Source organism: Trichoderma atroviride, chromosome 4, assembly GCF_020647795.1.
Source record: "Trichoderma atroviride chromosome 4, complete sequence".
Classification (NCBI taxonomy): Eukaryota; Fungi; Ascomycota; class Sordariomycetes; order Hypocreales; family Hypocreaceae; genus Trichoderma; species Trichoderma atroviride.
In genome coordinates, this window is record NC_089403.1 from 1,391,316 (window position 1) to 2,207,004 (window position 815,689).

Sequence of the window (815,689 nt, forward strand, 5' to 3'; positions counted from 1 at the left end):
TTTACAAGACTGCAAAGAAACGGAGCCAGCTGCTAGGGGAAAAAAAAATAGTTATTTGATTGTTTAAATCGTCATCTTACCACCAATGTGGAGACGTTGCTTCCCACTTGAACATCGTTTGGCGACCACTGAGAGCATCTGCCAGGATTTGTCATGTCAATCAGCATCGGGTATTGGCGAATAGGAAAAAAAGAATGGAGATTAGAGGCGATTCCGCAGCAGCAGTTGCATTTTGCCAGGCAGCAATTTTTTCTTCATGCGTAACATTTTTGTGTGGTATCATATCAAAAGCAAAAGGGAAGCAGCCGAGCGGCCATCCCGGAGGGTGGTACATTTTTGTTTGGGCGTGTATATAAGAGTGCCGGCGGCCTCGGCTTGGAGAATGCGAGAGGGGCCTCTTATTAACCAAGACTCCATCAGAAAAAAGTACAAGTATGTATGTGTATGTATACTTGCTGATACTGGCTGCTTACACCTACCTCTGGCAACTTGTTTGCGGTGCTCACGAATTTAGGTCACATAGGGTTTGCCGCTAAAAGCGACGTCTGTCATTTTTTACAAAGTCTAGGGAAGCTTGAATTGTGGTGTGCGTCGTTTTGGTGAGGGTCAGTAAGTAGCACTGTCTCAGAACAGCGGGAAGAAAACAGGAGGAACAAAGAAGGCTTCGAGAACGGTAGGGTGAAACAGCTTCGAATGATGGCTCACCTATCACATGCACCTCTGTGGTAGCATCATAGGGCACAGTACGGAGTAGGATAATACAGGCGACGTACTAAGTTGGCAGTAGTACATTTGGCAAGGGTGAGGCTGGCGAACCAATTATTAGCTGCACTAATACCAGGAAAAGCAGCTAGAGGGGCCGAGACGGGGGAATGGAAGAGAAAGGGAAAAAGAAAAGAGAGAGAAACAAGTACGAACCTTGTCTGGCGCCAAGGAGATGGAAAAAGGAAAAGGAAAGGAAAGGCAGAGAGTAGAGTAGGACTCCTAGTCCATCCATCTGCCGGTCTCCAATTGTTTCAGCTCAATCTTGCTCTTGGATGGATACGATACTGGCTGCAGATACGTCTTCTGCAGGGCTGGGAGAAGAGGTGCAATACGGGCTGCTCCGTGTCCCTGATGTGCGCCAGCATATATGCGAGCGATTCATGATGCCACCGGCAGTACTACCTACCTGTTGCACAAAGTAAGCGGGGCGAGGATGAGAAGCTAGCAGAAGTGCACTCAAAGTAGTAATAATGCTGTAAAGTAGTAGGTATGACGGAGCAAGTTGAGACGAATCTTGCAGATTGAAATTGTCCGACAAGGTGTTGTTTAGTTCAAAGACTCAGTTCCACGGTGCTACTAGTAGCTACCCGTCCCCAACTGCACCGTTGCTCGTAACAATCCCCACGTTTCCTGCGTTAGGGAGATGACCAGAAGCAAAAGAGGCCAAAGGCAATCAATTAGCTCCGTGAGATCAATCTGCGGCCGTCAACCGATCCCGAGAAAGCAAGACTAAGCGACTCAGACGCCTCCCAAAACGAGTAAGCAGGCGACTGGGCCAAGTAGTACTTGTAGCATGTACGGCGGTGGTGGTAGATGCATCAGTGGACACCCTGAGACATACCCTATTAGGTAGCAGGTAGGCCTAGTACAGTAGTACTACACACTTGATAGAGAAGTCTTATGCAAGAGGCAACGCGTCGTAATAGGCAATACGTGCGTATTTCCATATGTAGTAGTCGTAGCCCATGACGAAATGTGTGTTTCTCGCCAACGCGGATTCCTGAGGTCAATAGCCCACAGAATCGTCAGGAAATCACAACAGAACCACCGGCCAGGCTTGGAACTTTGACGGGGAATCTCTATCGGCGAAGTTCATCTAAGCCCTCAAAAAACGGGGTATTCCAAGACCAGCGGTGCCTAGGTAGTAGCTCTCCGTATCCGCGGGAATGGGCGGCGTGGTTGTAGTCCCCTCACAAGTCATCGCTTCTGTACCTGATCCACGTTTGTGGAGGAGACAGCGATCCAGCTCATTCAGACCGACAACGTTTCATCCAGCCGACAGCTTTGGCTCCTCCACTCCTCTCCACTCCCCCGAAAAAAAAATTCATTTTGCTCTGCAGTCTAACAAGTTAGTAAGTGGGCAGAAATACATGCCTCCCAACTCACAACCAGCGAAGCTCTGCTATATGATGCCAATATCTGCGTCGTAAACCATCCCGGCTCAGTAAGATACTCTCAGGAGGATAGCAGGCGGTAGCATTAGCGCTGGAAGAAACTTGTCTCGGCGAGATTTGAATCGAAGCCGTTAGCACTATTAGCGCTGTGTCAAGCAAGGGTGAAGCAAGGGCCAAGCACGGAGTAATTGCGAGGGCTACTGTGCTGGTGCCAGTGACGCCTATGGGGTAGTTCCATACGACATACGAGGTACAGTAGGTACGGAGTAGACCCGAAGGATTTGAGTGCGGTGCCAAGTGGGAAGACACCCGCACAAGCTCATCTTTTCAATTCGCGTGATGGAAGGCTTTATATCTCCGGTGAGTCTGTAGAAAATTAGATTAGAAACATAGTTGATGAACAAATGGTATTAGTTTGTGAAACCATACCAGTATGCCAACCTCGATGGGTTATTCTCTATTAGGCTGTATTGCGTGTCGTTTAATGAGCGAAAAAGTCTGGTGAGAAGATGCACGCCAAATTTCCAATGACGATGCTTGTCTGGCTGAATAGGGATCTCACGCCCCCATCTTCTCTTCCTTGTAATCGAAGCTGGCCTCATGACAGATCGCACTATGAAGGTTATATGCGAGCAATAGTACATATATGCCGGCTCCCCGTACTGGACAATTGCTGCGTACGACATGGTTATGCTGCGTCCAAGGCAGCATGTGCTCCGTCCTCGTCCTCGCCATAGGTGTGTGCATTGTGTATATGATGGTGTGTAACACAAGTGGATCTTTAAGGCGGGAGTTCTAGCATGGTACTCCGTACTCCGTAATGGCCCCTCGGCAGCTCCCTTACAGGGCCAGCCCCTGGTCGAAGCGTTGCGCTTGTTCTAACGCCGCTCAACTAGTCTAGTCGAATATGTAGGTCGTCCTGCTAGAAGTGGCTGAAGTTGCGATTCCATTAAAAAAAAAAGTACGGCCGGCCACGGCCGGCTCAAGAGTCCCAGCAGTTGATAACCGCTACTAGTTGCAACGGCAGCGAGATTTTCGAAGCGAGCTAATTTCTGTGCTAGTGGCATCCGAGATCTTGCTGCAAGCTCGTGCTGCGGTGGCGAAGATGGATGATACGAGAAAGCGAGCTGAGACACAGCAAAGTCGGCGCACCGTGATTCCGAACTCGAAGCATATCGGGACACAACCGAAGGTGGTGAGACGAAGAGATTTTCCACCGCAAGGGCAGATGAGCCATCGTATTTCAAGCAAATCAAAATGAAACAATAGATGGAGAGCAGATGATTGATAGCCGCTTCATCCTGGCCGCAATCTCGAGTGCATCGGCCAATGGAACCCAAAGCAAGTCGCCGGCTATTCTTCTGTATGCAATAGCATGGCTGCCCATGAAAGTCGATCACGATCGCCTTTGACTAGCAATTTACCCGGCCGTGTAGTTTGCAGTGAGGAGATGCTGCTAGTGTCTGCTTCCCTTCCTTCCCCTTCCCTGCCGCGTGTTGCGGCTGCGACGAAGCGACCTTGGGTTGACAAGGCTGATCTGATGCTGGCCAACAAAAATTCCCTTTGCTAGCGCGTCGGCCGAAGTCCAGGCTGTGAAGGCGTCCTATGCCCAACGGCGTTAATCTCGTCCAGGTGGGCCAGTTGAAGGTTTTTAGCCTTGGCGAGGACGGATCAGAAGCCGGGTCCCCGCCAGGCATGCTGAGCAACGCGCATGCAAGAGCAGCAGGACTGCACTGAGGGCATGTGGCCGTGATTCGTCGTGGTACGGAAGATACGACGCAAGATGCACCACGCGTCGGCGGATCTCAGCTGCTCCAGGTTCTCGCGCCTCGTGCGAAATCGGTGAAGCTGCTAGTCCTGGTCATGGTTTGGCCGCTTGGCTGCAAGGAACGGGTTCCTGGCACGCGGGGGGTCTGGCCTGGCCTGGCCTGGCCTGCGGGAGAAATTGCTCCAGGTGTCCTCCTGTGTTTGGCCAAGATGCTCGGACAGCAAGCCGACGACTTCACGCCGGCGCGGCCTTTTGCAGGCTAGCCGCGTCGCCTTTGATTAGGCTGAGCTGCCGCGCTGCTGGGCACTTGGCCGTCCAATGGGTGCCATGAGCCGTTGCCAGACAGCGAGTTGACCGGTGCTCGACTGTGCTGCAGAAGCTGAAAACCAGGTACCAGTGGGTACTCGGACGGTACCGCTTTGACCAGGGGCAAGGCGCAGGGGATATCAGGCGATTTAGCACATGAAAGCGCGAGAGATGGCATCAATCGCCCTCTGGCCCATCGCTCCAGTGAATTAGTGCCGCCGATTCTCCATACCTATCCAGGTACTCGAGAGGAGATGCTGCAAAAATCGCTCGGCGAACGGCATGTGGCAGTCACATCCGACAGGCTCCGCAGCTTCAGGTGGCCGTTGGCAGGAACAGATCATGTGCGGTGCCTCCTTGTTTGAAAAGCCTCCGGTCTCAATCCGTGGACAAGTGATTGGCCGCAATAGACGTAATTCCCTAATTCCAGCCCTGAGCTACTCTGCTCGCTACTGCTGCTCGCTTGCAGTTGCCATTGTTACGGCCGACCTATCACCTACCTACAGTGCTCCGTACAAGTAGGTACTTGTACTTCCAGGCAGGGAGGGATGGAGGCGGCTACTGCGTGTACCTGCAAAATTTAATTCGCTTGCACCTGGTGCAGCTCGCAGTAGCACCTGCAGTGGCGTCAATTTATTTTGACATGTCAGGGCGTGTGTGTCTCTGAGATTCCACGTTGCGACTAAGTCAAGGCTATTCTCGAATCAGGAGTAATGCTAGCAGCACCTACATGCTTTAGCGGTTTGCACGGTGATCAGATTAAGACGCCAAGTTGAGCATCGCTGGTGGCGGCGTGGCCAGGCAGCTCCAGTACCACGTAATTGGGGGCCTCGAAAGAATTAGGAATCAAATCCTCACAGCAACAGCTCTGGCTTGTGAGTTGCTAACCCAACTTACCTACAAGCACATGTAAACATTTGGTTGCTTGCTTTTCTAGTCGTAGCAGCCAAAGCACCTACCAGGTAGGTATACTACTGCCTCCTAGTAGTAATGTTAGTGCAGAGAATCCTGCGACTTAGGGCCATATGTATGCACCTACACCAGATGCAGCTAAGATGGGAGGTCCTGCTCCGTAACACGAAGTGATATCCGACACAATCTGCTGCATTCGGGGCAGGATACCTTCTGATACCCCGCGGGTACATTAGCATTGGGTGTTGAAACCGCATTGCACAGCTCGATTGATCGATATCTAACAGCACTTATGTATAGACGGCGTTTTCGCCGGCGGCTCGGCCCTTCCGTGTAAGCACCTAGAAACCGTACTATGCCAAAGTCCACATTGGGATGTAGTGGTATCAATGGCATTAATGGCATAGACGGCGCGCAGCAATGATTTTGTAGTATATTTTCGCTTGTTGCAAACATCACTTGTATCAGTTCTAGGAATGAATCCAAGCCACGGATTATCATGTTCGCCTGTGCATAAATTGATACCGAGTCAGGTACTTAGTTGAGTTAGCCGATGGCAGTGCTCGGGGTATACGAAGCAACAGGTACTATAATTACGGGTACTATCGCGGCTACTATAATTGGCAGTTGTGATTTTCCTAACGAGAGTGAATGAAAGAGTCGCTGCGGCGGCATGTTTTCAGGGGACGTCTTCTATGTATCATTTCTAAATCAAATATGGCACAACAGGGGAGAAGCCCTGCAGTACGTCGCCTAAATATTCATCGCCAATCAAGCTGATGGCTCACGAGGAACATGACTACTACTACTATTCAAGGTCTCTGCTACAGTATTGGGACTCGCACTATGGACAGGCTGTTCAATACTAGTATGGTAAAGGCAATAAGACACGCCGTCTTGGAATTGCCACTCGTACGGAGCCAGCCACATGCATGTAGGGCAGCAGTAGTTGCGAGAACTATTGAAAGAAGCTCGGCATCTGGTCCCCGTCATTGCATGAGACCATGGCTCGGCATGTGTGAGCGTATCATATAACAATATGCGGTGTATGCCTCTCGGCTTCTTAGTCGAGCATGCAAGTAAGCTTGAAACATCAATTTCATGTCTCTGCCAAGAACCAATCCCCTTGACATCACAGCTCCGATTCCCCTGAGATCCCTCGCATCAGCTCATATGAACATGAGTCACGGCCAAGATGAACAATGGCCAAGCAGTAGTACGTTGATGAAACGATCTGGCAAATGATTATCAATAGCCGCCGGTCCATTGACAAATCGATTGGGTGAAACCGCGGCATCCATCGCATGCACTGCCATCTCGGTGCCCAAAGCAGCTGGAGGATGGACGCTTTCCTGCACGCTGATATCAAGTACCTGTCATTGCAGCTGACATCGAAACTGCAAGCCCCTTGATAGCCATTGGACTTTACGAATTACCGAAAAATCATACGGCCATCTGAATGGGTCGCTTAAGCCAAGCCACGCAAACAAGCGTTATTCTCATGCACAGCAAACCAACAGATGGCAATGAAACTGACTCAGTTACAGTTCCAACCAGCTGAAGCCAGGCCAGAAGTGTCAACTGGCCACTTGTGGTTGTCAGAAAGGACCAAAAGCTTTGCCAATGAGCAACCAAGATGGAGTGGACGGGTGTGTGTGGCGTGTGAGACAGCGTAAGCACTTGTTTCGGAATCTTCTAGACAAGAGCAGGCGAAAATGCAGTGAGCTTAGAAAATGCGATTACGGTAATTTCTAAGCTTTAATGATGTACCTCTGGTACTTTCATCCTGCCCGGCATTAATTTCACCTGCTGCAGAGGTAGTTCCGAAACTGCCATTCGGAAAGTGAGGGTGAGAAAATAGGCAGGGCTTGGGGGAAATGGACAGAAAAGCGCGCCAAGACAACACAAATGATAACCAGGCTCAGTTAGAATCGGTAAAATGAGGTGAATTCGTCGGATATGACAGACTGGCTAATTTGAAACTTTTGCGCTCTAATTGAAACAGCGTTTCTTTTACCCGGTTACATATTTCGACATTTGCTGCTTGCAATGAGATGATGATTGGGGAGATGACGCAGTAAGCACAGTCGACTTACCCAAAGTATGTCAAATCTCCAGAGATACCATTAAGTCGCCGCTATCAAATTCCAAATTCACAATTTAACCCAACTCTGTCTTATTTGCTTTTGCATCATATGAGAACAACGTGTAACAACAAAAGCCATTGGCAGTTGCTTTTGAAAGATATCAAGACTCAAATACAGTCATATTTCACGGCTCTGCACTGTCTCACTACGTCATTGTCCCACACATTCCACAGTGTGCAACATGAGACAAGTCCCCACTTGCATGGTCGCTAATCGACCTCATCCGTTTTCGCAGCATCTGAGCGACGATTTTTCCAAGTCAGTGGGCAAACCGCGGCGGGCTGCGATACTTGCGCTCCCTACCCAGAGAGGCGACGACTGAATATCGATACCGGTGTCAATCGGCCCACAGTCCTTTTGCCCAAGGTCTCAGCCGTTGACGTCGTCCTCGCTTCTCCACGGATCGTCATCCAGTCCCCCGCTTCAGCGAATGGCTGGACCACCTTGATCAGCTGATATCAACTGCTGTCGTCGGCGGCTCTGCGCTCCAGCACCACGACCCATCATGAGCGATCTACAGCGAGCCTGGGCACGATCAAAGCTTGGGATTCCCGCGGAGCCTTTTGAGGAGCTGGACGAGGCGGAGGAGGACCAGGTGCCGGAGCTGCCAGAAGGGGTCGACGACGATTCCTCTTCGGCCTCGTCGGCCTCGTCGGTATCGTCGACGGGGACAATTATCCCGACGCCGAGCCAGAGGCTCTTTGCTCGCCCCCAAGGGTAACTACAACTACACCCAAGCTGGATATGGCAGAGGGCTTTTTCATGATTGAGCTGTCGGGCTGACAGTGCATGCAGCGTCGCAAGGGGCAGAACGCTGGAGCAGATCCCATGGACCACCTACTTTGAGCGGGAGCTGTTTCTGAAGTCTGATGCCCACCCAGAGGTCACTTACCATGTCTACCTCAACTCGCCGGTAGAAAAGGGGCCCTTGTACGTGATGCATCACGGCGCCGGATCCTCTGGGCTCTCGTTTGCGGTGGTGGGCTCTGAGATAAGGAAACGACTCCCAAATGCTGGCATACTGGCAGTCGACTGCAGAGGTCATGGTTCCACAACTGCCCCTGACGGCGCGGCCTTGGATCTACGGCTGGATACGTTGTCGTCCGACCTTTTCGCCATGATTGAGGCCACGAAATCGCAGATGGGCTGGCCAGAGCTGCCCCCTATAGTTCTCGTTGGCCATTCGCTAGGGGGGTGCTGTGGTAACAGACCTCGCCATGAGTAAAAAGCTGGGCACGTCTCTCCTAGCATATGCAGTGCTGGATGTTGTTGAAGGCTCTGCCATGGATGCGCTCCAGAGCATGCAAACATACCTGTCTACGCGGCCGGGAGGGTTTGCAACTGTCGAGTCAGGCATTGACTGGCACATCAGAACTCGAACCGTGAGAAACTCTCTCTCCGCCAGAGCTTCAGTGCCGGCCTTGTTGGTATGGGACGAGAGCCGAGATGCGTCTCGCCCATGGAGATGGAGAACAAATCTAGCAGCTACACAGCCTTTCTGGGAAGATTGGTTTGTAGGGCTGAGTAAGAAGTTCCTGGGGGCGCGTGGGGGAAAGCTCTTGCTGCTTGCTGGTACAGATCGACTGGATACGGAGTTGACAATTGGGCAGATGCAAGGTGAGTGCAGCCACGACGAGGAGTGATGGGTTGATCCTCGAAAGGGGTTGGCAAGCTTGAGGATTAATTTTTGTTGCATCATTTAGGTAAATACGCTTTACAAGTGTTCCCAGAAGCCGGACATTTTATCCACGAGGATAAACCAGAGCAAACTGCCATGACTCTGGTGGACTTTTACCGCAGAAACGATAGGAGTGCGTTGGTTCTGCCTCCAAAAGTCTCTGAGCTCTTGAAGCAGGGGAAGAAGGTATAATGACCATCAACCAGCGATGGGGGACGGGAAACAATTACATACTTGAACGGTAGGAAAGCTGCCTCGAGGCGTTTTGACAGGCCTTATATTACTGCTCACTCCCTTGAAAGCATATGGATGTATGTATATCATGATGAGTATAATACCAAGATAGCAACCGAAGAAGAAATAATATCGATATAAACACCCGGGTGTGAGATGTTGTCCAGATGATCAGCAGTGCTGGAAGCAGTCAACTTTTGCAAAATGTATGAGAAAAGAGCAATACAGCCTCATCTTTTCAAGGAAATGGTTTACGAGAATAATCCCTGGTAGCTAAGACGTCTTAACACAGATGAGCTGTCAGCTTCGGTAGTCACCCGGGAGATGCCTTGTCAAGTCATGCTGCAGGAACCTCGAGTGAGTTGTGATATGATGTTTGAAATGAGATACGAGTAGATGCAAGCCTAGGATCCTTGTATTTTGCTGTGGGTTCTTCTTTAGTTATAATACCTATCTACTATATCTAGTACTAGCAGGTATTCCATCGCCATGCAGTTGCTTTCCTGCTGCCCAATGATCCGCCTCCGCACCATTCAAATGTCCGCCTGCGGATAATTCTTTCACCCAAGTATATTTGCGGAGGGCGGATTACTGCTATCCTCACAATGGTCGAAGCCGGCTCTTCTCTCTACAAGAAGGTGATTTCGAGCCACAGATTCTTAATTCCTACAGCCTCGGGGGAGCACATCGCAAACCACAACTGCTGCTCCCTAATACCTACTGCTTGCTCGATTATTCGCCCTGCTCCTCATGTTTCTTTGCGGAGCAGTATGTGTGTGATTCGGCCCCCATGAGGCAAGCCAGATTGTTCTGAGACATGTAACTAAACAGGCCTCACTAGCAGTATCTAGGTCTAACATGAAGGTTACATGTCATTTCACAAAATGCAAACTACAGCGGCCATCACCATCGGTGCGAGTACGAGTAAGAACGCGCCAAGCCAAGTGACAAGCAGCCTTTCGGGGACGATCAAAGTCCGTCGACGATAGATCCAAGGGCTGATTGGCTGCAGCCCCTGGCATCGAGCATCTCCACACCGCAGCATCCGCCTCTTTTTTTCTGCCCTTCTCCAACCTCAGTGTCAGTAGCGTAGTACGCAGTGCTGTACACAAGACAAGCCATCAATCAATCACCTCAATAGCTCGTATACCGAGCCCAATCAAAGGTGGCGCTTTCAGCTGGATTCCAAGGGAGAGCCCCTTTACTGCTGTTGGCTGTGCTCTGCTCACATCTGCCCTGAATCAATGCCAGCCCAGGCACTACTTTCCACTAGAGGCCAGTAAGCGTCCGCCTATTCAGTGACTAACGGATGGTCAGACGCCTCTCAAAGCCTCCCAGATGCGCTACGCTAAAGCTTGTTGGGCAGTAAATGCTGCCTTCTCCAGGGCCAAATCGGGCCCATCCGCCTCTAGCAGGTCGCTAGCGTCAACAGTGGCGCCCAAGATGGGCTGCTAATGGCGCGCTGCCACTCTGTGTTACCCCCAACACGCAGCAGCCGGCATTCCACGTCTTGCTTCTTTTGGCTCGCCAGCACGTCTCTTCCTTCTCTTCTTCTTCCTCTCCTTCTTTCTATTGCTATTCCTCGGCTGTATTGCTCATCCCGAACAAGATTTTTTCACCAAAGACTCTCTGCACGCTTCCGTCAGCTACAATGAAGGCCTCCATCGTGTCACTCGTCTTCACCGCGGCTCTTGCTGCTGCCCAGGATCTCAGCGGCCTCCCAACCTGTGCTGTAAGTAATAACAACTTGGACAACAACACGTCGGACTATCGGTGACGCTCAGGTGGAAAATCTCGGCCTCTGGCTTCATCGGAGCCCATTGATGGGTTCACTTCCATCTGTTACACCAACCAATCCATTCGTGAATAGCTATGGGTATCTGAATAAGACTGACCGAGTATCCGTGCTGAAATAGACCGGCTGCGTCACAAAGTTCACCACCGGTTCCGCGATTGGCGGCTGCCAGCAGCTTGACATTGGATGCATCTGCAAGAATGCCGACTTCCTCAACGGCATCGCATGCTGCCTGGCCGATGCCTGCAGCAAATCTGACCAGGACAAGGCCGTCTCGTTTGCTCAGCAGATCTGCTCTTCCGCGGGCGTGAGCACCCCCGACACCGTTGTGTGCAAGGACAGCTCTTCACAGACCGGATCTGCCACTGCATCGGATAGCTCTGCTTCGAGCAAGACGACTGATTCTTCCGACTCATCCACCACTGGATCTTCCGATTCATCCACTACTGGATCTTCCGACTCATCTACCACCGCCACCGACTCTTCCTCTACCTCGACTGGCTCTGGCTCCACAACTGCTGCTCCCACCGGCTCTTCCGCACAGACAACCACAGGATCCTCCACAAGGTCCGCGGCTACATCTACGAGCTCAGGTGCTGCTGCCCCCTTGGCTTCTGCTGGTAGCCTCGTTGGTGCAGCCATTGCCATGCTGGCTGCTGCCCTATAAGGGATTCACAAAACGCCTCCATACCGCAACAGCAGAGAGAGCTGGGACAAGGAATATCTGGTGTGACAGTAATCTTATATGCTTTTAACGGGGAGGCACTAAATGTAACTGCACGAACTGAATGAATGTTGTAAATAGTCTAGTTAGGCGAGGAATGATTTGACTAGAGTTCTAATGAGGGAGACACCAAACTATAATACCGATTGCTACGTTGCCTATCAATGGCTCATATATCCCCTACTATCGCCCCTCCGTATGCTGAATCCTACTCAAGCAGAATTCTTCACATACTGTGCTACATCCCTATTGTCCACCGTGTATACATCTCACTCAGCGCAGAAAATCGCCCAGCTTAACTATGCGAGATACATCAACTTGGGGAAGAAGCCCTTATTCGAGAACGCACGATGACGTCGTATGGTAACGGTGAATCCCCCAGCAGCAGTATGGAGATGCATTGCGCACAGACAGAACAGCAAGGTCTCAAGAAGATTTAAATATTTCGAAAAGTCTTTTTTTTTTCTCCTAGAATTTCTAAGCGGCGAACGCAGTATCCGGTTTCCGCGATTTATGGTTAAAAAGCCAGGGCGCAAATCGTAACCTTAAAAGCAGATCCAAGCTCCAGCGCCAAGCGCTTTTAAGTTCTCCAAAAATGTACGATGCGGAGTCTTTTTTCCCCACACACGGCATGAGTTTCCTCACTCGCTGGTATCTCTGCTCTCAAAAATCGGGTTTTGAATGGTTAAATCATATTTTTGTCTTGAATTTTCGTATCATTCGTGTAGGTTACCCTTCTTAACAGGGTGAGAAAAATGCAACTATTTTGCTGCTCTTCAAGATTCGCTCGTAACTTCAAATCCTCTCCTGCTCCCACACCTATTCGTAATTATAATGCTTCTATTTACTTCAAAGTTTGGACGCCTTAGCACTAGGGGAATTTTTAATAACCTCATCCAATGCCTTGATAAGCCCTTGAATTTCATCCACTTTGATGATATCGTGTTAGTCAATCCTCCTAAATCTGTGGGCGGGGTTGAAAACTCACATGTATTATAGTGCACCATGCTTACCCTCACAGCGCCATCTTTAGACAAGCCCAAAGTCTCTCGAGCCAGCCGTTCTGAGTAGTAAGTTCCGTAGCGGAAGCCATATGGGGTTTTGCTCTCGACTTGTTCGACAACTGCTTGGGAGGCCAGTCCCTTGACAGAGAAGCTAATCGTTGCGACTCGGGCACGGACACTGCTGTCCAGGGTGCCGTAAATAACCACATTGGGCTGCAGCTTGAGATAGTCGAGAAGAGTAGTCTGCAGCAGGGATTCATGAGCAATGATGCTGTCCCACTTTGAGTCCAGATACTCGACCACGTGCGGAACGGCCTGAAGCAACTCGTACGATCCGCCTGCAAGGCCAATCTTGTCTTCCAGAGAGACTGAAGGGTTGAAGAAGTGTCCCAGGGGTCGAACATGGGTCTGCGCACTCCAGCTGCCGTAGAGCATGGATATGTGAGGCCCATAAACCTTGTACCAAGAAAAGCAGTAAAAGTCAACCCCAAGATCCTTTACATCGACGGGCCGGTGAGGCGCATACGCCACAGCATCAACGCAGAGCAAAGCGCCAACTCCATGAGCAGCAGCCGCCACGGCCTTAACATCAGTGATTGTCCCCAGGAGATTGCTCGCATGGGTACAAGTCACCAGCCTCGTCCTGGGCGACAGGAGCGCAGTCAAGTCGCTAACAAGGAGCTCGGGATTCAGACTAGGCTTTGGCTTCCACCACTTGAGGACGAGATTCTGCCGCTCGGCCAGGTCCAGCCACGAGGCAATGTTGGACTCGTGATCGATCCAAGAAACGACAATCTCGTCTCCCGGGTTGAATTTCAGGGCATAGGACAGATTGCGGAACAGCTGAGTGGTTGACGAGCCAAAGACAATCTCATCCGGGTTGGCGTTGATGTACTTGGCGGCGGCCTTGTATGCGGCGCCATACAGGGCGGTGGACTTCTTGCTCACGGTGTAAGAGGCGCCGAGCTGGACATTGGTCCCGGTGAGGTAGTCTGTGATGGAGTCGATGACGGTGCCGAGCGTCTGGCTGCCTCCGGCATTGTCGAGGTAGACCTGGTTCTGCTGCAGGGCGGGGAAGTGGTCCCGGACCTCCTTCTGGTGGTTCTCAAAGACCATGGCCGCGATGTGTGAGTCAATGGCGATGTTGGTGAATTGTGTAAGAGGGTAAGAAGCAAACTCCAGAATTGGTGCTAGAATATTAAACGCTATGCATACTACAGTCTTATAAAGCTGATATGGGCTTTTGAACCATCTTGCGTCAGCGGGGTATGGATAATATGGAGTTCGGTGTTCACATTGGTGACTAAAACCGAGCGCCGTTTTTGTCTAAAAGCGTGTTTGTTCAATGGTGCTAGGTGCCAATCAACGACAAATGTCAAATATTACTGAACACTAAATCAGTGAAATTGCGCGTCTTGATCATTATACCGTGGTGGTTTTGATACGTCTACTCCATTTTGTGTCGCAAAGCGGACAAATCGTCGGCTGCAGGGTATGGCGCTTGTCATGTTCAAAATGCTGATCTAGGATGTTGAGAATATGGCTGTATAGCAACATGAACTGTAACTTGTTAAATTGAGTAAGTTTTCAAATACACGTTGATGAAAACGCACCATGATAGGCTGTGAATTGGCAGCTGAAATAACTGAGCTGCCTGGCTACAAAATGATGTGATAGATGAATAGCTTATAAGCTCCATATCGGTTGCACTATGCAGACAAGCTGTCATATATCTATCATATGAAGGAAAATAAAAGAGGCAGAAGAAACAATATATCCAGGGATTTTGAATCATCCCAAGTAAACTTGCAGTTGACATCAACACTTTGACAAATACTGAGAAGAAAAGACAAATGCAGCTCAATGGCAAGTTTTCCACTTTGGGAAATCTGCAGGGCTAGCTTGGTGGGGAAGTGGTGCCAGTCTGAAGGCGGCAGAAAAAAAAGTTCAAGATGCGCGCCATCGGCTGATCTCGCAACTGGCCTCATACCATTTCCCACCTTTTTGCAAAAATCTTTTCCACTCGAAATCTTTTCGCCATTGTCACTGCCATAGCCAATTGCGCAAAAACTGCCAGAGCCGTCCGCCACCGCCATGAAGAGAAAGGCAGAAAGCCATGCTTCTGGCAAAAAAGCCGGCAGCAAGAAGGCCAAGACTTGTATGCCCTTTCTCCAAGCTTCCTCTCCTCTTTCCAGCTCAATTGGATGCTAACTGTCATGTTCAGCCATTAGCCCAGAGGACGCAAAGAAGCGCTTCCGCAATGGCCTCTTCGACGACTCCGTTCTCAAGTCATATACCACCGAATACGCTGAATCCTCGCCATATAAACATGCCGTCATCCACAAGCTCGTCGACGACAAGCTCCTCCGGTCGGTTCGAGACGAAGTCCGCGAAAACGTACAATTCACCCCGAAAGAGACCGATATTTACAAGATCCACCAATCTGGTGACCTGGCCAACTTGGATGGCCTCGACGACGAGTCTCTTGCCAAGCTGCCCTCTCTCCTTTCCCTCCGCGATGCCATCTATTCTGAGACTTTCCGAAACTATGTCTCCAGCATCACCAACTGCGGCCCGCTGAGTGGCAAGAAGACAGACATGGCCATCAACATCTACACTCCCGGCTGCTACCTGCTCTGCCATGACGACGTCATTGGCAGCAGACGAGTCAGTTACATTCTCTACTTGACAGATCCCGACATCCCGTGGAAGCCCGAATGGGGTGGCGCATTGCGTCTGTTCCCCATCCAGGAAATCAAAAACAAGGATGGCGACGTTGCCAAGACGCCGCTGCCAGACGTGGTCAAGGTCATCCCGCCTGCGTGGAACCAGCTTAGCTTCTTCGCCGTCCAGCCTGGCGAGAGTTTCCACGATGTCGAGGAGGTGTACCACGCAGAGACAAAGAAGCAGCTAGAGAAGGAAGGTGGCCGTGTCCGCATGGCCATCAGTGGCTGGTTTCACATCCCCCCAAGTTGGAGAGGAAGGCTACATTGAGGGAGAGGAGGAGAGGAACGCAAAGAACAGCGGCCTCATGCAGCTTCAGGGCAATCCTGCTCAGTACGATGCGCCGCAGGCCAACCCTGTCGCGATCAAGAACCCAGAGAGCAGCGAGGCTGAATTTGAGGAGGCTGATCTGGAATTCCTGCTGCAGTACATTGCGCCAACGTACCTGACACCCGATACGCTGGAGCAAGTGTCTGAGCATTTCGAAGAGAACTCGAGCATTACTCTTGCAGACGTCTTGTCCAAGAAGTTTTCCAAACGCGTCCAGGATTACATCCAGGCGCAGGAAAAGGCCTCTCTCCCCGAAGACAGTGCAGCTATCGAGAAGTCTTCTGCCTGGAAGGTGTCCAAGCCGCCTCACAAGCACAGATATCTCTACCAGCAGCCTTCTACCAAATCTAGCAAATCCTCAGATGAATCACCAATCACAGAGCTACTGGACAAGCTCTTCCCGAGTGATCAATTCCGCCGCTGGCTGCAAGTAGCCACCGGCTGCACCATTGAGAACCACGACGTCCTTGCCCGCAGATTCCGCCGCGGAATGGACTACACTCTTGCCACGGGCCATGAGGGCAAGGCTCGTCTGGAGCTCAACCTGGGTCTCACACCAACAACTGGCTGGGGAGACGTCGCCGACGAAGAAGAAGAGGAAGAGGAAGAGGTAGAAGCCAAGCCCAACGGAAAGAACAAGAAGAAGAACAAGGGCAAGGGCAAAGGAAAAGCAAAGGCTGTTGAGAAAGAGCCAGAGGAAGCTGCCGAAGTCGGCGGTCACGAAGTTTACATGGCTGGTGATGACGACAATAACGAAGACGCCGCGGTGTACAAGTCGAGCGGAGATGACGACAACATTTTGTTTTTCCAGGCTGCTGCGTGGAACAAGATGACGCTTGTTCTGCGTGATAGCGGTGCTCTCAAGTTTGTCAAGTATGTGAGCAAAAAGGCCAATGGCGATAGGTGGGACATCTCTGGTACATTTGATGTAGAGGAGCCAGACGAGGACGAGGAAGGCGATGAGGACGAGGAGGATGGGGATGAGGAAGAAGATGAAGACGACGAGGCAGCAGGCTCAGGAGAAGACGAGTTTGAGGGTTTCTCGGACTAGCAGAAAAAAAATTATAATTTTACGGCGAACGAACACATTCACGAAGCACCTTTTAGACATGTATGGATAGAACAATGTAGATTTCTCTTAAAAATGATTTCTTTAAGCCTTTTTATTGAGCTTGGGTATCTAAATGCTTTGATATTCTTCGTAAACCGTCTCGTGAATGCGCCTTTCCCATAAAATCATGAATATAGTACAAAATTTATATGCAAAAAAAAAAAAGAAAGAAACACTCTCACGACAAGACTGCTCTGCTTTCACGCCGGTGTTAAAGTTTCAGAAAAGATATCGGACAGCTCTGATCGTAACAACTGCGTGATGCCGCGTGCTTCTTCGCTCCTCCCAGATTGCTTTAAATGGTTGACAGTGTCGTGGCCCAGAAAGGCAATCCACGGAATGGTGCCCATGCCCGTGAATTTGGTAAGATTCAGCTTATCTGGGCCCAAGGCCCGCACCAGCTTGCGCAGCCTCTTCTTGTCGTTGAAGAACTCCAGGGCAGGGAGGTGGTCGGGATGCGTTGGGTGGTATAAATGCAAATGTGCCATCTCTACGGGAAATGGCCGTGACAAGCGATCAGCCGTGGCCAAGTGAGCTTCAAAAAGCTTTTCTGACGGCATTTCCCTGCTGTATGATTCTACCGTAGATAGCCACGACACCGATCTCCATGGCTGGACCAGCAGTTTTGGTAGAGAAGGGTTGTGCTGGAAGAGCTGCTCTGCTTCGAGGATCGCCTGTATGGCAGCGTTCAGGTTGCCGTATTGGGCCTGGCTCTTGATGCGAACGATTTGCGACAACAAGGAAGACGCACGAGCGATGCGCTGCTCCTCGCCGATATCTCTAGATTCATTCATAGCCCGCGTAATCCATTCCCACGCCACAGACTCCATATTTTCAGCAATAAGGAAGGGCACAAGCGCCCGAACAAAGGCCGTATTGTCTAGGAAGAGAAAGTTACTCTCCGCTCCAGATGATCGAAGCCATCGAACAACTCGGAGGGCGGTATCTGAAGACGTCGCTAGAAGATTCGCGTCCGAAGCGTTTGACAGCTGTTGCCCCTTGGCCACCAGACAGCCCGTGGCAGCCTTGAGCGTCATCATACCCCTAGACACGGCATGATCAAAAACATCCATCGGATCACGATCTGGCACCCATAGCGCCTTTGGCAAGGGGGGGCGTGTTCTCCTTGTTGTTGTAGCTGAATAGAGGATTTGATAGAACGGATTTCAAATGTAAAGACGCAGCGGAGCGACGGGCCTGAGGGCTGGTCTCTCCAGTAGATTTGGTTGGCGCAGGGGTGTGATCAGAGGAAGAGCGTCCATATTCGCGGTCCAACTGGCTACGAAAGGACGCCTTGATGCCATCAAGGAGCTTTTGCGACTGCTGCTTGGATATGGGTAGGGGTTCGTGGTATCCGGCGAAAAGCTTCCTCAGCGATTGGACGGACTTTGTGGAGAACATGGCGAGCAGGAAGAGGGCACTGGCTGGCCAATGTTACAATTCGACAAGTGAAAAACAATAGTTTTGGTTGCCACTGCCAGCAAGGCAGGCTGAGCAAGGGTAAACTCGGCGGCTATAGCTGTCCTGTGCTACTGATCCTGAGTTCGAGGCTCTATCTGGAACGAGCCAAAAGGCTCCAGCCTCGTCATGATTCAATAATGCGCGGCACAGGCCATGTCATGTGATACGTGGGCTGAGTTTGGACCCCAATCGAACTGCTGCGGGGGGAACGTTGCCCGGTACCGTAACCTGCCCCGTCTCCACGCAGAGGCCAGGCTCGCTGCCTTTGGGTGCGCTGGCAATGTACAGATACGACGGGCTACTTGGCTAGCGGGACAGGCAAGGTATCGGGGACATGTGCCTTTTTCGCTGCTGCCGAGCTTGACAGGGTGCAACTTGGCGAGGCTGGACGCTGAGAGGGCAAGACAAAGCGCTGCAAACAAGGCATGTCTCGTGCAAATCAGCCAATTGCGTGGCACCAGAGTCATTATCGGCCATCCGTGCACATTGTCTAGGTCTCACCTGTGCCCTGTGTCGCTGATTCAAGACACAATGGGCTCTGGCAGCAGCCCAATTGAGGGCGTTCACAGTGTGCACACACCCGTTGCAGCGGCTAGCCCGAAAGTCAAACCGTGCGAAGTGTCAGCTGGGAGTTGATCTCATCCCACGATGCAGCAAACTTGCTTTGACTTTCACTGTGCTGTAATCGCGGAAAATTATAGCACAAAGGGACCTGGTGCCCGGTGCCCTGACGCACCGATCTGGCGATTTGCTCCACTGCCGGCCGGCATCAATGTATACAGTGCGAAGAGTGTGCAAGGCTCAGCCGGCTCTGGGAATTGCTCGCCCATGTCATTAGTACTGCTACCCAAGCGGTAGCTTGGAGACCAGAGTTGGAGGAAACTGCCGCAAGACAATACTTTACCGATATCACCAATACCGACTGCATCTTCTGTACAATCCCAAAGACACGACACAACATGGCCCCCAAGACTCTCATTGCCCCGTCAATTCTTTCGGCGGATTTCGCACAGCTCGGCGCAGAATGTGCCCGAACCATTGAGCAGGGTGCGGATTGGTTGCACGTTGATATCATGTTAGTAGAGCTGCATTTAGCTTCCCGCAATCGCAACGCCTTTGTATTCCGATAGAATTGGCTGACAAGCTGTATTCAGGGATGGCCATTTCGTACCCAACATTACCTTTGGCGCCCCGGTTGTTGCAAAGGTCCGCCCGCACGTCGAGAAGCCGAGCCAGCCCGCCGGACGAGGCACATTCGATTGCCATATGATGATTGCGGAGGTGTGTTGGATTCAGCAAGCCTCGTATTGAGAACTTTGGGCTACCTGTTCTTTGATACGAAGAGTACCCTTTTCAGTTCCAGAGCTAATATTGGGTGCCCAAACAACAACAGCCCAAGAAATGGGTCAAGGAGTTCAAGGCCGCCGGCTGTGACCTATACTGCTTCCACTACGAAGCCGCTTTCTCATCGGCTGCAGAATCCCCCGAGGAGACGACCGACAAGAAGACAAGCCCCAAGGAACTGATTAGATATATCCACGACCAAGGGCTGCTGGCTGGCATTGCGATCAAGCCTGATACATCCGTTGATGTGCTTTGGGACATCCTTGAGAGCTCGGACCCCAAGGAGAAGCCTGATGTACGTTACTTTGATCCACAGATTTGTTTGGCCATTCTGCTGTTTGTTGAACTGGAGGAAATTGAAGCTAATACTGGCAATTACTACAGATGGTTCTTGTTATGACAGTTCATCCCGGATTTGGAGGCCAAAAGTTCATGGCCTCGGAGCTGCCAAAGGTCCAGGAACTGCGGAAGCGATACCCCGAGCTGAACATCGAGGTTGATGGAGGTCTCGGCCCCGGCACAATCGACCAGGCCGCCAATGCAGGAGCAAATGTCATTGTCGCGGGCAGTGCCGTCTTTGGAGCCAAGGATCCGGCCGAGGTCATTTCTCTGCTTCGAAAGTCTGTCGACACGAGGGGTGGCAAATTGTAGATTGGAGGGAGCGGGGCAAATATTGGATAGAGCTGAAATGACTTGAACGAAACGCATAGAATAGACCACGTCTCAATTTTCTTTTACTGGCACAGAAGGCACGATATAAACTTCACCTCTGGATCTCGTAGCTTTACCACATGCATTCTACTTTCCTCCTTGGACCAAGTCAACCCAAATACCCAGCCTTAAGCCGTGGCTGCTGGAGCCTGTGCAGCCTCGTCCCCTCCCCTCGCAGTTATAGTGGGCAGCAGTGGCGCATCAGGCAGAGCCCAGGCCCGTGGAGCCCTATTCCAGCGCTCAAAAGGCCGCTGAAACTGCCCCTCCTCGTGCGCTCTAGCTGGTGGATCTGGCACTGTGCCACAGTGAAGGTACTTGCTGGCCAGCTCTCAACGCGGTCAAGGGGGGCGTCACCGGGCGCTCAGCCAAAAAACCTTCGTGACCAGCGCCAGAGCCTTTCGTCTGCTTCCGGGGAAAACCTCGTGCCTCCCTTTGCCCTCCACCTTTGGACCTCCCTTTGCCACAACACCACACACCCTCGACGCTCTGGTGCCATCTCGCATCTACATCTTCGTCTCCCCTCGAGAACGCACGACTCTGTCCTCTTCGTTGTTGTTTTTTCTCTCTTCATATTTTTTTTCCCTTTTCCATCGCTCTCTGCTCGTTGCACCCTCAGCAGAGGCCATCTGACGGGCCACTGCACAATTGCCACATCCCTCCTCATCTCCACATACCTTATCAGCTCCCCATGTCTGAGGTCATCTCACGGCCATCTGCCTCACGCGGCAGAGGCTCCGGCCGAGGTGGCAGAGGGGGTTTCGCCGGCCGAGGCGGTCGCAGATCCAATGGCGAGAACTTCAAGGCTGACGACAACTTGGGCACGTTTGAGGACGAGGGCGAGTTTGCCGAGCTTCGAAAGCAATATGGCGACAAGACTTTGGTGATCCGCGAAATGTTCCCCGACTGGTCTGAACCCGATGTCCTCTATGCTCTCAAGGAAACAAACGGCGATGAGACCGAGGCTGTGACACGAATGGCTGAAGGTATGTTGGGAGACGAAATTTGCAATTTGAGTTTTGCCTCTTTTTTCACCTCTTTTCTTTTTCGCTTTGCAAACGCACCGGCATCCTGCGTGCGGCAATTCAATATTCAATTGCAACACACCTGTCGACTTCCCTTCTACGAATGATTTCTACGTGCAGGTGAATCGGCATATTCAATTGCTAATCCCAATTTTTTCTTCTCTGTCCTTAGGCACCATCTCTCAGTGGGGTGAAGTCTCCAAGAAGACAAAGACCGCTCGTACCAAGGCCAAGGACACATCCTCTGCACCCGCCAACACCGAACTGTCTTCCAGCGCTCGAAACACCCGTGGAGGTCGTGCTTCTGACGGAGCTCCTCGTGGCGGCCGAGGCAGGGCTACAGATCGAGGTGGACGTGGTGGACGTGCCAGGTCGACTCATCCTACCAACGGATCTCGACCCAAGGATGGCCAGCAGCTTTCTGTGCCCACCGAAGAGTCCCCCGCATACAAAGATGACGCTGCCAACGGACTTGAAGAGAAGATCCCCGTGGTCGCTGAGACGGCTGCCGTGGCCGAACCCGCCAAGGCTGCTGTTCCTCCGGTCAAGACTTGGGCTAGCATGCTCCGACAGTCGATTCCTCCCCCCAAGATCGTGCCCGCAGTTCCCAAAGAAGTTGCTGCTCCCAAGCCCGTCGAACACGTCGAACCCGAACACGCTCCCGAACCCGCCCCAATTGAAGCTGAACCCGTCAAGCCCGAGGCCGAAGAGAACGCAGAGAACACTCCAGTTGCTGAGCAAGCAACTCCTGTTGCCGCTCCCGCAGCCACAGAACCCGCTGCCATTATCGCTCCTTCTCAAGATGAGCTGACGGAAACCAATCTCGAACAAGTTGTTGATGTCTCCCAGCCACCTGCAACAGATACTGCTGCAAGCACAGCTGCTGACTCTTGGGACCCTCGACAGAGCCCCCCGAGCGCTACTGCCACGCCTCTCTCAGCCGCCCAGCAACAGCACCAGGCTCAGAAGACCACTTCTAGCGGCTATGCTGCCACGGCTTTGAAGGCGACTACCGAGCGAGTCGCGCCTCGCACTCCTAGCTTCCAACGACGAGTTCTTCAGCAAGAAGAGGCTGTCCGCATGCCCGGCAACCGAGAGGTTGATCGTGCTGCTGTTCAGTTTGGTGCCTTTAACCTCGATGACGACGAGGATATTGATGGCGAGCGCGAAGAACCAGAGACTCGAGCTCAACCCCCCGCCGATTCACCTGTTGCCATTCCCCGTACTTCACTTCCTCCGGCCTCTCAGCCTGTCGCTGTGCCGGAAACCTATGCTCCTAAAGCCACGACTGCACCCCCCTCCCGGAATGACACCTATTGGTATGTGCCATGTTCCCTATTGTGATTTTCCCCGCGTGTGTTTTTGAGACTAATTCCCAATTCAGCTGCTGCAGCCACTTCAGCCCAGGCTCCTATCTCCTCTCAGAGTGCGTTTCATTTGCGAATCCAAGACGTGAAGAAGAACTATCGCTAACTATATGATTCTGCAGCTCAACCTCCCATCCCTAACATTCAGCAATACGGTCGATTTGGCCAGGCTGGCCCTCAAGACGTCTCCGCGGCTCAGCAGAAGCCCCTGGACCCGTTCAACCAGCAAGCTCCCTCGCAACCACCCTTTGACAACTTCACGGCTCAGACCTCTCAACCTCCCGCACAGCAGCCTGGTGCAGCTTTCAGCTCAGCTCCCAGCGACTACTCCGCCTACTACACTGCTAACCAGCAGGATCGAAACCCATATGCCTTTTACGGCCAGCACTATGGCCAGCAGGGAGCACATGCCCAACCCGAGGGCGTTCCCTCGCAGCAGCGCCCCTTTGGAGGCTACAATGCCTCCCAACCCGATAACCTTAGCCAGTACCCGCAGAGCGGCTCTGGTCACAACCAGCCAAGATTCGGTGGCAGCAACGAGAACCAGAACAGCGGCCACTCCACCCCCAACCCCGTCACTCAGGCGCAACAGCAACAGCCTCAGCAGCAGGGAGGTCCTGGCTCGCAGCCTCAGGCTCACGGACAATACGCCGGATATAACCACCCGTACTACAGCAACCCTTACTACCATCAGTACTACTCTGGATACGGCCAAGGGGGGATTTGGACCCTATGGCAAGGGTGGCATGTACGGACAACCCTATGGTGTTTCGCCTAATGCGCCCTACGACCATACCTCGTCCCCCGGCACTTTTGGCCCTTCATCTCTCCACAGAGACAGCCCTCTTGGCTCCGGCCTTGGTGAATACGGCCGTGCCGGCTCTGCTCAAGCAGGCAGCCAGCCCGGTCTAGGAGGCAGCAGCTTTGGCAGCACGCACGACAGCTTCTCTCGAGGTGCCTCGTCTTTCCAATCTCAGGGACAGTCATTCAGCAGCCAGGCCCAGCCAAGCACTGGAGCCTCGGCTGACGAGCTGAAGCCGTTTGGTGAGAGCAAGGCTTCTTCTGGCCCCTCGCCCTCTCTCGGAGCCCCTCGGCCAGGCTCTGCCACAAACACTGCTCCCGGTGCGCAAAGTGGCGGCCTTCCGCCTCCTCAGACATCCCAGATGAGCGGTGGCTACGGTGGCTACCAAGGCCACCTTCAAGGCCACGGCCTTCACGGCAGCGGCGCATACGGCATGGGCGGCGGCGCCGGTGGCAACCAGCACAGCACCCCTTATGGGTCTTACGGCCAGGCCGGATTCGGCAGCGGAGGCTACTACAGCACCGGCCAGCAACAGCAGCAAGGTCAGCAACAGCAGCAGCAACGCGGCGGCTGGGGCGGAAACTACCATTAGTGGGGTAGAAGCCGTGATGGGAAACGACGAGGGCGATATCGCCGCGAGCGAGATAGGATGGCGCTCGTCATGAGCTCCAGGCTCAGAAAGGGGTTGGTGTGAATTTTCTAAGTTCTTTTTTTTTTCCCCACTTGATACAGTTGGTCTTTTATGTGTCACTACACTTAAACGTTAAACCCTTAGGAAGAGGTTGATTTCGCGGTATGCGAGAGGGAACACCTGAGCACCATATATGTGTGCCCCCCCCCTCTGATTACAAAGAGGGGTTTCAGCATGGAGACGGAGAGAAAGAAGGAGAAATCTTTGCTTGAGTCTCTTACTCGTTGATGCAAACGTGTACGATTGTTTCTTTAGTTTCATTTTTTTCGAGAATCACCTAGAAGATGGCAGTGTGGGCGGCTTGGGCAAAATGGAAAGTAAGGGCTACGAGGAAGGATGGGAGCATGGATTCTTGTTTTGGTTGTCGTTCCCACTCATTTGTCCACCTTTTGTTTTTAGGGGACTCTCGAGGGCAGCCGCCAAAGAAAAAAAAGACTTTGACTGGTTTTGTTGTGATTTTGACGCATGGGTGCCTCATTCACTTTTTTTTCCTTATTTTTGGGAGGGCCTTTTTTCTTTTTAATAATCCCGCCTGGGGTATATTAAGTTTGGCGGTGGGTTTAAGGGAAACAAGGCAAGGTCATTGATGAAGCAAAAAGAAATTAACCTCACCATGATTAGGTTGAGGAGATTGAGATGCTTAACCAGGTGGACACGGCGAATAGGCAGTCAACAAAAAAATGTAACTGTTTGATGAGTGCACGAAGAAGACTATGAGCTATTGGCTGACTGTGTTTTTTTCCTTGTGTGATGAGTGTGATGTGTTTTTGTGTAAAGTTGTGTGATGGTAGGTTGTATGGTAGACTGAGAGCTGTGACGTCGACGATGTTGCTGGGTTGGGTGAGAATTACGATTTTGTAATAGAAGAAGACAAAAACGAAGGTTTAATAACTCTTGGGAATTGATGGGTGAGATGTCGTCAATTTGCATAGTTGGTAGCCTAACATTTTCTTTTAGTTGATCCATAAATGCAAATGCCATATACATACGTGTATTCGCTGGAGATATTGTAAGCTGTGTAAGTCGGACATGTTTCGGGAATGTCTTTATCCGGAAACACAACAGAAGTTGTAAAGGCAGACGCCAACGGCGGCTGAGACAAATGGAAAAAATTGATCGATTGATATTAATTTGAGTCCAAGAGTCGATAAGCTCCTAAGAAGCATCATCCTTACTCAATCGCTCCAAGAACAGGTACTACTGGAAAGGCGGAGAGAAGCCGGCTTAGTTTAGATTCGGCACAAGAGATCGGGACTCGAAAATAAGATCAACATGTAGGTGGATGGCCGGCACCGGGGAGAGGGGGGGAAGGATTGAACATGCACGTAAGCCGTAGGAACAGTAATACGGGATTGAGCTCGGCGCTCCGACTTTTTTTTTTTGTGGAAATACTCTTTGGTTTGACCTTGGCATTTTGTTCTGCTTGCTTATTTACTAAGACCCTTGTCCGGTTGCGGTGACATGGGACTATGGTATGGTGGTATTGGTATATGAAAGAGGACTGGCATTTTTATTTTTCCTTCTTATTCATTCTTTCTTTACCGTATTTATTACCTCTGCGGTTTTTGGATTGCTTGCTCTTTTCTTTTCTCTCGCCTTGTCTACCTCGTTTCTGGAGCACGCAATACGTTTCGGTGATGGTGTTTGCGGCTGATCTATTCCGTACCTATCTACTACGTACATGTTGAGGGGAGAAACAAGAGATAACGGCATTTGTTGTATTTACTGGATTGAGAAGCAATTCTGCCTGCGTTGTTGTTTTTTCCCATCATCCATTGCTACATTTTACTCAACCCAATTGCGATTCCTAGACCGAGCCAACAGTTGATACGAAATACGGACCTATTAAAGTTAGAAAAGAGGCGGCCGGGAAGCCCTCCCGTCCCGCTTCCGGTGGAGAGTTTTTTTTTTACTCCGGCATGGCGGTTCTCGACGAGGAATCGGGGAAACAGAAGCAGAGCGAGGGAATAAAGACATTGTCGTTGGCGACAATAAGGAGGAGGGAAGACGATGCTGAGATGGGCAAAGAGACGGGGATTGTTGCTACGAGTCGGGCTCGAGGGGGGGGATTCGGCAACGGAAGATGGCGGTGGGAGTGAGCTCAAGGAGGATGCCAGTGATGACGGGCTTCCATTGTCGAGGGCGAGATGCATTGCGCTGGTGGCCACTGTGACGGGCGCGGCGTTTCTCAATGTAAGTTCAAGCCTCAAACCCATCTTATATATACATATATATATATATAAATACTCATCAACCAAACAGACCCTCTCCGTCCAAAGCGTCGTCATCATCCTCCCCACCATCGGCCACCACCTCTCCGTGCCCGAAAGCCGGCAGCAGTGGATCGTCTCGTCCTACTCGCTCGCGTTCGGCTGCTTCCTGCTCTTCTGGGGCCGCATCGCCGACCTGTACGGCAAGCGGCTCGTCTTCATCCTGGGGTCGGTCTGGGTGACGGCGATTACGGCGGCGAATCCGTTTGTGCCGAATGAGATTGCGTTTAACCTGTTTCGGGGGCTTCACGGGCTGGTGAGTTTTTTTTGAAATTAACACCTGCTGTTTGAATTGAACAAGCGTTGATAAGAGTTGTGTTTAGGGGGCTGCTGCGAATGTTCCCACGGCGATTGGCATCTTGGGCGTGACGTTTCCTCCGGGAAAAGCAAAAAACTACGCCTTTAGTACATATGGTATGTCATCATCACTTTTGAGGTTTAAAAACTCCAGCTAAAAGTTGTCAATCAAGGCGCCGGCGCCCCCCTCGGCAGCGTCTTTGGCAACATCCTGTCCGGCTTCGTCGCACAGTACTCCAACTGGAAATGGGTCTTTGGCGTGCTGGCCATCATGGGCGGCATCATCTCCGTCTGCGGCATGCTCTTTATCCCGCCGACGCCTCCGCCCGCAGCAAATAACAAATCAGCAAAGCTCGGCCCGAAGTCCGTCGACTGGGTGGGCGCCACGCTCATCACCGTCGGGCTGCTGGCGCTCATGTTTGCGCTGACCGAGGGCAACGTCGTGGGCTGGAGCACGCCGTGGATCCCGGTCCTGATTGTCGTGTCGGTGCTCGTGATTGCGGCGTTTGCGGTGTGGCAGTGGCACTTGGAGCGCAGACTCGACGCCGCAAAGGCGCGGCTGCTCGAATCATCATCAGATTCAGGTCATGGTGATGGCGTCTTGCCCACGCCGCCGCTCATCAAGGTCAGCATCTTCCGCAACCGCCAGTTCAGCGCCGTCATGGTCATCATGGGCGTCTTCTTCGCCTCCTTCAACAACTACCTCATCTACGCCACCTACTACTTCCAGGAGTTCCAGGGCCAGTCGCCGCTGCAGACGATGCTGCGCTTCCTGCCCACTGGCATTGGCGGCGCCGCCGTCGCCATCGTCGTCTCGCAGCTGGTCGGCCGCGTGCCGACCGTGTTTCTGCTGGTCTGCGGCAACCTGGCCATCACGATTGCCTGCCTGCTGTATGCCGTGCCGATTGCGCCGACGACGTCGTATTTTGCCTGGGGATTGCCTGCAATGGTGCTTTCCGTCGTTGGGGCGGATACGACGTGGCCGTGTCTGACGCTGTTTACGTCAAGGGCGTTGCCGAGAGAAGATCAGGCCATTGGCGGCGCGTTGATCAACTCTGTTGGCCAAATTGGGCGGTCCATTGGCCTCGCCATTGCTACGGCTGTTCAGACTGCCGTCATGGCCCACGGCCGGGGCGTGGCAGTCAAGAACGTCGGCAGCATAAAGGCGTGGGATGCCGACTCTCTCAGGGGCCTGCGCGCGGCTTCGTGGTTTGATTTTGCGCTGGGGCTGGTGTCTCTGGTGCTTGTCCTCGTGGCGTTCCGGACGCTGGAGATTGTGGGCAAGGTAGAACCTGCGGCGAAGAAGCCGAGTCGGGGAGGAGTTCGAGATGATGAGAAGACGGGTAGTGAAAAGAGGGAAGAAACGGCGGATTCTAAAGCGTAATGAAGTTGTGAAACTTTTTGATTCCTTCATTTGTTGTTAGTTGCTCTTCCATTTTTGCATAGATCTCTTAGAGTCCTTAGAATACATTAATCGATGCCCGTTGGCTAGATTGCCTCTCGTCTAGAAACCGAATTGAAGGATTTGATATAAACACACGAAACACTTTTCCTTTATCAAATATAACTACTAGCAATGAGAGAAAAGAAAAGAAAACGATTCATCCATGTACGCGCACTACATCATCTTATATCTTCTGGTATCATGTCATCCCAAATTCCAACTCTCATACTCTTCTGGGTATCTATCATGCCATCCAGGCCATGTCGTAAATGAAAGTAAATCCGCCAGCAAACCAATGAGCAAAGTCAGGCAAGGACTAATCTCCAACTCCAAGCCCTCATAAAAAATTAGACAGAAAAAGAAAATCCGCTCTTGGTCACCTGCGCATGCAAATCCCCATCCTCCCATCTTGCTTTTCCCCCGTCTATCTTCTCCCCGCAGAGATATCAATCTCAATTTGCTCCATAATGTCTTCTTCCTCTTCATCCTCATCCAGATCAAGCTCCTCGTCATTGTCTCTCGCCATCTTTGCCAGTTTCCGCCTCACTGCGGGATCCTGCTCCATCTCTTGCCAGAGCTCCAAATCCCACTCCTCGACATTGTCGCCGAGTTTCTTCCTCTGCCACGGTGGCCAGTGCCATAGGCCGGCAACAAGCATGCCTCGTTTGGCCGCCTTGAAAAGAAGTTCAATCATCCCCATAAAGGCGAGCACAATAAAGACAGTGGACCACCACACAACATCAGCGCCCCAAAGTTTGGTAAAGGTATGGCGGATGTCGTAGTCACCGGATGGCGTGCCGGCATAGACACCGTCTAAAAAGGCCAACCATGCAAACCAACCAGCTGTGGTGACAAAGAAACAGCCCATGACTAAAGCCGACTTGTAGTGGGTTTCAAAGATGCTGCCCAAAAATTAGCACTCAAGCTTTCAGGAGGGGAATGAGCAAAAAGTCAAGACTTACAATAGTTTCCAGTTGATCCACAGGACACCAACCGTAAACACCAAGGATCCAATGGCATACAAGTTTTCATCTTTCGCTGCCGGAGACACCCACCCGTAGCCAGCCCAGATGCCGCTCCAAGTAATCACACCTTCAATGGCAGCAAGGAGCATCCATCGCATGTACTTCCAAAAGTTGAGACCCTTGTTGCGCTGGCCAAAGATGTAGAGCTCGGGAATGGCCAGCAGAGTCTCTGCGCAGAGGTCCTGCTCCCAGATGCCCATGCAGATCGTGCACAAACTTGTAAACAGCGTGTTGAAGACTGTCAAACTCGCCGATTGGTAGAGAGAAGTGCCAGTATAGCCGTTGAATCGCTGGTACTGCGCCGCGGGCAGGTAGAAGAACATTTCCTTCCAGAACGTGCAGACGATAAACTTGGCAGTGCGGACGTAGTTCCATCTTCCGTGGACGAGCAGTAGCCTCTGTAGGAAGCGGAACTGCGCAATGGCATAGTCTGCCACTCGAGCGGCCTGAAGTCCTTCCTTTCCTGAGATTCCAATTCCAACGTGACTGGCCTGGATCATGGCAAGGTCATTCGCACCATCTCCAATGGCCAATGTCAAGCCCCGGCGTTCCTTGCCTCGGAAGCCCTTTAACTTACCGCGGACGGTCTTAACTAGGAGAGCCTTCTGGGCTGGCGATGCACGACAGCAAATAACAGAGTCGACAAGAAGCATAATGGCAAAGAATTGGGTTGACAGGGCCTCTGATTTTTCGACAGCCGCCAATGTTTGTCCATCAATGACAACTACGCTGTGGATCGAGCCGGCATTCAAATCTTCGGCCATGGCCGAGAGCTGCGTCTCAAGAGACCCCTTTGCCACGTCCAGGATATACAAGTCGGAACCAGGGCGGCAAATTCGCGCAGAGTGAGCAATGTTGATTGCCGTCTCCCGCTTGTCTCCCGTCAGCATCCAAATCTTGATGTTGGCCCGTCGAAGCCTCTCAATGGTCTCTGGCACGCCCTTTTGGAGTTTATCCTCAATGGCAGTGCCACCAACCAGCTCGAATGCTTCCTCAATCTTCTCAGCCGCATCCTCAATCTTTTCTTGCCGATCGGTCAGACTGGTCGTGGCATCGTCATAAAGCTTCTTCCACGACCTATACTCTTGCTCCGAGACAAACTTTTGCGCAAAGAGGAGGGTCCGAAGACCTTCAGATGCAAAATCATCAAGGTGCTTGAAGCATTTCGTAAAGACTTCAGATTCGTCGAAAATCCCGGAATCTTCCAAAAATGCCAGACGGGGATCCAGCGGTTGCGGTACGTGAGGTGTCATGGGGCTAAGGAACTGGCGATTGGAGACGTCAAACGATGCACCGCGTGCGTTGATGGTCAAGCGCGGCCGTTCTGGCCGATCCTCAGACCGACGAGTCAGCTTGTTGATCTCAAAAGACTTGCTTCGATTTCCCATTGATTGCCGGTGCACGCTTCGTTCTCTCGTAATGGTAGGACGGCGAACATTGAAGCTAGGCCTTCCACCGAAACTGTTGCGAGGCTCGAGCTGCTCGCTGCGGCGGAACATTTCGTGCTCAAGGTCGGCACTCTGTCGAACTTCGGTTGCCTTTTGCATAGCCAATGAAGATAGTCGCAGTCGAGGCAAGATGGCGGAATCAGCGCCTTTGCAAATAACCGAGATGCGGCCATCAGGATAGCGAACAACAATAGACATTCTCTTTCGGGCGCTGCTGAATTCAATAACGTCCAGGATATCATATTTCAAGCGTTCCGTCGAACCATCGCCGTGAGTCACCTCAACAGTTATCTGCTTCGAGTTTCGTTGGACAACCGAATATCCCATCTCTTGGGCAGCTCTGACCAAGGCAAGCTCATCCGGGGACGAAGCTTGAAAGTCCATTTTCCCATCCTTATTCTCTGGCAAACAAGAGTGACACAGCGCCATGGCAAGTAGATACTCCTTCGTTTTCCTGGTAAAGGCTGAATGTGGCCGCAGCTTCATATACTCGAGCAAGTCTGAGGTGTTGACATCGGGTTGAACATGGTCTGGCCGTCCCGTCGATCGCCACACGGAGGAAGATCGCCGTCCTGCCATTGATTGTCTTGGGGAATGTATCGGCGAATCTGTCATCTCAACTTGATCCTCGTGAATGACAACCGACATGCGGTCTCTCCTATATACCGATGGGGATCGACTGGGAAAGTCAAAGTTTTTCACAATCGATGAAGTGCTATCAGATGTATCCGACAGCGGCTGGGGCTCTAAATCCTTTTCGTGAAGCCAGACAGTACCAGCCACGCTAAGTTTGCGAAACTTCATGACATTGTCTGTGAGAGTACCCGTCTTGTCTGAGAAGATGTATTCAACCTGGCCAAGGTTCTCGAGAATGGTGTTTGTGTTGCACCGCGCTGGCGTATCCGATTCTTCGTCGTACATGCCGAGATCCGAATTGAGAAGAAGCAGCTGTCCAACCTTTACAATTTCCAAGCTCACATAGAGTGACAGGGGAATGACATTGTTGAACATGATGATGAAGGCAATGATGATGTCGTGGAACGGGACACTAGCATTCTGCAAGTACCAAGAATGTCTTTCGGTGCTCTTTTTCCAGATCAAGTAGCCCATGGAAACGCCCACGGACAGAATAACGACGTAAAAAGCCAGAGTAATGACAATCTTATTCACCACTCTCTCCAAAGCGGGCTTCTTTGCCTTTGGATGCCTGTTTGAGTTCATACGCAGCTTACACTCTTCTCCAGTGTTGAGCACAATTCCAATAGCGCAGGTGGTGTTTCGAAGCACACTTCCACGATACACGATTTCGTTGAGCGTCAAAGGCACTGCCTTTCCATTGACAGTGACTTTTCCGTTAAAGCTGAACAGATCAGGATTGGGGTCTTCGGCAACGAATTCTGCTGCGCATTTCGCAATACCCTCAATCGTGTCGCATCCTTCAATCGCATTGCACACCTGCTTGCTCTTGAGATTCGTCTCGCCATCGAGCGCCATGGTATCGACATATGCCAGGTTATTCTCGCCGTCACTGTAAACAAGGGCAATATCCGCAGGCACAGGTTCGTCACGCGCAAGTCGTATGACGTCTCCAACTTTTATATCAGACCATCTCGTCGGCACCCATCGCACACCCTGATATTCTTCGGCGGGGACAGATCGAGGTTCGGTAGTTGTCTTTGTGTGAAAAGGATTAAACCGATCCAGAAAGTGTGTCCGCCTAGTTTCGCCAGTATACTTGTCCTCCTTGCCAAGGATCGTCGCGAAATAGGCATTCTCAACCTTGTCAAGTCGGTGTCGTCGATAGTCGTCGTAGCCTTCTTTGAACATTGTTATGCAAACGAAGAACAGGAGGGGCAGAAGCGTTGTATAAGAGCCGGTAGTCGAGAGGCCGGGAATCTGCGCGCAACAATTTAGTAACCGAGTAAGCGAACAAGACCATGATTATAACAAGCACACACCATCTGAGGAATTCCAACACAGAGAAAGTAAAAGTTGCCGACTCGAGAGAACTGGAAGAAGAGCTGCTTGGGCAGGAAATCCCACACCGTGTAGCGAGAAGTGCGAATGCTGTTGGAGATGTACGCTTGCCCGCGCCGAACATCAGTCAAGGGCTCGTCGTTGTCGAGTCGCAGCGGTATCTTCCTGCCATCCTTGGAGGCGGCGAGCTGGCCCCGCTGCAGGATATGCTCGACAATGGTCTTCTGGTACACCGAATTGGCGGCATCGTGAATGCGCTTGGCGACCGAGACTTTGGACACGGGGGCCACAGTTTCGGCGCAGCCCTTCTGAGGGTATTCGGGAAGCGTGCTGGCCTCCGCCTCGGACTTGGAGCGTATCAGACCATCGGCGCCGCGCACGCTGAGCACCATGATGGCGCAATGTGCATAAAATTAAAAGATCGTGGTAAACCCCAGGAAACCTCCTTTTTTTCCCACACGATAACGATAAGCGAGAGGCAGGCCAGGCCGCTATAATTCGAGGCTGACGATACGAGCGGTAGCTCAGATTCTCATGGCCGAGGAATTATCCGACAGTGGCACGGAGCACTTGCGCCGCCAGCTCCAAGACGTCAATAGTGCGTGACCTTTTTCCGGGTTCGCGACGCAAAAAAAGATGGTGGTCGCTAAAAAGAATGAGGATCGCTACCGGCCGCGAAGCCAAGTAAGGTAGGTAGCACAGCAACACAATGAATTTCCGTACAAGGAAAAAACGATGGTCCCTTTCCGCAGAAACAATAAAGACAGACAAATGTTTGGAATGAGTAGCGATCGGATGCGTCGATGCGACAATCGTCCCTGGGTTACGGCCAGCGCCCTTGACAGTCGAAAAAAGAAATACGAAAACTCAATGACAGCAAGACGACGAAAGTCAATCCCCAATACGACACCATCTCTACCTGGTAGCTGATCGGCTCGGCCCAAGAGGCGTCTTGTTGGTGGCAATGGCCGGAGTCAGTCGACTTCCAGGCTAGTGAAAAGAAGCACTTGCAAGGGTAAAGACGCAGCGAGCCAGTCCTGTTTCGGGCCAGCCGCCGCACACTGGATGCAACCATACAATAGTCGGGTCTCACAGGCACCCCCAAACATTGGCGCTACAGCGCATCTAGTGAGGACGCAGTGCTTGCGACGCCGGTAGCGCAACACGCCAGAAGGTCACTGAGCAGATCGGCGGCCCCAACTACGCCCCTGGCACAGCGGCCCTTCCATGTCCACCACGTGGGGCTATTGGACGGTCCTTTTTTGACGTCGCAAAGGATCTGGAGAGCAGAGGATTCCGAAAAGGCCATGTGAGTGCCTGACTCGGCGCTATTGAGTTTCCCCGTCGGCCTACAGTAGTGCATGCAAAGGCGTACGTGTGAATGCTGTCACTGCCAACTGCTCATTGTGTTGCCAGCAGGCGGCTTGAACTAAACTATGGGGAAAAGCAGACAAACACGAGATGGATCAAAAGATGGGGAAGGCAGAAAACATGTTGCCATTCAACACAGTACAGTACTGCGTCTAAATTTTCAAGTCGTTATCACCTCCCCAATTCATACTCCAGGGCTTACTATACCCGGTTCTGTACAGTATGCATTGCCATCCCATCTCCAACGGCTGACGCGTAACCTTCTCCATCGGCGAGGAACTTTCTCCCCCCGTATATGCCACCGTATAATAGCAGCCGCAGCCCCCCATAAAAGCTAAAAGTCATGCCTCTTCTCCACAGAGTTTCGTGTCAGAATCAACTGCCACGCAATATACAACTCCTCCTTGTCAACTTGGCCTTGTCAAATGTGATTTCAGCATCGACGTACGATTTCCCCATGACGTCACCTAGACTTCTACAAAACTGCCTAGAGGTATCACCATAACCCCGGGCCGTTTTCAGCATTTACTCGATGCTACCCATTCGCTATGCACGCAAACAGCCGTCCAGTAGAATCGCTGAGGCTATCGAGTACAGCTGTAAATGAATACAGGCCGCCATAAATGCCAAGATTTCACTCTACGTGCCTGGCTATAAAGGTAACCACGAATACGCAAATGCTCTCTGTATTTTTTGCTATTCGAATCTATACAGTCTGAGATACATTGTTCTCTTATAGCAAAACGGCAAAAGAAGTGGACGAAAAAAAAAAAAAGAGAGGCTGCCAAATATGTCCAGGCACAAGAGTCGCAGTCTCGCGCTCTCCAGCCATCCCTTCTGCAAGGCCAATTTATTTTCTTTCCCCAGTCTCTATTATTAAACTTAAAAAACAGTGCAAACGAGCATCCCTTGTCTTTAGCTTGTTCCGTCTCAAAATCACCCTGTTTCGCCAATAAACGCCCTTCGACCTATAGCGCGGCAGCTTGAAAGACAAGAAAAGAAAAAAGACAAACAAAGACTGCAACGCAACAAAGCAGATCGATCCGAGGTGTTTATCAAAACGTGTCTCACACGCTGCACCTATATAATAGATGAGTGTCCTAGACTTGGACTTGCGGAATGTTCTCCATCTTGCCACCCTCTTGGAGCCATTCTTTCTTGATCAGCTGATCACGGGCAGCAAAGAGGAACTTGTAAGCGGTTTTGACAGTTCCATCACTAACACCGGTCTGCTTGGCAATAGGAGCCGATGACCGCGGCTCCCCCATAAGATGGCACGCCATGTAGATGCAAGCGGCCGCAACAGACAGGGGCGATCGGCCTGCCAGAGCGGAGATGTCGGTGGCCTGCTCTGCGAGATCTCGGGAGATTTTGGATATCTTTTGCTGGTTCTTAAAGCCCAGCTGAGACACGTAACGACCACAGAGATCTTCGGCACCAACAGAGGTGTTTTCGTAGTTGGTGACGGTATTCAATCCGGAACCGCTCTCGCCCTCGTTGTCCTGAATCTTTTGCAGGAAATTCTGTAGCTGCTTAAAGACCCTGCCGACTTCCTTCTTGCTGACACTAGTGAGGTTGAAGATTTCCCGGAATGTTCGAGGCACGTTGTTTTGTCGGCATGCAATAAAGATGCACCCAGCAATGACGGCCTCCTGAGGCTTGCCCTTCATAAACTTGTGCTTGTCAACGAGCTTGAAGATGTGTTTGGCAGCGTTGGAGACGTTGGCTCCCATATGAATCGTCTCGCAGAGTGCAACAATCTCCTTGTATGCCTGCATTAAGCCCTTTTGAGCCTTGTCCTGATTGGCATTGTTTTGGGTGCGGGATAAGGCCTTGTGAGCCTTGGACTCTGAAAAGGCAACAGTCGTGGCTAGATGCTGGCCTTCGACGAACTCATCCTGCGGTCCGCCGACACGACTCGGATCATCGCCACCTTGGTCGTCATTGGCAAACGTACGCCATTCAGACCTCGTATCAATGATGCGTGTTCCGACGACGACACCGCAGCTCTGGCAGACCATGTCTCCGCTCGAGAACTCTTCAATCAAGTTCGGAGGGTACTCCTTGCAGTCGGGGCAGGCAAGGACATTGTTCAGGTCTTCATGGAATGACCCTCCATTTGCATCTCCGCCCATCGGCGGAAGCATTTTGGGCTGGTAGGCTCTCGGCTTATAGATGTTGGTGATCTCGTCAAAGACTTTTCGTGCCTTTTTGGCCTCCTTTCTTCGTCGTCGCAGCTGCTGATTCTTCTTCTCTACTGATTTTCTTACGAGGGAGTTTGTCTTGTAAGATGCTCCTCTGATCCAGAGTTGATCGTTGACGACCTGGACAAAGAGCGGTGAATGCAGTTTGACGGTCGAAAGAGCCTGCTGGCTTGAGAAGGGGGGAAGCGTGGCGGTAGCCTCCGAAGTCAGATCGAGCACCTCTTCCGGACACGGACAGAATGTTGCTTTGTCCTCGCCCGCTTCTCCTTGTTTAATTCTTTTGTATCTTTGTATTCTTTATTTTTTTTTGTTTCTTTTCTTTGTTTAAAAAAAAGTTCGGAGCGCTAGACGCGGCGAACGGTGTCGGCTTGCTGCACACCAACCAAAGGCGAGAGTAAACAGCAAAGGCGCGACGTGGCAAGTAACTATGTAGAGGAAACACTCTCTTTCGGTCCGAAAAATCCCTATAGCGTTTCTGCTGCCGAGACTTCAGGCGTCAAAGAGGTGTCGGAAGCGTAAAAACGCGCAAAAGTGGTCTCTGCCGGCCGACCTTTCTGAACCAGTGAAGGCGTCTGAGATCGTATCGCGAAGGGGAAAAAAAATCAGATCAGCGATTAGTCGGCGAAAGCAAGATGTCGGAATCGCTCCTGACAGCGGGCTTGAAGAGCAGTGAGCGTCGTGAGCGAGCGTGATCCAACTTTTGGCGGCAAGAGAGTGGTAGAAAGAGTATGTCGGGGGGAAGAGTAGAATGAGCGGCTTGGGCGAGGAGGGCGTTACTATGTAGGCCCGGCAGCGAAAGTTCTGGCGGCGGGTGACTCAGCAGGCTGGAATCAAATGGGCGCCGCCACCGTACGAAAGCGAAGGATTGATCACGCAGCCACAACCAGTTTCATGTTGCAGTGATGGGCTGAATGCGGCACCGGGAAAACTTTGTTCCCACAGATCGGCTGAGAACCACCAACTGCCGTGGCTTACGCCTTTGTGTCTTGCGTTGGATCTGTGAGCCATCTCTGCGGGCCCGAAATCGGCCAATGGCTAATCGCAGAAAACCCCATGCGCTCAATTCAACAGGCTAATATGGAGCCTATTGTGCTGACTCATAGGCAAAAAAATGAACAATATCTTCCCCAATGAGCCTGTCGTGCCACAGATGCGGCATAGTGTGTACCGTTGGCTGTACGGCATATTCATAGCGGCCGGCATAAAAGTAGACTCTGCGTCACTCTCCTGCTCATTCGTTTCGATTGGGTGAAGTCCATTTTCTCTCTCCTCTCTTCTCTTCCATACCCGTCTGTGCATCAAATCGTCATGGCGTCAAACACAGGCAGCGGGCAAGAGGCCCTTCCTCCCGTCAACCTCAAGCCGTTGTTGACCAAGCTCTGGCCAACGGACAATCTAGTGACTCCCGATGAGATTGCAGAGGCAATCTCCCATTTCTTCACAAACCAGGTGACCGAGGCCCAGACAGCCTCGCTCCTCATGGCTCTGCATTTCACCAAGCTCGACTTCAAAGCGGATGTTTTGGAGCGTTGCGCCTATGTAATGAGAAAAGCCGCAGCGCCCATTCCGGTCAAGGAGCTCCAGAGTGTCATTGAGGCGCGGGGAAGAAAAGAGGGCACGTACAAGGGCGGACTGGTAAGATGACAATTCAGTTCAGTTCGATTGATTAAATATTACTATGGTTATATACAGAAAGCTAAAACGTACAAATGCAGTGCGACATAGTTGGTACTGGAGGCGACTCTCACGACACCTTCAATGTCAGTACAACTTCATCGATTCTCGCCTCTTCACTGCTTCTGGTCTCCAAGCACGGCAACAAGGCAAGCACATCAAAATCAGGCAGTGCCGACATGGTCAGCTGCATGAAGCCTCGGGCGCCTATTATCAGCGCCGTGAAGCCGGATACCCTGGTCAAGGTCTACTCCCATACAAACTACAGCTTCCTCTTTGCGCCAGTCTTCCACACCGGCATGCGCTACGTCGCTCCTATCCGGAAGCAGCTCCCCCTGGAGGACTATTTTCAACAACTTGGGCCCATTGGCAAACCCGGTGGAAGACGTGTTGGAAGCTCGAGTCATCGGCGTCGGAAGACGAGATCTCGGCCCCGCTTTTGCCGAAGCCTTGAGAGTTGCCGGCTGCCACAAGGCATTGATTGTCTGTGGAGAAGAGGAATTGGATGAAATCAGCTGCGCAGGCAATACGCTCTGCTGGATGCTGAAAGAAAAGTCTCCCGGAGGAGAGATTGTGGTCGAGCATTTCAAAGTCCACCCCAGCGACTTTGGTGTCCGCACCCACGCCTTGAACGAGGTCTCCTCCGGAAAGGAGCCTCAGGAAAATGCGGATATTCTGGTTCGCATCTTGAAAGGCGAACTTCCCCTGGATGATCCGGTCGTCGAATTTGTTCTAATCAATACTGCTGCCCTTCTTGTCGCATCTGGTATCTGCGAAGCGGATAGCAGTGACATGGGCCATGGCGATGACGGAAACGTCATCAAAGAACGTGGCCCTGGCGGCCAACGTTGGAAGGAAGGTGTTCGAAGAGCTAAGTGGGCTATCACCAGTGGTGAAGCCTGGAGACAGTGGCAAGCGTTTGTCGATATTACCAATGAGATTGGAAACTAGGCGCTCTGCCGGGCAGAGCCAAAGTAGTATTTCTTAATCATAGAAATCCACCAAGAGTGGAATTGCGCTTAAGACAAGATATTTCGATATCTTTCCATGACTTGAAGGCGATGTTATGAACGAGTTTGCGATGCCTGCGATGGAAGGAGAGTGCGCGGATCACGTTCAACCTCGTAGTTTGCCGGCAGTGATCGGTTGGATCTAACGGAAGAGTTGGAGTGCGGCCTAGTCATCGGAGGTAATGAGCGTCGGTCGAGCTCATTTGTGGAAAGGCCAAGATGGCATCGAGATGGCGGGCTTGCGGCTAATAGATAGGCGCCAGCAGATCTGGTCGAGCTATTGGAGCTATTGGAGCTGTTGCGCGAATGAGAGAAAGCTGGGTGAGGACCGAGTGCTGGATGAGGACCAGGAGCTGGATGAGAGTCAAGTGCTGGGCGAGGACTAAGCGCTGGATGAAGGCCGAGCGAAGGGGAATAGTTGGCGTTGAGCCTCGCTTCCCATTCTTTCCAGTCATCCCTGAGGCCCATCAACTCCTCTTCGTCTCGCGATGGAGGAGGCAGTGGTTGCTGAGGTTGCGGGGACTGGATATTGATTTCTTCGGCATGTGCTTCCAGGGGATGCGTCGTAGTAGTGCGTATTGACGCGGCGTCGACGTTCAAATCCATGGTGGAGCTTCGAGTCGCAAGCGATTTCCTAATCATGGCCTGCCTCTGAGCGTCGTCCACCTCTGAAAACGTCGACATCATGCTTTTCCTATAAGACTCCCGATCAAGGGCGCTGGAGCGTCTCTTCCGTAGCTGGCTGTTCTTCCTCAAAGCGCTATACTTTTGTCCCCTCCGACGCGTGAATACGAGAATGGCGATGACTGCGACGGTGCATGTCACACCAACCACGACGCCAATGACGATGTACGTCGTGGTTGTTTGCGACAACTCGCGGCGTGAGAGCATCGCAATCCTTTCCATGGTGGTCACCGGTAGTGTTACCTAATTGTTTAAATATGGACAATAGATTTGACAATGTGATGATGGAGACAAAAGGAGAGAGAGAAGACTATCGGAACGCCGTATATGTATAAGAGATTATCGAAAACCGGGTCAACTGTCGTATCGTGATGTATAGCGCAAACGGAATGAGCCACATTTATCAAGAGTCGATCAAGCCCGCAGCCTCATGGCGCGCATGCGCCCAAGCATGGCGATTTTCAGATCTGCAGCTCACCCTGAGGGCCTTGCCAACAGCTGCACAGCCCCGAACGAGTCGTGATTGTCCCTTCTGCTGTTGGGAGAGCCTTGTTTCTTGTGTTTCCGCTTTTGTTTTTCCAGAGTTCATCTTGGGACGACGGCCGCGGACGCTCTCCAGTTTTGAGGTGACCAGAATTGGGCCTTTGCGTCACTCCAACGGGGTGCTAAGCCCGCTTTGCGCCCATGGTGGGATTGGCAGAGCAACAGCGCGCACCAGTATTAATAGAAACATGGCAAACGGCTACCAAAAGGTAAAAAACGCCAGGCGTTGCAGGGGACACCCTCGCCGTCTGGAGGGGGGGCGGATACGACCTTGTCTGGGCTCTGCGCATCAACATCTTCACCACCCACAGGCTGGGGTGGGGCCCGCGAGTTGCTGAGCAGCAGTCCCTACAGCAGCTTATAGGCCTTCTTCACTGAGTATGGCGCCGCCTCCAGCACGGTAGCATTGGCAGTAAGCGCTGCGGTCGGGATCCTCGCCGTGGGACCTGTGAGGATTAGCCGGACGACATGAGACGAGCAGCGTGTGCAAAGGTTTGTGCTTGTCCCGTTTGGCCCTAGGGCAGGACAGGCGTCGGGTCACATCAGCAGCGCCGGATGCAACGCGGATTGCCGTGCCGCTGGCTAAGCCATGCAGAGGCCAGAGGTTCGCCTCTTTTTGCTTCTGTTGCCTGCGACGGCCCAAATTTAGGAGTCGGTGAAATCGGAATGTGATGGTGGAAGTAGAGGAGCCAACAGCTGTGAATTTAGAATCTGTTCAGCCTTGCATGTGCAGGGAACTGGAATGAAAATAGGCCATCGAAAAGTCCAAGAATACTACAGTTGAAGTAAACAATACATTGTACGAAGTACCGACCTCGTATCAGAAGAAAGCTTCCTAACTGGGCAGTGACGTTATCCAGTTATTGGTTAGGCTGCCAGTAGTAGCACGGGGGGAAATGTAATTGAGTCTATGCAGTCCTACGCGATGAGATTGCGGCTCGCTGATAGACTCTGTTCTCTTGCAAAAAGAGACGGAAACCCTCTGACGGAAAATCGGGATCTACCTATCGCTGAAAGGTGAGAAATACAGAGTCGATCGTGTGGTCTTAGGTCAGCCAACAATCTGCTTAGGCAGATCGCTACCACACTCTGCGAGGGTCATCAGACGCTAGCAGCGCCTATCAGATCAGACCGGACAGAGTTCTCGCAATAGTATCACATACCTGGAAAAGCGCATCCTATTGTCCAGCGTCCATTCATGCTGCAGCTGAATGTTTGTCATCCTCACGAGAAACACCAAATATGTGTTTATAGAGCATTAGCAGTTGGCTCGGCCGAGAACGCACTGCTGTTTGCTTCTAGCACCGCACTAACCACATCTGCCCACTATTGTGAGCCGAACCCAACCGACCCCATGGGGCTTCGCTCAATACAGCAGTATCGGGACAATTCCTCGCTGGCGACAACTCCGCCATCAACCACTCAGAGCCGGCGATGCACGATCCATCGCAAAGTGGCACCAGATGGTAGACGCATAGGCAATCTTGGCTGCTCGGTAGTTGATCTGTTTCTTCTTTCTACACCTTACTTCCTCTCTGCTGCTACGTTTATGATAGACGTCACCAAGACGCACCCTCCGTAACAATGTCCCAGGTTCGGGGCATGGCTATTTTACGCCTCGGCAGATTGGCTCACTCCAAATCTTCCATCCAATGGGCCAATGCTGCAGCACGTGGCATGCGCCGCTACTCTGCGGCCGCAGCCAGCAATGGGCCTCTGCCCCTTGAGGGTTATCGCGTGCTAGACATGTCCAGAGTGCTGGCTGGTGTAAGTTGATGTCTCCCGCATTTTTGATTAGCCGTATATAAATAGATGCATGTCCCTAATCTTATGCTCATCACTCCGCTAACTTGCTGCAGCCGTACTGCACACAGATTCTGGGTGATCTTGGGTAAGCATTATTCTCAAACATCTCAACTTCTACATCTAGCCAAGATTGGCATACTGATTTGTCAAAAATTACTATTCTCCAGCGCTGAAGTCATAAAAATCGAGCACCCAACGCGGGGAGATGACACTCGGGCATGGGGTCCCCCGTACGCAAAGTACAAACCGGATTCTGGAAGACAAGGCCCGGGCGAATCCGCGTATTTTTTGGGGGTATGAACCAACCAACATGGACACCTAAACTTGGAGAAGCTGTTTGTTGCGATGAACGAGGGGACTAACGTGTTGCTTATTTGCGTCATTCTTCTTAGGCCAATCGCAACAAGAAGTCTCTAGGACTATCGTTCCAACACCCAGATGGAGTGGATATCCTGCATAAGCTGGCGGCGAAATGCGACATCCTGGTCGAAAACTATCTCCCAGGCACATTGAAGAAGTATTCGATGGACTATGAGAGCCTGCGAAAGATCAACCCCGGACTCATCTATGCTTCTATTACGGGCTACGGCCAGACCGGCCCTTACTCTAACCGCGCTGGCTACGATGTCATGGTCGAGGCCGAGTTTGGCCTCATGCACATCACAGGCTCGCGAGATGGCCCGCCCGTCAAGGTCGGTGTAGCCGTTACCGACCTGACGACTGGCCTGTACACTAGCAATAGTATCATGGCGGCACTTTTGTCGAGAGCTAGGACTGGAAAGGGCCAACACATTGACGTGGCGCTGAGTGATTGCCAAACAGCTACATTGGCCAACATTGCAAGCAGCAGCCTGATAAGCGGGAAGAAGGACAGCGGTCGCTGGGGAACCGCTCATCGTAAGTCAGATGCATGTGTGTTGGTGGATTGATGAAAGTTGTACTAAAGTGCTGCAGCATCCATCGTCCCGTACAGAGCGTTCAAGACAAAGGACGGCGATATTCTTATTGGCGGTGGCAATGACCGCTTGTTTGGCATTCTCTGCGACGGTCTTGACAAGCCGCAGTGGAAGGACGACGCCAAGTTCAAGACAAACGCTGACCGAGTGGCGCACCGTAATGAACTAGAGGCCGAAATCGAGGCCATTACACAGCAAAGAACAACGCAGGAGTGGCTGGAGACGTTCGAGGGATCGGGAATGCCGTATGCCGCCATCAACGATATCCAAGGCACTCTCAATCACAGCCACACAAAAGCCCGAGACATGGTCATCGAGATTGACCACGAGTACTGTGGCCCAATCAAGATGGTGAACACGCCTGTCAAGTGGTCAGAAACTCAGCCCTTTATGAGGATACCGCCTCCGATGTTGGGCCAGCACACGAATGAGATCCTGGGCGAGCATCTCGGTTTGAGTGAATCAGATATTGCTGCGCTCAAGGACCAGGGGGTTGTCAGTTAGAATATGGCTGTGACAATTGGTTCTATATACCATATTAGACATTTAGATGATGAGAAATGATAACATGATGAAGATAAATATGTATAGGAACAAATATCAAAGGAGCTGGTAACTGAGAGGACCAAGACAGTGCATAGTTGGATGAGACACTGTACAAATCTGGACCGCATCACATCATGTGACTCTTCACATGATTCGCTGTCCCGTTCTTTCCTGTCTCGCGCTTTCCGAAAATGGTTCCTTCTCAGTCTCTATTGCAAGATCAAAATGAAAATTCGCGACATCATGTTTTAAATTGATTGGGGGAGTTTGTCTTTTCACTTTTACAATTTATTTGTTCCAATTACGGGCACCGAGTTCCTCAATTCCTCTTCTTTGTAGGTGTAATATTATGAAAAAGCAATCTTGGGTCATACGCAATAAGCCGTTTCTATCACGCGAATAATACCCGGATTGTGACGCAAAATGGAGGCGACATTCTCGGCCATTACTCCAACCGAGTCGAATGATGGAGATACAATTATGAGATACTCACCAGTGCCAACAATTATACAACCATACCCTAATAACAGCTCCAGAATGGAGGAGCCGAGTTCACCGGCGTCGATATCTCGACCTTCATACACACCGCAGTTCTCATCAGCTTTGTGGATCTTGGATCGTTTGAAGAATACACAGGGACCTACAAGCTCAAATTTTCCAATTCTTGTAAAGGATGCACCACAGACTTCAAGTGGGGAGAAGAGTGAGACGGGTGAGAAGCGGGATTCGAGCATGAGTGACACGCTACCAATGCCCCTATCACCAACCCACCCCTCATTTGGCAGCGTTGAGAATATCATGGCGGCAAACTCTCGTCTGGTGGGATTAAAGAGAAAGCGAGAGCAACAAGTTGAGGGGGATGATTTCACTCAGAATACAATGTCACTTCCTATACCTGCTCCACAACCCGCGGCAGTACTAGCAACAACAGCAACGCTGAGTATCACGCCGCAAAGCAGCTACATGATGTGCTCCAAGTGTCATCAAGGCTCATCCACATCACTCAGTCCACTCCTTTCTTGCGGCAACTGCTCTCAGTTATGGCACCAAGGCTGTGTATCACCGTCAATAATAAAAGAGGAAGAGTCACAACAATCCTTGAAGTTTACGTGTCCATCATGTTTGAGTGCGACTGAAATTGAGGCAATGGATCACAGCAAACAAGAATCTCAGCACCAAAATGAATTAGAAAGGCGGCGCGCTAGGAATTTGGCAACTCTCAATGGAGATGCCGTTCCGGCCAAAGCAGAGCACGTTGGTTTCTGGGCAGGACAGGCATCGGATGCGGCGGTAAGCAGAGATGAATAAGGGAGTCAAAAGGAAGCGAAGCTAACTCGGCATCTACAGTTGACGGAGTACTTTTACGGGAAAAAGAAGACAGACTTGTTGAACATTTTATCATTTTGCGATCAGCTCAGGCCGCAGTTGCTGGTCGACATCATGGTCTCTGTTGCCAAGAAGCATTCGGACCTACCAATTTTCGACTCTCCAAACTGGAACGCGGATACACTCAGCAGTGTTAGAATTAACAGGATAAAACACTCGCATCAGACTGTCCGGTCTGTTACGCGGCCGCGCCACGGACACACCATACTAGAATCAAGAACGAAGAACAAGCACAAGATTTCTAAAAAGACGGTCAAGATAGCGCCGGTCATCCAAGTCGAAGAATCGCCATTGATGGACGATGGGGATGCCCTCCCGCCAATGTGGCCAAAAGCCGGCGAAGGCCTGTATGCAAAACTTTCTCCAGAAGATGAAGATCGAGCATTTCTGCTGGACGATAATGACGAGGAGGCATTTAGCCATTTCGGCGTGGACAAGTTTGGCAAGCAAATAGCGATTCCTGTAAGTGCCTGATTGGGACGGAGTTTCTTATGGGAGATTTTTAGGTGTTTCTATGAATAACGGTTGGCAGTCTGTACCATCACAGCTATGAGTTATCAAGGAAGAGCGAACATATTTCTGAACCACAACAACAGTTCTATTAATCTATCTATGTGTATTATATTACCAATTATCTCTAACCGCTGAACTGAGAACGCTTCACTCATTACCGACGTATTGACGTGAATCAAACTCCTCTCCATTTTACTCAACCAACACCTCGCTCTTCTATGCACAAAAAAAAAGAATCTGCCCTGCTCTCCAAACACAACCCCGTCTACTACTGCACTTCAACACGAAAGTCATCAACACTCCTCGACCCCGTCAAACGGTTACACCACCAATTTAGCAAGTGTACTTGTACTGGGAGATGAGAGGAGTGTCAAGCTTGAGGCTAGCGCACAGAAGGTCCTTGACAACGAGGTTGGTGTAGACCTTGGTAGAGCTGAGGCTGAGGATAACGTCAGGAAGGATGGTAACGCCGACGAAGCCGGCAAGACGGCCACCGAGAGCACCGACAACGTCAATGTAGTTGTGGCAGCCCATGGTGTTGTAAGAAACGCAGTCGAACTGGCACTTTCCGAGGCCGAGCAGGCAGGCGGTGGCGGACAGCTGGGCGAAGATGCTGGTGGTCAGCGAAGCCTCGACGTCAGCAGCGACGACGGCAAAGCCGAAAGCGTTTGTGTTGAAGATGACGACGGCCTGGGCGAGCTCCTCGATGTACAGAGCGGCGAGACCGGCGGAGGTGCTGCGGAGGGCGGCGCTGATGGTGGCGGTCAGGGAGATGTCGAGCTCGACGTCCAGGTTGATGCCCAGTCCGAGGGCGGTGATCTCAGCCTCGATGTCGGCCTCGGCGCAGAAGGTGAAGGTGTCGAGAGCGACCTGGCACCACGCGTGGGTAGCGTCGTACTTTGTGAACTTTGTGGGCGAGATGGCGCAGAAGGCAGAGAGGGCGACCTTGGCACCGGAGCTGTCGCACTTGGGGGCCGGCCAGGCGCCGGTCAGGGCGCTGCCGCCGCAGGTCTTGCTGGTGGTATCGAAGCTCTGGCCGGGGAGACACTCGCAGGCCTTGACCCAGGGGCTGTAGGCCATGCCCTTGGGGCACTTGAAGCCGCCGGCGAGGTTGACGGCGGCGCTGACGTCGGTCGACACCTCGGCGATGATTTGGTTGCCGAGCTGGAGGTTGGCCGTGGCGGAAGCGCAGGCGCCGACGGCGACGCTGGCGGCGGAGGCCACGGAGGCCAGAGAGGCGACGGTAGCGATGAAACGCATTTTCGAAATATTAAGGTATTTGAGTTAATTAATGAATGACTGGTGGGTGAGTGTAAAAGGAATGACTGAAACCGAAGGCTTCTGGAGGAGGTGAGGGAATGAGTGTGAGAGGGGTGAGGAGGAAGGGAAAAAGAATGAGAAGAGGGCAAGATCAACACTGACTTATATACACATTTGTGACGATGCTCCTTTTTTTCTTCTTTCGATCGATTCTCTTGACTCCTTTCAATCCCTGCTGAAATTTGATGGGAATCGTTTTCGTCTGCCATCGCTTCCTCACACGGCTCAAAGTAGAGTTGCCATCACAACTGCTTTGCCGGGACAGGACTCCGCAGTATGCAGTGCAGTATAATTTTTGCCTGGAGAAGTATACCTGCTCTCAGGGCTTCAGCCAACGGCTAACAGGGGGGGGGGGGGGGGGGATGCTTGGACCGTTGTTGACACGGCATGTACCCTGGCTCTGCTATGGCTTCTGTTGTCCGGAGCCCCGGAGTCGATGGCCGGGAGAGGTGGAGGGGGAGCAGCAAGGAGTTGGGTTGATGTGTGCCGTGCTGGAATAGGTATACGGACGGAGTTACCGAATGGATGGATATAAGAAAGAGTTGTCAAAGTCCATATGTATATTGTCTGAGATGGAGTACTAACACACTAACAACTGTCTATTGATCATTGTAGTCGATCTATTAACATCATTCTATATTGATATCGTAGGCTGAGAATATGACCATGGTCGCAGTGGATGCGGAATCTACCTGTCTACTATAAACAGCCAATGCTAGCTTAATTCCGCAAAATATAAGATTGCCTGAAAGAGGCTCGGCATTCGAGGCCCCTTCTCGGCTGCGTGACGTATCCACCGTGGCTTTTTTTTTTTTTTTATCTCCTTCAAAGAGCAATCTCGCACAATACTGAGATGTGATAGACACTGCCTCCGTATCCTTGGCGTCCATGGCAGCACGGAGAAGAGCTGCCTGGTTGCTGCTAAAGCGTCATTGAAATACAGCTTATGTACTACCATCTAGTGCGGGCAGTTAATATGTTGGCCATGTCTTAAACAAACAATGAATAGTCATGTCTCAGTTGTAGAGATGTGTAGACGATCAAGCTAATATCAGACAGGTGGATCCACGCGTGGGCAGCGAGTTGACATCTACAACGGTTGACGCAAGCTAGAACGCTATATAAGAACGAAGCTAGAAAGAAGAGAAGAAGAAAGGGACAGGGTTGAAAGATACAGGGCTGTCCTCTCCCCTGGTTTTTGCTGGGCCAGGGTATTTAATCCCCTTCACTGTGCCGCTCCCGGAGAAATATCCAACCCCGAGATATTATTAGCAGCACAGCAAACATAAAAATACAGGCAGCTTACCTATCAATACGCAAACTCCGCAATATACATACATGCCAAGAACCATCGTGTTATACGAAGCGACAGAAGTACATGCGGCCTTTTTTTTTTATCAAACGTCTGGTGATATACGAGTTGAATAGCATACGTATACCCATAGCTGTCGCGAGACCATCAGCCCACCTAGGATTTGTTCCCCTCTTCGCACAGACTTCTTTTTATATCACGACCGGCAAAACATGAAACTTGGCCCCTCCGATGAACCGAAATGCTCATCGCTGCTACGGCACCCACCCGAGCCGTAATGAATGACGTGTAGAAGATCTTTACATCCACGAATGTACAATGCAAATCTCAATGCAGCTCCACACGAGCATTGTCTCTGCTTACTCCGAGCTATGAACTTGCATAGGCCTATCGGCATCAATGGCTGGTAAAAGGGTGCTGCAGAAAGAAGAGTAAGACAGGAACAAACTGTCCGAGACGCCAACCACTTCTATCGCTACGGAATATTTCGATCGACTCTTTCTCCTTCGCTTCGTATTCCGCTTCTGCGCTACAACCCTGGACTCTCTTCAAGGCCCCCCCTGTCCAACGTATTGCCGGTCCCGCATATCCGATTAGGGGGTTCCCGATGTCAACGCCCGGCATCTGATCTTCTTCCACGCGGGGTTCGCAGATACAGTCCAAATCCGTATTACTACCTGAGTGCCCAAGATTCTGTTGTGCTCTTTGAGCTCGTGTCAAGTAATGCAAGTGCTTGGTCAGATCACGATGGAAAGCGTTCCAGGCCCAGATACGACCAATGGCCAGCAAGAGAATACGCAGCTTGAATACGCACTTGAGAGTCAGTCAGTCTTCACCGATTTTTAATTCATTTTATTTTTCGAGAAGCCAGACCTGGGGTGCCTTCAAACCCCCGCCAGGCTGCCAAGTAGAAAAGGGGTCAGACATCTCGACTCAGACTTGCCTTTTACGACGTCACTGCTACCGACACTTGTGTAAAAGGAACAGACAGGCATCTGAACGAAAGGGTTAGCTGCGAAGCAGCAAACGCACAGCCGTTCCGTTGGTGCTGTCTGCGGTCGTGTAGCTCGGAAGTATCTGTTGTGTCATCACCGCCGAGATTGCCTTTTTCCTCCTCCTCAGAAATGTGACATGCCTCGCTTTAGATCGGCATAGCTATATGTATGTACATGCAGAATCCCGCGTGCCTCATGGGTGAAGCAGCGTGGTGCCCTTGACTTTGCCACTCTCCATTTTGGCGGTTCGCGCTCCAAATTGGATCTAGAAAACAGCAGACAGTTAGTCAGAATCATGCAATTTAATGTACCTCATCAGGTCATCACCTACCGCTCGTTTCTTTTCCGCAGCCACAGAGCGCATGCCCAATTTGCCTGCCAAGAGACGCAGCACCCTTTTCTCAGGGTCATAATCACAATCCGGGCCTTGGTTATCAAAGTCGCATTTCTCCCATGCAGGTAGCTCAATCGCCCATTTCACAAGGCTTTCATCCAGATATGGGAATCGAACCTCTCTACTCCAATGGGACATGACCCTGTCGTCTCGTCCTAGATTCCTCTTGCCCAGTCGACTCACATCCAGTTTTAATTCGTCTATAAGGCCCGTATATCCGCTTCGTGTATAAGCGGTTGCATGTCGGACATATCCGCCAAATAATTCATCCGCACCAAGCCCCGACAACAACACTCGAGCCGTTGTATCATATGGCCCAGCTTCCAAATCCGAGGCCAATTGCCCCATTCCTTTGCCTCGCGCGGCAAAGTACAAAGCACAGGCAATAGACAGATCCATTTCGGTATTGTGGGGGTATATCAGGTCTATCAACTCTGCTCGATGAGCAGACGTCTCCTCATAAGGAACATTCACCTAAACAATCTCGATTAATGCTTTGCACAACTCAATTTATGTGTCGGAATCCTTACAGTCACAAATCGCCACGGCCTGTCTGGGCAGACCGCCAACAACTCCGCAAAAGACTTTCTTCCTGTCATTCTGTCAGGGCACAGCTCGTATAGCTCGGTGGCGGATAAAGTTTTGTTTTGTGCAGCAATTCTTGGATTCTCAAACGCAACGTTAATCAAGTCAATGGCTTGCCCGGCGGGTATTATGTCGCTAGCAAGTCGAGCGAGAACCGTGCAATCTAGACCTCCTGAAAATAGTACCGCAACCCGCGCGTCCGAAGATGCTGCCTTTGGAGGCATTGGGACGTGCAGAACTCGTAGTTGAAGCGACTCCGTCAAATGGTCTCGCAATTGCTCTACAGAGAGAGACTGGCTACTTAATGGAGTAGTCGCAGCCGTAGGAATAGAAGTGTTGAACACACCAATACTTGACACCTACAAACGTAAGTAGCACAGATTTTGGTTAATATCTTACACTCTGCAGTAATCAAGTATTCTGCGAGAGCACTTCTAAATCACTTACCAATGCTTCAATCTGATCCCAGTCATGTCTCACAGGCATCAAGTCTTTCGGCGAGCTGGTTTCATTCAGCTGAATAGTATAGCAACCATCTGCCTCGACCTCGGCCCATCCCACGGCGGGTGCTTCTGCGATGCTGGAGAGAAGAAACTCTTCTCCTCTCTTCAGCAGCAGGGACCGGCGACCAAGGCGATCGCGGCCATAGTACAGCCGTTTGGCTTTCTTATCCAGGAAAATGAAGGCAAATGGACCCTCAATGGATCGTAGCGCGTCAAGGACACTGTCTCTGTCGCCTGAGCTGTTGCTGCTCGCGGCGATCAACATGGACAAGATGGCCTCGCCGTCGTTGCCCTCGACAGGCTTGCCACCAAGCTTCCAGGCTTCGCCATTCCAGCAAAGAACGGATCCAGAGTCCTCGTCGACCAGCGGCTGCCTCGCAACGTGGTCTCCGCGCAGGGATAGAACCGTGGAGGTCAGAGTCAAATAGAGGGAGCTCGCATCTTGGAGCTGCGTCTTGACAGCCCCGAGATGGTCGGGGCCACGGTTCCGAAGCCTTTGCTCGAGTCCTGGGGATAGCGTGTGGTAGCCTGCGTCTGCTGATATGGCAGCATGGATGCCGCACATTGTAGGCCGTGGAAGAAAATGAGCGGCCACGCGATATCTTGCATTGACCAGGATCACGTTGACGGCTCTGATAAAATTCAGGGCAGAGCGCTAAAGCCGTGCGCCACACGTGCTATGCTACAGGAGCAGCGCCACGCAGACACTAGAAGTTCACCAGGTTATCTTAGGTAGGTACCGATATTCTACCGAATAATTGATACTGAAGCAATTCATTCCCAGGTCAAGCAACGTTGATGTACTAATATTTACAGCTGATGTACAGAAGTGCTTTTAATGAACCAAAATTTTTCTCGTACAAGAAAGTAATTTGTCTGCATTTTTTGTATGTGCAATTGTATTTGGCGTTATGGCCTTCATTCATTTCAAATAGATATAGTTGTCCATACGGTTGCTAACCTACACCTATACTCAAAGCTATAAAATTAAAAGCAATTATGCGTCATATCTCAAGTTTATAGTTTTGAGAGGCTCTTGTTCTTTTCAAGATATTTCTTCGCCTAAAATGAATAGTTTCGTGTCAGTAAGGATTCAGCGGCAGGATAAAATCGAATGGGCAAGTATATAGGACAGACGTACCTCAGCAAGGGCATCATACTCGACATTCCACTTCCAGAATTCCAAGCTGCTAAACTCTGCACTTCCATCCGGTACAACCCCGTCAAGCACGCTGTCTGCATGGGAAACACCAATGGCATGCTCGGTTCTTCCAGACAGATGCTTAGTATTCCACCGCGAGAACTCCTTGACTCTTTCTGCTCGGGGCTTGCAAATCGCCTGCCAGACATTCACCACCTCGGGCACCGAGGCTTCCGCGGATTTAGAAGACAAGAGGAGTTGCAGAACGCCAATATCCTCGATAATGGTCGAGTACCCCTGAGCGGCGTTGGGATGCATTGCGTGAGCGGCATCGCCCAGCAGCACGACTCGGCCAGCCTTGCTCGACCAGCGAGGAAGATTCGGCACCTCGGCGACTCTCCAGCGATCACAGGCGTCGGCCAGTTTCAGGGCCTTGATCATGTCGCTGCATGACGAGGAAAAGAAGCGACGCACATGCTCGATGTCGCCGTTCTCGTCCCAGAGGCCCTTTTGGTCTGTCTCTCCCTGGATGGCAAATAAGAGTCCCACGCGATTGAATTTTTCGCTGTACCTAGTCACGACGAAGCCGCCTTCGCCCTTCCAGGTGTTGATGTTTGTGTTTTCCGTCAGCTTCGTTGAGCCGGGGTCGCTGGCCAAATCGGTTGCCGCCACGCTGAAGCCATAGAAGGTCGTGTGGTCGACGATGGGCTCCCATTGCTCAGGGGAACCAAGATCTGATAATACGCTTCGACGCGTATGTGACTTGATGCCGTCCGCAGCCACGATCAGATCGGCGGACAACTCCTCTCCGCCTTCCAGCGTCACAGAAGCACGCGTCGCGTCGTCGGAGACTCGAGTCACGGCTGCGCCGAAGCGAATGCGGGCTCCAGCATTGGCGGCATACTTGGAAAGGAACTTGACCATGGCCCGTCTGGTGGTGCCCCAGTCGGCATGTTGGGGGTCATCGACGACGGTGGTCCGAACCTCTCCGGTGTTGAGCTCGCGATAGCTCACGTACGGCGATCTATCACTGATTTGCTCCAAGGTCTGCTGAAGACCCCAGCTTTGGATGACCTTGCTTGCGCTCGGCCGGATGCTGATGCCGCCTCCTGTAGGGTTGAGCTTGGAGCTGCGCTCAAGGACTTGCACGTCGTGTCCGCTTTTAGCCAAGGCGTAAGCGGCGGTAAGACCACCAAGGCCAGCGCCGATAATGATGACCTTCATTACGATAAGTCTTTTGGAGCATATACTACTCTTCTGGGGTGTTGGGGTGTCCAAAGAACCGGGATAGAAGCTATGAAACAGTGTCGACAATATCCGCAGTAAGTTAGCTAGGTACTATCCAATACAGACAGATTGGATGAAATGTTGGTTATGAGAGGAACAAGTTTGAAAGACGTGACTGCAGTGTCTTGAGCTGCTTCAATTCATACTTATAATGCTAAGATCTTATTGCTGGGGTAAAAGTTGGAGTAAAAGTGTGGCGACATCCTCGGCTCTGTTGCTGTTACGTGGTATTTTCTCGGCCCAGCGCGCTCAAAGCACATTTCATGATACTTGACACTCATTGCCAAAGAATTTTTATATGGTTGTAAGTTTCTTTATCAAGGTTATATCTTCAAGATAGCGCTAACATCGGCTATCTAGATTGTGGCTTCCAAGATCCATAGTTGCATGCGGAATGCCAGACTTATAGCTACTCTCAAACAAGATTGTTTCCTGTACCTGAGCCATTCATGTGATGGACATAAGACTAGGCCGAGGCAATCAGCTAGTGTATGCCACAATAGAAAGATTACTCTATTACCCCGTAGAGCCCAAAGATTAATAATCGCCAATATCCGTCTATACACTTGTATAGAGGGAGAGGCCAGCATGGGCACCAAGCTGAAGTAAACAACTCGAAGCCAGGAACCGCCAAGGTACGTGTTCTCTTTAGTGCCACAGCAGAAACATTAGCCGCAAGGTTTGGCATCTCACGTCAGAGCCCAACTCAACAAGACGGACGCTATTTGGCTTATACACTGCTTGTTTCTGCGTTGGCCCTGTTCTAGATGCTGTCCCTAGAAATAGCTCTGCTTTACTAATTGGGCAGCAGCGCAGCCTAGAGCGTTGCCGGTTAGCCTGGCCCGAAATAAGGCGGCAGCGTCGCCCTCCGTGCTATTTTTGGAGTCGGACGGATCTAGCTCGAGGCTTTGTTGACCACTGAGTAAAGCTCGTCCAAGAATAGCCTGGCACGAACCAGAGCTATGGGCTCTGGTGCATAGTAGCCGTAGAGCTAGATTATCGCTATAATCTCACGAGCATGGATAGTGGTGAATGGTGGCTGTGGCTGTTGTGTGTTGTGTAGTTATAAAGGTATTCGAGCCCAGCAGGTTGTAGATCTCTTCCAATAACCATTGCCCACAGCGTCTTTACAACCCGAGCTTCAAATCGCAACCATCAAAGCTGCTTCTCGCCGTTTAAACGAATCAAATATCACATAAGCCGAAATGCGCTCTTCAGTCTACGTCCAGGGAGCTGCTGCTTTCTTCTCCCTCTTCACTCTGGGCTCTGCGGCCGCCGATTGCTACGCGCACGATGATGCCTCCATTCCTAGCTTTTCCGTCTCCGATGGGAGAAAACTACAAAACGAGATTGCCGGCAACAAGTTCGACCCTCAGCTAGACTTCCCCTTCCTCATCGAGGCTTCACATACCGCCAGCTTCAGCATGGGCAGCGCCAGGGCTTGTCTCGCCAACACCTACTCATGGCAAAACACGCACATTGACCAGAATGACCTGCGTTTTGCCGTACAGAGCATTCTGGATGAGTGTGATCGCAACGATGGCACTTCCAAGGGGTGAGTTGCACGATTATCCATGGGGTTTTCCAAGTGTGGTACTAATGTTTATTGTTTTCGCAGTGGCAAGATCCAGGTTACTGGCGACACCGGCCTTGTGCTCGACGTTGTCGTCAAAGACGTTGCTCTCGAATGCTAAATCATCAACATGAGTCTTGGCATGGAGATTTCAGCTTGTCACTTTTAATATACCCGATTTTTCTTGGTGGAGTTATTCGGCTGTTCTTGTAGCATAGGCGCAGGTGTTTTATAGATCTTGGAACTACGAATCTCTAGAACTTGTTTTTCATTCAGCTTTCGGATGAAGCAATCCTCCTTGTCCATTCTTGGCATGATATAACCCCATGTTTTCATTAATGGTTGCTATACTTGCAAGTCCATGCCCAAGTGTTTAGCACATCTTGCTTCTTGCGTATTGTTAGCCAAGCTGCCCAACATAAGGCCGCTTCAAGAGCACCTCCCGATTCACTACATCGGTTGGTCAACATGCACCAATAGCACTGCATTCATGCAAGACTTATGCAGTACTCCGCACGCTACAATGAAAATAGAAGCAGCTACAAGTGATGAAAGTGGAGCCAATGCTTGTATAAAGTAGCATCTTGAATCAATATAAATTCAACAGCCTTGGCTGGTCTACCTGTACTATTCCATCTCTCGTTATCCATCCCTTCAGCTCTCTTCACTACCATCACAACAATATATATTTACATCATGGCTATGCTAGGCACCTCATCCCGCTCGTCAATCTCCTCGAACCTTGTTACCGAGTCTACCATGACAGACATGGTTCCCAGACGCGCGCCTTCTTTTCGACCTGAGACTTCCCTCGCTGATAACACTTGGACAGTGACAGATTTTTCAATGCTTGAAGAGGAGGAGACCAATCCTTTGCACTCTCACTGGGAAACGGCAGTGGTTCAGAAGCCCCGAGATAGTCTTCGCGGAGCCGACAGACTGGTACAAGATTTGCTGGCTGCTCGAGCGCGCCTAGAGGAAGAAAAGGAAAAGGTTGCGATAAAGGATGCTGAGATTGCAAAACTACGTGAAAAGTTGGCACAACTCGTGGACGAACATCACGACCATCGCCAAAGGAGCATCACGGCGGTAACAAAGGAACAGCAAGTTGGACGAATCAGGGTGTTGCAGCCAGCTCTCGATGAGGAAGTCAATGAGCTGCGGAGGCTTTTGGAATTTCACAAAAGTAACGGAGAACGAGTATCGAGGCAATGTCAAGATTTGCAGGCCACCAACAAGGACCTTCAGGTCTCGCTGCAGGCCACCGAAAAGATACTTGAGGAACAGACGGCACTGATTTCGGGGTTGGGGTTACAGCCGAATCGCAGGAAGCTTTGAAGGCCGCCGGCATGAAGATGCGAGAAATGGTGCCATGCGTACTTGCACATGTGAATAGGTAGTCAGTGATAGGGCGGATGCAGTTGTGACCTGTAATTATGATTGCAGATGAGACTTTGACCAATACCAAACATTTGTTAGCTGCAGAGTCGCTGCAAATTAAACTGCGTTGGCCGGGCGCATTGAATGATTCAACGTCACATTGCATGTGCCTACGCATCTGATATGTGATTGGCTTCAGATAAACGGCTGCGTTGAAGGCCTCCCACAGCCTCGTCGCAAAGCTGCAGAAAGCGGGGGGAAATACGTGTACATGTCTGTAGCGACGCAGACCTACATGCACTTGAATCATGTATGGAGGAAGCAGTGAACAGAAAATTAGGCATCCATACATATGCTTTCTGCGGGGACTGTTAAGATACTGTTGCTGGGCGGCCTACAACTTTTCTGTGATGCGTACATGTAGATAATGACAACGTCTTTTATAATCCTAATCGCAAAGGACTAGGAGCATTTCCCACCTTCCATCGATAGCATCGCGCCAAAAGCACTACGTTTCTATCGTCATGTCAGATACCCAATCGATCTATTGGATGGAAATGGATTCAGCTGTGGAAGACAATCACCTCATTAGGACCTTGATGAAAGAGTGCGGCTGCACTAGACAGAGAGCCATCGATTTACTCAGCGTGAGCCATACCCCCAAAAACGCGAGTGCCTACGTATAATAACCATCTGTTACAGATTTGCAATAATGATGTCGATGCGGCGAAGAAGCATCACGATCTTTACCAAGTATACGCTCAAGACCCGCCCGAAGACTTGGCTCCCTCCTTCAATGATGGGCCTAGCGATCTCTCTGTGAGATCCTTATCAAGCTCTCAAGCAAACACTCCCTCTTCTGACCAAAAAATCTCCTTGCCAGAGCTTCTTAATGCAATTAAGATGCCTACTAAAGTTGCACCAGACAACAGCCCTAACAAAGAGTGGGACTTCATTTTACCAAGTCTGGTTGATGTCTCTCTAGAAGACGAGCAATTTTTCGACTCGTATAGTCTCGCCTCGGCTGTTCAACATGGCGCTATGGCTTCTCATATCCGAAGCTACTTGAATATCTTTTCTTCATTATTCACCAAGGAGAATATGAACGCCACAGTTGAAGGGTTTCCCCTCATATTTTATGCTGTAGCGTCCAACAGCGAGGATATCGTGCGACTCTTCATCGAATACGGGGCGAACCCAAATGCTATATACGAGCCATCGATTGTCCCTTTATTAGCGTTTACAATCATGTGCGGTGAAACGCTGCAAATTGATACGACAAACATGGTTTGCGTCCTCCTCAGCAAAGGAGCTTCACCTTGCGCCATTCCCAAGGATTTATATACACCTTATCTACAGGATAACTCAACGAGCTCTGGACACAAAACCTCCGGGGCGATTGAGGAGTTCGTTTGGTGTTCACCAGAGATAAAAGCCAGGCTTTCTAAGAATCTCAATCTCACTCATCGATACTTTTTGGAAAAATCCACCAAGTTGGAGCCACCCTCCACCAAGAGGCGACAGATTGCCCGGCTTAGAGAATGCCAGGGGCTCTTAGGCATTCCATATTTCCTCATTGGGCAGACTATCGCCACGGAGCTACTTATCCAAAGGTTACTCATCCATATGATGCTGCCGGCTAAAAGCCCACTCGTTCTGTGCTTTGCTGGGCCAAGTGGCCACGGAAAGACTGAGCTGGCACGGCAGCTCGGCCACCTACTCTCCTTGGACCTGGAGGTGGTTGATTGTACCACGTTTACTCATGAAATGGAACTGTTTGGTCCGAGAAGGCCTTACCACGGGTACGAAAAGGGCTCAGCAGTGAACAATTTTCTCGTTGGGCATTCTGGAAAGAGATGCATTGTCTTCCTGGACGAGTTTGAAAAGACGACCAAGGAAATACATTCATCTCTGCTGCTCCCATTCGACAATGGTATGATACCATTATCCTAACTCAGATGCATCGAATCAAGAAGCTAACAGTTAGGGGAAAACAAAAAGGCGAATACCGAGACAGGCGCAATGGCGAGAAGATTGACTGCTCAAAAACGATATGGATACTAGCAACAAATGCACTGGACAACACCATTTTGGACTTCTGCAAGCACAATGAAGCCATAACCGGCGATGACGGAAACGAGAAAACACGACAAATGAGAAAACTCTCGCAACAATTACGAGAGAGCTTCCTACAGCAATTCGACGTAAGTTCAACTTACTCACTTTCTCTAAATATGCGCTACATGTTTCTAATCTGGTAGGCATACAGGCACCTGTTACTGGCCGCATATCAGACTTCATTCCCCTGCTACCCTTTTCAGCTGGTGAACAAGCTGTCATTACCCACAAATGCTTGTTGGGATTGGCTCAAGATCTGCGCCTTCCAATCTGCCTGAACAAGGGCCCAATGGAGAGGCTCATCGGTAACATTAGACTGCTGATTAGAAGAGATGGCATTGTATGCTCAACGCTTGCAAAGTCCCACTACCACGTCAAGTTGGGGGCGCGCAGTTTAATGGCTGGCGCAGAGAAGGTGAAGCGTATTGTTCTGGACGTGTATCTCGATGACGATGAGGAGATTACGGAACAAGACGGTCTACGTGACTTTATTATTGATGTGGACGATGGGGATATCGTAGGCAGGATATTGACGGATACTCGAGCGAATACTCGGTCATGACTCTCGTAGATAATCTTTACGATGGAAATAAATACTGAAACTATTGTACCATTGTTTTCTTGGACAATTCCCTCAGCTCTAACTTTGTTATTCATAGCCAAAAATTCTTTTTAAGTGCTACAAAGGTTCAGCACGGCTTATACAGACCCGATGACTTGTCATATCCGACAAGATTGAAGTATAAAGAAATAGACTCTAGCTATCATCATGACAAAATTTACATATCTTAGAAGCCTGTTGCCGACCCATTCCGTCCTGCGGGGGTAAAGCTGTCGTGTTAGACGTTCACTGGTGTACGGGACAAGCGATTCGGGAGAACAAGGAGATATGGACCCTTCCCTCCTTGACCGGGCGTGCTTCTGGCCATGTAGAAGCCCGTATTCGTTGCAATTCGCTTTGATAAGGCGGCAGCATACATTGTATTCACCGTGTTGGTTGCATTTGGCTTTATGCTGGCCAATTAAAGGCTTACACATGATGGGCGTAGGCCTCCCACTGTATATAGGCATCCATGCGCATGCATGCCTTATGCATGCAACATCATGCAGAGACCCGCGTTTGTTGGCCTCGAACCGCATTGTGTGCATATTAGGCTCAAATATATGGGCTTGTGACTGCTCTCAAACGATATACATGTCACAAGCCATAAAAAATGATACTTGACCAGTTGCCGGCCTCCCACATATATGCCTGAAGATGAGTTGGAAGGCATTGAGAGCTGTGTAGTCATGCAACTCAATTAGTAGAATGGGTCTATATAAAAAATGTTTCATGTCCATCATTCACAAGCTGTAGATCAACCCTTGATACCAGAAGCTGGACTTCTTATCCTCACTCTTGTCAACCCGTAGCCAAGAGTTACGACTTGCAATTAATCATGGAAGATCAAGTTTGCCCAGCCCTCAGGCGTGTTGCGCAAATCGGCACGCTCTATGATGCAAAAGCAGATAAATTTCTACAAGCCTCAATTCTACCCTCCAGCCTCCTGGCCAGTTATATATCGACACGGCCAACTTCTGTCACAGACATCACTGTCTCTAAATGCGCATCATACATGAATGTGTTTGAAGATCTCCATATAGACGAAGACACTGCGGTCAATATTCTTGCCGGGTTACATGATCTGCAAGGTGCCGCGGTGTTTATTCGTGACTACACATCCGGCAGTGGTGATCATCGCGCCGCAATTATTCATCATGTCTCGACAGTGCAGCAGACACTGAACAATGTGATTGAGGCATTCAAATCATGCAGCGATTTGACGCCTTTGGGGAAAAGTGACTGCACACACGTGGTGACTGGCATCAATTGGGGTTTAAGGACTATCATTGCAGCCAATAGCCCCATGTCGAGCAAGTTTGGTCGACCCGAAGAAGAGGATATCATCTTCCAAGGAGATCTGAATACTCTGACATACGCCATCGAATCCGCGTTCCTCACACCTAAAACACCTCCTAAACTGGAACTTTGCGACGAGCTCATGCTCTATAGCGATATTTTTGCAAAAGAAGGCCTCGTTATGCAAGACATTTCGGAAATATGCAACTTCATTCGAATCGTACCAGATCATATTCGCCGAGAGAATGGCGGAAAGGGATGGCCCATAGAGTATATCTTGACTCCAATCACGGCGCTTTCGTACATTTTATCATCCCCACTGGGGTTTCGGTATTCTCTTCATTTAATCAATCACGACTATCTCGCTGCCTTCATTCAGCTATTCGATAAATTCGAGGTCTCCGCAGTTGGACTTCAGAAGTATGAAGCCTACCTGGTAGGCCATACGATGCACACTAGCAAAAATCATCTCAATCAAGTCGTTGCTTCTATGAAAGCCCTAGAGGATCTCAGAAGCTGGACTGCAAAACGACTTTCTTATGCTCTACAGGAAGCTCGCAAGGGAAAAGGAGGGCCGCCGATGTTGTTTGACCTATATCAACAGGCTACTACTTCAGGCAATTTTACCGTGGAGCATGCATCCGCCATTATCAGACAGGAATCTAGCAAGCTCGACTTCATCAGCAGCGTTACTGCGCAGGGCGCAAGATATTTGGGCTTCAACGGGATTTCTCTAGAGACGGTCAATAAATTACACAAACACACCCGCTTTTATGTGTTTCATTTCAATTCTGCATCAATGGACGTCAAGAAACAATGGGACAACAACTCTACCTTGCTGTTGGAGTTACTCGGTCAGCCAGATCAGCCAGATCAGCATATACCAGTCTATCTACTGGATCATGACTCGGTGAACTCTTATTTCTGCTCTGATGCGGGTCCATGCATATCCCAGTATGAGGGCGAGAAGGAGATTATCCCTGATGTTCTCGACCACCGTCAGTTTATGTCTTCAAAATGCTTCGCCCAATGTCCCGATGCTGCTCTGGACACTAGTAGGCGGCAACGGCCAGTCAAGAGATGCATTGTTAGGGTGCCTTGCCCCAAGCCCGACTGCGATTCTAAGTGTGTGGAATGGGTTTGTTCAGTATGCTTGGTCGAGATTGAGTTTGGATACAGCGACGAACACTTCTACTGCGATTGTGGCCGGGCCGCTTATAGCACATTCGAGTTCAAGTGTAATGATTCCAAGCACGGAGCTAAATCCGCAAGATATGACGCAAAAGAGCTTCACAAACTCTTGACCGGGTTAGATGAGGCTGACTACATCAACATACTCATTCTTGGAGAGACTGGGGTGGGAAAGTCGACATTTATCAATGCTTTTGTCAACTACTTGACCTACTCAACACTGGATGAAGCCATGGCTGTGGATGAGCTCACATCTGTGATCCCGTGCTCTTTTTCTCTCCAAAGCATGGACAGAGCAAATTTGTCTGCGGGAATTCAAGAATACAATATCAAGGTTGGCGCTCGTGATGATGAAGTGGATGGTTCAACGGGGAAATCGGCAACACAGAAGTCATCTGTCTACCCTGTGAAAATCGGGACAAAGACATATCGCTTGATTGACACGCCAGGAATTGGGGATACCAGAGGCCTGTCTTACGATAAAGAGAACATGGCCGATATCCTGAAAGCCATCAGCAGCTATGAGCACCTGCACGGTATCTTAGTCCTTGTCAAATCTAACAACGCTCGCCTTACCATTACTTTCAGATTCTGCGTCAAGGAACTCCTCACTCATCTACACCGTAGTGCCGCTAAAAGCATGGCCTTTGGTTTCACTAATACGCGCATCTCCAATTACGCCCCTGGAGATACATTCAAGCCACTCAGGTCTCTCCTTGATGAGCACTCAGATATTCCCATCACACTCTCAGCAACAACTACGTACTGTTTTGACTCTGAAAGCTTTCGTTTTCTTGCGGCATATAAGCAGGGAGTGCCGCTAACCAACGAAGAAGACTTCCGCACAAGCTGGGATCACTCGAGTAAAGAGGCGCATAGGCTTCTCAACTACTTTGCATCAACACCACCCCATCCTGTTGCCAGCACGATTAGCCTAAATGGAGCACGGAAGCTGATATTGGAACTGACGAAACCAATGGCCAGCATTGCAGAATCTATCAGAAAAAACATTGCGCTGTGCGTTAACAAGAGGTCGGAGTTATTCGACACAAAATCGACAGCGAGAGACCTTCGCAAGAGGCTCCGCATAGAGAAGATTCAGTTCGCAGCTAAGAAGCTAGATAAACCTCGTACGGTCTGCCAAAACCATGATTGCTGTGATTTTAAGGATAGCGGTCTTGGAGACGGGGCAGTTGTCACCATTTACAAGACGCACTGCCACCCGGAATGCTACCTGGACAATGTCAAAGAAGATGTCGTCGCTGATCCAGGTCTCATACGCTGCACAGCTTTTGGTGGCAGCAATATTTGCAGGCTATGTAGCCATCGATGGCAAGAGCATTTACACGTTCTCTATGAGCTGTCGGAGACTAAAGTTCTAGTCACAGATACTGAAATTGAGAGACAACTCAAGTCCAACGCCGACGATGTAACGCTACGACAAACAAGCATCACTAGGCTGGACAAGATTGTTGAAGAGTACAAACAAGAGCTCGACGAGATTCGACGTGCTGCAGCTCGATTTTGTCTTTTTTTGAGGGAAAATTCAATCACTGTCATCAATGACGCTACGCTGGACTACCTCGACATGCTCATTCAGGATGAAAAGAGTATTATCGAGACTGCAAATCAACGAGGCATACCTACGAACAAGAAACGCCTCAAAGCATTGCAGGAGGACAGGCAGATCCACCTCCAGCTGGTTGAGACGTTCAAGCAAAATATGCTGGAGCCTACTGGTCCAGAGGACGTGCTCCTTGACGAGCAAGGAGTTGATGCTCTGGTGAAAAAGTTGTATGCGCTGCAACATTTTGGCGAAAACTTGAAGCATATCAAATATGTCATAGAGATTTCGCTGGAGGAGACCTCTCGTGAACGGCCATACCGCGTCCAAACATCTGGTCGGAACAGGTACAGTGCAATGGCTACTGGGAAACGAAGCAGTGGCCACAGACGGGAAGTATCTCACGGCAACGACTCGTTACCCTCGGCGAACAAAAACCGCCAATTGGGGAACGGCGGTCATAGATGGAGCATGGAGTTGATGTCGCCATCTGCTTTCCCCCAAATTTCCTACGCTGAAGTGACCAGCCAGGTATATTCATATAAGCACGCACCTGGCAGAATCCTAAGTAGGGTGAAGTCGTTGTGGAAATAGGGAGATGTCTGTATGTAAAAGTGCGTTGTTGACGGATTTCTGAACTAGAGCAGTCGAAATAGGACTTGTAAATTACTGGGGCTCTCAGCAATTGAGAAGAGAGGTATAACGCGAAATGGAATTGACTATCAAACGTTGCTCTATTCAATTTTCCTCCTTGAGGGTATTAGCTGATACTTCTCTGGTCTATAATAGCCGAGTATCGCTAGAAAGCGTAATACTAAATATGAGAAACAAATGCCCAGGAGTCGTTGGCGTGGCATGCCCCCAGGCAACAAATGATGTTTACTTCTCCGCCTGACATGTCGTATTATACTTGCATGCAAAACATCTTATTAGCCGGGGAAGAGAAAAATTCGGAATATATAAATGCACCAACCGGCAGGACACGATTCTACGTTTTTATCCAAATTGCAAAAGCACTCACAGCCCCATGTACTTTAGTACCACATAAATCGTTACTTATACTTAATCCAAGGCTTAGCTTTAGATCCTCATCAAATGGATCCGATCAAACGGTCCGATCCCTGCTGAGATATCATAGATAGCAGGCACCGGCACTGACACCGACACTTATACGTTGTAGAAAGACCGAAAATGGCTGAAACAGGCATTATGAAGAAATTCCCAGTACCTGGTAATTGCCTTATGGAGGTATATCTGCATTTAGGCAATTCTCGTTGTCAGGACTGCTACTTGTATTATCCACGAAGCAAATCCTCATTTTTATCATTTCCACGTCACCCGCTTCCGACACGCATGCTCACATATCATTTCCCTCACATGTGATTACCATCCAGCATACGTTGTATGTATGCTACCGCGCCTGTTTGGATGTTTACAAGATTAGCGAGAACCCACCAAAAATTCACCGTCATGGAAGGTTCCGGGGTATCTATTAATAACCTGGATTAGTATTCGTGGAGTAGTCATCCATTTTATCCATGAAAGGAAAGTCGAGAGCTTTTTGCATATCAGCCCGGATTTATAAGATTATTCTATACGTCAACTTCATCCGGTCGTGTATTTCGTGTTCTAGATCGTAGACGAATGACCAGTTGATGTCGTGATTTATATTTGCAAAGCAGTTGAGTAGACTATAAGAGGCGCGGGTAAAATGTGTTCTTTAGGCTTAATTTATCATCGACTTGATGACTTGATTCCATCACCAAATTCGCGGGGTCTGCAGCAAATAGGAACTCGGTAAAGCTCATTCATTAAAGAAATAATTAGTATCGGAGGGTTTTCTTCACTGGTTCCTCTCGGCGTGTAGTCTTCTATGGGAGAAGTCTGCCTTCTACTCCGCGAAAGTTTATTATTTCGCATAGCTTAAACAACATAAGCTTACTGCAACCTTCCTATTCCGGGCGATATACTAAACACAACGAAGCTTGCTCTCCTGTCAATCGGTGTAACTGACCATCCGCAGGCAAGGAAACTTACTGAATGTATTTAGTTTACAACAGTTGCCAGAGACTTGTGAATATTTATATATATATATATATATATATATCTTTGCTCCCGCCTCAACACTTCTCTTCGGAACTTCCAACACAACCAAGTTTCATCAACAAGTCTTTCCACAATGCAGTTCACAACAGCAATCTTCACCTCCCTCGCCCTCGCGCTCTCCGCCAGAGCCGACCAGGCGATTTGCTTCCCTCTTCCCGGCCAGCCCCAAACCATTCCGCAAAACATCCTAGACCTCGACGTGTCAATCAAGCTCAACTGGGCCGCCACCCTTTGCTCCCAGCTGGTCTTCCCATCTCCAACCGATCAAGGAAACGGTATTCAATCCGCTACAACTGCGCTCACCGACGGTATCTTGGGAGATGACGGCAAGCTCTACGGCCTCGAGGTGGTGAGTAGCTCTTCTTCCTCCCAATTAGGCTCTTGGACAAGTTCAACATGTGCTAATGCAAAACAACGATTAGGCTCTCCACGCCATCCGAACCGAGGACAACTGCAACGTATGTTTTGATTCCACCCTTTCAGCCTTGTGAATCCAACTAACACGATGTACAGGTCAACGCCAACGCCATGCTCGGAAGTGCCAGCTGCCCAGGTGGTGGTCTCTTGACTCTGAGCACTCCTTTTGAGCAGTGGTCGTACATCACCGCTCTCAACTAAGGATACTACTAGCTATTTGTGATCTAAACACAATTGCAATATCTCATTACTTGGTTGCTGCTTTTAGCAAAAGGATGAACCGAGATGGGCTGCTGTATATAAATTTGGCTCGGTCAATAGAATGTATATACAGTGAAACAACACCCTTTCCGATACAAATACGTGACAAAACAGTTAATGCCATCACTGCCAAGAAATTCATGGCTTACACCACCACAAAATATAATAAAAAGTCCATTGTTTATCTCTACGTGATCTTCGCATCTCTCAGCAACTACAACAAACAGTTTCTATACTCAAAGTGCACCCCCCTTGTCAATAACAAATCCGATATGGTGTAGTGGCTAACATCGCTCGCTCTCATTCATGTTCCGAGCAGCCCTGGGTTCGATTCCCAGTATCGGAGACACTTAAACTTTTGCTTTTTTGCCCTTCTCACACAGCCCATCCGGGTTTCGTCTTCTTTTTCTCTTTTTCTCCGCTTTTTCTGTCTCCTTTTCTTCTGTCCAAGCTAGCACCACTTCATATTATGCACGCGATTCATGTCTTTTTTTTCCTACTCCACCACACTAGATACTCAACTCAGATTCCGCTCAACTCTAACCGAGATTTTTCAAGCAAAGAGGTTATCAACTGCTTCACGTTCCCACGTCTCAACGAGTCAAGCGACAACCATCGCTCAACTCAACACATCCGATATGGTGTAGTGGCTAACATCGCTCGCTCTCAACTTCTGTTGAAGCACCGAGCAGCCCTGGGTTCGATTCCCAGTATCGGAGACTTTATTTTTTGTAGTCTTTTTTGACTGCCGAGATTTTTTCTTCATTTACATAGGCAGGTAGGTACCTTTGTTTCACATCGAGCTCTACTACTTCAACATTTACAGACTATTACTACATGTAGTCAACATCTCATGCCAGAGGCTAAATAAATCGTATTGAATTGAAAATAACTCCCGGTAGCAACATATCAGCGTCTTGGAAGATCGCAGTGCTTATCCCTATTCATACCCAAAGCTAGCTATAATCCTTCCTCAGAGGCCCGAATGGCCAAACCCTTAGCTGTTTTTGTATGCTTCTGTGCCACATAAAACGTCTCAAGTGTAAATGAGAATGAAGGAGTAGAATGGAAAAAAAAAAAGTAAAAAAAAATCTTAATACACAAGGCAACCCTTTTAATCATTAAAACTGCCGAAATCTTTTCGTAAAATCGTTAAAACAAGGTGTAGTGGTGAATGGGTAAATGTTGATAACAATGCAAGACGTCTTTATCGTCTTTCTTGGGGAGGTTCTGTCATTCTTTTTATTTCTTTGTTTATTCTTGGAATCCCTGGTAGTCAAGGTTCCAGCAATCCATTTGTTGGAAAATGTCTGGCTGTGTAGCCTGGGAGAAGCCCAGGTTGGCACTTGGCATCTCTGTAAAGAGAGACTGGAAAACGGCAGTCTTGTCTAGTGACGCCGGGAACAGTTGGAAGTCGGCGCCGTCAGAAGCAAAGGACTCATCAAAACCCTCATCGACTTCACGTAGTGAGGTTGGTGTGTAGAGAACTGCATTCTGCTGTGCATTGGGAGAGAACTCCTGCTGCTGCGCCATGGCGGGGATGGTATCACAGGGCTGTGGCTGGGTGTGGTAGATTGGCATCTGGTGAGGCATCATTTTGCTGTAGACTTGCTCGGGGGTGGGGAGCTGAGCAGGGATCTGGACGTGGGCAGCGTAAATGTCCTCATCGTTGATGATGAAGGTGGAGCCGTTCTGGTAGGGTGGGTACTGCTCGTATGAGGATGCTGCAGAAGAAGGAGAAGGATTCTCGAGAGCAAGGTCCATGGCATCAATGGTCTCAGGCTGCATGCCGTAGGTGGCAAGCCAGTCCGACTCGGCGGGGTAAAGAGGGAAATCATTGGTCATGATCTGAGTGCCCTCCTGTGGAGGCGTGGAGACGCTGTAGGTCGGGGTGGTAGAAGGAGTAGAGACGCTGGCCAGAGGAGGAGTGTGCTGGGCGACAGAGCCGTTCTGGCTGGGGGCCTTCTTGCCGTTGGTCTTGGTGCGGACATAGGTCCAGCCGTGGGCCTTTTCCATGTGCTGCTTGCAGTTTGACTCACGCTTCGACTTGTAGGGGCAGGGCTTGAACAGGCACTCGAACATGGCAGGGGCATCGGAGTGCTTGTCGTTGATGTGGCGGTCCATCTCCTTCTCGGTGGGCCAGCCATAATCGTGGTACTTGCAAGTGGAGAAGGGGCACTTCCAGGGACGAGAGTGAGTCTTCTCGTGCTTGGTGAGGTCGCAGGGGCGTTTGAACTCCTTGGTGCAGCCAGGCTCGCGGCACTTCTTGGGAGCCAGCTCTTCCGGGCTGGCGTTCTTCTTCCGGCGGGCCATGGACCGCATGATCTCTTCCTCGTCCTCGCGCTGTTGGCTCAGGGAGCGCTTCATGGGTGCGGGGGATTCGGCCATGTCGATTACCTTTCCAGTGGCCATTGAAATGGCGGTGCCGTCTTTTCTGATGCGGACAAGCTCAGCAGGACGGCCATTCTCAGCGATGCCGCCGTAGAGTCGGACCTCGTCAGATCTTGGCGGGTCATTAGTAGGGCTCTCTAGATTGATGAGAGGAATAAAGCATGGTACGTACTGGTCAATATCCATGTCGTCGGCAAGGCTGCCCTTTTCCTTGATGGCAGCGAGCTGCTTGCCATACTGGTAAATTTGCTCCTTCAAGTCGATGAAGTATCCGTTAGTGTAAGGTCGGTCGCCGGGCCGGATTTGTTCGCGGTCGGTCAAGTATTCGACAGTCGCCTGGATGCATCGGACGGACGTGAGGCAGAAATCAAGGTACAAGGCGGCGGACTTGGCCTTCTCCTTTTGACGTAACAACCGATAAGCATCACCCCAAACACCATCATCAGTCAGAAGTCGACTTACCGGTGCCATGAAGATCAAGGTCTTCTCGAGATCCCGCAGGCAAATGATTTCCTTGGATCGAATGCGTCGAGGCACATCCAGAATAATGGGCTCAAAATCCTTGAGTGTAGGTTTCTCCAAAAGAGGACGGAGAGTGTGTTCGCGGATGCGATTGATGGCCCGAGGGCTGAGGGTGGGAAGCATCTTGGTAGTGCTAGAGGCAGCCGACCTGGTCAGGGCGGACACCTGGGGCTTCTTGGTAGAGTCTGTGGCAGCGGCCTTTTCGTTGATGGAGGCGGCCGAGCTGCCAATGCCGCTGTCAGAGGCATGGTTTCGTGAGAGTCGAACAGAGCGAGGGCGCAGAACGCGTCGCTCCATGGCGGGGTCGACAACAGGCATCTCGAGGAAGCCTCGAGGAACAGGCAAACTTGTGTCCCGAAGGGTCTGGCTTCGAGTGCTCTTGTCGGACAGGGAGAGGTCCTTTGCCTGGGAGAGGGCCTCGTCGATGTCGTTCAGAGTCAGGGCAATGCGACGCCGGCTGGCATCGACGACATCATCAAAGTCTGATTGGGATCTCTCAAGCCGAGGAGGAACAAAGTCGTCGTTGGAAGAAGTGGGAGAGGTAGGAGAGTGGAAGGTGGCACCCTTGCGAAGGATGACAGAGGTCTTAAGAGAAAGATCATGTTCGCAGTCGGTTCCCGGGCGAGTCACCGGAGCCCTTCTGCGGGGGTTTGGGAGGGACATGGCGGCTTAGATCTGATTTTTCTTTCCCTGGTGGGGAAGAAGATGAATGAGATATGGCCACAAGAAGTCCTATCCACGTAGCAACAAATGGTTAGCTCCCTTGTCGACAGAAGAACAGGTCAATGTAGCAATGAGGCTCTAATGGAGGGTCGACAGGCGTGTGAGTCACAAGCCCCAAAGATGTACGAGGGCTATGCAGTACCGAAAAGGAAACGGCAGGAAACCTGAGGCGTTGAGGCCGGCAGGGAAGAGGAGGCCAGATATATGAGTAGAGAGGAAAAGTAAAACCTTACCAATGGATAGGCGCGATCTGAATGGGCAATCCTAGCCCACAGTGTGCTGGACGGGCAAGCGAGCCAATGCAAACGTCGACGTCAATGCGAGACGAGTGAAGCCGGGGCAGTCAATCAATTGTATCCGGGATTAACGGCTCCTTCGCTAGAACAGGCTGGACAGGCGAGAGAAGCGCTGATGCTGGAGTGCTGGCGACTCGAAAGGGATGTCTTGATGAGAGCAGCGAAGAGGCGCAAAGTATGCAACAGAGAGAAGAGGTCTCGATGAGGACGGGGCGTAAATTGGATATATGGACGTGAGGAGCCGGGACACACGGGGATGGGAAAAGAGGGTGGGCGCGAGAGGGACCGAGAGACAAGTCCAGGGAGTGGAGAGGACTGGGGGGGGCGTGGATTGCGGCAGTAACTAGACCTGATGCAACGAAAGCACGAGCCCAGAGCATGTAACAAGGCACAAACGACGCCGCGATGGTTGAGAAACGAGGTCGAGGTCGAGCGGAGAGGGAAGACGAGAGAGAGGCTTGGAGCCGGATTAGAAACCAGGCCGACTCAGCCCACCGCAGGCTGCTGCCTAACAGGCGTGCCCGAAGCGGCCTAGCGCAGGTGTGGGCTGAGGCGTAAGCGCTGTGGAGGACGAGCATCCCTGCGCTGGGAGGCCGGTGGCGGTAGCTGGCGGTAGGGAGAGCCGCAACGGTACTCGCAGCACTAACAGAAGCCCCCAGGTCGCTTCTCGTAGGCCAGTAGTGCGGCGCCGGTGCTGCGCTAAGCAGCCCAGCCGTCAATGCGAGGGAGCGGCCAAGATGCCAGTTTGCGCTGCGGCGGGCTTGTGCCACTGGTAGCGACTCGGGTTGCGGCGCTATCGCTGGCGACACGCACCGCGCTGGTCCCGTGTATTCCGGCGCGGAAATCAGCAGCACAGTAACTTGCACCCAAAAGCCCCCCCGGTACCTGTATTTTGCGATCCGGGCCAGCTTCCCCGGAGGTCAGAAAGCCAAATCCTGCTGCAAATACCAAGCGAGTCCGACTCGCTCCTCGTGCTAGCAAAACTCCCTAATCTTGCGCTGTCTGCCGTTGTTGGCAAATTTCCACGTAATGCGGTCAAGTCCCGACTTGTGCCGTATGCAGGCTCCTCCTGCTTGCCCAACAATAATAACATACATACATACATACATACTTTACATGCAGTCCAAAAACGCAGCTTCGAGGTGGTGACCGCTAAACGCAAATGCACGGAACCCTCCAAAAAGCCCACCCACTCTCGTGTGACCGTTGGTGACGTGCCGACAGTGCGAGCTCCAGCACCAGCTCCAGCACCACCGCAGCGGCCATGAGCCTATCGTGAAGCCTCGCGCCTGTGCAGGGATCTGTGGCCAGTTGCTGTTGGACTACAGAGGCCGCGACCCGCAAAAGAAAAATAAAGGACACACCAACAATGCCCGCTGATTGCTTCATGTTCCTTGCTCGTCTGCTCCCTTGCATGTGTGCTTTTTGCGCTGCCACTCTGTAGAGAGCGCTATCGATCAGTCGTACCAGTAGGATCAGTTCCAAAGCTCCACAGGCTCTTTTGCTGCGACTGAGCCACCGCTTAAGCTGGTTGAAAGTCCAAGAAGTGATGGAGCCCATATCCATCCGGGTACTTTGATGGGCGAATTATAGCGGCAGTAGAGATTTGACAACGCAGCAATGCCCTGCACTACATGATATTTCTTGCGTTGAGGAGGGACATATTACATGGCTCGTAGTCGAATTGTGACCGACTGGCTAATATTACTGTTTGCAACTATGCTGCATCATCGTTGCCATTGCCGTATTCCCGGCCTTTGATTGACATTTACGAGCGAGGCTCCTGAAGGAACTCGGCAGTCGGAAAGGATGGTGGTGAAATGATGTGTAGCGACATCTACATCTACGATCTGTCCACAAATCCAGCTAACCCCTTTAGCGGCTAGGAGGAACAGTCAAAGATTGAAGACAAAAGCAGAAGTCTTCAGCTCGTGTAAAATCGACTGGCACCAGGATCATAGATCACGCACAACTCAAGGGTAGGCTGGGGTTTAGCCAGATCGTCAGCGGCACGGACGCGCATTACGAACGCTTCACCTGTTACGAAAAAAAGCAAAATCTATTTTGGTTTCACGGTCCATGAATGGTATGAATCTTTCTTGGAATCGTAAGGGTTCGATCAAAGAATGAAGCTGCCTGGAGAGTAAGAAAGACAATAATTTCGGTGCCTTGAGTTAAAAAGGGGCGTGTATATCGCCAAAATCTCAGAAATACGACTGCCTGAAGTAATACGGAGTTGTAGGGAGACGAAAGAGGACACGCAAGCACCTTGCGTGCCGAATTCATCACCCTTGTCGTTTACAATCGTTCAGCTGAGAGACAAACAAACAGCAATAGACAAGATCAAAAACAAAAGGGTCTGAGATTGCATCACCAACCCACGCAAGCAGGGTGCAGTAGTAACGTCGATACGGCCACATCGCGTTAGCACAAGCTTGTTGAGACAAACCCAAAAACCGTTTACAAGAGCCGCATCACCCAAAAAAGCTTCAACTCCCCCCCCCGGCACCTTTACCGGGTCCCTCTTTGACGAGCTTGTGAAGGCAGCCGCATTTTGACATCCCCGCTTCTTGACTTTGCCCAATAATCGAGGGTTTACTCATCATTGCATATCCTGGGCTTCACCTGTGCCGCAATCATGTATGTCATATGTACGAGGGGACGAGTAATACGCCGTATTGAGGGGAAGACTTCAATAGGTGCTGCTGGGGTCCGGCGAGCTAAGCTCGGAATTTGGGTGCCTTAGCAGGCTGCTCGATATGAAGATGTCTGATTGGCTGGGCCAGACATCTAAAGTTACTGCCTACAACAGCTCTGTTAAAAAAGTACCTCTTCGTGGAGCTCTGATAAAAAGTACCTTCTCGTGGACAAAAGGGAACAAAGTCGAGAGAAGAGGTCGAAGAGGGGAAAGCAGAGTTGATGACCTGTTTCTCGCATCCTTTGGGCCTGTATGCATATCGTAGTGATGGCTACATGTACTCTGGGCTTATACGCCAACCGCCGGCCTGTGACAATGAGACGACAGCAGAGCGCTGGCCAATGGCCAAGCCCGTAAAAGGACCTGGACTCCGCATGCATGCTGGCGCTGGTCACATTCGCTTTTGGCGGAGCCCGTCATGCAGGACAACGAAGCCGAGAGCGCGCATCGATCTGCGGCGAAACCTCAATGGTGGCGGCAGGGAATGAGTCAAGCCCGGAAAGCTACCTGTACGCCTCCCAACCAGCCCCCTTCGTGTCTAGCAACTGGCTGCTCCAGCCCTACGTGTGGATCGAAAGCGACGTGCCTCAGGTTCAGGTAGTGCTGGCCGCATTTTGACATGCATGCATCATACTGGCGGATGGGTGTGGGAGTGAGAGTGAGAGCGAGAGTGAGAGAAAGAGAGCACATTGTGGCGCTGCCAAGGGATGCACAGAATTCCCAAGATGTTGCGATTACTGCAGCAGCTGCTGCATAGAAGTACTCCGCAGCACTGCAACAGCGGCAGTCTAACAGTAAGAAGAAGTAAATATAGAAATTAGTAATGTGTTATATATATAATAGCTAAATACAATATAATATAAATACTATAATAATAATTAATAAAATAGGAATTAGAAGTTTTACTCATTAATACTAATATTACAATATATTAATGAAACCACTTTCATGATACTCTCTTTAGCTTTATATATTATTTTTATGATGTTTTTATTTTATTTACTTAGCCTAAAATAAACAAGATCACGTCACTAATGTAAACACGTCCTTATACTTTTGCCAGCATTTGTGCTGTCTACATTTAGATAGGGGCAAGAGGCTCGCCGTCCCGGATCTTGCTGGCACCATACTTCTCCAGACGGATAGCCTGAATAGCAATAAACACACGTGTACGGTCTTGTCCGTGTGATATACGAGGTTGTATAGCACTTAAAGAAAGCACTTGCTGCGTGCTTCTGCCATTTCTGCCACTTCTGGAGGAGTTCCTGACATTCCATCTCCTTATAGGTATCCCGTCGAGACCGAAGCGCTCTTGGTATTTATAGGCCATTGCGAGTTGCCGTGTCCTTATGAACTGACAGTAGTGGCCAGTCAAAATGGCTGAAGTTAGGGTACCTCATTTTGTACGGTGGTCGCTTGCAACGACGTATAGACACCGAGTACGCTTGAAGGTCTCGATGGGATGAAGTAGAGGGCTTTTGCTCACTGGATAAGGTTGGCATCCATCGAAAACGGCTTCTGCTTAGTCGACGTCACAGGAACGCCCTTTGATTCAGCAAAGTCCAAGAGTGCTTGACGTCCGCTGTCTGCTAGAACACATCGGAAAAGAGTTTGATGGAGAGACACTGGATCCGAGTTCACATAAGTTAACACCTCTACTGTGTTTCTCTTTTCAGTGAAGTTGCCCGTTTCTTCGCCAAGCGATACTTTCATATATCAAGTCCTTGCTATTTGCTTAAGCAGCTCTCTTTTTGGTATAACGTTGATATCTGATTATGTCCCACCCACTCCCTTATAGTTCCTGAGCCTCAGCGCGCCAACATTGAGCGCCACGGTATATAGTATGTGCGTACACTCGAGGATATCTTCGCGCCGTCGCTGAGAAAACGGATAATCGCGGCCATTAAACGCGACAATTTTGGGGTGGCTGAGAGTGAATGCATCTCCCCGAATCCGCAATGCGCTCTCGAGCTTCTTACTTCATCCGCTTATTTGATCCTACCAAGTCCGATCTATCTTGGGTCGCACCTCCTACAAACGGATATTCAACGATCTGGAACCAGTCGTCCTAAATCCAGATGGCGACCGCTCCCCGATGTGCTAGGAAATCACGCCTTATATGGGCCACGACCTCAAGCTCCCGAACGAGCCTTTGTCCAATCTCGCCTAAAGGAGACAATAATGCTGTCCCACTGATACTTGAAGCAATAATATTCGAGATCTGGCACTGTGTTTACTCTCAGCTCCTTGCGGATGGTGTACCATCAGATCACTTTGGAAATTTGGGCCATTGCAACTCGCAACAGTTTGGAGCCCGAAGGGAACAAAGAAATGCTTTTGGGACAAATGCCACTTTGGCAGTATGACCCCTGCAGAGATCGCATGGTGACTACCACGGACAAGCGCCAAGGGTGCACCAGGGCCCCCATGCGTATTTCACACAGTACATACTAGACCTATCCCTACTGTACTTCTATTTGACAGGTCCCTGTTTTGCAAGACAAAATCTCGGATCATACCCGGACAGACCTGATGCAGCAAGACGGGTCATTCTCTGCCGATCTCAGTCCTCGGTCAGAAAACAGCGTCAACGAGTGGGCACCAATCACCCCGACCAGAGAAGAGAAACGCCGAAAAAAAGAGCCCAACTTGCAGACAACAAGCAGCAGCACAACTTGGCTGGCCTTTCTAATGCGGAGCCTGTGACACAAAGTGACTCTGCTGGCCATTTTCGGCCATTGCCCTATCGGGACTAGCCCTCCAATGAGAGCAAAGCATGGGCACATCGGTGGGTCCAAGAAGTGGGGGCTTTGAGAGCTGCAATTTTGTGTCAACGAGTGGTGTGAGGTCAAAGTCCTTGATTTCCTTTGTTTCCGAGGCTTGGCAAACCTGCAATTCCGTTTTGGGGCTCATTCGATTATTTCAGATTGTAATTAAAGCGGGCCCATTGCTGTCGCTGTTTGCTGTGGCCCGGCCAGACGCGGGTTTTCGAGTGTCGTTATGACTGGCATTTGAACCTTGATCTTTCTTGCTGTTTGAAGTTCTTGACATTCAAATAGATGAGTCGTAATAGTTCTTAGCTACTTGTCCTTTTGATACTGCCGTGCAAGTTCCGGCTTGGTCAAGTGAAAGCCAACCACAGCTCTAACACTGGCAGCAATCAATGGCATTTGACATTCCACGCCGGTGACTCAGCTAGAAAGGTGACACGGTAGCTGTAACAAGAGGAAAGAAAAAGAAGAAAAGAAATTAACCAGGAAAAAGGCCTAGGAAGCAGTTGTGTGAAGACTAAACTATTCAAACCCACCCTGATGCTTGGACTCTAAGCTGGATAAAGGCGCCGATACACGAGTGGCTTCGCCTTTTCCCTGACTCAGAGCCCTTTTTTTTCTAGAAAATCTGTTAAACGAGCAGTAGTAATTGCTGTCTCATTACATCAGTGACATTAGCAGAAGCTACCCAACCCATGTCCTCCAGTGATTCTGTCAAGATTCATCGAGTACTAAAAGATGATGGTGTATTTTTATATATTATGTTTTGGCAATCTCAATTTATGAGACCTTTGCTGAATCCGGACAACTTATGGGATATGGATATGTAGGTGCTTGAGAATGGCGAGATTCTTTGACTACATGGATCTGTATTAGCTATATCCCCTCAATTTCGGCGGAATTGCTGGTCGATAGATCCAAGCAGCCCAATGATATGCCGCATAGATGTAGTTTCTTTCGCATAGAAGACCGAATTATATGGGAAAACGGCATCAATCTTTACACACATTATAAAAAAGAGTGATTTAACAATGAGATCTCATCACCTTGATACTTGTTCCATCTCGCCGCTCAATTGCTGATCTAGAGGATGAGAAAACAGTGGCATATCTCAAAGGTTGTTTCAGCGATGAATAACGTGAAAGCGTATTACGAGCTGGAACTCACAAAGGATTTTTCATAGCATTTGCAAATGACGGCCATAAAAATCGATGAACAAGGCGAGGAGATTCTCTTTATATCTAGGTAGATGTTGAAAGAAAGACCGTTTGTTACAACTCCCGCCTTTTGCACCATTACCATGCCCTTTTCTTTCTTTCTTTCTTTCTTTCTAAAAGCGATCATTCAAGTTGGATAGACTGCAAAAAATGTCTTCCGAAACTCTTAGATGCCTTCCCTGTTCAACTGTAGTATCTGAACAGTGACAGGATCGGTTACAGGTTTAGATGACACTCACACATATATTTTTCATTGTAAACCTCTGACCTCTAGATAAGGAGATGTCCATTCATCACCACTAAAATTAGCCTACTACCAAACTGTAGCACTTTTGAACAGGTTTCTTCCTAAACTCTCCGTTAAGAGTGTAAGGATGTAAGTGTATACATGTATATAAGGGCACCAGTGTTTACAGCAGCTTGACATCTCGATACGCGGCTCCCCTCAATACAAAGTCATCCCCTGAAATAGCGATTTTCCCAAAAACTCACAACACTGGTTGTTGTTATACTAATCTCGTCAACCTAATTCCTCATTCTCAGCGTATCAAAGCTCCCGCCACAGGCCATCCATCAAGATGCCGAGGCAAGTGTTCATACTCGAGTCGATCCCTGAAGAGGAGGAAGTCGAGCTAGGAGGGTTTCCTTGCATCAACCCAACTGAGATTGATCTTTTGATGACTACATCCTTAGAAAGCCCTTATTATCCCGGATATTATACCACTGCTACGCCGAATACCATCCAAGTAGCCTCTCAAGCAAGCATTCTAGCGCCTCAGCCCCAGTACGGCAACCCAGTCGAAGATGTTCACATTGCATATCCGCATCACTATTCCTCTCAATACGAATACACGCCTCCGTATTTACAGAAGGTGTATTTACAAGTAACCCCCCCGTCCCCTTCGTCCGCTTCGTCCACTTCGTCCACTTCGTCCACTTCGTCCACTTCATCCTTCCATACCGCTCCCTCTCCCACCGTCCTCGACGACCACAACCCCCATCGGACCACAAACCTCTTGGACTTTGTCAAAAAAAGAACCAAAACACGCCTCGAGAAAACAGACCTCTCCGACAACTTCTTCACCAAATGGGCCATTGTCACAGAAAACATGTATGGCGGCGTCATCCCCCCCTGAATCTAAATACTCCGTCCCGCCCTTTGCCCTTCCCAGCTACGACGGCCAAACCCGCCTCCACTTCATCGGCCACTCCCTTGGTCTTTCTCTCGCCGTTCCCATCGGTGACATTGAAAAGTTCCTCAGCCGCAATCTCTTCATCATCATGTGCCTCGCGTTCAACATTGTCCCCAACCCAGATCTCATCTTTGACGATGACGACGACAATTCCCGCTGCGGCATCTTCGTCAATAGACGCGGCAGTAAGCAGCATAATAAAACGTTGTTGCGTGCTATTCAACAGCTAGAATGGACGGATCCCAATGTTATAAAGGCGGTGCAATTGTCCATATCGGATGAAGTCGGGGCCTTGGCTACTCTGGTCAAGAAACGGGCATCGCATAATCTGCCGGATGTTTGTCAGACGATGAAAGAGATGGTGTGTGAGGAGCCGGCGCTCGAAGATTTGGGTTCTCGTAAGCTGTACGAGATGGCGGTTCAACAGATGCGGGAGAACCGTCCATATAGCCTGCTTAGGAATGTAGTCAGGCCCGAAGATGTTATAGTGTGAAATAGGATAAGAACCTTGAAGCTAGATGTTTATACTCTACAATAATTGGAATATCATCTCGTTGTCTATTGACCTCTATTTTAATGATCACACATGAGCCCACCCATTGTGGACCAACACCTGCATCTCATTGATCAAGCAAAACTCGCCCGGCTCGCGATTTCCCTTCTTCTCCCTCTCCCAGCGCCCTACCCTCCATCTCACCACCCACGAATCAAAAGTCCACGCCGTCCATCTCCGAAATCGATTCACCCACCGGCCAGCAAAGATATCCCACGGAGACACCCACGCCTTTGTCGCGGGATGCGTCGCCGCGTAAGCCGCGTAATTGTAGCCCACCCTGACTCGCGGGTTGAGATACACGCCCTTTGTCTTGGAGAGCGGGTTATCAGCGTGGATGAGGCAGCATTCAGAGCCCTCGAGGTGGTGAGCGGCGAGGGAGTCAGAGACGGCGCGGAAGCGGAGCTGTGTGGACGATACAAAGGGCTCAGCGGGCATGACGACTTGCAAGAACAGCACGTTAGTCTATATCACAGCCCAGCTTAGTTTGGGATGTCACTCACCTATACCATTCCAGCAGCTCGTCACCGGAACCGCATCCAAGTGGTTCACCAACGCATTCCGCGAGGTCCTGGACCTGAAATACGGCCATGTCTGCATAACATGCGCATATCCTTCGATATCGCGCAGCGCAAAGGTATCGTAGTACAGCGGCGGCTTCGAAAAGTCCATGGAGCAGGCTGCAGCGTAGTTGCCACCGTTGGTGTCCATCAGCGTCAACACATCTTCAACCTATTTCACCAAATCCTCAATGTTAGCTTTCAGTTTTGGTATATAGAGCAAATGTATTTGTCCACTCGTACCGTGAATACCACGTCGTTTAGGAACAGCACTTTGTCAAATGTGATTCCCTTGTCGCTCAACTCAATCAAATCCCGAATCGTCTTGTTTCGTAGCTTCGCCAAGTAGGGAATTCGCCTCAATTCCCTCTCTCCCCTCGACGTATCTATCCAACCTTCGCCCCTTTCGTTCTTCGGCTTCGTTATCTCGTCGTAGTGCGTAGTCTCCGACACCTCGACCCGTCTCGGCACGTTCCTCTTCTCAAGCTCCGCATCCAGCGTCTGTAGAGCTTCCTTGCTGTCGTCCCAGCTGCCGCTCTCGTATATGCTCACAAACACATTGTCGGCACCAAATGTTTCGGTAAGCTTAACCACCGCATCGTTCCAGTAGTCCTTGAGCACCTCTGCATTGTTCCAATGCATGCTCGCAATGTATATCCTCTCGCGCTGTCGCATCGCCCCGCTGCCGCTGCGCAGCCTGTGTTCTCGGTCTCCATGGACGATGTCGCGCTGTATGCGCAGAATATCAAAGACGTTGATCAGAAATAGAAGAAGAAGTGCGATCCTCGTCGCTCGCCAGCGAAGTATTCGACGGAGGTACAGCCTGTTTGCGCCTGAAAACAGCATCGTTGTCTATAGACGCGCTATGCGGGGATTGGAAAATGGGAAGCATGTGCAACAAGTTCAGGTACTTGCTAATTTCATGAAATGCAAATCGCTATGCCAGCCCATCGCGCCAATTCGTAGGCGCGACGCGGCAATCAGAACATTGGTGTTTGGGAGCTTGACATGCCTCCATCTGCATCCCTGGAGAATGACGATAGAGTTCCAGCCAGCGGGCGTTCATTACAGCTTACGTAACAATGATAGGGGACAGATATAAGCCGTCATTTGCATCGTTTGATAGGTACCCAATTTGTTATACGAGATGTAGCTTCATTCCTAAAAATAGTCCAAGATGAGATTTCGAATTAGAAAAAAGTCATTTATTATTCTGCATTGACAAGATATGCTTCTTTTTCAACTTTACGCATTCTTACTCCTCTGCTAGCCCACCCCTTTTATTGTACACATACAGACACAGTCTCCTACATCGCGTCAAAAAACGAGCTACATCCACTTACACCTTTTAGTTGTTGACAGTACTTTGCAGAGGCTCTTGCCGGCCTAGAAACAAAACTTGTCTCCATCCAAAATCAGCCCCTCTCCATCAGACAGTATCATTCAAGACTCCTACCCGCTTATTTGGCGAAGTGGAGGTCGTATCCGAGCCACTTTCTCCTAACAACTTCTTCTACAGACAGTCCGGGATAACCATAGGTCAAAGGCAAGAAGAAGTACCAGCAAGCGGCAGCGGCAGAGAGGATCACACCACAAGCAATCCAAGCACCAAGCATGCTCTTACCAGCGAATCGCTCACGGGCCGTGACGTGTCTCTTGGGACTTGAACGGTTGCCAGACTTGGAAGACTCCTCCTCTACTGCATCAGAGTTGAAGATGAACTCGACGAGAGCGCCTGTGACCAAACAAGAGGCTAGATGGGCCGGGAGATAGTGGTGAAGGAAGAGTTGACGACCCATAAGGTAGAATGGGAAGTAGTGAGTAGCCCAGGCAAGCCAGAAGAAGCCCGTAGAGTTGTATAGTCGCGAACGAGTGCCTTTTAAAATCAGTCAGAGAGTGCACTACAAGGAGAGGTTGTGGTTTCTTCAATGAAAAAGAAAGCTGAGAAAGGTACTTACGATGGTCTAGAGCATCAATGTTACGACGGAGAGAGATTTGGTCTGCTGCGATAATGCCAGCAAACACAGCCAGAAGACTGCTGGTGATCCACCAGCCAATGGGGTTGCCAACAAAGTAGATTTGTTGACGTGTGTCATTCTGTGTCCAGAAGCTCACTCCGCGAAGCAAGAATGGCCAGTGGTAAGGCTGGCTGGAGTACGGGTGGCTGCTGGTCAGCTTGTTGTTGTGGTAGAACATGGACCTCTGCAGCTCAAACCACTTGCGGAGGAACGGCAGTGACTTGACTTGTCGCTGCTCCTTTTGGCGGCGGGCGTCATCTTGAGGAAGCGAGGGAATGTCCTCGGCAATCCACATGTTGGAGCTGACTGTAACCTGCTTGTTGCCATTGATTTCCTGCTGCTTATAGCCCCACTCAGGCAGAGGAGTGGTGTGTGTCCACATGGCAACTTTGCTGGGGAAGTGAACAAGCTTGAAGTGGCTGGCAACGGTTTTGAACTCTGCGCCAACCTTTGCTGTTTCAACTCGAATCTCGAAAAGGGTGTCGTTTTGGCGCTCGCCAAACGCTTCCTCAGAAGTCACGGCGGTAAACTCTTGGTTGGTGGGGAAATACGGCGAAGCGACATCGTGAGAGAGCAGAATCTTGTCCGTGACAATGTGCCTAAGTCGAACCAGGTCGAAGTTTCTGACAATGCGCTCCGTGTTGTGCACATTGTCGGAAGGAAGGACTTGCCAGTAGTTGTTTGTGTCGTTGTGGGGATAACCAGTAATCTGCTGGCCTTGGCTGGAGATGCGGCCATCATCATATCGCAGGGGATAGGTGTCGGGGTGGCTGTGGAGGTATGCCTTGGTCTCCTTGTGCCTGATGGTGATGTAATCATAGTAGTGAATGTCGACAGCATTTGCCAGCATGACGTTGTCGCTCAGGGTTTCCTGGAATTCTGGCGTCATGAAGTCGTCGCCAGGGCCGGATCGAGTCAAGACGGCAAAGTGCACCTGGAACCAGAAAAGATAGAAGAGGAATGGTAGAACGATGAGGCCAATGGCACGGGCTGCAAAGTGCTTTCCAAACAGTTGCAGGCTGATGGCACCGTTGCGTCGCTTGATATCCAAAAGATCCCAGAGATCAATAATAACTGCAGAGCCAATGGTGACGAAAGCGAAGAGACCAACGTATTTGGTCGAGATGTCGCAGGACAGCGCAAAGCCGGTCAGGATAAGCCACTTCCACCATTTCCTGCTAAAGGCCTCATGTCGCAGCTTGTAGAACTTGATGTAGAACAAGAGACTGCAGGCCATGGCGAGAACCAGGGTGGCATCGAGGAGAATCAAGCGTGTCTGGCCAATGTGTGCATTGTCGAGGAGAATCAAGCCAGTAGCGACAAGGCAAGCCGGCAAGCTGTAGCCCGACTCCCACATGATCAAGTAGGTGACGGACACGGTCAAGGCACCGAGGACGGCGGGAAGGGCTCGGAAAGCGACGTAGGGAACTTTGTTGGCGACGTAGGAGTCGCCAATGTTTTCGAAGTGGAAGTGGCCGTCATATCCAACCAGCCAGCCAACAAAGGCGAAGAGCAGCTTGGCGAAAGGAGGGTGCACATCGAAAAAGTAGGTTCGTTGGAGGTAGTACGAAGCAAACTAAGCAATTGAACAGTCAGTCTTCTTGTTATGTCCAGCCATGGCTATGTCAATCCTTGATGCAAGATGGTCCCTTACCTTTCCGAAGTGCACTTCGTCAAAGACAACCTCGTCAGGGTGGCTGATGCCCCAGAATCGAGTGACGAAGCCGAGAATGGTGACCAGAGTCAATGCAATCTTGTGCTCAATCTCGCCTCGCTGGACATTTTGACGCGATGATGCGGCCGCCTTGGACAGTTTGTCGAGCTCGACCTCGGGGGCAAACGTAGATTCGCTGAGCGTCTGCTTGGACGCTACGCCCCGCTGTCGCAGGCTTCCCTGCGGCGTTGAAGCTCGAGCCATGGCTCTTAGAAGCTTCACCGGTGGAGAGTTAGCGAGGTCTGTGAAGAGCAGCGCAGTCTGAACTTTTGCAGCCTGGAACCTGAGGTGATGCCAGATCTCGAGAAGCTCTGAGGCCAAAGACAAAAGAGCTAGGGTATGTGGAACTGGGGCTGCATCTCTTGGTGGCACGACGACTTACAAGAAGAGAAAATTTGCCTCCGCGCTGGCTTGGAGAGAATTGAAGAGCTGCTCATCAAATGAAGGAGGGAATAGAAAAGAAAAGGAGAAAAAGAGCCCGCAGATGCGTTGCGCAGCAGAGGCCCGAATTGGGGGTGAATTGAGCCTCCCGTAAGTGGAATTGGATGAAGACGACCGACTCGAGCTGAGGCGAACGTGTCTTCGTCTCGACCCTGGAGCCACTAAAGCTGCAGGGGTCAGCGCCGAGCCACAGCAGGTATGGAGTACTTTGTACCAGACCTCTGTGTTCCTTTTGAGCCGCCTGGCTGAAGGAAATATTGATAGGATAAATGGGAAACCAATTGCACGTCGTTGATGGCTCTTTTAGTTGCACATGAAAGGAACAATCATTCGCTAATCTATTTAGCCTGTATCTCTGCTTTACAGGGACCGCATCTACACTCTCAGACACAACCATACCTATGCCTTCCATCTTTCTCCGTCACATGCCGGGACTGACTCAAAGTAGCGTGTACTCTGCACCCAGGGTGTTTCAAACTGCCGGTTCACAACCCTGTTAAAATGATCGAGAAGCTGCGTAAGCCCAATATAGTCTCGACGTTTCCGCTATTGGCAGGTTGGCGGGTAGGCGCTGGGAGCGTTTACACATATAAGATGACTTTGAATTGATTAGCTATTACAAGCGAGATTCAATGGAAGAGTCTGGCCTCGAATAAGCCTTTTCTCTGCGGCTTGGCCGTGAACCCCATTTATTGCCCATTGACACTGCCAGGCTGAAATCGGCTGCCTCTAAAGAAGAGAAAGAATCGTGAGGCTGAAAATATATCAATGCATTGAAGAAATGAGAAAAGATGTAGTTTTCATCGAGTAACTACTAACGTTGAAGAAGTGTCCCTTTCGATATATCCCAATTGGATCTGCATGAGAATATGGATCTACAAGTAGATTAAACCACATCATAGCACTAAACAAACACGCAAGCATGCAAAGGATAACATGCAACAACAAACTCTCAACCAGAGCTTCAAGTTGATCATTGCTCTCCAATGCGATCCACCGCGGTTCTTCTTTGGCCCGGTACAAAGCGCCACTACGACGCACAATTGGAAGGGCGGGGGAGCTTCCGGCTGTCGGAGGGGTCCAAGGGCGCGCCAAAAGCCTGTGTCCTTTACAAATAAACGCATTGAGCCTTTCTTCGATTTCCAATTCCATTCCATAAATACCTATCCCACTCTTCCCCATTGCCCCTTATCAAGAAACCACAAGACATCACAAACACACCTGTCAAAGTAGGTATGTTGCCTATTGCTCGCAGCTCAGCTCGGCCCCTCGCAGGCCTTGCCGCCGCGTCTGCTCCGGCGCTATTCGCTGCAAGACCCAAGTTTACACTCGTCACAGCTTTCGCGAGACCAAAATCCACAATGGCCGACCAAACTATCGTGTACACTAAGGAAGCCCCCTTTCGTGAGTATAATCTCAATAATTTGAGAGTCTATTAATGATTTATGGATCAACTGAGGCTAACAACGAGGTTCTAGCCCTCGGCCCTTACGTGAGTACCTCTTGAATTCAATAGCGAAGACGTTATTCTCATATTGTACAACCTCTAGTCTCAAGCCATCAAGACTCCCACTGCCATCTACTGCTCCGGCCAGATCCCTCTTACTGCCGATGGCACCCTGATTGAGGGCACCATCGCCGAGAAGACCAGAAAGTGCTGCGAGAACCTGGATGTCGTTCTCAAGCAGGCTGGCTCTTCCCTGCCCAGAGTCGTCAAGACCACTATTTTCATCTCTGACATGGCTCACTTTGCTGTAAGTCATCTTGTCCCATAATTAACTGTCCAAGTAACCACATCTCATGACTCTCGCTGTAGGAGATGAACGGAGAGTACGAGAAATTCTTCTCTCACAAGCCTGCGCGAAGCTGCGTTGCAGTCAAGACGCTCCCCAAGGGCGTCGATGTGGAGATTGAGGCTATTGCCCTGCCATAGATGGCTGCACCGGGAATGCAGGAAAAGTTTTATATATAGAAATATTACATGCTATTCCAATCAAATGAGTTAAATACACTTGTGCCGCCTCCTTGGGTGCTTAATATGTAGTAGACAAGTTACAGAGCGCCAGAAGCTCGCGCTTCCGCCATGGTTAGCTACGTAGAAGACGCATCATGTGGCCCTCATTATAATCTATGGTAATCGACTCTAAGCATTCCAAATCACGACTCTTCCGTCAACGCCGCTCGCTAAGGTAGCTGTTAGTCATCTCATTGGTCTGGTTTTGAAAAAGGTATGGCCAGTATACTCACAGCTAAACTTGGTGACCTTTCCGCCGGAGATCTCATAAGGTCTAATGTTGGAGATTGTGTTTTGATGAACCGTCTTCAATTGTGTGTTATCCTTGACTTTGCCCTTGAGGTCCATCTGTCTGAACATGTTCAGCGCAGACTCCTCGCGTTGCTCGCCAGCGCCGGCGTGGCCCTTGGACTCCATGGTTCCGACAAGCTGCCAGCCTCCCTCGCCGCCCTGGAAACGGAAAGCCTCACAGTCGTAGCCGGCAGCAATGATCTCGTCTTCAGCCTTCCAGAGCAAGCTCTTGAATGGCAGAAGCTGGGTGGGGATGCTCAAAACGGCCTTGGGGGGCTGGTCAGGGCCGCTGGGGTACACAACGGTGACACTGCTGTCATGCGCAGCAAAGGCGAGAGCGTTTCCGCTGGGAGAAAAGGCCACGGAGTGCACCCAGCCGGCAGAGTTGTTCAGGTATTCTCCGCAGATGGTGTTGAAGGGCAATCGCTCACCCCAGACACCAGGCTCGGGACGCTCATCGACACCCTTAACAAAGGCTGACAGCACTCGGGCATGGGCATCGGTAGAGCCGGCGGCGAGGAGCACGGAGTTGGGGTGCCAAGCAACGCTGGTGATGGTACTGCGGATGGGCTTCTTCAGGTGCTTCGAAACCCACCAGTCGTTTTCCTCCTCAAAGTAGCAAACGGCAATGACGCGGTCACCGGAGCCCACGGCAAACTTGGTCTCGGAAGGTGACCATCGAACAAAGGTGGCAGCACGGCTGATTCGAAGAAGAACGAGAGTGGGCTTGTATCCGGTGGGAGACGGCTCCCAGACCAGAGCGTTTCGATCTGTCAAGTATCAGCATCCATGGCGGAAAGGAGCTCGGAGCAGGGGTTCGGCGAGATCGAACCTTGGGAGCAAGACACAATGCGGCCGCTGTTCGGGGCAATGTCGACGCTGGTGACCGTCTTGTCGTGGCCCTTCAGCACGTCTGCCAGCTTGAAAGCATTTCCAGCCTTGCTGTATAGCTCAACGGACGAGTCTCGAGCAACGGCCAGAGTTGCGTGGTCGGCCGAGAACGAGTGGTCGGCAATGGGGTTGTGGAATAAGTGGTGGACTTCGGGAGCAGCCATGTTTGCGGTAGTGGATGCGATAGGAGTAGCTCTCTACTATCGCCTAGGAAGAAAAGAGGTTATGTGGGATTTTTGAAGCTGAAGCTGGAGATGACGATGGAAAATGCTTGGGGGAGGTCGGAGCTGTAGCCAACGGGATGGCGGGGTGACGTTGCTGGCTGGGAGTACATGGAGCCCCTGGCCATAAGCGGGTAGCAGCCAAAGCGAGGTACCTGGTACATGGACCTGGCCATTGGCGCGATTGAAGCTGGGGCCACACCTCAAGGCCAGTCGAGGAACCAAAAAAACTCCACGCTTCAACCATCCAAACCGCCAATAACCAGCGACTGCACGGCACATTCTCGACACGACAGCAGATCACGAGGGCGCTGCTGCATATATAGAGAGCGAGAGACATATTTGATATTATTTCATCCTTTTCGAAGCACACAATGGCATCGGCTGCTGCCCCTCCTCCTCGCGGCCTCGCGCCGAACGCCTCTCTGCCCGCGAAAGTGCAGCCAATTCCTCCCAACCAGACGTGAGTTGCTCTCTATTAATCGAAGACGATGCACTGGCTTGCTGAAAATCTATCTAGTCTATACGTTACAAACCTCCCGTCAGGCAAGATACAGAAAGCAGACCTGCGAACAGCACTGTACATGCTCTTTTCGACCTTTGGACCGGTGCTCGATATCGTCGCCCTCAAGACAATGGAGATGCGCGGCCAAGCTCACATTGTATTTCGCGACATCCAGGCAGCAACCCAGGCCATGAGATCATTAGATGGACAGTCCTTTTTGGGTCGCACAATGGTGCGTTTTCCTCTGGAACCTAGACCTGCTCTCATCTGACCATTAACTAACCCGTCTTAGAAAATCCAATACGCCAAATCCAAATCGCATTTCGTAGCGAAACTCGATGGCACGTTCAAAATCCCCACAACGGCCGGCGCCACCGTCGTGGAACAGACAGAGCTCCAGCAGAGTATCTTTAACGCACCGCCACCTGGATCAGCTTTCGAAAAGCCTACCGTACCGGCTGCCACACCAACTTCGAAGAATGACGAGGCCGACGAGAACCGCGGCCAGAAGCGAACCCGTGATGAGGAGGATGAAGATAGCGAGGGCGATGTGGCAATGGAGGAAGATAGCGACGATGAATGAAGACGCTCAACCACAACGAGGCTGTCCCAATGAATGAAGACGTTTCTTCCAGTTCAAACGAGCCATCATTGGGTGGCCATTTCCTTGGGTACCCATAGGCCGACGCATCCCCCCTACCAGGCCGAACCAGATCATGAGATAATTTTCCATTGAGCATTCAAAGCTGGATATAGCGTCTCCCAACAGGCACGGATGAAGAAAGAAAGAGGGTACCCCAGTGATTGGGTGATGCTAGGGGCAAAGCTGTTAGTGCGGCCGGACTGACACTGGATTTTTCGGGATACCATAATTAACTTTTGCAATAGAAATGGAAACTCACATCTGCTGAGATGCCACCGATGCCCCCCACTCCTCGGCGGAGACCATCTTTGTAGGCATCAGGAATTAAGCGACGGAAGACGGTGTCGATATTGAAGGCGGGCTCATCTGGCGGGAGATCATGCAGGCTGAACCAGAGACATGGCACTCTATATGTAGGGTGCAGGTGGACCTCGTACGATACATAGCCAAACCCTGGCGCCGCTTTCGGATGTACGAGATTCTGAAGAAGTGTGAGAATATGCTCAAGGTATGCTCAAGGCGTAATAGCAGTATCAAGGTGGCATACCGCGTCAGATTCTTCATCATCAATCATGTCATTGTCTCCTTGAAGGAACCCATTTTGCTCATCGTGATCTGATATGGAAAAATTGCCCAAGTCGAGTGATATGTCGTTGGGGTCTACTGTCTCTTCCAGCGGCCGGATCACCTGAATATATGTGATGTATCCACCTCTGGTTGAATAAGTGAGGTCCAGAGCGGTGCAAAGCCTGAACTTCCATTTCTTCCTTATGGACCCCAGCCTTGCTCTGCAGTACTGGCTATCGAAATGATGGCACACTTCGGTGAACTCTTCTGAGGTCAGAAAGGGAAAGTCTTTGATATCCATCTTTGAGGAATTTTCTGGTTTGAGGACTTAGAGTTTCGTATTCGAAGTCCTCGCTTGCCTGCGAGAATTAAAAAAAAGAAACAAAAAAAAACTAAATTATGTTTCTTTGTTGAAGTTTTTAACCGAGGCTGCCGTTACTATTTGTAATGAGCGAGAACAAGGAAAGAGGAAAAGAAGAAACGCTAGAGAGCAGTACTTGTTAATATTTCCGCTCAACAAAAAGGACATTTGAGCAGTAAAACATCACGATATCTTGTTGGAGGGTTCAAGAGTTAAAGGCTGCACATTGGATACCAATGCGGAATTGCCCCCCTACTGTATAGCGCAAGCCTGCACTGGTGGCGGGCGATTAGCTGCGGGCTAAATGCTAGGGGTCTACAGCCGCGAACCTTATCGATTGGAGGTGACATGTCCTTTTTCCTTGGCCTCTCCGGGTGCATGTGTCCATTCTTAGCCAAGGACCCCTAGACGGGCTCGTGCAGCCAGTCTCTCTTTTGTTTTATTCTCATTTATTTTTGCTGGGTTGAGAATCCGCAGGTGCTGGAATATCCGAGTGTCTCTTTTTCGACGTCTGGATCTGGTGAATTTTTTTTACTTGCTTTGGGTATTGCGTTGTCTGTCCATCTAATCGCCTCTAATCTCTCGCTCCTCTCGACATGACCTCGTCGATCCAATGATCCGCGACCCGTTCGGCATACACAACAAAAACGTATTCAAGGCTACAGCTTTCCGAGCGGCGCAGAACATCAAGGACGCAGCGGCCCAGGCGGGCGCAAATGCACTAGAAATGTCCTTTTCCATCCCGAAAAACGTGCCCAACTTTGCCGACTCCGGCCGAGCGCTCGAGGACCGCGCCTGGGCGGCTCTGTCGCGGAGAGGCGGAGGAGTGCTGAATGGCGGCATGTTTGAGAAGTCGGACTCGTTGCCCATGTATAAGGATAAGCCCTACGCCTATGCGCCGTCCATGCGACTGCGGCCGTGGTGGCAGCGCAAGAAGGTGCTGGGGATCATCACGGCAGCTGTAGTTTTCTTCTTATACCTCACGGGCTTCTTCTCTGGTCATCCTAGAGCAAGGACCTCAGAATCAGCATTATCGTGGCTAGGCTTGGCACAAGAGAAGGATCAAGTTGATTGGGACGAACGGCGGAAGCATGTGGTCGACGCGTTCGAGGTGAGCTGGGATGCTTACGAACGCTATGGATGGGGTATGTGATGTGATATGCCGTGATATCATTGTTATGTAATGGAAGCCAATTGCTAATGAGTCTTGGGCGGTATTAGGCAAGGATGAATTCCACCCCGTTTCAAAGACGAGCAAGAACATGGCTCCCAAAGGACTTGGATGGATCATCATCGATGCTTTGGACACCATGATGCTAATGAATCAGACCTCGCGCCTGCGACATGCGCGAGAGTGGCTTTCTACGTCGCTGACCTGGGATCAAGACCAAGATGTCAACACTTTTGAAACTACCATTCGAATGCTGGGTGGACTTCTCTCTGCCCACTATCTTTCCAACGAGTTTCCTGACCTCGCACCACTGACCGAAGACGACGAGGGAGCAGATGGGGAGGATCTTTATCTGGAAAAGGCTAGAGATTTAGCTGACAGGTTACTTTCTGCATTTGAATCCGAGTCGGGCATTCCATATGCTAGTGTCAATCTGGGAGAATACAAGGGCCTCCCATCACATTCTGATGGCGGAGCATCTTCTACGGCTGAGGCCACCACTCTCCAGCTTGAGTTTAAGTATTTGGCAAAGCTTACGGGTGAGAAGAACTTCTGGGACAAAGTCGAAAAAGTCATGGAGGTTATCGATGATAACCAGCCGGAAGATGGCCTTGTCCCCATTTACGTCTATGCTACGACGGGCGAGTTTCGAGGCGGCAATATTCGATTGGGAAGCAGGGGTGACTCCTATTATGAGTACCTCATCAAACAATATCTGCAAACAAACAAGAAGGAGCCCGTTTACCAAGAGATGTGGAATGAGGCCCTCGAAGGCGTACGAAAGCATTTGGTCACTTACACCGAGCCTTCTGGATTCACCATTATCGCTGAGCGCCCCGATGGCTTGGAATATCCGTTGTCTCCGAAAATGGATCATCTGGTCTGTTTCATGCCAGGCACAATCGCCTTGGCGGTCACCGATGGCCTCACCGAAGCCGAAGCTCGCAAATTGCCTACCTGGTCCAAGAAGAAGGACGACGACATGCAGCTCGCCAGAGAGCTCATGCAAACCTGTTGGGGCATGTACAAATACATGAAGACGGGCCTAGCAGCCGAAATCACATACTTCAATACTTACAACCCACCGCCGGCTGCATCAGCACCTCATCAAGCCCCGGCCGAGTTTGACCCTGACCCGAATGCCGAGTGGCGAAAGGACTTTATTGTTCACTCCAACGACGTGCACAACCTGCAGCGTCCGGAGACGGTGGAGAGTTTGTTTTACATGTGGAGGATAACGGGCGATGTCAAGTACCGTGAATGGGGCTGGGAGATGTTCAAGTCCTTTGCCAATTATACTGCGGTGGAAGACAGAGGGGGCTTTACGAGTCTGCTTGATGCCAACACTATTCCGCCAACGGTCAAGGATAATATGGAAAGCTTTTGGTTGGTAAGTTTGCAATGGCTTCAACTTTTTCTCGTACCCGTTTATTTCAAGTTACTAATGAGATGCTGCTCATCTAGGCCGAGACACTAAAGTACATGTATCTCCTCTTCTCACCAAATGACCTGCTCCCGCTGGACAAGATCGTACTGAATACAGAGGCCCATCCCTTCCCCCCGGTTTGATATGGGACCATTATTCTCTACTGGGTGGCAGCGAAAGCCTCGGACCCCAAAAGCCAGCAAAAAGGCTGAATAAAGAGCTGGATGACATTTCTTTGATAGAGAACGTGAAAAGGGGGTGAGATTGGCGAGTGGACATTTGTTTTATCATGTCTGGTGTTTTACAGCAAATGCGGGGTGTTTGGCGAATACGACCTTCAATGTTATATGCACATAATTTCTATAAAAGTCCTAGGTTATGTACTAGAATAGGACGTATATATATGGCATGATTGCAATGATTATCTCCTTGGTTCTCCCTCTTTTTAAAGTGCAGGTAAGCCGATTGAATTGTCATTGAAAACTGTGCTGGCCATATCATATATAGATGATAGTGTGATGATGAAGTAACTCAAAACGAAGCGGATCGCTTTACACACGGGAGTTGTTCAAGCTTGAGCACAATTAGATAAATGTGATCATGCCTCCTTTCTTTTTAACACAATAAATGACATTTCCGCAGTTTATAGCTGTGGGAGTCGCGAAGCGGTGCGTATAGATAGATAGTTGTAAGTATGTTGAGTTTTAATGCCCATTCGCTTGCCTAGCTTTCTATTGTACTGGGTAGTTTGCTGGACGGATCTCTTTTATTATAGCCTTCATGTCATATTGTTCACCAATAACCAATCTTCCACCATCTTCAGGCATGTTGATAAAGGAGCTGCCATCGTTATCAACACACCAACTAATCTCTTCTCCGAAGCTCCGCCGGAGTAACACCTGATAGAGGGAGGGAGCATAAGGGCCCTTAAAAAGCGTGGGGTAGAAATCTTTGCGCTTTCGTAGTGTTTCCTCAGCAAGCTCTACTACCCAAGATGAATCGTTGTCAAGCTGAGCCGCTATATCATTAAGGTATTTTTTAGGTAACATTGGCTGACTGCCTAAGACCTTAATAGCAGCGCTTTGGATATATGGGTCATTGTCTTTGAGTCGTGCTGCTAAAGCATGAATAATCTCTCTTGGCAAGTCCAATTGATCGTATAATGCAATAATAGCGACTTCCTTGAGGGAAAAGTTGACTTTATTATTATTAAGAAGCGCTGTTATAACCTTGAGAATCTTGTCAGTTATGCTTGATTGCATGCTTAAAGCCTGAATAGCGGCTTCATGAATAGAATAATCTTCATTATCCTCAAGCTTCGCTGTCATAACCTGCAGAATCTCAGTAGGTAAGTTTGATTGACTGGCTAGGGCCTCAATAGCAGCTATTTGGACAGAAATGTTTTCATTTTCCTTAAGTTGCGTTGCTATAGCCTGGAGAATCTCGTAGGGTAAGCTGGATTGATTGCCCAAGGTCTCAATTGCGGATACTCGAATATAGCTGTTGTCATTATGCTGAAGTTGCGCCGCTATAGTTTTTAGAGCTTCATCAGATAGGCTGAAATGCTGGTTCAAGGCTCCAAAAGCGGCTTGTCGGATGGACCAATCCTTGGTTTTAAGCCGCGTTGCTATGTCCTCAAGTCTCTTACTCTGCAAGCCCAGTCTTTTAAACAGGCCCAAACCTTTTATAGTAGTTTGCCGGACTCGCCAATCTTCGTCTTCCAACCGCGCTGCCATAGTTTCAAGAATCTCTTCAGGTAAGATCAATTGCCGAACCAAAGCCTCAACAGCGGTTTCTTGGACGAATTGACTCTCGTCTTCAAGCCGCGCTGCTATAGCTTTGAGAATTTCATTAGGTAGGGTCGATCGTTCGCCTAAGGCCTGAACAGCCCAGTATCGGACGTCTGGATGCTCGTCTTCAAGCCTTGCTGCTAGAGCCTCAAGTATCTCATTAGGCAAAGCAAATCGTTGACCTAAAGTTTTCACAGTAGCTTGGCGGATAGATAGATTCTTGTCTTCAAGTCGCGCTGCCATAGCCTTGAGAATCTCATCAGGCAAAGCTAAGCGTTTACCCAAGGTTTCCACAGTAACTTGGCGGATAGATGGATTCTTGTCTTCAAGCCGCGCTGCTATAGCCTTGAGAATCTCATCAGGCAAAGCTAAGCGTTTACCCAAGGTTTCCACAGTAACTTGGCGGATAGATGGATTCTTGTCTTCAAGTATCGCTGCTATAGCCTCAAGGATTTCTTTAGGCAAGTTCGGCTGTTTGCACAAAATTCTTAAAGTGGCTTTTCGAACCAAGTCCTTGTCTTCAAGCCTCGCTGCTATGATCCTAAGAAACCTATCAGGTAAGGCCAACTGCTGTAAGGCCTTGACGGCAGCCATTTGGGCACTAGAGTTTTTGCGACTTAGCCAGGAAATTGCTAGTTCAATGATGCTCATTGGAGCTGTGGCCCCTTTTGTGAACGATCTCAAAATCATTTTCTTGACTTTATCCGATGCTTCACGAAAGGCAGTGTCCAATGCCAGCTCGGGAAATTCTACCTCACTTGCTAGGTGGGAGGAGCGACCATGTGCGATTTCACATTCAAAAAGCAACCACTTGGAAAGCCGTTGTTCTAGGTCGGCTCGAATTGAAAAGTTACTTGATACTTCGCTCAAGCAATGCATAACCAGCCGTTGATGCGCAGGGCCTAAGAAGTCAAGTGGCTCCTCCTCGATTTTCTGAAAAAAGAGGGATGCTCCTTCCGGCTCAGCGTCAAGTAATCCAGCAACAAACCGCCACAGGATATCGTAACGTGCTGTGTATTTGTGCTTCTGAAAGAATTCGGCAGGCTCGATCTTGTTGACGTTTCTACTGCCGAGTTCCACACAGTCCAAAGGTTCTCTAGCAGTCCATTGCCGTACAAAACACCGCGCGGCGAAGTATTCCTGAAAGGTCAGGTGTATAAAGTGATAGCTTCGGTTGCAGTTTTCTGATGACGGATTTGAAGCTCGTAGAAAAGAAAGGGATGAAGCGGCCTTGTCTAACAAGAAGCCCGGAAAGTGGTCGGATATGAAGTTTAAATGCTTCGACTCAAATTCTATCATATCACTACACAGCCCAGCAAAGGCAAGACTCTCAAGAAAAGAGATCTCGTCTTTAACAAGTTCTTCGATCTTTTGCTGACTTGCATATTGGATGTGATATGGTGTCACTAGCCTATCGTTATGTTTTTTCTCTAGTCTCACGACATCCTTTTTCCACAAACTAAGTTCTATAGTTTGGTAAAGGGCGGTCATTGTCTCCGGCATGTCGCTGCGAATATCCCTCCAAGTGTAGCAAAGCGCATCCAGCTGAATTGGAATGCGTACAAGACCCTGGATAAGCCAGTGATTTTGAAGAAAAGACTGTATGTTGCCAACTGTTTTCTCGTCAATCTCAGTTGTTTTTGGATTGGTAAAGGTTTTCCTAATGTAGTTCTTGACTTGATCTGGGTAAAAGCCGATGGCTTCCAATTCAAGATCAAGGTTTAGTGGTAGCCTGCCGGACGGTCGAGAAGTTACAATGATGTTTGGCTGTTCCAAAAGCTCGTTAAGGAAGCGAGACATGCTGTTGCCGCCAGCTAGTTCTTGGGATACTTCATCTAGGCCGTCAAGGAGAAATAAGGTCCTGCTGGAGGAGGACTCCAGTGCTTGGGCTAAATGTTTAGCAAAGTCCGGTTTATTGTTCGGCAGAGAGAAATATTGATGAGTGAGAAGAGCTTCGAAGTCATATGCGGGGTGCTGGCGTCTTTCTTCGAGCTTTAGGTTCCTTAGAGGTACCCAAAGGATGCGGTCAAACAAGTCATTCCACCCACTCCATGTGCCTTGAGTAAATTCATGGACAATCTTTTTGCATAGAGTGGTCTTGCCAACTCCAGCGCGTCCTCGAATCAAGATTCTTCTTGGCTGTATCATTTCTCCATTGCGTTCTTGGCGTTGACTGAAAATTGTGGCCAATTCAACCTGAACTGTCGTATCTGGTGTCTCGATCTTCTGTCGGTTAAAGAGGGAAAACGGGGAGGCCTTTGTATCTTCTGTCATTGGCCGATCTGAGTCTTGAACATGCTGTTCCACAACGGCAAAATTGATATAGCATTGATCCATCGGCAAAAGGTCGCCAGAGAGTCGTTCAATCTTGAGCTTGTCCACGGCATAATGCTTATTGCGTATCCAAGCGTCTGCGTCGTCGAGTGGTGAATTTGTACGTAAACCCTGAAGAATTTCTTCAATTTTTCCAACAACACATTGATAGTCTGGATCTTCAGGACCGTTGAACTTATTCATCATTACATGGCGTCGATGGAGTGGCAGTGGGTCTGTAACAATATCCAGAGTTGCTGAAGAGCTATCAACAAGCTATCAAGAGTCAGCCTTGCCATGAAATTGCTTATTTAAAAGAAATGATACCGCCAAGAATTTTATCGTACTCACCGGCTTTGACGGAACAACCAAATCAAGCACCCCAGATGGAATCAGCCAGCTTAGAGGAAATTTACGATGAAGACTCGTCAAGCCCAATTCATAGAAGGTAACCACTTGACAGGGATAATCTTTATCGTGACACAGCTGAGTGAACCTGCGTACAAGTTCCTCAAGGTGGAAAGCCGATCCCTTGACGTCGTCGAGAAGATTGCTCACTTTGTGGCCCCGAATCGAAGCCCAGGCTCTTAGACCAGGCTCCGCCCAGTCTGCTACATCTTGGAAGGAGGTTCCGCGGAAAGGCGTAGCAAGGAAGACAATCCCGCGTGTCGATTGTCTGACAATGGCGTATTCGATAGATTGGCTAGCGATCACGAGAGCCTTGATCAAAATGATGCCCCCCGAGACATGATGCAATAAAGACAATCGGCCTATCTTTCGCCTTTGCATAGCCAGTCTTTGTTGGTAAAAGACGGCGTTTGATTCCGGCAAGCAAGAGCCGAGCAAACTCTTCCGCAGTTTTCTGGATCAAATCTGGCTCTTCAAGGAGATCTGCCGGCCAGTCACACGTGAAGATCCGGGCTGGTCCTATTCTTTCTGGAAGCATGCGCGGACATGCCAGCCAGTTGACATCCTCGCCAGGATGGCTGGATTTCGAAATCCACGTGTCTGGAGACTTTGTGTCCAGGCCATGGATGGCAATGATATCGATGTCTGTATCGGCGTCGGCGCCGGGGGAAGGGTGGATTTGGGTGAGACTAACACCGCGATTGTACGCCATTTCTGGTGGGAAGCCAGCCCGGCGTCTGGCACTTCTAGGAGTTTCTATCCAGTAACACACTTTCAGTCCAGAGTGGAAATCTAGAGCAATACAGAGCAGTGCAAGGAGCAACTGTTGATACTACGCAGGCAAACAAGAGGCATGCGGGAGAATTTAGGCAGGAATTTGCCCAGCAAGAGACGCAAGGCTCAATCAGCGAAAATGGCAAGCCGAGGTGGACGGCGGCACGACCTCCAATCAACGTCGTAGATGCTCCTGCAGGCTCTTATTGGACTGTAACATGCTGCAAATGGTACGTCAGCCTTATGAGAAGCACTGGGGCGAGTCTTGTTCAACTTCAATATTAATCCATCCCATATAGTTTGTCATCGCACTTGGTTATATCGGCTCTGACATCTGCTGCTCGAACTATCTTGTTCTAGAGATGGTGGAGATGGTTGCGACGTCAATGTTGTGAGAAATTCGCCTTATTCGGCTTGTTCGCCCGTCGAATAATTCCATCCGTAACCGACGCATCGTGATCTGACCACGACTGGCCCCTGTCTCTATTGTCTGCGTCGTGCTGTCAAGACCTCTGCGACTTCCATTGGCTATTCCATGCTGTCTGTCCTTGCTTGGCCATACAGCTGTCTTTCGCGGCACCATCCACATACATACGTGTAGGTAGGTAGGTTGTATTCCAGCTACACGTAGTTTACAACCAGGACAAGCAGGGCAGCCTCACTTATTCCAAAGAGACCCCAAACGGATCATGGCGGAGAACGCGCCACGCGGAGGATCCCATGCGGGCTATCGCTAGGATCAATCACGGATTCGTTAGATGCCTGGCAGTTGGTGGCTTGCATCAGGCTAGGTGTTCCATGCGTTATCTGCCCCGTTGCCTTGCAAGTTTTTAGCGGCGAGAGGCGTCAGGATTCTAGGGCGAGACGTTGGTTCGAGTCAGGGTCTCTCTGGAGAAGGTGTGGAAGCTGAGAAGGTGGGTGACTTGTTGACACGGTGATTCTAGACTCAAATTCCCAGCCCTGCGAATGATAGAGCTGTTTGCGCTCATACATCTTCACCCGTTCGCCTCGTTTCAATGGTCATACGAGCACATGCTAAAGTAGCAGCGGTATGCAGCACTACAGTACCTACCTACCTGAATCCTAGCATACCTTATCAAAAAGTGCCTGTATCGACTGCTATGTATTGCCAGTTCTTATCAGCGTCTCCACCCCACCTGATTCCAGCGCAACGCATCTCCAACTCCAGGGCCGGCAGGAATGTAACGCTGTGTTTTGTGCCTTTTGCTCTCATGTTCGCGCAGCCAGCATCAGCGGTGCATCGTCCCAACTCTGTAGAGCCTCAATCTCATTGATGCATGACGGATAATGGATAATGGATAATGAGCGACACTCTCACTGGACTGGGCGCTATCCGACCCGTGGCACAGCACGCACAGGCTCCTCCCCCGCCAAAGGGACGAACCATGTGCTGCTCCAGGGCTGTTTTAGCACGCACGCTAGCAGCCACTACAGCGGCCGAGACAGCGTCGCATCCCGCAGGCTGACGGGCATCCGTTGCATCAAATCAAATTGACCAAATCAAAGCCGATCCGGGGGCTGATGCTGATGCTGATGCTGGAGCTGATAGGCCTACAAGCAGGTGTCGAGTCAAGCTGCAGCCTTTGCCGCTCTGAAGCACGGATCATTAGCTCGCCACTGATGGTCTATGGCTGCATGTGGCCTGCCGCTATTCCTCCATCTCTGTACTGTACTTGATACTCGACCTATCTCTCTCAATCAATCCGTGTTTTTGCGTCTGCGCCACCCCTTGTCTGACGTTACCGCCAGCCCGAGATAAAAAGGCACCATCGAGTTTTACTAGCCAGTTTATCCACCGATCTGTCACTGCCAACTAGCAGCAATAGTTATTAATTCAACCGGCTCGCGCCCCCCAGAAAAGGAGCCGACTTTCTTCTTCTCGTCAGCCGTCTTTTTCCTCACCAGCTCTACAACTCACACATTTCGCCGTCGTCGCTGCACCTTTACTGCTTTTCTTTTTTCTTTTTTTTCGCACAAGACCCCCGCCCACTTCCACATGGCCTTGGGGCTGGGATAAGCCTTGTAGCAGTTCACGGTGACGACATCCACGTGCGTGTGACGCTGGTACCTTTTTTTTCTTTTCTTTTTCGAGTTTCCGCACCTGCATGGCAGCGCAGCCAACTGGACCCTGGCTCCACGAGTCGGACTATCGTGCCGAGGCGACCAAGATACGACGGGACTGATTCACCATCTCCCGCCCCAATTCCACACAGAGACGACAACTCTAAATACATTGACGAATAAAACGAGCAAAAGAGACTTTGGTGGCAAAAGAGGCACCGGTATAAGCTTTGATCGCAGCAGCATCCTCGCCGCAATTCTTATCGATTGCTGGCGACCCGCCCCATCCGCAGACAAAGGGCTTCTGGCAGGACAATGGCTCCGCCGCCGGACATCGAACTGAACCCTTTTGGAAACTACAAGATCAAGGAAGAGTCCCTGACCCACGGGAGCTCCTACAGCATGCGGGAACCAAACTACGAGGAGACCAAGGAGCCGCGGATAGACCGCATCATCAACAGCTTCAGACGCGACCCAAACTCCAAGTTCTTCCCGAGCCGGGACCTCGATGACATTGGTCCGCTGGAGAGTGTGAGGCGACACAACAATGGCTCGCCCTTTTACGACTTGCGACGGGCTGCGCTGGCGACGGCGAATTCGAACGGGTTGTCGAGGAAGCTCAAGGGGCGACATTTGCAGATGATTGCTATAGGGGGTTCAATAGGTGCGCATGCCTTTCTGTTAAACACTCAGTCAACTGGGTATTCACCACTACTTTTACTAACTTTGATGCTTCTTCTCTCTTATAGGTACTGGCCTGTTCGTGGCATCTGGTAAGGCGCTTGCCGCGGGAGGCCCTGCGTCTCTACTCCTCGCCTTTTCCATCGTCGGCATTATGCTATATTGCACATGTCAGGCATTGGGAGAACTCGCAGTCATCTACCCCCTTGCTGGCTCGTTCTCATCGTGGGCGACACGTTTCCTCGATCCTTCTTGGGGGTTTGCCATGGGCTGGAAGTAAGTGTTGTCCCTATTATTGGGATGTTGATATTTCGTGAACCACTCGCTAATCACCTCCGTCTTACAGCTACGCTATGCAATGGCTGACCATTCTGCCTCTGGAAATTATTGCAGCGTCCCTTACTATTGGTTATTGGGATGAGCATCTCCAGAGAGCCATTTTCGTCACCGTATTCCTTGCCACCATCGTCACTATCAATATGTTTGGTGTCAAGGGTTATGGTGAAGCCGAATTTACATTCTCTCTGGTCAAGATTGTTGCTGTTATTGGCTTTATGTGAGTTTGAACAAAATGTCTATATTTCAATCTTTTTGCTAACTCCCAATGTCCTTCAGCCTCCTTGGTATCGTTCTCAATCTCGGCGGAACCCCCCACACAAGGATACATTGGCGGCAAATACTGGCATGATCCCGGCGCCTTCCACAACGGCTTCAAAGGCCTCTGCAGCGTCTTTGTCACAGCCGCCTTTGCCTTTACGGGCACTGAACTCATCGGCTTAGCGGCGGCCGAAACCGCAAACCCGAGAAAATCCCTCCCGTCTGCTATCAAGCAGGTATTCTGGCGTATCAGCCTCTTCTACATCGTCGCCCTGACTCTGGTTGGGCTGCTTGTGCCATACGACAACCCAATGTTGGTTGGCGAAAACAACGCAGATGCGCGCGCGTCGCCCTTTGTCATTGCCATCAAGTCTGCCGGCATCGAAGTTCTCCCCTCGGTCATGAACGCCGTCATCCTCATCGCCGTCTTGTCTGTCGGAAACTCCGCCGTCTTCGGATCCTCGCGAACGCTCGCCGCCCTCGCCAACCTCGGCCAGGCCCCCGAGATCCTCGGCTACGTTGACCAAAGAGGACGCCCGCTCGTCGCCATCCTCGTAGCCGCAGCATTCGGCCTCCTCGCCTACCTAGCCGATCTCAAACAGGAAAACTCCGTCCTGGACTGGCTCCTCGCCATCTCCGGCCTCTCCTCCATCCTCACCTGGGCCTCCATCTGCGTCTGCCACATCCGCTTCCGCCGCACCTGGGCTGCTCGCGGCCTCCACCCCAGCGACCTCCCCTTCCAATCCCAAGTCGGTGTCGCGGGCTCCTACGTCGGCCTCGGCCTCAACATCAGCGTCCTGGCCGCCCAGTTCTGGGTCGGCGCCTTTCCCATCCCCACGCCGGGCCACGAAACCATCACGCCCTCGTTCCAGGCGGAAAACTTCTTCCTCAAGTGGATGGGCGCGCCAATTGCCTTGATTTTCTTCCTGGGTCACAAGCTTTACTACCGCACGAGCTACGTGCGCATCAAAGACATGGACATTGATACCGGAAGGAGAGACTTCAACGTTCCTATTCTTGTGCAGCAAGAACGGGAAGAATGGGAGACTTGGCCAAAATGGAAGAGATTCTACAAGTGGATGTGTTGAAAAACAAAAACACACCCTGCTTATTCTTTTCTGGAATTTTTCTTCATGGCTAATTAATCTCCTTCCCCTGTTGTTCCCTGCTTTCTTATATCCCATGTATATCCATTTTTTCGCCAATGTCCCAACATCTACATAACCTACCTAAGGGAAGGCTACAACTACTAAAGCTTCAAGGCGATTTATCTAGCAAGGCGTTTGGAATATCTTCTGACCAGCAAAGGCGGAAATCTGTTTTATCTCTCTCTCTCTTTTGTTTTTAATAGCAATCAAATCGTAAATAGTGTGACAGAGTTTCTTAATTCACAAATAGTTCGAATCTTACATACAGAAATATTAACAAGTAATCAAAATCTCGCAAAAACATACATCGTGTACACTATATTCCAATGCCTCATAAGAAAATCGGCAGAACCATTCTTCCAGAGGGCAAGACAGCTCTTTGTGGGAATCAAACGCAGAAAAGTATGGGAACCAGACATAGAAAAGTATGGATAGTAACAGGCCGTGGTGATGTAGAGGGCAACAAGCACAGCAAGAAAAATCAGAAATTAAGACAAAGCGATAACATCATAAAAGTAGAAGAAGAAAAGAATTATAAAAAAGAAATTGACTCATGATTCATAAGCTGCGTACTGCAGGGCATTAAATCATACATACTAGCGCCCATGGGTATCGCAAACTTTTTCCATTCTCTTCCTCCATCACGCACATATACAACTACTCACCCGAGTTCTTTATTTTCATAAAGCAACATATGGGTCGCTTTACAGGTCCCAATGGGCGCTCTTTTGCGTGCCGTTATTTCCTCTTCGACCGATCATCTGCTTGGGTGCCTCGGCTGCGGAGTCACCGCCAAAGATAAAGTCTCGCTGAGCACCCTTCTTGCCGCCCATACCATCGCCAGCAATGTGAATCTTGGTATCTGGTGGCGGCGCCTGGCCAGGCTGGGCTCTGTTTTCCTTCTGTGGGGCTGGCGATTCGTCGGCAAGACTCCAGCTCGTGTTCATCGTCTTGATAACCTTTTGGAGACTCTCGGTGACGGGCTGGCGCGGGGCGGCGGGCACGGGAGATTCATCCGACATGGCAAAGTGAGGATCAAAGTGCTTGCCGCGATCTTTGACGTTGGTGATGTTGCCTAGAGCACGGCCGGCAGGGGCTTCCTCTGCCTCGCGGTCAAAGAGGTTGTTGTTGTACAGACCATCATTACGAATAGCGCCCCGAGATTTGGTGGCGATGCGTCGCTCTTCGGGAGGGAGTTCGCCATCATCTTGCATCTCGAAATGGGCCTCTGCATCGCGTCGAGCTTTGCCAACCATTGGCTTGACGGGCTCCGCGGCGCGTTCCTCCCCTGTATCAAAGCGGCGCGCATCAGGGTTGCTTCCTTGCGCTCGACCGGGCTTTGCTTTGACAGGGGTGGTGAAGTCATCGAAAGACCACGTGCTGCCGTGCTTAGATTTGGCCTTTGGAGCCACTGGGCGGGCGGAGCTTGCTGCATTGGAGCCTTCACTCTCTTCCGCAGAACCATCATTCATGGCAAAGTGTTGGTATTTAGCAGGGTGAGCGCGGATATACCTGGGGCCCTTTTGCTCGTCGTCATCGTCGTCAGAATTGTGCTGCTGTCCGTCAAAAATGCGAATAGGCTGAGCCCTTCCCGCGCCAATCTTGGCGGGTGGTAGCGAGCGACGTTTCGCGTCATCATCCCAGTGCTGGGGTTCGTCGTTCAGAATGTCGGTGAAGGCGCGCTGCTTGGGCCTCTGGCCGGAATAGGGAGAGACAACGTTGGCGGATTCGGCATTTTCAACCTCTTCCCTGGAGCCAAAAAGATGCAGAGAAGCATGAGGATCTCGCATGGCATTGGTCGAAGCGTTGCCCCGTGCCTTTGGAGTGCTGTTGCCATTCTGAGCTTGCGCAGGGGTAAAGGTGGACTTGATGCAAGACTGAATGAGGTTGAGCTGTTCTTTGCCATCCTTGATGGGCCAGTTGCGACCGCTTTTCCCGATGATCTCGAGCTGCTTTAGGAGCGAGGCCTGGTCCCATTGCTGGCGGATTTGCACAATCTTGCCCTCGTCATCGAAAGTCACGATATGCATCTGTCGGTTACGCAAGCAAGGATCAAGTTAGCCGCGTCTCAGAGACTTTGATACTGCCGTCAAGGATAACGACCCGGCAAAACGCGACAATTGGGGTTTGGATTGGCAACTCACAATAGGCAGGAAAGCTTCTCGATCAGAGAGGAAGTTGTCGTCGAGACCAGGCAGATAAACCCCGCCGCTGGTGATGAACTCGATGTGTGTGTCGGCCTCGACGGCGATGATGCTCTGGCCGTCAATTACGTTGAGCACGTCTTCCTTCTTCTTCTTGACCTGCCTTTGCAGGTTGCTGAGATGCTTGATGATCTGGTCGGCGCCGACAATAGACGTGAGCGTGGTCACGTAGTGCAGCGAAGCATTGTCAGCCAACAGCGCCGAGCTGGGCGAGGCCAGAAACTGCTTGTAAGTGGCAGCCATGGCGTGAGGGAGGTTGATGCGGCGGGAAACGTTGAGATGTTCGCGATAGAGTCGCTAGACGCTGGACGCTGCCGACTAAGGATGGATGCGCTGGAAGCGTCTACAGATTGCGATTGAGCGGCTGTGGCTTGAGATGATGTTCAGATCGCTTGTGACGCCAAAGTGACGATGACGCTGGGAGCGCGCAGAAAGGAAAGGATAACGAGTGGAGCGATGGGTATGAGCCGTCAAGGAAAGAAACGAAGCTCCAGCTGTCGATGCAAACACGACAGGTAGGGAAGAGGACAAGTTAATATGTCCAGAGGGAGGGCAACGAGAAAAGATGGAGGCAGATCAAAACAAGCTACTGGTGGTTGTCGTGGCGGGGGTTTTTCTCACCAGTGCCTGGCAGGTTTCTGACCAGGTACCCCAGACTCCCCTGCCAGGTACAAGCAGCTGCAGGCGCCGCACGCAGGCGTTGCCGGTACTCGCAGTCCACGGCGCAGGTAGAGCTCTAGTCGTCCTAGTCCGAACAGCCTGCCTTAATTGGAGGGCACAATGCGGTTTGAGATTCAATCCAGTGAAGCGCGCCCCAGTGTGGCCTGTGCTGCTGCTTCTAGGGTGAGCTTGAGACCCGACAGCGGCCCCTGTAGAAACGGCTGCAGCAAGTAAATGAAATGAAAGGACGGCTGGCCACACCGCGAGCTTGCGGCAGCAAGGGGCCTCGAGGAGGATTCCCCAGGACCGGCTTAGGCTGCTGCTGTTACTGCAGTCGTGGCGGGCAGTTGGCAGAACTGGAGCCAGCGTGGTTGGTGGGTTGATTGGCGGAACTGGCGGAGCATGTTTGCCTCCAGTGTTGTCTGTATACATCTAGATAGTGTATCTTAATCTCGTAGCTGCCTGGGCCCCAGATGCTCAAGGTTCTTGTCTATTGTTTACGATACTGCCGAGCAAGTTGCCATGATATGAGTCTAGGTTCTTCCATCTCTACCCATGTACTTCAGTTGTAACAGCGGTGTCCTCTCTGCGCTTCGTATATGGCCACTGACTTATACCGACTTTTTGCAGTTTTTACCCCGTACTCGTACATGTGCATACACAGACGCTCTCCCGCGCATATAAAAAACAGCCTCACGCAGGTACTGGTACGCACGTCTGACAGGCTCCCGGTCCGGCGCCCCCTCATTGGTGAATGCGCTCGCGAACCGTTGTCGTGGCGCGACTGACGCGCAGCAGAGCGGAGGGCCAGAAATGGAGGGGCTCGACTATGCAGGTACCTCGCGATACTTGCGCTCTACAAGAGGCACGTGTCGCGAGACTGTTGCTCTCCGTCTGGTACTGCGACCAGTTGTACCACCGCTTGATCCAAGCAACGCGACCAAATGAAAGTGCTCCCAGGCGATATCACAGGGCTGGCTAGTCGTGTTTCTGCCATCTCGTAGCCCCCAGCATCTACTCCTGCAAGTATTCGTATTACGCAGAGGATTGCCACGGTTCTAGCCGTCCACCCATGGCTAAGATCTGGGCCCCATCATTGAACTGGGGGAATGGTACCTGTTGTAATACTAGATGAGATTGACACTGATCCATGAGCAATGACCTGGAATCCATAACGGAGCACAGTCTTGCTCTCGTGCGGCCGCCTTGGGCTTTTCGCTTTGCCATGTGCAGAGCCACGTTGTTACAAGCTGAAAGACTCGGTGGCTCACCTGCGTGGCTATATCTCAGCTATTTACTACATTGCTAGGATTTTGCCGGCCAAGAGCAGCAGGAATTAAAAAAAAAAAAAAAAAAAGTGAAGAATTCGCCCGCTATACATGCTCCCCCTCATGTATCCTTATCGTATTCACTTTGGAGAGTAAAAGCGAGACCGCAGTGACCAAAGGTCGAATCTCAAGTTCACGATACCTGAGTAGTGAGCAATAATACAGAATAACATGCGGATCCATGGAGATGGATCTTCGCTCCACCCGTGTTTCATCAGGTCCGAGCGCATCCTGCTAGCCATGGCTCAAGTACCCGTCCCGTCAAGTATGTCACGCAGTGGTATGAACCGATCTGGAAAGCAGTTTCGGCTGCATCAACCTCTATACAGCCAGCGTCCTCTTATCAGACTTGACGGCCATGCCCGGATTTCCAAGGTGCCTAAAGCGGCTGCTACATTTGAGTGCCGGAGGCTTTGGCACCTACTCCAAGTGTGCTTCGTACCTACAAGTCATCTCTCTAATACTGCTCCGTGCTGCAAACAGCCATCAAAACACGAAATTGCTCCAAGTGGGCCGCAGAGTGTTTGGAGCATGTGCAGTGCTTCATGCGCCATGAAGACTGATGCGTGTTACATCATACCTGCAAGATGGACCATGTGTGACTTGGCACTTGGCACTTGAAGCTTTTGCTGCTGATGCTGCTGCTAGTCGCGGCACAGTATGCTAAAGCTCCATGCTCAATCGACAGGTCGCAATGCAGCGTTTCCAGATCTATCCTTCTATTTACCTGGACTAGCGCCAGTAGGCTCAATCGCCATGGATAGGTACCAAGTAAGGCTATAGCTCTCTGGGGACATATTTTGGTACTTTGATATTGGTATGGCTGCTGTTGTTGCTTGTTGGTGGCGCAAAATCTTATGCCAGGGCTATAATCTGATGCGCGTGCTACTAAACAGAAACAAGCTCCATCACATCACATCAGACTGGAGCTATGAGCACTCCCATCTCTACAAAGACTCGTGTGGCTGAAGCTTGTGAAAAGAGCAAAGCCACAGCTCGAGCTTGGATTGATTGACGTGGCCGCCGGATACGGCACCGCAGAGACAAAGATGTGGCGACTTGGCCCCAGCTAAACATGCGCCTGCGCCACAGCTGGAGCCTATGAGCCCGCCGTGCGTTCATCCACAAAGCTGACGAATGGCCCAAACAAGGACTCGCAAGCAGCCCGAAACACCTTCTGCAACACATCTCGATCATACCAGGGCCTTAGAGAGTGGGCGAGTTCGTTGTATAGCTATTTCCTCTTCTTCCGCCTGCTTTTCTCCCATCTACAACTCTCCATTCCAGGCTTCAAAAGCGTCACAGCTGGCCTTTACATCACACGCCGAAATCTCTCGATACATCCGATTCTTCATGACAGCTCCGAGCGACGCACCCGAAATATGATGAGGCTCACAGCCAGGGCCGCGGCGCCGTCATGGCACTTCCTGCTGCTATCACTGCTGTGGGTGCTGGCGCTCGCAAAGGACGCCCCCAAGCTCTCCGTCACCAAATTCGAGCACCCGCCACTGGGCCTTAGCTACTTTGAAGACAGCGACATTGTTGTTTTCCACGATGTAGATGCGGGCATTATATACCGGTCCAACGATGCCGGGGCCAATTGGGCCAAGATCGGAGCAATCCCCGAAGGCGAAGCTCTTTTACTCACCACGCATCCTTTCGAATCGAAATCGGCATTCGTCCTGACCATGGGCAAGCACCACTATAAGACTGATGACCAAGGCGAGACCTGGTCCAAGTTCGAGACCCCGGTCGTTCCCAGCCGATTTCAGCACGAGATCTTGGTGTTCCATGCAGACGACCCGAAGCGAGTCATTTTCAATGGCATGGAGTGCGACGGCATCTTTTGCGACGAGCAAGCGATTTATACTACAGATGGCTTCAAATCAGTCGAGCTGCTCCGCGCCTTCACGGCCGGCTGTTGGTGGGCCAAGCAGGCGCCAGAGTTTACGACTGGCGATGCGGATCTGGACAAGAAGCGAGTGCTCTGCATCATCAAAGATCCCTTCTCCCTCTTTGTGGAGGACCAGCGACTGGTCATCTCTGACGATTTCTTCGCTGTGGTCGACAAAGAGGTGCAGGAATTCGAGCCCAACATCGACATGAGCAAGGGTGTGGGCGGAGTGGCTAATATTGCCGCCGTCAAGAGCTACATTCTGGTTGCCACCTCGTCGTTCCAGAGTGACGAGATGGCTTTGTACGTTACTGACGACACTCTCAAGTGGCACCGCGCCATGTTTCCGAGCAGCGACAACCATGACCACTCTCACCAGATCAACCAAGAGGCATACACTGTTCTGGAAAGTACCAACTACAGCATTCAGATTGACGTCATGACTTCTTCACCGTCAAATCCCATGGGCGTTTTGTTTACAAGTAATTCTAACGGCACCTACTTCACCGAAAACGTTCCTTACACCAACCGCAACAACAAGGGCCATGTCGACTTTGAGAAAGTCCAAGGAATTCAGGGAATATTCATCGTCAACGTGGTAGACAACGGCGCCGACGTAGACAAGAAAGGCGCCGAGAAAAAGGTCGTTACCCAAATCACCTTTGACGACGGTAGAACTTTTGAGTCGATCAAGGCCGGCGATGACAAAATCCATCTCCACTCAGTCACTGAACTCGATAACATGGGGAGAGTATTCACTAGCCCTGCGCCGGGTCTTGTTATGGGTAATGGAAATACGGGCAAGTCTCTTGGCAAATTTGCAGACGCCAACCTCTATGTCTCGGATAATGCCGGTATGACCTGGAAGGAGGCTTTGAAAGGGCCTCACAAGTACGAATTCGGTGATCAGGGATCGATTCTTGTTGCCGTCAAAGATTCCAAGAAGGACGATGTTTCTGAATTCTCCTACTCTTTAGACCACGGAGAGCACTGGGAATCAGTCTCATTGCCCGACAAGCTCACTATCAAACCTGACCTCCTTACGACAACGCAGGACTCAACCAGCTTGAAGTTTCTCCTCATCGGTGAAAAGGAAAAGGCCTTTCACATGATTGCTATTGACTTTGGAGCGCTGGACAAGCGGACTTGCGAGGATAAAGACTTGGAAGATTGGTTTGCCCGCGTGGATGACGATGGAAAGCCAACCTGCATCATGGGTCACAAGCAAACCTACCGTCGCCGGAAGAAGTCAGCGGACTGCTTCATCAAGAGTGATTTCAAAGATCCAGTTGCCAGCACCGAAGATTGCGAGTGTACTGATGCAGACTTTGAGTGTGACTACAACTTCAGAAGAGATCCAGATGACAACAAAGTTTGCAACAAAGTTGGCCCCATTCCTGCCCCCGAAGGTACCTGCAAAGACAAATCCGATACATTCAAGGGCTCTTCCGGCTGGAGGCTCATCCCCGGCAACACTTGCAAGCGAACCAAGGGTGATCAGAAAGATGATCCGGTCGAACGCAAGTGTGACGATATTACCGTACCAGGCACACCGGGCTCACCCACTTCTCCGGCAAACGGAAAGGTTTCGCACAAGCAATTCATTTTTGACGAGACCAATCTCCAAGATTTTCAGAAAATCTATCTTGACAGGAGCGATGCCAGTGCCTCCAATGATGAGACTATCATTGTTAGACCTGCTGAAGATGAAGGCAATGGTAGTATAAGGATTGAGCATAAGCTCTGGATAACTAGAGACCACGGCAAGACTTTCAAACGCATCTTGGAAGGCGAGAAAATTCAGGGAATTTACCCTCATGCCTATCTCAAAGATGTGGTTTACTTCACTACCAAGGACAGCGACAAGGTGATTTATTCTATCGATCGTGGCCAGAGCTTCCACAGCTTCAAAGCACCAACGGAACTTGGAAAGGGGCTTCCTTTGGCTTTCCACCCTGACAAGAAAGACTGGCTCATCTGGGTTGGTGAGACTTGCGACAAAGTTGGAGGAGAGAAAACCTGTTTCAAAGAAGCGTCAATCTCGATTGATCGCGGTGACAATTGGAAGACGATGCTTCGCTTTGCAGAGAAATGCGAGTTCACCGGCCACTCGGCATACAACTTCCGGTCCTCAAAACAGGTCATGTGCCTTGCTAGAGCAGAGGAGAACAATGATGCGAAGCTGACCATCGTAACCAGCGACGACTTCTTTCAAGAGGACAAGTCCGTCTACGATGGCCCAGTTACCAACTTTGCAACCATGAACGAATTTATCGTCGTGGCTGGCAGGGATCCAGAGACTGAAGATATGCACGCTCTTGCTAGTCTTGACGGAAAGCACTTTGAAAAGGCGCACTTTCCGTACAACTTCCACGAAGGCCATGAAAATGAGTACACGGTACTTGACAGCTCTACTCATGCTATCAACCTGTTCGTCCGTACCGAGGGCGGCGCCGACAGAGAGTATGGCTCAGTCATTAAGAGCAATTCCAACGGCACCTCGTATGTCCTCAGCGCAGCCAATGTCAACTGCAACGAGGAGTCGTATGTCGACTTTGAAAAGGTTACGGGCCTCGAGGGCGTCACCTTGATCAACATTGTTGCCAACGCCGGCAAGGATGAGAAGACGAAAGATCTTCAGACCAAGATTTCCCACAATGATGGCTCCGAATGGAGCTACCTTGCACCCCCTGCCAAGGATGTGGATGGAAAGTCCTATCAGTGCAGCAGCTCCAAGGGAGACGAGTCGTGTGCCCTGCACATGCACCACTACACCGAGCGAGATGACAAGAGAAAGACGTTTGCAGCAGCTACGGCTGTGGGTCTCATCTTTGGTGTTGGCAACGTTGGGCCTAAGCTTGGCAATATCAAAGACTCCGATACGTTCATGTCAACGGACGGCGGCATCTCTTGGAAGAACGTCAAGAAGGGTAGCTGGTCATGGCAGTACGGAGACCAGGGTTCAATTATTGTTCTCGTCCAAAGGTATACAAGCAATAACCCGGTCAAGACCCGCTTTGTCTCTTATTCGACAGATGAGGGCAATACATGGAAGGACTTGGAGTTTGCCGATTCGGACGTATCGGTCCTAGACATTACCACCCTGAGATCTGGCACTTCCCGCAACTTTTTGCTTTGGTGCAAGTCCGGTCGAAACAGGCTTTTTTCTGTGAACCTTGATTTCTCCGGCTTAGCCGACAAGGCTTGCGAATTCACCAAGAACAGCGACTCGGATTACTATCTGTGGTCTCCCAAGCATCCCCTGCAAGATGACGATTGTTTATTTGGACACGTTGCCAAGTATCTGCGCAAAAAGACGGACCGCGAGTGCTACAATAAGCAGAGTCTTCAGCGTCTTTACGAGCACGAAGACTGTGCTTGTAGCCGACGAGATTATGAATGGTAAGCAAATAAAAGAAAATTCTTGAATCCATGTGTAGGTGGCGATTTGGAACTGACACCATACTTGTTAGTGATTTCAATTTCGAATTGGATAACCACGGACAGTGCCAGCTTGTCAATGGCTTCACGCCCATTACCGGAACTGAATGGTGCGACAAGTACCCAAACGAGACGTCGTACTATGAACCGACGGGCTACCGTAGAGTTCCTCTGTCGACCTGCAGTGGTGGCAATGAGCTGGATAAGACGTCAACAGAGCATCCATGCAAGGGCCATGAGGACGAATTCAAGAAGAAGCATCGCACATCTGGTGTCGTAATCTTCTTCGCCGTCATCATTCCTTTTGCTCTCGCCGGCATAATGGGCTGGTACGTATACCGCAACTGGAACGGCAAGTTTGGCCAGATCCGTCTCGGAGAAAACTCGTCGACTTTTGATAGCGATCAACCTTGGGTCAAGTATCCCATCATTGCCGTGTCAGCTGTCGCAGCGGTAGTCGTCTCCTTGCCGGTGATGCTGTCCAGCTTAGGCCGCTTGGCAACCAGCTCCTTTGGGCGATATAGCCAGTCAAGTGACCGCAGCTGGTTCTCAAGAGGAACTCGGAGGTTCACCACCCGGGATAGTTTTGCTCGTGGACGAGGCGACTACTCGGCTTTGGATGATGAGGGTGAGCTGCTGGGTGAGGAGAGCGATGAGGAGGTATAAAGGGAAAGAAATTGAATAAGTAAAAGAGGGGAAAAAAAATTAGACAGGCAGAAGCAGTGTGGGTGGGCTGGAGAGGGGGGTTTTTACAGATGTATGTGGGTGTACATGAATGGGTGGCTATCCGAGTTGCATGTATCAAAAATTATCTACAGGAGGAGTATTTGTTAGGTTATTCAGCGGCATCAAAGCTGCCGTGAATGTGTTTGTCCTATTATTTTTTAGCGAAGGTTCATTGCCAATTTTAGGATATTGTACATGCTAGATGTGAGAGCAGTTTGGCACCAGTGCTTGACTACACACTTGCCATAAGATGAGAGAACGTCTATGAGATAGAGACTCTCGCATTGATACCTGGGCGGGCATATTAACTGACCCCCCATTCACGATTATGAAACGAAAACACACGTCCCCCAATACCAAAACCATCAGAGTCAAGGGTAAAAAACCACCCACGCAACTAAGACACGCACATTTCATCTCACCTACTTTGTCACTTGACCACTAAAACAAAAGTAGAAAATAGGAAAAAAAAAAAAAAAGCGGTCGCACTCCAATCGTATCTCAATCATCCCTTCAAAACGCACACCCCCCCCTTGCTTTCCCGTCCTTTCTCTCCCTGCTTGAAAAATCCACACACATGCTCCTACTTCATTGGACACCAATAACCTCCCGCTCCCGGAAGATGGATCAACCAAAAAAAAAAAAAAAAAAAAAGCAAAATAACAACATGGGCATTAGCTCGCAACGTGTGCGTCCATGTCTCGGGTGAGCCACACCGCTTCGTACATAGCTACTGAGCCGTGTGTACAAGTATGCACATGTGCTATTTCGTGCATGAGTTCGCGTGTGTTGCTCGTGCCGATCCTTGTTCCTTGCATATAGATGATGTATATCCCACCTATGCAACTAGTAAAAACAAAGTTGGGTCTAGAGAGGCAAAAAGACGGTATGGGTGATTAGTAGAATGGTTTGGTAAGGGAGTTAGTAATTCGGAGTAAGAAGAAAAGAGGAAGAAGAAAGCAGTCACAGCGCGAAATCAAGGAGAATCAATAAAGAATTGGGTAGATCGCCAACGCGGCATATCAGATAACAATATATTATACCAGCTCCTTCTTAAAGGGCCATTTGCAGCTTTTAACCAATCAATCCCATCACTCATAACAAAACAATAAACAATATGAAGAAGCCTCCAAAAACTCCAGTTAGAAAAAACAATGCGCTTCTTTTTATGCCAGATAGATAAACAAATGAGCGTGGTCGTGATTTCCCCGTAGAGAAACAGGGAAATGTTGAGACTGAACAATGACAGAAATGAAAATAAAATGCTAAATGAGAGACAAAAGGACCAGTTGGGGTATAGTTATGCATGCTATATGCTGTAATGAGAGGTATGAGCGCAGAAATAATCTTGCAGCAATTAATGAGTGTGAGTGGCACTCGTTGTCGAATGCCTTTATAACTCCCGAGTGAAGTATGTTTTTGTTTTTGTTTTGTTTTTGTATGTTGTAGCAAATAAAAGCTGCTGGAGAGTGTGGTTCGTGCTAGTATTATGATCGGCGGACTCGGTTCCAGAAGCGTTTGACCATGCTGTTATCGGCGCTGGCATTGTCTTGGTCAAAGGCAGCGAATTGCCTCTCGATGTTGTCTTTGGTAGTGCTGGCTCGGACATATGATCTTGGCTGAGCGGATCCATCATGAGCTTGTGTCTTGGCTGATGAGGGCTTTTGCCAGCCATACATTTGCTCTTCATCAGCTCGAAGATCGGGTCGTGTAAGTGTCATCCGCAGTGTCATTTCACGAGACGACGCTGGAGCCTGGGCGTAGTTGGCAGGCCAGGTTCCCTCATGTGGTATATGTGGTGAATGCTCAACAGATGGGTGATCCATGCTCATCGGCGTCCTCGGTGAGGCCATATCGGTAGGGGACGCAGGGTCGCTGATTAGTGACTCAACATCGTCGCTGTTCAAATTGTGCATTCTGTCCGATGAGCCTTGGCGTGAGAATGACCGAATGTGAGAGGTCTCTCCTCCTTGCATGTCATAGGAAGGGAATCCAAACTCAACAGCTTCATCAAACTTATGCGGGGAAGCGAGGTATACGCGGAGCTTCATGCGAGCCTCAGGATCTTGGTAGTGGGATGGAGCTTGGTCAACAAGAGTAGAGTCGTCAGATATCTGACCCTTGTTTGGCGAGATTAGAGACATGGCCCGAGATCGCCTGCGGAAATGGCCAGTAGGGCTTGGCATGGAGGATAGTACGAATTGCTCGCTCAATGCCGGAGAAGCCATAGCTCCTCCTCTGGTTCCCGGGCGGCTCAACTGAACTGAAGGCCGTCCAAAAGAAAGTTTTGAAATCGATAGGTGGCGAGGAAATGGAACTCGCTTCTTCTTCCCTTGCTTTGGGATCGGCTGGTCCTCGTCATCTAGACAAAGACGAAGATCCAAATCCTCGCTCTCTTCAAGCCATCGGAAGCTTTCTGTGATTGAGTCTGCCCCTGACTCCACTGCAGAAGATTTTGTGAATCCATCACCAAGAGAGCCGCTCATTGTAGAATAGGGTGCTGGAGGATAAATCTCGTCCAGATAGTTGCTTGACCTGGGAAACTGCGATTGGCGTTTCTTGACAAAGGCCTCGTCGGTAGCATCCAGTATAATGCTCTTGTGGTTTGAATGAGACGTGCGCGATTGTCTGTCTCCGCTGTCGACTTGCCGTCCGTATATGTGATCGGCTTGGTTCGGGTATAGGCGGGCAGAGTTTGGTCGAAGGCGATGATGGTGATCGGAGGCAAGTGTGATATCCTCTTCGCTTGCCAAAGATGATGCAGAATGGTAATCTCCCAGAGAGTGATCTGAGTGTCCAGCACAGCAAGTGGTATGGGCAAAGCGCAGCCTTTCCAAAGTCGAGAAATACTATGACGGGAACGAGAGATGTCAGTCAAGAAGCTTCGAAAAAAAGCAACTTCTCCGGAAAAGAAAAAGGACTCCCAAAGTCGACAATAAGAAGGGGGATATCCTGGCAAGTATATAGTAGCCGCATATAAAGGAAGGCTATGAGTGTTATTGGCAAGCTAGCGAGGTGAACTACCTAAAAGGCGTATCGTAGTCGGGTGAAATGACTATTCTAGCTCGAACGAGGATGGCATGTCTTAAACTTAGGAACGAAAGACCATGGCGTGGCGTACGGGTGGGGAAGCGTTCAGAAGCAATGCTATTGCTAGTTGGCTCAGGTGCACTCGCACATCGATCGGCCACGAGAGAAAAAAGGGGTAGGGTATGCGCAAATTTGCACAGATGCGTTCGCTCTGCAGGGAGAGTTTCATTTGATTTCAGCGTACGCTACGCCAGGTACGGAGGGGCTACACACAATGTTTGTTCAAAACATTCTGCGGCATCCGTCCTTTTGCCATGGCAAGCCTGCCTCTTCCGGGCCATACGTGCTGTGGAATGGTGTTGGCCGGAAGGCGTTGGCAGAAGGATCCATGGATCTCAGTTCCCACGGCCAGCACTAACAAGGAGCTCGCTCGAGCTGGCCCTGCATGCAATCTCCATTCTCGGCCGTAGCCTGGAGACGGCATCCAAGCGCCATGGAGCCGGTCACAGGCGACACGAGACTAGTGTCAGTTGGCTGCCAGGGGCGGATTCAGCCAGGGACGGATTCAGCCGCTGCGGCGCCACTGGCTTGTCATTGGAACTGGTGAAGCTGCATTGCACTGCATTGCGTCGCATCGCATTGTATTGCCTGGCACAGCAGCGAGGGACGGACAAGCAAGTGGCGGCAAGCAAGGCATCGGACAAGAGGCGAGAAGAGTGATGAAGGCTGCCGGCTCGAAGAGCTCATCTCCGCGACCCCAGACTCCATTTCGACGGCTCCGGCTAAGCGTAGCAACCCTTGACACTTGTCTCGCTTCTCGTCATCAAGGAAAAGCGTCTAGATATCGTAGCTCGCCAGCTACATAGCATCGCAAAGCCCGGTCCCGTCGTACGGGTCAGACAGAGCATAGAGCTAGTCTGCTTTGAGAAAGAGCACGTTGTGCTGTTGATACTTCCTCTATCCCGACAATTATATGTTCCCTTGAGTCCTTGTGCTCCTGCTTGCAACGCGAACTGGCGAGCCTTATCCCTTGCTGATATCACGAGTGCCTCTCGAAACCAGATGTGCAAACACATCCCATTGCTGAATGCAGGGCGAAACCAATAGCGGGCCAAATGAAAGCAGTAGTGGGAAAAAACAGAAACTTGAACAATTGGGGGCAGGTGAGGCAAAGATAACAGGAGAAGAAGATACGGCATGAATGTGGACGACGGGGAAGGCGACTTACTTTTCTTTGAATGGTAGGCGGCAACGCTTCGAATTCCTCGCTCGTCATGCCCATAGAGGCAGTGCCTATGCTGAAGTGGCTTTCAATATGCGGCTGCTGCGACAAGCTGTCGGATGGCGGCAGCTTCTTGGAGAATGAAGGACTTGGGCTCTGGTCTCTGTGGTCATTCCAGTCTCGCTTATAGCTCCGGGAGGTTGCAGGTCGCGCCGAGTCGGGCAGATGCAGCATATGCTGTCGCGGGTTGATATAGCTTTGGCGTTCTCGACGTCGGTATGGCTGCAAACTGGGACGATCCGAGATGGTGGCAGCTTCGTCTTCGTCTTCGTCTTCATCCTCATCTTCGCTCTGCTGCCTTTGCATCGCCTGTGCGAAATGAGGTGAAAGCTGCTGTGGTCGGCGTTGCGTGGAGCTTCTCTTTATACTCCTGCCACGCTTCATAGACTTGTCACCGTACGGAGTCGCAGTAGGTTTGACGCCGGTGGGCGCTTTTACCGCTATGGGAGCCATGGCTGTGAGTCTTGTTCAAGCGGATGTCTTGTTCGACAAACAAGAGACGAAGAGCGAGAGGCAGTGATGAAGATGTAGAGTCCTTTTGCACAAAACGGCGAGGGCAGAGGTCCAACAATATGCTGCAGACTCGACGGCTGACAAGCTGAAATGCAGTATGCAGTAATATCGGATGCCGTGTCCTGTGAGAAGGAAGAAGAGAAGAAAGACGGCGATTCTGTTCCCTGGTTGGAGTGGCATCGCAGACCTATTACCATGGCATCACCGCAGCCCATCCAGTCGAGGCGCCCTCAACCTCGCCAACTCGCTCCTCCATGCAGCCATAATCCATGGCCGACCCGTCCACGTTGTGTTCCTGGCGATCCCCTGTCCGCCAGGTCGAGGAGCACTGGCCAATCTGCGATCCGCGCCCAGGCACCTCGTTGCAAAGCCCCGTGGCCCTGGTCATTCTGCTCGCGGCGCTTGAGCACCTCTGGAGCTTAGCACGCATCTGGGGAGCCTGGCACGAGGGCCTGATAGGCCTAATGCGTAGCCTGGCCATCCTGAAGCAGCACCTCGCGACGGCGGGACGACAGGGGCGGGTTGATGTGCGGTGGAGAGGCTGCAATATTGTCGTGATTGTGTGCGCACGACGGGCGAGGTGCGAGCTGAGTGGGCGGCAGACGGCGGGGGCGCTGAGTCGGGGCCAGTGCTAGCAGCCGCCTATGTCGGGTGGCCGCGGTGTCACGCACCAAGGATTTCCACTTCCCACTGCCACTCACAGCGCCGCAGCCATATGTGATAGCACCATGATCACGCCGGTGGCAGCACGAATAATGCAGCAAATCACCTGTCACATTCGGTCCTGGGGGGGGGACATTAGGTTTCAATGCGGGCTGCGAATGCGCGTGAAACCCGCCATAGGAGCCAGGAGCAGCATTGCCAGTCACATATCAACCACCGCGGCCACCACCAGCGTCGCCATCGCGGCCACACTTGCACAGCACCAGCCATGCCATGCCGTATAGGGTCGCTGTCTCTTCCTGGCAGTGGCAGTAGCACAAGGTCACGAAACGGGCAATCATCAGGATGCTTGTAAGCGCCATGGCGCATGCAGCTCTTCTCGAGGCGGCACCGTTGCCGCTTCAGACCTAGTTCTCCGCGCCATCCATCTCTCGAGGCTAATGCAGGCTACCGGTGGACGAAGCGTGCTTATTCTGGGAGTTCTGGGAATTCAGGGACGCGGCGGGGGTGGCATGGAAATTGGCGAGCAAGCGAAGGCACAGGCCGTCGTCAGTCCCTGGTCTGCGTCTGCCTCCTTCGTCTTTTCGTCGCCAATCCTTGCACTACTTTATTCTGCTTGAGCTAACCTACCTACTGTAGATGCTTACTCGCATTCGACAGGAGAAAAAAAGTTAGACGGCTGTAGAAGAGGCTATAACCGCCGCTAAACAAGCAGCGGCCGAGCGAGCGAGCGAGCGCGCAAGCGACGACTAGCCGTATCAATACGAAAGTTGATGGCAAGTCTGAATACTGGCTAAATGGGCCCTTGACCCCTTGGCATGACCAAAATCAAGTGCTACTCTAGAAGAGGGTATGCTGTGCGACGTGATCATACTCGTACGGTAATTCATCTGCAGAGAATGCTAGGGACTGACCCCCTTTGCATGATGATGGTGTTTTTACAGTGGCAACTCTCTTATTCGCTGCGGGATTGCAATATCATGGTTTTGGGGTTCATTGACTTTTTTATAGATTGCGGGTATTCAATAATCTCGCCTCATGGATCGCATATTGCTGCTATTTTCTCTACGAGTCCAAATGCAGGCGGCCGCCCGTATGCCTCGCAGCAACTGCTCCAGACAGGGTCGTCTACAGGGTCGTCTACAGTCGCGTCTGTATCCCGCACTTTCTTCGACTGCCTTTCCACATACGAGTTCAGATCCCGCTGATCCATGCCTCTTATCAGCATGCACCGTGCACTGCGAAATCCGGCCCCTTTCCCTGACCTGAAAGCTCAGTCCATCAGGAGAGCCCCTGTCGATAGGGATGCTAGATCCGTCAATCTCTGGCTTCATGCTCCGTATTATTGCGGGGGATGAGGTAATATCCAGTAAAGAGCGTGCATGCCGCTCGTTGACAGTGACGTTTTCGCTTGACGCTATGAATGACACGCGAGCACGACTAGTTGTTGAATTCTAGAAAAGAATCATCTCTTACAACTCGAAAATTCACTTGATTGGTTACAGACACAGAAAATGTGTCTACTGTTGCCGACTTTCATGGCATCGCACAACTGATTCGCGTTTCAGTTTTTGCAGTACCTATAACAAGAACGGTAACGAGATAGGATAGCAATGCCAAAGGGCTAAGTCAGAGAAGCAGTGGGTCCAAATACTGGGGAGCTTCTCATTTGCTCTTCTTGGTTTCAATCGACTGTTTGATTGCCCAAATCGTGCTATGACGAAATAGGCGCATTGGCTCCCTGTTCTCGGCTCGCGTGTACGAGAGGCGATCGCAATTACGGAGTGCGGAGCACGTCAACAACGCTTCAAGTCAGCAACGTCGGTCTGACAGTGGGTAAAGACCCTATGGAACTCTGCCGGATGGCAGTTTCTGGCCTTCCAGAAGCCTGCAAGTCCATGGTTGTTTGGTCCTTTACCAAGCTGTCAAAATCAGTAGTGCCGCTGATCGTCGGCAATGCTCATCCTCTGCCGTGTTCAAGTACATGGTACGGGACTGAACTCTTGACGCTTAATCGCTCTCATGCGCTAAGGCGAAAATCACCCGCCTACAACGGCGTCTCGGCAAGTCTATGGAGACGTCGCCGAGGAAGACTAATTTGAGGCACTGCAACTTAGCTCGCCTTTCACTAACAGTATCAAATGTAAACCTCATTTGCTCTGTTGGTAGCGTCTTTACACGTGCTCTTTATTCATGAACACGTGCGTTGTGAATGCTCTCCATATCATTCTCCACGAGGACCCCTTAAATATATTTCTTCATAGTCGAAACATACTTGGGACGCTTTGAGTCCAAGCTGGAGCTAGCTTTAGTCTACCACGCGGCGAGTTTCGCGCTTGATGAGGTTGGAGACAAATCTAGATAGTACATGTAATTATATGTCTTGGTTCGGGGCATCATGTAGGAAGCCATGTATTAGGACGAAGGAGAAGACTGATAAAGAACATATGTATTAGATCATGGCGATAACGTTGCTACTAGCGCAAATAGTAAAGAGGACTTGAGTTAGATATAGATGAAGTGATGCTTGTATGGTAAAGGAACCAACCTTTTCAAAGAAGATTCTGTATCACCTCGAGTCATGGTTTCCCATTCTATTATACGTAGCCACAAATTCGAGTAGACGTTACATATTTACTTCCAAGCTTCTATCATTCATCAAACACTTTTCCCGGATTCAGTAGCCAACTAATTGATAGTCGTCAGTCACATAGAGCCGAAATTAGGTGTATGTACTTTGACTCACTGCGGATCAAGTGCATCCTTCAAGGCCTTCATAACGCCAATCGTCGGCAAGCCCACCTCTTTGATAAGACCATGCTAGCCACATGTCAGCTTGTCACTGAAACAAAACCGATGAAGCCATTGCGTTACCTTCTTCCCAATGCCAATCCCGTGCTCGCCCTGTGGTGCCCTGTCAACAATATCATCCCTAAGTGAATAGGATGGCGAGGTGAACTCACTGTCACAGTTCCCTCCATCTCAACTGCCCTATCTACCATTGTATACACGCAGTCCAACACTTTCTCCCTATCGCTAGCCAAGTCGGGACGATAGAACATTCCTTGATGAAAGTTGCCGTCTCCCACATGTCCGATGGTAGAATTCGTGAGACCATGGCTAGTTGCTCTTGCTTTGGACTCCTCTGTTGATAATAATTAGTGATGGCTCATGGCTAGCTATTGCTAAAGCTCACCGATGAGATCAGCCATGCGTGATAGGGGCACAGCAACGTCTGTGGCCCACAAGGCAGCGCCTTCTGGCTTCGATGCGATTGCTTTCAACATGGCTTCTTTTCTAGCCAACCATAAAGAATTCATCTCTTTTTTGGTAGTTACGCCTTCGAATGTGCTGGCGTTATGACGGCGACATATGGCTCGGGCCTCTTGAATGCTCTCTTCGACTGCATTCTGAGTACCTGAGAACCTAGCATTTCATGTTAGCGAAACATACACACACACATGTTCGCTCCATCTTCTCTATACTCTTTGAGTCACCGTCAACGGGAGAACTTTAAACATACTTTATGAATAGTGTTGGATTTTCCTCCCACATCCTGCCCTCGGTTCCTCCACCCCTATTTATTGTCTCCATTTGCACTTCATCCATCAATTCCAAGGCGGCCATAGGGAGTCCTGCACGAACCAATGAAGATGCTGCGGCTGCTGCGGCATGGATTGATTTGAAGGCCACTGCTGCTACGCTAAAGTTCGTCGGCAGTATCGCCAACTTGAGCGTGGCCTCTGTGATAATACCGAGAGTGCCTTCTGATCCGGTGAACAAAGAGTTAAGGTTGTATCCAGCCGATGTCTTTCTCGGCCTTTGCCGCGTTTTGATGACTGTGCCATCCGCCAGAACAACAGTCAGATTGACAATGTAGTCTTTCATTGCGCCGTATCTCATGGCATTGGTTCCACTGCAGTTGGTGGCAATCATGCCGCCGATGTTAGCCATTGGGTCCGGATCAGGAGGCAAGAAGAGGCCGCTGTCTTTTATTTCTGCGTTGAGCTTCATCCAGTTGACTCCAGCTTGTACTACAACGTCCATATCATCGGGGTGAAAGTCAACAACCTTGTTCATTCCGGATAGGTCGATGCATACACCTGAAAAGGGAGAGCTAAAGTTTCCTTCGAGGCTGGATCCGGCTCCGTATGGCGTCATTGGCACTTTGTATTTGGTGCATATCTTTGCAATTGCTGATACTTGCTCTGTGGTCTTGGGTCGCACAATGGCAACTGGCTTTGTCTCTATGTTGGTCGATGACCATTCGGAATAGCTATGGGCTGTTATGTCATCTGTATCGGTGCTCACGGCTTCTGTTCCCAGCGCACGTCGGATCTCACCAACAGCCTGCCGGCATCAGCGATAAATTGCTTCTATTGATACATGTACTGGACTACATAGGACTTACGTTTAACATTGTATTTTTATCAGCATACTTGGAGTGCAGCAAGGGCTCTCGAGCAATTCCACTCCATCGCGGTGGTGTATCGATAGTTGTGTTTGATGTCAGTGTGAGCACTGGTGTTGACGTTGTTGCAGCAACCCCAAGGAACAAGCCAGTTAACAGAAAAACTGCAGACCCTTTGCGCTGTCTTTGGAATTGCGAAAAGGATGATGTCGCCCGAATGCCTGGAATCTTATTCTGCAGTCGCCTCAGAAACCTTGCATTGCTGAATAGAGACTTCATGGCTGCGTTGGTGTCTGTAAGTCTGGTTGTACGAGATATGAAAGGTGAGAGCTAGAAGATGTATGTATGAAGAATATATCTACACTGCTGTTGATAAGGGAAACTATAAGCTATAAGACTGGATAGAGTGTTATATTATGCGGGCACAAGCCTCTTTCGGCTTCTGAATTGTTTAACCGTGCTCATAGATATTACGTCAATTGCATTACTCGAAACAGAAGTATATCAGCACAGTCAGCTTCAAATCTTACTAGTGGTAGTACATAACCCGGTAATAGGCTTTTGTATGCTTGATCTGGGTTTCAAAGTTTCAAGGCACTTGATCAATAAGCTGAAGCACATGTAGGAAATGATTTTTATTTCTTTCTATTGTATATTTTCCAATTTTTGCTCAAGGGGTATAATTCCAGGGTAGGTGGAAATACCAGGTAGATACAAGTGTACCGATATTCATCCGGCGCCCACGAGAATTTGTTAGGGACCCAGCGGCTGGTTACAGTAAGCAGTCCACTACGCCTCTCAAGCGTCGTTGAACTTAAACCCTTCATATGAGCGTCATGCTTCAGAGCACGCTCATCAATTGTTTATTGTGTTTGTCTGCTAAAGCATTGTCTATGCCATACTCATTAAATATACTTCCCCCGCGTCCGTGATTCACTGCTTGGGCCTTTTTGACGCGATCCTGCAAGATTTTATATGCTTTTGACCGCCGCGAGCTGGATTGTATTGGGCGTCTGGCGTTCATTTTGCGCCTGCAGATACTGCACCAATGACTGCGGAAAAAATGCCCCTCATGTTGGATAATACCGTGCCCGTCGATCTAAATGACGTGGATGACTTGTTTGGAGATGGCGTCGGCGTCGGGCTGTCACTCCCCGACAGGTCTCATAATAAGCCGCTCTCACTCAAGGTTGATGACCTGAGGAGCCGTGGCTGCTGCCAGTGCGTACCCGAGCATCCCTTCCCCGATGATTGTGTCTATGGCTGACGAGAGCTTTAGGACGCTGGCGTGGTCAAAGTCTGGGACAATTGCAACGATTTCAGCGGACGGCCAGTACCTGCAGCACCGTTTCCTGCGATGTAACCCGCTCGACGGGACCTGGGATCTCAGCCAGCCGACGACATGCGAGCTTCTCAGAGGGACTCCAGGCATCCCTCTGGTTCACCTGGAGTGGGGGTCGGCCACTGTCCCGGAGCTTGCAGTCATTGACGCGGTAGGGAGGGTGATTATTGTTAGCTTTTCCATATCACTCAACCACCCGTTTGTCACGCGGAAATACGACACTGATCCCATCGACGATGCCAACGCCGTGGTGGGAGCGCACTGGCTTGCTGTCGCCCCATCAAACCAGCAGGTGAGTACATCGGATATTGAAACCCAGCGAGTAAGCACTGATTTCTCGAGAAGAAACCATACAATATCATGTACGGGCCTGCAGTCAAAAAGGGGCATGCGTATCAGTATGAGAGTTCCTTTGTCCATGCTAGCGGACCAAGCCACCCGCATTCATCAAAGAGCGCTTTGTTCTGTGTCACAGTAAGCGGCATGTTGAAAATGTTCTGGTCTCAGAATAACAATCGAATGGAAGAGACCACGATGGAGCTTGAGAGCGTGAATTCGTTGGATGAGTTGGTTACGCATGCGGCCCTTGCTTCCGACAGGAGTAAGTCTTCAAATTCGTTAAACTGATAGCTCGTCGTTGCTGACCAGATAGGACATCTGCTTGTCGCCGTTGCCACTTCATCAAAGCAGCTGAGATTGCTCAAGATTGAAATCCAATGGGGCGGCCCTGGATCGCAGCCGGATAAGAATCCTCTGCCACAGAATGCTCGATTGAGCCCTTCTTTAGTCGAAAAGCATCTCGCTGCTACAACGTGGCTGCAGACGGGCTCTAGAGATGCCAACAATGACATCTCCATGGCCGAGCTATCCCACTTGCACGTTCTCCCTTCCATCATGGACAACACAGGCAAGAGCATAGTCCCTCCGACGATTGTAGCCATTAGGACGCGTTCACCTACACCTGGATCTTACCAGGTAGCCCAGACAGTCATTGACCGCTGGGAGGCAGTCTCTTCGCCGCAGCAGAACCTTCACCAGGCTTTTGAGCAGCTGGGAAGTCGAAGAAATAGTGACGCGACAGAACAGACGGCTCCCACTAGGCTGCGAAAGCTAGAGCCGATTATTCTCAACAAGATGGTCATTAGTTTCCAGTCGACCCAGTTCGGAAAAGTCCTGATACTAACCATGACCGACGGCACCGTCGAATACCGAGATCGATACACTTTTGAAGAAATATATACGACCGAGGATTCTGATAAAGTGATGAATCTGCGCCAAGTTGGCTGGGCGTTTAGTGGAGAGGGCCCATGCCAACAGGTCGCGTTTTCTCCAACCCAGTGTTCCATGATCCAGATGTCAGAAGATGGAAAGATCAAGTGGTGCAAGCTACAATACCCTCTCGGAGATATTGGCAACTCTCATCAAGATGCCCATTATGCGTCTTCAGTAGCGGGTCTGGCGGTGGCAACCTCATCTGCCATATGGTATCAGGCCAATTACGATGATATGCTTGCCATTGTCGCACCCTATACGTCGAAGAGGCGATTTATTCAAGACTGGATCAACGAGATGATTAAAGTCTTGAAGATTCAAGTCGACTACTCCGAGGAGATGCACCATGACTCGCTTATGAGGAATCTTCCGCTTCAAGGCGTCTTGAGTATTATGAATAGCTTGGGCTTCAAGGGGGAAATGCATGCCAGGTCGTTCCAGGGCAAGTTTGCCATGGTTTATCTCAATGCACGTAATGTGGTTGTCCTCATCACTCTCGCAAGCAACACGCCAGCGACGGCGCGAGAGAGGATAAGTCCTCTCGATGAACCCGGTAAGTCGGCTTTTTCAAAGTATTCTGCGTGGAATGACGTAAAAATTAGTCCTGCTGACGAAATATAATAGAGGTTGTGGAGGCATTAGCTGGTTGCGCCAAGTGGTCTTTGGATTTACTCTCGTGGCTAGTTGACTGCTTATTCGCGTTGATGAATGACAGCGAGTTCATGGCGAGGTTGGAGCCTAAGCGGATAGCAGAGCTGACGCCATATCTCTACAAACGAAACGACATATCATTGCATCTCTTACTCTCGTCATCTAGCAGAAGCTTTCTCTTGGCAATATGCCGCAGAATTGCTCATCTGGAAACGCTGAGTACAAAAGCCAACGAATTCTACCGCAGACAGCCACAGATGGGTGTGGACCAAACAGGTGCCCCCAAGCCGTTAAACCCCCAGCTTCAGCAAGCGTACCAGAGAATGCAGCAGATTACATCGACTTGTCTTATCAAAGCCAGCGAGTTTGAAAAGCTGCTCAATATACTCGGCGCAGACATTCGCCAAGCGTACCAGACGTTTCTTCCGACTCTGGTGAAGAACCAAGCGGGAATGGGTCAGGGGAAACAGATTGACATGGCTGTAAAGGCTGCACAAATTCAGCTCGAGCTGGGTATGCTCTTGGCGGTATCACCACCGGCGGCGCCCTTTATACCAGTCATCAAGAAGCTCTTTACAAAGGATTTGCCGGCCTTTAAAGCCCTCACCGACCCCGCGAAGCTCTTCTTTGCAAACTATGACCTTCTCGGTGTGCAGGACGACAAATCCCAGCTGCCGAAAGACGTTTACGTCGATTTGTTCAGAAAGGCGGAGATTAAGCTTGGCGCTCAGCAGTGGAGGAGGTGTACTCGGTGCGCCTCCGTGATGGAAGACGTGTTTGTATCACGCCCTGGGTATACTTTTGTTCTGGGACAGCAGCGTAGATGCGCTTGTGGCGGCATCTGGGCACTGTTACCCAAGGGGAAGCTATTTCTATAAGACATTTTGGAACCAGATGAAGGATATTCGGCGCAGTCTTTTTGATGGGAGCTTTGCTTGCACTTGTTGAATCAGCAAACCTTTTTTTTTTACTGATGGGAAAATTTGGGAGTTTGTTTCGATACCTATTACTTCAGATCGAAGCTGGGGTTTTTATAACTGATATGGGAGAGGCATTGAGATGGGAGGACTATGCGCACTACTATGGTTAGATTTAGAAGAATATCAATGGGGTAATGAGGTTTTTTCTTGCTAGTACTTTGTCGACGTGTGAGCTTGTTTCCTTGTCAGCAGTGTTTACGAAACAACGCCGGCTCTTGAGAGGAATGAGGCTTTTCATATCTATATTCAGGCAGCCTTCCAGAATGGAAACCATTAACAAATATTTGGACCAGGCAAAGAAGGAAGGAGATTTGGCTCTTGCAAGTTGATGGAACTCGTTAGTCAACGACTAGTCTTTGCTTCAGGTTGTGTCAGCCCATGTCGTTTGACACTTTGAAGCACCAGTTCATTGCCGTTTCTCATCAGACGATCCCACCCAGACAGCACTGGTGTTCTATAAAGGCTAAAGTATGTCCACGGCTAATGCATGGAGCATTGTTTGAAAGGAGTGAGGTTATTGAGGCTTAGAGAGTTTGATTATGCTAGTATTTACATGTGTAGGTATATAAGCTGATTCAATATTAAGAGTCACTCCATCTGGTTCTCACGTTGTTTTTATGCTCTGTAGGGCTGTCTCACCTAACAAGCCATTTGCACATGTAATCTAAAACTTCATGTTCGGAGCATATAGCGCTCAACGATTTATAAGAGTTGCGCATTCCGCGGTATACACAAAATAGTGCGATAAGGCACATATATGGCCCACGTGGGTTGATATTCCTTCATCTTCATTTCTATAGTAAAAAAGATAAAAAGAAGTGAGCTAGTCATGATCTCCAGGCGGCGCTGAAAGAGGAAGGGAGCAGCAGATGCTCCACGCCGCCTGTTGCCTATTCGAGCTGGTGATGTGACGAATGGAATGCCCCTTTTGGCCCGGATGAGATTAATATCTCGTGCCTGGGGGCTAGAATCTGGGGATTTGAGCTCTTATTAATCTCAATGGACCTTTTCACTGACTCGATTTGGTCGCTATACAGTGGTTACTATGGAGAAGATGCTAAGATATACATGCGATTCGCTGTTTGGCCTTCTGGATGCAATCTTGTTTGCTCTATTGAGGGACATTGAGCTACTGGCTTGCCTCTGACCGCAACAACCACATACCTACATGTGCCAACTGCATATGGCAACCAACCTTGGCAATAGCTCACACAAGTTGGGAGGTTGCTTCACGCTGCTGCAAGTGTGCTAATTTGGATGGACGGATCGGTGAAATCCCGTTGAGGCAATGATAGGCGCCCAGGCACGCAGAGAGCAGAGCTGAAGAAGAGCGCGAACCGGTCCTTTTTCTGCAGGACCCAATGGGCTTGGAGAACTGCCCTCACTCAGGCTGCGTGCATACTTTGCTTTGCCTAGGAAGAACGGATTGCATGCAGATGAGAGACAGCAGAACTTATGAATACTTGACCAGACGCGGGTGCATGTAATGAGCTCGATGCAACGCTTGGCTGCATCCAGCCGGAGAGATCGCGCTGAGGCCACCAAGTGCGCTGTGAGGCCTGGATGATGCCCTGAGTGTGATTGCCTGCAGCAGGTCTCATGCAGGCTGCAGGCAGAGCATGGGGAGGCATTTCAGTGGAGACTGGCAGAGAACAAAGCCGGCGGCGGACATGTCGCAGCCAGTCGATTGTTTGCGGCCCGCCACCGAGGTGAGGCACGAGGTGCGATTGTGCATTCCTGGGCCAATTGGAGAGGCCGGACCTCTTTGCGCGCGCCAAGTGAAGGCTGACGGTAGTCGATAGATGCGTCTTACAGAGGCGCTATCGATCAGATGTTTTCTCTCTGATGATGCCTGGTACGGATAGGCAGAGTTGGTCGCAGGGGGCACTTACAGGCGAGATAAGGCCTCTCTATACTTGACACCATCCTCAGGCTTGTCTAATTGCTGCCGTCTGCGAGAGTTGACATGTCGCGCTGCTAACGTTTGCACTAGGCGTGATATTACCTCCATGCTTATAGTACCTACCTACCTGAGAAGGATGGATATCATCAATGCGTTCGTGCTAGTTCTGTCTAGTCTGGAGTTTGCCCAGATCAGCGCCATCCCAGCATCGCGATTGATGCTAAACTGCCTGCATGCGCATTGTTGCTGTCCTAGTGGCTTATGCCGAGCCTGGCGCTAAAACAGGGGCAGCTTGCGCGAAGCAACTCTGCTTGTACAAGCAAGTCCTCTCCAATGCAGTACTACTACCTCTAGTCGGTGGCATTCAAACAAGCCAAATGCCGCTCCTTATTATGCGCAATAGCAATAAAGTGTACATAGGCATAAGGGGCAGCTGAAGTCGAGCCGCCTCTCCTGCAAGTGGCTGTGAGGCTTCAAGCCCAAACTGCATGTTTCGCGTCACGGGCTCCAGAGGCCCAACTAGCGGCCGTCCTTTTTTTCTCCTTTGGCTGGAGGGCGCTAGCGCAGGTACCAGGGCAATAAAAGACATTGCCTGATCAAATCAGTCCAATCAATTTTCTGGCCAACCCAAAACCCCTGACTAGGAGGCGCTTGCCATTGAATTGTGCGCCACTCGCAGCCGCCGGTGGCGTATTGTCTTGTTTCTTGCTGCCAATTCGACCTCCTTTATTTGCTCACGCTGCTAGACGCTCGGCCAATTGGAGTTTATTTTTGGCTCTGAATCTTGCCTTCTTTCTTCATCTCTGTTTAGCCGAAATGACGTGCGTCTCTGGTAGTAGTAAAATAGTAGCAGTAGCAGTAGCAGTAGCATCAGGGCGCATACCTGCATGCAGACCTCGGTCAGCTGGCGACCCTGATTATGGCTGTAGAAACCGCCGGCCAATCACTTCTCCGGCTGCTGCCATCACCGCCGTTGCCCGCGCTACCGCCAGAGCTAGCTGCCCCCCCCATAGTTGGCGCCATCATTTAACGATCAGAGCCAAGTTATATTGCAGATAATCGGATCAAAACGGTTCCCGGCGTCATCATACGCTACCTCTTCATCTTGGCTAAAGACTGCAGCCTCCACACTCGACCCCCGGCCTCGCCTGCTTGCTGCCCCACAGCCTCGTCGCTGCGCAGGCCTTGCTTCTCCCTTTTTCTCCCCTCGACGCTTCTCTCTTCCCAGACTCCAAGACCGGCCTAAGACCAAAAGTCCCCTTCTGCTCCGGGGGCCCTACCACGACTCGAGTTAGCCCTCCGTCTGCCTCCTTCCGGCTCGCTCGCCAAATGTCCCTTTTCGACCGTCCGATTCATGGGCAATTTTAAACCTGCCACCGGCGTTAAGCACCTCTCTCGAGCATTGCTTCGACCACCGTACCTGTACAGTAATACCTACCTCTGGATCCAAGTACTGCTGCTGCCGTGCCGACTGCGGTACCAGCTGTAGTACCTCTTAGCTACAGTGCCTCGCTTGCGGCGCATTCCTCTGTCTTCGTATCTTCGTCTTCGGCTAGTAGTGCTGCTGCTGCAAACAGCCTCGTACCCCCACGACGCTCAATATCATGGACGTCGCATCGCAACCTCCCAGCGGGCCCCATGCCATGGCGTCGATCCTGCCAGACTCTGATACGCCGTCTGCTTCATCTGAAGTCTCTCCACCTGCATCGCCGTTGAGGCATAGCACCACCCACCACGAGGAACAAGAGCCAGCATCAGACGAAGACGGCTACCGGCAGTACCAGCAGTACTACGGCCAGGAACAAGAAGACGACCAGGACCACTACCGGGACCACTACCAAGAGTACCAAGACTACCAACAGGAGCACCAACAAGAGCAGTACCAAGAACACCAAGAGCATTCCCCAGACGACGTCCAGCTCCAGCTCCAGCACCAACACCATCCGGGGTCAGCAACCATTGCCGCTCCTGCTCCCAATCCCATACGCACTAGCATCGCTGCCAGCCACAGCCGGTCCCAGACGCTCGACTACGTCGACTCTTCTGCTCCCACCCTCATCTCTCCCGTGGCCGTCTCGTCTCTCCCCTTTCGCTTCTCCGGTCCCATCAAGCGGAAGCCCGTGTCCAGCGCCGCACCGTCCTCTCTGGTCACGCAGTATCTCGCCCACGGCCCTCCCGTCCAAACCACCATCGACCTACCCAAACCGGATCACAGATTCGCACGGTCGCCCTCTGTCGACAGTCCCACCTTCTACCCGTACCTTCCTTCTGCCAAGTCTTCGGTGCGAGCATCACAGTGAGTGACATTCCCTTTGTTCGGTTTCTTGTTCTTTGCTACAAAGGCAACTGTTCACGACAAGGCGTAAAAGCGGCCAAAAGACAGGAGAACAAAGAAAACTAACTCGGAACCCTTCCAGCCTGTCCGAATCCAGAACAGCGCCAGCGCCAACCGACGACGAAACACCGACTGCCTCGGGAAACAATTCCACGCACGGTGGTGGGCCTTCTCCCGCTGAAACAGCTGACACCGAGTTCTCTGATGCCCTGTCAGAATACGACGATTTGCTCTCAGATCTAGCACCCGGCGCCACTCCCGACAACGTGTCCGTCAAAGCTCACGAGCCAGTCACTGACAGCCAAGTCATTGACAGCGCGTCTGACGCCGAGTCCATCTACGACGACGACAATAATAACTCTACTCCTCCCCCCTCATCGCCCATGTTGGCTCCAACAAAGCACACTCCTCCACATCTACGGCTAGAGAGAGTCGATCCCTCAATAATAGAGGAAGGCCTAGATTCATACATAGACGACTCGCCGCAGTCGGCAACAATAGACGGATCGCCAAACAGGAACAAACCTTTGCCAAGGTCACCGGGCGCAACCTCTCCACTGGCTTCTATTTTTGGCTGGGGCAATCCCTCGCCCTCAGCCACAGATCTGACGTCCCTCCCCTCACCGTCTCCATTCTCACCAAATCCCCAGAATAGACGATCGACAAACAGCTTAGCGTCCAATTACAACAAAACCAATGCGGCATCAACTCTCGCCCAACAACGCGAATCATTTTTTTTCGACGCACTCACCACATCTCTCCCAAAATACAACGCTGATTGACGAGATGGAGGAGGAGTTGAAAGCCATCAGCTCAGAGCTGGCCGCATCTATCCGCCGCGAGATTGACCTGGAAGATCTGGCCGACAGGCTCCAAGAGCAAATTGCAAACAACCCCCAGGCAGCTGGTAGTAAAAGGACAAGCGATTACTTTTCCGACTCTGGTCAAAGCACAGTAAAACTCAACGAGTCTGCTGACCAGGGCAGAGATGAAATCGAAAAGGTGCAGAGGAAGGCAGAGCAGGAAAAGGCGTCTCTTCGCCTGGAGTTGACGGCCAAATTACAAGATGAAAGAGAGAGGCGAAAAGAGCTTGACCAGAAGATTAGGCAGTTGCAAGAGAGGGCTTCTGAAGTGGACGTTGTTGAGATCAATAATATTGACGCCAGTGAGCGGATCCAGGAACTAGAAAACACTTGTGAAGATCTAAGGCGAAAGCTATCAGAGGAGCGCCAGTCCAAGACTAACTTTGAGGACCTGCTATCTGCTCTCAAGGGGCAACTTCGAGACGCCTGCGACGAGCGAGATAACCTTCGTGACGAGGTCATCCCGGAGCTCAAGGCGCGAGTGGAAGGTCTCGAGTCGGAGGCTGCCGAGTATGCCAACCTGACTTATGAGTCTTCCAGGATGCAGCAGGAGCTCTCCACCTTGAAGCGTGAAAACAGCTCACTTCGCAATTCCATGGCCAGTGGCATTGAAGATCTGCCCACCAAGCGAATGTCGGTTGTAGGCTTGTCTGGCTTGTCCAGCTTGTCCAGGTCGAATTCAATGGGTCTCTCACGGTCCAACTCAGTAGCTACCGGTTCTATGCGCCGTGGGCCTTCCGGTCTTGGTGGTGGTCTGAAAAGGTCTGATAGCGTCAAGAACACAGCCACGACAGAGCCTCGAGAGGTTCTGATTGAGCGACTGAAAGATGTGGAAGCTCAACGCGACGCTCTTCATAGCGCCCTCAAGAGCCTCTTGGAGCGCCAAGAGTTCCAGAACCGAGAATACCAGAAGAAGATTCGCGCTCTCGAGACCGAACGCCAGCGGCTCACCACCGTCTCGCCAAGAAAGGCCGGGTTTGAGAAGGACATGGGAAAGCTGCGGACGGAGATCAATCTCCTACGACGACGCGCCGAAGACGCCCTCGAGCAGAAGTGGCAGGTTGAAAAGGGCCTTGGTGGTCTCAAAATCGATCTTGATCGGGCCGTTGAGGAGATTGCGTCCCTGCGCAGCGTGCTGGAGGCAAATGACATTCTGATCCCACCTGCTCCCGCCCGCCTGAGCGGCTCAAGCGATACCCTGCGAGAGCCGGTCACGTCCGAGTCTCTTCGAACTGCCTACGAAGAGCTACAAGCTGCGTACGCCGAATCCCTGGAGCGTATCCGTCAGCTGGAAGCCGACACTGCGGATGAGGAGACCCAAGAGGCTATGCAGCGCCTGGAACGATCCCTGTCTGCGGCAGTTCTGGAGCGCGATGCCGCCAGAAGGGAAATTGGCCAGCAAAAGGCCCAGATCGACCTGCTCGCCGCCAGCGAGTCTCAGTCGATGGCGGCCGACGCCACCTTGGCGCAACAGCTCAAAGAGTCTGCGGATCTCATTGAGCAGCTCACAGCCCAAGTTCGCCAGCAGCTGGACACTAACGCTGAACTCCGAGAGCGTCTCGAAGCTGCCGTTGCAAGAGGGGAGTCGGACCGTAAGACCAACTCGCAGCGTATCTCGGAGCTCCAAGAGCGCCTTCGAGTCATGGAGGATCAGGTCGTTGCCGCCCAGTCCGCTTCAGAGGACCGCATCGTGCGCCACGAGGAGGAGATTACCACGCTACGTGAGGCGCATAACGAGCAGCTGCGTCGCCTTCAGACTGATCCCGTCGATGGCTCCTCCAACAGATCTGGCCCCAAGCCACTGCTAAGCACCCGCCCCCCCGCCAAGAGTCTTGAAGAAGAGGCCGATATGAAGACTCTCCGAGTACGAGTCTTGGAGCTGGAAAAGGCACTTGTAGATGCAGAGGATGAAATGCAAGAAGTCGTGTCTAGGATGAACATGGCTCAAGTAGAGGTCCTCAACCTCCAAGAGGACCGCGAGGCTGCAGTCCGAGAGACTAGGCGACTCGAGGAACTCTTGAAAAAGGGCCAGGCCAAGGCAGGTTTTGGTGGATTCTTTTCCTCCCGAAGCTAGAAGCGTCGCAAATCTAGCAGATGACTTGCGACTTGGTCGGCTTGCACCATGATTGTAATAAAAGAGATGGAATATATGGGAAATGCGTCATTCAGCATTCAGCGATGGAGTTTGCTTCTCATTTTCGGAGGGGAAATCGCTTTGCATCTATATGATGATATAACATATTATGCTGACGCCCAATAGAGCTGGCCGGGAGACTCTTTTGATCTGAGAAGAAGAAAATAATTAGACAAACAGCTGGCGTTTTGAGGGGCAGTATAGGAGTTTGGAGCTGTCTACTATTTGATTTTGTTTACCTTTTTTTTTTCCGGCGGGCAGCCCAGGACAACCAAAAACAACAACGTTTGTACATGTTATATATATATATACAACAACAAACCACCGCCTTGGATTTTCGGGCACTATAGCTTGGACGTTTGAACATTTTTTTGCATTACAATATTCTGCTCTCGGGAGGAGCTTCTTGGGAGAGTTGTATTTCTGGCATAGTATCTAGATTTCTTCTTAATGTCTATTCTACTGCTTGGGAGCGGATCTTTTTGGTGCATACCTAGGTAGCCTTGCAATACATAATAGCCATTGGCAGTGCTATTAGTTTAAGAATTTGGTTTGTGTAGTTGAGTCCCCGTGAAAGACTGATGTTTAGAGAACATGGCGAGAGAAAAGGAGAAAGGAGAAAGAAGATGGAAGTATTATATCTCATGTAGGTTTGTACGCATGCTGATAAAAAGGGATGAGGTGAACAGCGGCAGTTTCGGTGTGGTGGTGGGCGGCGATGTATTTTGGAGTCATGCGCGTTGGATGGGTGAGAGAGAGGGCTGGAGAGTTTATTTGACAGCATGCTTAGGACTATTCGCAGTTGTTTTGTTCATGAGATGAAGATGTTCCGTATAGGTACGTATGCGAGTGAGCGAGAGTTGGTATCCGTATTCGGTAGGTACTTAGGTATTGTTAGTGGCTGTCTTTAGCGCGTTGTTGCCTGGGACGTCTCACTAATACTGCTCTCGTTCACGAATCTCACTTTTATACGCACTAAACATCTCGCTGAAACACACTCGAGAACCTGAGCTGACAATGGATGCGATAAACAACCACTTATTCACCCATCCATTCATTCGCAGCTCATGAAGATGGCTTAAAACATTGAAATCGGCTAATGCTTCTCTATTCACAACACCAAATGCCCTTGCCGCATTGTATAATAACATTAACAGCGCGTAAAGAACGGAGACGTTCATTTCTCGTCCTTTCACCATCTTGTGGTATAAAACTTGATGCTCACAGAACACGCCCATCTTGATACTCACGCTTCATAAGTTGACTCTCACCAAAATGGATGAGAACGCACCAACCTCGGCGGAATCCAAGGCCGCGTACTTTGACCAGCTAAAAAGATTTTCTCATTCCACCAGCGGTGGGCATATATCCGGGAAACCAGACGACGACGCTTTCGATGCGCGCGAAGAAAAGCAGAGGGCGCTTCACAGGAACTTCTTTCGGCCTACGAAGAATTTGGACGTACACGGCCAAAAAGGGCCACGGAAACAACAAGAACATGCAGGACAACAGCTTTTGCCTGCGAAGCGGCTGAACAAGCTGCAAAATCTCACTCCCCGGAGACTCATTGCGGCGCCTCTGCCTCCGTCTGGAACGGTCATTATGGGGACTGGACCGGGGAAGCCGAGGCCAAAGGGGCGGCTTGATGCGCTGTTGCGCAGCAGGGAGGAGGACGTGGTACGAGAAACGCCATCACTGGGCGCAGATAAGTTGCGCGGGCACAAGGACAGGGACTCAATCGTTGTTGCTACTGACGATGCTCCTATGCCACCACCGGTGTCGTTATCAAGGTCGCTGGAAACTTGCTCTGAAGAGGCGTCATCATCGCCGTCTGTTAATGTCAGAGCCGGGGCGACGACACGGACGCAAAAGACAAAGACATCCAGCGGCAATAAAAAGAGAGGGCGTGTTGCAACGTTAAAGACGCGGCCTGAGGTTGAGCAGATATTCGAGGGGTTGTCTTTCTTTTACATTCCGGACAATGACATTGCACCTGTCAGGCGGCTGCGGATCAATAGGGCCAAGGAATTTGGAGCAGAGTGGACGAGAGACATGATGACGGCCACGCATGTCATTGTGGAGAAGAAGCTCGTGTATAAGGATGTTGAAAAGCTGTGGCCGAAGGACGGATTTGGGGATCGAGCGCCGCCAAAGGTTGTCAACGAGGATTACCCCCTTGATTGCATTCAGTTCCGTGCTATTGTGGATCCGGGTCAAAAGAAGTATCTTCTAGACGGTCAGGTTACGACGGAAACAAAAGACAAAGAGGTTCTTCTTCCTACTTCTGGTGTTGTAGATTCCGGCCCTGGGACAAAGTCAAAGGCGAGTTCATTGCCATTGAAGCCGCAGCATCATAACAAGAGGAAGTGGGATTATGTGCCACCCAGGGGGACGCCTTCTCAAGGAGAGGAATCTTCAGTGGGTAGTACTTTGACGAGGCGTGCGACTAGATCAGCGGCGGCGACGACGAACTCTCAGCCTCTTGTACTGGACTTGGATAATGCAGACGAGCTCATGAAGAGTTTGCCAAAAGCCAATGCTAGATCCAAAACGCCACCGAAGAAGGATGACGAGTTATCGGAATTCATCTCAATGATGCAAGAGTTTAAAGACTTGCCCCTGGATGTTGACGAAGACGATGATGCTCAGTCCACGAGCGTTGGATCGCAACACCAGGTGGATCTCGACCAAGGGTCTGGCTCAGAGAATGAGCGGCCTTCAAAGAGAAGATCATCTAGGAGGGTACGGCCAACCAACAAGGCAATTACTTTTAAAGATCGCTTTGCTTGCAACAGAGCCGGGAGAAAGGATGCTGGACAAGACAACCCAAATGCACGCACCATTGAGATGCTGCAAAAGATGAACAGCTACTACGAGAGAGTCAACGATCACTGGCGAACACTGGCTTATCGGAAGGCCATTGGCACCCTGAAGCAGCAGACCGTCAAGATCACCACTGAAGAAGAGGCATACCGACTACCCAGTATCGGCCGTCGGCTAGCGCAAAAGATTGAAGAAATTGTGACGACGGATAAGCTGAAGAGGCTCGAATACGCAGAGGAAGAACCGACAAACTCTGCGCTGCAAACATTCCTCAAGATTTACGGCGTGGGGAACAAGGTAGCACAGCAATGGATTGCGCAAGGCTGGCGGACGCTCGACGACATAAAGCAGCATGTCAAGCTGACGCCCAGCCAGATGGTTGGCGTCGAGCACTACGATGACCTAAACACGAGGATACCCCGAAAGGAAGTCACTGCCCTTGGAGAGGTTGTGAAGAGGGCTGCGGCGAAGATGGATCCGATGGTGCAGCTCATTATCGGGGGCAGTTACCGAAGGGGTGCTGAGAGTTCTCACGACATTGATTTCATCGTGACGAAGCCCGGCACGGAATCTGTGGCACATCTCAAGTCCTTTTTGAATACCTTGGTGGCTCAGTTGGAGAGAGACGAGTTTCTCGTGGCACGACTGGCATCATCCCGAGCCGGAAGCGATGGCAGCAAATGGCACGGATGCTGCGTGCTGCCCAAGATCAAGGGCCTCAACGACGACGACGAAGAGTACCGCCCGATATGGAGAAGAATCGACTTTTTACTGGTGCCAGAGGTGGAACTGGGCGCTGCGCTCATCTACTTCACCGGCAACGACATCTTCAATCGCAGCATGCGGCTGCTGGCGTCCAAGAAGGGCATGAGGCTGAACCAGCACGGGCTGTATCGCGATGTGCTGAGGGGGCCGGATAGAGTCAAAGTTACGGAAGGGGAGCTGGTGGAGCGGAGGGATGAGAGGAGGATATTTGAGATTTTGGGGGTTACGTGGCGGGAGCCGTGGGAGAGGTGGTGCTGAAGGTTGGATATTGGACGCATTGATATTGGGTAGATTTGGTATGGCGTTGGCTACAGGTATTAGAAGAGGGGGGTAAGCAATTGGATAATAGATTTTGTATTCTGATTTACTGTCTGAGGGCATACAGGTGGTTAAGCTGACATTTCGTTAGAGCAAATGCGTAGACAGATTTCCAGCACGTGGCAGGGACATTTACATGCAGCATCACAATCACATGCCAAAAGACAAGCACCAACGTCGAGATGGTGACCGTCAGCTTCCCATCTTCTCCGCACATGTGCCAGATCTCCCACCAGATCTACAGAGTCTAAAGCGCTGTGCCAATAAACCACAGGCGGGATTGCGCTGCTTTCCAGGTTACACGCAGTCGACTCTAGGGGTCTCTCAGCTCCACTGCGGCAGCGGGGACTGCTAACGAAGAGGGAGTGACGTATCCATTGAATCTACTCTCCGGCCCTCAATTCTTCATAGGGTAAAAACCAGGTCCCCATATTTTCCCCCATCCCAGCGCGCAACAGCCGGCCGAGGCTCAAAGTCATTCAGCAGCCGGAGCTTGGGTCTCCAGCTAACCGCAACTTTGTAAGGCACCCTTTCTCTTCTCTTCTTTTTTCTTTGCTCCATTTGACTCTCCTTCAAACCAATATTCTAGTCGATATTCTCTTCGTCTTTCTCTCCTGCGCAAGTCGCAAAGACCCTCGCCTGTCCGGAAACAGTACCTGCGCAAGACACGCTACCGCGATAAAAGCGTCAATAGCCGAGGCACCATGGCGGCCTCGGTGTTCTTGGAGGAGTTGAAGGTATGCGAAACCCTTTGGCGATGAGGCTTCTCCCCATTCTGTCGCAGAGATGGAAGCGAAATAGATCGGGAACAGCCTCCAAGACGAACAGCCAAATTCTTACTCGTCCATCCCGCGACAGGCCTTTGCAGAGAGCATCGCGCTCGACCCGACATATCATGACGTCCTATCGCTGCTCAAGACGGCGCGCAATGGCGCAGTATACGGATCCAAAGTGCGGTTTCCGCACGCGCTGGTGTGAGTCTCGAGAACGAGGTTGGATAATTGGGCCGGACGAGGTCCTTGTTTTTTGGTGCTGTGCTGACGTGTGCGCGATAGGATGATCTTTCTCTTCCGATCCGGAACGTACGTATCTTTCCCCTTTGCCGCCGACGACATCGATCGATAGCCATCTGTACACACGTATGCGCATATTGAGGAAGAGGCTCGTGCTAACATGGATCTTTGGGCGGTAGGTTCAAAGAAAAGGCTTCATTGGTGTTTAGAGCGACGAAGAAGCATGCCACGAACTTGGCCAAGTTTGCGTCCATATACAAGATTGCAATGCTGGCGCTGAAGCGATACGGATCTACGCCGGGCAAGGAGGGTATGTGTCTCTCCGTCTGTTATTCGGGTGGTTTCATCGGTATGATACGCAATGCTCACTTCGTCTCCCACAGGCCCCCCTCGACTCCTTCTTCGCCGGCCTTCTCGGCGGCTACTTCGTCTTCGGCCAGCGCTCCAAGCGCTACGGCAAAATCTCCTCCGTCAGCCAGCAGATCGTCATCTACATCTTTGCGCGCGTTGCCCTCGGCCTGGCGCGCCTCGCCGTCAAGCCGGGCCACGGCCTGCCCATTATCTCGTCCGAGCCGCTGCACTCGCAAATCAGCCACTACGCATGGCCCGTGTTCGCCTCGGTGTCGTGGGGTCTGGTGATGCTGCTGTTCAAGCACCATCCCGAGGATCTGCAGTCGAGCCTGAGGAGTAGCATGACGTACATTTACAAGGACTGCGACGAGTGGGACTCGCTGAGGACTTTACTCTGGCATAACAAATAGAAGCCACGGGAGGAAGCAAAAGGCCTTGCGACATACATGCTTTGGTCTGGAAAGATCTTGGCCGGTACGATCTAAGGTGTCCAATAGATGGACGCTTTTTTTCTTCTTTCTTTTTTTTTTTTAGATTGTGCTTTTTTGGATGGATATGTGCACATAGTCGGCGTTATGCGTGGCTGCATTTGACTTTGGCCACATTATTGGTTACAGGTGTAGTTTACTGGAGGGTGTTTTTTGGCTGCATGGGCTTTTACTGGAAGATGTATAGCGGTGAACAAGTGTACTGCACGAAAGTGAAGAAGAAAAATAGCAAGCTTTGCCCTGGTATTGCTAAGGCTGCATATGAAAGAGTACATGTATATTGAATATCCATTAGTATTTTCATGTATCTGACGTCGGGCATTGAAATGGTCAAAGAACGACAGCCAGGTGCTGACTCCATGTACCCCAGCAGCCTAATTTTAGCAGTCTTCCGGGAGCTGCCCCGCTGTAGCTTGGCGCTGCCCCGCCAAAGTAACTTTCAATTCCGCTATCAACATCAAACCATCTCATCACATTCTCACTCTCTCGACTCCCTTTCTTCCAACAAACAGCTCGCCTTATTCACATCTAGTTACTCTCTCCACAATGGATCCCAATCCAAAAGTAACTGCGGCTCTCGCCGCCGCAGAATCAGCTCCCGGCGACAAGGGCCCCCTCTACGAAGCTCTCCTCAACGATATCCCGACCTATTCCTCACCCACTCCCACCGCAGCCGATCTCAACGCCGTCTTCGATTCCTTCTTCAACCAGAGCCTCGGCCTGGTAGCCACGCGGTCCTTTCTAAACGCCTTCATCACAACACTCAAGACGATTAATAAAGAGAGCCTCTGGATCGAGGTCGGAAACCGAACGCTGGGCATCCTGGCAGCCCAGCCGTCGTCCTTCTTCGACGCCGCTGCGACAATATACGAGCTCGTGGCCACGGCCCACGAGAACAATGAAGACTTCCTCGATGCCGCAAAGGCCCTGGCCGAGATCCCCCTCGATAGTTCGCAACGCAAAGTGTCGGATGCCGACAAGGCCCGCGTGTGGGTTCGCATCGTGCGCAACTACCTAGAAGTCGGCGATGACACCGCCGCCGAGACGTACATCAACAAGCTCAAGAACATCATGCACACTGTCTCAGACCCGGACCTCAACCTCCACTTTCGCCTCTCACAGGCGCGTATCCAGGATGCGAAGCGAGACTTTTTGTTTGCTGCCCAGCGATATCACGAAATCAGCTTCTTCCCCGCCGTGGCCGAAGAGGAGCGTCTTCACACGCTGAGCATGGCTGTCAAGTGTGCCATCCTGGCGCCTGCCGGTCCTATGAGAAGCCGGATCCTGGGAAGGTTATACAAAGACGAGAGATCAGCGCAGTTGGACGAGTTTGGCATCCTGGAAAAGATATTCCTGGACCGGCTGCTCTCGCCGGCCGAAGTGGATAAATTCGCCGAGGGACTACAGCCACATCAGCTGGCCACCACAGCTGACGGATCGACCGTCCTCGCCAAGGCGGTCATGGAGCACAACTTGCTTGGCGTGTCAAGACTGTACAACAACATCCAATTCGAAGCCCTGGGCTCGCTGCTGGGTCTGGATGCCGACAAGGCAGAAGAGACAACCGCACGGATGATCGAACAGGGACGACTTGTGGGACGAATGGATCAGCTGGACGGAATCGTCTGGTTTGAAGGCGGAGAAGCATCAGGTCAGAAAGGCAGCGGCCGTGCTGAGGCTCTAGCAGGCAAAGAGATGCGCAGATGGGATGCCAACGTGGAGAGTCTGGCCGAGGAGGTTGAAAACGTCATTAATTCATTACAGAAGGAATTCCCTGTAAGAAAGCATCCCCTTAATCTGTCTACAATCTCATACAACTCCTTTTCTGAATCCGTTCACGAAACCAGTAGCTAACGTCTCTTCTTTTTTCTAGTCCTTTGTTGCTGAAAATCTTGCCGCATAGGTAGGCCAAGATGATAGTCTAGAGACAGGGGGAGATAACGTCAGAGAGTCGGAGGATGATTTTGCGGCTGCGGCTACGGCTGCGGCAAGGGCTGCGATTAGACAAAGAATGCCTTTGCGTGTATTCATTGCGCGTCTTGCGCGAAACACAATCATAGACCCGGATGAGGATTTTGTGGCTGCGGCCACGGCTGCGGCCACGGCTGCGATGAGACAGAAGATGCCTTTGCGTATATTCATTGCGCGCCTTGCACGTGTTGCGTGGCTAGAATAGGCTGCGAGATTTCAAACACTTTTTTACTAGTTTTATGTTTTCATTTCTTTCATTCGTTCTTTCGTTCTTGTTCTTTTTTTTTCTTCTTCTTTTCAAAAAACCCTTCTCCGGTTTCTCGCAGGCAGGCGTTTAGACTATTCTACTGGGTCAAACAAAAAGACACGAACCGTTTCTAAAAACATGTGCCGCCCCGTCTTGTTATATATATTCTTTTGAGAATTTTCTTGTTTGGAGATGCTGTTTATCAAAAAGGAGGCGCAAGACACCAAGTTGCCCTGATGATGCGCGACCCCCCATTCTACTCGAAAAAACAGGCATCAAATCCCACATCTTTCTAGATGCTCATCGCTTTATAGTATAAGTACACATAGTAACTCCGGGCTGTCAAAGATAAGAAAAAAAAGAAAAAAGAGGAGATCAAAAGTCTCAAAATCCGTTCCACGTTCATCCCATAATACATTCGAATCCCAGTCAAACGCCCCTCTTATAACTTCTTTTTTCCACTTCCCAGTCTCTTCATTCAGTCTTCAATATCGTCATCGCTTAGAACCAGCTTCTGCTTCAGCATTCCCGCAACGCCTGTTCCGGCCTTGATGCCCATCCTCTTCTTCCTCGGGGTGCCGTCCTCAGATGGCTTGTCAGTTGCCCACATCTCTCCTGTTGCGACTCCTTCTTCATCCGCGTCCGACTCGTCGTCTGGCGAGACGCTCACGCCGGAAAAGGAAACAATCTTTTCGAGGTCTCGCTGCCGAATGCCAGTCTTGCGGCAGCGAGCAATGTGTGCCATGTAGGGGAGCCGTTCGAGGAGTAGTTCGCGGCGAGATGTGCTGCCGAGGGTCATGATCGGGAGAGTATCGCTTGCTTCTTCTTCTTCGTCTTCTCTTTGTGTCCTATCCTTGGATGCAGGGGCTTTGTTTGCTTGCTTCTGCTCCTGGTTAGAGTTGGCAGATAGCTGATTCCGTCGAAAGATGCTAGCACCGTCCACGATGTTCCTGGTTGGTAGCTCAATTTCGCTTCGAAGGATTTTCCCAGACCAAACATCAATGAGCCCACCAATCTCTTCCTTTGTTCGCCAAAGCTTAAGACTTGTTGGGTAGAACATTTTGAATGCGTCGCTGCCCTTTTGCATGGTCCATGTCTTTCTCTTCACAGGATTAGGTAGGGAGAAGAGCATGCCACGCACCGCGACTTGAAATGTTATCTCATCTTGGCGAAGAACATGGCTCGCAGAATCCCCAAAGTTTCCGCCAAACCCGCCTCGTCCGCCAAAGAAGACGTCCCCAGAAGGGCTGAGCAAGTCACCCAGAGAAAGGTACTCAATACACTCGTTGACGTAGTCTATTGGGGTCGAGAGATCCATTGGATCCGTGCCTTCACAAGATAGCACATAGTTCTCGTGCAGGGCCGAAATGAACGTATGCGTATCGGTGCCGGTCTCGTCGATCAGTGAATCAACAGATACTAGTGATGCCTTTGGGCGCGAATACTGCGATAGATAACTCGGTAGCTTTTCTGCCGGATCATTTGATGGCATATCGTCTCGCTTGTTATAGACCACTTTGCCGACCGCGTGGAAAATTCCCAGGCTGGCTTCGCGCTGAGATATTTGTTCGAGGCTCTCCTCTTCGCCGCGTGTGAGGGCGATGCCGTCTTTTGCTCCCTTCTTTTGCTTTGTAAACGTAACCTTGGATCCCCAGTCGGCATCTTGGTCTCCCTTTAAGCATAGAAACTCGAGCGATGATATGGCACTGCGAATGTCACCAATCTCGCCGAGTCGTTTTAGTACCAGTGGCCCTGGTGTTCGTCTCCGCCCTGACTTTCGCGATTCTTTTTGTACAACCACCTCCAGAGCTTTGGACAGTAGCGAAGGGGCTATCGCGTTAAATTCGATCAAGCCGACTCCTGGATGTCGGAGGATATCTGGTCCAAGCAGTCGATGAGCAGTCAAGCTATCTGCTGAAGCCGACGTCGTAGTCAACAATGTCTCTGATATGACAATGACAACGGGTGTGATGGGTTCCGCTCGCTTCTGCTGTCCAAAAGCATGTAGAGACGGCGTTTGCGACGCCAGATACTGAAGGATGGTGCGCCGAAAAGAAGACAGCGCAGTAGAGTTTCGAGAAAAAGTGTTTGGAAATTCCTCGATGAGAATAATCTTTTTGCTACCGCCGCTGTTTTGCGCGGCGCCGTTTGAGCTCACCGGCGTGGATGACGGCTCCGGTTCTTCCAACTCCAGAGCGCCAAACTTGCCTCCTCGCCCAAGGAAATCCTCAAACTGCGCCGATGACGAGACGTAACCAGTCACTGCATTTCCACCAGGGTTCTTCCACTCTAGAATCTCAGATCCCATGTCGCCTGCCAAGAGACGGACCGTTGTGGTCTTCCCAGTGCCAGCGGCGCCTTTCAATATCAGCACCCGCTGCCGCATCCGAGCTCCCATAACATCTTCAAGCCATCTCCTAACGTCTGCAACCTTTTTCTTGTGTACTGCTAGCTCGTCCAAGTTTCGCGGGCCAAATCGTTCCGACCACGGGCGTAAGTCATCGTTTAATGTGTCAATGGTCGTTGGTCGACTTGGCTTGAGGAACCGTTGGCTCATAGTTAACGAGCCAACGGGAGTAGATTGAGTGCCGGCACTTGAACCTTTTAGCCGTTTCCTCACATGCTGCCCAACCAAACTGGAAGAGCTAGCTTTGAACTCTGATATATCGTCGTCGTCGGATATAGGATCGTGGATCAGATCGTCAATCGGCTCCGTCTTTCTGTCGGTTCCCACCCCTGGCCTTGTCACCTTTTGCGCCTGCTTGGAGAAGAGGGTTTTCAAATCGGCAGTCTTCCCTTTGTCGTCAACTTTGCCCGCATCTCGGGTTTTCTTAGGGCTCAAGTTGGTGCCATTTTTTTGTGATCGCGATGGACGAAGAGGGCTGCCATTGCTGGACTGGCCATTCGCGGTCCGTCTCTTCACGGGGCTCGGCGATGCGGTCGGCGCTCGTGCCTTTGACGGAGTGCTTGGCGAAGAGAGAAGGAAATTGGACAAGGTGTTGGCCTTGGGCTGCTCGTCTTCATCGTCGGACGCCTCAACGGTATTCCGCCGGCGACGCTTCGCGGGCGGTGCCATTAACGCGACTGAAGCATCTGTGCTGTGAGAATCCCATGCAATTCTAGCGCATACGATGCAAAGCCAGCCGGGGGCTCGCTCGGCAGCGTCGATAGAAGGGCTGATACGGTATCGAGGGAAAAGAGTATGGAGTGATATGAAGAGATGATGGGAATCTTGGGACGTCTAGCTAGCGAGTAGGTAGTCTGTGTACAGTGTATATGCTTTTAACCAGCACTGTATGTTCAGCTGCCAAGGCAGCCGTCGTTAGGCAGGAGATGCCTTTTGATAGGCTTGTGCTATTAAACTTTAGGAAAACATTTGGTCGTAATAAGTACTGTCTATATCCAAAAATAAAAATATAAATATAAATAAAATATGTGAAAAAATACCAGTAGATATTCATGCATGTCCAGATATCTGGACTAGATGCAGTTAAAGAAAATACGAAATCCAAATCCAAATAATACCTAAAATTTAGATCAACTCATGTTTCCATGCTATGCCTTATTACCAAGCTTTCATTTCCGATTCCACTTCTTATCCAGCCAAGTTGCCAGTCAATACCCTCTTCAACAACTAAAAAACCCATCCATGAAAGTTGTCGACAAAAGTTACTGCGGCTTGAAGATAGCGGTCGTGAACATCGCCCCATGTTCGAGCAGCGTCTCTTATCGCTCGTACCGCTGTACGCACCAATGTTAGCGTCTAGTTATTCACCTCTCTCGCATCGCGAAATAGAACTGTACCTTTAACGTAGTGGGCGTCTTTGGACCACGGTGAGTTCAGCCCTTTATCTTCCACATATTTCCAATTCTTTCCTTTCAAGTCGGTCTCAATATTGTCGTAATCGGGTAACGGTCGGCCCTTGATACTGAATACAGCCAAGACAAACAGCCACCATGCCCTAACTAGAGTAACATGATGCTGGGGTGGGATAAAAGTAAGAAGAACCCGGACGGCATGGCTGGTAGTTAGGAGATGGACGATGAAGAAGTTGTAGGCGTGGGTTCCTGGCTGAACGGTGGCCACAAGCAATGCGACAGCTGCTTCTTGTGACAGCTCAAATTGTTTCTTCGGATCATCATCAATATCCCATCCATTCCAATATTCCAGGAAAGCCGACTCATGATCTTTCAAGTACTTTTGCATATCACCGACTTGAACTTCCTTCTTGCTGAATCTATCGTCCTTGGAGAGCTGGATTAACAGGTCCAAGGGCGCTCTTGATTTCAGCGGAGACGGCCTGGTATAGGAACTGTCATCAAGATAATCGTGAAGAAAATCATACTTGACGGCGGCCATTGCAAGCGCCTCCATCGCAATTTCTTTGCTATCCATCTCATATGCATAACCAAGATGGATAATTGGGTGGCCAACTAGCATTAATCAGTATATGTGGCTTGGAAGAAAATTGTTATGGGGGGAGGTTTCATACGCCCGTCTAGCAAAGCATGAAACAGCGGCTTTTTGCCACTGAACAGGAAATGCTGCACTTCCGTCTTCCAATCATACGCATATTCCATGACGAGTTTATCCTCGAAGTAATCAACAAAGGCCCTTTGGTAGCGCTTGTCTCCGAGAAAGTCCCTCCAATCCTCGTCAATCACTTCGGAAGGCGACGGCTCCCACGGAACCAGGTCTTTAATCTCGTTATTGTAGGCCTCATTGAGATGGTTTTCATTCCCGCCAAGTAGATACGTCGAGCTGAGTAAATGGGGGTTGTGGTTATCGAATTGGAGATTGTTCCACAGTATGGCGTAGTTTACGTGGTTTGCCTTCAATAGGTGCTTGAGGCATCGAGCCCGCTTATCAGCGTCTGTCTCAATATGATGGACTTCAACCGGCGGCACATCAATGGCTCCCGTCTTCGACCTACTGCCCATGACCAAGCTGGCGCCCGGGATATATGAAAGCAGTCCCGACATCTTTGGTGCGTTTATGCGAAGAAGACGGCAATTGGCTTTGATTTACCATAAAAATGTCAACCTCATCAAAGTACCAATTGTTGGGGCGACAAAGTACTTTGGTGCAATGGCCCGAGTTATGTGGAGATGGAGGATTATAGTGGGGGAGAACTTCTGCACTCCCGCGCCGCCCGTTCTATGACGCTCCAAGTCACGCGTTTTCCAGCCACAGCCCAGTACCGTATCTCGAGCCTCGCCGGCCTCAGCCTCGGCGCCCACGATCCAAAAGCCAACGTCGAGATTGTAAGAGCATGCCAGGAGAGGAGAGTCATGGCGCAATCTTATACCGCGGTCCTCTCCATCTATGCCGAGCTGCTCTCAAACATCCGACAAGTGTCTGTCAGAGCCACGCTCTCCTCGTCGTCAGACTTGACGACCAAAGCTGAGATCCTTGACGATGGCCGTCGCATCCAAGTCCATCACCGCGGCGAGGTAAGAGCGCTTGATCTTCCGGCCCGAGTCTCAGTGCGCTCTGCGATACCGATTCCAGAAAATTCTTCACTAGACTTGGCATGGAGGTTGCCCGTGCCCGCCACTGAAACAGGACTGCCGCGATTCTCTGCCGAGAACCAGTCAGTACCTTGGAGTTCAACAGATATCAAGGCTGGATCCCGCGTCTGCTGTCGGCACTGCGATCATGTAATTGTACAGCCAGAGCGCATAAAGTCATGGAAAGACCTGCCCAGCGAGAACTGGGCGGAGATGATGGAGTTCTGGCATTGTCACAAGCCTCATGAACATGAGCATCACGATGGCGAAGCCTTGTCTAAGCGTGGCTACGGAGCTGATAGCTCGATCACCGCCCAGCCAGAAAGCGGGTTTGTGGACCTCACTTCCTTCATGTTCTCCGAATCGGATTGTGATGGCCTATTAGTAAGTCTTGACTTCAGTCCCCCCATATTTATACGCAGTATTAGTTAGAGCCGACGGGGAAATAGAAGGTGGCCTAGCCGAGCGTATATATACCTCTCAGTGGCCCGGTCACCGATACAATTCCCCAAAAAGGATGCAGTGCTTCTTCCTACTTGACTGTGGGCAGCTCTAATGCCCATACCCTTCTTTCCGAGAACGGGTTAGGCGTTGGTGCTGATAAAAGCAGTCTCTTGCTTTTCATCCAGTTTCCAGAGATGTGGGATTCGGGAGATTCAAGGAGATATATATAGTCTACGTAGACGTGATTGTGCCGCTTTGATCTCTGGGTGCGTAGGATATTTTAGCTTACCAGTAGCAGTTTTCCCACCCAGCTTCCGATGCCTCTTTCGATTCCGTCAAAGAAGCCATAGACGAAGCCGATCCAGTGAAGCCTCTACGTGTATCCTGTAAAGCTTGCAAAGCAGAGATCGGGATGTTTAATGCGCTGGCATCATCCATAACCCTGTTCAAGTGGCAGGTTACGTGTGAAACGATTCATCCCAGCCAGGCTCCAAGCAGCTCAGAGTGCCTGGCAGCCACTCTAATAGCGACTATATCTCGGTCGGGCTCGTCTAAATCCGTGGTGGCATCGCATACACTTAGTGTTGATCCAGAAACACCCCAATCAGAGACATCCCAATCTCTACATCTCTGGGTGCTCAACGCGAATGTGGTATATTCGTCAACCATGCGCAAAGGAAGGCGGGTGGCGATTAAAGTGTTGTATCAAGATATTGATGCGGAGGAAGGAAACAAGCTAGTTGATTCCATGACCTCGGGCGTTCAGGAAATCAGCTTTCCAGCAACCGCTATAAAGGCGGCTCGCCAGGTTCTCGAGGAAAGCAACGATTTAATGCCCGCCTCAGAGCGGCTATTTCAACAATGGCACGTTGGCCTACTAGAGCGCTGGGAGTAGGCGAACTGTTCACACTGGCAAGGGACGGAGCTTATATCAAGCATTTTGATTAACTTGACATATGGATTAGCATTAATATACCAGAGCCAGAATGGGGACTGATAGCAATGATATCGCGCACTGTGTTACTAACCCAATCACAGCGCCACACATACGGTAAGCGCCATATATGGCACTGTACACAGGCAGCACTTCTAGCATCCTCACCCCAGCACTCACCTGCATTCGTCTTCATCCTTCCATTCTCTCCACGCCCCTCAAATTTTCTCGCCGCACATACACCTTAAAATGATAGGAAAACTATAGCTTCTGCTGCCCTGTCCCATTACGCAATAGTGAGACCCGATAGAACAGCCGACGCTACCTCACGTCATGCATTCTGAAGTGCCATATATTCCCGCCGGATGCATTGGAATCTCACAAGAAGAAAGCCAAATCAGTAGACACGACTGGTCAACATTGGATCATCGGGGATGGCAAAGACTCGACCGCAGCCACTCCGAGGCTAGGCCCGGCGAGCTATGCCTCGATCCCCGAATACAGGCGTCCCTCCTTGCAGCTCCAAAGCTTCTTTCGCTCGCTCAGCTGTTTCACGCTCAATGGTGTCAACTTGAATTCTGCGTCAGTGCCTTGGATGAAGAACTAGGAATTATTAGAGTACATCTGCTACCAGACGACGTTCAACGAGGCTCCATAGACCGTACCAGTTCGGCATTACAAAGGGAGAGATCCAAGATACTTCGCTACCTTGATTATTCACCGTGTGCTTGGAAAGCCGTTAAAATACCAGAAGAGACTGGCAGCCCTATTCTTGACAATCCCAATACCGATGAAAATGATAAGGACATATCTCTGCTGGAGCTCTTCAACGCCATTCCTTCACCATGCCCAGACTTGGATTTGGTCAAAGAGCCATATACACAGGATGCCATGTATAATCTCATGGAGAGCAAAGTACCAGGACTCAAAACAGAGCTACATCCCTACCAAAGACGATCTGCAGCTTTGATGCTGCAAAAGGAAGTGCAGCCCGGCCAGACTCTCGACCCGAGGTTATTGCATCTGAAAGACACACGCGGCTCATCTTGGTATATGGACCATGTTACTGGCGAGGTTTTATTGGGGCCGCGATATTACGATGCGGTTTCGGGAGGGATACTGGCAGAGGAAATGGGCTCGGGCAAGACAATAATCTGTCTTGCGTTGATACTTGCGACGATGCATTTGCCAACAAATCCGCCTGATTTTTATAAACAAGGTCAACCACCAGTCAGACAGAGAATTGCATCTCTTGCCGATATGGCAGCCTCATGCGCCACACGTCATGCCGTTCCCTGGAGATCCTATTTCGAAGCGTGGAAGGCGCAGCATGGTTATGAGTTTACCCATTGTAACGACGTTCTTTCGAGAAACCCCGGGCATTATTTTCTCCCCGCACCGAAGCCCCCTCGTTCTAGACGACGGAATGCAACCGGCACAACGCCGCCGCCCCAAAAAGTCTACTTGAGTTCGGCCTCAATTGTGATTGTTCCCAATAACCTTCTTGCGCAATGGAAAAAGGAGATACGAAAGCATACTGAGGGCCTAAATGTACTAGTTCTTGGGAAAAGCGACAGGCTTCCGTCGTCGCACGATGAATTATTGACATACGACATCATCTTGTTTTCCCAGTCAAGGTTTGAGATTGTTGTGAAACAATATGGCGGTGTCAGCGGTTCTATCTTGTCATCCATCCATTTCAAGCGATGTATCGTGGATGAGGGGCATAAACTTGGTAACTCAAGAATTAACAAGAAAAGCAATCTCTTAATTGGCCTAGACTCGATGCATTTCTCCTCTCGTTGGGTCGTTACGGGAACCCCTTCGCATGGTTTATACGGAGTTGAATCACCTCATACTTCTACGGCGATTTCTCATACCGACCAAAGCAACTCTTCAACGGAAATGGAAAGAAAAGATCTTGATCGAATCGGGGCCATTACTGCCCTATATTTAAAAGCCCGTCCTTGGGCGAACATTGATATTGAGAATGGCGATACAGTGGCTGATTGGACGAAATACTTAATGCTCCCTAAGCATCACCCCAAGAGTCAAGGCCGATTCGAGAGTCTGGAATCTACGCTCAATTCTCTTATTATTCGCCATCGTACATCGGAAATTAAGACTCTTTTACCATCTGTAAATGAGAAGGTCGTTGTTCTCGAAGGTTCATATCAGGATCAACTGTCATTAAATTTGTTCTCTATGATGATAGTGTTCAACTCGGTCCAATCGCAGCGAACGGACATGGATTATTTCTTTCATCAGAGGCAAAAAAAATCCCTGCTACAGATCGTACACAATCTAAAGCAGGCAAGCTTTTTTGGAGGGTCTTTCTTTACTGCTGACGAAATTGCTAAATCAGTAGAAACCGCAGAAAAGTTTTTGGCAGAGCGGAAAATACCCATCAGTCCTGAAGATGAGTCACTACTTCAACAAGCTATTCAATTTGGCCATCTAGCCATGCACAATAGACTTAGAAATCTTACCAACCAATTTCACGAAACGGCAGTGTCAATCACAGGCTTCCCCGGCAACGCTGGCGCATCCTGGTCTCTTGATGGTGCTGCCACAGACGGCAGCATCTGTACATCTACCAGCATGATCCTATCACTTCAGAGTCTAGTATATAAGGCGGCAAGGAGTGAAGAAAAATTCAACTCTCTTTTAAACGGCGAACTGATCTCAGAAGGCGCACTGGAACGCTCGAAACTCCTAGATGCGGCAGCTCCTGAAAAGAGTTCCAAATCAAAGGAAAAGTCATCTAGTACACTTGCTGGTAATACAAAATTAGGCGATGATAGCCCGAAGAAGGTACGCTCGCATGGCATAAATGGAACTGAGCCGAAGACTCTCGCTGTCGAACCATCTGCCGGCCACCTCGAACAGACAAAGATCACCGCGACTGTATCCGCAAAACTCTCTTACTTGGTCGACTGCCTGGGGAAATACCAAGAAGAAGAGAAGATAATTGTTTTCTACGAGAATGAAAACGTAGCATGGTACTTGGCTAGCATGCTTGACGTGGTTCGTGTTTCTCCGAAAGAAAAGAAAAAGATTCCGTGGCTATACTGACAGAATATCAGCTTCAAATCCAACATTTGATTTATGCCAAAACTTTGAGCACAGAGAGGAGAGCGCATTATGTCGATACGTTCAACCATAATGAGAAATTCAGGTGGGTTGATCCTGGCATCAAAGGAATATGAGGCAAAGCATTCTAACCATCAGATGTAGAGTACTCCTCATGGATTTATCTCAGGCAGCGTTTGGTCTAGATATGCAAGAGGCATCTCGAATATACTTTATCAACCCAGTCCTCAATCCGCAGGTAGAGGCGCAGGCCATAGGTCGTGCGCGGCGAATTAGCCAAAAGAAGCCAGTCTCTGTCGAAACGCTTGTGCTGAAGAACAGTCTGGACGAAGTCATTCTCGAGCGCAAGAAACATATGTCTCAAGAAGAGCATCGCCAAGCCAAGTCCATTCTGGATGTCCGACCAATATATAACTGGATCAAAAATACCAAAGTTACTCCAATGAAGCCAAGCGAAGACGATTATACTTTGCAGATGGCCGCGCTTCAAACCACACAAGCTGTATTTGGCAAAGGGTTTGGAGTTGTGGCACATCCCGACGACGGCATTATCCTGGATGAGAAACAAGCGCCGAACAATAAACCATCAGCGCATCAAAGGCCTCTCATAGTATCGAGTGTGTTGAAGAGATCGTATGACAACGGACCAGGAAGTGGAGGATTGACAAGGGATGACGAAAATCATGCAGCATCCCAGGAAGAGCCGACATCTAAGCCAATTCGGCGGATTCGCTTTGCTTGAAATAGAAATCGAGCAACGCAACGATAAACTCGGATCGGTTCCATGTTACGATTGCAATGCTGCTAACTGGCGATTATTGTAAGCCAGCATGCGCTAGATTTAGGATCGTGTGAATAAGGACAGCGCAGCTTTGTGTTAAAGGGCCAAACTTATAATGACATTGATGTTATTCAGTCATTGGCTGAACTCGCATTCGCTGTGGTGCATTATTTGTCTGTCGCCCGACCTCGCGCAGCTTGGTATACAGCTGGCTGAGATTGGAATTTTCAGCTTCTCCGTCTTCTTTGGGAGACAGATGTTAAGAGAAGTGTTGAGAATATCTCATATTATCACGTTCATCCAAAATTAGCATCACATTCCGACACCACCGTGCAATGGGATGAGTGAAACCCAGTAAGCCGGGCAATCGATCATTTTATTGGCCAGCAAGGGCAGAAAACAACTGAGACATTACCAGTAGCATAGACGCCCTTGGGAAAGCTGAAAGCCACTCCGCCACCCAGCTGAACTATCTTCACGCTTTGTTGGTCACATCAACCATGCAGCCCCTCTCACAGCCAAGACAGCCACGCGAAAGGAACGGCGCACCAAATAGTGCCTTGCGCCGACCAAGAGGCTTGCAGAAAGCGCCGTGCCAGCCTGGATAACGCCTCTCTGCGCGACAGCCGCACGGAAGCGCCCCTGCGGCTGAATCTACAGTACATCGAAGGAGTGTGCTCGCGGAACTGCTCCAGAGCACGGGCCTTGGATGACAAGCACGTCCAAAAGCCCAAAGACGGTGGAGGCTGAGATCGCGAGTTCTAGGCCCTTTCAGCTCCGAGCCTAGCAACAAACGCGCCGAGAAGGTTGGAAGCTTTTCGTGCCGCCGGGCTCCACTGCCCTGGCAAAATGAAGACAATGGACAGCCGCCGCTCTTTGCTAGGAATTCGAACCACAATGATCTGCTCATACACGCATGTGGTTCATGCAATTTATTGACTGCTGGAATTGGCATCAAGTGAATCCGCTTTCTTCTTGTCTTGGAAGTGAGGGCCGGTCGAATCATCCAAAAGCCGCCCCCCCTGGCAGTCAAGGATTTGCCCACTAGGGCCAGCATAGATTGGACATTTCCCGATCCAGGCAAACACGAATTATCGGTCTCCCCACCCCATGTCTCGCGTGAGAAGGGCAAATTATAAATACGAATTAGCGGGATAAAGTACATCGAGAGGCAGCTCTCGGTTCCACGGCGCATTTCGATGGGGTGGGCGCTTTTTCTTATTTGATTAATTCCCACAATTTTTACCCCTGGATCGCTGCGCTTGTACCTGACCGGCAGTCGACGCTTGGTCTGCATTACTAGCACTAGCACTCTGTACCTGCGTCAGAGTCTCTGGACTAGGGAAAAGCCATGGGCACTCGAGGGCATTGATTCGTGGGGCTTGAACTTGTTGGCTTTCCCGGCCGTCAGGGTAGTCAAATGCGAAAAAAGGAGCCTTGCCTGTTCGTGGTATGGTATGGTAGTCCAAAGGGAAGACGAGAAAAAAAAAGACAAAACAGAAAGTAGCCCAAGAAAATGGCACGGCGAGCAGCCTGGGCTTGGGCTGGGCATCCGTCATGCGGGCCACCACCCCGGGAGGAATCAATCAAAAAGATGCGTTTCTCCGCCCCTTTTGCCCCAGGCTTCGCTACCACTAGCCTGCTTGCTCCTCCAAAACCCTTGAAGGGTACACGCGGATCGTTCCAACTGATCGTCAACAGCCTCTGGAGTTCGACAAGCGAGCAGACGTGAAAGAGATAGAGAGAGGCAGAGGGACCCCAGGAAACCAGCATTCAGGCTGAATATCACGGGGTTCTTTCATTGCTACCTTACTCCACGCCGATTTGCCGTTTGTCACTATTGCTTTGCTGCCTTCTGTCCACCACCAGTTTCCCGCACGCAATTCTTCTACAGGATGCAAATTGTGCCAGATCTTTGCGTGTGCTAAACTACAGCAAGAATCCGGCATCATGGCTTCGACGGCCACCATTAAGTCTTTCCCTCTACCGCCAGCCTTTACCGCGGCGGATTTGTACTCCATCGATGAAGATGGCAACGCGGCTGCAGTCAATGCTGAGCGCGCATCACGCATGAATCGAACGACAAGGGCAGCGAGTCAATCAGGAGCGCATCCAGTATATCAAGGCATGCAGAACGCATCAAGATCTCAGGAATCATTCCACACGGCATTGAAGCGGCCCCCGAAGTTGACGGGCACGTCCATGAGCAAAAACGGCAGCAACTATACCCCTCCAGCATCTCCCACATCTCCCAGGTCGCCTACCACTCCTAGATCGCCCACGTCTCCTACTTCTCCTACATCTCCCACTAGTTTTGCCCACGAAGGCATTGATGGCCCGAGGAGGAGGGCGGCTTCCACAGGAAACAGGATGAACTTGAATACCCTCGAGACCAGCAGCTGGGTGCGCGAAAGCGTCTATCAGTCGTCACCGATCCGGGCGGCGTTTAGACCCGACAGACCCGACAGAGGCCCCAATGAGCTCTTCAATCTTCTGCCTGGCGAAGTGCTCGATCTGGTCCTGCAGTCTCTGAAAGGATCACACCTGGATAAAAACAGTGAGAGCTGTGCGACGTGTATGATGCGCGATCTCTGCAGCGCCGCCCTCTGCAGCCGTAGATTGTACAAACACGCCCGCGTAGCTTTGTAAGTTTTCTTCTTTTCTTCTCTCTTTCTCTCTGTCCATTTTCTACTTGTATAAGGGAAATATCCCAATGTCTAATCAATGAATCATGCAGATATGAAGATATCCAGCTCGTTGGCTCAGATTCAGCCACGCACAAAAAGAAGTTTAAGCAAAATCAAGGCAATCGTATGACCATGCTGCGACGCACTTTGCGCACCAACCCGAACATCGCCTCCTTGGTACGCTCGTTAAAGGTGCCTCACCCAGAGCCGCCGTTGAACTGGTCCGTCTCAAAGGGCATGCTATGGCTGGAGCAGTATGAAGATCAGGTAGCCACGCTGATTATGGCTTGTCCCAAGCTGGAGAGACTTTCGGGCCCAACACCAAACTACGACCACTCGTTCAGAAAAATGTTCCACGCGTTGTCGACGAGGAGGTGCTTAAAGGACATGACTTGGATTATCGATCCTGCATCCACACCGGCGCAACAGCAAGGAGGGCAGCGGACCGACTCACCGTCCAAACAACGTGGACAAAGCGGCCCATCTATGCTGGAGCCATCCCAAAGAGACGCCTTTCTCGATAGCCATCGTAACTGGTCCTCTCTAACTAATCTGTCGATACTCTGTCAGCCCGGTGCCACATTAGCTCCCCATAGACTCCTATCAAAAACACTAACACATCTCCCTTCGCTTCAACATCTCCATCTCTGCAACCTCCCACCAAACGCCTTCAACGACAACAACCTTTTATCTTTACCTCCGCTCAAGTCCCTGATCCTCTCCCGCATCGTGGGCATCACCTCCAACGGCCTTACATCCTTTGCCACTCGCAGCAACACCTCACATCTCCAGCGCCTCGAGCTCCGCAACACGCCCTTGACATCTCTTCCGGCTCTCGCCCGCATCTTCTCCCATCTCCCCGCCCTAAAGTATTTCTACCTCGCGCAATCCTTCCCTCCCGTGATGCCGGAAACCGACTCCTTTGCGCTCTGGATGATGCCCTACCTCGCCTCATCCACCATCGTGAAGCTTCACTGGGACATCACCAGCCACCCCAACACCACCAACGAAGCAGACGATATCCTCGCTCGAAGCATCGACGCCGGCGGCTTCCCAGCCCTCACCACCCTCCGAACGCCCAACGACCCCGAGGGCCGCTTCCAAGCCCTCTGCCGCCCCGTGGACCACATCATCCTCCCCAACGACCGCTTCCAGCGCCTCAACGCCATGGGCGGCATCCCCGCCTCCGGATCCTTCAGCGCGCCCTCATCGCCAATCTCGCCCCTCCACAAATCCGCCACGACAATGTCCCTCCCATTAACCATCTACGCCACGCCTCTTCCAGGGACAGACCTCCAAACAGCCCGTCTCGCCGCCCAATCACGCCTCGAAGCCGCCCACAACGCCCCTCGCTTCCGATTCACCATTGCCGCCGACGACGGCCTGGCCCAGACGCTTGGCACCGTCGGCTTCATCGGCACGCTGGGCAGCAAGATTTCGTACCACCTCTTGCCGGATGACGGGGCAACAGACGAGCAGGGCGGGCTCGTGGACGTGGCTGACATGGTGGGCGATGGCGGGGAGGCACTCAGCGGCAGTAGAGAAGGCTGTACAGGGCGATGGAACCAGAAGGAGGGCGAGGTGGCTGATAAGAAGGAGAAGGAGAAGTGGTGGCATACTGAGAGGGGAAGATGGCAGAGAATTGAAGCAATTTAGCATTTATGTTTTTTCCCCTCCATCTTTCTCTCTCCCTTTTTTTTCTTTTTTTCTCCTTACGTTTTTTTCCCCTATCGTATCTTATTATATCTAGGAGGTAACATCAAGCCGTTTTGCATTTCATTTGTATATGGATTAGTTTTTTTTTTTTTTTTTTTTTTTTTTTATCTTTTCATTGGAATAATGGCAGTGGGAAACAAAGCTCCTCCACGAGAGGACAGGTAACGGAAAGGGAATAGGAAATTTTCAGTCAACGATATCATGACAACATAGCAGTAGTATTAAATACACTCCTAAGTTGAGTATTTCTGTCTAAAATCATTTTTGATTCCTGCCCAGCCGGTCCTATGGTTCAAGAGAAGAGGCACCAAAAGTACAGACAACAAAAAAATGTGATTCAATATGTATTAAGCAGTAAATACTAAACCAATATGCAATTATATCTAGAATTATTGTCATTACTCATAGTTTGCTTTGTGTCGCTTGTTTTGCATGGCGCTCGCTACGCTCTGCTTTGCTCTGTCTCTGCTCTACTCTGCTCTGCATTGCTCGCCCGCTTGCTCGCTCATTTTGTTTCCTCCCCCCTTTCTAACCCATCATCTAGTGCCCTGAAAGTTTTTTTGTATCTTCATGGCCCCATGCCCAACAGGTTGTTTTATACACCCTATTAATAGAAATCCGACTCTAACGTGTGAAATGCGAAAAAAAAAGAATAGGCTCTTTCAATAAAACAAAGAAAGAAACGATTCCAGTGCACCAAAAGATTCCCAGCCTCCAACAAATGAACAGGTTTTTTTCATATGCGATGTGTGTGATGAAGAAATAAAGAAATAAAAAATGGACGAGATTACCACCGAGAGGCCTCAGTCATTAAGGAGAGGTAGAAAAAAAAAGGTAAAAGGAAGAAAGTAGAAGAAAGACAGGAACAGAGGAAAGAAGAAGAAGGAAAAAATCATCAAAAGTGTTGGAGATTAGAAGAATCTACCCTTCTTTTTGGGAGCCTTTTTCTTATTTGCTTCTCCCAAAATATCATCAAAAGTGGTTCCGGACGTCGCTGCAGCGGGTCTGGCCGGAGAGCTCGGTCTTGACATCCGTGAATTCATACCGACGAGATTGCCGACAGAGGAAGACCGGTTGGAGATATGGCTGCTGGGCGGTCGTGGGCCTAGCGAGCTGCTTCGCTGGTGGACGCCAAAAAGATTTGGCGGCGGCTCGAGGGGAACAGGCTCCAAGCCCATCATAATACTCGAGCGGTTCCCAGCAGTGCTGATACGACGGCTAGCCGGGGACTGGTTACGCGGTCGAGGCCGGAGCTGGGGTGATCCTGGGATTGACGTTGGGGTGCTTTGGCCGGAGAGACCACTTGAGCCGTTGTTGAAGCCGGGGTCAGCATCCTGGAACATGGGCCGAGGAGGCTCAAGAGGTGCCAAAGCTGTATCTTCAAGAGGCGGAGTTGCCGAATTACCCATTTCCTCCCAAATCTTGGCGGCCAGCCAACAGTGGCTTCGATGGTAAATGGCCTCCACGCTGAACATGACGGCATCTGCGGAAAGCTCGACATAGCCACCGCCCGCAACTTCGTACCACATTCTTCGGACTCCCTTGTCATCAACCCACGGCGGGTTACCCATAGGAGGCTGGCACAAGAAATACTCAACGCCTTCAGCATATTTGAGGTCGGGAGCATCCACAACCAACATGGGCAGTGACTGAAGAATGACGTATAGGAAGAGGAAATAACCAATTCTTTGATCAATGAGATCTTGAGCCGTCTTTCCCTTGGCTTCTCGAGCCTCAAACTCTTTGAAGTAGTCCAAGAACGGAAGTTGAATGCCAGCAGTGTCATAGTTGTAAGCGCCATTCAACACTAGCAACATTTCGGGCTCCTTGACTTTCTTGTCAAACCTAGCCTGTTCTCTAGGAGAAAGATTGTTGTATGTCTCAAGAATGGCCGTCATTGACGGAATCAGAGGGAGATCAAAGGGAACAGGGGGCAGAACGGGAGGTCTGGAACGATCAAACTCAGACTCGAGAACACGGATGGCCGATGTAATCATCTCATCAGCCTCTTTGGAAACTGTGGGCACCTCATCGATAACTCTTGTGGTAAGGCTGTTTCGATCTACGAGCAAGTCGTAGAGGGCACAGTGGTCTGAGTACAACGTCTTCAGCACAATGCGATTCAAGCCGCTCTCCACGAAAGGATTCTTCTTGCTGCTAGCTTTGGGGGGCCAGCTACCAAATGCAGATTTGTAGTAGCTCAAGACAAAATGCCTCATCTTGTTGAATGAGTTTCGCCAAATCTTGAATCGAACTTGCCTCAGCTCAGGGATAGAAGACGAATTTGCGAGACCGGCAAACAGTGAGGGGAATTCGAACTGCTCAAGCTGTTCTTTCACGTTCTGATAGCGATTTTCAAGGTCGAAATGAGCCTTTTCCAATCGCTGCCGTGTGGTAGGTGAGATTTCTTGAAACAAGGGTAGGCGCAGATCCATAATGGAAGAGTATTTCCCTGCAGCATGTACAAAAGCCTCGTTGTAGAGCTCCAGGCACCGCATGCGCTCGCCCAGAATCAGAGCTTCCAGTGTTTGTTCGCGGCTCGCGCGGCAATCTCCAAAGCCAAGAGACTCTGAGTAAAAGCCGAAGCTCAAATCAACCGCGCTTCCAAAGGTATATCCATCAGGGCTTGAGAAACAAAATTCTTGCAGGAGATCTGAGATTTGGAGGAAGGCGTGGAAGTTTGTAGGTCGTCTCGGAGTTCCCACAAGAGGCTGGCCTGTAAGGAAAGCAAACACATTCCGAATCGCAATCAGACGATCCAGCTCCGATCCTGAATTGTCGGTGGCAGGCACCGCGAGCTGGCTCGATGAAGCATTTGATGGTGCAGGAGGAAGGTATAGGTGAAGGAAGTCCCCAGATGGGTCGACTGGGAACGATGTCGGAGATGATACCCGTGAAGCGTCATCGTTACTGAGGCTGTTTCTGCCTGTAAAGCTACTGGCCCTGGTTCTTGTGCCCGAGGACTCCAGGTCTGATCGGATGAGTTCGTTGAAGATGAAGGAGGAGCTGACGCAAAACTCCGGTACTTTGAAGGACGGCCCGCGTCCACTAGACTTGGGGTACAAGTAGACAAGTACTGCGCCATTCTCATTCCAAAGTTCAGGGACCTTTTGGATATTCATTTGTCAGCTATTTTCAACAGTGTTTAAATCGGATGTTGACAAGCAACTTACCTTTTCTCCATTTGTGAGGAAAGCCGTGTTGTATTCCGCTTTGTTACCATCCGACATGACCCAAGCAGCCATTTTGTTGGCATGGTTAGCATCCATCGAGCTGGAGCGAGATCGACCTGGCATCCAACTTCGGCGCAACTTTCGCCTGGTTGGACTCTGATTAATGGTGGAAATAGGTCGTAGATTGGTGGTCGACATGGACATGGACATCCTTGAGCCCTCCATAACCGTCGAGTTGACACGTGCAGAGACACTTCGTCCCCTAGGCTCCGGCAAAGGAGCCGTTGATCGAGTTTTCAGCACCTGCAAAGGTGGAAGAGAGTCCTTTCGCTCTGAATAAGACATGCTTCGCTGCCTAGCTATACTGCTCTCGGCGCTTTCACCTGATGTAACGCCGAGTCCAACAGAGGCCTGGCTGTCATCGACTAGGCCAGGGTTGGCAGCAACGTTTTCCTCCAGTGCTTCTGCAATGGTAAAGGTTGTCCTCGCCGGCTCGGGTGAGGGTGGGATAGGATCCATAATCACTGGGTTAGCTTGAAGCTGAGTCTCAAAGTCGAAACCGCCCAGCGCAGGGAGTAATGGTACTGGCACATCATTGTCGACTTGTGGGGTGTCTGGTGCAGAATACACAGAAGGAGAAGGCGGGATCGGATCATTAATATGCGGAGGCGGGATCCTGTAGTCTACAGGGCTGATGATATCGGACTGTTGCATAACCAGCAGCGATATCTGGGATGACATTGCCGGTGTCTCTGGATCCGGAGCGGGATACACTTTTGACTGTGGAGGTTGCGGAGGGCTGTGTTGCGGGTATGGCAAGGATGATGTATCGGATTGTGCCGATTCAAAAACAGTCGAACTATCGCCGGCCGCGCTGGAGGGGCTTGTTGATTCTGCTACCGAGTATAATGGTTGCTGAGGAGGAGGCGGTGGTGGCCCAGGTGGTGGCCCGGATGGTGGAGGGGGAGGAGCACCGATGGGAGCAGCCATATACGGAGATTTGAGAGGTTCGGGAAGACGAGGATCTTCGAAAAGAGGAGCATCGAAAGAGGTAGAAGGCGGCGGCGGCGGCGGAGGTGGAGGTGGCTCATTTGGAGGCAGGAAGGCACCAACAGGCTTCCGCTGGATAGACATCGGACGGTGGTCTGTCTGCAGTGTAAGCGACGGGATCAAGGATGAGATCCGAGTGCTCCATGGCTTCGATTTCTGGTTCCGTCTAGATGGAGGTCGTTCGGCGTCGTCTCTCCTCTCGACCACGGGCTCCAAGCTCTTGTGTGGCCCGTCAGCGGGCTTCACAGCTGGAGCTAGAGGCTCGGGTGGCGTCTTGCGGCGAGAGCTGTCGGAGTCGGACGTCGCTTTCGAATCGGAGGAGCCATTGTGCGAATGGGATCGGATCGAGGAACGAGAAAAAGAAGAAGGCAGAAGGGTGGCTCGAAAGGACTTACTCGAAGTCATATTGGGCTGATATGACCTGTCCGTCCGCAGCAAGCAGTTGCTACGAGCGCACAGCAGGCGGGAACCGGCGGGTTCTTGTATATATGGAGTGATCAGAGGTCGGGTGGAGCAGCGAGTCGACGTGCTCGGACAGTGGCAGTCGAGCGGGCAAAGCTGTGTCAGACTGATGAGCTGCGGTGGTACCTACGCCTCCGTACAGTACAGCGTACAGCACAGTGGCATTCGAAAACGAAAGGGCAGGATTTTCGCAGCGCCCACGCCCCCTGTGAGGATAGACCGGCACGACAGAGCTGAGGCGAGGCTAATGGGGGAGACGTCGCTGGCGCAAGCTTTTCGGTACGGACGGCGGAATGGCTGAGGGCAACCGGGGGCGCAGAGGAGAGCAGAGCCCGGAGAGGCGTGCGAACAAGAATCAGTCGTCGAGGGTTACTAGGACAAAAAACTCCTTGTGGTCGCTGGATCGAGGTGAGCGACGGGTCTTGAGGCTGCTCGGTGGGGACTCGATGACGTTTTTTTTTTCTCTCGGCAAAGGGGAATCCTTTTTTTTTTGGGGTTGCCTCAAGCAGGGCCAGGGAGTCTTGGCGGCTGTCTGGAATCGCGTCTCATCGTTTGTTGGTCCCCTGGTCTTCGTATCGGCAGGACGACAGAGCCAGAGATGCGGCGAGGACCCTCTGCCGGTATTTATTTCTGCGTGCTGCAACGCCTTTGCTGCGAAATATGTCTTATAGCGGCAATGTCAGAAAAATAGAAGAATCCGCACGCTGACCCAGACCAGTCAGTCATCGGACATGCGGCTGATGCCCAAACTGCAGACAGACGCAGCCATTGTCAGGAACCCCGGCACGCACATCTCGGCGGCGGTCCACAGCTAGCGCCAGCCGGTCGCTATTTTTGATGTCAAAAAGCTCCGCTTCGGTGGACCACACGGTCCTGGCCCAGGGGGGTGTTAATGGGCCAGACGTCGTGCAGAGCTGCTTGGGACCGCCGGCTCTGTGGTTTTGTGCGAGGTGACGATTCGGAGAGAAAAAAAACCGTGCACTAGGCGGAAGGGCTAAGCAGCTCAGCTCCCCCTCTCTGGGTGGCTTATACCTGTACTGTGCGGTGCGTGCGCTTCCTTCGAGCGCCAAGGCAAAGTGCACCGGTTCACAACGTCTGCGAGAATGGAGGTACCTGCGACTAATGGCCCGGCGGTGCACAACGAAAATGCAGGCAAGGCTAGGTAGGGTTCCGGTCTCATCTTTTGTCTCTGCCAGGCGCAGGACGAGGCTAATTACCACCTGCTTGACTAGCAGCTGTCGACACGTAAATCTTGCATTGTTGGTGCTGTTTCCAGGCCATCCTCCCAAGGGTCTCAATGCTACTGCAAGGGGTCCCTCATGTACTGGTACCAATGCCGTGCGCTGCTGCTACCTCAGCATGTAACCTCAGGACCCCGTGCAGGGCTCGTTCCAGCCAGTGCCTGCTTCCAGAACCGTGCCACGTTCCTTCCGACAAAGCGCAGGACCACGCCTATTTGCGATTCATCGAGGTACCGCGACGGGGCAGCTGAAGGTACCGGTACCCACCGCGGCGGGCGAGGGCAGAGCAGAAAAGTCGTGATTTCATTACCAAGCAGGTAACGAGTACGAGGGCAAATACACCTGCCACCCGGTCAGGAGGCTCCCGAATCCCTTCTCGAGCTGCCTCCTGGCATGTAGGTGCATGTAGGGCTTTTAAAATCAGGATCTCCCCGTCTCCGCCGCTGCAGTCAGCCCCCGGCGCGCTGCAACATGTACGTACATGGTGCGCAGATTTGCATCTTGAACATACGAGGTCCCAATAAGCCCTCTTCACATGCAGCTGCACGGCCCAGGCCCGATCAAAGGGGGCTGAGATGCTGTAATTACGGGAGCAGCAAAGGGAGATTAATACCCACGGCCCGCGCCAATCTGGCCGTCGATTGCTGGGCTGATTATCCTACTCGCTGCCTTCTTCTGCTTCCATCTACTATTCCTCTGCTTCTCTTCTGATTAAGTTGAGATCCAAGCGTACCCTTGCCCGAATAGCCGAAGACGGCAGGTCCATGGTCCATGGGTAGATGGGCCGTACTGCGAACTGCCTAGCACTAGACTAATACGATTCGCAGCTGGGCTTCGAGAACGAGACACGCCGGGAATTGCTGCGAATTGCAACCTGGACTCTTGTCTCGCTTGGAGATGCAACAAGCAATGCAATGCTTCGTATATCATCGTCCCATCTCCGCGCCGCACGTGGCAGGCTTCGTGTTGGCTTTTAGAGGGCAGGTATGAAAACACAGCACAGCACGGCACGGCACGGCACAGCACAGCACAGCGCCAGCTTGGCACGGCAGATCGGATCACGGCGCCGCATCACCAGCCGACTATGCGGCCCTGCTCGTATATGTATGCTGCTGTCTGCTGTCCGCGTCTGCTTTGCCTCTTGGCGATAGTTGACAAGACGGAACAACCGCCATCGTACTCGTATATATTGTGACGATCACATTCGTATTACGATGCCCTTTGACGTCGTCGCGTGGCTCAGTCACTTGATTTGCGTACAGGAGGTCTTCACTTCTCGCCACTGCGATGTGCATCCAGTTACGCATTTGGCACCGTCTCAACGCATCAGTGTGCTAAGACGGTGCGGGCTGCTCATCATATGCGGGACGGTGCAATCACCGGGCAAGGACACATTACAATCTCCGCCTGCGCAATTCATCTCCCGCTGACGAAAATGAAATAAAAGGTCCTGCCGGGGCGCAGCTGTGAGATGTTTTCAACAAGGTGAGATTTTTTTTTTATTCATGCTCATTCTTCATTTTGATAAAAGGGGGCGTGTGTCTCTTGTTCCTCTTACATTTTGCAATGACTAGCTCTTGGGCAACGTCAAAGGTCTGCGCCACACAGACGCTACGAAAAAGCCATGGGGTACCGCGTCTGAGCCATGCAAACCTTGCCCTGATTACTAAGGGCACTGACGGTTCCGATTGGTGGAGCTGCGTGCTTTGCTGAAGCTGCATTTGCTGACAGCCAGGCGTCATCCTTATTCCAAGTTAGCCCCGTCCTGCTAGCGCTGTGATGCTATTTACAGCATATACTGTTTCCATTCTTCAACAATGCCAGATGATGTGAGATGGAGATGAAACTGGAGATGGGGAGGGATAGCCACGATGGGGAGAGACGATCAAAGCAACAAGACCAAATTCGCCCAAGAGCCACCAAAAATACTCGTCTAGTATATTCGCTCTGAGCCGCAGCTCTGAGTCGCGCCCAGGGAACCAGTGTTTTACCTTTTCCTCGTGCCTCTCGCGCGCTCGCCATGTGGGAACAAAACAACTGCCTAGCGCATGTCGAGACTCTGCTGTCCGCGGACAAAAACAACGATGCCTACGAGTATTAAAACAGTAGATACAAAAATAAGAGAGGGAAGAGAAGGAAAAGAAACAAGAAACAATAACGGAGCCATTCCCGTGCGCGCGCGCTCCATGTAATCCGATTTGTTGGGTCGAGCAACAATTGCCTCAAACTCAGCCCATTCTCTGTTTCATCATTGCTGAGCCATAGCCAAGGCATCCGCGCGATCTAGCATTTTAGTTGCTATGGGACTATGGACTAGCAGTAGCCGATTTTGCTCAGACTCGTCGCTATGCTACTAATCCTACTAGGCTCACATCAGCAAAGACGCAATCCAAATCTATATGTGCGAAGCGTGTAGGTACATACACAGGTTTTGCCATCTGGATTATACTGTACCTGCTTATCCACCAAATAAGCTACACTGAAGAGCTCAAGGAGCAGAATCAAGGAAATCGTAAAGCTCTGTTCTCCACTCCACAGCCCCCCCGCAAGATTGATTTGTTTGTTTAGATCTTCTGTTTCCTAGGCATTATTTGTCTTGACTCCTTTTTCCTCCTGTAAGAATCTCTCAAGCTGTTGATCCATGTATCACAGAAGAGCCATCTTCTGCTCCAACAGCACGGTTAAGCAACATCACTTTTTTTTTTTCCCCGCTGCTTTGGGAAGGGCCCAGGAAACTGGGAATCACAAGCCCGCCCCACATCTCGAAAATTGCCTAATTCGGTGGAACCGCCTTGCACCATCCAATGGATCTTATCTATTATCTTGCAGCTCTGCAGCTCGCAGCGCAGTGCATAGGCGAGAGGGGGACGGAAATAAAAATCTCCATGATTGCTGCTAAACAAATGAAGGATACAAAAATCCGTACCTTGTTGAAACAACAAAAAAAAAATAGAAGAAGAGGGCTCTTCAAATCCAGCGGCAGTACTTTACTTGTACAACCCCATTATCGCAAAAGGCAACTCCCTCTTTTGAGCCTTGTTCCCTCTTCTGTGCATCGGCTTTAATTCCAGCTCTCTGTGTCCCTCTTGTTTCGCTCTACTAGCTCACTCTCTTTTTTTCTCTCCGTTATTATGCCGGCAATGCCGTCGCCGCCCATGCCTTTAGTGGAGAAAATCGTTCAAACCACTGGGTAGGAAAAAAAAAACAGAGTTCGGCTAAAGCAAGTTCTCTTCCTCCCCCAATCTCCCTGAAATCCCTAAAGTAGATTCAGCTTTCTCCCACTGTACCAGCCGTACCATCGTAGCAAAATATTATCAGATGCAGATTTAGAAAAAGAAAACAAGCGGGTGCCCCGCAAACCGCCATCTTCGCAAAAAAACAACGATACATCAAAAGAAGCGCCTCCCCCCCTCCTCCACACAAAGGCTACTGTTGCATCTCTCCATCCCCATCCCATCCCATCACGCCCCCCCTCCCCTCCCCCTCCGCCGGGAAAATCGTAGATCGACAAAACCCTGCCCACGAATAGAGATATCCGGATTTAGATTAAAACCAAACAAATAAAAAAAATAACAACAAATGAAATTCGAGTAAAAAAAAAAGTCTCCTTTCTAGCTCCGAACACCGTTTCCAAAACAAGTATTAGCGGCGCCAAGCTAGAGGAAAAGTAGCACCACCTTTGTCGTAATTCGCTGTTTTTTTTTTCTTATTCCCCCAATGATGATTGATTACCTCTAGTCTCTTTTTTTTTTTCGCAGCGGCACTGGTAAGGAAGTTAGGTAGTTCAGTAGTTTGTAGTTTAGATAAAGTAGAGTAGTAATCTGCCTTCTCTCTATTATAACCTAGTAGTCCGTATTGACAATTGGCCAAATTTAATTTTTCCTCTAGTTTGAGTTTTAGTTTAGAGGCCTCTCTGGCCTGTCTGCCCAACACCCTCCCTTTAAAGTAGATCGTCGCCCCCAAGTTTCATGTTTTCTCATAGTCGTATTTCCTCATTCTGCTGCTCTTCTTTTGTCTTTTTTTTTTTTTTGTTTTCTTGTTGTTGTTTGTTGGCTTCTTCGGTCCATTGCTTCTCGACGTGCTGGACATGTCACACATCACCGCACGGAATCGGTTCACGTCCACTCTATTCAGCGTAGGCATCGATTAACCTTGGCCCTTGTTCCTCTTTTGACCTGAAACAACCTCTCTAGACTCAACTCTCACCGTTGAGCGAGCAAGAGAGTTCACAAGGGTCTCCCAAACAACAAAAGGCTCTTGGAAACCCGCCAATTGGCTCCCGCAGGTGGAAAGTCACAGTTTCGAGAAAGGCCGAGAGAAAATTCCGGGAAAACGCATCTCAACTGATTTCGGAACATCACCAAACTCGTGTTCAAGCCATCCGCCCCCCCCGATTCAAGCTCGACGAGGAGAACCGGCTTTCGCCACGCCAATCCGCCCATTCCCCAAATCTCCTGCGCTCCCACCAGATTTCCAAGTGAACATCCGCACAAAAAGGACCCCATCCAGCCCAAAAATGAAGCTGTCCGGCATCGCCTTCTCAATGGATTCGCACACTCATACCATCGGAGACGTCTGGAGAGTCTCGCGGGGAGTCACCTGACTATCGCGCTAATGGTGCAAAACCTGGTCGGTGGTCAAAATCGGTGAAAGTCAGGGCTTCTATTGGCCAGAAGAGCAGGATCCACAGGCGGGATTGACCAATCAGGCCCCCAGCTCTTACCGAGAATGCACATCCGATGATGGTGTAAGTGAAGACAGACGCAGACGAACCCAGAGTCCCCCCTTTGGATGCCAAATCTATAATTCTCTTTGTGTCAGGCAGAGTTCCCTGAAGCAGACAAATCTTACACAAAAAGACCTGGGACATTGGGCATCTTCACCTTATCGTCCATCTGACAGGAAGCCACCTGCTGCTTCAATTCGTCCTGGTAGCTAGCCAAGGTCCCACTGCATCCCGTGACTTACACGGATATCAACATGACTTTCCCTCGGGACATGGACCGGATGGAACTTGAAAACTCCCGTCTCTCCCCTTCCCCGGAGCTAGAGGATCTCTTCAACCAGTTCTTCGACTGGCAAGCCTATTCCGGGGACGCTAATCCCTCGTCCCCCCATCCCCATCACCATCACCATCACCGCAAGCAATCCCTTAGCAGGATCATCACCGATATCCCTTCCTTTATAGAAAACTTCCCTCTTGATCCCAACAGGCCCTACTTCGACATGCCGCCTTCGTACTCTTCGGATGATGGCCTCACGTCCGAGTACTCCCCCGGCCAGACTCCCCCGGAGCTGGTCCAGGGTGGAAGCTCGTCGCCTTCAGACCACTCGGGATCGCCACCCTTCCTGGAGCCACTAGACGATGGCCACTACCACCAAGAGGCTTCCCTTAGAGAGATCCAGGCCCAAGACGATGAGTGGACCTACCCGCAGACCGACCCTTCCAAGGGCATGGTCCAGGGTTACCCCCATCACATCCAAGTCCTAGACGATAGGCATAGAAGGCCAGTCGACCCGTCCGCAAAGCTGAAGCGGCGACGATCCGGCAACGATCTAGACAAGAGGCAACGGCAGCTGGCAGACCCCGGCCAGACGGCAGACGTCCGCAAGAGTGGAGCCTGCCTCCCATGCCGCATGTCTAAGACCCGAGTAAGAAGTCACTGTACCTCCTCCCCAGACCAATTGGAATAGCAATGCTGAGAATTCCCTTTTTCCTTTTCCAGTGCCACGATAGTGGAGTCTGCCCAATGTGCAGGAAAGCGTTCCCAGACCATTCTCACATGGCCTGCACGCGCGCCACACCATCCACGTTTTGGCCCGTAATGGGCAAGATCCCCGGTATGTGGCGCACGGCACAACTCAGATTTGTGCACAGCTGAACAAATCCCCCCCCTGGTATAATCCAAAACGTATACATATATTGACAATGTATTTTTTTTTTCCCACCAGATGTTTGGTCCACCAATCCCGAAGAAGAGGAGCAACTTTGCTCCGGCCCACGGTTTTACACCGGAAAGCCCAGAGAGATCTCAGTCTTTTTCACCCCAGACCCCAGCTTCCCAGCCCTGCGCGCCACGGTTCAGGCTTACCGGTCGCAGGGGGGCTCTGAGGAGAATGGCAGCCTGTCAAAGGCTGACTTCCCTCGAGACTGTGTCCCAAGCCACGAGCTGCTGCAAAGATGGGTCGAAGACCAGATCCAAACGGAGCAGAGGTCAGACTTCCAATATGCAGCCCAGAGCTTCGTGCTTGCATACTCGGAACAAGGTTGGGGACTTCCCAAGGTACGACCAGAGTGAACTCTTTCTGTCTCTCTCTCTCTCTTTTTGAGCTAACCAGAAGTCTGCAGCATGATCTTGTCAGAAAAGTCCACAGAATGAACTGCTTCTTCCGCATTTTGAAAGCTAGATCATTCTGGTGCCTGGACCCAACCAACAAGCTCACCACGCTACCCTTGTCTGTCCAGGCTCAGCTGAGAAACATTGCCCGACGGGCCATATACTCACTTGAGCATGACATTCTCAAAGAGATGGACGAGACCATCGCGCAGCAAGGCGTCCCACAGCCCCAGGAGAGGATTGCCATCTGGGCAAGCATGTGGCAGCTCATTCTCATGTACCGAGATCTTTTGCAGGGCTTCAAGGCCCATATCGGCCGCCTTGCGACTAGCAAGAGCGAGTCGCCTCAGAGTAGTGAGTTCCCTTTATATGGAGATGGAAGGAAAAGAGGCGAGACATGAGTACTGACAAGATTGAAAGTTGCCATGCATGGACAAGTCTATAAGCGCCTCGCGGAAAGCTTTTACCCGCTCTTGGTGGTGTATTACCACTACCAATTCCGCACAAAGAAGAGCCTGGAGCTGTCGCTGGACTGGCTCAAGACTCCCAAATACCCCGCAGCAGCATGCCACAGCAGAGCAATCCACGAGGCTGCTCAGTACCTTCTCGACTCTCGCAAAGAGCACTGTAAGTTGTCATCAAGCAACTGAAACCGCTTTCTTGTTCGTTCGTAGCGCTAATACTCTGTCACAGATCAGAAACTGCAGTCTTCCAAGAGCGAGATTGATCAGCTTCTATGCGTCTTGGTGGTGAACCACGAGCTGAAGAAGATGAACGCTAGAAAGCGTGCGCCAAAGGCCAAATCATCAAAACACGCAGATGATGATTGTGAAGATGATAATTAGCTTGCTTCCATTGCTAGAGGCATGCCTTTTATGAGTTACGACTTAATGATGAAAAAAAAATCAGAATGCAAATGATGGAACGTATGAATGGGAAATGAAGCGAAAAGGAAAAAGCGGTGCTCACTCTTTTGAAAGATTTTTTTTTCTCGTCTTTTTTTTTTTGTATTTTTTCTTTCACATTGGTTTACGTTGTCATGTTTTTCTCTTTTGTGTGCTCGCTCACCTGGAAAGAAAATTATTTTGAAAATTTTTAGATAGTATGAATGAATCATCGCTGAATGACTATGTGCGTCGAAATCTTCTTGGTGGCCTTTGCATCACTTTTTGCGGCGGAGTTGACGAGGTCGATGAGATCTTTCTCGTTGATGCGCTTGGAATATTCGCCAGACAAGATGATTTTCAACACAACTTTGTCCTTCTTTCCCTCTCTCTTCTCAACGCGCGATTCGAAGCTACGTGGAATAGTTAGAACTCTGTTATCCTGTAAAGAAAAAAGAAAAAAAGTCAATGTAACGTTTGGGTTGGGGTTGAAACTCTACCTGATAGTGCTGACTAGTTGGTCTGCTTGCTTGGGCATGACGGGGAAGATGGTGGCCAGGACGCCTGCGACGGCGCCGAGGTATTGTGCCCAGAAAGACGTATCAGCGCCCCTGTCCTCCAGGATACCCTGCAATCCTCTGCGAAGCTGAGTATCGAGTGGCCCAAGGTTGCCCCCCCATCTGGCGGCGACGCCAAGGCCAAGAAGTGCGCGCGCAAGGTGAGTCAACCCGGGACAGTCGGTGTCGCGAGAGATGGCATCGTGGATGGCAAAGGCAGTGTTTGAGTCTGCGTCGTGGCCGTGGCGGCTCCAGATTTCTCTCACAAAGAGTAGACCCAGACCAGTGCTGAAGATGGTCGGGAAGTGGGTGTGAGTGAGATTTGCCGGAAGAGATTCCGATAGCTTGTCCAAGATGGCACCAAAAATTGCCTTTTCGCCATCTTGGACGTTGGCTAGGACGTCGAGGGGATTGCTCTCGCGGATGTCTCGAGGCAGCTTCATCATCAGAGCTCCTTGTCTGTTGGAGCCTCCACAGAATGTGACCCGGCCGATATATGGGACGGCTTTGATGAATGCATCGACGACCTTGATAATGGCAGGGAACTGCTGGCGACGTCGCTTGGACAAGCCAAAGATTTTGCCCTCGTAGGTTTGGTTCATCGTGAGCATTCGGGTCGTATCTTTGAAGCGTGAACCGCGGACTGAATAGGTGTTGGACGACGAGATGGGATAGGGACTGATGGGGTCGTCGTGCATCAACATGCTGCCGTAGCCGCGGAATCCGCCGCCACACATGTACACGTCGACGTGAGCTTCATCTCCCCTCTCGTTGGCAGCCCTGATGGCTTGGAGAGCAGGGAACCTGGAGCATAAATCGGCGTACAGCTGGCTCAAGCAGTCCTTGAGCTTTCCCGTCTCCATGGCTTGTACGTCCTCGGGGTGTTCTTGTAGCACACGCATTAGCTTTGCGGCACCGTAAGGTAAGCTCCCGCCAGCGAGTGCTGCCTCAACTTCGTAGTTTTCTGTGCTTGTGTCCACCCAAGTCATCTGTACGCTCCCACCGCCAAGGTCAAGGAACAGGGCGCCACCAGGAACGCCTCCGAGACCGCTCCTTGAGCCCATGACGGCACCGAGGAGCGTCTCAACAGGAGGGTCGAGGATGGAAACCGTCAGCCCGCCAGTGGCCTTTGCAATGGCCTCCAGCATCTCAGCGGCGTTGACGGCCCGGCGCATGGCCTCGGTGGCAAGCACCATGATGTGCTGGGGAGGAACGTCATGAGAGACGGCAAGGTGGTGAAAGCGTGAGATGGCAGACGACACCGACTCGACGACTGTAGAAGGGAACACAGGACCAGAATCCGACGGGGTCAGAGCATCAAACAGCGAGATGGCTTCTCTGGCGGAGTACAGGGGGGTCAGAAGACGTGCCCGGGGTGGTGCCAGGGAGGTGATGCTAAAGCGAATGCCGTTGCTGACAGCTCAGAACTCCATAGTCAGCATCGCTGCGAATGGCGAGTAGGATGTGAGTTTGACCAACCTGCCCATATCGACGACGGCGTACAAGTGGCTCTGGTCGTCGGGACGCCATTGGGGAAGCTTCTGGGCCAGATTCTCCAGCGTCACCGTGTTGGCGGCCGGCATGATGTAATTGGCGTCCGCCTCACTTTACTGTACTCGATACTTTTTTTTTCTCTCTCTCTGCAGTCGTTGCTCCAAGCTTTGGGTGCCTTGCTGGCCAGTCAGCTACTCAACCCAAGGTATTAAAAAAAAAAATCAACAGCCACTAGCTTCGAAAATACCTGTCACAAAAACAATACAAAAGTGTTTTCAATGCACGATCTGGGTCGATCGGTCGTCTGAGGCCGAATGCGACGGGAGCTTGGGGCTGGGAGGAAGTTGGTTGGCAAAAAATCCAAATTGATCCATGCTGGGCGCGTGGGGTCTCCATCTCGGCGGTGGATTAGCGGACGGATCCGAATCTCCGAAAAAAACAAGGCGCCTGGCTCCGGGTACCTTGGCGGCTAGCAACAGGGAGATGGCAGATCTCGGACCTCGAAGAACCGCTAACTCGACGGCTGGAAGTCTTTGGGGATTACGATTTCTGTGGCGAGGGAGGGACGGAGGGAAATTGGTCTGGCAGAAGGTTCTCTTGTTCAAAAATCGGGGGAGAGGCATGAATGCCCAACGAGGCCCCCCCACCGTATATGTATTCACAGGCAAAGCTCATGCACTTGATCTGACATCTGTCGAATAACCCACAGCCCTTGCGGCCTCAGCCAATGGCCGCCGCCACCGTCCTTGTACAGAGAGGCATACGTGGAACAGCGTCGTCCTGTCCATGCCGTCGCCCTACATAACCTCGTACGCCGCCCTCCACCCTTTTATGCCTGCGATGTCGTCTGTCTGCCGCATCATGACGGAGCAGAGTGGATCGGGCGTCTGCGAGGTTGTCACCAGGCGGACGCGGCTGACCTGGATCCGACGAGAGTGATTGGGCGGCGGCCACCACCGGGAGGAGGCCGCAGGACGAGCATGAGAGAGGAGAGAGGAGAGCAAGCAGCCATGCTGGTGTTTGGCAGACGAGCAAAGGGCAGCGCGCCAAGTGCGAGTTGGCTGCACCTCTCGGTCGATGGCCTCATCGGGGGTTAGTGTGCCTCGGTCTCTCAAGCAAAGTTGCATAACTGCACTGCATCGTGTCCGGGAGCGTCATGATTCTCGTTCGACTTTGGCGGCAAGCTATATATAGAGTATAGAGAGGTGTCAGCAGCTGGCTGCAATACTACTGCGAGGACAATGGACTGGATGGAATCAGGGAATCAGAAGGCTGAGACACTTGCGCGCCACGTACCATGCAATCTCACACATGTCTGCCATGCATGGCCCTTCATAAGGGGAAGTCGTCGAGCAGCATCTCGCGGCCGTCATTCGTTCGGCTTCACGGTCCCTAGATGCCGCCTGCACTGAGGTTACATGAGACAAATGCATGCTCTGAACTCGCCTTGAGATGCATCTCCAGTTATAAACTCTTGTGCAATTCAACCGCGTCTCCAGCCACAGGCGCAGAATGCGGATGGCGCACAAGTTGTGTTATTCTCCTCTCCTCCCCCCAGAGCCTACCAATTATCCCGGGCTCATGTTTCCCCCCCCCCACACTGCCGGGACGCAAAAGCCGTCGCTCAAAGGTGGTGTCCCTTGGGGAGAGTGCATGTGAGCTGTTCTCGCCTACATATGCGTGCTGATGCCCCTCAGCGGCAGCAACAGCACGCTGCAACCAAGCCGGTGAGGAGAAGCGAGAGATGCGGCAAACGAGCAGAGTTGAGTCGAACAGCGTAGGGTAGGTCAAGGTGGTGGGATTGAACGAGTAAAGACTGCCTATAATTGACGAGGAGGAAGAGGGATAAAAGAAGCAACCGGTGGTATGCAATATAAGAGAGCCCAGTTGATGGTTGTTCACTTTCCCTTTTGAGAAGGATGGAGCACATCACTATCCATATGCAGTGTGCCGGTGATATCTTTTTAGCCCAACGGTATTAGGTATGTTGGTACCCAGCCAGAAGTCGTGGATTGATGCCCAAGACCTTCATAGATGAGAACTTGAGTCTGTACATACTCGGGAGCATTGGCTGCTATTCTGTATGAGTATTTACATACTACTAGGGGAATATTATTGTGCATCCAACTCCCTGGCCATACTCGTATCAGTGATAACGTGCAATATGCCACCGCTGCAGCTGAGCCAATGAGACTGGCCCGTCTCTTGATGAGCACTCTGCGCTTCGTACATGTACTCTGTACTCTGTGCTGTTGCTGCCAAGCCCCCAAGTCTCGATCCCATGCCTTTGCTGGCATTGTTCTTACAGTCGTGCTGGCCTATCCGAAGCTGCTGCCAGGGTCTCTTCGCTTTACGACGTATCAGGGACTGTCTGCCCAATAGCTCGCCACATGTCTGGCACGGCCTCATTGGTGACTCGGAGGGGTCCAACGTGCGTGATTGCTACTGGCAGCAATAATGCTCCAATCATGTTCTTCATATCCGCCAGCCATACTTGTACATGCTACCGCCTCCTCTTTTCTCTCGCTCTCATCAGTCTCTTATATACACGCTCGACCCATCGTATCTGTATCGTACATATTGACCGAAAGCTCTTGCATAGCAGATGTGACTCTAATGTGACGACTTTGGGTTGGAAAATCATCATTTCAAATTGATAATCAAAGCAATCATTACATCAATTGACTCCAATTGCCGCATGGGAACCATCCAATCAGGCTTGCTAGTGACCTGCTTGTTTCTTAATGGCTATCGCTCGAAGCTTGCTCGCTTAAAGAGAGCTACCCCGCTTTTATGATGCGCACCGTTTCCCCTCAAACGCGTTAAGACGCGTCTCTTTCGCGAAATTTCCATTTTAGCGCGCTGAGCTCAGCTTTTTCCTACCTCTTCCCAGCTCTTACGCTCGTGCTCTGTACTCTTTACGAGAGCACAGCCCCGTGAGAAGTTCTGGGAGAGAAGTGATCAATCGCAAAACCGTCGAGGCGAATGTCAAGTATTCGTCACTTTTTGTTTTTCGCTTTTCCCAGCCCCTTTCATGGTCTGCTGCCTCTTTCTCTCTCTCTCTGTGTGTCTCTCGCTGTACGGACAGTATAAAGACTTGGACTGCTGTGTTTGGTCTCACAGACGCTCTTGTCTCAGCAGCCGCGTAGCGTGGAAGCTTGTTGAATGAAACTTCTGCTGGGCGACGAGACACAACGAGCTTCTGCAAGAGGGGCACGTGTGGCATTAGCACCTTGACGATGTGCTTTGCAGCGCCTGGATGGGGTCGCCAGTAAGCCAGATATAGAGTTCACAGTGTGTTCGCTCGCTGTGTAGACGGCCCTGCCTCGCCTTTATCCACAGTTCATCCAGCATCGCGGCAGCACGACGGATTCTAGCCCCCGTCCGGAGTCTTCCGTGCTCCCTTTGCGCATCATCTCCTCTTTGCCGGGAACGGCCTTCCGAGCCGTGCCATTGCTAGACTTTTGCGGCATTAGATTGTTCCCGTCTGTGCTAGAACAGCTCCCAACGAGGCAAAAGCAGAGGGAGGGGCTGCAGCAAAACGACGAAAGAGGCTTTGCATCGGTGGGAGCTAATAGGAGCCAGCCGCGCTTTTCCATACGCTTTTTTCCCTTCTGGTGCTCCATTGAGCTGTTCAGTCAAGCTCCACCGCCCTCGCCGCACTGTCTGGATGGGTGACCAACCAAGATCAGCTCCATGCGGGCGTGTGTGCGGTGACAGTGTTGACAGCGGACTGCGAGGCCTTGGGAGCAACGAGCAAAGAAGCCGTCACTGTCGACCCCTGGCAGAAAACACATCACGCACCATTGCTGCTCTCCTTTTCCTGCGCTAGGCCTCTTCCTGGCGCCGCTCACGCCACAGAGAAGCGGCCACATGGGCATGCGGTACGCTGGCACGGTTGAAGAGCGTGCTCAAGTGTGATTGACGATGCATTGGCAAGTCGTTTCGTCAGGAGTAGTGCGCGTATTAGAGAGGATAGCTCCGCGTAGCGGCAGTCCTTTGAGTGCCTACATGAAGAAAGTAGCAGTACCACCTACCACCACCTCGTCTCATACCATCAGCTGCGTCCTTTGTGACAAGACAGGCCATCGTGCTGTCTTCAAAGGGCAAGGGTGCGCTCTTGGAGGCCGATGTTCTCTGGTCTGGTCAGCCAGCTTGCCATGCCCTTGTAGATCTGGACTCTCATTGTCTCCTATTCTTTCGCGTGCAAGTGCAGGCATGCACCTCATTCTCCGCTTGGGACTGGAACAAGCAAGTAGGCGGTGCTCCTCCGGCAATTGACTTGGAAGAAGACATCAAGTTCTATAGAGGTAGCAGCCCAATGCATTTGCAGGTGAATGCTTGTCTGTAGGAGGGAGGTAGTTGTACTGATACTAATACTAGTCGAGCATCGTCACTTCTAGAGCAGCATCTAGCGCACCGGAGCCATCAACCCATCTCAGGGTCCTGATCAGCTGCTCCATTCTAGCAGCAGCTCCAGCACCTTATCCAGCGTTATCGGGATGGCTGGCTCTTTTCCGCTCTCTTCTCTCTTCTCTCTTCTCCCCTCTTGCTCCTGATCCTGCAAAGACCCTGCCAGCTCCTGAAGACTTGCAATCTGCAAAGTCCTACAAGTAGGTATTGCACTGTACAGGCATCTAGAGACGGTGGCATCGCTCCCGCTGGACCCAAAAATCGCCGGCAACGTCCTCGGGGGGGGGGGGCGTGCGTCCCGTCTCAAGTCGATTTTTTACTGGAATCCCTGGGATGGAGTCCTTGTTAGCTCAGTTGGGAGATCCAGGTAGCGACGGTACCCGGTACATGCAGCGCTACTGCGGCGGCGTCACTCAGCGCCGATTAGCTGATTAGCTGCAGCAGTTCCAGCGAGCATGACCGGCGCCGCACCCACGCAGGTACCTGCTCGCAGCAGCCCGCGCAGGTAGCAGTACCTCTGCCGCAGACGTCCGCCGAAAGAGAGGGTCCGCGCCACCCGCCGCTCTGGCTCCAGCCAAGGGCCCGCCTCCGCTGGACGGAGCGCTCGCAGTGGCTGTTTTTGGCTCTGGCAGTGGCTCTGGGAGGCTTTTGCGCTGGCCCTGCGCTGGCCGATGCGCTGCACGGCGCTCTGCAGCCCACTGCCGCCCATACAAGCCATACAAACCCAGCACCACCCTGCCGCCCGCTTCTCTCCCCCATTCTTCTCCATCCCAGCCAAGTCGCTCTGCTTTGCGCCGTTCTGTGCGAGCGATCCCGCCCGTGGGGAGAGGCCGAGTCTCTGTCGCCGTGAATTGCGATCATATGTATCGAATCGTCGAGTCACTGCCGCCCTAGCATCGCGCGCAAGCTTCCACGGCGCTTCGCTTCGCTTCGTCTCGTAGACGCCCCCCTTGCTTTCGCTTCACCGCACAACCCAACGGCACTGAAAAGGAACCCGACGCCCACTATCGCGCGCAGCAGCTGAGTCGCGACGGCACGCCCTTTCTGCTGAGTGTCTTATACTCAAGACCGGCACGACTACGATATACTTGCTGGACGACGAGCTTCACCTCTCGCTGGATCCCGCGCCGCCTCGCTCGGGCGCATTTCGCAAACCAAGTCGCATGCCGCAGACAGACTGACCATTGGCTTCTCTGTTTTCGCCCAACCGGCCCCGACCCTACCTGATCGCGCTTCTCGACTACATCATTTGCGCTGGAGAATTGGACAAAGAAGGAGAAGAAGGAAAAGGGAAAAAAACACAATATAAAACTACCAAAACAAAGTAAAAGAGAAACTTGGAACGGCGCCATTCCACCTTTCCAAGACATCACAATCACGCTCCAGCGCTTTTGACTCAACTGGAGGGCGCGCGACATCGTACATTTAGCGCTGGACCCGCCTCCCTTTTTCAAGCGACCTCCTGTTGTTCTTGTACTTGCGCGATTGGCAAAGAAATCACCACCACTCGTTCGCATACCTCCTGGCCGGCTCCCACGATGCCTCCCTTGCAATCGCTCATGGCGCCTCGGGCACGGGGGTCTCGCAAAGCTGCTCGCGGACCCAAAACCCCAGAGCCCTTTGCAACCACCGACATTCGGCCCCCTTCTCCTCCGCGACCGCGATTTCGACTTAGACGGCGGGCTCCCTCGTCCAATCTCAAGGCTCCCACTCAGCAATTCCTCGCGTCCGTCGCGACAGCAGACGTCCCCATTCCAAGCATTGAAGAGCCTCGTTTGGTCGACGAAGACATGGTGGATACGCTCAGCACCAATTTCCCTCGATACAGCCCTCACCACTTTGAATTTTCCGACGAAGGCGACCTGCCTCGCGGAAGGCCCTCTTCGCTTCCCAAGACTCCCGCGCCTCACGCGGTTCCGTCGCTGTCACCAAAGCGATTCCCTGACTGGTCTCTCGACCAGGCCTACAGCAGCCTTGAGTCGAGCCCGGAATGCGACAGCCGGCCGTCGACGGCGCAGTCGACGCAGACGAGCAGCTCGCTCTTCAGCCGGTACTCGCTCAATTCGGACAGCTTCAGCCAGTATAGCATTGATCCCGACGACATTGACCAATTCGATGGCGACGTGTCAATTGAAGACGCGAACAAGACCATCAAGCCCATCCGCGCCGCTCCCGCAGCAGCCCCAAAGCGGCGCTCGCGCAAGGCACCCTGGACCAGATCAATGACCCAGCATCTGTGGTCCGTATACATGACCTACTTGCAAGATCCCCACGTCACCCCGTTTCACATCAGCAAGAGCGGGATTCCTCCTGATGGCGTGTGTATGCGCGTCGCCCGAGAAGCCAAGCGCAGCTGGAAAGGCCCCAAGTCGCAGCAGATGAAGAAGGCCGCCGCCGAGCACAGCGGAAGCGCGACACCCACCAAGGCCACGGCGCCGGCAACGTCTTACCTGCAGTGGCCACACAGCTGCGCGGCTACTCGCGCCCATCTGCGAGAGCTCTGCAAAGCTAGTGCGACCAGCGCTGCACGCAATCATCATTACATGGGGGCCCGTAACCCGACGCCGTTTGGCAGGACCGCCAATCGCGCCTGGAGCCGCCGCCTGGCGCCGCCGTCCCGCTCGCAGTCGGCCTTCTCTGGCAACGACATGGCCCTGTCCCTGGCAGTCAGCACGTGTGAATCGATGCAGCCTCAGGGGCCGCTGGCGCAGCTGACGGCATCGCGAGATCAGCAGCCGCCGCCTCTCGGCTTCTGCGCGCCGCCGGCCTTGATCGAGGCGGCGGCCGTCCCTGCGTTGGCCTCGGGAGCTGCCGGTGCGGACATTACCCGGCTGGGCTCGCCCTTCGTGGCTCGGAGCTACGGTCCCAGCTCTTCCAGCTCGCTTGCAGACAGCTTCGGCATGAACCTGGAGCCACAGCGGCTTAGCAATTCTGTGGGGACTCGCCGGCGTAGCTTGGGATCGCCGGCCATTATCAGCAGCAGCAGCAGCAGCGGCGGCAGCAATGGCAGCAACAACTATAACGCCAGCTTCAACACCAGCTTCAACAACAACAACAACAACAACAACAACAACAACAACAACAACAACAACAACAACAACAACAACAACAACAACAACAACAACAACAACAACAGTAGCAGCAGCGAATACAGCAGCAACAGCCGCGGTAGCGGCAACAACCAAAAGCGCAGGTCCAAGCAGCTCTCCGCCGCCATCGAGCCCAGGAGGAAGCGTCCCAGTCTGGGCTCCGACTTTTGGGTTGATCCATCCAACAACGGGGCTGTCTCAACGCAAGCCACGCCATCCGCCGAGTTCAGCTCCACCACGGCGACCCAGCGAGATGCCCTCTTCATCCCCCGGGCCAATCTACAGGAGCTCTTTGAGGCTTCTCATCCCGCGGCCTCGGCCTCGTCTCCACCTTCCTCTTCGTCTCCTCCCACTCTCGGCCCCGGCACCGACAAACGCATCATCGCCGCCTCATCCTCTCTGCTAGCCCCTCCGCCTCTCGCTGACCAGCCCGCCAGACTTGGCTCTCCTTTCTCCGCCGCGAAGACGAGCTTCTCCTTCCCGGGCCGGCGGTCCAACAGTATTTCCGCCATCGACTTTAGCATCATCCGTAGGCCGTTTGCCACTGTCCAGCCTGTCCAACAACAGCAGCAGCAGCAACAGCCCCAGCCCGCAGAATCCGAGACGACACCAACCAGGTCGTCTCTGCGGAGTCGTCTTGCTTATATCGACGAGCGGATCAAAGACTTTCGCCGCCGCGACCAGACTCGTCGGCGATCTCAGTCACCACCTTTTTAAATCTCTTGCACCTGCTTTTTCTGCAATCTCGGCCTAATTGTTATTCCACTCCTGGCGCGCATGGTTTTGAACTCTCCACATCGTTATCAATTTTATCGAACAAAGGATATCCCTTTTTTGCTTTTTTACAATGCCTTTTTCTTCCCATATCGACATTTACTCTCAACGGTCTATCTCACACACACGCACCCTGCATACGACTTTTTGCATTCTGCTTATAGCTACAACTCTGCACAGCATGCCTCTTTTAGACGACAGCAACGGACTTGCTTTTCTTGATTTCTGTCTACGATCATGAACATCTGTCTTTCTCTTGGAATACTTTAGTTTCAGCTTTGTTCTTTTTCCTGCTTTTTCCTTTAGATACCCGATATATCCAACGCCATATATCAGAGTACCCGATTTGTTATTATTCCATCTGCTCGAAACGGAAATTTTATCCACTCGCTTTAGTTTGACGAACTCTCACTCTTTGACGAAAAAGATTTTTTTTATTTTCTGTTCACGTATATCGATGGAAGAAGAAGAAAAACGAGAAGCACTTGAAAAAAAATTATCTTGGCTTTTTTTTTTCTTCTCTCTCTACACGATCATGAATGACGTTATGTCCGACCGACATGATGGGATACTGAACCCCGATATTGAAACAGTACGAGAGGGTAATTCATACTCTGTCCCTCAACGAAAAAGGAAAAAAGACCAAAAAAAAACCACCTTCATTCATTCTTCCATCAACAAAAAGCGTTGGATTTTCATGTCATCTACCAGACTTGTTTAGCCGTTTCTTTTTTTTTTTCTCTTTCAAAAAGCGATTATAGGAGCGCGCGCGTGTCTTTACACACAAACCCATACCTGTCTTTTCTTCTTTTTTACTCTTAACACCCTCTTACTTTTTTTATTTCATTTTACAAACTCATCCCCTTGGTGTTGAAATGTCAAAATTTTGCTCATTTACTTGATTTTTTTTATGGACCGCAACAAAAACATACGGAACATGGTTTGATGAGGATATATGATGTACATGGCAGCTTTCTCATTTTTCAATCTCCTCGTAACGGGAGCGCTAGCTGGTGTTTTAGTCTCTTTTCTTACATGTTTCTTTCCTTACTTTTTTTTTCCCTGCAAGGAGCAATACCTTTTAACTACAGTCTTGGGCATAGTCTTGTTTTCTGTTTCAGCTTATCAGCTTTTTACGATATTTGACACTAGCAGTATGCTCTTTAAAAAAAAAAAGAAGAAAACATTTTGATTCAACAGTTTCGTCAGTAAGACAGTGAACACTCATTATAACACCTCACACCTCTAGTACAAGTAATGAGACGGGAAAGACGAAATTAAGCGAGTGTACAACACACTTTTACTTGGTCATTAGACTAATCTAGAAAAAAACACGGTCTATGGGGATATTATTCAACATGAAAAAAGACATAATTCCAAAAAAAAAAAAAAAATTCGTCACTTTTGTGGGCCTTCATTTACTATTATTAGTATTCCTCCACAAGGACGCTGCCAGGGGTATTCGTATTTTGCAGGATCGTAGCTAATGCTCCGGATATCCTTTTATCCTCCCTTCCCTCCGCCGCCTCAGATCCTCACCAGCATCTTTTTTAAACTTCTCGATCTGCTAAGGCGCATGAAACAAATTAAAATCCTTTAGCTGAGCCCTTGACCCGATATGGCCTGTTGAATGGCACCACGAACTGCCATATGACCCAATCATCTGAAACGTGATGTGCCGAACTGTTTCAGATCCAAACTCCCCGCTCAGGCCAAAACTTGTGACCAAAGAGGGCCAGTGGGCAACAAGGCGCAAGATGACGCCTATGACGCCCATGAGTGATAAAATGATACGTTACACATCGTTGCGTAAGCGGAGAAGGGGAAAAGGGCGAATCATGTAGAAGCCAGTGTACACACTATTGTGCCGCATCGAGAGAGAGAGAGAGAGAGCGCTCATTTGGTCATATCATGAAAACTTAGACGCGATCGAGCTAAGCGATTGTGAGAAGCCTCCACCCGTTCTTTCTTCGTCTTCCCTGTTGCTGTTCCTTGAGAATAGAGATCTTGGCGGATTGTTGCTCTCTTGACGTTTGTGCTTTCCCCATCTCGGCCTTGGTAGATCTGGAGCACTCATAGCTCTGCTGGGTGCCCTTACAACCGCGAGAGGGCATGGACCCTCACCAACCTCGGAGCTATGTGAATGAAACGAACATTGTCGAAATCCAAAACTATCGCTGCTCTCTTCATTTTCCGGCATACGGAGTTGTGGGTTCTTGAGTTGAACATCATGGCCAGATTCCTTCATGTATTTGATATGTTGGGCGTAATCAGCCGAAAACTCGGAAAGTGATTGGAAAAGTGCGTAAAACTGAGTCGGGTCCAGATTTGTTGAGTCTTGTTCTGGAAACTTGAGCTGGCTACCAACAGCCAGGCGAAATGCCACCATGGCGACTGCCCAGCGGCGAAGACGGATCGAAGGCTCTGCCTCGCATTCGGTGTAAAGGTAAATGATGAGTTTCGGCGGTACATCCCAGTCGTACTTGAGGTACAGATCCTGGATGGCATCCATAGAAGCATCTTGCAGATAGCTTAGAGCGAGTTGCGAGGCAAAGAGATGGAGATGAATGATTGCCCAGTGAATATCGAGTGACGCCTGTTCTCTGTTTTTGAAGGCCGAGCTGATTGCGTTGTCGAGATAGTCGCTGAATGTTTCTGGAGAGTGTACCCACTCAACGAATAGGCCAAACATGGCAGGCGACTCACTGGGAAGCCATAATGAGACTGTTTTTGAATGGAAAGGGTCTTCAAGGCGTTCCTGGAAAAATGGAGAGACTTCGCAAAGTAGCGTGTGGTTGACTTTGAACCGGCGCTTTTTAGGGCCAATAAGTAAAGTGGTTAGGTCGGAAGCATCTGGCCCAGGCGTTGGCGGTAGTGCTTTGTTCAGAGATATTTGGCTTATATTTGAGACTGGCCGACTGGGCATACTCGGCCTCAAAGAAGAGCCGCTCATGATATATTTTGTCGGATCGCCGCTGTATCTCGATATGGCAGTTGTGAAGAGGCGTTATTAGAAAGTAGGGAAAACAAATCAATCGTAGGTGGATGTAGAAGGCGGGGAAGAAAGAATAAAGAAAACAAAAAGGAAGAGGTGAAGGATCAAAGTCAACTGGAAGGGGTATCAATAAGCAACAGTAAGCCTGTTCCGGGTTGCTCACTGTGTGGGTGGCAACCTGTTGGGTAAAGCTTGTGAGTTGTAACGAGAATGAATGAGAGAATATAGCGATCTAATGTATGTGCGATCAGGAATTACAAAGTGTGGGCAAAATCACCAAAATGAATGACGAAACATTTCTCATGAAACCTTCAAACAGATGACGGGAAGGCTGTATGAAACACTATATATGCCCAGATCCGAAAAAAGAACACCATACATTCGGCGATGGCCGTCAATGCTCTGCGCTGCTCTCGACTATTCCAAACAGCAGGGCCATCGTGTAACGACAACAATGCTGAGAAGAGGATGGCCCCTTCCTCCAGGGGTGGTACTTGTAGCGGAGTGCGAGTGTACAAGTACTTGTCTGTGTGTGAGTCGACGCAGCCTGGCCTTGTCCCATTCGGGGAATCTCCATCTGGGGTGGCATCAGGCTGGCCGCTCCGTCGCAACTGTTTGTTGGCAGCGTCCTCCCACACCGATGAAATTACCACTTGGTCACCGTCCTCGCAATATTGGTCACACAGACCGAGCTTGAAGCCGGTTCGGGCTGGGCGTGGCAACCCATGCTCTTGACAAGACAAAGGCGAGCATGATGAGGAGCGCGTGATCACCCGCTTGTTCCAGGTGTTAAAATAGGTGGCGGGCGCAGGACAGAGAGCAACGTACGAGAAGCGCACACACCCCGACGCGTTTCACAGGGCGACCACCAACCTCAAACGCGAAGGCCCGTTGCCGCTAAAGAAAAGCCAGAGGCAGCTGTTGGCATGTGCGCAATCGCATCCATCACCCCTGCTACTCTGTGTTTGAACAGCTTCGCCAGCGCCGCAGCTCGCCTGGCAGGCTGGACGCGACAACCTTGAGGCGCATCTTTTCTAGAAGCCTCGCGGCAAATCTGTTTATTCAGCCGTTCCCCGTCAGCCGCATTGCCCCTGATGCTCTGTTGCGCCTGGGCAGCGCGCGTTTCGGGTGCCATCTGAAGGTTCGCTATTAATATAATAGACTTTTTCGAGGTACCATCGCGGCGTGTGCAACATCGTAATCTTACCGTGCGCATCAATTGGCTTAGCATCGTCGGGATGCCCTTTTGATGGGACCCGGGCCAGCCTTACCGTAGCTCCATCCCTCCCCTCGAATTATCTTCTTCTGCCGCCACCATCTCATTTCATTTTCGCTTGCGATCGGAGATATCACGAGGTCGGCTAGTCGAAAGCGGCCGACCGTTTCTCTGTCTCTCTTCCTTCTTGGAGATTCCTTTGTGCTCTAGTAATTTTGTTTGAAGTGGTACAGCATGATTTGAAATGAAGAGTGGTACACCATAAAGTCACAAAGTCTCACACAAGAAAAAGAAGATGGTGTAATAAAAGCGAACGCAAATGAAGGACGATGAATGAAGAAAATGCCAAAAATAATGGGGAGAAGGGAGAGAAGAATGAAAATGAAATAAATCGTAAAGTAAAAGAGCAAGTGAGGAAGAGAGCAAGTGAGGGAGGAAGGAGAGCCTCGCCGCTGCAGAGCAGGTGATCACGGGATTATCTAGTTGTCGATGCAGGCAATTCCTTTTAAGGAAGGCACGATTCTAGCACTTCCCTGTGCAGCTCAAAGTAGCTCGTAGGTACCTTCAACTAAAGACAGCTCCCGCAAGCCACATTTGGCAGTGCGCCAGGTGCTCTAAGGCCTGAAAGCGGCATTCGTTGCTTTGCGAAAACACACGTACCCACCGGAGGTATCACTAATAATGCGCCGACGTGCAAAAGAATCACAAGCCTGGTACCTTGCATGTCGAACTGGAGCTTCTTTTCGGCGCTCGCCTACTCTTTCGAGAAGACATGCTACTATACTAGGTATGCGGATATTTAAGCTGACAGGATTCCTCCCTTCAGCTGAAGCCCCCTACGAAGGCATGTACCTACATTTACGTACATGTAGCTCCACCGGCACTGCGACCTTATCAACGCTGTGACATGGTGGCTGGAAGAAAAAGTTCAAGGTCACGCCATAAGTATCTGAGGTTTTTATACTACTAGGTACTAATATTGATCGCGAGTTTACTATCTACTACTACTTTCCTCTGAGGGTTTACACGAAAGACAAGGGGGTGGGGGTTAGAGAACAAAGGGAGAGAGACAAAAGAGAGAAAAACAAGCTCTGTCATCATTCATCATAAGCACACTATTGGCACAACTTGTGCTTTTATAACCTGCTTCACAGAGCTTGGGAGATATTGTCAAAGACACTTGCATACATAGTAGGTACCTGGGGTCGGCCGCATTCTCTCTCTTCACCGCCGTAACGCAGGATTGCATCGTAGCATTTCCCAATATCACTATATCGGATTAGAAAATAAAACACTGTTCAGTGTTGTCGAAAGCCGAGTTGCCTTGACGCCATAGTCTCTGCATAACGGCTGCGCGTATCTGCTTCGCTAGCGTCGTATTGCTCCCGGCGTCCCGCCATCTTGCACTAGCACTACTGACTACATTAGGGCCGCTTCCTGTTATGGAAACAGCATTCGCAAAAGGACACATGGAATCGCATCATCGCACCAAGTTGTTAATACGGTGTAGCATTAGTCGGTACAAGCAGGCACATGTAGTGGGAAGCAAGCCTCGTTTCATTTACCACTACAGACCGTAATAGTAGTAGTAGTAGTACTAGTATGCTTATTACACCTACCAATCTTGCACGTGCCACGCGTACTATTGTCGGATGGCCTGATATATCTGCATTTCGCGACGCAACTTTTATTCCACTTGGTGGATTGTAATCCGATGCACGGGTATCATTTGTATATAAGCATATCAGCTAAAACCGCAAGAATGTTCCAATCCAGGGGACATCACCCAAGATTGTTCTGCTTCAAGTAGATGAATCCTGTCCCCAGCCGGGTATCCCTAATGAATATTCTACTGTCATAAATTCCAAACCGCTGTTGTGGCTATTGTAACGGCTTTCCCAAAGCCATGCGCTTCAGCAGAGTGACAGAACGAAAAAGCAAAGACAAGTTAAAATAGAAAAAAAAAATGTAGCCACCCATGCGCCATTGTATATGCCTTATAGAATCCAGATTTCATGTCAAATCGGAATGAGAAGGAGAAAAGGAAAAATGAGAAGAAATAATAAGAAGAAATAAGAGACTGAAAGGATTGGTAAAAATGCATCGATAATGGTTCCAGAGACAGATCAGTATACCAACGTCGCTGTTTCGGTTTGGTTTCCTCCCTCCCTTGAAAAATTGCCTTGGGGCAACGGTGTATAATGCGTATTCGCGGCCGCAACAGTGACCCGCAGTTTTTTGAGGATACACAAAATCGTCTGATGACTGAGCTTGACGATTCTTCGCTCAACTTGGGGCTGCTCATTGGACGCCCTTTGTTAAATTCTAGCCGGAATATCCACGTCTTCTGAGTCCGTACTATTGCTAGAGTCGTTGCTATCGATTTGCATAGGGTCGCCAGATGTTCCTCGTAGTTTGTCGTGCGGAGCTTTGTTGATTCCGAGTGAAGCTGTAGCTGGTGCTGAAGACTGGCCGTTAACTGGAGTGGAAGATGATGTGGGATCAACGAGTTCTGCAGTAGCCGAGGAAGCCGACAGCCCTCCCATCGTAGACAGGGGAACTCTCATCCGTGGAGATTCCTTGACGCTGGGGAAATGTGATTGATTATTTGCTGCCTGTTCGTTATGGATAGGCTGAGGAGGGCCTACCGGTCCATCATCAACGCGGGCCCTCTTTGCGGCGCTGGTGTTCCAGGAGCGATCGACATCGGTATTGGCACGCCTCTCGCGAAGCCGGATTCCGTATTTCTTTCGAGTGTTACTCTGCTTGGTATTGTACCGGTTTTTCAGCTTAGCGAGTTCCTCTTCACGCTGTCCAGCTGGCAACTTCGCAGAAGCTTCCCTCATCAGATTACCATAGTATTCATCGACCCCTCTCATTTCCGCGTCAAACTTGACTCGATCCGCCGCCGAAAGCTTTGCGTACGGGTCGTTCCCGGAAGGACTTGGGGTCGATGAGGGCCCAGCCGCCCTTTGCTTCCAGACGGGAGTGTATACCGTATTAGCTACGTGACTGGGTATCATGGCCGGAGGCGTGGCTCCGTGTGAACTAGCTGGCTGGCCCCAGGCAGTATATTGCAGTATTGCAGTTATTTGCGCTTTCTTTTCCTCGCTGTGCTTTCCGCAGACATCGCTCTTAGAGTGATAGGAGAGACCTCCAGGGCTTTCAAAATGGCAGCCGCAATGAACGCATGTATCCCCATCCACCGGAATTGGGTGAGGGTTTGAAGTTTGGCACTTGGCCTTTTTCAAATGCTAATTTCATAGTGAGCAAATATTGGGTTTCCCAATGCTATTGCAAGGAGCAGGACACTTACATAACTGAGAGCCTCCTCGCTGCTACAGGGGCGCTTGCACATCCGGCATTGTTTTGCCCATGTCGGCAAGGCTGGAGCAGACCGTTTTGGCGTCTGAGAAGAATGCTGGGCTGCTGGATGACTCATGCTGTTCATCTGGCTTCCATATGGCTGAGGCTGCTGCGGGGGTCCTTGGACTTGGTAGGGTGCCATTGCAGGTGGGGGTGCGCCGCCACGGCTGTTGTGTGGTGGCACCGGAGGGACTGCCGACATGGATGGAATAACGGTCTCGCCCCCTGGACCAGGCTGCTTCTGGACTATGTCGTTGATATGATAGCCAAGACGCTCAGCTCTGGACAGAGCGTTGATGAGGTCTTGCGCTCCGATGGTCTCCAAACGAGCAGCCATAACCCGATCTTGAAAGTGTACGCTAAGCTTAGGCCCAAAGAGGTCTGACACCTGATCAAGATCCTCAGTGCCAAAATGCTTGGCGATCTCACGGCCTGATGTTTTGACGATTTTGTTGCCGGTGTCAAAGAGAGTGCGGCTCAGGACCGCAGGGGGGGAGCAGGTGATGGTAGCGTTTAACTAATACCATCTATTAGGACACGGCTCACCAGAGATTTTAAAATAGAAAGGCCTAGCCAAAGATTCTATAACCACAAACTGCTTTTGTCTCAATGGCCAAAGGACAGTGCCCGCGAGATAACTTACAACAAAGGTAGAGTGGTAATCTGATCCGGTCAAACATTTTTGCCAGTTCTCCCGGACAACTTGTCGAACCACAGACGGATCCGTCTTCCGCACCAGCTCCCAAAGCGCCGTATACGAGCTGGATTTTCCCTGATCTTGGATCGCTTTTGGCGGAGCAGAGGATCCATGGGGCCCAATCTGATGCTCCTGCCCTCGCTGGTAGGGCATCGCAACGCCGTGATTGTGGCCGGCCATCGGGACCGTCGAGGGCTTTGGTGACACGCCATACTGCGGCTGGCTGTAATGTGAACCGCTTCGCTCCATCGTGTGATCCACCACTCCGTTGCTAGCATTGGTAGAAGCGCTCACGCTGCGCACGAGGCGCTGTGCCGAACTATCTTCCGCTGATACTTTGGCGGCAGCTCCAATCGAAGAAGCCCCCGGCGTAGTGGCTGGTAGGGAGCTGCCTATTGTATTTGATCCAGCCATCGATAGCTGCCGGCTCGCAGGGCTCGTAGCCGGAGGTGAAAGGCTCGCTATCATAGCCGCGGTGGTCGAAGTTGCCGACGCGATGTCCCCACGCGCCTTGGTTATTTGAGGCGCAACCGGGCTTTGAGACGTGCTCTGCGGCAAGTCAGAAGTAATGAGAAGAGGACTCGCTGCCATGTTGCACAATCATCGAGTATGATGTGAGGTGAAACAAGGAAAGGGAAGAAGCGGGTGGAAGGAAAGTGAATGGGGGAAGAGAGAGAGAGAGGAGAGAGAGGAGAGAAGAGTTAGCTTGACAGCTGCCAAAGTCACCGCCGCGCAAAAACTTTAGCTAAGTTGCCCCGACCTAAAATTTCCTCGTTGTTCACGGCGTAGCAACCCAAACCAACGGCTAGCTTGCCCGTTGTGGCTCGACACTGCGAGCCAAGGCTACCTATAATTAAGAGACTTGAGCAGTACTTGCCGCCAGTAGCAGGGATGGCTGCAATTGGCTCCGCCGAGAAGCAGTAACCATTGGCGATTCGCGCATAATCTCCCTTGACTTTATGAAACCTGTAATAGGCATAGCCGTGTGGATCTTATACTGCTAGGGTCTAATTTACTAGGCCATGCAATGAATTGACAATCATTATGAGTTACCCATGTAGATTAGGTACCTAATAAAGCGGTTCCACTTAAAGCGCCCTTTAAAACAGCCTAATTTAATTAAATGTTCCTTAAGCAGTAAGGTTTATTTAGTTGTATTATTGATTATTAAGTATTTGTGTATAGTATTAAGGTATATTACCTAATAGGATAACATAAACTCTGTAGCCTATAGTATATAAGTCTTAACAAATTAAAATTACTTGCCTTTTACATAAGTAAGGGTTTATATTACTAGTTTATAAACAGTTATATTATATTCTTGACTTAATATTTTATAATAATACACTGTTTTAATTTGGTTTAATTTAAATTTGTACTAATAATAGATTAGCATTATAAATCGAGTCTATAATATATATAATCACAATAGCTATGTATAGTAAATCCCGGTTTAATTGACTTTTTAGTGATTTACTATATCAAGCACTTGGTAGGCAGCGCCCTACCTTGTGTACATAGCAGGCATTCATATCCTGATTGTTTATGAGATCCCCTGTCTGCTTTATTGACTTGCTTAACTATAAACAGGATATATATGACAATAACTGTACACCGTCCTGTGCTAATAGACACTTTGCTCAAACAGAGACGCCCAATCCGCTTGGCACATTAGCATAGTGCATGAATGGCCTTGCTTGTTTTTCCCTTTGCTAAGCCATGTATTACAAGGCAGTCGGTTGAAGTCCGCCTAGGAAGCCCATCGAAAGCAAACTGACCATCTTGCCCATCGTATGGTCAAAACGCCGCAATACCTGAAGCGTTATGATAATTTTCATGTTATGTGCAATAATTAGAGGCATGCTGACAAGTAGGAGAACATGTCTGTTACTACTACTATTACTGCTGTTGTTACTGTTGTTGCAAGTGATGTGCGCAGTTACTCTTTCTAGTAATAAATTCAGTGTCCGTGTACCATGCGGATAGACGGCTATCGCGGGGTGCTTTGTCCATAATCGCATATTGCAGGCCTCTTGTCTTTTCCACTCTCTTCTCAGCGTTTCTTTAGTTCCTGTCTTCACAAAGACGCAGCACAGCAAGGCTCGGGAATTTAGTGACACTCGGCCCCGCAACGACCCAGACACATCAACACATCCTGGTATCGACCAAAGTATATGATTACAAAACAAAGCAACTGACAACTCTCCGAACCAGCGTACTCTAAGTATCCGATGACCAATATAAAGCACACACACAAATAGCTATTAGTACTTAGTGGATACAACTACGTAGTAACTACTAGTAGTTTACTATACATGACTGCCGAAAAAATTACTCAATCTAGACACTGCTTGCGTATTCACTATAGTGTGTATGTGTTGTTAAGGATGATATCCCCAATCGGGCGCTAGTAGCACATACTGCAGACCTAAATATTGTGAAAATTACTATATTCAGACATTGACCGCAAAAGCCTTCTTTCAAACAGTTTATTAATAGCAACCTTTGGCGCCCTAGCAGCTTTGTTGCGCAACCGTAGCTGTAATTATTATATACAGTCTAATGTTTAGGCCAAAGCAAGAAGTCGAGCCCCTGACTCTAGGTAGCAGTAGAGGAATAAAGTAGCCTGTCCTCTAATAACAGCCACTACTGATTAGCGCAGTGTATCTTTGCAGAAAGATTTTGCACCCTACTCGACTAGGAAGCTCACCGACTGACTGTAAAGCTGATATCAGACCTAACCGCAGACTGTTAGTTTGCGTATACTCGTACGATCCTATTTCATGCTCCCCAGCTAGCAGGACTAGTTGGCGTTTTTACTGCCACTAGCGTTTGTTTCTTCAACGTTTATGATCCATCTAAAATACCACTAGTGTAGTTATCGGGGAACTATTTACGAATACTACATTCGACTTATAGTACTTGAAGTCTCGTGCTCCAACTCTATATAGCGTTCATACAGACATGCCTTGTATTACAACTAATACTATACAACTTAGCGAGGTTGATCATGGCTGTACCTATATAAGCGAGCTAACAGAACCAAGGGCCTTGTCAAGTAGACTAGGTTGTCACAATCGAGACGGCATCATCCTGCACAACTCTCGCTGATTTCACTAGCCAAGAAACAACTCATACTTACGTATCTACAGTAGATACTAGCCAACTCCTTCTGCCAAGGGCTTAATCTCCAGTACACAACTGAATCCTTCTAATTCGCACGTGTGCAACTCTTGGCAACACTGGTACTGATAAACTCAAAAGTGCTAATCCTACGCTAATCTAGGTATAAGTAAGCATGAGGCACGAGTATATTTGTGAACGTCTAGCCTGCCCCCAAGCTTGAAGGGGGAAAAGAGGAATATAGAAGGAGCTAAGAAAAAAAAGGAAGAGCTCCATGAATAGCACTGCAGTCAGAATCCTTCGCTTCCCCGAATACTAGCTTTTTAGAAAATACTGGTCAGCTGGAAATATAGGGCGTATCCGGATATATTGCTAAATGGGCTTGCTGCCTAATTTGTTTACAAATAAATGCAAAACTTCAACTTGATCTTTAGTCAAGATAGGACGGGGACACTATCCAAATGGAGTCGTCGCCCAATTCCCCTACATCAACACTCGTTCTTCGCCTCGCGCGCGCTATCTAACAAGGTCCGAAGACCGTCTAAGCTTACAGGGGGCGGCCGTTATGCCCCTGCCTAATATCCGTGGCATACTTGTAGCAACAGGTTGTACATATCCCACAAGTACACCGATAGCCCCGTATCTAGGGGTAGATACTTTGTATTGTATTTATAGATTATATTACAAAAGCAATGTAACGGGTGGGATCAGCAAGAGAAGACTCTTTACCTATGCAGTAACAAGGCATGTGACTCTTGTTGCTTGCATTAAGCAAACAAGAAGCAACTACAATATACCTTGGAGACGAATTATTATAAACGGGCCTTCGTGTCAGTGAGATGAATCAATCTACAAAACTACGCTGCAAAAGGACTCAGACAAGCGGGTTACACTACATGTGGCGCCAGGCTACATCTATTACACCGGCAACTTCGGAACAGACTGGCACTCAAGAGTGAATTATGGGACAGAAGAGCGAAAGCGCGCTTCCTGTCCAGCTGTTCATATCTCAAATTCATGTGTATATTTCGGCCATGCAGGTACCAAGCAGATACGCTGGCAGATACGCTCGGCGGACATCTCGGCAGACGCCCAAGAATTGTACAAGGATCTCGGATCTGATCTATCATCGGACCTCATGACACCTTCCATTACAGTGTTAAAAGAGTCTCCGACACCTAAAGTAGGCAACATTGCAATAATTCAAACATTTCTGGAAAATGATCCATTACCTCAACCTACTACTTGGAGCACTTGTGCTTCTATTTCATCCAAGTTGGCACATTCCATGTAATCTTTGATACTCGTCACTGGTTGCACATTACTTGTAGAGAACCATTATATTGCATAGGTATTGAGTTGAATATCGATATTCGTGCGTATGATCTCTCACTGCTCGCCCCTTGCATAGCCAAAAAAAATATTTGGCATCTACCATAATCCATCTTCATAGTGTTGTTCGTCGACCATGGAGATACCACCATGCCTCCGAAGCCCAGTTTGCCGCAAAGTCGAGCGGGTTGAATACGTCTTCCCCAGCGCATAAATCAGCGCTGTCCTCTTCTTTGATCACACCGTCCCATTCTTTCGCTTGTGTCTCGACGCTGGATGCATCGTCGTCTGCCCAGAACCGAGTCTTCAACTCTGCTTCGTCCATTTTCCACCTCTCGGCCGCTGCTTTCAAGAGATCATCCACAGACTGCCACCAGTCGCATCGCAACAAAAGATGTCGAGTGTAACGGCCCTTACCGCCTTGCAGCACCATTCGAGGAAACGCTGGTCGCTGTCCAAAAAAGTCTTCTTGCGCGTATCGAGGCAGTGCCAGGAGTCTGGATAAGCGTCCCATGATGATCTCGCGTCGCTGATAAACAAGATAGAAATATCGCTGCTCCCATGCATCGTCGTGCCAGATCCGCTTTCCCTTACGAACGGTTTGAAGACATGGAAATCCTGGAACTGGAACCAAGCCAGCTTCCATAGCCTGAATGTGTCGAGTCTGCCAAGCACGGAAGCCGACATCACTGTGGTTGATCTGCTGCTCGAAGAGGACGATGGCGTTATCGAGGTCTCGCAGGAGCCGCACCTCGTTGATATGATCGTAGCAAGGTAGATTATCCCATGGGCCAAACAACTTGGCGCAGATGTCATCCTTCGGGCTCCATTTGGGGTTGATGGGAGAGGAAGTTGGTGTCGTGTTGCCATCGGCGTGGGGGATGGCCTCCAGAGGCATCGCGGTGTCTTTAGTCTCTTCTACTTTCATCGTGATGGAGTGCGACGAAAGTAGGGTAAAGTAGATGTGAGAAATATAACGCTGTAAGGATCCTGGGGAGAGAAGGATGTTGGAAGATGAAATAAATTTACCAACACATGCCGCCGTGAAATAATAGTGGTGTTGTGTGAGGAGCAACAAAAGCAGATGGAAATGGATGGATATAAACTTTCTGATGGATCAGAGACAAAATGAGAATGGAAAGAACATCTGTTGGACTATTGACTGCGAGAATAACAGATTCGATCGCTACTATTGAGATGGCGATAATAAGGAAGGGGCAGCTGCGAGATCAGCCCTCCTCAGCATCAGCTCTGATTCACTGCCAAGGGCCTGGCCGGGCAGTGCATGTTTGGCAGCTTCATTCACTGCATCTGTAAAACAAATGACTTTAAATTGCTCAATTGTTTCACAGAGGGCACGTCTGAGCCATCGCTGATGCTCAACAAAAGCACAACAAACGTGCAGTTGAAAGAGGTAAAATTGAGGTATCAGATTCTTCTCCTTCTCGCAATACTAGTCATACACTGCTTGGCCACCTCTCACTATCTAGTACATGTAGGTGGTCATGCTTTTGCTGCTACAATCCAAAAACCAAATATCCAAACGCCACCCGTGCCCTCCGGCTGCCCGTTATTAGGAATCTAGGTGGAACTTCATTAGGGTGTCATCATTCCATCAGTACGCCTGTGAGGCTCATTTTCGTTTACTCTCCGACGCAAGCGACCATCAGTGTTCTATAATCGCCAGACGTTTCTCCTCTGATGCGGCTGGTCAAGCTCTTCTTATATCGCTGCTGATAGGCTCCCTTGACGTTTGCAAGCTCCTGTCTGTCCCAGTGGAAGCGGACAACCCGAGAAATGAGGAGATGGTCCTTGGTGCCCAGCCCTGCCATGGAATCCTCCAGGAGCATCGCGGCGTGCATATACTTGTCAACAGCATGGAGCAGCTGGAACAACAGAGCTTCTTTCATATGACCAGAGAACTCCTGCTTGATAATATTAGTCCATGCTTACAGTGATGTTGCGGAACGATAGAACTTACACCGTCGATGACAGATTCCAAGCTGCGGTTGAACTTTTGCTTATAAGTATGGGCGATGGCTCGGATCTGGTTGTCATTTCTGTTTGCGAAAATACTGCAAACAAGAATCTCATCTGTTCCAACTTTGCCTTCGGTCGCCTTGTAGATACTCATGACATCTTGCTCGACCTGCTGTGGAATGACTGGGGCTGAGTCTTCGGCCCTGTTGGCTGCCAAAACTATCAAGAACATCCTTTCCGTTTTGAAGCTCAGTTCACCCTTGACATCGGACTCCAAGCTCCGTCGGAAAGTTCGCTGGTAAGCGCTTTTAATGGCATGCAGATCGGCGTTGGACCTCGAGAGGAGGATATCGTTCAAGACGATCTCCTTGGTCCCTGGGCCCGACATGGCATCGTACAGGTTGTGGACATCAGCCATCAACGGACCGCGCGCAAGTTGAACGAGGCCATATTCGAACCAGCTTCTCGTCTCCTTTTTGATGTCTTCTACTAGGCTGCGCTTGAATTGGCGCTCAAAAGCTGTCCGCAGCACCTCAATCTGGAGCGGGTCTTTTCTTGACAGGATGTTAATCAGCACCTTTTCGTCTGTTCCGAAGCCCTTCATGGCACCGCGCAAAGCCTGGGCATCTTGGGTGCCATCCCACTGGATGATTTGCGGTGCGCCGTAGCCCAATGAAGGCGGCGTAGGCGGCGCGGCCTGCGCTGGAGGCGCTCCATACGGCGCGGGAGGGGGAGCACCATAATATCCCCCCTTGCTGGGGAGGAGGAGCGCCGTACTGGCCGGGGGGAGCTCCGTAGGGCTGTGGTGAATGTGGAGGAGGCGCTCCGTACTGCTGAGGCGGCGGCTGTCCGTATGGCGCTTGTTGCGGGGGGATATTGGCCTGGCGGAGGCTGCTGATAATAGCCTCCCTGCTGAGGGGGAGGATACTGGCCCTGTTGCGGAGGATACTGGCCCTGAGGAGGCGGGTAGTGGCCTTGCTGAGGAGGATATTGGCCCTGCTGAGGAGGGGGGTATTGGCCGTAGCCTTGAGGCGGCTCTGCGATGCGTCAGATTATCGACCGAGGTGGCGCGGGGGCAGCAAGGCTGCAGCAGTGCAAGCCAACAACAAGCGCTTGCTCATTTGGCTGAAAAATCTCACGAGAGGGTCAACTTACGGCCGTATGGCTGCTGGCCATATCCTTGGTAAGACATAATATAGCGACTGGTTCTGCGCGGCGGGCTCTGTGAAGGATGCGCAAGAGTGAATTTGCAGGGTGACGTCGTGCTATGCAGAAGCGAAAAGCAAGAAGAAGCGGATGGGGTGAAAGGCTTGTTATGTAGCTGCCTTCCCTCCACTAACTAAGACGGCGTACTTGTACTGGTCTCAGCTAGCAGAGATGGCAGTATTCCATGCCACTAACAAGTAGGCTGTACAAAGACTTGTCGTAGCATTTGACGCTGAACTAGCCGAGACCTGGATCCACGAGCTTGTTCGCAAGATCTGCCTTGCGTGAGCATAACGTAGCGCCCCTGGAGAGGCAGAGGCGCTGATTGGCGGGCTGGAGTGGCTGTGCCGAGTCCGTGGGACGTCATGGCTTTAATGAGCCATGTTGCTGGCGCCACAGGGCGAATGGCGCAGCGACGCCGATGCCAAATCAAGTCAGTTCATGGCAATCGATGGTGTTATTTCATGAATAGTAAGCTGTAGGATTAACCACAGTATTCCAAACTTTAAAAACAAGTCAAGTTTCCCCATGTTACCGATATCTAGGCGTTGCCAAGAATCCATGTGATTGGGATTGATACTGATGCATCTACACGGGCGACTATGGTGACATCAAACAATAGCTCAAACTCTCTGCACATTAATCCATCACCAGCGCTGCCGCTGTCAATCACATCAGCTTACTACCTACGTACTCGGCCTTTGACTGATTTTGCCTTGTCATATTGACGTAGGGGCATTCTTGGCCACCAGCGTCTCCCAGCATAGCTGTGCGCAAGTGCTCAATGATACCAGCTTTGGAACATGTACCCGCGAGGCGCTGTGGCGGCACAGCGCCACAAGTATTGCGCAACGTGGTGGCAGCTTACGCCACAGCCGGGACCTGTTATTGTTCCTCCAAATCAAGGAAGCTTTTTATCGCAACTATCATCAAGGAAGAATATCACAGACAAGACGCGCTGTAGTTCAAATCGTACCTACACGGCACTAAACATGCGCAGGACCCTGGCTGTGGGGATCTGCCTGATACGCCGACTACGGAGCGTTTCTTATTTCTTTTGCATGCAGGGTTGCATCGGATGGTTTATACTGCCGTGAAAAAACAAGGTTCACTCCACAGGGACCAAAGAACAAAGAACAGCACAAGAAGAAACAAAGAACGCGTAAAGTAAAGATGCAGAGGGACGGTTGGTGGCTGGTGGCGGCTCAGCCTCAACGCCCTTGCAGCTGCCGCCAACAGCTAGACCCGGGCATCTTAGTGCTCTGAGCTCCCCAAAACATCAACGGGCCAGCGCTCCATGCCCCGCCGGCTTACTTTCCCACCCCCCTGGCGCTGTCGATTTGGCGGCCCGATCCCGAGTCGCCAACCTCCGGATTTACCAGCCACCAGCCATTCGAAAGAAACCCGGCAAAATGTCACTCTTTTTCCCTTCTCCTCCTATCAAATTCCTTCGGGTCAAGCCAAACTGCTAAGCGATCAAGCGCATCATCCTGCTCTGCACTCTTCCTCATCTTAACCACTTCTGGCTTCCCTGCATGCCTGCGTTATAACCATCTAGAGACCTGAGAAGAGAAGAGGCTTTTCGTCAAGATGCTTGGCGGCGTCTCGTTGATCCTTGCTCTCTCTACATGCCTATCTTTTGTAGCTGCGCTGCCTCCACCAGCTCTGGTCGTCCGCGTCCCAGCAGCTGTAGACGCTCGTGCGAAGCCTAAATATTCCGTCGTGCCTCTGGAACCTGGTGAAGGACAGCCAGGCGGTGGAAATGGAGGAGGAGGAGGCGGCGGCGGCGGCGGTGGTGGAAGCGGAGATGAAACTGTGACGGTGATCGAGACGGTTACCGAGACCGCTAAAGCTTCGACTGTTACTCGTACGATTCCGACGACAGTGGAGATTATCGATATCACGGCAGACGTGACCAAGACGGTTCTTGTCACTCCTACCAAGCACAGCAGCACCACTACTCTGTCGACGACGACGACGACATCACCACCACCTCTGCCGCCAGTCGTCAGCGAGGTCTCAAAGTCGGCTACAACTTCAAAGGTTTCTACAGAATCGAAGAAACCCACCACGTCTAAATCCACTGCCTCGAAATCCTCGACATCCTCGACATCTGCTGCTACAACCTCAAAGGCCAACACAACTTCGAAACTCACCACCACTTCAAAGGTGACAACTACCTCGAAGCCAACAACTACCACAAGTCTGGCTAGTGCTGTGACGACGGCAGCCTCAACCACTTCATCAGTACACAGCAGCTCAAATACGACGGCATCAACTTCGACTACGCTGAGCAGCTCTCAACAAACCACTTCATCGACGCCTCAAACAACGGGCACATCTAGTACACTAGTCGCCTCCACAGGCGCCTCCACATCCTACACGACCACAAGCATTGCTTGGCAGTCTAGCTCTACGGTGGTGTCTTCGTCTTGGGCAGCCACAACGTCTCTGCCGACCACTGCTTCTACCTGGTCATCCATCTACTCGTCTTCCACAAGCACCCATGACAATGGCCAATGGCACACTACATACCCTGCCTGGAACGGGACTGTGATACATCGCTATCACCCGCCTTCTTGAGATGAAAGCTCTCAGTCACGACCAAACGGCAAGATGACACCCGTCTCTTTCAATCGTACATATTTAAACTTCAAGGGACATACACCACGCCTCCAATGCAGAGGCACAAGAAGTTACAGCAAGAATATCCAAAGCGGAAAAGTGCATCGCATTCAAGTCTTTGGATATTTTTGTCTTTTTTTCCCCCTTTTTCTTTTACTGTTTATTTGCTTTTTCCTGATCTGTTTGGTTGGATAATGATAATGCTGCCAAGAGGAATCCGAATCTGAGTGTTTGCTGGGAGAGCTTCTGCTGCCGCCAGCGCGCAAACTTTCTTCTGTGAATAGGACAGGGGTCCTTTCCCGGCTGGCTGCAACGCAAACCAAGGGCTGGGATACGTTGCGGCTTTATATGTAGCGCATGAGATATTAGATGAATACAGAATGCATATGAGATGAGATGAATCTGGCCGTGCGCAACGGGCAAGTGCATGATACCGTAGCGATGTCGCAGTTCCTCTAATTGATGAAGCTTTACACAGTACATGTGGCCACGGATACAAATATCCATGAATCCGCACCTCGCTAATCATTCGTACTTGTAATTCTAACGAGTGTTTGTTCAGGTGGAACAAAGATCTCACATCGTGGGTATCTAGTAGCTGCATGCAAGCACCCGCCGGGGACAATATTAAGGATCCGATGCAACAATCCGCAGCCGTGAGGTAACAATAGCTTTACCCTCTGCTATTTAGCTTGATGGTTTTGGGGGATTCCTCAGAATGACTTAAATAATGCAATATTTTCTCTGCCATTCCCGCTCTTCCTTTCTTTCAAAGATTGGGCAGATTATTTCTGTACTTCTGTGATTTTGGGAATAGTACCGCAGGATTCCTCTCTCAGGATTGAACAACATACGCGAATAAGTATATGCGACCAGTGAATGATCCATCTCGGGCCCTGTATCTAACCGAATTCCTATAGAATATTCTTTTTATACTCAGCGACATTACGCGTCAGACAAAGCTCAAAAGGCCGCAGCAGCCATCCACACAATGGATCCTCCAATCACCCAAAATCTCGAGTCTTCCCTTCAAACGAACGCAGCTTACCTCCATCCTTCTACCAGCGATGCGCACAAAGAGACCATCTGGGTGGCAGCCTGTATCGGCGGAGGCATGCTTATAATGATTGCGGTCGCCGCTGGGATACTGCTTGTGAGGAGGAGGGCGCGGTGGAGGAACATCAACGAGAGGGACGCGGCTACAGGGGCTTGGGGGAGAGAAGCGTGAGGGTTTTGGGTCTTCTTTGAGAATTAGATTTTCTCTTAGGGTGAGAAGAGGTCCAAGGAGGAGATTTGCATTTCAAGTTTGGCTGCGGTGGATATTAATAGGAAGGGCTTGGAATAAGCTTGAAGGCAAGGAACTAAGGTTTACGAGGCTGAAGTCAACGAGCCATCTACGTAGATGGAACAAAATGCAGGGCACTCATTAAGTAAGAACGTTGACTCTGTTTGTTACTTGTCATGTATCTTTCGGTTGCATATACGTGTCTGTGATGATGACATGTGAATAGGGTAGCGAGCAAATGCTACTAAATGACAGCAACACGTCCGCGTTTGATCGTGGTGGCTCATGTTGCTTTGTGAATACAGTGATTCATCATTCAGTATTCAGTGTATGTACATCACCAAGCTATGAATCATGGTACACGATGCGCATTGGAGAATATCTCTCTCACTCTCACCTTTACGATCCAATAGCACACATCCACGTCTGAGTGGACCCCGCCTAGCACCGATTCGCTTGACGTCTTCCATCTTTGACTTTTCGGCGCAAAAGAGTTTCATCAAACTACCACTCTCTAAGAATATCTGAGAAGTATTGGAAAGTTTACTTTAGCTTTTTGGCATAATATTCTACTAGGAGAAGAACTTGGTCAGAGACGCTATTTACAGTTGTTGGGAACCCTTTTGCAAGATATCAAACCACGGCTCTGGTTGCTCATCAAACAACATCGACAGTTTTCCCACGATGAAGGACAACGGATATGCGATGCCTCCCTGGGAACTTTTATCTCCCGCAGCTGCTCCTCCAATCTTGACTTTTGATGAGCCCACTCTAGAGAGAATATCTCTCGCGTCCGCCAACGAACCTCAAAACGACACATACCCTTCTCCAGCAATGGCACAGCCTATTGGCCAGATGTGCTCTCCAGAGGGCCAGTGGAACTGCATGACAACTTCATTCCAACGGTGCGCCAGCGGTAGTTGGAGTATTGCTTTTCCGTGTGCGGCGGGGACAATTTGCCAACCTTTTGGCTTGACGGACTACATCACAATCGAGTATGAGCCGACTGCGAATAACGGCCAAGCGGATGATGGGAGGACTGGGTGTGACCACGATAGGGGTGGGAGAAGGAGTTTTGGGCTTCGAAATACGCCTAATCTGGTCTTGTTGTTTACGGCGTTGGTAGCGGGAGTTTTTTGGGGTATCCTTGGGTGAATACGTGGGGATATGGCGATATGAAATGAAAGTCGAAAGAAGATTTTTTTCTTAATTTATTTTCACGATTTTTCTGGGAAAAAGGGATATTATTTGGCAATATCGAAGTACACATGTTCAATCTCCTATAATGGGGCTATCTAGGATGTGCTATGCTACTACATGTACTGCCAGCAGACAAGCGGATTGGAATTGTCTAAGAATGAGCTTTAGAAGGCGTGAAACAGATTTTTTAAGATGATCTGTACAATAGTAGGGCATCTCGAAATAAGTTTGAGATCAACAAGTTGACAAGTTACAGATTGCACTATACCTTGCGTATTAATTGTTCATTTCACGCTAACTCTGTATCACCGTGTACTGAATTTCCATTTTTCCAGCCACAAGACTATATACTCTGGCCATCCAGCTTCTCATTTGGGGATAGATAGAGAATATGAAATTATCCGATATTAGCCGGGCGGATTTTGTTCTGTTCGGGCAAGGACTTGCATATAAGATTGATCCATCTCTGGCTGTGGCTCTTTCAACAGAATTGTTAACTGTGTTTCACTGCGCTTTGTGAGCTCCTTGATTTTCCAGTTTATACATGAGAACGGGAGAATCATTTGGATGAGGCTTGATGGTTTCTCTTAATTAGACGAAACGGAAATATAGAAGAAAGGAAAGAATCAACATGTCAAAAGGAACCATTTTGGTCACGGGAGCCAACGGCGGACTTGGGTCTGCCATTGTGCAAAACATCATCAGCACGCCCGATCTAGCCTCAAACTATGCTGGCATCTACGCGGTGCGAAAAGCAGCCACTGCGATGACGCTCCAAGGGGTCCTTCGTCGCGCCCCGTTGGATCATAGACACGAGACGGTAGAAATTGACCTCGGCTCACTGGCCAGTGTTAGGAAGACGGCTGCAGATATCAATGCAAGAGTTGCGAAAGGCGACTTGCCCAAGATCCGCGCCCTCATCTTGAATGCTGGATATTCGGATTATGCCAATCTTGTAAGTGGTGCTGACGAAAACACGTCGGTAATCAACTTTTTGGTACGGTCATTGACAACGGAGTGTACGAGCCAGGTTATGAGTGAAGATGGCCTCGAAATGACCTGACACATCAACTTTCTGTCCAACATGCTCCTGTCGCTGCTTCTCTTGCAAAGCATGGATGCGCAGGACGGGCGCGTCCTCTTTGTCAGTAGCTGGTCCCACGAGTAAGTCGACAAAAGACAAGAGCCGAACGGCGCAATGAAATCTGACATGGAAGTTCCTTCGCCTAAAGTATCGATGATCCCCGCAATGATGTGATGATGGGCGCGTATAAAGATACTGGATACCCAACATTGTTTCCTGGCGCGGAAGTTCTCGCCAAAGGTCAATGGAGTCGTCCTGAAGACGATCCCGGCATCAACTCGGGATTCCGTCGATACGGGGCCAGCAAGCTGTGTGCTATGATGCTGTGGTATGATGATTGCCTCTGCTTTTCCCACCCATCCTTATCCTTGAGCCTTCTCGTAAAAGTCAGCACTGAACAATCTCTTACAGCGAAGAATTGGCAGATCGCATAGCCAAAGACCCGAAACTGAACAATATCTCCGTCGTGAGCTTGAGTCCGGGCACCATGCCCACCAGCTTCGGCCGTAGAGCAGGTTTCCTGATTGGTGTTGTTGCCACGAGGGTTATAATGCCAGTGCTGTCTGAAATGAGCGTGCGGTTCAGTCCCAACGGCATGCTCCGACCTTCGTGGAAGAGCGCCGCGGACGTCATCAGGGCTTGCTTTGACATTGAAGCATATAAAGGGGAGGCGTTGCATTTGGATGGCACGGCCAGCCTTCAGATTGCCAAAGACGCGAAAGATGAGGCCAAGAGAAAAGAGCTGTGGGAATATGGACTTGGAGCAGCCAAGATGGATGAGGGAGATACAGCGTTGGTGGAGTGGACATAGTAACTGAGCAGTAAACAGCCAACTCACCTGCGAGTTTGGACAATACTGACTCCTTATCCGGAAACCGTGTACTGAACTGATGCATGCGTTTTCTTCTTCTTCGGAATTAGATATTAGTAGGTAAAAACGGATGGAAAAGATTGGACCTCATGTACCCAATATCCAAGTACCCGACTCCTTTCAATGGTGCCTTGAGTTTATAATTTTTACTTGGTATTGTCTATGCGATTCAAATGCTGACCACGTTTTATCCTTTCAAAAGTTTTACTCACTAGAAAATGCAAACCCCGTCTTTCATGCAAGGCACTTGGTGGGTTAGCTAGTCAACGCATAAAACAAAACGGCCTGTTCAGTGAAATGTCGTTGTTGTGTGCGGTTCTACTGAGAGGGGCCAAGTATTATCAGTTGGGAACCTCCATCAGGCCAATGCATCTTTATATCGGAAAACGCAGGAAGCTGATTGAAAGATTCCTATTGGGTGCCTTATTATTCAACTTTCACAGCATTTTTAATCCTCCCCAAGGCCCTCATAAGTGGCACGTCATATAAGGCAAGGCGATTTTTCAGCTGATTCTTTCTTGAGCCTCTTTCCTTTTTCTGTGAGTCGCTTCACAGCATTTTTAATCTCTCCTCAGGTCATATAAACACAGCCTCTCCTTGGTGTCGGCATCTTCACAACATCTCAGCCCTTTACGATACTTTCCACAAGGCAAGTACCGGTTCGTTAAGATAAGTGGGAACATTTACTGAACGAATGCACTCTGTTGTCCCCTTCTGGCCCTTATTAGATAGACCCCTACGCTCAATTGAGTATCACCGTCTTCACAGCATTTTTAATCTCCCCTCAGGTCATATAAACACAGCCTCTCCTTGGTGTAGGCCTCTTCACAGCAACACAATCCTTTATGATACTTTCCACAAGACATGGACTGGTTGGTTAAGATAAGTGGGAACACTTACTAACTGAATGCGCTCTGTTGCCCCCTTCTGGAAGGCGTGGCCAAATCTACGAAAATCGAAGCCGAGTTGGCAGACCCTGGCAATCTGAGGTAAGGCACTAGGACATGAAACAGGCGCCGTCACTTTGTGGGAAATGATTGGGAATGGCGCCAAGAATAGACGGAGACCGGCTCTGTGAATAAGATTGACGGGGAGCCACCGATCTGTGCCCCGGGCTTGCTCCGAATCGGTGTTTCGATTAGATGGTGGAGCGGCTCGAGAGAATATTGTTGCTGGCATAGTCGATCGCATCACAATGCGTCACAGCGGATAGGAACCACTCGGCGAGTCCACTCAGTGATCAACACACATGTCATCGATACTTGATGCTAGAAACGAATGGATGAATCAATCCTGAGCAAAATTAAGCGCAGTAGAATCTAGAATCATGAGGCTGGAGCGGGCGTGGCCTGTTTGTCCAGTCCCTTGTCCATGGCCGGCGGCTCGAAATCGCGTGACAGACATTCGAGTCTCTCGACCAGCCAGTCCGCCTGCGATAGCCGTCCGGAGACTGCAAAAGCATCTGCAATATGCAGGGGTTCAAAAGAAGAAGAAGAGAAAATCCCGCCGTGGAGCTTCTCGGCGGTTCAATCTCATTCAGAATACTACTAGTAGTAACAGCCGCGGACCCAAACAGGTGGCGCATCCCGCAATCACGGCAGAGTGCATGCAACGCGGATTAATGTTGAATCTGGTGAAATGGCCGCGCCACAGCAGCAACTTGCACGGCATTGAAATGTCCAACAGCCACTCAATTGGCGCCGAAACGTGTCTGTAACGGTGCCTGGCTGCAGCTGGAGAGCGCCAATTGGTTGGTGGACGAGGACCGCCCGCTAATGTCACTAGGAAACAGAAGAAGCCTCCTGCGCCAAAAAAGAAAAATAGAAAAAAGGCGTGGGGCTTATTCCGGGTCGAGGAATCTCAGCACTAGGAATGAGCAGCAGATGAAGATCGCTCTTGCTGATTTCTTCTTATTCTTCGCTCGTTGCTAAGAAAGGAAGAAGCAGAGCTGTTTATTTTTGTTTGCGCGCGCACTTTTTGGCATTGCGAAGATCTCGGTGCCGTGGAGAGAACAGGAAGTGTTTGCGAGAGGGCTGCATCAAGTACAAAAGAGTTGAGCAGCTTCGTTTGACCTGCTGCGCATATTCACCACCACCCACCTCTTACCTGCCAACCTACCTGCAAACTCAATTTCCTTAATTTCCTTTTTTGTTCCATCTTGATGACTCGCTCTCCTCGCCCAATTGCTTTCGACCTTTTCTTTTCTTGTTTTTCTTCTTCTTTTGGTTTCTTTTCCGGCTGCCGATCCTTGGACCTACCGACCAAAACACGCAGTCCTACACATTCCTCGCTTTCCTCTCGCTCTGGAAACGGCTTCGACACGCTGAGACCTGTTTGACGCAGCGCCCGTGAACGACCAGCTACTCCCGCAGAAGCAGAGCAACACCGCAAAGCAGCAGCAGCAGTAGCAGCAGTAGCAGCCAACCTTGCAGCACCACCCGCACTGATACTGGTTGAACATAAAGCACGGCCGTCCCGCTAAAGTTTGCTGGGGCGCAACCCCTACAGCTGCCAAAAATATCCCCCTAGAGCAGCCTACCGAGCCATGTGGGACCGCGCCCGAGCCTCTGCCACGGCGGGTCTGGACAGGATGCATCGCCGTCATCTTACAGGCACTGCAGGCCTTAGCAGCACGAGCACAGCGAGCTGCAACAACCGCCCCGGCGCTGACAAGCACGCGAGCGTCGCTGCTACGCCCATGTCGTGGACCACGATTTCGACGACGACTTCATCCTCGACCTTTTACCAAATCAACGCCGACGGGCCTGCGAATGCGCTGGGCATCGACGTCGCAAACACCGCTGCAGCGCCGCAAAGACCGCAGCGCCCACAGGCTGATGCTCCGAGCGCCAGCGTCACATCGGCTCTCCACACTGGAATGTACGTACATTGCGATTTGGCTGATGTTCTTCCTGTTTTCTCGTCTACTTGTACTTGGCTGTACACACAATTGGTGGCGATGGCTGCGTCATGCACGGTACTTGTACTTGCACGCTGTAAGGCATCCTGCGCTGGAACCATACCTCCAGTTCACGTCGCCGCCTCATTCGCCAGCGTCTATTTATCTGCCCTCCCTCCCAGAGGCACATACCGGTCGCTTGTTGAGGGCACAGCCTCCAGCAGATGCGCGTCAAACAAGGAACGACAGAGGAAAAACAAGGCGCCGTGCCCTTCTGCATCGGGCTTTTTGTTTTCCCTCGAAAGAATCCGTCTTGGTCGCATGATGCTATTCCCGCGCTATCTGCACTGCCTGCCGCCATTGTTCGTTGCGCTATGATATCAGTAGTGCTGGTATTAGCCGTTTGCTTGAAATAGCCCTCGAGCGAACCCGGGCTGACGTCGTTCTTCTCCAATCTTAGAATCTCAACAGACGATCTCGCTGACCGCGCAGCGTCATTATCGCACCCTGGCTTTGAGCCGCCGCCGCGGAACCCCAGACGGCTTTTGCAACAATACTCCAAGGATTCGACCTGGTCCCTCGCTGCATCGGCGAATCCAGAGCCTCAGATCGTCACCGATTCAGAATCCAACTATACCAGTGACGGCGACGGATACTCTTCGTCCCCGGCCCCCAACTTCCAGCTGGCTGCCATGTATTCGAGGCGGCGCCCCCCCGGCGCTTGACCAAATCTCACCTCCGAGCTCACCAGAAATCGGCGCCTTCAAGTACGAGTAAGTGATGCGTACCTGTATTCAATCATGTCCCTCTTGCTACCTTGCTCGATCACAGAGGGGTTGGTGATTTCCAAGCAGCCTTGGCCATCTCAATAGGCGTACATACTAATAAAGCATTGCTCACATAGTGCGCCCGTGTCCCCCATTGACGACGAGGACACCGATTTTCGAGAAAATCCTTTTCAAGGAAATCAAAGACAACAGCCTTTCACGACGCCACGGCAAATGACTGATAGACCCGTTCAAACGCATCAATACAGAGCCTATCAACCACCTGTGGAGCCCATGCCTTTGACTTTTGAAAATCCAAGAGGTCTGGCAGACGTGCCGGCGCCACATGCCGCTTTGCCACGGAGCAACAAGATGCGCTTACCTACCGTCAACGAGAGTTCAGTTGCGCAACGATTTAAATTTCTCACAAAGGGAGCTTCAGCGCCGACAGAGAATCTGTCTGACCGGCCAACGCGGGGCGGTCCAGGTGAAGCGCCGGTTCATATTTCACGAAGAAGCAGCAAGCGCATCAGCCGCACTTACAATGGGCCTCGAAACATATCAGCTCCGCTGCCGTCTATTCAGTCGTCCTCTGAGCTAGAAACGCCTCCGCGTGAGCAGGCAATAGCAGACCGCGACCTTCTCCCCTCGGCGCGGGCGCAAAGGCCAGAGAACACAAGTATGAACCCGTCTAGTTTCACGCCGCAGAATGTCAACAACATCAATGCTCTTCCAACGCCGCCTCCCAACCAGAGGTACCCGACGCCGCAATCTATGGAATCAGCTCGTGCGCAGTCGCCTTCAATTGCGGAACTGACTCCCACAGCGCTGAGAATCATTAAGAGGAAACCAGCGCAAAACCATCACGCCGAGCCAGCACCACCCGCTAACCCATCAGATTCAAGTCCGGCTTACATAAATCCTCCTCCCCGGAGAGCCTCGGCTGCTGCCGCTACTACTACTACTACCAGTACTGGACCTTATGAAACAGCGCCTCAGCGCACCAATGTCGGCGAAACGTGGACGCAACCCCCTTCGCGTTTCAGTGTCACGACCTATGCTACTTCAAATGCAGGCACTCCCCAGCAGCCTTCTGAAGGACAAATGCCTACAATGACAAACTCTACCGTCCCTGTCGTGACCCGTCCAGGCCCGTTTTCGAAGCGGGAAATTCATAATGTTCCTTCTGCCAGCCACACAATAACGATGCCTAAGCAAAGGGCGCAAATGTCCAGCCCATACGGCGCTGGCAACCAAATTGCGGTCTCGAGCGAGACATCTCTCAGCGGGCCTGCCCCTCACGGCCGGACCGTCAGCAACATGGAATCATCGCGTCGCAGTTCCATAATGTCAATGTCCAAGCCACTCCCTCCGGCGCCGCCAGAACTAGCATCCTCGCCTAATGATAGAATCGCGCAACTAAGTGCTGTTCTGTCGGGATTGGCTCGCCGCAAGATCAACATTAGCAAGAGCATCCAGCAGATGACGGAGCTGATGCCTCGAGATAACCTGATGGCCAGCGAGGAGGTGCTTCGAAAGAGGGAGGTTGAGAAACAGAAGATACAAGGGCTGAAGCAAGAGCTGGCTGAGATCCAGCATGAAGAGTACGACTTGGGCTTGAAGTTACACAGAGCGTACAAGCGCCAAGAAAAGGATGCAGAATACGAACCAACCACGTTGTGGGTTCGCAGAATTACTACCAATTAAACGGTGTCGTTGTTATGTACTGGCTGGTCTGGCGATGAACATTTTCCCTTTTTGTTCTTTTCTATTCTTTCTATTCTTTTTTTTCTTTCTGGTCAAAGATATCAAATCATGTATGAGTAGGTATAAATGGTAAAAGGGACAGCATCTAGCGCAACTTGGAGGTGGTCAATTTATGAGATTGCTTATATCTTTATGAAAACAAATTCGATTTACTTTCCTAACCTTATTTTTCTCTTCTCTCCTTCCCTTTGAATTGCTTGTTGTTAAATCATAACCGCTCCAGCCGTGACAGTAGCCATAGTTCCATCAGTATACACAGCCCCAGAGCGTTCGTCTCTCCCAAGGACAGTACAATTATCGTGACAGTAAGATGCATGGCGAAGAGGGTAAAAGTTGGAAACTGTCGAATGCTGAGTTTTGCGAGATACCATGATGTGGGCAAGTACTTTTTCATAAACTTGAAGCAGGCTCCTGTGAAGCGAACAGACGCAATGGTCGTATTATGGAAGAACTTTACAGTGAAGAATATCGACAGAAGCGTGGAATAAATGCATAGCACAATGGCTCGTGTGAAGTAAAACAAGTGGCGGAAGAACCAGACGATTGGATATGGCTGATAGGGCAGATAGCCGCGCGTTTCGAACGATGGAGGGACGAAGCTGCTGCTCGACAGTTCTCTATAGCGCCATTGAGAGGCGTGGACTGTATTGTTTTTTGAAGAATAGGCCGAAGTTGTCTCCGAAAAGGTACTTTGATCGTCGCGGAGGATATCCAGCCCAAGAGTCAAGCAAGTCGGCGCCGGCACACGATTGAGTCTCATGCCTGTTAAATTCGCCAACTGGTGAATCTGCCGGTGCACTCTCTCGAAATACGCAAAGAGGGCGCTTCTCGCGCGCATGACTGCCTGGACTGTATAATAGAGCGTGTAGATTGCCGCCACGGCCAAGTGCGCCGCGCTGAGGAGGATGATGCTGAGGCTGTGCAGGACGGAGATTGTCGATGCGCGGTGGATGATGAGCTGGGCGGCGATGGCGTAGAGGATGAAGAAGCTGGTTGTTGCTGCCGAGGGGGGGAAGTGTTGCGGGCAGAGGCCGTAGAGGAGGATGAGGAGCAGGAAGGGGGAGAGTTGGAAGAGAGAAGTCATGATGGATTTTGGTGCGAGTTTGAGGAAAGATGGTGTTGTTGAGATGTTTTTTTTTTGTATATATTGGTTGAAGCTGATTGTATGAAGGGGAGATGAAAGAGATGGAAAGGGGGGGAAGACAAAGAAAAATGAGGAGGATGAAGATGGGGGTTTTTGAATGGGAGTGGTGAGGTGGTGAAAGTGAACGGGAGTTGAAGTATGGGTGGTGTTGACTTGAAAGGGACATGTTCAGATGAGGTCACAAAGAGAGGTTGGGATGAAGTGAAGGCTTCAATTGGTGCTGTAAAACAATGCGTCTACTTTTATCTATCAAGAGAGCCAATCAGACTGATTATAGTATATAAAGAAGAGATGATTGATCTTGTACAAGTGTTTGCTACTGAATTTAGCATATACACCTTGATATGCGCATACACGCTCATATATACAAATACACTGAAACGAGAAGTAAATAGCTTATTGAAAGAAGATGGAGCTTCTTTTCTCATAACCAATTATATCAAGAGCAATAAATCAAGTCTACAAATCGTCATTAGGCTCATTGATATATATACCATATATACATGTGCATTAAAAAAAGGCATCAACGCCTCCATTTCTACCAAATCCTCACTCATTCAACACCTCCTCTTCACTCCTTCAGCCAGTCAAGCACAACCTTTGTAAAGTTGGACGGGGCCGAAATCTGCGGCGCATGGCCCAGCGTCGGGAACTGGTACAGCGTGCAGTCGGGGATCTCGCCGCAGACCTGCGGGCCCAGCACGTTGAAGTGGCCCAGCGTGGCGGCGACCTCGGGCGAGGCCCAGTTGGAGCCAATGGCGACGTGGTCCTCGTCGCCGACGATGAGCAGCGTCTTGGACACAATGTCGCCAAAGTAGTGGGCCACGGGCGAGGTGAGCACCATGTCGACGATCTGGCCCTGGTTCTTGATGAACTGCGCGCGCCGCGAGCCGTAGTAGATGTTGGTCAGCATCGTGACCCAGACCGTGTACGAGTCCTGCCACTGGCCGACGTAGTAGATGGCCTGCTCGTAGGCCTTGATGGCGTCGAACGTCTGCGCGGCCTCGGCGGCGATGTCGTAGTCGATGGACACGTACGGCACGCCCTTTTCCACATAGTCCTCCAGGCCGACGGGGTCGACCAGCACCAGGCGGTCAATCGTCTGCGGGTACTGCAGCGCAAAGCGCGTGCTGAGCATGCCGCCGACCGAGTGGCCGATGAGCGTGATGTTGCCGATGCCCAGCGTGTTGAGCAGGCCGCGCGTGTTGAAGGCCAGCTGGTTGAGGCTGAACTGGTAGTTGTCCGGCTTGGAGCTCTTGCACCAGCCCACCTGGTCGGGCGCAATGACGCGGTATCCCGCGCCGGCGAGGGCCACGATGGTGTCGTTCCACGTCGGGCCGCAGAAGTTCTTGCCGTGCAGCACGACGGCGGTCTGGCCGTTGGGCGCGCAGGTGGGCTTGACGTCCATAAAGGCCATCTGCAGCTGCTGCTGCTGGCTCTGGAAGGAAAAGACGTTGACGGGCCACGGGTACGTGAAGTTGGAGCCGTTGAGGTCCGCCGGGAAGGGCCCCTTGGAGATTGTGCCGTTGGCGGCGAGCTGCAGCTGCGCGGCGGCGAGGCTGGCGGCCGAGACGAGGCCCGAGGCGAGCGTCGAGAACTTCATGATGCTGTGGCTGCGAGGGTATAAGACGTAGAGGAGGGAGAGGAGGGAGGTGAGCTCAAGCAGAGGGAGGAGGACACGCAGTGAAGGAGGGTGGGAGAGACGCATTTAAGAAGAGCCAGAAATGAAACGAAAACGTCGCCATGTTAGTCCGTTTCTGCTACTACCACTGCTACTACACCAGCTCTAGGCCAGGGGAGGCACAAGAATTGGCGATGGACTGCGCATGGCGAGCGGAGAAGGCTTCGGTTCGTTGCCATCGGGACAAGGGCTCGTAGACGATGAGGCTTCGGTCCCCATGCAAGTGCAGGGTCGGCATCATGTCCACCGAGGAGGTACTCTGCAGGTTGCCACGAGGTACCAGCGCACAACGACCAAAATCCCCAATTCCAAGGATCATTACTAAGAAGAGTCAGTATTTCTGCCAGTGTCTTATTACTCAATCTATTCAACTCAGCGGGCGCTCATCAAATCCAGCCATGGTGGACTGCACCCATAATCTCCAGTTAATCCTAGGGCCAACAGCTGAAAGTCAAGCCCGGTAAGGATCCAATGCTTCTTCCCCCCGTTTTAGCGCACTCCAGCCACTGCACTCTTGTCTGCATTTGATTGCAGCTCCTCCGCGGCAGCCCCAGCCGAGCTCTGCAGCCAATACAGGTTCTTTTCTCTCTTTTGTTTAGCGCAAGGTACCGCCGGGGTACCAGTGACGGTACCTGCAGTTGGCCGCACTGGCTTTCTGGACGGCCGGTTAATTTTCCTATTTGCGCTGTGTCTCCCGTTCGGCACCGGGTCCGGCACGAGGCGGTGCCGCAGCGTGTTATAGCCAACGGCATTCGCTTCAGTGGAGAGAGCGAGCAAGAGATTATCAAGAGAGAATCTATGCCACATCAATGCAAAGTCTGTGCCTAGAGAGACACAATGCAATACAACGCCAATGCTTTACGCGGAGCATGGCCAGCAATACCATGACATGGGCGTAGCAGCAATCCGCTAAACGTCCAGCATGGTGCTATCCACCCGGGAATATCAAGCCATGGAGACGATATTACCACAACCACGTTTTCCATCTTCAGCCTCTCCGTCATACTTCTGCTACAACTTTTCCCTTTGCGGTTCGCTCAGCGAGGGGGCTATTTAAATAGACCCCCATTGAGCCCAATCAACTTACTCAAGGCCATCGCCAATGGGCATAGACTCGAATCCTCACCCCGGTTCATTCATCTCATTATTCTCCGTATGACGTCCAAATATTGTCTGCTGGATTGCTGCTCCTACGTCTACCTCTACTAGGGATAGCATCGTCTCCTTTCAGACATCATGCAGGCCTCGTCCCAGTATTACTCCCTACCTTGCTCCGTTTCCCGGCCGAGTTTGCCGTCTTCACCGCACGAGCTGAAGGGACTAGCACCTCGTGTCCCATCCAAAGAACTGGCATTTTGCGTCTTCTAGCGTCTTGGCTTCAGTTGAGTGACCTTCTCCCGTCTTCCGGTAGGTCATGCCACCGAATCGATGGAGAGCGAAAAGGTGACTCCTGCATATTTTCTGGGCCTCCCTTGCACGCTCCCAGCTCGCCGGGTCCATCGTATCTTCTTAAAGGCTTCAATTTGCGGCCATGGGAAGGAAAACCATGCTACTGAAATGTGATATTTTAGATAATCAGACAATGGAAGCAAACTATTGCTTCTAGTCTCTGATCAGCACTCCTCGCCAGCAATCGTCTAGTACAGGGCCATAGTTTCGGTGAAGAGACACTGTCCTATGCTTGTTTTTTCAATGGCCAACAATAAGACAATTTTGATGCTCTCATGTCACAGTCGCTCAAAAATCTGTTCTTTTCGATGACAACATAATGGACCAGCCAGTTCTGCTCTCCAAGCACGCTGCTGTTTGGGGGTCTTGTTCCATACTTGTCTTGCTGCAAAGGCGCATGTTTTGCCCGTTTATGCGAGTTAGCTTGACTGCCGCGCTTGCCCAGTTGAGGCTTTTTGCAGAAGACCCGAATATGCGACGGAAGTGGACTTGACGGGCTCGGAGTTGGAGTAGTGTCCACAGCCATTCCGCGCGGCAGGGCCGGCAAACTCGTCGCGGCTAGGGGTTTTGGCACGAAGCGGCATTCACGGCACACCGCAGACATGGCGCCACGGGCCACTTTCAATCAACTTGATGTTTTGGTAAACCACTTTGATCTCTACTGGCTATGCTTCACATTTTTTCTCTTCTCTCAATAATGAGCTTTGAGTAGTCGGAAGAGTGACAGAGTTGATAGGGATACCGGCTCTAAGAAAGGGGAAGCTCCCCGCCGAGCTGGTGGAAAAGTGGCTGCAACTCTTGATGGAGCACGGCGACTGTCGTGGGCTGCAGCAGCTATAGCAGCAGATAAGGGGTGAGAGAAAAGGTGGTCAAACACCAAGCTTATATCTTCTTCCATTGCTCGTGAATCGAGTCCGATCGGTTGCTTGCGCCCGCTTCCCCAGAAGGATCAGCGCTGGATCCATGCATGACACGCATCCGCACGAACAGGTCGTATCGTCCATCGCCTTTGAGAAGAGCAACTTTTCTCTTCTCTCTCTCTCTCTCGGCGCCCTTCCGCTCGCTCTCGCTCTCAGAAGCACCGAAATCGGGACCAGCGACATGCGCTTGGTTCTGGTGCTGACGGGCCTGACCCAATCCAGTGACCGGAGTCCTCGTCCTGCGAGCAAGAGACGACGTTGGAGCAGGGTTTAAGATTGGCGACATGTCGTCGGCCCTCTTTAGCGTCAAGAGCAGGCCCTGGACTTTTATCTTAGCAACGTGCTAGTACGGCTTGGGAACTTCGTGTAGTGGAGAGGCACTGAGGCCCAGTGTGCGACCAAAGTACCTTGAGGTACCGCGGTTCGCCTGTGCTTACGACTCGGAGTACACGTATTTCCGCGTGCTGCTCTGTACTCGGTGGGAGAAAATCTTGTATGGAATGCATATACATAGGTATATCTTCCACTTTGTCGGTAATAAACGAGCCGGAAAGCTGCGACAACTCGTGCTCTGCTGCCGCAACTCGATTTGTTTTGTCTTCCCAAGCGTCGTCACAAAAGTTTAAACTGACTCAAGAGAGATCTGGGTGATCCACGGGAGATCGCTGACGGCTCTCCCGCCCAGCCAGCTTTTGAACTGAAGCCGCCGTTGTGGACCAAGAGGCCGTTAGCCTGGAGCCAAAAACAGTGAGAATCGATAATTCGAAAAGCGACAAAAATTGTTCAAGAGTAGCCTCAGCTTGCTCAAGTCTGACAATTTGTGCTACAGCTATTTCTGTTTGATTCTCATTCATTCTTCTCTTCTTTTTCGGTCCTTTGGATAAATGGTGGATGCTCAGCGTGCCTATCGCGCAGATCTTGCCCGTTTCCGACGATAGATCGGCGCATGTCAGGGACCGATTGTATGGACACAGATTTGACAGGCGCAACACAAATATTTACAATGCGGGAAATGAAAAAGACGGATGCCTCATTGCCTTTTGACATTGTGAGCCAACGAGATAGGCTACAAGTATCCACTGCGACCCTTTGATATATCGTAGATGGAGAGGGCTGAAACGAGCAAAGATGCATGTGAATATATCCCAAGAGCAAGGAGGGTTCAACCCGACGATTCACGCTTCTACTTACATCTCAAAGAACCTGGATAGGTACCATTGTTCAAATTAGAGTAGCATTGCAGTAGGTAAGCATCCAACTCATGGCGATCGCAGATGTTGGTTTCCCGTCTTTTCTGCAGGATAATCAGCATGCACAGCCTCCCCCATGCCATGCCATGTGTCTACTTATAGTCTGCTTCGTATTTAATATTCCGCTCCGGGGTTCGGCTGTTTACGATTAATATTTGATTGCGCATGTAATACCGTGACTTTTTTGTAGACACAAACGGAAACAATACCAGTAATTTCACAACTCCATCTTCCTGTACCTATGTGAACAAAGATAGACCGGCTCTCGGGAACAAAAAAAAAAAAAAAAAAAAAGTGAAATAGCGTCCTCAGCTGAAAACCTCTCTGAATCCTTCCTATCCACTTTTCTACAAACAATCTAAAGAGACTTTCCGTAGCGTCATGTCATGTAACGCAGGCTGTAAAAAGAAACGAAAAAAAAGAACAAGTGCTGTGCTAGCCCGTCTCAAGTCCGCGCTGAATGAAGCAGAACGACAAGGTACCTTTTTTTCCCTTCTTTTTCACGGCAGGTCCCCACCAAACACTGGAAGCGCTTTCCTGATTCTCTCCATCCCGTCCCGTCGGCAGCTCTGGGCTAATCCATTCTAGGCTTAGCCCTGGCCATGCCCTTTTTCGGCCCTCTCGGGTGGTGGCGCATCCTGTATCGTCTCCACCAAACGGACATTGGCTTTTGGCAGCTAAATCTTCTTAGCTGCAAGACAAACAACGATGCCGCCGGGGAGAAGCGCTGGCTTTCCGTGCTGGGTCCTGGTCTGAACTGCGGAAAAGGCCTCTCGTATTTTTGGTGTTTTGGCGTTGCTTTTCTTTTTGTTTTGAAGGATTTGCTTCCTTGACTGGAATCGATATGAAGCACAACTAACTTGCCATGTACCGCCTCTCGCAAAGGCCCGGCAGCCGATATAGAAAAGAAGCTGGCAACAGGCTAAAGTCCACGGCCAGGGTGGAATCAGCGCCAAGCACGAGACAAGCCGTGCAACTTGTGAATGGCATGTCTATGCGGAGACGATTGCTAGTCCAGTACATGCAAGTACAGTGCTGTATGTTGCCAATATTCTCCTCCTGCTTGGGGTCCTCGTTCTCATTCCACTTTCGTCCAGACCAACGTCAAGACCCATGTCCACTCACGCATTGCCCTTGCAGCCCGTGGAAAACAAACACTCAACTCAGCTCTCCTCTCCTCGCTCTCTTTACCTGAACCATGCACCAGAGAGGAGTGGCAGGGCCATTATCGCGGCCCTTTGACAAGGTCCTTGTTTGGTGTCATCCAAGCCCACTCTTTTCCTCGGCGCTGCTGATGAAACCGCCTAACTGGCTTTGCCATCCCAAGCTGCACTTCATTTCGGCCATGCAGCTTCTGTTAGACGCGAGAGCCAAACTCTGTTAGCCGTAGTTTCTTTGCGAGGCTAAAAACTTGTGTGTCCTGGCCCGTACCGTAATGCCCTCGGTCGTTTCCGTTAGCTGGCTTTTTTCTCGATGAAGCATATGCACAGAATCGTGCTACGTTTCTGTTCCTCCCACTTCTTCTCCATCCTTTGCTTCCCGTCTCTGCCTATTTAGTAAATCGTGAGCCCACTCAGCCACCCGGGGAAGAAGAAGATATAGGGAAGGCTGTCCCCCATGTTCACACCGTCCCCTCCGATAATCTGGTATTTCCTTTCATCCTTCCGGCTTTTGCGCCGTTCTTGCTCTGCCAACTGCCGGGGGACACTTTGATCGTACACGACCAACAGACCCGAGAAATGCCTGGTCTTTTGTCTCCAGATGAAGCGGCTGCCAGCCATGCCGACCTCGTTCGAATCCCGAGCATCGTCTTCTTCGCCGTGACACCCATCTTTGTCGCCATCAGATTCTGGAATCGTATCTACAGGAGAACAGGGCTGGGATGGGACGATTACACAGTTTTAGTGTCATTTGTATGGCATCTCCCGTCATTCCTCTGTCCCTTGGAAGGATATTTGTGATTGGGTTGGGGTACTAACATCTAGAAACTACTAGTTTTGTACGCTGCTGGTGCAAATATTCATGATGATTTCATGTAACTATGGGTTTGGCAAACATATCAAGACCTTATCGGTCCCAGACAAGCTGGCTGCTCTCAAGGTATGACTCTGAGTTGATTTCTCGCCTTCATTTCAGTGGAAAACAACTCACATAACCTTTTGTTGAACAGTGGTTCTACGTTGCGCAAATCTTCTACAAGCTCACCATCGGCCTGACCAAAATGTCCATTGTCCTCTTGTATCTGCGAATCTTTGTCCAGAGGTGGTTCCGCATCTGCTGCTACGTCCTGCTGGGCATCGTTACGGCATACGCCATTGCCAGCACGCTCGTGTCCATCTTCCAATGCAGCCCGATCACTGGAGCCTGGGACAAGTCGTCCAATCCTACATGTGTCAGTCTGACGCAAAACTGGTACGCCAATGCCGGCTACTCCATCGCCACCGACGTTTTGATCTTGCTGCTGCCGATGCAGCCCATTTGGGCAAGCAAACTGCCCCTTAGCCAGAAGAGGGCCTTGATGTTTGTCTTTGCTCTTGGTAGTTTGTGAGTTTTTTGCCTTTGCTGAGAGAAATGACTTGATTTGCTTCCAGGATATATGTAACTAACCAACTGTAGTGTGACTGTGACATCCATCATGCGTGCCACTACTCTCAACTTCTCGACCACTAGCCCTGATACGACTTGTGAGATGCTTCCCCCCCCCCCCCCCCCCTTTTCTTGAGAATTCATATTTTCTAACGGGCTTTTCAGTTGACATTGCCTCGACTCTGTGGACCATTATCGAAGAAAATGTGGCCATTATCTGTGCCTGCCTGCCCATGTGCCGTATCGTCCTGGCCTTCCTCTTCCCCCAGACTTTCGGCACCAATATTCCTTCCAAGGGCTCTACGGGAGCATCTGGCGCTCTGGGATCGGAGAGCCGCAACAAATACGGATATGAACGCTCCACTTCGCCCTCACGCCGCCAAAGCTGGAAACCCTACACTGGACCAGGCGGAGATAACATCACCCGCAGTGTGGCCGCCCACCAGAGCGACGATACGAGTGAGGAGTTTATTCTCACGTCAGTGCAGAGGCACGGCTCGTCAGACGACCAGGATGGAGCGATTCGCAAGACTACAAAGTACGAAGTGTCGTATGAAACGGGGCCATACAAAAATTAAAAGGCTGTTATGATGTTTTTTTTTTTTTTTTTTTTGTTTTTTTGCGATGATGGAGTATTTGACAAAAAGCGGAGGAAAAAGACGCCGGTTTTCTCATGTTATCTTTGGCTATTTTAGGGGACTGTTTCTCATGATCATTATGTAGGGACCGGCTCTCTAAGGCTTTTCTTTTCTTCTTTCCATCCACTTTCCAATTTCTGTTTTCTTTTGTATATATTGCATCGGTATCAATTCTTCCGTTTTGGAGTTTTGGAGACCGTTTATGACGACATGGGGGACAAGGCCCTTACTGTACATACACCTGTTCTTTTTCCTTTGTCTAATTAGAGATACCAATCAAGACATGATTCAACCCTTTCTATCATATATCAGTGTATTTGCTTTTTACACAGTACAACTACATCACTAATCCCTGGCAGTCCAGAACATTCCCATTCTTCATGCCCAGATCTAGCGTTATGCAGACATTGCGCCCTTGATGCCAGGGGTTCGTTGTTCTCGGCCCATGCGGACTCTGTGCACTCGGTATTTACGGATCCTTGTAGAAGAGGATAAAAGATGAAGAAAAAAGAAAGAAAACGCCATGGATAATACGTTGTTGAACTTGGCCATTCAGCAAGCGCATCCTGCTAGTATTGATGTTTCCTTTTTCTTCTTCGCCACGACATTTCTACTTTTTAGTCTGTCTCCGGTAAACCGTCTAATGATGGCTCACACAGAAACTGACAGGCATAATCCACACGGAACTGTATCCGCGACAACTACCAAATGGCACCACAAAGTCCCGCCCTCTCGCTTCGCCGCATATCCTCTCTCTCTCCCTCTCCACTCTGGCGCAGAAAACGATATCAAGGGGAAACAAAAAGAAACGAGAAAAAGAGAGGAGACGAACAAAAAAAAAATTGCTGATCCGGCATGGGCCGACCCATGCTCGTCTCGTGGTTCCCCTCCACCCCCCTTTTTATTACCTGTAATATTTTTCTTTTGTGTGTTTCCCACGAGTTTGGCCAGGGGTTGTTCTTTTTTTTTTTTTTCTCTCTCTCTTCGGTGTAATTGGCCCCGTCAAGGACGAGTTTGACTAAAGTAGAACGATGGAATGGTGTGCAGAAGAGGATCGGGAAAGGCCGTTTTTGTTGCACCCCTTTTTTTGGGGGGTTACGGCCAGGTAAGGGTTCTTCGGCGGGGAGTTGAGAAGGCGTCGCTTACAAAGTATTGAGCGAAAAAGGTGCCGTTTGCTTGAATGAATTTGATTGTGATGACTACCTAGATGACTGCTGATGGATTCTGTACAACGCACTGCTATAACTACAATAGAGATACTGCTGCGAAGAGTTACAAATAAACACCTAGGTGCCTGTATCAAGTTTGCTGGTTGAATGTGCACATGTCCAGGTTAGGTAAGTAAGACTAGAGGTTAAGCCCTGCATCCCTTCGGACATGCAAAAAGAGAAGAGAAGGATGGGGTCATAACAGGAGAGAGTAAAGGCTACCGGCTAAAGGGAAAAAGGAAGAAGACACAAGATGAGAAATAAGCAGACAAAGCTGTGCTTATGCCCCGTGATTCCTGGTGCAAGCACCCTCAACCAACAAGTCGATCCAGCGTAGCATTGACCCCAATCACCCCGTATTTGCAACCAAGATGCCGGATCTTGGGTTGCGCCCAGAATAAGCAGTCTCTAGTGCCCGTTACTACGAAAACGGCCCCCAAATCTGTGCATCTCATGCAAGCATCGGTCCCAAGTAGGTGAAATTGTAGCCAATGTTTCTTCACGGCATTTTTAACTCTCCCAAGGCCTTGACATAGTGAACCAAAAATTATGATGTCGGAGTGGAGTTTTGCTTCACAGCATCTTGTTACGCGCTATCCAAAGCCATCTTCACACTGGCTCAGGAATCAGATCCCCTTGATGCTCCCGGGATCATAAATTAGCCATGCACGCACCCATAGGTTCTATCAGATTTAGCTTGCCGAGGATCCGTAAGCCGGAGCAGCTCCAAGTGTATGGGCTGATGTAAATGTACGAGGCGAGCGATTTTAGATGCTACAAAAAGAGAAGAGAAGGTCGGAGCAAAACGGCCGGTGTTTGTCATGCGACGCTTTTTCGTCTTTGCTTTTTCTTTCGTGGGCGTTTACTAGTATGCTTTGTACCGTTTGTACTGCTACCTTTGAAATGCCTAGGGCGCAAGACTTGTTGGGATGAGCCGGTAGAATTGCCGTGGTCATCATTATTAGGGCAACCTTGAGTAAAACAAGGGGACTGCCGTCATGTAAACAACACGGGGCATGATTCATGCACTAGTATTGACAGGTTTGGCCAAGGCCTCGTTCTGCTGACAGTGTGGACTTTTTTTTTATACGCAGCAGGTTAAGTGTGAGATTTTCAGATCTGGGGTTTGAAATTGGTGCATATAATAAAAGTATGAAACTCAATGAATTTGATGAATAAAGCTCCATCACCTGCTGAGAAAGCAAATCATCATGAGTGTGTTGGCGGTTATTGTGCAAGGTATTCTTTCGAAAGCCAAAGTCACACAAGATGCTGGAGCTAATACGTTAATCATTTGTATTCTTTGTATTCTCAAGTAGATTTATTTTACACATTCATATACACGGCGTCTCATAAAGCCATCAGCTCATGCCCTCCATAAACTCAACTCTGTCAAGCAGCATCTGTCTGTATCCCATGTACTCCTTGAGGCCCTCCCACTCCGGGCCCATCTCCTCACCGTGTCTCCAAGGCTCCTTGAAACCCCATGCACATGCCACCTTGTCCAGAGCGGCTCTCTCCTCCTCTCTCAGCCATCGATATCGCAGTGGCGTTCCCGGCGTCCAGGTCACTCGCTTCATCTGGTCTTTGTTGCTCAGCTTGGCAATCATACCGAGAGAGCCAACCACAAGGAAGTAGCCCGAGATGCCGGCAACGGCAATTCCCGTAGCAGTGCTCATGTCCATGGTGTTTTGCCAGTAGGCGGCATAGCCCGTCGAGAGACCAAAGATGCCAAACGGCAGGGTGGCAAGGCCAAGAGCGGGCGCCGTGCCGTGCTTGATCAGCTTCTGGCGCTTAAACGCAGGGAGGGAGTACGAAGACTCGATGATTCCAAGAGCCGAGTCCAGGCTCTTGGCGTCAATCGCCGTCTGCAGAGCCATGTCTGCGATGGCGGGCTCAATGGCTCGAGCAGCCGCATTGGGATTCTGCTTCACGTACGCAATCTGGCCATCCTTGACGACGGGCTTTGGCTTGTTTGCAAACATCTCAAAGACAGCGGGCAGTGACTCTGGCTGGCCAAGCTGCGCTTGGATGGCGACGTAGAGCTCCAGGAACTCGGGCGTCATCTCGACATTCGGGTTCGCAACAATGGCGTATGCCGCGTGGGAGATTCGAAGAGTCGCCTCCGTCAGCTTGGCGTCAACGGGTATCCTGGCGCCCGTCCGTTCGGCTCCCAAGGAAACCAATTTTGAGGCCGAGGCCCTGTATTGCGCCTCTGCTCGCTTCAATTGGGGATGAAGCGCGGCGGCTGCTCGCAGACACGACTGCAGGGCAGCAGTGGTCAGCTGCTTGGCCGGGATGCCGTCGACGGAGAGGAACTTGTTGACGCTGTCCTCGGCCATATTCGCCAATTGCGAGGCGTCTGTCACCGGCCGCTGTGTCACTGGCACCGCATTCCCGTCTGCGTCTGATCCGGCGTCTGAAGCTGCCTTGGAGGCGGACACTGATGCGGTCCATCTCGCAGGCGTTGATCTCCATACCGAGCTTTGAACAACCTGGCGGGGGACCGCGGATAGAATTCGGCCAGAGAAAGGCTGCCTTGATACTCGTGCTGGTAATGAAGCACAGGATTGGCATATAAAGCCAACCTGCCGGGGATTCGCTCGTCGCATGGCGAGAAACGGGATGCGAGATGGGACGGAGCTGGGCTGAAGCGTAGCCAGTGGCGATTGCAAAACAGCGCAGAGTTCTTTATTGAATCGCCGTGCTGCAAATCCAGCGTCGCAACTTGACTAGGCCCAGGACGCTGCGCGGAAAAGCGAGGTCAAAGCAGCGAGGCGGAAAAGTTGCGAGCTTGGAGTTTGGCATAAAATGATTGCCGCAAGGCTGTGATTGGCTCCACCTTGGAAAAGTGACATATTCTGGTACATGCGAGCCAGTGCCAAAGTGCTGATCGCAGTGGTACATGTACCCAACAGCGCCTTGTGCGACTGTACTCATGTGTTCAAGCAAATGTCAAAACAAACAAAGGACATTTGATTCTTCGCTACAACACCCCATCTTTCACGAAACAAATCTCTCTCTTTTTCACTTCTATTACACGTTCTATACATAGAACAGGCTCCAGCTTTGAGGGCCTTGTCAAAAGAGTGGGCCCTTTGGCTGGCCCTCTCCTCGACTGCGCCGGGCTCGTAAGCCTTGATGACGAAACGCCAGCGACGAGCTTTTGCCTCTGCCATGCCCGCGTCGACATCCTCACCATCGCCCAGACGCTGCAATTCGCTCGCGACGCTCCTCCAACGCCCGTGTTTAGGGACGCAGACGCCGCTGCAGCACCGTCGACAGCCCGCGCAGCCTGCCATCTCCCACTAGAACAACCGCTCCATCTGCACCTCCACCCACGCCTCAGCTCAGCGCTGCGAAGACGCCGAGACTTCAACCACCTCGCGCGACTCTCCATATCCTGCCATGCCGCCTCCTCCGCCGCCGCCGCCGCCTCCATTGCCCGGTGCTGGAGGTCCTCCTCCTCCCCCCTCCGCCTCCAGGAGGAGCTCCCGGTGGTTTGCCCGGCCGTCCACCGCCAAGTTCAGGAGGTCGGGTGCGTGCTCTCGCCAACCGAGACCTTTGGATGGATCTATCCCGCTGACCCTGCTCTTAGAATGCTCTCCTTGCCGATATCAACAAGGGGAGAGCCCTTAAAAAGGCCGTCACCAACGATCGTTCTGCTCCAGTTGTTGGCAAGGCATCAGGGTCATCAGGAGGCCCTGCCATAGGCGGCGCTCCTCCGGTTCCCGCCCTTGCGCTCGCGCCGCCTGTTCCTTCAGCAAACCGAGCCCGAAGCAACAGTGATCACACCGCGGCACACCAAGATGTACGCCCAGTCGACTCAGCACCGCAGCTGGGAGGCCTGTTCGTCGGCGGCATGCCGAAGCTAAAGAAGCGAGGAGGAAACATCGATACGGGAGCCGGCTCAGCGCCCTCCTACTCCTCGGACTCTGAGAAAGCGCCGTCTCATTCTGCCCCCCATGTGCCGACCTTTGCCGCGCCGAGGCCGCCAGCTGATGCTGCACCATCTGCACCAGCTATTCCCATTCTTCCAGGGCGAGGACCTCCTATTCCTCCCCCAGGCGCAGCAGCGGGCCTGAAGAAGCCAAAGGGACCGCCGCCTCCAATTGGCAAAAAACCGCCGCCGCTACCGACTTCTCGAAAGCCCTCCCGAGCCACGCCGTCGCCAGTTCCTCCTCCGCCAGCTCCAGCTTCGGCTGCCCCAGTTCCTTCAGCTCCTTCAGCTCCTCCGCCACCACCAGCGTTCTCAGCACCGGCTCCCTTTGCGGCACCTCCTCCGCCGCCGCCGCCTCCAGCAACATCCGCTCCGGTACTGCCCGGAGCACCACCACCTCCTCCGCCTTCAGTAGCGCCTCCGTTACCCTCGCCATCGTCAGCTCCACGGGCTCAACCGCCGCCGCCGCCCCCAGCCCCTCCCGGAGCAGCACCTTCTCTCCCCCCAGCGCCGCCGGCACCGCCGATTTCAGCTCCCCCCGGCTTCCAATGGGCCTCCTCCTCCCGCAACACGACCTAGAGGGTCTTCCCTCCGCCATACGATGCTCGACCCGAGCTCCTTTACCCTAACCGCGAATGGAGGCAGCTCGCCAGCCCTTTCACCCAAAACCACTAACCACTCACGAACGATGAGTCAGGGCGGTGGGCGAATCTATATTGACGATAAGAGGTGGCACTTCAAGGACGAGAGCGTATTGCCAAAGCCTAGGGACTTTGTTGGGGGCGTAAGGAGATATAGAGCAGGTAGAGGGAGCAGTGTTCCGCTTGATTTGAGCGTGTTGAATTAGGGCCAATAGATGATATCTTTTTTTGAATTCATTTCCCCGGGGGGGGCGGTATACCCTGTGATTAAAGAAGAAACATTGACGACGTATGATATGTGACTAATATTGGAAGGAAAAGAGAGTCTCTACCTTTACACTCTCTCCATTTTGCCACGGCGATACTTGAGTATACAGATATGAAGTAGCGAATGTTGTACTTGTAATGCAAAACCCAGACATGAATCTGCTATTTTCCCATGGAAAATAATATACATCACATTATGGGCGTGGGATCCTTTTTGTCTTGAAAATACTTTGTTATATATTGTACAGATATGTTGTCTATTCCCAACACTCGCTTTTCCCACTCTTTCAATCCCCCAAACTTGATAATATTTTTTACATTGACTTCAGGTAGTTGGACTCCTTGATCTTGGCCCTTCTCTCCTTGCGCATCGCCTTCCTCAGCTCCTCTCGCTTCTCCAGCGCGGCGAGATTGTCCAGCACGGAGCCGTTTTGCTCGCCGGGCAGGTTGACGGACTGCTGCTGCAGCGGGACCTTTGGCGCCAGGGCCTCGAGGTTGCCTTCGGCGAGGAGCTTGGCCTCGAGGGCCTTTTGGCGCTTGGCTGCGAGTTTTCGTTGCTTCTTGGATTTTGCTATAGGAAGAAACCAGTCAGCCTTTTTTTCTCTCTCTCTTGCTTGGGGGATTTCTCATTGAAAGAATAAAAGAGTAAAGAGAAACGTACAGAATTCGTCACCCAGATTGTCATCAGCCGCATCGGCCTTTTTCATAACATCCAGGCAAGACCACAGCCACTCCGGGTAGTCTTCATCCTTCTTGGCGACCGGGTCCTGCCCGCCCTTGATGTAGTTTAAGCCATTGAGCACGGTTCCCTCCGGACAGCTGGATCGCGCCGTGCCAGCAGCAGCAGCTGGCTTTGCAGCCTCGCCGGCGTCGGTGGTGGGGGTTGAGAGCTGAGGTTCGGCCGAGTAGAAGCGCAGGGAGGATGAGAATTGCCGTGAAAAGGAGAATTGGCGGCGCGCGACCGTTGCGCGCAGGCACCGGGTGCAGAACATGGCGGGTTTTATATGTGTGTGAGAGGTTGGTGAAGGGTTGTTCGCTCTGAGTGAGATGGCGAGGCTCTGCTATTGGTGGTTGGAGAATTTTTGGGTTATGGCCGTTCGGCCTGGTAGTGGGGTGACCAATGGGGGATCAATTAGAGAGTTCTGCTTGCTCTCAGCCTCGTCATAGTTCTAACTGCACCTGAACAGTACATTCACATGTGTATACCAGCTACTGGGAGTTTTTTTCTTGATTTCTTTTACATTTTAACGTGATTCCGTTGCTTCCCGATATGTACACTGGCAGAGCATTCCACCCGTTGCGCTCAATACCATGCATGGCTCTAGTCCTCTAAACCATCCATACTCTCTGCTCCATCCCAGACAAGGCCTCAGCCGGTCAATTCGGCCATCTGACAGCTCAAACAAAAAATTGTGTAAATATGACATATGTTTTTTTTAAGAGATATAGCTTCGTTTAAACTCATGAGAATCGTCCCTGGTTCAGCTTGGCAATCTTGTCGCTCGTGTGCACCTTGCGCTCCAAATCAAACTCCTGGTCCTTCTTCTCCAGATAGTTTTGCTGAATAAACTTGGTGCCCTTGACCTTGTTCGTGGAGAGCAGTTGCAGATATTTTTCTAATCAACAATTCAATGAGTCTGTGGCCCTCCCTCCCAAAATACCCTTCAGTGCAATGCAGATGGGAGCTTCCTCGGCTTACCTCTCAAGTGGCCGCACTTCTCCAGGTGGTTGACGCCCTCGCGGACGTAGCACTTGCCCAATTCCTCTTGGACGAGACGGGTCATCATGGCGCCAACCCATTGTTCCCGAATAATGGCATCCTCGGCCGCCTTGAACGCCTTGGTGTCGTCAAAGTCCACGCCGTTGAATGTGGGGGGAACCGTGGGCTTCTGGCTCTTGAAGAGCTCGGACTCGGGCGTCGGCATGATGGTGAGCTGGCTGATGTTCGACGGCTAAAAAGGTAGGGGGTCTGCTAAGGCCAAATGGTCGAGGGATGCGGCGGCGGAAGCTCGAATATCTCCTGATGCTTTTGAGCGCCTTCGAATGCCGGCCTGCCAGGGCAGTCCACTATGGATGGTCGACTAGCCTGCCTTTCCAGTCTTTCGCAGCTGCAGCCTCAGGCAGCAAGATTCGAGCCACACAGCCTGCATACGGTATGTGGAGAAGTGATGGCGAGCTACACCAAACTCTCCCACCGCCTTGGACCACCCCACTAGTCCACTATTCTGCCGGACAGAAGAAAAAAAAATCAGAAAAAGTTGTGCAGTAGGCGGACAGTCCCCAACCACCCAGGCTTTAAAAACTTGCGAGGCTGCCAATTCCTGCGTCTTCTTTTTTTCTCTACATCTACACCTAAAGACGAAAAACATTTCCGTCTTTGGACCTTCATCTCTTACCTTTACCTTCTTTTTCATCCCTATTCACCCAATTCTTCACAATGGGCAAGTCCACCAAGGTCACCAAGAAGGCTGTGGCCGCTGAGCCTGTTGCCGCCAAGGTCGCCGCTCCCAAGAAGGCCCTCAAGGAGGAGCCCTCCAAGAAGAGCAAGAAGAAGGCTGAGCCTGAGTCCTCTTCTGAGGAGGTGTCTGAGTCCGAGGAGGAATCTGATTCTTCCGCCAGCGAGAGCGAGTCTGAGTCTGAAGAGGAGGCCCCCAAGAAGACCCCCAAGAAGGATGCCAAGAAGGCCGCCGCCAAGGAGGAGTCTTCTGAGTCCGAGTCTGAGTCTGACTCTGAGTCCGATGAGGAGGAGGAGAAGCCTGCTGTGAACGGCAAGGCCAAGGCTGCTGAGTCTTCCGACTCTGAGTCCGAGTCCGACTCTGATGAGGAGAAGCCTGCTGCCAAGGTTAGTCCGCCACAAGATTTTTCATGTTTGGAAAAAAAATTTCAACTAACACCTGCTTTCTTTAGGAGTCCAAGTCTGACTCTAGCGACTCTGAGGAGGACAGCGATGACTCTTCTTCCGATGAGGAGAAGGATGCCTCCGCTTCCAAGAAGCGCAAGGCTGACGACGAGATTGATACCTCTGCCAAGAAGACCAAGGTCGACAGCAACGTTGCTTCCACTCTCTTCGCTGGCAGCTTGGCCTGGAGCATTGATGACGATGCCCTGTACCAGGCTTTCGAGTCTTTCGACGGCCTTGTTAGTGCTCGTGTCGTTACTGAGAAGGCTACTGGCCGCAGCCGTGGTTTCGGCTATGTCGACTTCAAGGATGGCGAGTCCGCTTCCAAGGCTTACGAGGCCATGCAGGGTCAGGATGTTGGTGGCCGTGCCATCAACCTTGACTATGCCAACGCCCGCTCCGATGATGCCACTCCTCAGGCCCGTGCTGCCGACCGCGCCAAGAAGCACGGCGATACCGTCAGCCCTGAGAGCGACACTCTCTTCGTCGGCAACCTGCCTTTCGATGTTGACCAGGACACTGTCACTGAGTTCTTCAACGAGGTTCGCCCCGTTGTTAGCGTTCGATTGCCTACCGACCCGTAAGTTATCTTACATTTGCTTGAACTCGTCGCTTTGCAATGTACTAACATTCCTTTCAGTGAGAGCGGTAACCTCAAGGGCTTCGGTTATGTCACCTTTGGCTCCATTGATGACGCTAGAGAGGCCTACAACGCCAAGACTGGCTCTTCCATCGGCAACGGTAGATTCGCTCGCACTCTGCGACTTGACTACTCCCAGCCCCGTCCCCAGGGTGGTGCTGGTGGTGGCTTCGGCGGCCGTGGAGGTGGTGGCCGTGGTGGTGGCCGTGGAGGCGGTCGCGGTGGCTTTGGCGGCCGAGGTGGTGGTCGCGGCGGTGGCCGTGGCGGCAACTTCAGCGCTGTCAACCGCACCAAGCCTGGCTACTCTGGCACCAAGATCTCCTTTGACTAAGATGGTTTGATCTAATATCTACCATCTACATATAATTGTGGGCTATGGGCATTTTCGGGATATGATGCAATTTACGTTTGGCTTTTCTTTTTGGGATCTAGTGGGCTTTGGGAAAGCTCTTTGAAAACAAAGAGCGCAGATCAATGCTGGGGGTTTTCTCTACTTTGTAATCTGAGGGCTCGTTGCCTTGCTTCTTATAGAGGCGTGGTAAAGATGGCTTTTTTGTCGGCGTCGGCGGCGTTGGCGATTCTTATTGTCAGCGCCTTGTACACACCAGTGGGCTTCTGAGGGGTTTGAGGGCTGATCTCGGTTCATTTTGCTTAACAAGAGCGAAGACCAACTTTGATGGCTGCGAATTACTTCTGAGGGACCTGGGGGCTTGGGCTTGCATACCAAATGCAAATACTTGATACGTGGGCTACACTCGAGGGCTTTGTACCTTTTGCTTATCTCATTTCGAAAGTAACCTCCCGGACGTACAACCGATCGTAAATCTTGCCTCAAGAGACTTGGTAAGTCTCCGCCCATGACCTTTGCATAGGATTGTAAAAACAGGCGTTGCTAGGGAAAAGTTGTCCTTTTTTTTTTGTTCTTACATATGTTTGCCAGACATGATTCTGTCTTCCAACTCCATAGAATGCGAGTAAAAATAATACATTTGTCTATCTGACTGGAATCTAGCGCTCTCACTTTTGAAATGTCGTTTCTCTTGATTAGCCGACAGGAGGCAAAGTGACAGAACTGTTAAACGGATGATCCAGTCTCTGCTCAGGCAACGATTGGTGCCTCTGGAGCTCTCAGATGACCTATCGCGTCGATGCGACAAGGCTGAGCTAAACCCGGTGGCGCGCCGTCCAAGCGTGTGACTGGCAATACGCCATTTACATCCCTTGCTTCGATTAGCATTGCCACACTTGGACACACGTGTGCTGCTGCCGTTTGCTATCTGCTGTGTTCTTTGGCGTGATTGGGCAGATTCTTTTTGCGCATACGGGCTACTGCTGGATGGCGGGTTGTTTGCAGACGGGATGGACCTTGGCACCTCTGCTGTTCTGTCCTGTTCTGCAGTCTGACTGTACTGGATAGGATGCAAGGAGGGCCTGAATATTACTGTTAAACATATTGACTTACTACAGCAATCCGAGCGTCTACTGGTACGAAATCTGTTAGGCTACAGGTAAGTATGTTTTTCTAAGCCAAGTTGCGCTATTCTGTAGGCAGAGGCCGCATCCGTCATCCCTCAGCGATACGACTAGGTCGCGGAGATATATATAAAAAAAAAAAAAAAAAAAAAAAGCCACTTGACAAACCGGCAAAGGGTAAGATACGCAGCAAACTGGAAAATGCCAGCTCCAAAGAGCCAAGCCATGGCAAGAAAAGAGCAAATCACAGCGCTTTGATTAATGCAAGGGAAAAGATGCATCCATTACGTCTTCCCGGCTGCTCATGCGGCCTGGGCTGGCGAGAAGGGCTGCTTTAGGCAAAGCCCCGCCTTTGTGCTCATGACCACCAAAGCAGGCTTACCCGTGGCTTGCCATTTCTGCCCTGTAAGTTTTTTTTACTGAATCAGATTATGAGGTTTGTAGTGTGTGTTCGTGTCTCCAGGCTGGGACGATGTACTTGTACTTTTTGGGGGGAAGATGATGCACACCGCTCGCCGAATGATGCTCGTTTGATGGTGAGAAAAGGTTGATGCACTGTGCTGAAATGTCTCTGCTGGAGAGTATTCTGCTGCGACGAGTAAGCATCACACGCAGCATGTAGTTTCAAAGCGTTGGGGATTTGCCGAGTCATTGATCATCGAATGTTTGTGGCCTCATGGGCGGATGCTCGCTGCAAGGGATTGTTGCGCTGTTGTTTGCCTTTGATGATTGGGCCGACTTACATAAAATGTATGTAGCTACTCTGATGTTTTGCCCCTTCGATAGTCACCCAAGCAGAGAGACTATGTTGGGTAATTCCGCTTCATCGCTTGTCCATCACCTCGTGGGATTTGCCTGTTCAAGGCCCCTGGTCGTGCAACTTGGACCCTGTGGCGCCTCCCATGCTGCGATACATACAAAGAGGCAATTCCGCTGTTGAACAAAAGGAAGAAAAAAATAAGCATCAGAGAAAGAAAGCAAGCGTTCAAACTGTACAGCTACTGCACTGCCCGCCTGCATCTGCCAGCGCTGTCTCACCCGGCTTTGGCTGCCCTTGCGAATGACTCCATACCGTGCATGTCGCCGCTCCCAGCACGTCTCGTTCCCCAGATTCTGCGGCAGTTGACGCAATTGGCCCAGCGCGCGTGACGGGGGCCACGCACTGTCCCTGCCGGCCTGGTACCGGTACAAGCCCAAAGCGAGCAACAAGCAACTGACTGAACGGCGCTGCTGACTTTGCCCTTTCCATGCCCGTTTTATCGTCATGCAGCAGGCTGGCCTGGTCCTGACTCTAGCGTCTCTCAACAGAACGGCTGCTGTGCTCCATCTCCGACTCTCTGCCTCGCTTTCTCTCCTTTCTTCTTCTTTTCAGTTGTCCATCCTGACGAGGACTTGCCTCATCTCTCATCTCGCATCTACCCGATTTCCGTCTTACCGATATATTCTGCTGCGGCGTCGCGATCGAGAGAGCTTGAGCGCGCGACCTGCTTGGGAGACCGATTTGCGATCGGGTGGGGCGTTGCCGTCACGGTCACCGATAGGGAGTTGCGGACTTACAGGGAATAGCATCTATCGCCAATCGTCGCCAGCGTTCTGGGGGACTTGCGGCTCGTAACTCCGTGCTTAACTTACAAACCAACATAAAAAAAAAATTATATAAACAAAACCATGGCCCAGCAGCTTCGCGCTGATGAGCAGGCGGGCCCCGGCTCGCAGCGATCCGTCAGCATGCCAAACGTGCTCGCGACCTCGAATGCTCACCAGCGCCGCTACAACGGTTCGTCTTCGCCAGTGACATGCTTCGACCGCCGTCGCCCTCCGCTAATCGCAGTAGAAAACACCGAGTCCTGGGTCGAGGTCGCGTCTCAGCCGTCGTCGTCGTCGCTCTCCAGCATCGGCGATGAGATCGTGACAACGGGGCTGCGCGTCAGGGGCTCTGACAGCCGTGATAACCGTCGCCGACGAGCGCCGGCACCCGCGAGATCGGTGCCGCGTGTGCAGACAACGATCCCCGTTACGGGGACAGGCAGCCAGGATGAATACGACGAGAGCGACAGCGAGGAAGATCACGTCCTCTCCAGCTCGACAGAGAATATGCAGCCGTCGCCGGAGGAGGACATGGAGGACTCTGACGGCGAGTCTGACGGAGACGCAGACACGGCGTTGGGACAAGCACACCAACCCATCTTCCGGCCACAGCCAAATGCCTTTTCGCATCCTCCGTCACACCAGCGAAGCTATTCGTCCAATGCGACCATGTCTCCGCATCCTCATAGGGAGTTTACCCGTCCGTCCTTTTCTCAGCGCTCGAATACAAGAGTGCAGCGTGGCCCCAGCTTCATGTCGCCATCGGTCCGGGAAGACAACGACGCAGCTCTCCGTGCGTCTTTGACCACTCTCCTGTCGTGCGCTGCGGCGGCTAGAGGTTTGCCCAAAAGCAAGGAGGAAACGGAGGCGCAGATGGCTGCACAAACCGGAGTTGGGCCCAGCAGTCAGCCTATGGAGCTCCGGTTCGTTCCAGAAAAGGAGCTGGAGGAGGAGTCTGAGAAGCCCCGGGCAGCGGCGGCGACCCCAGTCAACAAGCTTGGACAGTCCTCTCCTGCTAGGTCAAGCTCGCAGACTCGTTCGTCTTCCGAAAAGGCCAAACGGGGTGTATCAACTGGCCGAAACCCTCGGGCGACTAAGAAGAAGAGGACGGCAGCTGTTACCGCCGTTACCGAGGAGACGTTTATTTCCCCAACCCTCCTCACTTGGGTCGTCAGTGCTGGTGTCGTCGTGCTCGTATCCGTAGTTGGCTTTGGAGCCGGGTACGTTATTGGGCGCGAGGTAGGGCGCCAGGAAGGCCTGGCTGCAAGTGTCCACAGCGTCAACGAGACTGCATCCTCTGGCCGCGATGTCCTTCGCTCATCGGGGGGTGGTTTAAGACGATTCAGATGGGGCGATGTCGGAAGAAGCATTGTCGCCCAAGCGTAAATTAATGGTGACGATCGAGACCGGCTACTCTTCGTATTTGTTTTTTCTTTTTTTTTTTTTGCTATTTTGATAACGACCCCGAGAGATGCAAAGATACCTCGGACATTTGGGACCACCATGTCAGTCAAGCATACAGATACCACATACACGATAGTTTATTGTTCAGCAGTTGGCTTTTCACACACAGGACGGCAGATAGGGTACGGGCGTTTGACAAAGGGGGCCTGGGCATGAGTTTGAGTTCTTAGTTTCACAGATTGCGGACGGAATGCTATAGGCTGGGAGCGTTTGGTTTGCCATGTTTTGGTTTGATGGATTTCCTTTTTCCTTGTCAGCTGTCTTCTCCCCTTTCATTTTCTCATTTTTCCATCTTCATTTTCGTTACTCGTTGTCATGTGCGCAGATATGCATCTAGGTAGTCAGTGTATCTATCTGGATCTACCTCTATGTAGCAGGTGATGACTTAGATTTAGCTGGAGCTGGGTCTATACTTTGGCGCTCGCTACTGATTGCGATGAATTCGGGCCTTGGCAGATAGTCGCTTTTCTTCTTAACCTGGACGATGCTCCATTCAATATTATCAATCTCAGGATTCTTACTTTGCTATCTCCAATGACCTGCCTTGACAATCGACACATGCAGCGTAGGGTATGTGCTAATGCATCTCGCAACTGGGTCTGTGATGCTGGCCAATTGATAGAGTCGCGTATTGTTCGATGCAGTGGAGGTTTCTGAGGTGGCATCAGACCACGTCGTCTCCATCATTCCTCTTCTCTCTCTCTCATGGGTACCTACTCTTCAAGTATAGTATCCGTAAAAGTGACAGCGATCCAATCGGAGACATCTCATGCACGTATTTCAAAGCATATCAAAGCTACCATCAACACGGTAGTATTACAGAGGCAGTCTTGTCAACTTTGAGAGACGTATTCGCATTCGCCCCCGCTAGATTACAGATTGCAGCACAAGAGCTGGAGGCGCTGGCAGTAGCCCTTTGTGGCCACAAACGCAGCTAGTCTTTCCCAGATCCGAATACGCGGCTCCTCCACAGGGCGGTCTGGCTGCCATAACCTGCGCGGCCATTGGCTCGTCCGCCACAACTTCTGCCGTGGAGCCACGGGTGGATCTGCATGCCCCTGATCTGGGCAGCAGTCAAAGAAACAAGAGCTAGGGAAAAAAAGTAAAAAATAATGCGAGTCTGGCTGCAATTGTCAAATTAGCCCGCCGCGATTGGAGCCAAAAGGCACTGATTAGAGCTCATCTTGGGCTGACTTATCGAACCACTGGTGGCGCCGTTGTTGTCTCTTCCTCCTTTCCCTTCTTTCTCTTCTGTTGCGTTGCATCCTGTCGATAAAAAGGACGCGGGGACCAGCCAGCCATTTTCTCTCCTTCAACCCCCCCTCTAAGCCCGTCTTTACTGCCTCTGGGCTCCCCTCTCGACTTTTTAACTCCTAACCAACCTATTGCGGGCGAGAGGGCCACCAATTCGCAACGATGGGCATCATCCAAGATGCCGCTGGCCATCCCTTGGCCCAGCTGTACTTTCAGCAAAGCATTGGCGCCCAGATCGCCATTGGCGTCGCGGGCGTTGTCGCGCTCTCCGTCTTCGTCAACGTCATGCAGCAGCTCCTCTTTAGGAATCCCACCGATCCGCCTCTTGTCTTCCACTGGTTGCCCTTCATTGGCAGCACCGTCATCTACGGCATGGACCCTCCCAAGTTCTTCCGCGACAATCGCGAAAAGGTGGGCAAAAATCTGATATCCGATCCGGCATCTGCCATGCTGTGTTTATAGAGCGGTGGCTAACATTTTTGATTGGCAGTATGGCGATGTGTTCACCTTTGTTCTCCTCGGCAAGAAGACCACCGTGGCTGTTGGCCCTACTGGAAACGACTTTATCCTCAACGGAAAGCTCAAGGATGTCAACGCTGAGGACATCTACACCGTCCTGACCACCCCCGTCTTCGGACGCGATGTCGTCTACGACTGCCCCAACGCCAAGCTGATGGAGCAGAAGAAGGTGAGATTATGCGATCCCCCAACGCTGTCTGTATGGTCTATTCGGCGAATCGATCACTAACAAGCATCTTAGTTTATGAAAATTGCCCTTACCACCGAAGCGTTCCGATCCTACGTTCCCATCATCTCTCACGAGGTTACCTCCTACTTCAAGCGAACCGCTGCCTTCAAGGGCAAGTCTGGAACCGTCGACATTCCCAAGAAGATGGCTGAGATTACAATCTTCACTGCTTCCCACGCTCTTCAGGGCAGACTCATCCGCAACAAGTTCGACGAGTCTCTGGCCGACCTGTACCACGACCTCGACATGGGCTTCACCTCCATCAACTTTGTGCTGCACTGGGCCCCTCTTCCCTGGAACCGCAAGCGTGACCACGCTCAGCGCACCATTGCCAAGATCTACATGGATACCATCAAGGAGCGAAAGGCCCTCGGCGATGAGGACACTGAACTCGACATTATGAAGCATCTCATGACGTCTGTGTACAAGAACGGTACCGCCGTCCCCGACCACGAGATTGCCCACATGATGATTGCTCTGCTCATGGCTGGCCAGCACTCGTCGTCATCCACCAGCTCTTGGATCATGCTCCGTCTTGCCCAGAACCCCAAGGTCGTCGAGGATCTGTACCAGGAACAAATCAACGTCTTGGGTGCCGACTTGCCTCCCCTGCAGTACGACGATCTGGCCAAGCTCCCTCTGAACCAGGCCATTGTCAAGGAAACTCTGCGTCTCCATGCCCCCATCCACTCCATCATGCGTGCCGTCAAGCAGCCCATGCCCGTTCCCGGTACCAAATACGTTATCCCCACTTCGCACACTCTTCTCGCGGCTCCCGGTGTCAGTGGCTCCGACCCCAGCTATTTCCCCAACCCCTTTGAGTGGGATCCCTACCGCTGGCTGCCTGGTTCTGCCAATGCTCCCCTCATTGCTGCCCGAAACGAAGAGGAAGAGGAGAAGATCGACTACGGCTACGGTATTGTCAGCAAGGGTGCCGCTTCACCTTATCTTCCCTTTGGTGCCGGTCGTCACCGATGCATTGGTGAGCAGTTTGCCAACCTGCAGCTGCAGACCATCATTGTCGAGACTGTCCGCATGTTCAAGCTGAGCAACGTGGACGGCAGCGACAAGATTGTCGGCACTGACTACGCCTCTCTGTTCTCTCGACCGCTGGAACCTGCCGAGATCCAGTGGGAGCGAAGAGACTAAGATGTTCAAAATATCATTTTGATGAGGAAAAAGTGGACATGCTTTCAAGGGAAAAGCGAGGGAAATGATACCCCTGATCAGAGCCTGATTTGAAAGGGAAATACACTTTACTGTACATGAAAACCACACGTCGGAGTTTTTTCTATTATCGTTGTTATTATTACTATTATTATTTGGAATGGAATGGGAGGAAAACAATACGACACATGATGGTAATGGCTACATCATGACTGTAATACACTATTATCTACCTAATTACGCCAATAGAGCTTTTGAATAGAGCTAGAAGGAACAAAACCAGAAGAAAGAAGATTACAATTGATTTAAAAATGCATCTATAAACAAGCTTTGCTACAAACGTTGATTACTTTTGTGACATCATACACGTCAACTCTCAAGTTCCAAACACACCACTAACACGCGTAAATAAACGCCCACATCAAATCATTCCTTTTAATCCAACAGTTGGCCCGGATCGGTAAGATTCTTTCAAAGCGCCTCCGATGTCCAAAGAAGAAAAGAAAGAAAGAAAAAATTCCCCAATAACCCGCTTGCGAGACCCAAAACGTGAGACGTTTAACCCGCAACGGGGGGTAAAGCCGTCCTATCCGGTCTAGACCACATCCCAGATCTCGGTACTGGCGTATCAAATGCGTATGCACCTTATGGCAAGCCAAAATAGGCCACTTTCGCTTATAAGTGGCATGGGTAATTTGGGGGGGACGGTTCACTCACATGCTTTTTTTCTTCTTCTCTTTTTTTTTTTTTTTTTTTTTTCTAAGTTCTCTCCTCTCACGCCATTACTACTGATTATCATCTGTCATTATGGAGTAGTAGCAGAGGAACAGGTACAGCCACACTCAAAATACAACCGTGAGCCCCTGGTGGCAGCTTTTAGCTTGCTGGGACGCCTCAGTGTCATCTTTTAAGCCGGCCTTCCTATCACGTACAGCGCTCCTTTGCGCCCATCAGCCTCAGCCTCTTGTTTTCTTTTCTTTTCATTCATCTACTTACTTCTTTTGGTGTACCGTGTCGTGTCGTTCTTCTCTTCTGTTATTCATCGAAAACGCCGAGCCCGGTTTGCTTCTTTGAGCTGTTGCCTTGTTCGCGATACCTGCTGGCAAAATGGCTGATCAGCACGGCCCCTATGTTCGGCTCTGGGGCATCCGGCCGTCACAGCTTCCCTCAGAGACCGCCTCAGCTCAAGATCTCACACCGTTGCTCCAATCAATATTGACAGAGGCACTTTCGTTTGTCAGCTCAGTGCCGCCGCACTCATCCGAGTCATCGTCATTATCATCATCAGAGAGATCCAGCCCCAACAATGGGAATAGCACCAATGGGTCCTGGAAGGCAAAGGGATGCAGGGCGTTTCACCACTCAGCAGCGCCGGTACACATGTTTGAGCGTGTCGTCTCAGCCGAAGAACTAAGGACGATAGCCAAGGACCAGAACCAGAACCTGCCCCAGGCAAGCGGTGGCGGCTCAAAGATCAAGCCGGAAACATGGAGTCTCAGGCGCAGCGTTCACGAGGAGGCGAAAAAGGCCGGCACCGCAGACTGGGAGGAATGGGTGCGGTGCTTCAAGGCGGGCCACGCGGACGCCGAGATGAAGTTTACGCCGACGGTCATGAGCCACACGCTGAAGCGGCAGTGGGACTGCGCCGGCGTCGAGGTCACGGTGGGAGGCGACACGTACGAAGACCTGACGCTGAAGCTGGAGGAGTCGGTGCACAAGATGCCTGCGCCGCTCAACAACCGCGTGTTCCCCGTGCTGCAGGTCACGGCGGCCGTGCGAGGGCGGCGAGAGTTTGTCGTGGTGCAGATCGCAGCGGTGCCGGAAACTGCCGGCGCGGAGGAGGCCAGGCCGGACGGCGCCCTGAGAGGCACGTACACGGCCATTGAGCGCTTCAGGGAGATTGACGGCCAGGGCAACGTGGAATGGGTCATGGGGACGGTGTCTGATGCGCGGGGCGTGCTGCCGGCGTGGATCCAGAAGATGGCGGTGCCGGGGCAGATTGCAAAGGACGTGGACATGTTTCTGGAGTGGATTGCGGGCGAGCGAGAGGCCAAGTGATGGATTTGTTGGTGTTTGAACATGAGGATGAGTAAGTATATTGGGTTGGTGTTGATGTTTTATGAGACGGGATGATGTAGTGGCAGTTGTGGCATTTATGCAGATGCAGAGTTGACCATGTACTTATTACGAACACCGTATTTTGATATACACTACATAATAACATATTATTTCTGTTGTTTAAATGCACTCTAATGAAACGATTTCATGACTAACAGCATGGGTCCTTGGTGGCATCGCAGGAGGAAGGAAGCTTACCAGTGCCTTCCCAACTTACGCTTCAAGCACAGGAAGGAGCCTGTATCGATATCGTCGCCTGAGGCCCTCTACAGTTGCGTATTCTCTCTGGTTCCTCTCTTTTCAATCCATCACGCTCATTTCTTGCAGGCAACCTTAATTCTTCTTAAAAAAAAGAGAAGAAGATACTCTCCAACAGTATTCGACATGGCCAGAGGTCGATCCGTCCCAGCAAGAGCATCTCCAAAAGAATCGCCCCCCAGATCCGATAATGGCTACGACAATAGCAAATCCATCACCGCAGCCATCATCCCATCCCCATCCATCTCGCCCATACCTTCAAACGGCTCCATCATCACCGCAAGACCCAATTCCAAACTCCTCCGCAACGCAGATGCTCTGGCGCGGATGACAATTGAGCTCAACGTCCGTGCCATGGCCACCCAGACAGCGCGGCTGGAAAAGAATCTGAGCGTCCTCATGCTGCGCACAAAGGAGGACAAGGAGTTTCGGAATACTCATGATGCGAGGGTGCAGAGCTTGGTGCAGGAGATTCAGGCGGTGAAGCAGCGCATGGAGGAAATTCAGGGGCCGGAATGGAACAGCAAAAGCAACAATGACCTAGAGCAGTGTAAAAAGGATATGCATGAAATCATCGGGGAGCTGAAGAAGGAAATGAAAGAGGAAATGAGTGATTTGAAGGGCCGCGTTGGCAATATCTCTAGTACGCTGGGCAAGCTTCCCACAGTGGCAGAAGCAGAGGCCTTGATAAGTCACACTCGGGTGACACGCTCTGCATTGAAGCGCAAGATGCAAGCAAAACCAGATGCCGAGAAATCACGCTCAGTGCCAAGTAAGCTTTCTCATTTTTTTTTTTTTTTTTTTTTTTTCATTTATACTGCACCGCCGCACCAGAGGAAGCTTACAGATGTGTTACAAAAGCAGCAAAAACCATCAAGCAACGTATCGAAGACGCCATCAGCTCAACCCGCCGTTGGAACCGCGATCACAAGAGCACAAAGCTCATAGACGCCGCCTTCATTGCCAACTATCTCAAGCAACAGTCGAAACGCGATCCCCAGATGGCAGTGTATATCCAAAAGGCCATCCAGCGGCACGTCTATCATAGCGGCCGGCCCAGATCCAAGACCCGGCCGAGGAATCTTGAGCAGTTTTGCCAGACATTGGTGTGGGAGGACGTTCTTGATACGGTAAAAGATGTTTTGGTTGATAATAGAGTTCAGACTGCCAAGGCTCTTGGTAAGTGAAGGCTAAAAGGCTGTTGTTGATAACTTGATGAAATATGTGTGTGACCACGGGTTCAAAGCCTACGAGATGGTATAGATCTTGGAGGGAAGAGGATATATTGCGCAGTGAGGTTTGTTCATGATGATGTTATATGGAGAGGCGTTTATTATTTTGAACGATCAAGTATTAGAGTAGTACTTAGACTCATCTAGAGGGAGGCGAATAATAAGAAATCTCTCATTAGTCCAAAGCAGAACAAAACAGTTCAACAATTGACTGTTATGGTCTTCATGGCTCAACTCCAACGATTCCCTTAGAAAAGTACAGTAATGCTCATACATTGTTTGTCTGGAGAAATAGATTATCATGCTGGTTGTTGTTTGCATAACGCAATATAGCGGGCTCGTCGTCTTCACATTTTACTCTTTCCACTTCCATTGTATACAGCACGAGAACTTATTGCCCTGTTCTAGATCCATAGGAATATTCGCTTTGGTTTGTTTATTAAAAATCGCTGATGGGCACCCAAGCCTCCTAAAAAACCGCACATTCTAGATAGAAGCTACAGAAAATCATAATTCCCCCCCCTTTCTTTGTGTTCATAGTATCTCGCGCCAAGAGAAAAAGAAGTCATTAGGCAATGAAAAAGAATGACACACCAACGCCGTCCGCCGTTCGCCCACCATAGATTGCTGCCATCCCTTTTCCTGCAAGTCCCCCAAAAAAACTCCATGCCAGGGGTATGGCAAAAGGAAAAAAAGCCAAGAATCAAAGAGGTAATGAAAAATAATAAATATCAAGAAACTTTCCTTTTCGTTCTCTTGCGATGTGAAAAGAAATGCGAAAGACGATGAATCGTCCATCGGTCTGAGCTGGATGTCAAATTGCGTATAGCAATAAAGAATAACGTATTTATTCTCCTTAATCATCCGCCTCAATGCCAATAGAAGACTGTTTAAGCTCAATTTCAGACTTGAGCTGCTTGATCTGGTTCTCCAGACGGGTTCTGAGAATCTTGTTCTGCGTTCTTTCAAAGTCGGCCACACGAGCAGCGAGCTGCTTCTTAAGATCGTTGATGATGTCTTTGACGCCTTGTTCTTCGTCACGTTGGGCGCGAGCATCTTCATCAAGATCGTCATCGTCGTCATCATCGTCATCGTCATCATCGTCGTCCTCGTCAGATTCGCTTGCCTCGATGCTCTGCTGGAGGGCTGCCGTCGTGGCAGGAGTACCAACCAGCGCAGCAGGTGTTTGAGTATCCATGGCAGTGGCAGGAGTCTCAGCAAAGAGTTCATCAGCAAACGCTGCCTCCAGGTCGGCTTCAAGATCAAAGTCGTTGTCCTCTTCAACACCCATTGACAGGTGTGACTGGTCAAAGTAGCCCAAGGTGTCGTCCATCTCGCCTTCAGCATCTTCCTCTCCGTCTTCCTCGGCGCCGTCCCGCTCATCGACCCACTCCCATTTCGTCGAGGCACATTTGGCATCCTCAGCAAGTAGCCGTTCGACTTCTGCTTCCTTGTCTTCAATCTCTTTCCGGCTAATGGTCTTGGCAAATCGTCGATTCACGCAGTCGTGCATTGGCGGCGTCAGGCCGTGCGGCCATTTAAAGCTTGAGTCGATGACACTTGGCAGAGGCGCATGTCTTGCTTCCTCCTCGTTCTTAACGGCTTGGTAGACTAGCAGCATCTGGCAGATGTCCGCCGACTTCATCAATGACTTGCGATCCCACGTCTTCATTGATTCGGTAATGGTAGGCAGGTCAACCAAGACAGTCGCATAGCATTGGCCTTTGACCACGATGAAGCCACGTCGAGTGTCTTCTTCAAAGAATTTGATGTGAATATCGGCCCCTCCCGCCGACTTGGGCAGCCCAATCTTGCCGTTTTCCAAGCACCAGCGAACATAATCGGCATGCTCCCCGGGCATCATGCGCAGGACAAACTGCTCTTCAATGGCCGGATCCACCTCGTTGTCGCTGGCTTCGGAATCATAGCCATCTCCAGGAGGGTGTACAGGCGGACGGCCACGAGGCTTGAGCACCAATTGAGTAAGCCCAGCCTTGGATCCCGCCCTGACCTTTGTTGCGCCACCTCCACCAGCCCCGACCTTGACGATGGGCCTGATCTTGATCTTTGTTGCAGCGGGCGGACCATGACCCGTCCCAGTCGTCGATCCACGCAGCGGCGCCTCGTCTTCGTCGTCGCTAAGCGAGCGCTTCTTGCTTTCGATGAGCTTCTGACTCGGTTTCGCCTGTCGGCCCGCTTTTGTCGTTATCACGGGCGGCAATCCACTATCCTTTTCCTTGTCCTTCTTGGCTTCCTTTTCCTTGGTCGCGCCCTTTAGTATTCCGTCCTTGATTGCTGGTCCGGCTGGTCCCCCGGCTGGTGTCGGCGGCTGTGAGGAGCTGATTTTGAGCTTCAGCTTGCGCGGGCCTTCGCCAGGAGTGACCAGCGGCGCGTTTGCAGATGTGGGCGTTGCTCCATTTGCCACTCCGACCTCGTTGATGAAGGAGGAAGAACGGCTCACGTTGAGCTTGAGCCGCGGCTTTGGAGGCGGTGCAGGCGTGGAGAAGCCATCGCGCCCGGGGCTAGGCGCCGACATGATTGTGGACTGAAATGTATCGCTTTCGATAAGAAAATAGATGGATGTCGGTATCGGTGTCTGCTATGCTATGGCGATGATGGTGGCAAAGTGTAGGCGAAAAGAAGAATCGAGGGCGCTGGGTTCGATGACAAAATGAGAAGAGAGTTAAAACTAAAAGGTTCAATTGCCAAACCATCGCGGAAGCAGCCGCGCACAGGCAGTAGCCTCGCAGAGAAATGTGGGGCATTCAACGCGCTATTCAATAGCGGCAACTTGCACTATAGAAGACGTTTTGACGTAATAAGCTCATGTTCATGAAGAAATAAGATGAAATAAAATAGGATAAATCTCAACTTGCTAATTATTTTATATTCAAGACCTGATTGATGGCTCATACATCTCTGTCATCATGTAAAGTGATGATACAAGTACTCAGTTTCAGATCAACTAACATGAGGGAAACAGTCAAGCATGAGATTCAATTCACATCGAAAAAGATACACACGGTGTATTACTTGTACAGCCAATGCCATTTGTATTGTTACAATGAAAGTATACTCCGCAGAGCATCAATTGAATGGTATAATATGAAAGAGAGTAGCTAATGTCCGCTTCATCAAATCGTAACCGTCAAACGCCATATAATGCCCAACCGCCCCTATCCAAGTCCCAAGGCAAACACATCAGCGTCACCTTTTAGTTTTTATCTTTGGTTCGTTTTATTTTCTTTTTCTTGTGCAGAAACGAGATGGCCAGTTCAATTCATCCAAGCCCATGGATAACTGCCATCGACATTGGTCCAACCGCCAGCCTCAATGCCATGCTCCCATCCCATCATCACGCCCAGCATCTTGCAGCCCATCGAGCTGACGGTGCATACTATCCTATCACTTGCCCCCGCCAAAACTGCCAGGTCCAGCATATACGCTCTGCCCATGTAGCTGCGCAGTTGAATCGTCTGTTCAGAAGGCGGTTCTATCCGCCCCATGGACGCTCCGTTGGCATAGCCGTTATGCTTCCGGTCAAGGCCGAGATTCCAAAACATGGGGGCAAAAAACCCGCCTTCCCATCCCAAGGTTTCATCCTTGAAACGGTGAAGTACGTGTGGGTTAACATCTTCTCGCTTGGTGGCCTCCTTGGACGACAAGCGGATGCGCGCCTGAGCATATAAAGCGTCAGCGTATTCGGGCTGCTTATAGACATCAGGGTCGTCAGAGGCAATAAGGGTGATGGATTGATTCGTGGACGTTGGCCAGCCCTTGGCAGAGCTGTAGTACGCGTCTACCAGCTCCTGAGCCTTGCCGAGGAAAACTTCAGACGGAACATAGGTATTGTGATATTGATATTCGATAGGGTGCGAATCGCCACGTCGAACGTGTAACCCAACGATGGGCATGTGTGGAGTGGCCATATCCTTTGCCATGGCCTGTTTCCTCAGGTCCTCTATGCGACTGCGAGCGTACTCCTGATCGTCGCTGTTGAGCCTGAAGAGTGCCTGGTAGCCGGTTCTTGCAAGCCCCATGAGATCTCGCAGATTATTATCAGTCCCGGCTGCTCGATGGTATTTAGCCATCAGAGCCGGGAAAACGTCGTTGAGCGTTGTGCCAGTGACAACAAGATGTCTCGCTTGTGCCGGACAAGGGAGCATCCGGTGTCGGGGAGGTGGCCGACAATCAGGCACTGGCGGTGCTTGGAAGATGTCGGTGTATTTGCCATAGGCCCAACGAGAGTCATCGACGAAAAAGGCCCGGCCGTCTTGCTTGGCCAGGCCGTAAAGCATCCACATGCCCATGACTGCAGTACCCAGCCCAGCATCCGAGCTTTCCAGCACATAGGTGACTGAGGACTGGCAAACAGGCAGGCCAGCCATGGATTCCCAGTCCACGCCCACAAAGTTGCCAGTCTTTTGGGCCTTGTTCCCGTGGGCAACTGGGGGGAGAAGCCCATTCAGCTCCGCCTCATACACGTCAACAAAGTACTCATCCACAGCGTCATAATTCAGCTTGTCTTCGTCAGACAGGGGAGCTTTGCCTCGGAGCTCTCTTGTGTGGGCCGAGACCTCTCGGCATTTGCTTCCCATTCCGGCATATTCCTCAATGCTTAGAGGGAAGTCATGATGGTGCGGAATAGAAACGGTCCATTTGGACTGAGAGTGGCTGTGGCTGACAACGACGGGAGTTGGGAAATCAGGTATGGCATCCTGGCTAATCATTTCGAAGTCGTCGGTTGTAAAATGGGGCCATTTCGCTATGATGGACTCTTTGTTTCGGAAAGCAAGACGAGCAAGGAAAAACGTCGTCGAGAGAGTAGCAAAATAAAGCATATACCGCAAGATTCGGCTTGGTCGAGCGATCAGGGCCTTTGCGTGCGAATTCTTCCTTGGCCGTGGCACTAACACAGGCAGACTGGGCGAAGGAGGAGGAGAGAAAAGAAGGTGATTGAAGTTGAATCGAGCCGATGTCGAGGAAAGAGGTGCCTTGTCAGAATTGTTATACGAAGCATTGCGTCGCAGGTTGAGCCTTGGAGGCGCAATCATGACCTTGGGCTGGGTCGATGAGAGATCCAGCGGAGGAACCATGGTGACGGTTCAGCGAAATATCCCATATAAAAAAAGGAGAGCGGCGGATTCATCAAGATGAAATGAATGAATAGAAAGGGTAAAAAGAGATGATGCAAGTAGCCAACAGAGGGAGCGAAAGAGGGGAGAGATGATGAAAGTAGTAGTGATCGATGTTTTCACCCAGCAAAGGAATGTATCCAGCATCCACGACGGTTCAAGATGCCTGGCATAAGAAGAAGGCCAAAAAGAACAAAGGGGGATAAGAAGCAGACGCGAAGTAGCTGAATGTTATATGCAAAGAACGAGGCAACGGCTAAAAACAATTCCCCCAGCTGCTGATCCTTTTCCTACTATAATCACAAGCCGGCGATCTCTTGGTCTTTTTGTAATAAGCTTTACACCCCACACGCGGGCATTAAAGCACGAGGGAAGAAGAAGAAGTAGAAGATGAAAAAGGATGAGCCAGCTCCCCCCTAGCAAACACCGCCGATCATCATGGGGGTTAAAGAGTAAAGAAGAAAAGGCAAAGGACAAAGTTTCGAGGTTGGGTGTGTGACTTTTTTTTTCTTTTTGTTCTCGATGCTCCCTATCACGGCTTCTCCAGGGCCACGACGATCCCGCCCAGTGCCACCCGAAGCGGAATGAGAAGCGAGAAGGCAGAAACACAAGGGCTCAGAATGTGACGGAAGGGAGGAAAGGATGCGGAAATGATTGGCGTCAACGCCAATGAAGAGAAAGAAAAGCGACGTCTATGAGGGAGATGGAAGGGGAGAAGATGCCAGCGCCGCAAGAGAGTTCTTGTCTAAGCAGGTGCTTGACATTTAGTGAGTGGCTGTCAGCGGGACGGCGGCACGTAGGGGGCAGCTGATAAAGTACATGTACATGCAGACCAGCATCGGGATTGTTCTCTTGTCCATTGAATATTGAAAGACCACAAAGAAAAAAATAGACTAAAAAAGCCTCTGTCCTTGCAGGCGGCTGGTCAAACACACACAGGGCCGATACTCTGCAGCTGGGCTTGTCGTTTCTGCCTCTTCGGACGTCCGGTCTCTCTGAGTGGCTGATTGACAGGGTCCCTGGATGCCTTTGCGTCTAGCCGGCGGGGACTTGATGTCATTGTCTCTGATGATCCCTGGCCAATGAGAGCAGCAGAAGGGATGAAATAGAGAGCAAAAGGGAGTATTGCATAGAGAGAGAGCTTCCCAACGCGGCAGGCAGCAGAATGCGAGCACAGCAAGCCACCAGGCCGTTTCTCAAACAAGAGTCGTCCGACCGGCGTGGTGGAATGAAACAGGCTGACGGGACGGCGCAGTAGGGAAATACATGCGTGTCAGATAGAAGAAGCATTCATAGACAAGGTGAGGGGACGTGATGCATGAATGCCTATCCACACTATTGAGAGCTGCACCCGCTGTATCACAATGCCCAGACAATAAGCCCTCAACTCCAACCGGTGTTCCAAATTCCCGATTCACGGGCCATCGAAATGGATACAGGTACGTCACACAGACACATGGCTCAGAGTGTGGGAAAAGATCAAGGTACACTCCAAAAGTTCCTACTTGTAGCAGCATTGTCCATAAAGCGGCCTCCGCTTTTGAAATTCTGACAGCAAGCGCTTATAACAAGGCCAGGCTTGGCAGGATGCACGATGGCAAAGAAACGAAATGGTGATGGACGCTGCAAGTGGCCAGGGTCTGCGAACCGGCGTCATAACGTACTTGTACCACACGCTGTAAGAAGACGGGCTTGAAACAGATGAGCTGATGAGATGAACAAGCAAATTCAATCACCCGACGCAGGAAACAAACAATCATACAAAATTCCAACTAAACTCTCACACACTTTTCTTCTTACCCGTACAAGTACATACGCGCCAGACCACATTCCGCATGTACCTTTTCTACAATCCGCTCGTTGGCTCATGGCAAAATCAATCTTCGTCCACCTCCATCCTTATTCGCCCCAGTATCAAAAAACCGCCTGCCCCTAGCGCGTTTCAGATTCCTAGCCCCGTCAAACCCTCCGCCGGCGTCAATTGGATCGCGCCCATTTTCGGAATCCTTGCCCGATCCACCCTAGTTCGGAAAGGTTGTTTCTGTCCTGTCCCTGTCAGGGAAAGAGAAAAGATGAGAGAGGAGGAGAAGAAGAAGAAGAAAAATATCTCTCGGCTGATCTGAGAAAGAAGAGGAGCGACATGTGACCATCTATTGTTTGTTGCTTACACAAGACAAGGAAAATGAATCTTGGCCATTCACATTCCCGCTCAAGCTAATTGTAGATGAACTGCATACCTAGGTTGATATCCCCTTCAAGCTTCTCTTTCTCTCCCAACACTACAACTTTGGCAATAGCGTATCACTATCCTTACCAACATCACAGACCAGCAAAAAAGAAGAAGAAGAAATCTCAGTACATCACCTCTCCATTTCCGCTTTTTCGATATTAACCACTATAACCTCTAACCCTCAGCCACAGCCATTCCTTCTCTTTACCCACCCATCAACCTTGATCAAATTAAGCAGCCCAGCCTCGGCTCGTCCCTTTCACTCCACCACAAGCTACACAGAAAAGTTCCAGAAAAGAAGGGTTCTACTATATACTTTTAGTTAATATATCTGAAGCCCGCCATCGGCCCATCTAATCTCCATGATATGGGCTCAGAGATTGCCAACACGAAACTGCAATTGGCAGGTCCCCTTTTTGTAATCTGCGTCTAGACATCACTAGTGATTGTAATCCACTTCTTTCTGCGGAGTAATCTGACCTCATTCCTTTCATATGCTATCCAATAGGATCAACTATAGTACTACACTCTCCCACTTAGATGAATACATTGACTCAAGTTAGAAGCATCATATCATAAAAGTCCTTCTTTTAAATCATAGCTTGCGCTTGGCATATAATTACTATCTCCGCTAAAGCAGGCAAGCAAAAACAATAAATAGACAGAGAGTGACAGAGAGTGACAGAGAAGAGATAAAACATAAACAGAGAAGAAGAAGAAAGTATGAAGAAGAAAAGTGCAATGCTAGCCCACACCCTAGGTTTTCCCTTTTACCCATTTTGAAGTCATATACTAGCCCAAATGCAAAAAGAAAAAAACAAGAAGAGAAAGAATACAGTCTTCTCGAGCAGAGCAATCAAACTGAATCTCAGATCCAGTATTTGCACTCCGCGGCCTCTCCTGCCGCTACAAAACATCGTCGAGACGCAAATTGCGTGTAAAAAGAAGGGGTATTTGTACTCTGCCATCAGCAATGAACCTCTAGTCCAATCCACAAAAAGAAACCTCTAAGCGACTCGGAATCCTGCATATGAATCAAACAAGAAACCCCTCCACTCGTGTTGCCTCCCTTCTTGTAGCGCCGCAAACAAGAAACAATCTCAAAAAGTTCGGGTATAACATAAAATAAAATAAACAAGCAGCAAAGATATGCTCCTGTGCCTCAACTCCTTGTCCCACAAAAATTTGTAATAAAAAGATTCTCATCACATCACACTGCTTTGATAGAAACCGGTCCCTTGACCCTCGGCCATGTCCCCCTAGCATCATCTCCCCCCCTCGCTTACGAGTCATCATGATGCTGCTTCGATACCCTCGCTGTGCTCTCCAATAGGCGTCGGTACGCGTCGCAGTGGTGGTAGCACGCTTGGTGGCTCACCTAGTGATTCCAGCCGGTGGCTAGGTGCTAGTCGAACACTCCCGCGAGTACCTCTAATGATGTGGCCAGTTTCGACTCGGTCTTGAATCATCTCCTCAAGCATATTGTTCATCTCATCAATGCTCTTCGTCCTTCTCCTTGTTTCTTTTATGGATATTGCAGGACTCCATGGAAGACCAGTTCGCATGCCGTCTTGTGATTGAGGGGATCGTGGTTCCGTTATCGAATCAGCATTGTCTCGTGAGCGAGCTGCGCTTCTCAAAGCGGCCAGCATGCGATCCTTGTCATCCAGTCTGGCCCGCAAATCGGCAATTTCCGTGTCTTTGTCTTTCAGCAAGGCAGCCACGCTGTGGTCTTCGCCCACCATGATGCCTTTGGTGGGTACTGAGAAACCGGATGATGTTCGAGAGGAACTTGCCCGGCGGGCTTGGAGTAGTCGCTTCTCAAGCGTCGAAATATATCGGTTCTTGTCTGCTAGATCGGCCTGTAATGCTCGATTCTGTGCTGTCAGAGAAGCCATTCCGTCGCCGTTCTCACCGACGCTGTCTTCCTCTGTGTCAATCATATCGGCGTCTCCCGATATTCGCTTTGTGCCATAGCTTGACCGTCGTCCGATGGTAGAGGTAGACGCAACAGATGCTGTCCGCTCCAAAGGTGATCTGATGGAGATTGCTACTGAGGATCGAGCAGATACCGGCGCCAGGGAGATTTGCGAATACCGAGCTAGGGCGCTCATGGTGCCATTCGAGTTGACGCCTGCCGACTTGGAGCTAAGAATCAGACGGTTCAGGTGCTCGATTCGCTCCTTCAATGCTGTCCTAGCAAGCTGCATTTCCAACATTTGCTCTTCATGTCGCTCGGCCATCTCTTGCTCCTGAACGCGGTCCTTCTCAACCAGCTCCTTGATCTCCTCGTCATTCTTCTGGGTAGCCTGAGACTCCAATTGCTGTTTCAGCTCCTGGATCTCCATCCGGTATCGCTCCAAGAGCACCCGGGCGCCACCATCACCACCCTGCCCAAGCGCTTCTTCAGCCTTCTTGGCATGGCTGACAATGCTGTTCTTTGCTCGCGACGCGAATTTGAGAGTATTCAGGGTTTCGATGGTATGGTTTGCCGTCGTTGCCGCGCTTCCGGTAGCGCCAAGCGCAGCCGTACAAAGGATACTGACCAGAGAATTACCAGAGAGGGCTCCTTGGAGCAGACGCGTCAGCTTGCTGTCTCGGTAAGGCAGATGTTTTCCTTCCTTGTCACCGCCCTTATCCTTCCACTCGCTAAGCTTTGCAATGACTGTTCCGAGAGTGAGCAAACTCTTGTTGATGTGCGCACCCTCTTGCCTTCGCTCCTTTGACTCTGCAGCCTTTTCCGAACCGGCAAGATCGATCAAACTCAGAGTAGAGACTCGAACACCTCCAGGCAAGACACCTGATCGCTTAGTATCGCCATCATTTCCGCCGCTGGGCATGCGCTCTCGGCTTTCGACGATGATCTGGACCACGGCGTGACTTCGAGAACTTCGGGCGTTGAACTGTGTGCTGGCCGTTCGACGGGCCTGATCACCTCGAGCAATGACTCGAAGTAGCTGCGTCGGGCTCTGAACAATCTCCTCCTTTAAAGGAGTAGCGTACACGCCCCGTTTGCTGTCTTCTCGCAACTTAATCTCCTCTTGTGGAGCAGCGCCATTGGATGAAGCCATGCTCAACAAGTCCTGAATTTTTTCGTTATAAATCTCAAGATAGCTCACTCTCAATAAAAACTCGCGAGAGGGCGTTTCGCGAATGTAAGAAAAGATATCCGTAATCGCCAGTGGGATAACACCGGGCGATGATGCTGTTCCTTGCATTGAAAATGTTTTGCCAGTACCAGTCTGGCCATAAGCAAACACCGTGCCATGGTAACCTTCCATCACTCTTCGAACCAGTCGCTTGGCGAGATGATCGTAGACGCGAGCATTGTTATCGTGAGTAGTGAAAACATTGTCTACAGAATTGAGTCAATATACGTCTTGTCATGTAAGGTTCAGAGGTTTAGATGCATCACATACCGTAGTAATAATCACCTCCTTCTTTTCCTCGATACGCAATGAGAGCCCTCCGGCCATCAACCATCCATTCTCCATCAGTGTGGTTGTCATTCGTTTGATCAGGTCGCACACGAACGCTGACAATGACGTTGCCCTTTACCTCGGCACCAGATGATCGTTTCTCAGAGTTGCTGCCGGACGCGTCGGCTGAGTCCTCGTACGTCGTCGCTGATGTGGAATAAGAGCCTTGAGCAGAAGAGCTCCGGCTGTGAGGAGGGGATGATGCGCTCAGCACACCATCAGACATACGGACACTGCTAATGAATTTTCCTTCGGCACTCCCGTTCAACAAACTCGGTGTGGGCGTGGGATTATTACTGCTTGCTGTAGAGTCCCTAGCCGACTTTGGTTTTCGCGTAGGGCGACCGCCAGCCAGCGGGCTAGACGGCATGCTGTTACCGAGTCGGTTGTCGCCTTTGGGAGGCTTCGGAAAGGAGTTGATGCTAACTGTTTTCCGCAAGTTTTTAGTGGCCGCCGCGGCAGGTGTGCTGTTGTTGGTGGGAGCGGGAGATGCTGAAGAGGGTGCTCGCAAGCCACTGCGAGGCGCGTTGGGGGACTTTGGCGGACTGGGGATGGCTGCTGTGCCTTTGCGACTCTTGGGCACGGAAAGGGTGGGAAGAGAGGTGTCGGGGCCCATCGAGGGGCGAAGGCGCGGAAGAGCGGTCGCCATGGTTTTTTGCCGATGCGCAACGGTGAGAAGTATCGGCTATGAGTAGTGCTCGGCAGCGTCAACGGCCTGTGCGTAATGCTTTGTGCTCGCTCTCAACGCCCACGGCCGTCCATGAACGGCAAGATGTGTTGGATCAAGTGTCGTCGAGCAGAAGGAATGTTGCGCTATCGGAAGCCTGGGCAAGCAGGCCGCAAGAATGGGGTCGAGATGACCCGGCCGACGGGGGCAGAGTAAATTACTCAATATCAGAGGCGAAAACAGCGGTACCTGGTAATGCCACCACGTTAGCAACGCTGCCCGTGACGAGTAGCATGTACATCTTTGGCGACTGCAACAGCCCACAAGGCGAGCTGGTGCGTCGTTGGGGATAGGGGTCGCGAGGCACTCAGATGGAGAGGGGGGCCATACCGCTAGTATCTCGCACGAGAATGTCTGGAGAAGTCGTTGTGAAGCGAACAGGACGGTGCGGAGCAACTGGGTCTCAAATCCCAGCCAGAGATGCCGGCAACGCTGAACAAGATCCGCCAGGCGAGAAATGAGAGAGGAGAGAAAAAGAAAAGGTAGGGCGACTCGGGACGATGGATTCTCGTCGCTGGATGGTGGCCAACAGAAAAGCGGTAAATTTCCTTTTTTTTTCCTTTTGGGTAATGCTAATAATACGACAGATGGACCTGCCGACAAAGTACCGCCGGGGGGGTGGCAACGGCCAAGTCACGATTGTTGCAGAATTCGAACCACGGCGCGGGGACGAGTTCCGGGGCGAGATCTAGCTCGGAAGAGAGTGAAGAAGAGAAAAACGAGGATTTGTGAATGACAGGCGGCTAGAGGGCTTATTGAATTGCAATCGTGGGCGGCGTCCAAGGCTAGTCGAAGGGCGGTTTGGGCGCAACAAGATGCAAATCACGGGAATGGGGGCGCCGACAAGGGCGATTGCAGGGAAGGCTTCGTGGCAGCACGCAGCAAAGATCGATTCAAGACAAGGCCCGCGGCTCTAGCGATGCTGACGTCGCAATGCCGCGAAGAAGGAAGCGAAAAAGACACAAAGGACGGCGTAAAAGAAGGCAATAGAGGCACAATGAACGAAATGGGATTCCAGCGGGCGGGAAAAAAGAAGAGTGGAGGTTTGTGAAAGACAGGACTCTTGAGAAACCTGTCTGAGCTATTGATAGGCCACCAAGCAAAGTACATACATACATGTACATATGCATGTACGGCCGCATGAAAGCACTGCACAGTAGAGCGCCTTAGCTGCGCATATATGGAGCACACAAAGTGTACTGAGCAGACGCGGTCGAGAGCGTGAAATGACTGCGCAGGGGACCCACGGGATGGATGTGACGAGATGTGATGGCAGCGAGCAGCATCTGCTAGCACTATCAAAGAGTGAGGCGCATTCGCAGCGATTTGCAGCGATTTGCCGCAATTTCGTATCAGTGCACATGCTAGCAGCGAGCTCAGCGATCCTTGGGGGTCTCCCAGCAACAAGCTCCAGGTCGGTGGCGCACGGTTGGCCCAGCGCAGTGGGTAAGTGCTAGTAGGTAGCTTTGGCTCGGTACGTACTTGGTGCGCTTTGCTCGTAATCGAGCTGCCTCTTCAGCCGGCAGACGCTGGCCTTCAGAGACTCCAGAGAGCTTGCAGCCGTGCTAGCGCGACGATTGGCCCCTGGGCGCCGCCCTGGCTCGTGGCGCCACCACACGCTAGCCTCTAGCGCTCCAGCCGGCTCAGGGGCCCCTGTCAGCCACTGGAACATGGAGCTCAGCCGGTGTTCATGTCGCCGTCCAGCGGTCCCGAGCGAAGAGCTCTGCTGCAGGGAGAGCTGCCGCCGCGGGAGCACAGCATACTGATGCTACCCCGCTGTAGCCACCCAGAAGGCTCAGATGCTCAGATGCTCAGATGCAGCGTGGCCTGTTCACGTTTGCAGGTGCATGTATTGACGCCTATTCACCGACTCAAGTGTGCAGCAGCTTCATTATCAGAATGATGGAATGCTGGAAGAAACGCGATGCCATCACCCGCCGGGCTCTCCACACAAAGCTCTTGCGCTGCACCCTATCCGTACTTCGTTAACACGGACACGGGCCACCCGGCATTCACAGCACTATCCTTCTTTCTCGAGTTAGTTCCCTCCTCGTGCTCTCTTTGTTCCCTGATACAGGCGACAAAGACATTGAATATTTTGGAGTATTACTGTACATGCGTGTATGAGATCAGCATTCCATCGTTTCCCTATCCTTTCTTATCGATACAACACAGCAGCAATATATGATGTCAATCTTTCCTCCCTCAACCAATATCTTCTCTCTCCCATCATAAAGCCTGGCTTCGCGATTTCCCGACTCCCCGACAGAAACACTCACAAAGTCAGGGGACAAAGCTTGGAGAATCCCGGGACTATGCTTAAGCAGCGTAAGTTCCCTTTTTAGCCTCTGGGGATTTTCTTTAGCGTCAACGAGCAAGAGATTGGCCAGCCATCTGGCGAAAAAGATTGGCGGCGAGCACATGGACGGCGACCTGCGAGGGATCCGAAAGGGAAATTGAACGAAATGCCGTATCGACCAACAGCGCCGTATACCCTGCTCCAATCTCGCAAAGGCCACGTTCCCTCTGGAACATGCTGTACTTTGTGCCTGCATATCAAAGTCTCGCAGCTCAGTGGCTAGAGTGCAATTCAAAGGCCTAGAGCCTCGTGTCGACGACGTGATGATATGATGCGAATGGGTTCGAGTCATGCAGGCGCCAATCTGCAACGCCTCCGGCAATTGGCCGCATTAGCACATGCGTCCGCAGTACGACATCTGGATGCAGCCAAAGGGCTCCATTGACGACTTCAAGGATTCGGTTTTTAATATGGGCCTTGGTAGCTATTAGCTCGCGGCCTTTACTGTTTTGGAAGCTTTTCGAGCCATTCGTTAATTACAGTAGCAGCGCGAAGAAAGGGAAAGGCCATCACGCGTGTGGTCTCCATCCAGTGCGACTCCGACCACACACACATATACGATCCGCACTTGTACTCGTCAACAAAGATGACGAGTGCCGTCACGGGCCAACATCGCGGCTCCAGCATGTAAATCAGCCCCGGCCGCCTGCCATTCGCGAGCAACTTTGCCAAGGACCGGCGAGCCGGGCTATTCTCTGCCTTCTCCTCGGCCCTGTTGATCGCGCTCCAGGGCCAGAACCCAACGACGCGTCCCTCTGGCGTTGCCTGCAGGCTTGTGATCAGTCACACAGGCTAACACTTCAGACTCGGTTGGTGTGGTTGCCTCAGCCTCAGTTACACGTGCGGATACGACGTGTGAAGCACGTTTTCAGGGACCATCTTTCTTCGCCATGCTTTTAAAACCAATCCTGTGTTATTACAAGAATGTACTAGCATTGTACGACATGTACTTTAATCTGAAACCGTCATTCCCGCTTAGGGTGGCATTTCGCCATGGCCGGGGAATTAAATCATTCATGCCCGCCCAAAGATAGAGTGCGTATTAAGACGGGCTCTCAGCGATACGATCGCGCTTCATTCATAGATATGGCACAAATTAAAGTGAACCCTTGGTCAATGCTCGTCGCTCAGGCAATTATCACCACATGTACCAGTCATATATGCATATTTCTCCCTATCTGCTTTGTTGTCGCGGTATCAGCAAATGGGTATTAGCACACAACGCATGAATGTTGCCACACCACAATGGCCGAAAAGCACACACCATCACCTCGAAAAGCGCCATCTCCGCACTAACAATGACTCCGCTGTTTTTGTCAGGTCAGGCACGGGACAGGGGCAGGATGGCAGATGTCACCCAAAGGCTGATCATGGAGCCATTGTTTGATCATCCCTTTTAGCATAAAGCACGGCTTACAAGAGTAGGCCTGACAGGAACAAGCGGCAATATGGTAGGAACGAATAGTCTATTTGGCTAATGTTCGAGACTTCTGTTCTGTTCCTATTGGTGCCAGTACCATCATTGTCTGATACTTAATACAAAATAGACTGTCTGATATCATAAATGATACCAGTACATTGTATGCTCCCGCCAGGCTAAATGCTTCTCATCCAGCTCAACGCCATAAGCGAATTTCCTCACGCAAGGGAGTAGGGAATAAAATCAATCATAATTAAAAGATGCAAGGCGACGGCACGATATCCCTTCGCCTATCTAATTTAAAAACCCATTCATTCTATAAGATAGACACTCAATGATCCACTTCCGAGCATACGGATTCATGCATGTCTCAGGCCTCGTCGTCCACCAAGACATATCGCGGCAAATCCTCCTCTTCCGACATACGACCAATCAACTTGATATCTCATCAACTCAATCCCAATCTCGGTTATCGTTGCTTTTCCTTGTATACATCGAAAAGCACTGTGCGTTGTACACCATGATTTGAATATAAACGCCACATGCTTCAGAAAACCTTCATCCTCCCAGCGCCCTCACGCCTCTTCCCACGCTGCCCGTCTCAAAAACCTCCACGATGCCCAGCCCAGCCGCCTGGCCCAGCACCCACTCCCACTCCACGCCCCAAAAGTCCTTCCACCGCAGCCCGTACAGCCCTCCCCCCTCAAACCGCTCCCTGAACCAATTCTCCGGCGCCTCGCCCCATTTCGTCTTGTCGAGCATCTCGCGGAGCCAGTCGACCGCTCCCTCGGCCAGCTTCAGATACCGCCCGTGGCCCGGCACGGCGATGCGGAAATCAGACGCCCCGGAGGACGACACCGACGAGCCCGTCAGAGTCGGCGCGCCGCCGCCGCCGCCGGCGAGATGGATCGCGTTCTGGCCTCCTACCGCTGATACCGTGCCGGAAGCAAAGCGGGATACGTGATGGATCGACGTCAGCGTCGTGCGGTCCTCTGGGCGGACGTGGAGTGTTGTTCCTGGCGCCGCCTGCAGCGAACTCGTCAGGAATCCAGCCCTCACAAGCTCATCGACGTGACTGTGTTTGATGGCGCCCCTCGGAAGCGTCTGGGCCGTGGGATTCTCCTTGAGAAACTTTAGAAACTCATCCTTGGAGGCGTCAGACATTCCCGTGTTTCGGATCATGGCCTCCAGGTCGGTCGACTCGACGAGGGCCTCGCCCATGCCGCCGCGTCTCTCGACTCTCACTTTGCGCAGCACGCCGCTTCTAGAGAGCTCGACGACTTCCCGCTCCACTTTTGACGGCGAGGTGAGGATGGCGTTTAGGTGCCCAATCGTGACAATAGGCGGCACGCTCAGCCTGTAGTTGAGAAGCTCCGTCGTCCGCGTAGACTTGAATCCCGTAGGCGGCACAGGCGTGAACATCTTCCCCCGGATGTATCTCATCGCCTGGACCACATCTCTCAGCGTCAGCTCCTCCTCAAGTATCTTGGCGATGCCGACATCCGAGAGTTTCTCCTGGAATTCTTCGGCGTCCGGGTCTCTTCTCTTCGGCGCCGGCTTCTTGCCTTTCCGAGGAGATGGAGACGGTGAAGCTCTAGGAGTAGCAGTGGCGTTTTGTCTTGCAGGGCTGGGCCTGCTTGGTTTTCTCACTCGGTTGGAATCGCCCAGGATGGATCGTAAGCTCTTTGGCATTTTCCTGTTGTTGTTGTTTTATTCTTTCTCAAATAAAAAGAATAATAAAAGGAGTTTAATCACTTGTTCCTTATTTTCTTCAGACGTTTATTTAAAAAGACGCAGCCGATTTGAGCACCTCCTCGGTAGAGTGCACTGCAGCCTAATAGAGAGGATGCGCATCATTTCATACCAGGCGTACCCTTGAGAAATCAGGTGGCGAAACCTGCGTCCGGATGAGGAATCATCTGAAAGCACGACCTTGAGGCGTTGCGACAGAAGTAGTAAAAAGTCGTTTTAGCCGTACCCAGTTGCCAGATGGAGAAATAGAATTTAGTTAGATTTTTAGCAAGCCATGTAAAACCAGAAACTTTGGTGGCAAGTAATATGAGCCGCTACGCTGAATCATTCAAACCGGCTTACTAAAACTCAGGATCCAAGAGCCTCATTCCACGGATTGGTCACAAAGCAGCGCGGTATAAGGCCAAAAATTGAGATAAAATTACGAATGAAATAAACACATTAGATCTCGCTATAAATGTCATTTACGCTAAATCAGAAAAATCCAACAATGCAATTTTCATGTCTCTCCTTGTCTCCTTATTCTACTTCAGATGCAATGTCGACAGGTATTCAGTGGAGGCAGTTCTCCTATCATCATCCAGCTGTAGTCAGAATATATGACGTGATGGCACTCATACGCTCGCTCGTCAACTTTAGCGAGATCTTGAGAAATTCTCTTGCAATTTCAGGTTCCTTCTGCTGAAGCTTCTTCCAAGACTCCAGATCCATCAGCCACACAGTGCAGTCTCTCTCGACTTGTGCTGTTGCCGTACGGCTCGTTTCGGAAAAGAAGGGCAGCTCGCCCAAGGTAGTGCCAGCTACGATGCTTTCGCAAAGCCAACCTTGAGGAAGGTCGTATTCTGCTCGGATGATGCCACGCTCCAAGAGGTAAAAGCCATCTGCCGGCTCGCCGCGTTTGAATAGGGTCGTGCCAGCAGGGTATTCCTTGCGCGTAAAGTAGGGCGTTGATTGGAACCAAAAGTCTTCATTCTTGTCGCTTAGCCCCTGGAAAATCTGCAGCATAAGTCGCAGCGGTTCATTAAAACTCTGCCATCTAGAGCGACGCTGGATTTCAACGCTGTTGAGGGCGTCATGTGCCGCCTCCGCAAGATAATTGCGGCGCGGAGAGTTGAGCGGCGCGTCCAAAGAGGCCAACGTTGTCGATGCTGTTGGGACATCTAGATTTTCCGTGCTGCTCTTTGCCGAGTTCAGCTCTTCTTGTCTAGCGTAGAGAGTCTTTAGCAACTCGTTTTCACAGCTTTCCAATGCTGAGTTCAGGTCAGGCAACATCATGACTTCAATGTTGCCGCTCCCCAACCCCACAGCTCGCAGACTCCGACCGAGTTCGCTCTCAGAGTCTATACCACTGAGCATAAAGTGCACGCCCTTTTTATTCAATATCCGGCTGATCGTGTTAAAGGCCTCGCCCGCAGAATAGTCAAGCCCACTAACATGCCACATGTCGAGGACGAGGAACTTGATCGGCTTTTGAGCAAACGCATGGTCGTCCAGGAGTGCTCGAATCTTGGCCTCCACGCTGACGACTGTGCCGAAGAACAGATACCCTGTGAGTTTCATGATGTAGATTTGCCGCCCAACCTTTTGCAGGTAGTTGTCTTGTGAAGGGTTGCGTCTGACGGTTGAAGTAGCGACGTCGCCATCGTAGGACGCTCGAATGGCCGACACTCTCGATGTCTGAATAATGAGTGAGACAAATGCTAGCAATATTCCGACACCAATGCCTACGACAAAATCGTAGATGCCCATGACAAGAACAATGACAATGACGGTGAGGTACTCTGCAGGCCTAAGCTTCTTTCGTGGCAACCACACCGCCTCAAGCAGTAGTTCGAATCCAAGGTCAAAAATCAGCGTTCCAACCATCATGACGGGAATCCATCCAATGATGCTAGGCCCAATAACCATGACACCAAAGGTGAGAAGCGCAAGCATATAGCCAGCAAGCCGTCTGTTGCCTCCAGATCGCAGGAAAAAGACGGTGTTGGCATAAACCAAGTAGTTTTGAATGCTGCCTATACAACCCGAGACAAAATTGGAATAACCATGGAGCCTTAGTTCTTTATCCAAATCGGCATGGTCTTCTCCGGAGTTGAGCGCCAACGCAGGGACATTGATAGGGACGTGAAGAATGCCAAAGAAAGTCAAAGCAAACATGGCCGGGATCACCTCAACGATGGCTCTCCAGTGAACCAGCTGAAACTCTGCCCAAGAAATTAGCCATGGCAAATAATGTGAGATAAATGGGGGAAATAGTATACTCACGGTACAAGGTATAAAAGTACCACCAAGGTTCGTCCGGCGGAGGTCCCACAAAGATCCATCCATGATCTCGGAGTGTGCTTGGGTCTAATACGTCAAGCGAGAAGACAAAGAGATAGAAGACGAGGGGAATAGCCAATATAAATAGGGGAAGAAAGTATTTGGATGCGCCTTTCATCTGACCATAGAATAGGATAATGGCCAAAATTAGAGGGCATATCCAGAGCGGGATGGTTTTGGTTTCAAAGAGCTTCCCCAACGTATCGAGGTCATATTCGAGACTCCCTTCTAGCCGAGCTGAAACCTCGAAGCCCGTAGCTATTAAGAACCACCCGACACCGCCTATACATCCTATCAGGATGTGCCTAGGGATAAATCCCACCATGTAGCCAAATTTAAATTTCCCCATGAGGTAGAACACCAAGCCAGTCAGCATGGAGCTTAGAGCATAAGCGACAATCGTCGTGGCGATGACTGCATCGGGGTTGTCTTCACCAACCATGTCTAAAATCTTGGCTGCCATGTTGTGAAAGAAGGGAACAACTTCAATCTATATTCGGGTTAAATCAGGGTACTTCAGAGGTAGTTATCAACAGAAATCGCACATACCAGTTCAGATCCCACCGCCCCTCGAAATATACTGCCCGTAGAAAAGACGAGTTGCGCCACAATTGTGCTGACATAGTATATAGAAATACCAGCAGATCCTAGATGAGAGAAAATAGGCGTTCCAAGTGGAAATAGAATCATGCCTAGTCTGGTCAGTTGCGTCCTTCTTGTGGGTGTACATGATAGACTCACCATATGACAAGGCATCCAAGATGTTCAGTAGCAGACCGACAGCGACCGCCGGAAGACAAGAAACTGGGTCGACAACAGCAGTCTCCCAAATAGCCTTTCCATTCCAGCTTCGTGGGCTGGAAGCTATCTTTGCAATCCGAATGACATGATGCTTCGCTTTCTGGCGCCGCGCAGCCAGTCCGCGCAGCCACCTCGTCCGTGCCAGCGTCTTTTGCCCTTCAAGATCAACGCTAGTGCTACTAGTATCTCCTGATCCAGATGTTCGGCTACCAAGGAGAGGGGTATATTCTGAGTCTTCCGTTGCGGCTGCTTCTGGACGGTGCGGTGTCTCGTCAATTGGCGAGGATTGGGCTTGGTCGGCGTCGACATTCTCAACTCGAGTTTGCGGGATGTTGTTGTTTTGCTCCAGTAAAGACGACGGAGGAGACGATCTCTTTAATAAATTCGCAAGCGCAGACGGCCCCCCCTTCCTCCCCAGTTCGTGTTCCTTCTTCTTGTTCTTCTGGCGACGGCGGTTCGGAGACTTCGAGGATAGTCCCTGAGGAACGCCGCACGCTTCCATCCATAGAGTCCGCATCTCCAAATTCTAGGCCAGAGCCTTCCTGAGATGGCGGTCTGTTCCTCTGGAGGAAGCTCGGGCGCCGCTGTGTTGAGCCATCGGACAGCAAATAACTCGCTAGCTCAGCTGTATCTTCGCGGACGCTCCTCGCAATCTGTGCGCTATCGACCGGAGCTGTTCTTCCTGTTAGCGGCGCATGACATGGCAAGGAAACGTCGCAGTAGAATTACCCAATTGATCTCGTACTGAGGCATGGATGAATGATCGGATAGGCTCCTTATAGCCTTGCGTAGATCCCACGGATGAAGATAGTAGTTGATGCTGCGAAGTTCCAGCCTCTAACATCGAGCCCTCAGCATGGCTAGCTGTATCGGTACGGTCGTGCTGCGATTGCTCCGTTTGCGAGGCCAGGCTAGAGGCTCTCTTGCGCCATGGCGAAAATCCTGACCTTGAGTACGACATGCTTGGAGCATCCAATGGTGGAGCTCAGCCGATGTGCAGATCGGCGATGCTTCAATACCGATACTGCATGAGCAGACGAAGTTGGCAATGGTTTCGGAATGAGCACACGCGAGGCAGCTAATAAACAATCACGGCGACGAGTCAGCCTATGCGCACAGCAGGCGCAGGAACTCGAGGGGAAATAAAGGGCGACACCATGGAGAGGAGAGGAGAGAAAAGCCCATGCAGAGAGTAAGGGACGGCAGCATCGAGAGAGATAACGGCTATCGAGGAACTTTGCTAAATCCAGAAATTTTCGGGGCGGTGGCGCCGAGGCCGGGCCCGCGCAAGCGAAATAGTAGACCTTCCTTGTCCAGATAGCAGTCTTCGGATCACAAGTCCCGAAGCTGAAGCTGCCAATTGCTCTTACGGAATTGTAATACAGTGGAAAATGATGCCATTGAGAGCCGTTTCTCCAACTGCCATCGCATGTCAAAGCAGCTCATGTTTTGCTAGCGATGCTACCGCTAGGTGACACCAAATGCAACGCCCCGGCTGTTGGATGCACATGCAGTGCTTCGATCCGGCTTAGCCCATCCAATGAAGTGTGGGAGATTGCCCACTTCTTGCAGGTCCTCTGCAGGTCTAGTTTGCATTAGTGGTTGGAGTCAATGGTTCATTTTGTAGATAAGTGATACCGGCTGTGCTGTGCTGATCTAACGCAATTCCTCCGGTGCTAAGTCGTCACGAGTGCGCGATATCCTCTACCGGCAGCTTGGAGCCATTCTCGCCAACGGCCGTTTTTATAAGTCCCTCACTTTGTATTCTGAGCATAACATGTATCCTCATCCCGGCAGAGGCCTCCAATATCATCATCCTGCATTGGCTATTTCAGTCACCTGTGTCGTGCTCTTTAGGCTCAATAGCAGAAGCCCTGATGGTAAAATCCAGATGCATCCAGACTTCTATCCCTCGAGACATCTCTTCCAACTCACACGATATTCTTTGGAGCAAGTAAACGTTAAATCATTCATTATTCTCGTAAAAGAGCAATTAATATCGTCATGCTGCAGTTGTAGTCTTCAATTTTCCCTCAACTCAAATGAAACCCTTATTACGCCTATCGGTTATTAACCCCCAAACCCCATGATCCAAACCGATTACCCTTGAAGCTGTATATCATATCAATCGTTTACCCTCTTTTGCGGGGGTGTACCCCATAGCATGCCTGCAGATGAATACACTCAGCTGAGCTTCTGCAGATATCCTTGGGCAATAAGCCGCTCCACATCTCCCTGCCGGACGTAGAACTGGCTGTTCTTTGTCAAAGTAATTGCCCTGTAACCTCTTCATGAACATAATTTCCAATCACAAGTTCAAATCATTACTCACCCATATTCTGTCTGAATTTCTCCCGCATCTTTGAGAACACGAACGTCGATGAACAGATCCCGCGGCGGCTCCAGGCTGCCAGTGAGATCAATGTCTGTCCATTGGCCCTTGTATGCTGCCAGCAAATCGCCGTACTGCCGCACATAGTCTTCTTCCTGTGGGCTAAGGCTGCTCGTAGATCCATCGCCGCTCGTCAATCCTGTGCTATTCCTAGACGAACCATCTCGTACTTGTTGGCCAGACAGATCAACCACATCCGCGCCATTCCAGACGAGCTCTTCCAATTTATCAGTGCGAGTTCTGTGATATGCCAGCAAACATCGTTTATTTCTGCGCATTGAGATGTGATTCACGAGCAACGTATATGCGACTGCCTGGTCTTCTGACGGGTCGAATGAGCCTTGGAAGGGCTCGAGAAGATCATCGACATCCTTGTTGAGGTCTCTGACTTCTCTGGTCACTGCTCGAACAAGCTCAGTCTGGTATGGAGGCAGATGGGCCAGATTCTGCGTTCTCTTGGCGTGTTGAACCTATGAAAGTGGTGAGACGCGTTGCGGAAAAGTCAAAGGACGAATCGTACCAGCTTGATGCCCGAATCTCCATACATTTTACAGCGGACCAGGCTTTACTAGAAATTTTCTTATCGAATTCAAATAGCTTCTTGGGGCTTTGAGACAATGTCAGCTTGAATCGAATTTCTAAAGTGCCATGAATGCGTCGAGGGAAAGGTTATTCACTGCCTTATCATGGTGAGGTGGGAATTCGACTAGATCTACGGAATAGCACAAGTCGAGTTCACGCTTCACGCTTGGACCCCACCATGCCGCAGCTGCTTACTGGCGGTACCTGAACGCGAGTTGGCACATCCGAGACTTCAACGCCTGGCTGACACAAATAAAGACGGATTTCGAATTGCTTTAAGCTGACTTCGATTGGCTATTTATGATTGATAATCACATGCATTGAGTAGACGCAAATTTATTTTATGAATAGGGTTAATATGTGATATTTGAGCTATCCTAATTTGTACTTTTGACATCTACAATACGGAGTACGTGGATTCGCATCAAGTCTTCCGCCTTACCTTTCATCGAGCTTTGGCAGCAATGTTGCGATATTATTCAACAGCTTCCTCCGAGACCAATCGCCAGCAGGCGTTTCGAATCATTGGATTATAGTTTAAACCATTCGTTTGGAAGCTACACAGCATATTGGTTAGCAATGTTGCCAAGATGCGTGTGAAAATAAAATTTCAGCGAGTATGGGATAGAGTTCAGTGTTGCACAAGTGCTTGTTGTGTCGTCTTGCGGCGGGTCTTGAGTCCGCCTCCGAAACACGGACCAATGTTTTTCATCAGGATATCCAGAGGGAAGTATTTTGTGAAGTGAAGAGAAATTTTTCAAGTCTTACCTTGTCTTGCAATGCTGAAAGCTTGGGTTAGCAGCCAAGTCAGAGCATATAGTCGCAAATAGCAAAAGAAATCCATCATGAGATAGAATATCACATCGCTGACCGTCTTACAAGCTTCATTCAGCTTCCAAAGGCAGTCATGCTGGATAAATTCTCAGTAGACATGGAAAATGGAAAAGGAAAAAAAATCTAGGCTAGGAAGCTCATTTATTTTGGCGGCAGAAAAGCTACTTTATCGATATGGGATAAATATCGGCCCGGTGCCCCACTCTTGCTCTAAGCTCGACGTAAGAGCTCCTGTAGCCTACAGTGCCGCCCGCCACCAGGTCGGCACTGCAGATGGAGCATCTGAAGCAAGCCTGCCTCAATTACGCCCCAATCACCTCTTCATAACCCCAAAGAACCTTTCCTAGTCACAGCTCTACGGGGTATTCCAAAATGCCGATTGCACCGATAATTACGTTCAAGGCCGGCCAGTGTGACGTCGACGTAAGGCACAACTGCAAACGATCTACAGCTATCCCACTTGGCCGCTGACATTGCTGTTATAGACATCGTCGAAGCCATACAAGGTCACGCCACAGCCCGAACCCGGCTACATCTATCTATACTCCGAAGATGGTCAGTACCACAGGAAGTGGGCTACTATATTGACGATATCCGTTAACAAGAAATAGACCTGGTACATTTCTGCTGGCGTCGTCGGGACCAGCCCTTAGACGAGCCCGAGCTCGACCTCGTCATGGTTCCCACAGATGGTAGCTTTCTCCCATACGAATACAAGACAACACCCCAACCAACAGCAAAGACCAACGGCCGCATTTTCGCCCTTAAATTTGCCTCTTCTTCTCAGCGCCACCTGTTCTGGCTGCAGTCCAAGCCTCAGGGACGAAACGGCGACGCAAGCTACTTTAGCCCTCGAGATCGCAAGATTGGCGATATTGTTCACAGACTTCTACAAGGTGAAGAGGTCGACGTGACACGAGAACTGTCGGCCATTCGAAACAACAACGACCAAGACGATGAAGATGAGACGATGGAAGACATCGAGGGCCACGGTCAAGAGCACCATGGAGGAGGCAGCGGCGGGGCAGGTGCCGATGCGACGGGAGGCGACGTGCGAGAGGAGGGCGAGGAGTCCAGAGAAGGCGGAGCTGATGGCGCAAGAGCGTAGGTTGACCCCCTTCTTTTTCACGGCTGATTACGAAATGGTTCGCGCATGGTTGGCTGGTTCAAATCACTGGTCTCTGGGAGTCAATAGCATGCTTTGGCACAAAAATGAAAGCCAATTAGTGTACTAAGAAACGTCCTTGTACCGTTGAAAAGAGCTACGCCCAATTATATCAAGATATCATTACGTGACTTGCAACTACTTGGAGAGGACGAGGCTAATTTTCTTTCCAGAGCCTCGTCTTCATCCCCTGATGCCGCAGCTGCAGTAAGAAACTTTCTCGATTCACTCAGAGGCCAGAGCGGCCTTGCCGGCGCGCAGCAGCAACAGCAGCAGCAGCACGACATCTCTTATCCCTACCTGAGTCATCTGCTACCAACGTCCATCACAGTCCCCATCGTTGACACCCTGTCAGCCGAGCAAGTGGACTCCCTTCTCAGCTTCCTCCCGCCCGCTGTTATTGTGCTCGCCAGCGACACGGTTGGATACGATGGCACATCAGATCCAACTGCCGACCAAATCAAGGCCGCCAACGAATCACTATCGCTAGGGAAGAAGCAAGCTCTGCTAAAGAAGGTGCTTCGAAGCCCTCAGTTCCATCAGGCCTTGGGCACCTTGACAATGGCCCTCCGAGATGGTGGACTCCCCAGCATTGCCGACGCGCTCAGCATCAAGGTGGAAAAGGATGGATATCTACAGCCTGGAATGCCCATGGGCGGCAATTCTGCTGTCAAGGTATTCATTGATGGCGTGAAGAAGACGGTGAAAGATAATAAGCAGTAGGTAGACTGCGAGTAGTGTATGTTAACAGGTAGACATGTCTCATGAATGCCACGCCGGACGCCTTGTTGGTGTAATATAGATGGAGGAAATGAACAATGCCTCAATATTACGGCCTTCTCCTTTTAAAATCTCTCCTCTCCCATTTACTCCGTCTCAAAGTATCAAAGCGTTGCTATGCGTACCTAGGTAGGTATCGTGTATAAAAAGCACAAGTCAAGCAAGTGTCCTCGCCAACGAGCTGTAATGCAGGTACTGGCTGGCGGTGGGGCCGATGATGGGCTGCAGGACGCTAAGCCTTTGACAGCCGCCGGTGCGCATCCGTTATATCTTGAATCTATTACCTTATACCTACTCCCTCGCAATTGTCTGTCCGTCATGACTTGTTAGCCATCCTACGCCTCTCGCCATTCTCCACTCTCCAGCATAGAATAGACGCGATGGACGTGCCGTTTCCGACCGACGTGCAGGAGTTCGACAGCGATGACCGAATATCCTTCTCCAAGCTCGACAACAAGTTTATTGCTGTCCACGACGACGGAACGGAGTTTGAGTTTGATCCCGAGCTGAAGCGATGGAGCGCCATAGAAGAGGAGCAAATAGACGACGATCTAAACGAGCTTAGAGAGTTCAGCAGAACCCCCGCAGACGATGCTACTTCTGCCAAGAAGAGGAAGGCCGACTCGCAGAATGGCGACGCAGTAAGTTTAGGCAGTCAAGCAACGAAATCACTAGGGCTAGCTCTCGCGGTTTCCGAGACACAGCATTGGTGGGAAACCTTTACTGCTATGAAATCAACTGACTTGAGCATCTCCTAGGACAACGGAGCTCCTAAACCAGCGCGTCCGAATAAAAAAATGAAGCCTCCTCCGAAACCGAGGCAAAACACCGCCGTATACGTGACCGGCCTCCCTACAAACGCCACAGTCGATGAGATCCACGACCTCTTCTCCCGCAGAGCCGGCGTCATCGCCGAGGAAATCGACAGCGGCGCGCCCCGAATCAAAATGTACACCGACTCCGAGGGCAACTTCAAGGGCGATGCGCTCGTCGTCTTCTTCAAGCCCCAGAGCGTGGACATGGCCGTCATGCTGCTGGACGACACCGTCTTCAGATACCTGCCCGATGGGACGGCGGAGGGCCGGATACGAGTCCAGGTCGCCGACTCGAGCTACAAGAAGACGCAGTACGAACCCGCGGGCGGCAGCGGCGACGCGAGCAATGGCAGTGGGAGCGGGCAGGCGAAGCCAAGGAATGAACGGGACCGGCAGAAAATCATCAAGAAGACGCAGAAGCTGGCTGCTAAGCTTGCGGACTGGGACGATGACGAGCCATACCCGGCACTGGCTGCTCCGTCCAATTCCAAGAGAGATAAGACGGTCATCCTGAAGCACATGTTTACTCTTCAGGAGCTGGAAGAGGACCCGGCGGCCCTGTTGGAAATCAAGGAAGACATCCGAGACGAATGCTCCAAGCTAGGTCCGGTAACCAGCGTAGTGCTGTACGATTTGGAGCCCGATGGAGTGGTATCTGTCAAGTTTAAGAATGTCGAGTCCGCAGCCGCCTGTATCAAGCTCATGAACGGGAGGAGCTTTGGTGGCAGCACGGTGCAGGCATCATTGACAACGGGTGAGAAGTTTAAGAAATCCAAGGAGGAAGCAGGCGATGATTCAGATTAAAGGGGAGAAGAGGGAGAGAAGCATGGAAGAGAGGGTGTAGCATTGGCGCCTTTTTTTTTTTTTTGTCTTATCATCACATAGATCATTGGCTTTTTGCAAATTGTAAGTTTTTTTTGCTTTATTTTTTGGCTACTTATGAGGTAGTATTGATAAGATACCCATAAATCTGCTTTTATACCACGAATAATGCTGGTGGTTCTGTCTCCATAAGCTATCCGACTCATTGTGAACAAGAACCTCATGCTATACATGCCAAGGAGAAATGTAAAAGAAACCCCATTCGCTGCAAAAGAACACATAAATTGGCCGTTAAAAGGCTCGATCCAAAGGAAAAGTTGATGACAAAAGGAAGAGACGTACTAGCCAGTGGCTCATTTCAGGCTCATTTTGACATCTTCGGCCAAGGTATACCATATCGCAGCACTGATAATCTTGCAGACGATATCAAGCTCCATATCATCTATAAATAAATGTACTTGTAAGCAATAGTACTCCACACACAAGGCAAAAAATAAGAAAAGAAATGATCAGAAGCGTCATTCTGACAGGAAAACCTTAAAAGGACCAAATTCGAGTTTAAAATCTTACCTCTGGGAGCGTAAACCATCACAAACTCTTGAGCAACGGGCATCTGGATGTACTTGCCCTTCCACGCCAGAGGATGCCTCTGTCCCCAGCCCTTTTGCAATATCTCTTTGATGTCATCCGGGTGGAGACTCATGTGCATCGAGTGATCCGAGTCGTGGACGTGGCAAATCTCGCCCTGGCAGTTGGTCTGCAGAGGATGCCTCGCGAAGAGGGCCAGGCCATGCTTTTCCAGACACGAACGCTCGGTGCCGAATTTGGTGGGGTTCTGCGCGCTCAGCCTTTCCATGGCTCGGCGGAGGGCAACGTAGCATCGCCGGGAGCCATGCTGGTCGAGTTGGCGTTGAGGAGCGATGCCAGCAACGACGGGGCGAGGGCCGGCGCGATAGGGAAGCACCTGGGCACTCAGAACGCCTGCTTTAGGAAGACGATTCGGATCTGGTTCGGGGGCTGTGAAGGGATCGCGGAGAGAGAGCATGCGTAGGCAGGTGATGCGGATATAGCCTTGGATAGTGGCCGGCGTGCCTCCCGGCCCAAGGCTCAGGAAGTTGTTGTAATCGTTGTGGATGAGAAGTGCGACAGGGACGATGCTGACGACTGCCTCGGCCAGGAATGAATCCAAGAAGTGAATTGCGAGTACAATTCCCAAGGTAAGGACACATATAGAAGGGCCGCCCAGCGTAACTGAGACGGGCGTCTGGCGGACGATGCAGGAAGCCTTCAACAGCTCCAGCTCTGAGGGTTGTTCTGAGGGCTCCTCATCGAGCTCCGGGACCAGAGACAAGGAGGTGATTGTCTCGGTTGGAGCAATTGATACTGACATGACGACAGGGCAGCGATGGAGAGAAGAGGAGGCAGATATCTGGTGCAAGGAGGAGTTTAACCACGGGAGCCCATGAGTGAGGTCAGGCACTGATACAAGGGAAGCCCGCAGTTGTAGTATACGGAACCGGTGCGAGGCGGAGGGGTCTGGGGTTTAAGCCATGTGAGGAGTCGCAGACAACATATATGGCCCACGAGGAGCTGGAAAGCAGGGTCTGAGGCCAGGGGGGATGTCCGGCGGTCGGCGTTAGAAGCTAGATACGCAGTGGCTGATGATGGTCGGTTTGCATTCAATGGGTCTCAGGGCATTGGAGAGGAGATCTCGGCCGGAAAAGCAGACGTCAGGACGATGGGGAGTGCTAGCCCCATGAGTAGCAGATGCATGCAATTACAATAGCCAAGGGTAGAAGGGGTACTGTTGTGGCCGTGGCTGGGATGCAGCGAGGGCTTCTGTGTCACATCACGTTGCGCAAGGATCGGAATTGAAGTTTAAGTCAAGCTTGGGGCTGGCGCCGTCTTCGCTGATCCAGCGGATCACGAGGCAGATGACTGTATTTAGCCACTGGGATCAAAAAGTCAGGCCTTATGACGCAGGGCTGATGTCGCATACAGCCTTTCAACCGTCGGTGCTCTAACAGCTGGCTGTAGCTGTATGTAGCTGGGCGGCTAGCCAACTCTGGCGTTTGCAGCTTGCACCGACGAGCCGATTAGTGAGGACCAAGTGCTTATTCGCGGGACGGCCAAGGAAAAGGAACTGAATCGCACATCCGTCGAGGCGCGCGGAAATCCCATCTCGGATGTGACGAGTGAGGAGTAGGTGGCTGTCGGTTCGTGTTGCGTAGGTAGGTATCTGCAATGTGACACAAGCATCTAATCCCAGCACGGGTGTGGATAATACGGCAGCCATACGCCTAGCCATTAACAAGATGTTGCAGTTACCCTTTCCAGATCTCATTTGTTCGGGGCTTGCAGAGAGCAGGTGGTCCGATACTCCGCATCGACTGCCACATGCCGGAAGACCGATCCGGATGGCCTGAGCGTTGCTTCAAGAGTCGAGTAGGCGAGGTCATGCGTACATGCTCTTGGTGCTGCAACTGGCGAAGACAACCCTAGCCCAGCCCAGCCAGGTTGCGAACGCTACGCGGCTCATTGGCCAAGCAGCCAGGGAACGTGTAAGGGGGCTACTGTTCACCGATACTGCATGTGTAAGTGGCATGGAAGGAAAGACAGTCGTAGTGAGATTTGTCCGCGAGTAGCCCCAGAAGGTATTAGGCATGAAGAGCTACACAAGCCCCTCGTCTTGAGGCTGCGTGACCTCGACGATGAGATGGGAGTGGCTGATATCTGATGAATACTGTCGAGACTGGAGCCTCAATCTTACACCGCAGCTCCGGATTATAGAAGCATGCTGAGCCGTGGTGGGCCGCTTCGAACGATCCCTTGCATAATCCAGGGTAGCACTGCATGTCGGATTCAACGTTTGTGTGTCCGTGGCTGATCTAGTGCGCAGAAGAGAGGAGTGTGAGGACTGCAAATGGCTAGAGATCAGTACCGCGTGGAGGTTTGGAGAACTGCAAGGACGTAGCTACAGGCTGCTGCATGAGTATGTGTTCATGCAAATAGAGGTTGGCAGTCTCTATTACAGTACTGTAGTATTGGAAATAATTTCTGAAAGACCATCGTCAATATCGAAACCCAGGATCCATTCGCCTAAAGTGGGCGCGGAATGTGCCGGCCTGGTGCCCGCTTTCCACAGCTAGTTAGGCGCCTGTGATCTGTGATGGGGCGTTGCCCAGCAACCGAGTCCATCCCACCACCATTGGCTGTTGCTGCCAAACCCAACGCAGCGGAAGGCTGACAGGGGCTTGGCTGCGTAAACGCCCGTGCCCGACGTTTTTCTGTATACACTGCTTTTCCCACGCCATCCACACCCCTCCTAATTACGCGAGCCATTCAATGCATTACGAACAGTTGCTCTGATATTGAATTCGGCTCGTGGATCGCCGTCACGATAACTCCTTCTGCTGTGTTGATACAGCCCGCGACATTGCGCGTCCTTGCACGGCACGAGTCGGTTTGCGGCTGGTCTGCTCTGCATCAAGAGGTTGCTTGAGAAGGAAACAACAGCGTCAGAGAGAAACACCAGTCAGCAGTATGCGCCAAGATTATGCATTCATCCTTCTCTCTTCATGCCGCTGATATTGTCTCATCTTCAGCACACAGACTTGAGCTCCCATGGGGCTCTCAAACCCGTTGCGACGGTCCCGCGGGACACGGCTGCCGATGTATCAGAATCACAATTCACTTGCCAAGGAGCGATATTCGAATGATGGGTATAATTCCTCATCGGACGGCGATTCCGAATCTTCATTTTCGGGCCCCTCGTCATTAGGATCCAGGAACATATCCGACTCGTATCCGGAGCGACCTTTCCTAGTCCAAAAGAAGCCCCAGAAACCTAGCTTCCAGCGGCCGAGTGGTTTCTATCCTTACAGGCTACCACCCCGAATCGTTCGATATGTTGTTTTTACGATAGTAGGATTAATACTTCTCATGGTTGGTATGCTGGCACGGGCAAGCCAAGTTGAGAACTGGAAAGTTGCCAATGGCAAAGTAGGTAGCCGGCCGCAACCTCCTGCCCTGTGGGAAAAGTTTCCACTCCTGCAGAGATACTACGGCGGTATACGTACCTTGGTTCCTCTGGAGAAGAATAAATCCGAATATCCCAAGTCTGGCGACTACACACCATCAAATCCAGCTTCAGACGGTAAAGTCGAGAATCGTGAACAGGAATTTCCGTCTAGTTACTCTTGGGACAATTATACCGGAAGACTTGAGGAGTCTGATATTAAAGAGTGTTTTCTGGACGCTGCTGGCAAAATTCGCCCACCACCGATTCGCTACTACAATGGCCGCCCAAGTGGTTTTCCCCAGCATATCACTGGTTCTTATGAAGTGTTGAACCTGCCGGAGGATGTTTGCTTTGAGCGATACGGCAAGTTTGGGCCTTATGGGTTTGGATACTCTATTCGTACCGGTGGCCTAGGCACGGGGGAGCATGGCGAGAATCAGGGCGCTGAGTCAGTCTGGGGATCTGGTTCTCGTGTAGACTACCGCAAGCTCGACTGGGCGGACATTCAACGGCGCTGTTTCCAGGCCAATGCTGGCCGATACAAAGCGTTGCCAGCGAAAACACCATCTCCAAATGGCTTCTTTGTCGGTAGCCCTGAAACAGCAAAGGTCCAGTCGCGTGATTCTCAGCCAAAGGAGAGTGACAAAGCAAAGGCTAAAGGAGATGCTTCTGCAGAAAAAACCAGCACTGGAGTGGTAAAGCAATCACGAACTGCCATCGTAGTTAGATGCTGGGACGAATTCCTATTCCGAGAGGATGACTTTGCGAATCTTCGGTCAATGATTTCGGAGCTTTCACTAGCCTCTGGAGGTCGTTATGACGTCCACCTGCTTGTCCAAGTGAAGAATGATGCTCGATACCCCGTGTGGGCCGATCACGAAATCTACGAGCAAAGGATTCGCGATGCAATCCCCAAAGAATTTCAGGGACTGGTCACCCTTTGGACTGAAACGCAGATGCTGTCCCTGTATCAAGGCATCTACGACCTTTACAGCCGCGGCCCAGAGCTTCCAGTTCACGGAGTCTATCGTGGACTCACCATGGCTATGCAACACTTTGCGTATATGCATCCCGAGTACGACTACTTTTGGCAGTGGGAAATGGACATTCGCTATACGGGACACTACTATGACTTGCTCTCAAAGATCGAAAATTGGGCCAAAGCCCAGCCTAGAAAGGGCCTTTGGGAACGAAACTCGCGATACTACTTCCCCAGTGTTCATGGCACCTGGGAAGACTTTTCACACATGGCTCGAGTGCAAAGCGAGATGGGAGCTGTAGGATCCGACAACGTATGGAAGAATATGCCGGGCGTTGATGGCCAACCCCCAGAAGCCGCCACGCAAAAGAAGATTAAGACTGTTTGGGGCCCAATCCGCCCTGCCGATGAAAAGGACTGGTTCGAGGGTGAAAAGGACCCCAGGCCGCCAACTACGTACGACGCCGATCACAACCAATGGGGCGTGGATGAAGAGGCGGATTTGATTACTCTGAATCCCATCTTTGATCCGGAAGGTACTACTTGGGGTCTGAAGGATGATATTACGGGTTACAACCGCTCACTTCCTTTACCTCCTCGACGAGCCAGCATCATCACCACATCTCGAATGTCAAGACGCCTCCTCGTGACCATGCACAAAATGACTGCGCACAAGAAGCAGTTTGCATTTCCCGAGATGTGGCCCTCCACAGTTGCCCTCCAGCATGGATACAAAGCGGTCTATGCTCCCCACCCTATGTATGTGGACCGTGAATGGCCAGTTGATTATATGGCCCAGACATATAATGGTGGTCGCGATGGAGCCACAGGCGGTTCCCGGACAAGTCTCTATGGCGAGCGCGAGCACAACTTGAAGGGCCTAACTTGGTTTTACAACTCTGGTTTTGGACCCAACCTGTACAGGCGCTGGCTGGGCTTGAAGGTCAATAACGATGGCGGAGAAGAATATGAGAAGACGGCAGACCAGAGTGGAACTGGTTCTGAAGCAGGCAGAGGAGAGGGCCGCATGTGCCTTCCGCCTATGCTCCTCCACCCCGTCAAGGGGGTAGAAATTCCCGTCGAGGCACCGCCGCCAGAAGAGCTGCCTCTAGAGGTTGAAATGCCCGAGTCCGATCCTACTGCATAAGTATTCTGAGCGAGCCGACCTTTTTAATTTTGGATCATTTGTCTAAGCGAGGCACGGCTGGCTATGCGGGCTTATTTCCTTTTTCCCCTCTTTTTTTATATAGACTTTTTGCTTGGACATATGACGTTAAGGCCATGATGATAGAGATATCCCTGTAATGTGCTGATCTATACGATGGTATTATAATACTCTTCCATAAGAGCTGGGAGATGATGAATTGAACGCTGTATATATTGATTTTTGTGTCTAGCGACTTGTGAATTTTTGGATAAACATGTGTTGCCACAGATCGGCAATTGGGTGGTATATTGCTTGTAAAATATAGAAAAACTTGCAGCGGGCGAGATGATATCCTCTTTGCATTGTAATTCATCATGTGAACATGGGCACTATTATTATTCATGTCCTTAATCACTATCCCTTCTAGTGCCATGTCGTCCTTGCTGCCCAGTACTTGGACCCTCCCAAGACTTGGATCGACCCCCTATTTACGCCACTTTAATGCGTTCATGCTCGACGTTGTTTCGATGCAGTTAACAGCTCGTGAAAATTCACTCATCCTCTACCCATACTCTGTATTTTCCTTTCCCCTTGTAGAGATTGGATTTAGACGACTCGCTTGACCTCGAAGAAGCGGCGCAGCCACCAGACCTGGAAAAGGGACTCGCCAATGACGATGCCAATGACGAACAAGTTCCACCACTTGACTCGGGAGTTTGTGCTCTCGGCAGTGTTGCGGTGGGTGCGCTCACGGAAGAGAATGTACTGCTGCTCGTCCTTGACCTGGGCGAGGAGATCGGATAGACGTCGGACTGGGAGTTGTGAAACATCATGTTAGTTGTATAAATCAAGATGGGTGGTGGACTCTTGATGAGGAAAATTGTTCATGTACCTTCAGTCTCCAGGGGATCGGCGCTAGATTCGGATTCGGTGACATAGACGATGCCGTGGACGTTGAAGGAGACTTCCTTGGTGTTGGCAACCCAGTGCTGGTTTCCGAAGCAGTAGGCGTATTTGCCGTCGTAGAGAGCCGTGAAGGAGTGATCGCCGTTAGAAACTGTCCTCTCGTTGATCTGGTATTCGCCCGAGGGGTTCATGATCTGTCCAGAGGAAGCATATCTGTTAGCAACCAAGTCCTACGTAAGAGCCACCCATGTCATATATCTTGAATTCCATGTCTGCCTACAAGGCACCCCCATCAAATCTCATATATATGGAGCAATTGCCAAGGCGAAAGAATTGAGTCATACCCAGAAGTCGATGTCGAGGTTGCCTGCACTGCCAAACTCGCGGTCGCCCACCTGGAAGGTGACGGTCATCTTGTCGTCCTTGCGCAGGCTCTCGTGGAAGCACTCGACGCCTCGGGCTGGCAGCACGATGTTGTGCGCCACCACGGCCTGGAAAGCCATGGCGGCGGCGAGGAGACTCCTCGCAGCTGAGAGGAAAAGCATCTTTTAGAAGAAGAAAAGAAATTGGCTGGCCGTGGAGGGGGACGCGAAGTCGGCAACAACGAAGCTGCAAAAAGACGTGGAAGCTCTAGCTCGTGATTATGTCCTTTTGCGCTTCAGGATCGCGAATTGGCCAACATGCCACCTACTGGCTAAGGCTGGGCTAGCCTGCCTTGCCCACAAAGCTCCCTGCCAGAGTCCCGGCTACAGGGCTAGCGGAGCCGCGGTTTTACCGGCAAGGCCTCAGGGGCACGAGAGGATCGAGATACAGCCACGATACTTGGGCGAGAGATGACGAATAGTGGGCCGAGGCGGTGGAGCCGCGTGTTTGCGCACTCTGGGGCAGGTACCGTGCGAGTACCGTCTGGCAGCGATAAGGCCCCGAGGCGGCGCAGCGTGGTAGCGGCGAATCTGGCCAGCAGCGACGGCGGTACCCTGTACCTGCAGAATACAGAGGCTGTGGGCTGGGCTGGGAGGTACTCGTCGGTACTCGCCCGCCACCGCGAGGCAGAGCCAGCGGCCAGCCCAGCGCCCCTTTGCCCCTCTCCCTGCTGCTAACGCGCTGCTAGAGGCCCGGAGTCCCTTGGCCCCGTTTCCCCCCCCCAAAACTCGCTCCAGCCTGGCCAAGTTCCCTTCCCTCTCAAACCCCTCCGACTCTCTAGCAGTCTCACCGACAAGACAACGGCCGTTCTTCTTTCGCTTCGTCGTCCTCTTTCGTGAGCCCCCAGCGCGATCTCGTCTAGGTGAGTTTTTTCTGTCTGTTGTTTTCTGGAGCACTGCCTTTCCCCTGTCCGGCTCTGCGCGCCCGCGTGCCTGGATTATCAACATGCCTTTTTTTTTTTTTTTTTTTCTACTCTTACCTGGTCTCTTGTCCTCCGCAAGGGGGGAAAGTAAGGCGCTAGTCGGAGAAGACAGCTCAGCGAAAAGCAAAAATGCGGCAGCCTGCGTTTGCCTCATCCAGCAGCCCATCACGAGCATCATCCGTCATCACAGGATAACGTGTCCTCAAGCCGCTGGATAAGCACGCGAATCGGCTTCTCGAGATAAAAAGGGCTTCTCCGAGATCCATTTCTTTGGCCGCAATTGCTGTCGCTGCACCCGCTTCTCTGCCTGCTGCCCCAAATCGTCTGATCCAACGCCACCGTTGCTCGCATCTGCACATTGCACCACCAGCCAGAGGGGAAAAAGAAAAGAAAATTCATTACTGCTCTCATCATCTGCTCGGCCTTGCCTGCTTACGCGTAGCATCAAATAGGACACTTTTCTTCTCCTTTACATATTCGACGTTTGTTTAGGCCGCGTCGCCGCCAGTCGCAGTCATGGGTCTCGCCTTTTCTAAGATTTTCGACAAGCTGTGGGGGAAGAAGGAGATGAGAATTCTCATGGTCGGTCTCGATGCCGCCGGTAAAACCACCATTCTGTACAAGCTGAAGCTTGGTGAAATCGTCACCACCATCCCTACTATTGGTACATGACTCCCCTCCCCCGTTCCATCGCGCTTACGGCGATGTCGCTCCCTTAGTGCCTCTTCTAACGCTTCCACTGCTTAGGCTTCAACGTCGAGACTGTTGAGTACAAGAACATCCAGTTCACCGTGTGGGATGTCGGTGGCCAGGACAAGATCCGTCCCCTGTGGAGACACTACTTCCAGAACACCCAGGGTATCATCTTCGTCGTCGACAGCAACGATCGAGATCGTATCGTCGAGGCCCGAGAGGAACTTCAGCGCATGCTGAACGAGGATGAGCTGCGAGATGCCATCCTGCTGGTCTTTGCCAACAAGCAGGATCTGCCCGTACGTTGATACTCTACCGTCGACCAATACTGCTGCAGGAATTGGAAAAAAATGCTGACACTGAATCTGCTATAGAACGCCATGAACGCTGCCGAGATTACTGACAAGCTCGGTCTTCACAGCTTGAGGCAACGAGCCTGGGTAAGTTTATTACTTAGTTTAACAGGGCAACAAAAACCGCAGAGTGATCGCTAACGTCTTTTCCCACAACAGTACATCCAGTCCACTTGTGCCACATCCGGAGATGGTCTGTACGAGGGTCTCGAATGGCTCGCCACCACTCTCCGAAAGGCTGGTCACCAGTAAAAAACCCACTCAGGAACCTCTTCTGGTAGAGCCTCCCGCTCTCCATCCCGCCTCCCTACCGCACACTCTCGCAAAGTTCTTGCCAAGCTCGAGACTTCGGTTGTAATTTGCAAAGTTATATCGATCATACCAATCAAAATTAATCCATAAATTGTGTCAACTCTTTGTTTCAAAGTGCCTCGCACTCTCACATGCCACCAATTGTGAGCCTGTTGATATACATACCCTAACCATGTCTTTGAATTGGAGAGGGGAGGGGATTTAGCTCTTTGGAAAAAGGAAGTTGTATGGGCGTATCCTCAAGGCTTCGTTATGAATTCGTTTTCAAAGGAAAAAATAGAAGAAGAAAAAAGATGACCCCCCAAAAAGGAACAATTGAGGGCTGGGTTGATCGTTGCTACTTGACAAATTGCAGCCATTTCTCGAGCGCTCAGGTGATTTCGGAACGGAAACAGGAAAAAAACAATGGGAGTTTTCTAACAAAAGAGAAAGAAGGAAAGCGGCAAAGATTGACAAATATTTGACGGGAGAGGAAAGTTTTACTGGGGAGATGCGAGAGCGAGGAGGGCTCCTTGTTTTTCTTTTTACGACTGGGTGCCTTTGGCTGAAATGCTTTCATGACGGTTGTGTTCTGTGTTTTTTCATTGTCTCTCCATGTCATCTTGTCATTTGCGCTAGATTGGCGGAGTTGGGTTGTTCGTTGAAGGCCTCCCGGCTGGGAATGATCGTAGCGGAATTGAACGGATGGGTGCGAGGGAAGCAGGATTATCCGTGTTTTCTACGCTTTTTCTATTATATCTTTACCACTTTTATTTTACCCTTTTCTCCTTTTTATTCTTATTCTTGTTGTCTCCACCAAGTGTTGTTGTCTCTGCCAGAGTGTTGTGAATGAACTGACGTGTGTGGCATGACTATTATCTGTTTTCTTCGATGAGTGTCTTTTTCGCTCTCTCTCTAGCAATGGAAGAAGTTGAGAAGTTTCGAGAGAATAAATGTATGCAGTGCAGATAGAACAGATTGAACCCGATAGCTGGAATATAATGGATCATGAACGATCTTGTAGATTTCCTTTTGCCATCACTAGCCGGTACGCATCTTCTCTGCGTGCGCCATCACCAGCGACGGAGGAAGGAGCCGAGCACGTGCGTTGCCGCACCTGCCAAACAATAACCAAGGAAGGAACTGGGCACGCGCATACCCGTTCCTGCCCAAAAATACAGAAAAATAACCTCCACCACCAAATCCGTCATCTACACACATAAACCGCAACCACACATCACAAAAGGCATCACAAGCAAAAATATCAAAAGATAGGTCTCGGAGGGAGTCGAACCCTCGCTGGCGGAATCAGAATCCGCAGTCATAACCGTTAGACCACGAAACCAGCCCCACTTTTAATTATTTGGTATATATTGTAGATCTATTCATAAGGAGAGTCCCCAAATCTCGAAATACTGCGGTTGGAAGAGCTTGCACAGTAAGTGAACTGTATTGCAATGCCACATTATTTTACGAAGATGGCAACTATGTTTACTGTTTTCAGCAAAAGATTGGTCGAAGCCCAGGACATCAGTCGATCGAATGGATATTCAGATTTGGAAACTTGATGAAATCCGGCGCACTGGTGGTTGGTAAAAGCTTGGGGACAGTGCAAGGCATTAGGGTAGTAGAAGCAGTGTAGTAGATGTAGTCGATGTAGTAGATACCTATAGTATTTGATATACCTTCCTCTATACCACTCATCCAACATCCTTGAGGATAGAGAAAAACTTCCTCGTACTAACCAGATGAAAGACAAGATCACCAACGCTCTCAATATGGATCCCAAGAACATGACTAAACAGGAGAAACGAGCCCCGTGCGCGGCCATTTTACCAACACCCTCTACGGCAAGTAGATATAGTAGATATACCGAGTTTGTATAACAAGTACTTCACGGCAAATGATGCGATACATCGGGGGCTTACTCGTTCATGCATCGCTGGGTTAAAAGATGCCAATAATGGCCCAACTTCCACCCTACTAGCTGGAGTGTTACTTGGAATGGAAAGCTTGGACGAGGAGCACCTCCTGGCGGAATGGAGAGCATATGCATATAAAATCCAGAGATTGCGCTTTGCCCACGACGTTCTGTGGCACAAATCACCAAAATGCTGCTGCGGCTCTAATCCTCCGACAGAACCATTGGCTTGCTGTTTTCATTTTTATTCAAGGCTGCTATGCAACGACGAATCCACAATGCCATAAACTCTTCTCCACCATCCTACGCCAATACGCAGCTCTTTACAAATCCCTTAACCCGCGGCCAGAAGAATACGAAGCGAAGATCTTGCGCAAAACTAGTGCATGCATGTTGTGTTAACATGCCTGGATCCTCAATCATCATTGTAAAGAGAAAGTTTCGCAAGGCCTTGATATTCGGAATGCGCTGCATCAAAAGGTCGGCTCCTAATCATGTCGACAGACGATGATGAAGCCTCTGGGTGGTTTTTATTCAGCCAGAGTCAGATATTTAAGAATACCCAATGGAAGCTTACCAAGTGCCGTCATACTAGAGTGCTGAATAACCTTTCCATTTGTACGGCATGTTGGGAGACACTTACCCAACGTCCTCAGAAGGGAGGAAGTCTCTTGGATCTATATATGAGCACATGTAGCCAGCTCCCACCTCTTAGTTCCAGGAGAGTCAAGCCTTTGGGCCCTGACTAGACATGCCTGTGATTTGACGAGGCCTCACCAAGCACCGTTTCTCTCACATTTTTACAATCGCACGCTCGCCCACAAAGCATTAGCCAACGCTCAAAAGCAAAGATTTGATGTGCCCCTGAAGAGTAAAGAAGCTGAATTTTCTGTTATGTTCAAGACTCGTCTTTTTCAACGTTGAAGTAAGGAAGACTGATCTTGAACCATTTTGCCAGAATCTACAAGTGGCCCATCACGTAGAAGACTCTAGCACACGAGGAGCAAGAGGAGCACGTCTTTCGTTGTCGAAATGCATACGGAGCCTTTACATTGTATCGCCAGTGGTCGGCGCTGTTTGAGCTCACGGAGGCGCGCGATTAGTCAATATTTCTTTGGCTGAACGCCATCTGGTTTGACGACGCAAAAAAAAAAAAAAAAAAAAAAACCCCGTATGGAATGTTATTTGATAAATGAATGGTTGCCAGCTAGGTAGTCATGGAACTGGGATAGGGCGGATGGCTTTACTCACGCCATAGCTATTTCCTAGAAAACGGAAATTGCTTAACCATCTCAGCGCGCAGAGTTCGAAGAGTGGCTGATGCATATCAGTCGGCAACCGGCTCATTTGGCCACTGGGGAGGCTTGAGGGAATCGCAATAAAGTTAGCAGCCTCGAGCTACTGCCAGCTGCGATGAGAGTTAGGTTATACCAAAGGAACTCCAAAGAAAGATTCCTGGAAGAATCGGTATGATATGAGACTCCTGGGAGATTAGGAGCACCGAGACTCGTGGGGTCGTTGAGTTTATACTCTTTGCTTGTTGGAAGAACGCCGATAGGTAGAAAGAGAATGTAAATTATACCTGCTAGCCAGCAATGAACAGTCTTGGTAATACTTGTAATATCAGCTGCCACCTGACTGGAATACTCGCATACTGCCATTTCATTTTTACACCGCTTACATCCTCTCATTTCTCCGGCGCTGGCTGGCCAATTTTAATTTCTTTTCTTTTTTTTTTTCCTCTTGCTATAATCTTCTCACATTCTTGCCAAGCTTCTAAACTCCAATGCGCAAACATAATGAAGGTAACCTCCCAATATGCAATCCGTTATTCGAGACATCAAGATCAACCATATTAACACTTGTGGCCTAAAGGACGGCCTAAAGGACGGCCTAAAGGAGGGTCCAGACAACTACAACGATGCCGTTGCTTGCATTAAAGCCTACCAGAGGGAAACCAACTGTATTGCCTGAAAACTCACGATCCAAACTTCCAGGCTGTTGAAAAAAGTGGGAAAGTTATCCAGCGCTTCAACTTTATTTCCCACACCTTAGCTGTAGCTCAATAGGGTAGTTAGTCCACTTATAGAAAAGATCAACTACCACACACTTGAAAGGAGCAGTAGCAATAGTTGCAATATAGATTACGACATCCCATATATGGAGTTTCCTTTCACTGCTTTTATGAAATATATTCCAAGTGGGTATCAACTATTAATTTACATTTTCTGAGAGGAGTCTGTGCATCCTTTGGTATAGTACAATCTTTTTCGTCATGCAAAGTCGTAAAGCCAACGCCGATGCCTCCCAATATGCGTCCTAACATTACATTAACCAAAACTTACAACAGCCGTAAATTGCCTTCTCTCCTTCTCCCTCACCGTAGACAGACTTAACTAGCCTCCGGAGTATGCACAACTTCAAGACCTTCCTTGTCATCTCGTATCTTCACCTCGGCTGATTGGCCCATCTTGAGTTCGCCTCTGATAATCTTATCGGCAAGCCCATTGCTAATCTCGTTGGTGATCAGCCTATTCAATGGCCGAGCTCCAAACTTTGGTTCGTAGCCGCGCTCGGCTAGCCAGTCTTTGACCTCGTTTGGCACAGAAAGAGTAATTCGTCGGTCGTCTAGACGCTGCTGGAGCTCCTTGAGACGGATATCAACAATCTCGCGAATGGCGCTCTGCGCTAGCCGCTTAAAGATGATGAAGGAGTCGATACGGTTCAGAAACTCTGGTGGATAGGCAGACGAGACGACATCCATGACGGCCTGGCGAACTGACGGATCAATGTCGCCATTGGCATCCTCCTTGTACGGGTGTAAGTGATCTTGGCCGACAAGAATATCTGCTCCCAAGTTGGATGTAAGCACGATAATGGTGTTTTTAAAGTCGACCTTGTGGCCTTGGGCGTCTGTGAGATAACCCTCATCGAGAACTTGAAGAAGCAATGCGGAAATGTCGCGATGCGCCTTTTCAAACTCGTCAAAGAGGAGAACAGCATACGGCTTGCGACGGACCGCCTCCGTGAGCTGTCCCGCATCGTCATATCCAACATAGCCGGACGGAGCGCCGATAAGTCGAGAGATGGTGTGCTTCTCCTGGAACTCCGACATGTCGAACCGAACAACTGCAGATTCAGTCGAAAAGAGGAAATTGGCGAGCTTCTTGCACAACTCCGTCTTGCCAACGCCGGTCGGTCCCAGGAAGAAAAACGAGGCCAGGGGGCGATTGTCGCCGCTCAGACCCGCGCGCTGGAGCCGCACAGCATTGGAGACGGCCTTGATGGCATCTTCTTGTCCCTTGACAGATTCCCGCAGAGTATCTTCCATGTGAACCAATTTTTCAATGTGGCCCGAGGTGAGTTTTGACACGGGAATGCCGGTGATGCGAGAGACGACATTGCCAATGTCATCGGCAGTCACCGAGTCATGGATGAGCGTTCCATTGGCATCCTCTTGTTGCTCCTCTTTGTCAGACGGCAACTTCTGCTCAAGACCGGGAATGACGCTGAATCGAAGCTCCGAGGCTCGAGCAAAGTCGCCATCCCGCTGCGCTTGTTCAAGTTCAAACCTGGCCTTGTCAAGCTCCTCCTGCACCTTCTTGACCGAGTCGATTTCGGATCTCTCCTTGTCCCATCGTGCATTGAGCGCCGAAATTTCGTCATAAAGCTTCTTCAAATCGTTTTCCAGCTTTTCCCTGCGCTCCTTGCTCGCAATATCCTTTTCCTTGCGTAAACTCTCCAGCTCGATCTGAATCGTCATGATTTTATGGTCCAGCCTCATGATGTCTTCAGGTTTGCTTTCGTGCTGCAGTTTCAAGTGGCTGGCAGCCTCGTCCATGAGATCAATGGCCTTGTCTGGAAGGAATCGATCGGTGATGTAACGATTGGACAAGGTAGCAGCGGCCACCAAGGCACCATCGGTGATTCGTACACCATGATGTACTTCATACTTGTCCTTGATACCGCGCAAGATGCTGATGGTGTCTTCTACGGTCGGCTCACTAACAATGATGGGCTGGAAGCGTCTTGCGAGCGCTACATCCTTCTCAATAACACGGTACTCTGCAAGGGTAGTCGCACCGCAGCATTGGAGTTCGCCACGAGCCAGTGCTGGCTTGAGCAAGTTGGAGGCATCAATGGAGCCTTCTGCTTTGCCCAGTCCTAGAAGAGTGTGCAGTTCGTCGATGAAGAGTATCACCTGGCCTTCTGCTTTTTGAACTTCGTCCAATACCTTCTTGAGTCGCTCCTCGAAATCGCCCCGGAACTTGGCACCGGCAATCAACGAGCCAAGGTCCAGAGAGATCACTCTTTTGTTCTTCACACTTTCCGGTACATCTCCGCGAACAATGCGCAGTGCCAGTCCCTCCAAGATCGCCGTCTTGCCGGTTCCAGCATTTCCGATAAGCACCGGGTTGTTTTTAGTCCGCCGTGAGAGGATTTGAATTGTACGCTGAATCTCGGCATCTCGTCCAATGACCGGATCAAGCTTACCATCACGAGCCTTGGCAGTCAAGTCGATGCCGAATTGTTCCAGCGCAGGCTTCTCCGGCTCACCTCCCATATTCATTCTATGAGTTCCTCCCGGGGGCTGAGGACGCCCACCGGCAATTGTTCTTACTGTTAATGTTGGGAGAAGACGTAGTGATGAAGCTCCAGAGAGCAGAGGCCGAATAGCTGGCCGTATAAGCGCTGACCTTGAAGCTCTGCCAGAGGCTCCAGCAATGCGCTGGGCCGAGGACAGTAGCTGTCGCCTAGCTTGCATTGTGATGAATAAAATGAGTGTAAAAATGCGAAAGCAATATGAATTAGCAAATATTAAGAAAGAAATTAAAAAAGAGCGCAAACGAGAATCCCCTCGTATTTTAAAGTATAAGAGAATAAAGCCAGTGGCGTTTTGAGTTTCACTTTCTACGGCCCATCAGCCCATCTTATAGCAGCTTCGCGATAGCTACAGCGCTTTCGAGCATCTTCGGCCGCCATCGGTCCAGCGCGCTAGCGCCTATCTTATCAGCACGTGCGCTGAGCCCCATGCCCACCGATAGGCGGGAATGGCTGGTACGTACCGCCGCCGTAAGCGGTTTAGCTTCTGAGGGTTCACATTTTGCTTCCCACAAACTCGCTAGCGGCGCTCACAAAGAAATCCAACATTTTCCGTTCGGGTGAGCATCACGAACGCAGTCTTCCTCATCCTCTCCACACCCCATACCAGACACCACCCGAGAGAGTCAACATGTCGGCCAAGCCCACGACCAAGCAGTTCGGGAAGTCGACCCGGGAGGTTCCCGCCTCCGCCGACCAGGCCAAGAAGTGGTATCCCGCCGACGACGACAGCGCGCCCAAGAAGGTGAGTTTGTTTGCCGATGCATCGTCATAAAGAAGGAAGAAGAAAGGGAAAAGGGAAGAAAACAAAGCCTCTGGTACCGATGTCTGCTTTGCAAGGACGTGGCGATTCGAATTGGGAGGAACAACCTGGATTTGCCGGATATGCGGTTGGCAGCGCTTGGGAAACTTGACGCTTGGTCATTTTTCGAACATCATCATCTATCTGGCGACAACTACATACAAAATCCTGCAACGACTACACCACTTCTCCCAATTGCGATCAGACTCGGCACCAGATGGCTTTCCCCTTTCTTCTATTCCTTTGCGACGATCCGACCCATCTGGGGAAATCACACACACAAAGGTCGCGCTAATACGGTTGGAAATCACAGGTTCGCAAGTCTGTCCGATCTTGGGCTCCCCGAAAGTCTCTCCAGCCCGGTACCGTCCTGATCCTCCTCGCCGGCCGCTTCCGTGGCAAGCGCGTCGTCCTCCTCAAGAACCTCGACCAGGGTGTTCTCCTCGTCACCGGCCCCTTCAAGATCAACGGTGTTCCTCTGCGAAGAGTCAACTCCCGATACGTCATCGCCACCTCATACAAGGTCGACATCTCCGCCCTCGACGCTGCCAAGATCGAGGAGATCTCTCAGCCCAAGTACTTCACCGCTGAGAAGGCCAAGGAGAAGGCCTCCGCCGAGGCTTTCTTCAAGCAGGGAGAGAAGCCCCAGGTACGTGCAAACCCAAGAAAAAAAGATACACACGAAACCAGAAAATTCGAAATTTCATAATGTGTGTGTACGTGTGTGAATGGAATTTGCTAACGGGAAATTCGCAATTACAGAAGAAGGAGATCAACAGCAGCCGTGCTGCCGACCAGAAGGCCGTCGACAAGGCTCTGCTTGCCAGCATCAAGAAGGTGGATCTGTTGGCCAGCTACCTCGCCAGCACCTTCAGCCTGCGGAAGGGTGACAAGCCCCACGAGATGGCGTGGTAGATTTCTTTTTTCTTTTTTCAAACGAAACATGAATAATTAAAAGGAAATCAACTGGCAGCTGTTGGGGGGATGGGGGGAGTTTACACTGGGGTGTGTTGGTCAAGATGCGGGTTGTAGAACGGAAAAAGGGTCTCCGAAATTGGGCTGATTTGGCCAATTGCATTTGGAAGTCGACGGCATCGGTCACATCTTGGCGTCTGTAATCAGGTTTTTACAGTCAAAAAAACAACAACGAGCATAAATGATTTTTTTTTCCCTTCTACCCAGGGCTTTGCTGGTAAAAAGAGTCTGTGAATGGCAAAATGACAGTGTATTGGCTTACTCAATTTTAATTCCACACATCCCAAGAACAAAGAAATACGCCTGCAAAGGCCATATTGTGCACAAGTGCTGTAAATTGACGTGTATTTGCCGATGTGTGTTATCATATGCTCCACATGCTTTAAATAGCTCGGCAGATCCTCAGTAAAATCTGAAATCAATGTGGCTACAACACCATATAAACCCGGCTGGAAATTGCTTTAAATGCCATCTTGGTCATTCTTGAGTAAAATGTTTATTTACAGCTATAATACTAGACCGTCACAGCCATACAATACATCTCTTTGCTTTCTTCAAGGGTATCTGTATTTCCCAGACAGGCATGCATATCGCTCTATCCCCAGTACTCTAAGCAGCAAATTTTAATTCTTCTTGTCTCCTTTTTACAAGTTCCTGTCGGACCAACTCTCAATCATTCCCAAAAGCGTAGCATCATAGTGCTTAATCGATACATTACCTGTGGTCGTATCCAGGGTAGTGTTGGCTTGGATAAAGACCTTGCGGGGCTGCTTGTTGTCGAGAACGACGTTGCGAACCTTTGTGCCCCAAAAGTCAAGGCCAACATTGCTCATATCGAGGTAAAATTCGGATCCAGTCTTGACGTCGGCGGTTGACTTGTAAACGTGAAGCTTTTGAAGGTAATCGGCAACGGCTATAAGAAAGGCGAGTTCAGTCACTTGTTCAAAATGGAGAGCCATATGTAAAACTTACCCTTGCGGCCAGCCGTCAGAATCTTGGACCTGTCCAGCTTGATGGTCAAATCAGAAAGGTCGTCCTTGGTGTAGTCCAGTTTGCAGAAATCGTCACCGGCCTCGAGGAAAGACTTGAGAATGGAGAAGCGGGCCTGGCTGTGTGCCTGTCCCCATTTCTGGCTCTTGGGATCCCACATCTCCAGAGAGGCAAGGCCGGCACGAGCCATAGAGAGGTAGGATGCGTAGAGGACATCTCCAGCAGGGCCGCTGATATCTTCAGATCCGTCTCCAAACCCGAAGATCTTGAGAACGGGGAATTCGCAGCTGAGGTACATGGCAACCAACTCCGCACGACATTCCTCATACGAGGCAGCGATGGGTCCAAAGACTGAGCCCCAGGTCTGGCCAGGCTTGTACCAAGTGGTGACGGGCTTTTTATCGACGGGGCTAACAGGGGGGTTCTCCTTGTCGAAGTTGTAGACTCCAGAAGAAGTCTCCTGCAAAAGCTTACCACAGCCGTGACCTGAACAGATTGTCAATAGGCATATCTAAGTTGAAACTGAAGTAACACTCACCCGTAAGTTCGTGAAGTCCAACTTGGACCTCGAAAGCGGCATCGCGGTTTGCCTGGTACACTTCCAGATCTTCAGGGCGGATGAAGGGAATCTTTTCATTAGGGGCCTTGGCACTGAGCACATTTCCAAGAGAGACGTTCTTGAAACCTTCAGTTTGTCGGATATCATCGTAGTTGGGACTAAACCTTGTTAATAGACAGAAACGGTCACTTGAAAAAGATACTGTGCTTACATGTTGATACCGGCAGGGATGCCGGAGTCTGGAGAAATTGTCAGCTCTTATATACACATGGCCCATGCTTGATATCACTGACTTGCAAAAGTCATCACTTCCAGTGATGTAAAGTCGGGAGAGAGAAACTTGTCCTTTTCGAACTCTTTATCCCAAGGAAGTAAGGGGATGAGGGAAGGCGAGGCCTCAACGAGTTCGCCAAAAGCACGGGTTCGCTCCTCTGTTAGCGATTGTTAGCCGGCCATATCGAATATTAGCTGGTACATGTGATCAGATACGCACGGTTAACCACTAAAAGTTATGTTAGCAAATGGCATAAATGATACATGGTAAAATACGGGTATACCCACTGGAAGCGAAACCCTCCCATTCTCCACGAACACCGGCAGGGTCACGATACGTCTCGATGAAGCCAATGTTGCACTCAACGCTGGGGCCCTTGTCCTTGATCCAGAAGCGCTGGCTGTCCTTGAATGCCTCCAAAGAACCAGTCTCGAAAGATTTGGCGTAGGCCAAGTGCATGTTCTTCTGGTTGTCATTCTCCGCGTTGGCCGCAGCCTGCTTGATGTTGGCAGTGATGTTCTTCATCTCATCAGCGTAATCACCGTAGACCAAGCTAATGGTCTTGCCCTTGAGAGGACCACTCTCAACGGCGAATTTCGTCTCTTTTCCAACATCGCCTCCTTCGGCGGGGACACTAGTAACAGCGGAAGCTATGAGAATGTCGAAACCATCAGCGGTCTTTCGCAGTCTGGTGTTCTCAGGCAGCAGTCTCTTCTCCTCCATCCAGGCTGAGACAGCCTCAATCTCGGGCTTGGTGATGCCCTTTGAGTCAGGATAGTAGGTTGTCATGTGGCCAGCATCTAGGAATCCGAGGTGCATAGAAGCGGGATCTTCGTGGCTGAAGATGGCACCCTTGGTAGCCTCATAGAATTTCTGAGCCTCGGGAGATGTAGCGGCCAAAGCAGCAACGGTCTTCTCAGTGCATCTGGGGATGAACTTGGCGTCTCCGAAGCTCTTATAGTTGCCCATGTTGCCGAGGAACATGCCGGTATACTCCAGGAAGAGGTTCAATTCCGACTCCTCAACGCCGGCCTTCTTGGCCAACGCATTCCAGTCGCCATTGGTCGACTTGTGAAGGGTGATGATCAAGTCATAGATGGGCTCTGACTCGGGCGAAAGCTGACGCAAGACGATTCTGGAACCAGCAAAGGCAGCCCTAGAGAGGTGTGAATATCAAGCACACGCTTTATACAATTGCAGCACCGTCACTGCCAAGGGAAGCCGGAAGAAACGATGGAGATGCAACGTACTTGCTGATAAAGTGAGCATAACGCTTCTGCTGCTCAGAAAGGAGGGAAAAATGCTTCTCAATCTCCAGGCGGACGACGGTGGGTGGCTGATCGGCCAGATAGTGCTTGAGCTCCTCGGGCTTCATGTTGGCTGTTGATGAGGCAAACCAGGATCGTGAAAGGCGAGGCGAGAGATTGCGCTTGAGAACGGGATGCGGGCGTTTCAAAGCAGCGATATGGACTCTTAATGAAGGCGACCTGCGCGAGATGAGGGGCAGCAGAAGTGAAGACATCAGGCCAGCGCACATGCGTGGCTGGAGCTTAAGACGGCCAAGGTTTCTCGTCTACGGTACGGCGGTTGCTGGCGGCACGCAGCGTGTGCCAAAAGTTCTTTCAGTGAAGCCACACAAAAACTGCCTAAAGCAGCTAGGGCCAGTGTCCAGCGAGACCGCCTGTAAGCACTGTGGCTTGGCGGGTGGTTACGCAAGGCTGTCCCACTAAGAACTGCTTAGGAGACGGAAACTAGCACATGAGATGTGAGATGTGCGTTCTCTTGCTGAGCTAACATTTCTAGCGTACCTACGATGGGCAGATGCATGCAGAAGCTATAGCTTAAAAGATACCCGAGTGTATTTGCATCTGCCAATGTCCGAGCACTCAGTCTTCTGATTCCAATGCCCTGTAAACCAAGCTGCTAAGCTCCAGGGTACAGGGCATTGTGCCTGCGCCACAGGCGGGGTACCTGATCGGCTCAGTGGCCCGTCTCTTGGAGGGTGGCATGGCGGGGTAATCGCGGCTTTGACACAAAGAGAGGGGGACTTTTGACGGATTCTGGTCAAGTGGTTTCAATATTGCTATTGGTGCCTACCTGCCTATATGATGCATATATATGCTTCTACTACAAAGACTATTCAGTCGGTTGATGGTCAAGTTTTCAGGGTTTCAAGACTGGGCGTGACGGCTGCATCTATACCAATGCAAGGAGCACACTAGGTTCAAGGGATTCGAATCGACTGATTTACGCACTGGAACTCGGAGCAAGGGAAGGAAATTCTGCCAGCGTCATTATTGCCATTGAACACCCAATCGTCTGATTCTCTTGCTCTTGCAAGTAAGACTGCAGAACCCTGGTTGCCAAGCCCCTTCCACATTGAAGAAACAGGCATCGACATTAAGTGAGAGCTGGGTGGGCATATCTGCAACGTTGCGAGATAATTCTCGCAAGCAAACCCAGGGGGATGGCACCAAGCATGCAGAGAAAAGGAGAGAAGAAAAGAGAAAATAAGAGGGTTCGCCGGTGGCAAATTCCGTACGCAAGCTTGCATGATATATACAGAGTAGGCATGGCATGAGCCAATGGACATTGGACACTGGCCCGAAGCCGTAGGTGTGGTCGTGTGGGTAAGGCGACCTTTCAATTTGCTGCAGCTCTCCAATCAGCCACGGCAATCGGTTTACACGTCGGAAACTTGTCGACAACTCTATCTGAAACCTGCTGATGGCTGATAATTCCGACGGCACGGTTTCCCTCGCACGACTGTTCCCCTCTCAAACTCACTTTTATTTTGTTTCCTTGTATGTGAAACTGCTAGCGGCATATCGCAATGTTGTTAATTGCCCTGGATGTCATTCCAACTGTTGGATTGGGGTTGACGGCAGTTTCGAAGAGTTCCCCGTGTCTAGCTCATAGCTGCCATGCTAGCGGGTAGTTGTTAGGAAAGCGCCTAAAAGCCATGTAGCTGTAATCGAAGCTATTCGCCAACAAAGACCGTAAGCGCGGGAGAAAGGTGCCGGTGTCACACAAGGCTGCTTGGCATTGAAGCTATACTTACAGAGCAAGACTGGGCAAACGGAGTTGAGCTCTATTGCATATTGCTCTCAGCCCCTGATCATGCTTCTACAGTAACAGCCTAGCGTAACCCGACTGGTGGAGCTCAATTTTCCGGAGAGGCATTGACAACGCCCTACAGGGGGCACATAATGCTCAAAGGATGGATTAAAGAAGATATAGCAATAGTACTGCTACTTTAGTTATGAATCACCAGCTCGCCCACCCAAAAAGATGATGTCTTTCAAACTTTTTTTTTTCTCTAGCTCCTCCCCGCGGAATAAGCAGACACACTCCCGTTTCGGTCTGGTCGTGAAAGCAGAGCTGCCCAACGGCTGATGTACGGCTGCTTTGCATCGTGCACATGTGCCTAATAAAGCTCCGTTCTGCACCTCTTTAGTGTGAGGGCGCGCGCTTCTTTCGTATCGACGCCCCTCCCAAAGGTCAAACAGCCGTGAAGCAACTCGGTCCGGGAATTGAACATTGACGTCCTTTTCGGCCTAGCCATTTCTCGTAACAAAAAGAAAAGTCGACATTCGTATCACCCACCTTGATCTCGTACAGCTCACCTTGCCCCGTTTTTTTGTACACATTTTGCACGTCAGCTGGAGAGGTTCGTGACCCCCACGTTCTATCCCCCTCCAAAAAGTGGCTTTTTTTTTTTCTTAGGAAGACGGACAGAGACACAGCGCGACAAAGAGAGAGAGTAAAAGCTAGGCGGGCCAAATTCGGCGGATTCCCCTTCTCGCATCCAATGCAATGGGGCTGAGATGCATCGAAACGTTTTGAGACCGGGTCTAGGCTAAGGGCCACTTGACTCGCTTTTTAAATGGGGTGCCGGATGCAGCTGGGCGTCTTCCCCGAGTTGCTTCATCACAGCAGAAACAGCGGACTCGGCGGGAGTGCCTGCTGGCTTCCGCGGGTTCAGTAGGCCGGACCCCAACACTTTTTCCTTTCTTCTTGTCTGGTGCTTTTTTTTTCTTCATTCCTTGGTGTTTACTGTCCACTGGGGAGCGGTCCGGAGATTTTGTGGCTCTACCCGGTTGCTGCAAGCACACTATCGGGAGTCACATGGCCAATAATGTTTTTCTTCTTACCAGCATCTGCTTGCTACTTTTCTTACGGAGCACGTTTATAGTAGACGTTATTGCATTCCCCCCCCCCTGCTGCCTGACAAACCTGTATATCGGAAACGTTGTTACTGTGACTGTCATCTTTACTCGCACCCGCTAGGTGGTATTCATGTGTTCCTCTAGGATTGCTGCTGTCCGGTACTGACTCAAAGCTTGCATCGTTCCACCAACCTCAGCAGTCGCATGTATCCCACGTAATGTACATGTACTATTTGCGTGCTTATCCCAAGTACTGCTGCCTCGACCCGGCATTCTGGAACTCTGCCGATACCGACCACGGTGCAAGTGCAGCCTAGGACAAGTCGGCAGTGTAGGTGCATGCATCCGACGTGCTCTATCGCGTTACTGGCCGTAGGTACCGCCAGTGCTAGCCCGTAGCGGTAGCACTACTTGTACATGCACCTACACCTTGTGCCAGCCTGCTACAGTATCTGCCCTACCTCAACCTCATCTGTCTCATATGCAGAGTATTCCTACTCTGGCCAAGCAGGCAGATCCTACGACGCTCATCCGGTGGGTGGCATCATCGGCTCAGAGCAAGCGAGAGTGCAGAGTTGCACAGAGCCACTGCCGTGTCTTGTTTGAGTCGGTGTGACCAGGAAACGCTGTCGAGGGCGGTGCCGCAGACAAGGGCGCCAGAGCCTGCCGTTCAGCCCAGGCCAGGATCACTTCATGCCGCACATCACGCAGCAGGGTTTGTCCAGAGCCGCGATTGGCACGAGATGCTATCATCCCGCGTAATGTACTGCTACCGCACATCATCTCAGCCCGCATGCCGCCACGCAGCAAGGCGCAAATGGATCGGCAACCTATCTGGCGGCATGATGTACCTACCGGTAAAGTCACCATGCAATACAGTGAAACTCTATCCTATTGTCCAGCGGCAGCTAGGAGCTGCAACCAGAGGCAAAGATGTATGGCATAGGCTATTGATTCAGTGAGAATGCGAAAGGACGGTTGAGGAGATGCCTTGCGGCTGGAGCTACTTGAAAGTTGAGGCGGCTTCTGATGCTTCCCCGGACGGCCATAACCAGCGCTCTCTTTCATTCACCGACCGGGGGAGACGGCTATTGAACTGGAGCTGCTAGCGCCCCTCGAAGCCACTGATGCACATGGCAAAGGCACAGGCACCGGGTAGCTTTTCTAGCGCTTGGCAGTACTCGCTACTACTTGATGCGTGACAGAGGAGCAGCACAGCCCGTACTCTGTACCCTCCAAGCCGCCGCATGGACAAGTCTCAGTCTCCGCAACGTGGCCCATATCAGAGGGCAATAGCCGACGGTCTAATTTGTTTTGGCGTGCTTTGCTCGTTTTCCCAATGCCTTTGGCGCCGAAGCCCAGTGGAGCCTGTTTGCTTTTTTTTTTTCAGTTTGCCTTTCTCCCTACCTCATTTTCAAGCCCTCCTTGCAGCGAGTTTTCAGCCGGCTTGGTCCCCAGCTGTGACCAAAGGGGGCATGTCTCGCCGTTGCAGCACCGTATTGAGTTTTAATTGGCTACATTGGCACGTGCCCCCCCTTATCATTGCATTGGATTGAATTTGGATTCACCGGTGCTGTAATCTTTTGTCTCTCCTTCTGTCTTGTCCGAGTCTTTTGCTGCCCAAGGTATCACACAAGCAGCAGCTCTTGCTCGCGATAGGTACCTACACCTTCCTACAGCGTATCGACGTCATCCCGACCTTCGGCACAGCCCACTCTCGTCCAGGCCCCTGATCTCTGACCTGCTCGCATGACTGGCTTGACAGGGGGCAGCCCCATGGCCGCCTTTAGAAAAAAGGAAGAAGAAATGGAAGAAAAAGCAAAGGGGCGCCAGGGAGGGGCGTGGACATGCAACGGGGAGCCCCCGGCGCTGTGGGCTCGAGGCCAAGTACCACTACCAGGACCGGCAACCAGCTAGACTCGATGGAGTGACCCCAGCCTGGTGTCACCGTTGGGAATCTCGTCTTTTTCGGTTTTTTTCTTACAGGCAATAGTTTTTTCCCTCCCACACGGCAGCGGCACAGCCCAATTTAAAAGGAAAAACCGGCGCTTTGGTTTAGGCTCCTGTGCTCCGCTCCCACCCCAGCCCGCAATCTATCTTCCCTTCCATGGTGAGGGTGTCTGGCCCGTCGTAGCTGATGTGCATGTACCTGTACCTGTACCGTAGCCGTCGAGAATGCCGGTCCCCGTTCCCCATATAATCGGACTCACCACTGACTCTCTCAGCACCAAGGGGCTACCTTGTTGTATGAGATTGCCTGGGCACACCCGGATCCATCCATACGGAGCGGCGGGAGTAGGTGGCGGCTTGCTATTAAAAGGTTGCCTCTCTCCTCCTCATCGCCAACCTTATTTGAAGCTCTCCTTGTCAAGCTTTTGTTCTTTCCCTCTCCTCCTCGCGCCTTCCTCGTCGTGCTCCGCAAAACGGTGTTGCTCTACTCGTTCCTCTTTGACGTCATCTGCATTGATCGATCTGCTTCAAGCAACCTTCATCTCCTTCTAGACTCAAAAGAGGCTGCGCTACTCCAGCTTTTCACAAGCATCCACAACATCCACAACCGGCCAGGCTTCTTGTTTGTGCGTGGTGACCCAAACTCTATCTATAAACTACAACATCGGCCCAAGCCTCTCTCGAACATTGCATTCCTCTTTTGCAATTAGACAACCATATCCACCACCTTTCTTCAGCAACCTCGAATTCTCTTCTCTCCTCCCACAAGATGATGTCCTTCGATACCGCATGTGCTGTCCCTGGCCAAAAGCCACCCTCTGCAGCTGCCCTCGACATCCAGACCGTCACCAACGGCACATCTCACAACACGGAGTCGCACTCGGCAACCGCCGCCGGACAGGCCGGCACTCACACGCACATCTGGCTGGTGACCGGCCCAGCTGGATGTGGCAAGTCCAGTGTTGCAGAATATCTGGCAAACGCTCTTGACATGCCCTACATTGAAGGCGACTCGGTATGCTGGCCGTATCTTCCCCTTGTGCGACGCTGACAATCATGCTGACGATGCTCGCAGTTCCACTCCGCAGCAAACATCGAAAAGATGAGCAATGGAGTTCCTCTGACCGACTCTGACCGCTGGGACTGGCTGACGTCTCTCCGCGATGAGTCAATGCGTCAGATCAACGAGGGCCAGACCGGCGTTGTCCTGACCTGCTCGGCCCTGAAGCGCAAGTACCGGGATGTCATCCGCGTGGCCGCCTATTACGATCACCACCTGCTTATCCACTTCATCTACCTCGATGCCTCCGAGGAGCTGCTTCTTCAGCGCGTCGCCCAGCGCCAGGGCCACTACATGGGAGCAAACATGGTGCACAGCCAGTTCGAGGTTCTCGAACGACCTACCAAAAACGAGACGGACGTCATCTCCATCGATGTCAGCCGGACCCTGGGCGAGGTCAAGGAAGACGCTCTTGCCAGGGTCATTGAGACGATGGGCAGAGCCGACAACGATAACCAATAGAGCGTTTGCTTGGACCACTTTCTCTTTTCGTCTTTTTTTCGTTTACTTCGGGTATAGAGGCTGCCGCATGGTCTCAGCGTCCGGGCATCTACAAAAAAATTGTCGTCACTTTTCTTTTTCTGCGGATATGCGACAATGGGGTATTCATGACACTTGTTTTTTCTTTTTCGATCTAGATCTTTTTTTTCAGCTACGGAATTCTGGAGGAACGGGCCAGCAATGGCGCCAACTTTGCATCATTTCTTTTTTTTGCTTTTTTTTTTCCTTTTCCTTTTTTTCAAATTGATTGGCGCAGGGATCTATCTATTGGTGCACTTGGATGTGGAGTTGGGACTCGACACGAGCCCGGGAACTAACAACAGCTCGGTCAGCAGGCAACAGGGATGCAAGGGCAGTGGTTGGAACAAACGGTTGGGCATGAAATTCACTCTGCTAGCATCTGACAGGCATCGAGCGGCTGGGTCGCACAAGCAGGTCATTTCGCAGTCCCCCGTTGCAAGTGGACTCTGGTGTGTTGTTTCTCTTTTGCGGGCAAAGGAGTGGAGAAAGGGAATGCCTACATGCTTGGCAGTTGGATATCATGATCGCGAACGGGAAGTTATATAATAGGCATACGCAATAAATGAATGAAAAATCTGTATTATATCAACAATCTTGCCAACAACGCGCGCTCTGACTGCATGATTCCCTGTTTCCGAACCCCAGCTCTTTGAAAAATGTAACTCTTTACTAAACAGAGTAAGCAAGAAGGGATCCAGAAAGGAAGAGAGGGATTCCTGACACATCCACAGCCTTTTGCTTTTTTTTCCTTTTGGAGACGCACTGCATAAGAAAGAATTCCCAAACCGGGGAGGGAATCCTTTTCGTCATTTCTCACTTATACGGCCCGCCACTAATGCAGATTACAGATTACAGATTACAGATTATACAGTGGTTCATGGTGTGCGTGCCTCTCGTTCTCCTTTTTTTGTCATCTTGGGCGTTGGGCATTGCCACTAGCATCACCGTCACGGTCATTGTCATGAGACATGGTCGCGCCAACGCATACGGAGGAATTAGGTGTTCAGCCGCTATTCATTTTAAATTACCTTCCTATTCTTCGGTGAACAACGCAGAGGTGCAGAATGGTCATGGGATGTTGGCGTCAGGTGAGAACCTTTTTTTTTTTTTTTTTTTTTTTCTTTTTTCCTTCCGCCAATTAATCAATATTATTTTTATGCAATTGTACTTTTGTAAGTTTGAAACTTACGCTAATGTATATTGTCTTGTCTTATATGCGTTATGTGTGGGTTAGGCTGAGACTTTTTTTGCTAGAGGTTGCATATTTTTTTCGGATAGCGGGATGCGGATGTGGGTTTTTGGCTCTTCTTTATTGAGGGGAAGGGAAGAAGGAAGAAGGGTTATGGCGTCATGTTGCGTCTTTGGGGACATGTATGCTGTTTTGCTTGCTGCGAACATGTGAGGGTTTTTGGAGGGGATGGGCGTGTGCATAAGATTGTACATGTATATATGTACTGGTTGTGAAGAGTACATTTGGGTGTAAGAGATGAGATGCTGCATCATTCTCACTTTTGTTGATGGGTGTATAACATAGGAATAAAGCATAAGTCTGAATTTCATATTTTTTTTTTACATTCAAGTTTAGTAAATACCTAGATACCAGAAACGAAAAAGAGCACATCTAAGAAAAGATACTCTAACAGGAATAATAGAAAGCCCATAACCAGGTCTCAGCATGTATCGTAACATAATCTAAAATCTTTACACGTCCCTCTCTCTCTCTATGTATATCATTCATTTCTTATTTCAGATTCACATGTATGGTTTACCTAAGATGCATAACCATGACGTCTGGCTCTTCGACAATGCGGCGAATCACCTCTGCGGCGCGAGCCATGGTGGCCCCGTCCACCACGCGGTGATCGGCGCTCCACGAAAAGTTGGTGATGTGCTTCTTGACCACGTTGTCGTTTTCGTCAAAAGCCGGCATGGCGCGCATGCGGCCGATGCCCAGGATGGCCACCTCGCGCTCGACAATGACGGGGCTGAGGTACGTGCCGCCAATGTTGCCAATGTTGGACACGGTGATGGTGCCGCCTGAGAAGTCGTTTGGCGTGAGCTTGCCCTGGACGGCGAGGTTCTGCAGGCGTACGAGCTCCGTGGCGATGGAGAGGATGTTTTGCGAGCCAACGTCCTTGATGACGGGGACGAGCAGGCCCTGGGGGGTGTCCATGGCCACGCCGATGTTGTGCTGGGAGCGCATGATGACGGAGGGCTTGTTGGTGGCGGGATCGATCTCGACGCGCGAGTTGAGGATGGGGAACTGGTAGAGGGCCATGGACACGGCCTTGATGATGAAGGGGAGGTAGGAGAGCTTGTTGGCCTGGCCGGGGGCCGTGGGGGTCTGGGCGAGGACCTTGTTGAGGCGAGAGCGGAGGTTGACGAGGTCTGTGAAGTCGACCTCGTCGGAGTAGAGGAAGTGGGGGATGTTTAGTGACCGCGTCATGGTCTTGAACATTTGCTGCTGGGTGTTTGTGAGCTGGACTCTTGTTTCCGTCTGCACGGTAGGCTGGCCGTGTGGTAGCGGCTCCAGGCCAAATGGCTGTTGCGGCAGTGTGGATGCAGATTGTGAAGAAGCCGGCGCGCTGGCGCTGGCATCCCTCTGCTGTACAAACTTGTAGATGTCCTCCTTCAAGACCCTGCCGTCCTTGCCCGTGCCGTCAATATCCAAAATGTCAATCTTCAGCTCCTTGGACAGATGCCGGACCGCAGGGGTCGCCAGTCCTGCCGCCTTGCCCTTCGGCTTGGGCTCTTGGCTGCCACCCGGTGCCGGCATATCAGCTACAGTTAGCTCTGGCCTTGACGACTCGGGAGCTGATGCTGAAACGTCCTTGCTCGACTCAGCCGCCTGCGGAGCTCCGGCGTCCTCAGCGCCTCCCTCAATGTCGATGTCGACAAACGGCTTCCCCACCTTGGCCATCTCGCCCGTCTCGTAGTATAGCTTCTTGACGACGCCGGAGAAGCGGCTTGTGATTTCCACAGACGCCTTGTCGCTCTGGACCTCGCAAAGGGGAGAGAATTCCTCGACGTGCGCGCCGGGCTCGACGAACCACTGGATAACCTCACACTCGACAATGCCTTTTAATTCAAAGTATTCGTTAGCACCATTGGCCCATTGACATGTTTTTCGCACCATCTTTGCCAAAGAAGCTCTCACCTTCGCCGATATCAGCCAACAGCACCGGCTTCACGGCATACAGCCTCCTCGATTCTGAGAACCACCGCGGGGAAGCAGCCGCAGGCGCTGTGTTCCCTCTTCCCATGGCCATCTTGCCCATGGCCTTGGAAGCCCCCCACTGCCGCCGCAGCACTCTCGATCCTCGCTGGAGAAACATGATTTTGTCTAGAGAGAAGAATTGAGGGGGTCCTGGTCTCGATTCAATTGAACGGCACAACCGGAGCTGCAGATCAAGAAAAGGAGTGAGAGGAGGATTGGGGAGAAGTCGTCAATTTTGATTTAAAATAAAAAGCACTTCGCCGACTCTAGACCCGGGGATTTCTCCAAGGCCAAGCGTGGCTTCAGTCGGCATTGCGGTTGAAGCTGGATTTGTAGCTGCCCCGCGGATAGCCGAAATCCTGGGGTGCTTATGCGGTTTGGAATTCGCTTCCCAGGCTCTTTGGCAGCAGCAAGGCGCTAAGCTGCTTTCACAGCTAGCAGCGCTTCGGCCATTTGAGCGCAGCTTTTTAGCGCTGCCGATGCGAACCCCGGAGCCGTGCGTCCTTCCGGGGCCGTAAAAAGAATGGAGCCCATCCAAATGGCCCTGCGAAAGCCCAAATTTTTTTTCCGGGGCACCCAGCCAAGAGAGCCGCCCGTGAACATTAAAACTCCCCCGGCGCGCCGCAAGCCATGCCATCATCGTCATCACGGACGCTGGAGTTGGCACTCAGTGGCCTTCTCCTCTCGAGCAGGAGATATGCTGCTGCTGCTGCTGCTTCGTCGTCGCCGTGCGCCCGCTGCCAATGGCGTCGCACATTTACCGCAAGTGCAGTGAGGGCCGCAAAGGCAGAGAAGCCCGCGTCGGGCGCCTCCATGGACCCCAAGGCCACCGTCGCCGGAGCACCGATCGATGCGCCTCGAAGCTACGGAAAGCGAGTAGAAGGAGGGTTTACGCCGAAGCCACTGCCTCGACCAATTGGCATGGCGCTGCCTCCCTTACCGGGCGAGAATACCGGCCTTGATAGTCGCTCGCTGCAACAGCGCAAAGAGGACTTTGTCAACTATGACAAGCATCTGGCGAGACGCAAGGAGCTGTAAGAAGCATTTCCATAGCCGAACTACACCTCGAAATACTTTAGTAAGACCGATTTGCTAATAAAGGAGATGTTGCTCAAATACAGGACTGCCAAAATATCAAGACCGTATTTCCGCGATTGGGGCAACCTGCAATACCACGAGGGCAAGTCCTTCATCTCCCCGCCCCGTCTCTTCAAAGCCGAACTCTCTCTCTTCTTCCCCAACCTCTATGGCCAAACAATCCTCAAGAAAGATGTAAACCCCCGCGACACCACCCCGCTTCTCTCCGGCAGAGCATCTGTCGTATCCATCTTCAGCAGCCAGTGGGCAGAGCGACAGGTCGAAAGCTTTATATCAAAGGAGGCCAATCCGCAGCTCCACGAAGCGATCGAACGCAGTGGTGGTGAGGCACAGATCGTGAGGATCAACTACGAAGATAACTCTGGCAAGGCTTTCCTTGTCAAGTTGTTTATGGGGTCGCTGCGCAGAAGATTTCCGGAGAGAGACTGGGACAAGTATTTTCTCGTGCGAAGAGGCATCACAGACGAGATCCGCGAATCAATAGGCCTCCTTAACAGCAAGGTTGGCTACACATATCTTGTCGATCACCACTGCAGAATACGCTGGGCGGGCAGCGGAACTAGCCACCCAGACGAATTGGAGGGTCTGAATAAAGGCCTGCTAAAGCTGGTGGATGATATCAAGAAGGAAGCATTGCTACCCGCTGCAGCGAGAGAGAAACTGCCCGGTAAGCCGCATCTGGAAACAGCCAAGAGTGTGTTGTAGAAATTCGGCATCTCTTCTTCAAGTTTCTGTGCCTGTATAGTTGGATGAAGAGCAAGAAGTAGTGCTATGGATCCTGCCATGTTGTACAAATAGACAAAAATAGACAAAAACCGCTGATACCCCCCTTTAACGCCAATGATATATGCGGAACCGGTGAATATTATTATGGTTCCCCTTTTCATCTCAACCAGAAAAAGACGATGAAGCACAGCGCGATAAATGTCCCCATGATGATCCCATCTCTCCTCTTCCTCGATGTTATGCGCCCAATTATTGAGTTGATGCCCGGTACCTTGCTCGCCGCCATGGTGATCCTTCGATTGATGTTCGCCAGAGTCTCCCTCTGCACACCGAAGCTGTCATTAATGGCATATGCTTGGCTAAGGACGCTGTCTGTCACATCGTGGCTTCGGTCGATGCGATTGCGTTCGTCCAGCATATAATCAGCCTCGGCAGCTTCTGGGTTGTTCGCCCGATACTCGTCAATGTCAGATTGGACGTTGGTCAAAAGATTGGCACGGTTGCGAGCTTGCTGAACTGTGGATCTGAGCCGGGTGAGGTCGCGTCGGTGAGATGAGAGCTTCTCTCGGAGCAGGGATAAGTTGTTCTGTTTGAGCGCCGATGTGTTGAGTGACGCTTCCGAATCGAGGAGTCGAGCGAGCTGGCCAATGACGTTGTCGCGCTGCAGCCAATGTTAGCTCGCATAGAACTGACATTTAGCGATTCGCGAAAACAAACCTTATCTAGCACCTCCTCTAGCTTTGCTTCTACATCACGCTCTTCCGGTGTTGGTTTGGCCGGAATATTCGCAGCAGCAGAGAATTGGGAGTAGGTATGAAACAAGCTCTCCGTCTAAAAGGGCCAGTCTCAGTCAGTAAAGGAGCTTATCCAACAATCGTTCCATGCTGGCTAAACTCTTACCTGATTCTCTAATGATCGTGCCTGTTGGCGTAGCTGGGCCCAGCCAGCATTTCCTGATGATGTGGCCATATTTGTCGGTGCAGGCGGCAAGTTGTATTAAGGGAGTGTCTGATGACGATTATGGGAACATGCGCTGAGATACGGGGATAGGCCGACGCCCGAATCCGCTTCCAGAGCCGGCGGCAGAATTACTCACCGCCTACCGTTGGCGATTACGTGAAAAGCACGGGACCTCGCACGTGAGCGCCTCTCGCTACCCACTTTCGACCCATAAATAGCTGGCCAATGAAAAATTACAAAGTCTTTCAATCTGGTGCACGCTCAGCCAAACCCTAGGGCAATTTTTCACCGACTCGGCAAACCCTCGACTAAATTCTTTTTGGAGAGTTACGAACCATCGCGACATACGGACGGGTCACGGTCGAGGCAAACTTTTACTACCCAACTCTCGCAAATCACATCACAGACTCTCAAGATGGTGAGTACATACGGTCGTTGCTCTGAACGATGAAGATACCCTCTTTAGATCACAAAAAAGAATACACGTCTCCCCTCTTGCTGGACGACGGCTTGTCCCTTCGATCTCGAATTTTATGCGCTGTCGTTCCGAGATGTCACATACGAAGTCGTCGAAACACCCCTCCTCATTCGTCAATCCGTCATAATCGCTCGCAATTTTTTATTTCCATACAATGCGTCGGAAAGCAGGGTGCTGATTATCATGTGTTAGTCGACGGGAAAAGTCAAGGCTTCCCAGCTTTGGGGCAAGAACAAGGAGGAGTTGGCCAAGCAGCTCGGCGAGCTCAAGGCTGAACTCGGCCAGCTCCGCATCCAGAAGGTTGCCTCTTCCGGCTCCAAGCTGAACAAGATGTAAGGAGGAATCTACCCCCCTTTTTTTTCGCTGTTTCAATAGTCGACAGTCGAACCAAGGAAGAAATTGTTGAGGCTAACGTTTTTTTTTTTTCTCTCAATTACAGCCACGACCTGCGCAAGTCTATCGCTCGTGTCTTGACCGTCACCAACGCCACCCAGCGCAACCAGCTCCGTCTTTTCTACAAGAAGAGCAAGTACCTGCCTCTCGACCTCCGCCCCAAGCAGACCCGTGCCATCCGCCGCCGGTTATCACCTGAGGACAAGGCCCGTGTTCTGGAGAAGACCAAGAAGCGCAACACTCACTTCCCCCAGCGCAAGTTCGCCATCAAGGTACGACAATCTTGAAGAGAGTTTTGTTTCAATATGGGTGGATATCCATTTGGAACGAAAGGAGGGGAAATTTCTTCTGGCAAATCGATTGCTAACTTACGATGAACTATAGGCTTAAATGTTTTAATTATGCTTTGGATTACGAATGGTCGTCGGGGTAGAATGGGGCATTGGGCGCAGCATGCTTTTTTCCACTTGAACACAAAAAGGGTTTGAATTGCATCGCATTGGCTCAGGGGGAATCCGGTCTGACTTGTACTTTATTTCCCGGGCTGGGCCTCGGTCTGGGACGGAAAGGCGTCCTGGATGGGCTTGCTAGGACAGCAGTCTATACCAACGAAAAAAAAAATGAGGTCACGATCAACAAAAAAGAAAAGAAAAACTTGAGGCACAAGCGGTGTTCAGGCTCTAATTGGACTGATTTCGATGAACATGTGTCTTGGTGCCGGTGATGATACCAAAATATGATTCTCTGTTTGCCTAAGGCTATATGAAACCACGGCAATACTTTGTCTTGTGTGAAGTTCCTGATACTGCTGCTGAGTGATCTTCTAACGACTTGAAATATTCTTACTCCCAACAATTTTGGACTCAAGATGGTAGTCAGACAGGAACTAACAGAAGTCACAGCCAACTTGGCTATTCCTACCAATACGACTGCAATATTCTATTATCGATATACAGAATGGATCACATTCATTCTATTTTTATGCCAGAAACAGTTATTAGCACCAGAGAAAAAAAAAAACCACGCACCCATCGAAGGGCGGCGGTAACATGAAAAAGAAACTCCAGTAAGCTCTATATACGGCCAAACGACTATTTTCTCACTATTACTTCCATACAGCAGAGTGAAGAGCTATTAGCCAGCAATAAAATGCCATATCATTGTTATCATTTGACACGGAAATTATCAATTCGCATGAGTCAAACACCCAGACAGCACACCCGCCCATAGATGAGCTGTCAGTTGGGCTGGCTCTCATTTCAATTTTTTTTTTCTCTCTAGAAACCCACTATCGGCCTGCAGTTCCCTTTAGTTACTCGTAAGTGCCTCACAGCTCCCGGCTGCATCCAATCAAGCAGCTAAAGTCGTCACCATTACAACGCCAAAGCGCAAATCATTCCCCTCAACACCCCACCATAGGACCTGCGTTGCTACCCCGCTAATTTTTTTTCCTTTTTTTCCCTTCTCTAATTGACGACATCGGCTCTTTTGAGATTTATATAAAAGGGACAAGGAAAAAAAGGAGCTTCCTTTTCTTTTCCCTTTCTGTCTCTGATTCATTCCTCCACAAATTTCTTCTTCCAATTGTTCAGAAGCAAGAATTGCCTCGCCTCACAATGTCGAACCAGAAGATCGCCATCGTCTCCGTCTACGACAAGACCGGACTGCTGGATCTGGCTAAGGGTCTGGCCCAGCAGAATGTCCGGATTCTGGCGTCTGGAGGCACAGCTCGCATGATCCGCGAGTCTGGATTCCCCGTTGAGTATGAAAACATCCCATTGCCTCATCCTTGAATTTGAAAAGGAACCGATTTCGGTTGAGACATGGACACGCGACCAAAAAAAAAAAAAAAAAAAAAAAAAAAAAAAAGAAGAGAAGCTAGAGAAAGAGTCAAAAAGTGGAGGATGAAGCAAAGCTACCGATAGCTCATGACAAGAGACAAATATGAAAACTAATGCGCCTCGGCGTATAGGGATGTCAGCGCCATCACAAAGGCCCCTGAGATGCTCGCCGGCCGTGTCAAGACTCTGCACCCTGCCGTCCATGCCGGCATTCTTGCGCGCAACCTCGAGTCTGACGAGAAGGACCTTGCCGACCAGAACATCAACAAGGTGGACTATGTCATCTGCAACCTGTACCCGTTCAAGGACACCGTTGCCAAGATCAACGTCAGCATCCCCGAGGCCGTCGAGGAGATTGACATTGGCGGCGTGACGCTCATCCGCGCTGCCGCCAAGAACCACAAGCGAGTCACCATCCTGAGCGATCCCACCGACTACGCCGGCTTCCTGGGCGAGCTCGAGAAGGGCGAGATCAGCGACGCCAGCCGCAACCGCTATGCCCTCAAGGCCTTTGAGCACACGGCCGACTATGACACCGCCATCTCCGACTTCTTCCGCAAGGAGTACGCCGGCTCAGGAGACCAGTTCATGGCCCTCCGCTATGGCGCCAACCCTCACCAGAAGCCCGCCTCTGCCTTCACCTCCAACCAGCCCCTGCCCTTCAAGGTCCTGTGCGGCTCTCCCGGATACATCAACCTCCTCGACTCTCTCAACGCCTGGCCCCTTGTCAAGGAGCTCAAGGAGGCGCTGGGCAAGCCCGCCGCCGCCAGCTTCAAGCACGTCTCTCCTGCCGGCGCTGCCATCGGCCTGCCCCTCACCGACGACGAGAAGAAGGTCTACTTTGTCAACGATATCGAGGGCATCGACAGCTCCCCTCTTGCCCAGGCCTACGCCCGTGCCCGCGGCGCCGACCGCATGAGCAGCTTCGGCGACGTCATTGCCCTCAGCGACATTGTCGACGTCCCCACCGCCAGCATCATCTCCAAGGAGGTCTCCGACGGTGTCATTGCCCCCCGGCTACGAGGACGCCGCTCTGGAGATCCTCAAGAAGAAGAAGGGCGGCAAGTACCTCGTCCTCCAGATCGACCCCGAGTACACTCCCGGCCCCATCGAGACCCGCACCGTCTACGGCGTCACGCTCCAGCAGCACCGCAACGACGCCGAGATCTCCCCCAAGACCTTCACCACCATCATCACCCCCAAGGACGCCGGTGCCCTCCCCGACAACGCCGCCCGCGATCTCACCGTCGCCACAATCACCCTCAAGTACACCCAGAGCAACTCGGTCTGCTACGCCGTCAACGGCCAGGTCATCGGCCTCGGCGCCGGCCAGCAGTCCCGCATCCACTGCACCCGTCTGGCCGGCGACAAGGCCGACAACTGGTGGATGCGCTTCCACGAGCGCGTCCTCGGCATCAAGTGGAAGAAGGGCACCAAGCGCCCCGACAAGAGCAACGCCATCGACCTGCACGTCAGCGGCGAGCTTCCCAAGGACGGCGCCGAGAGGGAAGCCTTTGAGGGTGTTTTCGAGCAGGTGCCTCCTGCTTTCACCGACGAGGAGCGTGAGGCTTGGATGAAGCAGCTGAAGAACGTCTGCGTCTCAAGCGACGCCTTTGTAAGTTTTACTAACTTGGACCACCTCATTGTTCACCACAAGTTGCTAATATGTAATCAATCGCGCAGTTCCCCTTCATCGACAACGTCTTCCGAGCCGCTCGCTCAGGCGTCAACTACATCGCCGCCCCCAGCGGTAGCCAAAACGACGGCGCTGTCTTCGAGACGGCCGAGAAGCTGGGCATTACCTTTGTCCAGCAGAACACTCGTCTGTTCCACCACTAAGAGAAAGAAAAAGGAGGGGAAGAGAAGGCAAAGCAAGGACAAGAAACAGTAAAAGAGAAAAATCCCACCTTTGAAGGGGAGAAAAGGGAAAGAAAGATATTTAAGAGAGCGATCAAAAATTATGTACAAATTTATCTAGACGTCATTCAAATGTTAATAATGGCATTTTTTTCATTTATGTATACTCGCTTCTTCACATTGATTCTTTGACTGATTTACCATCATGATCGGCTATTGTCTATACTAATTATTCTAAATTTTCCATTGGCAGAGTTAAGAAACAAAACAACAATCTAGAGTAAATATATACTCAAAAGCAGCCAGCAGTAGTAGCAGTTAGCCTATACTATACTATTGCCAGAGTGTTAAATAGCTACCTAACTAAGGTACTGGATAACCCTTCTTATGGTTAAGCTATAGAACTTTAGATGACTCTAGGCAAATAGTTAGGTTACAAGTGTTAGATTTGCAATTCAACATATATATATTCAGTGCTGAGGCGCTTTTTTCCGAAAACTGTCACTCATTCCTTAAATCAAGATCTAGAGCCCTGGCGTCTAAATCAAAAAAATAACGCCTTACACTCTCCTTGCGCCCTTGAAACCCCATTTTTAACTCTTCTTCTTTTTTCAATTCGCCTTTCAGGTGGTATTTAATAGGTCGGCTGCCTGGGTCCAGTCCTGATTCCCCCCGCATTGCTTTTTATCATCTCCAAGACCGGCATTTATATCAGCAAGGGATATAAAAAAGCAGCCAAAGAAAAGTATGTAGTTGAAATTGTTGCAAAGCGTCGCTGATACGTGAAATATGTACATAGAGTATTGACGGATAAAAGATAAAGAAGGCGAATAGAAGGTCGAGATGGATGTGAAGAATCCATCCAAAGGTGAAAATCCTTCAAAGGGAAAACAACGCTGTATTCCTTGGAAGTAAATCATATCAATCCTTTTGCTGAATAATGAATAGACCTTGTAGCCTACTGGGTTTCAAATAGTATAGGGAACTATACGGGCTGCTTCATCGATGCGTTTTGTTCTAGGCGTAACTGATTTCCCTTGGCTATTATTTCAGCCTCTTCTGGCTTGCACTTATGGTTACTGTGCATATGGCGCCTAAGCTGGTCTAACCGATGGAAATCTTTGTTGCAAATGATACAGACGTGTGAGCCCCGGTTGTTGTGGGTCCGGCGATGCTTTGAAAGATTGGATGATTCTCCAAACGACTTGCCACATATATCACACACCAAAGGTTTGTAACCAGTATGAGTTCGCTCGTGCATGGCTGAATCAATGGTCAGAATAGCCTGGTAGCGGATGGAATAGGATTATTCAACCACTTACTAAGTGCGCTTTGTTGTTTGAAAGCATGTGTACATCCTGGAAATTTGCACTTCCAAGGCTTTTCGCCAGTGTGTGTCCTCATGTGTTGATCGAGAGACTGCTTTGCGGAGAGCTGCAGGCCACAGACAGAGCATTTGACAGGTTTATCTAGCAAATGATCAGTAATCAAAGTGTATCACAGCGCCGCAGTTGCCAAAGCAAATCAATTCACTTACATCCTGTGTGAGTTTGAATATGGCGTTCCAGTTTGCTCTTTTGACCAAAGACATTTGTCCTGGTGCAACCATGCCATTGACAGCAAAACCCCGGACGTTGTCGCGTCATATCTTTCAGATGGTCATTCTTTGTGTGAGTATGCAAGTCGTTTGCATCTTTAAAACGCATTCCACAGATTTTGTCACCAACCATCTTCCACTGGCAGATGCAATCGGTAGCAGTCTCTGTGTCTGCAACTGTAGCCGAAATTAGCGCTGTTTCGGTTGATTTTGCTGCAATAGTTGGTTCCTCCGGATGGGCGAGGGGAGTGGTTGCCCGTGACGTCGGAGAAGGGGCAATTGACGAGAGCGCAGATATATTTTGTAGGGAAATGTCTGATGGAGAAAGCCGCAGTCCACTTGTTGAAGCTGTGTCAAAGGAATAAGACGAGATGCTCGAGCGGCTTGGAACCAGAGAAAACCGGTCTTCTACTTGCGTTGTCTGGGGTAGGTCAAAAAGGTCCGAATTCAACATATGCATTTGCCAGTGGTCTTCAAATAAATGGTTGGCGAATTGATCGACCGTGTTGACTTCGAAGCCACACGTAGGGTCTTCTGAATTGTGTGAAAAGCCATGGCTTAGGAAATCGCCATTGACAACTCTAGGAAGAGTACATTTCGGGATAGCTAGGTCAGGATGATCAGCCATGCATGGACGAACATGATCCACAGTATTCCGAGGATCGTGGTATTGGAGGATATGCGTTGCGAGAGGGTTTTCTTGGTGCAGATATTCCCAAAACTGCTCAAGGCTATCATCGCCGGTGGCTGTTCCCAGGTTCCCCTGCGGAAGCGAATTGGATCCAAAGTTAAAATTTGAGTGAAAGGGCTGGAATCCGCCTTGTATCAATGCCGGGTGAGAGTCTCCTATTGAAGCAAGAGCTACTGCCGCCTCCTTGTCACCATCTGACATGGCTTCGTTGGGGAAATGATCCAGCTTAGCATGCCCTGAGCATTTCACATCTGTACAAGGCGTAGCAGCATCCTCGCACGTCTCATCGAGGCAGAGATCTTGACTGCCTTCACGCGCTTCACTGCATGCGTCATTATCGCAGCACACTCCATGGCCTGTGTCTCCGCATTGGCTTTGGCAACTTCTATCACAGCGGGATGTGCACGACACCGCTGATGCACAGTCGTCGTCACAGTCCACCTTTGAGTTGGTCGGTCGATCCTGTGGCTTGTTGCCGGGCCAAAAGGAAGTAGTGTCGGGAATCGCATTGTTAAAATAGCTGCTGTCCCAAGGTAAGGCGACTTCAGCATCTGCAAAAGAAAGGTCCTGGCTAGTCTGGCCATAGCGCTCTTGCGAGTGTGCTTTAGCGTCGTGGTCCGAAAAAGCTGTCATGGTGGAATGCGTTGGCAGTGGGAATTTCAACGAGAAGCCTTTCGGAGACTTGGGTGCCTTGGGAGAGTCGGCAGAGATGGCCGATCCGTGGAGGTCTAGGTAATAGTTGTTGCGATAATAGGGATGTACTGGAGCTGCTGCGCCCGCTGCTGCAGAATCGAGTGTGCGATACTGATGATTTTCATATGAGAATTCGGCAAATGAGTCGTTGCCATAGTAGTAGGGGAGACGATTAAGATCCATTTGAGGGTCAGAAGGCAGGTGGCCACTGTCCATGCTCTGCTGAGTCGAGGCTTTTGTGAGTCTACAAAGGTGCATCGTCATTAGCTAATTCAAGCTGCGGGCGTGCCGGGGGAAACAAAAAGGCACACTGAGCCTTACCCGAGAGAAATCTCGCTTTGTGAGGAATTTGAAAGAAGGGGTCAAAGGGGGGGTGAAGAGTCCAAAACTAGCCGGGCTATATCGGAGGGGGTCCTGGGAGATGCTAAATCAAAGACAGCCGAGATAGAGATAGAACTCTGTGCAAGATCCGGGGCGTGGAACCGAGGCGTCAAACGCGGCAACGTGGGAATGCGCAGAGAGGCTGAGAGGCTGAGAGAGAGAAAAGACAAAAAAAGCAAGCGATGGGGTGCACAAGCTCTGCAGTTTTGCCAGCCTCGAGGCTAGAGCTGCTCCAAATGTCGTGCGCAGGCACAGCACAGGCAGGGAAGCAACGCCCGCCAGCGGTTGTGGCCCTGTAGCTGACCAACAGGGCGAGAACCTTGATGGTCTGCAGGTCGGGGCTGCTGCAACTTTTATGTGTTTTTTAGCCGGCGAGCTGGGCCCCGCTGTAAATCCGGGTAGCGCTAGTGTGCTTGCGGGTAGCGGCACAATCTCAGCCTCGAGTACCTGGGATTGCGTGCCGTTTCAGCTCGTACCATGATTTGATATGAGAATATGAGTGTAGAATACTAGTAACCGGCCTGGGTAATACTTGACGTGTGTAGCGTTTCGCCCAACAGTGTCGCACTAGGTAGCACTGCTTGAATATGTATATATGATGAAGAATACGGCTGAATTGTAAAGAGGCGATGGTACTTGCATTGCTTTTACTGTTCAATGTTAAGTTTGGATTATGAGGCGTCATGTTCAAACCGAAACCGTCGTATTCGGGCAATCGACAACGTGCTGGCATCACCAGCTTAAAAAAGTAAAAACATAGCCGAGCTTCTCCTATCAAGGGCAGAACCCTCATTCCCTATCTATTTGGACATCATTGCGTCAAATTATTATCGCGTTCCAGGGTAGCAGCCTCCCGTCCCTGAAGCCACACAGTCAGGAATAGCCAAGTACCCCGCTTAAAGTCCCTGCAACTTCCAAGCCCCCAGTCTAGCCTCGCAGTGACGTCTCCCCTTTCAAACAGGGCGCCAGTCCAGTAATCTTCTTTTTATTTCCAAACCACATGCAAGCCGGCGCGCCGCATCGCATATCGGCATCGGACACTTGTTCGTGGCGCAAAGCGACTTCGTGAATCGCCCATCTTTACAAGCAAAAGAAACAATCATCATTATGAGCATTAGACGCACCTAGAACCTTCCACTGCCTTTGCGACAACTGTCGGCCCCGTTTCCCAGCGTCGCGTTATCACATTTGCGCCTCCCACAATCCCGGCACCACTGTCCAACGCAACGACCAACCGCACGAGGCCCTCCCTTGCTTATACCATCTCTCTCTCTCCCCCTCCCAGAACCCCCTTACCTCACAGCCATGGGAAATATCTGCGGCAAAACCGAATCCGAACCGTCTCAGCCCGGCCGTCCCCTCGGCTCCGCTCCGCCCCCGGGTCCGAAAACATCACGCGTTCCCCCGAAAGTCGGCGGTCCTCCACGAACACTCGGCGGTGCTGGCAGCGACGCTGGTTCTGGTGCTGGTGGTGCCAACAACTCGGGCGATCCGAGCGATGCGCGGAGAAAAGCTGCCGAGGCGGCTGAGGTGAGAAGAAGAGATGCAGACTAGACCACCCTTTGTTTGCCCCAAAAGTTTCTTTGACTGACTTTTTTTTTTGTGTTTCTTGGCAGGCCCGTGCAAAAGCCTCATCCAAAGGCGGCAAACTCCAGTCGCAGCTCAACGCGCAAAAGAAGAAGAACCTGTCGAGCACCCTAGCCGAAGCGAGCAACCAGGAACTTCGTGCCCGAGACGCAGACGAGGCCGCCAATGCGCGAAACTGGGAGTAGTAGTAGCGAGCTCTGAGCTCTGACCTCTGAGCTTGTACCTATCTACACCCCTTATGCATTACACACACGGGCGGTTTTTTTAAGTTTGGCTTTTTATTCTTTTGAAAAATATACCTTGCGCGATTTCATGTGAGCGGGAGCAGTGGATGCATGCGGAATTATTAAGAGAAGGATAACTGCTCTGATGATGACGCATCAAGACTTGGTATCTCGCCCAATTTTTTTCTCTCGCTTCCTTCTTCTTGACTTGGAGCTTCGTCATCTTGCAGTTGCTGCTCTTTCAAATTCCTTGTTTTTATACTGTACCGTTAGTGTAACACTACATCTTGGATTAGATTCGTCCAAACACTTTCTAGAAGAGCATGCGAAATGGAAAGCCTCAAATATGCTTGTATATAAAACTTCATCACCGGCATAATTATACTAATTCACTCATACCCATACCAGCCTAGACGTCCTTTCGTCTCTTATATAAATACTACTATAATATAATTAATGCGGAAATAACAGCCTTCCCTTTTTGCGCCCTATTTCTTTTCATAGCCCAATTTACAAAAAAACTTTCCACGCGCAGTAAAAAGCTCCAGGTCCTCAAGTGACGGTATATCTTCCGCTCGCAGGCGCTCTGCTATCTGCATCAGCAGCAGCAATGGTGCCCTCTCTCAGAAGCCTCGTCATCTCATTCAAAGCACCCGCCACCACAAGCTCGGTATCACCCTCAATAAGAATATACAGCTTGGGCTCTCCTCCAGATGGCACTTCTTTCCCGGGAGGGTAAAAGCTGCCCTTTGTCGTAATAGACGTTCCAGTCGCTTCCAGAATCTTTGCCACGTTGGTACGATTGGTGACGGCCCATCTGGCCTTTTGCGGGAAGTCGTTGATTTCCAGCGTGGCATGGAAAGCACCCGCGTCTGGACCCTTGTTATCGATGGGTTGGCCCGACCGAAGCTGGCCGGCTTTGCCCAGACGGCTGTTGATGGCGCTGACAGCAGAGCTAACCTTATCCAGGGGATCCTTGGCCTTGTCGCCACCTGTGGCAGCAGCAGGTTGTGTCGCTTTGTTTGCGCCGCTATCTCCTGAGTCGGCTTTGGCAGTTTCGCGAGATTGAACGGTGGAGGTAGCAGCTTTGATGGCGTTGAGTGTCTTTTCAATCTTCTTGTCATCCTCCTCTTTCTTGCCCTCTTCTTTAACCTCTTCTTCCTCACCCTCGGCTCTATGTGTCTTGCGCTCTCGAAGACGAGCAGCCTCGCGTTCCTGGTCCAGACGGTCCAGACCCTTTCCACCAAAGCCGGAAGAGTCCTTCGCCTTGCCCGACTTGACCTTTTCACGATGAGACTTTCGCATCTCGTTGAGTCGTTCCGGAACAGGCTGGTCACTCTGTTCCAAGGCTTTGGCGATACCAGGTGCGCAATTCTCTTGTTCAGGGGTCACAAAAGTGACTGCTGTGCCCGTGTTTCCTGCACGGCCCGTTCGTCCGGCTCGGTGGACATAATCTTCCAAGTGATTGGGTGCGTCGTAGTTGATAACAAGCTTGAGCTGCTTGACGTCCAAACCGCGAGCGGCGACCGATGTGGCAATTAGGATGGGCACCACGCCCTTTTTGAAATCTGATATGGTAGAGTCCCGATCAACTTGGTCTTTGCCTCCGTGAATGGACATGCAAGGATAGCCCTTTTGCATTAGCTCCTTGAGCAAGTCATCCGCCTTCTCCTGTCGCTCCACGAAGAGTAATGATCGGGCATCTTCATCCTTGTCGTAGAGCTCGCCTAGCAGCTCCAGAACACGCACAAACTTGGTGCTCTCTTCTCTGATCTCGACAATTTGCTCGATTTCCTTGGCAACGACGCTACGGCCACCCACGGTAATTTCAATGGGACTCTTTAGTACTTTTTTGGTGAGTGAGTCGATGAGGCGTGGCATGGTGGCTGAAAATAGAATGGTTTGTCTATCAGGCCGCATGTTGGCAAAGATTTTCATCACTTGTGGCTCGAAACCCATGTCAAACATTCGATCGGCTTCATCCAGAACCACATACGTCACTCGTCTGAGGTTGGTGACTCTTCCTTGATTCGCAGCCAGCAGATCAATCATGCGACCGGGAGTACAGACAATGATTTCAGCGCCACGCTTGAGCTCAGCAATCTGATCTCGGATGGGAGCTCCACCGTACGCACAAACGGCACGCAGGTTCATCATCTTCAAAAAGGGCTTGCAGTCTCTGTGGATTTGCGTGGCAAGCTCTCGCGTTGGCGTCATGATGAGCCCGATGGGACCATCGCCATCCTTGAGCGGCTCTTGATCCTTGATATGTCGGAACATGGGAAGCAAGAAAGCCATAGTCTTTCCCGATCCCGTCTTGGCCACACCGACGACGTCTCGACCAGACATCAATGAGGGAAGGGCTTGCATCTGAATTGGTGTTGGCTTTTCAAACCCAAGGGAGCTGATAACATCCAGGGTTTGGCGGGTAAGACCACACTGGGCCCATTTCTGAACGGGCTTGGGGACGTCTTTGCCATTGACCTTGATTCCATCCAACTCCAATCGTAAATCGGTAACATCTGCTTCAGAAAGGGTATTCAGCTCGGCAGGTTCAACCCAGAAATTCTTGCGAATAGGCTGCAAGTCGATCTTGGAGTAATCGACGCTTGGAATATCCTTCTTCTTGCGTTTACTCGCAATTGTAAGCAGGGCATCTGCATTGGGGTCGGCTTGATCTTCGAAAGCATAGTCGTCCTCCGAGAAATACGCTTCAGGCTCCTGCTTCTTCTTGGTCACAGAGGCCTTCTTTAGGGGGGATCTTGGTGGTCTCTGTCTGTTTGAGATCATCCATGAATGCTTCTAGGGGATCGATTTCCTCGCCTTCCTCATCGACATCCATGGACTCTGCCGGAAGTTTATTGGCGGTTTCTCCGTCAGCGGCATGCTCGCCATTGGTGTTTTGTTCTGCAGCTTGGGGTTCGGCATCCTTCATCTCTTCATCAGTCTGGTTCTCTGTTTGGTTCTCTGTCTGGTTTTCAACTTGGGTTTCGGCTTGAAGACGCCTTTCGTGAGCAGCACGGGCGGCGGCGGCAGCCTCTTCTTCATTTTCAGCGAAGATATCGCCATCTGACTCATCATCCTCATCTTGGTCAGCATAGGGCGTGTCATCCGCTTCTATGGGAAGGGTGGGAAGTTTCGTGAGCTGTCGTTTAGTCGTGACCTCCTCATCCATGTCCAGCTTCCGCTTGCTGGCCAGCTTGTCTCCTTCAGCATGAGACTTTCCAAATCCAAAACTGCTAGTCTTGGCGCGATTTGTGGGAAGGGCGGATGCTTGATAATGTTTGTTAGCGAGAGTAAGATCTTGAATAGCAGATGTGGGGGTCTCACCAGTAGGTGCTCGCTTGACGGGGGCAAGAATGCTGCTTGGCTGAATATCTATAGATCCCAAAGCCCCCCCCTTTAGTAGAATCATTTGTTTTTTGATGACTGGCAGACTTCTTTGCAATCGTTTTTGGATCAAACTTGCCGAGATAAGGCTTTGCTGGAGATGCGCTGCCCGAGTCAACAGGAGTCGGTGAAGCGGCAGATGATACAACAGGCGATGGCGCAGCCGTCGATCCCTCTTTGGCTTTTTTGTCCATCTCAGCAAGAAGATTTCTAGTCTGGCTGGCATTCACCTCTTTTTGCTTCTGACCCTCGAGCTCCTTCTTCTTCTTCCATGCTTCAAGCTTGGCGAGCCGCTCTGCCTTCTTATCGACCTCGGGCTGTGCCGCATTCGATTTGACCTTTTGAGCCTGTGATGTGTCATGAGCTCTAGTTTCCTTATCTAGGGCCCGAAGAAAGCGTACCTCATCAGTTCCGTTCCTGTCACTGTCAGCCAGTGGAGTTTTCCGAGACCGGCTATCGGCACGACTGCTGCGATTGTGAGAGTCAGCCGTACCCTCACGACGGCTTCTGTTTCTAGAGTCGTCTCGCCTCCTGTGGTCGTCTTTGCTGCGGTCCCGTCTTCGGTCAGGCGAGCGGGCCCTGGGTGGGAGTCTCTCTCTCGATCTGGCGCCACGGCGATCGCGTGGCCCTCCGCGGTAGAAGTCATCGTCTCGGCGATCTAAGGAGCGGTCTCGTCGGCGAAAGTTGTCGCGGTCGCGATCGCGGTCACGGCCACCGCGATCTCTGTTGTCTCTGCCTCGGTCGCGGTCGCGGTATCGATACTGTTGGTTGTTCAAGCTTCTGTCAGACTCATATCCATGGGTATAGGAATTGCGCAATTCGGAACGGGAGCGGAGTGAACTAACATCCGGGCTGCGCGACCTTGAGCGCCGGCGAGAGTCCCTTCCATCGTCGCGGCGGTCTCTGGCATCCCGCCGGTCGTCATCTTTCCGGTGGCGGCGCGAGTTGTAGTGGCTGCCTGCAGGACTTGGTGAGCGCGAGTCTCTTGGCCGAGCCATTGTTGTGGTCTCGCAGGCTCGGTAAGACACTACGTTGTGTGAGTACTATTTTTGTTTTGTCTCCAGGCGACCCCAAGACTCCTTTTTTCCTCTTCTCTTTCCAGTGGCGGGTTTTGAGAAACGCGAATCGAATCCGAGATTTGGTCCAAACGACGTATTGAGTTGATCGAGGTCGGTCGCAGAATTCAGCGGATCAGACCAATTCTAACGCACAGCTCGTGTGCAGGAATTTAAAAATGCCGACGTAATCTGAAGGGCGATACTAGATGAAACGACGATTGAATGTCGAGACGGAGGGGAGTTGACGTGCCGTCACAAGTGTTGGGGTCAGAAGAGGCCCGCTGAAAAGTTGCTTGAAGTTGCAAGACAGCCGAGCTTCAGCCGACGGAGCTGGGCGCCGCGACGATTTAACTGCGCTAATCCCCATGTGGTCTCAGCAGCTTGTCGCGCGCTCTCACTCAATCTTGCATCTGTTTTCTCGTCTAAGCAGACTTGATCAATTCAAACGCAATGGCCGGGCTTGTTGGGTATGCAAGCTCTGATGATGAAGGGGAAGATGAACAGCCTCGATTGCAGCAGGAGGCTGCTCAGGTATTTATACATGTCGCTTGTGTCTGCGCAATACCATTTTTCGACTAACACGCTGATAGGTCACCGCACAGGCAGCAGCTCCAGATGCCGATGAGGCTGAAAAGGATGCGCCTCGAATAAGTGAGCTCAATGCGGGACCGCATTCTAAAGCTGAGATGGAGACGCGGGAAGAATCTTCATCTTCACCGAAACAAGACTCTGATCACCAACCGCCACAACCTTCCATCGGCCCTGTCCTCCAGAGTGCTGTTCCTCTGGGTCCATCTCTTCCACCAGCCGACGCCTCCATCACAAATGCCCTCCCAGACCCGGATGAATCTCAAGAACCGCCTGCATCTCCATACTCCGCAAACCGCGCTTTAATACACGACCTCACCCTCCCCTCCGTGCCTAATCTTGATATCCCGCCTTCGCCACCAGGATCTCCTCCGCTAGGGGCCAACAAGAAAGTCGATCAGTTTCTGCAACTCAAGAAAAAAGGCGTACACTTTAATTCCAAGCTTGAGCAATCTACTGCATTAAGAAACCCGTCATTAATGGATAAGCTCCTGGATTTTGTCGGTATTGATGAAGTGGGCCAGTACGAGACGACGCTCCCAAAAGAGTTGTGGGATCCAAGAGGATTTCCGGAATGGGCATTCAGGGACAAGCTGAGCAAGAGCAGGGAAAAGATTGCCAAAGAGAAGGAGGCAGACAGGGCCGGTGGTGGTCGAACAGCCATTGATTTTGTTTCGTCAAATTCTTCATCCACCGGAGCTGCTGCTGGCGTGTCGGGAGGGCTAAACAGCAGGGGCGAAAAACGCAAAGGAGGCTGGAAATGACGACTTATGAATAGGTATACATATAGCGACGGCATGGATACAAACGAGCAAAGATGGATGCAAGGAATTTATTGAACAACTAAAGCAAAAGCATATAACCTGCTTGGCAGATTATACAGACATACTAGGGCTGGATAAACCCCTTATTAATAAATTGCGTGGCCATGGGCGGCCCTACACTACCGTAATACAAACATCTACATCGAGGTATCATGAATCAAATGCGTTGCGGCTGAGGACTTCATAACACGTCTTCTTGTTCGTTCCCATTCCTTAAAATAATCACTCAGAGAGTGAAGTGGTATATGCAACCCAGCACCGAGGACACGCAATAGCAAACATCATCCACAGTAAAAGAAGAAATATTTTTGTACCGACAAAAATTGAAACCAAAATCCCCTCCGTTCCTTCCACCAGACACCATCTCTAGGCACAATTATAATATAGAATAAAAGGATGTCGTGAATAAGTTGTGTGTTTGAGCAATCCGCTCAACTCAACCACTGGCACTGAAATTTTTTTTGGAATTCTCAGTTTTAGCTAGACTTGGGGCAGCTGACAGTAGTGCCTAGCGAGTTCTTGATAATGCTGCCAATGTCCATGGGGACAGTCTCGTTGTTGGCAGACAAGCCGTCAAGGAAGTACTGGAGTGTCTGGCCATCGCGGACAACAGCGGAGCCTCGGAGCTTGACGGGGATGATTCCAGTCTTGCAGTACTTGGCACTTTGAACTTCCTGAAGAACAGAAAGCTGGTCGAGGTCGGCGGTGATGGGGACCTTGTTGCTGCCAGGGACAAGGAGAAGGTTGGGGATGGTGAGATTACCAATGTTGGTGTTGTCAATAAAGTTGGTAAAGGTGGCGTTGCCCTGGAGTAGTGTGTCAGCACGGCAAAGAAAAAAAAGCTTTAAATTTATCAAGCACGCATATTGCTCCACTTACAATGTCAAGAGTGAAATAAGAAGCATTGGGGATATCGGCGGTAGCCTTGAAATTCGGCTGACCCTTCTTGGCGGTGATGTCGATCTTTCCGCCATTAACCGTGGTGCCGTTGAACAGATTCAGACCCTTCATGTTGATGGTCTTCTTGAAGGTAACGTCGAACTTGGTGGACAGGCCAGACGGCTTGACCTTTGTCTTTCCGTACACGGTGACGTTGAGAGTCTCGTTAGCGGCGAACCAAATGTTGAAGGTGTTGAAGGCGTCATGATCTCCAATGGTGATATCCTGGCTGATGTTGACGAGCTGGTGCTTGTCGCCGTTTGTCTTGGGGAAGGAGATGTTGAGGAAAGGAGTCTGGCCAGGGAGATCCTCGAGGTACATGACACCGTCAAAGCCGTCGATGTTGGCCTTGATGGAGCCATCGGTGGTGATGGTGGAGTTGATTTGCAGGGTGATGCTATCAGGCTTGGTGTTGATGACGTTGACGCCCTGGATTTCCAGCTTGGCGTCGTTGACCTTTTGCTGGGCGATCTTGGGAACTCCAACGAAGATGCTGGGGCCGACGGTTAGCGAGACGGATACACGGTTTCTCGTTTTGAGGCGAGTCGCGTCAACGAATCTCCCAGAGCATGACACTTACACGAGGCAGACCACCAGAACAACTATGCATATCAGGAGGAGCAGATATGCCCACCAGAAGCGCTTCAAATGGCCCAAAAACCCTCTCTTCTTGGGCGCAGCCGCAGGCGCGACGGGCTGCTCAACTCGGCTCTCGGTCTGGTAGACCTCGGCGCTCTCATTCTCTTCCTTGTTGGACATTTTTTTCTGATTTCCTCTTCTTTCCTAAAAATGACTGGGGGGTTGTCGGATTAAGCGAGAGCGAATCGTTTCGACTCTACTCAAGAAGAATGAAAAGCTGGGAGGAGATCCCCGAGCGCGTTTCCGTCCCAAGTTGTATATAAAATATGTGCCTTTCCACAAAAAAAAAAGAGGCCTTCGTTCCAGTGGTTGACGAATTAGGCGACGGTGGTTTAGGGAATCAGCAACTGCCTACAGCCCTCATTGGCCCTTGAAAGAATTTGGTGATGGCGGTGGCGGCAGCCGGCAGATGGAAGGATGGCGCACGCAGAACCTCCACAAAGCAGCAATGAGGGAGGAAAGGCAGGGCCGGGGGTGCAACTACGAGAACGATTTGGAGATCGCAATGTTTAAGTATCGAGCCAGCGTGGGCGAGACACTGACATGGGACCGGCGGAAGGCCAAAAGCGAGCGAGCAGGGGCAAAAGATTGGCGACCAGGGAGGGTCATGTCATGGCCATGGCCCTAGGAGCTCTGCGCAAGCTGGAGGAGCAGAGGTATTTCTGGCGATGGAGCGTGTGCCTCGCAGCCGGCCCAGGTCCCTCGTCGCGCAGTTGCGGCTGCAAAGATACCTGACCCCCCCTCCCATCTTTCCCCTCGTGCAACTACAGGTACCGGCAGCAGCTAAACTTCTTCACCCTCCACCATTACGCATCGCGAAGCTTTTCAGCAGAGCCGGGAAACTGCTGCTGCATCTGGCCTCGTCTGCGCAGGCCGCCCCGGTGGCCTCTCCAAACCTGCTCCCCACCCACCTTTGCGACGTTCCCTGTTCATCTGCAACGCCTTGCCCCGTCTGGGCGTAGATGCTGCGTCCTGCCAGCCAGTCACGGCCGCCAATCTCCACCACCCCCAGCGAATGCAGCGATTTGCGGCCAGCTAGACCCGGTACATGCGCTCCAAGCCCAGCGTGGAGGCAGCGCGTTAAGCCCTAACGAGACGAGCCCCGAGACGCCGCAAGCCTCCCCGCAAACGCAGCGGCGACCTGTGCGTTACCACCGCTGCAGTGCGAGTGCCGCCATGCCCCCTGGTAGCGACCGGGTACCTTTGTCTGGGGCGCGAGTCGGATATACAGGTAATTGCTGCAGCGCTCGTACTTGTTTGTCTGAATGTGCGCTACCACACCAGCGCCGCGCCACCAACTCCCAACACGGCTCCCTCGACTGCCAGTGCAACAGCCTTCACATTGACATGACGAGAATTGCATGGATGTCTGCAGCTGCCGGCCACTAGGAGGGAGATCCCTCGGCTGTTTGGAAACGGCTGGGCTGCTGCGTCACACGTGAAAGCCGATGCTGATGTAGAGCTGCGAGGGGAAGAGATGGCAGAGACAGACAAGTGTCGATCGTATATTTCCAGCGAGAACTAGAGGCGAACTGACCTGTGTACCTCTAGGCATACCATCAGTCTACTAGCTATCAGAAGAAAAGAAAAGAAGAACAAAAAAGATTCGATTCTAACGCCCCCCCCGACCCGATGGTGGCCCAATGATTGCATGTCAATTACATGGACGGCTCGTCGAGATAAATTTCTTTCGCACGCGACCCTGCTCGCCCCGTCGAAGCCTAGTGGGCTCTCTCTGCTTGGGCTCCGCTACGTTGGCCTGGCATCGAAACTGCCTCCTACGAGCAGTATTTCGTACGTACGAGGTATTGCAAGCAAGCACTAGCAACAGGATCATGCCATGTGCCTATGCTACTGAGTGATATTGTTGCACACACATATACGAAGTGCATGTCGATGCCAAGATGGGCCACTGCAGCCTGCACGGACTGCAAAAGCTTGTCAAACAACGGCCATGTTAGACAAGATCCTTGACAACGAGGCTACGGTTTCAAACGACTTTTTTACTCTTCAACCAATTCCAGTCACGCCCAGTGGCAACTGCGCAGAAAAAAGGGGCCTCTGAGCAGCCCGAGCTAGGTCAAAGGGCCGAGTAGGAGAAACATGGCCAATCTGCGCCATAAAAAAGAGGACCGGCGGTACAGCTAAAAGTAAGCCGCTTCTCAATGCGACGACGAGGCTCCACAGCTTCTACACGACCTTACCAAAAGCCTGCAGGAGATGATTCCTGACTGGGAACCGTTCCGGCGAGCCACCGGGCCGCGAGGTCCAGAATTAACAACGCCACCGCATCTCATCATCTCTTAAAATGCACTACGGAGTAAAGCTTGTTGGAAGATCTCTATATCAAGCGTGCAATTAGGAAAATTAGGACAAAAGCTCCATGTTGAATACGGCGACGACAGCGAGACGGAGAAAAAAGAGAATGGAGAAAAAAAGACAAAAATATTGCTTGACTAGGACCTCCATGCCAAGAGATCTAGAGCTAAAGCTCTCGGTTCACACTTTTGGCTGGAAGAAGAAAGAAAAATTTGCATCTCCAAGGGGCAGAGGTGCAATGCATGCATGCTACTCTGCATTGGCAACGTCTGATCAGTGCGTCTCGATGAGATCGTTACACCAAGCAAAAGATGCAATGACAGTGGCTTTTTGTTTGCTGACCAGTAGAACCTGATCCTGCCCTGGTCTCAGCCGATGCGACTCATGCACTGACAGGCTGTCGCCATTAGAAAACGGCAGCTAATTGACACGATTGGCAGAGCGGAAATAAAAGGCCTCCACTCTTTCTTATATGAGACTCTTATCAGGAAAAGGAATTAGCCCCAATCACAGCTATGAGATGCTGTAAACAAACCGTGGTTGGCGAATCCTTTGCGTCTCAGCATGATGCGAACAATCTCAGCCTGAAAGCGTGTTGCGTCGCCTCATTGCCAGCTTGAGCAGAAACAGAGGCGTTGGTGTCACATTGCATACCCGCCCTGCTTTAAACCACCACTGACATTATATCGACAATGCTCCGACAGCCTTCCTTTGCTAGCGGTGCGGCTCCACACACCGTCAAATTTTTGTCGGTAGACCCAGCGCCGTCAACTTGGGGGGCTGCAGCTCAGCCAATCCTAGACTCCCGATGTTTTTGTTCGATATTAGTCTGGCCACGACAGGATGGTTCATGTGCCATGCGTATTTTTGCCACAGCAAACCTAATAGTTTACTACGACGATTGCTTGCGATTTGGTCGTTGTAGCGTATTAGGCCCTTTCAAGCTACCGCGCTGTGATTGAACCATGCTGCATCGTCGGAAGCCCGGATACCCAAGATATTGTACTCACCTTGTTACTTGAGATCAACGAATGGCACTTTCTGTGTGAAGTCTAGATGAGTCTACGGGCTTGCTATTGGAGAACCTCTTTCCCGACATTTGCGAGCAAATCGAGGGTATGGCCGCTGCAGTACTACGATAGTATGCAAGAGCCTGTACTTGGCGTTGGATGCTCTAAGAATGCGCCTCGGCGACCATATACGAGAAATAGGCCACGAGGAAGCAGAGCCCTTCGGCCCACCCGACGGAGCAGACGAAGAGTTACGTTATGAGTCTCTTTCTGAGCCACACCAAGTCTTGGGATCCTTGACTATTGCTCACGCATCCCTTACATGACAGACTGCAACTACGAGAGACCATGGTGTCACACTTACCGGATTCAGCTGCACCACATGCCCATTTTGGCGGTGATACAGGCACCTCTCGGCCACGCCAAGTCTGTCCACGGGCCACCGTTACTGCACCTGCGTTTGGAGTGTTGTCTGCAACAGCTCTCTTGTTTCAATATGGCGCTCACTGCTCGTGCTCGGACCAAAAATAACTTATACGAGCCGGTGTGAAAGGGGGCTAGGCTGTAGTCTAGGATTTCGCCTGCAGCTATAGACTACTATTTACCCCAAGGACAAGGCGCCAGAACCAAGTGGATGCTCAACTTACAAGTCATTGTACTACAAAGACTCGTTTGCAGTAGTTGTCTACTAACGAGGTAATTTCAAATAGGGCATCAAGTGAAAGTTAGCACAAAGATTGACCGCCTCGAAAAGAGCGGTGCCACCCTATCGTCATCGCTGATCCTGATCATCGCGACAATTCCGGAGATGGTACTACCGCCGGGGAAATATTGGGCATCGAAGGTCTCTCTGAGAGTACATGTCGGTATATCTTATTGCCTACATTAGCTGCATCACAAGCTCGACGCATGTAAGGTCTCTCTCGGAATCATGCCGCACGAATGTACCAATCCCAAGGCTGTTTCAACTACATATCTCGCTTGCTTATTCGCTCACTCGCTCGCTGCCATTTCTAGTCAAGAATCCTGGAGCCAACCCCAAACCACAGCCACGCCAAAAGAGAACTAGCACTCGCATCTCAATCTTCCCCAGCTTTGATCTTTCGCCATAGATGCTGCAGAGATGAGCTGCTGCCAGCGCTAGTGATTGTGCACCCACCCGCCCACTCACCCCGCCGTCAGCCATCACGAGCTGCCGAGGATGCATATGAAGATTCATCTCCTCACAGCTTCGGCTTCGTCCACAGCCCTTGCCTGTCCAGCTCCGCATCTCCATCGAAAATATCTCTCTCCACACGGCGAGTGTTGATCTGGGGCCCCGACAATTAGCTGCTGTAACCAAGGATCGCCAAGATTTCAAAGATCCTGGGGGGCGTCATTTTCTCGTTTTCTAGCCTCCCCCAGACTACTCCTTTACCAGGGGCATGCGGTGAAGCTAAAGGATTGGACGATACTTACAAATCTGGGGCCGAGCTCTTGTATGTTCTTTGCTCCGAGGAGCCTCATGCATGTGGCAGTCTCCGCCTCGAGAACTATTCAGGGCCGACATCGCCCGAGTCGTTAGAAATCATGTCTTGTTTACTTATTTTGATGCATGACGAGAAGGGGAAGAGGGGAATGCACAACGATTGGCATGGAGCATCATGACGTGGTTCGATGGGGCACATTCGCCATGGGAATTCCATAGCACCACCGTCATGATAAGCACAACTCGCTCATCACAAGAACGATTATACCAACACCATCACTTGCCATGTGGGGGATTGGAAGATCAACTCACTCTCCAAGGTTCGCTCCACGCCGGCTTCGCCTCCGGCTCCAAGGCCAAACAAAGCGGCACGGCCAATGCCCACAGCTTTGGCACCGAGGCAGAGGGCCTTGACAACATCGGTACCTCTCTTGATTCCACCGTCGACCCAGACTTCGATCTTGTCAAACACTTCAGGGCAATACTTTCTGATCTCGAGCAAGACATGAACCGGAGGTGAAGCTGTGTCAAGAGCTCGCCCACCGTGGTTGGACAGGATGATGGCCTTGACCTGTGGCGCATATTTGGCAGCAAGGTAAGCATCCTCATACGTGTGAACCCCCCTTGAGCACGATGGGCAGGTCTGTATTCTTTGCCAGCCACGGCAGCGTCGTCTGCCATGTCAGATCGCTGGCTGTGCCGAAGAAGAGCTGCTGACCGACACCGCCGCCGCCGGGTCGCTTCTCTGTGCCGCCTTTGACACCTGGCTCAACCACCAGCCCCTTGTCAAAGTTGGATTTTTCATCAATCTCACGCTTGCCAGGAACAGCCGCATCGAGCGTCAGAACAATGGTCTTGTATCGGTCTCTCATCTTGTGGATGCGCCGGAGCATCTCCTCGCTCCTTTCGCGGCGGTTCTGGACATACAGCTGCCACCCAAACATCTGGCCCGGCTTTGCCTCGGCAGCAATTTCCTCTGGAGTCATTGAGGAGTTATTGGAGACGAGCTGGAGAGCACCAAACTTGGCCGCCGCTCTGGCTATGCCTAGCTCGCCGTCTGGGTGAGCCAACCTAGCCATGGCGGCTGGGCTGATGTATATGGGAAGGCCGACTTTGTGGCCGAGAAGGGTCGTTGACAGATCGCATTGTGTGCAGTCGACGAAGACACGAGGCCGTAATAGGATGTCTCGGTATACTGTAGTATTAAAGGATTTTGTGATCATGTCATCGCTAGCAGAGTAGTAGTAGGCCCATCCCTTCTTAGGCATTCGTTTCGTGGCCTCGGCCTCTATTTCGTCGAGGTTCAGAAGCGTCTCTAAGGGTGCCGGAGCATCGTCGTCTTTCTGAACCGGCACTTCTGGCTTCTTTGCAGCCAGCGTCTTGGGATCGACCGTGCCCAGCTTCGCCTCGGGCTTGAGCTCGTCCAGCGTGCCCGACGGGTGAATGGGATCAAACTCCTCGGTGGCATCTTGGCCGGCCAATTGGAGAATCACCTTTGAGCCGCCGGGGTGCGAGGAGAGGAAGTCGGTCACATCGTACACATTTCCATATAGGATCACCCAGCAGCTATCGGCGGAGTTGTGCTTCGCGACTACAAGAGACAAAGAGCTGTCGGTAAGCACCCGATTTGATCAAAGTTGAGGGGAAATCCAATTCACAGGTTGCAGTAGCGGCGCCATACCTTCGGCAGCATCGAATACTTTGGCCATCTTGGCAGTTTCTATATCTCGCTACTACAGAGGCAGCGAGTCTACGACGAGTGTTGGAAGTGACATTGACACTATCTCGTCAGCTCCCAAGTGCCGTCACCTCTTGTATTAATGAAAACGACGCAGCGGGCCCCATGCATGTTTCCATTCGCCGAGTTCGCCCTTGCGGGTAATGGGTCCGGCAAACTTGTGGCCTAGCGTGTGGGGGAAATATGGGAGAGCCATTCGTGCGTGCAAACTTCCCACCAATGAAGGCTGTGCTTTCGGTAATACGTGCTGCGTTGTTCGGGTTGGTTATTCGCGAGAAGGACCTGTCTTACGTGCAGTACCGCGTACGATATAGAGTAGATTGGGTTTAATCTGTGTGAACAACGTACCTGTAAGAGCGATGATGACCAACCAAGATTTAATGTCTTTCAACTCTGATTCCAAGTACACGAATTGAGTCTCTAGCCAATGAAGAAATTCCTCTACAATGTATTAAGCTTTTAGCAGCATATCCCAAGTCGCCTGTCGCGTAATCGGTCAATGGGGTAATTTTGGCCTTCTAGATTTGTCCGGTAATTATCCAGGATGCATCCCAATTCGAAGCTCCATGTATGAAAAGGATCCGAAACCGGGGCTTTTCCCATTAGATAAGGTCCAAGGCAGCGATAATGACAAAAAGGACGTTCTTTCTTTATGAAATACTGCTTGCGGCCACTGCGGCATTCGGTTGGGAATTCGTCTCTTCCTACGCCCCGGCAATGATAGCCCGCGTTTAGCCGTCTATTTCCTTTTGGGGATGTGACCTCATTTTCAATTGCCGGGATCTCCACTTAAAAGGAAATATCCATTTTAGGAAAGCGTGGTAATACTACCATGAAGCCTTTGCTTGTCATGATAAAAAAAAAAAAAAAAGGAAAGTATTGGGACTTGGCTGAAGAATTGGCTATTGTGTGCTTTTGCTGCCTTTGTCTTGATATGCTCAGCAGTTTGAACATTTGTAGATACTCGGCATACTATCAACTTAGGAGCGTTTTATCTGTGCTGTTAGTGTCTTTTCTTTCGAAACAGCACAAAGGGAGGAGTAGAACGATACTCGTGCTTGATTCCGCTGTCCATTCTTGAAACGTTGTTATGAAAAGAGGTTTGAGTTAATGGGGCTCATGGTTTCTTCCCAAGGCAATCTCGCATGATTTCCTTTTTTGCCTTATCATACATTGCATCTTATAATATGTATTCTACGCCGGCGTCATCCGTATATGCTCTTTGTCTTGCCAGAGGTTTCATTCTTCTTGAATGCAATTTCTGAATCCTCTCCAAAAACAAGATTGACGTAGTTTTCAAGTTTGAATTAAACTACGGTTGATGATACTGTTAAAGTTAACCTTATTCGAGCGAACATACCGTGCATGCGATACGGCAAATGATATGGCATCCAAGCGGGAAGCAGAAAAACAGAGGGCGCTATGTGGAAAAGGTTTTGTCCTATCCTTATATATACAAAGAGAGAGAGAGAGATTAGAAGCAGTAGAAGCAGTAGTAATATAAATCTATCTGACCTGTTCAGACGAGTCCTCAACGCTTTCCCGCCACCGCTCCAAAATCTCCGCGAATAATTTCGTGTCTGGATCGTCTCGCCCCAATGTCTTTTCCAAACCAGCAACGCATTCCGCCCTCAACGCTATAGCCTCGCCCATTCTGCCCAAGCCTGCTAGGGCAAGGGAAGAGTTGCCCAGAAGGGTGAAAGTCATGTAATGGTCGTGTCCCACCAACTTCTTGGAGAGCTCGAGGCATCTCCTCCCCAAAACCTCTGCCTCTTCCCAACGACCCACGCGCTGGTATATCATGACAGGATTATTGATGCCCGACCAATACATCGGAGTGCCCTTCGCCTGATTTCTTCTTACTTGCCTCCATCATTTGTATCCCTAGATCCTCTGCCTCTTTCCATCGTTCTTGGCCTTGGTAAACCAGCATAAGCTTCTTTGAACTTTCCAGTGTAAGTTCATGGTCTTCTCCCAGTACCCGTCTCTCTACTCCTATAAGACATGCTATTAAAGATTCTGCTTTTTCTAATAGGCCCTGCCTATGATATATGTCTCCTAAAATGTCCATATCATAGAGGGTATATGGATGTTCCTTCCCTAGGACTTTCTCTGCAATCTCTATTATCTGCATCTGTAAGTCTTCTGCCTCTTTCCATCGGCACTGTTCTCGATATATTATTGATAGGTGAGACATGCAAGCATATCGTCTTGGGTGTTCCTCTTCTAACACTCTCTTGCATATCTCCAACACATCAACCCCTAGTGCTTCTGCCTCTCTCCATCGACCTTGCTGTACATATATTTTTATCAGGTTATTCAAGAAAAAAAGCGTCGTTGAATGTTCTTTACCTACCAATCTCTCCCACCTCTTTATTGCCCCTCTCTGCAAGTCTTCCGCCTCTTTCCATCGGCGCTGCTCTTGGTATATTGTTGATAGTTGAAACATGCAATCAGCTGTTATTCGATGTTCATCTTTTAACGCTTTCTTGCACGTCTCCCGTACCTCGACAGCTAGATTTTCTGCTTCTACCCATCGGCCTTGCGCTTGATATGTTTGTGAAAGGCATAATAAGCCATCAAGTGTTACCAGGTGTGCTTCTCCAAAAACTTTTTTGCACGTCTTCAATACTCTAACCGCTAGGCCTTCTGATTCTCTCCATCGACTTTGCCGTCGATATGTATTTGAAAGGCCGAGTAAAAGTTGGAGTGTAGTTGGGTGTTCATCACCCAATTCTCTTATGCATATATCTCTTAAATGCATCTGTAAATCTTCTGCCTCGTTCCATCGACCTTGGCGACTGTATGTTGATGATAGATTAGTCATACAAATAAGAGTTCGTGGATGCTCTTCTCCTATAGTTCTCTTGTATATCTTTGTTGCATGTGCTGTTAGATTTTCTGCCTCTTTCCATTGGCCTAGGCATAAGTATAATGTTGCCAGGTTGTTCATAAGTCCAAGTGTGAGTATATGGTCTTCCCCGAATATCCTTGATGGATTTCTAATAAATGGATGAATAGCTTTTCTGCCTCTTTCCATCGACCTTGGACTTGGTATATTGCTGCAATATTTGCCATGCATGCCAAAGTGACTGGGCATTCTTCCCCTAGTGAGGCCTTGGATATTCCCAGCACATGAATCTCCAAGTCTTCGGCTTCTTTTAATCGATCCTGTAATCGATAACGTTTTGCAAGTCCGCTCATCATCTGGAGCGTGTCTGGGTGCTCTTCTCCTGCAACTCTCTTTTGTATCTGTACTGCCTGTGTTGCTAAGTCGTTTGATTTCTTCCAGTCACCTTTAAAGTGGAAGTATTTCGACATTTTGTTTAAAAGTGCTGCCGTAGCTATGTCCGTATCGTTATTTAATCCTAGTGTAGTTTTTTCTAAGACCGAATTTGCATGGGGAAGATAACTCATGCATATTTCGCGATTTGAAAAATCCACAGGCGGATAATAAGCCGACATTGTCTTCATAGCAAATTCAGCAAACTTGGCCACCTGACTCTCGTTGATGACCCATTTTTGGGTTACGAGCTGCACAAGCCGGTGCATGGTTAAGCCTTTATTCTCTCCTTCTGAAATGAAGGAAAAGGCTTTAAGTGTACCTAATGCTTTTATAAGTACCGCTGGTGTCGGTGAATTGCTCTCGATGTGTTCTGTGTATCTTTCTCCTTCTGAAGTCGTGGAATAGGTTTTAACTAGAGTAGCACTTGGTTCTGTTACAAGTACTGCTGTCGCCGGTGAATCGCCCTTGCTTTGTTCCTGGCATCTCTGCTGGTAATAATAATGTTCCACAAAAACTCTTGGAATTGCCTGAAAATGGAAAAAGCTTAGAAAAGAGAGAATGTCGCTTACAAATGCCTCTTTTCTCCTTATTTGTTCAAACGAAATAATCCAAGTTGCGGTAACTGCATGGGGAGTTTCTGAGTCTCTCCCAACTGTTTCAAATGACTCGCTCAGCTGGTCAACAAACGCAGAATCGCTCTGGTCTAGGAGTTGAACATAGTCATCAATCGAGATATCGTTTTCCTGGATAAACGAAGCAGCTTGTGCAAGGGCAAGCGGTAGATGCTCAAGCTTAGAGAGCAGACGGACTGTCTGATCCATAGAGATTTGTTGAGTACTTATTATGAGTTGCAAAAGTTGATACGCTTCATCATCAGTCATCTTCTTAACTTCAATAGGACGTAACCCTTGACATAGCCTGACGCCTGCTTTCTTGTCTCTAGTCGTAATGAGAACAGATCCGTGGTTGCAGTCTGGTATATAACGGGCTAGGTTACCGCTTGTCAGAGCTGCTGTTGTTTGACTACTCTCGCCTGGACCGTCCTGTTGTAGCTGATTTGGACAGAATATGTCCATGTCATCAGCGTTATCGATTACCATCAGCCATCGCATCATGGTCTGCTGTTCCAGCCAGTTACTGACGAGCAGCAGCATGTTGGCCTTCGGGTCGTCGTGTCCAGGTATGTTGCATTTTTCAGCGATTGAAGCATACGATTGACGGAAGCGATCGATATTGCTGGCATGGACCCAGAACACGGAGATGTCCGGAGATGTCTTTTGGAGCCAATATGCATAGGCGATTGCAATCTGTGTTTTACTGAATTGAGTTAGAAATTATCTATTGCTGATAAAGATGGACAGAGAAAGGGAGTAGAAATAAGCCGTACCCAACGCCACCAAGACCGCAAAGCGATACTCGTCTACGTAGCTGAGTAGAGTCTCCCCGTTGATCTGGGCCAAACTGCCTCTTGATTTCGCTCAAGGTTTCTGCCCGTGCGACGAAATTTGTATTTTGGCTGTATGGAATAAGGACTAAATAAATTCCCTTTAGTAAGAGCTTGTTTCATGGTATTTTACTACGTACATATTGATCGAGAGGCTTGCAAACGATCCCGTGATGCAAAAGCGCGCCTGCATAAACCACTGAGTCTATCTCGTACATTCTTATAATTGGCGTCGTCAGGACTAAATTTGACCATTTCAGAATGCGTACGATTGATAGCGCAGATATGCTCTGGCCCGTTTTCCCAGGGACGGCAATGTGTAGCTGAAGGCTTTGTTACAAGAACCGTAGTAGGACCAGTCATTTTCCAGTTGCCGGATTTATCCTAGTTTGAGTTAGTTTCACCAAGTGTAATTGTAGTGTTATTGAAAGGCATACTCGTTGGGCCGTTGGTGACTCAAGCGTTTCATAAAAGCAAAAGATCTCTGCACTGCCCTTCTCACCCAACGCCTTGTGGAAATCCCGCTGCTGTATGGTAAGTACTTGCGAGTTATCTCGGTTCAGAGACTCGATTAGGAAACGATTTGGACTGGAACCTCCAGCCATGTGTATGAGGGAGGTGATGTTCATGCCATCATGTGGGGTTCCGAAGAAGACAACCCCATAGATGGCGCGGATAAGGCTTTGATCATGTCCATTTTCAGATCTTGATAGCGATATCAAAGCCTGCCATATGTATTAATACTGCTAGAAAGAAAACCATGTGTGGTAAAGAGTAGAGTGGCTAACCTGCTTGAGGATTAATCCTCCAAGGCTATGGCCAATTAGGATTATGGGTCGAATGATGGAAGCATTCGCTAGCCTTTGTAGGCTACCAATGAAGCCCGTAGCGAGATCTTCAATATTCTGTGTACTTTTGCTCTCGGCAACGACTGAGTCATAGCCGTAAATCATGACCCGAGCGATAGGTTGAACGCTGGACTCTAACGTAAGATCAAAGGGGAGAGAGTCGCGTAGCCACATGTGGCTCCCCCCTTTCTTTAAAAGATCCAAAAGCATGTCCCCCTAGGCCGGATAGTGCAATTATGCTTCTTATATTAGCTGGACAGAGCTCCTCTTTATAAGTGGACATGGGGTTTCTTACTCTATCTTATGATCTTGCAGAGGTGGCGTATAAAGCGCCGTCATGCCATGAAATTCTTCGTCAATAGTCAGATATTGTTTCCGGTTATTAGAAACCGCGGGCATCAAAATGGACCAGCTGCGGTCATATTGATGAAGTATGTCCTCGAAAGTAGCCGTGGCCACCTGTGGGCCACCATGGTCCTCAGAGGCAAGAGACTCGATAGAAGCACCTGTGACGCTTCCTTGATTCTCAAGAAAAGACTGCAATTCTTGGCGGTCCCAGTCGATGGGAACACCGGTTACTCGAAATGTGCTCATCTTGATAGCTGTGCTTTTCTCCCCTTTGGATTTTCCCTTCGATTGTCCTACAATCCAACGGTAGATGGAAACACGCTGATTTGATTGCATGGTTTAGATGACGTTTAGCTCTGCGCTTTTAGCTCTCAGTAGGTACTGCGTTGTTAGATAATGGTTTGACACTTTGCTTTAATCGTTATTATGGAAATAAATCAATCCTTGTCAATGAAGAGCGTCCCGATTTCAACGAAAACGATACAAAGGCTGGGTAGAATTAAATAGAGGATTGCTCAGCTTAGGCAGAAATTACTTCCAAAGGTCATTGGGCAGAAATCATTTGCGGCCATGCAGGCATCCACGGCAGGCTGCAGAGAGAAAATAGGAAAGCTCAGCGAAGATTGATATTACATGCAGGGAAAAGTTACTGGTTCTATTATTCAGTACTTCAGTTACAGCATACCTACCTAGGCGAGAGAGGGGGGTTTCTGGTCATCGCTCCTACCTCTGGTAACGCCCATGAAAGGCACTAAAAGATTTCCTATGCCTTTTATGGTTATACCAGAGATGAAATCTTGTAGAACCTATGACCAGAACCCCCCCCTCTCCCGCCTTCTAGGTAACATGCTACTGTTACCACATCTACTGCCGCTTTGCGTGTTTCTAATAATAACTTGATATTTTTTCTTATGTACGTAGATCAACTCCCTTATTGAGCTACAGCTGTGGTATCGGATCATAAAATTGGGTTCCTGGATTGCTCTTCCGTTTGTGGACTTGCGAGTGCTGTCCACTTGGCTGTAAGCTGTAATTGATCAAATCGCGGGCAGCATCTTGATCTAGATTGACATTGGCAATGTCTGCTTTCATGAATTATCAAACAGCTTTTTTTTTTTTCCCAAAGAAAAGCCTTCCGATGTTTGCGTCACAAAAGACGAATCATCTCGCAAAAAAGTAGTGCTGGATAGAAAAGAAACCGAACGATTGCGCTGTAGGAAGGTATTACTATTTAGGTACTGTAGTATTAACTAGCAGAATGAGAGGTGGCGAACAGACAAAGCGGCTGGCGAATAAAAATACTATGTTATATTATGTACCTATTGATAAGACTTATAGTGCTAGTTCGTATTCACTACAGTAGTACAGAGTAGTCTCTGTTGTGTATCGTGGAATTACAGCCTGATCTTCTAATCTTTGTAGCTCACAGGGACTTACACCAGCTCGTAGTAACTTTAGACCGCTATGACGATGGTAGTACGGGATAGTCCATATCTCGGCCGAATTTATTTCCGAAACAACTCCGTTTCTATGACATCCTTGCACTAAAAACTCCGAAGAATCTCAAAATCAACGAGAAGCTAGTCATGCACATAATAACTATACAGCAGTGCTATTTATCTTGTCTAATTCATCTTGAACTTTTGTTTTAATTTGCCTCTTCTCTCTCTTCCTTTTGTCTCATCCAGCGCTGTTTCTATATCAGGAACACCACTATGCGCTCACCAGCCGCTACAGCAATGGCTCTCCGTGACGTAACTCGGCTCTGCGCGCGATGTCGCATCCAAGCCTCACAAGCCCTACCTTTGAGCAGAACATCAATCCGTCCAGCGCACAGCATCGCATCCTCTCCTATCAGCAGCTTCAACAAGACATTACCGCAATCATACCGAAGCGCAGCATTCTTCTCCAGCAGCTCCACAGCATCCGCCTCGACACCCGAGTCCGAATCCGAAACCTCCAACACCTCCAACCCATCACCACCCACCCACTACGAAATCTTCCCCGAAACCCTCCCCCTCGGGCCCCCTCCCACCGGCCACTTCCCCATAAACACCCGCGCCCTCCGCCGCGAATTCCTCGCCCTCCAGGCCCGCCACCACCCGGACCGCCACCCCCAGCAAGGCCCCCTCAAGCTCCGCGCCGAAGCAACCTCGGCCCTCATCAACGAGGCCTACAAAACCCTCGCCAACCCGCTCCTCCGCGCGCAGTACCTCCTCTCCCTGCGCGGCGTCGACGTCGCCACCGACGAGACCATGCAGGTCGACGACCCGAGCCTGCTCATGGTCGTGCTCGAGGCCCACGAGGAAATCTCCGACGCCACCGCCGCCGAGGACTTGGAGGAGCTGCAGGCCGTCAACGACAAGCGCATTCGGGAGAGCGAGGATGTGCTGGAGAGAGCATTTCACGAGGATGATGTGATGGCGGCGAAGAAGGAGGCTGTGCGGTTACGGTATTGGGTTAATATCAAGCAGAGCTTGGATGATTGGGAGGAGGGCAAGCCGGTGGTGTTGCAGCATTGATGCTGATAAATGGGAGACTGTCATCACTCTTCTGAAGGGTTATCTAGGGGGCCATTAGAGTGTGTATTATACGGAATGGTGTAATAATCTCGGCTGGACATGAAAAGAAATCTATGAGAAAAAGGGCATTTAGACGGTAGTGATAGATATTTGTAACAACATTGACGGTAGTGTTAGACGTATTGTAATAAAGACACTAATATGTGTGCTTGGCTATATAACATGGGTAGAGAGGCAATAAATCCACAAAACTGATTAAATTTCTTAAATATTCATTGGTTTATACACGTTTATATGTACACAAAACAGTCATGCCCCCTCATCCCTGCCATCAAAGTAGCCAGCCATCTGCCTCATAGCATCAATGCCCGCTCGAACCAAAAATATATACATTAATAAAAAGAGCAAAGCAGTCATGAACAATAGCTTGACTCGTAATATAGCATAGCCTACCCTGTGTATCCTCCAATCCCATCTGTTACCCAACGCCAGCCATGCAATGTGATGCAAACATGCAAATTGAAATAGAAGAAGAAATAAAAAAAAAGATGGTAAAAGAGAGATGAGCTTTTGCATCCCTTGCATTCATGCTCTCTCTGTCTGCATGCATCACCGCTGGTACGCCGGCAATTGCTCCTCATTATCATTATCCCGCCTTCTCTGCATACCTGTACTCCCCGTGGATGTTCCTGCGGCAGCTCTATAGTCTGAGTAATCATGCCCATCTTCGTCCTCATTCAGCATGGGGGCTGTTGGTTCAGCATCTGCCGTGAGTTCATCTTCTCTAGGGGCTCGGCCAGGACTACCGCTCTGGTCCATATCCTCAGGAAACTCAGGGGGGTGCGCTGGCTTCTTGCATAAGGCGCCTCCTCTCACGTTCTTGCTTATCTTCTCCAGGTTGTACTGAGATACTGGTGGTGGCCGCAAGCTCTGCTTCACTTGGGGCAGATGGAGCTGTGCCATCTTCTGCCCCCGAGTTGCCAGCAAAGGGTTGTCTTGGTGTGGCCTGGGCATCGTAAATGTCGTCTTCATCAGGTGCAGATGGACTAGTAGCGGTGAGGTTAGACGGACCGGCAGGTGGCTGGCTAGGCAGTAATCGCTGCTCTGCTTGTCTTATACGATCCTTCTCTGACAAGTTCCTCTGGTCAGGCAATTGAGGAGGTGGTGGGATGTAGGATGGTGCGACGTCGGGATAGGTCGTTTGCGGATAGCTTGGACGAGAAGGGTCATGAGGAGTATACGACGGACGCTGATTATCTGTCTGCGGAGGAAAGTATTCTTGTGGCGGCGGCGGGGGTCCATGGGTATGATGAGTATTACCGCGGTCGATATCTTCATAGCGAGTTGGAGTTGGAAGAACAACGTCAATCTCATCATCGCTCTCCGGATTTTCAAGCGTTTTAGATGATGACGACACCTTGATGAGCTTCCGAGGCCCTGAAGAGTCCACCGTGCCGACGACGGACTCGAGCGCCACACAGACAATTCCCTTGTGCCTCCTGAGGGGCGTCGTATCGATGATTTCGATCTGAGCCCCTCTCCTCTGCGAGAACATGTTTATACTTTGATCTGCGGCGCTATTGCTCACGGTGGCATATCGTGAAGTCTTGCGAGATGGGAAATTGCCAGACAGCTTCCCGCCTAGGTCGACGAGGACTTCTACCTGGTATTTGAAGGAGATCATATCTCCCGGAACGCCCTTGATAGTCGGGAAAGAATCGTCGGGGATCTTGACCGGCACCGTGACAGATGCCGACAGAGTCGCTGGATCGATGATTAGTGGCGCCGTAGTCTGATCGAGGTCTTTGCGAAACACGCTGACGGAGCCTGTTGACGAGAGTGAAATCCCACCTAGCCCCGTACGGGATTTGGGATATATATCTTCCTTTTGCAGTCGACGAGCGTCTTCTTTGGACATCATGTTCTTGAACAGTTGTGCCGGCGGAGAAGAATCAATCTTGCCTTGGCGGAAAAGGGTGACGATGACACCAGTCATGCTCTTAATCTGCTTGATGTGCTGCACCGTGACCCGCACTGACACAGCGTCACCTGGGAGGCAGCCGCCCTTGAGCAGTTCGATGCTGGCAGTGATGGTATTGTCGTTGACCGTTTGCTGCTGAGCCGACATGGCACCGACAGTGCCCACATGTGACAGTTGCGTGAAGTCGCTCCGACTCATGGTAGTGCCAATGCTGCGCCCACTCTCGCCGCTGATTTCGCTTTGCACATCGCTCGACGTGGCTGCTCCTCGGCGCTCGCTTTGTTGGTCGGTAGAATCCTCTACCGGTTCCTGGGCATCAGGCTCAGATACTACGTCAGCCGCCTCTGGCGCAGCAAAAGTGGTCTTGTCTAGTGCCATTGACGACTTTTTCTTCTTCATTTTCCGATTTATAGGCTCAAGAAAGATGATTCTGGGTGCTGGCGGCGGGACGAGGCCAACGTCTATCCTCTCTGCCAATATGACCTTTCGCTCGCATGTCATTGTCGGCGACATGGAGACGGGACGTGTCAGAGTCGCCGTGATCATGTAGGATATGGTTCCGCGTTCAAACTAGATTTCGACAAGGAGGAATGGTATTAGCATTTCCGCCGCAGTAGTCAAAGGTTCTTTTATGCTTGGCAAGGTGCCACGCGTGTGCGCACACGCGATCGGGAACTCACGTCAATGCTACTCGGGAGTCCCTTGTCAGGGAACACCAAGTCGAAGCGGAAATCGAACCTGCCGGGATCAAGCCTCCCCTCGCCGCTCAAAACCTGTTCGTCCTGGAAGAGGCTTGCGAAGCCATTGCCGTGATACTGTGGCCGCGAGGAGCTTCCTCCTTGCGGCAGCGCCGTAATGTCTCGTCCCTTTTTACTTCCGGCGGGATCCTTGAGCACGCGCACAAAGCCATGGAGGGTCACGACTAGGTGAGTGTAGCGCACTGATTTGACGACGGAGATGCTGACGGCGCCGTGGACGTGGTCGCCGGCATTGTATTTGCGGTGTGGCTCGTCGCAGCGGACATGGAAATCGGCGACGCTGCGGTTGCGGCTTCGTAAGGGGAAGGGCAGATTGATGGAGGACCCCAGTCGCGCCAGAAAGCCGGGGCGCGACAGGGACGTAGAGGAGGCAGTCGGCGCAGAAGTAGAGATGGGTGCGGGCGCAGGCGTAGGAGTTGGCGGCGTAGAGGTTGAGGCTGACGGGGAGGCGGATGTCGCTGTTCTCGTCCTTGCGATTGGTGTGGCGGGGATCGACGGCGTTGGCGATGATGAGGTGCTGCTGGCAGTGCCTGTGGCAGTTGCAGGAGCGCCTGGAAGCGACGGCAGCGAAACGGACGCCGAGGCCGACGATGTTGACACGCCGCCTATGCGCCGAGACGGTGCTGGTGGCATGAGCGTGACAAAGGCGGACCCGGGCGCTGCTACGGCCGCAGAGACGGTTGTGGTGGTCGCGGTCGCTCTCCCTCTCTGCGTCTGTCTTTTGTGTCGTGGGCGGCCGTGGTTCTGCGATCGTGGCTCGTGTGGCTTGTGGTCGTTCTCGTAGATTAATTGTACCCAGTCAGCGGTACCCCAGCTCCAAAAATGATGGATCCCCTAGCAGCAGTAGCAGCAGTAGCAGCAGCAGTCGTGGTGCGAATCAATCAATAAGTCAATGATTGGCGGTTTTCTCTTTTCAATAAACCAGCAAACGCACATGCCCCAAAAAAGACGAAGCAGGAGAAGGTGAGAAGGAATTATGGAAATAAGATTAGGTCCGTGGGATTTAACACTTCTGCCTCTCGCCGTCGTTGGGAACCAAAAAAACCAATAGTTGTGAACCAGCAGCCTTGCTCCAGCTCCAAAACGGCAGACCGGCACGGCGGAGGTGGGGTTTTCAGTCGTCCTGGTTATTAGACCAGACGCATTCCAGCGATGACGACGCCGGCCAGATTGCCCAGTACGCGGTGGGATGATGCCGATTCGCGCGGGATAGATTGAGAGGAGAAGAGAAGAGAAGAGAAGAGAAGAGACAAGAGAACGAGGAAAAGGAGAGAGGCCGGCGACGAAGAGCAAGAGTAAAAATAGCAAGATCCAAATCTGGGTCATCTCCAAATGCAAATGCAAATCCATATACAGACTCGGGCAAGACAGATCGAGCCAGCACCTGCCTCCTGCTAGTACCAATGTAGGGTGCAGGAGCAAAGCCGCACCCATCCTGCCTTTTTGAGCAGCAAATCTCCCGCCTGCATGTACTACTAACTTGTACAGCTCTGCATGCACGCAACGAAATACAAGTCCAGGTCTCACTCTCAGCACTAACACCAACACGCACAGCCGCTACGGTGCATCAAAGCGAGTCCGACTGGAATCAATCACTAGACGCATTGAATGCCATCAGCTGTAAACGCACCTCCCTCGGCCCTATTGCCGCGAGACCCGTCCTGGAAACAAAAGCTGGAGCATAGACGCCTCGAGAAAAATAGAATCCCCGAATCCCCCCCCTACAAGTGCGATTCCCCCCCCTAACCCCTGCTCTGTCTATCGTAAGCTTGGCGACGTAAGCCAGTCAAATCCCCCCCAAGATTCACCAACCCTTGCCATTGCCAGCCCACCTTCAGGCACACCCGCCACAAACCCATAGCGCCCATCCTCTTTTTTTTTCTGGAGGTTCTACAAGTATGTACCTACCAGTATTCTTCCTCTTCCCAAGGGGGGGTTTTTCACTCGTGTGTTCTTCCCTTGAGAAGCCTGGGCCCTGGTCCATACGACCCATAACAAGGACGTCCCCCCTTCCCACTCGGGTGTCGGCACTTCGGGAAGAATCCAAAGCCAAGAAAAAAGCTTGGTCATGCTGGTGGTTGCTGCACAGAACGAGCTTCCGCAATCATTTTGCCTGGTGTTTCCCGAATGATACCCACGGGGTAGTAGTGATACTATCAAATGATTGCCCGGCCCGGTCAATCCGATCCATTTGTGGCATGAAATTCGCGGATTGGCGCAGCACATGCTTGTACTGGTGCTGTTGGTTTAATTTCATTTCATGGTGGTCTGGTACCACAAGTCAGAGCTGCTGCTGTACACATCATAAGCCGTCAAATACATACTTTATTGGTGTCCCTTAGGCTCGTTCTTTTACTTGACATGAGAGCGGCCAGCCGACATACTTGTACTGTAGCACTCTTGACAACCCCTGCACTCCTTACTCCATAATAAGTAGACAACACGAGTACGTGCGAGTGCTTGATAGACCCTAAAGACCTGTGTACCGTTGATCCGCCAATCAAGCGGCGGTGATAGCACGGCATTACGAGAGGCTATTCGTATTATGATACTTCGTATCTATAAGTAGACAACTATGGATGCTGAATATGCATGTCTTACTTTGTTATGAATTCTGATCCAAGCCAGTATTAATCATGCATTCATTGCGCCTGAGTATACAAAGTATACTAATAATAACTTGAAGTCTCATCGTAATAATAGTAACGCATTAGAGACACCACACAATACAAAGTACACACGTCTTTGAGGTATTGGGATAGTCAGGCATTGATGAGTGTTTCATTCGGTCTCATTATCGCCGTCTCTATGTATGTACTGGGTACTAGTAGCTGATGTGTGCTCAAACGTCCTTGTCTGACATGCCATGCTCGACTTTTTATGCAATTATACAAACACCTCTTCGTTGCGCTCGTTGCTCAACCAAATATTCATAGCCAGTTCTCAACGCCAATGAATGCTGCCAATCGTGACAGTCTGAAGAAAGGAAAAGACAAAAACCACCCAGATGCGCCAAACCAATGCTAATCAAACACAATACACTTCATACATATGCTTTCCTTTCATTTTTAATCCAACGCCTCGCCTGACAAAATTGTTCGCAAAATATCAGCGCCAACGCCATCGGCGATCGACTCCATCTCCTTATCGCCAACGCAGCTAGCAATTCGTTTTTCATCACCACTGGCCGCTGCCACTTTTCGACCTCGCTTGCTAGGTGTCTGTGGCATGATGAAGCTGCCCGTCTTTCCTTCCACTGCGTTAACAAGGCCTAGTGTCTCAAGACTGCCCACCACCTCTCGGAACTCGGAGCTCGACAACGGGTGAAGCACAGAGTCGCGCAGACACAGCTTGCAGTACTTATCAAAAAGCAACTTGATAGTAGGTGCCATTGTCTGTGATTTGCTTGGGGTGAGAGGCGCGCTAGCCCCTTTGGCCATTGTTCGAATGTGATTCTCGTAGGCTACCAAGGAACACAAGGCAGCCTTTTGCTGGAGATTGAGGGCCTTGAGACGCTGAGTTGTTCCGTTGCTAAAGGCAGCAGCCGTCACTTTGTTCAAATGTCCAATCGATGCTCGTGGAGCCGTCTCCGCTGTCAAAGCCTTTAATGATGCTGTGGTGATCTGAAAGACGCTGCGAGTAGATCCACCGGCCGAGTTGCCGTTGATGTTCTCTCCAAGGGGCTTCTTGGTAGGTGTCAACTGCAAGAACTTCTGTCGTGCTTCTTCCTCGTGCTTTGACCGGGTCTCTGCCTCTACCAGATCCAGGGCTCGGCGGCAGATCTCAAATGCTCGGCGCAGGTCTCCAGTCTGGCTTGAAACTTTGCGGGAACAGAGTTCGATAGCGGCAGGGTGAATGAAGGGAACAAAGCTCTCTTTTCCTTCGGGCATCAAGGATTTCAGCCGGGTAATGATGATATTTTTGACCTGAGCGGCAGTATATGGCAGGAAAGGGAGTAGCTCAGGCTTAAGATTCTTCGACTTGAGGCGCGGTAAGAAGCGGTCGGTAAGATCCAAAGCGTTTGCAATTCCAAGCAACAACAGCTTTGAAGACTTTGCCAGCGACCACTCGAATAAACGATAAAGGCTCTCCAGATCCAGCGTGAGAATGTGATCAATTTCATCCAAGGTGACGAGATATGTGGCAGATGATTTGGCCTTGGAAAAGAACATTTTCTGTAGCGATGCGATGGCTTCAGCCTCTGATAGATCGCTGCCGTCTTCACCGAGGGCGGCTAGAAGTGTGTGATATAAATCTTTTGATGACTTGATGCTCATGCAGTTGACATATGCGCTGCGAACTCCTTCCTGCTCAGAATAGGTCTTGGCTATGTTGGTGATCATGGCACTCTTTCCAGTGCCTGGCGGACCACTGATGTACATGCATCCTCCAGGAGATGAAGTCGATACGCGATCCAGGAAAGTCGTCAGTTGCTCTCGCTCTGCTTCCCTCCCAACCAACTGACCGGGTTCTGCTCCTCTGGCAAACAGCTGTCGAGCTTGGTGATAGACGGTCTGGATTGTGGTGGGTGTAAGAGGTGACTGGGGAGTCAGTCGTTTGAAGAGCTTGCCAGCGGACATGACCGCGTGCCGCGGTGTACTAGGATAAGAGCCGAGTACATCTCGATGTCGAGGAGCGGAGGGCGTGACAGGATTGGATTTTAATGAGGTTTGTGACACGCTCCGCTTGAACTTGCGTGGTGATGGCTCCTTTAACACCTCCTCGCCTTCGCTGTCGTTGTCGTCATCATTCTCGTCGACAATATAGTCGGGATCCTGGTTCTCATCGTTGAAGGAGACGGACGCCAGGCGGCATCGACGAAGTCTTTTGCTGGGAGAACTTGGTATGACTGAAAAGAGGCGTCGTTTAATATCAATAAAGACACGTGGGCGTGAAGGAGCCACAGCAGGACTTACCATCTTCGATGATGCTGCGCGTCCGCTTTCTCAACTCGGAAGGACGAGCCATGGCAACTGGTGATGAAAACCCTGTAGTCAAGAAGCTCCTTCCAGGCAAGTCGTGAAAAGATGAACGGCAGCAGCGATTATCAGGTTAGAAACGTCACCGGTGCCTTCCAATTTATGCAAATGCAGGAGGAGAAAACGAGATGCCGTTGCCGTTGCAGTTGCAGGTTAGGAACAAAATTGCAGGTGCAGAGGGTATTATGAGGAAAGCTGGATGTGGCCGTGGAGCTACAAGAGAAAGGGCGTTTTTGGCGTTGAACCAGGGGTGTTTCTGTGTACCCGCTAAATACGCGCTAAAGTGCCTGCCGAAGGCCAGCGGGTCGCGTTTTTGGCGATGGATCGCGTTGAGCGCGAAATCAATTAGGCGGGGATGTACCGCGCACGCGAACGCCCTAGTGGGATGTCGGTCTTTTAAAGAGATGTCTTGCATGGCACACAGCGAAGTGTAAAAGCAGTTGGCTTGCCAGGCCTTGGACTGCTTTTTTACTAATTACTATGCAATATTGAAGAGGATACTACACTGCAAAAGCATTGTATCCTTGTGTTTCTTGACTCATGTTGGCTCTCTACTTTACTGCTTCAGCTGCCCACGGTTCTCTCAGAATCGCCACAAGTACGCATCGACGCAATTCCTATGGCATTTCGTGACCAAATCGGTCCAAAGTTTCTCAACTTGCCGATATTTAGGGAAGAAAAAAAGACGGAGCTGACAAAAGCACCTAACACTAAAGGCAAAGTTTTATAGCGCGGCGCGGCGCGTTCAAATCATGTAGACGCAGAATTCTTTACTAGTAAAAGTAAAAGTTGAACTTTATTCAAGAGCTCATTGCACGAGATGCATGAATCAGTAATAGCATGCTGAATATAAAGGCAATCTCGACTTACGCTCTGAAATCTAGCTCCATACCTGAGCTACTGGGGCAGCTTTTTAGCCCAGTGCACCCTTATTGGGGTTGCATTCCCCTAGTCTAGATCTCCAGCTCCCACCAAACCAATCAGCTCATTGCGTCATAGAATCTCGAGCAACACCAAAGCGCAACTTTCGTCGCCTCCCTTCAAGTCTCAACCACCCATCTCCCTCTCCCTAATTTGGCCAATCTTTCTCCTCTCTCTGTAATTCTTCTCACCAAAGTAATTCGCACAGGCATACTACCGCCAAAATGACGACTTACATCCCAGCCCTCACAATCCCTTCAAACGTGTTTCTCAATCCCGCCTCGTCCATCCTCCTTCCCATTGCATTGGGCACTTCCGTTGGCTTTGGGACTCGACGTAAGAAGATAAAACTGTGGCCATGCAGCAATTGAAAGAACTAACCACAATTATCTGATTTGATATAGCCTCCAAAGCGCAAAAGACATACCTCGCGTTGAAGCAACCTCCTTTACATCCTCCGCCATGGGTTTTCGGCCCAGTATGGACCGTTCTTTACGGGTACATATCTCCCCCTGCCAGACTCATGATATCTCCCATGTCTTGAATCCTCCTCATCATTGTTTCATTATTGATATAATCCAATAACTGACCAATCCTCCCCCCAAGTCTTATGGGATACGCCGCCTACCGTGCTACATTTACCGGCCTCTCACCCTTCTCTTCCCCACAGACCATCCAGACGACTAAGCATAGCATGACGGTTTACACCATTCAACTGGGCCTTAACCTCGTCTGGATGCCGCTCTTCTTCGTCGCCAAGCGCCCAATCGAAGCCACCGCCGACATTGTCGTCTTGCTGGGCCTCAATGGCTATCTAGCTTCTCTGTGGGGATCAATCGATTCGGTTGCGGCTTGGTGCCATGCCCCTTATATCGCATGGCTGGGATTTGCGACCTATTTGAGCGCTGGCGCTGGATATCTCAATGGCTGGAACTTGGCGGACAAGGAGGAGACTAGAGATGATGTGAAGCAATAGGAAAGTTATCATACTTATCAACACATAAGCTAATCAGAATGTCACGCTACAGCATTGGATAAACACGTGCTGAGCGACTCGAGTCATATCAATCAGGATAATTGAATTATCTATTGCGAGATCAACATCATCCCGTATATATCTATCACTACTCCATGTCCATTTTATAGCCCATACCCCCCCCTCATTTTTGGTACACCAACACCCAGTCTTCAAAAATAAAAATTGCAAAAAAAGCGCCCTTGGAATGCCTCTTAAACATGCAAATCGATTATGCGTAATGTTTTTGGCCATGAGAATAAATGCTTCGAAGAATAAAAAAATATTAGGAGAAAAGAAAAAACAAATGTTTGTCGCTGAATATGTGTATCATCCATGACAAACTTATTGCATGGGAACATGTCGTTTCAGCCCGTCATAAACCATAAAGATGAAGGCAGAGCTGGGGGCTGCTCTGGCGCAGGTAATGCCACACCCACGATACAGCCCTCGCAATCCGTGGTGCCTCCAAATGGCCATGCCCTCACTAAAGAAGCTTCGACGTTGGCCAGTGCCGACAGGTGACGTCTGCATGCGAGACTTGATGGTGTCGGCGGGAAAGAATAAGAAATTGTATGTGACACCTCCTGATGCGCCGGCAATAGCCTGCTGCCACAAAGGGAGAGGCTTCGAAAGAACTGCTTCCTTCTCCTTTTCAGAGGTGGCAGAACGAAGCCTCAGCTTATAGAATGCTTTTGTGGCCGTCTCTTTGGCTCCGAACCAAGCAGAACAGCCGCCAGCCTCTCTGATGAGCGTGCCAAGCTGGCCGTGCCAAAAGCCCCTGATCCCCTCATGCCGATACACCTCCCGAATAACAGCTACAGGCCGTAGAGGTGCTGCAGGTGCTCCCTCTGATAGCGCTGGGGCTTGGATCCTGCATTTGACGAGCTCGATCGGCGTCAGGACGAAGGAGGTAAAGGCTCCAGATATAGCACCAGTCAACCATAGCTCGGGAAGTGACAGCCCCTTGTCTCGAGAAGCTATATGAGCTCGGTAAAGCATCTCTCGTCCCACGTTCTCGAATAGAAAGAGACTGCTAGTCTCTGCAGCAGCTCCAAACAGAGGGGCGCTGATTCCCCTGTACAGCCCGCGAAGGCCGTCGGATTTTATAGATTGTCGGAAACAGTCCAAGGGGCCCGTGTATCTCAACGGTAGATGGTCGGGCTGGCTCTGCAGTCGAACCTTGACGGTGTCAAAGGGGTATTCAATGTATTTTCCGGCAATGCCTGCGATCTGACCCCCAATCCCATTAGATTTTTCTCTTTGTGCCTTTTGAATCTATTGAGCCGTCGCTGTACTTACAGATCCATAGATGATGTCTTCAGCAGCCTCCATGGTGGCAGACCGAACTTTTTCTTGAAGCGCCATTTCAGGTTCGACTGCTACCGAAGTAGTCACATCAAAGGCGGCCTGGGCCATTCTGGGGATATCTCGGCGTCAAGAGAAGAAGGTGCAAAACAGAAAGTTGTCTTTCTTCTCCCCTCAGCGCACGTCTTTCAGTCCTAGCTTTGCCCCCTCTCCTGTGGGAGCGGGGGTTGAAAGCAGGTTTGAAAGAATACGGCGAGCAGGCAGAGGCTGGCGGCGCAGCAGAGAATTGCGACAGCGCGGGAGCTTTGACGGCGAGGAGCGTGAGATCCAGAGACAGCGGCGCGGGAACAAGGATGTTTAAAAAGCTTTAGTCTTGGGCTCCTCCGTGTGGGGTGGAAAGGATAGGATGTTGAGCTCGCAAGAAACGGGACCTGCAAGGCGAATCCACACCGACTTTGCCCTGTGCTATGCGACTGATGCAATGTTGCGCAACGGAAGTGACACCAGGAGGAGCGGCGGAGTTTGTCGCAGTCCAGAGCGGTCGCGGTATCTATTCGAAGCAATGAGACCAGGTTGAGGAGAAGAAAAAAAGGAGAGAGACAAGGACCCAGCCCTACATTGTGAGGATGTGGCTCGGCTGCATGGAGAAACAGCGTCTTTGGGTTTAACTCGTCGATCGAGTTTGCTGCCTCGACCCGGCCTTGTTCTGACTCCCAAGGTGTGACTGTAAAATTTCAATCTTATCGCGGCTTATCGATAGGATGCGAGCGGCGATTGGGTCCAATGCGCTGCTCTGATTCGTGTGCCTGCCGAGATCGGTTACGAGGATTCCAGGACCCCGGCACTTGCATGCGTCTTGTCCAGTTGAGTTAGGCTGGAGTACCGCCATACTGTACGTACAGCGACAGGAACAGGACGAGATTCTAGCAGCTGGCGATCTAATGAGGATATCTTACTCATGACAGGCGGTATATAGCAATGGCGAAGAACATATGACGTTGAGCACAGATAGTCGCAGAAACTGCAAGTTTGTTCATCATTCGAGTCATAATATTACCCATCAGTATTTCGTACCATGATTCGAGAAGCACCATTACATTCTATGGTTGGATTGTGGAAACAACCGCCTTGTACCTTTATAGCACCTCAAGGCGCCTTATTGGCACGGCTCCTTGCTTGCTTAAGGCGTGATGCTTGCACACCTCTGGATCCATGTCCCTTCACATATAGGCGCCTCGGCAATTTACAACGAGCAACAAAAACCGCTCAGCTGCATGATGCAGGGAGGCCGCCCAGGCACGACTTGGCTTATTACTCATGCATTACAGTAATATGTGATGTTGTATAAGCTTCCTGCGATGGAAAAGTCATTGAGCGAGCCTTTGGAAGCTCTTTTCTGATGGTATGTGCCATTAGACTAGTTGTATGAGACACGGGCGCTGTCTCCAAGAAAGGCGCTGTCAACAGTCACTTGGAAGGGCGTGGCATCCTGAAAGGCCGCTTTCGTCTATGAGAGCCCAACTGCGATACAATCTGCGCCTTTGCTGGAACTCTCCTGGGTCTGAAGCTTTAGCCTACCCACTTGCTCCATGGTTGAGTTTTTATCCTAGCCATAATCCTCTCTTAGCCTCTTCTAAGAGAATTGCTAAGAGAATTTTCTCAAGAGTGCCGTTTGCGGATACACTTGAATATGAATCACGTCACTTATACAAGATGATGGCAATTGCTACAAAATCACTCGTTCTGGATGACTTGTAAATACTACAGCCAAGTAGAAAACAATTCCTATATGCACAGTGCCAATCAAGCTGAATTTCAATCCCAGTCTGACAAAATCTGATCCTGCAGCCATTTTGCACTGCATGCAAGCTCATATCCCGGCCTTGTCAAGCGGGTCGCTCTGCCCCGCCAGATTACGACACTCAATTTGCATCTAATTTCTTATCAGATGATCTGATAATTTTTTCTTGATCCAAACGTGAAGCCATATCCACCCAGCACGTCGTATCATTATCCACATTGGTACCAGTATTACGCTTACACGTAACATGCACTGCGAAGTCTTGGAGCTACTTCTTTCCACTGAGACTAGAAACTCACTTGGCAATCCATTTGTTTCGTAATAGTTGAAGTTGTTGACGGCGATCCCTCTCTAGCTGGAACTTGATCAAGGCTCATGTCTGCATTAGTGAGTGCTCTAGTTGATAGAGGTGGGTAGTATCTACATACGAATTACTAGGTAATAATAAAAAGATGCCCTTCCCAAAGTATTCAACACCGCCGGAGTTATATCCAGTCCCATTATTACATCGGCCTGCCATCAAGGCATCAGTCGGCCATACGAGCGATTTGTACTGGCCAATCTGGCGCAAGTCCGGTATACCCGAGGCTACAAAATACCACTTCATCATAATACTCATACTGGGACAATCTCACCGCCAGTATGTGTCGTACACTTGTCTCCGAACAATTGTAAAGCCCCCTCCTTACTGTTTCTTCTTATTGTCCTTCTTCGCCACCTCCTTCTCGTCATCCCAATCCCTCTTCTCGGCATACCACTGCCCCGCCTGCAGCACCAGAATGCCCACCAATACGAGCGCAAGAATAGTGTTGCTTGCCGCAAGCACCTTTAAGCTGTCCTCTCTGCCCAAGACAATCTCCCCGTCGAACCGGCCCTCGGCAGTCTTGAACTCTTCAGAGTGCCAGAAGCCGGAGCTGACGGTGCGCAGGCCCTTGACAATGTTGGAGATGTAAACGGCCACGCCGATGATGTAGAGGATCAGCGAGGCGCCGTCGAAGAGGAAGTTTGCCTCGCTGGGGCGGAAGAGCTTGATGAAGAGGCCGAGGAAGCCCACGCTCATGATGATGTTGAGGAGGCGGCCGATGAGCGGGGGCGACTGGTGAATGAACTTGAGGTGCGTCTCGAGCTGATCATAGTAGTCGAGGGCGACGGGCTCTTTGGTCCAGAGGAGGGGAAAATCGTACGGGAACGACGCGAAGAGGATGCCCAGGAAGAAGCATGTCGCTGGAGAACCAATTAGCACAAGACATTCATGTGGTCGTCTGCATTGTCATCGCAGCTCAGTAAATCTGAGGCGAGGCAGATGTGCAAGGGAAATAGGGCGGCATACGGCCAATGATGAGAAAAGTCGCAAAGGACGATGCTCCGCGGTAGTCCTTGGACTTTGTGGTCTTGGACCAATCAATGTAGGAGCTCATGGCGCTGAAGGTGCAAATAGCACTAATGCGCACTGATATATATAGACGGAGAAGGACAGAGGTGAGGCGAAACGTCGCTGTCAGGGCCGAAGCAGCTACACTCAAGTTCCGCGCAACTAGAGCAATATGCGTGGAGGCGTAGAGGCGAAAAGGAAGAAGAAAAGAAGCTGTCGTGTCCCGCTATCTGGCTTACTCGCTGTGTGTGGGGGAGCTGAGTGTGGAGAGTAGGTCCCTTGGGAGATGCGCTGTTAGGTAATTTGGAGATGCGCCTAGAAGTAAACGTGTGCGAGCCCAGCTGCACTAACAGAGCAGCCGTAGCGGTACATGCCACCGCACCGAAGCGACCCCGAAAATCCAACATCTTGGCGCTGAGCTGATGGTTGCATCCGTCCAGATAGCGGCGTGTTATCGCTGTACATAAGCCTGCATTTCAGCTGCGTCCTGTCTGCCGTCTCTCCCTAATTGTACTTTTAATCTCCCCTTTCTTTTTTCTTTTCTTCTTTCGTATTTTTTTCCAGTTGTTGATTTTCAGCCTGCTTAATCTTTTGCTTTGCGTGCTTGTCTGCTTTTTCTTGAATTGTCGTACAGCGCTTGTCGATTTATCTTACTGCGCATTTCCTCCCAGAGTCTACTTGCGATTGCAGCCTCAATTCCACCAGCACGTCATATCTTGCATTCGAATACGAATATACCTTATCAGTGATCGACCCATCAACCATTCGTGAAAACACAGCCTCCCAAGCCGCCTACCATGGGCCCTTCCATATCACTATTACTGCAGCTCTTGCTCTTCATCCCCTTTGTCCACGCCGCCAATGCTACCGTCTCAGTCTACGACGATTCCAAGAAATACAAATATGACGGCTGCTACAATGAGACAACCCAAGTCCCTGGCTCGGCCGATACGCGTGCTCTGGGTGGCGGAATTGATGAAAGCCTGCCGGGCCAGATGACGGTACCGATATGTCTCGCCTTTTGCGGTAATGGCAATACAGAGTACCGATATGCTGGGCTGGAGTGGTCGAGGTAACAGTTCAGCCATTGCGTACATTGGGTCTCATTTCTAATACGGGAACTGACTGTTTCGGAATACATAGAGAATGCTGGTGCGCCCAGACGCTTGCCGGAATCGCAGAGAAGCTCGACGACACGGCTTGCAATTACCCTTGTGAGGGTGACAATACAACTGCCTGCGGTGGCTCTTTGAAGCTCACAGTTTATCGTGTGTCTTTAGCAAGCGGGCTATCTCCTCCAGGTCTGCTTACTCTTGTCTCGACAGGACTGGCGATGATGACGATGTTATGATGATGTAGATATGGATTATGATTATGATTACATGTATGCTTGCTCTTGAAATCTGTTTCATTGGTTTAAATAGACTTTCTTCTTTCTTCCTCGAAAATAGAATGCTTCTGCAAGTTGGACAACTAGATACAGCCTTGTAAGCCTTAAAAAGGAGCCAGCGTTGCTCATGAGTTATAGAAGAACCGCTCAAGTAAATAAAGGAGAGCTCATCCAGCACCTCACTTCTATTATCCAACCCCCCAGCATAGCCCAACAAGGCAATTATGAATAACAAGGGTTCTAGCTCTAGTCGTAACACTTTGCTTGCTGTAAAATACACAGGCACTCAAGGCTGGTGCCAAGTTCTATTACAGGCGTTACTCCTCAGTTGCCTTTCGCAACGCTGCATCGCAATGTATCAATGTAGTATCAAAAACTGGCACAGGCACATTGGTCTGATTGAGGAGCATGCCAACCTCAGTACAACCGAGGATTATGCAATCAGCTCCTCTTTCTACCAGCCGTCTCGCAATAGAAATGTAAGTAGCCTCACTTTCCTTGGAGACAATCCCACAACAAAGCTCCTCGTAAATGATGCGATGCGTCTCGACGCGGTCGGCTTCGTTTGGGATGATTGGAGAAAGACCTGATGCAATAAGCCGATCCTTGTAAAAGGGCTGTTCCATCGTGAAAGCCGTGGCCATTAAGCCCGGCGACTGGAATTTCTGGTCCTTGATACTAGCCGCAGTGGCGTCTGCAATGTGCAGCAGTGGAATTGATACGCCCTTCATCATTTGGTCAGAAAGTTTGTGCATAGTATTTGTGGCCAGAATAATAAAATCAGCTCCTCCTCGTTCGAGGGCTTTTGCCTCTTTGTTCAAGATATCCCCAGCGTCTTCCCATTTGCCGCTCACTTGCAGTTCTTCTATCCGAGCAAAGTCAAGGGAGCGAATGAGGAGTTCGGGGGAATGAAGCCCGCCGAGGCGTTGTCTCGTAAGATTGCAAAGTTCTTGATAGTAGATCTGTGTCGACGATGCCGACATGCCACCCAATATGCCTATGGTCTTCATGGTGTCGTCGGTTACGATAAAGTGGCTTGTAGTCAAATCTTCAGTCCTGGTGCCTTGAGAAATTCAAGCTTAAATCCAAGCTTTCCCCCCTGCTGTTCTATCGCACGAAATTCAGCACGGGCATGCGACACTTTATGTCATGTATTATAAAGGGCTCCAGTGATCGAAACCAGTTATGAGTCACCTCCACAGGGTCTTGATCCCTCGAGACCGGCCTAGCCAGACAGCAAGCTTATCAGCCGATAGCCGAAGATGTTGATCCCTGTTCGCTACGTTTCTCGTGATAAAGGCAAAGTAAAAGATTTTAGGATTAAGGGAAACCCCCTCTCAAGAAGGGCAAAAACATCAGGTGGTTCTTAGCTGTAATAACTACTGCTGAAAGGCTAAGAGGGCCAGAGGAGCGTGCGGGGCGGCGAGGAGCCGAAGCCAATCCAGGTGTTGATAGCGCTGCACTGCGGACCATCGGCGCTCCGAAAGAGCTTGAGCGGCTGTCGGACAGTATAACTGCCCATCAATTAATATTCTGGATATCCCCTTAACCAATGTACAAATATCTACAAAAGATGCGGTATACATCCAACCAGGTTAAATCTGAAGTGGTGCTAGCCCTCTCTCTTCAACTGCGGCTTGCATGGCCACCTTAATGCCGCTGACAGCCAATTTCCAAGCCCGGCGTCCTCTACTATCAACCCCGTCCTGATCAACCACCACGCTTAGCCATTTAATCAAGGCTACAGCTTTACTCAAATCGCGTTCTTCTTTAATGACTTTGACCAAGTATCTTTCCAAAACGTCAACATCTCTCTTATGCGGCCCCGCCTTTCTAGTTTGGGAATGCCATGCATCCACCATGTCTTTGATCTCTGGTAACGAAGTGACAGAGCCAGAGAAGGATATAACTGGCGGTAGCATAGGAAACTGAATTGTTTGCTGACCTCCAGGCAACAGACTCGTTTCTTGGTGGCTTTTCGAAAGGGGTATCTCCAGCCCTGACTGCAGGGCTAGCAGCCGCCTTCTGTGATCTGCAATTACTTCTCTCCTGACGTCCTCGGGTAGCTCTGCAAGGAATGCCGGATCCAGTTCTTCAATTTCTTCAAGTTGAGCCTCTTCTGCAAGCCCTGGAGGCCGAAAATTTGTTTGAACAATTCCTTCTTGAGCATCTCGTTGCCGTTGGGCTTTACTAAACATGCCCCGAACCCCGCTAGCCTTCGTTGGAGTTGTAGGCCTCCTGGCTTGGGTTACTTCAGATTTCCTTGGTGAAGGCCGAGGCTGCAGAGGCTCAGTCGGCTTTCGTCCATATAACGCCAAGACTTCAGCTTTCATATCTTCTGGTAGTGCGTCAAACACTTCCAAGTCAACTTGAGAGGAGAGCAGATCTGCTAGTATTGGGCTATTGGATCTTGACTTGCGATCCTCTACGTTGGATTCGGTAGCCACTGCTCTGGGACGTTGGGCCATGAGCTTGGTGCGGATGTTGTTTGGTAACTCAGCTAATACCGCAGGGTCGGGGCTGCTTGGCAAAAGGAATTGCGTGCTAGAGGCGTTTAGATGAGCAATGGCGTTTATATCATGAGATGTGTGTTTTCGAGGTGTCGTAAGATCATTTGTCAGTGTATTAGGTTCCAACTCAGAAATAGGCCTCTTCCTCAAACTTTCTGGCCCTTGCATCCCATCAATTGGGCTTGCTCTCGATTGTTTCAGTAGAGGAGCTGGCTCAACAAACGGAGCAAAGGTAATCTTTCTTTGGCTTCCTTCCGCAGCCAAGGAATTTACTTTGATCGGCTCCAGTTTTGTCATTTGAACACCAATTCCTCGAAGATCTCCAGGGCTGAACCGAAATGAGCGTAATATTGAAACCGCTTCTTTGCCAATCGTTTGGTAGTCATGTGTTGCGACACCAAATGTTGCACTCTTGTTGAATGAGTCGCATTTTCCGTGCCCCAAATGTTTTGTTGGATCCAACGGCGCATCAAGGGCGCGTCTCATAATCTTCATCGTGAGATTCCTCCCCTTGACTTGCTCATTCACTAGCCGCTTCTCCAATTCTTTACAGAGATTATAGACGAACTCCTCTGCTTCTGCTTGGCTAATGAAGCGAATCCCCCAGTTGACCTCTGCCGACACAGACTTCCGAGGAGGCTGTTCTCCAACCTCCGATCGATCAATGCCACGAGCATAGTCATTAAGCTTATCGCTCGTCTTAGGCCCCAGAATTGAAACGAGGCGGTCTTTTGGGACGTCTCTAAGATCTTTGACAAATTTGACTCCCAAGTCTTCGAGTTTCCCGCCGATACTGTACGCGACGCCTGGCAACTGTTCAACCTTTAGATCCCCAATGACTTCCAAAACTTGCTCTGGCTTTAGATGAAACTGGCCAGCAGGCTTGGCTTTCCTCAAGGCGACTTTTGCTTGTAGAATATTTGCGCCAATGCCAACTGAAACGGCACAGCCAGTTTCTTCTTTGATCTTATTGCGCAAACTCAACGCAATCTCGTCGACTTTTTGCTGCTCCTTCCAAAGGCTGCCCTCTTCAACACCGATGCCATGAGATTCAACCGCTTTAAGGATGATATCGGTGACATCAACCAAGGCCTCATCGATGCTTACACTCTGAACAATACCACCAACACTGATTATCGCCCCATAAAATTGGCGACTCACTTCTTCGTAGGCAGGAAAATCATATGGTAAGACTTTCAGGTCAGGGCACAACTCGAGAGCTCTTTTCATCCACATGCCATTCTTGACGCCAAATTCTCGAGCGACATAATTGCAGCTTGCAATTTCTGAGCCAGCTCCTGGGCTGTGAGCGACAACGCAGGGTTTGTCCAGATATTCGGGATGTCGCTTTAAGGAAACTGCACAGAAGAAGCTATCAAAGTCTACATGCATAATGTATCTTCTCGAACCAGACCGTGTTGTCTTTTTCTGATTTGACAACCCCTTTTCGGACGCTAATCGTTGCATCGATGATTTTAAACTGGCTTTCCAAGTTGAGAGATGGTGGAGCCTGCTTTCGGAGTAGAACTGTTTCAAGAAGTCGGGATTGGCTGTAGAAGATTGTCTTATCCTTGGATCCGAGAGTAACCAAGCATTGTGCTCCTCTGAGGTCATATGCTTGGGAGGTATCTTTGATGGATCTAGCAAGCTAGCAGGGTTGGGTGCCAGTTGCGCCTCAGATTCGACCTTGAATTCCCCATTATCTACAGCGTTTGCAGAATAGTCCATTTCATCCGACTTGGAGGTTACCAATCCACTTGCGTTTGGAAGTATGTCGACGGATCTCTCGACCTGTTGTCGACTAGGTACAGGAGATTTATCCAGGATCGGGCTCATCAGTTGGATTTGCGACTCAGCTTTTATTTGATCCGTATAAAAGCTATTTTCTGTCTGCTCTTTGTAACTGCGCCTTACGGGAGATGGGCTGGTTTGAGTAAGCCCACCGCTGTTACCAAACATCAAGACTTTTTGGCTTGGGCTTTCAGTTATGACTCGATAATCGGTCCACGGTAGAAGCTTGCCAGCTTTTATTGAGTCAACAATCCATGCGGGCTTCACGATTCTGTAACGGCTAAACTCAGCAGCTTTCTTTAGCGTTAAATTGGCGGTGATGATGTGAGTAGCCATGGTTTTTGAGTCAAGATATTGCAGAAAACCACCACCATGCTGCACAATATCGTGGTGAAGTCTGCCGTTAAACATGATATTAGCGTTGTCATGAGCAATGACTACGGAATGCAAAGAGACTACTCACACATGAAGGGGCGGCTGAGTGTAACCATTAACATGGGCAACGATGCCCTTGAATATTGGCGGCTTGTCGGACGAGGCGCGTATATCGGCATCCAGATTTTGAAGTTTAATCTTCTTTCGACGAAAGTAGTCGCCGAACCCACCGAATTCACTACCGCCATACTCGTCGCCCTCTTCGTCATCAAAGACATGATTTTCAATGCGCTTCCTCACCGAGGAGGAGTTCTTTTCCAACGGGCCATTCATCTTGTGCAATTTCACAGGAACTACACTAGAGAGAGTTTGAAGCTGACGCTCATCGATTCGATTCCTGTTGGTGCACGACTTCACGTATCAAGAGCAACGGCCGTCTGTGAAGCCCCACAGTTCACTCAACAAAGCAGCAGAAAGGAGATGTTCGGCGCACTTGAGGCGGCATTTTCAGGGGTGCGGCAATCTGTGTTTCGCTTTATAAGCGGCTTATGCAAGGCTGCTCATGGCTTTTAAGCGGCAGCGTCTCGTTGGAGATGTTGGAATACTTTGCGAGACTTGTGACGTGATGAGCGAAGATGCCGCGTTAAGTGGAGAAAAATGCTGCGCGCCTCTTACACGTCGTCCCGTGACCTTCCATTAAGTTTCCAGCGCCACAGCGAGCCTCGTCCAAGGCTACGAGCGGCTGCCTTTTTACTTTTTTCCTTGTTTATTTGCTCTCGGAACTGCCAGCTTTCTTTACTGTTGGCATCCAAGCATTTTGCAATCATGAATAACGACCAATTTCGGAAATTGATGCTGGCCAATTCGGCCAAGCCGTCAAAAGATCGAGCTTCTCCCAAAGGCGCGAGCCCTAGCATGGATAAGGGATCATTAGGTTCTCGCCAACGAAGCAGCATCCCTATGACACCGTAAGCTACCTCAGTCAGAACCCGTTGGTTGAAAATGCTAATGCGCAGTTTTTAAGACGGTCATTAGGAAGCACACAAGCCGATTTCGCGCGACAACTAGCTGAGAGGAACCACGCGCTACATCCGCAAAAGAAGTTTAAATCATCCACGCCAAGGGGAGTGAAGCTGGGAACAGGGTATACCGACAGGTCACAAACTCGCGAGGACAACGAAGATGACCGGGAGGAGAGATTGAAGGCGCTTGAAAAAGCTCTTAAAGACGAAGAAATCGACCAACCAACATACGAAAAGCTAAGATTCCAAATTGCAGGTGGAGATCTTGGGAGCACACATCTGGTAAAGGGACTCGATTTCAAGCTCCTTGAAAGGATACGCAAAGGCGAGGACGTCTACGGAAATAAGGAACCGGAAAAGGAAGAAGCTGAAGCTGCCGCTGAAGACGTAGACGATGAATTCGACGAGCTCGAAGACCGAGACGTACAAGCAATCGCAAAGGAAAAGGGAGAAAAGAAAAAGGGCAATCTCTCAACCGTGGCTCTGGCTCCGGGAAAGAAGAGAACACGCGACCAGATTCTAGCGGAGCTAAAAGCAGCCCGGCTAGCAGCAAAGGAAGCGCAAGAATCAACTCTTGGAGACCGATTCAAGAAGATTGGAGCAAAACAAAAACCAGGAACACGAATCGAAAAAGACAGTAAAGGAAGGGAAGTTTTGATTATAGTAGATGAAGATGGGCATGAGAAAAGGAAGGTTCGGAAGGTACAGCCCGAACAGGAAGATTCACGGGGCGGCCTTTTAATGCCAGACAAGGATGCCAAGCCGTTGGGTATGGAAGTTCCTGAACAATACCGGAAGAAAGAGGAGGCAGAGGAAGACGATGGCGATGTGGATATCTTTGAAGATGCCGGTGACGACTACAATCCATTGGCCGGAGTGGAGGGATCTGACTCTGATTCGGACGAAGAAGAGAGTGACAACAGCAAGCAGGAAGCAAGTAAGGAGGCCGGCACAAAAGAATCTATGCCACCCCCGCCAAAGCCGTCTCTTTCACAGCCAGAACGCCGCAACTACTTCAAAGATGCAAAGACGGGACTTATATCCAAGGAAGCCAACAAAGGGCCATCTATGTCTGACCCGGCAATATTGGCAGCCATCAAGAAGGCAGCATCTCTCAGGCCCATCGAGCAAGAAGGTGAGGACGACAAAGCCAAGGAAGAGGCCAAAGCGCTGGAAGAACGAAGGAAGAAGCTCCTTCAAATGCAGAGCCGTGACGACGATGACATCGACATGGGCTTTGGCACTAGTAGATTTGAGGATGAGGAAGACTTTGACGATTCGAAAGTCAAGCTGTCGAAGTGGGGCGATGACACCGGAGAAGAGGGTTCAAGTAGAGGCGACAAGTCAAAGCGGAAGAGGGGGCCGAAGAAGCGAAAAGGCGATGCCAACAGCGCGGCGGACGTGATGCGGGTCGTCGAGCAGCGCAAGAAGTCTGGATGATGACAACTTGCCGCGGGAGGCCGATAAGTCCAATTTGGTCAGCCGATTCGACAAGTCCTGCTTTACACGCGCAGTTGGCGGACAAAGTTTCTCATTTCGAACGGCCCCAGATTCTATAGCAGATGGATGAGCAAGCATTACCGCACTAGATACCCCAGTTATTGTTCAGCTTGAGAGAAATCGACCATCTATCGCGGAGCTCCGCGAGGGAGAATATAAAGGGTCCGGATCACGTGTAGCTACAGATACGGCTCCAGACGCCGACGTTTGCCAGCCGTCCTTGAAGTTCCCTCGAGGATGGAGTCTAGCGTCTCGGCTTGCCACTTTTATTATTAAAATCCAGACGCCAATGACACAAACTTTCGGTTCCTGGCGATGCTAGTCCTGCTAGCATCACAATGCGAATGAGGGGTTGGATGGATTTGATGGCTCTCCCCCACTCTAGAGCCTTGCAGCTGCGGAGAAAAAAAAGAAGCGGTCCTCTGACGCAGTGAGTTGCCAGCAGAAACCCTACAGTCAGATAGCCTACGCTACCACGTTTGGTCTGCGAGGCTCGCCGTCAACCGAGAGCGTGGCTGACTTCTCGATTTCGCCGTCTGGGGCTGTGGATTTCCGCGATTACGGAGCATTGAAAAGCGTATCGATCCCAACCCGAATTCATTCTCCCGCGCCCTTCCGTAACCTGAACAAAGCATAGCTATAAAGAGGCTTCTAAGATACCGTAGATTTCAACCGAATTCATAGAGAGCGTATCGTGTCTCCCGTCGTGCCATTTGTTATTTCGAACCTTTTACAAGTCTCACATCTATTGAATATGGCGTCTGCTCAAGTGCCCGTTTGGCTGGACTGCGACCCAGGCCACGATGTAAGTTCCCCATTCCACTCGCCAGGTGCTGAGCTTGGATGCAAGCTTTATGCAGAGTCGCATTGCATGAGGCGTCCGGCTGGCCAAACCTAATCAGAAACGTGAGAGCTAACTGGATATTCTCCGCACAGGACGCCTTTGCCATTCTGCTGGCTGCCCATCACCCCAGAATCAACCTGCTGGGCATTTCCACAGTCTTTGGAAACGCTTCACTAGAGTATGTGCGATGGGAGGCTTGGTTGCTTTGCGCCTACATCGTCAATGACCACAGCTAACGTTGAAACCTGCCAGACACACTACGCACAATGCCGCCTCCATCCTGACGGCCTTTGGCAAACATAAGGACATCCCCCTCTATGTTGGCTACAGCAACCCGCTCGAGCGACCTCCCATCCACGCGCCGACCGACATTCACGGCGACAGCGGCCTCGACGGCACCGACCTTCTCCCCAAACCTCAATGCACTCCGTCCACCGAGCCCGCCATTGACGCCATGGCTGCTGCTCTCAAGGCCCAGCCGGCCGGCACAGCCTGGATCGTGGCCACCGGCACCGTCACCAACGTCGCCGCCCTGTTCCGAAAGTATCCGGAGCTCATCCCGCACATCAAGGGACTGAGCATCATGGGAGGATCCATCGGAGGAGGTTTCTCAGACGCCCCTTTGGGCACGGTCGATGGCAAGGAGCGCATTGGCAACACAACACCATATGCCGAGTTCAACATTTTCATTGACCCGGAGGCAGCGGCCGAGATATTCCACAACAAGGAGATTGCCAAGAAGATGTTCATGGTCCCGCTGGACCTGAGCCACCAGGTCCTGGCTACGGAGAAGGTCAGAGACCTTTTGCTGTACGGCAAGGACGGCGAGAAGACTGGCACCGGCAAGACGACGCTGCGGACAATGCTAGTTGAGCTGCTTTACTTCTTTGCAAAGACCTATTCGTAAGATTTTCCCTTTTGGACCTGGATTATCTTGTGTTAGCTTGCACCAACTGATAAATCAAATAGCGACGTCTTTGGCATCACCGCCGGCCCTCCCCTCCACGATCCCCTCGCCCTCGCGGCCGTTCTCACCGGCACTCCCGACGAAATCGTCTTTTACGACTGGGATGGTGTTAAAAGCCAGGGCGCCAAGCACAATGAACGCTTTGACGTGACCGTCATCACCGAGGGCACGGCCGAGGAGGCACAGCGCGGCGAGAAGCAGACCGGCCGAACAATTGCCAACGTGTTGCCTGCAGGTGAAGCAGGTGTAAGGATACCCAGAGGAGTGGACGTGGATCAGTTCTGGAAGGTGATTGAGGAGTGCATTGAGAGAGCTGATGAGACGAACCGAAAGCTGAGCAACTAAGCATGTTATGAATACCCAGCTGCGCTTCTTTTTCTTTTCTGGGATTTTTATATCATTTTGTCTGCAATGGGAACCAAAACGGATAGATATGTTTCATAGCAGTGGTCATTAGATTATTAGAGTCTCTAGATAAAAATACATGGCTTTTTTTGCGAACAAATCGTTTACAAGCTTTCATTACAACGCCCCTTTGTCATCTTTATCCTCATCAAAGCTCATCAAGAGCCTCAAGCTCCGCTCATACGTCCACAAGGTAATTGCACTCGCAGGAGCAGCCTTGATCAAGCTGATAGGCAGGCCCTTGTACAGGCCTCGCAGCCCCTCCGTCTGGAATATCACGCGTATAGCCCGGCCTGCGGAAGTATACACGGGGATGTCGTTGTACACGTACTTGCTCCGCGTGGGGCCTTGCACCTGGATGCGCTTGCGCACGAGGTCGAGCGGGAAGACGGCCGTCTTGGCCATGACGCTGGCCATGATGCCGGCGGTGGCGTCGTCGCTGCCCCAGGGGAGGTGCAGGTCGCTGAGCTGCAGCCGCAGGCCTTCGTACGAGGCGAAGAAGATGCCCATGAAGGGGATGATCTGGGCCAGCGCGGGGCCCAAGCCGCGGAAGAAGCCCCGGAAGCCTTCGTCGCGCTTGATGTCCCACAGAGCCCCTCTAAGGGAAGAATACACCCTGTGCCTGCCCTGGGCGGCGAACCGCGTCCTCAGCAGGTCGAGAGGGTACGTCACGCTCGTAGCAGCCGCTCCGGAGACGGCGCCGGCAAGAAACGTCTCGGCCGAGTCGGGCAGGCGGCGGTGCTGGGGTACCGCGGTCTGCAAAAAGACAGTCGTGGAGCGGTAGGCAGTGAACTGGGCGGCCGAGTAGCAGACGTACATGAGCTCGGCGGGGACGTTGCCCTTCCAGAGCCCCGTGAGGCCTTCATGCTTGAGGATGTGCTTGATGGTGTGGACGGTGCCGCGGTAGGCGGGCGCTTCGCGGAGGGGGGCGAGGGGGTCGGAGAGGGAGTATGGCTGGAGCTGGAGGCGGATCTTGACGACGTCGAGGGGGGCGACGATGAATCTGGGAGCAAGGGCGCATAAGCTTTTGACTTTGTATAGATGTTTTGTTGCAAGGCTTACCGAGAGACGAGCCCGGCTATGGCGCCGGCTGAGACGACTTGGAGTTTTGAGCCCTGTAGGAGTGACGACTTGTTAGTATGGAGAGGATGTGGAAATTGGATGGATGGACAAACCTCATCTTTGAGGTGGCCGCCTCGTGGCGACATGCAGGAGTTGCCGCTTCAGGTTGACTGGGAGTTTGCGCAGTATGTGCTTGCAGCGTCCTTGATTGGTAGCCAGTGGAAGATGGAAGGGATTGAAGTCTGGGAATCGAACTATTATGGCCGTGGCGGTGGTGGTTGTTTGATTCAAAAAGCTTAAACTCTTTGTTTTGGTGTTTTGGCTCGTTGGTGCATTGAACTACCAGGATAAGATTTCGATATCGGACTGGAATGACGAGGGAACCAAGGGGAAAGAAAAAAAATACGGGAGCCGACGGAATGCGCGTTTGAGCGCGATTTGACAGAGTGCCAATGCAGAATTGCGATTTGTTTTTGTTTTTTTTACAAAAGTGTAATTTGAGTAAGTTTGCGTTTCTACGGTTCTGCCGTCATCTAGTGTTGATTGATCGTATTTTCTTCCTGATTTTCTATGCTACAGAGAGCTGACGTCCTTTTTTTGGGTTTGTTTGCCTGTCGTGACGCCATTGCCCGGGAACGAGCCGAGACCCCGTTGCGGCTTGAGGCGGAGAATCTGGAGAGTTTGGGGCTCTTTGAGCTTGGCGCAATGACATCAAATAGGTATGCTAAGCTACAGTATTGTGATACTTTGAGGCGAGTGGTGAGGAAACTGCTTTGAATCATGTATATGAATTCTCACATGTAAAAAGAAAAAAGAAAAAGATGAGCCATGAGATTGATGGAATAAATAGATAGGGCTAAGTTGCGATTGGAAAACGTTTTACATGGATCTTGTCGAGGATGATGATCCTAGGCGCAGGATCAAACTTGTCATCTTGCACGCTATCGAACCCATGTACGCATGTTCGGAGCACCCCAGCAAGACAGATTACAGTATGTACAGTAAATGCAGATGCAGTCTAGATGCTTACACAAACATCAAATGCCAGGCCGGCATCACAGATCCAGACCGTGCCGGAGCCCCATCGGCGCATTTCCCCATAGAGAGACGGCCCGGGAAGGTGGTGCAAGAAAAACACGAGGCTCGGAAGCCGTCTGCTTATTTATTGTTCCACCACGATAGCAGCTCAGAGCACGAGATACATCAGATATCAACTTTCATTCTGCTTTTTTTGAGAAGTTGAATCATTCGTCATGGCGGAGCGCCTCTCGCACTTCTATTCCACCCAAGGCGGACAGAAGGAAGTGCGCGCATCATCTTGAGCTTGTATACAAGTAGACCCAGGTCCCGCCGATATGTAACCCCTCCGCGTGCTGGTAGGGATCTCGGCCTTTGGGGATCCCTGTGCTGGGTTCGTGTACTTGGATGTACCTGCATCAGTTTCCGTATAAGTGCTAAGCAGCGCGAATAAGTAAGCAGCAATTTGAAATCCAGGCACAGGCGCGCTGCAGAATAGGTATTGCGACAATTACTGGTACTACAAGTATATGCACTTGCACCCCGGCAGAGGTTATCAGCAGCTTCTTCGGTGCCTTATGAGATGCAGTGAGACGGGCATCTCCGTTGTCGCTATCCAGCAGCAGCCCATCTGCGGTAACAGTGCATATCTGGGTATGCAGCTATCTGTATCGGTCTCCGTATAAGCTTTGAGCACAGACAGGCCGCAGATTATTGAGACAACTGCATGAACCCTGGCAGTGGCCATCGGCGGCTCTCCAGGGCTCTGCGGGATGCAGTAAGACAGGCATCTCCGTTGTCGCTGCTCAAGCGGTAATCTGTAGCAGTAGTAATGGTAATTCTGACTGATCCCTTCATCTTACAGATCCCGCACGACATAATCTACCTCCTACTGCTGCTTGGGCCATCTGTATCCATCTCATTACCATGCTCTCCATCGCCTGATGAATATCACCAACAAAGCATCTGCTAGTAGATACCCATTAGATGCCAGCAAATGCCTTGACAGAGTCGGTAGATGGATAATACGTTACTTTCCAAACCGCTTCACCCCCACTGACCACTAAAAAGGGAAATTGTTCAAACAAATTGCCTTGTGACAATTGGTTCCATCTCTCTCCTCATTCTCTTCCTTTTCCCCGGAGCGCCACACTGTCGCCGTCCATTGGCCCAACTGCTACCTAACCTTCTTGTCTGCGGTGGGTACCTCGTCCGGGGGGGCGCTAGGTACCGGCTACCAGCTGGCAGGGGTGCTTCACAGCCGAGTCTCACGCGCCGCTCCTTTGTACCGAGAACCCTGCCCCAGCCCTCGCCGCTACCCATGCGGTACTCGCTGGGGCCCGACTAATGCTGTAGCAGCCAGCACCAGCCCCAGCACCAGCACATGTGCCACTATTTTCGGGGCCATCGACAATGTCCAGCAAGTTGCATCTGACTGACGTCTTGGAGGTATATTAACGCCATTCCGCTCACATGCACCCTCGCCCTCTCTCTTCTCTTCTCCCTTTTCTTCCAGTCCTCTCTTCATAGTCCTCGCCGTTGCTCACCGTATACCCATTTCACTTTCACCCATCCTGAAACAACAGGTCCACGCCCGTGGCTTTTTTATTCCATCCACGTAGTTCCCGCGACTAAGCGTGCATGTGACGCTCGCCCCAAAATTCCAGTCCTCAGGAACCTACCGTCTTCAATAGGACCCCTACCAAGGCCAAACTCTATACTTCTTCATTCCTCATTGTGCCGCGGCCTTTTCTCCGCTATAGGCGTCGAATCACCTCTCGCGAAAACAAGGTTCTGACGCAAAAGTCTGTCCGCGAAAGGGCGATAGCAAAAAATCAGAGCCATGGGTGCAAGCATCACGCCTCCAGATCTCAGCGGGCTGCTGGCCCCAATCCTGCCCGCTCTCCCAACAGCCACTGCCTCGACCGAGCCGGCTGCGGGCATCCTGCCTCTCCTCTCGCCCATTCTCAGACAGCGAGTGAAGCTGTTTTCCGCCGGCAGCACCGAGCCCTGGCTGAGGCTGCTCTCCTACGACACGGCCAAGGCTGCGCAGCTGACCGAGCTGGTGCAGAATGGAAGCCTGGAACCGCATCCTGTTTCAGGCGAGGTTGAGGTAGACTGGGACTACGACGTCGAGACAAGATACAAGAGATTGGATCAAGAGACTCTGCATGCATTGACAGTCCTGGTCGGTGTCGGGCTTGCCTTCCAGCTGGTGTACTGCGTCAACGACGCCGAGGGCGGCAGCGATGGCTGGAGAATCGGAGAAGTGACTGCAGCAGACAAGGCCGCTCCCTTTGCGCAATTCGGCGGCGTTGCCACCCTCGCAGAGGCAGAGGCCAAGTTCCAGCAGCCCAGAATCTCCGAACCCTCCGTGGTCAGCTCCAATGGGTCGACCACCAGCGGCTCAGATCACATGGAGGAGGACGATGACGATGGATACTGGGACCGCTACGATGCCACTCCCGCGCGCACTCCGGCCGTCAACCGCTCCCCGGCTCCCCAGGCCGCCGCTGGCGCTTCTGCTCCCACATCCGCACCCTCCCACTGGAGCGCTTATGATGCCTCTGCCGCAATGGATGACGATGACGATGACGACTACTATGCGCAGTACGACTCCGTCCAGCCGGCAATGGACAACCATGATCCAGATGAGGAGGCCATGGTGCGAGCTCACATCCAACCACCCCTCGGCCTCAGCCGCTCCAACGACTCCGTCGTCATCACAGACGCCTCCGAACCTCAAAACCCCTGGTCTTACACAGAGACAAACAACAACCAAAGTCAAGACGACGAACTGCTTTCCGCCAGAGAGCTCGCCCTCCTCCACCCACGCCCCAGATCCAGCGCCAGCTCCAGCTCCAACGGCTCCATGACCGTCGCCAAGCTCGAGGCCTCTGCAGTGAAGCAAGAGCAAAACGATTTCGGCGTCAAGCAGCACGTGTCGCGCAGCATTCGCAGTTTGTTCCTGCTTGCGCGGTCATCGGGCATCGAGAGGGAGGAGTTTGAGCAGCTGGTGAAGAGGGAGATGGACGTTTTGTCCCTGATGGAGGACCAAGAGTGATTCAAAACCTGCAACCAGACATATAAACACCAGAAACAAAACAAAGTCAGTCGAAAATGAAGACGTATATACATATGATCTTTGAGAGAGAGAGATGAGAGGTTATTTTTTTTTTTTTTGCATCAGGATGGAAAAGAGATGGGATATATACATGCATACTGGATGGGGAAAAAGCTCTATTTCACAAACACAGAATGCTTTCGCCATTTTTTCTTTTCATGATTTTATTTTTAAAGCATCAAGGAGAGCGAAGGAGAAGAAACTGGATAGGAAAGCCGAGAGAACTGGCTGGGCTATACCAAGCATGGCGTTTAAACGGGATTTGAGGAATTTTTTATTGTTGTTCATTTGACAAAGTGGCAATTGGATGATATCTTTTTGACCTGCCGCATTTTGAATGTGGGCAGTTTCTCTTTTTTTTTTTTTTTTTTTTTTTTCTTCTTGGATGTTGATATTGGAGGCTTCTCTGTCAAATATTTTGTGTCACAGCATAATATAGGAAATCAATTATATATAAACAAAAGGTTGAACATCAAGTGATAATGAAGAAAGTACAAAAGAGGAAAAAGCCGGTGATCAAGTCACGTCTTTTGTTGAATAAAGCGGGAGATACTCTCCTTCCAGTAAAATGCTATCGCATAAAAGGCCCATGATGCTTCCAGCCAGACCCATCCCGTAATGCAACCCATGTCAATGGTATATATGATGATTGATTTTTGTTGTCTCGTATACCATGGCTTATTTCAAACTTCCCATATCAAACCTTTGAAAGGAAAAAAGAAGTAAACACCCTAAACGCCCATGCGCCTGTGCATTGCCCATTCCATCCGAATAAAACCGAAATAAATAAAAAATGGCAGTTTTTCCTGGGATATCGTGCTTGCAATTGAACCGCGTACATATCCGAAATGAAGAGGGAAAAAAGTAAAATCCCATTGTGTTATCTCTTCTTCTCACGACTGTAAATCAAACACACCATACATCCCTTCTTCTCTTTGCTCACGATATAGCCAAATTACTCAGCGCCATCCTCGCCATATCCAGCATGCGCACACACTGCCTATCCTCGCGGGGGCACGGCTTCGGTGGGCCTGGGAACAAAAGGTAATGATTGTCAGGCAAAGCGTAGTTCGCCTCCATGAGAGCATCTGCAATGTCGTGCCTCTTTTGGTTCTTCTCGTCGATTAGCGTAATGACATCCTTCAGTCCGCAGTGCAAGAAGGCGGTTGGCGACACGCTGCAGTCTACCGTGCTCGAGACAGACGCCGTCTTCTGATTGAACCCATACACCTCAACTTTGAGAATAGCTCGGATAGTGGCCTTCCAGATTTCTGGTTCCAGGTATCGGTCGTGGAAGCTTCTGAGAAGTGCGCACTCAGGAGTGGTGGGGCCCTTTTCGTCGATGAGATTCCCCCATATCCCACCAACGTCTTTAAAGTTGAAATACAGCAACTGGTTTTCCCCTTTGGCTCGCTCCACATCTCTATCGACCATTTCCAGAATCGTAGCATAAGCGTTGCAGGCAGAGGGAACAAGTGCGGCGAGGCACATCATATTTTGGAAGCGAGAGACGGGTGACGGCTTGGACAGGTCGTACATGTCTCCATAGCAATCAGCGCAGCTGAGGGTGTCATAAGCAACCTTTGTGGTTTCGCGAGCAACTTGCATGGCAGATATCACATCCGTCGGTAGGCGATTCAGGGAGCCAAGTGCTTGTGTGAGAGAGGAAAGGCAGTCGCAAGAGGCGGTCGGGTGCGACTTTGCCGATCCAAAACAGCCAGAGTGCGTGCTGGTATTGGTACTGGGACTGTCGCTAGGTGCTGGGGGGGTCCAAATACTGAGAAACCATGTATTTTTGAAGGGAGTCGTTGAAATCTTTAGTCATGGAAGAGGCAGACGAGTCTGTCTCTATTTCGTCAAAGCTAATATCCTCAAAAAGACCAGCTTGATTCAGGCTCATGACAGGCATGGCTGTACCGTCAAAAAGCCCTTGGCTGTGGCGTGGAATGTGAGCAAGTGCCCCGCTGTCGTCCATCAGAAGTGAAGTCGAGTCGTCGGTGCTATATTCGGGCGATAGGTTCAGGTAAGAGGACATGTCTGATGGCAGCGGCTGGCTCAACAAGTGCACAGCCAGATCTGATGCCACCGCAGGTTGAGGTTGATGGCAGTGGTTGTGCTGGTGGGCAGTGGTGTTGTGCTGATGGCAGTGATGCTGACAGTGACAGCCCTGGTGATGGTGGCTACTATTTTGGCCATGCTGGTCAGCGCCGACATATGCAGCTGGAGGGCCAACAGAAAACATGGCAGCAGCCTGAGCAGGAGGGAGAACCCGAGCCAGAGCCTCAGCGATGGTTGACGTCGGAGCGGCATCTAGCGAAGACGCGGGCTGGGCTGCGGCCGTGGATACAGGTGCAGGCATGGGCAGAGACACGGGCATGACAGGCGGTGCATGGCGCCGTTTCCGGGGACGGCCCATGGGCTTCTGCGGCGAGTAAACACATGCGATGCCCTCCTTTTGGCAGCGCGAGCAGCCGCCGGGCTCTTTGGTGCAGGCGACTTTGCGGAATCCTAGAGAAGAGGAGGGGGGGTTCGAATCAGAATCAAGCGTCTTTGCAAAGGCAACTGCATCTCCATCTCCATCCAACCACATGTCGTCGTCTCCGTCTCTCTATACTGCTGCACACTCGCTGTATGCATGTACCGTCTGGTATGGATGCCTCCATCTTCCTTCAGCTGGGGATTAGCGGGGACTCACGGCACTCGTCGCAGGCCCGATGCTTCTGCGAGCCGGTAGCCGAAGCGGCCTGAGCAGTGGCTGTGGCTGTGATATCGGACGCCATGGCCGCGAAGCGACTGATCTTCACGGGCGCAGGACGTGAGTAGCAGAGGCCAGCGCGGTGCGACTGGGTATCGCGGCCCGCCAGACCTGATAGGCAGCGCCTCGTTAGAGAGGGGTGAGAGAGTCGTGCTCCAGCTCTCAAAAGTCTCCGAGATGCGGTCACAGCTCTGGCGGCACGGGAAGAAAATGCGGGTTGGGGGGCACGAAAACAATAAGAGGCGCCGGATTATCAAAGCGCAGGCTCAGAGATGGAAACAAAAAAGATTGCAAAGCGTGGATGAGCGGGCGATACGCGTCGAGTGAGTGATTCTCTGATGCAGGTGAGAGAGGAAAAGAGAGATCGAGGCCGCGAGGGTGCAGGAATGGCCAAATTCGAGGCTCGGCCAACGGGCCAAACAGCGCTGCGAGTCGCTGGCTGGCGGTAACTTGCTCGTTCGAGGTACCTGGCTCGGGCGGTGGAGATACTTGGGCTTTTCGGCGGGTGTCCGTTGCCAGCATCTGCTGTAGGCCAGCGGGAACCTTGATGGCGCGGAGACGGTTGGACGCCACCAAGTATCGCGTCGGAGTATCCATGTACCTCCATGCTTTGCAATACCCTCACTCAGGCATCTACTGCTAAGGTACCTGGTATATCTACTAAAATACAGCCAGGTGACATAGTTTGTCAGCAAACCATGTTGATCTCGCTGTCAAGAGCGTCGAAGTTGTCTCTGGATACGCGAAATTACGGAGCCATGGCTTCTGGCAAACGAAGCTTCGAGGACGGCTTACAGGCAAATAACATTAGTAACCAGGGGGGAGAAACAAGAGGTGAGAAGCTTTATAAGCCACCAGTTCAAAAGAGCTGCCGGTGGCGCTAGTTCTGGTCTGGTAGAAAAGTCCAACCATTTTGCCCAGGAAGAAAAGAGAGAGATGGAGAGAGATGACATAATAAATGGGGGTTATCGCGCGTGTTGGTTGCGGCAGTGATGGTGTCTAATCAACCAAGAATGCATCTAAGCAACGACAATATAAAGCCTGAGTCGCCTGATGAGTTAAATATGGACGAAGCAACATATATATAATGCTCGCTATGTAAGAGACAGCTATTGCGGCTGGAGCTAGCGCCCTACGTCCCGAGTAGGATGGGGATACACCTGACGTTGAACGATGGCTTGATTCTTCAGGCAATGACTTGGATCCTGCATGTTTTACATGTCCATGTATTGTTCCATCCATGTGGATCTGCGATGAAGTGCGGGATAAGAGTAGTCGAATTACACTCCTTACCTGGATCTTAGTTTCACACCCCTCTGGATTACTACTAGGAACTAACTCATCGACATACACTCAAGCTTCCCTACCACAGCCTACTTTACTCGACAAGCAACACAAATAACGTTGGCTCATCGTGTTTAGCAAAGCAAACGTAATGCCCATCGGCATTCTGCATATCGTCCCCCCACAAGAGCAGCCGCCATCTGCAGCCACCCGAGCCCTCCCTCGTGCCTCGACCTATCAACAGCCTCACGTCCACAGCACAAACAGCTTGGCCATGCCAGCTGTCACTTCAACCCTGCCACTCTCTGTCTTGTTTCTCTTATATACCTGAATAGAAACAATCCCTTCCAACTCGGACGTGGGGTAGTAGTTAACCTGCTCCCCTCCCAAGGGAGAGAGTAAGTGCCACAGCTGGCAAACCCTTCAGACTGACTGATCAATGCTAACCCTGCCAACAGCCTGGGTGCAAATCCCGGCGTTCGAAATGTCAATCGGCCCATCTTTTTTTTTTTTTGGCGTTTTTGCTTCTTCTTCCCCAGGAAGATGGACTGATGATGACAACGCCGTTGGTGTTTTAATATGCTGGTACTTATTAAATATGCCATCCTTACAGCGTGCTATATATTGACGCCTTATTTACAATAAGGATGGCCTATTAGACATCCCCAGGCTGCTTGCTTATGGGTTAATTTGTACTCAACAAGGTTGCCGTCGAACTGGATCTTGTCGTCGTCCTTTGTCAGGAATCTCAGTCCCTTTCCTCGCAGTTCTGGGCAATTCATCGACGGGAACTTTGCAGCCCTCTTCTGGCTATCCAGCCGCTTCTTGATGCCGCTGCGCAGCATTTCATCAGGGCTCATCCAGACTCCGCATTGTCGAACTCTACCTTGTCACCCTCTCCTCTCGGAACGCTATTTCTGTCGTCACCCTTGGGGGCGTTTCCTTCCCCTCGTCGCTCTTGGATAACGAGTTTTCTCTCGGACTTCGTAATCTCTTTTGCATGCAAGGTAGAATACGTTGTGACAACAACGGTGCGCGCACTCTGCTGAAGGGTCAGCATTAGATCGCGCGCGCGCCTAAAAGCAAACTTACCTCTGGGTCAGTAGGAGAAAGCGCAGCAAGCTTCTGGACGAACTTTGACTTCGCAATAATAGTTGCACTATTATACTTCTTTGACTGTGTGGTCCCAGCATAATATAACAACATATTAAGCGTGGGAAAGTTGATCTTGAGCTCCTTGTGGATTTGATGGATGGTGTTTACGGGGTTAATTATTAATAACAGGAAGAAAGTGGACTTTGGGTTTCGGTGGTCGTTATCCTTCTCAAGCTCTCGTGCTCTGTATTTAATGTACGCAGCGAAAACCATTGTCTTTCCGAGACCCATCTTATTGCAACGCAGGCAGTGTCCAGCTTCCTTCATTTTGTCGTGAATGCAAACCAGGTCTATGTAGTCAAGTTAGCATTTCTCTCCCGATAGTAGTCCAAGCACAAGGGTAGGGTTATACCGTAGCTACTACTAATAGCATTTTTTAATTACTATATAGTACTGCTACAGCTGCTGCTGCTGCTGCTACTTTGCTGGATAATATTTGCTAAAAAGTATAAAGACGTGTGACTCTGGAACATATGAAATGAGATATGTGTACTGAAAATGTATAATATATATATATGTGTGTGTGTATATAAGCTTAGTAATCTAAATAAATGTTTATGATGGGATTCTCCGCCTCATTGGGTACTGTTTGCAGAGTTGTTCCTCGTTTAGACCGTCTACTCTTAAACTGTCATGATAATTATCATCACAGCTAGGGCGCCAATACATGTATACCCGGGCAACAAATTCATCTCTTCAGAGCTACAAAAATCCCGGGATCGCTGTATCAACGTAAAAATAAAAACAAATTGTAGAATATCGGCGATATCAGGCATCAAGCCGCCAAAATAAAGCAACACGAGCATATCACAGGGTATGCAGGTACAACGTGCAGTAGAGTAGCAATGGATCTCAAAGTCAAGATTCGGGGCAGGGATCGTCCATCATATACAGTGCTTGAGTGCTAATCTACTGCTAGCCAAGTTCCGCCCACAACTGATGCCACCAAGCAATCACTTGTCACTAAGATCACCATTAGCGTTGCCACCGCCCCTTGTAAAGGATCCGTCGCATCACCTCCCGATAGGCTGAATATCCTCCGTAGCACATGCTGTCATATTTCTGTGCGATGGCCCTAACAGAAACGCCACGAGCATTTTGGAGCTTCTAAGCGTCACCAGACCGCCTTTGGCTCTCTTTCTTGTCTCACACTAATAGCGGCACATGGCTTAGGCAGACCTGTTCGTACTTGCACAAGCAAACAGGCCTAAAGTCTCACTCACATGCGGCATTGGACTGAGGCTCGTGCTTCTTGTGCGTCATGATTCAAAGTCCAGGCGCGGGCATATCGGCTGACTGGGAGACAGTCCTCAACGCGGACTGCGGTTGATCACACAATCGACAACGGTGGGAAAGGAGACGAGAAGAGAACACAAAATAGAAAAGACTGGCGCCGATAAAACCAGCCAGCCAGCCGCCACAATGGACGTGCTCTTACAGGCATCGTCGCTGTCCTCACGCAGAGCGCCAGACGTCGACCTCGGCAGCATCGCCAAAATGCCCACTCCCGGCCTCGCCTACGCCTTACGGACTGCCTACGCCGATGCCTTCAAGCTCGCTGTTGCCAATGGCCGCGCAGAGCCTCTGCTGATTCCCTTTTGCTTGGTGGCACCGTTTGTTGTGCCCGCGCTGTGGCTGGCCGTCCCGCATAGGCGTCGAGCCTGGTTCTATCACACGAGGTGGCTGGCCATGGCCTTGATTATCTCGTCCAATGTCTATCATTTGGCGTACACGTCGAGCACGAACACGGCGTGTGCGTATGCGGCTGGACTGGCGTCGACGTGGGGCACTATGCTGAGCGTGAATCTGCTCATCTGGACGAGGCCGCAGTTTGATGCTGCCAGGGTGGTGCGGAGAGTCAAGAAGGATGAGGATGGTGGTTTGATCAAAAAAGCGGGTGGTGAGATGCACACCGAAATGAGATCAACCGGCCACAATGGAGCAATTGAGAACGTGAATGGAAGTGGGAATGAGATTAGAGCTCGGAAGACGATATCAACAAACGGAACTCCAAATGCTGAGACGCGGCAGAGTGAATTTGAATATGTCTGGGAACCTTACCCTTCGGATCGAGGCTTCTTGGAGCGACTGGCATGGGCGACAGATCTGATACTTTGCTTCCGATTTTCTGGTGAGTAATCACATGGAGTATCTTGGCATTCAACTTTAAAGAGACAGCCCGACTAACCGTTTGTTTCATCCAAGGCTGGAACTGGTCTGTCCCAACAATCCCCCGGCCTCAGATTCCTCTCGAAATCTCTCATGGAGACAAGGTCGAAGTAGACGCCATTCCCAAAACCAGCAGAAGCGGGTATACGCGTCCCCTAACCACTGGCGTATTCGTTCGCGGACGCCTCACCAAGATTGTCATCTTCTACTTTGTCCTAGATTTCCTCTCCGTGTACATGAAGAAAGATCCTTACTTTATCCTCGGGCCCGACTACCAAGGCGATATCGCTCTCCCGCCACATCTCCACGACTTCTCACCATGGCTGCTCCTCGCATACAGAGAAGCGTTTTCTCTCCTCGGCGTGTACGGCGCTATCGAGGCCGTCTTCTGCGTGTCCGACCTGGTCCAGTACTGGCTCGCCAACCGCTTCTACCCCTCCCGCGGGGCGCTGTGGCAATTTGCCTCAACCTTTGGCTCCTTTGAGCAGATCCTCGCGCGAGGCCTCGCTGGCTGGTGGGGAGGGTGGTGGCACCAGACTTTTCGTATGCAGTTTGCCGCGCCGGCGACGTACCTCCTTCGAAGAGGGTACTTGAAAAGGGGCACGCGCCTTGCCTCTGTCGCTACAATGTTTGTCTCCTTTCTGCAGTCGGGATTGCTGCATGCTTCGGGGAGCTTCACCTCCACGCCCAAGACGAAGCCCTGGAGGGCGCCAGCCTTTTTCTTCCTGCAGATGGTGGGTATTCTGCTGCAGCAGTCGACGGCGCATCTTTTCAGACTGTGTGTGCCGCTGCGGCTGCCGCGGCTTGTGTCTCGGGCGGTGAATCTCTTGTTTACGCTGACGTGGCTGTTTTTCACGGCGCCCCTGTTCATGGACGACTGTTCGTCGACGGGGCTGTGGCTCGTTGAGCCTGTACCGGCATCTCCGCTTTTGTTTTTGGGATTTGGCAGCGAGGGCGATCATTGGTGGCGTTGGGATTGGGATCATTTGCCCAGTTTGTATTTTGGAGAAACGTGGTGGCAAAGCGGGATAGCGTTATAGATGCAATGTATATTATCAGTCTCAACATCTCTGAGAAAGGTTACATGGAAAGCATAGACTGCATGTTTGATTCACGTTACGCTCAAAGCTCACAGCGGCATGATGAGCGTTGTATACTAGCCATCACTAGATAGATAATGTATTGGTCATAAAGACTTATTTCTATCTCGTCGTGGCAAGTCGAGTTGTCTCTTCTCTCAACCAGGCAATCACCTCGCCATACCCCGTCTGTCGCCGATGTAGCACGTCCAAAAAGGCCGAATATCCAGTCCTAGGAATGAACACTTTAGCAGTGTTTCACGTGTAATTTTCTTTCTTTGAAACTTACGCTATAACTTGCGCCTTGCGAATCTCGCATGCATACTTTTCGAATCGCTTCTTCCTCCATTTGCTCGTGAGGATCAGAAAAGCTATATCCACCACTTTTTTAATAGTATCTAAATTGGTCGAAATTCAGTACACCTAAACAAAAAGTCTTGTTACTCATGACACTGCTTTCCAAACTTACTGATTATTAGAGTTGCCGAAAGTCGGGTAGACGCAGACAAGCATCGTATATAAGCCCACATCTTTAGCGCAGTCTCGGAGAATGCGCCGTGCAAAGAGCTGATGACAGTGTCGAGTGAATTGTGCTCCGTATCGAAAAACATGAGGTGAGATTGATATTTGAACGAGTCTATAGATAACGCAACATCACATCAGTCAACCGGCAGAGATGTAGTGGGATAAGGAACTATAGCCACTAACTGAGCACTTTACGTTGAAAGTTCTGACCAGGGCAGCGGCCAAAGTCGACGGTAAAAGAGGCTGATATATCTGTGATAGAATGTACGGTTAGCAAAACTTCAAAATGTTTCATCACAAAGAAACTATCTGCTGAGGTAGCTGTACCAATATCCTTGCCTGAGCTTCGATCTTTCGTGATTTCCAACGTTTTGCAATCAATAAATGTGCCACAATATGGAAATTTAGCCCCCTTGGTAAGCTTTTTCACAACTTCGCCGTCAACGTCCATATCAAAGTTCACAAGTGTCTTATCGCGGCCTACTTCCACACCATATTCAGGAACCCCTTGGTGCATAGTCTCGACAAACTGAACGGCTTTCTCCTTGTCTAGCGTGATGAGTAAAAAGTCATCAACAAGCCTCAGCAAAAGACTGTCTGGTCCTTCAAGAAAATCCAGATGCTGGGCTTCTAGGTCAGCATAAAAATAGCTGCATAGAAATGTCGACAACACGGAGCCCTGGGGGATGCCCTTCTTTTGTCGATAGTATTTCTTTCCGATCTTGACGATATTGCGTCCTACATGCTCGGACAAGAGCGCTAAAAGACCGCGAGTATCGTGCCTTTGAAAGGCAGTACTATCGACGAACACGGTGTTCTTCTTCTTACTCCCCATGCCACTCTCCAAGCGATCGAGAAACGAAATTGGTTGTTCCTGAGCTATGGCTGTGGAATGCCACCGGCGTACGGGCTTGGTTGCGCTCTTCCCATCTGTGAGCCCCAATCGCTCCCCCGGCTTCACTTCTGCATGCTTTGTTATAATGTAACGACTCTGACTGGGAACCGACCTCATCAACTGCAGAACCGATGACTGAGGAATTGTATCGAAGGCAGCCTTGACATCTAGCTTTGCAAAGTAAAATGTATGATGCTTCTCTGGCGCCAAGGAGTCTTTGAATGCCTTGAGACGCTCGTAAATGTCGCCAACCGCAAAAAGGGCTGATCCCAGCTTGGATGGGTTCATGAGCTGCGCTTGGTTAGCTTGAAATTACCGATACCTTGCTTCCCAGACAAAAATAGAGAGTAGAGGGTTAGGTTCATGGCACATACAGTTTCAAATTTGAGCGCTGCGTGAATGGGCTTGAGGAGCGAATTGATGCTGGGTCCAAGCAACCTGGCGCGTTTACTGTCCATCATTTGCCTGCGTCTGAGATTCATAATGGGGCGCAGCTTGGTACCTTTGGGCAAAAGTCTCAATTGACTGAACCCAAGCCGTCTGGAATCGAGAATTCGTGCCGCCTCTTTCGTTTTGATCTCCTCAAACATTCCTTCTTTGAGGCTCGACAGCGAGGGCTCTGCCACCAGCCGCCAGACATCGTGGCGGAAATAAAAAACTTGAGAGCGATGGGTATTGGACTCTGTGACATAAAAATCGCTGCGAATTAGGGGTATCAAAAGGGAATCAAAAACATAATAAAGAAATTCGTGAAATATTTCGTAACGTTTGTTCATGTCTGTCCGGCTGGTTTTCTGGCCTTGGCAGCTAGGGGACTCTAGCCAAGCAACTTCTGTGACCTAAATCCTGTAATGAGTACACAATGACGGTCATCTCGTTTTATGAGTTTAGAAGTACCTTGAACTCTTGTGCTATCTCATGCAGTGAGATCATCTCGAACCGTCGCAGCTTGATGAAATGATCTACTTTGCGAAGGAACACGACTTTGTTATGACAGTCTTTCTCACGGCCCCAGAAGTTGTCTGGGATTATCTTTGAAAGGACCGCCTGACAAAATGCAGAAACGCATGTCGTTGGGCATGATAATTCCACAACAGACTTATATTCAGGAAGGGCCGACGTATTTGCGTGATGCTTCCGAGCTTGTCGTTTGGTGGGAGATTCTGCTTGGGTTGCCCGGCCCGGAGCTGGGATTGAAGCTGTTGGCATTTCCCCATCTCCATTTTTGTCCTTACTTGCATGAGATTCGTCGAGAAATGTTGGGCAATAGTATCTTAGAAGTTCAAAATAAGAACATCGCGCATGCAAAATCTGCAATCGTCGTACGAGGTCTCTTGTTGTGCCCCTTAACCGCTTGGGCAACTTCAGCAGCGCCCTCTCAGTCGACCGTTTGGCGCCTCTCATACTTTTCTTGATTTCATCTTCGCGAAATGTATAATCGTGAAATTTTTGAGCTGTTTGGTTCGTATCAGTTGGAGAAGTAAAGACATTATGTAGGTTGAATTGGCGCGGAAACATATGCATCATAAGTTTAGTTGTGTGAGCATCATTTTGCTCTCGAGTTTTTATAGAATCTGGGCAATTCTCTCTAACATCTGCGCTCCCCCCTGATATAGGGGTAACGATTAAGGGCATCTGTAGATTGCTTAGTAGTTGGATCCAGAGAGATGGCAAAGCGCGTATAAGGTGAATCGACATACGGATATGCTTGAAGCCCGCATGGACTAGGCCTGTCGCCGTGGTTGCCGGCTTTGCGTAGAATATCCTACTACGAACAAGCGTAATCTCCGTGGGTTTGCGTGGCTGAGGCTTCAATTTGAGATTTGGCGCCCCGGCATTCAGCTCAGACAAGGGAATACCTAGCAGAGATTGATCAGAATAAGAGCAGTCAAGATCTCACGAGCATTGCCACCAACCGGTTAGCTGTAAGTAGTTGTCTAAGCCTGAATCAACCTTGAGGAATACAGAGCATTCAGACAACAGGTTGATCATTACTCTTTCGCCGGCTTGGCCAAGCAGAGCCAGGAGGTGCGGCCACGGCGTCTCTCTCAGTGCCTTGACGTGGAAATTGGGATATAGGATGCCTACTCCGGCAACAGTTGACCGGATAGGTTGATCATCTCTGGCACTTCTACGGAAGCCATCACAGAGCAGGTGTTTGGGCCATGACCCAACCCTCTCTCTCCCAAATAGCTGCCAGATGACAAAGTCAAGAATCTACAATTGGGCCATTTAGCCTCGCCTGTTCTACCGATTGCACTTGGGGAGATGGTAACCGACCTCAGACTGCAGATCAATCGACGAAGCTATTCCATTAGAAATAGTCACATAAGATTCATCTCCCCTCTGAGAGAAGGACCGCCACTGCCGCCATGTACTTTCCTCTGATTCAGACCGTGGTACTGGCTGATTGCAGCCAACCAGAGCAGTGTCAAGCAAATGTGCAAGCTGCGCTTCTATTTCGCTTGCCCCTGTGCCTGATCCCAAAGCCGCAATCTTTTTGCGTCTGACCTTTGAAGAATCTGGGAGGCTTGCGAGCACATGCTGTCTCAGAGTGCGAACGAGAGGGTAGTGCGGCAGCAGCAAGTCCCTTTGTACAGGCGTATAATTTTTGGAAGAGGCAGAGACCTGATTGTCCGACGCGCTGTCTGTGCCACGCTTCCTTTTCTTGCCACCAGACATTTCTCTGGATGGATGATGACGGCCGCAAGTTCGCGTCGTTTCGTTTACTATTCGCGTCAAGTTGGTGTAAATGCGAACAATGAACCACTTCAAGTGTCAAGCGCCACCAATCACTGAGCTGCTGTGGCTGAGACGGGTGGCGCTCAGGGCCAGTGGCTTTGGCTAGATAAGATTGCCCGGAGTGCTGCTAAGCTTCGATAAGCTCGAGGGGTGAAGAAAAATAGGGAAGGCAAAATAAAATACACACAAATTCAAAATATAAGCACCATTTCGTGAAGAGAAAACATCCAGCACTCGAGTTCTATTGTTCAACACCAAACCCCAGATATAGCTAGTAGTAGTAGCAGTAGTGGTAGCAGTAGTAGCAGTAGTAGCAGTAACCTATAGATGCTACAACTGGAGTGCTGGATAGCTTTACATGTAGCGTCACTGTGGTGTGTAAAGTTCAATGAGAAATGTGTGCTGATTATTTGAGAATCCCCCGTCTGGTGCTCTTTTTCTTCGCGGACCTTGGAGCTCTAAATCCTGCTGCCCTTAGTCAGAGCTGAGCAATTTCTCAGCACGGCACGGCGCCGCTAGCCCCTACATTAGTGCGCAGCCTTGGGCTTTAGCAGCTCCAGGCACTGGGGCTCTTACAGCGCACCAAGCACGCTGATCGAGGCGCGAGATGCTTTTCCGTGCTAAGAAGCTGTCATCAGGATTTGCGCCGGCAAGGGTCGACAAGGCTCCGCAGAGTCCGCGGCCGAGGATCGCGATCGCGATCGGAGAGAGCAGAACGTGGAAACCCAGTCGCCTTGTGGTTACCGATATTGAGATCAATGCAAAATACCGGGTGCGATGCGATGCGCTACTTGGCGGGGGCATCTGGAGTCTCTTTCGACGTCTCCTGTCGACGGCGATTTGCCCTGCCAGATGGCAAACGGACTGCGCTGCAACCCGCGGCTTGACTTGGCACAATCAGCTCCGCATGAGGCCCCCATTCGAGCTTCTCATCATGATGGTGGTGGTGGTGGTGGCACACAACTGCCGAACCATTGATGATTAATAACACAAAGGCTTGATTAGGTGCCTGGATCCAACGCTGGCAGAACTAGGCCCTCGATAGAGCTTAATTCCAGAGCCGCAGATGCTCGTATCGGCATGCAGGTGAAATTTCGCTGGAAATGAAGGGGTCTCGGGATATGGAGCTGCCAAACGTGATGCATCGTTTGGGGTTGCAATTCACACCAAAAGTGGCTTGATTTCCTCGCCGAGATGGCAACACCTGTGCAATGCTGCTCTTTTCACGGGGCACAATGATCACGACCGCCATTGATGTGCCTCTTTTCATTGGAGAAGCCGACACAGCTGCTACAAGTTCTGTCCATTGCTTTAGTATATTGGACCTCCGTCATCAAGCCGAAGCCCCTGATTCTCACATACAGTAGTAGATAAGGGATGGAGGCCATCATCTGCAGGGAGTTTAATTTTAATTAATTACCACGCGCAGCGGGTGACACATTTTTTTCATTCTCTCGTCCATCGGCTCCCCTTTCTTCCTTTTCCAGACTATCATGCACTGTCAATGTAATCCCTTCGCTGGATACATCTTTATCAAATATACATAGGGGTCTAACGTTGTATTTCACTAAACCTCTCGCCAATTGTGCGTCAAATGGAATTCGCCAGTGACACATTTTTTTCAATCTCACCTCCATCGGCTCCTTTTTCTTTCCTTCTCCGGATTATCCAGTATGCATGGCATCGTGGAAGCGGAACAAGGGAGCGAATTGCGATTGAAACGATCGAGCCATAAAAAAGGTGAAACACATCTAGACTGGCGCTGCACTAGCACAACCTGAATCACTAGAGGCCTTCAAAGAAAGCTGGAGGAAGAAAAAGAAAAAAACTTCCGGGCTCTAACAGCGGAGACTATGTACCTAGGCGCCCCGTCCACCTCAAACAGCTCCAAAGCCCCCATGCGTTAAGCATTAGTGCGTTGGTCCAACCTAGTCGACAGCAGTGACATGCCCTGGGGGCCCTTCTCGGGGCTTGTTGCAGGGCTGCGCGCAGGCCTTTAGGTGCTAGCACACACTAAATGCGCAGACCTGGTTGGACGTCGTACTGTATCCGGCCTGCAGGCTGCAGCACCCGTCGTTCCAATCACCGTCTCGCTATCCCCTCTCGCCCACGTCTCAGGGACAAGCTGCCTCGAGGCCGCCGGCCATTCGCTCGCCGCCAGCAAGAAAAACAAACACGGCCGCTAGGCTCGCAGAGAAACACGACGCACCTCCAGCTCCGGCAGAAGCGTGTATGTCGATGCCTGCAGGTGCTGTGCGGGCCTCTCTCGACGTGCCTGACCAGTCGTTTCCCATCCCTCAGCTCAGTCCACCGATCGTCCCTCGCAGCGTCGACCGCGGGTGATGCTCTGGCTCGCGCCCAGGCCATTGCCAACATGGACCCGGACCTGGACAGCGGCCTGCGCGAGGGCCTGGATGGTGTTGAAACCAATGCCAATGCCAGTGCCAGTGCCAGTGCCAGTGCCCATGCCCATGCCTATTACGACAGCCAGACGTCAATCCCTAACCCGCCTGGCTTCTTCCCCGGCCCTGCCCACGACTCCAATGCACAAGTCCTCGCCGACCATGCAGCAGCCACTCTAGATCCCGACGACTTTTACAAGAGCTTCCAGCCAGCGCGCGACCCCGAGGGCGAACCGCAGTCTCTCCCAATGGCCTCGCCAGTCCCGCATGCGCTGCCCTCCAGCGCTGATGGGGCTGCTGCAAGACACCTGCAGCCGCCTGCAAATCGCAGCGCTGGCCGTCAGGGTCTGCGCTCCGCCTCGAGCCCCCTCGACCGCAGGGCAGCCGCGACGACGAGATCCTCCTCAACCGTCAGAGCCCCCAGCGTCAAAGATCTGAAGAAACGCTTCGATCAGAGCGGCGGAGCCAACTCCATTCCAAGAGCTCCTCCACGCCAGGAGGTTCCGGTTGCTCGGATCAGGCAGGACTCCATCAAGCCCAAGCCAAAGCCCAAGCCGCAAGGCCCGTCTCCCTCTGCGTACTCGTCAGCAGGCCCTCGTCCTGGCGTCCCCGCCCCGGGCTCGTCCAAGCAGCCCTCGTCGTCGGCGGCCTCGACCGCGTCGTCAAACCGCCCTCTGCAGAAATCGAGGACCGCTGAGCGCGACCAAATGCCGGGTAGTTCGCGGTCGTTTGCCAACCGCATTGGAAACCATCCACCTCCACCAGACACGTCCGCTAACGGGAACTCTATTGCCTCCAGCTCTCTAACACATCGCCCGCACAATTCCCCACCATCAGCCTCCCAACCAGCGGCGCCATCGCCAAAGTCTAATAATTCCCAGTTCCCAGGCCTGCTGTTCGGTGAAGTTGCCCCCGGTCAGCACAGCGCTGCCGCGGCCGGCTTTGGCATCGACAACCTCCGCCCTCGAAGAACGTCCGAGTCCAATGTAGATGGCCTCGCGGGGCGTCAACGCAGCTTCTCCGACCTTGAAGCCGAGCCTGCATCCCCCTCCAGCTGGTACAGGGACCTCCAAATGCCCCGGGGGAGTGCACCCAAAGCTCATCACGCGCGGTCTCGCAGCGATATATCCATACTGCCATTTATGCACCACAAGTCACCCGCATCTCCCACAACGACGATAGCAGCACTCGCTGCGGCCACGGCAACCGCGACAGCAGTTGCAGCAGCAGAAGCCGCTGCTCCACCTCCACCAGCCTCGCACACGCCAGCAGGTGCCAGCTCCAAATTGCCCGTCTCTATCAGCAGGAGATTGGCCACTCCCAGCGACTCCAGTCCCACTTCCTCACGATCGAATTCGCCCTCTACACTTAGGAGACCGCCAACCAATGTTCGTAGCAGCAGCAGGCAAGCCAAGGCGAACCCCCCCTACGACTCGAGCGAAAACACCTACCCAAACACCTCGAAAACAACCCCCCTTCGGGCTTAGTTACGCCCAATAGCAGCAATAACCGGCTCCAAGCGTACGTGTCCGCTGCACCGCCCAAGCTTTCACCGCCTCTAAGGAGCTCTCGGCCACGGCAACCAGTCTCTGTAGCGACAACAGCAAGCTCCCGAATGAAGGAAACGGCCAAGACGAAGCCCCCCGCCCGGCCAACTGCCAGGGACAATGTGAAAGATCCCTCTTCATCAAAGACATATGACCCGGCGAAGCGTAAGATAATAGCGGTGGGACCTATAGACTTTGAACAGCGTCGAGAACATATTCGATTAGCATACACAAAGACCATCCGCGAAAGCCAGGCCTTTGAAGCTCGTCAAAGAGTGGTGGAGAGGAGGAAGCAAATGGAGGAGGCCAAGGCCAAAGCTGCAGCCACGTCTACAGCTACGGCTACGAATTCACCTACCACTGTGACTGCTGGAGAGAAGGAAGATGATGATGATGCAAACAAAGAAACCGCGGAAGGGGATGCAGCTCCAAAAGCAGAGACAGGGACGCAGTCGACGGGGCAGACCGACAGCCACCCCCCCCCAGTCAGGGCTGGCAAATGAGCTGCCTGGGGAGCTCGCAGCTGATCACGGCACTCATGCTGTGGAGAAGGGCGAGTCCCTTCCAGAAACCCCGACAGATGCAGCCTCGCGCCCAGCACTCGGCAAGGATAATGATTCGCCAACACTGGGCATCCCTGGAACCTTCCCTGGAACCTCACCGTCCGCTAACGTAACAAAAGCCCAACGACCTCTGTCAACCATCTCAATTACTTCTGCTGTTACAGAGTTTGATATAGAGCCCCAGGCAGAGCTTTCTGACCTGGCTATGTCCGATCAGCCGCTCAGCCCACAAATAATAGTGCCGACGCGACAACGCTCTCACTACCGAAGCCCCTTTGACGATGATGACGACTTTCCATCGTCGCCGCCGCAACCATCTGCTGCGGCTCATCCTCATCTTCACCACCCCGTCCACGTCCACGTCCACGACCGCGACCACGACCACGACCACAGCCTCAACCATCAAAATTACACCAACCAAGAAGATACCCCGGTGCCCTACAACCAGATTGACGGCCAAGAGCAGTTCAGTCCCGAGGCTTATTATAACAATGAGCACCAAGAGGCCTCATTGGAGCCCCCCGTGCAACAAAGCTACCAGCCCATTGTGAAGATACTACCACAGCCTTCCGCCGACGAGCTTCCAGCTGCCAAAGAGGCTGTGCAGGCAGCATCTCATCCCAAGCTGGATATTCAAGATGAATCTGACTGCCACTCTGATCTAGAAAGCGTTCAGGCAATGGCTCGTCGCATGCGCCTCGATGTCGATGATGCCGCCACTGATGCTTGTACCGAGGAGACGGATGATCGGGACGGGATGGAGGACGAGCGGTCCCCATACCGCTATGGCGGTCATCTATCATCCAATAGGGCCTCAACATGCGCCTCATCTGATATAGAAACCTTTGATGATCTCCTCTATCCTTCCCACGACGAGCATCTCGACGCAGGCCCACCAAACCAGTTGTTAGCACCGCCTTCAATATCTCGAGCTGATAGGTCAAGTCACCATACGGCATGGACAAATGTCTCTGTTGACGGCACACATTCAGAGGCTTCAGAGTCGCCGGATATGCGAGCGGCCTCGTGGAAGCTATCTGAATCCTCGGGGAGAGATGACTCTTCTCTGAGAAGCTTCTCCTATAGTGGAGCAGGTGGTGTCCGCCCCTCAGTCGATTCGACACGATCATCCATTCAGCTTGGCCAGCAGCTCCCGGAATTAGACACGGGCGGAGGCTTCTCTATTCCGTATCTATCAACAGAGGCGACTGCCGATTTTTCGTACCTATCGTCTCCCAAGCACGAGCCACCACCTCTTCCACATTCTGGACGAAACTCAGCCCTCGAATCGCAAACATCGAGCGTATTTTATGAGCAGTCTCAATATGGAAGCACTCTGGTCAACTCGGACCGCGGGAGCGGAGAGTACATATCCCATCACTCAGAAACTCCTCTGTCGATGATGGACATGACGACCGTGGAGACGACAGATCAGTATTTTGATGGCAGGGGTGCCGTGGATAGCGACGCCAGATCTTTTATCCAGGAAGCCGAGGGCCTAAGCAGCGAAGAGCGACACCGTTTGATCCAGAGGCGAAATGTAGTCAAAGAGCTCATCGATACTGAAGCTGTCTTTGTAAGAGACATGAATATTATTGAGGAGATCTACAAAGGCACCGCAGAGGCTTGCCCCAAGCTAGATGCGAAGATAGTCAAGCTCATCTTTCGAAATAGCGACGAGATTATCGAATTTCACACTTTATTCCTCGCCATACTCAAGGAAGCGGTTGCCAGCATATATGTGCCAAAGAGCGGCCGATCACTTGCCGTCAAGGATGATTCATTCTACTCAGAGCAAAGCCAGTCATCTATTGTTGACCTCAGCGATCCCAAAGACCGTGAGACTTCACTTGGCCCAGCTTTCCAAAGCAATATGGAAAAGATGAAGCTTGCACACGAAGGCTTCTTGAGAAACAGCGACCAAGCAGCGAAGAAGCTCATCCAGATTCAACAGGATCCTACGGTGCAGATATGGCTGAATGAATGTAACGAGGTTGCTAAAGATCTTACAACTGCTTGGGATCTGGATTCCCTCCTCATCAAACCGATGCAGCGAATCACCAAGTACCCCAATCTGATCATGACTCTCCTCCAACACACGCCGCAGGATCACCCTGACCGAGAGCCGCTTATAGCAGCCAAAGAAGCCCTCGAGGACGCCATTATCGAAATCAACAAGACAAAGAAGAACTTTGAGCTGGTCGGACAAATCGTCGGTAGAAAACGTAAGGAGTCCGACGTCAAAGCTGGCCTTGCTCGAGCCTTTGGTAAAAAGGTGGACAAACTGCAGGGTGGTGCCCGGGAACCGGAAGACCCTGAATACCTCAAGCTAGAGGAAAGATTTAGCGACGACTACCTGCGACTACAAGTCGTCTTACGCGACGTCGAGTTCTACACCAGACAGGTTTCGTCATACGTGCACGAGTTTTTGCAGTTTCTGTCGGCGATTGAGCTGGTGATGCGGCTCCAACCAGGCAGCTTCCCGGAGCTGGAGAGCAAATGGGTTCAGTTTAACATATCAATTCGTGACATCGAGAAGATCACTCTCGAGCTGCACGTAAGAGCCCCTCTTTTATTCCCGACTATCTACTTGACAGGATTATGATTACTGATATACTTTTCTATTCAGTTGACGCAAATACGAAAACATGTCATTGAACCCTTTGAACATGTCATCAAATCTTACGGGAATCCCTCGCTGGCCATGAAAAAGAGGCAGAAGCGACGAATTGTTTGGGAGCGTGCGGAGCAACTGAAGAAGGCAGGCAAAAGCATAGATCCCAAGCTTAAGGAGCTTGTGGAGCAGTATGAGGCTCTCAACGACACGCTCATCAAGGAGCTTCCAAAGCTATCGGCATTGACCGAAAAGATGGGCAACATTTGCCTAGGCAACCTTATAAACATACAGGCTGATTGGTACTTTGTATGGAGGGAAAAGATGCGAGCTGTACTGGCGGATGGACCCGAGGCGCCAGCACTTGAAGACATTGTGGCAGCTTTTCAGCGAGACTTTCCCTATGCAAACGAGATGATGTCCAACATTGGCATCATCAACCCGGCCTACCGTGGAAGGATCTCACAATCGACGGCGAGTGGAGAAGACGCACTTCCCAGAACTAGGGGCCGGACTTCGGAAGCAGAGAACAGAGCATTGAGCCAGTCTAGCCAGTCCATGAATGGCGAGGCAGCACCCGTCCTGCCGGCCCCCGACTTTGGTAAACGGCATAGTGGCTCGTTTACTCTTTCTCCCATTAGTTCGAGTGCTACTGGCATTGGTGCAACGGCGCCAAGTCCTCACCAGTACTACTACAGAGATTTCTATGCAGGCCTCTCCAACAACAACAACAACAACAATCAAGCAGGCATGGGATCTCCGCGGTCAGCTGATGTGCCAACAAGCTCCCGATCGCTTGGCAACACTCGACCGAGCACGGGTAAGAGCTTCGATTCCTCGGCAATGACAATGGCGATGGCGACGTCAAGGCAAAGTTCAGAGTCGGCGCCCCATATTCGGCGAGACTCTGGCAACACCTTTTACTCCAGCTATCACCAGAATGAGAGCCGCCGGTTCTCAAACCTGTTCCACTCGGCTCTGCCCCTCCCTGACGGCCCCGAGGAGAGTCAGCGGTCCTCCAGAGCATCATCACGGGAGCGTGCGCATGCTTCAGACGGATATAATGTCCTCTGGCTAGCTGCATCGCTATTCGAGTTTAATATTTCCACGACAAAACACGAGGCTGGATATCCCTATTTGACATACCAAGCCGGCGAGGTACGATATACATGGACATGTGCTTGCTCGCATGCCGTAAAAACGATGGGCTATACTGACTTTACTCATAGATATTTGACGTCATTGCCGAAAAGGGCGAGCTCTGGCTCGCAAAGAACCAAGATGACCCGTCAGACCAGGTGGGCTGGATTTGGTCCAAGCATTTTGCGAAATTAGCCGACTCATAGACAGCGCGTATATGAACTTTGAACATGGCGTTGGCGCGAGGTGGATAAAGGCGAATGAATAAAAAACGGAAGCGACGGATTCACTTTTTACTTGTTATCATGGAAATTTCAGGACCAGCATCGTCGAGAAGATGCAAACGTGTATACAACAACCAATGGCATATTTGAGGAGGGATAGGCAAGCAACCAGGCGTTTTCTTTTTTTCCTCTTTTTCTTCTTCTTCTTAAAAACTATTGTTGCACGTTTTCTTTTGTTAGGATTTTTGAGGGAGCTTCTCGCCTCTCTTCATCGCATCTCATTTATTAGCATCTGAAGAAGCACGGCACTATATGATTTATTTTGAGCCTGTCACTACTTGTTTTCTTTTCCCCCGCTTGTTTCAAGCTCTTGATTTGGTTCTTCATACTGGAGCTGCAGCCAAGAGATGCAGCCAAGAGATGCAGCCAAGAGATGCAGAGGCTGAAAGGAGATGTTTCGGATTGTGGGAGTATGAGAAAGATGGAGCTTTTTGTGTTGCTTTTTTTCTTCTTCTCTTTGGCATTTTATATGCCTTGTCCAATTCAGGGGCGTTGGGGCAGTGTATGAGGTGTGAGAAGGCTACTGGCTTGGCGGATAAGAAGATGATGGATGTAGGGTGCTGCAAGTCCTACCATATCAAGACGCAGAGAGTAGACAGATCTGAGCCGAAAGATGCCATTAAGTGATATTTTTTATTATTCTACGCGACAATGGCTCGAGCATTGCGGAGCGCACTTTAGCAGTCGACTGTATAACATGTATTATTATCTATTCGTTGTATGTATTCGCTAGTCAAGACGAGATTTATTGAAGAGAAGCAAATGCCAAAAATGCTCATTTCACGAGGTATTAATCAAGAGGTATCACGGAGTAACCGCTGGCGATACGAGACCTTTTGCGTGACCCATGCCTGTTTCGAGCCTAGGACGGGGAGATGAGAGAGGCTCTGAGACTGAGGGTCTCACAGGGGGGCTAATAATAGACAATAGCGGTAAGCAGAGAGACGAGAGATTGAGCGCGGCCCCCTTTCTTCTAGCGGTAGCAGCAATTCTAAAACGTGGGGGGAGAAATGAGAACAACAAACAACAACCAACAAAGGGAAAAAAAAAATGATGACGATGGATGCGTAGTGGGAATTAATTGATAGCAGTGCAGCTTTGCTTTAATATTAACTCGGCGTACGGCGATTTCTCTTCTTTTTTATTCTGAGCGCTGCGCCCACAATGGCGGCGGGATATATTTTGACGGGGAAGGCATCGATCCGGGGGAATTCCGAGGTGATGAAAATGGTGTTGTTGACGTTTTGCACCATTGGAATTACGTGAGTATTTTTTGGATAATACGAAAGTTGTTGAATTTATTGACTGACTTTTGGGGGTTTACTGTTAGATTTACTTGGGGATTTGAAATGAGCTGTAATGTCTCCCACTGCCCTCTTCCGATTGAAGGATCATCTTTTACTTCGTAGTCATTCAATCGTATTATCAACAGTAGCTAACCTGGATTTACAGACTGTACGCCGTATCTCCTCAAACTCGGCTTGAGCAAGAGCAATGTCTCCCTGGTCTGGGTCGCTGGGCCTCTTTCTGGTCTCATCGTCCAGCCGATTGTGGGCGTCGTAGCCGACGAGAGCACGTCGCGTTGGGGCCGTCGTCGGCCGCTGATGATGATTGGGGCAGTGATTGTGTCTGCGTGTCTGCTGGTGCTGGGCTTTACGCGCGAGATTGTGGGCGCGTTTGTGGGCGGCGATGGTGGTGATACGACGAGGAGATTCACCGTGGTTCTTGCAGTGGTTGCGATATACGCGGTGGATTTTGCGATTAATGCGAGTGAGTCTTGTTCGCTAGCTATATCGTCTAGGCGATGTGAGTGTTGGTTGATCTTTTTTGCTGACGGTTGGACGGTGTCGATGTACAGTCATGTCGTGTGCGAGGAGCCTCATTGTTGACACCCTTCCCCTTGAGAAGCAGCAAACGGGCGCCGCTTGGGGTGAGTTGACAATTCTCTTCTGCTGTATCGATTCAGTCCTTCATCTGCTAACTACCCATCCTCTCCCAGGCAGCCGTATGAACTCCATCGGCCACATGATAGGATACGGCGCGGGCTCCATCGACCTCGTTCGCCTGTTCGGGCCTCGCCTCGGCGACACGCAGTTCAAACAACTGGCTGTGATTGCCTCCATGGCGATCCTCGGCACCACCTCCGTTACCTGCTACGCCGTCACCGAGCGCGTCTTGCGGCCGTCCCATCACGAGTCTCACTCTCTCTCCGCCAAGAAGCTCCCCAGCGAAGGGCCCCTCAAGGTCTTGCACCAGATCCGCTCCACGCTCCTGACTCTCCCGCCTCGCGTGCAAGCCATCTGCTGGGCGCAGCTATGGTCCTGGATCGGCTGGTTCCCCTTTATCTGCTACAGCTCGACCTGGGTCGGAGAGACCTGGATCCGCTACGACATGCCTGCGAACGCGAAAAGCTCAAACGCCGACGTGCTGGGCGAGATTGGCCGCATTGGCAGCTCTGCTTTGGTTATTTATTCGACCGTCAGTTTCTTTGGCGCCTTCTTCCTGCCCATGATGGTGCGGTCCCCAACGGACGAGTCCTACACCCATCGGCCATTGCCCGCGGTGGCCGGCCTGCTCAAAAAGCTGGACAGGATGAAGCCAGATCTGCTCCAAGCGTGGATCATCGGGGATTTAATGTTCGCCTCGGCCATGTTCATGGCTCCATTGGCCAAGAGTTTTGTGTCTGCCACGACTCTCATGTGTATCTGTGGCATGTAAGTATCTGCCCCCCCTGATATCCACGCCATGTGTACATATACAGACACATATAATCCCCGAAGTTTTGCTAAATGACTTCAGACCATGGGCCATTGCCATGTGGGCTCCCACGGCCTTCCTCGGCATCGAAGTCAACAAACTCAGCGGCGCTCAAGACCCATCCGCCGCCCTCCCCTTGACATCCACCCGCCGCAACAGCAACAGTCGCTCACAATCATCCTCGGGCGAGCTGTCCGGCATCTACTTTGGCATCCTCAACATCTACACCACCCTCCCGCAATTCATCGGCACCCTCATCTCCACCATTGTCTTCGCCGTCATGGAGCCCGGAAAGAGCCCGGACCTGCATGACGAGACAAAGGACGCGGCTGCGGCTGCGGCTGAAGGAAAGGAGGCTGGCGGGACGAATGCCATTGCGGTTTGTCTCTTTATAGGGGCCATGAGCATGTTGGTTGCGGCTCATATGACACGGAAACTACGAAAGCTGTGAATCAAGATTACAACAAGGAAAATGCTTCTTCTTTCTTTTGCTCTTCTTCTTTGAAAAGATTCTTTGATACATCTATTTTTGTTTTTATACCTGGTTGTAAGGCGTGGGAGCGTGATGGCGTGAGGGGATGGTTTGAATACATGTCATTTGCTGTTGTGTATTTTGATGGCTTTTTTGTCTTTTTCTTGTTTCAGCGTGATATCCTGTATAGAGAGTAAAAGGGTATAGAATTTCTAGAGAGGCGAGAAGACTCATCTCGTGGATTGGATGCAAATTCATTGAAACTTTCACCATTATAGACTCGGAAAGCCTGCAGTGTCCTACAAATACGTCAAGTGGATAGACACTCGAGAGAACGATATTTATCTTGTCTCCACCATCTCACGCCACATATCAAACACACATGTATATACACTTCTTTGATAACTAGCTAAACCTCGTATTTCACAGAGCCTCTTTCACAGTCCAGCTCACCATAACCCTTCTCCATCACCACATCTCTCCCTACCTCTCACTCTCCGAAACCCTCTCCCACTCATCCTCCGTACTCGCACTCGACTGCGGCTCCAGCACCGCCCTCTGCTTCACCTCACCCCTACTCTCCAAAGGCTCAGCATCCGCCTTCACCGCAGCAGCAGCAGCAGCAGCAGCAGGCCCAGGCCCGCCGCTCTTCTTACTGCTCCTCGTCGTCCGCCTCGCAACTTTGCCCTCCACCTCGGTATCGCTCGACCCGGACCCATCGCCCTGCAACTTCTTCTTCTCCTCTTCCCTCTTCTTCCGCTCCGCCTCGGCAGCCTGCGCAATCTTGAGCTCCCGCGCGAACCAGTTGATCGACCACCACAGCCCGCCGCACAGCGCCGACAGCACCACAAAGTGCACGCTGTACGTGGCGTACAGGAGCGACAGCAGGACGACCTGTAAAGCGGCAAAGCTGACGTTTGTGGCCTTGAGGATGGTGGGAGTCGGGCCGGGCGTGAAGATGCCCTCCCAGAGCTCGACGAAGAAGGATGACATGGCTGCGATGGATTCTTTTGTGTGATGGCCTCGGAAAAGGTATAGTTTGTTTGCGGGCGTCAAGAGCAGATGAAGCCCCCAGAAGTTTCTCTTATTTCGTCACTCCTTTCCCCCTCTGTATATTGAGTCGGTCGGTATCGAGTTGCGTAATTCTTCAGGTAATCTCGTCCTTCCGGTCTCTTGTCTTTGTTTTGCCGTCCGATTTGCCGCTCCAAGTCAAACGCGCAACGGCGATGCGGGGAAAAGCTTCGTCGGCTTTATTCGTCCAAAGTCAGCAAGTAGGAAAACAAGCTTTCTTTTTCAACAGCGAAAAGAAGGAAAGAATGTAACAAAAAGGCGCGCAGAAGAAAGGCTTCAAACGTCAGGTCACGTCGTTTTGTCGCTCGTAAGGTTTCGGATCTTTGGTTTCAGCCTTTTCGCTCAAGTTTCGCAGCTGATTATTAACCCTTCAAACGACGAATGCAGCCGGTGGGAAAAAAAAAGGGAGAATTAGAAAATGCGGAGGAGGGGTCAGCTTTTCTTGGTGTCACGTTTTGCACAGGCAAGGCGAGGAACAGAATATATCAGAGAAAATAAAGAAGATGCCAGCTATAGCTTCAAGAAAATGCCCAATACCATCATGCCACGTCTTTTGTTTTTTTCCGCTTTACGTGTCATCCATTTCCTTTCCCTTGGCTAAACAGGCAAACAACGAAAAAGAGCGTCTCGCTGTCGCCTATCCAAAGCTCCAGCTCTAGCTCCAGCTCCAATATGTCGGCACCGCCAAACATGAGGGGCAGCTTCTTTTTTTACGGGACCCGCGTTTAGCCTGCGACAGAAATCCGTATTTTGCATGTCCTCTTTCTTTCTTTTCTAGCCTTTTATTTTTTAATGTTAATAATCACCTGCTCATCTGTTTACATAAATTGTGCTGTTTCTGAGCTGGCTAAATGCCAAAGAACAGGCATCAATGGGAATAAAGACAGAGAGAAGAGATGGAAAACTGGCATGGGCATGATGACGTAGCCAAGCAGCGTGGAAATTGAGGCTGAAGCGGAAAACATTTTGAGTCATAAGGACAGATGTCATGACATGACGAGAAAAGGGCGCGTGTAATTACGTCTTCTGCAATTTCGGTTCACGCAGCCGTGCACTTAGAGCTGGTTACATGATCTTCCTAGACTGCCTACTCACTGTGTTGCATAAATCGCAATAGACAAGCAGGCTAGGCAGCGAAATGACAAGACTGCTGCTAGTTCCGAGCATCGTGCATGCAGCCTATCTCATCCCCTATCGAGCATTTAGTGCCCTATCCTTTTGTATTATAGATTCGTCGGTTGGTTGGTGTACAAGCAGTATAGGTATTGGGTGCAACGTTTCAGGAATGCATGAATACCCTGTAGCAAAACAAGAACTACAAGAGCAAAAGAAAAGGAACACAAAGAGCAAAAAGTCGTCTCACGGAAAGATGCCGCAAAAAGAGATGCCCATTATTAGAGTTGAACTAGTCCTCGTTATATTAAAGATGTACTAGCGACACGGAAACAGTAAAAAGAGATGCCTACTATTACAGTTGAACTGATCACCTTGTCATGTCAGAAGTACCAGTAACGCGGCAAATAACTAAAAAAATGTAAAAAACAATGCCCACTATCAGAGTCGAACTGATCACCTTGTCATGTCAAAGAAGTACTAGTGACACGCTATACCGCTTAGCCAAGCGGGCTTTGATGTCCCAGAGCCAAATATAATATTATATAAAGCCAATCGGCTTTGCTGAAAGGAACATTTCCGACATTAGAGATCACGAGAGCGGGCAAGAAACATGTCATGGCCGACTTTTATCGAGCTCCATAAACTCTGTTCTTTTTCTCATCGTTTCTATACCGCTTAGCTAAGCGGGCAGGTTCCATGGCGGCATCTCCCGCCAATATGGTACTTGAACACTCTGCCATGCCTGTTCAACTGGAGGTATTATCATGCTGTCATCATCCATACCTTGCCAACAACACCCAGATAATATCTCTCCGAAACCATGCAGCAGTAGCAGCAGTAGCACCAGCACCAGCTGCACCAGCATCAGGGTAATGCAGCACCACCGCTCTTTAAGGCAGCTACTCCAAGGCAGACAAGCCAAACAAATCCCTTTCCAATGTTGGATGCCTAAACTAAAGAACCCCGGCCTCAACTTCGCCTCGCTTTCTTGCAGCCACGAACTGAATATGGCCTAAGGCAAAAGGAAAAAAAAAGCAAACAAACAAAAAGGCCTCCTTTTCTCGTCATAAATCAACCACTAGTGCTGCTGCTGCTAGTGGCTATTGCGACCTTACTACTTTTCGTAGTGTATGCATGCCTACCTACAGTATACAGTTAGTGGTTGTAGTACTCGGTATGCATCATATAAATCAAATGTCTGCTTACTATGTCGCATTCGCTCTCCGCTTTTCGAAACCCGAGAACAGAGGGAAAAAAAAAAAGGTGAATGCAAGAAGCCGGTGGCGATGAATGACAGAACCCTGTAACGCCAAAGTATTGTAGACTTGCCTATCCCTTTTCAATTACTCAATCACTCGTATTTTTTTTCATTTTCTTGATTTTTTTCAGTCTTTTTGCTTCTTCAACTCGCTGACAAAACACAATTGAAACTGCAACGTAAACTATCCTCAGCTTCGGCTATCAGCGATTGTGTCACCCAAAGCAATAGCCGAGCTTCGGCAACATGGAACAAACGACTGTGCAAAAAGAAACAAGAGACTTACAGACAGAGTAAGATAGAGACAAGAGTAATACAGCCTGACCAATGAGAACCCCCAAAACAACTTCTCAACGTGTAATAGGTCGTGGTAGCATTACCATTACCACTGCTACTACCACTTCGCTAGACCCTGTGAGAGCTTCCCCGCTAATTCCTTTCCGCTCTAAAGAGGGTCCCAGTCTTATCTAATACCGCTACTGTGCCTCGTCTCGATTGCCTCCTTCATACAAAAGTGTCGGGTTTCCATCTCCAAGGCTATCAGTCTATGACAAATGGGACCGTCCGACGGGTCGAATCAATGCGCCTCACCTTTTCCCAAGAGCGGCCTGGCTGGGGCCCTGCATGAGCTGCTGTGCCGTACCTGTAGTAACAGTACCTATACTATGGCGTAAAAAGCAAACAAAACGAGAAATCTCATTGCTTGCTTGTGCATTCGGCCCTTTCCTCAGCAAATTCGGCCGTCCGAGTCACAGGCTGTTATCTTGTTCCAGCTGCACTTGTTGTCCTCCTCGCCCTCTGTTGTTTCCCTTCCGTCTCCAGAAAGCTCGGACGCGACGCAGCCTCATACCCGCCTGTGTCCAAGTACGTCGTCGTTTCGTAATCGCTGCCCTCATTTCCCAGGCTCCAAGACCGAGAGTGTGAGTCTTTGGATTCGGCCATTTCCTCTTTGGGACGCACACGAAAACGAAGCAAAGAAGCTTTGTGCCACCCCGAGAGGCATACCGCGTAGCTGCATATAAGCTTAACAGCTTTGGGGCGGCTCATTCTGGGGCCTTTGCTCATGCATCAATCTAGATGGTATTCATGTAGCCGTGCTTGCCGCCTAGTCCTCGCGCCAAGGGTTATGGCGATATTTGCACGCCCCCTGCTTCCTGGATCCCCGAAGGCCCTGTCTCCCCTGTCTCAGACCTTTCCTCTGCTCGTATATACTGTACTTGTACCTACCACTTGCAGTACAGAGGACGGTACCAGTAAGCTGCAGCCGTCTCTTCTTCCACAAATTCGTACTCATTCTGCGCGGTAAGCACTTCTGAAAACTCGCAGATGGTCAGTGTGCCTCTGTACGAACAAACAGATAGCAATGGCCACCGCCGCTTGCGTAAAATGTAACTTCGCCGTCACACGCGTCTCTCACTTCAGCCCGATTCACTCTTAATTGTGTGCTGCAGGGGGGGCGCCAGCTCCATCATTGACTCCATCATTGAGTCTCCAGCTTTGAGAGGAGACTGCTTGCACCTCACAGTTGTCAACAAAACTATTGCGGGTAGTATAGTAGTCCGCATAGATACGTACTATTACCATTAGTGGTAGTAATGCGTACTTTGTCCTTTTGTCCGCTTTCCCCACATGTCGAAGAGAAAAAAGGAAAATGAAGAGACAAGAAGTTAAAGACGAGAAAGTATACGAGAAAGCTTGAGCCAACGCCAGCCGTGAGAAAAGAGGAATCCGATATTCTTCGGCATTGGTTGCAAAACGACAACACTTTGGTCCCTATGGCATCATAACGGCACGGTTTAAAACCAAAATCTTAGGTTTTCTTTCTTGACACTATTCTCATATCCCAAGTACTCTCGTTTCTTCTTTCTTCTTCCCTTTTTTGGTGCTCCGTACCTGGATGATGAATCCCTAGGACGTTGCAGGCTTGAGTTTGTACAATAAGTGGTGTACTTGATCTAGTAAAGGCATGACGTGAGTGTTCCAAATGGTTGAGCGGTTGTCAGCTATCCTGCAAATGCCATTGGTATACTATTTTGAAATATGATCTGCGGTTTTAGATTTGACCAAAATCCTTTCCCGTTATCAGCCTATAGTCATTGAGGCGAAGAGGCAAGCGCAGGAGACGCTTAGAGTGTTAGCATGCAAGGCGAAGCGGTGCTCCATGCGGCGGTGCGTTTATGTATGCTCCTACTCCATACATGCATAAGTAATAGCGAGCTGGGGCCAAGATTGGAAAGGCTGTGAACTCCTGGAGACTTTGGTGTATGGCATCTTTGGAACCAAGGTATAGCTGTACCTATTACTAGTACTAGCAGTAGGATTGCTTGTCAGCCCCGGGTTAGCTTTTCACCTCCAGTGCATCGGTCCCAGGCAGACGCCGGGAATGATACCCGCCCCAAGGAGAAGGTGGGAGGGGGGGGGGGGGCTGTTGGCGGTTACCCATCCAGTCATCTGGATAGAGGCGGCTGCTTTGTTATGCGCTGGCACTCGAACCAGCTAAAAAGAAAAACAAGGTATATCAGCAGCAGCACCCCAGGCCATCCAGTCTTTAGCTCAAAGGAAAGCTCCTGACTAGTCATTCTGTCCAACATCAAACTCTTATTGGCCGTCGTCCTATCAGTGTCCAATCGCATCAAGACTCTTGCGCCAGGCTATGGTCGACGTTTTGTCCGTGTGTATAGGTTCCAAGTCTGACAGCCATGCACAATCTCCAGAGACCCGGTTGCCGTGTCCCCCCGCCCTGCTTCGGCCCCGAGTATCTCATGTCATGTTATCTTGCACTTTAGGAGGGGGGCACATTGTTTTTTTTGGCCCACAGATGCTACTTCTTCCTTCCATTTCCCTTCTTCCTCCATGATTTCCAAATCAAAGGAGTGGGCAGACGCGGGGGCAGATACCCAATCTAGCGGCAGTAAGATCTGTGTTTCGAGCTCCAACAAGTGGTACGAGCTGAAGCTTGAGTTGCTCTGACCCAATATGTAGTACTGCTACCACTTGCTAGCGGTTGGCTAGTAGCGGTAGTTCTGGATGCTGCATATACAAGTATATACAGCAGACTGGTTACTTTGCTTGGTGTCAATGCTTGCATTGCTATCAACGCCCCCCCTTTCGGAGAAATGGTTGAAAGGAAAAACGGATAGACGAGTCCCAGGGCCATACAAACGACAAGGCTGAGAGAAACTTTGCACGATTGTGGTATAGTAAAGGGTGGCTCACCGTCCCACTGAAATTCTGAGTTCGCTAATTCCGTTAGTTTATGCCAACTTTTTACCTTGAGGGCCACTCAGTAGGAGGATAGCATCATAGAACCTATAAAACATTATTGATTCAGCGTTGAAAATGGAAGATGAATTAGATTCGATGAACGAGTCCCTTGGCTGGGCGTGTCTCAATCCTCTGTAAAGGGCTGTGCATGTATGTCAGCCGAAGACCAAGACTTCGGGAACCAGGCTAGAATCCCCAAAATCTCCGCCAGCAAAAAGCAGCCTGCCGCCACTTTGAGCGGAGAATTGCATATGCTGGTATTCGCCGTCGAGATGCTCTGTCTAGAGTGGGTGTGCCTTGCAACTATGCATTACCCTGCTAGGATTACCAATCGTTTCTCTTCTCTATTCTTCCTGCCGTGTCTCGTCACTCGCTAGCCCATGGGTCGAATGAAATGAAGCGAGAAATAATGATGACGCCTGTATGGTCAGAGTTACGACGAATTCCGTAAACCCGCCAACAGCCAGGAGCGCTCTCGCCAACCCTTACCTTGCTTTGCCTTGCCACAGTCTTGTCTTCTTTCAAAGTGCTAACTTATTCGGTATCCAAATGTACCCTTTTCGTCGACCTGCAGAAAGCAGTCATGCTGTGGCAAGCGACAGCCGACTTGTCTTTCCTCCCCTCCATGACAAGGATGGAAGCCGGGCCAGGGTATGGCGAGTCCACGAGATGATGTTGCATGTGGCACGTTTCTCAAAAAAAGTAAACGAGGGTGAGGGAGTGGTAGTGCTACAAGCAAATATGCGTATACCACCACTATACTTGTGCGTACTTGCGCAGAGGAGACAGGGCGTGTGCTGAGACATTTGCCCGAACCAGGGTCCCCCTAGTCGTCGATCAGAGTTGATAACCACACTGGGGCTGCCCCATCTCGAGGTGGATTTCGCATGTCCCCCTTGACCCAGCTCCTCACACGAGTAACCGATACAGGTAAAGTTGGAGAAGTACCGCCTGACCTAATAGACATGTACGTTTCTCTGCGGGTCAAATTAGCTGTGGATCTTGTCGTCAAAAGCATTTCTGCTGTAACGGGTTGTTGGTCGTCTCAGCGCATATGGTAACCTGTCAAAATGGGGGTCTTTTTTTTTATTGGCTTTGGATCTAGCTCTGATGCTGCGGTCATTGGCCGAGGAAAATGTCGCAAGAGCGTCTAGCCTTCTGCCTGTCGACACTAAACCTGCAGCCAGCATGTGAATTGTGTCCCTTTCACTCCCAATGACAGGATGGAATTGAATGATTTTCATCATGCAGCAGTTGTTGCCATGAATAGATGAAAGCCTCATGCTTACCAGTAAACCTGTTTCAGATAAAAAAAAAAAAAAAAAAAAAGCTCCGGCTTTGAGTCTTCATAACTGTGACCGTATCGGAGAGCCGCGGACACGTATAACCTAACTCTCGGGACCGAAAAACGTGGTTTTCGATGAACCCCACACCATACTTGTCAGAATGAAACACAGTGCCAGCGATTTCCCTGTGAGCGTGCATGGGATAAGCCGTCGCGCAGAGGCCAAGTGGAAGCCGAGATGACAGGGAAGAAGCAAAGAAAGAGATGTTCGAGACGAATGTAACCCCAAAATATGTGCATGGTTCGACGCTGGATCAGCGCCTTGGGTCAACAGAGCTATGTAATACAGCGTATCTACGGAGTGCCACCAACAGCATACCCCGTAGCAAAGCGGGCCTGCTAGCAGCGACACAAGAGACTGGAATCGTACTAGACAGGAGCCAAGTGACGCCAGCCGGACCTCTCCGCGATGAGTGATGGAGGCTGAGCCTGGTATAATGGGTTGTTGTTTATGCTTGTGGATCTAAGTTGCAAGCCCCTCAAGCGCAGCCAAAAGCATTCTGCGTTTGTTAAATTGTCTCAAGCGTGGAAAGCAAGGAGGAAAGCCCCAGTCAACTATAACGGGCTTGGCTGTGCTGGCAAAGAGTGGGCATTGGAAGCTGCTGATTGGCTCTGTTGTTGTTTGTTTTGAAAGTGTTTGTGGTTTGGACAAGAGTGCTCGTAAGATGCATGAATCCTTCACCCTGTAAGTAATATTCGAAGTCAGAGTTGACGCTGTCATGAGCCAGGATGGGCGCAACCATGGGCCAGCAAAGCAAATATTATCGCCCTGCGAGGTGATCTTCAAGCCAATATTGACTCTGTCGTGAGCCAGGATGAACCAATTCATCGCCCAACAGCAAATGTGACAACTGAATTGATGGCTTGATGCCGGCAAGAGGAGCAGGCCGGCCGCTTCGCGTTAAGTCGATGTAGTAGGTAGTATTTGATGTTGGCCTGGGAGTTTCAACAGTGATGGCAGAAAGGGTTCCGCCAAGTCTGGATATGACGTTGCGTCATGTAAAAGAATAGACCACGGTGGTCTCTTTGCCACATTGAGTTTCGTCAGGGTGCGTTAGCTGAACCAGAAGATTATCTGTACAACGCCTTGAGTGCACGGCGTCAAGTATGCGTATTGGTATGACGACGTGCTGTCTTGCGCTCTAAACAAGCTGTTCTTTACGAGGCGTTTTTCTTGTGCCGATGCACATCACATCTGGCTCTAATGCATACCTTGGACTAAGCCCTGTGAATGGACCAAGCCCTTTAATCGTCAAGCAGTGGCCTTTGGAAATTGACGAATCCATCTTGATCTTGCTTACTCTTGTCGTCATTTAGCGCCGGCACCTGGTGTGGCGCTGGGTCGTGAACTGCTCGAGACAGACATGATTGTGCGGGTAGGCGAGATGAAAGCCCCAGGACAACCGGGATGGGTTGATAATATCACAAGTAACAGTAGTTGTAGTACCACTAGCAGTACACTGTAGCAGATGCTAGCATGCGACAAGCATCAATCAGTTGGGAGGGGCGGCGAGAAGAAACGGGACTGGTGCTGAAGTCCCCAGCTCCGGCTCCCAGGAGGGCCAGAAGGGGGAAACCTGTCTCTGGATAGCGAAAAAAGGGGGGGCCATCCGATGTGACGATGTCATCTTCCGATTGGGGGCCACGCGCAAAAGCCAGTCATCCGCTTGGAACCGTTGATCAGAGGGCTATGTATGTATGTATGGCTCTGGCGCGGCCGGCCAACGATCTTTTGTCGTCTGCTCGGGTCCAATCTAGGGCGGGGAGCACGTTGGCGAGCTGCGTATCGCCTCGATTGGGTTGAATAGACGCCGACTCTAGGCTTGCCCCGACGCAGGGCTGACGGTGGCCGTGGCAGTGTGGTGCGACTGCCAGCAATCCTTCTCGATCGCGGCGTGTGATTGGCACTGGACCTGCACCAGGAGGCAGAGCTGAACACACTTGAAGTGGCCTTGTGCCTCGAATCGGCGGCTGCGTTCGCCGATGGGCCTACAGATGGGGTTAGCAAACTCGGACGGATACTGTACTGTAGTAGCACGAGATGGGGAATTTTTAGAAGGGCAGAGTTCGCAGAGGAGGGAGGGGTCCCGGCAAAGTGGCGCTGGTCCGTTTCGAGTAGATGGATCGTAAAATGGACCAATGGCAGTAGCCGCTGCGAGCGAAAGGCGAGTAGCGAGAATCGTCATGGGGGGGGCAATCAGATAAAAAGGGCAGCAAAAAAGGTAAAAATAAAAATAAAACAGCGGGAGGTTGGCCTGTGGTGTTTTGCTTTTTTTTGGGTGACAGCGACGGTGACATTGCATCTCGCCTGGCCAAGACGCAGGCAAGGACGGATCGACCATTGAGGCAAGTACAGATGGAACTGGCACAGCGCTCCAGACTGCCCAAAGCGGAAGGAATACGTATCTCGGGCCCTTAGAGCTGGCGACCTCTTTGGGCATCCTCCGAGCCCACATGTTCCGGGAGTCGTCCCGTTTCTTTGGCTCATCAAGATAAGTGTCCGATACCAAGGGGTGGCGACCAGGCTGCATCGCGTCTGTTGGCGGGTTGTGCGCTTGCGAGCCGGGACGTGCTATTGGCTTGGGTACGACGATGTTCCAAAGGGCGAATTGCCAGGTATCGTCTGCTGGAGCTGAAGCGCGTGTTGACTAAGCCTCTTCATTGGCTGGTATACGAGGTGCGAACTGTCCTCAATAGGCAGTGTTTGCTATCAGAGCATAGGAAGGTATAGGCATTCCGGAGCGCGTAGATATTACCGCTATAGGGCGATTTTGCAATCGCCATGCCTGAAGAATAGGTAGGTAATACTTGGCGAGATCGAAAAGGCAATTCGTCAAGCCAAAGCAGGGTTGTATTCCCACGGCGCAAAGCCGACTTGCGCAGGCATCTTGACAACGCCACGCTTGTCTCACTCTGTCGCGCAGCCAAGGGCTCCATGGAGCAGTGTGCAGCGCTATACTGTACAGTAGCCTGCTTCTTCTCTGTTCTGCGTCCTGTCTCTCTTGACTCGACGCTCGGGCCGTCAAAAGTGCCCAGGTGTCTTGCCTATTTTCTGTCTCTTCGATTTCGGCAGGATCAGGCCTATGGATAGTGGCTGTTTCTAGAAGCGGTGCGTCCCGAAGCCCATCGCTTCCGTAACACCAAAGCGTGCAAGTGGGCGCAGCGACAAGTGAGACATGCCTTGCGATCCTCACGCATTACTGCACATGTACATACAAAAGCGCAGATGGCACAGGACAGGTCCCAGAGCCCACCTCGACTACGCCGCATCAGCGGGCTGTCGAGCTACCTCAGGAACCTGCTATGCCTTGACGCAGTTAGTTGAGTCGACCGCATGCTGTGATCAAGACTATCGCGAGCTCGGCTAGCGCCCTAGCTCTCTTTTCCCCACCCTTAGCCTCGCAGTGGATGGATATATACGAAGTACGAGCAGCCAAGTCGCCATCAGCACATGTACTAACTCTACTGTACAGCACGGTACTGTACTCAACCAACGCTCTGTGAGTGGTGAATCCCTGCCCCTGCGTCTCGTCTGACCCTTACAATCTGTATAGGCCTGCCGGGCACCTCCCGCGGCGAGTAGCGCTGGAAGCCCACTCTCACCTATCGTCAAGTATAGATGAACCAACATGGAGTTGCATCACCGGATTCCAGACTTTGGCATGTCCCCAATCTTGCCAATCTCCCCGTCAGCGCGGCTGAGTCTGCAGTGTGCCAACAACTCGCATCGCTCTTTTCAACGACTATCGCCGACCCGATACACAGCATGAATGGACAGACTCACCAGCAACAGCTCAAGAGTTGCCAATCGGTGCCGAAAGGCGGGACCGTAGGTATGCAATGTTCATCCGGCTTACAGTACTTGTACGCAATACGGAGCACAGATATGGTCCAATTCCACTTGCAACACCCCCCCAATTGATCCAAGTGATCTGCCGATCCTGACTCAGGGTGAGATATACTCCGTATGTGCTCCATATCCCTGAGCCTTGGTATCCATGGGTTCGCCAGTGACTGTGCACAGTCAGGTTATTATAGAAGTGGCGCATCATAGATGGCCGCGATTAATAGGATAGATCCGCAGGTCAACCAGAGGCGTGGGTGCTATTGCCTGGAACCTGCATTCTGCGCCCCCGCTGGATAATGTCTCCGGCATCTTGTTTTCTTCGTAGCGGGAATCGCCGTGTGAACAACCAACTGTGTATACTTGTACGTGTGCCAAGTATTGGTTCTGAGCTGCAGCTGAACATCTCTGTATGCGGTGCACTTCCCCTCGCGTGCTGTGCCTCCATACAGCCTTGCGCGAACTGCTTGCATGTACGCAGCGCTGCATGAAGATGCAGAGGCAGAGTGAAACAGTACCTACATCTGCACAGCAATATAGAGCGCACATGCCAACAGGCAATTACAGTGCATGTAGTGTACGAAAGTAGTGCAGCGGCTATTGCCATGGCCCCCATCAGCGAGCATCGCCGTACAGTGCAGTGTGGACGGCATCACGGCTGTGCCAGAGTCGATGCGCTGCTGCTTGCTCGGGCTCCATACATGCATTCGGGTCCGCCTGGCCTATCGCTCATGCAGCAAACAGGCGGCGACCGGGATTTGCGCGTACATTCGGATTGCGCAGAGCGGACTTGCGACCCCGTGAATGAGTGGTAGCCAGGCTGCAGGCCCTCTGAACAAGCACCGGTAGGGCTCGAGGTCCATGCCCTCCCCCAACTCCAGCCTCCCCAACTTGCAGCTCCAACTGACTCCAGCTCAAACTCCGCGCCTTTGAGTCACAGCCCGCCGACTTGACTGTTTGTGTGCCCCGGTCGATGCGAGCAATACGCTGCTGGGATGTCGGAACAGCGGACAGGCCACATGCCGACGTCTCGAGCTAGAGGCTCTGGTACTTAATAATGCTGCCAGACTCGATCCGGCCCCAATTCTCACAGCGCCCAAGTCCGAAAGCAAAGCCTATGTAGCGCTGTGCGACGCGCCTATCCCAGGCCTCGCACAGGCACCAAGAAGCCGTTCCAATCAGGCACCGCGCAGGCAGCCGGTAGGGCAGGCCTTGAAAGCCTAGCACTAAAGATGCCACAACGGCGCCGCCAAGCCAAGCCGTCAGCGCCCACCACCCATTTTCTTCATCACCAAAACCAACATCCACAATGCAGATGAGCTGGACCCCACGCCAGCTAGCCGTCTACAGACGGGCCAAGGCCAAGGCTCGGCGCCTACAGCCACTCCCTGCCCACGCCTCTCATCTGCAATCTAGCCGGGCTAGGCAATGCGATATCTGCATAGCTGCATATCGCGCCGCGCTTGCTGCATACAGGCGTGTATCGACTGCGGTATGGAGGTCCCCAAGTACCGCCCCGCTACTTTGCATACATACACAAGTACTGTATGGCCTCAGGCGAAGAACTGCACGCCCACGCCCATCCCATGTCCCATGTCCATCCCACCCATGCCATTTCTTTCTGGCCTCACTCCCTCCTGCACTCCCCCCATCGTCCCTACACGCAAAGTCGTACCTTGCGTTCTGTTGACATCCCGGCAGCAGCACGCCTTGGACTAGTTCGCTCAGCCATCAAGACGTACCTTGAATCTTGTCCGTCTGGATGGGTGGCAGGACCCCCTTCGTCATGCAAAGGGCCAACTGGGGACCGGCCATATCTCCACCTTCTCGTGCTGTGCTGCCGCTATGGCGCTTCGTTCATATAAGCCGTCCTCGGGACCTTGCTAGAACAACCACTGCGAGCCTCAGATCGTTTCTTCCAAAGATAGACTTCTTATTCGAGCCATCCTTAAAACCAGAGACGCAGAGCTATAAGGAAGGCATCTGCTCCCTATTTTCGTCTTGTTCTCGAGCATTTCAACCCCCAAGACCGTCTTCTGCTTCGGCTATTCGCTTCTCATTACTTGCTGTCTATGCCACCTCTTTTGTTACTGTATGAGAAGCCCCCTCTCAAGACAAGTCTCTGTCGCTTATAAGGCGCCTCCCCCGTCTCTTCTTCTCTCCCACTTGACCGATTTGCTCACAATCGGCAAGGTCAGCAACTGAGTAAAACGTCTGTCTTCGGAGCCTTCTCCAATTCTGAGTGGGAGTCATCATATTCTCTCGTGCTTCCCACCCTCATTCCGCGTGTCACTCACAGCCTACGCCACCGCAGCCTGCTGCTTATGTGAACACACCCAAAGCGTCTTCAGCCTTACTCTGTCTCACTTGAGTCCTGGCTTTATAAAACTGGGCCAATTCTCAGCTCGTCCTCCTTTTTCTCTCCTACCCACTTTCCAACCTTCTTCTTGTTTATTTGAGCAAGAAGATCCCCTCCATAGCTCTCTTGGCCTCAGACTTGGACCATTATTATCTTATCTGCAAGCATGAGGTAGAATATTCATTACATTTCTTCTTTATTGGGACTGAAACTGATCGAGTTTCTCAGTGCCGTTGCCATTCAGTTTGACCCGAGCTTCAGCATGGGATCTAGGTCTCAATTTCCTTGGCAAGGTAAGATAGCTACAAGTGTTGGGCAATGCAGTCGAGAACACGCTCACTAACTTCCTCTCCCTCTTGCAGGAATGTTTGAATCTAGCAACTCTGTACCCGCTATGATGACACAAGATTACTCGCCGATTCTCCCTCCTGTATCTGAGTCCAGCGTCTCTCCTCAGAGTCTACCAAAGATGCTTCCCCCCTAGCCCATCCAGGAGCATCCTCACCCCAGAGCAACGAGAATTGAAAAAGCAGCGAGACAGAGCTCGAAGGGGTGAGAGAATCACCACGCGAATCAGAGCCGGCAGCAGCAGCAGCAGCTCATATATGGGCTCACCACCAATGACAATGTCGGATGCTACCAGTCCCATGTCTCTTCCTGTTTACACAACGGCTCCCCAGCCCATCTCCCTTTTGAGCGAGTCTGCTCCCTCAATTCACGAGCCATCGTATCTCCCTCCTTTCAGCCCGCATCTGCAAGAGCCGGCATACGCTCCTTCATACCAGCAGCCACTGTAAGTAGTAATCTGCAAAGAAGATCGCACTAGTTCTCTCTCTCTCTCTCTCTCTCTCTCTCTCTCTCTCTCTCTCTCTCTCTCTCTCTCTCTCTCTCTCTCTCTCATTACAGTTGCTGACATTTGACGCTAAACAGGCAATCAAACTACCCCATGTCAATGGATTACCCAGCCAACTACCCTTCATCAAGCCCTTACAGGTATGTCCCAGCACTGATAGCAATTCACCTCGCGTGGAAGTTGATCTTCTAACATGGGCATGATAGCCTCTCTCACTCATCCATTCAATCTGCGGGTCACGACAGCGGTATGATGTACCGTATGCCCGCCTTACAAGGAGGTGGCAGCAACGGCAGCAACGGCAGCTCTACCAGCCAAGACAGCTCAGGCCACGTCCGCGTGGTGCAGAACCGCCCAAAGCCCCGTTGCTGGGAGCACGGCTGCAACGGCAGGCAGTTTTCGACCTTTAGCAACCTCCTCCGACACCAGCGAGAAAAGTCTGGCCAAGCAGCCAAGGCCACTTGCCCCAACTGCGGCGCCGAATTCACAAGAACTACGGCGCGAAACGGCCATCTTCTACACGACAAGTGCAAGCAGCGACGAAACACTTAGAGATCTTTTATTACAATAAAGCTTTGCATCGAATCCGGGATTTCATTCGCTATAACCTACGATGAGGGTTAAGCGACGCAAAGTCGCTTCCCGTATTGAGAAGCTGCCATTTCATCCTAGACGAGTGGACGTTTCTGGTGTCGCGGCGATGATTTCGCGGGACATATCGTTGGTGATGGGGCCTCTCGACTGCGAATCCCCCCAATTTATGCTTTATATTTTCCTAATTCTTCTTTCAACTTTCGGATTGCGGCTTTGTATAATATTACTTATTCCCCCCCCAATCAATTGTCGGGTATATCTTCAGGTGTTTACATGGATGGATTATGAATTACGGGTCAAAGTGTCTGGCAAACGGCGAGAGACCTTGGGGAAATGATACCCAGGGTGTCTAAGAAATGGGAACCATTTTTTTTAGAGCACGCAAACTAGAGGGATATAGACGGGAAGGATCTGTCCGCACCGTTGCGAAGGAATTTGACTTTTTTTGCGGATGCTATTTTCGTTTTGTTTATTTCTTATTGTATTTGACAACTACTTCTATTCAATCACTCATGACCCTTATGGGACAGCGAATACGATGACATGATGGCATTGCTGAGCTAAGCGAAAGTTTTCCCTGTATTTGTATTGAATGTGTGTTTGCTTGTCCATCTATGTAATAGTAGTCGCCTCTTCCTGGATGCCAATAGTACATAACGAACTTGGACTCCAGAACAACGTTGCAATTTGATTTGGAAACAAGAGTCTGCATGAACTACCTACCTACCTGTATACAGCCTGTAATACGCAACACAAGGTACCTACCTACCTAATGGACCCTAGTTTCCTCTTCATGTAAGAAACTGAGAAAAAAAAAGGAAAGAAAAAAGATGAAAGAAAAGCACCGGACATTATCCCTTATCTCCCAATGCAATCTGGAACCCCATATGCCGCATAACCCATGCGCTTGCAGTCGCGATTTCCTCACTATTATTAAGTCCGAAGCTCGCCCTCGCGCTATATTTGCGCTAGGGTCTAGGACAGCAGAGGCTTTTGTACCTTGTACCTTGGTAGTCCTAGCATTCGTAGGGCTTTCTCGGGTACGGTAAGCGCATGCCGCTCTTACGCCCCAACTAACAAGCAGAACTAACGCGTGAAACAGGTTCGAGAATGTCTTGGCTTAAATTGGGAACCCATTCGGAGGCGAAAATCGCTACCAAGACGGTGCTTTAATTAGGGACTATACCTAGGCCAGGTAGTGAGTTACCAGCGGAGTTGATGTGGATGGGATGGCGGGTATAGGATAGAAGGAATACTACGTTCCGAAACATAACAAAGAGGAAAAGGAGAGAGATGCAGCCAAGAGGGAAAAGAGATAGCCACGTGCTGTAATTTGATATTTTTATTATTTGCTACCGCGAACTTTATGCTCTCGGCATGGATGCGTCGTTTAGTTACAGTAGGCTGCTTGGAAAAGGGCGGAACGGGACCCATGCCCAAGGTACCTGAAAGGGCCTTAGTCCAGGCTAGGGGCGCCTCAGTGGTACCCCAATGATGCCATTATACCTGTGGCTGGCGCCGGCGCGCAGCTTAAAAGCACGTACCCGCCTACCACGGGCATGGGGATGGGGACGGACGGGAGCGAGAGCCCTGGGTGGTGTGGGTACCTCTTGGCTGGGTCAAGAATGATCGGGTGTCGTCCAGTGGCACAGTTATACGATAGGGCCAGTGATCGACAGCCATCCGACAGGCTAGAGCGCCCACAGGGCAGACTCTCGGGTTTAGCTCTGCAGACGCGACATAGCCTCGTTGTGAATAGGCGGTCTTGGGTCTTGTAAGTGAAATTGCAGCCCTGCCCCTTTGCTAAATAAAGAAAACAGAGCTCATCCATCGCGAAGATGCACAGTCAGGAGAGATGTCAGAGACATCACTAGTCCGTATGTTGGTAAGAGATGGTTGATCAAGTGCTGGCGTTTCGCGGACAATGCTTCAAGGTTGCCAACCTGGCTCAACCCAAGATTTCCACCATGTATAGTGGTGGCGCACGGCACTTGCTTGAGCGCTCAGGCACTTGAACGCTATTTCAAGATGATGGGATCCGAGTTAGCAGGGAGCGGTACCTAGTTGTCGTAGTTGTCTGTTAGCAATAGTCTGCTTCCTAACTTGGTAAGATAGACAAGACACAACCTGGCAAAAGGGGAAGACTTCCTCAACCCCCATCACAAGACGGTCAACACTGATAGTGCATTGCATGCGACGGCGGGACATGAAACGTCCTAGCAGTTGAACGAGGCAACTCAAGCAATCAAGGTAGTTTCGGTGCGCACCATGCACTTGATACAGGGCATCAAAGAGGACATTTGTAATGCTCCTCGTATACTATCTGTCTAGTACGGAGAATGTCTGTGCGTTCTGTGATTTGCTTTTTGGACAGGGGGCCATGACCATGTCCAAGCCGATGATTTCCCTCACAAGGAAAAAAAAAAAGAAGCATAGGGACCAGGCCTTGAGATGAAAAGTATAGATGATACCTCGAATTCGACCCACCAACAGCGATGAAAGCTGGTACTGTAGGGGTGTGGCAGTGGAAATCGTACAGTAAGAATGTCAAAAACTGAAAAGCACAAGGGAAAAATGGGAGACAAGTAAGGGGGCGTGTCAACGGCAGGTGCCCGAGAAGACCGGAAGAACGACTAGCGAACATTGCTAGGGGTGGGGCGCAGAGCATGTGCTCTTAATGAAGAGCCACGCCCCTGCAGCTGCATACCTTTGGCTTGGCTAGAGGCTCTCTGGATATCGCTATATCCGCTGGAAGATTGCATAAGCGGGTGTACAAGTAGCTACTCCGCACCCGCCAGCCCTGTAGGGCTCCATTCGACACCCCTTCTTGGTGTTTTTTCTCCTCCATGGCACTGCGACAAGGGGGAATTGCCACGAGAGCAGTGGCCAGGGCAGATCGCCCATGAATTGCCAATTCCGCCGGCATACCGTACTTGTGCGGCATTCAAGATGATGCTCCGAGCATTACGAGCCGCACTACTGGGTGCTGGGGGACCATGATTGCTTCTTCACGATAGCTCATACCTACTGTACCAGGCCCAGCGAGCGGTCCAGAAAGTGGGCCAACTGACGGACTTATGCCCAGCATTCCAAATCGCTGGTTTCTTCTCCGTACGGAGTAGCAACTCAAGTTGCGCGGCTTGGTTGCTTACTTGACTAGCCCTGCACCAGATATGCCGAGACATATAGAACGAAAAGAGCGAGAGGTGATGAGAAATGGTGCCGAATGGGACCAAAAGATCGCGGCTCAGGTAGCGTCCTGCTCATCAGTCTTTGCCACACCCATGGCTCGTTGTATAGCTCCAACCTGCTTGTTTCCTTTCTTCTTGCTTTCAAACCCTCCTCCTGTCATTCTTGTTCCTCCACCACCCCTGAAAACCCCCCTCCCCTCCTTTTTTCTCTCCAAGCAAGAAAAAACATCAACAGGCATCTTTGCCAAGCTAACCACATATTACCTGGGTCTAGTGTACGAATTGCGCTCTAACCGCTCAGCAATAGCCATTCCACACAGCGATTACTCGCCCCTCTCATTGCTCTTGCAGAAGGTAGGGCTAGATGAGTCTTTTCCAAGCATATTGGGGGCCGTGTCCTCGCCAGTGGAGCACGACGTTCTGAGTGGGGTGAGACGTCGTGAGCAGAACGTGTGGCTTCACGCTAAACAAGAGGTCAGAAGCAAGCTTGGGAGGCAGCCGAAGTGCCCTTTCCGAGAAAGCATTTGATTAACCTTGACCAGGGTGAGCTCGACCAGGGGCAAAAGAAACAAGCGGCACATGTACAAGTTTTGAAAATATGAGAGCAACATGCATGTACTATGGCCGGAACACCAAACGTACCGCAGCTACCTATACAAGCAAAGTACCTAGGACCTACGATTCCGAAGCGTATAGCACACCATGCTACTCGGAGACAAAAAGTGGCGAGCAGCGAACGCCAGATGAGAGTGCTTACGGAAGCGCCACTGGGGGGTCCCGCAATCAAGGCCGATAGCAAGCATCTGAACGCAACATTAAATTTCACTTTGCGTCCCGGGGGCTCGAGCTCTGTCCTAGGATACTGGACCTTTGGGTCACTCTGTTTGATGGGGGCCAGACCCCCGACAACACAACTAGATCAGGGATGCACATTCAGGCACTACGGCTGTCGCTGGCCTGTCGCGCGACTGGGGGCACTCACTCACTCGTCGGTGGCTTCAAACTGGAGCGCGAACCACGAGCCACGAGCCGCGAACCGTGAGTGAGCTACGACTACCTAGTATTAGCAATACGGCTAGTAGTAGGTACAAAGCACTCTCCGGCGTGTCCTACAAGTAGATGCTACCAATACGCACTTGCGCGAGCTCTTGCACGGAGCAGCACACTCCGTCTCATCCCTGCATTCACTGCTACACAACAGACACCAAGGGCATCGGGGCACTTTTGGGTGAAAGTACGGGACGTCCCTCCTTTCTGCCTGCCAACGATAGCTGCCTATTGCCATTACTAACCTATGCTCGTACAAGTATGCACAGCTAGCCACTGAGGCTTGGGACGGCGGTACCCACCAGCAGCCAGAAAGCTTACGACGTGCCACTCCCGGACCCGAAATCGCTGACATCTCCGGCCGAAAGTGGCCCGAGACTTGCCCCGAAAAGCGGAAGAGTAGGCATAGCTAGGTCCGGCGCTCCGAACGAGAGCGAATCTGTATTACGAATAGCCCGTGTTTCTTACACCACTAGCGTGAGGAGAAGCAGCAAGCTTACCTCGCATTTCTCGCATTGACACATACTGTACATGCTGTCACAACTCGGAGGCGCTGCGAGTATGGCAGCGATCGCAGTAAGGAAGCTCACCGGCGCCTCTTGTCTTTATCCTTTTCCCTTTTCCCGCAGTGCCGGGGTAAGCAATACGCTTCTTACTTTCATTTATTTATTTTTCTTGCCTTTCTTTCGATTTTATACCCTTTCTGGACAATGGATAGCTAGCTACTATGCAATAGGCTGGATACCTAGCCATGGTCTTGGCATTCAGCCAGCCATGGTTCAATTCTTGTCCGCCGGCTCTCGAATGCCGGGTTTCGCTGGTCGCTGTCGCTTTCTCTTGCCATCTCAACATCCATTAATCAGCTTGCAAGCATCATTCTTGCGAATGCCGTGTCTGATGTGTCATTGCGCATCTCATCTGATCTCCTTGAATGGATAGTACGCACTAGCAGGCGAGCTACAAGCGTACGCCTCCATGGGTGCAGACAAGCATCATTCACAACCAGAGGCTGAGCGGGTGGTTAAATGGTAAATTGTTGAGGGAGCAAGACAAGGGCCCTTGGCAAAACACCAGTTAACGTACCATATCAAGTTGCCAGATTCTTGATTGATTCGCCTAACTATTGAGCTATACAGCCAGCGCGGAGATGTCTTTACCTTAACCTGTACATTCCCCTTTGCACATCTCCATCCAGTTGTCAGCCCCCTTTCCTGCTGTATTGCGTACCTGTCTGTCCATTCTCATCCATGCCTCAGCATTGTGTCTCGTATACCATCGCCACTTGACCTCGTACAAAAAAGTAGGCCGACAACGACAAGTGTGCGTCTGCCTACCTGGGTAATAAAGTGCGCATCCACGGCTTACTTAACTCGTGGTGGCTGACCTAAGTTCCCGGTTGGCAGTTGGGGGGTGGCAGACAAGACGCACCGCTAATCTGCTGCGTCTACTCTCCTCCGGAGGGATGCGTCGCTTAGCGCACTTAAGCGCTGCATGTCGCTTACTGCAGCGGGACTGAGCCGCTGTCCGGGACCTGGAGGAGCCCCATAGCTTGAAGAAATATGGCCTGATTTTAGCCGAGGCTTCGCTGTCTCTTGTCGCCTTTCGGGCAAGCCAAGGTACAAGCTTCTGGTACTCGTGTCTGGGGCTCTTTGCTCCGTAAGTACCTCCGTCACCCGGACTCCGTAGCCCGTACCTTGAGGTGGACACAGGTACACAGGGACGGACAGGGCCTTGCGCCGATCAGCCAACCACAGGCCGCGCATCCAACCCCCGCAGCATCACCACGGCTGGTCTTTGTTTATTGTGATACAAGTATTTTTCTGCCTCTTCCACCCCACTGGTCTATTTACGACGGCCAAGACAACCCCGAGCAGCAGCCTCGCCCTCGGGCAAAGACGGTCCATTTCGCAGCACGCTTGTTTCTTCCTTTTCTCCTCGTTCGGTCTGCCGCGCAGGAAGTCTCCCGAGTGATGGCTGGCACGGTTTTGGCGGCACATCTGAGCCTTGTCTGCTGACTCCGCCCGCAAGTTCCAGGCCGCGAAGCAACGCACCGCATTGGTTGACAAGCGATCCAGCAAGTCGTGTGCCTGCCTGTGTCTGTGCCTGCAGACTGTGGCCTGTTCTTGAGCCTGGGGTTGGTTATTTCATGGTGTCGATCAATCATGGCCACGACCACAGCCGCTAGAGTCCGCACCCGCAAACACAACATCTTTCGCTCCGTCTTCCCACCCGATTCCTCGCAGCCGGCTTCTCTAGCTTCAGCCGTCGGTGTAGCCGGTGAGCCAATCCCGAGCTCGTACGGGCCGGCGGCAGCATCAACGTCGTCATCAGCATCATCATCGTCGCGTCCAAAAAGGCACGCCGCCAGCCACAGCAGCTCTGGCAGTGCTCACGGCTCTGCTGCCGTCACTGGTCGACGGACGCGTGGCAACCATTCCACGCAGCAGTCTTCCGCTACTTCTGCTGCTACTGATGCTCCGGGCGTGAGCGACCAGTTACGGTGGGACCATGCCTGGCATGTAGTCACCTCGCGCATTCAACTGCCTACCTCTGTGGCCGTCGAGGATTCCTTCGGTGCCCCTGCCCCTGAATCGCAGGATCTCGATGTCACTTTCTACGATTGTCTGTCCCTCGTCTTGGATCCTACTGCTACGCTGCCACAAGCTACTCATGTGGAAGACATCTTGTCATGGCATTCTCGACAAGCCCGTCAGCACTTCCTCCACCAAGTGCTCCCTTTGCTCGCTGCATGTACCTCGAGCCATCAGGGGAGTCACTCTCAGGTTCTCCGCAGCATCATAGGCACCCTGGAGGCCGCGCATAGGCAGTATCTATACGGCCTGACGCTCATCACCAGGGGTTTCCGCAATGACACGTCTGCTTCAGAGGCGGCCATGGCCAAGTTTAGGAGAGACATGCACGCGATTGTTGGCAACTCGTGGACTCCTGAGCTGATAACTGTCCTCCGTAGTGTTCTGCATCATAATTTGCGCATAATACTTGGCTCTGGAAATCGCGGCAGCGGCCTTGGCCCGGGATGGAGCCGTGGAGCCAATGTTCCCAAGGCACGTGGTGAACTTTTCACCCTCCTTGAATCCTTGCAAAACGTTGGGTTGGGCGGTGACAGGTTCCAAGTTCTCTTTGCTGAAATAATGGATGCCTGCATGCAAGACTTCATCAGGGATTCTTATAGCAAGGTTTGGAAGGTGTCTGATGGGAGACGTAATGCCCGGGCAATAACTGGCCCCCCTTTGCCTAAATCATCTGCGCGACTGGGTTGAGAATCACTATAGTCGGCTGGCGGTGGAAGTCCTCGGCCGTCTTGGTGGCCAAGTGGCCTGGAATGATGTAGAGCGGTGGAGAGACGTAGCCATTGGACGGCTCGCCACGCTGCGGATGCATGAGCTCTTTGACATTGTCCTACACTGGCCGGATAGTAAAGGGGGGCCTCGATGACCTGGCAGCCTCCGTGACAACGCCCCAGCGGCGCCTTCATCTTACGGATGCCTTTTCGGCCTCTCTCCAGGCAAGACTGCTACACCCTGGCCGCTCAACACTCGATATTTTGCAAACCTACATTTCCATGATCCGGACATTCCATGCCCTCGACCACTCCAAAGTTTTGCTTGATAGGGTTGTGCCCGCGCTGAAACTGTGCTTGTGGAATAGAGACGATGCCATTCGCATCGTCGTCACCGGGTTGCTGGCTAATCCAAATGGCGCAAATACTGATGAGAACAAGGGGAAGCTGGTGGAGCTTGCCACCATTCTCAATGAAACGTCGCAACAGCACCAAAGCCGCGCTGACGATGAAGATCTTGACTGGAATGACATGACCTGGGTCCCTGACCCCGTGGATGCCGGCGTCAACTACAAACGGCCCAAGAACGAGGACATAATAGGCACCTTGATAAGCGCTCTCGGCTTACAGGATGTCTTCATCAAAGAGTTCCAGGCCATTGTTGCGGAGCGGCTGCTCTCCAAACAGGCCAGCTTTCAACAGGAGATCAAGGTCCTCGGCCTGCTGAAGAAGCGGTTTGGAGAGGCAGCTCTGCAGAACTGCGATGTGATGATACGTGACATTGTGGATTCCAAGCGCGTGGATACAGTCCTTCGACGGAACTTGAAGGACGATGGTGAGCTAGAAGCAAGCTCGCTTGCATATCATTCAAAGATCTTGTCTCGTCTATTTTGGCCTAGTTTGCCAAAGGACCCATTTACCGTTCCCGCGCCGGTCGTGGAAGTCCAAAAGAAATACGAAAAGGGCTTTGAGCAACTCAAGTCTTCGCGGAAGCTCAACTGGCTGGACCACTTGGGGTCTGCAACGGTTAGGTTGGACTTTGATGATAGATTCATCGAGTTGGACTGCAAGACATACGAAGCGGCCGTCATTTACGAGTTTCACAATGACGACGAAAACGACGACGGCTCAGGCGCGGCTGGCCCGGTCCAGCGGACCTTTAATGAACTGTGGGAGAAGCTCATGATTGACGAAGATCTTTTAGAGAGTGCCCTCAGGTTCTGGGTGGCGCAGCGAGTTGTGCGCGATGTCGGAAACAAGACGTACGTTGTGCTGGAGACGCTTGTTGAAAGCAAGCAGGGAGACGACGACGACTTGATGGAGGATGAAGATGCCCTGGACGACGGGCTGGACAGCTACGAACAACCATCACCGAAGAAACCAAAGGGCATAAATACAAAGGAGAGAGAGCAGAGGATCGTCTACTGGCAATTCATTGTCGGTATGTTGACCAACTCGAGTCCGGCAATGCCCCTCGGACAGATTGCAATGATGATGAAGATGCTCATTGCCGACGGGTGTCCTTGGAGTAACGAGGAACTACAAGAATTTCTGGCCGAGAAGATTGCAGAAGGCGAGCTGGAGATTGTAGGAGGAAAATATCGATTACCAAAGAAAGCTTGACGCATCATCTATTGCGCTGCCTTTGAGAATGAGTCACCAGCAAGGTGCATCAAAATGCATATCTCGGCGATGACTGCAAAAAGAATTGCATCTATTTGACATAAATGGCTTTGCATTCAAAATGGGGGGGTTTTTTTTCTTCCCTTTTAGCTGAGCTGCCATCTGCAGTCGCTTCGAACAATCTAATCACAAAAACAATCAGATTCACTCGAAAACGGAAGCTACGAGCATCGCCCCAGACACGAAATACATATTTACTTTTTCTTCCTCATCGTTTTTTTGCCGAAGATGGGGGGATAACACAAACAAGCCGAGCCAACACAGAGTCTTAGCCCACTAGGTATACAGAGAGAGACTGGGGCTAGCTGCTGCAGTCATGCTGCAACATTTGCTGTGTGAGAGGTGGCGAAATGCGGTTGGGTTTCGCTACGTACCGGAGGCATAGAGAAAAAAGCCAAGCAATGCAACAAGGCCACGGCATCCAGAGGGACGACAGCCATTTCTCCGCAGCGACAAATCTGCTCGGCGCAAAGACTTTTGCCGACGGAATGAGTGCGACTGCAGTCTTGGTCGATTCATTGGCCTAGATGATGCAACGATATGATAGGAAGGGAAGACAGTCTTGGCTTAGCATACAACATACGTGCTAGCGAGAGAAACGACTCGCCAGATTCCCATAGATAATAAAGAATGACTCACGTCAAGCATGGCGCCGTTGTCAAATCGTTGAAATTAACAATCAACCTCGCGTGTTCCTGCCATCTGCCTACTAAGGTATGCTAGGCATTTTCAGTCAATGTTTGGCGTGTATTAGCCAGTCGCTAGTGTTGTGGCGACAATACATTGGATACGGGGTACGACTTGGGTTGGAGCTCAAGAATAGCATACGGCGCGAGCCTTTTCACTAGCGAAAACAAGGCAAAAGAGCACTTTTGGGCGGCCTGCAGTGAAGTCTACTCTGTATCATGCCTGGCCCTGGCAGAGAGTGAAACGGGTGAGAGGGGTGAGAGGGGTATTGGCTGTATCAAGCTCTGGCCCGAGTTTTCCATCAGATACGAGGGTGACTCAATTGCCTCGACGGTATTTGGCTCTTTTGAATACGCAATTTAGTTAGTGGTAAGCAATAGATGAGAACCGAGTACACTCGCCGGAATAGGTCCGAGTGAATATGTGTCTAGGAAAAGGGCCGTGTATGTATTCACCAAATCATAAGAAGAGCCACTTGGGGAGGGATAATGGGCGGCGACTGTGATTTGGGCAAATATTGGTGCAAGGGTGGGAAGAACTCATAAATGAAATATTAGCGCAGAAGCCGCCTGGTCAACGACAACAGCGGGGATCTTGTGATTCAGGGTTCCAGTTTCGGGGTTGGACAAAGACAGGGCTCGTATACAAACGCAGCCGAGAGAGAAACAGGAAGTCGATCAACCAAAGACTCGAGTCTTTTGTTTTTCTAGTCTCATCCCCTACCCCGAAACCTTCTCATCACGCCCGTGAAAATATTAGCCGTAGTAGAAAAGTATCTGCTCCGTAAACTTCCAACAGCTGAGACACGATGGTACGGCGTCAAGGGAGTAGAGCCTAGTGATGTAGGGGCGCCAGACAAGGTAGGTGACAGGTCAGACGGCCAGCTGCATTCAAGGAGAATGGCCAAAGTTGATGACCCAGCCATACATGGAGACAGCACAGTGGATGGCTGCCGTGATGGAGCGACACTGCTTTGCTTTGCTAGGTCCAACAAGTTGGGTTGGTCGCCATAATTCCATGCGGCTGATGTTCCCGCGTTCACTGTGACGAATGTTCGGTTTGCCGGTGCAAAAAGGCCGCAAGGAATGCTGCTCGGCTTTTATGTACCATGGGCCAAGCAGGAGAGGGGCTGTTTTCGGTGCTGCGTGAGCCAGGCATTCACATGGTCGCGTAATGGCTAGATGGTAGATTCCGATGCATTAGGCGAAAGAGCTACTCACTCCTTGGCCATTGCTAGCCAGCGAGGGGCTGGGTTTTTAAAGAGCTGATGCGCCTCCGCAAACATGGCGTGGCCCCTCACTCGTCCATCCCTACAACAAGATACCCCTCACGGCCGTGACGGAGACCCCGTCCCAGCGGCTGCATACCTAGACATAGCGCGTATGCTTGGGCGAAGGGGGCAAACAAAAGGTCCCCGAACCCCCAAGCGAAGAGGAAAAGAGGTGAGAAAGAAAAAGGGTATCAAGTAGACAGTAGCCACGACGATGTTTGAAGTATAGAAGCCCAATGAAAAGAACAAGATATATATATATATATATATATCCGCCGTGTCGTGGCCGAATCTGGAAGGTCTCCGGAGACTCGGACAGGACCACCGGGCTGGCCCGGTTGACTCCGGTGGGGCGTATACCTTTGTGTCCGCGTTTGTATAAGATGCGGTAAACATATCAGCAGTCCCAAGTGCTAGGCATAGACTCAAGGCTAGAACATATTTCCCCCAAAGAACTTGGCAAAAGTTTGAATAATTGCTTCGTCATGGCGACAACGTCTTTGCTGAGTTCGAACCCAGCAGCCCAGGTCCGCCGCCACATCAGAGCAAGAGGCGAGAGCAGTGCGACACACGCAAGATTTGGGCGCCCCAATCACGGAGCCCAAAGCTGACCGGGTCAAAGCCAAGGGCCAATTTTATCGTTTCGAGCTGATTGATCGACCGTCCCTGTCTGGCGGCCACCATTTCCCGCAGTCCCTTCGGGCAAAGATGCTACTCATGTGATGTTACCACTTGGGCTGACGACCCCGATGCATTCCCTGACTCCCCTTGTGCTTGCTTCGTGAGCACACATGGACTGCAGAGAAGTCGACTGGCCGATTCGTGCCGCTATTGCTTTGGGTGGCCTGAAGCCTGGGCCCACGACGTGCACGTCAGGCAATGAGATGCAGCTCATCAGGCGAGAGGCCCAATCTGCCCTTTTGTTCATCCATCGGGCTAGGCGTTGGTTTCAAAGCCTCCCTCAGGCCTTTTGCCTTTGGCTTCCCCCGTTTCTGTGCCCCGCGCCGCCATGTACGTACATGATGCAAATCGCCGCATTTTGTCGCCCAGGCGTCTTGCACACGCACGGGCTCGGCATGTATTGATTGCCCACTTGCAACCCAACTAGTCTCGCGCGGTGAATGAGGTGTCTTATGGCTGCTAGCACGGAGAACGTGCGACGACACAGTACATGGAGGCTAAGCAAGGCCGTGTGCCAATCGCAGCAATGTCCGCCGTGGAGATTGTTGGCGGTCCAAGGACGAGAATGAATTCCTGCCGGCATGCGACTGGTAGCGTGTACAGTATGGTGTATGCGGGTGCGTGCCTCAAGCTTTGCGGTCGCCCAGCAGAGGGCGGCTCATCCGACGCCGGTGCCGATGCGTCTGCTTGCTCGACAGACGGCCGATGGAGACTTTGAGACTTGGAGCGCCCTGAGGACGACGCAGACGGGCCCGACTTGGCTGGAGCTCCAGCTGGGGACGATGTGATTTGATTTGATGATCAGTGTAGCCGTGGCATGCTTTGACTGAATGGATGACCCGAGGTGGGCTACCTCTTAATATTCTCCTTGCTATCACGCGTGCTTGCCGAGTTCTCTTTCCTCCATCTCTCTTCCTTCCTTCTTCCTTCTGTTCTTGCCATTTGTCGCAGCTCCCGCAAGGCCTGTTGCACCTGCCTGCGCTCTCCGACTCTCAGCTTTGCTCCAGCTCCAGCTCCAGCTCCAGCTCCAGCTCCTGCCTTTTCTCTACTTTGCCCTTGCCGCTTGCCCTTGCCGCTTGTACTTTTGCTCCTTCTCCCGCTGCGGCCTTCTTATCCAGCCAGTCCTCCCACCTCGCCCTTCCTCCGCACGTCCACCTCGCCCAGCTTCCGTGCATCTTTTCCTCTTCTGAAGCCATCGTCGGCCTCTTCTTGTTCTTCGTCGTCGACTTTATCCGCCACGCTTCCTGCCACCGAATCAGCGCCCCGCTGCCAGGCCAGCCATAGCCCAAACAGAGGCCTTGACGGTGGCCCTTGGCGTATCTTGGCCGATCCGTGGGGAGCTGGAAGCCACTGCGCAGGCAGGAACCTACAAGGTTCTCGTCACGGTGCGCCTCCTAAAAACAACATTTGCCTACTAGGCAGGCCAGAACCCTGCGGAGCTGTTATCTCTAGCAACAAAAATCTTGCTGTAAATATCGCCGAGCTCTGCCCCGCGCACGTCAGCCCCGCGTAACGTTGGCCTTTTACGTTGTCCTTCGACGTTGACCTTCTGCGCTGAGGATCTACATTGGAGATCTACATTGGAAGCCTCATGTACTGATATATAAAATACATTGAAAGACAACGACTCGTTACAGACAGCTCGAGACGCCCAGGCTTTGGTGTCTGTTATAATCCAGGGGCGGGGAAGAGAGCTACTGTAGCTACCAGGTAGGTAGCTCCCAAGCAGTAGCGCAAGTGCAAGCCATAATTGGCACAAACGCAATCCCCAAGAAAAAAAGAGTTTCCGAGTTCGCCGGCGGTGGAAAGTAGAGGCAGCGCCCAACCGAGCAGGCCACATTCGACGCCTGAGTCTATTAACGGCTGTTGCGCCGCGCGATATATATAAACGTCTCCGTTTTCGTATCCCATGAAAACGGAGGCCTGTTCGATCTTCAACCTGCAGTTTTATTTTCTCAATCTCAGAAACATTGGCTTACATCGCCTCACGCGCCCAAGCTGTCTCTTGGATCCTTCTCCGTCACGGTTCTCACGCCTCGGCCACTGCATGTTTCTTATTAGGCAGCTGGTCAGATCTTGCCCAACCTGGCCTCTATTCCAACATCCGCTTGATCAAGGACTTCCCCAAGGGCTTTCCTCAAGGCTCTGCTGGAGGAACTACGCCCGAGCGTGGATGAGCCCGTCGCTACTGCCATTCTGAAGACATCAATTGATCTATTATTCATGAGCCTTAGACTGCTTGCCCGGAGCTCTGGCTACCATCGACCTTGGATCTGCTTCCCGGGGGGGATCGACGACTGCAACAAGGATCCTGCTCTTGTTTTCCCTACATCCGGCTTTGCTACTGGATCACGCCTCGTAATCTTTCTAAGACGACACTGTTATTGTTTTATTGCTATTCATTGCTACCTCTCACGGTGATTGGACTGCCTTCACTAACCGCTCCTATTTCTCATCTCTTGTTACTCAGGCCGAGAACAACTTCCTCACCGTCTTCCCAGCGAAAAGCCTTGGAGCGAGTGTGCCACCTCGGTGCATGGCAATTTTGAGAGCTGCGCATCGACACCAGGCTACGGATAGCCTGTAATGGACAACCCCAACAACAGAACGCCTCACCCAGGCAGGCCGTACCATCCAGAACCCCTTAATGGACCGCCGGTGCCCTCCTGGATGCCCCCCGAGCACAATCATCCATCGGGGCCACAACCACAAGCATATTTGGGACAAAATCATGCTCCCCGGCCTCGGGCTCACCACTCGCTAGGTCGACCTAGTACGAGCCTCGAACCTTACCAAACGAGTTTCAGTGGTGTACCTTTGTTGCCAAACCCCATATCTCAGAGCTACACTCTGCCACACCCTAATGGGGGTTTATATATGCCTCACCAGGGCCATTGGGCTTCTCACCCAATGCAATCTCCTATTCCGCCCAACTATGGCGGCATGGTGAATATGTCAGGCGGGCTCACGTATGAGCCAATGCCAGCACTACCAGCCGTAGGGTCGGGGTATCCGTCGCAACCTCCCGCAAGTAATATGGGGATGGGAATGCATGCCAATACGGGTTTGGACGGAACCATGCCAGCATTGCCCTACTATGTCGGTCCTCCACAGATGCATCAAGTAGGGCCAGTAGGGCTAGATCCTCAGCCGGCGGGTTCTGCCACATATAATCGCCGGCTTGCATCTCGCATGGCACGAGCACAAAGTTACTACTCGCCTTCATGTAAGTGATGCGGAATATGCTTACGCCTTTTCTGTAGCCATGACTGCCAAAGTCGTAGCCGTGGCACTTTGTTTCCTCAATACTTACATTCTACTTGATACAGCACCGCCCATATACCACGATTTTCGGCGCCGCCGCCACATCGAAGATCGACGTACTCCAGCAGAGCACGGCGGGCGTCACTGAATACGCGCCCAACGGCATCAGGTCCGAGCAGAGATACCGAAGAAGACGACGGTCACAACAACAATGAACACCGGCCGGGTGTGTTGGATCATCAAACGGCTCAAGAGCCTGCGGCCGCTGCGGAAAACAGTCCTACTCGTCCGTTGTCGAAGGTTTCGTCCATGGAAATGCTTTTACATTATTCATTAAGCATTAAAATTGAAGACCTGCCTGAGAAAGATAGAGGTACGCGTCGCGAAGACGACCATTTCACTCCCCAAATCCCAGGCCCACTCACGCGGTATATGCGTCATGAAATTGGCAATGAGACAAATGGCTAACATGAACATGTAGAATGCTCCATATGCTACAACAAATATGGCACAGAATTCCCCGAGGGTATAAGGGAGGCACCTCGACGACTGCCAAAATGCCGACACGTATTTGGAGACTACTGTCTCAAGATATGGCTGAAGCAGTCTATCAGCTGCCCCTATTGTCGCGACAAACTGCCACTACGATTTGACCACGAGTTCGAATCCCGAAGAGCCCAAGCCTACATGACTTATATGAGAGCCCGAGCCCGAGTTCCTGTTCCTCCAGAGCCCCCAGGTCCTCCATTGCCAGGTCCTCCAGGTCCTCCAGGGTTGCGTTAGCCCAGTCCCCAAATACTGCGAGCCGGATGTTGGACTAACGCTTTTTTCCATAGGACGTCGCAAGAGAGGCACTCGGGGCTCATGATTCCTGCTATGCATGACGAAGAAGAAGTTGGTGAAGGTCACGTTGTTGCTATACTCGAACAGCAGCTACACCGCAGCGCAGAAACAGATTTGTCCGCTTTTGACAGTGAGAATACGCCATCGGACTCATCGAGCGCGCCAGCTTCACCAGTTCGAGCCTCTCTGCGAGATGTATCGAGATTCACTCAGTGGTCATCATCTCGTGCAGCTCAACAATTGGTCAACCGAAGACAGAGGCGTTCCCGAAGTAATTTGCCACCTGTCCAGCCTCTGCAGTCTGATGGCTCGACTCAACCGAGCACAACGATGCCGGGTGCGGATGCTAGAGAGCACGAAAGCAGCCAGAGCCTGGGAGATGCTGGGCATGGATCAGCCGAGATATCAATGGCTCCAGCAACAACAGCGCAGAATAGAAATCGACCCTGGTGAGAAGATGCGGCTTAGAAACGAAATGAATGCGTTTGTCCTTTTATTTGTGGCTCGACGCTGATATATACGCGGCTTTATAGGGACTCATGTCCCTTTGTCCTCCTCGTTGTGCTTGCTTTTCATTGCGTCCGGAGTTTTGGGCACTTTATCTTTCTTGATACGAAATTGGAGGGTTTGGCTAATTTCCATGAGAATGGGTCGCGATAACTGGCTGTTTGTGTATATGCGTTTTATTTTTGGGGGCTTCCAAAACTGCAGCTCTTGTTAGACGAGGGCATGTCTTTTCTCCTTTCTTTTGAGTTTGCTTTCCTGGGTTATTATTACATAGCGAGGGCGCATTAAGCGGGTGATTTGAAGTGTAGCAAATCAATTTTTGATTATTTATTTGTTCAAGCTTGGTGTACATCAATCAGCCACTTGATGTCTCTCGCAGCCCAGTAATTAATGATTACGAGAGTTATAGTCAGGTAGAAAGAGCAGTATCAATAATATCGATTGCGGTTGGCACAGAGCAACATGCGCTAAACTGGAGCTTAAGTAATACTACTAGCATGGATTTCTTGTTGCCTATTCGGGCAGAGTCGATGTTGATGGCGCTATTAGCAGCACCTCGCCAAACCTGCTTCCTACTAGTCGTACGCAGTAGCACCAGCGGACGAGTCGGGAATTTTTATTCGAGCTGAGCTGGAGCTGATGCTTTGCCGGCAGGGCCAGTTGCCTCGTGGGTGTCCGCATTTATGCGATTTTCGCCAGAGAGAGGGACGGGGCCGGAGGGCAGCGCATTCTGGCTGAATGCCGGTCGGTATCACGATTGAGACCGACCGAAGCTGTTTCGGAATTGGAGGGCAACGCCACCTCGCATTTGCAGCGCATCATACTTTTGAGCAAAGGCTCCGAGCACCTCCCGTAGAGCTACACGTTGCTTTCTAGGAGTGGAAATTCCGTGTCCGTCGTATTACGTATGTGTGGCAGCATCGCGCCCATGGGCCTCATACGTCAGCTTCATCTTTTCTTTGGATAGAATACGATGCTAATACGGCCCTTTTTTTCTTTTTTTGCTGAACCCCGTCTTACTTTGTACACGCCGGCCTACTCGTTTTATTTTACCTTGTCCGGTTTGGCTTGCTCTGAATACAATGTAGTCTGGTGGTCTGGACAGAACAATTTACGGGTAGTTTGACTACGAAAAGTTGACAAGGAACAGGGAACAAGGAATCTTAGAACGTGGTGCCGGAATCCCGGTCAGTAAAGAGCTGGATAGACCAGCGAGTTCCGCTAAGCTGGTAGCTCGGTAGGTAGTAGCCAAGTAGCTAATTAAGCTGGAGTTTGCGGATTCCGATGCCCCGGGTTGGGCGAATTACGGGCACGGCATTCGTGGATTTATAAAGAAACAAAGGGGGTGTTTTGGAGCGAGAAGAGTTATGGGAGGGCGATACTAGAAAAGGCGAGCGAGGTGGAGAGGGTTTTTATCTAGCTCAACCGCTGCTGCAACTTTCAATCATTGAATTTCATTTTTCTTTCTTACCTTTTGATCATCGCCGTGCTACTAAAATTTGGGGTTTAAAAAGGGAGCACGGGACTCTTTTATCGAGAAATAGCCCGGCACGTAAGCCCGAGCAAGGTTCGCGGCGCGTTTCAACGCCCTTTTTTTTTGTTTACTTTTTTTGGAGGTTTTCAAGGTCATCTATTGAACAAAGGACCGGATTACTTGACTTGCACCTTTTTTTTTTTTTTTTTTTTTTTTTTTTTTTTTTTTTTTTTTTTTTTTTTTGCTTTTGCTTTTAAACCGTGAGACTCCTCGCGAAACCAAGAAACTCAAAAGCGGATTAAGCCTCTTGCTATTCCCCGAAACCTTGTTTAGCTTACTCTCCGTATTCCCATCCCCCTACCTGGGATTCTTGAAAAGGAAAAGGGGAGGGCCTGGTTTCTTTTTTCTTCTTTTTTCTAGCACTTTTTGTTTTGTTTTACAACCATCACAGCTGGCCCTCTTTTTGTGGCTACTAGTTCTCTCTTACCAGAGGGCACTTGGCAGGCGAACGGGGGGACATAGATACGCGGGACGGAGACTCGCTTCGCACACTGACTACAAGTTTGTCAGAGCAGACGGCAGGTTGAGGCCATGGCGCTCAAGCTGTTGACGGCTGTGGCCCTTGTTGGTGGCGCCGGATGGACTTACACAACGCAAGAAGCGTGGTCCCGAGGGCTGTTCATCAAGGCTGCCGCAGGAATATGGTTTGCGGAGCTGTTTCTATACGCCATCTACGAGCTGTTTGTGTATCCAAACTTTTTCTCGCCAATAAGAAACGTGCCCACGGCCCCGGGAGGGCATTGGTTGTTGGGACATGGAAAGCAAATCATGGCCTCCAAGCCCGGTGCGCCAATCAGAGAATGGTAGGTTCTGATCTTCTGATCTTGTATAAAGTGTACCCCTGTTGCTGAATGCTTGGCATGGATGGCTAACTGAGCTTGGCTTGTTTGGGGGCGTTGCAGGGTGACGACTGTTCCCAACGAGGGACTTATACGGTACTACTGGTTCTTCAATACGGAGCGTCTGATTGTCACCTCCCCCAAAGCCCTGGGCGAGGTGCTCGTCACAAACAACTACGCCTTCAGGAAGCCCGAGAATGTGAGGTCGTTGCTCGGCCGCCTCCTGGGCTATGGATTGCTTCTCGCAGAGGGAGACGAGCACAGGCACCAGCGGCGCAACCTGATGCCCGCCTTTGCGTTCCGCCACATCAAGGAGCTGTACCCTCTCTTTTGGGACAAGGCGCGAGAGTCTGTCCAGGCCATGATGAAGGAATGCGGCCAAGAGGGACAGACGGACATGGAGGTCAGCGAGTGGGCGTCGAGGGTGACGCTCGACATCATCGGCGTTGCTGGCCTGGGCAAGGACTTTAACGCGATCCAGGACGAGAACAGCGACCTTGTGCAGACGTATGGCTATCTGTTCAAGCCAAGGCCGCCGGCCAAGTTTCTGATCATGCTGGCCACTCTCGTGCCGTCTTGGCTGATCTACCGGCTTCCGTTGAAGCGCAACCGAGACGTCAACGACGCTGCCAGGAAGATTAGAGCCATGTGTCGGGACGTCATTCGGGAGAAGAAGGAGAAGATGATTGCAAACAAGGAGCGTACAGACGTGGACATTCTCTCTGTCGCGCTGGAGAGCGGCCAGTTCTCGGACGAAAACCTGGTCGACCAGCTCATGACGTTTCTGGCCGCCGGCCACGAGACGACGGCGACGGCGCTGACCTGGGCCATCTACTTCCTCTGCTGCCACCCCGAGATGCAGACGCGGCTGCGCGCCGAGGTCCGCGAGAGGCTGCCCTCGACCGACGACGCCGGCGCCAAGCTCGCGAGCCAGGACATTGACCGCATGCCGTACCTCCACGCCGTGTGCAGCGAGGTGCTGCGCTTCTTCAGCCCCGTGCCCGTCACCATCCGCGAGGCCTCGTACAACACCACGATCCAAGGCGTGCCCGTGCGCGAGGGCACCCGCATCGTGCTGGCCCCAACCGCCGTCAACGTGGACCCCAAGCTCTGGGGCGCCGACGCCCTCGAGTTCAACCCGGAGCGCTGGATCTCCAAGAACAAGGACTCGGAGGAGAGCAACAGGCGCGCGGCGAGCGGCGGCGCGGACAGCAACTACTCCTTCATGACGTTTCTGCACGGGCCGCGGAGCTGCATCGGCCTGACGTTTGCGACGGGCGAGTTTGCGTGTCTGCTGGCGGCGTGGATTGGGCGCTTCGAGTTTGAGCTGGTGAATAAGGAGGAGATGGACATGGAGAAGATGGACATCAAGGGCAATGTGACGGCGAGGCCGGTCAAGGGGCTGCATGTGAAGGCGAGGGCGGTGCCGGGATACTGAGTGGGTGATGCGAGAAGCTGGAGCAGGTGGGCTTGAGATTTATATACAAAAGGCTTCTTTATTGAGAGTTTGATTTATTTAATAGGCGGAGCTTTTGCTTTTATCTTTTTCCAAAAAAGCTTTTGTAATAGTAGTGCAGTGTGTATCAGGGAAGAGTTGACGCCTTCGTATCTCAGCATGGTTATGTTCAAGGTTGCGTAAGGTGGCATTTATGGCTGGTGATGTTATCAAGGCCAGCGTTGTTGTAAATGCCAACAGCCTCTGCTGCTGTGTCGCCGTCAGTTGCCGCTTCCACGTTCGAGCACAAGATGCGGCTGTTACGCTAGTCGTAAGCGTAGAGAATCCCCTTCCTGTACGCTCTGAAATTAATGCTCCCGCAACACCGTTTTGCGTAGCTGTGTATGTAGAGAGAGAGCCTTGCTTGGGGGCATGAAGGAAGGAGTTGCGGCTTGCTGCCCGTGAACTTTGACACGATGGCGGCACCCCTTGCTGAATGTTTGTTCTTTTGTGCTGATAATTATGGGCAATAGATTGGCGGTCCGGCAGAATAAGTTGCGTGCGTAGAGTGCGTTTTAGAGCCAGGAGCTCGAGGATCTTCGACACCACGTTCTATCCAAAGGCGCTAGATTACAAGACCTTGTAGTCCAGCGTCTACCAACGTAGGACACAACCACTATATCTTTATCCCACTTCCCTTGCACATCCCAGGACACTGGCCCTCTGCCATGAACACTTTAGAGAAATTCCACGGGTCTTCACATCGCCAGGGAGCTTATTTTCGTCCCTTTTAGGTCGTAGTCCCCGTACCACAAACCCTTCAAACAGCTGACCATAATTATCAGCGGTGTCTTCCAGGTCAATTGAGCACTTCCTTTGGATCAACCCAAAGGGTGACATTATAACTTTAAAGCTGCTCATCAGGGGTGTGCCCGTGGCCTAGAGAAGGCGGTCCTGTTTCTTCAACAACCCAAGCGTGTTGTTGAAGATTCCGTCCTCGCGGCGGGCCATTTGTGCTTCATCAACCATCGGATGGAACCCAGCCTCTTGCGGGTTTTGTATTGGACGAGATTCCCGTCGAGCTGAATCTGGTCGTCCTTTGTCAGGAAATGCGGTCGCTTCCCTTGCGAAAGCTTTGTAACCCTCTTCGAGTCATCCAGCCGCTTCCTCATGCCACAGCGCGGCATCTCAGCTGGGGTCATCCAGTCGTCATCGGACTCTACATCGTCGGACTCTTCGGAGCTCCATCATCACCCTTCTGACGCTTGGCGGCGTTTCCCTCGTCTCTTCGTTCAAGGATTACAAAATTTTGCTCCGTCTTAGTGACCTCTCGGGCATGAAGGGTTGAGTAGGTTGTAACAACAACTGTCCGAGCACTCTGTAGTGTGTTCAGTATTACTCCTCAGAAATCAGATCGTAAAAGATGTCGGCTAAGCCATACGCGTCAGATTCATGCCGGACTTGCAGCCGTCGATAGGCCTCGACGCAGGCCCAACGCAACTGATGGCAGGCAAGCCACATGTCGGCGTCCTCGCTGAAGCCGGAATTTTTATCTTAGACGCCGACTAGAGATATTCCAGTGTCGGGTGAAGACCCAATGGTGAGAAAACGGGCGCATCTTCCATCGGTCCGAACATCGAACCCCTAGATCGCGAGTCGGACTTTGGTGGGTAGTCGAGGGAAAGGCGTAAACTCCGTTGTAATCCAAAACCACCCTGAATACTTTATTAGCGATGAAAGAGCTGAGAGCCGTCGTTTTATCATGTGGACGACTTACTCAAAAGGAGTGAGGAAGAAGTCTAAAAGAGCAAAAGCGAAATGAATGAGGGCATCTGATAACCTCGATTTGACGTGACGTATTATTCACAGCAATAAACTGATTGTGTTATTGGCAAGAGCTTGAGTGAAATAAACCACTGATTTAAGACGGCAGAATGCATAGCGTTATAAACTTCTACTGCTTCTGCTGCTTTTATTAATACCACCGCTTTAATCCTGCTGCTGCTGCTGCTGCTGCTGGTTTTAAATGTATATATTTAGCAGCTGTGTAAATGTTTGTTAACATGTGTATCAGCTGCCTTGTTGCACTACAGCTGGGGTGTTGGATACATGTAACTTCTCCCGTTCTTCAGCACGGCGGCGAGTCTTGGCCTAGATGGATGCAGCGTCCGATCAAGGTTCTCTTGGTAAAGGAGTAAATCATTGCATCCCTTAGGGCTAGGTAGGAGGGCGATGCATACATGTTCATTGCTATAGTCTTATTAACTACATGTATGCTGTTATGCCTATGTCCAAATTCACATACTACACCCAAATTCACATACACCCGCCTAGGTCCACATTTCGCTAGACCTCGCCAAATAGTAACACCCGAGTCAGTGTGGGAGCACTGCAGGGAGCACTTCTTTTCTGTCTTTGCTCTTCCTTGCTTTGTATGTAGGTGAGGGGCTTTGTATAGCTCGTCTATGGGAGACATTGTCTCACTATGGGCATAATGGATGTGAGGGGAAGAAGAGAGAGCTGGCTAAAACGAGGCATATGACAAGAAATACCCCCGTGTAAGTCACTCTACAAAGCGGAGAGCGCTACGTCAAATGGTTAAATATGATGGCGCACGTTTACCGGCAATGCATACGTCTGTTGCGAGTTATAGAAAGCTTACCCATCCGTCTCTATTGACTGGCAGATCATATTGAATCTGGGCCAACAATGCAGGGTAGGTTCCGAGGTTCTGGTGATGCCTCATCCGGGTAGCTGTTTTAGCGCTGCATCGCTTTTTTTGTCCGCCGTCAAGGAGGTCCCGATATGGCGAGACACAGCACCGCAGTGCCAACTGGCAGAAAAGCGGGGCTGCAGAATCAACCCAAAAACACACGTAGTGGCGGTCAGGTCTCGGATTTGCGAAGCATTATTGGCGGCTTTGCTCTTCTTTGGTCAGACACGGTGAGACATTTGCACCTGTAACGCCCGAGGCTGTGGGCTATGGGCTACGGGGGGCCAGCACAGAGCTTACCTGATACGAGCAGCACTCCACCACGCAAATCAAGGGACTTTGCCGAATTGATACAGAGCCTCAGCAGCATTAACACGCTTAATATGAGCGACCCCACTGCGCTATGCACGTACCACAGCAGGAAGCACAAGCATGTGCAAGCTTGTCCCGTTTTCTGCAGCAGAAGAGAGAAGAAGCTGTCGATTACTATTTGCCTTCATCTTCTTTTTTTCTCTTGGGGACTGCAGAGAACGCAAGTGCGAGAACGGCAAGACTGCAACGCCTAGAGCTTAAGGCGCCTAAACACCAAACGCCCAAGCTTAGGCGGCTACCCCAGCTCGCCCGCTCGCTCGCGTCCTGCCGAGCTACAGCCTCTTTTCCAGATCTCGATACCATCGCCAAACCTGCCCCCTTTTTTCTGTCTGGCCGAGCTCTTGTGATCGCTCCCTGGTCCGACTTTGCCAGCTGAACCACCGCTAAGGTCCAACGCCGCGACGCTTGATTGGCCCGACCGCCAGCCACAGCAACCCGGCCGGCCACTGCTCCAGGCCCTCCCTAGCGCTTTGGTTGCATCTTGTCGCTGTTCTGCCTCTTCTTGAAGCTGTCGCCCCAGCCACCGGTTGTCCACGGAGCGGGTCGGGTCGACTGGGGTGAGGTTTGGCGTCAAGCCTAGTTCCATCAGCTCGTCTTCCCTTTGGAACCAAAACAAAAAAACAAGCCGGGCGGTGGTTTGATTGACCTTTTGCTTTCCTTCACAGCTAGGGAACGGTAAAGAACAACAGCATCCCCGTTACTGGCAGAGCGACCAGACGCCCAATCAGCTGGTCTCACGATGCCTCATCCCCGCCGCCGGAGCCTGGAAAGCTCCAGGAGGCGGAGGCGCGAGAAGCGACAATCGCGCGAGGATCCTGCCGCCAGCATGTACTCCCCTACGAACATCACGGCCCAGCAGATGCCGGGCAGCTACAGCGCCGACAGCCCACAGCAGCAGCAGCAGCCGTATCAACCACCACCGCAACAACAGCACCAGCCGCCATATCAGCCATCACCACCGTCGCAGCAACAGCCATATTCGCCGCAGCAATACCCGCCGCAGCAATACGAGCAACACCAGCAGTACCAGCAGAAATACCAGGAGTCGTTTCCGCAGCCGACGTCGCTGCCAATGCCGCAGCAGGCAATAACACCGCACGATGCTCTCCAGCCCCGATCCAGGGCCTCGTCCGGCTCTTTATCCTCGTCCAACTCTTCCTCATCCTCATACCTGGAGATCTCGCGACAGTATCCGAGCGGCCGGTATGGAGGCTTCTTCAGCGCTTTTATGAAGGCGCCGTCAGAGCGTCGGCGTCGGCGGCGCAGGGGAAGCGGCACTAAGAAGCGCCGCGGCGTTTTCTTTGGTGGCGGAAGCAACTCGTCTCATTCATCCATCAACTCAGACTTGGCCTATGGAACGGGCTTTGTGAAGAAGGACAAGGATAAGTCTACGCGCTACAGCAGCTCTGTTGCCGGCTCTACTGTATCCGGCGCGCAGCCGCAGCAACATCCGGGCGCAATATCCGGCAGGCGTTCCCCTAAGCGCCTCAATGAGAAGAAGCGTGATAAGACGGACGAGGAGATTCTCGCCATTGGCCGCCAACTCTCGGATCTGGCACGGCAGTCCAACGAGGAGGACTTGCGTGCTGCTGGCAAAATCCGGCCTTCTGGACTGGCATCTGCCGCCGCTGCCATCACTGCACTACGAAAGAGCAGAAGAGACGGTAAAAAGCGAGGACTTGGCAACTCTAAGAAGCATCGTGACTCGTCTTCTGATGAAACAGACTGGGAATCGGCATCTGACGACGATGGCGATTCCTCCGAGAGCTCATCCAGTGACGAGAGCGCTTTGCATCTGGCCTACGGCGGCAACGAGTCGTCGCGTTCCAATGTTGCCTTGGCTGGAGCCGCGGCAGTGGTTGCCGGGGCGGTTGCTGCTTCTGCCGCCGAGTCATATCCGACAGCTCACCGTCCGACAGCCCACCGCAGGAAGAGTTCCGTTGTGGATCCAAGGCTCTTTGGACCGGTCAACTCATTACGTGGATTAGTGCACACTCCCTGTGGGTTTGGAGACGAACAGCATCCAGCGCCATCCTCTACGGGCTCAGGGCGACATGGTCTCCATCGTTATGATAATGACCGTCCACCTACCGGCGAATCGCAGGCCGATTCCGCTCATCGCCCGGGATTTGTGCCCCTCGAGCAGCCAATTCCCATGGTGCCTGTCTCAAACAAGGTCTTTGAAGCCGGCAGCCGAGATTCTCGAAACAGCTATCGCCGCCAGCGCTCTAATGAAGAGAGCCTTGATCCCACACTCGGCGGCGGCGTCGCAGCAGCCGCAGCCGCCGCAGCAGCTCGCATGGCAGATCGAAGGGGTCCCTGGACGGAAGACCGCATTTATCGCGATGATGTGAAACGTACCCGCCCAGACGCCGATGAAGACTATTTCCAGCGAGACCAGGCGCCGTTTGAAGAGCTAGAGCGTCGGAGAGAGAATCCAGAGGTGTATTACAACCGTCGAAACGATAATGTAGATTCTCCTCGATCCGAGGCCACTCGCCAAGTGCCTGATTACTTTAATAAAGATGCGCCTGGCGTGTCCAAGGAAAGTAGATCCTGGATGGAGCTTCATCCACAAGAGCGTAAGGAGACTCTAAAGTATCAAACGACACACGACGTCCACATGGAGAGGCGTGAAGCGGAAATACGAGACGCACAGAGACAACAAGAGCGGGAGCAGCAGCAGTCTACTCGTACGACAAAGGCAGGTGATGGAAACATTGAGAGGCCAACCCAGCCTGCTTCAAACTCCGATATTGACCCTTTCAAATACCAGGTTGCCGATGATGCTTTCAACACCCCCCAGTTCAACACTCCCCGCCGGCCTCTAACACCCCAGGTTGTGACCGTTGAGCGTGTACCCAATTTCACCGAATCTTCTCAACCTCCGTCTTCAGGGCGACAGCAAACGCGTCCAGATATCAGACTTAGCCGAAAGGATACATATGATATCCAAATGGCAGAAGAAGAGAGAAGGCGAGGAAACGATTCGGGATCTCGGCATAGAGACCCTCGAGATGACCACGGATACGAAGAAGAGGAAAGAGAAGCTCGGTCCATCCTAGACGAAGCCAAACGTTCGACGATTCCAGTCGCTGCCGTCGCAGTCGCATCCGCCATTGCTGTTGAAGAAGAGCGGTCGCGAGAGCGCAGACGCCGCGATTACTCTGATGATGGCTCTCGTGACCGAAGCCGACCCCATAAGGATGTCGTCCAGGAGGAAGCTGACAAATACTATCGCGAATCTGTAATTGCTCGAAAGATTGCTTCTGATGAGATCCGGTCTCAAAGCAAATCTCCAGATGGGTCCGTGGTGGACAAATGGGATACACCGCCTGTTGAAGAGCACATCACCATTGTCACGCCACCCAATATGGAAGGCAAAGAGCATGAGGATGATGACCCTTACGGCGCCCCTAATGCCGATGTCAAAATCGACAACGAAATTTTCCCCTACGAGACCGACAAATTTAGAGCTACCAGGGGCGTCGATGCTCCGAGATTCAGGTCCAAGGATCCCTCATGCGAGCGTGAACGGCCCCTGTTGAACATTGTTCGTCCTACTCCGGTTCCTAGCCCCGATTCTACGGCAGCGGCTCGTCGAGGACCAGAGCAGCCGACGGAAGTTCCTGCATCTCGAGATATACATGAAGAAGAATCACTGGCTGACTCGTCAGAAGATGAAGAGGCCGAGCCAAAAGGCGAGGCGACTCAATCGTCACCGACTGGCAAGTCTGTCTCTTGGGGTCAAAACGAAATCAATCGCTTCGTGGTCGAATCTCCTGAGGCTCGCAGCCGTGCCGAATCCCCAAACGAGCTGGCTGAGGCGGAGGAAAAACCCAGGCCCCGTCTCAGCAAGTCTAGCAGATGGGGCAAGATCGCCGCCGTGATCGCCGCCGGCACTGCCGAACCGATCTCCGAGCTTGATCGAAACACTGAGCCGAGCAGTCGCGATCTTCCTACCGATGGCGATGCATCGTCTGCTCCGGGCTCTAAAATACCTGATCCTGAGCCGGAGCAGATGCCTGGGAGTTTCGATGACGAGGAGTTTGCTGCTACTGTAGCGGCTGGCCTAGAGAAGACTGGGTTTAATCCTAATATCGTAATTGACGACCCGGCCTTTCGCCGCCGAAACCCTCGCCCTGAAACAAATGAGACACCCGCACCTCCCAATGATACCCAAAGAGATGAGCAGAGAGCAAGAGAGGAGATAGAGGTCGAGGGGGATCTCTCATTGACTGATACGGAAGATGAGCATGATGAGAAGACCCAGAAGCAGAAGAAGGTGAATGCGCTGGAAAAATATCTTGAAATGAGGCAGTCTGGCGAAATCAAGCCCCCTTCTCAGCTGCAGGAATCGGCCCAGCTACCAACCGTGGAAGAGCGACCAGTCACACCTCCTCAAAAGAGCAACAGCGAGCAGCGAAAGGCACTTGAGGCGTTTCTCCAAAAGAGACAATCAGGAGAGATTAAGCCACCGCGGGAAGTCCTAGAAGCCAGGGAGTCGCGCGATTTGGAGCCAACCTCCGAGACAAAGACTGGACCAGTACATGGACCCGAACTCGAACCCGAACGACCACCGATCAGGAAACTTGAACCTGAGGCTTTGCGCGAACTAGAAGAGAATGCCTCCGACTTTGAACCCCCCACCCAGTCAAAGAAGAAAAAAAAGAAGAAGAGACGAGATCCTGATGACGAAAATTCCAAGTTGTCCATTCCTGGAGACGAGGCTACAGAGATCTCCAGGATTTCAGTACCTGGTGACGAAGCTACCGTCTTTAGCGTTGAGGATTGGGAAGATTGGGATAGTTCTCCTGGGGCGTCCACACGAAGGTCGTTATTGGCTGGATCAGAGATGTCGACTTCCAGCAGAAGGAGCACTCGACTAAGGCGCCCGCGTAGCTCTACTTTTGACCTCCCCGAAACCAACGGCAGTGAGCATCCAGGGGATGATCGTGTAGATGACCGTGGCGTGAGCTCCGTTGTCTCGGAGCCTCACGACGAAGAAAGGAAGCCGAGAAGCCGGGAGAGCAAATCTCTACGACATAATGATAATAGCGAGAAACATGTTTCATCGCGTAAATCCCGCAAAGTCTCTGGGAACAAGAAACCCGGCCTTTTCTCAGGCATCTTCAACAAACCTGGCGACAAAAACGGCCGAACCAAGGTCGTTGATGAGAAGCGAGACTCTTTTTTTGAGCAAGCCGACACTCTAGGCGCGGGTGTCGGCTCAGCGAGCCTTGCTGCAGCTGCAGCAATGGCCTTGAACCGCTCAAATGCCGCCGATGTCTCCTCGGAACCGGAGAACATCTCGCGAGAACTCTCTGGCTCGAACCAAGAGTTTAACGACCATTACCCCGTGATTGCTCCCAGGGCAATCGCAATTGACCCTCAGTACAGAGATTTGCTTCCTCTGCCCCCAAGCGAACCGGGAAGCCCCGTGGAGAGTGACTTTGGTGGGCTACCCGGCCTGCCTGACAGTCGCCCTGCATCGCCGATAGAAGACCGAGACCGAAGATTCGACACGATTCATCGCCGGCAGCGAAGCAACCAAGATCTAGCAGCAAGTGCCCGCAACCGATCGTACAGCAACACCGCGGTGCCCCTCGCAGCACTTCTCAGGGGCATCGGATCCGGGCCCCCCAGCCCTGTTGCCAACAAGCCTCCCCGTACCCCTCCCCGTCCAACTTCTTGGGACAGCACCAAGGAGTTTATGCCTCTGATGCTTCTTGAGCATTCGCGACGAGGATCCCTTGACAGAAGCGTGAAAAGCGAGGAGCTGCCGCCACTGCCCCCCTAGCGAAGTGACAAGTGAAGCCGAGGGTGGAGATATCGAAGATTTCCGAACCCCAATGCCATACCCGGACGACGATTTCCGGCTTCGGCTCCAGACTGAAGGTCTTCCTGCCGAGAGAGCTGTTGCATCTGGAGAATCCGAAGGATCCACACCAAAAGCCGATCTGACGTATGAGCTGCCCGCTCGACCTACTGACAACGATAGGGGATTCACCGACGACTACGAAACTGCTCCCATCAAATCGACGTCTTCGTCGGGCCAATCGGCTAGGACAGTGGACGCCCAGGCCATACCGAGCCCTACAACTCCTACACGTCGACGCTCACCCCAAAAGGATGCCTATCTACGCCCCGACGAATTGACATCAGCAGACGCCTCCGATGACTTTGAGACCGCACGCACCTCTCCTGCTGACATGCACGACGAGGATCTATATGAACCGGAGCTGCCACCCATTGAGCCATCGATGCTCGGCGCTATCCCTGAATTTTCAAGACCCGCAAAATTTTTTGAGGACAAGGTACCGGACCATTCAGCACTGGCAACTATGGATAGGGTGATTGAGACTTTGCCTAGCAATGAGAGCGTCCCAGAGGACCAGACCCGCCAGGGGAGCCGCAACTATCCGGACCTGCAATCAGAAGCGGCCGAGGAGTCATCAGACAAGGGTAAGAAGTCTTTTTCATCAGATGAGCGCAGCCTATCTATGCAGCCTTCAGCCGAGGAAATGGCGGCTGCATTCGTCGAAATTCCAGATATAAGTTTCAACAAAGGCTTTGGTCCGGATGTCAAATATATTCCATCAACCGAGTCTCTTTCAAAAGATTCTACCGAAGAGAAGGCACTGGCACCAGAGATTATCCCAAAGCCCGTTACCGTTGAAGATGAATCAGAGCCCGAAAATTATACTCTTGAGCCAGAATTCGAATCAATTGCTCAAGAGATTCCTGTTTTTAAGCCGGCCGACGAGGATGTTGAAGTACCATACACTGAGTCTGTCGATATTATACCCGTGTCTGATGAGCTCCTGTCTAATACAATTGCCGAATCAACTCAACGATCGCAGCCGGAGGAAGTTGAGGAAATCATTGTCGGTACTATCCCCAAGGCGGCGCCTCATTCGGTCCCTGAGGCCCCTGTGCAAGAATATCCAAAGAATCCCGATGTATCTACGGTTATTGAAGATTCAGATGAATCAGAGGAAGAGGAGGAGTCAGATGAAGAAGAAGATTCTGACGATTCTGAAGACTCTGAAGACTCCGACGAAGAGGAGGACGAAGAAAATGGACATGTGGTGGTCGCGAAACGCTTTGATGAAGATGGTAATGCAATTCGCGATATGACGGCATCTATCGATTCTCTCGGAGCTGCATCTGTGGTTTCATCGGGCTCTAAGAAAAAAAATAAGAAGAAGAACAAGAAAAAGAAGAAGAAGAAGAGAAAGAGGAAGAAGAAGAGCAAGACAGCAGCCGCAGCCGCAGCCGCCGCCACCGCAGCAGCCCTGGCAGCAGCAGAGGCTTCCACCGAGACAAACGCTCAGCCTGTTACTGAATCTACTGAGCCTTCAATCGCACCAGCCGTGGACCCTATCGCCGAGACCGCTCCCAGTGACCTTCGCAACCCCCCTACCGAACTTGAGAGGAGCGAGGTTGAGCCTGCCATCGGGCCTTCAATCGAGCCTACACCTGCTGATGCAATGGAAGTGACTGAAGAGACACCTCTTGACGTTACCAAGGACTTTGTTGCCTCTGAGCCAGTGACTGAGGCTCCGGAACAGACCTCACGGGAGATTGCAGAAGAATCCATAATTGAGAAGGTGGAAGAAGCCGCTGCAACCGCTGAGCCCGAAACTACCACTTTGGCGGAAACCGAGGAGCGACGAGATATCCCATCGGGTGCCATCGAGAATGCCAGCGAGGAAGCGGATGAGCTTGTCAAGTGGGCCGCTACTGATAGCGAGCCAATTCCGCATTCTGACGATCAAGGCGAAAGGGAGAGCTCTCTAGTTGAAGACAAGGCTACTGTTGTTGAAGAACTAGTTGAAACTCTCCTTCCCTCGCAAGAAGAAGCCTCAGTCCTCGATATAGAGTCTCAGCTAACTACTGAAGAGCCTGCCGGTGAATCTGCCGGACAAGAGCATCATGATGTTTCTGTTGAAGATCGAGATGCTCTTGTAGCCGATGTGGTGCTTCCAACCGAAGAAGAGACGCCAGTTGAACCCCCCTGCTGTAGTCGAAGAGCTCGTCGCCCCAGAGACTGAAGACTCACATACTTCCCACGCTGATGAGCTAGCATCAATTCCACAAGACGCATCTCCTGCCGGTGATCGTGAATGGGCTGGAGATGAAGCCAAGGGGCAAGATTCTGATGAGGCAACCGCCGATCAGGAGCTTGAACAAACATCGCCAATGCCGTTTGAATTACCTACAATTATGGAAGAGCCTCTCGAGGACGCAAATGCTACGGAAAGCGATGACTTTGAGCAAACAGAGCAAGATGCTTCGACTTACAGTGATCAATTGTCCCCTATACTAGAGGAGACCATGGAAGATCTATTGGAAGAGTCAGCTCCTGTAGAGATATCTGAACCAGTGAGCCTGGGAGAAGATGTCGAGTCAAAGCCAGAGCCTGAGGAAGCGATCTATGAGACTGATCAAACTGAGCATCGACTAGACACTCAGAATGCTGGAGAGACTGAAGCATTAGAGCCCCCCCTCTGAACAGTCTGAGGCTACAACCGCAATTGAAGATGTCGTCTCCGCAGAGCCAAAGATGGATGAGACTTCGTCACGATCCATTGATGAGTTAGCGGAGACAGTGGGCGAAAAAGATACTGATCGACCTCCCCAGCTACCTTCCTTTGCCTCTGACATTTCTGAGCCATTGTTCACTCAAGGTGATGCTCCAACCGAGTATCCCACGCAGCAGTCTCCTGCTAGCTATGAGCCGACGCAGATGGATGAGAGTTTTGTAATTCCCGAGGAGTCTGCTCGACTGCCGACGGATGAGCAAACTGAATCAACTGAAGTTATAGAGGCGCCCCCTGTACTCGATACTGTCGACAAAGTCGGAACCGAGGCTGAGGAAAACCAGGGGCTCTCCGCTGATGTCACTGATGTCATTCCTCCTGTTGAAGAGGCCAAGGAGATTCACGAGCAAGAATTCACAGAGACCCCAGATCTTGGTCTTCCGGAGCCTGAGCTCAAGGATGCCGAATCACCAGCAGAGGAAGAGAAGAACGACGAGCAAACGCTTGAGCCAACAGAGCAAACACCTGTGCCTGAAGTTACGCCGGACGAATCTGTGGAATTACCATCTCTCGAAACTGATCATCAAACTACGGCTGATACTGTACCGGAGACGAGAGAAACCGCTTCAGCAGATGAGAGCCGGGAAGGAGAACAGCAGCCAGATACAGAAAAAGCCGTGCTTACCGACCCAGCTCCTGTCGCAGACTTGACTGAAGTAGCACCTGAGGAGAGCTCACAAGATAATGCGGCAGTTGAACAACCCGCTGGTCCTGGCTTGGAACTGGATGTAGTGCCTCAAGAAGACACAAACGAGCCAGGTTCTACGCTCCCTGAGGAGCTTGAAACCAAAGATGAAGATTCTATCCCCTCAAAAGAATCTGAGACTATACCACCTCAGGAACTCGACGAGAACGCAAATCCGGAACCAAAGCCAGACCAAGACGTCAATGACGATGGGTTGAAACTACCGGTGGACAACACTGACTTGGAGACTGAGAATACTGGAGATCAATCAAGAGAGGGTGATGTCGATGTTGCTAAATCTGATATTCCTTTAGAGACTGGACCTGTTGAGGACTCTCGATCAATGCACGAAGAGGAGCCTCAGCCAGAGGTGGAGGGCAACGATCATGGAAATGACGATGGACAAACGGAAGAGGAGAAAGCGAACAATTCCGAGCAATCTGTAGAAGTTCTTGACTCGACTAATACTTTAGACGCCGCAGAGGAGACCAGCCTTCCACAAGAATCTAATATGACATCTGACCTGGAACAACCTACACTGGAAGCTGAAATAGAAGCATCACCAATCACGTTACCAAACGTGGACGAGGAAATGGAACCGGAGCGCCTCACTCAAGATGCAGAATCTGAGCATCCCGATCTCGCTCAGGATGGTACTATTGCCCCTGTAAGCACAGTGCCAGAAACTGCTAGCGAAGATGTTGAGCGTGCTCCTGAAGCCAAGGATGCTTCTACGGAAGCCGGCGAGCTTCAGCCAGAAGAGTCGTTGGAGCCGCAAGAGGGCAAGCCACAGGTGGACGAACCGATGACTGAGCCTACAAGTGACGGTCAGGAAAGGAGTGTGGCTGAAAACCTAAGCCAAATCGAGACCCCGGCAGAGGTTGTCAGGGATGACACGGTCGACACCACATTGACAGACTCAGGTCTCACCGCGAATACCAGCTACATTCCACTCTTGGATAAAGAGGAAGAGCCTCCCGGCAAGATACTTTCTCACCCTCTGGACATCTTTGAATCTGATATTCCCGACGCTCCTAACCCAATCAACGTAGCTGTGGAAGATGCGGAAGCGGAAGCGGCTGACAAGAATTTGATTGAGGAAAAGGAAAAGCCCTCGGAGGAGCAAATCCTCTCTCACCCTCTGGACATCTTCGAGTCTGATATTCACAACACTCCTAATCCGATTGACATAGCCGTGGATGATGCGGAAGCGGCTGAGAAGGGCTTGACTGAAGACAAACTCTTGGAGGAGCGAGCTGTGACTGAGGATGAACCCAAGTCTGAAGACCTCCAGCCGGAATCAGTACAAACCGAAGAATGTCAGCCTGAGTCTACATCCGAGGTTCAACCTGAGCCTGTGGAAGAGCCCCAGCTGGAGGAACCCCATACCGAGATTTCTGATGAGAACAAGCACGAATCTGAGTCCAGAGAACTTCAAGAGGCTATTACCCAAGTGGATGAAGCTACGCAGGAAAACACCACTACAGAGGAGACTATCGTTTCGCAGAAAGATGAAGTTGAACCTGCTGCGGAGCTGGAGCAATTGCCGCCTGTTGAAACCATCAGTCAGCCAACTGAAGAACAGCCGCCTACCGAGCGGGCCAAACTGCCTGAATTTACTTTCCCAGCCAAGCCTGCAGAAGGAGTTTCTAGGAAACTTACAGAAGATTCCATTGACCCTCTCGACCCTGTACCTCAACGGCCTTCTTCCTCATACAGACACGAAGTACCGCCTCGTAAAAGCACGTTCCTCCTGGCCCCACCTGAGCCTGATTACGGAGAGACATCAGCAAGTGAATATGGGGACAGCGATGATGACTCCGACTCCGACAACGATACTTCAACGATAATCTCTGATACTGCATCACTACGAGGGTCGATAAGACGGTCTAGACATCCGAGGTTTAGTGAGTCTACGTCAAGCCTTACTGGCTTCGAGGTAACGGCGGTTCCTCACGCAGAACAACATGCCCACCGGGCTATTCGGTCGAAAAAGAAAAAGGGAAAGAAGAAGAAGCAGAAGCACAAGCACAAGCGTAAGAAGTCGACAGCAGGGAGCGAGCCATCATCTTCGCACAACAGTCTGGGCGAGCCAGCGGGACAGGGTGATGGTGCCAACAACAATAATCCTCCCCCACCACACCCTGAGAGAGAAGCACCTCCACCCCCTCCTCAAAGAGAAGCGCCCCTTCCTCCCGGCGAGATTAGTGTTTCAGAACCAACCACTGCTCTACCTGAAGCCTTAGAGAAGGTGGAGTCTGAGCCCCGGGAGTTTGTGGGATCTGATTCAGCCGAGAACAAGTCTTCTGAATCTGCCAAGAACGGCGATGCATCTCTAACCCCCATTCCTGAGGAGGTTGTGGCGGAAGAACCTGCGAAGGCCGATTCCGGGCCAGCGAACGAGCCAGAGCCAAGAAATCGAGATGTACCCTTAACAGCTGCTCCTGCTGCCCCTTTAGAGGATGATTCGGAAAATCCTTGGGATTTGTTTACAAATAAATGGGAGAAGCACGGATCTGCTACGCAATCGCAAGAAGAGCTTCCAGAGGGCCAGATAATCAAAGATGCGGCTTTCGTTGACGAGCCTTCAGCTATCTCTACGCCTCAGCGAAGGAACAGCCAAACAGAGCAGCAGATCAGCCCAGGTAATCTTGACAATGGCCCCGAGCCTTCTTCAGAAGAGCATGGCGACAAGCAAGATCCCTCCGTTTCTAGCCCCAGATCATCAACGGAGAGGGGTATCCGGCCAAGTTCAGCATCTAGTCAGGGAAGCGAGAGGTCCAATCGGCCTTGGTTCACAGGCATCAGTGGAAGCGTCTCTCTCATGGCTGAACGATTTGGTGGTGCCAAGAAACCAACAAGGGAGAGAGATAAAGACCCTATACCTCCAGACAGAGATCCTATACCCTCAGACAAAGAAGACCCTAAAGACCAGTCTTTTTTAGGGAATCCAGCTCCTCGGAAAAGCGGTGACGAGAGGAGCTGGCAAATAAATCAAGTACAGACGATTGACGATTTCTTGGAAAGTGGCAACGGCCCCACGACTCCTAACAAGCGTAAGAAGCGCCAGTCTCAACCTATCAGGCCTAGCACACCAAAGCGAAGCGAAAGTATTGCAGAAGTCACAAGTCCAGAGTTTAAAGTTGGAAAGAAGTTGCGCAGAAGAGATGGATTTAGAGGAGAGCGTGTCGGGAGTGCAGAAATAGAGGAAGCAACAGAGCTCCTGGAATCACTTGGGCCCTTTGAGCTGCTTCGACGGAGTTCCCAAGTGGGGGATCCTATTGGTGGACTTCTCCGGGAGGCGAACGCGTCGGAAATATCAGTGCTTCCCCCCAATGGAACTATCTGAATTCTCTGACTACGAAACATCTGATTATAGGCTGTCGCCCCCGCGAACTTTGCCTTCAGTTGAAGAGTTGCCAGAGCCAGAGGCGGAAGCGGAAGCGACAGCGTCGGAAGTTGGCTTCTACAGAGACAGTGGCTTCTCAGAAAGCCTCCCAAGCCGATCAAGGAGACACAGCACAAGCACAGTACCCATTGGAGACGATGAAGAGAAGATGCGCGACAGCGGAGTTGACAGTGACTGGATAGAAGCAGCCATAGCAAAGCTCAAGACTCCCGAGCCCGTAAACAGGGCACCAGATCGACCACTCAAGAGGCGCCTACGACGGTCTACGCTGGGAGGTCAGAGACTGGGAGAGACGTCGCTACGGGATGCGGCTCACGACCCGGAGAAGAAGACTATACCGGGAACAAGGGAAAGAGTGTTGACAGGAACAGGAACACGACCGGAGACTCCGACAGGGAGATCCAGTCCTACGAGGAAAGGCTACGGAGCCATCGCCGGAATGGGCATCGCACCACGACGACTGTCGACAATCTCACCAATACCGTCGCTGTCGGATCGATCCGACACGCCCCCGATGCTGAGACGAGCCGCGACCTCTTTCAGCTTCTCACCGACGGCAGGCCCATTGACAGGCCCATTGACAGGCCCCTCACCACCGGTGGCGGGCCCGCTGCGAAGCCTACGACGAGCCGTCAGCGCCCAGATTGCGCCGGGCCTGCAGCGCCCAGAGTCGCCGGCGCTCAAGGCCCTCTCGACGGAGCCGCAGCCACGCAGCGTCTCGGACAGCCAGATCCCGTCCGCCACGCGACACCAGCCAGACCCAGCGCGGGCCGACCCCAGCAATGGCCCAGCGCCACAGTCGCCACAGTCCCCGCCCAACAGCGCCGCGGTGCGCCAGCGGACCCCTGAACGGCGCAAACTCTCGCTCCAGGCCGACGCCGTCCGCGGCAGCACAGTGCGATCGTCGTCCATCCCGACGCCGGGGCTGCGGCGGGCAGACAAGCGCGGCGGCGACCTGCGAGCGCTGCGCCAGCAAAACTCCAGCAATTCGCTTGCGCCGTCCGAGGCGCCCGTGGCCAACGAGGGCCGCGTGCGAGCCAAGGACAAGACCGATGTATTTGTGAGTGCAACCAGCTCTTCCTGACGCCCGTCACATGATTTGTGCCCGCAGATGACCCGACCCACCGCCGCCTGCATGGCCCCGTCTGGGCCGCGTTTCTGCTGTTTTTTTTCTCAGCTCCCAGCCACTCGGCTTCACCGCCCAACCTCGTGATTTTTCCACCCCCCCCAGCCAATGCTCCGCCCGGCCCTGCGAAGCTCTGCATTCCTCAGCATCTGGGCTTTTCTCTGATTGCCTGCCTGTCTGCCGTTGCCGAAGTGCTTGCATGTCGAGTCGTGGTCATTTGCGGGCTGCCTGACTTGATTCCTTGTACTGCTTATTTTGCCGGGCCTTTGTTTCTTTGTTGTCATTGCCATTGTCATTGTCCCTTGTCCGCGTCGCTTCAGCTCGTCGGCGTCGCTTTACCGTTTCTAATATTGGGCTTTCTTTCTAGGATGGGTTGGGCGAGGGCCAATTTGGCTCGCCACGATCTCCCACAAGGCCGCACAGCATGCGTCGACGCCAGAGTATGCAAGTCCTCGAGCTCGAGGCCAGGGTCGAGCAGCTCATAGCAGAGAACCGTCTGCTCTCCGACGCCCGCCACAGCTCCGAACAGCACCTAAGCCACCGTGTTGTCACCGCTCTTTCCGACCGGGACACGCAGATTGAGGCTCTCAACCAGAGACTCAAGTTCCTCAAGGGCGAGGTATCTCGCCTGACCGAGGTCAATGAAGGCCTCACCAGCGCCAACGCCGAGCTGGCCAACAAGGACAACAGCCGCTATGCAGATCTACAGGTCTACGCCGACCGTGATGGCAACGAAGCCGCCCTCATGCAGGCTCTGCACGAGAAGGATGCACAGATTGCCGACCTGACGACCAAGCTGGATGCTGCCAAAGAGAGGATCCGCGAGCTGCAGCGCCAGATTCTCGAATCCAAGGCTGCCGACGTGCAGTTCCTCAACATCAAAGACGAAGACTACTTTGATCATCGCTGCCAACAACTATGTTCCCACGTTCAGCAATGGGTTCTTCGCTTCTCCAAATTCTCAGATATGCGAGCCTGTCGCCTGACCAATGAGATCAACGATGAGAAGATCATCGACCGGCTTGACAATGCCGTACTAGATGGCTCTGATGTCGACAGATATCTCAATGACAGAGTCAGGCGGCGTGACATCTTCATGTCCATGACCATGAACATGATCTGGGAGTTTGTCTTTACTCGGTACCTGTTCGGAATGGACCGAGAGCAGCGACAGAAACTCAAATCGCTGGAAAAGCTGCTGACCGAAGTTGGCCCAGCACAAGCCGTACGCCAATGGCGTGCTGTTACCCTTTCGTTGCTCTCCAAGCGTGACTCATTCAAGAGGCAACGAGACCTGGACACGGAGGCTGTCGTCCAGGCCATCTACCAGACCCTATGCAAGGTCCTCCCGCCGCCGTCCAATCTGGAGGGCCAGATCCAAGCCCAGCTGCGCAGGGTCATGCACGAGGCTGTCCACCTCTCAATCGAGATGCGGACACAAAAGGCCGAGTACATGATGCTGCCGCCCCTCCAGCCCGAATACGATGCAGACGGCGAGCTTGTACAAACCGTCCAATTTAACGCGTCCATGATGAGTGAGCGGAGTGGAACGTTGAAGCTCACCAACGAAGAGCTCGAGGCGCGCGGCGCCATTGTGCGTGTTGTCCTCTTCCCTCTCGTTGTCAAGAAGGGAGACGACGATGGCTCCAACGATGAGGAGATTGTAATTTGCCCTGCTCAGGTTCTGATTGCCCGCAGCAAGCTCACGCGCCAACCCACGCCATCAGACGGGGGGAGAACTTCTACGGGCACAGGCCGTCTGAGCGGCGGCACCAACTCGCCCGATACCAGACAGGCGAATGCAGCCGTGAATGCAGCCTAAGGAGGGATTTATGACTACACTATTTATGATGACCTTTTTCTTTTACTCTTTTTCTTTTTCTTTACATACAACTCATAAAGATTTTGAGAAAAAAGTTGAGCGATGGTGTTTTTATCCTTTTTCTTGTTCTTGTTTTGCATTGCGTACATATCTCTCTGTTATGACGGCTTTTTGGATTACGTCTCTTGGATTTTCTGTTTAGTGCAGTGATGAATTTTTTTGGTTTTATTTTCTTCTTTTCAATTTTCTACACCGGGCAAAATGCGGGAAAGCAAAGCAACCTGTTTAATACATGGTTTGATGATACGATACCTATTCATTGGAAATTTTCGTGCTGCGGCGTATCTTTTTTATTTACCTTTACCTTTTTTTTTCTATATCTTTTGGGTTCACAGATTATGAAACTTCTGTTGCTACAACTCAGAGCTTGTACTTAATCATTGGCTTTTTTTGCTCTTGCGAGAACGCGAGTGTGTGTTCATTTTTTATGCAATGTTGACATGAATTTTAATGCGTCTCTTGATAACTCTTTTTACGTCTTCTTTCGTTATATTCGTGTTTTTATTTACCTGCTTTGAATATGGCTAGGCCCTAGATTTATGACTGAATGAACTAGAAATCTCCACTGAGATGCATCATGAATCATGTCCAATCGTGAAGATGGTCTTAGTACGAAGAGGCCAATGCCATGTCAGCGTTTAATTGTCCTTGCTTGCTGCTACTGCTAGCATCCTGCAGGTCTGAAAGAATCGGCCTAGAGTGTAGTAGTACCAACCACTAGTATGCGCCAAGTCAAAGACTGTGTTGCATTTAGGCATTGATACACTCTCCCTCATCCACTATTGGGCATTTACCCATCTCATCTGTGCCCTGTCTCACTGTCCAGTCACTTTTCACTTTCAGAGGGTCATTTAACTCAATTTATTTATTGGTATAAACTATCTTCGCACACATCTCCCCGCGCAGGAGTCCAGTGGTATCAAGTACATCGTCACGCGTCCCTGGGCTCGTGCTCAGGAGCGGTAGTAGTATTAGCAGTAGCAGCAGGGCCCTGGTGACGGTCAATCATCCACCTCCATCCCTTGATCGTCTTCAAGACGTCACTGGCGTGCTCGTCGCCGTGTTTCTGCGCAACCATGCCCAGCAGCCACTGCAGCCACGTCGTCCTGCCCCATTGGCCCCTTTGCAGGTCTCGTGTGACCACCTCCGTCACCTGCGCGAGCACTTGAGACGAGACGTTCCTTGTTAGCGCTCGCTGGACGCTTGCACACCGCTGCAGGCGCCGGAGTACCTGGCGGTCGTTGAGGTGCGAGGCCTCCATGTACCATTGGCCCATCTTGTCGAGGAGGGCCATCTTGGCCTGGATCTCGCGGGCGATTTCCTCCGGATCTGGAGTCGTCCTTTGCGCGGTTGCCGCCAATCGGGATAGTTTGAGCATCTCCCAGTGCACCGGTCGTGTGATTTCGGGATCTTTGATGATTCGTTCTAGGTATGGAACCCATGCTTCCCACCCCCACGCTGTAAGTTGTTCGCCCTGGCCTAGCCGTGACCGAAGGGCTTCGTAGAGTTGTAAGGCGAGTCTATGGTCGTCGCATGCTGTGGCGATTGTTCGAACGCAGTCGACAGATGTGCGAGAGATGGGAAGGGATGGTAATGCGCTGGGGAGGGCGTCGGTTTGGTTGATGCCCTTGAAAAAGTTGAAGAGCTCAGTCAAGATGCTGCTTGCGTTGGGAAGGCTATGGATTGCAGAGAACAAAGCTGCCCATCGCTGTGATAGGGAGCTGTATTCGATTCGTGTAATCTCGGTGTGTAGATTGCCATCAATGGCTCCTGTTGCTTTTAATCTGGCGACAACAAGCTGCCATAGCTGGAGATGACGCAGATCAATCTCATGGGATGCGGTGAGACGCTGATAAGATTGAACAAACTCTTGGTTTGTTGTGGCTGGGTTGTAAGCTTCGGCTAATAACCATGAGAATAGCAATCTTCGCTCTCTCTCTTGGCCCATCTCCTGCTGTGACAAAAATGTGTGTATATCATCATCCAGACTTTGTAACTGTGTAGGATGCAGCATCGAGAGGGCCTGTCCAAATTGAACCGCTGTGGCTTTCCAGCTTGCGGAAAGGTTGCTACTGGTAGCCTGAGTTACAATAAAAGATCGTGCCAAGTTGAATATCTGATCTGTGGGTATGTGGATCTTGATCGAGTCCGGCATCAAGCTCAGCATTCGGTTGAAAAGCCTAACATTCTGGTAGCTGCCTCCCGAAGAACAAATGATGGTGGCAAACGCCAACCAAAGTTCTCGCACAGCGGCCTGGTCAGAATTCTTCTTTTGAGCAGCATTAAGGCCAGCCAGAAGGCTGCGGCGAATTCTACCAAAAAGCCAATCTGCCAGCTTCGGATCGGACAATTTGTCTCTTGTGGCCCGGTCAAGGGGCTCCATTGCCAAACGCAGTCCCTCAACGGAAATCGGTACTTTCTCCATTCTGCGCAAATAATTACGCCGAAACCCTTTTCGTAAACGATCCAACGCTTCGCTGTTTATCGTCTCCAGAGTAGCAATAGAAGCCCGTAACACTACCAATTCTTGTGGCAGCTCTGTTGGTATAGGACCATCGTGATATGGAGGTTCAACTGCTGCTGCTGCTTCTCCCGCCGACATGCTCGACATGTTGGAGACGGCAACATCTGCCGGCGGCTGAATGAATGGCCTGTCGCCATCAGATTTCTCTAGCCAGGAGATAAGACCGTCAAAGAGGGCCGAGGGGTTAATGGCTTGCTTCTTTTTCTTCCTCTCCTCCACTGTAGTTGGCGGCTCCCATTTCCACTCGCTGGGGATCCAGGCCACGTCAAAGTGCCATAGCGGGGTATAGGTCGAAGACGAGGGCATGATTCCCGTCATATTGCGCTTGCCGAGCTGGCGGCGACGGCTTTCGAGAGGCCCAGAGTGCGAGCTCAGCAGTCGGCAGGATGCGGGAGCGGCGAATTGGCGATGATAGTGCTCAATGGCTTGGCGAAGCATCGAGTCTGTGATCCAAATGGCCGAAGCCCTCTGCGGGATTGCAGGCCGGCATTGCGCCGATGACCGCACGGGCATTGGTGCACCGCCGACGAAGAATTTTGATGATGGAGTCGTCACGATTATCGAGCCATCGCACTGGTGCTCGCAAGAGGGAAGGAAGCCGTGCCGTACCGGGCCGCGTCGAGGATTGTGTCCGCTTCGTTGCTCGGATTTGTCCCTCTCTCCACAAAATTGGAAGCTCTGCACAGATTCTGGAGATGCTGGAGCTAACGCGGTGTATCGGGAAAAACTGTAGTTCCGATGAAGATTACGTAGCGCAACGGCACCGCAGAGGCACGAGGTACCTGCACGAGGTACCTGCAGCGCACGAGGCACAAAGCACGAGGGGTCAGAGCTCAACGTATCCGGTACAGTGCAAAGCGCCCCGTAGTTCAACTGGAAGTGCGCTGCTGTAATTTTGTATGGGGCCCGGATGTACTCTGGACCCTGTGGCTCCTCATGCGCTCCTCATTCGAGGCATATCCATCGCAAAGTGACATTGCGCCGTAACTTGTCGACTCCGCCTCACTCGGAATCGCTGCACCGCGCAAACCCCCGTCATCCAATCTCGGGGTCCCAAATGAGCTGACGGGGCAGATCCATGCACGACCGATCCATCCTGGTCCCGGGCCACCGCAGGCGATTGTGACGCCGAGGAGCTGCTTGTTGGAGCTCTGGCAGCATCTGCGTTTGTTCGCTAGTCCCGAAAGCTCGCGAACACCCAGCCCGCTTTCGCTTGGCTCTCCCCTGAGCACATGCGAAGAAGGGCTCTCGAACGCCGTCTGCTGTTTCACTTGAGGTCCTCCCTGAAACCAAACTGCAGGCGAGCGCGCAGAGGCAAGACATAACCAGCACGGGGAAACAAGAGACAAAACAGCTCGAAACGAACGCAAGGAATCAGACCAAACCAAACAAAACAACACCCAGTTGCTACAGCATACCGACCACGAGCAGGGCGGCGCAGCATACTGTGGCTCTCGTCCATATCTCCCCCCGTCGCATTCCTGCCCAGCTTGCTGCGGGCTCCATGGCTCTGCGTGTCCCTTCGTTGTTGCTGTCCAACCTCGAAAGTCGCTTATGAAAATTGCTGATGGAGCCCGTGGTGTATGAAGAAACGCCTCTAGCCGACTACCTCAGAGGTATGTTGAGGTTTCTCCAGATTGTCGCTTCCTTCCCCTGAATCGTGCGCATACTGACCGGTCTCGTCCTCGCCCAAAGATGGAGGTAATATGTCGGAGGCAGAATGGGCTCCCATGGACGGCACTCCCGATTTCCAGTCGTCGATAGCATCGTCACCTCCTGCGAGCCCGACCCCCTTTGCGCCCACCGGCCGGCCCTTGGTGAGGGCACGATTCCGCAATACCAACAGGCTGGAGCTTGCCGAGGAGCCTCAGGCGCAGGCGCAGGCGCAGCCTCTGACGCTGCAGTCGCTTAAGAAAAGCTGCTCTGTATGTTCAAAACCCGCCATTGTTGAAGCTCTGTTGACTGCATAAATCTAATCTGGAGTTGAATCAATCGATAATAGGCCCTCCTCGCCGCTAGCCTCGATAGCGCAGACAACGCCCGGTTCCTCGAACAGTTTAGATATACAATCATTGCTTCTCAGCTCCTGAATGGCCATTTGTTACTTGGGAACCGACCTCCGGCCCTGAAAACGCCGGGTTCGACCGCAAACACCAGTGACCAATCTCTCCTCTCGACCGAAGGTATTATAGTGTCCGTCGTCGGAGCGCTAGCTCTCGCAGTCTTCCTAAGCTGGGCACTGAGTAGTGCGCCATCGCATGTGACGAAACGACGCCTAATTCTGGTGCTTATTATTGCTGCAGCGGCCGCGCTGGTAGGACAAGTCTTTGTGCGACGACAGTGGCTTCGCTACCGCAGAGAGCAATCCCTGGCTGAAATCTCCACATTCATCTCGAATTCGCAGAACTTTGATAGTGCAACTGAGGCCGCGCTCTCTCTCGTACAGGAAGTCGAGCTTGTCTCTCGAGGATACCGAATGTCAGTTTTGCTCCCTGCATCTTCTCTAGCTGTAGCAGCGTCTGGCTCCGATTACAGCTTGCATAGATGTTGACATGCTAACAATTTCCACAGTAGCCTACCTCTTGCGCCAGTTAGCCGAATTGAGGAGCGTACCCAAAGCCGAAAATGCGGTCGGCTACGAAAGGCGCTCAAAAACTCGTTTGCCGGCGTTTTGCAGACATACAACCAGGTGGCCGACGTTGTCAGGGGCTTTGCCGAGCAAATGGAGCTGGAAAAGTACTATGACATGTATGACGTTAGCGATTTCGACATCTCGGATTCGCGCCTGGGATTCAACGAATCTGAATTTGAGGATGCGGAGTCGCTGAGGACGCTGAAGATTCTTGCTGCGCGATTCCATACCACGCGAAAGATGCTTCTCTGTGCTCTGCTGGCGCTGGATGCGAATGGAGAGGCCAAGGATTTGCTGCGCTGGACAGCTGCTGTTGAGGCGCTACAAAGCGCCAATGTCTCGACCAAGTCTGTGTTTGAAAAGCTGCAGGGGATATTGAGCGAGGAAGAATGTAAGCCTTTTTTTTTTTTTTTTTATTTACCTCTACCGAACCCGTTTCTAACAATTGTTCAGCATTTCCCTTGCCACCCACTCCGTCGCTGCCTCTAACACCAGGCAAAGAGCGATGGCGCTCCCAGGTCCGCAAGCTCAATTCCATGTCGACTGGAATTCGAGGCCTGCAAGCCAAGCTTCATCTACTGCGAGAAGAATCCGATAGAGCGCTGGATGATTCCAATGACATCTCTGAAATTGGACCCAATCTCATGTCGCAGTACGACTCCATTGGAGTTGATCTCAAAATGCTCATGGCAGCATGGGAGGAGGGCAGAGCCGCTCTAGCCCAAGGTATCGATAGGACCGAGAAGAGGCTTTCATCAATAAGCACGCTCCTTTCACCTGCAAGCTCCCTAAGCGGACTTACAACCATAGGCGAGGGAGGTGCGGCAGAAGCCTTCAAGGCTCTCACTGGTGAATCCCCGCCAGCATCAGATATCAATGATGCTGAGGAGGACCAGGAGATTTTCGAGGCGGTAGCCAAGCCGCGACCTCGAAGCATGCTGACGCGAGAAGAGAGAATCGCAAAGGTCAAAGAAGAGAGGGAGCATAGAGCGGCAGCCCGACAGCAGCTGGAGGCTACAAAGGGCATGCTGAGAGAGCTGGAAACAGTCATCAGCCTGCGACCTCAAAAGCGAGCCAGCGCTCCTCCTGGGGCACGCATCTCCATGTGAGGTCTGATTCACGAGTCTCGACGATAATCATCATTCCCTCAACTTTTTTTTTCTCCGGCCTGTCTTTTATGCAACATTCATAGGCGCACGGCAGCATCATATCTCTCTTTTAAGCATCTCTTTCTTTTTTTCTTCTTTTTGTTGATCTGTCTCTGGTCTTTTGGTTCGTTGTCTCTCTCTCTCTTTTTTTTTTTTCCTTTTATGCTTTGGGGTAAGATACGGTACAATGGCTCTGGGGTTTGTGGCGATAGGCTGTCTGCTTTTTTTTTTTTTTTTTTTTCATTGATTGTTTTCTCTTCTTGTTCTCTTAGAATCGGTCAGAATTGTGGCTAGTGGGAGGTGTTTGTTTTGTTTTGTTCCATGTTTATCATTCTTTTCTGTTCGCTGTTTAGACAAGGCGTATGAGACGGGGAACTGCGCAACGCAAATTTTGTACATTACACTGAACATTCGGCATGCTTATTATCTCCGGCAACATGCGTTGGAGTGTTGAAATCTTGTTTGTTGAAATGCGGCATAGATGTGAGGATGGGGCCACCAAATTGAGTGCAGCGGATGCAATGCGATTTAGATGATGCAATTGATTTTCCTATTTCATGGCTTGTGTTTTTCATTCGCCCTTTATTTTGTTTGATGCCATGTGAACCAATAAAAATCAACGTCTGCTTATGCCTGAATTGTATGCTGAATGAATCACTCATTTCGTCGGTACTCCCTTGCCGCCGTCCCAGGCCGCCCAGGTGCTCGTACCCTTCAGCTCCAGGCACCAGACGCTAAGAAAAAGACCTGCCCCGCGTGCAATTGGCGTCAGTCCCCAGCTAGACGCGTCTCAATTGCCCACAGCTTCGTGCCGTCGTGTTAAGTGCTTTTTTCTGCCTGGCGACCCAGAGCTTCCTCCACCAAAAGGACGTGCTTCTTTCTTCCTCGCCAACAAAACTCTGTGATACACACCGTGCAGCGCCGAATCTCTTGCCTCTGCACTGCATCCGGATTTCCACAGCAATTCCACTCCTTCTACCTCTCGTTGTCTCTTTAATACCACACACACACACACCCCTCTATCCAGTACGTATTGGAGCACTGCTACTGCTGCGTGCACTTTGCCCTCTTGTCTACGCCCCAATGCTCTTGTGATCGCGCCCAGACAGAGAAGAAAAGGAGTCTAACATGTGACAGAAATGTTGGAAGCACGGTTGGAACAGGCCAGCATCCTGAAAAAGGTAAATTGACACGACCCCGCGTCCTGCAAAGCCTGGCTGACGCCAAAACCGAACCACTAGGTTGTCGACGCCATCAAGGACCTCGTCCAGGACTGCAACTTTGACTGCAATGACTCTGGTATCGCCCTGCAGGCCATGGACAACTCGCACGTAGCCCTCGTGTCGATGATGCTCAAGGCCGAAGGCTTCTCTCCCTACCGATGCGACCGCAACATTGCCCTCGGCGTCAACCTGACGTCTCTGACCAAGGTGCTGCGAGCTGCCCAGGGCGAGGACATTCTGACGCTCAAGGCCGAGGACGCACCGGATGTTCTGAACCTGATGTTTGAGAGCAGCGAGAACGACCGCATCAGCGAGTACGACCTCAAGCTCATGGACATTGACCAGGAGCACCTGGGTATCCCTGAGACCGAGTATGCTGCCACCATTACGATGCCTGCGGCTGAGTTTCGGAGAATCTGCACAGATCTGGCTGCCATGTCAGAGTCAGGTATGTAACTTGCACGCAAATCCCAATTGTGTGGATAAATGTGTATGATGAGAGGAATGAGATGGAAGCTAATATCAAACCCTGGCAGTCGGCATCGAGGCCTCCAAGGATGGCGTCAAGTTCTCTTGCAACGGTGACATTGGTAACGGCTCGGTCACTCTGCGAAGCCACACCAACATTGACAAGCCCGATTTGAACGTCGACATTGAGTTGACGGAGCCCGTTTCTCTGACCTTCTCCCTCAAGTACCTGGTCAACTTCTGCAAGGCCGCTGCCTTGTCTAGCCAGGTCAAGATCTGCCTCTCCAGCGAGGTGCCGCTCTTGGTTGAGTACAACCTCTCCGGTAGCAGCTACCTGCGTTTCTACCTTGCACCAAAGGTCCGTTTTACGTTTACTATACATATATTTATGATGATCTGTATCATGCTAACGTTTGCGATTTGAAATAGATTGGTGATGAGGAGTAAATTTATTCCCCCTAAACCCTACGATTCAGACGCCCAACACATACAATCTTCGCATATATCAGGCCGAGCTTTGGAGTAAAAAAACGACTCAAGTCTTCCATCACGGCTGATCGACTACCCACCGATGATAGGCAGAGAGAGAGAGAGAGAGAAGAAATGGATATCGAGAATGTTGTTATAGTTGCACAGGCCTCTTTCTTTGTTTTTCTAATCATGATCTGTGGTAAAGAAGGAAAAGAACAAAAACAAAAATGAATGAGCATATGCCTAGCTTTAGTCTTACAAGCCGATAATTACCTCCCTGAACTACCCATCTTGACCTTGTCCCGCGCTGGAGAGGTTTACTACCAGCTCGCTTTTCTTTCCGCTACTATCCCCTTTTAACGCCTAAAGCGCCCTTGTGCTATCAACTCTCTTACGTACGGTTTAGGCCGGATCGTAGTCTCGGCCGTCGGCGGGGCGTTTTTTCTACCCCATGATAACGTCTCACGCGCCCTGTGCTAGCCCTTGGAGATTTGCGCCTTTGAGTGTTTTTTGTCCTCCCTTTGCTGTGTTGGATTATCGCCTTGGTAGTAGACCAAAAGTTATCTTTCTCTCCTAGACAAACCCTAGCGGTGAGTAGCCTGTTGTCTTACCCGCCATTTATTGTGGCTTTAAACTCCCTCCGCTGACGGCGGGACCGGGCCCCGGCCATGGAGCTTATTCATTATTCATCAACCGGTCAGGTTTGAGTTGGCCTGGGCTAGACCATTGACCTTCTCTAAACTTCCAAAACTCTCATTCCTTTCTAAACTTCATATACAACATATCGTTATTTTATTCTTATTTCCTTCAATCTGACGTTTCATTTTCAAGATACCCCTCCGGAGTTCGGCGCGCAGTATTCTTCACTTCCTAGCAGGAAAAAAAACTATGTCTGACTCAGTGGTGCTTGCGCCACGAGTATTGGCGGTGGCCAGCCATGTAAGCTGTGTTGATGAGTTTACAATGAAGATTTTTATGATGATTCATTTCATGGGCCTGAGCTAACTGTGCTGTTCTCGCAGGTTGTCTCAGGGTATGATTTGGACTTGAAAAGCAAGCGTGAAAATGCTACTCTATGAAGTTGTTGGGCGATTTGAGTTAACGTGGGCCATTCCAGCAACGTGGGAAACAAAGTCGCCGTCTTCGTGCTCCAGTCGCTGGGAAGTGAAGTCGCTGCTCTAAACACGGTGCAGTTCAGTGAGTCTTCATTTGTTTATTGAGTTTCGAGGAGGAAAAGAGCCCCCCCTTGATGAGTAGACATGGCTGACTCAAGACGCTGCGCCTCTCTTTCTCTCGACTCTAGGCAATCACACAGGTTACAAGCAGTGGACAGGGACGAGAGCCACGGCTCTAGAGATCACCGACCTCTACAACGGCCTGAAGCAGTCGTATCTGGATGACTTTGACATGATGCTCTCCGGGTACATCCCCGGCGCGGAGGGGGTCACTGCGGTGGGAAACATTGCCAAGGGGCTGAAGGATAAGTTTCAACATTCTCCGGGCAAGTTTTTCTGGGTGCTGGATCCCGTGATGGGGGATAATGGGAAGCTGTATGTGGCGCCGGAAGTTGTGCCCGCGTACAAGGCTCTTTTGCCCTATGCGGACCTGATACTGCCGAACCAATTTGAGGCCGAGTAAGTTTGTTACAAGCCTCGATATTTGATGGAGAAGAGACGTTCATGAGCCACTAACCTATGCAGACAACTCTCAGATGTCAAAATCGTCGACCTGGACAGCCTCACCCAGGCCATCCAGGTGCTGCACGAGAAATTCAACATCCCTCACATCATCATCACCTCCGTCAGCTTCACAACCCCGGACCATCCGCCCTCGCACCTCTCCGTCATCGGCTCCACCATGACCTCTGGCCGCAAGGCCCGGACCTTCAAAATCACCTTTCCGTCCATTGACTGCTACTTCTGCGGCACGGGCGACATGTTTGGCGCCCTCATCACGAGCCGCATCCGAGAGGCCACGGGCGCTGTTCCCGGTCTGCGCGGCCGCGCGAGCTGGCTGAGCGACGACGACGTGCCCGCGACGGAGCTGCCGCTGGCGAGGGCGGCAGAGAAGGTGCTGGCCAGCATGCACGAGGTGTTGGCGAAGACGCGGGATGCGATGCCTGCGGTGATGGAGAGGACGTGGGCAGAGCTGAAGGCGGAGGATAGGGATCATAAGGACAAGGCGCATTATGTCAAGTCGAAGGCAGCGGAGCTGCAGCTGGTTACCAACTTGGATAGCTTGAGGAGTCCTAGTATAAAATTCTCGGCAACGAAGGCTTAGATTGGGGGATGGGAGAATGGAATGGGTGAATTGGATATAGACGCGGGGGTTCCAAGCAATGGCGTGGAATCACATCTTTTGGCTCAGTATTTTTTTTTATCTGTATAGACTTGAATCAAATAGCTGTTTATATTCTCATTTAAGAGTAATCTCATTCCGTACCGATCCGACTCGGTAGTGTCTTGATATTGTATCCCTCTGCGTGTGCCCCGTCTATACCCTCACCGCCATTTATAATATCATGCCATGTCATTAAAATAGTAATTCAAAATCCTTTTTAGTTCTTGCCCGTGCTGCCAAAACCACCGACTCCTCGAACACTCTCCTCCAGCTCCTCGACCTCGACGACATCGGGCGTCACGATCCGCTCAAGCACCAGCTGAGCAACCCGGTCGCCCTCCTTGATCTCGTAGTCGGCGTCTGCGTGGTTGAAGAGGAGCACCTTGACGGGTCCGCGGTAATCTGCGTCGATGACGCCGGCGCCGGTGTCGATGAAGTGCTTGGAGGCGAGGCCAGAGCGAGGAGCAATTCGGCCGTCTACAAATGGTGTAATAAGTCCTGGTCAGTCAATTGATCTTCTCAAGATGCTTTGTTTCAACATACAAGTTCCAGCCGGCACGGCAATGCTAATGTCTGTATCGACGAGGACCTTGCCTCTCGCAGGCACAATCGTGTCTCTGGCGGCGTACACGTCGTAGCCGGCGGCGAATGCGCTGCCTCGCGTGGGCAGTCTGCCCTGGGGAGAGAGCTTCTTGACTTGCAGGGGGGATTGAGGCCTCCATTACTGTAGCTGTGGTTGTGGTTGTGGCTGTGGTTGTGGTTGTTGGGTTGGCTGGAGCTTCTTCTTGAGGTACGGCAGACGAGTCTTGGTCCTGCTCAGCGTCGCCGTCGAGGGGGAGGGTCTTGATGCGCTTGGCGGGAGGGGAGGCGGTGCCGTTGACTTCAGGAGCTGATGACATTGTTGATTAGACGAATACGAAGATTGGACAGTTGGAGCAAAGATTGAAGTAATGGCGGCAATGATTGGGCTCAAACGATTGTGCAATTCTGGTGGGGGGAGGGAGGAAGGGAGAGAGGATGAGTTAGACAGAGGAGCTGAATAAATGGAACGAGGGTCTGGGCTTTTCTTTTTTTTTTTTCGGTTGGTGGAGTACGAGGTATCCCTTACCGTTGGTGTAACTTGTTAGGCAGGGCGAATTGCATCAAATCCAATGGAGAGCTGAGAAAAAGGAAGTCGGTGTGAGAACGGTCTGGCCTGGTAGCAAACAAGCTGTTAGTGGTGGGATTTTTTGGAGGGGCGGCACGCGACGCGTTTTTTTGATAAGTGGTTTTTGACGCGGGGAGTAAATTGGTCCAATTGAGCTGGTGGGGTGCTGTTGGATGTCATGCTTGTAGGCAATTTCGTTGGTCTGCCTTCTGTAGGGCATTGGTACAGCTCGATAGGATGCCATTGGGTACCAATTGTATCATGGGTCACTAATATCAGGCGGTCAAAGTGTATACTGATATCAATTGCATTGACATTGCTACAACGATCAAGGACAATAGCGGCAGAACCAGTACAAGTCATATAAGCAGTGATGCGCACTGTATGCCAGTGTAAGCGTATCAAAGGCTGTCTCGTGTATGGCACAGGTCACGGCTGTTCAAAACAGGCAAAGGCGACTGTTTACATTGAAAGACTCCATTTGATCAACGGATAGTATTAGTCTAGTCGTCCAGCTCTCGTCCATAGTCCACCAGCCGTATCCTCATGGCGTCTTTTGGGTGAAACTGCGCAACGTTGGACCTGATGAGGAATCTCGCCGACGCCGTCTCGTACGGCAGCCTCACATAGGCATCCGAGCTGTTGCCCTTTGCCTCCACAAGCTTGTTGAGCAGCTCCTCTGTAAGCTGCCGCATCTCTTCGCCAGCAGCCGTAGCCACATCCCTCTTCTTGCCGCCGCTGCTGCCGTCGCTGGGGCCCCAGATGTCGTCTATGCGGCGCTGGCTCTTGTCCTTGTTTACTTCGCCCTTTGGCTTCTTGAGCTTCCCCTGCGCGTTGAAGCCCGCGGCGATTTCCTCGGCGTCGGCGTCCATCAGGTCCCCGACAACGGGGCCGCCCATGGCTTCTGCCGCAAGCATCACCGCCAGATGGTCGTCGATGAAGCGGTTGAGGGACTTCATCAGCTTGCTCGTTTCTTTGTTGTACGTTTGTTTCTTCCGCCGTAATTCCTCGATGCGTTTGCGCGCTTCGTCTTCGGGCTGCGCGTTGGCTCCAGAATCCGCCTCTGTGCGTAGAGTCTCGATTCTTTGCTTGAGAGCTTCGTTGAGGAGCTGCTGGTCCCTCAGCGCAGCTTCGTCATCTTTTAATCGCTTCTTTGTCTTCTCGGTCGTCTCAGTCTGCGAGGCGAGAAACGCTTTGGATTCTTGGATTGTCTGATGTGTCTTGCGCAGGGCCAGCAACGCAGGTAGAACCGAGCCCGGGAAGGGGAGAAAGGGTTCCGAGTTGGTGACGTCGTCAAACGCTGTTTTGAGGATCCGCGCTTGGCCAGCGGCGGTGCTGGGGGCATCGTACCCGGCGGATCGCAACTATGACTGCTTTGTTAGATGCTGTCTGGATTGCGCTCAAGAAATGGTGGCTACCTCGCTTAACTGAGCATCATATTCGCGAACTTTTCGCTGAAGCTCCTTTAGGGTATGGTCAATGTTTGTCGCATGAGATTGAGCCTCCGAGTTGTTGCGGGATCTGTCATCCATGGTTCTGTGAGCTTCGTTCGTCGTCAGTAACTCGGTCGATTCTCTGCAAGCTCTCCCAGAGAATGCGACAGTGCAGTGTCGCAAGACAAATAAGGTGCGAGGCATACATACCGTATTCTATACTGTATTTACACAGTCACACAGTATATATTCCGGCCCTGTAGCTGCGAGATTATAGCGTCTGTGAGGCTTAAAACGCGCTGCGGGGAAGTGACCGCCCATTGGAAAGCTTCTTTCCAGCCTGCATAGACTGCACTGTGCACTTGCCGCCGCATGTCGCGCATTTCGTAGTGCTGGCAGTCCAATTGGCCCATCACGTGACGCTTTCGCGGCAGTTCTCCCTTGCTGGAGGCCAAAGGCCTTTCTGCCAGCTCCGACGTCTCACCAAAGTTTCTTCTTTCCATCCGCCGCCTCGTTTCTCCATCAGCCTCCTCGCCACGCGCCGACTCGTAGCCATCGATCCGATCGCATCGCATCGGCATCTTCGCGTCATCGTTTCCAGCGTCCTGCGAGATTCCGTCTTGCCGCTGATCAAACCGTCCCCGCGTGCGGCTGTTCGCGTTATCTAGACCCTGCTTGATATCCTGGTTGGAAATCAGCCCTGGGCTCTTTTTATCACGTCCTTTGCCTTCAGTCCTTCTGTCGGAGATCACCACGTCAGCGTGCACGAGCGACAGGCCGCATCGTCGAGGCGATTCATCCGCATCCGCAGGACACGGGCCGTCGATTATCAGAGTTTAAACGCGCCAGGTGTTGGTATTGCGTGAGCGTCAGCTGCGACTCACAAGGTCTTGACTAGGAGGGCAAAAAGGTTTGAGTTGAGCGCTTCGTCTCTTCATTCTCTGCTTTCGAGACATATCCGTCCTAGTAACGATACGCTTCACCACCATCCTCTGCACCACCATCACCACTGCCATCAGCCACTCAATTTTCATCATCGCCCTCTCTTTCCACTCACCACCTGGGACATTGATCGAGATTCCCTACCACTTCGACACCTTTTTTTTGCGAAAGCTCTGGATCATCTAGACGCGGAAGAAGAGAGTTCCACCCTTTGAGAACACAGCTCCTCCCACACTTATTCCGCTGCACACAGTCTGGGCAGCGCCCTTTTGCGACACCAAAAAGTCACATCACGAAATCCTGCACACTCGAGACAGCCGATCCTTCATTACCGATTCCAGCCACTACACCAGCACGTTTTCCTTCGAAAACCCCCTGAGTGTAGATTAAGAAGAACAAACGAATCCAGAAAAAAAATTATAAAAAAAGAAAAGAATTCAGAGGATCTTTGATCGCCACCAATAGGACGAAGCTTTTAATTCGTCTTCATCTTTCTGTGAACTATACCATTCCTTTTTATTCAAGGAATCAAAATGTCTGCCTCGCCCCCACAACCGACTCAGTCGGCTAAGCGCCCTCTCGAGGAGCCTTCCTCGCCCTCGCGAGCGACTGACCAGCCGGAGGCCAAGCGACCCGCCTTGGACAAAGATGCCAAGCATGACGAAGAGACGGAGAGGCTCGAGCTTCCCACCGAAGTGCCTGCTGAGGCTGCAGAGCAGAATGGCGAAGAGGAAAATGCCAATGGCGTCGCGGCCACAGAGTCGTCTGATAACACCCTAGCCGAAGCTGGCACCAGCGTCAAGGCCACTCCTACTGTCCCAATCTCAACAGCGTCCTCGTCTGCCGTGGCCGCTTCGGCCGCTGCTCACGATGAGAGCTCATGGATCCACATCAGGGCTGTCATCTCCAGCCCGGAGGCTGCCACCATCATCGGCAAAGGCGGTGAAAACGTATCAAACATTCGAAAAATGTCCAATGCCAAGTGCACAGTCAGCGACTATCAGAAGGGAGCTGTCGAGCGAATCCTGACCGTCAGTGGCATCGTTGATGCAGTTGCCAAGGTACGTACGAACAAACAGTGGTCTCTTTTCCCTCCTCCCCTGTCCCCATCTCTTAACATGTGAGTTTCTTGTCTTGAGGCGCATAGCACTAACACTCTCTTCCTTGTTTTCTTTCCCCATTACACAGGCCTTTGGTTTGATTATCCGAACACTGAACAACGAACCGCTCTCCGAGGCATCCACCGCCTCTTCCAAGACATACCCCCTTCGTCTCCTGATTCCTCACATCCTCATTGGTTCCATCATTGGCAAAGGCGGTTCTCGGATCCGAGAGATCCAAGAGGCGTCCGGCGCTCGACTGAATGCCTCAGATTCGTGTCTCCCCATGTCAAGCGAGCGCTCCCTTGTTGTGATGGGCGTCGCCGATGCCGTTCACATTGCCACTTACTATGTCGGTAGCACTCTGCTTGAGCAGCTCAACGAACGATTTGGCGGACCCGGGGCCTCAGCATATGCCACCAGGAGTGGTGCACCCGTTGGCTCCATCCCCGGAGGCATGCAGGTGGTTCCCTACAGCCCACAGCCGGCATCCGGACACTATGGACGTGCAGAGAATTACGGCCGACACCAGGAGCGTCGACCCCATCACATGCCACCTGCCCCATACCCCCAGCCATACGCCCACGGCGCCCCTCACGGTGCTCCGGCGATTCCCATGCAGTACGGAGCTGGTCAGCCTGCCGCATATGGAGCAGCTGCTCCTCACGTTCAGCCGCACATGGCTCCCCATACCGGCCCGCAAGCACACGGCGCTCCCCAAGGCCAGCCCATGCATGCCGGCATGCCAGGAGGCCCCATCACGCAGCAAATCTACATTCCCAACGACATGGTCGGCGCCATCATTGGCAAGGGAGGACAGAAGATCAATGAGATACGGCAAATGAGCGGCAGCGTCATTAAGATTAACGAGCCCCAGGACAACAGCAACGAGCGGCTCGTGACGATTACAGGAACGGAAGAGTGCAACCGCATGGCTCTTTACATGCTGTACTCTCGACTTGGTGAGACGCAAAACCGATCCACGGGAGCCTAAGCTTCTAACCAGTATCGAGCGACAGAATCTGAGAAGCACCGAATTTAACCACATCGCCTTGTCGATTTCTTCTCAAAGAGCGGCGATGCGAATTGGTTATAGTCCCTCTGCTTTTTACACAATGAGGGGCGAGTATCAGTGAATGACGGCGCAAAGGGCAGGGCGAAAGGTCGGCTGGCTGCACTATGTAATATGTTTGCCGAGGGATCAATGAGATGACCCTGTGATGCTGGCAACTACTACAGATATTTGGACTTGTTCTCTCTTCTCTTATTCTTCTACTTGCCTTTTTTTGTAACTGCTCGGTTTTTATTGTTCTTGCCGTTTATCTCTTTTTTTTTTTATTGGCAGTCTTCTAGAGACGGGATATTTGCTGTGACTGGGACCGAATTTTAGGATGAATGAAGGAGGGTGCAGAGCAATGATGATTAGAAACGGAGCTCTACGGGACATTTGGCGGCACGATGGTTGATTTGACTTTGATTCACTGATTATCAGAATGGGGGGAGTCTACGAAGCTGGCTTTTACAATGAGGTGGGTTATCGTTTGATATGATGCCAAGGGACTGCAAAACAAAAAAAATGGACATATGCTCTATAATATGCGACGGTTTCTCTTTTTGTTCATTTATGAAATTTCTTTTTTTTTCTTGCTCTTGAATTTATCTCTGGGGCGCTCTAAAATGTCTATTTGGTGCAACATGAAGCCAGCATGTAGTGCGTACCTGGCACTGCTTCTCTTGGTGCCGAGCTATTATCATGTACAGGCAAGCACCTTTATGATGCGTTCATTTGGGGTATGTTTGTTAGCTTTCACAGCTTCTTCAAGTTGACATGATACTGTGGATATAAAGAGTTAGCTTGCAATTGCCCTTTCTCTCGCTGCTTTGACCATGTTGGAGTGAATCGTCCTTACCAGGTGAAACCCCTTGCTGTAGGGAAGAATCATAGGAAGATTGCTGACAATAGCTGCAGTAGACAGTCAGTGTTGGTTCGGCTCGCCTTGTTTAAACATGTATCTAGGGGCAAAACGTACTGCCGCCTTCTCCCTGCAGGGCGGTATGAGCCTCCTTGTTGACCCAGCCCAGCAGCAGAATCACCTCCTTCTGCTCCGGCACCTCTTCGTTGACGTTGATCACCGTCTTGTACTCGCCCGTCGAACCGCCAATCAAGCCCGGCAGCTTCGCATCCACGAGCTTCTGGATAAAGGGATCCAGGCGCGCCTTGTGGAAATCGTCACTGGCGCCATGGTTGATGAAGAACTCCGTACAGGGCGAGTCTAGAGGAATGGCCGGTTCGCCCGTCGTCTCCTGCGTGGTCTTGATGACGCTGGTGGCGAGCGGCGCGGCGTAGGCGTCTGCCCAGGCCTGGAAGTTGGGGCTGTTGTGGAAGTCGTCGATGGCGGACTGGCCGGTCCAGCGGGCGACCCAGGTGTACTTGTCGGGATGCTCGATTTGTTGGCCAAAGTAGAGGGCGATGAGGCCCGGGGTTGAGGCGAAAGTTTTGAGGTTGTCGAGCCAGGACTGGGGAGGGGATGAGGGGGGAGTCTGAGAAGCTGACGATGGCGATTTCGACAGTTTCGGGCATGTTGGGCTGATGTGATTTTGGGGGGGAAAGCAAGAATTTGTAGGTTTACAAGTTCGAAGAGGATAGGATGCAGAGGAGGAGAATGGCTTGTGGGAATGAAGGCAGGTTCTGGGCGGATACACTGTTCTCTGTTATGGAAGAGGTGTTGTCCTTGTTATATATAAGCGGGATGCTTCCTTCACCTCGTTCTCCACAGCAGCAGGAGCCTCTCTTCTTTCATTGTGCTCAAGCGCGCGGCATCTCATCTAAACAGCTAGACCCTGTCATATCTTGCATCTTCCATCCGTTCATGACTTACACGCCATCCCCACCACCGACATCAATCTATGCCAAAGCCCTATAAGGGGAAAAAAAAACATCTCTAGGATTGATAAGCAATTTCTGCATATATACGTGTATCCTTTTTTCAATTTCCACTCTTGAGCCATGGATCTAGCGCATTTGTAATGGCATGTTTCGCAGGTTCCGATTTATAAAGCATGGAAAGTCGGGTTTGCTAGCATTCACCCTTTTCAGGAATAAAGTTGCCAATGTTTGGTTAGTTTTTGGGCTGGGCGGGCAACTTTTCCCGAGACTTAATTGGAGCCGCCCCCCCCGGGAGCGGGATCTGCGGTACGTACTACTTGAATCATTCTGCCAGGATGATCTGTGTTACCGTTCTTGTCAATAATTGCCTAGATGGTCAATATGATGGTGCTACCTGATTTTTATAACAAGAACTCGTCCTTTGGTATTTTGGCGAGAATGCGCATTTATTTACAACATGGTTTTTTTTATCGCGATAGCTTGATAGAGTATTTGCAGTGTAGTCGCAGGGTATTCACAAAAGCCACCGTCAGCTCCTTATAGAGGGACCTAACTCTAAAATGTACCCTGCCAACAGTCGTCACTGTGGGCACTGCAGCCTGACAAACCTCATGCTGCCATCATCACCATCATCGCCGTCACCACCACAGCCATGCATCGTTTCAGCTGATGACAAATACGCACACGACTGGCATTTCTCAAGTCTCCAGATACATACAGGGCTCTCAATTGACTGCATTGGCATCACACTAGGCCCATTGGTCAGGCTCTCAGCCTCGTCAGAAGCAGCATCATCAGCATCCAACTCACTCGCCTCAGCCTCGCCATGACCTCCCCCAACGCCTCAGCCTCGCAAGGCCACGCCAACACCAACGACAGCCCCGTCACGCAGATCCGCCTCCTCTCGCTCAACTGCTGGGGCCTCCTCTTCATCTCCGACCTGCGCACGCCGCGCCTCGCCGAGATTGGCCGCCAACTGGCCCTCCTGGACCCCCCGCCGGACATTGTCTGTCTCCAAGAGTGCTGGACGCGCGACGACTACAGCGCCATCTGCAGGGCTACGGCGGACATCCTGCCCTATGGCAAGTTCTACAACAGCGGTGCGTTTGGCGGCGGCCTGGCGCTGCTGAGCCGGTGGCCCGTGGAGTCGAGCTCCATGTTCCGGTATCCGCTCAACGGGAGGCCGACGGCGTTTTGGAGAGGCGATTGGTATGTTGGTAAAGGGGTGGCCATTGCGGGAGTGAGATACGGCCCCGGGGAGAATGATGTGGTTGAAGTGTTCAACACTCATGTGAGTTGTTTAATATTCAGTTGTTCTCATGCTATCTCATGCTATCTACCCGTCTCATCATGAATGATATATATACACACACATATGAGAGAAGAATCGTGAGATGGCCATCTCATCCCGTCTTCAACTCACTCACTCATCCCTCACTTCTCAACATTCAACCGCTAACATCCCTCCCAGACACACGCCCCCTACGAGAGCGGCCCCAGCGACACCTACCTCTGCCACCGCACCGCCCAAGCCTGGGAAATCTCAAAGCTCCTCCGCGCCGCCTCCCTCTCCGGCCGCCTCGTCGTCGCCCTCGGCGACTTCAACATGACGCCGCGCTCGCTCCCGCACCGCATCATCACCGCCCGCACGCCCCTTCGAGATACCTGGCGCGTCCTCCACCCGGACAGCTCCCTCGGCACCGCAGACGATCCCGCGGAGAAGGCCAGAGGCCTCCCCGTGCCGACTGCCGGCTACAACATCAGGTTCAACGGCTCAACTAGCGACGGCCTCTACAACACCTGGCGCTGGTCAAAGAGCGCTCAGAAGAAGCTCAAGACGGAGCCTTCGCCCGTCGATCCGGACAGCCCTGATCCTCGCGGAAAGCGCCTCGACTACGTCTTCGCCACCACCGGACGCTTCCAGCCTGATGCTGCTTCTTCTTCTTCTTCTTCTTCTTCTTCTTCCAACCCAAGCTCTCAATCCCGCGGCTGGGTCGTCCACTCAGCATCCGTCGAAATGACCCAGCGCCATCCCGAGCTCAACGTCTCCCTATCCGACCACTTCGCCGCCTCCGCCATCCTCAAACTCCACCAAATCTCACCCTCCTCCCCCATCCCCGACCTCGACGCCCAGCTACCACAGCAAACCCCCTCAAAAGGTCCAATCCTCGACGACACCCAGCCCCTAACCCTCTCCGACTACGACGAAATCCTCGCCATGACGGACTGGTACATGGCCCGCGAGGTCAGCCAGCGCTTCTGGCGAGGCATCCACTTCTACGCCTCCGTGCTCGTCTGGATCGGCTGCCTCGTCGCCGTGTGGTGGAGCCCGCGCAACTTTGTGGCCTTTATCCTCATGCTCGTCGCCAGCCTGGGTCTCGCCACGGGTGTTGTCGACGGCTTGCTCGCGCTCCTCTTCTTCTGGTCTGAGATTCGTGCTCTTAGGGAGTTTGAATGGGAGATTCGTACTGCCAAGTCGTTTCTTTTGCCGGGGGATGCGGAGAAACCATCATCTGCCAATGTATAGATGGGGCATTACCTAAAAAGCAATCATGTCCGTGAAATGCCATCATTTATATCCATCATTCCCATCTTCTCTGGATATGACGAAACGCAAGATGTAGTTTCTCATTTATTATATACTCTATAATTTCTGGATCCAAGAAAGAAGAAACCTCGAAACTTGTAGGATTAGCCATAAAATACGAGTAGATAATGTCAAATGGTGAAACTTATAAGCATGCGGCAGCTAATGCCAACAAGAAAGAGTGCAATAGCTCTGGGTTATAGGTACTATTATTCTATTGGATAATCACTTCCTGAATCAATACACTTAATTCTATTCTATTCATTAAACCTGCTATATGATTTCTTGTTTCGTTTGTCTCATTTCTTTTTCTTACGCTGATCAAGGCTCGCCCTCTTATCCGAAGCACCTATCAAATAATTCACGGCTTTAGTTTATTAATCTGGGCATCAGTAGGTCATCCGCCTCACGCTATGCCATGCATAACCCATAAAGGCGCTCTGTTTCCTCACCATCATGGCCGTCTCCTTCATATTTTCATCTCGTAGAATAATGTCCCTTGGTCGCTTGGGCACTCTCCGCCCGTATTCCCTCGTAAATCTCTTTAGCAACTCCTTCTCCTCGTCGTCAAATGCGCTCATTGAGTCGATTTCCAAATCTCTGCTGCGAAGGGCTCCCGAGTCAAATGGCACGTTGATCAAGCGAATTGCCACATTTTGTACGGCCATACCATACCCTCGTAGAACCCATCGAACTTCTTCGTCTGTGAGCCCGGGTCTTTCCGTTGCCGATTCTATCCAATCGTCAAGAGGCTCAGATTCATCAAAGTAGTGACTGTCCTCAAGGCTATTGATGTGTGGGATGAAGGGCGGCGTAATGTTCTGTATCGTATCCCATGGAATAGGCTTGAAGAATCTATGCGCTTTGATATCCTCAGCATCATTAGGGAAAACATATCGGCCATATCTGTCCGCCTGTATCCCTATCCCCGGCTGCCTTTGATCGAGCATTTGGTATCGCTTGGAGCAGAGGCGAACCTCTTTGTCCTGGATCAAGCGGTAGATCAAGTCTTTACATTTATCGGTGACGAATGGTCTCATGGGAAACCGAAACCTTTCTTTGTGGGCCTTGAACAAGTCATGAGTATCAATGTTCAATGAATGATGTGCGTAATTTTCAAATCAAATCTGCTTACCAGGATGTTTTGTTTTGTGGGCTTCCTCCCTTCGTCCGACAGAAAAGGCGTGTGTCCATAGAGGCACTCGAAGAGAATGATGCCGATACTCTACTAGTCGCACCTCCCGTCGTAGTACGTTTGATAGTTTTGTGCTTGGATCACCTCGGGGGCCATATACTGACTTGTGCCAACGACGGAATTTGCTCTCGTACGGTTGCCGCATTTATGTCTCCATTCCAAAAGAGTACCAAGGTCCTGGTCGCTTCCTAGGCCCTGCTCGTCATGCCGCTCAAAGTCACCTGCCAGAGCGCGTGCTTTCTCGGCCCGCCCTTGGATGCCTTTATTTTCTTCTTGATCCTTTTCATCTCCTTTAGCATCAATACTCAATTTCCGTAGAAGTGAGTACCTATGGTAGTTGTAATACGATGCATCATGAGGCCATTGCCCGTCAAATGCAAGCCCAAAATCAGAGATTTTGAGATGTCCAGAACTGGATATTAGAAAATTATCAGGCTTAATGTCGCGGTGAATGAATCCAAGACGATGCGCTTCTTCAACGGCCAATATCATCTCGGCAATGTAGAAACATGCCACAGCCTCGTGTAGTATGTTTTCGCGAATCAACAAGCCCAAGAAGTCCCCGCCGGGCATATATTCCATGACCAGATACAGATTTGACAGGTCATCGAAGCTCGCAATCAGTGGCACCACCCTGTCAAGAAATTATAATAAGTTTAAAAGAAGCGGGTTCGAAACACACATGCCAAAAGGAAGAGATCATGAAAGAGAAGGGACTCACCAGTTTGATCCTTCGTAAGAAACAAGAAAGTCCCTCTCAGCGCGAAGATGTCCCTCCTGGCTGCTCCGAAGCATGTCCGATTTTCGTATGACCTTCATTGCAAAGACTCGACTTGGGTAAGAGTACGATGAGTCTGACCTCTCACGTACCAGCTTGACAACTCCAAAGCTACCCTTGCCCAGTATTTTGAGAAACTCGTATTTTGAAGCACAGGTGCTTGCAGTTTGCTGCTTGGCTTGAATTGTGCACTTGGACTTCAAAATTCGTATATCTCTTAGGCGACAGCTCTCCCGGTAATAGAAAGTATCGTAGGTAAGGCTATTGCTGCTAGGCATCATATATGCACTGCGAAAGAGCTCTTGATGAAACTGCTGGCGCCGGAGAGAGCGACGATACGCTTCGCTGCAGAGCTCATTGAAATAAGTCTCCAGGTATATTTTGGCCGCTGCCGCTTTTTCTACCGTCAATATAGTTGGCTTTGGTTTATCTGTCGTCGACTCTTCGATAGTCCCCAAGCCTGCTGCCTCGGGGCTTGATCTAGTCCAACGGCTCCGACGGCTGAGCTTCCTTCTTGGACTTCCACCTTTCGCTGAAGGCGAGCTGGAGACGCGGGAATCGAATGATGTCTTCCTTGTTGAAGCATCTTCCAGGCCTGTCAGTCTGCTGCTGTGGGTGGAAGACCACATCTCATCTCTATCGCTGGAATCGTCAGATTCCGTAACACTGGGCAGACTTGATACCAACTCTATTTGTTGTGGCGAAGAGTCGCAGGTCGTAACAGCATCGCGCAGAGGCAGTTTTTGATTGTTGTGCCGTAGTTTTTGCATGAGACCATTCGCCACCGGAAAGACCTTTGCCCCCTTTACCTTTCGTGGTGTCGAGGCATCGTTGCTGGAAGTGGCGCCGGCCGGATTTATTTTCCCGATATTCAAGGACCGAAAAGCCTCGGTTGGATACCAGTCAGGGGCAGCAGAGTTTTGTGAGCCTGTAAAGATATCAGCATCGACCAAATTATGTTATTCGAAGCATTTGGTGCAGTGCAAAGGGTCGAATTACCATGACTATTCTTCCCCACCCTTGCCATCAGCTTGCCCCGAAGTTCAGACCATACTTTTGAGCCCTTGCGATGAAGGTTCAGGATGTCGGAGCTTAAATGGCCTTCTATGCCACCTGATGGAGGCTGATTCGAGGCGGCAGAGGATTCATTCGGACTATTTGGCACAGGGTCCAAAATTGGATAAGTTCGTTGGCCATTGTGATGTCGAGGTAGCATTCTGTTAGATGGTTATGATTGAAGCGGGCACAATTTCCCGAATAAAAAGAAAGAGAAGAGTATGAAGATAGACTCCGTGGGTTGTATTTTTTCTTTTTCTTGTTGATATAAAATCTAGCATTTAATGAATGAACGAGAACCGGCGTCGCAAATATTGACGGGAGACGCGGTGGGAAGAAAAGGAGAGAATAGAAGATGAAGAGAGTTGAAAGTGTGAGAAGAGAGCGGCAGGGGACTAAATAAGGAGCTGTCCATCCATCACACGCTCTTTCCGTGTTTACGGGAATTTGTCGATCGCTCTTTTCGCAGCTTACCTATATCAAAAAGCCAGATCGATAAGAGAGCTCGCATCTAGAGATTTCAGCAGTTCTCTCTCTTTCTAGGTCATAGATACATGAACGATTTAACTATGAGAAAGGCAAGAGACAATGGCAACAAGAAGCTTGTTGATGATGTTATAGTGATATATTGTACTGTATAGACGTCTAAATCGCCTTCATCGAACCATAGCAGAGCCGTCCCAATTCTTTTAGTGACGGCTGCAATATATAATGCAAGGACTAGCATTTGCCCATTTCGCATAATGCTCCCATCTTTCAAACAATCCCAGATCATCACCCATGTTAATCACACCTGGACTCGCATGCCATATCGGGTGTGACATCGCACAATCCCTCACGCCTCTTGCACCAGCCTACGGCTCCAGGCGCTTTTGTCCTCGAGCGGCAGTTGAAAGGAAACGCCAAATTATATTGAACCATGTCCAGTTTCGGGTAGAGATGAAGAATTAATATACGCAGCCGCAGAAATCATCCAACGCCGGTCCCAAGTTTAAAATCGACTTTTGGTTCTTGACTTATTTGATCTCCAGGAGCTTGACATCGAAAGTCAGCTGGCTGTTGGCAGGAATGCCAGGCAAGCTCTTAGAGCCGTAAGCCAGGTGAGCAGGGATGGTCAGTCGTCGTTCACCGCCGATAGCCATGCCGACAATACCGACGTCCCAGCCCTTAATGACCTGGCCCCTGCCGATCTTGAAAGAGAAGGGCTTGCCCTTCTTGTTGGCTGTAAGAAACATCAAGTTAGCTGCCATGCATACTGTCATACGTATTCATGGACGAAACATACCATCAAACTGCTGTCCGTTCTGGAGCTTTCCAATGTAGCGGACACCAACGGTGTCGCCGTTCTTGACGGTGCGGCCCTTGCCGATTGTGCGGTCATCAACGGTAACACCCTGGACATTCTTGACGCCGAGAGAAGACTTGCCGGCCGGCTTGGTTGATCCAGTGGGGCCCTGCTCGAGGTTCTTGGCGAATTGGACCTTCTTGGCGTCCTTCTTGGCCTCATCCTTCTCCTCAGCGGCAACAGCCTCACCCTTGTTGTTCTTGAGCTTCTTCTGCTGCTTCTTGGAGAGCTTGGACTCGGAAGCCTTGGAGATCAGCTCGTCAAGGCCCTCGGCTTCTTCGGCAGAACGCTTGTTCTTGCCCTTCTTGCTGTCGGTAGGAACCAGCTTGGGGACTTCCTCGTCGGACTCGATCTCGGCGACACGAGGATCCTCAAGATCGTCGAGGTCGTCGCTCTCCTCTTCGCTATCATCCTCACCCAGGCCGTATTCCAGCTCGTCAGGAGACAGGTCGTAGTCATCTTCATCCTCATCTTCGTCTCCCTCCATATCGTCCATGATGTAGTTGCCAGTGAGGTAAACAGTGTGTGTGCCTGAGACAACAAAGAAGACCTTCTCGCCTTGGTTAACAGTGATATCCAGAGGCTGCTGGTAGTTCTATATCGGGCGTTAGTATATCGTACGAATGATAATTAGACAAATATCACCCCAGAATAGAGTAGTCATGGGGCTCTCATAATCCGTCGAACTTACCCGCTCAGTATCGAGAGTGCAGACAACAAAGTTCTCAAGATCGCCTGCCTCGCTGTCGTCGTCCTCGTCCTCCTCATCCTCCTCCTCCTCAGAGTCTTCTTCCTCTTCCACAACAGCCTTGCCCTTGCCCTTGGCGCTGGGGGCAGCCTTCTTGCCCTTCTTGGGCTTGGCCTCAGCATCCTCCATCTCCTCGTCATCAGAGCCAACGCCATTGGCAGCCTCCAGAAGCTTCTTGATGGCAGCGGCCTGCTTCTGCTTCTTAGCCTTGGAGAGGTCGCTAGGGCCACCATTGGCCTCTTCATCCTCGTCATCAGAGCCTCCGAGAAGAGCACTCATGTATTCCTCGCTGAGCTCATCGTCCTCGTCCTCGTTGTACTCGTCCTCGTAGCTGGAGAAAGCGCGCTTGACCAGACGCAGAGTTGACCGAGGGATGGAGGGGGCATTCTTGGAATCATCAACATCGGGCTCCGCATTAGGGTCCAAAGCGGCCATGGTGATACGGAACTGTGATATGAAAACCCAATGATTAGCATTAACCGGACAAAACTAGTCAGTCTTCCATGGCTGCCTTTTCTTTTGGTGGAATCGTTTCGATCAAGCACTGGCATGAGCGCTTCATGTCGCATAAAGCCCAATCTCAATGAGAACACTCTAAAGAACCGGCAGCCATAGGGAAAGAGGGAAGAATCATACAGAAGCAGGGAATTCCAAGTTGGCCGGGATCAAGATCTCCCCAGCCGGGACCTCAAGGCCGTAAACGGGACCAGGAACTGCAGCCATTGTGATGGAAATATTAGATTTCGCTGATTGCTATTACAGTTCTAGTTCAAAAGAGAGGCTGCAAATAAAAGCCAGAAAAGAAACTCTCGAGAGAATGTGGCTCTGCGTGTTCCGGAGTCTGGAGGATCGCGTCGAAGAAAGGAAAAAAAGAGAGGCGAGAAGCTCAAAAAATTTCTTAGTCGTTCTTTTTTTTTTCTTCTCCGTTCAGCCATCTAACGCAGGCGTCTCCACTTGGCGATGCTGGCCAATAGAATGACACGATAAGGCGCTTATCGATATCCGTGTCGCTGGCTCAGCAACCAACCCCGCCCAGGTGGAGCCTCTTATGCATGGCAGCGGATCCCTACGCCATTCTACGTCTTTGTGGAAATCTCGCGTGTTAGATGGATTGCGCATCTTCTATACACGTCTTTTTGGTAAGTTCATTATCCAATTCATCATATCAAATGTAAACATGACAATACGTGCTCAATACGTGTTCAATATTCTCACTACACAAAGATCTAATACTGACTCAACTTGGGCATAAGTCTTCTATTCCGCGCCAGTTAGCGATGAGATCACTTTCCGCATTCTATGTGAGTCTCGTGTGCACCGTGCAACTCCTTTAAGCAGCTTTGGAAGCTACCAATTCGCTACTCTACTGGTTTGCTATTACATTTGTCTTGGAGAAGTACTATATCAAGTTATACGAAATAGCAGAGCAGTTCTACGCGGCCCTTTCCACAACTCCACTCTTGAGCCCTTGAGCAGAAAGAGTATCCAAACATATAGAGCTCCCAAGATACAATGTTTGTAAGTTACAATCAATTAGTTGAAAGACTTCAGAGCCGCATTAGAGCATATCTCGCGTATCCAGGCACCGTCGTTGATTGATTGGCTGAGATGTTAGATTCGCATTTGTTTCGTCGTCAGACTCACAGGCCCCACTAATCTCCAATTCTGCAGGTATTGGCGGATGCAGCAACTCGGAAACGATGTACAAGTGGCATGATCCAAGTCAAAAGAGACGTTTTTGCACTCCAAAGGTTGACCAACTAAAAATTTGAACAGAACAGGGGAAATCTCATGATTCAAGAAGCACATGTAAATGAAAGATGATAACATTCGCTTATTGGGTCTCATTCTTAGTGTCTGGCTTTTATTCTAGGGTATTAACCGTATTAACCATCTGTTCAAGTACGATATATGCCATGTTGGATCTTTTTTCAAGCAGATATAAGGCTCAGTTGTTAAATTATGTAGATTATCACTATTTTCTTTCCCTCATGTAAAAATACGAGGCCGTGTTGGCGCATATACTCCCATTGAACTCCACGCTTCTTCTTTCGCGGTCATTCCATAACCTGTAAACAAGTCAATCTATCAGTGAATTTGACGAAACATTGCTTGCATATTTATAAAGAATTCCCCCAAGACTGACGCATAACGCAAATGCCAGGAAATCAATCCATCAAAATGTCATTATAAAATGCTCAAACGACATCTTCAACGGTCACAGACTTGGCTCGCTGTCGTACAGCTTTCTTGCTAACAGCGTATTCCAGGTCGGCCGTCCAAAAGTGCGATATTTCCGCCTGGGCGCACGGCAAGGTGCCATATAAAAGAGCAGCCACGGGTACCAGAAATTAATCGATGCAATTCTGCTTCAGAGAGCGATGCGAAAAGCACATGCCATCGGCCAACCCAGCTTGGATCATGTCCCTCTCGCGAGCCTGCACACAAACTCGGTGGTAGCTCTCGTAGATGAGCATATAGACGGCAATCTCCATGAATCCAAGGGGCCGAAGAACGTTGCAAGCCGAAAAGACCCAGGATAGATTGTTGGGATCTTCGCCACCTTTCGTAACAAATGTGTACAGAGCAGATGCGACTACTAGGATCATCATGTGAAGAGGGAGAAAGTGTGCTTCGAACAGACGGTGAGCCATGTAGAAAATGTGTTCCCAGTGAGGCTCCTTCAGCGTGTCTCTCGTGATATCGGAGAAGACGTCATTCTCGGCTGCAAGTTCGGAGCCTGCCTCAAGCTGAGCCTCGGGGAAATACCCATCAAGGCTGTCGCCACGGCAAGTCTTGTGCAAGGGACGGAAAGCTCTGGAGGTGTACTTCCTGTCTTTCCACATCTCAGAAGCCTTACGTATCGCGAATCCGCTGTCCAAGGCTCCCCACATGTGTCGAATTGCCTGCTTATAACGGGCCTTGACGTCCAAGAGAGCGCCTCGAATGCCGCCTTTCCCACCTCCAGACACGTTGGTCTGGCTAACGGGGCTGAGCACTGTGCGGCAGGTAAGATGGCCGTTCAGAGCGAAGAAGCATTTGATAAACATGTGTAAATCTTCTCCAATGGCATCCGAGTCACAGTCCCAACCGCCGACGCGATCAACAAGCTGAAGAGGCAGGGAGTATACAGATGTGGGAGGGGCAATGACAGAGCTGCTGTACAGGCCAGACATTCCGGCGGCGCACCAGAGAATATCGGCAACGCGAACAAAGGCATTGACGTTGTGGGCATTTCGGTCGAAGATTATAGGGGCGGCATACAGAGTGGTGGAAGCAGTTTCTGGATGGACAGTATGCATGTTGGAGATTTGGGCAAAGTATCGCGGTGAAAGGTGGCTATCAGCTATAAATATGATTAGTACAAGCATGCCGATGTATAAAACAAGTGTTGATATTGTATAGTTATAACCTACCATCAATTCCGGTAACAATGACATTTTTGCGAGCAGACATTGTATAGTTGGAACTGAGCTTGCGCGCCGCCCACGCTATGTTGCTGCCCTTTCCAGCAGCTTCGCCAGGAATATCTGCCGGATGTAGCGTATAATCGATGGATCGAAACTTTCTGATATAACGCTGGACGAGGCTCAAAGCCTTTGATTCGCCGCCAGCCTCTCGTAGTTCCATACCAAGGTAGACCTTGAAGCAGTGCATGGCCAATTAGCATTTCGTTTACGCCGCCAGTCATGCCTCACAACGACTCTACGCGCAGCGACAAGTGAGTGACTAAAAAGTCTGTTTCAACTTACATCGTAGCAAATGTGAGCTTGAGGGTGAGAAGCTAAGACGTCCAGAGTCTCTCTGAGAGTTTCCACTTCTTCTTTGTAGTTGGGGATGACGATGGCGTGGATGATAGGGCCGCTCTGGATGCCATCTTTGCCTTCGGTGGAAAGTTCGGATTCAGAATCAGTGAGCTCGCTTGCCGTCGAAAACACATTGTCGCTGTCGCTAGAAGATAAAGTCTCGGAGCTGGTAATGGAAGACGCAGAACTTTGGCGGCGAAGGCCCGCGGCTTTGTAGCTTTGAACGGCTCTGCTTTGCGCAGATTGTCTAAGTGACTTTGTAATGCTCCAAATGGACCAGCAAGCTCGAATAGGGAACAGCGCAACCATGAAATGAATCAGGAGGCAATAGTAGGCGAAGACAAAAGTCCATATACCAGCACCAGCGGCGGTGATTTTGGAAGAATGGCTTCCATCTTTGGCACTTGCACCTCTGTATAGGATGAATCCGTAGTTTTCAACGACTGACTCTCGAGATATAACATAGTACGAAAGGCCGACCAATGCCAACATGCTCAAGCCGCCTGCGCAGCGGGAGCACCAGGTCAAGAAGCCCATAGTTTCTGCAGCTGGTTATTAAGCAAGAGAAGAAGAAGAGAAGAGAGCCGGATATATACAAAAGGAGACCGAAAGAATAGCCCCAGAGAGTTGAAGCTTCAAAGAGGCAGCATACAACCAAGAAGCTTTCACAAACGCCAGATCCAAGGATGGGAAAAACGAATAGGGAGAAAAATTGAAGAAAGAGACGGAATAAAAAGAAAAAAGAGTTATGGAGAGATCAGCCAAAAGGGACCCCGGCTCGAGTCATTATCAGCTGGAAAGTGATGGGCATGGAGACTTGAATCCAGGGTGCGAGTTGGAGGATCCACACCAGGAGCCAGAGCGTTTTATTATGAGATACATGCAAACATGATCCATCGCATGGCCATGACAAGTATTGATCAGGGATAGGGGTTGCCGTTATTCCATCATCACCAGCTACGAGCGCATACCTTTATGGCGATGGCTTCTTTTCTTGCTAGTATCCATGACCAGTCACTAGCAGGCATACAGTATACAAGGTAGGATATGATAGGAGCTAGTTGCGGTCTACGAACACGCGTATGCAAAGAAGCAATCAGATTCGCTGAGATACTGGGCCCCCATACGGACCCCGGACCCTCTTTGTTGTGCTCATGATCCCAAGTTACCTATTTAGTATCAGGCTAGCCATGCACTTGGCTATCTACCGAGTGGTTTGCATTTGCTAAGCTTCTTTCGGAGAGGCATGGCGCAGGGTAGATGATGAAGAATACCTCTACTCCATCTAGGCATCTCATGCTCAGCATCTGCTGCGTTAGTCATATCTGAGAGCCCTGGTATCTTGATCCTTTGCTTCTGGAGAGAGGCTGAGGGCAACGTAACGATGGAGTTGTACAGCCTCCAACAACACGGGATTTGCAACAGTACCCTTGGAAGTGCTCTCAGGAGACGGGAATACTTGTTTGTTCAAATCCCGCACCACTACTCCAGAGCTCAAAACAGTAGTATGTCATTACCCACAGGCTAGAAGCCGCGCCATTGTTATCGTGACTACCCACAATGAGACAAGGTGGGAACTGTGCTGAATGCCGGGAATACGCTCATGCCTGTACAAAATACATGCTCCGTTTCCGTGGTATGAGCAGTGTTGTTCCGGAAATCGGATTTCAATTTTCTGTAAAGCGTAAAGCAGCCATCTTTTTCATGATGGAGAGATGCTAAGCCGCAGCCATGACGTGAGACGATATGTCATTTTGGAAGGATTATGCCGAGATTTGAAGAAGACTCCCCAATACCCAGACAAGAGAAGCTTTTTCGGGATGGTTATACGATTTCCAGGAAACTGCGATGGGAAAGACAGGGAATTCTGAAAGCTTCTATGATCCTAGATATTATGCTTAATACGAAACTACATGAACTCTTCTTATAGTACTTGGGGCAGAATCCCAAGCCAAGAAAGTAGAGTTCTCCTTTTAGCGGTCAAATATGATGTTACTCCAGGGAAACAACCCCCTACCGTCTCCATTTCTTCAACGTTTATCAAGTCCACAGCCATCTCATTCTACAAGCACCAACATGGCCGTTCCTTGAATTCAATGCCCAGACACGGGCTCCTATCTTAATCTCGGCTTTAGCGCCTCTCGCTTGCCAATACTTGTACATACAAACTAGTAACGACGAAGCCTTCTGGACCAACCCAAAGGCCACACGGCCCGGCATGTGAAGCCCAATGGACGACGGCCAGCTTCGAGAGCGGGTCAGCAGCGAGTCGAGCGTTATTCTCTCTTTTCTCTCTCCTGTTTACTAGGGAGCCTAGGCGCGTGAACATCAAATGCGGTTCCCCCCCTGTAGGCCCGCTACGAGATCGGCGCTTTGCAGATTGTCCTATTACAGCGCGCCTTTGACGCATGCCGTGCGAACCCCAGAACAAAGGGCGCTGAAGAATGGCTGATTGCTGAAAAGCCACGAGAATTTCAGGCGCATGACGAGAATGATTATCTTTTTGCATGTATTATTCAATACTAAGTACTGATAGCAGCGATAACTATTTGCCTCAGTATGTGACTTAAAGTAGGTAGCATGCGCTGCTATGAGAAATACAGCTCTCTGGACCCTCACTTTATGCGGGATCGGTCTAAAGCGACTCCATCGTAAAACACTGCCGAGATACGCGTACGGGGCACGTAATACGCAGCGGCGGTTTAGTACCGGCGGCACGACTTTATGAGGAATCCTCTTTCAGCCATCGGAGGATTACCTCAGCGGTTTTGTATCCATTTTGTAGGCATCCATTCAAGCCATTGTAGCTCGTTGGTTAAGCTTCGCAACTCAAAACGAAATGTTAAAGGCTACGCCATCACGGGCATCGGACATTCAAACTCCTTCGGCCAGGTAAACGTCGGTGTCCATCATTGCGTGGCTACCGCGACTTGCGTGGAACCATTTGCCTGCGCATCAGTTTCAGCCTCCCTGAACGGGCCCAGTAAAGCTGTTAATCCTACCCACTCTGGTGACATTTCTCCTTTAGAGTTGCGAGTCAATATCCGTCAAAGATTCAAGCAATTTGACGAGCATATCGAAAACCTAGAACAGTTGTTGGTCAGCTTTGTGTTACGGGCATTTTTGCCATTGTCAAAGGGTAGATTATCTTATACGCGAGAATTCGCGACGTCTCACCGACATAAGGTAGTAGAGCTTCAAAGGCTTTTGAGTAGCATGGCCTTGGGGGAGATTAAAAATGCTGTGCAATGGTCAATGCCGCAGCCTGCGATTGTACCTAGGTAATATGGATCCTTTTTAAGTGGCAAGGTCTCAGGGAAGGTTAAAAATGCTGTGAAGGTGGAGAGACTCAATTGCAGCCAGCTGCTTACCCATACAAGCGCAAAGGTAGCTGAGAATTTACCACTACTCCTACTATTCACCCCCAAAAACTTGCACAAGTTCTTCGATCATCAAGTGATTGTTTCTGTAGTAAGTCTGAAAGATTTCCCCTCTCCCTGGTTTTTCCATTTTGGAATTTTGAAAAGCGCACCTTTCAACCAAGTACATCATTTAAACCATGCGCCAGAGCACTTGAATGATCACAAACTAAGAGACAAGTTGCATATTGTTACGAGGAAAGAAAAAAATCGTAAGGGACATGCTATGATGAGAATTGAAATACCATGACAGTTGCAGTGCGTTACACGACTTCATCATGAGATGTAAGTTTTAGAAATGCGTGCGACCTCAGGAATCAATGTATCTCAGTGATATAATAGAATTACAAATAACATATGTCTAAAGAGGCCATGTATTATGAGCAAATAGTAAACAGAAGTTGTTTGCACAAGTTCATCTTGCATTCGGAAGGATTCAAGGTTAACTTTTCCCAGCACATAGCCACGATGTTAGCGAGGATTTACAGGGGCACTCCCGCCGCCTTCGACATTCTTAGGCTCTGCCAAGTCCATTTTGGCCAAGCCAGACAGCACTTGCTTCTCCATCCAATTGCAGCGCGCGATAAGGGCAGTTACCCCGCTTTAATATTTTTTTGCCAGCCCAATCTTCGCAATCAGTTTCGAGGCTCGAGTGCGCAGAATCATACACTTCTAACATACAGGAAGCGAAGGGAGCCGTCTGCTCTCCCACAAAGTCAACACAATGGGGCTGCTTGCTGAGTCAAGGACGTAAGCTATTTGCGGACGGAGTGATTGTTGGAAACAGTCTCTAATATCAATTCAGGCGCCGGAAAATCCAGCACGATCCCAACAACACAAGATGGACTCGCGACACCACCACGTTCGGCCAGAAGATGCTGAGGTCGCAAGGCTGGGAACCCGGCCAATTCTTGGGAGCCAAAGACTCAGCACACTCTGAGTTCCACACCGCTGCGAATGCGTCGTACATCCGAGTCTCGCTCAAAGATGACATGAAGGGTCTCGGCTATAGCAAGTCCAAGGAGGACGAAGTCACCGGTCTCGACGTCTTCTCCGACCTACTGAGCCGTCTGAATGGAAAATCCGAAGCTGAAGTGGAAGAGAAGCAGCAAGCCCGACTTCAGGTCAAGATGCACGCCTATGTCGAACAGAAATGGGGTCCAATGAGATTCGTGCGAGGAGGCCTGCTGGTTGGCGATGTCATGGAAGAAGAGAGTGACAAGTCAAAAGACAATTCGGATGAATCAGAGAGTTCTTCTGAAACAGACAACAAGAAGTCCAAATCTAAGAAGAGAAAGGCTGAATCTCTGAAAGACGATGATGAGCAGTCAGAAGATGAGGAAGACGAGAAGAAGAAGAAGAAGAAGCAGCGAAAGGAAGAGCGAAAGGCTAAGAAGCTGGCAAAATCTGAGTCTGCCGAATCCAGTGACTCAGAAAAGGCCAAGAAGAAGGAGAAAAAGAGGGAGAAGAGGGAAAAGAAGGAGAAGAAGGAAAAGAAGAAGTCGAAGAAAGACAAGGCTCTAGCTGAAAAGGAGACCAGTGAAGACGCTGCAGAATCAGACGACACAGTGGAGAACCCATCATCGTCAAATAGCAGCTCAGAGAAAGTAAAGAGCTCCAAAAAGGACAAAAAGGAGAAGAAGGAGAAGAAAGAAAAGAAGGACAAGGACAAGAAGAAAAAGAAGAAGAAGGATGCAGACACATCCGACACAGAGATGCCCGATGCAGCTCCCTCAGTATCGCGTTCTGGGACGGCTACTCCGATAAGCACAGGCACATCAACACCATTGAGCCGCAACTTTTCCAGAGCACGATTCATTGCCCAGAAGCGAGCTGCTTTCGCGGATACCCAAGCATTAAAACAGGTACTTACACTTGTTGTCTATTCTTCTCCGAACGACCAATTTGCTAACAAAAAAATAGATCTTCATGGTCAAGGCATAGAAAAATGATATTTCTAAGCGCGGCGTTGATTTAATAAAAGTCCTTTTGCAAATTCATTCTCGACTGCTCAGAGGGCTTAGATCGGAATTCTTTTACAAAGGCTTAGACTAGAAGATTCTGGTATAATTGCGCATGGAGCATTGTTGGCGTTGTATATACGGATGGGAGGTTGTCAATTCGAGACTTTTGCATGTAGCTTTTGTACTTTATGTTGAAAATGAACTTGACTTTGAACAATAGCATTTGAAAAAGCACATGGAAGATCAGTGAGACGATATCAAGATCCATTTGGTGATGTAAACAATATACCCAAGACTATTGTATACTTTTGCTTTGATTGACAATTCACTTGAACTAACATGCTTTTATATAATTATGCAATTCTCCTTTTCTTTTCTTTTTCTTTTTTGCAAATTTATATCTGAATACTCCCTTGTATTGATTGGCCTCTGACAGATTGCTCTTGATACACCAGCGACTAGTGGCTGCTGTTTTGCGCTATCCCAAATTTGTCCACCGCCTACCCTTCCTAGCCACAGAAAATCAATCCGCCGGCAGAAAACAATAATTTTCCTCCAACTCCAAGCAAACACCAAAAAACTTGCGATCAAAAAGTTCACAATATTACTTATACCCCTAGATCCTTTTTGTTGCCACCCTTCTACCAAAATCAAAATAGGAAACTATTTCAATTATCAAAAACAAACGAAGAAGAGAGAGCCAAGCAGATAAAAAAAAAGGAAAAATGTCGGGCTCCTCGCCTGAATTCCTTCGCTTCACCGGCCACCGGTCCTTCGCCCGGCGCCTCACCATCTCGACCCTCACCGGCCGTCCCATCCACATCACCAAAATCCGAAGCTCCTCGCCCACGAACCCCGGCCTCGCGCCCCATGAGGTCTCCTTCCTGCGCCTCCTCGAGGCCGTCACCAACGGCAGCTCCATGCAAATCTCGTACAGTGGCACCACAATCACATACCACCCGGGCCTCATCACGGGCACAATCGCCGGCCTGGGCGCCGCCGAGGGCGACGTCATCGAGCACAGCATCCCCGTCACCTGCACGAGGGGCATCACCTACTTCCTGCTGCCGCTGTGTCTGCTGGCGCCCTTTTCAAAGGCGCACATGAATGTGCGGTTTTCCGGCCCCGGCGTCATCACATCCTCCACTGAGACTGGCGACGTCTCGGTCGACACGTTTCGTACTGCTATCCTCCCCCTCTTTGGACTGTTCGGCATCCCTCCCGCACGAATTGAGCTCCGAGTCCTGCAGCGCTCCTGCGCCGGTCCTGGCGGCAAAGGCGGCGGCGGCATCGTCGAGCTCCGCTTCGCCAGCCAAGTCCGCTTGCCCAAGACGCTGCATCTCAACCGAAGTCCCGGCCGAGTAAGGAAGATACGAGGAGTTGCTTACTGCACTGGTGTGTCTGCCTCAAATAACGCTCGCATGATACATTCCGCCCGCGAGATCCTAAACCCGTTCGTCACGGACATCCACATCGCGGCACAGTACGATCAGGCTCCATTGGTGCCTACAGGAGATAAAGCAGGTAGCAAGCGAAGACTGGGCATTGGATATGGCCTGAGTCTGGTGGCAGAATCCAGCTCTGTGGGTGTCATATACTCTGCAGATGTCGTCGTGTTGCCTTCTGGTGGAGAGGTCCCGGAAGATATTGGAAAGAGATGCGCCTACCAGCTGCTGGAGACCATCGCAAAGGGCGGCTGCGTGACTCCTGTGTCAGCAGGCTCTGTGCTTACGCTGATGGCTATGGGTTCCGAAGATGTTGGCAGATTAAGAATTGGCAGAGATATCCTTGGTACTGAGGAATTGGTTGAGCTTGCAAGAGATCTAAAGACGTTTGGCGCAAGTAGCTGGGGGCTGCGAGACGTTGAGGAAGACGATAGCGGGGATATTATCGTTTCCGTCAAGGGCACCGGTGTCGGTAATGTGGGAAGGAAAGTCGCCTAAGCTAAATAAATTAATCAATAGGAAAAGATGCCATGTCTCCTTATCTTGCTTTGGCATTTGGCGAAAATTACAGCGAAATATAGCAAGTCGGTGGAGGCTTTGGTTTGATAAAAGTTGAATTACCCGTTCCGTAGGTATATATTAATATGTACATACATGCCCTAGTTGCTAGGGCGAGTTATTTGATTCCGAAGAGTAGCGCCTCGACGCCGAGTCCGTATCCTCGCCATAGTTGCCCGATAACCAATAGCCTGGAGAGACAAGGCAGTTGAGCCTCCAGTCTTCATCAAGGCGGTTTTCATTGTATGAATGACATGATATTCGTTAAGCACGGCGTTGCCAGAGCTCATGATATCGGATAAATGTGTTCTCAGTGATTCGTCGTTCGAGTTGTCCCCGGTAACGGCCTGTAGCTGCTCGGAGCGGTCGTAGCGTTCATCTGCGCCTTCGCCATTCCCTTCGCCATTGCCCTGTCTATCAAGCTGCTGCAGCTCAATCTCGTCCGTCTCGTTAACCGTCACACCCGAGTCATGCCGTGAAACTCCTCGCTCTTCTGCGTCTAGATCTTCAGGGGAGCGTCCGGGGATGGGCTCAAGAACTCGATTGGAAAGTGGGCGGAATGTCTTGAGTGCAACTCGTAAGCCCTCTCGTTGATTGTGTATCGAAAGCATCAGCGACTGGATGGCAAGGATGATCAAATCAAACAATAGATAGTATAATCTATAGCTGGAAGGCATTTGCCCGACGAAATCGATAATCAACCCCCCCGTGTTGATATCCTCGATGATACTCAGGCCCCAGAGGAAGTGAATCAAAGAGATGCGACAGCATGCATAGTATATTAGGCACTAGTATCACAAGGACGTGTATATGAGTGGCCGGCATGAGCAGAGCGAAGGATTCGTCTTTAGGGGAGAGATACATGTATTGCGGTATGGCGCGCAGGATGAACTTGAGCATCGAGCATCTATATCACAGGAGCCGGATTAGTGTGCGGGTTCCTCCTAAACGAAGCCAATGAGGGCCATTTGGGGACAGCGAGAGGGAGGAAAGTTATGTCAACGCACTCCATATAATACATAGAGCTCAGTTCGGCAAATATGACAAGATCAAGTGTCTTGAGCAAATGTGTGAGAAACCCAAGCTTCTTGGCTAGTCCTGGATTCTGCTTCTTCTTGCTCCTCCTCTTATGCTGCCGGCCATTGCTAGACCTCGAGCGCTGCCGTGACCGAGAACGGCCGTGGGTGCCTGCTTCCGCATCGTTGGTGTTGTTGTTGGGTCCGATGGCAGGTGGTGAGAGCCGGTCGGGAATCCGCGCGGAAGACCTAGGCACGGCATCATTGTTCATAGTCGCCTATCATCATCCGGCTCAACTGAGGGGCTTGCTCTGCATCGAAGCAGGCCCAGAGATGGCTCGAGCTTGGGAGAAGCAGCAGCCAAGCAGTCTCTATCGTCGTCAGGGTCACAGGATTTGTGGAGCGCGGGCGTGACAAGGTTGAAGGTTGGCAGATAGCTAACAAGTCTGGCCAGCGGCAAGCAGTGTGTGATGGTCGCGCCTATTGAGCACTTCGGCGGATGGTGGAGTCATGGACAGGCAGCTTATTCGTCACACAAGGGGTTCCTGGTGGCTTATCTCAACCAACTGCTCAGGATCAACACTAAATCCGGCGGCCAGCCTGCGGGACTTTCGGTACGTACTCCGTTGCGGACGGCAGGCCCTCCCCCGCAAAACAGGGTCTCGCATGCCCCACGCAGCTCCATGCCGACCGGTACATGTACATTGGCAGCGGCGGATGACAACACCAGGAATGATGGACTTTGTACTCGCCCGAGCTGGCAGCCCTCGACGTCACAGAACGATGACGCTATGGCCGAACGCGCCACAGAAGAGGAGTTGGGCAGGGGAACGATGCCGATTGCAAACACATGGCGAGATGCCCGCCGGGTCGTTGTCTAAGCCAGTATGTGGTTCCACGTTCGCCCGTCGTTCCCCCTCTATAGATGAGACATTGGCTTCCAATCTTGGAGGATTCGGGGCCAATGCAGGCTGCATACTGGGGATTTGTACTAGTACTCACTATTGCAGTATCAAGATGGGGGTATATTGGCCAATTAGCACTGCCTTAGTAGGTGAATACTGTATGCAACTGCCGGCAAAGATGGTCTCGTGCACACACTTGTGCCTTGTATAGACAATATCGAACCATTTGTCGTCCATTTGTCGTGGCTGACTCAACCGCTGCTCGATCTCCGGGATCAGAAACAGGTCTCATTTTGCTTGGGCATCGATCGGCCTCTCCCTCGCTGTAAAATGGGCTGAGTTTGACATGGAACACCGTCCTAGCGCCGATCGAGACTCCCGCCACAAGTCGACATATGGTAGTGTCAATCGAGCTCGACGTGCGTGTGTCATTCTGGTGTGGTGAGCCGGGACTTCCATTGGCCGGTGTCATTGGTTCTCCGGCAAATGGTCAGAAAGCTTGTCCTGGCTGGCGGCTTTCGTTGTCTTTTCTCATGGAGCTACAACTACTTAAGGAGCTTCCCCTCCCGATTGTTCCCCCTCTCATCTCTATCACTGCCTGAATCATACCACCTCATCAAAACTTGCCTTACTGAACGAGTGAATTATCATTCAATTATAGCCACTGGCGCCCACACCACTAGCCATCATGAACAATCCCGAGCAGACCCAGAACCCTACACCAAACCAGAGCACCCGCCGTCGAGTGAGTCTCTCACCCCGCTCACCGCAACCCCACCGAACACACCGCTGACAGTGCCAATTATCTAGAGCTCTGGCTTCATGCCTGCCTTTGAGGGCCTCTCCCAACATCATCAAAATGCAAACAACAGCGCTCGGCGCCAGAGCATGACCGACCAACAATCCAAGCCGGGCATCTTTGGCCAGCTCTTCCACAAGTTAGTTCATCCGAGCCTCCGGCTGCCTATATGTCTAAATCTCGCCTAACTGTACATCGCAATTAGTACGCTTGGGAGGAATGCCAAGTAATAAACTGCAAACCCATTTGTCATATTCCATCCATTTTGTACCTTTCGCATCGACGGATTACTTTCACGTCCTCAAATTCTTGATTGCATTTGCGTATCTTCCCCTCAGGATGCCTCGCGCATCGGAGTTTCATCAATTGTGACAGCCGCGGAGTTAGGCCGGCAGACAGAATGAGCTCAGTGTAAAGATAAATGATAATAAATATTGTTAAGCAAAGACTGCACGCTGTGAGACCGACGCCCGTCTCTACCCCAGAGTCAATGCGGAGATGCATAAGACTCGCGACTAATGCAACGCTACCAAGGGCCAAGGGCCAATATAGCCGTTGAAAAGAGCCTGTACTCAGCGAGACATGCCATTCTATGTATACCGTCTATGAACTCTAAACCGCATAACTGAGACTCTATCGTGTAATGTATTTATCATGTTAGCCATCTAGCCCTACTTAACTCACACAACAAGGTACGAGAATGATCCAGGAAACAGTTGAAGTGGCATCTTGTCTTTGGCTGGCCACTCACCAACAGAAAACTACAGCGTGTGAAAGAGAAGGCCAACGAGGTGTGTAAGTGGAAAACGAGTCGGGTTAACAGCCGAAAGTACTTTGCGATACACTGCGTTGTGCTGGGATGCAAAGTACCTTTCCTGCGACTAGCAATCCTTATCGATAACGACGTGGTGGGCAGCAAATCCACCAGTAGCATAGCAGTCGCAAGAATCTTGACCATCAATCTGGAAAAAAAGTTTCGAAGCGCTCCAACGAGCGAGTGCCGGATGCACCACGCTCTACCGGACTCTCCAAAGTATGTCATGTCGACCGATACTTCGCGACCTTAGATGTCGAAATGACATCGTCTGCCGCTCATGTTTGACTGGCCGCGCAAAGCAGCCGGTGCAGGCTTGGTGGGCTGCTTCATACAGCTCTCAGGCCTCTAGAACAGTGAGCAAGGCAAGACTACGACCCCAATCACGACTCAATGCGGACATCACCCGCCAACCGACTCAGGCCGAACTGGCTGGCTACCTGGAGGGCCTAAAGAGACTGCAGGCCTCGGAAAAGAAGCAAAGCGATGGAGACGACTTTTCTGTCCGATTCTTCGAGCAGGGCGATCGAAGCCGGAAAGAATTGTCCAGTGAGCACGCCTTTGGGGAATCCCTAAGTGGAACTGAAACTGCCGAATTGCGGGACAATCTCTTCAATTTAGGGAGAGGGCTTCGCAACCCAGAAGAGAGAGATGCCTTTGGAGAGGTTCTGAACGAGATGGGGGGCGACTGGGGCAAGGCCAGCTCTGCGGACGACGTTGAGAAACTCATAGCGAAATTGGAAGACTATGCACGGTCGATTGACGATAGGATAAAGGAAGAAAGTACCAATCTTCCGAGGGGAGTGTTGGAGCAGCTTGTTGGGGATGTGCCGGAGCTCTCATTGGAGGAGGGTACATCCTCTGACGGAACTCGAGATTCTATACCGCAAGTCCTGATAAACCCAGACGAGATAACAACCAATCGACGCCGAAAACTTAACAAATTCAATTCTATCCTCACCCGATTCGCTCTCGCGGAGAAAGAATCAGGCTTGAAGCCAAAAGCAGTACAGTCGTTATACAAAGCATATCACTCGACCAGATTAGCCTTGGCTCAAAATTGGAGGGACGTCCCCCCCGCTTTGTGGCAGGTCCTCTGGAGAGCATTTTCGAGTACAAAAGACAGCGCCAATAGCTTATCACGTATTGCCGTTCTGGCCAGAGATATGAGCGATGCCGGGGCCACGCTTGACCCTGCACAACAGGTCCTCGCCATTGAAGCCATTTTTGTCGACGGATGGGAGTCCAAGGCCATGGAGAACTGGAGGCGGTCTATCAGCACGTTGGGAGCCGAAGATTCAGAGACATTTCAGAACTTTTGGGAGCTTGGGGCAAGGATATACTGCCGTGTGGGTGATTTGGGCCAAGCGGAGAGAGCAATAAATAAGCTCCTCAGTCGCAATATGAGCCCACGTATCTTGCTTCCGCTTATCCGGACTTGCTGCAACCAGGGAACCGAAGAAGGCAAACAAAAGGCATGGACTGCCTACCGCCAAATGAGACAGCTTTTGGGCAAGGATATGGGGCTCTCAGACTACGACCAAGTAGTCGCATGTTTCTTGACTGCTCACCAAGTTGAGAATGCCTTGTATGCCTTTGTGGACATGATGAGTGAGGGCCAGATCGATCTGATGAGTCAAAAGTATATGCCTTCGTCCATTGCGAACAAATTCTTCCTGGGCAAATGGCTGAAGCGACTAATCGGCGCTGGCGACTTGGATGGTGCTTTCAGTGTGGTCGAGTTTATGAGAGGAAAGGGCGTGGAGGCGTCACCGATACAACTGAATGGACTTATTGGCGCTTGGCAGCGGTCAGGCAGTGCTGAGAATTTTGAAAAGGCCGATGTCCTGGGATGGCAGATGGTCGGATCTAGACTCAAATTTGTCGCTCTCAGAAAATCTCACGGTGAGGACTCCAGCAGCAATGACGCATCATCACCGGAATCAACCCTGATGAATATGCCACGTGCTACCATCGAGACCTTCTCTCTTCTTGCCGAAAACTATCGCATGCGAAATCTCCATGAACGGTTGGAGACCTTGTGGAATGCCTTCCGTGAAGCGCAGATTAGCCCAGACGCTTTCATGATGAACCAGCTTCTCGAGTCGCTTATTCAGGAGGGCCAGCCCCAAGAAGCACTGGCTCTCTACCACTCTCTCATAGAGAACAGCAAAGTTGTGCCCGATCCATATACGTTCAGCGCGCTTTGGAAGACAGTTGGGGCGAATCGTTATCACATGATAATGGAGCCCGAGACGCAAAGAAAGGAGGCCGAGGCCACACGAGCCATGTTTAAAGAAACCGTCAAGCACAAGGACGTGTTCCAGCCCGATGGCATTGATGGGCAACTGGCTCGCAAAATCCTCCACACTTTCCGCCGCCTTCAAGATAACGCAGGCTTTCTCGTTGCCCTAGTCGTGTTTAAAGAGACGTTCCGATTCCTTCCTCCCGAGACGCTCGTCATGGAAATGGTCCTCGGTACCACCAAGCTCTCCTTGGATACGCCATCTCAACGCAGCAAGCTGATGAGGGCTAAGCGAGGGATTGACGGCGAGCTGCGAGCCTGGGCGGATTCCAACGGGGCGAGCCTAGAAGGCGACGAGGATCGCGGCGCTGCGTTATACGCCTTGTTGCAGAAGAAGTTTTGGCCTGCAAAGGGCAACGAAGAGGACAAACGGGAGATATTTGTGGAGGTGGCGACGCAAATGGGGGCACTTGAGTTGCTAGGATTGAAGAAGAGTGCTAGCAGAGGGTGAGAGTATGTTGTGTATGAATGATAATCTATAGATTGTACATTAGATATATGATGAATGACTGGATAGGCCATCTCCAAAGACAGGCGGGTTACTAGGATATAGACACTCACGAACACAATTTACTGTACCATAACATTTCTATGAATACCTCTTTACGCATAAGAAAGGAGCTTTCTACAACTTGTGAAGTTGATCACATTATTTCAAGCGATGTAATTGGTGCATCACATTAATCTAAATAGTTTCTGCTGGCAATCAATCTATTGTATATTAAAGCTATTCGTCTAAGATACCCATGGAACCCACCACCGAAATCCTCCTTCTCCTGCCTTGACTTTCCGGAACTCCAACGCTATGCAAAAATAATAGTGAAAGAGGAAAATAAGTGAAGCAGTATTTGCTTAATCTTTTTTTTTCTTCTCTCGTCTCACGTCTCCTGTTCATCTTAATGCCCCCCCCTTCATGTCGAAAATCCGAACCCAGCTTTCATTAAGTAGGTCAAATCACCCGTGGAGCACGATAGTTACTCTCCTTCCTCGATTTTCCGTGCTTGCACTTTGCCAGCGGCGCTGCTGCTACATGGACAGTATGATGTCTCGACTCCTACGTCAAGTCCATATCTTCGATGCCGTCGTCGCCCAGCCTATCACCAACTGAACTGAGACCTGAACTGGAAGCCCTTCTCATTTCTACAGTCCCAGGCTCGTCCCCGTTTTGTTGCGGCTGCTGCTTCTCGTCCCCATCTTCTTGATTTTCTATCGACTCTCGTGGTGTTGGTAATTCGGGAGCTTGCTGAGATATCCATTCGCCTATGCTGGTTATAGAGCCGCCTTCTACGAGGATCTCGTTGCCGTCTGTGTTTTTCCCAAAGATTGTGCCCTGCCATTTGGCATCGTCGCCGGTTTTGCTGTGCTTCTTTTTAAGAGCTGAAAAGCATGATATGTTAGCCAAATGTTTAAAAAGGGAAGACACGCTCATGTTCATTTATTTTGTTATTCCCCTCATCGTGTGCTTGTTTTTTTCTCTTACCTGCCAGATAGTCGGTAGCATCCGATTCAGTATCTCCGCTACCCAGCTCCATCATCTCCTTCATGCGCGTCCCAGAGAACCACTCTATAAACTCTTCCACCCCTCTTAGATCTTCTTCCCCCTTCCACAGTTGTTCGGTTTCAGTCCTCTCTGGCAGCAGGGCTCCGGCCTCTTGCAGTGCCATCCGGACGTCCACAATATCGTAGTCCCCCGCATCGCCGTGGTTGTTCATGGCATTTCTCGCCGTTTTTTCGCACAAAAGTGCCAAATATCGTGCCGCGATATCGGTCAGCGTATCGAGTACCGCTGGGCGCGTGCTGTGGTAGCCCGTCGCGCGAAGAACTTGCAGGATCGAGGGCCGCAAGAAAGCGTGGAACATCGAGGGCGGACGGGCCATCGCGAGGCGTTAAAGAGGCCTGAGGCTTGTGGATGTGTTGATAAAAAAGAATAAATAGCAGCAAGAGGTGCAGAACAAAGTTGGGTAGCAGTAATTGCTGTGAGAAAGCTGCTACAAAAGTGTTTTCTGAGGCTGTCGCATATGCTCTCTTGGACCTCATGGACTCTGCCGTACTGAGTAGCTCGCACAGCGCATATTCGCCTCTAATTTCGTTGATGCGCGATCTTATCCAGGGTATCGAGAGGAGACGGAGCTTGGTTGTGGCGGCTGGGCTGCAGATTTTATAGCGTGTTGGGCAGCTGCGTAAAGTGAAGCTTGTGTCGTGTGTAAAGAGAGAGATTCAGATTAAGCTCAGAGTTCTGTCTAGCAGAGAATCAACACAGTGCTATTACACAATGCGTATCTCGCACTGTGAATTCTTTCAATATACGGGTCTAGCATCAATTTAACATCTGCGCATGTCAAAATTTGAAGAGTGGAGTTCATGCAAGAATATATGAAGTCGATTAAATCGAAAGATGCATATCAGAAGAGCATTTTGGTTACAGCTTTGTGTGTATGCTATCAAATCAGAAGAAGAAGGAAAAAAGCGTCCCATCCAGTTATGCAATTTGTCAAACGCAAGATATAGATAGCCAACAAGCAAAATAGAGCCTCTTCCAAAGGGTCATATGTTTTACAAACATTTCCTACTCGTCCAAATCCAGTGCGAGAGCGAATATACCAAAGAAAAGTGCAAAATGATTATTCTTGCTCAGAGATCCCGCTGTACTTGTTGATCCAGTCCAGCACCTCTCTATGCCAAACCAGCGAGTTCTCTGGCTTGAGTACCCACTTGCCACCTGTTAGCATCTGAATTTACTTCTTGATGTTGAATACGTAGCTTGTTTAGACTCACATGATGCTCATCAGGGAACATGACAAACTTGCTAGGCACGCCGCGAGCTTGAAGGACGTTGAACATTGCCAAACCCTCAGAGATTGGCAGACGATAATCAAGCTCGTTGTGGATGACCTATGAACAAATGATGTTAGTTGCTGGTCATGAAAGCGTGATGTAGCTTGAATTCAGCCTACCAGCTGTGGTGTGGCCCAGTTGCCAGTGTACTTAGCCGGATCCCACTTCTCATAACCTTCACGGTTATCCCAGAGAGTACCGCCAAAGTCATGTTCGGGGAAGAATAGCTCTTCTGTAGACCACTGGCTGAGAGTTGAAAAGACACCGTCATGGCATACAAGCGCCTTGAATTTCCGCCCCAGATCGTGGCCCTGGATCCAGTCTGAAACAAATTAGCTGGTCTCTCTCGCTTTCACAAATGTCAGTACAACTTACTCATCATGTAGCCACCATACGATGCGCCGAGAGCAACTGCCCTATCTGTATCTATGTAGCTCATTTCTTTCTCGATATACTCGAAACATTTGACCAGGTCCACGTAGGGATCACCACCCCAGTTATTTTGAATGGCATCGGTGTGATCTTGGCCATAGCCTGTGCTTCCAGTCGGATTGGGGCTCACAACAACGTAGCCTTGCTCAGCAAAGATGGCAGGGTTCCACCGAGTACTCCAATCATCTCCCCAGGCCCCCTGTGGTCCACCGTGTACCAAGAAAGCCAAGGGGTACTTTTTAGAAGGGTCAAACGTTGAGGGGAGAGTGACCAAAGCATGAACCTTATAACCCTTGGAGCCCTCGTACCAGATCTCTTGACACTGTGATCTAGTCAAAGAGAAAGCTCGACCTTGTTTGGTTGTAGAGGAGACAACGGTGACCGATCTAGTAGCAGGGTCGAGTATCGAATAGTTGGAACTTTCGACTCGTGATCTCGTTGTTATCAGAAGCGATGAGCTGTCGCCGAGAACCTTTGCCTCAGCCACAGATCCGTCTTCGTGAATAGGGGCGGGCAGAGATTTGGCTTCCAACGGCGATGATGGCAGTTTCCACAGGACAACACGAGCATGCTTTTCGGCCGCAACGTACAGTTCCTTGTTGTCATGGCTCCACACGATCCAGTCGGGCTTGAGATCCCAGCCACCCTTGTCATCGTCGGTCTCGTAAAACTCTTGGACATTGCTCAGATCCGTCACGTCTGGAATCAACAACAGTCTCGTCTTATCGGCCTCGTACTGCTGAGACTTCATGCGAAGAAAGGCAACTTGTTTACCGTCATTAGAGAATGCGGGCGAGCTGGAGTATCCGAGCAGTCTTCCCGTCTTGACAATCTGGGGAACAGTCGGTTTATCCAAGAACGAACTCAGAGGAACGAAATAAAGGTCAGTCTTGGTGTGTCTCGCGTGATTCAGGTCTGGGTCCTTGGCAACAAATACAATGCCAGTCGAAGAGATGTCAAAATCACCGGCACCGCCAAAGGGGGGCACGGGAGAGTTCAATCGGGTGCCCGCAAGCAAATTGGTGAGCGCAGAGTTTCCAAGAGTCCATTTCCCGTCTACCTTCTGCAACTGACCATACCAAAGCGAATTCTTGTTCTCAGTGTTCCAGGAATCCCAATGGCGCACAAAAAGGGAATCGTAGATCTTGGCCGAAGTATGCGACTTTGGTTCCGCAGATGGATTGTAAAGCTGCCCGTCAGGAGTCGTCAGAGCTGCACAGCAGAAAGCCACTTTGTCTGCTGATAGAGGCTTGGCTTTGACGCTAGAAATGCTTCCAGCGAAGCGGTGGATGGTGTTTGTTCTACATATAAAGTGTCAGCTTCTTCATAAAGAAACTTCATTCTCAATGCTGAACCGCTGGGGAATCCGCTTACTCATTTGCGTCGAGGACATGTTGCGCCACCAGCGCCGAGGCACCGTTATCGAGGCCCTTGACATAGGCAACTTCCTTTTCGCTGATCCAGATAGGCTCGCTGGCCGCGGAGTCTTCGGAAACCAGGTGCGATGTTCCTTCTTTGATGTTGAGCACTCGGATCTGCGCAGTTTTGGAGTGGGTGTCGAACGAGTACGTCGAGACCTAAGAAGTGACGCCGTCTTAGTTGGGTTCCCTGCAGTCCATCCAATGCGAGCCAGCTCTAGTTCTTGGGTGCTTAAGAGCGCAATCTGAATTGGCCCTTGCTGTAGAAGAAAATCGTCTCCTCCCCAAGACTGCAGAGCTTTTTCAACATCGCATCCTCACTTACCGTGTATAAGACAAGCTCGCCCGTCGAATTGGGCACGCCGGGCGACCGCCGCGGCGCCGAGAGGAGAACCTCTGGGGTAAACTTTGCGGCCTGAATTGTCATCATCAAGGGCTGCTCAATTAACGTGCGAATACTATGAGTTGAGGACAGAAGGAGGAGGAGAAAAGGAAGAAGCAGCAGCCCAATATATTATTGGAGGAGAAGACCCCAACCAGCCCTGGATAAGAGGCCTGTCCAATAGTACGTGTTATCTCTGTGAGGACCCCGATGGCCTGGGAAGCCGCTATAAAGCTACTAGGACCCCGCATCTGCAACCCCGCACTACCAGCGTGTGCTGTTAGACCCAGCTGCTCCAACGCACTATTACTTGCACTGCTTTATTACTTCAAGTTTACCTAGATTGATACCTATCCGTATATGTACTGTTGTTATTCCTTCGACCTGACCGTCTAGTTATGTTGCCTCTCGTGTGTTTGCTTGTACTGCATATACAACACAACACCCTGAGGCTCCTATCCCTGTTTATGTGTTCTCAGTTGAGGTTCCTTTATCCTCGTATCTCTCCCCTCGTCTGCCTACCTAGGTATGTAAGCTGGCCCAGTATATAAAGCTCTTGCTATTATTAATTGGATATTAGCCTAGGAACTTTTGCCGTTGCTATAACCACTTTTATGTAATTTATTCACTGGATATTGATAACCTCGCGTCGAGCTCCGAAACTTTTGTCTTTTCATTAATAATTCGTCCAGAGCAAAGATAAGTAAAGAAGCAGCACTAGGAAAGGTCGTCGAGCAGCGCTGGCGCCGCAGCAACGCTACTAGCATCTTTTTGGATATTTGTACGCAGACAGTAGTGTGATGCCGCATTGAATTCCCCCTATACTGCTAATCTAGGTCTATTAGATCTATTAAATATATCTACTCTATTAAATCTACCTATTTACTCTATTAGCTTTAAACACGTTATGAGACCCATCTACTTCACTAAATCTATCTACTCTATTCAATCTACCTATTCACTCCATCGGCTATTCACTATCTGCGTTATCTGCACTATCAAGTATACCTACTCTATCGGCTCTATTCACTCCATCTTCACTTTACATTCGTTTTAGTCTATTCTATTGCCCCACATTTCTCTAAGATCATCTTCTATTAACTCGCTTCTCTTCTATTTTGCCAGTCCACCCACCTTTGCTCATTTTCAACTTCAGCCAGCCATCTCAATGCAAACATCTGGCGTATCACCTCAAGGCTCAAACCCATATGGTATCGTATGGCCAGATACCATTATATGAGGCTTCGCTACTAGCATATCGTGCTCAATATCATAGCTTCCGCGGCAGCCTCAGAAGAAGGCCGTCATGAAACCTCAGTAATCAAAATTATGCAAGAAAGAGTTCTCTTTGACCCCAGGGTCAACCAATTCGGCATCCGGCAACTTTCTCAAAAGGTCATGAGGCGGGAGTAGCACAGGTCGCTTCACTTACCCTCAGCAAAGTATGACCCGAGCTAATAGAGAAAGTGGTGGGATCAACTTCATTGTCTATCAAGAAGGCCTTCTTATTACATATGACTGGCGTAACGCCCACATCCTATACACTAACCTTGGGGGAATTTGACTACAATGTTGATCAAGTTCCATGTTAAAAACCTTGCGGTAATCCGTGACAGACAGGCGCCAACCGCGACTGAACAAGCGAGGCTAAACCACCGCATAAATACCGAGCCTACTGTGGGCGTTGAGCATGTGCTGAAGCTATCTATTACTCTTTGACAATAATTGCGGGTTGGCCCACATCTTCTTGCGGACCTGCAGAGATGGCTTTGTTAACTTGCCTTCTGAGAGGTTTGACTAGCTTCTTTGGTTAACCGCTACAACGATTTTTGCTAGGATTCTGGATTTATGCCACCAATATGTCCATCAGCTTGCCTTGGTACCCAATTTCCGAGGCAGAAACTTTTATTGTGAGAACTAACATGATGAGCACTGGAGTGAACCTGCATTCGCCTACATGTTACTTGCTCTCATCACAGTCTAAGAGCAAAGCGTTGACGGTCCAGTGACCTACTGTATCAACTTAACGGGGATCAGGGCACAGATCGCAAGCCTGTGCAACTAATCAACAGATTTACGGCAGATTGAATAGACTCGGAAAGACATGCAAGGTTCACTAGCAAAACCCAAGGTTAAGAATTCATTTCATGATCATCAACAGCGAGAAGTGGCCACAACAGCTGTCCACGGAGTGCAGTTTGCCAATATGGCTTACTGGCTCTTTACCAGAGATTGCCATCTTCGAGATGATACGATCATATTTTCATCACCCATTTAACAGATACGACGGGCTGGGATGAATGGGGTAATAAGACGAATTATTACTCAGGCGTGATAACGAAAGAATTGGGCTTACTTCTATCCATTGTGGCCAAGGCTATCATGAGTGGAAGCCCCCGCAGTTTCCATACCAGAAACAGCGACATCTTGACGAAGACGATCCTCGACATGTCAAAAACTATGATTATCGAGATGGCAGAGAAATGGATCGGTATGAGTGAGGGTCAGTTGCGGGATAAGTTCAAAGGCAATTGAAAGATATATCCACGAAGTGGAAGTCAAATGTGAAAAGATGGAGGAAGATAGGCTACTCCAGGCCCAGGTGGAAGCGCGTCGGAAGCCACTTCATGGATCTGGAGAGTTCATTAGATTTAGAGATGATGTCTTACTGCTACTTTTACTATATCTACTATATCTACTATATCTACTATATCTACTATATCTACTATATCTACTATATCTACTATATCTACTATATTAAAATCTAGATTTAGTAAACAGCCATGGCATTTATTCTTAATTAATCAGGGATATTACTCCTAGATATCCATATTGATCTGATAACGTCTACATTACTCCCATGGCAGCCTTGCGGCGTTAATGTTTATTGGATTTCAGATGCTTGTCGAGGTGACCTTTCGTGTTAAACGCCTTGTTGCAAATTGAACAATGATGTGTCTTGTTCGCCTTGTTCTTTGCACAGAATGCCCTCAATCTCATCGTCTCCATAGAAACTGCCTTTAGCCTGCCGCCCTGTGACAGCCTGACCTGCTCTTTGTGAGCTTTGGTATTAAGATGTTTTTTTGAGAGCTGTGATTGAGGCGAGGTTGATATCGCAGGTGTTGCAACGGTGCTTGGCTGATGCTTTAGCGCCTTCTCGAACACCAGCAGCAATTTCATGGACTCTGTCTCTGTTGCTATTCGCCATGGAATCCGAGACGGTAGAGCCGCGAATCCCAGACGTACAAGCTGCTGCTACTGCGTTTCGTACTATTGCCGAGCAACTAGTCCATGCCATTTTATCTCTGGGCCTGCGTGCTAGAAATCCTTGCAAGTCTTTGGCTTTCTGCTTTGCAACATATATCCTGCTGAGCTCCGCGTGGCGTGCGAGGTATCCTTCCAAGTCTTTGGCCTTTAGCTTAGCAATATATCACTTTCTGTACTCTGCTCGATGCACGCGTTGCTTCTCTGCATATTCAATAAGTTCATCCTCCGTCATGTCGAGTCCCTCTGGTAATTCCATAAAAGAGACATGACTACAAAGAGCAAGCCAGTCGACAGCCTCTCTTTTCCAGGACAAGATATTGGTCCAAGCGGTGTCGAGGGATTTTGGACCAGCAAAAAAAGATAATACAGAGCACGGCTTCGAGTGCAAGGAACCGGAGTCGAGCTGAAGGAACCAAAGCGACAGGAGGAATTGGTGCCGCGATGGGTTATGGTATAGGTTAAAAAAGCGAGGTAGAAGGACGGTGAAAAGTTCATGAAAGCCAGGATATTATTCAACGTTGGGGGGGCTCTTAGGATATATACGTAGTACTAAGTTTAGGCGAGGAGGGAAGGTACGAATAGATGGAGGAGTCCACTACACCTAAGGCAAAATGGAAAGAGGCAAGAAGCAGCAGTAGTAGCAGTAGTAGCAGTAGTAGCAGTTGAATCATGTTAACCTGCCAGAGTCAACCTACTTCTGCCATGGGGGAAAGTACCTGTTGGGCCACCTGCTAAGTTGCGACCGACAAAAGTGCAGAAACCGCTCAGAAAGAAGCCAGTGGGAGTAACTACCGGGAGAGAAGCCGAAACAGCTGAAGCCCTGGCAACCCGTCGCGAGAAAGCAGCCTTGGAAAGTGTCCGGGACAATAACCTTCCTGATGGAGTACTGACGATTCTTAGTATATTAATTTAACCAACTGCCATAGACGAAATCTTGGTTCTTTGAAGACATTGATATTGATAACAAAGATGATATCTAGCTACTATCATCTTGCTTTCATCACATCTTTCAACGCCGAGCAATCGCTAATACCTCATAAATCAACTACCATTGCCCCCAAACGCCGTGCATGTCGTATCCCTATCCGACCACATGCCATCCTTCTAAAAACGCCCATGTTATACCCATTTGTCTCTTTCCAGGGAGGCACAAATGCGTGTGCCCCAAAGAAGCCCCTGAGCCTCCCGTCGAAAATGCCAACATTTTGTTATAGCCACAAGTAGCTTTTCAGCCCTATCACTTCCTTGAAGCCCCAAAGTTCGTTCGCTTCTTATTGGTCTGCGCGTCATTCTCGCTATCCTCCGTGTCTCTCTTCTTAGGCTTGTTCGCTTTATTCCCGCCCGCGGAAGTTGGCGTAGGATTGCCCGATGCGCTGTCTCGATACGTGGTGGATAACGGTGTCGGAGCAGGAGTCGAGCCTACCGATCCAGGAGCCGAAGAGTCCTGAAAACACAGAGATATCCAGTTAGTTTCGATGAACATGATAATGGCTGATGATACCTCAGCGTATAAATCTTCCAGACTGGGCGGTCTTACCCCGTTATTCGGTCGATATGAAATTGACGAGCGCGAAAACACGCGGTTCTGTTCCGCCGGGCCCGTCTTACGCCGCTGGGCTGCCGCGCCACTTGTTCCCTTCATGTAGTTGTCAAAGCCTGTGATGATGTTGCCGCTGGGGGTGCTGTCGAGATAGGCGGTTTCCTTTTGGGCGATGCTCTCTTCCATCGACGCCTATGACGAATTTTTTTTATTGATTAGCATGTTGAACGATGCGCCATAACAAGGATAAACATAAAAGTATAAAAAGCTAATGGCAAAACTCACCAGGCGCCGTTCCAGTTGCCTGCGGCGGTCGACCAAGTCTCGCACGCGCGCCTGCGCCTTCTTGTACTCTGCCATGGTTGGTTGCGCTTCGCCGGGTCGAGATGTAGATGCTTGCGTGTTATCAGCCATGCGCCGCCGCTCGTATGTTCGATGGCTGTCGGCGTCACGGCGATGCGGTCGTCAAGTTGTGGATGAAATGAGGTTGGCGACCCGTATTTTTGATGCTGTCATGAAAAAGTAGCACCGAAGTTCTGGCAGCGGGATTGAGAGGCGCCGCAGCGAATGTCACTCCACTTCAGCTGATCGCTGCTTGCCGCTAGGCCTTGCAGACCAGCTAAAAGGTCATCAACACTCGCAATACTAAAAGTATGAATCATCAACTTGGCGCAGGTGATTACTTATGTATATCAATCATAAGTTACCGTCTAGATGATGCGCTCATTCTTGTTTAGCTTCTACGGGCTCCTATTTAAAGATGTATGCTGCGAGGAATGACTGTAGAGGGCTACTACTTATTAATACTGGTCCAGGTGCAGTTACAAACAGGCATCGCTTTTTCTTTCCAACGTGTACTTTGGTAGAGCTAACCAGGTTCTTTTCGGCTCATTCATGCTTGCTAAGCAAGTATGAGTGCCATTTTCTTCTTCTTTTTCTGGAGACGGGTGCTTTAGCAGCAGTTAGCCTCAGCTGTTGTTCTATGCCAGTATCAAAGGTTCTCATCTGCTTAATCTCTCTTTACAAGAGCTCACTTGGGAAAACTCTCTGGCACGGCTGTCTTTGGAGTAGTGAGCTTTATATCGTTTGATGCTTCACCACGCATCAATCATTCAGCGTCAGCCCAGAAACTAGAGACCAGCCACTCGCTTCTTCCATCAATAAAAGACTTGACTCACATCTCGAGCTGTCAATAGCTGTTTAGGGGTAGCTAAGGGTTCGGAGCACGTGATTCATCTTCCAAAGTATCAGCTAGCTTGCCATGATTTGACGGAGACGAGGGCGCAGAAGAGCTATTGCGTCTCAGCCTTTCAGATTCCTTGCCCTTTGCTGAGGCTTCATTATCGTTACGGCGACGATTATTACGGCGGCGGCGTCCGTTGTCATTATCCGACCCAGACTCATGAGCGCCGCCACCTCTTCGGCGTTCTCGTCGGCGCTTTGGAGGCGAGTTTGACCGGGGGCTATCCATGGATCGATTGCGTCGACGGACCGGACTGCGGCTACGCGCTTCCGAAGGACTCCGCGAACGAGAGGATGGAGTCGCCGAGTAACGTCTTCGTCGCTCGACTGACCGACTCCTGGAGGCAGACTGCCGTCTTCGCTTTGGTGGAGGTGAGGCGCGCTCTGAGGAAGCTGAGCGTCGATTTCGAGCGTCACGACGATCTCTACCGTTGCGCGATTGCCGTCTTGGTCGATAAGCATCTCCGCGAGGGGACCTAGATCTTTTTCTTGAATCTCTGTAACGACCGGGGCCGCCTTTGCGCCGTGGAGGACTTCTTGAGCCCCGGTCGCTGCGAGACATGCTGCTGCTTCGAGAACGCGATCGCTCAGACGCTGACTCAGATGGCGAGCGGCTTCGCCGTCGCGCCCAGCCACGATCGCGCCCCCGGCCGCTGCGATTTGGAGGCACATAGCTATCCCGACGATACGAGTCCCCGGAAGCACGGTGTCGAGTTTCGGGAGAACGTGATCTGTTTGCATTCCAACCATGACCTCCTCTCCCACGGCCCTCGGAAGCTCGATCTCCACGGCGGCCCGGTCGACCGCCCCTGTCGTTTGCTCGGTCTCGGCGATCTCGATCTTTCAACTCTGTAACTTCTCGGTCACGACGGTCGGAGTCTTCGCGGCGCTTTCTGGCAGTTTCAGCAGCTTTATCTGCCTCAATCTAGATTGCCGTTAGATCTAGCTCCAGTGGGAAATAAACAAAGTACCAACCTTTTCCTGCATCAGCTCAAGTTTCTTGGCCTCTAGCAGCTCTTTGGGTACGCCCTGCGGGTTGCCTTGAGCGCTTAACAGCAATTTCCATAGCTCCTTGCAGAATGGCGCAGTCTCTTTATCCAAAAATCCCGTAAGCTGTATCTGAAGCGATTTGATGTCGGGCTAGCAACCACAATGGTCAGCATGGCAGATTTTATAGTTCAAAATGTCGTAAACAAAGAGCAATGGGTAAGCAAACGCACGTGTCTAGGTCCCTCGATCAAATTGAAACACAGCTCGATCACAACATCGTCTTCATTGCCCAGAATTTCAGAGATCCTGTTAGCAATCCATCTGTGAGATTTGCGGTCAGCACTGGAAAAGTCGGAACTCCATGATAAGGCAGAGAGACATGGGGACCCAGTGACAAACTTTTTTATAACCTGGAGATTGACCTTTTGCATGTCAACCTTCTGGCTAAACTCGGCAGGGAATTTGGTCGACTTCATGAGCCGAGCATCTCCTGCTGAAGCCATTGCAGCACGAGTCGCAGTGGCGATATTGTGTGATGAGCGCGTCTGCGAAGCTTGTAAGATAGAAGAAAAAGGTTAGCAAGGTGACGTCTGTGCTGCTCTTAGCCAAAAGTGCCAAGCAGACTTCGTATCGAGAATTATGCACGGGCCAAGCTTGGGCCGGCATCCATCAACCCACCGGGCGCACTAGGCAAAAAGCTACCCAGCAGTACTCTCCACGTCTGCTCGTCCAAAGCGGCGCAAAAGTATAGTTGGGTAGTGGCAGCTTTAGAATGCTTCCAGGACCTTGGGCAAGCTTTCAGCGGCTAGGCTGCAAAAGCTTCAGCGAGTGCGTAGGCCTTTTACTGTCCCTGGACCCCGCAATGAGCGCCCTGGGATGTTCGCTGCTGGCGATGACAGCAGGCAGCCTGCCTGACAAAGCTCTAAAAGATTGAAGCTTCTTAGTACATGATTCTGCCATCCATACATTTACTTCTCTTCACACTCCCTCTTCCTTTGAGCCTCTGCCGGTTTCAACGCTCCAGCTAGAGCATGAGATTTGCCGCTCAGAATGGACACCCTTCATGCGCCAACCGTGCCCTCAGGGCCGACATCCAATTTGAGTCAGAGAAACGGTGATGTAGGGAACCTGAGCTTTGGAGAACTCCAGCGGAAGAAGGATGATTTGGAGGCAGAACTAAAAGCCCTGGGAAGCGTCCTTGATTCGGTACGCAAGCAAACCCTGTGATCCATCCATCCAGATAATCATCGAACCTATCATTAATAAGATGGCTAGCATGGCGTTGATATGGAAACGCCGCTGTTGACCAGAGATGGCTTTCCTAGAGCAGATCTTGATATCGCCCAGAGTATATATAACTCGGAAATTCGCCCGTTGAGAGAATGTGCCATCTAACATGCCATGCTACAGTTCGCACAACAAGAGCGCGCATCATACGCCTACGTAACGACTACAAAAGTCTCATGGGGGTGATTGAAAAGTATCTCCACGAGCATTTTGCCAACCTCCAAGAGGGAGACGCAGCCCCAAGCACGGCTGGGGAGGAGCTCCGGATTTTGCCTGATTCCCAATCCGAACAGCTGGATGAGCCGTTTGCAAAAGTTAATTCCGTTGCGGCAAACAGTCCGGCCCAGCAGGCTGGCTTACAACCTGGCGATGAGATTCGCAACTTTGGCTACGTGAACCGATCCAATCACGATGGTCTCAAAAAGGTGGCAGAATGTGTTCAGGGTAATGAAGGAGTATGTTTCACGCAGTCCCATAGCCCGCTTTGGCTTTATTTCCTAACTATGTGTCAACAGGGAAACGTATTCATCAAAGTATCTCGGCCCGATGGAGTTGCTCGTCGCCAAGAGCTGAGATTAACGTTGACTCCGAGGAAAGATTGGGGTGGACGAGGGATGCTAGGCTGCCACATCTTGCCTCTGTAGTTTATTATTAGGATGTTGGTATCTTCGTGGATGGTAATCGGCAGTTATAACAATATCAAGGCGAGGTGTAGGTGGACTGAAAACAAAGGTAAACATGCTAGGGGATGACAATATGTATTTTTGTGTGTTCTATTTCCCCTTTCTACAGTATTAAATACCACGTCACAGACGTAGATATCAGCAGTTTAATGATACTCAAGTTTGTAGTACAATAGAGAATTATTGCGCTTTCGTCTTCATCACATCGTCATAATTATATTTTTATGAGCCTCTAAAGCTAATTATACATTTTATCTAGGATACACGGCACATATGCCAAGATGCTTTTATACCTTCTTAGGTCCAACCATGAGCTCAGGCTTCACCAGGGTGTCAAACTCATCCTCAGTCAGCGCCTGGAGCTCCATGGCACTCTGCTTCAGCGTCAACCCCTTCTTGTGGGCATTCTTGGCCACTTTGCTGGCCATGTCGTAGCCAATCTTGGGGTTGAGGCATGTCACCAGCATCAGGCTATTGAGGAGAACTGTTAGCTTTGCAATGTTTCCTTTCACCATAAACAGTGGACACATATGAAGGGGGGAGAATAAGAAGGAGGCTGCTTACGATTCCTTCATGATGCTGGCAATCTTCTCCTCATTTGCCTGCAGGCCTTGAACGAGGTTCTCCTCGAATGAGCGCATGCCATCGGCAAGGATGCGCGAGCTGTGCAGCAAGTTGCGGATCATCAGCGGCTTGTACACATTGAGTTCAAACTGGCCGTTCATGCCACCGATGGAGGTAGCGACGTTGTTGCCCATGACCTGAGCGCAAACCATGGTGAGAGCCTCGCACTGCGTGGGGTTGACCTTTCCGGGCATAATGCTGCTACCGGGCTCGTTCTCCGGCAGGATCAGCTCGCCAAGACCGCATCGGGGGCCGCTTCCCAAGTATCGGATATCCTGGGCAATCTTGGTGAGGGATCCGGCCAGGGTGTTCAAGCTACCATGAGCCTGGACGATGGCGTCGTGGGCGGCCAGCGCCTCGAACTTGTTTGGCGCAGTCTGGAAAGTGATGCCAGTCATCTTGCTGACCTCCTCGGCAATGCCCTCAGCAAATCCCTCAAAGGTGTTGATGCCAGTGCCGACAGCGGTACCACCTTGGGCCAACAGCTTCAAGTCGGGCAGGGAGCTCTCGACACGCTTGATACCAAAGTCAAGCTGGGCAACATAGCCAGAGAACTCCTGAGCCAAAGTGAGAGGAGTAGCATCTTGCAAGTGCGTGCGTCCAATCTTGATAATCTTCTTGGCTTCAAAGTCGTCCACCTTTGCCTGAAGAGCCGCTCGAAGGCTGTGGAGAGCGGGCAACAGATCATTCTGGAGCTCGAGAACGGCGGCGATGTGCATAACGGTGGGGAAAGTGTCGTTGGAGGAGGCGCTTCGGTTGACGTGGTCGTTGGGGTGGACGGGAGACTTGGAGCCCATCTTGCCGCCGAGGATCTCAATAGCACGGTTGGAGATGACCTCGTTGGCGTTCATGTTGGACTGGGTACCAGAGCCGGTCTGCCAGACGACGAGGGGGAAATGTTCAAGGAGCTTGCCATCGGCAACTTCCTGGGCGGCCTGCTGGATGGCCTGTCCGATCTTGGGATCTGCCGGTTATAAGATTGAGTTGTTAGCATTTATTTTTCTTGCATCTTGCTGTTTCTGTTTCCCCTTTCTCCATCTTCTAATCATCGCAACACTCGTGTGAGGTGTGTGCTGTGTGCTGCGCAAAGGCTGTAATCGCAAAAGCCAGCGTCCGCCCCTCTTCCAATCGTACCCATTGCGACACATATACTCGCTCGCATATTACGTACCAAGGCCATATTTCATGTTCACTGTGGCCGCAGCACCCTTGAGAATACCAAAGGCCGTGATAACCGGCGGGGGCATGCGGTCCTGGGGCTGGTTGATCTTGAAGTTGCCCAGCGATCGCTGCGTCTGGGCTCCCCAGTACTTGTCCGAGGGCACCTCGATCTCGCCAAAGGCGTCGCTCTCGATTCGCTTGTCGGCCATGTTGGATCGTGTGGCGTGGATGGCTCTGTAGCTGGTGGGAATCGTAGAGGCGGTTTGCAGAAGTGAAGTCTGCGGGGTGCACTGAGGGGAGGCACGAGCAGCCGATGCTGTTCTCAGCCATAGGCGCGATCCGGCGATCGCAACCGAGGCGGTTCTTGCCGATGCACTCCGAAGCATTTTGTGTGTCTTTTCACGTGCCCTTTTCCTTGTCTTTGTGTGTCCTCAAGGAAGCGAAACGGGCGCGGTGAGGCCAATTGGACTACTAGTAGTATACAGGGAGGGAATTAATGAAAGTCGTATATTCTAGAATAGGGGGAAAAAAGAAGCAAAAACCGTAGATTCCGGTTAAGTAAATATTCGGCTACGCCTTTTTCATATTCCCAACAAACGACCCGGCTTTTCCCTTAGCAGCTATGAAACGAGGGAAAAAATTAACCTAGTGGAGGTGAAGCTTTGCAGACTGAATTGCCGTGGCTTTCCTCCGCCATCGCCGGTTGCCATTGGGTTAGCTTCAGAAATGAAGAGCTACCTCCTGGCAAGATCAAATATACGTCCATACTACTGATGTATAATTTTTCTACAGATAACCAAAAGCTAAGATTAATTAATCAATTTTTTACTCTTCATAGACACCCACCTCTTCCTTACGGTAGCTGTTAGATGACGTATTTACATGTACCAGGATATCCCTGCAATCCGGGTACCTACTCGCTTGTACATACATAGCTCCAAGCTTCAATTCGATGATGACTAACGCTACAACTGGGGTTGAGCTTAAGTGAAGGCGGAGATGAAGGGCAAAGCAGACTTCACATACTTGCCTTCATGATGAGCTTGCAGTAAGCTAGAGTTAATCTATTCTTCCCCATTATATAGCTAATGTATTGCGTAAATGTACCGTGTTGGCACTCCCCCGATACTGCTCATTTCAGTAAAGCCAGACCTTGAATTGTAGCTCTTAAGTGCAGACTCTAAATGTCAGGGGAACCTGCCCAATGTCCCCAGGAGGAAGGAAATCTTGTGTTTATGCGGAGAATGAGAGGGGACCAAGCCTTTTTACCTCTGAATCAGCTCCTTGTACTGTGATAAATGGCTTACACAAGGGATCATGGCACATCTCACAACCCACGTTTGTTACGATATATGGTAGCAATTGCTCAGACGATCACGATGGGAAAAAAATAATGTCCAACAAGCACGCTTTGTCAAACCAGCCTCCGGCATCCGATGACCTTATTCTCGTGGTCTCGCCCAATCGTACCGAGACCTTTGAGCCCCTCTCTCGTCGCCCTTCTGGTTCTTCTCTCCTCTTGTTTCTTTGCCTTTCCCCTCACCTTCCCCTGGGAGCATGCCTAAAAAGGGAAAAGGACTCGACCAGCTAGGGCAGCTGAACGCAAAATACTTTCCGAGAACTACAATACATTCACTATTCTTCAAGGAATCTCTGTCCTCTCAGCCACCGAAAACCCCACGACCTTTTGACGTTGACGTGCTGATTATTCCAGGTGATTATTGACTCAAAAAGAGAGGGCTTGGAACCATACGGCCAGCAATCTGAACTTGCCAGAGAAGTTATTCAAATAGATCAGCCCACTTATACAGCTTCACTGAGAAACTTCTACGGGGTACATTTCAGAGGATTCCAAGGACGCAGAAACGGACTTTGATGACCATAATCAAGTCATAGCGACTTTCTATTTTCACGTCAACGAGGATAAGGCTCTTACTCAAATTTTGAAGGCACATAGGTAAAAATCCGTCTTCAAGAGTGTTTTGTGGACTTTTTGATCAAGCTATCGCCTAACCACCACCAACCTGAATCACTTAAAAACAGAGTTTTTATGAAGTCAGTTTCTCGATTTCAACTCTTGTTGAGGCAAATAGGCGTGGACGGACAGGACTCCCAAGGCCACATATGAATTTCGCCGACTTATACCATATTAAGCTGCTGAGGGACATCGCTACAGAGGAAGAGATTCGCAATCCTCCTCATAGCACTGTTCATATTGATGAGCCATCATTGCTTATAGCCAAGTATGGAGCTCAAGGAGGGCTAAGGCTTGGCTTTGGCAATACTTTCATGGAAGCTATCCGTCGTTCTGATATTGCTTCTGGAGATGGAGTTACACAAGTGAGGAATGGCCTATAATCGGTTATGGCGGAGCTACTGACAGCATGGCAGCCTTTTCAGTTAAGGACGACTCAGGACCTTGTGTATGGGATATATAACGGTAGGGAATGGTTTTAATGATGACCTTGATATCACCTTTTGCTCAGCCTTTGGAGATGTTAACTGATATTCGAGCCAAAGGATTTAATGTTTCTCTTCTTTAAATAGCCAATTGGTGTTTATCCATTTGTCTATTTACTTATTTCTTTTCGCTGTTACTTTGGGTAAACAGTCAATTTATCATATTCGTACTGGAGGGTTGTCTGCTTGCTCACCTTTTATCCGGACGAACAATTTATAGAATCCAAATTTGAGTCTAGTAAAATGAGCAGATTTTGAAAGTATTTTTTTTTGCTTTCAGCTTCGCTTGATGGAGGATTTCATTTGATCACTGTCATGGTGACGGCAGATGGAGTGCTGGTGGCTGCACTAAGCCGAGCCAGACAACTTACACCAGCGAGCAGGCACTTGTAACCACAGTGACCGAAACACCGTAGCGGGCAACTGTTGGCGCTGTGCTCTGTAATATCGTACACCGCACATTCGTTGGGACCTGAGGCAGCGCTGAAAAGGAGCCTCTAGGCAAGACTTGCAGCAGCAATGCAGGGCAGCATCAGAGATTTGCGCTACGAAGTACGGAGAACAAACCAGAATCAACAGATGGGTCCCGGGTCCTGAAACAGGCAGGCGGTGGCCGTGCAGGGCACCTTGGACAGCCTAGCAGCAGCGTTTACCGCCAGCGACTCTCGCCTCCCTGCCGGCAGAAAAAAAAAATTAGTAAAAAGTAGGCAGGGAGGAGGGGCGCCCAGCAAGGTCTCGCTCCAAGCAGGTAGCGGTGATGTCACGTGCGGTTAACCCACCCCTGGCGACTGAATTTTTCGCTTGACGCTGGGCGGCAGGCCTTGCTCCCCTTGTCCCAGTTCCCCGCCGCCTTCAAAAGAACTCAGGTCCAAGACTGTCTGGTGCAAGTTTTCGACGTCCACACCATCCTCGCGTCATCCACAAACCCACCAGGTATGCGCCCAACACATCACTTTTTCTTCCTCACCACCTCTGCTCTGCTCGTCTGCGTCTGCGAGCTGCTGGCCGTTTGAGACGTGTACTTGCTGGAACGAACCGTTACTTGTGATTAAAACTGGACATCTAGCGGACTAACGCCATCTCGCAGGACCCCGCCTGTTTACATCACCACACGCTCGTCGCTAATATCTCGAGCCTCTCAGTATGGCTGAGCAACAGACTCCCACCTTCAAGCTTGTGCTTGTCGGCGATGGTGGTACCGGCAAGGTGTGTTAACTCTTGGGTCCTGGCCTTCAATCGACGTCGCGTGCAACCGGGATCGAAAGCGACGCTTTCCACCTGACGTGTGGCGAACGAACGATTATTTTTTTCACCTCTTCCTTTGGCGATATCAGCCTTGACGTCCAACCCCCCGCTAACGATGGCTTTGAACGCGATAGACTACCTTTGTCAAGCGACACTTGACTGGTGAATTTGAGAAGAAGTACATGGCCACCCTCGGTGTCGAGGTTCACCCCCTTGGTTTCACCACGGTGAGTCCCAATACTCCCCGCCGCGAATCGGTAGCCGCCGCCCATATACTAATATTGTGATCAGAACTACGGTCAGATTCAGTTCGATGTCTGGGACACTGCTGGTCAGGAGAAGTTCGGTGGTCTTCGTGATGGTTACTACATCAACGGCCAGTGCGGCATCATCATGTTCGATGTGACATCTCGCATCACCTACAAGAACGTCCCCAACTGGCACCGTATGTTTTCCATTCTATCCGTCAGGAAAAACGCGTCCAAAGCTTCTAACTCGTTGGTTACTAGGTGATCTCGTCCGCGTCTGCGAAAACATCCCCATTGTCCTGTGCGGTAACAAGGTCGACGTCAAGGAGCGAAAGGTCAAGGCCAAGACTATTACCTTCCACCGCAAGAAGAACCTTCAGTACTACGACATCTCCGCCAAGTCCAACTACAACTTCGAGAAGCCCTTCCTGTGGCTTGCTCGCAAGCTGGTTGGCAACCCCCAGCTGGTTCGTACCACCATATATGCAAGGGGGAAAAAATCGCCCCATGACCATGCGCTGACTTTATCTCAATATAGGAGTTCGTTGCCGCCCCTGCTCTTGCTCCCCCCACTGCCCAGGTCGACGAGGCCCTCCTGGCTCAGTACAAGAAGGAGATGGACGACGCCGCAAACATGCCCCTTCCTGGTGAGCTGTCCGACGATGATCTGTAAACGACTCGCGCGACGGCGACAAAAGTGTTTTGTTTGACAATGCTGGGACATCCCGGATTACGTGGGAATTTGGCCATCGGCAGCTGGAATGACCGTTTATGATAAAGGAAGGAAATTTCCGGGTTCACAGGAGCTTGATTGGAGAGGGCAAGGCTATAATACCCTTGGTACCTCGTTTGGGGTAGATTATTGAGGCGTCGCCGCGGGGAGTTGCGGCAAAACCTAACCTAGCTAGACTTTTTTCATATTAAAGACACCTATTTCATACCACATTACCATTCTAACTATTCTTCCCGTTTCCCTTGGCACGAGGGTGAGCTTTGCACTGCCTAGGTACCAATTGTACCAATAGAGAGTCAGGTGAAAACAAGCTATAAACAGGTACGAACTACTGCTACTATCTTAGTACTAAGGTGCTATGCAAATCCAGGGCTGCATATGACAGCTTATTACTTACATGTAGTATTGAGTTACCCGACACCTACTGCTTTTAGTATTACTAAGAGGCTGCTCAGACCTCTCTTTGCTTTTTACTGGTCTTGAGCCAATCCTGGCAAAGACGCAAGTATATTTACTGGGTATGCTAATACTAATAATACTCATACTGGCCTGTTCGCCAAGTACTGATACAACGCAGCAACAGCTAGCCAAAACACCTGTTTCTTGCATATTTTGACATGTCCGCACATATAATACGTACGCTTACACGGCCAAGGGGTGCAAAGAAAAATAGGGACCGCAAAATGAAGATACACGCACACGTCCAAAATATGAAGACTTTTTTATTCAAAGAAACGTTATCTGGTACTACACCCTAGCTATGGCTTAATAAAAGTGTATATAATTAGTTGATATAAGTATGGGTGTTTTAAAGATCATAGTAGTAGCAATTGTAGCAACAGTAGCAAAAGCAGTAATAGCAGTAATAACCTATTAATGCTACAACTAAAGTGCTGGATAACTCTACAACGTAGCTTTACGCACACCTGGTGCGCGTGCAGTATTGGCCAGCGAGACATTCAGATTGCTCGGAATGCATGCCGGACAACGCATTCATGTATGTACTCGTATGGCTCCGTATTGATACTCCATACGACGAGCAAGCAGCCCAGCATGCACTGCTTACCCCTGCCTATAACATCCCGCCTACAAAGTGCTAGGAATATGCTGCAGAAACTCAGGCAGATATGGAGCAGGCGCTGTACACATATGCAGAACCACTTGACGGGCAGAGAGATGAAGATGTAATGTTGGCCCGAAGAAGAAACCTAGAATAGAACGAAGAAGGTTGGGCAGATGTGGATGGAGCTTGACAAGGCTCCATAGGCTCTGCTCTCGTTGGCCCTGCGCTGGCTAGTCGGTTTTTTTGTGCTCCTCCCGTCAACTGCGGTGAAGAAAAAGGGCCAAATTGTTGTGGCTGGGGATAGGTAGATGGGGATATGCGGGATGCAAGACGCATGTAGAAGCAGGTGGCCAGGCCCTTTGACACGTATTATATGTTACATGGGAAGCGTGTGTTGTATACCTGTATGTATGAGTATGTATAGGTGAGGTAGCAAATTGGGGTAAAAGGAAGTATACTGGGTACACGTATAATGTGTGGGAGCTTTGGAGGTCTATGACTGCAGACATGTACGATTGGGGAATTATTGACGGGCCATTGGAAGCGGAAATTGATATGTTTGATGGAAATTTGGTGCTACACCAGGCAAGTAAAACTTGACTTGCAATACTGGCTGAAGCTCGGGAGTTTCGGTATCCTTTGCTTTGCTGTCTTGAAACTTGGCTGCAAGCTGGAGAGATGGATGGCCAGACTTGACGCATCGGTCCGGAGAAAGGACGAGAGGCAATAGATGAGTGGGAAGAGACGGAGCAAGTGGAGCTTTGCAGCAGAGCAGGGGGAGGGAACGTTTGCGACGAAGCCGAAACGAGAGAGAGAGACTGACTGAGATATGAGACGGAGAGCAGCAGTGGGCAAAAAGGCGGAAAGGGAGACAAAACAAGCATTCAATTAATCGTACATAGATTAGGCTGGGCAAATCTACCGAGGCCAACGCATCACAATTGGGCACATCTGCCTTACCGTTGAAGAGGTTGGAGCAGCAGCGTCGAATATGATAGGCCAATGGCCGCCGGCATGTACGACGAAGCTGTAGCCACCAATGCACGGCAAGGTAGCAGCCAGGACGGAGAAGTGCTCAGGGAGGTATAGCTGGAGAAGGCGGTCAAGAAGATGTGAGCGAGCGAGTGTGTGGAAGGCGTGAGAGGCGTGAGAGGCGGATTGAGAGTGAGAGACGGATTGAGAGTGAGAGACGGAGCCAAGGTCCAGAGGATTGCTACAGCTTTCGAGAGGATCACGATGATCAGATGTTATAATGACTGAGTGCTTTGAATTGATCTCAACTGGACGTCTCATACATCCAATATAGTACTGTAGGTATCCTCTGCTCGGATACAGACAGCACAGCCAAGGCCTGGTGGGTGCTGGATGCTCGTCCTGCTCCATTCATGCGTGCTCATACATTTGCCTACATATTACAACGCACAACGTGGCGGCTCTAAAACGGGGGGCTGGGCGCTAAGACGATCCACCAGGCAGTCCCTTTTGGTCCTTTTGGTGTTTGCGACGAGGTATAGCGGATGCAGCAGCAGCAGCTAGTCGAGGCAATGGCCTGAGTTGAGGGAAGCTATCGAGTCCACGTTGGAGTGCTTGCATGGCCGGCTCCATTTAAGCGACAGCGGTGTCGACAAGACGATCAATAGGGTGTTGATGAGATGGCCATGGATGGCATGACTAGCAGCAGCAGCAGTGAGAAGGGAGAGAAAAGTCACGCTGCTCTGTAGACATGGACGGCTTAATAATGCCTACCTGGATGTACACATACATGCCTACTCCATTACTCGTGTGGATGGATCAGCATTGGGCATTTGTGGTGCTCAGCGATGATGGAATCTGCTGTTTTGTTTGTTTTGTTTTGTTTACTTGCTGCTGCGCCAGGTACTTTTCATACTACTACTAGTACAGTAGTACGGCGAGCCCGATGCGGCCAAAAGTAAACAAACCAATTCTTCACTAGCAGCACGAGAGCATTCATTCTCGCACTACCACCCAACGGAGCAGCATCGCGCGCTCACGGCTGACGCTAGTCGAGACAATATACGATTAGGGATCAGATGCAGTACATTGTACTTGTACAGTAATTCTGGGCGGTGGCATTGGGTGGCATGCACGTCGCCAAAAGACTAAAGCGGCGAGAACGCTGAGGCGGGGACCATGCAAGCACTCAGCAAGCAAGGTATCGTGTACGCCTCTCATGCGTTCGCTGGCCAAGGCATCCTGGTCATGCTGGCCTTCCATTGCATGGGTCGGCTGTTCTTTGTTCTTCAGTTGTCGACGGCGTCCAAAAGAGAGCTGTACTCTGCATGGCGGTAGTGCATTGCTCCAGACAGGGGTGTCAATGACCAGAAGAAGGAATAATAATGATTAATAAAGCGAAAATATGAGAGGAGCTCGCAGAAGACGATGATTAATTTAATGAAAGCAGAGAGCTTCATGAGATGGAAGCTTTGTAGGACCCTTGCACGTGCTACGCGTGTTTTTTTGGCCATGTTTCCCCATTCGGACATGCCAGTGCCAGGCGCGCGACGTGATTTGCACGCGGGCTCAAGCCTTACTTTTTCTCAGTCTTTATTTTTTTTGTTTGGAAAATCAATTCAAAGGTTCAAGCTGCAAAATAGAGCTAGCAGAGGGGCCTCTTTTTTTTCTCCTCAAGACGGGGGGGTGACTTGGCAGCCTGCCGCCGCTACAGAGGCCCGAGTCACTGCTACCGACCGCGCTGAGACCTTGGCCCAAAAGACCCCTGTAGCCACTCACGCCCCCCCCCTTCCGGGCACCACCGGGCCACAGCTCCAGTGCGCCAAGGGACCGCCTGTGGTGCGTGCTGTGCGTGCTGTAACCTGCTGTACTATGCGCTGTCCACGGCAAGTAGCTGTACCGGGCCCCCATGTACTGTACCTAATCGCCTTGCCGATGCAACTGGAGCTCCATGTACCTACCCAATGCCCACCGCCTCCTGCACGTCCACAAACCTGCCCGTCCCAGCACCTTCACCACGTCGTTGCTCGCTACACGTCGTATCTTGCATTTTCTCTTCCACGCATCTGCCTCTTCCCCTTGGCTCTACTCCTGGTCGGGGCTCCAGTTCTCTCTTTTTCTTTATTTTCATCTTTAATCCTTCGTGTCCCCCCCCCTAATCCTCTTCCATCTGCCTCTCCAAGCTCATCCAAGAGTAATGCCTCGAGGCGCCTCTTAGACCAAAACAATAACAACAAAAACAAACCACACACTCCTCCACCACCATGGCCGCTCCTCTCACGCCGCCCTCCAGCATGGCTGATATGGATCGCCAGCATCAGCACGAGCTTCACCAGCAGCATCTGCGGCATGTCAGCTCACCGTCTCCTGTGCGAACCTCTGAGCCCCTTTCCAGCCTGGCCCAGAGCGCGCTCCCCGCCGTCTCATCCCCCACCACAGATAGACACCCCAAGGGCAAGAGAAAGAGAACAGCGTATGTCCCTTGTATTCTGAAGCTTCCTATCTTGATTAATCCTGTCCGAGGGCCATTGGCGATCGTCTTCTGCGCGGAATTGATGCCAATTGACCCCTGGCAAGCGTGTTGCGCAAGCTGGCTAACATGTGTTGTTGTTGTTGCTCCCACTAGCACCAAGGACAAGATGATCCTCGAAGAGGCATACTCCATCAACCCCAAGCCCGATAAGCAGGCGCGTCTTGAGATCGTGAACCGCGTGTCACTTAATGAAAAGGAAGTTCAGGTATGTCATGCACTTTAACATTGCCCTGTCAGCCCTTGAACCCGAGCCAGGATCTGGGGGGGACCCAACGCGTCTCCAGATTAAAGCCAATTAAACCTTTATGCAACCTTTTATGCCCAAAGACAACCACAGACACAAAGCTGACATGGGCCTCACCGAATTAGATCTGGTTCCAGAACCGAAGACAGAACGATAGGCGCAAGTCCCGTCCGCTGTCACCGCAGGAGCTGGCGGCTCTGCGCTTCAGCGGCATGCACAACATCACGTCGGATCCCATCACCTCCCGCAGCATCGTCGTCGAGCTGGACCCATCGGCCTTCTACCTCTCCGACCATTCCCAGACTCACGACCATTCTCCGACATCACCGCCTCATCTTCCCACCAGCCCGATACATGCGCACCCCCACCACGGTGCTGGCGAGGCTATCCACGCCACGCCTGCATCCCGGTATGCCTCTCAGCCTTTCTCTGCAAGCAACCAGCCGCACGTCACACCGCAACGACAAATGTTCCCACCCTCGCAGGAGGACGCCAACCATCCCTCTCAGTCCTTCTCTGGCTCCGTTGGCTATCTCGCAAACCGCTGGAACCTGGGTAACACGTACGCCACGCCTCTCTCGCGTGATAACTCCTACAAGTAAGTTGTCTGCCATAGGATCTATACCTTCTTCACCTTCCCTTACTCATATACTGACTCTTGCATCATAGATTCGATCCTTTCTACCCTTCCTCTTGCTCATCTAATACATCTGGAGCCAATCGGTCGCACATGCGTCTCTCCCTCTCTCTTGAAGGCAAGGCCGAGTTGGTGCCCAACAACGAATTCTCGCCGATCCGTGAAACCCCATCAAGACCTTCATCTACTCTACCGTCTCTGTCGCTTCGACGGGGCCTTCAGCGTAGCCATAGTGCACTCCCTGCTGTCACTCTGCCACCCATCTCAACCCTGACCAACTCGCTTCCACCACATCTTGTTCGTGGCCGCTCTCGTGATGTTCATGCTTGGGAGCTGTGCGCGGATTCCGAAACCCGAGACGAGCTGACGGCTCAGGCCGAGCATGAGTCCAGCGGCTCTGCCATCGCCGCCATCAGCTTGCTCCGTTCCACCAGCAGTATTTTGCAACCCAACACTGCCAAGCGCAATGCATCGCAGACAAAGTATGCGCGCTCTCGCCTGATCAAGAAGCCCAGATTCAATCGTACTACTTCCAGTGTTGCTCGGCTAGAGACGTGCTGGGTCAGTGATGAAAAATCACGGGAATCCTGCCACGCAAAGATGAATGTCTCCATGCTTGTCTCCCCGTCTGACTCGGACAAGGAGAACTGGAGCCCCAGACGTGATGGAAGTTCTGCAGAGGGCCGTCGACAGATGCCGCCCGGCAGTCCCATCAGATCACAGAGTGCCAGACGAATCGGTCGAGTGCTGCAGGGTCGAAAGAGCCCAGCATTCCTGATGCGTTCCAACACTGTGCCGTCCGAGGCTCGTTCACCTGCCAAGACGGGGATTTACACTTTGGCCGATTTGGAGCCCAAGGCAGAGTCTCCACGGGACGATGAAGTAAGCAGATTCATGTGTGGCGAGGTCAGCCCCAGCAAAAAGGGCGACATGGACTGTGTCGCAGGCCTACTGTCCCTGAGCCAAGGCGCTTGGAGATAATCGCGCATGCATATGCACCGAAGCCACAAAAACAGAGGATGAAGGAGCAAACATACACCCAGGATTGCAGATACACGGACACCTTCTTTTGAGCATTGTTTTCTTTGTTTTTCTACGAAGACATGACTTTTTTTTTTTAAGGAAAACATTGATTGTTTTTCATTTACCAACGGGGGCGAGAATGAGAGACATCTTTCCTCTCCTTTTTTTTGGTTTCTCTTCTTCCCCCTTGACGACTTTTGATAATTTCTCATTTGTTCTTTGAAGAGAGGTGGGGTGAAACACACCTACCCATTATTAACATTTTATTGTGTTTTTTCTTCCTCTTTTCTTTCCTTTCCGGCTTTGGATCAAGAGACTGGAAATGAGCTTTGCTGGATAGACGGATACTGGCAAACCTGGGAGGCAACTCGTGCTTTTAATAATGTGTGTTTGGATTTTTTTTTTGTTTTTTTTTTTTTTGTTTAACACGGCCTGCGACTGGTTTGCAAAAAGAAAACAAATGTTTCTGGAAATTGTTTTTTTCTTTACGGAGGAAGGGGGGGGTTTGTGCATCACAAGAAAATGGAGCTGATTGCCGTTTGATCAGATATAAAGGAGGGGGGGACAGCATATTTCAATGGGCGTATTATGGATGGAACGGCCTTACTGGTGGGAAAAAGAAACAAAGAAACAAAGTACTGTTCCGTCTACGTTGGCCTTTTGCATAGCACGCCAATGAACAACAACAATGTTTAGTTTTAGAGAAATTAGAATCTGATTTTGAAGAAATCTGTGCGAATAAATGTTTCGCATTGTATCTTTGCAATTCAAACTGCTCAAGATCTTTTGCTCAAGCCGTGTCTAGCTATCTACTCTAAGCTATAGACTGTATAAGGTAATAGTTGTAAAAAATGAGAGAACCAAAGACAACCCAGAGGGGGCAGCGTCCATATAAGGGAGCCCACCATTCATACTCCAACGCCAACAAAAAAAACTCCCAGCATATCTACATCTAGATGTTCAGCAAAGGTGGCCAATAAGGGGCGCAACAAAGCAACAAGATAAAAAACTTGACAAGACACGCTTATATATTCGTAAAAGGGGGTCCAAGAAAAAGCATGTGTCAGTCGTAATCACATGCCCAGCATGCTCATCTGTCTCCTGATAGGGCTGGCGGCGGTACTACCCTCTTCGCTAGCATAATAAGCACTGTCGGTGTCAATATCCCAGCTGTCATCCTCTTCCTCTTCGCCAGAGGGTGAAATGCCAGACGCATCGAAGGGCTTCTGAGCGGCGGCGCGGACGTTCCATCGCAGGGTGCGGCTGACGCTGTCGAACCACTCAGTGTCGGTTCGAGTGACGGTAGGGAAGGGATATTGCGACGCAGTGATGGTAACATGGTCGCCTTGCTTGAGCTCGACTCGGCCCTTGCCGTCAAAAGCACAGTAGGCGGTGGCTCGAGAATTGCGTGGCACGGCAATACGGAGTGCCATGGTGTCGGAGAGGACCATGGGTCGGAACGAGAGAGTGTGCGGGCAGATGGGAGTCAAGAGAATGGCGGGAATGTCAGGGTGGACAAGAGAGCCGCCCGCTGAAAGAGAGTAGGCTGTCGAACCGGTAGGCGTAGAGAAGATGCAGCCGTCGGCTTGGACCACAGTCAGGAGCTCATCATCTCCGTAGAGCTCAAGGTTTGAGACGTAAGGAGATGGGCCACGGTCAATGACAAGCTCGTTGAGGACCTCGAATTGCTCTCCTTCGTCCATGGGGTTGCCGTTGGATCCTTGTCTATAGACGGTGCAAGTGAAACGCATGCGCAGATTAATCTTCATACCATCATCGCCCATGACTCGGTTCAGATGCTTTTTATAGTGTTCAAACTCAAAAGTGGTCATGAAGCCAAGACTTCCCAAGCTGAATGAGAGGACAGGAGGCACCACGCGCTGGAAGAGCCATGAGGTGAAGAGGACCGTGCCGTCGCCGCCCAGGGTGAGAACGAGATCAAACTTCTCAGGCTGGCTCCAGCACAGATCCGGGGTCCAATATCTGAGCATGTTTTCAAATCGCGCATCTCCAGCGACGATGCTTGCCGCATTAAAGCGCTTTGAGTTGCGCAGCTTGGCATCGACGTAGACGTTGACTCCGACATCAGATCCATAACGAGGGGTTTGCAAGAGCCACGTTGTCAGCTCCCGTGTGAGGTAAACAAGCTGGTTATCCCGAGCCTTGGTGACAATCATGATATTGCGCACTGCTTGCTTGATGGGGCGTCGTTGAAGCTGCTTGGAGACTTCACGCACGCTGGTCGCAGTCTGGACCAAGCGTGAATGTGACATGGACTCATCGTTCTTAATCTCCTCGAGGACCTTATCGATGTCGACAGCATCATCGAATCGCTGGTGGTAGAAACATGGCGATAGCAGATTGCTGATTGCTGTGGTTGGTGTAGATCGCTTCTTGGCTAGATCTTGGAGCGCATCGGCGAGCTGTTGGGGACTGGCGGCGGCGGACGAGGAGCCGCCGTTGACACCCTGAGGGAATAACATGTTATTGAACGAAAGTGCCTCTGGCTTCCGGGGACGAGAGACGGAAGAATTGGTGAATGCGAGCGCCTTCAGGATAGTTTGGCGGGGAACAAGCTCAAGCGACGCGGCTGCTTGATAAGCTTCGCGCTGCTGTTGCGCCAGCTGTTGCGCCTCCGGTTTGAGCTGGCTGGAGTCCGCAGTTGAGAAAATGGCGGTCTTAGGCGACGCCACGGTCGAGGGCTCTGCTGGTGAAATAACAACAGAGGTCACGGGAAAATCCGAGGCACCAGAGCCACCTAGTGATGGGATAGCGGTAGAGGGGAGGTTCGACTCAAGTTCATAGCGAGAGGCCTTGGTGACGTTGACGGACAGGTTATGAATGCCGGACGAGGACTTGGGGCGGCGGTCTAATATGTCGTCGGACTTAGCCAAGAGTCGCGAGGCAGGGCGGTCCTGCGACTCAAGTCCGCCGTTGCTCTCGGGGGAAGGATGGAGGTCGGTCCGAGGCGAAACAGTGCCGTCCATGATTACTATAGCAGGCGGTAGTGCGGTTGCAGCGCGTTATAGCGATAGGCAGTGGATTATCAACCACGGGCTTAGTGGAGGGTGGACAGTAAATTCCGGGATGGGCGCAGCGCAGACTTTGTCCCGGGATCCGTGTTCCGTGGAACGCTGTAGAACAGTGTAAGCAGAAGCTTCCCGTTGCGAAAGCCCATTGACTGGCGGCGAGCCGGCGCTTCTAAAAAGGGAAATGCAGAGGTCGCAGCAGCCCAGGATTTTGCTTACATCAAACAGCGAGTGCTGGATAAATCAATCAATCCCCTTGCGCAATCTGCAAAAGGGCAATGCGATGCAGTAGCCAAGCGCGCTAAGGCTCTAGCGGAAGCGTCGGGGGCGAATAACGAAGCAGCGGAGACTCTCTTGGGATTCGAGTGATGCTTTGGAGGCACCCACGTTGCACTTTCTGTTTTGGACTCGAGGATTTGTCGTCGTCGGGGCCTTGTAGACTACTGCCAGTTCAGTGACGGCTTCTCCGCAGTGTCCAGTCGTGGGCCTTACCTCTTTCAACGCAAGCGCTGGGCAAAATGGACGTCTGGATGGGCTCGAAGCAGATCCAGCTGACTTGACTCGGGGTGATTTAGGATGACGACGATGGCGGTGGTGTTGGATGTGTCGTGGATGATAACCGAGGAAGCGAGGCTGCAACAGACCAGCTGTGGTGCACGTAAAGAGCAAAGATGAGGCTCGCAGATGGAGTTGCAACAGGCAGAGCAAGCGAGGGCTGAGGAGGTGAAATAAGAAATAAATCGCCGCCACTTCGAGCAGATCAGAGACAGGATATCTCGTGACACGAGGATCAAGGGGGAAAGAGCGAGCCGACGCCTGGTCTTGCTAGTGGGGAAGCAGGTTGAAAAGAAAAAAAAGAACAGAAGAGGAAAAAATAAAAAAAATTATATATATATATAAGAGAATGGAAGGGCAATGAAAGAATAAAAGACAAGGTGTAGAGAAAATGCAGCAATTAAAGGAGGACGAGAAAAGGACACATGCGAGAACTTCCAGAGTTCTGCTTCCGGCACTGCTGCTCCAACTAAAGATTATACTCAACGTCGATGCGTACCAGCAAACGGGAGAGGCTGTTTTCGACGCCACGAGTCTTATATACATACAATTCCACAATCTCTGAATCGCCAGAATCTCTAACCGCTAGCAATCCCCAGCTTCCAGGCATCACATCTCCTCCCAGCTTCCATCACATCTCTCTCTCTCCCCGTAATTGATGCAGCTACCATCACGGAGGAGCTAGCTGGTCGCTAGCTGGGTAGCAGCTCCCTGCTCAGAAACATTTGGCGTTGGCAATGGCAGCGAAACAGAGGCCTTCAATGCGCAGCTCCTCTTTTTTTCCTTTCTTATTGTTTCTCTTTTTTCCTCTCGCTTTTCTTCTTTTTTCAGGGGGATGCGTTTTGCGGTGCGTGCCGCCCGCCACCCCGTGTACTTTGACCTACACGCGAATTTGTATGCGAGGATTTGGTACCTGCAGATAAAAAGCGCCAGGGATACTGAGCTCCTGAGACGCCAGGCCCGCGTTTTGCTGCCCGGCAATTAAACCGTCATATTGGAGCTCGTAGCTGCCAGCTACTAGTTTCCAATAGTAGCATTACTAGGACTCTTGTAATATTACTACCTACTAGGCAATAATATTGAGTACCTAGACAGCTGGAGTAGTATTGCACACTCTCAGACATCAACGTGCTATTTCCGGGAGGTCGAGGCCAAATGCTACGCTGCCATTAATCCTCGACTTGCGGAGAAAAAAAAGACCCTGGAGAGAAGCGAAATGCCCATGTCACAGATGTCACAGCGCGTATGTACAGGCACATGTACAAGTATTACTAGGTAATATACGGGGTTGATACTCCATGCCAGATACCCGCCCGTGTTTGGTAGTGCGGCGGCTTGGCAGTCTCACCAAACCCCCATGTTTGGTGTTCCGCATCTGCAGGCAGTTGGTTTCAGAGTATGGGGGATGACTTTATGCAGTTGACTTGCTGGAAAGGTGAAGATGCACTGCCGAAGGATTCCAAAAGCAGACGCGGCATCTAGATCAGAGCTGTATTAAGTAAACATGTATTATTTGCAGACTGAATGAGGTGGTTGGATCTTAGCAAGTGGGAAGTCTACTGTTGATTTTCTAGGAGCTTTGATCGTCGAACTGGGTTATATATATATAAACAATTCTTTAAGAGTAATTAAAGCATTTTAATTATACTCTAAGGGTCTTCTTTAACTATACATTTAAACAATATACGAGGTATATAATATACAGAGAACTATAGCGTCTGCGTACTTTTCGCTGGTTAGCAGCAGTAGCAGCAGTAGCATTTACAGATACATGTAGCCCTTTGCGGTAAATCGCTACTAATATAAGCTGTTAATAGACGCTGTCAACAGACCAACGCTGTCAACGGACCAACGCTATCACAAAAAGCTGTCAACGGACGCTGCCGGCGGCGGCCAAAACAGCGTTTCATCGCCTAGCACGCATTTCAGGGGTTGTTACAAAAATAAACCCGCATGCCCGAGAAGCGCATCCACATTCGGCAAATGTAGAAAATGAAAGAGAAGGGGGGGAGAGAAGAAAGAAGATAGTACTATCTTATTCAGGTGCGCCATTTTGTTGATTCTTCTTTTCGCTATCCTATGCTGCTTCTGGCATACACCACCTGCTTTAATAATATGTAATCTGTCAACACTCTCCTTCACCATCGAGAGAATTCAGCCTGTTGTCTCAACACACCCTCTTCTGTCGACATGTCGTCACCCTTATCCGAGCATTATAAATGATTTTAGATTAGGCGAGCTGGCGTATCGACGCAGCTGACTCGGTTCTGCGTGATGCCTCTCAGAAACGGTATCGCCCCCATGCCTGCCAGCCTCATCACAAATCCAATAGCGTCTCCCATCTCGTCTCAGCAGCGTTTATAGCTGACCTAGTTCCATCGTTTCCGCACTTACTGTTCCCTATGCCAATTTTGTCATGTAGTTGATGTGATAGCGCCTTGCTGACAAGGCAATTCCCACAAATCACCTGCAAACCACCGGCCTACCCCAGGATAAATTCGCACCGCTGCTCAGATACGAGAGCAGATATCACCGTCTCGTGGCGCCGGTGATATTGATAAGGGGAGCCAATGATCCAGCAAGAAAGGAAATTAGAGAGAGAGAGAGAGAGAGAGAAACAAAGTGATGTATCAACACCGGCGGATGCTTCACCTCCAGTGGAGACCCTGCGCTGCCTTCGCTTCCAAAACGGAGCGCATAAACTGTTGCACATTCTCGGATTCAGCCCCGTAGCCTCCCATTTCCGCATCATCTCCAGCCTCCTGGCCGCGGCAGCACACCCTTTCCGCCGTCTGGAGGACCGTGGCCCACTCGTCTGCTGAAAAGGAGCCCTCGCTCTCGGCGAGCAAAAGGTCGCGGTCGGCCGTGAAGCCCAGCACGTGGACGGATCTCGCTTGGTCAATCTCCGCTGGCGTCGGGTCTACCTTGACGCTGCTGCCATCAGCATTTGTGATTGCCAGACATGTTGCTGAAGCCACCGTCTTCATGGGAACTGCTGCTGTTAAAAGTCCCAGAATAGCAGCGTGTAAGAGCGCTGGGATGATGCCAAGATTCTGAAGAAGTGAATGTGAGATGGAGATTCATTTTCAAACGGTTAGGATAAGCCACACTTACTAGTCGAGGCTGCATCACCTTGGAATTCACATACGCATTCTCAGGCGTCTCCATGACCTGGAGAGTGACCTGAATCACGCATCTGGGGAAATTCCTAACTGGAATGAGGTGTCGTAGAGCTGGCTGCAGAATAGCCTCCAGCTGGCGCTCACCAGTTCCTAAAATTGCAAGACACCAAAGGTCAGAGAGATGAATCCTCATAAAATCCTTCCACCATAAAAGCCACCACCCTCTTCTCGTTTTGTTTAGGTGCAATCGTCTGCTTACCTCCAACTCCCGCCGCCGGCCTCACATTCACGTCCACCAACGCCTCGAATGGATTCTCATCCCGGCGTTGCGCCTCTACTGGTCCGTTGACTGCAGCTGTGACTGTGTAGCCGCCGTATGCAAAATTCGCGGAGCCATCTGTCTTGGGCAGATGTGACAGCTCAGCCGTAAGAGGAGCCATGGTGATGTATGTGTGTGTGTGTGAAAGAAACAGAAAAGAAACAGCTTGCAGCAATGAGAAAAAGATGGGTTGGCTGTAAGGCTGTAAGATGCTGCCTCTAGGTGCAGATATGAAGATTGAAATTTTGCCTGCCGTTGGTGTTGCTAGTCTCGATCTGCAAAAGTAAAGTTTTTGTGTCGGTACTTGGACCGCCACTATGGCGACCTGGTTTCTGCTGGTTCAGGTACTGTCGGATACGTAGTGGGGACCTCTCGCTGGCCGGTGACGTGGGGTAGCTTTCAGGGACCGATTTTACGCCATCTTGATAGCGCCTCATTCCTCATTCATCATCACCTGCAACACACACCTACGTCTCCAGCGCCACAACATCAAAATTCCATCAACTCTCATCACATATAGCCGCGCCATGGCATCACAATCACCCGCCCAGCCGGCCTCCTTACCGCCATTGGCCTCAGGCATCCCCAACCTCAAAGACAGAATCCCAAAGCTCGAGCCGCGCAGAAGGAGACCCGGCCCCGCCAACCAAACGCCTGTGCCTCAGACTCCAGCGCTGCCCTCGCCACCGGACTTGACGGGCTGGACTTTCAAGGCGCCAAGCAGACGCATTCTGTCAAGGAGCGACCATGACTTATTCCTGGCTTCTCCAACGTATAATCTCATCGCGGCATGGATCTTTGGCCTGTCGGAATCGGTGGTCGATACGCCCAAATCTGTTATCAAAGACGACTCCCTCAGTGGACCGGTGAAGGCAATCTTGAGCATTTTGGACCAAGCAGAAACTTTTGTCTCTCAGTCCCCTCCAGACGAGCAAGGCGGCTCTCGATTCGGCAACAAGGCGTTCAGGGGCTTCCTTGATCTAGTCGGTGACAATGTCCCGGCATGGCACGAAAGCCTTGGTCTGCACAACGCCGAGGCCACCGCCGAAGCATCTGCCTACTTTCTCCAGTCCTTTGGCAACCGAAACCGGATCGATTATGGCTCAGGGCACGAGCTCAACTTCATGATGTGGCTTCTATGTCTCTACCAACTTGGCATCCTACAGCGGTCCGACTTCCCGGCACTGGTCCTGCGAGTCTTTGTTCGCTACCTCTCTCTAATGCGTGTCATTCAAATGGCATATTACTTGGAGCCGGCTGGTTCCCATGGAGTTTGGGGACTCGACGATTACCAATTCTTGCCATTCCTCTTCGGCGCCTCTCAGCTCCTGCACCACCCGTACATCACCCCTCGCGCCATCCACCAGGACCTCACAGTCGAAGAATTCGGCGACGACTACTTGTATCTCGGCCAAGTCAACTTCGTCAATAGCACAAAGACCGTCAAAGGCCTGCGGTGGCACAGCCCCATGCTGGACGACATCTCCTCCTCCAAATCATGGACCAAAATCGATGGCGGTATGCGCCGTATGTTTGTCGCCGAAGTGCTGGGAAAACTGCCCGTTATGCAGCATTTCCTGTTTGGATCGCTCATCCCTGCTGCAGATGGCATGAGCGAAGAAGACCTGTCCGCTGCCGATGAAGACAGCAGCGAGGATCATTCACACCACGACCATACTACCCAGGCGCACGACGGCACGGGCTGGGGCGATTGCTGCGGCATCAAGGTTCCCAGCAGCATCGCGGCCGCTCAGGAGATGAAGAAGGGAGGACATGTGGAAACGCTTCGCAGAATTCCGTTTGACTAATGGCAAACACACAACTGTCTGATGCCCTGGTCACTTGCTATAGAGTAATTTTAAGATAGGGATAAGAGACTTTTGAATAGCCAAGAAGATGTATTTGCCTTGTTCCCGTCATATTGGACAGAGCGCTCCTAGATTCTCACATGTTTCTCGTTTCTTACGTGATTACTTCCTACTACCAAAATAAGACTTGCAATCGAAAGACGCTCTGTTTTTTTTTGTTTTATATATCATTAAAAGATTTCCTCAATTTTAGGCTGTCTATACCTAATTACCCTTTTTTTTTTTTCTTCTTTTAAAGAAATACTAGTAGTCACCATTACGGCCGTAACGCGCCACATATATGCGAAATACATGCCCGTTTCCATTCATTACGGGAAGATCTGCCGTCGGTCATAACCTCACAATGTCCCAACGCTGTTCCTCCGCCGATTTTCTTTTCCACCATGCTGCGGGTAAAACAAAATTCCTCCGACTATAAACAAGCTCCCCTTTTAGTGTTGATAGGGGACACTAGAGAGCCTAAAGTATCTCGAAAACGCCAATTGTGACAGAAACCATCTCCATAGGTATCTTAAAAACGATGAACTGACAAAGGAAATCCGATCGTTGACTCATCTTTCTGATTCTTGAACAAAATGGAACGCAAAAAAAAAAAAAAAAAAAAAAAGGGGGGGGGGGGGAGAAAAGAAAGGAAAGGAAATAGGAAAAAGAGAAGACGAGAAAACAAAAAAAAAACATATATATGCCATGGTTTTTTGATAAATGGCTGTAAAACAAGTGATGAATCTGAAAGAGAATATGGTCATAGAAATTCAACTTATACAGACAGCAATTGAACATCTTGCATGGGCATAGGACCAGTCTCGTCGCAGAGCTGGTGGTGGTGAGAGGCTGGATGGCATCGACGGTTGCTTGCATGAATATCGACCAACATCTCCACCAAGGTCTCGGCATCTTCGTATAGAGAGCTAAGCTCTGCTCCGGTAAAGCTGCGTCCCATTTTGCAGTCGCCGATTCTGGGCCTCCTATAGGCAGCAAAGATGATGCCTCGGTTGACCTGGATGTCTGAAACTGGACTATTGCCTTCACTTAGGCGACGTGGAGAATCCTTTCCGGTATAGAAGGAGCATGCGTAACCCCGGGCATGCTCATGTGGTAGTGCATCCGTATTGCGATATTCGATCCAACCTTTAGCGCGTAATATCTTGTTATACATGAATTCAGCTAGTTGCAGTGGCTCATCCATCTGGTGCAACCCATGAGCCGCCAAGAGCCGACCAAAGGAAGGCGTCTGATGTGAGCCTGCGCTCTGAGTATCGAAAGACCGACCACGAGACATGCTTGGCCAAATATTCACAACATATACCAGGTCGAAGTCATGTTTTTTTGCAATTCTGGCGGCTTCGAAAGCAGCGGCGGTAGCAAGACGACTTGCGCGAGGAGGGGTAAGTATCAAGTCGAAAGGGCCGATGGGCTTAGGCCGGGGAATAAATGCGCCCACAGAGGTCGGAGAGTGTTCCGATGTATCGTCAGATTCCAGCATCGGAGTCTCGGGTGCCGATTCGGCAATATCGTCGTCGCTGAGATTCAGAAATTCATTGAAGTCTGGCTCCCGCAAAGTGGAACTGCCCAAAGAAGCTTCAGATGGGGACGAGTCGCTAAATGAATCATTCAACGGTGCGTGATCAAACGACTGAAGAATCTGTTCTTCAAATGCATCAAAGAATGTTTTGTCGATTGCAATGTCGAATATTTTAGAATCGGCCAAAAGGTTCCGCACAGGTACAATCTCGGGCGAATCTTCTGGAGTCGGCAGAGTATTATACACAAGCGAAGGAACTCTAACACTCTGGTCAGAGTGGCGGCGACAAGATCCATTCTCTACCGAGCTAGGCGATGGAGGAGTGTCGACGCGAGGCGTCATCTGTAAACGAAGCGGAGATGGAGATTGAGAGCGGGGGCTAGGAATCTCAGGCTTTTCCGTGGTCATTGAATTGAAAGCCGTAGTGGCAGTAGCTACCCTCCAATCTCGGTTTGGTGGGCTAGGAAATTGATACTCGTGAAGTTTCGCCACCAACGAGTCTGGCTGAGCGTCACGAAGAAAGGGTGACGGAATAGGCGAGCGACTGAAGCCCGAACTTGAAGATTGAGACCTCAGCGAGCCCAGGCGAGAAGGGGCAGTGTCCGGCACAGAGGGAGAGCGGCAAGTCGCCTGTCGCACGCTCACTTCTTCTCGGGCAGTCATGCGAGTGGTTGTTGGGCGAATGAAAGAAGGGGAAGGGAACTGAGGCTCTGCCGGAGGGCTATCAGAGGCAGCAACCCGGAGAGAAGCCAATGAAGCTTTGCGTTTGGAGCTGAACAGCCTCTCCAGGCGGTCGAATCCGCTCGACATTGTATCGACCAAGGTAAAAGACAAGAAGAATGAAGGATGAAGGAGAGAGACAGAGAGGAGTAACTGATAGGAATCAGTTCCGAGGGCAGCGGAAGGATGTGTTGAGTGTCGTTGCTACCGTGGTTTGTTTTGGTCGTAGACAATGGAAGTAACAGAATTATCGCAACGGGTTTGTGGAGGAAGCGAGGAGTAGAATAATGGAAACTTTGGAACGTCGGGCGCGTAATTAATAAGTGGCAGATGGAACCCCATACAAGGCGAGACGTGAAGCAGAAGTGATTCAAAAGTGAGTAGGTCAACACACTGACCACAAACCCACTCCACAGCGGCTCGCCAAAGGGTGGCTGAAAATGGGCGAGAGAAGGATAGCCAGGCGGCTTGCATGCGACAAAAACGTCCAATCTATTGCAAGATTGGTGCGTGATACCCGATCTTCTCTTTGAGCCGGCAAAGGAGCGAGTGTAGCGCAAGATATGCGCGTTCCGGTGCGACGATGATGCACTTGGCGGTGCTGTGCGCCGTGGACCTGCTCCAAAAGGGTGATAATGACAGGCTGGATTAGAATTGGACGTCGCGACTGGGAAGACTGCGCGCCGTGGCTAATCTGGAATTGGCACGCAGCAGAGCAGGAGAGGATATTCCTATCGCAGTTTCGGTATGACAATGGCTGTCGAGTAGAGGGGCGAGATTGAGAAGATAGAGGCAGGTAGCTGGTGTTTGGTGGGGATTTTTTTTTTTCTCTGAGCCCTCTTCTCATGTGAGTGACTGGAAGTAGTTGTGACGTCTGGTGTAAGTGCAGGAAAGAACCAACGAGTGAAGTCTTCTTGCCAGTTTCGTAGCTTCTATCCCCCCCGAACAATGGAAAGAGCAGGAGCAGAATGCGCAACTCGGCAAGAACAAAAGAGAGGGACGGATTTTTTCTGGCAGACCAAAGCCTAAACAACCTGTACAAAACACAGCATCGAAAACTTCGCGATCCAGCAGCCAGAGGGGTCGAGGGAGGCTCTTTATCATGTCTCGAGGGCGGGATGAGACCGAGCGCAGTCTCTCCCTCCAAGACATCCCAGACCCTGGGAAGTGGGTGCCCGCAGCAAAAAGCAAGCAACCCAAATACTACTCCTAGTACTACTGCCAGTATTCTCCCATCTACACGGCCTCGTCGGCCTCCACTTGGGCGGGCAGCACGCCACACGACTGGCAAAGCCCGAAGCAAAAGCTGACCGGACACAGACCCTGGGACGATGAGCTACGACTTCAGACGCAGGGCAGAGACAATATGCACTGACTAGCGCCGCGGCTCACGGACGTCGACCAGGGTGGCCCTTGGCGTGAAGCCCTCGCGATGGCTGAGATGGCAGAGATGGCAGAGATGCGCCGCAGCCTGACAGCTCCGTGACGATGCATTTGCTCTGCATTCGCCTCGAGGCTTGCTTCGGTTGGTCATCGGCCGTAGCGCGCGTCGGGCGGGTGAGACATCTGGGAGACGTCCAGGCTGAGCGACCAAGGGACCAAAGGCCAGTAGACGCCACCGCATTTTAACAGGGCCTCAGACCCGAAGTATGCATCGCACAGCCGTGCAGTCCAAGACAGTACGACCAGGAAAGAGAGACATCGCGGGCAGCACAGATACCCTCGAGAGCACCAGAATCCCTGTGCCTTGCAGTGTACATCCAGTATCCTCTCCCGCATCAGCTTGCCACCACCGGCCTGGTACTATTGCTTCACCAAGGGGACAAAAAGAAAAGAGAGAGGGGCTGAACTCGGGTACTGCGACAGCCACCTCCGCCACCAAGTGGTGACTGCTTCGCCTTACTCAAGTTGACAAGTTGTCCATGTTTCGTCTCCCAAGAACGCGAAGAAACATTTCTGTGGGCATTTCGGATCTGCAATTCAATCTCCACTGGCCCCGATTAGATCGATAGTTTGTTTTGACCGTACGAGTGCTACCAAGGGCAAATCAAGGGAGACTCAGACGAATTATAAACCCAGACAGGCCAAGGGCAGCGGCCCCACTTCCCTTCATGCAAGCTACTGCCAGCATGCCAGTCTGGCGATCTCTCTGCTCACATCTCACATTCTCACTTATATGTGATGGAGCTGCCCCTTCAATCACCTGCGCTCTGGCTTTGGTACTTCAGAGTCAGTCCTTGATCAAGCGGGCAGGACAGTCTTGACGTGTGGCCTCCCAGGCAGCAAGAAGTACCGCTATGGCTACTACCTGTGTATCTCATATCTGACAGGACCACACCTCTATGCGGTTCCCGATTCTTGGATCCGGGAAAGCAGACGGGGCCAGCTGCATGAGTTAATATCCCCGAAGCATATGTCACCGGACTGGAGGAGCAGCCACCTCGGACAACGGCCGCAGTCAATCTTGCTATTGCGTAAACCACGGCCATGGGAGACAGCGTTGTAGTCGTTAACCAGTGCTTCACAGAGGAGTTTGTACTTGTACGTGCTACATGTTTCCTAGGTCTATTCACTCCCTGTTTCGCCCCCTTCGAGATAGAGTTGCACGGTCGCCCTCATTTCGTACCCACCATACACAACGTTCGCTATACGACAGCTCACTTTTGTGTTTTTTTTTGCCAGGGACCTAAGTGTACAATTTCTGGCAGAGAGATTCCAATTGGTGTACAGCACGGCCTACCCATGGCTCGAAGTCTGACGAGAGCAAAGCTGGAGCCGCCTTGGCCACGGCACAGAACCTATGAGGCAAGTCTCCGCTGAGACACCGACAGAGATTGTCCTACGGTGTGTGGCACACAGCCATTATCTACTTGTGCCCTCGTGCCCTATCCAAAAGACCGCAGGGGCGCGTGAGGGGCAGCCAAAAGCAAAGAGCGAAGAAAAAGCAAAGATGTTGCTGCGTGCGACTTGTCATTGTGCCCTTGCGCTGTTGTGCCATTGCCCAACCAGGTAACTCGTGGCGCGGCCGCTAGCACTTCCGCGTTGACCGCACGAGCTGACACTGGCAGTTTACGGCATCTGGCGTCCAATGATCGTGTTGAGCCGCCCCATCTTCCCAGACCGAGATGCACGTTGCATGCATCTTGGCCTGTCCGTACGACTAGCATTGACAGGCATGTAACCAGCTGGCATATGTATGATGTCTTTTCAGCCACCGCGGTCCAAGGTCATGGCCTGTTACTAGGCATCTCATCTGTGATTGGCATACGTACATTTGTGATTTGTGCTATAGGTACGTTTTCAAGCCGCCATCCCTTGTTTCTTGTATCCCACTGACCATGGCTCTCTCAGTAAGGCATCAAGGTCGCTCACAGCCTTCGTAGCCGCCCATGGCTACCTATGTAGAGGCAATTGGCGTAGGATGGGTGTCGGAAGCACAGCGGTTCGAAGTATTACGCATGGTGTTACCAATTTGTCCAATCGCCAGCGACTCGGATGGCGAGGGTAGTCTTTGGCTGGTGCTACGCCGCGATTATCTGAGCTCCTCTCCTGCATTTGATTCAGAGCTCTCTGAAGCTAATTTCCGAGGTAGAGAATCAGCGAGCTCTCTGCTACTCTCGACTCCGCTCTATTTGGCAGCTGGGCTTCATATTACTGCGCTCATTGAGTGTGGCAGCACAGGCATTTGTTCTCGTACGCAGTATCTACGTTCTGAGAGCACACCGGTCCCTTCCTGTACCGACCACAGAGTGCGTTGGAAGACAGTCAGGGATCCTCAGGACGACCGGGATATAGGATCCGGTGCGCCTGCTCGCTTTTGCCTCTAGCCTCAGGAACTAGAGCCCGGTAGCCCGGAGCATGATAGGCTCGCGTTGTGAGAAAAATGCCTCTTTGCAGGCAGGCCCCATATTCCGAAGTGGATGTGCATTTGGTCAGGTTCAGCCCGCCTGGCCCTGGCTCTGTGGCTTGCGCTGCAGCCCACCTGAGCTCCCTTACTTGTATAAGGCCTTGTGCAAGGCCAAGTCGGCTGAGCTCCTAGTATCTGGCAGGCACTGCTCATTTATCAGATCCCAGGTACTGTATAGTACTATTCAGTCCGAGGTGGGCAGCTGAGGAGCAAATGACCAATAAACAGCGATTGGGTGTTTATTACAGCCAACAAGAACATTCTCCCTGCAGGTGGCTTCAACCATGGGAAGAAATTTCATTTGATACCCAGAGATTGCAAAGGATTCATTTAATGAAACACAGCTCATATGGCCAAATCTTGATTTTACCGTTTCATATACACGAACGTGGTAAGAAGTCCGAGTGGAAACGGGTTGGGCGTCCATGGCTTGCCGGGAACGTCGCCGCCGAGCCGTCTCCATACTACCCATACACTATACCAACGGCGTTGGGTCGCCACGGGTAGCAATATGCAGGTTGGACGCTCAATTATGTGCATATTCGTGGCTGATCAAGCTAGCTATTCATCGAACGAGAAAGATGGAGAAGGCTGATGGAGCAGCGTGGGAAAAACTGATTTTTCTTGGGCTAGTTGCAGCTACAAGTGAAACTGGCGTCTTATTCATCTTTCTTTTTTCAGAAGAGTTTTTGGCATAGACCAAGACTTGGGTATATCGAGCGATGATTCATAAGTCATGGCCATTCTTCCAAGCCAGGCGTCGAAAGTAGAGATGTGTCGCTATCAATATCGCAAAGAATGCAGTGCCCTTCAGACTGAGACTATAGCATGCCCTATAGCTCCTTGTCCCGCTGGCAGTCCAAGTTATCTTTTCCCAGCTGAAGTGAGGCCATTACTGAGCGCTATCACGTGAAGTACTTTGCCATTGCATCTTCAAGCTACTATTTTAGACCCATCAACTGCGATGCTTGCCTTAACATGGCCCTTACTGGGCTGGATAATAGATGGGCCGCAAAGCCCTTTGCCCCTAGGTGTTACATTTGCATAGTAGATGTAGTAGATCAAAAGTATCTATGGAGCAGATTACTACCAGATACCAGCCGACGATATTCTTATCTACCATCTTCCGCTTACTACAATGAATGAATCTTTTGATCAAGATAGTTTCGTCTTCTATATACCTGATCTACGCTCCTGTTTAGCTCCAAAAACAGCTGGAGATTCCATAGTCCAAAGACTTGGCTATGACAAGAGAGCCAAATCTAGGTCTCGCATCATCTTAAGCAAACGAATGACTTCAAGAAATTACTTTTCTCCCATTGATTTCGCAGCAAGGAGCAGCTTTATTTCCGACAATAATATGCTCTTGGTCGCCAGTACAGTGGTGTACACCCCAAGGATCATTATTGCGTGGTGGCGGCCTACTGTACCTGCTACTACTTTGCTTCAGGAATGAACGAGCTTGTTCTTTTCTAGACTTCTGATATTCCAGTCAAAACTGACCACCGTGGAGATGTCCAATAAAATTCGACAGCTGCCAGCCAGGTGGTAAATATCTACAAATATAAATGTTCAGGAAGCTGCAATATTATTCTGCCGCTGAAATAACTACACCGCTCTAGGCAATATGTTAATTCACATCTTCCCCTCGTTCTAGTTCTCTTTTTTCTTCTCTCTTCAATATCTTCAATTTCTTCAGTTTCTTCAATTTCTTCTCCATTTCGCTCTGACGAGAAGTTCTCGCCCGCCATCCTCCACCCGCACTTCAAGATGGCAGAACTAGAGAATGGCAAACGTTCCTTGGAGGGCGATGCTGTTGACAAAGAAGACATTGAAGATGGCCACATTCCGAAGACGTCACTCTCGGACGTCGACCGGATCTTGGCCTTGCTTGAATCGGCACTAAGCGTGAGGAAGACCCCCATGCTAACTCAACCGACGACCTCATTACTGACTAAAGAAAAAGGAACAGCACCAAATAATGTATCGAATCCGAAGCGAGTTGGACGCCATGAGAAGCGAGTTGAGCATCGAGAGAAGTGATTTGGACATCATGGGAAACAAATTGGCCATCGCGGAAGGCAGATTGGCCATCACGGGAAACAGATTGGCCATTGTAGGAAACAAAGTGGATGAGGCAGTCAACGCCAAGAACATCAAATCCCAAGAGTACATCCAAATTCTGATAAATGAAATGGAGAAGATACAGGCAGCCTATATGGAGGTACAGGCAACCTGGATGGAGGAACAAGCAGTCCATACGCAAATGAGATTGGACCATGAACGGGCTATCGATGATATGGACAGGTTTTCGGAACAATTTGCGACCGTACAGCGAGATGTAAGAAGCTTGCTTCAAAAAAAGCCAGAGGAACGACGGAAATGCCCCGATGAATTAATGGATGAGCTCGATGACCTCCTCGAAGTGGAAGACATCACCGAGTAGGAAGAATAATCGAGAGACGTTTCATGATGGATAACAAGGACATCATTGTTCTTTGATATCAGGGATCGCTAGATGCTCCAAGGGAAGGCAAACTTTATAAGTCGGTAGAATAGGAGAAATGGGAACACAGCCTCCAGATCCGATCTAAATCTACATCATCTCACATAATCATTGTTGCCATCATCATAGCCTTGCAGTATCGCCATCAACCTCGCCAAAGAATCCCAGGAAGGCGGAATGCACTTCATCTGTCAAATCACTTGCCTGCAGGCTCCGTCCCTTTTTGGCAAAGGCCAACCGTGAACATTCCTGATTCTCATGTTAGTGTGCAATTAGTTATTGGGAATGGGGGGGAGCTACATTTCCCCCCATGTTTCAGAAGACTTACTCTTGTTATGGCGCTCCCCGCGAATGCCGCCAAGCCCATCGTCTCATCCTCTTCCAGAGCTGGCTTCTCATGATCCTTCCATAAGCCGTCATGGTACGCCTTGCGCCATCCCAGAAACGTGGCAATAGCTCCGGTCAAAGTATCGCCCTGTCCGGCGCTTCGCTTCTTCCCTCCTTCGAGATCGCTCACAAGAGTCACATGGCCGTTGGAAATAAGGTCCTTGGCGCCCTTTTGGATAATGGTCACGCCGCCCAGTTCTTGGGCCAGCTTTTCAACTTTGCCCGTCTCGCTCGTCTGGTCGCCGACGTCGATCTTGAGCGCGTCGCATAGTCGCTTGAACTCGACGACGTTGGGTGTCAGAACCGCATACTTGTAGCCCCTAATCACGGCTGGGTCTTTTTGCACAAGCTGCAGGGCATCGGCGTCCATAACCACCGGCATGTTGGCCTCTCTGGCGGCTTTGATGACCCGGGCCACTGTTGCCTGCATGAGGGGATCACGGCCCAGTCCGGGACCCACGACTAAGACATGCAGACGGCCCAGCATCTCGTTGATCCTCTGCGCTACTTGGTCGGGATCGGGGTCTGTCTCATCCTTGCCTGACGACTGGCGCATGAGTGGGTGCACCATGAGATTGGGGGAGTATGTCTTGACGACTGCCGCAGCGGCCGGGGTGCATATAACGTGTGACTATCACGAGACTTCAAGTCAGCCATGTGTTTCCTTTGGATTGGGATTCCTGGGATGTTTTCCCGCTCTTTTGCCATGTCGCGATTCTGAGTGTCAAAAGACAAGGCATCATTGGATCTCACCATGTCACATCCCAATCGTGCACTCGCCATGGCCGAAAAGTACGGCGCCCCGGTGTAGTCTTCGCTGCCTCCAATCACAGCAACTCGACCCAGCTGGCCTAGCTCTTGTTAGCTTCTCGACTGTTTCTTGTCATATCTTCTATGAGATCAATTTTCTCTTGAGGTGCTGCCTGTAATCACCAGAATTACGCACCTTTATGAAACGTATCGAGCAAAGGCGGAACCATCCGCCTCACCTTGCCTAAGACATTTCTCGTTGAGGCTGACATATTGGGAGCTTCTGTACCGGTAGACATTGCTAGCTGGCTCAGAATAAAGGCCTAATCTGAGATTTGTAAGATCCAAGTCGTAAATCAGCCCTTTTATTTGCTCTCTACAGTTGACGTCATTTCACCGAGAAAGATGGGTTTGTTGCAGGGTACGCAAGTGGAAGTTTCGTACCTGGGCTGCGATATGAATCAATGTGACATCAACAGTAGCGCGTGTATTTGTTTTAAAAAATGACTAAGCCGCCAGCCAGAGAGAGTAGGTGAATAAAAGCTCGTGAAGTTGTAACAACCAATAAGCAGACAGGTAATGTAACCTACAATAACGCTGTATCGTATACTGTACACAGCGAGCACATAAATGTATCGCGCTACATGTCGTTGCTAGCCTGGAGCTCTGTATGCGATGCCATAGCCAAGTCACATGATCTCTATAGATGATCCCAATGCCGCTGCCCCAAAGTTGTCTGCTTTAGAACCGCAAGATGGAAATGCACACAAAAAGTATAATGATACTTACATTGTAAAATAGTATGATCAAGTTACATAAATATAGACTTGGTTGTGGGCGTCGCTTGTTAGAGGACGGAGCGTTGCAACTGCTTCAGTCTGTTGAACTTATAGCATATTTCTAGTATACCTGGATATTAGACGTGTTCTTCAGCCCAGTCAATAAGTCATAGTTTACTGGAGATCATGTGGTCTTATTTCAGCGTTTTCTCTCTCATTATCAGTCAAATCCATTCAAGTGATTTTTTTCAGTTATTTTTTTTTCAGGTCTTCCAGCTCTTCTTTTTCCTTTGTGGTCTGGACCTTTTGCTCTGCCATTAGTTTCAGCTGCCTGCTTTACATTATGATCTTTCTGGTATGCCTGATTTACATAGATGAACATACACTTAGATCTATAGTAATATATAGCGCGTCCATGTATTCGAAGCTAAGAGAACGTAGGCAGGCTATAATTAGGGAGAAGTTATCCAGCACCCTAATTTCATTATCCAACACCCCAACTGTAGCATAATAGGGCAGCTTGTATATATATTATATATACAGCTGCCAAATACTTATTGAAATAGCAGCAGTAGTAGCAGTAGTAGCAGTAGTAGCAGTAGTAGCAGTAGTAGCAGTAGTAGCAGTAGTAGCAGTAGTAGCAGTAGTAGCAGTAGTAGCAGTAGTAGCAGTAGTAGCAGTAGTAGCAGTAGTAGCAGCAGTAGCAGCAGTAGCAGCAGTAGCAGTAGCAGTAGCAACAGCCTAAGCTACAGCTGGAGTGCTCAATAACATAATCGGGGTGCTAGATAACTTCTCTCTTTATTTTTGGGGTGTTGGATAACAGAACTGGGGAGCTGGATAATGGCTCCCTATAATATACTTGTGGGATTTTACAAGTCTATTCCGGTCTACAAGGTGCTGGTACTTCTGGTAGTATATTTTAATGTTTTTCATGGGTACTATGGATGGTAATATTTGAGATATGGATTATTTATTGGCGATGGGGTATATTTTCACATTGGGATCATCTTCTTTAATGTTTAATGCTGGTGCTGTAATGTTTTATGGGATGGAATTGCTTCTAGTCGAAGGTGATGGTTGGTTGGTCTTCTTGCCTTGCTGCCGTTTGGTTCTCTTCTGTGCCGCTGCTCGCAGGTCGTACAATTTTGCTAACTCCACTGCCTTAGCCCTATCGCGTTTCTTGGCTTGAAGCGCTGTTGGGATGGGTTGTCGGTTGGCTTGTTTATTCCATTGATACGGCACATCTGTCGGGATGTATGCTAAATTTGGCTTGTAATTATTAATTGCCAATCCCAAATAGTCCATCTGATGCAGGTTTTCCAAGCGGATTTCCATTCTTATTGTTCTTTAAGTTCGTAATTCCTCTGAATTCCGTCATAACGAAGCTTGTAATCAACAGTGGTGCTGAAAGCACATGGAGCTTGCCCTCATGTTCTGACACTTCATCGATTTTTTTGAGTTTTGGCTTTAAGATCTGTACCGCCTCCCCACTAGGAGTAGACTCTCGCACCCAGAATTCTCGTGTCGACACACTTGTCTAGGCAGGCTTTAAAGCAATCTTCATGGTCCCTTTAAGGCTGGGTTTCTCTTTGATAAGCAAGGACACTACCGTTCTGCAACATGATATTAGGACAGTTTTATTACTCTGGTGTAATTACAATACTATCAAGCCACCAGATTAGTACCAAGGCAGTAATAATATACAATAATGCTTATGTCATTTACAGTAAAAGCTCATTCTTTCCTTACCTAGTAATAGAAACTATAGATTCTACTGCCAGGAAGACGATGATCGTGTATGCGTATTTTCACCTCCAGACCAAGATGGCGGTTTAGTCCAGATACACTGGACTGGTAGCAGGTGGCGATGACTTTTTCCAAAAGGAAGATTTTCACATTAGGAGTCTGGTTTCTCTTTGGATCTGCTCCCATGTATGGCGGTAGCCTCCAACAGGCAGAGAAAAGGACGCTGGCTAGTAACAGCGGATGACGTTAACACTATTGCTACATGATTATTGATTTGGAAAGGGTAGGAAATAATAGATCAAATATTATAATCTTACTAGCATTTATTTCTATCGACAATATGTTGACAGCGGATGACCTCGACAATATTGCGACATGATTATGAATCTATTAATATACTTCGCTTTCTGCTTGTCTTTTCATAAAGTAGGCCATATCATTGATACTACACCAGTAACCGCATGTCGGGCTAAAATGTAATAATGCATGCAGATATAAACGTGCGTCCATCTTCTACTACCACACAGTCACCTTAAATCATTATGGTTTCTTCTAAAATTAACAGAACAAAAGGAATCAAGGACATTCATTGAGTAATGTGCTTATATTTTACAAGTAGTAGTATGACTGGCGCGTCTCCCTTTATAAGCCATGGCTCTCTCATTTGGCGCAGCCATTAACTTTTTAGCCCCTCCTTCCTCCGTTCTAGAGAACGACCAACAATATATTGGTATAGACAGTAGCACCCCCCAACAATGACCCTTTCTATTTCGCTTGATGCGCTTCACTTATTATTTGTTTAGCTGAGGAAGCTCTTGACGAAGGAGGTGATGCTGTCCTTGAGTCTGTTCTCAAGTTCCTTGCTCAGGGCACCCTCCTTATCAATGGTGGCGAGCAGGTCAGACTCGTTGGTCTTGAGGTGGGCCAGGAAGTCAGACTCCCACTTGAGGATCTGGTCGACGGGGATAGAGTCGAGGTGACCGTTGATACCAGCGTAGATGAGGGGAACCATCTCGTTAACGGCCATGGGGGAGTACTGCTTCTGCTTCAGGAGCTCGGTCAACTGTAAACACAGCGGGTCAGCTATCTTCTACGAAATTTCAGTGAGCATATATGGGGAAACAACTTACACGCTCACCACGGGACAGGGTCTGCTTGGTAGCAGCATCAAGATCGGAACCGAACTGGGCGAAAGCAGCAACCTCACGGTACTGGGCCAAGAAAAGCTTCAGGGAACCAGCGACTTGCTTCATGGCCTTGAGCTGGGCAGCGGAACCGACACGAGAGACGGAAAGACCGACGTTGATGGCAGGTCGGATACCCTTGTAGAACAGCTCAGACTCCAAGAAGATCTGGCCGTCGGTAATGGAAATGACGTTGGTGGGAATGTAGGCAGACACGTCACCACCCTGGGTCTCAATGACGGGCAGGGCAGTCATGGAACCGCCACCGTGCTTGTCGTTGAGCTTGGCGGCACGCTCCAGCAGACGGGAGTGCAGGTAGAAGACGTCACCGGGGTAAGCCTCACGTCCGGGGGGGACGACGGAGCAGCAGGGACATCTGACGGTAAGCAACGGCCTGCTTGGAGAGATCGTCGTAGATGACCAGAGAGTGCTTTCCATTGTCCCTGAACCACTCGCTATTTTCCAGAATTTTTTATTAGCATCTCAAAACATTACCAAGGTAAAGGTCAAGGACGAAGACTTACCCGATGGAAGCACCGGTGAAAGGAGCAATGTATTGCAGGGGAGCGGCCTCAGAGGCAGTGGCGGCGACAACGATGGAGTACTTCATGGCGTCGTTCTCCTCGAGGGTCTTGACGAACTGAGCGACGGTGGATCGCTTCTGGCCGACGGCGACGTAGATGCAGTAAAGCTTCTTGGTCTCGTCGTCGGAGGAGTTCCATCGCTTCTGGTTAAGAATGGTGTCGAGAGCGACGGCAGTCTTACCAGTCTGACGGTCACCAATGATCAACTCACGCTGACCACGGCCGATGGGAACCATGGCGTCGACGGACTTGAGACCAGTCTGCACGGGCTGGTTGACAGACTTGCGAGGCAGGATACCGGGAGCCTTGAGCTGAGCACGGCGCTTCTCCTTGGAGTTAAGAGGACCCTTGCCGTCAATGGGGTTACCCAGAGCATCGACGACACGGCCGAGCAGCTCAGGGCCGACGGGAACGTCGACCTTTGCAGGGAGTTAGTTATCTCGGCGATATAGGCAGTAACTGAGAGTGAAGCTTTATATAACTCACGATTTCACCAGTTCGCTTAACAGTCTCGCCCTCCTTGACCAGACGATCGGAACCGAACAGCACGACACCGACCTGGCCGGCCTCGAGGTTCATGCACATGCCCTTGACACCGGAAGCGAACCTAGGCTGCGTTAGATGCAAGTTGTCCAAAATGGGGAAGAGACATCTCTACATACTCGACAAGCTCCTCGGCCTGGACATTGGCCATACCGTGGACACGAGCGATACCATCACTATGCGCTCCAGTTAGTAAAATAAAGAAGAAGCATTTGATCCCACAGGCTCTCTTTCTATCTTTGTGTTTCTCCCGTCGCATGCATCTCAAAAGTGTTGTAGTATTGTGTTCCGAGTTGCTGCTTCGAGGTCCCAAAGAGTAGCTTAACAGGTGGCCTCCACATACCCAACAGACAGGACACGACCGGTCTCAGCGAGACCAGCCTCCTCCTGGACACCGCGGATTCGCTGCTCGAGGATGGAAGAGACCTCAGTGGGAGAGGCCTTGGCGTCGGAAGCGTAGGTTCGGACGGCGTTGATGGCAACCGGTGCGGCATTTCGAGTCTACATTGGGCAAGAGAAAAAAAAAACATGTTAGCCGAATTCGACCAATGGAAAAAGACCCCATGGAGAACCCCGGCAGGCTCAAAAAAGCTCAGAAAAGCTTGCTCTACGATGCTGGCAAGTCGATTGCATGTCCAATTGAGCTTGCGAGCCCGGTATTCGCAGGTGTGCAGGTCGATGCTCGGGGCCTCCAAAATTTTCTCTTGCCCCCCCCAGAAAACGGTGGTTTCCGGGCGTGCGGGAAAGACACTCACCACAGAGACTCGGCCAGCGGCGACGGCGCCAACAGCGCGAGAGGACTGGCGAAGGGCGTTTCGGAACATCTTGAGGGCGGTATCTGGGGAGCCTCAGAAGAGGGAAAGCAATTGCAGCGGCGTGCAATTGGCGGAGGGGGGATTGGAGGGTATTGTTGATGCTGCCTTTTGCTGGAAGAGCAAAATGGAGATTTTCGGGAGGAGATGGAGAGAAGCAGAGTCTGTGAGGACCAAGGTGGGGGCTCGGGCTGGCGGGTGCGCCAATCAGGGCCGGGTGCGCGGTTTTGCTGGCGTGCGAAGCCGACGCCGCCTTAACAATTTTCCACGGGGCCCGTTATTAATTAGGATTGCAGGCAGGTTTTGGACCTACAGTGCTAGACTAGCATGCTGGGTAGTTGAAAGGACTCGGGACTAACTGGATGGAGAGGATTTTTTCTTGCTCTCCGGTATCTGTCTACCTATGCCTGATCGAAGAGGCAGTCTTGTGCCTCATCGTGGAGAAGCTGACCAGGGTGTTGTTCTGGAAAACTAGATCGAAATACGATATCAACGGGTTTGTTGCATCTGTCTTGTGTGACGCTGCTTTCTTCTGTTTGAATACCTAGGTACTGACAACTGATACATATGAGGGAAAATGTGGCCCAGAAATTCTGGAGGTATATAATGATATAAATGTTGTCTGGAGCATGAGATATCAAAGTAAATCTTCATTTGAAACCAAGGAGCATATATGAAACCAATTCAATGATATAGTAAGCCTCAATGATGAACGAGTAAAGCATCCGCCACGGACTCTCTGAGAGATGGCTGTGTTGCTTCTGGCATAAGCCGCCAAGACGTATTTTGGCATGCCCCAGGTTGAGCCGCACAACTCTCTCTGTTTGTACTGCATTCAGCAGTCAGTCTACGACTACGTGACAATGATGAGAAGACATGTTTCGCCGTTGATTCTCATGATATTCATCAGCTTGGTAAACACGCATGCCGCTACCGCTGGAAAAAAGACATCTACAAGTCAAGACGGGATATTCAATACCAACGTCATCATACATACAAGCAAGCGACAAGTCAAGCTTCGCCAATGTAAAAATGGTGCCATCACATTGCAGGGGCAATATTCATGAAGCCGGCAGTACGCCGGTCGGTCTCTAAGGCCGTTGCTCGACTCAAAAGTCTTTTTGGTACGAGCTGATGTAAAAATCAAGCGGAAGAATACATGACCATATATGATCCCTTTTTACCCCCAAATGTTCGCCGTGCCCATTTCCATTTAAAGACTGAGAAAAAAAAGTTGATTTGTTTGGATGATTTTTATCCGTTTATCGGACAATGCCATCGAAGCGGCCCTTGAACCACTTGACGGTCTCCTCGCGCTTGATGCGGTGAGAAGCACCAATCTTGCTCTTCATGCGGCGGCGGCGGGTGACACGCTCACCAGGGCGGGTCATGCAGCAGTAGAAGTCCATGCCGTAGATACCGATGGAGGGGTCGTACTTGATACCAAGATCGATGTGCTCGCTGATACCGAAGCCGAAGTTGCCGGTCTCGGAGAAGTTGCGCTTGCGCAGCTCGTACTCCTTGACCTTGAGGCCACGCTCAAGAATCTCCTCAGCCTGTTCATAAGTCAGCCAAACTGCTTTGAAAATTTCAAATTTTTTCGTAGTTGATTTACCTTGGGGCCACGGACGGTGACGTGGACAGCAATCTTTTCGTTACGACGGATACCGAAGGTTCGGACGGTGTAACGGGCCTTGCCTATAATGAAAATTGGTTAATATTCCTGCTTGCCGGGTTGATCATGATTGATTATTTGCGACATACTGTAGACGGGGGTTTGACCGGACAGCTGCTCAAGCACCTTGGCGGCACGAGTGAGTCTGTCACCAGATTCACCGACGGAGATGTTCAGAACGAGCTTCTGAATCTTGAGCTCCCGCATGGGGTTGCTGGACTTTTCGGTGGCCATTGCTGCGGTTGTTGATCGACGATGTCTTGCTGTCGGAGATGGGCGAAAAGTTGAGGTTGGGCTAAGGCGAACGATTTTGTGAAGGCGGGAAAATTTCGAGGGTTTGTCTGCCCTCAAGCGAGAGCACAGAAAAGCGGGGCTGAATTCCCCAAAGAGGGCTAGTGCGTGTGCTTTGCATCGCCGCTAGGAAGCTCCATTTTAACAGAGCGGTTCAAGCTTCAATTTGTCTGCACTAGCAGAAAGTACAGAAGCGCTACTCAGGTTCACGCATTATACTCGCATAGAAAGTGGGTACATCCTGAGTAGCCTACAATAGCAGCACCTCTTCGCCACCCAGCGTAGCCAAGCAGCTGGGTCATATCCAGCCTCGGGATTGACGCAGCAGCATTCATATCGAAGCAAAACCATTGTTATCACATCGACTGCCTATGATACTGGCAACGGTAAAAGGAGTCGTTGAACGCAAAGCAAGCTGGTTTCACCGTTGAAATAGTGATATTTGGTTATCTTTTACTTCCTAATACTACCTACATAGCTATATACCAGTGACTGAAGGGTATGATTCATTTCCATTGTCTCGTATCTTGTTCTTCGTAAAAAAAAATTCAGGCGCAACTTGTCCATCAAGAAAAAAAACCGCCATTCGTATCATGTAAAAATCCTACCCGAAGCCTCATTCTTGTCCAGGTGATTCACTTTTCCCCCAATTGGCACTTCCTCAGCATTCCTTATGGGCTGGCAACATGGCTGAATACCTTGGCAGCCAATTGACTCAACAATCTTGCCCTATCATCTTGAGGAAGTTCCTATATGTACATTAGCGCTCAGGGAGATCTGAATAATCTAGTCAGTCTCAGAAAAATCTGAGAAAGCAGCGGCACACCGCAGAGAGGCGGGTGTACAGCCACAGAAAACAAAACAGTCTGGGCTTACCTGGAAGACTTCGTACACGCTCTTCCCCTTGGTATCTCTGATCGCCCCGAGTCGATTGCCAGCCACTGCTCCGGCAAGCAGTCCAGGGACGTTGCCCACGATGAATCCCAGAGCGCCGCCACTTACAGCGCCGACCATGCCCCACATGGTTGAAGCGTTACCGCCTTGCTGGTTGGGTGTCTGCCCTTCTGAGAATCCCTCGTCCTGCATCATTTCCTCAAAGGCGTCGCTGAACTGCGCATCCTCTGTAGCTTGGCGGCCATTGGGTGCAGTTCCTCCGTTCTGGTTCTCGAAGAAGTCCCATGCCCACGAATAGCCTTGTCCCGTCGTGTTGTCTGCTTCTGCAAAGGGATCGGACGCCGACTGGCGGTGGTAGTATGCTCGCTGTTGGTCATACTCTCGTCTCCGGGTCGCATCGGAGAGACAATAATAAGCGTCGTTTATGAGTTGAAAGCGTCGTGTTCTTTGTTCACGCTCTGGTGAATCGCTGGGGACTCGATCGGGGTGTGTTTTCAACGCAGCACTGGAGATATGGTTGTCAGTCATCGACTTTATTGGCAATTGAGAAGGGCTACATACCGCTTATAAGCATCTCGAATCTGCGCCGCCGAGGCTTTCTCTGGAACCTCCAAAATAGCGTCTGCACAATGCCGATTGATTCAGTAAACCATGTTCACATCTGAGGTGGAGGGAGGTGTCTCATCTGGAGAACAATGGCGGGGAGAGCTTGTGCGACTTACAGTAATCAGGCGGTGCTCCGTTTCTCGTCATTTTGTCGATTGATATGTTTGATTTGAAGGAGGGGAAACTCAATCTCAGGGTCTCGCCAAGGGTATTCAAGATAATCGTCTCCCTTAAAAAAAGAACTACGGGGAACGGAATAGGTGCCTGATGCAGGTTCGGCGCTGTAGCCATGCAGGCCCAGCGACGGTTTATCCTTATCCAGTCGTCATGTGGCGAGACGTCAATGTGGCTGGAACCAACGTTTGCGCGCCAGGCCAACTCCACAAATAGTAATACTACTGGTTCGCAGCTCAGCGGGTACTAGCTTAGCTTGGCTACGTGTATCCTGCAAGGCTAGCTGTTATTGTATACAAAGCCGAGGAGACAATGGAGTGTAAAGTGCATAACACATGCATGCAGTATTTTGAGCAACTCAATTTTTGTATATAGGATGTATGTACTGATAGCACTTATATGCAAGTATAGATACAAATATATAGCCATTGTAAAACAAAGGTGCTGCCAAAGACACCCAACCAATACTCCAACTTTGCTTCCGCCCAAACATAAACTGCCCTTCAAAGGGGTGACTCTATTGGAGCCATTCTTGTAGTAATGGCGTATTTCAGAAAAAAAAGAGAAAGGAAAAGAGAAAAGAAATACCCCGCCGCTTGGTGCTTCTCAGAACTGCCAAGCTCTCGCTATCGTGTCTCTTAACGCCAGCTGACCTTGCGATCCGTATTCTTATCGTAAACAGTCTCAGCCTGGGATATCGTGCAAATACTGTTGCGCCCTGGTGATGGCGTCTTGGGCGACTCGTAGAGCGTCGTCTATCTTGCCGACTTTGTTGTAGTAAGCCGCGAGCACCCACATGTCTCGGATAACCCGCAAGTTGGTGGTCGTTCCATGCGCAGCTTCTCTCATGTGAATGGCATATTTCAAATTCTGTTCCACCTGGTCCCAGGCCTCTCTGCTCTCGCAGAGTCTAGCCAGCATCTTCCGGGCATACGCATGAAATCTGGCGTTCGAAAGTGCCCCAGTTTCATACTGCGTGATGTCGAGCAGATCCAGCGCCATCTGCTCTGCCTTCTCCTTATCATCTAGATCCATCTGCGTGAATTCTAGCATGAGTGCGTCGACTCTCAATTTTTCCACGTTATCATCACTTGGTACAGGCACCTCATGGTGTCCCAAGTTTTCAAGGGCTTCGTACATAATCTCACGTCTGTTGGCCAGCCCATTGTTTCGACGAAGCTTTGTCCGGCCATCCCAAATCAGCTGCTCGTACAGCCAAAACTCTTGAGGTGCTGATAATTTAATGTACTCCGCAAGGAGATCCACGTTTCGTAGCCAAGCTTGCCGTAACAGGTAGCAGATGAACTGGCGACCGTCTTCAGTCTGGTAGTCGCAAGCCAGGAGTTGTTGAAGGATGCGGATGAGAGGATGGTTTGCGGGAAAGCGCTGCCTTGACAGCACAAGCGCGTGTCTAATAAACATTCCAAGAAGCTGTAAATGCCCTCGGTCAATCATGTCGTATATTGTGTCAAGAATATGCCAAAGAAGGTCGGGATGGTCCTCGGTCAGGACAAATTCCAAGACATAGAAGCCCTTTCTGGCCGCCATGCCCGCTAGATCGCCCTTGCCGTAAGACCACAAGTCAAAGACTAGCTCAAACGTCCGGTACATGGTACGGCTATCTTGTATAGGCGGCTGGTTTGGGGTAGCAAGATACTGCGACATGGGATCGGACGCTATGCGATAAGTCTCCAGTTTCCCTGAGCTCCAAGATAGAACGCCGTTTAGAATAAGCTCCAGGTCCGCGAGTGGTTTGAACGAAGGATTCGGGACCAAGTCCAGGCCCGTAACCGTAGGAGTCATTGTCCTTGGTACCTCCTCGACATCGTCATCATGCTTCAAATCGGTAGAAGAAGAGGTTGTAGATGAGGGAGAAGGGAGAGTGGTTTCCCCGGGCGATTTGCGATATGCTCTTTTCCTAATGTTCCACTTCTTGAATCTCTTTTTGTACATTTGCTCGCTTTTGGGGGGTTTAGTTAGCACTGAGTTTAGTCTGTCGCCTAGTATATCAAATCCCCTTTTTGTTCTCTGAACGTATACGGCAAACAAACGGCAAAGAGTGTCCACTCACGTTGCGGCAAATCCATATTTAGTCTCCATTAAGGCCATGATCTCATTCAATTTGCGGTTGTCTCCTATGTATAGCTTCTCAATAAGGTCCTTCTGCGCTAACCACTCCTGTTCCGTATGTTCCTTGACGCTTGGCCGCTCAACCACCGGCGGCGAGTTGCCTGGCAGCCGCGGAGCCAGCGCCGGCAGACGAGGCCGGACGGGATGCATGGCTGGCGGGATCTTGGCCACGGGGGGAGTCGTGCTACGGGTAATGCTATTGCTATACTGCCCAAAGCGAATGGCAGCTCTTGAACAGACAAGACATGGCCAACCGTATGGCCATGATGGGCCCTGAATGGAAGGCAAAGTTGGAGAGGTGAGCGAAGCTAAAACCAAAGTCTGTGGCCAACAAGTCCGTCGGCTGGAGGCAGCGATGTACCACGCTCCGTACAGGTACTTCGGCAGTATTTCGGACCTGGCCGGCAGTCGCATTATCCGTACCTTATTGGCAGACAAAGTTCCCTGCATGTTATTTAAGCTTTTTGCAGCATTAAGATTGGTCCAATGTCACGTGCAGAATGCTTAGCTTGTACAAGTACGGAGGCCACTGGCGTAGAGTACCAAACTCTATAGTAGAAAAGATTGCTACTGTTCCTGAACCTGAGCCTACCTTGTGTCTATTTTTGTTCCTGAGAGCAATCTATTTGTGGCGCTAATACTACAAGTAAGTGCATAAAGGGGAGGTTTGTGGGAGGTATTAGTTGGGACTTTGCTACACTTGCCGGCTCGCTCCGGAGACTCAGTCAGCTTTATATTTGTAAAAGAAAGACTGTAAAACATTCAAAATTACCCGGCAGAGCCGCTCGCCGATTATTAGTACGTGTCTACTAGGTATATTACTCGTATGAGAGGCTCTCACCTCGAAAATAGTGGTGTGTCTATTTCATATGCTTAAATCGATTTAAAACAAGGTCCATAGTGATCCGCATCTCAGCTTTAGGGTACAGGGAGGTACTTGGAGCTGTGTGAATGCAACTTTCATCATAAGAATTTGCCTGCTTGCGAACCTACATGATAGATTGCCATGCCTCGTTGCTGGTTACGAAATGAATCAATCTGTTTCAACTCTGCTACAAGATTAATGGGTCACAAATACTAAATTACTCGCATTATATGGCATTATGTTTGAAAGAGTCCTGGCTTTATAGGTCTTGTCGCCAGTGCTGGCATTACATGGAAAACAATAAAACTACTAGTCATCTACACTTTAGATGCGAGTGGAAGATGATTTTGTACGCCGAAACAAAGCAGATGGAATAATGGAATAAGGCCCTCTCGATTCAGGTTGTCATATTCATAAGTCGATGCTGGATAACCATGACCGAGAGGCCTGGAACGCTTAGATCTCTCTTTCTTGAACCTGTCGCTCTGTCTCTTACTTTGATGAAAAATAATTACGCACAATTTGTGCCTGCACATCTAAGTACTCATATTATCATCTATTTCTGTCAAAAATAAAAAGAGGAAGAAGAAATCTTGAATAATAATCACATCTGACATCTCATTTCGTCTCTTGGACTACCTCAAGCTAGGCCCGGTTCTAGGTCAGCTTGAATGTAAGATCTAAATAACCGATAGCCATCTCACTTGCATCAACTTTATTTTCAAAACCTTTCAATCTACACCTCAACTCCTCTCCCCGCTCTACATCATGTCAAAGTATTTGCGACAATATTGGCCTGGCGAGCCTACAAAAACTGAGAAGGACTTGCCTGATTTGCAGGGACGAGTATGATGCCGCTCTCTCCCCTCCTTTATTCGTCTCCCTCTATTACAGCTGATCTCATCTATCGACTACCTAGGTTTTTATTGTCACGGGCGGCGCTGGAGGCATTGGCTTGGCTGTAGCAACAGCTCTATTCCACGCCAATGCGACGTGCGTCTATATCCTTGGCCGATCTGAAGCTTCCGGCAACACAGCTATAAATACCATCAAACAGTCCGATCCGCCTGGCGACATGAAGCGTCGCAGCGCCGGTGGTGACAACGATGTACTCAGATTCTTATATTTGGATCTTTCCGACTTGCAAGGCATCAAGCAAACAGCCGAGGCGTTCCTGGAGTTAGAAACTCGCATGGATGTCGTCTGGCACAATGCCGGCGTCATGGCTCCCCCCTGAAGGCAGCGTCAGCAAGCAAGGGCACGAGCTGAGCTTCGCCACAAACGTGTTGGGCCCTTTCTTGCTCCAGCATTTCCTAACGCCAATCCTCCTCAACACCGCAGACGGGGAGGCCTCTCCCAAGGGATCTGTCCGCACGTGCTGGGCGGCTTCTGTGGAATTTCCCGACCCTCCTGGCGAGGATGGTATTCTCTGGGATGACTGGGGATTGACTGCTCCTAAATTCTCCGGTCTCGGTGGGCGTACGCTGCGATATGTACAGAGCAAATGGGCAAATACCATTCTCGCAGCCGAGATGGCCAAAAGATACCCTTCACTCGTGAGCGTGTCTTCAATCCCGGAGCACTCAAGACGGACCTCACTCGCCACGCTCCCAGCATCTTAAAGAGCATACAGGGCATGCTGTCGTATCCAGCTCGATTTGGAGCCCTGACCGAGCTGCAAGCAGGATTTGATGCTGAAGTGGCTGAGCATAATGGCTGCTATCTCATCCCTTGGGGGAAGATTGGCACCCCGCTCCCAAAAGTCGCCGAGGGCATTGAGACGAGGGGGAGCGGAGAGAGGTTGTGGAATCTTTGTGATGGTCTAGTGAAAGATTTCTACTGAGCGTTTGCGTACTTGTACTAATTTTGGAAGAGAAGAGGTATCCAGCGCCCCAATTCTGTTATTAAGCACTCCAGCTATGGCATGGGCTACCGATGCTACCGCTTCTACTGCTACTGTTGTTAGCTATTTTGAACTGTATATAGCAATTTGATAGGTCCTTTAACAAGTAGGCTGACTGCCTTGTTAAACTATAGATGCCTTCCAGTTCAACCTCGTTTACAATACACCTCCCCCTATCTGTGCTTTCTCGGGATGCCAATCAACATACTGGGCAGGAGCGAAATCATTGCTTATTTTCACGTCTCATCCGTAGCATCAGTACCCTTGTCCATTTCGACCCCATGCGCAGTATACCGCCCGCTTTCATCTACTGGCGCCTTCTCTTTTTACCGAGGCTCAGCGTTGGAGGACGCTTGCCTGACATTCCTAGAGATCAGAGGAAGGAGATCCACTGACGGGTTATATAAGGTAGCTACCTAGAGAGCCCTCATTATTTATTACGAAAAGTCTAGCCATTTTACTCCCTTACAACTTTCACTACGTTTAGCGTCGTGGGCTGTCTTTTCCCTCTCATCGTCAAGTAATACCTGGACCGTTTCATCGTTACTCGCCATCTCTCCAGCCATGGCCAAGACTTATGTCACAGATGTTCTTGTAAGTGAAATCGTCTTTTATGAACAAACTATTAATGCTGAATTGCTTTAGGCCGAACAACCACTAGATGAAGAATCGCTCTCTGTATAGCTTTCTGATGACGAATCACTCCCTGACGACGAGCTACCATCGAATGATGAATCGCTTTCTGATGAATTACCCAACAAAGAATTTGCACTTTAGCCTAAAGATATCGGAGCGTAGATCAATTCATTAACTTGGCTTGCTGTTAATACAGACATCCCAAGCTCCTATATGGCCGAGGCATATCAGTCAGCTATTGCTCGCGGATAAATAATACTTCTTAAAAACTTGTACAGATACGCAGCTATCTTGTCCCTCAACACTTATGGATATTCTTTAATCAAAATCTACGCCTTCATTAGATTTTCTCCCGCTCTCTCGACACTGAGGCAAGCCGTGAGAAAATTTGGAGAATTACATTGTCCTTATCTAGACGGCTGGCGACAAGCCGAAACTCTACGTGGGCTCTGGCACTAACGCCCGAGAAGTTCAAGACAGGTTTAGACAATATGACCAAGCTATAGCTTTGTTCATGCAGCGTGCATTCCACAAGGGTTACACTATTACCAATATTGGCTTACTTTGCTGGGCCTGTGAATCTGCGCCCTTCAACCCGCCTTCGGTTTCTTGCCATAGAAGCTACTTTCTGTATTGTTTTTTGCTGGCCCAGCATCACTCGACTCAAAGTGGTCACAAATTCTACTTTGGCAAAGGGAGTTCTTTTGACTGGCTTCATCTTTGCAGGGAGTAGGGAGGGTGCGGGGAGAGTCAAAGGATGTCAGAGCAAAACTGGAAGATATAAATGAATTGTCTGAGCTCAATGGTTTCTTGTATGTGTTGCCGGACTTTCTCTACTTACAATAAGACCTTCAGCTTCACAGCCTATATAGACCGGCGCTCACAATCTAAGATTCATTTATACTTAGCTACTGCTGCTACTGCTGCTACTGCTGCTACTGCTGCTACTGCTGCTACTGCTGCTACTGCTGCTACTGCTGCTACTGCTGCTACTGCTGCTACTGCTGCTACTGCTGCTACTGCTGCTACTGCTGCTACTGCTGCTACTGCTGCTACTGCTGCTACTGCTGCTACTGCTGCTACTGCTGCTACTGCTGCTACTGCTGCTACTGCTGCTACTGCTGCTACTGATGAGATGTGAAAATGTAGTTGGCAGTTGTGTTTTTTGGTACGTGGACAAGGTGCCTTGTTAAGCTACAGCGGGATTTTGGATGATGAATTAATGTGCTAGATAACATTTCCCTTTTAAATTGTAAATGTTCTGTCGTACATGTACAGCTAATATCACAAACCGCTTTCCTTTGACAAACCAGGTGGCTAACCTTGCCCAATCGTTTAACCTCAAATAACACCAGCGGTGATGCCATTGTTATCCATTTCCTGCTCCTCTAGAGCCTTCAGCATACGATCAACATCAAAACCATCCCCGTCCCAACTCATTTTGCTCTCAGGATTTACGAGCCACGAACTCGGCCCGACCAACCGCCCACCTCCCAGCGGGCTCTGAAACCAGTTCATCGTCCAAGTGTCAGGTCTCCACGGGTCGGGATCAAGACCATATGCATCTCTCTCTCTCTTTTCCAAGTCCATCAGAAAGCCTATGGCTGTTTCGAGTGATGTCCTAACCGTTCCTTGGCCAGCCTCTAAATAACAATCTATCTTGGCCGCGATGGGCAGGAAGGATATGGGTTCGCTGAGTTCATCTTCGAAGCGGGTTCGGACCAGGTAGACTGGGAGTTTTCCAACTTGAGTCGAGTCTTCTCCATTATACTCTTTAGCACAACATATCATCAGCAGTGCTTTGAACAACGGCTGCAGAACGTAAAGATTGGGTCGCGCAGGGAGTTCCGTCAGCATCGCGTACGGCTCGCTGTAGCGACGATGCAAGTTTTCGTAGTGGTGACGTCGTGATTCAACCTCGTCGCATATGGCTTCATGTAGCCAGATTATGCCCTGAATCGATACAGGCGTAATCTGCCCTTTGTTGGGTAGGTCGCGAGGGGCGATAAACTTGCAGAGGAAGCGCTGGTGTTCAATCTCGCTTTGGTACGGCTGGAACCATCGTCGGTAGATGTAGTTGTGAAGGACCGTGAAGAGCAAACTCCATCTTTTAAATCGAGGAATGTACAACGAGAACGATTTGTTGCACGAGTCGTGGAAGTCATCGACCTCCATCTGTGGGAGATTATCGATAGATCGTATTGACGGTGAGTAGGTGAGCATCACGGCGGCCACGTAGATTTGGCTGCGGTGGATTCCCTCTCGCTCAGAGCGAACCTTCCATAGATAATACTCTTTTCCCTCCACTTCAAAGGGCCGTCGAAGCTCGATGCCAAGCAACTGCTCCTCGATGCGGAGAATGCTTTGCGGAATCGGAGGCATGGTGCAGAGAAGGATGTTTATGGGTTTTGTTTGTTCATTGTAAAATGTTGTAATGAGGAAGAAAGCGGATGAATTTGCTTCCAGGGAAAAAAGGAATTTATCAGGGTAGCAAATATCGGGCGTGCAGCTGGCAGTCGCGACTGAGCGTGGCACGTGTGAACGTTTGATATCAGTTTCATTTCAGTCTAACTTGGCTTTATCATCACTTGCTGGCCTTAAATGAGAATGAAAGAAATAACAAATGAAATACAATACAGCAAAACACCATAAAACAAATCAACAATCAACATGTTACACGATTGCCTAGATCCTCACTCCGCCCATTCCGCGTGCAAGATTTTCAATCTCTGTTGCGTACCTCGTCCCTTCTACGGCCTGGTGATTCCGGCCTCCTATTTTGGCTCCACAATCTGGACACGATGCGACTTCCATCGCCATACCACATTCCCCAATCGTAAAAGGATGGTTGTTCTCACATACGTACCAGTGCCCTGTCCCATTAAACTCTCTCGACATTGCCTTGTACACGGATCGCATCTCCTCAGCTGTGACAGGGCGATAGATCCCATCGCTAACCATAATCTCAAGGCGGTCAATTTCATCCTTGAATACTGCCGTAGATGGATACTTCTCCATCAATACACGGGCCCTTTGAATGTGTTTTAGCGCCTCTTCTTTCAGATTCTCAATGCTCTGCTTATGAGCAGCCCACATGGTAGTGATCTTGCCAAATGATGAACATAGTACACAGAGTTGCACGGCGAAAATGTGCCCCTGAACCTCTTCTCTCGAATACACGTATTTATGAGACAATTCGATGAGACGAACGGAATCAGTCCAATGACCTGATAAATCCAGTTTGAGCTCTGTCAGCTCCAATGCTTTTTCTTTAGCCAGGCTCCGGAAGTCGAAGAGAATGGCAAGGTCGCATTTGAGCAGCAGCGTATCTGCAAGAAGAGATCCCTTGATTTGGTTAATAGAGTCATCAAATCTGAATTCCCCGTGAGTCTTGTTTTGGCGATTGGCAAATAGAACGAAATCAGCTACTCGCTGAAACGGCTGCTCTTCCCTTCTAACATCGCTTGCGTATGAGCCAATCTTCCTCCATAAGTCAATGATAGAGTGATACCGGCCGTTATCCGTAATCCTTTCCAACTCTCGAAGTTGTCTTAGTCTCGGGGCATATTGCGTTAGTTTGCCCTCTCTGACTGTTGATGAGGCTGTCTTGGTCTTCTGCTGTTGCCCAAGCTTTTCTTGCTCTTCCAGCAGACGAGTTGCCAACGAGAGATATTGCCCGTGAGACCACTCGATGAACTTCTTGGTTGACTCATCGAGCATGGCTCGTCGTACAATACGCCCATATCTAGCGATATTTCGGAGTTGGCCCCGGCAGGTAGCACAAACTGGGGTCCCTGAGTCGTCCAGCGAGAAAGGCTCAGACGCCTTGCCGAGCCGTATCGGATGTCCATCCATATCCACATCGTAGTACGCCGCCATGCCCATCTGGCCATCCATAGACGAAGTAGTCAAAAAGTGCCCACAATCCGGGAAAATACAGGGCTCCTCGTCTAAATCAATTTCGTGGTATTCCTTCATCTCGAGAAAGTCAACGCATAAAGATTTGATGTCTTTGGTGGCGCATTGTTGGCAAAAGCGTTCATTGGGACAGGTCTCTCCACAGAGCGAAGGGCCTGCAGTCTAGCATTAGCTTTGGGGTAAAGTATATGGGAGATTGTATGGCTATATGACTTACATCGATGACCACATCTCAGTACCTTCTCGCACCGCTTGGAACATGGAACCCAGTCGCATGGCGCAGCACACGGCATGGTACAGCTTGTGTGAGGACAGCTGGAGTGGCACGTACTCTCTGCGCAGGGTGCGCAGGGCTCATTGCACGCCTTGTTGCATTTTGAATGGCCGCAACGCACTTCACATGGCTTCTGGCAGGGGGGGCACTTGTCGTCGCCGTGGCAAAGCTTAGAACAGCCGTGGCGGCACGTCGAATAGCCACGACCGCAGATCTGTTCGCAAATACCGTGGTTCTGCTCTGTAATCTTACCCTCTTCTCGAGTATTACACTGGTGGCAGAGACTATTGCAAGTATGGCCACACTGACGGTGATGGCCACACCGAGCAGTGCAACGATATCTAGCAGCCGTGACATTTTCATGACACGGAACCTCGACTTCATGATTGCAGCCTGGCACAGTTCGTCTGACGAGAACTCTACACCGAACAGAGGCGGGCTCTTGGTTTTCCCAACATTTTGCCGAAGAGAGCCTGTGGCCGCATGGAAGAGCAAGGTCGATATTATCTAACTGGAAGTAGCATCTGTCTGGGCACGCATCGCCACATGCTCGAGGACAAGGATGGCTGCAGCCTTTTTGTGGCCTGGGGCACGGCTCAAGACATTTAACCGCACTGTGAAGAAGATCAGAATGACATCTTCCAGTACATGAGTGACCGCAGTGAAGCCTTTTATCACATGGCAGGTTACACCCGCTCTCTGGAGAGAAAATGACGAAATGATCCGGCTGCGAAACTTGGATTGGAGTGTCAGGATGTCGACTGCATTGAAGTTCCAAGCTTTTGCCGACTAGATTTTGAGCACTAAGCATGTTGATAACCTCTTCCCACATGGGAACGTTATGGTACGTATCAGAGTTGCCGATGATGTACATGCCGTGTTTTGCGCGCGATAACAGGACGTTGATTCTGTTGGAAGTGCTAAGGAATCCGCATTTCTTTTGCTGATTGCTCCGAACAAGAGAGATGATGATAATCTTCGCTTCCTCGCCCTGAAAGTTGTCAACTGTCGCCATCCTAACGCTCTTCAGAAGAGTAGATTTGGCAGGCTGTTTTTTCAGGGCTATGGGCACAATCTGGTCTTTATTTTCAAAATCCTCCAGCTCTGCGAGGTCGCGATCGTTGAGGCAGATCTCGAACATGGACTCCATTCGGCGTCGGAGCTTGTGTAGTTGTCCCAAGTACGGCGTGATGACCGCGACGTCCTCTCGAGCGTACTCCCCTTGTCTTACGATATGAGACAGGAGAGACACGGTCATTTCAACTTCAAAATCATTTGAATGCGAGGTATTCAGGGGGTCATGACTAGCCGCACCAGCTTCCAGTTGATCGTGGTGAAGCCAAAATAGCCTCTCTTTCATACCTACAACTGCCGGGTAGTTCTTTACGTTCTCCCCATCTTGTAGAGATGGATACAAGGTGGATCGAATCAGCTCAGATATCGATGGGTGCATCCGCCTTTGTGTTTCTAGTGTAGAGTAGGGAACGCGTAAATCCGTCAAGTGTGGTGGCTCAACAAGTCTTTCAAATAGTGAAGTGTCTAGAGAATACTGCTTTCCTCTAGGATTCGTGCTCTGTAGCTCATAATTTTGGATCTGTGGGCGAAGCTGAAGGTGGTCGCCAATCAAGATGGCATGCTCAATTGAAGGAAGCAGAGCCGTTAGAATGTGAGCCTCCAAGACTTCACCAGCCTCTTCGCAAAGCATGACCTTGCTTCGTAATTTTCGGAGAAGATGAAGATTCTTTGCCAGACCGGTCGTTGTGACTCCAATGATATTGGCTTGGTTGAGGCAACGCAGATCCACATCGCTGCGCACGCGGTTACGGCGCTCTATCAGTTCGGCATGTTTTTCCTGCAGTCGCGCAATGGTGCCAACGAATGAAGCTACACTGTTCGTCACCCAGTATTGATATAACGCTTGGCGCTCGGCGTATGACATGGTGAACAACTCAGTTTCCTTTAAGATCTCGATATCTCGACAACGATTACTGTGACGGGAGCCTCCTTCCAGCCACTTTCGTAGGATTGTCTGAGGTTTATCAACTGTCTCCCATCCGTCTTCGTCGAAGCCAAATAGCGTATCATGATGTCCGGGGAAAACCTGGGCAAGATACTTTTTGAGGGAATTTGGCGAATTGGACGTCGATAATGCACGGAGCGAGCCTTCGATGCCGGCCGCTATATTGTCAAGCTCAAGGCCCACAGTATAAAGGTTTCTCTTTTCTGACTTTGTGCGGTCGCCTTGCTGAGAGACAACTCGTAAATTCAGAGCTTGCAACCTCTCTGATTTTGATCGAGACCCTATACGGATAATGTTGCTAATGCCGTCGTCAAGAAGATGTTCAAGAAGCTGATCCAAGGCATGATTGGTGTAGCAGACACATAATATCGGTCCTAGGGTGCATTTTCTCTTGTTTGCCAATAGGATTTTAATGATCTTTTCTCCCGTGAAGCTTTTACCGGTACCTGGGGGGCCTTGAATGAGCGACAATTCTCGAGAAAGGGTATTCAAGAGAGCGGAAGCCTGTGTGACATCAAGAGAGGTCCGCGACTTGACTATTTTTGGATCTGGGAGATGCTGAGGCGAAACCAGAAATTCGGTGCCATCATTTGTAAGGCATCCAAGGTCAAACGCGAAATCAGCCGCCCTAGCGTACTGCGGCGGCTGAATTCTGGCTTCTGTGGATTCGATATCCGTTGGCGCCAATAGATCGATAAAGGGCATGTATGGCTTTTGTCTCATTTCCTTAAGAGCATCAAGCGTATGCTTGAACGATGCTAGAAGGATGCCGGGAAACTCCACAAGATATCTGTAGCCCGACCGGCCTTTCGCCTGGTACCAGTGGAGAGCTTGAGTTACAGCATCTGGTGTGGCGTCGATAAGCTGCAGATTTACGTATAAATAGTCTTCTTGATCAGAGAGCGTCAGCTTGGGCTCTGTAGAAGAATCATTTGCTGTTTTCTTTTCCGTTCGAATCTTTTGATCACTTTGGTTCCTTAATGTCGACTCAGACACGGTGCAAAACATGATCGCATCAGTTCCGTCAATGACACAGACTAGCGCTCCGACTTGTAGACGTTTTGATCTTTCCCACCAGTCCCTCCTTTGTTTAGGATTCAGTGATGGGACAGGAGGAGGCTGATCACAGCGGACAACAAAGTCCAGGCCGGTGTTTTTTTCGAATCGGATGTTAATAAGCTTAGCAGAATCGTATGTATATGTGCGTAAGGAATTATTGTTTGTTTTATGACTGGCCTTGTTGTTGGAACTACGAATGCGTTCCAGGGCGCCACGAATCGCATCACGTAGCTGGCCAACTGTATCTTCTCGTATTAAACGAAATTCTCTGTCTAGCCGTCCGCTAATGCCAGGAATGTGCCATTGAGAACAATCGTTTACTGGCAAATATTCTTCTCGTGGCGACATGATCTCTTCATACGTGGGCAAGACCTTTATGTTGACTATATCTGCCTCGTCGTTGTCGTGCCTTGGCCCTCCAGCTGAGAGATTGCCAGGCAAATCTCGAGCCAAAACAAATATTTCTTGAGTGACGGCACTGTAGCTCTGGACCTCCAGATTCGACATGTGGTTTCCGATCTGAAGACGTTGGCGGATATAGTGAAGGTGTTTGGTAGCCTGAAGACGAAAAACCATGTCTTTTGGTTCCGCCGATTCTTCCAAGGGGCGAGACAAGCTATTCGCGAATGTTGAAAAGTCATTTTTGATGATATTAGTGGTGTTGCAGTCTAGCATCTTTGCCAATACTGCAAGAGATAGACCAGCTGCCTCTACAAGAGACACGTGTGTAGAGTTGAATTGCCACAGCTGAAACAGCGAGTCGATGTACTGAAAGAGCTTGTTCATCCTAGATCCCCCCACTCCAACCATGTAATTAAGGATGGTGGCGACCTCTGTTTCTAACACGGCCGAATCAACGACGCGGGCGTGAGTCACCAGCTGGAAGAGTGGCTTGATTTCTGTTTCCCAGAGTTGAGGTCCTGCTGTCAATTGGCTTGCCATGAAGATGTGCCTGTCTATCACGTCCTTGATGAAAGAGAGGCCAGTTTCAGTGGCAATAAGCTTGATTGCCTCTTGGGCAGCGCCGACGTCTCCATCCATGAGCTCGAGGGCCAGGCTGAAGAACTGACCGACGATCTGAAGGGATGGCCGAGCAGAGCCATCTCCTCTTTGCAGCAACTGCTTCCATTTGACTAACTTTCCCTCTGGAGCGTGGTTTCGGCTGTTTCCAAAAGACTTCATCGGAGCATTGGATTGCCCCTTATTGGCAGAATGGCCGCCTTGTGCGCTTCCAGTGTCATGTGAAAACTTGCATCGCGCTCCAAACTTGCAACTATTGTTTCGTAGGAAAAAGAAGCATGGTTTGACAGAGCCGTCCGATGGCGTAGTAGGAGGGGTGGGTTCATTGTACCTAATTGTTTCGTGAGCAAGAAAATGTGTATCTAGGCATATGTAAGACTTACTTGGTATTTCTCATCATTCTCTTGGCTTTCAAGGTCAGCGAAGCTTGAGGTGAGAGACTTCAACACGAATTTCAAGAGATTCCAAGTAGATAGGGGCTGTTCAGTGCGAGCAGGGAAAGCTGAAATGTGGGAAAATATCCCACAGGAGCCTGTGCTGATGATGAAAGAAGGGAATTTGAAGAGGAAGAGAAGAGGGGAATTTGAAGAGACAGATTTACCAGGCGTGTTTTTTTTCCCTTGGGCGAGAGCCACTTGGCCGGCGCCTGTTGGCCAGCAGTTGTACAAGCCATACATGCATCTGCAGCCTCGCACCTCTAGGCACCCGTAGGCCTCCCGCAGTGCCAACGCAGACGGCCGTCATCCAACCAAATGCAATTATTGTGACGTAGTTCTGAGGACCTATTGAAATGTGTGAGAACTTTGGTCGCGAGACGGCGGGTCAGCGTCGAGATGCTATTCTTTCAGTCGCACGTTTAGCATCCTTCATGTAGTGATGTGATGCGCAACATCCAACATCAACCGCTGGGATGCTGCAAGATCAAAATCATATTCAAATAGCAGTAGAAAAAATGAGACGATTATAGAAAAAGAAGGAATGAAGGAAAGACAGAAGGAAAGAAAAAGTTATCTAGTGCACTGACTAAGTTATACAATAACCAAGATATAATTCAACAAGGCAGTCATTCTACATCTAAGAGTATCTAAATTCCTGAGATACACTGATTAGCGGCAGTAGAGTCAGTAAAGCAGTAGAAGCAGTAGAAGCAGTAGAAGCAGTAGAAGCAGTAGAAGCAGTAGAAGCAGTAGAAGCAGTAGAAGCAGTAGAAGCAGTAGAAGTCTATATACATGTATGCGATAGGTACATGTAGTCGGAGTGCTAGATGATAGGTAGAACAGAAGAGTGATTATCCTTAATTAATATATAGATATATATCAAGCTTCCATCTCGAGCGCTGGAAATGCTAAATATCCGCCTGGTAATTCTCGCATCTAGTTAAGCTGACGTTTCTACCTCAAAGACATCATCCGAGGCTTCCTCCCATCTCGACAAACTACCAAAATTTCAGGTAATCACGCACTCTACAGCTATATCTGTTAGATTTATTCAGTGGAATCCGAGAAAAAAACACTCACTCCTATATTTGATTACCATCTTATGAAATCTTGATCTTCTTGGCCTGTTCGCGCAGTCTTACTCAACTGGCCAAAAGTCTGACCACTCTACAGTATGCTACCCTGAATTGTAAAACTCCATGCTTTTCAAATCTCCATGATTTACTTTTTCGACATTAATACAAAACAAAATTCGCGTGAATGAAGTGAATATATTACAGTGCTTCTGCACTCTAATATTGCATGATGTACTTCATTATGGAAGAAATTAAGAGGTGCTCTATATACTGCTTTGACTCACAGGTAGAGAGAGGTCTCTCATACATGGAGCAGTATGAGACATAAAACACTCCCTCATTACTTCCAGTCCGCGGACAAATAAAGTATAAAGAATACGTTTACAGAATTTCTTTTACAACATATCATTTAAGGACTCTACTTCGGAGCTTACTGTGCATAGAACGGCCGCAAACTCTCAACCCCTGGCCATATATATCTTCTGTTCTGTATCTTATTACGAGTCCAGCAAGCATTTCCATGTTCCGGCTGCTTTCTTTCAATATCCCTTACGTTTATTACCATATCGGTATTGGATAAGATGGCAAAACTTGTTTCCTCTCTTATGAGTTTACTCTACTCTTGGACGTCCTTTTACAATTCCCTGATGGGACTCGAAACACTGAGCAGCCTCTCGCGGTCACAAGGAAGTTCTCGAGCGTTCCAGCTGTCATCACGGAAAAAGGACACGGCCTTTTTCTACCTCGTACAGTAGCACTGGGTACGGAGCAGTCAACTAGGTTCTGCTTCCTTCACCCTCGTGACCAAAGTAGCCCAACAACGTTACCAACCCAACATACCTGCTTGTCCTCCAAGCGAGCTGTTGGCCGACGGCTCTCTCTTATCAGCCGCACAATGAAGAAAAAGCTATTAATAGCACGCCGGATGAGATGGCGACATGACCCTCCACTCATCAGCAATGAACGCTTCTTTTCCCCGTTTGAAGTCGCAAAATGATAACGATGAGTCAGCGATCAGTCTGGCTGTGAAGGACTCGGCGAGAGGCTACATGTCTTTGGGTATTCCATAGAGACCACGACGTGACGCCTCTCATCAGCCACCGGCAAGGTGGCAGATATTACAGAGCAATCTCAAAACATAAACAAAGACGTTACACGTTGCACAGACATGAGGCCCTCGGTTAAGCGACTTGGACAGTTGCGCCGTGATATAGGTACAATTCTCCACTCGCCACCTTAAATAAAAACGCCGAGAAGGCCCTATCGGCGCCGCGTACATCATCAGCTGAGGACCAGAGAAAAAAAGCCTGGGGGAAAAAAAAAAGGCGGCCGAATCTGAAAGTGCCTCCGGAATGAAGCCGTGATTACCGATCTCGCATTATACGTATCTTTTCCAGCGCAAGAAATGTACAAATTCGTTATAAGAAAAGTATGTATAGCCACAGCCTTATCTATATGGTGGAGATGCAGGTAGAGGCCAAATGCCATTTAGAATCCTACAAGATGGCTTGGCCATTAAATATCCTCAGCTCCGGGAATTGTGAATTTTTAGAGTAAAGGCTGGTTAATTAAACGGCTAAAGCCATGCATATTCCGTCGCCTTAGAGGCACAAAGTTTATCGGATTTGACAAGCTAGTAGTAGTAGTACCAGTACTCGTAGCAAATACAAATTGAATGGCGTCTGCTTGTACTGGGACATTGAGATTGTAATACTAACACCAGACAGAGTCTGGATGGTTAATTATCAGTTACTTTGCACTGTACTTTGGCCATCTGATTAAGGCTTGGCAACCCCATATAAGTGTCTCCATAGATTAATAACAGCTTGACCCTGACCCAGTTCTATCTGCTGCCATATCAATAGCGGCCCCCAATTGAAGCTGGAACAAAAAGAACGACCAGTCAATGCCCCCCCAAAAAGTCCGGCCGAGACACTGAAAGTGGAGAGGCCGTGGGCGTGGGCGTGGGCGTGGCTTTCTCCCGCCAAGGCTGCCATTACAGTATAGCTCCTAATTGGCCTACAGTAATTGGGGAGAGGGCATCTCAGCAGAGGCGTGGCTGCATCGGATAATATTTCCGAGAATGCGTTTCTCTTCCAGTGTGTGTGTGTGAGTGTGAGTGTTGCTTGTGGTTTGTATTGCAATCCCTCCTTTTCTGCTGCCCTCACCGACGAGGCATTGGCTACACCAATGAAATCCAGCAACGGCCCTATAAACGCCCCGAACAGGGTAGCACAGCTTTTCCGAGAGGGAGGTTTCATTAACGAGCAGAATGCAACGGAATCATCCGAGTGGTTGCGCGCGTCTCCGGCGTCAATGAGCAGCTCCCCAATCAATCCTGCTGATCCTTGGCGCTTTTGAGGCTATACCTGGGCTACCTACCACTTGTGATTAGGTAAAACGAGACCAGCAAAAAAGACCCAAATGCTACATGCAACCGTGTACCAACAGAAAATATTCCGAGAAACCAGTCCATCGGTGTGCATGGATGGGCAAGCTGGGCCAATCAATCCGGAAGTTGACGCTGGCCCGTATCGGTCCTTCGACGAGGCGAGATTGAAACGTCTATTGCATAGCGAGCTATGCCTAGTGTAGCGGAGCTTTGCTTTCTTCACATGCCTCGCGGCGCTCTGTGATTTGCTTGATGTGAGCTGCTCTTCACCTGCATCTCCAGCTCCTTCTCGGTGTTACTACCGAGACCCTTGTAGGAGAATACCTGACGGTGGTAATTGTCCGTGACGCCTTGGCCATAAGGTTACTTGAAGGAATTCCATCTCAATGCCCCGGGGCTGGTGCCTACAAAGCATCAGCCAGTTCACCCCGTAGCCAGGCATGGCGTAAGTAAGTAATGCCACAGGGAAGCACAGTGGGAGTACCTATTTCCTAGGTGGTGAAGCTCCGTCTGAGGTTGCATTCTGCTGCCTTGCTGGGTTAAGAAGGATGAGGTAATCTCAAATGAAAGAGCGCCCGCCGCAATTATGAAGTTTGATTACAGTATACATGCTCTCTGGCTGTGCCCCGTACGAGCAAGCAGCTGGAACGGAGTATTCGCTACTTTAACGGAGTATTTCTGGTCAAAAGGCGGCGCCGATGCGACCTTTGGCGTGCTGGTAGTCGCTGGGGCTACTCCGAGCCCGCCGAGATAGGAATGCCAGGTATGGAGACGAATTGGCTGCTGTCTATCGCTCACCTTGATCTTCTCCTGGATGTGTCCTGTGTACGTCACCGGGGTCCGGTTTGGGGGCCGGAGGGTTCGGCATCACGTGACGATCACTTTTATGCTGCTGGACTTCCCAGGAGGCTTATCAGGAGGCTTATTTGACAGTGTTTCTGGGACCCTGAGGCCATTTTGGTTTGACAGGTGGCGGCTGATGTATACAAGGCCTGTTGTCTCCTTGTTCTTCTGGAAATTTCGTACATTAGAAATAGATCATTGTCAGCAAAGACAAAGCAAAAAACTCAAGCTCCCCTTGACCTTGACCTTGACAGGTACGGGGGTTTGCAAGATCGCTGCTCGATGCCGGATCACAGTTTGCAATTCGAAACGGCCACAGTGCTCCAAGGCCCGCCGCTGCGGGCGATCCAGAGAGCTTTCTTACATGCAATGCCAAACCTACTGCCTCCTACATGTACCTACCTCCTACCAATGTAGGTAGGCACCTGAATCGAGATATGCCCGGCGAAGGCGACGGCCTTATTTTTCCCTCGCCTGACCGAGGCGTCATATGTGCCATCTCCCGGCAGAACCAGTTTTTTTGACACGATTCAGGAAATCTGCTTTTTTTCCCCGGCCATGCTGCTTATCATTACCCAATTTAGGGATCAACAAGTTACCTACTCTGGACGCCTGTCGACGGATTTAGGTAGGCAGCTAATTAGAAAGGGGGAGGCGGCTTCGGTAGTTTTTCGATGAATTGATGATTTCATGATCATCCCCATCTACCGAGATGCCATGAGGGCAGCAGCACCGGCGCCTGGTCCGTCAAGACCAGGTTGCTGGCATGTACTCTAACTGGAGAGAGGCAAAGCATGGAGATGCGACGTAGCACCACCACCACCAACACCAGCACCATGCCGCCCATCTTATTGTGCAACGTCTTGCCAAACCCAAAGACTTTGAGCCGTGGTTGGAGTGGGGGTCCTGCTTCTCGGGGTAAGGGCATGGATGGACTGGACCAGTCACCATTCACTGCCGTCGACCTGCTCTCTCGTGTTTGGATCGACAACTCTATGAGACACCAAAACGGCCGGAGTAGGGCCGCGGTGGCTTCCTCCCTCCTGCGGCGTCTCGTCTCTTGGTCCCTTCTGACGCTACCCTTACAGGACCCCGACAAAGCTGCAGCTTTATGCCCAGTTGCTCATTCTCCAGCCCTATCCGTAGTGCACGGAACAATATGTATGTGTATCCGTGTCTCGATCTCCATCGCTAAGGGATAATTCGACCGGGACAGACTGCCTTGCCGCAACGCCACGGCTAGGATAGTAGCGCGACGGACGTCGGCTGCATGGACAAGAACAGATCCATGGAATAAAGGGCTGGACACTTCCGATGTGGTTCTCTGGATATGTCCGTGTAAGGAGTAGGTAGACTGTGTACGTATGTAGGTAGAGAGGCCATCCCGTAGTCGTCATCTCGTCTTCATCGACCCATGGGACCAGCTTGTCGACCGCGATTGATGAAGCGCCGTTGAGATTTACCCAGAAGGCAGTAGTAGTCGTACTATGTATGCTCTCATGTTATCGTTACCCAGATAGGAGGAGATGGAGAGATAATGGGAGATGAGATAGCAGACTCTGGCACCCTTGGACTACGCATGACGTTCCAATTCCACGCAATAGCCGCGCTCGGGAAAAAAAACCGACGTCGGGAATTGAGTTGAAGTCGCTGGCGGCTTTCGCACAAGGCAAATGAATCAAGGCGGTTTCATGAATGGGCGCTTGCATCTCACACGCAGGGCAGCACGCAAGGCGCTAGAAAATGGCACTCGGAACACGCCTGGGGCCATTGAGCCCTATTCGTCGTAGCAGCCGTGGTGCAGTGTGCAGTGTGCAGTGTGTTGTTTGTTGTCTCCTCTCTGGAGGCCACGACGCACGGCCTCTGCATCAATACGAGGACAGCAGACCAACAGTGGTGGTATCGCGTATGTACCGGCGCTGGGGGTCCTTCCCATGGCGACCCTGCGACTGGTGAATGACGAGCAGCGTGCTAGTAGGACCTAGTAGGGCTAGCAGTGCTAGCACTTGCGACACCCGCCTAGTCTTTATCTCTATGGAACTGTTATCTGGATCCACGACCATCTCGGGGATGCTTTGCGGCTGTGGATCGCGATTGTGGCCCGAAAGTGCTTTGTGAAGTGGGCTCGTACGCATGCAATCTAGAGCACAAGCACAAAAGCACGACCACGAACGGCCAGGCAGCCGCTTTGGATGGCAGCCAGCGCTACGACTCTAGGCGGCCTAGCGAGGCGTTGCAACTCGGTCGGGGGAAATTGAAGATTCGACGTCGCGAACAGGAGCCCCGTAGCGGTAACTTTTTGTGCTTTTGACTTTTTTTTCCCCCTTTGCTGACTTTGCGTGGTCGACGCACGCCGCGCACGGTGAGCATGCTTTGCGCACATTGCGCGCCGGCGGCTTTGGGCTGACGTCTGGAGAGTGACTGAATTGAGCTTGATTGTGATGGTGCTGCTTGGTCTTAGTGCGGAATTGGCACTGTACGCCTTGGCCTATTCGGCTAAATGCGAAAATCTCAGCAGCGCACGCGACGGATGCAAGTGCGAGCACCAAGAGGTCACTACACAAGTACCTCGGGGCAAAGGCGCCGGCCACTGGCCGCTGGCACCACGGCCTGGCGATACGACCTAGTACATTGCGACGACGGGTTCCAGCGAGTCTCAGCCGAAGCTTTGCCACGGATAGACTTTCCCCTGCCATGGCTGCGCCGGGGACCTGCCATCGTGCGGATTCGCTCGCGGCGCTACTGTGCGGCCCGACTGCCCTGGCCCCACAGAGGGCGAAAGACGTGAACAGCACGCCTCTGGGGGGCATTCTTTGGGGAGCGGAGGCGCCCCCTCTCCTAAAGGCGCCAGCCCCAGATGCCCCGGACGTTGGCCCAAGGCAGACGGCGCACTGTACGGAGCTGCCCTGGGCTGGCGCGCTCCCGAGGCCCGGCGCAGCGCTTTTGCTGCGTGCCAAGCACCAGCTGCACCAGCGCGCCGCGCACTGTGCGCCCAAGCTGGCTCCAGCACCTTTTTCCGTGCCGCTCCACTATTACGCCGGCCAAACGGCCGCCTGGGCGAATCAGCGCTCGCGCATTCCCTCGCCCTTCTCGAGCCCTTCGCAAAGGTTGCAGAGCCTGCACCGCGGCCCTTTTGCCAGCGTCTGGTTTCTATTTTTCTTCTTCCTCTCTGGCGTCCCCAGCGTTCCCAAGATCCCCCCGGCTGCCACTAAGCCGTGCTGCTAGCGGGCCCTGTTCCACTGTTCCACCGCCCACACATGCCAGCATCCACTCGCTCGTTTTCTTCCCCATTATCGCAGGTTCCTTACTCCCACACTTGGACTGGTCGGGCCTGGTCCTCCTCATTTCCTCATCCTCGCCCAGTCTGTCGAGAGCCTTGTCCTGCCAGCATCGCGTAGCACCTGCGTCTTTAATTTTCTCTTTTTATTTTTTCCGCCTCGCATCTCCAAACCGCATCCGCACCCGGCACCGAATCCGTCGCGCGCTTAGAGACGGACAAACACAGTGGCAGAGCGCTCGACCCGGCCCAGCCCAGCACGAGACGAGACAAGACGAGACAAAACAACAGACGCATCGTGAGCCGTCACTGCGCTGCCGCTGCTCCCTCTCTCCTCGCTCCCTCCCTACCTACCGGCTGTCGCCATACCATTCCCCGCCATGTTAGGACCGCTGCTCTCTCCCTGCGCCCAGTAATAGAGAGTCTTCAACCCTCCGAGCTGGCCAGCGCGGCCGCTCGTCTCCCGTAGAGAATCGCTCCTCGTCACTCGTTCTCCTGGCCTCCGTCGCCATCGCCATCGCCATCGCCATCGCCCACCATGGCTGCAGAGCATCAGCGCCGCGTCGCCGCCATGGATCCGCCGCACATCACCGAGTTTGCCTCGGAGCGCTACTTTGAGAAGCTCAGCCAGCTGCATGCCAACAACCAGCAGCAGGCGGATCATGCGGAATCCAGCGCCGCGGCAACGGCCACCATCTTCCACGCCTCTCCCCCGTCGAGATTCATCCTGCCGCTGCGAGACCCGAAACCGGCCGAGTTCGATGCTGTCAAGCCGGCCGACTCGAAACGCGACAAGAGAGGGTTTTTCAGTCGACACAAAGTATCTTTATTACATTCCAAGCCCGATGCGGTGGAAGCTTCGTTTATAGCGCCTTCAAGAGCTTCCACGGAATCGACGCGAAAAAGGTGCGTCTTGTCTTGTCCAGCCTGTCAACTACAACAAGGTTAAAATCAGTGCTAATTTTGAGTTTGTCTTCTTCGCCACGTCTAGTGTTCCTCTTGATCAGCTCTTACTCGCACTGCCGAGCGAACTCCAGATTCAGATCGTCTCGTCTCTCCCTCTAACCGATATTCTCAACCTCCGATTAACCTCCAAATCATGGCATGCGCTCATCACCCTCAACGAAGTCCCCATTGTACGATATCACCTCGACCATAATATACCCGCCTATGCCACTCGTCTATACCCGCTTAGAGACTCCTGCGACATCAATTTCCATTATCTGTGTGGCCTATGGCACCGCCTCCATGTTGCGGCTAAGCTGTCATATCTGATGTGTGAATGGATCACAAAAGATATCTTCCTAAGAACAACAGAAGCTCAGAAATTAGCCTTCGCACCGCAGCACGAACGTATGCGCCGACGACTGATTCCTTTGCTCTTCACCGTTTTCCACTTTTTCGAGACGTACCGAAAATTGCACCTGAAATACATTGCGGAAAAAGGACATGGGCTGCTGAAGGAACCGTACACAGTGAATCCGATCGAAACAGAAATCATGAACATGTACGACAACCGGACACTGCTGAGAGTACACGAGGTCTTCCCGCTCATCATATCCTCCTTTTGCCGCCGCCTGCGACCGCCGACGTATGTCGGTCGAGTGGAACGATCCCTTCGTGGTTATCTGAGGGAACGACCCCCCGACGAGGTTCATGTGGCCATCTTGTGTCTTGGTGGGCTTCGTCAGGTGGAAAGGTTGTGGGAGACAAAGGGCTATAATAACCGACGGGCCGCTGTTGATGTTTGGTTCTGCTCCCTCACCAAGGAACCTGTGGTTGAAGCACCTGCCAAGGGCCGACTGGGATTGAAAGGGTTTGGGCGAAAGAAGTCAACAAGCGGCGACCGACCTCCGAACCGATCATCGTTCAGCGAAGGGGGCCGTAGGAGTCCATGGGGATCAGTAGACTCGACCCACAACGGAGGCTTTATCCCATATAGCGTCTTCAACAGCAGTCTTTCCGCCGATGCGCCGATGCCACCTCTTGATCGCGACCAGGCCAGGACTTTACTAGGGGACCTGCCACAGCTGCAGCAAATATGGCTGGCAACGGCAGAGGCCATGATTATGGATCGAAAAATCGTGCAACGGCCGCAAGACATAAAACGAAACCAGCAGGTTATGCTGGATCTTATAGGAGAAGATGGCCTGGACGAATCAGATGAATGGTACTATGGTCGCCACATGTCCGAATCTGTCAGGCCGCCAGCCGCAGCTCTCGGCGACGATGGAGATTAAAGAATCATCTCCCCTATCAATCTCACCGACGATATATGCGACTCACTTCTCCTCCTTCCATATTTATACATATTTATGCTCGTCATGATCGAGTGTCTTATCTTTTTTTTTCTGATACTGAAGCAAGAACTCTTCTGCTTACACCATTATTTCCTTGTGTATGTGTGTCCGTTTTGACACAAAGAAGCATTTACGAGGCGTTTTCTTTTTCTGGGTATGGGAAGAATCCGCGAGATTACGGATTCCAATGGTTGTGTGGATTACTTTGGGCTTTTGTACTGTGGCTGCTTGTTCTTTTGCTTTGTTTCTACTATATCACTTGTCATATCCCTTCCTTCTTAAAGACTTTTCCTTTTTCCAGTCTCTTCTTTTATTCGGGCTATTTAAAACGCCTCCTGATCTGTTGTCATGCCTGGGTTTAAAAAATACCTGTTTTATCCTGCATTGGCGCAGCTGTTAGCCGCACGCATAGATCTTGCGCAAAATCTCTCTTATCTTGTCTTATCTCTATCTGGTAAACCAAGCTGTTGTTTTTTTATTTTTATTTTTTTACCTTTTTTTGCTTTTTGTTTACTTTTCTTTCCCTCTGTTTTTTGACAAGCCAACTTTTCGATTTTTTCTTGTGTATTGTACACTCTCATTCATTCTTCAATATGTCTAGCGAAGAAGAAAACTTTTGGCCCTCGACTAAAATTCTATATTTAGTCGCAAAAAATACAGAAAACATATTTCAAATTAAACTTGGACTGATACGTACTCCGTTTTATTTTCGCTTGTGACGCTTTGCTTATATATATATATATATATACTTATATATGAACGTAGACCCCAGTATATATACACATACACCTCTTTGTGCGACTACCTAGAGAATAAACGTCTGGACCCTTTTGTCGTGTTGCGTCTACGGCTCTGCTGTCACCCCTTCTGGTTCAGCCGTGATAACAGACAAGAGGATGAATAGATTCCCTCCCACAGATACAAAATCTGTCGAAACATTTTTTTCTCTCATCTGTGAATAAGAAATGATAAAAGAAAAAGGGGGTAAAAAAAACATCATAGCACCATGCATAAACTGTACGCTCTCTCATACACTCTCATCATAAGCCTCATCTGTCCAAGGGGGAAAAAAAGATAGGAAAATAAACCAGATTTGCCTATACTCCCTGAAACCCATCCTGATAATTTGTGCGCCAGACAAAAAAAGAAAAAGAAAAAAAAAAAGTCTGAAAACAGCCCCGTTTTACTTAAAGGGGGTGAGATTCTGCTGCTGATAAACTCCCTCTGATGCGTTGCTTTTCTTTTTTTTCTCTCATTACAACGCCAAAACGTACATATTCAACCAAGAGATCAAGATCAAAGAAGATTGAAAATAAAAAACACGCTCTATTTTAAACGCCATCTTATGGGCGACCCATGGCTTGATATAGCCCCCCTCTCATGTTAGGCTCAACCATGGCCACATCAAGCGGCGTAGAGTCGCCAAAAGCCGCCGCAGAGTCTTGCACGTCGCGCTCATTCAAGCCATAGTCCATGTCAAGGTAGCTATGTTCCGTAAAGGACGAGAAATGGCCCAGGCCAGTTGTTGAAGGCGCTGAAGCCGAAGTTGCTGGGACTTGCTGGCTGCTGGCAAAGTCAGAAGATGCGTGGCGAGCTGTCGGGGTATGGCCCGATTGGCTGCGCGAAATTGCCAGAGATGCTTGCTGTGATAAGCTGGCTGTGCGGGCGTCGTTGGAGCTCTGCCGTGCCATATTGGAATTGGAAGAAGACCCAAACGGCGAGGCTTGGTTGCTGCCGGTGCCTCTAGCAAAGCTACCACTATTGGTGGCTGCATGTCCTAGCTGGCCCGGCAGCTGCCTAGCCTGGCTATAGAAGCCTTGCGAGGACATGCTCGTTGGGCTGCTTCCGTACATCTGGCTCGGGGCTCTAGGTCTTGAAGACCCTGGTGGCATATGCTGAAGCTGTAGCGGAGGCCGCATCCCTGCATTCTGCGGATGAGGTCTCTGGGGTGCATACTGCTGAGACTGAGGCTGAGATTGAGGTTGAGGTTGAGGCTGCGGCTGCGGCTGGTTTTGAAGTGACTGAGTCTGACCCTGAGGCTGAGGCTGTGTTGGTGACCGCTGCGAATGATGGTGGTGTGGCTGCTGTTGTTGTTGCAAATGCTGTTGACTCGAGGCTTGTCTCACAGCAGCACTAGCATTAGCTAGCTGGGTATCAAAGCTGTTGGAAGCCATGGTTTGAGAGATGCTGTTGTAGCTGTTATTCAGAACAGGTGATGTGGTCATACCTACTCGGCCGGGCTGAGGGTCAATGTTATTGAAAATGGGGTTCTGAAGCGATTCTCGCGACACACGTCGGCGCTTCATGTGAGTCTGATCAGACGCAGTGTTATGTAGCGGAGTATCATCGCCTTGTCGCATATGCGATGAAGGGTCAGTTGCGGCGATTGTTGCCAAGGACTCTCTAGCGACCTGAGCCGGATCACCCCCCTTTCTCTTCTTAGGATGTGAGTGATTGTTGATGGAGCGAAATTGATCCAACGATTGCATTGCTGCTCCAGCCCAGCTACTTACAGCCGGGAACGCTGGCTGGCTTCCTTGAGGAGCACGGTTGGCTATGTGTGCGGCGTGCTGCGTTGTTGCGTTCTCTGGCAGCGGGGGTGAGGGATGTTGGTGCTGTTCTGGCCTGGGAGGCATCGTATTTGCAAAGGATGAAATATTATTCTGACCATCAGTTGCTTTGTGTGATAAAGGAGACTGTGCAATGGGATTGGAGGTTGAAGAAGCAGGTAATAAAGCGTGAGGATTCTCTGAAGCCGCCTGGCCAGCTTCAGGAGTATTCTTTGGTCGATTTTTAGATCCTTTAGGGCGACCTCTCTTCTTGCCCGTTCCCGGAGTGCTCATGATGCTAGAATCAGGGTCAAGATGGCCTGGCATATCGCCATGATACGCAGGGTTAACGAGCCCATTTTGAGATTGCTCGACAGATCCATCGGGCCTTCTCCCCAGATCAGACTGGGATAACTGGGAGCCGCCTCCATCGACTTGGCTGGACGAATGCAGCGCCAGATCCGACTTTTTCATGCCTTTATCTATGCGAGGCTTGGAGCTTTTACTCCCCTTTGGCCGTCCTCGCGGTCTTTTGACAGGAGTCGCGGTAGCTTCACCAGTGACATTCTGCCCCTCTGGAGGATTGCGGGCAGGTTCGGATAGAGATGCTGTAGAGGCTGGCTGAGCAGGAGGAGCGGCGGTATTGGCGGAATCGGGTAAAGCTGGAGCCTGAGTTGGTGCGGATGCGGGAGCATCTAGAGCAACGACGGCGGTAGGAGCAGCGGCAGAGGCTATATCTGCGGTTTGCAAAGATGGGTGAAGCGCCAGCGCTGAAGGGTTCCCCTCGACTGGAGGGAATATCTCGGCGACCCAGCCGACAAAAATGGATCCCTGACCATTGTTGCGTCCGCTGTCTGGGAAGTCGAATTCGTGCGATGAAGGCGCGCCGGGAATGCCTCCAAAGTATGCCAGCGCTTTACACATCTGATCCACCACCACCAAAGGATTTAAGCTGCGCAGCAGAGTGAGGAGCCGAGCTTGCTCAGCTTTGGCTTCATGCGGTAAAGGTCCCAGGGGGCGTCCAGGGAGCGAGTAGGGAGGATTGAGATAGCCATTTTGCGAAGCTCCGTACGCGGGGGCTGAAGATCGCGGGTCTGATTCGGTCTGCGGGTTCCACGCCAATTTGCTGCGTTTGATGGATTGGTAGCCGCGCATGTTGGCCAGCCTCGCCGCCGCCTCCGTCTCTTCGCTTGTGCGCTTTGCGGCAGCATTCCGCAAGGCAGCCTGTGAGCTATTTATATCGATGTGCATTACGCCAAAGTTGCCGTTCTTGTTGTCGGCCTTGCCCTTGAGTTTGCTGGGTACAGGATTCTTGACTCGGCCATCTGTGGTATGGATGGAGGCTCCATCCGGGCCATCGATGACATCTGAGCATTGCAATGAGCATATTCATTCTCTCAAAAGCCGCTCGATCGGACCCAACGAAGCATTGCGCCTACGTACCATGACTAGAAGTGCGGATCGGCGTTGAAGACCTTTTGCCGGGGATTGCAGACGATTCCGGCGCGCCGCCAGCCTTGGGGGCCACGTCTTCAGTCACAGGAGAATCGCCGAGGATGATGGTCGCAGAAGCTGCTACGGGCAAGGTCAGCGACAACACGGGCCGGGACGGTGGCGGAAAAGGCACCAGGCGAGGGGACGAACCTGTGGCTGCGGCCATGGCGCTGGGAGAGGTCCCGGGATGATGCGCCCGCAGACCACTTCATGCCCACGCGTGGGCGAGGCGAATTGGGGCTCGAGAAGGATGCAGAGGGCCGCCTGGGTGTAGGGCAGAGACGGAATGGTGTTTTGGCCGAGGACGAAGGAGAAGACGAGCGAGAGCAAACAAACTGGCGCCGGAATTGCCGTCTCGGGGCGCCTCACATGGTCCGGAACTGCGGGGCGGTCAACGGTCGTTTGTATCGCCTTCAGACGCCTTGAGGTCGCGTTTTGCAGGCTGTTGTCATGTCCATGGCCTGACCAGAAGAGTTGGCGGTGCACGGCGCAAATCGTCCTCTTGATGTTGTCGACCCAGAGCAGACTAGCGCTGGCGGAGCGCCGTGGGTTTTATGCATCTTACGGGGAGCGGCAGCGCCACGGAAAAGGGCATCGCACAGACGAATATTGTTATATAGGTGCGAGCTGCAGAGCGCAATGCCGAGCTTATTCCACGCAAGGCGAGGGGCTGGCATTTAACGGGGCGTCTCAGTCGAGGTACTCGCTACTTTGGGTCGCCTGTCTCAGATTGCTTCCTGCACGCAGCGCCTCGTACTGAGTACCTGAGCGCCGCCCCCACTACCGGAGCTGCTAGCTGGACTGTCACTGGACCTCCAAGGCAATGCTCGCGAACTGCTTCTGCGTCGCAATCTATACATGTAGCTAAGCTGTCGATCGAAGCTTCTCTCGAGCGCTGCTGCTTCTCTTTCAAGGAGAAAGCTACGATTGTTTGCTGAGCCTGCACGTGAGAGCTTCCATCTAGCTAAGCCTTCTTTCATTATCTCTTCCTCTCGTTATTTGTTTCTCGCCTCATTCTCCTCGTCTTCTTCTCGTCGGGTCTACTTCTACCTCCGTTTTTCGTCACCACCGCCATGTCAAGATATGCGTTGATATCGCTGCCCCAGAGCGCGTTCGACTCTGGGGACCGCGATGAGGCTATCTCGTCCCTAAGTGCGACAATAACGTCCGACAATGGCTCTGTGCTGCCGTTTAGCATCCCCGACTTCAAAATCGGAACTCTAGACCTGCTCGTCCAGCAAGCCGATGACTTGGCCAAGCTCGAGGGTGCGTGCCAGTCAGTCGTCGCCAAGGTTGCGGATTCCTTGCGCACGGTGCTCAACAATGACGAGGACCGGATGGCCTCGTACAAGATGGTCAACGATAGTTAGTCGAGCCAGATATGCGCTTCTATATGGATGATGTGGATGGTGGGGCTGACAGCTTGTGGCAGAGCCGACCGATCACTATCTGCGCAACTTTAGCTGGAACAAGATGAGATACCGAGCCGACAAGCCCATTGCTGATCTCATCGGCACTCTTCAGAAGGTATGGGCTTTACCCCTCTCTTTCTTCGTTGCCGGCACAATGCCGGTTTTGTTTAGAGAAGCCCGTCCTAACTGAGGTCCAGGAGCTCAACACAGTCGACAACGACGTCAAGTCCAAGTTCAACCAGTACAACGCCGTCAAGACAAATCTTGCACAGCTCCAAAGGAGACAGACGTAAGTACTGTCCATCTGTCTATTTGCTCCTAGCTAATTGGCTTGATTCGGCTGCAGTGGCACCCTCGCGACGAAATCTCTCACCCCAATCGTAAAGCCATCCCTGCTCGTTCAAGACTCAGAGTACCTTGAAACTCACCTCATTGCCGTGCCGACGAATGCGAAGAAAGATTTTATTAAGAGCTACGAAACCCTCGCACCCATGGTGGTGCCTCGATCGTCCGTAGAGATCGACCACGACGATGAGTTCACGCTGTTCGCCGTCGTGACTTTTAAGAAGCATAGCGCCGAGTTTGTCCACAAGTGCCGAGAGCAGAAGTGGACACCTCGTCAGTACAAATATGTCGAAGGCGGCCGCGAAGAAGAGCAGCGAGAGCTGGATCGTGTGACCAACGAAGAGCGCAAGGTCTGTGGCGAAGCTCTGCGCATGGGAAGGACTGGATGGAGCGAAAGTGTCATGATTTGGGTGCATGTCCTTACCTTGCGCGTCTTTGTTGAGGCTGTATTGCGATACGGATTGCCGCTGGACTATGCCACAGCTCTGATCAAGGTATGCTACATCATGCTATTTACTCTTTACGCCTGGCCTGTCCATAACCCTGACCCTTTCTTTGACTTGATGCCGCGTTACTATTTACCTATGGCTGCTAACTACCTCTGAAACAGACAACACCGAAGCTGGCCCCCAAGGCAAAGGCAGCGTTGGACTCAAAGTACTCATACCTGGGCGGAAATGCGTTCGGAAGGGATAAGCACGGTAGGGTCACGAAAGACGATGCTGCCCTTAGCTCAGAGATGGCCGCGGCGGGATTAGGGACCGGCGAAGGAAACGAGTACACGGCTTTTGTTTATTATGAGGCTGAATTTCCCTGAAGCGGATATAGAGAGAATTTCTTTCTAAAAGCGTCATGCGCCTGTATTCTATGTTTGTCGGTTCAACTTTCTTCTAAAGACTTTTAAAGACAATGTTTCACATTTTCCGTTTCCCTCTTCTTCTCTATCAATCAATCAATCAACCTTCTAAGACCTTCTAGGAAAGAGGTCTAGAGTGACAAAGGCAAATAGCATCTACAGCCCATTAACCATGGGTGTCCTCATCTTACACTTGAATCCCAATATGACTTTTGTTACTGCATTTTCGTTATTTTTATTGTTGCTTTTTTAATTCTTGACCTCTGCGCTCTTAATGTAGCCCTTTTCACTGAGCCAGTTTGTGATCTGCGCAACGCATTCCTCGACGGTATTCTCGTGAGTCTTGATTGTAATCTCGGCGTTCAAAGGCTCCTCATACGGCGCAGAGATGCCAGTGAACTCCTTGATCTCGCCAGCGCGGGCCTTTTTGTACAGGCCCTTGGGGTCGCGCTGCTCAGCCACTTCGAGGGGCACGTCGACAAAAACCTCGATAAAGGGAATGGGCTCGTCGGCGTCCTGGTTGGTCTGGGCGTGCAGCTGGCGCGCAAGATCGCGGTCGGCGCGGTAGGGCGAGATGAAGGAGGTGATGGCAATGGTGGCCGAGTCGGCAAAGAGCTTGGCGACCTCGCCGATGCGGCGGATGTTCTCGTTGCGGTCGGCCTCGGAGAAGCCCAGGTCCTTGTTGAGGCCGAAGCGCACGTTATCGCCGTCGAGGCGGTAGGCGGAGAGGCCCAGGTGCAGGAGGTGCTGCTCCAGGGCGGTGGCGACGGTGGACTTGCCCGAGGCGGAGAGGCCCGTCAGCCAGATTGTGAGGCCGCGCTGGGAGCGCAGCTGGTTGCGCTCGCGGCGGGAGAGGGACGGATGCCAGGTGATGTTGCTGTTGGGATGCTGGAGTTAGCGACTTGGTTTTTGCTTTGTAATTATATTAATGAGCGTGTGTAGTATTGTTTGCGCGAGGAGCGCATCATCTGGAGAAGTGGTGGGAAAAGTCGTGATAATGGGCTTTTGGAGGAGAGCGAGCCTCAACTGTCGCAAGGCGGGGGAGGGGCAATATAGACGGGTTACGCACGTGGCCATTGTGTATATGAGACGGGATTTAACAAGGAAAATGGAATTCCAATGAGATACGTCGCTTGTTTAACAAAGACAGAAAAATAAAGTAGATAAAAAAAGACGATGGGGAGAAAGTCAATGGAAAGAGGTGTGGAAATAAGAGTTGCGATATATAAAGGGATGGACGGTTTAATGGCGATATGCGAGATGGGCGATCATTCTGCATGCGTACGTACCTACTTCCACCATGACATTTCGGGCCCTCGCCGTCATCGCCAGCCGTTATTTCTTCTCCGCGTACTGCTAGTACTAACAAAAAAAATAAGTTACAATCTAGTCTAGACAAGAAAAAAACCCACACTCAACCCCATATAAAGGCAGCTTTTCTAGAGATCGTTGGGCAAACTACGCCAAGGGGGATGATGTGCTCATTGAGGAGGCTGATGGCGACAGCCCGAAACCGCCGACTTCCGCTGTGTGATCCCCGCTGTTTTTTATGCTAAAAGGCTTTTTTCTTCCTTCTTTGTAAGCAGTATAGCTACCTACCTGGCATGTCGTTTCACTGATGATGAGTCTCTATGTGGTTGTTTTATGCCAATGTAAAGCATCAAAAAGGCTCGGTTCTTCCTAATCGCTGTAAAAGACAATCCTTCGTCTACTCTAAACCTCTAGGTACTAACAAGTACCCTCTATTATCTCATATGTACAACGTATATCCTCATGTAATGTATCTGATAACTCTGTGTGTATATCCGATGCCTCCTGTCGCTTTCTCCCAGGAATAAAAGTAAAATGATTAAAAGAGCAATGCAAGTCAAAGCAAAGTAAAAAAGAAAGATGCCGCGTTCCTAATCTCCAGCCACCGCATCGTCAGCCCGACCAATCTCGCCCGCTCTCAGCAGTCCGCTATTCCATATAAATGCTTATACAATTGAGGGCATCAACTAAATTATTATGTCAGCGCCACGCATAGAAAAAGTTCAACAAACGGTCAAACTTACGGCTGCATACTTGGGCGAGATGAACAGTCCCTTCGCCTCGACCAACACCGTCGGCTTCTCGCCCGGCTCCGGCAACGTCTCGATGCTTCCCACAGACCACGCCTTGCGTCCCTCGACCTTTGTCGTCGTTCCGCGAAGCACCAGGAAGCTATTCGCCGGCGTCGGCTTGCGATAGTTGACCTCCAGGTTGGCCGTCACGGCAATGTTGTGCGGCAGCGCGCCAAAGCATCCCCGCGCCATGCCTTCGTCCAGCATCGTCGCCAGGAACCCTCCGTGGACAAGGCCCGGGTGGCCGCAGACCTGGTCGCCGATGTAGGTGATGCTGACAATGGACTTTCCGCCGTCTTCGATGAATGCGATTGGAGGGACCACCATCTTGCCGTTGCCCTGCAGGACGCCGGCGGTGAGGCTCTGGTTGCGGATGCCATTCGCCATCTTGAGGTGCGGCCGCGACTCCTTGAAATCGGGCCGTGATCGCAGTTCCTTGACCAGCGGGTGGTTGTTGATTGTGTCTTCGATGCGCTGGATCTCGTCGGTGTCGGGCACAAACAGCTTCGAAGTCTCGGCGTCTGTGAAGTGAGAAAAGCCCTGCTGTACCATCGAGTACCATGTTGCTGCTGCTCCGATGCTTCCAAATGCGACGCCGTAGAGGATTAGGCCGAGACCTCGTCCGACTCGTCCCTTGGGAGCTGCCGCGGCTATGGAAAAGAATCCCAACGTTAGCCAACATCCCGTACGCCACTCAATAAACACACATAGAGACAAGACTCACCCTGTGCAGCCTCAGCATAGCATCGTCGCTGACCGGCCCCTTTGATCGCAGCAAGCGGCGACTGTTGGCCACTTCGAGCGATCTGACCGATTCGGCGCCCGCCACGAGCAACTTGTTGACCAAACATTCTGCCAAATATCTCTTTTCTCTCTCTCTTTTCTCCTTAATCCCAACTTTCGTCGCACGTCCCCTCTAATAAAAGAAACAAGACAAAAAGAACAACAAAAAATTAGAGAAGCAAGACGATTGTATTAAAAAGAAGCGGGAATTACCGAGGCAAAGGCGATCCGATTGCGCGCCTAATTTACGGCACCTCCATCACGCCTTTGTTGGCGCATTTATTTGCCGATAAGATAAACTGATACGGGCTTATCGGTGCCCTGTTAGCCCGATTCTAGCCAACCTTGCGGCTTAGACCGTTCGGCGTATCCGAACTCGGTGTGGGGGAGAGCCTCGGCTCTATCCAAGTGATTATTGGTCGGGAATATTTTCCTTATTTGGCTGCCGTATCTTTTATTCATGGCTGCGATGAATTAGAAGGAGAAATCCAGCAAAGGTGTGTATAGTTTTCTTGATGATCGCGAGAAGATAGCATTCATAAAAAAACTCATCGCCTATTCGCCTCTGGCCCGGGAAGGGAAAAAAAAGAAGAGACCCCTTTACTGTACATACCACTTACACACCACTTATACCCGAATGCTCCAAGTATTTCGTAGCCGCTTGAATTCTCGCCGCCTCAAAACAATTATTTTCCCTCTTATTAACATCTCTTTGTCTATTTTTACAAGTCATCTTCTTCTCCTGCCAAAAGCTCTGCATAGTCATCCACAGACGCAAACGTAGGCAGGCCCTTGAGCATCTTCTTCCTAGCCCTGCGCTTGTCGCCCTTCTCTTTGTCTGACTTGGCCACATCAGGGGCAACCAGGCCATCCTCTTCGTCGACATCCTCTTCGTCTGAAAAGTCATTGAACTCTACGCCCATGTCATCATCCTCGTCCTCCTCATCATCATCGCCATCCAGTGACAGGGCAGGCGAGGAATCGTCGTCAGATGCCATATCCAGCTCATCCAAATCGTCAAAGCCAGCATCAGAAGCATCTTCGTCGATGTCAGGCTGGGCATTAACCAGTGCCTTCCAGATTTCATCCTCTTCCGCATCTTCATCTGCCTCTGCGTCGCCTGTCGCGCGTGCCTTCTTAGTAGATTCCTTGGGCTCCTTGGAAACGTGCTGGAAGTATTTGTGGAAGAAGACATCTTCAGCTGCCACGTCGTCTGCCTTCTTATTCCAGAATGCAGCAGAGTTGACTTGTGTTGTAGATGCGCTGCTGCGCCCACCACCGAGCCAAATATCTCCAATGTCCTTGGCCGCCTTGAGAGGCTGCATAATAGAAGCACCACGAGTATCTGAAGCCTTTGCGTTCCTGTAGACGAACTTATCCAGAAACTTGATGAGAGTGTGGCTCTCCATATCGGGCTTCATCATCTTCTGGTTTCGATCCAGCAGCGCAGAGGCGAATCTCTCCACGGCTGGGTGGAAGTGCTGTTGAATAGGAACCTGGAACAATGGATTAGTCATTCGTATTGCACATTGTGTGGCTGTAAGAGAGTGAACATACCATTTCCCACAAACAGCTTCTATGAGCGTTGCTGTGTACGGGATCTCTTTTGCGCCCATCGTACGTTGGACGGTCCTCAGGCGCCTCATCATCAAATACTGATTCTTCCGGTTCCTCAACCAGCGTTGAAATATCAGGAAAGGTTTGCCTTAGATGAGAGATAACGTAGAGCAAACCACAGATAAAGGGGGGCTGGTGGAGACCTGATACCTGCAGCATTCGCTTTGCGAAAGCCTTGACTCTTCTCACATCAACATCGTTCTTCAGTGCTCGCAGTAACAGATTCAAGTAAAGCGCTTGTTTTGAAGAGTTTATGAGACGTGGATCCAGCAGTGACTCGTACAGCGTCCGATAGAAGCGGTCGCTGCCCATATTTTTTGTCGTAGAGAGATGCTGAATTAAGAGTAGAGCTTGGATACCGGTGTTGAAGTTGGCAGAGTGCGCAATTTTGAAGAGAGTATCAAGATGGCGTTCCAAACTAGTGACAAGTCATTAGCATCCACAGAGGCACAGCATAGCATTAGTTGTTTTGTAAGTACTTACACCGTATCGTTGGTGCCTACAAATGGTGCGGCACGGTTCACACCGGTCAACAGGGCAGACACAAGCTTATCAGTCGCCTCGGCTTCTGGGATAGATGGGGCTGCAGCCTTGAACTGTTTGCCCTTCTTTCCGAACGAGCCTTTGCCAGATTTCTGCGTCTTGTTGGGTTCATCCTCTGTCGGCATTCCAAGCTTTCCAGTTTTGAGAATTGTGGCGAAAAGGCCAAAGTAGATGCGAAGAAGGGACTCAGCCACTGCTGGCTCTTTGTTTGAGAGAATTGTTTGGTTGAGCGTGTTGATGGCATAGTAGCGCACTCGATGATCTGCTGAAGGTCGAAGAAGGATCTCCTGTTCTATTGTTCGCACGATGATCGGCCTCATGCCAGGATGTGAATTTTGCAGCTGCAAGAGAAGATATGAAGCTCGGGAAGAGATCTTTCGGTCGCGATCGCCAAGCTTGTTAACCAGGAGAGTGAGAAGGTTTGATTCCTGTTCCGGCTTGTCCTTGAGTAAGGCATAGACAAAGTCGACGGCTCTCATTCTTGAATACTCAATTTCATCAGAGCACCAGACTTCCAAGAGCTGGATCATTTTGAAATAAGTGTCCTTCAACCAGTCTTCGTAAGCCCAAGAGATCAAATGAGCTTGTGTAATTTTACCAGGAAGCGGCTGGCTTGGAGCCCAAATTTTGGCGGAAGCGCGTTGAAGAGAGCCCAGAAGCCCAGGCTGAGCTTGAAAGTTCCTCAATCGTCGGTCTGATGGCAGCACTGTGCCGGGGCCGAGCATATCCACGAGTGCTCCTATAGCTCCAATGGCTTGGGCTCGGCTTTTCTTGGAAGCCAGGTTCATCAAAGAATCGAATGCGCGAATGTTGTGAACGGGGGACTCTTGACAAGCCAAGGTGAGGGCGGAAATCTTGTCTGTAAGAGTACCAGATGTCATGATGGTGGCAAGAAATTTGTGAGATGAAGACGCAAAGATGGTCGTTCTATATTTCGCCGCCTCTGTCTCCAAGAGATATTTTCCATGCTCTTTTAGTGAGTTTATGGCCGACATGAAGGGACCAATGTCATCGACTTGGGGTTCAGGCAGTTGGGCCAACCTGGCAGCGTGCCAGTCCGCGCGCGGTTCGAAAATCTAGTTTACTAAGTTAGTTGTCAGAGATGCCATTGACTCAAGGATATCAACTTACCAGGCCTTCAACCCTTCGCATTTCATTCTCTGCGGGTCCCTTTTCTTTTGGGGCTTTGAGGGTTTCGCTTTTGCCCTTGTTCTTATTCTTGTTGCTGACCTCTTCCTCGCTCTCATCATCGTCTTCTTCTTCGTCTTCTTCTTCTACGTCCTCCTCCTCCTCCTCTTCGTCGCTAGCATCATCGGGTATCATTCCGGAGAAACCAAGTTCTTTTGAAAGAGCTGCTAGTTCATCCTTCAGTCCCTTGTCTACCGGTGCCTTTGATCCTGAAGTAACTTCATCATCAGATGCAACGTCGTTGATCAGGTGCCAGTCCTCTTCATCTCCTCCCAGGGCCTTAATCTCAGCTAGCAAAGCATCTTTATCATCGCTGGTGCCGTTCGTGGCTGGTGCGCCCTCGGAATCGCGCTGCTTTCGCTGTTTCTGCTTGCCAGACACTTCAGTAGGCGGATTCTTTCGCTTGTATGGATTGCCGTTCAATTTCGCTTCAATTTGAGAAGTGATTTGAGACATTCCGTTCTGAAGGCGCGCCGCATAGTCGTTCGAGCGCTTCGGCCCTTTGCTTTTCTTGGATTGCTTCGCCATAGCGTAGATGCGCCGCTGTCTAGGTGGTAAAATTGGCTGCTTCAAATTTCAGATTCAGAATGCGATTCGATGCAAGTATTTTTTTGAAATATTTCTTATCTTATCGCCCCATCAAATGCGGGCGTTTATCGCGGCTACTCTTAGCGCAGCGCGTCTAAGGGACCATCTCAGTTGTCTTGGATCTAACACTCGCTCTTCATTGGTGGCCATGTTGAGACTTGTCTCGTTGTGAGGTGCATAATCACTATCGTTTCTGGATAATTATGTAAATTTTAGAATGGATTGAAGTGTCGATCGCTGAACATGCGTGCTTCAAATTTGATTTACCGCGGCGGACTTCGCCCACTAACAGCCGCTCAAACCTCGAACCACATCCGAGTCTTTTCACTGCCGTTTTTTGCTCAGTCCACTCGGCTTAGATCAACCCTGTCGAAGATATGGGTGCCCACTGGTGGTGTCACGGCCACTGAGGGCGAAAGTATGAAGCTATTTGCTTATCGGTGTGACGGAATGTCGAGCTAATTGCTCGGTAGCTGGTCATGGCAAGCTCATCCGAGCCGGATTTCTTCGCCAGGTAGGCCGATCCTCATATCATACTTCATCTACTTCAAGATGGTTTTACTGATCTAGCTTGTTTCCCCAGGCACAATCTGGAGTTTTTCAGCTGCTTCCACTGGGCCTACGAGTTCAGGATAAAATTGAGCGTCTTGTTGACAAGCATATGCAAAGCATAGGTTAATCATATCAAAATTCATGGAGAGTATTTCTCAACTGATCAATATCTTTCTATAGGAGCATCCAAGCTTGCTCTCTCGACTCTCACTACTGAAGAATTATGGCGCAAAAGTGGGCGCTTGGATAAAGTCTCACCAGAGGTATGTCAGTTTTTACCAATTGCAGACATCTCGTTGCTAATACTCAGGCAAGCTATTTCGACTCAAAGATCGCAAGGATGTGCCTATCATGCTGTCACCAACACACGAAGAAGAAATCACATCCCTTGTCGCAAGCACGTTAAAGTCTTATAAAGACTTGCCTTTGAAGTTATACCAGATTAGTATGAGCCTCTAAGCCTAGGTAGCTTTTGTGGTATATCACAGCTCCTAACTGATCTGCTAGCACGAAAGTACCGAGATGAGATCCGTCCCAGGCACGGCTTATTAAGATCTCGTGAGTTTATCATGAAAGACTTGTACACATTCGATTTGACCCACGAATCTGCCGTCGAGACTTATCGCGACGTCGCTGGTGCCTACTCGGCCTTCTTTTCAGACTTGAAGCTGCCGATATTAGTAGCCGAGGCCAGCTCAGGAGACATGGGCGGAGAGCATAGCCATGAATACCACCTTTCTCATCCCATTGGAGAGGACACAGTCGCAAGCTGTAACAATTGCGGCTACACCGCCAATGACGAAGTTGCCGCTGCTCGGTCATCCAGACAAATTGACGGTGCAATTTCTACATCAAGTTTCGGTCTCTGGCGCGGCATCACCAAGGACAAGAAAACTTTGATAAATGCGTGGTACCCAAAGATTGGAGATTCGCCTTCAGATGACAGCTGGAATATCCATGCTGTCAAATCAGTCGTCCCGGAACTAGATACAAGCGTCAGTGACGCCGCACCGTTCTGGAGCGAGGTTTTACAGGAGGCAAAGGGAAAGAGTGACGAAATCCAGCTCCTAAACGTCATTGATTCGAGACTTTCAGGAGCTTTTGAAGGCCTCCGCGATGAGCTTCCTCTACTCCCTCAAGATTGGACGAATAGCGACATCTCACAATCGTCAATAACACAAACACAAGCCGGGACAAATCTAAATCTCTTGCGCATTGCAGATGGGGACGGCTGCCCCCGCTGTGACTCGGGAAAGCTTGAGATTCATCGCGCATTGGAGTTGGGCCACACATTTCTCCTTGGCACACGCTATTCAGAGCCGCTCGAAGCGTCTGTAGCGCTGCCACAAAACCCAGGGGTTCCCGTCCCAACCCAGATGGGCTGCTTTGGCATCGGCGTCTCTCGCATCCTCGGCGCCGTGGCGGAACAGCTCACTGACAATAAAGGGCTCAACTGGCCTCGAGCTATTGCGCCGTTTGAGGTGGTCATTATTCCAACATCTGGCGTCAATGAACAGACACTGGACTTCTACGATGGCCTAACAAAGAATGGAAATTCGGCGACAGCCTTGGACGTCGTCCTGGATGACCGCAAAGAAGCATTTGGATGGAAAATGCAAGACGCAGACATGACGGGCTATCCTGTCGTGGTTGTACTCGGAAAGGCCTGGAGAGAAAACGGCGTCTGCGAAGTGCAGTGCAGGAGACTCTCTGTAAAGGAGAATGTGAAGGCAGAAGAGGTGCCCCAATATATCAGGACTTTGCTGGAGCGGCTATAGATACTAGTAGCTGCGAAGGAGTGCAGCGACAGAAGAGTCAACAAATCTCCCATCTGGACCAAAGTACATAAAATAAAGAATTAAAAAAACCCGAATCAGTTAAAGTGAATAACTTGTTTATCCATAATCATTTTCGTGGCGATTGAATAGCCGTGCTGCAAATTAAAGCTGCGATTCCATGTCCTCGTTACAAGAATCGCCAGCCCCTCTACAGTCATCCGCCCAGCGGTTCAAGCTTGGAGGGGCACCGACTCCCTAACGTCCAGCTTGGCCAAGCTTCCACTATATCCCCCCGAAACAAGCAGCACAAGCAGCCATGTCGAGCGGCCAGAAAGAAGCAAGTAAGTCTCGATTGTTTCTATATCCTTCATCTCTGCTCTCTTCAAGATTTCACTTTGCGCAGCATCAGCAGCAGCAGCAGCAGCAGCAGCAGTAGCGCTAACTCCAGCATATTTTAGTCAACCTCGACACCCTCGAGCCCCAGCAGCTCGCGCAGGTCAAGAAGCAGCTCGAGGAAGAGCTCGAACACCTCACAAACTCCTTCTCCCAGCTTCACGGCGCCCAGAACAAGTTCAGAGAATGCCTCCGATGCGTACAAAGCCGAGTCGCCGATAGCAAAGGTACATACATCATCGCAATCCCCAAGGGTAGCCGACGGGTCGCGCAGATAGAAAGAGGCCACGGAAATGGAAATAGTGCTAAGGCAGCGATGCAAACAGGCTCAAAGGCGGTTTTGGTCCCGTTGACCAACTCCCTATACGTAAGCGGCGAATTGACGAGTACCGAGACGGTTCTGGTGGACGTGGGCACAGGGTTTATGATTGAAAAGGTCAGTTGAGCTTCTTTGCCTTGCATCTGTTTTGCTGGTAAACCCTATGGTTAACCCTCTGCAGAACTTAAAATCGGCTGAAAAGTTTTACAACACAAAAGTCAAAGAGCTTGGTGACAACCTGAAGGAACTGGAAGGGATTGTTCAGTCGAAACAGATGAATGTCCGCACAATAGAAGAAGGTACGTTTGCACAGCTCAACTGAAACATCTACAGTTATTAATCATAAGGTCTTGACAGTTTTACGGCAAAAGATTATGGCTGCTCAATCAGAAGGCCAGAGCTGAGATAGCTGAAGAAAAAAATTGAATAATGAACTGAATTGCGTAATGTGCCCATCTATCTGGCCAATAGCTGCTCGCAGCGGAAAACGTCTATTCTGCCTGTTCGTCCTCTGCTTCGTCCTCTGCTTCATCATCTGCTTCATTCTCTGCTTCATTCTCTGCTTCATTCTCTGCTTCATTCTCTGCTTCATCATCTGCTTCATCATCTTGAAGAGAGTTTACCTGGTGCTGGACCTTCAAAAAGACTTCCAAGAAGTTCCCAAATCTCTTCTCTAGATCAGGATCCGACCCAACCCAAATGTTCTTCAGTCCTTCTCCAAAGTCCTTTCTCTGGTCAACTGGGTTGACTTGATTCATTGCAGAATCCCAGTGTTTGCCATAAAACTCCATTTGCCAATTAATCTTGTTCTCTGGCGCACGAGTGTTGAGTCCCTCCCACTCCTGATTTATACCTATCTCCAGCACATATGGACTATCTTGAAACTCTGCGATAAACGATGTCTTCAGTCGAGTCCGGTAAATATCATGGCTCCAGTACCTAGGGTCTTTGGTCACTACTACTGCGGAGGGCTGAAGAAAATTGGTTTCATCCTCGTTGCAGCCATCCCTGAGCTTTAGCGTTTCGAGTAGTCTCAAGAGCTCTTTTGGTACGCTCTCGTATTTCCACGTTTCTGCATGAAGTCTCCAGTCAAATATCCTAACACCTCATTGTATCAGTACTGCACGCACACTAGATGGCCTCTTATAGCAAACTTACATTTCTGGAGCCGTCACTTTCCAGTCGATGTAGGAGACTGGCGAACTAAGACCAAGCTTGGCTCGGGATAACGCGGACTCATCGCTCGCCCAGTTTTCTACCTTTAACTCTCTGTCGTCGCCCATGGTGAGATACAAAGTGTGTGTGCGTTTCACGCTTTTGCGATCCAGACGAAGGTCATCTGCACCATCATATTCCAGCATACGGTTTATAATGTAATTCGAAAGACGGAATTCCCTAAAACTTCAAATATAGTCAGTATGGAGATTCAACCAAGAAATGAAGAGGGGGTATGGTTGTCTGTGAGAGCTACCGAGTGCTGAAATGAAGTCCACCTTGGTGTGAGTACAGTTTCACTTGAGCTGCGTAGTCATCCCAATTGACTAGATCTGCTTGGCCTTTCCCGAATATATTGTCATCCAAGAGTGCGAAAGACACACGCATCCTGATTTCGGAATTGGAACTTTTAAGGCATTTTGAAGCAGTTTGAAGATGCGGACGAAGCTCATGGAGAAGTGCTGCCACAGTTTTTGGCATATTATCAGGCTCGGTAAAATGCTTGGATATTCGAGGTCGTTGATCGGGATACACTCGTATACGAGTGTCGTCGGTTACTCTTGAGCTCTTCTGGGGAATTATCACCGAAGTCAAAAGGTCTCTCGATAAGCGCGCATCATGAAAACGTTGGTTGAGAGTGTATATGGCTGCTTGGAGATTGGTCACGGACTCGCTGAAGATTTTGAGCACGTTTGGACTCTCTGGCCCATCGGCAACGATCCAAACTTGATGCCGTTGCCGAACAGCATCCATTTCGCTGTCATGTGTCGTAAACTGTGTAGCATAGAAGCCATACTCCTTAATGGATGTCACAAAGGTAGCCTTATCAAGGGTCAGTGGACTACGAGCAATTGGCATTGATTGGAGAATACAAGAGCAGTATGAAAGATATCGACGCCACTTACTTCTATCAGGTCTCTATCAGCAGGCGGCGGCCCGCGATAGTCCCCGGCAAATGCGGCGACTGTTAGTTGCCGCCTATCATTCATTTGGGACTTGGCGGTTGCCATTCTCTTTGGTGAGCCCCAGAATTTCCTTGACCCTTCATTCTGTCCATTTGGATTTTGGAAGTTTCGAGGCCTAGGCGGCCGGGAGCTTGCCCGAAGCTTGCCTTTGTTCATCTTGGCAATTTCCAGTCAAAGTTGCTCTAGCAGCTTTTAGAGCACATGAAGTGAACCTAGAGCTTGATGATATGAATAGATGATTGGCATGGGAGAGATACAATGCGGAGAGGGGGTGTGGTGTGTTATTTTAGAAAGAATAAAGGGGATGTGATCAGGTGCCAGCAAAGCTACTGTATATATATGCAGCCTACCGACATGGTAAGCCTGAGGCAGCTCTGTGACGGGCGGTAAGGGAAGTGAAAGGAAAGTGAAAGAGATGCTGGCGGCAAGAGGCATCTGCTGGCCAGCAGTCAATCACTGCCAAGGCATCTGCACGTTCCCGTTTGGCAGAATGCGAGTCTACGTCGCACAATGAGCCAAAGCTGCTCTGTAAATAATGCAGCTAGTTGTATTATTCATCATACATTGTGTCTATTGTTACGGCTTTCTCATCGTATCAAAGATATAACAGACAACAGTCTCAGCCCTCGACACGGGCGTGAAGCGTATCCTACCTAGCTGCGTACACTACTTCACTTTGGTAAGCTATAATCATCGTATAGCACTTCCACTGTTCAAGAATCAAAGTATTTTAGTATGTTCATATTTACACGACATTCAGAGCCGTAATGTTTTGCATTTCTTCGTCTTTAAGAGCGGGTACTGGATGGTCTGCTTGCTGTGTACTGGGAATATGCATCAATTGACTATGCACATATCGAGTTCTCTCCGGCGCGTCTCCCAAAAATCCAGACGCGTTAATTGATCTAGACTACTTAGCTACCCTACTAAGTGCTGGGTGTAACTTGCTGAGCTGCTTTAAGCTCCATGATTCATTTTCAGACCAATTAAATGCCGTCACTGCTCTGATTATTTTCCCAAGGAAACGACAATCTAAACAAGGCATCAACCTCCAACTCATCGAGCCGCTCAGTAGCAGCTTAACTATTCATCTTTACCCCGGCATCCTCACTAATGACGGCTCAGACCACTCCTCAGACCAATCCTCACTCGACCCGAGGGCGCAAACGTGCTTTTTCTGCTGCGGAGGCTAGCGAAGAATCAGACAATAATTCAGAAACTGGAGAACTATCATGGGAATGGCTGTATACCACCGAACAAGCAGATAATGGCGAAAAGGGCGATGGGGATCGCAAGAGGAGGAGAGGCGTGGCCAGTTCCAAGATTGCTGGGGCTCGATATGGCGATTTCGAATGCCGCGTTGGAGACACGGTGATGCTCAAGGCGGCCGATGGGTCCATTGGAGCTTGGGTAGCCATCATCTGCGATTTCCAGGAAGACAGCGAGACTGGAGAAATGAGCGCCAATTTCATGTGGTTCTTGACAGAGAAGGAGATCCGTAACAAGGGGAGAAAGCGAGAAGACTTCTACTGGGTACGTACAGTTGCTATTCCTTGAACGAAACATCATTCTTCTAACCAACAATCTAGAACGAGCTGTACATCTCGCCATCCTTCGACGTAAATCCCCTGGCGTCGATCAATGGCAAGGCCAATATCATGTCCCTAGACGCCTTTCTCAGCGCGCATCCCTCCGGAAAGATATCGCGAAATTCGCCCGACTTTGGGAAGACATTTGTATGTCGGCGTGGCTGCAACACCCGATCTACTACATACACGGACGAGTTTGTATGGGAAGAAACTTATGAGAATGGGGACGTATCAGCTTTAAAGGACTTTGTGGAGAAGAATACCAGAGCAACCCGTCGAAAAGCTCGAGCTCAATCACCGCCAGAGGCCGAGGGTACATACCTACCGCCTCAAACACCAACCAAGACCGGCAGAAACTCAGCGACAACTCCCAAATCGAAGCGAGGACCGAGGAGTGGCGGAAAGAAACTAGAGTTCACGCCTCTAGCCACCAGAAAGCTGTCGCCCAGCCAGGTCCAATCTTCCCCGTTTCAGATTGCACGTTCGCGCCTCCATGTCTCAGCAGTTCCCACCAGCTTGCCTTGTCGTGAAGGAGAATTCTCACTGGTATACTCACATCTAGAAGCCGCCATCACGGAGGGTACTGGCAACTGTATCTATATCTCCGGGACACCGGGGACTGGAAAGACGGCCACGGTACGAGAAGTCATTTCTCGCCTTGAAGAAGCCGTCGGCTCAGACGAGTTGGACGATTTCATATTCGTTGAGATCAATGGCATGAAGATTACAGATCCTCATCAGGCATACTCGCTGCTATGGGAAGCTATCAAGGGCGAACGTGCAAGCCCTGCCCAGTCACTCGACCTATTGGAGCGAGAATTCAGCAATCCTAGCCCACGACGCGTTCCATGTGTCGTGTTGATGGACGAGCTCGATCAACTAGTCACGAAAAATCAAGCAGTCATGTACAACTTTTTCAACTGGCCAACCCTCCGACACAGTCGTCTTATTGTGCTTGCAGTAGCCAACACAATGGATCTTCCTGAGAGAACTTTGAGCAACAAGATCAGCAGTCGTTTAGGTACGTACAACAGAAGCTAACATTAGTCGTAAGGAAAGCAAGATGTCTAACAGCTTCAATATAGGCCTCACCCGTATTACTTTCCCCGGCTACAACCACGACCAGCTTATGAAAATCATACAATCTCGTCTTGAAGGCGTACCGGGAAATATTGTTGATGCAGATGCCGTCCAGTTTGCGAGTCGCAAAGTAGCTGCCGTCAGCGGAGACGCCAGACGAGCGCTGGATATCTGCCGTCGAGCGGTTGAGCTGGCAGAGAGCGACGCTCCGGGCGATCCAATGACTCCAAGCAAACGGGCGAATGAAAATGGAATTCCCGACCAGTCTCGGCGCGGAAGAGTGACAATCTCTACAATCAAGAGAGCCATCAATGAGGCCACGACCAATCCCATCCAACAACATCTGCGTGGCCTCCCCCTTACGTCGAAGATGCTCATGGCGGCGCTGCTACTAAGAATCCGAAGGTCTGGTCTGGCTGAGACGACTCTTGGCGAAACTCTGGATGAACTTCAGCGCTCCACGGCTTATACAGCCCGTCCACCTCCTGGAATGGCTCAAATCCTTCCTGGCCTCGGCAAGGGGAACCAAGCCGGTCGGCGTATGGTAGGACGGCCGCAATACATCCACACCGCGGCCCTGGAGCTGGTTGCCGCTGGCCTGATTAATTTGGAGGCGCATCGTGCGGACCGGTCAAGCAAGTTGCGGTTGGCCATTGCTGACGACGAGGTGAAGATGGCGCTGCGCGATGACGCGGATCTCAAGTCCATAGGTCTGAGTGTATGAACGGCACGGCCTTCGGCAGCGTCTACACTATACTCACGCTTTCATAAACCATTGTGTACACTAAGAGTTTGACAGGCGAGGAAGGATAAGGGAGAAATATGCAAAGATTTTGATAGATGTTTTGTACTTCAGCGTGTTGGTGGGTTTGGATACCAAAAATAGCAATGAGATCACGAAACAGATCATCTTATAGATATGTAAAGCACCTTTAATGTTATCATCAGAAAGTTAAGACACAATTCATTTACCAACATTAGCCCAGAATAATTAGTACATGAGTCATCTTGCCCAACTATTTCTACTCCATGAGATTCGGAAAGGCATCAAATGCCATAAAATATGCATGTGTCCATCCGCCAGTGATTTGCGGTGCAAGTTCTATGCTTCTTCCGTTGCCGCTTGATATATACACTTTGAAAATCGAGAATTAATAACGTAAATCAGATAACATTACTCCCATAAACTCCTGGCTAAAATTTCCTTTGCGCCAATGTTGGCGTCCATTGTATCGGGTGCGTCTCCTCTGACGCTTTTTCATCTGGTTTCCATATTTTGACTTTGAGGAAAACAAAGAGTTAGCATACAACATGTCAACTGGACAAGTTAAAATCCATTGAAGAAACACTTACTAGTCTTGTCAGCCTCGCCCGTGATGAGACGCAGTCCAGAACGGTCAAACGTCGAGCTCATGATGCCTGATTCGGCGTCTAATGAGCCTGGTTGAGCTGTTGTCTCGAAAGATTGGAATCGGTGACCTGACTTCCAGTCCCAGAAGCTCATTGAGCCATTGTCACCTAAATTGTGGAGTTAATTATCGATCTTGGTCCATCATGTGTATTCTTTACGCCATGGCAAAGGGAGGAAGAGATACGCACCACCTGAGAAGAAAACATTGTTGCTATTTACGCTCATGGTGTTGATGATGGCATTGTGGCCCTCAAAGTTCTGCATGAAAGCGCCTTCCGGGCATTTCCACTGCTTAATACTGCCGCTGCTGCCCGATGCAAAGGTGAATTCGGTAGGATGGACAGCCAAGGCCCGGACGCCCTTCTTGTGGTGGGTGAGAACGCCCATGGCCTTTCCGGCCGCCAGATCCCAAAGCCGGACGGTAGAGTCCAATGATGCTGTAATCACTTGGGGATCTGCCTCCTGGCATTCCACATCTGTCACAGTGCCGGTATGGCCCGACAAAACGTGAATGTTGCTGCGCGTCCGCATATCCCAAACTCGAGCAACGCCATCTCGACCACCAGTCACCAAGACATCCAGCGTCGGATGGAGAGCCAATGTGTAGACACCACTGAGATGGCCGTGGTAGTGGCGGATCACCTTGTTTGTCTCCAGATCCCAGCACTTGACCATTTTATCCTCGCCGCAAGAGAAGAGATACGGGTGTCTTGGAGAGACGGCCAGGCCGCGCACGGTGCTAATGTGTCCCGTCAATGTCAATCGCAACGACCCCGTGGCGAGATCCCAGATCTTGATCGTCCTGTCGCCAGCACCGCTAGCAAACCACTTGTTCCCCGGCTCGACTGCCAAGCTGCGCACCCATCCCAAATGGCCTGAGATGACCCTCATCAGCTTCCACGGCGGGTGCCATTCGGGCTTGACTTGCTGGATTGCTTGTGACCCTCTGACTGTCAGGCTCATGCTCTGCGGTACCGTCGTTGTCGAAATCGTCGGCTCGTCTCCGTTGGCCTTTGACGCAGCCGGTGATGCTCCAGGTCCAGCCTCAAGAAGTTTGGGTGCTTTTCGCGCTGGGCCTCCAGCCTTGGCCGCCGTCTTCCGCAGTGGTTGCTTCGATGGTTGTTTCGCTGCGAGCGCCTCGGGCAGGGTCTGGACAGCCGCGTATTCGGCCTCGAATCGACGCTTCATGACGGCATCTTCGAAGACGCCCTCGAGCTTCTGGCGCTTGCCGTTGGACAATTCGAGCCGAGAGTAGAGATGCCTCGTCGCAGAGGCATTTTGAGACGCGAGCGCACCCAGATGGAGCGCGTCTTGCGGCGTCTGTGGTGCCTCCATGGCACACAAGGAAGATGCAGAGGATTAGAGTACAAAAGATGGGATTTGGAGTCGATTCGCGTTTGTAGAACAAAAAAGCAGCCGCCAGAGGCGAACTTGGATTGGACTTGCAAGGCCCAGCCTTCTGTGGCGCAGGCGCTGTGGGGTGCATACATGCTGCAGTTCAGACTGTGGCGCACCAGGAAAATACAGGGCGAGCGCCCAGTACGCAATACAGCAGTGGCCTGGAAGCTTCAAGTACAACGCCTTACCCTGCATCTTTGGATTTTTTGCCCAGCTACATCTCCATCTCCCACCACTCCAGAATCTGTTGCTCTCTTTTTAACCAAAATCAACTTCTTTAGCAAAGACTCAATATATACGAGATATAAACGACGCACTGTTCTCACAATGGCTGATACAGATGGCGATAAGTTTCCGCTGCACACGGCTGCAAGAGAAGGCAGAGGTATTGAGCTCTTGGCCATGTGCACACATTCAACATCAGCTAACATGGCCCAGTCTCCGTTGCAGAAGGTCTGCTCAAGGTATGTTCAGATGGCTAGAAGATCAATACGCATAAGCATGCAAGAAAATGAAGCTCAAATCATCTACCAACACCTCTATTTAATAGACGGATCCCAAGCTCTCAAAACGCAAGGACGACGACGGCAGATATCCCGTCCACTGGGCAGCTTCTTCCAACAGCTACGACATTCTCCTCCTTTTAGCAAACCAGTCAAGCTTTGACCCAGATATTCAGGTATATATACGTTCTCTTCTTCCAGCAAAATCATCTTCATCGGTGTTTACCAGTATTGAAATGAGATGAGCCAAGTTTTTAACCCAGCTTACTTACACCAAAATCTGTCTACGCAAATATAGGACGACAGCGGCTGGACTCCCCTCATGATCTCAGCCAGCGTTCAAAACAGCGAGCCAGCATTAAATCTCCTTCTCCAAAGGGGCGCCGATGTCAACATCAAGAGTAAGTTATTGCTTCAACTAGACTATCAAAGCCTTGGCTATTTGCTACTCATGTGCCTAACTAACTCATTTCTCAGATAACAACGGTCAAGTGAGTCAAAGATATCACTGTATTCTGAAACAAGATACAAAAACGTCAAATGCAACTTATGCATATGGATATGCCATAGTCCAGCTTAGCTAACATCAAACCCCCCCAGACAGCCCTCCACTTCGTCGCCTCCAAAAAGAACCTCGACGTCGCCCGCCTCCTCATCAGCTCCAAACCCCCAGCATCAACCCGCGTCCGCGACCGCCGCGGCCAATATCCCATCCATCGCGCCGCGGCCGTCGGTTCCGTGCCAATGGTGATGCTTCTGCTGAAGAACAGGAGCCCCCTGAATGCGACGGACAACGAAGGCTTCACTCCTCTTCATCATGCTGTCGCGGAGGGCCACGGTATGTGTCACACATCTCATGGGAAGTTTGTGAGTGAAGCTAATATGATGTGTTGTGTAGGAGACACTGCCGTCGCTCTTCTGAAAGAAGAGGCTGATTTTACACTCAAGACTACCGATGGCGAACTTGCTATTGACTTGGCTCCAGACAAAGAGGTAAAGATACCCTACGTCCCCCTTTCATGTACAGATTCCATGTATGCATGTATTGGACTAACGTGCCGCAAACAGGTGCGCCAATTCATCATTCAAGGCGCTGAACGAGAAGGCATTCAGCTGGTCGATTAGTTATTAGCAAGCTTTATACCAGATGCAGCAGCTGTCAACAGGGGGGGATGATAAGCAGTAGTGTATAAAAGTGTACAAGTCTAATCTACAGAGCATACCACGCCTTGTCATTCCAAATCATTGTCTTTCATTACGCTTTTCCTTCTTTCCCCTTGATTCTGTGTCCTTCTATTAATGCTCCCTGCCCTCCCTTCTGAGCCCAAACCCATGAACAAGCCACACTTATTTTACAGTTCGCTCTACCAGTTCCCGATACATCGTCTTCACATCATCTACATCCGCTCTCAGCTCCTCAACCAGCTCACTCTTCTCTCCTAACAACTCCAAGGTGGTTTGGTATCTCGTATCCAGGTCGGCAACTTCCTTTTCCAGATCCGGCACCCTTGCAGATGCTGCCTTTGCGTCCTCCAAATCCTTCATCAGGCTCACCATATCTGACCTCGCCTCATCTCTCTGACTACAGACCCTCGCCATCTCTTCCTTGGCAGCAACTCTTTCGGCTTCCAGACGACGAATTGCGGCACTCATCCGTTCTACTAATTGAACAGACGGACCTGCCGCCACTGTTGACACTGAAATCATATCTTGTGCTAGATTGCGAGGCGACGAAGGGGCCGTATCGCTGATTCCATTTTCTCTCTCTGTCACAGACGGAGGTATTGTCGGTGGTGATTCCAACGGCTGATCCAGAGGAGAGAAGGGAGATGGAGGAACGGATCCGGAAAGTGACAGCGGCCCTGTCCCTATACGAGGCGGTAGGTATGCGGAAGACCGGCGAAGAGGACTGAATCCTTCTGCTGCGGTATCTAGTATATTTACAGGAGTGGGAGATCGTCGAATGCGGTTGGGAACAGATAATGAGACAGCTTCGGAGCTGAATGTTCGTGGGACGGAGAGTAATGGCGACTCTGGTCGGCTTTGGGTTCGTGATGGCGCTGCACCCGCAACTTCATCGATCCATTGTCTCCCTGATTCAGCCGTAAAGGCTCTGCTTGCAGCCTGCTTCTCCTTGTCTAGATCTGTGCGGGTTTGTTCGAGGGCCGTCTCGGTAGCTTTTGAGGTCTTTTGGAGAGCAGCCAAGTCCTCGCGGCAGGTTTCCAGTTGCATCTGGGCATCTTGTAGCTCATCTTCCAGAATTCTGCTACGCTTGGCCTATGGCAAAACAAGAAAAGTCAACAAAATTAGTATATATATTGACAGATGAATATCGACAGAAAAAGGGTTGGAATTGATCAGAACATGTCAGACGTACCGCATCCCGTGCCTTCTTGCGCATTTCAGACTCTCGACGCTGTGCTTCGTCTCTCTCGCTCTCCAGGCTGGTCGTTTTCGACATCAAAGACGCTTCAATGCCCTGCCAATTTTGCCTGGCCGACGCATACTGTGACTGCAACGTCTCTATCTGCCGGAACAGCTTAGCCTGAGCCTCACCTCCTGTGCTAGAGGCAGCTTCTTCCGCGGTTACTCGTACACCTTCCAGCTTGCCCTCCATGCTCCGAAGCTCAAGACGTAGCTCGGCCTCGACGGTGTTACCGCGCTGAATGGCACGCTCAAGCTTTTCGCTCGCTTCTATGGCATCCAGTCGGGCTTTCTCGCCTAGAGCCTCTAATTCCGCTCGAATAGCATCATTTGCCTCTTCGAGTTCCTTTTGCTTCACTCGCTCTGCGGCCAACGCCTTGCTCACAGCATCCGCCTTGGCAACCCGGCCTTGTTCCTCTTTTGACTTTACCTCCTGTTCAAGCCGACGAATCGTAGCATCCTTGTTGGCATTGTCCTTCTTCAAGATGTCAATTTCCTTCCGCAGAGCCGCTGTCGCTTTGGTGGCCTCCTGCTGGCGCTTTTCCTTCTCTTCATCTCCGTCTAAGCGGTCGCGCAGCGCTTGGATATCGAGTGACATTTTGTCCTTTGCTTTCCGTGCTTCGTCCAACTGCTTGTCGCGCTCGCCCACCTGAAGCCGCAAAGCCTTGATCGCTGCTCGGTACTTTTGCTCTGCTCCAGCTAATTTCTGGCCTTCCTCCATCAGCAGCGCGATCCGCTCATCCTTCTCCGCAAGCTTCTTTTCCTGGCTACCAGATGGGGCAGCTGACGCAGCCTGCTTTGCAGAGTCGGCGGCATTTTTAGAGAGATATTGGAGCTTGGACTGTATAGAGTCTATCCGTTCAACGTACTCTTGAATCTCCTCTCGATGTCGCAACTTTGCCTCCTCAAGCTCGCGAGCTAATTCGTCGGCACCAGGCCCATTTTCTACAACCGTTGTTGCCGCACCAGGGGTACCTGTCAGAGTTTCGTCTTTCACCACTTTTGTCGATATTTCCTCCTCTTCTTTTGAAGGTACCTCTTTGAGCGTCTGTGCCTCTTTGAGCGTCTGTGCCTCTTCCGTTCCTAAAGGGGTATCCTCTGCGTTTTCAGCCGCCGGCTCCGAAGTAGACTCTATAGCCGCATCATCGTCCGTTATTGTTATCGGTATTGCGGTCGTCTCCGTAGTCGTCGTCTCCGTAGAGGTGTTTGTGGGATCAGGGACAATTTGAGGCGACTCCGTCTCGGATGCGGGCTTCTGTCCCGGCAGATTCTCAGACTGGTCTTGATCCATCGAGGGCCTCTCCATGGAGCTTCGGCTGGCCGCATCGAAGGAGCTGCGTGGTGACGCATTCGCCGGCGAAAGCGCATTCTTGTTAGCCAAGGCCTTGGCCAGTCTTGCTTGTAGTCGGTCATTTGCGCGGCTAGTCGACGATGCCCGAGAGTCTATTGTCACGAATTGCCTTTTGGTTAGCTGCTGGAGCTGTTCATATACCAAGTTGTTGGGAATCCTTTTCGCCCCTCTCTTCCCTTGACTTCCCCTCCTCATATTCTCCGCCGCATCATCACTCACTCACCAGAGCTCGTCACTTTTGGACTGGCAGTCGTCGTTGTCGTTGTCGTCGTAGCAGCAGCAGCAGAAGCAGCCGCCGCGGGTGGCGTCGCACTGCGATCATCGTCCGACTCGGCCAGGATGTTGTCCAAGCGGGACTCGACGCCCGCCACGGCCTGCTGTAGAAACGAGCCCCATCGCGACGCCTGCTTCCCCGGCGCACTCATGGTGTAGCAAACAAAACAAGAAAAAGAGCCTCTGAGTCTTGCGATGCAGCGTCCCCTTTCGGCCCCTGGAGGCAGAAAGGGCGTTTACGGCAGCAAAAGAGTGACTGGCGGCTGGACGTAAAAAGGAACAACAGCTGGTTGATGTCAATTGGGAAAGAAGCCGCAGGCCGCGCCACCCCCAAAAAGGCGAGGTTGAAAACGGCTTTCCGTCGACCGGCCAGGGCAGGAAAGGCTAAATCTAAAAATGGCGGGCGTTAATACGACCCCTCTATATGGAACAATGACATGCTGCCAGAAGCTGACGTTTACAACCGACAGCTACATAATACGTAGCCCGAATATCAATGGCATTTACTGGGTTTCATAGCGTTGGAGATACAATTTATCATGACGGATGATTATTTCATGAACATGTGCATACGCTGGAAATCTTTGCTTTGGTGTTCTCCTGCGCGTATATCCTACAGCCAACAATTGATACAAACCCAATTCCGGTATAGGCCGGGGGGGGAAGCCACCTATCACCTGTCACCAAGTATTCAATGCAGTGCATCGCATCACACTTCACTCCACCGCAATACCTGCACCCAACACCCGGTTTAGTAATTCATACATGTACCTACACAAATCCTAGACAGGTACCTATATCGTGGTAGATAGATGCCAACAGAGGCACTACATGTAGCTTTTCAAGCGGCAAGCGGCCCATTTTGCCCGGCTCAAGTGCTCTATACACGGCTGCGCTACTGCAAACACGGAGCACACACTAGGATTTGATTTCAGCCCGATTGATATCATTTGGTCCAAGATTCCAACAGCTACCCAGATACCCACAGCGCATATGCAAGATAAAGGAACAGGTAGAAGAAAGAGATAAAGAGGAAAAAAAAGTACAAATACCCGGTGATGCGAGGCAATTTTGCATCATTCATCTCCCATCTCATGATAAAAAAAAAAGTGATACACGCAGCACAACCTGGCCTCCAGCGACCCAATTCCCAATTCAAAAAGCCGTTAGAAACAACTCGTACATCATATCAAACATCGTCGACAAAATGAAGAACGAAATTGAAAAGCGAAGAAACACAAAACCGAAAACGAAACAAAAATCTCATCTCATCCCATCGCTACACTATGACTGGGATAGAAATTTGCCTGTAAATGTCCGGGATGGACTGGCCCGAAATCCCGGAAAGAATTGGCAGAGCTGTAATAAATAAGGTATGATACGGTAATGCCGCCTGTTGCCGCAATAGCAGCGTCTGAAGTTGAAAATAACCATCATCATGTCATGATAACTGAAGACAAAAAAAATCCAGACAGCACGCAGAACAGGAAGATTGAAGAGTAAGAAACAAGCAACAAATTGAGACATATAGGTCATCATAAAAAGAAAATAAGAAAAGATCAAACACGCTTGCTCAAGATTCATGCGACTCTCGAATATCATCCGGCGAGCTTTCTCCACCAGCTGCTCCGAGGCGCTGGCTCTGCGGCAGAATCTCGTCGGCTGCGATGGCGCTCATCGCTTCCTTCTGATGCGCCGTTGCGCTTCTCGCGCTCTCGTCTCTCTCGCCTCTCTCGGCGGCGTCTCTCGTCTGCATCTTCCACAGGCACCTCCTCGTGCTTGGCTCGTCGCCGAGCGCGCCGAGCCTCACGCCGGGCTTGTTCGTCTTCCGTGTGCTGCACCGCATCTGTCATATGTCCAGCATCGTCTAGATGCGGAGGTGGATCCGAATGCTCCTTGACCCAAGAGGATGTCCCAGAGTGTGGCCACATCCCGGGCGCAGCTCTCTTACCGTCTCGTCGACGCTCCTTGGCCGGATATACATGATCATCTACCGCAGGCTCAGTGTAGCGGCGACTGCTCTTCCTCGGCCTGCTATAGGCTTCCTCTTCCTCGGCAGCAGCTTTGGCGGCACGCCTTGCCTCACGTCTACGCTGTCGTTCGGCTGCTTCATCGTCAGAGGGTTCTGCATGGGACCTGCGTCGCTGGCGTTTCGACGTTCTTTGTACGTCTTCCTCTCTCTCCCTTTCTCGATCTCTCTCCCTCTCCCTCTCCCTCTCCTTTTCTTTGCGTAGACGTCGTTCGGCTCGTCGAGCCTCTCGCTCTTCTGCCTCGCGTTGTTCGTCTGCTTCGCGTTGGCGAGCAGCCCGTCGCTCACGACGAGCTTCTTTCTCTGCCAATTTGCGAGTCTCGCTATCATCTCTGCGCCTCCGTCGTCGCTCACGATCATCGCCGGTGCGCTCTGACTCCCGCTCTGACTTTCTAATCTTGCGACTAGATACTCGGGGCCCTTCTCGGTCTGTCTCTACCGCGGGTATGTCGAAATCTACGCCAGTCTCAACCTTGGATGCTCTAGGAGTCATGAAGCCGCTAAAAAGCCCACCCAATCCCGCCTTCTTCGAAGTCGAAGCCGCTCGCCTGTGTGAGTGTTCAGGGCTGGAGGGTTCTGCCGGCATGACAACATCATCTTCGCGAGATCTCCTATTTCGATGTCTCTCTTGTGGATAATCTGTGTGAGGATCATCGCCAAGAGCTCCCATCATCACAGCCTCTTCCTCATCTTGGTAATGCGCCCTGCGGGACCTTCTTTTCGAGGCTGACTTGTCGAATCCGAGGATTTTAGCAGCCTTCGATGTCACGTCAGGAGACTCTTCTGGGGGTGGAGAAACAAGGCCGTGGCTCGTAACGGTATTCCTCCTAGGCCTAGGAGGCCTGCTGCTGTCGTTCATACTGGATCGCCTCTCCTTTTCTCGTGTAGACATTGATCTCGCGGGAGGGTTGCTGCTAAACATCCCCGTGAGTCGGTTCCGCCCTGAAGACTTGCCCGACTTTTCTGCTCGCTCCGCCCTGTCAGAAGTGGAGTCTCTGGAAGACGCCTTTTCCACTGCCCGCCGAGACGATCGTTCCGACTTGTGCTTGGATGACCGCTTCTCTTCTCTTTCTCTGCGCGGGGGGATGCTACCGCAGGCCATTTCTCCTTCTCTCGGCTGGATCTTGACCTTTCTTTCCTCGATGACTTCGGCTCCGGTGGTGGCGTCAAGGGCGCTTCGGGGACGACAGGAGGAGGCGGCGGCGGTGGTGGAGGCATCGGCATTTGCGGAGGCGGAGGAGGCATCATATCCTCCTCCTTGAGTCGCCGCCTCTTGGACTTTCTCTCTTTCCTCGGCCCTTCGTCAATGATGGCAACTATCTCATTTTCATCACCATCATCGCCGGGGAACCCCCCTGGAACGTCCGAAGGTCTTCGATGCCTTCGTGATGTGCCCCTCTCGCCTCTTTCCGGAAAGACTACCGGTACTGGTACGACTATTGGCTCCTCTGCCTTTCTCCTTCTCCTAGACCTATCATCTTGAGGCGGCGGCTCCTTCTTCCTAGTTGGCGTCTCTTCCATGGCATCACCATAGTGTAGCCCATCGTCCTCCTGTTCAAAGTCAGCTGCTGGTTCTTCTCTAGCCACCGGTTCAGCATCCACCGCTTCGACGTTTGGTCTCTCTGCGGCTTCCTCTTCCTCTTCATCCGAGTCAGATGCTGGCGGGGGCGGGGATAGTGGGCAGACGGGATCGGCTACTTCTTCAGGTGCTTGTTCGAATGCCTTGAGGCCATTAGCAATTCTGCCGCCCAGGGATCTTGATCGCTCTGAGGATTTCTGCGATCGGTCGTCATTTGATCTAGTATCTGGCTCCGGCTCTGGCTCATCTAATATTATTGATCTTGATTAGCAATCTTCCTTCAAAATGGACAAAACAGTCCAACATACCTTTTGGCTTCGACTTCCTACCACCGAGACCCCAGAAGCTGAATGCACCCGCTGGGCCCGTCTCCTTGGGTGCAAGCAGCGCTTCGATCTCAGCAGGGCTCATATCAAAATCAGCATCTGCTTTGGGCCCCGACTCTGGCTGAGAGGATCCAACGTCTCGCTCTGCTTCTGCCTCGGATGGAAGATCCCGCGACTTCTTGTCCTTCTTGTCCTTCTTATCTTTCCTATCCTTCTTTTCCTCCTTCTCCTTCTTGTCTTTCTTGGAGCTCTTCTTCAACTTCTTGGCGGCCTCTTCAGCTTCCCGCGCAGCTTCCTCCTCAGCTTCTCGGGCAGCCCTCTCTTCCTCCTCACGAGCAGCCGCCTCCTCTTCTGCCGCTCGAATGGCTTCTTCGTCGTCTTCATCGGCGTCGATATCGTCGTTATCATCATCGTCGTTGGCATCGTCACCCGTTTGAAAAACATCCATCATCTCATCGTCCTCGTCCTCGTCATCTTCGTTTTCCTCGGTATTGGCAGCGGCCAGCTCAGCTTCGCGCGCAGCTTGCTCTTCCTTTCTCTTGGCCGCCTTGTCTTTCAGATGACTCAGTCGTTCGCCATCCTTCTTAGACAACTTGCCCTTCTTCTCTCTCTTGTGTCGCAAGTCGGCCATTTCTTTTTCCTCTTGGGCGATGGCAGCTGCCTCGGCGGCCGCTTCTTGAGCAGCCTGCTCAGCCTCTAGAGCAGCCTGCTTTTCGGCCTCGCGAGCTGCTCTCTCATCGGCATTGGCTTGAAGCTCTTTCAGCCTCTTCTCAGCCTTGTATGAGAGGCCTATAAACGAGTTGGCCTTTCTGTCAATGAGCTGTGCCAGTTCCTCTTCTTCCTTAGCGATCGCCTCAGCCTCTGCCGCTTCTTGGGCGGCTCGTTCCTCCTCTTCCTGAGCTAGTCGTTCAGCTTCCAAAGCTGCCTGCTCTTCAGCTTCCCGAGCGGCCTTTTTCTCAGCTCGCTTTGCCGATCTCGCTTGCAGCTCACTCAACCGCTGCTCTTCTTTGCTCGACAGGCCCCTGAATGTCCTGGCCTTCTTCTTTTCGACTAGCTCAGCAATCTCTTCCTCTTCTTTGGCGATGGTAGCGGCCTCCTTTGCCTCTCGGGCGGCCTTTTCTTCTGCTTCTCGAGCCACTCGCTCAGCCTCCAACGCAGCCTGCTCCTCAGCCTCTTGTGCAGCTTTCTCTTCTGCCCTCTCGTCAGCCCTGGCTTGCAGCTCACCTAGGCGTTGTTCTCCTTTGCTTGTCAGGCCCTTGGTCTTCTTCTTTGCAAGCAGCTGAGTGATTTCTTCTTCTTCCTTGGCGATTGCAGCAGCTTTTTCTTCTTCTTCCCTAGCTATTCGCTCGGCTTCCAATGCGGCTTGTTCCTCGGCTTCCTGGGCAGCTTTCTCTTCGGCCCTCTTTGCGGCTCTGGCCTGTAGCTCACTTAACCGCTGTTCGCCTTTACTCGTTAAACCCTTGACCTTCTTCTTTGCGAGTAGCTGAGCAATGTCTTCCTCTTCCTTGGCGATTGCGGCGGCTTTCTCTTCTGCTTCTCTGGCTAGTCGTTCAGCTTCCAAGACAGCTTGCTCCTCAGCCTCCTGGGCAGCCTTCTCTTCGGCTCTCTTTGCCGATCTTGCCTGGAGGTCGCTTAGTCGCAGCTCTCCTTTGCTTGTCAGGCCCTTGGATTTCTTCTTCGCAAGCAACTGCACAATTTCTTCCTCTTCCTTGGCAATTGCAGCTGCCTTTTCCTCTGCTTCTTTAGCCAGTCGTTCAGCCTCTAAAGCAGCCTCTTCCTCAGCTTCCCGAGCGGCCTTTTCTTCAGCCCGTTGAGTGGCTCGGGCTTGTAGCTCACTTAACCGCTGTTCTCCCCTACTTGATAGGCCTCGGAATGAAGACTGCTTCTCAATTAACTGAGCAATTTCTTCCTCTTCCTTTGCGATCTCGGCAGCCTTTTCCTCTGCTTCTCGGGCTAGTCGTTCAGCTTCCAAGGCAGCCTGCTCTTCAGCCTCTCGAGCAGCCCTTTCTTCGGCTCTTTTCGTCGCTCTAGCTTGTAGCTTATTCAATCGCTGCTCGTCCTTGCTTGCTAAGGTTTTGAATGCAGTTTTCTCTTCAAGCAGGAGGGCCAATTCCTCCTCTTCTTTGGCGATTGCAGCAGCTTTTTCGTCCGCCTCCCTAGCTACTCGCTCAGCTTCCAAGGTAGCCTGTTCTTCAGCTTCCCGCGCGGCCTTGTCCTCTGCCCGCTTTGTCGCCTTAGCCTGCAGCTCATTCAACCTCTGTTCCCCCTTGGTCGATAGACCTCTGAAGGAATTTTGCTTTTCAAGTAGGAGGGTAATTTCCTTCTCTTCTTTGGCGATTGCGGCGGCCTCTTCAGCTTCTTTAGCGGCACGATCTTCGGCTTCCTTGGCAGCTTGTTCAGCCTCTCGGGCAGCTTGCTCTTCAGCTTCGCGAGCTGCCTTCTCTTCGGCACGCTTTGAGGCATTGGCTTTGAGCTCACTTAGTCTTGCCTCCATCGAAGGCGATAGCTTTCCTTTTGCTGATTTGGCCTTCTTTTCCACGAGGAGAGCTAGCTCTTTTTCCTCCCTGAGGATGGCGGCGGCCTTCTCAGCTTCCTCAGCAGCTATCCTAGCCTCTTCAGCAGCCTGTTCTTCAGTTTCCTTAGCCAGCCGTTCGGCTTCTAGAGCAGCTTGCTCCTCAGCTTCTCGGGCAGCCTTTTCTTCAGCTCGTTTAGAGGCGCTAGCTTGGAGTTCGCTTAGCCTCTCTTCGAATTGAGGCGAAAGCCTTCCTCTGGCCGTTTTCGATTTCTTCTCGAGTAGATACGCGAGTTCCTCCTCCTCCTTAGCGATCGCAGCAGCTTCTTTGGCCAGCCGCTCAGCCTCTAGAGCTGCTTGCTCCTCAGCTTCTCGGGCAGCCTGTTCTTCAGCCCGCTTGGCAGCTCGAGCTTGAAGAACTTTCAGCCGTTCCTCCCCTTTAGATGACAGTGTTGACTTGGCCTTCTTCTCAAGCAACAAAGCAAGCGCCTTCTCTTCTTCAACAATCATGGCAGCTTGCTTTGCTTCTTGGGCAGCGCGCTCCTCAGCTTCTTTGGCTACTCGCTCAGCTTCCCGGGCAGCCTCTTCTTCAGCTTCGCGAGCAGCTCTTGCTTCAGCGCGTTTGGTAGCCCTAGCTTGAAGTTCGGTTATCCTTTCTTCGCCTTGAGGTGAGAGTTTTCCTCGGATGGTCTTGGTCCGCTTTTCGAGGAGTAATGTAAGCTCTTCCTCCTCTTTAGCAATCGCTGCTGCCTTTCTTGCTTCTTTGGCTGCTCGCTCTTCGGCTTCTTTGGCTGCTTGCTCAGCTTCGCGGGCCGCCTGTTCTTCGGCTTCGCGAGCAAGACGCTCAGCTTCACGGGCTGCTTGCTCCTCGGCTCGTTTCGTCGCCTTGGCCTGAAGCTGAGTCAACCTCTGCTCTAGCTTACCTGACAAGCCCATGAACGAATTATTCTTCTTGTCAAGCAGTTGAGCTATTTCCCGCTCTTCTTCAGCAATGGCGGCAGCTTCTTTCGCCTCCTTTTCCTCCTTTTCCTCCCGGGCCGCTCGCTCTGCTGCTTCTTTAGCTTCCTCTTCAGCCTCTCGAGCGGCCTGTTCCTCTGCCTCTTTAGCAGCTTGCTCCTTCTCTTCACGAGCAGCCCGTTCTGCGTCGTGGGCTGCTTTCTCTTTGGCGCGCCTTATTGCGCTTCTCTGGAGTTCAATAAGCCTCTCATCCTCCTTTTTGAGCAGCTTGCCTCCCCTTTTAGCTCTCTTTGCTTTTAGCGCGGCCAACTCCTCCTCCTCTGCAGCAGCGACAGCAGCAAGAGCGGCTGCCTGTTCTTCTGCTTCGCGGGCCCGTATTTCAGCTTCACGAGCTGCCTCTTCCGCTTCTTTAGCAGCTTGCTCTTCCGCCCGTTTTGCAGCATTTTCTTCAAGTATAGCAAGCCTATCCTCGTCTTTTCGAAGGAGCCGACCTGCTCTCTTGGATCTCTTCTCTCTCAACGCAGCTAATTCTTTTTCTTCTGCGGCAAGAGCAGCAGCTTGTTCTTCTTCCTCGCGAGCTGCTTCGTTTGCTTCCCGGGCTGCTTCCTCTGCCTCGCGGGCAGCTTTCTCCTCTGCTTCCTGGGCGGCTTGCTTCTCCTCTCGGGCAATCCGTTCGGCTTCTTCGGCTGCTCGTTCGGCTTCCCGTGCTTTTCGTTCTCTCTCGCGTTTTGCGGCACTTACCCGAAGAGTGACAAGCCTCTCCTCTTCTTTCCTAGAAAACTTACCTTTTCTCTCCTTCTTTGCCAGCAGGCCGGCCAATTCCTCTTCTTCCTCCTTGATAATGGCGGCGGCTCGCTCTTCTGCTTTTCGGGTAGCCCGCTCTCGTTCCTCAGCCTCGCGGTCGGCTTGCTGCTGATCATCGTCTCCTGCTTCGGTCGCTGCGACGGCTTTGGCGTCTTCCGTTTCGTCGACAGCCTCGACTTCCGGTTCGTCCGCTGCTGGCTCTTGGGCTTCCTTAGCAGCTTGCTCTTGTGCTTCGCGAGCGGCGCGTCTTTCGGAGCGTTTGGCGGCAGCTTCTCGAAGCTGGGTAAGCTTTTCTTCATCCTTCCTAGGTAGCTTGCCCTTTCTATTCTTCTTCGTAACCAAGGCTTTGATTTCCGCTTCATCGGCGATGGCGGCAGCTTGTTCCTCTGCTTCGCGAGCAGCCCGTTCTTCTGCTTCTCGCGCCGCTTGCTCTTCAGCCTCTCTGCGAGCAGCTTCTTCAGCCTCTCTGGCTGCCTGCTCCTCGGCAGCTCTCTTCTCAGCCTCTCTTGCCTTGGCTTCTCGCGCAGCTCGTTCCTCGGCCCGTTTTGCGACGCTCTGCTGCAGGAAAATGAGTCTGGTCTGATCCGTTTTCAGCAACCTACCCCTCTTGTTTTTCTTGTCCGTGAGCGCAGCTATTTCTCCTTGCTCCTTGGCTTCAAGAGCGGCCTCTGCCTTGGCTTGTGCTTCCTCCTCAAGTCTAGCCTTCTCCTTCTCCTGTTCGAGTCTTTTCAGGTCTTTTTCGGTCAGCTTAGGCGCTTTCGATCTAGGAGTTGTGGCGGCATCGGGATCTGCTGCTTCCATTTCAGATTCAGTAGGGTCCATGGAAGGGGGTGTTGGCGCACGAGGAGGTGGATCAGCCAAGGCCTCCTTCTGGGATTTCGACATTGCCCTGCCGGACTTTGTCCAAACAAAGCTGTCGACATCCTCAACCTTGCTGCCCCTGACCTCCTCTACGTCGTCAGGATGGACAATCTCACCAGTAGTCTCGCCCACAACCTCAATCGGACTCTTGAAACTCTGCTTCTTCTTGTCCTGGATCGGAGTGCGGTCGGTCGGTCCTTCGATGCCATCGGGCTTCCACGACGAATCGCTTCGCTTCTTATCGCTCTTACCAATACCCCAAGAACCGAAGAAGTCTACACCGCCACCAAATGCGTCCGTCGTGTCCAGCCCTGTAGCGTTAGCATCATCTGCAAGTGGCGGATTGTCCAAGGCGCCTAGCCGAACCAAATCAGTGCTCCCTTTCTTTTTGACCTTTTTAGAGTCCAAGACGTCTTCATTCCTAGACTTTGGGGCTTTGGAATCACCTTTGGACGGATCAGAAGCTGATGGCTTCTTCTTCTTGTCCTTTTCCCCTTTACTTGTCAAGCCGCCATCAATGCGCTCTCCAGAAGACTTGGGACTTTGCGTTTCCGCCTTGTGAGAACCTTCGTCTACGCCGGACTCTGTAAATGAATCGCCCTTCTTTTTGCCTGCGAAGCTCCAGAAGCTCCAGCTTCCCTCGTCTTGATCAGTTTTGTCGAGTCCATCTGACGTTTCGTTGCCGTTTATACGTTTGTGTTGATCGGGAATAGGTATGGGAAGCTTTGATGGGATTGGTTCGTCAGTCAAGCCTGACTTGGTTGTCGTCTTCCTCTTGTCTTTGTCCTTGCTATCCTTCTCTCTCTCCTTCTCTCTCTTATCCTCTTTGGACGATTTTTTGGCAGTATAGTCGTCCACTGGAGGTGGCGCAACCTTAAGTTTAGGCTTAGTTTCGGGTTCTGGCACGGCTATAATGTCGGGCTGTGCTCCCTTCTCTCTCTTCTTCTTCTTCTCCTTCGATCCAGATCCAGCCCAGACATTCTCGGTGAGTTGCGCTGCTTCTGCGGATGGTAGAGGTGGCACGGGAGGGGGCGGCGGTGGCGGTGGTATTTCTTCAGCTGGCCTGACACTCTCTTCGGCCTTCTTCTTATTCTTCCCCAGTCCCCAAAATGACCAACCCTCATCTTCCTTTTTCGCCGCTTCCTGCCTGGACGTTGGCTTAGGCTGCGGCATGGGATCTGACTTGTCTTCGTCCTCTGCTAATGAATCGCGTGCTTTCTTGGTCTTCGTCTCTTTGGTGTCCTCTTTGCCTGCGAGGTCGTCATTTACTGCTGGCGCTGGAGCAGCGACAGATGCAGATGCGGGATCGTTCTTTTTGCTCTTTTTCTTGGACGGATACTGATATCCCCATGGGTCCTCGTCCCCATTTACAGCATCCTGGGGAGTCTCTGCTTGTTTTTTGGTCCTGCTCTGTGTCGCATCGGTGTCGGCGACTGAAAATGCTAAAGATGCTGATTGTTTCGGGTTGCTGGTGCTCCAAGGGTTGCTCTCAAGGCTGCTCTTCTTGTCGCCAGTGTCGTCGGTATGGGCATCGTTACCACTCAAGGATCCGCTGACGCCCCAACCACCAAGCGATGCGATTTTGGTGCGAATAGCGGCCCCAATCCCACTCTCAGACTCTGGCGCGTGCGACCCAGAACTAGCGCTTTTCCCACCGTCGTCGTTTAGATTTACGTTGTCAAGAGTGCCGTCGTCGAACGCGTTGGTTGGAGGAGGAGGAGATTCGGTTCCCGTTCCTTTTTGGGACTTATCCTTTTTCTTGCTCTTGGGAGTGGCCGACAAATCATGTTCCGCGTTGTCATTGTTTACACCCCTGTCCGGATCCTTGCCCCCATCACCGCCACCACCATTATTTCCGTCACCTGCAGCTCCGCCCTGGTCTGCATTGCTACCACCACCACCCTGATCCCCACCGCCATTTCTGTCGGGGTTCTGGTTACCTTCCCTGGATCCCTCTGGGAGCCTACCGTTGCTGGCGCTGCCATTTGCCCCTCCCTTTTTCTTATTCTTGCCTTTGCGACAGACGACTCCGTCTTCAGAAGCGAAATCAATTTCTATTTCGTCGAGAATCGGATCGCCGAGGATGCTGGGACGAGATCGCTGGCGTCGCTCCGATTGGCGGGGGGCCGGGGACGATCGAGGAATGGACCTGGCGCATGACCCTTTCCGGCGAGCAGGCGAGTCGGCGTGGCGAGGCTCTGTAACATGATGGGCTGAAGAAATCGCTGCGAGCCTTGCATGATGTCGAGCGACTCGCTGTGGGAAAGAATCAGGAACTACTAGTGGTCTGCCTTCCTGCTGTGATGTGCCTTTTGAGAACAATCGATGCTATAAGTCCCAAGTCAACACCGTGAACGAGAACGAAGATGCCTATATATAATGCTTGAGCTTCCTCTCTGCAGGTGTCAATACGCACCTCTCCGCATTTGATCCAAGCTCGAGATATAAGTCGCAGCCGGGCCTGGAGATTGCGCTCATCCCACGCAATATCTGACTGCTTGGTGATGGACTGACTCTCCGCGCATCTCCTCCACGGCAGCTGACTATACGCCAAGACATCGGCAGCTGCCATTGTTACAATGGAAGCTGGTGCGATGAAACGGCTGTTTTGCAGTCATGGAAGCTATGCACTCGCAGAGAGCAGAAAAATGAGAGATGAAGACGAAAAGTCACTGAATAAAAACTCGAGCTCCCTTTGTGAACGCTGGGGGTCCCTGTGCAAGGGAATGAAGGGAGGAAAACTGATTCGAGGCGCCCACACTTGATGTCGATCGCACTGTTGGGTGAAATAAGACAGAAATGAAGGCGAAAATTCGATATCGTGGACGGAGAAGAGAGAATATGATGTCGAACAGCGCGCGCGCCGGAGTTCCTGAATAGAAAGTGATGGTGATATTTTTGGTCGAGGGCCTAATGCCTGTAGCCGTGTAAGTTGTGCTGCCACACCAAGTTTTATCTTCAACAACCACAACAACCCACCGGTATATGAATTGACAAGACAGAACAAAAAAAAAAGCAAAAAAAAAAAAAGGGCAAAAAGACAGAGAAGAGAGAGAAGAAAGAGAAGTTTAAAAAAAAAAAACAGCGGGGGTACCGACAGAGTAGGGATGACAGTTCTATCACAAAATGTGCTGTATAAGCTGAGTCTGAACTTTTTTTTTAATTCTGTTTTTTTTTTTTTTTTTTTCTGTTTGGGCACTAGCTGCAGCATCCGGTGAAGCGTCGCAAGCGCAGCTACCGGCAGCTAAGATAACTGATAGATACCTGGTCCGGCAGTAGTGATCATGTACGATGGGATAAGAGGGCACCTTGGTAGCGGCAATGGCTGGCGATCTCGAGCCGCGCCGGCCGCCTCGTTTCTCCAGGTTTGCCCCCTCCCAACTGCTCAAAAGTACTGGGTACAAGGTAGGGACAAGGCGAGTTGTATTGAGGTTGTGTAAGGTGCCTTATATCTGCAGTTTAAAAAGTGCTGCAATAAGTGATTAGGCGGAGTAAAGCTAGCCAATATGGAATAGTAGTAGATCCATGAGAGTCCGGATTGTAAAAGACACGGCCAAGATACGTGGGATGGATAATGGGCGGCCCTCGATCAAGCATTCCAGACGATGCTATTCGCAGAGGAACAGCCAATGGAGCCATAGAAGGCGCGCGCCGGGCAAGTGACTAGCCAACGAGTAGAGAATTGGATACTTCTTAGGCCAGGCGAGGCGAGGCGATGATGCGGAGAGGCCAATGATGGTCGTGTCTTTGCCCTGGAATCGCCACTTCAACGGAGACAAGAGGCCGTATCTCAGCTTGATGTCGCACAAGGGCGTCGTGAGGGCTGCGAATTCACACCCTCTTGCTGAGTTCGCCGCGCGGGACGCCCTCCTCCATGGGCGACGGGTATCCAGGAGAGGCTGCCGGCAAGAGATGGTGCGCGACGCGGCGTCTGGAGTGCCTCTTTTGGGTGCTACGTGCTACTAATAGACGGCGCGGAGTGTCTGATAGTATGGAGGTCAAATACATCAATGCAATAGTCTACATGGTGTCTAGGCGGGCGCTGCTGAGAGGCAGATCTGGTAGGCATTACGGGATGTCAGTATGTGCCATCAATACCTTATCACTGAGGCGATATCACACCCCGTGCCAGAGAAGCAATAATGCAGCGACAGCATTTGATATGCGACTCAGTGGAGAATGGGGAGCGACTTGCCGAGAGCTACCAAATAGTCTCGTACACATACATGGACAACTGTTGTGCGCAGTGTCTCTTATCTGTGTCTCACTCACGCATGTGAAAGCATATAAACATCAAAAGATGCATGTTGGAGGTACCTGGTACGTTGAAACTGGGTACCACCAGGCTGGCCTACGACAGACGAGCTCGAGCCCTCGTGGGACATGCCAGAGCTTACAAGGGATGCTGCTAAGGTTTGGAAGGCGCTTGAGGGCAACAACGTGACACAGACGCTACCGTCATGGCCTCGCTTCCTCCCCTGTCATGTCGTTGACGCGCAGCGCGCAGCGCACAGCGCAGAATCAGAACAGACAGACGGGCAGGTTCGACGGTCGATACACATGAGCAGGTACGCCTCCCACTAATCCCACTAATCCCACCTTCCCGCCAGCACCAGATGCACAAGAGATGCGGCCCGGCCAATCAGGGCGGCGCGCTGGCGGAGGGTTGACCGGGCTGCAGACCCCATTCGCTTGTCACCAGACCCCCAATCTGCCTAGCGGCCTTTTTGAGCTGTCGCCAGAGCTGCAAAGCTGCAGCAGCGCTGCTCCATCTCGCATGCAGTCGCGACCCAGCCTCCCTTGGCTTGCTTAGGTACCTCGTCGGTAGTTTTTGTGGGGAGCTGAGCTTGCTGAGCTGAGGGAAGTTGAAGGAAGTTGCATCCAGCGGCACTTGCAATACATGATGTGTACTTGTATCTTTGTGAGCCATCCATCCCATCTGCTGCACAGAATTCATTGCATGCAATCAGCTGAAATTACACTCGCCACAGCATTGTAGCGGTATTCTCTTGGCCATCTGCAAGCCATGGTCTTGTTTCGTCGCTGCGCCTCATGTACCATGTGCGGGCGTATAAACACCTGCGCATCCCGCTGGCGACTCTGTGTTCATTTGCTTGCTTCTTTACGCTTTTGACTTTGCTCTTTTTTGTCTTCTCACTTCTTCTTCAAACTTTCAACATCATGCGCTATTTGGATCCCTACTAACTTACTGGTGAATTAGTACAGAGTAGCATCTGCAGGGATACGACCAGAGAAGAGCATCTCCATTTACCCGCTAGCACGAAGCATGAAGCAAGCAATCACATAGAGGCTGCCAGTATCACCCAGAGAATAAACCGCCAAAAATGCCATCTACACTACAGCAACAAGAAAAAACCATACGATCCACAAGCGCTCTCCCCACGCTCTCTCAGCACTTCGTCGCCTTCGTGGGCCAAGGCGTCGCGTGACATGTACAGTAGACGCAGGCCCTTGTCCGCCAGCTGCAGCAAAATACGATCAAGAAACAAGAAAAAATCTCGCATATACTTGTACATGCGCATGCGTCTCTGCATGGGCGGGGACGTGCCTTCAAGGTACCCCCTCCGTACATGGATGGCTCTTGTTGGTGGCCACGAGCCCGCTGCCATTGGCTGCCCGGGTCCGCATCGAATCGACATGCCTCACATATACTCCCGTCTCCAACGAGGGCTCACCTCACAGGGTGCATGTACGTGCTACATGGGGCCACAGGGCGGGTGACTGCAGGCCATTCAGGCGTCGTCTGCCTGTCTCTTCACCGCTGGTCAGCTACAGATTGCCTGCTGCTGCTCCCTGCCGCTCATCAGCCCTCAGACATGCCGCCGCCCATCCTCCCAAAGTTGATGCATAATCGCAGCCCTTGACTCTTATCTGACACGTTGAGTCATTTCACATGCTCTGCCCAGCTGCGAGTATACATTGCAGCATTCTCTGTGTACCAGGGACGACTTCTCTTGCCCCTCACTGGCCAGGAGCAAAGCCCCTCCCGATCGCAGATCCTTTGCGGAGCAATATGCGTACTCACAGGCACATGGGCATGAGCAGCCAATATTGCCCAACTGGCACATGTATCCTAGCACGCTGCGCGAAACAGCGCATTTACAGGTCATACAAAAGATAGAGAAGATGCCAAGACAATATTGACGTCGTCAGCTTGGCTGCAGTGTAACGTCGTTCAAAAGAAGAAGAAAATTCAGAGAAGTAGTCGAGACACATGAAAAAAAGATAGTAAAAAGCAGAAAGTTATTTACCACGCCACGCCACATCTGCTGTGCTACGCATGGAGAAGCAGCCTCGAGTAACCCAATATAAACAAGGGCCGCCAGAGCGGTCAAGCCCAATGATTCATCCATTGGTTTATTTCTATTTAAATAAACAGCAAAGTCGGGTTTATTTCCTGTATCTCCCCAGGCTCGCATCACGCCATCAAATTTGGTAGTGTCATGTGCCATGAGAGCCATAAATAATACCCCAGTGTCATCATCGCTACCCTCCCTTCCATTCAGCCAGTGACAAAACAATAGGTACGTGAGAGTAAGCCGATTTCGCTTATTTTAATACTTGAACAAAAATAATGAGGGTAAGTAAAGCTTGTCTTTGGGTTAGGAACCCCCACGGCCCGTTCCTCACGCGTCATGTAATGCAGTAAGTAGGTGGGAGAGGAAGAAGAGTAAAGAGAAGCCTCCATCAAAGTCAACTAAAGCATTTCTTCGTGTACCTAAGAAAAAACATGCATGATAAGCCTTCAGTCTACCTCCGAGCAGACGCTTCTTTTCTTCTATAAATGATAGCTTTCAGTAGATAGAAATTCCCCATATACAGTTGAGTCATCTCTGTACACACGCTATTCTACAGGACACAGCACTGTAATTCGTTACAAGTAAACCCATTTTTTTGTTGTACTTGGAAGCAAGACAAGATCCCTCTCAGATATATATCTACACCCAAAAAAAAAAAAAAAAAAAAAAATTCTTTCGAAGATACCCAGCTGTTCAGATTGAAGTAAATGAGATGAGGTAGCCTCACACAAGAACATCATTACATCTCTACTGCCCCCTGTGGTTCCCAGCACCCAAGTGAAAACTCATAGACGAAACTCAAGTACATCAGCAGATACTTTATCTTGCATCTTAATCACAACAGAGCCCAAGTAAATAATATCAACACAATAGAATACAAATGAACAAGGTTTTATTCGGTAAGACTACATCTTATCAATAGCATCACAAAACTAAAAGTGATTTCGCAGGAAGTCAGAGTAACAATAAGCTTCAAAGAGTTGATGGTATCTATGCGACGTGCCGTCTAATAACCCGAGCCATCTCAGAAAGAATTTTCCAAAACAAAAACTAAGCGCATTTAACAAACTCCCAAATGCCGCTTATTCCACGACATAGCCAGGATTGCCGCCTCAGAAGCGAGCTTCAGGGGGGGCGGGAGAGTTTGACGCCCTTCTTTGCGGGATGAATAAAGAAACTTTCGAAAAAAAAAAAAAATTGTGCTGAAAAAAGGGACAAATGGGGAGATGATGGGGAGGATGGTGGGGAGGATGATGGGGGAGAAGATGGTGAAGAAGACGGTGAAGTAAAATAGGATAGATGTAAGAGATGGAAAAAAGGGATCCAGAGATCCAGAGATCCAAAGAAGTATAAATCAGCGCCCATAATCACTGGTATAGCTCATCTCGGCATAATTTTGATTCATGCCTTCCTCTGGGTATCTTCCAGAGCTACTAATATAGCCACCGTCGTCACCATCGTCGTAGTCGCTGGCATCAAACGATGATCTGCCACTCAACTCATCATCCAGTCCGCCTCCCATGTCTGTCGTTGACCAATTCATCTGCGCCAGTGCTGGATACTGGGCCAACAGGGCCTGTGGGAGGGTATAGTTCCCACTGGCATCCATGGGATAAGCTGGGCCAGTGTCCATCATGACTTGCTGACCAGCCATATTCTGTGCCATATTCTGCTGCATCCGCTCTTCCTGCCACTGGCGCTGCCTTTCTATCATTTCTTCGTCCAGTAGTGGTTTGATGCAGATTCTGCCAGCTTCAGATCGAAAGTGTCTTCCCAAAGCGTCGGCTCGGGCAAATCGCCGGCCACAGCCCCACTGGCCACCAGTTTTCAAGTCCCCCTTGCAAACAAACTTTTTCTCTCCAGAATGCAAGCTTTCATGTCTTTTTCTGTCGTGTTGTCGAGCAAAGGCCTTGCCACAGACTGTACAGACAAACGGTCGCTCGTCAGTGTGAGTGCGCAAGTGGGATCGAAGATTATAGGCGCGCGTGAATCGTTTGGGACACAAATTGCACTGAAATGTAGCCGGGTGCTTCTGCGTGCGCTTGTTGGATCCTGCTTCCTGGCTATTTTGATACTCCGGGTCAGCTAGACGCAAAGCGATTACGTTGTTTGGCACCGAGGACGTCGACTGCCGTCGTCTAGAGGCTGATGATCCCACTGACCCCCTATCGAGAGGAGATAAAGATCGAGACGCATCTGAACGGGCCGTAAGATCAACACCGAGAGACGGCCCTAGATTGTTAGGAGGCAGCATTCCTGGGTGGAACGGGTCAGTAACCGCGCGTGGTCGAGATTTCGGACGGCCTGCATAGACGCATTAATTTTCAACTACATCACACAAGCATGGACAGTTAAATCATGAAACAACTTACCTCGTTCTGGAGGAGTGAGAGAATCTTGATCCATTTGCGACTTGGGCGGCTCAAAGCCAAGTGGTCTTGAATTGGTCGGTGCAAAATCGATATTGATTGCTGGCGGCGCCATTTGGTGCATGTCGCCAGTACCCATGCCACCTTGCAGCGATGGGAAAGTCTCATGATTCGGTTGCAAATCAGGATATCCAGAAGTCCCCTCATACGTGGCATTCGGTGGAATCAGATTAAACGAGGGCTGGATGGTTTCCGGCATTTGTTGAGGCATTAGGCGAGGACTGATTGCAGGGCTATGAGAAGGGCTTCGACCATGATAGCCAGGACTGCCGTGGTCAGCTAGGCTGAATGCTCCAATACCAAGCACCTCCTGGTAGAGACTGGCGTCTGCGGGCCGTTGAAGAGGCGAATGGCCTGATGGGTCAGCGTCAAATGTGTCGGAGCTGATGAGATGTGGCGAAGGAGCGACGGAAGAAACGTCGGAGAACTCCGAAGGCGTTCGTCGATGACCTTGGAACTGAGGTTGAGTCCAGTCGCCAATCTGACTCGGGAGGAGCGCGGCTTCGGGTCCTAAGGAAGCGTTCCTCGAGTGAGTCGATGGCGGCGACGAGAACTGATGTTGGCTGAAGGGAGGCGACTGAAGACTATCTGGCTGGAAGAGCCGTGGAGGGGTTGGAGACTGATGCGAATGCGGGGAGGTCATGGCATTGATATCGCCAAGTGCCGGTTGTTCAAAGAGAGGAGCGTTATAATGATCTCCTTGCTCAGCGCCCGAAGGGAAGAGAGAAAAATCGCCGTCGGGAAGGTTGGGAGAAATATAATTATGTTGCGCCTGGGCGTTCAAAGACGGGGTGGGGTCGGCACCGGTAGCTTGCGGCTGCTGTCCGAAGCTTGCGCTGGGGTCAAAGCCGGTGGTCGAGTCGACAGCGTTGGCCTGGGCGCCGAGGAAGCCGTTGGCGTTGAATGACTCAAAGTTTGGATGAAGAGATGCCGTGAATGCTCGGTGCTGCTGCTGCTGCGGCTGCTGTTGTTGTTGTTGTTGCTGTCGCTGTTGTTGCTGTGATGGATCCAGGCCGACGCCGATACCAAGTCCAAGACCGACGGAAGGCTGATCGCTTGTGGGTGCGAACGGACTCCGAGTCGGCGAGTGGGATTGGTTTATATCAGGCTGCTGAAATTGACTGGCCGACAGCGACCTTCCGCGCTGGGATTCTTGATCCATGATGGCGGCCGAGCACTGGTGCTTCTCGTCTTGCGAGGCAGATTCCACAGTCAGCCTTCCAAGCTACAGCGGGGAGGCTGTGCACTGGCGGCAGCGATGCAAGGTGCTGGGGCGCGGCCCTATCACAACGAGGAACGCGTATAGTGGTGCGAATCACAGTCCGAATAGTGTTTCAGACTCACGGTAGTGGTGGTAGAGAGAACAAGCTGCGACTCGTACTGCCACGGGCGGGCGCGGGTGTCCAGGTACGCGGTGGGTTTGCCGTGGGTATAGGGCTGGACCTGGTCTGGTGCTGCGAGGCGAGGTGATGTTGGCCGGTAGAGTTTGGGAACGGGACTGTATGGGACAGGATGAAGGAGGGGACCTTTCTGGGGGGGGGGGGGGGTCTTTTCTCAGTCGGGGCTCGTTCGGGTTGGGCGTCAAATCATCGAGCAGAGACGGGGGACCAGCGAGGCTGTGCAGAGACCGGGACTGCTGCAGTAGAGGAACCTTGTGGCCTCGGTGATACTCGAGAAAAGCGCTGCAGTGACGGCGTCTGACCGGGCTGCTGACGACGCAGTTTTGGAGCCAGGTGCTTCGGGGTTGGTTGATGTCTGGTCAGGCTGGAGACCGGTGATGTAGGAGGCAGAAAGCTATCATGCAAGCGGGATAGCAGGTGAGATCTTTGTTCAGCTCCGGCGCCGCTGGTTCTCGCTAGACGCAAGGCCGGGAGGGCTAGGCACGGTAGCACTGCTGGGGACGAGGCCTGGCCACGCGCTGAAGGACTGCTAAACGCTATTCATGCCCACGCGCAAATCATGCGAGAGAGTTTGCTGCTCGATATGTGTCAGTTACAAGCTTGCAAAAGTGCGCATAGGAGGGTGCGCCATGGAATGCTGGCTGGTTTGGTTCTGGTTACCTGTGCCCAACGAGCGAGATCCGGCACCAGGGCCAGGCTACTATGGAGCACTGCTCTGCGAACTAGCTGTCGACTCGGCCAGGCTATTCTTCAGCTGCCAGCGGTTCGCGCAAATCTGTGGCAGCTCTGGATATTTCGTAATTAGCGGCGTGTCTTGGAGCAGCCATCATGAGAAGAAGGGAAGAGGCCAGCCGCGACCCCGCACAAACTGGGCTGCCATTGGATTGGTGCCCCTCCACAGCGGCAAGGGGCGGACCAGAAAAGAGACCTATTGGGTACTAGCTGGGCTGAGCATCGCTCGAGGGAATCCTGCTAAGGCATGCACTTGGCAGGGCCCAGGCGAGCCACCGCCAAAGTATCCCGCAGGTACCCCCGGCGGCTGGCATGTTCCTCGTCCCAAGGCGTCTGGAATCTCCACCAGCCCACGGAACTGCCCCGAGCTTTTGACGGTTTGTTCTGGAAGGGAAGAATAAGGAAAAAATAAAATAAAAACCAATCCCACATGGGCCGAGTTAGTACCAATGGCAGTACCAATAAGCACCTGCATTTGTCTTAATCATTGCTTTTAAGCTGAGGTCTACCCAGTCTGCGAGTTGCCTATGAAGGCAAGCATCTCTTACTCTAAGTGCTACAAACACCTATTACTACCTCTGCGCTGTTGAACTGCTTGCAACTCATACCTGCGCACTATGAGTCGGTACCCAGCGGAGAAATAACTTGCAAGGGAATCAATCTGCCAGAGATCCACCGCGTTCCATCCATCGCATCGCTCCACAAGCATTTACATGTACAGAAACGATGCTAATCATAGACTGGCAGACTCATCTGCGAGGCTCCCCCCCCGCTCATCTCTTAGACGAAAAGCCTCTTTAATTTACACGAGGCTTGACACAACACTACTACAGCCACCATCAATGGCAGACACGTTTAATGAAGGAGCTAAAAACGGCCGGACACGGACATCAAATTCCTGAAACCTGGCATTGGACAATGCCGCCGACACTTGAGTCGATGCACCGTTTTCCTCCCCACATGGGCTTGCGGTGATGACGAGTTTCTGCTCGAGCCCCGGGCCTGGCGCTACGGCGATGCTAAGCTTTTACCCATGCCCAGGGCGTGCGTCTCCGTTTCTGGGACAGACTTGGCCATGTCATGTCATGAACGGCAAAAAACAACCTTATTAGCCCGGTTTAAGATGTAAGGACCGGGGGGCTCTGCTCTGCTCTGCTCTGCAGAACATCGAGGAGCTGACGACAACTAGCCCATCCCATGATCACAGATCTACAGTCCAAGCAGCATGAGAGGCAGCGCTCTTGACGCGTCTCAAGCTAAATTTGGATATATTATACGAGATTTCGCGGAGCAAGTGTCCGGAAACGATCTAAACATGTTTTGTTTCCTTCATTCTCGCCCATCTGCAGTATGCTCCAATGTTTCATATGCATCCCAAGAGGGATGTAAGTGATAAGGGCGAATGTGGCTGTGAAGGAGGAGAAAAAAAGATGCCAAAGCAATAAGTAAGTAATACGAAAATAGCATCTTAACCGGGCAAGGGACAAATGCCCGAATAAGCCAAAAAAAAAAAAAATTGAGTAAATGGATTAGAGTTTTTGAAACACATGATATAAAGCAAAGCACAGCATTGTCCGCAGCACGTTTCAAGTTGGCATGTCAAACACGAGAAACATAAAAGGCTGTAGCCATTTCCCCATATTATGGAGCAGACCATGGGAAACTGTCATTTAACATCTCCTTACCTTACCTAGTCGGTGCGTTGTTTTTTTTTTATTGTCTGAGGTCCAGTCCATCCTTGCGTCCACAGCCACACCGCAGTGACGTACATATTCTCGGCCATGTTGCAGGGGAGCATTGATTGTGACCTCATCTAAAGACCAAGTTCAGCAATGCACGCGGCGTATGAGGCTATCTAGATCACATGCAGGAAACATTACAAATGAGGGCATGTATAGTTGATAAGGATGTTCAAAAGCAGATTGTTTTACATTCGACATTAGACATCTTGTTAAAGAAAAAAAAATGGTAAACAAACTCTCTTTATTGCTACCAAATGTAGCATAGCCCGTCCCAGAAGCTGCAAATCCTCGGCTCTCGAGAGCCAATCGGCTACCAACCCTCGCCGCAAATCTAGATCCCTTGTTCTATTGGCCAGCGCTTGGACCCTTTTATTCGGATCAGCTTGCAAGGCTCTCCGCAAGGCTTTTTTTTTTTCCTCCCCTTCTCTCCATATCCACGATGCCGTTCCCTTGCAGCTCGCTATTGCTTGCCCCCTGGGATTTTTAAACGCCTATTCGTTGTACCTTTATTTAGACGATTTAGGAAATGTCCGAATTAAGGGGGGGCCTTCTAGATTGGCACTTTTGCGGGCGCTAAGAATTCCCGTCCTGCCGCTGCGTCTGCCTGTTGTGGACGACACGGTGCCTATTCCGGTCCCATGTAGCGCCCTTTCGGTACCAATAGATGCTACCCTGATACATGCTGCACATGCTCCTCACACTGCAACTCCGGGTATCCTCGTATCATGTAGCCTTGTTACGGAGATTTGAGTTTTAATCGCCAAGTCTAAGCCATGGCAATGATGACCTAAAAGTGATGGCTGCGGGAAATTGAAATCAATTGTCACGGGCACCGTAAATGTCACGTCACTGTAGCCACTCTCGCCTACTGACTGAAATCGACTGATTCAATCTTCATCCTCGTCCCGTCCTCAGTCGTTGGCTGCCTCATCGTTGGCTGCCTCTCATCACATCATTGTGTCTTTTTTGGGGGTAATTACGTTCAGCATTCAGAGCTGTTGTAGCAGAGTCGAGAGAAAATCCTATCCATCTAACTGATCCCAAATTCCAAACGCCAAAGATCCTATGCATTTCTCTCCCAGTTTTACAACCCGGCTTTATTCTAGGCACCCAGTCAATCCAAAGTGATATCCTGTACAAACGCTCCCCCCCCCCCCAATGTTTACCAAAGTGCAATGGTATTATCAACCATCACAGGCTCGTCCCCTCCCATGTTGATCAAAATGCAATAGTGATGTCAACCATCATTGTTGAGTCCAGTTAAATCACATCCGCACGCTCATAGCCTTGAGGCTTGAGTGCAGGCTTGGGAACCTCCCTGTCTTTGAATTTGCTGACAAAAGGGTTAGGATCCTCAGCCTGGTTGAGGTTACCCAAGGTGTGGTTGACACCTCTGTGGCCTGCCTCGTCGGCTCGAATATACAGGATTAGATCCTTCATAGTGCGGTGACCTTCAGGCATGTGCCAGTACTGCAAGCAAATCTGTTAGCTAAAGTGTTCTCGTCGACCCCCTTTTTCTTTCTTTTGCAATTTATTCAGTTACTTACTTGAACTGCAATATCAGGAATTCGAAACTTCGGGTCCGTCCACCGAGGCAAGTGGCCCTCTTCGATTTCATGAATAGCCCGCGTATAAGTGTGGACTGCTTCTTCCTCCAAGTATCCAACAAATCGATGCACAATCTTGGGGTGTAGAAGATAGGCAACAAAAAGACTGTTGAAGAATACACCCTGGGCTCCGATGATCATGAGCTTCATGAAGAGTCCGGGCTCGCACATGGTCATGAATGTCAAGAGATGCATTCGTTCGTTGTAGCTTTCTTCCAAGAGCGTCTCAATCCAGCCATTATCGCGCTTCATGCCGCGGAGACTCCTCAGGTGGCGAAGCATGCCACCCACCATGCCTGGAACTCCAGCAATGCTTTCAAGGAAAACGAATCTGACAAGCTATTTTGCAAACCCAATGTAAGTTAGCCAGATGTCTTGACATCAATTGTTTGTTTAACTTGCATTGATGCAAACGGGAAAATCATACCCATTGAGCCTCTGTTAGTGGCTTTTCGGCCTCGACCGCCGTCGTTGGGTGCTTCTTATCGACCTGCTGCTTTCTATCCATGCCCGTAGCCTTGTCCATGAAATATCTCGCAAACCGCACAATCTTCCACGCAGCCCAATCACCAAATCCTCGAGGCGGGCGATGTTCCGGCACTACTTGACGGAGCTCTTCCATTGAGTAGCCGGGGTGAGGCCATGCTGCCGGCGTGGTCTTGATGTGAGCGGTGTCTTTGGCGGGGAAGATGTCCTTTAATTGGGAGACTGGCGTCGTCGAGAACGCTCGAATTGTCTGGCTGTAGAGATGGTATGAAGGAGCTGTGGCCCGGCTGGTGCAGCCCAGTCTTCGTGTCAGTGCTGGTTGTGCAGCGAGTCTGTAAGTCGCGTGGCTGTTGACCACGACTTTGGCAAGCTTGACTGCCTGCCTAGGGGCTTCGGTTTGAGTGTAAGTCATGGTGAAAGCTGAATATAGCTGTAGTCGATATCAATGACTGAGTATCAAGTGGTGCTGATAAAATATAGTAATAAGGAACTATGCCACAAGGCTGAATGGTGATGATACAACTGAGCATCCTCTCTGGTCTCTGGGACACTTGATGCTTTATATCAATTGGCTCGGGGCTAAAATAGCTGCAGATGAAAGGAGCAAAATATTACAGGTCAGACGCCTGCTTCGTATTACCACACACATTCTTCGGGTAGCCGTAGCCCTGAGGCTGCCCGTCTCTGGATATCCGCACCCGCAGCAAAGGATATAAGCGGGTTCGCCGTGATTGAGCGCCGATATGCAAGACAGGCACGGCGTCCAATGGGAAAAGACTCAATCAAATTTTTTTATGGTGCCTGGTCATATGCCAGGCAAAAATGCTCGCGGTGATCCCCTATCGCTCTCGGCATCTCTCAGAGTTACGAGGTCCGAACGCACAGGCAAAGCCTCGAGTCGGGATCTTTCGGGAAACCTGTGTAAGTGACTCTTTCGCTTCTCCTTTAACGTTCCGATCAATTTTCGATTTACGCTATGCAGCGAATATTTGCGAATATTTCCTTGCAAATCGAGATGAATCATAACCTGCTCTCCCCGTGCTCCAATTTCCGGTGACCTACGTGTCAGATGCCAGCCGGTGTGTCGTCATAGCAAAAGGATGCGTTACCAAGCGTCTGGATCCCTAGATGAATTTCTCCTTCACTAACAGGGCGACAAAGCTCCACCCATCGCTTATTGACAACATGCGGCACTCGGCGCTAGTCGAGCCGCATTTGGTTCTTCGAAAGAGAATAGTAGTTGCAATTGGTTTCTTTCGCCTCCTATGTGCTCGTCAAGGCGTCAGCAAATAACCAATGCTACTCCAATAGCTATGAGCATAGCCTAAAAGAGCCAGTTATCGGTCCGTATACTGCCTCTTTGTTGCGCAGTGAACTCGCTCTATGGAGCGCATAGGAGCCAACTGGTTGGTCTTGTATGCTAGCCTGGTTACTGCTTACGGACAGTCCGACTAGTGTTAGATTCTCAAACAAAACGCGGCATTCTCCTCTTTCCAAATCCATCGGAGATGCATAATTCTTGTGGGCGCGAGGAGATGCCTTTTCTTCTGGCTGAGAACTATCGACTAGGCGCTTGTTTGGCGCGGGTTGTAAACGCCTCCCGCGTATTAAACCCAAAAAAAAAAAAAAAAAAAAAAATCAAAAAAAAAATCAGGCCATTCTTTGCTTTTACAGCTGCATTAGTTGTATTAAGGTGAAGGCTAGATAGTGTATTAGTAGTACGCTCCCGGCTGCATGGAACTGGACAGGGCTGTTAATAGATGAAAAGATGGAGTAGCTTTGCATCTTCATCAACCTTCCATTATTCTTGTCACTGGTAGAAAAAGTAATCAATTGAATGGGGCACGGTCGAGTCAAAGTCTTCATGCAATTTTTTTTTCTTGGCGTCTTTCTGTGCCTAGATCTTTAAAAATGGAGTTGATTTTTTTTTTTTTTCCACTTTGCGGCAACCTATTGCGGCCGAAAGCGGCACATAAGATAGTATCGGTGCCCAATTTTTACATCCTATATCGAGTTAGTATTATTTAGACTGACAAAGAAATAACGGAGAATTTGTTCTTGAAATAAGGATCAAAACAAAATAAAGATTCTGGCACATACCTCTCAAGCGGCGTCAAGCCAAGCAGCTTCATGCCGTTGGACAGAACAATTCGCGCAGCGTCGTAGAGAGCCATTCGAGCCTTCATCAATTCCTTCTCACTGCCAACCACCTGCAAGTGATCGTAACTGCTGCTCACGGCGTGGCTCATCTTGAATAGGTAAGTGAGCACGGTGGTGGGCTCAAGAGTCTTGAGAGTGTTCTGAACGGTGTCAGGCCACTGTGAGAGCATTCGCACGACGTTAGTGGCATGTTGCTCGGTGAGCAGTGAAAGGTCTGCGCTCAGCAGGTCTTCCTCTGTCAAGTTCGCCCGACGCTTGATGGAACAAAGTCGAGAGTGAGCATACTGCAGGTAGGGACCCGTGTCACCCTCGAACGATGTCATGGCCTCCATGTTAAATGTGTAGTTGTTGATCCTGTAACCATTGATGAGCCCAGTTGAAATCACGAAGCGCCGTCGAACATGGCAACTCACCTCTTTCCACTCATATCCTGAACCATGACACTGCTAATACCGAGGATATCTGCGGTTGCAATTGGGTTCTCGACCTGGGCGTACTTGTCCTGGTTTTTTTTCATGGTCTCATGCATGTGATCTGCGCAGTCCCTCAAGATGTCATCCAAGCTATTGCCGCCTGTATCAGCCAACTGCAAACTACCAACCAATGCGATGGATGAGGGTAAATTGGATGTTGACGAGAAGTACTCACAACTTGACGGTACCCTTCCTGGTGCTCATACCCAGAACCAGGCCGAAGTTAATGTGCTGGCAGCGGTTCGCAATATCCTTGTAGCCAAGCTGTCCAATAATCTCGAAAAGCTGCTTGAGATGGAGATCTTGGGCACTTGCCACAACGTAAATCATGTGATCAAACTTGTATTCTTCATACTATAAAAAGTTAGTAATCTTTCCAAGCCTGGGATAGCATTGCTAATTTGAGTATGGATAATGTGTTTACTTACACGAGCGAGGAGCTCGCAGATATCACGGGTGAGATACAGAGCAGTACCATCCCTCTTTCTGTTAATCCAAATTAGATACTTCGTAATTATGGACCAATGTTGTTGGACGTGAAACATACCGAATAACAGTGACACCAAGTCGCTTTCCTTCTTTGCCAGGGAGAAGCTTGGTGAAATCAACAAGCGTGGCGCCGTTGTCTACTCGGGAAATGTTCTTTTCTTCCATCTCAACAGCAATCTTTGCCATTGCGTCTTCGGAAACCTGGCTCTCACCGCTGTACTTGTCAAAGGCGATGTTGAGTCGGGAATAAGTCTCTATGATATGCATTAGCATTGAATGCGGACGAGGCATCATCGACAGGCAGAGATATCTTACCCTTGTACCGCTTAATACTCAGGTCTCGGAAGATTTTCCATTGCTTGAGCACATCTTCATCCCTGTCCGTCTAGATTAAGAAATGAGTTAGTAATCTAACGATATAGCCTGGAGTACACCCATCACTTACCATACGCTTGAAATACCTGCGAGCTTGCTCATCAAGGCTGTTGGCTTCAAGCTCGGTAACGTCTTTGCCCTCCTTCTTTTGCGCCTCAATGGACTCCTTCTCTGCAGTCATCTCAGAGTTGATTTGTACATAGAGCTTGAAGAGGTGATCAATAGGGTCTTTCTGCAGTGCTTCCTCGTTGCCGTATTTCTCATACGCCAAGGCGAGAAGTCCATACTGCTTGCCCCAGTCTCCCAAGTCTATAAGCGGTCATCAGCATAACTGTTCTTCAGTGATAAAAAGTCTATGGACTAGAAGTAGAGAACATGGTTTATACTAGGGATTGAAGGAGAGTAGAAATGAGCAAGTCCGTGAGAAATTTCACGTGCACATCAAATGGGTCACTTACAGTTAATCCGCACCACATCCCAACCACTGCCTTCGTAAAGGTTTGCCAAGAAGCTACCGATGATGGTTGATCGAAGATGACCGGCATGGAATGGCTTTGCAACATTGGGAGAGCTGAACTCAACGACCTGGAAATCAGTTAGCAGCCATTTAGCTACGTCAGAGCTTGAGCTTGAGCTTACAATGCGCTTCTTGCCCTGCTTCGGGTCTTTAGGGTCCTTCAGACCGTTAAATCGGTTACGGCCTAATGACAGAACAGTAAGTTTCCATACGATGACATGATTCCAAGATGACCAAACATACCATACTCTTCACCAAGATTTCGAATCATCGGAATCAAGGAGTTGGATAGCGGGCCTCCCTTGAGGAAAAAGGACATGAAAGGGCCGCTAGTTGTAGGCTTGTCGAATAGAGGGTCCTCCGTAGGGAACTATCAATGGTTGATGTCAGCTCTAAACGTGCAATGGCCAAGGCTGCTGCTTTGTACCTCTTCGGCCCATTTGGTAGCGAGAGCATCTGGCTTCTGGCCCTTGATCCTCAAAGCTGGAACAGCGAGAACAAAATCACCCTTGTCGAGACCAGTCGTCCAGTTGATGACGGGGAATATGATTTGAGAGTCTACACCAGATATTCCGGCCAAGACATTGCTAAGGTGTGCCCTGTAGAAATCAAGTGGGTTGATTTCTGGATGAGCCTGGGGGTGTTTCTCAGTGATGGAGTCAAGGCTCAAGCCGTTGACCAGCGTTGTCAGCTGGTCGATGCCCGTTGGTTTAGCCATGGCTGAAATGCCTCTTAGACAGCCGGGAGTGGAAGCAGTGAAAGCTGAGTTCCACAGAAAGGCTTTGCAGTTTGGCCGTTGAGTATTTGAGATGTAACGTGTTTGCTGATGCAGGGAAGCAACAGGCCGAGTTGAAGTCGATGGTGGATGAACAAACGGCCTCACGATCCCCGCAGAAGAGAAGCTTAATATACGATGACTCCTTCGACTGGAAGAAATCTGGCAAATCTTCATGAGAGGTGTGAATTTTTGGGGCTTGGTAGCTCTGACTCAATTTTGGTCTTAGGAAGTTAACCACAGGTGCTTTTCCCCACCACAGCAGAGGAATGTAGGCCTGTGAGTCGTTGGTGGGGGAGCTGTAACCTGATTTTCTCACACGGTGTTTCGTTCCGCCGGTCCTCCGCACTCCAAGCTCGATACTCTATAAATAATGTCCTCTCTTTATGATAGCGGAACTATATAAGAGATTATGTTGTTGAAATTAAGAGAAATGATGCGCTAGGCTCTGCCCAATCTTTTTTTTTTTTTTTTTTTTTAACAATAATTATATATATTTTTCACGGCGCAAGCCCATAACGACTGACGTCTGTTTGGTCGATCCAACAAAATCGATGGAGGGGTAATTGTTCGTATCTAATCTAAGATGCACAAATTGGTGTTGGGGTTGGTGGGTAAAGAGGCACCACAATCATTGGAATCGAGCTGCACGTATAGATTTCAATTTAAAGTTTTGTTTGCATCTGTTTTTCTATACGGCTGCTAATAGCATATTTCTTTCTCTTTAAGAAGAGCCCCCCAATTAATAGAATTTGTAGCTGGTACTTCAAGCTTATATACGAGAACTCGTGGTGTTAGTGCTTGCGACCGCAAAATTTCAGGGCAGCCTAAGCCAGCCGTTGCGAGGCTACTTGCACTAGCACCAAAAGTTTTTGCCCCTCCTTGCCCGCCGTAAAATTATCCATGACAGCCTAGTAAGGACAGACGTTGATTTCTTAGACTTGTCCAGAATCAATCACACGATTCAGCCCGACAGCGATCGCAGCTAAACGCAGCAGGCGCATCAGTTATTTCTATTACTTCAATCATCGATTTCAAAACTCCCGTTTTAATCATCTGCCATCATGCCTCCGAAGAAGTGGGGTGAGTCACGAGCGCGCAGTCTTCACGCCTTGCGGGCAACACTGCCAAATCCGCCTCTTTTCGATGCGCCAAAGCAAAACCATGTCGCCAGCTTGAGAACACTCTGCTAACATTTCTCTCGGTATCAGATGACGAAGAGAGCGAAGGCGGCGGCGACTCCGCCCCCGAATCCCCTCCTGCGGGCGCCGTTGGCCGTCGACGACAGTTTGACGACGAAGAGGATGACGGTGATGTAAGTATCAGCAGCTATATCACGAACAGCGCCAGAGGCTCTTTCGAATCTGCTTCTAATCTGCCATCGAATACATATAGGTGCTCGACTCTTGGGACGCTGCTGAGGACTCCGAAGTAGAGCGCGAGAAGGCAAAGAAGGCAACCGAGGCTAAGGAAAAGGCTGCCGCTGAGGCTGCTGCCAACAAGAAGTCAAAGGCCCAGCGTATCGCCGACCACCAGGCTGAGCGCGCTCGTCTCCAGGCCGAAGATGACGAGGAGAGCGAGGAAGAGTCAGAGTCAGCTCGCCGCGAGCGACTTCGCCGCACCGAAAAGGACGCCGATCTCAGGCACGCCGAAGATCTTTTCGGAAGCATTGGTATCAAGGATGGGCGAAAGGCCAACCCTTCCAGCACCATGATCGCCGATCCCGAAAACCCCACGAATCTCATCAACCTTGCGGCTGTCCCGATTTTCAACCCTCAGACAAAACTGCAGTTTGAGAAGATGCGCGGCGTTCTTTCTTCTCTTGTTGCTGCCAACACCAAGAAGGCTCACTACGGCCTCTTCCTGGAGGAGTTCTCCAAGGATCTTGTCAAAGAGCTCAACAGCGATCAGATCAAGAAGATTGCAAGTGCTCTTACACGCGCTAGTAACGAAAAGTTGAAGGAGGAGAAGACCGGAGACAAGAAGAAGACCAAGGCCGCCAAGACAAAGACCTCTCTTGTCGCCAGTAGGGCTGGTACTACTGACACCGCGACTTATGAGGATGATGCCTTTGGAGAGTGAGTAGATAGAGATCCTTTCCTGGAGCGACTCCGCTGACTTTTCCTTTTCTTTTAGCGACGACTTCATGTGAAGAAATTTACGACATCATACACAATAAAAGCACCCCAAAAAAAGTAAACTAGAACGACGTTATCTTAGTGTTCCCAGCGTATTACTATCCCCGCCTTAAAGTAGAGATACGAAGACTCTTTGATTCCCCGGGACCATATTCTCAATCACCAATGGCCTTGGTAGCGAAGCAGCATCTTGGCGTTAGCGCAAGCTGAAAATTATTCGAAATGTATTTTGAAATTGGACGAATCCACGGGCAAATAGATAAAAGCGATGACGAGTGTTCAGAATGGATTGCACAATCTGACACTACCTGCCCTTTCCTTTCAAAGCGCTTGGTCCAAGGGACGGGGTGGACAATTCCACGGTTTTCGGGGATACCAAAAAGTTATGACTAGGATAATAGAACGAACCTTTCCCTTATGTTTTTTTTTTTTTTTTTTTTTTTCTTTCATTCTTTATTCAGTAGTATTTTGTTTATTAGAGTGGTTTTGTTTCATATACCGCACTGCTTCAACATAAAAGAGGCTAGGGTATCTTGGAGATAGCTTCCCATGAAGCAAGAAGTAATTCATAAAAAAGAAAACCATACCTTCCCCTAATCGCCAAGAAATGCCCAAATTGATCCCACGCAGCAACGCCATCATTAAACCTCACGTCATATGCCGCCGCCAATCCCGCCATAATTGTACATATACAGCAATTCTACAAGAATCCATCGCCCCTTTTTCCAGTATAACAAATCTTCTTTCATAGTTTTTGTTCTTCTCTTCAGACGACGTTCCCAGCCATTCCCATGAACAGAGCATGGATAGCCAACGAAAGCGTCCAGAATCCAACTTTTCGGAATCGTCTTACTCGGCTTTGCTGGTCTTCGACATCCTTTGCAAAGGCCTCGTACGTTTCGGCGGACGCATCGTCCAAGAGGCCGCAGTCGAAAAATGTCCAACTTCCGTCGAAGTCAGCTAGCGGCTTGATGATGCGGCTAGAAATCGGAATGTAGGTCTTTTTAGCGTTTATATAGGCCACAATAGGCCGAACCAGAGCCTGGTTCACATAAGATAGATCGGGGGTGAATAATGGCACGGCAGCCTTAACATCGTTGAGATGAATGCGTAAGTCCATGATAAGGAGCCGCCTCTCTTCCTCCGACTCACTTGTCTGCTTGTCGGACCTCTTCTCACTTGCTGCACGGCCGCCTTCCGAGATGTTTTCGGGTGCAGGGGCTTTCGGAAGAAAACGGTAGCGATTCGCAATAACTGTGCCTTCTAGCTGATCGTAAAAATCTGCTACGACTTTGCTTATGCTGTCGTCCATGTCCGCTGGAAACATGACGTCTGCGACGATGTCAACGTTCCCTTCATATATCCAACCGAATGGGCCTTCGACTCCACGGTTTAAGTGGTCAATCTTCAGGCCGTCGATGCGTAATCTGTTGAACTTTTTCCATGATTTGGATTCTTCTAGTCCCATCATGACTCCTTGGTACCGACTTGAAACGGTACCATGAACCTGTCTGGGGTGAATCGTAAAGAGGGATCCGTCAAACGACCCAGACATGTGGCTAGCAGAGAGGAAATCGTAAAAGAGCCATTGTTTTCGTAGTCGTGGAAGCTCACACGAGTATATACTGACTGAGAAAGGGCGGAATCCATCGGGTTGGCGAACGGTAAGCAGAAGATCTTCCAATTTGAAAGACTCGATTTCGAAATCGCCTGGTTGGTGTTTGTGGCGATAAGAAAACGGATCAATCTGTACTTCTGGCCAGCGAACAGAAGTTCGGTCGATAACTCCTCTGACGCCGTTTACCTCTACATCCTTGAGAAGGCCCCTGCCATTCCACCAGTTGAGGAATGAAAGTGTGACATTAACATTTGCAATTGTTACGTCAAATTGCGTATAGTTGCCATCGTCCACAACATTACTATCGTCTTGTTGGATCTGGCGCCCTGCGGCGGCGGCGGCAACGGCAGCAGCATCAGATGAACCTTTGCTGACCGATGATTCGACTTGGCCGGGTCTTCTCGAAACAAATACGTTGCGGAATGCGATGACACCATTTCTCCATTTCGGAACTATAGCAGATTCAAAGACAACCGTAACGCCGGCTGACTGGGTTAAATAGTCTCCAATCCACTGCGCAAGTGTTTCTGATAGTATGTTAGCCATGCTGAGAAAACGTTGTTATGGGATCAAATAACCATCACTGTACCTTGTGCAAAAACAGTGTTGATCGAGAAGATAAGGATAGAGAAGAAAGTCGTTGTGCCCACAAGGATCCAGACAATATGGCCCAACATGAACCAAGAAACAAAAGCCCCCCATTCATCAATGTTCCAAGGTCGCATGCTTCTGATGGAGACCCATTTGAATCTGACTTTGAACCTCTCCCAAAATCCATTCGCAGCCGCCAAAAGCTCTTCTTTGGTAGGACGGTGAGGTAGCGCTGGCAAATTCAAATATTTAGACACTGATGTGGCTATTGACTCCTGCTCCTGGTCATTTGGGTCGATCCTGGTTGGGTCGATGTTATTTTTGGATGCAGCTCCCAAGCTTTCATGGGGGTTGGCGGTCGACTTCGGGCCATCGAGCTCGCTTTTAGAATCTTCTTTAGAGTTTCTCCTGCCATTGACGCCATTATTGCTGTGTTGATCACTTTGAAGAAATCTCCGCGCAGTAGCTTGAGAGACACCGAGAGACATTCGATGCCTCTCCAAGACACTCAAAGGAGAAAAGCGTCTGTAGCTGCCATGGAGAAATGGCCGAATACCGAGTCCAATCGGTGTTGGTGAGAGGCAGACATCTTTCCAAGGGGCCAGTTTTGATATTGGGCTAATCTGTGCATATTGAGAGCTTGCTCTTTGCGTTGATCGATTCGACAATGGAGCGGCATGTGGAGATCGCCATGTTGGAGGGGTTTGATAGTGGCATGTGAGATGGCGGCGAACATTCAGCCATGATGAGATGCCCTTAGACATTCTTAAGGTTCATGGCGACCAGGTATCTGGAGGCGGTGCGCCAATAAAACAGTTCCAGCAGCGCCTTTGAATCTCAAACAAAGTCAGGAATCAACATCGCTGTAAATGATGGACAAGCCTGAGCGGCGGCGCAGAAGTAATTGCATGACGCGCCACTCACGTTTTGCATTGTGGGTGGCGCCCAGCCAATGGATAAGCTCCGATAGCCATCCACAAATTTTTGAGCGCCCAAGGTAGAAACGGCATGTGGCTTGCCCAGCAAAATCCAGCGCGATAACATTTTTTTCTCCGAGTACTTGCGACAGAAGGAAAGGCGCATAATCGCAATCCTCTATTCCGACTTATCAATATATTGATTGATCCAGATCCTCGATTCTCAAGCATCCGAACACACAACAGCAGCGCCTTTTGCCCCCAGCACCATGCCTGCTCCTACGGCTCTCAAGAAGGCGGAAAGCACCCCGCTTGCTGCAGATGTTCCATCAGCTGCTCAAGGTAGATATTCTCTCTTGTATTTGCCTTTACCGGGGCCCTCAAGGCTAACTTGCGCATAGATAACGACCAGGAGTTCCTCCTTGATGCGGCAGATGTTGCATCGGCTGATGCTGAAATGATGGTACCGGAGGCTCAAGATGACGGCGACAATATGGCGATTGACGAAGAGGGACGGCCTCGCTTTGCTCCGTCAAAAGACATTGTACGCTGAAATGCTGCCTACTTGGCTATTGAGAGCTGCTTTGCTGATGTTTAACCTAGGATCCCATGGCCAGAACCGAAACACGAAAAGTACCGATCCCACCTCATCGCATGACACCGTTGAAACAATCATGGCCTTCTATCTACCCTCCCATTGTGGAGCATTTAAAACTACAGTGCCGCATGAACATCAAGCGGAAAACCGTCGAGCTAAGGACATCCAAGTTCACCACTGATTCCGGTGCGCTACAAAAGGGCGAGGACTTTGTCAAAGCCTTCACTCTCGGCTTCGACGTCGACGATGCCATTGCTCTCCTGCGACTGGACGACCTATACATCGAAACCTTTGAGATCAAAGATGTCAAGACCGTGCATGGAGACAGCCAGAGCCGTGCCATTGGTAGAATTGCTGGTCACCAGGGCAAGACGAAATTTGCCATTGAGAATGCTAGCCGTACGAGAATTGTGCTCGCCGATTCCAAGATTCACATTCTGGGAGGATTCAAGAACATTCACATGGCTCGTGAATCTGTCGTTAGCTTGATTCTTGGAAAGCCCCCGGGCAAGGTCTATGGCAATCTGAGAACCGTGGCTGCCAGAATGAAGGAGCGTTTCTAAATTGGTTGGGCAGGCATGTGCGGTAGTCTTGGCGTTCAGGTGGGAAAATAATCATGATTCATGTCTTTTGGCGGATTTGATGGTCTGTATGTGTCGGAATTGTTCTTCTGCATAACGTTTGAAATAAAGCATTGCTCCCTAGCATGATGAATTTGCTAAAGGATGCGGCTGAGGAAAATATGGTCTCATAATTCACGCGCCCCTATACTTTGTACGTGGCAAATGAAATTGATGAGAAAAGACTTTATAAACATCTATTAGTAAAGAAGGTACCATTTCTCAGAAAAATGCGTAATATCATACTAGACTGCCAACTCCTTGACGCCAAACGGGCCGATAAAAATCTCGCAATCTTTTGAGCCCAGGTAGATAGATTGCTCACTGTGCAAGGGAATATATATCAAAGCGATTTCGGTGTTTAGTTCTGACGAGGCTTTATCATTCCTTCTTGCACAATATAGTATACGACGGTTGAGTCATTATGCAAGGCGGCCAGGACAATTCGCTTGGCACCCTTGCGAGCATCTGGGAGGGCGTCCATGACAGCCGCAAAGTTGGAAAGCGTCCATTTCTCGGAGAGATGGACTGCTAGCACCCATTCAAACTCCGCGTCATGCTGAGTCCTTGCCCCAGCTGACTTTTCGTATGCAAGAGCTGCTATCTGATCGTCTGGGTGGAGATATAAGAGGCGTGGTGGGAGGCCTCGAATCATTGGCCGCGAGAGCCCTGGGATGCTAAGGATTTCCAACGATGCCCATTGGTGCTGGTCTTGCAGGTTCTGAAATACCGCAGAGGCGACATCGGCAGAATACCGGTGTGGCCCATCCATGTCAGAAATGATAATGATAGGTAGCTGGCAAAGGAGAGCGTAAAAGAAATTAGAGGAGAGGAATGACCATATCAAATCCCGTTACATGGTGCCCGAAACAGGCATAGAAACATTTTTTTTTTCCTCACGGCGTCGTGGTCGGAGAAATACTAGCGCTGCAGCGCCGGCTGGCTGTCTACCGATAAACGTAAGGAGTGGCCTAATCATTACCTCACAAGCACACCAGCTGCCTCGCGCAGGAGCTCTTAGGTAACTCCCTTGTTATCTGAGTAGCAGGATACGCCCCACCGCTTCACCCCTCCATTTTCTTCTTCTACGCGAGCAGCTGCAAAACACCACTTCCATCTTTTCCTTCTACAAGACCTCTCGACTCGTTCAGCTTCACACGAAGAGCTTGAGAAACCGAATTGACCTCTAAACTACAGGTATGGCAGTTTTTTCCTTACAATGAGCAGCATTCTTGGCTTGTCCACCTCAGCTGTGCCCCTCTTTCTGTTTTCACCATCCAGGTTACCCCTCCATTTCAGGCGGAAGCTCTGAAGGAACGGCGTCAAATGGGCGTTGAGGCATATTTCGATATTTGCTGGCGACTTACATAGATGGCCAGCTCCATCTAGTTAAAGTATTGCCCCAGGAAGAAAATGCGCTGCTATAGCTCTGCTCTGCCCATTTCCAAGCTTCACAGTCGACACTTCAGCTACTGCTACAATGTTTCTGCTAACAAGCACCGGTTTCTGTCTACAACAGCTTTGAAAATGGCCATTACCAAGGTTCACGCCCGTTCCGTCTACGACTCCCGTGGTAACCCCACCGTGGAGGTCGACCTGGTCACTGACACTGGCCTGCACCGCGCCATCGTCCCCTCTGGTGCCTCTACCGGTTCGTGCCCTCGACTTCCCTCAATCTCGCACCGCTGCAGGAAATAACTGGTATCTCAGGTCAGCACGAGGCTGTTGAGCTTCGCGATGGCGACAAGGCCAAGTGGGGTGGCAAGGGTGTTACCAAGGCTGTTGAGAATGTCAACACCATCATTGGCCCCGCTCTGATCAAGGAGAACCTTGATGTCAAGGACCAGTCCAAGGTCGACGAGTTCCTGAACAGCCTTGATGGTACTCCCAACAAGGGCAAGCTTGGCGCCAACGCCATTCTCGGTGTCTCCCTGGCTGTTGCCAAGGCTGGTGCCGCTGAGAAGGTAAGCAACGTTATGAGAAATTGTCATTGACGAGCAAGAGCTTACACAAAGCAGAACGTTCCTCTGTACGCTCACATTTCCGACCTCGCTGGAACCAAGAAGCCCTATGTCCTCCCTGTTCCTTTCATGAACGTCCTCAACGGCGGGTAAGTATATCACGCGTCTTTGAAGAACAAGCTCACCAGCAATCGCTAACTAATTAATCAGTTCCCACGCTGGTGGTCGTCTTGCCTTCCAGGAGTTCATGATCGTCCCCTCGTAAGTCAGCCAACAGCCTCACTTTTGCGTATACGCCTGCTAACCTCCAGTAGTGCTGCTCCCAGCTTCTCTGAGGCCCTCCGTCAGGGTTCTGAGGTTTACCAGAAGCTCAAGACTCTGGCTAAGAAGAAGTACGGCCAGTCCGCTGGCAACGTTGGTGATGAGGGTGGTGTTGCCCCCGATATCCAGACCGCTGATGAGGCTCTTGAGCTCATCACCGATGCTATTGAGCAGGCCGGCTACACTGGCAAGATGAACATTGCCATGGATGTTGCCTCCAGCGAATTCTACAAGGAGGAGGAGAAGAAGTACGATCTTGACTTCAAGAACCCCGAGAGCGACCCCACCAAGTGGATCACCTACGAGGAGCTTGCCGCCATGTACTCCGACCTCTGCAAGAAGTACCCCATTGTCAGCATCGAGGACCCCTTTGCTGAGGATGACTGGGAGGCCTGGAGCTACTTCTACAAGACCCAGGACATCCAGATTGTCGGTGATGACTTGACCGTCACCAACCCCGTCCGCATCAAGAAGGCCATTGAGCTCAAGGCCTGCAATGCCCTCCTCCTCAAGGTCAACCAGATCGGCACATTGACCGAGTCTATCCAGGCTGCCAAGGACTCCTACGCCGATGGCTGGGGTGTCATGGTCTCTCACCGATCTGGTGAGACCGAAGATGTCACCATTGCTGACATTGCCGTCGGTATCCGTGCCGGTGAGATCAAGACTGGTGCTCCTGCCCGTTCTGAGCGCCTGGCCAAGCTTAACCAGATTCTCCGCATTGAGGAGGAGCTTGGTGAGCTTGCCATCTACGCGGGCGACAAGTTCCGCACCTCTGTTAACCTGTAAATGGTAACATGGAGCTGGGGATAAATACATATTAAAAGGCTGGCGGCCCAGAGAATGGGCTAATATGGTCGAGTAAAAACATAAAATAATGATTTGAAGAAACGCCCATACGGCGAAAGAAAAGTAAATTGAGCTATGACCAAAATTTATACAACAGCATGTCCATAAAACCACGTGAAATGACTTGTTTCTGCGGCTCGACGGCTTTGGTGCCTTGTGTTTCCCAACGTTATCAATTTATCAATATGTAACCGGAAGTCAAACGACCTAGGCATCTCAGAGCCACGTTTATTAGTAGTACTGCATCCTTATTTGAAGGGGAAAAAATTATTTTAGTAATGATACTACGATTTATCTGATATTTATTTTCTTCTCATGATTTTTAGTTCTGCTAGTAGTAGTACTCACTTTTATTGATGATAAGGCCTGTGATGCTAGTGGGGTGTAGATAGGTGAGTTAGTGCCAAAGTCTAGAATACTAAATTGGAGATGAAAGAAACTTTCACTAGAGCAGAATCATGTGCTAGCCTAGAAGTATACAGCCACGATTAAAAGGTACCAGTACTCTTTATTTTGATAAACATATCATATCACCAGAGCAACGCGGGGTCGAAAACACATCCCACCATAACACGAGCGTTCAACGCTAGACCCGTCAACATTCAAGGAAAATCTACCACATAATACCTATCTAACATTCTTGCCCAAAACGGCCATTCACGCGCATCGGGCATCGTATCCCGTATGTTGATTTGTATCATAGGCAATTATATAGAAAACGCGTCTTAACCACCATTCAGGGCCTCCAGAATCCACATTGTTTCGATAAACCAAAGAGCTGCCGCCATTTGATGGTAACGCAACAACAATGGCGGGCGCAGAAGATTTAACCGACTTTGACGTGATCGAGAACCAAAAGGAGAATATTCAGTCTTTACCTGGCGGCCGTTCAGCGAAAAAACTGGCCACTCTTTTCTCTCCATCTCCTCTACACAAATTGTCCACGCCGACGCCGACCGACACGAGAAATGTCAACGATTGCATCCGCGCAGAGTTCGAAGCAGAAATCGAGAGCCTATCCGAGTCTGATGATCCCTTGGACGTCTTTGACAGATATGTCCGCTGGGCTTTGGACGCGTACCCATCAGCACAGGCGACGGCAGAATCACAGCTGCATACAATCCTCGAACGCGCGACGAAAACGTTTGTTGCATCGTCCCAGTACAAAAACGACCCCAGATATCTAAAGCTATGGATGTACTATATCCAACTATTTTCCGATACACCCCGCGAGACCTATCTATTCCTCTCTCGACAAGGAATCGGCGAGAGCCTTGCATTGTTCTACGAAGAATACGCTGCGTGGCTGGAGGGCGCAGGCCGATGGGCGCAAGCAGAGGAAGTGTATAAGCTAGGGATCCAGAGAGAGGCTCGGCCAACGCAGAGACTGCTTCGCAAATTTAAGGAGTTTGAGGCAAGGCTTGCTCAGCAGCCAGATGCATTGGCGGAGCCATCTTCACCGGCTCTGCCAACTGTTCGTCCCGCGCTGGCCAGTAAGATGGATCCCTTCAGTAGCTCATCACAGCCAGTGGATCCTCAGGCTCCAAGACGAACCAGCGGTGCTGGCGGCTCGTCTCGACCTGCGAAATCTAAGCTATCTATCTTTTCTGACGCAGACGCTCAACAGCCTGCCATGTCGTCAAGGGATGCTGCGTCCAAGGGCTGGGATAGCATAGGATCTCTTTCAGATCGAAAAAAGGAAAATACAATGGAGCCAAAGCCATGGGTAGGAGAGACTCTTAAGGCGGGTGGTAAGAAGCCAGGGTCTGGGGGAACAAAACTGGCAGTGTTCAGAGATCCGGTATGTAACCCCCCCCTCTCGAAGATTGTTCAGCTGTTGATAAGAATAGGACTAATGTATTGCTGTCTGTGGTGCTATGTAATTCAGTCGCTTGCTCAAATACAAAATATTGTTGTTGTTCCATCAAAACATCAAGTAACGATCCATCCACAAACGGGGAAAAGAGAGTACATCTTTGTTGATCTGGCAGCCGTATATCCTACCCCCGAGGAACCCGGGACAGAGATGAGCTTTGAAGAAATTATTGCCGCGCATCGTGGTTGGCTCGACCGCGAGTGGGATGCTGACCATACGAATGAAAATGACACCCCAGATCGCGTGGTACCTCTACGTGAAATTGAGAATTTGACTCAAGACACGACTGAGAAGCTAGTTATTGACGGAGACCCTATGATGCTTGATGAGAATGGCGTAGCAGGAGGAAAGCCTCGAGAACCTCGCACAGGTAGGAAGAAGAAGATGATGGAGGTAAATGAGACACAGATCAGTAAGTCCCCAATTCTTATACGACCAGATACAATTTTTTTCCACAGGCTCCTAACACCCAGTCAGTCAAAACGAAGCTCGACTCTCCCTCAGGACCCAAACTCAAGAAGAAGAACGCTGCCGAGCCCACCATGACACTTCATACAAGAGCAGCTACGGATGATATTTACGACATCTTTAATGCGCCGCTCAAGCCAACATCCTTGGCAGGGGACGAGACTGGCGACGATGATGATGATGACGAAGAGGAAGAAGAAGATGATGATGAAGACGCCGACGAGGACGAAGACATGACCGATGCCTTTTATGGAAGTGATGCTGAGAGCACTGGCACTACGAGACAAACCCACCAAGGTGAGCAAGAAGATGAATCAGCGGATAACATAAGCATCGGCGAGTAGTTGGACATATTTTCCCATGAACATGCTCCAAATAGACATGTGCAGATTAGCAACGGGAGCGAGAGGACTCAGACGACTAATTTTGTCAGTATAGATGAACCAGCACACAGCTCATATGTGTATGACGATGCGGAAGAGGACGAAGAGCCAGAACCGCCTAGAACTCGCACGATCTTCATTCCCATGCCTCCGGAAGATTATGAACCACCAACACGCCCGTATAGGGACCCGGCAGAAGTGGCCAATAATCGTCTGCCATTTATGACGCCTATTGCGGAGAGAACTGAAGTATCACTAGACGTGGACATGGACGTGGACCGAGCTTACCAATTCAAGACGCCTAGCAAGCATCATGGTCAAGCTACGCTCATTGAGGAGTTGTCAGATTCGGAACCATCGAGCAGTCCGTTGAGAGAAATCTTGTTAGAAGAAAGGGCTTTCACCCATGGACGAACACCTCTGGGGTCCAAAGCCGTGCCTGTTAAAGGACCCATTATCAAAGAGGCACAATGCAGCCCTGTTGATGGCGGCATTAGACTGAACATCCTGACAAACCAACATCCTCCGCTGGCAGCATACCCCGGCTTCTACGACCATCACAGCCAAAGGTACGAACGTGGCGGAGAGATTCGCAGATTCGCCAAAGCCGCAAGCAGACTTGGGAAGACGGGTGCAGATAAAGCCATGCCGGGTAACCCTCCAGTAGTTATTCAGTTCGCAGACTGCAACTCTAGATACACTGTGAGGAAAGAACTCGGCGCTGGCGCTTTTGCACCCGTGTACTTGGTGGAAAATTCACGGCCGGACCGAGAGGAAGACGATACTGATAGGGTCTTTATGGGCAAGGGCGCATTCGCCATTAACCATCGCGCCGCCATAGAAGCCTTGAAAATGGAATCTCCTCCAACTCCATGGGAGTTTTACATCATGCGCACCGCCCATTCACGGCTAGGTCCCCAGCATCGGGCAACGGCATCAATCTCGCCAGCACACGAAATGCACCTATATCAGGACGAAGGCTTCCTGTTTCTCCCATATCACCCCCACGGCACCTTGCTAGATGTAATCAACTTCTTTCGAGCGGAGCCTTCAGGGGTTATGGATGAGCAGCTTGCCATGTTCTTTTCGATTGAGTTACTGCGCACCGTCGAAGCTCTTCACTCGAAAGACGTGCTCCATGGCGATCTGAAGCCCGATAACTGCCTCCTTCGCCTTGATCCCAGGTCGTCATCTGCGTCCTCTGAGCAAGCTCTCTCTAGCCAGTGGTACGCTGATGGACGCGGCGGCTGGGACTCGCGCGGCGTCGTTCTCATTGACTTTGGGAGGGGCATTGACATGAAGGCGTTTGTGCCAGACGTGGAATTCATCGCAGATTGGAAAACAACCGTACAGGACTGCCCTGAGATGCGGGAAAGCCGGCCCTGGACGTGGCAGATTGACTACTACGGGCTCGCAGGCGTCATTCATTGCCTTCTCTTTGGCAAATACATTGAGACGGTGCGGTCCGACCAAGGGGGGGCTAGGACGAGGCGGGCGCAAGTACAAGATCAGGGAGAGCCTGAAGCGGTACTGGCAGACGGACATTTGGTCAGACTGCTTCGAGGTGCTGCTTAATCCGTCGTCGTTTTTGGATCATGAAGATGGCGGCAAGATGCCTGTGCTGCGGTCGATGAGGATTGTACGCGAGAGAATGGAGGAGTGGCTGCAGATGAACTGCGAAAAGGGGGCGGGACTAAAGGCTGCGATGGGGAGAGTTGAGGCCTTTACGAAGGGTCGCAAGTAGAAAAAGAACCTTTGCTTTTTTTTCCCCTTGGCTTGTTTTTTCTTTTCTTTTCTTCTTGTTTATCCATTTTGACTTTTGTTTATAAGTTATTTATAGATGTTATACCCGGCAAGATTGTATACAAGCGTATGATACGTATAATTAATGGAATGTCTTCCTTTATATGAGATGTCTTTTTTTACATAAAGGACGACCAATTAGAGCGACAGATTCTCGCAGGAAAAAGTTGAGCAATCCTTATCTTGAACCTCTGTTACATCAGGACGACCTACTATGTTAAGCAACTACTAACCTGTATTCCAGCAATACTGTAAGTTGACTTGTGTATGCTCTGTTATAAGCAGATTAGTTGGGAACTCTTAGCACATACGACCATAGGTAGTGGAAAGCTCGGGGTCCTATCAAGCCCTTTTCTTGAGTGCGATGTCTTCCGTTTTCATAGGTACCTATAAAACGTGCACGCGCTGTGTGGTGCCAGAGTTCCAGCGTCGGTGCTGCTAAGGAACCTATTGATCTGACGCAACACCAGCTTAGTCTCCCTCCAATCATGTGCTTGGGCACGTTACGAACTCCTCCCCCACCACCATCACCACTATCACCACTGGATATCTACCTGGGCAATCACCGTCGCCGATCGGAGATATAAGCCTCCTCAACCCACAATCATCTCATCGACCTCTGCGCCCACCACCGAGTCAATTGGGTTCAAGCAGCCCCCGAAATGATGCTCTCTGCACCTTGGCGCAGGCTGGCACTACGAGCCAAGCCAGTCTCAAGTGCTGTGCCCAAGACCTCCCGAATCCTCCTCGGCCGCAACCTCAATAAGTTGTCAAACACCACGACCTTGCGATATTCTTCTACTGCCGGGAATGTCACCAGGGAAATTGTGAGCCAGGCTTTGCGGTCCATCGGATCTGTAGGTTCTCTCTCCAATTGCTTCTCTCTTTGAAAAGGGTCAAGGGCTCCGCCGATTCCCATGGCCGCGCCATAACATCAACCACTAACACTCGCCAGAAAAGGGAGTCCCAGCAATGGCTTAAGCTTTTCAGTTCTGCCCAGACCTTCTGTGTGCTGAAAGTAGGCGGTGCTATAATCCAAGAGAACCTTGAAGATCTTTGCCGCAGCTTGCTGTTCCTGAGTGAGCTGGGATTGAGTCCGGTGCTGGTGCACGGCGCGGGGCCGCAGCTGAACCGCTTGCTCGAGGAGGCTGGCATCGAGCCTCAATTTTCAGAGGGCATACGCATCACCGACGCCAAGACCCTTGGTATTGCCCGCAAGCTGTTTCTTGAGGAGAACCTCAAGCTTACAGATAAACTTGACCAGCTTGGTGTTGCCACTAGGTCCCTCAGCGGTGTCTTTATGGCTGATTACCTTGATAAAGAGAAATGGGGCTATGTTGGCAAGATCACAAAAGTCAATTCCGCCCCAATCAGTTGAGTCCCCCCCAGTCATGTTCTATTACCATTTACTGACTTGTCGACAGCACATGCCCTTAAAGCCGGCTATTTACCTATAATGACATCCCTAGCAGAGTCCGAGGATGGGAGACTTCTTAACGTGAACGCAGATGTTGCTGCTGCTGAACTCGCTCGCGCCCTTGAACCCCTCAAGGTAGTGTACCTATCTGAAAAGGGGGGGTTATTTAATGGTAGTGGCAGCAAAATATCTCAGATTAACCTTGATGAGGAGTACGACGATCTCATGTCTCAGCCATGGTGTAGATACGGAACTCGTCTAAAGATTAAGGAGAGTAAAGAACTCCTCGATACTCTTCCACAAAGCTCTAGTGTCACTATCATTCACCCTAGTGATCTTTTAAAAGAGTTGTTTACTAACTCTGGAGCTGGTACCTTGATTCGTCGTGGAGACAAGATTCAAAAGGTATCCTCACTTGATGAATTTCAAGATCTTAACAGAATTAGAGAGATCCTTACTGGGGACTATAAAGATCCCAACACCAAGGCTACAGTGGATCGCTTCATGGAGCTTCTTGCAGCAAACCCCTTTACGGCTTACTATGATGATAGCATGTCATGTCTTGCCATCGTCCTTCCACCTTCTGCAAACAGGCCTATAGCTACTCTAGCTACCCTTAATATTACCAAGTCCGGATGGCTTAGTAATGTGGTTGAGAACGTCTTTTCGGCTATAAGAAAGGATCACCCTTCTCTCTACTGGATAGTTTCTGAAGCAGATGAGAATCTGACTTGGTTCTTTGACAAGTCTGATGGCAGCTTCAACACCAATGGTAGCGTCTTCTTCTACTACGGATGCGAAATGGACTCGAATGCTCTGGCTTCCATCTTTCAGGACTTCGTCTCTCATGGACATGCTGTAATAGGTGATTCCAACATCGAGTCTCAACTTGGCCGCGTTGCATAGGCTGCAAGCCAATCTTGGAACCTTCAGCGCGCCCAGCAGGTAGCGGCTACTCGACCATAGTTCGCAGGCAGAAGTCAAATCAGTCAGCAACGACTGGGCTACGCCATTACCATGAATTCTAGCCCACCGCTCGCGTCATTTGATCAGTGCTCGAGAAAATATGAACCCCGATCACAAGATGATCAAGTAAAGAAAAGGCTAAATACTCGATTCAGGAAAGCATCGTCTATGAAAGCGGATATCACCTAGCAGACCCGGTCTAACTAATCTGCTCAACGACTGCACATACATGACAGAGAAGATGAATCTCGCGCTTGTTTATGCAGAGTTTTGAGGTCATTCCTACTATGTAAGAGCGACAGCCAGATTGGATGGATTTGTTCTCAAATGCATAAAAGATGATTGGTTCTGTTTTTGGGCCCTTGTATAAAAGGCCTTTCTTTTATACAAATAACAGCGTCGTTTCGCTTCATAAACCACGCTCGCATTTTATATTCCATGCGAATGCGACGAGCGTGTTTCTTTGCATGTACTCAACGTTGATAGAAGATAAGGGACTGAAGGCACTCCCTATGTTAAGAGACTAGCTCGGTTCAAGAGCTAGAAGAATAGGTAACATCGAAGAAAGAATCGTAAATAATGACAAAGATGTACACCAGTTCCTTTCTTCTCAACATCGTCGCTCGAATGGCATCTTGGATAAATATGTCTAGACAGTGTGGATGATGGCGGGTTTTCAGGTACACAGCTACTCAAGTTGGTAACAGCTTTGAACTAGTGTAAGTTAACTTGACCAAGATATATAAAAACATGCAGCAGTTCTTGAAGATGGAGAGATGGAGAGAGTATGGGTATCGCCTTTGTTTATAAAGTCAAGCTTCAACTGCAGATTGTATAGAGTGTGCAGTTTATCATCATTTCGACATAATATACATACAAGGGCCGCCTTCAAATTTCTCTGACAACAGCCTACTAATCAAACAAGGCCGTATTATAGCCAACACGAGGTATTTTAAGATTGAGCTTTTGGTTTTTGTTTCCTCTAATCGCTCCCCTCGTCACTTGTCGCCTCTTTCTTCATCTTGGGCGCAGCCTTGCCCTTCTTAGGGGCACTCTTGGATTTCTTATCCACCTGGTCTTGAATCTTCTTCCTTTCGTCACTGCCCTTGGCTTGCAATTCCTTTTCTAGTTTTCTAAAGTCTTCCGTCTCTGGGTCCATGTCAATGAGACTCTCTAGAAGTTTGATCTCGTTGGCCCAGATTTGCTTGTCCTCTACTGATTTACCATCTGCGCCTTTTCTGTCAATGGGTGTCTCTAGGACCATGGGCTTGTCCTGGAACTCTGCGTGGTTCATGAGGCTGTGGAAGGCTCGAAGGCCTAGAAAGCCGGTTCCAATGTTGGCATGGAGATCTCTGTTAGAATTGAAGGGTGCTTTGCTGTCGTTTACTGGATATTCGATAATTAGTACTCTGCAAAAAGAACAGAAAATCAAGGCGGCAACTCACAGTGAAAAGCCTTCAAGTAATTTGCACCAACAATTTCGTTGAAAGAGTCGACAGTCTTTTTGAAAGTCTCGGGCGTCCGCAGATCGTAGCCAGCTGCGAAAGCATGGCAGGTATCGATGCATACTCCCACGCGAGACTTGTTCTCCACCAGGGCAATGATGTCTCTGAGATCCTCCCAAGTTGATCCCACAACATTGCCACTGCCCGCCATGTTTTCCAAAACGGTGATGACGGTCTTTGTAGCCTTGTGGGCCTTGTTTAGCTGTGTAGCTATGCGCTTGATCGCGGCGGCCTTTGTATCGCCTCCGGTAGATCCAGGATGGAAGTTGTAGAGCTTGATACCCAGCTGCTCACATCGGTCGAGGTCATCGACAAAGCTGTCGTATGCCTGTTTGGCCTTGTCCTTGTCTGCCTGCGCAAGATTGACAAGATATGAGCCGTGGGGGAGAGCGTGTTCATTGGCGTGATAGTGATGCTCTTTGCACTGGCTTATAAAGCCGTTCTTTGCTTCTGCTGTGATGGGAGGATTGCTCCATTTGCGCTGAGATTTGAGGAACAGGGCGAAGGAATTGGCGCCGATTTGGACGGCATTTGTGACGGCATTCTGGACGCCTATTGGAAATAGATTTCAATATTAGCACTCGATATTTCCTTTGCACCGTTGAAAATGGTGTATGAGCGTCGAAATACCTCCTGCAGCACTGACGTGAGCGCCAATGTACATGGCCTTGCCCAGAGCCGATACAGCAGTCCTCTCCGCCAAAACCATTGCTTCTTCGTCGCCTTTTCCTTTCCCCTTGCGCTTCTTTACAGCTTTGGAAGCTTGAGTCTTGGAATCGGCATCTGCCTCGGGCTCGGAATCTGCTTTTCGCTTTGCGGCAGCTGCAGACTGTCTTGGCTTGGAAGCTTTCACTTCGTCAAAGTCGTCTTCTTCGCGCTTGATAGCAGCCTTTTGGCTACCTCTGGTAGGGCGGGGCATTCGGATGGTGTGCTGTGTTATTGTGAGATAAAATTGGGGAGTATATGCACAAGAGAAAAAGAGAAGAGGGACAAAAAGAAGGGGGGGAAAGCAAAAATAATTGGGAAAAGTTTAAAATTGAGGTGAAGAAAGTAAAGTTGAGCTGCCGTGCACGTCTTCACGGTGGCGGAAGGGAGAATCGCGTCAGGACTTGGACGCGAGGTCAGGTGACATTTTAAAGCTACATCAATCGCAACAGCTGATGAAGAGGGCAATGAAGCAACCGAAGCTTATAAGAGCAATTGCTTAAAGGTACGAGAGCAAATCAAAGCGATGATACCCGAATGAAAACCGATGATACAAAATGCCATATTCAAAAGTTCTTCAGTTTTACAATCTATTAATCCGTAACACGCTTGCTTGCAGCGCTCTTTCGCTGGCATCAGTAACTGACAACTGCCGCGATTATGGCTACCCTACTTGAAAATGATTTTGCCCATCCTTTTCGAATTACCCTGAGTATAATAACTCATATCCCTATGGTTGATCCCTAAAAAAAAAAATACACAAAAAAACAAGAGTAGAAAGGAAGGAAGAAAGAAAGAAAGAAAGGAAGGAAGAAACAAGGAGAAGACGAAGAGAAGCCGAGGACATATTTCACACGTCAGTCAAGATTCAAGCATCAATGACAAGTTCAGACGTCCGGCCTTTGGCAAACTGGTCTTTGTAAGTCTCCCAAATTTTTTCAATCTCTTCGACATACAGCTCGTGGTACCGGTCCACGTCCTCTTGTGACGGCTGCTCGCAAGGGGGTGAGTCGATGCGAATCGGCTTGCCCACCACGATGTTGACTTCACGACGGTAAGGCATGAGGCCGACGTCGTAGTTGAGAATGCCTCGGCCATGAATTGCAGGGAGCGTAAACTTGAACACTTTCAGCACGAACATCTGGAACTTGTGGACCATGGGGTGCGTCTCCGCGGTTAGCTGGTCGTATAAGTCGTTTTCGCCAAAGGCGAGGACGGGAACCAGGTCAGCTCCCGTGCGCAAAGCCATCTTCACGAAGCCCTTTCTGCCCTTGAGAATGAGCCTCAAAGCTCCCGGCTGGGCCGTCAAGGATTCACGAGCTCCGCCAACGACGATTGTGACGGCGCGGCCGATCCCGTCGTTGTTGGGTCCGCCTCGTGTCAGCGTATTGCGGATGGAATCCTTGGACACCGAAGCCATGCCCATCGATAAGATCCAGTCGCGGTAAAAGGGAATTCGGAAATTCGACTCGAGCGTCAGCAGGGTATTTGTGATGCCGGGGAACTTTGCTGAGAAGCCCAGAGCGTTTGTGCTGAAAGCAGTCCAGGCGCCGTGGGAGATGATGCCATGTGGATGGTAGCCAAAGATGTACCTCCGATCCGGCGGAAGGTCGTACGTTTTGTGCAGCCTCATGGGGAAATACGCCGCAAAGAATCTCCAGAGGGGCAGAGATCTGAGGTACTCGGATCGATAGCTGAGCTTGCCATTGGTCGCCGCGGAGGACATGGTCAGATGCACCAGATACGGCACCAAGATGGGCCACGTCAGAACGTTGGCGCAGGTGAACCAGAACAGAGAGATCAAAGTGACGAGAGTCATGCAGTGGAAGAAGACGGCGGCAGTCTGTAGACGGCGAGGGAAGGGCATGCGCAGCGGCGCAAAGCGGATGCCCGCAGCCTTCCAAGCGCCAGACTCGTGGCCTTGGGTGTGTCCATTGTCCGGCAAGACGGGATACGGCCGATCGTCGTCGTGGCCGTGGTCTCCGTTCACCGTGACGACGCCATTGAGGCGTGTCGAGCAGCCCTCGCCATTCCGCATCGCCTTCTCAGCCGCAGCCATGGTTGAGATGTTGTCAAGCGGCCTCGTGGACTATGCCGCTAGTAGGCCTCCACCATAAAGAGCTTGGGATACTTGTCGTAGGTAGTAGGTAGCTTGTGCCTGTGGTTCGTCTTCGGTTGATGCGTTAGAGCAGCGGTCTTGCGCAGTGGCGTTGAGGGGTCCGGAGGGAGATGTGAAAATGCAAAGTCGCTCGCGAATAGATGGTCGTCTGCGGTGGTTGATTCTACGTAGATTGCAGATTGCAGGTGCTCAGTTGCCCAGGGCAAGTTGCGATAGCAGCCTCTCTTTGTCTGGCGCGGCGCCACACTCCAGGCACCTTGAAACAGGCTCTCTAAGCTGCGTCCATTACCTCATCGGTGCGCCAAGCTGCAGGCGGTGCTGCCCCTGGACAGTGACGTGACTCTCCGCGCTAGAGAGGTCCGGAGGTACCTGCTGGAGAGCATTTGGCGGCCGTCAGAGCAGGGAACCTGCCAGCCACAGTGCAGAATTAGCCATGATACGGAGTACTCTGCGTCAATCTCCCCGGTATATGCATAACCTCGCAGCTTGCCCGGGAGCAAAAGGCAGGCCAATGGAGCGCGGAACGTACCGACCAGCATGCCTGCGCCTCACAAGCAGCTGAGAAAGAGCATCAGCCTCGGTTCAGTTCGGCTGTCTTACAGCAGCCAATTGTCCCATCTGCTTGTGAACAGCTGCTGTACAGAGGCCTAGATTAGACACTGCGTTAAATTGTCATCTCAAAGTCTATAGATACAGGACTCTTCCAGCTGAACATTAACAGATCCAGAACTCAAGACTTCATAAGAGTAAATCGTCATTCCAGTCCTACCGTACTCTAAAATACGAAAAAAAAAAAAAAACGAGAGAAAGCCTTTCCGAATGCCGCACAGCAAGATCGCACGTCTGATAATCACACAAGTTCTGTATACTACTACAACACGGCAACAATAGAGAGGGAAAATAAAAACCAAATCGTAAATAACCGGTCGCCATCTTTTTTGCATGGAGGTTTCCACCATCCACCCAGATTCCCAAAACCTGAACGCCATTTCCACACCCCCTTGTAGGATTCTGTGCCAGTCCGGAAGACCAACATGAGTTGCCAACAATATAAAACAGATAGGAAAAGTGAAACCCAAAAGGCGAATGCATTCTAAATGTAGATTGTTTAGCCCTGCTCCCCACCCTCTTAGAACACCGTGGCGCTGTATGATGAGGCGGGTCATATCGCGGGTCATATCATGGGTCATATCATGCTGGCTTGTTCTCAGCTAGCGGGAACTCCTTCACGATTTTCAAGCTTGCTTTTCAGCATAGTCATCTCGTGATCGAGCGATACTATCTTGTCCGACAGTGACTTGACTTTTTCTTCCAAAGTCTGGATGTAGGCCCACACGCTCGGGTCGCTCTGCGCAAACATGTTGCCACTGTCGCCGCTCGACGCCGTTGCAGTCGGCGGACGGCCGCCGTGAGAGAAGCCCGGGGAAGTCGCCGTGGCATAACCTGGATGAGTCAACCCAGGAAGCTTTGGTCTATTTTGCCCGCTGTGAGGAGACTGCATTTCTGACTGTCGCCTTCCCATCTGCTGCGGCTGCTGCTGCTGTAATTGATGGGACAGACTGGGCGATCGTTGTCTCACGATACCGGAGGCATCGTGACTCGGCACTCCATCGGGATTCAGGGGCTTTCCACCGTCTGACACAACAGCCTGTGGATAAAGACCTGCATTTGCACCGCTGACCGCAACGGACGAGGAAATGCTAGTATTTGGCGTGTGGCTGCCTCCAATACTATTAGAGACACTTGTACTGCTAGTCCCCGCGGCTTGGTTCTGGCCGACGCCGGGGGGATATAAGCCGGTAGTAGCTGTCGTAGACCTCGCACCGGCTGGGGGATACGTCCGGGAGTGACCTCCGTACTGTTCTGCTGGTCCGCCTGATATATGTTGCGCACTGAGGCTGGGCAAGCTCTGTCGCCTCAACTCCTCTTCGTCAGGATTATCGTAGGCAATGCCCGTCATTACAGCAGCCTCGTCTCCTTCCATGGCACCGTCCAGCTCATCTCCGTCGGCGAAGCTACCCATGCTGGACCGTCTGCCGGCGCACCCGCCCAATCCTTTGCTGTGTCGGGCCAAGGCATCACCTCGAGCAAATTTGCGATCGCACTTGGGGCACACGTGGGGCTTTTCACCCGTGTGAAGCTTGCCATGGCGTTTTAGGTCGTGAAGACGGCGGAATCGCATCTGGCAGTCTGTACACACGTAGGGCTTTTCCTGACTGTGCGTCAGGAGGTGGCTCTTGAGGTTGTGGTGCCGAGTAAACTCGGTGTTGCAGTAGGGGCACTTGTGTTTCTTGCTCGCCGAGGATGGAGGAGAGCCCTGGCTTTGGGCAGGCATTGGAAAGCTCATACCCCGGATTGGCGAATCGGGAATGCTGCCGCTTGTTTGTAGAGAACCGGGATAAGACAATGATCCAGGCTGCGGCCGTTCGTCTTGTACGGCAACCTGTTGAGAGACGAGAGATTCACCTTTCGCATCGACATCCATCGCCGTTGGGCTTTCGGTTACCTGCGCGCCGGCGATGCTTGACGGGCTCTGGGGAGTCATCTCGCTTCGTTCTTCGATACGATCGCCGCCGCCGTTTTGTGATATGGACAAGGCAGCCGTGGCGACCTTGGAGGATGGCTCCATGGCGGCCGTGGGAGCCAGTTGCGGCGCGTCTGCCGGACGGCTCATGGCTTGGGCCCCCGCAGACATGAGAGCAGCTAGATCACGCTGACTGGGACTCTCGTCGGTCGCGTGTAGATGCTCTTGCTCAACCTCCCCGTCTGTTTCTTCTTCTTCTCTACGCCGTCGCTCGTCTTCCAGAGGCGCGGCGCCAGTCAGTGGAGGCGGGGCTTGGCCAGTTGCCAGCAGCAGCTTGGCCGACTTCGATGGAGGCGATTGGGGATCGAGCTGGGCGGAAGCAAAGGCTCGCGACGATGAGGAGTCAGATTCGCGCCGCCTCTTGGGCTGTCTCGCGACGTCGTCCAAAGGGAGAGCTGGGGGAGGGGTTCGAGTCGGGCCAGACGGGAGTGGGGTTCCGGTTGCGATGGCAGCAGCGTGAGAGGCCATAAGAAGATGCAATGGAGAAGGCGATGAAGGCGACGGCGAGTCCTGGGAGACGGTTGACATGCGGTCGCAAAAGGTCGAGGCAGGCTAAACCAGCGACACCATTTCGGGGCTGCTCGAGGTGTGGCTGAATTATTGTGGCGAGAGCTAGAGTAGGGTAATTTTCTGCTCCTCTGGATCTTTGTTTCGGCAGCCCTGCCGCGCGGTGACGCTGACTATTCCGAGGCTGCGCGGGTGAATTGCATGGGGCAAGCGGGTGCTCTGCGTGGTCCCGGAATTGGCAGGCGTTGGCGATGGGAAGCGGTGGTGGTTGATGATGAGGGTGATGGAGATGGTGATGTATTGGGGCTGGAAAACAGGCTGGGGATGGGAGGAAGAAAGTCGAAGTGCGGCCGAGCCCAGCTTTAGCGCAGTACGCGGTGCTGGAGCCGGGCCAGGGAGGCTGGGCGGTGGACAATAAAAGGCGTGCAGTGGGCTGCCTGCGCCACACAGCTGCTATTGGACGCCGCGTCTTTCTGCGGCAGCGCAGCGCCTGTCGGGGATGACATGCCTCGAAACTCGAAGCATGGGAGGATCTGGAGCTATTATAAAGTCATGCCGTCTTCTTTTGTCTTGCATCCTTTCTTCAAATACCTAGCAATTGCTACCAATTTAGAGGATCTGAGGTAGAATGGCGTGGTTTAGATACCATTCTTTTGCCAACGAGTTAAAATAAGGTGGCTGGTTGCCTAGGTAGCTTTGCACATGGCATGCTGGGTTTTTATTTACACTTGTGTTGTGCTTTTTTTTTTTTTTTTTTTTTTTTTTTTTTTTTTCCCTTTCCTCGTCCTTTTTCGAGGATAGCATACTGTAGGTACACATCATAGCATCATAGCGTTGTTGACAGAGTGGATCGGTAGAAATGCCAAGCCTAGTGCGCTCCCACGTCTTCGTACGGAGACCAAGCCAAACGACCAAGCCACTCCCACGCCGGATATCTCCAACTGGGCTGCCGACAAGGAAATAATCACGGCAAGCCTAGCGCGCTGCTTGATCCGCAGGTGCCGTGACCACGCGAGTCCTGGATACCTCGGCCTTGCGCGCTGCTGGCCCAGCGCCTTGGGTACTGGAGACGATCTTGTCTCGACTTGGCTTATCACTCACCGTTAATGGTGCTGCTGCTAAGACAGGCGCCACCTCCTGGGTATCGCGAGGCGGTTACATGTTGATGATGTTGCCATTACTCGCTGCGTATTCCTCGACGGAGTGAGTTCCGTTCTGTAAAGGGCATCGGGGGCTTGATACGGGGGAGGGGGGGCCATTATTAACGGTCTCTAACTAGCAGCCTGGTGGCAGCACTCCAGCCATGTGCACCAGCATCTCTGCTGTCTCCTCTGATGCGCTGTACTTCTCCGAGCTTCCAATCGGAACAGTCAGTAGGCCCAGGAGGTTATCTGTAAACTCAAGATAACTGCAGCTAGTTGCTGCAATCGCTCGCGGATCATATATCGAAAGCCACCTACTTTCCTATCAAACGCTTATTTCTGGTACTCCCATAGAACTGAAGGCTTCAACTCCATCACAACCTACTGCCGCAACTGCCACAAGGCACTGCGCCTCTCTCACGATGAGAGAACAGAGAGGAGGCGCCAGTTCCACCTCTATGGATAAAGTCCTGGCTCATTCGGTGGCGACATGCTGACAGGCAGATGGAGCAAGTGGCTGGTAAGCCCGGCAGCGTTGCAAGCTGATTTTTGTCAGCCATGGGCTTTGGCCGAGTCTAGCCTGCATGCCCGCCACAGGTCATATCTTTGCTGAAGAATGAAGAGCAGGGCGTGACTGGTGCGTTTGTCGTCTTGCAGCAGCATCTGCATGCACGGCGTTGGCGGCAGTGCCCACGCCAGCGCCCGTTAGTTCAGGTGAGAGCGTGGGAGAAGACTAGAGAGTGAAGAGAGGAGGCTTGTTGCTCCCTTGATGCTGTATGTCAGTGGCTGGAGAAGGACGGCGCTCCCCTGTTTGTGAGGCTGGAAGGATCAGCGATGAAGCAGCGAAAGACTCGATTCCTCTAGTAGTATTCTGGTGGAAGGATACGAGGTTAGTCTTTTGCAGCTGTAGTGTCAATACAAGACAGTATGAGTTATCAGCCCTCTGATCTCATCTCATGAATTTGTCATGGGGACAAGCCTGCCATGAGCTTGACTCAGGATATACTTGGACAACGGGCAGTTGACACAAGAGTCCATTGCTCATCTTTCACACACATACAGCGTAGCAGGTACTCCTTACGAAGCATGCCGGAGCCGCAAAAAGCATTGCGGCATCTCTCCGTGCTCTGCTCTGCGGGTGCGCTGATGGCACTCAACTCCCAACCTGCCTGCTGTACGGTCAACGGCTGAGTTCATGTTGAGAGCGTGGCGGTGCCAAACGAGGTGCTACTGCACACTAAACCCGGCATCAGCCACTGTCATGGCTTTAGAGCTCTCCACTCGTGTCAAACCAGCAAGGGCAGAATACGGGTTGTTCTACTTGTATGACACCTGTCATTCACTAGCATGAATGGCTCTCGAAGGAATTAAAACCCGAAACAGAAGAAGAAATAGGATATGGAATAGTTTCCCTATTTCTTTCCATGATGTAATACCAAATGTGGCCAGCCTTTTACGTAGAGTTTTTACACTTACAACCGTACGTAGAGGCTCTCATGTAAAACAGACTACCCAGCAATAGCAGTAGGGCAATTACTTTCTCAACTCTCACAGACCAACATGTCTCTACCTCGGTTTTTTCTTCTTGCTTGTATTTTCTTTCTTCTTTCCAATGACTGCTCAATACCCGCTCTGACTTTCCCTGTTGATGACTCTCATCGGCTATACCATTGTAGGATAGAAGGCGCATAACCACAACACGAGCAATCAAAAGTTACCAGCTGAATCTCGGCTCAGCCACCCCAGGGCGACGTCATCTTACCGACAAGTGCCAAAATACTGCTGCAAGTGGCATCATTACTGCATGTGCCCGGCCTGTCATTTTCCATCATGATCAATACGGGGTATAAAACTGGTAGAATGGGTATAGTATTATGGGCTTGAGGTTGTATCCATGAAAAAGCAGGCCTATATGGAATTCCGTCCATCTCTTGGCGGCATCTCGTAACCTGCACAGTCGGAATGCCCGTACAAAACAAAACGTTGCTGCCATGCCATGCCATGCTCCACGCCATGCGCCATTCATCCCTACCCTTCGTTGGTGGAGAGATGCCCTGATTTCTCCTCCCCTCTGCCAATCGTCCCTGCGGACATGCCCAAACAGGCTCTATCTTTCTCCAAACTCTGGAGCTCTCGCTGCATTGCAAGCATCTAGCAAAGTCCGTAGAATAAGCGTTTAGGCCATGTTTTTTCTCCGATCCATACTCCTCGGTCGATCCATACTCTACGGTGGCCTCTGCTCCATGGACGAGGGGTAAATCGCTGCCTGAAGAGACGAATCGAGAGATCTGTGCCGAACATGTCAGATGCCGAACCGATTAGCCTACACCACGATGAAGAATCCTGTATTACGTGACGCTGAATCCTATTTGTCCTTTGCACTCAATTCAGGCACAGTTGTTGCGTACCTAATAGGTACTATATCCGTGTCGCACCCACGGTTCCATTATATTGACCATCTCGTCTTTCATCATGTTTTCATTAGCGATCCTAGCATGTGCTGTTTCACCTTTTGCCTCATTCGCTTCATGTCAAATTCAATGGGAAGAAAGCCACCTTCAGCCCTCAGATAGACAAACAGTTCCCCACTTGCAAGAATTAAAGCCAAGCGACATTCGAAAATGCTCACTTGGCACATGCAAGCTTTCGGGTTCCAGAACGTGCTGCGGCTTCCTTGGCGGCCTGTTATTCTGTAGAACACTATACACCATACCAGCCACAACTCTGTACACAGGCAAAGGCGAAATAAGGCGTGGTCGGTGCTTTTCTTCCCTTCTTTGCTCTCCCGCGCAATTACATAACGGGGTATCCATCTACCTGGTCTGACAGCTGCCAAGAAGATGCATTTCTGTAGCAGAAACCCGCTCAAACAAAGCTTGGTGTTTTTTTTTTCTTACTGTATCATCGGAAAAAAGGGGATATATCTGACACGCATGGCACTAAAGAATTCCGCTCATGTCGACGGGGCTACCCGTGCTGCTATGTACTTGATGTCATAGAACCCTAGCAGCGTAGCAACAATGGAATAATCAGTACAAGTAAAATGGAAAAACGCCAAATCGCAGGTATTGCTTGCTGCTTGTCTTGGCGCTCCTCTGCACCTTTGCTCGTGTTGACGCATCTCCATTCCGCATCCACACATCGAAACCCTCTTTTTTTTCTGGAATCTCAAAAGAGCCTAGGGAGGGAGCAATAAGGAGCGGCGTCCTCCGTGGCCGTAAGGAACTTTAGCGAGCCCAGCTCAGGGGAAAAGTGCCTCAAACCAGCCTAGCCCAGGCACCTTGCACCGCTAACGCAAGGCACGGGCACAGCGCAAAAACACGCGTATCCTGTCAAGCCTGTCACTGTGGCAGCAAAGTCAAAGTTCTGATTTACCATATCCAACAAGCTGTTTCTGTAGGTATATGCCTTTGCTTCTCCCAATCCTCGCTTCTATACAAGTTTTTATACACAATCTTCACATATACCTTATTATAGTACTGCTACTTCTATTCTAGCAAAGAAGAGCGCATCACCCGCTCCGCCGGTACATGCACAGGTACCAACAACAGCCACCGCATGGGCCTCAGCATGGGACTCGCTGGCGGCGCTTCCTAAGAAGGGGGCTGCGTGCTATACCCGATTCTTCCTGCGCCGAACCTTGCGATTTAGTAATTAATTGGCACAAGCGAAATGCTGTCCGACACCTCTGTACCTGTTGTCGTGCCACCATCAAGGCGCCTCTGTACTGTCAAAGCACTATGCAAGTACATTGGTGTACAGAATAGGTACCACTGCCCTACCTGAGCTACGGGGCACAGGCACAAGTTGCCGAACCTGGCGCCAGAAAGCTTCGTACCGGCGTCATTTTATTGTTTTACCCAGCCGCCGGTGCCTTCTATTGGAAGACCTGGAACATCCTGGCTCATTTCCTGACCTGCGGCGGCGATCGTTGACTAGCAGCGCTGGTTAGCTCTGCAGGACGGCGGCTGGGCTAGCGGCCTCTTGCAGGCCTGGCCGTTTCAGCGTGATTGGCGATGGCCTCTTTTTGCTTTGGCATTCTCGTCATTCTTTCTGCAACGCAGCGCAATGCTCGCCCCCGCCATATAGCATACAGCTATGAACCCTGTTTCCACCTTTGTACGGAGTAGACAATGCAGTGCGTAAGTACAAGTACATGCTTGTACCAACTGCTGTGTGTACTAATAATAGGTACAGCATACGCACAAGCTTGGGTGAGGAGAGCCTTGTTGGGCGCCCCTTGATCTGGCAGAGAGTCGCGGGCCACGGCCGATGCGAGGAGCCGGCAGCAGGCTCCGTCCCGGCATCAGGCAATGCGGAATGCGGTGAGCAGCGGATACATACTTGTACTGCAGCTCGACGGAGCAGGCAGAGCAGAGCGCAGCTCTTGATCCTCTTGCGCGCGCTCTCTCCTCTCCCCGCTCTGCAAATTGGATTGTCGCTCGAGTCGTCGACATGGCCGTAGTCGTCGTAGCCGTGCTCCGTGACAGCAGCACTTCTGGTGCCTTGCATATTGCGAGCGACGAGTGATTCGCTTTGGCGCCAGACCGGCGCTGAAAAAGCAATTTCCCAGAGGCCACCCCCTTCCTCAGGAGTGGCACCCCCTTGTCTCGCTTTGCGCACATCCCTGGCATCCCCCCTCCTTGGGTTATTGATCTCCGTGGGTCAATGCCATGGAGACTGACCAGGTCCCCCCTCCCCCATGCATCCAGCTCCGTTTTTCTACCTGTCCTGCCCTCCCTTTTGACGCTTCGTTCTTGTTCATCATCTTCAGTTGCGGTTTGCCCTTTTTTATTCCTCCAACAGAGAGTTATTGTCTGCTCTCTATCACACTCTTTTTAAACTCAGGTTCATCACGCCAATTACTCTCGTTTTTTGATATATATATATCCCTTCTTGTTTTACTTTCGTCAGGTCAGTACATTCGAGGTGTCCAAGAATCGCGGTTGCTGTCTGCGGCTGTGTTCGTATAGCACAGAGATATATATCGACATCGGTCAGGATAGTTGGTCTAATCAGTTGCGATCCGTGAGCAGTGCGCATTAGAGATAAAACCGCAAAGATGAAGTACTCGATTCTGGCTGCCTCTTTGGCTGCTAGCGCTTTCGCCAGCCCTTCTCACAACCATCACCACCACCACCACGCGAAGAAGGCGGCTGCTGCCAAGGTCGAGAAGCGAGACGCAAGCGTTGTCACCACCGTCGTCGTCGGCCCAACCGCCACCCAGTACGTGCTCGATGGCAAGCCCGTTGACGCTGCCGCGGCCAAGGACGGTCTGGCCAAGGGCGAATACGTTGTCGTCGGAGAGACCCAGCCAACTTACGTCCCCCCCGCCGCCGCCTCCTCCTGCTCCTCCTGCGCCCTCCAGCACCGCTGGCGACATGAAGGCCCAGTTCATTGAAGAGGCCGTTTCCTCGTCAGCTCCCGCGTCGACTTCGACCACTGCTCCCCCGCCACCGCCCACGACCTCGGCCCAGCCCACGACCAGCCAGGCGGCTCCTCCCAAGTCCTCGGCCCCTGCCCAGCAGCCCTCTGGTGGTACCGGATTGACCGCCAACTTCCCCAGCGGAAAGATCCCTTGCTCCGAGTTCCCGTCCGACTACGGCGCGGTGGCCCTGGACTACCTGGGCACCAAAGGCTGGTCTGGTATCCAGTATGTGCCTGATTATACTCTGGCTTCCGAAGTCATCAACGAGATTATCACTGCGGTTTCTGGCCAGGGCTGCAAGCCAAATGCTATGTGCTCTTATGCTTGCCCTCCTGGTTACCAGAAGACTCAGTGGCCCAGCGCTCAGGGCTCTACCCTGGAGTCCATTGGTGGCCTCTACTGCAATGCGGATGGAATGCTCGAACTCACTCGCCCCTCGCACCCCACGCTTTGCCAGCAAGGTGCTGGTGGTGTGACCGTCAAGAACGATCTCGATGATTCCGTTTGCACTTGCCGTACCGACTACCCTGGTATTGAGAGCATGGTCATTCCCGCATGTGCCACCGCTGGCGAATCCATTCCCATCACCAACCCCATTGAGTCCGACTACTATGTCTGGGACAACAAGCAGACCTCTGCCCAGTACTACATCAACAAGAAGGGTTACTCAGTCGCCGACTCTTGCGTCTGGACCAGCGCTCTCGATAAGACGGGTGCTGGCAACTGGGCTCCTGTCAACCTCGGTGTTGGCCAGACTTCCGATGGCACCACTTGGCTTTCCATCTTCCAGAACCTGCCCACCAGCACTGCCCTGCTGGACTTCAACATTGAGATTACCGGCGATGTCAGCAGCAAGTGCTCATACGTCAACGGCGTGTGGACCGGCGGTAGCAATGGTTGCACGGTAAGCAACCCCCAAAATCGAAAAGAAAGACAAGTAGAAATAGAAAACTAACATGAGTTTGATAGACCTCGATGCCCAAGGGCGGTAACGCTATCGTTCGATACTTTTAAGACGACGGCTCCGGGATGAATCTTGTTGAAATATTCTCCAGTACTTATAATTAGATATTCGTGTGCATATTACTTGTGCGGAGCACGTGGTGGGAGGTAATCTGGGCCGTTTTTGTCGTGCGACGACCAACTTGGTTCGAAGTCTGTATAGATGGAAGGGGGACGAACTCGCGATACCAGGAGGGCCATTGAAAGCATCATTCGGCCTTCCACTAGTGCACTTGCGCCTCTCTTCTGCTGTCCCTGGCTGCATGCCCGCCAGATGCCGCGTGTGGTATATAGACATACGCCTTCTTTGGCGGTGCACAGTACTTGGATCTCATTTAATGTTGCTTTTTTTCTTGTCTCTTTGCTGTCTACGGGTTTATTGTTTCCAATTATAAAAAGTCTGCTCACGCAGCAGTTGGTTTTGGGGTGAAGATATAATGAGTCGTTGATAAATTAGAATTCCATGGCGGTTCCCGCTCCAGACTCCCTTTCCTTTCGTAGCCGATCGTTCCTCTCGTCCTGTTCCTCTTTCAATCTGGCCTCCACGTCGTCTCTGAAGCCGCCTAAATCGGGAGGGATGACCTGCATCTGAACGCTTGGCGCTCCTTGTACGAAGCGTAACTGCTCTGTAACATGCTGAACGATATCCTGTAAACGCTTCTGGGGATTGCGATTCTGTCGCGGCTCGCCCAAGATTTGTTCCAGCGTGGGGAAGAGGGTATCTTGGCGAAACTGTTCTCTCCATGGAGTATGCTCTGGCAAGATAGGGTTGATTTTGTCTTGACAGTCGATGGCTATGCTGGTCTCGTATGTCCACGCCCGGGCTACATTCCGTGGAGTGTAGCCGCCTCCACCAAAGAGAATCATGGGGATGTTCATCCTCTTGCAAAACGCAACACACGCTCCATGCCCCTGCACTTGCAGATTGAACCGACCCAGACGATCTCCTGCTAGGGAGTCAGCACCACACTGAAGGGCGATGGCACCTGGGCGAAATTTCTCAACTATCCTGCCGATGATGTTGTTGAATAGCATATCGTATTGTTCGTCCGTAATACCATCGTTGAGCGGAACATTGACGGCGTGGTGTGCTCCGGGATTATGCTCGCTCTTAGGGCCATTATCATCTAATGCACCAGTGCCAGGAAAGAAGTTGTTGGGATCGTATTTATGGAATGAGCAAGTCATGACTCTGTCTGTTGAGAAGAACGCCTCTTCGACGCCATCGCCGTGATGCACGTCAATATCAATGTATAAAACGCGTGGATAGAACCGTAGCAACTCCAGAATAGCAATGACAATATCATTAATGTAGCAAAATCCAGAGGCCTCGGCCTTCTTCGCGTGGTGTAGGCCACCTCCCCACGCAATAGCAATGTCGGACTGCTTGGAGCAAATTTTCCTGGCAGCATCAAGCGCGCTCCCGGCAGACATGGAGCAGTAGTCATAGAGGCCGTCAAATAATGGACAGTCTGAACCGCCCAGGTTAAACTTCAGATCTGGATTCTGGCTCTCAAGATCCCGTGGAACCGGCTCGGGGAGGACGGTGCCCAGAAAATCGAGATAGTCGGTAGAGTGGAATGAAGCCAGCTCTTCATATGTAGCAGCCCGGGTTACAAAGTTGTCCATTGCAAAGGACATGCCGTATGAGTAGATGAGGCTCTTGGAGAGTGTCAGACGCCAGGGCTTCATCGGATGCGTCATGCCAAAGTGGTGCTGCTCCATATCCGGGTTGCAGTGAAAGGAGACATTGTGGCCTTTGGGGCGCGTGATGCCCGATTCTTCGGCCATGCGTTTGCACTGTTGATAGTATTTTGCATTTTCCGCTTCACCAGCTAAGCCAAGAGGTTGGACGTATTCCTGAACTATGTCGTGATCAGGGTCGATGTCCAGTTTATGAGGGAGGTAGTTTGGCTTAGGAACACGGAATCTGTAGGCGTCCATGATGGGTGACGGTGCTGGGTCTGCTGAAATTAGGGAGATGGAGAGGTTAAATGGCAATAGATGATTTATTATGAGAGAAAATCACTTGTCGGTGCAGCGTCGTGACGCTCACCCCCTTGGCGGATGAGACCGTAACGCTGGGCAGAGTGCGAGGATTGGAGCTGCAGCGTAATGCCAAAGACCTGAACAAGGGTGCACGTGAGAAGCGCTGCTTTTTGATCAGTTGTGAATAGATACGCGAATGGGTATAGAGCTGAATAATGCTATTTCGGAGTAAAGCGAAGAGGAGAGAAGAAAAGAGATGGACTCTCATAACATTATGAGAGATGTAGATGAAGTTACTACTGCAGCAGTAAAGTGGACTGGGATTGGCTACGCTAAAGTCTGTTCCAGATTGAAAGAGCGACTCGGCTTCATCCAGCAGTGTCACGTGAGAGGCGCGCTTGTTCTTGATTAAGCTTTTGCAAGGACAGAGTCACTGAGGTGAGGTAAAGCAGCAGAGCAGAGTCATTATTCATTATCCTGGAAAATATTTATCATCTTCCTTCTTCTTATCAGAATCTTTACTAGATTGATCCCCTTCTCCTTTCATGTTTTCTATGACTTTATGAAATGACGAGCTGCTGGAGTTCAGAGCACTGGACTGCGAACTGCTACAGTATAGCTTTCGAGGCTCGTATTACAGAACAAGCTTTGCGGAACATTTCCGGGTGGCTAAGCCTCGGAACATGCTGGAAGCCCCTGCACCCACCACCCGATTTTGACGTACTTGCATCTCCTAGCCTGCATAAACCTCCAAGCTTGCCCCATCACTAATTCTGCATCTCCTCCGAATTGGCAGCCCAACCAGACCAACTTATTCGCTGCCCGCGCAACTCGCCGCGTCCAACTCGGCTTGTCCATCTTTCCTCAGCCGACCCAAAGCAAGACAGGCGCCGCAGTGTGAAGCGGCATCGAGGTGAGCATTGATCGAGTCGCTCTGCGCCCGTGTTTGCGTTTGCCTTGCCTTGCCTTGCGTTGCTCTTGACAACCACTCTCTGCTCTCGGAGAGGGTCCATCCACATCGTTGGAGGAGTCACTTCACTCGTTTGTCATTCGTTAGAGGCGTCTCCTTGCGGGGGGAGGTGGCTATTAGCTGGTGACAGTTTTTTTTCCCTGCCGCAGAGCTATTGTCTGTCATGCACGCCTGATTATCCGTACATCTATCTGCTGTGTCCACTTCGTGTCCCCTACTATCAGTAGATGGGCTATGCCTCTTCGCTTCCTCTATTCTCTTTTTTCTTTGAACCATCATTTTATACGGTGAATACGGAATAGACGAGGGCGCAACCACCGCATCTTCGAGGACATGGCCTAGTATTAGCATCAGCCTGTATTTTTCAAGTCTCATCTACTACTACTACTTCTTCACGGCTGTGCCGGTGCTCGTCCCGTCTCCTCTGTCACAACGTTACACTGTCTCATTCAAGAGCCTTTCATTTCATCAAATTGCATCAGCCTCAGCTCTTTTGCTAGCCCGGCCATCTCATCTCTGGCTGCTGCCGTCTATTCTTCACCTGTTTATCATCAAAAACCCATGGGCTCGGCGTTGCCAAGTCATTAACCATCATGCCTAGAGACGATTTGTCCATCGATTTTGTCAAGAGGATGCCGCAAGCCGAGCCTCTCGACCCCGGCTTGATCCTCGATGACTGGATCAACCGGGTCCAGAACCTCCCCGAAGAGATTCGTTTCATTCAAGAAGAGATTTCAGACAAGGACCGTCAATACAATGAGTGCATCCGCATGATCGAAGACCGCGATGGAAAGATCCAAAAGTGGATAAAGACGAATGGGAGTCATGAGCCTAACCCTAAAGAAGATATGCTGCGAGCCCAGATCCGCGAGAACTACAATCGGGCAGATCAGTTTGCACAAGACAAGATCAACCTTATGCAAAGATTGCAGCTCGTCATGGATAAGCACCTGCGCAGTTTGGATATTCAGATCAAGCTGCTTTATGATCGTGCTGAACCTGGGTTCACAGACCCTGATGAGGTTCCTTCGCTTCTTCGCCCCAGTGCCACTAATCACAGCGCCCCTTCAGCTCGCACACTGAACCTATCCAACAATATCAACTCAGTCGGCCCTCTGGCTTCACCTCGCAACCCCGCTCCGGGCCCTGCCAACCCGGCCATGGTTCGACTGCCCAACCAGCCCCAGATAAGGCATCCCCAGGCCCAGCAGCACGTTGTACAGCACCAGCAGCACGCGTCTTCCGCACCGGCCACGCCTGCCGCAAGCATAATACTGAACAGGCAGCGAGAGAGCTCAGCTGGTCCAGCAACGAAGAGAGGGCCACGATCCATCACAGGGCCTGGAAATCTGCCCACAACATCAAGTGGCCTGGCGAGGCATTCATCCCTGGGGCCCGGCACGCCAAAGAATGGGGCTGGGACAAACTTGGGAGCTGGAGGTGCGGTTCGAGCAGGTAGTGCTGGGCCGAGAGCAGGATCAGTTAAATCAGCGATTGGAATGGCTGGCCGCAGAGGAACCCCGACAATAAGCGGGCGTAAGAAGCCACCCAATAGGTCATCGCTGTCACGGGTGAAGAAGGCGTCGAACAGAAATTCACCAGCCTCAACGGCTGATAGTGACTTGTCAGACGCTGGAAGTGGTAGTGGCGAAGAAGATGACAGTATCGAGCCAAGACCGAGGACCAACTTGGCTAGGGATGGCAAAAATGGTAACGAAGCGCCAGGAGATGCCGATGACGATGAGGACGGCGGCGATGACAAACAGTATTGCTTGTGTTATAATGTGAGCTATGGAGATATGGTGGCTTGCGACAACGACAATTGTCCATATGAGTGGTTTCACTGGTCATGTGTTGGACTTAAGAGCGAACCGAATGGCACTTGGTATTGTCCCGAGTGTACCGAGAAGTTGCGCAAGGGGAAGTAGGAACGAACGGTTTGTGTAAATAGTTTGAACATCAAACCTGTAATCAATCATCTCTGGCCGAAATGTTGCCTTGATTTTTTTGATTAGTATAGCCAGCGAATTGCGACTCAGAGTTTCCACTATAGTAGATTTGCCTCTTGCATTGACATAGTGTTGGGATAGATGCAGCCATGTGTTACTGATGGCCTTGGTCTTGCAAGATACAGTGAACTACGCCACGTCGTACTCCTTCACTCTCCTCTCTCAACTCTGATACCACAGCACCCTTTGATCGGGCTGCCTCGATAAAGTCGTCCAGTGAGCCACCGACTCCGAAATATAGCTTTTTTGCAGCCACATATGCAGCCGCTCGAGCATTAGATGCCTTTTCACGTTCCAGGATGGTAAAGACGAGCTGTGTGAATGCCTGCAACGCGAAGGGAGAGTAAATTGTCTCTGCCCCTACCATGAGTGTGGTTGGCGCCGGAAGATTTGATGAGAACGCCGGTAAATCGTACAAACAACGAATGAACTCGGGTGACCACGCCCCAGAGATGAATGAAAAATGAATGCCGCTGGAGGACAGGAACTGCTCGAATGCTTGGATAATTTCGGGCGATAGCTCTAGCTCGCCCTCAATGCTGAATGCGTTCTGAAGCACTGGGTCGTGGGTGTTTTCAAGGGCCCAGGCGAGGAGGAAGTTGGGCAGCGTGACGAGGCGGAGGACGGATGGGTTGTAGTCGGCTAATATGAAGGAGAGGGGCTTTTGATGCCATTGGTTGCGTGAGATTCTTTTCATGACCCAGGTGAACATTGCTAGAGAAGGGAGGGCAGTTCCACAGCCGAGCTATCAAATAGTATATGAGTTAGTTGAATGTTATACGTGAAACAAGAAAGGGTGAGTGAATCAGATGATTTGAGCAAGATGCCATCTCTCTCTCTCTCTCTCTATCTTTTTCATCTCCTTTCACGTTTTGCTTACCTCAATTACACGAAGCGATGAGGCTTCTTGAGCGGCAGTCAGTTCATCCTGGGCGGCAAGCACTTTGACCAGGTCGATGCTGCTCTCCCAGCTCTTGAAGCCGCCTTCGTAAATGCCCGTCTTGACATCGTGTTTTCCAAGCCCGCCATCGTCGACGCGGTCCTCTCCATTGGCCACCTCGTCATCCTCGGCCATGAGCTGCACTCGGACATCCCACAGCTCGCGACGGGGCAGCCGCAGTTGCGTCTCACTGGCACCAGCATCGGTGGCCTCAATGTCGAGGAGATCATAGGCGATTTTGGAGGGCAGCTGGGAGAGGAAATCCGAGAGGCTGTGCAGCGTGGCTGGCAGCTGTGGTTTGCCCGGGACGGGAAAAGCGCTGTAGGACATTGAGGCCGGGGGCTGAGCTGCGGGAGGGGCTGATGTCTGAGACTCGGTGATGTTGTCGTTGTCTATATCGTCTCCGGAAAAGCCAAATGAGAATGACATTGTGACTGGTGGGCGTGTGGAATGTATTTATATGTATATATATGCTCCCGAAATCAATGGATCAAGCAACAGTTTATAAGCTCCTTGATAATGTATGAAAATTTTAGAGAAGGAGAGTTTTCAAGTAATGAGTGAGAAAATAGATGGGCAAAATATTGAAAGTGGTAGAAATATTTCAACAGATTCAGTGAGTGTTGTTTGGTGGGGCTGCCGATTTGAGCTTCTCTGCTGTGTCTGCCAAAGAGAAAAAAAAACTGGTTCGGCGCTGCGGATCCAATTTCCATTAGCCTTAGAAATCATTGGCCGCGGGCGACTTCATAGATGCAATCATGTCTCGGTGGTAACCAGCATGGTGGTACAGCGATTCTTATTTCCCTGCCTTGTAACAGTTACCGAGGCTATTATGCTGCCTGCTTGAAAGAACCTGATCCAGCAAATTCGATCACCTTTTCTAGTGTCCTGAAGCAATTCATGTTACCCACCATTGTTTAGATTCTTGCTCAACTAGAAGTCGCTGTATAAATAGCATCTCGCCCATCCGTCACAGAGGCAACCCTCTCGCAACTATGCGCCAAACAATCGCAAAGCTGGCGTCTGCCTCGGCCGTGCAGAATGGTCTACGGCCAAAGCCCATGGCCCTATTGCCGCCCATTCCCCTTTACCGACGGCTTCTGCGCGCTCACCGAAAGTACCTCCCGGCAGAGATGAGGCTCCTCGGCGACCAGTATATCAAGGCCGAATTCAGAGCTCATCGCAACGTGGATAATCCTGCGCATCTGGTATGTTTTTTTTATGAGGGGAAGATGAGACGGTCTATACCCTTTCTTTGCTTCCAATAGGAGTATGCTCTTTTCCTCACAAGTGAATGATTCACTGATCTTGAGTTTCCAACCTGTTAGATTGGCTTCCTTTCAGAGTGGCAGATGTATGCCCAGCAAATCGAGGGCGAGTCTTGGGTTGGTGAAAAGATTGACCAGGGCAAACTTCAAAAAATGAGTGGTAAGTCTCTTTGCCCGATGGCTCTTGGTAAAGTGTGGAAACTCATTCGTGTACAATCTTCTAGATGAGCAAATCCAGCAGTTGTATGAGTTGATGCAGGCCATACAGAAGCATCGCAACGGGGAAGAAACTGAATAGTATGCACTATTGCTGGCTTGCGTGAAATAAAAACTGTAGCATTAGACTGTATATTCAATAGCAACTGTATATATATACCCATCCATCTATACGCTCATATGCCAGTGTGTGACGTCTATCCAAAAGCACCAAGGGTATCTATCTACTCTAAATCGCACATTTATCGCCCCAATGCTTCAGCAATCCATGTTGCCTGGATCGCACTGACTTTCTTCGCGTAATTCTTATTTGTATACACATGCTCAAGGAACATGATGGCCTCTTTCTTCTGCCCGTGCATGACGCTGGATGGGTGAATGGCAACTACATGCTTACCATTGACCGTCACAAAGCTTCCATCGGGTGCCAACATGGCCGTTCTCATAGCAAAACCCCTCAGAAAGCACTTGATCACTGCCTCTGCCTTATCAGGTGACAAGGGAGTAAACGGCTGAGGATCAGATGGCGGCATCTCCGAAAGGAGCTTCTCCTTCAAACACATCCCTCGTAGCTGTCGACGAATATTCAACGCTTGCTTCATGTTGCGAATATTGATTTTGCGCTTCTTGCACCATTCTATTCTGTCCGAGTTCTCCGCAGCATACAGCTGCATAGTGGTCAAGTAAGTGATGATGTCTCCCTCTCGTCTCTGAAGATCTTTTCGGTGCTCCTCTACCTCCTCTGCGCCTTCCTCGGATTGTACGTGCATGAAGATGTCGTCTCCGGATGTGAGGCATGAGATGGCGTCGATTACTTCCAGAACGCAGTCAAACTCCGGTCCTGAGGCGGCGAGGATAACGGCACCAAGGGGAGCTGAGAGCGGGAATCTAGCCATCGTTTCTCCCGCCGGTGTGATAGTGCCGTCATCGTTGAGGGCGCCAAGGAAGTGCAAGTGTAGCAGCGCCATTTCTATGGACGCGGTTTCTGGCGCATCTATCAGCGGAAAGGCCAGTACATCCTGGATGCCACGAGCCTTCATCGTCAGGACAGCTCCAAGAACATCATTCCTCAAAATCTCAGGAAGATCAGAGCCTTGCATCATGTCAAAGGCCTCTTCAGTATAAAGTCTGAAGCACTTGCCTGGTCCCTCACGGCCTGCACGACCCGCACGCTGCACGGCGGATGACTTGGAAATAGGCTTGGCTAACAGCGATTCCATGCCCAGCCGCGGTCGGTATTGCTTCACCTTGGATTTGCCGCTATCTACGACATATCTCACACCAGGGACCGTGACGGATGTTTCGGCAATATTTGTAGCGAGCACGACCTTGCGTGTCATGGGAGACCTGGCCGGCTGAAAGGCCAATCTCTGTGCTTCAATAGAAAGCTGTCCATATAAGGGTACAGCAATGATTTTGGGCACGTTAGACGCCAGAGTCGTAGCATACTCCTCAATCAGCCGCTGTGCAGCTTCAATATCTTCCTGGCCGTTGAGGAAAGCCAAGATATCTCCAGGTAACGGCTCTTCCACGTGAATTTTGAAGATCTTCTTCAATAGCGCATCTTGGAGATCCGCAACCGGCCGCGGTTCGTATGAGATGGTGACCGGAAATTGCCGACCCTTGATCCGAAGCACCTCAACGTTGCTCGCCTTTTCTTTCCCTGGCGTAGCCCCGCTGCCGAAGAACTCTTGAATAACGCCCACTTCAGCTGTAGCGCTCATGATGATGACCTTGAGAGGGATGCCTCCCCTTTCCGTTTTATCTCCAAACAATATCTGTTTCAGAAATCCGGCCAGGAGGTCGACGTCCAGGCTTCTCTCGTGAATTTCGTCAATGACCACTGCACTGTACTGTTTCAAGTAGGGATCCCGAAGAAGCTCCTGCAGCAGAGTACCCTCAGTTAGAAATTTGATGCGGGTGCCTCGTGGCACCTGGTGGTCGAATCGAACTGAGTATCCCACGAGCCCATCTGGCCGCCCTTTGCCAAGTGGAGTGCCAGCTTCAGTTGAAACGCGATGCGCCAGAGTCGTGGCTGCAACGCGCCTCGGCTGTGTAATAGCAATCATGCCTCCAACATATCCGTCTTCCTGCCGGCCTGGCAGCTTGACCTTGTGTCGTTTGCACCAGGGTTCCTGATAGAGAAACTGCGGCACTTGCGTACTCTTACCAGAACCCGTCTCTCCCACAATGACAATAACGTCGGTACCTATGCGCTTCACAACCGATCGAATCTCATCTTGATGCTGCCATATTGGTAACTCGCGGCGAGTCTTGAGTAGAGCTTGATTCCCGGTTCCATTCGTGCTTCGTGATTTGTTGTATGTCCCTTTTTTTGTCGAGCAGACTGGGCTTAGCCGTTTCTTCTATCGTTTGCTTTAACGTAGAGTTGGTTTGCTGTTCTTGTGTCGAGTTTGGCAGGATTGGCAGGATTGGCTTAGGACCGCTGCTTGCTTCGACTTGTTTCTTGGGTCGAGAAGGTGTAAGATATCCTGCGACTGAGATGGTTTTGCCTCCAATTGTGACAGACCCCGAATCTTGCCGCGTTTTGCGCCTCTTGGCAGCATGCTCTGTCGCATTTGGGGCAGCCATCATTGATTGGCAGAGCGAATGGTTGAAGTATAGAAGAGCCGCAAGATTATATCAACAATGGCGCATTCAGTGGTCTATTGGACCATCAAAAATTCAAAAATTTCTGGGTAGCAGGCTAAGCTAATTGGGACGTGGGAGTTAGCGCTCAGGCAACTAGTCCGCCTACAAGCGCTGGCTATAAAAACTTTATTTAGAAAAAAAAAATATTTTTCTGCATTATATCATATTAGAATAAGCTGTGTTAATATTTTCTAACCAATATTTTCTTAATAAGTAATAAATAATGCATTCTCTATATGTAAATAAATATTTATATATTTTTTTCTAAAATCACTGTTTCATACATGGATCGCCTACTGGCTAAATATAGCCTGGAGCAGCGTGGAAGGCTGAGAGTGGACGAGCGCTGAGGCTTACTGCAGCACCTGCGGCGGTGTGGGACGGCCCCAACAGACCCCAGGGTCTTGGGCTGTTCTGCGGCATTCGCTAGCGTCCAGGACGGAGTACGACTGCAGGTGGGTGGCTCAGATAGGGAGTTGACACCCAAGCCTTCACCACCGCATCTTTGTTCGCCGCTCGTGACATCTCCTTTCTCTCTGCATCCACCAATAACTACCTGCTCTACCATTATTTCTTTCTTTCTTTCTTTTGTGGCTCTAGATTTGCATCTCGGTTTATCTGAATTCGACAACCCCCCCCATAGAACACGATGAAGAAATTCGGCTTCGGCAAGAAAGGCGACGACGGCGACGACACCAACCGAAATGCCCTTTTTGGCAGCCGCAAGAAGAACTCGACGCCCACTCCCTCGGAAAACCCATATGCCAACCAAGGAGGCAACGATCCATATGCTGAGCAAACCAAATACGCAAACATGGGCGCCCGTCCGTCACCGCCTGCAAATGGCGGCTACAGCCCATACCAAGGAGGACAGAGCCCGGCCCCTCAGCAGCCTGCCGCCTCAGGGTACGGCAGCGATCGATACGGCTCAGGTGGTGGCTACGGCTCCAACCGCTACGACAGCGGCCCTGGCTCAAACCACAACAATGCTCCGGCAGCGGGGGCTAGAGGCCCTGGAGGCTACGGAGGCTTTGGCCGTGATGCGCCAGACAGCAACAGAGACGCCCTCTTCGCCGGCGCACAGGAGCGGCTCGAGCAAAAGCAGCAGCAGGCTACAGCGCCTGGGGCTGATTCACAGTCGGGTGGCTCCTATGGAGGCTATGGCGAGCAGCGGGAATTGACAGAAGAAGAACAGGAGGAGGCTGACTATCAGGCTATTCTGACTGAAAAGAGACAGGTTCAGCAGGACAGTGTTGCTTCAGTGAGCCGCTCGGTGCAAATGGCCAGACAAGCCAACGAGGTCGGACGTGCTACTTTGGCCCGTCTTGGCGCACAGGGAGAACGGTTGCATAACACGGAAAAGAACCTCGACCTTGCCGCCAACCAAAATAAGATTGCTCAGGACAGAGCAGCCGAGTTGAAGACGCTTAATCGCAGCATGTTTGCCGTCCACGTTGGAAACCCATTCACGTCCAAGCAGCGCCAGCAGAAGGCCGATGAGGATGTAATGAACCGCCATCGGGCTGAGCGAGAGCAGCGAGAGATGACTCGGCGAGACGGCTACGCTGCCACCCAGCGCATGGAGCAGAACATGCGCCAGATTGGCAATACAGGGGGGGAACCGGGCAAACCGCAAGAAGGATTACGGAAAATTCAATCTGGACGACGAAGAGGGCGCTGACGAACTCGAGGATCAAATCGATGATGGGCTCACCGAACTCGAGGGACAAGTCAAGATGATGAACATGGTCGGCCGAGCCATTGGCGCAGAGGTGGACGTCCAAAACAAGCAAATCGATCGTATTATGAATAAGGTATTTCAATCCTGGATCTCCATCTTTACACATGTTCTACTTCTTTGCTTGGTGCCAGATGGCTAACGGTTTATTTTCCCAACAGAGTGACGCAGTTGATGATGCTACAAGAATGAATAGAGAACGGTTGGCCCGTATCAGGTAAAGCGATGAATAGAATTTCGGTCTTATAGACTGCTGGGTTTTGCGTGTGTGTGTTTTCATAATATGGTGTATTTCATTTATTATATATCTTAGTAGCTATATATATTACATGAAACGTTTAATATTGCTCGTCGTGCAACGCCTCTCGTACTATCACGCAGCAACGCAGTCCATCTTCATTTCCAATTGCAAGGGGCTTTTGACAAGGCTTAGCTAATTCCTCCCCAGGCATCGAATTGCCACTACAAACATCTTAGTCATAGCTCGATCTGTATCCGGTAGTTCCCAAACTCTACCTTGCGTCTATACCGCTAGCGGGCTGCATCAACCGGTCCTCTTAATGTACCTGCTCCCCTCGGCCATGCGTCAGGAGACACCGTCAAACTGTGTTGACTCACACATTCGCGCTGAGCGCGTTCGCTGTCAGTGGCTTGGCTCCTCCATGCTCATTTCGTTGACGGGCTGATTTTTGCTTAAATACTCGCATTTCTTAATCCAATCTGCATTCCTTACCAACTGCTCAGCACATGCTCCTACTATTCTCATTCCCTGTTTCTTGATCATCAGGAGGCTGTTTGCACCCCCTGCCGTTAGTATCGCAGCTGCTTACCATAATGATATCCCATGACCGGCATTGCTTTACAATAGTACATCGGACCTTCATAGTATGATTCAGGTTGTCTCAGTAGCGGAAGGGAATATCCATATCAAATCGTTATAATCGCTTTCAATGGCCTCAGTCTTTACCTACGACCCGGATCCTCCTCGGGTCTCCTCGCCCTGGATTCTGGCAGACGACGCAGACACTTCTCCGGCATCAGGTGCGGCGGTGACTCAGACCGGTTTGCTGTCCGAGTATGGCGTCACGAGGCTGGATGCAGAGCCGCAGACTGGCCCGATCGAGTATAAGCTTCATCTACTGCTTCGATCAAGACGCGGTTATGTGTACATGAGCACGGCGGACCAGAAGAGAGACAGGTTTCATGCGCAGCCCGGAGACGGGTCGGCGCTGTATTCGGCCTCTCCAGCTTCTTACTCGGCCTCTCCCACTCCTGCATCGTCGAGCCAGCCTCGCCAGGAACGGCTCCAGCGCCTCACGACGCAGCTGCTGTGGCGCCTGCAGCAGTCGTCGCCGTATCATGCGTCGAGTTCAAGAGAGGTCAAGATCCCGAAGCTGCCTGACGGCAGCACAGACGCAGATTCGCCTGATCTTTACGGCACTCAGATTCCTGGCCTTGAGGAGTCGCAAGGAGCTCTATACGAGATTGGCGTTTCTGACGATGGACACCTTGTCGGACTGGCCAAGGACGAGCTGGACGAGAGCATTGCGACTTTGAGAATCATGGCAGCTAGCCTCGGGTGCGGCGTTACTGTCCTGCGAATGGTGATTGTGGGTGATTGCGAATGGATCGAAATAGCCGACCTCAATGGAAATGCTTCTCAGGGACCGACTCAGGTCGCCAAGCGGGACAGACTCTGGGTAGCCGAGGCACTCATCACGCCCAGCACTGAGCTGCTACATTCAAAGGATACCAAGCGTTACACCGAATCTGCTGAAGGAACTCCCGTGGATTCTGCTGCGTCAACCACAGTACCAGGCCATGGTAAATCTACAACACCGCAACTACGGGTTACCCTGACCGGCCCCATAGCATCGGGAAAGTCCAGCCTCTTAGGAACGCTATCTACAGGGACTCTGGACAATGGCCGGGGCAAGAGTCGCCTAAGCCTACTGAAGCATCGTCACGAGATGGCGTCCGGAATGACCAGCTCCATTGCACAGGAGCTCATTGGATATAAAGAAAGACTCATATTCAGCTTTTCCCATCGCAATATTGAATCATGGCTCGACATTCACGACTATGCCAACGACGGTCGACTTGTATTCATGTCTGACTCTGGTGGCCACCCGAGATATCGACATACCGTGTTTCGCGGACTCATGAACTGGGCACCCCATTGGATGGTCCTGTGCATTGCTGCTGACGATGCTGAAATGACGTCTCGAGCCCATGACGTGACAGCACCGGCACCAGATTCAGGGGAGACTGATTTGGTCAAGGCGCATCTGGATCTCTCGCTCAAACTTGACGTTCCATTGGCAATTGTCATTACAAAGTTGGATCTCGCATCCAAGGTGGCCCTGCAAAAAACCATGACCAAGATCCTCGGTGCTATACGGGATGCGGATCGTGTGCCAAAACTCTTGCAGCCTGACCAACAGCCACGAGACCAGCTGTCAGAGATTCCACAGACTGACTGGGACAAGGTGCAGAGCTTTGTTGGAAACATATCCGAGCAAGATTTGCTGAAGCGTGTTCCTATCGTGTTTACCAGCGTTTTGAAAGGGGTGGGCATTGGCCTTGTCCATGCTCTCCTTGCGAGCCTGCCTTTACCTCCTGCGCCCACGTCGCATAGTTCCAGAGACGCAAGCCCTCAGTCAGAGCAACCGAGAAATATATTCCATATTGATGACACGTTCAGCTTGCCCAGATCTTTTGATGATTCGCTGGCAAACTTGGACGGAGTTATTGTATCCGGCCATGTCCGTCTTGGCAGCTTTTCTATAGGACAAACCATTGTTGTAGGGCCATTTTCGTCGAGCCATGCGCTTGATCGTGGTTCCGGAACTGAATATCAATCATCACCTGAGGGTCGTGGATCACCGGCACTGCGCGCGATTTCAGCTACGCATTCCAATGGGAACAAGAGTGGTGGCTCAGTATCCCCGTCAACAGATTCGGATGAGTGGCAGAAAGCACGCATTGTGAGCATTCGTAACCTTCGGTTGCCAGTTGGAACATTAGAAGCTGGCCAGGTTGGATCGATTGGGCTTGTCTTCGAGACAAACCACAGCGATCTCACAGTCCTACCTGATCCCCCTCAGATTCGAAGAGGCATGGTTATTAGCACTCCAACTATGGACATGCCTGATAGTGAAATGCCGCTCCACGCTTCCCGTGGGTTCACTGCAGTGTTTGAGGAGGACGGTGCTCAGTTCCCACCTTCGGGCACACTGGTCAACGTTCTCTTTGCCTGTGTCAGGACTGCTGCTCGGATCCTCGATGTTTCTGTTCAGCACCGCGGCGAAACAGGCGAGACAATTGGGCCCCTCGACGCGGACCAAAAAGCAGAGACTACAAAAGACTCTTCAAGAGATACAGTAACAAAGGTAACTATAGAATTAGTGCACAGTCGAAAGTGGGCTGAGCTAGGGTCATCAGTGATTATCATGGGAAACGGTAGCCACGATGGATCAGGGTTGCAGGGTTTTGTTGGAAAGATTACAGACGTGGTATGTTAACACTCGTTTTCCGTGTCAGCAGTGGTATATATGTATGCGTGTGTGTTGTGAGAAGCGTTTTTTGATGAGCGTTGAGAGAAATCAGTGGGTCGTTATTATAGGCATTAAGAATAAATTATTGTTTTGACAGATATCGTAATGGCACATCCGCATCATTGCAAAGTTCGCTGGCTATCCTTTCCCTTCCTCTTTCCCTTTCCCTTTCCCTTTCTTTCCCTTCTTTCCCTTTCCTCTCTTAAGCTCTCACTAATCCGTAGAATAATGTCCATGTCAGAATGAATCCAGGCAATCCATTCGTTATGCCGCCTGTCCAGATATCAAGGGCGCCTCTGTAATACCGACTGGTGTCGACGACGCTGCGTCCCTCTGCCAGAGAGCCCGGCGCCAGCTGAAAGGTGTAGAACAGAATGGTTGTTATTATTGAGAAGACGATGTAGAACAAGAAGCCGTAATAGGACTCGAGGCCAAGAATCCCTGCGCTGACACCAAAGAGAGACGCTGTCAGGCTGTGGAGATTGGTGAGGACCTGCATCGCGGAGGTGGAGGTTAGCACGTTAGTTGGGATGGTAGGAAACCCTCATTCGCGGTTGCGAGAGGAGTTCGGGTTGAACGCACCTTGTTGTTATGGACGATTGAGTCCCCAACAACGGGATTGATTTGAAGCTCTTGTTCCGACGACATTGTTCCGGCGATGCTGGATTCGGCGCATTCATGCGTATATCATACGGCACTGATAAGACAGCTTGGTGACAGCTCAGATGAAGTAGCGCGCAGGACCAGGAAACGCGGGCCGAAGGCATCCGAAAACGACATGCGGAAAGGTGGGCGTATTCCAGCAAAGGTACGTACCTGTACATACGACGAGGGGCAGTCAACTCGGCATGACGGTCAATCGGCTTGGATGGTGGGGTTTCGAGCTTGCGGTTTGCCTTTTCCATGGCTGACTCGGCTCACATGGACAGCTTGGGCTCCTACAATATTCAGCTACATATAAAATTCCATTCATTTCCTTTTCCCGCCAAGATGTCCGAGCACTCTTTTGAGCCATTGAAGAACGACCTGCTGCTGCGAGCGGCACGGGGTGGGTTTATTGCCTTCTGAGTGTCTTGCGCAGCCTGCGAATTGAAGTTTGTTGCTTATACGTATATGTGCGCTGTTGGATAGGCCAGGTCGTGGAACGACCTCCCATGTGGGTGATGCGCCAAGGTGAGTTTTTGTCTTTCGAGCTTCTCCCTTTGAAAAAAGAAGGAGTCGCAAAGAGAAACACTATCACAAGGGGAACAGCCCTGTCTGACAAGTTCTCTTAGCTGGCCGCTACCTGCCCGAGTATCATGAAGCCAAAGGCTCGCGCGACTTCTTCGAGTGCTGCCGAGACGCCGAGGTCGCCTCCACCCTGACGCTGCAGCCGGTCGAGCGATTCGAGGGCCTGCTGGACGCAGCCATCATCTTCTCCGACATCCTCGTCATCCCCCAGGCCATGGGCATGCAGGTCGAGATGGTGGACAAGAAGGGACCGCACTTCCCGAACCCGCTCCAGAACCCGCTCGACGGACAGTACGAGAAAGTTCTCGGCGGCAAGGTCGATGTGGCCGCTGAGCTCGACTACGTGTACAAGGCTATTACCCTGACGAGGAAGAAGCTGGCGGGCAGAGTGCCGCTGATTGGCTTCTGCGGTGCTCCTTGGACGCTTTTCTGCTACATGGTTGAGGGCGGTGGCACGAAGCTGTTTGCTCAGGTCAAGACTTGGATTTACAAGTACCCGGAGGAATCGAAGAAGCTGTTGGCCAAGATTGCCGATGTTTGCGTGGACCATCTGGCTCACCAGGTCAAGGCTGGAGCTCAGGTATGGCTTTCATTGTTCAATCCTCACCGCTTCATCTTTTTCAGTAGCATTCTGCATCATTTCATTATCTCGTGCAATGAATCGGGTAGCTAACGATGTGTATCATCCAGTTGGTTATGGTGTTCGATTCGTGGGCTGGAGAGTTGGGTCCTGCTTCTTTCAAGCAGTTCTCTGAGCCCTACCTCGCTCACATTGCTCAGAAGCTTCCTCTGAAGCTCCAAGAGCTTGGGCTTGAAAAGGTGCCCATGACGGTGTTCCCCAAAGGCGCTTGGTTCGCTCTCGACTCGGCGTGCAATCTGGGCTACAACGTTGTCGGCATGGACTGGCTGCAAGATCCTAGTGAGGCTGTACGAATTCGAGGAGACCGAAACATTGTTTTCCAAGGTAACGCCGACCCTGGAGTGCTGTACGGCACAAAGGCGGCCATCACCGAGGCTGTTGAGACGATGGTCAAGGGTTTCTGGTCTGGCGAGAAGAAGGGCTGGATTGCAAACTTGGGACATGGTAAGAGATATGCCCATCTTATTTATGTGTCTGCGTTTACTGAATAACTTGTGTCTATAGGTATTACACCAGGAGTGAACCCGGAAAACCTGAAGTTTTTCTTTGAGGAAATTCACCGACTGACAAAACCTTGAAAGCCGACCCAGGGAAAAGAGAAAACATAATAAAACAAAATAAAACAGGCAACATAATGAAACACGCTCTCCACTCAGCGACAGAACCAAGTAGTAGTTAGTTGTAATGATAGGCCACGTTATGTTGTAACCAAGAACATAGGTATATATATATTTAAAAAAAAAAAAAAAAAAAAAAAAAAAAAAAAAACACCAAACCCGCTCCGTTAATGGAAAGCCCTTGTGGCCTCAGATGATGTTTCCCAATTAAAGCCCACAAGCTTACGCATTTTGAATACCGTTATACCGCCGAGAGACTCCGTGCCAAAATGTTTAACAGTCGACAGATGCGCCTCGGGAATCCCCAACACCATGAACCAAATCCTTTCTATAAAAGAGGAGAGATATAATGAAGTGGAGAAGAGACAATACAAAAGAAATGATGGAGGAAAAGAAGACACAAAAGGGGAGCTGACGGGTGCTGTCATGGCTTCCTTCCAAACATTAGCCACTTCTTTATTGCTGCGGCTGGTTCGACCTTTTCAAGTTTGTCTGTCTTGTCCAGAATCTTCTCGGACGTCTTCTCAGATGTCTTCTCGGTAGCGTCTTCGGGGGCCTCGTCGATGGCTTGCTCGCCGCTTCGGTTGCGCGTCAGCCGCTCGAGTTCGTCCTCGCCTTTGAAGACGTTGCCAGCGCCGCCGCGTCCAGCGTACTGGGCTCCTGAACTAAGTCGCCGGGGTACTCTGTACACAAGCGCGCATTGTGAGAAATTGTACATTATTCCTTGAGTGTCTTTCGCATATGCCAGAGAGATGGAGATGCCAACAAGAGTGACAGTGGGGAAGGATGATAAGTCAGAGAAGGTTACGCCTTAACGGCAAGGGATGGTGTGCAGAACGGGAAAAGAAAAATCCATCTCTCGCAGCATGCTGGAATATCCTCAACTTACGCTTTGACGTCCTGGCGAAGACGAGTTTCGTGAGGGTCGTCGTTCTTGGTCATGTTGCCAGTGCCGCCGCGGCCCGTCGTCACAACGGCTGTTTTCAGCACCGGCGTCTCGAGATCCGAGGCCTTGATGGACGGCGACTGCGCTGCGTCGGCCATGTTGCCAGCGCCGCCGCGCCCATGGGAAGCAAACTGAGCAGTCATTGTGCGATTGTGAATATGGCCTCTTTTTTTTTTTTTCCTTCTCTTTTTCCTGTTTCGGGATGATGGTTTTGGAACGGAGACGCTTCGGCTTAGACCTCTGCGCAGAAAGGTTGAGACTATGTGAGTCGAGAGAGTTTGGGTAGCAGCCTTATGGGCGGGCCGGGTCATCTGCCACAGGGGACTTTTTTTTTTCCCTGCTGCTTGCGCTAGGGGAGGGGGATTGCCATGCGTTAAAGGCAGGGCCTAGCACGGAGAGGGATTAGCGCGGTAACAGAGCAGCGCTTCTTTGAACGATGGCATCAGAGCGTGACGCTATTCAGTACTACCTGGGAGTGCCTGGGGCATCTACTACTAAACTCAGCAGGTACGGCAGCCGAGAGACTCTCCATCCCGTCGACTTCCCTCTCAAGCGTCTGTCTCTGTTGCTTCTGTCTCTGTCGCCTCTGTCACTTTTCGCAGGATGAGGATCCCAAGATCGAGCGAGAGCGGGTGTGTTGCATCGTCATTCGTCACATCATCCCGTGCCCGGTTTAGCTCCTCCCCGCTCCCAGCTATCGCTGCCAACCGCTAAGCGCTACTGCTGCAGCTCGAGCAAAAGAGAGGCCACCACGCTGCGTGCCACGACTAATCGCAGCACATGCGACATATGCGCCGGAGCGGTACCTGCACCTGCTTGGCGCTGCTGTTTGGCACCCTGTGGAGCAGAAGCTGAGCCGCACGGGGTATAAATACAGGCGGGTAGCTGGCCAGGCCTCGCTTGGCTGCGGTATGTAACCTCGCCATTTCCGCCTGTCCTTTGACACCCCCACCTCTTCCATTCCACCTTTTGCTCTGCGTTTGCTTGTGCTTTTCGTTGCTTGAGCGAGCGAGCGGGCGAGCGAGCAAACCAGCGACTTGTCTGTTCATTTCCTGTATTGCACTGCGTCTTCTCCCTGAGAGCTGCCGCTCGTTTCGCCGCCATGAGCCTCTACGACTCCGAGGACGACATCAGCGTCCGCGTTCGCCACGACCGCTCCCCGCCCGCTGTGCGCTACGTCCACAGCCCGCCGGTGCGGGGACCTCAGTACGAGTACGGCACCACGCCCACCTATATTGGCCCCGAGCGCACCACCGTCGTCGCCTCGCACCTGCGCACCCGATCGCCTCCGCGCGATCTCCGTGATCCCCGTGATCTTCGTGATCCTCGTGATCTTCGTGAGAGCCCTCGCAACAGCCGCACAGCCGTCGGGGCTGGAGCGCCGGTGCCGCCTCCTCCAGCGCCGGCCCCAGCGCCCATTATTATCAACAACCGCATCTACAACGAGCACGACTCGGACGAGGAGGATGACATTTACCGTCGCAGCCGCAGGCCGGCGGCAGTGCCTGTCGTCTATCGCCGCTCCTCCAGGTCCCGATCTCGATCTCGGTCCCGGAGCTCCTCCCGGTCGTCCCACGGGCCTCGTTCCGGACGGATGACTCGAGATGATTGGGAAGGGGAGCAAGCACGCCGCGACCTTGAACTGATGCGCATCAACCAGGATCGTGAAAAAGAGGACCGACGTCGCGAGAAGGAATATCGTGAAGAGGCGGAGCTCCGCCTGACGCAGCGCCAGCTTGAAGTAATTAAGAAACGTGAGGCAGATGAAGAGGCAGAGAAGCGCATCAAGATGGAGCTTGAGTATAAGCAGAAGGAGCTCGAGTTTCAGCGACACAAGGAACGCGAGGCCGAAGAAGAGCAACAGAAGCGCCTCAGGATGGAGTTTGAGTTTAAGCAAAAGGAGCTTGAGTTTAAGCGACACAAGGAAGCTGAAGCGGCCGCCGATGAGAAGCGAAAGCGTGATAAAGAATATCGTGACGAGGCTGAGCTTCGCCATGCCCAGCTTGCGCTCGAAGGCATCAAGAAGCGCGAGGCAGAGGCAGAGTTGGAGAAGCGTATCAAGAAGGAAATGGAGCTGAAGCGCCTCAAGGAGGAGGAGGAGGCGGCTGAGGAGAAGCGACGGCGCGATGCCTTGGCTCACGACGCTGTTGAGAGATACAAGAAGGCCGAGGCCGACCGCATTGCTCATGAACAAAAGATGAGAGAGCAAAACGACAAGGAGTACAAGCGCCGCCTGCACGACGATCTCCTCAAGTCGGGCCTTGACGAACACGCCATCGAGGCTATCCTCAGCCAGAAGAAGGTGCAAAAGGCCCCGGCCCCGGCCCCGGCCCTGCCTCCGCCTCCGGGCATGGCTCCGGGAATGCCTCCCGGAATGGCTCACCCCCCCGGCAACCTCGCAATGGTGCCGGCTCTCCCAGCTCCGGAGCTTCATATGGAGCGCCATACGTACACGCGAATGGCACGCAGGTACCTGTCCATTGAGACGCTGCGCACTTTTAACATTGATTTTGAGTTTGACGCTGTAAGCCTTCCTTTTTTAATCGGCAATGATATGTCTTGATATCGAGCCCTGACTAATATATCTCCAATACCAACAGGATCCCGAGTATGTCCTAGTCAAGCGCTGGGTCCCCGAATGGGAGCAAGACCAGTTCTGGGAACACACCAAGCAGGTTCGAGAGAGGCGAACTAGCAGGACCACCCTAATGGTCGAAGACACCAGGCGCTCGTCTCACTCACACCACCGAAGCAAAAGCACCGACGTTGAGATTATCCGCAAGAAGTCCAAGCACGACCGCAAGAGGAGCAAGTCTCCAGGACCGCTGCTTATGTACCTGGCAGGAGCTCGTCCGTCCTAAACTAATGAATGATTTTTTTACGAGACCATGTTTTATTGCAAAAAATTGTTTTCCGGCCAGATATCTATATTTTATGTAGTCCGTATTACTGCTATTGATTGGTTTTGAGGCTGTATTTTCCTGATTGATAGAGTGGAATATTCTTGATACTCTTATGAATCTTATGACCCTTATGCAACATGTCTTCTTTTTTTTCTCTCCCTCTTTTCTCTAAATCCTGAATATCAGGTTTAGCCAAATTACATTGATTTGAGACTACGCCTTGCGCCGTAGCTGCCAGCATATCTACGGATGAGTTCCTCGTATATCGTCCATGAAAGCGCAGAGCTCAGTGCTTTGCGACTCATCCGGAGGACCAGCCCGCGCCATAATGAATGGAGGCCTTCTTCAGTGACCATTCTGTAGCCAGCATGAATCATATTCCGGTATTGGTCCGGCTGTAGCTGAATGCGCGTCTTGCAGACGTCGATTGGGTTTGATATTGCCGAGCAGATTGCGCCCGCCGAGATGGCCGAGGCAAAATTGACAGAGCTGGCCATGGAGGGGGTCATGCCGTCGTGAGAAACGAAGGAGCCCAGTTCCCTTTTCAGCATCTCGTAAATGGATACGTACAGGCCCGCATAAGGGGCGTCCCGGATGGCAGTTGCGCCAAAGCCAGAGAAGAAGCCCCGGATGCCTGCCTGGTGATGGATATCTTTGACGGCGGCCCACATGGAAGGGTAGGAGTAGAGAGTCGACTCAAACCGGACCTTGATGACGGTCAACGGCATCAGCACAAAGCCTGCCCATGTCCGTGCCACAGCGCCAGCCACCACGTTGGCCGAATTGCTCAGCTTCGGCAGCGACGACGACGAGGCGCTGTGGGGATGGATCTGCTGGTTGAGTGCATTTGACCGCTGGATGAACTCGCGGATGCTATGCAGCGACGAGAAGTAAATGGCCGATCCTATGCCTGTGCGCAGCGACGACGGCACAGTTCCCCTCCACAGCGCCCGGATTGGATGTGGCGACTGTGTCAATTCCTTCCAGGAGCTCAGCAGTGAGAGACGACTCGATTGCTGCGTCCGCGTCTTGAGGAGATCCAGCGGCTGCAGCAGCACGGCTGAAGCCACTCCCGACCCAAGGCCAGAGAGGAAGTGTTGCACTAGGAGCTGGGATGAGCAATTTCCATACAACGTGCCATTGTGAGACGCGCACCTGCCACAGCTGATTTTGCTGATGATGATGATGACGATGACGATGGTGTTGTTGTGCCCATGATAATTATATCAGAGTCTGGCTCAAGCAGAGGAGCGAGCAGATGTGATGTAGCTGAGCTTTGCTAATTGGTAAGCTACACTGCGATAACACCAAGCTCAAAGAAAGCCCTCATGTAAATATATAAACAAAACAAAAAGAGCTCCAATTGTGCGCGTCTGTGAATCGATAGCGTGGCAGTAAGATATTAGTGCTATGATATAGTCTACGGTGTAAAGGTCGATGGATTTGTTGAGAGGTTGGTTAAGGTTTCGTAGCTCAATGCATGCGGTCCAAGGTTTGCGATGACGCATCTGCGCACAGTGACCAAAAAAAAAGTGCCTGGCGTTTTACCGATAATCTCCGATGACAGACTCCAGCCGCCCGGCGAGCAGCCTATGGCGCTTGACCAAATCCACCCACTCGCCAACTCCAGCCATGGCTAACAGCATGCCAAAGTCGGCTCCGAGCCTGCCCAGGCTGCCGGCGCAGTAGAGCACCTGTGTGAGAATGCTTTCGCGGGCGACTTTGTCTTTGACGGCGGGCAGATAGACGCGGATTGGCTCGAGCAGGATGTTGACCAGGTGGATGGGAAATGTAGACAGCGCAGAGGGCAGAGGATGGAGCAGGTCGAGGTCGTCGGGGGATGCGTTGCCCAGGTTGGTGTCCACACTCTTGGACATGGAGACAATGCCAAAGCTGTGCTCTCGGAACACCTCGATGAAGCGTTTGAGAAAGCGTTCTGTGTGCTGGCCATTGGACCGCGACTGTGGTGTCTTCTCCTGGCTCAGCCGCTCGTCCTCAGCCAGGCGGCGGAGAGGCTCCAGTGCGTCGAGAGTAGCTGTCAATGTGACGAACCGACAAATCAGAAAGACGGCGGGGATCATGTCTTCTGCCGGCGCTGCGGGTATGAGATCTGGAATGGCTCGCTTGAGCCACCCCACCGTCCTCAGCGTCGCAGCCAGCTTCAGGTTCGGCGCCTTCAGCGTGTTGATGAGATCCGTGGCAAGCCGAAGGATGGAAACCTCAGACTCGCTCAGCACATGCTGGACAAGCTGTGAGTTCGGGTACAGGGCTCCAAGGCGCTGGATGTGGCCATACAGGTCAAGCGTAGAGGAGAAGCCCAGGGGCGAGATATTGGCCGTGGACGACAACAGAGTAGGGACCTGCATGAGATCCGTCAGGCGGTCGGCGTTGTCCAGCAGCTTCAGCACCTGTTTCCGGCGCGCAATCAGCTTGTTGTCGCCGGCCTTGCTGACGCTGGTGGAAAAGTGCTCGACTTGCGAGTCCAGGCTGGAGATGAGCCGGCTCAGCTGCAGCACGTTGGTCGACAGGGCCGGCACCGTTTCGCGTAGAGAGGCATGGCTTTCGGCCGAGCTGACGACCGCCTTGTACGACTTCTTGGAGAGGCCCTGGATCGAGAGCAGCGTCGAGTTGGAGGCCTGTGAGAGAAGCTGGCGCTCTGAAGTCCGCAGGGCATCAACGGGCTGTCCCGCCAGGTACGAGATGTAGTCCGAGGTTGCAGCATCCACGCTCTGCCCGTTGCCCAGCAGATCCTGCAAAGCTTCTGCCATGGCGGAAATGAGATGAGGGAGACCAAGTGAGATTAAAGGCGCATTGACTTGGGAGATGCAAAGCTCAGGTAAAGAGAGGCGCAGATTAGATGGTGTTTGTCCGAGTATTTAGCTTGCATGAGCAGGAGATTAATGCAGTTGAGCCTCTGGAGTAGCAAACCACGTAGCGCATATGGCCAGCAGCACAGGGCAGTTGGTACTTACCTTGGGCGCGGGTGGCCCATAATAGCTCGGGCCCTCCAGCAGACAGCTTAGCGCACTGCCTCGGGTAGGTTGGTGCGTTATTGGAGAGAGACCCAGTACTACAGTACATCAGAAAGCTCCACGGCAAATTAACTGCCAACTTGGCAGAGCTTCTAGGCTAGTATCTATCAATATGTGTATATTCGTATTATAATTACATAAAATTTAATATCAAATTTCTAGCTTTCTACTCGTCATCAAGGCTAGATTAAGCAGGCAGTCGTTTTTGTGTTTAAATCAAGCTATATAGTTAGTTGGCTGTATATAACAAGTCGCAGTGTAGAAACCACTGTCTTCCGTCTAGAAACCAAACGGATTTTCAGGAGCTGCGGCGGAGTGATACTATTAGCAAAGGCAGCAGCACAGCGTTGGGGGCAAGACAAAACTTACTTGCTTGAGACAGGTTGGCCCGTCGGCCGGTTGCCTGGGGCGCCAGCTTCTTCGTCTCGGGAGTCACACCAAAACGAACTGGCGGAGGAGGTCCGGTCTTCTGCGGTACAAGCGGCTGCAGTGGTTTCAATCCGTCCGTGCTACCTGTTGGCTGGAGCGGCTGCAGGCTCTGGAATCCGGTCGGCTGAGGCTGTAGAGCTGGTGGCAGATAGTTGTTGATGCTGCCAGAGCCAAAGGGAGACTGTGTCAGGCCGGGTTGGAAGCCGGTGGGCTGGGCTTGAAGACCCCCGTACTGGCTTATTCGGCTTGGGTCAATATAGCCAGGCGCGCCAGTGAACTGGGGCTGTATAAACTGTCCAGGAGCACCCTGGGGAAATTGCTGCAAGCCCTGGGGCTGGGGCCCAGAATATCCCGTAAACTGGGGCTGCAAGTTTTGGAACTGTGCATTATATTGCTGTTGGAACCGAGCTTGAGTAATGTCGTTGAGGCTTTGTCCCGGTGGCGCAACTTGGCCCTGAACGAGGCCAGTAACTTGAGGGAGGAGCGTAGGGGCGGCAAATATGCCTTGAGGGAGTGTAGACTGAGGGGCGGAGAGCGGTCGTTGCGGTGGTGGTGGCACGCCGAGTGAGCCCTGAACTGGCGGCGAGATGGATGGCGCGAGGGGTCGCTGCCTCCCCAGAGACTTTGGAGAGATGTGAACTCCGGTAAGCTGAGGGAGCTGGGCCGAAACCACCTGGTTTGGTTGTGGGACTGTTTGGAAGAAGGATGGGCTTGCTCCCAGTGGCTGTTGCTGTTGTTGCGCTGGTGGTGCCGCTGCAGCCGCTTGCTGTGCTTCGCCACCAAAGTTGGCAGCAGGAGGCTGGACGGGAGGCTCAACCTTGCTGGGCTCTAATGGCGCTGACAGTAGAGAGAGGTCCATCAAAGATCCGGTGAGCGCTGGAGGTAGAGGCGCAGGAGCTGGCGCTGGCGCAGGTGTCGGGTTGACGGAGGGAGCATCTGCCGGCGGCGAGGCCTGCGGTTTTGTCTGCTGCTCCTGCTTCGTTGGCTTCACATCCCAGGCATCGTCGTCAAACCCTCCTGTAGGGCGCTTGGGTGGTTTTTCCGGGCTTGCAGGAGATGCTGGTTTGGCCGCAGTCTCGCCAGAGCTAGACGCTTCCTTACCAGTTGAGAAAACAGCCGCATCAACCACATCGCCAGTTTGCACAGCAGGGGCAGGCCGGCCCTTTCTTGTGTTATTCCGCAGCGCTCCTCCTGGGCCTGAGAAGAGGCCGCCGTCGCCCTCGCCGTTGGCTTTATTGCGGCCGAACTTGGCGTCTAGAGTACGCATGACTTTGATGATGTCTCCTTCTCGCAGTCCTAAATTCCGTAAAACACCGGCATCGACGTCCGGCAGCACGCTCTCATCCATCGAGTCTCTCGTGAATGCCTGAGCATAGCGTTCACAAAGGCCAACGGCCACGTCGCAAGACAAGAAAAACTGGAACCAGTCATACTCTGGTTTCTTGTCGATGGATGCCCCAACGGCAGAGGCAGAAGCCTTCTTTTGCTCCGGGGGCTTCGATCGCTTGACATCGGCCAGCGGTCTCTCGTCATCCAAAGAGATGCCGGTGATATTCTCAACATATTCGAGGTCTCCGTGCGACATTTTTGCGATGGGTACAGCGATCTTCACGCCATTCATCTTGTGAAGATGCAGCTTGCCATCTTTGAGTCCAAGGAACTGCGCCTCGACGCTGAATGACTTTGATCGATCCGTCCATGTCCGCACTTTGGTTGCGTCGGGTTCTGCAGTTCGAATGTTAGTTGCACGACATCTTTTGACCTGCGTAGCGTGACTATAATTAGGGGGGAGATGGAACTCACTTGTTTTGCTCGCCGAATTGCTGCCACTGTCGGCACGTCCATTCTCGCGTCGATTCCGCTGTTGTCCCAAAATGTTACCATTGTCCGGAGTTATGAGGCTGCTGCCGCGTTTAGGCAAACGCATGTCTAGGCCTACCTGCTGAGGTTCCTTGCTAGCCTTCATTGCTTCTTTGGTGAGTCTCATCTCCTCCATGCGATTCTGTTCCACGGTTGATTTGGCTCTTGATACTGCTTGGCCCTCGGGTGGCGGCGTAATGGTACCTGAGAATTCGACGTAGCTACTCGGCACAACGCCTTGCTTGCCGTTCCTGAGGCGGCGAACTTGCCACCAGTCCTCGCTCCTTGTGTCGTCAATAATAGCCACCTCGTCACCCGCAGCGACAGTGACTTCATCTTCGCCCTGCGCCATGAAGTCATAGAGAATCGTTCCTTTTCTCTGTCGCTTTTGAGAGCCAGCCGCGATTACTTCTCTCAATCCCTCTGCTCGGGCAGCACCTGCAAGCTCTCCAAGAGAAGCCACAATTTCTTCTGCGGTGTCTTTAGCTCCGGCATGGAAATCGATGCTCTTGCTGGGGCGAACAAGCTCCATGAAGACGTGCTTCCCCTCACGAGAGTAATGGGTCATCTTCTCGGCAGTCCATTCCTGAGGAGGGTCGTCCTGAGCTTTCTCGGGTGCGATCAAGATGGTACCCGTCAAAAGATTGATGCCAAGAGTTGTCGGCATCTTCTTCTTCTTGCCCATGACTGACACCATCTCGTTGATGTTGTATAAGTGGAATCCACCAGGAATAAGGTGCCCCTTGGGCTGAGGTTCAATCTGTGACTCTCGCTGAGGCCTGGGCGTATATTCCGCGGGTGGTGAATATGCTTGAGACTGCGGTCGCGGTCGCGTGGGCAATGCAGGAGACTTGATAGACTCTTCATCTGATACCTCTGGTTCTTTGAAACGCAAAGTCGGAGGCTCCCTGACGGATGGCCGGTTTTGGATGACACTAGCGAGAGCAGCTGCTGGGTTGGCAACTGGTGCCTCGTCAGACGGCGTTGAATCATCTTCAGGAGCAGCAGCGATGGTTTGGGAGGGCGGCCGTCTTGGCAGCACCGGAGCTGCTGGCGGCGCCGGCGCAGCTGCAGGAGTGGCAGCTTGCACCTCGATATAATTGGCCGGGACAAAGCCATACTCGCCATCCAGACCGGCAAGGATCCAGTCCTCGTCGTTGGTGTCGAAGACTTCCAGCACGGCATCTTCGGAGAAGGAGAGCTCTTCATCGGTTTGGCGGGTATATTCGTAAATGGCACGCGCGTGGCCTACTGTCTCTGCCTGGTTGATGGACACGAAGGTTAGCCCATGGTACGCAATCCGATTTGGCGTCGCACATTTGCAGCCGTCGGCCGAGCAGCTTCGCAGATGCTCTAGGAGGCTGACGTAAAGGGTCGAGACGAGGCTGGGAGCTCGGGAGATGGACAGCGCCCGCAATGAGGATGGACTCTACCTTTTCAACATAGTTGTTTGGAACCAAGCCGGAGGGCTCATCTTCGTCGTCGGTGCCGGCCTTCTTCTTGGCCTTCCACCAGCCATCGTCGTTGTTCTGCTCGAGGATATACAGCAAGTCGCCCGTCGTGATGGCGAGCTCGCCATCCTCCTTGGGCGTGTAGTCGTAGATGGCCCGGTAGATCCCCAAGAAGCCCATTTCGCCTTTGATGGTTCCGTTAAACACAGCTCGACGCTCGAAATGCGGGTATTAATCCGACGCGGTGGAATGCACCTGTTGCGTGGAGTCAAGGTTTCGGGCTGGAGAGAGGAGGGCTGCAGTGAGTGACGAAAACCGAGCCAGTCCCTACTAAGCTGTGCTAGCGAGTGTACAGTACTCCATACTCTGTGGCTGCGGGCAGCGATAGTGAGTTGAAGAATACGGAGAAGCCCCCCGTAGCCAGGTTCCAGCTCTGTACGGGTATGATTAGGGATCCACCCTGCTGAGTTTCTAGGCCTGATCCAGTGACAACCGCCCGGGCTTCGGGCGCTTATTACTGTGCCTACCTACTAGTACCTAGGCATTACGGCTCGCTTAGTCACTTTACATATGTACCCATTTAAGGAGTATACTCTAAATTTCCCAGGAATGCCAATAAATTGCTGTATGATTTCCGGGCTGGTTGAGCTTGTCCATGTCGATTCTAAAACTATTGCTCTTCTCCCTTCCCCTTGAATTGGCCAAGAACCCATAAGAGCACTACTAAAAACATCACTGCTAAGAAGAGGTACTTCTGTGGCAGATATTATTAGCCTGATCTGCTATGGAATCACGTATGCTAGCGCTGGTGGCCATGTAGCTGGCACTAAATAAAGCGTGAGAACCACCGACTCTGGATACTGAGCATAACCTGCACCTCACTACTAATACAAGCAAATAATTACGGCACGGTATTCCAATTGTTGACCTCGCCTCTGTTTATTTTCTTCGGGGTTTAATCTCTTTCTTCAATTTTAACAGTATATATTTACTTGAAATGTGCCGCGACTCGGTACTACTGCTGAGGAGCTTCAAAAGTCTGATTGCATATATGGTATTCGATTCTATTTATAACACTTGTGATACAGTAGTAAAGGTACACTCTAAGTGGCCAATGCATGTTCCAACGCCAATTACCCTCTATACTCATACAAAACATACATTTACAAAAAAAAAAAAGAAAGGAAAGGAAAACGCCATCTTTCCGACCCGGATGATTTTACCAATTCCCCCTCTCCCCCTTCTTTACATCTCCCCCCTCAATTTGAGTCATCCAGTCGTCAAACTGACTTGGCTCCTCCAAGTGTTCAACTTTCCAGTCGCTGTCAGTTCCTTTGAGATATGCATCATAAGAACGTACATCTACCCCGGGAATCATTGGATCTGTGCGTGATGCCTCGGCATGTCCCCCGTGATTCCACTGCTCTTGGGCTGCACTCGATCCGCCGTGTGGAAGATCGTATCTCGAGCCGGGCGAACAGGGGAGGAGTATAGGGTCGATGCAGGCCTCCTGAGCACTCAAACCACGCTCCATTGCGGCTCCATGCAGACCGTTCACGAGAAGCTGTGGATTTCCACCAGAGAAGTAATCGCCGTCGTGCCATGCCTGGTATGGTTGGTACGAGCCAGCATCTACCTGATATGTGCGCTCCTCGTAGTATGGGGCAACCTGTACAGGCTGAGGAGCCCAATAAGCTTGCGTGGCAACGGGCCTCATGAAGACCTGCTGTTGCTCAACAATTGGTGGGTACAGCCCACTGCCCAGGTGTAAGGGCTCATGGTATTCAGGCACTTCCTTTCTCTTTCGCTTTATCTTGTTCTCCTCGGGTAGATCTCGAACACCGCTGTGTTCGAACCCGTCCTTGTCCAGTGGTATAGGCAGCATCGAATCTTTATCATCCCTCTTCTTGGAGTGAAGAGGATCATATTTGTATGAGGGAAAAGCCTCTACGTGCATTCTCCTCTCCTCCGCGGCCAGACGGATAAAGTCGCCCTTGAGATTCTTCGGCTCGCGTTTCCAAGATTCTCCACAAACTGTCGAAACTTGTTGATGGTTGTTCTTAGTGCAGCACGTTTTGGCAACGTCTTGATAGAACTTGCGGTAAAGCATGAATGCATTCAGAGGGCGCTTGATCTTGCCGGCCTTTTCAGCTTCGGCTAGCCGCACCTCTGTCGCGCGAGTGGCGAACAATTCAGCGTTCTTGAGCATGACGGTTGGAGGCAAGGATGAAATGTCAGAAAGAACTTTGCCAAGAAACGTGGGATGATGCTCTCCGCGCTTTGGAGTTCTCGTCTTTCTTGTGGCTCTTCGTGCCTTGGTCGGACGATACGCCTCTTCCTCAGAGTCGGATGTTTTCAAACTCCTATTACTCGGTTGAGCGTGGAAAGCATCCCCCATGCTAGGAAATTCGTACACTGAGCCCTCAGACATATAAGGAGAGTTGGCCTAGCAATAATTGTCAGCGAGTTGTTTCTTTCAGGTATTATGAGCAGTCTTCTAGCTGAGTAACATTGCATCGGTTTCTTACCATCATATTGTAATGAGTACCAGGCACTACACGTCGCTGTGCGTGAGATGACTGACAAGTATTAGCATCTTTGGATAAGTGAACTCGCTACATTTATTGGCTGAGCTTACTGGCAAGAGAACCTGGGCTGAGTAAGGATGGCCAGACAAGCCGAAATCTGTGTTCCCCTGGATCGCAGGACGTTTACGCTCCATGAGGGATGCTGTTGTGAGATGAATATGTTGATGTTGGAATACTGAAGGAAATAGAGACTCTGGAGGTCCCAAGTCTGAGCGTATTGAATGCTTGATGCAAGAGAATTCCGAGAGAGAGAGAGAGAAAGAGAGAGAGAGAGCTTTGAGAGTAACAGGCACTGAGGTGTATGCGAGGTACTGAGGTGTATGAAAGGTACTGAGGCGTATGAGAGGTACTGGGGTGTATGAGATATCTTCAGTCTTCTATTGTAATGGCAACAGAAGCAATATATGCGATGAGGAGATGACTCTTCTTTATGAACCAGAAAGGGAAGAATCGTTGTCTTTGTCCCAGAGTGGCATCCTTTGATGGGCTGGCCTTATACATATTCGCTCCATGCCCCACGATATCGTTCCAAACGCATGACTTACAAGGACACAAACAAACCAAGCAGTAATTATCAAAGCTTCTGCCGCATGCGGTACTGTGAACCCAATTGGCATTAATTTCCTTCATCATGGGCCACTCCGTGTACCGCAGCGCAATGCATCACGGGCCTTTGGATCTGTCGCGGACGCCGAAAAGAGATAGCCTGCGAGCGCAAGGACGCACAACCGCCAGGTACGAACTATGGAGAGGATGAGGACGGTACATAGGATGGCCATATGGCATGTGCCGAGCCATCTTTAAGTGCCCGAAGCAGCTGAAATGCGCGTTGCTAATAACTGTTGGTTGTGCGCATCGTGGGGTTGCTCGGACACGTCTTATCGGCTCGAGGATCTCACGCTGAAAGGAACGTCCGCATTTATTGCAGGCTTCTGTTTTTTTGGGAGGCTGATATTTGACAAATAATGTATACATTTTTGCTAATGACTACAGCTAGCGTCGGCTTGAAGGCTGCCAGACGAACGCGACTTATACTGTGAGTTGAAAAAAGTTCAACATCACCTTTTCCAATACAGGTGGGTGGCGTGGATGTCTGGTATGGTAAAACGACAGATGCGGCTGCTAGCAAGAGCTTTGGATGCATGACATGGAAGTTGTACCCAAACACTGATAACTACTAGCCGCTATCCAGCGAGATGGGTCCGTTACTGGGAGGCTCCAGTTTCAACTCTTGTCTTTGTATCAAGTGGATGTCCAACAGGCCTGCTAAAAGTCGGAGAAGCATTTCGGAGAAGTAGCTCGGAGAAGCAGCCTCAGCTGAGCCAGTTGCTTCCTTTGAGCGGCTATTGTGTTTTCAACCATTGCAAACGGACAGGTATCTCTAAAAATATCTTCATGAGTATTTTACTTGTAGGCACTTGACCAGCGATATCAACAAAGGTTTGAGAGCATTGTAGCCTTGAGACAATCGTCAGCCAATTCTTTCGGGGAAGGTCTATCAGGTGATAAGCTGCTTGTGAAATCAACAAAAAATCCCTTCTGAATGGAAGCAATCCTCAAGTGGAGGGACTCCATTTGTTGGGGCTAGTGAGAGAGAGGCATTAGCAGCTGATGTACTCATGTGCGCGACGAGAGAAATAGTGTTGTGCCGTCTTAAGAGACCTCCGTGGTTGTTTATAGAATGCGAACAAAGCTTTAACAGGTGGCCACCAAAACTAGTGATATGGAGCTTTTTTAGCGATCTTCGAAAGTGATCATCAGTTTCGGCCTTGCATAGCTTGCCAATTAGATAATGGGAGCTGTGGTAGGAATGGTGGTAGGAGCAACATCAGGAGCAACATCAGGAGCAACATCAGGAGCAACATCAGGAGCAACATCAGGAGCAACAGCAGGAACAACAGCAGGAGCAACAGCAGGAGCAACAGCAGGAGCAGTAGCCGCAGCCGTAGGGGTAGTAGTAGAAACAGTAGCAGCGGTAGAAGAAGTGTTTTGCCCAACATTATCTTCGAATTTGGATTCAGGTCCAGGTCCAGGTCCAGGCCCAGGTCTAGGTTCAGATTTAAGTGTAGGTCCAGGTCCAAGAGCAGGTTCAGATGCAAGTGCAGGCTCAGATTTGAGTGTAGTTTCAGGTCGGAGGTCTGGTTCGGATCCAAATGTAGGTTTAGCTGGTGGGGGGCTTTCCGGCGCTGCAATGGCATCCCCTTTTTGAAGGCATGAGGCGCAGATGAAATGGAAGTCGGGGTGATCTGCAGCAGCCTCGCTGATCCTCAGGCATTTGCTGTGCTGCCATACATTGCAGCTCTCGCACGCGACGCTGTGACTGCCGTCATCCACTTGACCATACAAGCCGCATGAGCAATCAAATACCCAGCCCTCTTCTTCGTCTTGCACGTTTTTGACACCTTCTGAGCTTTCTCTGGCTTTGATTTGATGGGGTAGAGGCCTTCCAGCTGCTACCACGGTATTATTGCCTTCGCCCGCAGATATTTGTGTGTCGTCTTCGTCATGAGTGGTGCGACGTTCTTCTCTCTTTTTCAAACGTTCCTCTCTAGATGCAAGCCTCATTTCAAGCTCTTTCTGAATCTTCTCTTGTTTTTGCTCCTCACGTCGCTGAATTGCTTCTGCCTCCCGGAGCTGTTCGGTCTCTACTCTCTCCTGCTCTTCTTTCTGTCGCTGCTCTGCCTTCAGGGCAATCCTGCTTGACCGTTTGGCATTGGCCATCTTGGCAAGTGTCTGCAAGTCCTTTTCGCGTTTTAGCTCTCTGCGAATCCTGTCTTCTTCCTGTTTCTCCAGAATAGGCAGAAGATGGTCTCGAAGCTGTCGTCGGAGTATTTTTTTCATTTTCGTCTCGGGATGAGGCCATACTATCGATGAGGCTCTGGACTTCTCCAAGCGTCACGGCAATACACTCCCAAACCATGCCTCCAAGAAAATTATCTTCCAGCTCGGCTTCGGGGCCATCTTTCCTCGAGTCTTCGAAAGAGGAAGCAGTGTCATCGATCGATTCGGATACGCGTCGCCTTTTGCCTGGACGTCGAGACCCACGGCCCGGCTTAGGCTTTGGAGGTTTATAGCTCGGAGGGGCTTCTGAAAGTCGATATACCCGATTGTCGTCAAGGACGTAATAGATGCGATCGTCTCTGTCCCACCCATATGGCTCGATTCGCTACAAGCTTAGTTAGACAGCGTAGGAAGCATAAAATAAGCGGTACGCACCCATGATGTTTGCTCTGTATCTTTTTGTTCTTTCATTTTCTCTCGGAGGAGCTCCGGCCGGGCCATGATCCACTGGGTGAACTGCTGCATCACTTTGATCTACCATATGACGGCCGACGTTAGCGGATGCTTGGGAGATTCGGCTCAACTGTAGCGCCTACCTTGGTGAATACATCGAGGTCAGAAAAGCTCTTGGGGGCATCTTCGTCGCCAAACGGATTTGATTCTGGCGACCTCAAAACGTACTGCATTCGAGCTTGGTTGTCGAATGCTTCGTGGCTTTTGTTCAGATGTTAGCCGTCAGACACTGGCTCTGGAGAGGAAGAATTCGAGTATATATATGCATACGTAAGACCGCGATGTGAAGTGACCGTTTTCAAGAGTGCTAAAGCAATATCGTCGAGGCCTGGTGAACTTGGTTTGAGACATTCCGCCTCGATATACTGTCGCTGTGTCAGCATACAGCTATGAACAAGGCATAGCAGACGAAGAAGAATTCACTCACTTCTATGTCAATCGATACATTTATCGCGATAGCTTCTCCAAAAATGTATATCCATTGACACAAGTTGGCGAATTGCCACATGTTACGGATCCGTTGAAGCAGCTCCATGACGTAGCGTAGGCAGCTCTCCAGGTAGATGGAAGTCACTTAAGGCGCCCTTTTCTTTGGCTTGTTTATATTCAGGAGTCTTTTAGGGCTGCATAATAGAAAACGTCGACCGTAAGCCGGAGTTTAGTAGAGCAAACGAACAGATGATAGCGGCGTAAGATAGCAAGAAAGCTTTCTCCTTGGCACATGTAGCAAAGCGCAAATCGCGTCTTATTGATAGGACGCGTTAGTAATTAATACTGCAGCAGGGATAATTTTTAAGCTACCAAGCTACCACCTATTTAAAGCACTGGAATTTTATAGCCCACTTACTTAGATAATCGGATTTCTAGACCAGAATAAGAAGAATTGTGGGAAACAATCGGCTCACTTTTATTCAGCATATTTGGATTCAAGTTGATACAATTAATGACTATTTTCAGAGAAAAATGGTTGCTCTATTTAACCTGCAATATCAATGAGCTGTTTTATTTCACTCATTAATATTATACTTGGGACGAAAACTCGCATATGACAGCCTAAACTTGTATACTACTCGTATTTACCAATTTCTCTTTGTAAGTCTGTAGGACAAGACATATTCTGATCCTAGCTTTACTCATAGGTTTTAGAGGTGGTAGGGGTTTTGAATTTATTATTATCCAGGTATATCATTAGATCGCTAGAAATGTTCTCGCTAATGTATATAAATAAATGCTTCCCCAGGCATTATTTGATCAAGCCTGTTAATTTCACGACATTTGCAGCTCGCCCCGTAATCAGTCAAGTTATTCAACTTCAGCTGGAAGTAGTGATCCGGCCTTCTTGGATGGTTTGGCGCTTGCTACTAATCGCCCAGGAGGTTTGGCCGGTGTATGGACAGAACGCCCAAAAGAAGCAACAGACCTACTCAAGTTGGGCCTTGAAGTTGGCTGTGGTGCGTTCGACATGTTCCGTGAAAGACCCGGCTTTGCGCTTTTTACAACGTCACCAGTGCTCCAGCGATGAGGAGAAGGAAAAACCTCTGGCCGCGCAGCTTTAATGTTCAAATGCACAGGTACGGGCGCTCGAGGAGTCGTGGATGACAATATACCCCGCCGCGTAGTCGCAGGAGTTTTACTTGGGGACTTCACCATTCCAATGTCATCAATGTCGCTGGATGCAGTCGATTCTTCGTCCGTCCCCCGCCATGCGAAGATTGGCTTCGCAGACGAGGGGAAGGACAGATTCAACGGCACGCCAGTCGACCGCGTCGGTGTTTCCATTGGCCTGGCCGCAGCGTCCGGTTTGTTGCGCCTTTCCACTAACAGATGCCGGCGAACAGAAAGTGCCCGCCAAGCGCTGCGACGGCCACTGGGTGGTTCACGGTTCGGCGTAAATCGTAGATCTTGCTCTACGCGATCAAAGTCCGGGCCTATGCAAGCCTGTTTCCAGTGATGAAATGTGCGGTTCCGTTTTTCGCTGTATTTCTTTTGCTGTACCTTGGTCGCGGTATGGGCCTGTCCGCTTCGTTGTAATGATGAAATGGACCATGCTTTGAGGTACTGCCGCTGCCTGCGAGAAGCCCACAGTTCCAGCGACTGCATATCCGCCTGATTATGCTCTTTGGCGACATCACTCCAAGCCGCCAATACGGCCTGCGTATAATGTTGGTAGGTGGCTAGCTGAAGCTGCACATCGTCTTCTGCCTGCCTTTTCCACTTTTCCAAAGCGATATCGAGCTGTCCGTAATAGTATTTTGTGTTATAAAGAGCAGCAAACTCGCTTTCAGAAGCCGCTTCGGTTGCCACTGCTCGCCAGTGGTCGAAAGCCTCGTAGAATTTTCGCTTTTTCCTAGCGGCAGAGACTTCCGTGTATCTCATCATCAAGTACTGTCGAACCATATCTTTCATCTGTTGCCTCCGTGCCTCCACAGCAGCGTCCATGATGGGTAATGTCCGTGTTGTGACAATGAATAGCCTGGCACGATTGCCCATGACCGATAACTGCGCGTCAGCGTCACTCGACCGTTGTAGAGTGCAGAGAAGATTTGATGCGCGGTATGATTTGAGGCGATCAGCACACGCATTTCGCCTCCATTCGTCTTGTACGTAATGCCTTCGCCAGCCGTCGAGGGCTCGTGTTACAGATATGTAATCCGCCCTCCACCGAAAGGCTTGCACTCGTACTGATAAGTTCCAGTTGTGGAATGTATGAATGACAGCTGCAGTGGATGACTTGGCCTTGTACGCTGATGATCGCGCCTTCACCTGGATCTGATGCTCACATTTGTCAAGAGAACCAAACAGTAGCCTAAGTGAGCCGATTTGACGCGCTACTTGAAATTGATGATTGTGCAAGAGCGCTTGGTCTTGTAGTTTTGACAATGTGGTAACAACGCCCTCATGTTTGTTAAACTTACGAATAGCTTGGTCCTTGATGGTGTTGCTGGAAGTGCTTGATTTCCACGCCATCAAGGCGCCTTGTTTCAGTTTCCTATCTACTTTCTGACGGTAGACGAGGGATATGAGGTGAGAGCACCATTGGTCATAGACGCGAGACGCCGTCCTAGCTCGATATTTTTGAGATATGGCCGTTGCTGCGAGACGGAGTTGCTCTTCCTGGTATGATACAGCTCTTTGCAATTTCTGAACCGCCGTAAGGGCCTTTAAGTGGTCGATGATTGGAAGCTGTAAACTTGGCGCACGACTCCAGCCTTGGAAACAGCGAAAGCGAATCATGTGTCTTCTAGCTACGCCTTCCCGCTCAAGCCGCGCTGCAGTCCGGTCTGCCCAGTGGTTGAACACTTTACTCGCTAGATATATCTCGCGAGCGCGGGTTGCTCTCGTGAGTAGTTGCGCTTGCTGCTGTTTCGACATTGTATTCTCGTTCTGGGAGCGAAATGGCAGTGGCAGCTCGTCCTGTATTGAATGCGACGCCAGTACGTCTATGGCATCGGTTTTGCTAGCATGTTGACTTGCTCCAATTGGCAAGTTTTGCTTGTCTTGCAATCCAGGCGTCTGGTTAATCTTGCCGTTCCCTCTGGCATGGTTGGCTTGTTTTTGATCCCGATTGTTCATAGGCCTAGGAGATTCTACTCCCAAAGGTAGAGTAGTTCGCTCTGAATTATGTTTTGAAGAACTGCGAGAAATATCGGTTTGTGGAGGCAAGGCGTGCGCTTTTACATCGTCGTAAGGGATGCCATCATCTACGGCACGGAAGTCAACAGGCAGGTGATCGAAAAATGGGCTTGGATATTGGTGATAATGATTGAGATGCCGTGTCGCAGTTGTCGAGAGCGGCGCAGAGGGATACGCATCGGCTTCCATGAGGGCGAGATCATCTTTTGTTTGGTTTCTTTTCTTATAGCTTGATGCTTCAGTGCGAATCTTTTGGAACCCGGGGTCATAGTCTAGGGAGCCAGCGCTGTATGTCCGACGCCTCGTTCGAACGGGCGCATCTTCCTCCTGTATGGGGAGATCATCGGGATCCCAGTGACCAGTATCTATTGGTTCTGGAGATAGCGGATGTTGGTGATAGTCTTGCGGAGTAGTGATAGAGTCGTCGCTGAATTCGAGAACGATGCCGATCTGGCCAAGTATTGATTGGAATTTTTCTAACAAGCTGCCGCCCCCTTGCTCGCCGCCCACTCTGAACACGAGGGCTGAGAGATGCTGGTCTGTATCTGGATCGACGCCATGCTCGGGAAGAACTTCGTCATACGCTTTGAATAATGCAGCGGCGGGCAGCGGTTTCGGGCCCGTAGCGTGATCGAGCTGTTCTTGAGCCGCCGTAATGACGGCGTGCAATATCGTAATGTCTAGCTGGTTAGTTCGAGGATGCGAACGAGAGGCCGAGGGACTGCTCTACCTCTATTCGAGTAATACGGCTCCTTGGCCGGAAGACCGCGACTGGGAGATGCGCGAACGCTATCCGGCTCAGCGCCGTCGCCGTATTGAGACTGCACAGATGCCACTGCGAAAAGATCCACGTGAGCCTTTTTTCATGTGTATTAATTGTTAATAAATGACAGCGACTTACTCGAGGCGAGAAACTATCGGTGACATTTGCTCATAATCAAGGCACTGCGGCATACATCAATGGAAAATCATGTCACTGGCAGGTAGCGGGCGCGACAAATGTGTCGGGTTGGCGAGGCTCTAGACCCAAGTACGGGCGCCAAAACACTGGGTCTGGGACATCTGCCGTTTGATGCCCAGGCGCCCAAAGCCAGAACACTTGGCGCTCAGGAATCTGTCGCTTATGCACTGTTTATTGTTTACATGTACTCCTCCAAGTCGACTTCTTTTCATGACAGTTATGATTGAAAGATAATGTGAGACTGCTGAAAGAAATATGATAGAACATGACGCTGTTTCTACAAACCGGGTCTTCTTTTTTTTCCTTTTTTTTTTTTTTTCTCGTATAGGTACCATTTAGAGTTTCATGCCGTAGAGGTCAACTGCCGACGACCTGGACGCTTAAACAGCTCAGCTTCCAGAGATCGCTGTAGCTGCTGCTAGCCTGCCCCGCCGGTGATCCAAGAGAGCACGGGTAGCGCGGAAGAGTATACACCAGCTCTCCACCTCACGAGTTCATTTCTCTTCCAAACATATTCTCTATTCTTGATATTCTAATCATACTTTTATTTTTCTATAAACAAATCAATATTTTGAATACTCAACCTGTTATTGCCTACGTAAACCACCAATGGCCTTATCTGCTCTGCGCTCGGCCATCTCGCTTCCATATCCAGTCGCCAGTCCTGGCCATGGATTCTGGGGCGAACAGACGTCAACGCTGAACTTTTGCGAAGAGGTGGGCAAATTTGGCTATGAACCATGAATTCTTAATTTATGTTTACAGTTCGAAAAACTCATCTCAGTCTCATGCACTAATTCTCTTTATTCAAAAGGACTATGCGCTATCGTGGTATTGTGCTGAGCTCTGTAATGTTAGTCCCGCCTTCAATGTTCTTATAAACCCCGATTGGGTCGTCTCTCTTTATTAACACGATGGCAGACAGTCACGAATGGCCTTTTCATGTGGCTTGGAATCAGAGGCATTAGAAACTGTATGAAGGAGGAGCATCCGTCAATATTCCTGATTTCTTATATCGGGTACATGGTCGTGGGACTCGGCTCCATCCTTTTTCATGCGACATTAAAGTGTATGCATCTCCCTCTACATACCATTCGTGACGAAACGAGCTGACAACCAGACCTCAAGATCCCATGCAATTGGTCGACGAGCTATCCATGATTTATACGACTTGCTTGATGATGCATGCTAGTTTTTCTTACTCACGCTCACAAACGTTTTCGGTTGTCCTGGGGGTTGGGCTACTTTCGCTTGCTGGATCAATCACGGTAAGTACCTAGTAGTATGCGACCTTTACTTACACGCATATGCGTCATATGAGGCATTGAAGATTCCACTCTCTGTGAGCCACGCGCTGAGACAGGAGTAGCTTTATTACTACCTTACCAAGGACCCCATCTTCCACCAGGTAGCATACGCTGCTCTGACAGCTACCGTCGTTTTTCGGAGTATCTGGGTGATGGAGTCGCAGGTCCGGCCGGTCTTACACGCCCAAGATCCAAAACGGGCCTCGAAGCTGCTGAATACGATGTGGGCCATGGTAGCTACTGGTGTGTCACCCTGAAGAGCAAGACGAGGCTACAGGGTTCAAGTGCAGGCGGCTAATCACCCATGACAGGACTCGCGGTTTTCGTTGGCGGGTTCTTAATCTGGAATCTCGATAATTTCTTCTGCTCGCAAGTGCGACGGTGGAGACATGCGGTTGGCCTTCCCTGGGCCATTCTGCTCGAGGGCCACGCCTGGTGGCACCTCATGACCGGGCTGGGTAAGTTGAACGGCGGCTTCCTCTGATTCCGAATTGTCGTGGTGTGATGGCGTTGATTGAATGCGAGGCTAACTTGACTTTGTTCATTAGGAGGTACGAGCACTCTATATTTCTTCTTTTTTCCTCACTCACCCTCGTGTCGAATGAGTTATCATCTTTCGCCCTTGAAATACTCCGTGTTAATGACTGAGCCTATGACTGATGAATCTTTTTTCCAGCCTATTATTACATCACTTGGGGCACTTGGCTGCGGCATTGCCTTGCGGGACGGGGCGACAAATACACCCTCGTCTGGCCAAGGCTGTTGACGTCTGTTCCATATCTGAAGATGATAGAAGAGGACCAGGACCAGGATCAAGACCAAGCAAAGAAATCCCAATAGACCTGGAGCTACGTCCACATAGCCCGAGGACCATACAGTATACCCGGGATGCGGGTTAAACAGGTACTGCGTCCCGCATCGCATCATCGCACTGCTTTACTTCAAGTTGTTTGTGCAGTCCATGTGTTTATGTATTATATGGTGTAATAGAGCTTAGGCCTTGAATAGCAATAGATTTCGGCGAATCCCACCAATCCGGGGCTGGGTCGCCACTGAAATTGCGCTAGTGCACCCGCCCGAATTACTAATACCGGCCTGCAGCCACTAAGGGCGCCGGCAGCTTCTCTCCGTGTATAAGCCCAACTCTCTCTCATCTCACCCAGCTTACCTGGAGACAGAAACAAGGAGAGAAGCTACAAGCAGTGAAGGCCTCGCCAAGCACTCACAAAAGCCCTCCGCCGACTCACTGAACTGACCATCGAACAGCCCCAAATGCTTCCAGTATCGCAGGGACGGCACTCGCAATAACTCATGGCCTCTCCATCTCCCCAGGGCCGCAGCTTCACCGTGCGCGGAGTCGCTGCTGGCCTGGGCGTCGGCACCGTGATATGCTCTGCCAACATGTACTTCGGCCTCCAGACGGGCTGGGTGTCCATCATGTCGATGCCGTCCAGCTTGATGGGCTTTGCCATCTTCCAGCTGCTGAAGCCGCATCTGCAGTTCCCCTTCACGCCGGTTGAGAATGTGCTGGTGCAGAGCGTTGCCGGCGGCATGGCCATCATGCCTCTTGGCTGCGGCTTTGTCGGTGTCGTAGGCCATCGCCACTCTCCCTGCTCCTTGGATTCGTTGTCCTGATTGCTGTATAGATCCCGGCAATGAACTACTTGCTAGGCGCCGATGAGCAGGGTCCCTTGTCACTGAGCATGTGGCAGCTCATTGTCTGGTCCATCGGCCTCTGTTACTTTGGTGTCGTCTTTGCCGTTCCCTTGTAAGTGTATTTATTGGTGCCTCAAAGGCAAGTGAAGTTGCAGATTCGCTGAGACGAGCTCGTATGTGCATGATATTAGGCGCCACCAGGTCATCATTAGAGAACGACTTAGGTTTCCCAGCGGCTTTAGCACCGCCGTGCTCATTCGCGTCCTCCACGGCCGAGGCCAAAGCTCTTCTGCCCAGGAACTTGATGCCGCCGCCAAGGGTGGATTTGCCAGTCTTGCAGATAGAGATGACGATCCTCTGTTAGTCGATGAGACCAATTCCAACGTAGCAGACGAAGAGCCAGAGGCGTCGCCAAAAGACGTGGACTGGGCATACAACATGAAGCTCCTGCTGGTCAGTTTCTTAGTGTCCGGCATCTTCACCATTTGCAACTACTTCCTGCCGATCTTGAGAGACCTCCCCATCTTCGGTACTGTTGCGGCCTCCGCTTGGCTTTGGACTTTGAACCCAAGTCTCGCATATGTCGGGCAGGGCATCATCATGGGGACCGAGACAACGCTTCACATGACTCTCGGCGCAGTTGTCGGTTGGGGTATTCTGAGTCCCTTGGCCAAGAAGAAGGGTTGGGCCCCTGGGCCAGTGGACGATTGGGAAAATGGCAGCAAAGGTTGGATTGTCTGGGTGTCTCTGGCCATTATGCTCGTCGATGCCGTTGTAAGTCTGGCGTACGTTGCCCTTCGGCCTCTTTTCGCAACCCATGCTACGAGAGCCTTTACTGCATTGCGAGAACGGTTCCAACGTTCTAGGGTCGCCGTTTTGTTCGAGAGAAGCCATCAATACTCCCCAATCCCTCACGGAGAGGAGGATCAGGACGAGCCAGCAACTCCCGATGATGACAATGCTTCCATTGCCTCGAACGATGAAGATGCCGGCCTAGATGACGCCCCAGCCGAGCAGCAAGTCAGCACTCGAATTGTCACATGGGGTCTTCTCGCATCTGTCTTGCTCTGTATTCTTACAACGCGCATTGTATTTGGCGACCTGGTACCCCTGTACGCGGTTGTTACTGCCGTTCTCATGGCTCTGGTCCTGAGTATCATGGGTGTCAGGGCCCTCGGAGAGACTGATCTCAACCCCGTTTCCGGCATAAGCAAACTTGCGCAGCTTTTCTTTGCTCTGATCATCCCACAATCTCACAAATCTAGCGTTCTCATCAACTTGGTCGCAGGCGCCATCGTACGTCCACTATCTTCTCCTATGACCCTCTTTGTGTTATACATAGCCCACTAACAATCATGGCCATATTTAGTCTGAAGCTGTAAGCTAAATCTCCAAGCTTCTCTCTCTCTCTCTCTCTATATATATATATATATATATATATATATATATATATGAATGTATATACTCTTGAGTATCCTTTCCTAACATCTTGATAGGGTGCATTGCAGGCTGGAGACTTGATGCAAGATCTCAAGACCGGTCACTTGCTCGGAGCTGCCCCCAAGGCGCAGTTTTGGGGACAGATTATAGGTGCAACGTGTGGTGCGCTGTTCAGTGCTTTTGCGTATCGTATCTACACGGCGTAAGTGCCCCTGATAGTCCAATTTTCTGAAGCATCGACTAAATAGTGATGATTCTTTTGGCAACAGAGTATACGAGATCCCCGGCAAACTTTTCCAAGTTCCAACGGCCTACGTGTGGATATTCACCGCTAGGCTTGTAACCGGACAAGGCCTGCCGTACATGGCCAAAGAATGGGCGACTGGAGCCGGTGTTCTTTTTGCTGTCACTACACTGGCGCGAACTTTGTCTGTCGGGAAGCAATGGCGTTCGCTGATCCCTGGCGGCATTGCCGTTGCAGTCGGTGAGTATTCATCTATCCCCATGTGATGTACAAGAAAACTTGTTCTAATTCGCATCTTCAGGCATGTACAACGTGCCCTCATTTACCTTGGCTCGAGCCATTGGAGGAATTTTTAGCTGGTACTGGTTGAGCGTACGAAAACGGTCAACCACGCCGCTCATCATCATTGCATCGGTAAGGCTTTGAGCTACACTGGTAAGTAATACGCTTGCTGATTTCATGTGTAGGGCTTCATCTTGGGAGAAGGTTTCCTGAGCATTGTGAATCTATGGCTACAGGCTCTAAAAGTGCCTCACTATTAGAAGCTTGCAATGGCTAGCCAATGACAACCTTTTCCTGTCCATTCAGTACTCATAAACTGCCTCTACCTCTCTACCTCTACGCCAACTTCCAGGACCATTTCTTCTCTTCTTGACTTTCTGTGGATTGGCCTTCAGGACTGCATGTGACGTCAATCTTCAGTGCTCTAGCGTTCTCCTCGAGAGCTGCAAAGGTGATTTGCCCAGAGATGGCACTTGGCAATGTTGAAGGAGGGTTCTTCGGTGGCACCATAAGCAGGCCTTGCTTCCAATGGGTCACGGTGCCGGATGGGCCCGTTGTAAATGCTACATTGCCTGATTTCGCCTTTATAAACACCTCGGGGGTCACCTCAGGCTCTGGCATAGGCTCACTGCGAGAAGTGGCGAAGAAGTTGTCGAACCAGATCAAGAAGCCGTCCAAGCCATCCCGAGGCCGCAGCAGCCGTGACTGCCACTTGGCTGTGAAGGACAGCTCTTCTGGCTTAACAGTGTGGAGGTCGAGTGTCTTAAAGGGGTAGGGCTCTCCGCAGAGAGCGGCCTGGGGCATTGCCTCGACCCTAACGTCATCATAGATGCCTTCTTGCATAGCTTTCATGTCGAATCCATAGACGTCTCTCCAAAATGACACAAATTCTGACATGTACTCTGTATCTTGCACGGGAGCCACCCAGATAGTGGCAGAGCTGGGAACCAGAAGGCCATCTGGCTTAAGATACTTATCTCTAGCGTAGAGGACGCTCGGAAGCATGGCCTCATACAGCAGGCAGTAGCCCATCCACTCGCTGACGATAATGTCGACTTGGTCAACAGGCAGCTTAACCTCCTCGATGGCGCCTTTGATGCAAGTGATGATATCAGAGAGGCCATTGTTAAAGATGTTTTCCGTTGCCTTCTTGATGATGTCTGCGTTATCAACAGCGATGACTTGAGCCGCACCAGCTTTAGCACAGAACATGCTCAGAATACCTACACATGGGCGTTAGCTTTTTGTAAGCTGATGAAATCATGGATTCGTGTGGCTGGTCGATGGGCGAGCTCTCTTACCGGTGCCACAGCCAATGTCAAGAACAACTTTGCCCTTGATGAGATGCTTGTTGTTGTAAATGAAGTCGCGGTAGGCGTCTGTCCTGACAGTATCCTTCAACATGGTTTCGTGGATCTCTGTAGAAAGTTAGAATTTCCACCAGAGTGAAGAACACAGCTACTGGATGCTCTGACTGACCGTTGTAGCCATAAGACTCGAAATAATAGTTTCCACGGTCCTCGCCAGCACCAGTCTTGGCCTTGGACGGATTCTGTTCCACATCGTCTCCCCAGCGGCGATCCAGGGTCTCTTCAACGGCAAGTCGATAGTTTGAGAATTGCGTCCGGACCGCCTCCAGCTCAGCCTCCAGCGCCTGCTTTTGCTCCAGCAGCTCGTCGTGAGAAGTAGAAGCGCCCGCCTGGCCGGGAGCAATGTCGACCTTGACCAAGTCGCTGTCGAGGATCTCGTCCAGGGACATGATGAGAGCATCGTTCTGCAGGACGGGCTTGAAGTAGCCGTCATCTTCAAAGTCGGCGAGCGTCAGGGTGCCTGGGAGGGCCTGTTGCTTCTGGACCTGGTTGCGAATGAAATTGACGAGCTTGACGGCTCCGTGGAAGTCCAGCTGGAGTTTTTTGATGGTGGCAATCAGGTCGAAGTCATAACGCTGCTTGCAGTGGTTGAGCATCTCAGCCCAGCTGGAGAATGTCTGAGAGTCGAGGAGAGAGACGATGGTGGTGGACTCGTCTTCAGGCTCGACATCAAGCCATTCTCCATCATCCGATACGTCGGTGGTACCAGACGACGATGATCTCGCACTCATTTTGTCTGTGTATTTTTCTTATCCAGAAAAAAAAAAAAAAACCAAGTGCGTAAAATTCCTATTCGCTTGCACACGTTTTCTTCAGTGAGAGGTGTAAGGCTCACAATGTCTTTTTTTTTTTTTTCCAACGCTGAGTAGGGTAACTGGATTGTACTTGGCTGGTACTTGCTAAGAGATCAAGGTACTAGCACAACAGGCCAAGCAACTACCTGATAGATACTTTCTCTTGGCAAGGAAAACCGTCTAAAAAATCAGCAGCTGCTAGAGTCGTGCTAAGTTAGCTAAAGGTATCTTTACATGCAAAAGATGCCCCGCCATGCCCACGCTAGAATCGGTTCTTGTACTCGCTAGGTAGACTCAAAAAAGTTCTTCCTCCACTATAGAGAGTACCGACATGGCAAGCTTCGACTGCAAAGAAGAGAAGATATCAACTACCTTAATAGCCCAGTGATTGAGAACAAGGCAAATGACCATTCTTTACGACGCATTTTAATTAAATTGAATAATATATACTGCAAAAGCGAAAAAAAAAAAAAAAAAACTGTTGAGAAAAAATCTCCAACTAGTGTTCGAACCTGGAACATCCAGATGAGGTAATGCCAAAGATTATTGAAATGGAGTCTGCTGGGCCAATCCCACGGTCACATCTGGTAAAAGGCAAGAGGTGAATTCGATGGGAGGTCCCACTCCAATAACTTTTAGTCAATAGTGCCTTATAAAGGATTAGCATTAGCGTCTAAACACTCAACCAACGCCTTACACCAATCTCTACAATCACGATATAAAATGAATTGGTACAAATAGCGCCTACACAGCTTCAAAGTCTCAAAATTACTTTATTGCTCTAAATTGGTCGATGGCGCTGCTATTTCTGGTCTTCTTCGCCCTCCTCCTCGTCGGCACTACCATCGTCTCCGTCGTCGTCCTCACCATCAGACACATCTTGTCCGAGATCCCGTAAACGACTCTGGTAGAACTCTATATTAGCATCACATCATTCTATTTTACGCGGTCCTAGGTTTCAATGTAACACCAGGTCACCTACCTTGTACTGTGCCAGCTTCTCCTCTAGATCGCCAAATACCATAAGGAGATCGTCAAGTTCGGACTGAACGGCATCCTTGGCCTCCTCTGCATCCTTCAGGGCTGACTTTGTCTAAGAAAAGCCCGTCAGTAATGAACCTGTGAGCATTGAGTTTACCATGTCTTACCTCCGTAACTTCCTGCCGGAGCTTCTCAGCTTCGGACGTTGCATCCTCCAGCTGTTTTTCCAGCTCCTCGCTCTTCTCGTTGGCCGTCTTCAGCTGTTTCCCCACCTCATTGTGCTTCTCGTTGACCGTCTTTAGCTGTTTTTCTAGCTCTTCCTTCTTTTCGTTGGCTTTCTTCAGCTGAGACTCCTGCTCTGCTAAAGCGTCTGCATGCTCTGTACGAAGGGCCTGTAATTCAACGGTCTTGGTCTTATTGGCCTTTTTAAAAAATCCCAGTTAACAATCTGTAAACGGTACTCATTCAATCATGCCTCGTAACACTTACCTTCATCAAATCGACTTCAAGTCTGCTAGCAGTCGCCCGCAAATCGGCGATTTCTGCTTCAGCCTTCTGCTTTGCTCGCTCTGCCTCTACCTCGTGTGCTTTTTGAGCCTGGCTCAATTGCGTTTGTAGTTGCTGGTCTTTGGCACTCAATTGAGTTTGAAGCTGCCGCTCCTTAGCATCTAGTTGCTTTTGGAGATGAGCCTCCTTGGCGTCCAGCTCTTTTCGGAACTGAGCCTCTTTGGCAACTAGCTCTTTGTCTTTGGCATCCAGCTCTCTTTTTAGGCGCGCATCTTTGGCTTCCAATTCCCTTTTAAGACGCGTATCTTTGGCATCTAGCTGTAATTGATGATTTTGGTCTTTGGAGTTAAGTTGCTGCTGTAGTTGCACCATTTTTTGTTCATATTCCGCGGCTTTAGCAGCATGTTGGCTTTGAAGCTTGCTAGATAGGTCCATCAGCTGTGCTCTAGACACTCATCATGGCAAGGGTATATCAAACATACCTCAGTTCTATTGCCAACTTTGCACTTGTGGCCTCGGCATCTTCCTTAGCACGGCGATGTGCCTCCTGCGCTTCATTAACGGCTCGTTGCAATGCTTGTTTGGCTTCGTTAGCTTCAACAATCGCGCCATCTCTCTCCTCTACTTGATGCCGCAAAGAATCTACGAGCTGTCTTGATATGCCTTGTTCCAAGCCATTCGTGATGACCGATACTTCCACATCGGGTGCTTTATCAATAGCACGGGCTGCTCGACTATAGTTGTCTTTGAAAAATTCAACAAATATGCTATCAAAGAACACATTGACTTCTTCTTCCCCAGTGGGTAGCGCAATGAGAGTCTGTGGCGTAACTTCAAAATCTCGAAGCAACGGGTGGTTTCGCAGTTTTACCAGTCGGTCCAGATAGCCATCTCTGTCCAGCCGCGATTCCAGGATAGAATGTAATGTTGCTCGCGGAATGGGTGAATCCTTTGTAGAAAACTCGTAAATGAAGCCCAGCAACATGGCGCACAAACCTTGCACGAGCTCCCCTGCTACACGAACTGGCTGTGAGATTACCTGAATGAGGCCCTGGACATTGCTGCCTTCGGATAGGAAGTCATTGACGGCATCTAGATCCTCAAACAGCCAGCCTAGAAGTAGCATCAGATACCCCACCAATATTCGGGTGTCATCATCTCGACGTATCCTCGTGAGTAAATGCGCTGTGATCGTCTGTATGCTGGTCACAACCTCCTCGCCTTTAGAGGCATCGCCTTCAGTTAAGCCCTTTGCCACTGCTTTGGCAGCAGGATTGTCGTAGACAAGGTGAAATGCGATGACAGAGGCAAACCACACGCGGTATGGATCATTCAAGAATACATCACCAGGTAGCTTCAGCAGAACACTCAAGATGTTAGCAGATTCGTCTCGTCCAGACTGATACCCTTCTATGGCTCTGCCAAGGAAATGCGATTTTACTTCGGCGTGGTTAGAGAAATAGGCCGTTAGACACTGGCAAGCGGCAAATCGCAAATCAAATGCGGCAAGATCGTGCACATTTAATGACAAATCAAGCAGGCCGTCAATGATGTAGATCTTGGAAGGAGCATGGCCATTGGATACGTTTGGATTCCCGGCCATGGATTCTAGTGGTGGAGAGACTGTGAGCGAAGCGAATCCTTCCTGGAGGGTCATGTTGTTACGGATCAGGTCTCCGCAAGCAACCAAAGCCTGTTCGAATTGTTATAATTGTGGCTCAACATATTAAGAAGCAGGGGAGTAGGCCTCCGCACCTCGGCTTTGATCTGTGTTTGAACATCAGGGTCGAACGCAAGCTGAAGGACAAGATAGCTAAGGCCGTGCCTCCAGAACGTGGCTTGATTCTGATGCGTCTCTGCCGAGTTCGCAGACAAAAACAGGCGGATGATGGAGAGAAATGCGTATATGTTTCGATTGACCTGGATTTGCGCCCATTTGGCCAGACCATCTTCCTGGTTCCGAGCTTCGAGTAGGCCCTTGAGCATCTCTGTGAGTTTCCCCATGCAGTCAGACTCCCTAAAGAGGGACTGGTTGGCCGCATTGCCCCTCAACAGGTTGGCTAAGAGTATCAAGCAATCCTCTACAGTCCTTCCGCCTTCAGAGAGAGAACCGTCACCAGCAATGATGACGAATAGTTTCTCAAAGGCACTTTGAAATGCTACGAGCTTTTGTATCTCAATGGAACTCGATGTCAGCAGTATCAATAGATTGATACCCTCGTTGCGGATCGCCTCCCGCTGATCGTCGAGAGCAGCCACGAGGCGGCTGATCCCCAATGGTGCCGAGAGAACACATTCTTCGGTTCGTTGGGTTCGTGCGGTGAGGATCGAGCTGAGAAGCTGTAAACAATACAGGCGTGAGTAGAAATCGGGGGGAATCTAAAAAGTCCAGGACCAGCGTGATGTTTTCTTGGCGCTGGGTAAATTCATCGGCCAGCCATAAGGCGATTTCATCTGATGCTTCTGGGCTCTCCTTGTTCGGGTTGAACAGCATCAACAGGGTCTCCAGCACGACCTTGATTGTATCGACATCTTCGGCATCTTTGGTGAGGCTGCCAATCAAGCCCCTGAGAGCGCCGGATGCTACAGTCGCTGGATAGTCCTTTGCGAAGCTTCGCAGGCCTAAAATCGCAGCCCGCCGATCTTCGAGGAGTGTCGCAGAACCGAGTCGGCCACTGAGAACGGTGATCGTGTCGCCAACAGATTGTTTCGCTGGAGCGCTGGAGATGGAGAACATGTCGTCGCTCCCCCCCATGCCACCAATTGAGGGAATTGAGGTTCACGATTGGTTGAGCATGCAGGATAGAAGGCTGAGCTACCTAGTCGCAATTTACGATGCCGAGCTTCTAGAAAACGCCCCTACATAACACGTAGGTGGGTATACGGACTACCTACCTACTGTAGCTGTAACCACACTACAGCTTTAGGTGCATAGTAGCAGATGCTAGGTGAAATAGGCAATGCCTTTACTCGTCAATGGATGTACCTTCCTTTATTTGTATTTAAGCACAATCGAAATAGTATTTAATTCCCATATAATGTTCTTCTTTTGCCAGGCGAAGATGGGCAAATCCTATTGAAGCCTATACCATTTCGCTTCATAGCAGCTCCCTGACACTCCATGTGTCAACCGCTATTGGGCGTGCTGTACGCTTTATTAGACACACACTAGACCCGATCTGGACTGGTCCCCTTATCTTATCAGGCTTTACTGGACGACCTGTCGCCGGGTTGACCCAGAGACGCGTTCCACAATCCGGAACAAACAAGCTTGAGCCTCTTTACTTGATCTCGCATCCGCTCCGATGTAGCCCATTGCGTTAAGCTACCACGCATGGTTGTTCAATCCGCTCTTTCTTCCATTTCATTGATACCCCTTTCGCAATGGCTCCTCGCCAATCAACGGCAGCGCCCAAACAACGATATCGTGCCAGACCAAGCGACATACAGCGTGCGCGGTCAGCTCCCATGTTCTCAAAACGACTAATTTGCTAACTATCAATCCAGCGGGCGATCCACTGCCTACGAGACAGAAGCGGCGATATCGCCCGGGCACCGTTGCGCTGCGAGAAATCAGGCAATATCAAGCCAATACAAAGCTTCTACTCCTAAAACTTCCATTTATGCGACTCGTTAGTGCCGTCATGACAACCCCCTTCCGACAGTGGACTTGCTTTTTTTTGATACTGTATAGGTTCGCGAAATTGGATTGAATTGTCGGCCGAGAGGGAAAGATTTTCGATGGCAGAGTCAGGCCATCCAGGCACTGCAAGAGGCCGCAGAAGCATTCATGGTACATCTTTTTGAAGATGCGCAGCTATGCGCGGTCCATGCGAAGAGAGTGACACTTATGCAAAAAGACATCCAGCTAGCGAGGAGGATTCGAGGTATATGGGGCGGGCTTGGTTGAAATCAAATAGCAGCAATTGGTATATTATTCATCTTGAAATCCCCATACACATAGACACAATAAAGTCTGGATGTGCGAGGTAACTATCATGTTATGGGAAGGTTCTACCGTATGAACAAGATTTACTGGCTGGAAGATTATGCTCTTCTTCGGTACAGAAGCCCTACAACGTACAAAATGCGTTTCAGAATAAGCAGCTTATCTTGTATACGCACCTGAAAGAGAATTGTGGCGATCATTGATGACCACGTCCGCGCCACTGATTGCCGTAAGGAGGCCGCGCTCCAGAGTGCCCTCCGTGTCTTCCCTGGTGGCCATACTCGGGTCTGTTCCCATGCCAACCTTGCTGCGGTTGGTGCTGCATATTTGGAGCTGCAAAGGAGCTGGCTCTTGGGTCAAACCCTGGCCCAGCTGGTGGTTGCCACCTCCCATGTTGAGGCATACCTTGGTGGGAATTATGTGAGTCGAAGCGTTGGTTGTCCCTATAGTGCCCGGTATGAGATCCTCGCGAATCTCTGTACCCACCAGCGTAGCCAGGCCCATTCCGACCATTGTTATTCCTATATGATCCTCCATAGTTGCCGCGACCTCCTCGATTTCCCCTTCCTCGCAGTATTTCAATGTCGCTCCTAGTCAAAACAGGTGCCGGCATTCGCACTCCGCGTAGTAGCATTGATTTATGAGTTTGGGATACCTGCGGCATGTCATAATAAACGCTGCGCCCGATTAGTCAAAAAGTACCAGAGGCAAAAAAAAAAAAAGAATAGTTTGATCATACCTAATTGAGTGATCGTAATCTAGATCCGGCATAGATCGTCGCTCCAGGGGATAGTTCAAAGCCCCATGGGGAACCTTATCCTCTTGCTTTTCTATTTCTCCTGCTAAGCCGTTGCTGTTTTTGGTATTTATGCTGAGTCTTAAACGGTCCTGCTTCTTTGAGTAGAAATTGGTTAGGATATCGTCGTAGAGTCCATCATGGCTATCAGACAATAGCAAGACGTCTTTTCCCACTGTGTTTCGTGCAACATCTTCTGGGCTCAGTAAGTCATATTTGCCTTGAACAGCCTTGAGGAGTCGTGGCATGTCAATAAATGGAAGCAGAGCGACTCCCTGCCATGCCATCTTCTTCCCGTTCAAGTCGACTTGAAACTCCTCTGGATAGAAGTCGATAATCTCACTATCTTTTTGTAACATCAGGTCATGAAAGACTGTGGGGAGAGCATGGCGAGATGCCGCCGGCAAGACGCTCATCAGCTGTTCAAATGGCCTAGAAATCCGTCCCTTTTCGAAAGCAATTTCCATCTTGGTGAGGTCTTTGAAATCAGCAGCAAACGGAGCATAATGGTAAGGATAGTACCACTCCCAAGACGGACATCCTTGGAAGTAATAGAGTAATACCCAAGCCAGCCCTTCGACGTATGCCTGTGCCACCTTGTGGCGAAAGTCAACGTCCTGTGGATCTTTGTGAAACTTTTGCTGGTAGTAGCGATCTTCATAGCCATCCTCCCATAGGCGCACGTTATCAACTGGCTCTACCTCTGGAGGCGCCAAGGGTTTGACACTGGGCGATTCAGCTGGAGAGGCATTAGCGGTGTCGTCGGAATCCATAGCTTTCCTCTTTCCAAGGGACGAAGGTAGAGGCTGAGTAATAGCTGCCGCCGCGGTAGAGGTATCCTCATTCTTGTTAGTATCGGCCCGCAGTCGATCTCGCATTACGCTGGCAGCGCCCTTATTGGCCAAAGTCACATCTTGAGTCGCATTGCGGCTGACAATCATATCGTGCGTCATGTTAATGGCCGAGTTTGCGGTTTGTGATGCAGCAATGGGGAAAAGGTGCAGCCCTTTAGTAGGATCGGCGTGTCCGTCAATTTTGGAGGAGCCATGTTGTCCATTTCTGGCATAGCCTTCATTTTGCATCTTTCTTCGTTTGTTAGAGGCCTCTCGGCGATCTTCCTGCTCTTTTCTTCGCTTGAAAATTGCATTTTCTTGACTTGCGAGACCGTCAAGTATGACTTGCGCCCTCGCTAAATCAATATGGCCATCTTTGGTGACATAACCGCCCATGGACGGCAAATTCGTCTTCCAGATTGTGGTCAAAGTATCAATGCCATGCTCTCGAATTTCAAGAGCAGGCAAATGAGGTAAAAAGTCGTTACCTACAAAGCAGCACATGAAGATCCAATCGTCAATGGCCCGCTCTAGGTCAAACCTGAAAGGAAGATCGGGCACAGCCAACTCGGCCGCGAGATACTCTCTCAGAACGGAAACGTGCAGCCAAATGAAAGGCTTTTGAACGGGGCTCTGAAGGCTTCTGCTTTGTTCTTCAGCAGCAGCAGGATCATCGCTTGGTTTGGCGTTTCCACGACAGTTATTCGCCTCATGTCCTTTTTGGCCGCACAGCTTACACGCCCTGTTTTTGCCATCTTGGAAGAAGACATCTTCACGTAGGACTCGGAAGTGAGGCTCGTGCGTGGCAAGTCCTAACATGATGAGATCGGCATCCAAACCGTAAATAACGTGGCGGGTGTTGGGGTCATAGTTTGGAGAAGCGCGTTGAGATCTGACAAAGTTCATGATCTTATGTTCACCTTCACCGGGCACAGTAGCATCAGATATGATGATTTTGAGCTTAGCCCATGCTGGATCTGTGTTTAGCTTGTACTGGCACCAATACCGCAAACTCAGGGCGAGAATATCCATGAATGGGGTGCCTGGGGTGATGGAGTTTGAGTCAAAAGCTTTCTTAACGACCGTCTCCGAGTCTGCAGCAGCGAATGTGCCACCATTTTGACGCTTGAGGAGTTCGATCAGCGCTTGCTTGTCCTCTTCCTTTTCCTTGGCTTCCTGGGCCGATCGAAATCGTCGCGATCGCTGTTGATTCATCTTGGCTCTTGGCGCAACTCCATCTGGTTCAACTTTGTTAGCTACAACTGAGCGAAAAATTTCGTAGACTAGGATGACGAGACGTCACACATACCGACAGCAATCATTAGAATCTTTCGTGGACGAACCATGTTCACAACACGATCCGTGTATTTGAACACCTCGAGCATCATTTCCTCCTCATCAGCCGGTGCCGGCCTATCCTCTGGATGCGAGCATGGATGGACAATTCCATTCATGTCCAAATATAGGTTATCCAGCTCTTCCCCGTTAGGATTGGGCTGCGTGGTGTCGACGGGAATCGTGATGCCATCTTCGGTGACAATAGGCGTTTGTTCAATCACTGGCGAAATGATTTTGGGATATTTGTTAGATAGCCATCTAAAGGCAGCGGGAATACCCATGCTGGGCCGTGGAAATCTTGGTAAGGAATAAAAATGGGTTCGTGCTGTTGGGCAATAGGTAGTAATGAACAGTTCTCTGAAAGAGCGAGAGACGCGATTGCGCGCGGTCAATAATTCGAATAGCGCAAGGAAATGTTTGAGTTGCGCAAAAGGTGTCACAGTTCTATCACCTGATGATAGACTTGAAGTCTGCGAATCTGAAGAGATTGCGCGGACAGGTGAGAGACTATGCTGAGCAGTACCTGAAATCTTGATGCAGATGTTGCAGGTGGAAAATATCCCATATCAGATAAATGCGAGGCAAACTTTATCTTAGAACTGAGGCGCCAAGCTACTAGTGGTACCTAGTAGTAGCAGCGGCAGCGGTACCTTGGCTACGCATTACCTTTTTTGCATTATATATAAAGATGAAGGCTGCAGCCTTTTATTTAAAAAAAAAAAAAAAAAAAAAAAAAAAAAAAAGAACGAAAGAATGAAATCGAGAACAATTAAACATGCCAATGGATTTATTTATTGGCTACTATATACTCGCATCTTTCAATCACTTAGTTCTGTTATACTGGTAGGCACTTTCTTCAATAAAAGTTTCCACATGTCTCTGTACGTATTAGGTACCTACCAGTAGGGGGGGAACTTGGATTAGCTTAAAAGCAGCACTAGTAGCCCTGTTAGGTTGTCGCTGTTCCAAGTGCTTGTCTCGCAGTCGCTGGTCTGACGCTTGTTCCGTTACCTTTGGGATTTGCCTTGAGCTGCCTCAAGGTATATCTGCTCATACACCATGTCTATATCCAATGAAGCTCTACAGAAGGTGAGTACGGCTCCTCTAGATTCTAGAACCTGTGCTAATTCAACTACTAGCTGGCGCTCGAGATCGAGACCCAGGCCATCGCAGCACAGCAGCAGATCGGCATGGTCCGAAGCCAATTAGCAGGCAAGCAGCGAGAGCAACGTCTACTCCGGTTAACGATGAGCGAGGTGCAGAGCTTTGCAAGCAATTCAGTCGTTTACGAGGGCGTGGGGAAGATGTACGTGACAGATGCACACAAACGTGGTAGTGGAATTGATGCTGATGTTTCGTGGGCTCTAGGTTTGTTTCTCTTCCTCCCAATACTCTGCACGAGAAATTACAGCGTCAGATGCAAGATCTCGACGGGGATGTTGATAAACTGAACCAAAGACTGCTGTATCTCGAGACAACCCAGAAGAACAGCCGAGAGCATATTGAAAAGATTCTACGTGCCAGTTAAAAGAGACTCAGACGAGCGGGCGACGACCGAATAATTCTTTGTAAAGCCGGGCTGGTATTGCCCACATTTTATACCTACTCTATATACCAAAGCAGCAGAAGGCAGTACATTGGCGATGCGGGATCAAGAGCTTAGGTATAGACGCCAGTTGGTAGCAGTAGTATGCAAGCACTACTGTTGCTACCTGTAGATATTGTAGCAGCATTACCTCTGATGCTCAAGGGAATGATGAATCAAAAGCATACTTGGCAATATGAATAGCAGCATCCATAAATGCATGCATACCAGTATATATATATATATTATTTCGTTTCAAGTTTCTTCTCCAGCTACGTTGGTTGATGCTGTTATCATCCACGGTTGAGGAGCATCCCACCCTGCTACTAGTCTTTTTAGAGTTACCTTGGCTCTCACAGCAAGCAAGCTTTTGCCGCCAGGGATTTTCCACCGCACGCGCATCATATCCGAGCCCAGCCCCTCTACCTCTAGTGTATCTGGCTTCTTGCGCACTCGTGCTGCTGCTCTCGTGCCCCACCAGCAGCAGGACTAGGTAGCTCTCCTTCACCCGCGGCGTGTGGCACCTGTTAGTAACATCAAGCTGTGTGCTCTCTCCTCCAGCCCGCCAGTGCTACGGCAAACGACATCATCCGCATCATCAACGCCTGATTGCTTCGCCCAAGCCCCGACCCGACGCTCGACGCTCTGCCCGGCCCAAGCCCCAACCCGCCGCGGCCGACCTCCCATCCCTCTCGAGACATCACCCCTCACTGCCCTCTTCCTGTCTCGCGCTGTATCTCGTCACCCCGGCTGCCTGTGCCACCTCTAGTCCCGATCCCTGCTATCGCTGCCAACCAAAATGGTCGACAGCGAAGCGAACTCACCAACATGGAAGTTTACCCAGTATGTGCCGCCGCTCCAATGGACTCTACCTGCAACTGACCCAGGATGCCCGCAGATGCTTCGGCGACAAGGGCGATGTGGAGGACATCACTGAAGGTTCGCCGCCGGACAAGCTCCCTTTCTTCCCTCTGACGTATGCTGCCTGATACTGACCGCGGGGCCCAGCCGACATAATCTCGACGGTGGAATTTGATCACACGGGGAACTACCTTGCTACTGGTGACAAAGGAGGGCGAGTGGTTCTGTTTGAACGAAACGAGACGGTACAGCTTTGCTCAGCTCGCTCCAACCCACCCCCCCCCTCCAAGCGGTGGATGCAGACTCTCTAACGCTTTTGCTTTTGCAGAAAAAATCTTGCGAATACAAATTCCACACCGAGTTTCAATCCCATGAGCCCGAGTTTGACTACCTCAAGTCTCTCGAAATCGAGGAAAAGATCAACAAGATCAAGTGGTGCCGTCGACAGAATGCCTCTCATTATCTCCTATCCACCAATGACAAGACGATCAAGCTGTGGAAAGTGTTCGAAAAGTCTCTTAAAGTGGTGGCTGAGAACAACCTTTCCCATGATATAACGCCCGGGGGTGCGGTAGGCGGTGGCGGCGGCGGCCTTCGAGCTCTCCCTACATCCCAGCAATTCAGGGACGCCGCGGATCTGAAGCTGCCTCGCCTCACGCACCATGATACCGTTGTTGCCGCCGTCCCCAGACGAACTTATGCAAACGCTCACGCATATCACATCAACAGCATATCGGTAAACAGCGATGGTGAAACCTTCATCAGCAGTGACGATTTGCGTATCAACCTCTGGAATCTCAATATCCAGGACCAGAGCTTCAACATAGTCGATATCAAACCCGCCAACATGGAAGAGCTGACCGAGGTCATCACTGCCGCTGAGTTTCACCCAATCAGCTGCAACTGGTTCATGTATGCCAGCTCAAAGGGCACAATCAAACTTGCTGATATGCGAGAAAGTGCTTTGTGTGACCAGCATGCAAAATGTTTGTATTCATACTGCATCACATAAAACTCTTGACACGACGCGAATGAGGGACTGACCAAGATATTTTTACTACCTAGTATTCGAGCAAGAGGAAGATCCTTCATCAAGGTCATTCTTTTCTGAAATCATTTCGTCAATATCCGATGTGAGATTCTCTTACGACGGGAGATATGTCCTGTCACGAGACTACCTCACCGTCAAAATCTGGGACATCAACATGGAGCGGCAACCGGTCAAGACGATACCCATTCACGAGCATTTGCGACCCCGGTTATGCGACACGTATGAAAACGATAGTATTTTTGATAAGTTCGAGGTCGTATTTTCCGGCGACGCCAAGAATGTCATGACTGGAAGCTACAACAATAACTTCATGATTTATCCCTCCGATCCGGATAAGGAAGTCGAGGTGGTTCTTCAGGCGGACAAGTCGGCTTTCAAAGCAAAGAAGGTGGGCGTTCCTACACCCATTAACTCATCCACAAGCCCAACAGCTGCGAATGGTGGCAAGAAGGGAGGTTCACGGGCGGGCAGCCCGGCTGGTGGTGCGCAGGGCCAAAGGATGCGGAAAGAGACGGACGCAGACCAGATCGATTTCAATAAGAAAATACTACACATGAGTTGGCATCCGTTTGAGGATAGTATTGCCATAGCCGCGACCAATAATGTGAGTCTCCCCCCCTCTTCCAAGCTCATGGAGGATCGAAAGTCTTTACTGGATGCTAACAGCTCGGTTCGCAGCTCTTTGTATTTTCAGCACTGTAGTTGAAGGTAGAAATCTTGGAACACTGGAGAGCACACCTAAACCAAAAAATAGCAACTCACGAGTTGTAAATGATAGTCAATGCTAAGGAATAGTGAAAGAGTCAATTAAAGTCCTAATTATAATTGGGCAAGAAGAGCAAGAGGATTATAAATACAGTATAACCTTGAAATAAGACATACTATTACTAGTTGATACCAAAAAAAAAATATTCAACAAAAGATATTGCCATTTATGAGTTTTGCCACTCCAATGGTAAAAAGAAGAAGGAAAAAAAAGGGGGGGGGGGGGCTTAATCTCATTGAGATTACTACACAAATGGGTAATATTTTTAGCACCTGGAAGTTTATGCATAGAACAAACTTTGAATGCTATCAAGTTGCCAAGAGATATATCGCTTCCATTTAGCTGCTATTGACTTAACACGAAATTATGTATACATCTCTAGTATCTCCGCTCTGCGCAATACTCTACTATGTCGTCAATCCATACCTCAACGTCGAGTGCCTCTGGTAATACGGCCATGGGATGGTATGTCTTCGTCATCTGTTGACTCCCTGGAACTGCTCGACCGAGACCATATTCTTGCTTTGCTAGTCTTCCTGTTTCTGCCAGTGCGCCCCGGAGCCTTGTCATTGCCATATGGGCTTTCGCTCCCTCCCTCTTCGTGTTCTTCGTACCCCTCATCCATTTCAGGGGCTCTCTTAGATACCTGTTTCTCGGCGAGGCGTTCTCCAACTGGTGTCATCGTCTGCTGTCCCAAGCTTGGGCCCTTCACGTTGCCTTGAGGCTTCCTCAAGCCAATCTTGAATGACTTGCCTTTGAGAGCCATCCGTTCAGCCATAGACATAAATTGAGAGCTTGATGGTAAAATTACATCCAAAGAGGATCTACTTCGTGAAGAAGCCACAGATTTCGGAGGTCGGCCTCTCCTCCTTTTCGGAAGAGCATCTCCCTCTTCGTCTTCGACCTGTGATTCTCTAGAGGTCTTGGTTTGGTGCTCTCGCCGTGGATTGCCGACGCCAAGTTTAGCAACACCTGAAGATCTGGAGCGCCAGCGTCGTTGTCGTGAATCTTCAACGAAATCGCCATCCCGAGTATTGGTCTGCTCATCCAATTCCGGAGAATTCGATTCACGAGTTTCTGTATCGGGAGCAAAGACCATGTCGTCCTGCGGGCCAGTATCTGCCTCCATGAGCGATGTAGGCAGCGACTTCCTTGGGCGCCCTCTCGCCTTTTTGTTACTTCCGCTTTCAATCTGCGGCGTTACATCCTCGGCGGTCACTGGTGATGCTGTTCTCGGCAACTTTCTCGGTGGCCGACCGCGACGTTTCGGAGCAACTTCCCCGGCCGCCTCTTGGGTTGCTCTACTCGGACGTTGTTCCTCAGCACTATTCAGTCCTTGTACTTCTTCGTTCGCGTGTATATCTTTGTGGGGTTTATCTACTGCTGGGCCATGGGCTTCCATCGCCGCCAAGGTTGGTGATATCTGAGGCGCTGCTTCAGTTTCGTCAACTTCATCAATATCTAGGTCGTCGATTTCGATATACGACGCCCGTGGTTTGGCATGTCGAAGGATTGGCTCATTAGCATCATACGGTGCAAAGGATGTCTTCGGTATGTTGTGGCTAGGCTCTGCTCGAGACGTCCCAACAGAATCCTCCCTATCTGGAGGAGCAGGCGCTGTTGCTTGATCAGGTACTGCTGACAAAGTTTCAGCGACAAAAAGAGCTGGATCCATGTTGTCAAGAAAATCCGTTGCCTGTGGGATAAGCCTTTGTTTCTTCGCATGGCTTTTAGAAACAATAAAATCAGGGTCGTCATTCTCCCGTTTAGCTTTTCTCTTAGCTGCCCGAATAGTTTTCTTAACAAAATCTGGGACGGTAGATTCGTCAGCCTGGATTGATTCTGCGGAGGGCGCCTGGTAAGGGTCGAAAAGAATTTTATCTGGTGTATCGTCTTGTTCGTAGTATCCCATTCCTATTCGCTGCCTGGTGAAAACCGATGGGTCAGGATACTGTGATGAATATACACTCTCTTGCTCTCTTGCATCGGCTGGGGCATCGGTTGGGGCATCGGCTGAGGCATCGGCTGGGGCATCGGCTGAGGCATCGGCTGAGGCATCAACTGAGGCTGGAGCTGCGACATCTTGCGGCACGTTGTCGGCTTTGTAGGTATGTCTGTCGGAGACGTCAAAAGCCAGGTTGGACACGTTTCCCCCATCGTGGCCAAGTACTTGACTCTGATCTCCATACCCGTTTATCGCGGAAGATTCTCCTAGATTGGCAGTGAAAACAGCGCTGGGTTGCATCCTAGGCTCCACATGAGATTGCTGCAGGGCATCTTGCGCTTTGGCGTTGTCCGCTTGCTCTCGCAGCAGCTGCATTCTCTTGCTGTCCTTACTACGACTTTCTTCTCCCGCAGCTTTCAACCAAGACAAGTTATGGATTCGAAAATCAACAAGTGCTTCTACACTTCGATCGTCTGCAATTCGTCGAGTGTCATGTCCAAGAGACGTATTTTTTGGCATATATGGCTGCGTAATGCCTGCACGGCGGCAATGACCACAATTGCATATCCCTAAGCATTTGGGGCATTGCCAATGCTCATCTTCCATAACAGTCTGTGGCATGAGATCGAAAGCCCGATACAGGACGCCGTAGCAGTATCCTTCGAGACAGCCAGGATTCGTGCATAGATGTATTCGATAGCTATAATCCGGGTGGCAACAAACATGGCAGCGGTGGACTTCGCCTTTCTTCTTTTTTCTCTTTGCCTTCTTACTGGGCTTATCATCGCCCTCACCTTGTTCAGAGTCACTAGGTGTCTTTTCGCGGTCTGGTTTTGTTATGTCCTTCCAAGGACGTCGTTTTAATGCCTCCTGACAGATTTGAGCAAGTGACTTCTTCCCTGCCCTCTGTCTTGTGATCTCAAGTGGCTGTGGAGAATTTTCCAAGTCCACATGGCCATCGATTGCGATAACAGTCGCTTTCCAAGTCTCGTAGTTTTCAGTCAGCTCTGACCATAACCACTGCTCACACCATTGAAGCCCGGAGAGGCAGACGCATGACCGGCCCATTGCGTAACATTCCATGCAAACGTCGTATGCATCCTCTTCTCCATTAGGCAAATATCTGACACAGTGTTTGCAGGTGAGAAACCGATTGAAGATGTTAGACCTGCAGTAAGAGCAAGTAACGCAGGAATCAAACGGCAGGAATTCAATGTCTTTCTCTTTGAATGCAAAGACTTCGTCAGTAATGATTTCGGTAAACAACTGAAACAACTTTTTGAAGTCGGCGGCCAGCTGCTTCACACGCGGAGAGCTCCTGAAGATATCTCGCCCAAATCCCATGAAGCCAGCCTGCATAATTTCTGCCGTCTTTGCAATTTTTTGGAGCTCCGCATGGTATTTTTGAAGGGTATAGTAAATGATGGCTTTATTCTTGTACTGTTCATCTCGGCACACCAAACGAGCCTTGGGAAGAGCTTCATGCAGTGCGAGGTCTAAGGTTTCCACTGTCGTGCGATTCCAAGCAACCTTCATTGTTCTCGTCCCTCGATTCCAAACTTGATGCGCAGCGAGAGGGGGGGATAAGTATAAAATCGCCCGCGCATTGCTCCACAATGTACACGTCAAAGGGTGCCTTCTTCCAGGCGTTGACTTGCGCGAAATGCTTCTCAATCTCGATATCATGGCCAAGCATCGACAAGAAATACTCTCGTACCACTTCACGATCTTTGCTTTCGGTCATGAACCAAATCGAACTCCCCTTCTTTTCTCCATTTTCATCTCGTGATGCTTCAACCATGATGTTTTGTCCCAACGATGCGCACATCTCTCGGTGGGCGGGCGTGTAGGTTCCTTCATGGCCTATGTAGCACATGAGATTTTGGGCGCGCATTTCTTCTGGTAGGCTAGACATAAGATCTCCGGCAGAGGCAGCGGTAGTTTCGCCCCCAAAACTTCCCCTGTCGCGCGCGCGCATATCTCCTTTACTTGCAACATTTTCGTTGAGGTAGAAGAGATTAGGATGTATAATTTTCTGTAGCATATCGCGCCATTCGGGGGGGGCAGTCGATATCCTTGAGATATAACCGCTGTCGACGCTCGTCTCGATACGTGTTTGGAGTCCATTGATTGGTAAGCTGTTTCATGGAGCGTAGATAGTGTCCAGTGGTCATGGGGATGTCAGAGGCGTTGGAAATATCACGAACATTCTCCTCTGGCAAGACAGGCAGATCAGTATAGGTTCATGGTAGCTTGGGGAAATAACGAACGTTTCTTATCGTAGGTATTCTCAAGCCATCCTGCGCTAAATAGCGAGGAGGGCAGGGCATCGTCCCAGCCCTCGATAACGAGAGGCTTCCCGCCAGCTATGACATGTATCGCCACAAGCTTCTCGAAGTCCTGCTGGCCAAGGCTGTTGATTTGAGATCGAGATACCCGCTGAACCCATCGGAAATTCGGTGTACGGTCTACCAGAGAGTGAAGGTCAAGATCTGGAGGTATCGGGTCAAACTTTGCCTGGGGATGCTGTGCGCTAGGCATCTTGTTTCGCGCGGCGAGGTTCAACGGCGTTGGTCATGGGCAGTCGGCAGTAGGTAATCGGTGATGCAATCAATCGTAGCGGGGAGTGCTGATTTCCAGCGTCCGAATATGCCGTGTCGTGGCCGTCAGCAGGCCATTCTAAGGCATAGGTACGAACTGATCCCGCAAATTGATGAGCTCTGGGCAGGATCAAGGCGCAAGCTTCACCAGGCACAAGCTTCACCAGGCACAAGCTTCACCAGGCACTCGACAATGCCAGTAGTAAGCGCGATGTGAAAGATGGAAAACGATCAATCTAGTAGCCTTAGCGTGAGCTAAGCATGCGTCCCATAGGACCTTACAGGGGTATCCTAGCAGCTTACCCCAGCCTGTCTGCGAGGGTATGTAGACTTGCAGCAAGATGTTTGCGAAAGAAATGTAAAATAACATGGTCAGATTAATGTTTTGTTGATATAATAGAGAGTAGTAGTACAGATAGTTAATATATCTACCTACTAGGGTAAATGTATAGGCAGGCGTGTTGGATGTGATATAACTTTTTCGAACAACGCCTGTACTTTTTCTTCTGCAAATGGCCAGACGCTTTGCGATGATGTAAACAAGACTGTGCTCCAGTGCAATAGCTACCCTTTGAGATGATGGAAAATTAATTTCAGTCTACTAAGCGCGCGAGTGATAGTTGCTGGCTCGTGGCTGTCGTCGCCTTGCTGTTCCGGTGTTCTTGAAGTCGTCTCTAATGGCGAATTGCCCCACACTCGCGCATTGTATGCTGTGAAGACGTCATGCCAGTACCCAAACCATGTGTTGCTCGTTTCTCGAATATCTCCGCTTCCAAGGTAGGCCTCAGCCTGCTGCGAATCTTCAGGACTAGTAATGAAATTGGGAGAAAAGTCGAGCCGCTCTTCCTTCACTTTTTCTTCTTGGCCGCTAGGAATTTCCTCTGGAGGCGCATTCCATAATAGATCTTCCCCAGGCGCATGCTCAAGATTGAAGGCTAGGCCATGCGACTCGTCTTCCTGTTGAGAGAGAAGTTCTAACACAGCTAAGCCATCCGATGCTTCTTGGTCTATAAATGAAGACTCGTTTTTGCCACCTGTCACCAGCGCCTCAATATTGTGTTCGGTAAATGCATCGAACGAATCGTTTTGGCACTCGTTTGCAGTCCTCCGATTCGGTTCGAATGATGTCTGCTGGTGTCCTTTATACGATGAAGATTCTCCAGAAAGATACGAAGACGACCCCAGATGACTTAATCCACCAGAAGGTTTGGATTCTGGCACAAGATTGGGCATCCCCCGTGATGTAGTTATGGCGTTCACAACCAGTTTTCTAGACGCTTCAAGATGAGCAGCCGCTACTGCTAATGTTTCTTTCTGTTTGCCTTTAGTATCTCCATATGAATTTCGAAGATCCTCTTCAGTTGATGGACTTGAGGATACAGCATCTTCTGATCCATGGCGGTTTAAGGTTGAGTCTTTCATTGTTTGTTGGAGAGCTTGAAAGTTACTGACACACGGTAAGTGGGATGTATATGATAGAGTGATAGCCGAGGTATCTATGGCATCTAAATGCAACACATTCACATGTAATAGCCGCTTAATGCAACACTAAAGGAAAGTATAACAGCTACCTAGGTACCTACTAGTACAAGACACTAAAAGGATTAAATATAAAAGAGTATTAATTAAAGAATATTTTCAATTATCTTAAAATGTATTTTAAAATAATATATTTATATAACTTAAAATATATTATATTATATTATATATGTAATATAATAATTATAAGTATATAATAATACTTTTTTAAAGTTTGACTTAGTAAATTAGAGGAAATAGTATTCATTGATAAATTATAACATTTATTTTAAATATAAGTTAGTGTATTAATTATGATTATTTATTTTTTTAATATTTGCGCTATAATCACCTCTATACCTGTGCATGCGTCGGACCTCGCAAGTTGCAATCAGCCAATCTGATCATTCCTACCGGGTTCTTGGCAGGGCACCTTTACTCGCATGCCTGCATCGACATTCTCTGGAACCCTATGACGCTTAGGCTAGCTGTCAGAGTGCCAGTCCACCACCGAGTGCGATGGCGATCGAGCAATTGCTTGATTAGTCCACTCCGGATACTGCCCCGTCCGACATTGTCCGCCCTACAGAGTATACCAAGTCGACTGCCGGTTCAGGGCCAAAGAATTGTCGCTTTCCACCAAGTCTCGAGCAAACGGCAGCCGGTTGTCGATGTCGCCAATAGCCACAAACCCACGAACGATGAACCTCTAGCGGAATATATCCCAGCTAAAACTGGGATATTGTCCATTGTCCCAAAAACATGGGTACCATACGGTGAACTCATCCGCATTGACAAACCTGCTGGCACCTATTATCTTTTTTTCCCATGCCTTTTTTCTACGCTACTGGCGGCGCCAATGGCAGAGCCTATTGCTTCATTCGCCTCTGTAGCTACTACCGCGGCCCTGTTCTTTAGTGGGGCATTGATTATGCGTGGTGCTGGCTGCACTATCAATGATCTCTGGGATAGAAATCTTGATCCGCAAGTCAGGAGGACTCGATTGCGGCCAATTGCCCGTGGTGCAATTACCCCATTCAAGGGGATTGTATTCACTGGATTTCAGCTACTTGCAGGGCTAGGCGTTCTGGTTCAATTTCCCTTACCATGCCTCGCCTATGGCATACCAAGTCTTGCCCTTGTCACGACATATCCGTTAGCAAAACGAGTCACCTATTATCCCCAAGCTGTCCTTGGCTTGGCCTTTTCTTGGGGAGCAATCATGGGCTTCCCTGCACTTGGCATTGATCTGCTTTCAAATTCCGCCGCGCTCACAGCTGCAGCGTGTCTCTATGCTTCGAATATGGCGTGGGTTGTGCTGTACGACATGATTTATGCCCACATGGACATCAAGGATGATGCAAATGCCGGTATCAAAAGCATCGCCCTGAAGCATGAACATCAGACCAAGCAAGTCTTGACTGGACTTGCCGTTACACAAGTGGCCTTGCTAGGCGCAGCCGGAATGGCAGCCGGAGCAGGTCCTATCTTCTTCCTTGGAAGCTGTGGCGGAGCTCTCGTTACTCTGGGAATCATGATCAAGCGGGTGAATCTCAAGAGCGTCAAGAACTGTTGGTGGTGGTTTGTCAACGGCTGCTGGATAACAGGTGGGGTTGTCAGCATCGGCATGGCAGCTGACTATATCTCCAGGTCTCTTGAAGAGGTTGGATCGAAATCTGCGCCGGATGTAAAAAAATTAGACGCCTGATTAGACAATAAAACACACGTTGCCTGCACTTGGTTGATCGAATGTGAATGTGAGAAGATGCCCAATCCGGTGCCATCTAGTATTTGAACATGCTGAAAAATATTTCTAAAGAGATGGCATAATCCCTTTCAAAATTTTAGCCTCCCATTATAGGGCCATGACTAGTTGTGCGAGTATAACCGAGCCAATTTCCTTCGCTCCTCGCGATCCGTATGATAACACCTTCTTCTCCCAAAAGACTGCTTTTTTTATGATCGGGGCTTCTCCTTCTTCTCCTTCCACAGAGCCAGCAGACCAACACCAGACACCTTGACGACCTTGAATCGGACACCGGGAATATCACCCTTGGCCTTGCCCTTGCGACCGAATCCAGCGAGGAGGACTTCGTCGTTCTCGTCAACAAAGTTGAGGCAACCGTCGTTGGGGACTGTAAATCTTGAGTTAGTTGTGCACCGACCAAATAGATCATTATTTTTTTTTCATCTGGTTTTACGCACCGAAAGCAGTGACCTTCTTGCCGTTCTTGATCAACTGAACACGGACACACTTTCGAATGGCGGAGTTGGGCTGCTTGGCCTCAACACCAACCTTCTCCAAAACAATTCCCTTGGCGTGGGAAGAGCCTCCGAACGGTGAGGACTTGAAAGCAGTGCCCAGAGCACGCTTCTTGTAGGCGAGATCAGCCCATTTCTGATCCTTTCGGTTGGTTCGCAGCTTGCGCGCAGCGTTGAGACCTCGGGGTTTGCCACCAGCCATGATTGCTTCGTAATGTTATGTCAGTACAAAGAGATGCCAGTTAAGAGGTCCTGATGTGAGTGACGATGAGGGTCAGCTGGTGTCGAACATACCGATTTATGCTAATATGGCACCTATGGTTGAGTAATGCGACAACACCGAGAGCCAAAAGGTTGCAGTTGCAGACCACGAAAATTCCGATAGGGTTTGCGGCCCTAGAGCCAAAAAGACGTGAGCGGCGAAATTTTCTCACGTGACCTCGGAAACTCGAGCGCGGCCGTATTTTTATCCACCGCCCAAGGCAGGCGAGCTACTGACGGGCCCCACACCTCCGTCCTCACCCTCACATGCCAAATACGTCTAACAGTGGCTGTCCTTACTGAAATGCCATGTCGTCCACGGGCGAACCAAAAGCAAAGGAGCGAGATCCACCTCCTTTCCTGTTTATGCCTCCATCGCCTTCTATCTCTCGTGTCTCGCTGCCCGGCTCCCTCGCAACCAGCGTTCAAGCTCTCGGGAGACACAATCTGAAATGGAATCCCACCACTGTAGACGCCTCGCGCTCGGGGGGGGGTCAGATATGCCATCAGAACAGCGGCGTCCTGAGTGGGCCCTACAGACCAAGGGGAGCTATGGAGGCACTGACAGGACAGATGCATTATGGGCAGAAATGCAGGCCACACTGGAGAAGGTGGAATTATCTGCCTCGGAAGGCACTCACGTATTTGGACCTGAGCACGACCGCAAACTAAGAGAACTGCGAACTGCTCAAATCGTACTTGCACAGGCCTGGGCCAGAAGTGAAGCAGACGATACCATAGAGACTGCTCTGCGTGACCATATGAATGACGACAAGGGTGATGAACTACCTAATCTACGAGACGGGCTACTGGACTCGTCAAGGCCTGAGAGGGGAGAAGGGACTGATGCCGCAAAGAGCATGATGGGCACATCAAGTGGATGGCAAGGAAGTGACGAAAAAAGAGCAGACCGGCTAGGGGCAAAGTTGGTAGAGGAAACGGAGGCCGACATTCTACTCGCGAGAAAGCGACGAGAGGCCAACGATGAATATTTTGAGCGCGTCAATGACGGTGTCATCGACGTTATTGCTAAACTTGAATCAGTAGCAGTGGCCATGCGAGCAGTAGAGGAAGAGACCAAAGATTTATGGAATGATGCTGCCAGTCCTCAGGCTAAGTAGAGGAGTTGAAACAATAGATAGATGTACATATGACGTCTTTCCTGCCCGTCATTAGTATGTACATTAGCTAATACTAAGGTAAATTAATATTCCGTTCACATCACCCAAATGGATGTCATTCAAAGGCTCAAGACTAAGCAAGGCAGCGAGGGGTATAGGATAGAGGACCATTACTCTGAAGTGCAGAGAAAACTTGGACGTCCGACGACCGGGCCGGTCTTACCAGCGCTTCCGAAGTAAGACAAGGATTGAATTACACGCTGAGGCTACCTCGGTAGTGCATGATTCCGTTGCGCCTAGTCTGTACTCTACCCTCTGTATAAGCCGCAGATCTATCTGCTGAAAATTATAGCTTACCAACAATGTGTCCGTTCGTCCGACTATAGTATATAAAACTAAAGAAAATAAACATTTATACTAAATCTTTTTTATAAGTAGGATGTTATTAATAAATATTTTTAGATTTCTATATATTTATGACAAAAAGTAGATATATAATTTAATTTATAAATATAAAAAAATAAATAAATACTTATAATTTATATATTTTATAATTTATATATATATAATATCTTAAAATAAAAAAAGAACATTAGTTAATATAATAAATTCTAAAATATTATGATTATATTCTTAAGACTCCTATTTTTTATACTATAGCTTAGAGTGTATGTAGTGTTTACGCTAGTGCCGCATATGGAGCCTTATAGCAGTATATCAAAAACTTACTTGCGCAGCTTCATTGCCCAGTTTATGCTCAGCACGGCATCCTAAATTCCTCTCACGGCTTCCGTCCACGCCACAGCCTTTTCTCTCCGGTGCTAAATTGCTTCTTTACTTTCTTTTTTTTTTGTAAAAAAAATTTGCCGGCGTGCACAAAATCAGACACAATGGGGTTTGTGGAAGACGAGCTCAAGCACTTGCGCGATGTTATCAGCGGCCTTGATTCGCGCATCAAGCAGCTTGAGCAGCGCGCTACAGGATCTACTTCAATTGACGCAGAGAGCCTTCGTATGATCTTGATCGGACCTCCTGGAGCCGGTACGTGTTTCAATTGTGCTATCGAAGCACCTCGGCGTCGAATATAGCACACAAGACTCATACAGTGATTAGGCAAGGGTACCCAAGCACCAAAGATCAAAGAGCGCTTTTCTTGCTGTCATCTGGTATGTCAATGTCGACTGAGACTTCATGAATGGCGCGCATAGAACTAATAGCAACTGTTTCCTATATAGGCTACAGGCGATATGCTGCGATCACAAGTCGCCAAGAAGACACCTCTCGGAAGGGAAGCCAAGAAAATTATGGACCAAGGTGGCCTTGTTAGTGACGATATTGTCATTGGCATGATCAAGGAAGAGCTTGAGAATAACAAGGAGTGCCAAGGAGGGTATGTTGACACCATTCATCTGCATGACACCGGGACTCGTTCTTACTTGGGCGCATAGCTTTATCCTCGACGGCTTCCCACGTACCGTGCCTCAAGCCGAAGGCCTCGACGCAATGCTCAAGGAGCGTGGCCAAACTCTCCAGCATGCTGTCGAATTACAGATCGACGATGCTCTGCTTGTTGCCCGCATTACCGGACGATTAATCCACCCCGCGTCTGGGCGCTCCTACCACACAACTTTCAACCCCCCCGAAGCAGGCTATGAAGGACGATGTAACCGGAGAACCTCTTATCCAGAGAAGCGATGACAATGCTGAGGCGCTCAAGAAGCGCCTTGTCACCTACCATCAACAAACAAGCCCCGTGGTTGGATATTACCAGAAGAATGGCATCTGGAAGGGCCTTGATGCCAGCCAGCAACCCGGCGAAGTATGGAAGAATATGTTGGATATTCTAGAAGGAAAGAAGTCTCATGGTTCTTCTATCTTTAGTAAAATTGCTGGAAGCAGCTAGGCCACTTGAGGATCATGTCCTATATATCGCTGCAGATGGGAATCTAAGCCTGCCACGCTGATTCTGCTTACCACTATCAACCTATTAATTTCTCTTGAGAGCTTTTAATGTAAGAAAACAGCTCCAGAGATTTTTCTTCTTCTCATGCAAGACGGGCCCATGAAGTGATAATTGAATGTCAGGATTGTGATAAGAAATGATTTCTATATAGTTTGCATGCAATGTATAATAAATGATAATGGCCGCGTTCTAGAAATGAAGAGTAGTCTCTAAACAGAAATGAGACTGTAACCGTGAAAGCCATCTACTTTCTAACGTATAGGATAGGAATACGGCAGCGCTAAACAATCAACTCTTTGCTTGCAATACGCCCAGTAAATGTTGTACTCCCAAAGAGATACCATGATATACAGACGGAGCTCAGCCCTTTAAAATCCTATCTCCTCGAAGTTGCTGAAGAGTCAGGTCAGTCAGTAGAGGTAGAGCATGTCCCGTTGGCGCAACTGACCATTCACCAACTGCCTCTGTTTGTTAAGCCAGCTCTTGGGGGCGTCATGTCGGCGCTGAAGTACGACGTGGTTACTCTGAAGCCGGCTTGTGAGGTCATACCAAGCCGTCGCAATAAGTGCATTCTCCCTTTGGAGGTTCTTGATGATATGATCCGATGCAGCCTGGACATTTCAATCAATTGAAGCTCTTCAGCAAAATTAAACTTTCATCATAGACCAAAACATACCTTTTGTGCCGCCGATCCTTCACCAACTTGTGCGGCTTTTAGTTTGGTCTGTAATTCGAGCCTTTCCTGTTCGGATTGCTCAAGTTGCTGGTGCAAAGTGTAAGTAAGAGGCATGTATTTCTTGTATACGGCGTATGAAATACCTGATTTCTCTGGATAAGGCGAGCTCGTAGCTTTTCGACCTTTTCGGTGGCTTTCTTGGCGGCTTCCGAGCCGTCGGCTTCTGTTGGTGAAACAGCTTCATTCAAATCTTTGTTCTCATCTGATTCCTTTCTCAGTTTGTCGTTTGCTAGCAGAGTGTCGACAAGCTGCGATTTCAGAGCGTCACGTTCATTCGTTATAAAGCTAGTTTCTTCCCTCTGTCGCTCAAGCTCGCTTGTCAATGAAGTTGATATCAACTTATCCGTATTCTTCAGCTCATTCAATGCTTCTATACTATCCTTCTGGACAGCAGAGAGATCTGTTTGTGCGCTAAGCAACTCTCGGCTCTTATCACCCAGCTGTGTTTCAAGGCTGTTAATTAGTTTTCGAGCTTGTTCAAATTCGAGTTCCAATCTTGTCAACTCCTGTCGAAGTTTAATAAATGCTTCAGCCCTAGAGTATAAATCAATGAGTATCAATTGCTCTGCACAACAAGATAGGCATAATGGACTAACCCTTCATCGGTACTCTCACTCATCAAAGCTTGCAAGTTGTCGCTCATGATAGTATACTTTTCGAATAATCCGTTAAAGTTTTGTTGAAGGCGTTCCCGTTGGCGTCTTGTTTCTTCCAACTCGCGTCGGAGAGTGGAAACGTCTCCCGGAGATCCAACTGTCTTTCTAATCAACTCATTCTCTGCTCTCAATCTGGATACCTCCAAGGGTAGGTTGGCCTGTGGACCCCCCTCGGATGCGATCAGAAGTTCGTCTTCTAGGTTAAACGGCGTAGGAGTTTCGCTCAGTTCAGCCTCTTCAACCGTACCGGCACCACCATTATGCTGAAGCTGCTCCTGTAAATCCTGAATGAAGTGTTCGTCGTGCGTTCTTTGAGCCTGTAAGCGCATGAGCTCCTCTTGAAGGGCCGTTACATCCTTCAAAAGTTGCGCTTTTTGGTTACGCTCGTCCCACAAATGCTGCTCCGACTGCGTAATCATCTTTGTCAATTCGTCTTCAGCCTTCTTGGTACGGTCACTCCGCTCTCTCTCCTCCATGAGCGAACGAAGCTGCTCCTGAAGCTCAGCTCGTTCGTACTGCAAGTTCTGCACTTCTCTCACTAGACTCTGTTGCGATTCGAGCTTTTGCTTGTACCGTTCTGCCATGTTGGCCTTCTTCTCGAACTCTTCCGCCTTGTGCCTCCACTCTGCCATCTGATCACGAAGCTCATCAGCCTGTATGTTTTTTTGTCCGAGGCGCTGTACTTCGCTCTCCAGCTGGGACACAGATTTCTGGCTACTGCGGATAACCTCTTCGTTCCTAGCAATGATCTCCATTTGCTCATGGACTTGTTCCTCTAGATGTTTAATAGTTTTCGCACTATGTGCCCCATCTTGGGTTGCCTTCCGCAAAACCTCAAGTTCCCGGTCATTTTTTTCCTTGTCATAAGTAAGCTCTTCGTGGCTCTGTTGGAGATGTTCCAGGCGAGTGATGTAGTCTGACAGGGTCTTCTTCATGGTATCAAGCTGTTGACGCAGTGCAGCATTTTGCTCCTCAACGAGAAGTTCAATGTCGCGAGCACCCATGGCAGCATCAATGGTTTCATCCAGGTCATCGTCTTCCTTAGAATTCGCGATATCGTGTTGCATAGCACGAATAATCTGCATGATTTCGGCTTGTGTATCACGATCCAGGCCATTCTGAATTCTAGGGACATACTTTTGATTGCCGGGGCCCATCGCAGCAGCCGAAACCATGACGGCGAGAAGCTAGACATGTGACATATTAGAGTCAATCGGTTGCCGTAGGACTTATGGAAAGCTGTACCTGGCTGATGCCCTGCGGCTCAGGGTTCTCGGCAATAGCATGGTAGTCGAATTTCTTGGCTTGATAACTGAGTTCGGGTATTTGGCGTCGGATGAACCGAAAGAGGCCTTTGTAGATGGCTTGTATATTTCGTTTGTTGCTCAAAGGTTTCGGTATACCCGAATTTGACTCGAGGTGCGAAGGGTCGAATTCAGGATCTAGCTCATGCAGAATGTGGCCAAGAGTTATTCCATTCGCCAACCCCTCGAGGGAATCGGCATCGCGATCTAGGTCGAAGACTCGATTAATCTGGAAGAGTTCAAATTAGCATGTCGTGACGAGGTATTTATCACACAAAGCGTGTCCAGATCCATAGATTGTCGACTCCGTAAGTACTGACAGCTTTCAGGAGTGCCGTCTGGGCACGCTGGTTGTAAGCCGGCATTTCGCTCGACATGTAGTTCAGAAGATGCTTATCGGCGTCTGAGATGTCCAGTGTTCATAACAGTCCAAAGCTATAGCATAGCGACTGCGAATACAGTTTTCGCGGCGAACGTAGCAAAGGTCTTTGGGTATTGAGTAGGAAGGCAGCCTGATACCTGGGCTGGATGCTTCATGCCCCCATAGGGGATATAGTGCATAATGAAGGCACTACTAGGGACCCGTATTGCCGTACTACTGTACTGCTACTACAGCAATACGGTACCTCTACTACCTCCATACTACTAGAGTACCTAGCATTAACATCATTAGAACGCTTGCTGTAACTAAGGCTAATGGACCAGGATCGCATTCTGGATGGGTGTATATAAACCACAGTGAACAAATTATCACAACTGCCCATACAGACTGATGGACATTCTAAATCTCCAGTACCTAATTATTTAGAGAATTTACTAGGGCGTACCAAGTAGCGTTTGATCTAATAATACCCCACGAACTAACTGCCGTCTCCACTAAACCCAATCTGCAGTCAAAGATCTGGTAGTAGGTACTAACACTCGGCGCCCTGCAGCCTCAAGCTGTTTTCAGCAGCCTGACCTACCTTCCTACACGTTACTCTACTCCTCTCTGAAACGATTCCCTACCACCATCGCCACAATCCTGCCGGTGGCTCACCACATACTCCCGCACGATTCTCGCTCGCTCTCAAGATTCGCTATTCCTATTTCTCTGTCTCTATTTACCAATGACAGCTCTCCCACACCAGCAGTCGACAATGTTTTCGCAGAGTTCATCATTCCTCCAACAACCTTCTCATGCCATTGGCAAGAAGCGGTCTCACGAGGAGGCTTCACATAATCTCGAGCCAGATGCATCACACTGCAATTCGCAACATAATGGGATGAATGGTGAGGGAATGGTGTTCGTTAAACCGCGTGCGGTTTCAATTGGTGAAACAGATAACCAATCTGGCGCTCAGCTTGACGATTTGATCACTGAACAGGACGGGAGTGGACTAGCAAATGGCCGGCCTCTGAGAAGCCACAAATCCCAAAGGCTTCTCGTTGGGAGCGACCACGCGTCTTCTAGTAAACCAACATCGGCGACCTCATTGCCAAACGCAGATGGCTCAGAAAACGGTATTAATGACGAGATAGTCATCGATCACTTCACACTACACCTTGGCATAGGCTGGAAAAGGATCAAGGATAGTGACCATGTCCAAGCGGCTGCTAGGGGATGGGCACGATTCATCGAGAATAACTATCCTCTCACTAACGTTAACGTCTTGCTGGAAAGCAAAGGCCTGCAGTCTTACCTCGTCGAGTCCACAGAAGGCTTCTATCTTTTTACAGAAGATTTGCGTCAAGCACAATTGGTCAGCCAAAATGCAACTAAAGCAATCCAGAATCTACAACAAAGCCCGCCAATATTCGACAGCATGAACCTTTTAGCTGCTGAAATATCAAATACGAGTAATAACAGTGTTAAAAATAATATATTTGATATATAGTTAAATATTTATTTTTAATAACATCAACGTTTTATTCAAAAGGCCTAATGACAACCTTCTCGCCAGATACGCCCTTTTTGTTCTTGGCCAAAGCAGCCTCCACACCGGCCAAACCACCTGGCACAATCACTGGTCGATTAGGTTCAAACAGGCCTCGGGCAATGTAACCGTCATCGCCGCCAAGATGCTTTGCGAACGGCTCACTCAAGTATCGAAGCGAGGGGACACTTCCAAGGCCGATGATCCTAGGGAGAGTTACTTTTGACTCGCCTTGGACGTCGAAGTTCTCGAAATCCAAGACTTCCGGTAGAACCACAACAATCTTGGTTACTGCCTCTTTCGTCGACTTGACTGCCTTCACAATGCCAACAGATAACTCCCTGGTGGATTTGGCGGAGATAGTATCAAGGATGAAGTCAAGAGGTACATTATCTCCAATGGTGGCAGCGAAATCGTCCGCCGTGGCCTCGCGACCGAGCACGACTGTTGCACCTAGCTTCCGAAGATAGTCTTTGTGCGCAGGACTCGAGTTGGTAATGATCTTGGAGAATCCAGACAGTCGTGCCATTTGGATCGCATATTGGCCCATGGAAGAGCTGCCGCCAATGATGACGATTGCGGCACCATTGCCGATTTTGTCCCCGCCTTTGTCCCACGGTACGGGCAATCCGTGGCCTGTCTTGTCGTAGTACGCCGTGAGTACTGCTAGACTCGCAAGCATAATTCCGCTGGCCTGGTCATCGCTAATGTTGCTAGGGGTCTTGGCCACCAGTGCTGCATCGATCTTTGCATACTGTTGGAATGTAGATGCATCGTAATTTCCAATTATTCCTTGGAAGAAAACTCTTTCTCCAACATTGAAGTCTGAGACGCCTGGCCCAATGGCCGCGATCTCGCCCGCGGCATCGGATCCCAGGACCGCGGGGAAGTCTGTAATGAAGACCTCGTGATCACGCATCTTCCAGTCTATGGGGTTGATAGATGTCGCAGTGATCTTGATAGCCACTTCACCAGACTGGAGAGTCGGCAGTGATCTATCGACGATGACATGCTCTTTACCTGGACTGGGCACCACAGCTGCCTTGAATGTTTCGGGAACACCCATGATGCTTATGGTATCTTCGGCGTGAAATACTCCGCTTCTATTCTACGTAACAGAGTGTAAGTCTGGCGTTTGCGTGCTGGAAGGCAATAGTTTTATTCTTTACTGAAAGTGAATTACTGGAAGTGAATTACTGAAAGTAAATTACTGACTTTAAATTACTGACTTTAAATTACCGAGAGTCAATTGCTGGAAGTAAGTGCAAGCTGTATTAGCTTTTATATATTATAGGTAATAGTATAAAAGTTAAGTTTATAAGTTATATGTGATAATCTGGTCCCTAGATCCTAGGTTATTATTATAGGGTAGGGGGATTCCTAAGGGATAAATGCATATGTTTATATTAGTAAATAGAATAGGATATTTAGTATTAAGTATATTGTATAAGTTATATAGTTAATAAATAAAATATAATTTATATTTAGTATTATTATAATATATTAATAACTAATTATTTAAGTTATTTATTAAGTATATTTTATTTAACTTATCTAATAAGTTATTTTATAAAAAGTACTATTACTTATTACTTTTTATAAATTATAAAGTATTAGTATATATTACTTTTATAAGAAAAGTACTTTTAGGTATTATTTTTTTTATTATTAGTTATTTTTTTTATAATTCTTTTAGAGTATATATTATTTATTTAATTTTAAAAATTTAAATTATAATATAATATTTTTTTAAAAGTTTTATTTTTAAAGTTTATTATATATTATATAATATTTTTTTATATTAATTATATATTATAATAATATATATTTTTTTATAAATAAAGTTTTTTATATATATAATATAATTAATTTTATATTTTTTATTAAAAAGTATTATAAAATAATTTTCTTAGTTAAATATATTTTAATTATAAGCTTTATTTTTTATTTATTATAATAATTTAGTTCCTAGATCTTAAGTTATTATTATAAAATAAGGAAATTCCTAAGAAATAAATATATATATTTATATTAGTAAATAAAATAAAATATTTTATTAAGTATATTATATAATTACTTAATTAGTAAATAAAATATAACTTATATTTAATATTATTATATTATTAATAACTAATTATTTAAGTTATTTAATAAATATATTTTATATTAACTTATATAATAAGTTATTTTATAAAAGTAATTATAAATAATATTACTTTTAATTATTTTTCTTTTATAAAGTAATTAAAAGTAATAGTATTTATTATTACTTTTTATAATTAGCTTATTAGCTTATACCTAATTTATAATATATACTATTATATTTATTAAGTTATAATATAATACTTTTCTTTTAAAAGTTTTATTTTTAAAGCTTATTATAATATTTTTTATTTTATATATTAGTATAATATAACTTTTTCTTTTTTTTATATATAAACCTTATAAATTATTTTCTTATATAAATATTTTCTTTCTTTTATATTACTTTTTTTTCTTTATAATTATAAAAATATTTTTAATAAAATATATTATTTATAAAACTTATATTATATTATATTTTATTGAAAATAAGAAATATATTAATTTAGTTAAGGAAAAGTTAATTTCTTAAACTAAAGTAATAAATATTTTTATTATATTATATAATTATTATTTAAATATAAATATTAAAAGTATATACTATTATAATAATTATTTTCTTTATTACTAAAAGTATATTTAATTATATAAATTATATAATAATAAAATAATAATTACTTTTTATAAGTTTTTATATTTTTTAAATATAAGGTTTTTATTAATTATAATATTTTAATTATATATTTATAAAAAAAGTATATTAAATATAATAAAAAAAAGTATAAAACTAAGGTTATTTTACTAAAAATATTAAATTAGCTTTAGTAAATTTATTAATTAAAATAAAATATTAAAAAGTATAATAATAAAATATTTTATTATAATATAAAAGTATTAGATATATATAATAAGGTTAATTAGTAAAGTATAAAAATTATTTTCTTAAATAGCTTTTTTACTTTTAAGTTTTTTAACTTAAAAGTAATATTAAATTCTTTAAGTTTTAATAAATTTTTTTTACTAATATTTAAAAGTTTTTTAAATACTTAATAAGTTCTTAGTTATTTATATTATTATTATAGTTTTTTTATTTTACTAGGTATTTATATAGCTTATTTTAATTAAGTTTAAATTTAAAAATTTTTTTAATTTTATATTTTTTTTCTTTTTTAATTATAATTTTATTATAAATAATTTTAATTATATTTTTATTTATTAAGGCTTTTTTTAATAATAAAATATAAAAAATTAAGTAAAATTTTTTTTTTTAATATTTAAAATATTAAACTTATAATTAACTTTTTTTAAATTTTTTTATAATTTTATATACTTTTATATTTTTATAATTTAGCTTATTATTTAATTATTAATTTTAATATTAGCTTATTTATTTTCTTATATATATTTATAAAAATAAATTATATTTTTTTTTAAAAAAATTAAATTTTTAAGCTTTATTTTATTAATATATTTTTATATTTATTAATATATAAGTTTAAGTTATATTTATAGTTTTTTTTATAATTTAATTATATTTTTTATTTTAATTATAACTTTTTTTATATTTTTATTAATATATAATAATTTATATATTTTTAATTTAAAATTATAATTAAAAAAAAATAATTATTTTATAAATTTTAATAATTTAATTAATTTTTTTAATTTTTTTATTTATTTAAAAGTAATATAATATATTAATTTTATTTTTTATTTTTTATTTAATTATAAGTTTTTTTTAAAATTTAAAAAAAAATATTTTTTTTATTAAAAATAATATTTTTTAATAATTTATAATTTATATTAATAAATTTTATAAATATATATATAAAGTTTTTAATATTTATTATTTTTTTATAAAAAATAAAATAAATTATTTTTATTAATTAATTAATAATAATAAAATTATTATTATATTTTATTTTTATTATTAGTTTTTTTAATAATAATAATTTTATAATATAATTAATTAAAATTAATTTTTATAATTTTTTAAGTATTAGTAATAATTAAATTTTATTATAAAGTAAATATTTAATATTTTTACTTTATTAATAAATATTATAATAAATTATAATATATTAAATTTTTATTTTATTTTATTAATATAATAATATTATTATATTTATTTTTTTATTTTTTATATATTTTTATAATTATATAATAAATATTTATATATTATTTATATTACTTTTTTATATAATTTTTCTAATATTTAAATTTATTATAATAAATTAATATTTTTTATTAAAAGTTATTTTATTTAAAATATTTTTTATTTTTTATTAAATAATATATTTTTTAATTTTTATAATTATAAAATTATTTTTTTTAATTTAAAATATTATAATTAAAAGTTATTATTTTAAGTTTTTTTAATTATTATAATATAATATTTATATTAAATAATTAAAAAATTTTTAAAATTTTTTTAATTTATAATTAAATTATATTAATTTTTTAAAATATTTAATTTATTATTTAATTAATTTTTATATTATAATAAAATAAATAATATTATTAAAATTAATTTAAATTTTAATTTTATATAAGCTTTTATATAAATAATATTTTTATTTTTTAAATATTTTTATTATTATTATAAATTTTTTATTATAAATAAAATATTATAATATTAATTTATAAGGTTTTATTAAAAAGAATATAATAAGTTATAGTTTTTTATTTAATTTATTTTTTTATAATATAATTTAAAATATTTATTTTTATTTTAATTAATTTTATTTTATTAAATATAATTAAAATTAATTTATTAATAATAATATTTTTAAATTATTAAAATATTATAATTTTTAAATTTTTTTATTTAAAATTTTTTTTATAAAATTTATAAATAATATAATAATTTTTATAAAGTTTTTAATAAACTTTTAATAATAATTTATTAATTTTAAAATTTTTTATATTTTTTATATTTTTTTAATATTTTTAAAGTTTTTTTAATTTTATATTATATTAATTTTAATAAAATTTATTTATATATTCTTAAATATAATAATATATTATAAAAATATTAGTTTTTATATTTTAAATTAATATTAATTAAGTTTTATAAAAAAATTAATATTTTTTAATATTTATAATATTTTATAAATATATTTTTTATATTTTTTATAAGTTTTTAAAAAAATTAGAATATTATTTAAATAAATAATAATAAATTAATTAATATATTTTAAAATATTATTTAAATAAATAATAATAAATTAATTAATATATTTTTTAAATATAAAATTAAATATTTTTTTAAATATTATTAATTTAATTAAATTAATTTAAATATTATTTTTTATAATTTAAATTATTTAGTTTTTTTATTTTTATTTTTTATTTTTTTATTTTTTATTTTTTTATTTTTTATTTTTAATATTATTAATAATTTTATTTTATTATTTTTAAATAAAATTATTTTTATTTAAAATTTATATATAAATTATTTAAAAAATATTATTATTTTTAAATAAATTTTTAAATTTACTTAATTTTTTAATATTTTTTTTTATTATTTTTATTATTTATTTATAATAAAAAGAATTAATATATTTACTTAAAATTTAAATAATTAAATAAATAAATATTTATAAAATAGTTTTTTTAAATTAATTATTAAATAAAGTTTTTTAAATAATATAAAAATTTTATAAAAATGCTTATAATAATTCTTAAAGTTATTATTAAATATTATAATATTATTAATATAAGCTTATATAAATTTTTAAAAGTATAATTTTTAATTTATAAATTATTATATATATAAAAATAAATTTTATAATTTTATAAAAATAATATATAATATTTTTAATTTTTAATTTTTATAAACTTATATTAATTATTTAATTTTTATATTTTATATATATTAAAAGTTAATAAAAAAATATATTTAATATTATAATATATATTTTTTTTTAATTAATATTATTATTTTTTTCTTAAAATAAAATTAAATATATATTTAATATTATAATTTTATTTAAAGCTTATAAATTATTAATTATATAACTGTTTTTATTTTATTAAATATATATTATATAATAAATATAAAACTATTAAATAAATATAATTATTTTATTTATTTTATTTTATTTTATATATAAAATTTATTTATAATTTTATTTAATATTTATTAATTTTTAATATTTAATAAATAAAATTACTTAAGTATTTTTTAATTTTATTAATTATTAATTAAAGGTAAAGTAATATAATTAATTATAGTATTTATTATAACTTACTTTTTTAAAAAATATAATATAATATATACCTTAGAATAACCTTAAAGTATATTACTAATTAAAAAAAAACTAATAACTAGCTAATAATTTTATATTTTAAACTAATATATATAAAGTAATTCTTAAAATATTAAACTAATAAATTATATTAATTCTTATAAAATAACTTATTATATAAGTTAATAATATATATACTTATTAAATAACTTAAATAATTAATTATTAATATAATATAATAGTATTAAATATATACTATATTTTATTTATTAATTATATAACTTATATAATATACTTAATATTAGATTTATTATTTTATTTAATAATATAAATATATATATTTATCTCTTAGGAATTTTCTTTTATTTTATAATAATAACTTAAGATCTAGGGAATAAATTATTATAGTATTACTTAATATACTTATTTAATAAATTATAAGTTTAGATTTTATATATTTTATAAATTTTAACTTTTTTATTAAAATTATAAATTCTTTAATAAATATATTATTATTTATAATAGCTAGTTTTTCTAATAAAATATAATCCCTAATATAATTAAAGTTAATTTTTAATTAAAACTAGGAAATAATTAGTATTTTTAAGTATTTTTTTTAACTTAAGAGTTAAGGGTTTTTTTACCTAAAGGTATACTTAAGCTAAGGTAGCTTAGCTAAGTATTAGTTAATATATTATAAATAAACTAAGTTTATTAATTATTAATTAAATATACTTTTTTTTAATATTAAAATAATATTTTAATTTTTTTATATATTATATTATTTAATAATTTATTTAATTTTTTTAGTTTTTTTAATATTTTTTATATATATATATAAATTTTATTTTTTATAATTTATTTAAATATATTAGTAAATTTTTTTATTATTTTTTATTTATTTAATAAAATAATAAATATTTTTTTTTTAAATTTTTTAAATTTTATTATTTATTAAATTAAAAATTATTTAAATAAATTTTATATTTTAATTTACTAAGTTATATAAATTAATTTTATTTTATAATAATATTAATTTTTATATATTTATAATAATTAAATAATTATTTTTAATATAATTTTTTTATTTTTAATAATATATAATTAATTAATTTATAAAGTTAATAATTATTACTTAATTAATTTTTACTTTTATATTAAATATATAAATTATATATATATAATTTATTAAGTTATAAGCTAATATTATAAAATAATATTTTTTTTTATATTATAAAAATTATATTTATTAAATATATAATATTATATTAAAATTTATATTAATAATTATAATTAAATATAAATTATTTTAAATATTAATATTTATTTTTTAATATATTTTACTTTTTAATAACTTTTAATAAATATTTTTATATTATATATTATTTATATAAATAAGTAATTATTTATAATTAAAAAATTAATATTATATTTTTTTAAAAAGTTATTTTTTAATAATATATTTAATTTTAAATTTTTTTTAATTTATATTTTAATATAAAAAATAATAATTAATATTTATTTTTAAAATTCTTATATATAAAAGTTAAATTAAGTTTTTATAATTAAAATAATTAATATATTTATTATTATTATTTAATTAAACTTATTAAATTAAAAAAATTATATTTAATAAATATCTTTTTATTTAGTTTATATTAATTAATATATTTAAGTAATTAATATAAATAATTTTCTTTTAAATATAAAAAATTAAATTACTTATTATTATAACTTATTATTAAACTTTTTTTTTTAGTATTTTATTATTATTATTATTTCCTTTTATTATATATTTAATATATATTAAGTATTTTATAATATATAAATTATATTACTTATTATAATTATTATTTTTACTAACTTATTAAAAGTAAAAATAATTTAATATATTATTATATTATTTACTTTTAATTTTACTAGAATTTAACTAAGTAAATAAAATTAAATTTTTAGCTTAAGGTTAAATTTAATTACTTTTATTCCCTTTTAAGAAAACAAAAGCTTTTTTTATTACTTTTTTTCCTTTTTTACTTATTATATTTATTTATAAGTATTCTAGCTTTTGTAATTTTAGCTTAATTATTAAGCTAAGCTTTAGTTATTTATTATAATAATTTAAGTTTAGTAATTATTATTTCTTTTTAATTTCCTTTAGCTATTATTTATTATAGTTAACTATAAGGTTATTTTATTATTATAAGATTACTTTATTATATTAAATAATTAATATTTTAGTTTTATATATTATAATAGTACCTAGTGCTTTAAATTATACTTAATAATTAAAAAATTTCTTTTATTTTCTAAAAAAAAACTATTAAAGCTTTTTATATTTATAAACTAGTTTTTATATAAGTAACTTTTTTATTTATTAAATTTTCTTATTTATTTAATATATTTACTTAAAGTATATATAAATAAATAAACTTAATTTTAATTTAAATTATATATATATATTTATTATTTAATTTTTTTATTTTTTAATAATTTAATATTTTTATATTTTAAATTCAATATTAACTTTTATAATTTTATTATTATTAATATTTATATATATATTTATTATTAAATTAATATTATTAAATTTTAATTATTTATAATAATATTATTAATTTATTTAATATAATTAATAATTATAATATTATTTATTTTTTTAAAATATTTCTTATTTAATATTTTTATAATATTATTTTTATTATTTATTATTTAATAATTAATAAATTTAACTTTATTAATTAATTAAGTTTTAAAATTTATAAAATTTAAATTAACTTATACTTTTTATAATATTTTTATTTATATTTAACTAATATATTTATTTTTATTAAAATTTATTTCTAATATAATTATATAAGTTTAAAAAACTTATAATAGCTAGTATAATAAAAGACTATACCTAGCTTTTAATTTAATAACTAAATAAATAAAAATATTTAAAAAAAAAAATATTATATTTAGCTTTATTAGGTTTAATAATACTAATAATATTAGATTATTAAAATTACTTATAAGATTTAAAATAAGGTTTTTATACTAAAAATAAAGTTTCTTACTAATAACTTAATATAATATTAAAGTAATAAAAAAGCTACTTATATAAAAGCTAATAGGTATAAAAGACCTTAATAATTCCTTAGAAAATAAAAGAAATTAACTATTAAGTATAGTTTAAAGCACTAGGTGCTATTATAATATATAAGACTTTAATATTAATAAAGAAAAGCTTTATAAATATAGTAAGGTAACCTTATAATAGCCTAGGATAACCTTATAACTAACTATAATCTTTAGATAATAGCTAAAGGAAACTAGAAAAAAATAGTAATAACTACTAAACTTAAATTATTATAATAAATAACTAAAGCCTAGCCTAATAATTAAGCTAAAATTAAAAAAGCTAAAATACTTATAAATAAATATAATAGGTAAAAGGGGAAAAATAATAATAAAAAAAGCTTTTGCTTTCCTAAGAGAGAATAAAAGCAACTAAATTTAATTACCTTAAGCTAAAGATTTAACTTTAATAAGTTAATAAAAAGAATAGTTATAATAAGTAATATAATTATATTAAATATATAATAAAGGGAAATAATAATAATAATAATAAAATACTAAAAAAAAAGTTTAATAATAAGTTATAATAATAGGTAGTTTATTTTATATTTATTTTTATTATTATTTATTATTTTATATATATAATATTATTAATTTTTTTTATAAATAAAATTATTTTTTATTTTATTTATATTTAATTATTTTTTAAAATATTTATAAATTCATAAGTTAATATATTATTTTTTATTTATTTATTAATTAAAATAACTTATTTAATTTATTATTTATTATATAAATATTTAATAAAATAATTTTTAATTATATTTAATTAAAATTTAAAAATAAGTTTTTATATTTTTAAGTTAATATATAAATATAATTATATTATTTATTATATATTTATAATAAACTTTATTATTTTTAAAATTTATATAAATTTAAAAGTTTAATTTTAAATATTTTTTTTTATTTATAATTTTTATTAATATATATAAATATTATTATTTATTTAATTATTTTTATTTAATTAAAGTAAAATTACTTTTATAAAATATTAATTTAATTATTAATTAATAAATAAATAATTATTTTTTCTTATATATTAATAAATAATTTTTTATTAATATTAAGTTATATTTTTTAATAATTAAAATAAGTTAATTCCTTTTAAATATAAAAAAATAAATTACTTATTATTATAATTTATTATTAAACTTTTTTTTTAAAACTTTTTTATTATTATTATTATTACTTTCTTTTATTATATATTTATTTTATTTAATATTTTTTTAATTTTTTTAAGTATATAAAGCCTTTTAATATTACTTTTCTTACTTTTTTACTTATTATTTTATTATTTTCTTTTATTATTTATTTTTTATTATAATTAGCTATAAGATTATTTTAAGCTATTATAAAATTACCTTATTATATTATAAGTAATACTAATTTTAATATTTTAAGTAAAATATATTACTTTTTTATAAAGCTAGTTTTTTAGAAAAAGAAATAGTATAAAACTTTTCTTATAGTATTAATATTAAAGTCTTATATATTATAATAGCACTTAGTAGTTAATAAGTTTTATTAAGAAAAATTTCTTTTATTTTCTAAAAAGAAACTATTAAAGCCTTTTATATTTACTAGCTTTTATATAAGTAGCTTTTTTATTACTTTAGTATTATATTAAATTATTAGTAAAAAACTTTATTTTTAATATAAAAATCTTATTTTAAATTTTATAAGTAATTTTAATAATTTAATATTATTAATATTATTAAATTTAATAAAGTTAAATATAATAATTTTTTTTAAATATTTTTATTTACTTAATTATTAAATTAAAAGCTAAGTATAATTTTTTATTATATTAGCTATTATAAGTTTTTTAAACTTATATAATTATATTAAAAATAAATCTTAATTAAAATAAATTAATATAAATATATTTTTTATATTTTATAATAATAATATTTTTATAAATATTATTAATAAATTAATTAATATTATTTTAAATAATAATATTATTAATTAAGGTTTTATTATTTATAATTAAGTTAAAAAATTTAATATAAGTAAGCTTTTATTAATTTTTAATTTTTAATTTTTTAAATTTTTTAATATTATTATTTATTAAGTTATTAAATAATTATTAAAATTATTAATTTATTAATTATATTAAAAATACTAAAATTATAATTAATTATTTAATTTTTTATTTATATTTAAAATTATTTATATTAATATCTTTTATATTTATTATTAATATTAATTTCTTTAATATTATTAAGATTTTATATTTATTTATTAAAATATTAAAATAAAATAATAAGTTAAGAAAATTAAAATTAAATTAAAATAATAAATTTAAAAAACTTATAAATATTATTTAAGTATTAATAAAAGAAATATATTTTTTATAATAATTAAAAATTTTAATTAAATTTTAATTAATTAATATTATAAGATTTAAGTTTTTTATTAAAATAAAAAAAATAAAAAAGTTTTTATTAAATTAAAATAATATTAGCTTATTATTTTTATTAAATATAATTTCTTATTTATTATTAAAAAAGTATTACTTATTTAATAAAATAATAATATAATTTCTTTTTATTAAATAAGTATATATAAGTTTTTTAATTAAAATAAAGTTTTTTATAATAAAATTAAACTTTACTTAAGTAACTTTTATTATATTTATATAAGTATTATATATATTATTATAATTTTTTTATTTATTATTTTATATATTAATATTAATATAATTAATAATATATATATAAATATAATTATATTAAATTTAATTAATTATAATATAATATATAATTTTTTTATTTATTTTATTAAGTTATTAATTAATAAATTTATTAATTTAAGTAATATTTATTTTTATTAATAATTAATAATATTTTTAAATATTTTAAATATTTTATATTTACTTTAATTATTTATTTATTTAAGTAAATAAGTTTTTTAATATTATAAATTTATTTATTATTTTAGAATTTTATTAATAATTATATTATTTATTATAATTAAAATTTAAGTAAATAAATAATTTATTTATTAAAAATATATTATTTATTATATTATTTAAATTAACTATTATAATATTATAAATTAATAAAAAAGAATTAAAGAAAATAAAAAAAATAAAAAAATAAATTAATAATAGTTTTAGTAATTTAATATTAGTAAATTAAATTAAGTAAAAATTTAAATTAGTAATATATAAATAATATATAATTATTATTATTTAGTAAAATAATAATTATAAAAAAAGTATATTTTTTTTAAATTTTATAAAAATTAATTAAATTTATAAATATTATATTAAAATAATATAAATATTTTTTATATATAATATAATTATATTATAATACCTTATTAATAATATTATAAGTATTTAAAAAATAAAATTATTATTATTATAAAAATAAATATAAAATTATAATTTATATTAATTATAAAAATATTTTATATTTTATTATTATTAAAAAACCTTTTAATTAATAAATTAAATATTTTAAATTATTATTATAATTTAATTATAAATATATTTATTATAAAAAAATAAAAAATAAATAAGCTAATATATTAAGTAAAAAAATAAATTATAAATAAAAAATATTTAAATTTATAATATAAATACTTTAATATAATAAAAAAGAAAATATTAAATAAATTTATATTAATATAATATTTAAAATATTAAAAAATAATTTAATACTTAAGAAAATTAAAAAAATATATAAAAATATATTTAATTAAAATATATTTAAAAATAAATTATTATAAAACTTAAATATTTTAAATAAAATAATAAAATTTAAATATTTAAAAAAAAATTATAAAAAAAATATAATTAAATATATTTATAATTATTTATTTTATAAATATAAAAGTATATAAAAAATACTTAATTAAGTTTTAAATTATTATAAAATTAATAAACTTAAGTTATATATATAATATATTATATTTTATTATTATATATATTAATAAATAAAGAATAAAAAATATAAATTATATAAGAAATTATAATTATTATTAATATTAAAATAATTATAAAAATTAATTATTTTTAATTATATTATTAACTTATTTTTATTTATTAAATTATTTATAAAAGTTAAATATAATAATATATTTATAATAATTTATTATTTATTAAAGTAAATTTACTTTTTATTATATAATATATTATATTTTATAAAAAACTTTATATATACTTATATAAAAGTAATTATTATAAATTATAAATTATTAAAAAAAATAATATTAAATATAAAATAAATATTTATATTTAAATTTTAATAAAAACTTATAATTAAATTAAAAATAAATTATAAATTTAATATTACTTATTATTTTTAAATAAATAAATAAATAAAATATATTAATTAAATTATTAAAGCTTATTTATTATATTATATTAATTTATATAAAATAATTAAATAAAAAAACTACTAATAGTATAATTATATTATAATTATATTTTTTTAAAATTTATAAGTTTTATATTTTTTTATATTAATTATAAATTTATATAAAAAGTATATAAATTATTATAAAATAAATTTAATATTAAAAAAATATTACTTTAAGTAAAATTAATAATTAACTTATATTAATATATATATATATATATATAACTTTAGTTTATATATAAAAAAATAAAAAATATATAAATTAAAATATAATTTACTTATTATAATACTTATAAAACTATAAACTATAAAATATTAAAATAAATAAACTAAGTAATAAGTTAAATATTAAAAAAATAAAATTTTCTAAAATTTTTAAATAAATTAAATAAGTTAATTATAAATTAGTTTTATTAAATATAATAAATTTTTAAAATTTAGTTTTTTATATATTATAATTAAAAAAAGTATAAGTAAATAAAAATATTAAAAAACTTATTTTAAATAAAATTATTATTAAAAATAAAAAATAAAAATATAAAATTAAAAATATATTTATTATATATTAAAACTTTAATATAAATAAAATTAAATACTTAATTAAATAAAAAAAATATTTTAATTTTTAAAAACTAAAAAAAAAGTTTTTTTATTTAATAAAATTAATAAACTAAGGTTTTCAAAATTTAAATTAATATTAAAAAAAATTAATTAATATTATTAAAAACCTTTAATTATTAAAAATCCTAAATAATAAACTATTTAACTATTACTTTAATATTAGTTTTAGTTACTTTTTAATAAAATAATTTTTTATTTTACTTTTTAGCTTTTTTATATATTTTATAATTATTTAATAAATAATTAATTACTTTAACTAATTAATTTTATAACTTAAAAAACTAAGTATTTAAAAAATTAAAATACTTATTAGCTTTTTTTTTATATTTTAAAAAATATTTTTAAACTATTATTTTTTTAATTATAATTATATTAGTTATTATTAATAATATAAGAAAAATTTACTTATAAAAACTTATAATAAAAATATTATTATATATTTTTTTTAGTTTTCTTTTAAATATAAAAAAATAAATTACTTATTATTATAACTTATTATTAAATCTTTTTTTTTAATATTTTATTATTATTATTATTATTTTCCTTTATTATATATTTATTAAATTTAATTACTTTTATTTTTTTTTAAGAAAATAAAAACTTTTTTTACTATTTTTTTTTTTTACTTATTATATTTATTTATAAGTATTTTAGCTTTTTTAATTTTAGCTTAATTATTAAGTTAAGCTTTAGTTATTTATTATAATAATTTAAGTTTAATAGTTATTACTATTATTTTTTAATTTTCTTTAATTATTATTTATATATAATTATAATTAGCTATAAGATTATCCTAAGCTATTATAAAATTATATTATTATATTAAATAATATAAAGCTTTTTTTTATTAATATTAAAGTTTATATATTATAATAATACCTAATACTTTAAACTATACTTAATAATTATTTTATTTAAAAAAATTTTTTTTATTTTCTAAAAAGAAATTATTAAGACCTTTTATATCTACTAGCTTTTATATAAGTAGCTTTTTTATTATATTATATTAAGTTATTAGTAAAAAACTTTATTTTTAATATAAAAACTTTATTTTAAATTTTATAAGTAATTTTAATAATTTAGTATTAATAGTATTATTAAACTAAGGGCTAGGTATAATCTTTTATTATATTAGGTATTATAAGTTTTTTAAACTTATATAATTATATTAAAAATAAATCTTAATATAAGTTAATACTTATTAAAAGCTAACCTAAAAGTAATATACCTAGTAAAAAAAACCTTTAATTAACTAGAAAAATAAGTAATAAAAATCTAGCTAATTAAAATTTATTATTTTATTTAATATTTAATATTTTTTAGAATTTTATTTAAAAAAGTAAAACTTATAATATAATTTAATAAAATATTAACTTTTACTTTAATAACTATAATAAAATTATTATAATTAAATAACTTAATATTAGTAAAAAGCTAATTTAAAAGTAATATATTTAGTAAAAAAACTTTTAATTAGCTAGAAAAGTAAATAATAAAAATTTAGTTAATTAAAATTTATTATTTTAAAGTATAACTAGTAATTATAATAATATAACTTTTTAAAGTTTATAAGTAATTTAACTAAAACTAATATTTATTTATTTTATATATTTTATTAAATTTACTAGTTATATAAATAATTTAATAATAATAAATTAAAATATATTAAAAAATATTTTAAAAAGTTTAAATAAATAAAAAAATAAAAATAGTTTATTTAATATTTATTTTAGTATATATTTTATTTAGAAAAGTAAAACTTATAATTTAATTTAGTAAAATACTAATACTAGTATTATTATATAAAACCTATTATTATAAATAAGAATTTTAGTTAATAAATTACTTTAGTTAATAATTTAATAATATTTTTATTTTTTATAATTATTTTAAATTAAATTACTTTTATATTATTATTTACTTAAGTAATTTTATAATAATTATTATAATAAGCTTTTATTTACTAAAAGTTTTATATATTTATTAGGTATTATTTTTATATATTTAATTTCCTTAATAAAATACTAAAAGTTTTAATATTAGAAAATAAATAATAATTTTAAACTAATAAACTATTTAAAAAATAATAATTATATAATTATTATAATAGTTATTATTATAAATTACTAGAAATTCTAATATTAAGAAATATATAATATTTTCTAAAATTCTATTTAAAAAAGTAAAACTTATAACTAATAATATAAAATTATTATATATTTTCTAATATTAGAATTTCTAGTAATTTATAATAATAACTATTATAATAATAAAAATATATATTATAAATAAAAATAAATAATATAATATATATATAATATTTATTAAGTATATAAAATTTTATATATTTATTATATATAAGTTTTATATAAATTACTTATATATTTTTATAAAATAATATATAATTATAATACTTATAATTAAAGTTATAATAAAAAAAAAGTATTTTTTATATTTTTTATTAATTTAAATTTTTTTATTAATTTAAATACTTTTACTAATTTAAATACTTTTATTAATTTAAATACTTTTATTAATTTAAATACTTTTATTAATTTAAATACTTTTATAAGCTTTTTTTTTATATTATATATATTAGTTACTTTTTAATACTTATATATATTATTTTTTAAAATTAATTTTTTTTTTTAATTTTTAATTTTATTTTATTATTTTTTAAAAGTAAACTTAATAATAATATTAATAAAAAATAATTATTTTTATTAAATATTTAATTTAAAATATTTTATTATTAGTATTAATTTTTTTAATAATAATAATTTTTTATATATTAAAGTTTTTTTTTATTAATATTAAATTTTTTTATTTTATTATAACTTTAATAACTTTTTTTTATTTAATAAATTTATTAAATTTTTTAAAACTTTTTTTAATTAGTTTTAAACTAAAGCTTTTATAAATATATTATTATAATAAAATATTTATATTTTTTATTTAATTTAATAAAAAAGTTTAAAATATTTTTTTAATATATATAAAAAACTATTAAAAAATTAAATAAATTATTTATATTTTTTAATATTAGTAAAATAAAGTTTTTATTTTTTTATATTAATAACTTTTAATATAAATATAATTACTTATAATATTATAAAAATAATATTAATAATATTAATAAAAAATATATTAGCTTAAGTTATTTATTAAAACTAATAATAATATAAATTTATATAATAAAGTTTTATATATAATTTTTAAATATTATTATAAATTAATTAATTAATTTATTAATAAATAATACTTATTTTTAACTTAAGAAAAAATTAAAATTATAATTATAATAACTTATATATTATTATTTAAAATTATTTACTTTTTTATATTAATTTTTTTATTAATAATTATTTTTCTTAATTTATTTTTAAATTTATATTATATTTTATTTTTAATTTTTTATTAAATTATTTTTTAATTATTTTATTATAATTACTTTTATTTATTTATTTTTTAATTAATTTATATATATTATTATTATTATTTTAATTTAAATATTTTATAAATATAAAATTATATAATATTTATTTATTTACTTATAATTTAAATATTAATTATATATTACTTTTAAATATTATAATAATAATTTTATAATTTTATAATATAATTAATATACTTTAATACTTTTAGATAATAAAGTAATATAATTAGTTATAGTACTACTTGGTATTTTTGTTTAATAGTATATAAGTTTAAATCTTATATACCTTATAAATTTTAATTCTTTTATTAAAGTTATAAATTCTTTAATAAAAGTATTATTATTTATAATAGCTAATTTTCTAATAAAGTATAATCCCTAATATAATTAAGGTTAATTTCTAATTAGGACTAGTAAATAATTAGTATTTTTAGGTGTTTTTTTAACCTAGGGGTTAAGGGTTTTTTTACCTAAAGGTATACTTAGGTTAAGGTAGCTTAGCTAAGTATTAGTTAATATATAATACCTACTAGGTATATAGGATCTTATATACTTATTTTATATAAGTCTTATATAAATTACTTAAGTAATACTTTTTAAAAAAAAAAGAATTATATATAAATTAAACTTATAATCTTATATAACTTTTTTATTTTACTTTTTTATTTATAAATTATTTTTAGTATATTTATATAATAATAAATATATAAGATATATAATATATAATATAATACTTATATACTATTATAACTATTAAAAAAAAATACTTAATAGTTTTTATAATACTTTTAGCTAGATTTAATAAACTTAAATACTAGGAGTATAATACCCTTAGCTAAATTTAAAAAACTATAGTTACTAGAAGGTTAACTTAGTTAATTACTACTAAGTATATAAAGCTAATATATAAAAAGTATTAATACTTATACTTTTTTATTAATTATTTTATATATAATAGTAAATATATATATATATATAATATTATAAAAGAAGGCTATTACTTTTATAAACTATTTAATTATATAATAATAACTTTATATTTAGGTTAAAAAAGTATATATTATAATCCCTTATAAGGTGTTATAAGAATATAAGTATTAATAGTAAAAGGCGCAGTTTTAATAATTCAAATAATTTAAATAATTTTAATAATTTAAATAGTCTTAATAATCTAGATAATTTTAATAATTTATTCTAAAGAAGTTAAAAGAAAAAGCAGGAGACTTATTTAAGTATAAGAAAGTAATTATAAAAAGAAATAAAATATACTATTTAAAGAAAACTATTATAAAAGTATTATAATTATATATATTATTTAAAGAAAGCTATTATAAAAGTATTATAATTATATATATTACTTAAAGGAAATTATTATAATAATATTATAATAAATAAATAATAAAGTTTTTATTTACTTTTATACTTTATATTACTTAACTTTATATTTATATAACTATAAGTATACTATTTTATAATATATATAATATATATATATAATTACTTAATAAATATATATTTAATACCTTTAAATATTAGGTATATATATAAATAAAATTATAATAAATAAAGCTTATTTTCTTATTTTCTTTTTTTTTTTTTTTTATTATTATTATTATAGCTTTAATAAAACCTAATAATAAAAGTAAAGGAAAAGCTAAAGCTTTTATTAATAATATAGTTTATTTTTATTTATTTTTTTTCTTTTTATTTTTTTTACTATTTTATTATACTAATTAACTTTTAGTAAAAAATAAGAAAATTATAAAATAAAGCTTTTTTTATTATAAGTATTACTAGCTTTTTTACTTTTTAAGCTAAGAGATTTATTATATAAGAATTATATTTAAAATATAATAATAAGTAAAAAAATAACTAGCTTTAACTAATATATAAATTTAATTAGCTACTTTAACTATTATTAACTTTATTATAATAATTATTATATATATTATTTATAATAAGCTTGCTTTTATTTTAATATTATAATTTAAGCTAATATATTATAGTTATTATAAGCTTATATTATTTATATAAAAAATAAGTTATATTATTAATAAAAATAATAAAAAAATATATTATAACTTTAACTTTTATATTTAATATTATATTAATAAAAAAATTATTAAGTAATAAATTAATATTACTTAACTTTATATTTTATATTTAATATACTTAATAACTAAAACCTAGTACTTAAACTTAATAAAAATAATAAAAATAACTAAAATAATATAAATAAAATTATTACTTAAATATATACTTATAAAACTTAAAAAACTATTATTAATTATAAATTTTATTAAATATTAATAATAAAAAAGAAAATATAAAATTACTATTATTACTTTAGTTATTTTATTATATTTTTATTTATTAATTATATTATATATTACCCTTACTTAAATTTAAAAAAAAATCTAAATTCTATATTCTTATTTAAAATCTAAATCCCTTATAATTTTAAATTAACATTTAAAAGTATTTAAATCTTTTATTTTTTTTTATTAATATATAATATAATTACTATTAATTACTATAATTATTTATAAACTTAAATATTTATTATTATATAGTCTTAAGGAATTTACTTATAAATAACTAAAAACTTTATTATTATACTTAGCTTTACTAAAATAATAATTATATTTATAATTTTAATTATATTATATTATTTTTTTAAATTATATTATTATTTTTAACTTTATTAAATTAATTATATTAAAAAATAAATAAATATAATATACTAATTAATTATATTTAAAAATTATTTATTATTCTTAGCTTTACTAAGTTAATAAATATATTATTTAAGTAACTAATACTTATTTTTTAAATTCCTTTAGTTACTTATTTTTACTTTATAATTAAGTTTAAGTAATTAAAATTTATTATATATAAGTCCTTAAGTATATAATTATATTTTAAGCTTAATATAAAAACTATTAAAGTAAAAGTTTTTAAATTACTTTACTTTTATTACTTTTATTACTTTTACTTATATATTTACTATTTTTTATTATTCTTTTAAACTTATTATTATATTTTTTTTTTTAATTTACTTTTTTTTAAGGTTTTTTTTTATTTTATTTTCTTTTTTTAAAAGAATTTATAAAAGCTAAGTTATACTTTTATAACTTAATAAAATATATTAGTAAAATAATATTAATAATTATTATTATATTTTTTATTATATTTTTTATTATATTTTTAATTATACTTTTTATTAAGCTTATTAAATTATTATTATTATTATTAATTTTAAAAAATATTTAATATTTAAAAGCTAGTAATAAGCTAAGTAAATATTTTATTTAGTTACTTTTAATATAATTTAATTTAATTTACCTTAGTTTTTAATTCCTAAAAGTAACTTTATATTTTTTTAATTTCTTATATTTTTTTAATAGCTTAAGAATTATTAGTATTAATAGTAAAAATAATAATAATATTATAAGTATTACTTTAAAAGCTTACTTATAATAATTTTATATAATATTAAGGTAGTTAATTTTAGATTTTTTATAAGTAATAGCTAATAAGTTATTTATAAATTTATATTTTAATATTTTAAAGAATTTAGCTAATAATATAATAATTATAAAATAAGAGATATATTAATAGGAAATAATAGTAAATTTTTAATAAAAAATATATAATAAAATAAAAAAAAAGTAAGTAATATTACTTTATAAAATATATTTACTTATATAACTTATTAAAATTTATTTCTAATATAATTATATAAGTTTAAAAAACTTATAATAGCTAGTATAATAAAAAACTATACCTAGCCCTTAGTTTAATAACTAGGTAAATAAGAATATTTTTAAAAAAATAAATAAATAAATAAATACTATATTTAGCCTTATTAGGTTTAATAATACTAATAATATTAAATTATTAGAATTACTTATAACATTTAAAATAAGGTTTTTATACTAAAAATAAAGTTTCTTATTAATAACTTCATATAATACTAAAGTAATAAAAAGGCTACTTATATAAAAGCTAGTAAGTATAAAAGGCCTTAATAATTCCTTGGAAAATAAAAGAAATTAATTACTAAGTATAATTTAAAGCACTAGGTACTATTATAATATATAAGACTTTAATATTAATACTATAAGAAAAGCTTTATATTATTCCTTTTTAATATAGTAAAGTAATTTTGCAATAGCCTAAGATAACCTTATAACTAACTATAATCTTTTATATATAAATAATAGCTAAAGGAAATTAGAAAGAAATAATAATAACTATTAAACTTAAATTATTATAATAAATAGCTAAAGCCTAGCTTAATAACTAAGCTAAAATTAAAAAAGCTAGAATATTTATAAATAAATATAATAAATAAAAAAGGAAAAAAAGTAGTAAAAGAAGCTTTTACTTCCCTAAGAGGAAATAAAAACAACTAAATTTAATTACTTTAATAAGTTAATAAAAAAAATAACTATAATAAGTAATATAATTTATATATTATAAAGTATATATTAAATATATAATAAAGGGAAATAATAATAATAATAATAAAATACTAAAAAAAAAGGTTTAATAATAAGTTATAATAATAGGTAGTTTATTTTTTTATACCTAAAAGAAATTATATAACTTATATATATATATTTATTAAAGCCCTAGTAAATAAAAATAATAATAAAAGTATATAAAAAATTATATTTTTTTTAATATATTAATAATTAAATTTACTATTAATATATTATATAAGTATAATTAAGTAATTTCTTAATAATTACTTTTTTTTAAAGTAATAATATAATTTATATAAGTAATTATTTAAGTTTATTAATACTTAAGTAATAAATTATAATTATATATTTATAATAAGGAAATTAATAAAAGAAAAAAGTAATAAACTTATTATATATATATATATAATTACTATTAATAGCTTTTAAGTATTTTAAAAAAATATATTTAAAAAACTATTATATATAAAATTAGCTATTAATTTTTAATATATATAAAAGAGTTTTTAAATAATATAATTTAAAATATATAATATTATTAAAATATATAATTTTTAATATATAATTATTTATTAAGTTTATATTTATTTATTTATTTAATTTTTTATAAGCTTAAAGTAAAATAATATTTAAATTTTAAAAAGTTAATAAATACTAATATAATTATAAAAAAAGTTTAAACTTATTTATATTAAAATAAAATTAATTTCTTTTATATAAAATAATATTTATAATAAAATTATATATAATATATAAAAAATATATAAAAATTAAAGTTTAATTTATATTTTAATTAATTAATTAAATAATAAGGGATTTTAAAGTTAAATATAATTTAATTATAATAGTTATATAATTATTATTTTCTTTACTTATTTAAACTTTTTAAAATATTTTTAAATATATTTTAATTTATTATTATTAAATTATACTTATAAAATTAATAAATATTATATACTACTTTTTAATATAATTAATATTAATACTTATTAATAATCTTTTTATATTACTTTTATATTTCTTAATAAAAAAGTAAAAGAAAATTATTTTTAAATATTAAATTAGCTTTAATTTATTTATAAAACTTATAATATAAAATATTTATTTATAATATTAATTAATTATTATATTACTTTTATAAATATTATTAAAATAATATTTTTATTAATATAATTATTATTTTATATTTAATATATTAATAAAGTAATTTTAAGGTATTATTAACTAGCTTTTATATTATAAAAGTATTAAATTACTTTTATATTAAAAAATATAATAATAATAAAAAAAATAAACTTTAAAAATTAAAATTTATTTTATAAATCTGGTCTTGCGCTATATGGGCTTGGCTGGAACGGAATCCGGTGGCATCGATCTTCTCTTCCACACAAACACCAAGTCCGGCAAGACCAACGACCTATCCAACGATCCCCATGTGAATGTGTCTTTTATCAACAGCTCCGGCGAGTGGGCTTCCGTCGCAGGCCAGGCGAGTGTTGTGACTGATCGCGATCTGGTCAAGAAGACGTATAGCAGCGGACTCAAGGCGTGGCTGGGCGATCTTGGTGACAAAGTTCACAATGGCTCAGAGAATGATCCGCATATCGGAATTTTTTGTGTCCTAACTATAAAAGAATTTAATAAATATATTATAAAATTTAAATAATAATATATTTTATATTATATAAATAGTAATATATTTTATATTATATAAAAGAAATTACTTATATTAAAATAATATAACTTAAATTATATAAAAAAAAGCTTATTAAAGCTTAAATTAATTAATATATATACTTTAATTATATAATTATATTTTATATTAAAGGTATTTATTTATTATTTAAATTTTATTTTAAAAAATTAATATTAAATTTTTTTAAAGTATAATAAGCTATAAAATAAATATTACTTAATTAATTATTAAAGCTATAAGTAAATTAATTTAAGTAATAAATTAATTTACTAATTAAGCTTTTAAATAACTTTTACTTAAGTATATATAATTAAAATTTATATAAAATATTATATAAAATTAAAGAATAATAATATTTTTTATAAAAAAAATTATTCTTTAGCTACTTATATTAAGTTATTTATATAATTTTTTAATTTACCTTATATTTATTAGTTATAAATTTTATAAATATAAAATTAAGTTTTTTAATTATTATACTTTTATTTATATTAATATCTTTAGTACCTTAAAAAACTAGTTTATTTTAATTAAGCCTAATATAATTAAAAATTTAAAACTAATTAAAAAGTTTAAAATTCCTTAATTAAGTATATAATAAAAGTTAAATATATTTAAATATATTAAAAAATAAAAGAAAATAATATTTAAATATATTAAATATTAATAAACTAAGTATATTAAATTATTAAAAATATATTTACTAAAATATAAAAAGCTTTTAAATTTAATTATTATAATATAAATATAATTAATATAAATAATATTAATAATAAAAATAAAAATAACTTTAATTAAGCTAATTAAGTTAATAAAGCTAATAAAAGTAATAAATTAAATATAAAAGTAAAAGTTATAATTTAATTCTCCTAAAGCTATATATTAATAATATATAACTTTAAGAAAAGTTTAATATAATAATTAACTTATTAAAAGTATTAAAATAAATTAATTATATTATAAAGCTATAAAATTACTATTATAATATTTAAAAGTAATATATAATTAATATTTAAATTATAAGTAAATAAGTAAATATTATATAATTTTATATTTATAAAAAAATTAAATTAAGAAAAAAAAATAATATATATAAATTAGTTTAATAAAGAAAATAAATAAGTAAAAGTAATTATAATAAAATAACTTAAAAATAATTTAATAAAAAGCTAAAAATAAAATATAATATATATTTAAAAATAAATTAAAAAAAATAATTACTAATAAAGAAATTTTTATATAAATAAATTAATATAAAAAGTAAATAATAATATATAAGTTATTATAATTATAATTTTAATTTTTTCTTAAGTTTAAAATAAATATTATTAATTAATAAACTAGTTAATTAATTTATAATAATATTAAAAAACTATATATAAAGTTTTATTATATAAATTTATATTATTATTAGTTTTAATAAGTAACTTAAGTTAATATATTTTTTTATTAATATTATTATTATTATTTTTATAATATTATAAATAATTATATTTATATTAAAAATTATTAATATAAAAAAATAAAAACTTTATTTTACTAATATTAAAAAATATAAATTATAATTTATTTAATATTTAAGTAGCTTTTTATATATATTTATAAAAAATATAAATTTTTTTTATTATTAATAATATTAAATTAAATACTAAAGTAAGTAAAAAATATAAGTATTTTATTATAATAATATACTTATAAAAGCTTTAGCTTAAGGCTAATTAAAAAAAAAATTTAATAAATTTATTAAATTAAAGAAAGTTATTAAAGTTATAAAAACTTATAAAAAATTAAAAGTAAATATTTATAATTACTAATATATATAAGTAATAAATTTAAGTTAATTAAAAATTATAAATAAAAAAAGTAATAATATTAAAGACCTTAATAATAAAAAGGTTAGTATTAATTAAAAAGAAACCCTAATATATAAAAAGTTATTATTATTAAAAGAAAAAAGGTAATAGTATTAGTAGTAAAATATTTTAAATTAACTATTTAGTAAAAATAGTTATTTTCTACTAGTATTACTACTAAGCTTACTTTTAAAAGATAATAGAATAAAAAGAAAAAGGTTAAGGAAAAAAGAAAAAGAAAAAGAAAAGGAAGAGATTTAACCTTAAGGGGTAATATATATAAGCGCTAAGGAGCAGCTAATATATACAACACAAATTAAAAGGAAAAAGCTTACAAGAGTATTTAAACTAGCAGGAGTATTTAAATTAGTAAAAGTATTTAAATTAGTAAAAAATATAAAAGATACCCTCCTTTTGCAATAACTTTAATTATAAGTTTTATAATTGTATATTACTTTATTGAGCTGCTTAGGTAATTTATATAGGACTTGTGTAAAATAAATGCATAGGATCTTATATATTTAGTAGGTGCCTTAATATATTATTAATAAACTAAGTTTATACTTTTAGTAAATTAATATAATAAAATAACTAAGCTAGTACTTAAACTTATAACTAATAAAGTAATATATACTTAATTAGCTAAAATAAGCTAAGGAATTTCTTTTATAAGTATTTTTTAATTAAGAAAGTTAAGGTTTTACCTAGGAATTATTTATATTTTCTTATAGTATCTAATAAATATAAAAGGTCTTATATATTTAATTTTATATAAGATTTTATATAAATTACTTAAGTAAAATCTTATATAAATTATATAAGTAATATAATACTTATTAGAGTTATAAAATTAGTTTTTTATTTTTTATTTTTAGTTTTATTACTAATAACTAATATAGTTTTTAGTTATTAATAATAAAAATAAATTAGTTTTTAGTAATTAAAAACTAATTAAAATTAGTTTTATTACTAATATTAGTAACTAAAAAAAACTAATAAAATTAAAATTTATTTTTAATATATAAGAAATTAGTAATAAAACTAAATTTATTTTTAGTATATAATAAATTAATAATAAAATTAAATTTATTTTTAATATATAATAAATTAGTAATAAAACTAAATTTATTTTTAATATATAATAAATTAATAATAAAACTAAATTTATTTTTAATATATAATAAATTAGTAATAAAACTAAATTTATTTTTAGTATATTAGTATATAATAAAAATAATAATAAATTTAATTTTACTACTTTTAAATTAAATTAAATTAATTTATAAGTAACTAATTTTATTTTATTTATAAGTAATTAATTTAAATTAATTTATAAATAACTAATTTAATTTAATTTATAAGTGTTAATTTAATTTAATTTATAAGTAGTAATATAATTTAATTTATAAATAGTAATTTAACTTAATTTATAAGTAATAATTTAATTTAATTTATAAGTAGTAATTTAATTTAATTTATAAGTAATAATTTAATTTAATTTATAAGTAGTAATTTAATTTAATTTATAAGTAATAATTTAATTTAATTTATAAGTAATAATTATTACTTAATAAAAATTCTATATATACTATTATTATTCCTTTAGTTTTTTTTAGTTTTTTATTAGTTTATTTACTATTATAATTTTTTTTACTAAAATAAATTTTAATTATTTTAATTTTAAAGCTTTTAAAGCTATAAAAGTTATTTCTTTTATTTAATTCCTTATAAATACTAAAATAAGCTTTATAAATAATTTTTCTTTTATAATAAATAATACTAGTATTAGCACTATTAATTTTATTTATAATAAAAAGAATTATAAATTAAAGCTTAATAAGGATTCTAGAATTTATATTTTTAAATAAAATTTATTTACTAAAGCCTTATTACTTATTAATTTAAATAAGAAATATAAAATTAAATTATAATATATTATATAAGTTAAAAATTCTTATTTTTTAATTTAAAAAGTATATAAATTTTTTTTTTAAATAATATATTTAAAAAGTATTTTATTTACTTTTTTTTAATAATATTTTTATTTTTTTAATAATATTTTTTTTAGATTTTTTAAGTGCACTTATAAGTTAATAGCTTAATTAAAGAATTTTAAATTATTTAATTTTACTTAATATTATTAAGTTTTATACTTATAAATAGCTTATAATAAAAGCTTTAAAAGGCTTAGAAAATATAATAAGTTATTTTATTATTTTACTTTTTTTTATTTATTATATATATATTTTTTATTAATAATTTAATTAAAAGCTAATATTATTTCTTTAATACCTAATAATTTATTAAGTTTAAATTTATAATATAAAAAAGCAAAAATAATATTATTATTTAATAATAATAAAGCTATAAAATTAATATTATTTTTTTTAATAAAAAATAATATTTCTTTTAATATAATTACTTTAGATTTTTTTAATAAATTATTATTTTATTATAATAAGTAAATTATTTATTTTATTTTATTTATTTTATTTATTTTATTTATTTTATTTATTTTATTTATTTTATTTATTTTATTTATTTTATTTATTTTATTTATTTTATTTATTTTATTTATTTTATTTATTTTATTTATTTTATTTATTTTATTTATTTTATTTATTTTATTTATTTTATTTATTTTATTTATTTTATTTATTTTATTTATTTTATTTATTTTATTTATTTTATTTATTTTATTTATTTTATTTATTTTATTTATTTTATTTATTTTATTTATTTTATTTATTTTATTTATTTTATTTATTTTATTTATTTTATTTATTTTATTTATTTTATTTATTTTATTTATTTTATTTATTTTATTTATTTTATTTATTTTATTTATTTTATTTATTTTATTTATTTTATTTATTTTATTTATTTTATTTATTTTATTTATTTTATTTATTTTATTTATTTTATTTATTTTATTTATTTTATTTATTTTATTTATTTTATTTATTTTATTTATTTTATTTATTTTATTTATTTTATTTATTTTATTTATTTTATTTATTTTATTTATTTTATTTATTTTATTTATTTTATTTATTTTATTTATTTTATTTATTTTATTTATTTTATTTATTTTATTTATTTTATTTATTTTATTTATTTTATTTATTTTATTTATTTTATTTATTTTATTTATTTTAATTTTATTTTATTAATTTTTATTAAAAATTATAAAAAGATTAATAAGATTAATATTAAAAAAGCCTTAAAAGAAACTTATAAAAAAGCCTTATTAAATTTAAATTTACTTTTAAAAGTAAATATAAAATCTTATAGCTTTTTTTCTATAACCTTTAATATTTAGATTTTAAATATATAAAATTCTTATTTAAGAATTATTTTAATTTATATTAATTTAAATTTTAAATTAAAATATAAATTAATAAGTATATTATTTTATTTTTATTTTATATAACTTATTTATTAATTTTATTATAGGTTTTTTTAAAGTTTTTAAAAGTTATATTAAAATTTATATATTTTAATAATTTAATAAGATTTTAAAAGCTTATTTTTATTTATTAAATTATAATAATTTAATAAAGTATATTTTTCTTTATTATATAATCTTTTTATTACTAATTATATTTTTTTTAATATTATAAGAAATAATATTATAAATAATAATATATTTATTAATTACTTTAAAAAAGCTTATAAAAAAGCTTATAAAAGAACTTTATAAATAATATTAAATATATAATATATATTATTATTTTAATTACCTAAGATATATTAAAAAATTATATATTTAATTTAACTTTTAATTTATTATTATTAAATTATATAAATAATAATTTATATAATAATAATAAATTAGAAATTAATAAATATAAAAATATTATATTTAATAGTAAGTTTTTTATTTTATTTTATTTTATTTTTTTTTTATATTTAATAATTAATAAAAAATAAATATAATAAATTAAATAAGGTAGCTTATATTACTTATAAAATATACCTAAGACTTAAGTTTTTTATTAAGTAAAGGGATTTTAAAAAAAATAAAATCCCTTTTAATTATAATAAGAAAAAAATCCCTTTAAGTATATTATTTTATTTATATATATATTTTTTTTTTTATTTTTTTTTAATAATTAATTTTAAAATAAATAATATAATATATTAAAATTTAACTTATTATATACTTAATATTTTTATTAATTTAAAAAAAACCTTATATTTTTATTATAAATTTTATAATAATAATTAATTTAAAAAAATATATTATTTATTTTTTTTTTTTTTATAAATAATTAATTCTTTTTATAATTATATTTAAATAATATTAAATAGTAAGTTTTAAAGAAATTAAGAAATATATTTTTTATTTTTCTAAAGCCTTTTATTAAATTATAAAGCTAGTTTTATATAATAATTTTAATTACTTTATTATATATTTATAAAATATATAATAAATTAGAATTATTATATAAAAAATATATTTTTAATTTTTTTATTAGTAAATTAGTAAGTTATTTATTTTATTTTTTTTTATTTTCTTATTTATTAATTTTTAATAAACTTTTTATTATAAGTTATTTTTAAATATTATAATATTATAATTAATTAAATTAAAAAAGTATTTTCCTAGGAAATTAACTTTTTTTAATTTAATTAATTATAAAATATTTTTATTTAGCTTACTTTTAAATTCTTAATTTAAAAATATTTATTTAAAAAAAAAGATTTATTATATTTTTATTTAAGCTTAAATAATAATATAATAAGCTTAATTAAAATTAAATATAATAAGTAAGTTATTATTTTTTTTATATTTTTTTTTATTATATTTTATTTTATTAATTTAATTATAAGTTAAATAAGAAAATAAATAGCTTTATTATAACTAATAACTTAATTAATTTATCTTTTAATAAATTAATTAAGGATTTTAATTATAATAATAATATTAATTATAAAAATCCTAATTATAATTTAATTTTATTAGATTTTATAAAGAATTTTATTTAAGTAATAAAAATAATAATAATAAAAATAAAATATTATTATATTTAAAGAAAAGCTTTTTAAAAAAAAATATAAATGTTTTTTTATTTATTTATTTTATTTATTTATTTATTTCTTTTTTATTTATTTTTTTTATTTATTTATTAATTTTTTATAAGAAAATCCTTTTAAATATTAAAAATTAAATAAAACTTAATTTCTTATTTTATTTATTTTAATAAGGTATTATTTAGCTATTCCTATTACTTTTATTATAATAAAAAGTATTTTCTTTATTTTTAATAATATTATAATTAAATCTAAAAATAAGCTTAAGCTTAGTTTAGTTAAGGAAATAATATTATTAAAAAGCTAGATTAAGGATTTTAAAGTACTTAAAAATAAGTATTTAAATAATATTAGTAATATAAAAGAAATAAAATAAAGATTTTTTTTTTAAATAAAGCTTTTATTTTTACTTTTAATTTATATTTTTATTTTATTAATAAATTTAATTATTAAATTAAATAATAAATTAGTAACTAAATTAGTAACTAAATTAGTAATTAAAATTTATTTTATTTTATTTTTTATTTTTTATTATTAATTTATATATAAAAAATAAATATTAATTAAAAACTAAAAACTAAAAATAAAATTAGTTTTATTACTAATTTAAAAAAATAAAATTAGTTTTATTACTAATAAATTTGTTTTTAGTAATAAAATTAGTAATAAATTTATAACCCTAATACTTATATATATATACCTAGTTAAATATAATATATAAATTACTTAAATTAAATTTTAAAAAAGTTAATTTAAAATATATTATAATTTAAATATTAGTTATAATATATAAATAACTTAAATTAAACTTTAAAAAGAAATATATAAATAACTTGAATTAAACTTTAAAAAGGTTAATTTAAAAGCTATTATAAAAGTATTATAATAAATAAATAATAAAGTTTTTATTATTTTCTTTTATATATTATATTACCTAGCCTTATATTTATATAACTTTAAATATATTATTTTATTATATATATATATATATATAAAATATATTAAGTATATATATTAATAAAATTATAATAAATAAAGCTTATTTTCTTATTTTTATTATTATTATTATTATTATTATTATTATTATTATTATTATTATTATTATTATTATTATTATTATTATTATTATTATTATTATTATTATTATTATTATTATTAATATATTAATAATATTTTAATAATATTTTAATAATTATAACTTTATTAAAAGCTAAAACTAAAAATAAAAAAAAAGCTATAGCTTTTCCTAATAATATAATTTATTTTTCTTTCTTATTTTTTTTATTCTTTTTTTTCTTATATTCTTTTATACTAATTAACTTTTAGTAAAAAATAAAAAAATAAGTAATATAAAATAATAATAAATAAAAAAATAATTAGCTTTAATATATATATAAATTTAATTAGCTATAGTAATTATTATTAACTTTATTATAATAGTAATTATAAATACTTTTTATAATAAGCTTATTTTTATTTAAATACTTTACTTTAAGCTAATATATTATAATTATTATAAGCTTTTATTATTTACATAAAAAATAAACTATATTATTAATAAAAATAATAAAAAAATATATTTTAATTTTAGCTTTTTATATTAATATTATATTAATAAAAAATAATTAAGTAATATATTAATATTATATAACTATATATTTTATATTTAATATACTTAGTAAAAATAATCTAGCTCTTAAAGTTAATAATAATAATAAAAATAATAAGAATAATAAAAATAAAATAATTACTTAAAAAAAAACTTATAAAACTTAAAAAATTATTATTAATTATATATTTTACTAAGGGTATTAATAATAAAAAAGGAAATAATATATTATTACTTTTACTTTAGTTATTTTATTATACTTTTATTTATTAATTATATTATATATTACTTTTTTTTTTACTTACTTTAATTAAAAGAATTTAAATCCCTTATTCTTACTTACTTAAATTAAAAGAATTTAAATCTTTTATTTTTACTTATACTTTTTTTTTACTTACTTAAATTAAAAAAAATTTAAATAAAAAAAATAAAAGCCTTATAAAATTAAATTATAATAATTAATTATTAACTTAAATATTTATTTATTATATAATCTTAAGGGATTTAAGAGCGCCTAATAGGTATATAAAATCTTATATATTTATTTTTATAAGATTTTATATAAATTACTTAAGTAAAGCTACTTAAGAAAGTATAAGCTTTTAATTTTCTACTTTAATTTATATATTTATAATAATATATAATAATAATAATAATATTTTCTTTATATTAATATAAGGTATTTTAAATAATTCTTTTAATACTTAAATACTTATAATTATATATTATATTATATAATTATAATTATACTTATAAAAAAAACTAGTAAATTTTATAATTATTATATATTATATATTTTATAAATTAAATATATATAATTAATAAAATATTAATAATAATTAACTTATACTTTATTAATTAAATAAAAGTATAAAAAAACTAATTTTATTTAAATATATTAAATAAATAAAAACTTATTATTTTTATATATAATAAAATTATAATTCTTATACTTTAGCACTTTAATAAGAGAATAATATTATATAATTAAAAATATAAGCTATAATAATACTAAAGTTAATATTAGTATTTAATAAGTTTTTAAATATTATAAAAATATTTTATAATATAATTTATTAAGAAATATAATTATAATTTTTAAAAATAAAGCTAAGGTATTAATAATAACTTTATTACTTATTAAAATTATAAGTTAATTAAATAATTACTTATTATATAATAATATATATTATTTATAAAAGTATTTATATAATTAATTAAGAATATTATTATATAATTATAACTTAATAATTAATTATAAGCTTTTTATATTTAACTTTTAATTATTTTTTTATTACTTTAATTATATTATTTAAATAATAAGTTTTATAATATATTTTTTTAAGTAATTATATATAATATAAAAATTAATTATAAGGCTTATAAAAGTTCTTTTTTAAATATAAGTAAAAATAAAAATTATATTATAATTAAATTTAAAAATATTATTAATAAAATTTTAATTATTATATTATATTATTAATAAATTAATTTAATTATTAAGTTAAGCTATTATTTTTTAAAAAAGTATTAATAATTTAAATAAAACTTAAGATTAAAAAATATTATTTAACTTAAATAAAAAAGCTTATAAAATATAATAATAATTTTTAATATTATAATTTATATAATAAGTAAATAATAAATTAAATTATTTATAAATATAAAAAGTTATTATTATAAAAAAGTTATTTTTTAATATAATATTATTAACTTATATAATTAAGTAAAAGTAATAAATATTTTAATAATTTTAAGCTAAGGAATTAATTATATAATTATATTATTTTATTATTTTAGTTTTTTTAATATAAATTATATTATTATAAGCTAAAGTAATTAATATTATATTTATAATATTATATTTTTAAAAGTAATTAAAAAAAATAAAATAAATATTATTTTTAAAAATTAATTAAAAATTTTTAATAATTATTATTAATTTAAAGTAAAAAAATAAAAAAATATTTTAAGTTTTATATAAATTTTTTTTATTTATTTTTATATATATTTTATATATAAAAAATAATAAAACTAAAAAAAATAATTTTAATTATTTAAAATAATAAAAAAAGAAAGTTATTTTTAATTAATAATATATTTATTTTATTTATTTTATTTTTATATATAAAAATAAAAATAAAATATTATTTAAATTTAAATTATTAAGTTATTTTATAAATTAATATTTTTTATAATAAAATAATATAATAAAAAATAATATATTAAATATAAATTAAATATATAATATTATAAATACTTATAAATAATAACTTTTAATATATAAATTATTTTTATTATATTTACTAAATAATAAATATATAAAATATATAATTATATAATAATATTATAGAATAATATTATATAATATATTATTATAATTATATTATAAATATATAAACTTTAGTTTATTTAAAAAAATATATAATAGTTTTTATATTACTTAATTAAATTTATTAAACTTAATTATTAAGTAACTTATAATATAATTACTATTAAATAAATATAAATTAATTATAAAAAGTATTAATACTTATACTTTTATATTAATTATTTTATATATAATAATAAATATATATATATATAATATTATAAAAAAAAGCTATTACTTTTATAAATTATTTAATTATATAATAATATTTTTATATTTTTATAAAAAAGTATATCTTATAATCTTTTATAAGATATTAATAAAATATAAGTATTTTTTATAAAAAAATAATAATAATAAAATATAACTTATATATATATATTAAATATATAAATATTATAATTATAAAAAAAAATAATAAAAAATATAAAAATTACTTAATAAATTAAATTAATAATAAACTAGTTATTTTTAATATATAAAAATAATTAATTAAAAGCTTATTAATAAAAAATAAAGTTTTTAATTTTTTTTTAAGTTTTTATAACTTAAAGTTAAAATTTTACTTTAATTATTTTAAATACTTTTTATTACTTTTTCTTATATACTAAATCCTTAATATTTAGTAATTTAATTTAAAAATATAAAATATATTAATACTTAAAAACTAATTACTTAAAAATTAATAATTATATATATAAATAAATAAAAAAATAACTTATAAAAATATTATTATTATTAATAACTTATATTAACTTAAGGCTAAAAGAAAAAAAAGTACTTAAAGTAATTAATTAATAAAAGTAATATTTAATAAGCTTTAAATAATATATATATATATACTTATAAAAGTATATATTAATAATTTATAATTTTATAAGCTATATAATAATTAAAACTACTTTTTTTTAAAAATAATATATTAAATATAGTTTTTATAAAAGGGATTTTAATATAATAATTAAAAAGCTAAAAAAGCTAATAAAGCTAAAAGTAAAGTAAAAGTAGTAAAAATACTAATACTAATATTAATAAAGTATTACTATTTAGGTAATAGAATTTTGCTATTTGGGTAGTATTTAACTTAATTAGAAAGGTAAGTATATTAGGTCTAAAAGTAACCTAGTTTTTAACTATTATTTTAAAGTATTAAATAATTTTTTAAAAATAAAATATAAGAATAATTAAAAAATATATATTATAAAAGATTTTTTTTAAAAAAAACCCTAATTTTAGTTTAATATTTATAAAAAAAACTTAATTTAACTTAAAATAGAATTATTTTTTAATATAGTTTATATAAGTATATACTTTTAAAAATATAAAAGTTTATATAATAAATATTATAAGTTTTTAAAAAGTTACTTAATTATTTCTTAAACTTAATATAAAAAGCTAAGTTAAAAATTACTATAATTTCTTTAAGCTATTATAAGCTTAATAAGCTAAAAAATATAAAAAAAAAATTATTTTTATTAACTTTTACTATTAAAATCTTTATTTTTATATTTTATATATTTTTAATAAAATTCTTTATAGGTTTTCTTTTAGTTAAAAAAAGTAGTAATTTAAAGGAAAAATCTAAGGTACTTTTACTACTACCTAAATAGCAAAATTCTACTACCTAAATAATAATACTTTATTAATAATAATAATAATAGTAAAAGTTATAATAATAATAGTTATAGTAAAAATATAAAAGTAAGTAATATTAATAGCTTTTTTTTAAGTATATTAAAAGCTTAATTAGCTTTTTTTAATTATTTAATTTAATTAAATAAAGCTATTTATAAATACTTATTTTTTAAGCTTAAGTTTAAGTTATAATAATAATAATAATAATAATAATAATAATAATAATAATAATAATAATAATAATAATAATAATAATAATAATAATATTTAAAAAAAAATACTTCAAAAAAATATAATTAAATATTTATAAAAGTTTAATAAAGCTTTTTTTATAAAAGTTAAAATTAAAATAAATTAAAATTATTATTATTATTAAATTACTTTTATTATTAATAATATACTTAATATAATACTTTTATTTTATAATTACTTTTATTTTAATAAAGTAATATATTATAATAAAAAAAGTATTAATTTAATATATTATTAGTTAATTATAATATTTAACTTTTTTATTACTATTTAATATTATATTTTATACTTTTAATACTTATAAAAGTACTTATAATAACTTTATTAAATAAAATATATAATAAAATATATATAATACTTTATATTTTATATATATAAAATATACTTAATATAGTTTTTATTTTATTTTATATTAGCTAATAATATAAAATATAAGCTTTTAAAAATTACTTATTTTTTAATATATATAAAACTTAATTTTATATATTATTATTTTAAAATTATTTATTTTTTATATTTATTTATTTATATATAAGTCTTTTTATTAATAACTATTTTTTTTAATTTACTTTTAAATATATATTATATTTTATTTTTAACTTTTTATTAAATTATTTTTAAGTTATTTTATTATAATTACTTTTACTTATTTATTTTTTTTATTAAATTAATTTATATATATTATTTTTTTTTAATATAATTTTTTTATAAATATAAAATTATATAATATTTACTTATTTACTTATAATTTAAATATTAATTATATATTACTTTTAAGTATTATAATAATAACCTTATAATTTTATAATATAATTTATTTATTTTTATACTTTTTATAAGTTAATTATTATATTAAACTTACTTTAAAGTTATATATTACTAATATATAACTTTAAATAAATAAAATAATAATTTTTATTTTTATATTTAATTTATTACTTTTATTAACTTTATTAATTTAATTAACTTAATTAAAGTTATTTTTATTATTAATATAATTATTAATTTTATTAATAACTTTATTTATATTAATTATACTTAACTTTTATTAAATATTTAATTAAAAAATTTTAAAATTTTTAATTAGCCTTAAGTTTTAATTATATTAAGCTTAATTAAATTAATTAGCTTTTTAAAATATTAAAAATATTAATATAAATAAAAGTATAATAATTTAATAAGGCTTTGTAGCCTGCCTTTTATATAGATCTCCTGGATATTAGTTATACTATACTTTAGCTAGTAAGATAAAATATAAGAAAGTAAAGCGCTTTTTATAAAATAGAAATTAATATAGGTTTACTATATAAAATAACCCCTAGCTGCTATAGTAATCTTATTTTAATAAGAATAAGGCTTAATAAGCTAAATTAAATAATCTTATAACTTATTCTTATTTTATAGTTCTTATAATAATATAATAAGTAGGATTTCTAATATTATATTTATATATATATAAGTGTATTTAAAAATATATTTTTAACTTATTAATAAAACTAGTAACTAAGATAAGAGGTTTTTTTATTATTATTCTAAACTATTTAATTTATAAATTTAAGGCTAATTATTAAGAAATTCTTTCTTATTTAAATATATTAAAAAATATTTATTAATTAAAGCCTATACTATAAATAAAATATTTAAGTATAAGAGAGATATTTATAATACTAAAGCTAAGAGCTTATAATAAAACCCTTACTAAATATAAATAAAAAAAATATTAAAAAAAAAAGAAATTAATTAATTATTTAGTAAAAAAAAAGATTACTAAAAATAAAAAGAAGGCACCCCCTAGTTATACTAAGAACCTGCACTTAAAAATAATTATAAAAACCCTTTATTTAAATTATAAGTTAAACTTTTACTTTTACTTTTAAAAAAAAAAAGGAAGAATAAAAGAAAATAACTTAAAGCTTTTCTAATTATTTAATTTAAATAAAAGAAAAAACCTTAATTACTTAATAAAAGCTAGTAAGTAATATAAGTAATCCCTAAAATATAAAATAATTAATATAGCTATTAAAAAAATATATAATAATTTAAACTATTAAGTAAAAAAGTATAATATTAAAAATACTTTTTTTATTTTTCTTAAATAAGAAAAAGTATATAAGGTAAGTTAATATAGGAAAATACTAAGTGGAATTAATAATATAGTAATAAGAAAAAGAAATTTACTTTAGGAAGGTTTAGTAATTTAAAAAATTCCCTTAGTATTTTATTATTAAGTAATATATAAGATAATAATAAGTAATTATTTAATTACTTAATAAAGACTTTTATTAAGTAAATAAAACTTATTATTATTAACTTAAAAAGATATTATTATATATAATAACCTTATCTTATAAGAGCTAAAAAAGAAATAGCTTTAGTTATAAAATAAAAAAAAATCTTATTAAAAAAAAGTAAGATTTATATTAAAATAATAGGAAATTAATCTTAGGAAAAAGCTTAAAACCTAATTAAGTAAAAAAGTAAAACTCCTTAAGCTATTAAAAAAGTACTTTTTTTATAAATAACTAAAGTAATTAAACTTTATAATAATTATTTAATTAACTATTAATTATTAAAAAAAAAATTAAATAACTAAGAAAAACCTTTTAATAATTACTTAGCTAACTTAATATTATTATATTAAGTTTTATATTAAGTTATTAGTAATAGCTATTATAAATCCTAAACCTACTTAACAAAGCACTTTTATTTTTTAATACTTAAAAGGTATTACTTAATTAAAAGAATTTAGAAGCTATTAATTAAATAAAACTATCTTAAGTTAAAGATTCTTATTTAATTAGCTTATTTTTAAAGTTAAATACTAGTTTAAATAATAGTTTAATTAAACTAAATATTTAAGTATAGCTTAAAGTAAAAGAACTTTATTTAAATATACTTAGCTAAGAAAATATTACTAGTAATAGCTAGTAATAAGCCTTATTAATTAAAAGTACTTAAGTTAATTTTTATAAGATAAGCTTAAACTAAAAGTTTAAATTATTTACTAGTAAAAATATTTTTATTTTTTTAACTTATTATAATTTAAAAACTATTAAAGCTTAAGTAAATAAGGAGAATAAGATTAATTACCTTTAGGCTTATATTAAAGAAAAAGTCTAGCTAAAAGTAAAATTTTTAATTTAAAATAAAAACTAAAATATAATTAAAAAAAACTTAAAAAGTTATTTTAAGCTTTTTAACTTAATAAAAATATTACTTTTTAAAAGAAAATATAAAAACTAAGTAATAATAAGCTTATTAATAGCACTAAGATTTATAATTAGCTTATAAAATATAAAAGCGCTTACTAAGAACTTAATTTAATTAATTAAAGAACTTTAAAAGCTAATACTTAAAGCTTTTTTAATAAGATATTAAAAAAAAGAATAATAAAAATAATAAAAATAATATAAATCCTAAGTTTTTATAATTTTATTAACTAACCTTATAAAAAAGTTTAAAGTGCTTTTATAACCTAACTTATAACTAATAAAAATATTAAATAAAGCTTAAAAGCTTTATAAGATTTAAATAAAAAATCTTTAATTAGTTAATCTTAAATAAGCTTAAGTAATAGTTTAAATAATTCTAATAGTTTATTTAATAAATACCTAAAAAGAAATAGTAAATTACTTAAGATCTTTAAAATAATTATAAACCCTTAAGTTAATAGCTTTATAAAGGATCTAGGAAAACTAATAATTACTATAGCTTAATTAATTAAACTTATAAAAATAAGTAAAGTAAAACAAATTAATAAAAAAAAAAGTTATTTAAGAAGAACTTACTTTAATACTAATATAATAGCTTATATTCCCTATTATAATAAGAAATTATTTAATTAAAATAATTTAAATTTAAATATTAAATATTTAATAGTTAATATAATTTATTTGTAAAATATAATATACTAATATTACTTAGGTATAAGAAATTTTCTTACTAATTATAAAATTAAAACTTATAATAAAAACTATAAGTTCCTTAAATAAGATCTTATAAAAAGGCTAGGTTAATCAAGTCCCTATCTTATTATTATTTTTTCTTAAATTATAAATAGTTTATTAAAGATTAAGTCTTATATAAGAAAAATAGTAATATTATAAGCTAAGAGCTTTTTAAATATTAATAAGAATATAACTATAGCTATAGTAAAAGCTAGATAAAAAACTTTAAAAGGATTTAGCTAGGAAGTTATATTATAAGAGCTAAAGGTTATAAAGTTAATAAAATAAATAGCAGATATATTAATTTATTAATTACCTAAGGGAATTTTACTTTTACCTTTTTTTATTATAAGAAAATTAATAAAAGCTTTACTATTAACTAATTTAATTTACTTTTATAGTAATAATTAAATAGTTAGTTATTATAATTAAACTTAAAATAATTATAGGGACTGTGTATCTAGTATCCCTTAATAAGTAAACTATATCCAAAATCATAGAAAAAGCAGGACATGTGGCTTATAATTAGTAGTCCCTGTTTATTTCCCAATGTTAGCATTTTTAGTGTTTTACTAGGGAAATTACTTATTAAACAAACACATAAAAACCCTAAAGGACTAAATAAAGTTGCTATATTATTAAATTAGTATTAAATTAAAGCTATTTACACTAATACCATAACTATTATAAAAATGCTTTATAAGCGCAAATTTAACTTTGTTAATAAGGCTAAGATTATTATTAATGCAACTGCTATACTACTAGGCTTTAGCCTTATTAAGTAATAAGTCCAGCCTAATAGTATTAAACTTTATTATAGTAAAGGGAGGAAATACTTATTAAAGGCATCTTTTGTAATTCCTAATAATTAGCAGTATGCTATAAGCTTGCAGAAGATAAACTGCCTATACAGGCTTATTATAAGCTAAAAGAACACCTTAAGTTATTAGATTATTTGCTATACTTGTAACAATAGCGCTAATAAGCATAATTATAAATTTCTATTGCTAAGAGCATACTTTATGTACTAGAATAAGGCTATTTTAAAGAGAAAAGATAATATAGTACACCTTTATAATACTGGGATTTAACTTACTTAAATTCTTAAACTCTTATAAAAATCTAACTTAAAGATGCTAAGGATATCAAAGGCCTTACTTACTTTAACATTTATAATACTATATAAAGGTATTATTAAAAGGAATTAGCTAGGTGTATAAAAATAAAATAGCTTTATAACTAGCTGTAAAATTAAGATACCTATTACTATTAGGATTAAAGAGATTAGGAAAATTAACTTATAGTATTATTTATTACTTTAAGGTCTAGCATTAACCTTTTTTACTACTTTCCTATGGTTTTATTTATAGATTGCACTTATAAGATAAATAAATTTAATATGCCTTTATTTAATATTACTGGTATTACATCCTTTAAGAAAAGCTTTTAAGTTACTATTATATTTCTTATAAGCAAGACTTAGGGCTATTACACTTAGGCCTTAAGCGTTTTTTATAATCTATTAAATTAATATAAGATTCCTTATTTAATAGTTATAGTAATAGACTAGGAACTTACTCTTATAAAAGCTTTAGACCTATGCTTTATTATAGTAGTACACTTACTATACTGTTAGCATGTTAATATAAATATATTAGTAAAAATAAAGGAATTCTTCCCTAAGGTAACCTGGAATAAGGAAAAGGGCTATGCTAAACAAGCACTATAATTCTAAGCTTTCCTTAAGGATTAGAATAACCTTCTCGCCTCCCCTACTAAGGAAGAATATAATAAGAGGCTGTAAGTAATAATAACGCTGCAGCTTAAGAGTAAGGCCAATCCCAACTAGGCTCTAAGGTATATTATAATAACCTAGTTATAGCCTTAGAAAAAGAAGCTAGTTTACTATTTTATTAACTAGCAGCAACACTTTAGGTATACTATAATATTTATTACTAAGTTAATATACTCCTTGTTACAGAAATTCCTCTAAAGTAGTATTAGTAATCTTATAATTATATTTTCTTAACTTATAAGCTTTTAGTAACACTAAGAGTTAAATATTTAAAATTATTAAGCTTTAAGAATAAATAAGATTATAAATTTGATTCATTAGCTATTATATTTATTAATTTATAAGCAAGTTATATTAATAGCGCTACTTTTATTACTTTAAGAGCATAAGGCTATCTCTTGTCTTAAGCAACTTTAAAAAAAAGTCTATAAGCCCTGCGCTTTTTATATTATATATAAGCTATCTTATGTTTATAAACATATCATACTTAAAAAAATTACTAAAAATAAGCTTATCTAAATATCTAAGATTCATTTGTTTTAGTATTAGTTTAGTAGTTAAAATAAAGAAGTTATAATAAATATTCCTTTTAGCCCTCTTATTATTAAGGCAAAAGGTTACTCTAAAGGCAGCCTTAATTATAAGAAAACACTATATATAAAAGTTATAGATATAATAAGGAATCCTAGTCTCTTTAAACATATTTTATTATTAAAAGAAGCTAAGGCCCTTAAAGATAATTGCCTGTAACCAGGGTTGTAAATTCGTTACTAAATTCGTTACTAAAAACGAATTCTTTAGTAACAAAACTATTTTTCATCTTTTAAATTAGTAATAAAACTAATTTCATTTCATTTTCTTTTATTTAAATAAAATTTGTTTTTTATTAGTAGTTTTTTATTTTATTAAAAAAAGGGCCTTATATAATAAAATAAAATAATAAAAATAATATATTATATTTAATTATTATATTACTATTATATAAGTATTTTTATTCCTGTTATATAAGCTTTTTATTATTAATAAATAAGCTTTTATTTTTTTTTAGTTACTAAATTCGTTTTTCCTATGCTAATAAAAAACAAAATTAGTAACAAAAATAGTAATGAAATTAGTAACAAAACTAATTTTCGTTTTTCAAATTCGTTTTTAGTAACTAAAAACTATAATAGTTTTTAGTAACAAAACGAAAAACGAAAAACGAAAAACTACTTTTACAACCCTGCCTATAACTGCCGCCCTTGTCTACACTAGCTAGAATAATAACAAGATTATTAACTTAAGGTGTTATAATGCCTTTAATTACAGTAGTTGGCCTATAAGTTGTTAAGCTTTGTGATATATATATACCTAGAACAAAGATGCAGAGGTTATACTAATGTATAAGGCAGCGGCTTAAAGACTAGAAGGAAGATAATAAGTAGGATAATAGGATTAATACTAAATTTAAAGATTAAATAAATTAGGTAATATAGGAAGCTGAATAATTAGCTTAAGCTAATTAGGAAAACCTAAAAAAACACCTAAGATTATATTATTATAGTAGATTTCTAGCCTTATAGTTATAGTATTTATTTTTATAGAAATTCTATTCCTTTACTTCCAGCTAATTTTATATAAGAGCGCTGGAATTAGTGTTTTAGGTATTTAAGCTATATGTTCCGCTTTTTCTATAATTTTAAATATAGTTTACTTATTAAGGGATACCAGATACATAGTCCCTAATTATATAAAGAATTATCTTAATTATATTAATTATATTTTAAAGTTTAATATTATTATAGTTAATAAAAATACTAATAAGCATTAAGAAATAATTAAGTAGTTAATACTTAATTTAAATTAATTAATTACTATTATAGCTACTAAATTTAACTAATAAAAAAGGCAAAGACTTAATAAGATTAATAAGGCGGAAGACTATAAGTAGTAGTTCTAAAAATTTAGCCTTTAATTATATAAAAAAGAATAGCTAATAGTATTAATAATAATTTATTAAAGATAAATAAGAAAAGTATTATATTATAAAAAGACTAGAATTTGGAACTTATAATTCTATAAATAAGAAGTATTCTTTTAAATATAATACTAGAAAATATTATTAGGGTAAAAACAAGTATTTTACTTAAGGTAATACTAAAACTAGTAAGTAAATTAGGAAATTAATTAATTACTAGCTTATAAGGTATTATAAAAACTAAGTTTATAAAAAAGATACCCTTATAAAAAAATATTAGTATATCTTTAATATAAGACCTAGCTGTTAATAAAGTTATAATAATTAAGCAAGCTTATTTAATTAAATAAGAAGTACTAAAGCAGTTAAAAAATATAACTAAGCTTACTATAGCTGCTTATAATATATATATAGAAAAAAAAATATAAATATACTTAAGTAAAATATAAGCCCTTTTAAAGAATAATAAAAATATAATATTATTTAATTAAACTAAATTAAAGTAACTTAACTATAAAGAAATCTTAAAAGTTAATATTATTAAAATAAAGAAACTTATTAAGTAAGTTTAAAAATTACTAATAATATAATTAAGACTTAAAAAACTAAAGGGATAATTAATTAAGGTATTACTTAATTTTAACTCTTAAGGTAATATTATATTCTTATTATTTATAAAAAGCCTTAGGCTAAATATAATACCTTATAATAAAGTTATATATACTTATAATAAAAAAGAAGTTTAAATTATAAAAGAAATAATAATACCTACTTATATTAATAATATATAAATACTAATTTATATTTATATTATTAAATTAAATATTCTTAAGGAATTTATTTTAAGTATATTATTCTTTTAAGCTACTTAAATATTATTTAATTATAATTTAGAAAATAAAAACCTTTGTACTAGGTATTAAATAGGATATATATAAGTAATTATACTAATAGTAAGTGTAATTTAATAAAAGAATAATATATTAAAATATTCCTTTTTATTTTTAAAATAAATATTAACCTTATTTTTAAGCTAAAGGTTAATAATAATAAAAGCTTAGATATACTAATACTTAAAAATAAAAATGTATTAGTAATAAAAGTCCTTAAGTATTAAAAAAAAGCTCTTATAGTAAAAGTTATAAGTTAAGTAATTAAGGATTAATTAAAAGCTTTTTAAAAAATAAAATTAAATAATAAATAAAAGATAAATACCTTAAGAAAAGACTTTAAAAAAGGTATTAAAAAAGTAGTTAAAAAATTAATTAAAAAAGCTTTTTAAGTAAAAGAATTAAGCGCTTTTAAAGTAAATATTATATTTAAATATAAAGGCATAAAAATTTACTTAATTAATAATACTTTATTTAATAAATTAACTTTAGCTAAAAGTATTAACTAGAAAAAGAAACTTTAAGTAAAAATTAAATTAACTTTTAATTTAAAAACACCTTTTATTAAATATATTATACTTAAGTTTAAATTAATTAATTAAGGATTAAAATTAACACTTAAACACTTAGAAATAATAATAAAAACTATAAAAAAAACTTTATAATCTTAAAAGATAGTAATCCTAATAGAAATCTTATTTAGTTATAAAGCAGCCTTAGTATAAGAATTTATAAAAAGTAAAAAACTAAATCCTAATATTACACTCTTATAAAAGATAAAAGTTATATCTTATAGCACTTAATAAATAAGATTAATTTTAATTTTAAAGGCTATAGTAGCAAAAGTGATTAATCTACTATAAATAAGAATTAAGAAAGGAATTTTAAAGAAAAGGTATAAATTATATAAAAACCCCCTTTTTTTTTAATTTAAAAAAAAAATAATAGCTTAAGACTAATTAACTTAGTAACTAAGCTTAATAAAGTTACTATTAAAAATACTTTTATTTTATTTAATATAAAAGAATTTAATAAAGATTTTATTAAATATATATTACTTTTAGTTTTTAATTTCTTTTTTAAATATAATTAAATACCTTTTATAAAAACTAGCTGTAATTTTATAACTTTTATAACTTTAGTTAAGTTATTAAGATATTATACTTTACTAATAGGTATTACTAATTTAGTAATTTAATTTTAAAAAATTATAACTTAAATACTATTTAATTTTATTTTAACTATATATTAGCTATTTTTAAATAATATAGTAGTTTATAAAGTAAAGTCTACTTATAATAATAAGAAAATACTACTAGGAGTTAAGTGCTATATTTTTAAGTACTTATAAAACCTAGATAAGATTTTAGTTAATATAAAGCTCTTAGGATATATAATCTTAGCTTTTAAATTTATTTTTTATTAAAAATTAACTAATTTAATAAAATACTTATATAATATATAAAAGCGCTAGCTTATAATAATAAAAGTTCTTAAAATTTAAAAATAAAAGTTATATTATAATATATATAATATATACTTTTTCTTAAAATTAGTAAGGTATTATTAAGTTTAAATTAAATACTTTTTATAAATTATAGTATTACTTATATAATTGCTAAAAAAAAAAAGTAAATAAAACTAAAATAATAAAGTATAAGAGGTAATAAACTAGCTAAAAAGCTTTATTATAACTACTCTTTTATTAATATTATTAAATCTAAGTAAAAACTATAGGGAAATTATTTTTATAGTTAATATAAGCTTTATTAGATAAGGTACTACTTTAACATAAATAGTTAATAAAAATAGCGCCTTATATATTATAAAAGTAGCTATTAGTTACTTTTTAAGAAGAAATATAATATTATTAAGCTGGAATATAAAGGAATCCTTTATATATTAAAAAAACTATAAAGTTATATTTATAATATAGCTTTTATATTAGAAATTAATATAAAAGTCCTAGTTAATTAAATAAATAAGGTAGTTAAGAATATTTTAAGTGCTTATATTACTTATTAAATTAGCTATATTTTATTATTTAATTTTACTATTAAATATATATTTAGTAAAAATAATATAATAGCTAATATATTATTAAGAAAACCTATAGAATTATTTAATTTAATTAAGAATAAGCTTAAAGAAAATTTAAAAAACTTTATAAATATATACTTATTAAATATTAACCTTTAGCCCTTAGATAAAAAATACTTTAAAAATTTATAAAAACTTATACTATACTTAAGCACTTTTAAATAATTATTTAATTTTAAAGCTATTACTTTTAAAAAGTTTTAAATAAAAATAAAAAACTATATTATTATAAATTAAAAATTATAACCAAAACTTATAAAAAAATAGCTTTTACTAATATTAATAGTTAATAACTTAACTTAATAAAAATAAATTATTTAAGAATTTTATAGCTTAAATAATTATAAAAAAAAAAGTAATATATTAATTAATTAGGTAATATTTCTAGTAGGTAATACTTTAAAATAATATAGTAAAAGTAGTAATATTCTATAGTATTTATTAAAGCTTTAACCCTTACTACTATTATAAAATAGTAAAGTTTTTATTTCCTAGGTAACCTATAAAATAAGTTTATTTTAATACTTAATATATATTTTTAAATATTAGCTATAAGTACCTTTTAAAAGGTTACTATAATTTAATAAGTTAAATAAAAGTTACACTAATATAAAAGCTAAGTGTAAAAGTAATAATAAAATTTATTTTTAATTAAATATATTACTTTAGACTAATAATTTAAATAATAATAAATAATAAACTAGAAATAAAAGGAATTCTTTTAATAGTATTAACTAATTTAAATATAAAAATTATTTAAATTTTAGCCTATTACCCTTAAGCTAACTTTTTAATTAGAGTTAAATACTTTAATTTAATTTTTAATATTATAAAAATTATAATAAAATATTAAAAAAAGTAATTAAGAATTTTAAATTTAATTATTTTAGCTAACTAAGTAATAGTTAAATTTTTTATAAGAAAAACTACCTTTTATCTTATTTATAAATAAAAACTAGTATTATTAATTAAAGTTTAATTTCCTACCTAGCGCTTAATAAACTAGGATAAAGTAATAATTATATAAAATTAATTAAAAGTAAAAATATAATTACTTAAGAAAAAAGAAAAAAATATAAAAAAAGTAAAGGATAAAGTTAAAAGTTTTTATAAGTTACTTGTAAAAAAAAACTAATAAAAAGAACTAGTTTACCTTAAGAAGTAAAAAGTAATTAATTAATTTTAATAATCTTATACTATTATATAATATATATAAGTAAAATAATAAATCTTAAATTTTAAAACTATAAATATAATAGCTTAGCTTATATAAAGTCTTATTTTAAAATAAAAACTCTAGCTTTTATTAAATTTAAATATTAAAAAGTATTAAAATTAAAAATATTATTACTATTAATTAAATTAAAAAGTTTATTTAAGATAAAACTAATTAATAGTAATTAAAAGATAATTTAATATTACTAAATAAAAAACTATATATTTTATATAATAATTTAAAAAGTAAATTAAATATATTAAATTTTATAGGTAATAGGCTAAAATAAGATTAATTAATTATATTAAATAACTAGGAAGCCTTTAGTAAATTAAACTAAGATAAGTAATTTAATAGCTAAGATATATAAAATAAAGTATAAGATATTACTAGCTAATATATAAATAAGATTATTAAACTTATAAATAAAACTAAAGGCTAAGAAAACCTAGTAGTATTACTAAGGATAAAGAATAATAATAATTAAATAATTCCTTTAATAAACTTATTTAAAAAAAGCTTAAATAATAATAAAAATAGTAAAATAAATATTAATAGTAGTAATAATTTTAAAGATATACTTTAGCTAAATTTATAGCTTAGGTATTATTTTAAAGTTATTATTCCTAGGCTTTTAAAAAGCTAAAAGTAATAATATAAAATTATCCTTAGATTTTAATTTAATAAAGAACTTTAAAAGAAAAAGCTTTATGAAAGGGGAGAAGAAGGGATATATTATAATAAAAAAGAAAAATTTTTTTATTAATTTTTTTAAGCTATTATAAATAAAAAAATTAAAAGAAATAAATTAAATTATTTAATTTAAGCTATATTAATATTATTAGCTAGGAAGTTATTCTAAAGCTAAGTAATTTTAGTTTACTTATCTTATAATTAAAGAATAACCTTAGGATAAATTTATAAAAGTTAAGGTATAACTTAAGGGTTAAAATAAGTATATTCCTGCTAATTATATAAAAAAAAAAATTTAATCTTTTTCTTAAAAATAAATATTAATATAATTATAGTTTTTTAGCTAAGTTTAATAACTGAAATAAAATTACTAATTATAATTAATATATATATATTATAAGTAATTTATATAATTTTTACTTTAGTAATTAAGTAAAAAAATATAATTATAAAAAAGGAAAAAAATATACTTATAAATATAATTAATAATAAAAGTAAATAATTAAATATAATAAATATAAAGCTATAAATTAGCTTAATTATAAAAAGCTATAAAAAAAGCTTTAATATACTTAGGCCTTAAGAAAAAAAATTAAAAAAGTTATTTTTATAAATAAGCTAGTTTAACTAAAATATAAATATAATTTAAGGCTTTTTAAGTAATAAAACTAAGGATAAAAGAAAGGTTATTAATAAATTAATTAAAAGTAATCTTTTAAAAATATACCTTAGGTAAGTCCCTTAAAGTAATATAAGAAAAAAAACTTTTATTAGTAAAAGTATTAAGAAAAGTAAGTTTATAATAAAAAGGGAGATTAAGCTAACTCAGGTTAACACTTTTAATTATTTAAATATAAATATAATAAGTAACTTAAAAGTCCTAGAATATTAGTAATTAAGTAATTAATTAATTATATAAAAAAAATACTTATTAGATTATTATAATAAGAAGAATTTAAAAGTTAAAGGTTAATATTATTATACTAAGATAGGAAATACTTATAAGAAGTTTTTATAGCAGCTACTAAAGTATTTATAAGTATAAAAATATTTAGTAAATAATTATAAGCTGAAGAATATATTTAATTTATAGTAATTAAAGTAAAATAATAATAAAAAGAAAAAAAAAATAAAAAAAAAATAAAAAAAATAAGAAAATTACTTTTTTTATATTTAAAAAGTAAAATAAAAAATAAAGGAATAATTTATTATAATTACTTAATAAAAGAAAAGAAATAAATATAAAAAGAAAAGAAAATATACTTTTTTTTATTTTTTTTATTCTTTTTTTTATATCTTCCTTTACCTTTTTATAAAAATATTTATTTATTTAATTACTATTAATATAATAAACTAATATAATTTTTTTTTAAAAAAGTATTAAATATAAACTAAGGAAAGCCCTTAAATTTATATATACCTTTAATATTAGTTAACTAAGGGAATATATAAAACTAGGCTTTATATTTTTTTTTAATATATAAAAAGCTTAAAATATTTATTAAGATTTTATAGCCTTTTACTAGCATTAGTTATTATTCCTTATTTCTTAATTAAAATAGCTAAATTATTAATTCTAAGGCATAAATACTATTTTACTTATTATATAATTTATAACTAGTAGGCTATATAAAGTAATAAAGTAATTAGGTAATTATATTAATTTTTATTAAGTTAAATAATTAAAATAAGTATATATATTTCTTATTAAAATAAAAATAAAAATAATAACCTTAAACTAGAGATTAATAGTAATACTATAAATAGAATTAAAAGATTTAAAGCCCTTTATTTATATTATAACTAAAGATTTATAAATTTTAAGAAATATATTAATAATAACTTAAAATAATTAAGTTTTTATAATAAAATTTAATATATTACCTTAGAACTTTAAAAATAATATTTTTAAAAAAAGATTTTATATTTTTTTAATATATTAGTATTTTTATTTTAAAATACTTATTTAAAATTAAAAATATAATATATTATATTTCTTTAACCTTAATAAGGGTAATAATAAGAGAACAAAAAAGATTATTTTTATTTAAAAGTAGTTTTTAATTTAAGTTAAATATAATATATAGCTATTATTTAATTTTATAATAGTACCTACTTTAGATTAAAAAACAAGCTGGGAATATAAATATCTTTTATTATTTTAGCTATTTAATATACTTCAAGGATTAATAAGACTAATTATTAATTAAATAAAAGTAAAAAAGTTATTAGTATTTATTTTTTAAAAAATACTATAATAATTTAAAAAGAAAGTATTAAAATTATTTAATCTTTTACTAAGGAACTAATATATTTTTAATAAGGATTAAAAATTAATACTTAACTATAAAAAGATTACTTATAATAGTTTTTAAGTATTAGCTAGAAATAAGCTTAAAATTATAAGCTTAAAAAACACTTAGCTTTATAATAAAAAATATATTTTACCTTAATTCTTAAAAGTACCTTTAACCTAAGGTAAAATATTAATTACTTTTAATATAAATAAGAAATATATTCACTTAAAAGGATAATTAATAATTAATTATAATTTTATATTATTTAATAATAAAAAATAAACTTATAAGATATTTATTAAATCAAAATTATTTAATTAGTTAATAGAAACTTATAATTTACTAGCCTTAGGCTATAATCTCGCTTACTTATAATAAGTACTACTAGTACTACCTCCTATATTACCTTTAGCACCTTCTTAACCTCTAGCACTACCTATACTACCCCCTGTATTACCTTTAATACCTCCTTAGCCTTTAGCGCTTTTATAACCCCTTATACTACCTTTTATACTACCTCCTGTACTACCTTTAGTATTACTTATATTATTACTAGCACCCTCTTTTAATAGTAAACTATTTAATTAAAATAATAGTAATAGGGATAATAGTAATAGGGATAGTAGTAATAGAGATAATAGTAATAAGGATAATAGTAATAGGAATAATAATACTAGGGATAAAGGTTATAAGAATAATAATAATAATAATTTAGTATTACTTTTAATATTATTAAATATAAAAATAATAATTATAAGAAAAAGAGGTATAGTTAAAAGGTAATAAATACTTCTTATTCCTAATATAGAAAACCTATTAGTAGTTTAAGACTAGGATTTATTTAATTAAAATAAACTAAATATAAGAGTAGTTAAAATAAGTAAAATAGTAATAATAATTAACTTTTAGTATTAATTTAAATTTTATATAAAAAAAAAACTAGCTTTTTATATTAAAAAATCTAATAGCTATTTTTTACTTATACCTTTAAGATTAATAAATAAAAGCTATTAAAATAAAATTTATAATAAAGTTATATAGCTTAACACTAAGTGCTATAAAATAATAAGAAATAATTAAATAAAAATATAAAATATAAAAAGAAAGTAATAATTAAATAATTTAAGTAAAACCTAAGAGAAATATTATTAAAATATTAATAAAAAGTTATTAAATAACTTTTATTAAAGGGAAGGAATAATTATAATATAAGTTTATTACCTAGTAAATAAAAAAAACTAATTAATTTAAGCATTAGTTATAAGTTTAAGCTAATTTTAAAAAGATAAAATACTATTATAATAAATTAAATTACTTAAATAAGAAATAAGATTAATAATTTAAGGAGCTATTTAATAATTAAAATATAATAATATTATAATATTTTAAGTAAAAAAAAACTAGTTTAAGCTAAGGAAAAAATTAAAACCCTAATAATTAAATACTTAATATTAATAACTATAGAAAAATCTTTATTTATAATTTATGCTTTTTAATTATAAATAATTTATATAATTCTTATACTATAAGCTAGTAATAAAAATATAATTAAAAAAAGGAAAAAAAATATACTTTTAAATATTAGTAATAGTAAAGGTATATAATTTAATATAATAATTATAAAAGTAAGAATTTTAAATGCTATAAAAAGTAATAAAAAGGGCCTTTACTTACTTAAGATAAGTAATTATAATATAAAAGAATTAGCTATAAATATAAAAAATTTTAATAAAAATATAAATAAGCTTAAGTTATATTTTTTATTTTATATTAAAAATAAGTTACTACTTAAATTTAAAATATTAAAAAGTATTATATTAAAACTAATTCTTAAAAGTTAAATCCTTAGTAAAATAAATAAAAAAAAATCCTAAACTAAAATAAGAAGTAAAAGTAATTTTAAAATATATTAGAACTTTAAATTAACTAATATGAATACCCTTAATAATTTATCTTAAAACACTTATAAATTTAAAAAAATAAGCTAATTAATAAAAAATTAAATAATTATAATAAAAAATAAATTTACTAAAAACTTAATATATAATAAAAGCTTAACTAGGAAAAGGAACTTAGTTTAATTATTCTAGAAAAGATATTACTTATAGAAAGTTTTTATAATAAGAAATAAAGTATTAATTATTTTTATAACATTTAAAAGCTAAGAATAAGAAATAAGCTTAAGTATATGTATAATTAAATAATTAAATATAATTATAAAAGAAAAGAAAAAGAAAAAAAGTATAAAAATAGAAATAATAGAAATAAAAGTATAAATAAAAAGCAGTTAATTAAGTAGTTAATTAAGTAATTAACTAAGTAATATACTAAGCTATAATACCTTAAGCAGCTTATATATATAAAATAAAAGTTAATTACCTAGCTCTTTTACTAAGTAAAATATAACTTTACTTTTTACCTTTTAATCTTTTTCTTTAATTATTTTTTACTACTACCCTTTTTTTTAAATATTATATAAGTAAAATCTATTTAATTATCATATAAATATAGCTATATTTAAAAAAATAACTTATTTATAAAAATATAAAACTTTCTTTTAACTATTAAAAAGTAATTAAGTACTATTATAGGGATTTTAAGGATTAATATAAGTACCTAATAAAAAATACTTAGGCCTAAAGTACTTTTATAAATAAAAAAAAGAATTAAATATATTATAACTTTAAGTAAAATTTTATAAAAAATAGCTTATTTAAGCTTACCTAAGGCTAAAATAGCTATTTTAAATATAAATAGGTTTTTTCTTATTCAAAGTAATTAATTAAAATAAGGCTAAAGAACTTTATAACATACTTTTTTAATAAAAAATATTTAAGATAAAAAGTAGTTTAAATATATTACTAATATTTATAACTTCCTTATTATAATATAATAGAAAAAATAAGCTATAAACTTTAGCCTATAGGTCAGGGTTGTAAATTCGTTACTAATTCGTTACTAAAAACGAATTCTTTAGTAACAAAACTATTTTTCGTCTTTTAAATTAGTAACGAAACTAATTTCGTTTCATTTTCTTTCGTTTAAACGAAATTCGTTTTTTATTAGTAGTTTTTTATTTTATTAAAAAAAGGGCCTTATATAATAAAATAAAATAATAAAAATAATATATTATATTTAATTATTATATTACTATTATATAAGTATTTTTATTCCTATTATATAAGCTTTTTATTATTATTAAATAAGCTTTTATTTTTCTTTAGTTACTAAATTCGTTTTTCCTATGCTAATAAAAAACGAAATTAGTAACAAAACTAATTTTCGTTTTTTTCAAATTCGTTTTTAGTAACGAAACGAAAAACGAAAAACGAAAAACTACTTTTACAACCCTTATTATTAGTACCTAATAGGTTTATAAGTTCTTATAAATTTAATTTTATATAAGTTACTAATTAGGTAATTTATATAAGTCTTATATAAATTTTTTAAGTGATATAATTATATTAATTTGCTTATATATATTAGAAGGAATATATATATAGCTTAAATTAAGCTTTAAAAAAGTTAATTTAATTTGCTTATATTAATTCACCTATGCTAATTTACTTATATATATATATATATATATATATATAAATAATATATTATATATAAATTAAATATATAATATATAAATACTTATAAATAATTACCTTTTATTAATTAATTATTTTTATTAAATTTATATAATAATAAATATATATAATATATAATTATATTATAAATATATATAAACTATAGTTTATTAAAAAAAAATATACTATAGTTTTTATTTAATTAGTTAAATTTAAGGGACCTTAGTTACTAAGTAAATAATATTATTTACTACTAAGTATTTCCCTTTGCTATATTAAAGTTTATACTTTTATATTAATTTATTTTACTATAGTAATAATATAATATATATAATATTATAAAAAAAAAGCTAGCTACCCTTTTAATTATTTAATTATATAGTAATAACTTTATATTTTAATAAAAGAGTATATATTATAATTCCTTATAAGGTATTATAGGAATATTAAAAAAAGAATATAAGTTTAATACTTACTTAAAGTATTTATAAAGGTAAATAAAACTGTTTACCTTAATTAATTAAAGCTACCTTTTTAATTAAAGTTATATTATTTAATTAAAGCTATATTGTTCAATTAAAGTTATATTATTTAATTAAAATTATATTATTTAATTAAACTTAAAATATAAGTATTATAGTTATAAAAAAAAGAAATAATAAAAAATTTAAAAATAACTTAATAAATTAAATTAATAATAAACTAGCTACTTTTAATATATATAAATAATTAATTGAAAGCTTATTAATAAAAAATAAAATTTTTAATTTTATTTTAAGCTTTTATAACTTAAAGCTAAGATTTTTCCTTGGTTATCTCTAAGGCCTTTTATTACTTTTATTTATATATTAAATTCTTAATATTAATAATTAAGTATATAAATTATATATATTTAAACAATAAATTATAAAAGTATTATTACTATTAGTAGTTTATATTAACTTAAGGCTAAAAGAGAAAAGAAAAAGGCACTTAAAGTAAATAGTTAATAAAAGTAATACTTAATAAGCTTTAAATAATAAGTATATACTTTAAATAGTAAATAGAATTATACTTATAAAAGTATATATTAGTAGTTTATAGTTTTATAGGCTATATAATAATAAAAGCACTTAATATTATTAATATAATAGTTAAAATTACTTTTCTTAGAAATAATATTTTAAATATAGTTTTTATAAAAGGGATCTTAATATAAAGTTAAAGATAATAAAGTTAAAAATAAAGTAAAAGTAGTAGGAATATTAATATTAATATTAGTAGGTATATTAGTAATAGAAAATATAATAGTAATAGCTATAATAAGAATATAAGTATAAGTAATAGTATTAAAAGCTTAACTAGCTTTTTTTAATTAATTAATTTAATTAAATAAAATTATTTATAAATATTTACTTTTTATATATAAAAGTAAGATATAATAATAATAATAATAATAATAATAATAATAATAATAATAATAATAATAATAATAATAATAATAATAATAATAATAATAATAATAATAATAATAATAATAATAATAATAATAATAATAATAATAATAATAATAATAATAATAATAATAATAATAATAATAATAATAATAATAATAATAATAATAATAATAATAATAATAAAGGAAGAAGAAAATAAGAAAATAAGCTTTATTTATTATAATTTTATTTATATATATACTTAATATTTAAAAAGTATTAAATATATATTTATTAAGTAATTATATATATATTTTATATATATTATAAAGTAGTATACTTATAATTATATAAATATAAAGCTAAAAGATATAAAGTATAAAAGTAAATAAAAACTTTATTATTTATTTATTATAATACTATTATAATAATTTCCTTTAAGTAGTATATATAATTATAATACTTTTATAATAGCTTTCTTTAAGTAATATATTTTTTTTAATTACTTTTTTTATACTTAAATAAGTTTTTTACTTTTTTTTTAACTTTTTTAAGATTATTTAAATTATTTAAATTATTAAGATTATACTTTTTACTATTATTACTTATATTCTTATAATACCTTATAAAAGATTATAATATATATTCTTTTAATTTAAATATAAAGTTATTATTATATAATTAAATAGTTTATAAAAGTAATAACTTTTTTTATAATATTATATATATATATATTTACTATTATATATAAAATAATTAATAAAAAGGTATAAGTATTATATTATATATTATATATCTTATATATTTATTATTATATAAATATAATAAAAATAATTTATAAATAAAAAAGTAAAATAAAAAAGTATTATAAAGTTATAAGTTTAATTTATATATAATTTCTTTTTTTTTAAAAAAGTGCTACTTAGGTAATTTATATAAGACTTATATAAAATAAATATATAAAATCTTATATACTTAGTAGGTGCTATTTTAAAGTTATATATTACTATCATATATTTTATAAAAAAAAAGCTATAGCTATTAGTTTTAATATTAAATTAACTATTAGTTTTAATATTAATATTATTTATATTAGCTACTTTTATATTATAATAATTAAATTTAAAAACTTTTTATATTTTAATAAGTGTTTTATTAATAACTTAATATACCTTAGTTTAATAGTATTTTATATATTAAAATACTTTCTTTTACTTTTTATATTTAAATATACTTAGCTTTTATTAAGTACTTAATTAAAAAATCTTAAACTTTTTAATTAGCCTTAAGTTATTAATTATATTAGGCTTAATTAAATAAATTAGCTTCTTAAAATATAAAAAATACTAATATAAATATAAATATAATAATTAAAAAGCTTAGTTTTATATTTATAAAATTTATAATTAATAAATATAAAATAAATTAAAAATATATATAAATAATTTAATATAAGTAAATAAAAGTAAAAAGAAAAAAGAATTTTAAAAAATATTATTATTTTTTAATTTTATATAATATAAATTTTATAAGAAACCTAATTATATATACTTAAGTAAAATTTATTTAAAAGTTTAATTAATATATTATTTTATTACTTAATTTAATTTACTTATAGTTTTAATTATTAATTAAGTAATAATTAATTAATAATTTATTGTATTTTAAAAAAGTTTAATATTAATTTCTTAAAGTAAAATTTAAATAATAAATAAATACCTTTAATATAAAATACAATTATATTATTAAAGTATATATATTAATTAACTTAAGCTTTAATAAGCTTTTTTTTATATAATTTAATTTTATTATTTTAATATAAGTAATTTAATTTATATAATATAAAATATAATTTTACTTAAGTTTTATAATTTACTTAGTATATTTTTTCTTAATTAAAAAATTAATAATATAAGCTTAAAATTAATAAAACAAATTTTAATTTCTAGATTTTATTATATTTATTATATTTATTATATTTATTATATTTATTATATTTATTATATTTATTATATTTATTATATTTATTATATTTATTATATTTATTATATTTATTATATTTATTATATTTATTATATTTATTATATTTATTATATTTATTATTTTTTATATATATTTAAATATAAAAGTTAGAAAATGCTTTTATAATTTAAAACTTAATATATAATACTTTAAAACTATTTTATTAATATATTAAATATAAAGTAATAATTTTATTAATAAAAATACTATTTTAATAATATTTATATATATAATATAATAACTAATTAATATTATAAATAAATATTTTATATCATATTTTTTATAAATAAATTAAAGCTAATTTAATATTTAAAAATATTCTTTTCTTACTTTTTTAATAAAAAATATAAAAGTAATATAAAAAAACTATTAATAAATATTAATATTAATTATATTAAAAAAAAATATATAATATTTATTAGTTTTACAAGTATAATTTAATAATAATAAATTAAAATAAGCTTAAAAATATTTTAAAAAATTTAAATAAGTAAATAAAATAATAATTATATAATTATTATTATTAAATTATATTTAATAATAAAATCCTTTGCTTTTTAATTTCTAAATTAAAATATAAATTAAATTTTATTTTTTATATATATTTTATTTATTTAATATAATTTAATTATAAATATTTTATTATATTAGAAAATTATTATTATTTTAATATAAATAACTTTAAATATTTTTTAAAGTTATATTAATATTTATTAACTTTTAAAACTTTAAATATTATTTTATTATTTTAAGCTTATAAAAAATTAAATAAATAAATAAATATAAACTTAATAAATAATTATATATTAAAAATTATAAGTTTTAATAATATTATATACTTTAAATTATATTATTTTTAAACTTTTTTATATTTATTAAAAATTAATAGCTAATTCTATATATAATAATATTTTAAATATACTTTTTTAAAATATTTAAAAGTTATTAAAATTAATTATATATATAAGTAATAGTAAATTTATTATTTTTTTTTATTAATTTACTTATTATAAATATATAACCTTAGTTTATTACTTAAATATTAATAAACTTAAAAAACTTTTTATATAAATTATATTATTATTTTAAAGAAAAATAATTATTAAAAAAATACTTAATATTAAAAAGTTAATTATAATTATATAATATATTAAAAATAAATAAAATTATTAAAATAATAAAAATAAAATATAACTTTTTATATTTATTTTATATATTTTTATTATTAATTTTATTAACTAAGGCTATAATAAATATACTTATATATATAAGTTATATAAGTAAATATTATATTATTTAAATTTTTTAATATAAATAAATATAAGTTTATAAAAAACTTATTAACTATTATATATAAAAAAACTAAAATTAATAGCTTTTATAATTTAATAAACTTTTATAAATAAGCTTTTAAAATATTTATATTTTTATTTATATTATTATTAATATTAAAATAATTAATTTTTAATTTATTTTAAAAATATAAAAAATTAAAAAAATATAATATTACTTTTAATATTTTAAAAGTAAAATAAATTAAATTAAGTTATATTAAAAATAATTAATTAAAATATTTACTTAACTTATTATTAACTTTTAAATATTTAATTTTTTTAATTAACTATTTTTAAAATTTAAAAATAATAATAATAATTTAATAAGCTTAATAAAAAATATAATAAAAAATATAATAAAAAGCTTAATTAAAATTATAATTAAGAATATAATAAAAAGTATAATAAAAAGTATAATAAAAAATATAATAAAGGATATAATAATAATTATTATTAATATTATTTTACTAATATATTTTATTAAATTATAAAAATATAACTTAGTTTTTATAAACTTTTTAAGAAAAGTAAAAAAAAAACCTAGTAAAAAGTAAATTAATAAAAAGAAAATAATAATATAATAGTAAATTTAAAGGAATAATAAAAAATAATAAATATATAAATAAAAGTAGTAAAAGTAATATAAGCTAAAAAAGCTTATTTAAATTTAAAATTTAATTTTTATATTAAGCTTAAAGTATAATTATATATTTAAAAATTAGTATATAATAAAACTTAATTATTTAAATTTAATCATAAAATAAAAATAGCTAAAGGAATTAAAAATAAATATTAGTTACTTAATAGTATATTTATTAACCTAGTAGAGCTAAGGGTAGTAAATAGTTTTTAAATATAATAAATTAGTATATTATATTTACTTATCTTTTAGTATAATTATTAATTTAATAAGATTAAAGATAATAGTATAATTTAAAAAGGTAATATAATATAACTAAAATTATAAATATAGTTATTATTTTAGTAGGGCTAGGTATAATAATAAAGTCTTTAGTTACTTATAGTACTTAAATCCCCTAGAGTTATATAATAAAAAATAAATATTTAAGTTAATAATAATTATTATAATTTAATTTTATAAGGTTATTATTTTTTTTATTTAAATATAAGTATAAGTAAAAAAGAGTATAAGTAAAAATAAAAGATTTAGCTTTTAATTAAAATAAGTAAAAAAAAATAAGAAATTTAGTTTTTTTTATAATTTAAGTAAGTAAGAATAAGGGATTTAAATTTTTTTAATTTAAGTAAATAAGAATAAAAGATTTAAATTCTCTTAAGTAAAAAAGAAAAAAAGTAATATATAATATAATTAATAAATTTAAATATAATAAAATAACTAAAGTAAAAGTAATAATATTATTTTTATTATTATTAATATTTCTAGTAGAATATATAATTAGTAATAGTTTTTTTTAGTTTTATAAGCTTTTCTTTAAGTAACTTATTTATATTTTTTATTTTGATTATTTTTATTTTTATTATTATTAAATTTAAGTACTAGGTTATTATTATTAAATATATTAATTATAAGATATAAAGTTATATAATATTAGTTTATTATTTAATTATATTTTTATTAGTATAATATTAATAATAGAAAGTTAAAGTTATAATATATTTTTTAATTATTTTTATTAGTAATATAACTTATTTTTTATATAAATAATAAAAGCTTTTAGTAATTATAATATGTTAGCTTAAAGTAAAATATTAATTAAAAGTAAGCTTATTATAAATAGTATATATAGTTACTTAAATAATAAGGTATATATTAATTATTATAACTAATTAAATTTATATATATATTAAAATTAATTATTTTTTTTACTTATTATTATATTTTAAATATAATTCTTATATAATAAATCTTTTAGCTTAAGGGCTAATACTTATAATAAAAAGGCTTTAGCTTATAATACTTATTTTCTTATTTTTTTTTAAAAGCTAATTAATATAAAAGAACTTAATAAAAGAAAATAAAAGGTTAAGAAAAAAAAATTATATTATTAACTAAAGCTATAGCTTTTCTTTTACTTTTAATATTTTTTTAAAGCTATTTTAAATATTAAAATATTATTAATATTATTAATAATAATAATAATAATAATAATAATAAGGGTTATAATAATAAAAATGGAAAAAAAAAATAAAAAAATAAGTTTTATTTATTATAATTATATTAGTATATATATTTAATACTTAAAGAATATTAAATATATATTTATTATATAATTATATATATATTTTATATATATATATAATATAATTATATATATATTTTATATATATATATAATATAATTATATATATATTTTATATATATATATAATATAAAAGTATAAAATAATATACTTAAAGTTATATAAATATAAAGTGAAATTAATAAGGATTTTATTATTTATTTATTATAATAGTTTTATAATAGTTTTTAAATAAGTGTTTTTAAAATATAATTTAAGTTATTTATATATTTCTTTTAATTATATATATATATATAAATAAATAAGTACTTTAAATAAACCTTTTTAAAGCTTAATTTAAGTTATATATATATTCTTTTTTAAAGGAGTTTAATTTAAATTATTTATATATTATAATATTTAGCTTTTATAACTATTTATAAGGCCTTTTAAATTAACTTTTTTAAAGCTTAATTTAAGCTATTTATATATTTTTTATTAAAGCTTAATTTAAATAGTTATTTTTTTATTATTTAAATTAGTAAAACTATTTTTTTTATTTTTATTTTATTTTTTATATATAAAATAAAAAAAGCTAATTTTTATAAATATAAAACCTAAAGAGTTTTTTTATTTCTTTTACTTTAAATTAGTAGTAATTATTATAACTTTTATTACTTTTTAAGAAAAGTATTTATTTTAATTTTTTTTATTACTTTTTAAAATAAAATACTATAAGTATAATATTAGCTTTTACTTATAATAATATAATTTATATTAGGAAAGCTAAAATAATATAATAATATAACTATATAATTAATACCTTTACTTAAAATTACTAATATATTTATTACTTTTACTTAACTATAGAAACTAATATTATAAAGCTAAGGAATAATTTTCTTATAATAATATTTTTTTATATTTATAAGTAGTTTAGTTTATTACTTGCTTATTATATAAATTATACTTATAAAAATTAATATTATATTTTATAAGTTTTTTTTTTACTTAAGTTAAATAATATATATTTTTTAACTTTAGTTTTTTAAACTACTAATACTTTTTTAAAAAGTAATAGCTTAGCTTAATAATTAAGTTAACTTATTAATAATATAATATATTAATTAAAATCTTATTAATAATATTTTTAAAGCTAGTAATAATATAGTTTTTACTTTTATTTATATTTAAAAAAAAGCTTTTATAAGTTTAATAATAAATTTATATATTATATTTAATTATTTAAAAAAATATATTATAAGGTTTATTAATTAAATAATATAGCTTTTATAATAAAAAAATAATTAAAAGTAAAATATAAAAAGCTTATAGTTAATTACTAAGTTATAATTAAATATTAGCTTTATTAATATCTTAGCTTTTTTTTAAAAAATTAAGATTATATTTTTTAGTAAATTATATTATAAAATGTTTTTATAATATTTAAAAACCTATTAAATATTAATACTAATATTAATATTACTATAGCTAGAATTTATAATTATATAATATTATTTTTTTATTAAGATATTAATATATAAAAACTATAGCTTTTATTAAAATAAGTTTTTATTTATTTAAGGTTTTAAATAAAATTAGGTTTTTTTACTTAATTATAATTTTTATTTATTTAATATTTTAAATAAAATTAGTTTTTTTATATTTTATTTAGCTAAGATTTGTATTTATTTAATATGTTTAAATAAAATTAATTATTATAATTACTATAAGTATATATATATAAGTACTTTAAATTAACCTTTTTAAAGCTTAATTTAACTTATTTATTTATTTCTTTTTAAATATAATTATAATTATTATAAGTATATTTATATATATAAATTAGTATAAGTAAAAACACTTTAAATTAATCTTTTTTAAAGCTTAATTTAACTTATTTATATATTTCTTTTTGAATATAATTATAAATTAAGTGAATTAGTATTATATTATTTATATAATTTATATAAGACTTATATAAAATTAAATCTATAAGGACTTATAAACTTATTAAGTACCTTATTATTTTATTTTATTATATAAGCCTTTAATTTTAATAAAATAAGTTATTATTAATAAGAAATAAAATTTATTTAAATAAAAATAAATAAAATAAAATTTATTTTATTATTAATTATAAAAAATAAAATTTATTTTATTATTAATTATAAAAAATAAAAACTAGTTTTATTATTAAAGAATTTATTTTTAGTAATAAAATTAGTAATAAATTTATAACCCTGGTAATAGTTATTATAACTTTTATTATTTTTTAAGAAAAGTATTTATTTTAATTTTTTTTATTACTTTTTAAAATAAAATACTATAAATATAATACTAGCTTTTACTTATAATAATATAATTTATATTAAAAAAGCTAAAATAATATAATTATATAATTATATAATTAATACTTTTACTTAAAATTATTAATATATTTATTACTTTTACTTAATTATAAAAACTAATATTATAAAATTAAAAAATAACTTTTTTATAATAATATTTTTTTATATTTATAAGTAATTTAACTTATTATTTACTTATTATATAAATTATATTTATAAGAATTAATATTATATTTTATAAATTTTTTTTTTACTTAAGTTAAATAATATATATTTTTTAACTTTAATTTTTTAAATTATTAATACTTTTTTAGAAAGTAACAGCTTAGCTTAATAACTAGGTTAACTTATTAATAATATAATTATTATAACTTAATCTTTTAAAGCCCTAATAAATAATATATACTTTAAAAGAATTATAAAATAAATAACTAATAATAAAAAAAGTAATACTTAAAAGTATTCCTTTAATAAAAGTAATATATACTAGCACTTTATAGTTTATAAAAAGTAATAGGTAATAGTATTTTTTATAAAATAACTTATTATATAAGTTAAATAAAATATACTTATTAAATAGCTTAAATAATTAATTATTAATAATATAAAAATATTAAATATAAGTTATATTTTATTTATTAATTATATAATTTATATAATATATTTAATAATAAGTATTTTATTTTATTTATTAATATAAATATATATATTTATTTCTTAAGAATTTTTCCCTTATTTTATAATAATAACCTAAGATCTAGGAATTAAATTATTATATATTAATAACTTTTATTTAAATAAATATTATATTTTATAATTAAGTAATAATAAAAATAACTAATAAAATAGGATTTTTATTAACCTTTAAGGTAAATATTTTAAAAAATAACTTTTTTTAATATAAATAAAAATATTCTTATAAAAGAACTTAATTAAAATAAACTTAATAATAATAATTTTATAAAATATCTTAAGAAAATATATAAATAAAATTAATATTTTATTTAATTTATTAAAAATAAAAATAAAATATTATAATAAAAAAAAAGGAAAAATCCTAAAGCTTAAAAAATTAAAACCTTATATAAGTAAACTTAAGGAATTTTACTTTTTTATTATAAATATATAATATTATTTATATTATTTTTTAATAATCTTAGAAAAAAAGAAATAAAAGTTATTTTTATAATAATTTATTTTAAAGAAATTATATAAAACTAGTTTTAACTTATCTTAAAGAATTATAAAACTAATAAGCTTATAAGTATAAAGAAAAATAAAATAATTAAAATATACTTAAGTTATTAAATATTTAAAAATAAATTTATTAAAATATTTTTAAACTTAAAAAAATAAAAGATTTTAAAAAATAAAATAATTAAATTTAAATAATAAAATAAATATATTATATATATTATTAAGTTTAATAAAATAATTATTTAACTTAAATAAAAAAAAATCTTTTAAAAAAATCTTTTATAATAAATTAAAATATAAAATTAAGGAAAAAGTTTATAAATATAAAAAAAAAAAATTTACCTTAAGCTAATTTTAATAATAAGCTATTAATATTAATAATTTATTATATAAATTTTACTTTAAAAAAATATAAATAATAATAAGAAAATATAAAAATAATATAATAAAAATTATTATATAAATTAAAAAAAATAATAATAAAATAATAATATATAATTTAAAAATTTAATTTACTTAGAATTAATAAACTTAAATACTATTAAATAATATAAAATTAAATACTTTAATTATAATAAAATAAGTAATTATATTTTAAAAAATTATTTTAAGTTATATTAATTATAAAAAAATATTTAATAATAAAATTATATAAGAATTTATAAAAAATTTATTAATTATAATTTAATATATTAAATTACTTATTATAATAATTAATATTATATATATAAAAATAAAAAAATAATAAATATTATTTTAAATAAAAATAAATTATATTAGTTATTATTAAAAAATAAAAAATTAAAAATAATAATATTATTAATTAAAACCTTTTTATATTTAAAATAATAATAAAACTTTATTAAATTAATAATATAATTAATAATATTTTAATATATATTAAATACTTAAATAAGAAAAATAATAATATTATTATTAATAAAATTATAATATTTATTTTATTAAAAACTATTAAAATTATTATACTTATATAAATTAAATTATTTTATAAATTTACTTAAAATAAATTAATTAAATAATATATTTATTATTTAATTATAAAATTAATTTTTAAAATAAAAGTAAATATAATTAAATTAAGAAAATTTATTTTTAAAATATTATAAATAATAAAAATAATATAATTATAATAAATTATTTTACTTTAATTATATAATATTAAAATTAATTAATTAATATAAATATTTTAATATTTTATAATATAAATAAAAAAACTTTATATAATATTATAATAAATTATATTATAAATATTATTATTAATAAAAAACCTTTAATTATATTATTTATAATTTAAAAACTTAAAAATATAACTTTAAAACTTATATTAAAGATATATAATAAAATAAAAAATATAAAATAAGTTAAAAGTATATTAAATAATATTATAAGCTTATTATATAAAATATTTTATAAATTAAATATTATTAATATATAAAATATAATTAATAAATAAATAATAAAGTTTAAATTAAAATATATATTAATTAAATTATATTTAAAATAATATAATAAAAAAATAAAATTAACTTTATAATTAAAGTTATAATTATAAGTTATAAAGCTATAATATAAATAAATACTAAAGTAATTATTAATTATATTTTACTTAATTTTATAAACTTTATATAAATTTTATATAAAATAAAAATTATATTTATTAAATTATATAATATTAAAAAAAAGAAATTCTTTTATAATAATAATATTATTAATAAAAAAATTAATTACTTTAAAATTATAATTTAAAAATAAATTATATTATTATAATTTAATTTTTTATTAATTAATAAATTAAATATAATTTTAAAACTTATATAATTATAAAAATATAATTTTATTATTAATTAGGGAATAAATTAATTAAGTTAAAGTAATAACTTAAGTTTATTAATTAAAATAAAATTATAATTTAATTAAAAAAAGTTAAATAAAAAGTAAATATTATTAAAAAAATTAAAAGCTTTTAAGTTATTATTAAAAAGTAAAAAATAATAAAAAAAAATATCTTTAATAAAAATAATTAAAATTAATAAAATATTTTTAAATATTTTTTTATAATATTATAATAAATAAAATAAATTAAAAGTTATATAAATATAGAAAAAAGTTATATTTATATAAAAAGAATTAGCTTTTATTAATATTAAACTTATAAAAGTAAAAGTATAAGCTTAAAATAAAAATAAAAAAAATAATAACCTTAAGAAATATTTATAATTTATTTTATAAAAGTTTTAATAATATAAGAAATTATATATTAAAATAATATAAATTAAAATACTAGTTTATATTAAATAAAATTATATTATTAAGCTAAAAAAAGAAATTATACTTAAGTTTTATAAAATTTATAACTTAAGTAAAATTAAACTTATAATTTTATAAAAATAATTAAAAAAATAACTTAAGTTAAAATATATATAAGTATTTTTATTATTAATAAAATATTTTATTATATTTATATTTAAGAAAAATAATAAATTATAATTAATAATAAATTATTAATAGCTTAATAAAATTATAAAAAAAAATTAAATATTATTATTATTAATCTTAAAAATTAAAAATAAATTAATAAGTATAAACTAATTTATAGCCCTTAACTTAAAAAAAGCTTATAATTTAATATAAATTAAAAAAAGGTAATAAATAAAAAAATAATATTTTAAATATAATATAAATTATTTTAATATTTAATTATATTTTTTAAATTTATTAATATACTTATTATATTTTAAAAAATAATTAATTTTATATTTAAGAAATATATTAATTAATTTATTATTATTTACTTAAATAATATTTTAATTTTTTTAAAAACTTATAAAAAATATAAGAAATATATTTATAAAATATTATAAGTACTAAAAGATATTAATCTTTTTATAAAACTTAAAAAGTATTAGTTTAAAGTATAAAAAGTAATATTTTTAAAATATATTATTATACTTAAAAATATATAAATAAACCTTATTAAAATTAATATAATTTAAAATTAAAAAAACCTTAAGAATATTAAGAAAGTTTAAAGCTTTTTAAGACTAGTAAATTATTATTAAAAATTTATTAAAAACTTTATAAAAACTATTATATTACTTATAAATTTTATAAAAAAAGAAAATAAATTTAAATAAAAAAATTTAAAAATTATAATATTTTAATAACTTAAGAATATTATTATTAATAAATTAGTTTTAGTTATATTTAATAAAATAAAACTAATTAAAGTAAAAATAAATATTTTAAATTATATTTTAAAAGAATAAATTAAATAATAAAACTTAAATAAAAAACTATAACTTATTATATTTTTTTAAAAAAACTTTATAAATTAATACTATAATATTTTATTTATAATAAGAAATTTATAATAATAGTAAAAGTATTTAAAAAATAAAAATATTATTTATATAAAAGTTTATATAAAATTAAAGTTTAAATTAATTATAATAATATTACTTATTTTATTATAATATAAAAACTAATTAAATAATAAATTAAATACTTTAAGAAATTAATATAATTTAATTATAAACTTATTTATATTAAAGAAAAAGAAAATAAATAAGTAAATATATTTAATTATAAATTAAAGCTATTTTAAGAAATTCTTAATTACTTAATATAAATATTATATTATAATAATAAAAAAAACCTAAAGTAGTAATCCTTAGCTATAATATTTTAAATTAAAAAAAATAATCTTATAATTATAAAAATTAAAAAATATATTATTTAATAAAAAATAAATAATATTTTAAATAAAGTAATCTTTAATAAAGAAATATTAACTTATAATAATAAGATTTAAGTACTTAAGGAAGTATATAAGAAAATAATATAATTAATATATAAATACTTATTATATAATTATAAAAGTATATAAAAAATAAAAAAATAAGTATAATATTATTATTATATTAATAAAATAAAAAAAGTAATATAATATATTATATTTTATTATAATATTTATTAATAAAGTAAAAGTATTAAATATTTATTTTATAATAAAATTTAATTATTACTAATACTTATAAAACTATAAGAATTAGTTTTATTTAATTATATTATAAAATTATTATTATTAAAAAAATTAATAATAAAAATAAAATATAATAATATTTTTATTATTATTAATTAATTAATAAAAATAGCTTATTTTATTTTTTATAAAAAAGTAATAAATATTAAAAATCTTATATATATTTTTATAAAATTTATTAATATAAATTATAAATTATTAGAAAATATTATTTTTAATTAAATAATAATATTTATTTTTAAATTTTAAAAGGTATTTATAATTAAATTAAAAATAAATTATAAGGCTAATATAATATATTAGCCTTAAATAAATAAATAAATAAATAAAATTAATTAAATTATTAAAATATAATTATAATATTATATTAATTTATAATAAAATAATTAGGTAAAAAACTACTTATTATTTAACTCTTATATAATAATATATTATTAAAATTTATAAGAAAATTATTATTTTTCTTAAATTATAACTTTAAATTTAAAGTATATTAATTATTATATAATAGTAAAAATAAAAAAAAAGTAATAATTAAAGTAAATAATATAATTAAATTATATAAAAAACTATAAGTATAACTTAAACTTAAATATTAATAAATATAAAAATATATTAATAAAATAAGGCTTAAAAAACTAATTCTTTAAGAAAGAAATATAATTTATTTTTATAAATATATATAAGAAAGTAAATAAATTAATATTAAAACTAATTAGTTAAATAATAAATTAAATTATAAGAAAGTAAAATTATATAAAATTATAAAAAAAATTAAAAAAGTTAATTATAAACTTAATATTTTAAATATTAAAGGGAAATAAAAAGTAAAACTTTATTTAATTTTTTATATTTTACTTTTAAAAAAAACTTTAGTTAATAAAAATATAAGTAAAATTATTTATAATAAAATAGTAATTATAAAAAAAAAGAAAAATATAAAATTAAGAAAATTCTTAAATTTAAATTTAATTAAAATAAGTTATATAAATATTTAATAAAATAAAAAAATTATAATAATAATATAAATAACTAGGAATTTATTAAAAACTTGAAGAGTATATAAATAATAATAAAAAAGATTTATTAGAATTTAAAAGCTTAAATAACACTAGATTTATTATATTAAAATTAATTTACTTAAAGAAAGCTAAGCTATTAAAAATAAAACTAGGCCTTAAATATAAATTAGTAATTAGCTTAAAGAATTATTTAATAGTTATTACTATATCTTTTTTAATAATTTTATAATAAAATAATTCTTTATTTTACTTTTTTACTTTTTTTTATATTTTATAAATATATAATAAATAATTTATTACTTTAGCTAGTTTAAATTAAAATATTAATAATTAAGTATTTAAAAAGTTAAAATATTTACTTACTTTTTTCTTTTTATACTTTAATATACTTTTTTATATAGTTACTTTTTTAATTAAGGAAATAAATTAGTTAATTATTTTTATAATAAGAAATAAAAATATCTAAAAGCTTATAACTAAAATATTATTATAAAACTTTTTAGCTTTTATATAATTTTTATAATAAAAAAATAATTCTAATATTATATAAGTAAGCTTATAATAATAATAATAAGTATATAATATATTAATTATAAAACTTATAATTAAAATACACTTAGCTAATAAAATATTTTTATAGTATTTTTTAATAAAAAATATAAGATTAGCTATATTATATATATAAGAAAGAAAAATTACTTATAAGAAAAAAAGTATTACTATAATATATAACTAATAGAAAAATATTATATAATATATAATAGGCCTTAAGGATAAGATTTTTAAAAAGAAAGTATTATATTATAACTTAAACTCTTAAGGCCCTAATAAATAGTATATACTTTAGAAGAACTATAAAATAAATAACTAATAATAAAAAAAGTAATACCTAAGAGTATTTCTTATATAAAAGTAATATATATTATTACTTTATAATTTATAAAAAGTAATAAGTAATAGCACTTCTTATAAAATAATTTATTATATAAGTTAATAATATATATACATATTAAATAGCTTAAATAGTTAATTATTAATATATTATAATAATATTAAATATAAGTTATATTTTATTTACTAATTATATAATTATATAATATATTTAATACTAGATATTTTATTTTATTTACTAATATAAATATATATATTTATTCCTTAGGAACCCCCTTACCCTATAATAATAATCTAGGATCTAGGGAATAAATTATTATAATACTAATATACAAAAACTATAGCTTTTATTAAAATAAGTTTTTATTTATTTAAGGTTTTAAATAAAATTAGATTTTTTACTTAATTATAATTTTTATTTATTTAAGGTTTTAAATAAAATTAGTTTTTTTATATTTTACTTAGCTAAAATCTTTATTTATTTAATATATTTAATATATTTAAATAAAATTAGTTATTATAATTACTATAAGTATATATATATAAGTACTTTAAATTAACCTTTTTAAAGTTTAATTTAACTTATTTATATATTTTTTTTTAAATATAATTATAATTATTATAAGTATATATATATATATAAATTAGTATAAGTAAAAGCACTTTAAATTAACCTTTTTTAAAGCTTAATTTAATTTATTTATATATTTTTTTAAAGCTTAATTTAATTTATTTATATATTCCTTTTTAAATATAATTATAAATTAGGTAAATTAGTATTATACTATTTATATAATTTATATAAGACTTATATAAAATTAAATTTATAAGAACCTATAGATTTATTAGGTGCTTATATTATTACTTAAATTTTATAATTTACTTATTATATTTTTCCTTAATTAAAAAGTTAATAATAAAAAATTATAATTAATAAAATAAATTTTAATTTTTTAATTTTATTATTTTTATTATTATTTTTATAATTTTAAATATAAAAGTAATTAAATACTTTTATAATATAAAAGCTAATAAGTAATATTTTAAAACTATTTTATTAATATATTAAATATAAAATACTAACTTTATTAATAAAAATATTAATTTAATAATATTTATATAAGTAATAAAATAATTAATTAATATTATAAATAAATATTTTATATTATAGTTTTTATAAATAAACTAAAGCTAATTTAATATTTAAAAATATTTTATTTTTTTATTTTTTTAATAAAAAATATAAATATAATATAAAAAAATTATTAATAAATTTTAATATTAATTATATTAAAAAAACATATATAATATTTATTAATTTTATAAATATAATTTAATAATAATAAATTAAAATAAGTTTAAAAATATTTTAAAAAATTTAAATAAGTAAAAAAAAAAATAATTATATAATTATTATTATTAAATTATATTTAATTTTAAAAAGTTTTATTTTTTAATTTATTAATTAAAGTATAAATTAAACTTTATTTTTTATATATATTTTATTTATTATATATAACTTAATTATAAATATTTTATTATATTAAAAAATTATTCTTATTTTAATATAAAAAAGTTTAAATTTTTTTAAAATTATATTAATATTTATTAGTTTTTTAAATTTTAAGTATTATTTTATTTTAAGCTTATAAAAAATTATATAAGTAAATAAATATTAAAATTTATTATAATATAATTATATAAGTTTAAAAAGCTTATAATAATTAATATAATAAAAGTTTTTAGCTTTTAGTTTAATAATTTATAAAATAAATAATATTTTTTATATAAATATAAATATATTTTATTTTTTAATTAAAAATTTATAAGTTTATATTTTTTATTATATATATATTTAATTATTATTTTTCTTTTATTTATAAAATATTTTACTTTTTTTATATATAATTATTTTAATATATTTAATATATTTTTATTTAATTTAATATTAATTTTTAATATATTTATTTATTTAATTAATTTAAAATTAAATATTAATTTATTTAAATTTTATTTAATTAATATATTATAATTATTATTTAAATTAAATTATAATATTAATATAATATTTATTTAAAATATATTTAATATAATTATATAATATTAAAATATAATTTTAATTATTTAATTTTTTTATTTAAAGTTTTTATTTATTTATAAATAATAATTAATATTTATAATTAATTTTATATTAAATATTTAAAATAAATTAATTTAAAAAATTAATATAAATTTTTTAATTTTATTATTAATTATTATTTTTAATAAATTTTAATTATATAATATTAATAATTTAAAATAAATTTATATTTCTTATTTTATTATATATTAAATAAATTTAAAAATTAATATTATTTTTTTTAATTATTTATATATTATTATTATTATTATATTAAAAATATAATTATAATTATTTAATTTTTAAAATAACTTTAGCTTTTTTTTAATAATTTAATAATAAAATTTATAATTATTATATAATAAAATTAAGTAATATTTTATATTAATTATATTTTTTAAATTAATTTTTATTTATTTATTTTATTTTTAAAATATTTAAAATAACAAATTATATATTATTAAACTTATTTTATAATTTATAAAATATTTAATTTATTTAATATAATTAATATTTTTTTAATTTTAAAATAAAATTATTTATTATATTTTTTATAAGATTTTTTATATATAATTAATTAAAATATATAAATATAATTTATTATTAATATTTTTTTTAAATATTAATTTATTTTATTAATAAAATAATATTTAACTTTTTTTTATTTAATTTACTTATTAATTTTATTTTTATTTATTTATTTTAATAATTAATATTATTTTAATATAATATTAATTATTTTTATATTTTTATTATAATTCTTTTTTAATTTTTTATTAATTTTTATTAATATTATTATATATTATATATTAATTTTTTATATATTATTTAATTTATTATTTTTTAATTTAATTATTTTTTATTTTATTATTAAAAACTTTAATAATATATTTAATATTAAAGTTATTTTTTTTTAAAATATAATAAATATTTAATTTAAATTAATTTAAATAAATTAATATTATTATTAATTATTAATTTACTTTTATTAAATTTAAAATTAATATTATAATATAATTTATTATATTTTTAATTATTATATAATTAATAAAAAAATATATTAAAATAATATAATTTTATATTATAATTTAAAATTTATAATATAATTAAGTAAAATATATTATTTTTAATTTTATTAATTTATATTTTTATTTTATTTTAGAAAAACTTTTATTTAAAAATATAATTAATTATATTTTTTAAATTAATATATTTTAAAAAGTTTTATTTATTATTTTTTAAATAAAATATAAAAAGTTTTATTTATAATTATTAATATTTAATTTAAAATATATAAGCTTTAAAAAATTATAATAATATAATTATATTTATTTAATTATTTAATTTTATAATAATTAAAATAATTTTTTTATTTTTATTAATTTATATATTATTTTTTAAAATTTTAAATATTTTACTTTTTTTATTAATTTTTTTAATTTTTTTTTATTTTTTATTTTTTTTATTTTTATTTAAAATTTATAAATAAATTAATAAAAAAAAGCTATTATTTTTAAATATATTTTTAAATTTATTAAATTAATTAATATTTTAATTTTTATAATTACTTTTATTTATTTATTAATTATAAATAATTTTAATATATTAACTTGAAATTTAAATAATTAAATTAATAAATATTTATTAAAAAAGAAATATTAAATATATAATTAATTATAGTTTTTTAAATAATATAAAAAGTTTATAAAAATATTAATAATAATTTTTAAAATTATTATTAAATATTATAATATTATTAATATAAGCTTATATAAATTATTATATATAATATAATTTTTAATTTATAAATTTTTATATATAAAATAATAAATTTTAAAATTTTATTAATATAATATATAATATTTTTAATTTTTTTAAATTAATAATTATTATTTAATTTTTATATTTATTATATATTAAAAGTTAATAAAAAAAGGTAAATATATTTAATATTATAATATACTTTTTTTCTTAAATTAATATTATTATTTTTTTTATAAAAAACTTAAATATATATTAAATATTATAATTTTATTAAAAACTTTTAAATTATTAATTATATTACTTTTTTTTAATTTTATTTAATATATATTTAATAATAAATATTAAGTTATTAAATAAGTATTATTATTTTATTTATTTTATTTATTTATATATATAAAATTTATTTATTTTTAATTTTTAATAAATATAATTATTTTAATATTTTTTAATTTTATTAATTATTAATAAAATATATTTTTATTATTTTTTTAATATAAAAATAATTTTTTATTTTTTTTAAGTATTATATTATTATATAATTTATTTAGTTTTTTTAGCTTTATTAATATTTCTTATATATATATAAATTTTATTTTTAAATATTTATTTTAAAATATTTATTAATTTTTTTATTATTTTTTATTTATTTAATAAAATAAATAAAATTATTTTTTATATTTTTTAAATTTTAATATTTATTAAAATAAAAATTATATAAATAAATTTAATATTTTAATTTATTAAATTATATAAATTAATTTTATTTTATAAAAGTATTAATACTTATATATTTATAATAATAAAATAATTATTTTTATTATAATTTTTAATAATTTTAATTTTTTATTTTTATTAAAATATAATTAATTTATTAATTAAGTTAATAATTATTATTTAATTAAATTTTAATTTTATATTAAATATATTTAATATATAAATATAATTAATTAAATTATAAGCTAATATTATAAAATAATATTTTTTTATATTATATAAATTATATTTATTTAATTTATAATATTAAATTAAGATTTATATTAATAATTATAATTAAATATAAATTATTTTAATAATTAATATATATTTTTTAATATATTTTAATTTTTATTAATTTTTAAATAAAACTTAAATATTATATATTATTTATATTAATAAGTAATTATTTATAATTAATAAATAAATTTTATATTATTTAAAAAAGTTATTATTTAATATATATATAATTTTAAATTTTTTAATTTATATTTTAATATAAAAATAAAAATTAATTAAAATTTATTTTTAAAAATTTATAATATAAAAATTAAATTTTATTTTTATTATTAATATAATTAATTTATTTATTATTATTATTTTATTAAATTTATTAATTTAAAAAAATATTATATTTAATAAATATTTTTTAATTTAATTTTTATTAATTAAAATATTAAAATAATTATTATTTATAATTATTATTATTTATAATTATTATTATTTATAATTATTATTATTTATAATTATTATTATTTATAATTATTATTATTTATAATTATTATTATTTATAATTATTATTATTTATAATTATTATTATTTATAATTATTATTATTTATAATTATTATTATTTATAATTATTATTATTTATAATTATTATTATTTATAATTATTATTATTTATAATTATTAATAATAAATTTTATTTTTATTTATATATATATATATATTTATAAAAAATTAATATTATTTAATAAATTTACTTTAATAATTTAATTATTTTAAAATATTAAGTTATTATTTATTTTTTTAATTTTTATTATATTAATTTCTTTTATTTAATTATTTTTAATTTTTTTAATTTATTAAATATTATAAATATTTATAAATATATATATTATAAGTATTACTTAATTAAAAAAAGTTACTAAATATTTATAATATTTATATTTTTTGTTAATAAAATTATTAAGTTATTTTTAATTAAATTTAAAAAAAAATATTAATTTTATTAATTTTTTTTATTTATTTAATAAGTTTATTTAAAAATAATATAAGTAAATAAATTTAATTTTAATTTAAATTATATATATATTTTTATTATTTAATTTTTTAAGTTTTTTAATAATTTAATATTTTTATATTTAAAAATTTACTTTAACTTTTTTAATTTTTTTATTATTAATATTTATATATATATTAATTATTAAATTAATATTATTAAATTTTAATTATTTATAATATTAAATTAATATTATTAAATTTTAATTATTTATAATATTAAATTAATATTATTAAATTTTAATTATTTATAATATTAAATTAATATTATTAAATTTTAATTATATATAATATTAATATTTATTATATAAATATAAATAATAATTATAATATTATTTATTTTATTAAAATATTTTATATTAAATATTTTTATATTAATAACTTTATTATTTATTAATATTTAATTAATAATTTTAATTTTATTAATTATTAATAGCTTATAATTAATAAAATTAAAATTAACTTATTTATTTAATAATATTTTTAATTATATTTAATTAATATAAATATTATTATTATTATTTATTATTTTAAATATATAATATTAATTTATTAATTTATTATTTATTTATAAATATTATTATAAATTAATTTAATTATATTTAATTTTCTTATAAAATATTAATAAATTAATAATTTAAAATATTATTATTTATTTATTTATTAATTAAAATAACTTATTTAATTTATTATTTATTTTATAAGTATTTAATAAATTTATTTTTAATTATATTAGCTTATAATTTAAAAATAAGTTTTTTTAATTTTAAATTTATATAAAAGTATAATTAAATTATTTATTATATATTTATAATAAAATTTATAATATATAAATCTTAAAAAAACTTTAAAACTTAATTTTTAATATTTTTATTTTATTTATAATTATAATTTATATAAATATATATTATTATTTAAATAATAACTTTTATTTAATTAAAATAAAATTATTATTATAATACTTAAATTTAATTATTAATAAATAATTAAATTATTATTTTTTATTATATTTATATTAGTAATTTTTATTAATATTAAATTATTTTTTATAAAAGTTATAAAAAGTTAATATAAATATATTTCTTATATTTAATTATAATTATATTTTTATAAATATTATTAATAAATTAATTAATATTATTTTAAATAATAATATTATTAATTAAAGTTTTATTATTAATTATTAAATTAAAATAACTAATATATATAAGCTTTTATTAATTTTTAAGCTTAAGTTTATTTTTTTTTTTAATATTTTTATTTATTAAGTTATTAAAATATTATTAAAATTATTAATTAATTAATTTAATTAATATTATTAATATTATAATAAAATATTTATTATATTAATTATTTTTTTAATACTTAAAATTAAATATATTTAAGTTTTTTATATTAATAATAAATATTAGTTTAATTAATATAATTAAAGTAATATATTTAATTAATAATAAATTAAAATAAAATAAAAAATTAAAAAAAGCTTATTAATAAAGTTTATATATTAATTAATATTATATTTTTATAATAATAAAAAAATTAATTATATATTAATAAATTAATATTAAAAAGTATAAGTTATTTTATAAATTAAAAAATAAAATAAGATTTTTATTATATTATTAAAATAATATTTAAGTATAATTTTTATTATTATTAATTTTTTATATTTAATATAAAAATAATATAAATTTATTTTAAGTTAATATATATAAGTTTAATAATTAAAATAAAGTTTATTTAAGTAATTTCTTTTATTTTTTATTAATTATATAAGTAAATATAATATAAATTATTATTATTATAATTTTTTTATTTATTATAACTTTTAATAATTTTATTAAAAATAATAATATTATAAATAATTTAATTAATAATAATAAAATTTAAATATATTTTATTTACTTAATTAACTTATTAATTTTTATATTTATTAACTTTATTTATTTAATTTACTTTTATTATTATTAATAATTAATAAAATTCTTAAATATTTTATATTTTCTTTAGTTATTTACTTATTTAAGTAAATATTATTTATAAATATTTATATTAGTTTATTATTTTAATATATTTTTAATTATAATATTATTTTTATTTATTAATATATTTATAAATAAATAATTAATTTATTAAAAAAATATTATTTATTATATTATATATAATAATTATTATTTAATTATTATAAAAAATAAAAAAAAAATAAAAAAATAAAATTTAAATAAATAAATTTAATTATATATTTTAATAACTTTAATAATTAATAAATTTAATAATTAAAAAAAAATTAATAATATTAATTAAGTAATATAATTATTATTATTTAATAAAATATAAAATAATAATAAAAGTTTAATTATATTAAGTTAAGTAAATTAAATAAATTAATATATTTATATAATATAAATATAAATAATATATTATTTAATTATATTATAATATTATATTAATATATTAAATTTAATATTATTTAAGTTTTTAAATTTTAATAAATCTTATTTATTATTATTTATATATTTTTTAAATATTTAATAAGTTTTTAATTATTTATATTATTATTATAATTTTTTTATTTTATTAAGTATTTATATAATTTATTTTAATTAAATTTAAATTTAAAATTTTTTTAATTTTATATTTTTTTTAATTATAATTTTATTATAAATAATTTTATTTATATTTTTATTTATTAAAGCTTTTTTTAATAATAAAATATAAAAAATTAAATAAAGTTTTATTTTTTTAAATATTAAAAATATTAAACTTATAATTAGATTTTTTTAAATTTTTTTTAAAATTTTATATAATTTTATTTTTTTATAATTTAATTTATTATTTAATTAATTTATTTTAATATTAATTTATTTATTTATTTATATATATTATAAAAGTAAATAATATTATTTTTTAAAAAATTAAATTTTTAAGTTTTATTTTATTAATATATTTTTATATTTATTAATATATAAATTTAAGTTATATTTATAATTTTTTATATAATTTAATTATATTTTTTATTTTAATTATAACTTTCTTTATATTTTTATTAATATATAATAATTTATATATTTTTAATTTAAAATTATAATTTAAAAAAATAATAATTTTTTTAATAAATTTTAATAATATATTATTATATAAAAATTAAATAATTAAAAATTTTTTTATTTAATTATTTTATTATAAATTAATATAATATTATAATTATATTTTAATAATTTAATTAATTTTAATAATTTTATAAATATTAATAATAATTAACTTTTATTATAATATAAATATTTAATATTTTTATTTTATTAATAAATATTATAATAAAATATAATATTTTCTTTTAAATATAAAAAAATAAATTACTTATTATTATAATTTATTATTAAATTTTTTTTTAATATTTTATTAATATTATTATTATTTTTTAATTTATATTTATTTTATTTAATATTTTTTTAATATTACTTTTTTTATTTTTTTACTTATTATATTATTAAATTATTTTTTAAATTTATTAATTTTAACTTAATTAATAATTTACTTTTATAATTAGTTTAATTTAATAATTAGTTTAATTTAATAATTAGTTTAATTTAATAATTAGTTTAATTTAATAATAATTATTATTATTTTATTATTTTTTATTATTTTTTATTATTTAAAAATTATAATTAATTATAAAATTATTTTATTATTATAAAATTATTTTATTATATTAAAAAAAATATAAAGGTTTTTTTATAATATTAGTATTAAAGTTTTATATATTATAATAATACTTAATAATTAATTTTCTTTTATTTTTTAAGAAATTATTAAATTTTTTTATATTTATTAACTTTTTTTATAAATAACTTTATTATTATTTTAATATTATATTAAGTTATTAATAAAATTTTTATTTTTAATATAAAACTTTTACTTTAAATTTTATAAATAATTTTAATAATTTAATATTATTAATATTATTAAACTTTATAAAATTAAATATAATATTTCTTTTTAAATATTTTTATTTACTTAATTATTAAATTAAAAACTAAATTATTTTTTTTATTTTATTAATATTATAATATTATTTATATTATTTTTTTATTTTTATATATTATTTATATTTTCTTTTATATAATTTTTTAAATACTTAAATTTTATTATTATAAATTAATATTTTTTTATTAAATAATTCTTTTTAATATAAATTAATTTATAATTAAATTATATTAATATTTTAAAATATTTAATTTATTATTTAAGTTTTATTATTTAATTTATTTTTTTTATAATATAATTTAAAATATTTATTTTTATTTTAATTAATTTTATTTTATTAAATATAATTAAAATTAATTTATTAATAATAATATTTTTAAATTATTAAAATATTATAATTTTTAAATTTTTTTATTTAAATTTTTTTTTAAAAAATTTATAAATAATATAATAATTTTTATAAATTTTTTAATAATTTTTTAATAATAATTTATTAATTTTAAAAAACTTTATATTTTTTTTTAATATTTTTAAAAACTTTTTAATTTTATATTATATTAATTTTATTAAATTTTATTTATATATTTTTAAATATAATTATATATTTTAAAAAAAAATTTTTTTTTAAATTAATATTTTATAATTTTTATAATATTTTATAAATATATTTTTTATATTTTTTATAAGTTTTTAAAAAAATTAAATTATTATTTAAATATATAATAATAAATTAATTAATATATTTTTTAAATATAAAATTAATTATTTTTTAAAATATAATAAATATATTAATAAATTTAAAAAATATAATAAAATATTTAAATAAATTATATTATATTTAAAATATAATTTTTTATTTAATATTTTTTTAATTTATATAAAATTATAAGCTTTTTTAAAATTAAAAATTATAAATTAATTTACTTTTATAAATTTATTTTTAATTTTTTAATTAAAAATAATAATATATTAATTTTTTATATAATTTTATTAAATTATTAATAATTTATTAATAATTATAATTTATTATTATTTTTTAAATATAAATATAATAAAATATTTTATTAATAATAAAAATATTTATATATATTTTAATTAAAGTTATTTTTTTAAGAGTATTACTATTTGGGCGGTACTTTTTTTGCTATTTGGGCAGTAACTAACCTAATTAAGAAGGTAGGTTTATTAGCTTAAAAATATCTCTTATCTTTAAGTAGTTTTTAAATATAAAAGAAAATTATATAAAAATAAATAAAATAAAAAGTTTTATAATTTATATAATAAATTTTAATATTTTTAAATTATTTTATATTTTTATTTAAAATTAAGCTTTAAAAACCTATTTAAACTTAAAATAAGATTTTTTTACTTATTTCTTAATAAAAAAGAGTATATTAATAATATTTATAATATTTAAATATATAAGATTTTATTTATTTAAAAAGTTACCTAATTTTCTTAATATTTTTATAAGAAAATACTAGGTAAAAATTACTATAGTTTCTAATAGCTATATAAATTTATATAAATTTAATAAAAATAAAAATAAAAATCATTTAGCTAATTTTATTAATAAATAATTTATTAAATTTTTTTAATATATTCTTTTAACTTAATTTTAGGACCTTTTTATTAAATGAAAATATAGTGTTTTTAGTAATTTTTTAAAGATACTTTGAATACCGCCCGAATAGCAAAAAAAGTACTACCTAAATAGTAATACTCTTTTTTTAATTATTTTTAGAAAATAATAAATTTAATTTTACTTAAGTTATAAATTTTATAAAATTTAAAGATTTTTTTTTTAATTTTATAATATAATTTTATTAAATTTATATTAATATATTTATTTTATAAAAATTTTAATATATAATTATTTATATTATTAAAATTTTTATAAAATAAATTATAATTATTTATTTAGTTTATTATTTTTTTTTATTTTTATTTTAAATTTATATTTTTATTTTTATAAGTTTAATATTATAAAAGTTAATTATTATTATATAAATATTATTTTTTTATAAATTTATATAATATTTAATTTATTTTTTTATTATAATATTTTAAAAAAATAATTATTAATATATTATTTTTTTTAAATATTTTTATTAAAAATATTTTTTTTTTTAAACTTTTTTTTAATATTAATATAAAAGCTTTTAATTTAATTAATAATATTTATTTTTTAATTAATTTTTTTTAATAAAATTATAATTTTATTTTAATTTAATTAATTAATTTTTTAATTAATAATAAAATTATATTTTTTTATAATTATATAAATTTTAAAATTATATTTTTATAATTATATAAATTTTAAAATTATATTTTTATAATTATATTAATTTTAAAATTATATTAATTTTAAAATTATATTAATTTTATTAATTAATAAAAAATTAAATTATAATAATATAATTTATTTTTAAATTATAATTTTAAAATAATTAGTTTTTTTATTAATAATATTATTATTATAAAAGAATCTTTTTTAATATTATAAAGTTTAATAAATATAATTTTTATTTTATATAAAACTTTTATAAAATTTATAAAATTTAATAAAATATAATTAATAATTATTTTAATATTTATTTATATTATAATTCTTTAACTTATAATTATTATTTTAATTATAATTATAATTTTATTTTTTTATTATATTATTTTTAATATAATTTAATTAATATATGTTTTAATTTAATATTTTTATTAATTTATTAATTATATTTTATATATTAATAATATTTAGCTTATAAAATAATTTATATAAGAATTTAATAATATTATTTAATATATTTTTAATTTATTTTATATTTTATATTTTATTATATATTTTTAATATAAGTTTTAAAATTATATTTTTAAAATTTTAAATTATAAATAATATAATAAAATACTTTTTATTAATAATAATATTTATAATATAATTTATTATAATTTCTTTTAGGTATAAAAAAATAAATTATTTATTATTATAACTTATTATTAATTTTTTTTTTAATATATTATTATTATTATTATTTTCTTTTATTATATATTTAATATATATTAAATATTTTATAATATATAAATTATATTACTTATTATAATTATTTTCTTTATTAATTTATTAAAAAAAATTAAGTTAAGTTTTTTAATTAGTAATAGTTTTATTTAATATTTTTTTAATTCTTTTAGTTATATAAAGCCTTTTAGTATTACTTTTCTTATTTTTTTACTTATTATATTATTTATAATAATCCTAGTTAATAAGGAATATTTTACTAAGAGTTTAATAAATAAAATATTATTATAATATATTCTTTTATAAGGTAAAAAAAATAAAATATTTATTATTAAGTATATTATATAAGTTATACAATTAGTAAATAAAATATAACTTATATTTAATACTATTATATATTAATAATTAATTATTTAAATTATTTAATAAATATATATATTATTAACTTATATAATAAGTTATTTTATAAAAACTATTATAATTTATTAGTTTTTTATTATAAAAACTACTTATATATATTAATATAATATATAAAACTACTTTTATTAATTAATATTTTTTAATTAATTATTTATTTTAAAGTTATTTTAAAATATATATTATATTATAACTTTTAAAAGTTAAATTATAATATAATACTTTTTTCTTAAAGGTTTTATTTTTAAAGCTTATTATAATATTTATTATTATATATTATAATAATATATTTTCTTAAATAAGTAATTTTTTTTTTATATATATAATATATTTAATTTTATAATTTTTATTAAAAAGTATTATAAAGCTTTTTTCTTAATTAAGTATATTTTAATTATAAGTATAATTACTAATATATTATATATTTATTATTATTATTTAAATTTATTATATATTATTTTTAATAATTTTTTTTATTATAAAAATTATATAAAAGCTAAGAAGTTATATAATAGAATTTTAATAATAAATTTTTATAAGTTTTTTTTTTTATTAAATAATAATTAATTTAATTTAATTAAAAAAGTATTTACTTAAGAAAATATATTAAAGTATAAAAAGAAAAAAACTAGTAAATATATAAAGTTTTTAAATATTTAAATATTAAAATTATAATTTTATAAGTTTTTTTAATTTATTTATTTAAAAATAATATATAATATTAATTTTATAATTTATTTTTAATTTAAATATAAATATTTTTTTAAATTTTTAAAATAAATATTTTTTTTATTAAAAATATTTTTTTAAATAATTTATAATTTATATTAATAACTTTTATAAAAATATATATAAAATTTTTAATATTTATTATTTTTTTATAAAAAATAAAATAAATTATTTTTATTAATTAATTAATAATAATAATTTTATAATATAATTAAATAAAATTAATTTTTATAATTTTATATATATTAATAATAATTAAATTTTATTAAAAAATTAATATTTAATAATTTTATTTTATTAATAAATATTATAATAAAATATAATATATTAAATTACTTTTTTTAATTTTATTAATATAATAATATTATTATATTTATTTTTTTATTTTTTATATACTTTTATATTTATATAATAAATATTTATATATTAATTATATAATTTTTTTATATAATTTTTTAAATATTTTAATTTTATTATTATAAATTAATAATTTTTTATTAAAAATTATTTTATTTAAAATATTATTTATTTTTTATTAATTAATATATTTTTTAATTTTTATAATTATAAAATTATTTTTTTTAATTTAAAATATTATTAAAAATTATTATTTTAAGTTTTTTTTATTATTATAATATAATATTTATATAAAATAATTAAAATTTTTTTAAAATAATTTTAATTTATAATTAAATATATTTATTTATTTATATTTTTTTTAATATAAATAAGTTTATAATTAAATTATATTAATTTTTTAAATTATTTAATTTATTATTTAATTAATTTTTATATTATAATAAAATAAATAATATTATTATAATTAATTTAAATTTTAATTTTATATAATTTTTTATATAAATAATATTTTTATATTTTAAATATTTTTATTATTATTATAAATTTTTTATTATAAATAAAATATTATAATATTAATTTATAAAGTTTTTTTTAAAAAAAATATAATAAATTATAATATTTTATTTAAGTTTTATTATTTAATTTATTTTTTTATAATATAATTTAAAAGATTTATTTTTATTATAATTAATTTTATTTTATTAAATATAATTAAAATTAGCTTATTAATAATAATATTTTTAAATTATTAAAATATAATAATTTTTAAATTTTTTTATTTAAATTTTCTTTTTTATAAAATTTATAAATAATATAATAATTTTTATAAAGTTTTTAATAAATTTTTAATAATAATTTATTAATTTTAAAAAGTTTTATATTTTTTTAATATTTTTAAGGTTTTTTTAATTTTAAATTATATTAATTTTAATAATATATATATATATATTTTTAAATATAATAATATATTTTAAAAATATTATTTTTTATATTTTAAATTAATATTTTTTAAATTTTATAAAAAAATTAATATTTTTTAATATTTATAATATTTTATAAATATATTTTTTATATTTTTAATAAGTTTTTAAAAAAATTAAAATATTATTTAAATATATAATAATAAATTAATAAATATATTTTTTAAATATAAAATTAATTATTTTTTAAAATATTACTAATATATTAAGAAATTTAAAAAATATAATTAAATATTTAAATAATTTATATTATATTTAAAATATAATTTTTAATTTATTATTTTTTTTTAATTTATATAAAATTATAAATTTTTTTAAAATTAAAAATAATAATATATAATTTTTTTTATAATTTTATTAAATTATTAATAATTTATTATTAATTATAACTTATTATATTTTTAAATATAAATATAATAAAATATTTTATTAATAATAAAAATATTTATATATATTTTAATTTAAATTATTTTTTTAATTATTTTTATAAAATTATAAATTTAATTTTACTTAAGTTATAAATTTTATAAAATTTAAATATTATTTTATTTTTTAATTTAATAATATAATTTTATTTAATATAAATTAATATTTTAATTTATATTATTTTAATATATAATATTTTATATTATTAAAACTTTTATAAAATATTTTATAATTTTTTTTTATATATATTAATAAAAAACTTTATAAAATTAAAAAAAATTATTTTATTAAGTTTTTTATTAAATTATTTTATAAAAGTTTTAATAAAATAATTTTTTATTATTTTATTTTTATAAGTTTAATATTAATAAAAGCTAGTTTTTATTATATAAAAGTAATTTTTTTTTATATTTATATAATTTTTAATTTATTTTATTTATTATAATATTATAAAAAATATTTAAAAATATTTAATTATTTTTAATTATTTTTATCAAAAGTATTTTTTTATTTTATTTTTATTTTTTAATAATAATTTAAAAGTTTTTAATTTTTTTAATAATATTTATTTTTTAATTAGTTTTTTTTTATTAAATTATAATTTTATTTTATTTAATAAACTTAAGTTATTATTTTAATTTAATTAATTTATTTTTTAATTAATAATAAAATTATATTTTTATAATTATATAAATTTTAAAATTATATAAAATTTATTAATTAATAAAAAATTAAATTATAATAATATAATTTATTTTTAAATTATAATTTTAAAATAATTAATTTTTTTATTAATAATATTATTATTATAAAAAATTTTTTTTTAATATTATATAATTTAATAAATATAATTTTTATTTTATATAAAACTTATATAAAGTTTATTAAATTAAATAAAATATAATTAATAATTATTTTAATATTTATTTATATTATTATTTTATAACTTATAATTATAATTTTAATTATAAACTTAATTTTATTTTTTTCTTATATTATTTTAAATATAACTTAATTAATATATATTTTAATTTAACTTTTTTTATTAATTTATAAATTATATTTTATATATTAATAATATTTAATTTATAAAATATTTTATATTATAAGTTTATAATATTATTTAATATATTTTTAACTTATTTTATATTTTTTATTTTATTATATATTTTTAATATAAGTTTTAAAATTATATTTTTAAATTTTTAAATTATAAATAATATAATTTAAATTTTTTTATTAATAATAATATTTATAATATAATTTATTATAATATTTTATAATATTTTTTTATTTATATTATAAAATATTAAAATATTTATATTAATTAATTATTTTTAAAATTATATAATTTATATAAAATAACTTAATATAATTATATTATTTTTATTATTTATAATATTTTAAAAATAAGTTTTCTTAATTTAATTATATTTATTTTTATTTTAAATATTTATTTTTTAATTATAATTAAATAATAAATATATTATTTAATTAATTTATTTTAAGTATATTTATAAAATAATTTATTTTATATAAATATAATAATTTTAATAATTTTTAATAAAATAAATTTTATAATTTTATTAATTTTTAATAAAATAAATATTATAATTTTATTAATAATAATAAAATAAATATTATAATTTTATTAATAATAATAAAATAAATATTATAATTTTATTAATAATAATAATAATATTATTTTTATTTAAATATTTAATATATATTAAAATATTATTAATTATATTATTAATT

At 46.1% G+C, this 815,689-nt stretch overlaps 279 protein-coding genes and 4 non-coding genes across 291 annotated transcripts; 138 read left to right on the plus strand and 145 right to left on the minus strand.

The window, feature by feature from the left end:
• Positions 1-8,509: 8,509 nt before the first annotated feature.
• TrAtP1_007748 (uncharacterized protein) lies at positions 8,510-9,162 on the plus strand (the record flags this gene model as incomplete). Its single annotated transcript, XM_014092581.2, has 2 exons — positions 8,510-8,909; positions 8,996-9,162. The coding sequence occupies 2 exons, from the start codon at positions 8,510-8,512 to the stop codon at positions 9,160-9,162; spliced, it is 567 nt and encodes a 188-aa protein (XP_013948056.2).
• Positions 9,163-10,734: 1,572 nt separating this feature from the next.
• TrAtP1_007749 (uncharacterized protein) lies at positions 10,735-11,906 on the plus strand. The gene is made up of 2 exons (XM_014092582.2): positions 10,735-10,936; positions 11,121-11,906. Exons 1-2 carry the CDS (start codon positions 10,856-10,858, stop codon positions 11,664-11,666), a joined length of 627 nt encoding a protein of 208 aa, XP_013948057.2. The 5' UTR covers positions 10,735-10,855; the 3' UTR covers positions 11,667-11,906.
• A 284-nt stretch (positions 11,907-12,190) lies between these two features.
• Positions 12,191-13,951, minus strand: TrAtP1_007750 (uncharacterized protein). The gene is made up of 2 exons (XM_014092583.2): positions 12,712-13,951; positions 12,191-12,652 (listed from the first exon to the last, which is right to left on the minus strand). The coding sequence occupies exons 1-2, from the start codon at positions 13,841-13,843 to the stop codon at positions 12,573-12,575; spliced, it is 1,212 nt and encodes a 403-aa protein (XP_013948058.1). The 5' UTR covers positions 13,844-13,951; the 3' UTR covers positions 12,191-12,572.
• An 870-nt stretch (positions 13,952-14,821) lies between these two features.
• Positions 14,822-15,721, plus strand: TrAtP1_007751 (uncharacterized protein; the record flags this gene model as incomplete). The annotated part of the gene is made up of 2 exons (XM_014092584.2): positions 14,822-14,885; positions 14,952-15,721. The coding sequence occupies 2 exons, from the start codon at positions 14,822-14,824 to the stop codon at positions 15,719-15,721; spliced, it is 834 nt and encodes a 277-aa protein (XP_013948059.2).
• A 37-nt stretch (positions 15,722-15,758) lies between these two features.
• Positions 15,759-16,832, plus strand: TrAtP1_007752 (uncharacterized protein; the record flags this gene model as incomplete). The annotated part of the gene is made up of 1 exon (XM_066113649.1): positions 15,759-16,832. One exon carries the CDS (start codon positions 15,759-15,761, stop codon positions 16,830-16,832), a length of 1,074 nt encoding a protein of 357 aa, XP_065969735.1.
• A 260-nt stretch (positions 16,833-17,092) lies between these two features.
• On the minus strand, positions 17,093-17,965 carry TrAtP1_007753 (uncharacterized protein; the record flags this gene model as incomplete). The annotated part of the gene is made up of 1 exon (XM_014092585.2): positions 17,093-17,965. The coding sequence occupies one exon, from the start codon at positions 17,963-17,965 to the stop codon at positions 17,093-17,095; it is 873 nt and encodes a 290-aa protein (XP_013948060.2).
• A 4-nt stretch (positions 17,966-17,969) lies between these two features.
• Positions 17,970-18,293, minus strand: TrAtP1_007754 (uncharacterized protein; the record flags this gene model as incomplete). Its single annotated transcript, XM_066113650.1, has 1 exon — positions 17,970-18,293. The coding sequence occupies one exon, from the start codon at positions 18,291-18,293 to the stop codon at positions 17,970-17,972; it is 324 nt and encodes a 107-aa protein (XP_065969736.1).
• A 1,019-nt stretch (positions 18,294-19,312) lies between these two features.
• On the plus strand, positions 19,313-20,348 carry TrAtP1_007755 (uncharacterized protein; the record flags this gene model as incomplete). The annotated part of the gene is made up of 4 exons (XM_014092586.2): positions 19,313-19,428; positions 19,508-19,634; positions 19,747-19,992; positions 20,082-20,348. 4 exons carry the CDS (start codon positions 19,313-19,315, stop codon positions 20,346-20,348), a joined length of 756 nt encoding a protein of 251 aa, XP_013948061.1.
• A 748-nt stretch (positions 20,349-21,096) lies between these two features.
• Positions 21,097-22,938, plus strand: TrAtP1_007756 (uncharacterized protein; the record flags this gene model as incomplete). The annotated part of the gene is made up of 4 exons (XM_014092587.2): positions 21,097-21,391; positions 21,603-22,749; positions 22,815-22,856; positions 22,920-22,938. The coding sequence occupies 4 exons, from the start codon at positions 21,097-21,099 to the stop codon at positions 22,936-22,938; spliced, it is 1,503 nt and encodes a 500-aa protein (XP_013948062.2).
• A 248-nt stretch (positions 22,939-23,186) lies between these two features.
• TrAtP1_007757 (uncharacterized protein) lies at positions 23,187-24,191 on the plus strand (the record flags this gene model as incomplete). Its single annotated transcript, XM_066113651.1, has 1 exon — positions 23,187-24,191. One exon carries the CDS (start codon positions 23,187-23,189, stop codon positions 24,189-24,191), a length of 1,005 nt encoding a protein of 334 aa, XP_065969737.1.
• A 1,554-nt stretch (positions 24,192-25,745) lies between these two features.
• TrAtP1_007758 (uncharacterized protein) lies at positions 25,746-28,394 on the plus strand. The gene is made up of 4 exons (XM_014092588.2): positions 25,746-26,483; positions 26,553-26,816; positions 26,884-26,974; positions 27,031-28,394. The coding sequence occupies exons 1-4, from the start codon at positions 26,301-26,303 to the stop codon at positions 28,239-28,241; spliced, it is 1,749 nt and encodes a 582-aa protein (XP_013948063.2). The 5' UTR covers positions 25,746-26,300; the 3' UTR covers positions 28,242-28,394.
• On the minus strand, positions 28,395-33,716 carry TrAtP1_007759 (uncharacterized protein). Its single transcript, XM_014092589.2, has 3 exons — positions 32,733-33,716; positions 29,264-32,670; positions 28,395-29,203 (listed from the first exon to the last, which is right to left on the minus strand). The coding sequence occupies exons 1-3, from the start codon at positions 33,141-33,143 to the stop codon at positions 28,726-28,728; spliced, it is 4,296 nt and encodes a 1,431-aa protein (XP_013948064.2). The 5' UTR covers positions 33,144-33,716; the 3' UTR covers positions 28,395-28,725.
• A 1,506-nt stretch (positions 33,717-35,222) lies between these two features.
• On the minus strand, positions 35,223-36,269 carry TrAtP1_007760 (uncharacterized protein; the record flags this gene model as incomplete). Its single annotated transcript, XM_014092590.2, has 1 exon — positions 35,223-36,269. One exon carries the CDS (start codon positions 36,267-36,269, stop codon positions 35,223-35,225), a length of 1,047 nt encoding a protein of 348 aa, XP_013948065.1.
• Positions 36,270-37,634: 1,365 nt separating this feature from the next.
• On the plus strand, positions 37,635-38,509 carry TrAtP1_007761 (uncharacterized protein; the record flags this gene model as incomplete). The annotated part of the gene is made up of 2 exons (XM_014092591.2): positions 37,635-37,961; positions 38,042-38,509. 2 exons carry the CDS (start codon positions 37,635-37,637, stop codon positions 38,507-38,509), a joined length of 795 nt encoding a protein of 264 aa, XP_013948066.2.
• Positions 38,510-38,540: 31 nt separating this feature from the next.
• On the plus strand, positions 38,541-38,951 carry TrAtP1_007762 (uncharacterized protein; the record flags this gene model as incomplete). The annotated part of the gene is made up of 1 exon (XM_066113652.1): positions 38,541-38,951. The coding sequence occupies one exon, from the start codon at positions 38,541-38,543 to the stop codon at positions 38,949-38,951; it is 411 nt and encodes a 136-aa protein (XP_065969738.1).
• Positions 38,952-39,064: 113 nt separating this feature from the next.
• On the minus strand, positions 39,065-39,916 carry TrAtP1_007763 (uncharacterized protein; the record flags this gene model as incomplete). Its single annotated transcript, XM_014092592.1, has 1 exon — positions 39,065-39,916. One exon carries the CDS (start codon positions 39,914-39,916, stop codon positions 39,065-39,067), a length of 852 nt encoding a protein of 283 aa, XP_013948067.1.
• A 1,704-nt stretch (positions 39,917-41,620) lies between these two features.
• Positions 41,621-43,587, plus strand: TrAtP1_007764 (uncharacterized protein). Its single transcript, XM_014092593.2, has 5 exons — positions 41,621-42,004; positions 42,097-42,128; positions 42,211-42,337; positions 42,436-42,940; positions 42,998-43,587. Exons 1-5 carry the CDS (start codon positions 41,822-41,824, stop codon positions 43,501-43,503), a joined length of 1,353 nt encoding a protein of 450 aa, XP_013948068.2. The 5' UTR covers positions 41,621-41,821; the 3' UTR covers positions 43,504-43,587.
• Positions 43,588-43,752: 165 nt separating this feature from the next.
• On the plus strand, positions 43,753-47,107 carry TrAtP1_007765 (uncharacterized protein). 2 transcript variants are annotated; one of them, XM_066113653.1, is made up of 3 exons: positions 43,753-44,835; positions 44,893-45,393; positions 45,464-47,107. In XM_066113653.1, exons 1-3 carry the CDS (start codon positions 43,969-43,971, stop codon positions 45,482-45,484), a joined length of 1,389 nt encoding a protein of 462 aa, XP_065969739.1. In that variant the 5' UTR covers positions 43,753-43,968; the 3' UTR covers positions 45,485-47,107. The 2 variants fall into 2 exon arrangements, with proteins under 2 accessions (XP_065969739.1, XP_013948069.1); XM_014092594.2 differs by having other exon boundaries at positions 44,893-47,107.
• On the minus strand, positions 45,778-46,704 carry TrAtP1_007766 (uncharacterized protein; the record flags this gene model as incomplete). Its single annotated transcript, XM_014092595.2, has 1 exon — positions 45,778-46,704. The coding sequence occupies one exon, from the start codon at positions 46,702-46,704 to the stop codon at positions 45,778-45,780; it is 927 nt and encodes a 308-aa protein (XP_013948070.1).
• A 2,157-nt stretch (positions 47,108-49,264) lies between the features above and the next one.
• On the minus strand, positions 49,265-51,118 carry TrAtP1_007767 (uncharacterized protein; the record flags this gene model as incomplete). Its single annotated transcript, XM_014092596.2, has 4 exons — positions 49,265-49,336; positions 49,403-49,939; positions 49,996-50,409; positions 50,498-51,118. The coding sequence occupies 4 exons, from the start codon at positions 51,116-51,118 to the stop codon at positions 49,265-49,267; spliced, it is 1,644 nt and encodes a 547-aa protein (XP_013948071.1).
• Positions 51,119-51,570: 452 nt separating this feature from the next.
• Positions 51,571-52,918, minus strand: TrAtP1_007768 (uncharacterized protein; the record flags this gene model as incomplete). Its single annotated transcript, XM_014092597.2, has 2 exons — positions 51,571-51,615; positions 51,695-52,918. 2 exons carry the CDS (start codon positions 52,916-52,918, stop codon positions 51,571-51,573), a joined length of 1,269 nt encoding a protein of 422 aa, XP_013948072.1.
• Positions 52,919-53,922: 1,004 nt separating this feature from the next.
• On the plus strand, positions 53,923-54,948 carry TrAtP1_007769 (uncharacterized protein). Its single transcript, XM_014092598.2, has 3 exons — positions 53,923-54,052; positions 54,104-54,536; positions 54,600-54,948. The coding sequence occupies exons 2-3, from the start codon at positions 54,187-54,189 to the stop codon at positions 54,673-54,675; spliced, it is 426 nt and encodes a 141-aa protein (XP_013948073.1). The 5' UTR covers positions 53,923-54,052; positions 54,104-54,186; the 3' UTR covers positions 54,676-54,948.
• Positions 54,949-55,137: 189 nt separating this feature from the next.
• TrAtP1_007770 (uncharacterized protein) lies at positions 55,138-55,892 on the plus strand (the record flags this gene model as incomplete). Its single annotated transcript, XM_014092599.2, has 1 exon — positions 55,138-55,892. Exon 1 carries the CDS (start codon positions 55,251-55,253, stop codon positions 55,890-55,892), a length of 642 nt encoding a protein of 213 aa, XP_013948074.1. The 5' UTR covers positions 55,138-55,250.
• A 945-nt stretch (positions 55,893-56,837) lies between these two features.
• Positions 56,838-58,621, plus strand: TrAtP1_007771 (uncharacterized protein; the record flags this gene model as incomplete). The annotated part of the gene is made up of 3 exons (XM_066113654.1): positions 56,838-57,867; positions 57,936-58,138; positions 58,196-58,621. The coding sequence occupies 3 exons, from the start codon at positions 56,838-56,840 to the stop codon at positions 58,328-58,330; spliced, it is 1,368 nt and encodes a 455-aa protein (XP_065969740.1). The 3' UTR covers positions 58,331-58,621.
• An 870-nt stretch (positions 58,622-59,491) lies between these two features.
• Positions 59,492-63,301, plus strand: TrAtP1_007772 (uncharacterized protein; the record flags this gene model as incomplete). The annotated part of the gene is made up of 1 exon (XM_066113655.1): positions 59,492-63,301. One exon carries the CDS (start codon positions 59,492-59,494, stop codon positions 63,299-63,301), a length of 3,810 nt encoding a protein of 1,269 aa, XP_065969741.1.
• Positions 63,302-64,886: 1,585 nt separating this feature from the next.
• Positions 64,887-65,431, plus strand: TrAtP1_007773 (uncharacterized protein; the record flags this gene model as incomplete). The annotated part of the gene is made up of 3 exons (XM_014092602.1): positions 64,887-65,162; positions 65,236-65,271; positions 65,327-65,431. 3 exons carry the CDS (start codon positions 64,887-64,889, stop codon positions 65,429-65,431), a joined length of 417 nt encoding a protein of 138 aa, XP_013948077.1.
• Positions 65,432-65,757: 326 nt separating this feature from the next.
• TrAtP1_007774 lies at positions 65,758-65,837 on the plus strand. The gene has a single exon. It is a non-coding gene; the product is annotated as a tRNA-Glu (tRNA).
• A 286-nt stretch (positions 65,838-66,123) lies between these two features.
• Positions 66,124-66,210, plus strand: TrAtP1_007775. Its single transcript has one exon. It is a non-coding gene; the product is annotated as a tRNA-Glu (tRNA).
• Positions 66,211-66,352: 142 nt separating this feature from the next.
• Positions 66,353-69,851, minus strand: TrAtP1_007776 (uncharacterized protein). Its single transcript, XM_066113656.1, has 4 exons — positions 69,361-69,851; positions 68,345-69,136; positions 68,055-68,281; positions 66,353-67,994 (listed from the first exon to the last, which is right to left on the minus strand). The coding sequence occupies exons 2-4, from the start codon at positions 69,065-69,067 to the stop codon at positions 66,746-66,748; spliced, it is 2,199 nt and encodes a 732-aa protein (XP_065969742.1). The 5' UTR covers positions 69,068-69,136; positions 69,361-69,851; the 3' UTR covers positions 66,353-66,745.
• A 6,836-nt stretch (positions 69,852-76,687) lies between these two features.
• On the plus strand, positions 76,688-77,795 carry TrAtP1_007777 (uncharacterized protein; the record flags this gene model as incomplete). Its single annotated transcript, XM_066113657.1, has 2 exons — positions 76,688-77,220; positions 77,282-77,795. The coding sequence occupies 2 exons, from the start codon at positions 76,688-76,690 to the stop codon at positions 77,793-77,795; spliced, it is 1,047 nt and encodes a 348-aa protein (XP_065969743.1).
• A 20-nt stretch (positions 77,796-77,815) lies between these two features.
• Positions 77,816-79,460, minus strand: TrAtP1_007778 (uncharacterized protein). Its single transcript, XM_014092605.2, has 3 exons — positions 78,659-79,460; positions 78,359-78,587; positions 77,816-78,298 (listed from the first exon to the last, which is right to left on the minus strand). The coding sequence occupies exons 1-3, from the start codon at positions 79,259-79,261 to the stop codon at positions 77,883-77,885; spliced, it is 1,248 nt and encodes a 415-aa protein (XP_013948080.1). The 5' UTR covers positions 79,262-79,460; the 3' UTR covers positions 77,816-77,882.
• A 147-nt stretch (positions 79,461-79,607) lies between these two features.
• Positions 79,608-82,678, minus strand: TrAtP1_007779 (uncharacterized protein). Its single transcript, XM_066113658.1, has 3 exons — positions 82,088-82,678; positions 80,374-82,009; positions 79,608-80,291 (listed from the first exon to the last, which is right to left on the minus strand). The coding sequence occupies exons 1-3, from the start codon at positions 82,349-82,351 to the stop codon at positions 79,876-79,878; spliced, it is 2,316 nt and encodes a 771-aa protein (XP_065969744.1). The 5' UTR covers positions 82,352-82,678; the 3' UTR covers positions 79,608-79,875.
• A 1,041-nt stretch (positions 82,679-83,719) lies between these two features.
• Positions 83,720-84,569, plus strand: TrAtP1_007780 (uncharacterized protein). Of its 2 annotated transcripts, XM_066113659.1 has the most exons (5): positions 83,720-83,821; positions 83,927-83,992; positions 84,067-84,080; positions 84,139-84,342; positions 84,405-84,569. In XM_066113659.1, exons 2-5 carry the CDS (start codon positions 83,950-83,952, stop codon positions 84,519-84,521), a joined length of 378 nt encoding a protein of 125 aa, XP_065969745.1. In that variant the 5' UTR covers positions 83,720-83,821; positions 83,927-83,949; the 3' UTR covers positions 84,522-84,569. The 2 variants fall into 2 exon arrangements, with proteins under 2 accessions (XP_065969745.1, XP_013948082.2); XM_014092607.2 differs by having other exon boundaries at positions 83,720-83,992.
• Positions 84,570-86,082, minus strand: TrAtP1_007781 (uncharacterized protein). Its single transcript, XM_014092608.2, has 3 exons — positions 85,726-86,082; positions 84,836-85,663; positions 84,570-84,772 (listed from the first exon to the last, which is right to left on the minus strand). Exons 1-3 carry the CDS (start codon positions 85,946-85,948, stop codon positions 84,732-84,734), a joined length of 1,092 nt encoding a protein of 363 aa, XP_013948083.1. The 5' UTR covers positions 85,949-86,082; the 3' UTR covers positions 84,570-84,731.
• Positions 86,083-86,379: 297 nt separating this feature from the next.
• On the plus strand, positions 86,380-87,093 carry TrAtP1_007782 (uncharacterized protein; the record flags this gene model as incomplete). The annotated part of the gene is made up of 3 exons (XM_014092609.2): positions 86,380-86,468; positions 86,526-86,742; positions 86,803-87,093. The coding sequence occupies 3 exons, from the start codon at positions 86,380-86,382 to the stop codon at positions 87,091-87,093; spliced, it is 597 nt and encodes a 198-aa protein (XP_013948084.1).
• A 6-nt stretch (positions 87,094-87,099) lies between these two features.
• Positions 87,100-88,021, minus strand: TrAtP1_007783 (uncharacterized protein; the record flags this gene model as incomplete). The annotated part of the gene is made up of 3 exons (XM_066113660.1): positions 87,100-87,324; positions 87,413-87,634; positions 87,701-88,021. The coding sequence occupies 3 exons, from the start codon at positions 88,019-88,021 to the stop codon at positions 87,100-87,102; spliced, it is 768 nt and encodes a 255-aa protein (XP_065969746.1).
• A 378-nt stretch (positions 88,022-88,399) lies between these two features.
• TrAtP1_007784 (uncharacterized protein) lies at positions 88,400-91,128 on the plus strand. Its single transcript, XM_014092611.2, has 3 exons — positions 88,400-89,226; positions 89,303-90,642; positions 90,717-91,128. Exons 1-3 carry the CDS (start codon positions 88,695-88,697, stop codon positions 90,819-90,821), a joined length of 1,977 nt encoding a protein of 658 aa, XP_013948086.2. The 5' UTR covers positions 88,400-88,694; the 3' UTR covers positions 90,822-91,128.
• Positions 91,129-91,409: 281 nt separating this feature from the next.
• Positions 91,410-94,988, minus strand: TrAtP1_007785 (uncharacterized protein; the record flags this gene model as incomplete). Its single annotated transcript, XM_066113661.1, has 1 exon — positions 91,410-94,988. One exon carries the CDS (start codon positions 94,986-94,988, stop codon positions 91,410-91,412), a length of 3,579 nt encoding a protein of 1,192 aa, XP_065969747.1.
• Positions 94,989-95,198: 210 nt separating this feature from the next.
• TrAtP1_007786 (uncharacterized protein) lies at positions 95,199-95,372 on the plus strand (the record flags this gene model as incomplete). The annotated part of the gene is made up of 1 exon (XM_066113662.1): positions 95,199-95,372. One exon carries the CDS (start codon positions 95,199-95,201, stop codon positions 95,370-95,372), a length of 174 nt encoding a protein of 57 aa, XP_065969748.1.
• A 112-nt stretch (positions 95,373-95,484) lies between these two features.
• On the minus strand, positions 95,485-95,901 carry TrAtP1_007787 (uncharacterized protein; the record flags this gene model as incomplete). The annotated part of the gene is made up of 1 exon (XM_066113663.1): positions 95,485-95,901. The coding sequence occupies one exon, from the start codon at positions 95,899-95,901 to the stop codon at positions 95,485-95,487; it is 417 nt and encodes a 138-aa protein (XP_065969749.1).
• A 2,459-nt stretch (positions 95,902-98,360) lies between these two features.
• On the plus strand, positions 98,361-99,414 carry TrAtP1_007788 (uncharacterized protein; the record flags this gene model as incomplete). Its single annotated transcript, XM_014092613.2, has 4 exons — positions 98,361-98,709; positions 98,795-99,002; positions 99,073-99,282; positions 99,342-99,414. The coding sequence occupies 4 exons, from the start codon at positions 98,361-98,363 to the stop codon at positions 99,412-99,414; spliced, it is 840 nt and encodes a 279-aa protein (XP_013948088.2).
• A 220-nt stretch (positions 99,415-99,634) lies between these two features.
• On the plus strand, positions 99,635-100,411 carry TrAtP1_007789 (uncharacterized protein; the record flags this gene model as incomplete). The annotated part of the gene is made up of 1 exon (XM_066113664.1): positions 99,635-100,411. The coding sequence occupies one exon, from the start codon at positions 99,635-99,637 to the stop codon at positions 100,409-100,411; it is 777 nt and encodes a 258-aa protein (XP_065969750.1).
• Positions 100,412-101,175: 764 nt separating this feature from the next.
• On the minus strand, positions 101,176-102,918 carry TrAtP1_007790 (uncharacterized protein; the record flags this gene model as incomplete). Its single annotated transcript, XM_014092614.2, has 2 exons — positions 101,176-102,501; positions 102,616-102,918. 2 exons carry the CDS (start codon positions 102,916-102,918, stop codon positions 101,176-101,178), a joined length of 1,629 nt encoding a protein of 542 aa, XP_013948089.2.
• A 3,127-nt stretch (positions 102,919-106,045) lies between these two features.
• TrAtP1_007791 (uncharacterized protein) lies at positions 106,046-110,664 on the plus strand (the record flags this gene model as incomplete). Its single annotated transcript, XM_066113665.1, has 2 exons — positions 106,046-109,959; positions 110,031-110,664. The coding sequence occupies 2 exons, from the start codon at positions 106,046-106,048 to the stop codon at positions 110,662-110,664; spliced, it is 4,548 nt and encodes a 1,515-aa protein (XP_065969751.1).
• A 1,547-nt stretch (positions 110,665-112,211) lies between these two features.
• Positions 112,212-115,489, minus strand: TrAtP1_007792 (uncharacterized protein; the record flags this gene model as incomplete). The annotated part of the gene is made up of 2 exons (XM_014092616.2): positions 112,212-113,573; positions 114,983-115,489. 2 exons carry the CDS (start codon positions 115,487-115,489, stop codon positions 112,212-112,214), a joined length of 1,869 nt encoding a protein of 622 aa, XP_013948091.1.
• A 250-nt stretch (positions 115,490-115,739) lies between these two features.
• TrAtP1_007793 (uncharacterized protein) lies at positions 115,740-115,937 on the minus strand (the record flags this gene model as incomplete). The annotated part of the gene is made up of 1 exon (XM_066113666.1): positions 115,740-115,937. One exon carries the CDS (start codon positions 115,935-115,937, stop codon positions 115,740-115,742), a length of 198 nt encoding a protein of 65 aa, XP_065969752.1.
• Positions 115,938-118,863: 2,926 nt separating this feature from the next.
• TrAtP1_007794 (uncharacterized protein) lies at positions 118,864-120,902 on the minus strand (the record flags this gene model as incomplete). The annotated part of the gene is made up of 7 exons (XM_014092617.1): positions 118,864-118,900; positions 118,959-119,032; positions 119,087-119,116; positions 119,176-119,357; positions 119,409-119,638; positions 119,736-120,562; positions 120,624-120,902. The coding sequence occupies 7 exons, from the start codon at positions 120,900-120,902 to the stop codon at positions 118,864-118,866; spliced, it is 1,659 nt and encodes a 552-aa protein (XP_013948092.1).
• A 528-nt stretch (positions 120,903-121,430) lies between these two features.
• Positions 121,431-125,203, plus strand: TrAtP1_007795 (uncharacterized protein). The gene is made up of 5 exons (XM_014092618.2): positions 121,431-121,844; positions 121,903-122,257; positions 122,311-122,566; positions 122,618-123,790; positions 123,862-125,203. The coding sequence occupies exons 1-5, from the start codon at positions 121,672-121,674 to the stop codon at positions 124,764-124,766; spliced, it is 2,862 nt and encodes a 953-aa protein (XP_013948093.2). The 5' UTR covers positions 121,431-121,671; the 3' UTR covers positions 124,767-125,203.
• A 3,172-nt stretch (positions 125,204-128,375) lies between these two features.
• TrAtP1_007796 (uncharacterized protein) lies at positions 128,376-129,761 on the plus strand (the record flags this gene model as incomplete). Its single annotated transcript, XM_066113667.1, has 3 exons — positions 128,376-129,067; positions 129,189-129,374; positions 129,608-129,761. 3 exons carry the CDS (start codon positions 128,376-128,378, stop codon positions 129,759-129,761), a joined length of 1,032 nt encoding a protein of 343 aa, XP_065969753.1.
• A 41-nt stretch (positions 129,762-129,802) lies between these two features.
• Positions 129,803-132,043, plus strand: TrAtP1_007797 (uncharacterized protein; the record flags this gene model as incomplete). Its single annotated transcript, XM_066113668.1, has 1 exon — positions 129,803-132,043. One exon carries the CDS (start codon positions 129,803-129,805, stop codon positions 132,041-132,043), a length of 2,241 nt encoding a protein of 746 aa, XP_065969754.1.
• A 1,045-nt stretch (positions 132,044-133,088) lies between these two features.
• TrAtP1_013353 (uncharacterized protein) lies at positions 133,089-136,058 on the plus strand. Its single transcript, XM_066115878.1, has one exon. The coding sequence runs from the start codon at positions 133,379-133,381 to the stop codon at positions 135,947-135,949; it is 2,571 nt and encodes an 856-aa protein (XP_065969755.1). The 5' UTR covers positions 133,089-133,378; the 3' UTR covers positions 135,950-136,058.
• A 655-nt stretch (positions 136,059-136,713) lies between these two features.
• TrAtP1_007798 (uncharacterized protein) lies at positions 136,714-137,783 on the plus strand (the record flags this gene model as incomplete). Its single annotated transcript, XM_066113669.1, has 5 exons — positions 136,714-136,746; positions 136,868-136,983; positions 137,065-137,091; positions 137,202-137,346; positions 137,406-137,783. 5 exons carry the CDS (start codon positions 136,714-136,716, stop codon positions 137,781-137,783), a joined length of 699 nt encoding a protein of 232 aa, XP_065969756.1.
• Positions 137,784-138,327: 544 nt separating this feature from the next.
• TrAtP1_007799 (uncharacterized protein) lies at positions 138,328-143,286 on the plus strand. The gene is made up of 2 exons (XM_014092622.2): positions 138,328-139,637; positions 139,735-143,286. The coding sequence occupies exons 1-2, from the start codon at positions 138,408-138,410 to the stop codon at positions 139,762-139,764; spliced, it is 1,260 nt and encodes a 419-aa protein (XP_013948097.1). The 5' UTR covers positions 138,328-138,407; the 3' UTR covers positions 139,765-143,286.
• Positions 140,558-143,155, minus strand: TrAtP1_007800 (uncharacterized protein; the record flags this gene model as incomplete). The annotated part of the gene is made up of 1 exon (XM_014092623.2): positions 140,558-143,155. The coding sequence occupies one exon, from the start codon at positions 143,153-143,155 to the stop codon at positions 140,558-140,560; it is 2,598 nt and encodes an 865-aa protein (XP_013948098.1).
• A 182-nt stretch (positions 143,287-143,468) lies between the features above and the next one.
• Positions 143,469-145,186, minus strand: TrAtP1_007801 (uncharacterized protein). Its single transcript, XM_014092624.2, has 3 exons — positions 144,573-145,186; positions 143,884-144,513; positions 143,469-143,820 (listed from the first exon to the last, which is right to left on the minus strand). The coding sequence occupies exons 1-3, from the start codon at positions 145,060-145,062 to the stop codon at positions 143,714-143,716; spliced, it is 1,227 nt and encodes a 408-aa protein (XP_013948099.1). The 5' UTR covers positions 145,063-145,186; the 3' UTR covers positions 143,469-143,713.
• A 65-nt stretch (positions 145,187-145,251) lies between these two features.
• TrAtP1_007802 (uncharacterized protein) lies at positions 145,252-147,156 on the plus strand. The gene is made up of 2 exons (XM_014092625.2): positions 145,252-145,974; positions 146,333-147,156. Exons 1-2 carry the CDS (start codon positions 145,372-145,374, stop codon positions 146,927-146,929), a joined length of 1,200 nt encoding a protein of 399 aa, XP_013948100.1. The 5' UTR covers positions 145,252-145,371; the 3' UTR covers positions 146,930-147,156.
• On the plus strand, positions 147,157-151,782 carry TrAtP1_007803 (uncharacterized protein). The gene is made up of 3 exons (XM_014092626.2): positions 147,157-149,995; positions 150,055-150,146; positions 150,206-151,782. The coding sequence occupies exons 1-3, from the start codon at positions 147,302-147,304 to the stop codon at positions 150,801-150,803; spliced, it is 3,384 nt and encodes a 1,127-aa protein (XP_013948101.2). The 5' UTR covers positions 147,157-147,301; the 3' UTR covers positions 150,804-151,782.
• Positions 151,783-151,846: 64 nt separating this feature from the next.
• On the plus strand, positions 151,847-155,461 carry TrAtP1_007804 (uncharacterized protein). Its single transcript, XM_014092627.2, has 2 exons — positions 151,847-153,487; positions 153,580-155,461. Exons 1-2 carry the CDS (start codon positions 152,793-152,795, stop codon positions 155,183-155,185), a joined length of 2,301 nt encoding a protein of 766 aa, XP_013948102.2. The 5' UTR covers positions 151,847-152,792; the 3' UTR covers positions 155,186-155,461.
• Positions 155,462-155,561: 100 nt separating this feature from the next.
• TrAtP1_007805 (uncharacterized protein) lies at positions 155,562-159,920 on the minus strand. The gene is made up of 2 exons (XM_066113670.1): positions 158,419-159,920; positions 155,562-158,352 (listed from the first exon to the last, which is right to left on the minus strand). The coding sequence occupies exons 1-2, from the start codon at positions 159,871-159,873 to the stop codon at positions 156,157-156,159; spliced, it is 3,651 nt and encodes a 1,216-aa protein (XP_065969757.1). The 5' UTR covers positions 159,874-159,920; the 3' UTR covers positions 155,562-156,156.
• Positions 159,921-164,924: 5,004 nt separating this feature from the next.
• Positions 164,925-168,873, plus strand: TrAtP1_007806 (uncharacterized protein). The gene is made up of 6 exons (XM_066113671.1): positions 164,925-166,823; positions 166,898-167,012; positions 167,124-167,455; positions 167,521-167,863; positions 167,930-168,136; positions 168,203-168,873. The coding sequence occupies exons 1-6, from the start codon at positions 166,152-166,154 to the stop codon at positions 168,352-168,354; spliced, it is 1,821 nt and encodes a 606-aa protein (XP_065969758.1). The 5' UTR covers positions 164,925-166,151; the 3' UTR covers positions 168,355-168,873.
• TrAtP1_007807 (uncharacterized protein) lies at positions 167,930-170,789 on the minus strand. The gene is made up of 5 exons (XM_014092631.2): positions 170,692-170,789; positions 170,430-170,619; positions 168,894-170,363; positions 168,479-168,806; positions 167,930-168,185 (listed from the first exon to the last, which is right to left on the minus strand). The coding sequence occupies exons 2-4, from the start codon at positions 170,531-170,533 to the stop codon at positions 168,623-168,625; spliced, it is 1,758 nt and encodes a 585-aa protein (XP_013948106.1). The 5' UTR covers positions 170,534-170,619; positions 170,692-170,789; the 3' UTR covers positions 167,930-168,185; positions 168,479-168,622.
• A 452-nt stretch (positions 170,790-171,241) lies between these two features.
• On the minus strand, positions 171,242-171,571 carry TrAtP1_007808 (uncharacterized protein; the record flags this gene model as incomplete). Its single annotated transcript, XM_066113672.1, has 1 exon — positions 171,242-171,571. One exon carries the CDS (start codon positions 171,569-171,571, stop codon positions 171,242-171,244), a length of 330 nt encoding a protein of 109 aa, XP_065969759.1.
• Positions 171,572-173,340: 1,769 nt separating this feature from the next.
• TrAtP1_007809 (uncharacterized protein) lies at positions 173,341-173,670 on the minus strand (the record flags this gene model as incomplete). Its single annotated transcript, XM_066113673.1, has 1 exon — positions 173,341-173,670. The coding sequence occupies one exon, from the start codon at positions 173,668-173,670 to the stop codon at positions 173,341-173,343; it is 330 nt and encodes a 109-aa protein (XP_065969760.1).
• A 1,152-nt stretch (positions 173,671-174,822) lies between these two features.
• On the plus strand, positions 174,823-180,207 carry TrAtP1_007810 (uncharacterized protein; the record flags this gene model as incomplete). The annotated part of the gene is made up of 2 exons (XM_014092632.2): positions 174,823-178,634; positions 180,152-180,207. The coding sequence occupies exons 1-2, from the start codon at positions 176,396-176,398 to the stop codon at positions 180,205-180,207; spliced, it is 2,295 nt and encodes a 764-aa protein (XP_013948107.2). The 5' UTR covers positions 174,823-176,395.
• Positions 180,208-180,629: 422 nt separating this feature from the next.
• Positions 180,630-181,673, minus strand: TrAtP1_007811 (uncharacterized protein; the record flags this gene model as incomplete). Its single annotated transcript, XM_014092460.2, has 1 exon — positions 180,630-181,673. One exon carries the CDS (start codon positions 181,671-181,673, stop codon positions 180,630-180,632), a length of 1,044 nt encoding a protein of 347 aa, XP_013947935.2.
• Positions 181,674-182,589: 916 nt separating this feature from the next.
• TrAtP1_007812 (uncharacterized protein) lies at positions 182,590-182,946 on the minus strand (the record flags this gene model as incomplete). The annotated part of the gene is made up of 2 exons (XM_066113674.1): positions 182,590-182,850; positions 182,923-182,946. 2 exons carry the CDS (start codon positions 182,944-182,946, stop codon positions 182,590-182,592), a joined length of 285 nt encoding a protein of 94 aa, XP_065969761.1.
• A 1,691-nt stretch (positions 182,947-184,637) lies between these two features.
• TrAtP1_007813 (uncharacterized protein) lies at positions 184,638-187,793 on the minus strand. The gene is made up of 3 exons (XM_066113675.1): positions 186,941-187,793; positions 186,248-186,814; positions 184,638-186,185 (listed from the first exon to the last, which is right to left on the minus strand). Exons 1-3 carry the CDS (start codon positions 187,583-187,585, stop codon positions 185,250-185,252), a joined length of 2,148 nt encoding a protein of 715 aa, XP_065969762.1. The 5' UTR covers positions 187,586-187,793; the 3' UTR covers positions 184,638-185,249.
• Positions 187,794-191,564: 3,771 nt separating this feature from the next.
• TrAtP1_007814 (uncharacterized protein) lies at positions 191,565-192,377 on the minus strand (the record flags this gene model as incomplete). Its single annotated transcript, XM_014092634.1, has 1 exon — positions 191,565-192,377. One exon carries the CDS (start codon positions 192,375-192,377, stop codon positions 191,565-191,567), a length of 813 nt encoding a protein of 270 aa, XP_013948109.1.
• A 715-nt stretch (positions 192,378-193,092) lies between these two features.
• Positions 193,093-194,033, minus strand: TrAtP1_007815 (uncharacterized protein; the record flags this gene model as incomplete). Its single annotated transcript, XM_014092815.2, has 2 exons — positions 193,093-193,374; positions 193,431-194,033. The coding sequence occupies 2 exons, from the start codon at positions 194,031-194,033 to the stop codon at positions 193,093-193,095; spliced, it is 885 nt and encodes a 294-aa protein (XP_013948290.2).
• Positions 194,034-196,225: 2,192 nt separating this feature from the next.
• Positions 196,226-197,218, plus strand: TrAtP1_007816 (uncharacterized protein; the record flags this gene model as incomplete). The annotated part of the gene is made up of 1 exon (XM_014092635.2): positions 196,226-197,218. The coding sequence occupies one exon, from the start codon at positions 196,226-196,228 to the stop codon at positions 197,216-197,218; it is 993 nt and encodes a 330-aa protein (XP_013948110.1).
• Positions 197,219-198,251: 1,033 nt separating this feature from the next.
• TrAtP1_007817 (uncharacterized protein) lies at positions 198,252-198,488 on the plus strand (the record flags this gene model as incomplete). Its single annotated transcript, XM_066113676.1, has 1 exon — positions 198,252-198,488. The coding sequence occupies one exon, from the start codon at positions 198,252-198,254 to the stop codon at positions 198,486-198,488; it is 237 nt and encodes a 78-aa protein (XP_065969763.1).
• A 538-nt stretch (positions 198,489-199,026) lies between these two features.
• TrAtP1_007818 (uncharacterized protein) lies at positions 199,027-199,992 on the plus strand. The gene has a single exon (XM_014092636.2). The coding sequence runs from the start codon at positions 199,230-199,232 to the stop codon at positions 199,698-199,700; it is 471 nt and encodes a 156-aa protein (XP_013948111.1). The 5' UTR covers positions 199,027-199,229; the 3' UTR covers positions 199,701-199,992.
• Positions 199,993-200,237: 245 nt separating this feature from the next.
• On the plus strand, positions 200,238-200,808 carry TrAtP1_007819 (uncharacterized protein; the record flags this gene model as incomplete). The annotated part of the gene is made up of 1 exon (XM_066113677.1): positions 200,238-200,808. Exon 1 carries the CDS (start codon positions 200,377-200,379, stop codon positions 200,806-200,808), a length of 432 nt encoding a protein of 143 aa, XP_065969764.1. The 5' UTR covers positions 200,238-200,376.
• A 21-nt stretch (positions 200,809-200,829) lies between these two features.
• Positions 200,830-201,640, plus strand: TrAtP1_007820 (uncharacterized protein; the record flags this gene model as incomplete). Its single annotated transcript, XM_014092637.2, has 3 exons — positions 200,830-200,909; positions 200,978-201,157; positions 201,241-201,640. The coding sequence occupies 3 exons, from the start codon at positions 200,830-200,832 to the stop codon at positions 201,638-201,640; spliced, it is 660 nt and encodes a 219-aa protein (XP_013948112.2).
• Positions 201,641-204,245: 2,605 nt separating this feature from the next.
• TrAtP1_007821 (uncharacterized protein) lies at positions 204,246-205,324 on the plus strand (the record flags this gene model as incomplete). The annotated part of the gene is made up of 2 exons (XM_066113678.1): positions 204,246-204,580; positions 205,060-205,324. 2 exons carry the CDS (start codon positions 204,246-204,248, stop codon positions 205,322-205,324), a joined length of 600 nt encoding a protein of 199 aa, XP_065969765.1.
• A 276-nt stretch (positions 205,325-205,600) lies between these two features.
• On the plus strand, positions 205,601-207,073 carry TrAtP1_007822 (uncharacterized protein; the record flags this gene model as incomplete). The annotated part of the gene is made up of 1 exon (XM_014092638.2): positions 205,601-207,073. One exon carries the CDS (start codon positions 205,601-205,603, stop codon positions 207,071-207,073), a length of 1,473 nt encoding a protein of 490 aa, XP_013948113.2.
• A 268-nt stretch (positions 207,074-207,341) lies between these two features.
• Positions 207,342-208,217, minus strand: TrAtP1_007823 (uncharacterized protein; the record flags this gene model as incomplete). The annotated part of the gene is made up of 1 exon (XM_014092639.1): positions 207,342-208,217. The coding sequence occupies one exon, from the start codon at positions 208,215-208,217 to the stop codon at positions 207,342-207,344; it is 876 nt and encodes a 291-aa protein (XP_013948114.1).
• Positions 208,218-208,848: 631 nt separating this feature from the next.
• On the minus strand, positions 208,849-209,985 carry TrAtP1_007824 (uncharacterized protein; the record flags this gene model as incomplete). The annotated part of the gene is made up of 1 exon (XM_014092640.2): positions 208,849-209,985. One exon carries the CDS (start codon positions 209,983-209,985, stop codon positions 208,849-208,851), a length of 1,137 nt encoding a protein of 378 aa, XP_013948115.2.
• Positions 209,986-212,289: 2,304 nt separating this feature from the next.
• TrAtP1_007825 (uncharacterized protein) lies at positions 212,290-212,613 on the minus strand (the record flags this gene model as incomplete). Its single annotated transcript, XM_014092641.2, has 1 exon — positions 212,290-212,613. The coding sequence occupies one exon, from the start codon at positions 212,611-212,613 to the stop codon at positions 212,290-212,292; it is 324 nt and encodes a 107-aa protein (XP_013948116.1).
• Positions 212,614-214,432: 1,819 nt separating this feature from the next.
• Positions 214,433-217,105, plus strand: TrAtP1_007826 (uncharacterized protein). 2 transcript variants are annotated; one of them, XM_014092457.2, is made up of 6 exons: positions 214,433-214,614; positions 214,675-215,490; positions 215,573-215,677; positions 215,748-216,121; positions 216,194-216,261; positions 216,329-217,105. In XM_014092457.2, the coding sequence occupies exons 2-6, from the start codon at positions 215,317-215,319 to the stop codon at positions 216,739-216,741; spliced, it is 1,134 nt and encodes a 377-aa protein (XP_013947932.2). In that variant the 5' UTR covers positions 214,433-214,614; positions 214,675-215,316; the 3' UTR covers positions 216,742-217,105. The 2 variants fall into 2 exon arrangements, with proteins under 2 accessions (XP_013947932.2, XP_065969766.1); XM_066113679.1 differs by lacking the exon at positions 214,433-214,614 and having other exon boundaries at positions 215,468-215,677.
• Positions 217,106-219,292: 2,187 nt separating this feature from the next.
• Positions 219,293-220,774, minus strand: TrAtP1_007827 (uncharacterized protein). Its single transcript, XM_014092642.2, has one exon. It carries the CDS (start codon positions 220,619-220,621, stop codon positions 219,371-219,373), a length of 1,251 nt encoding a protein of 416 aa, XP_013948117.1. The 5' UTR covers positions 220,622-220,774; the 3' UTR covers positions 219,293-219,370.
• Positions 220,775-221,417: 643 nt separating this feature from the next.
• TrAtP1_007828 (uncharacterized protein) lies at positions 221,418-221,648 on the plus strand (the record flags this gene model as incomplete). Its single annotated transcript, XM_014092643.2, has 2 exons — positions 221,418-221,547; positions 221,608-221,648. The coding sequence occupies 2 exons, from the start codon at positions 221,418-221,420 to the stop codon at positions 221,646-221,648; spliced, it is 171 nt and encodes a 56-aa protein (XP_013948118.2).
• Positions 221,649-221,871: 223 nt separating this feature from the next.
• On the plus strand, positions 221,872-222,528 carry TrAtP1_007829 (uncharacterized protein; the record flags this gene model as incomplete). The annotated part of the gene is made up of 1 exon (XM_066113680.1): positions 221,872-222,528. One exon carries the CDS (start codon positions 221,872-221,874, stop codon positions 222,526-222,528), a length of 657 nt encoding a protein of 218 aa, XP_065969767.1.
• Positions 222,529-223,073: 545 nt separating this feature from the next.
• On the minus strand, positions 223,074-223,921 carry TrAtP1_007830 (mitochondrial 54S ribosomal protein mL54). Its single transcript, XM_014092644.3, has 2 exons — positions 223,519-223,921; positions 223,074-223,428 (listed from the first exon to the last, which is right to left on the minus strand). Exons 1-2 carry the CDS (start codon positions 223,847-223,849, stop codon positions 223,172-223,174), a joined length of 588 nt encoding a protein of 195 aa, XP_013948119.1. The 5' UTR covers positions 223,850-223,921; the 3' UTR covers positions 223,074-223,171.
• Positions 223,922-224,047: 126 nt separating this feature from the next.
• On the minus strand, positions 224,048-224,949 carry TrAtP1_007831 (uncharacterized protein). Its single transcript, XM_014092645.2, has 2 exons — positions 224,557-224,949; positions 224,048-224,473 (listed from the first exon to the last, which is right to left on the minus strand). The coding sequence occupies exons 1-2, from the start codon at positions 224,780-224,782 to the stop codon at positions 224,319-224,321; spliced, it is 381 nt and encodes a 126-aa protein (XP_013948120.1). The 5' UTR covers positions 224,783-224,949; the 3' UTR covers positions 224,048-224,318.
• Positions 224,950-225,114: 165 nt separating this feature from the next.
• On the plus strand, positions 225,115-227,401 carry TrAtP1_007832 (uncharacterized protein). The gene is made up of 3 exons (XM_014092646.2): positions 225,115-225,699; positions 225,765-226,336; positions 226,397-227,401. Exons 1-3 carry the CDS (start codon positions 225,295-225,297, stop codon positions 226,725-226,727), a joined length of 1,308 nt encoding a protein of 435 aa, XP_013948121.2. The 5' UTR covers positions 225,115-225,294; the 3' UTR covers positions 226,728-227,401.
• A 1,268-nt stretch (positions 227,402-228,669) lies between these two features.
• On the plus strand, positions 228,670-231,453 carry TrAtP1_007833 (uncharacterized protein). Its single transcript, XM_014092647.2, has 2 exons — positions 228,670-229,646; positions 229,704-231,453. Exons 1-2 carry the CDS (start codon positions 229,538-229,540, stop codon positions 230,840-230,842), a joined length of 1,248 nt encoding a protein of 415 aa, XP_013948122.1. The 5' UTR covers positions 228,670-229,537; the 3' UTR covers positions 230,843-231,453.
• An 883-nt stretch (positions 231,454-232,336) lies between these two features.
• On the plus strand, positions 232,337-234,071 carry TrAtP1_007834 (uncharacterized protein; the record flags this gene model as incomplete). Its single annotated transcript, XM_014092649.2, has 3 exons — positions 232,337-232,585; positions 232,665-232,862; positions 232,935-234,071. 3 exons carry the CDS (start codon positions 232,337-232,339, stop codon positions 234,069-234,071), a joined length of 1,584 nt encoding a protein of 527 aa, XP_013948124.1.
• A 777-nt stretch (positions 234,072-234,848) lies between these two features.
• On the plus strand, positions 234,849-236,326 carry TrAtP1_007835 (uncharacterized protein). Its single transcript, XM_014092650.2, has one exon. The coding sequence runs from the start codon at positions 235,197-235,199 to the stop codon at positions 236,145-236,147; it is 951 nt and encodes a 316-aa protein (XP_013948125.1). The 5' UTR covers positions 234,849-235,196; the 3' UTR covers positions 236,148-236,326.
• Positions 236,327-236,564: 238 nt separating this feature from the next.
• Positions 236,565-237,852, plus strand: TrAtP1_007836 (uncharacterized protein). The gene is made up of 2 exons (XM_066113681.1): positions 236,565-237,237; positions 237,327-237,852. Exons 1-2 carry the CDS (start codon positions 236,592-236,594, stop codon positions 237,650-237,652), a joined length of 972 nt encoding a protein of 323 aa, XP_065969768.1. The 5' UTR covers positions 236,565-236,591; the 3' UTR covers positions 237,653-237,852.
• A 701-nt stretch (positions 237,853-238,553) lies between these two features.
• Positions 238,554-240,233, minus strand: TrAtP1_007837 (uncharacterized protein; the record flags this gene model as incomplete). Its single annotated transcript, XM_066113682.1, has 1 exon — positions 238,554-240,233. The coding sequence occupies one exon, from the start codon at positions 240,231-240,233 to the stop codon at positions 238,554-238,556; it is 1,680 nt and encodes a 559-aa protein (XP_065969769.1).
• Positions 240,234-240,972: 739 nt separating this feature from the next.
• TrAtP1_007838 (uncharacterized protein) lies at positions 240,973-242,793 on the minus strand (the record flags this gene model as incomplete). The annotated part of the gene is made up of 1 exon (XM_014092653.1): positions 240,973-242,793. One exon carries the CDS (start codon positions 242,791-242,793, stop codon positions 240,973-240,975), a length of 1,821 nt encoding a protein of 606 aa, XP_013948128.1.
• Positions 242,794-244,439: 1,646 nt separating this feature from the next.
• Positions 244,440-245,384, plus strand: TrAtP1_007839 (uncharacterized protein; the record flags this gene model as incomplete). Its single annotated transcript, XM_066113683.1, has 2 exons — positions 244,440-244,866; positions 245,254-245,384. The coding sequence occupies exons 1-2, from the start codon at positions 244,668-244,670 to the stop codon at positions 245,382-245,384; spliced, it is 330 nt and encodes a 109-aa protein (XP_065969770.1). The 5' UTR covers positions 244,440-244,667.
• A 970-nt stretch (positions 245,385-246,354) lies between these two features.
• TrAtP1_007840 (uncharacterized protein) lies at positions 246,355-249,190 on the minus strand (the record flags this gene model as incomplete). The annotated part of the gene is made up of 2 exons (XM_014092656.2): positions 246,355-248,417; positions 248,482-249,190. The coding sequence occupies 2 exons, from the start codon at positions 249,188-249,190 to the stop codon at positions 246,355-246,357; spliced, it is 2,772 nt and encodes a 923-aa protein (XP_013948131.2).
• A 235-nt stretch (positions 249,191-249,425) lies between these two features.
• TrAtP1_007841 (uncharacterized protein) lies at positions 249,426-250,940 on the minus strand (the record flags this gene model as incomplete). Its single annotated transcript, XM_066113684.1, has 2 exons — positions 249,426-249,457; positions 250,751-250,940. 2 exons carry the CDS (start codon positions 250,938-250,940, stop codon positions 249,426-249,428), a joined length of 222 nt encoding a protein of 73 aa, XP_065969771.1.
• A 457-nt stretch (positions 250,941-251,397) lies between these two features.
• Positions 251,398-251,919, minus strand: TrAtP1_007842 (uncharacterized protein; the record flags this gene model as incomplete). The annotated part of the gene is made up of 1 exon (XM_066113685.1): positions 251,398-251,919. The coding sequence occupies one exon, from the start codon at positions 251,917-251,919 to the stop codon at positions 251,398-251,400; it is 522 nt and encodes a 173-aa protein (XP_065969772.1).
• A 1,686-nt stretch (positions 251,920-253,605) lies between these two features.
• Positions 253,606-254,739, minus strand: TrAtP1_007843 (uncharacterized protein; the record flags this gene model as incomplete). Its single annotated transcript, XM_066113686.1, has 1 exon — positions 253,606-254,739. One exon carries the CDS (start codon positions 254,737-254,739, stop codon positions 253,606-253,608), a length of 1,134 nt encoding a protein of 377 aa, XP_065969773.1.
• Positions 254,740-255,133: 394 nt separating this feature from the next.
• TrAtP1_007844 (uncharacterized protein) lies at positions 255,134-259,616 on the minus strand. The gene is made up of 5 exons (XM_014092658.2): positions 258,652-259,616; positions 257,863-258,595; positions 257,671-257,813; positions 257,065-257,611; positions 255,134-257,003 (listed from the first exon to the last, which is right to left on the minus strand). The coding sequence occupies exons 2-5, from the start codon at positions 258,437-258,439 to the stop codon at positions 255,376-255,378; spliced, it is 2,895 nt and encodes a 964-aa protein (XP_013948133.2). The 5' UTR covers positions 258,440-258,595; positions 258,652-259,616; the 3' UTR covers positions 255,134-255,375.
• A 58-nt stretch (positions 259,617-259,674) lies between these two features.
• Positions 259,675-261,001, minus strand: TrAtP1_007845 (uncharacterized protein). The gene is made up of 3 exons (XM_014092659.2): positions 260,835-261,001; positions 260,255-260,784; positions 259,675-260,200 (listed from the first exon to the last, which is right to left on the minus strand). Exons 1-3 carry the CDS (start codon positions 260,859-260,861, stop codon positions 260,107-260,109), a joined length of 651 nt encoding a protein of 216 aa, XP_013948134.1. The 5' UTR covers positions 260,862-261,001; the 3' UTR covers positions 259,675-260,106.
• Positions 261,002-261,987: 986 nt separating this feature from the next.
• TrAtP1_007846 (uncharacterized protein) lies at positions 261,988-263,848 on the plus strand. The gene is made up of 4 exons (XM_014092660.2): positions 261,988-262,153; positions 262,216-262,285; positions 262,342-262,834; positions 263,069-263,848. Exons 1-4 carry the CDS (start codon positions 262,103-262,105, stop codon positions 263,616-263,618), a joined length of 1,164 nt encoding a protein of 387 aa, XP_013948135.1. The 5' UTR covers positions 261,988-262,102; the 3' UTR covers positions 263,619-263,848.
• Positions 263,837-265,383, plus strand: TrAtP1_007847 (uncharacterized protein). Its single transcript, XM_014092661.2, has 2 exons — positions 263,837-264,316; positions 264,434-265,383. Exons 1-2 carry the CDS (start codon positions 264,056-264,058, stop codon positions 265,292-265,294), a joined length of 1,122 nt encoding a protein of 373 aa, XP_013948136.1. The 5' UTR covers positions 263,837-264,055; the 3' UTR covers positions 265,295-265,383.
• A 38-nt stretch (positions 265,384-265,421) lies between these two features.
• Positions 265,422-267,165, minus strand: TrAtP1_007848 (uncharacterized protein). The gene is made up of 2 exons (XM_014092662.2): positions 265,883-267,165; positions 265,422-265,754 (listed from the first exon to the last, which is right to left on the minus strand). The coding sequence occupies exons 1-2, from the start codon at positions 266,700-266,702 to the stop codon at positions 265,666-265,668; spliced, it is 909 nt and encodes a 302-aa protein (XP_013948137.1). The 5' UTR covers positions 266,703-267,165; the 3' UTR covers positions 265,422-265,665.
• Positions 267,166-268,936: 1,771 nt separating this feature from the next.
• TrAtP1_007849 (uncharacterized protein) lies at positions 268,937-271,459 on the plus strand (the record flags this gene model as incomplete). The annotated part of the gene is made up of 1 exon (XM_066113687.1): positions 268,937-271,459. One exon carries the CDS (start codon positions 268,937-268,939, stop codon positions 271,457-271,459), a length of 2,523 nt encoding a protein of 840 aa, XP_065969774.1.
• Positions 271,460-272,065: 606 nt separating this feature from the next.
• Positions 272,066-272,910, minus strand: TrAtP1_007850 (uncharacterized protein; the record flags this gene model as incomplete). The annotated part of the gene is made up of 3 exons (XM_014092814.2): positions 272,066-272,271; positions 272,352-272,559; positions 272,710-272,910. The coding sequence occupies 3 exons, from the start codon at positions 272,908-272,910 to the stop codon at positions 272,066-272,068; spliced, it is 615 nt and encodes a 204-aa protein (XP_013948289.1).
• A 1,316-nt stretch (positions 272,911-274,226) lies between these two features.
• Positions 274,227-275,008, plus strand: TrAtP1_007851 (uncharacterized protein; the record flags this gene model as incomplete). Its single annotated transcript, XM_014092664.2, has 4 exons — positions 274,227-274,374; positions 274,458-274,702; positions 274,778-274,843; positions 274,916-275,008. 4 exons carry the CDS (start codon positions 274,227-274,229, stop codon positions 275,006-275,008), a joined length of 552 nt encoding a protein of 183 aa, XP_013948139.1.
• Positions 275,009-276,320: 1,312 nt separating this feature from the next.
• Positions 276,321-276,392, minus strand: TrAtP1_007852. The gene has a single exon. It is a non-coding gene; the product is annotated as a tRNA-Gln (tRNA).
• Positions 276,393-279,360: 2,968 nt separating this feature from the next.
• Positions 279,361-281,733, minus strand: TrAtP1_007853 (uncharacterized protein; the record flags this gene model as incomplete). Its single annotated transcript, XM_014092666.2, has 1 exon — positions 279,361-281,733. The coding sequence occupies one exon, from the start codon at positions 281,731-281,733 to the stop codon at positions 279,361-279,363; it is 2,373 nt and encodes a 790-aa protein (XP_013948141.1).
• A 359-nt stretch (positions 281,734-282,092) lies between these two features.
• TrAtP1_007854 (60S ribosomal protein eL6) lies at positions 282,093-283,670 on the plus strand. Its single transcript, XM_014092667.2, has 3 exons — positions 282,093-282,315; positions 282,686-283,021; positions 283,135-283,670. Exons 1-3 carry the CDS (start codon positions 282,202-282,204, stop codon positions 283,285-283,287), a joined length of 603 nt encoding a protein of 200 aa, XP_013948142.1. The 5' UTR covers positions 282,093-282,201; the 3' UTR covers positions 283,288-283,670.
• Positions 283,671-283,991: 321 nt separating this feature from the next.
• TrAtP1_007855 (uncharacterized protein) lies at positions 283,992-286,692 on the minus strand (the record flags this gene model as incomplete). The annotated part of the gene is made up of 8 exons (XM_014092668.2): positions 283,992-284,260; positions 284,320-284,823; positions 284,876-285,054; positions 285,108-285,135; positions 285,190-285,327; positions 285,390-285,398; positions 285,458-286,326; positions 286,421-286,692. The coding sequence occupies 8 exons, from the start codon at positions 286,690-286,692 to the stop codon at positions 283,992-283,994; spliced, it is 2,268 nt and encodes a 755-aa protein (XP_013948143.2).
• Positions 286,693-292,058: 5,366 nt separating this feature from the next.
• TrAtP1_007856 (uncharacterized protein) lies at positions 292,059-292,811 on the plus strand (the record flags this gene model as incomplete). Its single annotated transcript, XM_066113688.1, has 2 exons — positions 292,059-292,304; positions 292,365-292,811. 2 exons carry the CDS (start codon positions 292,059-292,061, stop codon positions 292,809-292,811), a joined length of 693 nt encoding a protein of 230 aa, XP_065969775.1.
• A 1,597-nt stretch (positions 292,812-294,408) lies between these two features.
• On the minus strand, positions 294,409-296,399 carry TrAtP1_007857 (uncharacterized protein). The gene is made up of 2 exons (XM_014092669.2): positions 296,029-296,399; positions 294,409-295,949 (listed from the first exon to the last, which is right to left on the minus strand). The coding sequence occupies exons 1-2, from the start codon at positions 296,204-296,206 to the stop codon at positions 294,637-294,639; spliced, it is 1,491 nt and encodes a 496-aa protein (XP_013948144.1). The 5' UTR covers positions 296,207-296,399; the 3' UTR covers positions 294,409-294,636.
• A 319-nt stretch (positions 296,400-296,718) lies between these two features.
• On the plus strand, positions 296,719-297,891 carry TrAtP1_007858 (uncharacterized protein; the record flags this gene model as incomplete). The annotated part of the gene is made up of 2 exons (XM_014092671.2): positions 296,719-297,122; positions 297,210-297,891. 2 exons carry the CDS (start codon positions 296,719-296,721, stop codon positions 297,889-297,891), a joined length of 1,086 nt encoding a protein of 361 aa, XP_013948146.2.
• Positions 297,892-298,069: 178 nt separating this feature from the next.
• Positions 298,070-298,881, minus strand: TrAtP1_007859 (uncharacterized protein; the record flags this gene model as incomplete). Its single annotated transcript, XM_014092672.2, has 3 exons — positions 298,070-298,573; positions 298,630-298,743; positions 298,813-298,881. 3 exons carry the CDS (start codon positions 298,879-298,881, stop codon positions 298,070-298,072), a joined length of 687 nt encoding a protein of 228 aa, XP_013948147.1.
• Positions 298,882-299,136: 255 nt separating this feature from the next.
• TrAtP1_007860 (60S ribosomal protein uL29) lies at positions 299,137-300,606 on the plus strand. Its single transcript, XM_014092673.2, has 4 exons — positions 299,137-299,290; positions 299,543-299,682; positions 299,790-300,015; positions 300,128-300,606. The coding sequence occupies exons 1-4, from the start codon at positions 299,288-299,290 to the stop codon at positions 300,131-300,133; spliced, it is 375 nt and encodes a 124-aa protein (XP_013948148.1). The 5' UTR covers positions 299,137-299,287; the 3' UTR covers positions 300,134-300,606.
• Positions 300,607-301,359: 753 nt separating this feature from the next.
• Positions 301,360-303,102, plus strand: TrAtP1_007861 (uncharacterized protein; the record flags this gene model as incomplete). The annotated part of the gene is made up of 2 exons (XM_014092674.2): positions 301,360-301,505; positions 301,716-303,102. 2 exons carry the CDS (start codon positions 301,360-301,362, stop codon positions 303,100-303,102), a joined length of 1,533 nt encoding a protein of 510 aa, XP_013948149.2.
• A 55-nt stretch (positions 303,103-303,157) lies between these two features.
• Positions 303,158-303,423, plus strand: TrAtP1_007862 (uncharacterized protein; the record flags this gene model as incomplete). Its single annotated transcript, XM_066113689.1, has 2 exons — positions 303,158-303,199; positions 303,268-303,423. The coding sequence occupies 2 exons, from the start codon at positions 303,158-303,160 to the stop codon at positions 303,421-303,423; spliced, it is 198 nt and encodes a 65-aa protein (XP_065969776.1).
• A 231-nt stretch (positions 303,424-303,654) lies between these two features.
• TrAtP1_007863 (uncharacterized protein) lies at positions 303,655-307,116 on the minus strand. Its single transcript, XM_066113690.1, has 4 exons — positions 306,744-307,116; positions 304,979-306,666; positions 304,764-304,910; positions 303,655-304,704 (listed from the first exon to the last, which is right to left on the minus strand). The coding sequence occupies exons 2-4, from the start codon at positions 306,636-306,638 to the stop codon at positions 304,427-304,429; spliced, it is 2,085 nt and encodes a 694-aa protein (XP_065969777.1). The 5' UTR covers positions 306,639-306,666; positions 306,744-307,116; the 3' UTR covers positions 303,655-304,426.
• A 992-nt stretch (positions 307,117-308,108) lies between these two features.
• On the plus strand, positions 308,109-308,575 carry TrAtP1_007864 (uncharacterized protein; the record flags this gene model as incomplete). The annotated part of the gene is made up of 2 exons (XM_014092677.1): positions 308,109-308,333; positions 308,420-308,575. 2 exons carry the CDS (start codon positions 308,109-308,111, stop codon positions 308,573-308,575), a joined length of 381 nt encoding a protein of 126 aa, XP_013948152.1.
• Positions 308,576-309,166: 591 nt separating this feature from the next.
• TrAtP1_007865 (uncharacterized protein) lies at positions 309,167-311,404 on the minus strand (the record flags this gene model as incomplete). The annotated part of the gene is made up of 1 exon (XM_066113691.1): positions 309,167-311,404. One exon carries the CDS (start codon positions 311,402-311,404, stop codon positions 309,167-309,169), a length of 2,238 nt encoding a protein of 745 aa, XP_065969778.1.
• Positions 311,405-311,853: 449 nt separating this feature from the next.
• TrAtP1_007866 (uncharacterized protein) lies at positions 311,854-313,002 on the minus strand (the record flags this gene model as incomplete). The annotated part of the gene is made up of 4 exons (XM_066113692.1): positions 311,854-311,887; positions 311,945-312,351; positions 312,406-312,765; positions 312,850-313,002. 4 exons carry the CDS (start codon positions 313,000-313,002, stop codon positions 311,854-311,856), a joined length of 954 nt encoding a protein of 317 aa, XP_065969779.1.
• A 510-nt stretch (positions 313,003-313,512) lies between these two features.
• Positions 313,513-314,414, plus strand: TrAtP1_007867 (uncharacterized protein; the record flags this gene model as incomplete). Its single annotated transcript, XM_066113693.1, has 2 exons — positions 313,513-313,593; positions 313,653-314,414. The coding sequence occupies 2 exons, from the start codon at positions 313,513-313,515 to the stop codon at positions 314,412-314,414; spliced, it is 843 nt and encodes a 280-aa protein (XP_065969780.1).
• Positions 314,415-314,950: 536 nt separating this feature from the next.
• Positions 314,951-316,172, minus strand: TrAtP1_007868 (uncharacterized protein; the record flags this gene model as incomplete). The annotated part of the gene is made up of 3 exons (XM_014092680.2): positions 314,951-315,280; positions 315,354-315,906; positions 315,994-316,172. The coding sequence occupies 3 exons, from the start codon at positions 316,170-316,172 to the stop codon at positions 314,951-314,953; spliced, it is 1,062 nt and encodes a 353-aa protein (XP_013948155.1).
• Positions 316,173-321,024: 4,852 nt separating this feature from the next.
• Positions 321,025-321,369, plus strand: TrAtP1_007869 (uncharacterized protein; the record flags this gene model as incomplete). Its single annotated transcript, XM_066113694.1, has 1 exon — positions 321,025-321,369. The coding sequence occupies one exon, from the start codon at positions 321,025-321,027 to the stop codon at positions 321,367-321,369; it is 345 nt and encodes a 114-aa protein (XP_065969781.1).
• An 85-nt stretch (positions 321,370-321,454) lies between these two features.
• TrAtP1_007870 (uncharacterized protein) lies at positions 321,455-322,558 on the minus strand (the record flags this gene model as incomplete). The annotated part of the gene is made up of 2 exons (XM_014092681.2): positions 321,455-322,440; positions 322,531-322,558. 2 exons carry the CDS (start codon positions 322,556-322,558, stop codon positions 321,455-321,457), a joined length of 1,014 nt encoding a protein of 337 aa, XP_013948156.2.
• Positions 322,559-323,567: 1,009 nt separating this feature from the next.
• On the minus strand, positions 323,568-324,390 carry TrAtP1_007871 (uncharacterized protein; the record flags this gene model as incomplete). Its single annotated transcript, XM_066113695.1, has 2 exons — positions 323,568-323,582; positions 324,103-324,390. The coding sequence occupies 2 exons, from the start codon at positions 324,388-324,390 to the stop codon at positions 323,568-323,570; spliced, it is 303 nt and encodes a 100-aa protein (XP_065969782.1).
• A 4,066-nt stretch (positions 324,391-328,456) lies between these two features.
• Positions 328,457-328,759, minus strand: TrAtP1_007872 (uncharacterized protein; the record flags this gene model as incomplete). Its single annotated transcript, XM_066113696.1, has 1 exon — positions 328,457-328,759. One exon carries the CDS (start codon positions 328,757-328,759, stop codon positions 328,457-328,459), a length of 303 nt encoding a protein of 100 aa, XP_065969783.1.
• A 1,337-nt stretch (positions 328,760-330,096) lies between these two features.
• On the plus strand, positions 330,097-331,297 carry TrAtP1_007873 (uncharacterized protein). Its single transcript, XM_014092684.2, has one exon. The coding sequence runs from the start codon at positions 330,229-330,231 to the stop codon at positions 331,033-331,035; it is 807 nt and encodes a 268-aa protein (XP_013948159.2). The 5' UTR covers positions 330,097-330,228; the 3' UTR covers positions 331,036-331,297.
• Positions 331,298-331,644: 347 nt separating this feature from the next.
• TrAtP1_007874 (uncharacterized protein) lies at positions 331,645-331,854 on the minus strand (the record flags this gene model as incomplete). Its single annotated transcript, XM_066113697.1, has 1 exon — positions 331,645-331,854. One exon carries the CDS (start codon positions 331,852-331,854, stop codon positions 331,645-331,647), a length of 210 nt encoding a protein of 69 aa, XP_065969784.1.
• Positions 331,855-331,867: 13 nt separating this feature from the next.
• TrAtP1_007875 (uncharacterized protein) lies at positions 331,868-334,407 on the minus strand (the record flags this gene model as incomplete). The annotated part of the gene is made up of 2 exons (XM_014092685.3): positions 331,868-333,586; positions 333,697-334,407. The coding sequence occupies 2 exons, from the start codon at positions 334,405-334,407 to the stop codon at positions 331,868-331,870; spliced, it is 2,430 nt and encodes an 809-aa protein (XP_013948160.2).
• Positions 334,408-336,513: 2,106 nt separating this feature from the next.
• Positions 336,514-338,941, minus strand: TrAtP1_007876 (uncharacterized protein). The gene is made up of 2 exons (XM_014092686.2): positions 338,691-338,941; positions 336,514-338,623 (listed from the first exon to the last, which is right to left on the minus strand). Exons 1-2 carry the CDS (start codon positions 338,740-338,742, stop codon positions 336,843-336,845), a joined length of 1,833 nt encoding a protein of 610 aa, XP_013948161.1. The 5' UTR covers positions 338,743-338,941; the 3' UTR covers positions 336,514-336,842.
• A 667-nt stretch (positions 338,942-339,608) lies between these two features.
• On the plus strand, positions 339,609-340,764 carry TrAtP1_007877 (uncharacterized protein). The gene is made up of 3 exons (XM_014092687.2): positions 339,609-340,010; positions 340,079-340,172; positions 340,281-340,764. The coding sequence occupies exons 1-3, from the start codon at positions 339,899-339,901 to the stop codon at positions 340,648-340,650; spliced, it is 576 nt and encodes a 191-aa protein (XP_013948162.1). The 5' UTR covers positions 339,609-339,898; the 3' UTR covers positions 340,651-340,764.
• Positions 340,765-342,683, minus strand: TrAtP1_007878 (uncharacterized protein). The gene is made up of 2 exons (XM_014092688.2): positions 341,992-342,683; positions 340,765-341,922 (listed from the first exon to the last, which is right to left on the minus strand). Exons 1-2 carry the CDS (start codon positions 342,106-342,108, stop codon positions 341,035-341,037), a joined length of 1,005 nt encoding a protein of 334 aa, XP_013948163.2. The 5' UTR covers positions 342,109-342,683; the 3' UTR covers positions 340,765-341,034.
• A 1,479-nt stretch (positions 342,684-344,162) lies between these two features.
• On the minus strand, positions 344,163-345,513 carry TrAtP1_007879 (uncharacterized protein). The gene is made up of 2 exons (XM_014092689.2): positions 345,129-345,513; positions 344,163-345,022 (listed from the first exon to the last, which is right to left on the minus strand). The coding sequence occupies exons 1-2, from the start codon at positions 345,214-345,216 to the stop codon at positions 344,484-344,486; spliced, it is 627 nt and encodes a 208-aa protein (XP_013948164.1). The 5' UTR covers positions 345,217-345,513; the 3' UTR covers positions 344,163-344,483.
• A 454-nt stretch (positions 345,514-345,967) lies between these two features.
• On the plus strand, positions 345,968-346,521 carry TrAtP1_007880 (uncharacterized protein; the record flags this gene model as incomplete). Its single annotated transcript, XM_014092690.2, has 2 exons — positions 345,968-346,242; positions 346,314-346,521. 2 exons carry the CDS (start codon positions 345,968-345,970, stop codon positions 346,519-346,521), a joined length of 483 nt encoding a protein of 160 aa, XP_013948165.1.
• Positions 346,522-346,877: 356 nt separating this feature from the next.
• On the minus strand, positions 346,878-347,570 carry TrAtP1_007881 (uncharacterized protein; the record flags this gene model as incomplete). Its single annotated transcript, XM_014092691.2, has 1 exon — positions 346,878-347,570. The coding sequence occupies one exon, from the start codon at positions 347,568-347,570 to the stop codon at positions 346,878-346,880; it is 693 nt and encodes a 230-aa protein (XP_013948166.1).
• Positions 347,571-348,155: 585 nt separating this feature from the next.
• Positions 348,156-351,569, minus strand: TrAtP1_007882 (uncharacterized protein; the record flags this gene model as incomplete). Its single annotated transcript, XM_066113698.1, has 2 exons — positions 348,156-351,258; positions 351,325-351,569. The coding sequence occupies 2 exons, from the start codon at positions 351,567-351,569 to the stop codon at positions 348,156-348,158; spliced, it is 3,348 nt and encodes a 1,115-aa protein (XP_065969785.1).
• Positions 351,570-352,061: 492 nt separating this feature from the next.
• On the plus strand, positions 352,062-353,698 carry TrAtP1_007883 (uncharacterized protein; the record flags this gene model as incomplete). The annotated part of the gene is made up of 2 exons (XM_014092693.2): positions 352,062-352,204; positions 352,261-353,698. The coding sequence occupies 2 exons, from the start codon at positions 352,062-352,064 to the stop codon at positions 353,696-353,698; spliced, it is 1,581 nt and encodes a 526-aa protein (XP_013948168.2).
• Positions 353,699-354,591: 893 nt separating this feature from the next.
• On the plus strand, positions 354,592-356,080 carry TrAtP1_007884 (uncharacterized protein). Its single transcript, XM_014092694.2, has 3 exons — positions 354,592-354,780; positions 354,855-355,505; positions 355,572-356,080. Exons 1-3 carry the CDS (start codon positions 354,602-354,604, stop codon positions 355,912-355,914), a joined length of 1,173 nt encoding a protein of 390 aa, XP_013948169.2. The 5' UTR covers positions 354,592-354,601; the 3' UTR covers positions 355,915-356,080.
• Positions 356,081-357,893, minus strand: TrAtP1_007885 (uncharacterized protein). Its single transcript, XM_066113699.1, has 3 exons — positions 357,150-357,893; positions 357,037-357,089; positions 356,081-356,977 (listed from the first exon to the last, which is right to left on the minus strand). The coding sequence occupies exons 1-3, from the start codon at positions 357,180-357,182 to the stop codon at positions 356,092-356,094; spliced, it is 972 nt and encodes a 323-aa protein (XP_065969786.1). The 5' UTR covers positions 357,183-357,893; the 3' UTR covers positions 356,081-356,091.
• Positions 357,894-359,449: 1,556 nt separating this feature from the next.
• TrAtP1_007886 (uncharacterized protein) lies at positions 359,450-361,605 on the plus strand. Its single transcript, XM_014092697.2, has one exon. It carries the CDS (start codon positions 359,897-359,899, stop codon positions 361,115-361,117), a length of 1,221 nt encoding a protein of 406 aa, XP_013948172.1. The 5' UTR covers positions 359,450-359,896; the 3' UTR covers positions 361,118-361,605.
• A 511-nt stretch (positions 361,606-362,116) lies between these two features.
• Positions 362,117-362,785, minus strand: TrAtP1_007887 (uncharacterized protein; the record flags this gene model as incomplete). The annotated part of the gene is made up of 1 exon (XM_014092456.3): positions 362,117-362,785. One exon carries the CDS (start codon positions 362,783-362,785, stop codon positions 362,117-362,119), a length of 669 nt encoding a protein of 222 aa, XP_013947931.2.
• A 145-nt stretch (positions 362,786-362,930) lies between these two features.
• Positions 362,931-363,767, minus strand: TrAtP1_007888 (uncharacterized protein; the record flags this gene model as incomplete). Its single annotated transcript, XM_066113700.1, has 1 exon — positions 362,931-363,767. One exon carries the CDS (start codon positions 363,765-363,767, stop codon positions 362,931-362,933), a length of 837 nt encoding a protein of 278 aa, XP_065969787.1.
• Positions 363,768-364,115: 348 nt separating this feature from the next.
• TrAtP1_007889 (uncharacterized protein) lies at positions 364,116-364,529 on the minus strand (the record flags this gene model as incomplete). Its single annotated transcript, XM_066113701.1, has 1 exon — positions 364,116-364,529. One exon carries the CDS (start codon positions 364,527-364,529, stop codon positions 364,116-364,118), a length of 414 nt encoding a protein of 137 aa, XP_065969788.1.
• Positions 364,530-365,848: 1,319 nt separating this feature from the next.
• TrAtP1_007890 (uncharacterized protein) lies at positions 365,849-366,076 on the minus strand (the record flags this gene model as incomplete). Its single annotated transcript, XM_066113702.1, has 1 exon — positions 365,849-366,076. One exon carries the CDS (start codon positions 366,074-366,076, stop codon positions 365,849-365,851), a length of 228 nt encoding a protein of 75 aa, XP_065969789.1.
• Positions 366,077-367,267: 1,191 nt separating this feature from the next.
• On the plus strand, positions 367,268-369,724 carry TrAtP1_007891 (uncharacterized protein). The gene is made up of 2 exons (XM_066113703.1): positions 367,268-368,502; positions 368,577-369,724. Exons 1-2 carry the CDS (start codon positions 367,794-367,796, stop codon positions 369,578-369,580), a joined length of 1,713 nt encoding a protein of 570 aa, XP_065969790.1. The 5' UTR covers positions 367,268-367,793; the 3' UTR covers positions 369,581-369,724.
• Positions 369,725-369,742: 18 nt separating this feature from the next.
• On the minus strand, positions 369,743-372,760 carry TrAtP1_007892 (uncharacterized protein; the record flags this gene model as incomplete). Its single annotated transcript, XM_066113704.1, has 8 exons — positions 369,743-369,851; positions 369,909-370,017; positions 370,089-370,256; positions 370,328-370,396; positions 370,472-371,330; positions 371,414-371,878; positions 371,937-372,674; positions 372,740-372,760. 8 exons carry the CDS (start codon positions 372,758-372,760, stop codon positions 369,743-369,745), a joined length of 2,538 nt encoding a protein of 845 aa, XP_065969791.1.
• A 175-nt stretch (positions 372,761-372,935) lies between these two features.
• Positions 372,936-373,721, minus strand: TrAtP1_007893 (uncharacterized protein; the record flags this gene model as incomplete). The annotated part of the gene is made up of 2 exons (XM_066113705.1): positions 372,936-373,256; positions 373,320-373,721. The coding sequence occupies 2 exons, from the start codon at positions 373,719-373,721 to the stop codon at positions 372,936-372,938; spliced, it is 723 nt and encodes a 240-aa protein (XP_065969792.1).
• A 2,077-nt stretch (positions 373,722-375,798) lies between these two features.
• On the plus strand, positions 375,799-377,670 carry TrAtP1_007894 (uncharacterized protein; the record flags this gene model as incomplete). Its single annotated transcript, XM_066113706.1, has 1 exon — positions 375,799-377,670. The coding sequence occupies one exon, from the start codon at positions 375,799-375,801 to the stop codon at positions 377,668-377,670; it is 1,872 nt and encodes a 623-aa protein (XP_065969793.1).
• Positions 377,671-378,114: 444 nt separating this feature from the next.
• On the plus strand, positions 378,115-382,253 carry TrAtP1_007895 (uncharacterized protein; the record flags this gene model as incomplete). Its single annotated transcript, XM_066113707.1, has 3 exons — positions 378,115-380,850; positions 380,923-382,065; positions 382,137-382,253. 3 exons carry the CDS (start codon positions 378,115-378,117, stop codon positions 382,251-382,253), a joined length of 3,996 nt encoding a protein of 1,331 aa, XP_065969794.1.
• A 1,068-nt stretch (positions 382,254-383,321) lies between these two features.
• TrAtP1_007896 (uncharacterized protein) lies at positions 383,322-385,832 on the plus strand. The gene is made up of 6 exons (XM_014092703.2): positions 383,322-383,593; positions 383,662-383,687; positions 383,784-384,101; positions 384,190-384,261; positions 384,331-385,045; positions 385,131-385,832. The coding sequence occupies exons 1-6, from the start codon at positions 383,496-383,498 to the stop codon at positions 385,537-385,539; spliced, it is 1,638 nt and encodes a 545-aa protein (XP_013948178.1). The 5' UTR covers positions 383,322-383,495; the 3' UTR covers positions 385,540-385,832.
• A 211-nt stretch (positions 385,833-386,043) lies between these two features.
• Positions 386,044-386,553, minus strand: TrAtP1_007897 (uncharacterized protein; the record flags this gene model as incomplete). Its single annotated transcript, XM_014092704.2, has 1 exon — positions 386,044-386,553. One exon carries the CDS (start codon positions 386,551-386,553, stop codon positions 386,044-386,046), a length of 510 nt encoding a protein of 169 aa, XP_013948179.1.
• Positions 386,554-388,176: 1,623 nt separating this feature from the next.
• On the minus strand, positions 388,177-388,258 carry TrAtP1_007898. Its single transcript has one exon. It is a non-coding gene; the product is annotated as a tRNA-Thr (tRNA).
• Positions 388,259-395,294: 7,036 nt separating this feature from the next.
• TrAtP1_007899 (uncharacterized protein) lies at positions 395,295-396,145 on the minus strand (the record flags this gene model as incomplete). Its single annotated transcript, XM_066113708.1, has 2 exons — positions 395,295-395,603; positions 396,017-396,145. 2 exons carry the CDS (start codon positions 396,143-396,145, stop codon positions 395,295-395,297), a joined length of 438 nt encoding a protein of 145 aa, XP_065969795.1.
• A 695-nt stretch (positions 396,146-396,840) lies between these two features.
• Positions 396,841-397,197, plus strand: TrAtP1_007900 (uncharacterized protein; the record flags this gene model as incomplete). Its single annotated transcript, XM_066113709.1, has 4 exons — positions 396,841-396,930; positions 396,983-397,037; positions 397,088-397,114; positions 397,169-397,197. The coding sequence occupies 4 exons, from the start codon at positions 396,841-396,843 to the stop codon at positions 397,195-397,197; spliced, it is 201 nt and encodes a 66-aa protein (XP_065969796.1).
• Positions 397,198-398,528: 1,331 nt separating this feature from the next.
• TrAtP1_007901 (uncharacterized protein) lies at positions 398,529-400,301 on the plus strand (the record flags this gene model as incomplete). Its single annotated transcript, XM_066113710.1, has 3 exons — positions 398,529-399,003; positions 400,046-400,110; positions 400,180-400,301. Exons 1-3 carry the CDS (start codon positions 398,768-398,770, stop codon positions 400,299-400,301), a joined length of 423 nt encoding a protein of 140 aa, XP_065969797.1. The 5' UTR covers positions 398,529-398,767.
• Positions 400,302-400,422: 121 nt separating this feature from the next.
• On the plus strand, positions 400,423-401,222 carry TrAtP1_007902 (uncharacterized protein; the record flags this gene model as incomplete). Its single annotated transcript, XM_014092707.2, has 3 exons — positions 400,423-400,610; positions 400,748-400,810; positions 400,877-401,222. 3 exons carry the CDS (start codon positions 400,423-400,425, stop codon positions 401,220-401,222), a joined length of 597 nt encoding a protein of 198 aa, XP_013948182.2.
• A 3,268-nt stretch (positions 401,223-404,490) lies between these two features.
• Positions 404,491-405,057, plus strand: TrAtP1_007903 (uncharacterized protein; the record flags this gene model as incomplete). The annotated part of the gene is made up of 3 exons (XM_066113711.1): positions 404,491-404,515; positions 404,730-404,929; positions 404,998-405,057. 3 exons carry the CDS (start codon positions 404,491-404,493, stop codon positions 405,055-405,057), a joined length of 285 nt encoding a protein of 94 aa, XP_065969798.1.
• Positions 405,058-407,664: 2,607 nt separating this feature from the next.
• On the plus strand, positions 407,665-408,783 carry TrAtP1_007904 (uncharacterized protein; the record flags this gene model as incomplete). Its single annotated transcript, XM_066113712.1, has 1 exon — positions 407,665-408,783. One exon carries the CDS (start codon positions 407,665-407,667, stop codon positions 408,781-408,783), a length of 1,119 nt encoding a protein of 372 aa, XP_065969799.1.
• A 119-nt stretch (positions 408,784-408,902) lies between these two features.
• On the plus strand, positions 408,903-410,426 carry TrAtP1_007905 (uncharacterized protein; the record flags this gene model as incomplete). The annotated part of the gene is made up of 1 exon (XM_014092708.2): positions 408,903-410,426. One exon carries the CDS (start codon positions 408,903-408,905, stop codon positions 410,424-410,426), a length of 1,524 nt encoding a protein of 507 aa, XP_013948183.2.
• Positions 410,427-413,650: 3,224 nt separating this feature from the next.
• On the plus strand, positions 413,651-413,842 carry TrAtP1_007906 (uncharacterized protein; the record flags this gene model as incomplete). Its single annotated transcript, XM_066113713.1, has 1 exon — positions 413,651-413,842. One exon carries the CDS (start codon positions 413,651-413,653, stop codon positions 413,840-413,842), a length of 192 nt encoding a protein of 63 aa, XP_065969800.1.
• Positions 413,843-414,116: 274 nt separating this feature from the next.
• TrAtP1_007907 (uncharacterized protein) lies at positions 414,117-414,320 on the minus strand (the record flags this gene model as incomplete). Its single annotated transcript, XM_066113714.1, has 1 exon — positions 414,117-414,320. One exon carries the CDS (start codon positions 414,318-414,320, stop codon positions 414,117-414,119), a length of 204 nt encoding a protein of 67 aa, XP_065969801.1.
• A 1,714-nt stretch (positions 414,321-416,034) lies between these two features.
• TrAtP1_007908 (uncharacterized protein) lies at positions 416,035-417,684 on the plus strand (the record flags this gene model as incomplete). Its single annotated transcript, XM_066113715.1, has 6 exons — positions 416,035-416,247; positions 416,327-416,350; positions 416,454-416,557; positions 416,727-416,761; positions 416,870-417,161; positions 417,225-417,684. The coding sequence occupies 6 exons, from the start codon at positions 416,035-416,037 to the stop codon at positions 417,682-417,684; spliced, it is 1,128 nt and encodes a 375-aa protein (XP_065969802.1).
• A 1,794-nt stretch (positions 417,685-419,478) lies between these two features.
• On the plus strand, positions 419,479-421,620 carry TrAtP1_007909 (uncharacterized protein). The gene is made up of 2 exons (XM_014092710.2): positions 419,479-420,075; positions 420,175-421,620. The coding sequence occupies exons 1-2, from the start codon at positions 419,804-419,806 to the stop codon at positions 421,547-421,549; spliced, it is 1,647 nt and encodes a 548-aa protein (XP_013948185.1). The 5' UTR covers positions 419,479-419,803; the 3' UTR covers positions 421,550-421,620.
• A 3,750-nt stretch (positions 421,621-425,370) lies between these two features.
• Positions 425,371-430,431, plus strand: TrAtP1_007910 (uncharacterized protein; the record flags this gene model as incomplete). Its single annotated transcript, XM_014092711.2, has 2 exons — positions 425,371-427,335; positions 427,408-430,431. The coding sequence occupies 2 exons, from the start codon at positions 425,371-425,373 to the stop codon at positions 430,429-430,431; spliced, it is 4,989 nt and encodes a 1,662-aa protein (XP_013948186.2).
• Positions 430,432-430,483: 52 nt separating this feature from the next.
• On the plus strand, positions 430,484-432,688 carry TrAtP1_007911 (uncharacterized protein; the record flags this gene model as incomplete). Its single annotated transcript, XM_066113716.1, has 1 exon — positions 430,484-432,688. One exon carries the CDS (start codon positions 430,484-430,486, stop codon positions 432,686-432,688), a length of 2,205 nt encoding a protein of 734 aa, XP_065969803.1.
• Positions 432,689-432,860: 172 nt separating this feature from the next.
• Positions 432,861-433,148, plus strand: TrAtP1_007912 (uncharacterized protein; the record flags this gene model as incomplete). Its single annotated transcript, XM_066113717.1, has 1 exon — positions 432,861-433,148. The coding sequence occupies one exon, from the start codon at positions 432,861-432,863 to the stop codon at positions 433,146-433,148; it is 288 nt and encodes a 95-aa protein (XP_065969804.1).
• A 52-nt stretch (positions 433,149-433,200) lies between these two features.
• Positions 433,201-437,271, plus strand: TrAtP1_007913 (uncharacterized protein; the record flags this gene model as incomplete). The annotated part of the gene is made up of 1 exon (XM_066113718.1): positions 433,201-437,271. One exon carries the CDS (start codon positions 433,201-433,203, stop codon positions 437,269-437,271), a length of 4,071 nt encoding a protein of 1,356 aa, XP_065969805.1.
• A 208-nt stretch (positions 437,272-437,479) lies between these two features.
• Positions 437,480-440,279, plus strand: TrAtP1_007914 (uncharacterized protein; the record flags this gene model as incomplete). The annotated part of the gene is made up of 2 exons (XM_014092712.2): positions 437,480-438,391; positions 438,825-440,279. 2 exons carry the CDS (start codon positions 437,480-437,482, stop codon positions 440,277-440,279), a joined length of 2,367 nt encoding a protein of 788 aa, XP_013948187.2.
• Positions 440,280-443,806: 3,527 nt separating this feature from the next.
• TrAtP1_007915 (uncharacterized protein) lies at positions 443,807-447,204 on the plus strand. The gene is made up of 5 exons (XM_066113719.1): positions 443,807-444,479; positions 444,559-444,788; positions 444,866-445,341; positions 445,435-445,886; positions 445,949-447,204. Exons 1-5 carry the CDS (start codon positions 444,431-444,433, stop codon positions 446,602-446,604), a joined length of 1,863 nt encoding a protein of 620 aa, XP_065969806.1. The 5' UTR covers positions 443,807-444,430; the 3' UTR covers positions 446,605-447,204.
• Positions 447,205-447,343: 139 nt separating this feature from the next.
• TrAtP1_007916 (uncharacterized protein) lies at positions 447,344-449,269 on the plus strand. The gene is made up of 5 exons (XM_014092715.2): positions 447,344-447,669; positions 447,781-447,824; positions 447,885-448,314; positions 448,403-448,692; positions 448,764-449,269. The coding sequence occupies exons 2-5, from the start codon at positions 447,783-447,785 to the stop codon at positions 448,779-448,781; spliced, it is 780 nt and encodes a 259-aa protein (XP_013948190.1). The 5' UTR covers positions 447,344-447,669; positions 447,781-447,782; the 3' UTR covers positions 448,782-449,269.
• Positions 449,270-451,173, plus strand: TrAtP1_007917 (uncharacterized protein). 2 transcript variants are annotated; one of them, XM_014092716.2, is made up of 6 exons: positions 449,270-449,395; positions 449,637-449,744; positions 449,828-449,838; positions 449,923-450,002; positions 450,109-450,439; positions 450,506-451,173. In XM_014092716.2, exons 2-6 carry the CDS (start codon positions 449,694-449,696, stop codon positions 451,083-451,085), a joined length of 1,053 nt encoding a protein of 350 aa, XP_013948191.1. In that variant the 5' UTR covers positions 449,270-449,395; positions 449,637-449,693; the 3' UTR covers positions 451,086-451,173. The 2 variants fall into 2 exon arrangements, with proteins under 2 accessions (XP_013948191.1, XP_065969807.1); XM_066113720.1 differs by having other exon boundaries at positions 449,270-449,744; positions 449,828-450,002.
• A 189-nt stretch (positions 451,174-451,362) lies between these two features.
• Positions 451,363-452,655, minus strand: TrAtP1_007918 (uncharacterized protein; the record flags this gene model as incomplete). Its single annotated transcript, XM_066113721.1, has 2 exons — positions 451,363-451,622; positions 452,649-452,655. The coding sequence occupies 2 exons, from the start codon at positions 452,653-452,655 to the stop codon at positions 451,363-451,365; spliced, it is 267 nt and encodes an 88-aa protein (XP_065969808.1).
• Positions 452,656-452,667: 12 nt separating this feature from the next.
• On the minus strand, positions 452,668-454,212 carry TrAtP1_007919 (uncharacterized protein). The gene is made up of 3 exons (XM_014092718.2): positions 453,936-454,212; positions 453,711-453,835; positions 452,668-453,656 (listed from the first exon to the last, which is right to left on the minus strand). Exons 2-3 carry the CDS (start codon positions 453,822-453,824, stop codon positions 452,796-452,798), a joined length of 975 nt encoding a protein of 324 aa, XP_013948193.1. The 5' UTR covers positions 453,825-453,835; positions 453,936-454,212; the 3' UTR covers positions 452,668-452,795.
• A 988-nt stretch (positions 454,213-455,200) lies between these two features.
• TrAtP1_007920 (uncharacterized protein) lies at positions 455,201-456,761 on the plus strand (the record flags this gene model as incomplete). The annotated part of the gene is made up of 2 exons (XM_014092719.1): positions 455,201-455,728; positions 455,856-456,761. The coding sequence occupies 2 exons, from the start codon at positions 455,201-455,203 to the stop codon at positions 456,759-456,761; spliced, it is 1,434 nt and encodes a 477-aa protein (XP_013948194.1).
• Positions 456,762-457,574: 813 nt separating this feature from the next.
• Positions 457,575-458,348, minus strand: TrAtP1_007921 (uncharacterized protein; the record flags this gene model as incomplete). Its single annotated transcript, XM_066113722.1, has 4 exons — positions 457,575-457,601; positions 457,678-457,730; positions 457,798-458,284; positions 458,322-458,348. 4 exons carry the CDS (start codon positions 458,346-458,348, stop codon positions 457,575-457,577), a joined length of 594 nt encoding a protein of 197 aa, XP_065969809.1.
• Positions 458,349-459,205: 857 nt separating this feature from the next.
• Positions 459,206-461,505, plus strand: TrAtP1_007922 (uncharacterized protein). Its single transcript, XM_014092721.2, has 2 exons — positions 459,206-459,945; positions 460,126-461,505. The coding sequence occupies exons 1-2, from the start codon at positions 459,481-459,483 to the stop codon at positions 461,179-461,181; spliced, it is 1,521 nt and encodes a 506-aa protein (XP_013948196.1). The 5' UTR covers positions 459,206-459,480; the 3' UTR covers positions 461,182-461,505.
• Positions 461,506-461,537: 32 nt separating this feature from the next.
• Positions 461,538-462,622, minus strand: TrAtP1_007923 (uncharacterized protein). The gene is made up of 2 exons (XM_066113723.1): positions 462,377-462,622; positions 461,538-462,308 (listed from the first exon to the last, which is right to left on the minus strand). The coding sequence occupies exon 2, from the start codon at positions 462,279-462,281 to the stop codon at positions 461,631-461,633; it is 651 nt and encodes a 216-aa protein (XP_065969810.1). The 5' UTR covers positions 462,282-462,308; positions 462,377-462,622; the 3' UTR covers positions 461,538-461,630.
• On the minus strand, positions 462,470-464,430 carry TrAtP1_007924 (uncharacterized protein; the record flags this gene model as incomplete). The annotated part of the gene is made up of 3 exons (XM_066113724.1): positions 462,470-463,070; positions 463,158-464,142; positions 464,214-464,430. The coding sequence occupies 3 exons, from the start codon at positions 464,428-464,430 to the stop codon at positions 462,470-462,472; spliced, it is 1,803 nt and encodes a 600-aa protein (XP_065969811.1).
• Positions 464,431-464,744: 314 nt separating this feature from the next.
• On the minus strand, positions 464,745-467,228 carry TrAtP1_007925 (uncharacterized protein). Its single transcript, XM_014092723.2, has 4 exons — positions 467,000-467,228; positions 466,307-466,810; positions 465,556-466,210; positions 464,745-465,492 (listed from the first exon to the last, which is right to left on the minus strand). Exons 1-4 carry the CDS (start codon positions 467,084-467,086, stop codon positions 465,287-465,289), a joined length of 1,452 nt encoding a protein of 483 aa, XP_013948198.1. The 5' UTR covers positions 467,087-467,228; the 3' UTR covers positions 464,745-465,286.
• Positions 467,229-468,714: 1,486 nt separating this feature from the next.
• On the minus strand, positions 468,715-470,706 carry TrAtP1_007926 (uncharacterized protein; the record flags this gene model as incomplete). The annotated part of the gene is made up of 3 exons (XM_014092724.2): positions 468,715-469,709; positions 469,780-470,005; positions 470,116-470,706. The coding sequence occupies 3 exons, from the start codon at positions 470,704-470,706 to the stop codon at positions 468,715-468,717; spliced, it is 1,812 nt and encodes a 603-aa protein (XP_013948199.2).
• A 3,538-nt stretch (positions 470,707-474,244) lies between these two features.
• TrAtP1_007927 (uncharacterized protein) lies at positions 474,245-475,778 on the plus strand. The gene is made up of 3 exons (XM_014092725.2): positions 474,245-474,338; positions 474,394-475,453; positions 475,512-475,778. Exons 1-3 carry the CDS (start codon positions 474,313-474,315, stop codon positions 475,530-475,532), a joined length of 1,107 nt encoding a protein of 368 aa, XP_013948200.1. The 5' UTR covers positions 474,245-474,312; the 3' UTR covers positions 475,533-475,778.
• A 499-nt stretch (positions 475,779-476,277) lies between these two features.
• TrAtP1_007928 (uncharacterized protein) lies at positions 476,278-477,495 on the plus strand (the record flags this gene model as incomplete). The annotated part of the gene is made up of 1 exon (XM_014092726.2): positions 476,278-477,495. One exon carries the CDS (start codon positions 476,278-476,280, stop codon positions 477,493-477,495), a length of 1,218 nt encoding a protein of 405 aa, XP_013948201.1.
• Positions 477,496-477,656: 161 nt separating this feature from the next.
• Positions 477,657-478,232, minus strand: TrAtP1_007929 (uncharacterized protein; the record flags this gene model as incomplete). The annotated part of the gene is made up of 1 exon (XM_066113725.1): positions 477,657-478,232. One exon carries the CDS (start codon positions 478,230-478,232, stop codon positions 477,657-477,659), a length of 576 nt encoding a protein of 191 aa, XP_065969812.1.
• A 230-nt stretch (positions 478,233-478,462) lies between these two features.
• TrAtP1_007930 (uncharacterized protein) lies at positions 478,463-478,843 on the minus strand (the record flags this gene model as incomplete). The annotated part of the gene is made up of 1 exon (XM_014092727.2): positions 478,463-478,843. The coding sequence occupies one exon, from the start codon at positions 478,841-478,843 to the stop codon at positions 478,463-478,465; it is 381 nt and encodes a 126-aa protein (XP_013948202.2).
• Positions 478,844-479,976: 1,133 nt separating this feature from the next.
• Positions 479,977-480,722, plus strand: TrAtP1_007931 (uncharacterized protein). The gene is made up of 3 exons (XM_014092728.2): positions 479,977-480,221; positions 480,287-480,414; positions 480,481-480,722. The coding sequence occupies exons 1-3, from the start codon at positions 480,165-480,167 to the stop codon at positions 480,503-480,505; spliced, it is 210 nt and encodes a 69-aa protein (XP_013948203.1). The 5' UTR covers positions 479,977-480,164; the 3' UTR covers positions 480,506-480,722.
• A 520-nt stretch (positions 480,723-481,242) lies between these two features.
• TrAtP1_007932 (uncharacterized protein) lies at positions 481,243-484,025 on the plus strand. Its single transcript, XM_014092729.2, has one exon. The coding sequence runs from the start codon at positions 481,311-481,313 to the stop codon at positions 483,843-483,845; it is 2,535 nt and encodes an 844-aa protein (XP_013948204.1). The 5' UTR covers positions 481,243-481,310; the 3' UTR covers positions 483,846-484,025.
• Positions 484,026-484,092: 67 nt separating this feature from the next.
• Positions 484,093-485,591, minus strand: TrAtP1_007933 (uncharacterized protein). Its single transcript, XM_014092730.2, has 2 exons — positions 484,875-485,591; positions 484,093-484,771 (listed from the first exon to the last, which is right to left on the minus strand). The coding sequence occupies exons 1-2, from the start codon at positions 485,269-485,271 to the stop codon at positions 484,449-484,451; spliced, it is 720 nt and encodes a 239-aa protein (XP_013948205.1). The 5' UTR covers positions 485,272-485,591; the 3' UTR covers positions 484,093-484,448.
• Positions 485,592-485,758: 167 nt separating this feature from the next.
• Positions 485,759-488,635, minus strand: TrAtP1_007934 (uncharacterized protein). The gene is made up of 6 exons (XM_014092731.2): positions 488,405-488,635; positions 488,036-488,238; positions 486,605-487,962; positions 486,349-486,551; positions 486,170-486,286; positions 485,759-486,105 (listed from the first exon to the last, which is right to left on the minus strand). Exons 1-6 carry the CDS (start codon positions 488,507-488,509, stop codon positions 486,016-486,018), a joined length of 2,076 nt encoding a protein of 691 aa, XP_013948206.1. The 5' UTR covers positions 488,510-488,635; the 3' UTR covers positions 485,759-486,015.
• A 3,972-nt stretch (positions 488,636-492,607) lies between these two features.
• On the minus strand, positions 492,608-493,822 carry TrAtP1_007935 (uncharacterized protein). Its single transcript, XM_066113726.1, has 2 exons — positions 493,554-493,822; positions 492,608-493,460 (listed from the first exon to the last, which is right to left on the minus strand). The coding sequence occupies exons 1-2, from the start codon at positions 493,680-493,682 to the stop codon at positions 492,966-492,968; spliced, it is 624 nt and encodes a 207-aa protein (XP_065969813.1). The 5' UTR covers positions 493,683-493,822; the 3' UTR covers positions 492,608-492,965.
• Positions 493,823-493,922: 100 nt separating this feature from the next.
• Positions 493,923-496,054, minus strand: TrAtP1_007936 (uncharacterized protein). The gene is made up of 5 exons (XM_066113727.1): positions 495,900-496,054; positions 495,731-495,821; positions 495,486-495,650; positions 494,447-495,435; positions 493,923-494,360 (listed from the first exon to the last, which is right to left on the minus strand). The coding sequence occupies exons 1-4, from the start codon at positions 496,001-496,003 to the stop codon at positions 494,479-494,481; spliced, it is 1,317 nt and encodes a 438-aa protein (XP_065969814.1). The 5' UTR covers positions 496,004-496,054; the 3' UTR covers positions 493,923-494,360; positions 494,447-494,478.
• A 347-nt stretch (positions 496,055-496,401) lies between these two features.
• On the plus strand, positions 496,402-497,664 carry TrAtP1_007937 (uncharacterized protein). Its single transcript, XM_014092734.2, has 4 exons — positions 496,402-496,706; positions 496,776-496,848; positions 496,911-497,242; positions 497,303-497,664. Exons 1-4 carry the CDS (start codon positions 496,551-496,553, stop codon positions 497,429-497,431), a joined length of 690 nt encoding a protein of 229 aa, XP_013948209.1. The 5' UTR covers positions 496,402-496,550; the 3' UTR covers positions 497,432-497,664.
• A 7-nt stretch (positions 497,665-497,671) lies between these two features.
• TrAtP1_007938 (uncharacterized protein) lies at positions 497,672-499,969 on the minus strand. Its single transcript, XM_014092735.2, has 3 exons — positions 499,266-499,969; positions 498,035-499,058; positions 497,672-497,941 (listed from the first exon to the last, which is right to left on the minus strand). Exons 1-3 carry the CDS (start codon positions 499,639-499,641, stop codon positions 497,758-497,760), a joined length of 1,584 nt encoding a protein of 527 aa, XP_013948210.2. The 5' UTR covers positions 499,642-499,969; the 3' UTR covers positions 497,672-497,757.
• A 2,505-nt stretch (positions 499,970-502,474) lies between these two features.
• TrAtP1_007939 (uncharacterized protein) lies at positions 502,475-504,163 on the plus strand. Its single transcript, XM_066113728.1, has 6 exons — positions 502,475-502,648; positions 502,803-502,921; positions 503,095-503,187; positions 503,252-503,405; positions 503,470-503,675; positions 503,747-504,163. The coding sequence occupies exons 2-6, from the start codon at positions 502,859-502,861 to the stop codon at positions 503,879-503,881; spliced, it is 651 nt and encodes a 216-aa protein (XP_065969815.1). The 5' UTR covers positions 502,475-502,648; positions 502,803-502,858; the 3' UTR covers positions 503,882-504,163.
• A 1,204-nt stretch (positions 504,164-505,367) lies between these two features.
• TrAtP1_013354 (uncharacterized protein) lies at positions 505,368-505,898 on the minus strand. The gene is made up of 2 exons (XM_066115879.1): positions 505,463-505,898; positions 505,368-505,406 (listed from the first exon to the last, which is right to left on the minus strand). Exons 1-2 carry the CDS (start codon positions 505,886-505,888, stop codon positions 505,374-505,376), a joined length of 459 nt encoding a protein of 152 aa, XP_065969816.1. The 5' UTR covers positions 505,889-505,898; the 3' UTR covers positions 505,368-505,373.
• Positions 505,899-507,630: 1,732 nt separating this feature from the next.
• Positions 507,631-511,148, plus strand: TrAtP1_007940 (uncharacterized protein). Its single transcript, XM_014092737.2, has 4 exons — positions 507,631-508,449; positions 508,603-508,714; positions 508,879-509,351; positions 509,423-511,148. The coding sequence occupies exons 1-4, from the start codon at positions 508,241-508,243 to the stop codon at positions 510,369-510,371; spliced, it is 1,743 nt and encodes a 580-aa protein (XP_013948212.2). The 5' UTR covers positions 507,631-508,240; the 3' UTR covers positions 510,372-511,148.
• A 338-nt stretch (positions 511,149-511,486) lies between these two features.
• TrAtP1_007941 (uncharacterized protein) lies at positions 511,487-513,400 on the minus strand (the record flags this gene model as incomplete). The annotated part of the gene is made up of 1 exon (XM_014092738.2): positions 511,487-513,400. The coding sequence occupies one exon, from the start codon at positions 513,398-513,400 to the stop codon at positions 511,487-511,489; it is 1,914 nt and encodes a 637-aa protein (XP_013948213.2).
• A 351-nt stretch (positions 513,401-513,751) lies between these two features.
• TrAtP1_007942 (uncharacterized protein) lies at positions 513,752-514,668 on the minus strand (the record flags this gene model as incomplete). The annotated part of the gene is made up of 2 exons (XM_066113729.1): positions 513,752-513,882; positions 514,581-514,668. 2 exons carry the CDS (start codon positions 514,666-514,668, stop codon positions 513,752-513,754), a joined length of 219 nt encoding a protein of 72 aa, XP_065969817.1.
• A 1,367-nt stretch (positions 514,669-516,035) lies between these two features.
• TrAtP1_007943 (uncharacterized protein) lies at positions 516,036-517,714 on the minus strand. Its single transcript, XM_014092739.2, has 3 exons — positions 517,379-517,714; positions 517,112-517,269; positions 516,036-517,050 (listed from the first exon to the last, which is right to left on the minus strand). The coding sequence occupies exons 1-3, from the start codon at positions 517,557-517,559 to the stop codon at positions 516,646-516,648; spliced, it is 744 nt and encodes a 247-aa protein (XP_013948214.1). The 5' UTR covers positions 517,560-517,714; the 3' UTR covers positions 516,036-516,645.
• A 169-nt stretch (positions 517,715-517,883) lies between these two features.
• TrAtP1_007944 (uncharacterized protein) lies at positions 517,884-519,890 on the plus strand. Its single transcript, XM_014092740.2, has one exon. The coding sequence runs from the start codon at positions 517,966-517,968 to the stop codon at positions 519,244-519,246; it is 1,281 nt and encodes a 426-aa protein (XP_013948215.1). The 5' UTR covers positions 517,884-517,965; the 3' UTR covers positions 519,247-519,890.
• A 173-nt stretch (positions 519,891-520,063) lies between these two features.
• On the minus strand, positions 520,064-521,638 carry TrAtP1_007945 (uncharacterized protein; the record flags this gene model as incomplete). The annotated part of the gene is made up of 1 exon (XM_014092741.1): positions 520,064-521,638. The coding sequence occupies one exon, from the start codon at positions 521,636-521,638 to the stop codon at positions 520,064-520,066; it is 1,575 nt and encodes a 524-aa protein (XP_013948216.1).
• Positions 521,639-524,498: 2,860 nt separating this feature from the next.
• Positions 524,499-524,931, plus strand: TrAtP1_007946 (uncharacterized protein; the record flags this gene model as incomplete). Its single annotated transcript, XM_066113730.1, has 3 exons — positions 524,499-524,557; positions 524,617-524,840; positions 524,900-524,931. The coding sequence occupies 3 exons, from the start codon at positions 524,499-524,501 to the stop codon at positions 524,929-524,931; spliced, it is 315 nt and encodes a 104-aa protein (XP_065969818.1).
• A 2,015-nt stretch (positions 524,932-526,946) lies between these two features.
• On the minus strand, positions 526,947-529,715 carry TrAtP1_007948 (uncharacterized protein). Its single transcript, XM_014092743.2, has 4 exons — positions 529,295-529,715; positions 529,102-529,199; positions 528,290-528,979; positions 526,947-528,210 (listed from the first exon to the last, which is right to left on the minus strand). Exons 1-4 carry the CDS (start codon positions 529,395-529,397, stop codon positions 528,085-528,087), a joined length of 1,017 nt encoding a protein of 338 aa, XP_013948218.1. The 5' UTR covers positions 529,398-529,715; the 3' UTR covers positions 526,947-528,084.
• Positions 527,226-527,901, plus strand: TrAtP1_007947 (uncharacterized protein; the record flags this gene model as incomplete). Its single annotated transcript, XM_014092742.2, has 2 exons — positions 527,226-527,363; positions 527,422-527,901. The coding sequence occupies 2 exons, from the start codon at positions 527,226-527,228 to the stop codon at positions 527,899-527,901; spliced, it is 618 nt and encodes a 205-aa protein (XP_013948217.1).
• A 2,707-nt stretch (positions 529,716-532,422) lies between the features above and the next one.
• TrAtP1_007949 (uncharacterized protein) lies at positions 532,423-532,876 on the minus strand (the record flags this gene model as incomplete). The annotated part of the gene is made up of 2 exons (XM_066113731.1): positions 532,423-532,686; positions 532,754-532,876. The coding sequence occupies 2 exons, from the start codon at positions 532,874-532,876 to the stop codon at positions 532,423-532,425; spliced, it is 387 nt and encodes a 128-aa protein (XP_065969819.1).
• A 271-nt stretch (positions 532,877-533,147) lies between these two features.
• Positions 533,148-534,758, minus strand: TrAtP1_007950 (uncharacterized protein; the record flags this gene model as incomplete). The annotated part of the gene is made up of 6 exons (XM_014092744.2): positions 533,148-533,262; positions 533,332-533,810; positions 533,878-533,998; positions 534,054-534,110; positions 534,278-534,435; positions 534,690-534,758. The coding sequence occupies 6 exons, from the start codon at positions 534,756-534,758 to the stop codon at positions 533,148-533,150; spliced, it is 999 nt and encodes a 332-aa protein (XP_013948219.2).
• A 662-nt stretch (positions 534,759-535,420) lies between these two features.
• Positions 535,421-536,731, minus strand: TrAtP1_007951 (60S ribosomal protein uL5). Its single transcript, XM_014092745.2, has 3 exons — positions 536,511-536,731; positions 536,362-536,444; positions 535,421-536,302 (listed from the first exon to the last, which is right to left on the minus strand). The coding sequence occupies exons 1-3, from the start codon at positions 536,653-536,655 to the stop codon at positions 536,009-536,011; spliced, it is 522 nt and encodes a 173-aa protein (XP_013948220.1). The 5' UTR covers positions 536,656-536,731; the 3' UTR covers positions 535,421-536,008.
• Positions 536,732-537,134: 403 nt separating this feature from the next.
• TrAtP1_007952 (uncharacterized protein) lies at positions 537,135-538,729 on the minus strand. Its single transcript, XM_014092746.2, has 4 exons — positions 538,329-538,729; positions 538,168-538,228; positions 537,589-538,111; positions 537,135-537,461 (listed from the first exon to the last, which is right to left on the minus strand). The coding sequence occupies exons 1-4, from the start codon at positions 538,501-538,503 to the stop codon at positions 537,384-537,386; spliced, it is 837 nt and encodes a 278-aa protein (XP_013948221.2). The 5' UTR covers positions 538,504-538,729; the 3' UTR covers positions 537,135-537,383.
• Positions 538,730-538,733: 4 nt separating this feature from the next.
• Positions 538,734-540,825, minus strand: TrAtP1_007953 (uncharacterized protein). The gene is made up of 2 exons (XM_014092747.2): positions 540,458-540,825; positions 538,734-540,346 (listed from the first exon to the last, which is right to left on the minus strand). Exons 1-2 carry the CDS (start codon positions 540,664-540,666, stop codon positions 539,071-539,073), a joined length of 1,485 nt encoding a protein of 494 aa, XP_013948222.1. The 5' UTR covers positions 540,667-540,825; the 3' UTR covers positions 538,734-539,070.
• Positions 540,826-542,128: 1,303 nt separating this feature from the next.
• TrAtP1_007954 (uncharacterized protein) lies at positions 542,129-542,640 on the plus strand. The gene is made up of 2 exons (XM_014092748.2): positions 542,129-542,227; positions 542,301-542,640. The coding sequence occupies exons 1-2, from the start codon at positions 542,150-542,152 to the stop codon at positions 542,616-542,618; spliced, it is 396 nt and encodes a 131-aa protein (XP_013948223.2). The 5' UTR covers positions 542,129-542,149; the 3' UTR covers positions 542,619-542,640.
• Positions 542,641-542,885: 245 nt separating this feature from the next.
• On the plus strand, positions 542,886-543,224 carry TrAtP1_007955 (uncharacterized protein; the record flags this gene model as incomplete). The annotated part of the gene is made up of 1 exon (XM_066113732.1): positions 542,886-543,224. The coding sequence occupies one exon, from the start codon at positions 542,886-542,888 to the stop codon at positions 543,222-543,224; it is 339 nt and encodes a 112-aa protein (XP_065969820.1).
• Positions 543,225-544,722: 1,498 nt separating this feature from the next.
• TrAtP1_007956 (uncharacterized protein) lies at positions 544,723-545,061 on the plus strand (the record flags this gene model as incomplete). The annotated part of the gene is made up of 2 exons (XM_066113733.1): positions 544,723-544,732; positions 544,829-545,061. 2 exons carry the CDS (start codon positions 544,723-544,725, stop codon positions 545,059-545,061), a joined length of 243 nt encoding a protein of 80 aa, XP_065969821.1.
• A 200-nt stretch (positions 545,062-545,261) lies between these two features.
• On the minus strand, positions 545,262-546,302 carry TrAtP1_007957 (uncharacterized protein; the record flags this gene model as incomplete). Its single annotated transcript, XM_014092749.2, has 1 exon — positions 545,262-546,302. One exon carries the CDS (start codon positions 546,300-546,302, stop codon positions 545,262-545,264), a length of 1,041 nt encoding a protein of 346 aa, XP_013948224.1.
• Positions 546,303-546,467: 165 nt separating this feature from the next.
• TrAtP1_007958 (uncharacterized protein) lies at positions 546,468-552,808 on the minus strand. Its single transcript, XM_066113734.1, has 3 exons — positions 552,595-552,808; positions 548,056-552,542; positions 546,468-547,993 (listed from the first exon to the last, which is right to left on the minus strand). The coding sequence occupies exons 1-3, from the start codon at positions 552,609-552,611 to the stop codon at positions 546,606-546,608; spliced, it is 5,892 nt and encodes a 1,963-aa protein (XP_065969822.1). The 5' UTR covers positions 552,612-552,808; the 3' UTR covers positions 546,468-546,605.
• A 6,845-nt stretch (positions 552,809-559,653) lies between these two features.
• TrAtP1_007959 (uncharacterized protein) lies at positions 559,654-560,184 on the plus strand (the record flags this gene model as incomplete). Its single annotated transcript, XM_066113735.1, has 1 exon — positions 559,654-560,184. The coding sequence occupies one exon, from the start codon at positions 559,654-559,656 to the stop codon at positions 560,182-560,184; it is 531 nt and encodes a 176-aa protein (XP_065969823.1).
• TrAtP1_007960 (uncharacterized protein) lies at positions 560,140-563,213 on the plus strand. Its single transcript, XM_014092752.2, has 2 exons — positions 560,140-561,142; positions 561,228-563,213. The coding sequence occupies exons 1-2, from the start codon at positions 560,775-560,777 to the stop codon at positions 562,474-562,476; spliced, it is 1,617 nt and encodes a 538-aa protein (XP_013948227.1). The 5' UTR covers positions 560,140-560,774; the 3' UTR covers positions 562,477-563,213.
• Positions 563,214-563,224: 11 nt separating this feature from the next.
• On the minus strand, positions 563,225-567,055 carry TrAtP1_007961 (uncharacterized protein). Of its 2 annotated transcripts, XM_014092753.2 has the most exons (3): positions 566,730-567,055; positions 566,529-566,660; positions 563,225-566,452 (listed from the first exon to the last, which is right to left on the minus strand). In XM_014092753.2, exons 1-3 carry the CDS (start codon positions 566,743-566,745, stop codon positions 563,880-563,882), a joined length of 2,721 nt encoding a protein of 906 aa, XP_013948228.1. In that variant the 5' UTR covers positions 566,746-567,055; the 3' UTR covers positions 563,225-563,879. The 2 variants fall into 2 exon arrangements, with proteins under 2 accessions (XP_013948228.1, XP_065969824.1); XM_066113736.1 differs by having other exon boundaries at positions 563,225-566,660.
• Positions 567,056-569,441: 2,386 nt separating this feature from the next.
• TrAtP1_007962 (uncharacterized protein) lies at positions 569,442-570,269 on the minus strand (the record flags this gene model as incomplete). The annotated part of the gene is made up of 2 exons (XM_014092756.1): positions 569,442-570,069; positions 570,262-570,269. The coding sequence occupies 2 exons, from the start codon at positions 570,267-570,269 to the stop codon at positions 569,442-569,444; spliced, it is 636 nt and encodes a 211-aa protein (XP_013948231.1).
• Positions 570,270-570,816: 547 nt separating this feature from the next.
• Positions 570,817-572,310, minus strand: TrAtP1_007963 (uncharacterized protein). The gene is made up of 3 exons (XM_014092755.2): positions 572,019-572,310; positions 571,247-571,944; positions 570,817-571,189 (listed from the first exon to the last, which is right to left on the minus strand). Exons 1-3 carry the CDS (start codon positions 572,143-572,145, stop codon positions 571,169-571,171), a joined length of 846 nt encoding a protein of 281 aa, XP_013948230.2. The 5' UTR covers positions 572,146-572,310; the 3' UTR covers positions 570,817-571,168.
• Positions 572,311-572,689: 379 nt separating this feature from the next.
• TrAtP1_007964 (uncharacterized protein) lies at positions 572,690-576,012 on the minus strand. The gene is made up of 4 exons (XM_066113737.1): positions 575,369-576,012; positions 574,178-575,313; positions 573,635-574,112; positions 572,690-573,573 (listed from the first exon to the last, which is right to left on the minus strand). The coding sequence occupies exons 1-4, from the start codon at positions 575,951-575,953 to the stop codon at positions 572,800-572,802; spliced, it is 2,973 nt and encodes a 990-aa protein (XP_065969825.1). The 5' UTR covers positions 575,954-576,012; the 3' UTR covers positions 572,690-572,799.
• Positions 576,013-576,158: 146 nt separating this feature from the next.
• Positions 576,159-578,484, plus strand: TrAtP1_007965 (uncharacterized protein). The gene is made up of 6 exons (XM_066113738.1): positions 576,159-576,431; positions 576,487-576,527; positions 576,597-576,687; positions 576,746-576,828; positions 576,881-577,010; positions 577,073-578,484. Exons 1-6 carry the CDS (start codon positions 576,257-576,259, stop codon positions 578,341-578,343), a joined length of 1,791 nt encoding a protein of 596 aa, XP_065969826.1. The 5' UTR covers positions 576,159-576,256; the 3' UTR covers positions 578,344-578,484.
• A 134-nt stretch (positions 578,485-578,618) lies between these two features.
• On the plus strand, positions 578,619-579,613 carry TrAtP1_007966 (uncharacterized protein). The gene is made up of 5 exons (XM_014092759.2): positions 578,619-578,684; positions 578,802-578,963; positions 579,063-579,172; positions 579,237-579,354; positions 579,413-579,613. Exons 1-5 carry the CDS (start codon positions 578,660-578,662, stop codon positions 579,457-579,459), a joined length of 462 nt encoding a protein of 153 aa, XP_013948234.1. The 5' UTR covers positions 578,619-578,659; the 3' UTR covers positions 579,460-579,613.
• On the minus strand, positions 579,547-581,517 carry TrAtP1_007967 (uncharacterized protein; the record flags this gene model as incomplete). The annotated part of the gene is made up of 4 exons (XM_014092760.2): positions 581,176-581,517; positions 580,527-581,092; positions 580,214-580,456; positions 579,547-580,153 (listed from the first exon to the last, which is right to left on the minus strand). The coding sequence occupies exons 1-4, from the start codon at positions 581,389-581,391 to the stop codon at positions 579,547-579,549; spliced, it is 1,632 nt and encodes a 543-aa protein (XP_013948235.2). The 5' UTR covers positions 581,392-581,517.
• Positions 581,518-582,161: 644 nt separating this feature from the next.
• TrAtP1_007968 (uncharacterized protein) lies at positions 582,162-584,867 on the plus strand. Its single transcript, XM_014092455.3, has 3 exons — positions 582,162-582,768; positions 582,825-583,845; positions 583,910-584,867. The coding sequence occupies exons 1-3, from the start codon at positions 582,349-582,351 to the stop codon at positions 584,626-584,628; spliced, it is 2,160 nt and encodes a 719-aa protein (XP_013947930.2). The 5' UTR covers positions 582,162-582,348; the 3' UTR covers positions 584,629-584,867.
• Positions 584,847-586,746, minus strand: TrAtP1_007969 (uncharacterized protein). The gene is made up of 3 exons (XM_014092761.2): positions 585,504-586,746; positions 585,258-585,422; positions 584,847-585,184 (listed from the first exon to the last, which is right to left on the minus strand). The coding sequence occupies exons 1-3, from the start codon at positions 586,648-586,650 to the stop codon at positions 585,099-585,101; spliced, it is 1,398 nt and encodes a 465-aa protein (XP_013948236.1). The 5' UTR covers positions 586,651-586,746; the 3' UTR covers positions 584,847-585,098.
• Positions 586,747-586,876: 130 nt separating this feature from the next.
• Positions 586,877-588,451, plus strand: TrAtP1_007970 (uncharacterized protein). The gene is made up of 8 exons (XM_066113739.1): positions 586,877-587,098; positions 587,152-587,177; positions 587,264-587,392; positions 587,515-587,617; positions 587,694-587,707; positions 587,817-588,054; positions 588,115-588,209; positions 588,285-588,451. The coding sequence occupies exons 1-8, from the start codon at positions 587,041-587,043 to the stop codon at positions 588,339-588,341; spliced, it is 720 nt and encodes a 239-aa protein (XP_065969827.1). The 5' UTR covers positions 586,877-587,040; the 3' UTR covers positions 588,342-588,451.
• On the minus strand, positions 588,452-591,629 carry TrAtP1_007971 (uncharacterized protein). The gene is made up of 3 exons (XM_066113740.1): positions 591,215-591,629; positions 589,594-591,083; positions 588,452-589,493 (listed from the first exon to the last, which is right to left on the minus strand). The coding sequence occupies exons 1-3, from the start codon at positions 591,414-591,416 to the stop codon at positions 588,564-588,566; spliced, it is 2,622 nt and encodes an 873-aa protein (XP_065969828.1). The 5' UTR covers positions 591,417-591,629; the 3' UTR covers positions 588,452-588,563.
• Positions 591,630-592,862: 1,233 nt separating this feature from the next.
• On the minus strand, positions 592,863-593,966 carry TrAtP1_007972 (uncharacterized protein; the record flags this gene model as incomplete). The annotated part of the gene is made up of 1 exon (XM_066113741.1): positions 592,863-593,966. The coding sequence occupies one exon, from the start codon at positions 593,964-593,966 to the stop codon at positions 592,863-592,865; it is 1,104 nt and encodes a 367-aa protein (XP_065969829.1).
• A 182-nt stretch (positions 593,967-594,148) lies between these two features.
• Positions 594,149-603,334, minus strand: TrAtP1_007973 (uncharacterized protein; the record flags this gene model as incomplete). Its single annotated transcript, XM_066113742.1, has 5 exons — positions 603,312-603,334; positions 602,749-603,249; positions 600,779-602,660; positions 595,181-600,688; positions 594,149-595,119 (listed from the first exon to the last, which is right to left on the minus strand). The coding sequence occupies exons 2-5, from the start codon at positions 602,902-602,904 to the stop codon at positions 594,149-594,151; spliced, it is 8,517 nt and encodes a 2,838-aa protein (XP_065969830.1). The 5' UTR covers positions 602,905-603,249; positions 603,312-603,334.
• A 2,355-nt stretch (positions 603,335-605,689) lies between these two features.
• TrAtP1_007974 (uncharacterized protein) lies at positions 605,690-605,992 on the minus strand (the record flags this gene model as incomplete). Its single annotated transcript, XM_066113743.1, has 1 exon — positions 605,690-605,992. One exon carries the CDS (start codon positions 605,990-605,992, stop codon positions 605,690-605,692), a length of 303 nt encoding a protein of 100 aa, XP_065969831.1.
• A 1,355-nt stretch (positions 605,993-607,347) lies between these two features.
• TrAtP1_007975 (uncharacterized protein) lies at positions 607,348-611,661 on the minus strand. Its single transcript, XM_066113744.1, has 3 exons — positions 611,142-611,661; positions 609,025-611,055; positions 607,348-608,956 (listed from the first exon to the last, which is right to left on the minus strand). Exons 2-3 carry the CDS (start codon positions 610,241-610,243, stop codon positions 608,007-608,009), a joined length of 2,169 nt encoding a protein of 722 aa, XP_065969832.1. The 5' UTR covers positions 610,244-611,055; positions 611,142-611,661; the 3' UTR covers positions 607,348-608,006.
• TrAtP1_007976 (uncharacterized protein) lies at positions 611,111-611,614 on the plus strand (the record flags this gene model as incomplete). Its single annotated transcript, XM_066113745.1, has 1 exon — positions 611,111-611,614. One exon carries the CDS (start codon positions 611,111-611,113, stop codon positions 611,612-611,614), a length of 504 nt encoding a protein of 167 aa, XP_065969833.1.
• Positions 611,662-613,834: 2,173 nt separating the features above from the next.
• Positions 613,835-616,663, minus strand: TrAtP1_007977 (uncharacterized protein). Its single transcript, XM_014092767.2, has 3 exons — positions 614,990-616,663; positions 614,503-614,901; positions 613,835-614,425 (listed from the first exon to the last, which is right to left on the minus strand). Exons 1-3 carry the CDS (start codon positions 615,458-615,460, stop codon positions 614,216-614,218), a joined length of 1,080 nt encoding a protein of 359 aa, XP_013948242.1. The 5' UTR covers positions 615,461-616,663; the 3' UTR covers positions 613,835-614,215.
• Positions 616,663-620,097, minus strand: TrAtP1_007978 (uncharacterized protein). The gene is made up of 12 exons (XM_014092768.2): positions 619,490-620,097; positions 619,306-619,432; positions 619,185-619,246; positions 619,004-619,130; positions 618,616-618,854; positions 618,486-618,555; positions 618,229-618,424; positions 618,110-618,167; positions 617,857-618,035; positions 617,622-617,771; positions 617,149-617,562; positions 616,663-617,052 (listed from the first exon to the last, which is right to left on the minus strand). Exons 1-12 carry the CDS (start codon positions 620,012-620,014, stop codon positions 617,046-617,048), a joined length of 2,154 nt encoding a protein of 717 aa, XP_013948243.2. The 5' UTR covers positions 620,015-620,097; the 3' UTR covers positions 616,663-617,045.
• Positions 620,098-620,785: 688 nt separating this feature from the next.
• TrAtP1_007979 (uncharacterized protein) lies at positions 620,786-622,394 on the plus strand. The gene is made up of 4 exons (XM_014092769.2): positions 620,786-620,920; positions 621,049-621,152; positions 621,233-621,915; positions 621,974-622,394. Exons 1-4 carry the CDS (start codon positions 620,902-620,904, stop codon positions 621,987-621,989), a joined length of 822 nt encoding a protein of 273 aa, XP_013948244.1. The 5' UTR covers positions 620,786-620,901; the 3' UTR covers positions 621,990-622,394.
• A 28-nt stretch (positions 622,395-622,422) lies between these two features.
• TrAtP1_007980 (uncharacterized protein) lies at positions 622,423-625,059 on the minus strand. The gene is made up of 2 exons (XM_014092770.2): positions 624,183-625,059; positions 622,423-624,120 (listed from the first exon to the last, which is right to left on the minus strand). The coding sequence occupies exons 1-2, from the start codon at positions 624,946-624,948 to the stop codon at positions 622,742-622,744; spliced, it is 2,145 nt and encodes a 714-aa protein (XP_013948245.2). The 5' UTR covers positions 624,949-625,059; the 3' UTR covers positions 622,423-622,741.
• A 160-nt stretch (positions 625,060-625,219) lies between these two features.
• Positions 625,220-627,177, plus strand: TrAtP1_007981 (uncharacterized protein). The gene is made up of 3 exons (XM_014092771.2): positions 625,220-625,443; positions 625,503-625,645; positions 625,705-627,177. The coding sequence occupies exons 1-3, from the start codon at positions 625,371-625,373 to the stop codon at positions 626,260-626,262; spliced, it is 774 nt and encodes a 257-aa protein (XP_013948246.1). The 5' UTR covers positions 625,220-625,370; the 3' UTR covers positions 626,263-627,177.
• Positions 626,681-627,091, minus strand: TrAtP1_007982 (uncharacterized protein; the record flags this gene model as incomplete). The annotated part of the gene is made up of 1 exon (XM_014092772.2): positions 626,681-627,091. The coding sequence occupies one exon, from the start codon at positions 627,089-627,091 to the stop codon at positions 626,681-626,683; it is 411 nt and encodes a 136-aa protein (XP_013948247.1).
• A 216-nt stretch (positions 627,178-627,393) lies between the features above and the next one.
• TrAtP1_007983 (uncharacterized protein) lies at positions 627,394-629,542 on the plus strand. Its single transcript, XM_014092773.2, has 6 exons — positions 627,394-627,516; positions 627,839-627,970; positions 628,030-628,283; positions 628,338-628,429; positions 628,491-628,541; positions 628,595-629,542. Exons 2-6 carry the CDS (start codon positions 627,847-627,849, stop codon positions 629,388-629,390), a joined length of 1,317 nt encoding a protein of 438 aa, XP_013948248.1. The 5' UTR covers positions 627,394-627,516; positions 627,839-627,846; the 3' UTR covers positions 629,391-629,542.
• Positions 629,543-630,056: 514 nt separating this feature from the next.
• Positions 630,057-634,089, plus strand: TrAtP1_007984 (uncharacterized protein). Of its 2 annotated transcripts, XM_014092774.2 has the most exons (5): positions 630,057-630,132; positions 630,191-631,251; positions 631,339-631,738; positions 631,804-632,091; positions 632,233-634,089. In XM_014092774.2, exons 2-5 carry the CDS (start codon positions 630,259-630,261, stop codon positions 633,750-633,752), a joined length of 3,201 nt encoding a protein of 1,066 aa, XP_013948249.2. In that variant the 5' UTR covers positions 630,057-630,132; positions 630,191-630,258; the 3' UTR covers positions 633,753-634,089. The 2 variants fall into 2 exon arrangements, with proteins under 2 accessions (XP_013948249.2, XP_065969834.1); XM_066113746.1 differs by having other exon boundaries at positions 630,057-631,251; positions 631,301-631,738.
• A 420-nt stretch (positions 634,090-634,509) lies between these two features.
• Positions 634,510-637,137, plus strand: TrAtP1_007985 (uncharacterized protein). Its single transcript, XM_014092775.2, has 3 exons — positions 634,510-634,837; positions 634,936-635,353; positions 635,405-637,137. Exons 1-3 carry the CDS (start codon positions 634,643-634,645, stop codon positions 636,301-636,303), a joined length of 1,512 nt encoding a protein of 503 aa, XP_013948250.2. The 5' UTR covers positions 634,510-634,642; the 3' UTR covers positions 636,304-637,137.
• Positions 637,138-637,167: 30 nt separating this feature from the next.
• On the minus strand, positions 637,168-638,913 carry TrAtP1_007986 (uncharacterized protein). Its single transcript, XM_014092776.2, has 3 exons — positions 638,499-638,913; positions 637,809-638,420; positions 637,168-637,749 (listed from the first exon to the last, which is right to left on the minus strand). Exons 1-3 carry the CDS (start codon positions 638,785-638,787, stop codon positions 637,346-637,348), a joined length of 1,305 nt encoding a protein of 434 aa, XP_013948251.1. The 5' UTR covers positions 638,788-638,913; the 3' UTR covers positions 637,168-637,345.
• A 528-nt stretch (positions 638,914-639,441) lies between these two features.
• On the minus strand, positions 639,442-640,632 carry TrAtP1_007987 (uncharacterized protein; the record flags this gene model as incomplete). Its single annotated transcript, XM_014092816.2, has 1 exon — positions 639,442-640,632. One exon carries the CDS (start codon positions 640,630-640,632, stop codon positions 639,442-639,444), a length of 1,191 nt encoding a protein of 396 aa, XP_013948291.2.
• Positions 640,633-641,899: 1,267 nt separating this feature from the next.
• Positions 641,900-643,804, minus strand: TrAtP1_007988 (uncharacterized protein; the record flags this gene model as incomplete). Its single annotated transcript, XM_014092777.2, has 1 exon — positions 641,900-643,804. One exon carries the CDS (start codon positions 643,802-643,804, stop codon positions 641,900-641,902), a length of 1,905 nt encoding a protein of 634 aa, XP_013948252.2.
• A 5,277-nt stretch (positions 643,805-649,081) lies between these two features.
• TrAtP1_007989 (uncharacterized protein) lies at positions 649,082-649,390 on the plus strand (the record flags this gene model as incomplete). Its single annotated transcript, XM_066113747.1, has 1 exon — positions 649,082-649,390. The coding sequence occupies one exon, from the start codon at positions 649,082-649,084 to the stop codon at positions 649,388-649,390; it is 309 nt and encodes a 102-aa protein (XP_065969835.1).
• A 299-nt stretch (positions 649,391-649,689) lies between these two features.
• TrAtP1_007990 (uncharacterized protein) lies at positions 649,690-653,650 on the plus strand. Its single transcript, XM_014092778.2, has 3 exons — positions 649,690-649,839; positions 649,962-651,257; positions 651,323-653,650. Exons 2-3 carry the CDS (start codon positions 650,163-650,165, stop codon positions 651,365-651,367), a joined length of 1,140 nt encoding a protein of 379 aa, XP_013948253.2. The 5' UTR covers positions 649,690-649,839; positions 649,962-650,162; the 3' UTR covers positions 651,368-653,650.
• On the minus strand, positions 651,809-653,299 carry TrAtP1_007991 (uncharacterized protein; the record flags this gene model as incomplete). Its single annotated transcript, XM_014092779.2, has 1 exon — positions 651,809-653,299. One exon carries the CDS (start codon positions 653,297-653,299, stop codon positions 651,809-651,811), a length of 1,491 nt encoding a protein of 496 aa, XP_013948254.1.
• Positions 653,651-656,417: 2,767 nt separating the features above from the next.
• On the minus strand, positions 656,418-657,692 carry TrAtP1_007992 (uncharacterized protein; the record flags this gene model as incomplete). The annotated part of the gene is made up of 2 exons (XM_014092781.2): positions 656,418-657,068; positions 657,204-657,692. The coding sequence occupies 2 exons, from the start codon at positions 657,690-657,692 to the stop codon at positions 656,418-656,420; spliced, it is 1,140 nt and encodes a 379-aa protein (XP_013948256.2).
• A 337-nt stretch (positions 657,693-658,029) lies between these two features.
• On the plus strand, positions 658,030-658,928 carry TrAtP1_007993 (uncharacterized protein). The gene is made up of 3 exons (XM_014092782.2): positions 658,030-658,471; positions 658,592-658,691; positions 658,756-658,928. Exons 1-3 carry the CDS (start codon positions 658,259-658,261, stop codon positions 658,827-658,829), a joined length of 387 nt encoding a protein of 128 aa, XP_013948257.1. The 5' UTR covers positions 658,030-658,258; the 3' UTR covers positions 658,830-658,928.
• Positions 658,929-658,989: 61 nt separating this feature from the next.
• On the minus strand, positions 658,990-660,816 carry TrAtP1_007994 (uncharacterized protein; the record flags this gene model as incomplete). Its single annotated transcript, XM_014092783.2, has 1 exon — positions 658,990-660,816. The coding sequence occupies one exon, from the start codon at positions 660,814-660,816 to the stop codon at positions 658,990-658,992; it is 1,827 nt and encodes a 608-aa protein (XP_013948258.2).
• A 1,044-nt stretch (positions 660,817-661,860) lies between these two features.
• TrAtP1_007995 (uncharacterized protein) lies at positions 661,861-663,484 on the plus strand. The gene is made up of 2 exons (XM_014092819.2): positions 661,861-663,213; positions 663,299-663,484. The coding sequence occupies exon 1, from the start codon at positions 662,049-662,051 to the stop codon at positions 663,078-663,080; it is 1,032 nt and encodes a 343-aa protein (XP_013948294.2). The 5' UTR covers positions 661,861-662,048; the 3' UTR covers positions 663,081-663,213; positions 663,299-663,484.
• Positions 663,485-663,580: 96 nt separating this feature from the next.
• On the plus strand, positions 663,581-666,765 carry TrAtP1_007996 (uncharacterized protein). The gene has a single exon (XM_014092784.2). The coding sequence runs from the start codon at positions 664,088-664,090 to the stop codon at positions 666,659-666,661; it is 2,574 nt and encodes an 857-aa protein (XP_013948259.1). The 5' UTR covers positions 663,581-664,087; the 3' UTR covers positions 666,662-666,765.
• TrAtP1_007997 (uncharacterized protein) lies at positions 666,766-667,412 on the minus strand. The gene is made up of 2 exons (XM_014092785.2): positions 667,277-667,412; positions 666,766-667,187 (listed from the first exon to the last, which is right to left on the minus strand). The coding sequence occupies exons 1-2, from the start codon at positions 667,340-667,342 to the stop codon at positions 666,897-666,899; spliced, it is 357 nt and encodes a 118-aa protein (XP_013948260.1). The 5' UTR covers positions 667,343-667,412; the 3' UTR covers positions 666,766-666,896.
• Positions 667,413-667,567: 155 nt separating this feature from the next.
• On the plus strand, positions 667,568-670,418 carry TrAtP1_007998 (uncharacterized protein). The gene is made up of 5 exons (XM_014092786.2): positions 667,568-667,742; positions 667,826-667,867; positions 667,969-668,504; positions 668,615-669,008; positions 669,069-670,418. Exons 1-5 carry the CDS (start codon positions 667,598-667,600, stop codon positions 669,140-669,142), a joined length of 1,191 nt encoding a protein of 396 aa, XP_013948261.2. The 5' UTR covers positions 667,568-667,597; the 3' UTR covers positions 669,143-670,418.
• Positions 669,606-670,270, minus strand: TrAtP1_007999 (uncharacterized protein; the record flags this gene model as incomplete). Its single annotated transcript, XM_014092459.2, has 2 exons — positions 669,606-669,864; positions 670,071-670,270. The coding sequence occupies 2 exons, from the start codon at positions 670,268-670,270 to the stop codon at positions 669,606-669,608; spliced, it is 459 nt and encodes a 152-aa protein (XP_013947934.2).
• An 811-nt stretch (positions 670,419-671,229) lies between the features above and the next one.
• On the plus strand, positions 671,230-672,988 carry TrAtP1_008000 (uncharacterized protein; the record flags this gene model as incomplete). The annotated part of the gene is made up of 2 exons (XM_014092788.2): positions 671,230-672,651; positions 672,728-672,988. 2 exons carry the CDS (start codon positions 671,230-671,232, stop codon positions 672,986-672,988), a joined length of 1,683 nt encoding a protein of 560 aa, XP_013948263.1.
• A 239-nt stretch (positions 672,989-673,227) lies between these two features.
• Positions 673,228-674,246, minus strand: TrAtP1_008001 (uncharacterized protein; the record flags this gene model as incomplete). Its single annotated transcript, XM_014092789.2, has 2 exons — positions 673,228-674,132; positions 674,186-674,246. The coding sequence occupies 2 exons, from the start codon at positions 674,244-674,246 to the stop codon at positions 673,228-673,230; spliced, it is 966 nt and encodes a 321-aa protein (XP_013948264.1).
• A 328-nt stretch (positions 674,247-674,574) lies between these two features.
• On the minus strand, positions 674,575-675,798 carry TrAtP1_008002 (uncharacterized protein; the record flags this gene model as incomplete). Its single annotated transcript, XM_014092790.1, has 1 exon — positions 674,575-675,798. One exon carries the CDS (start codon positions 675,796-675,798, stop codon positions 674,575-674,577), a length of 1,224 nt encoding a protein of 407 aa, XP_013948265.1.
• Positions 675,799-676,164: 366 nt separating this feature from the next.
• TrAtP1_008003 (uncharacterized protein) lies at positions 676,165-680,195 on the minus strand. The gene is made up of 5 exons (XM_066113748.1): positions 679,785-680,195; positions 678,431-679,612; positions 678,295-678,352; positions 676,432-678,216; positions 676,165-676,367 (listed from the first exon to the last, which is right to left on the minus strand). The coding sequence occupies exons 1-5, from the start codon at positions 679,980-679,982 to the stop codon at positions 676,342-676,344; spliced, it is 3,249 nt and encodes a 1,082-aa protein (XP_065969836.1). The 5' UTR covers positions 679,983-680,195; the 3' UTR covers positions 676,165-676,341.
• Positions 680,196-681,021: 826 nt separating this feature from the next.
• TrAtP1_008004 (uncharacterized protein) lies at positions 681,022-682,233 on the minus strand (the record flags this gene model as incomplete). Its single annotated transcript, XM_066113749.1, has 1 exon — positions 681,022-682,233. One exon carries the CDS (start codon positions 682,231-682,233, stop codon positions 681,022-681,024), a length of 1,212 nt encoding a protein of 403 aa, XP_065969837.1.
• Positions 682,234-682,344: 111 nt separating this feature from the next.
• TrAtP1_008005 (uncharacterized protein) lies at positions 682,345-685,231 on the minus strand (the record flags this gene model as incomplete). The annotated part of the gene is made up of 2 exons (XM_066113750.1): positions 682,345-682,381; positions 682,441-685,231. One exon carries the CDS (start codon positions 685,229-685,231, stop codon positions 684,176-684,178), a length of 1,056 nt encoding a protein of 351 aa, XP_065969838.1. The 3' UTR covers positions 682,345-682,381; positions 682,441-684,175.
• Positions 685,232-685,564: 333 nt separating this feature from the next.
• On the minus strand, positions 685,565-686,219 carry TrAtP1_008006 (uncharacterized protein; the record flags this gene model as incomplete). The annotated part of the gene is made up of 4 exons (XM_014092792.2): positions 685,565-685,705; positions 685,768-685,885; positions 685,955-686,049; positions 686,112-686,219. The coding sequence occupies 4 exons, from the start codon at positions 686,217-686,219 to the stop codon at positions 685,565-685,567; spliced, it is 462 nt and encodes a 153-aa protein (XP_013948267.2).
• Positions 686,220-686,614: 395 nt separating this feature from the next.
• Positions 686,615-690,338, minus strand: TrAtP1_008007 (uncharacterized protein). Its single transcript, XM_066113751.1, has 3 exons — positions 690,219-690,338; positions 690,048-690,152; positions 686,615-689,997 (listed from the first exon to the last, which is right to left on the minus strand). Coding segments are annotated over exons 1-3 (3,117 nt in total). The 5' UTR covers positions 690,220-690,338; the 3' UTR covers positions 686,615-686,986.
• A 423-nt stretch (positions 690,339-690,761) lies between these two features.
• Positions 690,762-692,652, plus strand: TrAtP1_008008 (uncharacterized protein). 2 transcript variants are annotated; one of them, XM_066113752.1, is made up of 7 exons: positions 690,762-690,995; positions 691,093-691,131; positions 691,200-691,347; positions 691,407-691,546; positions 691,648-691,828; positions 691,897-692,136; positions 692,262-692,280. In XM_066113752.1, the coding sequence occupies exons 1-6, from the start codon at positions 690,888-690,890 to the stop codon at positions 692,067-692,069; spliced, it is 789 nt and encodes a 262-aa protein (XP_065969840.1). In that variant the 5' UTR covers positions 690,762-690,887; the 3' UTR covers positions 692,070-692,136; positions 692,262-692,280. The 2 variants fall into 2 exon arrangements, with proteins under 2 accessions (XP_065969840.1, XP_065969841.1); XM_066113753.1 differs by having other exon boundaries at positions 691,648-692,043; positions 692,134-692,652.
• Positions 692,653-692,734: 82 nt separating this feature from the next.
• On the plus strand, positions 692,735-697,681 carry TrAtP1_008009 (uncharacterized protein). Its single transcript, XM_014092795.2, has 8 exons — positions 692,735-693,175; positions 693,232-693,353; positions 693,433-694,537; positions 694,611-694,619; positions 694,738-694,883; positions 694,951-695,165; positions 695,227-695,339; positions 695,393-697,681. The coding sequence occupies exons 1-8, from the start codon at positions 692,897-692,899 to the stop codon at positions 695,465-695,467; spliced, it is 2,064 nt and encodes a 687-aa protein (XP_013948270.1). The 5' UTR covers positions 692,735-692,896; the 3' UTR covers positions 695,468-697,681.
• On the minus strand, positions 695,544-697,308 carry TrAtP1_008010 (uncharacterized protein; the record flags this gene model as incomplete). The annotated part of the gene is made up of 3 exons (XM_014092796.2): positions 695,544-696,430; positions 696,509-696,625; positions 696,687-697,308. The coding sequence occupies 3 exons, from the start codon at positions 697,306-697,308 to the stop codon at positions 695,544-695,546; spliced, it is 1,626 nt and encodes a 541-aa protein (XP_013948271.2).
• A 492-nt stretch (positions 697,682-698,173) lies between the features above and the next one.
• Positions 698,174-700,863, minus strand: TrAtP1_008011 (uncharacterized protein; the record flags this gene model as incomplete). The annotated part of the gene is made up of 6 exons (XM_014092797.2): positions 698,174-698,275; positions 698,354-698,464; positions 698,520-698,774; positions 698,842-699,280; positions 699,342-700,552; positions 700,615-700,863. 6 exons carry the CDS (start codon positions 700,861-700,863, stop codon positions 698,174-698,176), a joined length of 2,367 nt encoding a protein of 788 aa, XP_013948272.2.
• Positions 700,864-701,035: 172 nt separating this feature from the next.
• TrAtP1_008012 (uncharacterized protein) lies at positions 701,036-701,614 on the minus strand (the record flags this gene model as incomplete). Its single annotated transcript, XM_066113754.1, has 1 exon — positions 701,036-701,614. One exon carries the CDS (start codon positions 701,612-701,614, stop codon positions 701,036-701,038), a length of 579 nt encoding a protein of 192 aa, XP_065969842.1.
• A 629-nt stretch (positions 701,615-702,243) lies between these two features.
• On the plus strand, positions 702,244-702,769 carry TrAtP1_008013 (uncharacterized protein; the record flags this gene model as incomplete). Its single annotated transcript, XM_066113755.1, has 3 exons — positions 702,244-702,310; positions 702,367-702,491; positions 702,554-702,769. The coding sequence occupies 3 exons, from the start codon at positions 702,244-702,246 to the stop codon at positions 702,767-702,769; spliced, it is 408 nt and encodes a 135-aa protein (XP_065969843.1).
• A 198-nt stretch (positions 702,770-702,967) lies between these two features.
• On the minus strand, positions 702,968-703,321 carry TrAtP1_008014 (uncharacterized protein; the record flags this gene model as incomplete). Its single annotated transcript, XM_066113756.1, has 1 exon — positions 702,968-703,321. One exon carries the CDS (start codon positions 703,319-703,321, stop codon positions 702,968-702,970), a length of 354 nt encoding a protein of 117 aa, XP_065969844.1.
• Positions 703,322-703,495: 174 nt separating this feature from the next.
• On the minus strand, positions 703,496-706,056 carry TrAtP1_008015 (uncharacterized protein; the record flags this gene model as incomplete). Its single annotated transcript, XM_014092799.2, has 2 exons — positions 703,496-705,675; positions 705,747-706,056. The coding sequence occupies 2 exons, from the start codon at positions 706,054-706,056 to the stop codon at positions 703,496-703,498; spliced, it is 2,490 nt and encodes an 829-aa protein (XP_013948274.2).
• A 674-nt stretch (positions 706,057-706,730) lies between these two features.
• Positions 706,731-707,634, plus strand: TrAtP1_008016 (uncharacterized protein). The gene is made up of 3 exons (XM_014092800.2): positions 706,731-706,864; positions 706,915-707,081; positions 707,144-707,634. The coding sequence occupies exons 1-3, from the start codon at positions 706,835-706,837 to the stop codon at positions 707,301-707,303; spliced, it is 357 nt and encodes a 118-aa protein (XP_013948275.1). The 5' UTR covers positions 706,731-706,834; the 3' UTR covers positions 707,304-707,634.
• A 190-nt stretch (positions 707,635-707,824) lies between these two features.
• TrAtP1_008017 (uncharacterized protein) lies at positions 707,825-710,243 on the plus strand. The gene is made up of 6 exons (XM_014092801.2): positions 707,825-708,203; positions 708,259-708,299; positions 708,369-708,466; positions 708,550-709,207; positions 709,287-709,876; positions 709,951-710,243. Exons 1-6 carry the CDS (start codon positions 708,160-708,162, stop codon positions 709,972-709,974), a joined length of 1,455 nt encoding a protein of 484 aa, XP_013948276.1. The 5' UTR covers positions 707,825-708,159; the 3' UTR covers positions 709,975-710,243.
• A 110-nt stretch (positions 710,244-710,353) lies between these two features.
• TrAtP1_008018 (uncharacterized protein) lies at positions 710,354-713,519 on the minus strand (the record flags this gene model as incomplete). The annotated part of the gene is made up of 1 exon (XM_066113757.1): positions 710,354-713,519. One exon carries the CDS (start codon positions 713,517-713,519, stop codon positions 710,466-710,468), a length of 3,054 nt encoding a protein of 1,017 aa, XP_065969845.1. The 3' UTR covers positions 710,354-710,465.
• A 482-nt stretch (positions 713,520-714,001) lies between these two features.
• TrAtP1_008019 (uncharacterized protein) lies at positions 714,002-714,524 on the minus strand (the record flags this gene model as incomplete). The annotated part of the gene is made up of 2 exons (XM_014092802.2): positions 714,002-714,198; positions 714,254-714,524. 2 exons carry the CDS (start codon positions 714,522-714,524, stop codon positions 714,002-714,004), a joined length of 468 nt encoding a protein of 155 aa, XP_013948277.2.
• A 423-nt stretch (positions 714,525-714,947) lies between these two features.
• On the minus strand, positions 714,948-716,044 carry TrAtP1_008020 (uncharacterized protein). Its single transcript, XM_014092803.2, has one exon. The coding sequence runs from the start codon at positions 716,003-716,005 to the stop codon at positions 715,148-715,150; it is 858 nt and encodes a 285-aa protein (XP_013948278.1). The 5' UTR covers positions 716,006-716,044; the 3' UTR covers positions 714,948-715,147.
• Positions 716,045-716,503: 459 nt separating this feature from the next.
• Positions 716,504-717,837, plus strand: TrAtP1_008021 (uncharacterized protein). The gene has a single exon (XM_014092804.2). The coding sequence runs from the start codon at positions 716,574-716,576 to the stop codon at positions 717,807-717,809; it is 1,236 nt and encodes a 411-aa protein (XP_013948279.2). The 5' UTR covers positions 716,504-716,573; the 3' UTR covers positions 717,810-717,837.
• Positions 717,838-717,851: 14 nt separating this feature from the next.
• TrAtP1_008022 lies at positions 717,852-718,713 on the minus strand. 2 transcript variants are annotated; one of them, XM_014092805.2, is made up of 3 exons: positions 718,658-718,713; positions 718,307-718,570; positions 717,852-718,236 (listed from the first exon to the last, which is right to left on the minus strand). In XM_014092805.2, exons 2-3 carry the CDS (start codon positions 718,563-718,565, stop codon positions 718,058-718,060), a joined length of 438 nt encoding a protein of 145 aa, XP_013948280.1. In that variant the 5' UTR covers positions 718,566-718,570; positions 718,658-718,713; the 3' UTR covers positions 717,852-718,057. The 2 variants fall into 2 exon arrangements, with proteins under 2 accessions (XP_013948280.1, XP_065969846.1); XM_066113758.1 differs by lacking the exon at positions 718,658-718,713 and having other exon boundaries at positions 718,307-718,653.
• Positions 718,714-718,867: 154 nt separating this feature from the next.
• TrAtP1_008023 (uncharacterized protein) lies at positions 718,868-720,102 on the plus strand. Its single transcript, XM_014092806.2, has one exon. The coding sequence runs from the start codon at positions 719,077-719,079 to the stop codon at positions 719,743-719,745; it is 669 nt and encodes a 222-aa protein (XP_013948281.2). The 5' UTR covers positions 718,868-719,076; the 3' UTR covers positions 719,746-720,102.
• Positions 720,103-720,635: 533 nt separating this feature from the next.
• TrAtP1_008024 (uncharacterized protein) lies at positions 720,636-721,443 on the plus strand (the record flags this gene model as incomplete). Its single annotated transcript, XM_014092807.2, has 4 exons — positions 720,636-720,786; positions 720,859-720,911; positions 720,981-721,135; positions 721,194-721,443. 4 exons carry the CDS (start codon positions 720,636-720,638, stop codon positions 721,441-721,443), a joined length of 609 nt encoding a protein of 202 aa, XP_013948282.2.
• Positions 721,444-722,084: 641 nt separating this feature from the next.
• On the minus strand, positions 722,085-724,769 carry TrAtP1_008025 (uncharacterized protein; the record flags this gene model as incomplete). The annotated part of the gene is made up of 7 exons (XM_014092808.2): positions 722,085-722,101; positions 722,157-722,319; positions 722,385-722,471; positions 722,528-722,978; positions 723,041-724,287; positions 724,346-724,633; positions 724,725-724,769. 7 exons carry the CDS (start codon positions 724,767-724,769, stop codon positions 722,085-722,087), a joined length of 2,298 nt encoding a protein of 765 aa, XP_013948283.2.
• Positions 724,770-725,318: 549 nt separating this feature from the next.
• On the minus strand, positions 725,319-727,776 carry TrAtP1_008027 (uncharacterized protein). The gene is made up of 2 exons (XM_014092809.2): positions 727,536-727,776; positions 725,319-727,428 (listed from the first exon to the last, which is right to left on the minus strand). Exon 2 carries the CDS (start codon positions 727,384-727,386, stop codon positions 726,313-726,315), a length of 1,074 nt encoding a protein of 357 aa, XP_013948284.1. The 5' UTR covers positions 727,387-727,428; positions 727,536-727,776; the 3' UTR covers positions 725,319-726,312.
• TrAtP1_008026 (uncharacterized protein) lies at positions 725,544-726,281 on the plus strand (the record flags this gene model as incomplete). Its single annotated transcript, XM_014092810.1, has 1 exon — positions 725,544-726,281. The coding sequence occupies one exon, from the start codon at positions 725,544-725,546 to the stop codon at positions 726,279-726,281; it is 738 nt and encodes a 245-aa protein (XP_013948285.1).
• A 22,252-nt stretch (positions 727,777-750,028) lies between the features above and the next one.
• On the plus strand, positions 750,029-750,355 carry TrAtP1_008028 (uncharacterized protein; the record flags this gene model as incomplete). Its single annotated transcript, XM_066113759.1, has 1 exon — positions 750,029-750,355. The coding sequence occupies one exon, from the start codon at positions 750,029-750,031 to the stop codon at positions 750,353-750,355; it is 327 nt and encodes a 108-aa protein (XP_065969847.1).
• Between the last annotated feature and the right edge of the window lie 65,334 nt (positions 750,356-815,689).

What these genes read in the sequence shown, in the direction of transcription:
- TrAtP1_007749 (XM_014092582.2), top strand. Translation starts at nt 10,856, where the DNA reads ATGAAGGCCTCCATCGTGTCACTCGTCTTCACCGCGGCTCTTGCTGCT. An exon ending in GCGGCCTCCCAACCTGTGCT is followed by an intron (nt 10,937 to 11,120) that starts GTAAGTAATAAC and finishes GTGCTGAAATAG; the next exon opens with ACCGGCTGCGTCACAAAGTT.
- TrAtP1_007750 (XM_014092583.2), bottom strand. Translation starts at nt 13,843, where the DNA reads ATGGTCTTTGAGAACCACCAGAAGGAGGTCCGGGACCACTTCCCCGCC. An exon ending in CATGGTGCACTATAATACAT is followed by an intron (nt 12,653 to 12,711) that starts GTGAGTTTTCAA and finishes ATATCATCAAAG; the next exon opens with TGGATGAAATTCAAGGGCTT.
- TrAtP1_007758 (XM_014092588.2), top strand. Translation starts at nt 26,301, where the DNA reads ATGCTGAGATGGGCAAAGAGACGGGGATTGTTGCTACGAGTCGGGCTC. An exon ending in CGGGCGCGGCGTTTCTCAAT is followed by an intron (nt 26,484 to 26,552) that starts GTAAGTTCAAGC and finishes TCAACCAAACAG; the next exon opens with ACCCTCTCCGTCCAAAGCGT. An exon ending in CTACGCCTTTAGTACATATG is followed by an intron (nt 26,975 to 27,030) that starts GTATGTCATCAT and finishes TTGTCAATCAAG; the next exon opens with GCGCCGGCGCCCCCCTCGGC.
- TrAtP1_007759 (XM_014092589.2), bottom strand. Translation starts at nt 33,143, where the DNA reads ATGGTGCTCAGCGTGCGCGGCGCCGATGGTCTGATACGCTCCAAGTCC. An exon ending in GTGTTGGAATTCCTCAGATG is followed by an intron (nt 32,671 to 32,732) that starts GTGTGTGCTTGT and finishes TGTTGCGCGCAG; the next exon opens with ATTCCCGGCCTCTCGACTAC. An exon ending in TGGATCAACTGGAAACTATT is followed by an intron (nt 29,204 to 29,263) that starts GTAAGTCTTGAC and finishes ATTTTTGGGCAG; the next exon opens with CATCTTTGAAACCCACTACA.
- TrAtP1_007764 (XM_014092593.2), top strand. Translation starts at nt 41,822, where the DNA reads ATGTCCCAGGTTCGGGGCATGGCTATTTTACGCCTCGGCAGATTGGCT. An exon ending in TGTCCAGAGTGCTGGCTGGT is followed by an intron (nt 42,005 to 42,096) that starts GTAAGTTGATGT and finishes AACTTGCTGCAG; the next exon opens with CCGTACTGCACACAGATTCT. An exon ending in CAGATTCTGGGTGATCTTGG is followed by an intron (nt 42,129 to 42,210) that starts GTAAGCATTATT and finishes ACTATTCTCCAG; the next exon opens with CGCTGAAGTCATAAAAATCG.
- TrAtP1_007765 (XM_066113653.1), top strand. Translation starts at nt 43,969, where the DNA reads ATGGAGGCGACATTCTCGGCCATTACTCCAACCGAGTCGAATGATGGA. An exon ending in GACAGGCATCGGATGCGGCG is followed by an intron (nt 44,836 to 44,892) that starts GTAAGCAGAGAT and finishes CGGCATCTACAG; the next exon opens with TTGACGGAGTACTTTTACGG. An exon ending in GCAAGCAAATAGCGATTCCT is followed by an intron (nt 45,394 to 45,463) that starts GTAAGTGCCTGA and finishes AACGGTTGGCAG; the next exon opens with TCTGTACCATCACAGCTATG.
- TrAtP1_007769 (XM_014092598.2), top strand. Translation starts at nt 54,187, where the DNA reads ATGCGCTCTTCAGTCTACGTCCAGGGAGCTGCTGCTTTCTTCTCCCTC. An exon ending in AACGATGGCACTTCCAAGGG is followed by an intron (nt 54,537 to 54,599) that starts GTGAGTTGCACG and finishes TTGTTTTCGCAG; the next exon opens with TGGCAAGATCCAGGTTACTG.
- TrAtP1_007776 (XM_066113656.1), bottom strand. Translation starts at nt 69,067, where the DNA reads ATGTCCCTCCCAAACCCCCGCAGAAGGGCTCCGGTGACTCGCCCGGGA. An exon ending in CCTTGATCTTCATGGCACCG is followed by an intron (nt 68,282 to 68,344) that starts GTAAGTCGACTT and finishes TTACGTCAAAAG; the next exon opens with GAGAAGGCCAAGTCCGCCGC. An exon ending in GACGACATGGATATTGACCA is followed by an intron (nt 67,995 to 68,054) that starts GTACGTACCATG and finishes TGACCCGCCAAG; the next exon opens with ATCTGACGAGGTCCGACTCT.
- TrAtP1_007778 (XM_014092605.2), bottom strand. Translation starts at nt 79,261, where the DNA reads ATGCTGTTTTCAGGCGCAAACAGGCTGTACCTCCGTCGAATACTTCGC. An exon ending in TAAACGACGTGGTATTCACG is followed by an intron (nt 78,588 to 78,658) that starts GTACGAGTGGAC and finishes TTGGTGAAATAG; the next exon opens with GTTGAAGATGTGTTGACGCT. An exon ending in GAGCTGCTGGAATGGTATAG is followed by an intron (nt 78,299 to 78,358) that starts GTGAGTGACATC and finishes TGTTCTTGCAAG; the next exon opens with TCGTCATGCCCGCTGAGCCC.
- TrAtP1_007779 (XM_066113658.1), bottom strand. Translation starts at nt 82,351, where the DNA reads ATGGCTCGAGCTTCAACGCCGCAGGGAAGCCTGCGACAGCGGGGCGTA. An exon ending in ACGAAGTGCACTTCGGAAAG is followed by an intron (nt 82,010 to 82,087) that starts GTAAGGGACCAT and finishes TCAATTGCTTAG; the next exon opens with TTTGCTTCGTACTACCTCCA. An exon ending in CATTGATGCTCTAGACCATC is followed by an intron (nt 80,292 to 80,373) that starts GTAAGTACCTTT and finishes TGATTTTAAAAG; the next exon opens with GCACTCGTTCGCGACTATAC.
- TrAtP1_007780 (XM_014092607.2), top strand. Translation starts at nt 83,824, where the DNA reads ATGTTGCCTATTGCTCGCAGCTCAGCTCGGCCCCTCGCAGGCCTTGCC. An exon ending in CTGACATGGCTCACTTTGCT is followed by an intron (nt 84,343 to 84,404) that starts GTAAGTCATCTT and finishes CTCTCGCTGTAG; the next exon opens with GAGATGAACGGAGAGTACGA.
- TrAtP1_007781 (XM_014092608.2), bottom strand. Translation starts at nt 85,948, where the DNA reads ATGGCTGCTCCCGAAGTCCACCACTTATTCCACAACCCCATTGCCGAC. An exon ending in CATTGTGTCTTGCTCCCAAG is followed by an intron (nt 85,664 to 85,725) that starts GTTCGATCTCGC and finishes GATACTTGACAG; the next exon opens with ATCGAAACGCTCTGGTCTGG. An exon ending in AAAGGTCACCAAGTTTAGCT is followed by an intron (nt 84,773 to 84,835) that starts GTGAGTATACTG and finishes CAGCTACCTTAG; the next exon opens with CGAGCGGCGTTGACGGAAGA.
- TrAtP1_007784 (XM_014092611.2), top strand. Translation starts at nt 88,695, where the DNA reads ATGATCCGCGACCCGTTCGGCATACACAACAAAAACGTATTCAAGGCT. An exon ending in TTACGAACGCTATGGATGGG is followed by an intron (nt 89,227 to 89,302) that starts GTATGTGATGTG and finishes GGGCGGTATTAG; the next exon opens with GCAAGGATGAATTCCACCCC. An exon ending in ATATGGAAAGCTTTTGGTTG is followed by an intron (nt 90,643 to 90,716) that starts GTAAGTTTGCAA and finishes CTGCTCATCTAG; the next exon opens with GCCGAGACACTAAAGTACAT.
- TrAtP1_007795 (XM_014092618.2), top strand. Translation starts at nt 121,672, where the DNA reads ATGACTGCGGAAAAAATGCCCCTCATGTTGGATAATACCGTGCCCGTC. An exon ending in TCGCCCCATCAAACCAGCAG is followed by an intron (nt 122,258 to 122,310) that starts GTGAGTACATCG and finishes TTTCTCGAGAAG; the next exon opens with AAACCATACAATATCATGTA. An exon ending in AAGTCCTCTCGATGAACCCG is followed by an intron (nt 123,791 to 123,861) that starts GTAAGTCGGCTT and finishes GAAATATAATAG; the next exon opens with AGGTTGTGGAGGCATTAGCT.
- TrAtP1_013353 (XM_066115878.1), top strand. Translation starts at nt 133,379, where the DNA reads ATGGATGAGAACGCACCAACCTCGGCGGAATCCAAGGCCGCGTACTTT.
- TrAtP1_007799 (XM_014092622.2), top strand. Translation starts at nt 138,408, where the DNA reads ATGGATCCCAATCCAAAAGTAACTGCGGCTCTCGCCGCCGCAGAATCA. An exon ending in CATTACAGAAGGAATTCCCT is followed by an intron (nt 139,638 to 139,734) that starts GTAAGAAAGCAT and finishes TCTTTTTTCTAG; the next exon opens with TCCTTTGTTGCTGAAAATCT.
- TrAtP1_007801 (XM_014092624.2), bottom strand. Translation starts at nt 145,062, where the DNA reads ATGTCGGGACTGCTTTCATATATCCCGGGCGCCAGCTTGGTCATGGGC. An exon ending in TCATGCTTTGCTAGACGGGC is followed by an intron (nt 144,514 to 144,572) that starts GTATGAAACCTC and finishes GATTAATGCTAG; the next exon opens with TTGGCCACCCAATTATCCAT. An exon ending in AGACGCCCACTACGTTAAAG is followed by an intron (nt 143,821 to 143,883) that starts GTACAGTTCTAT and finishes TGGTGCGTACAG; the next exon opens with CGGTACGAGCGATAAGAGAC.
- TrAtP1_007802 (XM_014092625.2), top strand. Translation starts at nt 145,372, where the DNA reads ATGGCGCAATCTTATACCGCGGTCCTCTCCATCTATGCCGAGCTGCTC. An exon ending in CGGATTGTGATGGCCTATTA is followed by an intron (nt 145,975 to 146,332) that starts GTAAGTCTTGAC and finishes TACCAGTAGCAG; the next exon opens with TTTTCCCACCCAGCTTCCGA.
- TrAtP1_007803 (XM_014092626.2), top strand. Translation starts at nt 147,302, where the DNA reads ATGCATTCTGAAGTGCCATATATTCCCGCCGGATGCATTGGAATCTCA. An exon ending in TGGCTAGCATGCTTGACGTG is followed by an intron (nt 149,996 to 150,054) that starts GTTCGTGTTTCT and finishes ACAGAATATCAG; the next exon opens with CTTCAAATCCAACATTTGAT. An exon ending in AACCATAATGAGAAATTCAG is followed by an intron (nt 150,147 to 150,205) that starts GTGGGTTGATCC and finishes CATCAGATGTAG; the next exon opens with AGTACTCCTCATGGATTTAT.
- TrAtP1_007804 (XM_014092627.2), top strand. Translation starts at nt 152,793, where the DNA reads ATGGCTTCGACGGCCACCATTAAGTCTTTCCCTCTACCGCCAGCCTTT. An exon ending in AAACACGCCCGCGTAGCTTT is followed by an intron (nt 153,488 to 153,579) that starts GTAAGTTTTCTT and finishes TGAATCATGCAG; the next exon opens with ATATGAAGATATCCAGCTCG.
- TrAtP1_007805 (XM_066113670.1), bottom strand. Translation starts at nt 159,873, where the DNA reads ATGACTTCGAGTAAGTCCTTTCGAGCCACCCTTCTGCCTTCTTCTTTT. An exon ending in TCCTCACAAATGGAGAAAAG is followed by an intron (nt 158,353 to 158,418) that starts GTAAGTTGCTTG and finishes AATATCCAAAAG; the next exon opens with GTCCCTGAACTTTGGAATGA.
- TrAtP1_007806 (XM_066113671.1), top strand. Translation starts at nt 166,152, where the DNA reads ATGACTTTCCCTCGGGACATGGACCGGATGGAACTTGAAAACTCCCGT. An exon ending in GCCGCATGTCTAAGACCCGA is followed by an intron (nt 166,824 to 166,897) that starts GTAAGAAGTCAC and finishes TTCCTTTTCCAG; the next exon opens with TGCCACGATAGTGGAGTCTG. An exon ending in GAGCGAGTCGCCTCAGAGTA is followed by an intron (nt 167,864 to 167,929) that starts GTGAGTTCCCTT and finishes CAAGATTGAAAG; the next exon opens with TTGCCATGCATGGACAAGTC.
- TrAtP1_007807 (XM_014092631.2), bottom strand. Translation starts at nt 170,533, where the DNA reads ATGCCGGCCGCCAACACGGTGACGCTGGAGAATCTGGCCCAGAAGCTT. An exon ending in GCCGTCGTCGATATGGGCAG is followed by an intron (nt 170,364 to 170,429) that starts GTTGGTCAAACT and finishes CTGAGCTGTCAG; the next exon opens with CAACGGCATTCGCTTTAGCA. An exon ending in CAACTAGTCAGCACTATCAG is followed by an intron (nt 168,807 to 168,893) that starts GTAGAGTTTCAA and finishes TATTCCACGTAG; the next exon opens with CTTCGAATCGCGCGTTGAGA.
- TrAtP1_007813 (XM_066113675.1), bottom strand. Translation starts at nt 187,585, where the DNA reads ATGGCAGCGAGTCCTCTTCTCATTACTTCTGACTTGCCGCAGAGCACG. An exon ending in ATTACCACTCTACCTTTGTT is followed by an intron (nt 186,815 to 186,940) that starts GTAAGTTATCTC and finishes AGATGGTATTAG; the next exon opens with TTAAACGCTACCATCACCTG. An exon ending in GCGAGGAGGCTCTCAGTTAT is followed by an intron (nt 186,186 to 186,247) that starts GTAAGTGTCCTG and finishes CTATGAAATTAG; the next exon opens with CATTTGAAAAAGGCCAAGTG.
- TrAtP1_007818 (XM_014092636.2), top strand. Translation starts at nt 199,230, where the DNA reads ATGAAGGACAACGGATATGCGATGCCTCCCTGGGAACTTTTATCTCCC.
- TrAtP1_007826 (XM_014092457.2), top strand. Translation starts at nt 215,317, where the DNA reads ATGCCTGGTCTTTTGTCTCCAGATGAAGCGGCTGCCAGCCATGCCGAC. An exon ending in ACACAGTTTTAGTGTCATTT is followed by an intron (nt 215,491 to 215,572) that starts GTATGGCATCTC and finishes AGAAACTACTAG; the next exon opens with TTTTGTACGCTGCTGGTGCA. An exon ending in ACAAGCTGGCTGCTCTCAAG is followed by an intron (nt 215,678 to 215,747) that starts GTATGACTCTGA and finishes TTTGTTGAACAG; the next exon opens with TGGTTCTACGTTGCGCAAAT.
- TrAtP1_007827 (XM_014092642.2), bottom strand. Translation starts at nt 220,621, where the DNA reads ATGCGACGAGCGAATCCCCGGCAGGTTGGCTTTATATGCCAATCCTGT.
- TrAtP1_007830 (XM_014092644.3), bottom strand. Translation starts at nt 223,849, where the DNA reads ATGTTCTGCACCCGGTGCCTGCGCGCAACGGTCGCGCGCCGCCAATTC. An exon ending in CAATCTGGGTGACGAATTCT is followed by an intron (nt 223,429 to 223,518) that starts GTACGTTTCTCT and finishes TTCTTCCTATAG; the next exon opens with CAAAATCCAAGAAGCAACGA.
- TrAtP1_007831 (XM_014092645.2), bottom strand. Translation starts at nt 224,782, where the DNA reads ATGCCGACGCCCGAGTCCGAGCTCTTCAAGAGCCAGAAGCCCACGGTT. An exon ending in GAAGTGCGGCCACTTGAGAG is followed by an intron (nt 224,474 to 224,556) that starts GTAAGCCGAGGA and finishes ATTGTTGATTAG; the next exon opens with AAAAATATCTGCAACTGCTC.
- TrAtP1_007832 (XM_014092646.2), top strand. Translation starts at nt 225,295, where the DNA reads ATGGGCAAGTCCACCAAGGTCACCAAGAAGGCTGTGGCCGCTGAGCCT. An exon ending in AGGAGAAGCCTGCTGCCAAG is followed by an intron (nt 225,700 to 225,764) that starts GTTAGTCCGCCA and finishes TGCTTTCTTTAG; the next exon opens with GAGTCCAAGTCTGACTCTAG. An exon ending in GTTCGATTGCCTACCGACCC is followed by an intron (nt 226,337 to 226,396) that starts GTAAGTTATCTT and finishes CATTCCTTTCAG; the next exon opens with TGAGAGCGGTAACCTCAAGG.
- TrAtP1_007833 (XM_014092647.2), top strand. Translation starts at nt 229,538, where the DNA reads ATGGCCCAGCAGCTTCGCGCTGATGAGCAGGCGGGCCCCGGCTCGCAG. An exon ending in TCACCAGCGCCGCTACAACG is followed by an intron (nt 229,647 to 229,703) that starts GTTCGTCTTCGC and finishes TAATCGCAGTAG; the next exon opens with AAAACACCGAGTCCTGGGTC.
- TrAtP1_007835 (XM_014092650.2), top strand. Translation starts at nt 235,197, where the DNA reads ATGGCTGATCAGCACGGCCCCTATGTTCGGCTCTGGGGCATCCGGCCG.
- TrAtP1_007836 (XM_066113681.1), top strand. Translation starts at nt 236,592, where the DNA reads ATGGCCAGAGGTCGATCCGTCCCAGCAAGAGCATCTCCAAAAGAATCG. An exon ending in GAAATCACGCTCAGTGCCAA is followed by an intron (nt 237,238 to 237,326) that starts GTAAGCTTTCTC and finishes GTGTTACAAAAG; the next exon opens with CAGCAAAAACCATCAAGCAA.
- TrAtP1_007844 (XM_014092658.2), bottom strand. Translation starts at nt 258,439, where the DNA reads ATGCGGACTCTATGGATGGAAGCGTGCGGCGTTCCTCAGGGACTATCC. An exon ending in CTTGGATGCCTTGTCATATG is followed by an intron (nt 257,814 to 257,862) that starts GTGAGTCTATCA and finishes TGACCAGACTAG; the next exon opens with GCATGATTCTATTTCCACTT. An exon ending in GGGCGGTGGGATCTGAACTG is followed by an intron (nt 257,612 to 257,670) that starts GTATGTGCGATT and finishes ACCCGAATATAG; the next exon opens with ATTGAAGTTGTTCCCTTCTT.
- TrAtP1_007845 (XM_014092659.2), bottom strand. Translation starts at nt 260,861, where the DNA reads ATGTATGGAGATTCGGGCATCAAGCTG. An exon ending in GAGATTCGGGCATCAAGCTG is followed by an intron (nt 260,785 to 260,834) that starts GTACGATTCGTC and finishes CCACTTTCATAG; the next exon opens with GTTCAACACGCCAAGAGAAC. An exon ending in GAAATTCAGACAGAATATGG is followed by an intron (nt 260,201 to 260,254) that starts GTGAGTAATGAT and finishes AAGAGGTTACAG; the next exon opens with GGCAATTACTTTGACAAAGA.
- TrAtP1_007846 (XM_014092660.2), top strand. Translation starts at nt 262,103, where the DNA reads ATGCCGATTGCACCGATAATTACGTTCAAGGCCGGCCAGTGTGACGTC. An exon ending in CCGGCCAGTGTGACGTCGAC is followed by an intron (nt 262,154 to 262,215) that starts GTAAGGCACAAC and finishes TTGCTGTTATAG; the next exon opens with ACATCGTCGAAGCCATACAA. An exon ending in CTATCTATACTCCGAAGATG is followed by an intron (nt 262,286 to 262,341) that starts GTCAGTACCACA and finishes AACAAGAAATAG; the next exon opens with ACCTGGTACATTTCTGCTGG.
- TrAtP1_007847 (XM_014092661.2), top strand. Translation starts at nt 264,056, where the DNA reads ATGGACGTGCCGTTTCCGACCGACGTGCAGGAGTTCGACAGCGATGAC. An exon ending in ACTCGCAGAATGGCGACGCA is followed by an intron (nt 264,317 to 264,433) that starts GTAAGTTTAGGC and finishes AGCATCTCCTAG; the next exon opens with GACAACGGAGCTCCTAAACC.
- TrAtP1_007848 (XM_014092662.2), bottom strand. Translation starts at nt 266,702, where the DNA reads ATGTCAGTATCAATTGCTCCAACCGAGACAATCACCTCCTTGTCTCTG. An exon ending in GATGGTTTACGCTCCCAGAG is followed by an intron (nt 265,755 to 265,882) that starts GTAAGATTTTAA and finishes ATTTATTTATAG; the next exon opens with ATGATATGGAGCTTGATATC.
- TrAtP1_007854 (XM_014092667.2), top strand. Translation starts at nt 282,202, where the DNA reads ATGTCGGCCAAGCCCACGACCAAGCAGTTCGGGAAGTCGACCCGGGAG. An exon ending in ACGACAGCGCGCCCAAGAAG is followed by an intron (nt 282,316 to 282,685) that starts GTGAGTTTGTTT and finishes TGGAAATCACAG; the next exon opens with GTTCGCAAGTCTGTCCGATC. An exon ending in AGCAGGGAGAGAAGCCCCAG is followed by an intron (nt 283,022 to 283,134) that starts GTACGTGCAAAC and finishes TCGCAATTACAG; the next exon opens with AAGAAGGAGATCAACAGCAG.
- TrAtP1_007857 (XM_014092669.2), bottom strand. Translation starts at nt 296,206, where the DNA reads ATGTTTCTCCAGCGAGGATCGAGAGTGCTGCGGCGGCAGTGGGGGGCT. An exon ending in GTTGGCTGATATCGGCGAAG is followed by an intron (nt 295,950 to 296,028) that starts GTGAGAGCTTCT and finishes TTGAATTAAAAG; the next exon opens with GCATTGTCGAGTGTGAGGTT.
- TrAtP1_007860 (XM_014092673.2), top strand. An exon ending in GGCTCCAAGCTGAACAAGAT is followed by an intron (nt 299,683 to 299,789) that starts GTAAGGAGGAAT and finishes TCTCAATTACAG; the next exon opens with CCACGACCTGCGCAAGTCTA.
- TrAtP1_007863 (XM_066113690.1), bottom strand. Translation starts at nt 306,638, where the DNA reads ATGGACAGTGGCCACCTGCCTTCTGACCCTCAAATGGATCTTAATCGT. An exon ending in TATTCAAACTCACACAGGAT is followed by an intron (nt 304,911 to 304,978) that starts GTAAGTGAATTG and finishes ATCATTTGCTAG; the next exon opens with ATAAACCTGTCAAATGCTCT. An exon ending in CAAACAACAAAGCGCACTTA is followed by an intron (nt 304,705 to 304,763) that starts GTAAGTGGTTGA and finishes CCATTGATTCAG; the next exon opens with CCATGCACGAGCGAACTCAT.
- TrAtP1_007873 (XM_014092684.2), top strand. Translation starts at nt 330,229, where the DNA reads ATGCGCTCACCAGCCGCTACAGCAATGGCTCTCCGTGACGTAACTCGG.
- TrAtP1_007876 (XM_014092686.2), bottom strand. Translation starts at nt 338,742, where the DNA reads ATGGCTCGTCCTTCCGAGTTGAGAAAGCGGACGCGCAGCATCATCGAA. An exon ending in GCGCAGCATCATCGAAGATG is followed by an intron (nt 338,624 to 338,690) that starts GTAAGTCCTGCT and finishes GCCTCTTTTCAG; the next exon opens with TCATACCAAGTTCTCCCAGC.
- TrAtP1_007877 (XM_014092687.2), top strand. Translation starts at nt 339,899, where the DNA reads ATGACGACTTACATCCCAGCCCTCACAATCCCTTCAAACGTGTTTCTC. An exon ending in CGTTGGCTTTGGGACTCGAC is followed by an intron (nt 340,011 to 340,078) that starts GTAAGAAGATAA and finishes GATTTGATATAG; the next exon opens with CCTCCAAAGCGCAAAAGACA. An exon ending in GTATGGACCGTTCTTTACGG is followed by an intron (nt 340,173 to 340,280) that starts GTACATATCTCC and finishes CCTCCCCCCAAG; the next exon opens with TCTTATGGGATACGCCGCCT.
- TrAtP1_007878 (XM_014092688.2), bottom strand. Translation starts at nt 342,108, where the DNA reads ATGGCCCAGGCCGCCTTTGATGTGACTACTTCGGTAGCAGTCGAACCT. An exon ending in AAGACATCATCTATGGATCT is followed by an intron (nt 341,923 to 341,991) that starts GTAAGTACAGCG and finishes ATTGGGGGTCAG; the next exon opens with ATCGCAGGCATTGCCGGAAA.
- TrAtP1_007879 (XM_014092689.2), bottom strand. Translation starts at nt 345,216, where the DNA reads ATGAGCTCCTACATTGATTGGTCCAAGACCACAAAGTCCAAGGACTAC. An exon ending in GACTTTTCTCATCATTGGCC is followed by an intron (nt 345,023 to 345,128) that starts GTATGCCGCCCT and finishes TTGGTTCTCCAG; the next exon opens with CGACATGCTTCTTCCTGGGC.
- TrAtP1_007884 (XM_014092694.2), top strand. Translation starts at nt 354,602, where the DNA reads ATGCAAGCTTTATGCAGAGTCGCATTGCATGAGGCGTCCGGCTGGCCA. An exon ending in TTTGGAAACGCTTCACTAGA is followed by an intron (nt 354,781 to 354,854) that starts GTATGTGCGATG and finishes GAAACCTGCCAG; the next exon opens with ACACACTACGCACAATGCCG. An exon ending in TTCTTTGCAAAGACCTATTC is followed by an intron (nt 355,506 to 355,571) that starts GTAAGATTTTCC and finishes TAAATCAAATAG; the next exon opens with CGACGTCTTTGGCATCACCG.
- TrAtP1_007885 (XM_066113699.1), bottom strand. Translation starts at nt 357,182, where the DNA reads ATGTCGCCACGAGGCGGCCACCTCAAAGATGAG. An exon ending in GCGGCCACCTCAAAGATGAG is followed by an intron (nt 357,090 to 357,149) that starts GTTTGTCCATCC and finishes TCACTCCTACAG; the next exon opens with GGCTCAAAACTCCAAGTCGT. An exon ending in ATAGCCGGGCTCGTCTCTCG is followed by an intron (nt 356,978 to 357,036) that starts GTAAGCCTTGCA and finishes CCTTGCTCCCAG; the next exon opens with ATTCATCGTCGCCCCCCTCG.
- TrAtP1_007886 (XM_014092697.2), top strand. Translation starts at nt 359,897, where the DNA reads ATGGGTGCAAGCATCACGCCTCCAGATCTCAGCGGGCTGCTGGCCCCA.
- TrAtP1_007891 (XM_066113703.1), top strand. Translation starts at nt 367,794, where the DNA reads ATGGACGTGCTCTTACAGGCATCGTCGCTGTCCTCACGCAGAGCGCCA. An exon ending in ACTTTGCTTCCGATTTTCTG is followed by an intron (nt 368,503 to 368,576) that starts GTGAGTAATCAC and finishes GTTTCATCCAAG; the next exon opens with GCTGGAACTGGTCTGTCCCA.
- TrAtP1_007896 (XM_014092703.2), top strand. Translation starts at nt 383,496, where the DNA reads ATGGCGGCGGGATATATTTTGACGGGGAAGGCATCGATCCGGGGGAAT. An exon ending in TTTTGCACCATTGGAATTAC is followed by an intron (nt 383,594 to 383,661) that starts GTGAGTATTTTT and finishes GTTTACTGTTAG; the next exon opens with ATTTACTTGGGGATTTGAAA. An exon ending in GCAAACGGGCGCCGCTTGGG is followed by an intron (nt 384,262 to 384,330) that starts GTGAGTTGACAA and finishes ATCCTCTCCCAG; the next exon opens with GCAGCCGTATGAACTCCATC.
- TrAtP1_007909 (XM_014092710.2), top strand. Translation starts at nt 419,804, where the DNA reads ATGGCGCTCAAGCTGTTGACGGCTGTGGCCCTTGTTGGTGGCGCCGGA. An exon ending in GGTGCGCCAATCAGAGAATG is followed by an intron (nt 420,076 to 420,174) that starts GTAGGTTCTGAT and finishes GGGGCGTTGCAG; the next exon opens with GGTGACGACTGTTCCCAACG.
- TrAtP1_007915 (XM_066113719.1), top strand. Translation starts at nt 444,431, where the DNA reads ATGGAGCCCGTGGTGTATGAAGAAACGCCTCTAGCCGACTACCTCAGA. An exon ending in CGCTTAAGAAAAGCTGCTCT is followed by an intron (nt 444,789 to 444,865) that starts GTATGTTCAAAA and finishes AATCGATAATAG; the next exon opens with GCCCTCCTCGCCGCTAGCCT. An exon ending in GTCTCTCGAGGATACCGAAT is followed by an intron (nt 445,342 to 445,434) that starts GTCAGTTTTGCT and finishes CAATTTCCACAG; the next exon opens with TAGCCTACCTCTTGCGCCAG.
- TrAtP1_007916 (XM_014092715.2), top strand. Translation starts at nt 447,783, where the DNA reads ATGTTGGAAGCACGGTTGGAACAGGCCAGCATCCTGAAAAAG. An exon ending in AGGCCAGCATCCTGAAAAAG is followed by an intron (nt 447,825 to 447,884) that starts GTAAATTGACAC and finishes CCGAACCACTAG; the next exon opens with GTTGTCGACGCCATCAAGGA. An exon ending in GGCTGCCATGTCAGAGTCAG is followed by an intron (nt 448,315 to 448,402) that starts GTATGTAACTTG and finishes AAACCCTGGCAG; the next exon opens with TCGGCATCGAGGCCTCCAAG.
- TrAtP1_007917 (XM_014092716.2), top strand. Translation starts at nt 449,694, where the DNA reads ATGTCTGACTCAGTGGTGCTTGCGCCACGAGTATTGGCGGTGGCCAGC. An exon ending in TCTAAACACGGTGCAGTTCA is followed by an intron (nt 450,003 to 450,108) that starts GTGAGTCTTCAT and finishes TCTCGACTCTAG; the next exon opens with GCAATCACACAGGTTACAAG. An exon ending in CCGAACCAATTTGAGGCCGA is followed by an intron (nt 450,440 to 450,505) that starts GTAAGTTTGTTA and finishes TAACCTATGCAG; the next exon opens with ACAACTCTCAGATGTCAAAA.
- TrAtP1_007919 (XM_014092718.2), bottom strand. Translation starts at nt 453,824, where the DNA reads ATGGATGACAGATCCCGCAACAACTCGGAGGCTCAATCTCATGCGACA. An exon ending in ATGATGCTCAGTTAAGCGAG is followed by an intron (nt 453,657 to 453,710) that starts GTAGCCACCATT and finishes AAGCAGTCATAG; the next exon opens with TTGCGATCCGCCGGGTACGA.
- TrAtP1_007922 (XM_014092721.2), top strand. Translation starts at nt 459,481, where the DNA reads ATGACCTCCCCCAACGCCTCAGCCTCGCAAGGCCACGCCAACACCAAC. An exon ending in TTGAAGTGTTCAACACTCAT is followed by an intron (nt 459,946 to 460,125) that starts GTGAGTTGTTTA and finishes CATCCCTCCCAG; the next exon opens with ACACACGCCCCCTACGAGAG.
- TrAtP1_007923 (XM_066113723.1), bottom strand. Translation starts at nt 462,281, where the DNA reads ATGAGACCATTCGTCACCGATAAATGTAAAGACTTGATCTACCGCTTG.
- TrAtP1_007925 (XM_014092723.2), bottom strand. Translation starts at nt 467,086, where the DNA reads ATGGCTGCAGTTCCTGGTCCCGTTTACGGCCTTGAGGTCCCGGCTGGG. An exon ending in GCACTCTCGATACTGAGCGG is followed by an intron (nt 466,211 to 466,306) that starts GTAAGTTCGACG and finishes CGCCCGATATAG; the next exon opens with AACTACCAGCAGCCTCTGGA. An exon ending in GAACGGACAGCAGTTTGATG is followed by an intron (nt 465,493 to 465,555) that starts GTATGTTTCGTC and finishes TGTTTCTTACAG; the next exon opens with CCAACAAGAAGGGCAAGCCC.
- TrAtP1_007927 (XM_014092725.2), top strand. Translation starts at nt 474,313, where the DNA reads ATGGGGCTGCTTGCTGAGTCAAGGAC. An exon ending in CTGCTTGCTGAGTCAAGGAC is followed by an intron (nt 474,339 to 474,393) that starts GTAAGCTATTTG and finishes ATATCAATTCAG; the next exon opens with GCGCCGGAAAATCCAGCACG. An exon ending in ATACCCAAGCATTAAAACAG is followed by an intron (nt 475,454 to 475,511) that starts GTACTTACACTT and finishes ACAAAAAAATAG; the next exon opens with ATCTTCATGGTCAAGGCATA.
- TrAtP1_007931 (XM_014092728.2), top strand. Translation starts at nt 480,165, where the DNA reads ATGAACAATCCCGAGCAGACCCAGAACCCTACACCAAACCAGAGCACC. An exon ending in ACCAGAGCACCCGCCGTCGA is followed by an intron (nt 480,222 to 480,286) that starts GTGAGTCTCTCA and finishes CCAATTATCTAG; the next exon opens with AGCTCTGGCTTCATGCCTGC. An exon ending in TTTGGCCAGCTCTTCCACAA is followed by an intron (nt 480,415 to 480,480) that starts GTTAGTTCATCC and finishes CATCGCAATTAG; the next exon opens with TACGCTTGGGAGGAATGCCA.
- TrAtP1_007932 (XM_014092729.2), top strand. Translation starts at nt 481,311, where the DNA reads ATGTCATGTCGACCGATACTTCGCGACCTTAGATGTCGAAATGACATC.
- TrAtP1_007933 (XM_014092730.2), bottom strand. Translation starts at nt 485,271, where the DNA reads ATGGCCCGTCCGCCCTCGATGTTCCACGCTTTCTTGCGGCCCTCGATC. An exon ending in TGCTACCGACTATCTGGCAG is followed by an intron (nt 484,772 to 484,874) that starts GTAAGAGAAAAA and finishes CATGCTTTTCAG; the next exon opens with CTCTTAAAAAGAAGCACAGC.
- TrAtP1_007934 (XM_014092731.2), bottom strand. Translation starts at nt 488,509, where the DNA reads ATGATGACAATTCAGGCCGCAAAGTTTACCCCAGAGGTTCTCCTCTCG. An exon ending in ACTGGGCCACACCACAGCTG is followed by an intron (nt 486,287 to 486,348) that starts GTAGGCTGAATT and finishes ATTTGTTCATAG; the next exon opens with GTCATCCACAACGAGCTTGA. An exon ending in TGTTCCCTGATGAGCATCAT is followed by an intron (nt 486,106 to 486,169) that starts GTGAGTCTAAAC and finishes ACAGGTGGCAAG; the next exon opens with TGGGTACTCAAGCCAGAGAA.
- TrAtP1_007935 (XM_066113726.1), bottom strand. Translation starts at nt 493,682, where the DNA reads ATGGCTGATAACACGCAAGCATCTACATCTCGACCCGGCGAAGCGCAA. An exon ending in GGCAACTGGAACGGCGCCTG is followed by an intron (nt 493,461 to 493,553) that starts GTGAGTTTTGCC and finishes AATTCGTCATAG; the next exon opens with GCGTCGATGGAAGAGAGCAT.
- TrAtP1_007936 (XM_066113727.1), bottom strand. Translation starts at nt 496,003, where the DNA reads ATGGCTTCAGCAGGAGATGCTCGGCTCATGAAGTCGACCAAATTCCCT. An exon ending in AATCTCCAGGTTATAAAAAA is followed by an intron (nt 495,822 to 495,899) that starts GTTTGTCACTGG and finishes CAAATCTCACAG; the next exon opens with ATGGATTGCTAACAGGATCT. An exon ending in TTGAGCTGATGCAGGAAAAG is followed by an intron (nt 495,436 to 495,485) that starts GTTGGTACTTTG and finishes ACGGCAATCTAG; the next exon opens with ATTGAGGCAGATAAAGCTGC.
- TrAtP1_007937 (XM_014092734.2), top strand. Translation starts at nt 496,551, where the DNA reads ATGGACACCCTTCATGCGCCAACCGTGCCCTCAGGGCCGACATCCAAT. An exon ending in AGATCTTGATATCGCCCAGA is followed by an intron (nt 496,849 to 496,910) that starts GTATATATAACT and finishes GCCATGCTACAG; the next exon opens with TTCGCACAACAAGAGCGCGC. An exon ending in GTGTTCAGGGTAATGAAGGA is followed by an intron (nt 497,243 to 497,302) that starts GTATGTTTCACG and finishes ATGTGTCAACAG; the next exon opens with GGAAACGTATTCATCAAAGT.
- TrAtP1_007938 (XM_014092735.2), bottom strand. Translation starts at nt 499,641, where the DNA reads ATGCTTCGGAGTGCATCGGCAAGAACCGCCTCGGTTGCGATCGCCGGA. An exon ending in GAACATGAAATATGGCCTTG is followed by an intron (nt 499,059 to 499,265) that starts GTACGTAATATG and finishes TATAACCGGCAG; the next exon opens with ATCCCAAGATCGGACAGGCC. An exon ending in GCCAGCATCATGAAGGAATC is followed by an intron (nt 497,942 to 498,034) that starts GTAAGCAGCCTC and finishes TCTCCTCAATAG; the next exon opens with CCTGATGCTGGTGACATGCC.
- TrAtP1_007939 (XM_066113728.1), top strand. Translation starts at nt 502,859, where the DNA reads ATGGCTGAGCAACAGACTCCCACCTTCAAGCTTGTGCTTGTCGGCGAT. An exon ending in GAACGTCCCCAACTGGCACC is followed by an intron (nt 503,406 to 503,469) that starts GTATGTTTTCCA and finishes GTTGGTTACTAG; the next exon opens with GTGATCTCGTCCGCGTCTGC. An exon ending in TGGTTGGCAACCCCCAGCTG is followed by an intron (nt 503,676 to 503,746) that starts GTTCGTACCACC and finishes ATCTCAATATAG; the next exon opens with GAGTTCGTTGCCGCCCCTGC.
- TrAtP1_013354 (XM_066115879.1), bottom strand. Translation starts at nt 505,888, where the DNA reads ATGCTTGTTTTGTCTCCCTTTCCGCCTTTTTGCCCACTGCTGCTCTCC. An exon ending in ACACATTATACGTGTACCCA is followed by an intron (nt 505,407 to 505,462) that starts GTATACTTCCTT and finishes TCATACATACAG; the next exon opens with GTATACAACACACGCTTCCC.
- TrAtP1_007940 (XM_014092737.2), top strand. Translation starts at nt 508,241, where the DNA reads ATGGCCGCTCCTCTCACGCCGCCCTCCAGCATGGCTGATATGGATCGC. An exon ending in TTAATGAAAAGGAAGTTCAG is followed by an intron (nt 508,715 to 508,878) that starts GTATGTCATGCA and finishes TCACCGAATTAG; the next exon opens with ATCTGGTTCCAGAACCGAAG. An exon ending in TCGCGTGATAACTCCTACAA is followed by an intron (nt 509,352 to 509,422) that starts GTAAGTTGTCTG and finishes CTTGCATCATAG; the next exon opens with ATTCGATCCTTTCTACCCTT.
- TrAtP1_007943 (XM_014092739.2), bottom strand. Translation starts at nt 517,559, where the DNA reads ATGGCTCCTCTTACGGCTGAGCTGTCACATCTGCCCAAGACAGATGGC. An exon ending in GCCGGCGGCGGGAGTTGGAG is followed by an intron (nt 517,270 to 517,378) that starts GTAAGCAGACGA and finishes TTGCAATTTTAG; the next exon opens with GAACTGGTGAGCGCCAGCTG. An exon ending in AGGTGATGCAGCCTCGACTA is followed by an intron (nt 517,051 to 517,111) that starts GTAAGTGTGGCT and finishes TCACTTCTTCAG; the next exon opens with AATCTTGGCATCATCCCAGC.
- TrAtP1_007944 (XM_014092740.2), top strand. Translation starts at nt 517,966, where the DNA reads ATGGCATCACAATCACCCGCCCAGCCGGCCTCCTTACCGCCATTGGCC.
- TrAtP1_007948 (XM_014092743.2), bottom strand. Translation starts at nt 529,397, where the DNA reads ATGTCTACCGGTACAGAAGCTCCCAATATGTCAGCCTCAACGAGAAAT. An exon ending in GCTCGATACGTTTCATAAAG is followed by an intron (nt 529,200 to 529,294) that starts GTGCGTAATTCT and finishes AACAAGAGCTAG; the next exon opens with GCCAGCTGGGTCGAGTTGCT. An exon ending in CGGGGAGCGCCATAACAAGA is followed by an intron (nt 528,211 to 528,289) that starts GTAAGTCTTCTG and finishes CATGAGAATCAG; the next exon opens with GAATGTTCACGGTTGGCCTT.
- TrAtP1_007951 (XM_014092745.2), bottom strand. Translation starts at nt 536,655, where the DNA reads ATGGCCACCGAAAAGTCCAGCAACCCCATGCGGGAGCTCAAGATTCAG. An exon ending in CGGTCAAACCCCCGTCTACA is followed by an intron (nt 536,445 to 536,510) that starts GTATGTCGCAAA and finishes TTTTCATTATAG; the next exon opens with GCAAGGCCCGTTACACCGTC. An exon ending in TCACCGTCCGTGGCCCCAAG is followed by an intron (nt 536,303 to 536,361) that starts GTAAATCAACTA and finishes ACTTATGAACAG; the next exon opens with GCTGAGGAGATTCTTGAGCG.
- TrAtP1_007952 (XM_014092746.2), bottom strand. Translation starts at nt 538,503, where the DNA reads ATGGCTACAGCGCCGAACCTGCATCAGGCACCTATTCCGTTCCCCGTA. An exon ending in CGGAGCACCGCCTGATTACT is followed by an intron (nt 538,229 to 538,328) that starts GTAAGTCGCACA and finishes GGCATTGTGCAG; the next exon opens with ACGCTATTTTGGAGGTTCCA. An exon ending in ATTCGAGATGCTTATAAGCG is followed by an intron (nt 538,112 to 538,167) that starts GTATGTAGCCCT and finishes CCATATCTCCAG; the next exon opens with TGCTGCGTTGAAAACACACC.
- TrAtP1_007953 (XM_014092747.2), bottom strand. Translation starts at nt 540,666, where the DNA reads ATGCATCCCGTCCGGCCTCGTCTGCCGGCGCTGGCTCCGCGGCTGCCA. An exon ending in AAATATGGATTTGCCGCAAC is followed by an intron (nt 540,347 to 540,457) that starts GTGAGTGGACAC and finishes ACCCCCCAAAAG; the next exon opens with CGAGCAAATGTACAAAAAGA.
- TrAtP1_007954 (XM_014092748.2), top strand. Translation starts at nt 542,150, where the DNA reads ATGTCAAAGTATTTGCGACAATATTGGCCTGGCGAGCCTACAAAAACT. An exon ending in TGCCTGATTTGCAGGGACGA is followed by an intron (nt 542,228 to 542,300) that starts GTATGATGCCGC and finishes TCGACTACCTAG; the next exon opens with GTTTTTATTGTCACGGGCGG.
- TrAtP1_007958 (XM_066113734.1), bottom strand. An exon ending in ACTGAGATGTGGTCATCGAT is followed by an intron (nt 547,994 to 548,055) that starts GTAAGTCATATA and finishes GCTAGACTGCAG; the next exon opens with GCCCTTCGCTCTGTGGAGAG.
- TrAtP1_007960 (XM_014092752.2), top strand. Translation starts at nt 560,775, where the DNA reads ATGGCTGCAGAGCATCAGCGCCGCGTCGCCGCCATGGATCCGCCGCAC. An exon ending in ACGGAATCGACGCGAAAAAG is followed by an intron (nt 561,143 to 561,227) that starts GTGCGTCTTGTC and finishes CGCCACGTCTAG; the next exon opens with TGTTCCTCTTGATCAGCTCT.
- TrAtP1_007961 (XM_014092753.2), bottom strand. An exon ending in GATCCGCACTTCTAGTCATG is followed by an intron (nt 566,453 to 566,528) that starts GTACGTAGGCGC and finishes TGCAATGCTCAG; the next exon opens with ATGTCATCGATGGCCCGGAT.
- TrAtP1_007963 (XM_014092755.2), bottom strand. Translation starts at nt 572,145, where the DNA reads ATGTTTGGTCAACAAGTTGCTCGTGGCGGGCGCCGAATCGGTCAGATC. An exon ending in CTATGCTGAGGCTGCACAGG is followed by an intron (nt 571,945 to 572,018) that starts GTGAGTCTTGTC and finishes TCTTTTCCATAG; the next exon opens with CCGCGGCAGCTCCCAAGGGA. An exon ending in TCTCGCCCAAGTATGCAGCC is followed by an intron (nt 571,190 to 571,246) that starts GTAAGTTTGACC and finishes ATAATAATTTAG; the next exon opens with TTGATGCCCTCAATTGTATA.
- TrAtP1_007964 (XM_066113737.1), bottom strand. Translation starts at nt 575,953, where the DNA reads ATGGCGAAGCAATCCAAGAAAAGCAAAGGGCCGAAGCGCTCGAACGAC. An exon ending in GTAGGCACCAACGATACGGT is followed by an intron (nt 574,113 to 574,177) that starts GTAAGTACTTAC and finishes ACTTGTCACTAG; the next exon opens with TTTGGAACGCCATCTTGATA. An exon ending in GAAGCTGTTTGTGGGAAATG is followed by an intron (nt 573,574 to 573,634) that starts GTATGTTCACTC and finishes CCATTGTTCCAG; the next exon opens with GTTCCTATTCAACAGCACTT.
- TrAtP1_007965 (XM_066113738.1), top strand. Translation starts at nt 576,257, where the DNA reads ATGCGTGCTTCAAATTTGATTTACCGCGGCGGACTTCGCCCACTAACA. An exon ending in CAAGCATATGCAAAGCATAG is followed by an intron (nt 576,688 to 576,745) that starts GTTAATCATATC and finishes ATCTTTCTATAG; the next exon opens with GAGCATCCAAGCTTGCTCTC. An exon ending in TGGATAAAGTCTCACCAGAG is followed by an intron (nt 576,829 to 576,880) that starts GTATGTCAGTTT and finishes TACTCAGGCAAG; the next exon opens with CTATTTCGACTCAAAGATCG.
- TrAtP1_007966 (XM_014092759.2), top strand. Translation starts at nt 578,660, where the DNA reads ATGTCGAGCGGCCAGAAAGAAGCAA. An exon ending in GAGCGGCCAGAAAGAAGCAA is followed by an intron (nt 578,685 to 578,801) that starts GTAAGTCTCGAT and finishes AGCATATTTTAG; the next exon opens with TCAACCTCGACACCCTCGAG. An exon ending in CCGAGTCGCCGATAGCAAAG is followed by an intron (nt 578,964 to 579,062) that starts GTACATACATCA and finishes CGATGCAAACAG; the next exon opens with GCTCAAAGGCGGTTTTGGTC.
- TrAtP1_007968 (XM_014092455.3), top strand. Translation starts at nt 582,349, where the DNA reads ATGACGGCTCAGACCACTCCTCAGACCAATCCTCACTCGACCCGAGGG. An exon ending in AGCGAGAAGACTTCTACTGG is followed by an intron (nt 582,769 to 582,824) that starts GTACGTACAGTT and finishes CCAACAATCTAG; the next exon opens with AACGAGCTGTACATCTCGCC. An exon ending in CAAGATCAGCAGTCGTTTAG is followed by an intron (nt 583,846 to 583,909) that starts GTACGTACAACA and finishes GCTTCAATATAG; the next exon opens with GCCTCACCCGTATTACTTTC.
- TrAtP1_007969 (XM_014092761.2), bottom strand. Translation starts at nt 586,650, where the DNA reads ATGGAGGCACCACAGACGCCGCAAGACGCGCTCCATCTGGGTGCGCTC. An exon ending in CAATGTTTTCTTCTCAGGTG is followed by an intron (nt 585,423 to 585,503) that starts GTGCGTATCTCT and finishes TCCACAATTTAG; the next exon opens with GTGACAATGGCTCAATGAGC. An exon ending in GGGCGAGGCTGACAAGACTA is followed by an intron (nt 585,185 to 585,257) that starts GTAAGTGTTTCT and finishes TTTTCCTCAAAG; the next exon opens with TCAAAATATGGAAACCAGAT.
- TrAtP1_007970 (XM_066113739.1), top strand. Translation starts at nt 587,041, where the DNA reads ATGGCTGATACAGATGGCGATAAGTTTCCGCTGCACACGGCTGCAAGA. An exon ending in TTGCAGAAGGTCTGCTCAAG is followed by an intron (nt 587,178 to 587,263) that starts GTATGTTCAGAT and finishes TCTATTTAATAG; the next exon opens with ACGGATCCCAAGCTCTCAAA. An exon ending in GCTTTGACCCAGATATTCAG is followed by an intron (nt 587,393 to 587,514) that starts GTATATATACGT and finishes ACGCAAATATAG; the next exon opens with GACGACAGCGGCTGGACTCC.
- TrAtP1_007971 (XM_066113740.1), bottom strand. Translation starts at nt 591,416, where the DNA reads ATGAGTGCGCCGGGGAAGCAGGCGTCGCGATGGGGCTCGTTTCTACAG. An exon ending in TCCAAAAGTGACGAGCTCTG is followed by an intron (nt 591,084 to 591,214) that starts GTGAGTGAGTGA and finishes TCGTGACAATAG; the next exon opens with ACTCTCGGGCATCGTCGACT. An exon ending in GCAAGAAGGCACGGGATGCG is followed by an intron (nt 589,494 to 589,593) that starts GTACGTCTGACA and finishes GTTTTGCCATAG; the next exon opens with GCCAAGCGTAGCAGAATTCT.
- TrAtP1_007975 (XM_066113744.1), bottom strand. Translation starts at nt 610,243, where the DNA reads ATGGATCAAGAATCCCAGCGCGGAAGGTCGCTGTCGGCCAGTCAATTT. An exon ending in TCTCACTCCTCCAGAACGAG is followed by an intron (nt 608,957 to 609,024) that starts GTAAGTTGTTTC and finishes GCGTCTATGCAG; the next exon opens with GCCGTCCGAAATCTCGACCA.
- TrAtP1_007977 (XM_014092767.2), bottom strand. Translation starts at nt 615,460, where the DNA reads ATGACTTACACTCAAACCGAAGCCCCTAGGCAGGCAGTCAAGCTTGCC. An exon ending in CACTAACAGAGGCTCAATGG is followed by an intron (nt 614,902 to 614,989) that starts GTATGATTTTCC and finishes TTTGCAAAATAG; the next exon opens with CTTGTCAGATTCGTTTTCCT. An exon ending in TTCCTGATATTGCAGTTCAA is followed by an intron (nt 614,426 to 614,502) that starts GTAAGTAACTGA and finishes ATTTGCTTGCAG; the next exon opens with TACTGGCACATGCCTGAAGG.
- TrAtP1_007978 (XM_014092768.2), bottom strand. Translation starts at nt 620,014, where the DNA reads ATGAAGATTTGCCAGATTTCTTCCAGTCGAAGGAGTCATCGTATATTA. An exon ending in GAGTATTAAGCGGTACAAGG is followed by an intron (nt 618,425 to 618,485) that starts GTAAGATATCTC and finishes TGCATATCATAG; the next exon opens with AGACTTATTCCCGACTCAAC. An exon ending in TCTGCGAGCTCCTCGCTCGT is followed by an intron (nt 618,036 to 618,109) that starts GTAAGTAAACAC and finishes AACTTTTTATAG; the next exon opens with TATGAAGAATACAAGTTTGA.
- TrAtP1_007979 (XM_014092769.2), top strand. An exon ending in ACGAAGAGGATGACGGTGAT is followed by an intron (nt 621,153 to 621,232) that starts GTAAGTATCAGC and finishes GAATACATATAG; the next exon opens with GTGCTCGACTCTTGGGACGC.
- TrAtP1_007980 (XM_014092770.2), bottom strand. Translation starts at nt 624,948, where the DNA reads ATGTCTAAGGGCATCTCATCATGGCTGAATGTTCGCCGCCATCTCACA. An exon ending in CAACACTGTTTTTGCACAAG is followed by an intron (nt 624,121 to 624,182) that starts GTACAGTGATGG and finishes ACATACTATCAG; the next exon opens with AAACACTTGCGCAGTGGATT.
- TrAtP1_007981 (XM_014092771.2), top strand. Translation starts at nt 625,371, where the DNA reads ATGCCTGCTCCTACGGCTCTCAAGAAGGCGGAAAGCACCCCGCTTGCT. An exon ending in TGTTCCATCAGCTGCTCAAG is followed by an intron (nt 625,444 to 625,502) that starts GTAGATATTCTC and finishes ACTTGCGCATAG; the next exon opens with ATAACGACCAGGAGTTCCTC. An exon ending in TTGCTCCGTCAAAAGACATT is followed by an intron (nt 625,646 to 625,704) that starts GTACGCTGAAAT and finishes TGTTTAACCTAG; the next exon opens with GATCCCATGGCCAGAACCGA.
- TrAtP1_007983 (XM_014092773.2), top strand. Translation starts at nt 627,847, where the DNA reads ATGGCCATTACCAAGGTTCACGCCCGTTCCGTCTACGACTCCCGTGGT. An exon ending in CCCCTCTGGTGCCTCTACCG is followed by an intron (nt 627,971 to 628,029) that starts GTTCGTGCCCTC and finishes CTGGTATCTCAG; the next exon opens with GTCAGCACGAGGCTGTTGAG. An exon ending in AGGCTGGTGCCGCTGAGAAG is followed by an intron (nt 628,284 to 628,337) that starts GTAAGCAACGTT and finishes TACACAAAGCAG; the next exon opens with AACGTTCCTCTGTACGCTCA.
- TrAtP1_007984 (XM_014092774.2), top strand. Translation starts at nt 630,259, where the DNA reads ATGGCGGGCGCAGAAGATTTAACCGACTTTGACGTGATCGAGAACCAA. An exon ending in GGTAAATGAGACACAGATCA is followed by an intron (nt 631,739 to 631,803) that starts GTAAGTCCCCAA and finishes ACACCCAGTCAG; the next exon opens with TCAAAACGAAGCTCGACTCT. An exon ending in TACGAGACAAACCCACCAAG is followed by an intron (nt 632,092 to 632,232) that starts GTGAGCAAGAAG and finishes TTGTCAGTATAG; the next exon opens with ATGAACCAGCACACAGCTCA.
- TrAtP1_007985 (XM_014092775.2), top strand. Translation starts at nt 634,643, where the DNA reads ATGATGCTCTCTGCACCTTGGCGCAGGCTGGCACTACGAGCCAAGCCA. An exon ending in CTTTGCGGTCCATCGGATCT is followed by an intron (nt 634,838 to 634,935) that starts GTAGGTTCTCTC and finishes AACACTCGCCAG; the next exon opens with AAAAGGGAGTCCCAGCAATG. An exon ending in AGTCAATTCCGCCCCAATCA is followed by an intron (nt 635,354 to 635,404) that starts GTTGAGTCCCCC and finishes ACTTGTCGACAG; the next exon opens with CACATGCCCTTAAAGCCGGC.
- TrAtP1_007986 (XM_014092776.2), bottom strand. Translation starts at nt 638,787, where the DNA reads ATGCCCCGCCCTACCAGAGGTAGCCAAAAGGCTGCTATCAAGCGCGAA. An exon ending in TCACGTCAGTGCTGCAGGAG is followed by an intron (nt 638,421 to 638,498) that starts GTATTTCGACGC and finishes TATTTCCAATAG; the next exon opens with GCGTCCAGAATGCCGTCACA. An exon ending in TTACTTGAAGGCTTTTCACT is followed by an intron (nt 637,750 to 637,808) that starts GTGAGTTGCCGC and finishes TCGAATATCCAG; the next exon opens with TAAACGACAGCAAAGCACCC.
- TrAtP1_007990 (XM_014092778.2), top strand. Translation starts at nt 650,163, where the DNA reads ATGGCAAGCCCGTTGACGCTGCCGCGGCCAAGGACGGTCTGGCCAAGG. An exon ending in GCGGTAGCAATGGTTGCACG is followed by an intron (nt 651,258 to 651,322) that starts GTAAGCAACCCC and finishes TGAGTTTGATAG; the next exon opens with ACCTCGATGCCCAAGGGCGG.
- TrAtP1_007993 (XM_014092782.2), top strand. Translation starts at nt 658,259, where the DNA reads ATGCGCCAAACAATCGCAAAGCTGGCGTCTGCCTCGGCCGTGCAGAAT. An exon ending in TGGATAATCCTGCGCATCTG is followed by an intron (nt 658,472 to 658,591) that starts GTATGTTTTTTT and finishes CCAACCTGTTAG; the next exon opens with ATTGGCTTCCTTTCAGAGTG. An exon ending in CAAACTTCAAAAAATGAGTG is followed by an intron (nt 658,692 to 658,755) that starts GTAAGTCTCTTT and finishes ACAATCTTCTAG; the next exon opens with ATGAGCAAATCCAGCAGTTG.
- TrAtP1_007995 (XM_014092819.2), top strand. Translation starts at nt 662,049, where the DNA reads ATGAAGAAATTCGGCTTCGGCAAGAAAGGCGACGACGGCGACGACACC.
- TrAtP1_007996 (XM_014092784.2), top strand. Translation starts at nt 664,088, where the DNA reads ATGGCCTCAGTCTTTACCTACGACCCGGATCCTCCTCGGGTCTCCTCG.
- TrAtP1_007997 (XM_014092785.2), bottom strand. Translation starts at nt 667,342, where the DNA reads ATGTCGTCGGAACAAGAGCTTCAAATCAATCCCGTTGTTGGGGACTCA. An exon ending in CAATCGTCCATAACAACAAG is followed by an intron (nt 667,188 to 667,276) that starts GTGCGTTCAACC and finishes TCCGCGATGCAG; the next exon opens with GTCCTCACCAATCTCCACAG.
- TrAtP1_007998 (XM_014092786.2), top strand. Translation starts at nt 667,598, where the DNA reads ATGGCTGACTCGGCTCACATGGACAGCTTGGGCTCCTACAATATTCAG. An exon ending in CATGTGGGTGATGCGCCAAG is followed by an intron (nt 667,868 to 667,968) that starts GTGAGTTTTTGT and finishes AAGTTCTCTTAG; the next exon opens with CTGGCCGCTACCTGCCCGAG. An exon ending in AGGTCAAGGCTGGAGCTCAG is followed by an intron (nt 668,505 to 668,614) that starts GTATGGCTTTCA and finishes TGTATCATCCAG; the next exon opens with TTGGTTATGGTGTTCGATTC.
- TrAtP1_008003 (XM_066113748.1), bottom strand. Translation starts at nt 679,982, where the DNA reads ATGGGCTTCTTGGGGATCTACCGGGCCATCTACGACTACACGCCCAAG. An exon ending in CTAGCAAGGAACCTCAGCAG is followed by an intron (nt 678,353 to 678,430) that starts GTAGGCCTAGAC and finishes TTGGGACAACAG; the next exon opens with CGGAATCGACGCGAGAATGG. An exon ending in GGCCAACCTGTCTCAAGCAA is followed by an intron (nt 676,368 to 676,431) that starts GTAAGTTTTGTC and finishes ACTCCGCCGCAG; the next exon opens with CTCCTGAAAATCCGTTTGGT.
- TrAtP1_008007 (XM_066113751.1), bottom strand. An exon ending in GCCGTATTACTCGAATAGAG is followed by an intron (nt 689,998 to 690,047) that starts GTAGAGCAGTCC and finishes CTAACCAGCTAG; the next exon opens with ACATTACGATATTGCACGCC.
- TrAtP1_008008 (XM_066113752.1), top strand. Translation starts at nt 690,888, where the DNA reads ATGGCCTTATCTGCTCTGCGCTCGGCCATCTCGCTTCCATATCCAGTC. An exon ending in CGCTTGCTGGATCAATCACG is followed by an intron (nt 691,547 to 691,647) that starts GTAAGTACCTAG and finishes AGACAGGAGTAG; the next exon opens with CTTTATTACTACCTTACCAA. An exon ending in GTGGGCCATGGTAGCTACTG is followed by an intron (nt 691,829 to 691,896) that starts GTGTGTCACCCT and finishes CACCCATGACAG; the next exon opens with GACTCGCGGTTTTCGTTGGC.
- TrAtP1_008009 (XM_014092795.2), top strand. Translation starts at nt 692,897, where the DNA reads ATGGCCTCTCCATCTCCCCAGGGCCGCAGCTTCACCGTGCGCGGAGTC. An exon ending in GCGTATCGTATCTACACGGC is followed by an intron (nt 694,884 to 694,950) that starts GTAAGTGCCCCT and finishes TTTTGGCAACAG; the next exon opens with AGTATACGAGATCCCCGGCA. An exon ending in CGGCATTGCCGTTGCAGTCG is followed by an intron (nt 695,166 to 695,226) that starts GTGAGTATTCAT and finishes TCGCATCTTCAG; the next exon opens with GCATGTACAACGTGCCCTCA.
- TrAtP1_008016 (XM_014092800.2), top strand. Translation starts at nt 706,835, where the DNA reads ATGTCTATATCCAATGAAGCTCTACAGAAG. An exon ending in CCAATGAAGCTCTACAGAAG is followed by an intron (nt 706,865 to 706,914) that starts GTGAGTACGGCT and finishes TTCAACTACTAG; the next exon opens with CTGGCGCTCGAGATCGAGAC. An exon ending in TACGAGGGCGTGGGGAAGAT is followed by an intron (nt 707,082 to 707,143) that starts GTACGTGACAGA and finishes CGTGGGCTCTAG; the next exon opens with GTTTGTTTCTCTTCCTCCCA.
- TrAtP1_008017 (XM_014092801.2), top strand. Translation starts at nt 708,160, where the DNA reads ATGGTCGACAGCGAAGCGAACTCACCAACATGGAAGTTTACCCA. An exon ending in TGTGGAGGACATCACTGAAG is followed by an intron (nt 708,300 to 708,368) that starts GTTCGCCGCCGG and finishes CGCGGGGCCCAG; the next exon opens with CCGACATAATCTCGACGGTG. An exon ending in GTGTGACCAGCATGCAAAAT is followed by an intron (nt 709,208 to 709,286) that starts GTTTGTATTCAT and finishes TTTACTACCTAG; the next exon opens with TATTCGAGCAAGAGGAAGAT.
- TrAtP1_008020 (XM_014092803.2), bottom strand. Translation starts at nt 716,005, where the DNA reads ATGAAAGACTCAACCTTAAACCGCCATGGATCAGAAGATGCTGTATCC.
- TrAtP1_008021 (XM_014092804.2), top strand. Translation starts at nt 716,574, where the DNA reads ATGACGCTTAGGCTAGCTGTCAGAGTGCCAGTCCACCACCGAGTGCGA.
- TrAtP1_008022 (XM_014092805.2), bottom strand. Translation starts at nt 718,565, where the DNA reads ATGGCTGGTGGCAAACCCCGAGGTCTCAACGCTGCGCGCAAGCTGCGA. An exon ending in CAAGAAGGTCACTGCTTTCG is followed by an intron (nt 718,237 to 718,306) that starts GTGCGTAAAACC and finishes CAAGATTTACAG; the next exon opens with TCCCCAACGACGGTTGCCTC.
- TrAtP1_008023 (XM_014092806.2), top strand. Translation starts at nt 719,077, where the DNA reads ATGGAATCCCACCACTGTAGACGCCTCGCGCTCGGGGGGGGGTCAGAT.
- TrAtP1_008027 (XM_014092809.2), bottom strand. Translation starts at nt 727,386, where the DNA reads ATGGGTGTTCCCGAAACATTCAAGGCAGCTGTGGTGCCCAGTCCAGGT.